Source organism: Toxorhynchites rutilus, chromosome 1 (genome assembly GCF_029784135.1).
Source record: "Toxorhynchites rutilus septentrionalis strain SRP chromosome 1, ASM2978413v1, whole genome shotgun sequence".
Taxonomy (NCBI): Eukaryota; Metazoa; Arthropoda; class Insecta; order Diptera; family Culicidae; genus Toxorhynchites; species Toxorhynchites rutilus.
The window spans coordinates 76,946,222-78,051,479 of NC_073744.1; the positions used below are offsets into that span (position 1 = coordinate 76,946,222).

At 37.9% G+C, this 1,105,258-nt stretch overlaps 7 protein-coding genes and 1 pseudogene across 23 annotated transcripts; 5 read left to right on the forward strand and 3 right to left on the reverse strand.

Moving 5' to 3' along the window:
* Positions 1-54,894: 54,894 nt before the first annotated feature.
* Positions 54,895-98,952, forward strand: LOC129762381 (delta(9)-fatty-acid desaturase fat-7-like). Its single transcript, XM_055760607.1, has 7 exons — positions 54,895-55,375; positions 81,845-82,237; positions 82,299-82,564; positions 82,623-82,693; positions 96,631-96,816; positions 96,885-97,080; positions 97,796-98,952. The coding sequence occupies exons 2-7, from the start codon at positions 81,847-81,849 to the stop codon at positions 98,246-98,248; spliced, it is 1,563 nt and encodes a 520-aa protein (XP_055616582.1). The 5' UTR covers positions 54,895-55,375; positions 81,845-81,846; the 3' UTR covers positions 98,249-98,952.
* An 8,234-nt stretch (positions 98,953-107,186) lies between these two features.
* Positions 107,187-109,760, reverse strand: LOC129773276 (ATP-dependent RNA helicase SUV3 homolog, mitochondrial). The gene is made up of 2 exons (XM_055776874.1): positions 108,783-109,760; positions 107,187-108,723 (listed from the first exon to the last, which is right to left on the reverse strand). Exons 1-2 carry the CDS (start codon positions 109,573-109,575, stop codon positions 107,297-107,299), a joined length of 2,220 nt encoding a protein of 739 aa, XP_055632849.1. The 5' UTR covers positions 109,576-109,760; the 3' UTR covers positions 107,187-107,296.
* A 1,653-nt stretch (positions 109,761-111,413) lies between these two features.
* LOC129780258 (charged multivesicular body protein 3) lies at positions 111,414-112,678 on the forward strand. Of its 2 annotated transcripts, none has more exons than XM_055788331.1 (2): positions 111,414-111,624; positions 111,705-112,678. In XM_055788331.1, exons 1-2 carry the CDS (start codon positions 111,580-111,582, stop codon positions 112,320-112,322), a joined length of 663 nt encoding a protein of 220 aa, XP_055644306.1. In that variant the 5' UTR covers positions 111,414-111,579; the 3' UTR covers positions 112,323-112,678. The 2 variants fall into 2 exon arrangements, with proteins under 2 accessions (XP_055644306.1, XP_055644299.1); XM_055788324.1 differs by having other exon boundaries at positions 111,415-111,624; positions 111,699-112,678.
* A 19,902-nt stretch (positions 112,679-132,580) lies between these two features.
* On the reverse strand, positions 132,581-860,212 carry LOC129762307 (complexin). 12 transcript variants are annotated; one of them, XM_055760463.1, is made up of 7 exons: positions 860,040-860,212; positions 550,096-550,480; positions 291,592-291,603; positions 254,912-255,078; positions 158,777-158,909; positions 151,672-151,698; positions 132,581-141,109 (listed from the first exon to the last, which is right to left on the reverse strand). In XM_055760463.1, exons 2-7 carry the CDS (start codon positions 550,148-550,150, stop codon positions 141,036-141,038), a joined length of 468 nt encoding a protein of 155 aa, XP_055616438.1. In that variant the 5' UTR covers positions 550,151-550,480; positions 860,040-860,212; the 3' UTR covers positions 132,581-141,035. The 12 variants fall into 12 exon arrangements, with proteins under 12 accessions (XP_055616438.1, XP_055616436.1, XP_055616439.1 ...); XM_055760461.1 differs by having other exon boundaries at positions 859,843-860,212; XM_055760464.1 differs by lacking the exon at positions 860,040-860,212 and adding an exon at positions 859,056-859,185.
* On the forward strand, positions 756,534-769,302 carry LOC129762306 (nose resistant to fluoxetine protein 6-like). The gene is made up of 7 exons (XM_055760460.1): positions 756,534-756,697; positions 756,758-756,920; positions 756,998-757,143; positions 766,979-767,222; positions 767,289-767,962; positions 768,024-768,698; positions 768,760-769,302. Exons 2-7 carry the CDS (start codon positions 756,836-756,838, stop codon positions 768,907-768,909), a joined length of 1,974 nt encoding a protein of 657 aa, XP_055616435.1. The 5' UTR covers positions 756,534-756,697; positions 756,758-756,835; the 3' UTR covers positions 768,910-769,302.
* Positions 797,791-815,753, forward strand: LOC129762305 (O-acyltransferase like protein-like). 5 transcript variants are annotated; one of them, XM_055760455.1, is made up of 7 exons: positions 797,791-798,095; positions 798,204-798,358; positions 798,499-798,644; positions 812,861-813,095; positions 813,157-813,830; positions 813,898-814,575; positions 814,632-815,751. In XM_055760455.1, exons 2-7 carry the CDS (start codon positions 798,229-798,231, stop codon positions 814,800-814,802), a joined length of 2,034 nt encoding a protein of 677 aa, XP_055616430.1. In that variant the 5' UTR covers positions 797,791-798,095; positions 798,204-798,228; the 3' UTR covers positions 814,803-815,751. The 5 variants fall into 5 exon arrangements, with proteins under 5 accessions (XP_055616430.1, XP_055616431.1, XP_055616433.1 ...); XM_055760456.1 differs by having other exon boundaries at positions 797,791-798,001; XM_055760458.1 differs by having other exon boundaries at positions 797,791-798,358; positions 812,872-813,095; positions 814,632-815,753.
* Positions 860,213-977,434: 117,222 nt separating the features above from the next.
* Positions 977,435-977,610, forward strand: LOC129763854 (U4 spliceosomal RNA; annotated as a pseudogene).
* Positions 977,611-1,073,550: 95,940 nt separating this feature from the next.
* On the reverse strand, positions 1,073,551-1,075,888 carry LOC129761087 (uncharacterized). The gene is made up of 2 exons (XM_055758789.1): positions 1,074,369-1,075,888; positions 1,073,551-1,074,268 (listed from the first exon to the last, which is right to left on the reverse strand). Exons 1-2 carry the CDS (start codon positions 1,075,886-1,075,888, stop codon positions 1,073,551-1,073,553), a joined length of 2,238 nt encoding a protein of 745 aa, XP_055614764.1.
* Between the last annotated feature and the right edge of the window lie 29,370 nt (positions 1,075,889-1,105,258).

Consider the following 1,105,258-nt stretch of genomic DNA (forward strand, 5'->3'; position numbering starts at 1 on the left):
CAGAACTTTTTTTTTTTGTTTCGAACTCTGTTGCCTCAAGCTGGCTCTACAACAAAAAGCATGTTACGTAAGGCGTTCATGTTGCTTCCGTTTGAAAAATGAGAAAATTTATTATAGGATATAGTAGTAGAAGATCTGAATTAGAGGAATTAAATAACATTTTAGAAGTGAAAAGCATTAAAGTTTGTAATTTTTATTGTGTTATTTTTAATTTTATCTCAAAAATTCATATCAAACATGATTGTTTCTATCAATCAAATTAAAGCTCTCTAACCGCTCTACAATTTGTTCTTTGACACTCAACATCTTTCTTAATTTCGCTGCGAAATCGATTTGAACAATTCCTGGCGAAAATTCAACCAAAATCTTCAAAAATCACGATTTTTACCCCATTGTACTTATGATAGCCACTTAAATTTGCCTTAACGTTGAAAGTTTACATTTTTATTTAAATTCGACATATTTGAAATTCAAAAAATTGTTTTTGCTCCAAACTGTATATATATAATCGAGTCTAAAATTGTATATAATCGAATCATACATGATCGGGTCCGACCTGTAATCGAATTCAGTATATAATCGAGTCAAACAAAATTTAGGAGATAGAAGATCATATTTGATGAAAAAAATCCTATTACGCATATGTCCGAATTTCAACAATGGCAGAGTTAATGAACTTTTCCTGTGTTTCGGGCTCTGTTTGCCTTGAACTGGCTCTAATTCAAAAATAACGAAACGTAGAACAATTCATTTAAATTATGAGAAATTTTATACAGGATACAGCTCTTTTCTTCTTATTTTAAGAAAGTATTTTTGTTTAAATGGGAAAAGAATGATTTTTCGGACCCCCCCTGAAACCGAAATAGTCACCCATAAAATAAATAAAATAAATAGTCATGATAATAAAATAAATAAAAATACGGTTCTGATATCACCTTGATCAAAAAGTTCCCGGAAATTATTCAGAAAACAGTCCACATTTGGCAATTTGATTTCCATTTATAGACGCAGGGTATTCCTTAGGAATAGATTAAACAGACTTTTCACAGTCCATCTCACTCTAACTGGCAACTGTTCGTTTTACCCCACGATTACAATTATATTGATAATTTTCCCCTACATCAATATCGATATTGTCCCCTTCAAAGTACACCCCATCGACTGCAACGCACTTATGCCAGCGCATGATCCAATCCTTGAAACATTTATTGTATTTGATTTGCGGTATGGCCATCAGCGCCATCTTCGATTTTTCTATTCTATAATCTCGGGTACTGAACAAGGTTACCATATCTACAGAATAATCTGTATTTATACAGATTTTTCAGACTTAAACCAAGAATCTGTAGTTACAGATTACAGATTTTTTTTGGTTTTTATACAGATTTACAGATTTTTCGAAATATCGATCCAATATTAGTAATGGCAAAAAGAAATGAACAAAATTAACGGAAAGGCTGCGACCTGAAATTCATCTAACTGGTCGAATGTTTGACTAATCTGGAGATCAGAGCAGTTTGTCTGACAAATTTGGCAGCCATGTTTTTGAGAACTAAGAGGATGCTTTTGGATGGCTTAACGAAACAGCAAACGCGTCTTTATGTGACTTGATAAAACTGAAAGATTTACTGTGTACCTCGAAGTCAACATAAAGGAATGAAATGTCAAATAATATCCCATGGACATCTCATGGTAGCATTCACATACACCATCAGCGGCAACTTTTTATTTTTTTTTATTAAATTCGTTTATTTTTACAGGCTCAGTTACATAAGTTTAAAGGAGCCGAATTCTTAATTATATTTTTATTATTATACATAAATATTTTCTAAATCTAAGGTAAGTAAGGTAGAAAACCGATTACTCGCGGTCTACTCGAGTTTAGTAGGGTGACATATTTGTTCAGGAAAAGGATGGGATATAAGGAAATTGTTACAATAATGATAATCTCACACACTCAATTCTTAAATCTATTCGTATATCTATTGTGTATTTACATTTCAACTTATTCTACTGTTTGTAGCAAGGGGACCAATTGCACGCAAAGGATATAAGGATATAAGGATAATCACACACGAACATCGATAGCTTTAAGAAAAATATAGATTTGGGACATGTAATCAAGGTCTAACCGAGCCAACACATCTCTCACCGGCACATTGGGCTGTCTTCCTCTAGCACTGAGGGAGTTTTCTAAATTCGATCTGGCGTCAAGATACAACTCGCACGACCAAACAACGTGCTCGATGTCGTGGTAACCGTGGCCACAAATACAAAGATTGCTGTCGGCAAGATTAATACGAAAGAGTAGCGCGTCTAACGAACAGTGGTTGGACATGAGTCGGGAGAAGGTGCGAATAAAGTCTCGACTCAAGTCCAGACTTTTGAACCATGGTTTGAAGCTAACCTTAGGGATAATTGAGTGGAACCACCGGCCCAATTCATCTTCGTTCCATTTGCGTTGCAAATTAGCGATGGTATTTTTGCGGACTAAAGAATAAAATTCATTGAAGGCGATTTGACGCTGATAAATTTCGCCTTCAATTGCACCTACCTTTGCTAATGAGTCAGCCCTCTCATTATCCGGAATTGAGCAATGTGAAGGGACCCAGACAAAGGTAATGACATAACAGCGTCTGGTTAAAGCACTCAAAATTTCTCGTATTCTCTCAAGGAAGTACGGCGAGTGCTTTTCCGGCCTCACTGAACGGATAGCTTCGACAGAGCTCAGACTATCCGTTACAATGTAATAGTGTTCAACAGGTCGTGAGGCGACGCTGTCCAGCGCCCAGTGTATTGCTGCCAATTCAGCAATATACACTGAGCAAGGATACTGAAGACTGTGTGAGGTGCTAAAAAATACGTTGAACACTCCAAATCCTGTGGACTCATTCATAGAGGACCCATCAGTAAAGTACATATTATCGCAATTGATACGCCCATACTTTGCATTAAAGATCGTAGGAACGATCCGCGATAGAAGATAATCTGGAATTCCATGGATTTTCTCCTTCATGAACAGATCAAAATGTACAGAGGAATTGATGTAGTCAGGAAAACAAACACGGTTGGGAATATACGAAGAAGGAACAACCTGCATGGAGATGAATTCATGATATGAACTCATGAATCCAGAGTGAAAATTTAGCTCGATCAGTTGCTCAAAATTTCCGATCACCAATGGGTTCATAACCTTACACCGAATGAGGAACCGAAGAGATAATAAATTGAAGCGATCTTTTAGTGGGAGTACGCCTGCCAAAACCTCGAGACTCATGGTATGCGTTGAGGGCATACATCCCAACGCAATACGGAGACAAAGATACTGAATTCGCTCGAGTTTAATGAGGTGTGTTTTGGCAGCTGATTGAAAACAGAAACTGCCATACTCCATCACTGAGAGAATAGTTGTTCGATACAACATTATAAGATCTTCGGGGTGGGCTCCCCACCATGTGCCGGTAATTGTACGGAGAAAGTTTATTCTTTGTTGGCATTTTTTACTCAGATACCTAATATGGGCCCCCCAAGTACATTTGGAGTCGAACCAGACCCCAAGATACTTGAATGACATAGCATGAGTGATCGGTTTACCCAAAAGTTGAAGCTTTGGTTTTGCTGGTCTATGCTTCCTAGAAAAAACCACCATCTCTGTTTTCTCCGTGGAGAATTCGATCCCTAGCCCAATGGCCCAGGTTGAAAAATTGTTCAAAGTATCTTGTAAGGGTTCTTGCAGGTCGGATTCGTTTGATCCTACGACAGACACCACTCCATCATCTGCAAGTTGTCTTAGGCTGCAATTTTGTGTAAGACAATTGTCAATGTCGCTTACATAGAAGTTGTATAAAAGGGGGCTTAAACATGAGCCCTGGGGGAGTCCCATGTAGGAAACCCGGCTTACTGTCGAATCTCCATGAGAAAAGTTCAAATGTTTCTCACAAAGCAAGTTATATAACATATTATTCAATAGAGGCGGCAGTCCCCGAGAGTGTAATTTGTCTGACAAAACCTCTATTGAAACAGAATCAAAGGCCCCCTTTATGTCCAAGAATACTGAAGCCATTTGTTTTTTTTCGGCGTAAGCCATTTGAATTTCTGAAGAAAGCAACGCAAGACAATCATTCGTCCCCTTGCCCCTGCGGAACCCATATTGTGTATCTGAGAGTAGGCCATTCGTTTCAACCCATCGATCAAGGCGAAACAAGATCATTTTCTCCAACAATTTCCGTACACAAGACAGCATTGCTATTGGGCGGTACGAATTGAAGTCGGACGCGGGTTTTCCGGGTTTTTGAATAGCTATAACTCGTACTTGTCTCCAATCATCTGGAACAATATTATGTTCCAGAAACCGATTGAATAAATTCAACAAGCGATGTTTCGCCACATCAGGGAGGTTTTTCAGCAAGTTGAACTTAATTCAATCCGATCCCGGAGCAGAATTGTTACATGAAAGGAGAGCAAGAGAGAATTCTACCATCGAAAACTCGGAATCAAGATCGCACCTATCTTGTGGTATATCTCGAACAATTTTCTGCACGGGAGCGGAATCGGGACAAACCTTCCGTGCAAAATTAAAAATCCATCGATGTGAATATTCTTCGCTTTCATTCGTTGAAGAGCGATTTCTCATGTTTCGAGCCACTTTCCATAATTTTTTCATTGACGTTTCTCGTGACAAACCTCCCACGAAATTTCGCCAATAAGCACGTTTTTTCCCTTTGATCAAATTTTTGAACTGATTCTCAAGGGCTAAATACGTTTGAAAATTTTCAGGAGTTCCACGTTTCCGAAAAGCTTTGAATGCATTCGATTTTTCTATATAAAGCTTGGAACATTGGCTATCCCACCATAGATTGGGAGGCCTTCGGCAAATGGTGGAACCTGGGATGGGTTTCGTTTGAGCGCGAACTGCGCTGTCATAGATCAAACGAGAAAGGAAGTTATACTCCTCCAATGGAGGTAAACCATCTCTGGAATTGATGGCTAGAGCAATCGCGTCCGCATATTTTTTCCAGTCAATGTGTCTTGTGAGGTCATATGCCATATTTATAGATTCAGAAGAATTCGACCCAGTGGTGATGGAAATTTTGATTGGCAAGTGATCACTACCGTTGGGATCCTGTATTACATTCCACTTGCAATCTAACGATAGTGAGTTCGAGCAAAGCGAGAGGTCAAGAGCACTTGGCTTAGCAGGTGGTTTAGGTACACGTGTTGTTTCCCCAGTATTCAAAATGGTCATATTGAAGCTGTTACAAAGGTCATATATCATCGATGAACGGTTGTCATCGTACTGTTCCCCCCAGGCGGTTCCGTGAGAATTGAAGTCTCCCAAGATCAATCGTGGCTCAGGAAGGAGTGAGCACATGTCAACAAGTTGATTGCGGCTAACCGCAGTTCTCGGAGGCCAATACAAGCTGACAATACAGAGGTCTTTGCCTCTGATGTTTGCATGACAAGCAACAGCTTCGATCCCTCCAATAGGTGGAAGGTCAATTCGAAAAAATGAGTGGCACTTATTGATCCCCAATAGCACCCCTCCGTATCTGTCATATCGGTCCAAGCATATAATATTAAAATCGTGGAAAGAGAGATCATCTTGCGAAGAAAGCCAAGTTTCGGACAGAGCAAAAACATCACAATTGAACTTATGAATTAAAAATTTGAATGTATCCAATTTAGGGATAAGACTACGACAATTCCACTGTAAAACAGTGATATCTCCGACCTCTCTATTTAAATTAGACATCAAGAGAGATAATCATTGCAAGGAGGGGCCATGTTTGCATCAATTGCTGCAAAATTGTCTTTAATACTGGAAGCATTGCGGTGACAATGGTTCTGATGGAGTCGGAAACATTAAAACACGTGAAAATTTGATCCACAAGGTCGGACAACTTTATGAATCCCGATTGGGAAGTTGAACTTGGCGGAAAAACAGGGACATTTGGGGTTTTTGATGTTCCCTCGAATGCTGGGTCGTTCGAAGGTGAACCATTCCCACGGAAGCCAGGAGGAACCTGATTTTGCTTGTCCGCTGCACTCGTTTTTTTAGGCAAACTAACTGGGGGTATCACCGGAGGGACTAGTCCTTGAACGTTGGGAGTGGTCACATTTTTGCGCCGGGGATTCCCTTGAGAAATAGGTGGCGTGCCCCCGTTAGCTGTATCCGCTTCCATTTCGTCAACTGGCAACGTGGCGTAAACATTATGTGTGTTGATTGGTTGTTGTTGTTGAGCCAGTGGAGAAGCGCCCTTCAAAATTTCCGCGAAAGTGCGTTTAGAGCGTTCCCTCAAAGAGCGCTTCTGTTTCTCCCAGCGACTCTTGTATGCTTCACAAGCTGAGAGCACGTGTGTGGTTCCCCCGCAATATGGACACTTTTTTACCGTCGCACTGCAGGCTTCGCCCACATGTTGCTCTCCGCAAGTGGCACAGCGTTCTTTATTGGCACAATAAGCAGCCGTATGACCAACTGACTTGCACTTTTGACAAATCATTGGCTTCGGAATAAAAAGTCGCACGGCTAACCTCAATTTCTCTACCATCACGTAGTCCGGGAGAGCTGAACCAGCGAAGGTGACTCGAAACGAGTCGGACGGCGTAAATTTGGTTTCACCCCCTTCATGGGAGACTGTTCCGAGCTGGCGGCAACCCAAGATCTTAACAGTCATCGAGGGCAGTTTCTTAAAACGGCCAGTACCTTCACTCGTAATGTATTCGCACGTCAGACCCGTTTCGGTTATCACACCCTCAATTTCAACTACGTGAGAGGGAATGTAAACCCGATACTCAATTGTAAAATGCTGGTCGACAACAATCTTGTTTGCGTCCTTTCGATCAGTCACGACAACTCGCAATTTGTTTGGTCTAACCTTCGAAATTTCCGACACGGAGGTATACCTTGCCAGATCTTTCGCGATCTGCATGACTTTCAAAGCTTTTCCATTTGGTTTGGGCCGAAAGAAAACAACCCATGGGCCAGTTCCAGATGCATCTTCTGGATAGACCTTGACACGGGGGGAGGACGTAACAGAGGGGGAAGACGAGGTAACAGAGGGGGAAGACGAGGACAAGGATTGAGTGGGAAGGGAGACAACATGGGGAGTAGGCGAAGGTAAGGATTGAGTGGTAGCGGGGATAACAGAAAGGGAACCCGAAGTCGAAGGTAGGGTGGGAGCGTCAAGAGGTGGAGAGGAGAAATTTGCGATTTTTTTATGAGGGGGCTTATTAGCATGAGCTGATTCGTCCCCAGAAGAAACATCTTGCGATTTAGGAACACGTTTAAGTGTTTTCCTTTTTTTACCTGATGGGGGGGATTCATTGGTTTCATTGTCTGAGATCTCCATATTCGGAGACCCCCCACCTTCTGCCATTGTAAATGGCACTTAAATTCTATTTTTTTTTAAATATTTCACAATAATAAAATAAAAAATTATACTATTTCAAGAAAAAAATAAAATAAAATATAATATTTATATATATTTTCTCTAAATGTATTTTTATGCGTATTCACCTAAATGCGCACCCCGCGCAGATAATATTCGATCCGTTCTGCACCGTCCAGTTGATCACGTGTTGGCGTCTATTGTTACACTACTGTCTGTAGGTGTATTGGTGAGCGAGCGCATCTACGTCGGCGGTGGAAATGGCGATGATTCGGCGATCAAAAGTGTCTCTCTATAGACCTTCACCAGTATCTGCTGTGAGAAGCTATTCACTCCAGCTGGTGGGAATTGTTGAGCGCACTTCACTGTTCCCACAATTAACACGCGATGGAAGAAGCACACTTGGTTGAGGAAAAAACACCAGCCAATAACAATAGCTGTTACCGAAACGCGAGCACAATAGCACAAAGCGTCCGATCGCTTCAAGCTGAACTGTGGAATGAGCGGCAACTTTGACATCGGCAAAATAAGTCCAATAGAAAGGATGACGGGACGGTGACGGTGACGTTGTATGTGTATCGCACTTATTTCTTAGAAGCATTTCAGAGAAACTTTTGAATATATAAGGCTGAGTGAAAGTCCGATATCATATCTGTAAATTAAACCAGTTGTTTTTTTTGGTAATGTTTTCAAATAAACTATCAATTAGATAATCGACCAACTCAAGCCTATGTAGGAGAATGAGGCGGGACCTTCATTATTATTATAATATGTTTTCCCTTCTCATCAATTTTATTCATATAGCATTTGAATCAATCTGAATGAGAGTCATTTTGGCATTCATATGTAGTGTGGAATGTGCTCCCGTGGCCGAGTGGTTAGCGTCCCACATTATCATGCCGGGGGTTCGGGTTCGATTCCCGTTCTGGCCGGGGTTGAGAAAGCAAAAGTTCCACTAGGAACGTTAATGCCATCCAAGAAGATGTAACGTGGGGTACTGCTTTCTCATGTCCAATCTAATGCGAAAAAATATGTATCATCGGCTAGCTTTACAATAAATACACAACACGGTTTTTTTATTTCCACTAAAGCACAGTGAATACGAATTTCTACGTAAATACCATCAACATCGTTAACATTATAATAACTGAGCCAATCTAAAACTGAAGGTGAACTTATAAATTAAATACAGATTTCGATACAGATTTTCTGAGTAAAAACTAAGATAAAAAGATTTTTTGAGACCAAAAACACAGATTTTATTATGGCAATCCTGGTGCTGAAACGTGTTTCTTGAGTCGTTTGAATAGGAAAAAGACACTGGGAGCCAAATTATGTGAATTCGGTGGTTACTGAATGGTATTCGTTTCGTTTTTAGCCAAATGTTCACAAATAGCGATTGATTTTGAAAATTTTGCAAATTGTACTAAATCGAGGCACCCACAATATCAGATCTACTCAATACAGCGTGACTTTTAGAAATGTAAAACTATCATACTAGAAATTTTACAGAATATCACTGACAAATGTGCCAGCCTACAAAAAAAAATAAAAACGGTTGACTGAGAGCGCCACACAGTGGTGATTCCGGGAACTTTTTGGTCAAGATAAGGAACAAATCTAAACTTTGATGGTTGTATATGTACATTATTTAATACATCACCTATGAATTGTGTGAATATTTAATGAGACGAGGATAAATTATTCGATTATCAATATTCGTTGCAACATCAACATGATACAATTGAGTTAGATATTTTATTGGCGAAAAAAAGCTTCGCTTCGCGTTAGGTATTTTTTGGAGAGCAGATTATCTCACAAAACCAAACTTTGAGCCAAAAGCTACCAGCCTTGTGCCATAAGTCTACCAAAGTTTATGCTGAGCTTTTATGAATTCCATGATTCATGTGCTCGTAGCTAGAGGCATGAATAGCGAAAACCTCAAGCTGAAATTTCGATATGTTGAACGTAGTGAGGCGATCTTTTTCGTTGCTTTACGGAGCCTTCAATCGTATCGGCATAATTATTCGTGAACTATGTTCCGATAGAGGCGAATGAACTTTAAGTTCAAAGCATGTTCGATACAAACAAGGAAAGGATGTATCAATACATGGATGCATAAATACATGCGATCTTAGTTGTGGAGTTGTAAACCATTTTGTAATATCCCATACTTTTATTCTGATTTATTCTGATGAGTACTATTGAAACTACTTTATTCTGATTGACTCTCGAAACCCTACAATAATATCGCGAAATCACTCGTCTTTTGGTTGATTAACATTTGTGATTACCACGACTATATGTTGTCCCATTTACACTTGTTAGTATTTAAACCGATCTGCCAATGAATAAGCGGAAAGCCAAAACATAAATCACCTCTTCAAAGGTGAAATCCTTTGTTGTGTCAACCTACACATGGTCTCAGCGAGTTTCTGCTGAATCTGATAATTGGCTGCGTTGCTTAGGAAATAGTTCAAATATGGATCAAAATAAACCACTCTGTAGCAAACAGTTCAACAACATAAGTGCGATTACTGGCAGAATCCATCATCCTATTTACCAGCGGTCAACGAACAAGTCGTAGAATGAAATAAATAATGTGTACCTATAAAAGAAAAACCCCCACGGCTAAGTGCGTACAAAGCACTGTTAACCCCGCGAAATGGAATGGAGAGTAGACAACCCACAAACCTGTCGGGGCGGTACCGTCGAATTTGCACTTGAATTTACCCAACGCGTTATGTTAACCTTCAACGCTTTCATTAGCCGCGGCGTTGGGAGAAGAGCGCATTACAAGGAAACCGCTTTTATTTCTATCGAGTCGTGGGAGTCGCATTGGATGTTATTGATCGTTTGATGACATTCCATCAATCCGATCACTATTTGTCTCGCATGACCTATATAAGTCAACGTGTAGTTTCAATGTTATCCTTCCTCATTCGGCTCTATTTTTTTCGTTGTTGCCCGCTGTGCACTCCGAATATTTCTTTCTTAAAAGTTTTTCTCCTCTCACTCTACTTTTCCAAAAATTAGACATTCATTGGAACTGTCGAAAGACCTTCAAAGCAAAGATAGATTATAGTCCGATTGCAAGAACTCGCATACAATCTCCCGGGGTGAAAGTACAGTTTAATCGCTGGCAGATATTAGCGAACAACTTGCAAATAATGTATCATAAAATACAGTGACCGACCCTAAAAATTATGCAACCCCAATCATTGTATATTTTCAGGTTTTGATCTTATTAGATGTTGGCCACTGTTACTATAACAAGGGCCACAGCTACCGAAATAGGTTGAAAACGAACGTTAGTCGAAAATATAGGTTCCACTGAGGCCCTAACAACATCGAACTTGTAGTCAGCGATGGGTGACGTAATAACATACATTTAGTCTGGAAATGAGTTGACAGACAGCGGCAATAACCTCTAATCTGTGGAAATTTGTCTGCCTCTCACGCAAAACGAAAACCTCCAACGATATGGCAATGGCCAAAAAATAGGAAATGATTCGCTTAAATTGTGTTCGTACATTTAGTTATTGACGGGGTCTGATCTCTCAGATGATTGAGTAACACGAAAGGTCGCGACAGAACCCCAGCAGCAATGGACTGAACCGTGTGGACATCACCAAATATGCATGCTGTGCAAAGTTTAATCTTGATAGAGATTCGATACATAGCTCACACACACAAAACATGAAGCGTCAAAAATTGAATAATCAGTAACCCTGCTTGGAAACACCTGATCAAACTAATGCGTTATTCGGATACACTCGTCATCATTACTGCAGATCGTTTGCAGTTTCGCTCTACATCTATAAACTTGAAAGTTTCTCGCTTGCCGATCCAACATATGTCATATGCGAATCGCTAACGACTTTTAAATCCGCAGACTTTGGTCGGTCCCGGAATTTAGAAATCAATTTAATTTTCGTTTCTCGCACGAAGGACAGGTTTTAGTGTTGCTCAGTTGAAAATACACACTCAACGGGTAGCCGTTTTCCTCCGAAATTTGAACTGGTTGCTACTTTTCTCTTGCTCCAAATTCTCTAGTAACTAAATATACACCCATGTAAGTTTTGTACTACTTAGTCAGTGAAGGCCAAACGCACAATTCCAGTCCAACGGGGTCCATGGCTAGCCAACTTTATTGAATAACTATTACTAGTGCTATAAAAACGTTACATAAGAATCACTCTCCAGTGACAATGGGTCGCGTTGCTAAAAGCCTTCGGCTTAAAATGAGATGCGTCTCTGATTCGATACACGGGCTAGTGTTACCCAGATTGCAGATCGGGGCATTGTGTTCACTGCATGTCGCTAGCGCTAAAACCTCCAAAATGTTTGTGTAACGTACGATGATGGATCACGCTCATTAACGAAATTGGTGATACTTGCCAGAACCGAAGGCCTATGAGATGTCATTTGAATTAATGTTCGTCTTTAGTTGTGTCACCAAATAGCATCCATCATGAGCCCAAAAGTATCATCTTAGTGATACCATTAATTCTGTTCCATCAATACATTTTTTTTTTGGCCATAACTAACATACAAGATATGCCTAGAATCTAGGATTTACAATCAATGATTTTCAGTATACGAGGGCGGTCCGATAAGTACTTAGGCTCATCGCCCGATGGTGTCAGTATTGAAAGAGGGATTACTTATCGTGCAGTACATTCTCGTAAACTACTATAAATCATGTAAAAGGCAATTTCATTTATATGTTTCGAAACATTCGAAGGCCTTATTTGACACAGGAGCGCTGAATTAGAGCATTCAAAAAAGTGGGCAAACCATGATCATATTTTCGACTGGACAAACCAAGATCATTTACCCTATATATATTTTTTATATTGTTCTGTAGTTTTAGCTAATTAGACTTAAGTTAATGATTATGTAGTTATAATATATTCAAATAGTTTAAAAATGTACTGCTTGTAAATGTAAATAAAGGAAAAAAAAATCCATAATTACGAAAACAAAGTCCAATTTTTTCGCGATTAAATTATTTTTTTTTTAGAAAATTCAAGCTCATTTTGATATGACGATCATCTGAATCAGTCGAGCACGATTTTTTATAATTTTTTTAAAGTCGTTTTTGGACAAAAGGATAAAAAGCCTCACACGCTCGACGGTTGTCGAGGTGTGAGGCATAATGAAATGCACCGATAATGCGAGTGATCCGTCAATTATTTTTGAGAATGAAATGAACAAAAGCTTGAAAATGTTTGTATGTATGGGAGCAGACATCTCTTTCTCTAGGACTGAACGTCAGCTTGGGATTGTACCCAAAAAAAAGGCCAAACGATGTTAACGAAGATCGAATCAAGGCCGGCTAGAATGGAAGGATGTTTTACACGACCACGCTACCCACATAGTCACTGGTGCTGTTGCGTAAGTGTGATGTAAAAATACACCTCATTATAAAAAAGAAGTTGGAAAGTTTTTTTTTCTAAGAGGAAAAAGGAAAGCATGAACGTTAATCTATATTTTTTCGGTCTGGGCCGTATATGTATCAGAGTGTGCGAAAAGCTTTAATGCGTGCTTATTTGCAATGTGTCTCTGGTTTCGCTCGCTCATACTGCTATAGCATATATATCAGTGGTGGACAAACTTTCGGGCATTACGGACGACTAATTGTTCAAATGTTAGGCTGCGGTCTACCAACGTTGACTGCAACAAAAAGTCATGATAAAATTATTGTAAGGATTGTTCGCTTGTAGGACACCTCAATCTTTTTTTTTATCCCATTTATTTATTTAAGGCTCATTAGCATTTTAGCTGTAATAGAGCCGAATTTTAATCGTGTACATGTCACATGGTTGCCATTCGCCAGTATTCCTTCTATACCATTACATATGGTACATTCACACAGTAGCCATTTAGGCGTAAGAGTATTCTTTCTGTTCTTCCATTATCCTGTTGGACCACCGGACAGCGGAGACAGTTGGTTGATCATTGTTGAGTTATTTATAGAACAGTAGCCCGATGTATCTGGCAGAGCAGAGCAGTTGTATGGATGAATCGATCTTATTTCGACCGTGGATCGATCTCCATCGCTGATGATTGTTGCGTCGACGTAGCTATTCTGTAACAACACAAAGATGGTCAATGAGGGCCCTAAGTTTTGAACTCACGATCGATCGCTTACTAAGCGAACGCGCAACCAATGTGGCTACGGAGACCCCCCACCTCAATCTTAGAATGAAACATATTCAATAGATGTTTAATCCATAAAACAATTTTATTTCATTTATGTGTGTATCAATTATCATACAAATTAGCATTACTTATATGGTCTTCATGAAATTTTTTTGAACTTGGTTGTTTATCTCTGCCATGAGGGTCAATGCAGACTTGCTGACAACAAATTTAGCTGCGTTTGTCCAAAATTTTCGAAATTTTATATAGTTGTTACTTGTTGTATATAGTTGTTGGGACAGCTCTCTCCTCACCAGAGCCCAAACCGCTCGATGGGACATAACTCTAAATATCTAAATATAACTAAATATCCATACTAAATATTTTTTGAGGAACTTGGCCTTTTTCTTTGTCCTGAAATGCTCTGCAACGCCATTCCGTTTAATGACAGGGTAAAAAGACATATCATGAGGCTGTTGAAAGTCTTCTAGGACATACATTTCATCGTCAATTTTTTTTGGATGGCACTAACGTTCCCAGTGAAACTTTTGCCTTCTCAATGTAGGTATAACTTGCGTCATCTTTGTTAGTAGTACCTAGTTGAGATTTCTATGCCGGATAAACACGCCTTGAATGTATTCTGGAGTGGCAAGCTCTAGACTACGCGCGATCACAGTGCAAGTCGGAAGAAGTTTCTTTGACGAAAAATCCCCCGGCCAGAACAGGAATCGAACCCGAACCCCTGGCATGATAATGTGGGACGCTAGCCACTCGGCCACGGGAGCACTTTCATCGTCCATTATAACGCATTGAAACTTCGTTAAATATTCGCGATAAAGCTTACGAGTGCGTGTTTTGACCGTCATCTGCTTATCATTATGGTTCGGCGCACTCTTCAGCTTGAAAGGCTTTATGCCTTGTGGGTGCTTAGAAGTGTGCACGAATGTTGACGACATTTTTATTTTACGTGCAATTATACGTACAGAAAGATCTGGTCTCCTCCGTAATATTTGGTTTACCTTCGCATCCTTATGGCGGTTCCTCAGATCTGTTTTTGTTCTCTTCTTCCTAGCTATTGTCAAGTGAGTACCAAACGGTTTTAAAACACTATGGCACCATGCAAGAAATTCATGCTTTTTGGCATGTTTTCTTATCGAGACATCCAGATTTTCATTGCGACCGCACACAAGTGCCTTTTTTTAATCCATCGTAAAATGGATGAAGAATAAGCGATAGAATCTAAACTCTATCAATCTGTACCCCCAATATGTTCCCGAAAGACAAAATCCTGTGTTAAAAGGTGCTCCCCGCAGTAACAAGAGGAGCGCTATTGCTCCTGCTGACAGCTCTCACCCGACTGTATCTATAACAGCATAATACGAGGGCAGTCCGATAAGTACCGTTTTGTCTCATATTCCGAGCAGTCTGAAATTCTGAGCACTTCATTTTGAAATGTAAATTTACTAATCATTTATGTTATAAACAATTGAATAATGAAAACACAGACATTCTATGAGGTATAGGTTTCATTTTGACATCATTTACAGGTATCGATACAGCCTATAATTTATAATACTAAGCATTTGCAGAAAAAGTGTCAGTCAAAACCAATGATAAAATGTTTGCGTTAGCAAATTTCGCAAAAAAAAACATTGTTAATTTTTCAGTTTTTGTATTTTTTTTCATATATTTTGTTTGTTGTTTTCACGTTAAGTGCTAGCAATGCTAAGAATCTACAATAAATGGATGAAATAAAATGATATTTTATGCGGAAATCTTCACTAAAATTAGTGTTCGGAATATGAAACAAGTTTCTACGCATGATTCAAATTGCGAACATTCCATTTTTAAATGAGAATTCACTGAACTTTAATGTCATAAATAATTTAATATTCAAAACCCTGACATTCGTTCGGTTATAGACTTCATTTTAACATAATTTACAGGTATCGATACCGGTATATCGCGCTTGGTCCCGAAACCATGTATACTATATAAAAAACAAATACAATCAGTAATGACAAAAGCAAAATCCGTTTTTGCAAGCTTTACATTTTTCCAAAGAAGACTAGCTAATTGACTTTAATTTGATATATCGACCATATGAATCTGTCCAGTAGTTTAAAGGTTATGATTAAAAAAATGTATTTTTGCTGTTCGGAATTTGGGACAAAAGTGTTCGGAATATGAGACAAAACGGTACTTAGCCTACAAAAAAACAAATTTTTTGAAAAAGTGACGATTTATTTCTCAACATAGTCTCCTTTTACCTCGACACACTTGACCCAGCGATGTTCGAAATTCTTAAATACATCTGAAACATACGTTTTCTCGAAGTCTGCAAAGGATACCTCCGGGCAAATGTTGCATTCGGGTAAATGTCATTCGGGTATGTGTTGCATTCGGGTATTTGTTACATTTGGGTGAATGTCATTCGAGTATGTGTAACATTCGGGTAAATGTGCTTGGGGTAAACGTGTTTCGGGTGAATAGGACACAACCGCCATGTGCTAAAAATTAATTTCTGGTGTAGTCTCCATCCGTCACTGAACAAAAACTAAATTGACGATAAGTAATATATCTTTGATAAAGGCATGCTCTCTGCAATAGTTGAGAACTGTCCTGACCACGTACTAAGAAAAGAGAAGGAATACTAGTTCGGAATTTACTTGAGATCGTCGAAAACTAAAGCACGAGTGTGTGCAAAAGCAAAAAAGTTACATTGATCATTCAAATAATATTTTGTTCAAATCGTAAATGACATGAACTTTTCCATAAAAAAGCTATTCCAAACTATTTTAAGCCAATTTTTTCAATTTTAAATCTTATTGCTTTTTATTAGGGATTGCTTCTTGTTAGAACGCCAAAGCGCTCGTTATTAACCACTACGACTTCGCGAAAATAATTCTGAATGAACTACGCGAATACCCATCCATTACAATTATTCAAATCTTCACACTTGATCTCGCTTGAAGATTGGATCTTATTTCAAATGTTCTGTCTGTTCAAGCATGTTCTATTATTGATTTCAAACGATTGGCCGGCCGCGAATCATTGTTGTATTAATTTTCTTCATTCCACATTGCTTCAATGGCAATTATTTCATGTCTAAAAAATAGGGGAAAAACAATCTCAGTACAAGTCAAATTATGTGTCCACATCATCAGCAACGGCTCGAATTCGGCGATTGTTCATAATTATGCTCTTCACTATTCGGATTTTATCAACGATTGTTGATGCGCTGGACGCTCTTCATCTTGAACATCCTCTCGACTCGTTTGAGCACATTCGTACTACTTGACAGAACGAGTTCTGTCCACAGATAATTGCATCACTTATTTGTGACTACCGTAGCTCAATTGATGGCGAACTTGAAACGTTAGTCCATTTCTGGAGAAAAACATTCATTGTATCTACTGCGTTGCCAATTCTATGTTTCACCCTTGTCTCATTTTTGAAGAAATCGAACTTCAAAGTTTGTGATCCGATGATATTTATGTGATATTCAGTTATATTCAGTTATGAATGCCTAACCTACTGCTTGGGGCATTTGTGCAGAGTTTAGTTGATCCTAATTTTCCTTTCTTATTCGACTGCGTCGCATTCGGCTATTGCCAGCAAGAAAATCTATTTTTTTTTTGTACAAAATATATATTTTTATTAAAGCTCATATGGCGTCAGCCTGACGGGGCCGGGAGTCCAATATTTCGACAATGTTTGCCTTACAACTATGTTAGTAATATGTAACCGATTACTTGCGGTTGGCTCGAGGTTAGTATTACAAGCGTTCTCAAAATTGGGATGTTGCAGTCTCCAATGCTCTGTACGTGTGCCCAACACGGAATACTTCCTATTGGGATGCAGCTGACCATTAATCAGCAACGCCCCCCAGGTCTGTATCCCATATCTGGTGCTTGGTGCGTCTTCTCGACTCGAGGAATCCAGGATAGAATGGTCACTAGCCGGCGCAATCATCAGCTCGTGTAGAGTTGTCATGAGCGGTACAACCTTTGGCTCTTGTTGAATGATCAGTGGACTGCACATCCTTCGGCCCGTGTATCTGTAAAGAGTGTGTGTATGTATTGTCGCGACTAAGTAAAAGTTCATAGATCGGATAGGAGGGATATGAAAAAGGGACACAATGAAGGAAACATCATTAAACGGTAACATCGGCGTTTCTGAGGAACAGGTATAGATGAAGCAGAAGATCAGGATCACGGCTACCTAAGATATCCCGGACGGGGATATCCGATTGTCTGCTTTGTGCTCTCAGTGCTCTAGAGAGCTGAGAGCGAGCAGCATGGAACCGGACACTCGACCAGACAATATGTTCGATGTCGTGGTAGCCATCGCCACAATCACAAAGATTGTTTGCTGCGAGCCCAATGTGATAGAGATGCGCGTTTAGGTTGTACTGATTGGACATAAGCCGAGATCACGACCTACATTCAATCCCTTGAATCATGCACTCGTTGAGACCTTAGGTATAATCGTGTGTAACCAACGACCGAACTCATCTTCACTCCACATACGCTGCCAACTTACGAGTGTGTACTGATGAGGAATGTGAAAAAAATCGTTATAAGCAATTTGCATTTCATAAAGTGTGCCTTCTGAAGCACCCACCTCAACTATCGAGTCCGCTTTCGCATTCCCCGGAATCGAGCAATGGGAGGAAACCCACGATAATGTAATCTTGAATAATTTTTCGACCAAAACACTCAATAGATGTCTTATTCTTGTTAGGAAATAAGATGAGCGTTTATCAACTTTCATTGAACGGATTGCCTCTATTAAGCTGAGACTGTCTGAAAAAATAAAATAATGGTGGATCCGTTTATGAATGAACCGTCAGTAAAGAACATTTTATCAGATCTAACATTCCCATATTTTTCCGAAAATATCGACGGAATAACATTGGATCGTAGATGATCTTGGATTCCATGGATGTTTTGTCGCATGGACAGATCAAAAATGACAGAGGAACTGCAAAAGTATGGGAAGCAAACTTAGTTGGAGATGCCCGATGAAGGGTGCACTTCATGGGTAAGGTACTCATGGTATAAAGACATAAAACTTGACTGAGGAGTCAGTTGGAATAGATTTTCGAAGTTATCAATCACCAATGGATTCATAATCTTGCAACGGATGAGAAATCGGGGAACTCCTGCCAAGACTTCGAGACTCATCGTACGTGTTGAATGCAAACACCCCATGACTATACGCAAGCAGCGAGATTGTATTCTCTCCAGCTTGAGAATATGAATCCTGGCAGCTGATCGGAAGCAAAAACTGTTATATTCTAACACTGATAATATCGTTGTTTGTACAACTGAATGAGGTCTCCCGGATGGGCACCCCACCATGTACCGGTTATTGTTTGGAGAAAATTGGGTTCATGCTTCCTAGAAAAAACGACCATTTCAGTTTTCCCCGTATAGAATTCAATACCCAGCTTGAGGGCCCACGTGAACAGACTGTTCCGGGTATCTTGCAACGACTTTTGCAGAACGACGAGATTAGTACCCGTGATGGAAATAACTCCATCGTCTGCAAGTTGTCTCAGTGCAGTCTCTAGTTAGACAATCATCGATATCATTGACGTAAAAACTGTACAAGAGGGGGTTTAGACAGGAGCCTTGCGGTAGGCCCATAAAACTGTAACGAGAAGATTTCGAGCTGCCATGAGAGAAAATCATGTACTTTTCTGATAGTAAATTGAATTACTATGAATTGGTGAAAGTCCACAATTATTAAGCTTCTATGAGAGAATTTCCATGGAAACTGAATGAAATGTCCCTTTGATATCAAGGAAAAGAGAAACCATTTGTTTTTTACGAGCAAATGCAATTTGAATTTCAGAAAATAGCAACGCGAGACAATCATTCGTCCCTTTACCCCGGCGGATGCCAAACTGCGTATCTGACAGCAAATTGTTCGTTTCGACCCACTTGTCCAAACGAAGTAGAATCATTTTCTCTAACAATTTACGAATACAGGATAACATTGCAATCGGCCTATACGAGTTGTGATCGCAAGCCGGCTTGTTGGGTTTTCGTATGGCTATCACTCTCACTTGTCTCCAGTCATGCGGGACAATATTCAGCTCCAGAAACTTGTTGAACAAGTTCAGCAAACGCTGTTTTGCCAAGTCGGGAAGATTCTTCAACAAGTTGAATTTAATCTTGTCCGACCCGGAGCTGAATTGTTACATGAGAGAAGTGCAATTAGGAATTCCACCATCGAAAAATTCTCATAATCGCTTTGAAGCGGTATATCGCGTACGATGTGTTGTGCAGGAACGGAATCGGGGCAAACCTTCCTTGCAAATTTTAGAATCCAACGGAGTATTCCTAACTTTCGTTTGTATAGTTCCAACCACGCATTCTCCTAGCCGTATTCCAAAGAGTGCTCATAGCGGTCTCCCTTGTTGAACCATTGACGAATTTCCGCCAATATCCACGTTTTTTTACTTAATCAAACCTTTTAGTTTGGCTTCTAGAGCTTGGTACTTTCGAAACCATTCCACTAATCCAGTTTTCCCGAATTTTTTGAAAGCGGAAGATTTTTCAAGGTAGACCTTTGAACACTCCTTGTCCCATAACTCCCAGCTAACAAATGAGAAACTCTATGTTAGGAGTTGTAAATCCCCCTGTATTCGTCGAATATCTCTCACATTCCACTCAATCATCAGATTTCATCGTCAGCTGTATTTAGAAAAGCCTAGCTGATATCAATGATGTATGGATCTTTCGTCATCGAGTTTTTAGAACTTGAAAAAGTTGATCGTCAATTTAATCAACATAAATATTGACAAAGTAATTTAAATTGACAATAAAATTCCACAAAATCATTTTTGGGGAAAAAATCGTTTATACACGCTGTTGAAATTATCTTCTCAGGTAACACACTCACCGACGCACGAACCTCGACGATGAATGAACCTCTGGCAAACCTTCAATCTTCCCCGCAGATAGCAAGTTCCGAACTCGTGGCTCTGAAATTTTAATTATTATGGAAGGCCACTTACAACATTGGGTCACATCCATCGCATCCAACAGTAATACATTTTGCGCCATGGCGCTAAATTGGAAAATCTCTGATGGCGCTCTGATGAGGCGTCTGCGGAACAACATCGCAAGTGGTGTAGGTGCGATTCTCCTCACCCCCATTCGACGGAATCACTTCGAGATGGCAATAAATTTGCAAATTAGGACATTATTTTCTATCAGTTTGGTGCGTGTAGAAGGAAAAAAAAAATTACCGAAAACACCATGAATGCCGAGAAAACTGTAAAATGACAATAAAAAAAACTAATTCCCACACCGGCGACTGTTGTAGGATCCACACGCAACTTAACTCACCGGTTACCAAAGCGATTATAAAACGAATACCGCCGGATGAAAATAAGGGCGGGGGGTGGTTCACTCAGCCGTGGCCTTCGGCTAACCATTCGGTATCGGACTACTGACCCCGAAACGAAAGAGACTAGCAGGACAGGTTCACGTAAAAATGGGGTAGAAAAAAAAATAACTTGCGCGGGTAGGCGGCTGCGTTGAAAGTAAATTAACCAGATTGGAGAAAAATCAATTGTTGTCATGGAAATACATATCGTTTGCAATCTTTCGCGCTTAAGTGCCCTTGAGAAATACTACGAATATGTCATTATAAGGAATTCATTTTGTCTCTGTCTTTATCACTTGAATTAAAGCACGATTTTATGACATAAAAATCGTCAACTGACGTCACGGGATTCTATAGAGATAAAATATCCCAGTTAGAAACAAATTTTTTCACACCCAATTCTGGTTTAAAGATGACCAGACTAAGGTGACGAGTACATGAAAGTTAATCTGGTGCTTGGTTGTTTTATGACAATAATAACGTTGAATTGGAATTAAACATGTGGGTAATGGTGGATAATGTGAGTGCATCACCTTTGTTTTATTATTTTATAGCAAAAAGTCAATTGAGTTGGGAATTTTCGCAGTTTATTATAGCGTTTACAGTGTTCATATTAAGTACATCAATTAAGTTGTAAAAACAAAATAATTAGCTGCAATGTGCTGTTTTTAACCGTTTCAACTAAGGAAAGCCCGTTAAGATTCATGATCGATCGGGAGCAAATATGCTGAACCAACAAGCTTGTTAATGATTTGTTTGATTTTCTCAATAACGCAAATCCGTAATCAAATTTGTACAATCTCTACGGATTAATATTTTTTTCTTGAGTTTCAGAGTTTGGATTCGGTCTGATCGGTTTAGAAGAGTCTATCGATACTCCCCTTCTCCCCATCGCTACTGGAGTGCGCGGAATCAAAAATACAATATATTGCCAGTCCAATAATATTTTTCTCGGCCGCGTGACACATAAGATTTAAGATTATGATTTTTTAGAATAAGATTTCCAACTATCCATTCCTTGATAAACGCTAGGGAACCACGCTATAGAGGCGACCCTTCTGGCCTGTGGGTGGCGATTATCATACTAACATTCCTTCCCTTCCCTTGGTGACTGTAAGGACGTGGCTGGCGTCGTTTTTGACCATTTAGAGTTCGAATCACCGAAACTTGCACAATGAGAATGGTTTGCTACTCCTAAACGTCATTCAGTGTGTTCTTTGTGCAATTTCGCTGGTTCAGGTCAATCACGGAGAGCAACTTCGAATTGTACAAATCAAGCTCAAAATATCTAAATGCACACATAAGTGCAGTTATACTTATTGATCGGCTGATCACGTGCTGGGCACGTATTACCATAATAACATGATAACAAACCACTAAGAAGTAGTGCCTTATTCCCGTATCAACTTATACTTACGTTTTCACTACGAATGCAGCTCACTTCACTTTTTTGCACCCATTCGTTTACACAAATCGTGAAGTGTAAAAATGAACTCCGTGTATTGAAGTCAAAATTGGAGTGGAAACCAGAATTACCCTGTGTTCATTTCTAATGACGTTTTTAAGAGAACTTCAGCTGTAAACTGTTTGTTTTGGTTTGTTCAAAACTAAATGATTTGTAAGCACAAAACCCGTATTTGACGAGAACTTATCGTTGTTGGAAACTCAGATTTCAAAAAATTACAAAAAATAGTTACAAGAAATAGCTGTAACCCCGTCAGTGTTGAGACGGTTCGAAAAATATCGCAATTATACGCTAGCAATCGCTCTGTTTACCCTGACAAGAGAGTGGGGTGGAAACCAGAATAACCCCGATGGATGAACTCTGTGTATCCATAATGAATTCTACCAAATGTTTACAGTGTGAACCGATTGACCTCAATTCACTTTGCTTTCATGTGCAGTGTATTTGGGAATAAGACCCGTAGTCTGTATTCGAGATAGAAAATATGAGGTCGGAGGATTTTTCACATAAACAAAATTCATGACGTTATAAATTGTGCTTATGTTTTGATTGGCAGATGTTTTAGTTTTGATATTGAAACGAAAAGTTTTGTTTTTGCGTCAATTTAAGAAGATTAAGTGTTTAGCATCTAATTGTGGGAAAAGTAACTACAGTGGCGGACAAGAGATAAGCCTTCATAAAGTTCCTCAAAATCCACCAGAAATTCAGAAACAATGAATACATTTCGGCCACTTCCAACACAAAACAAGATTTTTTTCGTGTGATCTGTGTTCTGTTTCTTCCAATAATTAATGTACCGCGATAAACATTTTTTTTACAAATATGTATACTTTCCTGCAATCGTTATTCGTTCACACTTTATTCAATGGTTAAAAATCAACCATCCTTTTCACGTATACGTATATTCTATTTATTGTGTATTGTATTTCATGAAGACATTGAAAATGAATGAAATACAAATTATGATTTTCCAAGTTTTTTGTGAAATTGTTGGCCACAAGCATTGCCATTGAGCATTGAAAATAAATTCAATTGAAGTTTTCTAATTTCGTCTAATTTTGCACAATGGTTTGATGGTTACAAGAGTCTTAAGTTCATTCAATAATTTTGCTAACCTTCAGGCAAATTTTTTCAGTCTTCAGGCAATTTTCAGCAGAATTAAAGCCAAATATCAGTTTTCAACAAGGTATATATATATATATATATATATATATATATATATATATATATATATATATATATATATATATATATATATATATATATATATATATATATATATATATATATAACTTACATTTGTTAACACTAAGGAGGTCTTTTTAAAAATTTTAAATACAACTGCACTACTTGACGATCAGAACTAGAGTGCCTTTATTATTACAGCTAAAGACCTAACTGTCCTGCCTTTTTCCCTAAAACTGCTAACCTAGCGCCTAGCGATGATCCGATTACATTCTCCGTGCTGGTGCTGTCATCGGATGCCGCCGCATTCCTGTGGTTGCAGATAGTGTCCAGGCTGGGTGCTGCTGACTCGGCTGTCTGGGTGTCATCGTGATGTTCTGCTGATGCGTGGGGGCCAACGGTTGACGGCATCGGGGTGGCTCCGTCTATAATTGATGTCGCTGGGGTGGTTCCATGTTTAACTTATATATATATATATATATATATATATATATATATATATATATATATATATATATATATATATATATATATATATATATATATATATATATATATATATATATATATATATATATATATATATATATAAATAAATGGATTTCTGTCTGTCTGTCTGATTCTTATAGACTCGGAAACTACTGAATCGATCAACATGAAAATTGGTAGGGTGTAATGAATATTTTTACGGTGGTTAGACACTCCATCCCACTCTTTTAGGGGGGGCTGCCTTACAAATGAAACACAAATTTCTGCATAACTCGAGAATTAATCAAGCAAATGGAACCAAATTTGGCATGTGGAGGTTTTAGGGTGCAATAAATGTTTCTATGGTGATTGGACACTCCACCTCCCTCTCTAAGGGGGAGCTGCCATACAAATGAAAAACAAATTTCTACATAATTCTAAAACTAATCAAGCAAATGGAGCCAAATTTGCCATGAGAATGTTTTAGGTGACACGAAACGTTTCCATGGTGAACAGACACTCCTCCCCTCTCTCTGAGGAGGGGGCTGCCATATAAATGAAACACAAATTTCTGCATAACTCGAGAATTAATCAAGCAAATGGAACCAAATTTTGCATGTGGAGGTTTTAGGGTGCAATAAATGTTTTTACGATGGTTAGACACTCCACCACTCTCTCTAAGGGGGAGCTGCCATACGAATGAAACGCAAATTTCTGCATAACTCGAGAATTAATCAAGCAAATGAAACCAAATTTGGCATGCGGATGTTTTAGGGTGCAATAAATATTTTTACGGTGGTTAGACACTCCACCTACCTCTCTAAGGGGGGCTGCCATACAAAATTAAACGAGGTCGATTAGAAGATCAATCAATGAACAGTTCTGTGATTGGACCCATGGACTTGCTCATAGTATGGAAACATGAATGTTTAAAAGTATTGATAACAAAAAACAAATTTTGGGCGGGACGAAGTTTGCCGGGTCAGCTAGTAATTGATAAATTTGATTAAACTCCTTAAACTTTCGTCAGAAACAGTGCTTAATCAGAGGTTAAATTTCAATGGTTTGCTTCGTGCGATGCCAAACCTTATTGCGTTCCTTGATACGTTTCAAGCAAACAGCTTTGTATACCAGAACATTTTCAACTATTAAAAACAAAAGTCTTTTTGTGGTTTGATTGTTTACGCGAAATAAAAGCCGTGTTTGAAATAAATGGGTACACCAAATATAATTTCTCTCATGTCCGTTCGTCCGTTCATTGCTCCCGATCCTCACACCCTCGTTGCCAAACTTGGCCAAACCAGTGCCGGGCCTTCACGAGGCCTCAAGAATAACAGACATCTTTTTTTGAAAGCATTATTCCTTGATGAACTCCTTGACTCCTTGATTGAAAGCATTATGTGATGAACGGCTGACTTATGTTACCACATCCTTAGATCGGTTACCATAATTGGATTTTTTTGGGAAGTATCGATAGCTTTTTCTCCAGTAGATCCCATGTGCGAATTGTGGTTGTTTGAGGCGATTTTCACGTCTATTTGTTTTCACGATGTTCTTTAGCAGATAATTTCAGCTCCGGCAAGCTGTACTTTCCGTGCTGTGATTGTTTGTGCAACGTGTGCTATAATTGTAACGCCATTCGTCCAATTGGCATCCATCAAATGTGCCCACTTAGGTCGGGGTCAACTTCGGATAGTGAACACGGAGACCTTCACTTGCCAGCAAACCAGCGTTGGCGAAATGATGTACATCATCAACATCTCCCTGATTCATGCTGATTCTGTGCCGCCAGCAACAGTGTTTCTGCCAAATCTGCGTTCTTCAACTCTCAGCTTCCATCAGTGGCAGAAAATCTATTATAATCATCAGCTGCGCAAAGTAGCTGAATGGAATGGAAATCAACGTTCAAGGCAAATCAATTTTCATGCAACTACATTAATGCTTGATGGTTTTTTAACGATGAATCTCACAACAGATATGAATGTTTTGCTTTTGTTTAATTATTTTAGCACAATGATTAGGCCCAGAAAGAATGAGATCTTTGGATTAGGAAAGATACTCGTAACATTTCGGATATTTAGCTTAACAACACTGTCAAAGCACATTGTTGATAGATTAGTTAATCTTGCATTTTTTTCCGTAGCACATCATATCAGTAACCTTCGCCGGTACACCCACGAGTGGCCTGCAATTTACAGCTACGCCATGCATCTAATTAAACGCAATTCGACACAATCCTTTCTCCACGGAATGGTTGCGTCGCGAAGTATGCAAATTCATCTCAACTCAACAATGCACCTCGATGTTCACCAGCTTTGCCAACACGATTGTCATTAGAGAAACCATAAAATACAAAAATTCGAACGCGTCACGAAGCCATAACCGCATGGCCATAACCTAGCTGAAGTAACTAAGTCCATGTTCACACCTTAAGAGACAAAAATCTTTGGGAGAAAATGAAAAACGATTTGCGTATGGTGCAATTTGCATAAAGTTGCGAAACAATAACAGGCCGATTTTAGCGAGATTTGACAACATCCAAACAGAGGAAGACGACGCTGACCTAAACTAGTTAACAGGTGTGATCTATATGGAGGCAAATGTCGCGGATTTTTTTTTATGATTGTCCAATCTCCTGACGGCTGGAGGGAAATATCATCATTGAGCGGGTGAATTGAGCAAAAAGAGACATATATTTGACTTCTCTTCTGCGTTCATGATTTTTTTTTTTGGGCGAAGTCCTTTTGGGATTAACCAAGTGGGGAGTTTTGATCGGTCGTCTTTCTGTCTGACGAAGAGTGATCAAACCCCCTGACAACCAGGTAATATTCCATCTTAGAGTTCTGAAACTGAGAATGAGGAACGGACAGAAAGTAATAACTTCATCATTCATCAGTTTATCAATTTATTAATTAATACCGATGGCACATCCTGTTGGGAGGTATTATTTTCCATGAGTAAATCTCTTCAACAGCTGTTCGCATAGGATCCAATTTCTGTTAAATCCAATTACCTCAATCGCTAGACTCTTTTTGTTCTTGTTTCAAACGGAATCGACGCAACCGTTATATGTACGCACCATCTTTGTCCAATTTTAACGTCCTACCGGAAGCAAAGATCGATGTGAAATTCCTGTTCATCCTTGTTCATATTTCGTCCTCCCATCCAAAATGTGTTGTCAATCAATTTATATTCATTGTCTGATACATTCAAAAAAATCTGTTTAGAGTCTAAGGTAAATTTTATTTCATTTTGACTTATCTTGTTGTTTGACTTGTTGAAAACAAAATGACCGGTATTTGATAACTATAAAACCAGATGGTACTCCTCCTTGAACGTTTTTACTACTTTACAGAATTAATGTCAATTTCACATGATCTACAAAGAGTTTACAATGCATAGATTTTTTGACGTAGACCTACGTCTTTCATTAAGGGTGCCAAATCAGAAAACAGGTCATGTTTTTATGAAATAAAGTTAACGTTAATAACTATTTTTGCCGTGAACGGATTTTGGCGATTTACATACTAAACGAATCGGAAATTCCCTAAGATTTGTTTAATATGTTATACATTAGAATCCCCTGGTTTTTAAATGGTTAAAATTCATGAAAACTTTAGCGTTTCCATTTTCCCATACATTTGTTCTGTCCATTTGTGTACTTTCCCGAACAGAGCTGTCAATAACGAGCAACTTATCGACGACTAACGGAAATCGTAGGATTTAAAGTCTCCATGAACAAAGGAAAAGTAGAAGAATGAAGATGAATACTCGCCTAGAGTATAAACAGTGAATCTCGCTGAGGCAAACTTTCATTTGGCATCGGACTGTTGATCAATCCAGTTCACTTTGCTTTCACTGCGCTTCGATCTAAGATTGGACCCCACCAGTGGTAATCCAACTTGGATATCGTCGTTTGGTTTTTCTGTTCGTTTTTGTGTGCTTTTCTTTCCGTGTCATACATTAGACGCTTCGCGTAGTGTGCGATGAGCAAGAAGAAGAGGAAGGCAGGCTTGAGCCCTGCAAAAAACGAACGCATTGCCAGGGGCAATGAAATTTCGAGGCAAGCGTCATCTAAGGATGCACGCGATTTTGGTGCAGTGAAAAGTGCTCGCACTAAACCGAGCCTTCGCGAGTGTGACACCGCATCGAACAACATCGAAGTAGGCGATTTCGGCGCGTCGGTCGAAAATATAAACGCCGTTACCCAGGCAGCAACCAAAATCAAGCTTCCCCCGCTGATGGTGAAGGCGGTCTCTCTTGACAAACTCATCAGCGAATTCGCATCGATGGGTGTTACAGCAGAGTACAAGCTGTGTGGCATAATTCAGTCTTTTTCCAAGCAGTTAACATTGTTTGTTTTCCGTCATCATATGGGATTCGTTGGTACCTTTGGTGCGCCAAAAAATTATGGGGAATACCAAGCATCTTGAATATTTTACTAGAATGTTATCAGTTATTTGGGTTCACGTGCCAGTCGCAAAACTGCCTTTAACTAGGCTTGCATTTGCGCTAATATTGATAATAATGAAGCATTGCTACTGTTTTCGAGGTTGTTATTAACAAAAAAAGTTTATTTCGCTTGTTTAGTCACCAAGAAAGTAAATGTCGTTCTGAAATTTTGTATGTGATTAGGTTTCGCTTGCCAGTAACAAAACTTCCTCCACTTAGGGTGACAGCTGCGCTTCTCTCGAGCATGAGAAAGTAATGCAACTTTTTTTCGAGGCCAGTAATATTAACAGAAGCGTTTCTTTTGAGAATAGAGCAAAATGGTGAGAAGTGTTTATATTTCTAGTAGTTTCAAGCCACCAATGTATGCCTAGAGGTGCGATTCCACTAAGGCAATCCTAAATAACATGTACCATGATATTTGATACTTGCAAGTTTTGTCATTGTTGTTCTTTCCATGCGGTGCCAAAAATATATATATGTAGTTATGAGATGTGGAATAATTATGCTGGTGCAACATGCATATAATCGACTGTAGCCGAGTCTATGTCAATTGCGAAAAAAGCTACCGGAATAGCGTTCGAGGTGAATTTTCAATGCATTGACATGAAATAAATTGCATAAGATCATAAGATCAGCTAGTGTATTGTTCTGCGCGGGAAAGGATGAATCATCAATCAATTATTGTCAACTGATTCTACAATGAAATATCAGAGATTTCAGAGATTATTCAGTTATTTGCAGTTATTGCAGTTATTTCTAAAATTTCACAGCATTATAGAATAATATCCGAAGATATAAACGAGCGACTTATATAAAACAATAGCGTAGTTCTACGTCAACAATGCGGTCGTATCTTGGACACAACCTCCTATAATTTTTTTCTTAAGGGGGTATTCTAGTGTAGAGACATCTAAGAATATGTTTACTATCCATTATATTATTATTTGTTCATTTGTCTCTGAACAATAAAACAAAAATTGAACGGAGAAAAAATATTCATGTTCATAAATAGAATAGTTAAGAGGTGATGAAGTGAGGGGGTTGAACATAAAGTTGTGCCATGGCGTTAACGATTCCGTCCCTTCTGGTTATCTGAAACAAAAAAACCGGACGGATTCTGAATGAGTAAAGATGCCGCTAACGCATGAACTTCAGACAAGTCAAAAACATATTTTTTGACAAAATGGCGGCCGTTTGAAAAACAAAATTTAAAACGTTTAAAAGTTTTTTTCTTAATTTTCCCTATTTCTTGGAAATAGTAAAACTTAAAAAATATCTTATATTACAGGTTCATGCGATAGATAGAAACCTGCAGATCGTATCCATACAAATTCGACATGAACCGGATCAGTAGAACTTGAGATATCGTGTACGCCAGTTTGAAAAAAACTAGTTTAGAGAAAAACGCGTTTGAAGTTCATTGCTATGGCCGTACTTGGTTAGATACCGCATCACTAAAATGGCTCTAACTCGGTAAATAATAGGATTTTCGATAAGGGTAGGGTAAATGATCTTGGTTTGTCCAGTCGAAAATATGATCATGGTTTGCCCACTTTTTTGAATGCTCTAATTCAGCGCTCCTGTGTCAAATAAGGCCTTCGAATGTTTCGAAACATATAAATGAAATTGCCTTTTACATGATTTATAGTAGTTTGATAGTATATTTTTACGAAATCAAATGTTTTAAAGGATTATAAAATACACCTTCTATTTGTGTCAATGCGCCCCTCATTCGAGCTAACTTTTAATCGATCACCAGATGATTATTTGGCACGTATTCAGACCTTTTCTGGATTACAACACTTATAAATATTGTAAACATCATGCTTGTTCACCATTTGTATCGGATTTACATAGCTAAACCATTAAATTAACGCATTTTGATGAACTCAATTCTGATCATGAGTTGTCCAATTCAATAATGTTGTTTTGTCCACATGATTTCTATGGCAACCGCTTGGCGCGCTGCAGTTTGTTTATGTTTGTTTATGGTGTGCTTCGCGCATAGCAGAAGTATGGTTTTTCTGTGTTGATTGTGTTGAGATGAACACTTCTAAAATGCCCAAGAAAAGGCAATATTCTGAAGAAAGCCTAAATTATGAATGAATCAATATGATGACAGTAAACTCAAGCAATGATAAATGCAACATCTAATTGTGAATTCGAATGTTTTCATTCAAAAATGGAGATTTCTAAAACCGGACAAACCATGATCATTTTTTTGGGCAAACCATGATCAGAGGTGGTCAAACCATGATCATAATTCTTCTTTAAGGAAAATCGTTAAAAGACATAAAAATTTGAATAATTTCAACACCTTATGGTACTATTAGCAACTAGAGACTTGGGGCTTTTCAACAAACCCAAACTCGTATCGATTATGTGTGATTTTCATGAAGAAAAATCGATTTGCATTTACTAGTTGCGTAAAAACACCCCAAATTGGACAAACCAAGATCATTTACCCTATATTGTTGAATGCTTAAACTACAGAAATATGAAGGAAAAAAAAAAGATTTTCTTCAAATTTCTAGACTAGAATACTGCCTTAAAGTCTCAAATAATTTATTCGTCATGAAAGCATGCCGGTGGAAATACCGGATTAGGTAAAACAGAATTTATTTGTTTGTGCCTGACCAAAACATTTAAATAATCATGATGGTCCCACCTCATTCCCCTGCAAAGGTTTGAGCGGGACGAGTTTTTTTATTGATAATAATTATACTTCGGTATTTATATTTTTCATCAACTAACCAGTATTCAAATTAAATTGTAAAACAAAACGGACTGGTTATCTCACAAAAATAGATTACTAACGAAAGAACAATTTAAGCCATTATCCGAACGTATTTATTCCATGGCATGTCGAGAGAATTTCCAACCCGGGAAGACCCTAGACCGATCGGGAATTGAACCCAATACCTATTTCAGTATTAACCAAGAATTTACAAGGGAAATCCCGCTTTATCAGATCCCCAGCCACGACCTGCAATTGCGATCGTTTCCGAGCTCTAGCAGCCGAGCAAACCCAAGCCTAATTCTAGCCAATACTTCAGGCCCATTACTTCTTCCAAAGCATGTCGAGAAAGTTTCCAACCCGAAAAAATCCTTGACCGATTAGGAATTGAACCCAATACCTATGTCAGTATTAGCCTTGAATTTACAAAGAAATTCCCGCTTTACTAGATACCCGACAACGACCTACTAATGCGATCATTTTCGAGACCAGACAGCTGAGCAAACCTAAGCCTAATTCCAGCCGATACTTCAGGCCCCACATTCAACCTGGAGTAAAAACGTATCAACCTGAATCTGCAATGAGATCTGCCACAACACTGAAAATTATCGTTATAATTATTACGTTATTTACGAGTATTCCGGTTGAGCTATCCCTTGCTTAACTCTGGTTTCCACATTACACCCCTTGGAATGCTTCTATATCATTCGCGAAGAACTGCTCTTGCTTATGTTCAATCTCAAGTCTTTCTATGCATGGAAACGCGCGCGGGCTCAAACTATTGCAGACTTCACAATTTTTTTTAAATTGAATTGAATAAAAAAATTAAATTAAGGGGGTATTCTAGTGTAGAGACACGAATTTCGGACGTTTTTTCGAACTCCGTAAAAATAAAACAAAGAATATTTTTACGATCCATTATATCATTATTCGTTTATCTATCTTTCAACAATAAAACAAAAATAGGACGGAAAAAAAATATTCATAATTAGAATAGTTACATGCTGGTGAAGTGAGGGTGTTCAAAAAAAAGTTGTGCCATGGCGTACACGATTCCAGTCCTTCTGGTTATCTGAAACAAAAAAATCGAACAGATTCCGAATCAGTAAAGATGTCGCTATGGCATGAACCTCGGACAAGTCAAAAACATGGGTTTTAACAAAATGGCGGCCGTTTGAAAACAAAAATGCTGTTTAAAACGTTTTTTTTTTGCGTTTACCGATTTTTTAAAAATAGTAAAATTAAAAAGTTATAATTTTTTATTGGTTCATGCGATAGAGAGATGTATGCAGATTATTTTCATATAAATTTGACATAAATCGGTTCAGTAGAACTTGAGATATCGTGTACGCCAGTTAGAAAAAAACTAGTTCCGAGAGAAACGCGTTTGAAGTTCATTGTGATGGCCGTAACAGGTTAGATACCACATCACTAAGATGGCTCTAACTAGGTAAATAATAGGATTTTCGATAAGTCCTTTCTAGAGTATATTCTTGAATGCCTAAACTACAGATATATGGTAAAAAAAAAATTCGATTTTTTCAGATTTCTAGACTAGAATACCCCCTTAAAAGAAAACCAATCAATACCATCATCATCATAGTCTTAAGATAAAATGAATAAAATAAAAAAACACACACACAAAGGACAATAATTTACTCGTTATATAAAATCATGATGATGGTCTCCTTACAAAAGTTTGAACTGAACGAGTTATTTTGTTGATAATTATAGTTGCAACTAAATTTATTTTAAAATCAATTTAACCAGTTAGCATATTGAATAATTTAAAAAAAACGGACTGGTTATCTAGCAGACATAGATTCGTAAACGAAAGAAAAATTTAAATCATCATCTGACCGTATTTATTCCATGGTATGTCGAGAGAATTTCCAACCCGGGAAGACCCTAGACCGATCGGGAATTTAACCCAATACCTATATCAGTATTAGCCAAGAATTTACACGGGAAATCCCGCTTTATCAGATCCCTGACGACGACCTGCAATTGCGATCGTTTCCGAGTTCTAGCAGCCGAGCAAACCCAAGCCTAATTCTAGCCAATATTTCAGGCCCATTACTTATCCCAAGGCATGTCAAGAAAGTTCCCAACCAGAAAAAAATCCTTGACCGATCAGGAATTGAATCCAACACCTATGTCAGTATTAGCCTTGAATTTACAAAGGAATTCCCGCTTTACTAGATACCTGACAACGACCTACTAATGCGATCATTTTCGAGACCAGACAGCTGAGCAAACCTAAGCCTAATTCAAGCCGATACTTCAGGCCCTACATTCAACCTGGAGTAAAAACATATCAACCCGGATCTGCAATGAGATCTGCCACAACACAGAAAAATCTCGTTATAATTCTTACGTTGTTTACGAGTATTCCGGTTGAGCTATCCCTAGCTTCACTCTGGTTTCCACATTTACACTCCTACAAAGCTACAAAGCCACATTACACCCCTATAAAGCTAATCTTATAGACGAAGATAGTTACTATTTCTTCCTTCATATACACCATTTCAACCGAGGTGTTCCGTATCGTTGGGATCTTAAAACAATGAATGGTTCTAACGTCATTCTAGGGGAATGTTGTGAAAAACGGACACCTATATCTGAATGATAAATTACATTTTTATGTGAAATTTTTACGATGCACAAACTTGCAATACAGTGTATCAATACCTTCGACAGTTACTGTGTATACTGTGCACTGGTAACACTGCGTTCAACACATCACGCATTTTTAAGTGTTCTGTGAAAACACTGATAATTGTGTGAAAATCGTTTCCAAAAGCGATCCATTACGTTGGCATCCAAAAAACAGGCCACCAAGCTGGGATTCTATCATTCGTAAGTCCGGAGACAGCCTAATAGAAGCAGTTGGAAGAGGTGAAATTAAGCGGTTGCGAACTAAGTTTCCCTTTGTCATCGCTGGGTGCCATAAAATCGGAGTCGATTGAGCAATAGAACCACCAACACAAGTGGACAAACTTCTATTGTCGTGTCGCTGTATTTATATATACCGCCGTTATCAGTAAACAGCTAGTGCTATCGGTCTGTCTTTATTTTGATCACCTGTATACCGTGTTGTTTTGTACAATGAATGATAATGAAAATCAACTGAAGAATGCGTATTAGAGGAAATATTCGTAACTACATCATCTGAGTGCCTGAGGTGTTGAGTCCCTGTGAACTCTACTGAGTATTTCTGCTTAACACCCCCTTCAAAGAGATTAAATGATTGATGAAAATTAAATATTGATGAAATAAAAAATACTAATCAAGTCGGGTAAGACCAGTGTTGTCAAACTTACAGATTTATCTGGAAAGATACAGAATTTGTTTCGTTATTTTTGTTACAGATGCTGTACGGTATAGAGTACAGATTTTCGTCAAAAAGTACAGATTGCTACAGTTTTTTTTTCGCGAGTGAATTTTGTTTCATTCGAACAAAGCAACATTAAGGTACATGACGACTTTTACACCGCACTATCACTTGGGGCCATTTTTTGAAATTTTAATTCATGATAGTATGCAATCTAGATTCAAAAAACTATATATAAGCATTATAAAACACACACGAAGGACTTGCAAATGTGAATGTAGTAAATAAATGAGTATTTCTTCATGCTAAATTTCTACAACGAATATTTTAGATTGTACAGATTTTGGTACAGATTTTTTGACAGTACAGCGCAGATGAGAAAGATTTTTAGCCCCCCAGGTAGAGATTAAAATATGGCAACACTGGGTAAGACTATTTTATTTTATCATAAAAAGAGACCTAGACTATCAATTTGTGGTGAGATAGCTATATATTTTTTTATGAAATTCTCTGAAATTTACTTAAGGTGTTTGTCTTTACCACCCTTCCCCTATATAACATGCTTTGGACTTTAGTTGAAACAGCTATGGTCCATGTTCAATCCAAGTATCCGTCACCATCGCACAACATTTTCTCGATGATATTTTGGCACTCCTTTCGATAAATTGCCTGATTAATGGTTCCAAGTGGTACGGACGTATCACTTTTCAGTAACGCAGCTATACCCAAACTAACGTTGGCAGAAAACATTTCACCTTCGACAGAAAAACTGCTATTTCGTGTGCTGAAGGATGAAATGAACAAATAAAAGCATCTGCTTCAAAAGCTTCAAAATGTTTGTATGTATGGGAGCAGACATCTCTTTCTCTCAGACTAAACGTCAGCTTCTGTTATACCCAAAAAATCCAAACAATATTAACGGGGATCGAACTAAGACCGGTTGGAATGCAATGCTGATATACACGATCACGCTATTCACATTGCCACTGATGCTGCTGACTAAATACGTGATAATATTACACTTCATTATAAAAAGAAGTCGGAAAGTGTTTTCTAAGAGTAAAAAGAAGATCATAAACGTGAATCTATATCTTTCTCAGTCTGGACCGTGTATGTGGCAAAGTATGTGAAAAGCTTTAATGCGTGCTTTTTTGCACGCATGTCTCTTGTTTCGCTCGCTCATATTGCACTTATATCGCTATTGCATATATATTATACAAATGCTTTACCATTATTTGAGAGTAGCACATGTTCTGTTATTTTGAGGCTCATTCAATGTAATAAATCGGGATGTGCTAATAATTAATTTTGGGCGTGGATATTGCTTGCCAAATGGAGTTTTGTTCTAGGACTACGTCATTCAGAAAGGATGCCAATCCAGAAAACAGGTAACGTTTTCGAGACATAATGTTAACGCGTACTACAGAAGAACCCCTATTATCCGCGAAATTCAGTGACAATATTTCTGCAGAGAACGAAAATCTCGGATAACGCAATAAAGGCTTAAATGACGCAAAAATGATATTTCAGCATAAAAACTAAGTTTTATCATTACAGAAATCTATAAACCATCCATCTGTAAGGTCGTTATACACCAGTGTTCAGATGTCGCGAGTTCATTTCTCACTCCCGAAATTCTTCATTTAGGAGTCGGACATCATCCCGTAGATGGGTAGCTTCGGGCCCGAAACCGGTCGACAATTAAGGTAAATTTTAAACCATCTAAAATAGTAATAACAATAAGTGTTTTTGTCTTTTCTCGCGCCGCGTCTTAGTCTCATGTCAAAAATGTGGTCGTGTCCCTAGACACAACCCCCTACAATTTTCGACGTAAGTTTACGTCATCCGGGGATATAAAGGGGGTGCAAATTGAAAAGCAGACAGTCGGTCGCATCCCGAAAATTTTCCAATTTCGAATGTTTTTTTTATCCCATTTGTTTATTCATTTAGGCTCATTAACATTTTAGCTACGACAGAACCGGATTTCAATCGTGTGTATGTTTTATCGTATCTATAAATTGTCTAGTAGTCATATTTAGGCGTAAGAGTAGTCCTTCTGTTCCATTAAATATGGTACTCAATCCGAAACGAAGACATGTGATGACGCATAACAAGGAAGAACAAGCGATATTCTTTGCTGAACGGCAAACGCCTTTCTCCCTTGCTTGAGACTTTGAACTTTTTTAGTTCATTCGTCTCTAACCTTCAAAAAGGCCCTTGGAAAACTTTACTTTATCCACAATATTACTCCTTCACCACCATTGCCTTGAGAAAGGCATTCGATCCCTCGCCGTCCAGCTCGCCCAACAATGATGTTGTTCAGTCGATTTCCTCACGAAGAATGAAAGTTTGCCTCAACGAGATCCACTGTTTATACTCTAGGAAAATATTCCCCTTCGTTCTTCTTCTTTTCCTTTGTCCACGGAGACTTTACATCTTACGATTTCCCCTTCTTCTTCTTCTTCTTTTTTAGGTTTTAAGAGGGTTTAAACTTTTTCAGTTTATTCGTCTCTAGCGATTCCCCCTTCGTTGCTCATCGATAAGTTGCTCGTTATTAACAGCTATGTTCGGGAAAGCACACCGATGGACAGAACAAACTTATGAGGAAACGGGAATGCTTCAAATTTTTAATCAATATAAACCATATACAGACTTTAGGATTGTAATGTATAGCATATCAAACAAATCTTAGGAAATTTCCGATTTGTTTGGTATGTAAATCGCCAAAATCCGTTCGCGGCAAAAATGGTTATTAACACTCCTATACTCGCGCATTGGTCTGTCAGACCGAGAAATCAATAATTCGTTCATTTCTCAGAAAATATCAACACTATGACTTTGCGATTCTCTCTAGCTTCGTTATTCGTCGTTCGTCATCGTTTAGCGTATCGCATGTGTTGGTACAAAGGGCACGTATGCCACTTTTTTAACATTTTCAGTCTGACACACCGACGCAAGAATAGGAGTAACTTTTTTAGACAAGTGCCTTTTTTCATATTCTAGAATATTGTTGAATGAAATGTATAAATTAATGTTAGTGACGTGGAATATTTATTGAGTATAATGCATAAGATCATTACCGGTCTATTATTATTTGATTTCTGCCCCTATTGTAACTGGATTGAACGGATCCATATATTAACTATTCGTCGTTAGACTCATACGTTCAAAAGCAAAATATAAATGATTGGCTATCGTATAGTTATTCGCTAAATATTAGGCTGTCAAAAAAGTCCTGCGGTATTTTTTTTGAATTTTCATTAGTTACAATCATCTGTTTTAAGTCAAATATGCGCCGTTTTGTTCGATGACTTGTTCCCAATGAGATGCCAACTTCATAATACCCCTGTTATAGAAGCTCGCTTCCTTATTGGCAAAAAACTCGGATAGCCAATTTTCACAGGCCTCTTTTGTGGCTAACTTCTGACTACCTAGCTCGTTCGCCATGAACAAAAACAGGTGGTAGTCACTTGGTGCAAGGTCCGGACTATACGGCGGATGCAAAAGAACCCCCCATCCAAGCTCCCGGAGCTTCTGGCGCGTCACCAAAAAAGTGTGTGGCCTGGCGTTGTCCTGATGGAAGACAATGCGGCCTCCGTTTATCAAAGATGGCCTCTTTTTCATGAGTGCTACCTTCAAGCGGTCCGGTTGTTGGCAGTACAGGTCCGAATTGAGCGTTGGGCCATAGCGAAGCAGCTCATAATAGATTATTTCTTGACAAACAAAAAAACTGCTCTACTGACGAGAACGTACGGATCATTCCCGAGATCGGCTCATGTTGTCCAAACGATGATCGATGTGGAAGCGGTTGCAGCAAATACGAGGATCGTAGAATTCTGCTGGGAGCACGAAAGTTTACCATCTCGAGCAGGTGAGGCGCATCAATTTCACCACAAAGAAGCATGACAATGAAAGTAGCTTGTTGAATACGCCTTCGTCTCTCAAGTGCATCCAGATTCAGCAAGCGACATCTGGCTACATATGGCGGTAGGTTCCGGGGATCACGCCAAGGCAAATGCCTGAGCGCTCTTCGAATAAAACATTTTTGTATCCGCTCAATCCTGATACTCCACATATGCTGGTAAGGGATCCATACTACCGATGCAGTCTCGAGAATCGGCCGAACAAGAGAACAGTACAGCGATTTTAGGCAATAGGGATCAGTGAAGTCCCTAGAGATTCTCGATATGAATCCAAGCTGACGATTAGCCTTAGTGATTAATGCAGATCGGTGTGCGTCGAAAGTTAGCTTATGATCGAGAACAACGCCCAAGTCGTTAACCTGACTGACTCTCTCTAAAATCAAATCGTCGATCGTGTAGTTGAATATAATTGGCTGTTTTTTTCGGTGAAAGCTCATGATCACACACTTGGCGATGCTTATGGTAAGTTTATTCAATTGGCACCAACTGACGAACTGGTCAAGCAAGCTCTGTCGACGGCAATCCTCAAGGGTTCTGATAGCCAAATAAATCTTCAAGTCGTCTGCACACAGCCGGATGCTAAAATAAGGGACACATCATTGTAGAATATCGCGAACAGCAGTGGCCCTAGATTACTGCCTTGTGGAACTCCCGAACAAACAGCAAACGGAGACGAAATGTGATATTGGAGCTTAACACGGAGCGTTCTTCCAGAAAGATATGACCTCATCCAGTTGATGAATCCATCAGAAGCACCAAGCCGGGATAGCTTTCTCAGCAGGATGCGGTGGTCAATTCGGTCGAAAGCGGCTTTTATGTCGGTATAAATAGCATCAACCTGAGCACGTTCTTCTAGGCGGTTGACACAGAATGATGAGAACTCGAGAAGATTGGTGCTTACCGAGCGTCCTGGCATAAAACCATGTTGTACTGGTGAGATATAGCTCTTAACTTCGAAGAAGACAACATCGTTCACAATCATCTCAAATGTGCAAACTTTATATTCCAGAATCTCTATCATCTGGTAATTATCTAGAATGTCGTTATACATTCTTCTCTTCGATAAAAGACCCGAAAAACATGCAACAACTGCATGAAATGTAAAAAATATGTTTGTTTCGAGCATGCAGTTATGCTATGTTCTGATTCTTACTCCAATGAAACCACAATCGATTAATACGTTTCTATGTTATTTTACAGCTCTTTATACTTCCTTGAATTATATTCAGTTGCTTACTTTTAATTTATAACAGTGAAAAATTCGAATTTCGTTATTTGTGTTGGAGTATCAAAAATTACTCGGTTTTGAGGAGGCTGAATTAGATGACTATTAAAACATAGTAAAGACGAAGAAAACATATTTTTTGGAGTTTTTTCATTTAATCATACTCTCTTCTTCAAATAAATGCCTATAAAGCCTGAAAAATACACAATGGCAACATTACAGAGAAGTTCAATTTTCGGTCTGTGACTCCGTGCTCGAGTATACGTGTTATGATTTGGCACGTGAGTACAGGGTTAACTGATTTGGCACCCTTGATGAAAGACGTAGTTCTACGTTAAAAAAAACATGCGATAAATAATACAATATGTTAGGGTTTTTTTATCCCGTTTATTTATTTATTAGACTCATTAGCATCTAAGCTGTAACAGAGCCGGGTTTTAATCGTGTATATGTACATAGGGTGGCAGCGAAAATGGTCATGTCAAATTTCGAAAACCGAACATGTACATTTTGTTTATTGGTTCAAAATATGATCTGTTCAAAGTTTCAGCTCAATCGGACATGATTTATGGGTGCCTCAAAGCGCTCAAAGTTTTGATTTTTTGATCCTTGAAAATCTTCCAACGTCGAGATCTGGTGTCATCTCGAAAAAAAATTTTTGGCCAAAACCCGATCTTTTGGGACTTAGCCTGAGAGGCAATGAAGGTATGGAAAAAAATAATTATCCATTTTTAAGAACCGACCATGTACATTTTGTTTATTGGTCCAAAAAAATTACCTGTGCAAAATTTTAGCTCAGCCGGACATGATTTAGGGGTGCCTCAAAGCTCTCAAACTTTTTTTATCCTCGAAAATCTTTTTTTGGCCGAAAAATTTTTGACCGAGAATCGAATTTTTGGGACTTAGTCTGAGTGGCCAAAAAATCAAAACTTTGAGAGCTTTGAGACACCCCTAAATCATGTCCGATTGAGCTGAAATTTTGCACAGGTCATTTTTTAGGGCCAATAAACAAAATGTACATGGTCGGTTTTTGAAATTCGATGATGATTTTTTTCCCATACATCCATTGCCACTCTAAAGTACATATGTTTATGTTTCTATAAATTGTAAATTACACAGTAGTAGTAGCCATTTAGGCGTAAGATTTTTCTGTTCCATTACATTATGGTAAATTACACTGTAGTAGCCATTTAGGCGTAAGGGTATTTTTTCTGTTCTTCCATTGTTCAGCAGACCGGACAGCAGTGACAGTTGATATTAGTCATTGTTGGGTTATTTATAGAACAGCAGCCCGATGTTTCTTGCAGAGCAGAGCAGTTGTATGGATGAATCGATTTTTGTTCCAACGTGGATCGATCTCCATCGCTGATGATGGTTGCGTGGACGTAGTTATTCTATAACAACACAAAGATGGTCAATTGAGAGCCCTGAGTTTGAACTCACGATAGATCGCTTAGTAAGCGAACGCGTAACCAAGTGGCTACGAAGACCCCCTATATATTAGGTTGGAGAAAAAGAAATCCATTATTTTAAATGTCGATAAAATCACAGAAATAATCGAAGTTGACCGGCATGTTGGTAGTCGTTGCATCACCCAGGAGCTAAAGATCAACGATAAATCAATCCATTTGCGCAAAGCTGGATTCAAAAGGATGAAGATGTTTGAGTTTCGCACCAATTAACACCAAAAAAACATGATGGATCGAGTTTATTTCCATCTGCGAAGCGTTGTCCAACCAAAACGAAATCGACCCATTTCCTAAACGTATGATGACTGGGAATGAGAACGAAAATATAATGCGAAAAGATCGTGGCGGAGTGAAGTAGCTCAAACCAGGACTAGCGACCAGCAAGGTTCTACTGTGTATTTGGAGGAACTAGAATGGAATCGTTTATTACGAGTTGCTTCCAACAATCAACTATGCGGCGTGATGTAGCAAAGACTGTGTTCAATTAATAATGATTTCTATGACCTACCACAGTCTCTCAGTTTCAACAACGCAAACGGAAACGGAAAACAAAAAGGATATCACTCCATACACTTGGTTCCAACATTCCTCGCTGATAAATGATGTAATATCAAGAATGTTTCCAGATATGTAGATACGTACGCAAATGTGTGTCTGTAAATAGATACGATAGATACCTAATTAAATGCCCGCGATGTTACCTTGCACTCGATGGTATAGAATTTCCGAAAGCAATCGAAAACATGAACACGGCTAGGCTCGCAAAGGCAATCCCAATTATTTGGTTATGAAGATCCTCCATCGGGAGTAGCATAACCATGACGATGCTGTTAAATCTACGATAAATTAAAATCGTAAAGCATAAAATCATCATAAAACAATGATGATATGGCAATAGCACGGGCTTTCAAAGTCAAAGGTGCAATTTTCACATGATGGTTTAAATGGGTAGTTAGCTTGCTTAAATTTCTGCACCTGTTTATTCGATCCTATTTGTCTCATCATCTTTTCAACACCGATCATGAAACTTATTGTTGTTTAATCTGACACATTTCTTCTCACACCACACATCAGGGCCGTCCTCGAATTGCGTCGTTTATGTTTCTGTCGTAAAAAGTGCATATTTCCCCATTGATGGTACTTGCAACGAAAGCAATTATTGATCATCGCTTCATTTAGAACTCAATACGAAACTTCAACCCAACAAGAACTACAATTGGCTGGTAAAAATATTTACCAACGGCCGTGTCGGTTGTGGTGGCCGATTGTGGGAAAATAAGTCGCAACCCTCGGCTTTTAATTACTTTTTTTTTAATTTGTTGGAAGGTGGCTGAGATGCATACGATAGACGAATGATGACACGAATTCCGAAGCGACTGAATTATGTTTCCAGCGGATGTCTTTTTGTAGCGAATAATGATAATTAGTGGTGATGCAGATATATGTAACTGTTTTTAAGTTGAGAAAATAAATCCTGTTTATTGCCATCTTGAGTGTTTAAGTTATTGATTATAAACTTTTTTGTAGAAAATACTGAGAATACATTATTATGGAAATTAGTTACACTCTTCACTCATATCCAGCTCATATCATTAAGGTAGCTCTCGATGTTGGAAGTGAACTACATTTTTTTTATTCATTATCGATGGAAACAGCGATAAGTTATCAATAACGGTGGTGAACAAATTTAGATTCAAATTCGAAATCCAATTCTTACCTAGTGTTTGTAACCTTCCATCAAGTTGAACCACTTACTTGACGATTTTATGCATTTTACTGTATTTTATAAACACTGTTCATTAACTTGTTTATAGTTTCTCATATAGTTTTCGTTTGATTAATTTTACTAACTTTTTTATATTATCGATTTGATTATATCACTCCGTCCTCTCCAAGAAGTCCTTTATTAACAATACTCACATTTTTACATTGGGATTCACGTAATTAATATCAATAAGCACACCATTATCACGACGCTACAATCATGAAGCGATTATCAAAAAAGTGTTTAGCTTTTCCCTTTCTGCTGTAGCAAAAATCGAAATATCTTTATAAAATCGAGTTCAAAACTTGAATAGTCATCAATATGGATTAATTCGAATTGAAGGTGCCTCAAAGCGCTCAAAGTTTTGATTTTTTGATCCTTGAAAATCTTCCAACGTCGAGATCTGGTGTCATCTCGAAAAAAAATTTTTGGCCAAAACCCGATCTTTTGGGACTTAGCCTGAGAGGCAATGAAGGTATGGAAAAAAATAATTATCCATTTTTAAGAACCGACCATGTACATTTTGTTTATTGGTCCAAAAAAATTACCTGTGCAAAATTTTAGCTCAGCCGGACATGATTTAGGGGTGCCTCAAAGCTCTCAAACTTTTTTTATCCTCGAAAATCTTTTTTTGGCCGAAAAATTTTTGACCGAGAATCGAATTTTTGGGACTTAGTCTGAGTGGCCAAAAAATCAAAACTTTGAGAGCTTTGAGACACCCCTAAATCATGTCCGATTGAGCTGAAATTTTGCACAGGTCATTTTTTAGGGCCAATAAACAAAATGTATGTGGTCGGTTCTTTAAATTCGATAAAAAAAATTTTTCACAACCTTCATTGCCTCTCAGGCGAAGTCCCAAAAGATCGATTTTCGGGCAAAATTTTTTTTTCGGGATGACACCAGATCTCGGCGTTTCATGCATTTCTAAGTCATTTGGCATCGAGAAAAAATTTCGATTTTCCCAAATTTCCTTTACTCCCCCCTTGGAAGGTTTTCGAGGATCGAAAAATCAAAACTTTGAGCGCTTTGGGCACCCCTAAATCATGTCCGATTGAGCTGAAACTTTGCACAGATCATTTTTTTTGGGCCAATAAACAAAATGTACATGGTCGGTTTTTGAAATTCGATGATGATTTTTTTCCCATACATCCATTGCCACTCTAAAGTACATATGTTTATGTTTCTATAAATTGTAAATTACACAGTAGTAGTAGCCATTTAGGCGTAAGATTTTTCTGTTCCATTACATTATGGTAAATTACACTGTAGTAGCCATTTAGGCGTAAGGGTATTTTTTCTGTTCTTCCATTGTTCAGCAGACCGGACAGCAGTGACAGTTGATATTAGTCATTGTTGGGTTATTTATAGAACAGCAGCCCGATGTTTCTTGCAGAGCAGAGCAGTTGTATGGATGAATCGATTTTTGTTCCAACGTGGATCGATCTCCATCGCTGATGATGGTTGCGTGGACGTAGTTATTCTATAACAACACAAAGATGGTCAATTGAGAGCCCTGAGTTTGAACTCACGATAGATCGCTTAGTAAGCGAACGCGTAACCAAGTGGCTACGAAGACCCCCTATATATTAGGTTGGAGAAAAAGAAATCCATTATTTTAAATGTCGATAAAATCACAGAAATAATCGAAGTTGACCGGCATGTTGGTAGTCGTTGCATCACCCAGGAGCTAAAGATCAACGATAAATCAATCCATTTGCGCAAAGCTGGATTCAAAAGGATGAAGATGTTTGAGTTTCGCACCAATTAACACCAAAAAAACATGATGGATCGAGTTTATTTCCATCTGCGAAGCGTTGTCCAACCAAAACGAAATCGACCCATTTCCTAAACGTATGATGACTGGGAATGAGAACGAAAATATAATGCGAAAAGATCGTGGCGTAGTGAAGTAGCTCAAACCAGGACTAGCGACCAGCAAGGTTCTACTGTGTATTTGGAGGAACTAGAATGGAATCGTTTATTACGAGTTGCTTCCAACAATCAACTATGCGGCGTGATGTAGCAAAGACTGTGTTCAATTAATAATGATTTCTATGACCTACCACAGTCTCTCAGTTTCAACAACGCAAACGGAAACGGAAAACAAAAAGGATATCACTCCATACACTTGGTTCCAACATTCCTCGCTGATAAATGATGTAATATCAAGAATGTTTCCAGATATGTAGATACGTACGCAAATGTGTGTCTGTAAATAGATACGATAGATACCTAATTAAATGCCCGCGATGTTACCTTGCACTCGATGGTATAGAATTTCCGAAAGCAATCGAAAACATGAACACGGCTAGGCTCGCAAAGGCAATCCCAATTATTTGGTTATGAAGATCCTCCATCGGGAGTAGCATAACCATGACGATGCTGTTAAATCTACGATAAATTAAAATCGTAAAGCATAAAATCATCATAAAACAATGATGATATGGCAATAGCACGGGCTTTCAAAGTCAAAGGTGCAATTTTCACATGATGGTTTAAATGGGTAGTTAGCTTGCTTAAATTTCTGCACCTGTTTATTCGATCCTATTTGTCTCATCATCTTTTCAACACCGATCATGAAACTTATTGTTGTTTAATCTGACACATTTCTTCTCACACCACACATCAGGGCCGTCCTCGAATTGCGTCGTTTATGTTTCTGTCGTAAAAAGTGCATATTTCCCCATTGATGGTACTTGCAACGAAAGCAATTATTGATCATCGCTTCATTTAGAACTCAATACGAAACTTCAACCCAACAAGAACTACAATTGGCTGGTAAAAATATTTACCAACGGCCGTGTCGGTTGTGGTGGCCGATTGTGGGAAAATAAGTCGCAACCCTCGGCTTTTAATTACTTTTTTTTTAATTTGTTGGAAGGTGGCTGAGATGCATACGATAGACGAATGATGACACGAATTCCGAAGCGACTGAATTATGTTTCCAGCGGATGTCTTTTTGTAGCGAATAATGATAATTAGTGGTGATGCAGATATATGTAACTGTTTTTAAGTTGAGAAAATAAATCCTGTTTATTGCCATCTTGAGTGTTTAAGTTATTGATTATAAACTTTTTTGTAGAAAATACTGAGAATACATTATTATGGAAATTAGTTACACTCTTCACTCATATCCAGCTCATATCATTAAGGTAGCTCTCGATGTTGGAAGTGAACTACATTTTTTTTATTCATTATCGATGGAAACAGCGATAAGTTATCAATAACGGTGGTGAACAAATTTAGATTCAAATTCGAAATCCAATTCTTACCTAGTGTTTGTAACCTTCCATCAAGTTGAACCACTTACTTGACGATTTTATGCATTTTACTGTATTTTATAAACACTGTTCATTAACTTGTTTATAGTTTCTCATATAGTTTTCGTTTGATTAATTTTACTAACTTTTTTATATTATCGATTTGATTATATCACTCCGTCCTCTCCAAGAAGTCCTTTATTAACAATACTCACATTTTTACATTGGGATTCACGTAATTAATATCAATAAGCACACCATTATCACGACGCTACAATCATGAAGCGATTATCAAAAAAGTGTTTAGCTTTTCCCTTTCTGCTGTAGCAAAAATCGAAATATCTTTATAAAATCGAGTTCAAAACTTGAATAGTCATCAATATGGATTAATTCGAATTGAAGGTATTTCTGTACCAACCAAAAAATTATGTGTGAATAAATTAATTGAAGAAAGGGTATCATCCGTTTGGGCAATCACCCTCAACGCAAGGGAAGTTATAATGAATGAATAATTCGAAAAGTCATTATCTTTAGTTAGGAAATAATCACAACATACAATTCGCATGCAATATGCAATGCAATGGAAATATCGGTGGGAGAGATCAGCTTAATTATGTGTCAGAGCTGATACGTGTCATGATTTTAAATGAAAAATAATTAAATTTGTTAACCTCTAAAACATTGCTCTTAGAAAAAAAAGACGGGTGGGTAATGATTGTGTTGGTGGTAACTATAGCAATGAACACAGCTCTCGCTTTTGGGAAATTTATTCTTTCCATCCGGCTCGATCCGGAAACCATGCACGAATTCGTGAAAACTAAATGATCGATCTGAAAGATTCCAACCATCAATAAGCTCAAAAATACGTCTAAATCAACACATGCTCTCCTCAAGCAAACAAAGATTATTTTATATATTTTATTCTAATCTAATATCACTTTAGAATTTATCGTATTGTGAATAACTTTTGATAACTTTTTTGTGAAAGGATTGGTGGCCCTGAAAAGCGCTAATGGATTCATTTTTGTTTTCACGATGTCGGAATTTTTGTTCTTATTTTGCCAATGCACGTTTCTAGACAAACTGAATGTATCCACAAGATTTTTTTTCACATTTCGCATCAGTATCATCACTATGTGCTGGATCGATTATACGAAAGCGATGGTTTGTCCATTAGGTGACTCGAAACTCGTTTTTTTTATTAATTCGTTTATTTTTGCAGGCTCAGTAACTTAAGTTTAAAAGAGCCGAATTCTTAAATATAATTTTAAAACTATATATATAAACAATTTTCTTACATCTATGGTTAGTAAGGTGGAAAACCGATTACTCACGGTGTACTCGAGTTTAGAAGGGTGACATATTTTTAGGAGAAGGATGGGGTATAAGGAAACTGTAACAATGTTGATGAACACTCAATTCTTAAATCTGTTCGTATATCTATAGTGTTTTTACATTTCAACTTATTCTACTATTTATAGCATGGGGACGAATTACCCGCAAAGGAAGGAAAGGAGGGTATAAGGACATAGGGACAATCACACACGAAGATCGATAGCTTTAAGGAAAACATATATATGGGACATGTAATCAAGGTCTAACCGAGCCAACACATCTCTCACCGGTACATTGGGCTGTCTTCCTCGGGCCCGAAGGGAGTTTTCTAAATTCGATCTGGCGACCAGATACACCTCGCACGACCAAACAACGTGCTCGATGTCGCGATAACCTTGGCCACAAACACAGAGATTGCTACGAAACTCGTTGTTGTTGCTGATTATATTCGTGCAATAGTGGGTTTGAAGTCCCCGCAGACAGCAGACTTTTCATCGTCGTTTGATCGGTTTCTTGATCAGCATACCTCCTGTAATAGGGCAGGGACATTTCATTCGACTGGCGGTAGATTCACAAGGGGAGTGACGCACAATATAATTCTTTGCTTGTGTCCAAATTATATCCCACTATTACTCTGGTTGCTCCTTTTGATCGGAGCCTTATGAGGTGCGTAAGTTGGACCAATCGAAACTTTGGGTATTTGAACAATGCATGACATTTCACAACTAATCAATTGTTTATCTCAAGAAAAATAAAAAGTTATTCGTAGTTATGCGTAGAAATATTTCCTACCAATTGAGGTAAACATCTTTGCGATCTATTAAGAAATGCTCGAGTTACGAGGGTTCGAAATCTTTAATTTCTTTCCTACTTGTTCAGTGTCTATATTTTCGTTTTACTCCCTAAATCTTCCTAGACTTAGACGTGAAACGAAATAACTCAGAAATCGGACGTTATGCTATCGGTTTTGCAGGATGACGACTAGAACAATTTGTGGAGATTGCCTCTGAGTGTAATGCCTTTTGTGCGTTTTTAATACAGGGTTTTCCATTTCGGGCTTCCGAAAGTATACAGCCCTGCGCTGACAACCGTTTGACATAGCTGTCAACCAAAGCGTCATATCGTTATACTATAAAAATGATGAAAAACCGGCAAATGTTTTTCGAGCATTACGGACGGATTTTGGTCGTCATGGACGGCCTACAGAGCACACAATCGCTAATGTAGTGCGAAATTCGAACAAACTGGATCCGTAGCGGATATTGTGAAACCTGTGCATCATCGTAATGTGCGTTCGGCCGAAAATATTGCTGCTGTTGCTGCCAGTGTGGAGGATGACCCGAATGTTTCGATTCCACGGCGTGCTCAGCAATTGGGCTTTTCAAACACATCATTGTGGCGAATTTTGCATTTGGATTTGCACCTCCATATAAAGTCCAACTGGTACAAAAATTAGAGCGTGGTGACCATGGAATGCGTCGGGCATACGTCGATTGGGTGAATGAACAACAGCGGCAAAATGCTGAATTTTCGCATCAAATTTTCTTCAGCGATGAGGCACATTTCGAGCTCGGTGGCTATGTGAACACCCAAAATTTCCGTATATGGAGCTCAGAAAATCCACACATGATTGTTGAGAGGCCATTGCATCCGCCAAAAGTCACTGTTTGGTGCGCATTATGGTCTGGTGTAGTCATCGGGCCGTATTTCTTTGAAAATGAATTATCGCTTTAGTTACATAGCTGTTCTCATTTTTTCGATTTTTTATGACCTTCTAAACAACGATTTTTCATTAAAAATAATTCATTTTTAATAAAAATGGCCGCCATTTTGGCAATTTTTCGAATTTTCAAAAACCCCTATGTAACGCTAACACTAAATGTAACGTATTGTCCTAAAGTTTCAAAATATTCATCAGAATTCGTTCAGAACTGTTGCTTCAGAACCGATACCACCAGCAGGGTACCGATTTTCAAACAGCATCTACACATCCAGCTGGCAACAGCGTATTAATCATTATTCGTGCGGAAGGTCTTTCGCCTGGTTTGCTCAGCTTATGCGGAATTCTGCTATAAGGACCAATTTTTTAATCGTTGGATTTTAATAAAACCTTCTTAATGGCTATTTCGACTAGACTGTTCTTTTCATCAGTGAAACAAATTAATCAATTCTCAATAAATGGATGAATTGATATTTTGTTCTCCCTTGGAATTGTTATGCGATCTGTTCAAATATATACGAAATAATATTCAAATCATCAAGATAACCTTATTCAGTCCTTCGTACATCAGAAATATATTTTCCGTGATATAAAAAATCATCACGGTAACACCTAGATAACTGCCCAAATGTGTGCGAAATCATATTTTCCCCCTTGGGTGCATTCACAAGCAAACGATTTTGCATGTCCGTTTATCACGACAGCAAAAGAGAAACGGACATAGGCTGGCCAGTCGACGAATCATGCATCATGTATCACCCGCAGACCAATCGAGAATGAAATTAAATTTCAAGAACTTATCGCTATTTATAAATATTTAAATAGATTGCTCTCGAAGCCATTTTGAAGTATTTGAACAAGTTTTTATAGCCAATTAGTAAAAACATCTCTCGTAGATCTTTAATCTCTCGAATAATGTTTTTTTCATACCACTTCGTTCATCCGGTAGAGAGATATTAACGCCCAAAACTTTGTACTACGAACGTAACCCCGTTTTGGAGACTTTAAAATTACACCCCTGTACAGAAATGAAAGATGTAGTATGGCGAACTAATGAACATAAAAAACTAAGAAAGATGCTATAACATGGATTTTTTCATAGGGACTTGTATTGTTAGATAATACCATAAGTAATAACCGGTTACCTTCATTCAAAATCATGGTTTTATTTTCAATATAATATACTTGTCATCAGGGCTCTGCATAGTCATAGTCAACTGAGGATAGTCAGCTGACTATCTGTCTGACTATATCCGTATTCAGTTAGTAATGACTTTTGGCTTCTTCACGCAGTTTCTCCGTCAAAAAGACTAAACAGTCAGTCGGGCGTTTAGTCGCTATCTCCCTCTACCGACTCGACTATATCATTTCATTCGTTCCCAGTCAAATTGTTCCATTGCATTTGAGGGGCTTAGAATGCAAGGGGTGTAAGTGACTTGATCGATTTCTTTTCATCAACTTTTTCTTTTGTTAATAACTCAACTGCAAAAACGTTCCAATTTAAGTTTGCTATAGAATCCGATAGATGAGGTTCTGACCTATCTTCCGCATTGTCAAATACAGCTGCGAATGTATTTGCAGCTAAGTTATGACCAAAAGAGAAAGTTGATGTAGAGAAATCGATCAAATCACTTACACCCCTTTTATTCTAAGCCCCTCATTTTGAAGTGACTTCCCCCAAAACGAATTCGTTCCTCTCTCCCTCTCTCCCATGTACGTGTGCATGCATCGATGTTTGAGTTCAACGTGGTTCGAAATACACTACAGGTGAGCTAGATTCTTTTGTATAGTACACGAAAATTACTCACACGTATAAAATAGCGTGCAGTGCGCACTATTTTGCATGCTATTCACTAAACCTAACGCGAGTACCTTTATAGCATACTTGATAAATGTCTAAGTTCGTTGGTTTGAGTTCACGACGTGAAGACAATAAACCGTCCATTGATGGGGTAACTTCTTTTTTGGAAAGTAAGTTTGAATTTATTGTTCTAATTTATCGTTTGCTTAAGTCATATCAATACAACAAAATAAATCATAAAAAACAGGAAGTGGGTTATATCTGTGGTATAAATTGAATGCGTTTCAGGTCAGGTCAGGTCTGGTAATGAATCACTCGATCCTTCGCCGTCCAGCTCGTCCAGCAACGATGTTGCCCACTCGGTGTCCACGAAAAAAATGAGTGGATTTCCGAGTGGCGCTGGCTTATATACCGATTGATGATTTCAATAGCCTGTTTCGAAAGCAATTTTAAGGCTGTTGAAACAAGTTTTTGGATCAAAAAGGAACATGTATATAACTCGTAGACATTTTATCTTTCGAATTTCGTTTATCATACCATTCCGTTCAATTGTTTAGGAGCTATTAACACTCAAAATTTCGGTCTCCGGCGTAACGCTTTCGTTTTCGAAACTTCCATTTTACACCCCAGTATAGAAATGAAAGACGTAGTCCTACGTCAAAAAGTTTTCTCATAATAAATTGTATGATGTTTATACATGGTTTTGTTGAACTTTGCTTTTTTTTTAATTTTCTGTCATTTTCATCCTTGACGCTCTTCCTTAAGCCGATGCATAGTTCTTTGCTTTCAAAATAGAGTCCATCATTGTGAAAGCCAATCGATTTCAGAACTTTGTTTCGTTGGCATTGTGAAGCGAGAATGTTCACTCAACACACGCTGATGAATGTGGAATTATCAAAAAGTGTCCCAAAAACATCCTCAGCAGGAATGGAGAAGTGAGGTGTCATTTCATATGATTCAGCATTTTATAAATCAAGGTACATAGCTTCATGACTCAACGATAAAAAAAACAAAGTTTATTAGTCAGAAGGTAGACAGATCAAATGAACTGTAATTAATTTCACATTTTAATTTGAGTTTGAAAAAATATCTTTAAATTATGTATCTTTGCAGGAAATCTATAATTCTGTATATACAGATTTTGCATCTTTGTTTATTTTAGGCTCATTGGCATTTTAGCTGCAACAGAGCCGAATTTTAATCGTGTACATGTCACATATTTATCATATCTATAATTAGCACATTACACAGTTGCCATTTTTCGGCGTTAGAGTATTCCCTTCTATACCATTGCAAATGGTACAAATTTACACAGTAACCATTTAGGCGTAAGAGTTTTCTATCTGTTCTTCCATTATCCAGTTAAGACTGGACAGCGGAGACAGTCGTTGATCCATTGTTGAGTTATTTATAGAACAGCAGCCCGATGTTTCTTGCAGAGCAGAGCAGTTGTATGGATGAATCGATCTCATTTCGACCGTGGATCGATCTCCATCGCTGATGATTGTTGCGTGGACGTAGTTATTCTGTAACAACACAAAGATGGTCAATGGGGGCCCTGAGTTTTTGAACTCACGATCGATCGCTTACTAAGCGAACGCGCAACCAATGTGGCTACGGAGACCCCCAGATTTTGCATCTGAAATTTGGCGAAAAATCCGTAAAATACAGAATATGTGGCAACCCTGAGAATGACTCATATCTTAGTAGAAAATATTATTGCTGTTCATTTTAAAAACTCAACAAGACGATGAGCGTGCACACGATGATTTGTTTTAATTATTTCAGGAAACTTGGATGGGTCGCGAAGAGGGAAAAATGTTATTCAATTTATTATAGACCAACAGATTTTCTCTCCAGTTAGACGAGCCTACCCCAGCAATGAAGCTCTGTTGTTAGGGTATGTTCGATATATTAAAGATGAAAATATGTGGCTTGCGAAAACTGGCCGTATGAGTTTTTTTTTTGCAAATAAGGAGGGGGAGGAGTGCCTTCTAAATTGCAACAAGTTTGTGAACAAAACGGCGCATATTTGACTTCAATTGAATAATTTTAAGTATGCCAAATAAAGCGTCGAAATTCGATCAGAAATACGACGTTTCTTTTTCCCGAACCCTATATATGAAGCCTGATACCAGAGGAGAATCGATCGGTTTTTTTACCAAAAAAACTATTCCATTCCATGTTTGTAGATGTAGGTTTTACAGCTAACTCAAAGTTACAACTGCCTAAAGTACTGGCCATTCACTGTGTGATTCACAGACAGCATATAGTAGCAAAAAATCCCTAGCCCTAGAAAGCATCAGTCTTTACTATATGTTATGAACAGTGTTGCCACATTTTTATCTTTACCAGAAGAGGAAAAAAATCTTCTCATCTGTACTTTTTCTTCAAAAAATCTGTACCAACGAGAATATTCATTGTAGGAAAAATCATGAGCCATGAAAAAATATTCATTTATTTACTACAAAATATTATATTTACTTACTTACTTTATGTCTACACTACTACAAATACTTACGTATTAACGCCACCGGGGCGCAATTTTTCTTATGAATTTATTTTGCAGTAATGAAATTTATTCTCAGGTGAATGTAATGAGTGGTTTCAAGTAATAATACTGACAAAAAATAGAGAAAAATTTCACACGCGGAAAAATCTATACCAATCTGTACTTTTTGACAAAAATCTGTAACCATGTATGTAGAATCTGTACCAAAAACAAACTTTAAAAACTTTCAAAACGAAATTTAAGCAGAAGAGAATATTCACAGTTTTTGCATTTGTCAAAATTATCACAATAGCTTCAAGACCATGTTATATTTTCATATGTCACTCACTTGGCTATGGGGGTCTGAGGTATGACTTAATTCTGGAGAAAGGGTCTCTTGCCCAAAAGAGTTTGAGAACTCCTGATCTAGACCTACCTGTAAATATATAATGATATCAAGTCTACGTTTTCACAATAAAAGAAAATGTTAAATATTTCATACCTTTAATGAGCTTCATTCAATAATATTCTATTGGATCAACAACGGGGATGGATTATCAAAGACAACATTGGAAGAAGAAAAAACATATGTGAATCCGGCAAATCTGTTCTTTCCTTCATAACAACTATGTTGGGCCTGCACTATAATGAAAATTATTCAATAAATCTAATTATTACATTTTTAAATAAAGTTCATTCATGTTATGGTTTTTTTAATTCTAAAAACGAATATCACTTTCCGGTAGACCTACTAATTACGAAGTAAAACTTGATGGTGCATATCTCAAACCGAAATCTAGCCACGTTCCTTGCTAACATTTCGATTAACCAAGTGCACCTCCAAGTTTCACTTCTGCATGCATATTAGGTTCAATTTCACCATTTAACCTCAAACCACCGTGACCGATGTCAAGTTCACAGAGGAAGGAGATAAAAACCCCTCATAATATAAGGAACGTTAATAGCTAGCGCAGAACACAGCCCGCTGACTAAAGTGCATTATAATTGAAGCACATTGCCAAACATAATTGTCCGCGGGTGGCGCACAACGAATTATGCGATCAAATGCAACCAGCCGACCGCACGCGCGGCTGTCGCTAATGATTCATTCACCGGTGAAAAGCTTTATTCGTGTTCATTTTCACACGCTTCCAGATGGGTTGCAGGTTCATCGTTTCATTCACTGCTCATGACCGCGCCGACGGAGAAGCATCTTCTCTGTGAATCAGCAAGCCAGCCAGCCAGCCATCGCGACGAGAGTGAGAGTATTTATAAATACCGCGGGTCGAATGCTGCCGCGAGTTCATTTGGTGAACGTAGCTTTTCCGATCCTGAGCACTGCACTGAAACCGGCTGCGGTTAGACCACGAAAGAAGGTGGTGTCAAACAAAATTTGGCAGCGCATAACAGCAAATTTTGGTTTGGTTGTTGCTAGTTTTCAGTGACCGATCGCAACTCCGCTCACGAGTCAATCGAACCGAATCGGAGCCAAAGTTCGTCGCTTATGCTGCCTGTGCTGTCTTTCTTCAACCCTTACATTGGTCCAGCGGCCTGAGTTTGATCCTCAGTAGCAGTTCAACTGCTAGGCGGTACGGAAGTGTTTCAGCGGTGAAGTCCTGGAAAAATACGGCGAGTTTTCGTTACGAGACAAAGAGGCGCAGCGAGATTCAGTGAGATTGCGTGCGGTGTTGAAGAAAAGGATCATACAAACTTATTCATTTTTTCGGCGGAATATGTTCATTTGCAACATCAATACGTGAGAACCATATGTGAAGAAAAACAAGTGAAGTCACTGAATTTTACAAAGTGAGTAATATGTTCGTTTATTTCGAATTTGATTAAATCTTACAATTTCCGATCGCTGGACAAATTCGATTAAACTGAGACAATATAAAACGAAAGTGGAAATTAGTGTTGGGCAAGATAGTATGGAGCAGCATGGTGATTCAGAAGAACAACGTGTCAATTGCCTTAGATGGATGTGTTTTTTCTGGAATATTTTGAAAATCAACAATAATCCTGATGAGAATTATCTAGTGTTTAGTGGCAATTTGGTGAATTACCGAAAGACTCCATAGGAATATGAACAGAAGAAAAAAGTGAAACAGACTTTCTGTGCAGAAATCATATTGTTTCAAAAAGATGTTGAATCAGCAGTCCTACATGGAAATGGACTTTACCACAGAAAAACATCAATTGAACAACTCTGGAAGTGATGTTGGAAGTAATGCTAATAGGATTCCTATCATTAGATGAAACATGCTACCAAGTTTATGAAACAGTGATCACGAATAACATTTTCTGTAAAAGTGGCCACGATCAACAGAAATAAATTGTACATTTTACTTCCGTTATATGTAGAACATATTTTTCCACAACTCTGATCATTCATTTTCCCCAACTTATATTCAACAAAAGAAAGTTCAGTCTCGGATTGAAATACGACGTAGTTTTCTGTTTTATCATGTTATAAAATAGAGGCAAGTTTTGTGAAACATGAAAAAACGACAATGAATCATATTACACTTCTGTGATTTCTGTAAACTCTGCATAACAATTGCATAAAGAAGGACAAAATAATGTTCATATCTCTTTTAATTAATTATATTCTGAGATATCAGATCTGTAGAAAAATCCTTTTAATTTTAAGGAACCTTAAGTGATTTCAGATTCAAAACAAACAAAATATATAAAGATAAAAGGCTTGAGAAAAAAACAAGTTGGTCAAATTTTCGTCATTGATGTAAGCTTTTCAGAAATTATCTAAAAAAAATGTTGGAGATCCACTAAAAAAATTTAGCCAGTCTTCAATAAAACTTCGTTTTTTTACTTTCATTCAAAAAGTTCGTTGAATTTAAGACAAATTTTAAGCTCGATTTCAAATTTTTTGTCAGTAATTTTAAAGTTCATAAATTTTCAATCGCATTTCAGAAAGTTCTTTGGCCGAATTTTAAATCATTTTCGCTATTTTGTTAAGGTGTATATCGAATTTTAGATTTTTCTTCAATTCCAATATGTGTCATTCTATTCAACTATCTTTCGCCAAAAAAATAACAAGGAAAGAGGCGTAGCTTCTATGACTTGCCACATTGCACCTGTAAATTTCAAGCAAACAACTCTGTATACCAAAATATTTTTTATTATTAAATTATTGGAATCCGTAGACTACGAATTCACAAAAAAAAATCACGGCTTGTTTGTTCATATCTCTTGATACAATTGAAAAACGATCGATTCTGCAATTTTTTCCTTGCATTCTTATTTTCGAATGTCGATTAACACACGGTGATCCATAAAGCTGTATAAATTATGACGAATGAAGCGACTTCTCAAATCTTGTCTCCGCTGAAATATTTCGTAACTTCAGATGAACTGAATTTCTCCAAAGGTTAGACATCATTTGCATAAATTTTGCAACAGAGCGCCTGATGTTAAAATTTGTGTTGTATTGAATAACTGGCACTCTCCACCGAAGGCCATTGTATTTCTTCTTCTTTTTATTCGATTGGGTGAATATGAATAATTAACGTTTTCTTTTTAAATTTCTAAATATTTTGTCGATGTTTTCAAGATATTTGATTTGTCAGTGTTTTTTTCTGATGCTCCTCCATTTTGTTACACAGCATGGTTCATATTGTCAAATATCTCCCATGAAAATTTTAAACACGGTAAATTCTTTCCAAAAGAATAGATGGAAGCCTAAATAACCGCACTACTGTTATTACTTAGAAAACCAAAATCGAGAAAACACAGCGAAAATAATATTTTATATATGAGGAACCCACAAGTTGAATGCCCAATAAAATATAGTTTTTCTGAATTGATTTCTCATGGCTGAAACTTCTCATCAAAATTCCAGGCAGTTCAACTGCATTTGTTTGTGCTCAGATCTGGCTGAAGAAAATATTCTTTTCCATTTATTTTTTGCCCATCCTTTTGACGTGAAAATGATTCGACAAACATAAGCTGCAAAATCCTCTACCTGGACTTCAAATTTTACATAAATCTTTACAATATTTCCCCTCGCCAAAATTATTTATTCTATTCCTAATCGATTTTTCGAACAATCCAATTCCGCGCACTTTTCGAAGCCACTCAAACAACTCCTTCGTATTGGCTTGAGACAATTTCAAATAATCTCTCACAATATTTTTGCGAGTCATGGTGCATGGATTAATTCGTACTGCATCATTAGTTTTATAATTATTTCTTCGCGAAGTATAACGTTTCCTGAAACGAGTTTCAGACTTGACCTTCTCGTTCGTAGCATTGAAAAGCACCCCTCCGAGGCATGCAATAGATCTCTGATATTTGTTGTGCCTAAGTTTTCGATCAATGTTATCTCATTTTTGTTCGATATTGAACTATATCTTTGGAATATTTTTACTTTTTCGGACCGAATCAATAGTACAACTGCATGGAATACATGACGATACACTTTTTTTTCTAAGTTAAAATATGTTTTCGTATCCTAATCCTACAACCGGTCTGAAAGAATTTGGTGACATTTCCATATATTTTTACTACAATAATCAGCCATTTCATACCAATCCGATATAATGGTACCTCAGATTTTCGTGAAAAGCGGCAGATTTGTTCTTTATCGCCAAATTTCCATTTTAGGATGGTCCGCAAAATCAACTTTTGTCCCTGTTTTGAGTAATGATTTTTCAAAGTTAATCAATGGTTCGAAAAATCATTTTTTCCCCTTTTTACACCACAAAAACTCATAACTTTTGAACTACTGGACCGATTCCGATGATTGACAAACCAAATTAAAGCCTATACATAACATATCCAGAAATCAGAGAAGTGTTTTCTTCCGTATTTGAGTTATTATTTTTCAAATTTTAAATGTTTCCAGTCTAAAATCCACTTTTTCCGGAAATATAATTTTTTTTAATAAGACTAGTTAATTGGCTTCAATTTAGTATGTCGGTCATCTGATTAGGTTCCGACAGCAGTTCAAAAGTTATGAATGTTTTGAAAGAAGTAATTTTTGGATAAAATGGGCAAACATATAGTGTCATATAGTGCCCTCTATCTTTGACCGAATAAAAATTATGACATGTGCACCGACAGATATAAATTGAAACCATAGTCCAGATAAAATTCGCTCTTTTCGTATTTCTCTCTTCAATTGGGATGTTCTTTGTCATGAGTTTACAATTAATTAAACTATGGTTTTAGTCTGTTCCATGCGTCGTATATCTCTATTAGAGTTCTAATCGCAACACAGGTTTAAGAGTGTAGGCGGTCGATTTTTATTACAGCTGTGAATTTAAATAACCAATTGTATATCCATTTCTCTTCAATATTTCTTTCCAAAATCACATCGTCAACCCTTCCAAAAACATTATTATCGGAGCAACAATCTACGAATTATACTATACAGCACCTTTCACAGAACGGCAATAAAAAATTCGAACCGAATCGGTTGTGTGGCGGCGGCGACAACAACCGACATGGAACAAGTTTACACCTTCAGTTTTCCACCGAAGAACACAGCTCTCACAGCAGCACTGTTCACTCTTCACGTCCGGCTAAAAATGTGCTTTATTTTGATACCGTTTCCAACTCGGAATCCATGCTTGAATTCACGAAAATTTAAGGGTCGTTCGCGAAAAAATATTCATTAAAAAGCCCATAACACTGCTCAATTCAAATAAGCTCTATCCTGACAAAAAAAAAAATATAAAAATCAATCAATAGTAAATTCCAAAATTATCCTAAATTAGCTTTAACACATGATGTTAGTTGATCGCTGTGTAAAGTGAAACTAAAATTGTAGAGAGAGAAAGAGTGAGAGAATAGAATTATAGAGGTATTAATCTTTTGCAGTTTATTCACCTCTATCATTAAATAGGGTCAGCTTGGAAAACTTAACCTAAACTCTCAATCCATTTTGGATGCCCTCGCCTCCGCCGCCGACGGCTGTTTGCAAGCTGGATGGCTGCCAAATCGTAATTGATGCTGAAAATTTGAAATTGAATTTTTCGATTTGACGCATGTACTATAAACTAGAGATGAAACGGATATCCGGTAACTATTCAGTATCCGGCCTATCCGGCCAGATACCGGATATTATAAAAAACCAATAATTTCTCATTAACACAAGATAAATCTTTTTTTTTAAATTAAATTAACATTAACTAATAACATTTATTCATTAACATTATTACTTCTATTGTAATTTTTTAACCGATCGATTACGATTTGACACCAGGCCGGCTTTAGTCTTTCATTGTAAACACTACTTCAAGGAACTTAAAGATAAACTCTAGCAAACCTTGCTAATGGTGTATTGCTTAGAGTTTAATGACTACCAAACATAAGAAACGTGATTGCAATCAATTTCGAAATGTTTTCGCACAACTGTCGATTTCGTTACCAATTGGATTTCGGACCCAAAAGGTATCGCGAATTTTGCATATCAGGTCTAATTTAGTTTCGTCTCTTTTGCTTCGTTTACTTTGATTCATGTCGAAGTAGGTGTACCCTCTCTCAGATTATCATCCCTGAAGGCAGTTCAAAATTTTTCAATCTTGAATTGAAATGTCAAAAAAAATTCATAATTGCACAATGGTTCAGGAGGTGCATTTAAGTGGAAATTAGCATTTACAGCTTGAAAGTTATTCTCTAGACAAAAACTGTCTTCGGCAAAGTTGTTGCCTATGAAAGAGCGCTTATTTTGATGTGGTCAAAAACATGGTGACAAAAATTTACGATAAAATAAAAAATCTAACTTTCTTATCTTTATAGATAGAGGTAAACATAGTTCGACAATGTTTCAGCCCCAGTTATTTAAGAAAATTTTTTAGAACAAAGTTTTTTTTCTATCTCTTGAAATAACCGATATAGTGCTTTTTTCTAAGTTGAGTTGGGGTCACCATGAAAAAAACGGTTTTTTGCTCTAACTTTTATATTTCAAATTTTAAATGCAAACTGTCTTTATAACACTTTTAGAGCCTACTAAGACAAATATTTTGCGATACAGACTTTGTCAATGTCTCAATTTTACTCAAAGCTATTGATATTTCTTTCCAAAAAATACGCTTTCTTCATTCGCTTGTCATTCTTTTTGGGGCAAACATAAAAAAATGTTTGTTGACCACACTTGAAAGAACATACTTCACTGTACATAATGTGGGATTTCCAAAACTATATTATTTTTTGTATTTGAGTAAACTAAAATTGAAATCATAAGTTTTTGTGTGAAACCCCACAAATAATTTTGAGTAGGATTAAGATATTGACAAGTTCTGCATTGCAAAATGTTGGTCATGATAAGCTCTAAAAGTCGTCCCAAGACAATTTCTATGTAGAGGTTGAAATATAAAAGTTAGAGCAGAATATCCCTAATGCAACTTAGACAGAAAGCGCAAAAATCAACTTTAGGAAGATTTTCATGCTTCGGACAAAAATTGTCTTCGACGAAGTTGTCATATGTGACAACTTTGTCACGACGAAGTTGTCATATGTGACAACTTTGTCGCAGACAGTTTTTGTCTAGAGAATAACTTTCGAGCTCAGATGCTAATTTCCACTTGAATGCATTTCCTGGACCATTGTGCATTGTAATAGAAAATCCTTGAAAGAAAAAAATGTGTTCAATATTCCTTGCAGAAAACTGCAATGGATATTCATTATTATGGAAAATTTAATCATAGCTCATTATTTTTATGTAAAGATGTGTTTATTACTCCCTAAAATGTGATATATTTTTAGCTTAATGCACATATTCAGTTTCACCCAGTTTCGTATTCGCAAATGAAGAGCCGAATATCCGGCTATCCGGTCTCGAGGCTTGCCGGATATCCGGTATACGGTATCCGAAAACTACTATCCGTTTCATCACTACTATAAACTACAAATGCCAATATACTAAAAATACAGTACTACCGATGGGCAAACTCATCTTCTGTTTTGCTCCCATTTCGTACTAGCGAATCCGCTTTTTCATTTTCCGGTATTGACCAATGAGAGGGAGGTTTTTTAAAAATGCATTTGAAATGTATTTTTTGTAATTGTGATGTAATGCAACGTTTTTTCTTGTCTAACATCATATTCAAATCAGACATCTGGATTTTGGGTTACGATTCTTTTAATGAAAGATCAATGATCTTCAATTCGTCCTTTTGAAAAATCAATCGTAATATCAGTTTATCATATGATAATGAAAATTGTGATTTTCGGTAGCTTCCATCATATGTACCAAGTTTCAATAAAATCGAAGAGGGTGGGGTCAAAATTTGCAATTTTCGGCTGATTTGGAGTGGAATTGCTCAGCGCGAATAACTTATTGGCGATTTTTATTACGATTGATCGTTAAATTTGCCTGAATTCGAGCATTGCTTTCGGGTTAAAAATGACGTCAAAGTGCTGCACATATCAAGCCGCATGGGAGCAAGCAAAACAAACTGAAGGTGTAATTTTTTTGTGCACCGATTTCTTTCGCCACCGCCAACACAACCTATTCGGTTCGGATTTTTTATTGCCATCGTGTGAAATGTACTTAGAGATTTTTGTTTTTGTTTTGGAAATCGTGTTTTTAGGAGCGTGGATATGTAATATTGATATGACAAACTAGGAAAGTACTCGAGGTTTTCAAATGGCTCAGTGTTGAACATATTGAGCTCCGAATTGTTCTTGCTACACCCAAACTAGCGTTGGCAGAAAACATTTCACCTTTGGCAGAAAAGATGTCATTTCTTGTGCATGAGAGTCAAATGCGCAAATAATGAGCTATTTTGAAAGCTTAAAATTGGTTTGTATGTATGCGTGCAGACATCTCTTTCTGTTTACTTTTCTCATTTCATTTGGGATTGGGCCAAAAAAAATTCCATACGACGTCAATGGGGATCGAACCTAGGCCGGTTGGAATGTAAAGCTAACCACGCTATCCACATGGCTAACGGTGCTTAAGAAGTTGTTCAGCAAATACGTGATAATATTGCACCTGATTATAAAATGAAGCTGGGAGATGTTTTCTAACAGTAAAAAGGAGCACATGAAGGAGAACAATATCTATCTCGGTCTGGGCCGTGTATGTGGCAAAGCTTGGGAAAGCTTATTTGTCTTTTGTTTCGCTCACTCGTATTACTCTAATATTGCTGGAACATGTATATTATACAAATGCTTACCAGTATTTGTGAGTCATGACATTTTCTGTTGTGTTATGTCTCATTTAATGTCATAAATTGGGATGACAAAACATGAGCTAAAAATAAATTTTGGGTGTACGCTTTCCATTCAGCCCGCATCAAAAGCATTGGCGTTCTCTCCTGCAATAATGTTGTAGTCCTACTATCAATGTTAAAATAAGCATATCTGCGACATTTACTGAAAAAAACCTTTACAGGTTTCCATTAAAACAACCCTTTATCGTTGTTTAGCACTAGGATTTCGGGTTTTCACTGGATCCTCCACAGTCAAAATGAGGCCAAATCATCTTCTCAGCCATTCCATGCCAAACCGATATAGTGGTTCTCAGATTTCCGTGAAAAGTGGTAGTTTTCTTCCTTATCGAAAAACCCATATGTTTTTATTTTTTTCATAAGGGTGCCCATTTTCGTTTTAGGGTGATACAAAAAGATGTGCCCCTTTTTCTTAAAAATTACTTCATCCATTCAAATTCATACCTTCTGAACTATCGGACCGATCCAGACGACCGACATATCGGATTGAAACCAATGAACTAGTCTTTTTTGAAAAAAAATAGCATTTGCGAAAAATCACTTTTCACGGAAATCTGAAAACCACTATATCGGTTTGGCATGGAATGGCTGTCCTACAAAAAAACAAAACTTCTAGTTAATTGCAAAACCCAATCAATTTGTTTTACCATTCACACATCAGAAAATTGTTTAATTTTAATTCTAATGCCAATCACGTGATTCATGGCATTCAATAAAATTCAGTTAGAGTCTTTTTTTGTGTAACACAGATATGTTCAATGGTACATTTTGACGTAGAACTACGTCTTTCAGGAAGGGTGCCAAATCTGAAAACAAGTCACGTTTTTATGAAATAAAGTTAACGTTAATAACTATTTTCACTGTTAATAACTATTTTCACGAATTCTCATTATTTGCATAACAATCAAATCGGAAATTCTCTAGGATTTGTTTGATACGCTATACATTACAATTCGCTAATCTCTAAACGATGTAAATTCATGAAAACTGGAAGAACTTCCTTTTTTTCATACATTTGTTCTGCCGATTTATGTGCTAACTCTACCCGTATTTCGAATGCTTATAACTCGAACATTTCTTAATAGATCGGAAAGATGTTTGCATCAATTGATAGGAAATATTTCTAGGCGTCTTTCACAATTAATAAAATGCTATTTTTCATTAGATGAACAATTGAATAACTGTAAAATGTCAAGCGTTATCTAAACATCATAACGGCCAAGTTTTGATTGGCCCGATTTACGGTTTCCCCAACACAGACTTCAAGGTCGATGTACCTGTGGGAATCCACTTTGCAAATAAACATGCAAGTCGGGGTTTTTTTGTTCCCACCGATCTGTGTTTCCCTAACACAGACTTCAAAATCAATGTGCCTGGGGGAAACCGCTTTGTTAAAACATGCAAGTCGGGGGTATTTTCCCCACTGAGCTGTGTTTCCTAACATGGACTTCAAAATTAATGTGCCTGGTGGAATCCGCTTTGCAAATACATGCAAGTCGGGGGTATTTTTTGCTGTTGAGTACTTTTGTACTCGCTTGTCATTGTGCAGAATATTTGTTTTGTACTCGCTTGTCATTGTGCAGAATATGTTTGTAACGTACTTTAAAACTGAGAAGCCTGGGAAAATTTTCATTTCAGATACTAGAGGTGAACGAACTTTCGTGGTTCGAGAACTACGTAAACACGAGATGCGCAATAATTTCAGAGGGAAATGTAAAATACAATGATCGTTTGACAATTCTTCCGTTCACATATTTTGGTAGTCCTAGGCATCATATCAAACGTAGAAGGACGGCCATCAAATTTGTAACGAAAAACGTAATCTATTACAAAAATTTCGTTGCATTCTAAAATAATTTTCGAAGTGATAAACAAGTGAATTGTATAATGTAATTGCGTAGTTCTACGTCGAAAATATGCGGTCGTGTCCTATATACAACCCTTTACATTTTTTGGTACAGATTTTTGAGATAAGAAGTACAGATGAAAAATATTTTCACACCTTCTAGTATTGATGAATATGTGGCAACACTTCACAGAATGCTCACTCTCAGTGCTCAGCGCAATCTCCAATTTCCAAATCAACTCTCAGTTTTCAAATATGGTGCAGGATGATCGCTGTGTAGAGTGAAACTAAAAATCGAAACCAAAGAGCAAAACAACAGCTACCCAAATCACGTGCAAACTTTACTTGTTTCATTGTTGGAGAATATGAGCGGCGTGAAAAATCGGAAAACCTTCCTATTTTATACGCTACATTGTTTACCTATACTGCTATTTCCACTATATGAAGGGATATTCCTTATTAATTTGTGTGTTTGGAATCAAAATCCATCCATACAGGTCGGACTTCATTTTGAATGATTCGATTATAAACAATTTTAAACTCGATTATATACCCTTTAAAAAGATTAACGTTCAAATGCATACATCAGATTTTTTTACGCGAGAGATAGGTACTTCGTGACCAGCTTTTTTACCGCGTAAAAAAGCAGGTAATCAAGAATCCACGTAGAATCGTGATAGGGCACGGCACTAATTTCCATCATAAGTACTAAGTTGCATCACAAGCACTAATTACCGTCATCTGCTCTAAGGAAGCATGAGGGAGGGATGTGAGCTGCGAGAGGAAAAAAACCGCGTTAATTGGAAAATCCACGTAAAAAACTCCTAAAAAAACAGCGTGAAAAAACCTGGGTTTTTCCACTCAAACCATTAAAATGGACCCCTTCAGACAACCAAATTCCGATCGGAAATAATTATGTTTTAATTGGTCGAATCGGCTTTCGGTATAGGTTTGCGTTCGAATTTTTCACAGAAATAGAAGACATGTAAAGCGAACTTGTAACATGTCACATACACTCTGTCCAACTTCTATAAGACCAGGTGATGATCTTGTTGCTTTGTGTCATTATGAACAAACAACGCTGCAATTTCTGTTCTAGTGTATTTATATTGGTAACTATCATACACTGCATTATTTTCATATGTGTGTAAGCAAGTGCTGAGCAAAAAAAAAAGTTTTTGTATTTTTCAAATGTCAAGTTTCTATAACACCAGTTACGTTTTCCGTTGTTTTTAGTTAGTTTGTTTAATACATATAGAAAATGCCGAAAGTAAAAGTGCTCATGGATAGAGAAAAAGGACAAATCGATGCATTTCACCAAGAAAATGTTCGAATTAGAGGAATTGCTCGTCGGATTGGACGATCCCTTCAAGTAGTTTTCAAGTATTTGACGAGTTCTTAATGATACGGGAAAAAGAAGAGAGCTCTCGGTCAGAGAGCGTAAATCGAAGCTCTCTGACCGAGATAAGCGGGAAATAATTATAACAGCTTCGAATAATTCAAAATCGCTTATGCAAATAAAGCAATCTTTGAATTTAAATGTTTCACGGGAGACAATTCGTCAATTTTTTGTAAAAAGTCCTTACAAAAAAAGGGCTAAAAAGGTTAAAGCTTCTAATCTGACACCATCTCACATCGAAAGACGTATGAGTTTTGCCAAAGCTCACATGAATCAACAGTGGGTAAAATGGTATGTCATGACAAAGAACGTTTTCAAAAGAATGCATTTTGCTATACCGTTCTGAATCATATTTCGGACACTTTGTTCTAATATCTTAAAATGCTTAATGCACTGATGATATAACTATAAAATTAATATCACAATTGCTTCTTTAGAGTAATCCCTTGGTTTCACTTTCATTTCATATGAGCACTACATTTGAATTATAACATAATCGGCAAAACTCTCACAACACTACTCATTATCGTTTGTGTTTGACGTTTGCTTAGCGTGAGCACGTAGAATTTACCCCTTCATCAATATTTCAATTTCTCTCGTGTTTCATCAGTTCTCATCATCGTTAACAGTTTACTGTGATTGCTTGGTAAGTGTTTCGCAGTTGATTATAAAATATAATCAAGTGTTTCGTCCAAAAAATTACAAAATAAAGTGTCCGAAATTTGAGTTCAATCTTTCCGAAATTTGATTTAGTGTCCGAAGTTTGATTCTTATTCGTTTGATTTGAAAAGCATTTTATTCGATGATTTTTTTATGTGTTCAATCAAATAGGTACCAAAGTAGAACGCTTAAAAGCATATTGAACTAATTTATTCAAAATATCAACCAAATAATACCTGTGCATAAAGTTTAGATCTGTTTTCTATATCAAACGCCTCAAGTGTCCGAAATATGATTCAGAACGGTATACCATAACGAAAAGTTCTTCAATTATTTTTTTATTTCCAACTTTGCTAGGTTATCTTCAGTGACGAAAAAAAGTTCAATTTGAATGGTCCTAATAGTTTCAACAAGTACTGGCGTAATTTACGGAAGGAGGAACAGTATTTTTCAACCTGGAATTTTGGTGGAGGCTCGTGCATGGTTCGGGTTGGATTCTGTGCAACTGAATCCTCAAGATAATTTTCACATCATTCAAAGATTACATACATGTTTTGAAATCCTCTCTCCTAACGTTTTTGCGTGGATATCGTCCCAAAAAATTCACATTCCAGCAAAAAAATGCTACTTTTCATTCCAATGTATTCCAATACGAATTTTCCAGGTGATTAGCCGAAATGCCAATTATTGACATGAAAATCAGGAAATAGTTTTGAATTTTTCATTGATAATACTTATAAGGTTTGAGTTGGTCTTATAGAAACTGGACAGCTGAAATAATCATATTTCAGCACAATAAATAAACGAACAACTCTTTTGAACGAAATTGAATTTAAATATACTTTATTCTAAGCATTCTTGTTGAAATTTTAACTGTTTGTGTTACAACGAAACATAATCAGTGTGGTCTTATAGAAGTTGGACAGAGTGTATGTACTAGATAACGGTTTGATGGAAATAACACTTTAAATTTAGTTTTTATATTTGTTCGCTGGATAGCTTAAATTTCACAAAAGAAGCCCAATGAACACTCTAACCATGGCCCGTAGACTCTATTCTACATATGGAAAACTGGACGTAACGTCGCATTCGGCGCTTATCTAACTGTGACCATATCTTGCATAAACCACAAGCTGCTTCTTTATGTTACCAATGTTACAAACCGGAAAATCAATCTCCGAAACCGCAGCGTGCCGAAATTCATAACAGCATCTGGGTCACCCGACGATGCCTTTCCCATTCAACTTTAAACCCTCGCCGCTGCCGTTTCCATCCACTCGGAATTGAATGAAATCTACGCAAGCAGAAATTTCGTTTGACTGCATAAACAGAAGAAAAAAACCAACTGTATTCGTCGCATGAATAAATATCAAATCAAAAAACCGAATTCCTCCTATTCCTCTTGTGTGTTTATTTTGTCCGGCTCGAGTTATGCGTCTACCAGAAACCGTTTGCAATCATTGACACCGCCGCATTGCCTCCAGCGTTACGCGATATGTTACTGGTTCGCAAACAAAGCCGACAAAATGTTCAGTGTCAAATTTTTTTTCCGACGCACATTTCCCACGTTTACATCTTTAAAATTTCAAATATTCACTTTCAACTCATGCGTTACAAAACAAGACTGACTTATTATGCGTCTCGAATTGGCCCTTACCATTCTTTGACTGAGAAGAAATTTCGGGGGTCATCAGATGGGAAACCTGTTCCACAGACTTGACATTGAGCGAATTGAAGCGTTGGTATGTACGGATGAGCGAGAAAAGCTTCACCGTGTAGACTTGGATTCCTCACTGTAATGGAAAACATGCAATCTTTTAAACATCGATATCTTCTGCTTGATCTGCGGAAAGCGTGAAGCAATATCACACCCCGATGACAAATGGCACTCGTTCTGATTTTCTGCGAACAAAACATCCGACCGTTGCGTCAATCGAATGAAAGCGAATGACTGCTCAAGATCAAGATGATCGCAGCCGTAAGGGGAAAAATCTGCACCGCTCGGCCGGTTTGCGAACGAGGGTCAGCCACTGTCAAGAGTAGCGTAAGCAAATCAAATAAGACCTAAAATCCTTGAAGCAGGACCTTCGAGACCTCAGCGCGTACAGAATCTACAACCGCCGATAGCTGGCAGCAACTCGTCGATGATTACTTGCTTGAAATTGCAAGTGCAAATATTATCACCCGCAGCTTACAACAGATACCGTTCAAGGTGGTTGTGGTTGCGGAGGCGGCTGTACCCCATTCGAGAACCGAAGTGATTTATGCTCGCGCGGTTGGACAACAAAAGATCTCTCGCAGTCCTTGAGTGCTCTCTTTTCCAGTGGAAGAGTTGAACTTTTTTCTTGTGCTGATGCGATGCCTTATTACACAAGCATTCGCGAAGCGCACGGTGTGACGATGAAGCCCTTACGATAATTACCATTTTATGCGCAGCCTTTTTACCGATGAATATGAAGCCCTTCGACTATTAAGGCGGCCATCAGTCATTCCGACGAGCGTACGCGACACTTTGTGGCTTATTCTGAAATTATGCCACGACAGCGACGAGTGAAAGAACGGATGAGTCTGAGGGGAGTACTCATCAATGGGGCTGATAATCGCTACATTGTGGTTGATCGAATTGATCGTTTGAAGTGTTTTGTCACCTACCGGCAGCGGTTGGGATGAAGCAATTCTGCGAGCGTTTTGAACGATCTGTTCTCATCATTTCCGACAATAGATCACAAGCGCAACTGTGCAAAAGACTCATCTATACGGACACGGAAAAAAGTTTTAGCCCCAAGGGACCGACGCTGGGCTCAACGTGTTAAATCATGCCATGGCCAACCGGATTTTATGAATTGATGCCATACTACCCAATTATCACGATAGTTTTAAGTACTTATAAACCCCACAATCAATTTTAGCCACAAATTATGAGCGATTGATGTGATTTGAACAAAAATGCTCATTATCAATCTTCTTCTAAATGCAGCCATTCTCGAGATATTTGAAAAAATATTTCTAATTTATTGTCTTTTTCTTAGAAAATAGGTCCTTTTAATATGTTTGTTGTGGGGGTCTCCGTAGCCACATTGGTTACGCGTTCGCTTAGTAAGCGATCGATCTTGAGTTCAAAACTCAGGGCCCTCAATGACCATCTTTGTGTTGAATAACTACGTCCATGCAACAATCATCAGCGATGGAGATTGATTCACGGTCGAAATAAGATCGATTCATCCATACAAACTGCTCTGCTCTGCAAGACGCATCGGGCTGCTGTTTTATATATAACTCAACAATGATCAATCAACTGTCTCTGCTGTCCGATTTAACTGGATAATGGATGAACTCTTACGCCTATATGGCTACTGTGTAAATGTGTACCATATGCAATGGTGTAGAAGGGAAAACTCTAACGCCAAAAAATGGCAACTGTGTAGTGTGCTAATTATAGCTATGATAAAGATGTGACATGTACACGATTAAAATTCGGCTCTGTTACAACTAAAATGCTAATGAGCCTAAAATAAACAAAAGGGATAAAAAAATATGTTTGTCGTATTATACCGTCATGTTCATGAAATTTTATGAATTTGCTGGTAAAAATATATGTATTAGTTTACATTTGAGGACATGTGGATGAACACAAAACGTAGTGGTATTAAAAAAATTATAGGAGGTTGTGTCCAAGATACCACCGCATTGTTGACGTAGAACTACGCTGTTATTTTGTATAAGTCTCTTGTTTATACCTCCGGATATTATTCTATAATGCTGTGAAATTTTAGAAACAACTGCTTAGTAGAATAATCTCTGAAATGGTTTTTTCATTGTAGAATCAGTTGACGATAATTGATTGATCCTTGCCCTCGTTCTTGCCCTCGCAAAACAATACACTAGCTGATCGTATGTCGGAATTTATTTCATTTCAATGAAAATTTACCTCGAATGCTATTCCGGTGGCCTTTTTCGCAATTGACATTGACTCGGCTACAGTCGAATATATACATGTTGCACCAGTACCATTATTCCACATCTCATAACTACATCACTATATATTTGGCACCGCATGGAAAGAACAACAATGACAACACTTGCAAGTATCAAATATCATGCAACATGTTATTTAGTATTGCCTCAAAGGAATCGCACATTTGAGCATCGTTCGTACAACGCAAACCAAGCGCCAAACAAGCGTTCGCCATAGCATGCATACAGAGCCATACATTGGTGGCTTGAAACTACTAGAAATATAAACACTTCTCATCATTTTGCGGTATTCTCAAAAGAAACGCTTCTGTTAATATTACTGGCCTCGAAAAAAGTTACATTACTTTCTCATGCTCGAGAGAAGCGCAGCTTTCACCCTTAGTGGAGGAAGTTTTGTTACTGGCAAGCGAAACCTAATCACATACAAAATTCCAGAACGATATTTACTTTCTTGGTGACTAAACAAACGAAATAAACTCTTTTTGTTAATAACAACCTCGAAAATAGTAGCAATGCTTCATTATGATCAATATTAGCGCAAATGCTAGTTGAAGGCACTAGACTGGCCCGCGAACCCAAATAACTTATAACATTCCAGTAAGACATTCAAGCTTGGTATTCCCCAAATAATTTTTTGGCGCACAACCTTAACACATGCTTCGCCATAACGTCAGTTTAATGCATTGATACATTCTCAAAGGCAACAACGAAGCCCTTATGACGACGGAAAACAAACAATGTTAACTGCTTGGAAAAAGACTGAATTATGCCAAACAGCTTGTACTCTGCTGTAACACCCATCAATGCGAATACGCTGATGAGTTTGGCAAGAGCGACCGCCTTCATCACCAGCGGGGGGAGCTTGATTTTGGTTGCTGCCTGGGTAACGGCGTTTATATTTTCGACCGACGCGCCGAAATCGCCTACTTCGCTGTTGTGCGATGCGGTGTCACACTCGCGAAGGCTCGGTTCAGTGCGAGCGCTTTTCACTGCACCAACATGGCGTGCATCATTAGATGATGCTTGCCTCGAAATTTTATTGCCACTGGCAATGCGTTTGTTTTTTGCAGGGCTCGAGCCTGCCTTCCTCTTCTTCTTGCTCATCACACACTACGCGAAGCGTCCAATTTATAACGCTGGAAAAAAACACACGATACGAATAACGCGAAAAACGAACAGAAAAACCAAACGACGATATCCAAGTTGGATTACCACTGGTGGGGTCCAATCTTAGATCGAAGCGCAGTGAAAGCAAAATGAACTGGATTGATCAACAGTCCGATGCCAAATAAAAGTTTGCCTCAGCGAGATCCACTGTTTATACTCTAGGCGAGTATTCATCTTCATTCTTCTACTTTTCCTTTGTTCATGGAGACCTTAAATCCTACGATTTCCGTTAGTCGTCGATAAGTTGCTCGTTATTGACAGCTCTGTTCGGGAAAGCACACAAATGGACCGAACAAATGTATGGGAAAATGGAAACGCTTAAAGTTTTCATGGATTTTAACCATTTACAAACCAGGGGATTCTAATGTATAGCATAATGAACAAATCTTACGGAATTTCAGATTCGTTTAGTATGTAAATCGCCAATGTCCGTTCACGGCAAAAATAGTTATTAACGTTAACTTTATTTCATAAAAACGTGACCTGTTTTCTGATTTGACACCCTTAATGAAAGACGTAGTTCTACGTCAAAATCTTTTTTTATCTGATTAAAAACTTCTAAAACTAATTATTCGTGTTGCATAATCATAACACAAACAGTTTTAGAAGTAGAATTGAAATCCCAACAACACAAATACACCTCGTTGATTCAACCGGACGTTATGGATACAAAAATAATTAACTTGTTTACGTTATGCCTAGATTTTACGTGAAATCTGGTATCTTCTAAGTAGTACCTCTGTATTTGTATATAAAGTTACTCAGATTCAAACATCGTTCATCAGTCGAACAATCTTGCTTATAGAGTGAATAACAGTATACCACAATGGACTGCAACAAAATTTTCTCGTGTTGTAGACCGATTCCGAAAAAAAATCTTGAGGAGCAGAACAATACAGAAAAGCATCCTTCTATTCCAGATGAACCGATAGCAGCAGGGAATAATTTGGAAGAAGTTTCAAGCATTTGGTGGGATCAAATAGGTGCGATCCACTGTGACCTACTAAAACCTGGCCAAACGAGCAATGAACACTTCTACAGGCTGTGATATCCTGCAATCTACAGCTCAATACAACTCCATATAATATACGTAGTACTGAGTAAACACTCTGATCAGGATGCCACAATCCTTCATCGACCCAACCTTTTACATTCTACTCAGAGACGGAATTTCCACAATGAAAACATCACTGAGTGTTGGTCTGTTGGGCTCACCCCGACTCAAACAGTTTAAAAGCATGTTTTTGCATTGGTTTGCTACTGGCACAAGTATATTTTTTTTCTTGGGCTGGCTTTTCTCAACACAATCGATACCACATTGTTTGCCTTGGTCTTGCACCGGCTCAACCGTTTTGTTGGTCTTGAAATTTTCCCACCCGGCTCATCGAATTTTTAACATCGTTGGCCGTGGTCTTTCACCGGCTCAACTTTTCATACGCATTGTTGCCAATGGTCTTCCACCGGCTCAATTCTAACACCGTTAACACGTTAACATGTTCTTTCATCGACTCAACTTTTTCCATTTCGGTCCCGGCCACAGCCCGACTCAACTTTTGACGTAGCACTACGAAAAAAAATCTGCACAGGGGGTCACATTACGAAAAATGTAACGAAAAATAGAGGGAACTCGAATGCATATTACGCAAAATGATTCCGAACGAATTATTGAGGAAGAATGATGTGCAACTGAACTGAATACATGTGAAGGCAAATTACGTTGAACGGAACGGATGAGTATAACGAAAACGCTTGGAAAAAACTAAAAAAGATAACGATTTTGTTAATGTAAACTCAATTTTGAAGATAAAAATAAGATTATTTTAATCATTGCAGTTAAATTTCATTCTCGGCAAAATTGTAAATTTTCAATTTAACACGTTGAGGCTCGATTTTTTCTTGCTGCGCTTTCAATTCAGCACGCATCAAGAGCGTTTGCACAATATCAGTGTCGGTCTCAGCTCCCAAAGATACTTATTGTATAAATAGAATATAGTCAGAAACTCGACTAGAAAGTAGTCACATTTCGTACAACATCCGAAAACTAACCATAGAGTAATGCGGGGCAAAGGTGCGCATTGCCCATTTTGAAGCAAACGAGCATAAAATTTCGACAACAGTGTAGTCGTTTGATACATTATTACACCAGCAGCTCACACATATAAAAAAAGATACATTTCATGAAAGTGCCAAAAAGTTATGACCTAAAAAAAGTTTTGCGATGTTTTGATCTATTTTTTTCAGTTTTGGAGATGACGATTTACTAACCTAAAATAACTGGAAAGTTCGAAACTACACTGTCAAGGAAACCTTCATTCTATAGTAGATGATAGTGCGCATTCGTTCTTGTGAAAAAGTTCAAGAGCTTTTTTAAAAAATTCGATTGGTTCGAAAATTGCTTGTGGGGCAAAGGTGCGCAGTGGCTGTGGTGTAAAAACTCGCACTAGCGTTTTGCTCCGAAAAAAAATTATAAAATGTTCTCAACAAAAATTTTAACGGGACTCACAAGAAGAAAACTGATTTGAAGAAATGCACTCCAGAAATGCTCAAATGGCCCGACAGAGGCTTCGGCAGGGAGTCACGAAGTGTCGGATTACGGCAAACCTCGGTATTTCTGAATCAACTCTGAGGAAGAGGCTCTTATCAGAAAGTGATTCATGATTTGAATCTTCTTTTATTGACATTTATACTTCTGCTGGAATGTGTCAGCGAGCACCTAGTGCGATTCAGATGGGTATTTACGAGTGAGCAGTCCAGGCCACTGCAGACCACTGGACAAAGTTTTCTATGGTATGACTCTCAAAGATTTACGGCGCATGGCGTTCGATTTTTCGGAAGCCAACAACCTCCAGCACGAATTCAACAAAGTTGCAAAACTAGCAGGAAGAGATTGAGCTTCTAGCTTCATGTGGAACCACCGTATGTCTCTTCGAACCCTACAACAGCGCAACGAAGCAACAGCGTTCCAAGGCAAAGCGTCGGGATTCTCAGAACCGAAATTCATGTTAGGAATAAAAATAAACAATTGCTTAAAAATGATTCAAAATTAATCTCAAATGAAAAATGTTTTTATTTTCACCATGCATTTAATTCAATAACGGTTAAGTTGTCAGTCTCCTTCCTCCCAAAAATTTCCACGTGGTATGTTCGACATAACACCCACTCTTCTCCACCCATAAAAAAACACAGGACACCTCCCCCCTGCCTACTGGACGGTGCCTACATTCTAAGTTATCTCAGAAGTTCAATTCAATAAGTGCGCACTTTTGCCCCCACTATGGGGGCAAACTGTTGGGGGCAATCTAATCTAACGATATCAATGTCAGGACATGAATAGCTATGAAGCCACCTAGGATTGTTAGATTCCAGCTTTCATTCAATGTTGTACTTGATATCGGTATCGTTACCACTGAACAAAAGAACTGGTTCACTTAAGTGAACGGTTAGTGATTGAACCATTCATTAAAGTGAACTACTTTGTCCATCTCTACTTCATGTTGTGGTTTCCTTATAGTTCTCAGATGTTATTTCGTGACGGACAAGGTGAATCGATGCTCATTGAGAATTATTCTTCATTTGTGATGGAAAGTACCTATCAGAATCAAAGAAGAGAAGATAACTTGGAAGATGATGACACTCTATTATCTCCAAAGTTTCGACGAGAACATCGTTTAGAGGGTTTAACTTTATAAAGATTTTATGATAAGATTGTTGTCTAATCATATCGTGTTCAATGTACATTTCTATCATGTAGGATATGATATTGAGTACGTTGGTAATGTCGAAAATATTTCAGTGAAAGAACTGAACTGCAGATTGACAGGTCCGAAAGGATACACTCATGCATACCATTTCGCGATATCTTATCAAGAAGTACTAATCGTTTTGTTTAACCAGCTGCACTCCCCAAATCCACTTGTCCATTCCACTTTCCCTTCCTTAGTAATAAGCAGCACTCGTTTGGATCAGTTAACTCCAGAATCAACACAAATTTCACAAAGCAACACTCACGATTATAAGATATCTGGTCTGCCTCACCTGGCGATATAATCATTATGAGTCATCACAGATAATGTTTCAGACAAGTATACTATCTCCAAGGCAAGCTAGCTACTTAAACTTATGTTCAAGAATGCTATGTAAGATGATGGTTTCTTATCGAAATCTCGAAATCTCGAAAACGAAAATCTATCTGATGTTTTCTTGATGAGTTTACTATTGACAAAAGTAGAAGGGACTGAGCCAGGGAGCACGGACGTAAGTTTGACGTAGGACTGTGATTGTTCGGAACAATTGTCTTTATATGTAACTCTTTTCATTGTTCAGAAATCTATTATTTAAACTCTTTTGAAACTTCAAATGGTGGCCCTGAAAAGTTCTGTTTGTTATGTGTACTCATAACCATCAAACGGGTTGAAATGGACAAAAACCAAATTAGCTTTCCTGCCAGAAGCTCAACTGTTCGACTGTTTAACTGAAAATGAATAATGAATATCAGTGTGAAACACAATAGGGTAGAATGGCAGCCGAAGTTTATATGGATCGGTAAACAAACAATTATATATCGACATTGATTACCTTGAATAAGAAGAAAAAACAAGCAACACTTCTTGATATGTTGAGGCAAAATACACATGAAATCATAAAGCTGCATTATTTTTAATGGATATATATGGTATTGTAAGTCATCTGGAGTAGTAGTTTTTTTCGGTGAAATAATGTTTCATCTTACTAACCCACTAACCCATCATATACATCACACTTATTCCAACACATTGAATGACTGTCCTATTTGTTTGATAGAACGAATTATTGCACACAATATTGTGTTGCATATAACATTCACGGGAACCAAGTTGAAAGAAAGAATGAAAGAAAGAAAGAAAGAAAGAAAAAACCAAGTAACACATGATTTGCCTTTGTATTCGCTCACAAAACATACCTCTTTCATTCGTTAAATTGCTCACTTGTTTAATATTACCAGTTTTAAAGTTTTAAGCGAAAATTTTGCTGGATAAATTTGCCGTCTAATGGTATATATTATAACATATATCGTAAGAACGAATCTACATAATATGCAATTTAAAACTCCTAATTTTTCGTTACATTTTTCCTATGGTGACCCCCCTGTATAGAAATAAAAGACGTAGTTCTACGTCAATAGAAAATATTATTAATTAATGGTTCAGGATTTTTGCTACCACTACAACTCTTGCAACACGTTTGAAGTTCAGTTCATATAACAAACGAATTTTCAGTGTTTTGAATTTTTAATGATTTAAATTTACGGATTCCTGAACAGTTACAAATACATAATTCAAAAGAAATTGCCATAAAGGCTATGTAAAGTTACCGTCCGTACCTCCAGGCACGGATCTATCTACTCCTGCAATATTCACAACAATAAAAACATAAGTAAACAAACACAACTGCTGGTTTTAGGAAGGATCGCCAATGTGATATTGTGCAATCTACAGCTCAACTAACTGAAAACTACTTTACAAAAACAAACTCTCTTCAATCTCGTTTGCACAACATACGTAGTACTGAGCAAATACTCTGATCAGGGTGTCACACAATCTTCAATTGATCCGTTCAAAGCGAGCTACAGGTCGGACTTGATTATCTCGACTCGAGTCGACCATTTTTTTTCAACAATTATTTTCAAATCCTATACATAAACGAATCTCAAGAAAACAATTTTTTCATTAATGTATGCATGTCAAACATTAATAGAAAAATAGCTTTTTTGTGATTCGATTATGTATTGGATTCTAAAATTAACGTTGAAAGTGAAATTGCGATTATATATAATCGAGTCCGACCTGTATTGCCAAAAAAAAGTCCACATCTTGCGACCAGACACGAGCGGATAATATTCCATCATAACAACGCTCGGCCTCATGTTGCTATTCAAGTTTAAAACTATTTGGAAAATTAGCTGAAAGGAAATTCTGGTTCACCCGCCTTATAGCCCAGATATTGCCTCTTCCGACTACCATTTCTTACGGCCGATGCAGAACGCGTCGGGTGAAATATGCTTTACTTCAGCACAAAGTATCAAAAATAGGCTCGATTCAATTTGACTTCAAAAGGCGAACGCTTCTTTTGCGACGGGATCCGTAAATTGCTAGGAAGAAGGGAAAAAAAGGGGCTAATAATAGCTAAAACTCTGAATAATGCATTAATTCAATTTATTATTCTAATAAATGTGTAAAAACGGAGTGAATTGAGTTGCACACCCAATATGAAACCGAACCTTTTTTTAAATGGAAAAAAACTTCTTGCTCAAAGTATTTCCCATCGGTTTCTATAATTTTTCCTCGCCATTGCACAATTCGTGGATACCACGCTAAAAATAAAACTGTTCCTCTTTAGAAGCAAGCGCTGCTCAGCAAGTGCTTGCCCCATAGATGCATAGATCTAGTAGTTGGTGGAAGTCTGGCCACATGTGAAAGGAATTTTCAACCAAATGACTCAATCATCTCTTTGATCGGTTTCGGTTATGTTGTCTTTTTTACTACTCTGGTTTTCCACCCAAAGCTCGATTCAAATTTGTCATTTGTTGTCGTCAGCGTCCAGCATTTGAATAGCAATATTTGAATAGCTCATCGTAAAACAAACCCTTTTGATCCCACCAAACATAGAACATTGCATACCGTCCATAGTGGTTTGGCCGTGCAACCGATGTTGATGGTTCCTCTGGCCTTACCCAAGATCTGTGAAACTTAGATTTCTCGGAATAAACCCACATTTCATCTCCAACCACTACGATGGAGAAATGACTTATTTTGTACCTGGCGAGCGGCACTTCACATGATATTTTTCGAGCTATATTTTGTGCATCTCACGTGGAGCCCGTTTCCGATCTTCTGGATCTTTCCCATGGCCGTCTAACGTATTGAAATGGCTTCTTGAGTCATACTCAATTGACGTGCGAGTTGTTGGGTTCGAGTATCTCCTTCAACCAGAAGTTATATCAGTTCACTGTCCTCAAACTTTTTCGGAAGTTATCCACGTTCTTTGTTTCTCACGTCAAAATTACAATTTTAATTTTTTTTTGAACCACTCAAAACACTGCGATTGAAATGAAACTATTGAGTTCATTGGGAGCAACTACCGTATACGACTCATTCATCAGACTTGACCATCGATTACCATTTGTTTTCATCGATCGGATACGCACTTGCTGAACAGCTCTTCAATTAATAAGGTAGTGTGTGAAATGGTCCGATGTTTTTTGTTTACAAGGGACTTCAACCCAATGGTTATTTGTTTCTGAAGAATCGAAATTTATAAGTTCATTTGCAATATACAATCTCATAGTAATTCCATTTACAATTTTGCCAATGAAGGATCCTTAGATTGAACCCTTGGTTAGCATCGTTTGTCAACGAAGATTTTGTCAGTTACTCAGTTGCGAGTAAACGTCAAATGATCCGAAGAATTATGAACGTACCCATACCACGAAATTTGGCATTCGATTTGCATGTGTGGGGCTACTCGCGACCGAGCTACATCAAAGTTTTTTGTTTTCAAACGGGCGAGTAGCTCCATACATACAAATCAAATGTCATATTTTGTAATATGGGTATGTTTGTCATTTTTCGGTTCGTTTAACGCTTAACTCGCATCGAGTAACTGACAACGTATAAACCCTGCTTGAGACGCATTGGTCGACGAAGATGTTGTGCGTAAGAACTTGATACTCGCGACGATTTTTGATCTGCAGCGATGAATCTAGTCCATCGTCAAACAACCGGGCATGAATCCGGCCTTAGAACTTCCCACAGAACTGTCTACTATTGGTGAAAGAGAATCTGGAATAGAATATTGTAGGTAACATTCAGGGTCGTGATTGCACAATAGTTCTCACAATCCACCTTGTCATCTTTTATCAAAGATGGGGCAGATTACCCCTTATTTACACTCCTCTAGTAAAGGGTGTGTCACATCAAATTGCATCACGGAAAAAACGCTGTAGAAATTCGCCCAGTAGATCGATCCTTTTGAAAATTTTAGACAGTAAAATAAAAACTATTAAACAACTTTTGGCATTTTCTTTTTATTCATACTTCGAGCCCAAGCCCGTATGCTCGCACCTTCCTCTTTACCCCGTCCATAAGGTTCTGTACAACGTCAGGTTGTAGTTTTTTTTTACAGAAATCCATTTTCTCTTGTAGTCCACCTCCGATTTGACAACTTTTGGGTTCTTCCGGAGGACCTGCTTCATAATCGCCCAATATTTCTCTATTGGGCGAAGCTCCGGCGCGTTGGGCGGGTTCATTTCATTTGGCACGAAGGTGACCCCGTTGGCTTCGTACCACTCCAACACGACCTTTGAATAGTGGCACGAAGCGAGATCCGGCCAGAATATGGTCGGGCCCTCGTGCTGCTTCAATAGTGGTAGTAAGCGCTTCTGTAGGCACTCCTTAAGGTAAACCTGCCCGTTTACCGTGCCGGTCATCACGAAGGGGGCGCTCCGCTTTCCGCAAGAACAGATCGCTTGCCACACCATGTACTTTTTGGCAAACTTGGATAGTTTCTGATTGCGAATCTCCTCCGGAACGCTGAAATTGTCCTCTGCGGAGAAGAACAACAGGCCCGGCAGCTGACGAAAGTCCGCTTTGACGTAGGTTTCGTCGTCCATTACCAGGCAATGCGGCTTCATCAGCATTTCGGTGTACAGCTTCCGGGCTCGCGTCTTCCCCACCATGTTTTGCCTTTCGTCGCGGTTAGGAGCCTTCTGAACCTTGTATGTACGAAGGCCCTCCCGCTGCTTGGTCCGCTGGAGGAATGAACTTGACAAATTCAGCTTATTGGCGACATCCCGGACCGAACTTCTCGGATCACGTCTAAACTGCTTAACTACGCGCTTGTGATCTTTTTCACTGACGGAGCATCCATTTTTGCCGTTCTTCACCTTCCGGTCGATGGCTAGGTTCTCGAAGTATCGTTTTAGTACTCTGCTGACCGTGGATTGGACGATTCCCAGCATCTTACCGATGTCCCGATGTGACAACTCCGGATTCTCGAAATGAGTGCACAGGATTAATTCACGACGCTCATTTTCGTTCGACGACATTTTTCCAAATTTACGAAAAATTGACAGTGAAGCATGGCCAACGTGATCTATACACTCTTATCTGATTATGAACGAAAGCTGAAGATATAATTCCTAAAAATTAAATTTCTACAGCGTTTTTTCCGTGATGCAATTTGATGTGACACACCCTTTAGCTGTAACCTCGCCCCGGAACCTGACTATCAACCTATGCATACGCTGTATAAGTTTTACCGGACATTCCTCGAAGAGCTCTGCTGCAAGGTCACCTTTACCTGCTGCTTCATGATATACGGCCTTCTCAACTTCACTCATCGTAGGGGGTGGGCATCGTCTTTGTTCGTTGCACCGGTGTATTCCCATCAATTCTTAGTAAAACATTATTTGGGATTCCTGAAAAAGATTTTAAACCTTAAACCAGAAAAAATGTCACAAAGAGTAAGCGAAAGTGAAAATCCAAACAGAAGAAAACTGTATGTTTGTCAGTTATAAAACACATTAAACTATGATCATTGATATCACAATCTCTACTGAATATTTTGGACCATCGTTTCGCACGCTGAATAACCACGCTCAACAGTTGAATTTTTTATTTGGTCTGACGAAGAAAAGCTGTTTTGGAATTGAAGCGCTGTGTTTCATAACAACAACCAGCAGAGTTGAACTCAATCTGTTTCGTTGTTCCTGATTATCATATTCTCTTGCGTTTCCGTTGGTTCCGCCGTTATTTTGAATGCCTCAGTTGAGCGAAGCGGTAAACCATTCGCTAACAGGTTCAACTCTGTGGTATGATGATTCCGAATAATATTTGTTGCACACATTGGCTGTTAACTGACCTGCCACAACAATCACGGTTTTTTTATCTCATTTGGTATATCCCAAACGCTAATAGCGCGAATGTCTAAAAAAACTCGTTCCGATAAATAAATAAATAAAAAGCTAACAGACTGCTTTTTGTCAATTATTCCAGCAATGGGAGCGGATTCTTTGGCAAATACGATAACGTGCACCAAAACAACAGAGCTAATCGATGCAATGATGATGGAAAAACCCACCGTTCCTTCTGTATCCGAGCTGCACCAAGAAATAGTCAGCTTGGATTCCACCTTAAGTGCGCGACAGTTCCAGAAAGTTCTCTCCAGCTGTAATGATCTGGCCCACAATGACGAGGAGGTGGACAAAAAACTGAAGGTAATCGGATCGCACACACCAATTCTACCCTCCGATATTGGCACAGATTTCAACTTCAAACGGGAGATCGTATGGAAGAATGTGGTTGGTTTTGCGCTGCTGCACATCTGTGGCTGGGTCGGTCTTCATCTAGCATTCTGGCTATACTGCGATTGGCGAACAACAGTCTACAGTAAGTAGGGGCGTGATTTCGTTTCGTACAGTATTCATAACTCTTATTTTCATCTCTACAGCTGCCTGGTTGATGTACATGTCCGGTCAGGGGGTTACGATGGGAGCCCATCGGCTGTGGGCCCACAAAGCATTTAAGGCGAAACTGTGGCTGAGATTACTGCTGCTTTGGCTTCATACGTTAGCGGGTCAAAATTGTTTGTATGTGTGGGTACGTGACCACCGGCAGCATCACAAGTACTCGGACACCGATGCGGATCCACACAACGCTAACCGGGGATTCTTCTTCTCCCATGTGGGATGGCTGCTATCCCGCAAACATCCAAAGGTGAGTTCATGGATGCGCCAGTATTATAAACACGTTTTAACTATGCTTCACCCCATAGGTCATAGAATACGGCAAAAAGATCGATATGTCCGACCTGGAAGACGATCCGTGGATCATGTTTCAGAAGGAGTGAGTATTTGCGATTGTAACGTCCAATGGCTTTCCCTGAAAGCAATGTACGTTCACTTTTCAGCTAACGCTAAGAACGTTTGTTCTTGAAATGGATCTCGTGAATTAGCACTTACGGTGAAAACCTTGCGTGTTATAACTGGAGATCAAATCTGAATATTTGCTTTCTGTTTTTCATTGCATCTTTCATTCGAATGATGCATAACCCCTTGAAAACCGCAGTCCAACGGCAGCATTGAGATAGTCTGGACCGTACTCTTATGAATGAACGAAGCATGCACACCACAAGATCAAAACAAAATAAAAAACGGAATAATAACCTCAGTACTTGCACTCTGGCTCACTACACTTGGCATTGAAATTATAGCCGACGCCGGCGGCGAGGCAGACAGGCTGCAGTTGGAGTTGGACTTGCGCGCGTCAAGATAATTGTGATGACTCTCCGCCATCCGCCTGCGGAGTATGTGTTTATATGGGTCTATATTTTTGGACACTTTCGTTTCGCGGCTCGTACAAACAAGACAACATTATGCTGAACATTGGCATTACGTGTGGTTATTTTAACCAACCACGGTCAAAGTGCCGGTTCGGCGCAGTTGCTCAACCCTCAGTTGTTTTGGTAACGGCTCCGTTCGTCAACCCTGCCAGTGTAATAGTGAACTCTTGAGGTGTGTATTTCACAGTATTTACTTATGGATATGGTCCACCGGGAGGCCACCCATTTCCGTTGCTGGATGTGTACTTATGGATAGATTTGGTGTACACATTTTGACCTATGTTTATCAAGACCTCATCGGATTGATGCGTTCGCTTCCCAAGGAGGTGGTAAATTATTACGATCAGCTGTTTACCCGAAACGAATCAGCGGAACCCGTTTGATACGCAACATATGACGGCATCAACCAAATTTTCGGTCCATCGTTTCTCAGTCTCAATCACGTAGACAGGTTGGATTTTATTTATGCATCTAAACCGGATTAACATTTCGTCAGTCAACTAACTAACTTTTTGACCAAACGTGTTTTAATGACCCAAATTCGAAGGCGACAGCCAGACGAAACGAAACTCCTCTTATGTGACGCTTTTTTCTTCGAACAGAATCGCTTGAAAAGAGATGGGATAAAATAGATACATAATCCGATCAGTCGGGGGATTTTCTTGAGATTGACGCGTTTATACCTTGCCGGACAATTTTTATCTTTTGTCGTCGTAGCTATTTACCGAGTACTAGCTGACCCGGCAAACTTCGTCCTGCCCAAAATTTATTTCTCGTTGTCACATTCACGATCTTCTATGAATTCTTCTATGATGAATAAATTTTCCGTTTCCGTGTATATCCTTTAATAGAGATTCAAGTTTTCTGTAAGTAATCTTCAATAGGGGTATTTATTCATCAAAATTTACCCCTTGGTAATTTTGAGTCCTGTTCATAAATTAATGTTATGAGTAAATATTCGTTTAATTTAAAAAATCTAACTTTATTTTTAATTATGGATAAATGGTTTGGCTATGCAATGCTAGCTATCTAATCAGTTATTTTGTTATGATTTATGTTGTGTCAAAAAGAATTTTTGGTTATTCTTCAATACTCGCTATCCGGTCGGATAGCAAATATTGACCGGATAGGCCGGATATTCGTTTCATCTCTAGTATTAATGTTTATTATATAACTTCTATGTTTGACTTACTTTATCTTCAAATGGAAATTCCTCTAAATTTTGTTCAAAGTTATGCTAAAAGCTAAAAAATACCATAATAATACCAAGTGGAAAGACCGCCCAAGAATATCAGGTTCAAAACATGCGTATTTCATAAGGGAAATTGGACTGTAATGCAATCAGTTAGTTGCTTTTCCACAAGTTCCTTTTTTTTTTAAATAAAGAAACAAATTCAGGTAAAAGTAACACGAATCGACAAACATATTTCCTGAAATATTTCAATCAGCTAAATGTACCGATCGGCGTCATTGTTTACGTTTGTGAAATGTCCATTAACCCTTTTAATAAGACAATGCGCTCCGTTGGAGTGCTACCACTGAACGGATCACTGCGCCGAAAACTATACATATCGCGCTCGATGTGCAGTATCACCCAGATGTCGTCTATAGACGACGCTTGTAGCGAAAGGGTTAAGTACAAATTCTAAACTAAACTAAATTAATTTAACTTAATCGAAACTTAATCCTTCGATTATTCGGTGTCTAAATTCTAAACTAAACTAAATTAATTTAACTTAATCGAAACTTAATCCTTCGATTATTCGGTGTCACAAGCTAGAATAGGGAAGATAATGTTCCATTGTCTTTCATTTCATTCAAATTGGGTGTTCCTGAGATTATTGAGAATGTGATTACATCTCAGAACTTTTGGCCTGTTGGAATATCGATCACTACTTTCGTAATTCGTAATCCGACTACAATTCCAAATGTGCAGCAAACCTCACCTCACCGTATTGCATCAATCTCAAACCAACAACTTCGAGCAGCCGCCCAACAAGATTCTGATAACGCTCATGGTTATTTTTTATGCAACCCCACAACCTCTGCCCTGGTGAACAGGGATCTAGCGTAACTTGTTCAGAGAATAAGCGCTCCATAACCTCGTCATCAAGTCCGAGTGTCGCTTGTATAGATCATAATATTTTAATTTATTATCAAAATGTCAGCGGAATGAATACCTGCATCACTGATTATTACCTAGCATGTTCTGATGCTACATACGATGTATATGCCTTTACTGAAACGTGGCTCAATATCAACACATTGTCACAACAATTGTTCGATTCTTCTTACATGGTCTATCGTCTAGATCGATCAGCTGCGAATAGTTCCAAACTCACTGGTGGAGGTGTTTTGTTGGCTATTAGATCGAAATACATCTCACTTGAACTACTTCCTCTAGATGGCCAAAGTGTGGAGCAGATTTGGGTTGCTGTAACGTTTTATAACCACACTACTTATATTGGCATTGCCTATATTCCTCCGGACCGTGTAAATGACCCAGCCGTGATAGACAAACACATTTCTTCGGTTATGTGGATAATGAATCAAACAAAACTGAATGACAACATCTTGCTCCTCGGAGACTTCAATCTTCCTGGTATCAGTTGGATCAAAAATACATCCAACTACTTTTATCCTAATTCCTCACGTTCTTCTATGCATCGTATGACAGAACGTCTACTGGACAGTTAGAGTACTGCTGGTATATATCAGATGAACGGAATATACAACAACAACAACCGCATTCTCGATCTATGCTTCGTAAATTTAGAGATGGTCCACAATACAACAATAACTTCAGCTCCATCTACTCTTGTTAAATTGTGTCATCATCACCCACCACCCACCACGGTGACGATTCATTACATGAATCGTCACCGCTCGTTTTCACAGACATAATCGAATCAACATATTATAATTATCGTAAATTAAAGTTCGCAATGATGAATCGTTTCTTCTCAACTATCGATTGGAGTGACATTCTGAACAACCGCGACATCGATGGAGCCGCAATGTCCTTGTCGCATGTACTTCTTTATGCAATTGACCAGTTTGTTCCGAAGAAAACTATTAAGGATCCTCCTCATCCTCCATGGACAAACTATCATTTGAAGCATCTTCGAAGAGAGAAACGACTTACTTTGAAAAAATATTCAAAATACCGAACTGATTTTTGGAGAAAACGCTACTCTGTCGCCAACAAAAATTACAAGTGGTTGAACAACATTTTATTTGGTGCTAATTTGACTCGCGTTCAAAGTAATCTACGACTCAATCCAAAGGAATTCTGGAAATATGTAGATAAACAGCGAAAGGAGCTCGGACTACCTTCTGTGATGACACACAAAAATGTTGAGGTCTCAAACAGAGAAAGCATATGTGCGCTGTTTCGGGAACAATTTAGCAGTGTTTTCGTTAGCGAAAATCTCAACAACGATCAAGTTTTCAAAGCAACAAGAAATGTACCTCATCTGCCATCTGTCTGCGCCCTCACTTCCATTAGCCCTAGCAGAGTACAATTAGCTTGTCGCGAAATAAAAAATTCTACAAATCCGGGGCCAGATGGTATCCCCTCCATTGTGTTGAAGAAGTGCTCTGGTAGTCTATCGTCGCCACTGAGTTCGCTATTTTCTCGATCACTGGAATGTGGAAATTTTCCAAAAGCATGGAAAAATTCTTTCGTTTTTCCAGTATTCAAAAAAGGCTGCAGGAAAAATGTCAAGAATTACAGAGGAATCGCCAGCCTTTGTTCGGTATCTAAGTTATTTGAACTCATAGTTTTGGAATTCATCTCCCATGCATGCAGTAGTTACATCTCACATCAACAACATGGTTTCGTTCCCAAGCGATCTACCTCAACAAATCTGGTACTATACACCTCATTCATCGCTCGCTCTTTACAGTCACGTCAACAAATTGATGCAATTTATACAGATTTCTCAGCTGCGTTTGAAAAAATAAACCACGAAATAGCGGTCGCTAAACTCCGACGTCTCGGATTCCACGGCAACTTCTTGAACTGGTTACGTTCATACCTGACTGGCCGTGTGATGTCAGTGAAAATAGGTGACACTGTATCTTCTCCGTTTCCAGTATCATCGGGTGTTCCTCAAGGTAGTCATTTTCTCCCTTACATTTTTCGTCTGTACCTGAACGACGTTAACTTTTGCTTGGAGTGCCACAAACTCTCTTACGCCGATGACTTCAATTTGTTTTGGCCCGTCAATTGTCTTAATGACGCAGTGTACCTGCAGCAGCAGCTTGACATTTTCGCTGAATGGTGTGATAACAATAGAATGGTTTTGTATCCTGAAAAATGTTCCATTATATCCTTCTCGAGGAAACGTTCATCTGTCGTTTATGAATATAAATTGCGCAGTGTGATTTTAAGCCGTGTAGTAGCAATCAAAGATCTAGGAGTCATCATTGACAGTAAACTCACATTCAAGGATCATATATCTTACGTCACCGCCAAAGCTTCTAGAACTCTCGGATTCATCTTTCGTGTCACGAAACAATTCAAAGACGTTTATTGCATCAAGGCACTCTATTGTGCGTTGGTTCGCTCAATTCTCGAGTATGCATGCATAACATGGTCGCCTTACTATCAAAACGGTATTCAGCGCATCGAAGCGATCCAGCGTAAATTTGTTCGTTTCGCTTTACGTAATCTGCCCTGGAATGATCCCTCAAATCTTCCTCACTACGAGAACCGCTGTAAATTAATTGGACTTGATCTACTGAGCGTACGTAGAGACGTAGCTAAGGCTACTTTTATATCGGATCTGATTCTCACGAATATCGACTGTCCCGACCTTCTTCAAACGATCAATTTCAACATTTGCTATCGAAACCTACGCTACTACACTTTTATTCGTCTCCCTCACTCCCGCACAAATTACGAGCACAACGAACCCGTAGCGAGTATGTGTCGAGTGCTAAACCGATGTTTTTCATCGTTCGATTTTCACCTGTCTCGCTCAACTCTCAAAAAAATGTTCCTCGTAGTTCTTAGACATGAATAAAATCTTCATTTAGACTTAGATTTAAATTAGATTTAGATATCATTAGGGCACTAATGTAAAGGCCTGTTGATATAATAAATAAAATGAAAAATGAAAATGAAATCGAATAATTCCGTTATTCAGATTGAGATCCAAAATGAAAGCTGGACATGAAACATTTATTTTAATAAGTTTCAATGCTTAAAAAAAGGGAGCTTCATTTCTTTCCGTTTCGACTTTGGCAGTACTTGTTTTGAAAATATGAAACATAATATTATTGGGTTTATATAGGACATATTCACAAAACAGAAAAAAGAAAAATACCAATACTACCGCATTTTACGGTACTTATTTGTTTGAAAAGAAATATTTATTCGTAATAATTTATGCTCCAAAAACTATTTCTGTATTGTTTATTTTTAATTCTAAGACATTTTAAAAGGTTACGTTAGATCGAGGTGGCTTTATATCGAGGTATGACTGTATCAGATTATTTTCGGACACAACTCTCGTTCGAGATTTTTCAACCACTTGCAAATAACATGTTTCTCTGTTGCATGGAATAAATGTTTGATACAGAAAATATGATAAAATAAAGACAGCCCTAAATCGGACAATTCCTTTCTCTAGTTTTGCTCTTATTAACACATTCGGTGATCCATTTTTATTTATAAGAAGATATAGGAGTGCGTTTAATCACATTAAAATCCGTTTCAATTTTCAATTACAGATCATTTTCATCATTTCAAACATCAAATGTACTTACAACGCTTGCCACTATGTAATTTTAGAACATATGCGAATTAAATTTTCCGAATTTTCTCATTTTCCTTCAGAATTTTCCGAAAATTTTCAATTGTCAAGTGTGGTAGGAATATGTTTGTTTGAAATATGTGTATTATTTTTATGGGGGCTCCTCTCCATTCCAGAGGAGGGGTGAGTGTCATACCATCATATAAACATTTCTCGTACACAAAAACCCTCACATCCCAAATGTGGCTCCATTTGCTTGATTAGCTCTCGAGTTATGAAGAAGTGTTTCATTTGTAGAGTATCCTCCCCTTAGAGAGGGGGGGAGGAGTGTCGAACCACCATAGAATTATTTATCGATCCCTAACACGTCTATATGCCAAGTTAGATTCCATTTCATTGATTAGTTCTCGAGTTATTCAGCACACAACGGTCCAGTAGATCAAAAGTTATGATTTTTTGTAGCGGAAAAAATGATTTTTCGAACCATCGGTTAACTTTGAAAAATGATAACTCAAAAACGAGAAAACAACGCTTCCTTGGTTTCAAGATATATTATTTGAAAAATCCTCAGCTTTCCAGGGAAAATATAGAAAAATATAGCGCCTTTGGTCCCAAGACCATGAAAACTATAAAAAACAAATACAATCTATAATAACGAAAACATAATTCAAATTTTCTGCAACTCTAGTATTTTTCCAAAAAAACCAGCTCATTGGCTTTAATTTAATATGTCGAACATCTGAATTGGTCGAGTGATTCAAAAGTTATGAATTTTTGAAAAAAGTCATTTTTGGCAAAAATGCGAAAAATTGATTTTTCGGACCACCCTAAAATGGAAATGGTCACCCTAACAAAAAAAATAAAAAAATACTGGTCTAATAATTTGCGATAAAGAACAAAACTGCCACTTTTGACGAAAATCTGAGAACCACTCTATCGGTTTGACATGCAATGGCTGTATATATGTATTGCAAGGTTGTCATTGGAAGGGATAGTCCCTCTCGCTTACAACATCGAACCTCACCGGTGGTGTATCGATGTGAAATGATTGCATAGCTCCAGGCGCATTGCCTTCGTGGGAAAGCAAGGCAAGGGCTCAAAACTTGTCTCATTGGAGATATTTGGGGACCAGAAATGTTTCTATGTTGATTCGACATTACTTTCACCCCCCAAATTTCTACACAACTTGCAAACTAATCAAGCAAATTGAACCAAATTTGGAATGTGGAGGTTTTAGGGAACACGAAACGTTTTTATGGTTGTTCGACACGCCTACCCTTCTCTGGAAGGAAGAGGGGAGTCCCATAAAAATACTACACATTATTTAACCAACCATTTTCCAACCAGAAATGACGATTGAAAAGTTTCGGAAAACTCTGGAGGGAAATGGAAAAAATTCGAAAAAATGAATTCCATTATGTTCTACAACTTCATCGTGATAAACGTAGTTAGTCCATTTGATGTTTGCGCTAACGAAATTGATCTTTCTCCTATATCTTATAAGTGTATAAATAAAATCGTCAAATGTGTTGTTAAGCGCAACACGCAAGGAAGAAATCGTTCAATTCCTGAGATGTCTTCATTTTATTATATTTTCAGTATCAACATGTATTCATGTATGTATATGTAAAATAATAAACATAGAAACCATAACCTAAAAGAAAGTGTTTCGTGTGATCCTGCAGCAGGAATTTGAATTACAAATCGCCAAACAAAGCTTCCGTAAGGGTAGTCAAATATCGTTTCCTAAAGAAAACCAGCAACGTAATTTTTGTCTACATACCATTTGTAATGTTATTTGCATCAATATGGACTCCAAACAATAAGTCATAAATTTGACGGCTGCGATTTTTTGGGGAACCGATCTAGCGTAGTGGTTAACATCCAGTTCAATGCTCACTCCCAACATTCTTCCAATAAATCCAAGTGACGAACCAGCCAAATGCTGAAAGTCACTATAATGCAGCAAAAAAAATCTGCAATTTGTGCGTGAATCTTAAGCGTGAGTAGAGCTCTATGCTGCCTACACTCACTTTGTGTTGGTTGGGATAAGTTTGACGGGGCCCTGATTGGCCCCTCATAGATCAACAGCTGCTTATATATTTTTCATTTCAAAATACAACATGCTTACATGGTCCGATGAAACTTGAAGTTCCAAAATGTACCATATTCAGAGCATGAAAAACGGAGGACCAAAATTAACTGCCAAATTGAGGCCAGAGAGCTTTAAAAATAAGAAAATAAGATAATCGTGCAAGTCACTATTGAGAAAAAATATTTTAAGGGTATTACAACGTGTTCTGAGCGACAAGTTCGAGAGTACGCGTCTACAAATGCAAGCCGGGGAAATTTTTGGACGAAAATACACTGACGAAACAGAAACCAAAATGTGTCAAGTCAATCTTCCCACCGTGAAAGCCATGTGTTCGCTGGCCAAGAGTTAGTTTTCAATTCTTACAGATTTTTGACGTGGGACTACGTCTAACCGGAGTATATGGGGGGTAAAATGAAAACCTAAACATAGAACATGCAGGATAAAATGAAAGATTCCGAATGCTTATAACTCGAACATTTCTTACTGGATCGGAAAGATGTTTACATCAACTGATACGGAATATTTCTACGCTTCTATCGCAATTAATAAAATGTAATTTTTCACAAGATAAACAATTGAATAACTGTATAACGTTAAGCGTTATCTAAACACCCTAACTACCTCGTTTTTATTGGCCCGATTTAAGGTTTCCCCAACATAGCCATCAAAACCTAGCAGCCTTTGGAAGTTCGGCATTGAAAACACATGAAAGTATGGGGACTTTTGTTCTCACCGAAATGTGTTCCCTAACACAGACTTCAAAACCAAGCAGCGTTAGAGAAATCGGCATTGCAAATACATGAAAGTCGGGGATATTTTTGTTCCGACTGGAATGTGTTTCCCCAGCACAGACTTCTGAACCAAGGTGTCTAAGGAGATTGGGATTGCAAACTCATGCAGATCGGGGGTATTCCACTGAAATGTGTTTCCCTAACACAGACTTCAGAACCAAGGTGTCTGAGGAAATTGGCATTGCATATTAATGCAGGTCAGGGGTATTTTTGTTCCGACTGAAATGTGTTTGCCTAATAAAGACTTCTAAACCAAGGTATCTGGGGAAATCGGCATTCGAGGTCATTTTTGCTCTGACTGAAATGTGTTTGCCTAACACAGACATCTAAACAAGAGATGGGCAAAACGGTTCACTTTAATGAACCGTTCGGTGACCAACTGTTCACTTAAGTGAACTAGTTCTTTTGAACAGTTCGCTCACTCTTTCGTACATTAGAGGGATATGCCAAAGCAAGTATAAAAAAGTGTGAGATGTTATGTAGGACTGTTCTGTTCATTCATTAAATACTTTTTGTTAGCAAATAATTATACGTCCGAATTTTGTTAAAAATATCTTAGCAGAATAGAAAATCAAACTATGATTTTGAAATTTTGATTTAGTTTGAGCTGTGATTCATTCTTCTCAGCACAAACTAGCGTTCCGCTGCTTTTCTTACGATGTTTTTCAATAACTGATATAGCAAAACTGTACCAAAACGCGAACGACTTTCTCGAAATTATCGAGCACAATCTGATATAATATAAAAACAATTCATATCAGCGACACATATTTTTAGATGCTGTTCAAAAAGATTGTACATACACAGTTCAGCCAGCGGTCTTCCTAGACAGTTCGTTCTGAACTGGGTAAGCAGTTCAAGTGAACTGTTGCCCAGTAAAAAAGAACGACCGTTCGTTCACTCTTTTTGATGAACTAATTCTTTTGAACAGTTCATGAACGGTTTGCCCATCTCTAATCTAAACCAAGATGCCATCATACCAAACGTAAAAGGACCGTCATAAAATTTACTTGTAACGAAGAACATAATCTATTGCATGAATTGACCTTACATGGCATTATAAAATATTTTTACTCACAAAGCAAATATATTCAATTGAATACGGAAATTGTTTCATTCAATCAAAATTTTAATAAATTCAAACAAATGATCGTTAAGCTAATGTAGTCCCACATCATCCTTGCGTTATATCATAGATATAACCTACCCATTTTACTCTGCCAAATGTTATTTTGTATCAAATACACAGCACTCATGAAATCAGATTTTCCTTATCTTACACACTCGATACTTATATATTTGATATTATAATTTCATGAAAATTGTGTGAAGTCTCAAAAACTGTGATCCGATGGAAATTGGATTACGAGTGCCGAAATAAATCATATTTTAAGGTCAAAGTTGAACTGATCTGGTGTTCACTTAGTTGTGCCAAAAGATGTGATGACTACAAGTTAAACTCGATTTCCTTCGGAAGATAATAAAACCACAAAGTAATGAGTGACTATGTAGACGAATTCAGCATCACACTGAGAAAGAGGTTAAAAAACAGAAAGTGGGTTATATCTATGGTATAACCGCAATGGTGACGTAGGACTATCGTTGATTCAGTGATCCTTTGATTGAAGTTGAATCTGAATCCATGCTGAATGAATGAATAAATGAATATTTGGGGGACTTCGAAAACGAGAGCGTTACGTTGGAGGTACAAGGTTTTATGCATCCAATATTGGATACGAAAATATCCTACTGATGGGGAAGAATAATCTTCAGAAGCTATCCTGCTAATTGGGATTTATTGAAAAATCACAAAACCAAATGTATTTGGTCACAGTGTTACATGGATAGAAAGCATTGAAATAAACTCTTTCACATGAATGTATTTTTAAATTCCCAGAGGAACTGGCAGATTATTTTCAGTAACGATTAGAAATTTGCACATTTTCCTCGATACTGGAAGCCCACCAGTGGTTAATGCTAACTCGATAACCATCTGCTAATAGCACTTGATTGAAACATATTTGGTCACAGTGTTACATGGATAGAAAACATTAAAATAAACTCTTTCACATGAATGTATTTTTAAATTCCCAGAGGAACTGGCAGATTATTTTCAGTAACGATTAGACATTTGCACATTTTCCTCGATACTGGAAGCCCACCAGTGGTTGATGCTAACTCGATAACCATCTGTTAATAGCACAAAAAACATATTTGGTCACAGTGTTACATGGAAAGAAAACATTCAAATAAACTCTTTCACATGAATGTATTTTTAAATTCCCAGAGGAACTGGCAGATTATTTTCCGGATCTTTCTCGATGCCAAATGGCATCCAAATGGAAAGAATTCCGCGTGTGTATGTGTGTGTATGTGTAGCGGCTGTTTCGAGATCTTCCCGGGGAACCGTTTGTGGCATCACTATCCTCCTGATGGATTCATGTCTGGCCTAAGGTGCACAAACAGGCTCTTGGTGACACCGTTCATCCGCGCTTTCATGATAAACGAAGAGCTTCACCACAACAGCGACAACATGCTTCAATCGCTGTTCAATTAGAACTGAGTGGATTTCCGAGCGGCGCTCGCTTATATACCGATTGGTGATTTCAATAGCCTGTTTTGAAAGCTATTTTAAGACTATTGAAACAAGTTTTTGGATCAAAAAGTAACAAATATAGAACGCGTAGACATTTTATCGTTCGAATGAAGTGTTTATCATACCATTTCGTTCAGTTGCTTAGGAGCTATTAACGCTCAAAATCTCGGTCTCCGGCGTAACGCTTTCGTTTTCGAAACTTTGATTTTACACCCCGGTATAGAAATGAAAGACGTAGTCCTACGTCAAAAATTTAAACTTGAGAAGAAATGTATTCTGAGCTGCGTCCATGAAAAGTAGGTGCGCTTTTGCGACTTCATGCGCGCTCTGTGGTCAAGGTAGCTTGCCCTGAGTGCCATAAAATAGTGATTAACTGATACATTGACAGTATCTTGACACCATATGCCGTGGTGAAACCAACGATTCGAAAAAAAAATCGATTTAATCTTTGAATGAAAATTAATTTGCAACCTTTTCATTGTTGCACATGTTCGCCCAGAATCCCACAGCATCACTCAGCGCAGCAATTAAACCGAATCAAGCGCCATCTCACGAACTACACGGACAGCTTCACTTATTTCACACTTGCACGTTGTCTATGCTCTTCTGGTAGTGAATGCAGGTTAAGGTGGCTCGCGACGCGAATCAGTTAAGCCTATCGCGTGTTTTATAGCCCTTTTCACATTTCGTGTTGTTCCCTCATCGGCGGTGTTTCTTTTTTTAGCTGCAGTGATGATTACAACTTTTCCAATAATTTCTAGCATTTTATGGCTTCGCAACGCTCGCCCCTGGCAAACAAAGGGTAGGCATGCACGTTAACCCGAATATTATCTAGGTGAATATGGAAATCGTTCGGGTACTAGTTGAGGATTTTATCCAGTTAATCTAATATAATAATGCGTCTACATTCGAATTACAACTGCCTAACTTGCATAGTAGAATTCTGAAATAAATTATCAGGAGTGGCAAAAGCTTTACATATATATTTCTACTGATGTCTAACGAATTCAAATGAATCGTTGTGCCCGATAGGAGCATTTTATATATTTCTCTCATATAAGATAAATGATGTTGGTTTGTCCGAATTCGGGTGTTTTCACGCAACTGGTAAACGCAAATCTATTTTTTCTTCATGTGATCACATGTAATCAGGACATGTAATTTGGGTTTGTTGAAAAGCCCCAGGTCTCTAGTTGTTAATAATACCATAAGGCGTTAAAATTGTTCAGATTTTATGTTATTAACGATTTTTTTCAAAAAGCAATTATGATCATGGTTTATCCGAAAAATGATCATGGTTTGTCCGGTTTTAGAAATCACCATTGATGATTGAAAAAAAAAATTCAAGATGATCTGGCATTTCTCATTGCTTGAGTTTGAGCCGAAATTTTTAATGGATCAATATGATATCCATTAATAATTTAGGCTTTCTTCAGAATATTGCCTTTCCTTGGGCATTTTGAAGGTAAACTACACTAAACACAAAGAAACTTTATTTCTGCTTCAACCAACCAGGATCAGTACATCGGATAAGCCATGATCAGAATTGAGGTCATCGAGATGCATTAATTACATGATTTAGATATATAAATGTTTGTATGTGTTATAATCCAGAAAAGGTCTGAATGCGTACAAAATAATCATGTGGTGATTGATTAAAAGATTGATCAAATGAGAGGCGTCAATACACCCATAGAATCCGTATAAATATCCTATAAAACTACTGTAAATCATGAAAAAGACAATTTTATTCATATGTTTTGAAACATTTGAATATCGGATTTGACACAGGTGCGCTTAACTAGAGCATTAATAAAAGTGGACAAACCATGATCATATTTTCGACTGGACAAACCAACATAATTTACATTATGTGAAAGCGTCGTTAAGGGACGAGTTAAGGGATGTCAGAAAAGGTCAAAACTAACCCTGTTTGGTATTATTAGCGGTATGTGTGCGCTGCTTACCGTTAATCACTCAAACCATAAAGTCGTAAATTAACTCTAATAATAGAGCTAATGTATGAAAAACGTCATGATCAGTCGTGATTGATGATCGTCTTCGACTACATTCGATTGATTGGATCGTAGAACTGACGTTTTACCGCCGATCTTACATAAGTGATACATTTTTTTCAATTGATTTAAATTTGTTAATATTTCTTGATTGTTTTACGATATAACTTCTATCCCCACAGTCACTACAAGCTGCTGTACACCATCTTCGCACTGTTTGGGCCAACCTCGATCCCGGTGATTTTCTGGGGTGAGAACATGTGGTACGCCCTGTTCGTCGCGTTCTTTTTTCGTACTGTAATAACACTGAACGGTACCTGGTCAGTTAACAGCGCCGCTCATATGTTCGGCACTCGTCCATACGACAAGTAAGCAGTGTTTTTCTTCCTAATCAAATCGATACTCCTTCATGCAAAACTATGTTTGAATCTTCCAGAACGATCTGGCCCGTGGAGAACATGTTCGTGTCGTTCGTAGCGGTTGGCGAAGGTTGGCACAATTATCATCATGCATTTCCGTGGGATTACCGTGCCTCGGAGTATGGCACACCGCTAAACCTCACCGGAACGTTGATAGATCTTCTCGCTAAATATGGTGCTATCTGGGATCGAAGAACAGCGTCCTCCAATATGGTGAGACAATTTACGTTGGGTCATAGCCAGTTTTGGCGGAAATGTTGATGTTATGTTCAGAACTTCCATATATTGAAAAGCTTGATTTGAGTTGTAGCTTATTTATCAATTAGTTTTTTGTTGTAGCTTCCTGATTGAATGTTGGTCTGTACTTCGAGCGTTCTGGTACGGTAGTAAATTCAGGCCGTATTTTCTAAAAAATGTCGAGGTTGCACTGGATGAAATTTTCGGTTCCAACATTGATGAATGCGATGGTGTAGACATTACTCTCCTACAATTTTGTGCAATATGTCACAAGGCCTCAATTGATTTGTTTGTGGTTAGTTAAAACGAAGGTTTATCCCAACAAACCAGCAATACTCGATGAACATGAGGTCAACATACGAAACACCTTTGATGCTGCGACCGAATCATCGAAAATTTGAACACGCGTTTATATTAGTGAAAAAAATCGATTTGATAAGTTGAATATTTTTCAAATCATAAATGCCATACAATGTCCAATGAATAATGGACGCCATTCTTCACGTTTTCAATGGAAAACCCTTCATTATCATACGTGTTTAGTAATATTTTCTCGGTTACTGCAAAATTAATTGATATTCAGGTGTCTAATGCCGGTGCAAATACAACCAAAACAGCTGATCAGCTCGTTCAGAAAACATCACTTCAAACACTACTTTAAATCTCCCTTCTTCCATCTACAACACCTTAGGTTAAAAATCGTGTCCTTCGCACGGGCGACAAGTCTCACCACACCTATGGCACGGAGGAGGGCCGAAGTGCCTTCACGACACTGTGGGGAATATGGAGACATCCGTCTAATCCAACGTTCAACTCGATTTTCACCCCTAAACCGAAAATCATCAAGAGCGACGGATATGCGCTGGTCGAGGATGAGCTCAAGAAGTCGGAAATGGACGACGAAATCTTGCAGCGAGAAGCGGAGGAATTACTTCGGCACCAGCAGGAGGAAGAGTCGCAGTGGGTGGAAGCCAACAAAATCTACAGTAAACTATCCCAGTACATCAAGGAACAGCCGAAGGAACAGTCCGATCTGCTCCTGTTGGCCAATAACAATTTAGAAGCAACTGGTAAGAGTAAGCTGAATGTGAAGGAAGACGGAGGTGTGATAAAACGGAAGAATACACTGCTACATCGTAGCTAGTGTGTAGAATAGGAGTGTTAATGTACAATCAGATCCACCATAGTTGCATCGTAGAGTCATAGTTCAGCAGATCACATGGAATTTACTCGACTACATTAGATACTAATGTTATTTCTAGTTGCAACAAAACTGACAATTGCGATATGAAATCATGCAAGTACTAACACTTTACTAGAGTCATTTGTAATGTTGGGTACTTCACTTCAGGCTGAGGAGGTCAAAGTAGAAAGAGAATTCATTGCTCAAGGACTATTGTAAATCATTTTTATATCGACGTGATCTTTTTTGTATTGTTTAATTTGTAGAAAACTAATTCATAAGTATAATGTTAACAGAACGTAATTATAGAGGTTATTTTATAAGTGGTTACAATAACTGATTTTTTTTTTGTTTTTTCGGAGTTAGCAAGGAAAGTTACCTCTGCTAAATAAGTAATTATTTTACAAGTTAGAGTAACGTTAAATATCGGAAATAGATAGCTAAATTATAAGCTAACAATAAAGATATTTGTTTTTTAAATACAAATTACCATGTTTTTTTATACCATTTGTTTATTTATTTAGGCTCATTAGCATTTTAATAGTGTACATTAGGGTGGGAATGGGTGTATGGAAAAAAATTCATCATCGAATTTCAAAAACCGATCATGTACATTTTGTTTATTGGCTCAAAAAAATGACCTGTGGAAAGTTTAAGCTCAATCGGACATGATTAAGGGGTGCCTCAAAACGCTCAAAATAAAATTGAAAAAGACAATAAATAAGAAATGTTTCTACAAATATCTCGAGAATGGCTGCATGTAGAAGGAGATTGATGACGAGCTTTTTTATTTTAAATCACATCAGGATTCATAATTTGTGGCTGTGTTAGTGTTAACTTACAAAAATTCGAAGTTTCGAAAATTTATAAATATTCTATGTTCCACAAAGTTCGTCAAAAATAGTTTTACCATCTTGTACCCATTCTTTAAAATTTCTACATGACTTCCATTTTATATCGAAAAATTGATATTTCAAAAAAACCAACCAACCAACCAGATATTGCAAATTAAAGTTCTTTTCTGTAAATAAAAAAAAGAGTACTAATTTTTTTCTCAGTGTATATTTTTCCACGTTTTAACATCAATACTCTATAACTCTTTCTAGCACTATTTCGGTACGACTCATAGTTTTTAAAATATAAATTATCAAAGATTTCTCTTACTAAAATACGTCCTTTTCAAAAGTTACACTTGAATAAAAAAAATTCCAAATGCTGTGGAAAACTCATATTTCCTCCAAGCCAAACGGAATACTAACTTTCGTTCGAATCATTTTTAGTTCGATTTCATTTAGGATTGCTTCTGCCCGTACATAAAACCAATAACCTGTCTTTGGTTTTCACAAAATTGGAACACCCAACATTATCTAGGTCAGTTTCCGATTTCCCAAATCGGAAGGAAGGCAAAATGGTTTTTCAAAAAACAATTAACGCTCCTATACTCGCGCATTGGTCTGTCAGACCGAGAAATCAATAATTCGTTCATTTATCAAAAAATATCAACACTACGACTTTGCGGTTCTCTCTAGCTTCGTTATTCGTCGTTCGTCATCGTTTAGCGTATCGCATGTGTTGGTACAAAGGGCACGTGTGCCACTTTTTTAACACTTTCGGTCTGACACACCGACGCAAGTATAGGAGTAACTTTCTTGGACAAGTGCCTTTTTTCATATTCTAGAATATTGTTGAATGAAATGTATGAATTATTGTTAGTTGTGTGGAATATTTATTGAATATATTATCGGAATATTCTTTTTTGATTTCAGTCCCTTTTGTAACTGGATTGAACGGATCTATATATTAACTATTCGTCGTTAGATTCATACGTTCAAAAGCAAAATATAAATGTTTGAATTTCGTATAGTTATTCGCTAAATATAATGGTCATATATATACACACTTGTGAAACAATTGTAAACAGTAAACCATAAACTAATCGGTAGCTTATGGTAATTTTTAACAGTTACAGTTTCGGGGATATTTTTTTATAACGGACTAGCTGACCCGGCAGACTTCGTCCCGTCTAAAATTTGTTTTTTGTTATCAATATCTTCAAACATTCACGTTTTCTTACTAAGCGCAAATCATGAGTCCAATCGCAGAACTGTTCATTGATTGATCTTCTAATCGACCCGTTGAATTGACCTTTCACTAAAAATTCCTAGTACTTCAACCAAAACTCATCATTATAATATCAGATTATTTTCAGACACAATTCTGGTTCAAGATTTTTCAACCACTTTCAAATAACATGTAACGGAGAAAACATGGAATAAATTTTTGATTCAGAAAATATTATAGAATAAAGACAGACCCCTCCCCTCTTCTCCCCTTAGAGAGGGGGTAGAAGTGTCGAACCACCTTAGAAATGTTTTTACCCCATAAAACCTCCAAAATTTGGTTTCGTTTTCTTGATGAATTCTCGAGTAATGCAGAATTTTGTGTTTCATTTGTATGGCAGCTCCCCCTTAGAGAGGGAAGTGGAGTATCTAACCACCATGGAATCATTTATTGCACCCTCGAGTAATTCAGAAATTTGTGTTTCATTTGTATGGCAGACCAATCACCCCCACCCCCCTTAGAGAGGGGGTGGAGTGTATATTTTATTGTAACCAGAAACCGCCACATACCAAATTTCGTTTCATTTGCTTGATTAGTTCTCGAGTGATGCAGAAATTTGTGTTTCATTTGTATACTGGCCCCTTCCCACCCCCCTAAGAGAGGGGGGAGAACTATCTAACCACCATAGAATCGTTTATTGCACCCTTAAACCTTCAGATGCCAAATTTGGTTACTTTTGCTTGATTAATTCTCGAGTAATGTAGAAATTTGTGTTTCATTTGTATGGCAGACACACCCCCCCCCCTTAGAGAGGGGGGATGGGTCTGAAACTATCATGAAAACCATCCCCGGCCCTAAAAAACCCCTACATATAAATTTTCATGTCGATCGGTTCAGTAGTTTCCGAGTCCATAGGAATTAGACAGACAGGCAGACAGACAGAAATCCGTTTTTATATATGTAGATAATATCGACATGAAAACAAGGAAAAGAAAAGGACGTTCCTAGAAATCCTTTTATATCATCCCCATTTAAAAAAGGCAAAGGTAAACTAAGAATTACCAAAAAAACAGTGACAAAGAATATTAGAAATATGCAAACTCTATATTCCAGAACCTTTATCATCTGGTAATTATCTAGATGGTCGTTATACATTCTCCTCTTTGATAAAAAGACCCGAAAAACACGCAACAACTGCATGAAATGTAAAAAATATTTTTGTTTCGAGCATGCAGTTATGTTATGTTCTGATTCTTACTCCAATGAAACCACAATCGAGTAATACGTTTTTATGTTATTTTATAGCTCTTTATACGTCCATGAATTATATTCAGTTACTTACTTCTAATTCATAACAGTGAAAAATTCGAATTTCGTTATTTGTGTTGCAGCTGTATGGCACCCGCCATGTTTTGGTGCCAACATCTCAAACGTCAAAAGTATTTGTTTTCTTCAAAATCACGATCCGCGTTGACGGCATTGAGCTTCGTTTACTAGTTTAGGGGAGCGTCAAAGAATAGCTGATTTTCAGTCGGAGTGAACGTTTTCAAAATTAAAATTATGAATGAAAATTAGCTTTTCCATATCAAATTAGTATTCTATTTAAATTAAAAACTTTTTTGTTTGCAGGTGGGAAAAAAGTCTCATATGAAAATTGTTTATGAAGACAACTTTATATTATAATGAAAAAAATCAGCAACAATGTTGGAATTGTATGGCCATATGGTTGAATGAAAGTCAGAATTACGTGTTTCTAATAATTAAACAACATAATGTGAGAATTTTCATTCAAACTCAAAATTTGAAAACCGGCTCCGTGTCTTCTAATCTGATAGAGTTTACACTAACGAGTTTGGGACCCAAATTATGGCTCTAATTTGAAGTCGCCACCAGACGTCGACATCATCGCGAATTACCGATTTACCACCATCTGACATATTCTGATATCGATGATGAACTTTTACAGCAGAGGGATAGTGAGATAGGCGGTGACAGTAGGTAGAGTTGGATAGCGATAATCGTGTCATACAACTGTTGTGTTGGAGTATCAAAAATTACTCTATTTTGAGGAGGTTGAATTAGATGACTATTAAACCATAATAAAGACGAAGAAATTCATTCAATCATACCGTCTTCTTCAAATGAATGCCAATAAGGTCTGAAAAATACGCAATGGAAACATTACAAAGAAGTTCAATTTTCGGTCTGAGGCTAGGCGCAAATTGAGAAGCGTATAGCGCTCGTAAGCGAACGCGAGACTACCAACACGACCCATACGTGCCACAAACGTAGCGTGGTGGAGCGCATATTGAGTCGCAGTTTGGTGTAAATACCATGCCACTCGCATACAACGACTGATTAACACAGAGTTGCGCGATATATTTATTTACTAACACAATCACCCGACCAATACAGCCATACAGTGTCCTCCACCACGGCGCTATATGATTGTTCACCAACACAACTACCACAACCGGCATGACTAGCACGAGAAACTGTGGTTCAGCCACAGCGTCGCGCGAGTCGTGTCTCACGAGCGCTCCACCATCTCGCGTCATCTGCGCCGTTCTATCTGTTTTCATTAGCCACAAAAACAGGCGCTATATCGCGCCAAGTTACTCGCGCTATATGCGTCTCAATTTGCGCCTTGCCTGAGACACCGTGCGCGAGTATACGTGTTATGATTTTGCACGCGAGTACAGGAGGGTTAAAAACAGTGGGTGTTATGCGTCAGTGTGTCATTAAACGCTGTTTTATGCTTCCCTGTTTGCTTTTTGGCGCAAATATTCTTAGAACAGTTTTTTTTTCGGATTGCGAAATAGGATTTAACGTTTTGGAAGCACCTAAATCGAACTCACGAAAATTAATCAAATCACAGAGAATGTTACGTTCTGTGGAAAGATTATGAGAAGAGGATGTTCTCAGGAAAAATGGATGATGCTGACTTTTGAATGGGTTTCAAAAAGAGACATAAAAATGGCGTACAATCTTGAAAATTTTAGTCGACGTTATTCTGTTCTGCGGTCGCAGTAATATGTCAGTGTGAGGCAAAGACGCTGGCGGTGGTGTTTTTATGAGCACATTGAAGTTGATCAGTCATTATCATCCCCATAAGAAAAGGTTGAGTTATTTTTCGCCCGATGTTCAAAACGAGTTTATCAAGATTTATTTATTTTATTTATTTCAAGATAAAGGGTACCTCGCTTAAAAGTAGGATCTTGTAAAAAACAAAGCAAGCATAGTATTTCTCCTTCATGTTTGATTGTACACCTGATCAAGCAAATTCAGAACAAATGAGTCAGGTATTTCGTCAAAAATGAGTAGCTAAAAAATCACTAGCTAATGTTTCTTCAATTCTATACACAGGTAATCCGTTTTGTAAGAAATCGACAGAGTTAGGCAATTCAATTTTAATATCGTAAACGATCGAGAGAAGGACAGAAGGAAAAAATATCTCACGATAAAACGCGAGTCGAGTGTACGATCCTAAAATAAACAACCTATCGGGAGCTCTTTTTCCTTCACACATTAGATTTGAATTTAGGCTAGAATTAGGATAGAAGAAAATTGTATAAAAACCCAAGGTTCTCTGAATAAAGCAAGTAGTCTTTGGAATCGTGTCGTACGATTAAATCCGAAACTTCCAATTGAATCGACTGATGAGAGTTCTTCAGATTCAAGCTTTCCAACGTCCGCAGCAATAGTTGTATAATTTGCGCTCGGAGTTCGTGAAGATCTTGTACTCATTGATCCTCCCGCTTAGATGATATTTAATAGATTGATTCTGCTCCCGTTCGTTGCTCGTTCCGTACGGAATTAGTGCGAAGGCAGTCAGTTCAATTTGTTGAAAGGAATAACACTGGTTAGCTTCCGTTCGTGGCTCGTTCCGTTGGGAATTAGTGCGAAGGCAGTCAATTCAGTTTATTCCAGGGACAAGAAACCTGACTCAAACTGACTCAGGACTAATGACTAATGACTGACTGATATTCTGCAAAAGCTGAAAGAAAATGGATTGAATATAGCTGACTGTCTTGGGCAATCTTACTCAATCTTATAGTTCTGGTTAACAATCTAGCTCGTTTCGTTCCTAGTGCTGCCCATAGTTGAAATCTTGTCGGAGTATACGAAAGCAGCAATCTTCGATACAAGATGGTCGTCAAAACGGCAAGCGGAATCAGCGTTGAAAAACAGGGTACGCTGTCACGAATAATGTGCGCTACACATACAACGTCCCATCACCGTGAAGTCAACGTGAAGGAATGAAATTAGAAACATTATCCCATGGACATCGTATGGTAGCATTCACATACAACATCACTGTCAACTCACTGACTCTCAAGCTGGAGAGAATACAATATCGTTGCTTGCGTATAGCCATGGGGTGTTTGCATTCGACACATACGACGAGTCTCGAAGTTTTGGCAGGAGTACCCCGCTTACTCTTCGGTTCACAGAATTGTCCTACAGATTTCTCATCCGTTGCAAGATCATGAATCCATTGGTGATTGATAACTTCGAAAATCTACTCCAACTGACTCCTCAGTCAAGTTTTATGTCTTTATACCATGAGTACCTTACCCACGACGTGCACCCTTCACCAGGCATCTCCAACCAAGTTTGCTTCCCATACTTCTGCAATTCCTCTGTCATTTTTGATCTGTCCATGCGACAAAAAATCCATGGAATCCCAGATCACCTACGCTCCGATTCTATTCCGCCGATATTTTCAGCAGAATATGAGAAAGTTAGATCTGATAAAATGTTCTTTACTGACGGTTCATTCATAAACGGGTCCACTGGCTTCGGCATCTTCAATGAAAATTCCAGTGCCTCTTTCAAACTCAAAGATCCTTGTTCCGTGTATGTCGCTGAACTGGATGCGATATATTACGCATTAGGGATCATTGAAACCCCATTACGCATTAGGGATCATTGCCCATCGACCACTATTTTATTTTTTCAGACAGTCTCAGCTCAATAGAGGCAATCCGCTCAATGAAAGTTGATAAATGCTCATCTTATTTCCTAACAAGAATAAGAGTGTTTTGGTCGAAAAATTATTCAAGATTACCTTAGCATGGGTTCCCTCTCATTGCTCCATTCCGGGAAATGAGAAAGCGGACTCGCTAGCTAAAGTGGGCGCATCAGAAGGCACATTTTTTGAAAGGCAAATTGCTTATAATGAATTTTTCCACATTCTTCGTCAGCACACGCTCGTAAGTTGGCAGCGCATGTGGAGTGAAGATGAGTTCGGTCGTTGGTTACACACGATTATCCCTAAGGTCTCGACGAGTGCATGGTTCAAGGGATTGAATGTAGGTCGTGATTTCATTCGCGTGATATCTCGGCTTATGTCCAATCACTACAACCTAAACGCGCATCTCTATCGCATTGGGCTCGCAGCAAACAATCTTTGTGATTGTGGCGATGGCTACCACGACATCGAGCATGTTGTCTGGTCGTGTATCCGGTTCCATGCTGCTCGCTCTCAGCTCTCTAGAGCACTGAGAGCACAAGGCAGACAATCGGATATCCCCGTCCGGGATATCTTAGGTAGCCGTGATCCTGATCTTCTGCTTCATCTATACCTGTTCCTCAGAAACGCCGATGTTTCATATCCCTCCTATCCAAACGATAAACTTTTACTTAGTCGCGGCAATACATACACACACTCTTTACAGATACACGGGCCAAAGGTTGTGCAGTCCACTGATCATTCAACAAGAGCCAAAGGTTGTACCGCTTATGACAACTCTACACGAGCTGATGATTGCGCCGGCTAGTGACCATTCTATCCTGGATTCCTCGAGTCGAGAAAGACGCACCACGCTAGATATGGGGTACAGACTAGGGGGGCGTTGCTGATTAATGGTCAGCTGCATCCCAATAGCAGGTATCCCGTGTCGGGCACACGTACAGAGCATCGAAGACTGCAACATACCAATTATGAGAACACTTGTAATACTAACCTCGAGCCAACCGCGAGTAATCGGTTACATATTACTAACATAGTTGTAAGCAACCATTGTCGAAATATTGAACTCCCGGCCCCGTTAGGCTGACGCCATATGAGCCTTAATAAAAATATATATTTTGGATAAAAAAAAACTTTGACGTCGGCAAAATAAGTCCATGAGAATAGTTGACGGGACGGTGTCGGTGACGTCGTATGGGTAGCGCACTTAATCCGCACTGCGGATCACCCATAATCTGATAATGATGTTTAATCAAAGAGGCTTTAAACTTTTTAGTTCATTCGCCTCTAGCGGATATTCGGGGTTCTACTGTGTTAAAAAGACACCTTGTACAGTAATCGTTCGCTAACTAGTTCTGGTTTAACTGGTCTGCTTTTAAACTGGGCGAACGTTAACTGGTCCTTGGACCAACTAAAAAGCAGAATTTCGTGAACAATCGACGCCATATTCAAATGGAATATTTGCTGTGAGGGGCATTCGAATTTAATTTGAAATGTAATGAAAATTAACATTATTTTCGCATGACAAAAACAGATCGGAAATTGCAGAAAACATAATTTCCTCAAATTATATTTCATACCTGTTGTCGCACTCAATGCGAAACATCGATTGGAATCCCATTGCTTATCCAATTTCATGGCCAACGCGAATCAAACAATTAATTGAAGTTCCCCTCGATTTCATTTGACGTTTAACATGCCGGACCAGTTAAAACGCGAATGTCGGTAACTGGTCTTCCCTTTTCGCCCAGTTAGTGAATGTTTACTGTACATGGCACAATTAAAAACAGAATATTACGATATTTTTTCACAGATATACGATAATCGAAAATCAATAAACTGAAGCATGATTAAATGTGTAACGTGTTTCTTTATTTATGTTTTAATTATTTATTTTTTAATAAGTTTTCCTAATACAGCTTTTCTTGTACATCTCTCTGATTCAACTCTTAACGACGTAGCTCGGCATTTTGTTACTTTGGTTTTCTTGGTTTCCTCCGATTCTTCTTCCCCGTAGCATCGTCAACGTCGCTGGACTGTTGGTCCCACTCAGCCTTTAGTTCCTGCAGCATCGCCGGTGTTAGCAAGCCCTGAGCAAGTAGCCGTTCCGTCAATTTCCCCCGGGGCACATTCTCCCGGTAGTACTTAGTCTTTTTCTGTCTCATTACGAACGAGTCCTCGTCCGGAGTGTTCGAGGAAACCGCCGTTTCCGAGTTTTTCAGAAGTTTTGTAATCTGGAACACACCCTGCTGAATGATGTCGTCCAGTTCTTTCTGAATATCTCGTACCAGCCTTTCATCGGGGAACATATCCGGGAAGCGATAGCTAAGCCAAAGATACAAATCCAGCACATCGAAGACAGCTTCCAGGTGAACCAAGTCGATGATCGTTCGCGGTAACTGGAACGGCCATCCACACTGATTGCACAACCAATCGAATGTCACCGGTTGGTTTTTGCTGTAACGTCTCGCATACTTAAGGAACATTGAACACACAAATGGCATTTGACGATTAATGGGAGCGCAGCAGAATACGTAGCGAGCCCTGAGAGGGAGTGGCACATGCTGAATTGTTTCCGCTAGGAATTTGAAATCCTCTGTGTTGCACATGAAGTACAATGAATCGTCCACGGTACTAAGCGAAACAAATATATCCATGAGATTACTCAGAGTAGCGTTGGGGAGATGGTACGCATAGAGCTCAATCATATCCGCTGTTGGGTGAAGGCCCGCCTGTGTTAATGGTTCCGGTGTTTGCGATAGAATGTTTTTCAGTGTGGGAAGATCTTCCGATTTAAATGTTGTTACATATCCTTCGTCCCACTTCATCCCATAGCGACCGGCTCTACCAGCAATCTGCAACGCCTGTGAAACGGATATTACATCCATTTCTTTCTCACCCTTCTGATTGACAGTTGGTTTTATTATAGAATAGAAGATAACTCTTCGTATGCTTAAATTCAATCCCATGCCGATTGCATCCGTGGCGACGAGAACCTTACAACTGTTGTCCGGATCGTTGAATTTTGCTGCCTGAGCCAGTTTGGTTCCAGGCGGTAATCCACCGTAAATGACCGCCACCTCTTTTCCTCTCGCTTCGATTTCCCTGGAAACCGTGTAGATATCATTCTTGCTGAAACATACAATACAATCGCCAGGCATGACATTATCCAGCGTTTGCAACGCATAGCTCTCAATGTGTAATGGGGTTAATCGCTTATAGTTCCGAACCTCCAGTGTCTCGTATGTGGTATTGCAAACCTTCTGGAGCAGGTCCAGTGTTCCTGGTTCACCACACACATGAATTTCTTCCGCCATGAGACCCAGTAAAGCCCGCGTCCAGGCCCATCCACGACCGACATCTCTCAGCAGCTGAATTTCGTCAATTACGGCGACTTCATCTAAAAACGAACAGTCAATCATTGGTACTCTATTATTCATAACATAGGATTATACTAACAAGGCGTATTGATCGAAGTCATCTCCACGGTGCAGGCAACATGCTTCGAAGGATTCCCATTCGGGTCGGCAAATTTCCTCTCCTCACCGGTCACCAGATCGCAGGGAGTTCCTCTTTGGTTGCATTTGTTATAAACTTCGCTGGCCAGCAGCTTTAGAGGACCACAGTAAACGCCAGATTTTGCCGCCAGAAAACGTTCCATAGCGTGATACGTCTTCCCCGAGTTGGTTGGCCCAGAATGAAAAATTATCTTCCTGTTGATTCCCCTCGCATTCGGATACCAATTCGCAGGTTGTCTCAAATCGGAGATTTTCTTCAAATCGTCCATACATTCTAAATGTGGAAAAATTTGCTTCACGTGCCGCAGAAAGTACGGAAATATATCATCCACGTGTCCGGCACCCTGAAGTATATCGCTGAGGACAACGTGCAAGTCAGCCGGTAACGAGTCGGTTTCCAAACAGTATCGTCGAAAACTGCTGAACGCTTGCTGTTGTAGGTTTGAATCAATCCCATTTTCCATGCAGAGGAATTTGATCTCCTTCCGGTTGTTGAACTGCAGGATTATTTTAAGCATTTCCGCTTTGTCCAGTACGCCACCAGTCAATTCCGCTCCCACGTTGATATCATCGGGATTTGGACGAATCGGAACTGGCGAAAACAGTCTAGAATTATCATCTTTCTTCCCCCGCACCGACACATAGCATGGAATATTCAGTTTGTTCTGAACTATTTGCCGTTTGGTAAACCACACAAAACACCGGTTCGAGACTCGTTGACTGAATCGAAACATTGTAATTGTTCATTAAAGCGCATCACTCGCAGCAAGTTCAAATGGAATTAGATTTGCTTTCTTATCGAGTTTAAAGATATACGTCATATAATAAATTTCAACTATCGTGAAACATGATTTATCGAAATTTAATCATTCAAAATATTGCGTGATATTGTTTTTTGTTTTGATTCAGGCTAGCGTGCAAAATGACATTCTGCAGACTTACACGCTAAATCTAAAATATTCTAAAAGGGTCCACACTTATCTGAAGCAAGACAGATCTATGGTACTAGGTAAGGCCGTTTCGTCACTAAGTTGATAGGGGATCAGTATATGAAAACAGTACGGAAGAAAGCAGAAATGGAATTATTTGCTTGATGCGTGAAAAGTAGACTTGCAAGATAGCTGCAGAGTGGTTTTAGCATATTGGCTCATCTTAGGATATACTTCTAGCTGCTTTGATCTGGAGGTGGCCGTACACTGTTTGATCGGAGTTCAAATATTTGACACTTTTTGACAAAAAAAAATTGTCAAAACTTAGTACAAATTTCATGTTTGACATGTAATATATTAATGAAATTGTGTTCTCTCAAATAGAAATTCTTATTCTTATAAATGAAAATATCGCACACTTATGTACACATATACACCTACTTTTTATTTATAACAGGTGAACGTTTGTCATGATTCTTCACACGTGTTATTGTGAGAAATTTGAAGGTGGCTGCATTGATGAATTTCTTTTCCGCCTTGGCTATCTTGGCGTTGCCCTGGACGTTGTCCAATCGGGCGCCGAGCAACAGAACATTTCGCAGAAAGCCGTTCTCCGTCAGATGCACGTTCATTTCGAAGCCCAGCGCGTTCCAGAGACAGATTAACTGATGGCGGAGAGACCACGTGTCCAGCAGCAGAGCTTCCTTGCCGAACTAGATACGAATCTTCGGCGAGATGTCTTCCTCCAGATAGCGGTTGACGCGCACGCTGCACCTTGCGGTCACGTTTGATGCGTTTGCTTACTTACTTAAACTTACCTTCCTGCCATTATTCCAATTGTTTACAAATGTTTACTTTCGGGCATGAATTCCAGGTGCACAGATTGATCCATGTTGCTCATTTTTTTGAATGTGTCTCAAACCTAAAATTGATCTATTAATCTCGATGGGATTGATGAAATAAAAGGAATGACATTCACAGCTGAAAAACTCGATGGAAAATACATATTACACCGATTTTCAATGATTTGAAAATGAATGAACAAAAATCTCAACAAAAAAAGATCTGGCATTTCTTTTGGCAGTTTTATTTGCCACTCTTCAACTGCTCTTCAACTTTTTGCGTTCAATCCTCGTTGAGGGTATTGAGCTTCGTATTACAGAATGGGGGAGTAGGTATGACAATATGGGTTTGCAGAAGAAAATGAACACTTTTTTAAAATAACAATTATGAATGAAAATTATTTTTCCCAAATCAAATTAGTACTCTATGTAAATGAAAATCACTTTTGTATACAAGTTGTGAAAACATATCATACAGAAATTGTGTCTAAAGATAATTTTATTTTATGATGGTAAGTTTTGGTGAAAATATCTGTGAAAATATAATAGTTGAAATTAGGGTCAGATGACCCTAAGAATAAGAATAACGCCAAGAAAAAGATTTCATACAAATTTTAGCGATTTAAAACTGCCTTAGGGCTGACAAATCTGATAGAGAATAGTTGGCCTCATGCAAACTAATGTCTTATCCAGATGTCGACACCATTCCGCCGTCAACGCGAATATTAAATTTTGCTTCCATTTGCGGATTATTTTTTTCTCGTGCTGTTGGAATATTTTGGCCGATAAGGCATGCATCTATATTGACAGCTGTTTACATCGTCTTGCAAAGGAATTCTATTTGTGTACAATTGCGAATGATTCATTTGGAAGAAATAGAAAGTAGTGTTTCTAATTAAAATCGTTTGGTTCGATACTGTGATTTAATAGCTAAACTTTCGTATTGCATCTGTGAGAGCAAACTGACATGGGCCTATTTGGAAAATCGCAAGAAAGGAATCCAAAAGATATGGTAGGTTCAACGGCTCATCGATCGATTTGCTAGTTAACCTTGAGGTGCTTACTCAATTGACAAATTATCGCCAGGTTCAGGAGTGGTCTTCAAAGTTGAGAAAAGAATCCTATGCTTTGGACAGACAAATCCGTTCGATCCAGCGAGAGGAGGAAAAGCTTAAGCGATCTCTGCGGGAAGCTGCAAAGAAAAATGACAAAGAAGTTTGCACAATTCTTGCGAAGGAAATGATTCGCTCGAGGAAAGCTGTGAATAAGATTTACACCAGCAAAGCTCACATAAACTCTGTCCAGCTGCAGATGAAGAACCAGATGGCAACGATACGAGTGGCCGGTTCACTCGCCAAATCCACTGAAGTGATGCAGGCAATGCAGGCGCTTGTTAAGCTGCCCGAGGTGGCCGCATCCATGCGGGAAATGTCCAAAGAGATGATGAAGGCGGGTATCATTGAAGAAATGATCGATGAAACGATGGAGTCGCTGGAAGACGTCGAAGAGATGGAGGAGGAAGCACAGAAGGAAATCGATAAAGTGCTGTGGGAAATCACTGCTGGAAAACTTGGGGAAGCTCCAGCGGCACCTATGGCTACCCCTGCGACGGAGGGCGAAGGGGAAGCTTCTGGTGTCGACGCGGAAGCAGAAGATGACGAAGAAGATATGAAAGATATGCAGAGTCGACTGCAGGCTCTACGTTCCTAATCCAGTGGGAACAGCGGATGGAGACTTAGATTGTATGCGCGACTAATGTCTACGCTATGGAGCCGGCCACTGTTTTTTTCGCTCGCTCCCCACGTCTTGTTTGTAAATATGCTCATGTTTGGCTGTAAAGGCGACGCAATCGTTGTTGAGAAAGATAATGCCAATCGGATCGTTCTTTGTGTGATGTTTTGACAAGGGAAGGGTACATGGCAGTTAGGTTTTGTAGTGTAGACAGCTGTGTTTACCAAACATGTATTGAACACTAAGAATATTTAAAAATAATATAAATAATTGGAAAATCATCTTTTTTATTGTTCTTAAATGCTAAAAGAAATAAATAGTTTAGTCACAATAAATTGACAAATTAGTTTTAATTCAATACCTTGCCGCTAACGGGGCCTGTGGAGTACCAGGTGTGGTGGACCGATTTGGGCGGATACGGAAACCGAATAAAAATGTCAACCTTAGCTTTTCGAATTCTATTGGACCCTATTATAGAAATCGAATCGAGGATTCGATACAATCACTATCACTATCACACCGAGTAAAATCTGGAATTATAGAAATCGAGGAAAACTGCTCGATTCGTTAGCAAGCTCGAATGTCAGCGGTTGTGATGAAATATTTTGAAACAAGCTTGAAATGTTTCACGAAGCACTATAGAAAGGATGCCAAACCTTTTTTTGAGGCATCTGCTATAAAAATGTATTTCCAAAAGTGTTAATATGGTTATGTTTTGGAGAAAACTGATATTCCCTCAACGAATGAAGCTTAATAGGCGTAATGAATGCATGGATGTGTAATAAAAACGATATCATGGAACAATTTGCTTTACAAAAATATAATTATTAGAAAATGAATCTTTTCATTTATTTTCACAACTGCAATCTATGGAATTCCGTAAGGAGTCACACATAAATTCCACTTTTTTAAGGAAAACATTTTTTTTTATGTAATTCTCTTTTAGCGTAGATTTCTTGTTGTTGCGGCGTCAATAGTTTTATTGTATTGGGCCACCACCTTTGGCCCTGAATTCTCACTTGTTGTGTGCTAGTGTTTATTTACTTTTACCCCCATGTCAATCCAAATCTATAATTTAAAAAAATCATTATTGTTTTGCAAGACATTTCAGCTTTAGCTTTAGTTTGGTATAGTATAGCAATAAAAAAGAAAATTGCTGACAAAAGTAACACGTAGTAACATACGCTAGCAGGAATAAGACATTTTTAGGTAGGAAATTCGTTTGATAGTAATTCAAATAATATGATAAAATTTACTTATGAAGTTGTATGTATCGTAGAAGAAACACTTACTTTCTGGCATTCTGAACCAAGACGCATTGATGGTCTCAGGGCATTAAGCTCCTCACTGAATTCCTCCCACGTTTCCTTAACCGGGATTTTATTTGAACTTCCTCCGCAAATACCTCGAGCAATGTTTACATTCGCTTCCATTGGTTCAACGAGTCGTTCAAACAGGTGGTGATTTGTCTATCCACTCGTTTTCAGCCACTGAAATATGTGCTAGAAGTAAGTTCTGCATTGTAAATTATAACATAATTATATGAATAATGTTGGATTGAACACTTACCTTGTGGCAGCACCGTAAAACAAATACTGATCAAAACAAACGAACATGTGTTGAAAATTGCATATATTCAAGCGTTTCTGAAATGTTTCCTAAAGGAAAATATCAGGGACGCAAACCAAAACAAAATAATTCTCTGAAGATATGCAACAAGTGAACCAAACAACTCGAAAAGTTCTGACACTTGCATCGATAGCTATCACATATATATATATATATATATATATATATATATATATATATATATATATATATATATATATATATATATATATATATATATATATATATATATATATATATATATATATATATATATATATATATATATATATATATAATATATATATATATATATATATATATATATATATATATAATATATATAATATATATATATATATATATATATATATATATATATACGTTATGGCGAATCACGATGCAACCCACCTTAGCAACAGATTAGAGCTGAACGAGCTCGAAGCAAATCGATGACGGTAGCAGAACGGATGTGCCACGCGCATAATCAAACCACATCAACACGCGATATGGATAGCATGGACGACGCGACGCCGGAATGTGCTGACCCATGAAATAGATTTAGAAATATTTTTTTGTTACGCTTGACCCACGACAACCGTAACTTATATATATATATATATATATATATATATATATATATATATATATATATATATATATATATATATTTAGATAAACAACGCGACGCGTGACTATACGTTCGGGATATGTTTTCTCTTATGGCTTTTTCCCTGACAGTTCTCTCTCTGTTGGTGTGAGTGGCAACCTGGGTGTGCCAATCTCCACAGGCTCCCCCAAGTTACACCAAGAACCTAACTCGGTGGCCCGTTGGGGTAACTATAGCTTTGCTAGTTCCGGAACTATCGGAAGGCATGTCGATTGTAGCGTATGCTACGTTACGGAGAAGAACGTCTACGTTCCGTCAACGTCTCCACCAATTCACACATGCAGTCAATGCTTCCACCAGCACCGTCACGTCAAACGCCAAACGAATGATTTATTTAATTTTATTCATGGTGTCGCCACCTACAACAATTTTAAATTGCAATGCCCTATTTCAAATCAGCATGTCTAGAATCAGTTCTAAATTTTGAAAAATTTAATGAGAATCATTGAATTCAATTATTTAAATGCTTAAACCCCGTAGTCCGACCCTTATGCAACAATAATAATAAATAGAATAATTCTTTCAACTAGTCGCGAATGATTTTCATTCCGAAATTTGGAGCTAAGAGATATGTTGGCATAAAAAGTACAGTAAGTTACTTATAAAGCGATATGCTGAGGCACCACTCAGTGTCGCATTGGAGTCGGTTTTGACCTGTAATTGGACATTTGCGACTGGTGGCGACTTTCAATGTGGGGCCATAATTTGGGACCCGAACTCAATGTTTACAAAAATGTACAACTAGAGGTAAAAATGTCTCATTACACGTGTTGCATCATAGATCTGTTCAATTAGCTTAATGTCGATGTAGATGTAAATTACTGTACAACCAAATCAAACCAAAAGCCGAGACACAAAGCCCAGACAAAAACCAAACGAACCGTCCGTCTCCGTCAATTCTCGCGTAACTTTTGAAAAGGTCCTATGTAACATTCACATCAACTCGAGAAAAACGAAGTTGAAGGCCGGGACATTGTTCCGCGAATTGTTTCAAAAGGAATCGATCTTTATCACTACTTTTACCACTAGCAGTCAATAATAACACTGAAAAAACAATCTTAACTGTTGTTATGTGATTTTAGTTTTAATTTGAAGCCTCCGAGCGAAAAATGTTACATTGGACGTTTTGATTGACCGCTTGGTACATAGGACAAATTACGTTGCACGATGAAAACTGAAAAATAACTACTGAACAACGATCCAAATACTTGCACTTCGTGCTAAAAGCAGATCATTATTGTTATAATTCGTTGACGCACTGAAACGATATCAACACTCTAACTCATAACTAAGGGTGCTCATACACTGTTTGACCGAAGCCAAATATTTGACTCTTTTTGACAGATAAAATTTGGTCAACGTGTACTGATCAAATATATTCTACACAAAACACGACAAGCAAATATTCAATTATTGGATGCCTAAAATATTTTTTCAGTCTGTTCTTCGAACCTGTCGGTACATGGTTAGGTTACCTTGGATATTTCAGTTGATTTTTTTCCATGTTCGGTGTTTGATATTGTTTACTACTGTTTAAAATTGAAGAGTGGCAAACAAAATAGTGTTTGTACAAATATCAAATCAAACCTTATCTGTCAAAAAATATCAAATATTTGACCTCCGGGCAAACAGTGTACTCTAAATCTCCAAATTGTGACTTAGTGTTGTTTTGATTGCTTTGTTACTTCGGACGTATCGAGCGTCAGAGGAAAGCGGCGTCCGAAGTAACAGTCGAATGCTTACAATTCGAATCTGTACATTGGACATTTTTTGTACCGGTGATAGAAGGGTGAAAAGGATAGATACTTGAGCGGTTGTTTTCGCAATGCATTCAATGATTGAGAACTAATAGTGTGCATCCATTAACTCGATTTGTTTACATTTGTTACTTAGGACCTTTTCAAAAGTAATGCGAGAATTATTCTTTTCTACAAACCCTGCCGGTCGTTTTCGTTGAACGTATGCTGACGGGTCGTTACGTTGCTGGTGTATGTGAATGTTTTCATGAGAATTGCATGGTAGAATCATTGACGTATTGTGACGTGACGTGTATGTTGTATGTGAATCGCACTTAATACGACGAAGATCAAACGTAAATTCTGCACGAGTTACGTTCAAAGTGGGTACTTCAAAAAATTCTCCTGGTACCCGTAAAGTTTGCCCGTACACAAGTTCAGCTGGAGAGCAGTTTAAGTCCTCTTTGAATGTGGTTCTCAAACCCAGCAGGATTAAAGGAAGACGAAAGAACCATTTCTTTGCGTCTACACACATGATTGCTTCCTTCAGTTTACGGTGGAAGCGTTCGACCATCCTATTGCTTATGGGTGGTACGCGGTTGTTCGAGTATGATTTGTTCCAAGTATAGACGTTAATTCGCTGAATAATTCCGACTCGAATTGGCGGCCTTGATCCGTTGTGATGAATTCAGGGCAGCCAAATCGGGAGATCCACTAAGAGTAGAGTGCCATTGATACGTTATATGCTGTCATGTCCACCAGTGGAATTGCTTCGGGCCATCTGGTAAATCGATCTACAATGGTGAGAAGGTAAACGTGACCCTTAGATAGTGGTAGTGGGCCCACTAAATCAATGTGGATATGATTGAAACGACACTTAGGCAAACCGAACGAAGCAAGAGGCGCAGTTGAACTTTTGATTTCTGGCATGCTACACAATTTCTCACGAACTCGGCGACATCTCTGTTGATTCTTGGCCATACGAATCTACTTGATAAAAACATACGAGTTGCTCGTATGCCAGAATGGGCGATGTCATGGAAGTGCTTCATAATTAGGTGACGATGTGGCTCTGGGACATATGGACGTGCGAAGCCATTTACCGAGACATCGCAGTATAGGGGTTTCGAACACGACTGGAAGGTAACTTGTTTCAGATTTAACGAAGAACTAGTCGATGTGAGTAACCTCTGTAGTTCTGCATCGATATCTTGGTCCAGCGCAATGGTTCGATAATCAATCGGCGAAGGAGAACTGATGGTATCAACTCTAGACAGCGTATCGGCAACCACGTTATTCCTTCCACTAATATGTTGGATATCGGTGGTAAACTGGGGAATATACTGCAACGCTCTCTCTTCGTGGGGTAAACGACAAGCGGAATTCGAAGTCATGGCATTCGTTAAAGGATTATGATCGGTGAATATCGTAAATCGGCGCCCCTCCAACAGATGTCTAAAGTATCTTACGGCCATCTTCATGGCTATCAACTCCCGTCAGAAAGTAGAATAATTGCGTTGACTCGATGAAAATTTTTCCGAATAGAAACCTAGCGGCTGCCAAGCCACATCGACCATTTGCTGCAGAACTGCTCCGGCTGCGGTGTTTGAAGCATCCACGAGTAGGCCCAATGGTTTTTCTGGATTTGGATAGTAGAGTCGTGTTGCTTCTGCTAGTGTTTTTTTACAGCTTTCGAACGCTTTTAATGCTGGTTCGGTCCAGTGAAATTTTCTGGAATCATTCTTCTTGTTACCTGTGATGAGACATCTTAGCGCTGCTTACATATCGGTTGCTTGACGGACGAACCGTTTGTATCCATTTACAAGTGCAAGAAATCGTCGAAGGTCCTTAATCGTCGTTGGTCGAGTAAAACCTAATACAGCTGCCACCCTGCTGGGTAACGGTTTGACACCATCTTTCCCAACGAGATAGCCGATGAACTCGACTTCTGATTTCGAAAATTTTCATTTAGGTAGGTTTATTACCATGCCGTTTGAGTGAAGCCGATCGAACACTATTCGCATGTGTTGATGATGCTCTTCTATAGAAGATGATGCTATGCATATATCATCAATAAAGACGACAACAAAATCTAGATCGCCGAATAGTTTATGCATAAATCTTTGGAATGTTTGACCTGCATTACACAGGCCAAACTGCATTCTAGAAAATTCAAACAGTCCAAATGGTGTTATAACGGCCGTTTTTGGTATATCTTCTTCCTCTACGGGTATCTGGTGGTAAGCTCGTTCAAGGTCAATAGTACTGAATATTGACTTACCGGGGAATGAGTTTAGTAGATCGTGGACGTGTGGAACAGGATAGCGATCTGGGACCGACACGTGATGCAATCTGCGATAATCGCCGCCGAAGCGCAGTTGTCCAGATTTCTTGGGGACGCAATGCAACGGGCTAGCCCATGAGCTACTGGAGCGACGACAAATGCCCAGATCCATCATCGTTTGAAATTCCTGTTTAGCGAGTAACAGCTTATCTGGCGACCTCCTACGTGCTTTACAAACGGTCGGGGAGCCTTTAGACACAATATGGTGCGTAACATCATGGCGAACTTCTGTGCGTAACATCGATGGACGTGTTATGATTTGAAATTCTTCAAGCAAGGGCCAAAATGGATGATCATAGTTGATTGTTGTAACATCGTGAAGGAACGTTTTTACCCCCCCGTCTGTGGACTTTAACTTTGTTGTTCCATCGATGATGGTACGGAGCTTGAGATCTACCATTAGACTGAAATGGGACATGAAATCTGCCCCAATTATGGCGGTACTAACGTCTGCAACGAGAAAGTTCCACGAAAATCTTCTGCGGAGTCCAAGATCCACATACAGGAAACGTGTGTCGAAAGTTGGGATGTTCGTACTATTTGCAGCGTGCAGTAGGAACGGGATCAGTGGTTTAGTCTTATCTCTTCTGGTGGCAGGTAGGATCGAAACATCCGATTCGGTATCGATCAAGAAGCGAATGTTATTAGTCCTATCGAAAACGGTTAAACGACGACTTCCCTTGCTAGCGCCCACCTCCGCCGTGACAGATGAGCGGTTGCTTATTTTTTTGGCTTATCATAAAAAGCACACGGCTCGCGGCACTGGTGAGCATTTATACCGTACTTCTTGTGGTACCAGCAGATTGAATCGTCGAAATTCTGTTTCACCCGTGACGACGATTTGCTTCGAATGTTTCGGTTTTTACCTAGTCCTTTGAGCTTTCGAATTTCTGATGTGAGGTAAGCGATTTGCTCACCGAGTCCCTCCTGTGTCGGAGATGGTGCTTGCAATGTAGTTACTGCTACGTGTGAGCCGGAAGAATCTACCATCTTATCTGCCATTTCGGCCAATTTGGCAAGCGTGCCATCGTGAATCGTCAATACGGTCCTTATGTTTGCAGGAAGATGCTGCAGGAACAACATTCCATGAGCCCATCGTCTACATTTAGCCCAGCGGCCAGATCCTGCATCCGGGCTAGAAGGTGCGTCGGCTTCATATCGTCTAGATCGCAGGAGTTCAATAATTTTTCCATTTTTGCTTATGCCGACCGGCCTGATTCTACGCGGCGTGTGAGGTGAGATGACAATTGTCACATCACCATCACGCAACTCTCCTCACTCTATTCCTACAGTCGTTCCGGATGCCGTGAGAGGTTCATTTGATGTATGTGAGAGGATGAACAGCAAGTGACAAGGCGTTCATTCTGCTGGTTGCCAAATCTGGTCAAAGATGCCACATTCGCACATGTGTTCACGAATTTGCAGACATTTAACTTTTATCACAACCTTTTATTCCTGCTGCAGGCTATTTAAAATAGTGACAAAACATTATTGATTCCATATGATAAACGAAGCTGGTCAGTATGTCAGACATTAGCACATATTTACAAATATTTCAAATTTTTATCGCATATATTTGAGAAAAAACATCTGGCATCCCAGAATTTTATTTGTTTCGCTCAGAGAGGTCAGATATTTGTTTTGCTGCAGTCAGTACCGTATCTATAGATCTGATTTAACCTGGCCTGTTGTTAGTGTATCAGGACATTCTGCCGAATTTGCAGGTATTTGATTTAGATTTGGTGAAACAGTTGATTGCATCCTGTAAAGTTTAGCATTTTTGTTTGTTTTGGTCGTAGTTGCTGCTGCTCTCTGCACTCTCAGTGTTAAATTGTTGCTCTGGCTCCGGCTCGGGCATATACCACGGCTTCTGAAATGGATATGCAGTTCGGTGACGATGACTCGCGGATAGATAGATGAAACACAAGATCCATGTGATAGATATATTTTAGAGAAAATAAATAGATTTCATGAAATGAAAATAATTTCGGTGTGCTTATTCGTCCAATTGAGGAATAACAGACTCACTACCGCTTTCACAACAAAAAAAAACAAACTACTTGCAATTTGTCTCTCGTACTGTGAAAATTGAAGATAAATTGAATTTATTGATACATATAATACCATTACTATCGATTCTATACGACCCAAAACACACTTATTATTCCTCTTCAATTTTTCATTTGTTTTCATGCACTGTCGACACCTCAAGACATGTCGACGATTGTCACCTAGAAATCCCAGTTCATGTGACAATCGTCACGTATATTTGAGAGCGGGAATAAAGTGAGAGTTCATTCAAGTGAGATTTCTCACGGCATACGCCTGGTGGAATCGCGTGACATAAGTGACAATTGTCATCTCACCTCACACGCCACGCAGAATAAGGCCGGACATTTCGAAACGTGTTAGCAACCTCGTTCTAATTGCTTGATATTTGTTATTTTCGGGCGGATTTGCAACCAAATCGGAAATATGGCATAAAACGCTCTGATCCACTTTGGCGATTATGTGGTAGAATTTGGTTGCACCGCCTGTTACTCCTGCCAAGATAAACTGAGCTTCGGCTTGGGCGAACCACATAGCCGGGTCACTCTTCCAAAATTCTGGGAGCTTGATGGCTACGGATGCGGTAGTCGCTGCGTTTTCCTCCGCTGTAGGCTGTCCTGCAGTCGCCATTTTCCAAATCGAATAGAAAATAAAATGGCGGTATTAACGCGAAAATTTGTACGTACGAGACGCGCTTGTATCGACGGGTTTTTAGCGCGATTATTTGCGTCGGGGTCACCAATGTGGTGGACCGATTTGGGCGGATACGGAAACCGAATAAAAATGGCAACTTTAGCTTTTCGAATTATATATATTTAGATAAACAGCGCGACGCGGGACTATACGTTCGGGATACTTTTCTCTTATGCTTTTTTCCCTGACAGTTCTCTCTCTGTTGGTGTGAGTGGCAACCAGGGGTGTGCCAATCTCCACATAGGGTACCCTCCGGAGTACTTTATGCCCCTACTGCATGAGGCGGGTTACTGGTGCAGTTGATCTTCTTTATCGCGTACCTCGTGCGACCTTTATGAATAATCACAACAAATAAAACTGTTCGGGTTCCGGCAGCCCGGATTCTTTAAACTCAAAAAAATATTGGAAATCTGCGGTCATCCTTGTTTGAAGTTTAACTGCAGGAAATCAATTGGTGAAAATAAAGTTGAGACGTCTATTGCCCATGATTGCATAGGAGACGTAATCGACAGCACCATTAGTTTTGGGAAAACGCATTTTTGTTGTTTTTTGGCCTACAAGCATAACCATGCAAATTTCCGAAGAAATGATCTGTCCAGTTGAAGGATATTATCGGCAAAAAGATGGCCTTGGTGATTTTGCGGATTATAATTAAAAATCAGGATAAATTATTTTTTCCATTTGGAAAACGCTTGCGTCTATTTATGCGGACAATCAATCGTTTCAATGAATTCGTCCGCATAGCTAGACGTAATCACCAGGTTGCTCTGTTTGTAGCGTTAGTATTTACAATTCCGATAATAGTCAAAACGTCTCTGTCGGTAGTTTCAGTTGTTATCGGATAAAATCAAAAAGGTTTGGAAGAAATTTAGTGAAACGTCTGGAAAAGGTGCTCTTGATTTGTTGCGAGTCTATGATAGTACTTTTTTCCTGAAGAATACTCTGGGATATGATAAGAACAGCAGGTGCGTGTATTTTCAATTGATTGAATTTGTAAAGTCAATCCGCAATGTTGGTAATTTTAGCAACATGATTTACCGATATCACGATCAATCGCATAAAGATGGTGGAGTGACTTTCTCCAACGGTATGACTAAATGCTGAATATGTGGAACTACGTCTGTTATGCGGACAAACAGTGATTTTTAGGAAACGTTTTTTTCAAAATTGCTCAAATGTTTTCGAACAAAAAATGTTTGTTTGCATGTTGAGCAAACGTTATGTAGAATGCGAAACAGCGAAAAAGTCGATTTTGTTCATTTTATCGTTTACGTCTCCTATACAAACATGGGCAGTCTAGTCGAGTTGAATATATTTCATAGAATGAAAAAAGTTATCCAGGTTGAAAAGTTACAATGGTTGCTATGCAAAATACATAGCAACGAAATAATATTGCATTGGTATCGATTGCTTCGATAATTCAACACTCCTCTTCAACATCATTTGGTAGAATTCTAATTGCTTCTGCTAGTTGCCACACCTTCACTACATTCAGCGGCTTCGTAAGAAGATCCGCTGCCATCTGCTCAGTAGGACAGTACCAAATGGAGTCGATACCCGCTGTTGCCAAATTTCTGACAAAACAGTACTTGGTATCGATATGTTTCGATTTTCGTGAGGTCCTGTCCGCTGCTACAAGTACAATACAGCTCTGGTTGTTTTCATTGACAATGGGCAAAACCAGAGCCCAAGTCGTCTACAAATATACGTAGTCACTGCAATTCTTGCAAGCATTCTGCCAGTGCGATGCACTCCGCTTCAGTGCTGGAAAGGGACACACACGTTTGCTTCCTGCTTCCCCAGCCAATAAGTCCGTCACCGAAGTTGAAAATATAGCCAGTGTTGGATTTCCTGTTGTCAACTTCACCAGCCTAGTCTGCGTCCACACTTCACTTCACTTCACTTGAATATTACTTCCACTGTCTAGATGAAATTTGTGGTCTGCCGTTGTTTTAAGGTGAAGGTGGAAGCTAGCCACAAATGGCTGCCACAATGGCGCTCATTTCTTTCATCTCCCTCCCTCACCCCTCGCCTGAAAATCAATAACTTTGCGAAACAGTGTGAAGAAAATGATCGTTTTCAAACACTTCCTATCAAGTAATATCAACCAAACTCTAATCGATTACTCACAAGATATGAAATTTTCATCTGCTGTCGCACTGTATAGTGAAACACGTCGGAAAACTCGAGCTGGTGCTCGGAAAGTAAAATTTTCATTTTTCAATCATCGGCAATGGTTTTGATTGTATTGGTGAAAGCATCGTTATTTTTTGATGCCACTGATGCCAGACAACATCATCGAAACAGCTATAAAAACCACTCAATAAAATGTTATTCCTGAGTCATAGCGTTTCATGTCATGGAAATCAATAGAATAAAATTGTGTTGATATCAATTCTATAATTAAATACTCCTCTTCTCTCCTCCTTTTATTTTTACGTTGGGTAAGAAAATTGTATTGCAGAGCTTGGAACACTGCCACGACTGCCTATGCTTTCAAAAATAGTAAACGGAGAAGTACTAACGGGTGTTAAATAAAAAATGAGAATTTTTTCAATCAGATATAAACTTTTTTTTATCGATTTCAGTATTTTTTATTAATAACATAAAGTATTTCCTTCAAAAAAATGTCAGTGAATGTTTGAGTAAGGGCCGTGGTCTGCTGTTCGACGCAACTTTGTCACGATGCTCTCACAAGAACGTTGTACGGCACTTACGTGCATTTTCCGGATACAATTCCGGATTCTTATAGTCAGTTGCTTCGTGTCCTTGGCCCTCCAATTGTTTTTATACACTAGGGCACTAAGTGAGCCAAAGAAATCCTCTATTGGGCGACACTGGGGCAAGTTTGTTGGATTACGATCTTTCGGCACGAACGGTATCCTTTTCTCCTCAAGATACGCCAGCGTCTTCTTGGCGTAATGGGAAGACGCCTTGTCCGGTCAGAAGACGTACTTCCCATCAGCGTGATGCTCGTTCAGGAACGGCAGCAGGATTTTATCGATGCACTCTTCTCCTCAATCTGCTCCTCCGTGTACTCCGGCGACCTCGTCTTCTTCCTGCAGACGATTCCTTCCATCTTGAGGGTCCGATGGATCAATACGTGGGAGCAGCCATATTTCCGACCGGCGTCACGCAGGCTGGTTGCGTCCTTGTTGTCAAACAGCTTCTTTAACGATGTCTTCCTCTGCTTCGTCATTATCGTCACCGGACGACCACTTCCGACCTTCCGCTCTACGTTCAGGGAACCCAGGATACGATATACCGTACTGACAGATACATTTTCTTCCTTAAAATGTGCCACCGTGAACTTTTTTCCTTGCTGGAAATGCGTTTCGTAGAACCGTACAATGCGTTCGCGGAGCACGTGCTGTTTCGACGCCATCTTTGCTTTGACTAAATTCAAACTAGCAAAACCAAACACGCCTACTGTTTCTAGGGAGCCCAAAGAGCAATTTTCTTGGAGAAAGAAAATTTTACGCTCTTTATTTGAGTTACTGAAAGGTATTGAAAAAAATCTCATTTTTTATTTAACACCCGTTACATTCAATCAAAATACCTCGGCCAACGAAGAGAAGGGTTAAGTCTCTCCAACGTGAATATGTGAAAACAATACGATCAACGAAGAAAAATATTAAGGAATTATCAACATCGAGTTACTATGCGGAAGAACTTGTTAATACTAAAAGAGCCCCGATTCGCATGTGTTATAAATTTGCTCATGTTACGCTCGCGTATAATCAGAATTTGACTTCATATGCAAATGTACCTTCTATATATATTTATATTTGCAATTGTTCATCGGAACATATCGTTCATACATTTTACTTTAGTATTGAATTGTAATTTTTATTTTTAAATGTATTGAAAGACTCATGTCAATGAAGCGCCACACAGTCTGATAAGTGAATTGATCTATTTACGTGGAAGCTAGCCATTGTAGTAGTATAGGTAAACCCACGTGTAAAAATGGGGTAATAGTGTTTGTTGAGAGAAGAGCAAAGCACACGTAAATAGATCAATTCACTTATCAGACTGTGTGGCGCTTCATTGACACGAGTCTTTGAATACATTTGAAAAAACAAATAACAGTACTTCTCCGTTTACTATTTTTGAAAGCATAGGCAGTCGTGGCAGTGTTCCGAGCTCTGCAATACAATTTTCTGACCCAATGTTAAATTTGCTTAAACTTACATTATAGACCCATTAAAAATAAAAATAATAATTGTCTTGATATCAACACAATTTTATTCTACTGATTTTCATGACATGAAACGCTATGACTCAGGAATAACATTTTATTGAGTGGTTTTTATAGCTGTTTCAATGATGTTGTCTGGCATCAGTCTCGAAAAAATAACGATGCTTTCATCAATACAAACAAAACCATTGTCGAAGATTGAAAAACTAAAATTTAACTTTCAGAGCACTTGCTCGAGTTGTCCGACATTTTTCACTATACAGTGCGACAGCAGATGAAAATTTTACATCTTGTGAGTAATCGATTAGAATTTGGTTGATATTACTTGATGGGAAGTGTGCGAAAACGATCATTTTCTTCACACTGTTTCGCAAAATTATTGATTTTCTGGCGAGGGGTGAGGGAGGGAGATGAAAGAAATGAGCGCCATTGTGGCAGCCATTTGTGGCTAGCTTCCACCTTCACCCTAAGGTAACGCAATACCCGCTTCGCTTCGTTCCATTCCTCCATAGTTGGTTTGGTGACTCTTCGCCCGAGCATAGATGTCGAAATCGCAATGTTGGAACGTGTGTTGACAGCGATGTACAACAAAGCTCCGATCAGACTTTGATACTGTTGTCAATCTTCCACTGAGCTGAAATTTTGCACAGGTCATTTTTGGGCCAATAAACAAAACGTTCATGGTCGGTTCTTTAAATTCGATAATTATTTTTTTCCATACTTTCATTGCCTCTCAGGCTATATCCCAAAAGGTCGATTTTCGGCCAAAAATTTTTTTCGAGATGACACCAGATGTCGTTTCATGCATTTTTACATCATTTGGCATGGAAAAAAAATCGATTTTCCAAATTTCCTTTCTTGGAAGATTTTCGAGGATCAAAAAATCAAAACTTTGAGCGCTTTGAGGCACCCCTAAATCATATCCGGTTGAGCTGAAACTTTGCACTGGTCATTGTTTTGGGCCAACAAACAAAATGTACATGGTCGGTTTTTGAAATTTGACATGAATTCAGTGAATTCAGTGACATGAACATTGAATTCAGATTTGATTCCTTCCGCTGCACTTCTGACTGTTCATTCGTGATGATGGTAAGCTATCTAAACCATACCTTTTTGAGAAAATTCTCCCTAAACTATAAAAATCCCATCTCCAAAGTTGCGGATCCAAAAATTAATGTGGAAGTTAATCCCATGGGTTCCGCTATTTCAGGAGAACTTCTCTGACCGAGAAAACTCAACTTGAATAGCATTTCTTCATACTGGTAGGATTTACCGAACATGTCATTTAATTTTTCAACTCGTAACTTTGCAGGCGACAGTTGATGGTTTGGGGAGAATTTTCTCAAAAGGCCTGGTTTAGATAGCTTACCATCAACACAAATGAACAGCCTGGAGCATAAATATTGGATCTCGATGGGGCAAACTTTCAGTATCGTTCTAGATACGAAGCAATAAACATCGCTTGTTCTTCCTCGATCACATGTCTTCGTTTCGGATTGAGCTATGGGAGCGACCAAACTACTTACTCGCTGGTGTCTCTGGCATTGCAATCATCAATCTGACGCCGTTCCATCAAGGGACCGGAAATATTAATAAAAAGGGCGTCTGTTGAGAAGAGCGCAAAGCGGAGATAAGCGTGTTTGAGTAAAATAATATAAGTTATTAACAAGCGACTTGAACTAAATAACAGCGTGGTTCTACGTCAACAAAGTGGTCGTGTCTTGGACATAACCTCCTATATATATTTTTTGGAATTCAACTACATAAAAAATAAGTTTGAAGAACAAAAGCCAGTTATCCAGCCCTATGACTGTCGATCTTGGTGACACGTTTGTTGCATACGTAGGGTTCGAATGTCTGAACCCATCCTGATAAAGGTTGATTTATATGGGACGGATTTCGGATTTATAAAAAATGTATCGCGGCAACCATCGAAATTGTATTCAATTCGTAAGTCTTGTAGGTTTTGCAAAGGTCAATGTACAACTTCACAACTTGTGTATATCTGTTTTTATTAGAACAAGATTTTATAATGTTGGGTGTGGTGATTCTCTCATAATAAACGGGTCCCTTACAGAATTAGTAAGTGGTGAACCTCTGGAATGCCTAATTATATATATTTCTTTTTGGATGTTGTGTTCTCGAAAAAATTCTTACAGTGTAGTTTACTTTCAACGGTTACGTGCGTGTTATATATTGATAAATAGCGAATATATGTAGAACAATAATACCAGAAAATTGTATATTTCATTAAAACTTTAGTGAAAGTGGAGTCGGGGGCGAAGTGAATGCAATAACTACTAACAACACGTGTTTCTTTCTTCGTCTCTCTACGAATAATGTTCATCCTACAGTAGGTATAAAGAGCTCATGTTTTGTTTTTTGTTTGCAACAATTTCTAATGTATAATTGCATTTTTTTTATCATTAAGATCGTGTTTTCTATACTCTTAAAACCATGGAAGCTTCGTGCTGCCCATGTTTGCCTTTCAGAAACAATTTTAAAGGTGGATTACAGTTAGTTTTCTTTGCTCGTGTTAAAGATCGAACAACGCGTGGATCTGTGATAGTGGATCGTTACAAATGCATGGTATAATAGGTCCTGGGACAAAATATTGTGACACTTGGAGCGTACCAATTGGGATCGGTGTATGCTGTCCCCATAGAGGCCTCACAGGCTGGAATGGTGCTGCCCCGATGTGGCGTCCCACTCGGTGACCCAACACCACCAGACTGCGTCAAGTGTCACGGGAAAGGGAAATAGGCATCGAATGTCTTTGCGTTCTCTGTTGGTTTAGTCCAGTTATTTTTTCAGTCAGTCCGATACGATCAACAATCACTTTGACGAGGTCGCATTTTTTTCACTTTTTGCTCTCATAATATTTATGTGTGTATAAGGTTTTTATTCAATAAGATAACTTTTTAAACTCTGTCTTTTTTGAGGTTACATATTTTACTAAAATCTTACTGTAGTGTATATGCTTCTTCCCATGCTGCTACGAAATCGGCTTGAAATCGCAATATATACGAGTTCATCTCATCGTTAAGCATGTCTTTGAGTATTGAAAGATGTAACAATTCAGCCTGTAGTGACCACCTTATGCTAACCTAGTCGTTGTATTTAAATATTTGTGTGGTTTCAATATCATCAGGTAATGCTAAGCTTCCAATGAAAGGGTGAAATAATACTTGCCATCTCTATGAGAGTGCCTCGTAATCACAAGCTTCGCCCAACTCCTTCTGCGCTTTATCGACTTGTTGGGGTTCTATTAGGATAAAACATCGCAACTGTTTGCATTGGGAACTCGTAAGCCTAAAACCTTGGTATGCGTTCCTAGCCGTCTAATGGAAACATGAGATATCAGCCATCGCTCAACTCACGCCTCCCGTGAAGAAGTATTCTCTTTGAAAGACTTTTTTTTATCGTGCTGCGGTTTGCACTTCAGGTTATGGATAATCTGCCTGGATTGTGAGTCCTAAATTCTTTTTCTATAGATTGTGGTTTAAAATGTGCTACACACGCTCATGCTACGTATAATGGGTTCACTTTTCTTACGGGATAAAATAAAAACTGCATTTTCTTCTAATAATTAGGTTACATTGCTTTTGATTCGTTTTTCTTGTCTTGATTTACTATAAGCTATAAATGTTTGTTCGTTTGAAACAGTGTCCAACTCTTATCATTAAACTATCAGATCATGGTAGGTTTCTCTTATATCGGTTTGCAGCCGCAGTGGTTTCAGTAGAAACAGGTAAAAAGAAGAAAAATATCGATGTTTATTTTTCCAAATAATGCAGGAATCGATAATATTGACAATGTTGCACCATCACCCAAATTCCGAATCACGCAGATAACATAGTACATAGACAACCGGATTGTTATGTGTACAACGAAAAACAAATATTGGAAGCAACACTGAACGAATTTCCTATAAATTCTTTGTGTTTATGTGGATACTTACATTGCAAACATAATCGATACATTCGTTTATCATGCACACTTGCGGTGCTGTTTGTTGTGCATTTTGTGGCCCTGTCGGGTAAACGGAACGGTTCGAGCTATTAGGGGAAAGTGGGGGAATTTGAACTCTCTTAGCAAAACGCCTAATATTTCCAAACCAATACGGTCTAAATGAAAAATGTCACATTGTACATTGATTGTTTTCTCTCAATCAATAATTTTTAATCATTGAATCAAGCTTCAAATTACCAAATATATCATACAATAAAAGAGATGATTTTTGGACATTAAAATTTGATGCGGGGTGATTTGGTCCAGTGTGTGTTTCATCGAATAAAACATATTTATGTTTATGTAAAGTATTTTGGGATAATGTTACAATCAATAACAGTGTTCTGGGATCAATACCAGGTGTCTTGGCCAGATTTCAGACCAGAAAAATTGGATTGGGACCATCTCGAATTCTGCATGGATCTTTTCACTATTGTTCGAGCACACTTTCGATGATTGGTCAAAGAAAATCCGTTCTTGATTTTGCGTTGCTCTTTCAAGCTCCTCCTCCTTCAAACGTTATCAGTCCATCCTCTTTTTGTAATTCAGCGGCAAGTGGAATCAATTAGACCAAAGAGAAGCCTCAAACCTGTAGGACCAATTCACCCCACAGAAACGAGTCCATGTCACCCCACACAACATGCAAAAATTAAAATGCAATTTATTTAATTTATTATTATCAAACTTACAGTTTCGCTGCATCAAATTGTTCCTCTTCTGTTGGCAAACAAAACTTTACAGCACAATAAACGAAAAGTTTGTTTAATCAGCGGGAAAAACATTAAAACCACGATCGGAAAACTCACATTTTTTGACAATCAAAGTGCTTGCTGTGTTCATGCTACCGTTCGGTCAATATTGGAATCGAATTTAGTTGTTTGGTGTCCCTATCACGCCAGATGGATCGCCCGTATTGAAGCTATACAGAAGAAGTTTGTTAGATACGCTCTTCGATTTCTTGATTGGCGCGACCCGCAAAACCTGCCACCCTACGAGGAACGTTGCCGTTTATTGAACATCCAACTATTTGCAGTTAGACGCAAGATCGCTCAAGTTACATTTGCTGCTAAATTATTTGCAGGAGAAATTGATTGTCCTCCATTGCTGGCTCAACTGGATGTGTATGTACCTGAAAGGCCACTTCGCCAACGTGATTTTTTGCTGTTGGAACCACGAAACAGAAAATAATTTCTAATAATCCATAAGGATTACATGAGCCCTTTCGTTCAATCTGCCAGCTCTTCAACGACAATTTCGGTCTCTTCGACTTCAATATTTCTGCCAGTAATTTCCGACAACGGCTCCTCGATCTATTCCGTACCGCCGGCCAACACAGATTAGTTTAGGTATTTATTCATTGAGACATCAATTGTCAGAATTTTACGAATTAAACAAATAAACAAATAAACAAATAAACAAATAAACAAATAAACAAATAAACAAATAAACAAATAAACAAATAAACAAATAAACAAATAAACAAATAAACAAATAAACAAATAAACAAATAAACAAATAAACAAATAAACAAATAAACAAATAAACAAATAAACAAATAAACAAATAAACAAATAAACAAATAAACAAATAAACAAATAAACAAATAAACAAATAAACAAATAAACAAATAAACAAATAAACAAATAAACAAATAAACAAATAAACAAATAAACAAATAAACAAATAAACAAATAAACAAATAAACAAATAAACAAATAAACAAATAAACAAATAAACAAATAAACAAATAAACAAATAAACAAATAAACAAATAAACAAATAAACAAATAAACAAATAAACAAATAAACAAATATATGCTCAATACATTCCGTTAAATATAAGTTACCAACGGAACCATCAGCATGAACCCAGTTGGCAACGATACCGAACCACACCCAAACATTATTTAATGATTATTTGGACCACGTCAGCAGTTAGGACTTCATTGACACCGAAACAACGGGCATTACCCTCAAGCAGCATCAGCTGAATTCCACCGATGGACAACAGCGTTAACTAGGTCACGCAACTCAGCAATAAACATCCGGACATCGACAACGACGGCGAACGACCCTTGGACTGGCATCGAAAGGTATAATGTTGATAGGTCAGCGGATTCATTTAGGAAGTGTAGGATAGAATTAAGTATCGAAGAATAAAGACAATCATTATTGGTCTGAAAGTTCAACGGTGTAGTTCGTTTCACTTTTTGAAAACTCTGCTGAAGTCCGCGACCACTTAATTTATATACCGAGAATTAGTAATTTTAATTCTTCCCGCTGAACATTTTTAATTTTAAATTTTTTTCTAAAGTTTGTACTACTGTCAGTGGCCTTGATGTCAATTTTAAGCGTGATCTGTTAGTTAGTTTGTTGTAGAACAAGTTAAATTTGTGGTTAAGGAACATGGATTTTGCACCACGATAATGCATCATTGTGACCGAATTTTGACCAAAAATGGCACGAATGTGATTGAAAAAGCACCGCACAATCCCCCGTGTAATTTTTCCTTAGTTCAGAAACTCAAATTTCCGCTTCGTGGAACCAGTTTTGACAGCATTGAAGACTTCAAAACGAATTCGCTGCGTACACTAAGTGCAATTCCTGAATAAAGCTAGAAGAAGTGTTTCGATGGCTAAATTTTTCGTTGGAAAAGTTTATTGCGTCAGAAAGCATATTTTGAAGACAGTAAACACAGTAAATCCGCAAACTTGTCACTGTCCTTATCACTTGGCTGCTATTGAAAAACCACTTTTTTGAGCTTCTAAGAATTAAGCAATGGCATGTTTACGTACTCGGTCAGTATCAGTCATTGACGGAGGGATAGTGTGACAACATTTTTGTTTTTAAAGAAAATGTTTTATTTATCATCTAAATTTATATAATTATATCATTTAGATGGTAATAAAGCATTTTGGGATAGTGTGACAACATTTTTTGTTTTTAAAGAAAATGCTTTATTTATCATCTAAATTTATATAATTATATCGTTTAGATGATAAATAAAGCATTTTCTTTAAAAACAAAAATGTTGTCACACTATCCCTCCGTCAATGACTGATACTGACCGAGTACGTAAACATGCCATTGCTTAATTCTTAGAAGCTCAAAAAAGTGGTTTTTCAATAGCAGCCAAGTGATAAGGACAGTGACAAGTTTGCGGATTTACTGTGTATTTGTGAAAAACACTGCCGAGGATTACCTGATCCTAAAATCCCAGTAATTTTTAATGTTTCCCAATGATAAATTTAGATTTTCTGTTTTCATTGGAAGAATAGAGTAGCGGAAGGCACAAAAGAAAATCTTTTTTGTATTGAATCGCTATCGGGGACGGAAAATGGATTCACTATGACAATCCAAAACGCAATTTAAAGCCCAGTCAATCAGCAGCATCACACCGAAGCCGAATATCTACGGTGCCAAAGCAATACTCTGTATTTGGTAGGATAAAACGGGTTCGGCGTTATGCCCAAAAACCAACATGTTTCTCCAAGTGTTCGAAAACTGAATACGATGTCATCGACGAAAGCTGCCGTCAAATTTCTGATATCATCCGACTGTGCAAAGATACGATTGCTAAACTAGTTCAATAGTTAAAAAAGTGGTTCTTTCAAACCAGCAACACGATCAGGACGTCCTTCAGAGATAATTTTTCGAAATGAAGGGTTATCGTATCAAAAGTTAATAAAAATCGAGGTTCATCAGCTCCTGAAATAACAAACAGAGAGTGTGTTTTTGATCTGTGTGATACCTCAAACGGTGCGAAACATGGTTTTGAAGGTCGAGTTCGAGTTCGATTACCGTTCTGGTCGGGGCAGTTTTTCGTCAAAGAAATTTCTTCCGGCTTGCACGCGTGTTCTAGAGCTGTGGTCACGCGTGTTCTAGAGCATGCCACTCAGAATGCATTCAAGGCGTGTTATTTGGCATAGAAATCACAACTAAGTAGAGGAAATGCAGTTAAAATGAACACCCTAAGGAATATCCCGATTTACTGCGTCCACATACCGCTACAATCTCCGTTCTTCGAAGGATATTATATCTTAACTAATTGTTGCTTTAGATATCAAACGGCTTTTATTATAAAAAATAAAAATAGTACATATTTCATTAAAACGAAAATAGTTGTAAAATTCAACATTTTTTTAGTGTGCGGTTAAAATGATCGCTTTTACATATCATGTTAAATGGATTATATTTAGACGTTGTTTTTATGTCCAGATTTGTTTGAATCATTATTGAGGAAGTATGTATATCCATGAAATAATCTAGACCTATTCACCAAGAGTAGTAATTAGAATTTTCTCATACGTACAAGAACGTAGTAAGAAACACATAACGCTTCATATATTGAGGCTTGGTTTTGTTTGGAGTGGCATATTTTCCCAGGGTCAAAGCCACAAAAGAACCACTTTGAAGGGCAACATGTGATAAGGTATATCAGCTCCAGAAAACATAACATTGTAAGTTGTTATCTGGAGGTGGCTCGTTTTACCCCAAACACCAAAGTAATTTCGAATGCGAATTAATCGCTGAAATCAAACAAAATATTTGTTTACTCTTAATCGAATATGTGAACAGTCGTCCAAACTGTTAATTTGTCGAAGATATCAGGTCGAATAACTTAAATTTCATTGGAAATTCCTTAAATACGATGCGCGCAAAATTACATCCGAAAGAGAAATTTCTGTTTTATTTTTTTCTACATTTGACAGTTCACTGCATAACAGGGTGTATTAAATAGCTTCATATGTTTTAAGGATAGGATAATCAAGAAGTATAGATTGGTTTTTTAATTTAATTATCTGAAATTAAGCACCAACTCTGTTCATTTTAACCGCATTTCCCCTACTATAAAAATAACGCCAGTAATACTATGTTGAGACGGCGAAGTTCCCATAGGAATGTTAGTGCCATTTAAGAAGAAGAAGAAGATTTCTCAATAAGTTTCGTTGTTCGATAAGAAAAACACAAACATGTCGTCAATTTAATTATCCTGTACACATGAACATGTGATGCACATGTTCCAGAAATAACCTCTTTTGAGATTTTCAACCTTGAAGTGAGAATTCAGAAGTTGAAATATGTGTTAAAATATATTTTTGAAATTTTTGAAAAGACAGAAGCAAATCGAAAGAAATTGCAAAATTTCTACATCTAATTGGAACAATAGCGATGTTTTCTTGGGCTGTGGTTGTTTTTTTGTTCTGTAAACCAGGTAGGGGAACCGCGGGTAATATGGACAGGTGGTTGATTTTATAGTTACATTTTGAATTTCCGATTTCTGTTAATGAGAACACCTTCTACATGTTATTCTATAATATTTAGGTCACCCTATGGCAATGAATACTGATCAAAAGTGGAAAAGGGAAACAAAAACCGAAAATCATACAAGATTCCGCGTGAGGATGTAATTTTAGCTGCTTCGATATTAAGCATTTTGAGTGGTTTAATATTAAAATTCAATTCGCTGATGGTTATATTTCGGTTTGTGAGTTAACAGAGAAGCGATATTGATTATGTACGGAAAAATAAATTCATTTTTGAAAAAAATAAATTAAAATTATTGAAATTTAAATTATTGAAACAATTGTACTGGTGGGGTGGGGTTTTTCATCATTTAACGGACATTCGTGATGAGTTCAGACCTTGGTTGAATAAAATTATTCCTCTCGCGATCGAGAAACCTCTACGCTTCATATATTACAAACCTGTCTATATTACCCCCACTACATGTCCGTTATACTCGCATCGAAAAAAATGTTGTACTTTTCGGTCTGTTTTTATTTTAGTAAAAACATTGAAAAACACTATTTTGTAAAATATTTGACCAATAGTATTTTGAATTGCAAGAAACTGCATCAAAGTTTCGGGAAACATGAGTTTCCAAAGATATAATTGAAGTTCTTCTTAACATGTTCGTTTTACCCCCTCCTCCCCTACATTCTGACGAATTCTCAGGACTCCGTTCAGCCCACGGTTCGTAGCGGTGATGTATTCTTGACTCACACTGGCGATAACCCGGAAACGGTCAGACTGCATGTGAAAGCATTGGACTGAAAACCAAGATTTCCTTGGAATTCGTTGAATTGGATACAAAAAACACTACACTACCGAAGGGCTTGTATGGTTGCTACAATTTCTGGTACTTTTTGGAGGATTTCCATCTGTTTAAATTCATCATCTCCAATTGCATCAATTGGAGGCGATGAGTCCTTATACATCACTAAAATGGAGTTTCCACTGAAACAATACTGCGGTACGTCAACTTTGAAGGGCTCTTAATATACTACATGGATTTAAAATTTCCGGGATTTTTCAACAGATGGCGCCACTAAAAATGAACAAAATTCATTTCGAGAGGTTCATCTGTCACTAGCTTACGTGTGAAGTTTCATGACATTTAATTTCTTTGTTCATAAACTACAGTGTCACTACCTGAGCACTCGCATAGAAAATGACAAAAAAAAAGGAATATCGTATTTTTATCAAACATAGTTTTTTGATGGAAAAACTCCAAATAATCAAGAACAAGCTGTTTTCGATGACAATCGAATTTCTCAAATGTCCATCATTGATCCTTCTCATAGTTTCTGTCGCACAAATAAGCATCTAAAGACGCGTCCACATTATGCCGAATGATGCCGATCGGCCTGTACCAGGCGGCACATTCGGTTCGTTATGTAATGTGGACGTCCCATCGGGTGCACGAAACCGAAGCCCCATCGGATGCACGAAGCCGTCACGAACACACGAAGCAAAATGTCGTCAACGCTAATTTACTTCGTTTTGTTTTGGTTCGACTTTCTACGATACGGACCAGGGGTTAGACATCAATTGAATATAGGCTACCCAAAATCAAAATCAATATGGCGTCATTTGTTTACCAACATATCATTTGCGAAGATTGAAATCGTTGAAATCACGGAGATAGTAAAAATAAAGAAAAATGCGCTGCTTTATTTCTAACTGCATGAGCGATTTTCATATTTCGGTTTCACATGGAGGTGTTCACATTGAACATGGAGTTTAAAGTTGGCCACTATTCGACTATATAACCGGACCGAGTTGTAAACAACAGTAATTGGCAGAACCAAAATGTCAGTGAACCGCAGCAATATTGGGTACACTGGCAATATGAGGGATTTGACGTTTTAGTCATACCCCTGATCCGGACCCACTTATTTCGGGTTGAGTACGGTTTGATTCGAGTCGGTTTTCGGCACGTCGGCAAGCCCGGGCGGTACGTCCACTTCGGCTTTACAAGGCGGCCAAGGCCGATTGGCGTAATGTGGACGCGTCTTAATAAATCAAAACACTATCACTATTCCATATATAGTACAACACATCTTCAAGCGGACCCCCGCATACTTACCAACTGCGGAAGCATAACAACCAACCCGATGACACATCGAAAGCAACATCAAGCATTCATCATTCGACAGCGCAATACACCAAGTAGCAAAGAGAAGCACATACAAAGTGTTACAACAACGAGCAGAAGGGCGGACAGACTTAACTTATGTCCGCATTTAAGAAAAACAAAAAGAATCTACACACAGTGACAACAAGATACATTCATACGCACACATTCTTGTTTACAACCGAGCACACGCACACACACATAACACGAAGAAATGCGGAAAGAAAACACAGAAAACAACATCAAAGTGGGGTCTCGGTTTATTTTTTTTCTGTTTCCATTTTGGTAGATACGTTTTGTGTTCTGGTTTTTTTTTGTTTCTCATTTTGTTTTTGTTCTAGCATCCGGCACTACATAACTTTGCCTTGTAACTGTGCTGGTTTAGCGTAACTATTGACATTTCCTCAACAACGGGACTAAAATTCGTCCTAGCGGTGCGTATGCGTATGTTTACATTTGCAATGTTTTTCTTCTTTTGCGCTTGCTCTTGTCGAATTCAATGATTAGTGGATGTTTGATAGATAGATAAATAGTGGAAAACTGAGAATCGAAAGTGTTGGATCGAGATAATTTTTAGACCTATGTCAACAGTATGTATCGGTATGTTTGGTTTCAATAGATATCGGTTAGCTTCACTAGTAAGAGTGGTTTCTCTAAGATTAAGTATGTAATATTCTTCTTTGTTTGATGTAGTAGGGCGTATATAGATAGTACTAGTAGTAGGATGAGAATTGATAAGTGAGTAATCAAGAGCCTCTACGATTGCTCTTGAGTTAATGTGGAGATCAAATCAGCTAGTGTTGAGAATAGTATGGACAAATGAGGGAAATCGAGAACCAATAAATTTTCTCCTCTCGCTAAGATTATATATTGCGATTAATAATATAATCGATCTTTTTTTGCTAAATTTACATACGCATCTTTTGTTGTTTTTCTTCTAGTGTAAATGTTTTCATTTTTTCAACTGCCTAACTTTTATGTTCAATACTCAATAATAATAATAGTAATAATAATTGCTTGAAGTGGCTGTTTATTTTCTGTTTTTACCATTTTTTGTATGGCCGGTACTGCACATTTGTTTTCGTTCTAGCGATTCCAAGCCTTAACATTCGTGCTAAAGCACAGCTTCGTACTCCGAAAGTTATACAAGGGTACAAGGGGGAGGGTGCGAAAATTCGCTTCACTCCCGCCACTGTGGCCCTTTTTCGATGTGTTACTGTTCATTCTACGCTTTTAAATATATGCCTCTCTGTTTGTTTTTATTTTTCATTTCATCCTTCCTCATATGGTAATAATTGACACATATATTGTATTCGAATGTTGATTTATTTCTTTTTTTGTTGTTGTGGTTGCTGTGAAGATGAGTCTTTGCTAATGATGGGAGTGTTGATAGCGCGTTGAGAGGACCCACCTCTGAGGAGATATCTCGACTATCGGAAGCCTGTGGGAAGCTCTAGGTGAGAATGTGCATTGTCTGATTGATGATGAGAGTATGAGAATTGAGAGAGAGTATGGAAACAAATAAAACAGAGTTTTTCAACAGTTTTTTGTGTTTTATTTTTAATGTGTAACTTTTTCATTAATTCTCTTCAACAATTGTAAACAAACGTTTTATTATGTTTTTTCGGTTCCCCTTTTTTCTTATTAGGGGAATTTTCGGTTTCCGGTTGGCTTCCTCGCGAATTTCCAATGATAGACATGCTAAACTCAGATTTGGTTTGACATTTGGGTAGTGTATGTATGTGAGAAGGTGCCCGCCTTAGAAGCCTGTTGCAGGTCGAGCATGATTGGAAACCTTGCACACCGTGAGTCGGTTGTTTGAAGATCAGATTTTCGTTTTGGTTATTGCAATTCGAAAATGGGTTTGGGAATGTTTCGTTTGTTGTATTCGCTATTAGAGAAGAGAATTCCAGTGTTTAAGGGGTAAATGTTCTGATACTATGAGCTTTCTTCTTCGTTCATTCAATGTTTGCTTTCATTTTCGTTTTTTTTCTTTTCCACTAATCAATGGTTTATAACGATAGGATAGAGAGATAAATATGCTGCGCTCTTTGTTTCGTATATCAGCGGTGTTGTGTTGTTGTGGTACAGTGATTTATTGCAGAATTGATAGAACCTATTTTGTTGAGTATGGTTTGTTTGCTGTTTTGTCAGTAGATTACTGTTTTTAAAAAGTACATTTACTACCAGCGATACGACATTCATGGGCGCGACAGAAACAATGAACAGAAAGATGTGGACTAACTGAAGTAGTAGATATGGTGGATGTTATCTATTTGGTTATTTGGTAAATTACGCTCTAATAGGGGACACAGTTAGTTTTCATGCATTTTGTATGAGTCGCAGATAGAATGGCAACGGCAATGGGTTTATATTGATCTAACTATCAAGTAGAAGGAAGTCGACAGTAGGATGGAGAACTTGAGCACTACGGATTTCTATTCAGATAAAATGTGAGTTTTTCCATCGATTGTGACCTGGATCATCCTGTATGTATCCACATCTGCAGGATAGAGAGAATTGGAGATCAAAATAAAGCTCAGAACCTAAAGAAAATTTACATACAGAAACCAGAAACAAAAAAAAACGGAGTGCACTCTTTCTTCAGCACTACAATTCTAAAATCACCTCGTTTCTGGAAGTGCACTTGGAGAAAACAAAATTTACATTGAAATACATCTAGTTTACACCATTCATATTATATAATATTGCAACGAGATCGAGGAATTTGGGCGAACGATTGCTTCTGTTGGTCATTTAGCTCGCTAAATAGCAGCAAATCTCAAACAGTAATATAACATTTCTTTTGAAGCGAGAATTAACGCCAAATAACCGCAAACAACAACCAATATGTATGTAAATACGTTATAACTTCATTCTGAATCAAAGCCAGAATATACCGCGGCACTGTATCAGTTAGATGAATTTATCTAAAATTTGGATTCGTTTTCATTTATCTTTTCTAAACAACATTCCTCAATTTTTCTATGGTCTTCGAACTTAACGTTTTGAATTGGTTCTAACTCGCTAACATTTTCGGGGTTTCCCTCTCTGCCAATTGGTTTTGGATCGCCGGGGAGTGTCTAATATTTTTTTAACAGCCTCAAAAAAAAAACAAATTGAACAAAAAACATGTTGGCTTTCCGTTTACCTACTATCAATCTCCCTAAAAGTTTCTATTTCGTTCTCTCCTCATGATGGTTTATCACAATACTTGTCGTTCGTTATCTTGGTTCAGGATTCGGGGTTACAACTCGAAGCATAATCAGCTATAATAGGTTTCCTTCACACTATCGGTTCCGTTCTAACTTCTCGTTCGAACAAAGTTATTTTTAACACAGAAATAATACACAAAAACCGGAACGGAAAATCTATTGACGAATGGGTTCATTTTTGCAAAATCACATCCTCTATATGATCGTTTATCATTTCACCTGGGTGTCCTATTTAACAATGTAAATTTTTTTATATGTTTTTTTAAACCACTTCTTGATGAACTTGATGATGCGATCGTTTGTATGACGTTGTTTTGTTCTTGTTGTTGTTGTGGGCCTCTCTCGATGAAGAAATGGGGTCTATCTCTGATTAATGGGAGTGTCGCGTCGCTTTTTGTTGCTATGAATATGTTTTCTTCTGTTCTATTCATTTATCGGGTTCCAGTAACTGTTCTTTGAGTGGTGGTGGTGATGGTGAATAATGCTGTTTACGACTCATGCATATTTTTCCCTTCCTTTCCTTCTTTCACTGTTTACTACGTTTTGTTGTCTTTGAAGTTTAATTTAAAATTTTACATTTAAATATTTTTTCAATTATTTCATGTGTTTTTTTGTTCTTTAAATAATTACTATTCTGTTTACTATAATATTTGCATTCTGCTGTGTTTCTTCTTCATCTTTTCTCTCTTCCTTTAAATTAGGTTTAATATTATTGAATATACTGCTGAATACGGATGATGGATAATCACTGTAAGGAGCATTTTCCCTCGATCTGCGTTTTGATCTCGTTCACCTGCGTCTCTATGGAGTTTTTCAATTCTGTGTGGTGGTGGTGTTCGTTGTTAGTAGCGGGGGGAGAGCCGGTGTTGAGAGTAAGAGAGAGAAAAACGAGAAAGAAAACGACAATACGGCATTTGTTAGTAACATGTGGTAAAAGTTTCGGGCAGTGAAAAAAGTCTAATGGTTAGTTAGTCAGTTAAATAGTGAGGAAATAATTAATTCAAGGAAAAAAGATTATGTGCACACGGAAATAAGAATACGTATGTGTTTTTTTCTGGTGTTGGTCTAAAGTAGTGTTTGTTTTACGATTTGCCACATCCGGAACTCAGTTTTATATTTTTTTCGCATTGCATTTCGCATTTCGCATTTCGCATTTCGCATTTCGCATTCAGTTTTATATTGGATAACAAGTATTGATTGTATTTTTGACTGACATCGTAAAAGTTATGATGCTTTCAATTGAAAATAACACGAAGCGCTGATGCGCTAACAAATCAGGTTTGATGATCATATTTCGCCGTTTTTCACATAGAATTGTATGTAGAGTTATTAGAGCTTTGCGTTATAAAAAAAATATAACTTTACGACGCCCATCACATCAAAGCGAAAAGATGCAGTCATCGACAAAATAGAGCACCTACCCATCATCACTGCAACAAACACTTCGAAAAAAAAAAACACAATACTGCAAAAGAAACACTGATAATATTTTTGGAATTACCCACACTTTTTCATATACTCTATAAACCACAAGCCTTGGAAATTTGATAATTTGATTTCATAAAAACATCCCAGTATGTAAATTTATATCGAACGATTACTCATCAGGAGGCTCTTTGATTGAGTACAATTTGACATTCGGACACACATCATTCACTTTTTTTGCGCTTTTGTAACACATTCGCGTTGTTTTCAAGCCGAAATCCAAAGTCCGCAAAATTATTTTAGGTATGGGAGCCAAGAATTTTAGGCAACTAGCAACAGGATATCGCAGGATAGTACGACATGAGTAATTGAGCCGTTAAAAAATTGCTTAATGTACAAAATGGGGTTGCCCTGATGGAGACAGGCAACACAAAATGCATACTGAAATCAACAAGAAAAGAAAAGCCCCAGAAGATAACGATTTCGCTCTCAATTATTGAACGACTTTAAGAATGCATCGGATTGTTCTTCGATGTAAATGTTATTGAAGTTGATACTCATTAGAGTATCCATTGTAAGCTGAGAGAAAAAAAAATCTCACGGTCCCTTGATTTTGCCAGTAGGTGCCAACCCTGAATTGTGCACACCCCTGAACGTCAGTTTTCTCTCCATTCGCGTTGACTGCGGAATGCTGTCAACATCTGGATACGACATAAGTATGTATGAGGTCAACTCTTCTCTATCAGATTAGTCGGCCTTAAGGCAGTTTCAAATTACTGTAATTTGAATGAATTTTTTTCTTGGCGTTATTTACCTACTAAAACTACGCTGTTCTGACCACAATTTAAACCATATTCTATGAATTTTCAGATATTCTCACCAAAACATACTATTAAAATATAAAATTAGCTTTAGACACTATTTTTGTATGATATTTTTTCACTACTTGCAAGCAAAATTGATTTTGTTTTACATAGAGTACTAATTTGATTTGGGAAAAATAATTTTCATTCAAAATTTTTATTTTAAAAGATTGTTCATTTCTTCTGCAAACCCATTTTGCCATGTCTACTCCCCCATTTCGTAATACGAAGCTCAATGCCGTTACCGCGGATTACTGAACCGTTTGTCGGTTTGAGAAAATCATCCGAAGAGAAATCATTATGAATGAAATACGAGGCGAAGCAAGCTAGTATATGCAATAAAACAGCAACAATATAATGGACACATTACATGATCAAAACTATTGACAACAATTGTCTTCAATATAGTGACAGCTAGACTTTCGACATCCGATCTAGCCTCAATCAATATTTTGCCACCTTACACGGTCAATATCACCATCAACCCGGGACTACGAAAGTATCCGCGATTACTAGTGGTGACATTCGAGTTTGGGATCCAAACTATTCTACATCAGATTAGGAGGCTCTAAGGTAATATTAAATTGCTGAGATTTGAATGAAAATTTCTACTTAGCGTTAGTTAATTACTTGAAGCAAGAAGTCCTAACTCAACCCCCAACTCAACCTATTTCCTCTAAATTTGGCGATGTTCCTTCTAAAACTTATTATTATGATGTAAAATCAATTTAAGATACAATTTTCTCACCACTTGTAGAGAAAAGGTAAATACATTCACATAGAATATTAATTTAATTCGGAAAAGTTAATTTTCATTCAAAATTTACACTTCAAAAATTATTTTTTTTCTCAAGACACATCATACAGGCTGTTCGTTTCAGTTTCAGAGATGCCAGTTTTTTTAGTTTGCGAAAATATATGCAAGTTATATTATATAGATTATATGAGGGGCTCAGAAGGAAAGGGGTGTTCGAGTTTCTCTTCATTGACTCTCACTTTTGGTCATTACTTAGATGCAAACATATTCCGAGCTTATTTGAAAATGTGGACGATAGGTCAGATCCTCAATCATCGGTTTATATAGCAAACTCAAACAGGAACGTTTTTGCAGCTGAGCTATTCACGAAGGAAAAAGTTGATGGTGGGAAAGTCGATCGAATAATTTACACCCCTTTCCTTTAGAGCCTCTCATATATAATTTATAGACCATATCCACCCTACGCCTAGAATTTACGCAATTTTTTCCCCAGTGATTTCCCAGATTCTTCAAATTTCATAGCGAAATATGAAGAAACACATAGCTTAAACTGAAGTGGCTGTCCCACATGCTAGCGCAAAAAAAAGAAAAAAGAACGAGTTCTGAACATATAAAAACTCCTACAACGCTGTTATGTTTGATCCACTATTTCAACATCAAATTATCAGTTTACTCTGAGATTTCTATTTTTGTTGCGAAAGGTATAATATTTGGTATGTTTTCCAAACCAAATGCTTCCATTTATGCTTCCTGGAATTTCTGAAGTTTATAAAATTCGATTGCAATTGCAAAAAAGTCGAACAAAAATAATATCTGACAACCCAGTCTCGAAGTCCGTGAGGTAATATGTCAACATTATGGATTTATATGAAATGTCACGATCAGTGTTGCCACGCGTATTGATTCATCTGGAAAGGTACAGATTTTTTCGTTATTTTTGGTACAGATTCTGTACGGTACAGAGTACAGATTTTCGTCAAAAGGTACAGATTGGAACAGATTTTTTCCGCGTGTGAAATTTCTTACATTCAAACAAAGCAACATGACGGTTTTTACGCCGCAGTTTCGCTTGAGGTAATTTTTTTTAATTTTAAATCATGATGGTATACAATCTAGATTCAAAAAAGCTATGTAGAAGCATTATAAAGTACACGAAGGACTTGCAAATGTAAATGTAGTATTTGTAGTAAATACATGAGTACTTTTTCATGCTAAATTTCTACAACGAATATTTTCGATGGTACAGATTTTTGGACGAAAAAGTACAGAAGAGAAAGATTTTTAACCCCTCTGGTAAAGATTAAAATGTGGCAACACTGTTCACGATATTGATGATCGAAAATCAGAAAATCCGGATTTCTGCGTCGTCGTTCAGCTGTCATTATGCCCTCAAATGTCATCATATTGTCAATAATATTTACCGTGTAAGGTTCGCTTAACAAATGTATGTACGACAGTCATTGCAAGAAGAGTGGTAGGAGAAAGAAGCAAATTGAAGCCGAAATTTCGAGGGCCGTATGATGGTCCGAAGAGAAAACGTTAAAGTATACCGTATGCGTGATAATATTCGCACAAATAAGGTTCCCATTTTATCTGTGTACACAATTATTTGGATTTCTTCGCATGCATGTAAACTACAATGCAGAATAGGTTGCAAATAAATGAATCCGATTAACTAAGTTGCACAGTTGCATCATGACGAAGTGGTAGCGTATTCGTGATTTGTCCCACGCGCAAATGTCGCGAAAAGACACTTCAAGCTTCGTGGGAGTGTCTCGATAGCCCGTGGAAAGGGTTTTGTACCAAAAGAAGAAGGGATAACTATATGCAAAGATGGCCAAAGGTCGTTCGAGGCCAGCTCGGATTCCGAGGGTTACCATCAAAAAGTGGCAGTGCGTTCAATGAAGAAGATGGTGAAGGAATACGGGATCAACGACTTTTTCGACACGGAAGATCGTAGATGAAAATAGCAAGGTAAAGTCGAGGGCTTTGGAAAAAACTCACTTTATTACTAATCGACCCGGATGCGGAGCTAAGAGTCGAGTGATGTAAGAAAATGTTGAGCTTCCTTAAGCGAAAAAAAATCGGTAATCCTGTTTACCGACGAAGGATTTGTGGTCGCCATCCAGCCCAGATTGTAATCCTAATATGGCGCATCATGAAGGCCAAGGCCTGTTCTTAACGTAACCTGAGTACAGCAAGCCTCAGACAAAAAATAGAAAGTACAAACATACAAAAGCACTATCCACCAGACAGTATGAAAACCGACGTGGTGCCTTCATCGAAAAAAATTGCACCACTGTATGTGATATCTATCAATCTATCTTTGTTTCGAGCAAAACAGCTGTATGTGACATCAGTATTGAGAGAAATTGTTGTCTGCTAGTGTGACTTCAAAACTTGACTTGAATCCGCCTCTAGCGTTCTACTAGCTGCACTTGCTATTTCCGTTTCATGAAAACGTCCCCTGTTTTTTTTTTGGCACCATTACTGAAACACGTTGTCCTACGTCAGAAAAATTAGGTAATGATTTCTTAACTTTTAGTTTTTTTTTCGTTAACACCAGATGGGCCAACCACAAGAGCCGCACCGGGTACAATGTATGAATGTACCGTTTTGTCTCAAATTCCGAGCACTTAAGGTTTGTTGGTCATTAAACAGTGTCTCATTACTCAAAATGGCACTTTTTTCGCGAAATTAATATGGTTTTTGAATAATGTAGAGCCTTTTCTTTCATTTTTCCACCATAAAATTGATTTACAAATGTGGAAATACTGTCCGCAGATTGGATATAGCTGGTCTAGAACCTGCCCCTTCCGACCACCATTTCTTTCGATCGATGCAGAACGCTTTGAATGGAATACGCTTTACTCCGGGGCTGTCATAACAAAATGACCCTTCTTTCGCGACGGAATTTGTAAATTGCCAGAGAGATGGGAAAAAGTAGTGGCTATCGATGACCAATACTTCGAATAGTGTATTATTTCATTTTATTATTTAAATGGATATGTTTTTCGTGCAAAAGAAAACGAGTCGAATTAAGTTGCACACCCAAAATTATTTTAAAGAATTTACCTTACCACTTCTTTCACCCTGAAGGCCGCTGTAACCGTTTGAGTGTGGAGTAAATTTTGTGAGCATATGCCAAAACTGCGGATAAGTTTGGATATATTTAAACAGGTTTTAGTTTTTCAACTATCATTCCTTAAATCCATCAAAAAATGGATGAGCAATAAGCGATATAATCTAGATTTACCTCCAACATGTTCCCGAAAGACGAAATCCTGTGGTCAAAAGGGGTTCCTCGCAGTTTGGCGTATAACAAGCACTCAAACGATTAAAATTATAATTCCAGTATTAATCTTCAAACTATGACATTAAAAATGTCATGATAGTCTGACATAACCCTCCTGTACTCGCGTGCAAAATCATAGCTCGTATACACTCGCACGGTGTCACATTTCGTGCGTGTCTCTGAAATTGCTAATGTGTATGTTTAGGAGTTATTGATATTTATTAAAAAAAAAAGACAGGAATGCAAAAAGTTGACGAAATTCCCCGAAAAATTCTTTGTTTGGCAAGCTCTGCACTTATTTCAGGAAAAGTCAGGCACAATTACCAGGAGGATTGTCTGCAAAAACGGTTGCTGTCCTTTATCAAATGCCACGATGAAAACTCTTTGTTTTGGCCCGATCTGACACCTATGTCACTATGCTAAACAATGGTATTCAGTCAAAAACGTCAATGTTATACCAAAGTTTGTTATTTTTCCCGATTGTCCTAAGTTACGTTCAGTTACGAGAATGGGCTTTGATGAGATGGGCACTTCCTGAAATTGACATATTCAAAACGTCTTGAACCGAGCTTAGAAAATGATAAACAGTTTTTACACATTTGTGACATTGTTTCGGCATCATATACTTGTGAGAATAGCGCGAAAATGTCTTTGACTTTGTGCCCAATCATCGTCACATGGAGGAAACGACAGCTGAAACCAGGGTTGCCACCTATATTTTAAAAAATCAGAGAGAATGAAAATAAAAATCAGAAAGAAATCTATCCTCATATTGGGTTATCCTGAAAGTTCGTGCAAATTTCTGGAAAAACAAAAGCATAATTTTCATAGACAGACTTACATTTATTCGATTTTATTGTACATTCTACATTCTTATTATTTTGTTCTACAATCATCCACGCAGCTTAAACATTCCAATCTCCCAGAACAAGTTCGTTTCCTCGTGGAAACTATCGAAGACATTTTTTATGCTGGCCATAGAATCGAAGATTTTTCCATTGAGAGATATTTGTATTGATCTTTGTATCGTTTATATTTTTCCCAAAAATCTACAGCATCACTACAGTGAATTGAAGAGAAAACAATATTTCAATTTTTTCTAATTCATCGACCATACTTTGGGATGTCAGAAAATTTCGTATTGTGAACCACGAAAGTTGATTCTACTTTAAAATTGACGGCTAAATGTTCTATAAAATTTGATGATATTGACTTTGAATTCAAAAAGTTTCTTTTAAGTAATATTACACTCTGAACGTTTTCCTCCATCAAAAACTCTGCGGCACATACACATCATACAAGGTGAACCTAATCTCGTTATTATTTCTTAAGGTGAAGGTGGGAGGAAGCCAAAGATGGCTGCCACAATGGCGCTCATTTCTTTCATCTCCCTCCCTCACCCCTCGCCCGAAAATCAATAATTTTACGAAACAGTGTGACGAAAATGATCGTATGAAGAAAACTCGAGCTAGTGCTCTGAAAGTTAAATTTTAATTTTTCAATTTTCGGCAATGGTTTTGTTTGTATTGGTGAAAGCATCGTTATTTTTTCGACACTGATGTCAGACAACATCATCGAAACAGCTATAAAAACCACTCAATAAAATGTTATTCCTAAGTCATAGCGTTTCATGTCACAAAAATCAATGAAATAAAATTTTGTTGATATCAATACAATTATTGTTTTTACGTTTAATGGGTCTATAATGTAAGTTTTAGCAACTTTAATATTGGTTAAGAAAATTGTATTGCACAGCTCGGAACACTGTCACGGCTGCCTCTGCTGTCTGCTGTCGAAAAATTATTACATGCCTCGGCTAACGAAGAGAAGGGTTAAAGCGCTTCAACGTGAATACGTGATAAAAATACGATCAACGAAGGAAAACATTAAGGAATTATCAACATCGAGTTACTATGCGGAAGAACTTGTTAATACCAAAAAAGCCCCAATTCGCATGTGTTATAAATTTGCTCATGTTCCGCTCGCGTATGATCAGAATTTTACTTCATATGCAATTACACCTTCTATATATATTTATATTTGCAATTGCTCATCGGAACACATCGTTTATACATTTTACTTAAGTATAGAATTGTTATTGTTTTCAAATGTGTTCTAAGACTCGTGTCAGTGAAGCGCCACACTGTCTGATAAGTTGATTGATCTATTTACGTACAAACATCAATACAAACTGTGTAATTTACTCTTCTCTCACAAACACTATTACCCCATGAAAACACGTGCTTTTAGCTATACTACTACAATGGTTTCTTCTCACCTTCACATTAAATTCGTCAGATATTCAGGTTTCATGAAATTACTACTGTGCTACTACTTTGAAAATCCTCGAAATATCTATGCGTAATGAACATAATTCGAGATTTTGACTCTAGAAAAGCTTATTCAGTTGATTTGCATGGATAATACATATTGATAAAAGACGTTAGATACAACTTTGTATCAGGGGAATTCAATTTCATGTAAGCATTATACATGTGCGTACCGGAGAGCCATTATGACAGTTCTCATTCACAACCGGAAAAACTTAAATTTTAATTCCGATAAAGTAAAAAGTACAAAAATCAGAAAAAATCAAGATCATTTCTGAAAAAAAATCCTAAAAAATCAGGAAGGTTGGCAACTCTGGCTGAGACGCATCGAGAGCTCCAATAAGTTTAGGGAGATGCTGTTTTAAGCGAAAGAATTAGCTGAGATTGGATTCGTTGCTTTAAAAACGATAATATCATAGCTTTCGCATTGAGGAGGATAAAAAATCTTCGAAGGTGTTGAATTGAAGGTATTGCTCAATTTTGATCCATGCCAAACGCTAGAAAAGTTTTCTTCACACTAGGAATTATCCACCACGTCATTTCAAAGTGATTGCATGCGTTGGGACTGATTCAAATGCAAGGAACTTGGATTACTTATGATTTGAACCTAGGGTATGCTGAGCTTCGTTTCGCTGTCTGTAAACACTTTTACTCATTACATCGTACCGAGTGATGAAAAATGAATTTATTTCAGGAAAAGAAAATCATGAACTGATGCTTCTACGTCTTTATACTGTATCCCTGGTCGGTGTTATTCATTCGAAGCCGTTGAAACTGAGCGGCACGATTCACGATTCAACGTTATAGAACTTAATTGACGCGGTTGAGTCGAACACTGCGCAAAAATGACTACAATACGAGCAGAGGCACAAAAAGGGCATGACAATGCTCGACCTCACATTTGCACATCTGCTAAAACGCTCTTGGAATACTTAAACAGAAAGTACTGCTTTCACCCGCCATATTTACCAGATAATTTACCACCATTTGATAACGAAACTTTCAGATGCGCAGTGCAGAACGCAAGTGTATCGAATGAAACCGACGCATGATCTGCTCGAGCGTCCGTTCATATACATAATCGTAAATGGAGAAACTATTTCCTGGGGAAAATTTCCTAGTCATCGGTCACCGGTTCCAGACAAATGGGTCGAAAATGGCTGAGGATCCAGCTGTAATTGAAGTTTATCGCTCGAATCGACATCTCTCACAAATCGTAGACTTTTTGATTCGTCTCAAGCGAACTGACAAGGCCGCAGAGACAGCTGATGGGTGACTCTATTAAAAGCACTGACGCTTGTGGGTGCGCCACTCGAGCGTCGATGATCTATCGACGATGGAGGATTGGTGTTCGGATATAATCAACCTGACAGGTGTTCGATGATTTTCAAGAGGTGACACAGAAACCCATTTATTTACCCCAGTTGGAGGGGGTTGGTTCGCTCTCCGGGTGGCACAATCGTAAGTGTGGTTGCTGCTCTTCTGTCTTTCTGTGAGTGATTGACACGTGTGATACCTGGTGGTGGTGGGTGTTGTTGGTTGTTGTTGGTGGTGTTGTTCATGTTTGACAAACAGTTTTGTGTGAAAGGGATGTTTATATCCAGTCGCAACATATGGGGATAAATAGAGGTAGGTTGGTAGCGGTAGTAGTTGTATTAGCCCTAATACGATATCGGGAAAAATGACCACTTTCAAAGAAAGTGCTGCCATCGGTGCGAGTACGCCAAAAACCGGAGCGCGGGTGTACGTGTCAACAAATATAAACGCGACTCTCTTTCTCTTTCGGACTATTTCGGAGGAAGTTGGTACAAGATTCGTGAATGGCCATTTCGGAGAATCTTCATCACTTATCGCGTGAGAAAACAAAGATGGAAGGAGGGAAGAGTGTTGGAAGAATAGGAAGCATTCTAGTTTTGCGTGTGGAGTTCGGCGGAGTAGATTAATATCGTGCGTACTCTCCGTTGATTCATTTAATGGTTGAAGGAGTAGAAAAAGAAAGGCCGCACTTTCTTTGAGCTAGTTCTGTTGCTGTTGCTGTCATTGTTGTTGTTCATGCCTAGGAATGATGATCTTGGGTCGAATAAGGAACGCAAATTGGTCCTGTAGTATACATTATATGGATTTCTGCAGGTTTGTTTAAGGGGTTTTTGGGTATCTTGACTTGGGCGCTGGATTCTGTTGAGTAATTGGAGCGTCTTTGCATTTTTCTTTTCTTCATGAGTGACGTGAGTATATCGGTTTTGTTTCGACATCAACTGGATTGATTGTATAGATGTGTGTTTGTTGCGTATTGTTGTTGAAACAGCTATACATGACACAGAAAGAGATAGGCAGAAATATTTGAAAGAGAAAGAGAGATGGAGAGAAACAGTTTTTTTTTTGTTATCATGTATTGTCGATTTTATACAATTAACGATGCGGCGTTTTGCTTGAAAAGAACAATTAATGGGAATACAAAAATAGAAGTGTTGCAATATCAATAAAGAAGGCCTGAGGCAGCACGATTCTATTTAATCAAAAGATGGTTAAGCGTGTTGTAGAAGGAAAAACGTTGTTTTTTGTTTTTATTTCATACGCTTGCTAAGTAAATCCATTTAACATTTACGATTTAGAAGGAAAAATGTTAACATGATTATATCGTTTTCTTTGGCATATTTAGCACTTACTTTAACGTTTGAAAGTGATACATTACACAATATCTGGCTACTTACTTCTATTACTCGCTGACGGATCGCCATCTACAATGGGTGAGGGGATTGGTTTGAATTGCGTGTATGATGGGTTTAGAGAATGTTTGTTGGATGAAATTTGGAGAACTGGATTTCGTGTTAAAGCGTTGGCGAAATCATTGGCATAAATAGAGATAAAGATATATACATTTTACACACTAATAGGTCAAAGGGTTTCTGGAACGGAAGCTTTGTTTTACTAGATGGTCTAACACAATAATAGATCATTATTTTGTCTGGGAAGAAATGAAAGTATACGTCATATACTCGCAAGACACTCGTTTGGTTCAAATATTGCAATCAACAATATATATATATATATATATATATATATATATATATATATATATATATATATATATATATATATATATATATATATATATATATATATATATATATATATATATATATATATATATATATATATATATATATATATATATATATATATATATATATATATATATATATATATATATATATATATATATATATATATATATATATATATATATATATATATATATATATATATATATATATATATATATATATGTACGATACTTCCAAACTCAGACATCATTTTCAACTTTTCGTAATACATCCAGTGAAGATTTCTATGATACATGACTGCAAGTACAAAGATTTTAAAGCTTTTAAGACAGAAAGGATTTGTTCATTTCACCATTCAACACACGAAAAAGCAAGTGTTTTTTTTTATTCCTCAAAATGTTCACTGGACAGCTTTAAAGTAAATTTGAAAGCGAGGGAGATAGTGACGACGAAATAGTGCGAAGCGTTAGAAGAAAAGTTTCTAGTATTATCTCATCGAGTTCCGATTCGGATATTGAGGAACTATACGCAAGTTAAGACCTGGATGATATGTTAGAAGAATTTCCCGTAGACGACATAAAGATATAAAAGTATTCAATATTAAATTTAACTTTTGAGAATGATTTTTTAACAGTACATCTAAAATGTGATTTTTCTCAAATGGTTTATTGATTTTGCAATAACTAATTTTAATCAGATATGTGGTTTTTGGGTTACAATTTTTTGAAAGAAAAATCAATCATTTTAATTATGCCCTTTTCAGTTGTAATTTAAATTGGTCATATAATAATGAAAATTGTAATTTCGGTAGCTTCCATCATTTGTACCAAGTTTCAAAAAAATCGCAGAGGGTCGGGTCAGCAGCTGGTTGTTTTGGGGTGAAATTGCTCTTTACGAGAGTTGTATGAATAAAAGTAATTGTCCATTTTGAATTTGGATTTTGCATGATCTAATGTGTTCTACTAGTCAAGCCTTTTCATTCGATATCCCATCATGGGGTTTTGAAAAAAAACATATATCGCCATTTTGGATTCGCATTTTCACAAAAAAAATATGTTCTACTAGTCAATCCCTTTCATTTGATACCCACATTGATGGGGTTTTGATAAAATATGTAGTCCGCCATTTAGTAGCGGTCGCCATCTTGGATTTTAATGATCATGGACTACGCAGTTTTATAACGACAGCAGAGATAAAGGCGTGCTCCAAATTTCAGATCGGTCAACAGGAAGGAGGTTAGCCCTTTCATTACGGCAGTGCGCTCCGCCGAAGTGCTACCTCTGTACGGAGCACTGCGCCGCAAAGTATGCACATCGCGCTGGTGTGATCGAAGAGCAGTATGAATTTCATGTCGTCTAAAGACGACGCTCGTACACACAGCTCGTCTCGCGGATATCGTTTATAGACGACGCTCGTAACGAAAGGGTTAAATTTCTATTGATATGGGCAACCCTACAGATAAACATACAAACATACTTACAATAGGTCATGCTAAATAAAACCGTTTGAAAGTATAGTATAAAAACTATATTTTTTATGTTTTTGATTTTTTTATTATTCTTTGTATCCCATATTTACACTTAAGTGCCCAATCTATCAAATTCCGTTTAAAAATCCCATTCAAATTGAACGAGAAAAGTGTCACATCTGGGTGACGGGGCCTCTCAGGGAATACACCCATTACTCAGATCTGGGTGACGGGGCGATGAAAGTGTTAATCGGGCTACACTCGTGGATGGTCAACCGTGCCAAAAACTTGAGTTAACATTGAGTCCGACAGTCCGGGGCAGTTGCACATCATAGAGCACTAGAAAGCTCAGCAGTTGGAAGCTGAATCACGGGCCAAAGGAGAATGCCCTGAGATCCGGAAGAAGATGGCAGAACCTGGAGCGCTGTACCAAAACCATCGTTGGAACTGAAATCGTTTTGAAAGCAGGACTGAAGATGCCTTCTTAGAGGCACTTCCTTTAGCAAGGTATCCGGGCATATGAAAGTAATTTGCGAGACATTTATGGCAGAGGCAGACAGCAAGGCAGATAAGGAAAAATCGCTGCTTCGTGAGAATCAGTGAATCTTAGATTCTAGAACATTGGGTCACATTTCCAACCGCCGTGAGTTCTTTGGTCTACTGGCCGAGACAATTCTAGAAACTGATATGCTGTTAATGGCGTGAGCAATGAGCGGGATGATTGGAGCAGTTGTGAAGCTTGTAGCTCCAATGAGACTTGTGAGGTGTGTATCCAATGCAAGATTGATAGAAACGTCAGAGATAATGGATCTAGTTCACATCGATATTTGAGGAACCATGTGAACGACAACCATTGGTGGTCGGAAATACTTTTTAACATTTTTGACGATTCACGATTTATTACATTAAATTGCTTAAAAATAACAGAAAATGCGCTCCTCTCCCATACTGGTACAGCATTTGTATAATACATATGCCATAGCAATATAAGCCAGGCGAAACATTGCTTTTTCGCATACTTTGCCACTTACAGCGCCTAGACAGAAATGGATATAGATTCACGATTATGCTCTTTTTTTTTGCTCTTAGAAAACACCTTTCAACAAGCTCTTATTATGAGGAGTAACATTATCACGCATTTGCATTCCAGTCGGCCTTGGTTCGATCTCTGCTCGACATAGTTTTAGATTGTTTTCGAAAACGAGAGCGTGACGCTTGGAGTGCAAAGTTTTGAACGTTACAACTCTTTTGTGGTTGAACGGAGTGATATTTTAATCACTTCATTCGAAAGATAAAATGTCTAAGAGTTATATGCTTGTTAATTATTGACCCGTAAACTTGTTTCAATAACTTAAAAATTGCTTTGGAAATAAGTTATCGAAATAACACAAATCTGTATATAAACGAATTCCCGCTCGAAGATCCACTTTTTTGGAGGCGAATGAGCGGAAAAGTTCAAATTCTCTTGAAGCCAAACAGAAGAAAAAGAAGAAAATCCACTCAGTTGGGATTGTGCAGCGGTTGATGTACGATCGCTGGAAACTGTGTGTTTCCCTAACACAGACTTCAAAACCATGCGGTCAATAGGAATCGATATTGCAAAACAGATGCAAGATGCGGGTACTTTTGTACTCGTATGCATTTCTGCAGATCGAAACGTGTTTTTTTACACAGATTTCAAAAACTTACGAGCCTGGGGAAATTGGCATAGCAAAATAGATGCGAGCTGTGGGTACTTTGGTACTCGCATACATTTTTTGCACACAGGTTTCAAAACTAATGAGCCTTTTACATGTTTTGGAAGTTCACGATAAATGAATGAAATGAACAAGGCATCATGTCATACGGCAGAGTTGGCAACGAAGAACGTATCCTATCACTATGCATTAATTGACCTTAATTGGGATTTGCTCGCAATTGGATTCGGATATTGTTTCATTCAATACACTCAAATGATTACTAAGAATTACTGGCCAAAGTCCTACGTTAACCTTGCGGTTATATCTTAGGTATAACCCACCCATAGTTTTTTTTTGGTAAAATTCCAAGTTGAGGTTTAATCTGAGAGAAACAGATGTCTGCTCTCATACATACAAACATTTCAAAGCTCTTGAAAAAGGTGCTATTATTTGTCCATTTCAGCCTTCAGAACACGAAAAACCTTTTTTGCTACCTTAGATGGTATTTTATTTGCCAACGCTAGTTTGGGTGTATGCTTTTGAACTACTTTACCGATTCGGATGATCTACATATCAAATTAAGTAGGTGGCCATTTCAATTTTAGGGTGGCCCGAGAGATAATTTTGTTCTCATTTTTTCCAAAAATTCCTTTTTTTTAAAAACACATAACTTTTGAACTACTGAACCGATTCAGATGATCGACATATCAAATTAAAGCCAATCAGCTATCAGCAATCAGCTATTGTACTTGCAGAAATCTTGGATGTTGGTCTAATAATTTTGTATAGTTTACATTGACTCGGGACCAAGGGCGCTATATATTTTTATTTTTTTTTATGAAAGCTAAGATTTTTTTCAGTTAACATATCCAAAATACAGAGATGCGTTATTTATGTTATTGAGTTATGGTTTTTCAAAATTAACCGATGGCCCGAAAAATCATTTTCCCCCTTTTTTTCCAAAAATGACTGTTTTTTTAAATGCATAACTTTTAAACTACCGAGCCGATTCAGATGATCGATATACCAATTTGAAGCCACATGGAATACCACATATGCATAAAAATTGGATTCTAGTCGCATAGATGTGGTCCAGTCGCTTAGGAATATTGAACGAAAACTGAAATCATGTTAACTTTGCAAAATCACTCGGAAACGAAAAAAACACCTCTCTGATATTCGGATATATTATGTAAGAAAACCCGTGGCCGAGTGGTTAGCGTCTCACATTATCATGCCGGGTGTTCGGGTTCGATTCCCGTTCTGGCCGGGGGATTTTTCGTCAAAGAAATTTCCTTCGACTTGCACTGTGGTCACGCGTATTCTAGAGCTTGCCCCTCGGAATACATTCAAGGCGTGTTATTTGGCTTAAGAAATCTCAACTAAGTATTAAAAATGACGCTCGTTAATGCATACGTTGAGACGGCAAAAGTTCCACAGGGAACGTTAACGCCATTCAAGAAGAAGATGTAAGAAAACATCAGCTTTCGAGAAAAAATTAAAAAAAATATGATGACCTTAGTTCCGAAACCATGTAAGCTATGAAAAACAATTACAATCAATAATTACGAAAACAAAATCTGTTTTTTTTCAAGTGTAATGTTTTTCAAACAAAACTAGCTCATTGGCTTTAATTTGGTATATCGATCATCTAAATCGGTCCATTAGTTCAAAAGTTATAAATTATTGAAAAGGTCATTTTTGGAAAAAAAAAGTGGAAAACTTGATTTTTCGGACCACCATAAAATAAAAATGGCCACCCTGATGAAAAAAATGAAAAACACGGGTCTAATGTTTTACGATGAGGAATAAAACTACCAATTTTCATGAGAATCTGACAATCACTATATCGGTTTGGCATGAAATTTAATTTTGCGCTTGACCCATTCTTACCCCCACTCAGTGTAAATAAGAGGTTATTTCGAAGATATTGAAATTCGAATGGGACAAATTTTTGATGTTCAAAATCAATAATGATTATCTGGCAAGACTTTAAAGAATATTTCTATCCAATATTTACAATTCTAGTAGTTCTGTATAATGCTGGGCATGAGATTTTTTTCTGAGGTGTTATTTGACGGATATTTACACATCAAACTTTTATAAATTATTAAATAATAACTATTTGTACTACAGTTAAGTATTATGCATTGTAAGTTGTGGAATATGTCTACTATTAAACGGCTCACAGCTTTCGAAAATATTCGCAATATTTGTCAAGATATTACTAATAGTAACTTTCTCCATTTTCGACCCAATTACTCCCCCATAACCCCATTTCACCCCCATCGACGGTACTTCATAATCATTCACTGCTGTTTTTGCATCAAAAACAATGTGATAATTGGGTAATTTGATATCAATTCATAAAATCCGAAACGTCATGGAACGGTTTAATGAATAGGTGCTTCAGATTCTGGGCTGGTCAGCTTGTTTACCAAATCCCTGTCACTCTGTCAAAACCCTGTCAAAAACTTATGGGGAGTGATCGTACGATTGGTAGATGCAGTTCAAAAGCTGTATTCTCTGTGTAGAACGAGAATAACACTGCAACATAGCGCAGCTTGGTCAAAACCACCCCGAATGGGCTATTTGAACTGATTGATAATTAAAAATGACCTACGCATTAGAAACTTATTGTTATTCGTGTGAAATTGACGTTAATTTGGTAAAGGAGTGAAAGTGTTTTTATGTCGTTCATTCAACCGACTTCTTACATATCTCTGGAAACTCAGAAAAAAGGAGTGGTTCTATAGTTATAAAACGCAGTGTATGAACAATCTCATAATACTGAACGGTAGCCAAAAACGAAAAACTGGAAATCATAAGTGACGAGCGTGCGGATGTAATTTTGTGACTATGATATCAAGTATTTTGAATGCATCTATGTCAAAATTTTACTCACTGGTGATTATATCTCAGCAGGTAGGTAATTATCGTACTGATGTTAGGAACATATTAAATAGGCGAATTTGTTTGCAAGCGAAAAATTGTGAATGAATCAAAAACCCAACTGGTAGGGTAGGTCAGACCGCGAAAAGTTAGTAATGGAGATATTACAGACAGTTGCTGAAACATTGAATAATAAACGAGTGTCTTGCGGTGTTGGTCCGCTAAAAATTACTTGATGATCTATCATTGGACCTTGTCTTCAATAACTAATGAGCGTGAAAATTCTAATCAGCAAATGGGTAGAGAAAGGTCGAACCGAATAGATGGACTTCATTTAGAAAAGAAAACAAACAAAATTAAAAATCCGAACCGAAGATAACACATTTACGTTTATTGGAGGTCGTTTTCAGTGATGTATACAAAAAAAAGCATAATGAGTGACTTAAAAAAAAAGACAAAAAGAACACACAGATAATCTGTCGGGTGGAAATTGGATGGGAGATATTGTCATTGAATTCCATCGTAAGAGGTATTATCGTCACATGGATGTGTTGTTTTTTTTTACTTTGCTAAGAAAATTTTTCTATGCACTATAAGTGTATATGGTCATCTTATCGGCCACGCGAGGGAATCTTCGTGGGGGCTAGTATCGAAGCAGCGCGTGAGCTTCACTTCCAGCACGCCATGCGACGCACCCAGCCGAAATACTTACTCGTGAAGTCGTCCAGATCCTCCTGTTCAGCCTCGGCCGCCAGTTCCTCGGGCGTTTTCTTTTTCCGCATCAGCGGGTTGGGTTCCTCCTGTGGTGCCTGCTCGACCACTTCCTCTTTTTTCTTTATGTTATACTGCGGGGAAAAGAGAGAGACAGAGAAAGACAGTAATTAATTTGACGCAATGAATAGCGAGAGCGAAATGAAGTTTTAATTATCAAACTTTTTGGATTTGCATTTTCGGCAGGCGGCCGAATCAAACATAATCCCTACGTTTTGTTCTGGAAAGATTTGGGCGATTATACTTTGTCCGCTGCTGCCGCGGTGACGACCAGAATGGCCGTCGGTGTTGTCCACGAGCCATTTCGCGGCGGTGCGAAATATGTTCCGAGCTCAAACAGCAATTATCATTATCCCGTGGTGGGTTAGGCTATAATTACGGCACCGAGACCGAACGGTTCGCGTCCGTGGTGGGTTGACTCGGTAGAAAAAGGGAACCGAAACGTAGAACTCATTTCACACCTGACGACCTGTGGCGTAGCCGGGAGCTTTGTTAGCTCGTAATTTGTCCGAATTGCCATTAAACAGCTAATTGAACATTCGTGTTAGATTTGTGTCGCTATTTTCGTACGAATTTGTTCGTTGTGTCCCAGTGTGGCCAATGGCTAGGATTAGATTAGATTTTGATGGTCGTTGTTCTGGTCGGGACTAACGTGATAATGATCGCGAAGAGGGTCAGGAAAGGGAGCTTGATGTGCCATAATTATCGCTAACGTATTGACCGGCTTCGGGTGAAATTGGACTTCGTTTTGTCTAAGAATTGCAGCAGAGGACTTCTTCCAACTCTTAGTATGAAAGCCGCATATAAATGGCTGCTTAGCAATTTATTGATGCATTTTAGATGCCGTTTACTCTCGACCAATAACAAAACTCCGGAATGCTCTACCATAAAGTGTGAGCTAGTCTTCGTGATGAATGCAATGTTTTGTGCCGTTTAAGCGATTTTCATTTCCTTCTCTGTGCTTTGGAGCATCGTTTCAAGCGGAGGTGTACGGCTACAATGAGTCTATAAATTTTATGACCAGCATGATTTAATAAGTGGATGTGAGACAGACCGGGAAACTCTATGCCTTTCAGCTTGGTTGTTTTATTGGTATTAGAGCATTTTATTGATGTGGCTATAAATACGGTCGAAAAATGTAGGCCAGGACTGAAGATTAATTGATAATTCTCAATTAATGGGGAATAAAAATCATTCCGCGCTCGAAGTTGTAAAGGTTTATATCATTAGTGATTGCTTCAATTGAATGTTTGGGATGCATAATTGGCGCCACCGAGTACACATTTTCCAAACGCATTAATTGAGCACTGCAATAAATTTGTATTACGGTGGGAAGCTATTGATTTATAAACAAGCTCATTGAAATAGTCGGCTACGGCATGAATTTGATGACATTCTTGTCGAATAAATCCCACCATGGAACATGTAGAATGTGTGAGATCGAACTCACACATTCTACATGTTTGTTTTTGTTTACAAACTATAATCTGAACACCCTTTGAAGTTCATCCACGTGGACTAGCAACAACGAAAATCTGTCAAACTAACGTCCTTGCAACAAAAACAAGCTGTACGAGATAAGTGAAACAAATTCATATTATTCACAAATGTGAGTTCAAGTTTATCTCGAACTCGATACAATTTAGTATTAACAAAAAATTAGTAGAGTATAGAGATGTGAAGCTGAGTGAATGTTTTTATATCTTGTTCGCGAATTCGCGAATTCGTTTTTTTTTCGCAGCAAAAGCTTGAGAAGTTCTCACTCGCGATATTTTTCAGTGCAGCTCTTTACAATGGTGCGCGATATCGCTCGATAATCTGTCATAATCTGTCTGTCAAACCTGCATACCTGCATCATACTGCCCTTATTTGTTATGGACAAGGTCGTACTAGATTGGTGGAACGAAATCATATCGCTAGAAGTGTGAATGCAAGTATAAAATTCCAGACAATTTTTTATTTCTTTAAAAAAAAACCCGTTCCACTTTTATCTCGAATTTCCGACTTTCAACATAAAATATTCCTAAAAGAAAGCTGCCAGCATAAAACCAATGTGTATGTGTGATAGATGAAAATATTCTAAAGAAGTTCTAGTGCGGGTGAACATTGAAAATAATGTCATTATTTTCACATTATTTTCTATGGGCTTCACGAAAATTCGTGAAACCCATAGAAAGGCGGGGTTGGGTTGTAGAGTGTTAGTAATTAAAAAACTAACAAATTCAACCGGATACTAACAAAAATGTGTAAAAATAATTATGAATATGCAGCAATACGCTTGCATTAGGTGATTGACTCAACTCTCACTTGATGCAGCGTTTCATATGTATATAGCTGAACATTTAATTCGATACTAGCTGACCCGGCAAACTTCGTCACGCCCAAAATTAATTTTTTGTTATCATATCCACGTTTTCTTACTAAGCGCACGTTCATGGGTCCAATCGCAGAACTACCCTTTAAAATTATTTTTTACTATAAAATTTCAGTACTTCTACCAAAACTCGACATTATAATATCGGATTATTTTCAGACACAATTCTCGTGCAAAATTTTCCATCCACTTGCAATTAACATGTTTCTCCGTTACATGGAACAAATGTTTGATTAAAAAATATGATAGAATGAAGACAGACCTAAATCGGACAATTCCTTTCTCGAGTTTCATTTTTATTTATATAGATAGAAGACGACATATAGTGTGTTATATCACGTTAAAATCCATTTCCACTTTCGAACGAAGATCAATTTCGTTACCGCAAACATCAAATGGACTAACAACGCTTGTCAATGTGTAATTGTAGAACACATGCGAATTGAATTTTCCCGTTTTCCATCAGAGTTTTCCGAAAATTTTCAATTGTCATGTTTGGTTGTAATATGTTTGGTTATAATATTGGGTTGGGGAGAAAGAAATGTCGTATATTGTCAATATATGGCAACACTTAAACATATCTTGTGTTGTACTTATCGCATCGGGTCATACTATACGGCTATTTAAAGACGACAACCTGTGCTACAAGTGTCGTTTTGACAGTGTTGTGATTGTCTTTTTCAAATTCAAGTTATAGCGCGTCAAAGATGGAGTCCACCAAGCAAGAAAGTCGCCATATTTTACGTTTTTACTACCTGCGAGGTAAAACTGCAACGAAGGCGGCCGAAAAAAATCGTGTAGTTTATAGACCCGATACTGTAACGATTCGCACAGCACAGCGTTGGTTTGATCGATTTCGTTCTGGTGTAGTGGCTATCGAAGATACACCCCGTACTGGTAGGCCAATCGTCGTGGAAACCGATAAAATCGTTGAAATCATCCAAGTAGACCGGCATGTGAGCACTCGCTCGATTGGCCAGGAACTGGGTATAGACAATAATACCTTTTGGAACCATTTGCAGAAGATTGGATTCCAAAAAAAGCTGGATGTATGGGTGCCACACGAGTTGACACAACAAAATCTTTTAGACCGAATCAACGCCTGCGATGCACTGCTGAAACGAAAAGAACTCGACCCATTTTTGAACTCGACCATTTTTTGATGGTGACTGGTGATGAAAAGTGGATTACGTACGACAACCTAAAGCGAAAAAAGTCGTGGTCGAAGCGCGGTGAGCCCGTCCAAACCAACGCCAAGCCTGGATTGACGGCCAGGAAGGTTTTACTGTGTGTTTGGTGGGATTGGAAGGGAATAATCCACTATGAGCTGCTCAACTATGGCCAGACCCTCAACTCGGTTCTCTACTGTGAGAAGCTTGACCGTTTGAAGCAGACGATTGTCCAGAAGCGACCAGAAATGATCAATAGGAAGAAAGTCTAACCACCATAGAAACATTGATTGCATCCGAAAACCTCAATATGCCTAATTTGGTTTCATTTGCTTGAATAATTCTCGAGTAATGCAGAAATTTGTGTTTCATTTGTATGGCAGCCCCCTTCCCCTCTCTTAGAGAGGGGGGTGGAGAGTCTAACCATCATAGAAACATTTATTGCACCATAAAACCTCCATATGCTTAATTTGGTTCCATTTGCTTGATTAGTTCTCGAGTTATGCAGAAATTTGTGTTTCATTTGCATGGCGCCTCCCCTCTTAGAGAGAAAAAAAATGGATCGCTAAATGTGTTCACGAAACCGGAGGTAGGAATCGTGCGATTTGAGCCGTCTATATTTTGTATTCGTTTCTGCCGGTTGATCATTGGAGAGAAACATCGGAAAATTTTCGGAAAACTCGGAAGCAAAACGAGAAAATTTGGAAAATTGAATTCTCATATGTTCTACAATGATATCGTTGTTAGGTTAGTTCAATTGGATTTCGCGTTTGCGGAATATAGCTTCGTGTTCCGTTAGTGTGAAATGAAAATGGCAATGGGTTCTAATAACGCGCTTTGAAAATAAAAATTATGAACGAAAATCGACTATTCTGTATTAAACATGTATTCTATGTAACGGAGAAATATATTATTTATATTCCTATAGATGATTGATCAATGAAAAGCTCTGCGATTGAATCCATAAAGGTTCGTTTAGCAAGTATTCATATAAAAAAAACATATTTTTGAGTGGGTCGAAGTTCGCCGGGTCTGCTTTCTCTCAGAGACTATAAAGCTCAGAGAAACAGCTTGTATGAATGACAGATTTCATCAATCTATTCCCTTCATGCCCACCAGCGAAGAGAAGAAACCGTTCCTCCGGTGAGCGTGTTCTCGCTGTATTCGTGGGTTAATTCTCCAGTCCGCACTCTTGTTTTCCTGCATTCTCTGAGCAAATAATAGAGATGCCAGATGTGAACACATGTTTTCGTTTTAAAGACATTTAATTTTGTTAAATCATACCGAGGTCATTTCAAAGTATGTAAAAACAATTGTTTGTGTGATTTATCGAACATGATTTAGAAATATCGTGATGGTTTGCTCATTTTTGTTCATTATGATTACATTTGAAGACATTTATTCGTGCCATGCAGAGATATTTTAAAAAATCATCTGGCATCCCTCACATCCAAGGTATTTCTCTCTTGAGAATGCAATCCGGTCAAAAGCGAGCATATTGCCCGATCGAGGATATGCCATACTGCCCGATGGTAAGCTGATGCGGAAAATATCAAATTGAGAAGGAAATGAATCCTTTCTCACCATTTTCTTAATCTGAGATATTCACTGGGAACTCGACTCAACAAATATGACCCACATTTATCGCCTCTGAATCGGTTACAATCAACAAAAACCTTATAGATATGATGTAGAAAATTACATCGAAAATCGCTTCCAAAGAAAATTATATTTCTTATTTTTTTAAAGCATGTTACAATTGTAAAACTTTCATGTTAGAATTGTATCATTGACTAGCACGAATGCCTATATCCATTGCATTTCTATTCTTGCTGGTTTACGAGAAAATCAGGCGGGTCAAATTGCCCGACGGGCGCGTTTAGACACATCTCCTCTACATAATAAAATTCGTAGCATTTGTTATTCAGTATCTAAAATACAGAACGATTACAGATGACTGAGGGTTAACTAATCTACGTACTGAAGTAGTTGTAACCTTAATTTTCGAGAGCACGGTCAAGATAAATCCATTCTCGCTTAGGGGGTGCGGGGGGCTCTTCAATATATCCATTTTGGTGAAATTTAGGTGAAACGTTATGATAAAACAACGAAAATAAACTTTTCAGATGGCGACGAGATTTATAAATTTGCTCGCTAGAAATTTAGTGTTTTAGTGGTGGATAAGTACATGTTTCGAGAAACTAATATTATAGTAGTAAACACACAGGTCTGTTAAGTGTGCTTATATGGAAAACGGTATGTTTTTCTGAGCATTTCATAGAATTATTGAGGCACTTTTACTCGACTCGTACCTGGGTTAAGACGGCCAGAGATGTGATTTGCCATAACAGATATCATTTGAACGCACCTAATTGACGAATTCTTTGAGAAAATCACACTTCTTTTTTAGTTGGTTGCATAACTTAAGTCGCATTCATGATAAATATGATTTGTTTTCAGATGCCACATTTAATAATGTTTTATCATGCGCATTGAGCACGTTATAGGTAATTCAGGGAAAATAACAGTATCACAATTTTTATACCTTTTTTGATTTATCATATAACATTATGAAATAAACAGTAAACCTTCTGAGAATCAACGTGATTGTGGAAAACATCCTAAAGATCGATGTTGACACAATGAAGAGCTTCAATTTGGTATACATTGTGTTTGATTGTACCCCATGTTTAGGGTGGCAGTCATACCCCGTCCTCCCCTATATCAGCAATATGAGAGAACGATACAAGAGGCATATTGCAAATAAGCACGGATTAACCTTTTCCGCTTACTTTGCCATATACTCGGTCCTTGTCGCGAATAGAATACGGTTTACGTTTAGGCTCTCCTTTTTACTCTCAGAAAACACTTTCCATATATACTTTTAAGATCCAACTTTATTTTATAATGTGGTGTAATATTCTCACGTATTTGCGCAACACCACCAGTGGCTATGTACAAAGCGTAGTCGTGTAAAACAGTTTTGAATTCTAGTCGACTTCGGTTTGATCCCTGCTTGGCATCGCTTGGACTTTTTTCGGGTAAAATTCCAACTGACGCTCAGTCTGAGAGAAAGAGAGATCTGCTCCCATCCATACAAATATTTTAAAGCTCTTGAAAAGAGTGCTTTTATTTGTTCATTTCACCCTTCAGCACACGAAGAAGCATTAATTTTGCCGAAAGTGACATTTTTTTCTGCCAACGCTAGTTTGGGTGTGGTTGCAGGATCTGGTGAATGGATACTCTGTCGCTTTTTGCTGCATCCGGAACCGTGTACTGTGCTTTCGGCGGGAGCGCAACAAAATAATCTGAAAACAAAAATCCGAATAAATCCATCGAGATTGTACAAAATTAAATGATCGTTAATCGCTATCAAAAGTGGCGACTTTCATTCTAAAAACCATAATTATGTACGCAACCCATAAAATAACTGCCATCAATGTTGGACTGAGCCGCATTTAATCCATAATGATGAAAAATTAAGCATAAACCGATCATCGGATGTGGCAACTTCCCGAAGAGCCAACATTCAGAATTAACAGGATACTTCCCGAGATCGCACTAATGGCGTCAGCAATCCAAAATCAATGAAACCACCGATTATCATTACCGAAACTGATGCTGGCTCCAATGTTTTCCTCGTCCCTTCGCCGGAAGCTCAAATTTCGGCTCTTGCAAATGCGTAACACTCTTACAAATCTTGTTACTTCCACCGGGCTAGGGAGGGGACAGGACAGGGAAATATGATTTCCTTCGGTGCGAGGGGCCGCAGCTGATACTGTGAATTTTATTTCCTTCCCCCTTGGAAGACTGCTGCGCGCGATCTTATGCTGCAGCCTTAGCTGCCGTCAAAATTAACGAGCCGGAAACACACCGAGCTGCGAGCTATTTTCCTCGGGAGCGCCGAGCAGGCAGGTCAACGTTTTTGGTTTTGGGTTTCATCCCCTTGTGGTGCTTCGTTTTGGTTGAACAGCAAATCCATTTTGATCCCAACTAAAGCTTCTCGGCTACTTTTACGAGACGGTCAAAGCGTCATCGGAGGGGCGATTGGGTCCAGCTGCCAGTGCGCGCTCGGCACTGCTCCGTGAGTAACACTTGGAAAACGGTTCGTAAATCCCATCGTCCTTCCTTTCCACCATTCCATGCGTTGGGATAAAAACATAAAAACAAAAGCCTCGAAGTGCGAAGCAGGAACAAAAAAAAGGATTTTACTTGAACCGAGTGAGGCAATGGGGCCGATTTTGGGCCAAGTTATTGGCTGCGACGGAAAGAGAACCTCATTTCGTTCCCAATCAACCATGATACGGATGCGTTGGTTTTACTGTTACGAGAAGAGAAACCATTATTCCGTTCATTTGCTGTTGCTGCCGCATCCCGAAAATGGGGTTTCCTTTTTGTTATTGTGGGGAGCCAGGGGAGCTTTAAATTCTCCCGATTTAGTGTTTTAGAATCAAAGCAGATGCTTTGCACAGCCAATGGAATTCAAAATTCCGACAACCAGAGACCGGTGGTGTAAACACTATAAAAAAGTGATCCTTTAAAGTGAGCCAGTTTTCTTGAAACGAAGCACAAAAGCTTCTACCATTTTTTTCCAGCTTGTCCGAGCCCCCTTCCAAAACGCAAAATTCGTGCAAAACGCGATTTATGATGATTCCAGCAGGGCCGCGACGACCACAAAGCGGTGCTGTACGAATGCGAATGGGGATTCCGGTTTATTTTTTCTCCGTCTCTCCACCTGAAACGCAAATAATTTTTAAATTAAAACCCACATGACGTTCAAAGCGGATTCCTTCATTTTTTCCCGGTCGTGAATGTGCAGCCGCTGTGGATGAATTGCAGCGAATCTGGCCCGATGCCTTTTCAGACCGCTCACTGTCCTGTCCGAACAAAGATGGCAAACGCTTATGGGAAAGTACTCAAAACCGTGAAAAATGGGTTTTCAAATTCATCATCCTTCTCCCAGAGAGTGGCATATATAAAAAGGAGGAGGAGAAAGAAAAATACAGCACCAGTGAGCTGCAACTTATCGCCGCTCGGTTTGTTGTTGGTTCTTGCAATTTTTCACTCGGCGAAGTGTGAAATTAAAGCTCGTTATGAGCCAGGAGCAGCACGGCGATGATGTATCTCTGCAATTTATGGGAAGTTTTGTAATTTATTTGGCAAAAAACGCAGACGGAATGGAGAAGCGCGGCATACGCCATCATCAACCATATGTCTGACGAAAACGGCCAAATTGGATTCTTGTGTGTGGTAAATAACGAATGGTAAGTGCTTTCAGCAGAAATGGTGCGCTCTACGATGGTAGAGAATATTCCTATTCTTTCGGAGCAGCAAACAAATTTCGTCATGCAAAATTCCACCGGATGTGGAAGGAAGTCTGATTCCAATTCGTGATGAGGAATCAAAACATAAACAATACTTCAATACAATCGAAATTTGTTTTGGATCTAATTTACGGTATGTCTGCAAATTTCAACATTGAACACTTCGATATTGAGAAGATTATCATCCTTATTGTTGTTATCGAACGAATAGAAAACGTTCGAAAGTATGCCTCAATTTCTGCACTCTGAAAGGTGAGCGGACTTCAAAAGCGGTATGAACACAACGCATCGGCTCGGTTATTCAAGACTGCATTAGAAGATATCCGTCCATGTCTTTAACTCACTGAACTTCTATACCGTTTGATGATTAGGAAAAATGTTTGATAACAATTTGCTGTGAAAACGTCGATTGAACAATATGCGTTCAACCTGCATGTCAAAATCAAAACTATGTGCCTATAGTTCATAGAGTCAAGCAAATTCGCGGTTCGAGAAGTACGTACACTTGGGAAATGCAATACCTTCAGAGGAAAATGTAAAACACATTGTTCGTTTGACAATTCTTTCGTTCACATATTTTGGAAGTGCACGATAAATGAATGGGATGAACGAGGTATGTCATAAGTCAGACTTGCAACGAAGAAACATCTAAAACAATGAACGAACTAAATTGCGATTTGTTTGCAATTGAATTCGAAAGATGTTTTTTCCGGATCTCAATCACTTTTTCTGGCGTCGCTTTCTGATCCATCGCTTGTTGGCCGTTACTTTGACCTACCGTGTCGAAGTTGTTTGCTGAAGGAGGACGCTTTTTCTGATGTCCTTTTCATCACTTTGTCAAGAAAGAGGAAAAGAGAAGAATCCATCTGCCTGGACTGGTGTTTGTCATCCGCATTGACGGCATTGAGCTTTGTATTACGAAATGGGGGAGTAGGCATAACAATATGGGTTTGCAGAATAAATGAACACACTTTTCAAATGAAAATTGTGAATGAAAATTATTTTTCAAAAATCAAATTAGTACTCTATGTAAATGTAAATCACTTTTTCTTGCAAGTAGTGAAAAAATATCATACAAAAATTGTGTCTAAATATAATTTTATATTATAATGGTATGTTTTGGTAAGAAAATCTGAAAACCAATAGAAAATAGTTTAAATTAGGGTCAGGACAACGTAATTCTAGTAGGTAAATAAAGTAAAAAAAACTTCATACAAATTTTACCAATTTAAAACTGTATTAGGGCCGACTAATCTGATAGAGAATAGTTGGCCTCATACAAACTAATGTTGTATTCAGATGTCGACACCATTCCGCCGTCAACGCGAATTGCTGGAAAAAGAGCGCGTTTTCTGGAGTCGTTTTGTCGCTCTTTCACGATGAGTGATTTTTTTTTTCGTTCCCAAATTTAAGTGTGTGTTTAGTGCGCCTATTTATATTCATGGAATTTTCAACTAAATTTCCAAAAAAGGGAGACATGTCTTAGTGATTTTCATGTTTTCGATGCGCTTATTCTTCTAATTTTCAACAAAATTTTTAAAATGAGACAGAACTTTTTTTTTTTCCAAACGGCTAGTGTGGGTTTTGTTTGCATCGAGTAAATCTGGGCATTGAACTTTTTCCTTTTGACGTAGAACAACGTCTTTCATTAAGGGTACCAAATCAGAAAACAGGTCATGTTTTTATGAAATAAAGTTAACGTTAATAACTATTTTTGCCACGAACGGATTTTGACGATTGAAATACCAAAAGATCTGTTTTTTACGCTATATAGTACAATCCCCTGGTGTGTAAACGGTTTAAAATGATGAAGGAGGACTGAAGGAGGACGCTTTTCCTGATGGCCTTTTCATCACTTTGTCAAGAAAGAGGAAAAGAGAAGAAGGGAGCTATGCATCTGCCTGGACTTAGTGCTTGTCATTGCTGGAAAAAAGCGCGTTTTCTGGAGTCGTTTCGTCACTCTTTTACGATGAGTGATTTTTTCTTTTCGTTCCCAAATTTAAGTGTGCGTTTAGTGCGCCCATTTATATTCATGGAATTTCCAACTAAATTTCCAAAAAAAGTGAGACATGACTCTTAGTGATTTTCAAGTTTTCGATGCGCTAATTCATTTAATTTTCAACAAAATTTTCAAAGTGAGACAGAACTCTTAGTTTTTTTTTTCAAAACGGTGGTTTTTGTTTGCTTCAAGTAAATCTGGGCATTGAACTTTTTCCTTTTGACGTCGAACTACGTCTTTCATTAAGGGTGCCAAATCACAAAACATGTCACGTTTTTATGAAATAAAGTTGATGTTAGTAACTATTTTTGCCGTGAACGGGTTTTGAAGATTAACATACCAAAAGATTTGTTTTTTACATTATATATTACAATCGCCTGGTGTGTAAATGGTTTAAATTGATGAAAACTAGAAGCGTTTCCATTTTCCCATACATTTGTCATTTGTGAGCTTCCCTACCCATGCTGTTAATAACGAGCAACTTATCGGCGATCAACGAAGGGGAATGATTTAAAGTCTCCGTAAACAAAGAAGAGAAGAAGAAGAAGAAGAACGAACGAAGGAGAATATTTGCCTGGAGCCTGGATCTCGCTGAGGCAAACTTTCAGTATCGTTCTAGATACGAAACAATGAACATCGCTTGTTCTTCCTTGTTTTCCGTCATCACATGTCTTCGTTTCGGATTTATTTATTTATTTCGTCAATCAACACATGTTTTTAATTTGCGCTCTATTCATTGTGATGTCAATTTTGTCGCAATGACGATTGTACATAAGCATCACTATTTGTTCGCGTTCTATTAAATATGAGTTAAGCCATTTCAAAAGACTGTGTGCTATTCCTATTTTTTTCCTATAGTTTGAAGATTAATAATGGGATGTCGATTCGATCAAATGCTTTACTAAAGTCCGTATAGAGGGCTTCTACGTGTTTTCCATTGTCCATTGCATTTAGTAAAAAGGTGATGAATTCTAATAGGTTAGTTGATGTAGAGCGTCATTTGAAAAAACCATGTTGTAATTCGACTTTTTACTTGTTGAAAGATTTTTTCATTAATAATTGATTCAAATAATTTAGGAATGCAAGAGATAATAGCAATGCCACGGTAATTACGTAAAGACATAAAAAGACTTTTACTTTGGGCCTGATTTGAAGATAGGCACTAAGAAAGATTGTTTCCATTTGTCTGGGAATATTCCAGTTTTTAAAGACATATTGAAGTAAGTTCGTCAGCCAGGTTCTTGAGGATTACTGGTGCAACTCCGTCAGGTCCTGGGCCTTTCGATGGGCTCAGCTTTTTTAGTGTTTTATGTATTTCCTGATATGTGATATTGTTCACAGATATGTCGTTGGAAAATTCCGGTAGAAATGAAAAGTAATTTCGGTCACGGTTTTGTTCGGAGAATGTGGTATAGACTTCCTGAAAAAAATTGCCAAAAAGGTTACATATTGCTTTCGAAGTGTTACTCACATTCTCGTCGAAATGCATACGTGATGGAATATTATTGCTCTTAAGTTTAGACTTCACGTAATTGAAAAAGTTCTTCGCACAGGATTTGACTTCAGATTCGACCTTCCGATCATATTCTTCTTATGCGATATTTATGGCCGAATTCAGTTTTTGACGAATAAGGTGGTAACTAAATAAATTTTCATACGATTCTGTTAGTTTATACTTTCTGTGTGCTTTTTGTTTTAGATTTTTTAAATTCTTCATTTGTGGATTGAACCACTGAGGATATTTTTCTTCGCGATTGAGCTGTGGACGCGACCAAATTACTTACTCGTTGATGTCTTTGGTATTGCAATCATTACATCAAACTGACGCTAGTCCATTAACCCTTTCGTTACGAGCGTCGTCTATAGACGACATCCGCGCGACGAGCTGTGTGTACGAGCGTCGTCTTTAGACGACATGAAATTCATACTGCCCTTCGATCACACCAGCGCGATGTGCATACTTTGCGGCGCAGTGCTCCGTACAGGGGTAGCACTTCGGCGGAGCACACTGCCGTAATGAAAGGGTTAAGATTCTGAACTACACATTTGTGTGGGGAATCATAAAACTAGGCTATCCTCGGCTCACCAAGAAAATAATTGTTCGGGAATTTTGTGTGTGGTTTGGTTTCGCATGACAGTAAGAAAACTATCTTCACCAAGGATGACAGCTAAGCTAATCGAGACCGAAAATATTAATAGAAAGGGCTTCTGTTGAGAACAGCGCAAAGCGGAGGACTTGAACAAAATAACAGTGTAGTTCTACGTCAACAATGTGGTCGTGTCTTGGACACAACCTCCTATAATTTTTTTTTCTTTTCGAGTGATTCTCTGCTGGATTTTTCTGCTAATATTTACGAGTGTTTTCCTAACCATATCCGAAATTTCATGATACATCCAAGCATCCGAAAGTTATTTTTCTCGACATTTATAAAACATTTTAGTGTCATTTCAGAAAACAGCCATTGAATCCATAATTTCTATCAAGGTGTACACAAGGTACAGCGAGCCCTCATCATGGCTTTCAGCAGCTCAGGTTTGACTGGAAAGTCCACAAATTTTTTCAAACATGTTCAAAATCAGTATGCAACAGATAGTCTAACGTAATCTTACGCCAACTATGCGGTCATGTCTCGGACACAACCCTCCTGTGACTTTTTATTTTTTTAGGATACAGTCCATATATTTGAAGACCAGCAGCATATTTGAAGATCCAGCAGAAGGTTTCATTACGGAAATATCTTCGTTTGAATGTAAAATCGCCCTTTCGGTATAAATCATGGATATTCAAAGAAATAATGATCGTATGTGTAGTCTAAAGAACTTGAATAAATTTCATGTAAGGTCTACTCATTGCTTTGATGAATAGAAAATTCTAACATCAATCGTGCAGCCGTTTTCCGATTCATCACAGTTTTGAGAGCATTGGTGTAGAAGGGGACACTGATCTTTACACACAATTGATGTACCCGTTTCTAATTTTTGACGTAGGACTACGCTTTTCAGGAAGGGTGCCAAATCAGAAAATAGATCACGTTTGAAAAAAAGTTAACTGCTTATGGTGCTGTAGTGGCTGAGAGTATACGAACGACCACAAAGAGTTAATATCACACACATAAACACACACAGCCCGATACAAGAATGGAAATAATGGAAAAAATAGCAAACAGCAGTTCAAACTCGTTGACATTTACTGCAATAGCCTCGAAGAAGAGGAAGCTCTCTTTATCACTTTATCACGGGAAGTTTTCGTGTCAGTGCGGATAAGGAAAAGTGTCCAGAATGAGAGACGAACTAGCCTTCGGCTGAATGTATCAATAAAAAAACAAAAAAAAAAGAGTATCCGGGATTTGAAAAATGAACACTAGAGTGCCATTTTCATTGGCATTGCATTGTGTTTTCGATTTTTTTTTTGATAATTGCACAAAACGTCAAGATTTACTGTTACTTCGAAAAATATTTTTTTTCTTGCGCTCGGTCATTTTTCCGTTTGAAAAGTCAATTTTTGACAATTTTTTTTGGGATAACTGTAAATCTCGACGTGTCTTGAAATTTTAAGACTTTTCGCATAATTTTTTTTATAAACCCCGATTTCCGGTGATTTTCCGATTTTCACTTAAGGTAGTATTCTAGTCTAGAAATATGAAAAATATCAAAATTTGTTTTCTTCATATTTCTGTACAGGGTGGCGCATAAGTCACGCAACCGATTTGCACAAAAAAAATTCGTGTAACACAAATGTCTCGCGATACAAAATCTTTATTCTCGAATAAAAATCGCTTAGGAACCAACACGATCGATAGTTGCAGCGCGATCGTTATTTTTTTTCCTTAAGAGAGCGTTGCGTGACTTATGCGCCACCCTGTAATTTAGACATCCAAGAATAAACTCTAGAAAGGACTTTTCGAAAATAACATTATATACCAAGTTATAGCCACTTTAGTGATACGGCATCAAATCTACTACGGCCAAAATAATTAACTTCAAACGCGTTTTTCTCGAAACTAGTTTTTTCAAACTGGCGTACACGATATCTCAAGTTCTACTGAACCGATTCATGTCGAATTCATATGAATACAATCTGCATACATCTGTCTATCGTATGAACCTCTTAAAACTGATATTTTTTGAATGTTCTATTTAAAAAAAAATCCCGAAACGTAAGGAAAAACATTTCAAACCGCATTTTGTTTTTCAAACGGCCGCTGTTTTTGACTTGTCCGAGGTTCATGCTATAGCGGCATCTTTATTGATTCAGAATCTGTTCGATTTTTTGTTGTTTCAGATAACCAGAAGGGCTGGAATCGTGTAAGCCATGGCACAACTTTTTTTTGAACCCTCTCACTTCATCAGGTTTACCTATTCTAATTATTAATATTTTTTGAGCATAGTTTGCGGGCGAGCGCTGCGCGGGAATGAATTTGCTTTCTCAAGACATGGAGAGGAGTTGGAGTGGAGTTTTCCACAAAAGCCCTTTCCAGGGCTGGAGGTGAATGAACTGAAAAAGTTAAGTCTCTCTCATTCAACAACAAAGGAAAGAAACTTGCTCAGGCGATGAGAGCGTGAAAGCAGAATTTGCAGCTTCTTTTCACTAGTCTTGGTATTGCCAGCGAGGGGTTAATACCATTTTGGAAATGTGTCATGTTGTCATATTGTATTGTAATTGATTTTGTTCTCAAATTCAAATTCGTGGTAGAACTCGTGATCTAGCAGCGCACGCACAAATGGTTAGTTTTCATGCGTTGCCATAAGTAGATTGAAATCGTTACTGTTGGGCGAGTTTATTGTTTTATTTATTAGAAATGTGGAATAATCCGATGACAGATCTACAGTTTCGTCGTTTGGTAGCAATATCGGTTTAGGGAAGCAAATTATTCTCTATCAGTTTACCAGACCCGAAGGCTATTTTAAATTGTTCAAATTTTGAATGGAAAATTTTTACTTCCGTAAAAAAACTGAATAACTAAAAAGTTATTTGAAAAATTTCGATACATTTCAAATAATTCCCTAGTCCTAGGTCAAAAGTACGGTGGTGTGCTAGACACAACTTCCTGTAATTTTTTTAAATCGGAAAACGAAAACGACTGCCAGCAATATTCTATATCATAGAATTTACTCGAATTTAATTACATTATGCGTTATTCGATGTAATATTTCACGAATAGAATTGAAGGTGTTTGAAAGTATGCTATTTGAATTAAACATAATGATTTGTCTGTGAAGGGAATATTTACTTATATGTGAAACTACAGAACATCTCATCAGCTGGCTAAACATCATCATTGTCGTTCTTAAAAGAGTTATATGCATTGTGCAGGGTACAGCAAACATCGATGATTTTGCCGCTTTTCTTGGCAAATAATGAAGCTGACAAGGACCAAGAATACAACTGAATCGGTTTTCTAGGGCATCAATTGTTCGCTCTATTATTCCCTTTGCTAAAACACGCTTCCCGTTAAATTCGCTCTCTGAACTTTCTAGTTCGTGAGGTTGATAAGGCGTGAGCAACCACGACTCGGATTATAAATCATGTACACCACTATTATTCTTGTAATGTACTCAAAATTTTGGTGTTTGTGTCACCATTCCTATGCATTTAATGTAAACGTGCTCTGGCTCAACCTAAACTCCAGATATGGGAATCGTGATTAGATCCTTAGTAGCATGCTTCAACGAATCGAATGTGCTGTGTGCGACCACATATCCGTATAAATATTTGCGTTTTCAACAAAATAGGACGTTATTGGCAAATATCAATGACTTCCAACTAACTGTCATAGTACAGGGTTTTCCATTTCGGGTTTCCGAAAGTATACAGCCCTGCGCTGACAACCGTTTGACATAGCTATCAACCAAATCGTCATATCGTTAGTTGAATGTCTGCCATTTTACAATATGGATCGTTTTAGCATCGCACAACGTGTTAATTTTGTTAAATTATACTATAAAAATGATGAAAAACCGGCAAATGTTTTTCGAGCATTACGGACGGATTTTGGTCGTCATGGACGGCCTACAGAGCACACAATCGCTGATGTAGTGCGTATATTCGAACTAACTGGATCCGTAGCGGATATTGTGAAACCTGTGCATCATCGTAATGTGCGTTCGGCCGAAAATATTGCTGCTGTTGCTGCCAGTGTGGGGGATGACCCGAATGTTTCGATTCCACGGCGTGCTCAGCAATTGGGCTTGTCAAACACATCATTGTGGCGAATTTTGCATTTGGTCTTGCACCTACATCCATATAAAGTCCAACTGGTACAAAAATTAGAGCGTGGTGACCATGGAATGCGTCGGGCATACGTAGATTGGGTGAACGAACAACAGTAGCAAAATGCTGAATTTTCGCATAAAATTTTCTTCAGCGATGAGGTCCATTTCGAGCTCGGTGGCTATGTGAACACCCAAAATTTCCGTATATGGGGCTCACAAAATCCACACGTGATTGTTGAGAGGCCATTGCATCCGCCAAAAGTCACTGTTTGGTGCGCATTATGGTCTGGTGGAATCATCGGGTCGTATTTCTTTGAAAATGAGAACGGCGAGACGGTAACTGTGAATGGTGAGCGCTATGGCCGCATGTTAACCGATTTTTTTTTGCCACAAATTGAAGATATGGATACGGATGACATGTGGTTTCAGCAGGACGGCGCCACGTGCCACACAACACGATCGAACATGGCCATATTGCGAACGAAATTTGAGGGACTCATAATTTCGCGTTTTGATGATGCCAATTGGCCGTCCAGATCATGCGATTTGGACCCGCTAGACTTTTTTTTTTGGGGTTATGCGAAAGACCGTGTCTATGCTAACTCTCCGCAAACTCTTGAACATTTGAAAGACAACATTCGTGAAGTTATGACCGAGATACCGCCCCATATGTGCCGAAAAGTCATCGAAAATTACCTGCTCCGGATCAAGGTGTGCGAGGAAGCCCTAGGTGAACATTTGAATGATGTTGTATTTCACACATAATGGCATAAACCAAACTTTAATTTGAAATAAAAGTTTCATCGAAATTCGAATTCTAAGTGTGTTTTATTTCAATTTACTTTCGAAATTTAAAGTTGGAAAACCCTGTATTAAGATTATATAATTCTTTCCTATTATAAAATAGATGCCGGTTTGTAGTTGGCGAAATAATTCAAATAATTTTTACACACATAATAACGCCCAGAACTCCTGATTTCTTACAGAAATTTCGTTTTGCTAACCTAATTTCTTGTTACAACAATTTTATCCATTTGGGTCAAATCTCTTTTTTCAAAGCTATGAACATCTAAGCAAAAACTTTGCTCGCATCATGTTGATAGCAAAAAAACAAAAATTCGATTTTATCAACCTTCCAGACCGGGGTCCCCCCTTAACAAGTATAAAGAGGAGATGTCTCTAGCAAATTTAAGTTCGTTGTTACTGTTAAATCTACAACAACCTTACGATAATATAAGACCACGGATTCTAATATCTTCAAATGACTTGTATCTGGAAAATGCTCAAAATTATTGTATATTTAGAAACGATTATTATGAGAGGCATTCAATTGTTATGCTATTCAGAGCCATGCGTCAATTTTTTCCTCGAATCGTTATACAACAGTACAGATTCAGTTTTTCAATGTTACAATTATAAATTTTGTGGTGCATAATTTTAAATAATCGATTAGTTAGTATTTCTCAATAACGGTAAATTATAATTATAATGAATCCATGTATGAATGTTCCATCAATCAGTTCCGCAAACGCATTGTGTTTAATTGCGTCATGAAACCGGCGAAGTCAAAAATAATGCGCAATATTTGACCACATTTTAATCGATGAGTGCCATGAGTGTGTGAGGGGAGTTACTCGATGCCTCAAATTGGAAAACCGTTTGATGAAGAGAAAATCCCGAAAACGGTGTAACGGTATGGATCCACACGCCAGGGATTCGAAATATGGTTGCATACGTATCCACGAAAGTGGTCGAGTGGATGACTCGGGAAGGATACCCGTTTGTTATTTTAATTACAGCCACACCACGAGTGTGCGGCCAACCACATGTTAAATCTGTCCTTCACGTGAAACGGAAGAACGAATCTTTTGTTGGTGCTTGCCCGAGTTGTTCCCTCTCCAACGTGAGCGTGCGAAAATGGAGGTTCGAAAAGACGACGCGTGGTCTCAGCGGTTGCGTCCCTTCAGTGGAATTATTGTTCCTTTCAACAACTGGATGAGAGGTACACTGTCACGTTCGCTGGGCGCGTCTGAATACGTAACATATGCGCTTCAGCAGCCGGGGGGAGAGGCTCGTGAACCTTGCGATCTCTGTTCATCTTTCCGACGGCGGCAGACGCCGCTGCTGTCATTAGTTTGAACAGAGTGCGGATTGTGCGCCGGGCGGAAAGGACTCTATTTAAAGTAGAAGGCGACGTCATTCATGCATTAATAGACCTCCTATGGGACCCTCGGCGAACGCTGGGCGGCGTCTGCAACAGAGCAAACATCATCATCTCCTTCAGCATCATCATCACCATCGTCATCATTATTATCTAACGTTTGCAGTCTCCGCCGGGGAGCCCTGTCTCCTAGAACATGTGCACGAGATGTGTTTGTTCTTTCTCTATTTCTTCTCGCTAATTTAATTATGAAGGATGTGTAATTAGGAGCATACATGGATGGCAATGTATACGACTCGCAAGAGAAACATGCTTCGAGTGTTGTTCACTTCCGACGACATGATGTGTAGCGTAGGGTTTAAAGCAGGATTTATTTCACTCAGCGGTGGAAATTATGTTATCTATGGCCGACTCGATCTTGTTCAGTTTGTATGAAACTTGGCACACTCTAGGTGTATCATAAATTCTTCGAAACAAATTTGATTTTTATGCACCAACCGTTGAGAGGGGCGAGTTTAAGAAGAACATAATTATATCTAAAATATTTTTTTTGGGTTTACAGTATTTTTATGTTTCTTGAGATATCTCTGCACTTGCTTAACCAAACTTCAATGTCTATATACAATTGAATTTTGTTATCAAATACTTGTTTGAAGAGCCGTAAGTAGACCTAGGTTTCATTTTGTAAATTATAAGAGATAAGCATTTGAAAAACAAGCATTTTAAAGCGCTGTCACGTCACAAAAATAGAGCATTTTTTTAGTTTATCAGATGAGCATAAGATTTTTTATAGTAAAATTGAGAAAATTTCCTGCAAAAATCATCAGTTAGATTTGGCTAGTTACCAGTCAAATACTTTTGTGAAGTTTCGGACTGTTTTTTTATCCCTTTTGTTTATTTTAGGCTCATTAGCATTTTAGCTGTAACAGAGCCGAATTTTTAACGTGTACGTGTCACATGTTTATCATATCTATAATTAGCACATTACACAGTTGCCATTTTTTCGGCGTTAGAGTATTCCCTTCTATACCATTGCATATGGTACACATTTACACAGTAGCCATTTTAGACGTAAGAGTTTTCCTTCTGTTCTTCCATTATCCAGTTAGACCGGACAGTGGAGACAGTTGATTGATCATTGTTGAGTTATTTATAGAACAGCAGCCCGATGTGTCTTGCAGAGCTGAGCAGTTGTATGGATGAATCAATCTTATTTCGACCGTGGATCGATCTCCATCGCTGATGATTGTTGCGTAGACGTAGTTATTCAGTAACAACACAAAGATGGTCAATGAGGGCCCTGAGTTTTGAACTCACGATCGATCGCTTACTAAGCGAACGCGCAACCAATGTGGCTACGGAGACCCCCTATTTCGGACTGTTGAGCATAAATGATTAATATAAGTAATTTCAGTTCCGTTTCGAAACATACAAATGAACTTTCTTCTATGTTTTGTCAACAATAGATGAACGCAGATTCCAGAATATAAAACATGATCTTGTTTCGACTTCCGGTTCGCTGATAACAGTATTGTATGACAAAAAATATAAAAAACCCATACGATATGGGTATTGAGTACAAGTGTCTTGTCAGCGGAAGTCGAATATCGTATTCCGATGATATTTTGGAATCGAGAATGATGTCGGAAAAAGCATGAAATCCCTCAATACGATCGGGAATGGTAGTGTTAGCGTATATCCACGGGTTCGCGAATAATAATGAAAAAAGAATAATGTTTTATAGTGAGCAGAAAGGATTCGAACGAGAGGAAGATAATGTTAGAGTGGGATGAACTTAGTGTTAGAGTTAGACAAAATAGTGCACATACAAATGCACACGTGAACGTCAACGGTCAAAGTCATCGCCAACGTCAACGTCATCTTCAACATGCAAACATAAACGCACTTGCAAGGGTACGCCCACATGCACACGGATGCATACATAGAGTAAGCCGAAAGTTTTTGATAGCAAAATGAAATGCGTTCCACCAGTGGTGTGCGCCGCTCGATGGGTTAGGCTTGTGCGAGCCATTGATGACAAACACCAGAATTCAGTGTTAAATAATCACGATGTAAAAATTGGGAGTCGACTTAGGACCACACCGACATTTTTCCAAATAACGGCATGTCCTGTACTGCAGGTAACAGGTAGATTCAGTCTATATTGTTTATTTTGATGAACATACCATAAGCAATTAAAATTGCCTTGTCTTGTAGTTTTCGTCAACTAAAAGAATCCAAACTATTTTTACTATGTTTTTGAAGCAATGAAAATGCAAAATGGCGCTAAAACACTAGGAAAAAGTGAACATATTATCGAATGTCATTTGACACTACTGAAAATTCGGAAGGAAGCGCCGTTCCTGAGATACAAAGAGGGGTATGTTCAGAACCACCTACACCTATAGGATTGACTTTTGGAAGGGGAAGGGGAGATCTCAGAGGAAAGTGAGAAGTATTCAAAGTAATAAAACATAATAAAATAGTATATAGCTTGCTACAATACTGTGAAATTCTTTTTTAATACAATTTATTGACTGTGTGACAAAGCTTTTGGTGAGACTGTTTTTTCGAACAGAGCGTGTTGTCACGTCACAAAATGCATGCCGATTTTTACAAAGTTCTTGCGAGTTTATTGAAAAACTGATTATACAGGAATCCACGTTCATCTTTTGCTAACAAATCATAGAACGAAGTTTATTTGCATGTTTTGACATAGAAGTGAAAATACAACATTAATGTTCAAAAGTTGGAAACTGCAAAAAGACAAGTGTTGTCGCACCACAAAAGTATTGGGCTGGCAACAAGCGAATTCAACTGTAAAATATTCTCCAACTGATGATTTTTGTGGGAATTTTTTCTCAATTCCACATTAACATCGTTTACTATTTGGAAATCGTATGATTTGTACACGAAAAAATAAATAAACCTGTTTTTTGTGAGTCAAAACGTTGTCACGTCACGCTGGAATGGCTCGAATGAGCTTAAAAATAATAAAAAATGTGCTACCCTCTCATTGGCATAAATGTTATACATTTGTATAATATTCATGCCAATATAAGAGCAAACAAAATTTTTGAAAAAAAATCATTTTTGCTAAAAGAGGGAAAAAGGGAAGCGATTCAAGAAACACAAAATACCGTTCATTTATTCCGGTTTTCGTATATAAAATGAAGCTCAGGGAATTTCCAAACTATAATGATAGTAAAAAAATTGGCATCATGAAACAATAAGAAATCTGGAATAAAATACGACTGTCTATCATTATATAAAAACTTTAAATGAAATACTTTCAGAAAAATAATTTCTTATTTGAATAAACTCGGAAAACATCTGAAACGACCGAAAGTTGGTGATTTTCAGTAAATTTATTTCAAAATAATTGTATCTCGGGAATGGTAGCAATAAGCAAAATTTTGCCATGTCTTTTTATTGCAAATATTTATAAGAATCATTTAAACATTTCTTCATACACTGCGTTTCATAACTATAGAGCCACTCCATTTTTCTAAGTTTCCAGAGATATGTAAGGAGTCGGTTGAATTGAAGTATAAATTGTAGAACGCAATAATTATATTCATTTATAAGACTGTCCAGAATCTGAAGCCCCTATTCATTAAACCATGTCATGACCTTCCGCATTTTAAGAATTGAGGTCAAATTACCCAATTATCACATTTTTGACATAGGACTAAGTCTTTGATCTCTATATAGGAGGGTCACTCTACGAAAAATGTAACGATTCATTAAAAGTTTTCAAACTTCGTTATATACCATTAGGCAGGAAATTTATCCAGCAGTTTTTGCTTGAAAAACGAACAGAAAATATAGCAAAAAAGTTAAACAATTTTACGATTAAAATGGGTATGTTTTGTTAATCGATGCGTATTTTGAATGGGGGGGCTTAGAATAAAAGGGGTGTAAGTGATTTGATCGATTTCTCTACATCGACTCTCTCTTTTGGTCATGATTTAGCTCCAAACCCATTTCCAGCTGTAATTAACAATGTGGAAGATAGGCCAAAACCTCATCTATCGGATTCTATAGCAAACTTAAATTGGAACGTTTTGTAGTTGAGTTATTAACTAAAGAAAAAGTTGAATAGAAATCGATCAAGTCACTTACACCCCTTGCATTCTAAGTCCCTCAATAATTTTCCATTTGCCGGTAATAGGCATTTATCAGTTGTTGTATTGTATTTTGTCCAATCAATTCGTGCACACGTTTTATCGTGTAGGTCTTTCTACTAACAATTTATGTAATGTAATATTTATGTAATTAATGTAATGCTACTAACAGTATATCATGATATCGAGCATGTTTTTCGTAAAATGTAAAATGCAATTAAAAAAATTAACTGATTTAGAGATTCGAAAGGGTATACTCACGCATATCAGATTATGATAGCCTGAGTAGTCGCGATCTTAACATATGTATACCTTCCTTAGAAGCCCACTTCACTTTCTCGAATGCACTTGCCCATTCTCCTTTCCCTTTCCTATACAGAAGCAGAACTTAGCACCCAATGAAATCAGTTCACTACCATGGCCATAAGATACTTAATATACATCACTTGGCTGTAAAGTTATTACAACCCCCTACAAACAATGTTATGAACAAGTTGCAGAGAGTGTTGCGTGACTTATGCGCCACCCTGTATAATATATTTCTGTAGTGATAGTTTTTTTTTTGACTTGGGCTTATATTTATGTAAATCTTAACTATTTAGACTTGTGTTTAAAAATGATAAATGATTGACTTCTTCTGCATAATTGTACAAACAGAGGAAAAGGGTAGTAATGGCTTTAATGGTATTTTTGTGTACATTTTTGAACAGAATGTGGTTCCGGATTCTACCACGTTATCTCATCTAACCATTTTAAAGGATACAAATTCATACAGGAAACAGTTTTTTTCAGGGCTTCCATCTAATGTATCAAAAGATAGAAAAATATAGATTTCGAACAATGAAAAAACTCTTTTCAAATGCAATTACTACACACAATCACAGTCGTATGTCAAGATCCCGTCCGGGCCTTTGGCCCAGACCCATCAACTTTTTTTTTATGTAAAAACAGCAGTAAATGATTCTGAAGTACTTCGTTGCACATCTGACTTCTGTTCTGACTGACTTCTTACATATCTCTTGAAACTCAGAAAAGTGGGGTGGTTCTATAGTTATGAAACGCAGTGTATAGCTCCAATAATAAGCTCAAACATTGCGAAAGATACCAAATCAATCGGACCAACCGTTTCTGGGCTATATGATTTCTAAAATTTTTAAGAAATTTTTGTTTTGGCCCTTCTTAAGGGTAAAGTCAAAATGGAAAACCGTAGATACAAAATGTCACCTTTTAGTCATAAATAGGCAGACCAAATAGTTTAGGAATAAGAACGGAACACTCTAGAAAAAAATTGCAATTTTTTAAAAATTCTATGAATGAGTGAATAAAACCGGAAATAGAACCAAACAATCAAACATTCTTAGAGTTATCTACTTTGTTCTCTACAACGAATTTCATTCGTTCATATTTAAATGATGGATTAAATGCGAAGCAGATAAGGATTTTTAAGAATTTTATCATTGAAATTGCCACATTCCAGATCGAAGTTTTGTTTCACAGTTATCTTAGCTATCAGAGATCTAACATTGAGTCGCCACTTTTTCGTTGCCCACATAATGTTCATCGTACGAAATCCTTTTAACCCGTAATACCAGGCCGACACAAAATATAATTAGTAAGCTTCACGAATTCCTTACACTCTGGAAATTTGTTTTCCATTTCTGAAAATATTTGCACCCAACGATTTGCAACTAGCACAGATTCTTTGTTCCAACTTTTTATCCCATTAATTATAATTCCTCTGATCACTGTCCACTTCACTTCTTCTTCTGCTTTGTTTTTAAGAGGCTTCAAACTTTGCAGTTCATTCGTCTCTATGTCCACTAATCACACAATATGTTTTTATCCATCTCAATTGGGTGTTTTTTACTACTTTAAATTTCTGTTCATTCTGCACACAACATCGTATAAATTTTCCATATGCTTGAATAAATTTAGCCTGCTGTATTTAGTTTGAGTGGTAAATGCGTCGTCTTTTTCAACAAGGCAATAAATGTCTGAAGCGCCGCCAACTGATCCCTGGTTAAAACAAATCATTGTTTGATGCATGGGGTTTCATATTAATCGAGCAGGACATTTTTCTCTTTGGAAAGAAAATGGGAGCGCAATCTGTCAAAAATACTCCGAAAAAAATTATACGATGCACCAATTTTGATTTGTGTTTGGCTCAAAACTAAACGTCGCAATGTAGTCAATGCTATCCACCGGCTCTGCTAATCATTTTTCTGAAAGTTGCTGAAGGAATCTGAAAAGAATTAGGGAAATCTTGCTGTGATGACTTCGGTAAGAGCACCGTTTTAGCAATCCTTGACCGATTTCGGATCTATTAGTAGCAATGTATTGGTAATATATATGACTGGTATCCTTTTGAGTCTTTTGATTTCTTGCTTCTAGAAACAAAATAGCCATCTAAAACCCTAAAAACTTTGGATTTTTCAAAAATCCAAACTTTCCATCATGGTGAAAGGCGCTCAAACTCAAGGGCATCCAGATTTGTGCCGAAGCCCAAGAAAAACCATAGATAGAACTCATGGCAGAGGAAAAGCAGAGTTTGTGTAGCACTTATTGAAAATAATGACAAAGAAATAAATATTTTTTGTTTGTACTCAAAATACGAAACAAGTTGATAAAAAGACGGAAAAATCAAAAAGGTTCGAGAAAAAGGGTACTGTTCCGTTTAAAGCGGTACGTTTGGTAAACCTAGTCATAAAGAATTCGTCTGCAAAATTTGAGCCAAATCGAAAAATACAAAAAAAATAGACCTCCGAATTCAGATGAAATTGCTCTCCTTTGAAAAAGACGGTGCATAACATCGCTATTTCTCTTCTTGCACTATCCCCAAGATATGTGAGTTTTGAATGGAAGTGAACCAACGAGACAAATGCGATCATTTTATTAACGCTCACCAGAAACAAATGAATTCGGCTAAATGCAAAAGAATTCTTGTTTCATCGAGTAGACTTTTGAACTACCAAAAAAGTTGGTACTCCTTAAAGACGTTCATTGTTTATTACCGTTCCTCGAATTCAATATTTCACGATAATCTCAGCTTCAAATAGGAGTCATAATGTAGTTATCCTTCTTTTGATAGCCTCAAGTTCGAAAGTTGATTACGCAACCATCACCTTTCAAAACCACGGTAAAGATAGAATATTGAACGTTTAGCCCGCTCTCCCCGGCCAATCGGGACGATGAAGTGCTCGTATTTTCGACCCGATATCAATTTTTAATTTGATTACCATCCAACTTGATCCGGAGCTGTGTTCGACGAGAAAACGCTCAGTGTTCTCGAACATCGGGCGCTGCTGATTCAATTATTCCGAGATTGGAAACATTGTCAGCATAAAAGCACGCGGATACTCCCCCCCTCGGTTTATTGCCAAAGAGCCGAATCAGCAGAGACACGAGTTGAGAAGGCCTGTTCCGCTCGTATCGGCTCTAGATCAAACGAGGGAGGAGCATCTCTCCGGAAAAGGTGTGCCCCGTGAAGTGGCATTTGGCTGGTGCGCAAAATAAATCCTATAAATCACTTCCTGCAGACGGGAAACTTTTCAAAGCATCCGGAGAAAGGAAAAGATTATTGACTTAATTTAATCGCTTTTGTTCTTCACCTGTGCGTATTTGTGCCTGAAGGAGTACAGGATTCGTCGGTAAGCCAACAATTTATTCCAATATATTTTACGACTCTCCGCTTCCACGGGCAAATCTGGTTGTAGCGAAAGTGAAATTTGATCGGAGGGTTACATCCATAAACAATGATTGATTGTGAGTGCTTCGACACCATGAAGGGGAGCCACGCTGTTTTATTTTGTCTATGGTGAGGCGGCCAAAACGAAATATCACTCCATAAGGAATGCGTTTGTTGTCACCATGATGAACCGAAAAATAAAAATGAATCTACAACCAGCAAGCGGTTCATACAGTCTGTATTGAAACGAATACAGTAGAGCTTCGCAACTTGACCTGCACTGAACTGACTGTGTCCTACAACCATTGTCCCCGGCGGGACCATACGTCACTGTTTGATGTCACTACCAGCGAACAACCCCCATTATCTCTAATTACATCCGCACAATTCGAGCGCAATCAGCAAACCAAGGGGCCATGTTAGTCGGAATCGCCTCTCTCGGGCGGGGTCGCTGCTGTCGCAAAGTAATTAAAACAATGTTCTTACCCTCCTGTGGCACCACCCAGCTGGCCCTCCGTAGGCTTCGGATGTTTTTGACACTCAACGGGGAGCTATAATGAAAATGATACTTTTGACTTACCCAAACCTCGGCACGCTTCGAAACATATTTATACAATGTTCCGCCCGCCCGCATTGGCGAAAATGAAACAAAAAACAGCTCCGCCCATCGTCATCTTTACATCGTGTAACATTATCGCAATCATGCAGATATTCGTGCGTTTCTATCTTCGTTAGCCCTCCTGTACTCGCGCGCAAAATCATAACTAAATCATAATTTGCGCACGATGTCACAGACCGAAAGTTGAATTTCTCTCTAATATTGTAAAATTTGAAGAAGAGGATATAATTGAATGAAAAACTACCAACCACATTATTGACGTAGGACTATTCTATTATTTCAATCAATTCGCATGTTTATAGCTACGGATATTATTTTAGAATTTTATATAAAAAAATATAAAATTTTCAAAATAAGGTACACCGGGGTAAGTTGAAATTAGGGGTAAGTTAAAATGGAAATCATAACTTTTACTAGGAATGATGGATTGACGTGATAAAATATGCATAGTAAACATTATCTTTCAATCCACCTTACGACAGTCATTACCAGAATATTGAATTTCTTTACGTAATCCGCGCGTTTGTTTAATTTTTCTTGTTTTGTGAAATCAAAACAAACGTTTTTGCGCGCTCACTCAATCGGTCCGAAAACACATTTTTTTCAAAAATATCGCCAGAAGCGCACGTAAGGTAAAGAAATAGGGATAACCAAGTGAAGTGGTTTTGAAAACTAAACTGAAAAATCTTTTTCCATGTAGCTTGGAGCATTTAAAAATAGTATTATTGATGTTATTGTTTCGTATATTAACTCCTAGTATGTGGTGTCCTTTGTGTGTATTAGACTACTCCTCCACATCTCACGTGTACCAAAACCTCTTTTTTGCATTGTTTATATGCAATTACTTCAACTTAGTGATGCATAAATCAGTTTTATTCTGTTTTTCAAGTGGATCTTCGAAAAAATCGTTTCAACTTGCCCCGGTGTACCTTAACTGTTTAGTAGAACGTTTTAATCGCCCTGCAAAGATTTTGTTGTTGAATCAGTTGAATCAGTAGGGGAAGTGGGGGCATAGTGGTCACCCTAAGGAATATGACCATTTCCAGCGTTCACATACCGCTTCAATTCCCGTTTCTCGAAGAATGTTATAGTTCAACTCATTGTTCTTCAAGATAGCGAATTTTGTTTAGCTTTTGGAACCGCTAGACGCTCTCAGCAAACCGTACATAAGTACTGACCAACACGGATTCACTCCACCACCACAAATTTACTGTGCCTCACTTCTTACATCACCGACAGCATGTTGAAGCATGCCCAAACGGACGCTATTTATACTGATCTAACTGCAGCCTTCGATAGATTAAACCACTGTATAGCTGTCGCCAAACTGGACAGGCTTGGGATTAACGGCAACCTTCTACAATGGTTTCAATCATATCTCACTGGCCGTCGACTAGCCGTCGTTATAGGTGATTGCCAATCCCCATTTTTCGCTGCTACGTCTGGTATACCACAAGGTAGCCATCTGGGCCCCTTGATATTTTTGATATACTTTAATGACGTAATTGATTCCGCGTCGAGACCTTCGAGTAATCAGACGTATATTGTGTCACTCCGTTATCGTTATCGTTCTCGGTTACCGTTAGCTGGTGTATTTTCTGCCGTGTTGTATCCATACGCTTTGTTTATACAATTCGTTTGAGCCCAACAAAAAACAAAGAGTTATCAGCAGAAAGCTGGAGTGACGATTTATTTCGCCGTGTTTTGCCATTATCCCGCATTCGGATACTGTGCGACCGCCAACAGTGCGTGTGTGTGATACACAATTTCAATTGCGGCGAGCGTCGATCACGTGTTCAACCGATCGAGAAGTTTCCAGTTCATCTGCATTGGTGTGTGCGTTTAGTGTGGACCGGAGCGTGATTGTTTGTTTAGCTATCACAGCTGTGCCTGCGACCAATCGATTGAGGAGCAGTCGCTTTCTGATTAGCTGCACTGGTGTACACTACCAAGTATTTTGTATAAATATTATTATCGTTATTATTATTTTATTAGGTTATATAAATTATTATAAAATATTATTATAATTATCATCCGTATAAACTATGGAAGAGTGTGAGAGATCTCCAAATATGGAGATCTCTTACGATGAAAATATTGACTCCCCCTCGGTTGCACAAAAAGGGGCCGGGAAGTCGCTCAAGCGCGTTCCCTCACCGGAAGATAATTCTTCCGAAGAAGATTCAAGCCACACTAAAAAGCCCCCCTCTAAGAAATCCGCAAACCTCTCCTCTCAAACCCTTAACCTTCCCGCTTCCACTCTGCCGACGACTTCGCATTCCTCACCTGTTACTTCCGATCCCACTCAACCATCTACCTCGTCCCTCCCCTCTGTTTTATCCTCTTCCACTCAATCCTCGTCTTCGTCTGCCCCCTCAGTTGTCTCCGCTCCCCGTGTCAAGATATACCCAGAAGATGCACCTGGAACAGGCTCGTGGGTTGTTTTCTTTCGGCCCAAGCCACAAGGAAAAGCTTTGAATGTCATTCAGATCATTAAAGATCTGACAAAAAATTATTCCTCCATGGTCGAAATTTCCAAGGTTCGACCGAACAAACTGCGTGTTGTCGTGACTGATCGAAAGCAAGCTAACGAGATTGTTGCTGACAATCGGTTCATTTTAGAATATCGCGTGTACGTACCTTCCCATAACGTAGAAATTTCGGGGGTGATTACAGAAACGGGTCTGACGAGCGAATTCATAAAACAAGGAGATGGCAGATTCAAAAAACTCCCTTTGACGAAAGTTAAAATTTTGGACTGCCATCAATTAGGAAAAGTGTCCCGGGAAGAGGGAAAAACAAAATTCACGCCGTCCGACTCGTTTCGAGTAACTTTTGCTGGTTCCGCCCTCCCTGACTACGTTATGGTGGACAAATTGAGGCTACCACTGCGACTCTTCGTGCCAAAGCCCATGACTTGCAACAAATGCAAGTCAGTTGGTCATACAGCAGATTATTGCGCCAACAAGGAGCGCTATGCCACTTGCGGAGAGCAACATGTGGGGAAATCCTGCAATGCGACTGAGCAAAAGTGTCCATATTGCGGGGGATCCCCACACGTGCTCTCAGCTTGTGAAACTTATAAGAGTCGCTGGGAGAAACAGAAGCGCTCTTTGAAGGAACGCTCAAAACGCACTTTTGCGGAAATTTTGAAGGGCGCTTCTCCACTGGCTCAACAACAACAACCATTACCTACAAACAATGCCTTCGATTCGCTGCCAGTTGACGAAATCGACGCGGATACAGGTAACGGGGGCACACCGTTTATTTTCAAAGGGAATCCCCGGCGCAAAAATGTGACCACTCCCAAAGTTCAAGAACAAGTCCCACCGGTGATACCACCTGTTAGCTTGCCTAAAAAATCGAGTGCAGCGGACAAGCAAAATCAGGTTCCTCCTGGCTTCCGTGGGAATAGTTCACCTTCGAACGACCCAGCACTCGAGGGGACATCAAAAACCCCAACTGTCCCTATTTTTCCGTCCAGCTCAACTTCCCAATCGGGATTTATAAAGTTGTCTGACCTTTTGGATCAAATCTTCAAGTGTTTTAATGTTTCCGACTCCATCAGAACCATTTTCATCTCAATGCTTCCAGTATTAAAGACAATTTTGCAACAATTGATGCAAACATGGCCCCTCCTTGCAATGATTATCTCTCTTGATGTCTAATTCAAATAGAGAGGTCGGAGATATCACTGTTTTACAGTGGAATTGTCGTAGTCTTATCCCTAAATTGGATACATTCAAATTTTTAATTCATAACTTCAATTGTGATGTTTTTGCTCTGTCCGAAACTTGGCTTTCTTCGCGAGATGATATCTCTTTCCACGATTTTAATATTATACGCTTGGACCGTGATGATAGATACGGAGGGGTGCTTTTGGGGATCAATAAGTGCCACTCATTTTTTAGAATTGACCTTCCACCTATTGGAGGGATCGAAGCTGTTGCTTGTCATGCAAACATCAGAGGCAAAGACCTCTGTATTGTCAGCTTGTATTGGCCTCCGCGAGCTGCGGTTAGCCGCAAGCAACTTGTTGACATGTGCTCACTCCTTCCTGAGCCACGATTGATCTTGGGAGACTTCAACTCTCACGGAACTGCCTGGGGGGAACAGTACGACGACAATCGTTCATCTTTGATATATGACCTTTGTAACAGCTTCAATATGACCGTTTTGAATACTGGGGAAACAACACGTGTTCCTAAACCTCCTGCTAACCCAAGTGCTCTTGACCTCTCGCTTTGCTCGAATTCACTATCGTTAGATTGCAAGTGGAATGTAATCCAGGACCCCAACGGTAGTGATCACTTGCCAATCAAAATTTCTATCACCATTGGGTCGAATTCTTCTGAATCTATAAACATGGCATATGACCTCACAAGACACATTGACTGGAAAAAATATGCGGACGCGATTGGACGCCATCAATTCCAGAGATGGTTTACCTCCATTGGAGGAGTATAACTTCCTTTCTCGTTTGATCTATGACAGCGCGGTTCGCGCTCAAACGAAACCCATCCCAGGTTCCACTATTCGTCGAAGGCCTCCCAATCCATGGTGGGATAGCCAGTGTTCCAAGCTTTATGGAGATAAATCGAATGCATTTAAAGCTTTTCGGAAACGTGGAACCCCTGAAAATTTTCAAACGTATTTAGCCCTTGAAGATCAATTTAAAAACTTAATCAAAGGGAAAAAACGTGCTTATTGGCGAAATTTCGTGGGAGGTTTGTCACGAGAAACGTCAATAAAAAATTATGGAAAGTGGCTCGAAACATGAGAAATCGCTCTTCAACGAATGAAAGCGAAGAATATTCACATCGATGGATTTTTAATTTTGCACGGAAGGTTTGTCCTGATTCCGCTCCTGTGCAAAAAATTGTTCGAGATATACCACAAGGTAGGTGCGATCTTGATTCCGAGTTTTCGATTGTAGAATTCTCTCTTGCTCTGCTTTCATGTAACAATTCTGCTCCGGGATCGGATAGAATTAAGTTCAACTTGCTGAAAAACCTCCCTGATGTGGCGAAACATCGCTTGTTGAATTTATTCAATCGGTTTCTGGAGAATAATATTGTTCCAGATGACTGGAGACAAGTACGAGTTATAGCTATTCAAAAACCCGGAAAACCCGCGTCCGACTTCAATTCGTACCGCCCAATAGCAATGCTGTCTTGTATACGGAAATTGTTGGAGAAAATGATCTTGTTTCGCCTTGATCGATGGGTTGAAACGAATGGCCTACTCTTAGATACACAATATGGGTTCCGCAGGGGCAAGGGGACGAATGATTGTCTTGCGTTGCTTTCTTCAGAAATTCAAATGGCTTACGCCGAAAAAAAACAAATGGCTTCAGTATTCTTGGACATAAAGGGGGCCTTCGATTCTGTTTCAATAGAGGTTTTGGCGGACAAATTACACTCTCGGGGTCTGCCGCCTCTATTGAATAATATGTTATATAACTTGCTTTGTGAGAAACATTTGAACTTTTCTCACGGAGATTCGGCAGTAAGTCGGGTCTCTTACATGGGCCTCCCCCACGGCTCATGTTTAAGCCCCCTTTTGTACAACTTCTATGTAAGCGACATCGACAATTGCCTTACACAAAATTGCAGCCTAAGACAACTTGCAGATGATGGAGTGGTGTCTGTCGTAGGAACAAACGAATCCGAGCTGCAAGGACCCTTACAAGATACTTTGAACAATTTTTCAACCTGGGCCATTGGGCTAGGGATCGAATTCTCCACGGAGAAAACAGAGATGGTGGTTTTTTCTAGGAAGCATAGACCAGCAAAACCAAAGCTTCAACTTTTGGGTAAACCGATCACTCATGCTATGTCATTCAAGTATCTTGGGGTCTGGTTCGACTCCAAATGTACTTGGGGGGCCCATATTAGGTATCTGAGTAAAAAATGTCAACAAAGAATAAACTTTCTCCGTACAATTACCGGCACCTAGTGGGGAGCCCATCCCGAAGATCTTATAATGTTGTATCGAACAACTATTCTCTCAGTGATGGAGTATGGCAGTTTCTGTTTTCAATCAGCTGCCAAAACACATCTCATTAAACTCGAGCGAATTCAGTATCTTTGTCTACGTATCGCGTTGGGATGTATGCCCTCAACGCATACCATGAGTCTCGAGGTTTTGGCAGGCGTACTCCCACTAAAAGATCGCTTCAATTTATTATCTCTTCGGTTCCTCATACGGTGTAAGGTTATGAACCCATTGGTGATCGGAAATTTTGAGCAGCTTATCGAGTTAAATTTTCATTCTGGATTCATGAGCTCATATCATGAATTCATCTCCATGCAGGTTGATCCTTCTTCGTATATTCCCAACCGTGTTTGTTTTCCTGACTACATCAATTCCTCTGTACATTTCGATCTGTTCATGAAGGAGAAAATCCACGAAAATCCAGATTATCTTAGATTGGGGTTCGTTCCTACGATCTTCAATGCAAAGTATGGGCGTATCAATTGTGATAATATGTACTATACTGATGGGTCCTCTATGAATGAGTCCACAGGATTTGGAGTGTTCAACGTATTTTTTAGCACCTCACACAGTCTTCAGAATCCTTGCTCGGTATATATTGCTGAATTGGCAGCGATATACTGGGCGCTGGACAGCGTCGCCTCACGACCTGTTGAACACTATTACATTGTAACGGATAGTCTTAGCTCTGTCGAAGCTATCCGTTCAGTGAGGCCGGAAAAGCACTCGCCGTACTTCCTTGAGAGAATACGAGAAATTTTGAGTGCTTTATCCAGACGCTGTTATGTCATTACCTTTGTCTGGATCCCTTCACATTGCTCAATTCCGGGTAATGAGAGGGCTGACTCATTGGCAAAGGTAGGTGCAATTGAAGGCGACATTTATCAGCGTCAAATCGCCTTCAATGGATTTTATTCTTTAGTCCGCAAAAATACCATCGCTAACTGGCAACGCAAGTGGAATGAAGATGAATTGGGCCGGTGGTTTCACTCGATTATCCCTAAGGTTAGCCTCAAACCGTGGTTCAAAAGTCTGGACTTGAGTCGGGACTTTATTCGCACCTTCTCCCGACTCATGTCCAATCACTGTTCGTTAGATGCACTACTCTTCCTTTTCAATCTTGCCAGCAGCAATCTCTGCGTTTGTGGCCAAGGTTATCACGACATCGAGCACGTTGTTTGGTCGTGCGAGGTGTATCTGGTCGCCAGATCGAATTTAGAAAACTCCCTTCGGGCCCGAGGAAGACAGCCCAATGTGCCGGTGAGAGATGTGTTGGCTCGGTTAGACCTTGATTACATGTCCCATATATATGTTTTCCTTAAAGCTATAGATCTTCGTGTGTGATTGTCCCTACATCCTTATACCCTCCTTTCCTTCCTTCGCGGGTAATTCGTCCCCTTGCTATAAATATTAGAATAAGTTGAAATGTAAATACACTATAGATATACGAATAGATTTAACAAATGAGTGTTCATCAACATTGTTACAATTTCCTTATATCTCATCCTTCTCCTAAAAATATGTCACCCTTCTAAACTCGAGTACACCGCGAGTAATCGGTTTTCCACCTTACTAACCATAGATGTAAGAAAAATTGTTTATATATATAGTTTTAAATTATATTGAGGAATTCGGCTCCTTTAAACTTAAGTAACTGAGCCTGTAAAAATAAACGAATTAATAAATGACGTAAATCTGGTAATTGAAGGTCCACGGCTATCATATGATGACGATTTAAAAATTTACCTTCAGGTCAGCTCGATTGAAGATTGTCGCTTCCTTCAACGACAGATGGATGCTTTCGCCGATTGGTGTATTCTTAACCGAATGGAGGTTAACCCCGCTGAATGTTCTGTCATCTCGTTTTCGCGCACATATTGCACAACTATGTCCTGTTCGGCACGTAAATTGAGCGTGTCAGCGAAGTCAAGGACCTGGGTGTCATTTTAGACGTGCAACTCTCTTTCAAACCGCACATCACATACATGGTGAATAAAGCATCCAGAACTCTGGGGTTCATCTTCAGGATTGCTAAAAATTTTACCGACATCTACTGTCTGAAATCCCTCTACTGCTCCCTCACTCGCTCCATCTTAGAGTATGGTGCAGCTGTTTGGACTCCACACTACATCAACGGTGTCGAAAGGATCGAATCAGTTCAACGAAGATTTATAAGATATGCTCTGCGTAGATTGCCGTGGACTGACCCCCTCCGATTACCGAGTTACCAGAGTCGATGTCAGCTGATCAGCTTGGAAACTTTGTCGGTTCGTCGAGACACAGCCAGGGCTTTGATGATAGCTGATACCTTACAAGGACGCATCGATTGTCCCGGTCTTCTGGAAAAAATTAATTTCAACGTTCGACCTCGGGCTCTTCGGAATAACTTGATGTTACGATTGCCCGCCCTATGTACAAACTACGGCATGTTCGGTGGATTAAATGGTCTACAAAGACTCTTCAACAGGGTAGTCATGCTGTTCGATTACCATTTATACCGAACGCTTCTTCGTCGAAGATTTAGCTCTTTTTTTTACAGAACAAACAGTCCCGTGATTATTGTTTTTAAGTGTATCTTTAATATGTGATGACTGTAATTTGATGTAATTAATTGTAATACGATGCCATTTGATTCATGTTTAGATTTAAATGTAGATTTAGAATTTTATATATCCTTAAGCACATCATTGGGGCCCTTACAGCCCGTTGATGAATTGACAAATAAAAAAAAAAAAAAATAAAAAAAGTGGTCGATATCGATCCCAAGGGGTCACAACTAGTTTTCATGCATTTCAACGGGAAATGGCAAGAAAACTTGGAATTTATCTTCAAAGCCAAAGCATCCGCTGCATGGTGATTGAAGGAGCAAACACTAGATGATAGATTAAGTTACCGATATGTTCAAGATCTTCCACATGTGTTGCACCATTCACACACTCCAATCAACGATTCGTGGCGGATCGGATGATCGTTCATTTATGTTGGAATGGAGTAGTCTGATTTTCCGCCTTAGTGAGATAGTATGACCAATTGCAGATGGAGTTGTACGGCCCATAGAGAGATGAGAAAGTACTTTCCTGGCCAACCCTATATTGTTAGCAGTAATTTACATTGATCCGAAGAGAAGAATTTTATTTTACGAGAGCCAATGAACGATGGCCAAGGGAGCACTATCTAAAATATCGGAACGGATGAAAGATTTGTTGTTGACGAAGGAGGAGGCCAAACTCTTAACTACATTTTTACTAGTTAATATCAACATTTTTACTCGACTTTAAGGTTAATAAGGTAGGAAACCGATTACTCGTAGTCGAATCGAGTTTAGAGGGGTGGCATATTTTCTTTGGGAAAAGGAATTCTAAATTTCGATGTTTATTTTTATTGACTAATCAGAGTAAATCGTAAATTAAACGTTCCAATGCAAAACCTGTTTTCGAATTGTTTCATTTTTTTAGCAGGATTCGGAGTTGAAGTCGGAGTCGGAGTCGGAGTCGGGAAATTTTTTTCCGATTCCATAGCCCTGCAAATTTGAAGGAATTTCCGATTCGTTGGGTATGCAATTCGTCAAAATCCGTTCGCAGCAAAAATAGTTATTTACGTTAACTTTATTTCATAAATACCTATTTTATGATTTGGAATCCTTAATGAAAGACGTAGTCCTACGTCAAAAACAATAGAAAATATGTTTTCTCCAACTTCATTTAGTTTTAATAGTCATCCAATTCAGCCTCCTCAAAACAGTGTAATTTTTGATACTCCAACCCAAATAACGAAATTCGATTTTTTTCTTTATATTAACCCTTTAACGACCAAGCCGTGAAACTTATTTTTTTACGAAAGCTTATTATTATTAGGATTAATTTTGACTATTGACGCTAAAGAAACTCCAATGTTCTTAGAGTATGGTGCGTTAACCCTTTAACGACCAAGCCGTGAAACTTATTTTTTTACGAAAGCTTATTATTATTAGGATTAATTTTGACTATTGACGCTAAAGAAACTCCAATGTTCAAGAATTATTTTTTTCTCATCTTCCATTTTCTGGGAAATGGCTGTTCGAAAAGTTGAACATTGGCCGCAACCCGCACTATTTTTCTGCAAGAACAAAAATACTGCGAAGTAAAAGTCACTTCAATTATCTAATATGCGGCATTAATAAATGCATTAATTTTAAATTTCGGGACGAACAAGTACAGGGGAAAGAAAGATATAAACTTGAATAAATCCACCTATGGTGGGATGTGACCTTCCTTATTTCATATAGCTTTAACTAATTACTGGTAGTTTTTTTCTTTCAGACGAAGCTGTTGCTGTTATGTGTTGGAACAGAAATATATGTCCGTTATAGCTAACGTTCGATTTTTCGACCACTCAATTTCCCCGGTTGTTATTTTCCTCGGTCGAATGATTTAAGCCTCAGTTAGAATGATTTTTATGATGAACGACGAATGAGGAGGCTAGAAAGAATTGCAAAGTCGTAATGTTGATGTTTTCTGAGAAACCAACTAACGAATCATTGACTTCTCGGTCTGTGAGACCAGTGCGCGCGAGTATAGGAGGGTTAATGCAGAGAGCCATTTCTTGGCGCTTCTCACCCCAGGAAGACGAGTTTAATGAAAATATTTCGAGTTTCGCTCGAGAATCGGATATCTCTGAGGGTAGCGCAGACCAGGCCTCGGGCTGGCTGGCTGTTAAATAAATATACATGCGAAAATTTGAAGAATTTACTCGACGCTGGGATTGTTTTGTTTTCATTTTTCATCGTCGGCATCGGCATCGCTCGCGCTGGGAAAACATTGGAATTTGAAGGATTCTTCAAATACTCTGATGAAAGTTTCCCTGTTGTGTGCTCTGATTTCCGGAATGTTGGAGACCGGATCGTAGCAGACGAGAACTAGAGGGGGTTAAGCACGTGCTCATGTCGAAGCTTTACGTTGAGCGGAGGCAGCAACAGAACGAGTTAATCGAATTATTTGTAATCAGCGCATAACGAACGTTGGAGCGTCGGAGAAATTCCATCATGGCCTGCACGGAACCTTCCCTTCAACTAGAGCTTGTGTTACTGGCAGGGACTTTGGTAGTGAGTGCGAAGGTCTTCATGACAAGCTCTGATGCTGACGGTATCATAAATTTCAGTACCGCGGGGCAGGAATTCTATTTAATTGTATAGCGCTGCAGAGACCGACTTTCGTCCCGACGCTAAGCCATCGCTGCATTCAGGAGAAGTGTGGGGGATAAAGGAAGATTAGAAGCACGAAGCGAAGAAGCATAAGTTTGAGTTTAAAATTAAATTAGCTGTTTATGGGTCGAGCAGAAGACACTGCGAAAGCTCGAATGAAACACACTTTTAAAAGCGACGTTCAACGATTGGAAGAAAACTCCCGGACAGAAAGAGCATTAGCACTCTCAGACGTTGAATGTACTTAATCACTTTAAATACTCCAACGTTCAAGCTCCAATGGACCGTGTAATGGCAAACCGGCCAGAGGCAATTTGTTTTCCCGTAAACTTAACACTCTTCCGTTTGTCCGTCCGCTTCTAGGCTAAGGGAAACTGCTTGGCCAAACAGAGGCTGCCTTCTAGCCGGTGTGGGATTACGGAACATCTGCTGTAATACACGAGCGGAAGCAGCACTGGATGTGCATTGAACACGATTTATTCGTGCTTATCGGCTTTTATCGATTTATGCATGTCGGGAAGGCTGAAATAATGTGTACTTTATATTGATAACAACAAGAACCTGGCCATGGTATATGCTATGAAAAGGTGTAATAGGACATGTGTGAATGAATTTTGATGGTTTGCATTCCAATCGAATCGGAAATTCTATCAATTTTTTCGGTAATTTGTACATTACGGTTCCCTAACCCATGAATGATTTTTATTAAGGAAAATAAACATTTTCCTATCATGTTCTTGTGACCAAGTGTGTATGAGGGAGGTACCATATTATAATATCACTGCTAATAAGACAGGCGTAAATTGGTCGCTCGAATTGCAATTGCAGTACTTGTTCCACGGACAATGTGGAAAGAGATAATATTGCAATCTTACCTCCCACGTGTTCTATTCTTTGCGTATAAGAAACTTCAGTATTCAGACACAGTATTCACAATTCATCTGTCAGTCATCTAGCTAGCGACCAGAGAGTAGCGAGTCTTTCGAATAACCTTTTTCAATGCCGAGTGTTTAGTTGAGTTTTCCAAATTGGTCTTTTTCATGACTAGAGACAAATGAACTATTGAATTTAAAAGCCTCTATAATTCAAAGCATCATCATCATTCATGTTCTCTCCTTCCAACAATCATACAGCAGTCTTTCTCAGTACTGATGTCACAAACAATGGTTTTGCTCGATTCTAAGGAAGAATGAATGATAGATATCGCACTGTATGGTGTATTTTTTTTGTCGGTGGGGGCACCGCGTTGATTTACATGCCGTCTGGTGAAGAGTGCCTCTGTATTTCTGCATCAGATCATATTTGAATCTGTAATGGGGTGTAAGTTTAAAATTTCTGAAACAAGAGCGTTACGTTTGGGGCGCAAAGTTTCGAGCGTCAAGTGGTATGGCAATCACTCTATTAGAAAGATAAAAGGCGTATGCTGTTTACTAATTGATCCAAAAACTTCTTCGATCATTCATCACAAAAATCTATAAATATGAGTACCTGCTTGAAAATCCATCTTAGTCAAGATTCATCAATGCATGTCGGTGGCTGTCAGCAAAAGTACTCTAAATATTGTACTCGCCCTAGCCAATCTGTTGAACAATTTTCGCCACAGAATGCATCTTCAGAATATGCGAGAAGCAATCATAGTGTAGAGCGAAGTCAAAGCAGAAGAGAAATATTAAATAGGAGGTACGTCGTCGGTTTTCATACCGGGGAGAGTGTACGAATTGTTCATTTTATGCGTTATGCGTTATCAAATAGATAACGGTAATGTGGGACAAATACATAATAGCCTGGAACCGCACTGTATGTAGTAAGGTAAAAAAGACGCGATTCTGAGTACGTTAACTGTTCTCGCGAGAACAAGAATTAATCATTAATCAACCATTTTCAACTGCGTGTACAAAAAAACACAAACCAATCGGTCCTTTTCAGGGCCGCTAAAACTTTCGACTAAAGAGATATTGAAGAGTTCTCGATACATTCTAAAAATCTATTTAATATTTATGTTTGCCTGAAGAGAGCTTCTGTAATTTCAGGAGTGTGTTTGGATTTATTGGTGTAATGATGTTGTTTTGAATTGTAGATGGTTTAAGCTTCCTCCGTTTATTCGCCTCTAGTCTTGAAAAAACTCCAATTTGAAATATCAAACTAAACAACCTGGCCTTTAGAAATACTATTTGGAAAGCCATGCTGCTTGGATAACTGATAAATCGTGAATGACTTCTGTGAATTTTTCAATCGATCATTCAACTTTAGTGTTTTCAATGTTTTCTGGTTGAAAGTGAAGAAAGGTATTTTTTTAACGTTGAGAGGTAGAAAACTGAAGTTGAAATTTTATTTCGATGGTATTGTTTACGCCTCCGCAGCCACCACATAATAGGTTCGGTTCGGATTTTCTGTTACCGTTCTGCGTCTGCTGAGATGTTTCGTTCTGCGTTGGAGATGTAATTTTGCTGGGAGATACTGAAAAACTACTTAGATATTCAAGAAGTTCAGTATTCCAGTTTCAGTTTCCAGTTTCAATAAACAGTAAATGCTGATGCTTAGAATTAACTTGACAATCTACTCAAATTGCTTCGCGAAGCGTTCGTGCTCCGCACTCAGTGGAAGCATCAATTTGTAGGCCCTTGTCATCGCTATCAAATATTTGTATCAAAGTGTTTTAGTGTTAAATTTCATCAATATTTGTGCTCGCAGGCAATAATTTCGTAGTTCTATATTAACAGTGCGGTCGTGTCTCGAACATCACACTTTTTTATTTATCTTATTTTTCTTTGCAGCCCGCGGCACCATGACTAACACGTGTTTGTGGCGCCTATGAGAAGAAGGGAGAGTACCACTGCTCTAGAAGGAGGTTGAGAAAAATGATCGTGAACATAAGGTCAAGCACAACGATTACAGAACTTGAGCCTGCACGATACATGGAAAGTCATTAATCCGTCAAGAACGGAATTTTCATTCATGCGAGTTGGATTTGGATCCAAAAATGATCGTATTTGTTGTTGGAAAGAAAAAGGTAAACAACATTACACAAAACACTTTTTCATGTTTTTTTCGGAAAATTCGTGTTCGAACGAATTCCTTTACTGAAAGCCATTGTTTGTATTCATTTTCAAATGTATATCTCTCCAATTCACGAAGTCAGTCGCTCACAGTTCGACTAGTTATGTTGAGGCCCAACTTTTCCTGGGTCACCTGACAAGATTTATCGGGATCCGATCCTACCAAGCGGCGAGTGAAGCGATCTGTGTGAACTGAGGTTTTACGAGGCCTTCCACCCTCGAATTTCCGCTCTACGGTGTCTTATGCCTTTTCCATGATTATCGAAATCGCTCCGATAGAAATACCATATTTTTCTGCGATTTAACGGTAGCTCACTTTCGCATTCACTTCGGAATCGATCAGTTTTCGAGTTTTCACCGAATTTTGACCGTTCGCCTAAGTATCGAATAAATATGCTCAGTATTATCTTATATTTGCATAGTTCGGAAATATCTTATGTTTCTACCTTTATCACAATACCGGAAGCTTGACAAACAAACAACACAATGTTTTGACAAATATTTCGACGAGATCGAATGAACCAGCCTTGTGACTTTTTATTTTCCGACAGCAAATCGACAGAGCTTCAGGCGAATTTTGCTATCACGTATATATGCGTGAATAAGCAGTGTATTTGTATTTGTTGCATCAAAATTTCCTGACCAAGTTATGAAAGAATTATTAAATCACCTACTTTATTGTTAATATTCGATTAATCGTGTAATGGATCTTTTGCAGATGATTTTTGGATAGAAGAGGAGGATGTTAAGTAGTTAGAAGAAGTTTTAAAAAAATTGATAGATATGGTAGTATATCAGAAGCCCGTCTTAACATACTTAGAACAGAATGTATGATTGTAGGAGGGAAAAATGTCGGTTCATAGCAATCATGATTGCTAACATTCTGGACCATTTTCAAATAACTTTCATGACTGACTTTTAAACTGCAATGCGCTGAAATGCAACACCTGAATATTTTCGGACGTAAAAGCTGACGAAATTTCCCAAAAAAATATCTTGTTTGGCAGACAAGTTGCATTTGTAGCAGAAAATATCAGTGTTTTATCACCACAGGCATAGTCAACAAAAAAATTTAACGGGAAAAGTGTCTGCTAAAAAATCAGTTTCATCCTTTCATCGTAAGTCACGATGAAAATCCTTGGTTTTGGTGCGATCTTGTATTTTGTCATCAAGCCTAAACCGTGATCAATGTTGTATGAAAACTTATCAACTTATCTCGAGAATGGTTAGTCCTAGGATAAAACGTAATATGTAGTGTTTTATGTAGAATCGCATGTAGATTCCATTTTTTGTATTAATCTCCTTCAATGGTTACGATTTCGCAATGTATTACGATTTTATAAAAACTATCAAATGTACAATGTGTAGAAAAAACAGAATGGTCGCGTCAAAATTGGCTGTTTTTCGGCTGATTTGGCATGTAGTTGCTCTCTATTAAAAATGTATTTTCATGACAACATAAAAAACAAGCTCGGTTTATTGAATTTGTTACCTCCTGAAATCTGATTCTCTGTATCAAATCGGCTAAAAGCTCGTAGGTAATTGTGAGGTTTCCATCGGAAAACGGTCATTAATTTCATTTGGTAATGACTTTTCCCATTCCGCACATTCTCACAGCCTGCAGCGGCAAGCAAGTGCTTTTCAATGGGAGCTGCTCTCCATTTAATTATCCCTGCCGATGGATGGTTCCGTAGAAAACGCTTCTTTTGATGCACAAAGTTGCACTTCGCATAAGGCAATACGCATACACATACACAATGCACCTTTTTAATTGACAATTAAAAGCTAGCGAAACTTAATTATAGTTACTTAACGAGGACCGACACCGGACGAGACGTGGAAGGAATCCCTGTTGTGACCACCCCTGGTAGCCATCGGGATGTAATGAGTGCTGATTCGATTTGGTTGCATATTTGTTTCGATATGTCCGAAAAAAAGGGGAAGTTGATTTTAACGATCAATCTTGTTAGGGTGGAACATTTTTTTAAATAATTAGATGAAAGAACGCGTGTGTCCGCAATGCCTGAATCGCCATCTGGCGCACATTCGTGTGCCGGCGAAGAGGTCATTCGGAGGTGAAGAGGTTAATTATAACGCAACACAGGGAATAACATCGAAAGGTTGAGCTGTTTTTGTGTAATTTGCAAGTATAAAACAGAGGGCGGTGTACACAACAGCTAGGGAACCATGCTAATTATGGCGAGTTTTCGGAAGGAAGGCATTCAAATGGAATCGGCGTATGAAAACGGTATGTAGTAATTAAAATTCTCCCTTGCGCCCAATAGGCCCCAGTGGCATGTGCTGTACACAAAAGTCGTCTCCATTCACATGAATTTTATATTTTTTTCCAATTTTCAACTTTCAAACTTATTTCAAGGATCAACATATCGTATCTTTCTGTTAATCCGCAAACATGTCTAGTAGTAACATAAAAAAACCAAACTCATAAACGACAAAAAGAGTCTTCGATTGTGATTTTTTATATTTTTTTTTACAGTTTTACAGAACACATTCGCTTATTGGCGCTATTTTAGTTGGAGTGTTTTTTAATTGGTGGTTCGCTAGTTGGTAGGCACAGTATAAAAGTTTTTAGTTTTGCAGTTTGTTTGACAAATGTGTTCGTTTAAAAATATATAGAAATATATATACAAATATAAAGTGAATTACATCACATCCACTATTAAAGGAAGCTGATGATACTTATATTTTCTAGCATCAATCCAAATGCAGTAAAGGGTGTGTCACATCAAATTGCATCACGGAAAAAACGCTGTAGAAATTTAATTTTTAGGAATTATATCTTCAGCTTTCGCTTATAATCAGATAAGAGTGTATAGATCACGTTGGCCATGCTTCACTGTAAATTTTTCGTAAATTTGGAAAAATGTCGTCGAACGAAAAAGAGCGTCGTGAATTAATCCTGTGCACTCATTTCGAGAATCCGGAGTTGTCACATCGGGACATCGGTAAGATGCTGGGAATGTCCAATCCACGGTCAGCAGAGTACTAAAACGATACTTCGAGAACCTAACCATCGACCGGAAGGTGAAGAACGGCAAAAATGGATGCTCCGTCAGTGAAAAAGATCACAAGCGCGTAGTTAAGCAGTTTAGACGTGATCCGAGAAGTTCGGTCCGGGATGTCGCCAATAAGCTGAATTTGTCAAGTTCATTCGTCCAGCGGACCAAGCAGTGGGAGGGCCTGCGTACATACAAGGTTCAGAAGGCTCCTAACCGCGACGAAAGGCAAAACATGGTGGGGAAGACGCGAGCCCGGAAGCTGTACACTGAAATGCTGATGAAGCCGCATTGCCTGGTAATGGACGACGAAACCTACGTCAAAGCGGACTTTCGTCAGCTGCCGGGCCTGTTGTTCTACTCCGTAGAGGACAAATTCAGCGTTCCGGAGGAGATTCACAAGCAGAAACTATCCAAGTTTGCCAAAAAGTACATGGTGTGGCAAGCGATCTGCTCTTGCGGAAAGCGGAGCGCCCCCTTCGTGATGACCGGCACGGTAAACGGGCAGGTTTACCTTAAGGAGTGCCTACAGAAGCGCTTACTACCACTATTGAAGCAGCACGAGGGCCCGACCATCTTCTGGCCGGATCTCGCTTCGTGCCACTATTCAAAGGACGTGTTGGAGTGGTACGAAGCCAACGGGGTCACCTTCGTGCCAAAGGAAATGAACCCGCCCAACGCGCCGGAGCTTCGCCCAATAGAGAAATATTGGGCGATTATGAAGCAGGCGTTCCTAGCGGAACTTCGCCGTCTCAACGTAGTATTACTTGCGTCATTATTAGTACTTAGTTGAGATTTCTATGCCAAGTAACACGCCTTGAATGCATTCTGAGTGGCAAGCTCTAGAATACGCGTGATCACAGTGCAAGTCGGAGGAAATTTCTTTGACGAAAAATTCCCCCGACCAGAACGGGAATCGAACCCGAACACCCGGCATGTTAGTTGTGACGCTAACCACTCGGCCAAGGGAGCACAAGAGACGTCTTAACATTATGTTCAATTTTTAGAGCGTAAACCATCTGTCAATTTTTTCACTGTTTACATTTTCTTGCCACAAATCGTTGCCACTTTTTTCTCTCATGTTCCACTTCTCTTCTCTGCTAGTACACTGTATAACATTCCTTTACTCACCAACTTGCAGTGTAGGCAGGCGAAATAAAAAAAACTCAATTTATTAAAGTGATTTTCGCTCTTTTGAAAACACGCGTAGTTCCCAGAACTTCCAGAACTTTTCCCGTTGATTTCTTGAAGTGAAGACGACAAGTGTATAGTCCCAAATGGCAATTTCAACCCGTGCCGAAGGAGATAAAATAGGTCCTAGAGATAAAACTGAAAATTTAAGTTAGTTGATAATTTATGAAAATGAACTAAAAAATTAATATTTTTTTAGCTTTGAGCGCATTCGACAAAATCCGCTAAAGAGACATTTTTTCCTCGGCCATTGCAGAACATTTCTCAAAGATTTTTAGTTTTATCTCTGAGACCGATTCTATCTTCCCCGGCACTTGCCTTTGAGTCTATACCCCTGTCGCCTTTAGTTCAATAGTTGAAATCTTCGCAAAAAGTTCTGGAAGCTACGCATGTATTCAAGAGGAAAAAAATCAGCTGTATGACACCCGCCATGTTTTTGGTGCCAACATCTCAAACGTCAAAAGTATTTGTTTTCTTCAAAAGAGCGATCCGCGTTGACGGCATTGTGCTTCGTTTACTAGTTTAGGGGAGCGTCAAAGAATAGCTGATTTTCAGTGGGAATGAACGTTTTCAAAATTAAAATTATGAATGAAAATTAGCTTATCCATATCAAATTAGTATTCTATTTAAATTAAAAACACTTTGGTTTGTAGGTGGGGAAAAAGTCTCATACGAAAATTGTTTATGAAGATAACTTTATATTATAATGAAAAAAAATCAGTGACAATGTTGGAATTGTATAGCCATATGGTTGAATGAAAGTCAGAAATACATGTTTCAAGTAAGTAAATAACATGATGAGAAAATTTTCATTCAAATTTTAAAATTCAAAAACCGGCTTCGTGTCTTCTAATCTGATAGAGATTACACTTACGAGTTTGGGACCCAAATTATGGCCCTAATTCGAAGTCGACACCATGCCACTGTCATCGCGAATTACCAATTTACCACAATCTGACATATCGTGATGTCGATGATGAACTTTTACAGCAGAGGGATAGTGAGATAGGCGGTGACGGTAGGTAGAGTGAGATAGCGAGAATTGTGTCATACACCTGAAAAAAATCAATTGAATGACGTCATTTATTTCGCCTACCTAGACTGTTAATTAATGAGCAATGGAATTTTCTACAGTCTACTAGATTTCAGCGCGATACAAACACTCTCCAGTCCGTAAAGCCTGATCGCATTACTCGTGAGTAAGGTCAGGTTCGGTTTATTTCCTAGCTCCAGAACCGCTAGCTTAGCCACAGGTCTTCGAAAACATCCATTAGTCGTCCTAACCATCTACGATGCCGATGCCGTATATGATGCCTCTGATATTTGTACCTCCTTTATCATCATCTACCACTAACACTATGTCTCCTACTCTCAGTGTCCGGCAACCCTCGTACCACCTACTACGTTGGTTCAGTAATGGAAAGTATTCTTTGCACCAACGTTCCCAAAACTTCTTATCTAGTACTTGCGTTCGCTTGTAACTACAGGCAAACATTTTTTTGTGCAATTTTTTCCTTGTGCGGTATATGAAAAAGAAGCATATTTGACGATTTTTCGTTATCAGTTACGTTTTCGATGTTTTATATGCATTTTAGTGCGAAAAAGGCATATTTGCGTCTACATTATCCACTTCCTAAATCGCTCCCATCATTCCATCAAATGCTATGAGTTGCGCATGACATAATTTATAAAAGCAATAAGTTTCGACATGCAACTAAAAGCACAATACAGCCACGCGCAACCAAAAAGGCAAACTGTCCCATCGCAAAGCAGGGAAGGAAATCGGAAGTAAACGACTAGCATATCCGGGTCCTTGAGCAGCATATCATTGAGGGAATCCCTCCTACCTTCACCGTTACGTCTTACGCCAGTCGAATCCTTCCCGGTTTCTTGGTATAGGTTACCACATTCAATGGTAAATAACACGCTTTGTTCAATTCTATATTGGAGATCTGCTTTGATGTTGTTTTGTGAACGTACCCCTTCTCGATGAAGTTTGCCCTACCTTCTCTCGCAAGTCCGGTTGTTTCTTGGATCGCTTCTTCAAGCCCTGCAGCTGGCGATAGGTCATAGGCTAGCTGTGAGGAAGATTTATGTCGTCCAGCCGCATACCTGTTTCAAATCAGGCCCCTATTCTAACGGTAGTCGTCTCCAAAATGCTTCGGGCCCTTCGGTTGTTACCGATCAATTTAAATCATCGGTCACAATATGTTGTCTGTGTCGAATTATTTCTGTTTAGTGTATAAGTGAATTTTTGTTTGGTTGTGACTGGTCTGATTGTTGTTAAATGTAATTACCTCGAAAAAATATCGATGTAAATCAACAAACCCGTCATCAGGCCGACGTGGTTCGTCAGGCGAAAAAGACATCTGTCGGACTTGACATATGTCCTTCCGGTGGAAATGGGAGGGAGTAGAAGGAGGGAAGGAGCTGAATGATAGGAAAGGAGGTACCTTGGAAGGAGATGTTGGATGGACTCGGTCACTTAGTCCGGAGCCAGGAAACGACACGCAAATGAATAAATTTGATAGAAGAGAAGAGACTCTCTTCTTGAAGAGAAGAGAGTTGGAAGACAGTGAGTTGAGAAGATAGTAAAGAGTGATGAAAGTAAAAAGTGAGTGATAGAGTGAAGTGACACAGGTAGAGAGAGAGAAGACCTCCTGCTGATCCCATCTATAGGACCCTGAATCACTCTACATCATCCTCGAGTGTCCTGCAGAGAAACTCCGTCCACCTATCACCACGTTTCAAAGCGACGCTTTTTGCTATACGGTCCAGAGCATCACGGATAGAACGCCTCCTCCCTCCCATCCGCATCGGTGAACCGCAGCGCGACAACGACGACGACCACGAAGGACAACGAAGGGCCCCTACGGAAACGGTACCGATATTATCCCTTTCAACCTAAAAAATACAGAATAATCAAAAACTAACTTCTCTACGCTATTCTATTCTACAGGGTTTTCCATTTCGGGCTTCCGAAAGTATACAGCCCTGCGCTGACAACCGTTTGACATAGCTGTCAACCAAAGTGTCATATCGTTAGTTGAATGTCTGCCATTTTACAATATGAATCGTTTTAGTATCGCACAACGTGTTAATTTTGTTAAATAATACTATAAAAATGATGAAAACCCGGCAAATGTTTTTCGAGCATTACGGACGGATTTTGGTCGTCATGGACGGCCTACAGAGCACACAATCGCTAATGTAGTGCGTAAATTCGAACAAAGTGGATCCGTAGCGGATCGTAATGTGCGTTCGGCCGAAAATATTGCTGCTGTTGCTGCCAGTGTGAAGGATGACCCGAATGTTTCAATTCCACGGCGTGCTCAGCAATTGGGCTTGTCAAACACATCATTCTGGCGAATTTTGCATTTGGACTTGCATCTACATCCATATAAAGTCCAACTGGTAAAAAGTTAGAGCGTGGTGACCATGGAATGCGTCGGGCATACGTCGATTGGGTGAACGAACAACAGCAGCAAAATGCTGAATTTTCGCATCAAATTTTCTTCAGCGATGAGGCACATTTCGAGCTCGGTGGCTATGTGATCACCCAAAATGTCCGTATATGGGACTCAGAAAATCCACACGTGATTGTTGAGAGGCCATTGCATCCGCCTAAAGTCATTGTTTGGTGCGCATTATGGTGGAGTCATCGGGCCGTATTTCTTTGAAAATGAGAACGGCGAGACGGTAACTGTGAATGGTGAGCGCTATGGCCGCATGTTAACCGATTTTTTTTGCCACAAATTGAAGATATGGATACGGATGACATGTGGTTTCAGCAGGACGGCGCCACGTGTCACACAACACGATCGAACATGGCCATATTGCGAACGAAATTTGAGGGACGCATAATTTCGCGTGGACATTTGAATGATGTTGTATTTAACACATAATGGCATAATTTGAAATAAAAGTTTCATCGAAATTCGAATTCTAAGTGTGAAATTCGAATTTCAATTTACTTTCGGAATTTAAAGTTGGAAAACCCTGTATAATCAACGAGAATTTCGTCCCGCCTAAACTGACGTTTTCTTAATAAGCGACCGGTCATGGGTTCAATCACCGAACAAATCGTTAATTGATTTTAAAATTGGTCTTTTGCTAGGCTGAGGAGAATGAACTTTGTAGTTTTCAGCCGTAATAATAGAAAAAAACCAATAAATTCGGTGTTGACAAATGCGGTGTTAGATCTATCTATTAGCTTACTCTTTTCTTACAATAGAGTAATTCCAAATGGGATCGTCCTGAAAATGCAGATTTGAAAAACATGTATTCTTGATTCGAATGACAGTTTGTATTCTGTTTGGGTTGGAGGAAATGTGACACACACAGCAACTGGGAATTTTTTGACTCAAGTGTAACTTTTGAATAGGACGTATCGATTTTAATAAGAGAAATCTTTGATAATTTATATCTAAAAAAAACTATGAGTCGTACGGAAATAATGTCTTAGAAAGAGTTAAAGAGTATTGATGTTTAAACGTGAAAAAAAACGTGAAAATTAGTACCCTTTTTTTATTCACTCGAACTTTAATTTGCACTATCTAAATTACGTATTTTTATTTTTTTTATTTTTTCATGTAGGGGGTTCGAGATATAAAAGTTTTTAATATTAACACGTTAACTATCACATCAGTCACCGGTGACTGACAGTATAACATACGATAATAAAGGTAAACAATATAAGCACATAAGGTCATAAGCATTCCCTTTCGAACAGAAAAACATTCAACAACGATAAGAAACGATGGCGATGACATTCAACAACGATAAGAAACGAATAGCGATTCATATCGCTGATGCATGAACAAATTTGCTATAATAAATGAATGCGGCATTGAGTGGGGTTCATAACTTCGCCGTTATTAATACTTCAAATATCAAAAGCAACAAATTGATATTCATCACATTCGAAATTGTGAATTTTCCAAACACGGCATCTGGCAGCTGCAAAGCATCACGGGCTCAGAAACCTTTAGATAGAGACAAGCAAAAACCGCGTACGATCCCTAAACGCTGTATTTATTGTATTGCAAGCAGCAATACAATAAAAATTAGAACTAAATAAAAACCATCCGCACACAGCAGCCTAAGGTTAAAAGTAAACAACAGCTGATATTCATTTAGCTAAAATGAGATTCAATTCTGACGTCTCGAATTATCAATATAAAAATGACATTGGGTGAAAAACTAACCTTCAAAACAAATTGAAGAACAAAAGTTCATTTGCTCTTATTCACTGGTTGTCTGGATTTGTCATTTTGATTTTCGTTTGGAGTATATAGGTTTTCGATGCAACCTAGCCCGAAGACGATTTTTTTCAACACTGGTCCTAATACATTTAAAAAGGTCCATCCATTCGCTATAAAACCGTGGCACTCAACGTGTTAAATTAATTTTTTGAGTAAAACTTTTAATAGTGTATCCTAAATGTTATTCTTTCTGAATAGCTAATTGATTTTCCAACAACTTTGTCAAACATAATATTTTAATCAGACATCTGGATTTTGGGCTACGGGTTTCTGAAAGAAAGATCAACTGTTCTGAGTACGCCTTTTTCAAAAATCAGTCGTAATTAAAATTGGTAATAGAGCGATTCCAAATGAAATCGACAAACGATAAAACAAGAAATTTTTGAAAATCCGACACGGCACCACTATACGTCAAACACAAATTAGAAGGGCTTTCCAATGAAAAATGTACAAAACAAATTTCGAAGAAAAGGAGTGGGGTGTGGTTTTTGTTTTCAGTTATAAGAGTTTTTAATATTTCAATTCAATTTTTAAGTAAGATTTTTTGACAGTGTATTCTGAATGTTATTCTTCTTAAATAGCTAATTGATTTTCCGATAACTTTGTCGAACATCATATTTCAACCAAGTGCATGGATTTTGAGTTACGATTTTCTGGAAAAAAAAACTCAATGTATTTGAATACACTCCGTCCAACTTCTATAAGACCGCCCTGATTATATTTCGTTGCCGCACCAACAGTTAGAATTTCATACATTGTAGAATGCTCAGAATAAAGTATATTTAACGTCGATTTCGTTCAAAAGAGTAGTTTGTTTATTTATTGCACTTAAATATGATAATTTCTGCTGTCCAGTTTCTATAAGGACATTTCAAAATTCATAGGTATTATTGTTTAGTTTTCTTGCTGGTATGAATAACAGCATTGTTTGTTTACAACGACACAAATCAGCAAGATCGTCACCTGGTCCTATAGAAGTTGGACAGAGTGTACGCCTTTTTCAAAAATTAGTCATAACTTAAATTGGTCATATTATAATGAAAATTGTAATTTTAGGTAGTTTCCATGATAAGTACTAAGTTTCAAAAATATCGGTGAGGGCGGGGTCAGCGGCCGGTTGATTTGTCGTGTAATTGCTCTGTAGATGGAAGATATGGGAATGCGTTATTTCACCTAAAAATCCAATTCCACATCGAACATCGAAAACATCAAATTTCCATTTTCCTTCAAAGTTTTCCAATAAATTTCCGATTTTCTTTCCATAACATTGGTCTATGGGCAAAGGCGAATACAACAAAATGAAGACTGCTCAAATCGGACGATTTCTTCCTTGGGTTTTGCGCTTAGCAACACATTTGGTCATCCATTTTTATTTATATAAATGAAAGATATATTCGTAGAAAACAATTGACAATTGAAACATGACAATTTGAAGCGATAAACATATTATTATATTATATACAACGAAAACAATTGGAGGAACCGAGTTCGTCCTGTATAAGTTGGTGGCCTGACCCCCCTATAAATCATGTCAATCAAGCGGCACTTTTGATTTTTATGACAAACAATTATCCCGGAATACGTTATCGTGCCAATGGGCCAATGGTTCCATTGACATATTGCGACGTTTTTGCGCCGCCCGGTAGCATACGTGCTCAATAAATACAAACTTCTGCCGATGCACATTAGGCCGTGCCGATGCGCCAAAAGGGGCCCCATTTTGAAAGTTTAAACGCTTTCTGGTTTTCCCCACATCCGAAAACAATAATTAAAATATGGGCCAGCATTTTTATTGGTGGCAGCTGTTCGCGGAGGCTCGCGCCTCCATTTGTGTGTAAGTTTTCCGAAGAAAGCGATAAAAAGCATCCATTATGCTTGATTCGATGGCGCCGCGTGGCTCCATGCGGCCACCGACTGCCGGTGGAATGTCGAAAAATGAGCTAAAATCACATCTGCAATAAAAACCATTACCATAAAAATCAGTGATCCAAAATAACGGGTCATAAATATAGCAACTAAATGTCAGTCAGCGTGTGAAGGGGAGGGAGTGGTAAATGTGGTAAATGTTGGTTCTTATCGCCGGGAAAGAATGAATACTAGTAATAACGAAAATCCTCTAGAAAAAAATGAAATACACACTAACGAGCATCACGTTTATGTAAATGCACTCACAACAACACTAGCACTAGAAACGGTGGAACCGTTTATTTTTTTCATTTTTCGTTGACGGGGATCTCTCACTCTACCGGGTTCAATCTGACTCCGTTAGGGAGTCACTCGTACACAAGGACTCCCTACTAGAGTCAATTTGAACCAGCTGTAGGTATGTGTCTCTCGCACTATCGTTTCAATCTTCGTTTTGGAGAATTTTTCTATCCCATCCGAAGCACTGTAACTCACACTTCACAATTTGGTTTTCGAGATCACATGAACTTCATCATAATGGAAAGGCAGAGCGAAACTTAAGTGGAATCAAAATTTTGCAAAGTTTTGAGAGAAATAAAGAAAAGGGAAACGAATGGTGCAAGCGGAAAACTACCGATCCAACAAAAGCCAAGTTTACAACAATGTAAGTTAAAAAAAAGTTGGATAACTTTGAAAAAATGAAGCGATGAGAACCGACTCAGAGAAAACAATATATAAACTAGAACCGGAAGTAGCAGCCAGGAAAGTTTTCCTCCAGCTTTCCTCGGGGTTAAATTCTGGGGTGGAGATTCTTGTTTGGAGCACTTCCAAACCGCTGGCGGCAGTAAGTGATGCAAAGGCAATGAGTTTATACGTAGTTTTGGGCTTCTTTTTTCTTCGGTTGATGATTTTCAGTTGAAGCATTGCAGTGCGAGTCTTCAAGTTATTACATACTTCGTTCCAACCAGGAAGAGATTGAGCCATTCCCCCCAGTAGCGATTAAAGACTTCATCGTTGACTATGAATAAGTGATGGGGTTGCCCCTGAATAGGGCGGATCCGTGTCGCTCGTTTAACTTGACGAGTTGAGAACGGAGATGAAAAGTGTGTCCGGTTTCGGTGCGCGCTTTTGAGTTTCTTTGCGCGGTGGAAACTTTCTTATCAGCATTGACACGACCCGCCCGGCTCCAGACTGCCCAACGGAGCTGGTCTCACGCCATTTTGCGAGTGCGCTCGGAAGTTTTCTAATTTATGTTTCTTCCTGGAGTCCAATTAATGATTATTACTGCATCATTATATTATCACGGTGTCGGAGGGCCACGGCTAGAGCTCGGTTGGTGGGGAGAGAGAAACCTGATTCGGGGCCGGGACTCTAACAGTGATAATTTATGAACGTGGCTGAGTGGCTCTATTCCAGGAGGCGGGACCGACTGTGATTACTATCTTGCCACTCGTGTTCGCAATGAACCCCGAGTGGAAGTGCAAAGTTTACGAGCTACCCGAATGAATCTTTTGCATTTTGTTGCGAATGAGCTTTTCAACTTGCGTTTACGAGATTTCAGCCAAAACTTGGGAAGTTGGCTTCAAAAGAAGCAACTCATTTGCATATCAAGGTTTCGGGAGCTGCTAATGTAAGTTTCACATATCTGGCTTGAGACTCTAGCGATGGAAAATACAATTTAACTTCGAAATCGAGAAGAAAGTTTGCTGCGTTGAATCTATGTGGAATGCCAAGACTGATTAACGAAATTCCTTCTAAGGTTTTTGTGAAAGATTCGTCTCACACAACACACCAGGAGATTGAATTTAGCCGAAATTATGTACTCACTTAGTTTTTCGTGGTTATATTTTGAAATCAATCAGTCGAGGATCAGTTGGATGATAGCTTACCTGGAAAAGAAGTGAAATATGTTTAATAAAATGATGCTATTGTATTGATTGACAATATTATTTTTGAGAATATACATTATATACAAGCGACATTTAAATCACTTTCATTGTGCTTTTAGTTTCATTTCTATTTTGAAAATTGTCAAAGAAACACACAAAGGACTCAAACTATGTCACAGCAACAAGGGGTGCCAACTAGCCAAATGTTTACTGGTGAATATTTTCTCAGATTTACGAAGCATGTGATTGTCAGAATCCGTTCCGAATCAGATCGATCCGAGTATCATAATTCAGAAAGTTGGACTCTCTTACATAATAACGCATCGAGTCACAAGTCACTGATTTCCAAGCGAAAATAAACATTATGGTAATTGAAGAATGACCAAGAAACCATGTAAACTATTAAAAAAATACAATTAATAATTACGAAAACAGAATCCAATCTTCTTTAAGTGTATTATTAGGACTAGCTCATTGGCCTTAATTTGATATGTCGATCATCTGAATCAGTCCAGAAGTTCAAAAGTTATGAATGTTTGAAAAAAAGTCATTTTTGAAAAAAAGGAGAAAAAGTTGATTTTTCGCACCACCCTAAAATGGAAGTGGGCACCCAAATGAAGAAATAAAAGCATACGGTTATGCCGTATTTTGCGATAAGGAACAAAACTATCACGTTTTACGAAAACTTGAGAGCCACTATGTATCGGTACTGTTGATTGCTCGCTGTCTAGAGCAATGCTGAAACACTGAGCACTGTCAAATGAACCTATCAAATATTCACGTAGTTTTTCAGTATCTTGCAGCAACATTCATATCTCCCACGTTCCAAAAGCCATTTCCCAAATTATACTATTCAGTACCGAACAGAAATCCGAACCGAATTGATTATCCACACTTCCCTCGAGTACCCTCCATAAACAAGTCCAAACTTTTGTTGCTATATTCCGCTTGAGGTAGAATCGAACCCCACCATTCAACAGTCATGCTTCCCACTGAGGTTTGCTCGAAAAGTACGTTGTATCCTAAAAAATATTTTCCAGTAACAGGTTAAATCTCTCGCTCAAGTTAATGAATACCTTCACTACGTGCTTCATCGCTAAACGAGCCATTATCGGTGACGTTATCAACCACAACTTCGCTTGATTCCGATGCAGTGATCGACATGGAATTACATAAGGAAGTGATGCGACCCTTCCTTTTGTACCACCGTACCGAAACACAACGGCCGCAAACGTCGTCCCGGCAGTGATTTTGTACTTTAAGCCAATTATTGTATGTTTATTTCATTTATAAGATGGCGGGTGTTTTGGCTGCAGGCACCTTCTTTATCGTTGAATACTTTACTACAACGGGGTCCTGTTCCTCGAGGCTAGTGAAACGTGATACAACATCATACAAGTCCAGCTCAGCGATTCTACCGGATCGAATTGCACTGCTGTTTTGCAATATCTTCTCATTCTTGTAGCGAGCTGCATGTATGTGTATGTGATACCAGCATTGGGAATGATTGTTATCTGCTCGCTAGCTAGATTGAGACTGTGATTTCAAATCACGAATGTATTATTTATCAACGGTATGGGTAGGTACGGTAAGGTAGGATTAACAGAACAAATGTATGGAAAAAGGATTATTATTCCAGTGAATCAAATTTCCAGACATTCGTTGGAAAGCTACTGTCATTGCGCGCCTTTTTCAGTATATGTCAAAAAGTAACAACGTAAACAACATAATTTTTTGCCACATCGAATATGTCGAATTTCGTACCAACGAGAGTCTTAAATATGTCTTCAATATGAAGAAAAAAGCTGCTGAAAATCATTACATTTTGGTGGAAATTTATGGTGACCATGCTCCAACTGAGCGAACGTGTCAGACGTGGTTTGCACGGTTTAAAGGTGGTAATTTTGACTTGCAAAGAACGTTCCGGACCGCCAAAAAAGTTCTAAGATGAAGAATTGGAGGCTTTACTCGATCAAGATCCGTCACAAATGCACGAGAACTTGCCGATACATTTGGAGTAGCTCAGCAAACCATATCCGGTCGTTTAAAAGCAATGGGAATGATCCGAAATATAGGACAGTGGGTGCCGTATGAATTGAAGCCACGAGACGTCGAACGCCCTATTTTCAAGTGCGAACAACTGCGCCAACGGCATAAAAGAAAGGGTTTTTTTTTGCATCGAATCGTTACTGGCGATGAAAAGTGGATACATTACAATCCTAAACGTCGGGCAACGTATGAATACATCGGCCATGCATCAACACCGACGGCCGCGCGGGATATCCACGGCCAGAAGGCTATGCTGTTTATTTGGTGAGACCAGCTGGGCGTGGTGTACTATGAGCTGCTAAACCCGAATCAAACCATTACGGGGGACCTCTACCGACGACAATTGATGCGTTTGGGTCGTGCACTGAAGCAAAAACGGCCACAAAACGAGCAAAGACACGAGACAAGTTATTTTGCAGTACGACAATGCTCGGCCGCATGTCGCGAAACCGGTCAAAACATACTTGGAAACGCTGAAATGGGAGATACTATCCTACCCTCCGTATTCTCCAGACATTGCTCCGTCCAATTACTACCCTTTTTCAATCGATGCAACATGGCCTGGTTGACCAGCACTTTTTCCAATTTTGATGAAGTCAAAAATTGGATCGATTCGTGGTTAGCCGACAAAACAGCCGATTTTTTCCGCAAAAGGATCCGTGAAGTGCCAGAAAGATGGGAAAAAGTTGTGACTAGCGATGGTCACGCGTATTCTAGAGCTTGCCACTCAGAATGCATTCAAGGCGTGTTATTTGGCATAGAAATCTAAACTAAGTACTAATAAAAAATGACACAAGTAATACCGTTTGAGTCCCAGAAATGTTCAGAACAGGTCATCAAGAACGTGTTTTCAATAAAGAATCCCTTAGTCGTAATGGTACAATACTTAAATTGCGTTCACGAGCACAATACATGTTATATCCACACACACACACACACACTGAACAATATGGGGATCAGATCAAAGTGGTTAAACGTTTACAGTTGTGCTAGATTTTTTGTGTCAAGCACAACATAACCCACACAAATAAGATAATTCACAGAACTACTAGGTTCCATTTTGAATTTGTAACAGTTTGATGAATTTTATTAACTTTGTCACACACACATACACATCAAATTCTAGCGCTCGCTTTGTCTTCGTTCGTTCGAAGCAAAGCATAAAAACAACAGCGCCCCCCCCCCATTTGAACCGTATACGCTTGTGTGAAGAAAAATATCTCAACAGAGAGAGCAATCCAGATTCAAGCGCGCAGCACGGCGAGTACGCACATGCTTTCAGCAGGGCATTAAACGATGGTTTTATGTATGATCTTTCGGAAAAAACGCAAAAAATATTGTTTTTTCCCAGTATTTCAGAAAACAACATCAGGTTCAATTGTCCCATGTTGATATTCTAGGCATAACTGTCCCATAATGTATTTTTAAGCCCGTAATCAAGCTTGACTGATTCAAATGAGGGGAACTTGTCACATTTCATTAAACAATGGTTTAGTGCTTATAGCAAACCCCTTTGTACAGGGTTGCCACATTTGATTCTGTAAAATTTTCTGAAACAATCTGTGCATCTCTATTTTTAGCCAAAAAATCAGAATCAGAAAAAAAATAAAATAAAGGTTTATTTTCACTTTGAACTTATTTTACTTATTAATGGGTTGTTAAAGTCGTGTCAGTACGACAAAATACATAATAAAAAAGTTTTTCGCCTGCGAATTGTATGATGTTTTTATATGGTTTTGTTGAACTTTGCCTTCAAATTTTCCTTCAACTTCATTCTTGACGCTCCCCCTTGAGCCGATTTTTTATTTTATTTATTTATTCGACAAACATAGTACATAGCTCTTCGCTTTCAAAATAGAGTCCATAATTTTGAGAACCAACCGATTTCTAGATTTTGTTTTGTTGGCACTGTAAAGCAAAAATATTCACTCAACACATGCCTATGAATGTCATCAAAAAATGTCTTACAAACGACCTTAGCAATAGATACAAAAAAATCAAAATCAAAAATCAAATTTCCCATCACGTCTTTTGACATCCAACAACTGGGACTATGTTATATCCGAGTCACTCAATTCTGGCCCCATAAAATTCGACTTGAGTACCCTGAATTCGTTATATCGTTCTTTTCAAAAGGTCTTCTAGGGTCTTAGATAAAGGAAGAAACTGGTTTGGCAGGTAACCCCCAAACGAATTGCCCGAATTTTTAATGAAATACTGAACATAAAATGGAAGAAAGTTTAAGGAAAATCAAAGCTTACAGAATGAAGTAACGTTATGTTTTTTAACGAGAAACAAAATATTTAATGGGGAACCCCTGTCTGGAAGGCCGGAAAATAATGAATTTTCATGGATTTTTTTTCGGATGTTACGAATAAAGTGAAGTGTTCGTGTATTATGGTTATTGTTGAAGGTAATTTGAAGATTTTCCATTTTTTGAGTGCACGAATAATGACGAATAATGAATATTTATGACGCTGTTAACAGTTGGATGCGTAGATGCTATCTGAAAATCGGTACCTTGCTGGTGGTATCGGTATCGGGTGTCGTAGAACAAATTCCAATGAATATTTTGAAACGTTGGGACAATACAACGGCGGCCATTTTTGTTAAAAATGAGATATTTTTCATGAAAAATCTCTAAATAGCGATTTTTAAAAAATCAAAAAATTAGATACATGAAAAACTTCCGATTTTTTCATCTCATCCTGAACGAATTCCAGAATGTATCTTTCACATACACTGGTTTTTTTATGCGATTTGCTCCAAACTACGCGATTTTTTTGCGCGCAAATAAATCGCGTAAAAAAGAATTCAGTATAATGTGAACTTATTTTGAGTTTTAACATTAAATGGTCGGTCCGACATGAACAAATGTTTTTAGAAAATGTCACTGGCCAAACAAATGTCTGTCACTGTATTTCCAGCATGTTTATTTTCTGTGTGTTTATTATCATGTGCGAATTGAATTAAATGAGGGAAAACTGAAGAATAGTAAAGGATTTTCTAGAAAATTCGAGACATTATTGTGAACATAACAGTAACAAAATAGACTCAATTAAGCTTGGTCATACAATAACAAAAATGACATTATGGGTTGTTATTGTTAAATGTTTCGGAAAAAACCAAGACGGTCACTACAGAATTTATCATTTGCTGTCCGATTCTTTGTGGTATATCGCGAATCATTATAATCCCAATCATGTCATTATATCATTGATCACAGAGGGTCGTGTATTACCCGAACAAAATGATTAAGATACAAACATCTGGTAATTGGTGTTAATGAGTACATATATAAGAGGATGAGTTCTGTCATTGCGAAGTAGATTCGCAGATTCAGCTATTATATATGTTATATAATTTCCCTCTGGGCAACACTTTCTCTTCCGGGAAGGGAGTGCCATAACATACACTCACATCCCTAATTGCGAAAACATATTACGCCAAACATAAAACCTTTCGTGTGTCATAAATCTAATCTTCTTTCTACTCCAAGACGTATTCACCTAATATAGCGCGCGCGTTTTCCCCGGGACCGAATCGGTGCATAAGAAAACCACTCCCTGCGAACGATGGAGAATAATTCTGCTCGTAAATTTTATCGCATCGTCCTTGTCCTCGTCAACCCCGGGTACTACTTCACGGGAGTGTATCCTGGAGTAGTGGCGGATGTTTATTGCTGATCTTCATTTCACCAAACTGCGGCACCACTGCTCTGAAACCCAATCCCTTTTAATCCAGTGCGATCCCTAGGGTCAGGTCCTGATGGAGCGGTCGCTCATCCTAACGGTGAACACGCTCCGATTGCGGAAGCTTTATCTGTTGGGGGTTGGTTGGCTCTCGCGTCCGAGATTCCTTCAGGAGATGTAACAATCGGGTCAAATATAAATGGACAATGGTGTTGAATTCAAACAAGGCGCGGTGATAAATCAGCTATCGTGGAATGGTGAAAATGGTGACAGCATCGTTTTTTTAAACACTTTCTCGAAGATCATAATAAGTTATATGTACACAAAACGCATCAAGTCTGAAGACTGTTTTATGTCATTAAATAATGTGGAAGTAGAATATGTCCAAAGACATATAAGTACGAGAAGAGCATAATTATCATGCATAATGCAGACCATTATGTCATAACCGTTTTTCCTGGAAAGAAGGGAAACGCACCCCCATCGGTGGTTGGAGTGGTGGTCTTCCGTATGGAAAACTTTTTAGTCTTCCCGACGCAAGAACAAGGAAAAAACGACACAGCAGAGGAAAAAAATGGTAATTTTTATCCATGCATATTGTTTCTCAGCGGGATGCAGTTACCCTTCCTGTTCCTTCACGAACAAATAGTAGTTGAAGTGAGCGAGGCAAAAAGCAAAAAAAAACATCCCCCTCCGGTCCTTTGCCGTCGATTGTTATCAAAGTAAATATTTCCATCTTACCGAGGCTACACACTTTATTTACATGCAATTAAAAAGTTTTATAAACATTAATTTTGCATAAAGTGCCGCAGAGCGTGACCCTTTAAACCCTCTGCCTCCTTTTTTTGCAACCCCCCCTTTGACGTTGAGCGAACAACTTTGCAAGCATCCTCCGTAGTGTTTGAAAGGCGCAAAATAAAAAGGAAAATTACACAATGTTTACATTCTTCGCTTTTAATTGCTGTTTCTGCTGAATGGGGAGCAACTTTCGCAAGAACGCCGTATTCTGGGCTTCTGTTTCTCTGTAATGGAGAACCATTGTCGGTCGAAACGCACATATCGACACTGCGGCAGGATTTCCTGCCGTTTGGTTTTTATCGTCTTAAATCCTAAAATAAACATGCGCTCAATTTAGACTTTCGAATATACAAAACGTTCGTTTGGTGTCAGTTCGGTTTGACCTTTCATTTTTCCGCCAATGGGCGAAATATCCTAACCTCTCGGCTCTCGGTAGCAGATATTTGCAGCACTGTTCGGAATTTGATGCGCCATTCCCAAAAGCAGCTAATAAAATTTAACGGATCCGCCCTCTCTCCCCAGTCTGGGAATGGTGTGGAATTTACAGTTCCTAACTACATTAAACTGGAGATGCCATCGAGAGATCCGGGAGCAGTTTGGCTCTGGTTTATGGGATTCTGTCTTGGATTCAGGAGCAGGGGTGTTTTATTTCGAGAAACGACTATTTGAGAGGGAATCGTTAATACGGAATGGGCTTTGAATGGGACGATTAGAATTTGGTCTGATTAGTGAAATGGGCATTTGGGTTGGTTTCTCAGCGTTCGACTAGGCGCTATCGTTGGTTACCAACTATTAATGGGTGCGGCTGGCAGGTGATTATACGCCAAATTATTATCAGATAAAACGCTCAGAGACGATGCATCAAACAGTTGAGTCTCAGAAGACGTTGGTTTTGTACGATTCTAAAACTTAAAGTTGCTACCGTTCAGAAATTTCACAACGAAGACAATTAATGTTCGATAACATATTTTGATGATTCGAAACCCAAACAGTAAATAACGACCCAGACTACGTTCTTATAATCATCGGTTTGAATGGGGAAACATTATTGGTAGCGTGGAAAGGTAAATAACAAACTTCAACACATAATTTCGAACCCCAAAATGTATTGATAGAATGTATTTCTAGCGTTTAATAATTAGGAATTATCTAACAGCAATCATTCTCACCGAATCATTCTTTACAAGGTAAATTCGAAAACTGATGCATGAATCCATTAAAAAAAAAAATTAAAATCATTTTAAAATCAGGAATCTAGAATTTGAAATTTGAATCCGAAATCGATCCCAAAATCAAATTTCGGTTCGTAGTACTGTATCCGAATCTAGAATTTGAATAGTGGATTCTGGAATTTGAAATCCAATTGATTCAGTAATCCTGAGCTGATTCAGATATCCTCAAGACACAATAGTAATTTGTACTCAGTAATCTACCATTTGAATGCTAAATCTGTATAGGATTTTAGATCCCAGTCGGGAATGTGTCATTGGAATATCTGAAACTCGAATTTAAAATAGAAAGCACTGTCTGTAAATTCTGTAAATTGAAGCTGAATTTATTTGTAACCGAGAGTTTGGTCTAGAATTCGTGTTTGTCAAGAATTTGCTTTTGCGATTGACAGTCTGAAAGAAAAAATGATCTTAAATCTGAAACTGGAATCTGGAAACTGGAAACTGAGGTCCAGATCCTAGCCCAAATTCGAGAAATCGCGTATGAAGTTCAGAATCTAGGGTCCGAAAGATCGTCTGTAGATCAATTAATGACTGGTAGAGTGAGAATTCAAGTTTGAATGTAGACGCTGATGAAATTTAAATTTGAAAAATGTATAAACTGGCAAATGAAATTTCAAAGCAAAATCCATCTTGTATCCCGAGTTTGAACTTGAACATTTTTAATATAGAATGTAGGTTTCGGAATTTGACACTGGAATGTGGCAGGGGAAACCTGGAAGTTGATTTTCCAACTTGAAAAATGAAATTCGAATAGGGAGTTTGAAGTTTGGGTTTGTTGTCTGTTATTTGAGAACTGGAATCCAACTTCATTTCAGCATTAACATATAACATGTAAATTGTAAATTGACATTTAACAGAAATGCTATGATTATGATACTTTTTGAACATGTAAGTCATTTTAATAGTATTATATCTGCACTAGCTAACGAATTTCATGCCAATTTTACTGGCTATTGGCCGCATCCTCTCAGATTGCATTGAAACGTTCTGGATGTAAAGACATTGGTCATTTAAGCAAATTTACATATTTGGAGTCTTCGAAGAAGGATTAGACTACTTTTTGAAAAGGCCATTTTTTTCCTTTCTTTTACAAAAAAATATAACACAAAACCATTAATACAGGTCGGACTCGATTATCCGGAGGCTCGGTTATCCGGGATTCGATTATCCGGAATTTTGGACTCGATTATCCGGAGTATTTTATTTTTGATTTTCGGAAATTTAAATAATTTGTATAATAATTTTATATTGAATAGCTAATATGGGTATAAAAAGAAAGGGCTTGATTAGTAGAATGCAGTTATTTATGAAAAAATCAAATCCGAAATGGCAACCACCACAAAATGGTGCCATTTATATTTTATTCACAACCCCATCAATATTGGTATCAAATGAAAAGGCTTGCCTAGTAGAACAAAGTTATTTATGAAAAATGCCCAAAAATGTATCAAAAGAAAGTTCTCTACTTGTAGAACATTAGTAAATATTGAAAAATCCAATTTCAAGATGGCCGCAGTCCCCAAACAACTAATTACTTTTTGAATGGTTTCATTCAGCTTGACCTGTTTCTATGTATGTTTGAATGTTTGTTGAGTTGTCCCACATTAATAGAAAATTGACCCCATTCCTGTTGATTGATTGATCTGAAATTTGGAACATACATTTAATTCTTCTGTCATTATAAAACTGCGTATTCCATGATCTTGAAAAATTCAATTTGGCCGCCACAAAAAAATGGCTGAATGGCTTGATTTGGAGAATACACTATACTATGAACAACATAAATTCGAAAAGATCGCCGCCACAAAATGGTCGACTATGTATTTTTTGCAATACCCTCAATATTGGTATCAAATGAAGTGATGTAACTAATAGAATACAGCACAGGACTCGATTATTTACTGACTCGATTATATATGATTCGATTATATACAATTTTTGACTAGATTATATTCAGTTTGGATTATTTTTTTTATTTTTCAAATATGACCTATTTCATGAAGAAATGTAACCTTTCAACGTTAAGGTGAAGTTCAAGTGGCTATTACATCTACAGTGGAGTAAAAATCGTGATTTTTGATGATTTTACTTGAATTTTCACCAGCAATTGTTTATATCGATATTGAAGCCAAATTAAGAAAGATAGAAGTTGTGCGTCAAAGAACAAATTGTGGAGTGGTTAAAGAACTTTATTTTAATTGATAGAAACAATCTAGTTTAGTATAAATTTTTAGGACAAAATTAATAATAACACATTAAAAATGATTAACTTTTAGGTGTTTCACTTCCAAAATGTTATTAAAATTCAAGTTATCGTCTTCAAAATCGTCTTCCGTAGCGTACTTTTTAATGTAGAGCCAATTTGAAGCAACAGAGTCCGAAACAAAAAAAAAAGTTCTGTAACTCTGCCATTGTTGAAATTCGAACATATGCGTAGAAGGATTTTTTCATCAAATATGGTCGTCTATCACCTCCTGAGAGAATCTGGATAATTTTTTTTCATGTGAGAAAGGTGTTTTCTGACTTTAAGGGGATGAATCAAAACTCAAATTCCTCTTTTATTTTCGAAAACGAAAAATACATACAAAAAAAAACAAATAAAGAAAAAAATTGTTTTGACTCGATTATCCGGAGGATTCTATTATCCGGAGTGAAAAAAAATCAATACTCCCGATAATCGAGTCCGACCTGTATTTGAAAAATTCTGGATGAAAGATAAAGTGTAGGAAATTGTTTAAATTTTCATAAAAAAATACCAGAAGTTTTTAAAGAAAGATTATACAGAAAAAAATTATTCCAAAAATTCTAGTTAATTTTTCTTAAAATCTTATTTTCATTAAATTTTCATAAATCTAACATAAACTTTTAATTGTTTTCTTCGAAAATATAGCTACTAATCCTAATTTTGATTAAATCGAAGATAGCGATATAGCGTATTAAACAAAGTTTTAGATCTCATTCAAATATAAACGTTTCTGGAATACATGACATTTTTGTACGGAGGCTCCTGGAAAAAATGTAACATTTTCTCGCGCTTGACATGTTCTTTATATGTTTACAAATAGCCATAATTTCTCAAAGAATGTTATGAGTAAAACTTGTTTTTTCCAGAAGTCTTAATACAAAAATGTCATGAATTCCAGAAACTATAAAAGATAGAAAGTTGATGTCTTCAACAAAAGTTCATATTTTAATAAGATATAAAACATTGTCGAATACTCTATATTACTATCATGGCTTTAAACAAAATCAGGATTAGTTGTATTTTTTTCAAATAAAACATGAAAAAGTTGATGTTAGAAAAACTTTTTCTCTGTAAAAGTGCCCATCTTCCGATGTATAGGTGATGTTAAAAATTGTAAGAGCTATTCAAAACATTTTTTTGAGAAATTGTAAAAAGCAAGTTTTTAAGAAAAATGATTTTAAATTTTCAAAATATTTTTTTTTCAGTGTAATTTTTCTTGAACATTTTTTTAGTATTTTTTTATGAAAATTTAAACATTTTCAAACATTTAAAAAGTAGTCTAAATTTTTTTAGAAGATTTCCAGTCTGCAAAGTTGCTTAAATGTCCAATGTATTGGGTGTTTCATTGCTATCTGAGATAGTGCTGCTAACCTCTAAGACGAGTTGGCATGAAATCCGTTCAGCCAAAAACGTTTTTCCAGTTGCATATACAGCTGATCATTTGTTGATTCATAGATTATCGGTCTCGTATAAAGTTCTGGATCCATAAACTGTAGCACGAAACTAAAATCTACAAATAGATTCAGTGTAATTATGAAATTCGAGATTTGGAATCAAATTGTGGAGTCTGTATCTGAGAACTAAAGCCGGAACGGTAGCTTTGGATCTGGGAATCTGAACGTGGATTCTGGAGTCAGGAATCTATGATACGATTCTAACTCTTCAATATTTATTTATGATCTGAAGTCTAGGATTTAAAATTATTGATCTCGAATGGCACTGCATTATTTGATAAGCCTTTGAGATCTTTCGCTAAAACATGAGGTGAATCTGAGGCAGAATTTGAAATGGGAAACCTGGAATTGAACAATAAATCTGGAATTCTTAAGACTAATCTAGGATACTTCCTATTGGGATACAGCTGACCATTAATCAGCAACGCCCCCCTAGTATGGGGTGCCAATGAAAATGGTCATTCCGAGTTTCAAAAAGTTACCCCATAAAAAATGTTCACCACCTCGAAAAAACACCCTATGGCAAATATCAGCTCAATCAATAATTGGTGTTTTTCGAAAACCCCGATTTCCTTTACTCCCTCTTGGGTGATTTTTCGATTTCCCAAAAACTCAAACTTTGACCGCTTTGCGCCACTCTCCCTTAAGTCCGATTGAGCTGAAATTTGGCTTCGGATGTTTATTCGAGGTGGTGAACATTTTGTATAGGGTAACTTTTTGAAATTTTAGGGTCGATTTTTTCGCGCCACGCTAAATATGGGGTACATTAGGGTGCCAATGAATGTATGCATTGGCACCCTAATGTACCCCATATTTAGCGTGGCGCGTCTTCAAAAATTACACTTATTTAAATTTATTGTTTGAAAAAAAATCGGAAAACGTAAGAAAAAAACGTTTACAACCGCTTTTTATCTTCAAACGGACGCCATTTTATCAAAAACATGTTTTTGACTTGTTTGTTCGTACGATAGCGGCATCTTTACAGATCCAGAATCTGTTTGATTTTTTTGTTTCAGATATTTTTATTGATAACCAGGGTTGGAATCGTGTACGCCATGGCACAACTTTTTTATGAACCCTCTCACTTTATCAGCTTGTAGCTATTATAAATGTGAATATTATTTTCCCGTTCAATTTTTGTTTTATTGCTAAAAGATAGATAAACAAATAATGGTAGAATGAACACTAAAATATTCTTTGTTTTGTTTTATGGAGCTCGCAAAAACGTTCGAAATTCGTGTTTCTACACTAGAACATCCCCTTAAAGTGTCCGTCTTTACCACCCTTCCCCTATAGTTTGAATGTGAATTTATCGCACGAATTTCTCTAGTGTGGATTTAAGTATTTAAAATATAAAAAATTGTAAAATTGTTGGAAATTCGATTCTAGAACACAGTATCCACTGGAATCTGGAATTTGAAATCAAGAAATAGGAATTGTACAACAGATCTGAAATTTAAATGCAATCAATAACAATCGAAATTCCGAATCAGGAATCGGATGTCTAAATATTTAGTTAGGAATGTAAATCTCTATCTCTGTAAATAGAGTTTGGTATGTGGAACATGTAGATTAGCTCTAAGCCTGGAGACAAGAATATGAATCTGATATCTGATATCTAGAATATGGCTTTTGGGATTCACAATCTAGTTTTTCATGCTATATGTGTAAGCGATTGATTTAGTAATCGCAATCTGCAATGGGTGCATGGAACACGATGCTGCGTAGAGCCGTTAACATAACAATAAATCCCATAATCAACGACAGTATGCTCCAAAACCCAAGAACTGCACAGAACTTTTTCACCCTTCTGAATCGATCGATCAGTGTCAATTAGTGATGAAAATATCGACCAGTGCTGGGTATTTTTGGGTCCACATTATGCGTTCAAACCACTCCATCATTTCATCTTTATCAAGCAAAATTCGCCCTCGATGATTTGAAGCAGTATTATATTTCTTTGCCCCCATAAATTACTGGGAATTAGTTTCCACCCGGTCGAGGGCTTTCTATTCCGATCCCAGCTTTCACCGTTTCATTCTGGCTCGTGGCTGCTCCCAGTTTTGAATATGCATAATTTCGGTGTGATAAGCTCACAAATATTGGCCACCGGACGGCACCATCGACTAAGTAAAATCAGTTCAATATTAAAATCGACAGTTTTGTCTCGTGCAGACTGTTCTACCCAAGCAGTTATTGCAAGCAATCAGGACTCCCATTCGCACGCGATCCCGATGCTCGCGTCGACTGACAAGGACCGGTGCCTTCCAGAAACCAAACCAAATTGTATAATAAATACCTTTTTCTTCGTTCAATTCCTCCCGGCTTCTGAAAAAAAAACGTGTCTGGCCTTTCGGTGGAACGGCAAGCTATTGAGCAAAAAAAAAAATAGTGGAAAATGTTTTTCTTTTTGGTAAGCCATCGTTCCATCGGTGATGGGGGAGAGTGGAAGGACCGTCGAGAAAGGTACGCCGGGAGCAAGTAGTAAAAATAAACGGCAAATTCAACGGCAACGTTCGATGTGCTGCGAATACATTGGAAAGCTACGATCGGAGGGCGACGACAACATCGATGACGATTTCCATGAATCCCAGCATGGTGGGTTTCCTACGGGAGGACAAAAAAAGAAAAGGATTTGTGTGTAAAAAGCCGAACCAACCGAGCTTACCAACAAAAGCTAATCAACTCACGTAATGGAAATAATCGTAGATTTGTGATTTTCGTTTCTGCGCCCTGATGCGAATACCAGTGTGGGACTTCGAGGGACCCGGGGTACCGTCTGCCGGTGCAACGTTGTGCAATTATGGCGGGAAGTCACGTGGGGAATGTAATTCCTGCGATTGACAGAAATTGAGGAATGTTCCGAGCATGGTTGACCCTTTTTTTATGAAACACGTACGCTTTTCGAATTACAGTCTCTCATTTATGAACGAGAACGAATTTTTTTTTCTATGTCGACGGACAATTTTCCCATTTTCCTGAGCATATAAACAGTGAGTTATTATCGAAGGATATACAAATGGGCCCAAATTAATCAACATTTGATTATATACTTCCTTTGAAGACAACATTCAGAGAATATACTCCTACTAAGGCAATCTTTCTCAGAAGAGGAACCAATTGAATGGGAGTGGATTACACGGTTCTTAAAGGCACAATCAAATAAGATTTAATCATTCCCATCGGTGAGCGACAGCAAAAACGTAACCCTTCCGATGGGTGACTCCGTTCAGAAAGTAGAAAATTCATATTTCATCTTCCCTCTCCCTTCGTGGGTTGCTAAAACTAGGGAGCGGAAGGCTCTACCCTTCAGGCCCACGTCTCGTCATACTCTGGAGTCCACGTTCGACGAATTCATGGAATCAGTTCTGTGTCAATATTTGCATGATCGAGGCCCACCCACTGGCACACTGTTCTTGCCAGACCTCCTTCGAAACCATCGATTTCGGATTGATGATTTACAACCATGCAAGTCTGGCTCGTCCTGTTCCGATTCTGCTTTACCATGACTGGAAGCTCGTCTTCTGACGGGCTTAATTTCAGTAACTCAGGTGAACGACGTCGTCGTGATGAATGGGTCGATGTGGGTACACATGCCAGCATCCGCAAGCGCCCCAGTTGAGAACAGGTGCTCCATCGATCGGCAATCGAAGCCACCGCATACAGCCCCATCAGCAGAGGCGAAAATCCTTTGATCCTGTTCGATTACTCCACCGGCTCGAGCGCTCCGTTGGGGGAGATATTAGTTTCACCTCTGCCCTGCCCATACCCGTGAAAGCGCTCAGACGGGTTTTCGGTCAACGGCACCGGTCCATTGCTGGATGCCAGAGCTGATAACAACCTTTTGAAACGTAAATTTCCCGCATCGAAAAGATTCATCCCCCTCTTTTTTTTTGAAACGTAAAAAGGGTTTTATTTATTTCTTTCGAAAGAGCTCTTAATTATTGCATAATTAAGAGTGAGCTCCTGCCGTTCGTTCGTTCGCATAACCAACCGCATCCAATGGCGGGTTTTCGCCTGTTTTCCGGGGGATTAACCCAGGATCATCCCTTGTTTTCCGAAGGAATTAATATTTTGCTGGTCCTGGATCTGTTTTCCGAACTCTAAACAAATGGGCAGCGCTCGGTCAGGACCGATGCTTTCGAGGGTATTATTATTTTTCAAATCGAAATAATGCGAAATGCGAATGTTGGGTAATTGGAAAAGTTGGTTCAACTAATTTCTTCCTCTAAAATTAATTTTATCAAATCATCTTGTGTGTAGCGACTGAATGGCACTTGGGAATCGCAATCCATTCTCATTGTGCGAGTTTCGGTGACTCAAACTTTAAATAGTCAATGGCGACGCCGACTAAGCTCTTATAGGAATCAATCACTTGGAGACGATGACGGACGGTAAACATCTACACCCCTAAAGTGAAACGAGCCGATGATATATTTTGATATACATATCGCATCACGAATTACAAAACGACCATTGCATTTTGTCGATGTTTCCATAACTTGAAAAGGTGAATGGTCGCTTTTGGCGTGGCAAATCGTTCATCTATTCTTGGCAGTCTTTGAATCCCTTATATCATTCAAACACCCGTGTTTTCGACATAGTGGAGTCATCAAATGTATTTTGCAGTATTTTTAACGTTTTGACACAAGGAATTAAAATAGCCGAACAAAAAAAAACTTGTTCTTAATTGTGCTGTAAACAAACTAAATGACAGATCGCGTTCAAAACTGATATCAAGCAGAGATGCCAGGTTTGAATACAAGTTTACATTTTGAAGACATTTGATTCTGTGAAGACATTTCAGGATGGTAGTGTATGTAGATTTTTGGAAGATATTATTTTGAGTTTTTACGCGATTAAGAACAAAAGGCCAGGTTTATTGACGAAAGAAGTGTTCCTCATCCACGATAACGCGCGGCCTCATTTTGCGTAACTCAAGAGCAATGCAACCAATGGTGCTTCGATGACCACCAAGCAGGAAAAGATAATTTATCTTCGGTACGGTTAGGTAAGCACACAAATGGACATAACAGAATGTGTGGATAAATGGGAACGTTCCAATTTTCATCAATTTGAATCATTTACAGACTATGGGATTGTAATGTGTAGCATACCATACAAATCTCAGAGAATTTCCGATTCATTTGATATACAAATCGTTAAAATTCATTAGCAGCAAAAATATTTATTAACGTAAACTTTATTTCATAAAAACTTGGCCTGTTTTCTGATTTGTCACTCTGAACCTACCGATGTTTCATGTATATCTATTCCTACCACAGCGGGTCAAGTGACCCTTTATAAATAGTTAGTGAACAATGGCTCGATTTTTTTGTTTTGTTGAGAAACGTGGCATAGCATATTTCTCCTGTATATTTCGACATTTTGGAATAACGATTACAGGTCGGACTCGATTATCCGGAGTATTGATTTTTTTTCACTCCGTAGAATCGAATCCTCCGGATAATCGAGTCAAAACAATTTTTTTTCTTTATTTGTTTTTTTTGCATGTATTTTTCGTTTTTGAAAATAAAAGAGGAATTTGATTTTTGATCCATCCCCTTAAAGTCAGAAAACACCTTTCTCAAATGAAAAAAAAAATTATCCAGATTCTCTCAGGAGGTGATAGACGATCATATTTGATGAAAAAAATCCTCCTACGCATATGTTCGAATTTGAACAATGACAGAGTTACAGAACTTTTTTTTTGTTTCAGACTCTGTTGCTTCAAACTGGCTCTACATTGAAAAGTACGCTACAGAAGACGATTCTGATGCTTTCATTTGAAAGATGAGAAAATTTAGTACAGGATATAGTAGTGGAACAACTAAATTAGTGAATTTCAATAACATTTTGGAAGTGAAACACTTAAAATTAATTTTATTTTTTAATTTTTAATGTGCTATTATTAATTTTATACTAAAAAATTATATTAAACTAGATTGTTTCTATCAATTAATATGAAGTTATTTATCCGCTCCATAATTTGTTCCTTGACGCACAACTTTTATCTTTCTCAATTTGGCTGCAATATCGATATAAAAAATTCCTGGTGAAAATTCAAGCAAAATCTTCAAAAATCACGATTTTTACTCCACTGTACATGTAATAGCCACTTCAACTTTACCTTAACGTTGAAAGGTTACATTTCTTAATGAAATAAGCCATATTTGAAATATAAAAAAAATATAATCGAGTTCAAAATTGTATATAATCTAGTCCGACCTGTACTGTATTCTATTTGTCAAATCATTTCATTTGATACCAATATTGAGGGGATTGCAAAAAATAGTCGACCATTTTGTGGCGGCGACCTTTTCGAATTTATGTTGTTCATAGTGTAGTCATAGTTTCAGATCAATCATTCAACAGGAACGGGGTCAATTTTCTATTGATGTGGGACAACCCAACAAACATTCAAATATACAGAGAAATAGGTCAAGCTGAATGAAACCATTCAAAAAGTAAATAGTTGTTCGGGGACTGCGGCCATCTTGAAATTGGATTTTTCATTATCTGCTATGTTCTACTAGCCGAGAACTTTCATTGATAAATTTTTGGGTATTTTTCATAAATAACTGTGTTCTACTTGGCAAGCCTTTTCATTTGATACCCATATTGATGGGGTTTTGAGAAAATAGGTAATCCGCCATTTTGTAGTGGTCGCCATTTTAGATTTGCTTTTTTCATAAATAACTGTATTCTACTAGTCAAGCCATTTCATTCGATACCCATATTGATGGGGTTGTGAAAAAAATATATATGGCGCCATCTTGCGGTGGCGGCCATTTTAGATTTGCATTTTCATAAATAACTGTGTTCTACTATTCAAGTCCCTTAATTTGATACCCATATTGATGGGGTTCTGAGAAAATAAGAAATCCGCCATTTCGTAGTGACCGCCATCTTGGATATGCATTTTTCATAAATAACTGCATTCTACCAATCAAGCCCTTTCTTTTGAAACCCATATTAGCTATTCAATATAGAATTATTATACAAAATATTCAAAATTTCCGAAAATCAAAAATAAAATACTCCGGATAATCGAGTCTAAAATTCCGGAGTCTCCGGATAATCGAGTCCGACCTGTATTAGCAAAATATTGATATTACAATTTTTGACACTCGAAATAGCACTGTCACTTGGAATGGTTACTGTCAGCTAGCTTGGATAGTCCGCAATACAATCAATTCTGATCATTCACTATTCATTCACAAATACAACAAAATATATTAGGCTGTCAAAAAATTCCTGCGGTATTTCCGCGAGGTGTCGTTGTAAGCGCGTAGTTCTAGTTGTATTCATTGTATCGAGTCATACTATAGCTTGTTGGAAAGGTATTATATAGTCCTATAATATAGTCCTTGACAGTATTTTGTTTGGTTAAGTCGTTCGTGAGTTATAGTGTCGCAAATATGGAGCAAAATAAAGAGAAAATCCGACATATTTTACAGTACTACTATGACAAAGTCAAAAATGCATCTCAAGTTGCCAATAAAATTTGTGCAGTTTATGAACCCGATACAGTTTCCATTTCCACCGCACAACGATGGTTTCAACGTTTTCGTTCTGGTGTAGAGGTCGTCGAAGATGCGCCACGCTCCGGAAGGCCTGTCGTCGAAAATTACGACAAAATCGCTGAATTAGCCGAGAAAGACCGGCATAGTAGCAGCCGTAGCATCGGCCAAGAGCTGGGGTTAAGTCATCAAACCGTTATTAACCATTTGAAGAAGCTTGGATTCACAAAGAAGCTCGATGTATGGGTGCCACACACGTTGACGCAAAAAAACATTTTTGACCGTATCGACGCATGTGAATCGCTGCTGAATCGCAACAAAATCGACACGTTTCTGAAGCGGATGGTGACTGGCGATGAAAAGTGGGTCACTTACGACAACGTGAAGCGCAAACGGTCGTGGTCGAAGCCCGCTGAAGCGGCTCAGACGGTGGCCAAGCCCTCATTAACGGCCAGGAAGGTTCTGCTGTGTATTTGGTGGGATTGTCAAGGAATAATCTATTATGAGCTGTGGCCCTATGGCCAAACGCTCAATTCGGACCTGTACTGCCAACAACTGGACCGCTTGAAGGTAGCATTCATGAAGAAGAGGCCATCTTTGATGAACAGAGACCGCATTGTCTTCCATCAGGACAACGCCAGGCCACACACTTCTTTGGTGACGCGCCAGAAGCTCCTGGAGCTCGGATGGGAGGTTCTTTTGCATCCGCCGTATAGTATAGACCTTGCACCAAGTGACTACCACCTGTTTTTGTCCATGGCGAACGAGCTAGGTAGTCAGAAGTTAGCCACAAAAGAGGCCTGTGAAAATTGGCTATCCGAGTTTTTTGCCAATAAGGAAGCGAGCTTCTATAACAGGGGTATTATGAAGTTGGCATCTCGTAGGGAACAAGTCATCGAACAAAACGGCGCATATTTGACTTAAAACAGATGATTGTAACTAATTTATGCAATGGTTTTTATCACAACCAAGCATAAAATGTCTTTCTAACATTACATGAATGTTTGCTAGGGTCAAATGACCCGTTGCGGTAGTTAGGGCAGATTACATTTATTTTTCAGTTAAGCAAATAACAAGAGAGGAGTAAACACTGAAAAATACATTCGATGTATGTTTTGGAAAAGTAGTGTAGGCAAATGATGTTGTGACAATGTAATTTGCAAGAAAATTTTAACTAAAAGTTGAAAAAGGGTCATTTGACCCCTCGTGGTAGGCTTAGTGTTTACACTAGGATTACGCGTCATTTTGACGCATTTAGAATTTTATAAAGAAAATTACAAAAATCGACTGCATTTATATTCCATCTCCACATATTCCACTTTTATGCATTGATCGAGGTAAATATATATTGATGTCTATTTTCGTTTTTCTTTCTTCAAATTAACGCGTGTTCGTAAAGATATAAGAAACGTCCGTAAACGTAGTGTAAATGATACGCCAAAAAGTTGAAAAAAGTGAAGAATACACGAGATATGTGACCTTATTGCCAGTATGTATCTGTTATTCTAATCATTTACTGGTGCCACAGACGATTGTATATTTGGTCAATTTATTTGTATGCACCTCTGCACCTAACGGAATGAAAAGTAAAGAAGTACGAAACCCTCGTGAGCTTCCGCATCAATCTACTAAAAGCATTCGTGAGTACAACACTGGCACTGTTGCTTTTATCAAACAATGTGCTTTCTTTGATTTGGTCAAATATTCTCTATATAAAAAAAATCGTATTCTCCGCTCTCGAGTCCATAGCTAATGGCACTGTTTGAAGGCAATCTATAACGAATTACCATCGAAAGTTCGTTTTTCATTAGAAACTCCGATCAGACCGGCAATAGAATAGAAACAGATTTGGAAGAGAACGAGTGAGCGAAAACATTCTACACCCGCTTCACAATTACAACTAAATGGATTTCCGAGCGGGTAGCGACTTATATATAGATTTATGTGATTAAAATAGCCTGTTTCCCAAGCAATTTTTAAGCTATTGTAACTTTTTTTTTATCAATAGGTAGCAAGCATATAATTCTTAGACATTTTATCATTCGAAAAAAAATAGTTACCATTACCGTTTAACCGGAGAAGAATTATTGACGCTCGAAAAAGCTTTCCTTAAATTTTCGCCTAAATGTAGATACTTGGTGCACAGTTAACAATTTGAATCAAATAATGCAATAACATTTGTTGTAAAAATATCTGGAATCGGTCAGGTGGTTTGTGGGTTACAAAATCTACAAAAATGAGTATAACCGTCGAATCAGCTTAAACATGGAAAAAATACATCGAAAATGAAGAAACGAATGGTCTTCAAGTTTGGATATTTTATGTAAAAATAATATCAGCTTCACCCAATTAATATACGCAGATAGGATATCTTTGGTTTCGAAAACGATTAAAAAACTATTTTCTTCTGTTTTCTCCTAAAGCACACATTTCAAATTCAGTCCATTATTTTTGGGTGAAATTCAAAACTATTTTCAATATGCTTCGGATTGTCCGATTTGGGTTAAATATGCACCGTTTTGTTGTAAAATTTGTTGTCATTCTAAAGGTAACTTCAAAATGTTTATATCATAGAGGTCTTGGTTCTTATTAGTGAAAAACCATTGCAATAGATTTTTACAATCTTCTCTTGATCCCAATTTCTTATCACTATGGAAATTTTCCAATGCGTGAAAAAAGTGTTAAACGTTTGGTGCCAGGTCCGGAATATATGGTGGATGCATTCCAACATCCCAATAAAACTCTCGTAACGGTGTGGCCTTGCATTGTCCTGATGGAACACAACACCTCTTCTGTTGGCACCATAAACACCATTCACAACTTCAGTGGCCTGGCTTGCATTTTCGCATTTATAAAAAAAAAGTGTAAAATGTACCGAATTTTGTCTTCGTTAACCTCCATTGTTAACACCATGTAACTCACAACTGAATGGAACAAACAAAAAAACAGCAAAAGAATTTTGTTCAGTGTGAAATGCCACCTTTACAACGAGCCTAAACATAAAATTGTATGATTGATATTACGCGAGATATTGATCATTAAAGCCAGCTACCGAGAAAATAATAGATAACTTTTTTCCCAAACTAATATATGATTCGATTATATACAATGTTAGACTCAATTATATACAGTTAAATAAATGTGTTTAAAATATGACTTATTTCAAGCGAAAACGAAATATTTCAACGTTAAGGTGAAAATAAATTGGGTACTGTTAGTAGAATCTTGAATTTTGAAGATTTTCATTGCAATTGCTTAGAATGATGTGGCAACGAAATCAAACAAAATAGAAGTTCCCGGACAATGGAAATGGATATGTTTGAACCGAGCCGACTGAAGAAACGTTTCTTCCAGTTCCATGAAACGCGACACTCACATGCTCACGCTTAATCCACGCACCGCTCCCGAATTCCCAGTAAAAATTTCCCTCCGACAAGGGCGGAGGGGAAACATTAATTCCGAAGAAAATGATAAATTTCAATTACTTTATCCATGTCACGAGAAAACATTCCGGCATGTACCATTGCCGCCGCTGATTTCCCTTGACACCAGTGGAGCGTTTAGCGGGCGGGACTTCCATTGTGTCTGCATGGGGCTCCAAAGGTTATCATCGGGATATGGTGAAAAATTGTTTTCTGCTGAAATGGCATGTCGAATGGTTCGAATTGATTTCGTCCTATCATGGGTTTTTTTTTAATTATATTGGCTGTCAAAAAAGTCCTGCGGTATTTTTTTTGAATTTTCATTTGTTCATAAAATTAGTTACAATCATCTGTTTTAAGTCAAATATGCGCCGTTTTGTTCGATGACTTGTTCCCTACGAGATGCCAACTTCATAATACCCCTGTTATAGAAGCTCGCTTCCTTATTGGCAAAAAACTCGGATAGCTAATTTTCACAGGCCTCTTTTGTGGCTAACTTCTGACTACCTAGCTCGTTCGCCATGGACAAAAACAAGTGGTAGTCACTTGGTGCAAGGTCCGGACTATACGGCGGATGCAAAAGAACCTCCCATCCGAGCTCCCGGAGCTTCTGGCGCGTCACCGAAGAAGTGTGTGGCCTGGCGTTGTCCTGATGGAAGACAATGCGGCCTCTGTTTATCAAAGATGGCCTCTTCTTCATGAGTGCTACCTTCAAGCGGTCCAGTTGTTGGCAGTACAGGTCCGAATTGAGCGTTTAGCCATAGGGAAGCAGCTCATAATAGATTATTCCTTGACAATCCCACCAAACACACAGCGGAATCTTCCTGGCCGTTAATGAGGGCTTGGCCACCGTCTGAGCCGCTTCAGCGGGCTTCGACCACGACCGTTTGCGCTTCACGTTGTCGTAAATGACCCACTTTTTTTCGCCAGTCACCATCCGCTTCAGAAACGTGTCGATTTTGTTGCGATTCAGCAGCGATTCACATGGGTCGACACGGTCAAAGATGTTTTTTGCGTCAACGTGTGTGGCACCCATACATCGAGCTTCTTTGTGAATCCAAGCTTCTTCAAATGGTTAATAACGGTTTGATGACTTAACCCCAGCTCTTGGCCGATGCTACGGCTGCTACTATGCCGGTCTTTCTCGGCTAATTCAGCGATTTTGTCGCAATTTTCGACGACAGGCCTTCCGGAGCGTGGCGCATCTTCGACGACCTCTACACCAGAACGAAAACGTTGAAACCATCGTTGTGCGGTGGAAATGGAAACTGTATCGGGTCCATAAACTGCACAAATTTGATTGGCAGCTTGAGATGCATTTTTGCCTTTGTCATAGTAGTACTGTAAAATATGTCGGATTTTCTCTTTATTTTGCTCCATATTTGCGACACTATAACTCACGAACGATTTAACCAAACAAAACACTGTCAAGGACTATATTATAGCGCAAAAATACCTTTCCAACAAGCTATAGTATGACTCGATACAATGAATACAACTAGAACTACGCGCTTACAACCACACCTTGCGGAAATACCGCAGGACTTTTTTGACAGCCTAATATATAACACCATTTTATAGTGCCTCTCGACGTTTTTCAGAGGTGTTTCCTGCGAGTTCAAATGGTGTGTTGTAGCGATCTTGATTTCACACTTTCATACACAACGAAAAGTGCATCTCCTGCACCGAAGGTATGTTCAATTCTTTTTTCTCGGTGAAAGTCGAGATTGAATTTTAATTTAATTTGTAATTTGTTCAGCAGTGAAAAACATTCAGATAATATAAATGCACCTTTCGTTTTAGCTGAAGTTACTTTTTTAATTATGTGACATTTACATTCACGGAATTTGGCTGAATACCAGAGTTGTTTCTACGCGTCCCCTACTGATCGTTGGTATTCCATACTTCTTTGGTAGAAAAAAATTATTGGACAAATATCTGATATTATACAGAACGATTATTCAATTATTGTGCGCCGAAGGGTTATACTAGTTCAATGCACATTTACAATCGTATTGATGTGACCGCTTTTTTAAAAATCTTAAATGCCCAAAGCCAGCATCAAAATCAACGGGACGAACGATGATCTGCCTCAATAAGTTGCCCTACCCAAACCGTGAGCTTGCTTGCCAGTTATCGCAGTGGCCAACAGTGCCTATGAGACATTTATCCGAGATGTCACGCTTCTGGTGCCATAATTGCCACCCGCAGTAGGTAGTGTGTTGGATCCAAAACAGAGTCCCTTCTCAGGAGTGAAAGGCACAAAAACCAGCGAAAGGTTCTCCGGTACCATCCTTTTTCCTGTTTCTGTTTTTTTTATGAACACGGTAAGTTCCTTCATTCACGAACGCATACATAAAAGTTAAATGATGCATATGAATTATGCAAATCTTCCAACGCTCATCAGCCGTCACGGCTACATGGCGACAACGTGTGGAGGCACACAAAATGGCCACACCATGTGCACGATAAGCTTATTACGATGGACTCTAAAATCCAATCATTCCACACCTTTTCGCCATATGCCGTCGCCAGAAAGTACACAAAAAACGATGGTGTGAGGTCCCAGGCACGGGGCACGAGCAGATGCGCAGCCAAATCTGACCTCCAACGACACGACAGCAGCGCTGGCAAACGCTGGTAAAAATTTACGTTATTATTAGTGATTACGTTGATGGTGTTCGTCTGTTTTTACGACGATCCTCGGGTACAGAGTCCGCGCTCGGGCAGACACGTGTAAGCAATCGCGGTGTGTATGTGTGCCCTAAGAACAATGGGCGGGCGTCTGAACTGCATTAGGTAAACACGGTCATACAACACAACACATGAGGCAATATTCAAAACGGCCTCATTCTCCCTTCTAAAACAGGACCCAAGCTTGGAGCTGTGACACAGCGCCGAGAAAAAAATGCTTAACGATGGGGGAATAAAACTACCATCAAATATTATGACAACAGAGCACAACAGAGCAGCGATGCTGTGACGGTTGCATCTTTTTTTCTCTCGCCTGGCGGTTTTGCTTTTCGTGTTGTTTCGAGAAGTAGGGAAGACTTCTTGAAGGACTCCACCTCCTCTACCTATTTTCACAGGTACCACCAGAACTGGAAGATTCTGTTTGGTGGAGCGAATCATGACAGGGAACCGAAGAGATTATGAAATTTCCATGTAACCGTGGATGGCTGTGCTCATTAAAATCTACGATTTTGTTTAGTCAGGGAAATGTTGACTTTGCAATTGTAATCATAATGTTATTGGAACGTTTGTGGACTTGTTCCAAATTACCATTTCTGTCAAAAGCTCGTAAATGAGGAGACGCCGAGTTCGGGGACACGAACGTGGCGCGGAAGAAAAAATTGGATTTCAAATTTGTTTATTGTTGTTAAGATATCATTCTCATTTATTCCCAGTTTGTTTGCTATATCTGGACGTGGAGAGACCCAATCTGGGAACAGGAAAAATGTAGGTAATACAGGCAATCAATGGTTTTCTTTCTACTTTATTAGCTATAACCAACGCGTTTGCGACACATCATACTAAAATTAAGTTCATTTAAACTCGATATAACAATACAGCTATATATTTAAACTCGATATAACAGAAGCGAGAAACTGGCGAGAAGTTATTTTTCCACACGATAATGTTCGATAGCATACTCGTGTATATGTTAAGATCTTGTGTGATTCATGCCTTCCGAGTATTGAAGGAGTGCGAGACTGAGAGGGAGTGCGTTTGTGTTCAGAACCCGACAACCTTTTATAGAGACGGCAGTGGCGTAGCGTAACCGGGTGACACCCGGGGCGGGTTACTAGGGTGTCACCCCTCCATAATACTTAGTTTTTGTTTTCGAATGAAAATTGAAAACTTATCTAAACAAGAAGCGTTGGTCACTGGAACTAACAGTTACAAAATAAGAAAAATAATTAAATATGATTTATTTGTGGATGCTGAAATGTAACTCAAATAAATCTTATGAAATAACTATCTTTGGAAGCTGAGACCGACATTAATATTGATATTGTTTGTCGCACTCTTGTTGTGGGCTCAATGGAATGCGCAGCTATTACGGTGCGGGACTCTACATATTAAACATGTCTGACCCATCTCTGTCCTTAATTTTTCAATTAATTTCAACTCTGGTAAGCCTCTCTACAAGATGCCACAAAACGTACCCGTTTGAAACAGCTAAAAATTCACTGTAAGATTTGAAGCCGATTCTTGGAAGTCCCACTTCATGATGAACTGTAACACATCCAATGCAATCTCATTAATGACATCATTAGGATTAATTTCAGCGGCCTTCAAATGTTCTACGGTCACTCCAACATTCCCTTTTCCAGCGTTGGACCGGGTCCGGAAAGTCTTTCGCCTGGTTTGCTCAGCTTATGATGAATTGTCCTTTCAGGAACAAATCGTTGGATTTCAATAGAACCTTCTTAAAACCAGATTGCCCAAGCAAGTCATTTTGATTGCTTTTCTATTTCAATTAGGAAAGCTGTTATGCATACAATGGCACAGTTTATTAGAATGTTTTACACAATATATAACAGTGTCTAGACTGTTCCTTTCAACAGCGAAAAAAAAATAACAGTGCATTGAGCCCGATCACAACATTACTCAGAGATGGTCATTTCGTTCGCAAATAATCTGCGGTAGATCTACTTCATTTAATTTAACGCAACAGAAGTACAGATAACACAACAGCAGTGTTTGAGTCGCGTAATACTCCAGTGATTGTGATCAGCCGATAAATTGATTTCACAGCATTATAATGAGCACTCCATCGGGTTTGGGACAATCTTTTTAAAACACACATGTGTGGCTCAGAAACATTCCTCAGCGATTAGTTGAAACTGTGAAAAACGAGTAAACAGATTAAACTGTTCTAAAAATGTCACACTGTAGAGAGAAACAGAAGTTGACTAGCCGACCCATCAGGCATCATGCATCAACCACAGATCAATCGAGACTGAAATTAAATTTCAAAAAGCTATCGTTAATAATAAAGATTTAAATAGTTTGCTCTCGGTGCAGTTTTAAGCTATTGAAACAAGTTTTTATGACCAATAAGTAAAAAAAATCTCTCGTAGGTCTTTTATCTTTCGAATAATGTTATTTTCATAAAACTTCTTTCATCCGGCAGAGAGATATTGACGCTCGAAACCTTGTACTTCAAGCGTAATCCCTCGTTTTATTTGACTTTGAATTTACACCCCAGGACAGAAGCGAAATAGGTCGTATGACGAAATAATCAACATGAAAAACTCAAGAAAGAATCTATAACATGGACTTTTCCATAGTGTCTTGTATTGTTAGATAATACCGGTTACCTTCATTCAAAATCATCCTTTTTCAATATAATATACTTGTCATGGTTATGGGCGTCACCCCTCTAAAGGGTGACACACGGGGCGGACCGCTCCCTCTGGCCCCCTACACTACGCCGCTGAGCGGCAGTATAGTGATGATAAATCGATTTTCACACCATTACACAATTTTTCCATTTTCAATTGGGTAGCCAATGATGAACTGCCCAGAAACCAGTAAGTAAGCATTATACATTCGGTCAAATATATACCGGGAATTAGTGCTTTCAAAGAAAAATTATTTATTTTTCATCTAATTTTCTATTATCGCCTACAAAACACACACTTTTTCCAACGAACAATCCGGTCATCGAAACACTTTTTATAGCTGTATTCAGGAATTACCCTCAGTTCACGCAGTGGATTCGGTTTTTATGTCTTCAACAGGGCCCGAAATTTTCGAACATGCAAAATGAAAATCGACTCTTCCCTCAGTCGCTTCGCTTCGACTAGGACCACTTCGGCATTCTCCGTCAACATGACTTGAATTGACTAGAAATGAATTGACGAGTGTTAAGAGGGAGGATGATTGATGAATGATGCATGGATGACTCTAGCAAATGGTTATTCTCATTACTACTCCCCCTGAGACGAATCTCGTTACCCGTGTACACAATTTTATTTGAACCTCCATATAAAGTGAAACGAAAAGTTGATCTCTGATAAGATCTTCGCGTCAGTATTAGTTAATAGCGTTTGAGAGGATTCATACGCAAAACTTCACTTCACTTTGTCTCCGAGTTCAATTTTGTGAAAAAAAAAACATGCAGAAAACGGGTTTATATCAACAAAAGTCACAAATTTATCAGCGGTTCTGAACACAACACTGCACGCTATTTTATATTTGTGAGTAATTTTCGTGTACGATACAAAAAATCTAGCTCACCTTTAGCGTATGTCAAACCACGTTGAACTCAAACATCGATGTATGCATACGATACACATGGGGGAGAGAGAGAGGAACGAATTCGTTTTGGGGGAAGTCACTTCAAAATGCAATGAACATAGTTTGATTGGGAAGAATGAAATAATATAGTCGAGTCGGTAGAGGGAGCCCAGCAAACATTAAATCGTATAATTTTGCACGTGCCAAGTCTTACAAGAAATCCGAATAAATCAGAATCTCATATAATATCAATCAAAGTATGTATCGTGTATATTTGAAATCGCATGAAATGTAAAAACTCGATTTTATATATCAATTAAGTCGCAATTCGGTATAATAAACATCAATTTTATGATGTATATTGTCGTAAAATATATTTAATCCGCATCATATGCGTATATTACGCTGATGCAGTTTATGTGTCGTATAAGCGTATAATTTAAATCGATTCAGTACTGTAGTAAATCGTGATGCATGCTGAAGAAAATAATGAAACAGTAATCATATTAGATCCTAATAAAGAACATATTACATCATATTGAAAAGTCAATGAAATGCTGATGCACTCGAAAGTTTTAACCGCCGTTGAATTAAATTTCAGATAGCCGCGCGAGATAGCTGGTGGATGATAATCCAGACGACCGGAGTTCGAACCCACATCGGAGCAGTTTCCATCAAACATCAATCTGGGTCATTTTAAACATTCATATTCCACTCCCAACATAAGTCAATCAATCAATTATTATTTCTACGAACATAAATACTCATATATAAAAATGGCGATTCGAGAGGTTATAATAAACATTTCACGAAAATATTTTGCGCCATTTGTTTTTTTTCTATGTCTGTAATAAATCGTATATGAGTATGGCAAAAGTCGTATTTGGTGCTTTGACAATTCATGAGTATATTCATATTAGATCGCAATTCAATTCCAACATAATCGCTATTATAGCCGGTCAAAGTTGCATATTCAACCAAACAAATTCGGTAAGCATTTGCCATGTATGTATATGGCCTCCACTTTTGCATGCATATGCCAGTTAGGCGCATTATATGCCAACCAAATTTTAGGGCATATGATGTTATATATACGCTTGTTATGCGATTTAATGTTTGCTGGGAGATAGCGACTAAACGCCCGACTGACTGTTTAGTCGTTTTGGCGGAGAAACTGCGTGAAGAAGCCAAAAGTCATTTCCGACTGAATACTGATATAGTCAGCTGACTATCCTCAGTTGACTATGACTATGCCTATGATTCCAGAACTACACCATGTCCAATTTTATTACGTCCACAAAGGGATAATTGAAGGAAAAAAAATGCTTGCACCTGAGGTATGTTGAAATTTCGTTCAAATCGGAGACATTTATGAATGAAAAGATAAAGTTTTGGAGTCTATAAAGTTTTATTCCATAGAATTGCTATACAGCGTGGACTCGATTCTATACAATTCTTGATTTCTTTTCACTGTATATAATCGAATCCTGTATATAATCGAGTCAAAAAAAATTTTTTTTATTGGTTTTTTTGTATGTGTTTTTGGTTTTTTTAATATTCAAAAAACCAAAAACACATACAAAAAAACCAATAAAAAAAAATTTTTTTGAATTTTTTTTTTTGGAATTTGATTTTTGATTCATCCCCTTAGAGTCAGAAAATATCTTTCTCACATGAAAAAAATAAATTTATCCAAATTCTCTCAGGAAGTGATCGACGATCAAATTTTATGAAAAAATTTGCTACGCATATGTTCGAATTTCAACAATGACCGAGTAATTGAACTTTTTTTTGTTTCGGACTTTGTTGCCTCGAACTGGCTCTACATTACAAAGTACGCTACGGAATACAATTCTATTGCTTTCATTTGAAAGATGAGAAAATTTAGTACTGGATATAGTAGTGGAGCATCTAAATTAGTTGATTTTAATAACATTTTGGAAGTGAAAAACTTAAAAATTAATAATTTTTAATGTGTTATTATATTAGCTCTCTAACAGCCCTACTATTTGTTCTTTGACAACATTCAAGCAAAGTCTTCAAAAATCACGATTTTTATCCCACAGTAGGGATAGTGGGGGCAAATTGGTCATGGAGGGCAAAGTGGTCACCTGCTTGTTTGGTAGTATAACTATTGACTATAGATGCCGTATTGATAGTCACCTTATGTTTGAAGAATTTAATGACTTTTGAGTCACCCTGTACTTCAGTAGAGCTGTCGCATGTCAGAATATAAATAAAAATAGAAATTGCTCTTTCTATAGCCATTAGGCCATAGTTCTGTGCGCATGGTATGAATAAATTTCCCGTGAAATTTAGTTTATACAATCTGATATATTGGACAAATCATCAGTTTGGATGACTGTTCGCATATTCTAGGAGAGGTGAACAGATATTTTGTTTAATCTCAGCGAATGATTCGCATAGAAATTACTTTAATGTTTGGGGGAAAAGTGGTCATAGGTGAATAACGACTTACAATATTCTGTTTACTAAAGCTGATATACCGCATCACATTCTGCTTTTGAAGAGGATCCTTTTATGACCTTGACCCTGGATAAATATGCCAATCCAACTAAACCAAGCCTCATTATGCGAAACGTTATGTGTTTCTTACTACGTTTTTGTATGCATGAGAAAATGTAAATTGAGTCTCTAGGTGAATAGGCCAAGCTTATTTCATACATGTACCTGCTATATCAAATATGATTTGAACAAATTTGACCGAAAAAACGCTTAAATCTATTCTATTCAGCTTGATATGAGCGAGTTACCACTTTGCCCCCACTAGGTGACCACTTTACCTTCAAGCTAAAAAAAAGTTCGAATTTTCACCTTTATTTGTAATGATGAAAAGTGTACTATTTTGAATTTTTATAGTCAAAGCCGTTTGCTATCTTGAACAACAATGAGTTGAACTATAATATTCTTCGAGAAACCCCTACATGAATTATATATAATCGAATCACATATAATCTAGTCCGACCTGTATTTTGTTATCCTAACCTGAGGGAGGCGCCTCATCTTTAACGAATTTAATGATAACCATGCGCTAGCATCAAAGCTGCTCCAAGTGGCTGCCAGTTAAGTTTTCACCACAGAAAAAGATATCAAAGGGTTTAGAAATAACTTTCCCCCACTCTGGGAACGAAAATGATCAGATTTAAAGAAACTTGTTCATCGCGAATTACCTCAGTACAACAAACGCCCGATAATTGACACTACAGCAGCAGAGTTTTGACCGACTTAATTTGTTGAAATTGTCATTGAATCGCATTTCAATCACCGTTCCGTTCCGATTCCCACTAATTGGCAGCATGCAGAGGATGCTATAAAAACACGCGCCCGCCATCAAAGCTACGAACCCAGTGAAGGGATATGGTACGCTTTGAAATCATTCGTCGAAAACCAGGACACAGTTCACGTGGCTCGCTATTCAATAAACCACCCACGAACGTGCCGAGTGTTCAATTTCTCGAACTACAACCGCATGATTCGAAGCTAGTGGTGTGTTTGTACCCAATCCTCGGAATGCTCGAGCGACCAACCTATGCGCAAGGCTGCGTTCGAGAGTGGGCAAGGTTCACTCGAACAACCAGAGTAAACAATCCGTGGAGTCATGTTCCTCCACCGTCCCGGACCAGATGCATCACGGCATCCTGGGCTAGCGCCGCGGGGAGGCCCGTGGAAGGGTGCTTGCAAGCGACTGCATTTGATTTTGCTGGGCCGAGGATGGCAGCGTAAATTGTTGATTTATTCGGTTGGGTGGTTCGCTTCTTTTGGTCTTGGTCCCGGTATATCACCGCTATTTAGCAAATGTCGAACAACCAATAACCAGACGTGAGCGAAAAGGGAATCGAGAAAAAAAACCTCGCATAGATGTTCATATTCGTTCGTGCTGCTTGTAGTCCTTGCCAATTCCCACCAATTCACAAACGAGATCGGGTGTGTGTGTTTATTTAATTTAGGGCACCTGCAACGGTTCAACCGAAGCAAAAAAAAAATCGCCAATTCGAACTAACTGAATTGGGTGATTGCTCGCGTTCGCGATATTGGAAACCGTTAAATGGGCCGTGAATTAAGCCGTTTACCAATTTACAATAAATTGAATGCGCCCTGCCGATGTGAGGATGGCTGGCTGCTCAATAATTTGAATTTTCCTATCATCAGATGCAATTAGGATTATTCCAATGTTTCCTGGGGCGTGTAGCAGCCGAAAACGATAATTGAATTCCACGCATCGATCCAGAGGTCAATCGGTGGCAAAATATTTTTTTCACCTGCTGATGATGAGTAATTTTTTCAGCAGGAATGTATGTTAACTCCCGCAGAGGAATGCAATGTGGACGTCATTTAAAACACATTCAAGCTCGCGAGGCAAGCCGACCGATTGGAAGTATCCGGGGAAGGCCGGAGTTCGTATAATAAAATGTCCATTATTACGATGTGAAAAAAAATAAAACATGAAAATTATTCATTGTCCGATTCTATAGAACGGTGGAGAAATGGACCCGAATACGAAGTGGGGAAGCGAATAACAGTGGCTATCAATATAATGGGTAATCGTTCAGTTTATGTGCAAATATAATAAATCATAAAAATTTATATTAATATGAAAACACACTCCCACTCACGCTTGGCGGAATCCCCATTTAAATTCGCAACAGACCAACATGAGGCCATCCAGGAACAGAGGCATACAAATTGTCATCATTAACCAGACCATTCACGATATGTCGTCGATTCTCGCTGATAAACGTTCGCTGCAATTGATCAGTATACGCAAATAGCGCATGAAAAATGGGACCAATTCCGAGGACCAGCTGGGAGCGCTTCATTGTCTCGTTACCAATCAATCACGTCGTTCGTTTTTTTTTTTCCTTTTTTTTCCAAAGAAAAAAATTTTCTCCGACCGTTAGCACCTGCGATTTTGAAAATTTCCCATAAAATTGAATTCGATAACGTTAGCTGAATCCAGTCGATCCTCCGAGAATGGCTGATTCATTACAAGGGATATAACCGACACATTCTGTCATAACCCTTTCCATGAAGCGGACGCGCGGTAAAATTGATTGAAAAAAATTACGGATAAAAAGCTTTTCCACGATTGTCGCGTGAGAATAAATGCGAAAACTTCCCCGCGACGACGAGCGTTTTCATCGGATCCAACGCAGGGATCAGCCGGAAGATGTACCGTAAATGTAGAGCAGAGAACACGTTCGGGGAGGAGGGGGCGTGACACTAAGAGCTCAGTTTTTTCTTCCCAAAATATTTTTTCTAGCGCACAAAATTTATCGACCTGGGCGGTGAAAAACGCATCAGCAGAAAATGTGAAACGAAAACATGTCACCGCTAATCTAAACTTTTTCTTCGTGCGAAACGGTCCAATGGAAAACAACTCTTCAAGATAAGCAGCCGATAACATGCAAAATGAGGCAAATAATCTGATTTAATCGAACATGACGAGAGCGCATTATCGCGTCGTTTCGAAAAAGTTGACGAGAACGGAGCCAGTTTCTTCGTTCGTCTTCTTTTTTTTGCTCATTTCATTTCACTCGTGCTTGGAAAAGTTTTTCCACACATCCGAAAAATACTTCAATCTTCGCCTGATTTTTTATTCCTTAGCTGTGTGTTCGCCCTGATAACATTAAATTTTTGAATTTGATTTTAAATAGCAGCTTTACCGCCGGATGACGTGTGCTTGTCTGATACACTCGCTCGCTCTCTTTCGCACGCGAACAAACCAGAACAAGGTTTAATCAGTTATGCTGCCGGGAAAAAGGCCGCTAGCTCATACAGAAAGACACCTACCACACAGGGCCTCGGCGGTACGTTATTCCAAATTCCGGGCGGCATATTTACCGCCCAGAAACTCCACCGTGGCGTTGATTAAATTTTTATCAGTGTTGATGGTAGCATGGTTACGGTGGAGGAAAAGGAGTACAACATTGTCCTGTTGCGTGTGCGACAGAAAGGGTGGCTTTCATCTTAAAATAGATTTGTGAATAGAGGAACACCTCACTGACGGCTCAGTGTATCTTACTTCGATATAACGTACATTTTACTTTCAAAATTGTACGTCATATATTGTACGTTAGGATACGAAGTACGAAGGATAGTAAAGAACTCAGAAACATAGCTTGTATTACTTTATTGTGATGCTGTTTGGGTAGAGTTAGTAAATGAGGATGACAAAATCCAGCTAGAAGGTGAACCCAACTTTTCCCACGATATTTCCCGTCATACTGTTGATTGAGGGAAAAAAGATAAAATGACTGCTTACTTGTTAAAAAGCCTTTTCCCTGTAAAAGTGTCGTTTTTCCGATGGGGAGTCTTGTTGGTATTTGTATGGACTATTCATATAATTTTGGTTCTCAGATTTTCGTCAGAGGTCAAAATTTTGTTCTCTATCTCAAAACATTAGACCCGTATTTTTTTTATTTTCTCACTAGCCGACCCGGCAAACTTTGTCCCGCCCAAAATTTATTTTTCATTATCACATCCACGTTTTCCGCAAACATCAAATGGACTAAAACAAAATAATCTCCTCACATCCCATCCTTTTCCTAATGGAGATGTGTCACCCTTCTAAACTCGAGTCGACCGCGAGTAATCGGTTTCCTATTTTATTAACCATAGAATTAAGGAAACATGTTAATACATTCAAGTAAAAATATAGTTAGGAGTTTGGCTTCTTTAAACTTATGTAACTGAGCCTGTAAAAAAACGGATTAATAAACAAAAAATGGACTAAAAACATTTTTCAATATGTAATTGTAGAACATATGCGAATTGAATTTTCCGAATTTTCCCATTTTCCTTCAGAGTTTCCCGAAAATTTTCAATTGTCATGTTTGGTTGGAATATATTTGGTTGAAATATGTGTAATATTTTTATGGCACCCCCTCTCCATTCCAGAGGAGAGAGGGGTGATCGATCAAAGAAAAAATTCTCGTACATAAAAATCCTCACATACCAAATTTGGCTCCATTTGCTTGATCAGTTCTCGAGTTATGCAGAAGTTTATGTTTCATTTGTATGGCAAATGATGGCTGTATGTATGGCTCTCCTTAGAGTGGGGGTGGAGTATCTAACCACCATAGAATCATTTATTGCACCCTAAAACCTCCACATGCCAAATTTCGTTTCATTTGCTTGATTAATTCTCGAGTAATGCAGAAATTTGTGTTTCATTTGTATGGCAACTGCCCCTTAGAGCAGGGGGTGGAGTGTCTAACCACCATAGCATCATTCATTGCACCCTTACTCCTCCATATGCTTAATTTGGTTCATTTGCTTGATTAATTCTCGAGTAATGCAGAAATTTGTGATTCATTTGAACGACAGCTTCCCCCTAGAGAGAGGGGTGAAGTGTTTCACCACCGTAAAAAACATTTATTACACCCTTGAGCCTCCATATGCCTAATTTGGTTTAATTTGCTTGATTAATTCTCGAGTAATGCAAAAATTTGTATTTCATTTGTATGGCTGCCACCTCTAAGAGAGGGTGGAGGGGCTTCTAACCACCATAGAATCATTTATTGCACCCCAAAACCTCCACATGCCAAATTTCGTTTCATTTGCTTGATTAGTTCTCGAGTAATGTAAAAATTTGTGTTTCATTTGTATGGCAGACCCCCCCCCCCCCCTTAGAGAGAACATACCAATGTTCATGTCGATCTGTTCAGTTGTTTCCGAGTCCGACAGACAGACAGAAAGACAGAAAGACAATCAGACATCACTCCATTTTCATATATATAGATTAGGCTGTCCATTTCCATTTTAGGGTGGTCAAAAAAATGATTTATTTCCAAAATTCATAACTTTTGAACCAGTGAACCGATTTGAATGATTGACATAACAAAAAATATTGAACTTGCAAAAACCTTCAATTTTATTTTCGTAATTATTTATTGTAGTCGATTTTTATTGTTTTAATGGCTTTGTACTAGAGGGTACTAATTTTTTTCATATTTTTTTCTTGAAAGCTGAGGATTTTTTACATAACATATCTCGATATCAGAGATAGTATTTTTTTCGTTTTTGAGTTATGATTTTTCAAAGTTGATCGATGTTTCTAAAAAAACATTTTTACCCATTTTTTCTACTTCAATAATTAATAACTTTTGAACTACTGAACCAATTTATATGATCAACATATCAAATTGAAGCATATGAGTTATTTTTCTTCGAAAAAATATTATTTTTGCGAAAAATTAGGATTTTCGTTTTTGTAATTATTGATTGGGTTAGTTTTTCATAGTTTTCTCGGTTGAATATAGAGGGCGATATACTTTTTTATATTTTTTATGGAAAGCTGAGGATTTTCACATAACATATCTCGATATCAGAGGTGCTATTTTTTTCATTTTTGAGTTATTTTTTGCCAAATTAACATGTTTTGAGTCTTTGTTCAATATTCCCATGTGACTAGACTAGACATATGCGACTAGAATCCAATCTTTCCGCAAGTGTGATATTTTTCTAAAGAAGGTTAGCTTATTGTTACATTATATTAGCTTCAATTTAATATGTCGATCATCGGTTCAGTAGTTCAAATGTTATGATTTTTGCAGAATGTCATTTTTGGATAAACGGGGAAAAACTATTTTTCGAACCACGGTTTAACTTTGAAAAATCGTATCTGAAAAACGAAAAAAAAAAACATCTCTGACGATAGCCTGAATATAATTTCGATCGCAAATATTTGGAACACTTTGTCGAAAAGCCAAATGTGCTTTCTAGAACGAACGAATGTCATTGAAAGTGAGGCAAATTTATGGGTAAACATCATACTGTACTTCGGTGTGTTTATAGCGGATAGTTATAGATAGATAGAGAAAGACGATAAACCTTTTAACCCTCCTGTACTCGCGTGCAAAATCGTAACACGTATACTCGCGCACGGTGTCACAGACCGAAAATTGAACTTCTCTGTAATGTTGCCATTGTGTATTTTTCAGGCTTAATTGGCATTTATTTGAAGAAGAGGGTATGATTGAATGAAAAAACTCCAAAAAATATGTTTTCTTCATCTTTATCATGTTTAAAAAGTCATCTAATTCAGCATCCTCAAAACAGAGTAATTTTTGATACTTCAACACAAATAACGAAATTCGAATTTTTCACTGTTATCAATTAAAAGTAAGCAACTGAATATAATTCATGGAAGTATAAAGAGCTATGAAACAACATAAAAAAGTATTAATCGATTGTGGTTTCATTGGAGTAAGAATCAGAACATAGCATAACTGCATGCTCGAAACAAACATATTTTATACATTTCATGCAGTTGTTGCGCATTTTTCGGCTCTATTATCAAAGAGAAAAATGTATAACGACCTTCTAGATAATTACCAGATGATAAAGGTTAAGGAATATAAAGTTTGCATATTTATAATATTCTTGGTAAACTAAGAAGTAATGCCTTTTTTGGATAGGGCATAAAAAGATGATATAAAAGCATTTCTAGGAACTTCCTTTTCTTTTTCTTTTTTACTTGTCGATATTGTCCATTATGAAAAAATGTCTCCGAAACTGTAACTGTTAAAAATTACCATAAGCCACCGATTAGTTTATAGTTTACTGTTTACAATTCTTTCACAAGTGAAATTGTTTCACAAGTGTGTATATGTATGACCATTATATTTAGCGAATAACTTTTATTTTATACTTTTAAACATTTATATTTTGCTTTTGAACGTATGAATCTATCGACGAGTATATCGACGAATAGTTAATATATGGATCCGTTTAATCCAGTTACAAAAGGGACTGAAATCAAATGAGAATAGTCCGGAAATGATCTGATGCATTATATTCAATAAATATTCCACGCCACTAACATTAATCTATACATTTCATTGAACGATATTCTAAAATAGGAAAAAAGGTTCTTGTCCAAAAAAGTTACACCTATACTCGCATCGGTGTGTCAGACCGAAAGTGTTGAAAAAGTGGTACACGTCCCTTTTGTACCAACACATGCGATACGCTAAACGATGACGAACGACGAATAACGAAGCTAGAGAGAAACGCAAAGTCGTAGTGTTGATATTTTCTGAGAAATGGACGAATTGTTGATTTCTCGGTCTGACAAACCAATGCGCGAGTATAGGAGTGTTAAGGGTCTCCGATGTGAGTGGAGCGGAGTAGGATGCTTAGAATATAATTTTGGGGAGTAAAACTTGAAAATGGCGAGAAAATAAACAAAAGCTGGATAAAACTGTAAAAAAACTGGACTCCAATTCTTGGTGGCACTTGCGCTACATGAAAATGGAAACCAGTGGTCGAAACACCCTAGCGGATCGAATGGTTCCCCTTAACGTTGCGGAATTCAGCCAGGTTTCTCATTCGAATGAATCTCAGGATCTTGTCGGGGCAAAAACTACATTCACGATGCAACAGCAATATTTTTCGTTTCTTGTAGTCGAAGTCAGTTTGGAACAACTTAAAGAAAGTCCAGGACATCATCAAGTTGACAGCCTACATGTCTTAAGAATATAATAGCACCCATGAACTGTTGAGGACTCAGCCAATGATTGATACAGAAACTTAGGATGAAGAGCTGAATAATACAGTTCGAATGGTGAAGCTCAACTCATGAATGCTATATCAAAACAATATAATTTTTCATTCCACAGAATAAGCTTCACAATTTAATTTCTTTCGTTGACCAGAAAGAAACTTCGGGTTTCTAATATTAGGACCAAATCCTGACATAAAATTGTTATATTTGCCAGGCAAGCATTATCTGCAACATCTTTCAGTCACGTCATGTCGTCCTTTAGGTTTGTTACATGCTAAGTAAGGCTAGAATTGGCTAGCATTACGTAACTTGTTTGTATACTTTAATTATTTCATCGTAATTTGATATACATTCTAGCTTTTGTGATCAATTTTTGAAAAGAAATTGAGCAAGGATGTTTGGTAAGGGTTTGGTTTGGTAAGCTCTACATTAAATTTAGAAAAAAATGTGTCTACGTGGGGAAAAAAAATGCTCGCCAATTTGTCTACCCTCTGTATACACATCATACGGTTGAATGAAAATAGAAGTAGACTCCAAAATAAGGGAGTTATAGTTTGAAAATTATGCGTAGTTCATCTCTTAGTTTTCATTTTTAACAAAGTCACAGCCTTTCAGAAACTTTAGGATGTTCGATGTTACGAATTTGCATCACTATTTTTTTTGCTGATTTTATACCGAGCACTGCGTGTGAGGAAAACGAATCAATTTCATAACTTGTTGCCTTCGGCAAATGAACATCAATCCACCTAAGCTGCGCTGATTACAAATCCATGGTTACACCAGCCTTCCGATTCGTCCCGAGAGCGGAAAATTAATTGAACATTGTTCTCGTTCCGGGAATAGGAAAGTGATCATCATTGCTCTGGAGCCAACCACAGTCAATTTTTCTTCCCTCCCATTGTTTTTTGTCCGGCAGGCAGCTAACAGAGAGTATCAAAAAGTCATTTTCCCGCTGTTAGTTCCCCCATGCCGGGTGAGGATGGGCGAAGGTCGGTAAGTTGACCGATAAAGGTGAGATAACTTCCGCTGGTTAATAGGCTCCACTGTGAGAGTGACCACCCTCCTGAAGGAAGTGGCGCGCTGAAGGAACGCAAAGAAGGGGGGTTTTCTTTGTTTCTTCGCTGGAAGAATGAGGAAAAAAATGTCTTGCCCCGAGATCGCAAGATTGTTGTTGCAAAGGGTTGGCGGAGCGTAATTTATTGATGTTGTTTTAGGTAGCCTTTCTCTTTTTATTTTCTCTCTGGGATCTTGTCCGCTGGGTGGTTAACGTTAACACCTTAGGTTTTGTTAGCGAAGCGAAATAAAAGTGTTGGGTTGGATTAAATTTGATTTACTTGAGGGGGAGGGCAATACTCGTTAAGCAGTATTTGTAACAAACCGCCAACTTTCCGCAGAATTTTTATTAATTCCGACAGTTCATCCGTCATTTTGGGGCGACCTTTTTGAAGTGCTGCTAAAACATATTTTCAAAAACTCTTACTTAACGCAAATATATTGTCAAATACGAAACTTTGACAGCACGACTCTTCCCTGGCTGTCGAGTGCACTGTGCAGTGGGATCGTGGCTCGTCTTTCGCCACGTACAGATTGCAGACTTTTCTTTGACCAAATGTATAAATAAAAAGCCCCGCGGCAGCCACAATTCGTTATAAGTCAAAACTTTGCCCAAACAGCAAAGTTGGGCAATTTTTCTCAAGGGGAAGAGTGGTACTTACTTTGTCCCGAATTTCCTGTCGCATCTTCTCCCGCTCTTCCTCCATCTTACGGTGCTTCTCCTTCCGTCGCTCCTCGGCCTCACGGATCGCCTCCTGGCGCTCGCGCTCGGCCTCCTCCTCCTTCTCTTTGTCGTTCTCATCGTCACCGCCATCACCGCCTACAGCGCCTGAAAAGTTTGAGCACACATTACAAGGAGGAATACTACGGGGAACGCAATCACGTTGCGGGGGGTCGACACTATCTCAGTCTCGGGGCCGGGCCGGGAAGTGTCGCTGCCGGCAGGGCCAAAGAAGGGGGTTTCAAGAGGACCCCTCGCCCGCTACGAGTGTTTCCTAAGTTAGGAACTTTGTTTCGAGTACTGCACCACTGGAAGCACGTGTTGTCATTCCACGAACAGCCAGAGCACGAGGGGGAAGGTTGTACATTTAAGATAATTATTTAAATGGAATATTCGTGTCCGGACTATTCTTCCTCTGTGAGGACTTGTATGCTTGAGGATAATTAGATTACCGCCCGACAGGCGGGCAGCCGTCAGCAGGAGAAATACTTTCCCTGTTGCTGTCGTTTGCCAGCTAGACTTGTGGTTCATGTCAGATTTTTGATTTTAGAATCGTGAACCGTGGACGTAAGTATGTGTGTAATACGTTCTGACATTTATTTAATCGATTCCCATAAGAAATAAATAAACATTGAATACACTCTCTGTGTTTTTCATTTCTTCTTTTTCTGTCGCGACTAAACAGCAATAAAGATGCGAATATTTGTTCTCCTTCCCAAAACCGCTTCGAGAGTAGGCTCCCCCTCGGTAATCCGTTTACATTCTAGTAGATCCTTCGTCAACTGGTTCGGTTTCAAGAATGAAAAAAAAACCAAATGTTATCCACGATGGTTCTGCTGTTATCCGTGCCCTCGACGTAGAAAGGGTGAACGTTTCGGAAATATTTGATTGGTCATGACGGATTCTACCTCGCCGGCTTTGGTGTGCTTGTGTGGTCAACTAATGTGTTGAATAATGGTTGGCAATGTATGATGAATGGTTCCAAGGTGAGTAGGACACCTCGAACCGTCTTCTGATCGACAAATGAGGAATTGCTGCTGACCTTGGAATGATATTTTGATTGATGTATTTGGTCCGGAAATATTTCATTCTGCTCAAAAAATAATGGAAATTACAAAAATCGGGTGACTAATAATATCGTAACTCTAATATATATTTGAATTGATTTCTAAGAGTTTGTTTCGAAATTGGTGTAAGGAATGGTAACAATCACATAGATATCCTAGGAATGAAGAAGAAACACCCTGCACACAAACGTACAATAGTCGCTAGTTCTAATATTTCGGAATCATCTCCAATGCTACGGGAAATACCAAATTAACGGATAATGAAACCTTTCAGCTAAAACGAAAACAGAGCACGTTTCCTGGAAATACGTAGGTTACGGAGAAATTTGTCAAACCAAGAGTACAGCCAATGATTGAAAAAGATCATTGTATTTTTCCAACTGAATAGAGCATTCTCTTATCTCATGCAGAACTAATACATAGCTTGCTTGACCGATTTTTGGTTCAAAGCCAATTCAAAGCTCCAAGTTCAACACATTTTAAACTCTTTTTTTTAAGTTCTTCCATGTTGTGGATGAACGATGTGCCAAAGTAAACCAATGAAAGGAGAATTTTGGTAATTGAAGAAATGTCTTTTTCCAAAATGTATTTTGTGATTGATTTTTGTTATATTATTCCAAACTTTGATGCATTTGATGAATTGTTTGGATGGTTCTGTAACATTTACCCGAATACCATTCACCCGAAATACCTTTACTCGAAGCACATTTATCGGAATATAAGGATCACCGTAATGCTACAGTTACTCGAATAAAAAAAATACCCAGCTGTAACATTCACCCGAATGAAGAATGAAAAAATCGGAAAAATCAGGTTATAAATTGTGCCAATTACAAGATGAAAGACCAATAAAATACGGAGTAAATGACGAAAAATTTATTCGACAGTTGAAGAGAGACTAGAGTAAAAAAAATACGAAGAGAAATGGATTTTTTTGAAAATGTGGCATGTAATTTCAACATAAAACCCGAGATCGAAAAGCTCGCCGATTTGAGAGAAAAACCATCCGTTTCACTGAGAAAAAAAAGTTGAGAATATGGGAGGCGAGAGAATGTTATACGCTCACTTCGATTCTCGCGAGAAACGCAATGCCGATTTCTATTATTCGGAGAGTTATGATTAGCCGAAAAAATGGTTTCGTCTTCAGTGGCTTCTTGATGCCGATAGCGGTTTATCACTTCTTCAGTACAGCTGAAAACATGCGGTAACATTGGATTTCATCGTGAAGTGAACATGAAATGGGTTAATGTTTGTACAGTCCTGACGCTGTCCAAATGCAGGTCGTTAGACACTGTCTAAACAGGCTAACGTTGGTAAAGTCAGCTTTGATTTTTCGCTCCATATCTTAAACTTCAGAAAGAGAGAGAGAGCGATATTTTCCCACATCTCTTTCTCTCTGAAAAAGATATTTTTGAAAAGGAAGACCCAAAAAATTCAACGTTGCACAACTCATCGAAAACTGACTGAATACTTATCTTGCAGTTGAGCGAGAATTTCGATCTCTGCATAAACCAATTTAAAAAAAAATTCTTGAAAATGTAAGGAGAATTAGCATGAAAGCAAAAATGTAACATTTTATAGTAATTGTTCTTTCATTAACAATAAACATGAACTTTCGAATTTATTTGTTTCGTTCAAAATATTGAAGTTGGATTCACCAAATGTACATATCAGAATTTGATAATTTATGAAAATAATTCCTTCTTTGAGAAATGAGCTTCTCTCTCACGTGGTGTTTAACTGATTACAATTTATTATCAGGTCGATTAATAAATATTGTAATCTGTTTTGAATATTTTTTTTTATCATACGGGATGATATAACATTCGCGTACAAATTTTGCCCGGATGGTACCGAATGGTATTCGAGTGACCTGGTTTCATGAGAATGCTTTAAAATTTCGCTGCTGTCTACCCTTCAATTATTTCCGATTTATTGTGTTTCATTCTTGCTGTTTTATAGTTTAACATCTATGTTTTTATTGGAAAGTCTCTCATTCTAACCCAGAGAATGTATATTTCTTACAAACAGAACCATTTCGAAGTTCATTATATTGCGATAGAATGTATTGTTTCATTGGTTGTATATTGAACGAATGAACATTTACCAGAATGTAATGTGTAAGGGGGGTCCTGTGCGAGCCTTTTAAAATCGCCGACTTTTGCGCCAGAGGGCCAATGTCCTCTGTCGGGATTCGGATTGATTGTTGCCCGGACCAGCGCGTACCGTAGGCCTCGCTACAGTATCCTCCTTCAAATTGCGGCTTGCCACACTTCCCAATTTGCTGACGAGAATTTCGAAAAGTTTCTCTGTCGTTTTGAGGAACCCAATCTTTCTTTCTAACCGAAAATGTTACTAATTTTAAAACCGCTAATGTTTTAATGAAAAATTAATCAAATCTTTTTCCAGAAATTGTCTGAATCTTTGTTTCTTATTTTCGTCAAAACACCTAACTCCTTTTCCCAAAAATTCCAAATTGCTTGTGACGTCACTCTTTACTTTACGTGTTTTCCTAACTCTATGATTCTCCTACTAACACAATATTTTGTCCCTACTAATTGGTGTCGTTTTACGCGTAACTGTGATGGTGGTCCGTTATATAGCGTTCTGTTTCAGGGTACTCACTCTATTTGATGTTTTAATACTGGGATGAGCTCACCCGTGCAGCAACGGTGGGGTTTTCAAATGGTGGAGTAGCGTGATGATTTATTCCGCTCCGACACCAAAACTCTCACCGACGTGAGTTCCGGTAAATCTCGCTGGCGTTGGTGGACTTTCCCGTCCTGAGCTTACCGTGTTGGAGTAGGGTCGCGTGTAGCGTGCGACTCACACGGGGCCGAGCTTCCCTTCCGTTGACCAACGCGCTCCAGAATGGTCTATAGTGGTACGCAACCACGAGGCGATAGACCACTCCAGGGGATTTACCGAAGCACCAAGATCTCAAAGCGATGGCTGATCGCCGGAACGCAAGCGCAGTCCCGACTAGGACTCGGGCACGTAAATGTAACCTGTACACGGAGTCACCAAGGCTGTATAAATTGCCTTTCATTATTATAAAATCATCAAACCAATGTTGCTTTAATAAAAATTTACCTCCGTTTTACTGGGTGCAAAGCACACTGCTGCACTAACTTTTAATTATACTAATTGATTGTACTCAATTGTACAATCGTCCTAAATAAAATTTCACAATGAACAAAAGCGTCTTTATAGTAAACAATAAACTCACTTCTACTTGATTTGAACAATCACGCAACTCACGATTTATTGATATTTTTATCCAAATTATTCCGAAAATATCTGGAAATAATCAAAACTTAATATTCGAAACGTTTCTTTAGGATCTTTAGGCATTCTCTAATCTACAATTTTCGTCGAGGACTACTAAATTCTTGATTGATTATTCTGAGCGTCTGATTCTATTCGTGGTCTGATATCTAACATTAGGCGTAACTCAATTTAAAATTTTCATGAAACGACCTACTCGTTTCAAATGTTTATCCGAATGTAGATGAAAACATTCCGACAAATAAGATTATGAGTTTTGTCGAATCTCCGGATGATAAATGAGATTAAATCAAAACAACATGAGAGATCAACAAAAATATTCAGTAAATGAAATATTGCAATGGAGAAATTTGAGAATGATTCGAATAACTTCGCTGAGTCATTTTAAGAAATTGGTGCAGGCACAATCAACTACTTTTCTTTCCGTGCATATCGTTATAGCTAAGAGATCATTCAGAAATGAACATAGGGCTCGGAATATTTTTTTTTCGAGAATTAAAGGATCGTTTACTGCGTTTCAAACTAATCGGGCAATCGGTGGAACACAGGTTTGCTTGCGAAAGGCTGCCGCTTCCAATGGTGGTTCGGCGGCCGACTCGTGTTGTGTCACCTCAGCGCCTTTGCGCCCGCCCGCTGTTCCAGGATAGTTTGACCTCCAAATGCAATCGATTAACCCTTTGCGGTCGGAACTGATTTCCATTGAAAGAGATCCTCTTATCTTTCCATGCTTCTGATATTTTGTTCGAACCGAGTACCGTTTCCTGTCGTTCATAGAACTAGACATTAAAATTCGTTTAGAGAAATGTGAACTATTACATCGTTGAATAAATATTTAGTATGATTCCTTGCTGTGGTGGTTGAGAGCGGACAAACGACCGCTAAGCGTTAAATATCCCTCCACCCTTTTCCGTGTTATTTTATTATTAACCCATCCAATTGTTCGACGATAACTTGTAGGGAAGCAAACAATTACCATTATGAACAATTTCAACAATGTTTTCTCCAGACATATCATTTGTTAATCATTTGCGGTTGTGTTATATAAGGAAATGGGTGTCGTACTGGTCGGAATAGATTTTACTTAAAAAGCAGTGTTTTATAACTTTGTGAGATAATAAGCAGAGTATAACTTAGATTATGAAAGATGAAAAAATCATCTTTTTTTTTGTTATTTTCAAATAAGTATTTACCCAACAATGTGTTGTTTTCATATGAAAAATATATGCTATAATTCTCCTTCGTATTATATCTTTCGAAGCAGTCCCCAAAATGCAGTCCTGATTTTCGCATGTATCACAAAAAAAAGTTTGACCTTTCCTTAAGCATGGATAATAACTTTTGTTTGTACTGAGGTCCGTTATGTATTATTTATAAAAGTATCCGCAAAGGGTTAAATAACCAATTGAAAATGCTGGAAACTTCCAGCATAAGTTTTCCAAAATTAATGAAAACTCCGCCTTTGAAAACTGCGAATCCTATGATGCTTTGAAAACTATGATGAGTAATGTGAATTGTGCAGATTTCTTTCAAGGAATATAGTAATGAAAAGTATAACAGTGATGAATGAGGAAGTAGAAATTTATAAATTATTTTGTGTGGTTCTAGTTGAACAGAATTTTGCTCGTTAGCTCCATTTTACTTTCGGCATAATTTTTCGAGCTGTTTGGTGTGCTTGTTGCATTCCTGATATCTCGCTTTGGGAAACATTTCGGCAACGTTTCAAAATATGCAATTCTCAACAGGGCTGTCTTCAGGGCTGATAATCTAAGAATATTTTCGGATATCCGCTATCCGGTCAAATAGTATGTCACTATTCGGTATTCGGCTGGATAGTAATGCCTATGTGTTTCCCCTAATTAAACCTCCTTTACTCGAGGATCGAGAATCAATAATCAATAATTTTGTTTTAGGGAGACTGAACCGAATGTCTATTGAAATAGAATGAAGTTGATGAAAAAATATTTTCTGGAGTTTTTTCGTTTAGTTATATCTTTTTTTTTACTTTAAATAAATGTCAATAACGCCTGAAAATACACAATGTACCGTGTACCGTAGCCGTTCCACGCCCGCTTGGTAAAGTTTCCACAGCAGATACATGATGCGAGTTTTCTTACTGGCCCGGAAGGACCGTATAACATGAGATGCCGGAAGTCTCCCTGGGAGCGAAGATTAATCAGATGCGCAACTTGCGTTTTGTGGTAGTCCAGTTTGGACAGCTGGCGCGATCGGTAGCGGTCAACTCAGAGAGCCATTGTACACAAAAATATTTGATGTATAATACAAAAATACTTGGTGACTTGTTGTTTTCGTGTTGGCCTTTGTCAGAGTAAATGCATCACCTCCAGATATGCCAGATGATTTTTTTTGAAAATCTTCGACAAAAATCTGAAATGTTGATGAAATCTGAGATGCAGATACTTTTGTAACCGCGAGAATAGCAAAGTAATGTTTGAGAAAAGGGGTTTTAAGCGCAGGGAATCAAGTCATAAAGAGAAGGAATACCATATCCCTGCAACTGAAAATATAAGTTTGCAACAGGATAGACAGGACATTAAATATCAGTAAAATTGCGAACATGTCTGCAGATTTAGTATCCTTGCAATGATGAGAAACAAATTTGATAAAAAAATCGAAGTCGAACGGGTTACAAAATACATCATTTTGCTAATTTCAAACCCGATCGGGAGCCGGAATAGAGGGGATACGCAAGATATGTTATTCCACAAACTAAGTACTAATACAAATGACACGTGTATTACTACGTAGAGTCGGCGAAGTGCCGCTGAAAACGTTAAGGCCGTCTGAAAAGTTGAAAAGAAAATACATGCCTGAAACCACAATATTCTTCAAATTGTATTTAAAATGAAACTGTATATTCACATCTGGCATCCCTAGTCACGAAGAACGAACTCAAAGAGACGAATGTTGTGAATATCGCCAAACACCAAACAATCAGCTAGACTTTTGAGTGTCGCACTATTCTGACATTTCAGCGACAGGACACTCACCAAGGAGCTCGGATTTCTACTGTCAAGTAGAAGTTCACCATGCGTTAAGGCTGATTTAGACGATGCCAGTCAGCGCTCTAGTTGAAGTATCCAGTGAACAGAGAACAGACACTCTGTTCAAGTTACTTTTACCAGTATCGAACAAGTAATTGGCCTCTAACTTGAACAGAGTGTCTGTTCTCTATTCACTGGAAACTTCAACTAGAGCGCTGACTGGCATCGTCTAAATCAGCCTTTAGTGTTGTGATAATACTCTTCTCACACTATTGGACTGCCTTTGGGATGGTCATCAAAGATAATCGTAGTACAAAATTTGTTGATTATCTTTGTGTAAGTACCATCACTTGATTCTCACGACAAATCGCAGCTCTGCTCCCAGCTTCTCCAGCCTGAGCGCATTGTGAACATATGAATATCGCGCAATTGCATCGTTGACGACAAATCGAAGAGCCAATGCGTTGCTCTTCATCTGCCAGGAACGCCAACCAGCATGAATCAATAATTCAATATTTGAATTTATGACAGGATTAAGTCTTCTGCTGTGACACGCAGTGCATAAACAAAGCAAAACCTCCCCTCGCTACTTCGCCACCCATCTCAAACAAACGCAAAAGCAGCTTTGGGGAACTGGTAAAAACGTCAATCCGCAAACGATGGAATAACGACCCTGTGCACACATACACACCATCCCCGTTTACTTCTAGACCATTTGGCAATCTCCGTCGACTGCAGCGCCGCTGGCTGTCAGTGGGGAAAAGGGACGAAATCTCGTTATGTTTGTTATCTGCCACTTTTCTTCGAACTACGTGTGTCCTTTTGCAGTCACTTGAAAAGCGGTATGCGGAACGGGAGCTTGGGTTTGCTTATGTATGGACAACCGCAGTTATAGCAACAACAACAAAAAAAGGATTTTTAAACGATACCCAGAGCATGAAATGCTGGGATACGCTTTTCAATTGCATTATCGACGAAACGGTGCACGTCGTCTTGGAGATTATGACGGTACATTCTCACATCCCATTTTATTGGAAAAAATTAAAATTCGGTTTATCACTTGGGAACATATGCGCCTCACACAGATATCAAATCAATCGATCATCGCTGACTTTCGTCGCCAGATTCGGGGTGCTAACTGAATTGCGTGTGGGGTGCATATGGCGCACATTAGTCAATAAAAGTCAGAGGACATCGTCAATTATCGGTGTCGGATGAAAAATGACTCTCCCGGGATTATACTCCTGCTGCGTGAGCTGCCCGGTTATGTCATTAATAATAGTAACACACAGCAATGCGACGATTTCGAGTTATCGGGCATGACATGGAATCAGCTATTTGCACGCCCACGCGAAGCAAAATCTTGAAGGTTTCTCTCGAGGAACCATAAATAGATGGGAGTGATTACATCCGTTTAAAAATGCACACGACTGCCCATTAAATATGCAGTGCGACTAACTAACAGCCACCTACACCGAGGCGTTTAGCGTCTGCTGACTCTTGGCTCTGTGTCGCTTACCGAATGCACCATTACGGGACCCTTAAATGTTTGATGAAGGTGTCCGGTGGCCGTTTTGTTTGCGCATTTATCGTCGGCGGAGATTAGAGTTCTCGAAGGTACGATGTCGACATCTACGGAAGTGTGCAGTGAAGCTAAAGTACCCTCTTTTAGAAGAGCACGCCTGAAGGCAGATCCCGTAATGCTTTAAACACATAGTCCTGGTCTTCACTCAACCAAACGAGGATTTCCTAATATTTTCGCAATAGACGAATTCCATGCTAACTCGACCTGCCGTTCATCATCTTTATCTCGGATAGCAGTGAAACGTTGTGAGTGTAATCACATGGGTATTTTAACACTAGCTTTACGGACGTTTCTTATATATCTATCTCTACGCGCGTCACGTCGTCGTCGTCACGCGTCATTTTGACGCAAGACACATATACAGCCATTCAATGCCAAACCATTATAGTGTTTCTCAGAATTTTGTGAAAAGTGATAGTTTTGTTTCTCTTATCGAAAATTTCGATATATCAACACTTATGAAGAAAATAGACATCAATATATACTTACCTCGATCAATGGATAAAAATCATTGGAAGAAATAAAATAAAAATGTCACCATTTTTAGTAATTTTCCTTATTGAATTCGAAATGCGTCAAAATTACGCGTCCCGTAAACCTAGTGTAAAGAAACTTCACATACTTTAAATATTCAAAAATAAATAGACTAATATTTGAAAAGAGCCAAAAAAATTTCTTCTTGATTTTTTGCAAAAAATTATAACTCAAAAACTTAAATATCTACAAAAATCTGGCCAAAGGATGAAATGTAGAAAATTGTTTAAATTTTCATCAAAAATTTTGTTTAGAAAAAAAAAATCGCTGAAAAAAGTTTATTTTAAAAATTAAATTATTTTTTCACAAAAACGTTTTTTTTTAATTCTCAAATGAAAAAAAATGTGGATAACCCTTACAATTTCCAACAAGTCGTCCATACATCGAAAGATGGGTACCTTTACAGGAAAAAAGTTTTTCTAACAACAACTTTTTCATGTTTTGTTTTAAATTACTATTAACCCTTTGCGGTCGTTTGTCTGTCTCAGCCACCACAGCAAGGAATCAAACTAAAAACTTTATTGTATTGTTATATAGTTAACATGTTTTCTGAACGAATTTCAAAGTCTTGTGAACTTTTCTCACGAATGTAAACGAAGTTTCTATGAATAATAGGTAACTCACTATAAAAAATGGGTGGGTTATAACTATGATATAACCGCAAGGTTGACGTGGAACTACCTTAGCTTAGCAATCATTTGTTTGTATTGATTGAGTTTTTGATTGAATGAAACAATTTACGAATTCAACTGAATTCAATTTAATTGCTGTGTGAGTAAAAAGACTGTATAAATGCCATGTAAGGTCAATTCATACATTGTGTTAGATTATGTTCTCCACTACAAGTGAATTTAATGACAGTCCCTGTACGTTTGGTATGATTCCTAGGACAAAATATATGAACGAAAGAATTATCAAACGATTATTTTATTTTACATTTCCCTCTGAAGTTTGCATCTATCATGTTTACGTACTTCTCGAACCGCTAATTTGCTGGATTTGATGAGCTTCAGGCACTCAATTTCGATTTTGACATGTACGTCGAACGCATATTGTATAATCAATAGGCGTTATCGTAGAAAATGGTTTTCAATATTTTGCCTAACCATCAAATGGTATGCGTAGAAATTCAGTGAGTAGAGGATATGAAGGCATATCCTTCAATGCAATCTTGAATAACCGAGCCAAAGCGTTGTGTTCGTAGCCGCTTTTGTAATTCGTGTTAGGAGAACGCTTTTTGGAGTGCAAAACAAAACATACGTGTGCAGAAGTATTACCGGCTTGCATGAATCAATAACTTCTACTTCTACTTTTTATACTACAAATGCTTTAAACTTGAATGTTCATTCGCCTCTAGTGTCTGCACGATTTTCCCAGGTTCTTAAGTCTAGAAGACCGTGTTAAGGAAACATATTCTAAACTGTACAAAGGCAAGCGAGTATAAAAGATCTCGCATTTTGCATTGAAAGCCGATTTCCCCGGACACCTTGCCAATTTCCACACGCTCCATGGATTAGAAGTCTGTGTTAGGGAAACACATTTCAGTAGGAACAAAAATACCCCCGACTTGCACGTATTTGCAATGCCGATTTCCCCCGGGCACCTTAGTTTAGAAATTTCTGTTAGGGAACAATAGCTCTTCCTACTTTCATGTATTTGCAATACAGATTTCTCCAACCCTGCTTGGTTTTGAAGTCTGTGTTAGGGAACATATTTCGGTGAGAACAAAAGTCCCCCTACTTCCATGTAGTTGCCATGCCGATTTCCCCAAGGCTGCTTGGTTTTGATGGCTGTGCTGGGGAAACAGTAATTCGGGCCAATCAACACGAGGCAGTTAGGGCGTTTAGATAACGCTTAACATTTTACAATTATTCAATTGTTTATCTAATGAAGAATAACATTTTATTGACTGCGATAGATGCGTAGAAATATTCACTTTCGATTGATGCAAACATCTTTCCGATCCAGTAAGAAATGTTTGAGTTATAAGCATTCGAAATCTTGCATTTTTTCCTGCATGTTCTGTGTTTAGGTTTTCATTTTACCCCCTATATATTCCGGTTAGACGTAGTCCCACGTCAAAAAATTATTAGCATGAAAAGATAAGAGGATTTCTTTCTAGTGAAATTATTCCCGACCGCAAAGGGTTGTTGTTTAACTCGTAACATTTTTATGTATGAATTTTCGCGATTTACATGTCAAGAAAAAAAAATCTATTTGGAAACGTGTCAATAACATGTCAAACGCGAGAATTTACACACAAAAATGTTACGAGTAAAACGTTGTTTTTTCAGGAGTCTTCATACATAGATGCCTTATATTCCGGAAACTATAAGAGATAGAAAGTTGTCGTCTTCGACAAAAGTTCATTCTTTAATAAGATCTGAATCTTTGTCGAATACACTATATCGCTATCTTGACTTTAAACAAATTAAGAATTAGTTGTAATTTTTTCAAAGAAAACATGAAAATGTTATTGTTATGAAACTTTTTCTCTGTAAAAATGCCAGTTTTCCGATAAATTCACAGTTTTAGTGTTTTAAAAGTTGTTTTTTTTTATTTTTAAAATAATTTTTCTCAGCAAAATTTTTCTTTAAATTGGTTTTTTATGAATATTTAAACAATTTTCTACATTTCATCCTTTGACTAGAGTAGGTAGGTAGGTAGGTATCATAATTTTCTAGTTACAACTTTTTGTAAAAAAATGAGAAAAATGTATTGGCCCTTTTCAAAAAGTAGTCTAATTCTTTTTTTGAAGATTTTAAGTATGCAAAGTTGCTTAAATGACCCGTGTCTTTACACCCACAACCAGAGTAGCAAAATCTCACACTCATTTTACTGACAGCGAAAGATATTAAGACAACATCAGATTCAATCACCAATGCCCCTGTCAGGTGGAACATTTGGTTTTTGCATTATTTCCCACACTCATTCGTTTCACTGTCTCACTGAGAATGAATACCCGAATTTTTCGTACGCATCTTCGATCAGCTGACAGTGGAAGGGAACAAATATCCATCCAGAGAAATATCATCTCACCGACACCGCGTCAGACGTTTAAACGCGTATTCGTGTGTATGTTTTCCTGGTATGTTTCTAGCCTCGGTCCCATTTTTGTGCCGCTTATTGCACACACATCGATGGGCAACGGTACATTCGAGTGCTGAGTTAATGGGTGTATGACCAACGAAAATTTCACCAGGACGCAATGAAATATGATATTTTCGGCTTGAGCATTCACTGACATCGAGAATGAACTGATATTTCAGTCGATGGAACGAAAATTATATCAAAACAAACGTGATGGTGAGCCAGCAGTCATAGGCACCACGGCACCGCGATAGAAAGAAGAGAAGAGTATCGGTGGAGATATTTTGTACTGATAAAAATTACTTTTCGATTTCAACATGTTTCGAAATTTTGCATCCTTGCCCTCAACGTTTCACTGCTCTCCGAGATGGTGCTGCCAACTCCTAAGACGAGTTGGCATGAAAATTCGTCAGTAAACTCATCATACAGTATGCAAGAAAAATATTATCCACCCCCCTACCAATTAATTTGATTTGATTAATTTGATGAATGTTTCTCCATGATTTATCAATGTATGTTTATTTATCACAGTACCATTGAAAACACGGCGTTTATATCTTTTCTTGATATTTTATGTGATGAATTATGAAAAAGGTAAAACAACTACGCAAAAAAAGGTTTATCGACCCCAAACGAATGCTACGATTTATGTGTGATTTGTAGAGTTTAGTGTGTATTCTGCAACTTTCTCGAATGTAAACATTGAAAAGAAACCTTAAGTGCTTCCAGAAAAAAAACATCAAAAAAAGATTGAAGTGGGCCCAGGACCACATACCATGGACCAGTGATGACTGGAATAAGGTGATTTGGTCAGACGAGACGAAAGTAATGCTATTCGGGTCTGATGGTATCACAATAAAATGGCGGCGAACCGGTAAAAGTTTGAAAAAGGAGTGTTTGTGGTCTATGGTCAAGTATGGCGGTGGTGAGTTACTTTACCAACATTGATTTTTTAACCAACTGAGCATGACTTTCATTTTTTTTCTGCAGGTAGAGTCATGGTATGGGGATCTATGGCTATATCCGGCGTTGGAGAACATGAGTTCATCGATGAAATCATGACCAAGGAGGTTTATTTGGACATATTGAAGCCAAACGATATGAAGTGGCCAGTACAGTCTCTCGACCTCAATCCCATCGAGCATCTTTGTTCAATTTTGGAAATTAAGCTCCACTAACAAAAACCAACAAGCATCCAGCAATTGTTGCAGGTAATCTCAACTGAATGGAACAGAATCACCCCAGAAACAACTGCTATGCTTGTTGAGTCTATGCCACGACGATACCGAGCAGTTATTGCAGCCAATGGTGGTCACACGAAGTACTAACACTTCGATGGGCGATGGGCGATGGGTGGATATACTTTTTTGCGTTATTTTTTAACTTTTTTTTAACATCATGTCTCAAATGCAAGAGAATTTGTTTGTTTTTAAATTTTTTAAGTGAATTGGCTTTCTTTTTCTATAAATACATAGCTGACCCGACGAACTTCGTCCCGTCCAAAATAGATTTTTTGATTTGAATACTTTCAAACATCCACGTTTTCTTACTAAAAGAACGTTAGTGAGTCCAATCACTGACCTCTTCATTGATTGATTACCCTTTCACCCTTTACAATTTCCTTTTACTGTAAATTGTCTAGTACTTCTACAAAAATTCGTCCTTATAATATAAAATTATTTTCAGACACAATTCTCGTTCAAGATTCTTCAAGCATTTGGAAATAACATGTTTCTCCGTTACATGGAATACATGTTTGATACAGAGAATATTACAAAATAAAGACAGCTCAAACCGGACCATTCCTTCCTCGGGTTTACGGCACACCAAGACATTTGGCCTTCCATTTTTGTGTATATGGATAGAAGATATAGGAATACGTTATTTTGTCTGAAAATCCTTTTCCACTTTCGAACAAAAATCAATTTCGTTAGCGCCAACATCAAATGGACTAACAACGCTTAGCTAACTGTAGAACATATGGGAATTCAATTTTTCGAATTTCCGATTTTTCTCTCCACTATATTGATCTACGGGAAGAGACGAATACAACAAAATAAATAAGGCTAAAATCGGACCATCCCTTCTTTGGGTTTTCTGTTTACCAACAGATTTTGCCTTACATTTTTATTTATATAGATAATAAACTGAACAACAATTAATTTTATTTGAGGTTTTAGTAAGAAGTCTAGTTTTTCACTGGGAATACATTTTTTTGCATACTGTACTCCCAGATACTTTTCAGCTCATCATTTTTTCTCCGCATGTTGGGGAATTTGTCATTCTATTACACTGAACATCAATTTGAAGCAATACTGTGAAATACAATGATTCATGCGAGTTTCACTACATCTTCCGGGAGTCCAGATTATTGCGTATACAGCCCTTTAGCAGGGGGACAAATCCATAAATAACCTCGAAAAGACAAAACTATTTCCGGACCGGACCGGAGAAAAACGAGGTGGAATAATTAGGTCATTATGTTTCCCATGTACAATTCAAATCACGCCACGCTTCTGTGTGTTTAAAATCGATTTTTCTTTTCCCGTCGGTTTTCGGCACGCCATCCTGGTGCTCTATGTATTCAGTCTGATAGATGAATAATTTCTGACAGTGAAGGCTGACTGACGCCTCCCGCTCCTCTTTCCGAAGAAGCAAATGCGGAAGGAAAATCGATTTTCCTTGCATAAATTTCCTGCCCGGTCGAATGTTATTTCTGTGCTCGGCTTCTTGTTTCTCTACGACACAAACGTGGAGCCACAGTGCAATGAGTTGACGGACAACGGTTTGTGTGTGTGTGCCACCTTCGATTTTATTTGTTTCAAGAGAATTGACTTCGTACATGACACATGTTGTGGAGCATTCGATGGTGGATTGATGATCACCGGCGCGGAAGACTACCTCTAGCGTAGGAAAGGATCTCTCCAGCTCCAGAATGGTGCACCTTCAAGTGTGTTGCGTATGTTTGTGATCAAATGTCTCAGAAGTATTGCAGCAGCTTTACCACTCAACGCCGTGAGTGGTTTCTCGAAGAACTTTAAAACGCATGAAAAGTCTACTTTCATCTTCAGATGCATGTGTGCAAGGTTTCGCTAAGATGAAGTTGAGGTTTGGAGTGGCTTCCATGTGGGTTATTTCATGCCAAAGGTCTTAACGGAAGTGCAAGCCGTACAACCTCCCAATGGAGGCAGGATAATCCCTTCAATTATTCCGGCATGAATATCACGCGAAGTTCAATCATTTCATCCACTCCGTCAACTCCGTCAACTCCAGGTCGCTGTGTTAAGCCCTCTCGGATTACGGGCGACACTCCTCCCGCTGTTTACCAAAAGTCAGATTAATGCTTGAATAACGTAGCATATTTACAATGGGTACGGCAGTCCCACGAAAAAAAATAACACCATGTAATACAAACAGAACACACAAAATAAAAAAATCTGCAAATTCGTTAGCGAATCAATCAAGGCTGATTCTCGCCTCAACGCACGCCCGCCTTTTCTCGTATCCCGCTTCCCACGATCAAATATATTTAATCCTTCGGGGGAGGGACGTGTTGACTCGGTGTTGTTTCGGCAAACGAACCAAGGAAGAGGCAACGCAACTGAGGGCTCACAGAATTGGTGCCGAATATTTACAGGGGCTCAATGGGACTCAATCAATTCGGCATACGGTAGGCAGCAGCGTTTTTTTCTCCGTTTGCTGTATAATTGAAATTTATTACCAAATAAAGCAGCGATATATTGCCGCAATATAATAATTGTTTGACGGAGGTGTGTCACATTTCTCTGCAAATATTGGCGGGATGGAATAATTTTATGAATATGTTCGATTATCCGAATCCTCACATGTAATGTTCTTTTATTGATTTCCTCCAATTTTAAGTCGTTCGCTGACGTTCTGGCACAATTGCAATTGCAGAAAAATTTACATCAAAAAGTCCAAGTTCAATAATCATCTGTTGTTTATTTTTGTCGGTGATTAACCTTTTAACGGGCCGTGGAAACTAGGCAACGAATCGACTCTAACTTAAAAGAACATAATTGATATTTTCGAATTTACCTATGAAAACAATTTTAACTATTGAAACAGTTAATGAAATTGGTGGCAGTATAGATGCCACTGCCCGTTAACCCCAAAAACACTGCAGTGTAAATTCTTTTTATTGTGCCATTGGTTATGCAAAAATCAAAACAATATTTCTAGTGTAGCGATACCGATTATTCAAGCGATTTACAATATTTCTAGTGCAGCGAAAAAAACTGTTTTTTATATAGAGTTTCGAATAAAAAATAAAAAATTTTAATTTTTCATCAAATACACCATTTATGATATTGAAAAAACCGCATGATCTTACACAGTAGATCATAAATAGTACGTTTACAGTGAAAAACTTTTCAAATTGTTGCATTTTCAACTAATTTAAACAGATTTTTTTTGCCAGCGCTCTAAAATTGTGGTTTTGTTACGGCCGAGCATTGTCATGCTGCAAAATAACTTTATCGTTTATACGTATACTGAAGAAGACGCGCAATGACAGTAGCTTTCCAACGAATGTCTGGAAATTTGATTCACTGGAATAATAATCAAGTTACGCCATCTGTTGTAAGACCGAAGAAACATACCGGTACACCATTTTGAATGTATCAAAACGAAATATCGAGACGCTACACATGTTGATTTACACTCAGCTGATTCTTTACGTATTAAAACTGTAATCAGACAAGCAAAATCACTATTAAAACAAGTGAGAAAAAATAATTTCACATATTAAAAATTTCTTGCATAAAATTTTATGACTTTAGCACCAGTATTAGTTTTAAAAATAATTGGGTATAAATTAACAAGAAAAATTCGGAAATATTTACATTTTTCTGAAAATGCCCCCGGTCTACGGTACTTCAATTCGCAAGCTGAGGTAATTTAGGGATCACATTATTATCAAGAATCGAATAAAGTTAAAGTGTGTTCTATGGGATCTATGCATTTGACAAAATTTTGGCCAAGGAATAAAATGTTGGAAACTGTTTATATTTTCATAAAAATGCCATTTTACCATTACCATTAACTACACTAAAAAAAATTAAAAAGTGAAATTCATTTTTCTCGTATTTTTTTAATTCTCAAAAAAAAATATATATAAATAGCTCTTACAATTTTCAACAAACCGTCGGAAGATGGACACTTTTACAGGGAGCAGCAGCAGTTTCGATTCTGAGACCGAATGAGATGTGTTCCCTGAATCAAGATGATAAAGCACGTGTTTTAATGGGTTTAACAGCAACCAGTAAGCAAGTACCGATAGATGCATCTCGAATAGGATTACCATCTTTATATACAAAAGAAGAATATCATCACGGGAGAACGGCTGATCAGATCTGCGTGATCTATATATTTTGTGAGTTTGTCTTCACCCAAATTATAATGATCGAATACTTTGGAAGATATTTGAGATGAATAGAAAAATTCGAAAACTCTCTTGAAATGCATCCGTAATTTTGCCAATCAAAGTATTCTCTAAAAATAAATTATATGGCAGAACAACATTTGCCGGGTCAGCTAGTATCACCATAATAATATTTGTACAGATTTTTTAGACTTTTTAAACGAAGAATCTGTAGATGCATTTTTTTGGGTTTCATACAGAATTTACAGATTTACAAAATTTTTATTTTTTCCAATTCATTTTTTTTATTTATATAGCGATGTCCATTTGATGTTTGTTCGTAAGTGGAAATGGATTTTCAGGCGAAATAACGCATTTCCATATCTTATATCTATCTATATAAATAAAAATGGAAGGCCAAATGTGTTGGTAAGTGCAATACCCGAGGGAATAGTTCAATTTGAATCTTCTATATTTTGTTGTATTCGTCTCTTCCCGTAGATCAATATAGCGGAGAGAAAAATCGGAAAATTCGGAATTTAATTCCCATATGTTCTACAATTAGCTAAGCGTTGTTAGTCCATTTGATGTTGGCGCTATCGAAATTGATTTTTGTTCGAAAGTGGAAAAGGATTTTCAGACGGAATAATGCATTCCTATATCTTCTATCTATATAAACAAAAATGGAATGACAAATTCTTCCGATATATCAGAAACTTCAAAAACACATGTTTTCGAGAAAAATGTTTTTTAATTTTCAAATTATTTTTTTTCAATGAAATTATTTTTGTATATTTTCTAATGAAAACCTAAATAATTTCTCACAATTCATTCTTTAACCAACATTTTTAGATCTTATTTTTTGAAAAAAAAGTTTAAAAGAACTCAAAATTTCAAAAAAAAAATCTCACCAAAAATCTATCAGACCTAGAGAATTTTAGTCCAAGAACGAAATGTGGGAAATTATTAACTTTTTCATTTAAAAATATCATACACATTTTTGAAAAAAAAAATAATTAAAAAACAAATATTTTAAAAATTTAAATTTCTTTTTCCTCGAAAAGCTGTTTTTTTAAATTCTCAAAAAATAGATATGAGTCACCAATCGTCACATATCGGAAGATGTGCCTTTTTACAGGGGAAAAAGTTTTTCGAATAACAACTTTTTCATGTTTTTCTTTGAAAAATTACTATTGATGTTCAATGCGCAACATTTTTATCTATAAACTATTGCGATTTACATGATCTGTTAATTTTTTTATTGTCAATGTCAAGAACATATCAAACGCAAGAGCTTACACACAAAAATGTAAAACACTATTTTTCCAGGAGTCTTCACACAAAAATGCCTTATATTCCAGAAATGATGAAAGGTAGAAAGTTGAAGTCTTCGAAAAAGACTTCATATTTGAGTAAGATCTAAAACTTTGTCGAAAACTTTATATCGCTATCTTGACTTTGAGCAAAATTACGATTAGTTGTAAATTTTTCGAAGAAAACATGAAAAAGTTGTTGGTAATTTTTTTTCCATGTAAAAGTGCCCAACTACCGATGTATGAACGACTTGTTGGAAATTGTAAGGGCTATTCATATATTTTTTTCGAAGATCAAAAAAAAACGTTTTAGAGAAAAGTGAATTTTAATTTTGAAAATATTTTTTTTCAGCAAAATTAAAAACAAAAATTGGTATTTTTCATTAAAAAATAAACAATTTCCTACATTTCATTCATTAAGCAAACACTTTTGTAGATATTATAGTTTTTGAGCTATCAAGAATTTTTTTTTGGCTCTTTTGAAAAAGTAGTCTAATTCTTATCTGAATATTTCAAGTATGCAAAGTTGCTTAAAAGACCCATATGTCCACGTTTCTCTGCTATCTGAGATGGTGCTGCCAATGGTCAGTCGAGTTGGGAAATCATGTAATTTATCTATTAACTTTTGTATAACATATCAGCCATTCCATATCAAACTGATATAGTGGCTCTGATATTTTTGTTAAAATTGGTAGTTCCTAATATAAACAATTTTCCACCCTAATGGAAAATTAAAAAAAAAATTAATATATATATATTTTGCGATAAGCAACAAAACTACCAATTTTCATGAAAATTTGAAAACCATCATATTGGTGTGGCATGGAATGAGTGGTATATAAAATTCTGTTTTATTTCCCATTTTCACTTAATATTTAAAAAATATTCATGGTTTAGATTGTTTATGTTAAAGTTACCAGTTACACTTCCGAAACTAATTTCTATAAATGAATCAATGTAATCTCCTACATCATTTTGAAATTTCATCATTTAAATTTACCATTCTAATTCGTACTTTTGCTGCTCTTTCATGTTGTATTGAATCAATTATATCTATTATCAGAAAATTTGACAAACATCTTAACGTGTTTCCTTTTTTCACCGTGTGAATTTTCTCCATTTGGATATGCGTTATATTCGGCTATTTGTTACATTCGAGTAAATGTGCATCGGATAAACGTGTTTCGGGTAAATGTGGTACAACCATTTTGAGACCAGCACTGACGGTTGTAAATCCGATAGAAAATAATTTCATGAAAATGGAATTAAACTGCAGTAGGGATACTGGGAATAATTTGGTAAACATTTAGGTTGACGCTGGCACTGATGGTGCCACCTATGACTATTTATATTGTGTCGATCTCTCCGACAAATCAATTTTTTTTATACTTTTTGGTTGGTTCGTCAAATAATTACAGTTTTTTAAGAATTTCGGGAGTGAACTCATGACCTTTAGCGTGCCCAAAAAAAGAAAATTGTTGGTGGGGTTTCTGGGAACTCTCAAACTGTGATTAGATGTAATTTAAGAAAAAAAAAATACTGAAAGTAACCGTGGTACGATTTTGGTTTTTTTAATTCTCAAAGTAATCGTCTTTCGAAAAAGGGACACATCATTTTTGTGCTATGTATTTTTTTAAGTACAGCGTTTTTCGACAGTCAAGATATTGAGTTGACAATTTTGTTGATGATTAGGACAAAACGCAATTTGTTAAAATCCCATCATATGGTTCTGAAATAAACGATGATCTGATTTACTCGAAATGCCATTCTTGATCAAAACAAAAAAAAAGAATAAATCTCAATATTCTAATTCCTCTCAATTCGAATATGTTCCGAATATCCCCAAGCACACAATTGGCTGGGCCCCTAATTATGTGATCCCGGAGCGGAGCACAACGGGAGCAGGAATTCCTCAAGTTCCTCTGCTAGTTTGCGGTGTCCAGGTCCCTGCGCAAAACTGTGAAAAGAGCAAAACACTTGAAGGATTGTCAATTCTAAACATTCCACCAAACGTTTCGCATTGTTGCAGACGGGCATTGATCAACGCAAGTCGAGGACAGAGCAGGACGAGGACGAGGATAAAGTTTGTTTTCGGCACTTGAAGCTGGATAGAGAAGTTTGCTAGGATTTAGGGACTTTTTCGAGCATTAATTTGTTTGGTGCCAGTTCTGGGATGGAATGGCCCTCGAGAAAGAGAAGAGAGAGTTTTAACGCCGAAGGGTAAATGTTTGCGAAAAGCTCTTCTCCGGATTTGGGTGTGTGTGTGTTTGCTCCCCTATTGTTGGTTCAAGAAGTCACAAAAAGTTATCAAAGAATAACGTCTCGGTTCGACATCAGTCGAGAATCAATGAAACTTTTACGTAATTCATCGAAGGAGCACTAAATTAATCTTCATCGGGAACAAAGGACGGACATCCTGTGAATCGACCTCTCGGAATTTTCGATTCAGTTGCAGATATGCCCTTTTCGTATACCTAACTACCATTCCTGTCGTTTCGGAATAGCCAGCTGGTGCTGCAACTTATTCCTGATTTCGTCCGGTGGTGAGGACTCCCCTTCTCATCCATTGCTCAAAAGTAAACCGAAAGCTACAATATCGCATTGGGATATCGATGGAAACCTGACATGAAATATTCATTAGATGACGGGTTTCAGGCATCCGCCGAGCGGGACGTTTTACATGTTACATGAACATTACGTTGTTTTCTAATTTCCATGAAACGCTCCCTCTCTCCCAATCGGAAACGTATTGGGAGAGTGGAAACCCCGAGTTTTTGGTTTCCGATGGCCACACGGGCTCCCTGTGTCATAATCGGCGAGGAGATACGTTTCCTATCGGTATGCGATGTGTGAAAATCCATACATATTCATAGTGCCGGCAGCAGCAGCAGGACCAACTACCAGTGCCCGGCATCGGAATTTACATAACTTCAGCTAGATCCGAAGAGGATGATAAGATCCCCGCTTCCGCAAACACAGATGAGCCCTATTCATCGTGTGCTGATTGTTCCTGCAATCTGTTTCCCGTATGCCGTCGCAAGAGTCCCAAAGTCCCAGACCGGTGGGCCGGAGAATAAAGGCCACTATAATGGGTGGCCCATTTATCACTCAATCTGGACTCGTTTTGAGCCCTAGTCAGCAAGAAGCAGTGGCGGTGTCCCGCAGGGTAATGATACAATGCAGAAGCCTGATGGGGAATATATTTTCCTCCAGATTAAATGCTCTCGGTGAATACATTTACATCGTTAAGGAATAAATCTTCGCCCTCGCAGCAGCTTTCGAATGACGGGGAACGCCACATCCCGTTTCTGGATAATAATTCATAAAATTTTGGCTTTCTCTCATTGGCCCGAGGCTAATCCACCTCGCTGTGTCGCACCAAACAACAACAACAGCAGCGATGGGAAACGTCCGGCCAAACGATTTACACTAATGAAAGTAATTAAAAATTAATTAAAACGGCAAACTTGGTGTGAAATTATTTTCTCCGCTACGGATTCGCGATCTATTTTTGTTCTCCATTCATACTCCGACCTGGCCGAGACCTGGGCATTGCCTGGAGAAGAATGCACCTCGGAAGCGGGGAAGTCCGGCACCAGCTTTCCAGGACGGTGATTGCAACACTCAGGAAAATTAACATTACTTTCTCCCCGACGCTCATTTGCTTTGGGTTTCCTACGCTGGGATTTCTTTTTTTTCAGATGCTACATTAAAAAATCAGAACTACTGTCTGTGATGTTGCTCTTCATCAGTAAATGAGCTGAGTGAAATTATGTCATTCAACGCTTTCCAGTTGCTTTAAATCGTATGCTGGAACAATTGCGCTGAGTGAGTGAAGTACGCATTCTTGTTCTGATCTGCAGTATTGCTTAATATGTTTCTTAGGATGATTACCCACTATTTGTAAATACAGGTCGGACTCGATTATCCGGAGTATTGATTTTTTTTCACTCCGGATAATCGAGTCATAAAAAAACGAATTTTCTCTCGGTAAACGTAATATGATTATGATTTGCACTTATTTATTAAACGATTTTATCTAGGTTGACCCGTTTGTATGTTTGTGACTTTGTAACTTTGTAACTTTGTCTGTAGCGCTGTACCACTTTAATAGAAATTTAACCCCCTTCCTGTTGACTGTTTGATCTGAAATTTGGAACACATCTTTAACTCTGGTGTCATTATAAAACTGAGTATTCCATGATCATGAAAAATTCTATTTGGCCGTCGTTAAAAAATGGCTGAATGATTTGACTTCGAGAACACGAAACATAATAAACAACATAAATTCAAAAAGGTCGCCGTCAAATGGTCCACTATGTATTTTTTGCAATCCCCTCAATATCGGTATCAAATGAAATGATTTGACTAATAGAATATAGTACATCATGAAAATATTCCGAAGAAAATTAGGTAAGAAATAAACGTTGGATTTCCATTATCAGCCAGTCAGTCAGTTCCATTAGCAGTCAGCTGTTTCATCGTATAGCCCACGATTTTATTTTAGTGTCATCATTGGCCTAGATTAATGAAGGAACGGATGTGATAACTATTAACCGCTATTTGTCTTATTATTTTCTAGCTTTTAGTACATTAAACCATTTAGCTTAAAATGATTTTTTTACTTATTTTATTTTCTAGTTTTAAGTAAACTATCTGTATTGTTAGTATACTTCTCTACATTAAAACCATTAAAAAGGTTATTTTTTAAATTTTTTATTTCTTACCTAACTTTCTTCGGAATGTTTTGATGATATACTGTATTCTATTAGTTAAATAGTTTCATTTGATACCCATATTGATGGAGTTCTGAGAAAATATGAAATCCGCCATTTTGTAGTGGCCGCCATCTTGGATTTGCACTTTTCATAAACAACTGTGTTCTACTAGTCATGCCCTTTCATTTGATACCCATATTGATGGGGTTCTGAGAAAATATTTAATCTGCCATTTTGTAGTGGCCGTCATCTTAGATTTGCATTTTTCATAAATAACTGTATTCTACTAGTCACGCCTTTTCATTTGAAACCCATATTAGCTATTCAATATGGAATTATGATACAAATTATTCAAAATTTCCGAAAATCAAAAATAAAATATTTCGAATAATCGAGTCCGACCTGTACTTTCTAAGGTTTCTAAGAAAAGTTCTTCTTTAGAAAGGTATGGAACATTTGCATCACAATTCTTCTATTTCATATGAATTATGAATGGAAGGAATGGAACGACCAGCCGATTGCAGATCAGGTAGGAAACCCATAGAGAGAAAGCAATGGAGGTCGATTTCAAATTTAATATTACATTGAAACCATTCTGATTTTTGAAAGCTTGAAACTATAGATTCCGATTAGGTTTTGAAATTACTTAAATTAAAAACAGATTCTTGAGGGCCTTACAAACTTTTACAAAATCATAAACTTACTAAAATGATCTCAGGTATATTGTAATTTAGTTTATAGAATTAATAATATGAGCTTTAACCCTTTATAAGATCGTGGCAACTATATTGCCACCCACAAAAATATTTTTTTCGTTGCATACGGAATATTATTTCTCTTAACCAAAAACTTCTACAGGTATCTGATAACACTCAAATTTTTTTGGTTGTGAAAAATGTACAATAAACCGCGATTTTAGAGGGCCGGCAGAAAATCCTGCTTAAGGGAGTATTCTAGTCTAGAAATCTGAAAAAAATATTTTTTTCCTTCATATTACTGTAGTTTAGGCATTCAAGAGTATACCCTAGAAAGAACTTATCGAAAAATCTATTATTTACCGAGCTAGAGCCATGTTAGTGATGCGGTATCTAACCTGGTATGGCCATAACAAAGAACTTCAAACACGTTTTTCTCGGAACTAGTTTTTTCCAACTGGCGTACACGATATCTCAAGTTCTACTGAACCGATTCATGTCAAGTAAATATGGATACAATCTGCAGGCAGCTCGCTATCGCATCAACCTCTAAAATATGATATTTTTGAAGTTTTACCATTATTAAAAAATCGGGAAACGTGGGAAAAAAGTTTTAAACCGCATTTTGTTTTTTAAACAGCCACCATTTTGTCAAAAAAGATGCTTTTGGCTTATCCGAGGTTCATGCGATAGCGGCATCTTTACTGATTGACCAGAAGGGCTGGAATCGTGTACGCCATGGCACAACTTTTTTTTGAACCCTCTTACTTCATCAGCTCTTAACTATTCTAGCTATGAATATTTTTTCTCCGTTCAATTTTTGTTCTATTGATAAAAGATAGATGAACGAATAATGATATAATGGATACTAAAAATATTGTTTGTTTTATTTTTACGGAGCTCGAAAAAAAAATTCGAAATGCGTGTCTCTCCACTAGAATACCCCCTTAAGTTCGTTGAAAATACTACAAGTTAATAAGTTTTTCACTGTAAGCGGTCTATTTGCGATCTATTGTGTATGAAAATGCAGCATTTTCAATAAAAAAATGGTTTATTTGATGAAAAATTCGAATTTTCTTTGTAAGTCAATATAAAAAAAATCGCTGCTCTTAAAATATGATATTAATTTTTGCATAACCAAAGGGGCAATAAAATGATTCTACAAGGCAGCGGCAAACAACGTTTTCGGGGGTTCAATGGACAGTGGCAACTATATTGCCACTATATTGCCTAGTTTCCACGGCCTTATCAAGGGTTAAATGTTTTTATACCTGGAAATATAATAAAGATGTTCGCAATAGAGCAATTTCTTGCCAAATCACCTGTGAAACCGCCGATTTTGACGCGATCCTCTCCAATTTTTTTCAAAACCTTGTTCATGTGGTGTGATCATATGATCAATTTTAATTACGAATTCTCTTAAGGGCATATGCAGGAAAATGGAACTTTTCTTTTCAAAAAGTCGTAACTTGAAATCAAGATGTCTGATAAAAAAATTACGTTTGAACATTTAGAAAAACTAATATTTTCAATACACTATTTAAAAAATAATTCTTCAATATTTATTTTAATGTTAGAATCTGTTGTTTTTTTTCAAGGCCCATGCTACGATATTATTGATTATAATTTTATTAGAAAACTATTTCAATTCAACAATTTTTGATATATAGTGGTGCGATGTCGGAGTCTCTAAAATGAAGTTATGAATTTTTTAAAAATTTATAAAATTTCAATGCTTTCAAAAATCGAAACAATTCAAGAAAAGTAAGATGAGAAATGGAATCTACATGTTATTCTAAATGAAAAACTATATATAACGTTTTTTATATTACAATTTTTTATATAACAATTTTATATAATGAAAATCATGTCAATGAATTGATAGAAAATGCCTCTTTCGTTGGACATCATGACTTCGGTGGTTCCGACACTGTGTTGAAATTTAAGTAAGTAAATTAAGTAAATTGAAATAAAACACACTTAGAATTCGAATTTCGATGAAACTTTTATTTCAAATTAAAGTTTGGTTTATGCCATTATGTGTGAAATACAACATCATTCAAATGTCCACCTAGGGCTTCCTCGCACACCTTGATCCGGAACAGGTAATTTTCGATGACTTTTCGGCACATATGGGGCGGTATCTCGGTCATAACTTCACGAATGTTGTCTTTCAAATGTTCAAGAGTTTGCGGAGAGTTGGCATAGACACGGTCTTTCGCATAACCCCACAAAAAAAAGTCTAGCGGGTTTAAATCGCATGATCTGGACGGTCAATTGGCATCACCAAAACGCGAAATTATGCGTCCCTCAAATTTCGTTCGCAATATGGCCATGTTCGGTCGTGTTGTGTGGCACGTGGCGCCGTCCTGCTGAAACCACATGTCATCCGTATCCATATCTTCAATTTTTGGCAAAAAAAAAATCGGTTAACATACGGCCATAGCGCTCACCATTCACAGTTACCGTCTCGCCGTCCTCATTGTCAAAGAAATACGGCCCGATGACTCCACCAGACCATAATGCGCACCAAACAGTGACTTTTGGCGGATGCAATGACCTCTCAACAATCACGTGTGAATTTTCTGAGCCCCATATACGGAAATTTTGGGTGTTCACATAGCCACCGAGCTCGAAATGTGCCTCATCGCTGAAGAAAATTTGATGCGAAAATTCAGCATTTTGCTGCTGTTGTTCGTTCACCCAATCGACGTATGCCCGACGCATTCCATGGTCAGCACGCTCTAATTTTTGTACCAGTTGGACTGTAGATGCAAGTCCAATTGCAAAATTCGCCACAATGATGTGTTTGACAAGCCCAATTGCTGAGCACGCCGTGGAATCGAAACATTCGGGTCATCCTCCACACTGGCAGCAACAGCAGCAATATTTTCGGCCGAAAGCACATTACGATGATGCACAGGTTTCACAATATCCGCTACGGATCCAGTTTGTTCGAATTTACGCACTACATTAGCGATTGTGTGCTCTGTAGGCAGTCCATGACGACCAAAATCCGTCCGTAATGCTCGAAAAACTTTTGCCGGTTTTTCATCATTTTTATAGTATAATTTAACAAAATTAACACGTAGTGCGATGCTAAAACGATCCATATTGTAAAATGGCAGACATTCAACTAACGATATGACGCTTTGGTTGACAGCTATGTCACACGGTTGTCAGCGCAGGGCTGTATACTTTCGGAAGCCCGAAATGGAAAACCCTGTATTATCTTTATTATATTAAATTGGTCATATCTCGAGAACGGTTATTCCTAGGATAAAACACTATGCATAGTTTTTCATGTTTTTCATGATTTCATTTTTCATATTACTTTTATTATATTGTTGAGATTTCTCATAGTACCATGCTGCCGTTCTACGCATAGTTGTCCCATGCTACTTTTTGACAATCTTCCAGAAAAAACACAAACAAAATTATAGTTTGTTCCTAGCTTAATAAAAAACAAAATCAAGCTCAATTGTCCCATGTTGATATTCTATTCATAACTGTCCCACCACATTTTTTTGTGAATCCATATCAAACAAATCGGTTCAAGTACAAGAATTTTATGCCACGCTTTCAGCAGGGCTAATGTATTCATTTCTGGTTTGGAAAAACGAACTAATTCTCAAACAAATAAAAAAAAAGTTTAACAGAACACGTGTACACCTTGTTAGCCAATGTCTAATAACAACGAGATTTATGTTCTGCAAAGTATTGCAGCTCACTCCCTTCTTCATAAAACGATGTTGTAATGCATAATCTTAATAAGAACACAAAAAACTTATTGTTTGTTCCCAGTATTTCAAAATCTAGTTCAATTGTACCATGTTGATATTCTAGTCATAATTGTCCCACCAAAAAATATTGCGCTTAAACGAGTCATACTAGGATATTAGGTTTAATTAGATTTCTAGATTTTTAGCAGAATAAAGATTGTACTCGAAAAAAGGCAACACTTTCCTCTATGTATAACTTTTTATTGCATGGGTAAAAATTGCTAACATTTTGGGTAAAACTATTTTAGAGTGCAATGTTTACAAAATTTCGTCACAATCTATCAAGTGGTCATCGAGATGGCTTCCAAGCGAGAAATGTTTCGACAAAAAGTTATGGGCGCAATCGTGGAAAATCCAGACCAGTCTCACAGGTGGAAGAAGGCAACGAAGATGAGGGATTACTTAAAGCGCAATCCGTACCTCTCTGTTCGGGACGTGGCATAGAAGGTCAATTTCTGGTTCGTCTGGTTCGTCCAGCAGACGATGAAGCGGACCGGACTTCATGTCCTCAAGGTGAGGAAGGCGCCAGAAAACTGTACCGCGAGTGATGTACATTCAAGCGGACGTCAAGCAGATCCCCGGCTTGGAGTTTTTCGTCGGCAAGTCCCGTCTGTATACTCCGGAAAAGATCCGGGAATAGAAGTTAAAATTTCCACAAAGTACTTGTTGTGGCCTACTGGTCGATTATGAAGAGCACGCTTCAGAAAACAGGGAAGGTCTTTGAAAACGACCAGGATTTGAAGAAAGAGTGAATGTAATCGTGTAAGAAAGGTGTGCCGCAATATTTGATGGGTAGCGTTAAGTTCAAGGTGTCGGCATTTAGTCTAGGAGAGAGGGTTGAATAAACCAACTTTGCGAAAACATTTATTCCCTGAGAGTTTCGAAAATATCCGAAATGTTGCATTTTTTCGAGTACGGTCTTTAGCGAATAAAGTTCGATTGGACTGAAATTTTGCAAAGAGTATTTTTTAGCGGGAATCAACATTTTGCAGAAAGTCCCGTTAGAAAATTCGAAGCTCACTTTTACCCCATACATTCATTTCTAATGGTGACATTATCTCTCAGTGTTTGCATTGCCATTGCGAAGATAGAGAAATAGAGAGCAAAAGCAGACGTTTTAGTTGGTCCGTGAGAAATAAACAATTAAAAATACAATACAAAAACATGCTCATCAATATTGGTGTTCAAGTTTATGAACCACAATGGGCAGTGGTGATGGACATACATTGGAAAAAGCATAGAACAAAGTTACACTTTCTTTAGTTTTTGCATTAAATATTGTTTTGAACGTTACTTTTATATCTTTCCCACATCAAATTGAATCACGGAAAAAACGCTGTAGGAAATTATCCATTGGGTATAGTCTCTTGAAAATTAGAGTAAACAAAGTCTACAGTTTACACTGTATTTTTATCGCTGTCAGTTTTTCAAAAATTGGAAAAAATGGCGTCTCCCGAAACGAAATGTCGCGAATTGATTTTACGTAAGCACCTGGAAAATCCTCAACTCATTCATCGGGACATCGGAGAACAACTCCGAATCGTGCAGTCAACGGTGAGTCGTGTGATTTAATGTTATTACGAGATTCTGAGCATCGAACGAAAGAAGAAATGCGGTAAGAATGGATGTTCTATTAGTGATCGTGGAAGCGTTTAAGCGGAATCCCAACTTTTTTTTTATCTATTATAGTTACTTTCAACACATTTCGGCTGGTTCGTCACTTCTACTTCCATTTTTGGAAGAACGTCGGGAGTGAGAATTGAACTCGTGATCTTTGTGTGTGAGGTATAGATGTTGCCACTACGCCAGATCGCCTCCACCGGAATCCCAATGATTCGGTCAGGAATGTGGCCAAAAAGATGAAAACGTCTTCCGTTTAGAGAGCCAAGGACCGGGAGGAACTACAAACGTACAAAGTGCAAAAGGCTCCAAATCGAGACGTATGGCAAAATACGGTGGGAAAGTCACGGTCCCGGAAGCTGTACACCCAGATGCTGACAAAGCATCATTGTCTCATCATGGATGATGAGACTTACGTCAAGGTGGACTCCCGGCAGCTTCCGGGGCCCAGCACATGTTTGATGTTCCGGATGAAGTGAGGAAGCAGAAACTTTCAAAGTTTGCCAAGAAATACAGGAAAACCTGTTTTTGTGCGATTTCGTCAATTTCACATGAATTACAAAAAGTCTCTAACTCGTAGGTCATCTTTAGTTGTCAATCAGTTCAAATAACCCATTCGGGGTAGTTCAGACCAAGTTGCGCCATGTTGTAGTCTGTATCTTGTTGAGTATACTGCTTGTTAAAGCTCTTTAAATCACTCATACTGCATGTAAGCTGCAGCTACTATTCGTACGATCACTCCTCATAATTTCTTGATATGGTTTTGATTTGTGAAACAAGCTGACGAGTCCAGAATCTGAAGCCCCTATTCTTCAAACCATGCCATGATTTCATTATTATTATTTTATTATTAATTGATGCCAAACTACCCAATTATCACATTGTTTTTTATGTAAAAACAGCAGTAATTGATTTTAAAGCACTTCGTTGCACTTCTGACTGTTCGTTCGTGTTGTTGGTAAACTACCTAAATCGAGCCTTTTTGATAAAATTCTCCCCAAACCATAAAAATCCCATCTCCAAAGCAGTGGTTCCAAAAACTAATGTGGAAGCCAATGCTGAAGATTTCACTATTTCATGAGATCTTTTCTGATTAAAAGAAATTCAACTTGAACAGAATTTCTTCATAATGGAAGGACTTACGGAACGTGTCATGTAATTTTTCGACTCGTAACTTAACAGGCGGCAGTATGATGGTTGATCAAAATAGTTTCACAACGGCCTTGTTCAGCTAGCTTTTCATCAACACGAATGTCAGAAGTGCAATGAGGTACTTCAGAATCATTTACTACTGTTTTTGCATCAGAAACACCGTGATAATTGGGTAATTTGGCTTCAATTCATAAAATCCGAAAGGTCAGGACACGGTTTAATGAATAGGGGCTTCATATTCTGGACTGGTCAGCTTCTTTACCAAATTAAAATCCGGTCAAGAAATTATGAGTAGTGATCGTATTAATAGTAGATGCAGCTTACAAGCAGTATGAGTGATCTGAAGAACTTAAACGGGCTGTATCCTCTGCCTAGAATGGGATACATATTACAACATGGCGCAGCTTGGTCGAAACTAACCCGAATGGGTTATTTGAACTGATTTAGAATGTAAGATGACCTATGAATTAGAAACTGTTTGTAATTCATGTGAAATTTTGTAAAGGAGTTAGAGTTCTTCCATCTGGTTCTGTAGATAGGAAACACTGAAATTTTAGTTTTTTGAATGTTTCGCGCCTGAACACAACAATCAAGTTCAAATTGCCAGTCTTTTAAAAGAAGATAGTTATTATATCCTACACTATATATTTAAATTCAACCGATTTCTTACATATCTCTGGAAACTTAGAAAAAATGTGTGGTTCTATAGTTGTGAATCACAGTGTAGCAACAAGTTTCGACATGCAACTGAAAGTACAACATAGCCACGCGCAACCGAAAAGGCAAACTGTCCCAAAGCAGGGAAATAAAAGGAAATCGAACGGTCAACGACGAAAATTTGAGTTATTTTCTTGGGGAAACTATGTTTATGCGGTCCCTACCTACTGCACAAAAAAAAAATTTATCAAATTTTGAACCGAACACGATTTTTTGAAGCTACTGATGAAGTTTTGTACGATTTTTTATTGTTATTTTTTGTGCGGTCCCTATCCCCCGCACAACAAAAGTTTTGCCTGTACATGATTTGCTCATGTGGCAAAAGGAGTGCGCCATTCGTGACTACCGGAACTGTAAACGGGCAGATCTACCTCAAGGAGTGTCTACAGAAGCGTCTGCTTCCTCTGTTGAAGCAACACGAGGGCCCTACGATCTTCTGGCCGGATCTAGCTTCGTGTCACTACTCAAAGAAAGTCCTGGAATGGTGGGAGGCAACGGGGTCACTTTTGTGCCTAAGGACATGAACCCAGCCAGCGCGCCAGAAATAAGGGAGTATTCTAGTGTAGAGACTCGAATTTCGGACCTTCTTTTGACCTCCATAAAAATAATAAAAATAATATATTTGCTATCCATTATATCATTATTAGCTCATTTATCTTTTAACAATAAAACAAAAATTAAATGGAGAAAAACTATTCATAACTAGAATAGTTAAGAGCTGATGTAGTGAGGGGGCTCAAAAAAAAAGTTGTGCCATGACGTACACGACTCCAGCCTTTCTGGTTATCTGAAACAAAAATATCGAACAGATTCTGAATCAGTAGAGATGCCACTATCGCATGAACCTCGTCAAAAACATCTTTTTTGATAAAATGGTGGCCGTTTGAAAAACAAAATGCGGTTTAAAACGTTTTTTTCTTATGTTCCCCTATTTTTTTAAAATAGTAAAATTTAAAAAATATCATTTTTAGAGATCCATGCGATAGAGAGATACATGCAGATTGTATTCATATGAATTCGACATGAATCGGTTCAGTAGAACTTGAGATATCGTGTACGCCAGTTTGAAAAATCTAGTTTCGAGAAAAACGCGAACTTCAATCATTGTTATGGCCGTACTAGATGAGATACCGTATCACTAAAATGGCTCTAACTCGGTAAACAATAGGATTTTGGATAAGTTCTGTCTAGGGTATATTCTCGAATGCCTAAACTACAAAAATACGAAGGAAAATTTTTTATTTATTTCAAATTTCTAGGTTAGAATACTGCCTTAAGGCCCATATTTTATTGTTTGAAAGTTTGAAAAGGGTCGGCCAACTAGGTAACTTTCTACAAGGTTTTTTCCGTGATACAATTTGATGTGGGACACCCTTTGAGATTGTATCACATTTACCCGAAACCCACTCACCCGAATGACAGTTACCCGAAAGACAATCACCCGAATTCCACTCACCCGAATGTAACAAATAACTGAAAACGACAGCTAACCGAATGTAACATCTACCCGAATTGACACTTACCCGAATGCTACATTTACCCGAATACAACAATTACCCGAATGTAACATTTACCCGAATGCGACAGTTACCCTAATGTAACAATTACCCGGAAGTAACATCTACTCGAAAGCGACACTTACCCAAAAGAAGGATATATTCAAATAATACACAAATTTTACTATATTTGTATTTGTATTTGTATATTTAATTCTGATCAGTGTTATATAAAGATCATATTTGTCTCATACTTTCATTTCCATTCAAAAAGTATTTTTCGTGGGAAGTACAATTCGAGTAATACTGGCATTGAGTAAAATCCTTTTCAAAATAATGAAAAGTGAAAGAATGCAGTTTTATACGTATTATTAAGTCCATCCATTCTTATGGATGACGCAGGCCGTTTACGATGGTGTATCACGTTTGCAACTAGGCAATCAAAATGCATGACATGCATAATTAACCGGGCAAACGTAATGCACCAGGTAAATGTATGCAGCCCGATCTGACTAAAGGATCGTCTCCTATGTATCAAACAAACCGGGCAATGGAACACAGGTTTGCCGCTTCCGACGGCGGGTCGGCGGCCTACTCGGATTGCGTCACCTCGGCGGCTTGGTGCCGCCTCGATTCCTTATCCTCGTTAAATGGGGACTTCGCCCCCATGACATTGATCTCAAAATAAATTTCATCACGAAATAATAAACTCATGATAAAAATTGCGCTACGGCGGCAAATACGTAAGTACCATTTTTTCTTATCTATTCTTTTCACATTTTCATTAAAAAAATTTATGTTAAAGTTACCTGTTTAATTTTCGGAAAATTTCATAACCCATGCTCATTTCTGAATGATCTCTTGGTCTAAAGTGCAATACGGAAAGGAAAGAAGACAGCATGTCAATTGTGCCTACACTAATTTCTAAAAATAACACAGCGAAGTCTTCAACATCTTTTTCGAATTTTCTCATTGCAATTTCTCAGTTTACTTCGTATCTTCCTAACAGCAGATTCGACAAAACTCATAAACTGATTTGTCGGAATTTTTCGTTCTTCATTCGGGTAAACATCCCATTCGGGTAAATGTCGCATTCGGGTAAAAGTTGCATTCGGGTAAATGTTCATTCGGGTAAATGTCCATTCAAGTATATGTTGCATTCGGGTATTTGTTACATTCGGGTATGCATTACGTTCGGGTAGATGTGCTTCGGGTAAACGTGTTTCGGGTGAATGGGACACAACCCCCTTTGAATATCCAAACTTTTTTTTAAAAGATCCGTTGAACCGCACAAATGAGCTGGTTCGTTAAATTGAACGTATGTTTCTGAATCGATCCCTGAGATTGAAACAATAATGTTAAAACCGTATTGACCAAAAATCCGCCAGAAACGTGCCGTTGAACACTGTCCAGACATACGGAAAATTGTGACGGATGCATGACGTTGAATAATTGAACCACCGCTGGCCACGCATTGAACCGAACACATATGAGCGGAGGATTTTCACGCCGGGGATTTGCAGCAGCTGGTATCCGTCGGGGAGCTCAAGTGTATGAATTCCCCGCGATTCAATTAATCTAAACTATATTAATTTCCTTATCAATTATCATAACGCCATAATCAGAGTCGTCGTGGCAGGCGAGCGGTGCGCAATTGTACCGGTGGTATCGACCGACGATTTACCGGAAAGGGACATCAAGCAATGGTATCCCTCGCAACGCATGCTGTTCCGTGTAGCGGAAGCGGCAACAACAACCGCACACAATCCCAGTGGATTCGCCACACAGACGTCTTATTCGCTCCGAGAGATGATGATGAATCACCATTGAAAATTCATAAACCACTCGCTTTCGATCGGAGAAGCGCTGGCTGGTGTATCCAGGGCGCAGGCACAACCATATCCGGCGGGAGCTCCGTCGGATGGAAGCACCGCAAGAGTAGAGCACAATTTATGCGTAGCTGCGAAGCAGTAATATAGCAATAAACGTCTTAATTTATGTAAGTTATGAAATTTACATTCGGCGGGGTAGGTGATCATTGCTTCCCCGTGGTGTCACCCGAAGGATACGCCGGATGACATGTCGTTGCCGCGGGATCAGACGCACTAATCGAAGCAAAGCATTTGGTGTGAAAGTTTGATTACGTTGACTATGGGACACATAGCTTCGTAATCTGCATACCCCGGATCTGGCGTCCGGGGTTAATTCGACCGGTCCCATCGTATTGCATCACAAAATAAGCCTGCAATGGGACGGTTGGAATGCGGAGCTTTTGCTATCGGCGAAGGGACCAGGGTTTGAATAAAGAATGAACATTCGCTGGCGACCACAAATTTCGCCGAACGGGAAGATGTTTTGTACTCAGAACACACATAGTCAACACATTCCCGGCACGTATTTTCCGAGGAATGAACTTCGTGGCAACGGATGTGTATTCGGGTGCTTAACTCGATTTTTCTGCTTTTATTATTATTGTTCCCTCGCCGGTGTGCCAAACTCGAGGGGTGGTGGTGAAGTTGCGCCGGGAAGGAGGAGACCATTAGCGACGTCGAAACCTAGTGGGTTTACATGGCCATAAAAATTAATTGCTTTCGGATGGTTTGTGACTTCACGTACCTATAATTGTTAGTTCCCCACACGATGACGGAGAGCATTTTGTACATTTACCGGGGCTTAGGAAGTTTTTTTTGGGAGAAGGAGGTTTGACTCGTTACCACTAGGGACGTTGGTGGTACAATAACAGGGATAGGATGCTCTATGAGAATTGGGTCGTTTTCGTATTGTACACTCACCGTCATCGGCGTACGTGATGTGAAATTCTAAATAAAAATAAGTTGATTTTGGGCGTGAAAACTACTGCATGTAGAAATGGTAAACATGAGCAGTTATTCCACAATCAGAAAAGGTTTACGGAAAAAACATTCCGGTCGTGCGAGCTTTAAAGCCCGTATATACAATGTTCCCAGCGCAATCTATTCAGCCACTTTGTGAGCCATATCCGTAAAACCTAGAGATAACGAATTCATGAACCCTTTCTTTCTTCACCCATAAACACCAAGCCGGGAACTTTGAAGGTATCGAAATATGTAGACAGATATCATTGGCACAACATCAACCAGCTGCAGAAATAAACAACAACGATAACAAATCATCACATAGCTAAAAGAGGAAACACTTACCTCCAGCAGCTCCTATAAAATTAGGATGGTGTAAAGATCAAAACAATGGAACGGAACCAAAGAAAAAAAAACGAAACCAAACAAAGAACGATAATCGAAACAACGGAAGACAAGTTCACGCGCGGATTGGTACATTGAACGAGTGAAGAGAACGAACACACACGACACAGAAAACACGTCGATGTGAGTGTGTAGAGAACAGCACAAATACAACACAAAACGAACCAAGGGAAAATTCAAGAAAAATCAATGAAGGGAAAATTGAATGGGAGAATAATAATCGAGAAAAGAAAAACAAATGAGAAAAAAAAAGAAGTTACACCGAAGAAAAAATTAAAATCAGAGAAGGAGGAAGAGAAGAGAAGAAAAGATCGTTAGTACTTGAAGATTTGCTTTAGTATAAAGTATTGATAAAAAATTGTGATCAGTCGTGAGAGTAGATGGTTTGTTTTATTTCGGAATGTGTATGTGTTTGCTTCTATTATGTTTCTCGACGCTGTTATGTAATGTTTTTCTCTAGTAGCGAACTTCGCGAACTAACAAGCGTAACATTAGCGTGATTCGGTGTGGGATGTGTGAGGGTTTGTTTTTTTTTTGCAAGTGTCGAGAGCAGAACCGCTGAAGCTGAAGTGAATTCGATAGATGGAAATTAGAGAAATTAGTTTAGTTTTCCCGAAGATGTGAAGTGATAGACTAAGAGCTACGTGAAAGCATTACACGATTGTTGAAGTATTAACTAAACTAAAATGGTAATCAAATGAATGCATCTCGATCGGTGGGGGTGTGAATCGTGAGAAATCTAAGCAGTATTGAATAATTTGATTGGTGCAGTAACGTCTTAAAAACGGGCTAGAAAAGCTAGAAAACCGTGTGAATAAAAACTGGTGATAAAGTAGTAAAACATATCCTTACCTTAGATCGACACAAATTAAATAAACTGTGTGCCTTGATAAGCACGATATCAAAAATAATCATTATTTAAAAGTGACTTATCGCTAACTGCCAACAGTATTGTATACGTGTATACCCGTCTCTGTGAATTATATGTACCTAAACAAACAGCAGATATATCGCATTAAGCATGGTAATCGTTTCAAATTTTATTACGAGCCACCGAGAGGAGGGTTTTCGCTTGCCCGAGGATTGTTGTCCAACTCTAAGGTATCATAACAACAATCCCCCCGGCGTCTGCAAACCGAACCATTTCCGGCCGTGTTGTGGGTTAGAGTAAACACCGTCAGGATGTCTGGTATCCATGCGGATAAGGTAGTAGTCGAATGACGAGCGAGAGTGAATATAAATGGGCTGGGAAAATTTATTGGAGCTCTTCCACACGTGCAGTCGACCCCAAAAAACAAAAGGGGGAACGGGATAGGCGATATCATGACGTCACACGGTGTCCTCGAGGGGATCAGTTCATCGCTTGGTAAAGGAGGGATCCCTCTCATGGTTGAACTGTGCGCCAGCAGAAGGGCTTCAAAGCTAATGGGAATAAATGTGTGCCATTGTTTGCTGTCATCAGGGCGAAACGTGACGCCACTCCAGTCAGCTCCAGGTTCCGTTAATTAAATCTAGATGTCACGCTTGGTGAATTTCGTCGCTTTGAAAAGCAGACGGCTAGTTTTTGTGGAAGCACCATCATAACAATGGTGATAAAAATAAGCCAGCATAAGAACAGTAATTCATCCGATGCTCGTATCGACTTTCTAAACCATCGCTCGATAAACCCTTTGCGATAATATGGGTTTGTATGTGGTACTGTTGATTACTCCAGCAGCCCCGAGCGGTGTTCCAAATCCAGCAAAAGTACGTAACAGTCGTTGAAAACTTTCTCATTTCGGAAATTGCTCCGAGTGAAACGAAACGAAATAAAAAAAACCCACCCGGCAGTAACATTTAATTTAATCCGCATGAGACGGCGAAAATGTTGCAACGTGAAAAGTTTCTGTCATTACGATGACAGCTGCTGCCATATGGTTCTCACTGGGTACTAAACAAACAGAACAAAAAAAAAGCTATCGACCGGCGTTTCTAAATGGATGCAATTTTGGGCGTTTGCCTCATTTCGCAAACACTCGGGGTTTCGGGTTCGGGTATTGCAATTTAGAAACATTAAAACCGGGACGCGAAATTAATTTTAGATCGTGAGGAGGCTTGCTCCGGTTGCGGTCCGTCATGCAATGGGTCCCTAATTGTTTCGACAGAGTGTTGTATGTTTATTCGGGTTATTCGAGCGAAAAAAAATGTTATGTCAATGAAATCATAGTCGAATTTTTGCGTGTCAAATAGCGAGAAAATACACGATTATGAGTTGGGCCTGTACATTGTGAGAATTTTGCCCGAAAACAAAATAAATTCTGTATGTCTTGTTTTTCGCAATAGCGAATGTCAAATTTTGTGCAATTTAAGCAAAATGTATACGAATGAAGACTGGATGAATTTTTGAAGTGTTAAAAAATACGGCAAATTTGGAAAAATAATTTGAAAATATATTAAATTAGAATATGCTAAATTGCTGATTAAATTATGTTAGTATCATTCTGCAAAAAAAATAAAAACTTAAAGCTTATTAAGAATTTTGAGTTTCGTTCCGAATAAAGAGCTGGATGGATCGGTAAATGGTTCTATCTCTGCCCAGATAATTTCTGAGTTGAGTTCCAGTTCATAACTCGATAACAAAATGAGATAAAAACCTAAAACATTTATTGAATGTATAAAAGTATCCAGAATTAACATTTTTGGTACAATTATTCGACCATCCCTTCTTCACGCAGAGTCGAAAACACTAAGACCAATCGTTTTCGACGATTGGTAATTCCAATGAGAACTGTGAACGATCCTATGGATTGACAAATGGCCTATCATGCGCGGAGATGAAGTCTGGTAGGATTGTTGCTAGTCTCGTTTTTCAATCTTTCTAGGAGTTTTTTTTTCATCGTTCCTAACATATTTGATTCAATCTGGGCGTCAATAAATGACTCATACATCGATTAATTAATTTATTCAATTGATTTCGACTGATGAACACTTTTGTTTCCGAAGAGGATTGCGTTGAACTTGTTCATGAACAACATGGATAACATTGTGCACCCGTATCGACCTCGGATGTCCCTTTTTTGGAGTTTCGATTTCACTCGAACTAGTTTTTTGAGCCATTTTATCTAAATCAGCTTGAATGTTAGAGATAGTCGCTGATAGTGACTGACTATCATTGATTTTATTCCTCGACTTTGATTTCACTTCTTTCATAACTGAAACATGGTCAGAAAAGGGAAAATGGTGAAAATGAAAATTTCCCATTTGTTGTTTGAATTAGAGTTTGTTTTCGAGTGGAAAGAAAGAATGAAGAAAAGAAGCTTGGAACTCACGATGATCCAATGTGTGCGAGTTGATTGATGATTTGGACGATATCCTTCAAGACATCCTCGAATCCTATTGTAATATACTTGTCCATTTTTTACGCATATTTCAACTCATATTTTTGTTTCAGATTGAACCTTCGAAACAGCAGCAGCTTCATTACAAATCAAATAAACCATGATTTATGCACGTAAAAAAAATATTCCGGACAATTTTCCCTGAAATACACGTCCTTCGTTAGCTATTTTTATTTTTTTACCAGTGCAGGCTTTCATTCTGCTTCAATTTACACAACACACACAACAATAAAAAAGCGATTGCCAATAGATACTGAATTGGTAAATGAACTCGACTGCTCTCTAATGGCGAGAGCACAGCAAAATCGAATGAATTTTCTCTCAAACTATCTCTCTCTCTCTCTCTCTCTCTCTCTCTCTCTCTCTCTTATTTACTCACGCGTACATACATCCCGTTTAAATCAAATCAAATCATCAAATAAACCGTAAAAATTTCTTACAACTAATGATTTGGTTTGGGGACACTTTTTACGCCCTTACCTAGCCAGGGCATTCATATTTTATACGCTACAAATTACTGTGATACGATTTTTTTCATCAATGGATTATTATGGTTTTGATTTAATGAAATCCTGTATAAAATTTCAATATTAAAAAAAGGAAAAAAATGCCTTCGCTTTCCTCATTAAAGTTTAACGCTACGGCTGATAGTGTTCACTTGAAAGCTTATGTTTTATCTAAATTTTGCACGTAGCTTAAAATCCAAGCTATCATTGAAGCTGCAGAGCGTTTCAAAGTAATGTACTTTCATTCCAAAAAATGTAAAAAACGTCAATATTCCAAGCGTTGAAAAGTAGTAAAAATCAGATTTTATTATATTGCGCTCAGATTTTGGATTTAGGCACTTGAATATTATAGCAAGAGATGAAAATTTTTACGAAACTGTTGATGCCATTTCTATTGTTTTCCCTGATGGTCAGCGATTTCCCGAATGGTCCGAAAGATCAATTTTTTTTTCATTTTTTTCCAAAAATGACTTTTTTTAAAAACTCATAACTTTTGAACTACTAGAACGATTTAGATGATCGATAAATTTGAAACCAATGAGCTAGAAAATATATTTCACTTTCAAAAAATTATACCTTGTTCTCGTAATTATTGATTGTATTTGTCTTTTATAGTTTACATCAGTGTCTTAGAATATCAACAAATATTCACGAGTAACGAATATGTTTTTATTTCAGTGTAAATGACTTTTTTTTTCAGCTCGAAACACACTGCCCTCATTATATTGATGACAATAACAAACGAGTTCATTTTGTTCATATCGCTGATGCATGAACAAATTTGCTATAATTAATGAATGCGCCATTGAGTGGGGTTCATAACTTCGCTGTTATTTATACTTTGAATATCAAAAGCAACAAATTGATATTTCTCACATTCGAAACGATATTCGTTCTGGCATTGATTTTGAGCCAAAATTCAAAAATAAAATAAAATTAGTCAGGCTGGATCATTTAGAGAACAAAAACGCCAGAGCTCGATGAAACGATCTTTGCAAGAAATCGCGCAGAATTTTGTTTGGCGAGACGGTAACAACGGCATTGCGAACGATCCCTAAACACCGTATTGCAATTGAATAACAATTGCTCCTAGACTCGATGGTCAAATGGATTACAACATATCATAATCTTCTTGTTGCCTGCGTTGATTTGGAAGGACTTAAGCATCAGTACTGTGTGCTGTGTGCGGCTGGTTTTTATGTAGGTCGGATTCTACATAAAAACCAGCCGCACACAGTTACATCTGGTTAAAAGTAAACAACAGCTGATATTCATTTGGCTAAAATGAAATTCTGTTCTGGCATTCTGAATAATCAAGATGAAAATGACATTGGGTGGAAAAATAAACATCAAAACATATTGATCAACAAAAGTTCATTTGCTCATATTCACTGGTTGCTTGGATCTGTCATTTTGATTTTCGTTTGGAGTATATAGGTTTTCGATGCAACCTAGCTCGAAAATATATGCTTTTGAGCTAAACGAAGATGATTTTTTTCAACACTGGTTTACATGGTTACATAGTAGAGGGCGCTATATATTTTTATATTTTTCTTGAAAACTGAGTTATTGACGTAGGACTAAGTCTTTGATTTCTACGAAAAATGTAACGTTTATTAAGAGTTTTCAAATGCTTATTACGCAGAATCATTTTTACGATATATGTTATAATATATACCATTAGACGGCAATTCCAACATTTTTTCGCCTGATACATCAATAGTGGAAATAATAAAACAAGTAATAAATTTAACAAATAAAGGAGGTATGTTTTGCGAGCGGATGCGAAGGTAAATCATGTATTATGAATTCTTTCTTCCAACTTCGTTCCCATGAATGTTGTATGTAACACAAAATTGCGTGCAATAATTCGTTCTATCTAACAAATCAGCAAGATGTTAAATTAATCAGATGCAAGATTTTATGCATCATTCAAACTTCATGCAAGATTTCATAAAAGGAAAGAGGAATGTGTCACCCATACAGTGATTGTTCATTAATAAGGAGGAGTCAGCGATTATCATGCGAGGATTTATTGAGATCGGCATTACATCGCATCGCAAAAATGAAACGAAATGAAATATCAATAATCTTCATGACTCATATTCATAATTCCCAATGACTCAATTCCTTCTATGATAGATTGAGCAGTATAACCAATACGATTTGATTGCGATTGTCTGCAAACGAACATTATTTCACCGAAAAAGCTACTGCTCTCGATGCCTAATAATAAGAATAAGACAATGGAAAGAAATCACAATACCATAGCTATTCATTAAAAATAAAGCAACTTCATGATTTCATTTGTATTCTACGTCAAAATATCACAATATCGTGATTATTTTCAACATGTTTTTTCGTTTCTTCCCCATAAATTTCATTTTCAATGCAATCAATGACGATATAATTTTTTTGTTTACCCATTCACATATACTTCATCTACCATTTCACCCCGTTATGTGTCCTACTGATATTCATTAATCATTTTTAGTTAGACAGTTGAACTTCCTGCCAGAAGCTTATTGTCTTTCTTTGTTCGGTACAAACCGTTTGAAGGTTATGAGTACATACAATAAACGGCCCTTTTCAGGGCTACTATTAAGAGTTTCAAAAGAGTTAAACTAACAGATTTCTGAACAATGAAAAGAATTACATTTATAATAACCAAGTGTTCTGAACAATCACAGTCCTACGTCAAACTTCCGTCCGTGCCCCTAGGCTCAGACCCTTTCACTTTTTTACATAACATATCCAAAAATCAGAGTGTTTTTTTCGTCATGATTTCTCTGATTCTAATTCAGTCCTAAAACCATTTCCAAGACAAAGATAATGGAACCGAAAGAACAATTTAAGAAATGATGTCATGTTCTAATACATTATGATCAACGAAAAAGGGGACGATTCCTTGACGTCCCGATACAAGATTTGTTCAGTGATAAAATTTTGCATCCTTTTAGGTGTGGCTTGTACAAGTCACATATAAAATATTACTAGTATCGATGTTTGATTGAGTATGAACGGAACGTTAAATGTCAACTCAGTTCTTCTACAATGGTAGACATTCGTTTAGCCGCACCCTATTTTTCCTCAATATTTTTAAAAATAAGTCAATTCTTTGTACAGTTTTGCTCATGAAAGACGATTACTGCTTATTTTCATCGAATTCATTTAAAAAAAAGTATAAACTCACTTTTTGTTTTCTAAGTAATTCAAATATGTGGAATCAGGGTGGACATTCGTTTAGCCGCATTCTAAAATTTCAATAAAAGAAAATTTGTGCTGCAAATTTCGAGTCCAATTGGTAGCTAATATTTAGTCTGTCCAACTCCATTTCGGATCACTTTGAAAACTCGATTTGGCATCGAGTCAGGCAGCTGATAAAGTGTTGCCATATTGATTATAGCCCAACATTCCTGAATTACTGTCTTGAGACTGGACATGGACTTCTATTCAAGAAGGACAAGGACATTCCTTGTCGGCAAACCATGCCTTCGATTATTTGGAAACGTGGATCTATGCATAATCCTGCTGAAAAAATGACATCCTCGGTAGCGTTATTTTTAATATGGCCAATCAAAACGTCCTCCAGTAATTGAAGATACTTTTCGAAGTTCATTCGGGTGAAAATGAAACAAATGAGAAGCTTGCTGTGATAGGAAACGGCTCCCCACACTGTCAAACTTCCGCCACCGAAGTTTCGCTTCGATCTCACGGCATGCCGTTGACTTAAATTGTACCAATAGCAACTGTAACAGTCCGGACCATCCAAATTGAACTATTTTCGCTGGAAAACACAACATTTCTCCATTTTAGCTTCCATTCCATGTATTGCAGGGCGAAAATGAGATGGTTCTGCTTATGGGTGGCGGTCAGTTTCGGTTTCCCTCGAAGTTTCTTCCACATGATGTTTGGTGACTCATTCAAAATGCGCGCAATATGCCTCTTCGTTACTGGAACAACCGATTCTGCCTTAATGTATCAGCAGGACATCGTTTCCTGGTTACTTCGTGTCTTACTCGACCTTTAAGACGCAAAGTAACTTTGGTTTTTCCATTTGTTGGTCATTATATCCCATATTTCTGGCACTATTTAAAGAAATTCCGTACCACTTTCTCAGATAGACCAATTTTTGTTACGATCGAGCGATTAGAAAACTTTTGTTCACTTAATATCTCTATTATTTTCCGCCCCTCTCCCGTCAATAGAATACCTTTCGCCATTCTTTTAAATTCTACTTCCTACGTTGCACATCTAATATTTATCTTGTAAATTGAACATTCCCAAGTATTTTTCCAAAAAAACACAGATAGGCTTGGAGAGTATGCGAAAACTTGGTTTTTATGCCCTGCGGCTAAATGTATGTCTTAAATATGCTATCACTACAGCAAATAAGTATCCCGATAAACAGAACATTCCTAGTTGTTTTGTAAGTGTTTCAAGTTTTTTTTCAAGTGCGGCTAAACGAATGTCTATCACTGTATTCGAAACTTTATATGAAATGAGTAAAATTCATCATAGTCTTGTTGTCGTTACTGGTTTCGCCAGACATAATCAAACGTGCTCTTCATTTTTGTTTCATTTCTTTTGCGAAAATCATCCCTACCCAACGTCATTCGAAATAAAAACTCGGTGATGAGTTTTCCATCTCGACTTTTCAAATTAAAAGTCATTGTTTAAATCCGCATCGTGCTCCTCTCAGCATTGTGTACGACTTCAACGCACATTCAACGGTTTCGGCCGGCGCAATGTCGGATCCTGCGAATACACACACGCTCTCATCTAGCCGGCGTAGCAGTGGGATGGACTGCGGCATTCACGAAACCTCCAGAGGGTAGTGAAAATTCAATTACGCTAATAAAAATTCAATTATGTCATTGCAGCGAACCTTCTTTTTCGCCAGTGTCCCTCGCGACAGCGGGAACTCCGGCCGAAGCAGGGCTTCGATTTGAATAATTAAGAAGGAAATTTGCGCTTCACGCCCCGTCGCACTAGGATATGCATCCCGGGTGGCATTAGCTGTGACAATCCGGTATAATTGCCCCAAACCACCCATCTAGGTGCGGGGAGGTCGCGGTTTCTGGCGGTGGTTGTACACATGGTGAACATCCCCCGGGTCTGCCCCCTTGAAGAAATCACTCGAAGAAATTGATGCTAATTGATTGTCCCACCATTGCCGTTTTGGAAGTCGTCGCTTGAAAGCAAAAAAAAAATAGAAAAAAATAGAAAATAGAACCTTCGGCAACAGCGGAAAGCTTTTAGCGAAGCACGTCGTGGCAGCGAATGCACTCACATCATCTTCCCTATCAAGCGTGCTTCCTGCCATTCCCGAACAATTTAGATTTCCGCCTTTGCTCTTCCACGCAAGGATACACGCCATCCCATCCATTCATCCGGAGGAATGTTCCGGAAGATGCCATCATCCAATGGTTGATGCATTTCTGTGGATATTTTTTTGATCACCCTCCGGCTTTCGCAGGTCTTTGTTAGCATGTGGGCGGGGGCGGGCTCGGAGGGTTTGCTATTTCCCACCGAACACAAGTGAAACGAACTTGAGTGATCTGGCGTATGTCATCGCGTTCGTCCCTGCTGCACACGAACATGAGCGCCGAGCGACAGGAGGAGGGTCGGTGCTGCAGGAAACTTAAATTGCTTTCTTAAGAGTTACAAAGTTGGTGGTGGCGCTTTCTTTTCTCGCGGATGGGAGGATCACTGCGGAGGGGGGAACTGAATAATGGGAAACAATTGAAAGTCTATGTATCAGATGGAGGCAGCGCAAACGTGATGTGTGTTTCTATGCCCTTGGCAGTATAGTGTCCTTGGCGAGGCACGGATCGTGAGTGAAGAAACTATTGTGGAACGATGGAGTGATGTATATGCAGTTTTAATAGAATACGTTACGAGAGCGAACAATAATCAAATTAAACGAACACTTTGAATTGAACCAATTCCAGAATGTGTACAATTGTGTGACACATTGTATTATCCTTCAACCGTAAGCGAATCCACCGCGTTTCGACCATAATCGAGAAACGTTCAAGAAGCAATCAAATCCAATTTTCTCCCATCAGCCCTTTTGCCAGAAGCCAATCAGCGTTGGTCTAATTGAAATCGATCGGATTGTTTCATAAATTGATTATGATGCCGTTTTCCTTCCCATCCACCCAAATTGCAGCCGTTTCTTAGCGACGGTGCCGGTGCTTGAGGCAAAACATTTTACCATCTCCATCAACTCCTTCGCCATCGCCATCGCACAACACCACCAGGACAAAAACACTAATGTGCCAGAAATCGATCGAATCCCGCAAAATTGATCGCCCAAAGGAAACTTAGCGTTCGGAATCATTTTACTGATTCGATTTCAGACCCGGACGGGTGAGGATGGGTGAGGATGAGAGTGGATGCAGCTCGGCGCGACGAAGCAAAAACTTTGTCTATTTCTCCCCGACCGCCTGCCAAACGAAACTACACCATGTACAAAGTTTATCCCGCGGGATGTTTCTTTCCGTCGAACAAACTCAATAGACCCTCCCCACTCCACGATGTTACCCCTTCCACCGCAATCGTCACAATTGATTGATTCGAAACGCGAGAGACATCAAACGTGTGGCATCCTCTCAAGGCGCCCAAAGTGGGTGGGAGTGGGCTGCAACGGAGTGAATTTTTCAAATCATTGCTTGCTGCGCTATCGATGCGGTTCCCAGGGATTTGTTCATTTAATATTATTCCCATCATCCCTATTGGCGCTCCTTGTGAGGGACTCTTGCATTATATGTACATCAGTTAGTTCAGTCCCGCTGGAATGCTCGGTAGCGTTTACCAGCACTCTGATTGCTTCCGTGGATTAAAAGCGGATAAAACAAATAACCAAGCGTAACTGTTGTGGTGGACAGAACGGAGGTTGCGTCCCCAGGACATGGCCCCAAGAGATATGAGATAATTCTTATGCGGAACTATCTGGTCCCGGCGTTATTTCATTATCGCGGAGATTATTGTGTATTATCTTAAATGAAGTTTATCAATCGAGACATTCTTCTAGGAGTCAAACCCTACAAGTGTGACTTTCCGGATTTGAAATACGTGGCGAAAGTCGTACTGTTGGCTTTATGTTGGTGTTTTTCAGCTTCAGAACTTAATAACATTCATTTGACTGAAGTGTAAACAAACGATATTTTCATCGGATGGAAAATGTCAAAATTGTATCGGAAAAACGCTATTTGCGGGTAGTTTCATTGCATTTTTTATACAAAAGTGCAGTTGATACATTACACATTAACTTTATTTCATAAAACCGTGACATGTTTTCTGATTTGGCATGCTTACTGAAAGACGTAGTCCTACGTCAATAATTCAAGACATACAATTGGAAACTATTACGGTATCGACTTCAATTACTACGTTGGAACAGAACGCTGACGGAAAACCAACTGGAATGGAGAAAATACACGACAAGATAGTTTTACAGCATGACAATGCCAGAACCAAGGTTGTCAACTATAATTTTCAAATATTAGGAAGAAAGAAAATAACAATCAGGAAGAAATCGTTTTGTCTCAAATTCCGAATTTTTAAATTTTGTTGGCCATTAAACAGAGTCTCAGAACTCAAAGTGGTACTTTTTCGCAAAATTAATTTGATTTTCGGATACAATAGAGCTTTTTTTTAAAATTTGTCTACAATATAATTACAAATGGTGATAAACTAAAAAATATATTTAATTACATTTGTCTCAAACTCCGAACACTATTTTTTGTCACTGACTCAAATTCCGAACACTTTTGTCTCAAATTCTGAACAGCAAAAATGCAATTTAAACATGGTTCACAACGGTTTGGCAAAGTTTTAAAGGTTTGTTTTTCTTGAAAGCTGAGGAGATTTTACGTAAGATATCAAAAAATCAGAGATGTATTTTTTTTCGTTTTTGAGTTATTATTTTCCAAAGTTAAGATGTTTAGCTTGCTGTAGCTCAGTGGACTGAAAATATGAACATGGGAAATCCAATTTTTTTGCCAGTGTAATTTTTTTTAAAGAAGACCAGCTAATTCGCTCTGATTTGATATGTCGATCTACTGAATCGATTCACTAGCTCAAAAATTATGATGTTAGGGGGGAAATATAATTTCTCGAGCCACCCTAAGATGAAAATGGGCACCCTCATGAAAAAATAAAAAATAAGGGTCTAAAATTTTGTGATAAAGAACAAAACTACTAAATTTCATGAAAATCTGAGAACCACTTTATCGGTTTGGCATGGAATGGCAGTTTCGATCAGGTAAAGACATCACTAACATCACATCTTACAACTAGAATCTTCAAATATCACGAGTTTCAGTCCATTTTACTTATAATAGCCAGTTTTCTTTCACCTTTACGTTTAAATATTACTTTTTATCTTGAAATAAGACATATTTGAAACATAAGACAATTTTTTTTCAAACTTTATATAATGAAGTTTAGCATTGTACATAATCGAATCATTTATAATCGAGTCCGACCTGTTTTTTAGGTTTTTTAGGTTTTTTAGGTTTTGTTATTGTTGCTTTTGTTGAAAACCTGACTAAAAAAAACAATTCTGCTCTCGTTGGTTTGCGCCTGCGACCTACGTTTTGCAAGGAAAGAGCTTATAAACATTTGTTTACAAGTGGTGTTAAGTCTTTATTTATTGTTGTTCCAGAATTGTCATGTCCTTGTATCCCAATTTGCGAACTATTGCTGTATTTGCATTAAAATTGTTTGTTCAAACATCTACAGTTCGGAATTTGATTTATTGGATTTATTAAAATTCTGAAGATTTTTGCATGAAATAATGTTTTTCCATTAATTTATAGTAGATTCACATCTCTTATAGCACTTAAGGGGGTAGTATACTATGGAAACTTGAAAAAATTAAAAAAAAAAACACCTGGGATGTCTACTTTACTGTAGTTTTTGTCTCAGGTTTGTCCGATGCTCCGTTCCAAAGTTACAAGCCAATTAGTGGACCTAAATCTTCGCGTAATGAGCGCGAAATTCTCTGGGTTGCCTTCTCAAGTGAAAATTTTCATTATCTTAAAACAAATTAAGCGCGGACAGAACAAAATGTTTCAAGATAATAATAAATTTCGACGTTTCATACATGCGGCATCAAAATTTTTATTTAAACCCCCGATTTTATGTACTCCCTTGGGTGATTTTTCGGTTTTCAAAAAACTCAAACTTCGACGTCTGCGACTCTTGAAAATGAAGTCCGATAGACCTTATATTTTGCATAGATTATTTTATCATGCAAATCAACATTTCGCCTATGAAAAATTCAAAGTCAAAACTGTGAATTTTTCAACTACGGGTCGCTCAAATATTTCGTAACAAAAATTTTCTACTTCCTCTTCCCTACATAAAACTGTTTAAACATATTTCGATTTATTTTTTAAACAAGACTCTACAAGACATCCCCCATTCCCTTTCAGAGTTCAGTAATTCAAAAGCTAATAATTCTGAATAATGGGTACAATTTAATTTTTTAGACCATCGTTGCACTTTAAAAAATCCTAACTTCAAAACGGGAAAAAAATACCTCCCTGATTTTTGGATATGTTATGTAGAAAAATCTCAGCTCTCCAGAAAAAATTATAAACAAACATAGTTCCCTTGGTCCGTAGACCATGAAAACCATAAAAACAAATACAATCAATAATTATGAAAACAAAATCCAATTTTTTTGCAAGTGTAATAATATTTAAAAGAATTTTGAATTGGTTCATTGCCTATAGTTTGGTATATCGATCATCTAAATTGGTTCAGTAGTTTTAAAGTTATGAATTTTTGAAAAATTCATTTTTGAAAAAAAGAGTAAAAAGCTGATTTTTCGGACCAGCCTATAATGGAAATGATCACCCTAATGAAAACAAATAAAAAAAATACGGGTCTAATGTTTTGGGACAAAGAATAAAATTACCACTTTTCGTGAAAATCTGAGAACCACTATATCGGTTTGTCATGGAATGGCTATATATGATCAAAATTGATATGGTGTTCGTTTCTCACGATTTAACTCAAGAACGGAGCAACGGATTTAAACAGTCATTGTCAGGTTTGATGCGTTTTAGTCTGCGTCAGGTTTATGTGCCCAAAAAGCTATGAAAAACATTCGGAAGGATGGAAAATTGGAAAGTCATTTTTTGTAGCTAATTTTGTATCTATATAAATAAAACAGGAAGGCCAAGTGTGTTAGTAAACGGAGAATCCGAGGAAGGGATGGTCCGATTTGAACTGTCTTTATTTTGATGTATTCGTCTCTTTCCATATCCCAAAAAGAAGGTCGGAAAATTCGGAAAATTGAATTCCTATATGGTCTACATTTACATCATGGTAAATGTTATTTGCATAGTAAGAAAATGTGAATGTTCGAAAGAATCCATATAAAAAAGTAGAAGGGTCTGAGACTAGGGGCACGGACGGAAGTTTGACGTAGGACTGTGATTGTTCAGAACACTTGGTTATTTTAAATGTAATTTTTTTCATTGTTCAGAAATCTGTTAGTTTAACTCTTTTGGAACTCTAAATAGTAGCACTAGAAAGAGCCGTTTATTGTATGTACTCATAACCTTCAAATGGTTTGTAACGAACAAAGAAAGACAATAAGCTTCTGGCAGGAAGTTCAACTGTCCAACTGAAAATGATTAATGAATGGTGGATTTTTTTTAATTCTTTATTTGAGAGGTTTTCAGCCTCCTGGGCTGGTTCGCCAGGTGAATGGTGGAATGGTAGATGAAGTATATGTGAATCGGTAAACAAAAAAAAATATATCGTCATTGATTACATTGAATATGAACTTTATGGGGAAGAAACGAAAAAACAAGTTGAAAATATTCTCGATTCCGTGATATTTTGAGGTAAAATACACATGAAATCATGAAGTTGCTTTATTTTTAATGAATAGCCTTCGCATAATCGCTGCCTCCTCCTAATTAATGAACGATCACTGTATGAGTAACACTTTCTTCTTTGCTTTGATAAAAACTTGCATGAAGTTTGAGTGATGCATGCCATCTTGCATATGATTACTTTAACATCTTGCCTATTAACATTGTTGAACTATGTTTACCTCTATCTATAGAGAGAAGAAAGTTAGATTTTTTATTTCATCGAAAATGTTGGTCACCCTATTTTTGGCAACATGAAAATGAGCGCTCTATTATCTGTAACAACTTTGTCGAAGATAGTTTTCGCCTAGAGAATAACTATCGAGCCTTAAGTGCTAATTGCCACTTAAATGCATCTCCTGGACCATTGTGTAGTGTTTAAATCCGGAGACACCTGCGATCTTTCGAACTATCGACCGATTCACACATTATCTGTTCTCAACAAAATTTAGTTTCGCTCTGTACTAGCTTACGCCAGAGAATTATTCCTATTTTAGGACAGCGTGATACTCAAACAATTATGTTTGTACACAATACTCTGCACAATAGCACTTTTCATCATAACATAAATTTCTCGACCCGAGTGAACCTTCCGAATACGAGAAACGCGAGGGAGTTAACGAGAAGTAGAGCATATACAAACTTGGGTTTCAAGCGCATTATGAGCTATGGTCTGTTGAAATTCAACTTTCTTCCCAATAATTTGAAGGCAATTACCAATGAAAATATCTTCGAAAGTAAGCTGAAACATCATATAATCAGAAACTTCAATGAGTATATTATTCGAATGTGTCAACCAATTTTGACTTTATCAATTTGTTCTTTTTTATTGTTAAATTTGTAGATCTTTCAGTTAATTTTATCTATTCGTTCATTTTTGTTCTGTATTCATGTATTGTAAATCAGTTTAAAATATATTCCAAAGCCATAAATGTTATCACTGTTTTTTGTTTTTTTTTTAAATTTTGGGTGAATCCTTTCAAAGGGTCTAGGTTCCACTGGGATTCCATTCAGTTTAGTAGTTATTAGTTTACACTCCGCATTTCTTCTTTTTCTGTATAATGTTAATCATTCTTGTTTATCGAACGAAGTTTGTTGCTAGATTTTTTTGCTCGATGGGGAGTGTATCAACCATCAATTCCGCCGAAAATAAAATCGAGAAAACTGGGAAGTAGGTGAACGCTCTCAATAAAAAGCACACTTACATCGAAATCGCAACTTTTACACCCCCACCCGGACTGCACTTCATTTCTTTTTACGTGGAATAGTTTTTTACCGCTGGCAAGACCAGATTCGAAAGTTCGGGTGTATTTTATATTATTATAACTTTACCCGTTCTTTTTCGGGTTTTTTTTTATTGTTCTGCCCCTGACTGGCTGTCGCTTCGAAACTGCTGCTGCTGCTTTTGAAATGTTCCATCATTGACTCAAGCTACCCACTTTGGGCGAATCCATCGAGAGAATGTCGATGGAATGCTGGTTTTGCGCTGTGCCAACCAACAACGGTGGTGGAAGCTGTATCTACGCTTCGGCAACGGAATATTGCAATTGTAATCATCTCCCTGCCAACAACGTGAAATCCAGCACCAATGCGGTGGTGAAATACGGTCGGGTTAACTTTGAGCATTTGCTAAATTCCATTTATTGAGTCGAGCTCCGTTTTGGTGTAAACAAAAACTTTACCAAACTTCTAGAGTCAATGGGTTTGCAGGTTGCAATAAGCACTCGTTTGCGGGGAATTTATTTACATCTGCTGATAAACAATCATTCGTTTGCATTAATGGTGGGAGATTGATTCAGAATGTACAAGAAACTTATACTAGGTTGTTCAAAAATTTGTTTATTTTTTTTTGTAAACCGTGCTATTGGGTTTGTTATTTGATTTTTGTATACTCGCGAGCGCCGCGGTTGAATCAAACATTAGTCATCCATGAACGGTTGAAGATTTCTTGATTTCTTGGGTTGGCAAGAAACTGTGTCAGGTAAACTTATTTCTGTGCTCACCTTATTTTCTCAAATAGACGGCGGGTGATCCAATCTTGCACTAATCGCCTCACATCACGACCGATATGAGTGCTCATCAATCTTTGTTGATACGATCTGCGGACGAATCCAACTGCTAAGAAATAAACACCGAAAGTGGTCTGATGATACAGAAATAGAAAAGTAAATGGGTACTGGAGAAGTTTATCCGCCGGCCAATGACTCCCAATCTTATCGCCATCATCGGGGCGGGGAGACAAATAACCCCACTCAGAATAAGCTGACAGAAATTTTCCCATCGTTCTTACCTAATTCGGAAGATAATCTATAATAGATTCGCAGTGAGCACTCACCTCTTGCTCTTGCTGGGAGACATCCAAAGAAAACAAGACATCCCACCGACAGTCGGTCCTAGCCGAGACAGTTGGGAAACTGTCAATCTCTATGATTACCTCTCTCTGTCCCCTATCATTTCCCCTCCTTCCCCAAAAAAAAACTGAGGAAATGCTTCAAGGGATCTCCTAATCAACCCACGCCCAAACCAGACTTGCGGTCCCTTTTTGCGGGTCACTCGAGGTATCCAAGGGGGAGAGAGAGAAACAAACCAGAGGAAACTTTTTCAATTTGAGCACCCATTTTGGAGAATCTCGATTGTATCGAACGTGGTGTAGGCGTTTGAGTGCGCAAATTAATCGCAAACTGTGGCAAAAGATACACACAGTCCGAGGCGGCTGGAGTCTGTCATTTGCTCGTTTTTCGAATGATTCCTCTCCCTCCGTTCGGTATTATGAGTGATTGCAAAACTTTTCTATGCACACTCTGACTTTGTTGTTGTTTTTGTTATTTCTACTTCGGTGAAGGTCGCCTAGTCGGAAAATGGAAAACGGAGACCATTTCTAGAATTATTAAGCTTTAGTTTGGGCCGAGCGGGAATTGGGCGAGAACGAGTTGGGGAAGGTGATGGGCGACAAATCAGTGATAATTGATAATTTAATTTCGAAGTAATTCGGAGACAAACGGCAGAAAATGATAACGCTATTTGGTTGGGTGAACATTAATAAAAGAGAATCCAAACACAGAGGATTCCCTCAAACCTTAAATCACCTTAATCACCTCAAACTTTTGGATTTATTGGATGCTTTTTCGTTAGTCATTCAACATTCTGTCAAATATATATTGTGGGCCAAAATTGATCGGACATGATCGAAGTTTTTGGAAATTTGAATAAAACTTGAATAATTAATTTGCACACCTTCTGAAACCCTCCTACCAATTTACGATTTTTTGGTTTTTCTGGTGAATGTCTGTGAATTTGATGAGTGTTCCTCCATGATTTATCAATTTATGTTTATTTATCTCGTTACCATCGAAAATACTTTATATCTTTTCTTGTGATTTCATATGCTGAATTATAAAAAAGGGTAAAAAATTATGCAAAAAAAGTTTATTCATCTCCAAACGGATACTACGATTTTAGTATGTTTTACAGAGCTTGAGTGTGTGTTCTGCAACTTTCTCGAATCTAAACATTGTGTCTAGTAGCCATTTAGTGCTCTTGAGGTTTTCGTGCTCAAAAGTTCTTTGTTGCAAAATGTCCAAAAAGCACAAATTTTTATCTGCATCCGAAATTTGATTATTGAACATCACAAAACTGCTACCGTGATACAGCCGATATTGTCCAGCTTCAAAAAGATACGGCGGCGTGAAGAAGGCGGCGCTGGACCGGGGACTATCCGTTCCGAAAATTGCCGAAACAGATTGAAAGCGAGTTTCCCATTCAACTGACATCACAATTCGTACGAAATCGTCTTCATAAGAAAGGTCTTAAGAGCATAGTAGCACTCAAGAAGCCATGGTTGTCCGCGAAAAATATAAAAAAAAATGAAGTGGACCCAGGACCACATTTCATGGGCCAGTGATGAACTTGAATAAGGTGATTTGGTCAGACGAGATGAAAGTAATGCTATTTGGGTCTGATGGTATCGCAAGAAAATGGCGGCGAACCGATGATGGTTTGAAAAAGGGGCATTGAGTTTTCAACCAACTGAGTACGGTTTCGATTTTTTTCTGCAGGTAGAATCATGATGTGGGGATCTATGGCTACATCCGGCGCTGGAGAACTTGAGTTCATCGATGGAATCATGACCAGGGAGGTTTATTTGGACATTTTGAACCGAAAACTATCAGCGTCTGCACAAAAGCTAAAAGTTGGGGCGCAGATGTACGTTTCAACAAGACGGAGACCTGAAGCGTATTAATATTATGGAATGGCCAGCACAGTCTCCCGACCTTAATCCGATCGAGCATCTCTGGTCAATTTTAAAATTTGGCTCCATAAGCAAAAACCAACAAGGATAAAATTACCCCGGAAATAATTGCTAACGTTGTTGAGTCGATGCCTCGACGATGTCGAGCAGTTATTGAAGCCAAAGAGGGTCACACGAAGTACTAAAACTATGTGAGCCAGAGAGATGGATATACTTTTTTTCGTTTTTTAACTTTTTTTCCGACATCATGTCTCAAAAGCTAGAGAATTTATTTTTTGCTTTGAACTCGCATGAATTGTCTTTGTTTTTACACAAATAATAATAAACTGAACAACAATTAACCGTGTTTCAATTTTGTGGTGGTTTTTTGGAAAAAAACTAATTTTTCACTCGGGGTGGATAAACTTTTTTTTGCATACTGTACACCACACAGTGGTCTGTGTATCTGGTTAGTGTATCTGGGATGTGGCGATTAACAGACAGTTGATAAAGAGATTAGCCTCGAGTTCACTAATACTGTTACATGAGTTATTTCGTGACTGTACCTGAATTCAGAAGTGTAAAATGACTCCCAGAGAAGAAACAACGCAAATTTTGCGATGTAATGTAATAATACTTCACAAACGTGGTGCAACAATCCATAAGATCGCAAAACTTTACTGCTTCCGGCTAGATCAACGGTATCGAACATCATTTCCCGACACAAGATTATCGGTAGCACCGAATATCGACGAAGAACTGGACGCAAACCGATCTTGTCGGAGCTAAACAAAAAGCCAGAGTTGTGAATCCGTTCGGTTTTTAAGTGTCTGCAAGTTGGCGGCGCAAATGCAATCAATCGTCGGAGAGCCTGTTTATGTATGTTTATATATAGCTGGATAAAGCATCATAAATACTAATAAAAGCTGGTGAACAGACAACCTCTGGCGAGATTGTTGCATGCGAATGTTTTTGTTAAATTTCAAACGGACTTCAACTCGATTTTAAAAGTTAAATCGTTTGTAATCAAATCAACTGAAACAGAATGCAATTATCAAGGTAAGTAGAGAATATTTTAATGAAAAAGTGGCGTGGTTCTAATAAGACTCCTGAGAAACAGGGGAAGTTGAGTTTGCAAAGAAATAAAAAAAAAATGACATCAAAATTCAAACTTTAGATGTCGTTTTAAAGGTGCTGCTCTTTGAGGACATATATGACTCAGGTGCAGCTTCCTGCAGTTTTAAAATATATTCAATTATTTGTATGTCAGCGCTAATTCATCAAATTTTTGAAAAGTTGGTGAAAAGTAGTGAGAATAACGTTTTCGTTGCGTTTTCTGCTATATGATCACTCATCTAAATTTCTACAATTTATGTCACACGTACTGTTCTAAACTCAACGGAATGTGGAATGATTGTTATCGAGGAAAATAAACTATTCATGTAGAAACATAAAATGTGGCTGCAGTCACCAATTCTGTTGCCCAGTTCCGAAGAGATTAACGAAAAACCAACTGAAACAACAACCTGCGGACGTACTCACAAGGATTTGGAGAGTTTCCCGAGCAAAACAAAAAGACAGCGAGTAGCAGAACCAGTTTCTAATAACGCCCCAGAAGACCTAGCTTTTGCTGCAAACATTTTTGGGAATTCAACTTTACTAAATGAAGATATCAACAAGTGCTTAACGCCTGCTCAAGCACTGGTTCTTTTTGTAGACTTGGATCTGACGGACCGGAAGTATATTGCGCTTCGAGAAGTGGTGAACACTTACAAAAGTGGGCCACTCCTAAGGAGATGAACAGCGTCCACGAGAAGTCCGATAATTCAGGAAACTTCTGGTTCGGTTTATCGATTCTGCATTGCTGGATCAAATCCTCAAATTTTGCCTTATTCATTTCAAAATTTGAGAGAAAAGTATCTGATTTTTTTATTTTTAGACGTGAACGTAACGTGTTCGAGGAGAAGCTAACAACAAAGGTTACGAGGAATGCAAGAAACGTATTCATAGTATGACCAACGGCGGAAACACCGCGCGAAGATTTGTAAATTTCATAACATTTTGTGCCATTTTGTTAATTAAATCCAGCGGCAAGCAAATTAATATTACAAAATATCTAGCATTGTTTATGGAGACAACACAACTCTAGATAGCTTTTATAGTTGGTACTACATGCCTTTGACTGTACACAGGCTTTTGATACACAAAGCCAACATTATTTTAATTTACCCATCGGCGACCATTCTGAAGAGGCCTTGAAAGCTACTCATAAAATCATCAGAAAAACGCATTTCAATCACACGAAGAAACCTTCCCGAGTCAACTAAAAAGAAGATCTATTGAGATCATTGCTCTTAAACGCCTATCCATTAGTCATCAGCTTTTAAGCAACGAAGAATTATCTCAGTATTTCTTAAAAATGAGAAATACTGAGATAATTCTCATTTTGACATTGATGCAATAAATGTGCAATTAATGTCAGTAATGTGTATCCGAAAAGATCAGCACTTTTCATTTTTGACGAAGTTTTTTCACATAAGACACTTATGAGATTATTCAAATGACATGCAAACAGTGATGCTGATCTTAAAAACAACTACTTCAACATCATTCAAACCAGTAGTTAGTGAAATAATGATTTCTGCGTATCCAAAATGATCAAAACTATTCACTTTAGATAAACGAAGATTTTCTCGCTTGAGACACTTATGCGATTATTCAAATGACATGAGACAATAGTGCAAACAGAAGTTCTGATGCTCATGAACAACTTTTCTCATCACACCAAAGGGTCAGTTATGGTTTGGGTGGTATGTTCCATGCTGGAGTAGCATCTATGGAATTCATTGAAAGGATGAAGTACAAGGAAGACTACAGAGATATTCTGTAGCGTAATATCACCAAATCAACCAAAAAGTACCGGCTCGGTAGCAACTTCACGTTCATGCACGACAATGATCCCAATCTTAAGTCGAGGCTTGTGACCGATTTTTTGGAGGAAATCAGCATAAATATACTGGACTATCCGCTCCAAAGTCAGACTTAAACCAAATTGAGCATTTTCATTTTCAGCATGGAAAGCAGAAAGCATGGAAGTCCAGGAAATACACGAAATCTGGTTGAATGCCCAACTGAATTTCTAACTGAAATAATGTTATCTATTTTCTTAGTCCGATGAATTGCGCACATGAATTTGTGAATTCTCTGTTGTTCTTGTTCCCTTTCCTTTTTTTACATGGAATTATCAACTGTGTCCATGTAAATTTGAAGAAAAATTCAATAAACAAACAAAAAAATGTGACATAAACTGTAAAAGGTTTGCTGAAATGACACGAATTTTCGATTAATTTTGCATCACATGAATTACCAAGAATTTGTGATTTTAACTGTTTCTACTGAACATTTTTCAATTTGTTTTTAAACGGTACTACTTTCAGTGGTTTTAATATCAATTTTGAACGCGATCTGTCATTTAGTTTGTTTACAGCGTCATTAAGAACAGGTTATCTTTTTTTGTGATATGGATCATTCTATTGATCAAAGATATTGTGCAAAATGTTGTGTTGCAAAAAAATTTCTTGTGCAGAAGTGTTGAAAATGATGCAGAATACATTCGGTCACTCAACTATGTCGAAAACTCAGGTGGATGAATGGTATACGGCATTCAAAGACGAGAAGATATGAACGTTTTAAATACACAGGGTTTTCTATTTCGGGCTTCCGAAAGTATACAATCCTGCACTGACAACCGTTTGACATAGCTGTCAACCAAAGCGTCATATCGTTAGTTGATTGTCTGCCATTTTACAATATGGATCGTTTAAGCATCGCACAACGTGTTAATTTTGTTAAATTATATTACAAAAATGATGAAAAACCGGCAAATGTTTTTCGAGCATTACGGACGGATTTTGGTCGTCATGGACGGCCTATAGAGCACACAATCGCTAATGTAGTGCGTAAATTCGAACAAACTGGATCCGTAGCAGATATTGTGAGACCTGTGCATCATCGTAATGTGCGTTCGGCCAAAAATATTGCTGCTGTTGCTGTCAGTGTGGAGGATGACCCGAATGTTTCGATTCCACGGCGTGCTCAGCAATTGGGCTTGTCAAACACATCATTGTGGCGAATTTTGCATTCGGACTTGCACCTACATCCATATAAAGTCCAACTGGTACAAAAATTAGAGCGTGGTGACCATGGAATACGTCGGGCATACGTCGATTGGGTGAACTAACAACAGCAGCAAAATGCTGAATTTTCGCATCAAATTTTCTTCAGCGATGAGGCCCATTTCGAGCTCGGTGGCTATGTGAACACCCGAAATTTCCGTATATGGGGCTCAGAAAATCCACACGTGATTGTTGAGAGGCCATTGCATCCGCCAAAAATCACTGTTTGGTGCGCATTATGGTCTGGTGGAGTCATCGGGCCGTATTTCTTTGAAAATGAGGACGACGAGACGGTAACTGTGAATAGTGAGCGCTATGGCCACATGTTAACCGATTTTTTTTGACAAAAATTGAAGATATGGATACGGATGACATGTGGTTTCAGCAGGACGGCGCCACGTGCCACACAACACGACCGAACATGGCCATATTGCGAACGAAATTTGAGGGACGCATAATTTCGCGTTTTGGTGATGCCAATTGATCATGCGATTTGAACCCGCTAGACTTTTTTGGTGGGGTTATGCGAAAGACCGTGTCTATGCCAACTCTCCGCAAACTCTTGAACATTTGAAAGACAACATTCGTGAAGTTATGACTGAGATACCGCCCCATATGTGCCGAAAAGTCATCGAAAATTACCTGTTCCTGATCAAGGTGTGCGAGGAAGTCCTAGGTGGACATTTGAATGATGTTGTATTTCACACATAATGGCATAAACCAAACTTTAATTTGAAATAAAAGTTTCATCGAAATTCGAATTCTAAGTGTGTTTTATTTCAATTTACTTTCGGAATTTAAAGTTAGAAAACCCTATATTTCAAGAGACCATCCGTCATATTTTGGTGGATGTTTGGACATGATAAAAATCGCAGCACGACTAGTGTCAGAAATTAGTTTTCTTCAAAAAGATTAAAAAAATGTATGAGCATGACATGCAGACGAGTCAATAATCATCAGCATGGACCAATGCTAACAAGTTATAATCGAAAAAACCTTGTCGAAGTGGACCTAAAGAGAAGGTAATGCTGTTTTCTTCGATATTCGTGGTGTTGGTCATCTGGAATTCCAAATGGTCGATAAAGTTGTCCAAAAATGACACGAATGTGATTCAACAACCTCCATTCTCCCCAAATATGGCACCGTGTGACTTTTTCCTTTTCCGAAACTCAAATTATCGCTTCGTGGGACCTGTTTTGACAGCATTGAAGTGGCATTTTGACAGCATACCGAGCAATTCGATAGCATCGATAGTGATAGCTATCGGTGCAGCTTTCAGAATGTTTCGAGTTGTTTGGTTTGCTTGTCGCATATCTTCCGAGAATTATTTTGTTTTGGTTTGCGTCCCTGATATTTTCGTTTGAGAAACAATTCAAAAACGCTTGAATATATGCAATCGCAACAAATGAAATTCGATCTCGGTTCGAGATTATCTCGATTTACAAAATACGAGATTTTGCTCGGTGTGATAGTGATAGTGATTGTATCGAATTCTCGATTCTTCTTTTTCTCTATTATAGTTACTTTCAACACATTCCGGCTGGTTCGTCACTTTTACTTCCATTTTTTGGAGGAATGTCGGGAGTGAGAATTGAACTCGTGATCTCTGCGTGAGAAATATGGATGTTACCACTACGCCAGATCGCCTCCACGAATTCTCGATTCGATTTATATAATAGGGCCCAATATGAGCAAAATTTAGCAATGTTTGAGGATCAAAAAACCACGATTTTAGTGCACTGGCAAAATCTTCTGTTTAAATTCATTGAAAATGCAACAAGTTGATAAGTTTTTCGCTGTTAACGTACTATTGAGGATCTACTGTGTAATATCATGCAGTTTTTCATTAAAATAAATGGTGTATTTGATGAAAATTTCAAATTTTAATTTTTTTCTTTGAAACTATTAAACAAAAAACAGTTTTTTCGCTGCACTAGAAACATTGTTTTTTGTTTGCATAACCAAAGACGCAATAAAGTAAATTTACTAGGCAGTGGAAAACAGTGTTTTTGGGGTTAACGGGCAGTGGCAACTATATTGCTACCAATTTTTGAGCTGTTTTAATAGTTAATTTTTTATCAATGGTAAACATGTGTTATTCCTCATGTAAGAATGTAAGGATAGTGGTTCCGATAGCGAATGTTGATGTGTTCGGTGAAAGAATTATTCAGCATGACACTTCGAACCATACAATCAACAGGTTACCTCACACTGACAGCAATCAGCTGATGTCTCAACACTCAACAGGTGCGAATCATTCAACTGACAGCTATGGGGACCTTATCGGATCCAACTGCGGGGCGTGCAATAATCACAAATTCAGTCTATATCACGGCAATTATTTTCTTCAATTGCCTAGATGAACCAAAAAAATAAGCCCTGGAAAATGGCCCCATCCCAAAACTTCGGGAAGTCACATGACGGGATATTCTCCATTCGGCCATTTTCTGCAGAAGGGCACAATGGGTCGAGTATTTGGTTGACTACTTCCCTACTTTCTGCTCATCAGTTTTGGGTCGTATTCTCCTTCTCTCTCTCTCGAACTAGGCTCGAACTAAAATAATACCGCATTGAAGTACAATTCCGGCAGGCGCGTGCCGCGAGACGCATTGCCGTCAATAGACAACAGAGCGTGGTGCCCTCTGGTGGGGGGACTCAGTTGGCAGACCGAACGTTTTTCGCATGACATTACGAAAATATATCGCCAAGCCACAAGCTGCACTCTTCCTCACAAAAATATGTAACGATTAATCGTGATTAATTTATTAATTACCCTAATCCTTCGATCCACCCCAACCTTGTACACCCTAACCAACGGAACACTACCCGTTCGACCCGTAGGAGACTGAGATAGGGAGTTCGGTGTGCGGTAATCAGGTGTTTACCACCACCTCGGGTGATAAACACGCTCGATATGGGAAGGGTGAAGCATTGGAGTTTTCCCTACCGTACCCAGAAAGTTCATCGTTTCTTGAGGCGCTGCTCCGCACTACCGTTAGCTGCTTCCGGTGGACGCCGTTTTGTCAGTCGTTGTTTAAAGCACTATGGAACCACGTCACCAATCGCGGTCACGGTTATTCTCTTCTGCGTTGGGAGGTACAAAAAATACTCACTCGAAACTTGTACACTGGTACACGATTTAACAAACAAAATCAAAGACACGAATTTCAGTCCGACTTTATCACAATTTGGGGTCACAGATTTTCACACAAAGTGAAGCGTCGCCACAAGATCTTGTGTGTCCACCAGCTAGCGAGCAGAAGAACCTCGATAGCCGTTTGGCGCGGATGACACACACGGAACGGCCAGAGGTGTCTCGCCCCTGCTGGTCTGTTATTTACTGACGCACTGTAAGCACTGAACTAAATTTCGAAACCAAGTTCACGTAGCAGCAAAACGCAGCGGCCACCGAATCCTGCCCGAGTTGGCTATTTGCCAAGTGGTGTCGGCAGGTCTTTGGTTCGGCACTCGTGACACGAGCATCTTATGCTCGTTACTCTCCCTCTCTCTATCTCGTGAACGCTGTGTACACAGCGTGTGTACGTACACGTGATCGCTCCAACACCACAGCAGAGCAGTGCTTTCGTGTCGCTTCAAAAGTCCCGACAGGACGCGCATGCCCGGGAAATTCCACCCTCCTGCTCGTGTCCAACTGGAAGGCATCCTACCACGACACACTTTCCAGCCAAAGCTTGGGGCTCGCTGGAGAAACCATCCACTCGCTCACCGAAATACACACACATATTTACCGTGTGATGCGTTCGCAGTCTGTGCCGTCTCATCCACGAAGTGAGGAATCAACTTTGGCAGGCCGATGGGCGTCGGATTCAAGAACGGCTCGTGTGGTATATTTCACCAATTCTTTTTCTTTCTTCGGAAGGACACCACGATGGCGGACGGGGGGTGGGAGTAAATTAGCATTACACAGCGCATTGAAAGTCGTTTTTTTCGCTTCGTGGTGGATAAGTTTTGGTGTACTCTGCGAGATCGGGGGGTATTTTCGGAGGATGGATGCTGGACCGAGGGGATTTGCGTGGCACACATGCAAACGCGTGGTTTAGTTTCGTCCTGTGATCGATGAGGGGTTCGTCTCCGTTGTTTGTTTTGTGTAATTCGTATACGCTCCCTTGAATATGGAAGCGGACAAAAAAAAGTTCTATCGCATGTAATATGGAACAAAATGGATTACCACTGAACGTGAACTAACGATCGATTTGCGATGGGAGCTAGTAGCGGCACGATGGATACATTTTTATTTTATTTTATCCTCTGCCTCTGTTGCTACGGTATCGTACAGGGTTTCAAAGGACCGGAGGTAATGCAGAGCCCGGTGAACGCGAATGGTTAACAAACAATTGCAAGTGTACTTTGCCTAATGAATGCACCATACTTTCGCGGTGTATTATATAGTGAACATGATTGGCTTCGGATGTGAATCATGCAACCGCTTACTGTACAGATATCGGTGAGCTGAACATAACCCATTCAATTCAATGGTGGCTTGGACTGATTCGAGTATTTTCTATTGTCGTTTTTGATGGAACTGGAAAAAAAGAACCCTTGAACAGCATACTTGGCCTTTCCTATTGGAATATTGAATGAAGTATAATCCGCAGATGAAATGGAAACTTGCGAAAACCTATACATTTCAACTAATTTGACTCAAATCTGCAAATGAATGAACACTTTTCATGAACCTACCAATGCTCTTCGATGTGTTATAATATTAGGTTGTTAAAAAAGTCCTGCGGTATTTTTTTTGAATTTTCATTTGTTCATAAAATTAGTTACAATCATCTGTTTTAAGTCAAATATGCGCCGTTTTGTTCGATGACTTGTTCCCAACGAGATGCCAACTTCATAATACCCCTGTTATAGAAGCTCGCTTCTTTATTGGCAAAAAACTCGGATAGCCAATTTTCACAGGCCTCTTTTGTGGCTAACTTCTGACTACCTAGCTCGTTCGCCATGGACAAAAACAGGTGGTAGTCACTTGGTGCAAGGTCCGGACTATACGGCGGATGCAAAAGAACCTCCCATCCGAGCTCCCGGAGCTTCTGGCGCGTCACCAAAGAAGTGTGTGGCCTGGCGTTGTCCTGATGGAAGACAATGCGGCCTCTGTTTATTAAAGATGGCCTCTTCTTCATGAGTGCTACCTTCAAGCGGTCCAGTTGTTGGCAGTACAGGTCCGAATTGAGCGTTTGGTCATAGGGAAGCTGCTCATAATAGATTATTTCTTGACAATCCCACCAAACACACAGCAGAACTTTCCTGGCCGTTAATGAGGGCTTGGCCACCGTCTGAGCCGCTTCAGCGGGCTTCGACCATGACCGTTTGCGCTTCACGTTGTCGTAAGTGACCCACTTTTCATCGCCAGTCACCATCCGCTTCAGAAACGGGTCGATTTTGTTGCGATTCAGCAGCGATTCACATGCGTCAATACGGTCAAAGATGTTTTTTTGCGTCAACGTGTGTGGCACCCATACATCGAGCTTCATTGTGAATCCAAGCTTCCTCAAATGGTTAATAACGGTTTGATGACTTATCCCCAGCTCTTGGCCGATGCTACGGCTGCTACTATGCCGGTCTTTCCCAGTTAATTCAGCGATTTTGTCGCGACAGGCCTTCCGGAGCGTGGCGCATCTTCGACGACCTCTACACCAGAACGAAAACGTTGAAACCGTCGTTGTGCGGTGGAAATGGAAACTGTATCGGGTCCATAAACTGCACAAATTTTATTGGCAGCTTGAGATGCATTTTTGACTTTGTCATAGTAGTACTGTAAAATATGTCGGATTTTCTCTTTATTTTGCTCCATATTTGCGACACTATAACTCACGAACTACTTAACCAAAAAAACACTGTCAAGGACTATATTATAGCGCCAAAAATACCTTTCCAACAAGCTATAGTATGACTCGATACAATGAATACAACTAGAACTACGCGCTTACAACGACACCTCGCGGAAATACCGCAGGACTTTCTTGACAGCCTAATATATTTTGCAAATCAGGTTATTGTTTTCAAGTTAATGTTAGCCAGGGTATTTATGCTTTTGATTTTCTTATATTGAAATTGCTCGCTTCGTTCTCGACGAAATGTTACAAAGTCTGTTGTAATGTATGGTTGGCCTATCAAACTTCAAGGGCAGCACGAACCAGGGCTTGTCATTTCCGAAATTAAGGCATAAAATGTCCACGCTTGTCAACGGTGAGGGGGGAGGGGGTATAGATGAGATCCATGTGAAAATTCACATTTTTTAATATAGTTGAACTTCTTCATTGAAATCTGTGTTCGGGAAGTAACTCACCTAAACTGTGAGCGATCGTGCTATCTTGCTCAATCTTGAGCTCGTGTTGTTTCCAACTTGCAGCAAAGATGATTTCTGAGCTACTACGTAAACTGAATATATGTTCCCGGTCCAGATCTACGCGAGAGAAAATCTGACACGACAGAGAAAAATTATTTTCTAATAAGGATATAACAAATTGATGTCTTACTGGATTTCTTAAATCACTTGTAGACACGTAGATGGATCGTTTAACGGATGAGAGTGTTCGCGCCCCACAGTGCGAACGAGGAGCAAGTGTTCCAAATTTCCAATTTTTAATGTCATCCCTATCCTTTTTCCTATCCAAATCATTCCCTCCCATCCAAAAGGCAATGTTTGGTGTACGACACTACGACAACAGCATATCTCGATGACGAACGGAAGCAGAACGCATACAAGCAAACAGCATATGAATCGATTCCTACCAATGCATTTTTTCCATTCCTATTCCAACTATCAAGTGTGAAAGATCGCGAATAAACCATCCGTTAGTTAGAAGAATTCCTGTGTTTAATTTCCAAAGTATTTAGAAATTTCCAAAGTGTTTTCCAGTCTCGATAGAAGCCGCATTCCAAATCCTGAGCTATCATCCAGGCCTCCTTCAGCTGAAGGAACCGCCACTTCCTCAATGGTGTGATCCACCAGAGAGCGTTTTGTACTTTATATTCCTCCAAACTACAACCCTGGAGAAATTTTGGTTATTTTTTTTCACTTTTGGTCGACAGGTGTGCAAATTGAAATTGCCCGGTTCATGTTGTAAGGATGTTCCTAGCAGGTTGCATGTATTCCTCCGATTTGACACATTTTTTTTCATTTGACATTCATTTTCACATTGTGCAAAAAATGAAGAAACAGCGTATCAAAAATGTCGAGTTTCATTACGAATAAAGACTTTCTCTACTTTTGTTTTTCCATTTGAATGAAACGGCGTTCGAAGGACGTCACTTGCTTATGGAAGCTTATGGTGAACATGCTCTAGCAATGAAAACATGTGAGATATGGTTTCGGCAATTCAGAACAGGTGATTTCGATCTGAAGGACCGTGTACGTTTCGGCCGAAAGGAGATGCTATGTGTGTGGTGGGACCAGGAGGGTATGGTGTACCATGAGGTACTAAAACCGGATGAGACGGTGAATGCAGATCGCAACAAATGATAATTTCAAACTTTGCGTTGAGGGAAAAAAAAAGATCGGAATAGGCTCGGAATATGCACGGTAAAGTGGTATTACAGCATGACAATGCACCGGCGCAAACCCATAGGACCGTGAAGAAAGCAATAAAAATCCTTAACTAGGAAACGTTATCGCACCCCCTGTATTCTCCAGACCTGCCCCCGTCAGATTATCATCTTCCTACCTCAATTTGCAGAGCAGAACTTCGCAAAATATAGTAAAGATGTCAAAAAATGGATCGGCGAAGGTGTTTTGCAAAACAAACAAAACAAAAAAAAATTATTGGAAACAATTTGCCTGAGAGATGAGAGAAATGTGTTGAATCGAAAAGAAATATTTTGAGGTTCTCCTGAAAATTATGGATTTTCTTCATCGAAAAAATACATTTTCAACTTGTACACCTGGTATGTTGCCTATCTTCGAAGTACGTCGTACAAATGTGGATGAATTCCTCATCAAAAATTAGGGGTTCAGGTGTATCTGTTATATGAGTTGCAATGTACTTTGAACATGTCAACTTGATGGAAAGCCCAGAATATTTGATGGATTCTTCGGATAATTGGATGGATAATTCGAGAAATACTTCGCTTTGGAAGACTCAGATTCAATTCACATCAGCTGAAAGTCAGTGTAAGTTGTTCTGTTAGACTTCTCGTTGGATATCTTCCCGAAATGAAGGGTTCAATTTACAACGTTATTGAGTCATATCTGAGCTATGTACCATAAATTGGTGGTGATATGTGTATATTCCTATAATCTTTTGTTGTAAACCCAAACTCCAAGGTTTGAATACCGATACTGGTCAATCGCTAATAGTAAATAAAATGGTCTTAATCCGTTGATTGTTCTTTCATTAGTCTTTTTCTTACGAAAGACTGTCTGTACTCCGAATGTTCTCTGGAGGCGCTGAATATTTTTGACAAACAAATTTCTTTAGTTAACATAATGACGATTTTGAAGAAGTAGCATTTTGGGTTTCAATTTATTAATTTTTGTTGGCATGGTCAGATCCTTACATGAATTAATGAATAAATTGTTATAGGCATTTGAAAGCCTATGGTACTAAATTTGTTTGTTCGCAAACAATAGTTTTCCATCTGAATAAAGTGCGAATTTTTGGTTTCAAACCTTCAATTATACCAAACTAACATAATTGCATTTTTTCCGCGGCCGGCGATTCCACTTTTGCCCAAAGTCTAGAATATTCTGATCGGGGAGTCGAAATCAATACAACTCAAATGGAGTTATGAAGAAACTGAAGAGTGAAACGAACAACTTCTTGGGCATCGTGGAGGCGATCTGGCGTAGTGGTAACATCCATACCTCTCACGCAGAGATCACGAGTTCAATTCTCACTCCCGACATTCTTCCAAAAATGGAGGTAAAGGTGACGAACCAGCCGAAATGTGTTGAAAGTCACTATAATAGAGAAAAAAAAACTTCTTGGACAATGTTAGTGGAAAAATCGAAGGTCACCAAAAAAACCACGGCCACTTATAGACCTAATCTCTCTTAAGATCATTTAATTTAAGGTTATAATCAAAATAGAACGAAAATAGCGTTACAGGTCCCGAATGAAGAATGGGCCCACTAAGTCATTTGGTCATTTGCTTTGAAAGCAATTTGTAAGTCATCTAGACTCACAATTGTATTATATTGTTTTGTATTTTTCGAACATATTTTTATCTTAGCGTGTGTAGTAAGTAAAAATATTGAGTGAACAAAAAGGAAAAAGAGAGAGGAAAAGTTATTGTGAAATAAAAAAAAATCTGCCAAATAAGTATATTGTTCTAATTAACCTTGGAATTATTGTTACTAATCGTTCATTCCGAGGGTATGTATAGAACTTCTGGTACAATTTGCGCCTAAGTACTCCTCTAAAACTTTGATCCATCGTTCGAAAAAAAAGGGGAAACGTATCAATTTGATTTTTTTACAATGGTTTCGGGGATACATTAGGTAAGAAACTTTCCTGTTTATAAAACACATTTTACATTACAAACATTTTATAAAACACTTCAAAAAGTTGTTTTTGGCTCTTTTTAAAACTGATGCAAACATTTCAATAACTTTTTTTAGTCAAAGGAACAAATTAACTAGATACAATGAACTATTCATCAATGAAGGCGAAGGGATAATTTTGAAATCAAAAAATATCTTTCCATTAAAAAGTCCTACAGGAACGCTCTAGGAATCAAATGAATGCTGGCTAAATTGGGTTATGAATTTTTTTTATTTACTTATCAAGCAAAAAAATCGGATGACCAATATTATTCTTCGAATGGGGAATTGAATGTCTATCAAAGGCTACCAATGACACTTCTGTTATCAATTTAGTGTAGCAAAAATTCAACAAGCTCAGTAATCGCAGTAGAAGTACTGCTTTCTATCCTGAACCTATGCTGGAACTTGCATAGAACAACGAATTTATTAAAAAAAATTAGTCTGTTTATATATTTTGAAGGTACCTTAACGTTTGTTTTCTTGATAATTATTACTGCAAGTTTATCTGCTCCATACATTTTTCTGGAATTGAAATACTTCATCAGAGAAGCAACCTCCGACTCGTTAGTAGATTAAAGAATAATAGTTCGTTTTAGATAGGATATTAGATATTCCTAGGAGTATTCTTAGCTAGATTTTCACCAATGGTGGAAAAATGTTTATTAAAAATATCGTTTCTATTTCTAAATTATACACATTTCTCATTATTTTTGAGCTCAATATTTGAAAAATTGTTTCTTCCTACCCGCTATTTGATTTAGATTTTTCATTATTTTGGCGCTGGAATTGTCATCAAATTTCTTTTTTAAATACTCACTTTTACACTTTTACTCTATATGAATTAGATGCATTATCCTCTCCTTTTCCTGAAGAAAATGTGAAAGTTTTAGGGTGCAATGAATGTTTCTATGATGGTTAGACACTCCTCCCCCCACTCAAAGGGCTGCCATACACATGAAACACAAATTTATGCATTACTCGGGAATCAATCAAGCAAACGAAACCGAATTTGGCAAGTGGAGGTTTTAGAATGCAATAAATGGTTTTATGGTGGTCAGACACTCCGCTCCCTTCTTCAAGGGAGGGCTGTCATACAAATTAAACGCAAATTCCTGCATTACTCGGGAATTAATCAAACAAACGAAACCAATTTGACATGTGAAGACTTTAGGGTGCAATAAATGTTCTTATGGTGAATAGACACTCCTCCCCTCTCTCTAAGGGGAGGCTGCCATACAAATGAAACACAAACTTCTGCATAACTCGAGAAATAATCAAGCAAATTGAGCCAAATTTGGGATGTGAGGATTTTTGGGTAAGAGAAATGTTTCTATGATGGTATGACACTCCTCCCTCCTCTGGAATGGAGAGGGGTCTCATAAAAATAACACACATATTTCAACCAAATATATTCCAACCAAACAAATTTTCGGAAATCTCTGAAAAAAATGGAAAAGTTCGAAAAATTCAATTCGCATGTTCTACAGTTACATATTGACAAGCGTTATTATTTGATGTTTGCGCTAACGGAATTGATCTTCGTTCGAAAGTGGAAATGGATTTTAATATGATAAAACGCACTCCTATATCATCTTCTATCTATATAAGAAATTTTGGACTCAAAAACGTGGGCTTAATAAGAAAACGTGGATATTGTAACGAAAAATAAATTTTGGGCGAGATGAAGTTTGCCGGGTCAGCTAGTGACCTATATACTTAAGGAAAATGTTTATATATATATATATATATATATATATATATATATATATATATATATATATATATATATATATATATATATATAGTAATAAAAATTTAGATGAGAATTTGGCTCTTAAAAACTTATATAACTAAGCCTGGAAAATAAACGAATTATAGAAAAGAGATGCATTCCACCTTTTTCATTACAATATTTTGTACAAAGGAATTTTGTACAAACAAATGACGAGTAACGAAATATCAAGAACTGTTATTCTTATGGACATAAAAGTTGGGAACCAAATATCAGAAGAAGAGACAAAGAAATGTAATGCAATACACTAGACAACAAAATTTAGACAAACGAGTGCGAACTTGAAAACTTTGGGTGATTTTGAAATGCTGTAACTTCTTGAAAAATCAGCACATGGTGATCAAAATATACATTGAGGAGTATATCAAAAAGTAGTCTTAAACATTTGACACGTTATTACACACTAACGGTTGAACTTTTTTTTGTCGTGTAATCAGAGCACGCTTCGTTTACATGCCACAAATCGAAATACAAGTCATTTAGTCGCGGTCATAAAGTTGTTTTCGAAATGTCGCGGATTGGTTTGGAAACTAAAAAGAAAATTCTGTACAATAGATGCACTGAAAAGGGTGTTAAATACCACAAAGTAGCAAAAAAAAATCAAAGTTTGTTCGGAAAGTGAACAGAAACGATTCGTCGCAAAGTTCGGTAATGACTTTCGAGGATCTCAGCAGAAGTGGACGAAAACCCGGACCAAGTAATCCCGAATTGGACCGAAAAGTTGTAAATTATATTTGATTCGTGATTTGACCAAGAAGTTCAAAGCCAGTGTTGGGATGATTCAGCGGATTAAACAGAGACATGGTCCTATACAACCTATGAGTGAGACCTATAAAAAGCAAAAAGTGGCAAGTCATTTGCACGTCTGGCATGCGATCGTCAACTTTTCTCACAAAACGGACTATAAATGCTCAAATTTATGTAGAAGAATGTTTGAAGAAGAAATTGTTTCCACTTTATAGAAAGCACAAGGTTCCTCCTCTATTCTGGACGGATTTGGCATCGGCACATTGTGCCAAATCCACTCTACAATAGTTTTCGGAAAACAACATCATGTTCGTCGAAAAAGACCTCAACCCACCTAACTATCAACAGCTGTGGCCAATTGAACTGGGCAATTGTCAAGGCCAAGTTCCAGAAGGAAGATACAATGTCTAAAAATGTATCAGAGTTCAAGAAGAATTGGGCTGCAGCGTCCAGAAATTGCAGAATGCGATTTCTATATGATGAGTGGAGTTAAATCTGAGGTTCGATCATTTTTTCAGAAATCAACAATAAGCTTGATTTTTTCATTGCATTGCTATGTAAACTTAATAATCTTCAATAAAATTCACTTTTGTAAACACTTTCTGAACGTTTTCAGTTTTATTTTAATGTTTGAAAGTTAAAGAGTACGTTTCGATACACTCCTTATACAAAAGATTCAACTTCCATGATTTGTATTTTACGAACATATTTTTATCTCAGGTGTAGTTGACAAAAATAATAAGATATTAAAAAAGAAACAATTTATTTCTATCCAACAATCCATTCTGTATATACACTGCTAATCCACCAGATGACGTATTAATACATGAAAAATTTAAACTGTATTTTTTTATTCAACCCTTTGTAGTCGGAATTAATTTCCCTTAAAAGAGATCGTTTAATCTTTCCACGCTAATAATCTTTTGTTTCTACCGACTACCGTTATCTATTATTCACTGAACCAACGTTTTATTTCGTGAACACTAGACATTAAAATTCACAACTGAGAGAATATAAATTGCTTTTGGTTTTGACCAATTAGGACGCTGGATTTTCATATAGATAATACTTGGAATTTTCTAGCTGTTCAACAGTTAGTTTCAAAGAATGTAGAATGTTCTTTATTGTAATAAGTGTGTAGAAATATTCTATATTGATTGATGTAAATATTTCTGTGATCTATCGACAAATGGCGGTGCCTCAATCGCAATGTTTCCTCTCTCCTCCCTCTTACATTGCCAGTAGAACGAACGCTGCATTTGTTTCGTGTATCACGAGTGTGTCAGCGTCTTCCGGAGGACAGCTGAAATGTAAATGATTGAGAAAAGATTCTTCTCTTCTCTCATGCCGAAACACTGTTGCTCACTTGTTGGCATTCAGCGTGGTAATTTGGGCGAAGCAATCGTTTCGAACAAATCCAGTAAATTCAGATGTATCAACATGAAAATCGATGCGCTGCATCTACCGAACAAAATTACACTACTATTTTTAAATATCTACCATTATTTATTGTGTGTTGAACTGAGTGTGTGATATCAACATTAGGAAAAAATGTTGTCCGCTCGCTTGATGGATCGAGACCGAGATTTCAAATCACGTGTGTCGTATTCATACCAAATAAGTTGAATACGGGCAAAAGCGAATGCATCAGTTTCCCGTTATTGACGGTACGGATAGGTGAGCACACAAATGGAATTGCTTCCGATTTTCATTAATTTAAACCGTGCATAGCATATCAAATAAATCTTAGTGAATTTCCTATTCGAGTGGTATGTATGGAGAGAATATTTATCAGCATGAACTCTGTTTCTTAAAATGGTAGCCTATTCTATGATTTGGCACCTTTACTTTTTGACCTAGTCCTACGCCAAAAAAATCATGTGAATCAGGCGTTCAATTTTTTGACTTTCTTTTAATTTATTGTCCGTAGCTCTGCATATTTTTTTTTAGAATAGAAGACGCGCTTTTTGGAATATGCGATTCAAAATAACATTCAAAGCGTGTTGTTTGACATCGACATCTCAACGAAAATAAACTCAAATTATGTAAGCAGTACCGAACGGAGGACTCAGAGTTCTTGAGCTTGGGTAGTTTGTATAATTCGTGATTACTACTCATAATAGACCCGAAGCAGTGCAATTGCACTTAAAAAGATCGAAGACTCAAGTTCTTTATAGTGTGTCATTGAAGAACAAAAACTACGCCTTACAGCTCAACGTACTTGGAATCAAAATACCACTGTTTGTCTCGCTGAGCCGAAAATAAACTCCGAAATAACTTGTTTGATCCCACAAAAGAAAATGGCAACTGGTCAAGCCTGGCATTACTGGCATTGAGTCGTAAATTGGAATAAAATTGCGAATCCTCGAATTCCAAGAAGCGAAGCACGTACGAACAAAACCACGTTCGAAGGTCGAATTTTCAATCAATGCCTCGTGAAAACCATTTACCAACAGAGCACACATCCAGCGGCGATCTCGCTGGGCTGGGCGCTACCACAAGAGCAAATTTTCGACCCAACCCACACTCATCCCCTGCAGCAACAGCAGCCAGACAGTCGGACAGACGAGATGAATGCTAAAATCGGAGGCGCCTCTTCGAAAGTATCTTCTTCAAGGCACACTGACTTCATTGTCGCACCGAACAATGTCTGGCTCATCGATAAAATTAAGAGGCTACCGGGTCCCGGTACTCCAAGCCGAGTGTCAGTCAGGACGAAAAGTAAAAATATCAGGTGTGCGAAGGAGCGGTGCGCTCTTATCGGATATCTCCCTGTGTGTATGTGTGCCCGATTCCATTCTCCCCACATCCTTCCGCTGTATAAATTCTGTCCCATCCGATCGGAACCTATTGACACGGATCAAGACGGAAATTGTCTTTTAAGACTGAAGGAATGCCCTGTTAGTGAGGGGGCAAAAATACAAACGCCAGTAATTATGTCCAGGAAATGTTTGATTTTCCCTCGAACCCGCTTCCAGACGGAGCATGAATTGAAAAAAAAAATTAAACAGCCTAAAGCGTTTGCGTGGAAAAATGGGGCCGGGAGTATATACTATTTTTTTTATATTATTTGTCATCTGTTTTTCATTCCTGTCGTCGAGGAACAAACCGGTTTGCCGGTCTCATTAATTTTTCTCCCAACAATCGGAACGCTAACTAGAGCCGGTGCGGAGGTCCTTAGCGTCGCTGGGATTTCTTTTTGCCCGGTCTAATTAGGCAACAGATTCTCTGGGTGGAGCGACAGCATCGGACGCCGGATGCGTAGCGGTTTCGAATAAATCTTGGCCGCAGATTGATGGCAACAGTATTTGCAATTATGAGATATGCCATAACAATGAATCACAATGTATTTATATTATCACGGATCGCACGTCGCTTCTGGCAAAAACGACTTCACCGGGAAGCCGATATGTCACCGGCGAGCATTTGATGTTGTTTTCATTATGGTTCACTCACCGACACGGAGAGCCATAACTCAGGAAGTGGTGTCAAACGTTGCGTGTTGTTAAGTGGGATATACATCAATGGAAAATTTTTTTCGAGAATAAAATTATATAAAAAAGAAAAAGATTTATGATATTTTTGCAGCAAATGCTGCTTACTTAACGTGCTTCTAGCCCAACTGTTCACAATGTTTTGCCATCAAAAATTCATAGCAATGGTTTGACTACTCAGAGAATTTTGAAAAAGATGTGTCAATTTAATGTTGGCAATGTTTGTTCTCCAAACATATCTGGATTCGTTCCTGATCAATTTGCGACATTTCTACTTTAAAATCGGCGATTACTTTTTGGGCAACCCTATAGAAGTACCGCTTTGTCTCAAATTCCGAACACTTAAGCTTTGATGGTCATCAAATAGTGTCTCATCACTCAAAATGGTACTTTTTCGCGAACTCAATTTGATTTTTGGATAAAACAGAACCCTTTTTCACTTGACTTCAAAAAAAAAAAATTACAAATATATTTTCATGGTGAAAAACTAAAAACAACACTAATCACATTTGTCTTAAATTCCGAACACCATTCATGTCACTGATTCTTATTCCGAACACTTCTGTCTCAAATTCTGAACAGCAAAAATGCATTTCTTTAAAAAATCATAACTTTTGAACTACTGGACCGATTCAGATCATCGATATATCCATTAAAGGGAATTGGTTATCTTTTTGGAAAAATATTTTACTCGCAAAAAATTGGATTTTGTTTTCGTAATTATTGATTGTGTGCGTTTTATCTAGTTTACATGGTTTCGGGACCAAGGGTGCTATATTTTTTAATATTTTTTCTATAAAGCTGAGGATTTTTTGGATAACATATCCAAGAATCAGAGATGTGTTTTTTTTATCGTTTTTGAGGTATTATTTTTCAAAGTAAACATGATTTAGTCTTCGTTCGATAGTCCTATGAATTTATGAATTTTTGATCAACCTTATTTTTGAAAAAAAAAAAGGAAAAAATGATTTTTTAGACCATCGACTAACTTTGAAAAATTATAATTCAAAAACGAAAAGGACATATCTCTGATGTTTGGATATGTTATGAAAAAAGTCCTCAGTTTTCAAGAAAAAAAATATAATAAAATACAGCGTCCTTGGTCCCGAGACCACGAAATCTAAAAAAAAAAAAACAAATACGAATTATGAAAATAAAATTAATTTTTTTGTAGGTGTAGTATTTTTTCAAAAAAAACCCAGCTAACTGGCTTTAATTTGATATGCAGATCATCTGAATCGGTCCTGTAGTTCAAAAGTTGATGTTTTGAAAAAGTCATTTTTGAAAAAAAATGAATTTTTGGACCACATCATCCTAACAAAAAAAAAACGGGTCTAATATTTTGCGATGAAGAACAAAATTATCACTGTTCACGGAAATTGGAGAACCACTATATCGGGTTGACACGGAATGACTGTATAATCGAATCAGTATATAATCGAATCCGACCTGTTACTTCAGGACCCCGGTTTCGTTATTGTGATATTAGTTGAAAATTTGACTGAGAGAATCAATTTTACTTTCGTTGGTTTGTGCCTACGATCTGCGTTTTGCAAGGAAAGTGTTTACAAACATTTGTTAACAGATGGTCTTTTTATATTGTTGCTCCAGAATTCGATTGTTCTTGTACTCCTATTTGTGAACTTTCGCTGCATTTACCTGAAAATAGTGTGTTCTAACATTTTCTGTTCGGAATTTGATCCATGCGTCGAAACTTGATTCAAATTACGAACTCAACTCTAACACTAATTTTAATAAAGATTTCTGCATAAAAGTTTTATAGTAGATTCTTACCGAACGAACATGAAACCAGCAAAAAAATAGTTAAAATGATGTTAAAATGTAGCATATATATCAAAGCAGCATAGCATATCAAAGAATGTCAGGGCTTTCATCATAATTTTTTATAACATTATAACATTAAAGTGTAGTTAATTTGCATTCAAGAATGAGGTGTTCGGAATTTGAGACTGTTCGGAATATGAGACAAAACGGTATATTTTCCCAACATTGATTCTAATAATCTTCGCAGTGGGAAGCAGTTTTATTTGGGACCAATATTGCCAGAAAATGCTGGTTCCAAATAAATTAGTGTTCGCGTTAGTGTAATTCCAAATGAAATCGTCCTAAAATACAGATTTTAAAAATATGTATTTTTGATTCGAACGAAAGTTTGTATTCCGTTTGGGTTGGAGGAAAAATGAGTTTTCCACAGCAAATGGGCATTTTTTTTATTCAAGCGTAACTTTTAAAAAGTGCGTATCGATTTTAGTAAGAGAAATCTTTGATAATTTATATCTCAAAAACTATGAGTCGTGCCGAAATAGTGTCTTAGAAAGAGTTATAGAGTATTGATGTTGAAATGTTAAAAAATATACTCTTTTTTATTTACAAAAAAACTTTAATTGGCCATATCTAAAATATATATTTTTATTTTTTTTTAAATTTTTTTATCAGTTTTAGCCACAAATTATGAATCCTGATGTAATTCAAAATAGAAAAGCATTTTGTAAATCTCCCTCTAAATGCAGCCATTCTCGAGATATCTGAAAAAACATTCCTAATTAATTGTCTTTTTTAATTTAATTTTTTCTGAATTTATATGTGTATTTTTAAGTTTTTTTTTTTTTTTTCATATAGAATAATAGAAGTCGAAAAATAAAAACATGAGTCCAAAATGATAACACTATTTTTGACGAACTTTGTTAACACTCCTATACTCGCGCATTGGTCTGTCAGACCGAGAAATCAATAATTCGTTCATCTCTCGGAAATCATCAACACTACGACTTTGCGATTCTCTCTAGCTTCGTTATTCGTCGTTCGTCATCGTTTAGCGTATCGGATGTGTTGGTACAAAGGGGACTTGTGCCACTTTTTTAACATTTTCGGTCTGACACACCGACGCGAGTATAGGAGTAACTTTTTTGAACATGTGCTTTTATTCATATTCTAGAATATTCTTGAATGAACTGTTAGTGGCGTGGAATTTTTATTGAATATAATGCATAAGATCATTACCGGACTATTTTTATTTGATTACAGTCCCTTTTGTAACTGGATTGAACGGATCCATATATTAACTATTCGTCGATATATTCGACGTTAGATTCATACGTTCAAAAGCGAAATATATTTGTTTGACTTTCGTATAGTTATTCGCTAAATATAATGGTCATACATATACACACTTGTGAAAAAAATTCACTTGTGGAAGAATTGTAAACAGTAAACTATAAACTAATCGCTTATGTGGCTTATGGTAATTTTGAAAAGTTACAGTTTCGGGGATATTTTTTTATAATGAACAATATCGACAAGAAAACAAGAAAAAGAGAAGGGAGTTCCTAGAAATCCTTTCATATAATCTTTTTATGCCCCATCTAAAAAAAGGCATTAATTCTTAGTTTACCAAGAATACAGAGACAAAGAGTATCAGAAAAACGCAAACTTTATATTCCAAAACCTTTATCATCTGGTGATTATCTAGAAGACCGTTATACATTCTTCCCTTCGATAAAATACCCGAAAAACACGCAACAACTGCATGGAATGTAAAAAATATGTTTGTTTCGAGCATGCAGTTATGCTATTTTCTGATTCTAACTCCAATGAAACCACAATCGATTAACACGATTAACGATTAATGTAATTTTATAGCTCTTCATACTTCCATAAATTATGTTCAGTTGCTTACTTTTAATTAATAACAGAGAATTTTATTATTTGTGATGTGTTGTATTTGTGTTGGAGTATCAAAAATTACTCTGTTTTGCGGAGGCTGAATCAGATGATCTATTAAAACATAATAAAGACGAAGAAAACATATTTTTTGGAGTTTTTTCATTTAATAAAACCACCTTCTTCAAATAAATGTCAATAAAACCTGAAAAATACACAATGGCAACATTACAGAGAAGTTCAATTTTCGGTCTGTGACACCGTGCGCGAGTATTTTTTTTATCCCTTTTGTTTATTTTAGGCTCATTAGCATTTTAGCTGTAACAGAGCCGAATTTTAATCGTGTACATGTCACATATTTATCATATCTATAATTAGCACATTACACAGTTGCCATTTTTCGGCGTTAGAATATTCCCTTCTATACTATTGCAAATGGTACATATTTACACAGTAGCCATTTAGGCGAAAGAGTTTTCTATTTGTTCTTCCATTATCCACAGTTAAGACTGGACAGCGGAGACAGTCGTTGATCCATTGTTGAGTTATTTATAGAACAGCAGCCCGATATTTCTGCAGAGCAGAGCAGTCGTATGGATGAATCGATCTTATTTCGACCGTGGATCGATCTCCATCGCTGATGATTGTTGCGTGGACGTAGTTATTCTGTAACAATACAAAGATGGTCAATGGGGGCCCTGAGTTTTGAACTCACGATCGATCGCTTACTAAGTGCGCGAGTATACGTGTTATGATTTTACACGCGAGTACAGGAGGGTTAAACATCGAATTTTTGTATGTAAACAATCCTTTTTTAGCCACAAATTATCAATCTAGATGTGATTTAAAACAAAAAATCTCATTATCAATCTCTTTATAAATGCAGCCATTCTCGAGATATTTTAAATTTTTTTTTCTAATTTATTGTCTTTTTTATAGTAAATAGGTTCTTTCATGAACATGGCGGTATAACACAACAAACATATTGAAAGAGCCTATCTATACAGCCATTCCAAGCCAAACCGATATAGTGGTTTTCAGATTTTCGTGAAAAGTGGTAATTTTGTTCTTTATCGCAAAACATTTGACCCGTATTTTTTTATTTTTTCATTAGGGTGACTATTTCCATTTTAGGGTTGTCCGAAAAATCAACTTTTTCCTCTTTTTTTCAAAAATGACTTTTTTCAAAAATTCATAAGTTTTGAACTATTAGACCGATTCAGATGATCGACATATCAAATTAAAGCCAATTAAAGCCATCACCTGGTCTTTCTTGAAAAAAATACTACACCTGCAGAAAATTTGAATTCTGTTCTCGTTATTATAGATTGTATTCGTTTTTTATTGTTTTCATAGTCTCGGGACTAAGGGCGCTACACTATATTTTTTCTGAAAAGCTGAGGATTTTTCACATAACATATCTCGAAACCAGGGAGGCATTTTTTTTCGTTTTTGAGTTATTATTTTTTTAAATAATTACGAAAACAAAATCCATTTTTGTTCACAGTGTAATATTTTTACAAACAAGACTAGCTTATTGACTTTAATTTGATATGTCGATCATCTGAATCGGTCCAGTAGATCAAAAGTTATGATTTTTTGTAGTGGAAATAATGGAAAAAAAATGATTTTTCGGACCATCGGTTACCTTTGAAAAATCATAACTCAAAAACGAAAAAAACGCGTCCCTGGTTTCGAGATATGTTATGTGAAAAAAATATTTAAAAATATAGAAAAAATATAGCGCCTTTGGTCCCGAGACCATGAAAACTATGAAAAACAAATACAATCAATAATAACGAAAACACGATTCAAATTTTCTGTAACTGTAGTATTTTTACAAAAAAGACCAGCTAATTGGCTTTAATTTAATATATCGAACATCAGAATTGGTTCAGTGGTTTGAAAGTATGAATTTTTGAAAAAAGTAATTTTTGGAAAAAATGCAAGAAAATTTTAGAAAAATGATTTTTAGGACCACCCTAAAACTGAAATGGTCACCCTTACAAAAAAATAAGAAAAATATGGGTCTAATAATTTGCGATAAAGAACAAAACTACCACTTTTGACGAAAATCTGAGAACCGCTATATCGGTTTGGCATGCAATGGCTGTATATATATATATATATATATATATATATATATATATATATATATATATATATATATATAAATGGATTTCTGTCTGTCTGTCTGTCTGTCTGTCTGATTCTTATGGACTCGGAAACTATTAAACCTATCGACGTCAAAATGTGTATGTAGGGATTTTTAGGACCGGGGAATGTTTTTACGATAGTTTAAGACCCCTGGGCTGTCATACAAATGAAACACAAATATCAGTATAACTCAAGAATTAATCAAACAAATGAACCCAAATTTGGCATGTGGAGGTTTTCGGGTACAATAAATGCTTCTATGGTGGATAGACACTCCTCCTCCCTCTCAAAGGGGTGGAGAAACTGCCATACAAATGAAGCAAACATTTCTGCATAACTCAAGAACTAATCTAGCAAACTGAACCAAAGTTGGCATGCGAAAAATTCAAATCCCATATGGTCTATAATTACACAGTGACAAGCGTTGTTAGTCCATTTGATGTTTGCGCCAATGAAATTGATTTTTGTTCGAAATGGTTTTAATGTGATAAAATCCACTCCTATATTTTCTTCTATCTATATAAATAAAAAAAATTATCGATAAATGTGTTGATAAGAGCAAAGCTCGAAGAAGGAATTATCCGATTTGGGGCTATCTTCATTCTATCATATTTTCTGTATTAAACATTTATTCGATGTAAAGGAGAAACATGTTATTTGCAAGTGATTGAAAAATCACCAACGAGAATAGAAGTCCTAGGAAATTTATATTAAAAGTAGATTGTAAAGGGTTAATTAGAAGATGAAGCAATGAACAGTTCTACGATTGGACCCATGATCGTAATTAAGAAAACGTGAATGTTTGGAGGTATTGAAAACAAAAAAAAAAATTTTGGGCGGGACGAAGTTTTCCGGGTTAGCTAGTTTAATATAAAAAAGACAATAAGTGAGAAATATTTTTTTTTCAATATCTCAAAAATGGCTGCACTTAGACGGAGATTGATAATGAGCATTTTTGTTTTATATTACATCAGAATTCATAATTTGTGGCTAAGAATGATTGTTAACATACAAAAATTCGGAGTCTCAAAAATCCATAAAAATTCGATGTTTCACAAAGTTCGTCAAAAATAATGATACCATCTTAGACTCATTTTTTCAAGTTTTCTACGTGCCTTCTATTTTATAAGACAAATTAAAAAAAAAATTTAAAAAAAAAAATTAAATTTTTCACATTTTAATATCAACACAATAAAACTCTTTCTAAGACACTATTTCGATACGACTCATAGTTTTCGAGATATGAATTCTCAAAGATTTCTCTTACTAAAATCGATACGCCCTATTCAAAAGTTACACTTGGGTCAAAAAATTTTCAAATGCTGTGGAAAACTCGTTTTTTCTGCAACACAAACGGAATACAAACTTTCATTTGAGTCAAAAATATATGTTTTTGAAATCTGCATTTTTAGAACGATTTTATTTGTAATTTCCCAAATTTAATATGACCATTTTGAGGAGTCCGACACCGCACTATCATATGTCAAAACTTGGTGGGTTGCAAGAGTTGTGTGATAAAAATATAATAAGAATATCAAAGGGATACAATATACAAAAATTGTCTACATTAAATTTATTTTTTGAGTAATATTATTTTAAACAGACATCTTAATTTTGTGTTATGGTTTTTGAAAAAAAAAATCAATACTTCTGCAAACGCGCTTATAAAAAAATCGTTTTAAATTACAGTTGGTTGTATGATAATGAAAATTTTGGGTTTGGGCAGCATATGTACAAGGTTTATAAAAATCGGCCAGGGTCGCGTCTGTTTTCGGCTGATTTGGCGAGTAATTGCTCAATATAGAAAAAAATCTCCGAGATCCATCCAAAATCGTACAGAAATCGTACCAATTCAAAGGAAGGCTCAAACGCAATGAAAAACAGTTCTAATTTTCATGGTTTTCATTTTGTAATAGTTAGAAATGCAATATCTGAAAGATTCAGAAAACTGCCAAAAAAAAAAACATGGCAAGTCTTTTATCGCCGCACAATGTTGAGCTCTGATGAAAAGGTTACTTTTCGGAAAAAAAAATGTGGACCAGAGCTGCCAACAAGATCACAAGATCACTACACTTCCTCTGTGTGAACTTTTATGATCGGACTTAGGTTCTGAAATGTCTGAAGCTATATTATAGTAAAGCAAAGTAATGATGAATTTATTCTATATTTTCGAAATAAACAGTCACACTAGGGATATAGGTGTTTTATTACGGTATTTGTCTCCCAATCACTGCGGATACAGCGCATAATCGATGTGTATCGAATAAAATGGGCTGAGTACCATTATTACCGCACCCTAACTTGTCAAACGACACATTTCACATGCGGCTGACATTCTCGATATGCTTCCGACATCAAGCTTTAGAGACGCATAAAAACTTCATACTACTGAGCACAAGTTCCGGCGTTCTGTGGCGTAGACTCTGGGACTGGACTGTCGATGTCAAATATTGACATGATTTTGAGGCAAGGAAATGAGACACACTTTGCTGCACACACGTGGGAGCGAACATTAGTTGGCAGCTTCTGCTTGCTGTGGCATCAAAACAATTTTCATTAATCATAAGAATTCGAAATGCGACGGAAGGAAATGTTCCTCCCAGAAGGAAGCAGTATATCAACGGGAGGTGGGGAGGAGGAAGGATGTTTCCGATGAGTTCGAGTCTGGGGCTGAGTGAGTGGGATGGGGTTGGGTAGGGGCATCCAGGAGCATGTTGAAAAGATCATCGCCATCATCATCGTTTCGACTATGCATAGGACACAAATCTTCCGCACCATTCTCTTGAGGCGTAAAGCTATCTCTCTTCTCGTCGGATTCCACGCCATTATGATTCACGACGAGTGGCTTTCTGCCGGCGGAAAATGGGATTTTCAGTGCCGACGCCGGACTGTGTGTTGTGGCCTGGTGTGGAGAGTGGTGGTGGAGAGAATAATAGAGCTCGAAAAGTTTATGTGGGAAAAGGATAAAGACAGGGATAAATTCACCAAGTGTGGAGTGAGGTGAGCAAGAAGAAAGGAAAAAAACTTCCACACACCCACACCACCACCCACACAGGACTGGCACGCACTTTTCAAATAATGATCCCAATAAGCAGGGAAGGGGACCAGGACTCAGAATCCGGGGCTGGCTTCGCAGGTCTTAAACGATGCGGTTTTTGCATTCCTTTGTCTCTTCGGATCCGGGTTGACTAATGCCTTTCGACTTAAGCTTCTTAGCGTTTGAGTATGGAGGACGATTTCTTCCGACTTCCGAACACTGTCTGCTGCTGACGGATTTCTGCCGCGTTTCCTCTTTCTGTCATTCCCTCTCGAGGAAGTAATTGGAAATTGTTCTGATGCTTCCGAGTTCCTGAGTTTCTCGACACAAAAAAAATATGAAAGAAGTTCCATTCTGCCGGGGGAGTTTTACGCTCAGGATTCCTCCAATTGGCATGAAATACCATTATGATGGATATTTTCAATTGCTGATATTTTGGTGAGCTGGCTATACTTACATTTCAGGGGAATCCAATTTTGCCACAGCCTCTCCACAGATGGGATTTCAAGCAACCGGATTGAAACAATTCGTGCAAGGCGTTCATTTTATGCATTTTCGGGGAATGAACTGTTTGTGAAGGGGAAGCGCACTAAATCTAGTCTAATCTACGCGCGAGTGGTCGGAATCTGTGGCTTTGAAAAAAACAAATGGAAAAATCTGCGCAATGCATTCGATACTAAAGTTACAAAAATACGAAAGATCAAAATCAACAGAAAAAAATCCCATACGAGATGATTGATTGATGCAATTCGAGAGCTTTTGCATTTGGTTGCTGAAAAGTACGCGGGATCAGTGAAAGTGAGAGCATTCATACTGGGCGGGGGAGCGAGTGATTTTGAGCTAAATTACTGCAAAAATCTGCGATTGAATGCATGGATGCGACTGGTTCGATATTGATTTTGGCTTGACGCACGATTGTTGATCTCTTACCTGAAAGTGAAAAAGAAGAAAAAAAATGCAATTAGGTTCTGATGTACAGCAGTGGAAGAAAATAAAACGATATTTTTGAAGCTAACGAAACATAATCACCACAACAAGCTTCTGCACTTTGCACCCTTCGCCGAATGTAATGAGCTTTTTATTTCTTCGGAGAACAAATGGATAGAAAGTGTAAAACTCAGTTCGTATATCACTTTTTGCTCCAGTTGAGCAACCGCAACCAGGTTACAGAGTTGCACAATGATACAAAAAGTGAACTGTGGGTTTCCTGTGTCCGTATGTAACTCGCTTCCACCGTTGTTTTTCTCCAACGGATGGAGCTGTTTGTTCCTGGTCACTTTTTGTTGTTCTGTTCGGCCACTGGATCGCAACATGAATAAAATAAACTGAGGGAAAATGTCATGTGAGTGCACACAGGTGAATGAAAAACTTTGACCGACTCCTGGTGGTAGCGGAGAAACAAAATATGATGAAATAGAAATCGCATATGGGTAGGACATAAGTTCAAGGATTCTTCGTTTGCGTGCAAAGTTTGGTTATGGATCGATAAACGGTGGAGTGGGCTTAGTGCATTCATAGATACATCTGTTGTCTATTTAGTAGGCCGTAGGTTTTTTTTTTGAAACTCGTAAAATCACCCAAGTACATAAAGTGAACTTTCAAAAAAAAAAATATATTAAATACGGGTCTAATGGTTTGCGATAAAGAACGAAACTACCACTTTTTACGAAAATCTGATAACTACTATATCGGTTTGAAATGGAATGGATGATTTACAAATATTTTTCATTAGAATAGCAACCAAAAACTCAATTAGAGAATTTATTTATTTATTTCTTTATTTTGTCAAACTATAGTAGATAACAATTACATACATTATATTACAGTTACAATGTACTTAATGAATAATTTATAGCTATATTTATGGAAATCAATTATTAGAGGTAGCATGTATTTTGTATTAATAATGAATTACGAAATGCAACGCAGCAAACATATATGACAAAACTGTAATTCAAGAATACAATGATCTTTCAGTCAATGACTTTTTCAATAATTTCTTCGTCATTGTCACATCAATTACATTACTGTACTTATTGTATGTTCTGATCATTCTATTAAATGGACCATTCATATCATATAATGTTCGAAATGAAGTTGGTTTGAACAAGTTCCGTGCTCGCAAGGCTCGCAAGGCTTTCATTACGTTTCTCAAGTATTTCAATATTTATTAACTGTCCAGATGTTGTGCAGCCTAACTTTCTCAGGGCAAATAATAAAAGTTGTTTTTGTACTGATTCTATTCGATTGGAGTGCAGTTCTTGATAGGGTGCCCATACAACTCTGCAATATTCTAAAATAGATCTTACGAAACTTATATACAATTTTTTTTTGTGCATGGATCCCTGAAATTGTAACTAAATTTTTTTATGAAACCGAGCATACTAATTGCTTTATTGATCATTGTATTGCAATGTTCGCCGAAAGTGAGTTTCGAATCAAGAATTATACTTAAATCACTAATTTTGACGCATCTCTCTACAGTTTCAAATCCTAGAGAACATATGAAGTCATAAGTTTCATGTTTTCGAGTATACGATACAATATGACTTTTTTTCATATTGGGTTGGGGAAAATGAAATGTCGTATATTGTCAATATATGGCAACATTTGAACATATCTTGTGTTGCACTTATTGCATCGGGTCATACTATACTGCTATTTAAAGACGACAATCTGTGCTACAAGTATCGTTTTGACAGTGTTATGATTGTCCTTTTCAGTCTCAAGTTATAGCGTGTCAAAGATGGAGTCCACCAAGCAAGAAATTCGCCATATTTACGTTTTTACTACCTGCGAGGTAAAACTGCAACGAAGGCGGCCGAAAAAATTCGTGTAGTTTATGGACCCGATAGGGGAAAAGGGAGGAATTTGGACCACCTAAGCAAATTGCCTAATATTTACAAACCAATACGGTCTAAATAAAAAATGTCACATTGTATACTGAGCTACACTTGTTTTCTCTCAATAAATAATGTTTAATCATTCTATGACGCTTCAATCTATGAAATATATCATAAAATAAAAGAGATGATTTTTGGACATTAAAATTTGATGCGGGGTGATTTGGACCGTCTGTGGGGTGATTTGGTCCAGTGTGTGTTTCATCGAAAAAAACATTCTTATGTTTATGTAAAGTATTTCGGGATAATGTTACAATCAGTAACAATGTTTTGAGATCGATATCAGGTGTCTTGGCCAGATTCCAGACCAGAAAAGTTAGGTTGACAACATCTCGAATTCTGCATGAATCTTTTCACGGTTGGTCGAGCATTTTCAAACACTTTTGATGCTTGGTCAAAGAAAATCCGTTCTCGATGGCCTGTGTTGCTCTTTCAAGCTCCTCCTTCTTCCAACGTTATCTGTCCATCCTCTTTTTGTAATTCAGTGGCATCTGGAATCAATTAGACCAAAGAAAAGTCTCAAACCTGTAGGACCAATTCACCCCACAGAAACGTGTCCATGTCACCCCACACAACATGCAAAAATTAAAATGCAATTAATTTAATTTATTTATTATATTATTTAGTACTTGCTGTGTTTATGCTACCGTTTCCCTCTACTTATGAAGTTTTACCAAAGTTTTTTTGCTTTAGGTACATACGGTTCAACAATAGAAGGAAATGACATTATAAAAAATCCAAGTTGAGCCGTAATTTTTGAGATAAAAGGGTGGTCCAAATCACCCTATATGACCAAATCACCCCATGTTACCCTACTGTAACGATTTGCACAGCACAGCGTTGGTTTGATCGATTTCGTTCTGGTGTAGTGGCTGTCGAAGATACTCCCCGTACTGGTAGGCCAATCGTCGTGGAAACCGATCAAATCGTTGAAATCATCCAAGTAGACCGGCATGTGAGCACTCGCTCGATTGGCCAGAAACTGGGTATAGACCATAAAACCGTTTGGAACCATTTGCAGAAGATTGGAATCCAAAAAAGCTGAATGTATGGGACGAGTGACGCAAAAAAATCTTTTAGACTGAATCAACGCCAGCGATGCACTGCTGAAACGGAACGAACTCGACACATTTTTGAAGAAGATGGTGACTGGTGATGAAAAGTGGATCACGTACGACAACCTAAAGCGAAAAAAGTCGTGGTCGAAGCGCGGTGAGCCAGCCCAAACCATCGCCAAGCCCGGATTGACGGCCAGGAAGGTTTTGCTGTGTGTTTGATGGGATTGGAAGGGAATCATCCACTATGAGCTGCTCAACTATAGCCAGACCCTCAACTCGGTTCTCTACTTATTTCGCTACCCTATTTCGCTTTTCATATTGTAGTGATATTTCCACTTCAAGGTTTTTACAAATATCTTTGTATATGGTTAAATTATCCAAAGTTCCTCTTGCTTTGTATCTTTTATGATTTTTTACAGATTATCATCAAAAAATTAAACAGCTTTGCAACAGCTTTTAGTATAAATGATCAATTTATATCATTAAGCTTACAATTAATTTACTCGTAGTCTGCTTTTTTGAAATCAAAATTTATCTCAAAATCACAATCGGCGGGGCGTGTACTTGTGCTATCGATAAATAAAGAATATTCTATAGCGGTGTGGAATTTTTTGTTTTCCCAAAGAGGACATTCAGCTTTCGAAACATGGAAATCTTCTGTGCAATTAGTAAACAACAAGTCTAGGAAACAATTTAGTTCATTTGGAATAGGATTGATTTGACATAGATCTAGTTGGCTTGTTTTATCGAAAATAAGTTGCAATGTCTCATTTTCGCCTACAATCTTGAATAAGATTGATTCTTTCTCCTCGTCTACAATGAAATCAATTGTATTTTGATTGAAGTCCCCGTAAATATGGATTTTAATTTTAGGTTCGAGATTATCAATAAATCAATGGCCATTAATACATACTTTCACCCACACATCATCAAATTCTTTAAGTTGTTCACTAGGAATACGAACTGCGTTTAACAGGGCATTAACAGTAATGAGTACACCCCTCCCCTCCCGATTTTTTATCACATAATGACAAATCTCGATCACACCTAAACAGGTTAAAATTGCTACCAAATAATTCTTCACTTCTCACTGCGTCGTTCCAACTGGTTTCAGTGGCCAGTAGGATTGTACATGCAAGCATTAACTGTTCATATATATATTTGTTTCATTTTCGCCGTAATACGCATTTATATTGGGCCTGATCACGAACGTCACTTCACGGTGAAAACGCGTAAAAACGCAGTGAATTGTATACAATGTTATTACGGCTGCCACCGTGTGTGTACAATTCGGAAGAGTTCATCCGTCGTGACAACTTTGATGAACTCGGTGTTATTATGAATATCACGATACTGTCACGTCACGGGAAAAAAAACAGGTATATTCGTCACTTGTGTTTTAGATGGTGAAAGCTAGTCATGCGGAATGGAGAAAGTTTAATTTCGGATTTATGTAGCTTTTTTGCTGACATTTTGAATCTTGTTTTGCTTTTTAAGAAAGAAAAGATAAACACATAGAAATTTACCCGCTTGGTGGCATTTTTAGAACGAAATCCTGACGTATCCAGAGGACGTAATTTTGTTTATTTGGATTCAATAAATGTGCTATGGGATGTAATTGAGGACTAAAAATGTTGCTCCCGTAGACCGATTGAAACATGGCGAAAGGTCTAATTTTGATTGTCCTAAATGAATAGAATTTTTTTGTTTCTATTTTAAGGATTAGACTAACAGAGAGTTGCAACCCCAAGAAATAGCAATGGAGGCCACTGGTCCCTAACCCGATCATTATGATTGCTAATGCATAATATTGATTTTTTGATATTTTGAATATAAAATAATAACTGTAATGTTTTCCCAACATTGCAGAGCTGGTTTTTCTAATTCAAACATTCGCAATTGGTAGACAAGACCCGAATCAGGACGATAGTTACATCGAATGAGGCCTTTGATCTTTTGTTTTTACGTAATTGATATTTTCAACGATATTGTTTTGAAGACATCCTTTGAATGAAAGAATTTTTAAGTTTCAAATAAGGAAAAAATGAATCTATCTTTGCAAAGCTTTTAAATTAATAATTTTTAAATTATTCTCTAGTTCTTTTTCCATAATTTTGATATCCGTCTAAAGAAAATCTGAATCATTTTCTGCTTTTAGCAAATTCCTTGAAACTCACCAGATGTTTCATATGAAAATTATGCTTCTTCTTATATCAAATCTCATGTCCCTTATATCAAATTACACGAGAATGGGAAGGATGAGAGGATTAAACTTCAGAATCCCATATGGAAGTAGCTCAGATTATACTGATCTTGAGATGGATAAATTCGGGTTTATTCTGAGGTATAGAAGATATTATTGTTCATCAAAATTGTAGAAACGGTTCTTTAAAAATGATTTTAACGTTGACCTATACTGAATACCTCTCACTATTCAAACGAGTAAGACAGAGCTGAGTACAAGAGTATGCGAGATATCGATTATTAAACTCATGATAGTCATGCTTTATCTCTAGAGTAATTTATAGAAAGAGGAAATAAAATTACATTCCCATATGTTCAACAACTACATTATTCAAGAGTAACCAAGTATTCCTCCTCATCTTTGAACCAGCGTTTGATTCAGCAAACTAACGCACCAAGCAAATGATTCTTGGAATGAGTCCGAATAGTTGACATTGAAATAGCGAATCATCGAGGTATAATCGCAAAGTTGTCATTCTGAAACATACGTTGAATTAAATGGAATATTCTCTCATACACTTATTAATTTTACCTACATAACGTTCAAACGTCCGAAGTTATGCAACCGGCATATCGTTCAAACGCCCGAAATTATGCAACCGACATGTCTCTTATAAACGGGAATGAACACTTTCATATCACCGAGTTCACTTTTACACGCAACTGTCCGTGAAAATGATGATAGACAAAAAGGCCCTGATTCTCGAATACACTTCACGGTGGAAGCGAAATAAACGGCACGCCATTGAACTACGTTTTACGAGTTAGTGAAGTATCGAAGATAATAATGAGTTTTCAGGCAGAATGAGCACTTATCAAATAAAAAATCAATAATGAAAATTAACTTCTTCGTATCAAACTGGTATTCAATGTGAGTGGAAAACTTTGTTTTCTTCATGTGATATAATAATCTCATACAAAAATTTTATCTGAAGATAATTTGATATTATAATGATAAGTTTAGGGGGAAACTAATCTCGTATCCAGATGTCGACACCGTACCGTTGTCATCGCGGATACATTTCATTCCGTTTCCACCGTGAAGTGTATTCGAAGTGTATTCGAGAATCAGGCCCAAAAAGATTAAGTGAAGTGTAAGTGACGTGAAAGCGTTTGTGACAGTGGTGTTCGTGATCAGGCTCATTATTTCATTCATACTACTTCTGTAAACAGGATGGACTAATTTTCTTGCAATTCAATATTCGATTAATAAAGTAATGCATTCTATAGCAATAAATAATTGTAAGGTGCTGTACTTAATTTATTGATTATTTGTTTGGTAATTATGTGCATTAGAAATGTAATTTTTCTAAGAGATACTGAAAAATTACTCGGATCAATAAGTTCAGTATTTCAGTGTTTCTCTATACAGCAACCAATCAAGAGTATAGTCTTAGTGCTAAGACTGAGAGTTAATATGAAAATTTCGTTGCTTTGAGAATGATTTGAACCACTCAGTGCCAGGATTTAGTTTGCTTACATTACAACTGTACTGTGTAGAAATATGTATGAGAAACAACATAATGAATAGTGTATTTACTGCCTGTTTTCAGGCCACCGAGAATAAAAATTTAAACTATTCGTGTTTTTATCCCGAAATGAAAAGAGAGTTGGATCTCATCTTGTCATTGGAAAATTCTGACGATGCGGCATTCTACAAATTTCCTTGTTAACCTTATTTTATGATATATTTCAACAGAAGTGTATGTGCCTTTAAAATATATGTTCAAACATAAAGGATGGAAACTAGGCAACTGTTGCACAAATCTGGCATACAAAGACATTCTGAAGACCTAGATAGATTCCTCCATGAAGAAAACACAGGAGGTCTTTTTTTCGAAAAAAATATCTTGCACAACTTGCACAATTTTGATCAAACCGTTTATTTGAGTAACTTGGGTCTCGTTCGATTTAAAATTAATTTGGGGAGCCCACTCTAGGTGTCTACAACAAAACACATCATATCAAATTCAAGTGAATTCGGTATATTTTATTTCGGTTTATTTCTGTCAACGGTTTTTTTTTCTGTAATAAAATGTAACAAACAAAATTTAGCTTTCATCTGTAATCCCTAAATTCAATTAAGATGATTTAGATTGCAGATTCTAGTTTCCAGATTCCAGTTTTCAGATTCCATATTTCGAGTTCCAAATTCCAGATTCCAGACTCCAGACTTCAGGTTCCTGAATCCAGATTCCAGATTCCAGATTTCAGATTTCAGTTTCTTGACAAAAGCAGCTGATGTTTGGAAATTAATTTCAATTGATGTGTACATGATGTGAGAAAACTATTCACACTGTTCACTGGAACCTATATATTCCTATGATGCAACAGATGCTTTGATGTCAAAGTTCCGACCAGAATTTCAGTGGAAATTCGTAATAAACTATGCACAGTTGGTAGAAAATCGTGCAACTATTAAATTCCAGTCTCCTTTTTTGCTACCCATCCAGAGTTATACTACGAAAGCGTATGAATAATCATAATATCGCTCATCGGTAATAATTGAAAACCAATTTTGAAATATGCAAACAAGAACTGCACCATCTAAGCTAAATCCACAGTGCCGTTTCAGTGCGGCTCACAACTAATAAAACGGATTCGGATAAATCGGTGATTTCCACCCGTCCCAAACATGTTTCCGCAATAATTGAAATACCTTCGTTGTGCCAAATTATTCAATATAATCTACGGTAGAGCATGTTTGCCGTCAAGTTCATTATTGATTGACAAATACACGCGCGTGGTTTGATAAAGGTTGATTAGCTCGGGACGAGAGAGTTGATGCCATTTTCACAAAAGTGCACTGATGCTGCTGCTTTTGCCCTTCACTTTAATAGCCTCCTACATAATTGAATAGCGAAGTGATGGGTTATCAGTGAGAGCTGCGCCAGCATCAGTTCATCACTTCGTAGCTCTGGAGCCGGTTCTGCAAATTTCGCACAAATTCTGCCAATTAGCAGTGACTTTACTACTTGCGTCTTTTTCCCCATTCTGTCAGTAACTAAGCATTCTTTCTCTTCTATCTACTCTATCTACCCACCCTCGACTTAAGTGACTGATACTGTCGGGGAATACAATTAGCTCAATTCGATTTTCCCGCATCAGGACACCGAGCTCCATCCCCGCTACTCGACCGAGGCCACACCATGTTTCCGCTACTCAACGCAAGCAATGATTATTCGTATTCACAGGGTTTTCGCTGGGTTTCCACCAGCTGTCTGCTGATTGGCCTGACAGCTGACAGAGGTGACTGCTGGGACCAAGTGGGGGAAAGGTGGAAAAGTACACGAGAATCAGATTCTTCATTGGCGGGTTTGCCTGGCCGAGTGATTCATTCGCTACTGCGATGCTTGAATTGTAATTGATCGCAAAGCAAAGCATGGTTTCGCTTAATGCACTTGATAAATTAAGGGGAAAAAACAGAGAATTGGTCTAGATTTGCTCAGCCGATGGGAAAGGGCACCGAAGCAATCAATCGTGCTGCTGGGAAAGTGGGAGCGAACAAACAAGGAGAGCGGGAATAAAAAGTTTTCGTATTGATTTTGCATTTTGCTTGCTGAGTGTGGTTTGCTGAAAGTCGGGGAATCACAAGAACCGCTTTGACAGTGGCATTGAAGATCGAGCGGGGCCTTGGGCATTGAAGATCGAGAATATTATATAAATACGAATTTTTAAGCCACCTGATTTTGTTTCTGGAATTTCACTAAAGTTACAAATTGCTAAGCAGGGCGAGGCTTATGTCCTTATACACTTCTATCACATCATTCTAAAGTTTATGTTTACTTACTTTTTCTATTAATAGACTTTAACATGAATTCCATGATTTAATTTTATTATTAATTGATATCTTATGTCGTTGTTTTTGTTGAAGGCCACAAACGTTATCGCTGTAAAACAAAATATGTTTATCGAAGCAAAAACTCATCCGATGAGCAATCAGCAAATTGTATTATTCCGAAAAAATATGCGCATAAGTATCCGGAAGCGATATATCTTGAGATATTCAACTCGAATAAACTTTAATCAGTTTGTGTCACTCACTCATAAAGATTGCAATCAATAATCAATTAAGGTTTTCAGCGGATAGTCTTCTCATTCTCTTATTCTCATCCTCTCATTTTGCCACAATATTTATAAAACTTAATAAGTCATAGTCCAATCGTCTACTGAGTCAATTTTCTTATTTATTTCTTGAATGTTTCAAAATTATAATTACATTCCAAACTTTTAAGACTATTAGGAGAGGGAGTCTCTATCTTTATCTAATATTCTATTCTACATAATGAACAATATTCAAGTTTGAAAACGAAATATAATGAGAAGTATCTGATGAGAAATTTGAGATTTGAAAACACAAGAACATTTGTAATTCTGGAATTGGAAATCAGAATTTGAGAATCGGGAAAGAAAAATCTGAAGAATGACTATAAAAATGGAAAAAAATGGGATGCAAAATAAAGACAATTAGGATAATAAAAATCAAAATTAACTTAACTAAACTAGAAAAAGTAAGATAAAAAAAAGTAAAATAAAAATAACAATTTTTTAATTTCTTTAATTTTTTATTTTTTTAAATAAACTAAAAATAGAAAAATAATAGAAATAGAAAAAAAAGAAATTTATAAAATTTTAAATCTATTTTATATGAGTCTCTTTAAAGAAAATAAGTTAAGGATTTAAGGAAACACGTTAGAGGTTTGAGCTCTAGACTACAAAAATATTTCAATAAAAGTGGAATATTGAAAGCAATGATACTAAAATACTAAAATACAAATGATAATTTAAAAAAATGATAATTTAATCGAATAAAAACACAAATTAAAATATATAAATTGGAAAAACTGAGAAAATTTTATTAAGTCTATAAGTAAGAAAAAACATCGAATTTGAATTTTTTTTAAAATTAGAAAGATTGGAAAATTAGCAGGGCTTGGGAATATTGAGCTTGTTAAGTAATATTGAAAATATATTTTTATCAGTGTAACGCGTTTATTTTGCTTGTCGATGCTGCTGTCATTCATTCGACGGCAAACAAATTTACAACTGTGTTCATTCATATTCATTCTGTGCTATCTGAACTTTCCTCAAAGCTCGAGTCATGAGAATTCATTCACATTTATTCATTACCATTGAATTATCAGGAATGTTGTGACTGTTCATTTTCAATATCCCGATATGTGTGTGATTTTCTCATTGAGTCAATGCCTTGCTCATTCCGTTATTTTTGAAGTTACTCCGAAAGGGCAACGCAAATCGGTGGCGCAAGCGGAAATGCCAACAAAAGAGGAAAATCTGCATGCACACTCACAGCTAAGGATGCATAGGCTTGGACGGCGAAGAGGCATTCTGCAGAATCGATCCGAGTAGCGAATGCAAACTTTGTCAGCCAAAGTTGGATGTTGGCAATTTCATCCGCTAATCCTCTAGCACAGTCTCATCCGTTTGCAAAAGGAAGCTCGAAATATTCCCACTGCGGTCGTGTCTTGGACACCACCATTTTATGTTCGTCTGTTCGGAATTTGACTCAAAAACTAAATGTTTGAAATTTGGGTCAAAACGGTATTTTTTTTACATCGGAATTGGAGTCTTTTGAAGCATTTCTGACAAATGGAATTGGAATTGCATATTCACTATGTAAAATGAGACGGAAACCTTGCATGCTTGAACAATTTAATTTCTTGTCACTATTATGAGCATTCTGTACTTCGTTATCTTCCTCAACGAATTTCTCCGTTTCGTCAGTGTCCGAGAACGGTGCGGTGAATGAACTGGTATATTAATATCAATGAATGACAAAACTAGGGATATTTTCTTTTGATCACATTCCGTGAACGCAGAACAGAACGAAAAGGAGAATGAGCAAAACTGGATGAATCAACTGTGAGGGGCTTGCTGTGATTGTGAGGTTCGGCGTTGGTTCATTTTCGGTATCCCGAATACAATGGTATAACGATCGAATGTGGTCGGAAATTCAGCGGAAAAGATTGATGTGATACAGATATTTCCAAGAACTGAAAATTAGAAACATATGCTATCAAAAGAGAAAAAAATATATGAAAATTAGAAAAAATTAGAAAGTTTGAATCATTTGAAGCATTAGGAAAATTAATAAATTAGATTACAAAAAACAAGAATTAGTAAAACGAGAAAAATAAAAAATTGAAAATTTGAAGAAAATAACAAACAATTTGAAAAGAATAAAAAAATCACAAAAAATACAACAAAAAATTTAAAAACCCTGAATAAATAAAAAAAAGTAGTCAAAAAAGCAGAAAAATTAGATAGTTTGGAAAAAAAGTGAAATCAGAAAAAAAAGAAAAATTAGGAAACTTTTAGGAAAATTATTAATTAAATCAGAAAAACTAAGAAAACAATAGAAATATTTAAAAAAAATTGTTTAAAAAATTGAGCTAAAACCGAAAACTAACAAAATTTAAGAATTTATAAATAAAACACAACGCTAAAATTTAAAAAAAATCCAAAAATCACAGAAGTCAAATCAAACAAATTCATTAGATAATTTTATAAATAATCAAATTTAAACAAATTAGGTAAGTTGAAAAAAAAGTCCAAATATATATATTGAGAAATCAGGGAGTTTAGAAAAATCATAAAAATGAAAAAAAAATATATGAACGATCTGAGAAATTAACAAAAAATTATAATTAGGACAACTCGAAAATCCGGAAGTTTTTATTTTTAAAAATTCATTTGAACGGTCGAGATTTTGAGAGTTGTTCACTTCCAGAAAGTGAGTGTATTCCAAAAATCATTTCCCTTGTATTCCAGATAGTTATTCAAATGTTTGCATTTATAAGAAACCTAACGGTATTTATTATATTATTCACCCTGCAAGGATAGATTTCACCTGGCGTGTCATAAAAAGCTGTCTGATAGCCCTATTTCGCTTTCTCAATTATGCTAATTACACTTTGTGAACACCTCAACCCGAAGGACAACGCTTCGGTCGCCGGCAACGGGTGCACCAGGTGGAAGCAAGGACAAAAATATACATCAGCTCTACGACGTCTACCACTCGTGACGAGACGACATTTATTAAAACCAAATGATAGTGCAGCCCGAGAATATCATCATTTTGCTTTCGTTCGCTGCTTTTATCGAGGCCCCCGCCGGAAACCCTTTAACCAGCGCTCGGCACAGCTTGAGGGACCACTCACTTCCCGCGAAGCAGAGACCAAACTAACGAATCGCCGCAAGTCCCACTGGCTGGTGGGTGGACCTCTTCAGATTGAAGCTGCTGTGCTGTTATTAATTTTTAATTATAAGCCAATTTAAGCAGCTTACGAGCTACAATTTAATTATACTACACGAGCTCCACGCTGACTGAGTCGGTCCAGATGACTTTCCGACTTCTGCCAGCGACTTCAGGAGTGGGAAAGCCTCCGGGAAGTGTCCATTGCACAGAGCATAATGCACAGACGACGGGAATCTCCTCTCTGTTGCCGCTGACGGCTAAGTGTCAGGGCACAATCCTGCTAAGTAAGTGTGTCTCCCAGCAAAGTTGTTGTTGTTGTTGGGGTGTTGTGCTGTGCGATAAGGGGAAGAAGGTTTGGTTGGTTGAGAGGTGGAGGACTTTTGTCAACGGTATTATTCCCACGAGGATGGGTTTCTTTCCTGCTGATTCTGCCGCTCATTGGCCCTTCGGGAATATGTAGTGACTGTTACAAAGATCTTTTGGAAGACTATAAATGATTGTTTCTCGATTGACTGGGCAGATGGAATGTTATTTAGACTCTGGCTGGCTTAAGTATGTGGAAAAATATTCCGTTAATTAACATTCGAGTCGCTCAAAGTTGTTGATCTGCAATATGAGTTGACTGAACTGTTTCTATGTATAACATGGTCTCTCCAACTGCTTTTTTTTGGCTCCAGTTATTAAAAAGATTCTTCCTCGAAAGTGTCTCAGAAGGCAGTAGAAAATTTTGCATTGAATTCGGAACTATTACGACAGTTCATTGAAATTCCTGATAGAAACCGTATCATAATCTGAAATATGACATCAGGATGAATGTGAATCACAAAAAAAGTTGATGGGTCTGGGCCTAAGGGCACGGACGAGGTCTTGACATAGGACTGTGATTGTGTGTAGTAATTGTATTTGGATTGAGTTTTTTCATTGTTCAAAATCTGTAATTTTTTTCACTTTTGATATATCACAGCCTTGCAAAAAAACCATTTCCTGTATGAACTTGTATCCTTTAAATGGAATAGATGAGATAACATGGTTGAAATTGGAACCACATTCTGTTCAAAAATATACACCAAAATACCATTCAAGCCATTACTACCCTTTCCTTCTGTTTATTCAATTATGCAGAGGAAGACAAAGTTTCATCATGTAGCATTTTTAAACACAAGTCTAAATAGTTAAAATCTACATAAATATAAGCTTAAGTCAAATAAATCTATGACTACAGAAATATAGTATAGATAAAAATATCATGTTCTCCTTCGTTGCCACGTTGTCCGGAACATTGTTTGTTATAACTTTATAGCCCGGTGATGAATGTTGAGTATTCTATGGCCACGAGAGCTCTCTTGGGAAGTTCGTGTAGCTGCTATAGTGAATTGACCTAATTGGGTTCTGAGTTCTGCTTATGTATAGGAAAGAGAAAGGAGAATGGGCATGTGCATTCGAGAAAGTGAAGCGGGCTTCTAAGGATGACATATATGGGGAACATAATATTGAGATCGCGACTACTAAAGCTATCATTATCTGATATGCGTAAATATACCCTTTCGAACTTCTAAATCAACAGCCAGTTAAATTCATCAATTGCCTTTTTTACATAACCAAACAACAAGCTCGATCTTATAACATCCTGGACCACATTTACATAATTTTTTAGTATCACGATCTACGCGATAAAAACGTGAATTGAGCACGAATTGATTGGGCAACAATAATTCATTATACACATTAACTCACATTGTTAGCTAACGCCCGAATTTAGGCAAAAAGATTGTTCGTTCGTCGGGGAGGAAAGCGAGTGGTTAGTGCAATCGTAAGAAAACATACTCATTTTAATCGTCAAATTGTTAACTTTTTCTACTATATTCACTGTTCATGTCTCAAGCAAAAAAAAAATTGGGTAAATTTCCTGTCTAATGGTATATAACACAATAACGCAATAACGATTTCGAGTAATATGCGTTTGAAAACTTTTAATGAATCTTTACATTTTTCGTAGAGTGACCTCCTATATAAAAATCAAATACATAGGCTTATGTCAAAAACAAATGGCACATTGCAGTGAAATAATAATGAGTCTTTATCGAGTTATGAGTGGAAGTAAAAAAGAAGACTAGTACAAAATTAACTCAATTTATTGACAAATATAGATTTCAGATTACCCAAAAATATATAGATATATAGATATCCAAAAATTTGTGAACAATTCCATAATGTCAAATTTCGTACTCGGAGTTTAAAAAAAATAACCCACATCTCGAAACGTAGATACAGATTCAACATTCTCATCCAAAATAAATAAATTAAAATGTACCAATTCTGAACCTAGATAGCAGATTACCGATTTTGATGGGTATCAGCTTCAAAATCTCAATTATTATTTATTTTTTATTAGAACTCAGATAGCAGATTTATGAACCGTACATACCACATTCATAATTTCACATCGAAATTTATCACGCACATTTCAAATTCAAATCCATGTTTCTAGACATATCTTTGAAAATAAGAATTCCAGTTTACAAGTTCTAATTTTCTAATCATTGTCATTTTGATTGGAAAATTACAAAAATTGAAAATTTAGAAAAAATACAATAATTAGAAGAAAATCAGAAAAAATTAAAAATTTAAAAAAATAGAAAAATTAGGAAAAACTGAAAAGTTTAAAAAAAAATATATATATATATATATTATATATATATATATATATATATATATATATATATATATATATATATATATATATATATATATATATATATATATAGATATATATATATATATATAAAAGAATGTATATCAGGGATGGCCAAACGGTAGTCCGCAGTCTACCGGTCGCCCGCGTAGGTATTCCTAGGTGCCCGCCAGCTGGTCTAGGTTACCTCCGAATGCAATGGATTAAATATCTCTCCACTTTTACCGTGAACATTTTATAAGGTGTTTGTACTAACCTCAATAAAACAGATTAGCTGTAAGAGTAAATATTTCTTCATTAAAGTTTCTGTTTTAATATTTTCTTTTAGATTGTTATTTATTTGATATTAACACATCCAGTTGTTCGACCATAACTTGTAATAAAGCAAAAACAAAAATTCACCAGGAACAATTTCAACAATGATTTCTCCAGGCATATCATTTGTTAAATGACCCTTTGAAAATGCTTGAAACAGCATGTTTTTGCTTTAATACAAGTTATGGTCGTTATGGATGGCATTTGGTTTCGAAAATCTATAGAAACTAAATTTTTGGCTAAAACTTCGCCTTCAAAGACTGCGAATGCGAGTTTTAATGAAGTATTGTTATTTTAGATGTTATTGTACAGGTAAACTTCGATATAACGTACATTTCACTTTCAAAATTGTACGTTGTATCGAATTGTACGTTATATTGAAGCATAATAAAGTACTCACAAACGTAGTCTATAATACATGATTGTGTTGCTGTTTAGTAAATTTAATGAATAACTTCAATCAGAAGATGAAGCCAGCCTGTCTCATGATGTTTCCCTTCGTACTGTTGATTAAAGCTTGATTCATTTAGAATCCGGAATCACAAAACCAGCCGTATTTCAGGATTGATTGAAGGTACAAAACTTGTTTTAGCATCACAATACAAATAATTCATTGTTCTATCAGAAAAAAAATGATGAAAAATGTCCTTTACACTTTGGAAATGTGTACGTTATATCGAGGTAAAATGTACGTTATATCGAGTGACGTTATATCGAGGGTACGTTATATCGAAGTTTAGGGTACGTTTATATCGATTGTTATTTTTACTGTTAATGGTAAGTAATGTGAATTGAATGTGCAGATTTCTTTCAAGAAATACGATCATGAATAGAACAATGAGTGATGAAGTGATGAATGAGAAATTAGAAAATTCTATAATTAAATATTGGGCCCTATTTTGGAATATATATATAGTTGAACAGAATACTCTTATAGATGCAGTCGGGTGGAAAATGTCGGCATATCTTTTCGAGCTGTTTGGTTTGCTTGTTGCATTCCCGATGTCTACTTTGGGAAAACATTTCGGTAAAGTTTCAAAATATACAATTCGCCGACGTTTGAGAATGAACTCGATTCGATAAGATTCTATCGATTTATAAAATACGAAAATTTGTTCGGTGTGATAGTTATAGCGATCGAATCGACCGTTCGATTCAATTTACACGATAGGGGCCAATATTTTCGACAGATAGTTCTTATACCTCTAGGTAATTGAGGAATATAATAAACATCTTGGGTAAATTTTTAAGGAAAATAAATGCTCTGTATGTTCATACAGGACAATTTCATTGAAAAAAATCAACAATATTGATTTATGAGACTTTACAGAAAATAAAGTATTATTTATCAATTATTTAGTAACCGATAATTATTTTCTATTGTATAGAATAATTTATCATTGAATATTTATGTATATTCATTAGTATTTCCTTTAATCAACCCTCATATACTCGAGCATACAATCTCACAGACCGAGAATCAATAAATTTGTTTTGAGGCTGAGATAAATAATTTTTGAAACTGAATGAAGTTGATGAAAAAAGATTTTCTGCAGTTTTTATTTAATTATATTATTTATAACTTTAAATAAATACAAATAACGCCTAAAAATACACAATAGCAAAATTACAGAGACACGCACAATCTGTGACACCCTGCGCGAGTATACGAGTTATAATTTTGCGCGCTTTTTGATACAGTCAAAGTTGGTAGACCGCAGCCTAACATTGGGACAATTAGTCACCCGCATTGCCCTAAAGTTTTGCCACCCCTGATCTATATAAATAAAAACGGATGACAAAATGTGTTGCCAAGCCAAAATCTGAGGAAGGAATCATCCGATTTGAGCCATCTTTATTTTGTCGCCTTCGACTCTTTCCGTTAATCAATATAGTGGAGAGAAAAATCGGAAAATGTTCGGAAAACTCTGAAGGAAGGTTGGAAAATTCGGAAAATTGAATTCCCAAATGTTCTACAATTACATCATAATATGTGTTGTTAGTCCATTCGATGTTTGCGCTAACGGAATCGATCTTTGTTCGAAAATGTAAATCAATTTCCAGGCGAAATAACGCGATCCTATGTCTTCTATCTATATATTTCTGGAAAGCTTTGAGAGAAAGTTCGAAAAAAATTATTCTCATTTGTACCACAATGACATCGTTGTTAGTTGGCTTTCGTTTGTTGAATTAAGCATCGTGTTTCGTTCGTGGGCGATGGAAATGGCAATAGATTTTCAGGTGGAATAACACGTTTTGAAAGAAAAAACTTCAAAAATTATGAACGAAAATTTATTTTCCTGTATCAAACATGTATTTTACGTATTTATGTATTTTTTATTATGTAACGGAGAAACATAATATTTGCAAGCGAATTTCAAATCTTGAGCGAAAATTGTTACTTAAAATAAATTATTATTATAATGACTAGTTTTGGTCGAATTGAAAGGAGTTTATAGTAAGAGGAAATTTTAAAACAGCAATTTGAAGATCAATCAATGGAGAGTTCTGCGATTGAACCCACGAGCGTTCGCTTAGTAAGAAAATATAAATGTTTGAGAGGATTCAGATTTCAGATTTCAGATTTCAGATTTCAGATTCCAGATTTCGGAGTCCAGATTTCAGATTTTAGATTATAGATTCCTAAATTCCAGTTTAAAGATTCCAAATTCCAGTTTAAAGATTTAAAATTTCAGATTCCAGTTTAAAGATTTAAAATTCCAGTTTAAAGATTTAAAATTTCAGATTTCAGATTTCAGACTTCAGATTTCAGATTTCAGATTTCAGATTTCAGATTTCAGATTTCAGATTTCAGATTTCAGATTTCAGATTTCAGATTTCAGATTTCAGATTTCAGATTTCAGATTTCAGATTTCAGATTTCAGATTTCAGATTTCAGATTTCAGATTTCAGATTTCAGATTTCAGATTTCAGATTTCTGATTTCAGATTTCAGATTTCAGATTTCAGATTTCAGATTTCAGATTTCAGATTTCAGATTTCAGATTTCAGATTTCAGATTTCAGATTTCAGATTTCAGATTTCAGATTTCAGATTTCAGATTTCAGATTTCAGATTTCAGATTTCAGATTTCAGATTTCAGATTTCAGATTTCAGATTTCAGATTTCAGATTTCAGATTTCAGATTTCAGATTTCAGATTTCAGATTTCAGATTTCAGATTTCAGATTTCAGATTTCAGATTTCAGATTTCAGATTTCAGATTTCAGATTTCAGATTTCAGATTTCAGATTTCAGATTTCAGATTTCAGATTTCAGATTTCAGATTTCAGATTTCAGATTTCAGATTTCAGATTTCAGATTTCAGATTTCAGATTTCAGATTTCAGATTTCAGATTTCAGATTTCAGATTTCAGATTTCAGATTTCAGATTTCAGATTTCAGATTTCAGATTTCAGATTTCAGATTTCAGATTTCAGATTTCAGATTTCAGATTTCAGATTTCAGATTTCAGATTTCAGATTTCAGATTTCAGATTTCAGATTTCAGATTTCAGATTTCAGATTTCAGATTTCAGATTTCAGATTTCAGATTTCAGATTTCAGATTTCAGATTTCAGATTTCAGATTTCAGATTTCAGATTTCAGATTTCAGATTTCAGATTTCAGATTTCAGATTTCAGATTTCAGATTTCAGATTTCAGATTTCAGATTTCAGATTTCAGATTTCAGATTTCAGTGTTTCTAAATGTAATAATCGATATGTTTTTTTTATCCCATTTATTTATTTAAGGCTCATTAGCATTTTAGCTGTAACAGAGCCGAATTTTAATCGTGTACATGTCACATGGTTATCATATCTATAATTATCACATTACACAGTTGCCATTCGCCAGTATTCCTTCTATACCATTACATATGGTACATTCACACAGTAGCCATTTAGGCGTAAGGGTATTCTTTCTGTTCTTCCATTATCCAGTTGGACCACCGGACAGCGGAGACAGTTGATTGATCATTGTTGAGTTATTTATAGAACAGTAGCCCGATGTGTCTGGCAGAGCAGAGCAGTTGTATGGATGAATCGATCTTATTTCGACCGTGGATCGATCTCCATCGCTGATGATTGTTGCGTGGACGTAGCTATTCTGTAACAACACAAAGATGGTTAATGAGGGCCCTGAGTTTTGAACTCACGATCGATCGCTTACTAAGCGAACGCGCAACCAATGTGGCTACGGGTGGAGGCGATCTGGCGTAGCGGTAACATCCATACCTCTCACGCTAAAGGTCACGAGTTCAATTCTCACTCCCGACATTCTTCCGAAATGGAAGGTAAAAGTGACGAACCAGCCAAATGTGTTGAAAGTCACTATAATACAGAAATAAAAAAAAAAATAAATGTGGCTACGGAGACCCCCTAATCGATATGATGATATCGACGCTCTAAAAATTTTCTGTGGGGCCACGGAAAACTCAAATTTTGATTAGAAGATTATCGTTTCGCAACTGCCATAAATAGTGTCTACCAGTTTCTTCCCAGAATCAAATCGCAATAAATCAACCCGGCAAAGAGCCTTTTCAAGACTCATATATTTCGGCTTAGCGCAATCCTCAACATAATGAGCCAGGATTTCTTCTGAAGCGTGAGAAAATTCGAGCCCCACCAAACCAACAGCATACCAAAGGAAGAAAAAACACCACCTGAAGTGGGTCTCCATCAGTGACCAATAGGAGTCAACCCATAAACAGGAAGCGGGTTCATAAGACAGGGCACAGTTCTTTCTGAGGATGGAGTCTTTTCTCTACGCTTTATCAAGATGTGGCTTGGTTCACTCACTGTGGACCGGAAGGATAGGAGAAAAGAGTGAGAGTGGGGAAGAGATGGAAGCAATTTTGCACTTTCTCCCTGCTGCGAGATTACGGGCTAGCACAGCTCAAACGGTTCAATATCCTGAAATATGACAGCAATACGACGAAGCAATGGAGACGCCCGGCTGTTTGTCGAACTTTTGCCTTTATCACCAGAGATAGGGTGACACAGGGCAGGGGGAGCATGGATGGCCGTAAGGCACCATGATGTCAGTTGCTGGGAGAGGGAAAAAAACCTAGATCAATAAAAAATGCTGCTATCCACATGGAAAACTACAATCATTTGTTGTATTTTACCATTTGACATTCTCGTTATGTCGAGCGAAGGATAGAAGGCTTGTGTCTGCCGGCGGTAAAAACGACCGACACAATATGTAAATTTGCATATATTTTTGTGTACTCATATGAAATGATTATTTTTATTTCCACACAGCGCACCATGACACTTTGGACATTGCGTTCCTTGGAAAAGACAAAAAAAAGAATGTGATTCATCCAGTCCCATTTTGCGCTAGTCTGCACAAACCTAAGCTGGACGAACCGGCGCGGATGCACAGCCTCGAAACAACGATGTTTTTGAGCCAGTGTGGGTCAACTAATACCCAAAAGGTATCCAGGACTGGCTTTATGTCCCAGCAACTTTATGAAAACGGGTGACACGTAGCCTGGGGCTGCTGGAGAACTTCGCCTTTCACAAAAACATCTTTTATTCTCATTTTTCATTCATTTCCAAGCGCTTACGAATGTGGCGGTTCATTTCTTTCGTAGCACACAGAGACATAAAGGAATCCCCGCGAGGGATACGAAGATCTTCGTGTTGCCCTTCCCCGACGATAGATTTAAGCAGCGGCGGATTTGAAGGGTGGGGTCAGATGGACCCGAGGGACAGAAAAATGGAAACAAAGGTATCTTCATAGCATAAAATTTCTTTCCCGTGCGATGTTTTGACTGTGCCGCCACCGGCTAGTCCGCATGCATTCACTTTTGTGTCAGAAAAATAGAGCGACTCTGAACTGTAAAAATGTATGGTTATGAACAATGCGACACGAGAAAATGCTTCGTCAGAAATGCAGTATGTAGTTTTAATATTACACCACAGATGTCGCTCGTACAAATTCTTTTTTAGGGTTACAGAAAACTCACAAAATAATTTGGTTTTGCGTAAATAATTCATGCATTGGAATGATAAAAAACAACAAAATACAATGTTACTTGTTGCCTGAAAATAAATAATGCATCCACTCTCATCGCTTATTACACGGCGTATCGTACGCAATAAAATGTATCGTATATCGCGAATTTATACCACCGAAACGGATACACAATCCCATCAGCCGTAATTGATTATCGGCCTTGGTCAATGGTTCCATCCCTCAATCAATCTGTGACGGGCGCAAGCAAAAAAAAAAACAAACAAAAAATCGCCATCTGATGTTTATTCAATACATGGCCACCAGAACGCGGCGGGGGTGAATTGTCGTTCCCTTCGCAGGCTCACTCGCTCCCAAACCTTCCATCAATCCTCCGAAATAAGCATCAGACCATAAGAGAGAGCGAGGGAGGTGGAAAGATCTTTACACCAGGGATCGAACTAAGGGGAAAGGGGCAGGCAAGTCATAAAATAACACCGAGAAAACATATTTGCTCAGTTGTTTATTGTGATAAACACACATATACACGTGACGATAGGGGAATGCCTGCAAGATCTTGGGGGAGAAATCTATACCGTGTTCGTTCGGTGCAATTTTCTAAATTGAAAATGTATCAATGCATCAGTTGTGGCTTATTTGTGGAGTATTTCTGTTATCACCACAGGTGAAGATTCTCGGAGAGCAGTCTCGGAAATCTGTCAAATATGGTAAGATCTTGTTTGAAGACCTAAAATGGAACAATTATATATATACAACCATTCCATGCCAAACAAATATAGTGGTTCTCAGAAAAGTAGTAGTTTTGTTCTTTATCGAAAATTATTAGACCCGTATTTTTATTTTTCTATTAGGGTGCTTATTTCCATTTCAGAGTGGTTCGAAAAATAATTTTTTCCCTTTTTTGACGTAGGACTACGTCTTACATTAAGGGTGTCAAATCAGAAAACAGGTCACGTTTTTATGGAATAGAGTTAACGTTAATAACTAACGGATGTTAACGATTTGCATACCAATCGAATAGGGAAATTTATATGATTTGTGTGATATGCTATACATTACAATCCCATAGTCTGTATATGTTTTAAATTGATGAAAATTAGAATTCCATTTGTTTGCTTTCCCAAACAGAGCTGTCATTAACAGGCAACTTATGCAGCCGCTAGAATAGAAACAACGAAGGCTAGCGTATAAGTATTGCATCTCCTCTGAGGAAAATTCATAGAATCTTGGTGTGCCCGGACCAACAAAGGTCCCATATTCTGCTCGTTTTGTGTTTTATGTTTCCCCTCGAGCTGTGAACGCTAGCGAATATTTCACCATTCGTATTTGCTCTCGTGCGCATCGGCTCTGTTCTGGTGCGATTTTTCATAAACGGTCATCCTCGCGATGTATCATTTTTATCGCTACAACTGTGAGCATCTGTTAGACGCGTGTTTGATGTTCGTTAAATGCTCAGTGCAATGCGTGCATTGATATAAAGAAACAATATTGCAACATATGACCAATGAGTGTATTGTTCTTGCAAAGGCAAGAAAGAATCGTTGCTTCTCGAAATAATTCTACACAACCACGCAAGCCTCAAGAGTTATTTATGAAATTTCGACGTATTCGCAAATACAATCCGAAATGATAAACCAATCAATTAAAAAAAAGATTGCGTAGTCCGGTCGCGTCTCGGATACAACCCCTCGATTTTTTTTTCCAAAAAATTACTTTTTTCCAAAAAATTATGACTTTTGAACTAGTGGACCGATTACGATGATCAATATATCAAATTGAATCCAATTAGCTGGTCTCTTCTTAAAAATACTTAAAATACTTCTAATACAATACTTGCGAAAAAATCGGATTTTGTTTTTGTAATTATTTATATTTTTCGTTTTTCATGATTTACATGGTCTCGGGACCAAAGGCACTACATTTTTAATAATATTTTTTCTTGAAAGTTGAGGTCCAAAAATTCAGAGATGCGTGATGTTTTGTTTTTGGGTCATTATTTTGAAAGTTAACCGATGGTACGAAAAATCATTTCCCCCTCCTTTTTTTTTTTTTTTTTTTCAAAAATGACTTTTTTTAAAAATTACTTTTGATCTTTTGAACTACTGGGCCGATTGAGATGATCAATATATCAATTTGAAGCCAAAGATTAGGTCTTATTTGAAAAAATACCACATTAGCGTAAAAATTGGATTCTAGTTGCAAAGATGTAGGAGAGTCGCATAGGAATATTGAAAGAAAACTGAAAACATGTTATGTGAAAAAACCTCAGCTTTCAAGAAAAAAATATGAAAAAACTATGGTCCCGAAACGATGTAAGCTATGAAAACAACTACAACCAATATTAACGAAAACTAAATTTTATTCATTCCCGAGTGATTTTTGTAAACAAGAATTGGCTTCAATTTAATATATCGATCATCTGAATCGGTCCAGTAGTTCATAAGTTATGAATTTTGTGGTTGAAAAAAGGGTAAAAATTGATTTTCGTACCATCGGTTAATTTTGAAAAATCATTACTCAAGAACAAAAAATAACGCCTCTTTGAATTTTGGATATGTTATGTAAAAAAACCTCAGCTTTCAAGAAAAAAATATAAAAAATACAGCGCACTTGGTCGCGAGACCATGTAAACTATAAAAAAGTTGATGGGTCTGAGCCTAGGGGCACGGACGGGATCTTGACATAGGACTGTGATTGTGTGTAGTAATTATATTTAAATTGAGTTTTTTATTGTTCAAAATCTGTATTTTTTTTATACATCATATGGATGCCCTGGAAAAACCCTTTCCTGTATGTACTTGTATTAGATAACATAATTTGGTAGAATTCGGTACCGCATTCTGTTCAGAAATGTACACAAAAATACCATTAAAGCCATTACTACCCTTTTCTTCTGTTTATTCAATCATGCAGAAGAAGATAAAGAATCATCATGTATGTGATTTTTAAACACAAGTCTAAATAGTTAAGACCTATAAAATATAAGCCTGAGTCAAATCAATGTATGACTACGAAAAATATATTATAGATACAAATAGCATTATCTCCTCGTTGCCACGTTGTCCGGAACATTGTTTGTAATAACTTTATAGCCCTGTTATCGTGACTACTCAAGCTATCATAATCTGATTTACGTGGGTATACCCTTTCGATCTTCTAAATCAACAACCATTTAAATTCATTTATTTTATTTTTACATAACCAAACAACATACTACAACATACTATTGCGACATCCTTGACCACAATTACAAAAATTGTTAGTAGTGAGACTTATACGATAAAAACATGAATTGAGCACAAATTGATTGGACAACATACAGTACAATATAAAATGAATGCCTATTATCGGTAAATGGAGAATAATTAATTTTACGCATCAACTCACATTATGAGCTAACGCCCGAATTTAGGCAAAAAGATGTCTCGTTGCGTCAGGGAAGAAGCGAGTGGATAGTGCAATCGAAAGAAAACATACCCAATTAAATCGTCAAATTGTTAACTTGTTTTACTATATTCACTGTTCATGTTTCAAGCAAAAAAAAAATCTGGATAAATTTCCTGTCTAATGATATATCTAATGATATATAACGTTTTGAGAAATATGCGTTAGAAAACTTAATAAATTGTTACGTAGAGTGACCCCCCTATATAGAAATCAAAGAATTAGTCCTATGTCAAAACAAATACAATCAATAATTATGAAAACAAAATCCATTTTTTGCAAATGTAATATTTTTTCAAAAAAAGACTAGTTCATTGCCTTTAATTTGATATGTTGATCATCTGAATCGGTCCAGTATTTCAAAAGTATTGAATTTTAAAAAAGTAATTTTTTGAAAAATGGGAAAAAATTGATTTTTTGGACCACCCTAAAATGGTAATTGTAGCCCTGATGAAAACATAGAAAAATACGGGTCTAATGTTTTACGGTGTAGAACAAAATTACCACGAAAATCTGTATATCGACCAGTATATCGGTTTGACATGGAATGGCTGTGTATACCCGTATTTCCATTTTAGGGTGGTCCAAAAAATCATTTTTTCCCTTTTTTCAAAAAATCGCTTTTTTTTAAATTTATAACTTTTGTACCACTGAACCGATTCAGATTATTGACATATCAAATTAAAGCCTATGAGATGGTCTTTTCTACAAAAACTGTTTTTTTAATAAAATTACCGTAAAATGGAAATGGGCAGCAATATTTTCATAATACTTTGCGATGAAAACCAAATCTACCACTTCTCACGAATTTCTGAGAACCACTATATCGGTTCGGAATTTTAATATATAAAAAATTTCGTGTCACGGTGTTTGTGGTCGAACTTCTCCGAAACGGATCGACTGATAGGCATGGTAGGCATGATAATACGTCATAAAATATATATCATACCGCTAGAGTACCGATTACAGTATATTTAATACTAAATAGGGTGGCACTATGCAGGAAAGCTATGGGATGGAGAAATTTTCCCCATTGCCCCATCTCCTATTTTTCTTTCGACATGTTAGTATTTTCATACAAATAGTATCCAAATAATTTAGCCATCGTTCGTTTTTCAAACAGAACGATTTTATCTACGTTGTTAAATGACAAATGGCGCTTCATCGAACTTTCATGCACACATGCGCAAGTATTCTGAATTCGTCTAAAGTCAAACGCATCGCCGACAAACTGTGAGCCCAATGTGAGGCCAACGAAATTTTTTGATTCACACATGCTCGAATTGAAAAATGATAATCACGCTATTGTCATCAATCCTGATAAAACACAAATTGGAGAGCACGTGTGTATATCTTCTTCTCCGATGGCACTAACGTTTCTAACGTTCGCCTTCACAGTGTAGTATTATTTGCTTCTTCCTTTAGAACTTAAAGGGTGTGTCTCATCAAATTGCATCACGGAAAAACCGCTGTAGAAATTCGCCCAGTAGACCGATCCTTTTGAAAAATTTAGACAGTAAAATAAAAACTATTAAACAACTTTTGGCATTTTCTTTTTATTCATACTTCGAGCCCAAGCCCGTATGCTCGCACCTTCCTCTTTACCCCGTCCATAAGGTTCTGTACAACGTCAGGTTGTATTTTTTTTTTAACAGAAATCCATTTTCTCTTGAAGTCCGCCTCCGGTTTGACAACTTTTGGGTTCTTCCGGAGGGCCTGCTTCATAATCGCCCAATATTTCTCTATTGGGCGAAGCTCCGGCGCGTTGGGCGGGTTCATTTCCTTTGGTACGAAGGTGACCCCGTTGGCTTCGTACCACTCCAACACGTCTTTTGAATAGTGGCACGAAGCGAGATCCGGCCAGAAGATGGTCGGGCTCTCGTGCTGCTTCAATAGTGGTAGTAAGCGCTTCTGTAGGCACTCCTTAAGGTAAACCTGCCCGTTTACCGTGCCGGTCATCACGAAGGGGGCGCTCCGCTTTCCGCAAGAGCAGATCGCTTGCCACACCATGTACTTTTTGGCAAACTTGGATAGTTTCTGCTTGCGAATCTCCTCCGGAACGCTGAATTTGTCCTCTGCGGAGAAGAACAACAGGCCCGGCAGCTGACGAAAGTCCGCTTTGACGTAGGTTTCGTCGTCCATTACCAGGCAATGCGGCTTCGTCAGCATTTCGGTGTACAGTTTCCGGGCTCGCGTCTTCCCCACCATGTTTTGCCTTTCGTCGCGGTTAGGAGCCTTCTGAACCTTGTATGTACGCAGGCCCTCCCGCTGCTTGGTCCGCTGGACGAATGAACTTGACAAATTCAGCTGATTGGCGACATCCCGGACCGAACTTCTCGGATCACGTCTAAACTGCTTAACTACGCGCTTGTGATCTTTTTCACTGACGGAGCATCCATTTTTGCCGTTCTTCACCTTCCGGTCGATGGTTAGGTTCTCGAAGTATCGTTTTAGTACTCTGCTGACCGTGGATTGGACGATTCCCAGCATCTTACCGATGTCCCGATGTGACAACTCCGGATTCTCGAAATGAGTGCACAGGATTAATTCACGACGCTCTTTTTCATTCGACGACATTTTTCCAAATTTACGAAAAATTGACAGTGAAGCATGGCCAACGTGATCTATACACTCTTATCTGATTATAAGCGAAAGCTGAAGATATAATTCCTAAAAATTAAATTTCTACAGCGTTTTTTCCGTGATGCAATTTGATGTGACACACCCTTTAGTAGAGATTTCTATGCCAAGCAATACATTTTGAATATGTTAAGAGTGACAGATTCTAGAAAATGTGTGACTCCAGTGCAAATCTGAAGAAATGTCATTCAGTATAAACATCATTACTAATTTGGAATTATTATTTATTAACACATGGTTAGAGGAGACGGAACAAACAAGAGAAGCAAGAGAGTGCGCCCGATGGATTTTTAATGTGAAGATTCGACGTGGTCAGAACAACGCCATTATGCGATGTCGTGATATTTTCCTACAATTCATGGTCGACATATATACAAAGGTAGCGAGCGAACGACTGCGATTCCTACGACAAAATCAACAGAAACTACGTGAGGAAGAATACATTCACTCGCGAGAAACTATCATGAGCAACACCGACACAGCTCTTCTATTGCCAGGACAGAACAAATTCATTGTCATGACAGTACATGTATTCAAACATAAAATGATCTTCATTGCAACATTACACGTATTCTATCCCTGAATGCTGAATGTATGTATTCTATGAACGTAGTCCATGTTGTTGGATGTATTTTGTTGAATGGCAAAAGCGAGGATTATCTCATACACACATTTTTAGTTTGGTTTGTCGACAACAGACGTCCTGACGAAATTGATAGTGTAACTTCTCCTGGAATTCCAGATCCGTTTAGATCCCATATTCTGAAATCCAATCGCATTGGAATTATCCGAACAATTTTTTGCATTCTGTAATCCGTCCGAGTCAAGTCCATTCGAGTTGTGCAAATGTGGTATATTACGCCATTCGACATAGGTGACATTGAGCTTTGTGTGCTTTGAGCTTCATGAATGGTAAAATCTGTTTGTTGACGCACTCTTTCTTGTATACTTCCGAATTCATGACCTAATCCGTCACAAATACGATGCACTGAACTGGACCATTTCTTAAGACGTTGAGCTCCAATTTTTTTTTGCTGAGATTACCATTCAGTCAGCATCAAAAGAGTTTGCACGATATCAGTGTCGGTCCCAGCCCCCAAAAATATTTATTATATAAATAGAAAATAGTTAGAATTTCCACTAGAAAGTAGTCAAAATTTGTAAAATATCAGTATATATTTTTATTTTCTTGTTCTGTAATGTCAGTTCCAGCTAGTCAGCGCTTTCCTACCAAAAAAATCAACACGGGACTCAACGTGTTAATAAACATAAGTTGATACCTCTTTCACAGTTGTGTACACAATACGATTTTCCATTATGTGGAGGCGATTTAGCGTAGTGGTAACATCCATACTTCTCACGTCATAGATCATGAGTTCAATTTTCACTCATTCTCATTTATTAGTGTTGCAGACGTTAAAATTTGAGTTTTTGGAAAACCGAAAAATCACTGAAACTCGGGGTTTTAAATTTTTTTTTATGCCAAATGTCTTAGAATTGCATGACACGTCGTGATTTAAAGTTTTTTCGAAAAAAAATATTTTTCAGAATATATATAATATTTTTCATGCTATTTTAAGACATCTGGCATAAAAAAAATCGAAAACCCTTAATTATTTTATTCCTTCCTTGGGTGATTGTTCGATTTTCAAAAAACTCGAACTTTGGCCGCTTTGCGTCACTCTCCCTCCAGTTCGATTGAGTTGATATTTGGCATAGGGTGTTTTTTCGAGGTGGTGAACATTTTTTATGGGGTAACTTTTTGAAATCACAGGGTCGTTTTTTTCCCATACATTCATTGGCACCCTATTTCACAATTCTGAGAGGACTTTGAATTATTCTGGGGAATTGGAAACATTCATCATTACGGTCCCTGGATAGTCCAAGGAAAATCGATCCATTGGTTGAAGAAGTTTGCCTATGTAAATTATTTCCCAACATTCTGTAAGGCGCGCACTCAGATATGCTGGCCAGCGGACGTCTCCGTTGGGACACAATTTAATTACATATATGGGAGAGAAACGAAAGCAACGAAGAGCGCCAAGATGCTTCCAAGTGAGGGGGAGAAAACCGAGCATCGTTTTCGCTTGGATGTTTTCTGAATGTGGACATGGATTTAATTAAATTAAGCAGATTCCGATAGGCAGCATCCCGATGGAAAAGGGACAGGACAGAAGAAGAACGAATGTTCTTGTGAGACTTTGAATTCCCAATACGTTCAATTGGGGACAACAATGTCCCATAGTTTTCCTTTTCTTATCCCATCCGAGCGGAATAAAGGCCATTGCAAGAAGATTGTGACCGGAGCAAACTTATTGATTGCTCTTCACGACCCGGTCAGCAAGCATCGGAATTCCGTGATGCACTTTCCTGCATCGACGACGAAAGGGCTTCTTTGGGTTACAGCAACTGGACTCTATCCGGCTGTAAGTGGTACATCCATCCTCTATTAGCAGTGACAGCTTAAGTGGTGCCATAATTCATATTGCAGCCTCCCTCACCTCCTCGGGACTCAGCCAGGGAACGAATGCCCGTCACGCTGTCACAATCAATGTTATTTTCACCGAATATGACTCTTATGTACACTTGAGTCCTGCGCGAAGCATCCCGTGTTGGGTGGAAGTACGAGAGACCACAAAAAAACGGAAGCGGATGAAGGTGATAATTTATGCAATTTACTTTATTGCAGAAAAAAATCATTCTTCGTACGTGGAAGGATACCAGACAAAACCTGTTTAAAAATGCAGTCATCCATCTTTTTCAGAATGAGTTGCCGAAAGGCGGAGAAACATTCCTGGAAGAGCGATGCTGCTCAGTATGATTAATGGGAAAGTGGATCGTTTTAATGGTACGTAAAGAACTGTACGGCCGGCCGGGAAAATATGCATCGTATCAATCTAACAACACTCATGACCAGTGTATGGTGTCTCACAGCCTATTTCTCGTCTCTCCTAACATACCGTAATTGAATTAGTCCTTCCTCTTATAATTGTGTATTCGTTGTCCCTGCTGTTATGTGGTCATATTGCATTCTTTGTGTTGGAGTGCCTTTTGAATTCTGATAGTGATGAGTCAGCTTCCAAGTTGGGCTGTTAATAATCCTCCTTGCAAAACAGAATCTTTTCAGGGCGAACAAATCTTGCTAACAAAACATGTCAGGTTGTGGACCAGGGACGGCGGGCATTTCAACATGAAAATCGCATCATCGTAAATGAAAAGTGCATTTTAAATATATTTTATCAACATTCGTGCATTTATTTTGATCACTGCGTTCTTTTATGTGTTCATTTTGACGAAATTTGAGGTCAAACGGTCGAGGACACTACAATTAAAACTATTTAGTGTTCTTCTGAACTTATTGCATCTTTCACTGTCGAAAATAGCCAAACAAAAAACGTAACGAAAAAATAACGAAAATAACTTTTTCTGTTGTGAAAATAACCCAGAAGCGACCAGTAGGAGCGTAATTAGTCGCCTACCATTGACAGAGTTACCATATCTACAGAATAATTTTCTACTGATTTTTCAGGGTTTTCGCCACCAAGAATCTGTAGATACAGATTACATATTTTTCGGGCTTCATACAAAGTTTACAGATTTTCCAAAATTACACTTATATATAGTTATATTGGATAGAGGCAGATATTCAAGAAATCCACGAAGAAATACTAATAATGGCTGGGAAGTAATGTGACTGTGTTTCAAATTCAGAATACCGATGTGAATACTCCTCGATTTGAGATTGTAACGTTAATGAAATTTTAAGGAAAACACTTTGAACATTTTCTATCTGCCATGCAACGCAATAAACATTTCAGATCCCAGATCGCTTTAATTTTTGTTTGAACACACGCACTGTCATAACGATCGTATTTTAGCCTGGCAATAGTAGAGGCTGTGTCGGTGTTGCTCATGGTACCTTCTGTAGATTATGTCGTCGCAATCGCAGTCGTTCGCGATTTCTACATGACTTCAATTTTGTATGAAAAAAATTAAACAAAATTAACAATATAGAAAGAAAAGAAATGGGATTGAGAGAGCAGTAGGCTGACCAACAGTTCATGATTAAAATCAGGACACGTAAGTCAAAAAAATATACTAATTGAACCGGCGAACTTCGTCCCTCCCGAATATTTTTTATATGAATAAATTTGAACATTCTAACTAAATAAACAAACATGTTTCTAACTAAGCGATCGTTCGAGGGTTTAATCCCAGAACTATTCAATCATTGAATAGTTCTGTGATTCCACGAATGAACTTTGTAGCTTAAAGTCCCTATATAGTGAAATAAATGAAAAGAAATGTGTTATTTTACTTGAGTATGCATTACTATTTTCGATTCATAGCAACGTAACACGAATTTAAATTCCACGAATTTCAATTGAACTAAAAACATCACTGTAGAACATATGGGAATATTTTTTTTTTAGAATTTTCGCATTTTCCTTTAAAAGTTTTCCAATCTTTTCGTCTTAGCCTCTACGGACAGAAACGAACACAACGAAATGAAACAACCTAAATCGGACAAACCGTTCTCGTATGGTGAACTTATTTGGTGATTCATTTTAATTTATATAGAAATAGAAGTGCGTTATTCCATCTTAGATGTACTAGTTTTGTTCGCTATAACGAAGATTCCTTCGATGACGAAGCGACTTTGCAAAGAAGATCATGATTTTTGGAAATCTTATCATAAAATTTGTCACGTTTCAGATTTATTTTCTGTTCGACACTTATCATAGCTTTACGGTTTCAATATTGAACCGTTACTTTTTCGTTTTCCACATATTGTTTATCATTAAAAAAACCCTTTCGACAGGTGCGGTATGACCAGGCAGACAAAAAATATAATCAGTCAGTTACACGAATTCCTCACACCATAGAAATTTGTTTTCCATTTCTGAAAAAAATGCGCCTGATGACTCATAACTGGCACGGAATCTTCGCTTTACCCGTTTATATAGTTAATTTTAATTCCTTTAATCATTTTTCACTCACCAAACGAAATGTTTCCATCTATATGAACAGGTAGTTTTTTACCAATGCTACTTTGAATCTCAGACCATTCCTTGAATAAAATATATTTAAATGAAAATATGTTTTCAAACCATTGGACTTGAATAAAATATATTTATTCTACAGTGTGTTTCTTAAAATAGCTTGAAAAAAAATCAGTGTATTCCAACGAACCGTGTATAAAAAAAAATTGTAATGGGTTGTACCTAGGACACGACCGCAGTTTTTGACGTAGAACTACGGAATTATATTATTCAATTCATTTGTTTATCACTTCGGACATTATAAAAGAATGCATAGAAATTTTTGCAATATCTTTTGACCTATTTAATTTTTTACTACTTCAGTAGACTTGAAAGAGTCGAGTAGAGTCGAAAGCTATCAGCTCTTCTCGTTTATTTGGTTCAACACGCATCAGGCTTTCTCCTTCCCACTCAGATATTGATCACAAACTATTAACCCTTTTGCTCCTATATTCCGCTTGAGATGTGATCGAATCCCATGACATGCAACAGTAAGGTTACCCTGCTGGAATTTGAAAACATATTTTCATGAAATATCCGTTTATCAAAATATATATATATATATATTATATGTATATATATTCCAATATTCTGGATATTCTGGATATCTGGATATATTTGTGCATAAGCACAAAAATTCTTGTCTTTGTCGTAGCACACCTCGATACAGAAGGCTCCCTCTCATTGTATCGAGCTGTGTGTATGTGTGTGAGATCAGCATTAAGCATGAATGATATCCAGTCATTGTGTATGATATCTTACTCGCATCTGTGTTTCCATTCTATTCTATTTTTGGGCCTAGAAGGGCCCTTGCGGAAAGAAACTCCATTCCATACTCTTCCTTCACCCAACCAAAAAATAATCCTCTCCCGCTCGATGCTCTGTGGCAACCATTTTGCTTCGATGACCACCAAACGAGAAGTGGTGTGGCTTCAGGTTAGGTTAGGTTTTGTATTATAGGACTTTAAACTTTTTCAGTTCATTCGTCTCTAGCCTTGAGAAAGGCCCTTGGAAAACTTTACTCCAGCACTACACCTCCACCCTCATTGCCTTGAGAAAGGCACTTGATCCCTCGCCGTCCAGCCCGTCCAGCAACGATGTTATCCAGTCGGTGTCCACGCAACGAATAGTGTGGCTTCAAATCGGGGATGGCTTATTCAAAACGTTTTCAACATATTTGAAAACGGGCAGAAACGACTGTATCAGTTGCTCGTTATTGACAGCTCTGTTCGGGAATGCACACAAATCGGCAGAACAAATATATGGGAAAATGATATTGCTTCCAGTTTTCATTAATTTAAACTGTTTAGGCATTAGTGGATTGTACTGTATAGTATATCAAACGAATCTTAGAGAATTTCCGATTCCATTGGTGTACAAAGTATCAGAATTTGTTCGCTGTGAAAATAGTTATAAATGTTAACTTTATTTCACAAAAACGTGACCTATTTTCTGATTTGGCACCCTTCCTGAAAGACGTAGTTCTACGTCAAAAAAAAACCATGATTTTGAATAAAGATAACCTGTTGTTACTTATGGTATCATCTAACATAACAAGTCACTATGGAAAAGTCCAAACTACATCTTTCATGTCTGTCCTGGGGTGTAAGTTCAAAGTCTCAAAAACGAGGGGGTTACATTCGAAGTACAAGATTTTGAGCAGTCATATCTCTCTACCAGATGGACGAAGTTTTAATGTTAATGTTTTTTAACATTATTCTAACGATAAAAAATCTACGAGAGATGCTTTCTACTTGTTGGCCATAAAAACTTGTTTCAATAGCTCAAAAATGCTTCGAAAGCAAACTTTTCAAAACATTATAAATAGCGATAGCTTCTTGAATTATCACTTCAGTCTCGATTGGTCTGCGGTTGAGGCATGATGCAAGATGCGTCGGCTGGTCAACCTCTGTTAGTTTCTCTTTTGCTGTCGTGATGAACGGACATGCAAAATCGTTTGCTTGTGAATGCATCCGAGAGGTAATATATGATTTCGCTTCTGGCGCGTCACCAAAGAAGTGTGTGGCCTGGCGTTGTCCTGATGGAAGACAATGCGGCCTCTGTTTATCAAAGATGGCCTCTTCTTCATGAGTGCTACCTTCAAGCGGTCCAATTGTTGGCAGTACAGGTCCGAATTGAGCGTTTGGCCATAGGGAAGCAGCTCATAATAGATTATTCCTTGACAATCCCACCAAACACACAGCAGAACCTTTCTGACCGTTAATGAGGGCTTGGCCACCGTCTGAGCCGCTTCAGCGGGCTTCGACCACCACCGTTTGCGCTTCACGTTGTCGTAAGTGACCCACTTTTCATCGCCAGTCACCATCCGCTTCAGAAACGTGTCGATTTTGTTGCGATTCAGCAGCGATTCACATGCGTCGATACGGTTAAAGATGTTTTTTTTTGCGTCAACGTGTCAACGTGTTCTTTGTGAATCCAAGCTTCTTCAAATGGTTAATAACGGTTTGATGACTTATCCCCAGCTCTTGGACGATGCTACGGCTGCTACTATGCCGGTCTTTCTCGGCTAATTCAGCGATTTTGTCGCAATTTTCGAAGGCCTTCCGGAGCGTGGCGCATCTTCGACGACCTCTACACCAGAACGAAAACGTTGAAACCATCGTTGTTTTATTGGCAGCTTGAGATGCATTTTTGCCTTTGTCATAGTAGTACTGTAAAATATGTCTGATTTTCTCTTTATTTTGCTGCATATTTGCGACACTATAACTCACGAACGACTTAACCAAACAAAAAACTGTCAAGAACTATATTATACCTTTCCAACAAGCTATAGCATGACTCGATACAATGAATACAACTAGAACTACGCGCTTACAACGACACCTCGCGGAAATACCGCAGGACTTTTTTTACAGCCTAATATTTGAACAGATCGCAAGACAATACAGGGAAACTGGAACAGGGAAAACGAAATATCCGTTCATCCATTTATTGAGAATTGATTGCAACTTCAAACAAATTATTACTAAGCCAATGGTAATCCTACGTTAGCCTTGCGGTTATACCACATATATAACACACTCCTAGTTTTTCGTTTTGGGTGGGAAAATCTGCAGATTTGAATAACGACATCTGGAAGGCCAGGGTTTAGTTTTCATGAGGTCTCGTTCGCAGGCTATCGCCGGTCCAACTATGTCAGGATCAAATGAACGAGTTCAGGTTCGGTTGAGAAAGCAAAACAAAAAAGCAGTATCCATAGGGTTTGTAGACAACTCTTTGGGCTTATGAGGACAACATGATTTTGCTAAGAATCTACAGTATGTGACCGTTTTAAGACTGCTTAATCTGTTTACTCGTTTTTCGCAGTTTCAACTGATCGCTGAGATATGTCCCTGAGCCACACAGGTGTGTTGCTAAAAGTTTGTCGCAAACTCGATGGAGTGCGCATTATAATACGGTGAAACCAATTTATGGGCTGATCACAGCTACTGGAGTATTGTGCGACTCAAATGCTGGTTTAAGTGCACGGTCTCTTCAACCAGAATTTTAAGATTTAATACTTCTGTGTTATCTGTACTTCTGATGCGTTGTACTACATGAGGTAGATCTGGCGCAGGATATTTGAAAGCCAAATCTTTGAGTAACGTTGTCACAGGCTCAATGCACTGGTAATTTTTCGCGCTGTTGATAGGAACAGTCTAGTCGAAACAGCCATTAAGAAGATTTTATTAAAATCCTTAATCGTTGGATTTTAATAAAATTTGCTACTAAAAGGAGACTTCTTCATAAGATGAGCAAACCAGGCGAAAGACCTTCCGGGCCCGGTCCAAAGATGGAAAAGGGAATGCATTGGCAATTTTCATCAGGAATTACAAGAACGGTCAAAATCGTCTAAAGAAGAAGCTGAAAATTTTAAAGCAATTCAAGCTCGACACATGAGGGGTCTTCATAGCCACTTGGTTGCGCCTAACTGGCTATTACTACTGTGTAATTTACAATCTATAGAACGATTAAAACCCGGCTCTGTTACAGCTAAAATGCTAATAAGCCTAAATAAATAAACAAATGGGATAAACAAAAAGCTCGACACATGTTATGGGTATCTGATAGCGAACTGAAAAAATCGATTTGACAAAATGGTGACTACAAAGTTTTGGAAATACAATTTTTGCTAGAGATAATGAATTCTAATAATGTCATTAATGCAATTGCATTGGATGTGTTACAGTTCATCATGAAGTGGGACTTCCAAGGATCGGTTCCAATTCTCACAGTGAATTTGAAGCTGTTTCTAACCGTGTACGTTTCGGTGGCATCTTGTGTAGAGGCTTATCAGAGTTGAAATTATTTAAAAATTTGAGGCCAACGATGGGTCAGACATGCTTAATACATTGAGCTCCGTACCATTAATGTGGCGCATTCCATTAAGCCTGCAACAAGAGAGCGAAAGCGCACGGGAAGCACTAGTACAATATCGATGTCGGTCTCAGCTCCCAAAAATATTTATTTCATAAGCTTTATTTGAGTCGTATTTCGACATCCACAAATAAACCATATTTTAATTACTTTCCTATTTTTTAACTGTCATCGCCAGTGACCAACACGTGAAGACTTTGTGATTTCTTGTTCGTCCTATCTAATATTATAGTAAATACGTTTCTTGTTTAGATAAGTTTGATTTTTCATTCGACAACAAAAAACAAGTATTATGGAGAGTGACACCCTAGTAACTCGCCCCGGGTGTCACCCGGTCACGCTACGCCACTGCTCATCTGCTTTCTAAGTAATAAAACGAAATTTGTCTGACAAATTTTGCAGATAAGGAAAAAAAGCAAGCACAAATTTATTTGAAAACCTGCTCAAATATTGTTGTTGCTTCTTTAAATTCATTTTAATTCGGTATTCAATTCCGAGTGCCGCTTCTCTTCGGTCCCACAGTATTTTTCAATTACCATCCACATAAAACAAAGAATTGTTTTAAAGCAGAACCTAATCGCCGCCATTTGTTTCCCTTTGAACAAAGCCCACTCGGCAAATGTGGAAAGCGCCTCTCGCTTCTTTATCAAACAAAATTAACTAACTGCCATAAGCGCACCCCTCCCACCTCCCATGTCACTCTGCCCGCATTTCTTTCAATCAACCCCCACCAACCTGCTCCAGTCATCCAGCCAGCCAGCCAGCATCCATCCTGTCTTGTTGTTCGCTATAATTGAACAAATGTGTCACACTTTCATCATGACAGCGCCAATTCACAGCGAGTTCTGAGAATAGCTTCAGGACTTTTCCTGATTCCCTGTTTCGTCGTGGTGTCCTCCCCTTCCCCTCGCCCGGCCCTTTGACGAGAGCTGTCGAGCTGTTCATTTCGACTTTGTGTTTATATTCGAAATTAACTCAACCATCGAACCATTGCCGACAGTTGGCGGAGATTTCTGTCCGGACGAGGATCCGGATCCTCCGCGGGAGGGTAATGTGATGTAAATAAATCAACGGGTGGGACCACTTGTTTGGTCTGAACAGTGGGGCACTTTTAAGAAATTGAATACTCAGCCGAACACAGCAACACTTTGCTGCTATTCTACCCGTGATGGGAGAGGAATTTGTTCACTTTTCGGAAGACTCGTGTCGTGCTGGAAGTAAGGACTTCGACCGGAGTCAGTGTTCCGATCGATTGAGCACTTCACCAGAAGCACTCAAACATCCGCTCGGTGCCAATCAGCCATTTTACTGCCAAGAGGAAAACGCTTTATAGCGGAGGTACCTTTGGCCATAAATGTCACCTGCAATGGCTAGACGGGTCCCCCCTGTTGAACTAGTTTACTAGTTTTCGTTTGTGGGAAACGAAATCACCTAAAATAAATTTAGAAAGAAAACACTCTGGCTCTAGCACAAAAAGGGTGGCATTACGTAATTGGAATCCGCCGAAGCGCACTTCTCACAGTTGAAGCCGCTCAAGGAGAACTTCAACGCTTCAATGTGTTTCAATTTGTTAAACAGAAGATTTTCTTTTCAACAGCACGAAAGCTCGAAAAAAAGTTTGTTGGAGCTTTCCGCAGAATTTGCCTCACCCCCTGCATACCCTAGATAAACTTCAGAATCATGAGTAACGTCTCACTTTATTTGTTTTGTTTCAATTCATATGAAAATATTAATACTTTTCCTTCCAGCCAACGCGTGCGTCTCCGTCCTTTTTTGCTGGGCCGCACAGAAACATGATAACCCCTGCTCGGATTTGGCGAGCCTTGAAAGGCCTCATCATTGTCATGATTCATGATGTGATGAAATGGATTAGAGTTGCGTTATGCTCGCCGGCCTTTCGCTGTTTTTCTGCCGCTGCCAATCTCGACGGCGAAAATGACAGACGAGTTGAAATGGAATCGGTGTCGGTTTGGATTTTCCTCAACCATCGCTCCCCGTCGTCCGCTCGGAGTTCTCTGGTCCTTTAACAGCGGGAACGTGATCCAAATGCAGGAAAAGGGATACCGTGGAGGACCAATCCCCACGCAAGATAATGCGTATCCTGCCTTTTCGGGAGAAGAGGGTCGACCGGGAGGGTGGAGGTGAAATAAGACCAATGGAAAAGTGATGTTGATACTTTCGGATTGTGCGGGGACCATTTCTAGCCTGTTGAACATATCCCGGACCCCTCCGAGTGGTCCAGCGTAAGGATATCATTTTCACGCGCGGCAAGTGATTTATTCCGGGAGTTTCTGTCCGCCGAAAGGTGTGTGCGCAAGGAACAATCAACGAAAGTGACAGACGGCGGCATATTGTGGTAATTGAAAACGAGCCAAACGAAGCAGAAGCGTTTTGAGAAGAGGAGAAGAGCTGCTGACTATGATGATGGGAAAGTCTGCTTATGTACTGAAACTGACTTAATTAGCTTACTGTAGAGCAGCACACGGTGCGAGAAAGTTGTACAATAATTATACATTTTCAGCAGAAGCCGAGAGATGATGAAAATGTTGCCTTCGGCAACAAAGCTGCAGGAAGTACTATCTATGCTAGCCTGAAAAAGTCACAACGAGCGGCGGATTCTGATTTCGTAGTAATACATATAACTCACAATTCGCTGGTTTGATTGCTTTAGTGAGCAACAGCATCAGTAGGAGAAGAAGAATTGTCTGCCGGGGGTAATACAGTGTAAACAATTTCTTGTATAATGAGAGGCTTGTTGATGAACATTATTCACAATTAATATTGGGATACAAGCAAGAACCCACTTGATGTTTTTAGTTCAAAACGTGGGAAAGAATCGAGTGAAAATGTACTCGAGTTTGCGTTTTGTTTACTATTGAGTTTCATTTGGAGATTTTTTTGTTTAGATAGCTTGAAATGCACATCGGTGAAGCTCATTGGTTATGATATCGTCACTACACGTTTGGGCGATAATTTTCGACATGGGACTATGTCTAACCGGAATATATGGGGGGTAAAATAAGGACCTAAACACAGAACATGCAGGAGAAAAATTAAAGATTCCGAGTGCTTATAACTCAAACGTTTCTTACTGGATTGGAAAGATGTTTTCATCAATTGATGAGGAATATTTCTACGCATCTATCGCAATAAAAAAACTGTTATTTTTCATTACATTAACAATTGAATAACTGTAAAATGTGAAGCGTTATCTAAACGCCCTAACTGCCTCGTTTTGTTTGGCCCGATTTTTGGTTTCCTCAACACAGACTTCAAATTCAAGCACCCTTGGGGAAATCGGCATTGCAAATACACGAAAGTAGGAGGAGCTTTTGTTCCCACCGAAATGTGTTCCCTAACAGAGATTTCAAAACTAAGGTGCTTAGGGGAAATCAGCATTGCAAATACAGACAAGTTGGAGGTATTTTTGTTCCGACTGAAATGTGTTTGCCCAACACAGACTTCTAATCCATGGAGCGTGGGCAAATTGGTAATGCAAATACATGTACCGTTCTGAATCATATTTCGGACACTTTGTTCTAATATTTTGAAATGCTTATAGCACTGATGATATAACTATAAAATTATTATCACAATTGCTTCTTTAGAGGAATCCCTTGGTTTCACTATCACTTCATTTGAGAATTACATTTGAATCATTACATAGTATGAAAAAACCAACAGCACTACTCATTATCGTTTGTGTTTGACGTGCTTAGCGTGAGCATGTAGAATTGATCCCTTCATCAATATTTAAATTTCTCTCGTGTTTCATCAGTTCTCATCATTGTTATCAGGTTACTGTGATTGCTTGGTAAGTGTTTCGCAGTTGACTACAAAATATATTCAAGTGTAATGTAATTTTCGTTCAAAAAGTAATAAAAGAAAGTGTCCGTAATTTGAATTCAATCTGTCAGAAATTTGATTTTTTATAATTAGTGTCCGAAATTTGATTCTTATTCGCTTGATTTTATGAGCATTTTGTTCGATGATTTTTATATGTTTTCAATCAAATAGGTACCAGAGTAGAAAGCTTAAAAGCATATGGAACTAATTTATTAAAAAAATCAACCACATAAAACTTACGAATAATTAAATGCGACTCATATTCATCGTAAAAATGATCCATTTTACTCTCATGTAGTGATAAGAAAAAAAAAATAAAATGGTCATATTTCTACTTCACATCGAAAAAACCAACAAAAAATCTTCAATTCAGACGTTGCAAAATTGAGTGTACAGTTCAAGTTTTTCTTGTTAACAGAAAATTGAACTCAGTTCAGAAATGTTAACAAAAATCAATCTTATAGTATTTGATATGGCCCCCTTTGGTGTACAACACTGTCTGTAAGCCTCGAGGCGAGATTTTTGGTCACTGTAAACGGAGTGCTCTCCCAGGTCTCCGTAATCGTCGTTTCGAGTTCTGCTTCGTTTCCTGGATTTTCAGACCTTTCTTGATTCCCCACCATAGATGCTCAATAGTGTTCAAATCAGGTGATTGCGAAGGTGTTTTGAGTTGATTGGGACATTATAGAGTAGACACTCGCGCACGATGAGATCAGTTTACATCAGGTCATTATCCTGTTAAAAGTAGTAATCACGATAGAGACCCAATTTCTGCACGAGACACTGAAGACTACGTTTCAGGATGTTCAATGTCCATCGCCGAATCGATAAACTCCAACTCCACTTGTTCATGATTTTGTTTGCTGTAAGTGGGTTCTTCCGGGTATAACTGCTATTTCCTGCAATGTCTTTCCATGGAAATGCATACTTATTATCATTGTACGCGTAGCAATATCTATTTCTTTCCTTTAACTTGCTATTTTGATAAAAAAAAATTCAAACAACAATAAAAAACAAAAACACTGCCCAAGCAGTGGATAAGTGTTGACACCAATCACTAACGAAAAAAGGTACGGTAATTCGCAAATATCTTACTCACAAGGCTAATTTGTTCGGAAAAAATTAAGGTGTACACTGAATTTTGCGATACTTGGAATAGAGATTGTTTTCAATTTTAAGGAATAAACAATTAGCTGACAACTTTTCGCGGAATTTTATTGCACGTACTATCAAGCAAATGGAGCCAAATTTGTCATGTGAATGTTTTAGGGGACACCAAACGTTTCCATTGTGAATAGACACGCCCCCTCCTCTCTGAGGGGGGGGGGTGTTCTGCCATACAAATGAAGCATTCATTTCTGCATAATTCAAGAACTGAACCAAATTTGGCATGTGGAGGTTTTAGAGGGCAAAAAACATTTCTAATGTGGTTCAACACTCCTCCCAGCTTTCTGAGGCTGTCATAGAAATGAAACACAGCATGCCAGCAAAACATTCAAAGGCAAAAAATCTCCAGTTTGCATTAAGTCTTTACAGTTTTCTCCAGTTTTTTTTATTTCTTCGTCATTCCAAATATTTCGTTCCCTCAAATTATACTTTTTGTGCCCAGATTTGTTTACACTAGAATGTGTTTGCTATAGTATGGCCCTCTGTAATGCACACAGCATGTAAAAACATACCTGTTAGCAGCTGTGTGAGCATATTTACTCCTATTTCAGCTATAATCCGTTAAGTTTGCTGAAATTCAAACTCTCTTATAGTTGAAACTCTTGAAAGTGCTACGATCGTCAGCTACGCGGAGACTTTCATCAATATTTGTACCTTCTAACTCATAAAGATGAAAGTTACGAATCGTTCATTCTGAGAGTCGCATAGGATTTTGTACATCTGATACGATTTGCGATTAAATGCTCCTCTAAATTACTCCAAACTTTGAAAAGTCGGCTAGGAAAAACGGCTGAACGTATCAATATGAAACATTCACAGGTGTTTAAGGAATGCACTAGACTAAAAATTTGCCTGCAAGCATTAGAACTTACTGTGATATTTGCAGAATTACAGTAAATTTTGTAAAGCACTTTAAAAATCCTGTTTTTGGTACTTTTTTTGAAATCGATGCAAAAAACTTAAATTATTTCTTTTTGTCAAAGTAACAAATTATTCTAGTGCAAAATTTATTCAAGTTTTCAAAACTTTCTTTCAATTTGCGTTGCGATGGTTGTTGATTGAATTATTCATCATCAAAGACGAAGGGGTAATTTTTTATTCAAACTGAAATATCTCTGTGTGGGAAGGTCCTACAGGAACGGTCCTGGAACCAAACGAAAGCTAGTTGATAAGGTTAATTGAATTTGCTATTGAGTTGATTGGCAAACAATTGTGTTAGTCCAGTATATTCTTGAAAAAACACTAAAAAATCGATTTTTCATTTGTTTATTAATAATTTGTTTATTAGATTAGATTATAGGCTGCAAGCCCGTTATCTTTCTTAAAAACTAAACATGGAAAATAAAACTCATCATAAAAACTAAACATGAAAACAGAAATAAAACACATCATCACTTATACATTTAGTTGACCTCTTAAAAATAATCGTAGTCTTCTTCGAATTTCTTCTGTTGTCATATCTATGGAAATCACTTCTTGCAGCATGTTAAACTCACGCATGAATCGAGTTGTAGGTTCGTGTTGGGTGTAATTTCTGGACCTCAGAGGTGGATCAAAAATTCTCCGGCGACGAAGAGAAACGGGGCTGGTGTTAAAATTTATCCGTTCGTAGAGACACGGGCTTCTTATCCGTCCGCTCAATAGTTTACAGAAGAAAGTCATATCTGCGATTCTGTGTCTACTTTTGATAGTATCCATGTCCACTAAACAGCAGAGATCTTCGTATACTGGCAGGTGTTCTCCTCTCCATCCTAAACTCCTCAGCGCAAACTTCAGGAACTTTTTCTGGACATTTTCTAATCTTTGGATATGCAGATCGTATTGCGGTCGCCACACTACACTCGCAAAGTCGAGTTTAGACCGTACAAGGCTGGTGTAGATCTTCAGAATTACATGCGGGTCAGTGAATTCTTGCCCAAAACGACGAGTGAGAGCAAATTTCTTCCCGATGTTGTTGCACCAAGATAAAAATATGTACGTAAAATATTCTAATACCTAAGGTGGAAAGAGCGGTGCTGGTGGCAGCGAGTTATATAGGGGAAATGCGGTTAAAAGTAACAGGGTTGGTAAAATGAACCGGTGCTCAAGTTCCGATAATTCAACTAAAAACCAATCGATGCTTCTTGATTATCCTATTCATAGAACATATGAAGCTATTTAAGAAACTCTGTTATGCATGAAATTGTCAAATGTAGCAAGAAAATAAATGAAACAGAAATTTCTCTCACGGTAGCCATTCCGATGTAATTTTGTGTGCATCGTATTTAAGAAATTTCCCGTGAAATTTAAGTTGTACTACCTGATATCTCCGACAAAATATCAGTTTGAATGACTGTTCACATATTCGATTAGAGATAAACAGATATTTTGTTTGATGTCAGCAATTAATTCGCATTCGAAATTAGTTTGTTTAATTGGGGTAAAATGAACCGCCAGCGGATAACGACTTATAATGTTATGTTTTCTGGAGCTGATATACCTTATCATATGTTGCCCTTCAAGGTGTTCCTTTACATACCATGAGTCTCGAGGTTTTGGCAGGCCTACTCCCACTAAAAGATCGCTTCAATTTATAATCTCTTCGGTTCTCCATCCGGTGTAAGGTTATGAACCCATTGGTGATCGGAAATTTTGAGCAGCTGATCGAGCTAAATTTTCACTCCGGATTCATGAGTTCATATCATGAATTCATCTCCATGCAGGTTGATCCTTCTTCGTATATTCCCAACCGTGTTTGTTTCCCTGACTACATCAATTCCTCTGTGCATTTTGATCTGTCCATGAAGCAAGATATCCATGGATATTCAGATTACCAACGATCGAGGATCGCTCCCTCCAACAATTGTGATAATATGTACTTTACTGATGGGTCCACTATAAACGAGTCCACAGGATTTGGAGTCACTGTACTTCACTGTACTTCCTTGAGAGAATACGAGAAATTTTGAGTGCTTTATCCAGACGCTGTTATGTCATTACCTTTGTCTGGGTCCCTTCGCATTGCTCAATTCCGGGTAATGAGAGGGCTGACTCATTAGCGAAGGTAGGTGCGATTGAGGGCGACATTTATCAGCGTCAAATCGCCTTCAATGAATTTTATTCTTTAGTCCGTAAAAATACCATCGCTAATTGGCAACGCAAATGGAATGAAGATGAATTGGGCCGGTGGTTTCACTCAATTTCCCCTAAGGTTAGCCTCAAACCGTGGTTCAAAAGTCTGGACTTGAGTCGGGACTTTATTCGCACCTTCTCCCGACTCATGTCCAATCACTGTTCGTTAGATGCGCTACTCTTTCGTTTCAATCTTGCCAGTAGCAATCTCTGTGTTTGTGGCCAAGGTTACCACGACATCGAGCACGTTGTTTGGTCGTGCGAGGTGTATCTTGTTGCCAGATCGAATTTAGAAAACTCCCTTCGGACCCGAGGTGGACCGCCCAATGTACCGGTGAGAGATGTGTTGGCTCGGTTAGACCTCGATTACATGTCCCTAATATATGTTTTCCTTAGAGCTATCGATCTTCGTGTGTGATTGTCCGTACACCCTTATCCTCTCCTTTTTTCTTCCTTCGCGAGCGACTGTTTCCCTTCTGACTAACTATAGAATAAGCTGAAATGTATATACATAATAGATATAATAATAGATTTAAGAATTGAGTATGATGAGCGTGAGTGTGAATGCGAGTGTGAACATTGTACAATATCCTTATATCCCCTCCTTTTCCAAAAGAAACTATGTCACCCTTCTAATCTCGAGTCGACCGCGAGTAATCGGTTTCCTACTTTATTAACCCTAGATTTAAGGAAACATGTTGATATATACTAATAAAAGTATAGCTCCTTTAAACCTATGTAACTGAGCTTGTAAAAATAAATGACTTAAATAAAAAAAAAGGTGTTCCTTTTGTGGGTTAAACCCTGGAAAATACAATCAAGAAATACGAAAACTAAATCCATTTTTTTTTGCAAGTTTAGTATTTTTTGCAAAGAAGAATGGTTCATGGCCGACGATTGTTTTGTGATTGAACTGCCAACTGCTACTAGCTATTGCTACAATGTTTTAAGTTTTCAATACATTATCTGTTTTATTATTATATAAAACAGATAATGTATTGAAAACTTAAAACATTGTAGCAATAGCTAGTAGCAGTTGGCAGTTATCACACCCCTTTCAGTAAATCTCGACGTTTCATGCAATTTTAAGACATTTGGCATCCATTTTTTTTGAAACCTCGATTTCCTTTACACCCCCTTGGTTTACTTTTCGATTTTCAAAAAAACTCAAACTTTGACCGACTAGAATCCAGTCTTCCCACACGTGTGATATTTTTTCAAAGAAGGCTTATTGCTTATTGGCTTCAATTTAATATGTCAATCATCAAAATCGGTTCAGTAGTTCAAGCATATGATAGAACAACTAACTTTGGATAATGGAATATTTTTTTTTTATTTTTTAGCTTTGAGTACATTATCTTCTTTATTATCATGCTTAATCACGATGAATCCGCTGAACTTATTTTTTTTACTCAATTGATTTCCCTTTGATCAAATTTTGAACTGATTCCCAAGTACGAAATACGTTTGAAAATTTTCCACGGTTCCACCTTTCCGAAAATAGCTGTAAATACATTCTATTTTTCAACACAAACCAAGGATTGAGAACTATGGATCTGAACCTGCTAATGCTGTCAACACAAGACATATTCTTCAACTCATTTTTCGCTTTCATTTCCAACGTAATTAAATGCAGGTTGGCTTTCCCCACTAAATATCGCGAAGGGTGCCGACAGAAGATACCAACTCGTAGCAATTCTTCTCCAGCTGTGAGTTTCATTCAAATTTTGTAACGACTTCTCCGATGAGGTTGCATGAATATTTAACAAACCATTTCCAACAGATCCGTCTTGAATTCACGTTCCCCATCGCCAAGAAGAGAATCGAGAGGCGAAGGGTGCGGCAGAACGGATTAAAACTTCCTCTCGAGCTTGACTCCACGCAACAATGTACCATTAATTATGCAACAAGCAGTGAGCATGCTGTCGAAACATGAGTTTAAAGGAAACTTTTTATGAGGACTTGTTTTTGTGAAATTGTCGCTGTACGAAGATGACTCAAATTTTACACCAAAACGCAATTAACACTTTACGGACCGCTCACGAGATTTCTCGTTTTCGCGTTCTTTCTTTTAGTTTTTGTTGCGTGCAAGTTTCTGTTAAACGTCTTGCTGGATTTAATTATTTCCTCAAGAATTCCTCAAGCGTCGATTAGGAAAATATACAAAATTTTGAAAATAAAAAAAAAAGTTGTTCGAAAACAGTTATCGAAGTTATTCGATAGAGAAATATTTTACTTATTTTCCAGCCACAATTTTGTTGATCGGAAAAGGGCCTGTGAAAAGTTATAGGCCAAGTTGTATTGTATGGAAGAAATTCATTATTTTCAAGAAAATTGAAAAAAGTCATTTCAAAGGACCGAAAACACATTCTCGAGATAGTACTAATTCGATAACGAATATTTTTATTTATCTTTAGTCAAAGTTTCATTGGTCGGAAAAGGGTTTAAGAAAAGTTATAGGCCAAAACCTATACAAGTTGTATGGGAGAAATTGATAAATTCAAAGAAAATTGGAAAAAGTTTTTTGAAAGGACCGAAAACACATTTTCGAGATTATACTCATTCGAAAGATTATATTTTTATCTATCTTTAGCCAAATTTTCATTGGAAGATGGATAAAAGTATTCTCTATCCAATGAGTATTATCTCAAAAATGTGTTCTGGGTCCTTTCAAATAACTTTTTTGAATTTTCTTTAAATTAATTAAATAGGTACTATCTCGAGAATTTGTTTTGGGTCCTCTATTCTACTCTATTCGAACAACTATTTTTTGTTTTCAAGATTCTGTATATTTTCCTATATTGACCCATGCTCACGTTTCAGTCCATAACTTTTCTCTGTCACGATAAAGAAAAAAATTAATTATGTCGAAAGATGAATGATTCAATTCTCTATATAATGAGCATGATTTTGAAGGTTGTTACTTGATAACAAATCAATTTATTTCAACTGAAATAATTCATTATTCATTAAATCCAGCAAGACGTTTAACAGAAACTTGCACGCAACAAAAACTTTTATCCGCTAATTTCACACAAGCCCGTAAAGAAAGAACGCTAAAACGAGAAATCTCGTGAGCGGTTCGCAACGGATGGGACGCGAAACACAAGAAGTCTCGTGGGACCGCTCACGAGACTTCTTGTCTTTCGCGTAAAGCGGTCCCACGAGACTTCTTGTGTTTCGCGTAAAGTGTTAGAAACTTGCAAGCAAAGCAAGCAACTTCACACAAGTCAAAACATGCGGTCCCCAGCGTATGTCTTACAGATTTATTCCCGGTCCTTAAAGTGTTAAAACACGGCACACAAGTGCCGATGATTACCAACGTGTACGCGTAGAAATCATCACAAAAAATCCCCTGTCAACTCGAATGATGCAATTGCGGTTGTCGTCCGTAATCGGCACGGTACCAATCAGTCCGCAGGAAACCACATTTTAGCGAAACGAATCCTTTCTCTGGATACAATTGATTCGCATACTTGCGCGATGCATTTAGCCGATACGGTTGGAGAGCTCAAAAAACCAATCTTCGTTCAATCTGACGCTACAGGACGCTTCACTTTTGGTGCCGAAACAGAACAGCAGCAAAACTCTCGGCGCGGACTTACGCCACTGTGAATTCAATGCAGCAAAATTTGTCCACACGAGGCGATGAATTGGTGCTCGACTAGTTTTCGACCAGAGGCGGAAATATGTAGGACTTTCCACCGGTCGCAACGTGATTTTGTCACTGGTTTCCAGCGGTTTGATGCACCGGAACAATCCGCTCAGTTCCTGTCGGGATTATACCTAGCGGGGAAAATCGCTTAGTTAGCACTTTTTGGCGGACAATCATCGCGCGAAATATAGCGAATAAGCAATTTATAGAATACAGCTTGCACGTTTCAGTGACAGTTCTGCTGAATGTTTTTTTTTTGTTTTTCAGTGATCACGCATGGGATGATTTCCGTGGGCAATTAATATCGAGATTCGAAGTTGAGTTCCATTCTTTGGAAAAGTTCATTGTTTAGTTTAGACCAGCGTTACTCAATCTTTTTTTCAAACGGGCCACAAACACGTGTTGGTCATGGTGTCGTGGGCCACAAATTGTTAACGTAGGACCACGAAATTCGGATTCGAATCGAATCGTGTGGTGGGATGGCACACGGAACACGGAACAAAAGCGAAACCAATTTTCATCATAAGTTTTCCTTCGAAGAACGAGCCCTTACCGCTGAAAACACCTCCTTCACATCCGACTTGGAAGATGGCTCCACTTTGACGCCATTTCCAACCCAATCATTTTCAATGAATCGATCGGAAAAAGTCACCAATAAGTCATTCACGATTTATGTTATCCTGATAGCGATCAAATGGCAGCGACAGTAAGGCTTCCCAAATGGTCTTTTCAAGGCCGAGTGTTTAGTTTAGTTTTCCAAATTGGCTGGAGGAGAATGAACTGAGTAAGCCTGAGAGTTTGAGGAAGCCTCTATAACTCAAAACATCATCATGAATACACCAATAAATTCGAACACCCTCTTAAATTCACATAATCTTCCAGGAAAAAAATATAAATATCAGTTCGCATTTTATTACTTCAAATAATATTTATAATGCATGGATTTTTTTCAAATAACTCTTTAGTCGAGTTTGTAACCCTTAACAAGACCGATGGGATTGCGTGGTTTTTGTAGAAGCAGTTGAAGATGGGTGATTCGTAATTCGTTCCTTATTGTCAACGCACGTAGCGCACTCAGTATATTCTTCTCGTGCTAGCCATAGTGCGGTCACATATTTGTTCCCCCATTACCGTTATCATAACGGTATGAAAATAGACGCGATAGGTCCTATTTAATATTTCTCTTCTGTTTCGCTTCTACCTGTCAGTGCTAGTAGCTCTGCACTATGGTTAGTTCGCGCATATTCTGAATGAATGCATCCAGAGACCAAAAATGCTGCACACCTCTTTAACAAAGGAGGTTGGCCAGGGCGAGTACACTATTTATAGTGCTTTCAAGGCCATTCGACGATTCGCATCAACTGCCAACCCATTTTGACTTCGATGGACTTCCAGACTTATTTATATATTATTGTAATTTCACCTATATTTATAGATTTATGTGATTTCAACAGTTTGCTTTCGAAGCAGTTTTTGAGCTATGGAAGACAGTTTTTGGGTCAACTACGAAGTGTACAGTCTACCCAAGCTCAAGCTCAAGCTATGGAAGAAAGTTATTGGATTAATAAGCAACAAACATCACTCATACACCTTCTTATCTCTCGAAAGCGATTGGTTTCACTTCGTTCAGCCGTCACAGAGGTATCAAAGCTTAAATTCTTCCACTCTTAACGTTACGCTCTCGTTTTCAAAATACTTACTCTCCAGTAGAAATGGGCATTTTTTATTCAAGCGTAAATATAGGACGTATAGATTCTAGTAAGATAAATCTTTGGTAATTTATATCTCAAAAAATATAAGTCATACCGAAATAGTGTCTTAGAAGGAGTTATAGAGTACTGATGTTTAAACGTGAAAAAATAAACACTAAGAAAAAAAAATAGTAAGTTTTTTAAAGTTTTTTTTATTCGCGAAAAAAACTTTAATTTGCAATACCTAAAATATGTGTCTTTTATTTTTTTAATATATTTTTCATATAAAATAGAAGTCATGTGAAAAATTCGAAAAATGAGTCCAAGATGGTAAAACTATTTTTGACAAATTTTGTGGAACATCGAATTTTCATGAGTTTTCGTAACTTAGGATTTTTGTATGTTAACAATCAATTTTAGCCACAAATTATGAATCCAGATGGGATTTAAAACAAAAAAGGTCATTAATAATCTCCTTCTGAATGCAACCATTCTCGAGATAATTAAAACAAAAATATTACTCGTGTTGCACAATCAAAACACGAACAGTTTTTAAAGTAGAATTTGAATCTCAACAACACAAATACATCTCATTCATTGAACCGGACGTTATGGGTACAACAATATTTTACTTGTTTGTTATTATGCCTAGATTATACCTGAAGTCAGGTATCTTTGAGGTACCTCTGTATATATATAAATAAAGTTGCCCACATTCAACCATCGTTCATCAGTGGAACAATCTTCCTTATAGTGAATGGACCGCAACAAATTTTCTCGTTTCCAAAAAAATATAAAAATGTGAAGCGCCCTTGGAAACAACAAAAATAAAATACAATCAATAATTACGAAAAAAAAAACCAACTTTTTAGCAAGCGTTATTTTTTTTTCTAAAAAATACGAACCAATTGTCTATAATTTGGTATGTCGGTAATCCGAATCGTTTCAGAAGTTCAAAAATTATGAATATTCGAAAAAAAGCGAAAAAATGGATTTTTCGAACCACCCTAAAATGGAAATGAGCAGCTTAATGTAAAAAAAATATGAGTCCAATATTTTGCGATACCGAACAAATATACCACTTTTTACGAAAATTTGAGATCTACTATATCAGTTTCACATGGAATGGCTGTATAAACGACATAATCCACAATTTTTTTAGGATGTATCTCAAAGTATATTGCATCCCATCAACATAAGTTTCATAATCACTGACACGGTTAAGAAACGTTTTTCAGATGAACATTTCTTACCGTTTTTCGATAAGCTATATTTCTTAGTTTAGACGTGATGTAGGAAATGTGGGCACGAAATGTCAGCTTGGAGTCCAACATGACGCCAAGGCCTTTGATGGTGTTGACACGTTCCAATATTACACCATGCAGCTACATAACATATCCAAAATTCAGATGTGATTTTTTGTCGTTTTTAAATTATGATTTTTCAAAGTTGACCGATGGTCAACAAATTTTGTTTTCTTCTTTTTTTTAAAAAAAACTTTAAAAAAAGTCATGACCACTGGACTTATTCAGATGATTGACATATCAAATTTAAACCAATGAGCTAGTCTTTTTTGAAAATTGTGTTTTGTTTTAGTAATTATTGATTGTATTTGTTTTTTATAGTTTACATGGTTAAAGATAGAGAGCACTTTAATTTTTTATATTTTTTCTTGAAAGCTGAGGATTTTTTACATAACATATCTAAACATCAGAGATGTGTTTCTCTTCGGTTTTGAATTAGGATTTTTCAAAATTATCCTGTTTTCAGCCTTCGTTCAATATTCCTATGCGAATTGATTTGGTCTATGCAACTATTATCCTATTTTTTCGCCAGCGTAATATTTTTCTCGAAAAGGAATAGCTCATTAGCTTTAATTTTATATCGATTATCAAAATCGGTTCAGTTTTTAAAAATTCAATAACTTTTCAAAAACTCATTTTTGGGAAAAAAAAAAGAAATATGGTTTAATATCGAAAAAAAAATTTTCGATGCCAAATGACTTAAAAAAAATTGGGGGTCTTCGTAGCCACATTGGTTGCGCGTTCGCTTAGTAAGCGATCGATCGTGAGTTCAAAACTCAGGGCCTTCATTGACCATTTTTGTGTTGTTACAGAATAACTACGTCCACGCAACAATCATCAGCGATGGAGATCGATCCACGGTCGAAATAAGGTCGATTCATCCATACAACTGCTCTGCTCTGCTAGACACATCGGGCTGCTGTTCTATAAATAACTCAACAATGATCAATCAACTGTCTCCGCTGTCCGGTGGTCCAACCGGATAATGGAAGAACAGAAAGAATACTCTTACGCCTAAATGGCTACTGTGTGAATGTACCATATGTAATGGTATAGAAAAAATACTGGCGAATGGCAACCGTGTAATGTGCTAATTATAGATATGATAATCATGTGACATGTACACGATTAAAATTCGGCTCTGTTACAGCTAGAGCTAATGAGCCTTAAATAAATAAATGGGATAAAAAAAAATGACTTAAAAATGCATAAAACGTCAAGATCTGGTGTCATGTCGAAAAAAAGTTTTGGTCAAAAATCGACCTTCTGGGACTTAGCCTGAGTGGCATTGAAGATATGAAACGAAATAATCATCGAATTTAAATAACCGACCATGTACATTTTGTTTATTGACCCAAATATATTAACTCTGCAAAATTTTAGCTCAATCGGACATTATACATTTCGCCGCAAGTTCCGAATAAAATATCGAGATAACTTATTAGCACCCTAAACTATAAGTATTGTCTCACATTCCGAAAAACGACTAAGCCTCAGAGTGTCGATTTTTGACAAAAAAATTTTTTTTTGAAAACCCCGATTTCCTTTCAAACTTTGACAGCTTTGCGCCACTTTCCCTTAAGTCCGATTGAGCTGATGTTTTGCATGGGGTGTTTTTTCGAGGTAGTGAACATTTTTATGGAGTAACTTTTTGAAATCCGAGATGACCATTTTCATTGGCACCCTAATGTAGTTATAACGTGAACAAGGTAGCTATTTTTGTACCCATAACGTTCGGTTGAATCAACGAGGTGTACTTTTGTTGTTGGGATTTTAATTCTACTTCGAAAACTGTTCGTGTTTTGATTGTGCAACACGAATAATATGTTAAAAAATTGTATTAAGATAAAATGATTTTTTTTTCAATATCGCTACGTTTTGTATTAACACATATGTCTTCAAATGGTTTTCAACGTAACTCCTAAACACATATTTTTACCATAATGATATATTCGGAAAAGTTGTTAGAAACTATAAGAAAATTCATAAAATTTCATGAAAATGGCGGTATAACACGACAAAAATATTGAAAGGGTGTTTTTACTATAAAAAGACAATAAGAGAGAAATATTTTTTTAAATATCTCGAGAATGGCTGCATTTAGAAGAAGATTGATACTGAGCTTTTTTGTTTTAAATCACATCAGGATTCATTATTTGTGGCTAAAATTTATTAATAACACACAAAAATTCTAAGTTTGAAAAATTCATAAAAATTCGATGTTGCACAAAGTTTGCCAAACAGATTTTTGCCATCTTGGACTCATTTTTTAAATTTTCTACATGAATTCTATTTTATATGAAAAAATTATTGAAAAATACATAATATTGCGAATTATTTTTTTTTCGTAAATAAAAAAAAAATACTTTTTTTTCTCAGCGTATATTTTTTTGACGTTTAAACTCCAATACTCTATAACTCTTTCTAAAACACTACTTCGGTACGACTCATAGCATTTGAGATATAAATTATCAATGATTTCTCTTACTAAAATCGATACACCCTATTGAAAAGATACGCTTGATTCAAAAAATTCCCAATTTCTGCGGGAAACTCATATTTCTTCTAACCCAAACGGAATGCAAACTTTCATTCGATTCCAAAATACATGTTTTTAACATCTACATTTTTAGAACGATTTATTCTAGAATTGCTCCATAGGGAAATTTGAACTTGTCCAATCCAGACTTGAAATGTGAATAATTAGAAGCGTTTCATTTAAACGAACATTTCAATGAGTAATATGATTGTTAGGGATTGTTCAAATCTTATAGATTCATCAATAAATGACTGAAAAAAAGCGCTATGTTCCTGCAGGACGTAAAACTACGTCAACAATGGCAAGAAATTTGATTGGTCAACGTTCACATCGCAGATATTAAGTAGCCGTTAGCGAACTTCCGGGAATCACTGCTACCAGCAGGCATAACCAGCTGTGAAGAAAGGTTACGAGTCTACCATAAGACTAGTTCCGCCAAAGAATAACCAACCAACGTAACCATACAGTATACCTTTGATCCACACTGTTACGTTGAAAATCAAATTAACGTCTTTTCTTGTGTAATTCATGTCACATGCAAATAAACCTGTCCCATCGGGTACCGCATTCAAACAACGTGGTCCAAATCAAAAAATGCATTAACACGTGTTACCGTATCGATAACATCGGTTTAGTTCCCGTGAAGTATACAATCTGAACCGATTCCAAAAACGAACAAATAAAAATAAACCATGACTAATTTCCATTTGTTTGCGATTTGTTAACATGGGCTCACCCCGGCTCTGCTGGGAAAGCAGCAGCAGCAGAAACATATATTTTCGAAGCCAGCAAATGTATGCCAGCGCATAAATCTTGGATCGTTGACTTTGACCCACTGAAAGGATTCTCCACCCATTCCGGAAAGTCACGAAGAAAAGGTCGGAAGATTTATTTTTCAATCATCTAATTCTTCTTGGGGCTCGTCGGACAGATACAAAATGTTCCTTTTTTGTATCTCTCCAACACCAAAAAATTAGTTCTGGGTGAATAATTAGGATCGAATAATGTTGGCCCATTATATGCCTGTTTTGGGATATTAATTCTCGCTAGGTAGAAGAGGGCGAAGAGAAATAATAGTTTCCCAATTTATGTTTGTGTGTATGTCTATGTTTTGAAAATCACTCAGTGAAATTAGTTTCGGCAACTGTGTGTGATAATTGGGAAACAAATTCATCCCATTTACCATCTGCCTGTCTGGGTTCGGCATTTGAAGTGAATCCGCTTCTTCAATAATGGATTTCCAATGTGATGAATGACAGACGCGAACGAGCATCTCTTCGTTAGCGATTTATCCCGAAACCGCTGTCAGAGCAAACAAAATTATGGAGTGCTCTCCTTAACCCAGATTTTGCACTGTCAGTCCTTCCCGTCGGATATCATATGAATAATTCATCAACACAGTGCATGTTCAGTCAACCAGAGCCGGAGCGATGTCTCTCGGTGACGATGCAGCTGCAGTTGCCTGACTGAAATGCAATGAGTCGAGTATCGCGCAGATCATCATCGTCGGTTCAAATCCCCGAGAACTATCTGCCAACCACCCTTCTGCTTATCCTTCTTCGGCGGGACGTGATTCCACCAGTAGACAATACTCGCACGGATGATGTGCTACGGAACGATACTTTTGACTTGACGATGGCGAAATAGTGATAACAAGCTGCAAAACTATGCTCTCTCTCGTGCTGGAAAATCATCCTGATAACAAAATGATGTACAATTTATTCATAAGCTCCAACGCGAGCGGCTGGCGAATAAATGCTGCGTCAAACGCTTTTGAAACATTGTCGGAGGTATTAAAAAAACTGATAGTGAAATCACGCTCCCCAAGAGCAAATATATCCCTGACAATGCCCGCCAAGATATCCGCCAAGTATCTGAGGTTGCTTCCTTCCCCCTCACGATAGTGCAGGCATGAAATTACATTTATTGTAACCGAGTCACGTACGCTGATTACAAACTTTTGTGCTTACGACTTCTCGTCCACTCCGGCTTGCAGTTGGAACCGTTAGAGCCGTATCAAGTCCTTGTCGTCCTTACCAATTGTTTGCCCCTCAGTGTTTGGAAATTTTCATTCCGTCCTCGCTTGCTCCCAGCAGGATCACATTTACCAACCCCAACCGGGAACGGCGTATCATAACAATACGACATTGCAAGAAGAAGAAAGAAAGAAACACAAGGATCGAGAAGCATCTTTCCGGTATGGCTTCATCTTATTCTTGTTTGCCCTCATTATGAGACGCTTGGTAGTGATATCATCAGCGTTATGATGGCATCTCGATACACATTCGTATGTGACTTGCAGTTTTTATCTTGCTTCCATTGCTCTCCTCAAGGAGGAGGTGGGTGGTTCAGCTCCGTTTGTTTCCAGAAAACAAAACTATCAACTGGGAGTGATTGTTGTCCTTGATATCGCTGCTGCTGCTGCTGCTTCTGTGAAACTATCCTCTGAGTGGAGAGGTGCTTTGTGTCATGTTATTGAACAGTTTTTCGTATCGTACCGTTCCCACTGTTAAGTGATGTCAGTGTGAGACAGGATGCTGGGATCATGCATCCGGATCCGGAGACGTGAAATAATTGATAACTGCTGAATATGGAACATCACAGGATTTCGTTCCGGCCGGGGGAATCCCTTTTGCAGTGTACAACATTCGGAAATAAATGATTGCTTGCAGTGTCTGGAGTTGGGTTTCTACTTCGAATGATTGAAGTATCCGAAGTTATCAGTTGCAGCTATCATTGCTCTCGTTTATATTTCCTGGGAATTCGGAATGGGAGTAATGCGTATATGGAACATATCGAACGAATGCAATGAATGTTATTCCATATCAATATTGTACTAGCTTGGAGTCAGATTCCTGTAGAATTTTCAACAAATGTATTTCAAAACAGCGTTCCATTACCAATTCAGTACACAAATCCATGCATTTTATGTTTGGTTATAAACTATTGTAACAAAAATCAATCGGTCAATAAGTTGGTAGAGTTACCAACAGAATTCTCTGAAATAAATACCGAGAAAAGTAGTTAAGCCTTTGCTCTAGCTGAAGCATTTTTTTTTCATGCATTACCAATGATAGATTGAAGTAATTTTTTTATCCCTTCTGTTTATTTTATTAGGCTCATTTAGCAATTCAGCTGTAACAGAGCCGAATTTATTCATGTACATTTTTATCTTCAGATAATTTTTGTTGTATATCCATTTTTAGGCGTAAGAGTATCCCTTTTCTATCGATACACATGTCGCCTTTTTTCGGCGTGAAAATATTCCTATTGTTCGGATTTTCACAGTTGGACACAGCGAGACTGTTGATATGAGGCTTCCTGTGTTGTGTTATTAATAGTTACGGTTATCGATGCAGCAGACCGTAATGTGAGCGGTGTGGGAATGGAATTACCTTCACATGATTATTGATGCATGGACGTAGTAGCTAGCATAACACACAGGAATAGTCAATTGAGGGTTCTCAGTTATGAGCTCATGATCGTTCGCTTAGTAGCGGACACGCAACCAATTAGGAAATTGAAGACCCCCAATCGAAAATTATTCATCTCTTCTCGGCCATTTTTGAATGCTTTAAGGTGAAGGTGGAACGAAGCCACAAATCGCTGCCACAATGGCGCTCACTTCTTTCATCTCCCTCCCTCACCCCTCGTTCGATTTGCAAAAAATCAATAATTTTTCGAAACAGTGAGTAGAAATGGATCGTTTTCGCACACTTCCCATCAAGTAATATCAACCAAACTCTAATCGATTACTCTCGATTACTACGATATTAAATCTTCATCCGCCGTCGCAATGTATAATGAAAACGTCGGAAAACTCGAGCTAGTGCTCTGAAAGTTAAATTTTAATTTTTCAATTTCCCGCAATGGTTTTGTTTGTTTTGGTGAAAGCATCGTTATTTTTTCGACACTGATGCCAGGCAACATAATCGAAACAGCTGAAAAAACTACTGAATGAAATGTTATTCCGTTTCATGTCATGAAATTCAATAAAATAAAATTGTGTTGATATCAATACAATTATTATTTTTACGTCTAATGGGTCTATAATGTAAGTTTTAGAAACTTTTGAATTTGTAAAGAAAGTTGTATTGTGGAGGTCGAAACACTGCCACGGCTGCCTCTGCTGTCAAAATTAATAAACGGAAAAGTATTACATTCAATCAAAATGCCTCGGACAACGAAGAGAAGTGTCAACGATCTCCAACGTGAATGTGTGGAAAAATACGACCAACGAAGGAAAATATTAAGGAATTATCAACATCGAGTTACTGTGCGGAAGAACTTGTTAATACCGAATATTTGCCATCGTTAGGTATAAGTGGAAAAACACTTCCAAAAGAGCTCCAATTCGCATATGTTGCTGATTTGTTCATGTTACCCTCGCGTATAATTAGAATTTTACTTCATATGCAAATACACCTTCCATATATATATATTTATATTTGCAATTGTTTGTTCCGATGTTCATTCATTTTACTTTAGTATTGAAATGTTTTTTTTTTCAAATATATTCTGAGACTCGTATCAGTGAAGCGCCACAGAGTCTGATAAGTAAGTGAGTGTGTGAGTGAGTGTGGTTTGCTCTTCTCTCACAAACACTATTACCTCATGAACACGTTTTATCTATGCTACTACAACGGTTTCGTTCCTCCTTCACCTTAAACCAATCATACAAACGTGTTTTAGACAAAGTTGAGTCACCAAATGTATTCTGCAACATTTTCAACGTTTTGGCACAACATATTTGTTCGCAACACAAAATTTCACACAATGTATATGAACAAAAGAATTATCTATATCAAAAATCACCGAGCAAAAAAATAACCTTGTTTTTAATCACTTAATAACAGATCGCGCTCAAAATTGTCATTAGGACCTTTTTTTCTCTATTATAGTGACTTTCAACACATTCTGGTTGGTTCGTCACTTTAACTTTCATTTTTGGAAGAATTTCGGGAGTGAGAATTGAACTCGTGATCTCTGCGTGAGAGATATTGATGTTACCACTACGCCAGATCGCCTCCACACAATCATTAGGACCTCTGACAGTAGTACCAACTTAAATGTTCAGCGGAAAGATTTAAAATTACAAATTCCCGGTATATATTTGACAGGATAAACCCTATGAAGCATGTAAGCTGTAATTAGTCCAAAAATAGCTCAAATTCACGAAAATTGGAAGCATTTCCCCAAACATTTGTTCAGCGTACTTGTCGCTTACCTTATCTACCCGTGCCCTAAATAACGAAAACCAGTCGAGCGTTAGTCGGGCGCAGAGAAAAACAACCACTGCAACATGCGAACGGACGCCATGAAAAGAAACAAATATTGCAATTTAGGCTCCGCCTGGTGGCAACTTATTGAAACGGGCCAAAGCGTAAAAGTAGATCGTTTGCGATTTCTTTTATACAGTCTTGAAAGTTGAAGCTGAAAACTAGTTTCAGGGTCAGTTTTATATTAATGTGAGAAAACCCTACAAAACACTCAAACATACATACAAACAGGGCAAGCTTAATGGAACCATTAAAAAGTAATTGTTTATTTTTTAACCGCGGTCATTTTGGATTTATACTTTTCATGATCTACTGTGTTCTACCAGTCAAACATTTTCATTTTTTCATCAATATGGGTGATGAGGTTTTGAAAAAAAAAATATATGGCGCCATCTTGTGATGGCGGCCATTTTGAGTTTACATTTTTCATGAATAATTCTATTCGTCAATTCCTTTCATTTGATATACATACTGATGGGGTTCTGAGAAAATGTGTAATCCGCCATTTTGTAGCGGCCGCCACCTTGGATTTACATTTTTCATAAATAACTCTGTTCTACTAGTCAATCCCTTTCAATCGATATATTGGTGGGGTTCTGAGAAAATTTGTAAACCGCCATTTTGTAGCGGCCGCCATCTTGGATTTACATTTTTCATAAATAACTGTGTTCTACTAGTCAATCCCTTTCATTTGATATACATATTGATGTTCTGAGAAAATTTGCAATCTGTCTTTTTGTACATCATTTACATCTTCCATAAATAATTGTGCTCTACTGGTCGAGCCCTTTCATTCGATACCCATATTGATGGAATTTTGAGAAAAATATGTACATAATTCTTGAACTTTCAAGATCATGGAATACGCAATTCTATAATGACACCAGAGATAAAGATGTTTTCCAAATTTCAGATCAAAAGGTCAACAGGAAGGGGGTTAAATTTCTATTAATGTGGTATAGCGCTACAGACAAAGTTACAAAGTCACAAACATACAAACGGTTCAACCTAGATAAAATCGTTTAATAAATAAGTGCAAATCATAATTATATTACGTTTACCGTGAGAAATCTCGTTTTTTTCATGACTCGATTATCCGGAGAATTAGATTATCCGAAGTGAAAAAAAAAATCAATACTCAGGATAATCGTGTCCGACTTGTATTACTGTATTCTTAAGAAAACTATATTAAGGATCGCAGATCTTCTTGAAAATTGATAGTTTTTTCCATATCGCAAAATATCACACCCGTTTTTGCTTCTATCATTAGGGTACCCATTTCTATTTTCTTCCCTTTTATTATAAAAATTACTTTTTTAAAAGCTTCATAAATTTTGAACTATTGAACCGATTCAGATGATCGACATATCAAATTGAAGCCAATGAGCGTTGTATTGAAAGCATGAAAGCATTGAAAGTTTGTTTCACTTGCGAGAAGACTAGATTTTTTTTCGTAATTATTTATTGTATTTGTCTTTTATTTTTTACATGTTCAAAGATAGAGGGCGCTACGTTTTTTAATATTTTCTCCATAAAGCTGATGTTTTGTTACATTACATATTCAAAAATCAGATAGGCTTTTTTTCTTTTTTGAGTTACAATATTTTAAAATTAACTGATGGTACGAAAAATCACTATCCTCCATTTTTACAAAAATTACTTTTTAAAAATTAATAACTTTTTACCTACTGTACCAATGTAGAAGATCGACATACCAAAATCTAATCTAAGTTTGTTTTCGTAATTACTGATTTTATTTGTGTTTCTAAGTTTACATGGTCAAAGATAGAAGGCGCTGTATGTTTTCATAATTTTTCTTGAAAGTCTATTTTCATATCCTATCCAAAAATCAGAGAGGTATTTTTTTTTAATTTTTGATTCATCAAACTGCAATACCAAAACATGTTATCTCTGTAAAATCATAACTCAAAAAAGAAAAAAACACAGCTTTCAAGAAAAAATGGCATATCTAAAAAAATATAGCGCCCTTCATATTTAACCATGTGAACTATAAAAGAACAATGAAATCAAGAATTACGAAAAAAAACAATCCATTTTTTCGAAAGAGTAATTTTTTGTTCGAAGAAGACTATATTATTGGCTAATACTTCAATATGTTGATCCTCTGAATCGGTCCAGTAGTTCAAAAGTAGTGTATCTTTGATCTCCAAAACCGATGTTAAGTGGTCTAATTTCGCTACAATTCAACTATTCTGAATCGTGATGAAAGTACTTGAATAGCAACTGTTTTCTTTCCACGAATACTCTACAAACAACGTCTTATCCATTCGGCGAATCCTGAAAAAAAAAACAAAACTCCCTCCTTAAAGTCATTTTATTGACCATTCGTTACCTCAACTGGAATCCACGGCCTCGGGGTTGGCTTCACTCAGGAGAAACATGTTTTTCTATAAGCAATGGAAACCCACCTGCCTCACCCTCGCAGCCCTCGTCAGAGCTCTCGGAAACATTTCGAAAAATTAACAAATCAAACATGATTTACAGCCAAGCTATTCCCCGAAATCCAGAAAGCTTTCAATACGCGTTTGCCACCTCTAGTTGCCCTCCGAAAAATTTGCCCACGGCGATTACGAACCCTGCTCCCTGCTTCCGCCCGTTCCCGAAGAGCTTCCACCCACACTACTGGTGCAGGATGTATTTCGCTTACCTGGAAAGAGAAGAAAAGAAGCGTTAGGAAAGAAAAATTACATGCTGAGAATTTCGAATATTCTTTGGCGATGGCGAAGAAAAAAAAACACGTTGAAGCCCGGTTTGGATGCACATGACAAAAGGTGTGACGCTTGAATGGGATCGAAATTGAAATTTTATTAAGCGATGTTTCGATAGAATTTTTTGCTGATCGTCCTTCCCCATCCCGAGAAAGGAATTGCTAAGGAGAAAATGAACGAGTTGGTTTAGGAAGGAGCGACTGAATGGAACACAGGATTCGCCCGGCTTGGGTGCGCTTCGGCAGTTTCCGAATTTAAATCATTTATACCCGTGTTCGGGCGGAGAATGAACCCTTGAATAAGTAGAGCAGCCATTGCTCTGATATGGGTGCAAAAATTTAATGAACGTAGGATTTGGGTGAGACGAAATGTGTTCGGCTAACCCGTTTGGGATTATGGATTCCTATATTTAGATGTTTGCACGCATTTGAAGGCTTCCAGGTCTATTTCAGTTTGAAAAATAAAAAAATTCAATTTGATTGCGATTCATCAATCTGTCACATACGCTTTTCGAAGAGAGTCTTCTTCGAAAACATCTCTCAAGGATCCCTTTTTATTCTTTTAAAATATGGCATTCTGATGACTCTCTTTCTGGCAGGCTTTAATTTTTTGTCCGCTTTTGCCGCCCGAGGCGCTGGAGCTGACAAACAGCCGTTTGATGGACACACACACATGTCAGCGGAGAAATGTCCTGCGATCTATTTTGCTCTCCATTCGCACAGGAGAACGACGTCGTTCATTCTCCAATAAACATGAACGATGCATATTTATCACTTTCACACTTGTCGCGAGATGAATTTCAATTCGTATCCCAATCATCATCACGGGGTGTGGAGAGGTACGGGAGCTACTTCCTTGCCGTTTGTCGGAGATGATAAAAATGTGTTATTTGGTGTAGTTGTTTCGGTCTGCCGATGGTACGAAGTGATGTGACATTTGGGTTATTGTTGTTCCTTCGAACGTGTTCCTTCGTGGGAGGGGATATGGTGTTATTTTTGAGCTATGTTGTATACCCTTGTTGTACATATTTGATGCAAATCATTGCGAGCATCTTATTGGGCTTATTTATACACGAAGCCAACAATAATCAAAATGGGATATGACTAGCACCTTAGAGAGTCTGGAATGAGTCTAGCGTGCTGACAAAATGTCATGCTCTTACTGTTCTAGTCTACAGTAATCCGGTATAAAAAAGATCCTGTTTTCCTGGCATAAGTTGAACGCCTACACATGTCTTGACATGTTCGATGATAGACGGCGCTATTGAGTTCGTCGTCTCAGTTTCTTCTGAAACTGGTACTGGGGATCTATGAACATGTGTATACTTACTGTATTTAAGGGGTAGTCTAGTCTGGAAATTTGAAAGGAAAACCATTTTTTCATTCTTCTTATTTCTGAAGTTTAGACATTCGACAACATTCCCATTATTCACCGAGCTATAGCCATTTTAGTGGTGCGGTATCTTATCTACGCTCGACAAAAAAAATATAGAGGAACAGAGTGCGAAGTCGAAAATTTTAAGTGATTTTTGACATGCTGTATCTTCGTGAAAAATCAACGTATATCGATGGAAGGCACATAATTTTGAAGCTACAGCTTCAGGTATTAGAATATTTTACGTACATATTTTTATCTTGGTGTGTGTAGGTGTAGTAGGCAATAATATCGTGAAGAAATGAAAAATCAATTTTTCTTTATTTTTTCAAGAATATTCTGGGCTAACACAACTTTTTGCCAACCAACTCAACAGCCAATCCATATAACCTAATCAATCAGTTTTTTTTTGGTTCCAAAAACGTTCCTGTAGGACCTTCCTACGCCGAGATATTTCAGTTTAATTTTTTTGCTAATTGTGTTAGTCCAGAATATTCTTGAAAAATCAAAGAAAAATTGATTTTTCATTTCTTCCCGATATTGTTGCCCAACACATATTTTTGTTGCCCCCTACACACACCAAGATAAAAATATGTACAAAAAATATTCTAATACCTGAAAGTTGTAGCTTCAAAATGATCTGCATCCCATCGATAGCGTTCATTTTACACAAAGTTACAGCATGCCAAAAACACTTTAAATTTGTGACTTCATTCTGTTCCTCTAATTTTTGTGTCGAGTGTAGTACGTCATTGATACAAAATTTCAAATGATTTTCTTTCTCGAAAGTATTTTTTTTTTAAACTGGCGTACACATTGTCTCAAGTTCTACTGAAGAGATTCATTCCAAAGGGCCTGGCCGGGTAAGGAAGTAAAAAGTGCCCCAAACCAAATCACCAGCTCTATAGAAAATATTGTTTAAGGTACCAAATAATAATTTTTGACGATTTTGTTGAATACCTATGAGGTACACCATGAGATCTATGGTGAAAAACGTACTTTTAAATTTTTGCACGCCAAAATATTATCAGAATATTCGAGATAAAAATTTGAAAAAAAATACTGAAAATGCGTCTTACCATGGTGTATCGAGAAATATTATCAAACAATTTTTCCATCAAATTTTAAGTTCTAAAATTTTTGAAATATTGAATTTTTTTTTGGGATTTAGAGATTCAGTAATACTCTAGTTTGTATTACTATGTGCTTCTACGGCTTTTCTAGATAGGTGCAGGGTTGTCAACCTTCCAGTTTTTCCTGTATATTGCCGGATTTTTCCAAGCATGTCAGCGAAACAGCCAAAGGCAAAAAAATTAAATTTTTTTTTTATAAATTTTTGCCGTTTTATCCAGCTTTTTTATATTTTCGGCATTTTCAAGTTTTTTACTCCCCAAAATTATATTCTTTCCTTCCAATTGTCACTTCACTCCACTCACATCGAAGACCTATATGACGATTATCGCCTTTCTCTATCTTTATTTTTATATACAGTCAACTCTCCTTAATTCGATGTTCTGTATCTCGATATTTTCCCTAACTCGATGGATTTCATGGCACCTTCGATTTTACAAGCATTCTTTTCTCCATAATTCGATACCTCCCTAACTCGATGCCTTCCTTACCCGATGGGTTTTGATTCATTTTTCCATGGATTTTCAACTCCCTAACTAGTGGATTTTCGTGTACATGTTTAGGTGCGTTATTACCACTGATTTCAATTACTCTTGAAAGTGAAGACGAAGTGTTCGTGTCATCAAGCAATTTCTTTTCAAGTATGGAAATAATTTCAGTATTGCACAAAGTACGGTATCAACACTATTCAAACTAAAGTAAAAATGGAATCGGAATGAAAAACTAAATGTAGACCAAAAGTATATAAGGTTGGTCGGAATCGAAAAGCTGGAGCGGTCAATGGATTTTTGTCTTGTCAAGCCAGAGAGAATAATTTACCTCTCTCAGGTTGTATTCTTCGGGATATGGCTTGCGAATTGCTTGCGAAACTGGGAACTGCCAACTTTAAAGCACAAGCTACAATGGCGGGAGCGATAAACTACCGTTGCTGATCAATGGAAAGAGTAAAAACCCACGATGTTTCAATAAGTAGCTCAGCAGCTGGACTTCGACATAATCAAGAACCTGAATCAGTACTTTCGCCATCTTCGATTAATTAGTTCGATTAGTTAAACGAAGACTGCGAGAAATGGAGGATATTTGTCCTTTTCAACCTCCATGTTATTCAGCATTCTTACCGTATTTTCATGCCCTCTAGGACCCTTTAGGTAAACCGGTATTGGATGCAATTGAAATACTTTTACCCTCTTAAATTAATAAGTTGAAATCTGAGACTATTTGAAATTGCTTCAAGAAGCCGAATTTTCCTTCAATGATGATATTCCGCTGGTATAATTAATGGGTCGTGAGCTTGCTGATGTCGACAGTACAATACCGTTCAATTGCTCAATGTCTTTGAATGATTAGTGCAAATAGGACGAAAACGAGATTTGCTGTGATCTGATGCCAGATACCGATATACTGGAAAGTGTTGAAAAAGCTGAGAAAAACGCTGCGTGATCGTTAAAATTTAATTTGAATAACATACTTAATCAACATTTTCTTTGTTAACCTAGTTCCTCATGCAGGTTGGACTCGTTGAACTCGTTTATATATGATTCGATTATGTGAACTTTAGGACTTGATTATATACAGTTTGAAAAAAAAAGTTTTTTTTCATGATTCAGATATGAATAATTTCATGAAAAAAAATAACATTTCAACATTAAAGTGAAATTTAAGTGGCTTTTATAAGTACAGTGGGTTAAAAATCGCGATTTTTGAAGGATTTGATTGAATTTTCATCAGGAATTGTTTATATCGATATTGTAGCGAAATTTAGAGAGATAAAAGCTGGGCGCCAAAGAACAAATTGTAGAGGGGTTAGAGAGCTTTAATTTGATTGATAGAAACAATCAAGTTTAGTATGAATTTTAGGGATAAAATTATTAATTACAAATTCAAAAACAAAATTGCTTTAAAATTTTCCACTTCCAAAATGTTATTTTAATACACTAATTTAGATGTTCCACTACTATATCCTGTACTAAATTTTCTTATCTTTCAAATGAAAGCAACTAAATCGGCTTACGTAGCATAACTTTCAATGTAGAGTCAGTTTGAGGCAACAGAATCCGAAACAAAGAAAAAATTCTATAACTCTGTCATCGTTGAAATTCGAACATATGCCTAGAAGGATTTTTTCATCAAATATGATCGTTTATCACCTCCTGAGAGAATCTTGAATTATTTTTTTATATGAGAAAGATGTTTTTTCACTTTAAGGGAATGAATCAAAAATTCAAATTCATACCATAATTGGGACACTTACCCTAATATATGAAAATTTATGATATAAAAAAAATATGAAAACATGTTCTGTATCTCCCTTACTCGATGGTCCCTTTGAATATCGAGATAGGAAAAGTTGAGTACACAGAAGAACGATACGGTGTTTTCTCACTACAGTAAAACCTGTTTTTTGTGCGGTTTTTTTTGTGCGAATTTTTTTTTGTGCGGTTTTCTGTTCTTGTGCGGTTTTTTTGTGCGATTTTTTTTGTGCGATATATAAAAAGAAGCATATTTGACAAAGTTATCGTCCATTTAGTTTTTTTCGATGGTTTATATGCATTTCAGTGCGAAAAAAGCATATTTGCGTCTCAATTATCCACTTCTGAAACCATTCCCCTCCTCCCATCAAATGCTCTAATTTTTTCTAAGTTTTTGCATGACATGATACCTAATAGCATCACGTTTCGGCGTGCAACTAAAAGCACAAAACAGCCACGTGCAACCGAAGAGGCAAACTGTCCGATCGCGAAGCAGGGAAACAAAAGGAAATTGAGCGGTGAACGGCGTGGATTTGAGTTATTTTTTTGGAGGAAACTTTTTTTATACGGTCCCTATCCCCTGCACAAAAAAAAGGTTTGCCTGTAATTTGCCTCTCTATTATTCATATTCAGTTCAGTCAGCAAAATTATGTCAGTTTGGATAACGTTTATGTAGGTGCTGCTATCGGAATGTTGATCAATCAATATTTGTCAGTATGTAAAATTTTACACAACTAGGTAGTGATGACCAATTCGGTAATGTTTTATATTACACTCTGCAATCAAGTTCTAAAATGTTTTGATTTAAATGATCCTTTAATTTAAAAGGAAGCATATGTAAATTGTTCCACTTTCTACACAGTCTTCCAGATATATGCGATCGAAATGATATCAATAAAATCGATAATGCATTTAGGATGATCCGAAACCTGAGATTTACTGATTTCACTGTAAACGAACGCCAGGATGCTTCTTTGGTGGTAAAATTTTATCCGAAAAAGGCATGAACTTTATTTTTCTTATCCCAAATTGACAAAAAATAATTTTAACATGCTTGATTCTGCCGCATTTCTCAGCAACTGTTGAGCGATTGTTTTTAGTATACAATTTTAATGAATGAAAACAAGGAAGTAGAACAGGAACAAAAACTATGCGAGAAATTCTAGCTTTCAAAAATTATATAGAAATGAAGAACAGTGAAGAGAACACTGAAGCAAAATCAGGATTAGGAAGATTGACACTGAATGTAAAAGCGAACACAAAATATAAAAGAAAAGTATAACGTTAAAATGTATGATCATCTGTTTGATTTTTCTGTTTAGGATAACCAAAAAGGGAAACATATACAGAATATTTTGTATTTTACAGACTATCAGCCAAAATACAAAATTTACAGATTTTTTTGAAATTCAATTTTAAATATTAAATTTAATACAGTGCATGCATAGATACCTTGATTTATGAAAAAAGGTTAACGCAACGCAACGAGATGGCTTTCGTTGGAGGCAGTTATTAAGCGAAATCTTGAGCTGAAGATGAAGAACAGTGAAGAGAACACTGAAGCAAAATCAGGATTAGGAAGATTGACACTGAATGTAAAAGCGAACACAAAATATAAAAGAAAAGTATAACGTTAAAATGTATGATCATCTGTTTGAATGTGAATCTGTTTGATTTTTCTGTTTAGGATAACCAAAAGGGGAAACAGGGTTGCCACATATACAGAATATTTTGTATTTTACAGACTTTCAGCTAAAATACAAAATTTACAGATTTTTTCGAAATTCAATTTTAAATATTAAATTTATTACAGTGCATGCATGAAAAAAGTTGAACGCAACGCAACGAGATGGCTTTCGTTGGAGGCAGTTATTAAGCGAAATCTTGAGCGATTTGAAGAGCTTAAACTATTTTTTTTCGTTCCAAGTGATGTATGACCATTATCAATCCGCCAATTCTATATTGACTCATTCAAACGATCCTATGACTAAACCGATTATACTGTTCCTAAATTTAGTCCTACCGCTCATCGATAACGTCAATCGCACCTTCCAATCAGAAAGTTCTGAATTTTGCGAACTTTATAATGAGAGAATAATGTTATTGTCGATCATGTTGGGTAACTTATGTTTGGAGAGCTACGTGCAACGATTCGTTGATGCTGACCTTGATGTGAAAGATTTTGAAGACTTTCTGAAGAAACCTGACGATGTTTGCGTTGGTATCGATGCAGAAGAAGCTGAAAAAAGGATTGGATGCAGCTAGGATGTTGATATTGAAATCGTTTGACTTTTATATTGAACTTGTGAAACATATCTGCAGCCTTGATAAACCCTCAAAAATTCGGCAAGCTACGAAAATCTTAATGATTTGATGCGACAATTTCCACAATTCGTTTAAACAGATAATAGCGTTATTATGGAGCAAAAATTGAGTGACTCGGATATAACCAGCTGTTGGATGTCAAAAGGCGTGATGTTCCCATTCCCATTTTTGTATCCATTGCTAAGGTCGTTTGTAAGACATTTTTTGCGGCTTCGCAAAGCTTTTGTGATTGAGCCTTACAAAGAAATGAATTGAAAAAAAAGCCATTTTTTGATGACATTCATCAGCATGTGTTGAGCGAATATTTTTGCTTTACAGTGCCAACGAAACAAAGCTCGGAAATGGACTCTATTTTGAGAGCGAAGAGCTATGTATCGGCTAAAGGAGGAGCGCAAGGATGAAGTTGAAGGAAAATTTGAAGGCAAAGTTCAACAAAACCATGTAAAAACATCATAAAATTCAGAGGCGAAAAACTTTTCTATGATTAATTTTTTTGTATTGACACTACTTTAACAACCCGTGGATAAGAAAAATATGTTCAAAGTGCAAATAAACCTTATTTTCATTTTTTCCCTTATCTTTTCGATACAGATTTTTTGGCTAAAAATACAGATGTACAGATTTTTAAGAAAATTTTACAGAATGAAATGTGGCAACCCTGAGGGGAAATGTTTAGTCGTGTACATCTTTGTTTTGTGGATCCTGTCACTTCACCACCATGTAACTATTCTAATTTTGATTATGTATATTTTTTTCGATTAGTTTTTGTTATGGTCAAAGATAAATGAAAAAAATTATAAAATAACGGACGGTATTCTTTGTTTTATTTGTTCAGATGTTATTAGATGTTTTTCGGTTCGATTATAGATATATTTACCATATTTTCATCATGAACCCTTGGAGTACGGAGTGGGGGACTTTAGGTCCCCCAAGATTAGTTTTTCTTTAATAACTTCGTAGATAATTTCTTTCTCTTTTTTTTTTTTATCTGTATTATAGTGACTTTCAACTCCTTTGGCTGGTTCGTCACTTTTACTTCCATTTTTGGAAGAATGTCGGGAATGAGAATTGAACTCGTGACCTTTAGCGTGAGAGGCAAGGATGTTGCCACTACGCCAGATCGCCTCCACTAATTTCTTTCTCTCTTTTTCCCTTTAGGTAGTCAAGTTTTATTTTAAATCCTGTATAAAAACTTGTTATAGGCATTCTATTATTAATTTATTTATTATTATAAGGTAAGTGTTTAGTTTGGAGGACTTTAGTGACCCCAATCTGTCCTTTATGGAAGAATTTCATGCCAACTCGACTGGCCGCTGGCAGCACCATCTCAGATAGCAGTGAAACGTTGTGGGTGTAAAGACATGGGTCATTTAAGAAACTTGAAATATGCATACTTGAAATATTCGAAAAAAAATTAGACTACTTTTTGAAAAGGCCAAATTTTTTTTCTTTATATTTTACAAAAATTTATAACTTGAAAATTATGATACCTACAAAATTTTTATCGGAAGATGAAATGTAGGAAATTACTTAAGTTTTCACAAAAAATACCAACATTTCTTGGAAAAAAACTTTGCTTAAAAAAAGTTATTTCAAAAATTTAAATTCATTTTTCTCAAAAACGTGAAAATATGAATATATAATTTACGAAAAGTTATGGACGATGATCGTAAGATGGGCATTTTTACGGGGAAAAAGTTTTTCGAACAACAACTTTTTCAGGTATCATAGTTTTTAAGTTATAATTTATTGTAAACAATTAAGAAAAAAAAATTGGTCTTTTTCAAAAAGTATTCTTATTCTTTTTCGAATATTTCAAGTATGCAAAGTTGCCTCAATGACCCATGTCTTTACACCCACAACGTTTCACTACCATCTGGTGCTGCCAACTCTTAAGACGAGTGGCATGAAAATTCGTCTATGTTATAAAATAGACTCCGTACTCTAAGGGTTAAATATGATTGAATCTGACGAGCAAATGTTTGAGTAGCAAAAATCATAATTGATATGAAGAAGATTTGTATGCGATAATAATTACATTACAAATTGTAGAGCGGTTAATGAACTTCAATTTAATTGATAGAAACAATCTAGTTTAATATAAGTTTAATGATAACATATTGAAAATTATTAACTTTGAAGTTTTTCACTTCCAAAATGTTATTAAAATCCAAGAATTTAGTTGTTCCACTACTAAATCCTGTACTCAATTTTGCCATCTTTCAAATGAAAGCATTAAAATCGTCTTCCGTAGCGCACTTCTTAATGTAGAGCCAGTTTGAGGCAGCAGAGTCCGAAGCAACAACAAAAAAGTTCTATAATTCTGTCATTGTTGAAATTCGAACATATGCGATTTTTTATCAAATATGATCGTCTATCACCTCCTGAGAGAATCTGGATAAATTTATTTTTTCCATGTGAGTAAGGTGTTTTCTGACTTTAAGGGGATGAATCAAAAATAAAGCATGTACGAAAAATACATGCAGAAACAAACAAATAAAAAACATTTTTTTGACTCGATTATATCCAGTGAAAAGAAATCAAAAACTGTATACAATCGAGTCCACGCTGTATAACCATTTTAAACTGCTTTCGTGCATGTTAGCCTGATAGAGTATCTTTCTATCACTTTAAATTAGTAAATATCGACACTGTACCTTCGATAACGCTAGATAGATAATAAACAAAAGAAATGGTGGGCAAGAGTAACAAAGAGTAAGAGTATACAAAACCGGAGAGTTATTTAAAGTAGTGAGTTAAATGAATGTAAAAAGTATAAAAATCAGGAATCAAGATCATTTTAAAAAATCGGGAAAATTTAGTGTTTGTCAGGTTATAAGGGAACGTGCTAAAAATTCTGGGAAATCCAGAATAATCAGGAAGGTTGGCATCTCTGATTAGACATCTGGATTTTGAGTTGCGATTTTTCGAAAGAATGATCAATGATTTTGAATAAATTCTTTTAAAAAGCCTGTCGTTACTTAAATTATGATAATGAAAATTGTTATTTTGGGTAGTTCGCATCATATGTACCAAGCTCCAATAGATTCGAAGAGGGTCGCGTCAAATCTTGCGCTTTCGGCTGATTTGACATGGAGTTGTTCTATAATAAATCATTTCTCAAAACATCTCAAATCGAGAAGCACCTATAGTTTACAGCCTTGTGCCTGGGTACTTCCAGACACCGCTAAAACTGTGCGGTTGCGAGGTTGTACAGCCCCTTCTCGAAATGGCGGGGCCCCTGTCAACGCATTATGGCTCACGCACTGGTACAGATAAGATCGCGATGATGAATATTTCCCCGGAGTTCTTTTTGATGTACCCATCGCTTTTATCTTTCGCTAACGCAAAACTCGTTTACCGCTTTTTCCTGCGGCCGACGTCTGACGGATGTATTAGGTGTGTCGGTGGCAGCATATATTCATACGTGTAGTAAGTACATATATTCAAGAGCCGCGCACATTTTCGCGGGAACACAGAAAAAGAAACGAAATCAAAACCCATCGAAGCATGCTGTTGTTCACCCACCCAAAACGCTGGAATGGCTGAGACATGTTCTCAGGACCCTACCCCCGGCTCCCCCTACTTTTGCATCCGACGTGTTGAAAATGGTAAAGATTCGGCTACAGGAAGATAGAAACCCAAATATAACGTCTTGTGGCAGCACATGTACTCCGTTATCACCTGCATCAACAATAAGCGGGAGAAAAAATTTCCAACGAAATGAGAACCGAAACTCTGTGCCGTAAATTCGTACTAAATATGTACTAAACCATAAGGTAGGATTTAGGGGGCCGTGTTTTATGTCGGCTGCTGTCGGGTTGCATTGAGAAATATTGTAAACGGTTTCACCGCGTTATGCATAACGTATTTGAATATCGTGGGGCTTCGTTTGGTTCGTGTGAAATTGAACATGTTTTATGTCTCCGTATGTCTTTCGAAATTGGAAGATTAATAAATTCAACAAAGATCCTGCTATCATAATTTTACTGACCATATTTTTATATTATTGTACATATATTATATTATGGTTCTAGTACAATGGATAGTCCATACAGGGAGTGCACTTCGTAAAACAGAGTATGTCCCTAGAGGCACGGTTGGGAGCTTAAAGTAGGACTGTGATTGTTGGGAGCAAATGATTTCGAATTAAGTTGTCTTCATATGATTGCCCTAGAAAGAGCCGTTTGTTATACGAAATTAGTATTCTTCAAACGGAAAGAATTGGATTGGTAGGAATATACTTCCTACCAATCCAATTCTTTCCGTTTGAAGAATGAAGGAACCATTGATTAACAGTGCAGTCACAAGAATGTAAACAAACAGCCATTCCATTCCAAGCCGATATAGTGCTTCTCAGATTTTTGGGAAAATTTATAGTTTTATTCTATATCGCAAAATATTAGATCTGTATTTTTTGTTTTTCTCATCAATTCTGTTTTAGAGTGTGCCGAAAAATCAATTTTCTCCCCTTTTTCCAAAATTATTTTTTTCAGAAATTCATAACTTTAGTTCTACTGGACCGATTTGATCGAGATTAAAGCCAATCAACTAGCTGTTTTTGTTCACAAAAAATATTACACTTACACATGATCAAGAGTACTATATTTTTCTGTATTTTTACATATAAGCAATTCCATGCCAAACCGGCCAGAAAACAGCAAATACTGACCCGACCCTTTTGGTCTTGCCAATCGGACCAAAACTTCACCGCACCTTTGTGAGTCTGAACTAATGGAATGAGACGTTTCTGTCTTGTTTGTCTTGTTTGTGACGAGAACCTTGGTTTTCTGTCCACAGTTGCAGATTCCTTTCCAAATCTAGAACTTCCTGGCAATTTTGTCAGCGAAAACGAACCTAAATTTGCTAGGGATATCTTCACTGGCAGTGACCTTATAGAATTTCTGGTCTGGAAGCTGTCGAAATTCCATCTTCACGATTCCGTTTCACCGAAATCCAAATCGATCGTTTCCTTGACTGGTGTGATGGAACATTATCATGCAAAGGAAATCACTTTATGTGTCCTTTGTGTAACTTTGGCTAAAATGATTTGACATTGATGATGATTTGCGTTCACTGTTAATTGTTTCGCCAGGCTTGAGTAGCGCGTACTAGATCAAACCCTTCTGATCACTCCAAACATGTTGAGCATTGTTGTCCGTCCATAGCGAATTGGTCGCGCAACCGATGTTGATAGTTTCCCTGGATTTACCCCAGATCATTGACGTTTAGGATTCTCAAAATAAATCCACTCTTCATCATCAGTCACTACGCGATGGAGAAATGATTTCCTTTTGTATCTGATGAACAGAATTTTACATGTTCTATTTTGGCTGTCTTTCGGTTAGTTTATCAGGAACCTATTCTTAGATCTTCCCAGGATGTTTAAACGTATGGCTTCTTAAGTCAAATTGGATGGATCCACGAGTTGTTGTTGTTGAGTATGAGTGTCATCTTCGTCCAGAAGGGCTTGCAGTTCACTGTCGTCGAGCTAGAGGCTTTCCACATTTGTTGTTTCTCATTTCAAAATCACCATTCCTCATTTTTTTAACCACTCAAAGAACGCGATTTTCCAAAAATTTGTTCGCCTTAAGCTTCGAAGAGCATTCGATGAATAACTATCACCTTGAGTCAAATCATTTGTTCGCAAATTCTAGTTTCATATTGATATACCTGGAAAAATCCAGAAACTGCCTTCATAAAATTACATGAAATCAGCGTTTTTTTTTTAATTTGATGCCGTAGCAAAACGTATGGATTAGGGTGCCAATAGAAATGATCATATGTTCGGGAAAACATATTTTCCGAACGTCTTATACACAGAACGTCGAGGATATCGTAGGATTATATATTGGGAATGATCTATTTGAATATATAAGCAAGGAAACCAACAAGTACTACAATCAAAATTTGAATAGAAGGAAACATGATAAAAAAATGCCACATTTGTGAACGTTACGGCGCCCGAACTCAGAAAATGGTTTAGACTTGCTATTCTTATGGGTATTTTAAAAAAGCAAGGATCGATGTTTATTGGTTAACGAATCCGTTGATGGACACATCGATATTTCGTAAAACGATGTTCTGCAACCGATTCATACGAGTTTTATCATTTCTACATTTTTCCGACAACAACAATAAACCGGATAATGCTGACGGAGCGATACCGTGGCGAGGATGTTTAAATTTTAAGGTTTACAATCCGTCAAAGATTACGAAATATGGCATACTCATTCGGATGCTGTGTGATTCGAACGTGCAGAAAATTTACTTGAAAAATCGAGTTTGCGGAACGATGCGGCAAAATAGAGGGTTTCCTGAAAAATTAAAGCGCGCGAATATCAATGTTTTCGAAGCTTGACATCAACGGCGAAGTACTCAGACAGGTATGGAGAGCTACGAAAACTAAAACGATAGGAATGATCTCTACAATACATAATACTACTTTGACTAACACTCAACGAAAATGCAAAAATAGGGCCTGATTCTCGAATACACTACGAATACACTTCACGGTGGAAACGGTATGAAACGCATTCGCGATGACAACGGTACGGTGTCGACATCTGGATGCGAGATTAGTTTCCCACTAAATTTATCATTATAATATAAAATTATCTTCAGATGAAATTTTTGTATGGGATTATTATATCACATGAAGAAAACAAAGTTTTCCACTCACATTGAATACCAGTTTGATACGAAGAAGATAATTTTCATTAATGATTTTTTATTTGAAAAGTGTTCATTCTGCCTGAAAACTCATCATTATCTTCGACACTTCACTAACTCGTAAAACGTAGTTCAATGGCGTGCCGTTCATTTCGTTTCCACCGTGAAGCGTATTCGAGAATCAGGGCCATAATATAAAAAAAAAATCCGACGGTGTATTGGACTACGACAAACACATGAAAGGAGTGGATCGGGCAGACCAATATTTGAGTTTTTATCCTATATATATATATATATATATATATATATATATATATATATATATATATATATATATATATATTTCTATACAGAACAAAAGAGTCTTTGATTTCATTCCGTATTAAAAAACATCCTGCGAAATGTTGATTTGCACGATAAAATACCATATGCTAAACATTAGTTCAATTGGACTTCATTTACTAGTGTCACATGGGTACAAATTTCCCAACTTTAAGATGTAGAACCCTAGGTTGATCACTTGAAATGTAGTATTATATTATAATGTAAACCAAATTAAGAAATAAAAAGAATTTAAGTGAAAAAAAAATAAGGTACAAATTTTGGTTTTTTGAAAATCGAAAAATCACCCAAGAGGAGAGTACATGGAATAAACAAAAAAAATGATGTCACATGTCCTACAATTGCTTGAAACGTCAAAACTCTCAGACAGTTGATTTTTGGAAAAAAAAAACTGAATCTGAATCAGCTGAATCAGAAAACAAGATTTGTTTGATATGCTATACATTACGATTCCCTAATCTCTAAATGGTGTAAATTCATGAAAACTGGAAGAGCTGCCTTTTTTCCCATATATCTATTCTGCCGATTTGTGTGCCAGCCCTACCCATATTTTGAATGCTTGTAACTCGATCGGAGAAATGTTTGCATCAATTGATAGGAAATATTTCTACGCGTCTATCACAATAGATAAAATGTTATAACTGTAAAATTTCAAGCGTTATCTTAACGCCCTAATTGCCAAGGGTTGATTGGCCCAATTTACGGTTTCCCCAACACAGACTTCAAAATCGATGTACCTGTGGAAATCCGCTTTGCAAATATACATGCAAGTCGGGGGTATTTTTGTTCTCACCGAGCTGTGTTTCCCTAATACGGACTTCAAAATCAATGTGCCTGGGGGAATCCGCTTTGCAAATGCATACAAGTCGGGGTTTTTTTTTGTGTTGAGTACTTTTGTACTCGCTTGTCGTTGTGCAGACCGGAATACGTTTCCCTAAAACGTACTTTTAAACTGAGAAGCCTGGAAAAATCACCATTTCAGATACTTAAAGTGAATGAACTTTTGCGGTTCGAAAACTACTTAAGCATGAGATGTGCAATAATTTCAGAGGGAAATGTGAAATACAATGATCGTTTGACAATTTTTTCCGTTCACATATTTTGGTAGTCCTAGGCATTATATCAAACGTAAAAGGACGTTCATCAAATTTATTTGTAACGAAGAACATAATCTATTACAAAAATTTCAATGCATTCTAAAATAATATTTAATATTTTGAAAAAAAAGGTTTTTCGAGATGAGCTTCATGCAATTAAAAGTCATTTGGCATACAAAAAATAATTAAAAACTCCGATTTCCGGTGATTTTCTGATTTTTAGAAAACTCAAATTTGTTTGTGACACTAGTAAATGAATTTGAAGACATTTGGCACTAGAACACCATTTTCATGTAAAACCCTCCTCCCCACCTTGGGTAATTTTTCGATATTCAAAAAGCGCCAACCGCTTTGCGCCACTCTTCCTTAAGTCCGATTGAGCTGAAATTTTGCATACGGTGTTTTTTTTTCGAGTTGGTGAACTTTTTGTATGGAGTAACTTTTTGAAATGCTCATAGATCGTTATTCAGGAGGTAGTGTCTAAGAAATGCGATTGTGACGTGTCGTGAAATTACGAAATACTTTTACTTAACTCGCTTGTTTATCTCTTTGGATATTATTTTCAGGTATTAATGAAATTCAGAGTGAAATACTCAGCAGATGGTTTTTATGGCCCTTTCCAGGGGCTGATAGAATGAGTGATTTTGTAGTAACAGCAGAAATGGTTCATTAAGTTTTTGGTGTGCAACTTAATTCTTTCGTTTCTTTTAGTTTCTTAGTTTATGAAAACACATTTATTAGAATTATAAAATCAATCGTTTCACTATTCAAAGTATTGGTCATCGCTTGGAATTACTTTTTTTCATCTTTTGTCTTTTTTCATTGTTCGAAGTGGGAAGATGGGTGAGTTAGAATTTCCGATCCGCTACTTTCCAAATAGTTTTCAACTCGAACATCAACATGATTGCAAGCGTTGTCATGATGGAATATTATCGATTCGTGTGTGGTCGCATAATCTGGACGTTTTCCGGCAATAACTTGCTTCATGAAATGAAACAATTGTTACCTGTAGAAGTCTCCATTGATCGTTTGATCAGATCTCATATTGGATCACACCGTTTTGATCCCACCAAATACAGAGTATCCCTTTGGCACCTTTACATACAATCTTCTGCGTTTTGGATTGTCGTAGTGAATCCGTTATGAGTCTCCGGTAACGATTTGGTGCAGATAAACTTTTCTGCACTTTTCTTCCAACGGAGACAGAAAATCAAAACTCCCCGCAAATTGTGCTTATTTGCAACGAAAATTTACATTTTCAACGCAGTTAAAATTGGATTTGTTGTGCAAAACTCAAAGACTTGCGAGCAATATTTGGTTGACAGATGTCGACATTTGCGATTCTGCTGAAATCAACTGTCGCCGTTGACTATTTATAACATCATGAGTCATCTTGCTTTCCATTTTCATCAATTTAAACCATTTACTGACTAGAGCGAATGTAATGTATAGCACATCAAACAGATAAAGAAGTATTTCCGATTCCATCGGTATGCAAATTATCAGGATCCGTTTACTAGACTAGAAATGCGATCTAGACTTGTTCGTCTATCCACTGTAAATATAAAAATATTCAAAAAAGTAGAAGAATATGAGCCTAGCGATACGGACGGAAACTTGACGTAGGACTTTGAGGAGATTTTGTATCGGTTCAGAAATCCGTATATTTAGCTCATTCGATACTCCGAATGGTGGCTCTAGAAAAATCATTCGTCATGAGCTGAACTTCAAATGGATTGCTAGAGTTGTAGTGACAGAAGGAATCCTGTCCGTTACTGTTGTTAACTGTTGGAAAAAAATCAAATAGACATTCCTACCTAAACACGAGAATCTCGACATTCTCTGGTTTTCTGGAATCGATGTTCATGTACAGCCATTCCATGCCAAACCGATATAGTGGTTCTCAGATTTTCGTCAAAAGTGGTAATTTTGTTCTTTATCACAAAACATTAGACCCGTATTTTTTGACGTAGGACTACGTCTTACATAAAGGGTGCCAAATCAGAAAACAGGTCACGTTTTTATGAAATAAAGTTAACGTTAATAACTAGTTTTGCTGCAAACGGATTTTAACGATTTGCATATCAATCGAATCGGAAATTTTCTAAGATTTTTTTTATATGCTACACATTACAATCCCAAAGTCTGTATATGGTTTGAATTGAATAAAATTGGAAGCATTCCCATTTCCCCATTCATTTGCTCTAATCATTTGTGTTCTTTTCTCGAACAGAGCTGTCAATAACGAGCAACTTATGCAGCCGCTAGAATAGAAACCACAAAGGGGAATAGCGAAAAGAGAATATTTGGGAAGTTAACTCCACCCTTGCATAGTAAGTAAGCAGTCGCTAGCGTTTAAGTATTGCATCTCCTCTAAGGAAAATTCTCAGAATCTTTCTGTGCCCGAAACAACAAAGGTCGCTTATTCTGCTCATTTTATGTTTTATGTTTCCCCTGGAGCTGTGAACGCTAGCAAATATTTCACTTGGAGTGTATCTGGCATTGTAAATAACACAACCATCCGAGCCATGGCAAAGCAGACGAGAAAAAGAAGAGTGTAGATGATTATAGATTGCTTCTAGCCGTTAGTGTTTGGCTTTGTGTGTGTTGCTTGTTTTCGTTGCGCGAAACTTCTTCATTTCCTGTACATTTGAATAGCACACCCTCGATACTTTTAGTTGCCATTCGTATTTGCTCTCGTGCGCATCGGCTCCGTTCTGATGTAACAAGCTCCTAGCTTTGTTGACGGTTTTGACCGAGAGTCGAGAAACGATGTTTCATAAACGGTCATTCTCGCGATGTTTCATTTTTATCGCTGCAACTGAGTGCATCTGTTATACGCGTGTTTGATGCTTGTTGAATGGCGATGCACGGAATATAATGGCGTGTATTAATATAAAGAAACAAATTGTGACATATGACCAATTAGTGTTATGTTCTCGCAAAAGCAAGAAAGAATAGTTGCTTCTCGAAATGATTCTACAAAACCAGGCAAGCCATCAAACCTTTCCAGGGTCCCCGGAACGTTTTACTAAAGAGTTATTTATGAAATTTCAACGTATTCGCAAATAGTATCGGAAATGAAAAACCAACAACGGATACAACCCCTCGAATTTTTTTTAAATTTTTTTTATTAGGGTGCCTATTTCCATTTTTGGGCGGTTCAAGAAATCCATTTTTTTCTACTTTTTCCCAAAAATGCCTTTTTTCAAAAAAAAAAAAAATAATAACCCACTGAACCGATTTAGATGATCGACATATTAAACTGAAGCCAATGATCTAAAGATGCTTGTTTTGATTGACATATCCAATTGAAGCTTGTCAGTTTCTTTGAAAAATATCACTTTTGCGGAAAAAAATGGATATTGGTTTTGGTAATTATTGATTGAACCAGGTTTTCATAGTTTTCTCGGATAGAGATAGAGGGCATTATATTTAAACCTGAGGTTTTGTTTACATGATATATCCAAAAATCAGAGAAGTGTTATTTTTCGTTTTTGAGTTATTATTTTGCAAATTTAACATGTTTAAAGTCTTTGTTCAATATTCCTATCTGACTAGACTAGACCTGTGCGATTAGAATGCAATCATCCCGCAGATGTTATGTTTTTTTTTTTTTTTTGCAAAAAGTCATTTTTGGATAAAAGAGGAAAATTATTTTTCGAACCACCGGTTTACTTTGAAAAATCATATCTCATAAACGTAAAAGATAGCATCTCTGATATCGAGATATGTTATGTAGAAAATCTTCAGCTTTCATGAAAAAATATAGCGCCCTTCAGTCCGAAGCCATGAAAACAATAAAAACGACTACGATCACAAATTACGAAAATAAAATCTACTTTTTTGCAAGTTTAATAATTAATAAAAGACCAGGTCATTGGCTTCAATTTGGTATATCGATCATCTGAATCGGTTCAGTGCTTCAAAAGTTATGAATTTTCAAGTCAATTTTGAAAAAGAGAGGAAAAAGTTGGTTTTTAGAACCACCCTAAAATGGAAATTGTACCCTGATGAAAACAAAAAAAAATACTGGTCTAATGATTTGCCAAAAAGAACAAAATTACCACATTTCGCGAAAATCTGAGAACCACTATATCGGTTTCACATGGAATGACTGTATATAGATGAGTTAAAAATGATTTGGTGTTCGTTATTCACTATTTAACTCAAGAATGGAGCAACAGATTCAAACGGTCAATATCAAGTTTGATGCGTTTTGGTCTGCGTCAGGTATATAGGTTCGAAAAGAATGTATATACCACTAGTATAGATTACGTACATAAAAGTAATTTCTGTAAAGGCTTGAGTGTTCGAAATGATTTAAATCAAAATATCGATTGTGGGTGGGACGAAGTTCCCCAGATCAGCTAGTTGAAGATAATTTAAGAAAACATTCAAAATCTGTTCATTACGAATATTGTATATTCATTCATAACATTTCTTATTTTTATGTTGTAATCGATTCGTACAAGGAGAACCTCATATGTCTTTCACAATTTGCTGCTTACGATTACTGCTTAGCTGCTTAGATTACGAACATATGAAATCTTATGAAATTTCAAACCAGTATCCTGACAATGCCCTACTGCTGCCATTTTTCCAGCCTACCGCAAAAGGATAAAGCGACAATGGAAACACAGCTCGGAAGTTCGACCGTTGTCTCCAGAATTGCCTGCGGACGAAGCGTTTCCTACGAATCATCATTGTCATTTTGGTTTTATCTTAAGCGGTTCGCTAACTTCTCTCTCTCTCTCTCTCTCTCTCTGTAGCGCCACCCAGCGAGTTTCCGTTTCATCCACTCCGTCTCCGTCTGAGAAGAAAGTTGCTTCACTCGGGGGGCGCTAATATTGACAAAAGACATTCCAAGTACACAGCGCGCGAACATCGTCGTAGCAGTTATCGGGCAGCAGTTCGCCCGGGTCGGTTTACCGCTCATGAAAGACACACTGTGACACTGTGACAACAAAAATAAGTACAACGTCAACATCACAAGATAATACCGTCGCTCTGCAGGTTTGTTACGGTAAGAGCACTTCCTGTGGATCTTCAAAGGACGGTCAAACCTTAATTGATTTTCACTTCTGGAGTCATTGGTGTCATTCATTTTAGAATGCTCTTCACAGACGTCGCTCTTTCGAGTGGATCAGTTTTACGTCAGCGCATGTTTTTAGCAATTAATTGTCACATCTTTTCGGATGGTTTGTGGATATTGTCAGATGGATATTGTGAGAAAGGATGACCCCAAGCGTAGAAAAAAGCGGACGAACATTTCGACGTTCCAAATCCTTCCGTTTGATTAAGACACGTAAAAACGGTGAGCAAGCCAACGAGACTTATGCATTTGCAATTACGATTTCGGTCCCGGAACCAATCAAACTCGTCAACTCCCATTCCAAGAAAGCTGAGTTTTTGTTCCGTTTCCACCTTCCTACTACTACTACAATTTCGTTTCAGTTTAAATTGCTGATTGTTTGCACTCGATCTTGGTACACCAACATTTTCCGAACGACTTGGGTTATTTGTCCCAAGCTAAGGCGCACACACAATCCTCGGGATAGTTATTGTTTACCAATAGCTTACCCTCAGATATTTCCCTTTGTGAAACGGTGGAGTGTTTTTTTTTCTTCTCTTCGGATGGCAGAAATCGATTGGTGGTCATTTCTGTTGTACTCAGAGAATCATCACAAGGAGTGTTTTTTCCGTTTTTATTTCAAATAAAATGGATTAAATCCAAACATCCTTTGCGAATCATTCATTCATGTGCAGCGTTTTTTTCTGAATTCTCAACACACTTCACACGATTGTTTGGTTAGCTCTAAATTGGATTCCGCCCTGAAGACAAACATAGCAAACAACTTGTGCTGTAAAACCAACCGCGGTAATACATGGTGTTCCAATCAGCCCGCCGCAATGGCTGGAGAACCCCCTGAAGTGTGTGTTGTCGCCGGATCGCCGGAGAATAAGGAAGGATGATTAATTCGAACATGTCCGTTCCGGTTCTCCACCATTTTCGCCCCGCTGGCGTTCGAAGAGAAAGCATTGGCGGCAATCGGCGGAGGTCACTCATAATAAGTTGGAAATAAATCATACTAACCTTCAAGTCTCACATGTAATGACCTCCGCCCACCCGGAAACCCTTTCCACGGAACGATCGGTACGAGGCAGCAGCGAGAGAGTGAATGCGAACTCATATTGACTTCTGTGGGAAGGAGGAAAATATGGAATGCTGCCGTTGTTTCCACGACTGCTTCTCGTCGTTGTCGTCATCGTAGTCATCATGGGGTAATTGTCCCATACACCATCCCGTGCCGTCTGGGCCACATAAACCAAAAACAGGACCACCAAGTCAACCAATAAATCACACAGAGAAAATTCCGCCACAGGAAGGTAGGTAAATGGAACTACTCGATTTCCCAGCATTGGCAATCTCTGTACTGACCAACCAGAAGCAGCAGCAGCAGCAGCCGATCGGCGGACTCTCTAGCTGGAAATTATTGGAAATTATGACGGCTGCCTGCATGGGAGACGATGAATTATGGCTTCTCGTTGATTGTTTCTTGGCCTTTTCGTGAAGAGGGGGAGGCGAACGTTATGCTGCATGATTTCGGATATATTCCAGCACCGCACGGTGGAACCTGGGGCGGAATACTGTAAGTTTTTTTTTCATATTTCCGATTCTAGATTATAGATTTCAGATTTAAGATTTTAGATTTTGGATTTCCGATTTCATATTCTAGATTCTCGATTGAAAGTTTAAGTCACGTTTAAAATTTATATGCCAGTGTAAGATTACAGAATAAGCTGAGGTTGCCACACCCAAAATTAATATTTAGCACATGTTTTGGCATCCCGATTTATTACCTTAAATGAGCTCAACAATAACAGAAACTTTCCCATACTGGAATAGCATTTGTATAATATATCTGTTATAGCAATATAAGAGAAATATGAGCGAGCGAAACAAGAGACACATTGCAAATAAGCACATACACGTTTATGCTCTTCACTCTTAGAAAATTTCCTTCCAGCTTAATTTTATAATGAGGTGTAATTTTATCTCGCGTTTATGCAACAGCACCAGTGGCTATCGTGGTCGTGTAAAACAACCATGTATTCCAGCCGACCTTGGTTCGATCCTTGTTGACATCGTTTTAATTTTTTTTTGGGTACAATCCCAAGCTGACATTCATTCTGAGAGAAAGAGATGTCTGCTCCCATACATACAAACTTTTTAAATGTACTTTTATTTGTTCATTTCAACCTTCATCACACGAATAAGCAATTTTTCTGCCGAAGGTAAAATGTTTCTGCCAACGCTAGTGTGAGTGCAGTCGTGTATATAGTTTATAGTTTTTCGGTTTTTATTTTCAGATGCTGAGCTCTAATACTAACTTCAGATGTTCAAATATGGTCTCAGTTCGTCATTTCAAATCAGTCATTTGACATCTTCTTTCTAAATTTTTAATTCAATCCATTTGATGTAGACTCTGTCCAACTTCTATGACCAGGTGATGATCTTGCTGCTTTGTGTAATTGTAAACAAATAACGCTTCAATTTATACTCTAGTGTATTTGTATTGGTAACCTTCAAACACTGCATGATTTTCAAATGTGTGTGTGCAAGCGTTGAGCGTAAACAAATGTTTTTGTATCTGTCAAGTGTCAAATTCCTATAAGACCAGTTACGTTTTCCGTTATTTTTAGTAAGTTTGATTAAAAAATCTGAAAAACTCCGAAAGACAAAGTGCTCACGGATAGAGAAAAAGGACAAATCGATGCATTTAACCGAGTAAATGTTGGAATTAGAGAAATTGGTATTTTTTTATTTTTTCGTATTTTTTCGAAGAACATGAAAAAGTTGTTGTTCGATAAACTTTTTCCATGTTCCATGTGAACCTGTTAACGAATCAATACGGTGCTCTTATGAGTAATAGATAACGGTACTCAGTATCAAACGAAGTAGTCACCCAAACCAGACAACTCACATTGCGTTAAATGCATAGGAATGTAGGACAAAAATCATAACAGCAGAGTTTCGCCATTGTAACACTTTGGTGTGATGGAAAAGATCGTTCATAAGTATCAGTACTACTGTTATACTACTACTACATAAATACTACATAAATGTCTCATGTTATTTGAATACTCACATAAGTGTCTCAAGTGACAAAATATCTTTTCTATTAAAACATCACATTGAAATACATTGTTTAAGTTAATAAAGATATATGCTATCGTTCTATGCATAGTTGTCCCATGTTCCAAAATCAGCAATTGATAAAAAGGCAATCAAAGTTTTTTAGCATATTTGTCTACCAGAAGCTTTAAGCATTTTAGTTTAGCAATACACCGGTTTTTATGACCAATAAATTGTTGTCTAATGAAATGAGAAAAGTTCTCCTTACTTGAATCAATGAAGCTTAATTATAAGTATAAAAATTCATGGTGGGACCTAGATTATCAACATGGAACAATTGAACTTGATGTTGTTTTTTGATTTTTTTTTGAAACTGAGTGCATTAGCCCTGCTGAAAGCGTTGCATTAAATTCTTGTACTTGAACCGATTTATTTATTTTGTACAAAAAGTACATGGCGAGACGGTTATGTCTAGAATATCAATATGGGATAATTGAGCTTGGTGTTGTTTTTTTTAAAGCTGGGAACAAAGAATTACTTTTTTTTTGTTTTTGCAGAAGATTAGCCATAAAAACATCGTGGAAATGAAAAAAAAGTGAAAATTTTCAAAAAGTAACTATGAGTAGAATGGCAGTATAGTTCACAAAAAAAAAAATTAAAAAAAATATTTTCCATAATCTTGCATGTATCATTGCTTTTCAAGGTTTAAAATATTTTTTTGAGCAGTTATCTATCGATAACTGTAGTTAGCAATCGATAACTGGACCTGTTTTAACCAGACTTCTTACTAACTAGGTGAATGAAAAGCAGTAATTTGTTGAAAATTCGATCGAAAGCAGCAAAAAGCAACAATTGACGTATAAAAATACCTATGAACTGTGACATTCGGCATCGCGGCTGTTCCGTTTTTGCAAGTGAAATGTTTTAATTAGCTTTTTCATCACTCGATTAGCTTCGGCCGGAAGGAGACTTCGACTTTGATCGTTCGTCAGGCGTACGATTTTCCGCGTGGCCGGCTGACGAACAACACCACTGCTCTCCCAACCGGGCAACAACTTTCTCCACCGGCTGCCTACAATAATGGTTTTTCCCGGAGATAATTTATCATTTAATTTGTTGTTATCGTGACACAGCCCTGCCAGGGCTCTCGCCTGGTTTGATTTTAATTTCTGCTTGTCATCGGGCGAAGATAAAAATTTGTCATCACGAACGAGAGGGATGGCGCTTCGGGGGTAGATTTTCCGCAGCAATTGGCTGCAAAAAGGCACTCCAGAAACGTGGAATCATTGTTCCTTTTGTTCAGCCACTGCTAGTGGTTGGTCAACTTTAAACACAGAACGACGTGAGTTCTAGAGCAAGAATTTATCATTAATCAACCACGGATTAAACGGGAGGGGGAAAATATATCTGACGGAGACAAAAGTGTCATCCAGTTTGAAAAGTAAGGAAGATTTTTCTTCCTTTCGAGCAGCAAGCTAGAGCAGCGCTGCGAGTAATGAAAGTTATCGATTGTACCGATGTGATCTATCAAATTTGCCCAAGATGGTGCGGAGCAAAGATGTCAGAGAAAAAGAATATAACAAAGTGCATGGCGAATCAAACACTGAGTGCCAAAGTTCGGAGCGTGTTCGACCCAATTCGGGTCTTGACGGCAGAAGTGCCGTCAGTTCCAATCAGCCTCCAAATTACTCCCGCCGACCAGCCCGGGAAGTGAAGGACGAAGATCGAGTGATTGCTTTTGTTCTTGGAAAATTACTTTCGTCTGGATCAAACTAATAACCAGATATGGTTGGCACACACGCACATACGAGGCACATATAAAATTCTTCCCTGGACCGGAATAATCAATACGATTCACCATTGGCCCGTTTATAACCCAACCTCCGTCGATGGTTGAAGGCGGTTGAGGGCGGTCAACAAACGATAGAATGCGCTCATCGGTGCCTTCCAAAGGGGAAGGAGACAGAGAGATAGCTATGTAGATGAGGAGGGATATGGAAATAATCAGACTGTCAGGAACAGTGCTGCAACTTTTTCGGCTCGAGTGGTTCCGTACCACCGCCAGCAGCAGCCAGCAGTGAACTCCGATCTAAAAGCACTAACCTCTCCATTATTTCGGAGGAAGTGTGTAGCAGACGGAATGTCACAGCAGACATAAGAAGCGAAAGATAGGCATGACTTTCGGATGGGCAGATGACGGATATGGTCGTGTCGCTGGCAAACGATTTTTCTAGCCTTTTTTCAAACATGCGGGATGCTTCTCAGCTCTCTCTCTCTTCGCATTACACGACTATACTGCCGTTCTACGCATAGTTGTCTCATGTTACTTTTTGACGGTCAAAATCGTCTTTCTTTTCAACTTTTCTTCATAAAACGTTGTTTTTATGCTAAATCTTACGGAAAACACAAACAAACATATAGTTTGTTCCCAGCTTTTAAAAACCAACATCAAACTCAATTGTCCCATGTTGATATTCTATTTATAACTGTCCCACCATGTATTTTTTTGTAGATCCATATCGAATAAATCGGTTTAACCCATTAACGACCAAGCCGTAAAATTTATTTTGGTGACAAAAGCCATTGGTGTAATTTTTATTATTGAAGCTAAAGAAACCCCAATGTTCAAGAATTTTTTTCCCATCTCCCGTTTCCCGGGAAATGACTGTTCGAAAAATCGAACAATGGCCCAAACCTGCACTTTTTTTTGCAAGTACACACATAACTAACTAAAAGTCACTTCAATTAGCAAGTGTGTGGCATTCATAAATACATTGATTATACATTCCGGGAGCACAGGAGAATGAAAGTATCTAAGTATAAGCCTTAATCCTTTCATCCTTTCAATCCTAAGTAATAAGACCTGAATTAATAAATCAATCCACCTATGGTGAGATCTGACATTTATTATTTCATATAGTTTTAACTTATTACCGGCAGGCATTTTCTTTCAAACGAAAGTTAGTGCTGTCATTTTTATTATTGATCGTGGAGAAATGTCAATGCTTAAGAATTATTTCTTTCCGTTTACCCATTTCTAGAAAAATTGAACATTTCCCAAAACCTGCAAAGTACAAAAACGCTGCGAAAAAACAATGACATTGAGTTTGAGAGGTTATTAATCATTGGGATAGAATCGTCACTTAGGTTTACTTCATCGATGATTAGAATCCTCGTTAGACGTACTGAAGATTTCCTCCAGATCCTCCAGACACGAATTTCTACGGACTCCTAAGGTTATTATGGACAAAAAATTATCCCTTAATTAATCAATACTTGCAAACATTCACATTTGAGAATGCAAAAACTAATAAAAAAACCTTCCGTCTTCCAAAGTGAACAAACCAGAATGCGCTGCGGAGGTCAGATGCAGTGTTTGGATTTCGATCAAAATCAAATGATACACAATGTGTCATGCAAGTAAACTCTCACGAACATATAACCAAATATGAGAGGATCATTCAGATACTTGTATGAATGTCAGCAATCACTTTTGTAACATTTAGTGATTAAACTAAGAGAGGAACGAAGACTGTTGTTTGCATATTCGAGTTGTATCAAACATGGCACACTATTTTCGAAGCCTGCATACAAGTTTGAACCGCATATATCATCTCATTTTACTATAGCGAAACCCACTGCACAGACAAGTGTAAAGCAATAAATGATACAAGAAAAATTACGTCATCATTACGTCACCATTTGCGGAGAGCAGCGAATGGGAAAAGAGATAAAACGCGAAAGTTTTTGCTTCTCACTGGCGCGGTGTAAAACTAGTAATAAAACTAGTAAAACTATGCGGTCTATATGAATATACACATTTCAAGGGATAGCGGCGTTTAAAATGGAAAATATAATCTGACTACCCTTCCCTTAGCCTCTATCGAGCTAAATAATCATATAGTTTGCACTCTCTGAGACTTAAAAATCAGGATCTGCTACATTAGCTGAATATGAATCTTTCGCTTTGCGTTGTCCGTATGATCCTGCTGTTTCATGATGCATGGAGAGGTCGGTATGCATATGTTAGAGGCAAAGAAGAAAATAAGCTTTCTGCACTGAAAGCGTATCTGATAGCTTTGCTTGCATGCTGGTGTGCAATGAAGTGCGAGCCGATGCAGAGTTGTCTCGTTCTCTTTTGTGTCGTGATTTGCAGCACATAACTATAACAGAATACCGCTGGGGGAAATGTTTCCTGAAAGATCATATTTGAACGAACGAAAGCGATTTTTTCAATGAGTGGATCATTTGGCAAACACTGGTTAGATGTGTTGGTACTAATTCAGCAGAAAAAAAAGTTCGTTATGGCCAACGTTCGATTTTACGAACACTCAATTTTCCTGGCTGTTATTTCCCTGTAGGGGGATCAATCGAATGGTTTTTTTCCCTGCAATACAATGTGTATTCTTTCACCAAATTTTCAATTTTTTTTATTTCATTGGTGGTTTTTTTTTGAATTTAAAACACCTTCCATACATACTTGCTTTAAATCGTATTTATTGCTCAATAAAGTTGAACAAAACTGAACAAAATTGATGGTAAATGGTAGCTAACAAATTAAGGTATCTTTTGATGTAAAAACATTACCATATGGTGGCTTCCCAAAGACATGAAAAATTATAAAAGTTGCTGTTCGAACGCTTGGCCTAAAATGGGTTAAGTACAAGAATTGCATGTCACACTTTCAGCAGGGCTCATGCACTCATTTCTGGTTTGGACGAACGAACTAATTCTCAAACAAATAAGAAAAAGTTTACCAGAACTCGTGTACACCTTGTTAGCGAATGTCTAATAACAATGAGATTTATATTCTGCGAAGGTGTTGCAGATCCCTCATTTCGATGTTTCTATGCATAATCTTTCGGAAAAACACAAAAAAATATTGTATATCAAAAAACAGCATCAAGTTCAATTGTCCCATGTTGATATTCTAGGCATAACAGTCCCACCATGAATTTTTAAACCTGTAATCAAGTATGATTGATTCAGTGAGGGGATCTCAACACATTTCATTAAAAAAAAGTATAGTACCTATAAAAACCCGGTGTATTGCTAATTGAAATGCTTGAAGCTTTCGGTAAACAAATATGCGATAAAACTTTGATAGCGTTTTTCTCAGATGCTGATTTTGGAACATGGGACAACTATGCGTAGAACGGCAGTATATCCGAGTTAAAACACAGAGTTGAACTTTGTGGTCGTTTGTCTTCTCTCAGCCACCACCGCTTTTCCTAAATGAAACTTTGATCTAGTGAACCTGTTAACGAAACAATACGGTGCTCCTATGAGTAATAGATAACGGTACTCAGTATCAAACGAAGTAGTCACCCACACAAGACAACGCACAGTGCCTTGAATGCATAGGAATGTGGTAGAAAAATCATAACAGCAGAATGATTTGTATAAATGTCTCATGTTACTTGAATAACCGCAAAAGTACCTCGAGCGACAAAATCTTTTTTAAATAAAAACATCACATTAAAATACATTGTTAAGTTAATACATATACGAGGGCGGTCCGATAAGTAGTTAGCCTCATCGCCTCATGGTGTCAGTATAGCAACTTATCGTGTAGTACATTCTCGTAAACGGCTACTGTCAAAATTTCAACCGAATCGGACTCGTAGTTTTGTTTTGACCGTGTGTGGAAGCGGGCGGATTTTAGAAAAATGGAAACGTGCTACGAACTGCTGCCCCATCCGCCATATTCTACAGATTTGGCCCCGTGCGTTTTTTTCCTTTCCAAACTTGAAAAAGTCATTCGCCGGGCAGAAATTTGAGTCGAATGAGGAGGTCATCGCCTCCACGAAGGCCTACTTTGCAGACCTCGAGAAACCGTATTTTTCAGATGGATTAAAGAAGTTGGGTCAAGCGTATCGAGCTGAAAGGAGACTATGTCGAGAAATAAATCTCCACTTTTCCAAAATTTTTGTTTTTTTTGTAGGCTAAGTACTTATCGGACTGCCCTCGTACCTAGTTCACAAAATCTACGGAACCGTTCATGATCCTGATAAAATAGCAACTACATAGTTCATACGTAAATAATATCTGTGCGTTCTAGTTACAATCAGCGAGATAAAACTTATTTCCTGTTGGAATCTTCTTTTGTTATTCCTAGATTTAACAAAACACATCTTTTGTACAACTATCAAGGTGACAGCAACCGGGAGGCCGGAGTGTATTTGCTACATTCTACTATTCAGTACAATGTTGGTGATTGACGAGAGAATCGACGAACGCATCTATTTTTTTCAGTGTGCGAGAACAGCTTCTCCAATCAATGTGTTGGTCTCGCATCATACGATACCGTCCAGTGAGTGAACGAATCCGAACATGTGGTAGACAAGTTCATTCTGTCTCGTGAGTTGAACGAACAACGGCTCTGTCGACCAATGATTCACTCTTCATCGATCGGATTTGAGTGCGGATGAGACAGAAAAGGATCGCCATGCGATTATTTTCCCGTGATTGCACTCATTTGAACAATTATCATACCGTCAGCAAGCGTTTTAGGGGCAAATATTTGTAGAGGAGATGTGTCTGAAACGCGCCTACCGGGCAATTTGACCCGCCTGATTTTCACGTAAACCAGCAAGAATAGAAATGCAATGGATACAGGCAATCGTGCTAGTCAATGATAGAATCCCATCATGCAAGTTTTACATTTGTAACATGCTTTAAAAAAATAAGAAAAATAATTTTCTTTGAAAGCGATTTTCGATGTAATTTTCTACATCATATCTATAAGGTTTTTGTTGCTTGTAACCGATTCAGAGGCGATAACTGTGGGTCATATTTGTTGAGTCGAGTTCCCAGTGAATATCTCAGATGAAGAAATGGTAAGCAAGGATTCATTTCCTTCTCAATTTGATATTTTCCGCATCAGCTTACCATCGGGCAGTATGGCATACCCTCGATCGGGCAATATGCTCGCTTTCGACCGGATAACATTCTCACGAGAGAAATAGCTTAGATGTGAGGGATGCCAGATGATTTTTTCAAATATCTTTGCATGGCACGAATAAATGTCAAAATGAACAAAAATGAGCAAACCATCACGATATATCTAAATCATAAATCACAAACAATTGTTTTCACATACTTTGAAATGAGCTCAGTATGTTTTCACAAAATTAAATGTCTTCAAATCGAAAACATGTCTTTACATTTGGCATCTATATTATGTGCTCAGAGAATGCAGAAAAACAAGAGCGCGGACTGAAGAATTCATACACGAATACTCGGAGAACACGCTCACCGGAGAAACGGTTTCTTCTCTTCGCTGGTAGGCATGAAGGGAATAGATTGATGGAATCTCCCATTCAAACAAGCTGTTTCTCTGAGTCTCTGAGAGAAACAACTCATGGACATATTATACTTCTGCTGGGCCATTTAACACCGTATGATTGAAAATTTAGAATTTGGGCGCCTCACAAAATAAAATTCGTAGCACTTTTGTTATTCAGTATCTAAAATACAGAACGATTACAGATGACTGAGGATTAACTAATCTACGTATTGACGTAGTTGTTGTCTTAAATTTTAAGAGCACGGTCAAGATAAATCCATTCTGGCTTAGGGGGTGCGTATTACACACTTCTATTATATATTGTGGTGCATGCCGTACAAACCTTTTTTTTATAAGCAGCGAACAAAGCGGCGATTTTATTCAATCAGTTGTTTTGAATGGCCCTTACTTATTCTTAAAATTTGTCAAGTGTAATACATATTTTAGATTAATGTGGGCTAATTGTATATGCGATAAAATATGCCAAGTTTTGTAAATGCTTGTGGCATAGTAGTGTGTTTTCGAAGAATAGGTATATCAAAGGAAATTAGAAAACCGCCAGCAGGTAACTTTTAACGAAAAAAAAACCAGAACCACACGGCTAACGTGAAGAAGTGTACATCGAATAAAAAAAAGTCTGCGAATATACACAAATGTGATATGAAATTGATGGCAATAATTTTCTGTTATCCGGATGGTCAATATGAAGTAGTTTTCGCATTGAGTATAACGTTTCATCAATCGATGGAAAATGAATACGATACAGTAATCTTCTGAATATACATATTTCAATTTTTGCGGAATGCTCCTATTTTAAAATACAGTTATCCAAGAAAAGAAAAGATGTTCCAATGTAAATCTGAAAGAACATTTCACACAATCAATTAACGTTACGTTCCAGATTGTACCCACTACTTCTCCCAACAAAACGTCATTCATTTCAAAAACCATTATGTCTTTGACCATAATATACTCGCGCAAACGGTCTCCCATACCGATAATCAATAATTTTGTTTTGAGAAAGATGAATTAAATGATTTTGAAAACTGAGTGAAGGTGAAGAACACATATTTTCTGTAGTTTCTTCATTCAATTATATCTTTTTCTTTAAATAAATACCAATAACGAATAAAAATACACAATAGCAATATTACAGAGATACTACAGTCTGTGATGAGTTGTGTTCATAATACACGCGGATTGCTGGACAGAGTTATTGGTTTTGTTTTACAGTTTAACTAGTTTAATTTTGTCTCGATTTTCGAGCTTTATCAGATCAAACATCAAAGATTCGTTTGATGAATTCTCAGTTGAACTGAATGCAAAGGCGTCTCGGCTTCCTACATCGAAGAGGCTCATTAAATAGTCCTCCACGAAGCCGCAGTTGTTTACCGATGTTGCATTTGTACATTGTACATTGATTCAATGCGATGAGATATTCCTGAAAGTTGTCCAACGTCAATTTCTTCAGTAGAGTAGTGAGTGGCAAAAGTTCCCATTGTAAATTTTGTACAATACATACCAGCATAAAAATCTTGTAATACGGTGTAAGTTTAACACATTATTACACCAGCAGCTCGCACGTATAAACAAGATTCATTTCATGAGAATGGCGGAAAGTTTTAAGGTAAGAGGTGTCTTGTGTTATTTTGTTCTAATTTATTCAATTTTCAGAATAACGAAAATGATATTTGAAATAAATAGAAAATCCTAATCTACAGGGTCAATAATCTCTTAATTCCGTAGTAGTTCATAAAGCGTATTCGCTTTTAAGGAATAATTATAAAGAAAATAGGAAGGATATAAAGCAAATATAAATATAAAGAAAATATAAAGGATAAAGGAATTTAGAAAGTAAATATTTTCAACTAAAATGTTTTAATACAGTACTTGCAAGAAAAATACATCTGGAAGAAATGCATTCCAGGAATGTTCGGAAGATGTTCATGTTAGTAAGTAATTCTATGGTTTAAATCTTTCTTTTGCCGACATTTCAACTTCTGTTATGATGTATCAGTGAGCACTTTGCCCGGTTCGGGTCAGAAGTCGAGAGTAGTGATGAAACGGACAGTAGTTTGGCCGGATACCGGATACCGGAAATTCGGCAAACTTCGCGGCCGAATAGCCAGATATTCGGCAGCCAGAATAAATAGAATGGACTATGATTAAATTTCTCGTGAAGAATAAATATTAATAAAATATCAAATTTTTGCAAGGAATATTGAACAGATTTTTTTTTGTTACGAATTTAATAACAGGAAAGGATATATTGAAATAATTTTAATACTAGTCGAGAAAGAGTAAGTACTACTATTTCAAATCAGCAAAAAGCATCGAAAAACTATTTTCATTCAAGATCACAAGAATGATAATCAGAAAGAGGATACACATACTTCATCACAAATCAAATTAACACGTTCGACGCCCAACGCGACGTTTTTGAGTTTCTCGCAGAGCCCAACTTGCGATTAAATTATTGAATAAAGATCAAACTTAGTTTGTAGATAACTTTTACATGATCTAGCAATGTTTTGTTTTCAATTAAAGACGAATTGATAACAATAACACATGCCAAAGTCATGTAGGGGTTTTGCAAAACACTGCAGTACAAATCATCCGTACTATAAATTAATAAAAAGTATAGTATAAACAGTATAATATTATGGTTATGATTATATTATTTTTCTTCATATCCTATAGTTACATTTAGGAGCCTATTCTATCAAATTCCTTCTAAAAATCCAACTCAATTCGAGCGAGGAAAGTGTCACCCATATCTGGGTGATGGGGTGTCGAAAGTGTTAAATGAAACAAAAAAGCCGAAACTGAATTAAATCATACACGCGAGGCTCACGATAACTTTCGGGAATGTTTCGAATATACAAACTATATTTCAAATATTCAAACTATAAACAAAATGTTCAATTTTGAAAAAAAAATATGATTTATCTTGTGTTAATGAGAAATTATTGATTTTTTTTCTAATATCTGATATCCGGCCGGATAGCAAATATTGACTGGATAGGCCGGATACCGGATAGTTACCGGATATCAGTTTCATCTCTAGTCGAGAGTGAGCAATCTGAGAAACTGATCATTTATTGCAGACCATTGGACAAAACGATTTCTTCAGCATTGATCCAACCAGGTTACAAAACTAGAGGGACGAGATCATGCTTCATGAGGATGCATCGTATGCCTTTTCGAAATTTGCAACAAATCGGCCTAGCCAATAAGTAATCAACAACCCATCCCCTCTTAGATGATGCAAACACACGCTACTAATGATTTTTTCACACACTACTAATGATAAATCATTGATTTTTGTATCAAAATATCTCAAAAAGTTTATTTCAATAAGTGCAATATTTTACCCCATAGGCTGCGAACTTGTGGCCCCACTATTGGACAAAAGTTTGACATTTGACAATTTGTATTATAATAAATATTAGACAAGCAAAACTCGAAGTATTTATAGATTGCGATTCGAAGGTTATATCTAGATACTATTTGGTAAGCAAACGGAACCCTATTGGCTTTTCTTTTAAAAGTTATTAGACGACAACTGTTAGGTGCGCACCTGCGAGCATTATCAATGCCCACTGCACATCGAAAAGTTATATTTTCATCGCACTTTACTTGTTCTACTACTTGTAGAATTTTTTGCCCTGTGATTCATTTCTTTTCTGAGAGCGACACCACTCTATCACATTGCGATTCGATCCAAATCTTCGAGGCTTAGCACCCAATCGGATCAGAAAACGACAGTAAAGCGACGCCAGAAGCGAAGGAATCATAAAATGACACAAGCGAGCATCAATGAACACGCGCAGAGTTACCAAGCAATGACTCTCACGCTGTGTTCATTCAGTGTTTCCGTTGAAACATCAGTTTTTTTGTTTCATGAGTGATTCAAAACATATTATCGGTTGCGTTGAATGTATCAAATAAAAGAATGCAACGAGTGCCCGTTGATACGATTGGAACCAACCTTGATTCAGCATCGCATAATTTTAATTTTATTTTACATACCCATTTGTTTTTAAGTTCATATTTTTTGAATTAATAGTATCCAAATTTGTGAAACCCTGTGGCAGATCTTATTTATTTCGAACATCAGAAGAGGCATCTGGCATCTGGAGAATCAGATGCCTATCTATAAACAAGTTATGTGTTCTGCAACTGAATATGCAATTCCTGTCTGGAAGGGATGTGCTCGGACACTCAGTTCCCAACGTGTACAGAACAAATTTCTCAAGATCATTCTAGACCTGATCCCTTAGCCGAGAACAACAAAGGTTCATACCCATATTATATCAAGCTTCAAATTACCAAATATATCATAAAATAAAAGAGATGATTCTTGGACATTAAAATTTGATGCGGGGTGATTTGGACCGCCTGTGGAGTGATTTGGTCCAGTGCGAGTTTCATCGAAAGAAAAACATACTTATGTTCATGTAAAGTATTTTGAGATAATGTTACAATCAGTAACAGTGTTCTGGGATCCATACCAGGTGTCTTGGCCAGATTCCATATCATGAAAATTGGATTGAGATCATTTTGAATTCTGCATGAATCTTTTCACTGTTTTTCGAGCATTTTCAAACACTTTCGTAACATGGTCAAAGAAAATCCATTCTTGATGACCTGCGTTGCTCTTTCAAGTTCCTCCTTCTTCCAACGTTGTCTGCTCATCCTCTTTTTGCAATTGAGCGGCATCTGGAATCAATTAGACCAAAGAAAAGCCTCAAACCTGTAGGTCCAATTCACCCCACAAAAACGTGTCCATGTCACTCCACACAACATGCAAAAATAGAAATGCAATTAATTTCATTTATTGCTAACAAACTTAGAGTTTCGTTGCATCAAATTGTTCCTCTTCTGTTGGCGAACAAAACTTTACTGCACGATACACGAAAAGTTTATTTAATCAGCGGAAAAAACCTTGAAACCACGATCGGAAAACTCACATTTTTTGACAATCAAAGTGCCTGCTGTGTTCATGCTACCGTTTCCTTCCACTTGTCGAATTTGACCAGAGTTTTTTTTACGTAGGTACATACGGTTCAACAATAAAAGGAGATGACATTATAAAACATCCAAGTTGAGCCGTACTTTTTGAGATAAAGGGGTGGTCCAAATCACCCCGTATGTCCAACTCACCCCGTGTTACCTTACAGTTAGATAATACATTTTGGTTAAGATGAAGTTATGTGGGTAGTTTATTTTAATAATGAAAAAAAAAAACAATATGTTTATACAGGTCGGACTCGATTATATATAGTCGACCCTTTTTTTTCCAACAATTATTTTCAAATTCTATACATAATCGAATCTCAAGAAAACATTTTTTTCATTAATGTATGAATGTCAAACATTAATAGAAAAATAGCTTTTTTTGGGATTCGATTATGTATTGGATTAGAAAATTAACGCTGAAAGTGAAATTGCGATTATATATAATCGAGTCCGACCTGTAATTCGAAATCATACAAAAAATCAGTCATACAGAACAAGTATTTGGACGATTTTTTTATTTAGACTGATCATTTAAAACGTTGAAAACATTGTACCAAACAAAGTTGAAACAAATATATATTTATGCAAGAAAAAATATATGTAAAATTCATAACAAATTACATTAAAAAAATACGATTGGAGTGTAACGCTGAAAAATTAACTTCAATATATTATGTGTATTGATGCATAAATAATACATATTCATGAAGATGACAACGTGGGTTTTCGTGAATACAAGGCCACATATGACTTTTTTTGTTACGAATTCCATTGATTTCGGTCTAGAATAAAATAAACAGCTCTATGAGAAAAAATATATTTCCATCTGACTCAAAAAATATTTTTGAAAAAAAATTATTCTCTGTTTCATGAAATCTATCAATGTTGTAATGAATTATCAATTTTGAAAAAAAAACTGTATCGCAGATCAACACTTCTAATATTGTAATGAAATTTTCCTATTTACTATTCTTCCGTTCAACACACAGTTGTTTCATGTTACTTTTTGACAGTTTTCACTCTTCTTCATAAAAAGATGTTTTTATGCCTAAAAAACAACATCAAGCTCGATTATCTCATGTTGATATTGTATACATAACTGTCCCGTCATGTATTTTGTTGTAGATCGACAAGAAATGAATCGATTCAAGAACAAGAACTTCATATAACGCTTTCAGCAGTGCTGAAGCACTCATTTTTTAGCTGGAAGAGCAAACTAATTCTCAAACAAATGAAAAAAAGTATACCTTGCTAGCGAATGCCTCATTACAATTATTACATTACAGAATATAAACTACAAAGGTGTTGCAGATCACTCCCTTCTTCATAAAACGATGTTTGCATAATCTTTCGAAAAAAATACGAAAAACTTATTGTTTGTTCTCAGTATTTCAAAAAACAACATCAAGTTCAATTGTCCCATGTTTATATTCTAGGCAAAACAGTCCCACCATAAATTTTTAAACTTATAATCAAGCTTGATTGATTCAAGTGAGGGGAACTTTTCACATTTCACTAGACAATGCGTTTGCTGTTCATAAAAACCCGTTGTATTGCTAAACTGAAATGCTTAAAGCTTCTAGCAGACAAATATGCTAGAAAACTTTGACTGCGTTTTTCTGATATACTGATTTTGGAACATGGTACTATACGTAGAACGGCAGTATTCTTGTTACAACAAAATGAATCTACAATGAAGCTACATCCGCTTCATCGAACCTTCATCCACACATATGCAAGTAACCTCAATTTTCCTAAAGCCAGGCGCATCACCGGCAGGCTGGAAGCCTTTTGAAATGAGCACAATGAATTATTGAAATACTTCAAATCACACTTTGTCGAATTACAAAATGACAACCACGCTATTGGCATTAATCCTGATAAAACTACAGCTGAAGAGCAAGTGGGTAGATTCGCAAGATTCGCAAGATGCGCAAGCGTTGCTGAAATTGTAACCCGAAGAAAAAAACAATAATCTGGAACTCATTGTGGACACACACCGTTCATACGACCCTCTCCGTCATCTTCTTCAATGGCACCAGCGTCCCAACGTTCGCTTTCCCAACGTAGTGCTACTCACGTCATAACTGAGATTTCTTTGCCAAGCAATACGTCTTAAATGGATTCTGAGTGACAAGCTCTACAATAAGTGTGACTATAGCCAACCAGAGCCAATAATTCAACATGTACGCGAAAGTAGAAAGCGAACGACGGCGATTACTACGATACAATAAACAAGAGCAGCATGAAGAAGAATACATTCATTTGCGAGACGCTATCATGAGCAATGCCGACACAGCCTTTGTAATTGCCAGACCAAAACGCAATGCATATGACATTACGACATGTGTGTCGGAGCAAAAACGAAATCTTCAATGAGTTATTCACATTACACGAACTCGATCCCACGCGTTGCTGGATGTATTCAGTTGAATAGAAAACGCGAGGGTTACCTCATACACACATTCTTAGTTTGATTAGTGGTAAACGCCCTTTTTTCATTTTCCGAGAAATTACTGTTAAAAAAAATAGAACATTGACCAAAACCTGCATTTTTTTTTACAAGTACAAACACACTGCGTACAAAAGTCACTTTGCTTAGCAAATATACGGTGAACATAAATATATAAAATCACTTTCCGATTATTCTTTTCCCGGAGAATCGGACATGCGAAAGAAAAAACAACGTCATTGAGGGCTGGCAGTTTATCACTCAGTGGAATATAGTCGTCATATAGGTTTCCTTCATAATTTTTCCCCTTTTTCCTGCAGGAGATTAAATCGAAAGGATTTTATTCTACATCTCAATATGTGTTCTTATAACAAAGTAATATTGTAGGAAATTGCTTACAGAGCATTCCACCCCGAATCAGCTGGTCGACGACCCAACCTTCTTCGACTTTTTTTTAACTTGGTTCTTATGATGGAAACTAGCTAAAATCACAATTTTCATTATCATATGACCAAATAAAATTACGATTGATTTTTTTAAAGTGTGCATTGAAAATCATGTATTTTGTTTTTCAAAAAATCCAAATGATTAAAATATGACATTTGACAAAGTTGTTGGAAGATAAATGAACCGTTTAGAAAAAAATAACAATTCAAATGTACTGTTTAAAAATCTTACTCAAAAATTGAATTTAATATTAGAAACCTTTATATCTCAAAACAACCCCCCCTCCCTTCCTTCGATATTTTCTAGTATATTTTGGAAAGCCCTTCCAATTTAACACAGTTTGACGTGCAATGGTACCGTGGTTATCTCACCAAAATGGAGATATGAATTTTTGAAAATTTTTAAAAGTTCAATACTTTGTAAAATTGTTACCTTTTAAAAAAAGTAATATGAAAAATGAAATCTACATGAAAAACTATACATAACGTTTTATCCCAGGACTTACCGGTATACAAAAACAAAATTCGAAGGAGGGTGTTTTGGGATATAAAGGTTTTTAATCTTAAATTCATTTTTTGAGTAAGATTATTCAACAGTAAATTTAAAATGTTATTTTTTCTAAATGTTTCATTTATTCTCCAATAACTTTGTCGAACGTCATATTTGAATCGGACATCTGGATTTTGGGTTGCGATTTTTTGAAAGAAAGATCAATGATTTTGGATACGCCCTTTTAAAAAAATCATTCGTCATTTAATTTGGTCATATGAGAATGAAAACTGTGATTTTAGGTAGCTTCCATTATGTACACCAAGTTTCAACAAAATCGAAGAGGGTCGCGTGTGGGACTCTGCACGGCAACCATTCCGCGCGGAAACAAAATCAAACCAAATGTCAGGTTGGTCTATTCGTCCTAGTTTTTGTATAGACATCTTCTTTTGGGTTTAGGTGGTGGGTTTAGGTTTTATTTAAACATGTCCAAGAAGGTAAGGTTATTTTGGTGGTGGTTGTGATTGCTATTTCTCTACCGAATCTACAATCCAATTTGCTTAGGATTACCTGTAATCGGGATGACCGAATGATAGTACCTGCCCCATAGTATTTATAGTCGAACTCTCGCCAGATATTTCTCTTTCGATGTCCTCGGCATCATGGAGAATCCAACCAACGAACAATCGCCAGCCGAGGATACACTAAGAATGGTAAAACCAATCAAGTTGAGAGGATCGGATGGTGTCATCGTTGAAATCGATGATGCCCGGATCGTGAGGCGCGTCGGTATCCTCAACACCATGGCGGAGGAACTGTGCATACCCATGGACGAGATAATTGATATCCCCGCCGCGAAATCAACGATCATCCGGAAGCTGTTCGAGTGGGCCGATTGCCAGCGGAATGATTACGACTTTAATGACGATCCCGGCGATGTCACTGCATGGGATATACAGGTTGTGGATGTGCCCAATCCTGAGCTGATCGCGTTGATGATTGCGGCTAACTATTTTGAGATGAAGAAACTGACAACGGCGGCGTGCAAAAAATTTGCCGAGCGACTCGAAAACAAGACGGCGGAGGAAATACGACAGGATATGAACATAGAGAACGACTTCACCCCGGAAGAGGAGCAACTGCTGAAGGAGGAAATCGCATCTCGTGTTCCACGAACGATCGATAAGTTTGATTTGAATCATTACGAATAAACTTGTCAGTAGAAAACCATTTTTTTGCAAGAATTTAATTAATCGAACTTTCCATCATTCATCATTTTATTGTCGGATCGACAAGCTTTCAAAACATGTTATTCAACAGTAAAAAGCACCTCAACGATGTCGGCTATTTTTATGACTCACGACAACGTTACATTTGTCTCATCAGCGTCAATAAAAAGTTTTCGCTCGCCTTTGGCTCCCGGTTCGCAAACACAAATTCACTCTCTCTGGGAAACTGTCGAATCATCATCGAACGCGTGTTATCACCCAACCAATGCAAACATTTCCCCCAACCCCACTGATCGGCGCTCTTGATGGTGGAAACGCCATTAAAGGTAGCATAACAGTGGCTTCGTGAATCCCGTTGTGTATTCAGATCAGAATTTATGTTGTGGTTTGTGATGATAGAATATTTACGATGTTGGTCAAAAATACTCTCTGGCTTCGACTATTGTACCTTATACCCCCAACTCGTGCCCACCGCAACACCATCGGAATTTTATACCCGAGGAACGCGGTAATTAGAATCAACGGAATTTAATTTCCGTTTCGATCTGCTCGCTACCAGCGGTCTCAAGCGCCCGAATGAGAACGATAGCTACAGAGAAATAAAAATAATAATTCCCCAAAAAAAATCTTCTTTCGCCGCATAACCACTCTACAAAACCGAAAATGTTTTTGCTGTTCTCTGGCAAACATTCACAACGGGTTCGACAATTATCTCATTTCAGAAACAATCCTCGCTTCCGGTAGAACATATAGCCGCAGAATTATAAGGCTCACTTGTATTGAGATATAGGGAAGTTCTGTGGCAGGAGAGGGCAACCAGCAGCTGCTGGTCGACGCTAGCAACGGTCCATTGGTCCCAACTTCAAGACGGTCGGTCGGAGGTGGGCTGCGTTGCATTCCACTGCAGCTGAAGAGAGCAGCAGAATACATTCTCGCAAACGTTTACCCGATTGTTCTCCGCATAATTCTCGCTGAACGTGACTTTTGGTTGGTCTTTGCAGCAGGATGCCAAATGTACCGACTCTATTGAGGTTGCTTCGACAGGTAACGGTGTGAGGGTAGGGAGCGTGGGCGAAGACCAAGCCCAGGAACCAGGCAAGAATTCTGCACATAATAGAAAGGAATTTAATTTGTGCTGGGAGTTGGAAAGAATACCGTAACTCACAAAAGGATCCTCAAATGCCGTTCGTTCACCCTGCGAACGCTGTTTCCTCGAGTATGGGAGTGCGGGTAAAGGTGCATGTGGAAATTATGAGAAAATAGTTTAGCACAGACTGAGACTATGATATGCTGGGACCAAGTTGTCGACACGTCTGAATTGGATGCTATTTGATGGCTGGTTGTATATATAGCAGTATGCACAGTTGTGTGTCGCTGGTAAAACAACTATTCAATAGTTTGATGCAAACATTTTGACGTCCGATTGGTGCATAATTTTGTATATTAGTCTTTTTAGTTTCATATTTTAATCAATGCCGACTGAAACGACAAATCTGAATCGTCCTTTTTCAATTGTTTGTGTTGCGGCAATGGAACAGAAGTGCTGGGAGCTCTGCGTGCAGCCCCATCACTTTCTTGCTGGGCTCATCGGTGAAGCTACATGCTGCCACACGATAAACGTCAAAAAGCTAAACCGGAAGCCGAGTCAGTAGTGATCGGCTATTCAGATATGTGCCTATTGTAATATGTATATGTTTAGTTAGTAAAGAGTTAGTACGTTTACGATCACGTTTTTTATTTCCTCTCGATGTGATTATATCACGGCCACCTCACTCAACGTGACGTAACAGTGGCGACTCGGGTGCGCGAATTTTATGTCGTTTTCGCGGAGTAATAAGTGAAAAACCGGAAAAATCGCGCCTCCCACGCGGAAGAAACGCAAGCGTTCATCATCTTCTGAAAACGATTCCGAGATGTCGAATGAGAACATTCAGCAGTCGTCGTCAATGTCCAATGACACGCTCATCCTCCAAGTGCTGAGACAGTTTCAACAGCAGCAGCTTGTTACGAACGAGCTCCTCCGCAGCCAGCACCAGTCCAACGAGCAACAGCGCGTGTTCATCCAGCAACAGGAGAACACCCTCCGGAATATCCAGGTCCAGGTTCCGGTGAATCCCGAGGCGATTCTTGATTCGTTGGCATCGAACGTGAAAGAGTTCCGGTATGACGCCGAGAACAATGTAACTTTTTCGTCATGGTTTTCGCGGTACAAAGAGCTGTTTGCTAACGATGCTGCACGAATTGATGACCCAGAAAAGGTTAGGTTGCTGATGCGAAAACTCGGTATCACAGAGCACGAGCGCTACTGTAGTTATATTCTGCCGAAAACCTCGAAGGGTTTTACCTTCGATGAAACTGTCGCTAAATTAAAAGGGCTGTTTGGAGCAGCTGAATCGCTGATAGCGAACGCTATCGCTGCCTCCAAATTGCTAAATGCTCTACCGAGGATTTCATTACATACACCCGTCGGCAGTCTTCCGAAAAACACTTACACATGTCCACGCGATGTGAAAATTCCATGTTTTTGTTTGAATTCGAACATGATTCTCGCTAGTGTTGAGTGTCTATCCCCAACACGAACAATGATACACAAACATAGACATGTGAAAACAAATACGATGTTAAAATGTACAAACATATCACCCGATGTCGCAGTATTCATTGCTTTCGTTTCGTTTCTTTTCATACACGGAAAGAAATTATTCATCCCAAAACATTTCTTCGTAGAATACTTTTTCACAGAAACGAACTTGAAATTTAGTTCGCATTTCAAAAATTGCACGAACTAAGAGGCTATAAGTTCATGCACCAAAATATATATTTTTATTAGGGCTCATATGGCGTCAGCCTAACGGGGCCGGGAGTTCAATATTTTGACAATGTTTGCTTACAACTATGTTAGTAATATGTAACCGATTACTCGCGGTTGGCTCGAGGTTAGTATTACAAGTGTTCTCATAATTGGGATGTTGCAGTCTTCAGTGCTCTGTACGTGTGCCCGACATGGGATACTTCCTATTGGAATGCAGCTGACCGTTAATCAGCAACGACCCCCTAGTCCCCATATCTAGCGTGGTGCGTCTTTTTAGACTCGAGGAATCCAGGATAGAATGATCACTAGCCGGCGCAATCATCAGCTCGTGTAGATTTGTCATGAGCGGTACAACCTTTGGCTCTTGTTGAATCATCAGTGGACTGCACAACCTTCGGCCCGTGTATCTGTAAAGAGTGTGTGTATGTATTGCCGCGACTAAGTAAAAGTTTATAGATCGTTCATGCACATTTTGCAAGTCTGATTAAATAATCCTTGGTTTCGTTCAAAGAAAACATTCTCTGAATAGAAAGAAGCTTTCTATTTTTTTTTGCATGCATGTTGGCAATTAAATTCTGGGGAGCCGACTGCATAGCGGGCGACGTCGTACAAATGCTGACCAAAAAAATAAATACCCAAAAATTAGTTTTAGATGCAACCTTCAGCGGCACACAGCAGAACCAGCAGAGAAATTTCAGCGGCTAAAACACACCATTAATTTCTCGATGTTATCACAAACTGTATGAAGGAAAAAACTAAAAGATACACTTACGCTGCACTACATATGCTATGTGTGCATGCGATTGCATCATCCTTTCTTCTCCTCTTCTCCGCTCGTTTTATAGCTCGGGTAGCGATCGTCGCGAACAAGCAGTATTGGCCATTTGTATTCAAAGATCCAGCCAAAATTGTTGCTCCCGTGGTCGAGTGGTTAGCGTCACGCCTAACATGTCACTGCTGAATAATTCAATTTTAGTACTTGTTCAAATAGCTAATAATAGCGAATGTTACATGAATTCAATATATAAATTGATGCGTGCACTAAATAATGATATCAAATGTGAAAATCTCTTATATCAATCGATGTTTATTTTGTTCAGAACAGAAAAAGAGGTTTATTTTATTTGCCCAATATTTTTGATGAAGCACCTATTGTCATGAAAGGAAAGCATTTTTTTAATGTCAACATACCAACACACAACGCGTTGAGTGGTGGTGGTGTGGTGTCCGATTCGCTTCTTCTACTCTACGCACTGCCGGTGCTTGGGGTGAAAATGCAAGAGAAACTGTACACCATGTTCGAACATCATGTGAAACATAGGGATTAAACATCGTATGTCCAAACATACCACGAATACAAACATGTCACATTTTCTAACATAGGTACGAAAAAATCATGTTTGTACTCAAACACAAAACTGTGAACAGCAGCGTGGACATGTTTGTTCCGGACGCAGTGTTTTTTGTGAAACATGGAAGACTGCCTGTCGGATTTCAACTTGCGTTGAAATCGAGTTAGGAAACCTTTCAGAGGAACAGTTCAAAGTGGTCATTTTCGTCTGCGGTTTGACGTCGGAAGCGGATGCTGAAATCCGGACTCGGTTGCTACCACGAATTGAGGAGAAAAGTGACATTACATTCGAGCTGCTTTCCGCCGAATGCCAACGCTTGCTGAATTTGCGGCATGACCCAAGTGTTCAAGGTGTAACTAAAGTGGACACAAACGAGGTTATTGTGACAGTGACAAGAAATTCCCTAAGAAGAGGTTGAAGAGACGATTGAGAAATCTGACTGTGGAAGCGAAACTGTACAAGTGTCAGTAAACAATGTGCGCGGAAGAAGACGATTCGTTCCAGTTTTTTTCAACGGTGTCGCAGTTCGACTACAGTTCGACTCGGCGTCGGATATTTCCGTGGTATCCAGTGCAACCTGGAAACATCTGGGACAGTCACCGTCCGGGCATGCCAAAACAGCATCAGGTGATCCTCTTGACCTACAATCGGAGTTTGATTGCTCGATCACCATCAACGATATTACGCATGAAGGTACCATCTACGTTGTTGCAACGGATTTGCACATCCTGGGATTGGATTTGGTGGAGAAGTTCCAGCTTGACTCCGTCCAAGCTGGAACTCTTCGTTCATGGATGAGCGACTCAAAGCCGCTTACCCACAAGTTTTCAGTAGCACTTTTGGTCGGTGCATCAGAGCAACAATGAAGCTAGACCTCAAGCCAGGACAACGACCAGTTTTTCGTCCCAAACGCCCTGTTGCTTACGCCATGTATCAAACCGTCGATGAAGAAATGGACCGTCTCGAGCGTTTAGAGATCATTTCTCCCATCGACTACTTCGACTGGGCTGCACCGATTGTGGCCGTACGGAAGGCAAGCAGCGCAATAAGTATTTGCGGTGATTATTCGACAGGTTTGAATGATGCCCTTCAGCCGCATCAATATACGTTGTCGTTACCCCAAGACATTATTGTCAAACTCGCCAACTGCAAGGTGTTCAGTATAGTCGACATGTCGGAGTCATACCTCCAAGTCAGCGTCGACGAATTAACGATTATGCTCCTCGTTATCAACACCTATCGGGGCCTCTGGCATCTGGAGTAAAAGCTGCACCGGGAGCGTTTCAACAACTCGTCGACACCATGTTGGCGGGACTAAAGAACAATTGCGCTAATATTGATGATGGGTGGAGAAACTGAGGGAGAACATTGGCAGAACTTAAACGCGCTCTTCCACCAAAAAGGTCATTCCGGTCTACACCGCTAACCGTTTGCAACGCTGGGCCCTTACGCTACTATCCTACGATTTCACAATTCAATACGTGCCAACAGAAAAGTTCGGTAATGCAGACATCCTTTCCCGACTCATGAGTCGACATGCGAGACCCAATGAAGATTTCGTAATCGCTTCCGTTACGCTGGAGAGTGATATGAGGTCAGCAGCACAACAAGCTACTGAATCGGATCCGGTGCTGGGCTGCATCATGTTCGGCGAAAGACTTGTGATTCCGTCTCCGCTACGTAAGCGATGCCTTGTGAAGCTCCATAGAGGACACCCAGGGATCCAGCGGATGAAGGCTCTTTCGCGAAGCTACGTTTATTGGCCGTCGCTGGACAACGAGATCGCCGATTACGCGAAGACGTGCTCACCATGTGCTATAACAGGGAAGTCACCCGCCGCAGTCACACCTGTACCATGGCCCAAGCCAAGTCGCCCTTGGCAACGTGTCCATTTAGACTATGCCGGCCCCATTGACGGTGATTATTATTTACTCGCCGTGGATGCTTTCTCAGAATAGCCGGAGGTTATCCGTACACGTCGCATCACGGCATCCGCCACTATCGACATCCTACGCAATATTTTTGCACGTCTAGGTATGTCGCAAACGGTTGTGTCAGACAACGGCACCCAATTCACGAGTTTGGAGTTCGCCCAATTCTGCTCAACAAACGGAATCGACCATATAATGACTGCATCGTTTCACCCACAATCCAATGGCCAGGTGGAACACTTCGTCGATACATTCAAGCGGGCGATGAAGAAACTCGAAGAAGGGAGAGAGTCAACCATTGAAGCATTGGAAACGTTCTTGTTGGCTTACTGAAGCATACCGAACCGGTCAGCACCTGAGGGTCTATCACCATCGGAAATAATGTTCGGACGGCGAATACGCACCTGTCTCGAACTTTTACGTCCGCCAACTGAACGTCCACCATCAGTAACGCAACCTGTCGACCAGAAGAAGTTCAACATAAGATCCTTTAATGTCAGTGACCCTGTTTGCGTCAAGATTTATACCGAAAACGTCTGGAATTGGGTTCCCGGCAAGATAATCGAAAAAGTAGGACGAGTCATGTTCAACGTTCTCACCGAAAATCGTTGCTTAGTTCGTTCACATCTGAACAAACTGAAAAGCCGAGCATCATCTGGTTTTGATCATCTGGTTTGAGTGATGGAGCCCCATCACTTTCTTGCTGGACTCATCGGTGAAGCTATATGCTGCCACACGATAGACGTGAAAAAGCTAAACCGGAAGCCGAGTCAGTAGTGACCGGCTATTCAGATATGTGCCTATTGTAATATGTATAACGCGTGTTTTTAGTAAAGAGTTAGTACGTTTACGATCACGTTTTTAATTTCCTCTCGATGTGATTATATCAATGCCACCTCACACAACGTGACGTAACAGTTTGAAACATGCAAACCGCAAACATAGGAAGCCATAGGATTTAAGATACAACATCAATGAAATACCCATTTTCTCTATCGAATGTATATTTTGACAGAATCTTTTTAAATTTACGTTTTAGATAAAAATTGTTTTTTATGGCCAGTCTGTCAGTCAGTCTGTCATATATTTCATTTCAGTTAGAAGAGAATATATATTATAAAGGGTAAGGGAACAAATCATGACATTGACTAATTTTATCAACCGCTCCCCTGGTTATCACGGTTTTGACGTAGAACTACGTCTTCCATTAAGGGTGCTAAATCAGAAAACAGGTCACGTTTTTATTAAATAAAGTTAACGTTTTATGAAATTAAGTTGCCGCGAACGGATTTTGGCGATTTACATACGAATCGAAAATTCCGTAAGATTTGTTTAATATATCATACATTAGAATCCACTGGTTAATAAATGGTTAAAATTCATGAAAACTTTAAGTGTTTCCATTTTCCCATACATTTGTTGTCATTTGTGTGCTTTCCCGAACAGAGCTATCAATAACGAGCAACTTATCGACGACCAATGGAGGGGAAATCGTAGGATTTAAAGTCTCCGTGAACAAAGGAAAAGTAGAAGAATAAAGGGGAATATTTGCCTAGAGTATAAACAGTGGATCTCGCTGAGGCAAAGTTTCATTCGGCATCGGACTGTTGAACAATCCAGTTCGCTTTGCTTTCGCTGCGCTTCGATCTAAGATTGGACCCCACCAGTGGTAGTCCAACTTGGATATCGTCGTTTGATTTTTCTGTTCGTTTTTCACGTCAAGTGCGATACACATACATCGTCATCGTCACCGTCCCGTCAACTATTCTCTAGAACTTATTTTGCCGACGTCAAAGTAGCCGGTGATTGTGTATGTGAATACTGCCATATGATATCCATGGGAGAATATTTGATATTTCATTCCTTTACGTTGCCTTCACGGAGACGGGACGTTGTATGTGTAGCGCACTTTATTCGTATCGTGTGTTTTTCTTTCCGCGTCATAAACTGGACGCTTCGCGTAGTTTGTGATGAGCAAGAAGAAGAGGAAGGCAGGCTCGAGCCCTGAAAAAAAGCAACGCATTGCCAGGGGCAATAAAATTTCGAGGTAAGCATCATCTAATGATGCACGCGATGTTGGTGCAGTGAAAAGTGCTCGCACTGAACCGAGCCTTCGCGAGTGTGACACCGCACCGAACAACAGCGAAGTAGGCGATTTAGGTGCGTCGGTTGAAAATGTAAACGCCGTTACCCAGGCAGAAACCAAAATCAAGCTCCCCCCGCTGGTGGTGAAGGCGATCGCTCTTGACAAACTGTTACAGCAGAGTACAAGCTGTGTGGCATAATTCAGTCTTTTTCCAAGCAGTTAAGATTGTTTACTGACGTTACTGACTGACGTTATGGCGAAGCAGACGTTAAGGTTGTGCACCAAAAAAATATTTGGGGAATACCAAGCATCTTGAATGTCTTACTGGAATGTTATAAGTTATTTGGGTTCGCGTGCCAGTTGCAAAACTGCCTTCAACTAAGATTGCATTTGCGCTAATATTGATCATAATGAAGCTTTGCTACTGTTTTCGAGGTTGTTATTAACAAAAAGAGTTTATTTCTCTTGTTGAGTCACCAAGAAAGTAAATGTTCTGGAATTTTGTATGTGATTAGGTTTTGCTTGCCAGTAACAAAGCCTCCTCCACTAAGGGTGACAGCTGCGCTTCTCTCGAGCATGAAAATGAAATGAAACTCTTTTCGAGGCCAATAATATTAACAGAAGCGTTTCTTTTGAGAATAGCGGAAAATGATGAGAAGTGTTTATATTCGTAGTAGTTTCAAGCCACCAATGTATGGTTCTGTATGCATGCTATGGTGAACGCTTGTTTGGCATTTGGTTTACGTTGTACGAACGATACCTAGAGGTGAGATTCCTCTGAGGCATTACTAAATAACATGTGGCATGATATTTGATACTTGCAAGTATTGTCATTGTTGTTGTTTCCATGCGGTACCAAAGATATATTGATGTAGTTATGAGATATGGAATAATGGTGCTGGTGCAACAAGTATATATAAGACTGTAGCCAAGTCTATGTCAATTTCGAAAAAGGCCACCGGAATAGCGTTCGAGGTAAATTTTCAATGAATTGACATGAAATTAATTGCGACATACGATTGTTTTGCGAGGGTAAGAACGACTCATCAATCAATTATCTTCATCTGATTCTACTGCCATTTCCATTTCAAAGATTATTCTACTAAGCATTTGTTTCTAAAATTTCACAGCATTATAGAATAACATCCGAAGGTATAAACAAGCGACTTATATAAAATAACAGCGTAGTTCTACGTCAACAATGCGGTCGTATCTTGAACATAACCTCCTATAATTTTTTTCACATTTTTTACATACAACACACAATAACAATTTCTATCATGACCTGTTTCAAATGCGACCTTGAAAAAAGAATGAGAAATGTTGTTGACATAACCGGAGATACGTTGAACTGCACAAAGGGCTGTTAATCGAACTCATTAGCGATCAGCTGTTCAAAAAATAGAACAGAAACTGCTAATTGTTCATTTCATTGGGAAGCAATGATTTTTATTATTAGCTTCTTACTACCAATTTCAATTATTTTGTATAACTTTTCAATTTGAATAACAAAACCTAATAAAATGCAAAAATATGTGAGCCTTTCTACACAGAAAACACATTGTAATGCAGCACAAAAACCGTTCGATTCAACTACAGGACAGAAACAAATAAGTGTGGAAATTATACATCACATAGAGTTCTTCTGCTGAATTATAACCAGCACATCTGGTTAGCGCGTTTACTTCTGAAAATAGTATATTTTTCATTTATTCTTGCATTTACAATTGTGAATGTTCATAAGCATCGATTGATAAAAATGTAAATTACAGGTGTCGTATATTTTCTAATTAAACCGACTTTTTGATCGCAGTGTGTTTGAACTAACAAAAAAATCCCGACTTTGGTCAATGTTCGCTTTTTCGGACAATCATTTCCCGAAAAATGGAAGATTGTATAGAAATAAATCTTGAACATTGGGGTTTCTTTAGCGCTAATAATCAAAAGAGCACTGAATTTTCAAATTAACATTCAGCTTTTAAAGATGATGTTAACTGATATCTGTCTAGTGAAACTGAAAATAGAAGCTTCTATGCTTGTTTATTTTAAAGAGTTTGAGCTTGGGTAGACTGTACACAAAAAAGTAATTGGCTATTTTGTTACAGCGGCCATATTGGATTTGAATTTTCCATAAATAGCTGCGATCTGCTGGTCAAGCCCCTTCACTTGATACCCATTTTGATGGGGTTTGTTTCGAGAAAGCCATTTTGGATTTGCATTTTTTTATGAATAACCGTGTTCTACTAGTCAATCCCTCTCATTTGATATCCATATTGATGGGGCTTTGAGAAAATATGTAATCTGCCATATGTCATCATATGTAATCTTGGATTTTTAAAATCATGAAATACGCAGTTTTATAATGATTGTAGAGATAAAGGTGTGTTCCAAATTTAAGATCCATCGGTCAACAGGAAGGGGTTCAAATTTCTATTAATGTGGTAAAGCGCTACAGACAAACATGTTACAAACATACAAAATACAGAACAAGCTAAATAAAACCGTTTAAAAACCTCTGCTTAACGAAAAAACCATGTTCTGAAACCATGTAAACCAGATCAGGACTATAAATTTTATCAAACAGATTATTCCTGATTGGCACCTATCTCGCTATAGCTTTCAGTCTACTTCTTCATCAATAAGCAGTAGATAAGCTTGAAGTGTAGTACAAAAAATGGGGTATACCACAATAATTCAAACTAATGGACGCAGTGGTTCACACCCAACAAGGGGGAAAAAATGTAAACCAGCGGTACTCAACATTTTTTCAGAGGGGGCACAAACACGTGTTAGTCATGGTGTCGTGGGCCGCGAAAAAAAAATAGGAAAGGTGGTGTTCAAGACACGACCACATTGTTGACGTAGGGCTGCAAATGTCCCGATGCAATAAAACGCCAAACTCTCAGAATTGAAATGTTGACGCTGTCTAGAGAGGCACCGAATTTACTTCATATCCGGGTAGTTTTTCAATATCTCTTTACCTGATAGCAAAACGACAGCAACCTCTGCGGACCAAATTTTCATCTTCGGGTTTCCAGCGAAGAACGCAGCTCCGCCGAAAAATACCATCATGGTCATGCGTGTTCTAGAGCTTGGCATTCAGAATACATTCAAGGCTTGACATTACTACTAATAATAATAGACGCAAGTAACACCTACGTTGGGACAACAAATGTTTCTTTGAGAACGTTAGGGCCATTTAAGAAGAAAGGTATCTGGCACAATTTTTCTGAAACAAAACAGACCGTTACTTTTGGCACTGCGGGCGGGAAAATGTTTGCTTTGCGAAAATGTATGTGTCATACACGGCTCGTTTGAATGCAAGGAAATACGTTTAGTTTTCCTGAAGGTTTGTTGAAGAAATCATAATGAAAATTAAATTATTCCGTGGAGTTTATCTCTCTTATTAATTGTATCGTTACCTGTCTGCTTGTATTCGTGCTGTGACTTTTTTTTTCTTTCTCGTCGCGTGTGTATGCTGTGATGAAACCTCTGCAACCCACACTCGATCCATGTTTTATAATGGGGCTAGTGAGAACTACTCTCTCGCACTAGCGAAGTGTGTATACATTTATTGGTTGCATAGGATTGATTGAGAGCACTTCGTTGTAGAAGTTGATCGTAGTGTTTGTATTCTCCCACCACGCAATATGTATGACAGCGACATTTGCTAGGTTTAGTTTGTCGCGTTTGGTGTGCGCTCTTGTTCTCCATCTTCGATGGCGAAAATTGTTTATGTGGTTGTGCCGTATTGATTTTAACACTAAGGAATGTTGCCAACCGCGGAAGGTGTTTCTCTAGAGAAAGGACAGCTTTCCATAGAGAATATGAGAATGGGAATTGGAGAAGCAAAGAGTTTGTTGCTCAGTTATTTAACATGAAAAAAATTGTAGGAGGTTATGTTTAAGACACGACCGCATTGTTGACGTAGAACTACGCTGTAGTTTAAATCAAGTCGCTTGTTCATGACTGCGGATATTATTTTATAATGCTACGAAAATTTTGAATTAACCGTTTTACCAGTTTGGTCGCCCTGAAATGTTTTTTTTTTATTGCAGAATCATTTGACGATAATTGTTTGATGATTCATTCCTGTGCTTGCAGAACATGCTCGAGATAAGCGCAGTCCTGTCATCCTTAGTGCAGAAAGTTTTGCTACTGGCAAGCGAAACCAAATCACATACAAAATTCCAGAACGATATTTACTTTCTTGATGACTACATAGACGAAATAAACTCTATATGTTAATCTCAACAACCTCGAAAAGAGTAGCACTGCTTCATTATGATCAAGATTAGCGCAAATGCAATCCTAGTTTAAAACAGTTTTGCGACTGACACACGAACCCAAATAACTTAATAAATTATTATAACTTCTTGAATAACATGGTAATCCCCAAATAATTTGTTGGTGCACAACTTTAACACCTGCTTCACCATAGCGTCAGTTCAATGCATTGATGCATTGATGCCATGCAAAATCAAATCACTGACAAAATTCCAGAACATTTATTTTCTTGGTGAGCTGACGATAGCCTAGTTTGATGATTCCTCACACAATTGTGTAGTCCAGAACCTTAATGCAATGGCATCAGTTTGATGTAATGATTGCAATGTCAGAGACATCAGCGAGTGAGTATTTTGGTCGCGTCCACAGTTCAATCCGAAACGAAGACATGTGATGACGTAAAACAAGGAAGAACAAGCGATATCCATTGATTTGGACACAGAACGAGACTGAAAGTTTACTTTCTTTCTTTGCTTGTTGAATTAGATAGACTTTGAACTTCTTCAGTTCATTCGTCTCTAAACTTCAAAAAGGCCCTTGGAAAACTTCACTTTATCCATCATATTACTCCTCCTCCACCATTGCCTTGAGAAAAGTATTCGATCCCTCGCCGTCCAGCTCGCCCAGCAACGATGTTATTCAGTCGATTTCCTCACGAAGAATGAAAGTTTACCTCAGCGAGATCAACCTTTTATACTCTAGGCAAATATTCCCCTCCCTTCTTCTTTTTCTTTGTTCACGGAGACTTTACACCCTATGGTTTCCCCTTCGTTGCTCGTCAATAAGTTGCTCGTTATTGAGAGCTCTGTTCGGGAAAGCACACAAATGGATAGAATAAATGTATGGGGAAATGGGAATGCTTCCAATTTTCATCAATTTAAACCTAATACAGACTATGGGATTGTAATGTATATCATATCAAACAAATCTTAAGGAATTTCCGATTCGTTTGGTATGTGAATCGCCAAAATCAGCTCGATGCAAAAATACTTATTAATATTAACTTTATTTCATAAAAACGTGACCTGTTTTCTGATTTGGCACCCTTAATGAAAGACGTAGTTCTACGTCAAAATAAGATCTCGTTCAGGATTCTCATTTTTTCATAAACTCTAATTACATTCTACACTTCTTTCCTTCAGTATGATTGCTCTCTCCTGGTTTTTGTTTCTATCGTGGAGAGAAAATACAAAGCTTGTCAGCAGTTGAGCCAAACCAGGTAACTGATATTCAACTAATTATCTGTCGGATTCGAAACACTAGAATTTCCAATGTCGTTCATTTTCTTCCAAAAATGTACGACTAATGCTATCTCCCACAATATGATTCAATTTAACGGAATATTTCGCCGATCCGATTGGTTTTGGAGTGGTTCTCCCGGTTGCCTTCTCGGATGGCTCTCTGCCGTCGCGATTAGATTCCCAATCGCGACAGCGGAGAGAGGTCTTTTCGGGAGCCCGAGGGGTTGACCGGGAGAGTTTCTCTGGAACCAGTCGGACCGGTGAAAATGCCTACGTGCGGTGAATATGGAATATATCGCCGGAACGATTGTTTCTAGAGAGGTTTTCTCGGCGACTTTCTCAGTCCGTTGGCCCTATTTCCGAGCCACCAAAACATTCTACTAAAGCGTTATTTATATCCATAATCATATTTCACGCAGTTTAAAAATTCTATCGCCCCAGAAAATATTCGCTTTTTCGCCGAAAACTTTTCAAAATTAATCTTTTATCTGTGGTAATCTGAAGGTGCCATATTAGGTGAGTGTAGCAGGTAGGAAAGCACTTGCCAACCAAACTCCAAAATAATTTGTTATTTTGTGAAAGAGACATGAAGTATGGCATTGCCCTGTTGGAACACACCACCTAATACATAATCTGATTTTGGAAGTTGGTTCTGGATCGCAGCCTTCAATTTGTTCAGTTGCAATTTGCTTCAAATCAAAATTCTCGTTGCGTTTATGAAGCGAGTCGCATATGGAGATGTGATCCATTTTTGGACGAATCGTGTGGAACTCACACATAGTAACGATTTACGTAACCAAGCTTCGCCATATGCTCATGAATGGCGATTTTAGATATCTGTAGCGAATGCGTTTATACATTTGTCGTATACCGAGAATTGTTTTTGATCAGCGCCTCGATTTGGTCGACATCTTTAGCAACACGAACTTCCCCAATAAGTTATTATATTTACTTCACAGTTTTTATTTGGAAAATATGTACATATGTTTTACTTTTCTGAAAGTTTAATACATCAGTTTGTCACATTTGTATGTTCTTTCCCACTTTAATATAACGGAACCAGTATCGTCTTTATGAGGTTCAAATAAAAATTAACCGATGCTGAGGAATGTTAAAAAATTAAAAGGCATGGTGGTGGTGGAGGAGGAGGAAGTATTTACTTTAGGAGGAGACTTTTTACTCTGATGGTTCATTCGTCTCTAAAACTTTCGCAGAAGTGAAAAAGCCAGTGTTTTGCCAGATCTTTTGATCGTTTTTATATTTTTCCCAGAAACCTTCAACTACAACTACAGTCAATTGCAGAGAAAAAATCCTTTTTTATACTTTTTTATTTGCTCAGCGATTTTTGATAAGATGTTGTCCATTAGAAATTACTAAGGAAAATTGAGGATTTGAATTGGAATTGAGGGATTTGAGGGAAAAAATTCGTCGCAAAGGCCGGATTTGAGAAACGATAACACTTGGACTTGTTCTCTACTTTGCGATGCGATAAGCAAATGGTCAGACTGAGTTAGTCAACAAACTTGAACGATGAAAAAAATTAAGCAAATATTTACGAATCAGCTTGAGATCGATAAGCTCCAACGAACCATATGAATGCGCGTAAACAGTTGTCTCGTCGTCGACCACCAGCAGCAGCATTTGTTCATCAAAAATTAAATTACATCAAATATTTGCCGAAAAGCACAGACTGCACGACACGTGGCTTCCGCCCACACCGAGAACCACAAAATGTATGCTGATGACAACCTTCATTTACTGCCTGTCAGGCTCCTCTTTGCTTCCTTCCGCCTTATGCTAGATACACTCTTCGCACAATGAGAAGGATTTATGATTCGGGGACAAGCTTCCCACCAATTAATCACAGTTTTAATTGAGCCTGAATTGGTTCCCGAGCCCAGTGACACCCCGCCAAAAACCACAACTTGTCAAACCACTATTTGTTTGATACCGCCAAAATTTACACAGAGCCAAAGTGTGTTCACGCAATCCCTTGCCGCTTGGAAGCTGGGTACACGCTAGAGTAACCAAAGATAGGCCTGTCTTCAGCCCGATCGAGGAAGGGCTCACGCGTTTCCCACTGGTGGAAGATACCATCGCTCATGGGAAACAGCGATCCATTGGAATTTCTAAATAGAACTTCAAATTGGAGGCCAAAAACGAAAACCCCCCATTAAAGCGGAAAAAATAAGCCGCGAAGTGTGAGATTTGTGCTTCTCTGGCACTGGCTCTCTGGCTCCTGTTTCATCCCCTTTTTGGAACCCAATTTAACCATCCGGGGAAAATTTGTACCACTAAACCGGGGAAAATTTGTACCACTAAACCTAAACAAATTTATCGCGGAGATTTCCGAGCGCACTGCTAGAAGAACCTGCCATCAATCACTGTCTGTTTGATTGGCGGGGGAAAACTAGCTAAATTTGTTCACTGAGTGTATGTGTGTGTATGTGTGTGTCTGATGATGTGGTTGCGGTTGAATACGGTTAGATTTTCAGGAAACGGATTTGCGTTTCACTAGGGTTTTGAATTTTAACAGAAAAAGCTACGAAGCTAGAAACCGAGAAAATGTATTGGCCCCAGGATCTGTAAGGCTTGAAGTAGAGCGAAATCTAGAACTATGACCTAATTGAATTACAACCGATCACTGTTCATTAACTTCATCTATCAAATTCATACAGGGTGGGAAAGATGGACACCTATGCTGCCCATGTTTGCATAGGAAACGTAATCACCAACACCATTAGTGTTGGAAAAATTTTGTTGTTTTTTTGGCCTACAAGCCAAACCATGCAATTTTCCAATAAAATGATCTGTCCAGTTGAAGGATATTATCGGCAAAATGAGAGCCTTTGTGGATTAAAACATATTTTTTTCCATTTGGAAAACGCTTGCGTCTATTTATGCGGACAATCAATCGCTTCACTGAACATTTGTTCGCATAGCTAGACGTAATCACCAGGTTGCTCTGTATGTAGCGTTAGTATTTACATTTCCTATGATAGTTAAAACGTCTCCGTCGGTAGTTTCAGTTGTTATCAGATAAAATCAGAAAGGTTTGGAAGAAATTTAGTAAAATGTCTGGAGAAGGTGCTCTGGATTTGTTGGGAGTCTATGATAGTACTTTTTTCCTGAATTCTCTGGGATATAATAATAACAGGGGGTTCGTGTTTTATCAATTAATCGAATTTGTAAAGGCAATCCGCAATGTTAGTAATTTTAGCAACATGATTTACCGATATCACGATCAATCGCATAAAGATGGTGGATGGTCGATGTCGAATCCGAGAAGTCATAGTGCTAAGAACCAGTATTATTTTAATTTTATTAATGATCTGATTAGTTATCTACTTGAAGATTCAAATGCAGAAATTTGAGTAATTATAACATAAAAAAACAGAATTGCTTCTCTTTGTTCATCGCAGTGCAGTGTACAGAAAATAGTAACTAAATGAACAGTGTTTCAATGGTTTCTTATATTCATTTAGTAGGAAACACTAAGTAATAAGACACTATCGTGACAGGCATGTTTGGCCTCTTCAAAGAAAGCGAAGAAGTTTTTGGAAATAATTTTAACGTATTCCGGCACGACCGCAACTTATCGTTATCTCAGAAGAAGTCTGGAGGAGGGGTCCTCATTGCCATTAATGCAAATTTCACTTCTGAGGAACTTATAACCGAAAAACATAAAGAATTTGAGCATGTATGGGCAAAATTATCTATAACTGGCGAGGTACACATATTTGCTTCTGTGTATTTCCCACCCGAACATGCAAATAAAAAGTCGTATGAATTATTTTTTCAGACAGCAAATCGAATTGCAGAAACACTAGAACCAGAAGTGAAATTGCATATCTATGACGACTTCAATCAAAATAAAGTAGATTTCATTCCCGATTATGATAATGAATGCATTCTACTTCCAGTCGTCGGGGAAAATGAAACCCTACAATACATATTTGACGAAATTGCACATCTCGGTTTTAACCAAATAAATCATGTAAAAAATTTCCAAAAATATTATCTAGACCTATTATTCACTAACATCACCGACAACTTTTGTGTGAATGAGTCCATGACTCCGCTTTGGAAAAATGAAAAATTTCACGCAGCAATTGAATACTCAATCTTTATACATAATAGACAATTGCCCATCGACTGGGAGTATGAAGAAGTACCGGGATATAACAAGACGAACTTTGAAGCAATCAAATGTAGCCTACAAACCATAGAATGGCAAACTTTATTAAACAGCGAACGAGATGTCAACTTAACTGTACATATTCTTCACGAAATTCTGAATAACATAATATCAGAATTTGTGCCGAAGAAAAGAAGACGAAGAAATTCAACCAGCAAATATCCTATTTGGTTTAACGTTCAAATAAGAAATCTAATGAATAAGAAACAAAAAGCACATAACAAATACAAAATAGACAAAAGTCATCATTCAGGAAGTATATACCACATTTTCCGAAGAAAATCGCGATCGGAACTACTTTTCATTTTTACCGGAATATCCAAATGACATATCGGTGAACCATCTTTCACAACAGGAAATATGCCATGCACTAAAAAAATTAGACGGAACAAAAGGACCAGGACCTGACGGAATAGCACCTAATTTCCTATATTCCTGGCTGAGGAACTCACCCTTCCCTTACATTGCATTTTCAATATGTCACTACAAACTGGAATATTCCCAGAAAAATGGAAACAATCTTTTTTGGTACCTATCTTCAAATCAGGCGCTAAATCTGACGTACGTAATTATCGTGGAATTGCCATTATCTCTTGCATTCCTAAACTATTCGAAGCAATAGTCAACGGAAAAGTCTTCCAACAAGTAAAGAACAGAATTACGTGTATGCAACATGGCTTCTTCAAAGGCCGTTCAACTGCAACTAATCTGTTGGCTTTTGTGACTTTTATTCTGAATGCAATGGAAAATGGCAAACACGTAGAAACTCTTTACACTGACTTCAGTAAAGCATTTGACCGCATCGACATTCCATTACTACTCTTCAAATTGCAGAAAATTGGAATGGAACAAAGACTCTTAAACTGGCTCAATTCTTATCTAACAAACCGTGAACAAATTGTTCATTTTCAAAATTCTCTCCAGTAATCCAGTAAAAGTCACTTCGGGAGTCCCACATCTTGGTCCTCTTCTTTTCATTCTGTACGTTAATGACATCTCCTTCGTTCTCAAGCGTATCAATGTACTTGTGTATGCCGACGACATGAAGATTTTCGCGGAAATTGGAAATGAAAACGACATCGAAGCATTTCGAAACGAAATACATGTATTCCATACTTGGTGTGATAAAAATCTACTAAAGCTGAATGTGAAAAAATGTAACTCTATAACATTTAGCAGAAAAAAACATGTACCAAATATTGTCATATGTGATATGGAAATCAAAATGTAGAAAAATGTGAAATAGTTAGAGATCTAGGCGTCGTCCTGGACTGTAAACTCACATTCATAGAACACTACAACTCTGTAATAAATAAGGCGAATAGTGTGTTAAGTTTGGTCAAACGCTTCTCACATAACTTCCAGCACCCATACACAATAAAGCTTTTATATATTACATATGTAATGCCTATTCTGGAATACTGTAACATCGTTTGGAACCCGTATATGGTCGTACATGAAGAACGCATTGAGTCAGTCCAGAAACAGTTTCTTCTATTTGCACTTCGTAAACTCAACTGGACCTCATTTCCACTTCCTTCATATGAAGCACGCTGCATGCTCATAAACATCCAAACACTGAAAGAACGCCGTGAATTTGCAATGCTTTCTTTTGTTAATGACCTAATTTCGCAACAAGTACAGTCAGCTGAATTACTAGAAAAACTAAATTTCTATGTACCTGAGCGTCAACTAAGAACACGAATTTTGTTTCTAACCGAAACATCCAGAACAAATTATGCAAATAACTCCCCTATCAATCGCATGATGCGTATATACAATCAGCACTGCGAAATAATTGACACAACAATGAATAAAATACAGCTAAAACAAACATGTACCGCAAAAATAATATTTAACCTAAGAAAACATTGTAACATTAGTGTATAAATGTATAGTCTACATTTGTTTGACGAAATGAATTAATAATTGTGATTCAAATGAAGATCTAGCTTATAGCACATAATACTAATAATTGTTGATTTTCGAACGATGTATGAAAGCTGTATGGAACTGCGTCTGTTATGCGGACAAACAGTTATTTTACGGAAACGTTTTTTCAAAATTGCGCAAATGTTTTCAAACAAAAAAATGTTTGTTTGCATGTTGAGCAAACGTATAACATTGCGTAGAATGCGAAACGGCGATTTTGTTCATTTTGCCGCTCGCGTCTCCTATACAAACATGGGCAGTATGTATGATTGATAAATTACATGTTTATTTTAAATTTTCATGATATACAATATAGTGTATCAATACCTTTGACACTTACTGTGTACACCTAGCTGGCCTTCTGTTAAAATTGTAAATAAAAACAAAAAAGAAATCTACGAAGAGCAGCTCGATGTAAATCTTCGTCTGCAGAAAATAAGGTTCTCATTGTTATCGAGTAATTTTTGAAGTAGGATTACATCTTTCGGGAATATATTGGGGTACAAATTGAAAAATAAAACCGATCGCATCGTGAAAAATATCCAATTTCAATCGCTTATTGCTCAGTCATTTCATGATACATTGATGCGTTCTTTGCATGAAACGATTTCTCTATAACAATTTTTCTCTATAACAATTTTTCACCTTAAAAAAAATATTTATCATGTAACTAACTATCGAGAAATTGAAAAATCTCAACCCCTATCCAAACGGTCCTGATTGGTCGAAACTGACGTCATTCCTTTTTCGCGCTTTCGTTCACCGACAAGTCAGATATCTGTATCGCGAGCGAGTGGGAGGCGCCTGTTTCTCACATACCAACTGATATAAAAGGACGTACCATTCGTGGATTTCTTATTTTCGTTCAACGCTCAGATCTGCAAACATCTGGGTTTCTAGTATGCATTGCTGGTATTTTCCACATCAACCAACACGACTGGATGCGGCAAAGGAACCAAAGGAGAGGAGCGAAGCGCATCGGAAACCATTTTTGTTTCTAGTGTACATTGCTGGGACCGTTCTGAATCATATTTCGGACACTTTGTTCTAATATCTTGAAATGCTTAATGCACTGATGACATAACTATAAAATTAATATCACAATAGCTTCTTTAGAGTAATCTCTATCATTCCATATGAGAACTACGTTTGAATTCTAACACAATCGGTAAAAATCTGACAACACTACTCATTATCGTTTGTGTTTGACGTTTGCTTAGCGTGAGCACGTAGAATTTACCCGTTCATAAGTATTTAAATTTCTCCCGTGTTTCATCAGTTCTCATCGTCGTTAACAGTTTACTGTGATTGCTTGGTAGCTGTTTCGCAGTTGACTATAAAATATAATCAAGTGTAATGTAATTTTCGTTCAAAAAATGACAGTGTCCGAAATTAGAATTCAATCTGTCCGAAATTTGATTTAGTGTCTGAAGTTTGATTTTTATTCCCTTCATTTCTAGATATTTTTCGAATTTCTAGATATTTTTCCATTTTTTCCGAAATTGCGACCTTGAGCTCTCCAATCGTGGTGTACCGTTTTCCCTCAGTGCAAATTCAGCGTACAAGGATCCCCCTAAGATTTTCAACAGGATTCAAATCTGGAGAGCGAGTCGACCATTCCAAAAAAAAAAAAATAGTTTTTGGTCCTTAATCCATTGCTTAGTTTCCTTACTGATATGAATAGTAGCATTGTTTTGCTGGAATGTGATTTTTTGTGACGATATCCGCACAAAAACGATAGGAGAGAGGATTCCAGAACATGTATGCAGCCCTTGAATGATGTGAAAGCTATCTTGAGCTTTCTGGTTGCACAGAATCCCGCCCAAACCATGCACGAGCCTCCACCAAAATTTCTGGTTGAAAACTACTGTTCATTCTACCGTAAATTACTCCAGTACCCGTTGAAACCGTCAGAACCATCCTAATTAAACTTTTTTCGTCAGTGAAGACAACCTATACATTGAAGAACTTTTCTTTATTGTATATAGCAAAATATGTTCTCTTGGAAACATTCTTTGTCACAACATACCATGTTCCACTGTCGGTTCATGTGAGCTTTGGCAAAACTCAGACGTCTTCCGATGTGAGATGGTGTAAGACGAGGAGCCTTAACGTTTCAAACCCTTTTTATGTGAGGATTTTTACTAGGATTTTTAAACTTGGTGAATTATCACCCGAGTAACATTTAAATTTAACTATTGCTTTATTTGAATAAGCGAGATTGAGGTATTCGAAGCTGTTCTAGCTATTTCCCGCTTATCCCGGCCAGAGAGTGAAGCGTGAAGCTATCTACTTCTTACCGTATCCTTGAGGATTCGTCAAATAATTGAGAACTACTTGATGGGATCGTCCAATCCGACGAGAAATTTTTTCATTTTCTTTCTTTTTTATTTGCATTTTCTTGGTGAAATGCATCGATTTGTCTTTCTTTTCTCTCCGTGGGCACTTTTTCTTTCGGCGTTTTCCAGATTTATTAATCAAAACAACTAAAACAACGGAAAAATGTAACTAGAATCTTGACACTTGAAAAATACAAAACCTTTGGTTTACGCGCTTGCACACACACATATGAAAATCATGTAGTGTATGGTAATCACCGATACAAATACACTAGAATATAAGTTGAAACATTGTTTGTTTACAATGGCACAAAGCAGCAAGATCATCACCTGGTCTTATAGAAGTTGGACAGAGTGTATATGTTCACGCAATATGAGCGCCGATCCCGTAAACGTGTTTCGGAGCTGAAACAACTTCTATCACTGATGCCGAAAGCTTGATTGTAACACTGGTGGAGTGAACAAATAATACCCAACAACCAAAAAAAACGGCCCTTTTCAGGGCCACCAGGTCATTATCACAGATTTTAACAATGTAGTTTTTCAAAGATATCCAGACCAAACATATCATGGCCTACATTAACCTACGTCTCGGACACAACCTCCTGTGAGTTTTTTGTCAAAGTAACAAATTATCCTTGTGAGCGATTCCATGCCAAACCAGCCAATCGCTGACCCGACCCTTTCCGATTTTTTTGAAACTGATACTTGTGATCGAAATCACCCAAAATCACAATTTTAATTATTATATGACAAATTTAAATTACGATTGATTTTTTTTTTAAAGGCATAATCAATATCATTGATCTTTCTTTTAAAAAATCATAACTCTAAATCCAAATGTCTGATTGAAATATGATGTTTGACAAAGTTGTTGGAAAATCAATGATCTATTCAGAGTAAAAAAATATTTTAAATGCATTGCTAAAAAATCTTATTCAAAAATTTAATTTAATATTAAAACTTTGGTATGTGGAATCGTTAACAAGAGAAACTATATATAACGTTCTATCGTAGGACGAACCGTTCTCGAAATATAACTAATTTAACATAATTAAAATCATGTTCGTGAAATATTTGAAAATGCATACCACTGCTGGACAATACGACTGAGGTTATAAGAGAATGATTATATCTCGAGAACGATTGATCCTAGGATGAAAAGTTATGCATTGTTTTTCATGTTGAATCACATATAAATTCTATTTTTCCTGTTAAATTTGTGGATTCGTATAGCTTCCACCATAAGTACCAAGTTTCAGGAAAATCAGAGAAGATCGGGTCAAAATTTGCTGATTTTGGATGATGTGGCGTGGAATTGCATAATTTATTGGTATTTTTGAAACTGCTTTTAGATTTGCAATGCGATCATTATATTTTTAATTATTCATCATTCATCCCCTTCTAGTTTGAAATTTTTCATTCCAACAACAATTTGTGTGTAAAGCTCCTACAGGTTCTACATTTGCTGTTGAATTGGTTGGCACAAAATTATGACATTCCCAAAATGTTTGAGAAAAAAAAAACAGAAAGAAATCGATTTTAATTTTTTTTCGATATTTTTTGCACACCAAAATAAAAATATGTTCGTAGGATATTCCAAAATTTGAAAGGTTAAGCTTTCAAATGATGTACATTGCATCTTCATGTGTTGATTCAGAAAGTTACCGTATTGCAAATATCACTTAAAAATTTCGAATTTGCACTCAGTTCCTCTATTTTTTTGTCGAGTCTATATCGCAATAAGGATTCTGCGTAACATGCATTTCAAACCCTCAATATTCATTTTATGTCCTATTTCCATTTTCGTAATGTGACCCCCTATATAGAAATCCAAGACCTAGTCCTACGTCAAAGAATTAAAAACTGATTTTTGTTTTACATTTTGTTCAGATTTCAGTCTACTCATAATGAAATGACAAATTGAACTGAACTCAAAAATGCTCACCCTATAAAAGCCCTATTATAATATTTGTAAGTAGAATTTAGATAAGATGTTACTGTTCTTGTGATAAACAATCTACTTTTGATAGACATGTGTAGATATATAAATTGTATCGTGATTTTAATCGTATATTCACGCTCAACCCCACTGAGGATAGGCTTCCACGGAAGCAGCTAATTGAATTTCCATATCATTGGCAGGATAACATTCGAGGCCAATTCCAGCCCAAAATCATCCTAAGCTGTCAATTTGCGCTAAGACTCTTAGCCCAAACTTTCATTGTTCCGTCGCCATCGGTGCGAGGCTGAAGTACAAACGACGACGAAAGCTGCTCGAAGTCGAAGTAAGTTCCGCTGACAGTTCCCGGGAGACCTTTTTACTCTGGGAAGGTTAATCTTTGTTGTTCGCTCGCCTGTTCGTGTGATGATGTCATCGGTTTGGTACAACGCCCACCCAAACTCCACACCACCTCCTCAGCACTAGCAGTCCGAAAGTATTCTCCCACACGAGAGATGAAAGCTTCGAACACAATGTCTTTGCCGGCTGTCACATCGACAGCTATGCTAAGTATTTTGTTTTCTCAAGAGATTACGAAGCTTTATCGTTTGGGAAAGTTTGGTAGGTGAGAAGAAAAGAGCTGTTGGTTGGGAGACACGAGCTGGCGGAGACAAAATTGTAAAATCTATGTTATTGCGTTCACCAAACACTGTTGCAAATTGCATCTCTCACAGGCAGTTTCCGGGTAGCCAGGGGTCAGGCTTGTTGTTCGATCAGGATGCCGAACCTTGCCCAATCGGATTTCGAGTGAAGTTTGTTATTCTGTGCTTCGGGTTATTTTGGAGAGAACGTATACGAGATGATTTGGAGATTTGTTTCAAACGGATTATCCGACATGCTAAATTTTTGAGCGGATTGTGAAGCATTCCTTGTATTTCTGGTGCAAATGTTTGCAAATATAGGGTTTTCCAACTTTAAATTCCGAAAGTAAATTGAAATAAAACACACTTAGAATTCGAATTTCGATGAAACTTTTATTTCAAATTAAAGTTTGGTTTATACCATTATGTGTGAAATACAACATCATTCAAATGTCCACCTAGAGCTTCCTCGCACACCTTGATCCGGAACAGGTAGTTTTCGATGACTTTTCGGCACATATGGGGCGGGTTCTCGGTCATAACTTCACGATTGTTGTCTTTCAAATGTTCAAGAGTTTGCGGAGAGTTGGCATAGACACGGTCTTTCGCATAACCCCACAAAAAAAGTCTAGCGGGTTCAAATCGCATGATATGGACGGCCAATTGGCATCACCAAAACGCGAAATTATGCGTCCCTCAAATTTCGTTCGCAATATGGCCATGTTCGGTCGTGTTGTGTGGCACGTGGCGCCGTCCTGCTGAAACCACATGTCATCCGTATCCATATCTTCAATTTGTGGCAAAAAAAATCGGTTAACATGCGGCCATAGCGCTCACCATTCACAGTTACCGTCTCGCCGTCCTCATTTTCAAAGAAATACGGCCCGATGACTCCACCAGACCATAATGCGCACCAAACAGTGACTTTTGGCGGATGCAATGGCCTCTCAACAATCACGTGTGGATTTTCTGAGCCCCATATACGGAAATTTTGGGTGTTCACATAGAAAAATGCAAAATTCGCCACAATGATGTGTTTGAAAATCCCAATTGCTGAGCACGCCGTGGAATCGAAACATTCGGGTCATCCTCCACACTGGCAGCAACAGCAGCAATATTTTCGGCCGAACGCACATTACGATGATGCACAGGTTTCACAATATCCGCTACGGATCCAGTTTGTTCGAATTTACGCACTACATTAGCGATTGTGTGCTCTGTAGGCCGTCCATGACGACCAAAATCCGTCCGTAATGCTCGAAAAACATTTGCCGGTTTTTCATCATTTTTATAGTATAATTTAACAAAATTAACACGTTGTGCGATGCTAAAACGATCCATATTGTAAAATGGCAGACATTCAACTAACGATATGACGCTTTGGTTGACAGCTATGTCAAACGGTTGTCAGCGCAGGGCTGTATACTTTCGGAAGCCTGAAATGGAAAACCCTGTATATTGTAAAGAGCCCAACCTAAGAACATGTGATATTCCAAAAGCACAGTTTTGTTTTACATACCATCACACCCAAACGCAAACCGGCTTCAACAACCCACGAGGCGGGAGCATCAAAACATAAAAGTTTTACTAACCTGAAATGGGAGAAGAAAAGAGCAAACGAATTCCACCGATTAATATGATGGATGAGTTCTCGTTTCGGCATAATTTATCAATCTATTTATATTAAAACCCTAAACACCACACTGACATTTGTCAGTGCGCTGGGATGATTCGACAGTTGATTCGACACATTCACATTTCAGTGGGCTGTGAATCTCTAACCGTATGCGTGGAACATTCCACCCCAAAACCAATTTGCGGCGGTAGAGCAAGAAATTTCCATAATATAATGCTCTCATAAATTTCACATTCAATAAATTGTGTTCTACAATACTTTACCCGTTTTGTCGATGTTATTTTTTTGTTTCAAGTGGTGAGAAAACTGGGTTTTCTCTTTCCTCATATCCGCTGAGGAGAGTGGGGAAAATTGAAATGGACACGCAGTTCCAATAAATAATGCAAGTGGGGAACGCGCTAGTGGGTTCGGTGGATTGGGTAGGGAGGCCCCCCAAATGTATCACGACTGCCTGGACGTGACGGGGCAAATGAGTAGTAAATTTCAGGGTGAAAAAAAACTTGCCTGCCGGGGACAGAGGTATGCCCTTTATGACCCATCTCCACGGAAGCTCGAAAGTTGGCTATCACGGAATAACAATTATTCTCATGAATAGAAGTGATATCTGGGCGAACGCTTTCGAATCGGGTTTCGTATGGAATTTATCGTTCCGTAGGGTGGCGAACTTCTGGCCATTAGTAGTATTCCGTTGTCCGTAGTATTTAGTAGTCACGGAAGAATTACGTTTGTTGTACCGATAAAGTGTTTGATTATGTTTCATGAAGGAATCGTTTTATTGTTGTTAAATGTATTGTAGAAAATAGATTAGGAACAAGCTCTGAACACACAAGAATAAGGTGCTGTGAGATCTATTGTTTCTTCAGATTTGCAAGCAAAAAAAAACATCTTCGCTAAGCTCAAATGCATAGATTTTCGGGCTTGGTTGCATCGAAAACCTATATATTCCAAACGAAAATGACAGATCCAGACAACCAGTGAATACGTGCAAATGAACTTTTGTTCTTCAATATGTTTTAAAGTTTATTTTTCCAACCAATGTCAAGACGTCGGAATTGAATTTCATTTTAGCTAAATGAATATCAGCTGTTTCCGATGTTGCAAATTACTTGACGGTAGCTACAACCACTCGTTGCATCCATTCTGCATATGCCGTTGTTACCGTCTCGCCAAATAAAATGCTGCGCGATTTATTGCAAAGTTCGTTTCATCGAACTCTAGTGTTTTTGTTCTCTAAATGGTCCAGCCTGACTTTTTTTATTTTTGAATTTTGACTCAAAACCACTGCCATAACGTATATCGTTTCGAATTTGATGGATATCAATTTGTTGCTTTTGATATTCAAATTATAAATAACAGCGAAGTTATAAACCCAACTCAATGCTTCATTCATTCATTATAGCAAATTTGTTCATGCATCACCGATATGAACAAAATGAACTCGTTTGTTATTGTCATCAATATAATGAGGGCAGTGTATTTCATGCTGAAAAAAGTCATTTACACTGAAACAAAATCATATTTCTGATCTGAATGTAAGAAAAACCTTCTTTTTTGTCAGTAACCGTTATTCTCATTTTCATACTCATACTTATTCGAATTTAATAATTATAATAATCATAATTATTCTAAACTATTCAGAAAGCAGTGCAATCATATTTTCTGTTTAGAACATTCAGTTCATTACAATTGAATCATTCCATGTTTGAATGTTGAAGGGAACCGAACCTGTGAGACAGTCCATTACAGGTACTTTTATATAGATCTACTAACAAACTAAGCTCATAGGTTAAGGTACCATTCACAGCATACATTACCATGAGCTTCGGCAAATTTCTTCGAAAATGAAGCAGATAATTTGAACATAGGAAAATCAATAGACTAGATTTCCGGGAAACGTCGTGAACACTGGCAAGAAAGCGAGACATGAAATGTATACAGTAAAACCTGTTTTTATGCGGTTTTTTGTATGCGAATTTTTTTTAGTGGTTTTTTGTGCTTGATTATTTATTTTCTTGAGGAAACTTTTTTTTATGCGTACCCTATACACCGCATAATTTTTTTTCGAATTGTGTAGCGAAAAAAAAGGTTTGCCTGTACTTTATTCGAAAATGATGGTGTTCCATTTATTATCAGGAGATTCGACTAGAACCGTAATATTATTTTGTAGAGGTCTCAAGTTGCGGATTTCTTGTCAACTCATCCTAGGAGTTGTCAGCACCATTTCAGAAAGTAGTCAAACGTTGTGAAGATAAAGACAGTCATTTCAGCAACTTTGCCTATTTGATATCTTCGGAAAAAAATTAGATTACTTTCTGAAAAGGGTAAATTTTTTTGTTTATAACTTTTTTTTAACTTTTTTATAATTCGAAAACTATAATATCTACAAAATTGTGGTTTAAAGATGACATGTAGAAACTTGTTTGAATTCTCATAAAAAATTACAAAAATTCAAAAAGAATACGCTGGAAAAAAAATTTAAAAATTAAAATTCATTTTTCACAAAACCGTTTTTTGAAATTGTCAAAAAAATATGTGAATGGCCCTTACAATTTCCAACAATTCACCCACATTTTGGAAGATGGGTACTTCTACAGGAAGAACGTTTTTCTAACGACAACTTTTTCATGTTTTGTTCGAAAAAAATACTATTAATCCTTATATTGTTTAAAGTCAAGATAAAGATAAAGTGTATTCGACAAAGTTTTAGCTCTTATTGAAATATGAACTATTGTCGAAGACATCAACTTCCTATCTGTTATGGCTCCTGGAATACATGGCATGTTTGTATGGAGACTCCTGAAAAAAAAAAGTTTTACTCGTAACATTTTTGAGTGTAAATTCTCACGATTCACATTTTCTTGATATGTTTATAAATAGATTTTTTTTTTGCAGAACAAGCGAATCGAGCTAGTTTATACATGAAATTGCTACGAGTTAAACATTATTAATAATTGTTCAAAGACAACATGAGTGCAATTTCAAATGTAAATTGTCCTAAAAATTCAGATTTAAAAAACATGAAATATGAGTTTTCCACAGCAATAGGGAATTTTTTGACTCAAATGTAACTTTTCAGTAGGGCGTATCGTTTTTGGTAAAAGAAATCTTTGATAATTTATATCTCAAAAACTATGAGTCGTACCGAAATAAAGGGTGTGTCACATCAAATTGCATCACGGAAAAAACGCTGTAGAAATTCGCCCAGTAGACCGATCCTTTTGAAAATTTTAGACAGTAAAATAAAAACTATTAAACAACTTTTGGCATTTTCGTTTTATTCATACTTCGAGCCCAAGCCCATATGCTCGCACCTTCCTCTTTACCCCGTCCATAAGGTTCTGTACAACGTCAGGTTGTAGTTTTTTTTTTGAACAGAAATCCATTTTCTCTTGAAGTCCGCCTCCGATTTGACAACTTTTGGGTTCTTCCGGAGGGCCTGCTTCATAATCACCCAATATTTCTCTATTGGGCGAAGCTCCGGCGCGTGGGCGGGTTCATTTCCTTTGGCACGAAGGTGACCCCGTTGGCTTCGTACCACTCCAACACGTCCTTTGAATAGTGGCACGAAGCGAGATCCGGCCAGAAGATGGTCGGGCCCTCGTGCTGCTTCAATAGTGGTAGTAAGCGCTTCTGTAGGCACTCCTTAAGGTAAACCTGCCCGTTTACCGAGCCGGTCATCGTGAAGGGGGCGCTCCGCTTTCCGCAAGAGCAGATCACTTGCCACACCATGTACTTTTTGGCAAACTTGGATAGTTTCTGCTTGCGAATCTCCTCCGGAACGCTGAATTTGTCCTCTGCGGAGAAGAACAACAGGCCCGGCAGCTGACGAATGTCCGCTTTGACGTAGGTTTCGTCGTCCATTACCAGGCAATGCGGCTTCGTCAGCATTTCGGTGTACAGCTTCCGGGCTCGCGTCTTCCCCACCATGTTTTGCCTTTCGTCGCGGTTAGGAGCCTTCTGAACCTTGTATGTACGCAGGCCCTCCCGCTGCTTGGTCCGCTGGACGAATGAACTTGACAAATTCAGCTTATTGGCGACATCCCGGACCGAACTTCTCGGATCACATCTAAACTGCTTAACTACGCGCTTGTGATCTTTTTCACTGACGGAGCATCCATTTTTGCCGTTCTTCACCTTCCGGTCGATGGTTAGGTTCTCGAAGTATCGTTTTAGTACTCTGCTGACCGTGGATTGGACGATTCCCAGCATCTTACCGATGTCCCGATGTGACAACTCCGGATTCTCGAAATGAGTGCACAGGATTAATTCACGGCGTTCTTTTTCGTTCGACGACATTTTTCCAAATTTACGAAAAATTGACAGTGAAGCATGGCCAACGTGATCTATACACTTTTATCTGATTATAAGCGAAAGCTGAAGATATAATTCCTAAAAAATAAATTTCTACAGCGTTTTTTCCGTGATGCAATTTGATGTGACACACCCTTTAGTGTCTTAAAACGAGTTATAGAGTATTGATGTTTAAAAGGGAAAAAATATACCAGAGAAAAAAATAGCACTCTTTTTTTTATTTACGGGAAAAAACTTTAATTTGCAATTTGCAAATATGTATCTCTTAATTATTTAAAAAAAAAAAGTCATATAAAATAGAAGTCATGTAGAAAATTTAAAAAAAACTATTTTTGATGAATTTTGTGGAACATCGAAAGTTTTTGTATGTTAACAATCATTTTAGCCACAAATTATCAATCTCCTTCGAAATGCAGCCATTCTCGAGATATTTTAAAAAAAAGTAGAAGGGTCTGAGCCTAGGGGCACGGACGAAAGTTTGACGTAGGATTGTGATTGTTCAGAACAGTTGTTTTTTCGAATGAAATTCTTTTCATTGTTCAGAAATCTGTTAGCTTAACTCTTTTGAAACGCTAATTAGTAGTCCAGAAAAGATTACTATATGTACTCATAACCGTCAACGAACAAAAAAAGAAAATAAGCTTCTGGCAGGAAGTTCAACTGTGTAACTGACATCTTGTTATGTGTCACACTGACATTCATTAATCATTCATCTACCAGATGAAGTATATGTGGATCGGTAAATAAAAAAAAATATCATTGATTACATTGAATATGAAGTTGCTTTAAATCCGGCTAAGGAGCAGTAGCTGAATGAGTGACACTTTCCTCGTTGCTTTAATGAAATCTTGCATGAAATTTGAGTGTGCATGAAATCTGAGTGTGCATGAAATCTTGCATTTGATTTCCTAGACATAGAATGAATTATTGCACACAATTTTGTGTTTCATACAACATTATGGGAACGAAATTGAAAGAAAGAATGCATGATTTACTTTCACATTCGTTTCGTTTCTTTGTTTTTAAGAGGCTTTAAACTTTGCAGTTCATTCGCCTCCAATTTACTTTCACATCCGCTCGCAAAACATACCTCTTTTGTTTGTTAAATTGCCCATTTGTTTTATTATTTCCACTGTTTTTGTCTCAGGCGAAAAAATTTTTGGATAAATTTGCCGTCTGATGGTGTATATTATAACGTATATAGTAAGAATTATTCTGCGTAATGTGCATTTGAAAATTCTTAATAAACTTTACATTTTTCGTAGAGTGACCACCCCATACAGAAATCAAAGTCAATATTTCTAATTTATTGTCTTTTTAATAGTAAATATGCCCTTTTGAAATTTAAAATATACTTTTCCTAATACATCACTATGGTAAAAATATCTGTTTAAGAGTAACGTTGAAAAACATTTGAAAACATGTCGAGATCTGCCCATGCGTATCTTACTTAGAAAAAAATGAAATCAATAAAATATCAATGAAATATTCAATTAGACAATTGATACAAATCAATTGGTTTCTAGCTGTAGAGGTCAGAGGACGCTAAATGACTGGAATCTACGCTGGAATATTTATCCAAAGTAAAAATTTGGCACGTTTTTCGACATTGTTCGGAATGAGCTTAAAAGTATTAATATAATATATATGCCATAGCAATATGAGAGCAATCTAAGAAACACTTTGAAAATAAGCACGCATCAAAAGCTTTACGTTTACACTTATTTAAGATCCAATTTTTGTGCTCCCTTGGCCGAGTGGTTAGCGTCATAACTAACATGCCGGGTGTTCGGGTTCGATTCCCGTTCTGGTCGGGGGAATTTTTCGTCAAAGAAATTTCCTCCGACTTGCACTGTGATCACGCGTATTCTAGAGCTTGCCACTCAGAATGCATTCAAGGCGTGTTATTTGGCATAGAAATCTCAACTAAGTACTAATAAAAATGACGCAAGTAATATTACGTTGAGACGGCGAAGTTCCTCTAGGAACGTTAGTGCCATTGAAGAAGAAGAAGATCCAATTTAAGATTTTATAATGAGATGTAATATTCTGGTTAGAGGAGAATGAGCTGAAAGTTTGAAGCCTCTCTAAAACAAAGAATGGAATGGAAAGGGTAATATTCGCATGTATTGGTATGACATCAACAGTGTTTGTTTGGGAAAGCATTTCAATCGAGCCGGCCTTGGTAGAATTCCTGCTTGACGTCGTTTGGGATTTTTCTGGGTACAATTCCGAGTTGACATTCAGTCTGAGAGAATGAGAAGTTTGTATCGTACATACAAACATTTCAACACTCTTCAAAACAGATGTTTTTATTTGTGCATTTGACGATGTAACACAATAAAAACTTCTTTTTAGTCAACATATTTTCCGCTAACGCTAGTTTGGGTGTACCTTGTAGTAGCGACAAGAACTTTTTATAATAACAAATCGTACATGTGATTCAATCATACACAGCCAATCTCCACATAACGGTTTGAAAAACGACGCGATTTAATATTTCTCTTCTGCTTTGTTTCCGCTCGTCAGTGGAAGCTCTACACTATGCTTACTTCGTATATTTTCTGAAAACGCATTCAAAGGTGAAGTTTATTTTACCTGAAATCTTAATTCATTATGAAAAATTACCATATCTTCCTTTTGATATACCGTCGATGGGGGTGAAAATGGGTAAAAAAAAGTAGTTTTCCAACTTTTTGTTGATAACTATCGTGTATTGGAGTAAAACACAATTCGTATTACGTAGAAATGTTTTCTAATGATGAACAGTCGTAAGTGTTCAAGGAATTGTTTTTTTTATCCCTTTTGTTTAATTTAGGCTAATTAGCATTTTAGCTGTAACAGAGCCAAATTTTAATGGTGTACATGTCACATGTTTATCATATCTATAATTAGCACATTACACAGTTGCCATTTTCGGCGTTAGAGTATTCCCTTCTATACCATTGCATATGGTACACATTTACACAGTAGCCATTTTAGGCGTAAGAGTTTTCTTCTGTTCTTCCATTATCCAAGTTAGACCGAACAGCGGAGACAGTTGATTGATCATTGTGATCAGTGTGATCATTGAGTTATTTATAGAACAGCAGCCCGATGTGTCTTGCAAGAGCAGAGCAGTTGTATGGATGAATCGATCTTATATCGACCGTGGATCGATCTCCATCGCTGATGATTGTTGCGTGGACGTAGTTATTCTGTAACAACACATGGATGGTCAATGAGGGTCCTGAGTTTTGAACTCACGATCGATCGCTTAATAAGCGAACGCGCAACCAATGTGGCTACGGAGACCCCCCAAGGAATTGTTGAATGATATTAATTTTTCACTGAACTACGATTAAATGAAACTTAAGTAGTGAAGTGGTGAATATTACTCTTTATTAAGAATTGAGTTTAGAAATCAATTTCTCAATAATTTCAAGATAATTTAACAACATGAAAGTATCTTGCGATGGAAGTGTTTATATACAACCATTCCATGCAGAGTTGCCAACTATTATTTTCAAAAATCAGGTAGAATGAAAATAAAAATCAGGAGAAATCAGGATGCTCATATTGTGTTGTCCGGAAGTTTCGAACCGATTTTTAGAGACACAAACGCATGATTTTCATATGCAGCATACATTTATTCAAATTAATGTGCATAGTTTTGTTCCACGATCTTTCACACAACTTAAAAATTTCATCCTCCCAGAATATTTTTTTTTATTTCTCGCCGAAAACTGTTTTATATACAAATGAAAGATGTTTTCTATACTGTCCATAAAGTCGAAGTTCGTATGTTTGAGAGAATTTTGCAGGGATCTTAACCTGTGATAATCTTAAGGTGCAATATCCGGTTAGTTTAGCTGGTGGGATAGCACATTCCAGGCAGACTCCAACAATTTATGTTGTCGTGTTGGCAAAGAGACACGAAGTTTGGCATTGCTCTGATGGAACACAACGGCTATCGCACAGACGAACTCTGGAAGTTCCTCTAGTTTATTGCGAGCAGTAGTTGTGGGAATTTATCGACTGTTGGATTAGTAGAAGCTCATAATGGAGCTTCGAGCACAATGAATAAGTTCAGTTTCGCGATCAGTTTCGTAAGATTATGCTAATGATGATTTTGTTTTTGTGGAGTTATGTGGGAAATTTATTGACACAGTTGTATAGTAAAAACTAGGACTATGTGTTTTTATTGTTCAAAAGCAAAAAGTAATTATTTTCATTCGAAATATAACGTTTTCAAACTGCCTTTGGGCGTGCTAATCTGATAGTGTATGTTTTTTTCACGCCAACTTCAAGCTTCAAAAATAGTCGACAGGGTATCTTCGATAAAGCGAATCGCTTCGGAATATATAGATAATAAACAAAAAAATATTACACATTATGCAAGTGCAGACTGGAAAGCTTTTTTTTATGTAGACTATTATGACAATTCTCATTTGCAACCAGAAAAACTTCGTATATTTATTACGGATAATTTTCATTCTAATAAAGTAAAAAGTACAAAATCAAGAAAAATCAGGTTCACATCTCTGATTCCATGTCAAAACGATATAGTGTTTCTCAGATTTTCGTGAGAAGTGGTAGTTTTGTTCTTCATCGCAAAACATTAGACCAGTATTTTTATCATTAGGGTGATCATTTCCATTTTAGGGTTGCCCAAAAATTCTATTTTTTCCCTTTTTTCTAAAATGACTTTTTTTTAAAATCATAACTTTTGAACTACTGTAACGATGCGGATGATCTACATATTACAATAAAAAGGTGACCATTTCCATTTTAGGGTGGTCCGAAAGATCATTTTTTCCCTTTTTTTCCAAAAATGACTGTTTTTTAAACTAATAACTTTTGAACTATTGCACCGATTCAGATGATCGACATATCAAATTAAAGCCAATTAGCTAGACTCTTTTCGAAAAAAAAATTATAGCTGCAGAAATTCAAAATTTATTTTGGTCTTGTAATTATTGATTATATTTTTTTTATAGTTTACACTGTCTCGGGACCAAGGGCGCTACATTTGTTTTACATTTTTCTTGAAGCTAAGATCATTTAGATAACATATCCAAAATTCGGAGATGCGTTATTTTGTGTTATAGAGTTATGATTTTTGAAAATAAACCGATGGTCCGAAAAATAATCTTTCTCTTTTTTCCAAAAATGTCTTTCTAAATTAATTACTTTTAAATTACCGGGCCTATTAAGATGATCGATATACCAATTTGAAGCCACCTGGAGTACCACTTGTTAACATGTTAACTTTTCAAAATCACTTGATAACAAAAAAAACACCTCTCTGATATTCGGATATGTTATGTAAAAAAAATCAGCTTTCGAGAAAAAATATAAAAAATATAGTAACCTTAGTTCCGAAATCATGTGAGCTATGAAAAACAATTACAATCAATAATTATGAAAACAAATTCTGTTTTTTTCTTCAAGTGTAATGTTTTTCAAACAAAATTAGCTCATTGGTTTTAATTTAATATATCGATCATTTAAATCGGTCCAAGAGTTATGAATTATTGAGAAAGGTCATTTTTGGAAAAAGGGGGGAAAAGTTGATTTTTCTGACCATAAAATGGAAATGGCCACCATGATGAAAAAAAATTAAAAATACGGGTCTAATATTTTACGATGAGGAATAAAACTACCAATTTTGAAAATCTGACAATCACTATATCGGTTTGGCATGGAATTCAATTTTGTGCTTGACCCATTCTCACCCCCTCTCAGTGTAAATAAGAGATTATTTCGAAAATATTGAAATTCGAATGGAAAAAAAAGATGTTCAAAATCAGTAATGACTCATCTGGCATTCCGGACAATTCCAAATTATTCTATCCAATATTTACAATTTTAGTAGTTCTGTATAATGCGGGGCATGAGGTTTTTTCTGAGTTGTTATTTTGTTTGTTGTTTGAGTTGTTTTTGTAAATACAAATCAAACATTGATAAATTATTAAATAATAACTATTTGTACTATAGTTAAATATTATGCATTGGAAGTTCTGATATATATATCCCCTATTAAACGGCTTACAGCTTTCAAAAATATTCGCAATATTTGTCAAGATATTACTAATAGTAACTTTCTCCATTTTTGACCCAATTTCACTCCCATAACTCATTTTTGACCCAAATTCACTCGCATAACCTGTTTTCACCCCCATCGACGGTATTTAATTTATTTTTGAGTTGTATCGGAATAGTGTTTTGAAAAGAGTTATAGAGTATTGATGTTTAACCCTTTGCGGTCGTATTAATTTTGGACATGTGTGTCGAACTGGTCGGAATTATTTTTCCTTGAAAAACCAGTGATACATGTAAGATTTTGAAAAATAAACCTTATTTTATGTTTTTTTGTGAACATATACAGGGTGGCGCAAAAGTCATGCAACCGATTTGCACAAAAATAAATTTCGTATAAAAAAAAAATGTCTCGCGATGCAAAATCTTTATTCTCGAATAAAAAACGACACAAAGTCGACAACTGAACCGCTTAGGAACCAACACGCTCGATAGTTGCAGCGCGATCTTTTTTTTCCTTCAGAGAGTGTTGCGTGACTTATGCGCCACCCTGTATATGTATCAACATAACAATATATTTTATATTGTCATTATTTAAAGTGATGTTTTTATATAAAAAAGGTTTTGTCGCTTGAGACACTTTTGCGATTATTCTATAACATGAGACATTTATGCAACCAGTTGTTCTGGTACTTATGAACAATCTTTTCCATCACACCAAAGTGTTACAATGGCTAAATTATGATTTGGCGTTATGATTTTTGTACCACATTTCTATGCATTCAACGCACTGTGCGTTGTCTTGGGCAGGTGACTGCTTTGTTTGACACTGAGTACCGTTATCTATTACTGATAGGAGCACCGTATTGGTTCGTGAACAGATTCACTAGACATCAAGCTTCGTTCAGGAAAAGTATAAACTGATACTTGGTCGAGTGAATTATAAGATTAGCATGGTTTATTGCTGTGGTGGCTGAGAGCAGACAAACGACCAGAACGGTAAAAAAGGTATGGTGGCTGAGAGCAGACAAACGATCACAAAGAGTTAAACGTGAAAAAAATATACACTGAGAAAAAAAATAGCACCTGTTTTCACCCCCTTCGACGGTATTTAATTTATTTTTATAAGAACACTGTATTCTTTCAACAAAGTTTGACATTTTGACCGCGCTGGAAAAAAATAAGAATTTGTTAAAATTTCAAAAATGTTTGAACTGTATGGTATGGTAGCTATTTAAAAAAATTAATGTAGAAATAAAAAATAAATGCATACTCTACATGAAAAATTATATAAAACGTTTTGTCCTAAGAGTAACCCACATATTTAATTTGTTTCATTTGTTTTAGTTCAAAACTGATTGCAATAGAACATAGCAAACAACGTTGTGTGATGATCTCCAACACAGTTAAACTGAAATAACTGTTTTAAATGAATTTATTCCATTTTTTTGTTTTGAAATATTCGTACCGATCATTATTCATGTTTATCAAATATTGATTTTTTCTCATCTATTTCAGTCGGGATCCAACTTCAGCAGTTTAAAATTGATATTATTAAGACTTGAAACATCCCATTGAAAATGAAGCAGCATTTCATTCCATTCAGGGGTATAATAATGTTTCCTCAGTTTCTGTATCAAATGTACGAAAACAAGTACATCATTTATTTTCCTACACCGAATTCGCAAACTCTTGCACAACCTCAGCAACATTTTGCCTGTAGATATTGGCGCTAAAATTAAAGTTCCTGATTCCCAACTCCCTGTTTTCATCCCCCGCGATTCCACGAACCTGCGATACTGGGAGCTCACTCTCCTACTTATAAAAGACCGGATTAAAGCAGACACATAAATTCAAACGCTAAAAGCATTATTTCCCCGATCTCTCGTCCTCGAGCGCAATATGTGCGAAGTACTGACACCCTCACCCTTCCTAATTTCTCATTGCTCGCTCCTCCGACCGTCTTGATACTGAGATGCGAGAACGGCAATAAGAGGATTTCCCAGTATCCAGCGTGATAGATATAGATTCCAATAGCAACTATCACATTTGAAATTGAAATTTATATCCCTCCCTGCGCATGTATTCGCTCGTTCGCATCCTCCCGCATAAACAGACACTCGCACCCGGTGGGAGTGTAGAAACATAAGCGCATGTAGTTGCCACTATTATACCACCCTCATCCCCTCACGTCACGAGATGTAACAGCTCCATGAATGAGGTTGAAATGTGTGGGAGGCAAGTTGCAATGCGACACTCGGTATGCACGGTAAAAGATTCACGCTTGTTTGAAAAGTTTGCTGAATGGCGTAGCAAACTCCCGTAATCCCGTAATTATGTCAAACAGTATTCCCGTTTTTTATCCCACTTCTTATTCACAACCGCATTCAGAATAGCGAGTGTTGGTGGGAAGCTGGGGAGCACAGAATTACATAACGCATTCCCAACCGGGTGGGTGAGAAGAAAAATGAGTTCTACATTGTTCGATGCATCCTTTCACGCGGGATTTACATAACTACCCACGTCTGCGTGACGCTAGAGTTACAATGTAATTGCAACAACGTTTTCTCCCTGTTCAGCACTGCGAAGCGTCATATTAAATTTGACTGACATCAAGTGTCACCCCAGCAATGGGAGCGTTCGCGCGAATGGTGACTGTAGTCGAGCAAATATTGAACGCGACATGGTCTAGCGTGGCTGTTTTTGCGAATCCCGCGACCGAAAGTCACGATGGATGGAATTTGAATAAACGAATGTGCAAGATAAAGTTACACCAAATTGATTTAGGTAAATTTGATAAGCGTCAAATTACTCGAAGTCACTTTTCTTTACAACGCCTAAGGGCGTTCAACCGCGTGTATGTTGGGTTTTGTCGCTTCATCCATTCCGGAGAATCCTCTCGCAAACTTCATCTAGTCGTAAACTATGGAATCTTGAATTTGGAATCATGAATATCAAAACCTGAAAAAAACGCCTAGGTATGATCTGGATATCTGGAATCGGAATATATGTGGAATGTTTGTGCAATTCGAGTCTGAATCGGAGATCTACAGTGCATTGATCGTAATAAAATTCCATTTTTATCCCTAAAAGCAGTCTTCAGAAAACATACACGAAAACGCAGAGCGCAGAATTCAAAAACTAACCATCGCTTCTCGTTTGTGTGATGCGTGCCCCATTTTATACATAGGGGAGGTGGGGGTTAAACGGACATGTTAAGAAGAACTTCAATTATATCAATCAACTCTTCTTCTTCTTCTTCTTATATGGCACTAACGTTCCTAGAGGAACTCCGCCGTCTCAACGTAGTATTACTTGCGTCATTTTCATTAGTACTTAGTTGAGATTTCTATGCCAAATAACACGCCTTGAATGCATTCTGAGTGGCAAGCTCTAGAATACGCGTGATCACAGTGCAAGTCAGAGGAAATTTCTTTGAAGAAAAATTTCCCCGACCAGAACGGGAATCGAACCCGAACCCCCGGCATGTTAGGTTTGACGCTAACCACTCGGCCACGGGAGCACAATCCAAAAATCAATCAACTCATGTTTCCCAATACTTTGATGCTGTTTCTTGCAACTCAATATACTGTCTTTCTACCTAATTGGCCAAATATTTTATGAAAAAGTGTTTTTCAATGTTTTTACTGAACTTAAAACAGAACGAAAAGTACAACATTCTTTTCGATGCGGATAATATGGACATACAGTGGGGGGGGCAGGTTTGGGGTGACAAGTTTGTAATATATGAAGCGTAGCGGTTTATCGATGGCGAGAGGAATAATTTTATTCAACCAAGGTCTGAACTCATCACGAATGTCCTTTAAATGAAGGAAAAAACCGAATTAATCCACCTAGAAGTGATATCGTGCTTCTCAGCAGTATAAACGGACATACCCTCAACTATTTTGCTTTTGGTTGCAGTCATCTTCTAAACAGTCCACATTTGGCGGGTAAAACAGGTATAGAAATATGGTGCGGAAGACGGCGCAAGACATGGCGTAAAACTCAGTGCCAAAATGAGACTGACAACGAAACATTTGATCTGTGTTTCGGAGCGTGCTCATTCAGAGCACGCAGAGCGCATGTATATGCAAGGAGTGAAAGCTCAACTAAGTACAAGAGGCTTGTTGTACATCAGCACCGCGTTGCATTCTGAAGACTGTTCAAAGGTCTACAGAATCCACCTCCTATTGGTGTCTATGCGCCCCTCATTTGAGCTAACTTTTAATCATCCACCAGAAGATTATTTGGTACGTATTCAGACCTTTTCTGGATTATAACACTCACAAATATTGTAAACATCATGCTTGCACTTCTTTTGTATCAAATATATATATCTGACGCATATAATCAATACATATCGGGCCTGATTCTCGAATACACTTCACGGTGGAAACGGAATGAAACGTATCCGCGATGACAACGATACGGTGTCGACATCTGGATACGAGATTAGTTTCCCACTAAACTTATAATTATAATATCAAATTATCTTCAGATGAAATTTTTATATTAGATTATTATATCACATGAAGAAAACAAAGTTTTCCACTCACATTGAATACCAGTTTGATACGAAGAAGTTAATTTTCGTTAATGATTTTTTATTTGAAAAGTGCTCATTCTGCCTGAAAACTCATTATTATCTTCGACACTTCACTAACTCCGTGAAGTGTATTCGAGAATCAGGCCCATAGATGACCTCAATTCTGATCATGGTTTGTCCACATGATTACTATGGCAGCCGCTCGGCGCGCTGCAGTTTGTTTGTTTTGTTTTGTTGTCCTTCGCGCGGAGTAGAAATAAAGTTTCTCTATGTTGAGAGCTGTTCACCTTCGAAATGCCCAAGAGAAGGCCTAAATTATGAATGGATCAATGTGATGACAGTAAACTCAAGCAATGAGAAATGCAACATCTACTTAAAAATTCGTTCAAAAAAGATGATTTCTAAAACCGGACCAACCATGATCAGAGGTTGGACAAATAAACCATGATCATAATTTGCTTTTCCCGAAGGTGGTCTTGAACATCACCGCCCTTGTTTCTCAGAAACTGGGCTTTCTACAGTAGTGTCAAAGGAAGGTGTCACAACGCTGGCAATTTGATAACATGATTCTAGCGTTTTAGCGCGTTTTGCGTTTTCCTTGTTTCAAAAACAGAAAAGATTTTTTTTACATGTGTGGAAAATGAGTTCAATGTTCTTTTATTAAATTTAATCTAACTGTTGCCTGTAGTACACGACATGTCGTTATTCGGAAAAAAGTTGTGGTTGATAAACATTATGTATACATCTGTATGTGTATGTGCGCGTACCTGTGCAAGAACCTTTATGTTTGCGTGTTGAAGATGACGTTGACATTGACGGTTACCATTGACGTCAAATTGACTACAAATCCTATCTGCTCAAAAAGTCAGGTTATTTTTTATCCCATCTGTTTATTTTATTAGGCTCATTTAGCAAGTCAGCTGTAACGGAGCAGTATTTATTCGTGTATATATATTTTTTTTTATCCAAAATATATATTTTATTAAGGCTCATATGGCGTCAGCCTAACGGGGCTGGGAGTTCAATATTTTGACAATGTTTGCTTACAACTATGTTAGTAATATGTAACCGATTACTCGCGGTTGACTCGAGGTTAGTATTACAAGTGTTCTCATAATTGGTATGTCGCAGTCTTCTATGCTCTGTACGTGTGCCCGACACGGGATACTTCCTATTGTGATGCAGCTGACCATTAATCCTCAACGCCCCCCTAGTCTGTACCCCATATCTAGCGTGGTGCGTCTTTCTCGACTCGAGGAATCCAGGATAGAATGGTCACTAGCCGGCGCAATCATCAGCTTGTGTAGAGTTGTCATGAGCGGTACAACCTTTGGCTCTTGTTGAATGATCAGTGGACTGCACAACCTTCGGCCCGTGTATCTGTAAAGAGTTTGTGTATGTATTGCCGCGACTAAGTAAAAGTTTATCGATCGGATATCGTGTATATTTTTATCTAAAGATTATTTTTCTTGTATATTACACTGTAGCCATTTTCAGGCGTAAGAGTATTCCTATCTATCGATAAACATTTGTTTTATCTATTACAAAGTAGCAATTTAGGCGTAAGAATATTCCCATTCTATCGATCCTTTTTCGGAGTGAGAATAGTCTCATTGTACGAATGTTCACTGTTGGACTGTTCATAGCGGAACTGTTGATATGAGGCTTCCACTGTTATGTTATAAATAGCACCAATTACTGCTGCAGCAGACCGTAATGTGAGCGGTAAGGGAATGGGATTGCCGTCACATGATGATTGTTACGTGGACGTAGTAGCCAGAATAACCCACATTTTTTTGGGTTGTTGACTCTCATTGTATTCTAAGATAAACTTAAGTACATCTCATGTTTACGTAGTTCTCGAACCGCGAAAGTTCATTCTCCTCTAGTATAGTATCTGAAATGACGATTTTCCCGGGCTTCTCAGTTTAAAAGTACGTTTTAGGGAAACATATTCCGGTCTGCACAACGACAAGCGAGTACAACAGTACTCAACACCAAAAAATACCCCCGACTTGCATGTATTTGCAGAGCGGATTCTTCCCCAGGCACATTATATGTGAAGTCCGTGCTACGGAAACACAGCTCAGTGGGGAAAACATACCCTCGACTTGCATGTATTGACAAAGCGGATTCCCCTAGGTACATTGATTTTGAAGTCCGTGTGCCGTTAGGGCGTTTAGATAACGCTTGACATTTTATAGTTATTCAATTGTTCATCTCATGAAAAATAACATTTTATTAATTGTGATAGACGCGTAGAAATATTTCCTATCAATTGATGCAAACATCTTTCCGATCTGTTGAGAAATGTTCGAGGTATAAGCAATCGAAATACGGGTAGGGTTAGCACACAAATCGGCAGAACAAATGTATGGGAGAAAAGGAAGTTCTTCCAGGTTTCGTCAATTTAAAGCATTTAGAGATTAGCGAATTGTAAAGTATAGCTAATAAAACAAATCTTAGAGAATTTCCGATTCAATTGGTATGCAAATCATGAGAATTCGTTCACAGTGAGAATAGTTATTAACGTTAACTTTATTTCATAAAAACCTTTAATTCATAGACCTGTTTTCTGATTTTGCACCCTTCCTGAAAGACGTAGTTTTACGTCAAAAAATGCTCTGTTTTTGTGATGTGACAACGCTTCAAAATACCTGCATTTCAAATACTTGTTTCTCATAAATTACAAAATGAAGCCTAAGCCTACTCCATAGTCCATTCAATGGTATATATACAGGGTTTTCCAACTTTAAATTCCGAAAGTAAATTGAAATAAAACACACTTAGAATTCGAATTTCGATGAAACTTTTATTTCAAATTAAAGTTTGGTTTATGCCATTATGTGTGGAGTACAACAACATTCAAATGTCCAGCTAGGGCTTCCTCGCACACCTTCATCCGGAACAGGTAATTTTCGATGACTTTTCGGCACATATGGGGCGGGTTCTCGGTCATAACTTCACGATTGTTGTCTTTCAAATGTTCAAGAGTTTGCGGAGAGTTGGCATAGACACGGTCTTTCGCATAACCCCACAAAAAAAGTCTAGCGAGTTCAAATCGCATGATCTGGACGGCCAATTGGCATCACCAAAACGCGAGATTATGCGTCCCTCAAATTTTGTTCGCAATATGGCCATGTTCGGTCGTGTTGTGTGGCACGTGGCGCCGTCCTGCTGAAATCACATGTCATCCGTATCCATATCTTCAATTTGTGGCAAAAAAAATCGGTTAACATGCGGCCATAGCGCTCACCATTCACAGTTACCGTCTCGCCGTCCTCATTTTCAAAGAAATACGGCCCGATGACTCCACCAGACCATAATGCGCACCAAACAGTGACTTTTGGCGGATGCAATGGCCTCTCAACAATCACGTGTGGATTTTCTGAGCCCCATATACGGAAATTTTGGGTGTTCACATAGCAAAATGTAAAATTCGCCACAATGATGTGTTTGAAAAGCCCAATTGCTGAGCACGCCGTGGAATCGAAACATTCGGGTCATCCTCCACACTGGCAGCAACAGCAGCAATATTTTCGGCCGAACGCACATTACGATGATGCACAGGTTTCACAATATCCGCTACGGATCCAGTTTGTTAGAATTTACGCACTACATTAGCGATTGTGTGCTCTGTAGGCCGTCCATGACGACCAAAATCCGTCCGTAATGCTCGAAAAACATTTGCCGGTTTTTCATCATTTTTATAGTATAATTTAACAAAATTAACACGTTGTGCGATGCTAAAACGATCCATATTGTAAAATGGCAGACATTCAACTAACGATATGACGCTTTGGTTGACAGCTATGTCAAACGGTTGTCAGCGCAGGGCTGTATACTTTCGGAAGCCCGAAATGGAAAACCCTGTACATTGAAGTTTGGTTAAGCAAATGCAGAAAGACCCCAAAAAACATAAAAATAGTGAAAACATAAAAAAATTAAAATATAATCATATTGTTTTTTAAACTCGCTCCTCCTTAAGATTGGTTCATAAAAATTAAATATTGGGGGTTTTCGTAGTTGGTTGCGTGTCCGTTACTAACCGAACAATCATGAGCTCATAACTCAAGGCCCTCAACTGACCATCTTTTGTGTTATTCTAGCTACTACGTCCACACAACAATCATCATGTGAGGGTAATCCCAGTCCATTACCGCTCACATGATGGTCTGCCGCATCGGTAATTGGTGCTATTTACAACACAACAATGAAAGCCATATCAACAGTCCCGCTGTGTATATAGTCCAACAGTGAACATTCGAACAATAGGAATATTCTTACACCGAAAAAGGCGACACGTGTTGTGCATCGATAGAATGGGAATACTCTTACGCCTGAATGGCTAATGTGTAATAGACAAAAATGTGTATCGAAATTTGTAGATACAAATACTCTTACGCCTGAATGGCTAAATGTGCCTAATAACAATAAACAAATGGGATGAAAAAAAATTAAATCAATTTCAAAGAATTGTTATACCCAGTGTTGCCACACGTACAGATTTATATGGAACATTACAGTTTTTTCCGTTATGTTTGGTACAGATTCTGTCTGGTACAGGGTACAGCTTTTCGTCAAAAAGTACAGATTGCTACAGATTTTTTCCGCGTGTGAAATTTCTTACATTTGAGCAAAGCAACGTAGAAGTGATGTTTAAGGACGCATGATGACTTTACGCCGCAGAATATCTTGGTGTTGCTGATCATAAAGCATTTACAATGTGATGATTGATTAGTTTCATACGGACGGAATTCCTAACAAGGATCGTTTGAACTCGCGTCGGACGGTGATTTTTGATTTTTTCCCCACATGAACCTTTTTGAAATGTGCTTGAACCCGTTAGCGGATAAGGTATAAATTATGAGAATACTAAAAAAATTAACTTGGCTCACTCTGATTGAACGGATCAGTGAAAAATGCTGGTTTTCAGTGTGAATGATCGCAAAATGTACTATTTCGGAGTGCGGTTTAGACTCTATCGATGACAATGCATTAGAATTTGACGATTCCATCGAGGAATACTACCTAAGATGATTGAAAATGGGATGTATATGCTTTAGCATGTAAGCAATCATATTCATGCCTGTAGTAGATGGCAGACGCTATTATGCTCAACGCAACCAAATGTTTACGCAGTTACAACCTCACACCCCTTTTCGCTCTTATTTTCAAAACAGAATGGCACACTTTGACTCACAACTGTTAATTGATTGAAAAATATTTCGAAATTGTTCAGTCAAAGCGAACCAAGTCTTGAAAAGTGTTTTATTGCTTCAGTCAGAGTGAACCATGTACGCATAGGAAGCCAAATAACTGCCTGTTTTGGCATGACGCTTGATGCTTTTTACAATTACCATACGTCAAAGTATTGCGAGAGAGTAGTTAACATTTCTGGGAACAATATTGAACAAAAAATTTAATGCTTCGAAAATTGCAGTGCACTAAACTTCAAGTTAGTTTTTCTCTAAATCATCAAAATGTCACATGGTCCAGTTTAACACCTACCATTTAAAAAGCGGCAACAATTTTTAGGTTGGAATAGCAGCAAAATAAACTATCAGAACAATGGACAGCGAAAGACAGATCGTTTTTAAGGATATTTATCGCAATTTTTTAGAGTATTTGTAGGGAATGAATGACTATTTTTAATAATAGTTTTTTTCTATTCAACAAATATTTTCGATGGTACAGATTTTTGGAAAACAAATACATATGAGAAAGATTTTTAACCCCTCTGACACAGATTAAAATGTGGCAACACTGGTTATAACTAGTGCTTATTCAGATAACGTTTTCAATTTTCTCCCGAATCTTGATTTAAAATTTGGTTTCTGGTGCATAACCTCATGGAATGGGTCTGAAACTTGTAATCTGGAACTCTTAAAAAACAATTCTTGGCGAATTCTAAAAAAATATATAATGATCCCACTATATTCCCTTCAAAATGTTTGACCTGGATGAGTTATCTCATCACACAAAGTTACATTAAATCCATTGAGGTACATCTGGAAAACGATCAAATTACTCAACGTTACTCTTCTGCCAACGTTGGGGAAGGGCGCTCGACCGCGTCTGTCGGGTATCCGCCCCGAACTTTATCTAGCCGTGAACCGCGCTATATTTCGCATTCGGAAATATTCTCCTCCTCGCAGCAAGGAACCACAGAGCGCTTCGCTGGGGGGCTGTTGGTTCAGCAAACTACGAAAATGCAAATTATATAACCTCACACATCGTCCCACGCAACGGAGGCTCGGAATGAGCCATCACAGCAACAATTGAATTACCAGCTCAAACTTTTCCTCTGTCCATTCTGTCCCCCTCATTTTCCATTCGATCTTTCGACCGAGCGAACTCTGAACCCATTTTCACGCAGAAAGTTACACCGCTCGCTCTGTGAAATCTGCGAATTTGCCACTTATTTAACGTGTTTGCCCTCCCGCGCCCCCACCAGCAAAACTCGCAAAACCGAAACAAACGTCGTTTCAGGGAAAGTTGAAAATCGATCCAAATTGTGTTTGCAAACCCTTTGAGTTGGGTCGAAACTGTGGACTTCGGGGCGAAGGCGGAAACTCCTAACTCCGCATTCGGAAAGGATTAAGTTTGTGTGCACACACACACACATCAAACAATCCTCTGTGTCGGTCGCCATTCGCTTGAGAGAATAAATCAACGCTTGGGTTGCAGCATTTCAGCTGTCGAAGGTCGTAAATTTTCCCATGTTTGGTGTGAACAATGAAAAAAAAAACGACAAAAGAACGAGGTAACTAACAATATTCAAACTGTTCGCGGAAATGCGGGGGAACAAAGGTCGCGAATTTATGCTGCTGCTGCTGCTGCCGTCGCTACCGTTTGTAATTTATGATCCCACCCTTCCTTGTCCGGGTGGGATGCTAAAATAAGCCTTAACGGGAAATGTTTCGGCTGAAAATTGGTAGTTGACCGTAAAATTTACACGATTTATCATCTGATCATGGGATAATTAATTTTGTGTGAGTTTGTGGACGGGGCTATAATACGATATTGTTTCAGCGCTGTTTAATAACCCCAACTAAGCAGAGCGGAGGATGTTTATGGATCGGTGAATTTATTTCATGTGTGGGTAATCTTAATGAGTACATTTAACAGAACAGTTTAGAATTTGAAACTTTCTCGAATTCTAGGCTGGCATTTTTGGGAAGAAATAATTTTTTGGGAATTCCAGATCAAGGAATCAGAATCAAGACCCAATCGGGATTCTGAATTAAAAATATGATTCAGAATCCGGGATCATAGTCTCAAATTCGGTATTTAGAATGTTAGTCTATATGCAAGACTGAACTATCTGAACTATTAGATTAGAATTTCAGTTCTTGTAATAAAAAATTTGGAAACCAAAGTAAAAGTGGAAATTTGGAAATATGAATCAAGCTTTAAGCCCGGGATTTAGAATCTGAATTTATAATCAAAACTTTAGAACCTGAATTCTAATCAGGATATCGATTCTGGGATTCATAATCTAGAATGTGCAATCAAACTGTTTGAAATTTGAATGTGAAGCATGGTCCTTCGTAAATGGAATTCAAATTCAAGGTTTGAAAATGCAATCTTGATTTTGGTTTTGGAGTTTGCAATTCGCAATTCACTTATCTACGATTCGTTAGTCACAATCTGAGTTTGGAAATTGGGAAAATGGAATCAAAATCTCAGTTCGGAAGATTTATTTAGTTATTTTTTTATTTTATATAATCCATCTGACATCAAACTGTCTTAATGGACCTACTCAAATCAGTATAAAATACACGCACTGCGAATTTCAACTTATTCTAAAATAATCATCAAATCTACTCCGAAGCGCAGACATAAATTCCAACGGATCATGCTGCTCATACAAACTATTCCGGAAATTGAGCCTAAGGAAATCACGATGACGTAGGGTGCGTTCTGAAGCATAAATATTTAGATTAGCTAGCAAGAGAAGGGTGTCAACCTCGTTCCTCAGCAGCTTCGCAACAAACATGGCTTGTGCTGCAGATCGTCTGTTCTCCAGAGTATCAATACGCAGCAGGTTATAGCGTTCCTCGTATAGAGGCAATTCCCTTGGATTCCGCCATGGAAACTTCCTCAAAGCACTTCCTCAAAGTACGAACTTTCTTCGTACAGATTCAATGCGCGCTTTCCAAATGCCGGGGTAAGGGCACCATACGACAGAAGCAAATTTCAGGATAGATAAAAGAGGTATGAGTAATGCTGGTTACCTATTGACCCAAAAATTTGTTTCAAGTGCTCAACACTGCTTCAAAAACAAATCATTGAAATCATAAAAATCTGTAAGTATGAGCACCTGCCTGAAAGTCCGTCTTAGTCAAGATTTGTCGATGAATGTCATTGGCTGCCCGTGAAAGTTCTCTAAATGTAGTGCTCGCCATGGCTAACCTCAGTTTTTCTTTGATACTGTGTTAAACAATATTTTTCACGACAGAATGCATCTTTAGAATATGCAAAAAGCAAGCATAGTGCAGAGCTGAATCAAAGCAAAAGAGAAATATTAAGAAGGTCCTACATTGGGGGTTTTCACACCGTAGAGATTAGACGAATTTTTTATTTGGAGATGTAAATTTGCTGAGACATACTGAAAAACTAATTGGATATTCAAGATCAATACTGCAGCTTCAGTGCTCTAGACAGCGAGCAATCAACAGTACATGTTAATGCTCAGAAATAATTAGACAATCTACTCAAATAGCTCCGCGAAACTATTCGCGCTTCTCACTCTGTGAAACCATTCATTGATCGGCCCTTGTCATTACTATCAAATATTTGTAAATATTTGTTTAATATCAAATTTATTGAATGTTTGTTCTCGCAGACAATAATTTCGTAGTTCTATGTTAACTGGCAATGTCTATGTCTATGTCTATGTCTGGAGGCAAGCGTTTCGAGAGCGATGAGTCTACAGCGGCTTTCATAATCGGGCATGTTCATTGGGTCAGACCACGGTAGTGAGCGTAGGGCGTAACGAACGAAGCTGCGTTAAACTCTCTCCATTCGGAGTGTTTGGGTAGCGTGAAATGGAGCCCACACACTTGCGGCATATTCCAGGATACTACGAACCAATGAGCAATATAGCGTTTTCATGGCGTAAACATCCTGGAAGTTGCTGGTACTACGTCGAACAAACCCTAGGGATGCGAACGCTTTGGCGGTGGTTACGTTGATGAGTTCGTTGAAGCGCAGTTTGTTGTCGATGATCACACCGAGATCGCGGATGGAAACAACACATTCCAGAGGTATGGGCCCGATTTGGTATACGAATTCGATTGTCGACGAGAGAATGCGATCGACTTACATTTTTTTACATTCAGTTCCATACCGTTCTCAAGGCACCATTTTTGCAATTCGTTAATATCCGCCTGAAGTGCACCTCGACTGCTGCACAGTGCACAGCAGTCGAGGTGGGAAGCGACAGATCGGTAAATCTTCAGGTCGTCGGCGTAAAGCAGTTTTCGTGCCTTCAATCGAAAGCACAAATCGTTCACGAACAGCACAAAAATGAGTGGCCCCAGCACGCTGCCCTGTGGCACACCAGATGTGATGGGGAATGTACGAGAATGCGACCCGCTGATGTTGACGTACGCCCGTCGCTCAGCCAGATAAGAACGCAGCCACTCGGTGATCCAGAGAGGGAATCCCAGGTGACGAAGTTTCGTAACGGCGAGGTCGTGAGGAACTTTATCGAACGTTTTGGAAAAATCGAAATAAATGGCGTCTATATGGTGCTTTTTCTCGATTTTTGTTGAAATGAAACTGGTAAACGCCATGAGGTTTGTTGTGGTTGACCGCTTCTTCACAAATCCGTGTTGAAAATCGGAGATAGTTGTTTGAGACGTTGAATAGATGACGTTGTGAACTAATTCCTCGAACACTTTGGCCAAGCAGCACAAAATGGAGAATAAATTGACTATACCGATCGGAGAATCAGCAGACTTATCTCTTAATGTCATCTCAGCGGGGAATTGTTTACAGCGTTCACGATTGCGTACATGCTTCCAAAAAGCAGATGGATTTTGCTTCGCGGTCATTTCCATGTGATCAATGTAGCTACGAAACTATGCAATTTGGCAAACGTTGTACAGGGCTTCAATCGAACGAAGATGTGGTGGTTGTCGAGTTTCAGGAGAGCTGAGGGTGGTTCAATCAATTCAACTTCACTTGGTTCGTCCACGAAAGCAAGATCGAGTATCCGACCATTCGAATTTAAAAGGTTGTTGATTTGGTGTAGACCAGACGCAACCATAGTTTCGATCAGCACAATCTCTTGTTCGGAAGATGCGTTAGATGGCAGCAATCCTTTGACATCGTCGTCTTTTTCCCATATCAGACGAGGAAGATTATAATCACCGACTACAACGATATTGTCAGAGTCCGCAAAACGTTCGCGGAGCTGTTGAATTGCTGCGGAGTGTGCAGAATACAACGACGGTTGCGAGTTGGGTCGAAGGTAAATTCCGCAAACGTAGACTGTTGATTTCAAAAGTTTTATGCAAACGACGGCTTGCACGACATTGCTGCAGTCTTCCAGAGCAACAGAGCTACAACTCAAGGAGGCTTTAACTGCAATCAAAACGCCACCGCCACGTTGAAGGTCGCTGGTAGCAGTACTCCGATCGCAACGAAAAATTCTGTATGATGAAGCTAGCTCAGCGTTATTGATATCCGGGCGTAGCCACGTTTCCGTGAGTACAACAACATCATAGTCACAGGACGATAACTTGAGAAGTTGATCCTGCGTTTTAGTACGAATGCCTCTTACATTTTGGTAGTAAATCGTCAAGTATTTAGAGTAAGTGTCAGGCGAATAACCCTTCCCCTACCCTTCCTCTGACATATGAATGACTTGTTGGTCATTCATAAATTTTTTTTCAGGGCTAAAAAACACGTTTTTCAGAAAAATGAATTTTAGTTTTTGGAATAATTTATAATATAATATAATAATTTATATCTATATATAAAAATGGATTTCTGTCTGTCTGATTCTTATGGACTCAGAAACTACTGAATCGATCAACATGAAAACTGGTATGTAGGGGTTTTCGGGGCCGGGGAAGGTTTTCGTGATAGTTTGAGACCTCTCCCCCCTCTCTAAGGGGGGGGGGTCTGCCATACAAATTAAACACAAACATTACTCTGGAATTAATCAAGGAAATAACACCAAATTAGGCATATTGAGGTTTAACGGTACAATAAATATTTCTATAGTGGTTAGACTCTCCACCCCCCTCCCTAAGGGGGGGCTGCCATACAAATGAAACAAAAATTTCTGCATAACTCGAGAACTAATCAAGCAAATGGTACCAAATTAAGCATATGGAGGTTTTAGGATGTAATAAATGTTTCTATGGTGGTTAGACTCTCAACCCCCCTCTCTAAGGGGGGATGCCATACAAATGAAACACAAATTTCTGCATTACTCGAGAATTAATCAAGCAAATGGAATCAAATTGGGAATATTGAGGTTTTAGGGTGCAATAAATGTTTCTATGATGGTTAGACTCTCCACCACCCTTCCTAAGGGGGCCTGCCATACAAATGAAACATAAATTTCTGAATTACTCGAGAACTAATCAAGCAAACGAAACCAAATTTGGCATGTTAAGGTTTTAGGGTACAATAAATATTTCTATAGTGGTTAGACTCTCCACCACCCTCCCTAAGGGGGGCCTGCCATACAAATGGAACACAAATTTGTGAATTACTCGTGAATTAATCAAGCAAACCAAACCAAATTTGGCATGTGGAGGTTTTAGGATGCAATAAATGTTTCTAAGGTGGTTAGACACTACTCCCGCTCTCTGGGCTCTCATACAAATGAAACTCAAATTTCTGCATAACTCGAAAACTGATCGCAAATGGACCCAAATTTGGCATATGAAGGTTTTACGGGGCACGAAACGTTTCTATGGTAAATACACTCCTCCCCCCTCTCTTAGGGGGGCTGCCATACAAACGAAACACAAACTTCTGCATAACTCGAGAAATAATCAAGCACAATTTGGGATGCGAGGGTTTTTGAGTATGAGAAATGTTTCTATAATGGTATAACACCCATCCCTTTTCTGGAATGGAGAGGGGGTCCCATAAAATTATTACACATATTTCAACCAAAAATATTCCAACCAAACATGACAATTGAAATTTTTCGGAAAACTCTGAAAGAAAAAAGGAAAATTCGGAAAATTAAATTCCCATATGTTCTACAATTACATAGTGACAAGTTCTGTTAGTCCATTTGATGTTTGCGCTAGCGAAATTGATGTATGTTCGAAACTGGAAACGGATTTTAATATGATAAAACGCACTCCTATATCTTCTTCTATCTCTACAAAAAAAAGGATCGCCGGATGTGTTGATAAGAGCAGAACTCGAGAAGGAATTGTCTGATTTAGGGAGGTCTTTATTTTATCATATTTTCTGTATAAAACATTTATTCCATGTAACGGAGAAATATGTTATTTGCAAGTGGTTGAAAAATCTTGAACGAGAATTGTGTCTGAAAATAATCTGATATTATAATGATGAGTTTTGTTAGAAATACTCGGAATTATAGCAAAAGGTAAATTCAACGGGGTCGATAAGAAGATCAATCAATGAACAGTTCTGCGATTGGACCCATGAACTAGCTCATAGTAAGAAAACGTGAATGTTTGAAAGTATTGATAACAAAAAACTTTTTTTTTTTGCGGGACGAAGTTTGCCGGGTCAGCTAGTTATAATATAAATATATTAATATAACTGAAAAACGGAAAAACACCATATAAACTTGGATATAATATATAAAACGACCTAAACTTTCAAGAAAAAAATATTTAAAAACAGCGCATTCTATCTCTAATCCATGTAAACTATAAAAAGAAAAATGTAATCAATCATTACGAAAATAAAATCCAAATTTTTTGCAAGTGTATTTTTTTGTATAGAAATCGTGTCGCAAGTGTGATACTGGTGTCGGTGGTTCTATTGCCTGACACGCGAAAGACAATTTTATTTGCACCATACAAACGCGAGTAAAATTGATTTGCCCAATATTAATGACACTATTGGAGTTATTCGTTGCTTCCGTTCGCATTCATTTAACATAAACATCGTCAGCGACATTTATTTGGGAGACGAGTCACGAAGTACAAATAACAAAAAGCAAATGGATTTTTATAATTTTTTCACTGGGAGAGAAAAAAGTTCGTTTGAAAAGTTCGAACAAATGAAAATAAAACAATGCATTTTTTCACTTGTGCGAATTTGGAAGTATTTTGGGATTATTGGTGACCTTTCCCGATCGCAAATTCGTGCATTGTTTCCGGCTCGGGAGTGACGTCAAAGTACAGAGTATTTCAAGCGGGATGTGGAGGAGGTTTTTTGTAGCAGTGAGAGCTGTGTTGTTCGGTTAAAATCGATAGAATGAAAATTTGTTCGACTGCGACTGCTATCGCCGTCGCGCTACCGATTCGGTTTCGATTTTTTTTTTGTTCCAGTTCTGAGAAATCAGTAGTAGTATAGCTTGAGGATTATTTATTTGGGAATTAGGTTTTTGAGAGCGTTCGAAATGTAATTTTGCTAAGAGATACAGCAAAACTGCTTCGATTTTGAATAAGTTAAGTGTTTCAGCGTCGCTCAAGACAGCGAGCAATTAACAATACATTTTAGAGCTGAAGCTTAGAATTGATTTGAAATATTTTTTTGCTTCGCTGCTTTGACAATGGTTTGCGCCGGTCAGTGCAAGAATTAAGTTTGTTTACGCTACATCCACACTGTACAGAAATATAAATAAGAATCTACATAATGGCCGATGCATTTACTGATTGTTTTTTTCGGAAGCCCTATAACTCGATTATTTCTCGACAAATCGCAGCAATATTTGCATCATTTGATTGAAAATATTTCTAAACACTTAATACAATAAAGACAATTCTATATTTTTTGAAACCTATCATGTTTCTTGGCGTAAATTTTTACATTTTTGCAGCTCGGAAATATTTGATTGTTTAATGAAAGGTACACTTGTGATGTAATTATGCGATTTATTCTTTATTTTGCAATGTATCGGATATATATTACTGAGTGCTATGCCTAGTGATAAACCTTTGTTTCTGGCTTACCATTGTTTTTTTTCCGGACAAATCCCTTCAAAAAATTATGCAGTCTCATGCTGCATTCGAAATAAAAATCAACTCCCTTTGGAAGCTAAGGGGGTGGCTGGGTAAAAGTGCCTCCAAGCCAAATCGCTAGCTTTTTGGAAAATGTTGTATAGGGTACCAAATAAGAAATTTTGGCAATTTTTTTGAACTCCTATGTAGTTCACCATAGGATTTATGGTGAAAAACGTACTTTTCAATTTATTGCACGCCATTCTCAATAGGTTCGTGATAAGAATTCGAAAAAAATATTGAAAGCGCATCATACTACGGTGTATCGATAAATATTATCAAATGTTTTGTTCATCAAAAATTTAAAAAAAAATCTGAATTTAAATGTGTTTTCACGACATTTCTAGACATTTGTGTTTTTTTTCAGAATTTTAACAGTGTTGTGCGGCACAAACAATTTTTTTTTGAAGTTTTGAGACCCAGTACTGGTTGTATTTATAATTAAATATATTCGTATGTGTTTTTTTTTTAAATTTGTGATTTTTTTCAGAAAATTTCAAAAACTGCGCGGTACAAACATATCTAATACTTTTATTCATTTTTTTTGTTTGTAATATTTCTTTTTATTCTCACAAAATCTATGATTTTATTGTATTCGTGTATTAATGAAAAGTTTCCCCAAACCATATCATCAGCACTATGGAAAATATATACGGTACCAAATTATGAAATATAATGAAAATCGTAGTTTTTGTTTTTTTCATGTCATTCTCAATTGGCTTGGAAATGGAAATTTGAGAAAAGACTCAAAGTACGTCTACTATGGTGTACCGCGACATATTATTAAAAAAAAACTATCGAAATTTTGAAAATCAAAGTAATTTTTGGTTGTATTTCGAAATTTTAATTTTTAATAATATGATTTTTAGACCCATCAAAACAATGTACGTTTTTTTATGTCATTTTTTTCAAGATTTTAGGGCGTTGTTTGGTCCAATTTTAGTGTGATTCAAAATTATGGAGTTTTAAAATTATGTTTTGAGACACAGTACTGCTTTGGAATGTGTTCGTATGTGGTTTTCTTCATGTCTGTGATTTTTTTGATAACGTTCCGATGATTGAACGTACTTTTTTTCACTAATTTTCACCGTCTGCATTTTGTTTCATTTACTTGAAATCTATGATTTTATTGTGTTCGCGGATTTAAATTTATACACCCAACATAATTTTTTGGTTATGTTTTGGCGCCTAAATTTACTACGTTAAATTAGCCTAAAAATATCAGAAAATCTGCAACTCTCAAATACTGATATAGCATTTGTATTATTCATATGTTATGGTATAGCAATATAAGATCAAAATGAACGAGCGAAACAAGAGACAAATTGCAAATGAGCACGCATCAAAGTATTCGCATACTTTGCAACATACTCGGCCCAGTTCGAGAAGGATATAAATTCACGTTTATGCTCTTCTTTCTACTCTTAGAAAACACTTTCCAATATATGAATATTATCACGCATTCATGCAACATCACTAGGAGCTAAGTGGATATGCACTACAATAGATCAAACAAATGGTCGCAGTGGTACAATTCTCCTACAGAAGAAGAAGTGGATAGCGTGGTCGTGTAAAATAGCCTTGCGTTCCAGCCGCCCTTGGTTCGATCCCCATTGACATCGTTTTTCTGCTCCCATGCATACAAACATTTTAGGGCTTTTGAAAAATGTGCTTTTATTTGTTCATTTCAATGAACAAATGAAATGTTTGGCATTTTTTTCGTATCATACTGATATGTTCAGCCGTTTTTCCTAGCCGATTTTTCAAGGTTTGGAGGAAATTAGAAACGCATTTAATCGCAAATCGTACCAGAAGTATAAAATCATTTGCGACTCTCAGAATGAACGATTCGTTACTTTCGTCTTCATAAGTTTGTGGGTGAAGAGTTCGTGTATGTGTGGAAATGCGTACGAATATGTGTGAGTATCATCACTCCTTACAATATTTGTAGCTACAAATGTACAAAAATGAAAGTTTCTAATCTTTCGCACTGAGAGTCGTGAAGAATTTTGTACTTCTGGTACAATTTGAAATTAAATGATCCTTTAATTTACACCAAACTTTGAAAAATCGGCTAGAAAAAAATGCCGAACGTATCAATATGAAACGATAACGGATGTTTAGGGATGATGTGCATCCCATCGACATGCGTTGATTTTTCACGAAGTTACAGCATTTCAAAAATCACTTAACATTTCAGACTTCGCACTCTGTTCATCTAATTTTTTTTGTCGAGTGTATTTTCAAAGAATTTCGACCTCTTATTTATTTTGCAGATTTCAAGGCAGCTCTACCGATCAAACGATCTAAATTCATTTATTTTTTTGTGAAAACAAATTTTCTCTGTGCATTTCTGTGACTTTTTTTTTTCAATAAAGTTGATGCTAAAATTCGCTTGCTATTCAAAGGGCTCTTTCCAAATGGCACACTTTCCATTCGTGGAACACACTTAGTCTATTGAGTACAATGTTTCTTTCAAATCGAAGCCTGTTGAGGTCCGCCGATACGTTATTAAGGGTAGAAGCCTGTCGAAAATATGATTTCATGAGTACTCCCTAGGTTCATTCCAGCTTCCTTATGAGACCCGTTGGCATGATTTTATTCTATTGAAAGCCTTTTGGAAAAGATTTGGAGTTATAACTATCGCAATTGTTTTTCCAATTTTTGCCGTCAGTTATCCGATCCAAACGGAATCAATTCTTCTATTGCCGATCCTAGAATAAATTCGTATTAATCAAACATGGCTTTTTGATTGAAAACAGTACTAATTCGTATTTAGTTTTCACTTTGCAGAAAAATTCACAAGAATCAAAATAATTCAAAAGCTTGTAATCCCCATTTCTTCTTCGCACTTCAAATCAATGGGGGAATGAGGACCGCACCACACATCTGGTGGAAACAAATTGAATTGAACTTCACCCCATTTTTTACTCTCCTCACTCGTGTATTTGTTGAGGAGGATTCCAAACTTTCTCTCAGCTGGAACCAGAAAGTTTGCTCCCGCTAGGATGCAAAGTAAACACCCGAAAGCCGAAACAAAAAAAAAAAAAAGAACACGCCTAAGCCAAAATAAAATCAGTGGTCCAATATGTTTGCACTCGTCTTGAATTGACAGGACACCGGTAAGGAGGACAAGGACGCCCGAACTCGCGGGAGGGAACGGAAAACTCTCAAACGTAATAACCCGTCAAATTGAAGGCACTTTCCCATCTTTCCCCTCACATTTCGGTGGTTGGGATGGGCGCCAAAAAAGGCTGCTTTACATTTCTCTTGAGAGTGCTGATTTTTTCGGTTTTCCCCGTCACTTTGTATCACGCCGAGGAAAAAAAGGAAAAAAAGAGGTAGGAGAAAAAGTCGTCCATTACGTGATGAAGCTTTTGTTTCGGAAAATTTGCGAAACACCGGAAAAGATCTGACAACTTTGCTGCAAATGAACACCAATTGGTGTTCACTTTTGCGGTTTTTTTTGGTTTTATTTTCGAAGCATAGGTAGGAGTGAGATGAAGAGTTTTGGGCGGGGTTAAATTGAGTTTAGGAAATGAGATTTTATCGCCTTTTCAGCACTTCATTTGGGTCGAAACCTTCTCAGATGGTCAGCAGCAACTCTGATGATTTCGAATTGAATGGATTCACTGTTACAGATGTGAAATGTATAATAAAGTTCAGCGCAGCAGCGAAAATCGTGTCAATATCATAACGTATGCTTTTCTCCCACAAAAAATGAGATGCTCAGAAATCACGTATTCGATTCCCTGATGAGCTGCATTTTTTGCCAGCAAGCAGTTTAACGACTCCATTGGGCACTGTTCTGAGTAGAAAAAAAAGAAATTCCAACGTTCCATCGTTTGGAATCTGAACTAGTTCAGCTAAGCTTGGTTGGAAATAAAGTGTGCATACAACAAAGACACTACTATCTCGTAAGGATTCGTAAAAGAGAAAAAAAAACAATCTTAAGATGAAGCAGAAATCGATTCTGCACTGCTATTCGAATTTTTTAAGAAAAACGCCGAGTGAAGAAAACACTTTAGGTCTTCAGGGGTTACGGAGCTCATGTGCGATTATATTCTTTGTAGTTGTTCAACGCCGCCACTCTCGACGAACGTGATATCAGAGGAATTGAGATATATTTCCTTAGGATGGGGTTTGGCGAGATGAATACTAATCGCTTCTAAAAGCGTATTTTCAACGAGTAATTTAATAAGGAGAGATCGATCCTAAGTATTGGAAATAATCAAGCTCAGAGGAACAATTTCAATTTAAAGACCTGCATGATTAGCACAAACGACCTGTGATTGGGTAAACATTCTCACCGTTTCCTCTGAGGAACGAATGATCTACGCGAAGCGCTATCCCAATATTTGGCTTTAAATCTGAAACTATCAATCGCATTTTATCGTCGCTTCCCCCATTGCTTTTCATTAGCTTAATGGTATCCCTAATCCGAGAAGTTTCCAGCCCATATCATGCGGAAGCGGTAGCCTCACGCTGCAGTTTCCTTCCCTCCGATAGCTCAGTTTTGCACACCCGCTATCGATGGTTTGCTCGCTCTATATCTATCGAACATCGAGGTCCCTTCGTCTGTTTATATTTGTCTTATAGCTGCATCTTGCTTTGATTGTATAAATTGAATTCGGAAATAAATTTCTATCCAAACTGTTCCTCGAACTTTTCCTTTGCCACCCCTACTCCCCATCCACCACCGATATATCGTCGTTCGATCCGATCAGGCAGCGAAATGCTCTCGCCTTCGTTCCTCTAGTATCGAGGGCACTAACAGCTCGCAAAGCCCAAGTATTTTACTGCTATTTTCCCCAATAAATATTCTCCGCATTGGTACTTTTCCTCCCCACTGCATAAGTCCTGATGATGTTTGAATTGAATTCCTTTTTCCAGTTCTTTCCCCCACCCAGTCACAGATGATTCTTGTTTTCTAGATAAATTCACATCGAGAATAAAAGCAACAACACTTCTCGATGATGCTTCTCAAGGCTGTTGAAGAAAAAAAAAAGCTGCAGCAAAAAGAGTGAGAAAATAAAACTACCGAGCAAACTGTGCGAACCACTAAAGTGCAGAGCGTTTTCCGTATCAATGCATTTCTTCGGGCAATGCGAACGATTTTAAGAATGCAGTGTTCTGGCCCCGATTTTCAGGATATGCGAACCGCTTAAAAACGAATAATCTCGAGCGTTTCCTGGTTAGTTTTATTGTACATTTTTCAGCTTACATTCAACGTAATGGTCCCAGTTTTATGAACAGACATGATGTCGAATCGAATTTTCGATTTTGAGCAGAATGTAGATCACAAATAATCAAAAAATATCTTTCAATAGACGAATTTCAAGCCAACTCGGCAGCAACATATCAGATTGCAGTGAAACGTTGTGGGTGTAAAGACATTGATCATTTAAGCAACTTTGCATACTTGAAATCGTCAAAAAAAGAATTAGACTACTGTTTGAAAACGGTAAAATTTTTGACGTGGGACTACGTCTAACCGGAGTATATGGGGGGTAAAATGGAAACATGAGCACAGAACATGTAAAACATGTAAAAAAAAGAAAGATTCCGAAAGCTTATAACTCGAACATTTCTTACTGGATCGGAAAGATGTTTGCATCAATTGATAGGGAATATTTCTACGCATCTATCGCAATTGATAAAATGTTATTTTTCATTAGATAAACAATTGAATAACTGTAAAATGTTAAGCGTTATCTAAACGCCCTAACTACCTCGTTTTGATTGGCCCGATTTACGGTTTCCCCAACACATATACATGCAAATAAATGCAAACTGCGAGTACTTTTGTACTCGCTTGCCTTTGTGCAGACTAGAATATGTTTCCTTAATACGGTCTTCTATACTTAGGAGCCTGGGAAAATCTAGCAGACATTAGAGGCGAATGAACTGAAAAGTTTAAAACCTCTCTAATTCATTATGAGTCATCAGTCAGTCAGCAGACATTAGAGGCGAATGAACTTTCAAGTTTAAAGGCTCTATAACATAAAAAGTATAAGTTGAAGTTGTTGATTCATGCAAGCAGGGGGTACTTTCCTCACCCGCATGTTTTTTTGCACTCCGAAATGTGTTTTCCTAACACGGATTACAAAAACGGGTACGAACACAACACTTTGGCTCGGTTATTCAAGATTGAATTGAAGGATATGCCTTCATATCTTCTGCTCACTGAATTTCTGGCACTGAGTGCCTGAAGTTTCGCGGTTCGAGAAGTACGTGCGGTGGAGAAATGCAAACTTCAGAGGGAAATGTAAAATAAAATAATCGTTTGATAATTCTTCCGTTCACATATTTTGTCCTAGGCATCATACCAAACGTGAAAGGGCTGTCATTAACTTTACTTGTAACGAAGAACATAATCTATTACCTTACATGGCATTTATTCAATCTCTTTACTCACAAAGCAAATATATTGAATTCGATTGAATTCGTAAATTGTTTAATTCAATCAAAAATTTAATCAATACAAACAAATGATTGCTAAGCTAAGCTAGTCCCACGTCAACTTTGCAGTTATGTCATAGCTATAACCCACCCATTTTTTTATAAGATTTTTACAAAAAATTATGACCCAAAAACTGCAATACTTACAAAGTATGAAAGGAAAGGAAATTGCATAAATTTTCATAAAAAATAGGATTTTTAAACGGTTTTATATAGCTTGCTCTGTAATCTGTTTGTATGTTTGTATGTTTGTAACACGTTTTATCTGTAGCGCTGACCCGCATTAATAGAAATTTGACCCTCTTACTGTTGACCGATTGATCTGAAATTTGGAACACACATTTATCTCTGTAGTCATTATAAAAATGCGTATTTCATGATCTTGAAAATCCAAGATCAATATGGGTATCAAATGAAAGGGCTTGAATAGTAGAATACGGTTATTTATGAAAAATACAAATCCAAAATGGTCGCCATCACAAAATGCCGCCATATATATTTTCTTTTTCAAAACTCTATCAATATGGGTATCAAATGAAAGGGCCTCACTAGTAGAACTCAGTTATTTATGAAAAATACAAATCCAAGATGGCTGCCACTACAAAATGGAGGACTATGTATTTTCTCAAAACCTCATTCATATGGGTATCAAATGAAAATGCACGATTAGTAGAATACGGTTATTTATGAAAAATGCAAATCCAAAATCATCGCTACCACAAAATGGCGCCATATATATATTTTTCCAAAACTTTATCAATATGGGTATCAAATGAAAGAGCTTCACTAGTAAAACACAGTTATTTATGAAAAACACAAATCCAAGATGGCTGCCACTACCAATCGGCGGACTACATATTATGTCAAAACCCCGTTAATATGGGTATCAAATGAAAAGGGCTTGAATAGTACATCACAGTAGATCATGAAAAATCCAAATCCAAGATGGCCGCAATCATAAAATAGCAGATTAGTTTATTAAACGGTTTTATTTAGCTTGAACTGTTAGTATGTATGTTTATATGTCTGTAGGGTTGTCCCACATTGATAGAAATTTGACCAATAGGAACTGACCGAATTTATAAAACACCTTTATCTCTGCTGTCATTTGAAAACTGCTTATCTTGAAAAATCCTATTTGGCCGCCGCTACGAAATATCTGATTCCATATCATCTCAAAATTGATTGAGATATGTGTATCAAACGAACGAACTTGACTTGGAGAACACACTATGTATTTTCTGCAATCCACTCAATATCGGTATCAAATGAAATTATTTGACTGATAGAATGCAGTACAATGATTTTATTGTAGAGAAATATTCTAATGAAACAGATAATGTACTAACAACTAGAAAATAAAATTAAAAAAAACATTTTTAAGTTAAACGGTTTGATTGTGATTAAATATTATAATGTACTAAAAGCTAGAAAATAATTAGGCAAGTAGCAGTTAGAAAATATAAGTTACTGATAAGACTAAAATAAAATCGTGGGGCGCGTTGGATTTCCATTATCCACAATTAGCGACTTCATCATATGTCCCACGATTTTGTTTTAGTCTTATCAATGCCCTAGATTGATGAAGGAGAGGTGTGAGAACAACTAACTGCTACTTGCCTAATTATTTTCTAGCTTTTAGTACATTATGATGTTTAATCACAGTTAAACCATTTAACTTAAAAAGTTTTTTTTACTTATTCTATTTTCTAGTTTTTAGTACATTATCTGTTTCATTAGAATATTTCTCTACAATAAAATCATTGTACTGCATTCTATCAGTCAAATAATTTGAGGAGGATGCCTGTATCTAAAAGATATCACTTATCTTCAATTAAGTATTTGTTCAGTAACGGTGGAAGGTGCGTTTTTTACTTGTGAGCCAGAAGAAGGACGCATCACGTGGTGGTTTGGCTGGACCCGATATAAAGTTATGTGAACAATTGATGTTCATTCAGCTCGCGCAGTCCGAAGACATCGGTCGCAAATTTGTTCGCGTCTATCATATAGTGGAGATTATACCGTTATCAGTGGCTGGTGAAGTTATTTCGCCCTAACGGGGTTCTCTTTATTGCGCGAGTGAGAAGAGCAGCAATCACAACCAGCGTGAGGAAGAAGTTCTCCACCGCGGGCGCGGTGCGTGTGCCGTATCATCGCTGTGTGTGCTTTATCATCGTCATCGATTCCATCATCGTGTGGTGGTGCGATTTACCGTTGCAGCTGTACCGAGCGATTGCCACGCGGTTCGATTGAGACACCGTTTCATTTCATTCGCATTGGTGTGCGATTTAGGTATAATATATATATATATATATATTAGGTTTAGGAAGATAGAAGAATTCAAAATTATATTATTTCATATCTGCCGTAATGGCAGAAGGTCAAGTTGAAATGGAGATTGAAACTACTGTTTCCTCCTCACTAGCTACAACGGGGGCTGGGAAGTCGCTCAAACGCGTTCCCCCCTCAGAAGATGTCTCTTCAGAGAAAGAGTTAATTAACCTCAACAAGCCCCCCTCAAGAAAATTGGCAAACTTTTCCTCTTCGCCCCCTCCATCTCCCGCTTCCGTTCAACTCCCGAACTTGCCTCCCAGTCCTACTGATCCCACTCCCGCTCAACAATCGACCTCGTCCTCCCCCTCAGTTGTTTCCTCTCCTCGTGTCAAGGTCTATCCAGACGATGCACCTGGAGCTGGTCCATGGGTTGTTTTTTTCCGGCCCAAACCTAAAGGAAAATCTATTAATGTCATTCAGGTTTCGAAAGATCTGGCAAGATTTTATTCCTCCGTGGTCGAAATCTCTAAGGTTAGGCCGAACAAACTGCGTGTTGTCGTGAGTGATCGGAAACACGCAAATGCAATTGTGATCGACGAGAGGTTCACCCTAGAGTATCGTGTCTACGTGCCCTCCCATGACGTAGAAATCTCGGGGGTGGTAACTGAAACGGGTCTGACGTGCCAATTGATAAAAGAAGGAGTTGGTAAATTCAAAAGACTCCCTTTGGTGGGCGTTAAAATTTTGGACAGTCGCCAACTAGGTAAAGTATCCCAAGAAGAGGGAAAAACGAAATTCACGCCGTCAGACTCGTTTCGAGTAACTTTTGCTGGTTCGGCCCTCCCTGACTACGTCATGGTGGACAAATTGAGACTGCCTGTGCGACTCTTCGTGCCAAAGCCCATGACTTGCAACAAATGCAAGTCAGTTGGTCACACTTCAGATTATTGTGCCAACAAGGAGCGCTGTGCAACTTGCGGAGAGCAACATGTGGGGGAATCCTGCAGTGCGACTGAGCATAAGTGTCCATATTGCGGGGGATCCCCACACGTGCTCTCAGCTTGTGAAACTTACAAGAGTCGCTGGGAGAAACAGAAGCGCTCTTTGAAGGAACGCTCAAAACGCACTTTTGCGGATATTTTAAAGGGCGCTTCTCCACTTGCCCAACAACAATCAATCAACACTCAAAATGTCTTCGCCACGTTGCCCGTTGACGAAATGGAAGCGGACACAGCTAACGGGGGCACACCGTTCATTTTCCAAGGGAATCCCCGGCGCAAAAATGTGACCACTCCCAAAGTTCAAGGACAAGCCCCACCGGTTATACCCCCTGTTAGCATGTCTAAAAAATCGAGTGCAGCGGACAAGTAAAATCAGGTTCCTCCTGGTTTCCGTGGGAATGGTTCACCTTTGAACGGCCCAGCACTCGAGGGGACATCAAAAACCCCAACTGTCCCTGTTTTTCCGTCTAGTTCAACTTCCCAATCGGGATTTATAAAGTTGACTGACCTTGTGGATCAAATCTTCACGTGTTTTAACGTTTCCGACTCCATCAGAACCATTGTCATCTCAATGCTTCCAGTGTTAAAGGCAATTTTGCAGCAATTGATGCAAACATGGCCCCTTCTTGCAATGATTATCTCTCTTGATGTCTAATTTAAATAGAGAGGTCGGAGATATCACTGTTTTACAGTGAAATTGTCGTAGTCTTATCCCTAAATTAGATACTTTCAAATTTCTAATTCATAAATTCAATTGTGATGTTTTTGCTCTGTCCGAAACCTGGCTCTCTTCTCAAAATGATCTCTCTTTCCACGATTTTAATATAATACGCTTGGACCGCGATGACAGATACGGAGGGGTACTATTGGGGATTAATAAGTGCCACCCATTTTTTAGAATTGAACTTCCACCTATTGGAGGGATCGAAGCTGTTGCTTGTCATGCAAACATCAGAGGCAAAGACCTCTGTATTGTCAGTTTGTATTGGCCTCCGAGAGCTGCGGTTAGCCGCAAGCAACTTGTTGACATGTGCTCACTTCTTCCTGAGCCACGATTGATCTTGGGAGACTTCAACTCTCACGGAACTGCCTGGGGGGAACAGTACGACGACAATCGTTCATCGTTGATATATGACCTTTGTAACAGCTTCAATATGACCGTTTTGAATACTGGGGAAACAACACGTGTACCTAAACCTCCTGCTAACCCAAGTGCTCTTGACCTCTCGCTTTGCTCGAATTCACTATCGTTAGATTGCAAGTGGAATGTAATCCAGGACCCCAACGGTAGTGATCACTTGCCAATCAAAATTTCCATCACCATTGGGTCGAATTCTTCTGAATCTATAAACATGGCATATGACCTCACAAGACACATTGACTGGAAAAAATATGCGGACGCGATTGCTCTAGCCATCAATTCCAGAGATGGTTTGCCTCCATTGGAGGAGTATAACTTCATTTCTCGTTTGATCTATGACAGCGCGGTTCGCGCTCAAACGAAACCCATCCCAGGCTCCACTATTCGTCGAAGGCCTCCCAATCCATGGTGGGATAGCCAATGTTCCAAGCTTTATCAGGATAAATCGAACGCATTTAAAGCTTTTCGAAAACGTGGAACCATTGAGAATTTTCAAACGTATTTGGACCTTGAAAATCAATTTAAAAACTTGATCAAAGGGAAAAAGCGTGCTTATTGGCGAACTTTCGTGGGAGGTTTGTCACGAGAAACGTCAATGAAAAAATTATGGAAAGTGGCTCGAAACATGAGAAATCGCTCTTCATCGAATGAAAGCGAAGAATATTCACATCGATGGATTTTTAAATTTGCACGGAAAGTTTGTCCCGATTCCGTTCCTGTGCAAAAAATTGTTCGAGATATACCACAAGATAGGTGCGATCTTGATTCCGAGTTTTCGATGGTAGAATTCTCTCTTGCTCTCCTTTCTTGCAACAATTCGGCTCCAGGAACAGATAGAATTAGGTTCAACTTGCTGAAAAACCTCCCTGATGTGGCGAAACATCGCTTGTTGAATTTATTCAATCAGTTTCTGGAGCATAATGTTGTTCCAGATGATTGGAGACAAGTGCGAATTATAGCTATTCAAAAACCCGGAAAACCCGCGTCCGACTTCAATTCGTACCGCCCAATAGCAATGCTGTCTTGTATACGGAAATTGTTGGAGAAAATGATCTTGTTTCGCCTTGATCGTTGGGTTGAAACGAATGGCTTACTCTCAGATACACAATATGGGTTCCGCAGGGGCAAGGGGACGAATGATTGTCTTGCGTTGCTTTCTTCAGAAATTCAAATGGCTTACGCCGAAAAAAAACAAATGGCTTCAGTATTCGTTTGTTCAACAGTGTTTGTGATGTATTTGAATTTGACATGTCTAAAAATGTATTTAAAAATAGGATTAAGGGCTATTAGGTTAAGATCAGTCTGTGGAATCGTTTTATAACATTCGAGACGTTGCAAATAAATAAATAAATATTCTTGGACATAAAGGGGGCCTTTGATTCTGTTTCAATAGAGGTTTTGTCAGACAAATTACACTCTCGGGGTCTACCGCCTCTATTGAATAATATGTTATATAACTTGCTTTGTGAGAAACATTTGAATTTTTCTCATGGAGATTCGGCAGTAAGTCGGGTCTCTTACATGGGCCTCCCTCAGGGCTCATGTTTAAGCCCCCTTTTGTACAACTTCTATGTAAGCGACATTGACAATTGCCTTACACAAAATTGCAGCTTAAGACAACTTGCAGATGATGGAGTAGTGTCTGTCGTAGGATCAAAAGAATCCGACCTGCAAGAACCCTTACAAGATACTTTGAACAATTTTTCAACCTGGGCCATTGGGCTAGGGATCGAATTCTCCACGGAGAAAACAGAGATGGTGGTTTTTTCTAGGAAGCATAGACCAGCAAAACCAAAGCTTCAACTTTTGGGTAAACCAATCACTCATGCTATGTCATTCAAGTATCTTGGGGTCTGGTTCGACTCCAAATGTACTTGGGGGGCCCATATTAGGTATCTGAGTAAAAAATGCCAACAAAGAATAAACTTTCTCCGTACAATTACCGGCACCTGGTGGGGAGCCCATCCAGAAGATCTTATAATGTTGTATCGAACAACTATTCTCTCAGTGATGGAGTATGGCAGTTTCTGTTTTCAATCAGCTGCCAAAACACACCTCATTAAACTCGAGCGAATTCAGTATCTTTGTCTCCGTATCGCGTTGGGATGTATGCCCTCAACGCATACCATGAGTCTCGAGGTTTTGGCAGGCCTACTCCCACTAAAAGATCGCTTCAATTTATTATCTCTTCGGTTCTTCATCCGGTGTAAGGTCATGAACCCATTGGTGATCGGAAATTTTGAGCAGCTGATCGGGCTAAATTTTCATTCTGGATTCATGACTTCATATCATGAATTCATCTCCATGCAGGTTGATCCTTCTTCGTATATTCCCAACCGTGTTTGTTTTCCTGACTACATCAATTCCTCTGTACATTTTGATCTGTTCATGAAGGAGAAAATCCATGGAATTCCAGATTATCATCGATCGGGGATCGTTCCTACGATCTTCAATGCAAAATATGGGCGTATCAATTGTGATAATATGTACTTTACTGATGGGTCCTCTATGAATGAGTCCACAGGATTTGGAGTGTTCAACGAATTTTTTAGCACCTCCCACAGTCTTCAGAATCCTTGCTCAGTGTATATTGCTGAATTGGCAGCAATACACTGGGCGCTGGACAGCGTCGCCTCACGACCTGTTGAACACTATTACATTGTAACGGATAGTCTTAGCTCTGTCGAAGCTATCCGTTCAGTGAGGCCGGAAAAGCACTCGCCGTACTTCCTTGAGAGAATACGAGAAATTTTGAGTGCTTTATCCAGACGCTGTTATGTCATTACCTTTGTGTGGGTCCCTTCTCATTGCTCAATTCCGGGTAACGAGAGGGCTGACTCATTGGCAAAGGTAGGTGCAATTGAAGGCGATATTTATCAGCGTCAAATCGCCTTCAATGAATTTTATTCTTTAGTCCGTAAAAATACCATCGTTAAATGGCAACGTAAGTGGAACGAAGATGAATTGGGTCGGTGGCTTCATTCGATTATCCCTAAGGTTAGCCTCAAACCATGGTTCAAAAGTCTGGACTTGAGTCGGGACTTTATTCGCACCTTCTCTCGACTCATGTCCAATCACTGTTCGTTAGACGCGCTACTCTTTCGTTTTAATCTTGCCGATGGCAATATTTGTGCTTGTGGCCAAGGTTACCACGACATCGAACACGTTGTTTGGTCGTGCGAGGTGTATCTTGTTGCCAGATCGAATTTAGAAAACTCTCTTCGGGCCAGAGGAAGACAGCCCAATGTGCCGGTGAGAGATGTGTTGGCTCGGTTAGACCTTGATTACATGTCCCAAATATACGTCTTCTTAAAAGTTATCGATCTTCGTGTGTGATTGTCCTTATATCCTTATATTTTCCTTTTCCTTTTCCTTCGCGAGAAATTAAATCCCTTCTTACTAACAATAGAATAAGGTGAAATGTAAATACATGTTAGATATAAGATAGGCTTAAGAATTGAGTATGATGAATGTGAGTGCGAATGTGAGTGTGAACATTGTCAACATATCCTTATATCCCTTCCTTTTCCTGAAAAAAATGTCACCCTTCTAAACTCGAGCAAACCGCGAGTAATCGGTTCTCTACTTCATTAACACTAGAATTAATGAAAAATGATTATATATACTTGTAACAATACAGATAGGAGTTTGGCTCCTTTAAACTTATGTAACTGAGCCTGTAAAAATAAAAGATTTAATAAAAAAAAAAAAAATTGATGTTAAGGTTAGTTTAGTATAATCGACAAGTTTTATTACATATATTATTAACGAATAAAAAGTTCAGTAACAACTGATAAAAAATAAGCTACTTATTTTTCTAATCAAGAAAAAAAAAAGAACTTTAAATGAAGTTCGAGAAAACCATTCCTTTGTTATGTGAAAACTAACTGTTCCACATAAGTAATAGTAAGAATCGTTCGATAAGTGTCTGAGCGTGCTCAGGGGTGTATCCATATTTATGCACAAGAGCACCACAGGATTTTTTTTGGGCTGTGAAAGTCTCAGAATATAATAGGAATAAAGCTGAATGATATCAAACGCCTCGCTCTAAATTTTACCTTCTAACAATTTTGTGAATTTTGTAGAAGATGTGAACATGCCTTCCTAACTATTTTTTTTTTGCGCTATCAACCACTCGCGTGCTCATCTGACCTGCGAGAACACTGCTTCATTTCTTCTCATTTCAAAAACATCATTTGTAGATGAAAGAAAAGTGTCATGCCTGTTTCTTTACAAATCGTCATTCCTTTTCTAAGAAAAAAAAAACCATTCGTACATTTCCAGTTGATCTGTATAAACCCACTAATGAATTTTCTTTGCATCCTGCACCAAAACCCAGCGCTCTGGGCATTTCTTCTATTCAGCTTATTTGAGTGCCCCCTCATGTTCAAAGTCAAATTATGGCTCTCCACGTGGTACTTCGTATACTTGAAAAGAAGGACCATGTCGTGCTTTCTCGGCCTTCCATCCCTCCCACTACTAGGAGCCCTCTCACTCCGGAAGAAAATTTTAATGAAACGAGAGATAGTTGGCACCTCTCTTCAGATGCAGAGCCGGCAGCTTCCACTACACTTTGTGCGAAACCACATGAAGTCCACTTTTTGGGGGTGGAGCAAAAGTTCATCTCGTGCGAAGTTCCGGGTTGCTCGCACACTGTCGTCCCCCATTCGGTGTCGTCCTTTCGTCGTCGGAAATTACTATCACCAGGCCTCGCACAGCGCTAGAGACAGAGCCGGGTGATTGAGAAATAAAGTAGCTTTTCTATTTTCAAAAGGAAGTCTTTTTAGCATTTTCCTTCATGAGTACTGAGATGGAATGATGGTTGATGGCTGGTGGGTTTGATATAACTTTTCTCTGTGCAAATGCTGCTGCTGATGGGTTAGAGCTGATTCTTCGTCGGTCTCTGTTTTAGAGATTTTTTTTTCGTGTGTTTGTTACAGAACTGAATTGGATGAGTCTCCAGAAAGATATCAAAATTCAGCCGAGATTGAAAAGAAGTGAATTGCAATTAGCAACTGTTTCATGGGAATTTGTTGGATAAACTCATTAACGATTGGGCTCCACTTCGGGCTTAGCCGGAATAGGTTCGCATTGAGTACGACTGGTTCCGGGGACACATTTCCTGTTTGAATGGGGGCAAAACGGGCGCTTCGCAAATGAGTCTACGGATAAAGAGGACTAAAAAGGAAAAAAAACGCTTGCAGTGAATCTGGCGGATAGGGGGTGTGGGGCTCGTCGATTTCTCGCAGCCATCAGATGGGTAAATATTTGTCGGAAGGATTTTGTTGCTGTTTGGGGACCTTTCATGCCCCTTTTATGTATTTTTTTCTCTCTCTCTCTCACGCTATGTTTGCCCGTCAGCTCCAGCGGAAGCAACATAGCTCAGGGATGAGCAGAGGAGAAATAAAAGTAAAGCCGAATGAATGCTTTTCTCTTCATGCCATGTCAATCTGTGACGTGTAGTTAAATATAGACTGGTGCAAATATTTTTGCAAAACGCGGAAAGGGTTGAGCCGTTTGCTGTTTGAATAGCACGGTGTGGAGAAGTTTTAAAGACTTGGGTAATCACCTAGTGTGACACAGCTGACGTGAAGCGCAATTCTCGTGAAGTTTGACCGGAATCACTGGAATGCAAATTCTAGGGAGAAAATGATTCCGTAAATTCTAACATATCATACCGTCAATATCTGAATGCATAAATAGCTTATAAATTATTCATCGCTAATGATTGCTGCGTCATCTCGATTAGTGAGATTTTCACGCAACGCTACACACCTTCGGTGTGAATCCAATTATCCATTGGAGCAACGAAAAATAAAAGAATATGCTGATCGTTTACTACAACGTAAAGAATTTCCCTTTCTCAAGATGCTTGATGACAAGATGGAAATTCCGATTTCCACCTTCGCAACTCCTTTGGCCGCCGGAGTAAAAGGGCCTCTCTCCCTTATCAAGTGGGACCTCCAGCGTGAAGAAATGTCGTTCTTTTGTCAGAGGATTGACCTGGCATTGTTCCGGAAAAAACACAAAGAAAAGAAAAACTGTGGGCCTTGGCCCCGCCCACCCCTTCTTCTTGTTCTCTCATCTCCGCAGGGGATTGGAATTGCCACGGAGGAAGGAATTCCGGTGCTGGAATCTTGGCGAAGCACTCCAAATGCTGCATGCGCTCGTATTGGGGAATGCGGTGGGGGCACAGTCGAAAAGTGAATGACGAGATAAGATTGGGAATTTGTCGTTGCCTTCACTCAATCATGGCGGTTTGCGGAGATGAGAAAATGCTTGATCTCATTAGGAGCATTATGGAGGGGAGGAATATTCATACGCTTTATATGAGGAACGGAACATTTCCGATGGAAACAGCTGAAAAAAAACTCGAAATGGTAGATTCAAGAATCAGATGAACGATATTCGTATGATACCTGATGAATTTCATGTCAACTCGACTGGCCGTTGGTGGCACCATCTCAGATAGCAGTGAAACATTGTGGGTGTAAAAATATTGGTCATTTAAGAAACTTTGCATACTTTAAATATTCAAAAATAGTTAGACTACTTTTTGGAAAAAGACAAAATCATTTTTTAAAAATTTGTAACTCAAAAACTATAATACAGGTGGATTATCCGGATTATCCGGAGTATTGATTTTTTTTTCTCTCTGGATAATCGAATCATAAAAAAGCGAATTTTCTTTCGGTAAACATAATATAATTATGATTTGCACTTATTTATTAAACGGTTTTATCTTGCTTGGACCCGTTTGTATGTTTGTGACGTTGTAACTTTGTAACTTTGTCTGTAGCGCTATACCACATTAATAGTAATTTAACTCCCTTCCTGTTGACCGTATGATTTGAAATCTGGAACACATCTTTATCTCTGGTGTCATTATAAAACTGCGTATTCCATGATCTTGAAAGTCCAAGATGACGGCCGGTGCAGAATGGCGGATTATGTACATATTTTCTCAAAATTCCATCAATATCAGTTTTCCCAAAACCCCGTCAATATGGGTATCAAATAAAAGGACTTGGTCAAATACAGTTATTTATGAAAAATGCAAATTCAACATGGCAGCTACTACAAAATAGCGGATTACATATTTTTTCAGAACCCCATCATTATGGATATCAAATGAAAGGGCTTGACTAGTAGAACACAGTTATTTATGAAAAATGCAAATCCAAAATGGCCGCCACAACAAGATGACGCCATATATATTTTTTCACAACCCCATCAATATGAGTATCAAATGAAAGGGCTTGATTAGAAGAACGCAGTTATTTATGGAAAATGTGAATTCAAAATGGCCACCACCACAAAATGGCGCCATTTTTTTTCAAAGCCCCATCAATATGGGTATCACATGAAAGTACTCGACTGGTAGAACACAGTAGATCATGAAAAATCAAAGTCCAAGATGGCCGCAGCTCCCAAGTCAACAATTACTTTTTAATGGTTTCATTTAGCGTGCCCTGTTTGTATGTATGTTTGAGTGTTTGTAGGATTGTCCCACATTAATTGAAATCAGACCCCGTTCCTGATCACTGATTGATTTGAAATTTGGAACATACCTTTAATTTTACTGCCATTATAAAACTGCGTATTCCATGATCTTGAATAATTAAAAAAAAAATGCTTGCAGAATACACTGGAGTCGCTTTTTACGCGGGTGATACGTGCCACGTAAACAAAAACCGCGTAAAAGAAAACCGCGTAAATTCCAATAGCCGTGTAAAAACACCGCGTAAATTCCGAAGTCCGCGTAAAGAAAAACCGCGTAAATTCCAAAATCCGCGTAAAAATAAACCGGATAAATTTCGAAATCCATATAAAAATCTAACGAACAGTGAATTATAAATTAAAAATGCAACCCATATTCTAAAAATTGATAACCTGTTTTTTTGTATGCTGCAATCATGATATCTGTATATTCTTTTATTTCTCAGCTACTAATCAGTGATACAATACAAAGTTGTTTCGTGAAAAGTCACACCAATAAGCACATTGAATTTGTACGCGGTTGATGTAAAAAAAACCGCGTAAATTTTGAAATCCACGTAAAAAAAACCGCGAAATTTCCGAAATCCGCGTTAAAACAAACCGCGTAAAATAAACCGCGTAAATTCCAAAAACAAAAAACGACGCGTAAAATAAAACCGCGTATAAAAAAAACCGCGTAAAAAGTGATTTCAGTGTACACTACATTATGGACAACATAATTTCCACAAAATGATCGACTATGTATTTTTTGCAATCCCCTCAACTTTGGTATCGAATGAAATGATTTGACTAATAGAATACAGTACATCATGAAAATATTCCGAACAAAATTAGGTAAGAAATGAACGTTAGATATCCATTATCCACAGTTAGTTGTTTCATCATATACCCCACGATTTTATTTTATTTTATTTTATTCTTAGTAAATTATCTGTATCATTAGTATACTTCTCTACAATAAAACCATTAAACTTTTTTTTTAAATTTTTATTTCTTTGACCATTTTGGATTTGCGTTTTTCATAAATAACTGTGTTCTACTACCTTTCATGTGATACCCATATTGATAGGGTTCTGAAAAAATATGTAATTCCCCATTTTGTAGTGGCCGTCATCTTGGATTTGCATTTTTCATAAATAACTGTGTTCTACTAGTCAAGACCTTCCTTTTGATACCCATACTGGATATTCAATATGGAATTATTATACAAATTATTTAAAATTTCAAAAATAAAATACTCCGGATAATCGAGCTCAAAATTCCGGACAATCGAATCCCGAATAATCGAGTCCGTCCTGTACCTACAAAAATATGCTCATAAAAACTCACAACTTTTTCATTTTTTCATAGAAATAATTCAACTGATCCTTATTTTGTTTACAGTAAAGATAGCGAAACAGTGTATTTGACAAAGTTTTAGATCCTATCAATATATGAACTTTTGTCGAAGACATAAACTTTCTATATTTTATAGTTTCTGGAATATATGGCATTTTTGTATGAGAATCCAGAGAAAATAATGTTTTACTTGTAACATTTTTTGTGTAAATTCTCGCGTTTGAAATGTTCTTGATATGTTTCTGAAAAGAAAAAAGTTGACAGAGCATGTAAATCGCAATAATTCATACATACAAATGTTACGAATTAATCATTTATAGTAATTTTTCAAAGAAAAACATGAAAAAGTTGATGTTCGAAAACCTTTTTTCCTGTAAAAATGCCCATTTTCCGATGTATGAGTGACTTGTTATCATCCCGAATGCCGGAAGCTATTTTAGACATGAAGAAATGAGTAAAATCACAAGACAAAATGGCGGCCGTTTGAAAAACAGAATGCGGTTCAAAACGTGTTTTCTTACGTTTCCGGATTTTTTTAAAACAGTAAAATTTATAAAATATTATTTTTTAGAGGTTCATGCGATAGAGACAAAAAAGACAAAATCATTTTTTAAAAATTTGTAACTCAAAAACTATAATACAGGTGGATTATCCGGATTATCCGGAGTATTGATTTTTTTTTCTCTCTGGATAATCGAATCATAAAAAAGCGAATTTTCTTTCGGTAAACATAATATAATTATGATTTGCACTTATTTATTAAACGGTTTTATCTTGCTTGGACCCGTTTGTATGTTTGTGACGTTGTAACTTTGTAACTTTGTCTGTAGCGCTATACCACATTAATAGTAATTTAACTCCCTTCCTGTTGACCGTATGATTTGAAATCTGGAACACATCTTTATCTCTGGTGTCATTATAAAACTGCGTATTCCATGATCTTGAAAGTCCAAGATGACGGCCGGTGCAGAATGGCGGATTATGTACATATTTTCTCAAAATTCCATCAATATCAGTTTTCCCAAAACCCCGTCAATATGGGTATCAAATAAAAGGACTTGGTCAAATACAGTTATTTATGAAAAATGCAAATTCAACATGGCAGCTACTACAAAATAGCGGATTACATATTTTTTCAGAACCCCATCATTATGGATATCAAATGAAGGGCTTGACTAGTAGAACACAGTTATTTATGAAAAATGCAAATCCAAAATGGCCGCCACAACAAGATGACGCCATATATATTTTTTCACAACCCCATCAATATGAGTATCAAATGAAAGGGCTTGATTAGAAGAACGCAGTTATTTATGGAAAATGTGAATTCAAAATGGCCACCACCACAAAATGGCGCCATTTTTTTTCAAAGCCCCATCAATATGGGTATCACATGAAAGTACTCGACTGGTAGAACACAGTAGATCATGAAAAATCAAAGTCCAAGATGGCCGCAGCTCCCAAATCAACAATTACTTTTTAATGGTTTCATTTAGCGTGCCCTGTTTGTATGTATGTTTGAGTGTTTGTAGGATTGTCCCACATTAATTGAAATCAGACCCCGTTCCTGATCACTGATTGATTTGAAATTTGGAACATACCTTTAATTTTACTGCCATTATAAAACTGCGTATTCCATGATCTTGAATAATTAAAAAAAAAATGCTTGCAGAATACACTGGAGTCGCTTTTTACGCGGGTGATACGTGCCACGTAAACAAAAACCGCGTAAAAGAAAACCGCGTAAATTCCAATAGCCGTGTAAAAACACCGCGTAAATTCCGAAATCCGCGTAAAGAAAAACCGCGTAAATTCCAAAATCCGCGTAAAAATAAACCGGATAAATTTCGAAATCCATATAAAAATCTAACGAACAGTGAATTATAAATTAAAAATGCAACCCATATTCTAAAAATTGATAACCTGTTTTTTTGTATGCTGCAATCATGATATCTGTATATTCTTTTATTTCTCAGCTACTAATCAGTGATACAATACAAAGTTGTTTCGTGAAAAGTCACACCAATAAGCACATTGAATTTGTACGCGGTTGATGTAAAAAAAACCGCGTAAATTTTGAAATCCACGTAAAAAAAACCGCGAAATTTCCGAAATCCGCGTTAAAACAAACCGCGTAAAATAAACCGCGTAAATTCCAAAAACAAAAAACGACGCGTAAAATAAAACCGCGTATAAAAAAAACCGCGTAAAAAGTGATTTCAGTGTACACTACATTATGGACAACATAATTTCCACAAAATGATCGACTATGTATTTTTTGCAATCCCCTCAACTTTGGTATCGAATGAAATGATTTGACTAATAGAATACAGTACATCATGAAAATATTCCGAACAAAATTAGGTAAGAAATGAACGTTAGATATCCATTATCCACAGTTAGTTGTTTCATCATATACCCCACGATTTTATTTTATTTTATTTTATTCTTAGTAAATTATCTGTATCATTAGTATACTTCTCTACAATAAAACCATTAAACTTTTTTTTTAAATTTTTATTTCTTTGACCATTTTGGATTTGCGTTTTTCATAAATAACTGTGTTCTACTACCTTTCATGTGATACCCATATTGATAGGGTTCTGAAAAAATATGTAATTCCCCATTTTGTAGTGGCCGTCATCTTGGATTTGCATTTTTCATAAATAACTGTGTTCTACTAGTCAAGACCTTCTTTTTGATACCCATACTGGATATTCAATATGGAATTATTATACAAATTATTTAAAATTTCAAAAATAAAATACTCCGGATAATCGAGCTCAAAATTCCGGACAATCGAATCCCGAATAATCGAGTCCGTCCTGTACCTACAAAAATATGCTCATAAAAACTCACAACAACTTTTTCATTTTTTCATAGAAATAATTCAACTGATCCTTATTTTGTTTACAGTAAAGATAGCGAAACAGTGTATTTGACAAAGTTTTAGATCCTATCAATATATGAACTTTTGTCGAAGACATAAACTTTCTATATTTTATAGTTTCTGGAATATATGGCATTTTTGTATGAGAATCCAGAGAAAATAATGTTTTACTTGTAACATTTTTTGTGTAAATTCTCGCGTTTGAAATGTTCTTGATATGTTTCTGAAAAGAAAAAAGTTGACAGAGCATGTAAATCGCAATAATTCATACATACAAATGTTACGAATTAATCATTTATAGTAATTTTTCAAAGAAAAACATGAAAAAGTTGATGTTCGAAAACCTTTTTTCCTGTAAAAATGCCCATTTTCCGATGTATGAGTGACTTGTTATCATCCCGAATGCCGGAAGCTATTTTAGACATGAAGAAATGAGTAAAATCACAAGACAAAATGGCGGCCGTTTGAAAAACAGAATGCGGTTTAAAACGTGTTTTCTTACGTTTCCGGATTTTTTTAAAACAGTAAAATTTATAAAATATTATTTTTTAGAGGTTCATGCGATAGAGAGATGCGCCTGCAGATTGTATCCATATAAATTTGACATGAATCGGTTCAGTAGAACTTGAGATATCGTGTACGCCAGTTTGAAAAAAACTAAAGGGTGTGTCACATCAAATTGCATCACGGAAAAAACGCTGTAGAAATTTAATTTTTAGGAATTATATCTTCAGCTTTCGCTTATAATCAGATAAGAGTGTATAGATCACGTTGGCCATGCTTCACTGTCAATTTTTCGTAAATTTGGAAAAATGTCGTCGGACGAAAAAGAGCGTCGTGAATTAATCCTGTGCACTCATTTCGAGAATCCGGAGTTGTCACATCGGGACATCGGTAAGATGCTGGGAATCGTCCAATCCACGGTCAGCAGAGTACTAAAACGATACTTCGAGAACCTAACCATCGACCGGAAGGTGAAGAACGGCAAAAATGGATGCTCCGTCAGTGAAAAAGATCACAAGCGCGTAGTTAAGCAGTTTAGACGTGATCCGAGAAGTTCGGTCCGGGATGTCGCCAATAAGCTGAATTTGTCAAGTTCATTCGTCCAGCGGACCAAGCAGCGGGAGGGCCTGCGTACATACAAGGTTCAGAAGGCTCCTAACCGCGACGAAAGGCAAAACATGGTGGAGAAGACGCGAGCCCGGAAGCTGTACACCGAAATGCTGACGAAGCCGCACGCCGGACGACGAAACCTACGTCAAAGCGGACTTTCGTCAGCTGCCGGGCCTGTTGTTCTTCTCCGCAGAGGACAAATTCAGCGTTCCGGAGGAGATTCGCAAGCAGAAACTATCCAAGTTTGCCAAAAAGTACATGGTGTGGCAAGCGATCTGCTCTTGCGGAAAGCGGAGCGCCCCCTTCGTGATGACCGGCACGGAAAACGGGCAGGTTTACCTTAAGGAGTGCCTACAGACGCGCTTACTACCACTATTGAAGCAGCACGAGGGTCCGACCATCTTCTGGCCGGATCTCGCTTCGTGCCACTATTCAAAGGACGTGTTGGAGTGGTACGAAGCCAACGGAGTCACCTTCGTGCCAAAGGAAATGAACCCGCCCAACGCGCCGGAGCTTCGCCCAATAGAGAAATATTGGGTGATTATGAAGCAGGCCCTCCGGAAGAACCCAAAAGTTGTCAAATCGGAGGCGGACTTCAAGAGAAAATGGATTTCTGTTCAAAAAAAACTACAACCTGACGTTGTACAGAACCTTATGGACGGGGTAAAGAGAAAGGTTCGAGCATACGGGCTTGGGCTCGAAGTATGAATAAAAAGAAAATGCCAAAAGTTGTTTAATAGTTTTTATTTTACTGTCTAAAATTTTCAAAAGGATCGGTCTACTGGGCGAATTTCTACAGCGTTTTTCCCGTGATGCAATTTGATGTGACACACCCTTTAGTTTCGAGAAAAGCGCGTTTGAAGTTCATTGTTTTGGCCGTACCAGGTTAGATACCGTATCACTAAAATGGCTCTAACTCGGTGAACAATAGGATTTTCGGTAAGTCATTTTTAGGTTATATTCTTCAATGCCCAAACTACAGAAATATGAAGGAAATTTGCATAGAGTATATTATCGTGCAAATCAACATTTCGTAGCAAGTTCCGAATGAAAAATCGAGATAACTATTTTTATTGACACCCAAAACCCTACTTTTCGTTTCGTATTCCGAAAAAACTCCCAGAGTGCCAATTTTTGACAAAAAAAATGTTACGAGATCACACTAGTTCTCGACGTTTTATGCCATTTTAAGACATTTGGCATTAAATTTTTTTTTCAAGAACCCCGACTTCCTTTAATCCCCCCCTTGGGTGGTTTTTCTATTTTCAAAAAACTCAAACTTTGACCGCTTCGCGCCGCTCTCCCTTAAGTTCGATTGAGCTGTTATTTTGCATAGGGTGTTTTTTCGAGGTGGTGAACATTTTGTATAGGGTAACTTTCTGAAATTTTAGGATCGATACATACATTCATTGGCACCCTAATGTATAGTCTAGGACCTAAAATAAGCGAAATCCAAAATATAAATCTAAGATTTAACTGTTCGGCTGAAAAGTTTATAAGGTAACACAGTAAAACAATTTTTTTTTTGCAAAATTCAATTTTATTATTCGCTTTCGAGGGCGATACAGCGATTATAGTGATCTTGCAACTTTCGATGCCATTTTTATAGTACTCTTTCGGGGTTTCCAAAATAGGCCTCAGTTTCGGTAATCGCTCCATCATCGGTCATATATTTCTTGCCAGCGAGCATTCCCTTCAAGTCTGCGAACAGAAAATAGTCGCTGGGCCAGAGCTGAAGAATACGGTGGATCCGGAAGCAATTCGAAGCCCAATTCATGCAATTCTGCCATCGTTTCCATTGATTTGTGATTTTTCTTTTTTTTTTTGACAATAACAAAAGTTGCTTCACTATCAATGCTGTAACTCATGAACCAATCGACCGATTGCCAACACGACACGTATCCATTGAATGATGGTGCTTTGTGATAGTCAAGTAGATTTTTGCAAGAGGCGACATCTAGATGTCTACCTTATGATCTTTTCAGCCGAACTGTTACCTGGAACCACACTGTATTATGCCTCGACTGTACAAATAGCCACTAATGATTCTCTGATTCTGGTTAATTATTTCGTTTTTTACATATCGATGTCGTGACACACATGAATCACGCCTGGAAATTTGAATTACAATATCCGGTTCGTTGCGAATTTCGCTGTTAATCAATATTGATCGAACCCTGAACCTCAATTCAATTACCGCACATGTAAACAACCGTGATTTGAACGAATAAAAACTGGCAGATAAAAATCAAGCATATCTGTAATAACGATCGGCCCCGCATCCGATGGCGCCTCCGTAAATCCAATTAGTTTTTATTTTCGAAGAGTTCACGCCCCACTTTAATTGGCAAATGTTCAATTTTCGACTGTGGCCAAATTTTAATGATATCGGATATCAATAAAAATCTCTCGGCCATGTCATTAATACACTCAGATGATGCCGGTGGGCATTACGCGGCTTGCCACTCGGATCGCTTAAATTGCCCCTGGGAAATTTGGGAAACACAGTAAATTCGGGTAAATGAAAGTATACTGCAGCGTGTGGGAAATATAAACAAACAAAAAAAAACACTTTTTCACCCGATTGGTTTCCAATAAGAGAGGTGACTTCGAATATGACGCATGATTGCGCTTGCCTCAATTGGTTTAATTAATATTAATCGGGTGTTCGGTTCGTTAGGTAAATATAAACACATACGCGTTCATGTCGGTTAGTATCCCATTACAGCGCAGACACGGTTAATGGAAATTGTGTGCTTTGACATTATTGGTCATTAGGGGCGATTTGTTTCGGTCATTAGTGCTCATGTTTGTGACAAATTGTACTCTCATATGCAACACCATTGAACATATCGCTCTATTGCAGGGGTATGCATTCTGTGGTCCGGAAAGTATAGCCTAGTATTCTGACAGCTGTCAAAACTGGATGACATCCGAAATAACGTTTGTTTGTTTATACTTTTTCTAATCGAATTTTAATGTCTAGTGGATCTGCTCCCGAATCAAAACGGTGCTTCTATGGATACTAGATAACGGTACTCAGTACAAAAAAAGTTGTCACCCATTCTTGTGGAAAGGTTCAATGGAAACCTCAATGTATTGCGGCACTGTGTAGATGTAGAGAGCAAATGTTATTCTGTAGATTCAAACAGAAAGATAAAGGACGAAAGACGCCAATCTTATTATTTTACGATACTTGTTATCAAAAAGCAGGACTGCATGTTGGGACTCATTCGAAAGATATCACACGAAGGAGAATTATAATTGAGTGGCATGCCGATTTCTGGCAACACGGGTATCGTCAGTTTAGGGATCATTTGAGTAAGTAAATGATACGTTTGAAAAAAGTATAAATTAAACAGCACGGATGGAAGAAAATCTAATTCTTCATATTAAACTGCAGGTTGAAAAAATTGAAACTTGTTGCCAGAAACAACGATTTTTTTCCTACTGATGCAGCTCAATACTTTGTTTGCTATAGGATAACAAAACAAAATTTTTTTTTTTAAATTATATTTCTATTTTTAGTAGGCGATATAAAAAAAAATAAATACTTATGCACACCAGTCTTGTAAATCCATTGCATTGACGCATTGTAACTCAAGATTACGGGTCATATTTTAATAATGAGCGTTATTCTAAAGATTCAGGAAAATTAACAAATTATTATCGAATTACAAATTACGAACAAATTATTAACAAATTATTATTAATTACTAGCTGATGCGGCAAACTTCGTCCCGCCCCTTTTCGTTTTCTTACTAAGCACACGATCATGGGTCCAATCGCAGAACTGTTCATTGATTGATCATTAATCATTGAACATTGATCTTCTAATCTACCCTTTAATTTTTTTTACTATCAAAATTCAGTACTTTTACCAACACTCGATATTTGCTTGATTAGTTTTCGAGTTATGCAAAATTTGTGTTTCATTTGTATGGCAGCCCCCCACCTTTTTAGAGAGAACGGAAGGGGTATCTAGCAACCGTAGGAATTTTTCGTGGCCCCTAAAACCTCCACATGGCAATTATATTATATTAATTGAATATTCGCGATCCTCGGCAAACATTTCCAAATCTGAAATGTAATGCTCAAATGAACAACTTCACAATGCTTGAAAGACTTTCGTCAGTGTAATGTGGAACAGCCGACGAAACAGTACAGAAGATCATTAACAAGGAAATTGAAAAACATTCGTCAAGACTTTTCACAACAAGTTAAACTTGAAATATAATTTCCTTATATCAAAGAACAATATTTGGACATGGTTTGAAATATCTTCCAACTGGCATTGAATGTTTCGGATCAATTTCAGAACAAACTCGTCGATCTACAAATGACCGATTTTTATCATGTTCCGAGCATTGTTGTCTTTTCCATAGCATTATGTGAATATGGCTTTCCTACAATTCTGCTGATATATCGAAGATGACATGAGGTGTGTTGTTTGACAACGTTATTAAGAATTACGATTTTGGCGGAAATCGTTCAGACACAGATGCCTTACTGACTTTATATACCTTTTTTGTAATCAGATATAAGTATTAAATGGAAATTTGCGGCGAACATAACATAAAAACCGTTTGTATTCTATTATTTTACTGATATGCTACAGACTTGCCTACAAAATACTGATAGGGGGGAAGCACTGGGATTAATTTTCGTAAAGGGGGGGTTTATGAAGCCAAAAAGGTTGAAAACCACTGTTATAGACCAAAGAGGTGCGCACTCGTTGAGGGTAGATTGTGTTATTTTGACCCGAAAGATATTCACCCGAATTCCAATCACCCGTATGTAACATTTACCAAGCGTACTATTTACAGCTGCATTTAATTAGAAGGTATTTTTATATTTAATCCCAATAAGCGTTATTAAAATGATTACATTCATACATTAACTAGTATCCAAACCCCCGTAATGGTAGAGGATAATCGAGAGAAAGAGCGGCTTTTATTTTTCAAAGTTATGAAAAAAGATATATAGTTTCACTTTTATATTAAATTAATTACCAATTTTGTATGAATGATGGACTTTCAAATTGGATTGTAAACGTAATCCATAAAATTCATAGAATGCGATATTGAAATATGTTAAAATAAAAAACAAAAAGACAGATGATGTGTTGGTTGGACATAAAAGTAGGTATTATAACACAACGATATTCACGAGCATTTAGATGAAACAATGTCACTAGAATATCTTTCATATGGACAAAACGTTTACCCGAATGGTGAACTATCCCGAATGAGAAAGAAAGAAATATTTTTAAAAAAAACATTAAACTTTGAATTAACATAGTTGAACATCAGAGAGTTTGAAATAATTTTCTGTAATTTTTGAATAAAGATATTTACGTTTGTTAAATCCAATTCAAATATTTAGAACGAAAATAAAAGAAACGCTTGAAAACAGTTTCAAGATTATAAAAATGTTTAAAATATAATTATTTTTTTAATACTTACTGTTGGAGTGCGATCACAGCCGTCACCTGAAGCTGTCAACAAACCGGATGCGATTGAAGAGGAATGATCGTGATTATCATTATACCTATAGCCGACTGAGAACGCAGTATAAAATTGTACTTTTAACTCTTAATACGTGGAATACATGTTTATTCGTTTGTTACGTTACTTCCTCGGTTTACCCTAACATCGTAAAACTCACGTATTAGGTTTGAAGTGCATTGCACGTAGGAATAACGCCAAGGCAATCAAGCGCGAATAAATTTTTCATAGATTGATGAAGATTTTCTTCTGATTGTTCATCACAAGGACACATATGAATAGTGTAATGAATCATGTTAGTAGCTTCATTTGTATGCCATCCCCCGCAAACGGTCCACCCAAGTCGAGTTTTTATCGCTTTCGGTTGATGCATTCCTCCCTCGCAGCTTTTTCGGACGAGTGATACATTGTCATGACTCATTCCTTTCAAAATACGTGGTCTGGCTTCTCGGTATGAATCGATGGGTAATCCGTGAAGATACGGTTATCGATGAGACAAATCTATATGAAGTTTTTCTACTGTTCGCACACCGGTAAGTTTATATCTTGTTGCATCACGACGTGATCCAGATATTTCCAGATTAACTTCTCTAGAGCCCTGCTCATATTGCTGTGTTCCACCCGTCCACCGTAAACATAACGGTTTTATAGTTCAACCCCAGATCGAGCTCATCGGCTAATTCTTGATCAAGTAGCGTAAGCGCTGATCAACTATCGAGAAATGCGTATGTTGAAACAGGGCCCTTGGTGTGTGGACTCCAGAATGCATATTGACAGCACTGCCAGCTATAACTGTCTCGCCATACTCGTTCATCCCACCTTTTGTGTATACCCCTTTTATAGCAACCCTTGAGTGCAATCTGACTGCTCATATGAACACGGCACACGGATAACATTCCTCTTCCTTTTTACAGCCATTGCAGAGGTAAGATGTGTTTGAGAGTCCCGGGGCAAAGTAGCATACCCCACGAAGCCCGGTGATTTACACACTTGGTACCATACAGCACAACTGGGATGTATCTGAACAATGTTGAACTCGAAGTAGTTTTATGTACGTTGCTACCGAAAGCCGCTCGATTGGAATCTGGCTGGGGTGATGGAGATATGACATTGCTTGACTCGGTGTTTAAATTAGTCGACTGCCCTTTTTCATGGTTGTGCAGCAATTCATAATGGCGAAACATGCATCCATTTATTCCGCATGGCTTTGCATTGCAACCACCCTTATGAACGCGGAGGCACATACGACATATCCCGAATTCTTTCACCACGGACCATCGAGAATAACGTGAGAAATCTAAGAAGCGTTTACATCTGTCTATGGTTTTTCACCCCCCATGGAATATGGGGCATGAAGGGCTGATAGAGTGTGCTGCATTAGAATCAGAATCAATGGTGTGTTGCCGACATGTGATGATTCTGGTAACTTTGGTGTTCCCATTTGTTGGTCGTAATCCCATATTTCTGGAACTATTTAAAGAAATTCCGTACCACTTTCCCAGATAGACCAATTTTTGTTACGATCGAACGATTAGAAGACTTTTGTTCGCTGAATATCTTTATTATTTTCCGAAAGGTATTCTATTCTCTTCCGTCAATAGAATACCTTTCGCCATTCTTTTAAATTCTACGTAAATCACTAATCTGACCAATCTTTACAAGATAAATATTAGGCTGTCAAAAAAGTCCTGCGGTATTTTTTTTCAATTTTCATTTGTTCATAAAATTAGTAACAATCATCTGTTTTAAGTCAAATATGCGCCGTTTTGTTCGATGACTGAATACCCCTGTTATAGAAGCTCGCTTCCTTATTGGCAAAAAACTCGGATAGCCAATTTTCACAGGCCTCTTTTGTGGCTAACTTCTGACTACCTAGCTCGTTCGCCATGGACAAAAACAGGTGGTAGTCACTTGGTGCAAGGTCCGGACTATACGGCGGATGCAAAAGAACCTCCCATCCGAGCTCCCGGAGCTTCTGGCGCGTCACCAAAGAAGTGTGTGGCCTGGCGTTGTCCTGATGGAAGACAATGCGGCCTCTGTTTATCAAAGATGGCCTCTTCTTCATGAGTGCTATCTTCAAGCGGTCCAGTTGTTGGCAGTACAGGTCCGAATTGACCGTTTGGCCATAGGGAAGCAGCTCATAATAGATTATTCCTTGACAATCCCACCAAACACACAGCAGAACCTTCCTGGCCGTTAATGAGGGCTTGGCCACCGTCTGAGCCGCTTCAGCGGGCTTCGACCATCCGCTTCAGAAACGGGTCGATTTTGTTGCGATTCAGCAGCGATTCACATGCGTCGATACGGTCAAAGATGTTTTTTTGCGTCAACGTGTGTAGCACCCATACATCGAGCTTCTTTGTGAATCCAAGCTTCTTCAAATGGTTAATAACGGTTTGATGACTTATCCCCAGCTCTTGGCCGATGCTACGGCTGCTACTATGCCGGTCTTTCTCGGCTAATTCAGCGATTTTGTCGCAATTTTCGACGACAGGCCTTCCGGAGCGTGGCGCATCTTCGACGACCTCTACACCAGAACGAAAACGTTGAAACCATCGTTGTGCGGTGGAAATGGAAACTGTATCGTCCATAAACTGAACAAATTTTATTGGCAGCTTGAGATGCATTTTTGCCTTTGTCATAGTAGTACTGTGAAATATGTCGGATTTTCTCTTTATTTTGCTCCATATTTGCGACACTATAACTCACGAACGACTTAACCAAACAAAACACTATATCAAGGACTATATTATAGCGCACAAAAATACCTTTACAACAAGCTATAGTCTGACTCGATACAATGAATACAACTAGAACTACGCGCTTACAACGACACCTCGCGGAAATACCGCAGGACTTTTTTGACAGCCTACGTTGCACATCTAATATTTATCTTGTAAATTGAACATTCCCAAGTATTTTTCCAAAAAACACAGATACAGGCTTGGTGATTATGCGTAAACTCGATTTTTATGCCCTGCGGCTAAACGTATGTCTCGGGAAAAAACGACGTTTGAATAATTATATCCACCGATGCCTTGTGTATGTGTGTGTATGATTGTGACGTACGTCCTTTCAATAAAATTGACTTAAATATACTATCACTACAGCAAATAAGTATCCCGATAAAAGAACATTCCTAGATGTTTTGTGAATGTTTCAATTTTTTCTTTGAAGTGCGGCTAAACGAATGTCTGTCACTGTAGAAATGTTCTTCAAGCCCGCACGCGTCAACCGTGGCACAATAGTTTTGAGCATTCATCGCGAAGTCGATTATTGTCTCCAACTTATCCTCTCTTAACGACTGTAGTGCATTGATTTTTGCTATCATCGACTGCACAATAGCTTCAGGTTGGCCGAATAGCATTTTTAGTGTTGTCATCATGCTTGGGACATTGGACGGGTGCATCAATCGACACTTTACGGCTTTGTATGCCTTACATTTGAGGCTCCTCTGCAGTAGAACAACATTTTCTTCATTCGAAAATCCACACATTTTCGTGGTGCTGTTGAACATCGTGTAGAAGAGAGGCCACTCCTCGGGATAACCATTAACCGTTGGTAGCTACTTGCTGATCGCTTGACGTGCTGCTAATTGTTTTCTTGAAAGCGGACACGGATCGAACATCCCATCATTGTTGTTGTCGTTGTTCAATCCTAGCTGTCGGAATTGACGGTACGGTAAAATAGTATCAACTGGCTGCCTTGCAGCGTGATTTTCGGAAGCTGCCTAGTGTTCTTCGTTCACTATAAATATGATGATCAGACGCACATTCTCGTATTGAACCTGGTTTATGTGTAGAATTGATTGGAGGTATAAAATTATTCATACCCTGGGGTGAAATAAAGGCCATGTTTTGCCAACGTGTCTTTGTGTCTTTGACCCACTCCTGGACTCGTTTCGAAGATACGATTTCGTTTGTCGTCTGTTCATTTGCCATTTCCTCTAGTAATTTATACTTTTTTTCCCAGTAGTCTACTTTCTTCGCGGCTTCCTGTTGTTCTAGTGCTCTGTTCTCCTCGAGTTTACGCAGCTGTAGTTTCAGCATAGTTCGAGTTGATTGTTGAGAATGATTTGATCGTACCGACTTGGCCTTTGGAACGTTCTGATTTCTAGAGATGTCTCCTACACGGTACTCGTCGCGTTGTGGTGAATCACTCGTTGGTTGAAGGACTTGTTCTTGCATCGAAGCCCGTGACTGTGTTCCTTTCGTATTTGCGCATTTAGGACAACTCCAGCTCTGGGATTCAATTTCTTGCGTAACTCCAACGTAATGGAAGTGATCCCATTTGTCGCATTGGTCGCATTGCACCATCTCTTCGTTGTCTAGACCTCCACATGTTTTACATGTCCGTCCCGGGATAGTTTTGTCTGGATCTTCTCTAGCCATCGCCGCATCAGTATGTGACTCTTTCACACTTTTTGATTTAGGAATTGCGCCGGAAGAAACACTCTTCTTCGATTTACTTATGGTTGACATAGTGCTGGATTCGTTGCTATTACCACAATAAACGAAAATTATAAGATGTTGCGTTTGCAATCGGATTTTCCACAATGATAATCAAACACAGTTTTTATGTACAGGTTAGATTATAATTTTCCTACGTATATATACATAATTTCTTAATTTATCAGTAGTTTGCATGTAATTCATTCCGCTTACGTTTAGTTCCTTTTAATAGTTCACGATATAAGTAATAGTATAAGTAATATGTAACTATAAATAGTATAAGTAATATGGATAAGGTTAAAATAATTTCTATAATGCTTCAGTTCAGTTTGTTGTTGTTTTGTATGTTATTGTTTAGCATAAACCAAGATCTCGACAATGGTGAACCGGCCGGGGAGTTACAAGGTAATGGGATGAAGGTGCGCGTTGCGGGTCATGCGCAACAGCCACTGTAGCGCAATTTTTATTATGATTTTTTCTTCGTAATTAATTTTATTCTGAGGTCACTGTAATGGGGACGAGTCGGCCGCCGACCCGCCGTCGGAAGCAGCGTGTGTTTGGCCGGTGAATTATTTATATTAGGCTGTCAAAAAAGTCCTGCGGTATTTTTTTTGAATTTTCATTTGTTCATAAAATTAGTTAAATCATCGACGGATCGGCGGCCGACTCGGATTACGTCACCTCAGCGGCTTTGCCCGCCTCGTTTCCTAATCCTCGCTAGATGGGGACTTCACCCCCCTTAAATTGATCTCAGAATAAATTTCATAACAAATAAACAAATTTATAACAAAAATTACCCTGCGGTGGGTTAATACGTAAGTATCTTTTTTTCTTACCAATTCTTTTCACATTTTCAAGGTATACACGTAGCTTTATATTTTTTTATGTTGAAATTACCGTGTTTTTTTCTGAATGAACTCCAGTTTCTAAAAATTACACAGCGAAGACTCCAGTATAATTTTCAAATTTACTCATTACAATTTTTCATTCTACATCGTATTAATGTTGCTTTCCCTTTTTTTTTATTTAATCTTATTCGCCAACAAAAGAGATTCGACGAAACTCATAATCTGAGTCTGTATGTTTCTTTCTTGATTCGGGTGAACGTTACATTCAAGCAAATGTTGCATTCGGGTAAAAGTCGAATTCGGGTTTTTGTTACATTCGGGTAAATGTCGCACTCGGGTATTTGTCGCATTCGGGTAAACGTTTTTACGGGTAAATGTTGCATTCGGGTGAATGCGTAACGGGTAAACGTGTTTCGGGTGAATGGGGCACAACCGACGGAGTAGGTGCGGTAGTTTAACTTTCTCTTCGCTACACAGAGGATATGGCCATCACTGCTTATGAGAGATGAGGAATATCTCGATAACCGGAAACTTTATCATTTTGTCCTTTACCATCTTCAACCCCTTAGTCGACGATCGGTCACAAATCGGGCGATTTCACTATTCTACTGAGCGTTCATTCATTCAGTTATAGTTTTTGGCCCCATCGATTCATCACGAATTTTTAAAACCTAAAAAAACTTGAACTAAAAACTTGAATTTTTCCATCCTGGAATCTCAATCAAGTCGTAGTTTTGGTGGTCAATTTTCATCTTTGTAACTCCAAAGAAACTTTTTATGAGGTTTTTCAAAAGTTGGAAATATACAATAAACTATGTTCTAGAAATAGATCAAGTTTCCGCTTATCAACCATTACAATGACCACCAGGCTCGGATGTGCTACTAAATTACGATCGATTCCCATCGCTCGCAGCTTCCGGTCTGCATAGAATCGCGCCATCAGACAAGATGTGTGGTGTTGTCTAGGGGCACTATCTTGTCGAACGACATTTGCCGTTATGATTGAAATATGAGCGCAGGAGGTTTTGCTGTGCCGCTTTCGGCATGCTGCTCGATTTCGCCCGCGATAATTCAATATTAATAGAGAATGGAAGCGAATCGAAACTTCCCGACTCGGTGCTACGGGGAGAGGGAGAAAAAAGCACTTCCGTTATTGGGAAGGAGTAGGCGGCGATACTTTTATATACGATGTGAAAATGAAGTCACTTCATGAAAAATAACCCATTTTACGGGGAGAGAAAAAACATGAGTTCCGCCTTTTTTTCACAGGGGGAGATGAGTATCCGAGCGGGTAAATAGAATGACACAGCCAGATGAGTAGCCCAACTGGGAAGTGGGTGGTTTCGTGTCGGGAGTACACACCATGCATGTCATCGGCACGGAAATCGGGAAAGTGGTTCTCCTCTCTGATGGAACAACTTTTTGCGGGTGCTATCAGTAAAATTCATAATTCTATTATGATTCTGTCAAAGCTGATACGGGTTGAAAGTTTTCTTGTTTCAAAAAGTTGAAATTGGGCGAGGCCTCAACTGTTCAATTTCGTTGAAAATGGCAAATGGGTATTAGTTTTTTTTTATCTAGCAAATAATGCTTGCTAATGGACATTTGTTTTTATTACCAACCAAGTTTTAATGGAGTTATCGATTCTCCAACGCAACCCACCCGCAAGCTCTTGAACGAATCGAATTCATGCTTGGAATGGCCACTTTACTAGACATCAATTGTTATAACTCGATTTGGAAGGTTATCGAAATTCTGACCTGGGTTCCACAAAGCCCCAAATGCTGTTACCGTTCCATCTGTGTGATCCCTTTCCGCATCATTCCCGATAACGACGAGATGAGAATGACTCTCGGAGATGACATCGGAAGAACGAGACTAGTTACGAGCGGCAAACAGTTTTTCAGTTTATATTCTAAACAACCAGAGATCCACCATCGACGCCATGTGGGTATGTGCTAAAAGTCAGTGGACTGCAGCCAAGCGGAAACCAATTCTGACCAACATCTGTCCCGTCAGCCCGTCAGAGTCGGGCGAATAGTTTCTAAATTAGAAAATTTTATCCAACATTTTGTGTTGGCCGATGTCCCCAAAGCTGGGGGGAGGGGGGGGCTTCGACTGAAATTCGTCATGCTGTTTCGTATGGAAGCATGCGGTAGTATTTTGTAGCAGAGGACCCCACACCATAGACTACACTTGAGTGCGAATGGCACGGCACCATGTTATCAAATAATAATTTTTGAGGATATATTACGTGACGTGGGACCAGGAGAAGGAATGGTTGGGCAAACAGCAGCTAAAGGGGAGGTTTCGGGATAACGCATAACTTTCGTTCGTTCCATATTGAGCTATCGTTCGCTGGGCTAATTTTGTCAGCATGGGATACGGCCTATGGGTTAAAGATGCGGAAAGACATGGACACAACATGCTTCCAGGATGGATTGGAGCCTGCCGATGATGCGCGGGAACCCGACTCATGTTGGAACAGACTAACTGTCTAGATTTATTGTTTAACTTTGCTTCCGAAGTAGAGTGGTAATTTTCAAGACGTTTTTTTAAAGTCTACAGGTGAAATCGGTTGCCACATTACGATTACTTTCGACATTGGCCTTCTCATTTGCCTTTAAAATGACGGTGTTGGTTCTGGCTGCACTGCATTAGCCTTTTTGATCTTATCTATGGGGCTGGTGCTAGCGGGTGCACTTTAGCCCAGTTCTCCTTTCTCTCAGCTCTCACTTCGCGAGCCGATCAGCCAGTATACCCGACCGGCCGGCTGCTTGAAGTGGTCTAGTTAGTAGTTTTTCGACCCGCATTAAGGAAACACAACGTAGGGTGAGTGCACCAACATAATTTTGGTGCCGTGACCAGGATTTGGTCCGAACCACGTGCTGAGCGCTGTTGGAACCAGGGCGCCGCCATCTTTAAAGCTAGCATTGACGGCATTCAACAGAGGAGTTTATTGTTCCCGTTTGCTGCTTGTAACAATACAAGGCTCGATTTATCGGGCACAAGAGCGCCATTTTGCTGCTTCGATCACCGAACACAATTGGAGCATTATGCACTGTGGCGTCCCTAGCCACTTTGTATTCATCTGGAAATTCCCTTCAACACGTGCTGTGACGATCCCCATCGAGGATTTTTCGTGCTGTGGCACTACGCGCCGTGGTTTTCGGTAGACCTGTTGCAGTGCAGCAAATCTGGCGATACGCACTGCAGCATTGGACCTATTTCCTTGTAGCTGCCCCCTCGTGGCAGTACATCGCCGAGTTCGTTGGATTGACGGTGTCCGTGACGATACTCGCTGCTCTGTAGGACGAGTTACCTTTCCCGCTACCCCTGCGGTGGATTCGAGCTCCCTTCGCTACCCTCTGTGACCATTTCGACGGACTAGCGTGACGATTCTTAGTACGGACCGTACTGCATCGAGTTCCGGTTGGCTGAATAAAAATACAAGGCTCGATTTATAGGGCGCAAGGTAAAGACCTGTCCAATTAGATTTTGCGAGTATCGCAGGTGCCCTTTAGATCCCATTTTTCTACAAGGCACATTTTGCCTTGGATCAGGTCATCCGGAGAGCATCCATTGCTGATTCATCAAGCCTCTGCGGAAGATGGCAGAAACGCGGACGGCGGCGCAGATGCTATCCCGGCGTGAGACGCTGCTTACATCGCTGGGTCGGGCAGAAGCTTTCATCGAAGGTTATGTTGCAGAACGGGACCAAGCGCAGGTTTCAGTGCGTCTTCAATACCTCGACGGCATCTGGAATGGGCTCGAAGCTGTGCAGGCGCAGCTCGAGGACAACGAAACTACGGATGAAGGTAGGGCAGAGCATGCATGTGTTCGTGAGCAGTTTGAATCTCGGCTGTTTGAAATTAAAGCTAGTCTCCTTGCAAAATTACCTCCGCTTCCCGTTATTCAAGACCACAGCCCTCCTCCCATTCGTAGTTCCTCCACTCTCTCTGGTATCAAGTTGCCTACGATCTCTTTGCCCGAATTCGACGGTGATTACATGCAATGGCTTGCATTCCACGACACTTTCATGGCGCTCATTCACTCGAATCCGGAGTTGCCGGATATTCAGAAGTTCCACTATCTACGAGCAGCTGTCAAGGATGAAGCTGCTCAGCTGATAGAATCCATCGGAATCAGTTCCGTCAACTACGCTTTGGCTTGGAGGACTTTGGAGAGCCGCTACTCTAACGACTATTTGCTTAAGAAGAGACACCTGCAGGCGCTCTTCGACATCCCTCGCATGAAGAAGGAGTCCGCTGCGACGTTGCATAGCCTGGTGGATGACTTCGAGCGGCATACGAAGATTCTGCAGCAGCTGGGGGAACCAACCGATTCCTGGAGCGCCATCTTGGAGCATCTTCTGTGCACGCGACTGCACGACGACTCACTGAAGGCTTGGGAGGACCACGCGTCAACAGTGGAGAACCCGGACTACGCCTGTCTCATCGATTTCCTGCAGAGGAGAACCCGAGTTCTGGAATCCATTTCGGTGAATCACCATACCGCCGAGTCTTCAAGTGGTCATTCTCATTCGTCGAAGAGAAATCACTCTCATTCCCAGTTTCGCCTCACTTCTTGCGCATCGACTACCAGCTCTGGGGGTAAGTGCAGTGCTTGCGGCGAAGCGCACTTCATCGCGAGGTGTTCCAAGTTTCAAAGCCTTCCGATGAGAGATCGACATAAGTTGGTGACTTCCAAACGGCTATGCCACAACTGTTTGAGCAGTGGACACTTCGTTCGCAATTGTTCCTCCACTCTCAACTGTCGCAAATGTGATCGACGGCATCACACTTTTCTCCATGAAACTGATTCACGAAAAGCCAGTAGCCAAAATGCTTCTTCTGGTTCAACAGAAGTCTCGTCAGGGTCATCGTCCTCTCCATCACCTACGATCGAACCTTCTACGCAATCTATAGTCGCTGCTGCCGAAAATGCTCCACCTGTCGAGATCAGTACTGCTCTACAACAGCCCCGTGAGAACGTCTTCCTGCTCACCGTTGTCGTGAAGGTCATCGGTTCCCACGGTTCGGAATATCTCGCTCGCGCTCTCCTGGACAGTGCATCGCAACCAAACCTCATCACAGATCGGATGGCGAGGATTCTACGACTACGTCGACAGTCTGCAAATGTAACGGTCCAAGGGGCAGGTCAGCTTTCGAAATCGATCACTGAATCCGTCTTCGCTCAGGTGCAATCCAGGAAGGGCAACTTCTCTTGTGGTGTGAATTTCCTCGTGATGGATAAAGTGACCGCCGATCTTCCGTCGCAAAGCATTTCCACTGCAGGATGGAAAATTCCGGAGGATCTCTTCATGGCTGATCCTTCGTTCAACGAGAGCCAACCAATAGATATGGTTCTAGGCGCCAGGCACTTCTACTCCTTCTTCCCCAGCCACGAACGCATCCAGCTTGACAGAAACGTCCCACTTCTGGTCAATAGCGTCTTCGGATGGATCGTGGCCGGTACTTCGTATGCTGGCCCATTCACGCAGGCATCGATGCCAACCGCCTCGTGTAGTGAAGTTGAGGTTTCCATGGTTTCTCTGGAGGAATGTTTGGAGAGATTCTGGCGAACAGAGGAGCTGACCAACACCGATACATATTCTGTAGAGGAGCGAAGATGCGAGACCCTGTATCAGTCTACTGTCTCCCGAAATGAAGAAGGACGCTACATCGTGCGTTATCCCCGCAAACCCGACTTTGAAGTCATGATTGGTGAATCCCGAAACAATGCCCAGCGACAATTCGAACACTTGGAAAAGCGACTGGAACGGGATCCACATTTGAAAGAAGAATATCGCAAGTTTATCAAGGAGTATATCTCTCTCGGCCACATGCGGTTGGTCGAAGCTGACGATGATGATGCTCCTGCGTACTACCTGCCCCACCACCCCGTAGTTAAGGAGGAAAGTACGACGACCAAGGTTCGGGTCGTGTTTAACGGCTCAGCGAAAACTTCCACCGGCTTCTCGCTTAATGAAGCTCTTTGCGTGGGTCCCGTGGTGCAGGACGATCTCCTGGATATTATTCTTCGATTCCGTACTTTCCCCATCGCTCTGGTTGCCGACATTGCCAAAATGTACCGGCAAATACTCGTACACCCCGATGACGTCAGGTTCCAGCGCATCCTGTGGCGATTTTCCGGGAAAACACCAATTCAAGTGTACGAGTTGCTAAGCGTGACGTACGGCTTGGCTCCATCTTCCTACCTGGCCACACGCACACTTCAGCAGCTAGCGGAAGACGAAGGCGCAGCGTATCCGATTGGCGGTCCAGCGCGCAAGAAGAACTTCTACGTGGACGACTTCATTGGTGGTGCCCAATCTATTGAAGAAGCGATCCGTCTGCGCACCGAGCTCGACAAGCTACTACCGAAGGGTGGTTTCGAGTTGCGGAAGTGGGCCTCTAACCGCCTTGAGGTGTTGCAAGGTCTCAGCAACGAGCAAGTTGGGACACAATCCGCGCTTCACTTCACTCCTGAGGAATCCATCAAGGCGCTTGGGATCATTTGGGAACCTGAAGGCGATTATCTCCGTTTTGATTCCAAGGTGCAGTTCAGTGATGCAGTTGCAACCAAGCGGTCCATTCTGTCCGATGCAGCCAGGCTTTTCGATCCTCTTGGAGTCATCGCCCCGGTGGTCGTTCGTGCTAAAATCGTTATCCAGGAATTATGGCTGCTTTCCTGCGACTGGGATGACCCGGTACCAGAACCCCTCCGTTCGAAATGGGAATCTTATCAACAGGAGCTATTGAAGATCTCCGAACATCGTGTAAATAGATACGCCCTTCTTTCCGATTTCGTCATTCAGATGCATACTTTCGCTGATGCATCCCAGTCCGCATATGGTGCCTGCACCTACGCCCGATGCGAAGACAGACAAGGGCGAGTAAGAATCCAGCTTCTAGCTTCGAAGTCCCGTGTAGCGCCGCTGAAACGTATCACAATCGCCCGCTTGGAACTGTGTGCGGCTGTGATGGCCGCTCATCTACACTCTCGCATCAAGAAGGCCATTGACATCAAGGTTTCCGCTTCTTACTTCTGGTCGGATTCCTCAGTGACACTGCATTGGTTGCGGTCACCTCCAAACGTCTGGCCTACATACGTGGCAAACCGAGTGGCTGAAATACAGCAGTACACACAAGGCTGCGAATGGAAGCATGTGCGTGGAGTTGAAAACCCTGCCGACCTGGTTTCACGAGGAATGTTGGTCGAAGACTTCCTGAACAGCGACTTGTGGAGTCGTGGTCCCGATTGGTTATCTCAGCCATCTCAAAGCTGGCCAATTTCGATTCTTCCGGGTGTTCCAGAGGAAAAATTAGAGATGAAAACCATCGTGGCGGTCACTCAAGCGTCACCAACAATCAATCCGTGGTTCTCTCGCTGGTCCTCCTATAGCCGCCTGCTTCATATCGTTGGATATTGTATGCGCTTCGTCAGCAACACCCGATCGAAAGTCCGCACACAACCTTCACACTCAGCTGCTCCATCTTCACACCTGCTCACCGTCGAGGAGATCAATAAGGCCAAAGCGTATCTGACCCGATTGGCCCAGGAAGATGGCTATTTCGCCGAAATAAAGCAGCTGAAGGAGGGTAAGCCCGTCGCAAAACAGTCGCACATCCGTAAAATGACTCCATTCTTCGATCCAGAGGGAGTCTTGAGAGTGGGAGGACGTCTTGAATTTGCTCTTATGCCCTACCAAGCTAAACATCCTGCCCTAATCCCTACTAACCATCCGTTCACCCACCTAATCGCTGAACACTTCCATCGCAAACTGCTTCACGGCGGCGGGCGCTTTCTGTTGACTGCCATTCGCGAGGAGTATTGGCCACCCAGAGGACGAAGGCTCGTCCACAGTGTGGTTCGGAACTGCTTCCGATGTACACGTCTCAACCCAGTACCGGCTCAGCAGCAAATTGGACAGCTGCCTTTCCATCGAGTCGTTTCAAGCCGCCCGTTCAGCATTACGGGAGTTGACTACGCTGGTCCTGTATATCTTCGCCCAATCCACAAACGCGCCTCGCCATCAAAAGCGTATCTGTGCCTATTTGTGTGCTTCTCGACCAAAGCAGTGCACCTAGAGTTGGTCAGCGACCTATCTACTCAAGGTTTCCTGGCTGCTCTTCGACGCTTCATCGCCCGACGTGGAAGGCCTTCCCGCATCTATTCGGACAACGGGAAGAACTTCGAAGGAGCAAGAAACGAACTAGCTGAGATGTTCGCCAAATTCCACGACCGAGCCCAGCAGGACGAAATCATTGCCACCTGCAACGGCGAAGGTATCACCTGGCACATGGTTCCTCCGAAAGCTCCACATTTCGGTGGCCTGTGGGAGGCAGCCGTCAAAGTGGCGAAAAAGCACCTCTACCGAACCCTGGGAACAACTCGCTTATCGTTCGAGGAAATGTCCACCGTTCTCACGCAAATTGAAGCAGCCATGAACAGCCGACCATTGCTTCCGATGACCGAAGACCCCAACGACGTGGACGCTTTGACTCCAGCTGATTTCCTCATTGGATCATCGCTGCTTGCTCTGCCCGACCCAGATCTGCGACACCTGCCTACGTACAAAGTTGATCACTACCAGCAGCTGCAACTGCATGCGCAGCAATTTTGGATGCATTGGAAGAAGGAGTATCTGCAAGAGCTGCTGAAGGACACCCGATGTTGGATGCGCAACAACGACATTACTCCGGAAAAGCTTGTCATCGTAGTCGACGAGATGCAACCACCGATTCGATGGCCCCTTGCTCGGATCGAAGCCATCCATCCTGGAAGTGATGGATTAACGAGGGTTGTTGATCTACGGACTGCTGGTGGCGGTATCATCACTCGTCCTATCGTCAAGATCTGCATGCTTCCGAGTTCCATGGGCACCCAGAACGAAGAAGAAAACTCCAGCACCACCGTAGATGCCCATAGCACCGGATGAGTAGATTTTGTGTGTTAGTTTAAGATGAAAATTCCGTAGATTTTAAGACAAAACTGTAGTCTGTAAGTATGGAAAACAATGTTGCATGTTTACTAATTTTTTGTTGAACATAATAGTTCAAGGCAGCGGGTATGTTGGTTCTGGCTGCACTGCTTTAGCCTTTTTGATCTTATCTATGGGGCTGGTGCTAGCGGGTGCACTTTAGCCCAGTTCTCCTTTCTCTCAGCTCTCACTTCGCGAGCCGATCAGCCAGTATACCCGACCGGCCGGCTGCTTGAAGTGGTCTAGTTAGTAGTTTTTCGACCCGCATTAAGGAAACACAACGTAGGGTGAGTGCACCAACAGACGGATTTCATACCATATGACTGGCCATTGGCAGCCATATCTCAGATTGCAGTGAAATGTTGTGGGTGTAAATATATTGATCATTGTAGCAACTTTGCATACATGAAATCTTCGAAATTTTCCTACATTTCATCCTTTGATCAGAATTTTCAAGATATTATGGTTTTTGAGTCCTAAATTCTTGTAAAAAGTAAAGAAAAAAAATTGGCCCTTTTCAAAAAGTAGTCTAATTTTTTCTCGAAGGTTTCAAGTAGGCAAAGTTGCTTAAATGACCAATGTCTTTACATCCACAACGTTTCACTGCTATCTGAGATGTTGCTGTCAACTCCCATGACAAGTTGGCATGAAATCCATCATATTTTTTTTTCCCAAAATATATATTTTTATCAAGGCTCATATGACGTTAGCCTCACGGGGCCGGGAGTTCAATACTTTGACAATTTTTCTTATTATCTATGTTAGTAATATGTAACCGATTACTCGCGGTTGGATCGAGGTTAGTATTACAAGTGTTTTCGTAATTGGGATGTTGCTGTCTCCAATGCTCTGTACGTGTGCCCGACACGGGATACTTCCTATTCGGATACAGCTGACCATTAATCAGCAACGACCCCTAGTCTGTACCTCATATATAGCGTGGTGCATCTTTCTCGACTCGAGGAATCCAAAAAAGAATGGTCACTAGCCGGCGCAATCATCAGCTCGTGTAGAGTTGTCATGAGCGGTACAACCTTTGGCTCTTGTTGAATGATCAGTGGACTGCACAACCTTTGGCCCGTGTATCTGTAAAGAGTGTGTGTATGTATTGCCGCGACTAAGTAAAAGTTTATCGATCGGATAGGAGGGATATGAAACAGGGACACAATGAAGGAAACATCATTAAACGTTGACATCGGCGTTTCTGAGGAACAGGTATAGAGGAAGCAGAAGATCAGGATCACGGCTACCTAAAATATCCCGGACGGGGATCTCTGTCTGCCTTGTGTAAATCCATCATATGTTAGATTCAAATTCAGCGCAGCGTTTTTAAACGTTCGAAAGTTGTGATTGTCCGAACTTTCAAAGCGTTTATATTATTCTGAAAGCACATGGATGTTCGAAGAAACATGTTTTAGGAAAAAAAACCTTCGATTTCAGATTAGCGAACAAATGTCAAATAAAGTTTCTTGATTGTATATCCAAAATACCTGAATTCATATGGTGATTTCTGTGTGAAGAACTCAAAGTTCAATTTTCAAAACGTGATTTCCGATTCTAGATTCCAGATTATGAATTTCACATTTATATTATGAAACCTATTATACATTATACATTTTTGATTCCGATATGCACAGTTTCTAAATGGCTGGATAATTCTGTAGATTTTCCAGCCATTTAGAAAAAATAATTTCTAAGTACAGATCATTAGGTTCAGATCTCTTTGTATTTTTTCCAGATTTCATATTTGTTAGTTCAGATATAGTTTTTCCAGTCAAAAATCTAGACATCGTGTTACATATTAATACTATCTTTTCACTGTATATAATCGAATCAAAAAAAGATGTTATTATTAATTTTCTCCAAAAAATGGATAATAAACTTGATTGTTTCTATCAACCAAATTGAAGCTCTATAATTTGTTTTTTGACACCTAACTTCTTTTTCTTAATTTCGCTGAAGAATCATTTTATTCTATTCGTGGTGAGCATTCAATTAAAATTTTCTAAATTTCATGATTCTTACTCCATTGTACTTATAATACCAATTTAATTTCACCTTAATGTTGAAATACAGGGTGGATTCGATCATGTACAGTCTCCAATTTCTTTTCATTGTATATAATCGAATCCTGTATATTCTTTATTCTTCTTAAATGGTACTAACGTTTCTAGAGGAACTTCGCTGTCTCAACGTAGTATTACTTGCGTCATTTTTATTAGTACTTAGTTGAGATTTTTATGCCAAATAACACGCCTTGGATGCATTCTGAGTGACAAGCTCTAGAATACGCGTGATCACAGTGCAAGACGTAGGTAATTTCTTTGACGGTAAACCACTCCGACCAGAATGGGAATCGAACCCTGTATGTAATCGAGGCAAAAACAAAACTATTTGTTTTTTTTTCATATATTTTCATATAATGTGCCTGGAGGAATTCGCTTTGCAAATATATGCAAGCTACGAGTACTTTTGTACACGTTTGTTCTTGTGTAGACCAGAATGTTCCCGTGCTTCTAAACTGAGAAGCCTGGGAAATCGTTATTTCGGATACTGGAGATGAATGAACTTTCGCGGTTCGAGCACTACGTAAACATGAGAGATGCAATAATTTCAAAGGGAATTGTAAAATACTATGATCGTTTGACAATTCTTTAGCTCACATATTTTGGTAATTCTAGGAATCATATCAAACGTGAAAACACAGTCATCAAACTTACTTCTAACGAAGAACATAACCTATTACAATGCATGAATTGACCTTACATGGCAACTGTTCAAACTTTCTACTTACAAAGCAAATATGTTGAGTTCAATTGAATTCAAAAATTGTTCCATTCAATCGATAATCTAATCAATACATTAGATAAGCTTGCTAAGACAACGGTAGTCCCACGTCAACCTTGCGGTTATATCATAGATATAAACCAACTATTTTTCATTCATCCCCTTAAAGTTACAACATACCTTTCTCATATGAAAAATCTGAATTCTTTCAGGAGGTGATAGAGGATCATATTTGATAAAAAAATATCCGTTCACACATATGTTCGAATTTCAACAATGAAAAGTTATAGTGTTATCGGAATTTTTCTTTGTACCGGGCTCTGTTTGCCTTAAACTAGCTAGAATTAAAAAATTACGTTACGTAGGACAATTCTGTTGTTTCCATTTGAAAAATGAAAAAAAAAATATACAGGATACAGTCGTGAAACTTCCAAATTTATGGATCTAAGTAACATTTTAGAAGTGAAAAACATGAAAGTTAGTGGTTTTGAAGGTGTTATTCTTAATTTTATCCAAAAGAATCATGATAAACTTGATTGTTTCTATCAACTAAATTGAAGCTCTACAATTCGTTCTTCGACATACAACTCCTTTTTTTATTTCAGTGCAATATTATTTTAAACAATTTCTGGTGAATCTTCAACTAGAATCTACAAAAATCACAATTATTACTTCACTATACTTAAAATAGCCAATTCACTTTTACTTTAGCGTTGAAATATTTCATTTTCGCTTGGAATAAGTAATAATTGAGATATAATTTTTTGTTTGAACTGTATATAATCGATTGACAGTCTAAAATTGTAAATAATCGAATCATATATAATCGAATCAGTACATAATCATAATCGATAAATCGAGTCGGACCTGTATTATATTTTTTTTTCTTGAAATAAGCCATATCTGAAATAGAAAAAAAACATCAAAACTGTATAGAATTGAGTCTAAAGTTGTATATAATTGAATCATATATAATTGAGTTTGAATATGATCGAGTTCGACCTGTATTATGAAATTCAGATACTGTTCCCAGTTTTCTACTGCAGAATATCCCGTGATTCAGGTATCAGAATAAAATTTCAAATTCGGAATTCAAATTCCGGATTCCAGAACCCAGAATCCACACCCAAAATAAACTTTTAGTACATTTTTTGACATCCTCAAACATCACTTTAAATGAGCTTAAAAGTATTATAAAAAGTGATATCCACCCATAATGCCCAAATTTGCATGGTTGACGTAAGCGCCAACTGCGTTTTCCTATTGAATTAAAATAACAAAAATCATATAACCCCTCCGGGTCACTTTTGACTGTTAATATTTGTTGAATAGAGACAGATTAATCAATATAATTTTTTTCCAGTCATGATTATTCAGCTAAAAACAAGAAAAAATCATGTTACATCACTGAGTGGTATTGGTGGTTACGTCACCTATGCAAACATGGGCAGCATATTGGTACAGCATTTACTCAAGCAAGAGGCGAGTTTGTGGATTGTAAATATGTCACAGCACTACAAGAGTAATAATAATAAGGGTAAAAGACTATTTGCAAATAACTACGCCGAGGTTGCGCACGTGGGTGACGTCTAAATTGAATCCTTATTGATCTGACAGGAGCCAACATATCGTGCTCGCCACTAACATTTTCCACTTGTGTTCTCCTGAATTGAGTGCCTCACTGACAGTTCTACTTGAGATTTTTCTAACGATCTTAGCATCATCGTCACACTTATATAACGTCATCAGTGGTTATGAGGATAGAGTGGCTGTCAGGATTTCCAAACTGACAATCAGTATGAGAGCTTGAGCTTGGGTAGACTGTACAATTCGTAGTTGCTCTCCGTGATTGACCTGAACCAACCAAATTGTACATAGAACACATAGAATGACGCTTGGGACTAGCAAATCATTCTCGTTGTGCAATTTTCGGTGATTCGAGCTTTAAATGGTTAATAACAACGCCTGCCACGTCCTTACAGTCACCAGGGGAAGGGAAGGAATGTTAGTATGATATTTGCCGCCCGAAGGCCAGAAGGGTCGCATCGGATTATCTGTTACATAGCTTCGACTCAACTGCTGACAATCTTTGTATTCTCTCTCCACGATAAAAAGGAAAACCGGGAGAGAGCAGTTATACTGCAGAGAGAAGTGTAAAATGTAATTGGAGTCTATGGTAAAATGAGAGTTATGAACGAGAGCATATTTTTCATGTTTAATACGTGTGCCACAAACTCAATTCATTCTCTGGTTTATTGTTTGTTCGAGTGGTCGGTTTTCCAAAGGAAGAAAACAACTTGATTATTACACATAGAATTTATGATTTTAAATTTAAATTTCAAATTTTATCATAAGTACTTATCTTGCTATGTATGACACATCCTGTGCTTCTCCACTTCTCATTGCCATATTCTCTCCGGGAAAGCTGTCAGTCTTTTCTCCAGAAAACCACATTCCCTCTAGCATATTACATCATGCAATCAACACAAAAACACTCGTATGCATAAGAAAAAGAGGATGGAATAATGAAACGAAAGTAAATCTCGCCCGGCTGGCAATTGGTGATTCTTCATTCCTCAGTGATGAAATCGACACGGAGCAGCCACATATACAATTTCCGCGATAGAAGATGGACACAAGAGCACACACCGAACGCGACAAAATAAACCGAGCAATTGCCATTGTCATACAAATCGTGTGATGGGAGAATAGAAGCATTCCCCAACCTGACAATCAGTTTGAGAGAATGAAAAATCCGTTACAAACATACTAACATTTCAACACCCGTAACAAAAGAAAAATCACATTTTCTGTCAACGCTGGTTTGGGTGCAAAATGTAGGATCAAGAATCCAGATCCCAGATTCGAGATTCCAAAGATTCCAGAGATTTCAGACATTCCACAGATTCCAGAGTTTCACGAAGTTACACAGATTCCAGAGAATCCAAAGATTACAGGAATTCCAGAGATTCCATGGATTCAAGATATTCCAGATATTCCAGTGATTCCAGAGATTCCATAGATTCAAAAAATTCCAGAAATTCCAGAGGATCAAAGGATTCTGAGATGTCAGAAATTTCGAAGATTCCAGAGAATCCAGAGATTCCTAAGATTACAAAGATTCCAGAAATTCCAGATATTCCTTAGATTTCAGAGATTCTAGGGATTTCAGAGGTTCTAGAGATTTCAGAGATTCCAGAGATTTAAGAGATTTCAGAGATTCCAGATATTCCAGAGATTCCAGATAATCCAGAGATTCCAAATATTTCAGAGATCCCAAAGATTCAAAAAAATTCAAAAATTCCAGAAGTTCAAAGGATTCAGAGATGTCAGAGATTTCAGAGATTACAAAGATTCCAGAAATTCCAGAGATTCCAGAAGTTTCAGTGATTCCAGGGACTCCAGGAATTCTAGAGATTTCAGAGATTCCAGGAATTTCGAAAATTCCAGATATTCCAGAGATTCCAGCGATTCCACGGATTCCAAAGATTCCAGAGATTCCAGAGATTCCAGAGATTCCAGAGATTCCAGATATTCCAGAGATTCCAGCGATTCGAGAGATTCCACGCATCCCAGAGATTCTAGAGATTCCAGAGGATCCAAAGATTTAAGAAATTCCAGAGATTCTAGAGATTTCAGAGATTCCAAAGATTTCAAAGATTCCAAATATTCCAGAGATCCCAAAGATTCAAAAAATTCCAAAAATTCCAGAAGTTCAAAGGATTCTGAGATGTCAGAAATTTCAGAGATTACAAAGATTCCAGAAATTCCAGAGATTCCAGAAGTTTCAGTGATTCCAGGGACTCCAGGAATTCTAGAGATTTCAGAGATTCCAGGAATTTCGAAAACTCCAGATATTCCAGAGATTCCAGCGATTCCACGGATTCCAATGATTCCAGAGATTCCAGAGATTCCAGAGATTCCAGATATTCCAGAGATTCCAGCGATTCGAGAGATTCCACGCATCCCAGAGATTCTAGAGATTCCAGAGGATCCAAAGATTTAAGAAATTCCTGAGATTCCAGAGATTCCAGTGATTCCAGATATTTAAGAGATTCCAGTGATTCCAAACATTCCAGAGATTCTAGAGTGCACGTGTTATTTCTGAAGTCCGGGTTTCGTTTGGAAAAATCAAATTTGATTTAAAATCTTATTCGGATATCATAACGTAGAACACTTTCGATTATTCTATAACACGCTGTGAACCAGAGTAAGAGATCATTGTACAGTTCTGTTCGCTTTATATAGGGCGAAATTTCTCGATTTATATCTGTTTAGTATTTAGTATAAATATTAAAATGAATTTAAATTGAAATTATGCGTACCTCAAATGAATTCCTTGAGTAGCTAAAGCTAGGGTCATATTTTACCTACGTTACATTCAAGCTCACACAAGAATGAAAACGATCTAAACGATCTAATGATCGCACACATGTACCATCTTGTTTGAAAGCTTCACTTAGAGCCAGTGTGCTTCAGAAGTCCATAGAATACAGACGTACAACAAATAAACGGTTCCTTTTTTTCAATCCGAAATATTAGAAGTGTTGAAGATTTTACCATCTTGCGCATTCCGAATAACCCGTTCTCGAAGTAAGTGAGACTTGTAACCAGTTCCTCAGTCCGTTCCTTAGTGAAAGGGAGAGCGAGAAATGATCACAGTTCGTTTTGAGCGGTAGCTGCCAGAAACACGTGTATGTAATTGAACAATCCGGTTCAATTACACCAGCGAAAGGAAAAAAGTGTTCATTTAGTCAAGTGGCATCCAGGTTTTTTTGGTCTCAGAGGCCAATAGTGCCGTTAAGCAAGCCTTCGCGTCGGACATTCTGGGTAATCCTCTGAAACAACATCTGTATACCTATCCTAGCGAACAATTCAATAGAGTTTAAATGCTAATTAACTCGCTGATCGTATTCCAATTGATTAGGGTTTTGTTCAAACAATGCACATAATGTGGCGTGTACCGTAACACCGAGATCCCTATGATATCAGAAATCCCAGAGGTATCAGAGATTCAGAGATTCCAAAAAATTGAGAGATTTCAGAGATTCCACAGATTCCAGAGATTCCAGAGATTCCAGAGATTCCACAGATTCCTGAGATTTCAGAGATTCCAGATATTCTAGAGATTATAGTGATTTCAAAGATTCCAGAGATATTGTATATTCAAGTAATTCGAGAAAATTGATAGATACCAGAGATTCCAGACATTCCAAAGAAGAGACTCCAGAGATTCCAGAGATTGCAGAATCCAAAGATTTTAGAGATCGCCTACGTTGGCAAAATGTTGTATCACTCTTGGTAGGTTTTTGGCAATGTGTTGATAATGTACTGAGATTCGGAGAGTATAAGCCGTGCATTTATTCGAAATGAACTTAAATTTTTCTGCTTTGTTGATTTAACTGTCTTTGAAGAAGTTGAAGGACCACTTCGAAAAAGATCATCATTTAGGACAAAATATTATCAATGGTCATCTTGTATGCAAAATCCAAATCACCTTTATAGGTCAACTTGAGCTTGAGCTTGAGCTTGGGTACCACCTTTATAGGTCAATATAAATACCAAAACTTGCCATTTTCCACTCACCTTTAACGGCATTCAGCTGGCTGCCGACCATTTGCTTTGCGATGAAAGCCGCCATTTTCGATCAGCTCTTGTTTTGTTTTTGGTGGTAGTTTTTTTTTCCTAGCTGTTTCGCCCTTCAAACACTCGCGGCCACTCTTTCAAGTATGTACACTATTTCTCCCGTTTGTTTTTCTTTTTTTTTTTGCTATCTGATTTTAATTTTACGGCTCACAACACTGCCGATGCTGCTGCTGCTGATGCTGTTAGTGTTAGAAAAACACAAACACACGCTCACTCCAGCGATCAATACAGCAACAATACACAACGAAGATAGGACAGTGAAATAGAGACAAAAGTTCTTAAAATTTATGAACACAGCAGTTTCTGTTGTTTTTTTTTGTTTTTACTGAAAAGAAAAAAAAGAGATAGAGTCGTGAGTGGGAGGGGAAAAATGGAACAGTGGAGCGAAGGTCAGCATAAAAATATCACAACAAAGAAGTTAGCTTCGTGTGTTCGCCGTTTTTTGTGACACTACTAGGGTTACACTGTCCATGAGAGCACACACAGGAGATGGATAGAGAAAAAGTTCCTGTTTTTAAATAGTGTTTTTTCTGAGTGTTCGATGTTCCTCCGTCTGCCCGATGAGCTTCGATGGTGAAGTTGGTTTATGCATTTTTTTTTGTGTGTGTGAACAGCTTCTCGTTCATGTTTGCAGCATGTTTTGCAGCTTGGTGAATAAATTATCTGAAAAGAGACAAAGAAAAATTGGGAAATGAAAGCTGAGTGAAAATTGGTAAGCGGATGGGGTGCTGAAAAACTAAATACACAGAAAATAATGCTGCCACTCGGTGCAAGTGAAACTTTTCGGTGGAAATTCAACTCGAGAGCAGCAAGCACGATCACTAGGAGTGCAAAACAATATAAATGGAGAATTGGTGCGAGGATATGCTGACAGGCTTGCGTCATGAAAATATTTGGTTAGTTAGATAGGTTTTTTTTTGTCTACAAGATTTGATGGATTTCGTGTCTTCGTTGACTTTGAATCATTGCCCTGTATAACAGCCTCCATGTTTACATGGGACATAGTCAACTTAAAAAATTTAATATTTTTCCCTTAATCGTTATTCTCTTCCAACTTTCAATTGCGGCAAATGAATTGCCGAACCTTATCCCAACAACTCACAGTAAATCATCCGGTGTCACGTATCGAAAAGTTTTTCATTCCGTCCACTTGCCCCCAAAAGCCAACATGATGAAACGAGTCATTGTGGTATGTGTCGTTTATGTATTCTACCGAAGCCGAGCAGCATCGTTTGACTAACAGCCGCCGTCAGCCGAAAAACTGCAGCTTCCCAACGACGACGACAATGATTCGGCAACAACAGCTTTGCTCGTATTTAGTGGATATGAATTACGTAACTTTCGGGTTGAAACGTGGCTACGGCAAGAACACGTAGATGTGCAAGCATAAATTATTTTAAGCCATGCGAACACTAGAATTCGACTATGCTATCCTATCAGATGCAGGCACGACGTAGCTGTAGTCATAATTCACAAGCCTTCTAGAACCACCCATCCGGGGATGATGGGAGGGAGACGATATGGTATGCAACATTATGAACCGAGTAGAGCGTTGGCCCCATTTCGAATTTCAACCACTCGATGCAAAACAAAGTTTAATTGAATTTCTAACTTGCAGGACATTGGAGTATGGTGCATCTGGGTACAAGGATGTCCAAGTAGTTGGCGGATTTGTTGGATGCATTCGCGCGCTGAATCAGTTCCACAGCTCCAAACACGGATTACAAACACATGTTTATGATGACTGGAGGGAGTTGTAAAGCTTGTTCTTTTGAACGCTAGAATACAGTTTGGAGTTGGCCCTGTTATTGGCAGACAACTATAAAATTCAGAACAATGTCAACGAAATACTTCCATTGAGAAGGGTATTCTCTTGTGAACATAGAATACAGGTAAAATACACTGCCAGATGCATTTAATCTGTACTATTTCAGAGAGCGAAAAAAATATGTCAATAGAAATATATTTATAAAACTATTATATTGCACGAACATGCTTTTATTAAGTTCTTCTCCAAACAAATAATCCTCGACCCAGTGTTGTAAACAGTCAACATTTTTGGTGACCATCACATATTGTCCTTGCGCAAAAGTTATGGCTCTATATGTACTGTTAACCTGCTCGGCTCCAACAGTCACATCAGAAATAAATGCACAACCGCAAACACGACCATCAGTTGAACGTTTGAATGTTTTCTCTTTCTGTCAAACGTACAAAGAAAAGTGGTAAAAATATGCTTTTTCACTCTACCATTCGTGGTCATAACCATCCTTTAATTTCGGCTAATTTGAATGTAGTATGATTGTCATTTGACTGCTACTGGTATGCATTCTTCTCTCTTTATTCTGCTTCCAAACCTCCTCACTTACACATCCATACACGATGGATGGCACCTTCATGGATTGCTAATATCAAAGCTATCGTTAAACTCTCCCCTATTAATTCTGAATGTGTTAAATGAACGTTCCAAGCGGTGAGCGATCGCCGTGAACACTGTTATATAATAACAAAACGATGAATATCAAATGAATGAAAACGAAAAAAAAGTCGAGATGTCATATGACATTTTGAGTACGACGGTCGTTTGAATGTTCATTTTATGATGTTCATTAATGACACAGCACATACGTCTCCATAAATAGTCATACGATGATGACCACTAGCAAGACTGTCCTGAAGTAACGAAGATCTCTCCGTGGTCAGAATGATCGTTTCCGATTGAACGAAATTTGGCACATAGCCTAGATATGGTCTATTTATTTCTGCCATATTTATCACAAATCACTATTTAAGACATTATGAACTGATAATTATCATTAATTTTCTTTTTATTAATGCAATCGAATACTATGGAGAGCAATTTGACTGGTTGATGCAATATATTGGTAGATAATAATATCTTCTAGTTATTTACAGTTTTATAACCGGTCGACATTTTTGGTGACGTTCACATAGTGCTCCTGCGTGAAAGTTATGGTGCAATATGTACTGTGAACGTGACTATGAATGCATAGCCACGGCTGTAGCTATCACATCAGATATCACATCATTCGACGCTTTATGAATTTATTTGAATCTTGGTACTCATGATGGAAGCTACCCAAAATCACAAATTGCAGTATTATATTACTATTTTAACCCTCTTATACTCGCGCATACGGTCTGCCAGACCGAGAATCAATGAGGTGACAGAATTAAATGACTATCAAAACTGAATTAAATTAAAGAGGAGATTTTTCATTTATATCATATCAATCAAAAACATGGGGTCCTCGTAGCCACTTGGTTACGCGTTCGCTTACCAAGCGATAAATCGTGAGTTCAAACTCAGGGCCCTCAATTGACCATCTTTGTGTTGATATAGAATAACTACGTTCACGAAACCATCATCAGCTATGGAAATCGATCCACGGTGGAACAAAGATCGATTCATCCATACAACTGCTCTTCTCTGCAAGAAACATCGGGCTGCTGTTCTATAAATAACCCGGTCTGCTGAACAATGGAAGAACAGAAAGAATATCCTTACACCTAAATGGCTACTACTGTGTAATTTACCATAATGTAATGGAACAGAAAAACCAAAAAAAAACTATCAATCAAAATATCAATAACACCTAAAAATACACATTAGCGGTATAGCAGAGAGACGCACAGTCTGTGAGTACATGAGTTACGATTTTGCGCGCGAGTACATCGCAATATTGAGTGTAAACTAGGGTGGCAATGGATGTGTGGATAAAAAATTCATCATCGAATTTGAAAAACCGACCATTTACATTTTGTTTATTGGCCCAAAAAATGACCAGTGCAAAATTTCAGCCAATCGGACATGATTTAGGGGTGCCTCAAAGCGTTCAAAGTTTTGAATTTTTGATCCTCGAAAATACCTTCATTGCCTCTCAGGCAAGTCCCAAAAGGTCGATTTTTGGCCAAAATTTTGTTTTCGAGATCTCGACGTTTCATGCATTTTTAAGTCATTTGGCATCGAAAACAAAATTTCGCTTTTCCAAATTTCCTTTACTCCCCCCCCTTTGGAAAATTTTCGTGGATCAAAAATTCAAAACTTTGAGTGCTTTGAAGCACCCCTAAATCATGTCCGATTGAGCTGAAATTTTGCACTGGTCATTTTTTTGGGCCAATAAACAAAATGTACATGGTCGGTTTTTGAAATTTGACATGACCATTTTCGCTGCCACCATAGTGTACATCTTAAATTTCACCGAACAAATTATTCTTGTAAGTTTCTTCGCGAATTAGCGTATTTTTTTTCATCACTAATTGGTGTCAACACTTAACCAACACTTAACTGCTTGGGCAGTGTTGGTTTTTTTTTTTTATTGATGTTTGATTTTTTTTTAGTTTCAAGTTAGAGGAAAATAAATAGATATTGTCACACATACAATGATAATACGTATGAATTGTCGTGGAAAGACATTGCAGGAAATAGCGGCTGCTGCGCCACAGTTTGCTAAGGCATATGTAAACAGACCTAAGGAGTTCTGGAACAAGGTCTTTTATACTGATGAGCCGAAAACCTATCTCTTTGAATCGGATGGAAGACAGATTGCGTAGAGGAAACCAGGATCGGTGCTTCAGTTTCTGCACTTGGTTATCACAATAAAACAAGGCGGCGGTAGTCAGATGATGCATGGTACATTGGCGACTTCTGGAACTGGAACCATGGTGTATATCGATTCGGCGATGGACAAGATGGCCTAATTGATCTTCCTGAAACGTAACCTGCAGTATCCCGTTCAGAAATTCGGTCTCCCTCGTGATTACTACTTTCAACAGAATAATGACCCGAAGCAAACTGACTTCGTGGTGCTGAAATTCCTGCTCTATTATGTCCCAATCAACTCAAAACACCTCCCGAATCACCGAACTTGAACATTATTGAGTATATATGGTGGGAAATCAAGAACTATCAAACCATCAAAATCCAGGGAACGAAGCGGAACTCAAAACGACAATTACGGAGATGTGGGAGGTACTTCCGTCTACAGTGACCAATGCATGGTACATGGTAGTTACTCTCTGCTCTCTCATTGCCCGTACAACGAACGATGCATTTGATTCGTGTATCACGTATATGTCAGCATCTTTCGGATCTCCTACAACAAATTACAAAGGAAGATAATCGTCGAAAGCTATCAGCACTTTTCGTTTATTTGGTTCCGTCCTCACTATACGATTGAACTGCGCTGCCAACTCGCACCAGACTTTATCTTTCCACTCAGATATCTATTGCAAACTACAAACACATTTACTCCTAAATTCCGCTTGAGGTGTGATCGAACCCCAGGACATGCCTACAGTAAAGTTTTCCTACTGTGATTGAAAAGCATACTTCCATGAAGGATACGTTGTATTTAAATAAATGCAGTGTATTCTAAAATTACACCCATACCTCGCTTTACGGCCTAAATACGTTCCACGAGATTTGGCCGCAAAGCGAAAAGTCGTATATGGAATCAATTATTCCAATACAAATTCATACAAATTCAATCAGATCGGTTCCAAATTTGTTGAATGTGTAGCATGGTTTATCATTCAAAATGCATTTTATCTTTTTATTTTTATTTCATTTGAAATAATTTCATTTTTGTTTATAGATTATTGTTGGTTTTTATGTATGTATGTTGTATGTATTGTATGTATTTTTACAATACATACAACATACATACATAAAAACCAACAATAATCTATAAACAAAAATGAAACAACTTCATGTTATATGGAATATATGTATGTATGCATACCTAATTTTTTAATTGCTTGTTATTGTTATTGTTATTGTTACTGTCTCGCAAACATTTTTTCACTTCTGTACAAAAATGATTTTGAATCGTTTTTTTGCTGTTATAACGAAACATTTTAAACCGTAAATCGAAAACGTACCTGAATTGAAGAGAGCCGTTATAGTGAAACGCCGTATAAAGAGCGGCTGTATTGCGAGGTATGGGTGTATTCAAACTATTTCTGTGTATTCTAAAGTTATTCTAAGATTCTCGATACTAATCGATAATCGAATCATATATAATCGAGTCTGTATATAATCGAGTCCGATCTGTATATGAAGTATTTCATGCCATCTCGACTGACCATTGGCAGCGTTGCAGTGAAACGTTTTGGTTATAAAAATATTGGTGATTCAAGCAACTTCGCATACTTGAAATCTTCGAAAAAGAATTAGACTCCTTTTTACATAGGATCAAATTTACTTTCTTTATTTTATAACAAAATTTTATAATTTAAAAATTATACTATCTACAAAATTCTGTTCAAAGGATGAAATGCAGAAAATTGTTTGAATTTTCATAAAAAATACCAATTTTCTTTAAAAAAAATTAAACTGAGAAGAAAATTATTCTAAAAATAGAAATTTATTTTTCTCGAAAACATTTTTTTTAATCACGATCACTCACTCACGATCGATCGCTTGGTAAGCGAACGCGTAACCAAGTGGCTACGAAAACCCCCATCTTCCAACTTGTTGGAAATTGTAAGGGCAATTCATATCTATTTTTTCAGAATTTTCAAAAAAAAAAACATTATTGAGAAAAATGAATTTTAAATCACAAAATATTTTTCATCAATGATTTTTTTTTAATTTGTTTGATATTTTTCAATGTAAAATTAAATAATTCCCTACATTTCGTTCTCTAATCAACATTTTGCATGTCTTATACTGCCGTTCTACGCATAGTTGTCCCATGTTACTTTTTGACTATTTTCACTTTTCTCCATAAAACGATGTTTTCATGCCCAATCTTCCGGCAAAACACAAAAAAAGTTATAGTTTGTTCCTAGCTTTTAAAAAAACAACATCAAGCCCTATTGTCCCATGTTGATATTCTATACATAACTGTCCCACCATGTATTTTTGGTAGATTCATAATAAATAAATCAATCAAGTCAAATAATTTTATGTCATGCTTTCAGCAGTATTAATGCACTCATTTCTAGTGTATTTGGAAGGAACTAATTCTCAAACATATAAAAACAGTTTAAAAGAACGAGTGTACACCGTGTTAGCGAATGTCTAATAACAATGAGATTAATATTCAGCAAAGATATTGCAGATCACTCCCTACTTCATAAAACGATGTTTTTATGCATAATATTTCGGAAAAACCCAAAAAAACTTATTGTTTGTTCCCAGAATTTCGAAAAACAACATCAAGTTCAATTGTCCCATGTTGATTTTTAAGTCCGTAATTAAGATTTATTGATTAAAGTGAGGAGATCTGTTCATATTTCATTAAACAATGGTTTTCTGCTTATGGAAAATCGAGTGTATTGCTAAACTGAAATGCCTAAGGCTTCTGGTAGGCAAATATGGTAGAAAACTTTGATTGCGTTTTTCTCAGTTGCTGATTTTGGAACATGGGACAACTATGCCTAGGACGGCAGTTCTTAAGTGATTTTTTTTGAAATTTTGAGTTTTTTTTCTATTTTTTTTTAAATCTTAACACAAAAACATTAGGGCCTACAAAATGTTGATTGGAGAATGAAATGTAGGAAATTATTTATGTTTTCATAAAAAAATATCAAACAAATTTTTAAAAAACTCATAAAAAAAATATTTAGAAAATTAAAATTCATTTATACTAAATTTTTTTTTGCATTCGGAAGAAAAACACATGAGTAGCCCTTGCAATTTCCTAAAAGTCATCGAAAGATAGGTTTTTTTTAACTTCTACAGGGAAAGAGTTACAGCAACTTTTTCATGTTTTTTTTTTTTGAAAAATCACTATTGATGTTCAACTCGTAACATTGTTATGTATAAACTAACTGACCCGACAAACTTCGTCCCGCCCAAAAAATTTTTTTTTGTTATCTATACCTTCAAACAATGACGTTTTCTTACTAAGCGCACGTTCATGGGACCAATTGACACTTTAAAATTATCTTTTACTATAAAATTCCTAGTACTTCTACCAAAACTCGTCATTATAATATCAGATTATTTTCAGACACAATTCTCGTTAAAGATTTTTCGATCACTTGCAAAAAAAAAAAATTTCTCCATTACATGGAATAAATGTTTGATACTGAGAATATGGTAGAATAAAGACAGCTCTAAATCGAACCATTCCTGCCTCGAGTTTTGCTCTCATTCGGCGATTCATTTTTATATATTTGGAAAGAAGAAGCTATAGGAGTGCGTTTCATCACATTAAAATCCATTTCCAGTTTCGAACAAAGAACAATTTCGTTACCGCAAACACCAAATGGACTAACAATGCTTGTCACTATGCAATTGTAGAACATATGGGAATTGGATTATCCGAATTAATTAGTTCTTGAGTTATTCAGATTTTTTTTTCATTTGTATGACAGTCCTCCTTAGATAGGTGGGAGGAGTGTTAAACCACCTTAGAAACGTTTCTTGCCTCTTAAAACATCCACATGCAAAATTTGGTTCCGTTTGGTTGATTAGTTCGGTATGGTATTGCAATTTTTAAAATAATGTTTTTCACTTTGTATTTTGTGTGAAATGTTTTTATGAAAATTTTATAATTTCCTACATTACTCTTTCACCAGAATTTTGTAGATACAGGTCGGACTCGATTATCCGGAGTATTGATTTTTTTTTCACTCCGAATAATCGAATCCTCCGGATAATCGAGTCAAAACAATTTTTTTTCTTTAATTGTTTTTTTTTGCATGTATTTTTGGTTTTTTGAAAATAAAAGAGAAATTTGATTTTCGATTCATCCCCTTAAAGTCAGAAAACACCTTTCTCACATGAAAAAAATTAATTTATCCAGATTCTCTCAGGAGGTGACAGACGATCATATTTGATTAAAAAAATTCTCCTACGCATATGTTCGAATTTCCACAATGACAGAGTTACAGAACTTTTTTTTGTTTCGGACTCTGTTGCTTCAAACTGGCTCTACATTAGAAAGTACGCTACGGAAGACGATTCTGATGCTTTCATTTGAAAGATGAGAAAATTAAGTACAGGATATAATAGTGGGACAACTAAATTAGTGAATTTTAATAACATTTCGGAAGTGAAACACTTAAAAGTTAATAATTTTTAATATGTTATCATTAATTTTATCCTAGAAATTCATATTAATTGTTTCTTTCAATTAAAATGAAGTTCTTTAACCGGTCCACAATTTGTTCTTTGACGCACAACTTCTATCTTTCTTAATTTGGCTGCAATATCGATATAAACAATTCCTGGTGAAAATTCAAGCAAAATCTTCAAAAATCACGATCTTTACCCCACTGTACATGTAATAGCCACTTAAACTTCACCTTAACGACGAAAGGTTATATTTCTTTATGAAATAAGCCATATTTGAAATTAAAAAAAAAATCCAAACTGAATATAATCGAGTCCAAATTGTATATAATCGAATCACATATAATCGAGTCTGTATATAAAGGGTGTGTCACATCAAATTGCATCATGGAAAAAACGCTGTAGAAATTTAATTTTTAGGAATTATATCTTCAGCTTTCGCTTATAATTAGATAAGAGTGTATAGATAACGTTGACCATGCTTCACTGTCAATTTTTCGTAAATTTGGAAAAATGTTGTCGAACGAAAAAGAACGTCGTGAATTAATCCTGCGCACTCATTTCGAGAATTCGGAGTTGTCACATCGGGACGTCGGTAAGATGCTGGGAATCGTCCAATCCACGGTCAGCAGAGTACTAAAACGATACTTCGAGAACCTAACCATCGACCGGAAGGTGAAGAACGGCAAAAATGGATGCTCCGTCAGTGAAAAAGATCACATACGCGTTGTTAAGCAGTTTAGACGTGATCCGAGAAGTTCGGTCCGGGATGTCACCAATAAGCTGAATTTGTCAAGTTCATTCGTCCAGCGGACCAAGCAGCGGGAGGGCCTGCGTACATACAAGGTTCAGAAGGCTCCTAACCGCGACGAAAGGCAAAACATGGTGGGGAAGACGCGAGCCCGGAAGCTGTACACCGAAATGCTGACGAAGCCGCATTGCCTGGTAATGGACGACGAAACCTACGTCGAAGCGGACTTTCGTCAGCTGTCGGGTCTGTTGTTCTTCTCCGCAAAGGACAAATTCAGCGTTCCGGAGGAGATTCGCAAGCAGAAACTATCCAAGTTTGCCAAACAGTACATGGTGTGGCAAGCGATCTGCTCTTGCGGAAAGCGGAGCGCCCCCTTCGTGATGACCGGCACGGTAAACGGGCAGGTTTACCTTAAGGAGTGCCTACAGAAGCGCTTACTACCACTATTGAAGCAGCACGAGGGCCCGACCATCTTCTGGCCGGATCTCGCTTCGTGCCACTATTCAAAGGACGTGTTGGAGTGGTACGAAGCCAACGGGGTCATCTTCGTGCCAAAGGAAATGAACCCGCCCAACGCGCCGGAGCTTCGCCCAATAGAGAAATATTGGGCGATTAAGAAGCAGGCCCTTCGGAAGAACCCAAAAGTTGTCAAATCGGAGGCGGACTTCAAGAGAAAATGGATTTCTGTTCAAAAAAAAACTACAACCTGACGTTGTACAGAACCTTATGGACGGGGTAAAGAGGAAGGTGCGAGCATGCGGGTTTGGGCTCGAAGTATGAATAAAAAGAAAATGCCAAAAGTTGTTTAATAGTTTTTATTTTACTGTCTAAAATTTTCAAAAGGATCGGTCTACTGGGCGAATTTCTACAGCGTTTTTTCCGTGATGCAATTTGATGTGACACACCCTTTAATCGAGTCCGACCTGTACTGTATTCTATTAGTCAAATCATTTCGTTTGATAACAATATTGAGGGGATTGCAAAAAATACATAGTCGACCATTTTGTGGCGGCGACCTTTTCGAATTTATGTTGTTCATAGTGTAGTGTATTCTCCAAATCAAGCCATTCAGAGCGGCGGCCAAATTGAATTTTTCTAGATCATGGAATACGCAGTTTTATAATGACAGTAGAATTAAATGTATGTTCCAAATTTCGGATCAATCATTCAACAGGAACGGGGTCAATTTTCTATTAATGTGGGACAACCCAAGAAACATTTAAACATACAAATAAACAGGTCAAGCTGAATGAAACCATTCAAAAAGTAATTAGTTGTTTGGGAACTGCGGGTATCTTGAAATTGGATTTTTCATTATCTGCTATGTTCTACTAGTCGAGAACTATCTTTTGATACATTTTTGGGCGTTTTTCATAAATAACTGTATTCTACTAGTCGAGCCCTTCCATTTGATACCCATATTGATGGAGTTCTGAGAAAATATGCAATCCACCATTTTGTAGTGGCCGCCATCTAGGTTTTGCATTTTTCATAAATAACTTTGTTGTACTACCTTGTACAAGCCCTTTCGTTTGATACCCATATTGATGGGGTTCTGAGAAAATATGTAATCCGCCATTTTGTAGTGGCCGCCATCTTGGATTTTCATTTTTCATAAATAACTCCATTCTACTAGTCAAGCCCTTTCTTTTGATACCCATATTAGCTATTCAATATAGAATTATTATACAAATTATTCAAAATTTCTGAAAATCAAATATAAAATACTCCGGATAATCGAGTCTAAAATTCCGGATAATCGAATCCCGGATAACCGAGTCTCCGAATAATCGGGTCTCCGGATAGTCGAGTCCGACCTGTATTATAATTTTTGAGTTATGGATTTTTGTAAACAAATGATGAAAAGAGTTTGGTCCAACTCTTTTTCGAAGATTTCAAGTATGTAAAGTTGCTTAAATGAGCAATATCTTTACTTCCACTGTAATCTGAGATGTTGCAGCTGACTTTTAAGATGAGTTGTCATGAAATCCGTCACTTCTTTTCTATGTAACGGAGAAACATGTTTTTTGCAAGTAAATCAAGAATCTAGAGCAGAAATTGTGTCTATAAATGAATTTATGTTCATGAAATTAGTAGATCAATCAATGAAAAGTTCTGCGATTGAAACCCACGAACGTTCGATTAGTACGCAAAAAAAAAGGGCGGGGCGGAGCTCGCCCAGTCAATTCATGTTTGGTAACAGCGTTAGAGTTAAATTGCCCTACGAAAAATAATGTCCTATAGAAAAAAAAAGAAAATTTGATTTTTGTTCTCAAATACACCTTTTTTTCAAAAACTGCATGATCTTTCGCAGTAGATCCTAAATAGAATGCTTACAGTGAAAAAAAAGTAGAAGGGTCTGAGCCTAAGGGGAACGAACGGAAGTTTGACGTAGGACTGTGATTGTTCAGAACAATTGTTTTTTAAAAAGTAATTCTTTTCATTGTTCGGAAAACTGAAACTCTTGAAACTCCAAAGAGTAGCCCTAAAAAGGGCAGTTTGTTATATGTACAAACTGTCAAACTGTCAAACTGTCACAATCAAGTCGTATTGGTTCTACTGCTCAATTTTTCATAGAATAAATTGTGTTATTGAGAATTATGAATATGAGTCATGAAGAGTATTATTATTTCATTTCGTTTCATTTTTGTGATGCGATGTATTGCCAATCTCAATAAGTCATCACATGATAATCGCTGGCATTCTCCTAGTATTGATATCATTTTTCGCTGTACAATTACCCATGTTGGTGCAGCCCGGAAGAAACTCGCCTTAGATGTTCGTCACCCCGTCATATACAGAAGTCATTCGCTAAATGAACTATCTTCAACTGGACTTATCAATGTCAGAGCCTACGTTAACTGGGTTGCAAAGCAGTTATGTACTAATAATAGATGTCATCATGAATTTTAGGTACTGCTTTTGCTGTTTTGTAGTTCCGTTAGCGAGTAAAATTCGATAATTGTATTGATTTCCCGACCCTATTAATGAACGATCACTGTATGGGTGACACTTTCCTCGTTGCTTTGCCATTAAATTTGAGTGATGCACTAAATCTTGCATCTGATTATTTCAACATGTCGAAAAAGGTTTTGCTAATTTGTTTGGTAGAACGAATTATTGCACACAATTTTGAGTTGCATACAACATTCATGGGAAGTTGAAAGAAAGAATGCATAATACATGATTTACCTTCGCATTCGCTCGCAAAACATACCTCGTTTATTTGTTAAATTGCTTACTTGTTTTACTATTTCCACTGTTGATGTCTCAGGCGAAAAAAATTCTGGATAAATTTCCCGTCTAATGGTATATATTATAACATATTTCGTAAGAACGATTCTGCGTAATATGCAATTGAAAACTCTTAATAAACGTTACATTTTTTGTAGAGTGACTCCCCTATATAAAAATCAAAGACGTAGTCAAAACTTGTCAGCTTGATGCATATAAATTGCAACTGAATTTTCTGCCGGCGCTCTAAAAGCGTGTTTTTTTTTAAATGACTCCCAAATTAATATCGTACATTCTAGTAGCACTGAAAAAAATGGAATATAGTCAGATACCTTTAGAAAAATATTGTGTGTGGGTGTGGGTTACAATACAACAATATTGTTGCCACGGCCTTATGAAGGGTTAAGCTCGCTGTTTTATTAACCATCCTTAAAACTTATTGAGTTACATTATTCTAAAAAATTATTTCCTAGAGCTGAAAGTAATTGTTGAAATGATTCTTATTTTTACTGTCTGTAACTTGAAACATCTCCATGGATAACCATTCTCTAAACACGACACCCGGAACCCGGGAGTCGGTTAAAGAACAAATGACTTCGCTCACCAGTTTAACAGCTTTCGATAGACAATCTCATCCTGTCTGTGCGAAAATTAGCACTTTCCACCCAACCCAACCTCACACCGATAAGCGCAGGGCTTCCCGAGCGAGAAGGACGCGCGTCTGCTGGTGGTGAATGAGTGCGATTTATCAACCAAACTCTGCCGCGGCCGCCACCGTCCCTGCCACGATGCCGTGGGTGTCCTCTTTCGTTCGGGTGCGTTGAAATACTGCCCAAGAACAACTGCAACGACACCAAGACAGCAAGTCAAAATCTCTGTGCCACAGTTGCAGCGTGGTTCCATTATGGTTCCAGTCTTTACGACTGGATGTAACAAACCGAAAACACGGTCCTGTCGTTTGACAAAGTGCTTCGATACACAGTAGCAGAAGCCCCAGCAGGCAGCAATGTAGCGTCTCGTGTTCCGTCCAGAACTTCGGGATAGTTTTTATCCTTCGGGGTGAGATAGTTTACATTTTACAGCATTATTTATCGTCTTGTCCGGCTCAGATAGTGTTCCCTTCCGAAGCGGAAAGCTGCGAGAAGGGTCGCCTTCTGGAGGACAGTTGACTGGTTGCTGAATGGCCACAGGAGAGGGCTTGTATTGGGAAGTGAGCTTGTTGGACAGGACAACTATGGATGGTCCCGTGATTGGAGTGAAGCTTTCTCGGGCCGTAAGTGGTGTGCTTGGTATAATGATGTCGGTGGGTACGCTGCTGGTGGGACGATTTCTTTGAAAATTTTCCAGTGTGGAATTTATGTCATTTCACTCCGTGCTCACACCTGAATCATATATCATCTTTTATTGAACCTCTATCCTTTTTTTTATCTCCCGCAGATGTTTCATATTCCTTGACCCTTTTTCCTTTTAGCCGCCGGGAAGGGTAATCCGAAATGAAACGGAAACGGTATATGCAAATACAGCCTTTTGGACCAACGCCAAACGAAGTAAACTTTAACCCGGTAGCGTTCGCCTCGTTGTGACGACTTTGAAATAAAAGTTGGGTCCGCCATAGCGGAAAATCATAGAGCAAAAAGGTATTATATTGAAATACGATCGAGCTCAATTCGGGCGCACGGGAATTCGATTTAAAGCAGCACCTGATTTTGCACACAATCAAAGCATCAGCAGAAATTTGGAAGGTATCACTTGCAGAGGGACGAAAGGGAGCATGACGATGCTGTTGGTCATTAGGTTTTAGGTTATAAAGCTCCGTCCTTCGGTCCTACAAGTCTCTCGTTTGCCATCTCCTGCTCTTGAGCTTTTTTTTTCTTTTGTGGTGACCAGTAGAAGTTCAAGATGAACCCTTGTGCAGTGGCCTGAGGAGGAGGCGCGACGAAACCGAAGTGCCTTTTGATGCTTTCGCTTCCCCTGCAAACGAAGGATAAAAATTGCTCTACAAATCGAGCAGCTTTTTCCATGATCCTACTGATTCGTGTGGAGATGTTCTCGTAGTAAATCCTGACAATGCAGCGTGGAGCAAGGGTGGAGGAGCTGCAGTGCGGGTGCGAGTGAGCCGGAAAATGGAAACTGATGATATAATCAAATTTAGCACACTTCCGAGCGCTCGCCTTACTGTGGCTGCTCTGCTGAGAAAGTTGTCCTAGTTTTCCGCAGAATTTCCAAGGAGGTGAAGGAGAAGGAGGACCAGTACATGCGGCTGTTTATTTTGTCTCGCCCAAATCAGAATGGGAAATGTGAGAGGGCCGGGGGCGGGTGGTAGTGGTGGGGGTGATGAATGCGCAAAGTTTTGCGGGAAAACTTTGCCCGGTGCTTGTTTCGTGATGAAGAAAAACTGATGATTGTTTGCTTTTTGGTTGCATCGGCAACTGTTCTCGTTTGAATTGTTAGATTAGGCAAGAACAAGTTTGCATTTGCTGGTGTGAGTTGGAATATGTTGTAGCCGGAGATGATGTGACTATCATTCACACAGCTTGTGAGATATGATTCTGGCTGGACGCTGGGAATAATCTAACGTTTTGTTAAATTGATCGTACTGTTGAGATCGATTATACCGTTCGTTTAAAATCGGAGCATTCTCTAGATTTGGTTTCTATATCGATTTGAAAGAATTATGTTTCATCGTCAATCACAATTTCAATAAATTGTGCAGAGCATAGCTAGAGTATATCGTTCGAAAGCCTAACGATTGGTCAAATTTAATAAATTGGTATTTCTTAGAAATTGGATTCTACGAACCATCGAACATTGATGTAGTGTTTGGAGGAAAAAAATATTAAAGTTCCAGCAATTCTAAATTGGAGCGGTATTCATTTTGCACCGATAGAATAAACGCACTCCACTTACAACAATCAATTGAAACGGTCCTGAACCAATAAAGTTACATTATTTTTACTTTGTCATCCAAACCTGTAAAAAGTTGTTCGCAAATTCAAATAAACGCACCATCAATTCAAAAAGCAGTCACATATGCGTATTTTCCGATGTGGCTATCTTCGCAGTATCTGAATTCCAAGCAAACGAAACGCATTAATGAGTGTCTTAATTTACTTGACACAGTGTGATATTTTCTGCACGAATATTCCATCCCAATAGCGCTAAATTAACACCTAGTGTTGAACTTCATTTTATGGCGCGGCGCGTTCAAATAATTGACATCTCTAAATAATCACAACGTTTAAGGCGCTTTTTGCACCTCGCACATCATTCATTCAATAGAACACCTTTGTCTGACGTAGAAGGTATCTCATATGTATCTTTATATCTGATACCTTCTACGTCAGACAAAGGTATTTATGATGAAGTTATATAATGTTAGCATTTTGATCCGTCGTCATTAGAATTTATCCTTTCAAGGCTATTCAACAGGTTCAAGATTCAGCCTGTTGATGTTTTCCAGATTTTCAACTCAGATTCCATAATCTAACATATTCTAGTTTTCAGTTTCAGTTTCGGATATATGGTAGCGAGACCTGTTTTCAACAGCACCAGTCAGAAACCGGAATTACGGGAACCCGCCACTGAAGAACAATATTATACAGATCGGAGTATCTGGAGTATCTTTATCTGTTTATTTTGCATGTATTAATCGTTTTTTGAAAATAAAAGAGGAATTTGATATTTGATTCATCTCCTTAAAGTCAGAAAACATCTTTCTCATATGAAGAAAAATAATTTATCAAGATTCGCTCAGGAGGTGATAGACGATCCTATTTGATGAAAAAAAATTCTCCTACGCATATGTTTGAATTTCAACAATGACAGAGTTACAGAACTTATTTTTGTTTCGGACTCTGTTGCCCCAAACTGGCTCTGCATTAAAAAGTACGCTACGGAAGACGATTCTGATGCTTTTATCTGAAAGATGAGAAAATTTAGTACAAGATACAGTAGTGGAACAACTAAATTAGTGAATTTTAATAACATGGAAGTGAAATATTTAAAAGTTAATAATTTTTTATATGTTATTATAAATTTTATTCTAAAAATTTATATAAAGCTAGATTGTTTCTACCAATCAAAATAAATTTCTTTAACCGCTCCACAATTTGTTCTTTAACGTACAACTTTTATCTTACTTAATTTGGCTGCAATATCGATATAAACAAATTCTGAAAATTCAAGCAAAATCTTCAAAAATCACGACTTTTACCCCACTGTACATGTAATAGCCACTTAAACTTCACCTACACGTTGAAAGGTAACATTTCTTCTTGAAATAAACCATACTTGAAATATAAAAAAATATTTTTTCCAAACTGAATATAATCGAGTCCAAAATTGTATATAATCGAATCACACATAATCGAGTCCGACCTGTGCTGTATTCTATTAGTCAAATCATTTCATTTGATACCAATATTGAGGGGATAGCAAAAAATACATAGTCGACAATTTTGTGATGGCGACCTTTTCGAATTTATGTTGTTCATAGTGTAGTGTATTCTCCAAATCAAGCCATTCAGCCATTTTTAGCGGCGGCCAAATTGAATTTTTCAAGATCATGGAATACGCAGTTTTATAATGACAGTAGAATTTAAAGTATGTTCCAATTTTCAGATCAATCATTCAACAGGAACGGGGTCAATTTTCTATTAATGTGGGACAACCCAACAAACATTTAAACATACATAGAAACAGGTCAATTTGAATGGAACCATTCAAAAAGTAATTAGTTTTTTGGGGACTGCGGTCATCTTGAGATTGGATTTTTCAGTATCTGCTATGTTCTTCTAGACGAGAACTTTCTTTTGATACATTTTTGGGCATTTTTCATAAATAACTGTGTTCTGCTAGTCAAGCCCTTTCATTTGATACCCATATTGACGGGGTTCTGAGAAAATATGCAATCCGCCATTTTGTAGTGGCCGCCATCTTGGATTTGCATTTTTCATTAATAACTGCATTCTACTAGTCAAGCCCTTTCTTTTGATACCCATATTAGCTATTCAGTATAGAATTATTATACAAATTATTAAAATTTTCCCAAAATCAAAAATTAAATACTCCGGATAATCGAGTCTAAAATTCCGGATAATCGAGTCCGAGCTATATAAACAGGTCGATAGATCACAATTTTCGAACACATACGGGAAGAACTGTAAAAAGAACAAATCAGTGCTCGAAGCGAACAGTTGCGTAACATTTACCCGAATACCATTCACTTGAAACACGTTTACCCGAAAGTAACAAATACCCGAATGCAACATTTATCCGAATGAACATATACCCGAATGCGACAAACACCCGGATGGTACATTTTCCCGAATGTAACATTCACCTGAATGAAAAAAGGAAAAAATCAATCAAATCAGGTTATGAGTGTTATCGAACCTCCTGATAATAAATAAGATTTTATCAAAACAACATGAGAGTGCAACAAAAATACGCAGTGAAATAAAAATTATAATGAGAACATTCGAAAATGATGCGGGAGACTACGCTGATTCATTTTTAGAAATTGGTGTAGGCACAATTAACATGCCATCTTATTTCCGTCCCGTATTGCTCATTGGGACTATGACATAAGTTAGAAATCAACACCGGCTTTGGAATATTTTTTCGGTAATTTATCATGAAAAATATCTGGCTAATTTTAACAAATCTATATATATCAAAATGGATTTCTGTCTGTCTGTCTGTTTGATTCTTATGGACGCGGAAACTACTGAACCGATCAACATGAAAATTGGTATGTAGAGGTTTTTGGGTCCGGGGAAGGTTTTCGCTGCCATACAAATGAAACACAAATTTCGGAATTACTCGAGAATTAATCAAGCAAACAAAACCAAATTCGGCAAGTGGAGGTTTTAGGATGCAATAAAGATTTCTATAGTGGTAAAACACTCCTCCCGCTCTCTAAGGGTGAGGTGTCATACAAATGAAACACAAATTTCTGCATAACTCGAAAGCTAATCAAGCACAATTTGGAATGTGAGGGTTTTTGGGCATGAGAAATGTTTCTATAATGGTATGACACCCCTCCGTCCTCTGGAATGGAGAGAAATGGAATAAAAATATTACACACATTTCAACCAAAAACATTCCAACCAAACATGACAATTGAAAATTTTCGGAAAACTCTGAAGGAAAAAGGGAAAATTCGGAAAATTAAATTCCCATATGTTCTACAATATCTTCTTCTATCTATATCAAAAAAAGGATCGCCAGATGTGTTGATAAGAGCAGAACTCGAGGGAGGAATTGTCCGATTTAGGGATGTCTTTATTCTATCATATTTTCTGTATAGAACATTAATTCCAAATAACGGAGAAACATGTTATTTACAAGTGGTTGAAAAATCCTGAACGAGAATTGTGTATGAAAATAATCTGATATTATAATGATGAGTTTTGTTAGAAATACTAGGAATTTTATAGTAAAAAGTAAATTCAACGGAGATGAATAGAAAATCAATCAATGAACAGTTCTGCGATTGGACCCATGAACTTGCTCATAGTAAGAAAACGTGAATGTTGAATGGTATTGAAAACAAAAAACAATTTTTGGGCGGGACAAAGTTTGCCGGGTCAGCGAGTATAAAGCATAAATGTCTTGGGAATGAGAAAAGATTTGGTAGAAAAAATCTACTTACGTGTTAACGCTACCGCAGTGATGTGACGCAATCCGAGTCGGCCGCCAACCCGCCGACGGAAGCGACGGCCTCTCGTAAGCAAATCTGTTTTCCACCGATTTCCCGGTTAGTTTGATACATATGAGACGATCCTTTAATAAGGTCCAACGGCATACCTTTGCCCGGTTAATATTTGCTTTGAAATATATCCTTAATATTTCAATGCAAAAAACTGAAAAAGAAACTTCGCTTCGCTTCGGGTAAACTTTCTATTTAGATGAAAGGTATTCATGCGACCTTGTTTCTCGTAACTGCTCTAGAATCTCGTTGTGTTATAATACCTTTATCTCGTAGAGATAAGAATGCAAATAAATCAATAAAGAAATATTGACAACGTTAGCTACAACATTTGATATCTTTCCGACAGGGTACGTATATAAAAATACAGACTTTTGTCAAATACGTGAACCTCCTATCTTTTATAGTTGCTGAAATATATGGCATGAAGACTCCAGAAAAACGAATGAAAAAGTTGTTGTTAGAAAAACTCTTTTCCAGTAGTTGTGCCTTATTCGATGTATGGTTGTTGATTCGTTGGTTATTGTGTGGGCCATTTATTTTTTTTCGGAGTTCAAAAAAGTACCATTTGCAGGTTTTAAGGTGGACGTACAAATATTTGACAATTTTTGACAGATAAAGTTTGGTTTGAAATTTGTAGAAACACAGATTTGTTTGCCACTTTTCAATTATCAACAGTGGCAAACAATGTCGAACATCGAACATGGAGAAAATTGACTGAAATATTTAAGATAACCTAGCCATGTAACGACAGGTTCGACTAACATATCGAAAAAATGCTTTAGGCATAGACTAACTGTGTATTTGCCTGTCGTGTTTTGTGTCGAATATATTCGATCAGAACACATTGATGAAATAGTATCTGTCCAAAAGAGTTTCAATTTAATTTCAGATATAAATATCAAAACAAATTTTAAAAAATAACATTGAAAAAAAAATTCTGATATTTTTTTTTTCCCGAAATGTGTTTTTTTAGTTTTGAAAAAAACATATGAATAACCCATACAACAACAAACAACTCATTCATACATCAGAGGAAGCCCAGCAAACATTAAAGTGCATAACTTGACATATTCGAAGTCGCATAAAAAGTGAGATCGAATCAAAATCATATATAATGTCGATCAAAGGATATATTGTGTAAATCTAAAGTCGTACAAAATGCGAAAACCTCTATTTCATTTATCACTACATATTAAGTGTCAATTCGATGTAACGAGCGTCAATTTTATTATATATACTATCGTAAAATTGATATATACGAAATCATATATGCATTGAGAACTGATGCAATTTGTTAGTCGCATGAACGTATAAATTAAATCAATGTAGAACTGTGAAAAATTGTATTACATGCTGTGGAAAAAAATGGATATTGCATCATATTAGGAATTTGACATATCAAGATCCGCGATGTTGTATGTACAGTGTCGACATCTGGTGATGATACAGTGAATTAAAGAGGCAAATTAATCTCTACCAGATCAGCAGGCCCGAAAGCAGCTTTAAATAGGTAATATTTGAATGAAAATTTTAACTTTATGTTGATTGATTACTTAAAACACGTAGCACAGAACGTTAATTGACCATTTTTATAAAAAAATAAAGGCATTTCCAGTAAAATTCATTAGACGACCAGGAATGATGTATCCATCTGCATCAGATTTCGAATTCCCTTAACACTTTGATCGCCCTTAACATCTTTGATCGCCCCGTCACCCAGATCTGGGTGACACTTTTCTTGTTGAATATTAATAGGATTTTTAAACGTAATTTGATAGAATAGGCACTTAAATGTGAATATGAGATATGTAGAATAATCAAAAAATCAAAAACATAGAAACATAGTTTTTATACTAAAATGATTGTTTTTTCTTTCAAAAAATTGTAATTCAGAAACCAGATGTCTGATTAAAATATGATGTTTGACAAATTTATTGGAAAATCAATGAACCGTTTGAGAAAAATCACATTTTAAATTTACTGTTAAAAAATCGTTCTCAATCAAATTTAATATTAAAAACGTTTATATCTTTATGTCGTCTAGAGTTCTTCTAACATATCGTCCAGGCCTTCACTTGCGTATAGTTCTTCGATATCCCAATCGAAACTCGATGAGATTATACTCGAAACTTTTCCTCCAGCGCTTCGCACTATTTCGTCGTCAGTACTTTTCTCGCTTTCGGATTTACTATTACACCATCCGGTGAACATTTTGAGGATAGAAAAAAACATATGTGCGTATGACAAAAAAATATTTTGGAATAAACCTATCCAAGTTGCGCAATTATTATTCTCATTATCAGAAAAAAAAAACTTGCAACTTTCTTCTTCTTTCAGCTTTTTCTCTAACAAGCGCGAAGAACAATGAAAACGAATAACGTGAAATGTCGGACTTGCCAAATGTGATATAGCTTATGACGATTATTTTCCCACAAAAGTGACATATGTTCTTGGTATGATCACAGAATCTTCGCAATCAATTGAACAGAATATTCCATATTCTCCAATTGTGCGCAACGATACGAAGACCCTCGTTAACGTCAAACGCTTTTAATCGAACGCTAGTCAAACGCTTCTAAATAGTACACATCAACTCTTAACTGTCGTCCGCAACCCAATGACGTATCCCATGTAATTCTCCAAAACAATCGTGCAGAAGAACACAGCTTTGTTATATTTATAAAGTTATTGCATTAATATATTCGATTTTCCTATTCGTACTATACAGTATCAATAGATATTGATACATATACACGAAGAAAATTTGTTACGTGTAGATGGATCTACAAACAAAGGGATATAAATTGTAAGAGGTTATGGGTATGGTAAAAATTTAATGAAATTAATTAAAACTAAAATTATATATTTCAGCTAAAAGCTTACTCTTAAAAACGAGTTTGTCTTAGGAAATCCGAACGATTGCGCCGTTTACGTAACACTAATAAATTGTAGTTATTCATCGTCATCGAATATAGTATATAGAGCAAACAGGTTCGGTTCGGAATTCCATATTTATTACCATAGGCAACACTCAATGTCCTGGAAAAAAGGTAATGAAGATGGTCGAGTTTTGAGCGACACAGCATGCGTTGCCATAACTATTTCGCAAATAGTGACGTCAGTTGTTGTGTTTATCTTTGATTGCCCATCGCATCCATGTGAAAATGCTATTTTCAGGAAGTAATTCATCACTTAAAAACGTTAATTTTTGTAGAGCTCCCGCTGACAAGAGACTAAAGTGATAACTTGGAGTGAATATTAGTGAAATCTCGTCTAAAAAGACGGATAAAAGTGATATTTCCATGCGGCATTTTCACTCCCCCACGTTCATAGAAACAAACGAAGTTTCATTATTTTACCGTAATGAAGTTGATTTTTCGAAGGCTCTCAGTTTCGGTGTGTATGTTGTGAGATAATAATCGCCAACTAATCAAAATTTCACGTTACTGTTTTACAGAACTAAGCATACGACTGCTCTCTGGACCTTATGTCACATGAATAACCGAAATAAGCTACGATATAATTGTCATCTGTTAAAAAACAACCAGTTGAATGATTTCATGCGTATTTTGGCTCAAATTATCATGCAACCGTGAGTACTTTCAACATTGTTGTGTTTCTTCCATATACATTCCATATTGAATGCAAATAATTACGACACGATATTTTGTTTGCCAATACAGATACACTTCGCCTACTGCTCCACCTCTATATGTACCTCATTGGGCAACACTGTACAATTGTCTGAAAATTTTTTTTAATAAATTTTCTAATCAGCAGTTCATTTAATTCGGATTCGACAGAAAAGTAGTCCTGAATCGAACCGGAATTCATTATTTTCGTTACCCGCTTATTTATATAGCGCACTGATAGTTTAATTTGGGCCCCGCGAGAAACTCAACCGAATCGCTCTGGGCGACGAAAGCGTTAATCATCACCACCACTCATATTCGATATGCATTATATATTATTTTCTCGGTATTATTATTTGCAAAAACATATTATTATTTTAATATTTTTAATATTAATATTGAGTACTTTTGTACTCGCTTGCCGTTGTGCAGACTGGTATATGTTTCCCTAACTCGTACTTCTAAACTGAGGAGCCTGGAGAAATCGCAATTTTAGATATTAGAGGCGAATTAAACTTTTCAAGCTTAATGTCTATATAGTATAAAATATGAAGCTGTTGGTTCATGCAAGGCGGAGGTACTTCTATATCTGCAGGTTTTTTTTTGTACTCCGGAATGTGTTTTTCTAACACGGGCTACAAAAGTGGGTATGAACACAACGCTTTGACTCGGTTATTCAAGACTGCATTGGAAGATATGCATTCATATCTTCTGCTTACTTGTAACGAAGAACATAATCTATTACAATGTATGAATTGGTGTTCCATGATATTTGTTTAAATTATTTACTTACAAAGCAAATGAATATACCCTAATAAAAAAATAAAAAAATGCGGGTCTAATGTTTAGCGATAAAATACAAAAGTACCACTTTTCATGGAAATCTAAGAACCACGGCTTGGCATGGAATGGCTCAGTTACATAAGTTTAAAGGAGTCGAATTCTTAAATATATTTTTTAAAACTACATTTATACAATTTTACTAACTCTATGTTTAGTAAGGTGGAAAACATCATGTATGTATGTCACCTCTACTTTTGTATGTATATGCCAATTAATCATATCATAGACCACCAAAAATATGATGCTGTATATACACTCGTTATACGATTTAATGTATACTTTAAGGGTATTTCTATAGGAAAAGAGTCTTTGAAAAATTATTAATATTTAATTCGTAGCACTCTTGTATATATTTTATAAAATCCTCAAGATAAGCTTTGCAATGCGATTTTTTTCTGTCACTATTTCTTCACCACGCCTGATAAAATTCGTTAACAGTTCTTCAATCGTCCAGGGTGCTGATATTCTGAAACATTCTATAAATAATGAATTTTCAAACGCTCTTATATTTCAGATCGTAGTCCATTTGTCGAACACTCCCGTAACCTGAAACTGTCTTTTCCATTTAAAGGGGAGCCAGAAATATATCAAGCCCATGATATAACGTTTTTTTTCGAAAACGTGCAAATGTTAATAAAACTGCACTTCAAATTCAATTATGTTGGTGTTTTCTAGTGTACAAATAAGCAAAGGAAAAAGTATATCGATTATAACAATCCGATGCGGCTTAAACGTCCACTTTTGTTAACAATATAATGTATGTGGCCATACTCATTTTCACTCTTTTGTAATTGAGAAAAGGCGGTTAAACCCATTTTTTCTCTTTTTACATATTAGGGGAAGGGTGGTAAAGACGGACACCTCAAGTAAATGTTTTTTTGCGTGAATTTTACAAAAAATATACAGCTATCTCACCACGAATAGATGGTCTAAATCTCCTCTTATAATAAAATTTGTCTTTGAGGAAGAAATTGGGAAAATGATTGGAATTACGCTGAGCCTAAACCGTATGGTGAAGCTCAATTGGAGTTTGTGATTTTTTTTGGTTATCGTCCTGAGGAGAGCAATTTTATTGCAAAGATAATCCCTAAACGTAGAACAAATGTGATGACAGTGTGTAACGGTATTATGAAACAAAAGCTCATAAAACGTTTTCGACCCGTCCCCCCGCCTTTCGAATGACCCACACACATAACACGCAAGAACACGCGCCGGGGTTAAATATTATATTTCTCTGTAGCTTTTTATTGTTACTATCCGACAGGGCATCATCATGAGTCCACCCCGGGCACCTCGTGAAAACCCTGCAAATTTTCCGGTGCAGATGGAGAATTTCGTTTTTTTTTGCCACAAACTAAACGAATCTCCGCCATGGTAACAAAAAAAAAGAAACCGTAAAATGCAATTTCAACATGAAACCTTCCGTTCTGGGTGAGGTTTTTTCCATGCTGTCGCTGTTTGTGTAGCATTCCGATGAGAAAGCGTATTATTTGCCGCCCTGTCCGAGCGCCCAGACAGCACCCACGTGATCTCCATTAACAGCTTGCGGAGCTTGTCTTGATATTAAATATCCACATTCCGAAGCCGGCCCAGACAGCAGCCAGTCAGGGAAAGTCGGCCGGTAGTGCAGTATGTCGTCTGGTGTCGTTGACAAGGTGCTTCAGGGGCCATGTCATGTTCATGCCCACCTCTGCCGTGTACATTCCGAAGTGCTCGCTATCTTTTCGTTGAGCTCTTCCCTTTGAGCATCGGTACCGGTGCTGCTGGTTTGTATTCGATGGCTACGGAGGAAATTGAAAATTTTCTCGTACCCTGGCACCGAAAGGATAGGAATCTGTTCCATCCAGTCGCCAGCCATGGAGCGATTCAAGGCCCACCCGCAGTTTTTCGGTGGGTGACGACGATGCTGCTCCGGCGGTTCTGCTGTTGGTATGGAGGTAACAAAGTGTTACCTATCTGTATGTAAATTGGTTTTCGTTGTCGAAGGAGAAAGAAGTCATCACTGGCAGCGTCTGGGGTTTGCATCGTCGTTGCAAGTTCCATGGGTGTCGCTGCAAAGCGTGACGGAATACTTATACGGAAAATATATTATACTAGCTGACCCGGCAAACTCCGTTCCGCCCAAAATTTGTTTTTTTTTATCAATACCTTCAAACATTCACGTTTTCTTACTAAGCGCAAGTTCATGAGTCCAATCGCAAAACTGTTCTTATCGACCCCGTTGAATTTACTTTTTACTAGAAAAATCTTAGTGCTTCTACGAAAACTCATCATTATAATATCAGCTTATTTTTAGACACAATTCTTGTTCAAAATTTTTCAACCACTTGTAAATAACATGTTTCTCCGTTACATGGAATGAATGTTTGATACAGAAAATATGATAGAATAAAGACAGACCCCTCCCCTCTTCTCCCCTTAGAGACGGGGGAGGAGTGTCTATTCACCATAGAAACGTTTCGTGCCCCTTAAAATCTTCACTTGCCAAATTTGGCTCCATTTGCTTGATTAGTTTTCGAGTTATGCAGAAATTTGTTTTTCATTTGTATGACAGCCCACCTTAACAAAGGGGGAGGAGTGTCGAACCACCATAGAAACATTTATTGCATCCCAAAACATTCACATGCCAAATTCGGTTTCGTTTGCTTGATTAGTTCTCGAGTTATGCGGAAATTTGTATTTCATTTGTATGGCAGACCCCCCTTATAGAGTGTCAAACCACCATAGAAACATTTATTGTACCCTTAAACCTCCATATGCCAAATTTGGATTCATTTGCTTGATTAATTCTCGAGTAAAGCAGAAATTTGTGTTTCATTTGTATGGAATCCACCCCATTAGAGAGGGGGGAGGGGTCTCAAACTATCATGAAAACCATCTCCGACTCCAAAAACCCCCACATACTAATTTTCATGTGGATCGGTTCAGTAGTTTCCAAATTAGGTGGCGCAATTTGATTATGATATTCCGCCACGAATTCAATCGAAATATTTGTTCAATACTGTTCATTTGCGTAACACAACGCAAAATAATTTAAAAAATAGAAGTTTCAAATTTTTTAAATTTTTCAATCATAAAATTTTTAATTTTTGAATTTTCAAATTAAAATTTTTAAGGTTTTCAATTTTTGAATTTTCAAAATTATGTTGCGTTGTGCAGCGCGATTGAACAGTATTGAACAAACATTACGTTAACGTTGAATTTTTTAATTTTAAGATATTTTAAATTTTAAATTTTTAAATTTTTTATTTTTTGAATTTTTAAATTTTAAATTTTTTAAATTTTATATTTTAAATTTTTCAATTTTTAAATTTTTAAATATGCAAAACTACAAAAATAGAAAAATAGAAAAATACAAAAATACAAAAATACAAAACTACAAAAATACAAAAATACAAAAATACAAAAAGAATACAAAAATACAAAAATACAAAAATACAAAAATACAAAAATACAAAAATACAAAAATACAAAAATACAAAAATACAAAAATACAAAAATACAAAAATACAAATATACAAAAATACAAAAATACAAAAATACAAAAATACAAAAATACAAAAATACAAAAATACAAAAATACAAAAATACAAAAATACAAAAATACAAAAATACAAAAATACAAAAATACAAAAATACAAAAATACAAAAATACAAAAATACAAAAATACAAAAATACAAAAATACAAAAATACAAAAATACAAAAATACAAAAATACAAAAATACAAAAATACAAAAATACAAAAATACAAAAATACAAAAATACAAAAATACAAAAATACAAAAATACAAAAATACAAAAATACAAAAATACAAAAATACAAAAATACAAAAATACAAAAATACAAAAATACAAAAATACAAAAATACAAAAATACAAAAATACAAAAATACAAAAATACAAAAATACAAAAATACAAAAATACAAAAATACAAAAATACAAAAATACAAAAATACAAAAATACAAAAATACAAAAATACAAAAATACAAAAATACAAAAATACAAAAATACAAAAATACAAAAATACAAAAATACAAAAATACAAAAATACAAAAATACAAAAATACAAAAATACAAAAATACAAAAATACAAAAATACAAAAATACAAAAATACAAAAATACAAAAATACAAAAATACAAAAATACAAAAATACAAAAATACAAAAATACAAAAATACAAAAATACAAAAATACAAAAATACAAAAATACAAAAATACAAAAATACAAAAATACAAAAATACAAAAATACAAAAATACGAAAATACAAAAATACAAAAAATACAAAAATACAAAAATACAAAAATACAAAAATACAAAAATACAAAAATACAAAAATACAAAAATACAAAAATACAAAAATACAAAAATACAAAAATACAAAAATACAAAAATACAAAAATACAGAAATACAAAAATACAAAAATACGAAAATAAAAAAATACAAAAATACAAAAATACAAAAATACAAAAATACAAAAATACAAAAATACAAAAATACAAAAATACAAAAATACAAAAATACAAAAATACAAAAATACAAAAATACAAAAATACAAAAATACAAAAAAAAATACAAAAATACAAAAATACAAAAATACAAAAAGAGTCATTCCAAATGAAATCGACAAATGACAAAACATGAGTAGTTTTGATTTTGTTGTTTATTGTTGTTTATTGTTTGGATATAAATACATCTGAACTTGTCTTATTGAAATTAAAACTTCAAAATAAAACATTAAAACGCAACATTAAGCACATTGGAGTTCACAATTCTGTTTTTGAATCGTGATGACGGTTCTCCAAAATAAAAAAAAAACAGCTATACTGACGAAAAAATACAAAAATTGGGAATACACTGGGCTAAAAATTTGCCTGCAAACATTAGAAGTCACTGTAATATTTGCAGAATTACTGTTGATTTTATAAAGCACTATAAAAATCCTGTTTTTGGTACTTTTTTGAAATCGATGCAAAAAAATTAAAAATTTTGTTTTTTTATCAAACTAACAAATTATCCTTATGCAGAATTTATGGAAGTTTTCAAAACTGCCTTTCGATTGACACTGGATGGTTGTTTATTTAATTATTCATCATCAAAGACGAAGGGTTAATTTTTCATTCAAACTGTAATATCATTGTGTGGAAAGGTCCTACAGGAATGTTCTCGGAGCCAAATGAAAGCTAGTTGATAAGGTTAATTGGATTTGCTATTGAGTTGATTAGCAAAAAAGTGTGTTAGTCCAGAATGTTCTTGAAAAAACAAAGAAAAATAGATTTTCAATTTCTTCCCGATATTGTTGCCCACTACACCTACACACATCAAGATAAAAATATTTAGCATTAGCATTAGCATTGAGCAAGTTGCACAATATCGCAGGTGGTACGAATTCAGAACAGTTACGTCAAAAGCTTGCCTCCATCCGTTACTGACGATTGGTAGTATCTCTTAGATGAAGGCATGCTTTCTCCAACAGTTAAGAATTGTCCTGGCCACGTCCTTGCAACTGCTAAGGAATGGGAAGGAATGTTAGTTCGATATTTACTTAAGAGAGATGCAGAGAACTCTACGACCTCTCATAAATATCACGGGAATTTAGGAAATGTGTTAGTACGAAAGGTAAGCCATAGGATACACTCAGTCAGTGTTATTGGCACAGCTTGTGATTACTATATTTATTACTTTATTACTATTACTATTACTATTAGTATTACTATTACTATTACTATTACTATTACTATTACTATTACTATTACTATTACTATTACTATTACTATTACTATTACTATTACTATTACTATTACTATTACTATTACTATTACTATTACTATTACTATTACTATTACTATTACTATTACTATTACTATTACTATTACTATTACTATTACTATTACTATTACTATTACTATTACTATTACTATTACTATTACTATTACTATTACTATTACTATTACTATTACTATTACTATTACTATTACTATTAGTATTACTATTACTATTACTATTACTATTACTATTACTATTACTATTACTATTACTATTACTATTACTATTACTATTACTATTACTATTACTATTACTATTACTATTACTATTACTATTACTATTACTATTACTATTACTATTACTATTACTATTACTATTACTATTACTATTACTATTACTATTACTATTACTATTACTATTACTATTACTATTACTATTACTATTACTATTACTATTACTATTACTATTACTATTACTATTACTATTACTATTACTATTACTATTACTATTACTATTACTATTACTATTACTATTACTATTACTATTACTATTACTATTACTATTACTATTACTATTACTATTACTATTACTATTACTATTACTATTACTATTACTATTACTATTACTATTACTATTACTATTACTATTACTATTACTATTACTATTACTATTACTATTACTATTACTATTACTATTACTATTACTATTACTATTACTATTACTATTACTATTACTATTACTATTACTATTACTATTACTATTACTATTACTATTACTATTACTATTACTATTACTATTACTATTACTATTACTATTACTATTACTATTACTATTACTATTACTATTACTATTACTATTACTATTACTATTACTATTACTATTACTATTACTATTACTATTACTATTACTATTACTATTACTATTGCTATTACTATTGCTATTACTATTGCTATTACTATTACTATTACTATTACTATTACTATTACTATTCTGATGAGGGAATTGCTCTATGATATTACATTGTAGAATGTTGCAGATGTACTCCAGCCTTCCGATTGTTGTCGCGTTAGAAGCTATATAAAAAGAATTGATTTGTTGATATGTTAAACTTTGATTTGTTTTTTTTCATTGATACAGAGGAAAACCTTCGGAGAGAGAGTACTTCAGCTATCTCTTATCCAGTAGGCATGCATCTCAACAATTATATGTTCTTCCTGAAGGTTTAAAAATAAGAATTTTTTACCACATGATTGCACAGAATTGCTAACATATCAGAGATAATATTTTATATAAAATATGAATATAACTATTAATTGGATGGTGAAATTATAAGAAATTAAATATTAAAATGTCACGAATGAACTCCGCTCTTCCGAATGTTGTCAAGGTAATCCAGTTCAAAAAGCTGTGTAGAAATCAATTTACCTCTATAAAACCGAATCTAAAAAAAAGAGAAACCGAAAGAAATCTAGAAATAGTAATTTGGATCCGTAGTTTCAGACCATGATTATGTATTGGGCTTGTGTTTATTGAACGAAACTAGCAACACTCAACTCGGGATCTGCTTCACACGAAGGTAGATATGTTATCATATAATAAAATATCAGTCTAATATAAATTTAATGTTAGTATGTGAAAATAAAATAATAATAAACGCATACTGTTACATAATACAACGTTAACAAAACAAATAAAAATATATTCAATTGAGCATTTCAGTGATTGAGGTGGATATAGATGGGAGGTTTTGTTAGATTCAGTAGCTCTATATAACGAAACTGAGACCTCAATTGATGTCTGGAATATAAATATGAAACTGAAAATGATAGCTTTGTCTTTTGCAGAATCTTAAATTCCGACCTGGAATCCAAATAAAGAAATCCTTATTCAATATCTAAAACATAATGTCTGTATTATAACGTACAAACGCCGAAGCGGAATCTGCAGTTTGTTAAAAAAAAACCCGACAATATATTCTAATTTTAGACAAATCAGATGAATGATAATACGTTTCAATTAAATATCAATTATACCTAAAGTAGAAACAGAAATCCGGAATTTAAAAATTGAGATTTAGACGTGTATATAATAAGGATTCGTAAGTTTGTTTGTCTGAAGCAAATATCTAAAAAAGGACGTATTGTTAATATTCTTGTAAAAGTTAGTATTAAAAAATTATATTAAACCAAAAAATCGCGCCACATTAGGCGTCGTGACCTACACACATCAAGATAAAAATATGTACGTAAAATATTCTAATACCTGAAAGTTGTAGCTTCAAAATGATCTGCATCCCTTCGATATGCGTTGATTTTACACGATGTTACAGCATGTCAAAAATCACTTAAAATTTCCAACTTCGCACTCTGTTCTTCTAATTTTTTGGTCGAGTGCTCATAGATTATTCGGGGCTTGGAATAAATTTTGCTGTTTTTCAGCAGATCACTTTATATGCGAAGTTTAAGATGGTATTTTGTCGCATTTATTTTTTCTGCATTGTTCTATTTAATCCAAACCATTGCTCACCTCGGGGGACCATTGCTCACCTCGGGGGATCTAATTTATACAACCTGAATTCTCAGTAAAGCTTTTTTTTCTGAAACAAAGCGTTGCCGACTGAAAAAATGAGAATGGCGCTGAACAGCTGAAATCAGAAGAATGCCAATAAAAGACCATGCATCTGTCGCGAATGGATGGAGGTAAATTACAGAGAAATAAATTTGAAAATTTTTCCGTGCTCCAAGGAGGAATACAGTCGTACTGCCACTTTTTGTGATGATAGCAGAAGAACAAAGTAAGTAATAACCATCCCTTGCCTGCGGGAAAGAGGACAGCAATATGATGCGCCATCATAAAACATTCTTTCAATAGTTTCTGACTTTTGCGGTATAAAAAGTGCACTCCTTGCTTTTGCAAATATCCAAGCTTGTCGTGGCAAACCGGAAGTCACACCGGATATTCCACCGGTGGCGCTCAGAATAGTTTTGTTTCTTTATGCATTTGTCACCAATCGTTGGAAGAGAATACTATGACACTAAAAATGAAGAATAAATGTCGTTTTTCGCTAGCGCTCAAATTGGTGTTCCATAGTCGAATTAAGTAAACAAGACCAAATTAAAAATTTACGTTGGAAAAATTGCCCATAATCCGCTCCCAATTCCATCCGAGGGAAATGGGCGAAAGATTGTGATCCGTCGAAAAACGGGAAAGCCTCGCAGGAGATGAAAAGCCAAAAATTCATTCACTCCCGAGCAGGCTGGCTGACTGATTGATATGTTGCTGTGCGCCAAAGTGTAAAATTAATAGCGAATTCGTTTTTAAAACTGAGTCAGTGCCAAACTGACTCTGTAATAAAAAAACGTTTTCAGTTTCACGAATGCGTTGGTTTGTTGGTGTACGTTATATAGTCTGATTTGTTTATATTTACGACGGCAAATGTACAGTGTCGACGTCTGGTGGTGATATTAGTGCTTGGGAGGTAAATTGTTCTCCATCAGATCAGAAGGGCCAAGTGCAGTGTAAACATATAAAAGTTTGAATGAAAATTTGTACTTCATATTGTTCGATTACCTAACATATGTAGTTCTGACACTCACTTAACCATTTGTCGATGCATTTCCTGTTTGTTCCACAAATAATTACTATTATAATATAAAATCATCATTAGACACAGTTTTCGTTCAATATGTTTCTGCGATATCGGAAAAATCCTCATATTTAATCACATAAAATAAATATTCGATACGTTAAAGTAAATTTTCATTCATAATTTTGATTTTGAAATTTATTCCACCTGAATATCCATCATTATTTTCACCTCCCAATGAAAGCACACGTACCTTAATGCCGTCAACTCGAATATACTCTTCAAAATCAGAATCCGAATTGGATTACGCTTCCAATAATACAAAAGCAAAAGCAGCAGGTTTTCCATTTTCATAGTCTTTATTTTTAGATTTTCCAAAATAATATTCGGAACTTGACAGTTCAGTATAGTTGTATTGGTGAACCCGAGTGCCAACCCGTGAAACATCTCAGTGCGAAACTAACAGTTTTCGGGGCGAACTAGTGCGACACTGAGTGCGAAACTGAGTGAATAAAAAAACGTTTTGACAGCAGTTAGTGCGGCACTGGGGTTGAAACTGAACAAAAACGAATTCGCTATAATTTTTCGCAGGATTATAACGCAATTGCATCGGTACCGATGAGGATCTCTGCGAACCGAACCGACATTGTTTTTATCTTTCGAAACGAATCGCAAAAAAACATAATTATAAAATTTAATTCGTTGCAAAAAAAAAACACCAACAAGACAAGAATAAATAAAAAGTGAAATTGCATTATTCATCATCACTGCTGCAGCTGACGATGAGTGGAAGGCGAGAGATGCTCTTCATAGCGAGCCTTTATTTACATTTTATATCTCTCGAATTCAGCTAAAGTTTGCACAAAAAAGCGATGCACTCAAAAAAAAACTCTTCGAAGGATGCTGGATGTAAAACTGTCAGAACGGAGCGGTCGGCAGGTGCGGCAAACATGGGGTAAACATGGATTAAAATTTTCGTCCCACGGAAAAACGGTACTTGCTGGTGCTTTCGAAGTTTCGAAGCACAAGCTGCGTTTTTTTACCGGTGGTCATGATTACAAATACCTTCAGTGGCGGAGGGGGCGAAGCATGGGGAAATTCACTCATTAAAAATGTGTCTGTGCTTCAAATTGCGAGAACTGTCCTTAATTTCATTTTCCCTCCAGTTTCGACATAAACTGTGCTTGAAATTAGACGCAAGTTGCAAAACAACCGAAGGACAATTTCATCAGCGAAATCGTGGTGTAATTAAGATCTGCAGCGCCGTTTGCTGTTTTGAAATTGTGAAATGGCGTGTGGCAAATTTTCTTTATTATCCAAGAGCGACGATGCCTTTCAAGCATTTTTTTCGTGGAATTTGAAGCATATTGAACAATTCCAAATGAAATCAACAAATGACAAAACATGAGTATTTTTGATTTGAATGAAAGTTTGTATTCCGTTTGGGTTGGAGGATATATGAGTCTTCCACAGCATTTGGGAATTTTTTAGTTCAAATGTAACTTTCGAAAAGGGCGTTTCGATTTTAGTAAGAGAAATCTTTGATAATTTATATCTCAAAAGCTATGAGTCCTACCAAAATAGTGTCTTAAAAAGAGTTATAGAGTATTGATGTCCAAAAAATGAAAAAAAATATACACTGAGAAAAAAAAAATTATTTACAAAAAAACTTTAAACTTTTGCAGTATCTAAATATTTTTTTTTTTTTGCATATAAAATAGAAGTCATGTAGAAAATTTTAAAAAATTAGTACAAGATGGTAAAACTATTTTTGACAAACTTTGTGGAACATCGAATTTTGATGAGTTTCTAAACTTCGAATTTTTGTAGTTGGTAGTTTTTCGTGGGAATCAACATTCGAAAATTCGAAGGTTTCTTCTTTCCCATACATTCATTGGCACCTTTATACCCATACATCAGGAGATGGGTACCTTTACAGGGAAATTGTTTTCCTAACAACACCTTTTTATGTCGTAACATTTTTATCAATGAACTATCGTGATTCAAAAATCTTGCAAACTTTTTTCTATTTAGAAACATATCAAGAACATGTTAAACGCGAGAATTTATCCCAAAAAATGTTATGAGTAAACCAATTTTTTTTTTCAGGGGTCTCCGTACAAAAGTATCATGCTTTCCAGAAACTATAAAAGATTTAAAGTTGATGTCTTCGCCAAAAGTTCATATTTAAAAAAGATCTAAAACTTTGTCCAATACACTATAGAGTAGTGCTGGGCAAAAGTGCGCATTGGCCTTTTAGAAACAAACGAGCATAACAATTCAGCTACAGTCAGTGTTGGAAAAAATCATCTTCGCTAAGATCAAATGCATAGATTTTCGGACTAGGTTGCATCGAAAACCTATATATTCCAAACGAAAATTAAAATGACAGATCCAGGCAACCATTGAATATGAGCAAATGAACTTTTGTCCTCCAATATGTTTTGATGATTATTTTTTCCATCCAGTGTCATTTTCATTCTGATTATCGGAAACGTCAGAACTGAATTTCATTTCAGCCAAGTGAATATCAGCTGTTGTTAACTTCTATCCTGAGGCTGCTGTGTGCGGTTGGGTTTTGCAGTTGCCGGATGCGGTTATCGGAAATACCTTATGAAATTCCCGATGTCGCAAATGATTTGACGGTAGCTAAAACCACTCGTTGTATCCATTCTGAATATAGCGTTGCTACCGTCTCGCCAAATGAAATTTATTTTGAACTTAAATTCACTGCCAGAACGAATATCGTTTCGGATGTGATGAATATCAATTTGTTGCTTTTGATATCCAAAGTATAAATAACAGCGAAGTTATGAACCCCACTCAATGCCGCATTCATTCATTATAGCAAATTTGCTCAAGCAACAGCGATATGAACAAAATGAACTCGTTTGTTATTGTCATCAATATAATGAGGGCAGTGTGTTTCATGCTGAAAAAAGTCATTTACACTGGAACAAAATCATATTCGTTTCTCGTGAATATTTGTTGATATTCTAAGACACTAGCTACAGTGTATTCGTTTAAAACATTATTACACCAGCAGCTCATCCATATAAACAAGATGCATTTCATGAAATTGGCAAAAAATTATGAGGAAAGAAGACTTTTGCGTTGTTTTGATTTAATTTTTCTAATTTTGGGGATGACGATTTAGTTACCTGAAATAACTGGAAAGTACGGAACTACATTGTCGAGGAAACCATCATTCTATAGCAGATAATAGTGCGTATTCGTTTTTGTGAAGAAGTTCAAGAGCCTTTTTTAGAAATTCGATTAGTTGTAACATTGCCTTTGGGGCAAAAGTGCGCAGCGGCTGTGGGGCACAAGCGCGCACCAGAGTTTTGCTCTCAAAAAACATAATTATGAAATTTTTCAATCAAATTTTTAACGGGACTCACAAGAAGAAAACTAATTTGAAGAAATGCACCCCAGAAATGCTCAAAATGACCCGACAGAGGCTTCGGGAGAGAGTCTCGAAGCGTCGGATTGCGACAAACCTCGGTATTTCTGAATCAGCTCTGAGAAAGAGGCTCATATCAGCAAGTGATTTATGATTCGAATCTTCTTTTATTGACATTTTTACTTCTGCTCGGATGTGCCAGCGAGCACCTAGGGCGGTTTAGTCCAGTATTTACGAGTGAGCAGTCTGAGGATCTGGCGAACCATTGCAGAGCACTGGACAAAGTTTTCTATGGTATGACTCTCAAACATTTACGGCGCCTGGCGTGAATGTTGTTTGCAGAAGCCAACAGCCTCCAGCACGAATTCAAGCATGTTGCGAAACTGGCAGGAAAGGATTGGGCTTCTAGCTTCATGAGGGAACACCGTCTGACTCTTCGAACCCCGAACAGCGCTCGAAGCAACAGCGCTCCAAAGCAAAGCGTCGGAATCCTCAGAATCGAAATCCAAGATGAGAAAGTAAAATAATCAATTGCTTAAAAATAATTCGAAATGAATTTTAAATAAAGAATGTTGACATAGGACTATGGCTTTGATTTCTATATAGGGGGGTCACTCTACGAAAAATATAACGATTTATTAAGAGTTTTCAAACGCATATTACTCAAAATGGTTATTGCGACATATGTTGTGTTATATATCATTAGACAGGAAATTTATCCAAATTATCCAAATTTTTTTGCTTGCAACATGAACAGTAAATATAGTAAAAAAGTTAACAATTTAACGATTTAATTGGGTATGTTTTCTTCCGATTGCAATTTGTGTAATTGTGATCCAGGATGTCATAATATCGAGTATGGTGTTTGGTTATGTAAAAATACAATAAATGAATTTAAATGGCTGGTGATTTAGAAGATCGAAAGGGTATACCCACGTAAATCAGATTATGATAGCTTGAGTAGTTGCGATCTTACAGGGCTATAAAGTTATTACAAACAATGTTCCGGACAACGTGGTAACGAAGAAGATAATGCTATTTTTATCTATCATATATTTTGGTAGTTATAGATTGATTTGACTCAGGCTTATATTTATGAAGGTCTTAACTATTCAGACTCGTGTTTAAAAATGATACATGATGACTCTTTGTCTTCTTCTGCATGATTGAATAAACAGAAGAGGGTAGTAATGGCTTTAATGGTATTTTTGTGTACATTTTTGATCAGAATGCGGTACCGAATTCTACCACGTTATGTCATCTAACCCGTTAAAGGATACAAGTACATATAGGAAACGGTTTTTCCAGAGCATCCATTTGATGTATCAAAAGAGAAAAAAATACAGATTCTGAACAATGAAACACTCAAATTAAGTGCAATTACTACACACAATCACAGTCCTATGTCAAGATCTCGTCCGTGCCCCTAGGCCCAGATACATCAACTTTTTTTTTTATTTTCACCATGCATTCAATTTAATTAAGTTTCGTTTATGTTCATGTTTACACAATGAACTTCAAATGACTATTGTTTTTTTTCAATGAGTTTCAAATAAATCAGGTCATTCATTTATTTATGCATTTTATAGAAAGAATTCTGTTTCAAATGTTGGACGACATTTAATATTGTCAGTCTCCTCCCTCCCAGAGAAATCCACGTGATATGTGGATGGCCCGTTATCATATTTCTAGGTGCCAAGAATCAATCAGCACATAACAAAATCATGTTCGACCATAACACTCACCCTTCTCCAGCCATAAATCATCATTCAACACCCCTCTCCTCCCCACTGGATAGTGCCTACACACTCTAGTAATGATACTTCATCCGTTGGTAATGATAAAGCATTTCTTTTTGTTACAAGTTGAGGTAAATGGTTTGTCCAGTCGAAAATATGATCATGATTTGTCCACTTTTTTGAATGCTCTAATTCAGCACACCTTTGTCAAATCAGGTATTCGAATGTTTCAAACCATATAAATAAATTTGTCTTTTTCATGATTTACAGTAGTTTTACAGTATATTTTTACGGAATCACATGTTTTAAAAGATTATAAAATACGTCATTTATTTCTGTCATTGCGCCCCTCATTCGAGCTAACTTTTAATCGATCACCAGATTATTATTTAACACTTATTCATTATAACATTATAACATTATAACACTTATAACACCTTTTCTGGATTATAACACTTACAAGTTTTGTAAACATCTTTCTTGCACACCATTTGTATCAGATTTACATAGCTAAACCATTAAATTAACGCATTTTGATGAACTATGGGGCAAAAGTTCACCTTTGTCATGTTGTTTTAAAATAGGTATGTGTCCAATTACAAACAAAACTCGAGAAATTCTTGTACTACGTTTCGAAGATAATACATATAGGTACAATTTGGTAAGCAAACTGAATTTTATTTGCTTTTATTTCAAGAGTTATTGGACGACAACAGTTAGGTGTGCACCTTTGCCCCGCACTACTCTATCGCTATCTTGATTTCAAACAAAATTATGATTAGTTGTAATTTTTTCAAAGAAACATGTAAAAGTTGTTGCTAGAGAAACTTTTTCCCTGTAAAAGTGCCCATCTTCCAATGCATGGGTGACTCGTTAGAGACTGTAAGGGCTTTCAAGCTATCTGCCGAAATACCTATGAATTCGAAAACAAAACCATTCAAAACCCTCAATTTCGGAAACGCTAAAAATCAATCCGCACACGGTAATAATTTATAACATTCAATTTTAATATGAATTTGCCACTTTTGACGAGTCTTCAATGTTATAGGGTGATTTGAAATACCATAGAATGGCAAGTGCTCCCATAAGCATAAATATGAATTTCAGAAGTAAACTATTCAAATCAACTGCCTCTGTGCCTTACCAAAAGCGCCTTCACAAATCAGAGGTACCGAGGATTGGAGGAATCCTACGGATTCGTTTCCAGTGTGATCATGGTAGAGAGCAGCAAGGGGGAAGGGGAGGGCAATAAAACTGCCGTAACGAATTATATTTTCGGGAAAAATTGCTTTACACACCTTTCGAGAAGAACCGCAAACGATGGCGTTTTCGCGTTTCCTCCTGTATCCTGTAACGCAAGAGGCCGTGCTCATACGGAGTGACGGTTAATTTGGGTTTATGGCGGGAAGCAGGCTTAGGTTCCACTCCAGAGTCATATGTGAGAGGAAACACAATAACAATTCTCAAATTGTTTCGCCTCGCCTTACACAGATCGTATATTGCGGAGCACTCAGTGCACAGTCAGCCTGTCGTGATAATGATGCCTCCCGGAAGTTAATCCATATTACAGTTATATTACTCTCCCTATATAAATGGTAAGCAATGTTTACGAGGGGAGAAATTTGCCTCAGCGAAAATTCAAAATTTATTCAAATTGTACGAATTCTTCCAGGCTCCACAATGCCTAAGATGTACACGATAATCACTTTCGGGGTGGAGGCGGGGGCGCAGAAATGTTGATTCCGATATCTGCTTTCGCTTGATCTCGCCACAAAGCGTGCATTTCTCTCGGTTTCAGTCAGTAACATTCCATCAATTCCGTCCCGTCTGGAACTTTCGAACGAGGAAGCAAAAACATTTCTCCGCCGTTGATGCAACGCGATTTCAGGTCACGCCTGCCGGAAAGCGTTTCTGGAATTCTGATACGCCCGTTCCGAGTCTGATTTCTGTTTGTTCACTGTGCCGAATTGAATGCTCAATGTAATGTTTCGGAAGAAATCGATAAATGTTACGTTGAACTTTTACTTGTAACGGCTTGCTTTTTTTTACGTCCGCTCCTGGGAGTTCTCTGGCAAAATAGAATAAAATTTACGATAGAAATATCGATTTTTGATTCCAAACTCGCACTCTTGAGTTTCACATTTCATTTCAAGATATTAATTTCCGGTTCCAGACCACGGATATAATGTTCCAGATGAAATTACTGAGTATTGTTTACAAAATAAAAATTGAATGTCCTAAACATTAACAATTTCTTGATTTTCAGGAATAAAGTTCTGAATGGTCAATTATAAACCCTAAATCTGTAAGCATTCATGGAAATAAAAACACGAGTCTGTGTATGAAGAAAGCAGTTTTCTAATAAAATATTTTTCCGATTTAACCACCATATATAGATCTTCCTCTCTCCTCGAGTAACCTTCATGTATTCCACGCAAAAGACTACCAAAGCGAAGCTATCAACGCCAGTTGCTCCAGTTTACTTTGGCTGAATGATTCAAATCAGTCTGTACTCCAACGCACGGCCTCACCTCATCTCTGACAATATTGACCTTAGCACATGTTCCATCCCATCCATGACCGCACATACACTCATTCAAGGCGATATCAAGGCGAGAAAAGCGGATCAAGGCACTTCTGGCCCGAGAGAAGTTCGAAACTCATCCCCCAACATCATATTCGCTGCTTCGGGAATCAGTTTGCAAATTTCCAAATGCGATCTTCGTCTCCGACCGCCCACACACGCTCCGCTTATGACCCCCTTTCAGCAAGAAGCACCTACTGGTGGCGGGTGAAACAGCCTCCCCGTGCGCTTGTGACATCTCCGAACACATTCAAATCGCCGTTCGCCCTGTAGTTGACGCTAAATGAGGAGGGGGGAGGTAACTTTGTGCTTGCTGTTGCACCATCTATGTGCATGGGTACAAATCATTCTAGCATGATGCGCTGATAACTGCAACGGACCGAAGCGCAGCCACAGCCACCGAAAACCGAGAACCGAGAAATATCACATCAGGGTAGAATTGTGTGTACATTTCTTTTCCCTCAGTTTGTTTTTGTATGTGAGCTTTCAAATGTAAATGCAATGTCACTCTGCATGTCAGGACAGGCAGCAATTGCACAGACCGACAGAGAGAGATCCATGGATTGGTCGAAGGGACCCGACAGCTGAGCAGATGTTCGGACAAATGTTCTTCTTCTTGACACACACACAACCGGTGCAGGTAGAGTTAGAGGGTTAAATTTTCAATTTTCGATAGACAAATCATGAAAACACAAATTTTTCAGTTGCTGTAGCCAGCCATGTAAGTCACTACTGTAAGTTACGGTTTGAAACGAATCGTGTGGTAGAATCTGAACGACAAACGATGCATGGCGGAATATTTGTAAAACAAGTCAGCTATAGGATTCTACTATTATTGATATTCTAAACAAGTTTGTTTATGGAAAAAAATGGACAGTAAAATTTTATAACCACGATCTCTTATCATTCCTAGTTCTCGAGTTAAGATTTTTCGAAACTAAGTTGAAAAAAAACTCAAAATTAAAAAAAAAATAAAAACTATAAGACCTACAAAATGTTGGTAAGAAAATGAAATGTAGGAAATTATTTGTTTTCATTAAAAAATATCAAACAGACTTTTAAAACAAAATTTCATTCGAAAAAAAATTTTTTTTTTAAATTAAAATTCATATTTCTCAAAAATATGTTTTTTTTTAATTCTGAAAAAATTGATACAATTTCCAATAAGTCGTCCATACACCGGAAAATGGGCACTTTCATAGGAAAAGAGATTTTCCAACATTACAATTTCCAATAAGTCGTCCATACATCGAAAAATGGGCACTTTCAAAGGAAAAGAGATTTTCCAACATAAAATTTTTCATGTTTCCTTTGAAAAATTAAGAAAAAAATTTTGGCCTTTTTCAAAAAGTAGTCTAATTATTTTTCGAAGCTTTGCAAAATATGCAAAGTTGCCTAAATGACCAATGTCTTCACACCCACAACGTTTAACTGCTATCTAAGAAGGTGCCGCCAACTCCTGGGACGAGTTGGCATGAAATCCGTCAGCTGTTATCCATCGTTTTATTAGGGGTAATGGGGGCAAATTGGTATTGGGGGGCAAAGTGGTCTTGTTTGGTAGTATAACTATTGACTATAGATGCCGAATTGATAGTCACCTTATGTTTGAAGGATTTAATGACTTTTGAGTCACCCTGCACTTCAATAGAGCTGTCACATGTCAAAATATAAATAAAAACAGAAATTGCTCTCCCGATAGCCATTAGGTCGTAGTACTGTGCGCATGGTATCTAAGAGAATTCTCGTGAAATTTAGTTTATACAATCTGATCTTCTTCTTGAATGGCGTTAACGTTCCCTGTGGAACTTTTGCCGTCTCAACGTATGCATTAACTAGCGTCATTTATTAATACTTAGATGAGATTTCTTAAGCCAAATAACACGCCTTGAATGTATTCCGAGGGGCAAGCTCTTGAATACGCGTGACCACAGTGCAAGTCGAAGGAAATTCCTTTGACGAAAAATCCTCCGGCCAGAACGGGAATCGAACCCGAACACCCGGCATGATAATGTGAGACGCTAACCACTCGGTCACGGGTGCACAACTTATACAATCTGATATATTGGACAAATAATCAGTTTGGACGACTGTTCACATATTCTAGGAGAGGTGAACAGATATTTTGTTTAATCTTAGCGATGAATTAGCATAGAATTTACTTCGATGTTTGGGTTCAAAGTGGTCATAGGTGAATAACGACTTACAATGTTCTGTTTACTAAAGCTGATAAACCGCATCACATTCTGCTTTTGAAGAGGACCCTTTAATGTCTTTGACCCTGAATGAATATGCCACTCCAACTAAACTAAGTCTCATTATGCGGAACTTTATGTTTTTCTTACTACGTTTTTGTATGCATGAGAAAATTTAAATTGAGACTCTAGGTGAATAGGTCAAGTTTATTTCATACATGTACCTACTATATCAAATATGATTTGAACAAATTTGGACGATAAAAACGCATAAATCTATGCCATTTAGCTTGATATGTGCGAGTGACCACTTTGCCTCCAAGCAAAAAAAAAGTTCGATTTTTCACCTTTTTTTCTAATGATGAAAAGTGCACTATTTTGAATTTTTCTAGTAAAAACCATTTGCTATCTTGAACAACAATGAGTTGAACTATAATATTCTTCGAGAAACGGGAATTGAAGAGGTATATGGACGCTGGAAATGGGCTTATTCCTTAGAGTGACCACTATGCCCCCACTTCCCCTAAATGAAATCGGTTATATTAAGGTGAAGGTGCAAGGAAGCCATTGTAGTAGAAATAAAAATAAAAAATAAGAATTTAATATAAAAGTAAAATGTACAGAAAATACAGAAAATATGATATACCAAAGACAGCCCTAAATCGGACAATTCCTTCCTCGAGTTCTGCTCGTATCAACACATTCGGCGATACTTTTTGTTGGTATAGATAGAAGAAGATATAAGAGTGCGTTTCATCACATTAAAATCCATTTCCAGTTTCGAACAAAGATTAATTTCGCTAGCACACATCAAATGTCCTAACAGCACTTGGTGCTATGTAATGTAGAACATATGGGAAATTAATTTTCCGAATTTTTCCTTTTTCCCTCAGAGTTTTCCGAAAATTTTCAATTGTCATGTTTTTTTTAACACACTGATAGATATTTTTCATTATCTTCTCCTACACTTTAAGCATATTCGCTGAACTAAATGTTAGTTTTTTTCATATTTATTCTTTCTATTTTGGTCCACTGATTCTTCTTTTTGTTTTTCTGGTATGGGACGTTTCATATAGCACATGGACACCGACAGATTTTAGGTAATTTGATTTCTTCATAACTACATTGTATCAGCCAGACCACTGTCGGCCGGATCGTGTCCACACTCACCTGCTGGAGCTGTTGGGGGAAGACCGATAAGCAACAGTCGGTCACGTGCTTCACGGCAGGAATCTCCCTAATTCCTCACTACTGGTGTCAAACCACCATAAAAACATTTATTGCACCCTAAAACCTCCACATGCCAAATTTGGTTCCATTTGCTTGATTAGTTCTCGAATTATGCAGAAATTTATGTTTCAACATACCATGTTTCACTGTCGGTTCATGTGAGCTTTGGCATAACTCAGACGTCTTCCGGTGTGACATGGTGTAAGATGAGGAGCTTGACCCTTTTAAGCCCTCTTTATGTGAGGATTTTCTACCAAAACTTGACAAATTGTCACTCGAGTAACATTTAAATTGAAATATTGCTTTATTTGCACATGCGATTTTGAGATACTCGAACCTGTTCTAGCTATTTCTTGCTTACCCCGGTCAGAGAGCTTCGATTTACGTGGAGCACTCTCCTTCTTACCGTATCCTTGAGGATTCACCAAATAATTGAGCACTACTTGATGCGATCGTCCAATACGACAAGCAATTTCTCTGACACCAACATTTTCTTTGTGAAATGGATCGATTTGTCTTTCTTCTCGCTATGTGAGCACTTTTCCCTTCGGCATTTTCCAGATTTATTGATCAAAACAACAAAAACAACGGAAAATGTAACTGGTCTTATAGAAACTTGACACTTGAAAATACGAAAACATTCGATTACGCTCAGCGCTTACACAAAAACATATGAAAATTATGCAGTATACGTTAGTTACCAGTACCTACAGACTAGAATATAAATTGAAGCATTGTTTGTTTACAATGACACAAAGCAGCAAGATCATCACCTGGTCTTATAGAAGTTGGACAGAGTGTAGCTTAAGCTCCGCATTTCAATACAAATTGCTATGGGCAAACGTATAAAAAAATATAGCATTTGTGAGTTCAGTTATAGTTTCGTATGAGCCAGCGAGCAGTCCACAGCCTTTTTTTAGGCTAAAAGTTGTCAGTGAAGTTTTTAAATTACTCGAGATATCACAGATGTCGTAAAGGGCCGAGTGGTTTCCGTCTTTCGATTTGCATCACAGTCTTCGACATTTTTTGGTCATAGCCGACATGAAGTTTGAAGACAAAATGGCTTCGGTGTGTTGATGGTATGTTGGAAAAAGAGATGTCACACCAATGTCACACCAGGGTGCGATTTTGATTACCAATCATTCCTCAACTATTTCAAACTTCAAGTTACCTCCAATCTCCTCGTTGGCTGGAGCGAGACTCTCTCATAGAAAAGATAATGATGTGTTAAATTAGAGAGGCCATGAACACGGAGAATTCATTCACCTTTGCAATAGAAAAGACGAGTTGGTTCTTTTATACCCACATAATTGGTGAACGGGGAGAGCAAATTGCAATATTTATTTCTTCTTTCAGTGTTTCAGTTTCAGTGTCCGTAGAGCGAAGAATGTATTTGCATTCCAAACGCTCCATCGATTTTTTTCAAATAAGAGCATACCATGTACTACAGGTAACACATAAATCTATGATTTCTCTAGCTAGTTTTCTAGAGCAGACCATAGCTGAAAGAAATTGCTTTGTTTTGTAATTTTCGACATCTAGAATAACTTTTAACTCATATTTCGAACAAGTCTAAAATTTATATTTTCCTGTTTTAACACTTTCATCGCCCCGTCACCCAGATGTGGGTGACACTTTTCTCGTTCAATTTTAATAGGATTTTCAAACAGAATTTGATAGAATAGACACTTAAATGTAAGTATGGCATATGTAGAATAACCAACAAATCAAAAACATAAAAATATAGTTTTTATACTATACTTTAATCGGTTTTATTTAGCATGACCTATTGTAAGTATGTTTGTATGTTTATCTGTAGGGTTGTGCCACATAAATAGAAATTTAACCTCCTTCCTGTTGACCGATTGATCTGAAATTTGGAACACGCCTTCATCTCTGCTGTCGTTATAAAACTGCGTATTCCATGATCTTGAAAATCCAAGATGGTGGCCGTTACAGAATGGCGGACTACATATTTTATCAAAACCCCATCAATATGGGTATCAAATAAGAGGGCTAGACTAGATTATGGATATCAAATGAAAAGGCATGACTGATGGAACACATTAGATAATTAAAAATCCAAATTCAAGATGGCTATTTATTTTTGTTCGTACAGCTCTTGTATAGAGCAACTCAACCCCAATTCAGTCGGCTGCTAACCCGACCTTCTACAATTTTTTTTTTTGAAACTTGGCACAAATGATGAAAACTTCCTAAAATTACAATTTTCATGATTATATGACCAATTTAAATTACGACTGAATGAGTGTAATTAAAATTATTGATCTTACTTTCAAAAAATTGTAACTCAAAAACTAGATGTCTGATTAAAAACAAAGTTATTGAAAAATCAATAAACCGTTTGAGAAGAATCACATTTTGAATGTACTGTTGAAAAATCATTCTCATAAAATAAATTTAATATAAAAAACTTTTATATCTTTATGTCGTCTACAGTAAGTTATTCTAACATATCGTCCCAATTTTCACTTGCATATAGTTCCTCAATATCCGAATCGGATCTCGATTATACAATACTCGAAACTTTTCTTCTAATGCTTCGCACTATTTCGTCGTCACTACTATCCTCGCTTTCAGATTTAGAGGAGATGTGTCTAAAACGCACCTGCCGGGCAATTTGACCCGCCTGATTTCCTCGTAAACCAGCAAGAATAGAAATGCAATGGATATAGGCAATCGTGCTAGTCAATGATAGATTCCTACCATGCAAGTTTTACATTTGTAACATGCTTTAAAAAAAAAAGAAAAATAATTTTCTTGGAAGCGATTTTCGATGTAATTTTCTACATCATTTCTATAAGGTTTTTGTTGCTTGAACCCGATTCGGAGGCGTTAACTGTGGGACATATTTATTGAGTCGAGTTCCCAGTGAATATCTCAGATGAAGAAAAAGGTAAGAAAGGAATCATTTCCTTCTCTATTTGATATTTTCCGCATCAAATTACATTCGGGCAGTATGGCATACCCTCGATCGTGGTAATTTGCTCGCTTTCGGCCGGATAACATTCTCACGAGAGAAATACTTTGTATGTGAGGGATGCCAGATGATTTTTTCAAATATCTCTGCATGACACGAATAAATGTCTTCAAATGTAATCATAATGAACAAAAATGAGCAAACCATCACGATATTTCAAAATCATGTTCGATAAATCAAACAAACAATTGTTTTCGCATACTTTGAAATGACCTCAGTATGTTTTCACAAAGTTAAATGTCTTCAAAACGAAAACATATCTTCACATCTGGCATCTCTATTATGTGTTCAGAGAATGTAGGAAACAAAGAGCGCGGACTGGAGAATTAATGTACGAATACTTGGAGAACATGCTCACCGGAGAAACGGTTTCTTCTTTTCGCTGGTGGGCATGAAGAGAATAGATTGATGGAATCTCTCATTCATACAAACGGTTTCTCTGAGCTTCATAGTCTCTGAGAGAAACAACTCATGGGCATATTATACTTCTGCTGGGCCATTTAACACCGTGTGATTGGAAATTTAGAATTTGGGCGCCTTACAAAATAAAATTCGTAGCACTTTTGTTATTCAGTATCTAAAATACAGAACGATTACAGATGACTGGGGGTTAAATAAACTACGTACTGATGTAGTTGTTACTTTAAAAGAGCACGGTCAAGATAAATCCATTTCCGCTTAGGGGGTGCGTATTACACACTTCTCCTATACTATAACGCCGTTCTTGCAACTTGCTTCTTATTTCAGCTTTTTATCTACCAAGCGCAAAGAACAGTGGAAACGAATCACGTGAAAAGTCGGAGTTGCCAAATGTGATATAGTTTATGACGATTATTTTCACACAAAAGTGACATATGTTCTTGGTGTGATATATTCACAGAATCTTGACAATCGATTGAACAGAATATTCCATATCTATCTATCTATCTATCTATCTATATATATATATATATATATATATATATATATATATATATATATATATATATATATATATATATATATATATATATATATATATATATATATATATATATATATATATATATATATATATATATATATATATATATATATATATATATATTTAAAAATGGAGTGATGTCTGTCTGTCTGTCTGATTCTTATAGACTCGGAAACTACTGAACCGATCGATATGAAAATTGGTATGTAGAGGTTTTTTGGGCCGGAGAAGGTTTTCGTGATATTTTGAGACCCCTCCCCCCTCTCTAAGGGGGGGCTGCCATACAAATGAAACACAAATTTCTGCATTACTCGGAAATTAACCAAGCAAACGAAACCAAAGTTGGCATGTGAAAGTTTTAGGGTGCAATAAATGTTTCTATGATGGTTAGACAGTCCTTCCCCCACTCAAAGGGGGGGCTGCCATACAAATGAAACACAAATTTCTGCATTACTCGAGAATTAATCAAGCAAATGAAACCAAATTTGGCATGTGGAGGTTTTAGGATGCAATAAATGTTTCTATGGTGATGAGATACTCCTTCCCCCTCTCTTAGAGGGGGCTGCCATACAAATGAAACACAATTTTTTGCATTACTCCGAAATTAATCAATCAAACGAAACCAAAGTTGGCATGCGAAAGTTTTAGGGTTCAATAAATGTTTCTATGATGGTTAGACAGTCCTTACCCCACTCAAAGGGGGGGCTGCCATACAAATGAAACACAAATTTCTGCATTACTCGAGAATTAATCAAGCAAATGAAACCAAATTTGGCATGTGGAGGTTTTAGCATGTAGTAAATGTTTCTATGGTGTTAAGATGCTCCTTCCCCCTCTCTTAGAGGGGGCTGCCGTACAAATGAAACACAAATTTTTGCATTACCCGAGAATTAATCAAGCAAATTAAACCAAATTAGGCATATGGAAACTTTAGGGTGCAATGAATGTTTCTATGGTGGTTAGATACCCCTCCCCCCTCTCTTAGGGGTGGCTGCCATACAAATAAAACACAAATTTCTGCATTACTCGAGAATTAATCAAGTAAATGTGCGGGACGAAGTTTGCCGGGTCAGCTAGTTCTCCAATAAAATTAAAGTTATTCATCACCGTCGAATATGGTATATGGCGCTTTTTTCTCTAGCGCGCCGACAGTTGAATTTGAGCCCCGTAAGAAACTCGACCGAATCGCTCTGGGCGACGAAAATGTTAAGTATCGAAAACACAAAACGGCGCCAAAACGCTAGAATCAAGAGAGCAGGAAAGATGGTCACCCCATAGGACCAAATTGTCAGCGTTGTTACACCTTCAATTTGACACTACTGAAATTTCGGTAGGTAGCGTCAATCCCGAGAACCAAGGGAAGGTCGATTCAAGACCACCAGTCGAATTAGAACTACCTTCCCCTGTACAAAAATTGTACCTCCCGTTGTTCGGTATTAATAGCATGCGTAGGTGAGCAGAGAAATGTGCAGAACAAATGTATGCAAAAATAAGAATGATTCTTCCAATTTTCATCAATATCAAACTTAATATTTCCGACTTTGCATTCTGTTTTTCTATTTTATTTTGGAGAGTGTATAATCATGGTCAGTAGTCCTCTTCCTCGCTTTCCATTGGAATACACCTGTTAAAACTAGCATGATACCACTATTAGCGACTGCCGGTGCATTCTTCCGGAGCTAACAATTCACTATTCAAGATAATCATTATGTTTTGAGCCACTTCGGAAGAGGAAGCTACACCAAACACAAATCTCTTAATTCTAATCTAGAAAGTTTCACCCATATCTGGGACCATTCACCGTGCACGAAGGTGTAGTTTCTTCTATTACTATCACCGGAGTGCATCCAGACTAGCGAAGGCCATTATAAAGTTAGACTGGCAGGTCTGGAGTTTCGCTCGTTTGGTTTGAGTAGAATTAGATTTGGTCCTCAAAATTGTATACCTGCACACATTGAAATAGGTACATACACTCCGCTACCCGAACCGTCACTTCCGGCTCTTCCGGTTTCGTCTTAATACTACGTTTTAATTAACGCTCATCCTCTCTCTTACCTTGTCTTCAGCAGTCAAGTCCTTTGGCTATCTAGCGCTTACACCGAAATGTAAACCACAAACACAGAAATGAAAAAAAGACCGAGAAAATTAAAATCACTGTCAGAGACATGTCGGTATTTTTTTTCGGATGACTTCTGGAATCTATCCAGGAGCGAGAAAAAAAAACCCAAAACCAGAAAAGGCAATCCAGCAAATGAAAGAAATAAAATGGAGCGCATAATCTCCATTCAGAGAGGCAGACGGAAGTGGAAACGAGCAAGAAAAAAAAACACATAAAGAAAGGATTTGGCCGGTACAAAACGGCAAACCAGGCAAATGGGTTCGCAACATTGGGTCTGCGGGGGAATGAAACGCAGAACGTGATCCGAAGAAAATGGTGCCCATTTTTTTTCGTCTGAGATATGTAGCCACGTGGCACAATCCCTTGGATACCTCTCGTGGTTTCCTAGGACGATGATAGGCTTATGGCGCTACAGACGATGATTATCTGCGACCCGCACTCCCCGCCCGCAGTACGGAACTGCAGAAGCAGAAAAGGAAAAGTCAGCCAGGAATTGAGTTAATTAAAGCAAGTTTCGAGATCGGAGCGGAAGGAGCCGGAAAAAAATAACACCAGATCCAAAAGACAACACGAAGCCGAAAATTCTGCCGAGTATGAGATAATGATCGTTTATCCAAATGAGACAACAGTGCTAGGGAAATATTGAGAAAAGTTTCTGCCGAACGTGACTCGATGGAAATCCTTCTCGCAATAAAACGATTCCACCGTTTTGGATGGAGCAAAGTTATGCGAGCGTGCGAAACGTTAGCAAGAGGGGAAAACTTCGTCCCACTGGTTTGATTAATACGTTGGTCGAACTTTTAGTTTGTGTCTCTGATTCGCTGCCATACAGTTAACAGAAGCAATTCAGTGAACGTCTTCTGAGTAAACAAGAAAAAAAAAATGTCGCCACGCATGCCAATTATCTAAAGTGTACCACTTCCATCCTATCATGAATGATTTTCATATAAAAGGATTCCTAATTCAATTCATTCCCTGAAAGGTGCTCTTCACAATTCATTGTCTTGATCCTTAAGCCACTCAACGCATGCTCCATTTTTGATTAGGAGGAGGATTCTTCAAAAGCCTTAATTTTGCCCCTGTTTTGTGAGTCATTTTGTATCTCTCGTGCCAATAGTGTTAAAAACGAACAAGTACTGTAACATGGGAATGATACATCATTGAACCATATTTGAAGAGACACGACTAGGCGAAGAGGTGAATTTTAATTATTCAATATATCTTAACCTAATTTCATCCTTTCATTGACTACGATTTATGGTTAATGGTATGGTTTAATTAGTGGTGAATGTTACTTCTGTTTCACTCGCTCGAATACCCCGCGAATGGAACACTTTCGCTAGATGCGAATTTCCGGCTATGGCTTCTAGACTGATAAATCCTGATAGCTCATTTACGCTTTGCCTCGGCCGACGAGTCAATTGGAGCGGAAAATGATAAACGCACATTAACGAATCCATATCTCGCTTCGCTCGAAATATTCCATCTTAATGTGAATCCTGCGAAAATTGACACAAATTGGCTCACGCACCGCACCCCACCCCACACATCGTAATCGACAGCCAACAGAAAGCAGCGCAAAATTTTCTGCAGTTTATGTACATGCCATAAATTTTGGGTTCCCTCTCTCTCTCTCTAATCTGCCGAGCGACATCTGTGGAATTAATTATGATGATCTCGCTGCGGTATAGAGAGCGTTTTAGAATAATGAAAATATCGAAAAATATGATGCCGTTGAAGTTTCTGTATTTTTGACGTGGGCAGCCATTCCGCCGAAATTGTCGACAATTACATACAACCAGTTACACATATAAGGGGCTGTTCACATACCACGTGGACAAAAAAATCATGTTATTGAACACCCCCCTCTCCCATCATGGACAAACGTGGACTTTTCCTATCCCCCTTGCCCTGTTGTCCACGTGGACATTACACCAATTATTTTTAAAAAGATCAAAATAAAATTGAACATCGCTTAAATTTCATTTTGGGATTGCTTCTATTTTCTATTTTATAATTTTATGGATGAAATGTTAGCTTTATTAATAATAACGGTTTGTTTTAAATTCATTTTTTCGCTTTACAACGTTCCCCGGAAAGTTATTTGTATCGCTATTTAGTTTCTTTCAAATTCCACTTATGTCAGATTGTATTCACCGCTAAAATCGACATAAAAAAATTACTTTTGAATCTATTCTCGGGATTTCTTTATTATTATTCTTATTATAATTATTATCATACTCAATTATTAACCGACGTAAATTGGTTGAGCTGTATATGTTTTCGAAAAAATCAGACAATGAAATCTAGGGCTTCATTACAACATGGTTATTGGAATCTCGAAACAAAGCAGCGGTGATAAAAAAATGGATATCGGTCATGCTGAGGAGGCGATCTGGCGTAGTGGTAACATCCATGCCTCTCACGCTAAAGGTCACGAGTTCAATTCTCACTCCCGACATTCTTCCAAAAATGGAAGTATAAGTGACGAACCAGCCAAATGAGTTGAAAGTCACTATAATACAGAAAAAAAAAAAATAAAATATCGGTCATGCTATTCAAGTTATAAGAATGTCGTGTTAAATTATGTAGTGTTGACTTGTTTAACACACAAATGACGGCTCAAACGAACAATGAACCTGCATCGTGATCGCTGGCTTCATGTACCAATGATCTTTCTGTTCAACCTCGTATGTCTTGGAAAATTTTAGGTTGTTCCCGAATTCGTGCCGGCTGTAACCCTCTAATGGACTGTGAGAACTAGACATGTAATCAACGCAAACTACAATACAGCGACATGTTTACATGCTGACATACACAAAAGATTATTTTCAATAAACAAAACAATTAAAAACATTGAAAAAAATTGTGGCTAAATAGTTGTCGTCTGCCCATCTAGCGGTAAACACTTGATGGTAAAAATGTTTTTCGTATATTTGAATTTTTGATGTTAGTTTCAACAAAAACAATTAATAAGATTCATGACCAGGCTGAGCAGGTCCTAAACAGTTCATATGTATTGAAAACTTCAACAAATAGACTGTTTATCAATGACTTTTGGGGAAATTTGCTCTTGCTGCTCTAAATTGGGAGTTGTTAACACGAAAATGACTAAAAAATGAATAGTTTTCAATTTTTTCGCGCCCTTAAAAATCAGACACGTTGCTAGATATCAGAAACAGTTACAACAACTAGGAAGTAATAATTTATTGTTAAAGAAGAGAAAGAAATAAAATCGTTGGTGGCAATACAGGTAAACTTCGATATAACGTACATTTCACTTTCAAAATTGTACGTTGTATCGAATTGTACGTTATATCGAAGCATAATAAAGTACTCACAAACGTAGTCTATAATACATTATTGTGTTGCTGTTTTAGTGAAGTTAATGAATAACTTCAATCAGAAGACGAAGCCAGCCTTTCTCATGATGTTTCGCTTCGTACTGTTGATTAAAGCTTAATTCATTTAGAATCCGGAATCACAAAACCAGCTGTATTTCTGGATTGATTGAAGGTACAAAACTTGTTTTAGCATCACAATACAGATAATTCATTGTTCTATCAGGAAAAAAATATTGATTTTTTTTTCCTTTACACTTTGGAAATGTGTACGTTATATCGAGGTAAAATGTACCTTATATCGAGTGACGTTATATCGAGGGTACGTTATAACGAGGGTACGTTATATCGAAGTTTACCAGTTACCACTACCCGTAAAAGGGTTCAGGGAAAAAATCCAAAGCATCACTCTTATACACACAATTATTCCAATATTTAAAAAGTATCAGCGTTTTTCTGTTTAATTTCTGAATGATTTTTTTGAAGTAAGACTACGTGTAACCGGAAGATTAGGGGGTAAAATAAAAATCTGAACAAGTAGGAAAAAATCAAAGATTTCGAGCGCTTATAACTCGATCATTTCTTAATATATCGCAAAGATGTTTGCAAGGTCTGGGTTATACCGTGGATGCATCAAAGCTTCCCAACTAATCGCCCAATTTTTTTGGTGCGTCATCAGAGATTTACAGGCAAACCTGTTTTTGTGCGGTTGCTTTTTCTGCGATTTCTCATTTGTGCGACTGTGTAGGTGCGATTTTGTTATTTGTGCAATTTGTTTGCGTGATTCAATACCCGATGTCATAATAAAATTTTTGTGCGATTGTGTCGCACAAACGAGGAATTACGCCAAAAGGGACCGCAAAAACAGGTTTGCCTGTATGTGATACTTTTCTGTTGATCGATTTTGGTGGTTTCTTCCTTAATCGCCTCATGAAAACTATCCAGTTGTGAATCGCACAACACTGAATTAACTATTTGGCTATGTACCTCCTCATGATCGAAGATTCGCTTCCAGTTCTTCCATGCACACAGCGTCCCTTTTTTGGAGTCAAGGCTTTGATAATTATTTGTTGTGGTTTGTCTTGCTCATCCCATGATCTTTTGCAAGCGATATCGTATTCTCCGATATCCGATATATCGTGATTATTTGCTCCAGAAATGGGTTGATTTAGTTGTGCTTCGCTGATGAAAATTAGTCAATCAACTTCCTTTAGAATAATTCATGCGGCTTCCAAACATCGAGTTTCTCTGCGTGGCCTCTTTTTCAAACTATTGATTGCCTTATTCTTGTTCCTAGTTTACACAATGTGTGGTATTGTTGAATCGACCCTTCCGCAGCATCTAAGCCCAACCTCCCAAAACATGTTTGGTTTCTCGTAAAAAAACTGGGCAAGGTTATTTTTATGCTATTCTATGAGTCGAAATTATTGCTCTCAAAAAAAGTGGCCCGAACAATTGATAACCGGAAGGTGCAATATCTGGTGAGGGCGACGGGTGAAATTGCACACCTTAGGGAAATATAAAATTTTCGACCGGGCTGTCAAAGAGAATGAAATTTGACATTGTCCGTGGAATACGACGTCTATCATATTGGCTAATTCTGTTAGTTTGTTCTGGATCGCTGACTTTAATTTCGTTTAGTTATAAGCAGTACTTGTTAGAATTTATCGAAGCTTTGTAGAAGCACATAAAGCAGAATTCCTTTTCAAAAAATTCACCAGACATAAGATGCAATAGTATAGAACCGATATATTGTAGCGTTCTACGTAACCAAACTTCGCCATGTAATTCGTTGTTCATTTTCTTTTGATTCATCACCTTTAGAGTTCTCGAAAGACAGATACAACAACAAACCCGTACCTAAGAAAACTATGTCGTGCATTTTTCAAATTACAAGATTCTAAAATTCTTTGCTGGTGTCTTCATCCTGGCGGAATGTAAATAAGTTCATCACTCTCAGTTCATGTGCGTTACTCTCAGAATACGCATTTCAGCGAAACAGTTCCATTATATGAAAAAATGTGGTCTTTTACGGAGTACACGTAAGAAGCGGCAATATTGAAATTCGATGTAAATGCAAAGCAGATTTCATTCATTTTTGATTATATTGTATTTTCAGAAATATTTATTTTATGTGCCCACGTGGACATTATCTAAACCCCCTCCCCCCTCACCTTGGACAAGCGTGGAATTTTTGTATCCCCTACCCCCTCTAAAGTTGTCCACGTGGTATGTGGTTTGTCCAGTCGAAAATATGATCATGGTTTGTCCACTTTTTTGAATGCTCTAATTCAGCAAACCTTTGTCAAATCAACTATTCGAATGTTTCAAAACATAACAATGAAATTGTCTTTTTGATGATTTGCAGTAGTTTTATAGTACATATTTACGGAATCACATGTTCTAAAAGATTATACAATACAACATCTATTGGTGTCAATGCGCCCCTCATTCGAGCTAACTTTCAGACGATTATTTCACACGTATTCAGACCTTTTCTGGATTATAACACTTACAAATATTGTAAACATCATTCTTGCACACCATTTGTATCAGATTTACATAGCTAAACCATTAAATTAATGCATTTTGATGATCAGAATTGAGCATGAGTTATCCAATTCAATAATGTTGTTTTGTCCATATGATTTCTATGGCAACCGCTTGGCGCGCTGCAGTTTGTTTATTGTGTCCTTCGCGCATAGCAGAAATAAAGTTTCTGTATGTTGAGTGTCTTGTGGTGGACACTTTTAAAATGCACAAGAAAATGGAATATTGTGAACAAAATGCCTAAATTATGAATGGGTCAATATGATGACAGTAAACTCAAGCAATAATAAATGCAACATCTACTTGGGAATTCGATTGTTTTCATTCAAAGATGGTGATTTCTGAAGCCGGACAAACCATGATCAGAGGTGGTCAAACCATGATCATAATTCCTCTTTGAGGAAAATCATTAAAAAACATAAAAATTTGAATAATTTCAACGCCTTATGGTAATATTAGTAACAAGAGACTTGAGGCTTTTCAACAAACCCAAACTCGTATCGATTATATGTGATTTTCATGAAGAAAAATCGATTTACATTTACTAGTTGCGTAAAAATACCCCAAATCGGACAAACCAAGATCATTTACCCTAGAGCCATTCTATGCCAAACCGATCTTCTCAGATTTTCGGTAATTTTTTGGTAATTTTGTTCTTAATCGCAAAACATTAGACCCGTGTTTTTTTATTTTTCCCTTAAGGTGATCATTTCTATAATAACCATTTTCAAAAATTCATAGCTTCCGAACTACAGAACCGATTTAAATGACTTATCAAATTGAAGAAAATAAAGTCTTCTCTGAAAAAAATATTACACTTGCAAATAGATTGGATTTTGTTTTGTGAGATTTTCAAAACTATGTTATTTTTTATATTCGAGTAAATTAAAATTGGAATCATGAGTTTTTGGGTGAAGAACCATCAATAACTTTGGGTAGGATTAAGATATTGACAAGCTCTGCATCACAAAATTTAAATATAAAAGTTAGAGCAAATAAACCATTTTTCATGGCCACCCTAATGCAACTTAGAGAGAAACTGTTTAATACAACTTTGTGGAAGATATCTATTCTCTTGACAGAAGCTGACTTCGACAAAGTTATTACATATGCTGGAGCACTTTATTCAATGTTGTCAAAAATAGGGTGACCAAAATTTTAGGTGAAATCAAAAATCTAACTTTCTCGTCTTTATAGATAGAGATAAACATAGTTCAACAATGTTGTAGTCCCAGTTATTTTAATCTACTTTGCATGACAATCCTTTTTTCTATCTTTTAATATAATCGAATAAGCACTTTTTTTGTTCTGATTTGCAGTAGGGTGACTATGACAAAACGGGTTTTATTCTTTAACTTTTACATTTGAAATTCTACATCATAATTGCTTTCGTGAACTTTGAGAGCAAATACAAAAAATAACTTAGTTTTGAAAATTTTAGTAAGTTTAGTTATTTAGTAAGTAAGTAAATTATTAGTAAGCTCTAAAAGTCTTTCGAAGACAGTTTGAATGTAGAACTTGAAATATAAAAGATGGAGCAAAAAAACAGTTTTTTTTCATGGTGACCCTAACGCAACTTAGGAAAAAGGCACTGTATCGGTTATTTCAAGAGATAGAAAATAAAGTTTCACAAAATTGTTTACAATAACTGGGGCTACAACATTGTCTAATCATGTTTATTTCGATCTATAAAGATAAAAAAGTTAGATTGTTTATTTCATTGACAATTTTGGTCACTCTATTTTTGATAACCTAAAAATGAGCGCACTATTATATGCAACAACTTTGTTTTTGTGTAGAGAATAACTGTCGAGCTCTTGATGCTAATTTACACTTAGATGTACCTCCTGAACCATTGTGCAATGTGGTAGACTTCATTAAAAAAATATTACTTGCAAAAAAATTGTATTTGTTTTTTTTTTATAATTTACATGGTTTCGGGTTCAAGAGCGCCATATTTTGACGTAGGACAACGTCTTTCATTTCTGTACCGGGGTGTGAAATCAAATTTTCAAAAACGAAAGCGTTACGCCGGAGACAGAGATTTTGGGCGTTAATAGCTCCTAAACAACCGAACGAAATAGTATGATAAACACTTCATTCGAAAGATAAAATGTCTACGCGTTATATACTTGATACTTTTGATCGAAAAACTTGTTTCAATAGCCTTAAAATTGCTTTCAAATTTTCAAAAAAAAAATCACCAATCGGTATATAAGCGAGCGCCGCTCGAAAATGGCGCCCCAGTTATAATTGACCATTGATTGGAGCATGTTGTCGCTGTTGTGGTGAAGCTAACTTCGTTCATCATGAAAGTGCTGTGAGGGAGGCATGAAAGCGCTGTGAGGGCCGATTTTTACCTGGGGATAGTTAAAATTTACCCTAAGGCCAGAAGGGAATCCATCAGGCGGAGAAGAGAAGGCGACCAAGAGAGTAGCAGCATCGAAAATTGGTTCCGTTTGATGCATCGGAGCAGCCGCCACACACACACATACACGCGTGCAACTCTTTTCGTTTGGTGGTTATCGAGTTAGCATTAACCACTGGTGGGCATCAATCATCGAGAAGAATCCGGAAAGATGTTATCGTTGCTGAAAAATGATCTGCCAGTTCCCCTTGGAATTGGAATGTTTTCTATCCATATAGTACTGCGAACAAATACGTTTTGTTTTGTGTTTTTTCAATCAAGTGCAATTAGAAGGAAAGCTTCAGAAGATTATTCTTCCTCATCAGTAGAATATTTTCGTATTCAATATTGGATGGATAAACCCTTGTGCCTCCAACGTAACGGTCTCGTTTTCGAAGTCCCCAAAATATTAATTTATTCATTCAATCATAATGGATTCAGATACAACTTCAAACAAATGATCACTAAATCAACGATAGTCCTACGTCAACCTTGCGGTTATACCACTTCCTGATTTTAGATATATTTTTTTGAAAGCTGAGTTTTTTTTTCACAACGTATCCAATATTCAGAGAGGTGTTTTTCATCCTTAAGTTAACCGATGGTTGCATGGGAGGTATTAACGCTGAAAATCTTGTTGGTCTGGCGTAACGCTCTCGTAGATTTTGAAATTTTGAGCTCACACCCCTGTATAGAAATGGAAGACACTAGGACACTTGGACACAACAAAAGTCATATTTGGAAAAATGGAGATAACATTAATATTTTGGGACAACCCAAAAATGGAAATTATCAACCTAATAGGAAAATAAAACAAATACAGGTCTAATGTTTTGCGAAAAAGAAAAAAAATGCCACTTTTCACGAAAATCTGAGAGCCACTATAGCAGACGAAAAAAACAAACAAGCGAAAAAAAAATTTTTTTTTGACAAAAAACATTTTTTGAGATAACAGTAAATATCGACGAGTCATGCAATTGTAAGACTTTTGAAATATATTTTTTTAAAACACCGATTTTCGGTGATTTTCTCTATTTAAAAAAAAACTCAAATTTTAACGTCTACGACACTAGTAAATGAAGTCCGAATGAGCTAATATTTTGCATAGGGTATATTATCATGTAAATCAACATTTCGCAGCAAGTTTTTCGAATGAAAAATCGAGGTAACTATTTTTATTAGCATCCAATCCATTCTTTTTCGTCTCGTATTACGTCCCAGAATGCCGGAATGATAGTAGATCTCGATTTTTAAAACATTTTTTTTTGAACCCCTATTTTACTTCCCCCTCGGCTGATTTTCTGATTTTCGAAAAACTCAAACTTTGACCGCTTTGCGCCACTCTCCCTTAAGCGGCCCTTACACGATCAGTAGCATCGACATTATCAGTAATGGCAATACTAGCAAGACACACTCCATTCGGCATCATCATTATTCTTCAACCCTACACGATCATTTTTATTGCTTCGAGGAATGCAGCACTCTAGCCTTCATAGTCGTAAGAGAAATATACACTTAAGCTTCATGCTCCATCGTTGTGAAGCGAAAATGATAACGAAAACCCGAAACAAACTTTTAAAATCAAAAAGTATAAAATAAAATCTTTTTTTTTGCATCAAATATGTTGCTCTATGTAATAGAGCAACAGGTTTTCTGTAAATGGTGAAAAAATCTTGAGCTAAAACAAATTCTGGTGGTAATTTTATTTTATACGAATGGGTTTTAGTAGGGATTTCAGAAATAATATAGAAAATTGATCAAGTAAGGTACAGTGCTACGTGTTTTATGCATTCAAGTAACAGCAAATAATAACTTTCATTCAAATTTTAAGAATTTTAAATTGCTTTGGGCCCACTAATCTGATAGAGAGTAAATTGGCTCACAAACATAGATTTTGACACAAGATGTCGCACAGTATCCTAGACACCTCGAATGATAGTGTCCCTGCTCTATTACAGTAATGATGGAGCGAGATCAGAAAATCCGGATTTGCATCATTATTGCCCTTCATATCAATTTAGTCAACCTTACACGATCATTGTTATTGTCATTCTGATGATGTAATGTCATTAATATTTATCGTGTAAGGGACCCTTTAAGTCCGATTGAGCTGATATTTTGCATAGGGTTTATTTTCGAGGTGGTGAACAGTTTTATGGAGTAACTTTTTGAAATTTGAGACGAACATTTTCATTAGCACCCTACTGTACATCTATCGGCTGGAAAAAAACCAATTGGCTTTGTCTCGAGGACTATAAGTTTTTATGAACCAATTTTCCCACCAAGCGCTGCTCACCAGAATGAGCGCACATACGGCTCCATAGCATAATTATTTAATGGTTTCATCAGAATGGGAGGTTAATACAGCTCATAGACCACAATCCACACACAAACATACCAACACAGACACGTTGATTAATGCAGATAATCGATGATCGCATGTGGAGCGGAAGAACGCTCGACCGAACTCGGTCTGGCCCTAGGGAAAGAAAAATAATTGCTCTACTCGGAAACGCAATTGTTCCTCCGACATTCCGGCATCATATTTTGGCGTAATTCTCATAACAAAAAATTCCAATCTCCACCATCATCTCGGCACGAGAAAAAGAATAAAATAAGGCAACGGGTAGCAACTCGATATGCGACCGGGTTATTCCGGAAGCCGAAGTTTTATCGTATGGCGCTGGATTAATGTAATTGTCGAGGCAATGGTTAGATGGGAGCATTTTCAGGATGGTCTCCACTAGAAAGCTTCATTTCTTTCTGCGAATTCGGGGAGTCGGTTCTGGTGAGAGCTGGCGTGGGAGGAGTCCCGCGCTTTGCCATGCATAAAGGAATGTCAATTTATGTGTACCGTTACGAGGCAATGCGAACGGCGTAATGTTCGAATTAGGTAATAATGAGATGACTTACGAATCGTTGTGGTTTGTGGGCTAGAGCGAATCGGTGAAACGTGTTCAGGGAGACATACCTGCAAGTAGAACAAAGATAAAATAAACTATAGTTATCGAATTAAATATACTGAAATTTGTAATTATATGAATGTTTGGGATAATTCGAAGTTTTCCCTTTAAATGCTTCACTTATGCTAGTCATTAGTAAATAATTTGAAGGATAAAATCGACAAAAATTACTTCCATGAAGTCTTGTCCGATGAACTTATTAACTACGTGAAAACCAAATTGGAATCTGACTTTTTTTCCAAAACTTCAAACTCCAAAGTCACCGCACCCCGGGAATTTCAAAACTATGGGAAGCTTATTTATATCTGCATAAGTTCTTTATTCATTAGTTGAAATTTTAAACGCTAAATAACACATTTGCCAGCTTTGTGTTAATAAAACATATTGTTGGCTTCTAATCATCCAACAGACTAAAATTTCATATAAATAAGTAAATGATGCAAAATGAATTTTCAATATCAATTTTCCCGTGGATACGCATTTGCGGAAAACTTTTATGCTTTGATTAATATTGCATGAGCATCATTCATTCCAGCAAGCAGCTAGATTCACGATATATTTTCTGCAAGAAGAAATGAAAGGAACGGTACATTCTTGAATTAATTACTTTCGTTGCCAACTGCTGGGAGCATGAGTTATGTTTATGTTTGCTTCTCTCGATCAATGGGCATAAATAAGAAAAACCAGAACATGTGGTCTTATGCAACTGTCCGTTTTGTAGGTCAGCAGAAGTGGAACTTTAATTAGAAACTTCATTGATGTGTATCTCATTGATGTGTATTCATTGCTTGGTTTGGGAAAGTTAGGAGGTTAGCCCTGCCATAGCCTTTTTTTTATTATCAACCACAAATAGAGACTGTTTAGTATACTGACTAATTAGATACGTATGAGTTTTAGTCATCTGTACACATTCATCGTTGTAAATTCTGCTTGCTTTGGTCAGACTAATCTAATTTTCTGAACTTCAGTTTTATGATTTTCTGATTCTCTAACGCTTCAATTTTGTAATTAACTGATTTTCTCATTCTGTAACACTCATAATTTACTAATAATTTAGTGGTTTAGTGATTTCCAGATCTTCTAAATTACTGATTTTCAGATTTTCAGATTATCTGATTTTTTCTGATTTTTTCTGATTTTCTGATTTTCTGATTTTCTGATTTTCTGATTTTCTGATTTTCTGATTTTCTGATTTTCTGATTTTCTGATTTTCTGATTTTCTGATTTTTTGATTTTCTGATTTTCTGATTTTCTGATTTTCTGATTTTCTGATTTTTTGATTTTCTGATTTTCTGATTTTCTGATTTTTTGATTTTCTGATTTTCTGATTTTCTGATTTTCTGATTTTCTGATTTTCTGATTTTCTGATTTTCTGATTTTCTGATTTTCTGATTTTCTGATTTTCTGATTTGCTGATTTTCTGATTTTCTAATTTTCTAATTTTCTAATTTTCTGATTCTCTGATTTTCTGATTTTCTGATTTTCTGATTTTCTGATTTTCTGATTTTCTGATTTTCTGATTTTTTGATTTTCTGATTTTCTGATTTTCTGATTTTCTGATTTTCTGATTTTCTGATTTTCTGATTTTCTGATTTTCTGATTTTCTGATTTTCTGATTTTCTGATTTTCTGATTTTCTGATTTTCTGATTTTCTGATTTTCTGATTTTCTGATTTTCTGATTTTCTGATTTTCTGATTTTCTGATTTTCTGATTTTCTGATTTTCTGATTTTCTGATTTTCTGATTTTCTGATTTTTTGATTTTTTGATTTTCTGATTTTCTGATTTTCTGATTTTCAGATTTTCTGATTTTCTGATTTTCTGATCTTCTGATTTTCTGATTTTCTGATTTTCTGATTTTCTGATTTTCTGATTTTCTGATTTTTTGATTTTCTGACTTTCTGATTTTCTGATTTTCTGATTTTCTGATTTTCTGATTTTCTGATTTTTTGATTTTTTGATTTTCTGACTTTCTGATTTTCTGAAAATACAAAAATTAAAAAATTGAAAAATTAAAAAATTGAAAAATTTAAAAAATTAAAAATTTAAAAATTTAAAAATTTAAAAATTTAAAAATTTAAAAATTTAAAAATTTAAAAAATTTAAAAATTTAAAAATTTAAAAATTTAAAAATTTAAAAATTTAAAAATTTAAAAATTTAAAAATTTAAAAATTTAAAAATTTAAAAATTTAAAAATTTAAAAATTTCAAATTTAAAAATAGAAAAATTTAAATATCAAAAATGACTTGAATCATAAGACTGTGCTAAAATCAATTGCATTGATGCCAATCGAGTTATCACTTTCCGAGTGGTAAGAGAAGGAAAACGGTATAAGAGATGTTTCTCATGCTGTTTTTTATGCACATACGTTGGATATTCCGATTTAACCAATAGATTAAGATAACCAAATAGAGAATTATTTGGTTTTTTCAGCAAGACCTGAAAACTAAGCCCGTAGCAATCAATAGTGAATCGCATTTTACCCGAACAACTTATCTTCTATTTTCACGCCATTCTCCAACAATAACACAATCAACGCCCGGCTTCGCAAACTTCGTTTTAGTCCCGACTAACAAGCCCGCGCTATGCTTGCGTGTCGGAAACACTTTTGTGTGGAGGAATGATTTCCATACACGAAGATTATTAGCCAACTCGTTTTCGTTTGCTCGAACCAAACACACAACACACCTGCAGCGATTTCTGACACCCTCTCGAAAGCACGAGAAACTGTTTTCCGTTGGCTCCGATTACAAAGGATCACAAGCACAGAGCACGAGGAGAAGAAAAAAAAACAGGAAGAAAAACTGTAAACAAAGGTACATTTAGCACCTGGAGGCAACCTAACGAAACCCTCGTTTGAGTTGCTGCTTTTTTGTTGATTGTCCAGTCAAAATGGGAAAGGAAACATGGCTTAAAAGCTCAGTGGAATAATTCTCAAAACCCGGAGGGTTACGATGCGGATGACAATGGGTAACCCGAAATTTCACCGAAACAGAAACAATCGTTTGTTTTTTTTTGTGAAAAGAACTATTTAGAAGAGCAGAAGGCAAGTTCTGTTTTGTATTGCCTTTCTCCACAACGTGCTTAATTTTTCTAATTGCTTTGGTTGACGATAATCCATTTGGGACATGAGGTCAGTATGGAGCTTTATGATAATCAGACTTCAATTAGGATTTTTATTTGGATCAACGGTATACAATATGAAAAAGGTTACGCTAATGTATTCATCCCCTTCAGATGCAATATCAGTCGGATCATCATATAAAACAATTTTCAAACTCACAAGGAGAGAGGATGGATTTTTTAATTGTGTGAACTGACAAGAAAAAAGTGCCTAAATTATTTCACCTAAATAATTTGTTCAAACAAAATCAATGTCCATGATAATCGAATAATGTATTATTTGATTTCTTTGCTCGCATACCGTCGCGAGTCCAACTAAATTCAATACATCATTCCCAACAGTCATTCGTAGCTTATTTCATATTTGAATATGTAAAATATGTCGGCCACAAACCATTTGTTCTGAAAATTCTACTGCTTATGCCTTCGAAGCCACACTGGCTTTAATCGTTGGCGCTGCTTCGTGGAAAATTTTATTCAAGAATTTAAATATTTTCCCATCGAGCTCAAATCCTTTCGGGAAGAATATAGGAGCGAAGCTGATTCCGAAAAAAAGAAGGCAACCTTACCAACTCGGAGGAAAAACAGAAAAAAAGTTCAAAGTTTGCGAAACAATGTCTTGAAGGAATTTGTCATCGTTCAGTATTCCAGGTTAGAAGTAAACAGAAGGGGTTTTCCGGGAAACATAAATGGGCATTTTGTTGCTGTTGTATGTTGGATGTAGGTCGATGCCTTTAACCTTCAATATTCGTGGAAAGCTATTCTGGTATACTGCCTAATTGAGCATATGAGGTGAAGACCAGCTTAAAGCTCGTATGTAAACACTTTAGAAGTGATATATTTTTTTTCAAATAGAAAATCCTTCGCATACATGGCAAAACATAGTTGAAGATTACATCGATGATCTTTTTCGTTGCAAATGTATTCCAGTTTCCAACAGAGTGAACCGTTTCCAACGCCCCCAGCGTATGAAAAAATAAAACCACACACATATTGAACCCGGAGGATCTACCCGTCGTTCATATGAACGCCTCGCCAACCAAATTGAATTTCTTTTCCAATTTTCATTTTGATTAGTTTCTGTTCCGCATATTTGTACTTTCCATTTTGGAATATTTCGTTTGCAAAATTGCCTCCTCTCGCCCACCTTCTCTCTCTCTCTACCGGTTTTAGGGTCGATTCAGTGAATTGTCCCTCGTAGGAGCTCAGCTAGCTAGGACTAGGACGCAAGAAGAACTGTGGTCTGGGTGAGTGCGACCCCATTTGGACCACAGCTGGTGTGCTCTTTCGAAGCAAACTGACAAAGAGCCGTGTCCGCCCATAACTTCGCTATTCGCGGCGTGCTTTTGGCAGCAGACCGGAAGTGCTGCATTATGTAGAATCTGCACTTCCCCCGGGGACCAACCGAGGAGACAATCGGCCACCGTGAGGAGAACAAAAGTATGTGAGCCGGGGAGCGAAGTGGGAGGATTTCCTTCATTAAATTAAATTTACATGCTTCAGTGCATCCGACGCCCGCTTCGGTCGACGGCAATTTTCCGTGGGGGTTTTTTTGAGCGCACCGTCACTTCGCACGGCGGATATCAAAGAAGAAAAAAAAATGTGTTCGTTATAGGCAGAGATGCCAGCGGAAATATTCGAAGATATTTTTTTTGAGTATGTGTTCAGTTTAAAACAATACCTATTTAGTTATATTAAATATAACTATAGATTGCTATGTCTAATGAATAACTATAGATTCTCTCATAAACACATTTCTTACAACAATGAGTTTAGTAGTAGTCTTCGAAATAAGTACCAGCAAACGCCACTGGAAAAGTAAAAACACTCTTATTTAATGTTATTATTTAATATACTTAACTGTTATTTCGATAAAAAAAATGTCACACACCTTAGTTATAAATTATCCCAAATAAATAAAAGGTAATTTTTGTAATTTAAATGTGAGCTTTGAATATTTAAAAACAAACTTTTTTCTTGTGTCTTTGTAGTGTGAGAAAAATATATATACATATAAAAATATATATATATATATATATAAATGGATTTATGTCGGTCTGTCTGTCTGATTCTTATGGACTCGGAAAATACTGCATGTTATTCGACATTAGAAATTTCGGTCAAATATTGATAAAAATGATCTACGTTGAGAGCGCAAAATTCATCTGGGAACGATAGTACCATTCATGAAACTCCGCTTTTGCTCGATAGCTTGCACTAGATTAGCTCATCGGACGGCGCTTAACACCGTTAACACCGGAACTCTTTTGATAGTGCTAATCACAATAAGCACTACTCAATGCTCATATCAAGAGGGTTTCACTCATTTTTGATCTTTTACAGCCATAATCAGCAAACAGGTAGTCGTAACAAGATTATATTTGACATCCGCTCGTCAGTTATTTTCAAGCATTATCTATATAATTGGAGATGTACAATACTTCCAGCAGATTTGGAATATATTCGCTTCAAAAAATAGGACGTCCGATCTGATTTGGTATTTGCTCCTTCTTTTTTACACTCATGTACCACGCCATACTGGTCGGCATACATAGGTAAGGAAGCATGCTATCCATTTGAATGCCGAAATAGCCAACAAAACAATTGTTTTGCGTGCCCAATGGCCTTTGTAATTTAGGGGGTTGGGTCAGAGCCACCTTCCCCTTTCTCTATCGAGGTAACATTGCGTTGCAAACTTTCCAATTGACTCAACTTTTCTAAGGTACTGGTTTTTCTCTAGCTCTTCATGATTGATAATTTTGTTTGCGTATGCTACTCCTATACTTCCTATACGTTTTGTAACCTCCAATTTTCCGTTTCATTACAACTGAGCCAAAATCGACCATAGTTTTCATTAGAGAAGATCACATATTTGGAAACATTATTTTGAGAGTTATGTAACGTTTACCCGAATACTATTCACCCGAAACACGTTTACTAGAAGCACGTATGACTTGGCTGATTCATTTTTTAGAAATTAGTGCAGCCACAATTACAATGCCGTCTCCTTTCCTTTCCGCATTACTCTTTAAGGCTAAGAGATCATTTAGAAATCATCTCGTGCTTTGGTTTTGACGTAGGATAACGTCTTTCGGGAACATATGGGGGTACAAATCGAAAATCGAAAATCGAGCACATTGTGAAAATTGTCCAATTTCAAATGCTTTTGGTGGTTGTCTGCCATTGTCTGCCATAGAAATGAAGCATACATTTCTGCATAATTCGAGAACTAAACAAACAAACCAAATTTGGCATGTGGAGGTTTTAAGAGGCAAAAAACATTTCTAAAGTGAATGGGAAAAATTTCATCATCAAATTTCAAAAACCGACCATGTACATTTTATTTATTGGCCCAAAAAAAAAGATCTGTGCAATGTTTCAGCTCAATCGGACATGATTTAGGGGTGCCTCAAAGCGCTCAAAATTTTGATTTTTAGATCATCGAAAATCCCCCAAGGGGGAAAGGAAATTTGGAAAATCGAAATTTTTGTTTTCGGTGCCAATTGACAATGCATGAAAAAAATTTTTCGCCGAAAATCGACCTTTATGGACTACTTAGCCTGATAGGCAATGAAGGTATAGAAAAAATTATCGAATTGAAAGAACCAACCATGTATATTTTGTTTATTGGTCCAAAAATATGACCTGTGCAAAATTTCAACTCAATCGGACATGATTTAGGGGTGCCTCGAAGCACTTAAAGTGTTGATTTGTTGGCCGCTCAGGCTAAGTCCCGAATAGTCGATTTTCGGTAAAAAAAAATTTTCGAGATAACAGAATTTTTAGAGCTCTTCTTCTCGCTCTGATGTGGAGGGGGGAGGGTCAGTCATAGAAAATAAATACAAATTTCTGCACAACTCGAGAACTAATCAAGCAAATGGAACCAAATTAGGCATATGGAGGTTTTAGGTTAGGAAACAATAAATGTTTAAATGGTGGTTAAACACTCCACCCCCTCTCTAAGGGGGGGGGGTGCGTGGTTGTCTCTGCCATACAAATGAAACACAAATTACAGGGGGCACACAAACACAAGCTTCTGCATAACTCGAAAACTAATCAAGCACAATTTGGGATATGAGGGTTTTTGGTATGAGAAATGTTTCTATGATGGTATGACACCCCTCCCTCCTCTGGTATAAAGAGGGGGTCCCATAAAAATATTACACGTATTTCAACCTAAAATATTCCAACCAAACATTATAATTGAAAATTTTCGAAAAACTCTAAAGGAAAAAGGGAAAACTGTGAACGTTTGAAGGTATTGATAACAAAAAAACAAATTTTGGGTGGAACGAAGTTTGCCGGGTCAGCTAGTTGTTAAATAAAGGTTTAATTCTCCTTCATGTGTCAATAGAACGAGTTGTTCCATAGGACAAACTTTACGCCAACTCGACTGGTCATTGGTAGCAACATCTCAGATTGTAGTGAAACATTGTGAGTGTAACGACATTGGAAATTTGGGGACTTTGCACACTTGTGCTCCCGTGGCCGAGTGGTTAGCGTCATAACTAACATGCCGGGTGTTCGGGTTCGATTCCCGTTCTGGTCGGGGGAATTTTTCGTCAAAGAGATTTCCTCCGACACGCGTATTCTAGAGCTTGCCACTCAGAATGCATTCAAGGCGTGTTATTTGGCATAGAAATCTCAACTAAGTACTAATAAAAATGACGCAAGTAATACTCCGTTGAGACGGCGAAGTTCCTCTAGGAACGTTAGTGCCATTGAAGAAGAAGAAGAAGCATACTTGAAATACTCGAATAAGAATTAGACTAATTTTTGGAAAAGGTAAATTTTTTTCTTTATTTTCTACAAAAATTTATAACTCAAAAACTATAATACCTACAAAATTCTGGTCAAGGGATGAAATGTAGAAAATTGTTTGAATTTTTATGAGAAAATATATTTAAAAAAACAATGAAAAAAAATATTTAAAAAATTTAAGTTCATTTTTCTCAAAAACTTATTCTTTTGAAACGCTCAAAAAAAATATATTCCCTTACTATTTCCAACAAGTTACCCATACATTGGAAGATGGGCACTTCTACAGGAAAAAAGTTTTTCTAACAACAACTTTTTCATGTTTTCTTTGAAAAAAACACAACTAATCCTAATTTTGTTCAAATTCAAAATATCGATATAGTTTATTCGACAAAGTTTTGGATCTTACTAAGATATGAACTTTTGTCGAAAACGTCAACTTTCTATGTTTTGTAGTTTCTGGAATATATAACATGTTTGAATGAAGAAAAAATAAAAATGAAATTTCTGAAAAAATAATGTTTTACTCGTAAAACTTTTGTTTGTGAATTTGCAAAAAAGTTTGCAGAATATGTGAATCGCGATAATTTATACATGAAAATGTTACTAGTTAACCAATTTTTATTAAAAAAACTCTTTCTCTGTAAAAGTGTCCATCTTCCCATGCATGGGAGATTTGTTGGAAATTGTAAGGGCTATTGATATATATCTTTTCAGAACTAAAAAAAAACAAATTTTTGAGAAAAATGAATTTTAATCTAGAATTTTTTTTTCAACGAAGTTTTGTTTAATTGTTTTTTTTTCATTTTTTTCAATGAATAACTAAATAATTTTCTATATTTCATTCTTCAACCAGCATTTTGTAGGTCTTATAGTTTTTTAGTAGAGATTGTTCGAAAAAAAAAATAAAAAAAAAGAATTTCCGAAAAATTCTCACTCAAAAACTATAAGACCTTCAAAATTTTAGTTAGAGAATCAAATGAAGGAAACCATTCATGTTTTCATTCAAAAATATCAAACAATTTTTTAAAGAAAAAACTCACTCAAAAAAAAAATATTTAGAAAATTAAAATTAATTTTTCTCAAAAACATGTTTTTAAATATTCTGAAAAAATTGATATGAACAGCCCGTACAATTATATACATATACATATACATCTCATATACATCGGGAGACGGGCACTTTTACAGAGAAAGAGATTTTCTAACACAAATGTTTTCATGTCTTCTGATACCATTTTCGCGATCTGAGTTTAGCGTTTACTTTTTGCTGGAGTTAATCGTGAACTTTGTGCAAGGAAGTGGGCATCATAAATTACCTGCCTGCCGCGAATGAATGAAATAAAAGTGTTGTATTTAAAATTTCCAAGGATTTTCATTATGCGAATATTGGATTCCGATGTGTTCACACAAACACATCGGCTTAGTCTACACACTCATTGAGCTAAGTAGTATATGTGTTTGTATTTCTGTTTTCTATATGTACTGTGTACTTTCGCGTGTGAAACAGATACAGATAGGGCCCCCATTTTACTTTCTTTGTCTCTCGCGTTCATCGTTTACTTTTTTTGTGTGATATGTTTATGCTTTTGGGATGCACATATGTATTGAAATCAATATTGAAACAAGTTATGCACTTTAATCTCATTTTATACGGGCGATACGTTCCTTCAAGAACATGCCAGATATTTCGAAACTGTTCTTCTTAAAACCTAATCAATTACTTTGAGAAGTTTGCTTCTGCGAGTAGAATAGTTTATATTTATTTCGTCACAAACATTCAAGCTTGTCAAAAAAAGGTGGTACAGTGGTTTACATTTGGTGCCACATTTAGCTGATTGCACAGACCTGTAATCACGTTTATTTGGACATTTTTAACCTCTAATTGGGCATTTTTGTAAACATCGAGTTCGGGGCCCAAGTTATGGCCCCACATTAAAAGTCGCCCCCAGACGCCGAAACTGTACCATTATCCTAGACAATGTCCAATTACAGGTCAAAATCGCCTCCAATACGACAGTGAGTAGTGCCTCGGCATGTCGCTTTGTATGTAAATTACTGTACATCGAAAAATCCGACAAAATCAAGATGAATGTGTATTGAAAACAATTGGTAGATTCACTGTACATATGCGTAGAGATCATTAACGAGAAGTTACCCGGTTAACTTGGGATATCTTTCGCTTAGTTATTTTCTTTAATCAGTTATCTTTTTTAATATGTTATTGCAATTCTTGAGTTCGTTAATTATTTAATTCTTTCATTCTTCAATTTTTTTCCTACGCACGATGAATAGCGAAATGCACGACCGGTCCAATAAGAATGTATATTTTCTTCAAATCTCATTTCGCCGAATAGTTGAGAGTTCGCGTTTTTTGAATCACATCAATTACCGCAGTGAATCCTGATTTTTCTTAACCATTCCCACTAACAACTATCCCTTCCATGATAAACGCTAGGGAACCACGCTATAGAAGCGACCCTTATGGTCTTCGGGCGGCGAATATCATACTAACATTCCTTCCCTTCCCCTGGTGACTGTAAGGACATGGCCGGAGTCGTTATTGACCATTTAAAGTTCGAATCACCGAAAATTGCACAACGTGAATGATAAATTTTAAAATATTTTTTTTCAGCGACTTTTTTTTTCAATAAAATTTTGGTATTTGAACAATTTTCTACATTTCGTTCATTGACCAGAATTTGTAGTTATTATAGTTTTTGAGTTATAATTTTTCGTGAAAAATCAAGAAATTTATTTTGACCCTTTCAAAAAGCAGTCTAATCCTTTTTTGAATAAGGTACACCGGGGCAAGCTGAAATTCGGGGTGAGATAAAACGGGAATCATAGTAAAAGTAGTAATGATGGATTGACGTGATAAAAATTTAGGGTAAACAAACAACCTACCTTAAGACACTCATTATCAGACTATTGGAATGCTTTGACGCAATCCGCGCCTTTGTTTACTTTTCCTTGTTCCGTGAAATCAAAACGCACAGTTTTGCGCGCTGACTCAATCGGTCCGAAAACACTGATTGTTTCAAAAATATCACCAGAATCGCACGTCAGGTAATCAAATAGGGATAATCAAGTGTAGTGATTTTGAAAACTAAGCTGAAAAATCTTTTTCCGTATAGCTCTGGGCAATTAGACTCACCCCATGATTTTTTCAACAATGTGGTAAGTTGAAACCAGTGAAATTCGACTATTTTTTTAACATTGCTGCAGATGCTGGACGTTATTTATCGGTGATTGCTGTATGAATGAATGATAATAAATTCAAAAAATTAGAATCATTCATATTTCGTTCCTCAGTATGTTCCTACATAATTTATGAATACATAGACATGATGCAAGTAAAATTTGTTAATTTTGAAATTAGGAGTCGTTCGAATATTACATAACATAATTTTTTTGTTGCTATTTATGAATGATCATTACCGTAAAAATGTTTAAATTTAGTTGGATTTATCTCTAAATAAGTTTCCACAATGCATTTCCTCCTTCCTTTTTGAGTGCGCTATGTAATATTTGAATATTTCAATGATCCCATAAACCTCATTAGTGGCCGTTTCGAGTGGCTCTTCTCTGACATGAAAGTGTCTAAAATAGTATTCTTGATGTTATTGGGTCTTGTTCCCAAATACACTACATGTGAAAGCAAAGTGAATTGAGGACAACCTTATCCCAGTTCACACGCAATTTGGTAGAATTCATTATGAATACACCGAGTTCATCCATCAGGGTTATTCTTTTGTCAGGGTAAGCAGAGTGATTTCTTGGGGTTTTTACTTTTATTTCGAGGGAAACCGTCATTGGAAATAAACAAATGGTCATTCTGGTTCCCACTTCACTTTGGCCCATTGTTTCGTATATTAATTCCCAGTATGCAGTGATTATTTTGTGTGTATTAGACTACTATCCACATCTCACGTGTACTAAAACTCCTTTATCCAATTGTTTATATGTAATTCTTTCAATTTGATGTTTAATTCAATGTAAATCAGTTGCAGATGGACCGAGAAGAAGAACCGCATACTAAACTCATGATAGTTCCGCGTTTTAAATTACCCCGCTCTACGTGACAACGGGAAACGATGCGTATGAAAACTAAACATTTTCAAAATTGATATTTTTCGAAGCATCCAGTGTGAATCCCAATTTTTATCGATAGTCATCTGTTATACCTTGTATATGCTGCAAGCAGATTTCAACTTAGTGATTTAGTGATTTGTTTGTAGAATCTTATTCAACTTTCAAGTTGAATGAACGAACATTTCAACTCGTCCTGGTGTACCTTATTTCAAGTATGCAAAGTTGCTTGAAAGACCCATGTGTTTACATCCACAACATTTCGATATCTGAGATGGTGCTGCCAACTCCAGAGACGAGTTGGCGTGAAATTCGTGAGATGGAACATAAGGAACTATCTGTTTACTGATTGTTATTCGGAACGCATATATCCCGACCATTTCTCGACAGATCGCGAAGATGTACGTTGTGGTCGTAAAACTAATGGAAATAGAGTTTCAACTTGTTCCGCAACCCCTCTTTTCTTGAGACTCGGGACTAGAAAAGCTCCCTCGAAATATTATTTGCTCCCCAATATGAGAGAATGACTGGTGGAAAATGATTATCTTTCTGTCTTGGACAAACCGAAGTGTATAGGCCCAACAGGGATACTTTTCAAACCATTCTGAAAATTAAATTTAAGTCAATATTTTTATTACATTTATAAGACTGTTTCGATGGCTCTATCACTCACACGATATATAACTTTCTATTCGATCTTTCTTCGATGTGGTGAAGATAAAATCGAAAAAAAAATTATAAGAGGTTGTGTCCAAGACACGACCGCATTGTTGACGTAGAACTACGCTGTTATTTTATTCAAGTCGCTTGTTTATAACTTCGGATATTATTTTGTAGTGCTGTGAAATTTTAGAAATAACTGTTTAGTAGAATGGTTTGATCGCACTGAAATGGTATTTGAAATTGTAGAATCAGTTGTTGATACATGTTTGATGATTCATTCCCGCCCTCGCAGAACAATACCCTAGTACTATCGTATGTCACAATTTGCTTCATGTCAATGCATTGAAAATTTACCTTGAACGCTATTCCGGTGGCCTTTTTCGCAATTGACATAGACTCGGCTGCAATCGATTATATACTTGTTGCACCAGTACCATTATTCTACATCATCTTAGCTCAATCTCCGTTTTGCGCTCTTCTCAACAGCCTTTTTCTATTAATATTGCCTGTTTAGATTAGCTGTAAGCTGTTTTAGCTTAGCTGTTAGCATTGGTGGAAAGAGTTTTGCGACGATAGCCTAACTTTGATAATTCCCCAAACAATTGTGTAGCTCACAACATTAATGCAATGGCATCAGTTTGATGCAATGCCAGAGACATCAGCGAGTAAGTGACTTGGTCGAGTCCACCCCAATTGCTTCAAGAAAGGCACTCGATCCCTCGCCGTCCAGCTCGTCCAGCAACGGTGTTGTCCAGTCGGTGTCCTTACGAAGAATGAACGTTTGCCTCAGCGAGATCCACTGTTTATACTGTTGGCAAATATTCCCCTTCGTTCTTTTTCTTTTCCTTTGTTCTCGGAGACTTTAAATCTTACGATTTCCCCATTCGTTGCTCGTTATTGACAGCTCTGTTCGGGAAATCACACAAATGGACAGAACAAATGTATGGGGAAATGAGATTGCTTCCAATTTTCATCAATTTAAACCATATACAGACTATGGGATAGTAATGTATAGCATATCAAACAAATCTTAGAGAATTTCCGATTCGTTTGGTATGTAAATCGTGAAAATCCGTTCACAGCAAAAATAGTTATTAACGTTAACTTTATTTCATAAAAACGTGACCTGTTTTCTGATTTGGCACCCTTAATATAAGACGTAGTTCTACGTCAAAAAGGCTGTGGATAAACCCGCAAGAAAATCTGGCAGCTCTGAGTCTCGGCTTTCGATCCCACTTTGGGTGGGTGGTGGAAAACGCTAACATCCGAGAGCTCTGAATAGGCGACTATAAAATAAACTCCCAGCTGAAGTATTCCGGCACAAAAACTGAGGCGAAGATACAAAGAATCCGTCGTTCAGGTTTGGAAACTCTTTCTTCTGGGCGCTATGTTTTGGGTGCGGAGAGCTAAAACACACTTCTCGGGTGATTTTATAATGAATCTTTGTTTGACTTTTCCAATAACCGAGATGAAAGCGCCAGAAACGACGCTACCCAATTTCGTGGAAAAGTCACCGCCTTTTTTTTGGCCATTATTGCTTGATATCGTTGCTGGAACGAATGTTTTTTTCGCCGCTTTTTCTCAGCAACACAATATTTATTATTATTGTCGAGCTTTTCTACCAAAACAATTTGCATAGGTTCCCCGGAAGGGTTTTTCCTCGCTTCGTCACTGGAACAGAGATAATTATGCGGAAAATTTCAATTGACATATATTTTGCCCAGCGAATTCTTGCAGTAAAGCGTTATTTTCGCCCTCACTTATTCGCAGTTGATCCATTCTATGAGGCAAAGCTACATAAATCAAACAAACCCTGTCAGATTGAAGAGTGACAAAATAGCATTAAAATCGGAGCGAAATTAATTTACCCATCAACTAGCGAAACGGTCACTCGGTCATGGTGCCAAGGTATGAATACCGTCAGCCGCAGCCGGAACCGACGGCGAGCCTATTTTGTGAATTCATTATTTATCATTAAGTGTGTTTTGACAGTCGGCGGCGAGCGGTGGCAATGAAGAAGGGAATAAAAAAAAAGGGTTTCCATGCGAATTCTGCGGCACACGAGTCTCGTCGTCGTCGTCGTCGTTGTCCGTCGTGCGGTAAAATACGATCTAGCGCAAACAGGGATCAACCGGGTGGCGCCGTGACGTCTGTTCGATGGTCGCTACCGGTGACCGTTACGCTGCACAGACGACTGTCGACGCGGCGGGGATGGTTTGCTTTCCGGACTTCCGGTCCGTGCAGAAAATGAGCTGAAAATTTGATACGGGCGCACGGATTCGTTAAACAAGCTCAAACAGAAGTGTGTATTCCAATGTGTGTCTGTTTGCTATTGAAAGGGAGTGACAGCTGGAATATTTAAATGCATGACTTCCTCTATAGCATGCGTGAATATGCATGCAACGGAACTGGTCGATGTTCTTTTTCATTATTTGAAGTGCAATCGTTAATTCTGAACCGGAGTAGTGTTTCACCTCAAACTGATCTCTTCTTCTTCAATAACACTAAAGTTCGATAAATTACATGCCAACTGATCTTAGGAGTTGTCAACACCATTTCAGATTGCAGTGAGACATTGTGACTGTAAAGATTTTGGTCATTCAAACAACTTCGCATACTTGAAATCTGCAAAAAATAGACTAATTTTTGAAAATAGTAAAAAAAAATCTTTAACTTTTTAACATTTCTAACTCAAAACCTACTATACCTAAATTTAAGTTATTCAATTAATTATTTAAATAATTTAAAAAATTAGCTATGAATTTCAAAGGGATTTTTTTTTATTAGCAATAACTTCTTGATGAAAAAATAAACAATCCTAATTTTATTCAAAGTCAAGATGCAGTGTAACCAACAAAGTTTTATATCTTTTAAATATACGGACTTTCGTCGAAGACGTTAACTTTTTATCTTTCAAAGTTTCTGGAATATCGTGACTCCTAAAAAATAATATCATACTCCTAATAATTTTGTATTCAACTTCCCGCGTATGACATGTTCTTGAGATCTTTCTAAATAGAAAAAAGTTTGAAGAACATGTCAATTACGATAATATACGCGAAAATGTTTCGAGCAGAACATTAATAGTAATTTTTTAAAGAAAACAATAAAAGAGTTGTTGTCAGAAAAAAACTTTTTCCATGTAACAGTGCCCTTCTTCCGATGTATGAGTGACTTGTTCGTAATTGTATGCACTAATCATAAAATTTTCGTTCAGAATGTAAAAAAAAAGTTTTTGATTTTAATTTAATTAATTTTATTTTTCAGAATATTTATTTTCAATGATTTTTTTTTTGTTTGTTTGACATTTTTTAATTAAATCTTATCTTTAAAAAAAACTAGTTTCTAGAAAAACGCGAAAAACGGAACCAAATTTGGCATGTGGAGATTTTAAGGGACATTAAATGTTTTCATTGTGATACGACTTTCCTATGCACCCTATGCAAAATATCAGCTCAATCGGATTTAAGGGAGGGTGGCGCAAAGCGGTCAAAGTTTGAGTTTTTTTTGAAAATCGAAATCACCCAAGGGGGGAGTAAAAGAAATCGGGATTTTAATTTTTTTTTCAAAAAACCCCGATTCCGGTGATTTATCGGTTTTCTAAAAAATCAAATTTTAACGTTTGTGACACCAGCAAATGAAGTCCGAATGAGCTAATATTTTACATAAGGTATATTATCGTGCAAATCCACATTTCATGGCAACTTCCGAATGAAAAATCGAGATAACTATATAAAATAATAATAAAATTTGAACGCTTTGCGCCACTCTCCCATAAGTCCGATTGAGCTGAAATTCGGTGTTTTTTCGATGTGGTAAACATTTTGTATAGGGTAACTTTTTGAAATTTTGGGGTCGAGTTTTTCCCATACATTCATTGGAACCCTATTGCATATGTTATTTGTAAGTAACTGATAAATGTTGAACGATAATTGGGTTTGAAAATAACTTGATATTATAATGACGAGTTCTGGTAGAAGTACTAGGAAAGAGCCTGGCCGGTTAAGGGAGTAAAAAGTCCCTCCCCCCAAACCAAAGCACCAGCTGTATGGAAAATATTGTATAGGGTACTAAATAAAACATTTTGGCAATAGTACCATTTATTTGAGTCCTTATATGGTACACCATAGGATCTATGGTGAAAAATGCACCTTTTCGTTTTTTTTCACGCCATTCTCAATAGCATTGAGACAAAAATATGAAAAAATACTGAAAGTTTATCTTAATAGGGTATATCGATCAATATTTTCAAACAATTTTTTCATCAAAAAATCAAATACTAAAAAAAATTAAATTAATTTTTATTTTTATTTTAAATAATTTTTTTTTTTGACATTTAGTACCACTCTAGTTTGTATTTAAATTTCTTCCTACGTCTATTTTTGGTATATGTATTTTTTTCAGAATTTTTAGTGTTTTTCGCGATACAAAAAAAAAATATATATATTTTCAGGCATTTCGAAATTTTGAAAAAAAAATTACTTTGAGACCCACGTTTGCTCTAATTTTTATCTAAATGCGTTCGCATATGTTGTTTTTTTCTCCAAATGTAGCGATATTTTTCTTGAGTTTTTAAGAGGCACGAAAAAAATATGAATGCACTTTGAGCATTCTTAATTTATTTTTAATTTAGAGACACAGTACTGGTTTCATATTTATTTGAATTTTGTTTTTCATATGTCTAAAATTTGTCGGTATATTTAGAGCATTGCGCTGTACAAAGATTTTTTCTCGTATCTTAAAATATATTAGATTATCTTTACATTGGATTTAGATGGTTTGCCAAATTCATAGGGGTCAGAAGTACGATATAGCTCTGTGAGAAAAAATAAAATCCTTGTGGAAAGATCATTCGGGTTAATGAGATGAACACTTAAACAAATCCAAATTATTATATATATTTTTTTATTTTAATCTTATAATTGAAAACCACGAATACAAATAAATAATATATTTCAAGAATATAAAAATAATAATTAAGAAAATAGTTTTTGTGTCTCCCAATGCTCTTAAAAATTCATCAAAAAATTACGCTTCATGTACAAAAAAAGACACATAAGAACGCATTTAAATAAAAATTTTAGCAAAAGTGGATCTCAAAGTTATATTTTGCCAGAAAATATATATATTTTTTTGTACAGCGTATTTAAATTTTTTTTATCATTAGATTTTTTGATGAAAAAATTGTTTGAAGATATTTGTTGATACACCTTAGTAAAATGTACTTTCAGCATTTTTCTTATTTTTCTCTCAAAGATATTGAGAATGGCGTGAAAAAAAAACCAAAAGGTGCATTTTGCACCATAGATCCTATGATGTACCATATAAGGACTCAAATATATGGCACTGTTGCCAAAATGTTTTATTTAGTACCCTATACAACATTTTCTATACAGCTGTTGATTTGGTTGGGGGAACTTTTCACTCCCTTACACAGCTAGACCCTTTGGAAATATAAAAATTTTTGTAACGCGCAACACTGAAAAAAATCTGAAAAAAATCACACATTTCTAGAAATGCCGTAAGAACACATTTAAATATGAATTAGAGTAGTACTGAATCTCTAAATCCCAAAAAAAAAATTGGAAATTTCAATTTTTTTGGTACTTAAATTTTTGATGAATTTTTTTTTTTGATAATTTTACTTGATACCCCGTAGTGAGACGCACATTCAGTTTTTTTTATCTCCTAGTAAAAGGTCAAAATAATCAATGAACAGTTCTGCGATTTAACCCACAGACGTTCGCCTAATAAGAAAACGTGATTATTTGAAAGTGTGTACAACCAAAAACTATTTTGGGCGATGCTAAGTTTTCATGGTCAGCTAGTTTAAAATAAAAATGTAATTTATCAGTCATACGGGGGTATCCATCTTTTCCACCCTGTCCGTCTTTCTCAACCTTCCCCTACACTCTGTTAAATAGAAAAAAAAACCAAAGGAAGCTGAGACAGTTCATTAATTGGGTAAACAATCTGCTATTGGGAAAGCAAATTGAGAAAATGTTTTAGTTGCTTCCAATCCATTGGTTTTCCTATTGCGTGAACGTGATCTCGTAATGGCTATTACCGGATTGTTTGTGAAAATTTAAAAAGGTCGTTACGGGATTTTTCTCTAATTGAACTAGTATTAACCATCTTGGATGGAACTCAAGTTTTACCCCAACAGAAAATATTAAAAATGGCGCGAAACATATTTCTATACACAATTTACAATTTTTGAAGGAGAATGGTCCAGTAGTTTTCAGTAAAACAGTAAAACTACTGAAAATAGAAATTATTAATCATTAATGGTTCCGGATTCTTTACACCACTACAAGCCTTCAGCCCGTCTGAAATTCAGTTCAGTTTATATATCAAACGGTTCTTCTAGGGCAACCATTTAGATTTTAAATGAATTAGACACAAAGTTGAATGAATTAGACACAAAATTGAGTATCCTGAATCTCTTACCCGTTGGACCAGCCTCAGAGATGAACAGTGATTGGATGGAACCTAGGACTAATTATGACATTCCATACAGAGTGATCGAACATTCTCGTTCAGTATTAGATGAAGGTTCAGGCAGAAATAGCTGCAATAATAGAATGTTTAAATGTCTGCCTCAGAAGGAAATATAGACATGCTAACATCTGCATATTCCCAGACAGTCAAGCGGCACTTACAGCTCTAAATGCTTTTAAATGCTCTTCAAAAATTGTCTGGGAATGCATTTCCCTTTTACGGCAATTTAGTCAGATAAGTATAACGGTATAACTGTACTGGATTCCTGACCATTGCGGCATAGAGGGCAACGAGCGAGCAGATGAACTTCCAGGAACGGCTCAAACTCACCATTCACCGGTCCAGAATCTTTCTGTCTTCTTCTTGAATGGCGTTAACGTTCCCTGTGGAACTTTTGCCGTCTCAACATATGCATTAACTAGCGTCATTCATTAATACATAGTTGAGATTTCTTAAGCCAAATAACACGCCTTGAATGTATTCCGAGGGGCAAGCTCTAGAATACGCGTGACCACAGTGCAAGTCGGAGGAAATTTCTTTGACGAAAAATCCTCCGGCCAGAACGGGAATCGAACCCGAACACCCGGCATGATAATGTGAGACGCTAACCGCTTAAACAGGCGAAAAAATGCCGAGTATTAAAATTACTCAACAACTGCTGAGTCTTAATAAGAAAGACTTCAGCACATTCACTGGTGTTGTAAAAGGACACTGTCCGAGTAAATACCATCTTAAAAACATAGGTTTAGCATAAGATGATATTTGTCGCTTTTGTAATGCCGAAAGCGAAACCTTGGAATATTTGTTCCGTAACTGCGGAGCTCTAACAAGACGCAAACTTCAACACCTTGATAAAGGTATTCTAGAGCCCAAGGAAATTTGGTCTGCGTCGCCGATCAGGATTATAAATTTTATCAAACAGATTATTCCTGATTGGCAACTATTTCGCTATAGCTTTCAGTCTACTCCTTCATCAATAAGCAGTAGATAAGCTTGAAATATAATATAAAAAAGGGGTATACCACATTAATTCAAAATAATGGACGCAGTGCTTCACACCCAACAGGGAAAAAAAATAATTTACGGATTTATGAACAGTTATAAAACTCTCACGTAGAGATCACGAGTTCAATTCTCACTCCCGACATTCTTCCAAAAATGAAAGTAAAAGTGACGAACCAGCCGAAATGCGTTGAAAGTCACTATAATAGAGAAAAAAAACAGTTATAAAAACTCAATTCAAAAGCAGTTGTCCTCAAAGTCCTACGTCAAGTTTCCGTTCGTGCCTCTAGGCTCAGGCCCTTCTACTTTTTTATTAGTGGTACTTAAGTTGAAATTTCTTATGCCGAATGAAACTTGTGGAATGAATCCAGAGTAGCAAGCTCTAGAAAATGCGTCATCACAGTGCAAGTCGGAAGAAATTTCTTTGACGTAAAATACAGCCCCCCACCCCCGCATGATAACGTGTGACGCTAACCATTCGGCCATGGTAGCACCCTCGAACCGGTTTATTGCAACGAAATAAAATACGGCGTGTCTTCGCAACCAGGTTCAAAAATTGTATTTTCAGCTTTACATCATTTGTCAATTCCATAAGTTTTAAAAAAATAGATAGGACAAATGATAAAGTAAAAAAACTGTTTACTCTATCAGCCACATTCTGCATGCAATAGACGATAACTAATTAATCATCGATCTCTCAATTCCGGAGCGTTCGATTGAGGTGCCCAGATAAGCCCGATGAAAAATGCTATTTTTCCTGGCTGTTTACATTTCTACCTTTCCGAAGCCGATGTCAACACAGCCAGCAGTGATGAATGATGGGAAAACGGCTCACGGCAGATGCAGATAAAAGCGGGTATTGCGTGCCGAGCACACGTCAGTTTGGCTGGCTTGATTGATAGAGTTGTCACAATCGCTAGTTGTAATCAGTCGGGATCTTGGTTCAATTTACAACGCCGTTCCATTCTAGATCACGTTCGCCAAGGTGCGAGGAAGAGATGTGATTAACAACCGATCACCGAAATAAATAAATTATATCCCTGCGCCAAACGCAAAGTATCAACCTCATCCTGCAATGCTACCATCCAGTGGCGAATTTTAGCTTGGGGAGCTTATCGCAGGAGCAAACATAGAGCTTCCGACAGACCGACGGACAGACATCAGTATCGCACGCAAAATTGCAGAGAGAGCCGCTGACAGCCGGAATATCTCCAAACAAACCGGAGCAGAGACCGTGACGCGAAACAGCTGCCTGTGATGGGCCGTTATCTCAGCCTCACTGTCAGTGTGTCCGCATGGCTTCATCTGTTATTCCCTTTTTTTTTATCTAACCAAACCAAACCGGGCCCACGGCGCTGGAAAATGACAAACACCACTGTTTCCACCAAAGACACAAAAAAAGCGCTCTATGGCAAGTAAAAATAGAACCGCTACATCTCTCCACCCCCATCATCAGCCCCAGTTTAGACGGCACGTGATGATGGCGGCTTTATTAAGAACTACGCCGAGTATGGCGCAAAAAAGTAACTCCACTTATCAACAGAGCTACAAAGTAGTGGGAGAGAAATCGAAAACAATGACTGTTTCGTCCTTCACGGGCTCTTGGCACCGTACGAGGCTTTCCGAAAGGACCATAAATTATAGCACTGCAAACGACAGAAGGGCCACACGGAATTGACGGTCACGCTGCAATGCCCACAGCACAGGTGTGACTTCCGGAGCGTGAAGTAACTGTTTGTTTTGCTGTTCTTGGCTTTCCTAGCGGACATATTTCCGAAAATCTCGCCACAGATGGGTTAGGACTGTCTTCCAAAGACACTCTAGTTTTGTATTCTTATCAACGACCGACATTCATTCCCCCGCAAGTGTTTAATTTCAATTTTCCACCCGTTCTGTCAAACTCGTTAAACTACCAACATATTAACCCTGATCCGACGAGAGGACGACGGCGCAGAAGAGAGTGTGTCCGGAAGGGACACATCGGGCCGGGGGGGAAACGATCCGAAACGTGCAATCAATTTACTCCTCAATCAGGCAGCAGCCCGAGTTAAACGGAAGACAAAATTGGAAAAGTTTTTCGATTGCATCTTCGTCCAGTGGCTGCTGCAGCGTCGGAGATCGAGGGCGTTAGAAGAACAAAAAAAAAAAAGGCGGTAAAAGGATGTGAGCTAAAGTTAGTGTGCGTTTGGATCTTTCCGACAGTAACAATTGCAATCAATGGTGGCGCCCATAATGGTATAGTTTTAAGTTGGTTCCGTGAGAGGATTCTGTGTCGGAGAGCGGTAAGGGGAGGGGGTAGCAAAAGATGACAAACCGAAAGGTGAAGAGTAAATATCTCCAATGGTGTCTCAATGACACATACGTCATTTGAGCGAGCTATTCAGTAGCTTCGACAAACAATATTTTTTGATTTTATGGTCCATATCCGTTTGTTCTTCACGACTTTTATCAAAATTTTCGAGATAAACAGCGTTTGCGGAAAGTAATATTGGGCTACTTTCACAAAGGATCAAAGGATTGCGTTCAACCGCTAGGTTGGGTGTAAAATGAAAATCTAAAGTGAGCATGTAACAGAAAATCTGGGCTGACACACAAATGAAACACAAACTTCTGCATTACTCGAGAATTATTCAAGAAAATGGAACCAATATATATATATATATATATATAAACACAAATTTCTGCATTACTCGAAAATTATTCAAGCAAATGAAATTAAATTAGGCATATTGAGGTTTTATGGTGCAATAAATGTTTCTATGGTAGTTAGACACTCCACCCCCCTCTCTAAGGGGGCTGCCATACAAATGATTCTGCAATGAATTTCTGCATAACTCGAAAGCTAATCAAGCACAATTTGGGATGTGAGGGTTTTTGGGTATGAGAAATGTTTTTATAATGGTATGACACCCCTCCCTCCTTTGGAATGGTGAGGGGGTCCCATAAAAATATTACACATATTTCAACCTAAAATATTCCAGCCAAACATGACAGTTGAAAATTTTCGGAAAACTCTGAAAGAAAAAGGGAAAATTCGGAAAATTAAATCCCCATATGTTCTACAATTACATAGTGACAAGTGCTGTTAGTCCGTTTGATGTTTGCGCTAGCGAAATTGATCTTTGTTAGAAACTGGAAATGGATTTTAATGTGATGAAACGTTCTCCTATATCTTCTTCTATCTATACCAATGAAAAAGTATCGCCGAATGTGTTGATAAGAGCAGAACTCGAGGAAGGAATTGTCCGGTTTAGGGCTGTCTTTATTCTATCATATTTTCTGTATAAAACTGTATGTAACGGAGAAACATCTTATTTAAAAGTGGTTGAAAAATCTTGAACGAGAATTGTGTCTGAAAATAATCTGATATTATAATGATGAGTTTTGTTAGAAATACTAGGAATTTTATAGTAAAAAGTAAATTCAACGGAGACGAATAGAAGATCAATCAATGAACAGTTCTGCGATTGATCCCATGAACTTGCTCATAGTAAGGAAACGTTAACAAATTTTGGGCGGGACGAAGTTTGCCGGGTCAGCTAGTACAATATATAAAAATGGATTTCTGTCTGTCTGTCTGTCTGATTCTTATGGACTCGAAAACTACTGAACCGATCGACATGAAAATTTGTATGTAGAGGTTTTGGGGTCGGGGAAGGTTCTTATGATAGTTGGAGACCCCTCCCCCTCTCTAAGGGAAGGCTGCCATACAAATGAAACACAAATTTCTGCATTACTCGAGAATCAATCAAGCAAACGGCCTTTGGCATGTAGAGGTTTTAGGGCGCAATAAATGTTTCTATGATGGTTAGACACTCCTCCCCCCTCTCTAAGTGGGGGCTGCCATGCAAATGAAACACAAATTTCTGCATAACTCAAGCATAACTCAACTAATCAAGCAATTGGAACCAAATTTGGCATGTGCAGGTTTTAGCGTACACTAAATGTTTCTATGGTGGCTAGACACTCCACCCCCTTCTCTAAGAAGGGGGGGGGGGTCTGCCATACGAATAAAACATAAATTTCTGTATTACTTGAAATGCAAATGAAACTAAATTAAGCATATGGAGGTTTTAGGGTGCAATACATGTTTCTGTTGTGGTTAAACACTTCACCCGCCTCCGAAAAGGGGGGGGAGCTGTTGCTTCCATTCAAATGATTCAAATTCTTCCTCTGGAAAGAAGAGGGGGTCCCATGAAAATAATGCACATATTTCAACCAAACATGACAATTGAAAATTTTCGGAAAACTCTGAAGGAAGATGGGAAAATTCGAAAAATTCAATTCGTATGTGTTGTACAACTACATATTGACAAGCATTGTTAATCCATTTGATGTTTGCGGTAACGAAATTGATATTCGTTCGAAAGTGGAAATTGATTTTAATGCAGAGATCGGAATGCTCGCCGATTTGAGACGAAAAACATCCGTTTTCACCCATAGGGAAAAATAGCTGAGAATAAAGGAGGCGAGAGAATGTTATACGCTCACTTCGATTCTCGCGAGAAACGCAAAGCCGATTTTTATTTTTCGGTGAGTTATGATTGTCGAAAAATGGTTTCGTTTTCAGTGACTCCTTGATGCCGATAATGGTTTTTCACTTCTTCAGTACAGCTGAAAACATTGCATGAAAATATGCGGCAATATTGGGTTTCATCTGAAGTGAACATGAGATGGATTAATATTTGTACAATTCAGACGCTGTCCAAATGCAGATCGTTTGGACGCTGTCCTAACAGATTAACATCCACTCAAATAGTTTGACATGTTGTTTGCATTCGATTGCGAATCATAATATTTGGAAAAACGTTGTTATTAATGCAACTTTTTTTTAATATATATAATCTTATTAAATAACGCATTTAGTATGAAAATATTCGTAATTGTAACTTTGCGATGTATTTTTATGATGATAAGGTACTGTAATAATAATAATTCGACAGATTAGGTTATTGATGTATCTCTGGTAGATGATTATGTCGACCGTAAAATAAATGAAGATGTCGATGAATTTTCGTGAACAATTTTGCTCAATTTTCAGACGATGTTTCAAAGGTGTCAATCAATTCATAATAGAATGGAAAATCACAAAAAATTGCAAAATTTGTCGAAATTATGTTAAGTACCGAGTTCTAAATGATAGATCAAAGTAGGCACTATGAAACCGGTTTTCATAGGATTTGAGGATTTCCGTATCATAAGAAAATATTAGTATTTCCTATACACCGTTGGAAAATGGACCAAGATTCTACTATTTAAAACAATCAACCATGCTTGTCGGCGTATCAAATCCAATAAGAGGGGGGGGAAGGGAAAATAACCACAAAACGCTTCAAAAACGTGCAATGTCGTGGAAGTGAGTTAGATGATATTACAAGAGACAACATAACGAATCCAGAAGAATAGAAAGAAATAATCCAAGTTCGAATTTTTAGATTCCAGATTCAGACTTGAAAACATTTTCCTATGGACAAAACATCTGAAAAATTGCTTCACAGCTTCGAGTAAAGAAGTCTAAAATGTAAATGGATAGAGTTCAGTACTGTTGGAATATACCCAAACTTTGAAAAGTAATAATTTTAAATCCATTTTTACGACAAAATGTCATTGATCTTTCACAGTGTTGGTACAATAAATCAAATGTTTGCTGTTCGGTACATATCAAATAGGCCTATCAAGCGTTCCTCCTCGCGTTGCAAACCTAAGATCCTCGTCTTCTGATTTTCAGCGGAACAGCGCGAAAATGGGGCAATCGTCGTCCCTTAATACGCAGTAACTACGGTTTAAATTTCGACCCCAGCTTTCACGAGTCTCTCTAACGATCGTTAACGCCGGAAAAGCTGGAAGTAGCCGAAAAACTTTCCATATCAATTTCCCTCTAACTCTCGGTGGTTGCGTTTCCGCGTCGGGAAACCCGGAACCGGGCTCAATTGAATTACTTTCGTTTATTTATTGCTGCCAACTTTGCCTCCGGCCGTGGATAGCCCCCGATGAACCCTTCCCCCCTCGCTTAACTGTTCTGTGCGTCTGAGCATAGGACGGGAAACGGAAAATGAAAGAGAAATAAATTTTTAGGTGCTTCTGACGTTTCGAAGACGCTCGAATGTGACTGCAAACGGATCGGGGAAACACCAATCGGAGTGCTTTGGGTATTTTTTTTGGAACATAACGAAAAAGTAACGACGATCGATCGTGTGCCGATGGCGGGTCCTTCCGCTTAAATCGATTATCGATTGAATTGAAACTTTATTCACGCGGTTGATTGTTTTCCTCGCATCAAATATGCAGCACTCGATTGAAAGTTTGGTCCTCTGCGTGACGTGACGTATCGATCGGGGGATACAAATGCTGTGCTTTCTGTGAGCGGTGATTTTTCTGTTCTAAGTGTGGCGTATGTTTCCAACCCCATAATGAAGAGGCGACCACTATTACTAATTGCTATCGCAATCAATTTCGGGGATGGATATTCTATTCAGTTCATTGCACTCAGCAATTTACGGATTTGATGATTATCTACAGCGATTGCAATGCCAGCTATAATGTATGTGCACAATGCAGCCACAAATCGTACCTTTCAAGAGCCATTTCCATTTCCCATTACTGAAATTTTGCTGTAAGCAGCAATAGAATGGGGGAAAAAAGTCTGGTTTTGTTCACTGCATGGAACGTTTTTCTACGGTACGAACCGTTTCGGTGGGATAGCTCGCGGGAATTGAAATCATAAATCACTGGAAAGTAGATACGATCGGAACGATTGTTTTGTATTACAAAATGTTTACTAGCACGCTAACTGTAAACTACAGCTCACTCTGCGATTATGCATGTTATGCTTTAAAAATAGAATATTATTAACTGGATCGATAAATTAATTCAGATCTCAAATTTGTTTCTGTGTGGATCACGGTGACATTGAATGAATATTATAATTACACCGATGTGTTCGTCAAATAACAAAAATACGGAAAGTTATAGGGCGAAACATGAAAACGTTAAAACATCGAATTTAAAAGCATACCCTTGGTGAAATTGCGATTTTGATAACACTCAAGTAGCGCAAGCAAGAATTGTAAAACTGTGGTAAAAATATGGTGAAACGATTTGAAAATCATTGAAAAATATGACATATTACGAATTTCATGCCAACTCGTTTTAGGAGTTGGCAGCACCATCTCAGATAGTAGTGAAACGTTGTGGGTGTAAAGACATGGGTCATTTAAGAAACTTTGCGTACTTGAAATATTCGAAAAACAATTAGACTACTTTTTGCCAAATTTTTTTCTTTTTTTTTACAAAAAATTATAATTTAAAAACTATGATACCTACAAAATTCTTGTCGAAGGATGCAATGTAGGAAATTGTTTAAATTTTCACAAAAAATTACCAAAAAAATTGGAAAAAAAACTCGTTGACAAATAGTTATTTTCAAAATTAAAATTCATTTTTTTAAAATACTTATTTTTTTAAAATTCCCAAAAATATATATATGAATAGCCCTTACAATTTCCAACAAGTCGTCCATACATCGGAAGATGGGCACATTTACAGGGAAAAAGTTTTTCGAACAACAACTTTTTCATGTTTTCTTTGAAAAAACTAAAACTTATCCTTATTTTGTTAAAAGTCAAGATAGTGATATAGTGTATTCGATAAAGTTTTAGATATTGTTAAAATATAAACTTTTGTCAAAGACATCAACTTTCTATCTTTCATAGTTTTTGGAATATATGTCCTTTTTGTATGAAAGAGTCTTCAATAATGTTTTAATAATGTTTTGCTCGTAACATTTTTGTGTGTAAATTCTCACGTTCGACATGTTCTTGACATGTTTCTAAGCAGAGAAAAAATAGCAGAGCATTTAAATGCGATGATTTATACAAAACAAAATGTTACGAATTGTACATTAATAGCATTTTTTTCAAAGACAAACATGAAAAACTTGTTGTTCGAAAAACTTTTTCCAAGTAAATGTGCCCATCGTCCGATGTATGGAAAACTTGTTGGAAATTTCAAGGGCTATTTATATATATTTCTTTATAGTTTTCGAGAAAAATGAGTTTTAATCGAAATATTTTTTTTTCAATGAAATTTTTTTCCGAAAATTTTTTTTGATAATTTTTAATGAAAACCGGAATAATTTTCTACGTTCCATTCTTTGACTAAAATTTTGTAGTTTTCTTAAAATCAACTTTTTTATCGAAACATCTTAATTTAAAAACTACAACATCTACAACAAGATGGTCAGTGAATGAAATGTAGGAAATTACTTAGGTTATCGTTACAAATTATCAACAATTTTTTTGGAAATAAATTTCATTGAAAAAAAATATTTCGAAAATTAAAATTCATTTTTCTCGAACACTTGTTTTTTTTGCTTGAAAAAAAAAACTGAAAAAATAGATATAAACAGCCCATCGAATTTCCAACAAGTTTTCTATACATCGGACGATGGGCAAATTTTGATGGAAAAAGTTTTTCGTACAACAACTATTTAATTTTTTTCTTCGAAAAAATACTACTAACGTTTAATTCGCCACATTTTTATGTATAAATTTTCGCAATTTACATACTCTGCTAACTTTTCTCAATTTGGAAACATGTCAAACGTAGAATTCACACATAAAAATGTTACGAGCAAAACTTTTTGTTGTTTTCAGGAGTCTTCAACAAAAGTTTATATTTTAACAAGATCTAAAACTTTGTCGAATACACTATATCGCTATCTTGACTTTAAACAAAATTAGGATAAGTTGTATTTTTTCAAAGAAAACATTAAAAAGTTGTTGTTCGAAAAACTTTTTCCTTGTAAAAGTGCCCATCTTCCGATGTATGAACGAATTGTTGAAAATTTTAAGGGCTATTCATATATATATATTTTTGGGAATTTTAAGAAAAATACGTTTTTGAGAAAAATGAATCTAAGTTTTTAAGATAACTTTTTAGTCAGGGATTTTTTTTGGTAATTTTTGTGAAAATTTAAACAATTTCCTACATTGCATCCTTTGACAAGAATTTTGTAGGTATCATAGTTTTAAAGTTATAAATTTTTGTAAAAATTTGAGAAAAAAATTTGGCTTTTTCCTAAAAGTTGTCTGAATATTTTTCGAATATTTAAAGTATGCGAAGTTGCTTAAATGACCCATGTCTTTACACTCATAATGTTTTACTACTATCTGAGATGGTGCTGCCAACGGCCAGTCGAGTTGGCATGAAATTCGTCATATGTATCTCAAGAAATGTTTCAATAGATTCTTTCGGTCGTTTTAAATCATCACAGTAAGGAACACAATTCCAGAATGCACTAAAATTTTTGACGTGTGACTACGTCTAACCGGAGTATATGGGAGTGAATGCAGCAAAAAATGAAAGATTCCGAATGCTTATAACTCGAACATCTCTTAATAGATCGGAAAGATGTTTGAATAAATTAGTAGGAAATGTTCCTAGCCGTCTATTACAATTAATAAAATGTTATTTCCATGAGATAAACAATTGAATAACTCTAAAATGTCAAGCGTTATCTAAACGCCCTAACTGCCAAGCATTGATTGGCCCGATTTACGGTTTCCCCGACACAAATTTCAAAATTAAAGTGCTTTGGGGAATCCGCTTTGCCAATACATGTCAGTCGGAGGTATTTTTGTTCCCACCGAAGTGTGCTTCCCTACGATGGATTTCAAAACAGTACTTTGCTACTCGTTGTCTTTGTGCAGACCGGAATATGTTTCCCTAAAACGTACTTCAAAACTGCGAAGCCTGGGAAAATCGTCGTGTCAGATACTAGAGGTGAATGAACTCTGGCGGTTCGAGAACTACGTAAACATAAAAGATGCAATAATTTTTTAACATCAAATTTACGTTTAACGAAGAACATAATCTATTACAATGCATTAATTGATCTTACATGGTAACTGTTCAACTCTATTCCATTCTTTGTTTTAAAGAGGCTTTTAAATTTTCAGTTCATTCGCCTCTAGCAACTGTTCAAACTTTTTACTTACAAAGCAAATATGTTGAGTTCAATTGGATTCGAAAATTGTTTCATTCAATCGATAATTCAATCAATACAACCAAATATGTACTAAGACAACGGTATTCCCACGTCAACCTTGCGGTTATATCATAGATATAACCCACCCATTTTTTATTTTACGTTCGGATCGTCGGACATGACCAACCAGTATTCTTTTTGTATCGCGAACGGTAAAGGACGCCCGCCATCGCAGAAAACTTTCTAATGATGATGTAAACTGTAAACTAAAGTTCAGGACGCTTTTCGGTTGGTAAGAGAATTTGGAAAAATCGTACTGACTTTCAATTCGCCTAATGGGTCCACAAATATATAAAGACGCCAACTGAATAAATGCTTCGATACAAAATTTGCACGTTGACGTATCTTAATTTTTATTTTTTGAATGCATTTTTTGGGTAACGCAAACTATGAGGTTATTAGCATGGGTAAGATCTCCCACGTTAATCATCTCAGGATTAGGGGGTCTTCGCTCTCAATTGACCATCTTTGTGTTATTATAGAATAACTACGTCCACGCAACAATCATCAGCGATGGAGAACGATCCACGGTCGAAATAAGATCGATTCATCCATACAATTGCTCTGCTCTGCAAGACACATCGGGCTGCTGTTCTATAAATAACCCAACAATGATCAATATCAACTGTCTCTGCTGTCCGGTCTGCTGAACAATGGAAGAACAGAAAGAATACCCTTACGCCTAAATGGCTACTACTGTGTAATTTACCATAATTAAATGGAACAGAAAACTTAACGCCTAAATGGCTACTACTAACTACTGTGTAATTTACAATTTATAGAAACATAAACATATGTACATGTACACGATTAAAACCCGGCTCTGTCACAGCTAAAATGCTAATGAGCCTAATAAAATAAATAATTGGGATAAAAAAAAATCATCTCAGGATTGAAGTAGATTAGTAACCAAAAACGTAAAGCAGACAAATATACGATGACCACCAGAAGACCATGGATTGATGCTAGGTATAGTTAGGACTGATAAAACAATGTTTCTCCGTCTAACCGTCGCACACACTGAGTGTTTCGCCTAAGAACTCTACCAAACTCACCAAAAATTATACCAATTAATTAACCAATTGGTTAATCTCGACGAGTAATGCAATTTTAAGACATTTGGCATAATTTATTTTTTTAAAAACCTCGATTTTCGGTGATTTTTTACATTGCAAACAAGCACGCATTAAATCTGTTCGCATACTTTGCCACATACACAGCCCGGACGTGTATGGATTCACGTTTAGGCTCTCCTTTTTACTCTTAGAAAACATTTTCCAACTTCTTTTTATAATGTGGTGTAATATTCTAACTTATTAGTTTAACAGCAACAGTGGCTATGTGGATAGCGTAGTCGTGTTTCTTGCACTCCTGCCGGCCTTGGTTCCATCCTTGCTTAGTATCGTTTGGACTTTTTTCTTGGGTATAATTCCAAGCTGACGTTCAGTTTTAGAGAAAAAGTGGTCTTCTCTAATACATGCAAACATTTGAAAACTCTTGAAAAGGGTGCTTTAATTTGTTCATTCACCCTTCAGGACACGAAAGTGTATTGTTTTCTGCCGAAGATGATATTTTTTTACATGTCAATTTTCATCAGCAATCACGATTCGACAATAATCCAGCTAGGCTAGTCGACGACGGTGGCGAGAGTGTCCAAATTGGCCTTTTCAAGACCGGGAGATGAAAGTGTAGATTTATTTTTACAGATTGGACTTTCTCAAGGCTAGAGGTGAATAAATCAAAAAAGTTTAATTTTTTTTATAATTTTTGACAACATCATCATCAATACATTCCCAGTGAATGGCGCTTGAGAACAAAGCCCTAACAAAATAAACTAAAGAAAGAAGTAACCAAAAGGGACTGAGAAGGAATTGAGAAGTTAGAAAATTATTAAAATCATTCGGTATTCGAAGTGTTTCTAAGTATCTACGGAGGAGATTTACAAGAGCTGGAAAACGAATACCGTGCCATAAATGTGAAAATGCTCCGTTTCACATTTCCAACGCGTCGATACCTTGTTTTTAATATTCTGACGCCTCACTCCTCGACAATCACTGGGCCATTTTTTCTGATTATAACAGCAACAAATCTAAGCTTCTGAATCGACTCACGACACTGCACGATGAACAAAATGTTGAGATCTAAAAACTGTAAACTGACTACAAATTCAAAGAACGTTATTCTTACACGAGGAAGAACATATATTTACCTTTGATAAAATTTTAACTATTGAAACAGTTGAAAATAATGGTGGCAATATAGTTGCCATTAAGCCCATAAACACTGTTTGCCGCTGCCTTATAAAATCATTTTTTTGTTCTTTTGGTTATTCAAAAATGAAAACTATATTTCTATTTCAAATTTGAATTTTTCATCAAATACACCATTTATTTTATTGAAAAACTGCATGATCTTACACAGTAGATCTTAAAAAGAACGCTTACAGGAAAAAACTTATCAACTTGTAGCATTTTCAACGAATTTAAACAGAATTTTCTACCGACGCTCTAAAATCGTGGTTTTGTTACATAAAACTCCCAAATTAATATCGTACATTTTTAGCAGCTAAAAAAAAGGAGTATTGCCAGATACCTGTAGAAGTCTTTGGTCAAGAAAAAATATTGAAATAATATTCCAAGTGCGGCAAAACAAATATTTTGTTAAACACCGTGGGGCAACTCGAAAGTTTTAACATATGATAATATGTCTAGGTTTAGCAAGAGTATCAGTCATTGCATTATCAAACAAATGAATAATTTGAGATTTGAGTAATATTTTTAATGCTAATAAAATCACTTCTTCTATGCGACACATATTATAATTGTGCTGATTTTGGTGCAGATTTTTGAATGAACAAGTACATATGTAAAAGATTCTTAATTCTTAACAGGTGAAAATGTGGCAACATTGATTACCACCCGTATTTTATAGATGCTTTGAACGTTTGCAGTTCATTCGCCTCTGGCATTGAAAGGCTCTTTCGGAAATTTTACGCCGATTTCAAACTATCGATCTTAACAAAGGTCATTCGAGAGTCTCGACGCCTCTATCGCAATGAGACATTAATGATTAAACCGTACGATTGAGTCACATTGCTGTAATCGGCTTAAAAGATGGATGGAAGATAATTTTGGATATTTTCTTTCTCAAAGCCATTTGATAACAGTCTCAATTATAATTTGTTTTTTTTTTTGCACCAATAAATTTCACCCAATATTTTTAACTAATAAAATTATACTGTAAACCAACTGAACATGAGCCTCGAGGTTTTGGCAGGCGTACTCCCACTAAAAGATCGCTTCAATTTATTATCTCTTCGGTTCCTCATCCGGTGTAAGGTTATGAACCCATTGGTGATCGGAAATTTTGAGCAACTGAGCGAGCTAAATTTTCATTCTGGATTTATGAGCTCATATCATGAATTCATCTCCATGCAGGTTGATCCTTCTTCGTATATTCCCAACCGTGTTTGCTTCCCTGACTACATCAATTCCTCTGTACATTTTGATCTGTTCATGAAGGAGAAAATCCATGATATTCCAGATTACCTTCTCTCGGGGATCGTTCCTACGATCTTCAATGCAAAGTATGGGCGTATCAATTGTGATAATATGTACTTTACTGATGGGTCCTCTATGAATGAGTCCATAGGATTTGGAGTGTTCAACGCATTTTTCAGCACCTCACACAGTCTTCAGTATCCTTGCTCAGTATATATTGCTGAATCGGCAGCAATACACTGGGCGCTGGACAGCGTCGCCTCACGACCTGTTGAACACTATTACATTGTAACGGATAGTCTTAGCTCTGTCGAAGCTATCCGTTCAGTGAGGCCGGAAAAGCACTCACCGTACTTCCTTGAGAGAATACGAGAAATTTTGAGTGCTTTAACCAGACGCTGTTATGTCATTACCTTTGTCTGGGTCCCTTCACATTGCTCAATTCCGGGTAATGAGAGGGCTGACTCATTAGCAAAGGTAGGTGCAATTGAAGGCGAAATTTATCAGCGTCAAATCGCCTTCAATGAATTTTATTCTTTAGTTCGTAAAAATACCATCGTTAACTGGCAACGCAAATGGAACGAAGATGAATTGGGCCGGTGGCTCCACTCAATTATCTCTAAGGTTAGCCTTAAACCATGGTTCAAAAATCTGGACTTGAGTCGGGACTTTATTCGCACCTTCTCCCGACTCATGTCCAATCACTGTTCGTTAAACGCGCTACTCTTTCGTTTTGATCTTGCCGACAGCAATATCTGTGCCTGTGGCCAAGGTTACCACGACATGGAACACGTTGTTTGGTCGTGCGAGGAGTATCTTGTTGCCAGATCGAATTTAGAAAACTCTCTTAGGGCTAGAGGAAGGCAGCCCAATGTGCCGGTGAGAGATGTGTTGGCTGGTTTAGACCTTGATTACATGTCCCAAATATATGTCTTCCTAAAAGTTATCGATCTTCGTGTCTGATTGTCCTTATATCCTTATATTCTCCTTTTCCTTTTCCTTTGCGAGAAATCAAATCCCTTCTTATTAACAATAGAATAAGGTGAAATGTAAATACATATTAGAAATAAGATAGGCTTAAGAATTGAGTGTAATGAATGTGAGTGTGAATGTGAGAGTGAACATTGTCAACATATCCTTTTATCCCTTCCTTCTCCTGAAGAAAATATGTCACCCTTCTACACTCGAGTAGACCGCGAGTAATCGGTTTTCTACACCATTAACATTAGAATTAAGGAAAAATGTTTATATATACTTGTAACAATACAGTCAGGAGTTTGGCTCCTTTAAACTTATGTAACTGAGCCTGTAAAAATAAACGATTTAATAAAAAAAGAACCAACTGAATGACAGATCGCAGACAATGTTCAGAAGAATGTTCAGCGGGAAGATTTGAAATCACAAATTCCTGGTATGTGTTTGACAGAATGTAAGGTCCACAATTACAAAAGGGCTATATTTTAAGATTACGTGCAAATCTCTCTATTCTTCACGGAAGAACCCAGAAGTGCAGGCTAACAATGGGCGACGCAAGGTTCACTTCTTTTCAAGAACTGAACAGTGCGTGATATCTCCCATCCTACCCTTGTATCGAACAAAAAAATCGTTGTATGTGATGTCAACATTAGGAAAGATTGCCGTCTACTCGTTAGCTGAGGCGAGACTGAGGTAGAGCAAACCCAATATTTATATCAGCCATTTCACGCCAAACGCCGACATAGTGGTTCTCAGATTTTCGTGAAAAGTGGCACCTTTGTTCCTTGTCGCAAAATTTTAAACCCGTTTGTATGTTTGTAACATGTTTGTCTGTAGCGCTGACCCACATTAATAGAAATTTGACCCCTTCTCTGTTGACCGATTGATCTGAAATTTGGAACACACCTTTATCTCTGTAGTCATAATAAAACTGCGTATCTCATGATCTTGAAAATCCAAGATTAGCGGCCGCCATCTTGGATTTGGTGGATCACATATATTCTCAAAACTCCATTAAAATGGGTTTTCCAAAACCCCATCAATATGGGTATCAAATGAAAGGGTTTGAATATTAGTTCAAAGTAGATCATGTAAAATCCAAATCCAAGATGGCCACAATCACAAAGTAGCAAATTACTTTATTAAACGGTTTTGTTTAGCTTGAACTGTGTGTATATATGTTTGTAGGAACTGACCGAATTTATAAAACACCTTTATCTCTGCTGTCATTTTAACCCTTTCACGACCACGGGGACGCCGATGTCCCAAGCAAAAATCATGGATTAATTAAATATTCACGTAACCATTGTAAATTATTTTTTTTATTTTAATATTTCGGAATGTACCTTTTTATTATTTTTACTGGCAATACATGATAGCAACCATAGGGACATATTTGTGCCATAAATTTAAAAAAAAAAAGGTAAAAGTTTTTTGAATTTTTAGTATAAATTATGTTTTTAGGGTGCCTATTGATTCATAACATATAGCTAAATTGATTTAATAAGGTACCGTAACCTTATGGTCCTGAAAGGGTTAAAACCGCACCAAAATAGCTGACTCCATATTATCTCAAAAAAATGTTGATTGAGATATGAGTATCAAACGAACGATCCACTCAATATCGGTATCAAATGAAATGATTTGACAAATAGAATACAGTACATTGGTTTTATTGTAAAAAAATATTCTAATGAAACAGATAATGTAATTGAAACAAGAAAATAAAAAAAAAAGTAAAAAAACTTTTTAAGTTGAACGGTTTCATTGTGATTAAACACAATAATGTACTAAAAGCTAAAAAATAATTAGGTAAGTAGCAGTGAGTAGTTATCACACCTCTTCTTCATTAGTCTAGAGCAGGGGTTCTCAAAGTGGTAAATATGGTAAATAATGTCGATATTTTTTTCTCAGGGATCGACGTAAGCGAAATTTTAGGGGTCAACGAGGTCTAAAAATTGATCCCCATTAATTAACACGAGTTCTTGTTTGAAACCTTCAAGATACAGTATAAGTTGTGTTACGTGATCCAACTTGATTTCTAGTAGAAAGTATTATTGATGTACTTTTCAAAAACTCAACGAATAGATGAGCGCTCATAAGTTTGTATAAGATGAACAATTTGGCAAGTGCATTTGGCATTTGCGTTCTGGAATTTGTTGGAACTCGAATACACTCATTCACTAATTTATTTCAAGAGATTACATTAGTAGAAATAGAAAGGAAGTCACCAGGTTCATCTCATAACACTGATTTTTTGAAAACAAATTATAATTTTTCTCGAAAATCATCGGATCTGTCGGAGAAATAGTCAATAATCTTAAGGTAGCCGTACACTATTTGCCCGGAGGTCAAATAATTGATACTTTTTGACGAATAAAGTTTGGTTTGAAATTTGTATAAATACTGTTATTTCTATCTTATGCTTTTCTTATGTGTGTAAGCATATTTCAGATGAAATTGAACAAACCAATGTCCTAGTTGCAGTCCCTTGCCTACTAGTAAGTGTGATGAGATTAAGGAAAGTCTTGAATTAAAACCCTCGAAATTGCTGCATCTTTGCGCGACTAGATGGCTTTCACTGGAAGCAGTGGTGCAAAGAGTGCTTGACAGACATGAACCACTCCGAATCTACTTTAGATTTGTGAAACATATTAATCATGTTGAGAATGTCAAAGTCAAAAACTAATATTTATTTGACATTGTTGTCATACATGCTCAAAGTGATTAACAATATGAACAAGCTATTTCAAAGCGAGAGTCCCAAAAAGTTTTATCTCAAAATTTATCCCAAAAATTTATCTCAAAAAATTCTAAACAACCAAGAAAGTGGTTTGGTGCATATGTACACATGTATGATAAAAAGAAATAACTGCTAACCCTGTTTTACACATCAGACTTAAAAATGTAGATTGATTGATTGTGTTGAATTATAGAGAGTTTAAACTTTTGCAGTTCTAGTCCTGAGAAGGGCCCTTGTGGACAAACTCAAGCCAAACTCCTTCTTCACCTGTCTTGAGAAAGACATTTCATTGTCATTGCTCGTCAGCAAACCGTGTCCGCTTCCACAAACATCAAACAACGCTCTCGTGAAATGTTCAGTAAAAATCGCAATTAGATGTAAAAAATGTCGACAAAAATCTAGATAAATCCAGACTTTTGTTTTTCCAACATCCAGATTTCTGTTCAATACACCTGGCAACCCTGGCTTAACCCTGTATAAGACCGTGGAAACTAGGCAAGGAATCGACTCAAACTTCAGAGAACATAATCCTTACATGAGGAAGAATACATTATCTTTGATTAAAAATAAACTATTGGAACTGTTGGAAAAATAGGTAGCAATATAGTTGCCACTGCCCGGTAACCCCAAAAACACTGCACACCGCTGCTTTGTAAGCTCATTTTATTGTGTCTCTGGTTATACAAAAATTAGAACAATATATCTAGTGCAGCGAAAAAAATTTTTTTTATATAGACTTACAAAGGAAAAATATAAAATTTAAGTTTTGCATCAAATACACCGTATTTTTATTGAAGAAACTGCATGAACTTACACAGAAGATCCTAAATATAACGTTTACAGAGAACTTATCAACTTGCTGCATGTTCAGCGAATTTAATTTTTTTGCCGGCGCTCTTAAATCGCGGTTATTTTTGACATAAAAATGCCCTAAAAAATTGGAGTATTGGCAGATACTTTTAGAAATCTTTGGTTAAGAAGGTATTCTAGTGTAGAAACACGAATTTCGGATGTTTTTTCGAGCTTCGTAAAAATAAAACAAAGAATATTTTTACTATCCATTATATCATTTTTTGTTCATCTATCTTTTGACAGTAAAACAAAAAATAAACGGGGAAAAAATATTCGTAACTAGAATAGTTAAGAGCTGATGAAGTGAGAGGGTTCAAAAAAATGTGTACCATGGCGTACACGATTCCAGCCCTTCTGGTTATCTCAAACAAAAAAATCGAAGATTCTGAAAGATGTCGCTATTGCATGAACCTCGGACAAGTTTAATCATGTGTTTTGGTAAAATGGTGACCGTTTGAAAAACAAAATGCGGTTTAAAACGTTTTTTCTTACGTTTCCCAATTTTTTTAAAATAGTAAAATTCAAAAAATATAATTTTTTAGAGTTTCATGCGATAGAGAGATACCTGCAGATTGTATCCATATAATTTCGACATTATTCGGTTCAGTAGAACTTGAGATATCGTGTACGCCAGTTTGAAAAAACTAGTTTCGAGAAAAACGCGTTTGAAGTTCATTGTTATGGCCGTACCAGGTTAAATCACTAAAATGGTTATAACTCGGTAAATAATAGGATTTTCGATAAGTCCTTTCTAGGGTATATTCTTGAATGCCTAAACTACAGAAGGAACTATGAAGGAAAAAAATTGATTTTTTTCAAATTTCTAGAGTAGAATACCCCCTAAGCAAAATATTGAAACGATATTCCAAGTGCGGAAAAAAAAATTTCTGTGTGTGGCAATGTAGTGGTTACGGCCTTATAATAGGTTAACCAATCGAAAAGTCCTTAAATTAGTAAGAAATTTGTATGAATAAGACATAAACAAGAAATATATTTTTTTTTATTTTGGCTTAGGGGTCGATGGTATCACTTCATTCTGGAAAAGGGATCTCGTGCCCAAAATAGTTTGAGAACCCCTGGTCTAGAGCATTGATAAGACTAAAATAAAATCATGGGACACGTTGGATTTCCATTTCCCACGATTTTATTTTAGTAAGACAACTAGCTGACCCGGCAAACTTCGTCCCGCCCAAAATTTGTTTTTTGTTTCCAATACCTTCAAACATTCACGTTTTCTTACTATACGCAAGTTCATGGAATTGATCTTCTTAATCGACCTCGTTGAATTTACCTTTTACTATAAAATTCCTAGTACTTCTACCAAAACTCATCATTATAATATCAGATTATTTTCAGACACAATTCTCGTTCAAGATTTTTCAACCACTAGCAAATAACATGTTTCTCCGTTACATGAATAAATGTTTGATACAGAAAATATGATAGAATAAAGACCGCCCAAAATCGGACAATTCCTTCCTCGAGTTTTGCTCTGATCAACACATTCGGCGACACATTTTTATTGGTATAGATAGAAGAAGATATAGCACTGCGTTTCATCACTTGAAAACCCATTTCCACTTTCGAATAAAGATCAAATTTGTTAGCGCAAACATCAAATGGACTAACAACGCTTGTCACTATGTAATTGTGGAACATATGGGAATTTTATTTTCCGAATTTTTCCTTTTTCCTTCAGAATATTCCGAAAATTTTCAATTGTCATGTTTGGTTGGAATATTTTTGGTTGAAATATGTGTAATATTTTCATGGGACCCCCTTTCCACTCCAGAAGAGGGAGGGGTGTCATACCATAAAAAAAAAAATTAACCAGAACGGGTATCGAACCCGAACACCCGGCATGTTAGCTGTGACGCTAACCACTCGGCCAAGGGAGCACCCTAAAACCTCCATATGCCAAATTTGGTTTCATTTGTTTGATTAATTCTCGTGTTATGCAGAAATTTGTGTTTAATTTTTATGGCAGACCCCCCCCCCCCTAAGAGAGGGGGAGGAGTATCTAACCACCAGTGTCGAAAATATTCACCTTCACGACACTCAAATACGGCGAATTTCAGCCTGCTTTGTATTGATAACCTACTGCTCGAGCGAGGGTCGATAAACATGAAACAACACTATCAATGAACACCAGTGGAATGAACATCAACATAAGCTTGCCATGAAGTTCATTTTTCATTTGCATCTTCATTTTCGTTATGGTATTCGTAACGTAGAAATTGAAGATCATTGCGTGTTAGTGAAAACCAAAGCATACCATTCAACGTCAACCAATTGAGAGTGAAATCGATTAAAGGTAAAGCATGGCCATTCATCACTCAAAATTCTTGTTTTTGACGACTTTGGCAATATAATGTATAGATAACTTTTGCTATGTTTTATGAATTTACTCCCGATTGGCCGGAAGAAGCATACACCCCCTATTATATGGGCAATGGGTGACAATAACAATGGGCAATGGGTGAGCTGAAAAGGAACATAATCTTGTTTTGATTTCCGGTTTAATGATATGCTCAACACCGAACAACAGTCAACGCTCAACGAAAACTAATGTTGCCTTTTCCGTATTCCTTGTCCTCTCTTTTGTTCTAAATATGGAAATCAAACACGTATTCAATAAAAACTCACTGCAAGCGATGAAGATCAACTTAACTCTCGTGATAATCACATTATTGACAGTAATGAAATTGCCCGAATGCAGGCTTTCCGAAATTCGTTCATGCTGTTTTCGTTCAATATACCAGACAAAGTTCACGCGTCTCGACTCATGTGTTATACTCATTATGACAGATATGGTGTTGAGTTTAAACAGAAATGAATTCATGCGACACTGGGAAAAAAACTAATTCTTTCATTCGTGAATAAATTTTGATAATTTGTGGCACTGCTAACCAGCATAGAATCATTTATTGCACCCTAAAATCTCCATATGCCAAATTTGGTTTCATTTTCTTGATTAATTCTCGAGTAATGCAGAAGTTTGTGTTTCATTTGTATGGCAGCCACCCCTTAGAGAGGAAGGAGGTGGCTTTATTGCACCCTAAAATGTTCATATGCCTAAGTTGGTTTCATTTGCTTGATTAATTCTCGAGGAATGCAGGAATTTGTGTTTCGTTTGCATGGCAAATATTTATATAAAAATATAATATATAAATGAAAACAACAGACCAAAAGTTTTCCCTCCGATCCGGCACAACATCATCAAATTCAACAACCTTTTACGACATGTCAAGTACTGTTGTAGTGCTTGATTACTTATTTGAATTCAATCTCCTTGAAGAGCGTGTGTGAGAGATGAAACAACACACACACACACGCACAAGCACACCCAAATCACGTCGAGTTGCCACTCAACACCAGGCCCCGAATCTGATAAAGTACTTTTCCAAGAGTTGGACCAAATCACCAGCGACAAATAATCCTTCTTCTTTCTAGCATATCCAATCCGAACCGCAAAAACCATTCCTTTCGTCCTTGTGGACCATCCGTCACTCGTCAGGAGTAGTTGACTGCTGGTAACAACGATTCATCTCACCCGGGCTGCATCCGTGGGTGGGTGGTACCAACCATCTGCCGTGCCGTATGCAAGATGCCGAGGTAAATCAATTAAATCCCACAACGTGCCCGCGCCGGATGCGGTTCTGGGGGCGCCACCATGTGTGTTCACCGGCAAACAAAGTGGAAAAGGCCAATACCACGATCAAAGCGGATGGGAAACAGCCAAACCTTTCGGTTGACACAGTAAAGAGGATAAGCTGGAAAACGTTGGGAAGGCTGGAAGCTGGAGCACAGATACGGTGTGCGAAGGAGCAAAAACAAAAAAAAATGAAACTTCAAAACACATGGTACCCTTTGTTCGAAAGGCAATGGATTAGCTCCTGGCGAGCTTGTCGATTGGATTTTTGTCCCACTTTGCTGGTGTTCTCGTATGCGTATGGTAACTATTGGCCACGGCAGTAGTTAGACCATTGCAAGTTCAGAAAATCCTCGTTTCCGATCTGCACGCTCCGGAAAGTGATCCTTAATTAGATTAAAAATTGGAAAATGAAAAGATAATTGCTTTGTTTGATAGGTTCTTCGTTGCGCACGAGACTGATCGTGAGTCCGGATGGGGAGGGGGCTGGTCTGCTGGTTGAAAGTTTCAATTTGCCCCGTAAATCATTTTTATCGAGTTTTCATTTTGAGCGGCACTGGGACAATTGCGGCATAATGTAGAGTGGGGAAATGGATTTTTTTCCGCTCGCCTCTACTAAACAGTGCCAATAGTCGACACCAGCTGGACGAAGCAGGGAGAGAGACGGAACGTCATTAATTTTCAGATTAGTTTCGCGTCGTTAGACTTTTCACGGATCTCTCTTGGTTTAGTGTCGATGAGCAGATGAACACGGACATTTGTGGTTGACGCTTTCATTTCGTTTTTAAAGTGATCAGAAAATGTCCACCCAAGAGGATGGGGATGAGATAGAAACGGCTCACTAGGTCCATCGCGAAGGACAAGTTATTGCGACGAGTTTAATGGATGGGAACGATAGCTCGAAATCCCCGCCGAGTGGTTTAACTAAGGATTTTCTGGATTTCATCATGTTGCTATGATGGAGGGATGAGAGTTTTTTTTTCTAAGTAAAAGGAGTTTTATGAATGCCGAGTTTCAACGATGCTTAATTATGTTAATAGCCTGTTCAATATTTCAATCTTCTGTTGGAGTTACAGTTTAATCATGTTAAATGTTAGATCTATAAAACTGTGATCTGTTTTCCTAGAAAACATGATGTCCCCAAATTTTTAATCATGCAATTTTCGACTCGCTTCAATAATTTATTTGTCTAACTCCACTCCATTAACTCTATTTCCAGTACCGTTCTGACTCAGAATTCGAACAACATCATATTTCGGACACTTTGTTCTAAAATCTTGGAATGTTTGATGCACTGATGACATAACTATAAAATTAATATCACAATTGCTTCTTCAGAGTAATCCCTTGGTTTCACTAAATATCATTTCATATGAGAACTACATTTAAATTATAACATACTCGGCAAAAATCTTACAACACTACTCATTATCGATTGTGTAAAGTGTCCGAAATTTGAATTCAATCTGTCTGAAATTTGATTCAGTGTCCGAAGTTTGATTTTTATTCGCTTCCTTTGAAAAGCATTTTATTCGATTATTTTTTTATGTTTTCAATAAAATAGGTACCAAAGTAGAAAGCTCAAATGCATATTGAACTAATTTATTGAAAATATCAACCAAATAATACCTGTGCATAAAGTTTAGATCTGTTTTCTGCACCATATGCCTTAAGCGTCCGAAATATGATTCAGAACGGTACTTTGGGGCCTTTTTCGATGAACACGGAATAGCCATCTTCGATTCCACAACCGGAAGTCAAAGGAAGATTATATTCGATATCCGCTCGTCATTTATTTTCACGCATTACTCATATAATGAGAAGTGTACGTCATTTCCGGCCATTTGGAAATAGATTCATTGCGAAAAATAAAGGGTCGGTTCAGATCTGTGGGTCGACCGTTTTTCAAAGTGTCAAAAAAGACATTTTTGATTCAGGCTCTTTTTTCCCTCTTTTCTACTCATGAATCACAAGTACCGGCAAAAAACATAGTCAAAGAGCTATACTATACATTTAAATGATGAAGTAGCAAAAACATCAAGTATGTCGGGTCAGGACTTCCCTCCCCTATTCTTGATCATTGTCAATACTGAACGCTCGTGTGCGAATGTAATCTCTAGTGGATTTCTCACATGCAGGCAGTTGTAGTAGTGAATGAAGTCCGCAAAGCAAAATTTTGTTCTTCCATTTGTAACTTAGAAACGAGAACTGGTTATTTTTCTCAAAAAAAAAAAACAAAAAAAGATTTAAATAGCGGCGCTGACAAAAAACAATATTTGAGCCGTAAAAATTTAGACGATGTTGATGTATCATACCATTAGAATTATAATAGAATGAGATGTGAAATTAAGTTGAATAGCTTCATTTATATGAAGAATCACAGCTGCTGTATATTATTTCAAAGATAGACTTGAAGCACGAGGAACGAGATCACACAAAAATGCTCATTTCAAGACTTTCGTCTCCAATTTCATTCTAGCCTCGCTTCAACCAGCGAGCGGCCAAAATTCACACACAAAGATTTTACTCATCGTGGAATCTGAAAGCGAAATCGCTTCGGAGAGTCGTAATACGTAATACGTGAATTCGCATTGAGGTTACAAATCTCAACATACGATCAGCTTGTGTATTGTTCACGAGAGAGCAAGAATTAATTATGATTAAACTAGCTTTAGCTGCCAGGCAAACCATCGGCCCATTTTACTTTCCACTAGAGAGCTATTGACGAATGTCATGCCAACTCGACTGGCCGTTGGCAGCATCATCTCAGATACGGTGAAACGTTGTGGGTGTAAAATCATGGGCCATTTAAGCAACAAGCCAATTTTTTCTTAAATTTTTACATAAATTTATAACTTAAAAACTATAATACCTACAAAATTCATGTCATAGAATTGTTTGTTTCAATTTTTACGAAAAAATACAAAAAAAAATTGGTAAAAAAATTCACTGGAAAAAAGTTATTTCAAAAATTAAAATTAATTTTTCTCAAAAATGTATTTTTTTAAATTCCCAAAAATATATTTATGAATAGCCCTTACAATTTACTACAAGTCGTCCATGCATCGAAAGATGGGCACTTTTACATGGAAAAAGTTTTTCTAACAACAACTTTTTTTATATATTCTTTGAAAAAAATACAACTTATCCTAATTTTGTTTAAAGTCAAGATAGGGATATTGTGTATTTGACAAAGTTTTAGATTTTATGTGAAGTTTTGTCGAATACACTATATCGCTATCTTGACTTTTAACAAAATTAGAATAAGTTGTATTTTTTTCGAAAAAAACATGAAAAAGTTGTTGTTCGAAAAAATTTTTCCCTGTAAAAATGCCCATTCTCCGATGTATGCTCGACTTGTTGGAAATAGTAAGGGCTATATATGATATTTTTGGGAATTTAAAAAAAAAAACATTTAAAAAAAAAATGAATTTTAATTTTTAAAATAACTTTTTTTTCAGCGATATTTTTTTCCAAAATTTTTGGGTAATTTTTCGTAAAAATTTGAACAATTTCCTACATTTCATCCTTCCACAAGAATTTTGTAGGTATCATAGTTTTTAAGTTATAAATTTTTGTAAAAAATTAAGAACAAAAATTTGGTTTTTTCCAAAAAGTAGTTTAATTGTTTTTCGAATATTCAAAGTATGCAAAGTTCCTTAAATGACCCATGTCTCTACATCCACAACGTTTCACTACTATCTGAGATGGTGCTGCCAACTCCTAAGACGAGTTGGCATGAAATTCGTCTATTGCAAAATATTCGATGCATTCCAAAATAATATCCGAGGTAAAATAAGAGAACGGATTTTTATTTTTTCCTGAAGGACGCTTGCGTAAATTTAACAGTGTGTTGGACGTATTGGTTGGTATTTTTTCGATCGATTATTTAATTTTCGTGAATTCGTGCATTGTTCCCGGGTTGAAAGTGGAAACAATGCAAGTTCAAATGAAAGCGGGTATAGGGTTAATTGGATTTGTTATTGACTCTGCACTCTGTTCTTCTAATTTTTCTTGTCAAGTGTTGATCACAATGCATAGCAAAAAATGTAGTGTTTGGCACAATTTGTAAGGATAAATATTGACAAATACATTTGATGTGTTTTCAAGAACAATGGCAAATGATTATTTGATAAGTTTATCTCAAGAGCAATTCCTCTATGGTAGATTTTGATACAAGCAAGGAAAAAAAAATATTTTCATCATTTTTTTCAACACTTCTGATATTTTTTTTTACTTGTTATGATTGGAACAAGTTGCTCAAAAACATTTTTGACTATATTGCGTTCAAATTTTGTTAGAGGCTTGTATTTTTTTACATGAAGAGGAAATTCTAGAAGGATTTTTTCGTAACTCAGCCCCTCTTCCTTTCAGTGGCAATACGCTTTTGACAAAAAAAAAAAAAAGAATATGCCAAATGTCTTCAAATTGCATGAAACATGAGATCTGCTGTCATCTCTAATTTTTGACGTAGAACTACGTCTTTCACTAAGGGTGCCAAATCAGAAAACAGTTCACGTTTTTACGAAATAAAGTTAACGTTACTATTTTAACTATTTTTGCCGTGAACGGATTCTGGCGATTTACATACCAAACGAATCGGAAATTCCCTAAGATTTGTTTGATATGCTATACATTACAATCCCATAGTCTGTATATGGTTCAAATTGATGAAAATTGGAAGCATTCCCATTTCCTTATACATTTGTTCTGTACATTTGTGTGCTTTCCCGAACAGGGCTGTCTATAACGAGCAACTTATCGGCGAGCAACGAAGGGGAAATCGTAAGATGTAAAGTCTCCGTGAATAAAGGAAAAGAAGAAGAACGAAGGGGAATATTCGCCTAGAGTATAAACGGTGGATCTCACTGAGGTAAACTTCATTCTTCGTGAGGACACCGACTGGACAACACCGTTGCTAAGCGAGCTGAACGGCGAGGGATCGAATGGTTTTCTCAAGGCAATGGGGGTGGAGGAGTAGTATGAGGAAAGTGTAAAGTTTTCCCAGGGCCTTTTTGAAGGCTAGAGACGAATTAACTGAAGAAGTTTAAAGTCTCTTTAATTCAACAAGGAAAGGAAGGAAAGGCAAACTTTCCATATCGTTCTAGATACGAAACAATGGACATCGCTTGTTCTTCCTTTTTTTGCGCCTTTCGTTTCGGATTGAGCTGTAGACGCGACCTAATTACTGACTCGCTGATGTCTCTAGCATTGCAATCATTGTATCAAACTTAAGCCATTGCATTAAGGTTCTAAGCTACACAATTGTGTGGGGAATCATCAAGCTAGGCTATCGTCAGCTCACCAAGAAAATAAATGTTCTGGAATTTTGTCAGTGATTTGGTTTCGCATGACGGTAGGAAAACTTTCTCCACTAAGAATGAAAACACTCACAAAAAAAACACAAAAAACATTTCAGGGTGACCAAACTGGTAGAATGGTTATTTCTAAATTTTCGTAGCATTATTAAATAATAATCGCAGTTATAAACAAGCGACTTGAAATAAACTAAAGCGCAGTTCTATGTCAACAATGCGGTCGTGTCTTGAACACAACCTCCTATAATTTTTTTTTCAAAAATCATACGTTTAGGGTGTTAAGGTTGTCAATGAAAATTGCCATCTCAAATTTTCAAACGGAATTTTCTTAAAAATATTGATTCCCACGAAAAAACTACCCTGCCAAAATGTCAAAAATCGACTTTTCAAACGGAGAAACGACCGAGTGCCATATAGGTAGTTTTTGACAAAATTTTATTTCGAAATACCAGGCAATCTCGATGTTTCATGCAATTTTAGGACATTTGGCATCAAATTTAGTTCAAAGCCCCCTTGGGTGATTTTTCGGTTTTCGAAATAAAATTCTTTTACATTTGCGACACGTTCCGTTCCGTTTTTTTGTTTTAGGAGGCTTTAAAATTTGAAGTTCATTCGCCTGGCACTAGTAAATGAAGTCCGATTGAGCTGATATTTTGCATAGGGTAGTTTTTCGTGGGATCAAAATTTTAAGGAAGTTTCGATTGAAAATTCGAAGGTCATCATTTTTCCCATACTCCCATTGTACCTTGTAAAAAAACCGCGTTAATTGAAAAATCCGCGTAAAAACCGTTCAATTCGAAAATCAGCGTTAATGGGAATATCCGCCTTAAAAAAACAAATCACCTAAAAATCCTCGTGAGAATCGGGATAGGGATTTCCGTCATAAGCACTAATTACAGTCATATGCTATGAAAAAATATGAGAGAGATATGAACTGAAGGAGAGGTGTGACATTGCCCGGGATATGGTCAATATTTGCTATTCGGTCGGACACCGCATATCAGGAAAAATAATTTCTCATTAATACAAGATAAATCACAACAAAGCAGCTCATTAATATCATTCATTTTTTTTTCTTTATTATAGTGATTTTCAACACATTTCGGTTGGTTCGTCACTTTTACTTCCGTTTTTGAAAGAATGTCGGGAGTGAGAATTGAACTCGTGATCTCTGCGTGAGAGGTATGGATGTTACCACTACGCCAGATCGCCTCCACAAAGTTGCATAAATGACCAATGTCTTTACTGCAATCTGAGATGGTGCTGCCAATGGCCAGACGAGGCATGTATTCCGTCTATTAAATACATCTATATAAATAAAAATGATTTGGTGTCCGTTCCTCACGATTTAACTCAAGAACGGAGCAACGGATTAGAACAATCAGTATCAGGATTGATTTGTCTTAGTTTGCGTCAGGCAGATGTCAAAAAAGAAATTATATACTGCGAATATAGATCGCCCACAGAGAAATAATTTTAGGAGAACGTGATTGTTCGAAATTATATAAACCAGAAAAGCTATTGTAGGCGGGACGAAGTTTGCCGGGTCAGCTAGTTATTAAATATAAGTTTTGATTACTGAAATGCCCATAAATGCTCTGACAATTTCAGAAGATTTATATTGCATGACATTTTACTCTAATGAGATTTTCTGTCGGACTGTTTCCGTTTCAAAAACTCCTAAACGGTCTGACTTGAACCTCGGGCCCGGAAAGTTGCAATTAGGTAATTTGGATATTCTCCTGAGTGGTCGAAATTATTTCCCAATCCAGCCCTTGAAGAAGCTCTCATGTCGGGTATGTTCGGTGTTCTAAGTGCAGTCTCGCCCTTGCCCAAATACTTTTTATGCAGCAACATGTGACATTACAGAAGAGGCCAGAATTAGTATGTCATTTTTCAAATTGTCTAAAGAACCCTCATGCACGCTCCATAAAGTTCCACTATTGTGTCGTCTAACTAGTGAGTGTGAAATTGATCAAACGTACTAATGAAAACAAACCAAATTTTGTGAAGATTTTTTTCATTATTTCATGAAATCTAATTTTTGTGTTTTTTATGTGTTTATGTTTTTAATGTGTCATTTCAATAATCGTCTGTAGGTTATTTTCGTCAAAGATATTCATTGAATCGCATATACATAGCATAAAAAATTATCTTCTTCTGAAAATTATCGTTTCCATGTTTAAGCATGGTAATCAAAACACATATTTTCAACACATCAGAACGACATTAATAGACGCTAAACATATTAATTCACACTCAGCTGATTCTTTACGAATTAAAATAGTTATCACAAAGTTACAATTACTATGAAACAAATGAGATAAAACAATTTTATAAAAGGACATCGTTTATAGTTTTTATGTAAAAATTTGTTTATTTGCCTCTGAAATGTATTCTTTTATTTGCTTCATGCACACATAAAGTTTCTTCCAGATTCGTATTCGCAAAGAAAGTACCTCGAAGCATGCCGGATATCCGGCCAATTTGCTATCCAATTCATTACTAATAAACATACAGCGCTTCTAAGACAAAAAAAAAGTTTTTTAAGGGCTTCAATTTGGCTCAAAATTTCAGAGATTGGTCTCCAATCAAAAACGAATAGACCCATTTTCTTTATTTGCCCGTTAGGGTGTCCAATCTCAATATATGGCGACAAGAAAATAGCGACATTTGACATTTTTTTAAATTTATTTTATTTCGGTTTTATTTTTATTTATCTACTAGCTAACCCGGCAAACTTCGTCCCGCCCATTTACTTGATTAATTCTCGAGTAATGCAGAAATTTGTGTTTTATTTGTATGGCAGCCACCCCTAAGAGAGGGGGGAGGGGTATCTAACCACCATAGAAACATTCATTGCACCCTAAAGTTTCCATATGCCTAATTTGGTTTAATTTGCTTGATTAATTATCGGGTAATGCAAAAGTTTGTGTTTCATTTGTACGGCAGCCCCCTCTAAGAGAGGGGGAAGGAGTATCTTAACACCATAGAAACATTTATTGCATCCTAAAACCTCCACATGCCAAATTTGGTTTCATTTGCTTGATTAATTCTCGAGTAATGCAGAAATTTGTGTTTCATTTGTATGGCAGCCCCCCCTTTGAGTGGGGGAAGGACTGTCTAACCATCATAGAAACATTTATTGCACCCTAAAACTTTCACATGCCAACTTTGGTTTCGTTTGATTGATTAATTTCCGAGTAATGCAAAAATTGTGTTTCATTTGTATGGCAGCCCCCTCTAAGAGAGGGGGAAGGAGTATCTTATCACCATAGAAACATTTATTGCATCCTAAAACCTCCACATGCCCAATTTGGTTTCATTTGCTTGATTAATTCTCGAGTAATGCAGAAATTTGTGTTTCATTTGTATGGCAGCCCCCCCTTTGAGTGGGGGAAAGACTGTCTAACCATCATAGAAACATTTATTGCACCCTAAAACTTTCACATGCCAACTTTGGTTTCGTTTGCTTGGTTAATTTCCGAGTAATGCAGAAATTTGTGTTTCATTTGTATGGCAGCCTCCCCTTAGAGAGGGGGGAAGGGTCTCAAAATATCACGAAAACCTTCCCCGGCCCCAAAAACTCCTACATACCAATTTTCATGTCGGTCGGTTCAGTAGTTTCCGAGTCTATAAGAATCAGACAGACAGACAGACATCACTCCATTTTTATATATATAGATTTTCTTATCTTTTACACATAGGGGGACGTCATTAGAGTATGGGGAAAGACGATGGGGTGCAGCCCATGAAGGAAGGGGGACTTGATTCTCAATCAAAGCCTATATACCTAAAACTTGAAAATAAAATCAGAACCCAACCCGGGAACTTCTAAGAGTAAAAAAATGCCGATTAACAAATATGAAATTATGATTCTTATTCTAATTTTCTTCTATTTCTTAATTCGTCTTATATTCAACTTAACTTCAAGTTTTCTCGGAAATCCTAATCAATACCGTTTATAATAAGATATACTTACAAGTTCTTGGTGGATTCCATGCCAACTCGTCTTGGGAGATGGCAGCATAATTTCAGATAGCAGTGTAACGATGTGGGTGTAAAGACATTGGTCATTTAAGTAGCTTTGCATACTTGGAATCTTTGAAAAAGAATTAGACTACTTTTTGAAGAGGGTCAAACATTGTTTTTTTACAAAACAAACAAGTAATTTTTTTTTTACGCAAAAAAAGCTCAAAAACTTAAGTATTTACAAAATCATGCTCAAAGGATAAAATGAAGGAAGTTGTTTAACTTTTCATAAAAAATACTTTTTTTTTTAATTTTTAATAGAATTAAATATAGAAAAATAATTTGTATTTTCATTAAATAATTCCGATTCTTTTTTAAATTGCATTGAAAAAAAAAATATTTCTAAAATTAAATTTCATTTTACTCAAAAATATGCTTTTTTAAATTCTGAAATTTTTACAATTTGCAAAAAGTCAACCACACATCGAAAGATGAGCACTTTTACAGGGAAAAAGTTTTTCCAACAACAACTTTTTAATGTTTTCTTTGAAATATTACTATCAATGTTTATCTCGTAACATTTTGTATTTATAAATTATCGCGATTTACATGTTCTACAATTTTCTTCTATTTATGTCTAGAACATGTCAAACGCGAGTATTTACATCCAATAATGTTACACGTGAAACATTACTTTTTCAGTAGTATCCATGCAAAAATGCCATGTATTCCAGAAACTATAAAAGAAGGAAAGCTGATGCCTTCGACAAATTTTAATTAGATCATATAACATTGTCGAATACGCTATATCGCTATCTTGACTGTAAACAAAATTAGGATTAGTAGTAATTTTTTCAAAGAAAACACAAAAAAGTTGTTGGTAGAAAAACTTTTTCCCTGTAAAAGTGCCCATCTTCGGATGGATGGGTAACTTGTTGGAAATAGTAAGGGATATTCACAATTTTTTTTTAGAATTAAAAAAAATACGTTTCTGTGAAAAATGAATTTGAATTTTTAAAATATTTTTTTTTCAGTGTAATTTGTCTTTGTATTTTTTATGAATATTTAAACAATTTTCTGAATTTAACTCTTTGAGCAGAATTTTATAGATATTACATTTTTTGAGTAATACATTTTTGTAAAAAAAGAAGAAAAAAAAATTGGCCCTTTTCAAAAAATAGTCTTATTTTTATCGAATATCTCAAGCAGTCTTCCATGTTTCACAAAAAACACTGCGTCCGGAATAAACATGTCCACGCTGCTTTTCACAGTTTTGTGTTTGAGTACAAACATGATTTTTTTGGACCTATGTTAGAAAATGTGACATGTTTGTATTCGTGGTATGTTTGGACATACGATGTTTAATCCCAATGTTTCACATGATGTTCGAACATGGCGTACAGCACCGGCATTGCGTAGAGTAGAAGAAGCGAATCGGACACCACACCACCAGCACTCAACGCGTGGTGTGTTGGTATATTGACATGGAAAAAATGCTTTCCTTTCATGATAATGGGTGCTAAGTCTAAAATATTGGGCAAATAAAATAAACCTCTTTTTCTGTTCTGAACAAAATAAACATCGATTGATATGAGAGTTTTTCACATTTGATATCATTATTTATTCAATCAATTTATATTTTGAATTCATGTAACATTTGCTATTATTAGCTATTTGAACAAGTACTTAAATTGAATTATTCAGCAGTGACATGTGGCGTGACGCTAACCACTCGACCAACAATTTTGGCTGGATCTTTGAATCCAAATGGCCAATACTGCTTGTTCGTGACGATCTATAAAACGCTATAAAACGAGCGGAGAAGAGGAGAAGAAAGGATGATGCAATCGCATGCACACATAGCATATGTAGTGCAGTGTGAGTGAAGCTTTTAGTTTTTTTCCTTCATTCAGTTTGTGATAACATCGAGAAATTAATGGTGTGTTTTAGCCGCTGAAATTTCTCTGCTGGTTCTGCTGTGTGCCGCTGAATGTTGCATCTAAAACTGATTTTTGGGCATTTATTTTTTTGGTCAGCATTTGTACGACGTCGCCCGCTATGCAGTCGACTCCCCAGACTTTAATTGCCAACATGCACGCAAAAAAAAATAGAAAGCTTCTTTCTATTCAGAGAATGTTTTCTTTGAACGAAACCAATGATTATTTAATCAGACTTGCAAAATGTGCATGAACGATCTATAAACTTTTACTTAGTCGCGGCAATACATACACACACTCTTTACAGATACACGGGCCGAAGGTTGTGCAGTCCACTGATCATTCAACAAGAGCCAAAGGTTGTACCGCTCATGACAACTCTACACAAGCTGATGATTGCGCCGGCTAGTGATCATTCTATCCTGGATTCCTCGAGTCGAAAAAGACGCACCACGCTAGATATGGGGTGCAGACTAGGGGGGCGTTGCTGATTAACGGTCAGCTGCATCCCAATAGGAAGTATCCCATGTCGGGCACACGTACAGAGCACTGAAGACTGCAACATCCCAATTATGAGAACACTTGTGATACTAACCTCGAGCCAACCGCAAGTAATCGGTTACATATTACTAACAAAGTTGTAAGCAAACATTGTCAAAATATTGAACTCCCGGCCTCGTTAGGCTGACGCCATATGAGCCCTAATAAAAATATATATTTTGGTGCATGAACTTATAGCCTCTTAGTTCGTGCAATTTTTGAAATGCGAACTAAATTTCAAGTTCGTTTCTGTGAAAAAGTATTCTAAGAAGAAATGTTTTGGGATGAATAATTTCTTTCCGTGTATGAAAATAAACGAAACGAAAGCAATGAATACTGCGACATCGGGTGATATGTTTGTACATGATGTTCTTGAATTATAAACATCGTATTTGTTTTCACATGTTTATGTTTGTGTATCATTGTTCGTGTTTGGGATAGACATTCAACACTAGCGAAAATCATGTTCGAATTCAAACAAAAACATGGGATTTTCACATCGCGTGGACATGTGTAAGTGTTTTTAGGAAGACTGATTTCAAGTATACAAATTTGCCTCAATGGCCAATGTCTTTACACCCATGACGATTCACTAGAATCTGAGGTGTTGCTACCAATGACCAGTCAAATTTGCATTAAAATCTGTTATTTGGATCATACAGTTTTTTTTTATAATTCTTTTTTTTTTTCGTGACCTGTTCCCACGAATGCTTGGTATCGCGATATCGATTATGAGTATTTTAGGAACACTCTTAGAGAACAACATTTTATTATCTGAACGTATTGAACAATTCTTGTAAAAAATGTTAAGATTGATTGTTCTCGAGATATCCTATCAGATCGAATTTGGCAACATGATATTTCGCCCAAAGTTGAACTGTGTTATTCGTGAATTCAGAGTTTTCACACACAATTTTTAAATTAATTTTTTTTTTGGATATAGTATTCATCCCAAGGCTTACTCACGAAAAAACAGAAACATTACTTTAACATCGATACTCGTAAGACTCATGCAGTTGTTACTACCGGAAAAATAAATACATTGTGTCATTATGTTGACGATACAAATCTCACGAGATAAATTACCACATTCCTTCGACATCGAATTCTTCCGAAAAACAAAGCAAAAGTGTATCATTTCTGAACTAAAGAATAACCGTCATTCCAAAAGCCAATTAATTTGACGAAAAAAAGTCTCTATGAAAAACTGCTATCAGCCAACTTTATTGCCTGCCGCTCGCAGGGGACACAGGAAATAAATGGAACCATAAGTCTTTGCGCCCTGGGCCTTCCCTTTTTGATCCTCCCTCACGGTTTCCCCCAGGAGTCCCTTGTACCGCAATCTGCTGAGAACTGCTGAGCGGCAAAATTCGGTCATCGCGTCCCGGAAAAAATGGCGATGCTCTTTAATTAAAATATGCAGATTTTATTCGGATTCCTTCCGAACGACGGAAAAAAGTGCCACCCTCATCGGTGGATCGATTGCCACGCATTTCAGTCGACGACTCAAAATTGGGGCCGATGACTCGACGCTGTTGTCAGCCCGGACGGAAAGCCCGTTTGGTCGGATTATTGCGCTCGATGCCGGTTTATGAGTGTTTAGCATGCAAGTAAATGGGAGGAATAAAATTATTTACGTCCCCGGGTCGGGTTGTTTGTTGCGAGTATCGATCCATATCGAAAAATAAGGCTGTAAAAACTTTTGCCGTTGATGCAGTTACTTCTGTCGGGAACCTATCTCCTATCTTTTTTTTTTAGTAAATTTGAATTTCAAGATTGTTCCGCTCTGACGTGATAGCTTGCGTTGTATGAACCAAGAGCGTCTCTGTCGGGAAAATAAATACAAATAGGAACAAAACTCACAACAATGTTCATCAAGCTTTTTATATTAAGGCCTTTTGCATGTAAATCAGGCACATGTCGTTCGGCTAAAAAAACTATTTGTTCTTTTACACGCAGCATGAGAGACGGCTGAAGCATACATCACGATCCAACGCATGTCGAGTAACACCAGCCTGGGTATCAACGCAGTAGGCAAACGGCAAACGGATGGGGATGGGGTCCGCAGAAAAACTGCGGCAGAAGCAGAAGATCTCATCATGATGACTTTCTTATCGCCAACCAGTCTAGACTTGTGACGCCAAATGGCAGCGGAGCGGTTCGGTTGCGTTCGACAGCAGCCAGCGGGTTTAAGGAGGCACCCCCTTTCCAGGCAGCAAAAGCAAGGAATGCTCGGGCAATAATAATGTAATGGTGCTGTTTTTGTCCCCGTTTTTTTTCGGTCGGAATTGTTGGAACTGGTGAAGGGTTTCGGCTGGTGGTGCTGATAAAAATAATACCGCTGATACTATCATAGTTTATGGATATTGAGGAGGGGGGGGCTTCCTTGACTTGGGGTTCCGATACGGTCCCTCGCAAGATGCCCCAGAAGGTTTTGTAGTGTTCCGGAAATAATATCGAGCGAAATTTATTCAGGCGCTTCGATAGAACGGAATGCTTGAGAGGCCTCGTTTCTTATGTTCTTTGGGTTTTGCGTTCTCAAATGAAGACTCTGCTTCTCAACAATGTCTTTCTTGCGATATTTCATAAATTTCATCCGATGAATTTTAAAGTAAACATTCTGTACTTCATATTTGGCGTACTTGGTCAATCTGCGACCCTACTCAAGCTTGCAGCGAGCAGAGAATCGGGCAATTCATTCGATATTCTAAAACGAACGATCCGCTACGCTCATACCATACTTTCTGTTCTCTAACTGTTATATTACATTTACAATTAGTAATTGAGATTGTCGAAATATTAGATTGGGGAGAAGTTATCCATTATTTTCTCAGTAGCTGCCTTTAGTGATTAATATCTCGCGTAGTATCGATCATACAATTTCAAGTTTAGTTGTAAAGATGGTCACACTAAAAAAAAATGTTGCAATATTTTATTTGTTCCATTCAGTTGTGGGTTACAGGGTGTTAACAATGGAAGTCAGCAAAGAGAAAAATCGGTACATTTTACACTTTTTCTTTTATAAATGCGAAAATGCAAGTCAGACCACTGAAATTGTGAATGGTGTTTATGGTGCCGATATAGCAACAGAAAAACATGTTCAATTTAATTTATTAATTTTTTTTTTTTAACTTTTTTCTATTTTTTTTAATGCAATACACTAAATTAAAATCTCTACTGTTAACAAATGGACCGTTTGAAGCTAGTGGTTGATCAGAAACGTCCAGAATTGGCCAACAGAAGAGGTGTTGTGTTCCATCAGGACAGCGCAAGGCCAAACAATTCCGAGAGTTTGGTTGGGATGATTTGATGCATCCACCATATAGTCCGGACCTGGCACCAAGCGATTACCAGTTTTTTCTCACATTGCTAAACTTCCAGGGTGATAAGAAAATGGGATCATGAAAAGATTCTAAACATCTATTGCTAGAGTTTTTCGTCAATTTGGACCAAGACCTCTATGATAGAGACATTATGAAGCTACTTTTAGAATATTTTGCCATTTTACAACAAAACGGTGCATATTTAACCCAAATCGGACAATCCGAAGCATATTAAAAATAGTTTTGAATTTCACTCAAAAATAATGGATTCATTTTCCCACAACCTAATGTATACAAAACCCCTTAGGATATTTTAATACATAATAGACACAAGTTTTTATATAAATCTTGCTCTTTTAGATGGATTAAATCGTTTCTCAAATTGTTCTGAGATTTCATTGGCGATTCATCGACGGCAATGCCCTTTTTCATCGTATACACTTGATTTTTGGAAATGTTATGTAAAAAAATTTCAGCTTCCAAGAAAAATACAAAACAATATAGCGCACTCTAGTACAAAGCCATGAAAACAACAAAAAACAAATACGATCAATAATAATGAAAACAAAATCAAAATTTATTGTAAAATGTAAAATATGTTGTTCCGTGTATGTTGCTGAACTGGGTGCGATATACTACGCACTGGGGATCATTGAAACATTGCCCATCGACCACTATTTGTTTTTTTCAGACAGTCTCAGCTCATTAGAGGCAATCCGCTCAATGAAGGTTGAATAACGCTCATCTTATTTCCTAACAAGAATAAGACAAGTATTGAGTGTTTTGGTCGAAAAATTATTGAAGATTACCTTAGCATGGGTTCCCTCTCATTGTTCGATTCCGGGGAATGAGAAAGCGGACTCGCTAGCTAAGGTGGGCGCTTTAGAAGGCACTCTTTTTGAAAGGCAAATTGCTTATAATGAATTTTTCCACATTCCTCGTCAGTACACGCTCGTAAGTTGGCAACGCATGTGGAGTGGAGATGAGTTCGGTCGTTGGTTACACACGATTATCCCTAAGGTCTCGACGAGGGCATGGTTCAAGGGATTGAATGTAGGTCGTGATTTCATTCGCGTGATATCTCGGCTTATGTCCAATCACTACAACCTAAACGCGCATCTCTATCGCATTGGGCTCGCAGCAAACAATCTTTGTGATTGTGGCGATGGCTACCACGACATCGAGCATGTTGTCTGGTCGTGTATCCGGTTCCATGCTGCTCGCTCTCAGCTTTCTAGAGCACTAAGAGCACAAGGCAGACAATCGGATATCCCCGTCCGGGATATCTTAGGTAGCCGTGATCCTGATCTTCTGCTTCATCTATACCTGTTCCTCAGAAACGCCGATGTCAACGTTTAATGATGTTTCCTTCGTTGTGTCCCCGTTTCATATCCCTCCTATCCGATAAACTTTTACTTAGTCGCGGCAATACATACACACACTCTTTACAGACACACGGGCCGAAGGTTGTGCAGTCCACTGATCATTCAACAAGAGCCAAAGTTGTACCGCTCATGACAACTCTACACGAGCTGATGATTGCGCCGGCTAGTGACCATTCTATCCTGGATTCCTCGAGGCGAGAAAAACACACCACGCTAGATATGGGGTACAGACTAGGGGGGCGTTGCTGATTAATGGTCAGCTGCATCCCAATAGGAAGTATCCCGTGTCGGGCACACGTACAGAGCATTGGAGACAGGAACATCCCAATTACGAAAACACTTGTAATACTAACCTCGAGCCAACCGCGAGTAATCGGTTACATATTACTAACATAGATAATAAGAAAAATTGTATTGAACTCCCGGCCCCGTGAGGCTAACGCCATATAAGCCTTTATAAAAATATATATTTTGGAAAAAAAAAAATCCAAATTTTTTGCTAGCAAAATATTCATTCAGAAAAGATTAGCTAGCTCATTGGCTTCAATTTGTTATATCGATCATCTGAATCGGTTCTGTAGTTCGAAAGTTATGAATTAAAAAAAAATCATTTCTGGAAAAACAAGGTGAAAAAAAAATATTTTTCCGGACAAACCAACATGAGCTTTCCTGATTTCTTCCTGATTTTTATACTCATCCTTCCTGATCTTTAGTAATTAAACTTGGCACTCCTGATCATGGTGAATGATGCACACTAAATGGGAATAATATTAGTTTGGGGAAAAAGTAATCCATTATTTTTGAGTGAAATTCAAAACTATTTCTAACATGCTTCGGATCGTCCGATTCGGGTCAAATATACACCGTTTTGTTGGAAAATTTGTTGCCATTCTAAAAGTGGCTTCAGTATGTCTCTATCATAGAGGTCTTGGCCCTTATTAACGAAAAACCATAACAATAGATTTTTGCAACCTTCTATTAATCCCAATTTCTTATCACCCTGGGAATTTTCCAATGCGAGAAATAGGTGATAATCGTTTGGTGACAGATCCGAACTATATGGTGGATGCATTAAAACATCCCAATCAAACTCTTGGAATTGTGTGGCCTTGCGTTGTCCTGATGGAACACAACACCTCTTCTGTTGGCCAAATTCTGAACGTTTCTGGTCAATCGCTAGCTTCAAACGGTCCATTTGTGGACAGTAGAGATCATAATTTAGTTTATTGTACTAAAAATAAAATTTAAAAAAAAATTTTAAAAATTGGAATTTTTATTTTAATTTTAATTTTGAAAATAAATTGAATTGCACATATTTTACTGTTTCAGCATCGGCACCATAAACAACAATCACAAGCGGCCTGGATTGCATTTTCGCATTTTTAAAATAAAAAATGTGTGGGTTATATCTATGATATAACCGCAAGGTTGACGTGGGACTACCTTAGCGTAGCAATCAGTCGTTTGTATTGATTAAATTTTTGATTGAATGAAACAATTCCCGAATTCAATTGAATTCAATATATTTACTTTGTGAGAAAAAATATTGTATTATTCCATATAAGGTCAATTCATGCATTGTGATAGATTATGTTCTTCGTTACAAGTAAATTTACTGACAGTCCTTTTACGTTTGGTATGATGCCTAGGACAAAATATGTGATCGGAAGAATTAATCAAACGATTATTTTATTTTACGTTTCCTTCTGAAGTTTGCATCTCTCAAGTGTACGTATTTCTCGAACCGCGAATTTGCTTGATTTGATGAACTTCGGGCACTCAGTTTCGATTTTGACATGTACGTCGAACGCATATTGTTTAATTAATAGGCATCATCGCAGCAATTGGTTATCAACATCTTGCCTAATCATCAAATGATATGCGTAGGAATTCTTTAGTGAGCAGAAGATATGAAGGCATATCCATCAATGCAATTTTGAATAACCGAGTCAAAGCGTGGTGTTCGAACCTGCTTTTGTAGATTAGCTAGCTCATTGGCTTCAATTTGTTATATCGATCATCTGAATCGGTTCTGTAGTTCGAAAGTTATGAATTAAAAAAAAATCATTTCTGGAAAAACAAGGTGAAAAAAAAAATATTTTTCCGGACAAACCAACATGAGCTTTCCTGATTTCTTCCTGATTTTTATACTCATCCTTCCTGATCTTTAGTAATTAAACTTGGCACTCCTGATCATGGTGAATGATGCACACTAAATGGGAATAATATTAGTTTGGGGAAAAAGTAATCCATTATTTTTGAGTGAAATTCAAAACTATTTCTAACATGCTTCGGATCGTCCGATTCGGGTCAAATATACACCGTTTTGTTGGAAAATTTGTTGCCATTCTAAAAGTGGCTTCAGTATGTCTCTATCATAGAGGTCTTGGCCCTTATTAACGAAAAACCATAACAATAGATTTTTGCAACCTTCTATTAATCCCAATTTCTTATCACCCTGGGAATTTTCCAATGCGAGAAATAGGTGATAATCGTTTGGTGACAGATCCGAACTATATGGTGGATGCATTAAAACATCCCAATCAAACTCTTGGAATTGTGTGGCCTTGCGTTGTCCTGATGGAACACAACACCTCTTCTGTTGGCCAAATTCTGAACGTTTCTGGTCAATCGCTAGCTTCAAACGGTCCATTTGTGGACAGTAGAGATCATAATTTAGTTTATTGTACTAAAAATAAAATTTAAAAAAAAATTTTAAAAATTGGAATTTTTATTTTAATTTTAATTTTGAAAATAAATTGAATTGCACATATTTTACTGTTTCAGCATCGGCACCATAAACAACAATCACAAGCGGCCTGGATTGCATTTTCGCATTTTTAAAATAAAAAATGTGTGGGTTATATCTATGATATAACCGCAAGGTTGACGTGGGACTACCTTAGCGTAGCAATCAGTCGTTTGTATTGATTAAATTTTTGATTGAATGAAACAATTCCCGAATTCAATTGAATTCAATATATTTACTTTGTGAGAAAAAATATTGTATTATTCCATATAAGGTCAATTCATGCATTGTGATAGATTATGTTCTTCGTTACAAGTAAATTTACTGACAGTCCTTTTACGTTTGGTATGATGCCTAGGACAAAATATGTGATCGGAAGAATTAATCAAACGATTATTTTATTTTACGTTTCCTTCTGAAGTTTGCATCTCTCAAGTGTACGTATTTCTCGAACCGCGAATTTGCTTGATTTGATGAACTTCGGGCACTCAGTTTCGATTTTGACATGTACGTCGAACGCATATTGTTTAATTAATAGGCATCATCGCAGCAATTGGTTATCAACATCTTGCCTAATCATCAAATGATATGCGTAGGAATTCTTTAGTGAGCAGAAGATATGAAGGCATATCCATCAATGCAATTTTGAATAACCGAGTCAAAGCGTGGTGTTCGTACCTGCTTTTGTAATCCATGTTAGGAAAACACTTTTCGGAGTGCAAAAAAACATGCGAGTGCAGAAGTACCCCCGGAAGACCGTTTTAAGGAAACATATTCTAGTTTGCACAAAGGCAAGCGAGTACAAAAATACTAGCAGTTTGCACTTATTTGCTGAGCCCTATTCCCCAGACATCTAGGTTTAGAAGTCTGTGTTAGAGAAACACATTTCAGCCAGAACAAAAATACCCCCGACATTCATGCATTTGAATTGCCGATCTCTCCAACGCTGCTTGGTTTTGAAGTCTGTGTTAGGGAACACATTTCGGTGAGAGCAAAAGATCCCATACTTTCATGTATTTGCAATGCCGATTTCCCCAAGGCAGCTTGGTTTTGATGGCTGTGTTAGGGAAACCGCAGATCGGGCCAATCAAAATGAGGCAGTTAGGGCGTTTAGATAACGATTAACATTTTACAGTTGTTCAATAGTTTATCTAATGAAAAATAACATTTTATTAATTGCGATAGAAGCGTAGAAATATTCCCAATCAATTGTTGCTAACATCTTTCCGATCCAGTAAGAAATGTTCGAGTTATAAGCATTCGGAATATTTTATTTGTTCCTGCATGTTCGGTGTTTAGGTTTTCATTTTACCCCCCTTATACTCCGGTTAGACGTAGTCCCACGTCAAAAAGTGTAAAATGTAATGAATTTTCTCTTTGGTGACCTTCATTGTTAACAGTCTGTAACTCACAACTGAATGGAACAAACAAAAAACAACAAAAGATTTTTTTTAGTGTGAAATGCCACCTTCACAACGAGTCTGAACTTGAAATTGTATGATCGATTTTACGCGAGATATTGATCACTAAAGCCAGCCAATGAGAAAAAAATAGATAACTTTTTCCCCAACATAATACTTTCCACAAACACCGTAGAACAGTTTACGGACAATGTTAATAAACTAGGCAGACTTACATATACTCAACTTTATTCTACAATCGTTCGCCATTTTCCATGAAGCTTAAAAATTCCACCCTCCCTAAGCCATAGAATTGAAGCCATTTAGAGAATTTTGCAGGATTCTGTTAATCGTTTATATATCCTTCATAAAAACCTACAGCATTACCACATTGAATTGCAGAGAAATCAATATTCAAATTTTTTTTGAATTCTTCGTCCACACTTTGACATGTTTGAGCGTAGTGAAAATAATTCGAGATTTTAACTCTGTCAAAGCTCATGCAGTCGATTTTCAACGATCATACATATTGATAAGAAACGTTTACCACATCTTTGTATCAGGAGAATTTAATTTAATGTAAGCCTTATACAAGTGAGGACCATAAGGCCGTAATGCCAGTTCTCATTTCCAACCGAGAAAATAAGATTTTTCCTTCTGATGAAGTGAAAAGAACAAAAATCAGATGAAAACAGAATCTTTTCTGAAAAATCAGTGTTCAAAATTGAGTGTTTGTCAGGGAACGTGCCAAAAAGTCTGATAAATCCTGAAAAATCAGGAAGGTTGGCATCTCGTGTTACGACATTTATACAAGACAATCGGGTGATTGTATCTGGAAATTATAGTAGAAGCACAACAGAAGTGAATTGTGTAAAGAGAAAATATAACCGTCTTCACCTTAATTTATGTCGGTAATTCATGAGCGAAGGCTGTGGTTGTGAGATGCCAAAAAATTCAAAAAAGCATTCTAATGAATAATCTGATTTCTAATTATTTTATGTTGACGTAGGATTACGTCTTTCGGGAACATATTGGGGTACAAATTGAAAATCGAAAATCGAGCACATCCTGAAAATTGTCCAATTTCGAACGCTTATTACTCAGTCATTTCATGATGGATTGGTGAAATTTCTGCGTCAATCGATTTCGGCACTCCATAACAATTTTATAAATTGAATAAATTGAAAAATCTCAACCCTTATTCTAACGGAAATATCCACTTCTAATTGGTCGAAATTGACGACACATGCGGTTCCCTAACAGAGACATCAAAACCAAGCTGCCTGGGGGGAATCGGCATTGTAAATACATGAAAGTAGGGGGAGCTTTTGTTCCTACCGAAATGTGTTCCCTAACAGAGAGACATCAAAACTAAGATTCCCGAGGGAAATCGGCATTGCAAATATATGCAAGTCGGGGGCATTTTAATATTGCAAGTAGGGTGAGTGATTCGATTATGTCTAGAAAATAAAATTTGAATTTGGAACTTCAATGTTCGCCAAATTTCATATCAATAACCGATCGTGTATTGTGAAAAATTTAGCACAAGTGTAATTGTGAAATTGTATATGGTAGCAGTTGTGTATAAAATTAATTGATATATGAAACGATTTATTCCAATTTTCATAAATAAAATCCAAGGTGTGTTCCCACTCGAGAACGGGTCGTTCGGTTTAAGCTGTCTGTTTTGTTGTGTTCATTTTCACCCAAGGAAAGGTCATGCGGCGAGAAAAAATTGGGAGAGTGGGAAATATTCGACAAAGTGATTTCCCATATGTTCTACTTATAGCATTAGGTGTTAGGTTAGTCCAATTATAGTCCGCATTGGGTTGAATAAACGCTCAAAAAGTAAAAATTATAAAACAAAATTACCTTTTCCATTTCAAATATGTTTTCTCTATATTAAAGTAACATGTTTTTACTGATGATATTGATAATTGTGTTCGCTATTGGCAATTATCTATATTAAATTTGTTATTTTTTTTTCTTTATTTCATCCATACATAACACAGGAGGCATCTCGTCTAGGGTCACCGAGGGCGGTTTTCATCATATCTCATTCCACTTCGGCATCTTCTATCTGATACGCACCACCCAACGACTGTTTACCATACTTCTGTCATCATCACTCGGTAAACACTGGTGGAGTGAACAAACAATACCACACTACCAAACAAAATTGCCCTTCTCAAAGCCACCAAATCATTATCAAAGAGTTTAACGATGTAATTCTTCAAACATATCCAAAATCAACAGATAGTCTAACGGAATCCTACGTCAACTGTGCGGTCATGTCTCGAACACATCCCTCCTGTGACTTTTTTTTCAGCAGGAGTCGGAGTAGGAAATTATTTCCGACTACACAGCGCTGGAGACAACCACCTACATTTTTTAATTCGTTTATACCAAAGACTACCGATGATTTCCAAAATAGGATATTAATAAATTTTTCATTTCTTATTTGAATCTATCAAATTTTTCATTATTTTTTTATACTTTGTGATTCGAAAAAATGCTATTCTGATTTAATCTCCAGCAACACCAATCACACTCATACTTTGATCGGTCGCCCATTGAACCATTTTCCGGATCAGCTAAGCGTGGATGCCTAACTTGGGCGTCCTGGAATATGCAAACATAACTAATCCATTTAATCTATGGAATCAATAACAATGCATGATAATCAAATATAAAATTAGTCAGCGGAGCGAAAATTTAAATCGATAATTCGTATTGTATCGTTCGAAGCATATTAATAAATGCAATGCAACGTACTGCAGTTTGATGGTTTGAGGAAAATATTTTCAAAACGACCTGGATAGTTTTTCATCAGCACTGATATACAGTCAGAAGTGCAATGGAGTACATTAGAATGATTCATTTCTGTTTTTGCATCAAAAACACCGTGATAATTGGGTAATTTGGCAACAATTCAAAGCATCCGGAAAGTCAAGGCATGGTTTATTGAATAGGGGCTTCATGTTCTGGACTGGTCAGCTTGTTTACAAGATCAAAGCCCTATCAAGAACTAATGAGGATTGATCGTACGAATAGTAGATGCAACCGTTAGTTTTCTGGAAGTTCTATGAATATTCACAAAAGAATAACTTTCATTCTTTATTAGTTTTTAGTTAGTTTTTTTTCTTTTTTCTAAACATGAGTAATGACTAACACGTTTTTTTTCTCCTTTCGCTTTAAATATTCGTTGCTGCGATCACGATCTCTTTTCGTGCTAATCTCTAAGATTTTGTTCTCCGACGAAAAACAATGCTTTCAGCACTTGCGATAGACACGCAAGAAAGTAACAAAACAAGGATTACACTGAAAAGGTTGTACTTTCACGTTGGTATCACAAGGACGTGAAAAAATATCCGATGAAAGCAAATTGCATTGATTGCTTACTCAATCAATCCAGCACGTATCGAAAGTTCCACAGTCACACTCAACGAGTCCTTCCCGATCTGTTTGACTCTCAATCGTCATCACGTAGCTCGTTCCTTCGAAACCCGAGTTCATTACGGCTGACACGCTGCTGATGGTGATGACTCGACTATCTGTACCATCCTCCGGTTTACGAGTCTCGAGAGTGATAACACAACCAGCCTAGCAATGGGTGAATGATATCCCAGTCTTTCCTCCCACGGGAGGAAAATACAGAAGAAAAAAACACATACATGCGATCGTGCGTGTAAGCACTAAACTTTTCCCAACCAGAATGACGGCAAAATGTACTGCGAGCGAATGGCGAAAAGCATAACATGGCATTATTTACATTTAGCCGACAGACATCCACATACGCTCCGCGCGTTTCTTTTCGCTGTTTTCGAGGATACTCTACCTTAGTCAGGTATTTCTACCCGGTACCGATGACGTTGGCAGATTCCTCCTTTTTATGTGATAGTTGGCTTCTGCTTCATAGCGATGGGAAGGTGAAGATGGGGAAGAGTACTGGGCGTGCAAGTAAGCTCCACGGCGTAATGAGTTCGTGTTTTTACGAGGTTTCTTCATAGATGCAAGTGGGGACTCTTTTTTACGAGCCACCCCCAATCCCATTAGAGGTGGTGACGGGGGCGAAATGAGATTTAAATAAATTATTTCAGAGCGGTTTGTTTCCCAACCTCGTGCGTCCAGTGTGGAAGGATCTCGACTGATTCTTATGCTGTGTAAAACATAGCGAGGATGCGTTGAAGCACAGAGCTTGCCAGATTGATTATGATAAATACACTGTAGTTATGAGTCAGTCTTCTGTCCCATCAAATTGAGGTGAGTTTAAATGGTGTTGACAAATATTTTCATTCACATATTCAACGTGAAACGTTTGCTTTCAGCTATGAAACATATCTTATTTTATCAGACAGAAGATATATAGGCACGAAAATGCCCTAAAAATCGATTTGTGACCTGATTTCTATTTGTTCAGGGTTGCCATTTTCAAGACAACATGAAAAAATTGTAAGGGGTTGTATCTAGGACACGACCGAACTACGGAATTGTATTATCCAATGCGTTTGTTTATCATTTCAAATATTATTTTAGAATGGCCCTTGTGGAAAGAAACTCTACTCCATACTCCTTCTTCATCTGTCTTGAGAAAAACAATCCATTCCCGCTCGATGCTCGCCGGCAACGATGTCCACCAAACGGGAAATCGAATCGCGGATGGCTTATTCATACCAAACCAGTTGGAAACGGGCGGAAACGAATGTATTCGTTGCTCGATATTGACGGCACGGGTAGGTAAGGACACAATTCGGCAGAACGAATGTATGGAAAAATGGGAATGCTTCCAGTTTTCAATAATTCAATCCGTTTAGGGATTAGAGAATTGTAATGTATGCAATATCAAACAAATCTTAAATTATCTCCGATAAGATTGGTATGTAAATCATCAGAATTCGTACGTTGTGAAAATAGTTATTAACGTTAACTTTGTATCACAAAACATAACCTGTTTTCTGATTTGGCACCCTTGCTGAAGGACGTAGTTCTACGTCAAAAGTTCCCAAAAAGTGTGCACTATTTTAATTTTGCGTCAACTTACAAGCAATTCATGGACCAATTGCGAGGATAGTGTAGTGAGAAATTATTATGAATCACCTCAAGCATAGTCCCGGTCAGCATTAACATGAAATGATTTCCAAAAAGTAAACGGTGGACGGTCCGAATGAAATATTTCATACATCTTTTGGTGTTTTGTGTGTTTTATTTTAAAATGAAACACAAACCTCCTAAAGACCAGTCTTACGTGTTGTACATAAAACACTGCGTATGAGATAAACACGTTCACGATGTTTTCGCAGTTTTGTGTTTGCACACAACCATGATTCTTCAATCTGTTCTTTTGACCATGTGACATGTTTGTGTTCGTAGTATGTAACGTAGAATGGAGCGAAGTAGTGACCTATCCATTGTTTGATCCCAATGGTGCACATGATGTTCAAACACGCTGTACAGTCTCTCTTGTGTTTTCACTTCAACCAGCGGTAGTGTGTAGAGTAGAAGAAGCGAATTGGACACCACACCACCACTCAACACACGTTGTGTTGGTGTGTTGACTTAGAAAAAATGCTTCCCTATCATGACAATTTTGGTTAAATAAAAATGAGTGGGTTATATCTTTGATATAATCGCAAGGTTGACGTGGGACTACCGCTGTCTTAGTAAGCATTTGTATTATATTGATTAAATTATCGATTGAATGAAACAATTTTCGAATTCAGAATGAGAGAGGTGTAAGTGATTTGATCGATTTCTCTACATCGAATCTCTCTTTTGGTCACAACTCTTTTCCAGCTGTATTTGACAATGTGAAAGGTAGGTCAGAACCTCATCTATCGGATTCTATATCAAACTCAAATTGGAACGCTTTTCAAGTTGAGTTATTAATCAAAGAAAAGGTTGATAAAGAGAAACCGATTAAGTCACTTGCACCCCTTGCATTCTAAGCCCCCCAATTGAATTCAACACATTTGCTTTGCAAGTAAAAGGTTTGAACAGTTGCCATGTAGGATCATTTCATGCATTGTAATAGATGATGAAAACTAGGCCCTTTTTTCCTAAATTCTGATTCCATCAAAGCAAGCGTTTCGTTTATGGAACAATAATTTACACTGATGGTTATAACAGCAAGAAAGAAGCTAGAAAAATAACCATCACCATCGAAAATGAAGAAAATGACTTTCCTATCAAGGATTCCTACAGGATTAAGTGGTTCAAGAAGCTCCGGGCCTGCCAGGAAGCTGGAAGTGGTGGAGGTGGAACGAAAAAAGTTCGTTTACAATTAGTCAGCAGTACGGATTACATCCAGACGTGGACTGGATTGTGGATGAAAATTCGCCACCACTAGTTCCGATAAACCGCAGGGATGGTTTTGGAATAATATTCATTGGAACACGGACTTGATCGAGGATGAAATTCCGCCATTGTTGGCTCCCACTCACATATATCTCGCGGATGACGACGAAGATATGGGACAGGACATCTGCATGGAGTTCGGCCTTGACAAGTGCCGCTGTGTCCATATGCTGAAAGGGCAGCTTACCGAATCCGGAGGTTACGAGGTCTATGACGGCGAGTTCATAAGAGACATGGTTCGTGGCGAATCCTATAAATATCTTGGATTCCGACAGCTCACCGGGATTCGCCACTCCGACATCAAGACGGAGCTGCGAGACAAGTTCTTGAGTCGAGTGAACTGTGTCCTGAGGACTTTCCTCAACGCGGGTAACAAGGTACGCGCGATCAACACATTCGCGGTTCCCCTGCTGACCTTCAGTTTTGGTGTAGTCAAATGGAGCAAAACTGACCTAGAGGACCTTGAGAGGAGGATGAGGAAAGCATTTAAAGAGGCCGGAATGCACCATCCTCAATCGGCACTGGAGAGAGTTTCACTGCCACGCAAAGAAGGGGGACTTGGAATAGTCGACATATCTGCACTGTGTGTTGCCCAGGTACGACAACTGCGCGAGTACTTCGCAGAACGCGCCAACCAAAACGCGCTATACCGGGCTGTCTGCACCGCCGACAGAGGATACAGCGCTCTGCACTTGGCGCAAGCGGAGTACCAACTCAACTGCAATCTGCAGACAGTGGAGGAGAAGATTGCAGCTTGGAAGCAGAAGGCAGTGCATGGTGCCCACCCCCATCAACTGGATCGGCCACACGTCGACAAGGCCGCATCTAATCTGTGGCTAACGCGTGGTGAACTCTCTTCAGTAGTAGAAGCCGACATGATAGCCATCCAGGACAGGATAATGCCGACGAGAAACTGCAGGCGGTACGTCTGGCATCAAGACGTTGATGACATTTGCCGGATGTGCCATCAACCAGGTGAAAACATAGAGCACATTATGGGAGGCTGTCCCGTTTTGGCCAACGCAGCCTACACCGAGCGCCACAACAACGTGGCCCGTATTGTTCATCGACATCTGGCGCTCCAATGTGCTCTACTGGAAGACAACGTACCAAACTACCGGTACCTGCCTGCACCTGTCCTGGAAAATGACCGTTTCAAGCTGTACTGGGATCGCACTGTTCTGACCGACCTCTCGATCCACCACAACCGGCCAGATATAATGGTTTACGACAAGAGCGACCGCAAAGTCACCATCATCGATGTCGCTATTCCACTGAACCAGAATCTGGAGGAGACCCACGGTCGCAAAATCTGCAAGTACCGACCATTGGCCGTGGAGCTCAAGGAACTGTGGGGGCTAAGGGAGGTCCCAAGAATTGTTCCAGTCGTTCTCTCTGGAACTGGAATTGTCCCGAAGACACTTCTGGAAGCGCTAAAGGTGTTGAATATGGAGAAGGAATTGGCCGGCATCCAAAAGTCGGTCATCCTTAGCACCTGCGCGATTGTCCGACAATTTCTCGGTCAGGACTGAAACAGCACGAGCATGCAGATACGTGCATTCCGCAGAGCCTAGTCCCCCTTTGGCATTCAGAAGCCCGGGGGCAGGTGAAAATTCTGGCTAGGTTCGCCTAGTTAAGAAGTGAGATAAGTCTTCATATCAATTAATTCAATATATTTTTTTTTTTTATTTTTTTTTTTTATAGAGGTGAGGAACGCTCTACCAGCCTTATCTGGGAAGGGTTAACCCAGACGCCGAGTGGGGATCGCACCCACATCTAGGCGACTACTTCAGGGGCCGGCTGTGCTCATGCACTTCACGAGTTTTCAACGCTTACTAGCGTTGATCCTTCCCTTTTTCTCTATATATACCTCATTCACGATTCCGTTGTTCTTCGCAACACTCTTTCGTTGCACAAGCTTCCGTGTACCCATCGAGACTTGTACCGATTAGGAATTGCCCTCCAACATGTCGCGCAACCGGTCACAGCCACCCTCGCGGCCTGCAACAGCCCTCGCAGTTGTCCCTCTTTTATGATCAGGCGTTATCACCACGCTGGTCGGCCCTCCACTTCCGCTGTAGCTCGGACATGATGTGTACGATTTCACTGCTCACCGCGTTCCTGGTCCCCCGTCACGACACGTTTCCTCCACGATGTTCCCAGCGTGAAGAGCAGGCAGCCCCTCGCGCCTTGCGGTGAATCTGGGACACACGTAAAACGACGTGTTCCGGTGTTTCCTCCTCGTCTTCACACTCCGGACAGAGTGGCGACGTTGCGTGGCCGAACCGATGTAAGTATTGCCTGAAGCAGCCATGTCCAGACAGGAATTGTGTCAGATGAAAATTCACGTCCCCGTGCTTCCTGTTCACCCAGGTCGATAACACCGGTATGAGTTCATACTTATAATCGAATTATATTATTGTAGCATTTTTCGAAAAATAATAGGGTTTTTATCCCTTTTTGAGAAACAACATTTATATTGTTCTACTCACAGAGTCTTTTCCCTATGAAACATATTCCGGTTTGCACAAAGACAAGCGAGTACAAAAGTACTCGCAGCTTGCATATATTTGCAAAGCGGATTCCCCAGGTACATTGATTTTAAAGTCTGTGTTGGGGATACCGTAAATCGGGCCAATCAAAACTTAGCAGTTAGGGCGTTTAGATAACGCTTGGAATTTTACAGTTGGTCATTTGCTTATCTCATGAAAAATAAAATTTTATTAATTGTTATAGACGCGTAAAATTTAAATATTTTCTATCATTTGATGCAAACATCTTTCCGATCTATAAAGAAGTGTTCGAGTTATAAACATTCGAAATCTTCCATTTTTTCCTGCATGTTCTGTGTATAGGTTTTCATTTCACCCTCATATACTCCTGTTAGACGTAGTTCCACGTCAACATACAATTCTTTATCTGTTCTGAAGAAAATAAGCGTCAATTGATGTCGAAAACCACATATCTCTTATCCTTTTTATCCCAAAAACTCGCATTTTCATCCTAATCGTCCAAAATATTTGTTCCCATCCCATGTATCGTTCTGAATCACACAATGTTTTCAGTTTTCGAATGTTTTCAATGTTAATGATTTATCTGAAAAATTACTATTAATATTTATATATATTTTTATGTATAAACTATCGCGATTTGAATGTTCTGCAAACTTTTTTCTATTTAGAAACATATCAAGAGCATGTCAAACACGAGAATTTACACACAAAAATGTTACGAGTAAAACATATTGTTTTCAAGAATCGTCGTAGAAAAATGCCTTATATTCCAGAAACTATAAATAATAGAGTTGTCGTCTTCGACGAAAGTTCATATATTAATAAGATCTAAAACTTTGTCCAAAGCCCTATATCGCTATCTTGACTTTTAACAAAATTAGGATTGGTTGTATTTTTTTCAAAAAAAGCATCAAAAAGTTGTTGTTAGAAAAAAAACCTGTAAAAGTACTTATCTTCCGATGTAGCGACAACTTGTTGATAATTGTATGGGTCATTTACACTTTTTTTTTGAAAATTTCAAAAAATACGTTTTTGAGAAAATAATTTTTTTAATTTGAATAATTGACATGAAACCATGTGCTTAGGATAAGGGCAGGTTGTGACGGAAATTCTTCATGCTAAATTTATATTTTTCGAACTTTTATTGTTTAACTGTTTACCAATTCATTGCACCAAATAGTTATTTGTCTGTTCTCAATACCTGTTTCAACAGTTTCACCGAATATTATGTGGGTTCTTTAGATGCCGCGCAAAATTTCGAAAGTCTGATCGGTGACCTTAGATTTGATTGTTCTGGGTGTACATTATCCAATGAGTAAGATAAAGAATTCTGGTTTCCTAGTTGATCTAAGTAAATTCTATAGCAAAACGTAGTTCAGTAGTCAATAGTCTAAATTTTATTGGCTCCCAACTCGATAGACTCATCAATTATGATTGGAAAGCCTGCATTTCCTATTTTCTAGATTCTTCTCGTAGTCCTATCAATGGTTTGAATCAAGACTGAGCGATTCAAAAACATTAGCCACAGCGAATGGGATGTTGTTTTCTATAGCCCAAAAATTATCAAATAAGATTCTTACGCTTTGTCGCCAAAGGAATAATCTTCAATGTTTGGATTGTCAGAGTCCCTAGTCTGCCTCATTTGTGTAGAATGCAATGCCTGTTCCTAACACGGACTATACCGCCTTGTAATCTATAAAAATGTTCACTGCAACACCATTCAAAAACATGAACTATTGTAAATTTTCTAGTTATCTATATTGTATTACATTGATAGCGAGTGTTCGAATCGATTGCAATATAGATTGACTTGAATTCATTAAGGAATGACTGAGAAAAAAGCGCTCGAAATAGAGAATTTTCGTGAAGTGATCGATGTTTAGTTTTTCAATTTGTACTCTCAATATGCTCCCGAAAGACGTAATCTTATGTCAAACCGTATCAATGGTTCATTCGGATATTCACAATCCTTACCACAAGAGATTTCGAAGAAAAGTAGAATGAGCACGAGCGCATATTTAATTTGAATATTCACTGTGCTTTTGTATTATTTTAATTTTATAACATATTTTATTTATCTATTGAAGGCTACTCGATTAATGTACGACGTAGACTTTTGCATCTTTTCACCTTAGATCCAACATGAGAAAGCAGGATATTACGCTACCAATGTCAATAAAAAGAGATGCATTTCATGGTATAGTGGGAAACAATTATTGAAATTGATTGAATAAAAACAATTATTGTATAAAATTAATTTAAAAAATAGATAAATTCTTTATAAAACCCCAAAAATTCGATTAGATACATCTAAAGATTCTTGGTTCTAAAAAGTTCAAAAGATCTGTATAAATTCAGATTATTCTGTAGATATGGTAACACTGATGTGCTGTATACCTGCATTCAAGCTAATTTTTCCTCCAACACCCCTTAGAATGGTATAAATATATTAGGGAGAGTATCGAGATACAGAACACTGAGTTGATTATATTTCTTTCACAAATCATCATCGCAAAAGCTGATAATGAATAATAATTCTGCAGGTGACAATTAGTTCCAACACAGCTGATTTTATGCAGATTTTTTTTTAGAAATATTTGCCTACAAAATGTATTTTTCGAAATTGGTTTTTTGAACGCCTAACTTGGATCGCCCGAATCAAGCTTTAGTAAAATACAAAGAATATGTGATGATAACGGAAGATTGCTAAAAGTCGACCATCAAAAAACTTCTTTTACCAAAAAAATAGGCTGCGCCAAATAAATTTGTCGTTATGACAACCCTGGATCTACAAAAAAAAGTCACAAGAGGGTTGTGTCCGAGACAGGACCGTATAGTTGACGTAGGATTCCGTTAGGTTATCTGCTGGTTTTGGATATGTTTGAAGAATTACATCGTAAAACTCTTTGATAATAATTTGGTTTTAATGCCTCTGTTAGGGAACACATTTCGGTAGGAACAAAAGTTACCCCTAAATTATACATGAATTTGCATTGCCGATTTCCCCCAGGCAACATGGTTTTAATGTCTCTGTATTTCCGTTAGGATAGGAGTTGAGATTTTTCAGTTGTTCGATAGTTAGTTTCATGACAAATATTATTTTCTTCAATATAAAAAAAAAATGTTATGGAGTTCCGGAATCGATTGACGCAAAAATTTCATCAATCCATCATGAAATGACTGAGCAATAAGCGTTCGAAATTGGACAATTTCCACGATGTGCTTGATTTTCGATTTTCAATTTGTATCCCAATATGTTCCCGAAAGACGTAATCCTACGTCAAAATAATAATAGCGAAACGTGAACCGAAAGGTAAACGATTTGGCAACAATGAAGCGCAAATTGATTTGTGATTACACGGATATCGCTATGTAATGAACAAACATACGCTTTGTGTTCATTTTCATACATTCAAATTAAGCCAACAAGATAAATTTTCACACGCACACACACAAACGAGAAACCAAGTCATCTATCATCTGTGTGTTCTCGGAGCAAGAGAAAAAAGATCAGAAACGGCAGGAAATTATTACACGTGTAACAGCAGGCAGAAGCGGATTCGGGCTTCCAGACATACTTGATACACCACGATGATACACCACCACCGCACAGATTTATTTTTGGAATGAAGACACGGCGGGTGCCACGTGTGTTTGTCACCACGATAAAGTGGCGAGCGGCTCCCGAACGGCCACCCCTCGCCAACCAGCCAATTTCCCGTTTCGTGTATTGTTTGTCATCTTGAATGTCGGAAGGCGGAAGGAAGGTATGGGGGCGAGGTTGGATCCTGCCTGGAATCGATTGCGAGTTGTTTCAACGATATGGAAAAGACACTTATATACAGACACACACACCCACTCGAGGGAAGGGAGCTAAACGCGCCCTCCTCCAACCAAATGTACTTCCTGTGGAGGTGGGCTGTTATTTTTTTTTGTTTTTCGTTACTTTCCCGTTGCTCCTTGGTAAGCGGCTTTTGAAAAACTTGAGGAACGTGGGAGTGGAGCGGAATTATTGACTTATTGTTTGGTTTGTGTGGCTTTCGGCTTGAATTGGCAGGAGCAAATTTTTCAACATTCCAAAAACGAAACAGAAGATATGATGTATTGGTGTCCCGAGCGGCTGCGATGATGCTTCATCCATCACCATGTCCACCGCTCTTTTGGAGGGTAGTTTTATGAATGTGGGTCATGCTGGGAAATTTGCATTTCATTTGGGAAAAACGGACGGGCTCATGCCAGATTATTTATTGCCTAATGGATGGCTTGATTTGTTTGTCGGGAATTCATAAAGCTGTGATTTGGCTACGATTGCGTGGTTTCTTTTTGATTGTGTACAAAAAATACTTCTCAGGAGAGGAGAGGTGGTAGGAGCAGTCTTTTTGTAACGATGAATGATAGTGGCAATATTTGATGCCGTAATGAAGAGAGATTTCAAAAGAACGATGATTATGGTTAAATGGTTAGACAACAGAAAATGCTATCCATCGCAAGCAACTACCTATTTATAAGGTAGAGTTTGAATTTCAATTCCACCGGTTTTGCGAAATGCGATCGCCCGTTTTCTTGTTGTAAAACCGTTTCGTCGTAGTTTTTCCTTCATGGTTCAACTCAAAAGCACTGATTGAAGTCGATAGGAAGCATTTGTGATGGTTTATTTCGGTTCGAATAGAATTTATCTATTGACGGGGGACTACGTCTAACCGGAATATATGGGGGGTACAATGAAAACCTAAATACAGAACATGCAGGAAAAAATGAAAGATTCCGAATGCTTATCACTCGAACATTTCTTACTGGATCGGAAATATGTTTGCATTTATTTATAGTGAATATTTCTACGCTTCTATTGCAATTAATAAAATGATATTTTTCATTAGATAAACAATTGAATAACTGTAAAATGTTAAGCGTTATTTAAACGCCCTAACTGCCTCATTTTGATTGACCTGATCTACGGTTTCCCTAACACAGCCATCAAAACCGAGCAGCCTTGGGGAAATCGGCATTGCAAATACATGAAAGTATGAGGACTTTTGTTCTCACCGAAATATGTTCCCTAACACAGACTTCAAGACCAAACAGCGTTGGAGAGATCGGCATTGTAAATACATGAAAGTCGGGGGTGTTTTTGTTCTGGCTGGAATGTGCTTCCCTAACACAGATTTCTAATACATGGAGCGTGAGGAAATTGACATTCCAAATACATGTAAGTCGGGGGCTTTTTTGTTCCAACTGAAATGTGTTTCCCTAACACATACTTCAAATCTATGGAGCGTGGGAAAATTGTCTCAGCAAATAAATGCAAACTGCGAGTACTTTTGTACTCGCTTGCCTTTGTGCAAACTAGAATATGTTTCCTTATCACGGTCTTCCGAGAAGTACGTACACTTGAGAGATGCAAACTTCAGAAGGAAACGTAAAACGAAATAATCGTTTGATAATTCTTTCGTTCACATATTTTTTCCTATGTATCATACCAAACGTAAAAAGACTGTCATAAAATTTACTTGTAATGGAGAACATGATCTATCACAATGCATGAATTTACCTTATATAGAATTATACAATCTTTTTACTCATAAAGCGAATATATTGAATTCAATTGAATTCAAGAATGGTTTCATTCAATCAAAACTTTAATCAATACAAACAAATGATTGGTACGATAAGGTGGTCCCGCGTCAACCTTGTGATTATATCATAGATATAACCCACCCATTTTTTGACGTAGGAATACGTCTTTCGGGAACATATTGGGGTACAAATTGAAAATCGAAAATCGAGCACATCGTGAAAATTGTCCAATTTCAAACGCTTATTGCTCAGTCAGTTCATGATGGATTGATGAAATTGTTGCTTCAATCGTTTTCAGTGCTCCATAACAATTTTTTATATTGGAATAAATAATATATGTCATGAAACTAACTATCGAACAATTGAAAAATCTCAACCCCTACCCTAACGGAAATACCCACTTCTGATTGATCGACACATGCGACAGCTGCCTGGGGGAAATCGACATTGAAAATATATGCAAGTCGGGGGCATTTTTATATTGCAAGTAAGGTTAGTGATACGATTAATTCTAGCAAATAAAATTTAAATTTGTTCAATGTTGGTTGCTCCGTGAAATTTCATATCAATGACCAATCGTGTACTGTGAAAAATTTAGCATAAGCACACTCAGAAAGTAAAACTTATAAAAGAAAATTACCTTTTCCATTTCAAATATGTTTTCTCTATATTAAAGTAATTTGTTTTTACTGATGCGAAAAATTGATAATTGTGTTCGGTATTGGTAATTATCTTATATTACACTAGTGTTTTTTTTCCTTTCGTTCATCCATACATAACACAGGAGGAATCTCGTCTAGGATCACAGAGGGTGGTTTTCGTCATATTTCGTTCCACTTCGGTATCTTTCATCTGATACCCACCATCCAACGACTGTTTACCATCCTTCTGTCATCATCACTCGATAAAAACTGGTTTAATGAACAAACAATACCCAACAACCAAACAAAACGGCCCTTTTCGGGACCACAAAATCATTATCAAAGAGTTTAACCAGGTAATTCTTCAAACATATCCAAAATGAAGAGATAGCCTAACGGAATCCTACGTCAACTATGCGGTCGTGTCTCGGACACAATCCTACTGTGACTTTTTTTATTGCGCTTCTAACCCACCTTAATAAAGATTTGAGGTTGATTGAAATATATTTCTGCTTGTTTTTTTTCAGACAGAGCACCGTCATCATAAGTCTTAAGAAAATTAAAGATCAACAGTGATTTTTTTAAATATCACGGGAGAACGACTGATCAGATCTGCGCCATCCATATATTTTGTGAGTTTGTCTTCAACAAATTAGAACAATAGACTACTTTGAAAAATATTTAAAATGATTAGAAAAAAAATGACTATGCAAAAGAAGGATATCTATATACACCCAGGTTTTTTTACGCGGTTTTTTTTACGAGGTTTTTTTACGCGGATTTTCGAATTAACGCGGTTTTTTACGCGGATTTTCCAATTAACGCGGTTTTTTTAACGCGGTCACCGTGTAAAAAAAACTGAGCAATATCAAATCTGTCCCTCATGCTTCCTGAGACCATATGACGGAACTTAGTGCTATTGACGGATATTAGTGCCGCACCTATGTGCCAGGTTCGATGCATCTGTAGCGAACACAGATTCAATTTGCCCGCGTTGTTCACCACCGCCTATGCCAGTTTCGATGGGAACGACCACGTCAAGTCAGAGGACAGATTTTGCAACGCAAATGCCTGACAGAACAGAAAGAATTAGACCAGAAGCAGTTAGAGTTGGAACAGAGGCAATTAGCGCTGCAGAGAAAGCATTTCCAAGAGAAATACAAGCTGGGTCGCTAGCTGATGAATCTGCAAGTGCAAGAAGAAGTATCTCGAGATAGCATAAAGCTTGTGCAAGAATGGATTGATGAGCACACCACTGCGAAGCAGAAATCCTCCGTACGACCTTCGTGTGCAACGAAGTTTCATCCAACCCCACATAATGGCTGGGGGAAGAAAGATTCATGTACATGTATTTAAGTCCGCTCGTCGAGAGCCACACACAATGAAATTCATGCATAGCATCAATCCCATTTAGGAATGAAATAAGCGCGATTTTTGCGCGTAAACCTGAGCAACATCACTTCTCTCTCTCAGTTCATATCTCTCCCTTTCAAGCTCCCTCAGAGCGTATGCCGCACCCCATCACGGTTCTCAAGAGGATTTTTATGTGACCTTTTTTTCTTTACGGGGAGTTTCCAATTAACGCGGATTTTCGAATTAACGCGGTTTTTTTTTACGCGGATTTTCCAATTAACGCGGTTTTTTTTACGAGGTACGTATCCCCCGTGTAAAAAAAACTGGGTGTATATATAAAATGGATTTCTGTCTGTCTGTCTGTCTGTCTGATTCTTATGGACTCGGAAACTACTGAACAGATCAACATGAAAATTGGTATGTAGGGGTTTTTGAGGCCGCGGAAGGTTTTCGTGTTTCGTTCGTTTTGAGACCCCTCTCCTCTCTCTGAGGGGGGGGGGGACCGTCATACAAATGAAACACAAATTTCTTCATTACTCGAGAATTAATCAAGCAAATGCAACCAGATTAGGCATATTGAGGTTTAAGGGTACAATGTTTCTATGATGGTTTGACTCTCCACCCCCTCTCTAAGGGGGGGGGGCTGCCATACAAATGAAACACAAATTTCTATATTACTCGGGAATTAATCAAGCAAATGAAACCAAATTAGGCATATTGAGGTTTTAGGGTGCAATAAATGTTTCTATGGTGGTTAGACTTTCCACCCCCCTGACATACAAATGAAACACAAATTTCTTCATTACTCGAGAATTAATCAAGCAAATGCAACCAGATTAGGCATGTTGAGGTTTAAGGGCACGATAAATGTTTCTATGATGGTTTGACTCTCCACCCCCCTCTCTAAGGGGGGGCTGCTATACAAATGAAACACAAATTTCTACATTACTCGGGAATTAATCAAGCAAATGGAACCAAATTAGGCATGTTGAGGTTTCAGGGTGCAATAAATGTTTCTATGGTGGTTAGACTTTCCAAACAACCCCCCCCCCCCGCCCCCTCTCTAAGGCAGGGCTGTCATACAAATGAAACAAAAATTTCTTCATTACTTGAGAATTAATCAAGCAAATGGAACCAAATTAGGCATATTGAGGTTTTACGGAATAATAAATGTTTCTATGATGGTTACACTCTCCACCCCTCTCTCTAAGGGGTGACTGCCATACAAATGAAACACAAATTCCTTCATTACTCGAGAATTAATCAAGCAAATGGAACCAAATTAGGCATGTTGAGGTTTCAGGGTGCAATAAATGTTTCTATGGTGGTTAGACTCTCCATCCCCCTCTCTAAGGGGTGACTGCCATACAAATGAAACACAAATTTCTGCATTACTCGAGAATTAATCAAGCAAACGAAACCAAATTTGGAATGCGGAGGCTGTGGAGGTACTTGACAATTTTCGGAGAACTCTGAAGGAAAAAGGGAAAATTCAGAAAATTAAATTCCCATATGTTCTACAATTGTATAGTGACAAGTGCTCTTAGTCCATTTGATGTTTGCGCTAGCGAAATTGTTCTTTGTTCGAAACTGGAAATTGATTCTAATGTGATGAAACACACTCCTATATCTTCTTCTATCTATACCAAAAAAAAAAAAAAGATCGCCAGATGTGTTGATGAGAGCAGAACTCGAGGAAAGCATTGTCCGATTTAGGGCTGTCTTTATTATATCATATTTTCTGTATATAACATGTATTCCATGTAACGGAGAAACATGTTATTTACAAATGGTTGAGAAATCTTGAACGAAAATTGTGTCTGAAAATAATCTGATATTATAATGATGAGTTTTGTTAGAAAAACTAGAAATTTTATAGTAAAAAGTAAATTCAATGGAAACGAATAAAAGATCAATCAATGAACAGTTCTGCGATTGGACCCATGAACTTGCTCATAGTAAGAAAACGTGAATGTTTGAAGGTATTGATAACAAAAAACAAAATTTTGGCGGGACGAAATTTGCCGGGTCAGCTAGTTTAAAATAAAAAGGGAAAATTCGTAAATAAGAGGTACGCATATGTATGTTTCGCAGTGAAAATCATCATTTGGATCATTTTTACAGATCTGAACGATTACATAATAACTTGAAATCCAGTCGTTATTTTTTGCTAACCAAAAATATTCTCCAGAAATAATTTATGTGACAGAACAAAGTTTGCCGGGTCAGCTAGTTTTTTCGGTGACTAAAGTTTTGCAAGCGTGAAGAGAGTGACAATTGCATCTGCCATGAGATCTTACATCTGTTTTCATTCAGAGTTTTCGTTTCACCAGGTTGTTTTTGTTTTTGTCTCCATATTCCTGCCTTGAATCTTATTTGGAAAAGCATAACCAAACACCGAAACATTGCAAAAACATTCTAATAGAATTCACTCCCAAATCAATGCTGAATTATGTGGGGTGAAATCAAATCTATCAGGTGAATAGGGCTTCATAAAGAGCTCTTGCGTTTCATACACCATAAGAGCTTCAAATTCATGGATTGTCTCCGGCACACTATTGCGCATGACGTTTGATATCTCGAAAAACGCCCAAAAATCTCCTGCACTCGTACAGAACAGAAACCATCATCTCCGGAGTATTTTCACAAGAGAAATATGTTAAATAAATAAATAAGAGTATTACAACGTGTTTTTATTTATTTATATCTCAAAATAATGACAATCGTTTGGTCATAATCGTGGCTATGAAAGGTGTCCTGATTTTCAACTCCGACTAGATGGTATCCCAAGGGGTCTCGGATGCTTGTTACAATAAATCTCCTGCCTTGATGATGACAATTTCGCCAGGCTTCTCGATTTTGTAGTCCATGTTAGGGAAAAACATTCCGGTATACTCAAATGCATGCGGTTTTACGGTCCCTTGAAGTGTAAATCACATACAACGTGTTTTTATTTAGTTATATCTCAACAGAATGACAATCGTTTGGTCATAATATTGACTATGACAGGTGTCCTGATTTTCAACTCCGACCAGATGGTATTCCTATACAAGGGGTCTGAGATGCTTGTTACAATAAATCTTCTGTCTTGATGATGACAATTTCGTCAGACCCAAAAAACCATCATTCCCGGAAAAATAACCTACAAATTATATGATGCAGCACTTTTCGTAGAATGGCAACAAAAAATTCTAACTGAATCGGTTGTGTAATGACAGCGGGGTTACTGCAACCGCAGCGGAATGAATTTTCATCTTTGATTTTCAGTCGAAAAAAATTACTCTCATCGCAGGGAAATACCTTATTCTTGTGCCAATGAAAATGGTCATCTCGAATTTTCGAACGATACCTCCTGCAAAATGTGCAATGCAGTTTTAAGACATTTGACATCAATAATTTTATTTCGAAAACCCCAATTAGTGTTACCACATTGTCATCTGTACCAGAGGGGATGATAATCTTTTTCATCTGTACTATTTCTTCCGCAAACCTGTACCAAAAATATATGCCATCGAAAATATTTTTCGTAGAGTTTTCTCTACGAAAAATATTTTCGATGGCATATATTTTTGGTACAGGTCTCTAGTTTTCTATGTTTTATTAGTACAAAACAATATTATTTATTCACTATAAAATATTATATTTAGTTACTTACTTTATATATAAATTTTCTAACTACGAATACTACATTTTTCGTAAATGTATATTAAAATTTGCAAGCTCCGAATCATTCATGTGTTTTATTATATTTATACATAGTCTTTCTATATTTATATTGTATACTATCAATCAATAAAATTTTCGAGCTGTCGCCACGATTTCCAATCGAAACTTTTGATCTTAAAATTATGTTCATCGTGTCGTTGTTCAGCACTTTACGAAAATTTAAGGGATTTCAAATTCTTACAATGTATGTTTTAATATATACCATTAGACGACAAATTTAACCAGCTATTTTTTCGCCCGAGACATCAATAGCTTGGTTCCCGTGAATGTTGTATGCAACACAAAATTATGCGCAATAATTCGTTCTATCGAATAAATTAGACGTCCAGTCAACGTGTAGGAATAAGGGTAATGTAGATGGTGGAGTGGGTCAGAGAGATGGTTGCTATTCCATAGAAAAAAAAGTTGATGGGTCTGAGCCTAGGAGCACGGACGGGATCTTGACATAGGACATAGGACTGTGTGTAGGAATTGCATTTTAATTGAGATTTCTCATTGTTCAAAATCTGTAATTTTTCCTCTTTTCAGTCATTCCATGCCAAACCGATATAGTGGATCCCAGATTTGCGTCAAACGTTGTAATTTCGTTCCTCATCGCAAAACATTGGACTCCTTTTTTTATTTTTATATTGGGGTGCCCATTTCCATTTGTTATGTAAAAAATCGTCAGCTTTCAAGAAAAAATATAGAAAATATAGCGTCCTCTAGAGCAAAGCCATGAAAACAATAAAAAATTATTACAATCAATAATTACGAAAATAAAATCCATCCTTTTTGCAAGTTCAATGTTTTTTTTAATAAAAAAAACTAGCTCATTGACTTGAATTTGATATGTCGATCATCTAAATCGGTTGAGTGGTTCAAAAGTTATTATTTTTTTTTAAAAAGTCCAAAAGAGACCAAAATATCAAGATCGCGACATCTCAAGTTATCATAATTTGATATGCGTGAATATACCCTTTCCAACTTCTAAATCAGCAGCCAGTTAAATTCTTTGATTGCATTCTTTACATAACCAATGTTATTCAATGTTATGACATCCTTGACCACAATTACATAAATTGTTAGTAGCAAGACCAACACGATAAAGACGTGAATTGGGCCAGACTTGATTGAACTTTGGGGATAATAGAGTAAAACCATCTTCCAAGACCATCCCTCCGTTGATTCTGCCAACTTATAAATGCCTGTTTGTCCGAAAAATGGTGAACAACTCGTGATACACCTCGGCTTCCATTGTGAGCTAACGCCCGTATGCATGCAAAAAGATCGCTCGTTGCGTCGGGGAGAAAAGCGAGTGGTTAGTGCAATCGAAAAAACATACCCATTTTAATCGTCAAATTGTTTAACTTTTTTACTGTATTTTCTGTTCGTGTCTCAAGCAAAAAAATGCTGTATAAACTTCCTGTCTAATGGTATATAACACAACATGTGTCCCAATAACGATTTTGAGTAATATGCGTTTGAAAACTCTCTATGAATCGTTACATTTTTCTTAGAGTTACCCCCCTAAATAAAAATCAAAGACATAGTCCTATCTCAAACATCATTATTTCAGCGATACCAATGTGATATTATCATGGCTCGAAGTATCGGTGTGTGTGCCTTGAAATGAAGTCTGTAAACGAGCATTTTATTTAAAAAAAATTTTTCTATATTATAGTGACTTTCAGCCCATTTTGGGTGGTTCGTTACTTTTACTTCCATTTTTGGAAGAATGTCGGGAGTGAGAATTGAATTCGTGACCTTGAGCGTGAGTGGTACGGATATTACCACTACGCCAGATCGCCTCCACCACGAGCATTTTTTTCATTTTTTCGATGATTTAGAATAAAACTAATAATAAGAATAAGACAATGGAAAGAAATCACAATACCATAGTTATCCGTTAAAAATCCAGAACCTTTATGATTTCATTTGTATTTTGCCTGAAAATATCGCGAAATCATAAGAATTTCCAACATTTCTTTGTTTCTTCCCCATAAACTTCATATTCAATATAATCAATGACGAAATAATTGTTTTTGTTTACCGATCCACATATACTTTGTCTACGGTTCCACGCTGTTATGTGTTACACTGATATTCTTTAATCATTTTCAATTACACTTGGATGTTCAAACGGGAAATTCGAACATCCAGGGCTATGAAGTTGACGATGTTAAATTGAAGTGGTAAGATTTATCATCTTCATTTATCATTCTATTATTTGTTTTATCATTTATCACTGTTACAAACCGTTTGAGGTTTATCAGTACATTAATGGTGGCCCTGATAAGGGCTGAAGTTTCAAAAAAGTTAAAATATCTGATTTGTACAAATATCTCATTGTACAGAAAGTTCGTACAAAAGTACATTAAAAACAATTGTTCAAAACAATCACAGTCCTACATCAAACTTACATCCATGCCCCCAGGCTCAGAGCCCTGATTTCATGTACTAGGGTGATTATTCGATTTTCAAAAAAACTCAAACTTTGACGTCTTTGCCACACTAGTAAAGAAAGTCTGATTGAGCTAAAATTTTGCATGGAGAATTTTTTCGCGGGAATCAACGTTTTGCGGGAAGTCCCGTTCGAAAATTTGAAGGTCCCTTTTTCCCTTTGCATTTATTGGCACTCTACACCCAGCTTTAATTTTTATCCGGAAGCAGTGAACGAATTCACGAAAATTGAATATACGATCGAACAAAGACACCAATAATCCCAAACCACTCCTAAATTGACACAAGCTCTTCCCTGGTTAACAAATTATGAACATGAACTTTTATTTTAATTATTTCAATTATTACTTTATAACTTATCGAACGTTTGAAAACAACTCTTTAGTGATAGTGTTGATGGCCCTGGAAAGGCACCCTGATGAAAAAATAAAACAATAAAAAATGCGGGTCTAATATTTTGCGATAAGGCGATAAGACGAACAGAAAATAGTCGCTGGGGGCCAGATCTGGAGGATACGGTGGATGCGGAATTTTGCCATCGTTTTCATTGATTTGTGACACGGTGCATTGTCTTGATTTTTTTAACAATAACAAAAGTTGCTTCACTCTCAATGCCGTAACTCACGAACCAATCGAACGATTGCTGTCGAATTTTGACACGTATCCATTGAAAGATGGTGCTTCGTGATAGTCAAGTAGATTTTTGCAAGAGATGCCATCTAGATGTCAACCTTATGAACTTTTCAGCCGAACTGTTATGGAATGGCTGTATATTGACTGGCATGATAATCACAAAGGGGTGGAGCTTACGACTCAATGTTTCACTTATATTCAAATTTAATTCCGCTGTTACTCTGGTTGCTCTTTTTGGACGATACAATTCGAGAAGCATAAATCGGGCCAATCAAAACGAGGGATTTTAGCGCGTTTAGGTAATGCTTGATATTTCACAATTACTCAACTGTTTATGTCAAGTCAAACGAAATTATATTTATTGTGATAGATACGTATAAATATTTCCTATCAATTGATGCAAACACCTTTGCGATCTATTGAGAAATGGTCGAGTTATAAGCATTCGAAGTCTTTCATTACTTAATAAAAAAAAAATAAAAATATATAAAATATATAAAATACTAAAAATTATATTTTATAATTAACGAAGGAGAATACCCAACATCGAGACTATATTTTTTTCATTATCCTTCATGGTGATAATCTTTTTCTTTTCCTACCGAGTACACTCAGTATTAACTCATAGGAGCTCCGTAGTAGTTCGTGAACAGGTTCACTAGACATCACAGCTTGAGTCATTCAATATCTGGACGTAAAAAAAACAAATCCGTCTTGGAACCATGTTGATGAAATATAAATGATGAGTACTCAGAATGAGGACCATTTCTTGCAAAAATTTCATGGAAACATGGCGCAAAAATGATTACTATTCGGTTTTGATGAAATCTCGAACACTTCTTCGAATATCACCCATCAAATTTTAGACACGCTGAAGGATAAACTGAGTGGCCATTTTGTTCCACCATTTCATCACCTCTGTCACATCACGAGTCACATCACTTTTCTATCCTTCTTCAACTTTTTTTTGACAACTGCCCGATGTTTCTCAGTTGGGCGAAATTGAGGGCGGTTGGGTGGATTGGTGTAATCCACCCCGTTATCTTATCTTATATTCCTATAAAAATGACCCAGAAGTCTCAGAGAATCGATTTTTGACAAACAAATATTGTTTCAAGGTTTCAAGGTAGATCCCGAAGTTTCATGCAATTTGAATACATTTAGCTTCAAAATATTTTTTTTTTTTTTTGATAACTTCGATTCCATGTTTATTTCAATTTCTAGTAAAAGGAAATTGTAAAGGGTCTAGTAGAAGCTCAATCAATGGGTAACTTCGATATAACGTACATTTCACTCTCAAAATTGTACGTTTTAGCGAAGCATAATAAAGCACTTAAAAACGTAGCTTATATTATTTTATTGGGTTGCTGTTTGGGTAAGGTTAATGAATAAATTCGACAAAGCCAGCCTTTCTCATGATATTTTCCTTCGTACTGTTGATTAAAGCTTGATTCATTTAGAATCCAGAATCACAAAACCGTTTGTATTTCGGGATTGATTAAAGTTACAAAACATGTTTAGTATCAAAATACAGATAATTTATTGTTCTCTCAGGAAAAAAAATATTTTTAAAAAAAATCCGTTACACTTTGGAAATGTGTACGTTATATCGAGGGTATGTTGTATCGAAATTCCCCAGTATTCATAACAAAAATCCATTTTGGGCGGGACGAAGTTTGCCGGGTCAGCTAGTATTAAATAAAAACAACGATTTATCCAGTGGAATGGAACGCCTATCCTTCTTAGATCCAAACTAATTTGAAGTATCAAACGTTTCACAGGGCTTTCAGTCTCCGTGTCCCTTTCGCCGCATTACGCAAATGTGTCCGCAAACATCACTTTGCAGGGTCTCTTTTGGCCGAGTTTTGGGATCCACTTTCGCTAGTACCCCGGGTATCAGAGTACTCGTCGGTGATAAAAGGATTAATTCGCTGCCCAAAATTATCGGGGAAGAGAGAGAATCCTTCCGAGGCAGTAGCCTATTTCGCCTTCGTAACTAAGTATCAAAAACAAAAACAGCCGTAACAACAACAAGGATGAAAACTAAACCAAGAACAACATTATCCCAAACAAGCATGACGCTGCCGAAAGGGGGTTTATTATAAGTTGACATTTACGTTTACTTTATTTTAATTACAGCAAACTATGCCGGGTCCGGGTTTGAAAATGTAGCCAACCGAGAAGGGCAACTTTTACGCGCGCTCCACCGTCTCGTCACATCCACTTTTGGGCGGGGATTTTAGGAATCCAGCCGTGCGTCATCGTCGGGCGTCACGAGCCGTGACGGCGTTGGCGTCACTGTCATGGTTCGTGGAATCCCGAAAGACCGCTCACTCCCGCTCCTCATCCTTCTGTTACTCACGAAAACAAGAAACATGTTCTATCTAATTTGTGCAAATTATCAAACAACTTTCGGGCGGATGTTGTTTCAGGGATTTACCGCTCCACACTTGCAAAAGCTATATGATAGTAAGGATGATCATAGCTCTTCATTTGATGGTTATCACACGGGTGATAGTTCTGGGCCAAAACATTCATTTTAATAAGATGCTGAGAATAGGTCTTTCCGTCGCCAGGGGAATTCACTTGGCGAAAGCATGCGATAACAAACTTCCATAAAAAAACGAGACGTAAAAGTGGTAATGAGACACAAATGCATGCATTCCAGTTTCGTAAAAAAAAGTCACAATTTGCCAGAATAGCTCCCATTTTTTCACATCTCATCCTGCTCCGTTCAAAGTATGAAAATATTTTCCTTCTCTGTAAGGACATATAACTTTTTTCTCCTCGAGAAATTTCTTCTTATCTCTAAACTGCAAGTAGGTGATATATATTCACCGTACCCTTCATGCCTCAACTTTCCTTTCTGCTGTCAAACTTGAGTGACAAAAATCACACCGCACTCCGACAAACCCTCCACAGGCTCCCTCACTCGCAGCGGAACTGTAACTCCCGTGTTGCGCGATTTAGCTGCGGATTACACAAATAGTTTGCCTTTTCATGCGATTCTACGACGCTCCAATTTTTATGTCATTCCGTACGGCTGCTCTTTTCAGATGCCCTCTCCTGAAGTGTATGTTACACACACGCAAAGCTTCGTGTGGAAGGTAAAAAAACGGAGCCAAGATTTTTCATTGCCGCTTGTGCTTTTCTCGTTTGTGGTGCACCCTTTCTGCAACGCGTTCAAGGACTTTTCCTCTCCGGAACGAACATGCTGTGAAGAGGGATTTCCTCTAGGTTTTTTTCTTATTTCCAAGAGCTCACTCGCGTCCTCGCTTTGATTGTTTGACTGAACTGTGTGTGGTTCAAACGGATCTACGAGAAGGTGCAGCGAACACAAAGCACTCGGGCATGTAGGGGAGCTCCGCTCGTTCGGAGAAGGCGTATTCTTGAGAAGAGCAACTGGAGATTTCCGGTTTGGTTTCGCAGGAGTTGCGCGTTTTTTCCCCTCTTCCATCGCCGGGAATGCAAATATTTGTAGTGATGAAAAAGCAGTGAAAGCTTTGCGCTTTTTTATTCTCGTGAATCGGAGTGTTTGAAGTGTCAAAAACAAAAAGAAAAGAATCCTTACTCCGTGATATTTGGACTATTTCAAGGCGCTTGGTTTCATTTGTCATTTGAATTACCGCATGATGAATCATTAAATAATGAGGGTGCAGATGGAACAGATAGATATTTGTTGAAGATCTCGGCGTTAGTCTTGTCAGTCCAAGCGAACAGTTTATTACAAAAAATTAATATTCCACAGGTTTTCACCTGAACTTGTTCTCCCTTCCTAATATTATATTCACCCAGCCGCATCATCTCTTTCGTAGGTTTTGCTAACGAAGAAATAAAAATAAAGTGTCGGAAATAATTGTATCACAGTCGACAGAAAAATAGGGGAACAAAGTGCAACATCGCGATTTCTAAAAGACTGTAACTTCGTCAAAAACATCCTGAGATAAAATATATTAATAACTATTTTTAATATGTTTCGGATTGTCCGAAATAAACACCGTTTTGTTGGAAAATTTGTTGCTATTCCAATGGTAGCTTCATAATGTCTCTATCATAGAGGTCTTGGTCCTTATTGACGAAAAACTCTAGCTATAGATTTTTACAATCTTCTCTTGAACCCATTTCTTATCACCCTGTGAATTTTGAAATGCGAGAAAAAGGTGATAATCGTTTTGTGCCTGGTCCGAACTATATGGTTAAAACATCCCAATCAAGCTTCCGGAATTGTGTGGCCTTGCGTTGATCTGATGGTACACAACACCTCTTCTGTTGGCCAATTCTGGACGTTTCTGGTCAATCAATAAATTCAAACGGTCCATTTGTTTACAGTAGATATCCTAATTTAGTGAATTGCACTAGAAAAAATTTTAGAATTTTTTTTTAAAATGTAAAAAAAATGTTTTAAAAATTAAATTAAATTGCACGTATTTTTCTGTTGCTGTATCGACACTATAAACACCATTCACAATTTCACCGGATCAGCTTGCATTTTCGCATTTATAAAAGAAAAAGAGTAAAATGTACCAAATTTTCTCTTTGTTGAGCTTTATTGTTAACATCCTAGAACCCACAACTGAATGGAACAAATAACAAACCTTTACAACGATCCTAAACTTGAAATTGTATGATCGATATTACGCGAGATATTGAACACTAAAGCCAGCTATCGAGAAAATAATGGATAACTTTTTTCCCAACCTAATATATAATTTCAAGGATACAATCCTCTATAAACGGTATGTTACGTATTTTTGCTTTGATGTCTTTGTCTTTGATGGACAAAAGTATGGTTTTTTTTTTTGTTTTTTGACGAAGGATTACGTCTTTCGGGAACATAGTGGGGTACAAATTGAAAATCGAAAATCGAGCACATCGTGAAAATTGTCCAATTTCAAACGCTTATTGCTCAGTCATTTCATGATGGCTTGATGAAATTTTAGCGTCAATCGATTTCGGCACTCCATAACAATTTTTTATATTGAAGAAAATAATATATATCATGAAACTAACTATCGAACAATTGAAAAATCTTAACCCCTATCCTAACGGAAATAACCTATTTTGATTGGTCGAAATTGACGACACATGCGGCTGTTCCCTAACAGAGACATCTAAACCAAGCAGTGCTCCCGTGGCCGAGTGGTTAGCGTCAAACCTAACATGCCGGGGGTTCGGGTTCGATTCCCGTTCTGGTCGGGGAAATTTTTCTTCAAAGAAATTTCCTTTGACTTGCACTGTGGTCACGCGTATTCTACAGCTTGCCACTCAGGATGCAATCATGGCGTGTTATTTGGCATAGAAATCTCAACTAAGTACTAATGAAAATGACGCAAGTAATACTACGTTGAGACGGCGGAGTTCCTCTAGGAACGTTAGTGCCATATAAGAAGAAGAAGAAGCAGCCAAAAATTGATAATTGTGTACGGTATTGGTGATTATGTTATATTACATTGGTGAGTTTTTTTCTTTATTTCATCCATACATAACACAGGAGGTATCTCGTCCAGGACCAATTGAACAAACAATATCGGACAACCAAACTAAACGGCCCTTTTCAGGGTCACCGAATCATTATCATAGAGTTCACCGTGTAATTTTTCCAGTATATCCAAAATCAACAGTCTAACAGAATCCTACGTCAATTGTGCGGTCGTGTCTCGGGCACAACCATCCTGTGACTTTTTGTTGTTGTTTTTCTTCAAAACTTCTATAGACTTGAGGAATTATTGATGAACAATAAAGAAAATTTTCTACTTCTAGGAGAAACAAAGAGTGCTAATGAACGATACTTCGTGGCAAACAACAATTCACCAACAAGTGAGTGTGTGGAAAAGTTCAATATACTTTGTTAGCCCGGAGCATTGATTGTAGAATTTTAGAAGCAGTGGCTTTGTCCTCCAAGCATCCAATTTCTCGAAACATTATTTTTAAAAACATTAACCTTATACTTTGACATTGAATCCCAGCAGTAACTAGAAACGAATATTAACTGATCAGCTATTCTTTTTTCTCTAATCGAATTGATAGATATACCCAAATTTTCTGATTGTGTTGAACAGATAAAAAAAAACAAGAGCGGCGAAAATGGAATTATTCTGCAATCTGAAATTGGTGAATATTGCATCGAAAACCACGCAAATATCAGCAATTTTTCATGTAACTCAAATTAATTGAAACTTTGAGTATCTTCGATCGCGAAACTACTCTCTTCTTGCCTTTTTCCGTCTGTATATGTACCGATTTCTTCACATCTTTAACGCGTTTATTTATTTGAGATAGTGAAAATAGGCAGGTTTCCATTTTAATAAAATAAGCGAACACAATAAGAGCGTTGTAACCTCGTGGAATTCTCCGTAGGGATTGAACAAGCGCTGAAGGGGGCAATATGCCACCGATACAATAAAAACATAAAACAAAGAAAAACTATGGTTCATAACTATCTTATATACAGCATCATATACCCATTATTTTGGGTGATATATGATGCGCATGACTAGGATATACATGCAAAAGTGGAGGTGATATGCTAACTTTTAATCAATCACCAGATGATTATTTGGCACGTATTCAGACCTTTTTCTGGTTATACACTTACAACTATTGTAAATATCATGCTTGCATACCATTTGTACTAGATTTACATAGCTAAACCATGTAACTAACGCATTTCGATGACCTCAATTATGATCATGAGTTGTCCGATTTACTAATATTGTTTTTAAACGGTTTTATTCAGCTTCACCCTTTTTTATGTACGGTTGTAGCTTTGTAACTTTGTAACTTTGTCTGAAGCATTTTCCCGCATTAATACAAATTTGACCTCCCCTCCTGTTGACCAATTGATATGAAGTTTGGAACACAGCTTTATCTTTGCAGTCATTATGAATCTGCGTATTCCATGACCTTGAAAATCCAAGATGGCGGCCGCTACAAAATGGCGGAATACATATTTTCTCAAAACCTCATCAATATGGGTATCAAATAAAAGGGCTTGACTAGTAGAACACAGTTATTTATGAAAAATGCAAATCCAAGATGGCTTCCACGTCAAAATGGCGGACTACATATTTTCTCAAAACCCTATTATTATGGGTATCAAATGGAAGGGCTTGACTAGAAGAACTAGAAGAATCCGCATTTTTTATGAAAAATGCAAATCCAAGATGGCTTCCACTACAAAATAGCGAACTACAAAATTTCAGAAAAGAATGCGTTGAAGAGAAAATTTTAAAAATTAAAATAAGTTTTCTAAAAACCGTGTTTTTTTTAAACCAGTGAAAAAATATTTGAATGAATAGCCCACATAATAAAAAACTAGTCATTAATACATCGGTATTTCTACAGAGAAAGAGTCTTTCCAACCATAACCTTTTCATGTTTTATTTAAAAATAAATACTTTTTTGAACACTTTCTTGTATTTCATGTTTTGTCCATAACAATGTGGTTGACTAGCTACCAACATAAATTATCTTCAGAGATGTTGACCCAGCCAGAAGGCAGAAGGCAGAAGACAGAAGGCAGAAATGACGAAAAGGCAGATATGACGAAAGGGGCTGTCCACATACCACGTGAACAGAAAAAGTACGATTTAAAACTCTCCCTCCCCCTCCGTGGATAAACGTGGACATTTTCACACCCCTCCCCCCGTTGTCCACGTGGACATGTTTCCTTATTTTTCTAGAATAATTGCTGAAATAACTGAAATGCGCATAAATTATGTCTTAATTCAAGTTTATTTGTTTCAAACTTTACTAGCTATACCCTGTCACGCTTTGCTGTGGCACATTGAGGTTTTATGGCAGAGAAACGATGAGCAAAACAAAGCATATGTTTCGTATGAGTTGAATTTTAGATACTTGAAATTCTTTGTTTTTGTATTATCTGCGAAGATATAAAGTCTACCTGATTTCCCAACACGGAAACGTGCAAAATACAGTTGAACAATCCGCATCCGTGTTTAAATCACACATTTAATTTTTGAGTAACGCTAATCGAATGAAAAAAATGGATTTAAAATCATTATCAGATACAATTTTGGTTCACGATTTTTTAAACACCTTCAAAAAATATGTTGCTATGACATATAATACATATTCAATACTAGAAAGTACATTTACGTTCACAGTTTTATATCAGAAGTGTGCTTATTCCATCTGGAAATCATAAAGCTTCCTGAGGTGTTGGCAGTAGCAAAAACAATCCTTGAAGTGTGTTGTATATTTTGTTATAATATGAGCCCCATCAGTACCGAACTTTTCGAGCGCACCCAAACGAACAGAACCATTTTTTATTAATAAAAAAAATTCAAGGAAAGAAAAGATAAACTAGGAAGCATGCACTGATATCTATAGATTTAACAAAAGATTGATGAGTTAAGGGTCGAAATTTTTAAGTGATTTCGGAACGCTGTACCGTTTTGAATTATATTCTTAACAGACTCAAATTCCGAGCACTTCATTTTGAAATTAAATTTACTGAGCATCAATGTTATAAATAATTGAATAATGAAAACCCCGATATTCTTTAGGGTAAACCTTTCTGTATAACAACATTTATAGGTATCAAAATAACATTGATGTTCAATAAATTCAGTTTTTACAATGAAGTGATCGGAATTTGAGACAAAATGGTAGCTTCAATTTGGTCGATAAAAACAATATCATGCACTTTTGAAAAATTGGGGAAAACCCACATGTGGGATGTAAAGTAGACATGGAAAAAATATACATATATACAAGATAAGTTATTTATCAGTTCGCCAAATTTGCCCTTCATTCCTCGTACACTTCACATAACAGTATCGGAAAACGCAATGAGATTGATGATTTGTTTCAATAGCGAATTTCAGCAATACTTGGTTAAATTATGAAGAGTTGCTAATCGCCGTAAATTTGGCAACACTTCAATAAAACGAGAGACTTGAAAGAGAATTGAGTTGGAGAGATCAGGATTCTCTATGCTAGATGGTAGATTGAATCGAGTTGCATTGATTCTGTAAACGATTTCTGGAGAGTAAGGTGTCTGTCCGATCGAAGGAAAATATATCCGAAATGGCCACCATCTATCCCGTCCCTGGATTATTAATGTCTTGATAAAAAAAAGTTGAAAAAAATCTTACACTACCCATTTGGCGATATACAAGGGATTTGTAGGCCTTTGTGGCCTGGCTTGAAAAAAAACATTCTAAAATATCGGTTTACAGAAGAATCTTAGTTTTCGAAACGTATGTTTTTCGATGTTTCTTGATTTGGAATCTTGGTTTTCGAAACTCATATTTTTGAGTGTATTACTGGCATAAAATCGAAAAAAAAAAATAGAAATTTGTTAAGTTTCCTATATGACAATTTTTTGTAGAAGATGCTATTTATGAGCTGTATCAATTAAAAAAAAGCACAAAAATTGTTTCGCCCTATCTAGAAGTCAGTTTAGACTATTTTTTGGGAGATATCATAGAGATATCTGAATCTCATGATTTATAATTCTTAATTAGCTAATATTTTTGCCTTCACATTCACAAAATTTAACAGGATTTCTAAGAGGGTGCTCCGAGATGAAATTCGACAGTGCTAAAAAGCATTCAGTCATGTTTTAGTGACATTCGACGCTCGGAATGTTTAAGTGTTACCAGCATATCGCATTCAGGTGAAGTTTGTTGATCTCTTGAAAAAGTTTAGAGTAGTGAGAGCCCATATAATCATGTGCGACTGTCAGCAAATTTTCGAACAATCTAACATTCTTAAATTTGTTTTGTCATTCTGTGTATGCAAGACGAGTTTATGTGGATTTGGTTATAACGTCAGCATTAAACTAAATATGATACTGTGCTGAAAACATTACAACATTAGGCAACATTGAGATCTACTTTAAGCTGCTGACACTGACAAACTCCTCCCATGAGGAAAACTGGAAAAAATTAAGATTCTTATTGTCGATCAAATAATGCACCTGATCAACTATCAGATGATCTTCTTTAATGGGATTTTTCTCCGATTGAACTATTACTAAATATGGTCTTTGATAGGACCTAGATTGAGTCCCAACAGAGAATATGAAAAATTGTTCGAATCATATTAGGAGTAAAAGTAATCCATTATTTTTGGGTGAAATTCAAAACTATTTTTAATATGCTTCGGATTGTCAGATTTGTCCGATATACACCGTTTTGTCGGAAAAATTGTTGCCATTTTAAAGGTAGCTTCCTAATGTCTCCATCATAGAGGTATTGGTCCTTATTAGCTAAAAACCATAGCAATAGATTGTTACAATCTTGTCTTGATCCCAATTTCTTATCACCCTGGAAATTTTGAAATGCGATAAAAAAGTGATAATCGTTTGGTGCCAGATTCGAACTATATGGTGGATGCATTAAAACATACCAATCGAGCTCTCGGAATTGTGTGGCCTTACGTTGTCCTGATGGAATACAACACCTCTTCTGTTGGCCAATTCAGAACTTTTCTGGTCAATCATTAGCTTCAAACGGTCCATTTGTCGACAGTAGAGATCATAATTTAGTGTATTGCACTTGAAAGTTTTTTTTAATCTACAAAAAAATATATTAAAAACATTAAAATAAATTAAATGCAGCATCAGCACCATAAACATAAACACCGTGTAACTCACAACTGAATGAAACAAACAAAAAACAGCAAAAGAAGTTTTTTTTAGAAGTTTACACGGGATATTGATCACTGAAGCCAGCCAATGAGAAAATAATGGATAACTTTTTCCCAACCTAATATTATTGCAAAAAACACAACAATTGTTGTACCCTATCCAGAAGTCAGTTTAGAATATTTTTTGGATAAATGAAGTATTTCATGATACTTAATGAGCTAACATAAAATTGGGTCCGCTCTGTACTAGTATTTTAACATCAACATTTTAATACATATAAACATTAATGATATATAACCAGAGATGCCAACCTTCCTGATTTTTCAGGATTTCCCAGACTTTTTAGCACGCTCCCTGATATCCTGACGAACACTCAATTTATCCTGATTTTCTTGAATTGATCCTGATTTTTCCTGATTTTTGTACTCTTTACATTATTCGTAATAAATTTATTGGTTTCCTTGCCAAAGTTCTCTGTTATGATAGTTCTCCGGTTCGCACCTGTATATATCTTACATTAAGTTAAACTTTGTACTTAACTTTTTTTATCTCTACCCTCAATTGTTTCGTGGCTTCCGAAACAGTGCTAGAAAATTTCATGAAACCAGATTGTCTGAAGGATTTGTGAAATTACAACGAGATTAAGTTTGAGGAACGTTGCTTTATTGAGGATAGTGTGTATATAGATGTATCCCCAGAGTTATTAATGTAGGAATACGCTTCCGAGTGTAAAATTACGTAAGAGAAAACTTTTGAATCCACAGTCAATATAAACATTATATGTAATGTGTTCGTCTGATTAAAAAAAAAATTAGAAAAAATTCAACAAATCTTCCACTGCTGATATGCTTTCCTCATTTGCTGTGTGAAGATTCCACCCTTCATCCAATGCATGAATGATGAAGTCAGTGAAAGTTTGAATATTGATTTCTCTGTAATTGACTGTAGTGATGCTGTAGGTTTTTCGGAAAAAATATAAACGATCAAAAAGTTAGACGAAACACTAGCATTTCCGCTTATGCGAGGATTTATTCCATGATTATTAAATCTTTTACGTATCCGGTCTTCGCCCGAAGGAAGATACACTCTGTTTCTGGTGGGATTTGAAATGGATTCTGTATTATGAGCTACTACCAAGCAACCTGTTTCTCACATGTATGGCTCGCAGCAGTTTTCGACGAGGAAGCAAACATGTTCTTGGAGGATAGAATATTTGAGCTGTGTGAAAGATGGCGAAAAATTGAGAAACAGAACTATGTAAATAAAATTATATTAGAATGCTTTGATTGAAAATTATGTTTTTGTTTTCCCAAAAATCGACATTTTTTTCTTTTCGGACAACCCAATATGAGCTATCATGATTTATCCTGATTTTTATTTTCATTCTTCCTGATTTTTTCAAATTAGAGTTGGCAACCCTGTATATAACATTAATGAATGTGACATATGTGCATTTAGTGCTACAATATTATGACTACGAGCATCAGCACAAAGTGGATACCTGAGGTAATTGAAAAGTGTCTATTTTAACTCATTTATCAATGCTAAATGCAATAGATGCATTTGATGGAGAGTAAATTGTTCCTTGTAAATGAGCAAATTTGATAACAAACAATACTGACTTTCGGATTATTTAGTAGAAGGAGGAACTCGCAGAAAACGTCCTAAATTATATATTGTTACGCATTACAGCGACAGCTCTATGCTATAAATAACCAAAAATTAAAATCAAACCCAGAAATATAATTAGAAATAACAGGATTCCAAACAAGAAGACCTATTTATATTACAATTCTACACATTGTTATTCAAAATACAACAGAAATTGCGTCGCGACTGTGTACGACCTTCTGGCTTAGCAATATGTGACCACTTAATTAAAGGGTGTGTCACATCAAATTGCATCACGGAAAAAACGCTGTAGAAATTTAATTTTTAGGAATTATATCTTCAGCTTTCGCTTATAATCAGATAAGAGTGTATAGATCACGTTGGCCATGCTTCACTGTCAATTTTTCGTAAATTTGGAAAAATGTCGTCGAACGAAAAAGAGCGTCGTGAATTAATCCTGTGCACTCATTTCGAGAATCCGGAGTTGTCACATCGGGACATCGGTAAGATGCTGGGAATCGTCCAATCCACGGTCAGCAGAGTACTAAAACGATACTTCGAGAACCTAACCATCGACCGGAAGGTGAAGAACGGCAAAAATGGATGCTCCGCCAGTGAAAAAGATCACAAGCGCGTAGTTAAGCAGTTTAGACGTGATCCGAGAAGTTCGGTCCGGGATGTCGTCAATAAACTGAATTTGTCAAGTTCATTCGTCCAGCGGACCAAGCAGCGGGAGGGCCTGCGTACATACAAGGTTCAGAAGGCTCCTAACCGCGACGAAAGGCAAAACATGGTGGGGAAGACGCGAGCCCGGAAGCTGTACACCGAAATGCTGATGAAGCCGCATTGCCTGGTAATGGACGACGAAACCTACGTCAAAGCGGACTTTCGTCAGCTGCCGGGCCTGTTGTTCTTCTTCGCAGAGGACAAATTCAGCGTTCCGTAGGAGATTCGCAAGCAGAAACTATCCAAGTTTGCCAAAAAATACATGGTGTGGCAAGCGATCTGCTCTTGCGGAAAGCGGAGCGCCCCCTTCGTGATGACCGGCACGGTAAACGGGCAGGTTTACCTTAAGGAGTGCCTACAGAAGCGCTTACTACCACTATTGAAGCAGCACGAGGGCCCGACCATCTTCTGGCCGGATCTCGCTTCGTGCCACTATTCGAAGGACGTGTTGGAGTGGTACGAAGCCAACGGGGTCACCTTCGTGCCAAAGGAAATGAACCCGCCCAACGCGCCGGAGCTTCGCCCAATAGAGAAATATTGGGCGATTATGAAGCAGGCCCTCCGGAAGAACCAAAAAGTTGTCAAATCGGAGGCGGACTTCAAGAGAAAATGGATTTCTGTTCAAAAAAAACTACAACCAGACGTTGTACAGAACCTTATGGACGGGGTAAAGAGGAAGGTGCGAGCAAACGGGCTTGGGCTCGAAGTATGAATAAAAAGAAAATGCCAAAAGTTGTTTAATAGTTTTTATTTTACTGTCTAAAATTTTCAAAAGGATCGGTCTACTGGGCGAATTTCTACAGCGTTTTTTCCGTGATGCAATTTGATGTGACACACCCTTTACATCTCTTGTTACAGAAGAGCCATTTGAATTCCTGAATCTGATCATTTCTTTACAGTGAACCATATTTGATAACTGACGTCGAGAATACGATACAATCGACTAAGCTCCAATTCTCGTCATCATTACCACGCATTATTAATGCAATCAATACCGAGTGAACCGGCTCACAGTTGATTGAATAACACCCATCAAACATTTAAACTGCCGAAGATCAATCAGACTTGATTTCTTACCGAGCGCGCACCGATCGATATACTTTTAATAATCCTTCGATTCCGATAATAAAACACACCCGCCGCCATCCTGCCAAACGTCGTCACGAGGGGCGACTATTTTCTACGCCACTCATAGAACGCAATTCCACCCAAGTAGCAGCAATAAGAACACAAAAAGAGTTGATTTCGAGTTATAGATTTCAATGGAAATTTTCCTTTGAACCTTTTGATGTTCCAACGTGATTGCGTTTTGTTTTATTTGTTTTCTTGTTTCCCCGTTTGCTTTCCGAGTACGATTGGGCACGACAGGAGCACACCGGAGAAGAGGCTTCCATTGGCGAACCGCCGTTTGCTTTCGGGTTTTTTTTTCTGTTTTACGATTACAAACCAAATGTGGGCACCACCCGCCCAATGTTTGGATACCATTAAGCGTCTGCCTGTGAGATGTTCTTACGTAACACCACGCTCTGTCATTGGCGGTGGTTTTGTTTTTGGCGGGGGTAAAAGGAGTGAAGCAGATCAACAAAAACAACCGTGGCGAGAGAATAATAAACACAAACTCGATTTCGGCGAAACTGAGCTGCAAGACACCCGGTGCTGCGATGCCGCTCTTCTATATTCATATTATTTATAGGAAAAATACATTTTTTACTGGCTTGATTGCACGAAACCCGAACGTAGGTTTGCTTTTTATTAAATTTTGTTTATTCATGCCATAGTTGAAACGTTTCTTGGCACTCAGTGGAGTCGGGCAGCAGAGGTTCCAGTTCTACGGGAATATCCGAAGAACCACGGATCTGTTAGATTTCTGGGTAATTACATAGGCAAAATACATGGCCATGAGTGCAACCTTTAATGATTTATTCGGATTTTTGCTTTCAGTGTATTTTCAATCGCGTCTTTCAGAATCAAAATATAACCTGGAAAAGAACAAAATACACTATACCACAGCTACCTTATCATTTATCACTTTTCAATTTGGCTTAGGTAAAAAGTTATGTACAAAATAACTTACAACTTTTACGAGGACATTTCGTCAATCGATATTGACCAATTTAAAACATTATTTTATTCAAACTTATGAACGCTTCTGGAATTCTGGAACAGCAAAATAAATGGCAAAAAATGGTTGGGTTATATACAATTTTCGAATTAAATTGAATTCAATATATTTGCTGTGTAAGTAAAGAATATGAACAAACGCCATGTAATGGAGCGCACCCTGATTTTGATGGATGTGATAGGGAACAAAAGTTCCACCAACTTGTATGTATTTGCAATGCCAATTTCCCCAGACACATTGGTTTTGAAACCTGTGTTAGGGAACATACTTCAATGGGAACGAATATCCCCCAAACTTGCATGTTTCTGCAAAGCGGATTTCCCCAGGTACATTAATTTCGAAGTCGGTGTTAGGGAAACCGTAAATCGGATCAATCAAAACTTGGCAGGTAGAGCGTTTAGATAACGCTTAACATTTCGCAGTTGTTCAATTGTTTATCTTATGAAAAAATAACATTTTATTCTTTGTGATAGATGCGTAAAAATATTTCCTATGAATTGGTACAAACATCTTTCCGATCTATTAAGAAATGTTCGAGTTATAAGCATTCGTAATCTTTCATTTTTTCCTGCATGGTCTGAGTGTTGTTTTTATTTTACCCTCCATATATTCCGGTTAGACGTAGTCCACGTCAAAATTGAATTTTCTATGCCTGAACTTTCCGATCTTATTGGAATATGTTCTACAATTATGGTCTCGTTTCTGTCTAGGCTCAAGTTTATATAAAAACCTGAAGTCTTCATAAGGTTTCAAATACTCCGGGTTTTTCGTTCTATAACCAAGTTCATCTGAACTTGCAATCAGATCTACCACATCCTAAAAAAATACGTTAAAAAAGAATTATTCAAAAGGATTCAGGTTATGTCCCATCCTCATTTCATTTTCTATTTCCGACTCCTTGAGATTATGGTTATCTTTCTTGAAAACAATATTTTTTTTGGTTCAATCTAAATTTGTTGTAGCTCACATTACATTTTCAAATTAATTAACAAATAAGCAACTAAAAACGAACTGAATCCAATTGCTGAATTCAAAAAAGGGATCAAACTCCAAAAAGGTTGAGATATCAGTTTAAAAAAATATATATGACGAATTTCATGCCAACTCGACTGGTCTTTGGCAGCATCATCTCAGATGTAAGTGAAATCTTGTGGGCAGGGTTGCCAACTCTAATTTGAAAAAATCAGGAAGAATGAAAATAAAAATCAGGATAAATCATGATAGCTCATATTGGGTTGTCCGAAAAGAAAAAAATGTCGATTTTTGGGAAAACAAAAACATAATTTTCAATCAAAGCATTCTAATATAATTTTATTTACATAGTTCTGTTTCTCAATTTTTCGCCATCTTTCACACAGCTCAAATATTCTATCCTCCAAGAACATGTTTGCTTCCTCGTCGAAAACTGCTGCGAGCCATACATGTGAGAAACAGGTTGCTTGGTAGTAGCTCATAATACAGAATCCATTTCAAATCCCACCAGAAACAGAGTGATACGTAAAAGATTTAATAATCATGGAATAAATCCTCGCATAAGCGGAAATGCTAGTGTTTCGTCTAACTTTTTGATCGTTTATATTTTTTCCGAAAAACCTACAGCATCACTACAGTCAATTACAGAGAAATCAATATTCAAACTTTCACTGACTTCATCATTCATGCATTGGATGAAGGGTGGAATCTTCACACAGCAAATGAGGAAAGCATATCAGCAGTGGAAGATTTGTTGAATTTTTTCTAATTTTTTTTTTAATCAGACGAACACATTACATATAATGTTTATATTGACTGTGGATTCAAAAGTTTTCTCTTACGTAATTTTACACTCGGAAGCGTATTCCTACATTAATAACTCTGGGGATACATCTATATACACACTATCCTCAATAAAGCAACGTTCCTCAAACTTAATCTCGTTGTAATTTCACAAATCCTTCAGACAATCTGGTTTCATGAAATTTTCTAGCACTGTTTCGGAAGCCACGAAACAATTGAGGGTAGAGATAAAAAAAGTTAAGTACAAAGTTTAACTTAATGTAAGATATATACAGGTGCGAACCGGAGAACTATCATAACAGAGAACTTTGGCAAGGAAACCAATAAATTTATTACGAATAATGTAAAGAGTACAAAAATCAGGAAAAATCAGGATCAATTCAAGAAAATCAGGATAAATTGAGTGTTCGTCAGGATATCAGGGAGCGTGCTAAAAAGTCTGGGAAATCCTGAAAAATCAGGAAGGTTGGCATCTCTGCTTGTGGGTGTTAACACATGGGTCTTTAAAGCAACTTCGCATACTCGAAAAATAACAAAAAAAAAGACTACTTTTTGGAAAAAACCAAACAAATTATCTTAACTTTTACAAAAAAATATAATCCAAAAAATACGTATCAAAAACGTATTTTTCTAAAATTCTGAAAAAAATATATGAATAGCCATTACAATTTCCAACAAGTCATCCATACATCGGAAGATGGGCACTTTTACAGAGAAAAAGTTTTTCCAACATCAACTTTTTTCATGTTTTCTTTGAGAAAATTCCTAACTTTGTTGGAGGTCAAGATAGCGATATATTGTGTTCGATAAAGTTTTAGATCTTATTAAAATATGAACTTTTGTCAGAGACGTCAACTTTCTATCATTTTTAGTTTCAGGAATATGAGGGATTTATATATGGAGACTCCTTAAAAATAATGTTTTACTCGTAACAATTTTGTGTTTTTTTAATTTGTTTGATATTTTTAAACGAATCAATGTTTTAAATGAATGATTTCCTATGTTTTGTTCTTCGACTACAATTTTTAGGTCTCATAGATTTTGTGTGGGAATTTTTTTGAGATTTAGATTTTATTTCAACTTTTTTTTCGAAAAACATTAATTTAAACACTATAATATCAACAAAATGTTGGTTGAAGAACGAAATGTAGCAAATTATTTAGGTTTTCATTAAAGAGCATAGGATAAAATTAAAAAAAAAACCATTCAAGATTTTTTTGAAATTAAAATTCAGTTTTCTCGGAAACAAATGTTTTTAAAATTCTGGAAAAAAAAGATTTCCAACAGATACATCGGAAGATGGGAACATTTACAGGGATTTTTTTTCTCTGACAACAGCTTTGTTCACGTTTTCTTTTAGAAAAATCCTATTATTGTTTAACTCGTAACATTTTTATGTATAAATTATGGCGATAACATGTTCTGCAATCTTTTTTCTATTTAGAAACATATCAAGAACATGTCAAACTCTAGAATTTACACAGAAAAATATTACGAATAAAGCATTATTTTTCTGGAGTCTCCATATAAAAATGCTTATTATTTATTTATATTTTCGTTTTCGACAAAAGTTCATATTTCAATAAGATCTAAAACTTTGTCGAATCCACTATATCGTTATCTTGACTTTTAACAAAATTAGGATTAGTTGTAATTTTTTGAAAGAAAGCATTAAGAAGTTGTTGTTAGAAATAACCTTTTCCCTATAAAAGTGCCCATCTTCCAATGTACGACTTGTTGGAAATTGTAAGGGCTATTCATATATATTTTCCTGAGAATTTAGAAAAAAAAAATACGTTTTTTGAGAAAAATGAGTTTTTATTTTTGAAATATTTTTCTTCAAGTTTTTTGATATTGAAAAAAAAAATATTTAAAATTTGAACAATTTTGTATATTTCATTTTTTGATCACAATTTTTCAGGTATGTTATGTTTTTATTTATAATTATTTGTAAAATATTAGGAAATTGTTTTGTCCTTTTACAAAAAGTAGTCTAGTTCTTTTTTTTTGAATATTTCAAGTTTGCAACAATGCCTAAATGACTTATGCCTTTACACCCACAACGTTTCACTGCTATCTGAGATGATGGTGCCAACTACTAAGGCGAGTTGGCATAAAAATCGTCATAAATTAAAAAAAAAATCAATTAATTTCGTTCAAAACAACGAAATAATAACAAATTGATTTGACGATGCCAATTCATGCCAGATGAATGAAATCAATCGTGAAGAATTCCCGACTTTAATGAAGAAAAAAATAAAAAATAATAGCATTTTTACAGATTGATATTTTGAAGGCCGGTAAAACGGTAATGCAGCTACTCAGCATACTTCGGAATAGTATGACTACACTAAATCGAATCAGTTCAATTCAAAATGTCAATTTCATTCCAATTGATTTAAAATTGTGGTTTGCAAACCAAATTTCTTGTGCCGCAACGTTGAGACTGTTGCAGAATGCATTTGGTGACTCAACTCTGTCGAACTCTGTGTATGAAAGATATAATGCATTCAAAGACGGGCGAGAAAAGATGAATGATTTGCCACGATAAGCCACGACCTCTTCAGCTGATGAAAACATCGACAACATAAAAATAATGGAGCTTGGAAATCCTCACTTAAGCTTGAAAGAACTAGCCCATGAATTAAATATCTTTCACGAGACAATTCGTCATATTTTGGTTGATGTTTTGGGCATGAGAAAAGTCACAGCACGACTAGTGTCAAAACAGCTCAATTTTCATCAAAAAATTCATCGCAATCAAAAGGCTGAAGGCATGCTTGAAGGATTAAATTTCGATTCCACGTTCATCCTACGCATTATTACTGGGCACGAGACATGGGTCTGTTTTTTCCTATTTCCGCAATTCAAATTAACGCTTTGTGGGACCCGTTTTGACAAAATTGAAGACATAAAAAAACAGAAGGGCTGGAATCGTGTACGCCATGGCACAACTTTTTTTAACCCTCTCATTTCATCAGTTCTTCACTATTCTAGTTATGAATATTTTTCTCCGTTCAATTGTTGTTTTATTGTTAAAAGATAGATGAACGAATAATGATATAATGGATAGTAAAAATATTCTTTGTTTTATTTTTATGGAAAATCGAAAAACCTCGAAAAACCGTCCAAAATTCGTGTCTCTACACTAGAATACCCCCTTAATAAATCCAAGGTACACAAATATATTTGTCGGTTTAATGATCATTTTAGTGAAATATGTTTCGACATTCGACGTGCTGTAAGAGAAAGAAAAATGGAAAATCCATAAAAATCCGAAAAAGTCCACAGATTGACGCGACCAACACGAAGAGTCTGGCATCTCTGTCGAGCAGGGGCCAGGAAGAACGCCGCCACCTGAGAAAGCTGAACCCCGGCTGTTTTCATTTATTCGCTCGATTCCACTTTACATATGCAAATTCGAGAAGTTCTGTTTGATGTTCGACACCAGCCGGGACTGTGCGCGACAAAATCATATCGAGCGAAAACATCAATTTATAAGAGGGACACCATCCGCTGACCGCAAGGGTTGAAAGGCCCCATTGGAATACATTTGCATTCCGCATTTCGAATCGCTCGCCCAGTTCTTAAAAAAAGAATGCGATGTAAAGTTTCCCGCAGATTATATATTTATGAAAATGCAAATTTTCCAAATTTGTTGTTAGGTCTTTGTTTCGTCCGAATACAGAATGAACGTGGGAAGTTCATCTAAACAATGCAATCACTTCCCGCAGAGGGAGTGTTACCTCAGGGATGCAGCATCTGGTGTGTGCCACTATAAAAGAACAATGCCTCCGAACACAATGGGTCATCATTTAATTTTGCTATCAATTCGCATGCAGCACCTTTTCGGACACAAAACACAAGGACACCTGGTTGGAAACGACAAAAAGCGAAACTCGCTTCCGTAATGGCCGGGTTGCACGCGACTTCAGTGGGCTGCATGATCGTGAGAGCTCACGTGAGTTTTCCCTCATCCCCCGTTCTTTGCTAGAAGCAATTGTGGATCTGCTTATGACAACCATCGAACAAAAAAACCAGGTCAGTTGGGTTTGCCATTTATTAGTGACTGTTGGTTTCATCTGGCGAAAAGGGGGAGTAATGGCAAAACCCCCGAACTGATAGGGACGAAGATACAGCTTTTTATTGAGAATGTTTAGTGGATGATAATAGGTTTATCATAGTTTCACGAATGATGATATTTCTAGCTCAACTTCTTGACTGCCCGGATGAGGTCAGTTCTCAATAATTTGTTGTGCTGAAATGCGGAATCTCGCATCGAATGAATTCTATTAACATAATTAATAGTATCATTTACACATCGCTACAGAATCCTCAAAAAACTATACATCTGCCACTGCGTGAGCTGCACGGAAGCAAATCACCGGAAATGTGAATTATAAAATACGCAGTAAAAACTCACCAATGGAATGTGTCCAATTTTCCGACGCAGTCCACTCGAAAGCTGAGAAGTATCATTTTGTGATAATGGGATGTATTTATGCTGGAACCGTTTGCTTGCTATTGGAATATTAATATGGAATGGAAAAATGTGGAAAATTGCACCAACTACAGACAATTTTTTGAGTCAAAAGGAATGAATTTTAAAGTATAATGTAAATCGATAGAACACTAACGGTCGGATCGTTTTGGAGAGTTGATTCGCTCAGAATTTTGACAGCCAAATTAGTGTTTTTACAATCATATTCAAAATTTTGATCAAATGGATAAAGAGATTCTAAGACCTAGCAATAAGTCTAAGACTAGCAGAAGGTGACCTTCTTCGCGGTCAACTTTTGCTACAATTTTCAAATTCCAAATATTTCAAGAATAAAAATTTCCCGATTATGTTGATTGTGTATTCCAGCCGTCATTTCAAATCATAAAGTGACAAATTTAAACCATTGGCAAGGAATGCAAATGTAGCGAGAGCGTATGAGCACCCAACCAAAAGTGCAAGAGAGCAGTATCATTTTGTAATGTGACCGATGAAGAATTAAAACCGTCAGAAACAAAAATGATCCATATCTTCCAACAATAAAAAAATATTACTGATACACGAAAATCAATGTTCAGATTTCACCACTTGAATTAAAATAATTATTAATTGGTCCAATTTGCGCTCTCTTAGTTTTGCGAACACAACTACATGTGCTACAAGAATAAAAGCCGTTTTCCGCGAATTCAGCGTTTTAGTGTTACATTAGACACCGAACCTTAAGCAGTGCATGTGAATGGGTTGAGTTGATTTGAAAGTGTTCAAATTGACTTTGTATTGTTTCAATGCATTAATTCATCAAACATTTCTTTTAAAGAGTTCATTTTTAAAGTTATATAATGTCTGTACATGCCACAAATCGAATATCCGAGTAGTTTCTGTTTTTCTTAGCAAAATTACATATCCAACGCTCCCAAAAACATCATTCACAAAGAAATGATCCAAAAATTATACTATGCAGCACCTTTCGCAGAACAGTAACTGAAAATCCAAAATCGGTTGGCGGCAACTATAGCAATCGCAGTGAAACGAATTTTTGCCTTCAGTTTTCAAACGATGAACACAGCTTTCAATGAAGGTGGTTTTCTTCTTTCCATACCGCATGCAATGTGTTGTACGTTAACAACGCCACTTTGAATCCAGAAACAATGCACGAATTTGCGTTGCGAAAATTTAATGAACGATCGGAAAGTCATCAGCCACCAATAAGCGTGTAAAAACTCCCAAGTTCATGCAACATCCGGCATGTTTGGTGTAAATGTTTGGTGGCACTCAGAAGCGCCGAAGGAATTATTTTTGTTCTCGTCAGGAAAATCAAACCCCATTTACTGCTGCTACTGCTACTCGCTGCTGAAGACATTGGTAGTGCTGCTTCTATCCATTTTTGATTAAGAATTGATCACAGATTTTCGGTCGGGTTCAGTTCGTGTGATTGTGGCGATCAATCCATCAATTTCACACGAAATTATGCCGTATGCTTTGGATTGTTTTCTTGCTGAAACATCCAATCTTTGGACAAGTCGATCTTCCGTGCTGAGCTCTTTAAATTGTGCATAAGGACATTGATGTACTAGTCAGCATTCTTTATACCTTCGATCTGAACCAGGTTCCCAACACCGGACCAATCAAAACACCTCCAGACCATAATGTTGCCGCCACCGTGTTTCACTATCTTCTGAACGTTCTTGTCAAACAGCTTCTCTGCTCTGGGTCGTTGTTTCGTTTCGAAAAGCTCGAAAAAGTTTCGTCTGACCACAGCACCTTTTTCCAGAACGGAATTGGCTTGTGTACGTATTTATTGGGGAACTCCAAACGTTTGATCTGGTTGATCTTATGGATTTACGGTTGCCGAGACGCAAACTTGCTCCTTGATCCTTGCTGTTGCAGTCGAACTGTTCGTTCCGATATGTTCAATGATAAGGTTTCTTCTATGGTTCTGCTTATAGCTTTTGGTTTTTTTTTAGCACTTATCTGGCGATTTCGGTCCGTTGTCAAGCTTTTGTGTCCACGTTCTACCCGGTCGCAAACGGTTCCAAGCTCTTGGTACTTCCTCTAAAGCTTCTGAATCGCATCAATGCTTACGTTGTACTTGGCCGCTATTTTTTTTCCAAAATATATATTTTATTAAGGCACATGTGGCGTTAGCCTAACGGGGCCGGGAGTACAATATTTTGACAATTTTTGTCTTACAACTATGTTAGTAATATGCAACCGTTTACTCGCGGTTGGCTCGAGGTTAGTATTACATCGATCTCATAATTGGGATGTTGCAGTCTCCAGTACTATGTATGTGTGGCCGACACGGGATACTTCCTATTGGAGTGTAACTGACCATTGATTAGCGACGCCCCCTAGTCTGTACCTCATATCAATCGTGGTGCGTCTCTCTTGACTCGAGGAATCCAGGGTAGAATGGTCACTGGGCGGTACAATCTTCAGCTCGTGTAGAGTTGCCATGAGCGGTACAACCTTTGGCTCTTGTTGAATGATCAGTGGACTGCACAACCTTCGACCTGTGTATCTGTAAAGAGTATGTGTATGTATTGCCGCGACTAAGTAAAAGTTTATCGATTGGATAGGAGGGATATGATACAGGGATACAACGGAGGAATCATCATCAAACGTTGACATCGGCGTTTCTGAGGAACAGGTATAGATGAAGCAGAAGATTAGAATCACGACTACCTAAGATATCCCGGACGGGGATATCCGATTGTCTGCCTAGTGCTCTCAATGCTCTGGAAAGCTGAGATCGAGCAGCATGGAACCGGATACACGACCAGACAACATGCTCGATGTCGTGGTAGCCATCGCCACAATCACAAAGATTGTTTGCTGCGAGCCCAATGCGATAGAGATGCGCGTTTAGGTTGTAGTGATAGGACATAAGCCGAGATATCACGCGAATGAAATCACGACCTACATTCAATCCCTTGAACCATGCACTCGTCGAGACCTTAGGGATAATCGTGTGTAACCAACGACCGAACTCATCTTCACTCCACATGCGCTGCCAACTGAATAGCATCTGCCACTGCGTGAGCTGCACGGAAGCAAATCACCGGAAATGTGAATTATAAAATACGCAGTAAAAACTCACCAATGGAATGTGTCCAATTTTCCGACGCAGTCCACTCGAAAGCTGAGAAGTATCATTTTGTGATAATGGGATGTATTTATGCTGGAACCGTTTGCTTGCTATTGGAATATTAATATGGAATGGAAAAATGTGGAAAATTGCACCAACTACAGACAATTTTTTGAGTCAAAAGGAATGAATTTTAAAGTATAATGTAAATCGATAGAACACTAACGGTCGGATCGTTTTGGAGAGTTGATTCGCTCAGAATTTTGACAGCCAAATTAGTATTTTTACAATCATATTCAAAATTTTGATCAAATGGATAAAGAGATTCTAAGACCTAGCAATAAGTCTAAGACTAGCAGAAGGTGACCTTCTTCGCGGTCAACTTTTGCTACAATTTTCAAATTCCAAATATTTCAAGAATAAAAATTTCCCGATTATGTTGATTGTGTATTCCAGCCGTCATTTCAAATCATAAAGTGACAAATTTAAACCATTGGCAAGGAATGCAAATGTAGCGAGAGCGTATGAGCACCCAACCAAAAGTGCAAGAGAGCAGTATCATTTTGTAATGTGACCGATGAAGAATTAAAACCGTCAGAAACAAAAATGATCCATATCTTCCAACAATAAAAAATTATTACTGATACACGAAAATCAATGTTCAGATTTCACCACTTGAATTAAAATAATTATTAATTGGTCCAATTTGCGCTCTCCTAGTTTTGCGAACACAACTACATGTACTACAAGAATAAAAGCCGTTTTCCGCGAATTCAGCGTTTTAGTGTTACATTAGACACCGAACCTTAAGCAGTGCATGTGAATGGGTTGAGTTGATTTGAAAGTGTTCAAATTGACTTTGTATTGTTTCAATGCATTAATTCATCAAACATTTCTTTTAAAGACTTCATTTTTAAAGTTATATAATGTCTGTACATGCCACAAATCGAATATCCGAGTAGTTTCTGTTTCTCTTAGCAAAATTACATATCCAACGCTCCCAAAAACATCATTCACAAAGAAATGATCCAAAAATTATACTATGCAGCACCTTTCGCAGAACAGTAACTGAAAATCCAAAATCGGTTGGCGGCAACTATAGCAATCGCAGTGAAACGAATTTTTGCCTTCAGTTTTCAAACGATGAACACAGCTTTCAATGAAGGTGGTTTTCTTCTTTCCATACCGCATGCAATGTGTTGTACGTTAACAACGCCACTTTGAATCCAGAAACAATGCACGAATTTGCGTTGCGAAAATTTAATGAACGATCGGAAAGTCATCAGCCACCAATAAGCGTGTAAAAACTCCCAAGTTCATGCAACATCCGGCATGTTTGGTGTAAATGTTTGGTGGCACTCAGAAGCGCCGAAGGAATTATTTTTGTTCTCGTCAGGAAAATCAAACCCCATTTACTGCTGCTACTGCTACTCGCTGCTGAAGACATTGGTAGTGCTGCTTCTATCCATTTTTGATTAAGAATTGATCACAGATTTTCGGTCGGGTTCAGTTCGTGTGATTGTGGCGATCAATCCATCAATTTCACACGAAATTATGCCGTATGCTTTGGATTGTTTTCTTGCTGAAACATCCAATCTTTGGACAAGTCGATCTTCCGTGCTGAGCTCTTTAAATTGTGCATAAGGACATTGATGTACTAGTCAGCATTCTTTATACCTTCGATCTGAACCAGGTTCCCAACACCGGACCAATCAAAACACCTCCAGACCATAATGTTGCCGCCACCGTGTTTCACTATCTTCTGAACGTTCTTGTCAAACAGCTTCTCTGCTCTGGGTCGTTGTTTCGTTTCGAAAAGCTCGAAAAAGTTTCGTCTGACCACAGCACCTTTTTCCAGAACGGAATTGGCTTGTGTACGTATTTATTGGGGAACTCCAAACGTTTGATCTGGTTGATCTTATGGATTTACGGTTGCCGAGACGCAAACTTGCTCCTTGATCCTTGCTGTTGCAGTCGAACTGTTCGTTCCGATATGTTCAATGATAAGGTTTCTTCTATGGTTCTGCTTATAGCTTTTGGTTTTTTTTTTAGCACTTATCTGGCGATTTCGGTCCGTTGTCAAGCGTTTGTGTCCACGTTCTACCCGGTCGCAAACGGTTCGAAGCTCTTGGTACTTCCTCTAAAGCTTCTGAATCGCATCAATGCTTACGTTGTACTTGGCCGCTATTTTTTTCCAAAATATATATTTTATTAAGGCACATGTGGCGTTAGCCTAACGGGGCCGGGAGTACAATATTTTGACAATTTTTGTCTTACAACTATGTTAGTAATATGCAACCGTTTACTCGCGGTTGGCTCGAGGTTAGTATTACATCGATCTCATAATTGGGATGTTGCAGTCTCCAGTACTATGTATGTGTGGCCGACACGGGATACTTCCTATTGGAGTGTAACTGACCATTGATTAGCGACGCCCCCTAGTCTGTACCTCATATCAATCGTGGTGCGTCTCTCTTGACTCGAGGAATCCAGGGTAGAATGGTCACTGGGCGGTACAATCTTCAGCTCGTGTAGAGTTGCCATGAGCGGTACAACCTTTGGCTCTTGTTGAATGATCAGTGGACTGCACAACCTTCGACCTGTGTATCTGTAAAGAGTATGTGTATGTATTGCCGCGACTAAGTAAAAGTTTATCGATTGGATAGGAGGGATATGATACAGGGATACAACGGAGGAATCATCATCAAACGTTGACATCGGCGTTTCTGAGGAACAGGTATAGATGAAGCAGAAGATTAGAATCACGACTACCTAAGATATCCCGGACGGGGATATCCGATTGTCTGCCTAGTGCCCTCAATGCTCTGGAAAGCTGAGATCGAGCAGCATGGAACCGGATACACGACCAGACAACATGCTCGATGTCGTGGTAGCCATCGCCACAATCACAAAGATTGTTTGCTGCGAGCCCAATGCGATAGAGATGCGCGTTTAGGTTGTAGTGATAGGACATAAGCCGAGATATCACGCGAATGAAATCACGACCTACATTCAATCCCTTGAACCATGCACTCGTCGAGACCTTAGGGATAATCGTGTGTAACCAACGACCGAACTCATCTTCACTCCACATGCGCTGCCAACTTACGAGCGTGTGCTGACGAGGAATGTGGAAAAATTCATTATAAGCAATTTGCCTTTCAAAAAATGTGCCTTCTGATGCGCCCACCTTAGCTAGCGAGTCCGCTTTCTCATTTCCCGGAATGGAGCAATGAGAGGGAACCCATGCTAAGGTAATCTTGAATAATTTTTCGACCAAAACACTCAATAGATGTCTTATTCTTGTTAGGAAATAAGATGAGCGTTTATCAACTTTCATTGAGCGGATAGCCTCTATTGAACTGAGACTGTCTGAAAAAATAAAATAATTGTCGATGGGCAATGTTTCAATGATCCCTAGTGCGTAGTATATCGCACCCAGTCCAGCGACATACACGGAACAAGGATCTTTGAGTTTGAAAGAGCCACTGGAGTTTTCATTGAAGATGCCGAAGCCATTGAACCCGTTTATGAATGAACCGTCAGTAAAGAACATTCTATCAGATCTAACTTTCCCATATTTTTCCGAGAATATCGACGGAATAACATTGGATCGTAGATGATCTTGGATTCCATGGATTTTTTGTATCATGAACAAATCTAAATTGACAGAGGAATTGCAAAAGTATGGGAAGCAAACTTGGTTGGTGATGCCGGGTGAAGGGTGCACGTCGTGGGTAAGGTACTCATGGTATAAACACATAAAATTTGACTGAGGTGTCAGTTGGAGTAGATTTTCGAAGTTATCAATCACCAATGGATTCATGATCTTGCAACGGATGAGAAATCTGTAGGATAGTTCTGTGAACCGAAGAACTCCTGCCAAAACTTCGAGACTCATCGTATGAGTCGAATGCAAACACCCCTATACGCTATACGCAAGCAACGATATTGTATTCTCTCCAGCTTGAGAATATGCATCCTGGCAGCTGATCGGAAGCAAAAACTGCCATATTCTAACACTGATAATATCGTTGTTTTGTACAGCTGAATGAGGTCTCCTGGATGGGCGCCCCACCATGTTCCGGTTATTGTTTGGTTTTGATTGATTCTTTGCTGGCATTTCTGTTTCAAATACGCAATGTGTCTTGCCCAGGTACACTTAGAATCAAAATATACACCCAGGTGTTGAAAACCATAGAGTGTTGGATCGTTTTGCCGGATAGTTGAAGCTGGAATTGGGCGGGTTCCTGCTTCCTAGAAAAAACGACCATTTCAATTTTCTCCGTAGAGAAGCGGCAACTTGGCCGCTATGTTCCGAATCGATAGGTCATATTGGTGGTCCTCAACAATCAGTTTCCGCAAAGAAATTCCGATTTTCTTGCTGGTGCAAGAACTTATAACTTATAACTACTCGCGAATCAACAAACTCAATATGACTTTAGAGGATGATGAAAACCAAACACCGAATGCGCACAGAAATGTCATTGATATCAGTAATGACGCGCCATCTCCAGCTGAATTCGAAAACTGTTCACCTATATTCTTTTTTTTTGTATCACATTCAAAATTTCATTATTCATTTGTTCACTTCTTCGCTGTTACTCTATTTGCATCTTTTGGTATGTACAATTTGCGGATCACAAATTGGGCCAATCAAAACGTGGGATTTAGCGTGTATTATAAGCATTGAATTGTTTGTTTAAAAAAATTTTTTTAACCGTGATAGAAGTGTATAAACATTTCTAATCAAATGATTCAAATTTTTTTTTGATCTATTAACAAATGGTCGAATTAGAAGCGATCGAAATCTTTTCTGAATATGTAAGAAAAGATTTCGATCGCTTCTAATTCGACCATTTGTTAATAGATCAAAAAAAAAATTGTGTTTAGATTTTGATTTTACCCTCTGTATCTTCCTGTTAGACGTTGCAGGAAGCGAACTGGCGTAGTGGTAACATCCATACCTCTCGTAGTAAAGGTCACGAGTTCAATTCTCACTCCAGGCATCCTTCCGAAATGAAAGGTAAAAGTGACGAACCAGCCAAAAGTGTTAAAAGTCAGTGTTGAAAGTAGTGCTCAATTATCTGGCGAATCCTCAAGGATGCGATAAGAAGATAGAACTCCACGTGAATCGAAGCACTCTGACCGGGATAAGCGGGAAATAGTTATAACAGCTTCGGATACCTCAAAATAGTTTTTGCAATTAAAACAATCTTTGAATTCAAATGTTTCCCGGGAGACAATTCGTCAAGTTTTGGTAAAAATTCATTACATAAAAAGGGGTAACCAAGTTAAAGCTTATAATCTTACACCATCTAACATCAAAAGACGTCTGAGTTTTGCCTAAGCTCACATGAACCGACAGTGGGACCTGGTATGTTATGACAATGTTTTAAAAGATTACATTTTGCTATAAACCAGAAAGAAAAGGTCTTAAATGTAAATCGGCATTTCTTCACTATTTCCTTTGGTAGGTTATCTTCAGTGACGGAAAAGGTGAATTTGGATGGCCCCGAAATACTACTGAAAACTACGGGCTCTGGCATGGTTTACGGAAGAGGAACAATAGAGGTACTTTGGTGGAGGCTCAATATAGCTCTCACATCCTTCATAATGAATAACAAGGATTACATACATGCTCGGGTATCCTCTATACCATTGTTGATGAACTCAAGGCCGTGATTTCGGTCACATGGGAAAATTTCGAGAAATCCGTTCTGCAAACTTGGGAAAATGCTATGACAAAACGAATATTCCGGGTTATTAACCAAAATGGCGAGGTTACCAATTATTGACATGTAAATCAGTCGATTGTTTAGATTTTTTTTCATTGTTATGAATATTAAACTGGTATTATAGAAACTAGACAGCTGAAATTATCATATCAAAGCCCAATAAATTAACAAATGTGACATGGTGAGCACCGGGTGTCCGCGGGATTGGAGAGAGATAGCCACGAACCGAGTTAATTGTAGAAAAAATGTGAATCAGGTCATGTTGTAAAGACGTAATAAAAAAATCCAAAATAAATAAAATTAATTAAATATGCAAACGACCTTTTTGAATGGAATTGACGTTAAACATACTTTATTTTAAGCATTCAACAATGTATGAAAATACCTTGTTGAGATTCTGATTGTTTGTGGTACAACGAAATATACTCAAGGTGTTCTTATAGAAGTTGAACAGAGTGTACAAGGGCTAGGTTGAACGAATTACTTCGAAAAAGAACGACATCATATGTTGCAAATATATTTTATATTAATTCTTCTTTTTCTCTTTATGAAAAATTGAAAAAAAAATACTGAAAGTGCATATTACTATGGTGTATCGAGAAATATTGTCGAAAATTTGTTTCTTAGTAAATTCAATACTTTTTGATATTTAGAAATTTTGAAAACAGCTAGATTCTATAGCGAACAATATAAAGGTTCAAAAAAGTTCCCAAAATTTCTTATTCGGTTCTACAAGGGGTCAATATCAACTACTTTAAGAATCTCTAATGGGAAGGATCCAGTTATGCCTATAAAACGAAACATACTAACACTAAAAATCATAACAGAATTTAAGGTAATTTTCTCGATTCCCTATATCAACTCTTAAAGGAGCTATGGTGAAAACCGTACTTTTTCGTTTTTTATCAATAACTTTGAGATATAAATATAAAACAATATAAATATTTAAAGTGCATCTTACTATTGTGTACCGGGATAAATCGTAAAACAATTGTTTTTCATCAAAAAATTTTTTTATTCTATTTCGAAATATTGAATATTTTTCTTGACGGAATAATTTCGCTCTCTCTCAGTGTTTGTGTGTCCAGTAACTGAAATAGAACAAAAAGAGAAAGCAATAGAAAAAAGAGCTGAATATTCTTCCCTTCACTTTCTATCATGCATTGGATGTGATTATGGATGTGACTGTCAATTTGAACCTCACCAGTGCAATTACTTTAATAATTTAAATTTACCACTTACGAAAGAATTTACTTTTCCATACATAACTAATATTGCTCCTCTGTCAACTCACAAACCGTTATATTTCGGTCAACGAATTAAATTTTATAATGAAACCACACAAAATGCTTAATACCGAAGCCGGAAAAATTACATCCACAAGCGGAATTACGTTTGATTTTTGGTTTGTGTATTTCACTTTTAATCAGTAAAATATTATTGAATAGCATGTAGAAGGGGTTCCCATCAACAGAAATTTGAAATTCATAATGAAACTACAGGGTGGGCCATTTAAAGTGGAAGCATCTGGCAACCCCATAACTTTTGACAGAGATGTCAGATTAACAAATGTCATACCGCGTTGGAAGCGTCATTTCAGTACAATTTTAACCATGGAACAATACACACCTAAACAACGCGCTGAAATTGTTTAGCTGTACATTCAAAATAACTTCTCAATTGTGTTAACTAAACGTGCGTGGAAAAATAAAAATAAAGTTAAAACATCGCCTGGAGACAACACTATAAGTCGATTATATGCCAAATTTAAATCGTCTGGTAGTGTTGGTAATGCCAGTCATGTGTCCAGACAACGACCAAGACGTTTCGACGAGAATATTGATGCCGTTCGAGCCAGTGTTGCAGAGACTCCATCGACATCAGGTCGCCATCGTTCGCAAGAGTTAGGCATCGCTCGAACCACTCTCCGACGCATAATGAATTGGACAATTACTGGTTCCAACAGGACGGCGCTACATGCCATACAGCGGCTGCCACGACCAAATTATTGCGCGAAATGTTTCCCGGAAGATTAATATCGAAAAACGGCGATTATGACTGGCCACCGAGATCACCTGATTTGACGCCTCCTGACTTTTTTTTATGGGGATATTTAAAATCCAAGGTATACACTGGTAAACCAAGGACCCTGGCTGCGCTGAAAGACAATATCCGACAAGAAATTGCTGCCATATCGGCCGAAACATTGGGCAAAGTGATGGAAAATGCCGAAAAAAGGGCACATTTTGCGGTCATGGCCAGAGGCGGTCATTTACGAGATATCATAATCAAAAAGTAGTTAGAACAAATCTCCTTGGACCAAAATAAATTAATTTCAAAAAAAAAATTAAAATTCCACTTCTTTACTTTGCTATTGCAAAAACAAATCCTTCCACTTTAAATGGCCCACCCTGTATAAAAATCAACCACCTGTCCATTATACCCCCATTGTCCGTCTTACCCGCGGTTCCCCTAATGTTTTTTCGTGTGCCGAACGGTCAAATACACAAATAATGAGCTGTTTTAAAAGCTGAAAAATGTTTGTATGTGTGGGAGCAGACCTTTCTTCCTTTTTTTCTTTTGTTATCTCTTTTGGGGTTGTACACAAAAAAAAATCCAAACGATATCAACGGGGATCGAATCAAGGCGGCCTGGAATGCAAGACTGTTTTACACGAGTACGCTATCCACATAGCTACTGGTGCTATGGTGCCACTTATATGCGTGATAATATTACAGCTGATTATAAAATGAAGTTGGACGTTGTTTTCTGAGAGGAAAAAGAATAGTATAAACGAAAATCTATATCTTTCTCTGTCTGGACCGTGTATTTGGCAAACTATACGGAAAGCTTCAATACGTGCTTTCATGAAATAGCATATATATTATACAAATGATATACAAGTATTGGGGAGTAGCGTATTTTATGCTATTTTTAGTTTAATGTGCTAAAAATTAATGTTGAGTGTAGACGCATAATTCAAATATGATGTACATTCTGTCAAATATATACCGGGAATTTGTAATTTTTTATCTTCCCACTAAAGACGATTCTTGAACTTAAATGAACGCAATTCCTGGAAACATTATAAAAAGTGTTTTGATGAGTGAATTTTTCATTGGAAAAAGTGTATTGCTTCAGAAGGTCATCATATAAATTTATAAGATAAATGAAGTGTTTTCTTTAAAAAACACAAATTTTTAGTATATGTTTGATAGAATGTATGGCAGAATTGTCGGGAAGAACTACTGTTTAGAAAAAAATAGCATTTTGAATATACCTTTACAAAAATTAAAATCAATATTAAAAATATTTATAGCTCAAAACACCGCAATTAAAAAGAAATTATTTTTTTCAACAGTGAACTCAATTTTTTTTATTCATTTTCTAAACAACTCAGGCATACATTACATCATATTTGAAAGTCAATGTTTCTGAATATGTTCTTATAAAAAAATCAGTCGCTTTTTAAATTGGTCATATGATAATGGAAATTGTGATTTTGGGAATTCTCTTGTACGAAGTTTCGATATCGAAGAGGGTCGCGTCGAAGAGGGTCGCGAATATCGAAGAGGGTCGCGTCAAAATTGACTGTTTTTCGGCGAAGTTGGAGTAGAAATGTATTTACATGAGAAAATATGAATTTGAACCTTACATTGCTTAAAAAAAATAATTAAAAATCAAAGCAGTACTGGGTTTCAAAATTGAAAAAAAAATTGATTCGTTCTGCTTTTACAAGATGGCTAAAGTTGCTATAAATAGTGGACCGCGACAGCTGATTTTTGCTGACTCGCGAAATGTCGGCATCGGTCAACCAAATATTTTTTTACAAGTTTTGGAGTTGGGTAACAATTTCAATGGGAATAGGATTATTGACCAATTATAAATTTGTAACGAAACTACATTTTCAACGTAGTAAAATTTAGTTTTTAAGTAACTAGCGTCATTTATTAATACTTAGTTAAGATTTCTTATGCCAAATAGAACGCCTTGAATGTATTCCGAGTGGCAAGCTCTAGAATACGCGTGACACAGTGCAAGTCGAAGGAAATTTCTCTGACGAAAAATCCTCCGGCCAGAACGGGAATCGAACCCGAACACCCGGCATGATAATGTGAGACGCTAACCACTCGGCCACGGGTGCACCAATGGTCCAATAAATCAATTTCTCTTTTCATTTTTGAATAAATGACTTTCTTCAAATTCATAACTTTTGAACTGCTCGACCGATTCAGATGATTCACATATGAAATCAAAGAGAATTATTGTTTTAAAATATCAAATTAAAAAAAAAATATTTCTATTTCTATATTTCTATTTTCTGTTCATTAAGTTATCGCAACCCAATACATCTTAACTTAAAAATCATAACTAAAAGAAGAAAAACAATGCCTCGCTGATTTTTGGATATTTAATGTAAAAAAACCTCAGCTTGCAAGAAAAAATATGAAAAAAGTGCCCTTAATCCTGACACCATATAAAATATAAAAAAAAACAAATACAAAAAGACAAAATAATTTTTCTTCAAAGTGATTTTTTTTCATAAGATTAGCTTGTTTGTTTGTTTTGATTCGATTCATAGATCATCTAAACCGGTTGAATAGTTCAAAAGTTATGAATTTTAGAAAAAAAAGTCGTAAAAAGTCATGTCCAATCTTAAATTACGAAAACAAAATACATTTTTTTCAAAACTGCAATTTATAGCTTGAAGTTAGAAAACTAGCTTGGTTTCAGTTTGATATCTAAATCATCTGGATCAGACAAGTAGTTAAAAGGTTATAAATTTTTGAAAAAAGTCATTTTTGGAAAAAAAAAAAAGGGGAAACAATTTTTTTCGGGCCACCTAAAAATGAAAATGGGCACCCTAAGGAAAAATAATAATAATGGTGTAATATTTGAATTATTTTATAATTATATATTTTAACTATTCCTTATTGGCACCTATCTCACTAAAGCTTTCAGTCAACTCCTCCATCAAAAGTAATAGATAAGCTTGAAGTGTAGTATAAATAAGGGTATACCACAATAGTTCAAAATAATGGACGCAGTGGCTCACACCCAACAGGGAAAAAATATTTTAATACAAAGGTACGAACAAAACAAAACTACCATTTTTCAGGAAAAAAAAATCTGAAAAACACTCTATCGGTTTGGCACGGAATGGCTGTATTAGGGTGCCAATGAAAATGGTCATCTCTAATTTCAAAACGTTACCTCATATAAAATGTTCACCACATTGAAAAAACACCCTATGCCAAATATCAGCTCAATCGGACTTGAGGAAAAGTGGCGCAAAGCGGTCAAAGTTTGAGTTTTTTGAAAATCGAAAAATTACCCAAGTTCCCCCCTCGCGGGTTTCGAAAATTTCGACACAAATTGACACACTAGGACTTAATTTTTTTTCGGAATACGAAACGTTTTGGGTACCAATAAAAATAGTTATCTCGATTTTTCATTCGGAACGTGCTGCGAAATGTTGATTTGCACGATAATATACCCTTTGCAAAATATGAGCTCATTCGAACTTCATTTATAAGTGTTATAGACGTAAAAATTTGAGTGTTTTTGAAAAACGAAAGATCACCGAAAATCGGGGTTTTGAAAAAAAAAATGTTGGTGCCAAATGTCTTAAAATTACATTACTCGTCGAGATTTCCTGTTATCTCGAAAAAAAAATTGTCAAAAAATAATATTTTTTTTGGCATTTTGTCGCTTTTCTTGTCTGAAAAGTCGACTTTCAGATAACTGTAAATCTTGATGTGTTATGCAATTTTAAGACATTTGCCAAAATATATTTTTTTTAAAACTCCGATATCCGGTGATTTTTCGGTTTTCAGAAAACTCAAATTTTAACACTTATAAATGAAGTTCGAATGAGCTAATATTTTACACAGGGTATATTATCGTGCAAATCAACATTTCGCAACAAGTTCCGAATGAAAAATCGAGGTAAAAAAAGACCCGAAGTGTCTATTTTTGACAAAAAATTATTTTCGATATAACACTAGCATCAATTTTTTTTTTCGAAAAACCCGATTTCCCCCTTAGGTGATTTTTCGATTTTCAAAAAACTCAAACTATGACCGCTTTGCATCACTCTTCGTTAAGTCTAATTGAGCTGATATTTGGCATAGGGTGTTTTTTCGAGATGGTAAACATTTTGTATAGAGCAACTTTTTGAAATTTTAGGGTCGATTTAGCACCTTAGGCTGTATACATGGATGAAATGCCTTAAAACGAGTTAATCAGAAAGAGGGTATCTTTGCTTCCACCCTCGATGTCGTCAATTTTGTCAAAGGCCTTTTTCAACCAGACAATCAGCTATGATTTCTTCTTCTCTAATAATCATAAAAATACAAAATGAATTATATGACCGGGTTGTTTTCTATACGCATAATAACAGCAGAATATATCCCTGGGACGATTAATCACGTCAGGATTAATGTTCATAGTAAGCGCGATGAATAATGTAATGTACCGCTGGTTTGATTAGTTTTAGATGAGTTCCCTTGGTTACCTTCTCAGGTTGAGGTTGGATAAACGCGCGTAGTTGAATAACAAAATAAATCACCGGTTTAATTGATTTTAGAGAAGTTTTTTGGTTACCTTCTCAGGTTTCCCACAGTTAACTCTTCGCCGTCAGGATTTGATTTCAAGAAGAGTACATTCGATAAATAAAGGAGTATATAACTGATCCAATTGATTTTACATATTTTACGCTCATTCATTCACGCCATTGGTATCAAATATTTGTATCGAAGAGTTTTATTATTAAATTTCTTTAAGGTTTGTTCTCGTCGGCAATAAGTTCGTAGTTTTATTTTAACAATTCAGTACATTTGAAACAAAAATATGAAAAGCTAGCCAAAATACACAATGTTATTTCGTTTTCCATTTCGGATATCACATGGGGTTTTGCACTCGCGGTGCCTTCAAATGAAGTGATTGTAGGGAAATACTGAGAAGTTGAATTCATTGAGGCTCTAACTGAATTTAATTCCTGTTTTTATAATGTAAATTTCAAATATTCGATTTTCATTCCAGATTTCAAATTGAGGATCCGGATTTTAGATTATGGATCTGAACCAGTTATTTTGATTGGTTTTTATGTGTGTGTGTGTGTGTGTGTGTGTGTAGGTTTAATTAATTCCTTATTCATTATTAATTTATTAGTTTGAAAAATGAATCCAATTGTAAATTTCCGGTTTCCAAATGTTAGTATTAGAACTGAAAATTTCGAACTGAATGTTGTTGTTGCAATGGAGTGTTTTTTCGTAGTTTTGTATATAAATCAATGTAAATATAAGTTCGTGACATATTGTAGATATTTGTATCTAATAAGAGGTTTATATATTCCTTCCCTTACCCTGGTGACTGTAAGGACGTGGCCGGCGTCGTTATTGACCATTTAAAGCTTGAATCACCGTAAATTGCACAACGAGAATGATTTGCTTGTCCCAAGCGTCATTCTGTGTGTTCTTTGTGCAATTTGGTTGGTTCAGGTCAATCACGGAGAGCTACTACGAATTGTACAGTCTACCCAATCTCAAGCTCTCTAATAATCATAAAAATACTCGTCATTCTCGCTATTGGATGACTATTCTTTGCTTCAAAAAGACAGATGAAGAACGATATCTAATTTATCATCTATTTGGATGACTGTGTATTGATGGAATTCGTTGAAAAGGGTGTATCTGCCACTATATCACGTATTCTTATGATTATTTTATGTCGCCCTGTGAAAATATTCGAAGATGTCCAATTTGTGGTCACCATAATTTACGGAAAAAAACATTTGAAATCTGGCAGAATATTTTTATGTATGCATAACTCGAACATATCAACATATTCCCATATTTGTTTGTTTTGAAATAAATATAAATTAAAATAATTTATGATACAGGAAAAATTTCAAAGCCACCCTGCCGTGGTCGTGGTTGTACAGAGAAACTTATCATAAATAATGCGAAGGGCATTTTCATGAACGCGCGCCTTCCTGTTTTCTAGCTGGAGGCCTACCTCAAGCCTATCTATAGAACAAACCCATTTATCTACTGAAAATAAACTGGATTTTGGACCGACCCCAATTTGTTCGCCACAGCAGAACACTAGTTTCGCAGCGACAATATGCAATTTTTGGCCTTTGTAATATTTTTTCCACCGCACAAATTTGCATAAACAGTCGAATATTCAAATGCCCAAGTCTTCAATGTCAACCGTGTTTTTGCGCTGATTCTGATAGGAAAGAGTGAATTTCGAGCTCCCTCCCCAGAAAAAAAAACAGAGCTCTCCTCGTTGGAACCACTCAGTGGATCACAGTAGCAAAAAAGTTTCCATGCGGAAGCATAACTGGTTCAGACGAGCGCAAGGCGGACAGTTATGATTCTAAGCATACTCCCCTTTATTCTGCGCCGCGAGTGATATCAGATAACATAGTTTCTCGCTTCATTCTGGAAGTCATCGTACTTTTGAGCACATATTTGTTACCCGACTTCGGGAATACTGTGACTTGAGCCCTCTCAAGTCATTCGCCGCGCGGAATAGAGGGGACTGTCCGGTATTCGATGAACAAGTTTTCTGGTTTATTTATAACACGGAGGAGAGCGGCGCAGAACTCACTTCGTATCGTTGGTTTGGCGGAGTCAGAACAAACATTGCAGGACTTTGAAACCTGAAACCAACACCCTTTTTCGGAAATACCTCACTTTTGGTTCGAGAGCACTTTTATTCTGAATCATCATCGACTCGGTCACGAGACTGGCATTGGGGTCGCTTGTGGATGCTGATGCCTTACCTGAAAGTATAGAAGAAAGAGATACAAACATAATCAATAATCACCGTCATCATCATCACCATAAACAACAACAACGAGAGTGTTGGCGGGGCGAATCCCTGCCGCCACCGCCGTCGCCACCGAGACAGCATTATTTAGGATTTATTGGTTACATTATCTTATCGGCGTGTTAATTAATCCTGTATTCGTGTGTAATCGCCCATCGCGAATGATTGATTTGAATATGAATGTTGTGTACTCATTGTCTTATTATCGTTGCATACAGCACGAGTATCCAGGTTGGGGCGGGACAGACTACAATAGCGCACCCATTGGGGAGCCCTATGAAAAACGCATACAGTTGTTTAGTTGATGGTTCAAATTCCATCGGAAATTATGCAATACAGAAACGCGCTTTCGTGAGAAAGGTTATCGTTCCATGAATAATTATATTCAGAGGTCATCAGTGCCATTTCGTTGGAATTCGCGAATGGAAAAGCCCCCTTTGCGAGACAAACAAAAAACCAATGCATTTCATAGTGCTCTGACGGTAGACTTGAAAAAATATGACATTTGTGACACAACTCAGCACACCTCAGCGATTTCAACACAGAGGTGCCAATTTTAAGGATGGCGAAACCAACTCTGAACGTTGATAGTTGAATCCTCTCTGAAGCTTCATTTGCATCTGTACCCTATTGGGGCTCGAGAGCAAAGAAACAATGACATGCTATAGTTTTCAGAAATGATGCTGATTGTACGGATTTTATCATTTAACCCCAAACGGATCTATATCGATAATGGTCTATCTGAGTCAAGGTCCACCACTGACACTGACATCCATACTTTTTACAAAACAAATTCTCGTTCAGATACTTTTTTCTTCGCTCTACAATATAGAAATATTAGCTGACCCGACAAACCTTGTTCTGTCATATAAATTATTGCTATTGGATATGTTGTTTGTTAAATAAAAAATAATCAATGTATTGATGGTGTGTTTAACACGTTGAGCTCTAAATTGTTCTTGCTACGCTTTTCATTTAGCCTGCATGAAGAACATTTGCACGTTACATTGATCAAATTGAAGTAGAACAAGCATCACGCGAAACAAAATTAAAAGATAATCAAACTACTTGAACAAAAATAGGACTTAACTACAAATTGCTTTAATTAAAATGCTCATACATACTCTCTTAAGTGCTGCGGACGAGTCTGCACTAGATAGACTAGTGGGTTAAGAATTCTAGTGAGCTACATCTCGCACGAAAAAAGAATTCCCATACTTAGGCATACGATTCCTTGGCAAAATATATTTTATGGACCGATTGCTTTGTGTGGTTCGTAATTTACTATACAGATAATTATATTATCTCGTCTTCGAGATTCTATGTAAGAATTAACAGCAGCGAAGCTAGCTGAAGTTTACTAAAGGACATCCTATGAGGAAATATTGCAGGTGTGAATCATGGGACTTTCTATTAAAGTTGAACAAATATCGCACACAGGAATTAAGAGCAATCTTGAGCTAATTGAAAGTGACGACATCGTCAAGTATGAAATCACATGCTAGAAAGTGGGGATGAATGAGGCTTTTAAACGATTTCAATTTAGTATCAGTTCCTAAAAATTATGATATCACTAGCTGACCCGGCAAACTTCGTCCCGCCCAAAATTTGTGTTTTGTTATCAATACCTTCAAAAATTCATGTTTTCTTACTATGAGCAAGTCCATGGGTCCAATCGCAGAACTGTTCATTGATTGATCTTCTAATCGACCCCTTTGAATTTACCTTTTACTATAAAATCCTTGGTATTTCTAACAAAAATCATCATTATAATATCAGATTATTTTCAGATATAATTCTCGTTCAAGATTTTTCAACCACTTGCAAATAACATGTTTCTCCGTTACATGGAATAAATGTTTTATACAGAAAATATGATAGAATAAAGGAAGTCCTAAATCGGACAATTCTTCCTCGAGTTTTGCTCTTATCAACACATCCGGCGATCCTTTTATTTGGTATAGATAGAAGAAGATACAGGAGTGCGTTCCATCACATTAAATTCCATTTCCAGTTTCGAACAAAGATCAATTTCGCTATAGCAATCATCAAATGGACTAACCGCACTTGTCACTATGTAATTGTAGAACATATGAGGATTACATTTTCCGAATTTAAACTAACCACCATAGAAACATTTATTGCACCCTAAAACCTCAGTATGCCTAATTTGGTTTCAATTGCATGAATAATTCTCGAGTAATGCAGAAATTTGTGTTTCATTTGTATGACAGCCCCCCCTTAAAGAGGGGGGGTGGAGAGTCTAGCCACCATAGAAACATTTATTGCAGTCTAAAACATCAATATGCCTAATTTGGTTCCATTTGCCTGAATAATTCTCGAGTAATGAAGAAATTTGTGTTTCATTTGTATGGCAGCCCCCCCCCGCCCCATTAGAGAGGGGGAGGGGTCTCAAACCAAACTCTTCCCCGGCCCCAAAATCCCCTACATACCAATTTTCATGTTTATCGGTTCAGTAGCTTCCGAGTCTATAAGAATCAGACAGACAGGCAGAAATCCATTAATATATTAAATTAATATATAATAAATAATATATATGTGAGCTATCCTCTGAGTATCAGTTCTTTCGCTGCGACCGTAATCCAGTTACCAGCCAATTTTCCAGAGGAGGTGGTGTACTTATCGCGGTAAAATCCAACTACTCGTGTGCTGTAGTACCGCTTGAGGACTGTGGCCATCTCGAGCAAGTGGCTGTGCGCATTAGTCTGCTGTACAGAACACTATACATCGCAGCTATCTATTTGCGCCCCCTCTCCAGTCCGGCTCTCTACACGTCTCATACCAACGCGCTACAGACGATCATGGATGGATGTTCGAGTAAAGATGTAATCTTGGCACTAGGCGACTACATCCTCCCGCTTTTGAGTTGGGTCTTCGATGAGGACATGAACGGCTATTTACCATCTAACGCATCTACGGAACAGGAACTGGCACTTACTGAACCGATGCTAAGTTTGGGATTAACTCAAGTGAATTCGCTTCCAAATTCGAACGGCAGACTTCTCGACTTGGCGTTCATAAGTGAACCGGACATCGCGAATCTTCTAGAGCCTGCGGTCCCGTTATTGGCAGCCGATGAACATCACAAGCCCTTTGTTTTAAACATGGACGCCCTCTACAGTCCGGCCAACTTCTCTGACTATGCGTCTCTTCCACCTGAATTGAATTTCAGGTTGTGTAACTTTGACTCGTTGAACAACATACTGTCCTCTATTGACTGGCTTCAACTGCTGGAAGGAGGCTCGGTCGAAGTTATAGCTGAACGTTTCTACGACAAATTGTATGAAGTTCTTTATGCGCAAATTCCCCTCAAACGACGTGTACTGAAGCCAATTCCGACGCAACCTTGGTGGACCTCTGATTTACGCAACTTTCGGAACGTACTACGGAAGGCACGCAAACGCTATTTGAGCACAAGATCAACAGAAGGTAAAAATAGTCTCAGATTAACAGAAACAATTTACAACGCATTATTGAGGTCCAGGTACGGAGAATATATACAACGAACTCAAGCAAATCTTAAGCGAAACCCATTGGCATTTTGGAATTACGTGAAATCGCATCGCTCAGGCAATCGCATCCCGGATACAATGGAGTTCGATGGAATCACTGCCAGCTCTCCTGGCGATGTCGCTCATCTGTTTGCGAGCTTCTTCCAGACAGTGTACAATTCAAATTCACCGCCTCTGCACGGTGCAAGCTTCGATCGCATACAGGAGTACAATCTGAATATGCCAACGTTCAATTTCTCTCCGGATGAAGTCTTGAAAGCCTTGCGTGATCTAGATGCATCAAAAGGGCCTGGAGTCGATGGCATTCCTCCATCTCTGCTGAAACACTGTGCTCACTCACTCGCTTTTCCCGTCTCTTGCATATTCAACCGCTTTTCCCACCGTTTGGAAAAAGGCCTCAATAGTACCAATTCACAAAGCGGGTAATCGGAATCACGTGAAGAACTACCGTGGAATATCACTTCTCTGCTGCTTCAGTCGAAAAGTTAGTGCACAACGCTTTGTACAATGTGGTGCATCCACTCATATCGGAGTTCCAGCATGGTTTCGTCCAGCATCGGTCCACAACAACGAATCTGCTTTGCTACACAAATACATTGTTTCGTGAAATCGAAGCTCGTCGGCAGGTCGACTCCATCTACGTCGATTTTTCAAAAGCTTTCGACACCGTGCCGCACATGTATGCATGTAAAAAATTCAGCGCTATGGGATTTCCAAGTTGGGTGGTTGATTGGACCTTTTCCTACTTGACCGGTCGCCAATCCTTCGTGACGATCAATGCGGCTCACTCAGTAATCTTCTCAACTACTTCAGGAGTTCCGCAAGGAAGCGTGCTAGGGCCAATGTTATTTGTTCTGTTCGTCAACGACCTGTGCCCCCGTATTTCATCATACAAACAAATGTTCGCTGATGACCTGAAAATGTATCGAGTAGTCAGGACAACGTTCGACTGCCTCGTACTCCAAAAAGACATTGACGAAACGTTATTGTGGTGCAAAGTAAACGGCATGAGAGTAAACGTGAAAAAATGCAAGGTGATTTCATTCACCCGTAGGATCGCCGCCGTAAAACATCAGTACCACATTGGGTCTGTGCCACTGGAACGTGTTTATACAATATGCGATCTTGGAGTTACTATTGACTCCAAGTTGAGATTCAACGAACATGTTGCGCTTATCACTGCTAAGGCTTATACGGTACTTGGATTCATACGACGATCTACCTGTCAGTTCACCGACATCTACGCCCAAAAAACTTTGTTTTGCGCTTTAGTCCGAAGCATCCTGGAATACGCTGCACCTGTGTGGGCACCTTACCACACATCGCTGATCATCAGAATCGAACGCATTCAGAAGTGTTTCATTCGATTTGCCTTGCGGAATCTCCCTTGGAACGACCCCTCTAACCTGCCCGATTATTCCGCACGCTGTATGTTGATCGGTATGGAAACACTACGTGCGAGGCGCACTTACATTCTTTAACTGATGATCTTCGACATACTGCGCAACAACATCGACTGTCCCCAACTCTTAGAAAATGTTCCTTTTCACGTTCCTTCACGGCAGTTAAGATTCACTCAGCTCATCTCTGTACCTGTACACCGAACCGGCTACGGCTTCAACAATCCATTGGACTCATGCCTACGTGCATTCAATGAAATCAGTGCTCACTTTGATTTTACGGCTAGCAAACCTACTTTTAAAAATAGTATTAAAAATATTAGATAGAGTAGTCTGTGCGAGTTTTATCGAAGACGAAACAACAAATAAAAAAAAAAAAAAAAAAATATATATATATATATATATATATATATATATATATATATATATATATATATATATATATATATATATTATATATATATATATATATATATATATATATATATATATATATTATATATATATATATATATATATATATATATATATATATATATTTAAATTTAGATATAGAGCAGCTATATTCAACCTGCGGCCATACGGGCTCTTTTGGTTGGTCCGCCAGGCCCGTTTGCATTTTGCATATGTAACAATCACGAGAACTTAAGAAATCATCTAGGAAACATGAGATGAGAATAATGAAGTTTAACATTGCACATTATAATACATTACACATTTACCCATTAGTTAGTTGTCTAGTTAAGAAATATTAGTAGATTAAATATCTGTTAAATATATTTAATCCGATCGTTAGGGTCAATCCTGTTGACGTTAGTGAATAAAAATTAAACTATGGGTATGAAAATATGAATTACCTATTTTTTGACATATGACTACGTCTTTCAGTAATGATGCCATATCAGAAAACATTTTTTCATGTTTTTTTTTTAGTTTTAACTAGTTGTAAGGTATGCCCCCATTTTTTTATCCCAACATCTCAAACGTCAAAGCATTTGTTGTCTACAAAACAGCGATTCGCGTTGACGGCATTGAGTTTCGTTTACTAGTTTAGGGGAGCGTCAAAGTATAGCAAAGATTAAAATTATGAATAAAAATTAACTTTTCCATATCAAATTAGTGTTCTATTTAAATGAAAAACATTTTTGTTTGCAAGTGGTGAAAAAGTCTCATAGGGAAATTGTTTATGAAGACAACTTTATATTATAATGAAAAAATCAGTGAAAATCTTGGACCTGTATAGCCATATGGTTGAATGAAAGTCAGAAATACGTGATTCAAGTGATTAAATAACATGATGTGAAAATTTTCATTCAAATTTTAAAATTTAAAAACCGGCTTCGTGTATTCTAGTCTGATAGAGATAATCTAACGAGTTTGGGACCCAAATTAAGGCCCTAATTTGAAGTTGCCACCAGACGTCGACACCATGCCACTGTCATCGCAAATTACCATTTTACCACCATCTGACATATCGCGATGTCGATGATGAACTTTTTCAGCAGAGTGATAGTGTGATAAAGTTAATTTTTTTTTGCTTTGAACAGATTTTGATGGCTCCAATCGAATCGGAAATTCTCAAAAATTTTTTGGGAGCGTCAGGTTTGATGTGCAAAGTTTCGAGCGTTAATGTATCTTTATCAGTTGAACAAAGTGGTATGTCAATCACTTCAATCACTGCAAATTGAAGGAAAAATTTGTTTCAAGCTGCTTCGAAAACAAACATTTGAAATCACAAAAATCTATAAATATGAGTACCTGCTTGAAAGTCCGTCTCAGTCAAGATTTGCCGATGCATGTTGTTGGTTGTCAGTGAAAGTTCTCTAAATATTGTTATATTGTTACTGTGTTTAACAATATTTTCCGCTTTAGAATGCATCTTCAAAACATGCAAGAAGCAAACATAGTGTAGAGCAGAATCAAAAGAGAAATATTAAATAGGACGCACATCATTGGAGATTGTACAAATTGTTGATATAATGCGTTTTCAAATAGATCACGGTAGTTGGGAACAAATATATAATCGCTTGGAGCCGCACTGTGTAGTACGAGAAGAATGTCGCGATCCATACTGAGTACGCTACGTGAGTTGTAACGGTTCTTTCCAGGACCACTAAAACTTCCAACTAGAGTTATTTTAGAAATGTCGATGCATTCCAAAAATTTATTTTATATTTATTTTTGACTGAAGAAAGTTTCTGTGAATTCAGGAGTGTGCTTGGATTTTTTGATGTAATGATGTTGTTTTGAATTATAGAGGTTTTTTCTCAGTTCATTCGCTTCTAGCCTTGAAAAAAAAACAGTTTGAAGAATTAAACTAAACAACTCGGTCATTTGGAAAGCCGTGTTGCCGTCCGGTCGCTGGATGACTGAAGAATCGTGAATGATTTATTTGTGATTTTTTTTCAATCGGTAATTTATTTTTCGTGATATCAATGATTGTTTCTGGGTTGAAAGAGACGTAAGGTATTGTTCAGCGTTGAGAGTTGTGTTTTCCGATGGAAAACTGAAGGTGAAAAATTTGTTTCAATGCTACTGCCTTCGCATTCGACGCAACACACAATAAATTCGGTTCGGATTTTCTTTTGCCGTGCTGCATCTTCTGAGATGTTTCGTTCTGCGTTGAAGATGTACTTTTGCTGAGAGATACTAAAAAACTTTTTATATATTCAAGAAGATCAGTATTTTAATTTCAGTGTTCAAGACAGCAAGCAATTAACAACACATGTTAAGGCTTAGAATTATTTTGATAATCTACTCAAATTGCTTCGCGAAACGTTCGCGCTAATAGCTCAGTAAAAGTATTCAATTATCGGCCCTTGTCTTTGCTATCAAACATTTGTATCAAAGAGTTTTATTCTTAAATTTCTGTAATGTTTGTTCCCGCCGGAAATAATTTCGTAGTTCTATGGTAACAATGCGGTCGTGTCTTGGACATCGTGCTTCTTTATTCATTTTTTTGCGGCCCGCGACACCATGACTAACACTTGTTTGTGGCCCCTTTGGAAAAAAAAGGTTGAGTACCGCTGATATAGAGGGATCGTAAGCAAGCGTTAATTTTTCCACATTGTGATGACACATACTTATCCCATCCAAGGTTCGATTGAATGCAAATATCGAGGCTGGTAGCATCATCGACAAGTTTAAGAATAATGATGGTTTTAACCCATTTTAGGCCAAGCGTTCGAAAAATCGAACAGCAACTTTGATAATTTTTCATGTCTTTGGAAAGCTACCATATGGTAATGTTTTTGCACCAAAAGATAGCTTAATTTATTAGCTACCACTTACTATCAAGTTCACTCAGTTTTGTATGACTTTATTGGGAAATAAATTCGATTTAAAGCAAGTATTTTTTTTTTACTTCATTATAGTGACTTTCAACACTTTTCGGCAGGTTCGTCACTTTTACTTCCATTTTTGGAAGTATGTCGGGAGAGAGGATTGAACTCGTGATATCGGCGTGAGAGCTATGGATGTTACCACTACGCCAGATCGCCTCCACATTAAAGCAAGTATGTTTGGAACGTGTTTTTAATTTCATCTAAAAAACACTATAAAATACAAAATTATGTGAACTTTTCTAATGTATTACTTTTATCAAAGAACATACATCGCAATATGGGACAAAAATCGTCCGATTGAGCCTCATACAGGAAAATAACAACCGGGAAAATTGAGTGTTCGAAAAATCGAACGTTGGCCATAACGAACATTTTTTTCTGATGAATTATTACCAACACATCTAACCTCTGCAGCGCGTTTTACTTTGGAAGACGGAAGTTTTTTCATTTGATTTTGCATTCTCATTTGTGAATGTTTGCAAATATCAATTAATTCAGTAAATATTATTGAAAATCTGTATGATTTTTTGTCCGCAATAACCCGTAGAATTTCGTGTGTAGAGCAGCTGGAGGAAACGATCAGTACGTATAACGAGAAATTACCACCCAATCCTCGATTCCATTGTTTTTTCGCATCATTTTGGTACTTTGCAGGTATTGGAACATGTTTTTTTCGGGATATGGATACTTAGAAAGAAATAATTCTTAAGCATAGGCATTTGTCCACGGCCAACAATAAAAACAACAGTATATGCCTGCCAGTAATAAGTTGAAATTACATTAAATAAGAAATGTCACATCTCATCTTAGGTGTATTAACTTAGGTTTGTACTTAGAGACCTTTATCCTCCTATGCTTGTTCGTTCGTGAATATAAAATTGCTGCAATTGTGAATACCGTATATTTGCTAATTGAACTGATTTTCAGTTCGCGGTATGTTTGTGCGGGTTTCGGCCAATGTTCGATTTTTCGAACAGTCATTTCCCAGAAAATGGAAAATGGGAAAAAAATAATTAAAATAATAACATTGGGGTTTCTTTACCATCAATAATCCAAATTACACCAACGGCTTTCGTCAAAAAAAATAATTTTTACAGCTTGGTCGTTAATGGGTTAAAGATTCATGAAATGATTTTTTCATAAATAGTTTTTTTTTTACAGGCTCAGTTACATTAGTTTAAAGGAGCCGAATTCTTAAATATATTTTTTTAAACTATACATGTACAATTTTCCTAACACTATGGTTAGTAAGGTGGAAAACCGATTACTCGTGGTTAGAAGGGTGACATATTCTTTCAGGAAAGGGATGGGATATAAGGGAATTGTTACAATGTTGATGATCACACTCAATTCTTAAATCTATTCGACCTGAAATGATTTGTTGGAAATGAAAATTGTTAAGTTCAAGGAAATCATATTCCGACCAATCTAAGACCCTACTCTGGTCTTCATTAAAATTTTGATATATTTCAGTAATTGAGTTACTGAAACAATCAAAATAAAGTTGTACGTCGTCCGCAAAAAGATGAACATCACAATTCTTTATTATCTTAGATGGGTCATTAATGTACAAAGAAAATAAAATTGGACTCAGAATAGAGCCTTGAGGAACCCCTGATAATACAGGAAGAAATTGGGATAAAATCCCATCGCAGAATACAGCTTGTGATCGTCCCTTCAAATAAGATTTAATCAAATTTGAAGCATGAACAGAAAACCCAAAATGTGATATAAGCTTTTGATATGAAATTTGAAGCACTGAATCAAACTATTTCGAAAAATCTGACAAAGTACTAAGTATAGTTGTATTGGTACTATGCTTCATGCGATAACCAGATTGAAACTAGTGTAACAAGTTTTTACTATTTGGATGTTCGCAATTATTTATTTTAACAATGTACTCAAATACTTTCGATAAAGCACAAAGGATGCTGATAGTCGTAAATTTTCTATGGTGTTCAAATTAGACTTTTCTTAATGGATATAATTTTTGAACTCGTGACCTTTAGCGTGAGAGGCATGGATGTTACCACTACGCCAGATCGCCTCCTCTATCTAACGTGCAATTTTGACGATATTTTTGAAAAAATTAATGTTTTTGGATCGGTTGAGCTGCCATAACGTAGGTTGAAAGGCATTGTTTACTGAAAAAATATATCACGCTCATCCATCAATCCTAATAAAAGTTACGGCTTCCGTTTGAATTTACCCCGTGTTTCAACCTAGGCAGTGCGGACTGAATCAAAACGACTGTCAAAAAAGATCGAACGATCAGGAGTGTTATTTTTCTTATGATAATCAACACTATTAAAAAGGTATTGTTATAAAAGGCAAAAATAGTCAAACTTGTAAAATGAACGAATTACATTTTTCCATCGATTGTTTAATTGACCATTGCATCTCTGAAAGAGTTTCTTATATTACAAGGTACCAGAACCTGACAGAATATCAACAACCTACGAATAACGCTTAGCTCACTCCATGATTTTAATGTGGGAGCAAAATTCAACATTGGTGAATTTCGATACGTACATACATGAAAACAGCTTTGCAAATGAAGCTGACCGAATGAAATCCGCGTAATTATGTTCCCTAGTATTTACCTGTGATGAATATAAAAGTAAAGCAATCTGCGCTTCGTGTTGATGATGGACGTAATCTTCTGAGTCTACTACCAGTTTAATCGTGGAGAAGGCATTACAGTTTCTCATGCGGTTTTTTTTTCGGTTAAAATGTAACGATGTATTTTTACCAAAATAATCCTGAAAATGTGTATGGAAGGTTTGATACACTTTTGGTCTTTAATAATTCAAACATCGTGCTTACTCCACAGATACGGGAACCCTTATTCGGAACTAGTTCGTCGTCTCCGCAAAAATTGACCCAGTACGTCTGGAAAAACGTTTCCGAGGGTATACGATAAAAGCATACGCGAACGTTTTCGCTAGTATTCGGACAGCCTTTCACTGAGCAACGCATTTTGAATGTCCACTTTCCCTGATATATATTTTCGAACGAAATAAAAACAAACGAAGTCACAGTCACGAAAATGTTTACTCCTGCGATTCGATAAAAAGTGGAACAAAGAGTTGCCAGATGATTTTTAAAAAAGTCTGTAAAAATATGTGAAAGTCTGTTAAAAATGTGGATATGTCTGAAAGTGTGCGGATCTATAGAAATGTCTTTTAACGTTGATTTTCACAGATTCATTAATACTTTGTACATCGCGATGCACGTAAGATTGTCTATTGTATAATATTTTATATTTTGTATATATATATTTTGTATGTATACAGCCATTCCATGCCAAACCGATAAAGTGGTTCTCAGATTTCGATGAAAAGTGGTAGTTTTGCTCTCTATCGCAAAACATTAGACCCGTATTATCTACATTCTATATCTATATATTTTTATATTTTTTCTTGAAAGATGAAGATGTTCTACATAACATATCTCGATTTCAGAGACGCTATTTTATTCGTTTTTGAGTCATTACCGGTGGTCCGAAAAATCATTTTTTCCCCTTGAGGACTACATTGCCATTTTAGGGTGGTCCGAAAAATCACTTTTTTTTTTCTAAAATGACTTTTTTCAAAAAATCATAACTTTCGAACCACTGAATCGATTTAGATAATCAGTCTATCGAATGAAAGCCAATGGGCTAGCCTTTAATTGAAAAATATTGAATTTGCGAAAGCCATGGATTTTATTTTTGCAATAATTGATTGTAGTCGTTTTTTATTGTTTTCATGGCTTTGGACTAGAGGGCATAGCGCTTTTTTTTTATTTTTTCTTGGAAACTAAGGAATTTTTACATAACATATCTCGATTTCAGAGATGCTATTTTTTTCGTTTTTGAGATATGACCGGTTCTTGACATTACCAATCTCATCGACAGTTCTCATAGGTTCTCGACTCTGTTCCCTCACTGTCATGAAATTTCGAAGTGTAGTATAGTAAATGTATAATATGTATTGTAAATTAATACAATTTTTCATTCATCGTGAAGAATCGTATCGTCTCTTTCGTCTGCAATGATGTCAGGGCAAAAGTACTTATGAAATAATTAAAAACGTTGACGTGTACAAGTCATTGTTAGCAAACAACAGAATGCAAACGATACTGAAGTACTGTCGTCGGCCACTGAGCGAAGTGAACGTAACTACTGTGGTGACACCGGCAGCTAGGCGCTTGTTTGCGCATATAACCTCTGTGGTTACGCCGGACGGCAAAGTGTCAATGAATGATTCAAAAAATAGGTCTAACGTCATGTGTATTGATTTATGTATTTTATGTATTAAAACTATGGAAAAATGTCATACGGTGAGTCAAATATCTTTGATGTGATGAATAGAGCCTCTCATTTTTCATAAACCTGTGAAATATTGTTATGTCCAAAAAGTCTGCAACAAAAATAAAAAGTATTTTACAGATATGTCTGTAAATTTATAAACATATCTGTAAATCTGGCATCTCTGGTGGTCTGAGAATTTATTGCAAGAAATCGCTTGAAAAAATGCATGAATTTGCTTGAAAATAAAGTGAATTGAGTCCGCACCACTTAGGTTTCAACTTGCCCCGGTGTCTATTACCCCCGGTGGACAATATTTATGATCATAGTCGTCAGCTTCAGGTTCGCAACTGGACAACATTTGCCGCCCTGCCCCCATGCACAAGTTCATGATCAGAAGGGAACCGGATTCAATTGTAATCCATTCGAATACATGTACAGCGAGACGTTTCCGGGTTGGTTTGATCATTTCACATTGAAACCTGTTCGAACCTGTTCTGCTTAAATATCGACGACCACTGCTCTCACGCAAGCAAACCTGGTGTCAAGGGCAACATCTAATGTCTCTAAGGGTATCCAGAAAACAAAAAAAGACGTAAGCCATCAAGCACCACAATGCGAACAACGGAGCTGAAATCAGGATGGGGAATTTCAAGGGTGTAATGTGCGATCTATGTTGTGCACCCTTCACGAATTCCGGCGATGTGATAAATGTTTTTTCCTTCTTGATCTGGTTCCAGTGAACAAGATTTTGAATGCCGTTTTTGTAACTACGTAATGATTACTTCGTTTTATTTTTAACGAATTTCATGCCAACTCGACTGGCCATTGACAGCACCATTTCAGATTGCAGTGGAACATTCCAGATGTGAAGACATTGATCATTTACGCATGCTTAAAATCTTCGGAAAAGAATTACACTACTTTTTGTAGAGGATAAAATTTTATTCTTTATTTTTTACAATAAATTATAACTTAACTATAATATAATATTTTTAAAATTCTAGTCAAAGGATGAAATGTAGGAAATTTTGAAGTTCGAATTTTCGTAAAAAATACCTTTACAAAGTAAAATTACACCGAAAAAAAACAAATATTTTAGAAATTGAAATTCAGTTTTCTCAAACACGTATTTTTCCAATTCTCAGATAAAATATGTGAATAGCCCGTATGATTTTCAACAAGCGACCCATACATCGGAAGATGGGCACTTTTACAGGAAAAAAGTTTTTCCAATAACAAGTTTTTCATGTTTTCTTTGAAAAAAATGTAAGGGGTTGTATCTAGGACAAGACCGCATATTTTCGACGTAGAACTACGCAGTTATATTATGCCACCACCACTTTACCACTCCGAATATTAGTTTAGAATGCATTAAAATTTTTGTAATATATTATGTGCTTCGTTACAAATCAATTTGATGAACGTCCTTTTACGTTTGATATGATGCCTAGGACTACCAAAATTTTCAAACGATCATTGTATTTTACATTTCCCTCTGAAATTATTGCACTGCCGTTCTACGCATAGTTGTCCCATGTTCCAAAATCAGCAACGCAATCAAAGTTCTCTAGCTTATTTGTCTACCAGAAGCATTAAGCATTTCAGTTTGGCAATACACCGGGTTTTTTATAAGTAGTAAACTATTGTTTGATGAAATGGAAAGAGTTTCCCTCGCTTGAATCAATCAAGTTTGATTACGGTTTGACAATACATGGTGGGACAGTTATGCGTAGAATAACAACATGGGACAATTGAACTTGATGTTGTTTTTTGAAATACTGGGAACAAACAATAAGTTTTTTTTTGTGTTTTTCCGAAAGATTATGCATAAAAAAATCGTTTTATGAAGAAGAATATAAATCTCATTGTTATTGGGCACTCGCTAACAAAGTGTACACGTGATCTGTTAAACCTGTTTTCTTTTTGTTTGAGTATTAGTTCGTTCTTTCAAACCAGAAATGAGCGCATTAGCCCTTTTGAAAGCGTGACATAAAATTCTTGTACTTGAACCGATTCATTTACTATGGATCTACAAAAAATACATTGTGGGACAGTTATGTCTAGAAAATCAACATTGGACAATTAAGATTGATGTTGTTTTTTGAACAACTGGGAAGACACAATAAGTTTTTTTGTGGTTTTCTGGAAGATTGTGCATAAAAACATCGTTTTACGAAGACAAGTGAAAATTGTCAAAAAGTTACATGGGACAACTATGCCTAGAACGGCAGTCTAGTATCTGAAATGACAATTTTTCCAGGCTTCTCAGTTCAAAAGTACGTTTTTGGGAAACATATTCCGGTCTGCGCAACGAAAAGCGAGTTCAAAAGTACTCAACACCAAAAATACCCCCGTCTTGCATGTATTTGCAAAGCGGATTACCCCAGGCACATTAATTTTAAAGCCCGTGTTAGGGAAACACTGCTCAGTTGGAAAGAATACCCCCAACTTGCATGTTTTGACAAAGCGGATTCCCCCAGACACATCGATTTTGAAGTCTGTGTTGGGGAAACCGTAAATCGGGCCAATCAAAACTTGGCAGTTAACGTTTGATATTTTACAGTTGTTCAATTGTTTATCTCATGAAAAATATTTTTTTTTTTTTTAATTATGATAGACGCTGTTCGCGACCAAAGCGCGAAGTTTGTGCAAGTGTTCCAAATTCCCAGTTGTCAATGTCCATCCCTATCCTTTTTCCTATCCAAATCACTCGCTCCCATTCAAAACACAATGTGTGGTGTGCGATACTACAACAGCATATTCCGATGCCGAACAGGAACAGAACGCATACAAGCAAATAGCATACGAATATATCCATAGCCAAAACGTTTATTTTTCATTCCAAATCCAACCTTTACCCGAGTAAGATCGTAAATAAATCCAATGTTAAGTGTTTGAATCCAAAGTATTTTTTCATTCTCCAAACAAGCCGCATTCCGTAGCCTGTGCTATCATCCTGGCCTCCTTTAGCCGAAGGAACCGCCACATTTCTCAATGGTGTGATCCGCCAGACGCGTAAAAATATTGATGCAAACATCTTTCCGATCTGTTAAGAAAAGTTCTAGTTATAAGCATTCGAAATACGGGTAGGGTTAGAACACAAATCGGCAGGACAAAATTATGGGAAAAAAGGACGTTCTTCCAATTTTAATGAATTTAAACCGTTTAGAGATTAGCGAATTGTAATGTACGGCATATCGCAAACAAAAATTTCCGATTCGATTAGTATGCAATTCATGAGAAATCGTTCACAGTGTAAATAGTTATCAGAGTTAACTTTACGTCATAAAAACGTGATCTGTTTTATGATTTAGCATCCTTCGTAGGCGTAGTTCTACGTCAAAAATACTATTGGTGTTCAACTCGTAACATTTTTATGTATGAATTATTACGGTTTACACTTTTTTCTATTCAGAAACATGTCAAGAACATGTCAAACGCGAGAATTAACACACAAAAACTATACGAGTAAAACATTCATTTTTTCGAATACCATGTCAAACTTTGTTGCTATACCACTATCTTGACTTTAAACAAAATTAGGATTAGTTGTAATTTTTTCAAAGAAGATATAAAAAATTTTTGTTGGAAAAACTTTTGCCCAGTAAAAGTGCCCACCCTCCGATGTATGGGTGATTTGTTGGAAAATGTAAGGTAATTTCAGGAAGTAATTTCAATTTTTTTTCAAAATTAAACCATTTTTTACATTTCATTCTTTTACCAGATAATATTTTTTTCGTAGATAATATTTGTTGAGTTTTAAATTTTCGTAAAAAATGAAGAAGAAAAAGTGATATATCTATGATATAACCGCAAGGTTGACGTGGGACTATCTTAGCTTAGCATTAATTTGTTTGTATTGATTAAATTTTTGATTGAATGAAACAATTTCCGACTTCAGTTGAATTCAATATTTTTGCTTTGTCAGTAAAAAGATTGATTATGGTGGATTATGTCCTTCATTACAAGTAAATTTAATGACAGTCCTTCTACATTTGGTATAATGCCTTGGACAAAATATGTGAACGGAAGAATTATCAAACGATAATTTTATTTTACATTTCCCTCTGAGGTTTGTGTCTTTCAAGTGTACGTACTTCTCGAACCGCGAATTTGCAGAAGTACCATGAACTTACATGAATCAACACCTTTCAACTTTGACTTTTTATACTATAGATACTTCAAGCTCGAAAGTTCATTCGCCTCTAGTGTCTGCACGATATACCTAAATTCCTAAGTTAGAAAACATATTATAGTTTGCACAAAGACAAGCGAGTACAAAAGTACTCGCAGTTTGCATTTATTTGCAAAGCGGATTTCCCCAGACGGCTTAGTTTTGAAGTCTGTGTTAGGCAACACATTTCAGTCGGGACAAAAATGACCCGAATTGCATGTATTTGTAATGCCAATTTCCCCAAGCTCTATAGATTAGGAGTCTGTGTTAGAGAAAAACCTTTCAGTCGGAGCAAAATACCCCAGACCTGCATGAATTTGCAATGCCAATTTTCCCAGACTCCTTGGTTCTGAAGTCTGTGTTGGGGAAACATATTTCAGTCGGAACAAAAATACCCCCTTCTTGCATGTATTTGCAATGCCGATTTCCTCCAGGCACCTTGGTTATGAAATCTCTGTTAGGAAATACATTTCGGCGGGAACAAAAGCCCCCCCCCCCTTTTTCATGTATTTGCAATGCCGATTAACCCAAGGCTGCTTGGTTTAGATGGCTGTGTTGGGGAAACCATAAACCGGGCCAATCAAAACGAGGCAGTCAGGGCGTTTAGATAACGATTAACATTTTACAGTTATTCAATTGTATATCTAATGAAAAAAAAATCAAGGGGTTGTATCCGAGACACGACCGCTTAGAGCGTAGGACTACGCAGTCTTTTTTTTAACATTGTTGGTTATTTACGAATACGTCGAAAGTTAATAAAAAACTCTTTAGTAAAATGTTCCGGGGATCCTGAAAACGTTTAATGGCTTGCGTGGTTTTGTAGAGTAATTTCGTGAAGCAACGATTCTTTCTTGCCTTTGTTGGAAAAAAAACACAGATTGGTCATATATCGCAATTTGTTTCTTTATATCAATGCACGCATTGCACTGAGTACTTAACGAGAGGCATCTTCCGTGCATTGTCATTCAACGAGCATCAAATACGCGGTTAATAGATGCACACAGTTGCAGCGATAAACTTCAAGTGAAATATTCGCTAGCGTTCACAGCTCGAAAGGAAACATAAAACACAAAACGAGCAGAATCAGCGACCTTTTTTGTTTCGGGCACAGAATGATTCTAAGAATTTTCCTCAGAGGAGATACAATACTTATACGCTAGCGACATCTTACTTCGCAAATATTCCCTTTTCGCTATCGCCCATCGTTGTTTCTATTTTTCTTCTTCTTCTTTCCCTTTATTTAAGGAGACTTTAAATCCAACAATTCGTCTCCGACTGTTTCTATTCTAGTGGCTGCATAAGTTGCTCGTTATTGACAGCTCTGTTCGGGAAAGCACACAAATGAACAGAACAAATGTATGGGGAAATGGGAATGCTTCCAATTTTCATCAATTTAAACCGTATACAGAATATAGGATTGTAATGTCTAGCATATCAAACAAATCTTAGAAAGTTTCCGATTCGATTGGTATGCAAATCGTTAAAATCCGTAAAAAAAATAGTTATTAACGTTAACTTTATTTCATAAAAACGTGACCTGTCTTCTGATTTGGCACCCTTAATGTAAGACGTAGTCCTACGTCAATAACATTTTATTAACGGCGATAGTAGAAATATTCCCTATCAATTGAAGCACACATCTTTCCGATCCAGTAAGAAATGTTCGAGTTATAAGCATTCGGTATCTTTCAATTTTTCCTGCATGTTCTGTGTTTTGGTTTTCATTTTAACCCCCATATACTCCGGTTAGACGTAGTCCCACATCAAAATTTGGCCCTTTTAAAAAAGTAGTCTATATTTATTCGTAGATTTCAAGTATTCAAAGTTGCATAAAAGACCAATGTCTTTACTGCAATCTGAGATGGTGCTGCCAATGGCCAGAAATAATGAGCACACCTCTCTTATGTTCCTTTTATCCTTATATGTTCATTCACCCAAAAAAAAACTTTAGAACCACCCTCCCCTACTTCCGACAATATTTTATTGCCTCATATACAATCAAGATGGAATATTGTCAAGGATACCTTCGAATCTCGAGTTCTTTATAAACCGTTAGAGTAAAAATGAAATTTAGATACCTGCAAAATTGTTGTTGCCAGCGTTTGTTCAAATCTAAGTGGTATCTACAAATCGGCCAATTAATGAGACACGCCTGATCAAAGAATATTGAGCTCTGAAAAAGCAAGCGCACGCGGAAAGATCAAATCTGGACCAAAGGTACCACAGCAAGGTTACTGAGAAGTCTGTACAAGCCCTCATAGTTCGAGTGAAGAGTAAAATTCGAGACTTTGGTATCATAATTGAATAATGATCTTTGAAAGTTGTCAATTTGTAGATCATAACCCACACTTGAGAAATAAACGGTCACATCAGAAATATAAAGAGTCATGGTTGTTTCATTATAACTTCACGTTTATGCGTTTCCGAGATTCTGCATAGGTAGGGGTATTTATGGTTGTGCTTCACCGTGGTTCACCTGGTCAAGTTGAATTCGGATTTTGCAAACTACGTATAATCTCGATTCGCAACCTCCGAAATCTCTTCCGCGTGGAATTTGGAATTTATTCACTGTTACGTAAAAGTCTCCCGCCGGACGCCGCCGGGTTGTTTGACAAGAACGCGGTACCTACGCAAACGCCCCTTTCTTTGGCGACGAGAGATGAGAGCGTCAACTATACCGGTTTGGTGGTGCATCGCTGCTGGAGATAAATATTCATCGCTGTTCCCAATGGTGAAACTTTTTCGAGGCCCAAAAAAAGAACCGCAGGTGGGCAAATTTCTGAGCCCGATGTCTCAGAACTGATCTGCTAGTGATTTAGTTTCGCTTCATTAGTTGATCCCAACGGATCACTTCGGGTGATCGGTGGCGCGAGTCGTGGATTGAGAGCAGTTTAGCAGTTCTCAGGCGTTGGAATTGGGACGTGCAATAAGGAAAACGTAAAGTACAAGCTGCCGAAGGCTGAATCAATCGGTGTTTATTGGTGTAATTTATTGTAGGAAAGTGTTACCAAACCAGTGATAATAATTTGCTTTGTGGGAACTGATCGGCTAGTTATAAATAGCAAGATCACAAACATGAACTGGATTACCATTAACTGGATTGTTTTGCTGGTTCACCTCCACCTGATCGCAGTGACAAAGTGCGAAGAGTTTATTGACCGTAAGGTTCCACATCTTGCCTTACCAGCATTCGGATTGCTTCGATATTTGGAGGTGCTAATAGTTTCTGTTTTGCAGTGGCCGAATATGACAAATTTCCGAGGCTATTCGAGTATGATGACTTCGAGAAATGCCGGGGGAAGTATCGTCAGCATTACGTTTACTGCGTTGTCCGGGCTCATATTGCACCGGACGACAATTCTCTTCTGTGGAAAAACATAAGTGTAAGTGATGTTCCGATCAACGAAATGGATTCGAGTTTTGGATAGATGTTAAATGTTTGAACGAACGAACGCTTACTGTTAAAACAAAAAATAACCAACTGCTATAGTATTACGTGAACATTTATATGAATTCAAACAGAAAAATAGCTTGTGTATCGTGAAAACATCAAGCATATGTCGCTAAAATGATACATCATTATCGTGTCGTCATAACCAGGGGCGAAAGTTGATGCAACGGATTTGAAGCAACTGTGTTTTTAGTCCAAAATTTTCAAACCCTGTTTGCATTTGAAATAGGGGTCTTTTATCGACCGGCATTATCTCGAACCCATATACATTAATTTGCATGTCTGAACGAGAAATGTGAGAATATTTAATGATTAGATCAGCAAAATCGAAGGTGCATCACTGTTTTAGAAGAAAACACACAGCGAAGTGTCAAATACTGATGAGTGCGAATCCTAACTCAGGGTTAACTGGAATATGAATCATGAAGCTTCATATGGATTCTTAATTTGATACGAATCAGAATCTAAATTCGAATTTCGTATGATATAATCTCGGCGGTGTGCTCCGCTGGATGATGTTGTGTTCCAAGCCGGCTAGGTAAATTTTTCAATTTGTTGACATGTCATCATATTGAACAAAAATAAGAAAACTATAACGCTCTTTTTAATTTTTTTTTTGTTTGAAAAATCACACATAAATGACGATTATTTTCTGAGACAATTCTACTCGAAAAATAAGTTATAAGAATTATAACTTAATAAGATTATAAAATTAATAAGAATTTTAATTTTAAAATTAAATTAGTTTCGATGTTTATTTTTTAGGCAACCTTATAACAAAAATCAGCCACATAACTTAATTTATTCAAGCATTGCGCTCGAAAATTATCTACTTTGGCATCAATTTGATATGTCGATCATCTGAATCGGTCCAGTAGTTCGAAAGTTATAGATTTCTGAAAAAAAGACGTTTTTGGAAAAAATGGGGAAATTGATTTTTCCCATCCTAAGATGGAAATGGACACCCTAATAAAAAATTGTAAGGGGTTGTATCTAGGACACGACCGCGTATTCTCGACGTAGAACTACGAAATTATATTATGGAACCCACTTGTTTACCACTTCGAATGTTATTCTAGAATGCATCGAAACTTTTATAATAGATTATGTTCTTCGTTACAAATAAATTTGATGAACATCCTTTTACGTTTTATATGATGCCTAGGACTACCAAAATATGTGAACGAAAGAATTGTCAACCGATCATTGTATTTTACATTTCCCTCTGAAATTATTGCACATCTCATGTTTACGAAGTTCTCGAACCGCGAAAGTTCATTCACCTCCAGTATCTGAAATGGTGATTTTCCCAGGCTTCTCAGTACAAAGTGAGCGAGTACAAAAGTACTCAACACCATAAAATAACCCCCGATTTGCATGTATTTGCAAAGCGGATTTCCACAGGTACATCGATTTTGAAGTCTGTGTTGGGGAAACCGTAAATCGGGCCAATCAAAACTTAGCAGTTAGGGCGTTTAACGTTTGACAATTTACACTTATTCAATTGTTCATCTCATGAAAAATAACATTTTATGAATTGTGATAGACGCGTGAGAATATTTCCAATCTTTTGATGCAAGCATCTTTCCGATCTGTTAAGAAATGTTCGAGTTATAAGCATTCGAAATACGGGTAGAGTTATCAAACAAATCGGTAGAACAAATGTATGGGAATAAAGGATGTTCTTCCAGTTTTCATGAATTTAAACCGATTAGAGATTAGCGAGTTGTAATGTATAGTATATCAAAAAAATCTTAGAGAATTTACGATTCGATTGGTATGCAAATCATGAAAATTCGTACACAGTAAAAAAAAGTTATTAACGTTAACTTTATTTCATAAAAACGTGACCTGTTTTCTGATTTGGCACCCTTCCTGAAAGACGTAGTTCTACGTCAAAAATATACGTGTCTGATATTCTGCTACAAAGAACAAAACTACCGATTTCATGAAAATCTGAGAACCACAATATCGGTTTGCCATTGAATGACTGCACATAAACAAATATCTTTAAAATAAAAAAAGATGCATCCGTATCTGGCGTCTCTGGTGGTACTGAGAGATAGGATAAAAAAGATTGCACTTCATGCATATTTGTTAATTTGATGAGGATACTTTTGTTTCATGCAAACTGAAAAATCGATGTAGATGTCAAGACTTTTTGGTAGTGATGCAGCCTTGATAAAGACCATTTGGACGCCCTTGCAGCCGCCGTCTGGTTGCTAGCTGAATGAATCGTGAACGATGCTTCGGCGAGTGGGTGAGTTTTTATTATAAAGACTTCAAACTCTTCGTCTTTAAGTTCGTTCGTCTCTAGCCTTGAAAGGGCTTACTAAGAAAACAAATTCAAAAGCTCACGGCCTTGAAAAAAATCATTTGAACGCACTTGTTGCCGCCTGGTATGGCTGTATGGCTGCCGATTTTGTGATGATGTATCGTTAATGACTATTTCGGTAGGCTTTTCGATTTAGTACTCCGTTTTATAGAAGCACGTTCCAGTCTAAACTGATGCATGCGAATTAGGGTGCCAATGAAAATGATCATCTCTAATTTCAAAAAGTTTCCCTATAAAAAATGTCACCACCTCGAAAAAACATCCTATGCAAAATATCAACTCAATCGTACTTAAGGGAAGGTGGCGCAAAGCGGTCAATGTTTGAGTTTTTTGAAAATCGAAAAATCACCCAAGTTGGGAGTAAAGGAAATCGGGGTTTTCGAAAAAAAATTTTGATGCCAAATGTCTTAAAATTGCATGAAACGTCGATATCTAGTTTCATATAAAAAAACTTTTTTGTCAAAAGTCGACACTCTGGGACTTAGTTTTTGGAATACGAGACCATATACGAACCACACGTTTCGGTTTTGGGTACCAATAAAAATATTTATCTCGATTTTTCATTCGGAACTTGCTGCGAAATGACTTGCACGATAATATAGAGGAGATGTGTCTAAAACACGCCTGCCCGGCAATTTGACCTGCCTGATTTTCTCGTAAACTAGCAAGAATAGAAATGTAATGGATATAGGCAATTGTGCTAGTCAATGATAGAATCCTACCAAGCAAGTTTTACATTTGTAACATGCTTTAACAAAATAAGATACATAACTTTCTTTGGAAGCAATTTTCGATGTAATTTTCTACATCATTTCTATAGGGTTATTGTTGCTTGAAACCGATTCAGAGGCGACAACTATGGGTCATATTTATTGAGTCGTAAACCGTAAACATTCTCACGAGAGAAATAGCTTGTATGTAAGGGATGCCAGATGATTTTTTCAAATATCTCTGCATGGCACGAATAAATCTCTTCGGATGTAATCATAACGAACTAAAATGAGCAAACCATCACGATATTTCTAAATCATGTTCGATAAATCACACAAACAATTGTTTTCACATACTTTGAAAATGACCTCAGTATGTTTTCACTAAATTAAATGTCTCCAAAACGAAAACATGTCTTCACATCTGGCATCCATATGATGTGCTCAGAGAATGCAGGAAAACAATAGCGCTGGCGAATTAATGCACGAATACTGGGAGAACACTCTCACCGGAGGAACGATTTCTTCTCTTCGCTGGTGGGCATGAGGGGAATAGATTGATGGAATCTCTCATTCATACAAGCTGTTTCTCTGAGTTTTATAGTCTCTGAGAGAAACAACTCATGGACATATTATACTTCTGCTGGGCCATTTAACACCGTATGATTGGCAATTTAGAATTTGGGCGCCTTATGGCGGGTTTACACTAGGGAGGTCTATAGCTATAGATGGATTTATTCACGTGAAAATAGGTGTAAACGGGTGAGAATAAATATGATACACTTATTCGAGGTATATATAACTTGAATAAATTCTGCATATGTAAACGCTTGTGAATTTCTCACTGGTGAGAAATCACTAAAGTTGGATGCAGTTCTACTTCAGGTGAATAAATTCACCGAAAATATGAATATATTCATTATAGAATTCACGCTAGTGTAAACGGTTGATGCGATTTCTATAAATCTCATCATATTTCTTCACATGAATATATCACTAGTCTAAACCCACCCTTACAGAATAAAATTCGTAGCACTTTTGTTATTCAGTATCAAAAATACAGAACGATTACAGATGACTGAGGGTTAACTAATCTACCTACTGGCGAAGTTGTTACCTTATATTTTAAGAGTACGGTCAAGATGAATCCATTCTCTCTTAGGGGGGGGGGACGTATTACACACTTCTCCTTCTTCCTTCTCCTCTCCATTCGAACTTTATTTACTACTCCCCCCTTGGGTGATTTTTCGATTTTCAAAAAACTCAAACTTTGACCGCATTGCGCCTCTCTCCCGTAAGTTCGATAAAGCTGATATTTTGCATAGGGTGTTTTTTCGAAGTGGTGAACATTTTGTATAGGGTAACTTTTTGAAATTTTAGGGTCGGTTTTTTCCCATACATTCATTGGCTAATGCGGATACAAAAGTGCCCACAGTTAGCATCTATCGTTAACCTTTCTTTGCGTGATTTATTCTTTATTGGTGAAATTACTCAAGTTCCGGTCACGATTAACTTACAGTGAGCTTGTTCTTTTATGAAATTTTTGGGCACTCAATGTTATGATGGAAATTTCCACCATTATGCAAAGAAGGGTTAATGACGATTTCATCAACCTTCCCGATTTAGTAGTCCGTGTAGGAGAGTATATTCCAGTCTGCGCAAATACATGCAAGTGCAAGAGTACCCGCAGCTTACATCTGTTGATGTTCTTGGTTTGGGAATTTTTGTATTATACTTGAAAGTTTATTCGCATCTAATGATGTTTTGGCGTATACAAATACATATTGTGATATTAAAGTTATGTCTGAGAATATTTCATTATCGAGCACATTACAGTACCGTCAATGGGGTTGAAAATGCGTCAAAAAGGTGGTTTTCGTACTTTTTGTTGAATAACTATCGTACACTATCGTAAAACGCAATTCTGATTACGTTGATATGTTCTCTAATGATGAACTTACGAGTGTTCAGTGAACTGTTGAATAAAATTAAGTTTTCACCGAACTGCGATTAAATGAATGTTGACCCAATCTCAACCCACAGAGAAGGGTGACGATGGGTCAAAGTAGTGAAAATAAATTTCTATTGCGAACTATGTTGAGAAATCAATTTCTCAATAATTTCATAATAAATTGAGGGGGGTCTTCGTAGTCACATTGGTTGCGCGTTTGCGTAGTAAGTAATCGATCGTGAGTTCAAAACTCAGGGTCCTCATTGACCATCTTTGTGTTATTACAGAATAACTACATCCAGGCAACAATTATCAGCGATGAAGATCAATCCACGGTCGAAATAAGATCAATTCATCCATACAACTGATCTCTGCGCTCTGCAAGACACATCGGGCTGCTGTTCTATAAATAACTCAACAATGATCAATCAACTGTTTCCACTGTCCGGTCTAACTGGATAATGGAAGAACAGAAGGAAAACTCTTACGCCTAAATGACTACTGTGTAAATGTGCACCATATGCAATAGTATAGAAGGGAATACTCTAACGCCGGAAAAAATGGCAACCGTGTAATGTGCTAATTATAGATATGATTAACATGTGACATGTACACGATTAAAATTCGGCTCTGTTACAAAATTCGGCTAAAATGCTAATGAGCCTAAAATAAACAAAAGGGGTAAAAAAAAGATAAATTGACAAAATGTGAGTGTCTTGAATGATTATTTAAATTACATAAATAGTGTCCTTTAGTTCTTTAGCTATTTTCGTCTCGCTCGCGAGGTGAGGTCCCCATGGCCTAGCGGTTAACGTGGCGCTCGCCAAGATGAGGGGTTCGGGTTCGCTATAAGTGCCCAGTCCTCGGGACGTAAAACAGCAGTATCACGATGGTTCTCCTGCGAGATAGTGCGGTTGGTCGCATGCCTTGCAGGCCGCGCCACAAAAACATCAAGCAATGAATGATACACAAGATATTGTAAATCAGACCATGTTGTAAAAACGTTAAGCCAAAATAAATTGTCATTTCCGTGTGCCGCTCACATTAACTATCTCTCGTTTCTAATTGAGGAATTCCTCAAAACTGTCCTCATTTTTTTTCTGGTGAACTTGGAACATGTGAGACGTTCTTTAGCAGCGACTTCACAGTGATCTGATAAATGTCCCAAGTTGTTCTTTTGATTGTCCTTAAGGCTTTCAATTAGCGGCTTCAGCAATCCTGGAAAAGGCAAAGTTGTCACTAAGGAATCGTTTTTCTCTTTATACATGCGAAGAATTTGCCTCCAATTCCACTTCATAGGTCCGAAAAAGGTCACGCCTAGAGGCGGTGTAATAAATGTTAAATTTGGAGAATTGCTACTAACTGTGAGTGTGTTGGTGTATTTTCGCATGTACATTGCCACTTATATGTATATGTTCAATTCTATGCTGGACCCTATCTCACCCTCACTCAGCGTAAATAGGAAATCATTTCGAAAATGTTGAAATTCCAATGGAAAAACTTTTTTGGTGTTCAAAATTAGCCTTGACTCATCTGGCAAAACTTAAAAGAATCATTCTATCCAATATTTGTCACTAGAGTAGTTCTTTATAAGGCTGGGCAGGAGATTTTTTGAGATATTTCATGGCTATCTACACATGAAACTTTGATGAATTATTAAAAAATATCTATTTGTACTACAGTTAAGTATTATGGATTGGAATGAGTGATAATATGTCTCCCATTAAAGGGCTCATAGCTTTCAAAAATATTCGTAATATTTGTCAAAATTTTACTAAAAGTAGAATTCTCCATTTTGGACCCATTTTCACCCCTATAAACGGTACCTCGAAACAAGATAAGTAAACAGTGCGGGAACGGTGTGAAATCCGAATAAATAGCTCATTAATTTCACAATGATTCAATAAAAATCAGTTTGGTTTCTATCATTTTGCAAGGTGAACGTTTTATTGCTGCAGCTAAGGTTGTTTGTGTTAATATTATAGCTGCTTTGCTACAGCTTTTTTTTGTCTGTATTATAGTGACTTTCAACACTTTAAGCTGGTTCGTCACGTGTACTTCCATTTATGGGAGATAGTCGGAAGCGAGAATTGAACTCGTGATCTTGTGCGTGAGAGGTACGGATGTTACCACTACGCCAGATCGCCTTCTCGCGCTACAGCTACTTTTGCTTATATTAACTGCTAACGGTTAGAAAATGAAAGATCGCTTCGAGCCGAAAATTGTACCCATATTGGCTGGTAGAAGGCTTACATAGGGGTGGAGCTCACGATGCTAAGTTTCGCTTCACTTCAGGCTTCACTTGTATCAAGCAAAACCATCAATGACATCAGCTTTGACTTGCGCATTGATACTTTACCACATCCATTGGTACAATGTATAGGAAAAAATACCCTATGCAAACTTTCAACTTGATCGGACTTTTTTTTTCTAGCATCGCAAAGACGTCAAAGTTTAAATTTTTTTGGAAACCGAAAAATCGTCCAGGGGTTTTCGGGGTTAAAAAAATTGCTTGGACCTTTGAGATCGCCTCGATGGTTTTCAAAAAAATCAAGCTTGGTTCTGTTGGCTTCATTATTTTTTTATTCCCCTTGGATAGAATGATATGTACAGTGAATACTCAGAATGAAATGAATACGAGATAGTCAGTTATAAAACCAATACAATGAATTTATGGAAAAGTAAAGCAAGCGTGCACGCGTGTGCACGTATGTTTGTGCATGTGTGCGTATGCGTGCGCGTGTGTTCGTGCGTGTATTTGCACATGTGCGATTGCAAAAACATTTTGTCTAAATACATAATATAATTTTTTACGCGATTTGCTCGAAATTACGCGATATTTCGCGCGCACGCGTCTATCGCGTGAAAAAAAGAGTCCAGTGTAATATAGATAACGTAGACACGCAGTTCTGCGTCCCAATCATAAAAAATACATGAAAGGATGTCTTTTTATTCTTGAGATTTATATTTCATTTCTAAATATTATGTCCTATTCTTTCATTTGATAAGAATGCAGCTTAACGCTGAAAAGTCATATCGGTCTGAATTCCTGGTATAAAAGTCCAATTTTTCAAAAATAAAAAATAAAGATAAAAATAAAACATTACATTTTTTTTAAAAAATTGCAAATTTTATGCTTGAAGCACAAAAAGTGAAGATAGTCAAACACGTAAAAAATTCAAGAAACAGGGAAGGTATATTTTTTTGAATTTTACTCGCTACTAGTGATGTGGGGAAACGCAACAAACAAACTGCTTGCATACAATTTGGTATTATCCTCCCCGATTCCATTTTTTTTGCGAACAATGTGAGTCGATGTTTTTTGAAATTAAACTTGTTCATATGATATCTAATCTGCAATATGCAAGCTAGCTATTTCAACAGTTTAAGAATGCGATAAAAGCTAATGACTTCTTATCCTATATCCTCAGATTAGATAAACAAAAGAAAACATGCGAGAGATCATTTAGTATTTCTGTAGGGACAGTTTTATTATGAGTAGTGTCTTAGACTATCAACAAATATTCACGAGGAACGAATATGATTTTATTTCAGTGTAAAAGATTTTTTTTCAGCTTGAAACATACTGCCCTCATTATATTGAGCTTGAGCTTGGGTAGACTGTACAATTCGTAGCATACTGCCCTAATTATATTGATGACAATAACAAACGAGTTCATTTTGTTCATATCGCTGATGCATGAACAAATTTGCTATAATGAATGAATGCGGTATTGAGTGTGGTTCATAACTTCGCTGTCATTTATACTTTGAATATCAAATGCAACAAATTGATATTCATCACATTCGAAACGATATTCGTTCTGGCATTGATTTTGAGTCAAAATTCATTAATAAAAAAAATAGTGAGGCTGAACCATTTAAAGAACAAAAACGCCCGAGTTCGATGAAATGAACTTTACAAGAAATCGCGCATGATTTGAGACGGTAACAACGGCATAAATAAAAACCAACCACACACAGCTGCCTCAGGTTAAAAGTAAACAACAGCTGATTTTCATTTGGCTAAAATGAAATTCAATTCTGACATCTTGAATAATCAAGATGAAAATGACACTGGGTGGAAAAATAAACTTCAAAACATATTGAAGAACAAAAGTTCATTTGCTCATATTCACTAGTTGTATGGATCTGTCATTTTGATTTTCGTTTGCAATATATAGGTTTTCGATGCAACCTAGCCCGAAAATCTATGCGTTTGAGCTTAGCGAAGATGATTTTTTTCAACGCTGATTATGAGTGATTTTCCTGCACATTTATGAATATCGATATGAGAAAAACCAGAAAAAAAAAAAAAATATATATATATATATATATATATATATATATATATATATATATATATATATATATATATATATATATATATATATTATATATATATATATATGATTTTGGTTTTTTCAACAATTTACTATTAAAAATAGACGGGTTTATTAATTAATTGTTCAAGATTTTTTTTTCGCAATTACAACTCTTACAATACGTTCGAAGTTCAGTTCAATTCATATAACACACGATTTTCCTAGGTCCACTATTTGTAGTATTGACTGTATCAAAATTATCCATTCCTAAGTTAACAGCTACAAAAACACAATTCAAGAGATTCGTCCTCATTAGTCACAGTCTGAATGTAGTTCAAGCGGTTCAACATTTTTGGTTTCAAAAAATAGCTGAATTACGTTTATGAATTTATTAAATTACATGTAATCATTTGTCACTCTTTTTTTCATCCTACATCCTACTGCAGTTATTCTCGAAGGACTGGCGTCATTATGATCACCGGATAGTGGAACGCGGGCTGTGCGTTCGGGATTACAAAACTCCCGCTACCAATGCAGCGCTGGATCTCAATGGGGCTGACAGCCCCTCGGAGGCACAGTTTTTCAGTGCTCTAATAAACCAACAGTTGCAGGAAGGATACAGTTTGCGGATCGAGCCTGACATTCAGGTTTATCATTGCTACCGAAAGGAAAACGAGTCACCACCGCTTGGTAACCCTCACTATTTTCTATCCTATAACAACATGTAAGGTTTCGAATTATTTGATTTTATTACAGATTTCCTCGAAATTCTATTCCTGTTGATCACCGTGCCGCTGATACTGCTAGTGATCTTTTCCACGTGGAAAGATCTGTCTCTGCAGAACGCACAGCGCTATCCCAATAACTATTTCGCGGTGTCCCACTCGTCAAGCGGCGAGCGCCTCATGACGGCCTTTTCCTTTCCTCGGAACATTCGTCGGTTGAAGGTATCAACCGGGAGCGACATCCGCCGAGACCTACGCTTCCTGGAGGGGTTTCGGTTCATCCAAATGCTCCGAGTGACAAACCTACATGTGATCATTGCCATGGTTAAGGCTCCACAGGTCAACCCGGAGGATGCCGAGAAAAGACTATATCGACCGGAGAGTGTCCACTACGTAGCGGATTTCCAAAGTTACGTTCAAACTTTCTTCTCTATAAGTGGGATGTTGCTGATGATAAATTTTCTCGAACATACACGGAAGAATCCAGATTTTAGTATGAACTATTTCTGGGACCGGCTGAGGGCGCGATTGTATCGCATCGTCCCGGCCTATATATTTGTGCTGCTGCTGGAAATGTCGATAACGCGCCGATTTAGCAATGGTCCGTTGGCACAGCATTTCATAGGCGAATCACAGGCCAGATGCCATCAGTGGTGGTGGACTAATGTGCTCTTCCTGAACAACTACATTCAAACCGATCAACCGGTATGGTAACAAATTCGATTCACTCGTACTAGACGCAACTAATTCGATTCGATTCTTTCAGTGCTTACTCCACTCGTGGTACCTCGCAGCCGATATGCAACTGTACATTTTTGCCCTCTGCACTCTGATGATGATGTGGCGCTGGCCATTCCTGAAGAAGTACATCTTTGGGGTTGCGATCGGATGGGGTGTCGTCATCACCCCACTCATCATCTACCTAACAAACCTGCCTCCGGTGATGACGGAGGACCTAAAGTTGTACACCGAGTACAATTTCGGCCACCGGTACTTCGACCTTTACCAACCCTTCCATCACAACGTGACGATCTTTTTCGCCGGGATGATGGCCGGAGCGATCTACCACCAGTATCGTGAGAAACGCAAAGAAATCGTTAACAGCTGGCTGTTGACGTTCGCGCTTGTGGTCGGCTTCTGTTTGTATCTGGTCGGCACGTTTACGGACGCGCTTGTGGTGCAGTACCAACCGATCATTCCACCGGTCCTACTCGCGATCTACGCCACCGGATACAAGCACGCCTGGGGATTATTCACGACAGCGGCACAGCTCAAACTGTCTCTGATCAATGTGGCAAATCCCATCAAGAGCTACTTCAACCATCCGTTCTTCACGGTGCTGGGAAAGATGTGCTACAGCTTCTACCTGGTGCACTTCACCGTGATCGTACAGGTGCTGGCCGCCGTCAAGCATCCCATCTACGGCAGTTTTAGGTCCATTGTAAGTAACAAAATGTCATTCGGTTTTTTTACACTTGTCACGACACTCCGGAATGTTTCAGGTCGAATACACCTTCACGGTTTGCAGCTGGACGCTGGTGTACGGCTTGGCAATTTGCGTCGTGGTGGAATTTCCATCGAATATAGTATTACGGGAATTGCTGGAGGAAAAACCCAAAAAATCGGTGGATCCCCCTGTGCTGACGAGATGACGTGACTGTACAACAGCAGAATGATTAGCGCCATTAAAAGTTCAAATAGTTTATTGACGCTTGGTGAATGTTCACATTGTGCACCAATGCTTATTTATACACCCGAGTAAAACCCGCTGAAAATCAGGAATCAGTTTCCGTTGAGTCAACAAACAATGTACAAATAGACACCTCAACACACGCTTCCTGTATTCTTAGATCAATATTTCGCAAAAACGAGGCGCGAGAACGGATATTATTGTGAAAGTATTAATTGGTATTTACTAAGTCAAGTTTTTTTTTATAGAAATACTTTGGTGAATGTCAAAGGTTAGCATAAGGTTTCCAACAACTAACACAGCGTAACAATAAAGATGGGACTAGTTGAGTCAACATACAAACAGTACAATATCATATTGAACGGTCCATGGTTTAAAAATCAAATGTATTTTTGGAAAGAAGTATTTTTAGGGTGAATTTGTTCTCCCTTTCATCTCCTGCTCTGATGAAAACTGATAAAAACTCTTTGATTGGAATCCTAAAGACGTATTTTCAGATAATCGTGATTAAGGCCCAAAAGGCCCCCAAAATTAATTCGTTTCTCTCTCTCTCAAGTGTCACGTATGCATGTATCGATGTTTGAGTTCAACGTGGTTTGACATATACTACAAGTGAGATGGTTTCTTACTCACTTACTCACACGTATGAAATAGCGTACAATGTTGTGTTCAGAACCACTGACAAAGGGCCTGGCTTGGTGAGGGAGTAAAACCATATCACTAGCTGCATGGCAAATATTGTATAGGATATTAAATAAGAAATTTTGACGGTTTATTTGAACCCCTATGTGGCTTAAAATAGGATCTAAAGTGAAAAACGTACTTTTTTGTTTATTTCTCGCCATCCTCAAAAGGTTCGAGAAATTTGAAAAATAAAAATACTGAATGTGCATCTTACTACGATGTATCAAGAAAAATTATCAAAAAAAAAAATTGATATTTTGAAAAATTTTTTTGGGGTTTAGAGATTCAGTACTACTCCAATTCATATTTGAATGTGTTCCTATGGCTTTTCGATATATGCGTGTTTTTTTTCAATGTTGCGCGGTTCTATCTCCAAAGAGTCTGTCTGGGTAAGGGAGTAAAAAGACCCCCAAACCAAATCACCAGCCGTATGAAAAATATTGTACAGGGTATTAAATAAAACATTTTGGCAGTAGTACCATATATTTGAGTCCTTATATGCTACACCATAGGATCTATGGTGAAAAGTGGACATTTTCGTTTTTTTCACACTATTCTCAATAGCAATAGAGACAAAAATATGAAAAAATACTGAAAGTACATCTCTTACCATCTCCTACCTAAATATCGATCAATATTTTCAAACAAATTTTTCATCAGAAAATCTAACACTAAAAAAAAAATTAAATTAATTTTTATTTTAATTTGAAATTGTTTTGTTTTATTTTGAGATTCAGTACTACTCTAGTTTGTATTCAAACTTTTTCTCCTACGTCTATTTTAGGTATATGTGATTTTTTTCAGGATTTTCAGAGTGTTTTTCCGGTACAAAAATTACTTTTAGACCCAATTTTACTCTAATTTTTATTTAAATGCTTTCGTATGTGTTGTTTTTCCGCATGTAGTGTTATTTTTTGTTGAATTTTTAAGAGGATTGCGCGAAAAAAAATAATTTTTTTTGGCCCTTGGGCATTTTAAATTTATTTTGAATTTGGAAACCCATTACTGTTTTAATATTTTTTTTCAATTTTGGTTTTCATTTGTCTAAATTTTGTCGGTACACCCAAACTAGCGTTGACAGAAAATATGTCATCTTTGGTAGAAAAGAAGCCATTTCCTTTGCATGAGAGTCAAATGCGCAAGCTTAAAAATGGTTTGTATGTATGCGAGCTGACATCTCTTTCTGTTTTCTTTTCTCTTTTCATTTGGGTTTGTGCAAAAAAAAGTCCATACGACGTCAATGGGGATCGAACCAAAGCCGGCTGGAATGCAAGCCGGCTGGAATGCAAGCCGGCTGGAATGCAGCGCTATTATAAAGGAGCGTGATAATATTACACCTCATCATAAAATGCAGTTGGAAGGTGTTTTCTAAGACGATAAAGAAGAACATGAACGAGAATATATCTTTCTCTGTATGGGCCGTGTATTTGGCAAACTATACGAAAAGCTTTCATATGCTTTCATTAAATGTGTCTCCTGTTTCGCTCCCTCATATTGGCTCTAGCATATTTATTATACAAATGATATACATGTATTGGGGAGTAGAACATCGTATGTTATCTTTCTGCTCATTTAATGTAATAAATCGGGATGCCAGAACATTTGCTAAAAATTAACTTTGGGTGTATATTTAGAGTATTGCGCTGTACAAAGATTTTTTTTCCTCGTATCTTAAAATATATGAGATTATCTTTACATTGGATGATTTAGATGATTAGATGATTTACCAAATTCATAGGAGTCAGCAGTACGATGGAGCTCTGTGAGAAAAAAATAAAGTCCTTGTGGGAATATCATTCGGATTAATGAGAAGAACACTTAAAAAAATCCGAATTATTTTTATTTTTCTTATTTGAATCTTACAATTGAAAACCACGAATACAATAAAATATTCGATTTCAAGAAAATAAAAATAATAATGCAGAACGATGAAGAAAAACATTTTTGTGTCTCGCAATGCTCTTAAAAATTCAGGAAAAATTACGCGACATGTAGAAAAAAAGACACATACGAACGCATTTAAATAAAAATTAGAGCAGAAGTGGGTCTCAAAGTTATATTTTTTTCAAAATTGCGAAATGCCTGAAAATATATATATTTTTTTTTGTACTGCGTATTTAATTTTTTTTTTATTTTTAGATTTTTTTATGAAAACATAGTTTGAAAATATTTATCGATACACCTTAGTAAAATGTACTTTCAGTTTTTTTATATTTTTGTCTCAAAGCTATTGAGAATGGCGTGAAAAAAAACGAAAGGTGCATTTTTCGCCATAGATCCTATGATGTACCATATAAGGACTCGAATATATGGTATTACTACCAAAATGTTTTATTTAATACCCTATACAATATTTCCCACACAGCTGGTGATTTGGTTTGGGGGACATTTTACTCCCTTACCCTTTGTGAATTTTGTTGATATAAACCCGTTTTTCTGTATTTTTTCCACAAAATTGAACTCGTGAACTAAAATTTTGTTTCGAGTTCCTCCCAAACTACACGCTATTTTGCACGCTATTTACTAATACTAACACGAGGACCTTTATAGCATACCTGATAACTGCCTAAGTTCGTTGGTTTCAGTAGACGGTGGGTAGACAATTAACCGTCCATTAATGGTGTAACTACTTTTTTTGCATCAGAAATTGTGTTTTAGTGTCATTTTATATGGACGTAAAAATTAAATTTTCTACTTGGGTAACAAGATTCAAATTGAAGGCGATATTTATCAGCGTCAAATCGCCTTCAATGAATTTTATTCTTTAGTCCGCAAAAATACCATCGCTAACTGGCAACGCAAGTGGAATGAAGATGAATTGGGCCGGTGGTTTCACTCGATTATCCCTAAGGTTAGCCTCAAACCGTGGTTCAAAAGTCTGGACTTGAGTCGGGACTTTATTCGCACCTTCTCCCGACTCATGTCCAATCACTGTTCGTTAGACGCGTTACTCTTTCGTTTCAATCTGGCCGGTAGCAATCTCTGCATTTGTGGCCGAGGTTACCACGACATCGAACACGTTGTTTGGTCGTGTGAGGTGTATCTTGTTGCCAGATCGAATTTAGAAAACTCCCTTCGGGCTAGAGGAAGGCAGCCCAATGTGTCGGTGAGAGATGTGTTGGCTCGGTTAGACCTTGATTACATGTCCCATATATATGTTTTCCTTAAAGCTATAGATCTTCGTGTGTGATTGTCATTATACCCTCCTTTCCTTCCTTTGCGGGTAATTCGTCCCCTTGCTATAAATAGTAGAATAAGTTGAAATGTAAATACACTATAGATATACGAATATATTTAAGAAATGAGTGTTCATCAACATTGTTACAATTTCCTTATATCCCATCCTTCTCCTAAAAATATGTCACCCTCCTAAACTCGAGTACACCGCGAGTAATCGGTTTTACACCTTACTAACCATAGATGTAGAAAAATTGTTTATATATATAGTTTTAAAATTATATTTAAAAATTTGGCTCCTTTAAACTTAAGTAACTGAGCCTGTAAAAAATAAACGAATTAATAAAAAAAAACAAGATTCAAGTCAGGTGGAGTAGAAGTGTGGATTGAAGCCAGTTGAATGAATAGGCAGATTTGTACTCATTAGCCACATCAACTAGAATAATCATTAACTAGAATAGTTCATCAGCAATTCTCGCCATCAACGCTCTTCAATTCATTTTATAGTCGATTCAAATTATGTTGACGGCGAATGCGGAAGTATTCCTAGTCGAAGCGAAGCTACTGAGAGGAGAGTCGATTTCCATTTCTCATCTCCGAAGATTTCGGGGCCCTGGCCATGATTGTGCTTTACTTGTTAGAACATATTCTGGTAAATGCAGAGTTAGTACTTTGTAGAAATGATATTGTAGTGGCACCATAATTGGAAATGTCATATAACTAATCGATTCAAATATGCAGTTGAGTATTGATTTGATTTTTTTCTGGAGCTATTTGATTTTTCTTTGCTCATTTTTTTTTTGAATTATTATGGTATGGTGACTTTCTAGTTGCTCACTTATTCTTGCAACTACGTCCACGCAAAAATCATTTAGACGCAATGATGCATCTTCTCTCATCGGTAATTGGTGCTATTAACAACAATGGAAGCCTCATATCAACTGTCCCACTTCGTACGGTCCAAACGTGAACAGTAGAACAATAGGAATACTTTTACGCCGGTTTGATTACTGTTATTGATAAGATAAAATGTATACGAATAAATCCGGACATGCTACAGCTGAAGTGCTTGTGAACCTAAATAAAGAAGTGGGATAAAAAAAATCGAGAAAGAGAAACGGCTGAACGTATTCAGATGAAATTTTGCAAGAGTTTTTGGGATACATCAGACTAAAAATTCACCTGATGACGCAAGATTTTGCTGTGATATTTGCTAAATCACAGAAAATTTCTAAAACACCGCGAAAAATACGATTTTCCTACTCTTCCAGAATCAGTATGGAACATCGCCATTCTGCCGTTCTACGCATAATTGTCCCATGTCCCAAAATTAGCAACTGAGAAAAACGCAATCAAAGTTTTCTCGCAATTTTTCTATCAAAAGCTTAAAGCATTTCAATTTAGCAATACACCGGGTTTTTTAAAAGCACTATACTATTGTTTAACGAAATGTGATGAGATTCTCTCACTGAATCAATCAAGCTTGGTTACGCGTTTAAAAAATCGTGGTGGGACAGTTATGCCTAGAATATCAACATGGGACAATTGAACTTGATAATGTTTTTTGATATACTAGGAACAAACAATATTTTTGTTTGTGTTTTTCCGAGAGATTATGCATAGAAACATCGTTTTGTGAAGTAATGAGTGATCTGCAACACCTTCGCAGAATAGAAATCTCATTGTTATTAGACATTCAGTAACAACGTGTACACGCGTTTTGTTGAACTTTTTCTTATTTGTTTGAGAATTACTTCGTTCTTCCAAACCAGAAAAAAGAGAAATTAGGCCTGCTGAAAGTGTGACATAAAATTCTAGTACTTGAACCGACTTATTCGATATGGATCTACAAAAAATACATGGTGGGAAAGTTATGAAGAGAATATCAACATGGGACAATTCAGCTTGATGTTGTTTTTTTTTAAAGTTGGGAATAAACTACATGTTTTTTTTTGTGTTTTCCCTAAGATTATGCATAAAAACAACGTTTTATGAAGAAAAGTGAAAATCGTCAAAAAGTAACATGGGACAACTATGCGTAGAACGGCAGCATTGTTGCTTTGACTAAACTTAATTTATTTAAAACTAGCTGACCCAGCAAACTTCGTCCCGCCCAAAACTTATTTTTCGTTATCATCCGTTACATCCGTATTTTCTAAGCGCAATTCATGGGTCCAATCGCAGAATTATTCATTGATTGATCTTTTAATCTACCCTTTAAAATTACCTTTTACTATAAAATTCCTAGTACTTCTACCAAAACTCTCTCTCAAGTTCTAGGTATAAATGTCCGACCATATATTTTTTTTTTGTAGATCCATTGTAAATGAATCGGCTTGAGTACAAGAATTTTATGTCACGCTTTCAGCAGGGCTTATGCACTTTTTCAGGTTTGAAAGAACGAATTAATTCTCAAAGAAATAAAAAAAATGAGCAGAACACGTGTACACCAAGCTAGCGAATGCCTCATAACAATAAGATTTATATTCTGCAAAGGTGTTCAAGATCACTCCCTTCTTCATAAAACGATGTTTTTATGCATAATCTTTCGGAAAAACAGCAAAAAACTTATTGTTTGTTCCCAGTATTTCAAAAAACAACATCAAGTTCAATTGTCCCATGTTGTTATTGAAGGCATAACTATCCCACCATGTATTTTTAAACCGTAATCAAGCTTCATTGAAACAAGTGAAGGGAATTTTTCACATTTTATTAAACAATAGTTTACTGCTTATACAAAATCCAGTGTGCCCAACTGAAATTTATAATGCCAAAAAAGCCAGAAAACTTTGATTGCGCATTTGCTTGATCAATTCTCGAGAAATTTAGAAATTCGTGTTTCATTTGTATGACAGCCCCCCCCCCCCCTTAGAGAGGGAGGAGGGGTCTCAAACTGTTACGAAAACCTTCCCCGGCCCCAAAAACCCCTACATACCAATTTTCATGTCGATCGGTTCAGTAGTTTCCGAGTCCATAAGAATCAGACAGACAGGAAGACAGACAGACATCACTCCATTTTTATATACCGTTGTGAATCATATTTCGGACGCTTAAGGCATATGATGCAGAAAACAGATCTAAACTTTATGCACAGGTATTATTTGGTTGATATTTTTCATAAATTAGTTCAATATGCTTTTAAGCTTTCTACTTTGGTAGCGTAAATGATCTTGGTTTGTCCAATTTGGGGTGTTTTTACGCAACTAGTAAATGCAAATCGATTTTTCTTCATGAAAATCACACATAGTCGATACGAGTTTGGGTTTGTTGAAAAGCCCCAAGTCTCTAGTTGCTAATACTACCATAAGGTGTTGAAATTATTCAAATTTTTATGTTTTTTAACGATTTTCCTTAAAGAAGAATTATGATCATGGTTTGACCACCTCTGATCATGGTTTGCCCAAAAAAATGATCATGGTTTGTCTGGTTTTAGAAATCTCCATTTTTGAATGAAAACATTCGAATTCACAATTAGATGTTGCATTTATCATTGCTTGAGTTTACTGTCATCATATTGATTCATTCATAATTTAGCCTTTCTTAGATGCATTAGAGCATTCAAAAAAGTGGGCAAACCATGATCATATTTTCGACTGGACAAACCAAGATCATTTACCCTACCTATTTGATTGAAAACATAAAAAATAATCGAATGAAATGCTTTTCAAATGAAGCGAATAAGAATCAAACTTAGGACACTAAATCTAATTTCGGACACTTTATTTTGCAATTTTTTGGACGAAAATTACATAACACTTGATTATATTTTATAGTCAACTGCGAAACACCTACCAAACAATCACAGTAAACTATTAACAATGATGAAAACTGATGAAACACGGAAGAAATTTAAATATTTATGAACGGATAAATTCCACGTCCTCACGCTAAGGAAACGTCAAACACAAACGATAATGAGTAGTGTTGTAAGATTTCTGCCGATTAGGTTATAATTTAAATGTAGCTCTCATGTGAAATGATAGAGAAACCAAGGGATTACACTCAAGAAGCAATTGTGATATTAATTTGATAGTTATATCATCAGTGCATTAAGCATTTCAAGATATTAGAACAAAGTGTCCGAAATATGATGTTGTCCGAAATATGATTCAGAACGGTATATAGATTCATTTTCATAATTTTCAACCCTTGTTTTCGGTTTTCAGAATCGCCCATAGTTTTGCTAATGGATAATTTCCAAACTTAAAAAATTATAACCGGAACTGAAACGTTCTAGAGAAAGCTCATCAATCAGGTTAGATTATGTTTGCTATTAACTTGGTTAGCATGCTGTATATTATGTCAAGTTAGGATAAACTTTGAAAAAAAGAATAAAAATACATTTTTTTCTTGTGATATTTTTTGTCAGATAGCCATATTGTATTGATATCGTTTGTTCACAACCAATCCAGTTGTTTACTATGAAAAATATTTAAAAAATTTGTTCAAATTTTCATATATTTTTTTAAATTACGCTGAAAAAATATTTCAAAAATTGAAATTCATTTATATCAAAAACGTTTACATTCTTAAAACAAATATATGAATAACCCATACAATTCTCGGTTGAGACAACGATACCTCACATCCATATCCCTAACCTGAGCCGTCCCACAAAAATTGTTGCCTCGAGTAAACCGCGAGTATTCGGTCGAATCCTACTAAACATAGCAATTAGTTGAAACTTTGTATAAACAAACCTTGAATTAGCGGCTCCGCAAAGCTTATGCGATTGAGCCTTTTATGTTTGAATTGAAAAAAAATCCATACAATTACCTAAACGTCATTTAAACTCTTCTTCCGCACAGGTCAACAACCTATCTTTTTTTCTTTTTTTACGCATTGAGGACTTGATCGCTACCCTCTCTCTAAAAGGCACAGAAAATAAACCGTGACTATTCATCTTCGACCTTATAACCGACAATGTGGATCACCCCTAATTTCTACAGCAGGTTCGGCGGATTATTCCTCCTCGTCGTTTCCGGAATTCCTAATTATTTCTGATTTCTACCTACAAAACCTTACATGGCTTTTCGAACTGTTTTGATTTATGTTTGCGATCGTTTAACTATTCGTTTATTGTTAGAATAAGGTCTTTAAACTAATTTAGTTTGTACGACATTGCCGGAGGTGGTGAAGAAAAAAATAAACTGCCGTTCCAATATCATCAAAAATTATATTTAATTTGCCGTAGCTCTCAATCGCTTTTCAAATTAGCTTATCTATCCATTGAGTCAGCTTTCCGACAAGTATCGGATTTGTGTTCCACGTTAAAAGGTTTTACCGAACGCTCAGGATAATTTGTGACGTAAATATGCATTATTCTAAGTAGTTTTTCAACGAATGTTAACAAATGTTCACACAATTGAGTTTTTTAAGCTCCATGACAATGATGGTATTGTGCTCCCTTGGCCGAGTGGTTAGCGTCACAACTAACATGCCGGATGTTCGGGTTCGATTCCCGTTTTGGTCCGGGGAATTTTTCGTCAAAGAAATTTCCTCCGACTTGCACTGTGATCACGCGTATTCTAGAGCTTGCCACTCAGAATGCATTCAAGGCGTGTTATTTGGCATAGAAATCTCAACTAAGTACTAATAAAAATGACGCAAGTAATACTACGTTGAGAAGGCGAAGTTCCTCTAGGAACGTTAGTGCCATTGAAGAAGAAGAAGAAGAAGAAGACAATGATGGTAACCAAACAACGGAAATTGTCAAAATTGGAATCATATAAATATTCATTTGAACATTCTGTAAGTTATTTCACCTTGATCATACGGTTAGTTTTAGAAGTTTCATTGTTTGTTTTGTTTCAACGTTTCGTAATTTTTTTTCATAAATTGCGACACATTCCGCTGATTGAAACGGAGCATCAATAGTTCAACTGGCATGCAGTAAAAAAGCTGCTCATCCGTTGTGATGAATTCAACTAAATGTGCACTGAACCGTCATCGGAGAAAAACGACAAAGCTAATAAACAAGAGTTAAAAAAAACAAGATGCCGATTCCGGTGTATTTCGATCTTTTTTTTTTATTTGTTTGTTTTGGTCGTTTTTTTATCTAACCCAAATAAAGCCTACGCAGTGATTGCACCACTGATGACGCACGCATCGCCGAAGATAGCTGGTGCAAGCCGTGAGAGTAGTTACCTACCTTGCTCTCTCGTTGAAATCTGCTTCGCTCGCAGCAGCGTCAACGAAACGATCGAACCAAAAAGTGTTCGGAAAAGTGAGATCGAAGCGGTTTTGGGGGGTAGTGCCAAATCAGAAACGCTTATCAATTAACAGTTGCGTGCCGGCAGCGCTCCGGGTGCGAGGCTTTGACACTTAAGGGCTTACTATAACTTAAACTACTTATAATATAGGCATAAAGTAATGTTTTTGAATCCAGTGTTTAATTTTCAAGTCCGTGTTAGGAAATCGCCTTGTGCCAATGCGTTGCCAATGTTCCAGTTTAAACTGGATGAAATGCCAAAGCGAATATTCCCGATAACGTAATGTGAAATCGTATCGATGGTTCTTTCTGATATTTTCAATCTATAAAACAAGAGATCTGTGATATAACCGCAAGGTAGACGTAGGACTACCGTTGGCTCGGCAATCATTTATTTGAAATTGCATCTGAATCAATTCTAACTGAATGAATGAATGAATGAATATTTTGAAAGATTGCTGAAAGTTTTTCTTGTTAGTGTGTGGTCGGATGAGTATATATATGGAATTGTTATTAACATAAAAATCAACTCTTTCGAACTTGTTGGTGGTTCCGAAAAGAACCGACGAAATTTGAGTAGCCTTGTAAAAGCAACTGAAGATGTTTGATACATGATTCATTTTTGTTTTCGTGAGAATAATACGAGATTTTTTATGATCACTCCATGCGCAGAATAGAAACTGAGGGCGCCACTTCACGGTGAAAACGAAATATAACCTTGCATAAAATTCATTTCTTTTTTTTCGTGATGTGATAATTTTTCATGATTGTTCCATGCAAAAGCAGAACAGAAACTGATGCTATTGACGAATTTACGTTAGATTTACAACCCGATGGCGCATCGAGTAAAATGATAATGTTTTGTTTTTTTGGTCGTTCAAATTTTTTAGTAAAATGAGAATTTATCTTCAAATTTCCCGGTTTCACGAATTCTTTCTACGCTAAAAAGGTTAGAGAATCGCCATTTTACAATGTGGTATGTATATTTTGAAGGCTTGGTATAAGTGTTGTAACTTTAATTTTTTTTTCAACTAGATAAACGATGAGTAGTATGTGTTGCGCTAAACATACTGCAAATCCTTCTTGTATCGGCCCTTAAATTATCAGTGATATAATCCAACTTAAAATGATAACGATTTCACAGTATTCATAACCTGTATGTACTATCAAACTCAAAATTATCGAAGATTATCAATGACCAATGGCTGAATCGCGTGTTGAAATCATCGTAAATATACAAAGCCCTAACTGTCTTACCATATACTGAAGACATTTAATGGTTGAAATAAATCTAAATAGAAATAAAATGAATAATCACGACTGAATCTTGCTTTTCAGTGCGTAGAATAAACAAACATCATCACCTTTGTGGTTCGGAGCTCTAATGTAGGAGTCGCTGATTCAGCTTTGCATAAATTCGTCAATTGGATTGAATCACGGGAACACCAAGTCGAATGCGTAAATGCGAATATTCGTTCGCTTGAACGCATTCACACGCAAACAATTTTTCATGACTGTTCCATGCGAAAGCAGAACAGAAACTGATGCGAGTAGAAGTACTAACGCCTTGCATGTGTCCGCTGTGGTTTCCCAAACACTAATGCAAACGAGCAAAAGAAGCCGCAACTTGCATGTATTCGCTATGACGGTTTCTCCAGGTGCCTAGATTTTGCGTCCGTGTTCGGGAACACATTGCGATCACCAATCATCATCAATGAGCAATGATGATTTCAATAGTTTGCTTTCAAAGCAATTTTCAAGCTATTGAGACGATTCTTTGGACCAATAAGTGACATAGATCATATAACTCGTTGACATTTTATCTTTCGGATGAAATGATTGTTATACCGCTCCATTCAGCCGGTAAAGAGGTATTAACGTGCAAAACCTTGCATTCCTGCGTCACTCTCTCGTTTTCGAAACTTTGAACTTACACCCCGGTACAGAAATGAAATGCGTAGTCCTACGTCAAAACATATTTTTGCTTTGGAATTTAAAATGGATTTTCACGACAGTATTTCACAACCGCGCACTTTCGAAGCTCACATTGCTCTGCTTAAGTGAGAAAAAGGTAAATGTAATATATGTAAATGTAACGCCGAACGATGGCACAGACTTCCGCATATTCCCGCCTTGGATCGCACATGAAAAAGCAGGACATCACGCTACATCTCAATGTCGAAATATGATTACTCTTCTGACTCAAACTGATTCAAATGCTATATGAATGAAATAGGTGAGATGGGAAAAAAATGTATTGACATCAAGACACTGATACTTATATTGGAACGTTATTTGAATAGAAATCTGTAAATGCATCCCGAATAATTTGTAATCTGTAACTACGGATTATTGGTTTCAAAAAAGCTGAAAAATCTGTAAAAATACAGATTATTCTGTTGATAATCCTGAGTCCTCCCTCACTCTTCCTATCCCTTCACCAATTTTGTTGACGTAAGCTACGTCTTCCATCAAGGGAGCCAAATCAGAAAACAAGTCACGTTTGATGTCTGTCTGTCTTTTTGTCTTTTTGTCTATCTGTCTGTCTGATTCTTATGGACTCGGAAACTACTGAACCGATCAACATGAATATTGGTATGTAGGGGTTTTTGGGGTCGGGGAAGGTTTTTATAATAGTTTGAGACCCTTCCCCCTGTCTAAGGGGGAACTGCCATACAAATGAAACACAAATTTCTACATTACTCGAGAATCAATCAACATATGAAACCAAATTTTGCATGTGGAGGTTTTAGGGTTCAATAAATGGTTCTATGGTGGCTAGATATTCCTCCCCCTTCTCTTAAGGGTGGGGGGTGTGGTCTACCATACAAATGAAACACGAATTTCTGCATTACTCGAGAATCAAGAATATGAAACCAAATTTTGCATGTGGAGGTTTTAGGGTGCAATAAATGTTCTTACGGTGCTTAGACACTCCACCCCCCTCTCTAAGGGGAGGCTGCCATAAAGTTAAACACAAATTTCTGAATAACTCGAAAACTAATCATCAAAAGGAGCCAAATTTGGCATGTAAAGGTTTTTGAATATGATAAATGTTTCTATGATGGTATGAAACCCCTCCCTCCTCTGAAATGGAGAGGGGGTCCCGTAAAAATAATACACATATTTCAACCAAACATGACAATTGAATATTTTTTAATGTGATAAAACGCACTCCTATATCATCCTCTTTCTATATAAATAAAAATGGATCACCAAATGTGTTGATAAGAGCAAAACTCGAGAAAGGAATTGTCCGATTTAGAGCTGTCTTTATTCTATCATATTTTCTGTATCAAACATTTATTCCATGTAACGGATAAACATGTTATTTGCAAGTGGTTGGAAAATTTTTAACGAGAATTGTGTCTGAAAATAATCTGATATTATAATGACGAGTTTTTAGAAGTACTACGAATTTTATAGTAAAAGGTAATTTTAAAAGGTAGATTAGAAAATCAATCAATGAACAGTTCTGCGATTGGACCTATGAACGTGCGCTTAGTAAAAACACGTGAATGTGATAACGAAAAATAAATGTTGAGCGGGACGAAGTTTGTCGGGCCAGCTATAATGCTATACATTACAATCCCCTGGTGTGTAAGTGGTTCAAATTGACCAAAAATAGAAGCATATCCATTTCCCATACATTTGTTCTGCTCATTTGTGAACTTACCTACCCGTGCCGTCAATAATGAGTAGCTTATCGACGAGCAACGAAGGGGGATATTGGATCTCGCTGAGGTAAACTTCAGTCTCGTTCTGTATTCGAAGCAATGAACATCACTTGTTCTTGATCCCATCACATGTCCTACTTTCGGACTTGTATATTTATTCATAACATACCATCTTGAGCAGGACGAAATGGCCTGAGGATACCACAGTTTGATCTTGATAACGGAATTTTCTTTGAACTGATATAAGATGTTGAATACCAAAGAATAAGACCAAAAAATTGTGGAGAAATAGCTTTTCAATACCAAAATTTGATAATTCCAATACCATAGTAATTCTTGAGTAGTGTTTTTTGGTATTGAATGTACTCATTTCACTATTGGACTATTATTGTGGGACGATTGTAATCAGTGATCAGCTGTATCAGCGATTTTGGGGCCAATCAATATTTTTTCCACGATTTACCCAAATAAAATAGTATTCTCTAGAGCTTCTAGAAGATATGATCTTCAAATATTGTTCTCAGTAAAGTTCGAGTGGTGTAAAGCGTCATTTTGATCTGTTCGAATGATATGATTAATTAATGTTTTGTTTCGTCATTTTATGAACATCATATAAATACTACACGAAACTTCGTAGGAAATTCTATTTCTCAAGCATTGGAATGGATAAAAAAGTAGATAATTGCATTTGATTTCAGTTTTTTTATTTGCAGAAATCTGTCATTTTTTCTCTTTTGGTACATCAAATGGACGCTCTAGAGCAGGGTTTTCTGAAACTCTTTTGGGAAAGAGACCCCCTTTCCAGCATTAAATCATACCTTAGACCCCCATAGCCAAATTTCTTTGAGAATCCTTCAGTTTTTTTTTCTTACTGACTAATTATCAATCTGAAAACATTGCCGTTGGTTAAATGAATAAACTTGACTTTATTTTTTCACGGATGCGATCTGGCCAAGTGGTAACATCCGCACCTCTCACGCTAAAGGTCAAGAGTTCAATTCGCACTCCCGACATTCTTCCAAAAAATAGAAGTAATGTGGTTGGATTATAACAAATTGAATAACATTTTTCCCTCTTCGCGACCCATCTCAAGGTTCCTAAAATAACTAAAAAAAAAATTTTGTTACGCCATGCACATAGATGAACAAGCATTTTGTAAATTCTTTTTCAATCACTTTATTCTAGTCCACTTCATTCAGCTATGTAGATACCTTGTAATCTCTTGAATTAAATTAGAAGTTGAGTGCATTAAGGCGTATATGTTTAAAATAAAGAGAAATGTTGAACACACCTGAGGGACTCGTATGTTCAAACACATTATCTTAAACGAACCTTTTCACGTTATTTTACTTGCCGAATTTTTCATCTTGTACTTTTGTGCTTTTTAAAATGTACAGCAATAATATTTTCTACTAAGATATTAGTCATTCTCAGAGTTGCCACATACACAGAATATTCTGTATTTTACTAATTTTTCGCCAAACAGAATTACAGATTTTCTGCAAAGATACATAATTTAAAGATATTTTTTCAAATTCTAATTTAAATGTTAAACTAATCACAGTTCATTTTCTCTGTCTACCTTCTTACTAATAAACTCTGTTTTTAGTCGTTGAGTCAGGAGCAAAGATGGAAAACAAGGGAGCATGATGAGATTTGCGATTAATCGCAAACTGCACAGATCGTAATCTGTGCAAACTGCGACTAACTATTAATCCTCTCCCAACATAACCAAATGATTTTCTCTTGGTAACTCTGAGTTGACCAAAGCATTGCTAGACTGAAACTAGTCCGAATAATTGAGTTACTCTCCTTCCTCGTTCTGTTTACAACTCCTAACAAGAATTTGCTCCATGGGAATAAGTATCTCTATGACGTACGCTTTACGATTCTCGCTCTCTCGTCCGGGCGTTCAGTTTTTCTCTCCGAGCGCGTTTACTTCGATGAAACTATGTGAGGAAAAAATGCGTTACAGCAGATAGGACGACATTCATGTTTAATGTTCCACAGATGATTTCTCAGATGGTGTTTAAATTCATCTACAAGAGACTACAAACAGTAATCCCCCTCAAATCACTAATTTTATGAGTCAATATAAAAGCGTTATTGGCCAAGGCTATTACGATATCGAACACGTGGTCTTGCGAGATACATTTTTCCGCCAGCCCAAATACAGAGCACTCCTTTCGGGCCCGAGTAAACTTGTGGCTAGAAAAGACCTTAATTACCTTGAATTAATCAAAAACATAGCGCAAATATGTCAACATGTGTTTTTTGTGTAAGCACGTAAATATTTACTCATAACATTTTAGGATTGTGGAACTCTACATAATTTGTATGCAGATAGACTATCCACAATTTGTGGGGGGAATACTCATCCAACTCAAATAGGTAATAAATATCTGCTATCACAAAGCTGAGAATTTTTTTTTAAGTTTAGTTTTACTACTGATTCATTCAAAAAAAAAAAAGCTTTATTTTAAAATGTTTTCTTATCCTGAGACTGGCTCACCATATTGCACTGCTACTAAAACCGTAGGCTAACCTTAAGCAAATTTTTTTTTCCATTTTCGGCGAATAATCAATAGAGTGCCGTGTTATGAAACATCAGAACAATAGCAAAAACAACATCACGAACATAAGGTGTTGGTTCGGATATTCCAGACGACATTGGAATATATTCCATCTGATCATCTTTAGGAAGGTTAACGACCTTCAAAGGATAAATTTATCTTGGGAACATTAAATTGATGTTCATGACTTCCAGTCGGACGTTTATTCGCTCTGATAATAATTGTGTGGTCCTCACAAAACATATATTCCAATGCCGTCAGTTCACTTAAATTCTTCGCATACCGTTTGATGATTAGGTAGGATGTTGATAATCATTTGCTGCGATACCGATTGTTCCAATAGTATTTATTCGACAATATGGAGATTGAATACCTGAAATTAACTAGATTCAACCAAACAAATCAGCGGACAAAGCAGTATGTACACTCAAGAGATGCAACAAGTATGAAGGGATATGAAAAAAAACATTGGTCGTTCAATAAATCTACTGCCACATATGTCGGAAGTCCACGATATATGAATAACATATGTACTAATTCATTACATTTATTTGCAACGAAAAACGTAACCACACAGAATTGAATTAATCAAATATGTGATCCGTTTTATCTACAAAATGAAAAAGGATCTTAAATTCCATTGAATTCGAAAAGTGTTTCGTGAAATCACTAATTGAATTATTATTAGAAAAAAATATTTGAAGAGAAATGTGAATGTTCAGAATTATATGAATCTAAAAAAAGATTTTGGGCGGTATGAGATTCGCCTAAATCTGCTGGTAATAAAATTAATCAATTTCATCCATTTCCCGTCTGCTGTTTATCGGGCGGGAGACGACAGCAAAATAAAATCGACACGCCACTCACTGCGGTCAGTGCAATAGAGAATTAAAAATCCCTCGATGAGTGTCGTAAGATTTCAGTTGATCGTCTCTTGTACACTTTCCGATCAAGAACTCATCATCCGCTCTATAGGATGGGATTAATCGTTTATGGCTTGCACTCACGAGTAGCCTTGAGTAGTAGAAGTAATGCTTCGAGAGTGCATACAGTGGGGATTCTTCTTTCATATTGCTTTTTTGAGATCTTGGTAGCTCACCGTTCCAAGTATTCTCTCTGTGTACATATGAAGGATAAAAGAGCATCGCCTGCTCGTAGTCACTTGGTGCAAGGTCCGAACTATACGGCGGATGCAAAAGAACCTCCCATCCGAGCTCCCGGAGCTTCTGGCGCGTCACCAAAGAAGGCCACACACTTTGGCGTTGGCGTTGTCCTGATGGAAGACAATGCGGCCTCTGTTTATCAAAGATGGCCTCTTCTTCATGAGTGCTACCTTCAAGCGGTCCAGTTGTTGGCAGTACAGGTCCGAATTGAGCGTTTGGCCATAGGGAAGCAGCTCATAATAGATTATTCCTTGACAATCCCACCAAACACACAGCAGAACCTTCCTGGCCGTTAATGAGGGCTTGGCCACCGTCTGAGCCGCTTCAGCGAGCTTCGACCACGACCGTTTGCGCTTCACGTTGTCGTAAGTGACCCACTTTTCATCGCCAGTCACCATCCGCTTCAGAAACGGGTCGATTTTGTTGCGATTCAGCAGCGATTCACATGCGTCGATACGGTCAAAGATGTTTTTTTGCGTCAACGTGTGTGGCACCCATACATCGAGCTTCTTTGTGAATCCAAGCTTCTTCAAATGGTTAATAACGGTTTGATGACTTATCCCCAGCTCTTGGCCGATGCTACGGCTGTTACTATGCCGGTCTTTCTCGGCTAATTCAGCGATTTTGTCGCAATTTTCGACGACAGGCCTTCCGGAGCGTGGCGCATCTTCGATGACCTCTACACCAGAACGAAAACGTTGAAACCATCGTTGTGCGGTGGAAATGGAAACTGTATCGGGTCCATAAACTGCACAAATTTTATTGGCAGCTTGAGATGCATTTTTGCCTTTGTCATAGTAATAATGTAAAATATGTCGGATTTTCTCTTTATTTTGCTCCATATTTGCGACACTATTACTCACGAACAACTTAACCAAACAAAACACTGTCAAGGAATATATTATAGCGCGCAAAAATACCTTTCCAACAAGCTATAGTATGACTCGATAAATGAATACAACTAGAACTACGCGCTTACAACGACACCTCGCGGAAATACCGCAGGACTTTTTTGACAGCCTAATATAAAAATATTGAACCATATTGGGCACCTTTCACGATCAAAATTATTGACAATATGTGTCTTCAATATCGTGACAGCTAGGCTTTCGACATCCGATCTAACCTCAATACCACCTAACCAATATTTTACCACCTTACACGGTCAATATCGCCCTTTACCCGAGCCATGGAAGTATCCGCGATGTCTAGTGTCGACATTCGAGTTTGGGATCCAAGCTATTCTTCATCAGATTAGAAGATTAGAATTAATTGGTAAAATTTGAATGAAAATATCTACTTGGTATTATTTAAATACTTGAAGCTCGTTGTCTTAATCCTAATTTAACCTATTTCCTCTAAATTTTCAGATATTCCTACTAGAACTCATTATTATAATATAAATCAAATTTCAGATACAATTTTTGTATAGGTTTTTCTCACCACATGCATAAAAAAGGGATTTGTATTCACATTTAATAGTAATTCGATTCAGAAAAGTTAATTTTCATTCATAATTTACATTTAAAAATCCGTTTTTCCTTCTCAAAAACACATCATAATACTCGCTTCACCAATACAGACTGTTCCTCTGAGTTTCAGAGATGCCAGATTATTTTAGTTTGCGAAATACATGCAAGTTATATTATCTGCAAGCAAATGTTTTTTATTCTATAAATAAGACTAGACCTAGAACCCCGATTAACCGCGAGCGAGTGATCCGCCGTGTGGATTATTCACGACTGTGAGTTCCATAGTAAAACAATAGGCCTTTCCAGAATTTGTTAGTGAGTGGTAGACCCATGCTCATTTGTTTTGGTTATCGTTTTTACATTATTTAGCCACTTGTGTACATGATCTTATAGATGTATAGTTCAATGATTTCGGTATTGATAAAACATAGTTTTTATGTTGAAACATCTATTTTCGTGTTTGCACCTCTTTTTTTGGTCCTTTAACACTTAGACGGCCATGAGTGCAGCTCTGCACATGCGAAATCTTCCAAAGTTTCAAAGGCGTGCGCCACAATACATGTTTTACGTTAAAACTAATGTGTTTTTTGTTTTCTACTGACCACAATACATAGTAGGACACTTCGATATCATAGTTTGGCATCACTGCTTGTATTATTCAACCAATTACAATTTATTACTGCCCGAAATGCTCCGAAAATTTTTTTATGTGTGGATTGTTTTAATAGAAGGCATTTTACGAGTTAGAAATAATGTTATAAAAAATGTATTTTCAAAAAAAATAATTGTTTTACAATGATTTTTGTTGATATTTTACTCGTTTGCCTTGAGTTGGGGCCGCGTGTGTGTGTACTGTAGTTTTTATCCTTATATGGCAGATGGGGATGAAATTTTATGATAGATGGGTTCCTAGCACCATTTAGTATAAGAATCAACCATGAAACGCTCCAGGTTTTTACGAACTATTTGGCCAAAAGAACATGGCCGTCAAAGTGTTAATACGTCATCCGCGATTTTTGTTATTTGCGGTGAGCTTGTCCGCCTATTCCGCGGATAATCGGGTTCCTACTGTACCTTGAAATAACACATGATGTTTTTCAGCCTTTGATATTCACAGATCTTCTCATTCTCCACATTTCATAGCGAAGTGTGAAGAAACACACAACTTAGACAGCGGCTGAATCGCTTGTTAGCGCAAAAAAATTACCGAGTTCAACATTAAAAAACTCCTAAAACGTTGTTACGTTTCATCCACTCTCTCACTATCACATTGTCAGTTTACTTTGAGGATTTGAATTGTCTTGGTAAAAATACAGTATTTTGCTATTAAAAGTATCAGTTTTCCAAACCAAATGCTTTCATTTATGCTTTCTGGAATTTTGGAAATTTATAAAATTCATTTGCAATCGCAAAAACGACTAACGAGAATGAAATGTCTGCAAATTTACAGGCACGCTTGAAAATCTGGCAACTCAGTCCCGAGGTCCATGAGGTAAAACGTCAACATCATGTATTTGTATGAAATGTCACGATATTGATGCTCGAAAATCAGAAAATCCGGCTGTGTTCAGCTGTCATTATGCTCTCAAATGTCATCTTATTGTCAATAATATTAACCATGTAAGGTCCACTTATGAAATGTCACCTCACTTCTCCATTCCTGCTAAGGACACTTTTTGATAATTCCACATTTATCAGCGTGTGTTGAGTGAAGATTCTCGAACGTTAGTTCTTGCAACAAAACAAAGTTCTGAGATCGATTGGCTTCCGCAATGATGGACTCTATTTTAAAAGCAAAGAATCGACCCAAGGGGTCGATATCGACCACTTTGAGAAATCCTGCTCTAGAGAAATAGTTTCTTCTATCAATTCATATCCTTACATGGACACGAGGAGCTCGACACTATTTTTCTAATTTTTTGTTTTGTTTTTGATTTTATATCGATGTTCAAAAATGAGCACAAATTCCATTAAAGCCATTAGCATTCTAAAGGCGCGTCCACATTATGCCGAATGATGCCAATCGGCCTGTACCAGGCGGCATATTCGGTTCGTTATGTAATGTGGACGCCCCATCGGGTGCACGAAGCCGAAGGCCCATCGGATGCACGAAGCCGTCACGAACACACGAAGCACAATGTCGTCAACGCAAATTTACTTCGTTTTGTTTTGGTTCGACTTTCTCGAATCGGACCCACTTGTTTCGGGTTGGATTCGGTTTGATTCGAGTCGGTTTTCGGCACGTCGGCAAGCCCGGGCGGTACGTCCACATTTATTCGGCTTTACCGGGCGGCCAAGGCGATTGGCGTAATGTGGACGCGTCTTAAGAAAGACATATATGGGTAACATAATATTAAGATCGCGCCTACTTAAGCTATAATGATCTGACATGTGTGAGTATCTCCTCTCGAACCTTTAATTCAGCAGCCAGATAAATTGCTCGAATTTATTGGACAACAACCTGAACATCAATCTAATAAAATCTCTATCAACGTTTAACCTTCTGAGCTAGGCTCTCATCAATAAATCTTTGGGGAGAAAAGAGCAAAACCATCCAAGATCATTCCAAACCCATTCCTTCATTGATTCTGCCAACTAATACCTATTATCAGCAAATTGAGAATAATTCAAAATACGCATCGAATCACATTGTGAACTAACGCCGAATTGCAGGCAAAAGAATTCGAGAGGTTAGTAAAACGTTAGTATTAGCAAAATCGAAATAGTATACCAATTTTAATCGTCAAATTGTTAACTTATTTGTATTACATTCACTAATTATGTTTGAGGCAAAAAATTGCTGAATAAATTTCCTGTCTAATGATGTACATACATCACAATAACGATTTTGCGTAATATGCGTTTGAAATCTCTTAATGAGTCGTTACATGCCTCACTTTCGTAGAGAGACCCTCTATATCGAAATCAAAGATGTAGTCCTACGTCAAAATCATTTAAGATAAATCCAAGCCAAACTTCTTAAAACTTAAAATCGGTTTTACAGGATCCAGTTTCTTCAGTTTCTTCCCAGTTTTTTAAAGAGCAATCTTCCTGTTTTTGAAAATTATTATTGGTGGTCAGCACACATGTATGAACTATGAGAGTTTCAACGCTATTGTACTCACCATTGAAAGGTTTTTAATGTTCTAGATCGCAATAGTAAAAAAGATCAAATGTTCAAATGTTCAAATGTTCAAATCGAACTTATCGTAAATTCCAAGAGAAAGGGATGGACGGAAAGCAATCAAAATATGACAATTTGTCGTGAAGCGCTTGGTTTTTAGTTTTTAATATGTTCCCGATAGACGTCAAATCTGGGGTCTGAATGTGGAACTTGTCACCCGACTCTGTAATCTGGATGTGGAATCCAAATCAGAATTCAGCAGCTGACTCATGCTCACAAGGTTTCGTCAAGCTCGGATAGGGTTCTCTGGTATTACAGCGTAGAATCGTAAGGAAGCCACGGTGCCCTGAAAATGTCGGAAGGTTGAACGAAGTGCAATAAAAAGAATGGAAGCATTCGTTACACGACCACAAATTTACTGGCAGACTGGCCGCCGCTGCAAGTCATCAAATGGCACCGTGACCGTCATCGTTGGCCGGTGAAATGAAGGTTAAATAATCTGCATCACATCGTCGGTGCCTGTGAAAAGGATTGAAAACTCCTTCGGTTTTGTTTTTTTATTTTTTGCAAACAATCCAAACAATATTAAAAGAGATCAGTTTCAGTATCGATGACTCATGTCAAAGGAACAGAGCTACCACAAGTAGTCGATGTTATGACAGGTTGACGAGGGATTTCCTTGAAATATGGGAATACTGTTGATTTGTCCAAATTCCCTGGTAAACGATGATCATCCAGGCCTGTAGGCATATGTCGATGACCCTCTCAACTACTTATTTGTTGTCGAATCATGATGACTTGCTGTTTCGACTTTGCTAATTGATTTACCCTCTTGATACCCTAGCCGTCTAGGGTATCGAATCAGTTCGACTATGATGTCATGCAGAGAATCATTACTTGTTTGAGGCGCACAAATCTGTTTCCATGCGTAACAATTTTTTCGTTTGTTTTCTGTTCTACCGTGACGAAATGAACTGAAACGCTCGTGAGCCAATCAAGATGCATCTCATTTTTTTCATCAAATACAGCGCCCAGTTACTAACCCATTTTATTAGTCGCATATTGTTTGAAAAATTTAATTTAATATGCGCAGTCCACAACGGCTTGTTGTGGGTTTACTTCGGACAATGTGATTCCATGAATAATCCAACGCAATAACACCAAATTAGCACACAACGGTGCACTTTATCCGACACCGTGGCGCAGTCAGATAATTGCTTTCTGTGAATAATTACAACTTATTACAGCCCATTTCGCACCTCGCTGGGTTGGTCAGACAACAACAAACTTTTAGCAGCACCCGTACGACATCAGTCACGTGAGTAAACTGTTGGATCCACTCAATGGAACATCATTGTCTGATTAATGTATGAAGACGTTATCGTGTGATGTTGGGCCTCATATCAATGTAATGCGGCTTTCAACCTTCCGGTAAATGTGTATAGCGATGCCCATGAAACGTTTAGTTACAAGAAGGGCCTTGCATTTGGGCTACACAAACTTAGCTTACTGTGAAATCTATACCAATTATCGGCAATTTACCCAATGTGAATCAAAAATTCAATGACGCTTAACCTACCCCAAGAGAATTTGGGTTAATAAAAAGTTAATTTCAGTTGCTTTGCTTATTTCGAGTTCACATTGTTAATCATTTCGCTTTTTCAAGCTATGTCTTTTATTTCAGAACCAGAGCAATGAGAACCAAAGGCCTAGAGAAATGAAAACTTCGAATACTGGGATTATGCCAAAGCTCCAGAGATTCTGAAGATCTCAGCAATGGAGTCTTTTACAAATATAAAGATTCAAGGCAGAAAACTAGCACATAAGCGGTGGCGTCTTGAATCTTAGAACACTGGGAATAAAGTATTTCAACAAAATATAGATTCCGAAAATTCAGATTTCAAATTATTGCAATAAATTGATGCTCTAAAAATTCGATCCAAGTAATAACGGATTCGGAAATCTCGATTCTAGATTAATAATTAATTATCTTAGATTCACAATTCCAGAACCAAATTCCAGTTGTAGGTTAAAGATTATACATTTATATTCAGATACCACAAGCATATTTTAAAATCTTATTCTGCATCCGGATTCGGAAGTTCGTTTATGTGCATATTTGAATTTGGACTATGACTCAGATTCAAACTACGGATGAAAACAGCATGATTCTACATTAGGATTGTAAGCACTGCTTTCAGACGGGGTTTTAAATCCAGGTATTAAATAAAATAAAAATCTAGATTTCAGAATTTGGCATTTACATAATCAAATTCTAAATTTCAGGCTCAAATAAAATACATACGTAAAGAATGACGAATTCCATGCCAACTCGTCTTAGGAGTTGACAGCAACATTTCAGATAGCAGTTTTTCTTTCTTTCTTTATTAAAGAGATTTTCAGCCAAAGGCTGGTTCATCTCTAAGCAACATTTCAGATAGCAGTAAAACGTTGAGGGTGTAAAGAAATTGGTCGTTTAAGCAACTATGCATACTTGAAATCTTCAATGAATAATTAGACTACTTTTCGAGAAGGGCCAAAACATTTTTTCTCTATTTTTTACAAAAATTCATAGTTCAAAAACTATGATACCTACTAAATTATGGCCAAAGGATGAAATATAGGAAATTGTTTAAATTTTAAATTTTCATAAAAAAGTAATAAACAATTTAAAAAAATCGCTGAAAAACAATTATTTTAAAAACTAAACTCCTATTTCTCAAAACCGACTTTTTTTAAATTATAGGGAAAAGTTTGATTTTTTCTTTGAAAAAATTACGACCAATCCTAAGTTCCAAAGTTTTTGATCTAATTAAAATATAAACTTCTGTCGAAGACATCAACTTTCCATCTTCTATAGCTTCTGGAATACAAGACATCTTTGTGTGGAGACTCCTGAAAAAAAAAAGTTTTGCAAATTAACTCTGTGAATTCCAGGGCGCTTGTAATTTGGGGTCTGTTACCATTGTTTCATCTCTCTAGCTTGGTGGATATTAAGATGTTGAGTATAAAATATTGTAGTATGTTCCATTTGGAAAGAAATAATAAGTCTAGAAAATAATATTGCTCGCTATTCTATATCGGCAGCAAATTTTCAAAAAGATTCTTTTGGTTCCTTGGAAGCAACTCAGAATATACAACATGTTCTTGACATGTTTCTAAATAGAAAAAAAAGTTGGCAAAACACGTAAATCGCGATAAGCGATACAAAAAAATGTTCGAGTTTAACATTAATAGTGGTTTTTCAAAGAAAGCATGAAAAAGTTGTAATCAGAAAAACTTTTTCCTTGTAAAGGTGTCGTTCTTCCGAGGTATGGGTGAATCGTTGGAATTTTTTAAGGGCTATTTATATGATATTTTTTAAAATTTTAAAAACACATGTTTTCGAGAAAAATAAGTTTGAATTTTCAAAATATTTTTTTCAGTGTAATTCTTTTTCAAAAATTTGTTTGATAGTTTTCATAATAATTTCCTAAATTTCATTCACTAACCAACATTTTGAAGATCTTATAGTTTTCAAATGAAGATTTTTCGAAAAAAAGGAAAACAAAATAAGTAAAAAAAACTTTTTAAGTTAAATGGTTTCTTTGTGATTAAACATAATAATAATACAAAAAATGTACTAAAAGCTAGAAAATGATTAGGCAAATAGCAGTTAGCAGGTATCATGCCCCTTCCTTCATTAATCAAAGACATTGAAGATACTAAAATAAATGTGTTCCAAATTTCAGATCAATCGATCAGTAGGAAGGAGGTCAAATTTGTATTAATGTGGGACAGCGCTACAGACAAAGTTACAAAGCTACAAACGTACATACAAACGGGTGAAGCCAAATAAAACCGCTTAATAAAAAATACTCCGAATTCTAACACAAAATCTATCAGGCCTATGAAACTTTGGCCGAAAAGTTAAATGTAGACAATTTGAAAATTTAGTTTTCATTAAAAAATATAAAAAAAATCATTTAAAACATATTTTGAAAAAAATATTCTCGAAAACATATTTGTTTTTAATTCTGAAGATCATGTTTTTTTAAATATTTGATATTTTTTAGAATATCAAGAACATGTCTAACACGAGAGTTTACACACAAAAATGTTACGAGTAAAACATTATTTTTTCATGAACCACCATACATAAATACCAAATATTCCGGAAACTATAAAAGGTAGAATGTTGACGTCCTCGACAAAAGTTCATATTTCAACAAGATCTGAAACATTGTTAAAAACACTATATCGCTATCTTGACTTCAAACAAAATTAGGGTTAGTTGTATTTTTTTTTTCAAAGAAAACATCAAAAAGTTTTTGTTAAAAAACCTTTACCCTGAAAATGTGTCATCTTACAATGTATGGACGACTTATTGGAAAATGTAAGGGCTATTCATAAAAAAAACGTTTTTAAGAAAAATGAGTTTTAATTTTTAAAATATTTTTTAAGTGGTTTTTTTTAGATTTTGGAGATTTAAAAAATTTCCTACATTTCATACATTTCATTCATTTCATTCTGACCACAATTTCGTAGGAATTATAGTTTTTGAGTTCTAATTTTTCGTAAAAAATCAAGAACAAATTTTTGGCTCCTTCAATTACTTTTTTGAAGATTTCAAGTATGCAAAGTTGTTTAAATGAACCATGTCTTTACACCCATAGTTTTTCACTGATATCTGAGATGTTGCTGACCACGGCCAGTTGAGTTGTCATGATTCAACAATATTTTTTTTTCAAATCTCACACTCGCAATTCAAAAATAATTATACAGCCATTCCATGCCAAACCGATATGAAATCCATAAAAAACAAATACAATTAATGATAACAGAAACAAAATTCTAATTTTCTGCAAATGGAGTCTTTTTCCTAAAAAGATGAGATTCAATTTTCAGATGAGATTGAATTTTCAAAAAAAAATTCGGACCACCCTACCGAAAAAATAAAAAAAAACACAGGTTTAATTGTTTACGATAAAAAACAAATCTACCATTTTTCACGAAAATATGAGAACCACTATATTGGTTTGGCAAGGAATGGCTGTATATTAGGGTGCCAATGAATGTATGGGAAAAAATATGTGTATCAAATTTCATATCAATCGGTCATGTATGGGAAAAAATCGACCCTAAAATTTCAAAAAGTTACCCTATACAAAATGTTCACAACTCGAAAAGCACCCTATGCCAAATTTCAGCTCAATCGGACTTGAGGGAGAGTGGCGCAAAGCGGTTAAAGTTTGAGTTTTTTGAAAATCGAAAATCACCCAAGGGGGAAGTAAAGGAAATCGCGGTTTTCGAAAAAAAATTTTTGATAACAAATGTTTCAAAATGACATGAAACGTCGAGATCTAGTGATGTCAAATGTCTTAAAATTGCATGACACGTCGAGATTTACATTTTTTATGGGGTAACTTTTTGAAATTCGAGATGACCATTTTCATTGGCACCCTACTGTATATCTATATAGTTAAATTCCTAGACGAAACTTTTCCGACACCAGATCCTACATTCGGATCACAAATTACGATTACAGTGAAACTCTGGGTTTTCTAGAAACTGGATCATGAATATGAACCTGGATTTCCAATATAGAAATTGATTCTGAATCGGACTCAGGAATCTGATTTAGATGCAAATTCTAAATCTAAATCTTAGATCTGAATTTGAAATTTGGAAGCTGTATCCTCCCTTTTCATGTGGATTCTATAGAAAGTGTTAGATTCTCGATACAAATTCAAGGTTCAGATTCTAGATTCAGATTCTAGATTCAGATTTTAGATTCAGATTCTAGATTCAGATTCTGGATTCAGATTCTAGATTCAGATTCTAGATTCAGATTCTAGATTCAGATTCTAGATTCAGATTCTAGATTCAGATTCTAGATTCAGATTCTAGATTCAGATTCTAGATTCAGATTCTAGATTCAGATTCTAGATTCAGATTCTAGATTCAGATTCTAGATTCAGATTCTAGATTCAGATTCTAGATTCAGATTCTAGATTCAGATTCTAGATTCAGATTCTAGATTCAGATTCTAGATTCAGATTCTAGATTCAGATTCTAGATTCAGATTCTAGATTCAGATTCGAGATTCAGATTCTAGATTCAGATTCTAGATTCAGATTCGAGATTCAGATTCTAGATTCAGATTCTCGATTCAGATTCTCGATTCAGATTCTAGATTCAGATTCTCGATTCAGATTCTAGATTCAGATTCTAGATTCAGATTCTAGATTCAGATTCTAGATTCAGATTCTAGATTCAGATTCTAGATTCAGATTCTAGATTCAGATTCTAGATTCAGATTCTGGATTCATGATCCAGATTCCAGAAACCATATTTTGAAACTCATTTGAAGATTTTTATAATAGTTCAATAATTGCCTCTTAGATCGTATGGAGGCGATTTCCACTTCGTTTCCATGGGTGCGGATTCGTCACATAAATCAGTCTATTAAACAGGAAGTGTTACCGCCAATTTTATAATTTCAAACCAATGAGTGTTGTGTCTCAACAAAACGCTTTCCTTTTTCCATCGACACCTCGCTAGAGTTTCCGGCATGCGAATTGTTCCTAAACATCAGGCGCTAATTACGCTCCCGAGTGCATTCGAGACAGATCCGTGAGACACCCTTGTAGAATATTACCATCGTGCGAAGGTCACCAATTTGAACCAACGTTCGGGCGATTGGTTTACAATCGTCAGCAGCACCCCACCAATAAGAGCGAACCCACTGTCACCTAGGTTACGATTGGGCGGTAAGGCGTTTGGATCAGTCTCAGAAAGATCGTCAATCGGCGCAGTCATAAAGTTGCGCGTTATCCTGGAAGTGTTGGCGTTGTTTACCCTAGCTGTGCTCTCATAAGGTGTAAACAAAACCCTCGAGTCGCGGACCGTGTCGCTGTTGTTACTAATGATACAAGACTTGTGTCGTGCCGGCGAAGAAAATTAAGGAACCCGAGTACATAGAGCGTTGCAAGTGAGTGGTTGGGTGAAATTTGTAAAATCATCATCACATAGTGTTTGAGAGGCATTGTGAAAATTAAAAGGCACGAAGAAAAAATCATCCGACTGTAAGGAAATGCGCACTTTGCGTGTGAATTTTTTTTCTGAAATCTGATCGTCGTTGAAATTGTCTAAGGCCAATTGTGTTTTTGTTTTGATTCAACCCAAATGATAAGATTCTATCGACCACACAAACCAAACATGGACACAAAATCGTTACGGTTGGGTTTGGCTTTCGTACTTGTGTTACTGGGACTGCAGCCACTGCTAGAGCTGGTCGGAGTGAACGGTGGACCAACGTCGGATGCTGCAAACGTCGGTTGGATTGAACGTAAGGCAAAAACACGGACTGTCATTAATCATGTCTAGCAAAGATGAAGTGATTACTCAGGCGATAATTTGGGGTTATTTGTTGCTCGTTTTTATCCAACTGTATCGTTTTTTTTTGTATTTTGTTTTTGTGGTTGACAGTGTCTGAAATCCTCAAATTTCCGAAGTTACATGTCTATGATGATTTCGAGGATTGTAGGATGGCACACCCAAGGAACTACGCCTACTGTCTGGTCCACGCGTACATCACACCAGATGAGTCATCGGAACTTTGGCGAAACATTAGCGTGAGTATCGTTTCCACCAAGCTGGCAAATGACAAACGTATTTATCTTCTTCTTCTTGAATGGCGTTAACGTTCCCTGCGGAACTTTTGCCGTCTCAACGTATTCATTAACTAGCGTCGTTCATTAATACTTGGTTGAGATTTCTATGCCGAATAACACGCCTTGAATGTACTCTAAAGTGGCAAGCTCTAGAATACGCGTGACCACAGTGCAAGCCGGAAGAATTTTCTTTGACAAAAAATCCCCCAACCAGAACGGGAATCGAACCCGAACACCCGGCATGATAGTGTGGGACGCTAACCACTCGGCCACGGGTGCACAAACGTATTTATCCAGAGGCCAAATAGGAGTTAAGGTTGGACACACACGAAAATAGTTGGTCTTTTTTGATGTATTTAATTTCGACCAGCAAGCAATTTTGTTGTTCTGACTAGTTCGGTTCAAACATTTATTAATGATAGCTTGAGACAGCATAATTAAGAACTGATTTGAGGTTTGCTTCCTCGTTGTATTTCGTTGCACTGTTACATCAGGAAATTTTGCTTCGCTAAACAATAAACATGCAACACGTTTCCAAAGACACACACAAATTGATGATCATAGAATGAAAATTTTGTTTAAATGGTCTAATCTCTGTTGTTCAAAGACAATTATATTCATTATTCTTTTATCATTAATTATCAGTGTAAGTAAAGACACTCGAGCAAAAATTCACATGGAACAATTATTAATACCCTTTGCATTACTTATTTATTGCCTTTTAGAATTACAAAAAAATGAGAAAAATTAAAATTAAAATGTACATACACTCGACAAAAAAAAAATGAAAATTTTTAGATGATTTTTGAAACGCTGTAACTTAATGAAAAATCAACGCATAAAAATGGGATGTACCCCATTTTAAAAGCTTGAACTTTCAAGTCCGGGTGTGTGTGAACACACTGTACAAAAATATCTGGAAGAAATAATAAATTGATTTATTTCTACTTTTTTTTAAATTTCTCGTAGATCAACACAATTTTTTTTTGAAAAGTCAATAGCAAATTCAATTAACCTTATCAAACAACTTTCATTTGATCCGTAGAACGTGCTTGTAGGACCTTTCCATACAGAGATATTTCCGTTTGAATGAATGATTATCCCTTCGTCTTTATAATAATGACCGCACCGCAAATCGGAAGGTAATTTTGAAAACTCGAATAAATTCTGTACAAGGTCAATGTATTACTTTGACGAGAAAAAATATATTTTAATTTTTGCCTCGATTCTAAAAAAGGACCAAATTTTTTTTGTAGACGCTTCGTTTTTTTTGTAGACGCCTCGTGTTTATGTTTTGGAGAAAAAAAGCCAGAGACTAGCTAATATTTGGATGAAAACAGCCAAAGCCAACTTTGAATAGGGCATGTTAACAGAAATAAGGCTGCGATGGATGATCAGCCAAGCTGGGATTAAAACTTCTGATCAACGCCAACGAGTTTTAATTTTGTTGTCATCCATCGCTTTCATGTAATCCATACAGCATGCAGTGTTGATACTGATGGAAAATTGCTTGTGACTGCATTCAGTTTTTGCAGAAGAGTGCATTGGCGAACTAAGGAGACAAACTTCGACATATGGCAGTTTCTTCTCGTGAATCCATTGGCACTTTTCAGGGCCACCGAATAAAGTGTGTTAACTGGAGAGTTATCACAATAAAATTCAATGCAATGTGTTGAGTTAATTGGTGTTTGGTGATTGGATTCCGATGGATCATTAGATTTCAACGATTTTTCGTCGGAACCATGGTTAGAAGTGGCGTCGTTGAAGATGTAATTTTGCTAATAGGTACGGAAAACTACTCGGATATTCTACAAGTTACTTCAATTGACAGCCCTTGGTGTAGTCCTACGTCTCTTCGGCTATGCTCCCAACATTACGGATTCTGTAGAATGGTTCATTTAGAGTTCAAGTTTAACATTCTTTCCCGTGCCTTCTAGTTGCAGGACGTAACCAGCACAGATCTTAACTGAGGGAGCGCCTAACTGATATTACTTATCACCCATTTAGTACATGTTCAGTAACGAATGGAGGCGAGCTTTTTATTTAACATTTCTCAATTTATACCACCATCTATACCACAAATCTTATTCTACACCCAAACTTAATTTTTAGCAAACGTTTCGACATCCTGATTGATTACATTAAATGTGCTCAAAAATAACAGAAAATGTGCTCCCATACCGCTACAGTATTCGTATAATATACTAGCTGACCCGGCAAACTTCGTTCCGCACAAGATGGATATTTTTATTATCAATACCCTCAAACATTCACGTTTTCTTGCTAATCGAACGTTCATGGGTCCAATCGCAGAACTGTCAATTGATTGATCTTCTAATTGACCCTTTACAATTTCCTTTTACTATAAATTTCCTAGTACTTTTACCAAAACTTGTCATTATAATAACAAATTATTTTCAGATACAATTCTCGTTCAAGATGTTTCAACCACTTGCAAATAACATGTTTCTACCTTACATGGAATACATATTTAAAACAGAAACTATAGTAAAATGATGATTGTATTTTATTTGTATGGAATTGATCCGTATTTTTTATTTTTTCATTAGGGTGACCATTTCCATTTTAGGGTTGTCCAAAAAATGAACTTTTTGCTCTTTTTTCCAAAAATGACTTTTTTCAAAATTTCATAACTTTCGAATTACTAGACCGATTCAGATGATCGATATATCAAATTAAAGCCAATCACCTGTTCTTTTTTGAAAAAATACAATACTTTTAGGGTAAAATATATACTATATATATACGAAATAAAAATACTTTTTTTTCGTTTTTGAGTTGATTTTTAAAAGTTAACCGATGGTTCGAAAAATCATTTTTTTCCAACACAAAAACTCATAACTTTTGGTCTACTGGACCGATTCAGATGATCGACACATAAAATTAAAGCCAATTAGATAGTCTTTTTCATGGTGCTCACGTGGCCGAGTGGTTAGCTTCCCACATTACCATGCCGGGGATTCGGAATCGATTCCCGTTCTGGCCGGGGGATTTTTCGCCAAAAAAATTTCTTCCAACTTGCACTGTGGTCACGCATATTCTAGAGCATGCCATTCCAGAATACATTCAAGGCGTGTTTTTCGGCATAAAAATCTCAACTAAGTTCTACTAATAAAAATAACGCAAGCAATACTTACGTTGAGAGGGCCAAAGTTCCACTGGGAACGTTAGTACCATCCAAGAAGAACAAGATAGTTTTTCTAAAAAATATTAGACTTGCGAAAAAAAATGGATTTTGATTTTGTAATCATTGATTGTATTAATTTGTTATGATTTGCATGGTTTCTGGACCAAGGATGATATATACGCTTTATTGAATTGTATGTGAAGAGCTTCTATATGTTTGCCATTATCCATTGCATACAGAATAAAATTCACAAATTCAAGGTTCGTAGAAGAGTTCGTAGAAGTGGAACGACCTGCAAGAGCCATGTTGTACATTAGAAATTATATGTCTGATGTTTTAACGTGGAACAACGTAAGTATAACGCGAACATTTCTCGATTGATCACAGAACTGTTTGTAGCAATCGATTGGAAATATTTCCGCGTATGAAGGAATATTTATTTGAGCAAACTATTGAACATTTGAGAAATGTCAAACATTAAACGAAAACGAAGATTCTGATTGGTCCATTGGTATAAGCAAGCTGTGTCATCAAAAATGAGCAAGTAAGGTAGCGGCGAGGCACAACTCAGTTTTATTGTGTTGATGAGTTTAGAATCTCTAGAACTCTAACCGCTGCTATCTATCTCAGAGAAGTTAACAGCGTATATTAGGAATTAGAGTTAATGTTAATATTTTCAAATTGGCTTTTTGCTACTTACTTAGCTGATGCGATAATCGTTCACAGTCCACAGTGCAAGAATTCAGTACCTAAACTAGGGTGCCAATGAATGTATGGGAAAAAATCGATCCTGAAATTTCAAAAAGTTACCCTATACAAAATGTTCACAACCTCGAAAAAACATCCTATGCCAAAATTCAGCTCAATCGGAATCGGAAGAGAGAGGGGAGAGAGGTGATTTTTCGATTTTCAAAGAACTCAAACTTTAACTGCTTTGCGCCACTCTTTCTCAAGTCCGGCTGAGCTAATATTTGGCATAGGGTGTTTTTTCGAGGTGGTGAACATTTTTTATGAGGTAACTTTTTGAAATTAGAGTGACCATTTTCATTGGCACCCTAACCTACACACTGTGGAAATACAAACGAAACGAAGCGCAGTAAAATAGCTACTTGTTTTTCTGTTGCTTCTGTTTTGCTGTCGGTCACACACATGTCAAGTTCCCCCAGGTGTTTATGTGTGTTTTCTATTTCAGTGCCGCTCTAGATAGCGAGCAGTCAACAGCTTATGTTCAGTTTTGTTTTCAAAGTAGGTGAAGTGAAGGATACAAATCACTTCCGTCAATGAATGATAAATTCAGCCTTTGCATTGAAGGAAAAAAATTAATGAAAGGGCTCGAAGGCACGGTAAAGTGGTATTACAACATGACAATGCACCAGCGCAGACCGCTAAAACCCTTAACCGGAAAACGTTATCGCAGCCGCCGTATTCTCCAAACCGGGTCCGTCAGATGATCATCTATTTGCTTCAAAAGGACGGAGGCGCACTTCGCCGAGAATTTAAGTGTCGAAAAATGGATCGGCGAATGGCTTTCGTCGAAACAAACAAAAATTTAGTTTTATCAAACGGGGATGAATTCCATTAAAAATGTTTTGGGGTTCTACTGAAAAATATGTGTTTTCTTCATCATCAAATTCAATTTTTGGACAATTTCAACCTGCGTACAGAGCGGAATTAATACTATACAGTCCCCAATTTGTTTTCACTGTATATATTCAAACCCAGTATAAAATTTAGTCGAAAAAAGTAATATTTTTTATATTTTTTATTTACAAATGTAGTATCGCCCATCGGCCATCGGCACAACTTTTTCCCATCTTTCTGACAATTCACGGATCCCTTTGCGGAAAAAATCGACCGGTTTGTCGGTTGAAGTGCTGGTCAACCAGGCTATGTTACATCATTCAAAAAAGGTAGTAATCGGACGGAGCAATGTCTGGAGAATACGGCGGTTAGGATAGGACCTCCCATTTCAGCGTTTCCAAGTATGTTTTGACCGGTTTCGCGACATGCGGCCGAGCATTGTCGTGCTGCAAAATAACTTGTCTCGTGTCTTTGCTCGTATTGTGGCCGTTTTTCCTTCAGTGCACGGCTCAAACGCATCAATTATCAACGGTAGAGGTCCCCCGTAATGGTTTTATTCGGTTTTAGCAGCTCATAGTACACCACACCCAGCTGGTCCCACCAAATAGACAGCATAACCTTCTGGCCGTAAATATTCCGCGCGGCCGTCGAGGTTGATGCATGGCCAGGATATCCATACGTTACCCGACGTTGAAGATTGTCGTAATGGACTCACTTTTCATCACCAGTAACGATTTGATGCAAAAAACCTTTCCTTTATGCCGTTGGAGCAGTTGTTCGCACGTGAAAAAATGGCGTTCGACGTCTCGTTGTTACAATTCATATGTCACCCAGTGTCCCATCTTTCAGATAATTGCATTTAAACGATCAGATATGGTTTGCTGAGCTACTCCAAGTGTATCTGCAAGTTCTTATTGCGTTTGTGACGGATTTTGATCGAGTAAAGCCTCCAATTCTTCATCTTCAAACTTTTTTGGCGGCCCGGAACGTTCTTCGTCTTCCAAGTCCATATTACCACTTTTAAAACGTGCATACCACGTCTGACACGTTCGCTCAATTTGAGCATGGTCACCATAAAATTCCACCAAAATGCGATGACTTTCCGCAGCTTTTTTTCTTCGTATTGAAGTAATGAAGTAACACTCCCCGCAAAAACACTCTCGTTGGTACGGAATTCGACATATTCGAAGTGGCAAAAAACTATGTTGTTTACGCTTCAACTTTTTGAATTATACTGAAAAATACACGCAATGACAGTAGCTTTCCAACGAATATCTGGAAATTTGGTTCACTGGAATAACAATCAAGTTACGCCATCTGTTGTAAAACCGAAGAAACTTACCGGTAATCCTAATATATTTTTTCCTTTTTGAGTATAAAATTTAATGTCCTTAAAAACAGAAAACACTTTTCTCTCATAAAAAAAATTAATCAAGAGGTGATAGAGTATCATATTTGGTGAAAAATTTGCAATTACCTTACTATTTTGAATACTTCGATGATTTTCTTGACGACTAGTATGGTGTTGGTAGAATTCGCGTTGACGGCGGAATGCTTTCGACATCTGGATACAACATTAGTTTGCATGAGGCCAACTATTCTCTATCAGATTAGACGGCCCTAAGGCAGTTTAAAATTGCTAAAATTTGTATGAATTTTTTTTTCTTAGCGTTATTTACCTACTAGAAGTACGTTGTTCAGACCCTAATTTAACCTATTTTCTATGAATTTTCAGATATTCTCACCAAAACTTACCATTATAATATAAAATTGTCTTTAGACACAATTTTTGTATGATATTTATCGTAAATTGCAAGCAAGAGAGATTTTAATTTACATAGAGTACTTACTTGATTTGAGAATAATAATTTTCATTCATAGTTCTTATTTTGAAAGTGTTTTCATTTCTTCTGCAAACCAATATTGTCATGCCTACTCCCCAATTTCGTAATACGAAGCTCAATGCCGTCAACGCGGATTGGGTCATGGAATGTTCTGTCTGTAAGCTTGGGATAGTGGTGAGCGATCTGCCAGTTTGTTGTATCGGTAAATGTATTGGTGTATTGCACTACAAATGCACGCTTCTAAGCCGAACGACAGCGAAACTCATCACGGAGAATGTAAATGTGTTCTTCAAGTGTAATGATTGTTTATTAGATCAATCTTGTGGTGTGCAGAACGATGTTATTTCAGATGTGAAAAAGCTAGAGCAAGAGGTGCAGAAGCTATCTTCGCTCTCTGACTCGCTTACGGGCATGCGAGATCACATCACTGCACAGATAAACAACGCGCTAAAGATCGGGATGGATGAATTGAGACTAAGGGCCTGATTCTCGAATACACTACGAATACACTTCACGGTGGAAACGGTATGAAACGCATTCGCGATGACAACAGTACAGTGTCGACATCTGGATGCGAGATTAGTTTCCCACTAAATTTATCATTATAAAATCAAATTATCTTCAGATTAATTTTTTGTATGAGATTATTATACCACATGAAGGAAACAGAGTTTTCCACTCACATTGAATACCAGTTTGATACGAAGAAGTTAATTTTCATTAATGGTTTTTAATTTTAAAAGTGCTCATTCTGCCTGAAAACTCATCATTATCTTCGACACTTCACTAACTCGTAAAACGTAGTTCAATGGCGTGCCGTTTATTTCGTTTCCACCGTGAAGTGTATTCGAGAATCAGGCCCTAAATGTAAATGGGTCTCTTGAAAAATTAATTGGTGAGAAATTGGATTCGATATCTTCGGGTTTTTCAATTGATGCGCCAAAAAATGTAGCTGCAATGAATAATTTGCTAAAAGGACCTGAAGCGATTCCTACAGAATCGCATCAAAATAAACGAAAGAAACACAAATTTGTCAATAGTGAAAATGATGATGAATTTCAAGGAAAAATAAGTTTCGCGGATGTTGTTAAAACTTCTAATGTAGTTAATAATACTAATAGGACGGGTAAAAGCATCAAGCGCTATCGTAAGGCTCCTCCGGTCATTATAATAAAACCCAGAGAGTCCAAATAAACTTGCGAGGATACGCGCAAGATTTTGAAAACTAAATTAGATCCAAGAACACACAAAATCTGTAACTTTAAAAATGGTAGAAATGGTTCCATCATTGTTGAGTGTGCAACTGGAGCCAATGTAAATGAGATGAGAAATGACATTGAGAGCAATCTGGGTGAAGAATATAGAGCTGTTGTTCCCACGACGGTGCCGAGATTAAAAGTAGTGGGCATGAGCGACCAGTATTCCTCCGACGTTTTCATTGACTATTTAAGAAGTCAAAATTAAGCCATCGCTATTAAAGATGTGAAAATAATAAATACGTATGAAAATCCACGCTTCACATACAACAAGTTTAATGTTGTAATTGAGGTAGATCTTGACACATATAACAATTTATTGAGAGCGAAAAAAGTAAATGTAGGGTTCGATCGGTGCTCAGTTGCTCCCGCGATTAATGTTTTAAGATGTTTCAAATGTAGAGAATTTGGGCATAAAAGCAAATATTGCAATAATTATGAGACGTGCTCTAGATGCAGTCAAAAACACAGAACATCTGAGTGCAAGTCAACTGTATTGAAATGTGTTAATTGTTTAAAAATTAATAAAGAGCGCAAATTGAACCTGGACGTCAACCATGCCGCATTTAGTTCTGAAGTTCTCAGTTTACAAAAAAACCTTATGATTAGACCACTGACCACGGTGACCACTGACCACGACCGACAGATCGCACAGCTTTGATTCCCTTTTCCACGCAATCAATGCGAAAAAACAACAATTGAATGCATAAATGTTGCAATCATCTCTGAGGTGATTCGCCAAGTTTGAAAATTTTATGACTCTTCCAATTAGCTAAAGCAGATAGTTATAATCAAATTATTCACTGCGATGGACACGTACCCTTCACTTTGGGCGATGAAAAATTACGACTAAATATATGACGCCGAAATATGGCCATCGTGCGACGCAACTCAGTTCCGACCCCAATATTTGGAAAAGCTTCCTGTTCGGATTCTCGGTTTTATTATGAGGCCATGTTCCTAATTAAGCAGTCGAAAACGGCTTGTCCATAAATGTATGGCTATTAATTGATAATAAAACCAAATGTTTATTGATCTGATCGGTACAACACATTGCAAGGTTCTCTCGATGGGGTCTTGTTCTTTTAAAATTTAAAATTCAATGTTTGAAAATCCTGCTTTGCTGCTCTTGTGTTGTCTGCACACCAAAATTCAACCGTTTCACGCGATTTGTCAGCCGAATGTTTGTGAAGCATGAGGTGAAAGCATTATGGTGTTGCTACCTATTAATGATGGGCATAGCGCTTAACCAAAAACAAATGCATGTTTGAGGTCAGACTGACCAATTTTTTGCTGCTTTATTGTTGTTAGCTTAAAAAAAGCAACGTCATATCGGATCACTAGAGGATACAGGCGATTTCTATGTATTTCATTCACCGATTTGCGCACAGCACCTTGGGATCGATTATCTGACGTTAGGTGCGATTGGTTTGCTCATTCCGCTCAGAATACCATTGACCATATATGTTAGATACTCACTCTTGTCTAATTCACACCTTCAAAAACATATAAATCAGAGATATTGATCAAATATAGATCAAATCGAGACTCCGATCAAGAATAACCTTCGGTACATGACATGTGCGTTAGCAGCTCAACTACAGATATCTAAAACCGTCAGTCATGGGTATCCGATGAAGATTGGAATGAATCGCCGGATTCATTCCATGCCAACCCGACAGCTATTCCATGCCAACCCGACAGCTATTCCATGCCAACCCGACAGAGTGATTCACAGACCTTCGTGAAACTTGATAGTGTTTCCTTTATCGTAAAATATTAGATCCGTATTTGAAGAATTTCATGCCAACTCGTCTTAGGAGTCGGCAGCACCATCTCAGATAGCAGCGAAACGTTGTGAGTTTAAACATATGGCTCTTTCAAGCAACTTTGCATACTTGAAATATTCAGAAAAAGAAAAAAGATGTTTTTCTCGATTTTTTACAAAAAAATATAACTCAAAAACTATAATACCTACAAGATTCAAATTCAAAGGATGAAATGTAGAAACTTGTTTAAATTTTCATGAAAAAATACCATTTTTTTTGAAAAAAAATTTCACTGAAAAAAAATATATCAAAAATTAAAATTCATTTTTCTCAAAAACGATTTTTTTTAAATTCTCAAAAAAAAATATTTGAATAGCTCTTATAATTTCCAACAAGTTGTCCATGCATCAGAAGATGAGCACTTTTACAGGTAAAAAGTTTTTCGAACAACAACCTTGTCATGTTTTTCTTTGAAAAATTACTATTAAAGTTGAATTCGTAACATTTTCATGTATAAATTATCGTGATTTACATGATCTGCTAACTTTTTCAATTAAGAAACACGTCAAGAACATGTTAAACGCGAGAATTTACACACAAAAATGTAACGAGTAAAACATTATTTTTTTCAGGGGTCTCCATAACATAAATGACAAAAGACAGAAAGCTGCCTTCTTCGATGAATGTTTATATATTGATAAGATCTAAAACATTGTCAAATACACTATATCGCATTCTTGACTTTAAACAAAATTAGGATTAGTTGTAATTTTTCCGAAGAAAACATGAAACAGTTGTTGTTAGAAAAACTGTTTTCCTGTAAAAGTGCCCATCTTCTGATGCAAGGACAACTTGTTGGAAATTATAAGACCTATCGATATAATTTTTTTTTGAGAATTTAAAAAAAATCGTTTTTGAGAAAAATAAATTTTATTTTTTTAAATAATTTCTTTTTGAGCAATTTTTTTTTTATTTTTTGGTATTTTTTTAATCAAAATTTAACAATTTCTTACATTTCATCCTATGACCCGGATTTTTTATCAAATATAGTTTTTGAGTTATATTTTTTTGTAAAAAATCAAAAAAAAAATATTCCATCTATGGCATTGATGAGACTAAAACAAAATCGTGGTTTAATGCGTGCTTACTTTCATCTAGCTGACCCGGCAAACTTCGTACTGCCCACAACTGCTTTTCTGATTTAAATAATTTCGAACACTCACGTTCCCCGAAAATCATTTTTCTATGCGTGATCTATATTCGCAGTACAAAATTAATTCTTTCTTGACATATACACCTGACGCGAGCTGAGACACTTCAATCCTGACACTGACTGTTCAAATCCGTTGCTCCGTTCTTGAGTTAAATCGTGAGGAACGGACACCAAATAATTTTTATTTATATAGATGTTTCTTTCGCTCGCTCATACTGCTCTTATATTGCTATCACATACATATATCATACAACCATATTAGGTTGGGGAAAAAGAAATGTCGTATATTGTCAATATATGGCAATACTGAAACATATCTTGTGTTGTACTTATCGCATCGGGTCATACTATACGGCTATTTAAAGACGACAATCTTTCGGCTACAAGTGTCGTTTTGACAGTGTTGTGATTGTCCTTTTCAGTCTCAAGTCAGTCTCAAGGATTCCAAAAAAAGCTGGATGTATGGGTGCCACACGAGTTGACGCAAAAAAATCCGCAAAAGACCGAATCAACGCCTGCGATGCACTGCTGAAGCGGAACGAACTCGGCCCATTTTTGAAGAAGATGGTTACTGGTGATGAAAAGTGGATCACGTACGACAACTTAAAGCGAAAAAAGTCGTGGACGAAGCGCGGTGAACAGGCATAAACCATCGCCAAGCCCGGATTGACGGCCAGGAAGGTTTTGCTGTGTCTTTGGTGGGATCATCCACTATGAGCTGCTCAACTATGGCCAGACCCTCAACTCGATTCTCTACTGTGAGCAGCTTGACCGTTTGAAGCAGGCGATTGACCAGAAGCGGCCAGAAATGATCCATAGGAATGATGTTGTTTTCCACCAGGACAACGCTCGGCCTCACACATCTTTGATGACCCGCCAGAAGCTACGGGAGCTCGGATGGGATGTCCTATTGCACCCACCGTATAGTCCGGACCTGGCTCCAAGCGATTATCATCTCTTTCGGTCCATGCAAAGCGTTCTTGGTGAAACTAAGTTGGCCTCAAAAGAGGCTTGTGAAAACTGGCTGAGTTTTTTTTTGCAAATAAGAAGGGGGCGGGGGTTTATAAGGGGGGAAAATGAAGTTGCCTTCTAAATGGCAACAAGTTTGCGAACAAAATGGCGCATATTTGAATTAAATTGGATAATTTAAAGTATGTTAAATAAAGCGTCAAATTTCCCTATACATACTAACATACATATAGGACAAGCTAGATAAAATCGTTTAAAAGGTAATTGGCTATTTGTGCCGGGGCCATCTTGGTTTTGAAATTTTCATGATCGCCCATTTTGTGGGGACAGTCATTATGGATTTTCATTTTTCATAAACTATTGTGTTCTAATAGTAATACTCTCTCAATTGATACCTACTTTGATGGGGTATTGAGAAAAACATTTATCGCCATTTTATGGTGGCGAACCCAGTGTCCAGAAAGTGATCAAAGCTAGAAGGATACGTTGGGAGGGACATGTTGCAAGAATGTCGGACAACTTTACTGTGTTCATCGGTAATCCGGCTGGTACGAGACGGCGCGGTGAGCAAGGTGATTAAACCAAGTGGAACAGGACATAGAGAGCGTGGGGTGGCCGCGAAATCGGAGAGAGATAGCCTCGAACCGAGTTAACTGGAGAAGAATTGTTCATCAGGCCATGTTGGAAAGAGGTTGAACCAAAATAAATGAAAAAAATTGTGGCGGCCATTTTTAATACGCATTTTTTAAAAATCATTGTATTTTACTAGTCAAACCGTTTTGTTGGATACCCATATTGATGGGGTTTTAGGAAAATATTATATGTAGTCCGCTATTTTGGATTTTCAGGATAATGGGATTGGTGTGATCTAAAGATCGAATTTCTATTAATCCCTTCCCGTATCATTTAATACGTCACAAATCAAATGATTTCACTACTCAGCTGAGCGTTCTAGCGTTCTATGTTATGCAAGTGAGTGAGACTCGATTTTGTACGAAAAAGGTTCATGAGGGACAGCGCTACAGACAAACATGTCACAAACATACAAACAGGCCAAGGTAAATAAAACCGTTTAAAAATAATAAAAATCTTAAATGAAGATAAAAAATCAATTCAATTCAATTCAATTCAAATTTCAAAATCAGGCCTGCTTTTGGTTGGGGTGGCATATTTTTCCTGGGTCAAAACCACAGAAGGGGCCCCTTTAGGAGCAGGTATATTAGCTTTTGAAAACAGAACATTGTCAGTAGTAATCCTCCACTGACCACTTTGCCCCCCAAGCAACGAAATGCGAAATATGCGAAATAATCACTGAAATTGAACAAAATATCTGTTCACCTCCCTTAGAATATGTGAACAGTCGTCCAAACTTTTGATTTGTCGCAAATATCAGGTCAAATAAACTTCATTTCACTAGAAATTCCTTGAATCCGAAACGCACAAAACTACGGCTGAATGGTTACCGAGAGAGCGTTTTTTTATTTTTATTTATATCTTGACTGCGACAGCTCCACTGCACTACAGGGTGTCTCAAAAGTCATTAAATTCTTCAAACATTAGATGACTATCAATACGGTGTCAATAGTCAATAGTTATACTACTAAACAAGCAGGTGACCACCTTACCCCACCTGACCACATTACCCCCACTACCCCTATATAAAAAAAAATCATCGCTTCACTAGAAATATTATTTTAATTTTTGCATAGAAAAGGCGCAATAAAGTGAGCTTACAAGACAGTGGCGAACAGTGTTTTAAGGTTAACGAGATGTTGCAACTATATTGCCACCAATTTTTAAAACTATTTTAATACAGGAAAACCTTTTTTGTGTGGTATATGAAATGAAGCATATTTGACGAAATTACCGCACAAAAAAAGTTTTTTGACGTAGAATTACGTCTTTTTCAAATTGTGTACCGAACACGATTTTTTAAAGCTACTGGTGACGATTTGCACGATTTTTTTTGTGCGGTCCCTATCCCCCGCACAAAAAAATGGTTTGCCCGTAGTTTATTTTTTTATCATAGGTAATATGTATCCTTCCTCAAGTAAGGATTATGTTAATTCGATAGCTTGCCTAGTTTACACGGCCTTATGAAAGGTTAAGATGCGTGCACACTATGCCGATGGCCATCGACCGACAAATTTGAATGAGTAAGAATGTACTGTTTCGTAGCAAGTTGTAATGTATGTTTGGCCCTTCAACTTCGAATAGTAACGTGAAAGGTCTCAACAAAGTTCCGAAGATTTGAATAGCTGATGCGGTCCCATAAACCATGAGATCTATTAAACTATCTCTATGGTTTGACCTCATGCTATCACAACCATTCCTCGCCTAACTAACCTTGTTATTTATCATCCGTTTGTACCATTACAATATCCACTCAATTCGCAGACGTTCAACAGTGATCCAACAAATTACGACCACACCAAACTTGAGTATGGCGTCTGCATTCAATCTTTGGAAAGTGTTTCTCAGTCCGTTGGGAACGATCCCGGCAAAGGATCGTATGCTCAGCTAGCGCATGCATATATTAGTGGTACAATCCAAGCCAAATACAATCTTGGAATCAATCAACACGTGGACATCTACCACTGCTACACCAAGGAGAGTGAAAATCCATCAGTGGGTAAGAAATGCCTAGATATACTCCCAACGCGTCATTCAATAAAACCTCCACCCCATTTCAGATCTGCTGGAAGGTAGCTTCTACGTGTTTCTACTGCTGGTATTGATCGTAACCGTTTCATCGACCGCATACGACGTGAAGGAGTTAGTCCGCCAGAAATACCCGGACGATTATTTTTCCCAACCACGCAAAACCCAACTGGAACGACTAATGGCAGCGTTTTCGGTTCCCCGAAACATCCGACAGCTGAAGCCGTCTGTCGAGGGTAAAATTCGACAAGATTTGCAGTTCCTGGAGGCTTTCCGGGTCGTCCACATGCTTCGAGTGATTCTACTGCACGTGGGTCTCGGTGTCATGAAGATGCCCACCACCAGCTCGGCTTTCGGTGAAAATTTTTTGCATACTTCTGCCGGTATGTTCATCACAGCGGAATTCGTCACCTACGTTCAGACCTTCCTCTCCATCTCGGGGATGCTGATGGCGGTCAACTTCTTGGAACACATCAGGAAAAATCCAACCTTCAATAGGTCTATATTTTGGGAGAAACTGCGGGGCCGATTATACAGGATCCTGCCAGCGTATGCATTCGTGATTCTGATGGCAACTTCCTTCCTCACGAGAGTCATGGACGGTCCGATCGGGCAGCAGTTTTTGGGGGAAGCGGAGCGCAACTGCCGACGCTGGTGGTGGGCAAATTTACTCTTCATAAACAACTACATTCGAACCGATCAACCGGTGAGATTCTTTTTACCTACACCAACCAAATGATGTTTAACGGAATTGCTCTCCCCTCCAATCGCAGTGTATGGTCCAATCATGGTACATGGCAGCTGACATGCAGCTTTTCATTTACGGAGTGCTAATGATGATGATGATATGGCGCTGGCCGAGTGTGAAGAGGTACATTTTCGGTGCGGCATTCGCGGCTGCCGTAGTTATACCAACCGTCATCACCTACGTCTATGACATAGAACCAGCGGAGATGAATTCACTGAAACATGCTCATAACTACAATCGCGAGAATGCCTATCAGTACGACAGCTACTTCCCGTTCCATCAGAATATCGGCGCTTACTCGTTTGGAATGCTCGCAGGCTTCATCTACCACGAATACCGACATTCGCCAAAGGCCATGCTTCATTCAGGGGTATTCTCGGGTTTGTTCCGAGCGTCAGCCGTTTTGTACTTCGGCTGTATGACCTCGGTCTGTTGGATTCTCGTGAACCGCCAGAGCATCTCCCCGCTGCTGCTAGCGATTTACTCGACCTTATTCAGACAGAGTTGGGCACTGCTGACGACGTTTTTACATTTGTTCTTTTCCCTCTGCACCATGCAGGTGCTGTTCAAGAGATTCATGAGTCATCCCTTTATCGGTGTACTCGGGAAGTTGAGCTACAGTTTTTTCCTGATTCATTTCATCGTGATTTTGATGGTCTTCGGGGGACTGAAGTCACCAGCAACCGCCACAAATACGGTCTTCGTAAGTAGGCTTATTTGAAGCTTGCGATTAGCCAATTTCCACTTTTTAATTTGCAGGTCTCATTCTGCGGGCAGGTCTGCTTTTGGACGCTACTAAGCGGCGCCTTGCTGTCGGTTCTGATCGAGCTCCCGATGGCAGTCGCGCTTCTGGAACTGCTTGAGAGCCGATCGGGTGGTGATAACGGGCAGAATAAACAGGGATCGGTTGCGGAACAGCCAAAGGGATAGTGAGAGGGGCTATAACTATAGGGAATATACTCGCGTACTCGCCATAATTGTGATAGTAAATAGTTGGTGGGCAGGAAGAACCAAGGGTACCAACGAATAGTTATAAGGTTGGTTAAGGTGCACCACACTAAAAACTATGGTTGATATATTCCGTGGTTGAATCAAATACTAGACTAGTTTTACGATTTGAAAAGGCAAACAGTTTCAATTAAGAAGAATACCGGGTTTGTTGCAACTGTTATTCGAGCAGTATTTATCAACAAGTTTTACAAAAAAAAAACCGTTGGTTGGTTTGGTGTTATTATTTTCCAACGTTCGAAATAAAACGTTTGTGTGCGTATTTTATGTATATATTATTTTTAAATAAAACCAATAGTCGATACCATACGTCTGTAATATTTCCCAGATCCACATTCCAGATGAGTTTCCAGATGCAGGTACCAGGGCCGAGATCCAGAATAACTTTTCAAATTTCAGTATTTATTCCATGATCAATAAGACATAGGTTGAACAATTGCTTACCTGTAAGAAAATTTTTAAAAAATCGGGTTGTCTGATGATATGTGGGTAAAATGTTTATTTATATTTATTTTTCTTTAAATTTCTTTTATAATGTATTAATTAACTTTCACTTATATGATCATAATACGCTAAATACACTTTTATTAATGCGTTTAACACCGGATATAAAATGTACGATTTTGGGGCTTCCGGTACATTCTTGAACTTGTTGGTTTACGGTCGGCTAACATTCGCCATAGTCGTGATCGAATCGCTACGTAAAAGTCTGAAAGTGTTCATGCAAACACATGTGTATTTACATTACTTCGTTTGCGTGGTTTGAATTTTTCATTTTTCCAGGGTCGGAGCTGTTAGTAATTTTTTGACGTATAGTAAATAAGAAAATAGGAAAATAGGTAAATAAGAAAATAGGAGAACAGGAAAATAGGAAAATAGTAAAATAGTAAAATAGTAAAATAGGTAAATAGGAAAATAGGAAAACAGGAAAATAGGAAAATAGAAAAATACGAAGTAGGAAAATAAAAAAATAAAAATAGGAAAATATGTACGTTTTGTATTTACCCACATGTCTTCAAATATTTTTACCATAATGATGTATTTGGAAAAGTTGTTCAAAATTATATGCAAATTCATAAAGTTTCATGAACATGGCCGTATAACACAACAAACAAACATATACCATAAGAAGATAACAAATTAGGAATATTTTTTAAATATCTCGAGAATGGCTGCATTTAGAAGGAGATTGACGAAAAGCTTTTATTATTTTAAATCACACCAGGATTCATCATTTGTGGCTATATATATATATATATATATATATATATATATATATATATATATATATATAAATCAATTTTTTTTTGTAAATAAAAAAAAAATTTTCTCTGTTTTCATGTTTGGACATCAATACTCTATAACTCTTTCTAAGACCCTATTACGGTAGGACTCATAGTTTTTGAGACATAAACTATGAAAGATTTGTTTTACTAAAATCGATACGTCCTTTTCAAAAGTTACATTTGAGTCAAAAAATTTCCAAATGCTGTGGAAAACTCACATTTCCTCTAACCCGAACGGAAAAATAGGAAATAGAAAAATGGGAAAAAATGAAGAGAAATGCGAAAAAGGAAATTATGAAATAAGTAAAATAATAAAATAGGAAAAAGGGAAAATTACAAACTAGAGAAATTGGAAAAGATGTGAATGAGAATAGAGAAAACATACAAAAAAAAATATAAAAATAGGCAAATACGGGAAAATAAGGAAGAATCTGAAAGTAAAGAAAATTAAGAAAAATACATAAATAGGAAAAACACGAAAATAGAAATGAAAAGAAGAAACGAGTGAGAAAAAAAAACAAAGACAAGAAAAATATAGGAAAATATGGAATATAGGAAAAATGATGTCTGTCTGTCTTTCTAATTCTTATAGACTTGGAAACTACTGAAACGATCGGCACAAAAGTTTGTATGTAGGAGTATTAGGGCCGGAGAAGGTTCCTATGATAGTTTTAAACCCCTCCCCCTCTCTAAGGTGGGGCTGCCATACAAATCAAAAACAAATTTCTGCATAACACCATAAAAATAATCAAGCAAATAGAGCCAAATGTGGCATGTGAAGGTTTAAGTGGGCACGAAACGTATATATGGTGAAGAGATACTCCTCCCCCCCTCTCCAAGGGTGTTTGGCTGCCATACAAATGAAACATAAACTTCTGCATAACTCGAGAACTGATCAAGAAAATGAAGCCAAATTTGGGATGTCAAGGTTTTTGGGAACGAGAGATGTTTCTATGATGGTATAACACCCCTCCCTCCTCCGGAATGGAGAGGGCGTCCCATAAAAATATTACACATATTTCAATCAAACATGATCATTGAAAATATTCGGAAAACTCTGAAGGAAATGGGAAAATTCGAAAAATTCAATTCCCATATGTTCTACAATTACATAGTGACAAGCGTTGTTAGTCCATTTGGTGTTTGCGCTAACGAAATTGATTTTTATTTGGAAATGGAAATGGATTTTAATGTGATAAAACGCACTCCTATATCATCTTCTATCTATATAAATAAAAATGAATCATCGAATATGTTGATAAGAGCAAAACCCGTTCTATGACTGTCTTTATTCTATCATATTTTCTGTATCAAACATTTATTCCATGTAACGGAGAAACATGTTACAGGGAACTTCAATGTAACATTTTCAAACTTCAAAGGAATAATTTTTTGAGTATTTTTTTTCTGAAGGAACAAAAAAATATGTATATTTCAATACTAAGGTTTGTTTTTTTACGTTTAACCAATCCCGAAACGAAACTGTTTTGTGGTTCCGGATTCTAAATGAATCATACTTTAATCTACAGTACGAAAAGAAACATCATGAGAAGGGTTGGCTTCGTATTCTAGTTGAATTTATTCTATAACCTTGCTCAAACAGCAATACAATAAACTATAATAAGCTATGTTTCTGAGTTGTTTATTATGCTTCGATATAACTTACAATTCGATACAACGTACAATTTTAAAACTAAAATGTACGTTGTATCGAAGTTACCCTGTATTTACATTTGGTTTAACACATCATGAACGAGAATTGTGTCTGCAAATAATCTGATATTATAATGACGAGTTTTGGTAGAAGTACTAGGAATTTCATTGAGTGCACCCGTGGCCGAGTGGTTAGCGTCTCACATTATTATGCCGGGTGTTCGGGTTCGACTCCCGTTCTAGCCGGGGGATTTTTCGTCAGAGAAATTTCCTTTGACTTGCACTGTGGTCACGCGTATTCTAGAGCTTGCCCCTCGGAATACATTCAAGGCGTGTTATTTGGCTTAAGAAATCTCAACTAAGTAATAATAAATGACGCTAGTTGATGCATACGATGAGACGGCAAAAGTTCCACAGGGAACGTTAACGCCATTCAAGAGACTAGGAATTTCATAGTAAAAGGTAAATACAATGGGGTCGAATAGAAGATCAATCAACAATCAACAGTTCTGCGATTGCGATTGTTCTGCGACTTTAATCAGAATTTTCAAAAATCATGATTTCTACTTCACTCCACTACTTTGAAATATTGGATCTACCTCCACATTAACGTTGAATATGAGTTTTTTGTTTAAATTAGTCATATTTGAAATATAAAAATACATTTTTGAACTTCGAACTTATATATCGAGTCTAAAATGTACATAATCGGATCATATATAATTGAGTCGAACCGGTATAGGAAAATGAGACAATGAGAAAATGGAAAAATAGAGAAATATGAGCACCGGAAAACATGAAAATAGTAAACTAACAAAATAGATAAATAGGAAAATATGATAATAAAAATAGAGGAAAAATAGAAAAAAACAAGAAAAATCAGTGAATGGAAAAATAGGAAAAAGGAAAAAGGGGGAAACAAGGGACAATTGAGCACATAGAAAAAAAAGAAGAACAATTGGAAAGTAAGGAAGATATAGGAAGATATGTAAAAAAAATTGCAAAAACGGAAAAAAGTACAAAAAGGAAAAATATAAAACGCGGAAAAATGTAGGAAAAATGAGAAACAAAAACAAATTTAGGAAGTATAGGAAAAGAAGGGACATTATGAAGAGAAAACAGCACATTATAAATAGGAAATAGGAAATAGGAAATAGGAAATAGGAAATAGGAAATAGGAAATAGGAAATAGGAAATAGGAAATAGGAAATAGGAAATAGGAAATAGGAAATAGGAAATAGGAAATAGGAAATAGGAAATAGGAAATAGGAAATAGGAAATAGGAAATAGGAAATAGGAAATAGGAAATAGGAAATAGGAAATAGGAAATAGGAAATAGGAAATAGGAAATTCTGAACCATGAACTATTGAACCATGAATATCATGGTAAAGTAGTGAAGTTACAGCGCAATTAATTCAGATGAAATCTGTTGCCTTCGTATTTGATAACAACTACATTTGAAAATATCCGATGTCTTGCGCTTGTCTCCACACAATCCTGTTCAAAACAGGAATTTCTGGTTTTCAAATAGTTCCTTGGCATGAGACAGCAAGTGAGCTTTGAAAAGTTTTTTAAAATTATACTCCTCAATGATTTACACGTGCAATTTTTTGTTGTGGATACTCTTCCGTTCTCCGCATAATCGTCCCATGTTCCAAAATCAGCAACTGAGAAAAATGCAATCAAAATTTTCTACCATATTTATCTACCAGAAGCTTTAAGCATTTCAGTTTAGCAATACACCGGGTTTTTTATAAGCAGTAACCTATTGTCTAATGAAATGGAAGGTTCCCCACACTTGAATCAATCAAGTTTGATTACGGGCTTAAAAAATCATGGTGGGATAGTTATGCTTAGAATATCAACATGGGACAATTGAACTTAATGTTGTTTCATTGAAAGCTGGGAACAAACAATGATTTTTTTTGGTTTTTTTCCTTTAGATTAGGCATGAAACATCGTTTTATGAAGAAAAGTGAAAATTGTAACATGGGACAACTATGCGTATTGCAGTATTGCTTTTCAAACCATCACATTCTGAAATATTTACAATCACTTGACCGGTACATTGTGTAACATATATCCTAGTAAAGATTTTGTACAATTTGCGTGTGGATTTTTCACCAATTTTCATGTCGAATTTTGTAAGGTTATTCCCATTGAAGGCAATACCGCCACAAACAAAAAACATCGCATTATTTGGCACGAGTCGAAAGGCACGCATCACTCTTGAGACTCTTTCATGAGTTTTCTTTCGACTTATAATATAGTGTGCAAGTGATATCCATTCATAAATGGTTTTGAGTGTCTGATAATATCACTCTGTAATTGATTTTCAGTGCGTCGACTGTATCTTCTAGTGTAATAAAGACAGCGTTCCCAAAATTGGCATGCTAGCAATTCATTGTAATGTCGACAAGGGTGCTGGAGCATTGCTAAAAACAAGTTTGATCTTAAAAGCGTAAAACAACCCCTACGCGATGGTGCACAAACGTGAAAGAGCGATTTACGTACATTTGTAGCCATACCATGTCAACCCGACATACTTTTCTTTCATTCCCTTTTTTCAGGGTTTTCTACATAACATATTCAAAGCTCAGAGAGGCATTTTATTTGTTTTTGAATTATGATTTTTTAAGCTAACCGATGATCCAAAAAAATCATTGTCATCCTTTTTCTCCATTTTTTTCAAAATTGTATAGCTATTGGACCAATTCAGATGATCAATATATCAAATAGTAGTCGATGAGCTAGTCTTCCTTGAAAAAATATCACACGCGCGGAGAGATATAGTCGCGCAGATCTAGTCTGGTCGCATAGGAAAATTGAATACAGTAAAACCTGTTTTTGATGCGATTTTTCTGTGCTATTTTTTATTGTGCAATCACACAAAAAAATGCATCAAAAATCACGTACGATTTTTTGCGCGGTATTTGAAGAAAATTGAATTCATTGGTCATTAATTTTTTTCTGTCTTTGAAATGTATTGTTGGAAAACAAGTTGGCACACAACACGTTGGCCTGAAAACGTTGTTACTGAAAACATGTTTACTTTGAAAATTCATAACTCAACAACGAAAGAAAACACCTTTCTGATTATTGGATATGTTATGTTACAGCTGTCAAGAAAAATATAAAAAAAACACATTTGGTCATAAAACCACGTGAACTATAAAAAAATACAATCAATAAATCAAAAACAAAATCCAAAGTTTCTGCAAATATTATTTCACGAAAATCTGAGATCGGTTTGGCATGGAATGGCTGTTTGACAACATTTGTTTTGATCTATTTTTATTTTAGGAATATCCGGAAACATATTCAGCCAGTCCATGTCAAACCGATATAGTGCAACTAATTGTCTTTAACTTGATATGTCGATCTCCGAATCGGTTCAAAAATTATGAATTTTCGATACAAATCATTCGTGGGAAAAAGGCGAAAAATTTGATTTTTCGGACAACCCTAAAATGGAAATGAGCACCCCAACGAAAAAATAGAAAATACGGGTCTAATATTTTGCAATAAAGAACAAATATAACAGTTTTTGCGAAAATCTGAAAACCACTATATCGGTTTGGCAATACAGCCATTCGTATTGTTAAATGTTCTACAATAATAATATCGATCGAGAATACAGTAAGAATTCAGCTGAGCGAAATTATTTAAAAAAATTTAAAAATGAAAAAAATCTGACGGGAGGGAAATACCATCTATCAAACTTCTCAAAAAGCGCTGTTTCAGTTACTAACAAGTTTTTAATATTCTTGCTAATATTACTAACAGCGATTATTGAGCTGACACTACTCATTCGCGATTCCAGTTGGCCCATTAGCACCTTCTCGAAGTGTCAATTGCTAGTGAAACAATAATTTAGCAAAGTTATAATTTGTTGCGCAGTGTGAAATTTTGTTCGAGAAAAACAAATGTCGTCTTCTCAGCGGCCTTGAAGTAATTTGACTTACATAAACCCTCCAAAACAACTTCGGTTAGTTCCGGTAATATGATGCTAGCACGAGATGATTTTCATACGCGGCGCTTATTAGTAATCCACCGGCAACTATTGGAACGGTCCTCTGACGATTTGTTAGTTAATTTAGCTGCTGTCCGCCCACATTAATCATTCTGTTTCACGCAGTCTGCCTTCCCGGGTGCTTTGCGGCGTTCAAGTTCCCCAAGACCCAAATGTTACCACTGAACTGTTCTCCGGGTGGTTGCGTGTGTGTGGTGCGGTGTTGTTATTGATTAAACAGCACTCAACGAGGCGACAGCAGCTAAACATACAGGACAATGTTGGCAGACGCAGCGCGGTGGTTAAGAGGAACGATTTGTCGGGAAATTCGTCAACCATAAATTTTTTGGATGGCTCTCGCAGAAAGCAGCTGAACGCGATTTCGGGACGAGTGGAAAGTTTCGAAAGCATCGAATTTGTCGAGAAAGTTTCCTCTGTGACCCCCTCTTGAGTGGAGCAACTTTCGATGGATATTGACGTGACGAAAAAAGCGTCATGTTTTGCGTAAATTGGATGGATGGATCCGAGAGTTTTTTTTTCTGTTGGGAATTTGGTATTATGAAAAGATTCAGACGTTGCGTGTCGAACGTGATGCTACAGATGAAAAGTTTTAATGGAACGAGAAAACACAAATCGATGGGGACTCTTCGAGGTTAAATAAAAACACATAATTTGTCAAAAAAAAAACACAACTCAATCGAAACTGACGCCAGCAATAATAGATAACGAACTAAATGAAAGTCACCTTTCTGGACAGCTGCAGTTGTTCGGAGGACATGGGAACATGACGCCGTACTTTGAAATAAAGAAAAAAAGACCGTCAATAGACGACTCCGAGTCCGGCAATCGTTGAACCGGATCGGTTGTCTCGTTACATGTCCTGTGACGTATTCTCATGCGACCACTTACGGAACAATGGAACAGTGCGAGAACGACGCCAACAATAGCAATATGCTCCCGGTATGATAATACCAATGCTATGGCTAGCTGGCTTCTCCGGTTGTGCAGGACCTGTCCCACAGAAGATAAGCTTCGGCTTACCATGGCCGAGCAGCGAACGGAAATGGGATACCGGGAGCATTGTTATTGGATAAACAACCAATAATTGAACCACATCGCCCTTTTTCATATATATGTACATCGTGCACATACCCTAGCAAACGTAACCACAGGAAAACTGTAGAACGGAATTATCGCGGAGTTATTTATTCATGACAATGGCAATCGCCTATTATTGTCATCGTTCTTTTTTCATATTTTCATGGGGGAGTTTTTCGCCTTCTTCGCCCCCGCCAGGCACAGGTTGTAATTGGATTTTTCAATGGCGCACCGAGAGACCGATCGTATCGATTTGTCTGTGCGCTATCTGCTGTTTGTGACAAGGCATCATTGACGTGTACATGCCAATGGGGCTATTCAGCGGGGAGAACAAACACTGCTGAATGCTTTTAAGAGTTCTTTTATGTGTCCTTAATGAATGCTTTTTATGAGCTAACGTTTGCGCTGCATTGTTGACACCATGGTGGGTGATGGGTGGGTGATGGGTTGGTTATTCTGAATAACTCCATAACTACATGATGTCGATGATTGACACAATCGACAGATTCTGCGCCCTAAAAGGGTCAATTGGTTCGGAATGAACAGGTATTTTCCAAATTCCAACGAAAACCAGAAACCTCCTCACTGAATGAAATCTTCATGTTTGTTATGTTCAATCTGACTAGATGACTTTGATACAAGTAAACCAAAAGCTAAAGCACTGAATGACGAATGAATAATGAACCAAACCTCGTTATACTTTACTTGACCCTCCTATACTCGCGCATAGATCTGTGAGACTGAGGAATCAAAAATTTGTTAATTTCTCAGAAAACATCAACACTACGACTTTTCCATTCTCTCTAGCTTCGCCATCTGTCGTTCGTCATCGTTTAGTACAGGGTTTCTCAAAGTGATCGATATCGACCCCCTGAGTGTGCGCAAGATGAAAAGAAAAAAGTACAAACAGTCGAGATGAAAAATTCGGCAAGCAAAAAAACTTGAACAGGTTCGTGCAAGATAATGTGTTTGAGCGTACGAGTCCTTCAGGCACGTTTTAAATTTATCTGTATTTTAAACATATACGCGAACACGAAGGAAGTTCATGTCCCAACATGCTCCTGATATTTTACTGTATAACAAGCTTGTCCTTAGGTTGCAAGTTCATTTGCGTTCTGAAATACGTTGAGGCTCGAATGATAATATACTCATCTTCTAATTTGATTAAAGAGATTACAACGTGTTTACATAGCTACATAAAAGTGAACTAGAATAAAGTGATTGACAATGAATTTACAGAATGCTTGGTTAACTATGTGTATGGCATACCAAAATATTTTTTTTAATTATTCCAGAAAACTTGAAATCAGTGCTTGACAATTTCGAAACTAAAAGAAGAAAAGATGAAATCTTCAGTCAATTTCAATTTCGATTGTATGTATTCACTGCGCAAACTGCACATTCTTTCACATCGTCATTTTCATTAGTTTCAGTGAGTACGGTTCGAGTTACAATAAAATTTCCATTCGAAATAAGACACTTACATTCGATATAAAAACCTTTCATTTTCATTTGATGATTTGATAATTTCACCTCGGAAGGAATGGACGTAATGCGAAATGAGATTGCATGAAGGTGAAGTGATATTCTCTTTACTGAACGTGAAGAGAGAGTAGCACTACTTTCAGTCTTCACGAGTTTGCAGCAAATTGAAAGGCGATAGGGTCATTATTGAGCGACAATGTGTCAATTGAAGTGAAATTGCATGGCTCTGCTTGAGATGGGTCGCGAAGAGAAAAAAATGTTACTCAATTTATATAGACCAACATATTGTTTCTCCAGCTGGACGAGTTTACAATACCCAGCAATGAAACTCTGTTCTTAGGTATGTTCGATATATCTATATATATAAAAATGGAGTGATGTCTGTCTGTCTGTCTGATTCTTATAGACTCGGAAACTACTGAACCGATCGACATGAAAATTGGTATGTAGGGGTTTTTGGGGCCGGGGAAGGTTTTCGTGATATTTTGAGACCCCTCCCCCCTCTCTAAGGGGGGGCTGCCATACAAATGAAACACAAATTTCTGCATTACTCGGAAATTAACCAAGCAAACGAAACCGAAGTTGGCATGTGAAAGTTTTAGGGTGCAATAAATGTTTCTATGATGGTTAGACAGTCCTTCCCCCACTCAAAGGGGGGCTGCCATACAAATGAAACACAAATTTCTGCATTACTCGAGAATTAATCAAGCAAATGAAACCAAATTGGGCATGTGGAGGTTTTAGGATGCAATAAATGTTTCTATGGTGATAAGATACTCCTTCCCCCTCTTTTAGAGGGGGCTGCCATACAAATGAAACACAATTTTTTGCATTACTCGGAAATTAATCAATCAAACGAAACCAAAGTTGGCATGTGAAAGTTTTAGGGTGCAATAAATGTTTCTATGATGGTTAGACAGTCCTTCCCCCACTCAAAGGGGGGGGGGCTGCCATACAAATGAAACACAAATTTCTGCATTACTCGAGAATTAATCAAGCAAATGAAACTAAATTTGGCATGTGGAGGTTTTAGGATGCAATAAATGTTTCTATGGTGTTAAGATACTCCTTCCCCCTCTCTTAGAGGGGGCTGCCGTACAAATGAAACACAAATTTTTGCATTACCCGAGAATTAATCCAGCAAATTAAACCAAATTAGGCATATGGAAATTTTAGGGTGCAATGAATGTTTCTATGGTGGTTAGATACCCCTCCCCCCTCTCTTAGGGGTGGCTGCCATACAAATAAAACACAAATTTCTGCATTACTCGAGAATTAATCAAGTAAATGGGCGGGACGAAGTTTGCCGGGTTAGCTAGTCATATATGAAGCCTGATATCAGAGAAGAATCGATCATTCAGTCCGTGGAACGGTTTTTTTACCGACAAAGCTATTCCATGGAAGAATATTGAGACTGATGGTTGATCGTCATCGTGGTTTCACAACTCACTCAAAGTTACAACTGCGTGAGGTATTGATCATTCGCTGTGTGATTCACGAACAGCATTTAGTAGCAAAAAATCTGAGTCTTAGATCCCATCAGTCTTTATTATATGTTTGTTTATTCATTACTATCAAGAGGCCTGAACATGAGTGCCCTAATGATACCTAATAAATTAATAACTTAAAATACTTAATCTACTTAAAACTATGCCTAACTGGAAAGAGTCAAGAATGCCTTTCTTAAACTGGCGCGAGATAAGTGAAAGTCATAAGATAAGTAACAGCAGTTAAATACACGAGACATACTCGATACGGGTTCGTTGTAACCGTAGTTTGTGCGAGAGTGAGGAAGGCAGAGAAATGTATGTGAACGCAGGTTACGAGGGCATATATTCAAATCGATCGACTGAAGAAGATCAGCACAATCGATTTTCGAGGAAATTAGATCGGATATAAAAGTTGCCTTCGCTACATCTCTACGTAAGCTCAACAAATCGAGTCCGATCAATTTACAACGATCCTCATAGCTGGGTAAGTTCGAAGGATCGCTCCAGGGCAAGTTGCGTAGGGCGAAACGGACGCATTTCCGCTGGATCACCTCAATTCGCTGGACACTATTTTGGTAGTAGGGAGACTATACTATGCACGCATATTCAAGATGAGAGCGCACTAAAGCACAATAAAGAGCGTTGATACAATGTGGGTCTTTGAATTGCTTTGTGATGCGAAAAATGAAACCTAACATCCTAGATGCCTTGGTGGTGATGTATGAGATATGGTCGCTGAACGTTAGCTTTGAGTCTAAGACGATACCAAGATCCTTGATAGTTACAACACGTTTCAAAGAGATATTGCGTATTTTATACGAAAATGTTACAGGCGATCGTTTCCGCGTGAACGATATGACTGAACACTTTGCTGGATTTAAAACCGTTCTATTGGTTTCGCACCAATCAGAGAAAATATCGAGTTGTTGCTGTAGGAATATGGCATCATTGACACTATTCACAGTGTAGAACAATTTAAAATCGTCCGCATATGCAAGTTTGGGACACTTTAGACAAATATTTATATCATTGAGGTAAAGCAGGAACATATAAGGACCGAGATGATTTCCTTATAAGTGCTATCAAAATTTTGTTTTCATTTTTTTTAAATGCGTTTCTGCTGCAGGGTGACGAAAAACAAATTCTGAGCAGAAAAGAATATTCACTGTTTTTGCATACGTCAAAGTTATCACGAAAGCTTCAAATTCCTCAATGGATAATAACTCCGTACTCTATCACAGCCATGGAATGAGCCAAGGTGTTGATTATCATCAGCACAGACGAGGAGCTTAAGTACAACCAAAGTTGTCATAAGTTCTGATTACAACGCAACATTGAAACACAGTGACTACAATGTGGGACATTGCTGATTTTTTTTTTCTTAGTTTTCCATCATCATACTTTGTCGTAAAGGCGTTAGTGTAATTACAAACAGGCCAAGACCGAAGGAGCCCTTTGGAAAATCAACGAACGCGCAGATTTAAGGCTTTAACTGAAGTATTTCGATATTTTGGTTGTTGCGGATAGATTGGATTGCGATTTGAATGTTTTTATAGTTCGTAAGTAGTTTATATCAATAATCATTCATTACACTTGATATTTACTAAATTTTATGTCTATTCGTTTGGATGAATATGATGAGAAAATATTTTTTTTCTGTATTTTATAGTCAATTTCAACAATTTTGTCTGGTTTGTCACATTACTTGTATTTGTTGGAAGAATGTCGGGAGTGTGAATAGAATCCGTGACCTATTGCGTGAGAAGTACGGATGTTACCATTACGCCAGATCGCCTCTGTGAGAAAATAATGTCAAGTTTACTCATTTAACTAACTGCAATGTTTTTAAACTGATAGTCATTCAGTAAGAAAAAAAAACTAGAGATAGGATTTCCAAAGCAGTTTTGCTATAGGGGTATGACTTAATTTTGAAAAAGGGGTCGCTTGCCCAAAATAGTTTAAGAACCCCTGGTGTAGTATATCACGTGTGTTGATACGAAGGGGTCGTGTGTCACTTTTTTACCACTTTCGGTCTCGCGTAGGTGTCACGAGTATAAGAGTAACCTTCCTTGGCAAGTGACATTTTCCCCATTTTAGAACATTGTTCAATGAAATGTATAAATTAATGTTAGTGGCGTGGAATACTTATTGAATATAATGCATAACATCATTACCTGACTATCCTTATTTAATTTTTGTCTTTTTTGTCACCGGATTGATCGGATCGATCTATTATTCGTCGATATATACGGCTGGGGAAAAACAAATCTCGTATTTCTGATCGAGATTTGACGCTTTATTTAACATACTTAAAATTATCCAATTTAAGTCAAATATGCGCCGTTTTGTTCGCAAACTTGTTGCCATTTAGAAGGCAACTTCATTATCCCCCCCCTTATAAAACCCCCCCTCCTTATTTGCAAAAAACTCAGACAGCCAGTTTTCGCAAGCCTCTTTTGAGGCCAACTTAGTATCACCAAGAGCGTTTTGCATGGACCGGAAGAGATGATAATCACTTGGAGCCGGGTCCGGAATATACGGTGGGTGCAATAGGACAACCCATCCGAGCTCCCGCAGCTTCTGGCGAGTCATCAAAGATGTGTGAGGCCGAGCGTAGTCCTGGTGGAAAACAACACCATTTCTATTGATCATTTCTGGCCGCTTCTGGTCAATCGCCTGCCTCAAACGGTCAAGATGCTCACAGTAGATAACCGAGTTGAGAGTCTGGCCATAGTTGAGCAGCTCATAGTGGATGATTCCCTTCCAATCCCACCAAACACACGGTCTTCTTGGATGATTTCAACGATTTTATCAGTTTCTACGACGATAGGCCTACCAGTAAGAGGTGTATCTTCGACAGACACTACACCAGAACAAAATCGATCAAACCAACGCTGTGCTGTGCGAATCGTTTCAGTATCGGGTCCATAAACTACACGATGCCAAATTTGGTTTCGTTTGCTTGATTAATTCTCGAGTAATGCAGAAATTTGTGTTTTGTTTGTATGGCCACACCCCCCCCCTGCCCCTTAGAGAGGGGGTGGATAGTCTAACCATCATAGAAACATTTATTGTACCCTGAAACCTCCACATGCCTAATTTTGTTTCATTTGCTTGATTAATTCTTGAGTAATGCAGAAATTTGGGTTTCATTTGTATGGCAGCCCCCCCTAAGAGACGGGAGGAGTGCCGAACCACCACAGAATCGTTTCTTGTCCCCTAAAACCTTCGCATGTCAAATTTGGCTTCATTTGCTTGTTTGGTTTTTGAGGTATGCAGAAATTTGTGTTTCATTCGTATGGCAGCCCCCCCTTAGAAGGGGAGGGTTTAGAGAGGGGGTGGAGTGTCTAACCACCATAGAAACATTTATTGCACCCTAAAATCTCCAGATGCATAATTTGGTTCCTTTTGCTTGATTAGTTCTTGAGTGATGTTGAAATTTGTGTTTCATTTGAATGGCAGCCTCCCCTTACGGAAGGGGGTGGAGTGTCTAACCACCATAAAACCTTTATTGCACCCTGAAACCTCCAAATGCAAAATTTGGTTTCATTTGCTTGATTAGTTCTCGAGTAATGCAGAAATTTGTGTTTCATTTGAATGGCAGCCCCTCCTAAGAGAGGGGGAGGAGTATTTAACCACCGTTGAAACATTTATTGTATCCTAAAACCTTCACATGCCAAATTTGGTTTCGTTTGCTTGATTAATTCTCGAGTAATGTAGAAATTTGTGTTTCATTTGTATGGCATATATATATATATATATATATATATATATATATATATATATATATATATATATATATATATATATATATATATATATATATATATATATTTGTGCTCCCGTGGCCGAGTGGTTAGCGTCATAACTAACATGCCGGGTGTTCGGGTTCGATTCCCGTTCTGGTCGGGGGAATTTTTCGTCAAAGAAATTTCCTCCGACTTGCACTGTGATCACGCGTATTCTAGAGCTTGCCACTCAGAATACATTCAAGGCGTGTTATTTGGCATAGAAATCTCAACTAAGTACTAATAAAAATGACGCAAGTAATACTACGTTGAGACGGCGAAGTATATATATATATATATATATATATATATATATATATATATATATATATATATATATATATATATATATATATATATAGATTCAACCAAATAAGAACTTAGAATTGGAAGCAATACTGTAATAAACTATGATTCAGATGGGCCAACATTTGCAATTGCAGTGGATCAATTAGTGTTTGTTGACTTACTAAAGCACCAAAATAAAGCACTGCGTTTAAACGAATTTTCCACGCGAAATTTTGGCCAAAGATAATATGCACACTGTACGGTTAAGAATCTTATAAGTCGTGAACTTACATCCGTGGATGAAATTTGCCCTGCAACTGAAATAAAAATAGAAAAAAATTTAAAAAAAAATCTGAAATATCTTCACACAGGCAGAACCGTTACTGTATCAATCAATTCGACAGCTACCCGACCGAAACGAAATCCATCGTCGACAAAACATCATGAAAAATGTATTTTCGCTGCAGTCCTTTTCCCTCCAATCCTCCCACACTTTCGCCTTCGTCCAACATCATCCACATGACCTTTCGCTTCACCATAAAAGCTTCCAATGCAAGTGTGCTGCATCAATATCTATTTGCCAGTGCCCTTCCTGTCGGTGTTCAGTCAGTCATTCGGTTACTGGATGCAAGCCTCGCTCGAGCACAACGTGTAACTGCTCTATATGAGCAATCCTCACTGCTCACCAACCGCGTACCGGTCTTCTCATCCCAGCGGAAAGGACTTCAGAAATCATTTCGTTCCTGACTGGTGTGAATTTCATTTCGAAGTTACAATTTCCCCATATTTGCCACGATGCTTTTCCTAGCCTACCGTCTCCCACCCCCACTTTCAACGAATACACGGACTGTGCAGTGTAGCATTTGTCTTTCCATGTCTGACTGACGACGAGGACGACGACACGCTGTGGATGGTTTTGAGCAGCCAGCCATTCATTATCGAAACCGCGTTCCACTCAGTCTGTCGCAACAAGGAAATGGGGACTGGCAGTTCAGAAGACATGCATATGCATCAAGCTGTATGCCACAAAAGGCAAAGTTGCAATATGTGACGAGAATGTTGTGATTAGAATTTGTGCTCAAATTTGAGTACCTTCTCGCAAGATGACATATTACAACTTGGATGCTGGTTGCCGGCAAAATCATTCTGGAGACAATAATTCAAGTTGGTGTATGTATTCCTCAGTGCAGTCATCTGGTGCATGTTCTTTTTCCAAGAACAGCCGTCCGAACTGAGACCGGAATGTTTCCAACAGTTTAAATCTCTTTTCTCAAAGATTTGAACGGAAAGTTTACGGTGGTTGACAAAGTTAGCTCGCAAACAGCCGACGGATCGACGTCGGAGCGAACGACCAGGGTGTGTCCCTCTGGTGTTTTCAGCTGCCCACATTACGGCATTAATTATTTAATCGGCCCCTCCGGTTGTCTCGGCATCTATTATGTAGTTGAATCCCAGCGCGGAGGAGGAACAGGTTTGCTTTTCCGAGCATCGATTTTTCCCCATTAGGGTTTAGAGCGAGTGTCCTACAGTGGAGTTGTTCGCTGACTAGCAATACTTACCGTTTGCTGAAAGTTTGTATTGCACGGTTTGGCGTGGTTTCGATGAGGTGAAGGGTGAAGCAGATTTTGCACAGATTACCAATGAACAACAAAACGAGGCGGGAAAAGCGTTGGAATTTTGTATCGCGGATGAGATGAATTTATCATTATTTGTGGGAGAATGCTTTCCCATTGATGAGAATATCAATTCTCAATGAATACAATCCAAAATTGAACGATAAACATTCCGCTGAATTATCGATGCATTGATTCCATTCATTGAACAGAAATCGATGCCAAAAGATCGATTCACTTGAAACATGTACGCACTGTTAGCTTTATTTATTTTTTTTTTATCCAAAATATATATTTTTATTAAGGCTCATATGGCGTCAACCTGACGGGGCCGGGAGTTCAATATTTCGACAATGTTTGCCTTATAACTATGTTAGTAATATGTAACCGATTACTCGCGGTTGGCTCGAGGTTAGTATTACAAGTGTTTTCGTAATTGTGATGTTGCTGTCTCCAATGCTCTGTACCTGTGCCACACACGGGATACTTCGTTTTGGGATGCAGCTGACCATAAATCAGCAACGCCCCCAACCTGGTGTGTCTTCTCGACTCGAGGAATCCATTATAGAATGGTCACTAGCCGGCGCAATCATCAGCTCGTGTAGAGTTGTCATGAGCGGTACAACCTTTGGCTCTTGTTGAATCATCAGTGGACTGCACAACCTTTGGCCCGTGTATCTGTAAAGAGTGTGTGTATGTGTTGCCGCGACTAAGTAAAAGTTTATATCGGATAGGAGGGATATGAAACAGGGACACAACGAAGGAAACATCATTAAACGTCGACATCGGCGTTTCTGAGGAACAGGTATAGATGAAGCAGAAGATCAGGATCCCGGCTACCTAAGATATCCCGGACGGGGATATCCGATTGTCTGCCTTTTGCTCTCAGTGCTCTAGAGAGCTGAGAGCGAGCAGCATGGAACCGGATACACGACCAGACAATATGCTCGATGTCGTGGTAGCCATCGCCACAATCACAAAGATTGTTTGCTGCGAGCCCAATGCGATAGAGATGCGCGTTTAGGTTGTAGTGATTGGACATAAGCCGAGATATCACGCGAATGAAATCACGACCTACATTCAATCCCTTAAACCAAGCTTTCGTCGAAACCTTAGGGATAATCGTGTGTAACCAGCGACCGAACTCATCTTCACTAACGAGTGTGCCCTGACGAGGAATGTGAAACATTTCGTTATAAGCAATTTGCCTTTCAAAAAGTGTGCCTTCTGAAGCGCCCAGCTTAGCTAGCGAGTCCGCTTTCTTATTCCCCGGAATCGAGCAATGAGAGGGAACCCATGCTAAGGTAATCTTGAATAATTTTTCAACCAAAACACTCAATAGATGTCTTATTCTTGTTAGGAAATAAGATGAGCGTTTATCAACTTTCATTGAACGAATTGCCTCTATTGAGCTGAGACTGTCTGAAAAAATAAAATAATGGTCGATCATTAGAGGCGAATGAACTGCAAAGTTTAAAGCCTCTTAAAAACAAAGAAAGAAGAAGAATGGTCGATGGGCAATGTTTCAATGATCCCTAGTGCGTAGTATATCGCACCCAGTTCAGCGACATACACGGAACAAGGATCTTTGAGTTTGAAAGAGGCACTGGAATTTTCATTGAAGATGCCGAAGCCAGTGGACCCGTTTATGAATGAACCGTCAGTAAAGAACATTTTATCAGATCTAACTTTACCCCCATATTCTGCCGAAAATATTGGCGGAATAGAATCGGAGCGCAGATGATCTGGGATTCCATGGATTTTTTGTCGCATGGACAGATCAAAATTGACAGAGGAATTGCAAAAGTATGGGAAGCAAAATTGGTTGGAGATGCCCGGTGAAGGGTGCACTTCATGGGTAAGGAAATCATGGTACAAAGACATAAAACTTGACTGAGGAGTCAGTTGGAGTAGATTTTCGAAGTTATCAATCAACAATGGATTCATGATCTTGCAACGGATGAGAAATCTATAGGATAATTCTGTGAATCGAAGAGTAAGCGGGGGTACTCCTGCCAAGACTTCGAGATTCATCGTATGTGTCGAATGCAAACACCCCATTGCTATACGCAAGCAACGATATTGTATTCTCTCCAGCTTGAGAATATGAATCCTGGCGGCTGATCGGAAGCAAAAACTGCCATAATATCGTTGTTTTGTACAACTGAATGAGGTCTCCTGGATGGGCACCCCACCATGTTCCGGTTATTGTTTGGAGAAAATTGATTCTTTGCTGGCATTTCTGTTTCAAATACGCAATGTGTGTTCCCCAGGTACATTTAGAGTCAAAATATACTCCATGGTATTTGAAAAACATCGAGTGCCTGATCGCTTTACCGGATAGGTGAAGCTGGAATTGGGCGGGTTCGTGCTTCCTAGAAAAAACGACCATTTCGGTTTTCTCCGTAGAGAATTCGATACCCAGCTTTAGAGCCCACGTGAACAGGTTGTTCAGGGTATCTTGCAAGGATTTTTGCAGAATGGCGGGATTAGTACCCGTGATGGAAATAACTCCATCGTCTGCAAGTTGTCTCAGTGCAGTCTCTAGTTAGACAATCATCGATATCATTGACGTAAAAACTGTACAAGAGGGGGCTTAGGCAGGAGCCTTGTGGTAGGCCCATAAAACTGTATCGAGAAGATTTCAAGCTCCCATGATTGAAAAACATGTGCTTTTCTGAGAGTAAATTGTACAGGAAATTATTCAGAATTGGCGAAAGTCCACGATTAAATATGAAGTTTCTCTGAGAGAATTTCCATGGAAACTGAATCAAATGCCCCTTTGATATCGAGAAAAACGGAAGCCATTTGTTCTTTACGAGCAAATGCGATTTGGATTTCAGAAGATAGCAGCGCGAGACAATCGTTCGTCCCTTTACCTCGGCGGAAGCCAAACTGCGTATTTGACAGCAAATTGTTCGCTTCAACCCACTTGTCCAAACGAAGTAGAATCATTTTCTCCAACATTTTACGAATACAGGATAACATTGCAATCGGCCTATACGAGTTGTGATCGCAAGCCGGCTTGTTGGGTTTTCGTATGGCTATCACTCTCACTTGTCTCCAGTCATGCGGGACAATATTCAGCTCCAGAAACTTGTTGAACAAGTTCAGCAAACGCTGTTTCGCCAAGTCGGGAAGATTCTTCAACAAGTTGAATTTAATCTTGTCCGACCCAGGAGCTGAATTGTTACATGAGAGGAGGCAATTGAGAATTCTACCATCGAAAAATTCTCATAATCGCATTGGAGCGGAATGTCGCGTACGACGTTTTCTGCAGGAACTACACTGTTAGCTTTATTGTAGCGTCCAATTCGCCTTCAGTAGGTAGCGGAATGTTTCGACATTGTTTGTCCTCCCTCAGAGGTTGAAATTTTGTTAAAGTTCATTCGGTTTGCTAAAGGTTGTTACAGATGGGAGCCGAAGGAAGAATATAAATGTGTTCATATCAAAAGTTAAAACTTGAAATATAGAGACATACCCTAGGTATCTTCATTTCTAGGTGCAGTTTTTAGGTGTTGACTGATTTTTTAACTGAATATGAAATGTCAATTTTTGCTTTTTGAATTTTCAACCTTTTCCACTTTTTTTTTAACTTTTTCATATTCATTTTTAATTGTTTCAATTATTTTTTTATATTTTATTTTTATTTTTAAATTTTCTTTCAATTTTTTATATAGTAACTAGCTGACCCGGCAAAATTTGTCCCACCCTAAATTTGTTTTTTGTTATCAATACCTTCAAACATTCACGTTTTCTTACTATGAGCAAGTTCATGGGTCCATTCGCAGAACTGTTCATTGATTTATCTTCTAATCGACCCCGTTGAATTTACATTTTACTATAAAATTCCTAGTATTTCTAACAAAACTCATCATTAAAATATCACATTATTTTCAGACACAGTTCTCGTGCAGATTTTTCAACCACTTGCAAATAACATGTTTCTCCGTTACATTGAATGAATGTTTTATACAGAAAAAATGATATAATAAAGACAGCCCTAAATCGGACAATTCCTTCCTCGAGTTCTGCTCTTATCAACACATCGGCGATACTTTTTTATTGGTATATATAGAAGAAGATATAGGAGTGCGTTTCGTCACATTAAAATCCATTACCAGTTTCGAACAAAGATAAATTTCGTTAGCGCAAACATCAAATGGACTAACAGCACTTGTCACTATGGGAATTTAATTTTCCGAATTTTCCCTTTTTCCTTCACAGTTTTCCGAAAATTTTCAATTGTCATGTTTGGTTGGAATATTTTTGGTTGAAATATGTGTAATATATTTATGGGACCCCCTGTCCATTCTAGAGGAGGGGTGACATACCATCATAGAAACATTTCTGATATCCGAAAACCCTCACATCCCAAATTGTGCTTTATTAATCCTTGATTTATGCAGAAATTTGTGTTTCGTTTGTATGGCAGTCCCCCCTCAGAAATGTGGGAGGGGTGTTTATATTGTTTATATTGTTTATATTGTTTATATTGTTTATATTGTTTATTGTTTATATCAACAGACCTCCAAGGTCCCAATGATTTCAACTTAACCTAATTAAACTTAAGAATCGCTGCTTCAATATGCTTCTGGAGGAATTTAGATCAAACACGGGAGCAATAGTATTGAAGGTGCGCTGTAGTCCCGTTATTCCAGAATGCATGTCGTAGTTCGATCGCTGAGGTAACATTCGCATGAACGGTGTATTTCTCAGACGTCGTGGAGGAACATTGAAGTTCAGTTTTTCCAGGAGTTGCGGGTAACCGATGCGGTTGGTTATGAGATCGGCAACAAACAATGACCTCGCTAGATTTCGTCTGGTATGTAGAGAGTCCAGATGGATCAGCAAGCTGCGACTCTCGTAGCTTGGAAGCCGAAGCGGATCACGCCAAGGCAACAGTCGGAGAGCGTATCTAACAAACCGTCGTTGCACTGATTCGATTCGCGTCGCCCCGTTCTGAAAGCACGGATTTCATATGACGCTTCCATTCTCCAGGGTTGGACGAACCAGAGCGCAATACAACGATTTGAGACAGTAGACATCGGTGAAACTTTTAGAGATTCTAAAGATGAAACCCAAATTTCTTGATGCCTTTCCAACGATGTGTGAAACGTGTTGCTTAAATTCCAATTTTGAATCTAGAACCACTCCAAGATCTTTAATCTCCGTTCTCCGTTCAATTTTGACACCAGATATGGTATAATTGTGCATAATTAGCTCCTTCTTCCTACCGAAGGTAACCGTCGTACACTTGGAAGGGTTGATTGACATACAATTGACAGAACACCAAGAAGCGAATGTATCCAACTGCCGTTGGAGAAAGATAGCATCGGTGGTTGAACGGATCCGAAAAAATATCTTCAAATCGTCGGCGAATGAAACTCGGGGTCCCTCTAGCACCAACAAAATGTCGTTAAAGTAAACCAGGAAAACTAGAGGACCCAAGTGGCTTCCTTGTGGTATCCCAGAAGTTGCTCCGAACGGCTCCGAGCTGTTGTCTCCAACTGAAACAGTTAATCGGCGTCCTTTGAGGTAGGATTCGAACCAACTTAGTAAAGTTCCAGTGACGCCTAGCTTTGCCAACTTGGCTATAGCGATGTCGTGAGGAATTTTTGTTGAACCACTTTAAAAATGTTTTTTGCCTCCTAAAATCTCCACATGCCAAATTTGGTTCAGTTTGCTTGATTAGTTCTTGAATTATGCAGAAATGTATGCTTCATTTGTATGGCAGTTCCCCCTTAGAGAGGGGGGGTGGAGTGTCTAACCACCATAGAAACATTTATTATACCCTAAAACCTCTATATGCCTAATTTGGTTTCAATTGCTTAAATATTCTCGAGTAATGCAGAAATTTGTGTTTCATTTGTATGGCAGGACGTTAGATGGTGATAGAATCAAATTGGAAACTTTTGCTTGCGCCAGCGAGTGTCTCTGTAAAATCATTCGTTTTTCACTCAAATAGCAATCATTGAGCCTCGATCGCGGCAGTTGAATATAGGTAGATATTTGAAATCGAGTTGTTTCCTGTACACTATTGCAATGACATTTTTTTGTTTTTAGTATGAAACGATCTAAGCCAACGCAAAAGACTTAAATTAACGCAAGTTATTGGTGAGCGGGAAGGTAGATTCATGTGTATTGCCGATAGCAAATGCACTTGAATGTTGACAAGGAAGGGAGTAAAAGGGAAAATGAAATCGTACATACACGCAGATTGAGTCTATTTTGACTCACTCGTTATTTTGTTTCGTGCGATCCTTCCAAAGGAGTATTCTCGCGTAACTTTTGAAAAGGTCCTATGTAACATTCACATCAACTCGAGAAAAATGAAGTTGAAGACCGGAACATTGGTCCGCGAATGTTTCAAAAGGAATCGATCTCTATTACTACTTTTAATACTAACAGTCAATAATAACTCTGAAAAACCTATCGTACCTGTTGTTATGTGATTCTAGTTTGAAATTGAAGCCTTCGAGCGAAAAATGTTACATTGGACGTTTTGACTGACCGCTTTGTACATTGGACAAATTACGTTGCACGATGAGAATTTGAAAAGAACTACTGAACAACAATCCAAATACTTGCACTTCGTGCTAAACGCAGATCATTATTGTTATCACTCGTTGAATTGCGCTAAAAACGATATCAACACCCGAAAATAACAAAAACTCAAAATGACCGAAGTACGACTTCGTGTTGTTTTGATTGCTTTGTTACTTCGGACGTATCGAGTGTCTGAGGAAAGTGGCGTCCGAAGTAACTGTCGAGTGCTCAAAATTCGAATCTGTACATTGGACATTTTTTGTATCGATGATAAAAAGGTGAAAAGGATAGATACTTGAACGATTGTTTTCGCAATGCATTCAATGATTGAGAACTAATAGTGTGCAACCATTAACTCGATTTGTTTACATTTGTTACTTAGGACCTATTCAACTGTTAGGCGAGTATTTATTCATTGAATGTTGTTTTGCACTCTTTGTTTTGTTATGTTCACTCTCAGTCCCGATTGAAGATGGTCGGGAAGTGAAAAATGATTAATCGTGCAATCTCACGATTGCTTGCTGCATTCTTTTCGCCATGATTGTTTCAAGCAGATACAAGAGTGATTTATAATCAGGTGTGGAGAAATGAGCGAATGAACTTTTCCGTACTTGCTTTGGAGTCGGACAAAAAATCCCGACTCCGACTCCAACTCCTTCTAAAAAAATGAAATAATTCCATACCATTAAAACGTTTAATTTACGATTTACTCTGATTAGACAATAAAAATAAAGATCAAAATTTAGAATTCTTTTTAATAGAGAAATGATGTCACCCTTCTAAACTCTAGTCAACCGCAAGTAATCGATTTCCTACCTTATAAAGCTTAGGGTGGGTTTAGACTAGTGATATATTCATATGAAGAAATATGATGAGATTTATAGAAATCGCATCAACCGTTTACACTAGCGAGAACTTCTATAATGAATATATTCATATTTAAGATGAATTTATTCACCTGAAGTAGAACTGCATCCCACCTTAGTGATTTCTCACCAGTGAGAAATTCACAAGCGTTTACATATGCTGAATTTATTTAAGTTATATATACCTCGAATAAGTGTATCATATTTATTCTCACCCGTTTACACCTATTTTCACGTGAATAAATTCATCTATAGCTATAGATCTCCCTAATGTAAACCCGCCATTAGAGTTAAGTCAATATGTTGATATATAAAAAAAGTAAAAATATAGTTAAGAGTTTGGCTCCTTTAAACTTATATAACTTAGTATCCAAAAATAAACGAATTTAAATAGAATTCAGAATGCTAATAAAACAGAATTGCTTCAGCCAAATCTTCCATCATTGAGGCTCAAATATTTGACTTCACAATTTTCAAAGCAGAGAACAGCCTTTCTTCGCTAACTTGAGTTGGTGGTATGGCAGTAATCGTTCGTGCAATATTCACGATGGGCTCATAAAACGCTGGAACCACTTCATGTACTGTCATCTTGCACAATCGGTTATATTTTTCAATCCCTGGCAAACAAGCTAAGATTTCACTTCAAAAGCTGTTCAGCCTCAGGGTTTTCTTCTTATTCTCTTTGTTGAAGTGATGGCGTTTGCTTTTTTGTTATTCAGGTAAGCATCGAAATTTGTGCTCTCTGATGAAGATAAAGTGTCAGGATCATCGCTGCAAGATTCGCCGACAGCGACATAGCTTCCTTGGCCATCGTCCCCATTCGTCCCCAACCATCGAATCAGCTTTCCGGTGATCTTCCGGTTTTGAAAAAACTGCAATTTTAACGTCTGCGACACTAGTAAATGAAGTCCGATTGAGCTAATATTTTGCATTGGATATATTATCGTGCAAACCAACATTTCGCAGCAAGTTCCGAATCAAAAATCGAGATAACTATTTTTGTTGGTACCCAAAACCATACATTTTGCCATGTTTCCCGAAAAAAAGTCCCAGAGTGTCGGTTTTTTATATTTTTTTTTGAGATAACAGTAGAGCTCGTCGTTCAATGCAATTTGAAGACATTTGGGATCAACAATTTTATTATGAAAACCCCGATTTCCATTACTTCCGTCCTGAGTGATTTTTCGATTTTCAAAAAACTCAAATTTTGAAAGTTTTGCACCACTCTCCCTTAAGTCCGATTGAGCTTAGATTTTGCACAGGGTGTTTTTTCGAGGTGGTGAGCATTTTATATGGGGTAATTTTTTGAAATTTTAAGGTCGTTTTTTCCCATACATTCATTGGCATTCTAATAGACAATAAAGATGTATGAGAAAATAAGGATCGTAATAATAAATGAGACGTGAATCCGAGTTGCAACGTCAAGAGTACATTACACAACATCTATTTTTTCTCAAGTCTCATTTTTTTTACAATATTTACAATTTTTGACGTGGGTCTACGTCTAACCGAATATATTGGGAAGGGGGGGGTTTCAAAATGAAAATCAACTACAATGAACGAAATGTTATTTTTCATAAGATAAACAACTGAACAACTATGAAATGTTAATCGTTATCTGAACGCACACGTTATGATTGGTCTAAACACAGACTTCAAAATCAGTGTGCTTGGGGGAATCCGCTTTGAAAATACATGCAAGTTGAAGAAAGAACCTTAACAATTTTTTCGGTTTTTTTTATTTTTTTCACTTGTTATATTTTTCGGTTATACATCTTTCCTATTTTATTCTTTTTTAAATTGTCAATTTTCGCAATTATAATTTGTTTAATATAATATTTCATCCAATTTGACCGATTTTAATTTTTTCCACTTTTCAGTTTTTATTTCTTCTGATTTCTCAACAACATTTGTCTAACAACAAACACCCTTTTCGAAGCCCGTATACAAGTTTGAACCGCATATATCGTCCCGTTCTAGCTCTAGCGAATAACCACTGCACAGACATGTGCAGAGCGATAAATCATACATGAAAACTTACATCATCATTCGGTCACCATTTACGGAGAGCGGCGAATGGGAGAAGTGCTAAAACGAGAGAGTTTTTGTTTCTCAATGGAGCGAGCTATATGAATATATTAGGGTGGCAAAGGATGTATGGAAAAAAATCATCGTCGAATTTCAAAAACCGACAAAAAAATGACCTGTGCAAAGTTTCAGCTCAATCGGACATGATTTAGGGGTGCCTCAAAGCACTCAAAGTTTTGATTTTTTTATCCGTGAAAATCTTCCAAGGGGGGAGTAAATGAAATTTGTTAAATTGATTTTTTTTCGATGCCAAATGACTTAAAAATGCATGAAACGTCGATATCTGGTGTCATCTCGAAAAAAACGGCCTAAAATCGACCTTTTGGGACTGAGAGGCAATGAAGAAATGGGAAAAAAATAATTGTCGAATTTAAAGAACCGATCATGTACAATTGTGCGTGGAGGTGATCTGGCGTAGTGGTAACATCCGTACCTCTCACGCTCAAGGTCACGAGTTCATTTCTCACTCCAGACATTCTTCCAAAAATGGAAGTTAAAAGTGACGAACCAGCCAAATGTGTTGAAAACCACTATAATACAGAAAAAAATGTACAATTGTTTATTGGCCAAAAAAAATGACCTGTGGAAAATTCCAGCTCAATCGGACATGATTTAGGGGTGCCCCAAAGCACTCAAAGTTTTGATTTTTTGGCCTCTCAGACTATGCCCCAAAAAGTAAAATTTCGGGCAAAAATTTTTGTTTTATGCATTTTTAAGTCATTTGACATCGAAAAACAAATTTCGATTTTACAAATTCCCTTTACTCCCCCCTTGGAAGATTTTCGAGGATCGAAAAATCAAAACTGTGAGTACTTTGAGGCACCCCTAAATCATGTCCGATTGAGCTGAAACTTTGCAAAGGTCATTTTTTGGGCCAATAAACAAAATGTACATGGTAGTCAGGACTAAGGATAGTCAGGGGACTATGAAGCCATCGGTCTTCGCATTCGCATTCAAAAAAAAAATTATTCTTCCAGCAGTTTCTCTGTCAACATGACTCAAGAGTCATTCGGGCGTTTTCGTTGCTCTCTCTTCTACGACGCTCCGCGCTCATTTCACTCTTCATCGTCAAATGGACTTCACGGCATATTGGAGTGACTCCAGTCTGGGGGAGTCGATCGCCTGTGTTAGGTAAACATTCTGATTTGCAGAAACGCAAGCGAGTACACAAGTACCCGCAGCTAGCATCTATTCGGTTATACCCCAAGCTCCATGGTTTTGAAGTCTGTGTTATGGAAACATCCATTCATTCCAGCGATCGTACCCCAATCGTTGCGCAATCATAACTGAGTGAATTTCTGAACGGCACTCGCTTGTATACCGATTGGTGTGATTTCAATAGCCTGTTTTGAAAGCAATTTTAGGGCTATTGAAACAAGTTTTTGGATCAAAAAGTAAAAAGCCTATAACACATTTTATCTTTCGAATGAAGTGTTTATCATACCACATTTCGGTTGTTTAGGAGGTATTAGGGCTCAAAATCTGGTTGCATCGGCGTAACGTTCTCGTTTTCGAAACATTAAACATACACCCCTGTATACAAATTGAAGAAGTAGTCCTACGTCAATAGAATACTACGGATAATAGAATCCCGAATATTCGAGTCCGACCTGTCCTCCTATAAAAAAAAGGAAACATTCAGTATGGAACACATGACTAATGAAGAACAAAACATGCTCTGCATTCGATGTTCAGTTAGTTTAGAACAATTCAAGCATCCTTTATGGGGAGTTTGCAATAAGCCAAACAACATTCAATCGGTAGGGAACCTTTTCATCCATACGTTCCGAGGGGCCCTTAGGTTGACTTCAAGCATGGCTGCAATTTCCCAGTATTCACACATAGTTGGCAGTTACTTCTCTCCGCTATTAGGGCTAGGCTAGAGCAAGGATGAATTGTTGCGAATTGAAAATCTGATGGAGTGGAACAGTGTAACAACAGCTGTCGGAAGAGGAAGAGGATCGGTAGGGCGAGAGCTAGTCTGAAAAGTTGGTTGTAAATGGAAATTATTATGATCCACGTAGCTTCTCGGGGCACATCGAATCGATCATACAGTATATGGGAGAACCCAGCATACACACACAGCCTTGTACACATAGAGCGGGAATGAACGCCTCGGGGTTCATGGGGGAAACTGAATAGAAGGTTCTCTCTTGATTGCCGCCTCTTGTCTCCTGGCGGCCTTTTTGTTAGCGGGGCTCCACAGTGTGAAGTGTTATGTGTGGCTCGTACAAAAAAATGCAGCACACTCACTTATGCGCCGCATCAAGGCTTCACTTCTCGGGGGATAGATGAAATAATGAGGCACAAGGTTCCCGCCAAACTACACATATACACACACACACACACACACACACACACACACACACAAACACATTTACGTGTTACTTGCAGTTGCATAATCACCATTGGATCAAGCGGGGCAAGCGCAGGGAAAAAATGGAACACTATTAAAAAGCAACGGAAATAGAACTTGGGATGGGTGGAGCCGGGTGGTGAGCGTTGGCAGGAGCAGCGAGGAGGAGGAGCAAGGATTTTCCATAGCCATAATACACCGGTGCAGTTCGAAACGGGAGCGGAGTGGGTATGTAGAACTTCTAGAAAGCCTATTCGAAGAACCCCCGGCGGAAACCGTAGCTATTGTTAGACTTTCGTGACAAGCTTTTTTCACTCTCTTTCATCACGATGAGCATTATGGAACAACACATTTCCACAAACACACACGGGGAAATATGTTTTCCGCCATGGTTTAAAGGCAACTGGAAAATCACCTTGACTCAGTGCTTTGTGGCGAACCGTAATGTTAATTTGGTAAAGTGCACTCGTAAACTGTGCATTTTACGATTCGGGCTATTAAAATCGAGAACGTTGTTTTCGTTTCACGTGAGCCACCGATCATCATTTTGGTGGGAATATCATTTTAAATCTATAGTTGGCGAGGAACTCTTTCCAAACGTTGTCGGTTGATTTAAAACCATATTGGCCTTATCGCGTATTTATAACGGAGTACAAGAAATGTAGTGCGCACATGTCAATAATCAAATTTCAAATCAATACATTGAAACTTTCATCCTCAGACATCCTATTGCCTAGATTCCAACACTTCACAGGTACCCCTCTGGACTATGCCAGCAATGTAGAAGAAGAGATCCACTAAAATATTCGTAGATCATTTCGAAGAGAGTGAAGGTGGAAAAAAACCGGCGGAATACATCTACCGCTTCCAATTTGTCTTCTCACATGTCAATGTCAACTGCTTTCTTTTTTCGCATTGTTCGTGGTCTAGTTCATTTTGAGAAAAGGAAATTCAGTACTTCAGTTGAAGCCGTTTGAATGATTCTAATATCTTCAAAACTGTCAGTTTTTTTTTAACTTAAATTTTGCGAAAACCCAGAAAAAAAAGTTGAATTGAATTGATTTTTTTTTAATATATTACTAGCTGGCCCGGCGTATTTCGTCTCGCCTAATATAGATCTTTGAAATGAATACATTCGAACATTTACATTTTCCTACTATGATCTTAGCATGATCTAGGATTCAATCCCAGAACTATTCATTAATTGATCTCTTTATGAGCCATTTTAGAATTTTCTCTTTATATAAATTTTATAATACTTTTAACAAAACTCGTCATAATAATAGAAAATAATTATCAGGCACAATAACCGTTAAACGTTCTTCTGTCTTTTGCAAAACCCATGTTTCTTCAATGCATATTTGGTAGGATTACATATTTGATATGAATAATAATGCTTTCGTAAGTATTGATTGTATTTGCTTTTTTATAGTTCACATGGTTTTGGGATCAAGGGTGCTATATCGGAATCGATACCTATAAATGATGTTAAAATGAAGTCTATAACCAAAAGAATGTCAAGGTTCTGATAATTAAATTATTTATAACATTAAAGTTCAGTAAACTAACATTGAAAAATGAAGTGTTCGCAATTTGAACCATGCGTAGAAACTTGCTTCATATTCCGATATTTCTGCATAAAATATCGGTTTTTATCCATTTATTATAGATTCGTACAAATTCTAGCACTTACCATAAAAACAACAAATACAATAGTTGAAAAAACTACAAAAACTGAAAAATTAACGATGCTTGTTTTTTACAGAATTTGCTAACGTTAAAATTTTACCATTGGTTTTGACTGTCACTTTTTTGCAAATGCCCAATATTATATATTATAGGCTGTATCGATACCAGTAAATGATGTTAGAATGAAGGCAATTATTTATAACATTAAAGTTCAGTAAATTTATATTTGAAAATATTCGGAATTTGAATCATGCGTAGAAATTTGATTCATATTCCGAACACTACTTCAATATTAATTTTAATGAACATTTCTGCATAAAATATCATTTTTTCACTCAGATATTGTAGGTTCTTACATTCTCTAGCACTTAACATGAAAACAGCAATCAAAACAAAAACTGAAAAATAAACGATGCCTGGTATTTACGGAATTTGCTAACGCAAACATTTTAACATTGGTTTTGACTATCACTTTTTTGCAAATGTCTAATTTTATTAATTATAGGTTGTATTGATACCTGTAAATGATGTCAAAATGAAGCCTAACCTCAAATAATGTCTGTGTTTTCATTATTCGATTATTCATAACATAAAGGTTTAGTAAATTTATATTTCAAAATGAAGTGTTCGGAATTTGAGACTGTTCGGAATATGAGACAAAACGGTATGATTTTACTTTCCCTTGTACTCTTTTCCATCTAACGTCATTCCGAGAGGCAAATGATGGAATGCAAAAATCTCTGAGAATAGATGAGCGTAATCGAGACAGTATTTTTCTATTCAAATCGAGAATGAACTTTGCGAAGATGATAGGTGAATGTTTTCTGTCTCAAATAAAGTGAGGCATAAACGGAGAATAGAAGGGTGATTATTTTTCTGTGGATTATTGTTGTTGAACGAATTTCGATGCGATTTTGTCCATACCAGCTTACGACATCGAAAAATTACGTTGTCCTAACCGCGTTGAATGATATCTACACATAGAAATCGATCGAGCGCACTCACTTGTTTGTTTCGTCTCCTCTGACCACATGTTCATAAAAAAAGTACAAGTTTCAGAACCTCGTTGTTAAATGTTCATGCAAAATCCGAGCCCTTTCAGAACGACTGGGGAATTTTTCGTCAAAGTTATTTCTTTTCACTTTAGTTACACCAAGCGTGATGCTTGGTGTAAAAATTTCATTGAAAATGGTGCAAGTTTTTGTTTCAATATTTTATTCAATGTTATTTCCTCCATAATCATGCTGGTGGTTCGGGTGCGATTCCAGATCTGGCCGGGAGATTTTTCGTCAAAGAAAAAAAAAATGACGCAAGCACTACTACGTTGAGACGGTGAAGTTAAAAAAAAGCAGACGATTAAAATTAGAATTAAAAGTTTATATACATCAAAAAGTGTATGTTATAATAATCGGAAATGTGACTTTTGAAAAATACATTTTTAAAATTGCAGAAAAATGAGCATTGCGAATACTTGTTTTTGTCTTGCTTAAATTCAATTGACAATTCCCGCTTTAAGTTGAATTTAGGCTCAGTTTGAATTGAAGCTGTAACAGAATTAAATTTTAATTCCAATCACTTTTTTTAAACCAGATCTTAAAATTGATTCTCAAAAGAAAATTCTGATATCAAATGTCTCAAAATTGCATAAAACACTATGACTTACTGTCGTCCCGACATTTGTTGTTGTTAAAAATTAACTTTTTTGGCACTCAATCGTTTTCCGCCTGAAAAGTAGATTTTTGACAATCTTGAGGTAACTTGTTTTATGAAATTTTAAGACATTTGACATCACAATTGTTTTTAAAACCCCGATTTCATTTTCCATTTTCTTGGCACCCTAAACCATTTTTATTTGTTAAAAATAAACTTGACACTCGGTCATTTTCCTAAAAGCTTTGAAAAGTGGATTTTGACAAAAAAGAAATAAAATGGCAGTAGATCTCAACGTTTTATGCAATTTGAAGATATTTGACATAAACTTTTTTAAACCGATTTCGTGTACCTCGGGTCACCGCTCTATTACATTGAAATCTCGTCAAAAATGGAAAATGTGAACGAAATTGAAATATCCTAAGATATTCTACTTGTGAATGTAATTTTTGCGACTTCGATACATAGCATTTTGAGGCTCAAAGCCCAAAGCCCAAATTTGATTTGCTGATTCACTAACGTTGAACTGAAATAAAAATGTACCAAATAACTAATACCAAAATAATTTATTTCTAAGTAAAAATGTATGAATTATTCAAAAAATTGTACTGATGGGGCAAAATGGACTCCCATACTGAGTAAGATAGACTGTGGAAGGTTAGTTTGGGGTTAGTATTGCATTCAACCGGCGCTCATATTTCTATTTTTGTTTACATTTTAGTTGCTGGAAAGACAAACGATGAAAGAGAGAGAGAGAGAGAGAGAGAGAGAGAGAGAGAGAATAAATTATATCTACCACGAGCGACAAACTCCCACGGTTCGATTTCCTATCCGTCTTGCCCCCACCATATGTCCTTCTCACTCGCACCACAAAAAAGTTCGTCTGTTTTAACTCCAGTAAGGAACATCGGAGAACTTTTTGTAAAATATTTGATCTAATAATTCAGAAAACATTGAATTGCCAAAAAACCGGATTTATACTTTGGAAAACATTATTTCAAAAAATACAATCGAAGCTCTTCTTTCACACCAGTTTTCGAATTGTTGCAGCATTAAGATTTATTTGGAGAAGAACCTGTCAGTACCCGTAGTTCGAATTACCGAGTACGTTTATTTTTTGTCTAATTGTCGATATTACTCTTTTATAACACATTATTTTGTTTCCGAATTCAGATTTATTTAGATTTAGATTCCAAATTCAAATTCCACATTCAAATTCCAGATTCAGATTTCAGATCCAGATTCCAGATTCAGATTCTGGATTCAGATTCTAGATTCAGATTCCAGATTTTTGATTTTGAATTCTAGATTTCAGATTCAGATTCCAGATTCAAACTCCAGATTAAGATTCCAGATTCAGATTCCAGATTCACATTCCAGATTCAGATTCCAGATTCAGATTCCAGATTCAGATTCCAGATTAAGATTCCAAATTCAGATTCCAGATTCAGATTCCAGATTCAGATTCCAGATTAAGATTCCAAATTCAGATTCCAAATTCAGATTCCAAATTCAGATTCCAGATTCAGATGTCAGATTCAGATTCCAGATTCTAGATTTTGGGATTCAGATTCAGATTTCAGATTATAGATATTGAATTCGAAATCCAGATTCAGATTCCAGATTCCAGGTTCAGATTCCAGATTCAAATTCCAGATTCCGATTCCAGACTCAGAATCCAGATTCTGATTCCAGATTTCAGATTCAGATTCCAGATTCCGATTCCAGATTCCGATTCCAGGCTCAGATTCCAGATTCAGATTCCAGATTCTAGATTTTGAATTCCAGATTCCAGGTTCAGATTCCAGATTCAGATTCCAAATTCAAATTCCACATTCAAATTCCAGATTCAGATTCCAGATCCAGATTCCAGATTCACATTCCAGATTCAGATTCCAGATTCAGATTCCAGATTCAGATTCCAGATTAAGATTCCAAATTCAGATTCCAGATTCAGATTCCAGATTCAGATTCCAGATTCAGATTCCAGATTAAGATTCCAAATTCAGATTCCAAATTCAGATTCCAAATTCAGATTCCAGATTCAGATGTCAGATTCAGATTCCAGATTCTAGATTTTGGGATTCAGATTCAGATTTCAGATTATAGATATTGAATTCGAAATCCAGATTCAGATTCCAGATTCCAGGTTCAGATTCCAGATTCAAATTCCAGATTCCGATTCCAGACTCAGAATCCAGATTCTGATTCCAGATTTCAGATTCAGATTCCAGATTCCGATTCCAGATTCCGATTCCAGGCTCAGATTCCAGATTCAGATTCCAGATTCTAGATTTTGAATTCCAGATTCCAGGTTCAGATTCCAGATTCAGATTCCAAATTCAAATTCCACATTCAAATTCCAGATTCAGATTCCAGATCCAGATTCCAGATTCCAGATTCAGATTCTGGATTCAGATTCTAGATTCAGATTCCAGATTCTAGATTTTGAATTCCAGATTTCAGATTCAGATTCCAGATTCAGATTCCAGATTCAGATTCCAGAATCAGATTCCAGATGCAGATTCCAAATTCAGATTCCAAATTCAGATTCCAGATTCAGATATCAGATTCAGATTCCAGATTCTAGATTTTGGGTTTCAGATTCAGATTCCAGATTCTAGATTTTGAATTCCAGATTCCAGGTTCAGATTCCAGATTCAGATTCCAAATTCAAATTCCACATTCAAATTCCAGATTCAGATTCCAGATCCAGATTCCAGATTCACATTCCAGATTCAGATTCCAGATTCAGATTCCAGATTCAGATTCCAGATTAAGATTCCAAATTCAGATTCCAGATTCAGATTCCAGATTCAGATTCCAGATTCAGATTCCAGATTAAGATTCCAAATTCAGATTCCAAATTCAGATTCCAAATTCAGATTCCAGATTCAGATGTCAGATTCAGATTCCAGATTCTAGATTTTGGGATTCAGATTCAGATTTCAGATTATAGATATTGAATTCGAAATCCAGATTCAGATTCCAGATTCCAGGTTCAGATTCCAGATTCAAATTCCAGATTCCGATTCCAGACTCAGAATCCAGATTCTGATTCCAGATTTCAGATTCAGATTCCAGATTCCGATTCCAGATTCCGATTCCAGGCTCAGATTCCAGATTCAGATTCCAGATTCTAGATTTTGAATTCCAGATTCCAGGTTCAGATTCCAGATTCAGATTCCAAATTCAAATTCCACATTCAAATTCCAGATTCAGATTCCAGATCCAGATTCCAGATTCCAGATTCAGATTCTGGATTCAGATTCTAGATTCAGATTCCAGATTCTAGATTTTGAATTCCAGATTTCAGATTCAGATTCCAGATTCAGATTCCAGATTCAGATTCCAGAATCAGATTCCAGATGCAGATTCCAAATTCAGATTCCAAATTCAGATTCCAGATTCAGATATCAGATTCAGATTCCAGATTCTAGATTTTGGGTTTCAGATTCAGATTTCAGATTATAGATGTTGGATTGGTGCTCCCGTGGCCGAGTGGTTAGCGTCAAACATGCCGGGGGTTTGGGTTCGATTCCCGTTCTGGTCGGGGAAATTTTTCTTCAAAGAAATTTCCTCTGACTTGCACTGTGGTCACGCGTATTCTAGAGCTTGCCACTCAGAATGCATTCAAGGCGTGTTATTTGGCATAGAAATCTCAACTAAGTACTAATGAAAATGACGCAAGTAATACTACGTTGAGACGGCGGAGTTCCTCTAGGAACGTTAGTGCCATATAAGAAGAAGAAGAAGATGTTGGATTCGAAATCCAGATTCAGATTCCAGATTCCAGGTTCAGATTCCAGATTCCAGGTTCAGATTCCAGATTCAAATTCCAGATTCCGATTCCAGACTCAGATTCCAGATTCAGATTCCAGATTCCGATTCCAGACCCATATTCCAGATTTAGATTCCAGATCCAAATTCCAAATTCAGATTTCAGATTCAGATTCCAGATTCCAGATTCCAGATTCCAGATTCAGATTTCAGATTCTAGATGTTGGATTCCAGATTCCAGATCCGAAAGCCAGATTCAGATCCCAGATTCAGATTCCAGACTCAGATTATAGATTCCAGATATCATTTTGAGATTCTGATTCGAGATTCAGATTCCAGATGCAGATTCCAAATTTAGATTCCAGATTTAGATGTCTGATTTAGATTCCAGATTTAGATTCTTGATTTACAGTCCGGATTCACATACCAAATTCAGATTCCAGGTTCAAATTCCAGATTCAGATTCCAGATTCAGATTCCAAATTCAGATTCCAGATTCTAAATTTTGGATTCCAGATTCCAATTTCAGATTCCAGATATTGGATGTTGGACTGCAGAGTTCGCGCAACCAGAACACTGCCCATGATTGCATAGGAGACGTAATTTTCCCAATTTTCCTAACACTATCAGTGTTGGGAAAACGCATTTTTGTTGTTTTTTTGCCTACAAGCGTAACCATGCAAATACCCAATGAAACAATCTGTCCAGTTGGAGGATATTATCGGCAAAAAGAGGGCCTAGGAGATTTTACGGATTAAAACATGGTTTTTCCATTTAGAATGGAATTTAGTCCATTTTATGTGGACCAACAATCGTTTCAATGAACATTTGTTCGCATCCAATAATAGTTAAAACGTCTTAGTGAAATGTCTGGAAAAGGTGCTCTGGATTTGTTGCAAGTTTATGATAGTACTTTTTTCCCAAATACTCAGGGATATGACAAGAACAGCAGGTCCGAGGAGTTATAATGCTAAGAACCAATGTTATTTTAATTTTACTAATGATCTCTTTGTTTAATTATCTACTCGAAGATTCAAATACAGAAATTTAGCTAATTATAACATTGAAAAACACAATTGCTTCTTTTTGTTCATCGCAGTGCAGTGTACAGAAAATAGTAATAATATGAGCAGCGTTTTAATGGTTTCTTATATGCATCTATTAGGAAACACTAAGTAATAAGACACTATCGAGACAGACATGTTTGTACTATACAAAGAATGTGATTCAAATATAAATTTAGCTTATAGCACAAAATACTGACAATTGTTGATTTTCGAACGATGTATGAAAGCTGTATGGAACTACGTCTATTATGCGGACAAAGAGTGATTTTTCAGAAACGTTTTTTCAAAATTGCTCAGATGTTTTCGAACAAAAAAAGAATGTTTGCATGATAAGCAAACGTATTACATTGCGTAGAATGTATAACGGCGAAAAAATGGATTTTGATCGTTTTGTCGCTTACGTCTCCTATACAAACATGGGCAGAACAGTCCAGAAATATTTCTCGACAGAGGACCCAAGAATATATTCACTAGAGAAAAAATAACTCGGTCTATAAATATTCATGAAAAGTTAACAGAAGATAAGTGAAAATGTTCTTTTCCAACTTAGCCAAAGCAATATTCTTTTGGTTCCACATTCACCTTCCCAACCCTTCTTCCTACTGTTCTAAGTTTTCCAAAATAAAGAAAAACAATCGTTAAGCACTAAAAAAAAGCCATCTCCCTTTGGCGTAAATCGTTTTAGTCACGAGAACCGAAGTACAACGCCATCAATGCGTATCTTATTAAATCGATGAAGTTATAATAACTGAAGCATCCATTCCATAAAAGTTGCAAACATAGGATCAGATGTGCCATGAACTTTATCCAACTTGGCTTTGATCTCATTCTGTGTTAAACCATGGGAATAGATGTGTTTAATCATCGAGCACAACTTATTTTGTGATCTATCCGACGGAATCTGGTTTCCAATTGAGGATAACATAAATGTTCGGCATTCCATCCGTCCCATGCCAACACCAGACGCATCAATTCGAGAAGCAAAAGTTTTGAATTGTCTATTTTTCACATTCGGCAATGTGTGGCCTGTTTGCGAATCCATCTGAACCGAATTTGTCTAGGCTCGAGGCACCATTCGGAAATATTCGGAAATACTAAAAATGATTCAACATAAAACCAATGATAAATCCATCGAGCGAAGTGTGTACGTAACACCTGAGACAACCCCGGGGCGGGAAACCCTTTTTGGTGAGCAAGGGGAAAAAAGGAAAAAACATAACTGCCAGACCCACCACCCACTTGACATGTGGGAGGGGGAACGATGTTCAAGATGGCACGACAGGGCAGGGTGGAGGGCAAAATCGATTGAAGACCTTCACAAGTTGTTACGTGACGGATGGATGGTTTAGGGCGGTTAGAGCAAGATTGAATTTAAGAGAAACCCTTCATGCGTTACCACAAACATTCGGTCAATATATCGTATCTAACAGTGTCAATTTTTCAAACCATAGAAAAATCTGCTTGCGAGGTTCATTGAGATGAACACTTGAAGAGCGAACGAGAGGGAACGAAAACAAACTGTTAAGCATTCACCGGTTTAAGATAAGCGTGTTTTGTGTGATAAAGTAATAAGAGAGAGAGGCGTCGAGTTTGTATTTATCGCCGAGAAAAACCGCGCACACGGAACGGATTTATGTGTGCGTTACGTCGCTCTAACGGAGCATCTCACGTTTGCTCGCACGCAGCTCACGTATAAAATTTGATCAAGTAGAGTTTGTATTGTTCGGTGATTAATGTCCGGTTCTCATGGGAAGTGATGGCAGAACAATTTATTTCACCGTTCTTCATTAGGATATCAGTCCGAAATACCATCACCATCAATACCATTGCTACGTTTCTTGAAACGACATCCTACTATCGAACGGCAAATCCTATATTCAAAAGGCGTTGGCCATAGATCTTTCAACTCTGTAAAAATCGCAACATTATTTTTGTCTGTCTGCATCCAAACTTCACTTATTTCATTCAACCAGTAGACGTTTCATTTTTCAATCCGATGAAAGCTATCTGGAATACTCCACTCGTTAAGTGCAATTTTTAAAACTGGAGGTGCAATAATTTCAAAACGAAATTTCGCTCCACTGGATTTCTAAAGTGCTTCTCCTGATTCATCTTTTCCTCATTCATTTCAGTCCTCAAACAAGCTGCAAAATATAAGTTCATCGTTGTTTCGCGCAGATCCTGTGTAAAAAAAACTATCCCTGTCACAATATTCCAGCACGTTTCTGCTGTTCGGAATTTCACTCAAATATAATTGAAATTATTGTTGGTTTTCTGCAATGGATGGGAATTTCCATTTTGAGTAATGAGACACTATTTGATGATCTTCAAAGCATAAGTATTCCGAATTTGACACAAAACGCCCGAAGAAAATGTTGTGTGTTGAAGGAAAGTTATTTGGAAAATGGCCTTAAAAAGAGTCCAGTATACCGTTAACCAAAACGTTCCAGAAGGCTGGGAAGAAGTCAAAGAAGTGGGGCCTATCAATATAACAGATGGGCGAGCAAAACAATTGATTACTTTGAAATATTCTTATTAAAGGAGGAATGTGAACTTCTACCAATTGCAATGTGTAAATGTGTGATATTTTTGTGTTTATTTGTTCTTCATATTTGAAACCATGGTGAATGTCTTAAATTTGACAGAAAGTAACACTCAAAAATCTGAAGCTAATAAAATTTTCAGTTAGTCATAAATTTGAGAGCATAGGATCAGTGTTTCAGTAGAAATTTCTGACATTTCTGATAGTAGATCCCAATCAGTGCCAATTCATAAAATTGCAATTCAAAGATAATCGAATCATATAGGCAAGAAAACATTCAGTGCCACTAACACTATACTTCTGTTTTGTGAGAACGAGATTCAAAAGTGGAGATCACCTAGCTTTCAGTGTAACGTAATCTTCGGTCATTTTTATTTACTGATCGTTTCATTATATGCTGCAATTTTGCTGAGCACATCAATCTCGTTTGGGGCATTTTGCGGCGACGATAATCCAATATTAATTCAATCAAATACGAATATCTTAGCAAGCTCACTCATATCATAATATGGTCTTGAGCGAAGTTTTTCCGTATAGCTTCAGTTAAAAAAACTCCAATATTTTAACTATAAAACATAACAAGAAAAAATATGAAGATGATAGTGAAGGTCATTTCTCCCTATATTTGGGTCGATATTTACAAGCCTACAAAACTGAATCGAAGCGTCAGCGTCAATCAGATGAGTCGGAACGTACAGCTGAACAAAATTGAGGGATGCCCCACTGAAACTTTTCGAACTTTTTTTGGGCCATTTACTGCATAGGAATAAAATTTTCTAACTTCCGAGACGGGTTTTCCTGGGTAACAAAATTACTCACAAATATTTTTGCAATCGACAAAATTAAAGGTTGATATTATAATCTATTCTTGTAATATGTAAAAGATAGTATTTTTTATGGCATTTGTGTACAGGTAAACTTCGATATAACGTACATTTTACTTTCAAAATTGTACGTTGTATCGAATTGTACGTTATATCGAAGCATAATAAAGTACTCACAAACGTAGTCTATAATACATTATTGTGTTGCTGTTTTAGTAAAGTTAATGAATAACTTTAATCAGAAGACGAAGCCAGCCTTTCTCATGATGTTTCCCTTCGTAATGTTGATTAACGATAGATTCGTTTAGAATCCGGAATCACAAAACCAGTTGTATTTCATGATTGATTGAAGGTACAAAACTTGTTTTAGCATCACAATACAGAGGATTCATTGTTCTATCAGAAAAAAAAATTTCCTTTGCACTTTGGAAATGTGTACGTTATATCGAGTGACGTTATATCGTTATATCCGAAATAAGTATTTTTCGGACGCACGCACGCACGATTTCGATACGCACGAAAGCAGCGCTCCTCCCAAGTAGTCGTGCAATTTGGAACTGAATCCTATCGCTATCGAGGGTACGTTATAATGAGGGTACGTTATATCGAAGTTTCCATGTATATATCTGAAAATGCTATTTTTATTTGTACAAGACCGGCACGATACTACAACACTACATAATTTTAGAAAGTGAAAACAAAATCAGTTAAAATACTTTCCGAAATAAGCAGATACACCTGGCATTCTATGATTTCAATTATTATTCACCGGTGTTCTGATTTCGCAACGGTGAATCCGACACGGCACTGCTATACCTAAAATTGAATGAATTTTCTAATAAAAATATACAAAAATATATTGATCATTGGATGGCCAGAGCAGTGCTCGGTTTATTTGGCGTAGAATTGCTCTATATAAAAAGGTCCCTTACAATCACAACAGCATAATTTATTTTCAATTGTTTGAACAACAAGTCCATAACAAAAGATATTATATATGATAATCAAAACAAAAGAAATTCTGATAAATTTTATATTAAAAATCCACCCCATCCATCATCACGTTTAAATGAAGTGATAATCGACAAAGGTAAAGTTGTTTTCCTTGCAAAAAGATATCAAATACTCTTTGATCAGTAATGGCAATGTTCCTGATTTGTTTGCGTGTTTATTCGTTTCTTTGAACTATGAGTGTAAAAAAAACTATCCCTGTCACAATATTCCAGCACGTTTCTGCTGTTCGGAATTTCACTCAAATATAATTGAAATTGTTGTTGGTTTTCTGCAATGGATGGGAATTTCCATTTTGAGTAATGAGACACTATTTGATGATCTTCAAAGCATAAGTATTCCGAATTTGAGACAAAACGCCCGAAGAAAATCGTGTTGAAGGAAAGTCAAAAAGCTTTCCCAAAAAAACCCTCACTCACGCAATCGTGTAGTGCTTTAGCCTCCTTTCGTTCCGCAGTTGATCACGATGTTGAATTCATCATCTATTTTCACACTTTAATTTAGAGATGCTGCTTTGAAAAGTTGTATATTTGCGATTTTTTAAAAAACCGATATAATGAACGTAGTTATAGTGTTGAGACTAGGAACACCAATATTTTAGTGAAAATGCCTCAAAAAGAACAACCACCAGCTATGGGTGGAGGCTTTCATACATTTTCTAACAAAACAGTTATTCATAGTATGGAGCAATTCCTCGTCAAATCACCCGAGAAACAACCAGTTTTAACGCGACCATCTCCGATTATTTTAAACATTGTACAAAATGTCGCGGTTACCTAAAATTGCAGATGACTAATTTCAATTTCATGACTGATTCTTTATGAAGGCGTGTCCAACCTTTTTGCCTTTTTTGCGGAAAATCATAACTGAAAATCCAGAAGTCTGATTGAAATATAGTGTGCGGAAAAATTGCTGTTAAATCAATGAAATATTTACTGAAAATATCATTTTAAATACAACGTTAAAAAATATACTCGAAAATTGAATTTACGAGCCCTTAAAAAAAATCAGTCATAATTTAAATTACTCATCTGATAATGAAAGCAGATTGCTATCATTGATTCCTAAATATTTTCAATCGACTCCTTCTCCACAATCAACTGATTTTGGTTCGATTTTTGGATGTGAACGACACTGGAAATCGATAACAGTTCCATTGTTATATGGAGCATTCAATCTTCCTAATATGTAATTGTATTTAACGGTTTTGTTAACACGTTAAGCCCCGAATGGTGCATGTTACACTTTCCATTCAGCCTGCATCAAGAGCATTTACACAATATCAGTGTCGGTCCCCACTCCCACAGATATTTATTGTATATAAAATAGTCAGTAATTCAACTGGGAAGATAGTCACATATCGTAAAACACCCGAAAACAAACAATTTATTTGATATTTCTTTATTTTGTAACTGTCAGTCCCAGTGATCCACGTTTTTCTAACGAAAAGTTCAACGTCAGTTCCTAGGGACTGGCACGGGGCTTAACGTATTGAACAACACTAGCATTGGTAAATCGACTCAGTAGGAATTCTCAATATGAGTAGCCCAAATTACTTTCGCTCTGCTCCAAAGTTTCAAGTTTTAATTTCAAATGAAATATATTTCAGTTGAATAAATGTAATGTTTTTTTGTTTAAACAAGAAAACTATCGAATCTTATTTTTGTTTTTATTGCTTCTGGATTTTTGAAAATAACCCTTGGTAACGTTGAGAATATTTTAAATTCACGCTCGGAAATGAACCATAGACCTAATAAATTCAGTTTTTTTTTCTTTCAAGGGCTATAAGTGGGAAAAGATATTTGAAAATCGATATACATATCAAAATGGTAACAGACATCAAATAGCGAAAAAATATACAACACCATCTCACAGATCACCGCAACATGAGTGAAACCCAGAAAGTACACATACTTTCATCAGCAGATTCGATTTGCTTGAGTGATTGAAATTCCATCATTGAAAAAATTGAATCAATCAAACGTCGTGCAAAATTTTCGCTAGACTGTCAGTCACAGTGGCGCCACGATGTTTTTTTGTGTGTTATTTTTCCCTTATCAACATCATTCCCCCGCGACTGGGCAGCACTGTCAGTGGCGTGAAATGTAAACTGGAGAAAAAAAACTTTCAATCCACCGCAGCATCAGCGATATGTGTGCGTTGAGTTCACGCATTTTAACACAATTTCACGTAGCCGAACGAAACCAAAATCGCGACCAATTCAGTTATCGAACTGAAGTGAATTGATGCTGACCACTGACCACTGATATGATGCTGTCAATTAGATTGAGTAAAAAAAAAGATGTAACCTAGCGGGGTCACGTACGATTGGTTGATAAATACTGGGCAGCGGCTTTTCGTTTATTATTCGAATGAAATAAATTGTCATCTGCGGTTATATTAATTTTGAGGGTGTATATTCCCCTGGTTCTGTGTATGATGAGCTCATTTGAGCGGTGTGAGATGTGTCATGAAGTTCTGTGTGGTAGCCGAAGTGTGTGTCATTGGTTTATATTGATCTTGTATTCGAACACATACCATTCACTTCCAAAGCCTTTGTTGATCGTCAAACAATGCAATGCGTGGAGAAATATCGTGATCACCATCTATCACCGCGGGCAGAGGAAGAACCGGAACCGCTTGCAGTTCGGAGCGGATTGCAGTGGCAGTCCAGCCTGTTCGGCAGGAAGTAAACACACCGTCTCTACGAATAAACACCGCTACGCACTACTTGACACTCTCAACACACACAGCACAGAAACTCAGACCGAACTGTCCAACGATTGGTTTCGACAGTTCACAAGGGTTCCCCCATAACCTCCGGATACCCCCTCGGCCTAGGTTAGTCATGCAGGCGCATACACCAGCACCTCACCGAACTCGGTTCCGAAGTTCTCTAGCAATGAACACAACAGTGAGAGTGAGTGAGAGAAGCAGAGCGAGAGTAACGTGCAGTTTTTTTTCAATGTTCCTACTCTTCTGACTTCGGAATAACGGAATCTGGGGGTGGGTAGATTTTCATGCACACTAGGTGCTCACTAGGAAAGTATTTTTCGGACGCACGCACGCACGATTTCGATACGCACGAAAGCAGCGCTCCTCCCAAGTAGTCGTGCAATTTGGAACTGAATCCTATCGCTCTACGACGGCTGCGAACACTACTGTCGTCATTTCACGGTCGGAAATCTGAACCACACGATCGACCCTCCGTTCTCACTCGCGTGCTATCGTGTGCGGTTGTGTTGGCGCCGAGAGTGCCTTCGTAAGCGAGAGCAAGAGAAGCGCCATCCACGTGCCTGTAGTTGTCCAAAGATCACGCCTACACTCAAACCCTCCGATGTGTTCGTACCGAGGCTGAAAGCTCCTCAACCGTACACTCAGAGAACTTTGGTGCACAGTATCACAGATTGGTTCATCCATGCAGCATCGTTACGCCGAGCAATCCGTTTTTCACTTGGAAGTGTCATGTGACATAAGGATCCATACGATTGCACAGCACCCCTCTGTAAAGCACCACCAAGAAACCCTTCTAGATGCGGTCGTTGCTGTAATTCGTCTCAGCTGTCAGAACGTCTCGTTGCCAAAACGATGACGTAATCCGGGCGCGTGCGCACTCGCCTCCCCCAAACTCGACTGCTGTTTTCGGTCCTCACGTGTGGTGGTCCACACACAGAGCGGAAAATCGCACCACCGCAATCCAGCAGCCGTCAGCTATTATCTAACTTTTCCGGCACTTTTTTCCTCGCTCAACGCCACAACACAGCACACATTTCACTACACCCCGCGCTGAAAATCAATACCAATTAGGCTCGAAATTAGCACATACCGTAAACAAGGAATGGAAAACGGCCACCCCAACGGAAACTACAAACTGGGTCAGCTTAGAAACTGCCTTTCTGCGGAACACCTCTTCACTTGCAGAATAACGCGACGCAACGGCACTTCCTAAAACTTCACCTCACCGTTCCTAAATTATGTTCCACCAACGAGTTTAGGAAACTACTGAACACCAAAAACACCTACTTCTGATGCCGATTCCGTGCGGCAACCGGATCTAGCAAACCGAGAAAACCGAGAAAAACAGAGACACACAGAGCACTTTTGCACCACTGAAAAAATAGGAACGGAAAACGGACTCACGGCTAGCATACAAACTTTTGTCTCGTCCTTGTTTTTGTGGATCTGACGGATCGCTAGTGTGGAAGACGGCGACGGCTACGATGATGGGAGGGTGAGCTTTTTTTCGGCCAGGCCTACACCAACACCACCCCAAGATTCTGGCTTTCCAGCGAGCTTTCTCCTCCCGCGGGAACGGACCGAGACGGATGAAATTTTCCCCTCTTCGGCACTGGAATGTGTTCCGCTTTGTCCGCGTGGGAACACGCGAGATGGGACGCTTCCGCTGGAAGCGCGAAGTGTTTGGGAAAACGTGGAAAGCTTTGGTGGAAAATCCTACCAATACCAGCGCAGCGGGTAGCGGGCTTTCGTGGATCGATTCACCGAGCCGATTCCTCCTTAGTCAGATTGCAATTTTATGTTCCCTCATTCTCTATAAATGTGGATCCGTGTTCGATGCGTAATGTTATGATTCTTTATTCGTCGTTCAAAGCGGACACTCGATCAGAGTTCAAGCAATCCGTTTCCGTTTTAATTAAAATGGATCTTTAAGAAAACACCATGTGATGTTGGGTTTCCCGTTTCCGCCCTGTGAGCGCTTGGCGAAATGTCAAAACCGTTCATATCTAGATAAGAGCTTTTTGGGAGAGGCATTCAAAATAATCGTTGACACGTGGTTTTGCTTCGTTTCAATGTGATTAGTATCATATTGCTTTTACTAATTCTAATTTCTAATTTCGTTCAAACAAAATTAGTGTAACGTTTGAAAAATGGATCAAAAATTGTTTGCTGTTTGAAAGGAACAATTTATTCGAACTTAGCATATGAGTGTGGTATCCCGCTACATTATTTGCTTTATTTTAATTTGTTACAGTTTTAGGCAGGGCCCGAAATTTTCGAAGGTGAAAAATGAAGACCGACTCTACTCTGAGTAGCTTCGCTTCAACTAGAACTGCCTCAGCAGTCGCCCACAAGAAAAAGTGACTTAACTAGAAAATGAATTGACTAGCGTCCACTAGCGAGGATGACTGGTGAGCTAGTCCAGTCAGTGGTTATTTTGACTGACTCGACTAATGAATGCAAATCTGCCTCTTCATTCAACTGACTTCAATCCACATTTCTACTCCCCTAGGAACGAAATTTATACCCGTGTACGCAATATTATTTTTACGTTTATATAAAGAGGAACGAAAACATGATTTCTGATGCAAAAAGTAGAAGGGTCTGAGCTGAGACGGAAGTTTGACGTAGGACTGTGATTGTTCAGAACACTTGGTTATTTTAAAAGTAATTTTTTTCATTGTTCAGAAATCTGTTGGTTCAACTTTTTTTAAACTCTAAATAGTAGCCCTTCAAACGGTTTGTAACGAGCAAAGAAAGACAATAAGCTTCTGGCAGGAAGTTCAACTGTCTAACTGAAAATGATTAATGAATATCAGTGGGACACATAACAGGATGGAATTGTAGATGAAGTATTTGTGAAACGGCAAACAAAAAAATATATCGTCATTGATTACATTAAATATGGAATTTATTGGGAAGAAACGAAAAACAAGTTGAAAATACTCACGGATTCGTGATATTTTGAGGTAAAATACACATGAAATCGTGAAGTTGCTTTAATTTTAATGGATAGCTTTGATATTGTGATTTCTTTCCATTGTCTTATTCTTATTATTAGGCATCGGGAGCAGCAGCTTTTTCGGTGAAATAATGTTCGTTTGCAGACTATCACAATCAAGTCGTATTGGTTCTACCGCTCAATTTATCATAGAAGGAATTGAGTCATTGAGAATATTTATATTTCATTTCGTTTCATCTTTGTGATGCGATGATATGCCGATCTCAATGCCTCCTCCTAATTAATGAACGATCACTGTATGGGTGACACTTTCCGCGTTGCTATGATAAAATCTTGTATGAAGTTTGAGTGATGCATGAAATCGTGCATCTGATTACTTCAACAGCTTTCCAATTTGTAAGATAGAACGAATTACTGCACGCAATTTTGTGTTACATACAACATTCATGGGAACGAAGTTGGAAGAAAGAATGCATAATACATGTTTTACCTTCGCATCCGCTTGCAAAACATACCTCTTTTATTTGTTAAATTGCTCACTTGTTTAATTATTTCCACTGCTGAAGTCTCGGGCGACAAAAATGCTGGATAAATTTGCCGTAATGGTATATATTATCACATATATCGCAAAAACGATTCTGCATAATATGCATTTGAAAACTCTTAATAAACGTTACATTTTTCGTATAGTAACCCCCCTATATAGAAATTAAAGACGTAGTCCAATTAACTGGCTCAAAGAAGCTGTTTAGGTAAAATGGAAAGGGCGTTGAAGTATGTTCGTATTTCAGCATTTTCTATTTTGAAACAAAATAATAAATATTGTAATAAGTTTTTCGATCTTCTGGGACTTAGACTGAGTGGCAATGAAGGTATGGAAAAAAATTATCGAATTTAAAGAACCGACCATGTACATTTTGTTTATTGGCCCAAAAAAAATGAGCTGTGCAAAATTTCAGCTCAATCAGACATGATTTAGGGGTGCCTCAAAGCACTCAAAGTTTTGATTTTTTTGGCCACTCAGGCCAAAAAAAAAGGTCGATTTTCAGCCAAAACGGCGTTTAACGACGTTTGACGAATTTCATTCCAACTCGTCTTAGGCAGCACCATCTCAGATAGTAGTGAAACGTTGTGGGTGAAAATGCATGGGTCATTTAAGCAACTTTGAATACTTAAAATATTCAAAAATAATTAGACTACTTTTAGGAAAAAGCCAATTTTTTTTTCATAATTATTTACAAAAATTTATAACATAAAAACTATGATATCTACAAAATTCTTGTCAAAGTGTGAAATGTAGGAAATTATTTAAATTTTCACAAAAAATACCAAACATTTTTTGTAAAAAAATTTCGCTGACAAAAAAGTTATTTAAAAAATTAAAATTACTTTTTCTCAAAAACCTATTTTTTATTAATTCCCCTAAATATATACATGAAGACCTCTTACAATTTCCAACAAGTCGTTCATACATCGGAAGATGGGCACTTTTACAGGGAAAAAGTTTTTCGAACAACAACTTTTTCTTGTTTTTTTTTAAAAAAAACACAACTTATCCTAATTTTTTTTTAAGTCAAGATAGCGATATAGTGTATTCGACAAAGTTCTAGATCTCGATAAAATATAAACTTTTGTCAAAGAAATAAACTTTCTATCTGTTATAATTTTTGGAATATATATTTGGAATATAGTCATATATATACAGGGAAACTTCGATATAACGTACCCTCGTTATAACGTACCCTCGATATAACGTCACTCGATATAACGTACACATTTCCAAAGTGTAAAGGAAATTTTTTTTCAATATTTTGTTTTTTGATAGAACAATGAATAACCTGTATTGTGATGCTAAAACAAGTTTTGTACCTTCGATCAATCCCGAAATACAGCTGGTTTTGTGATTCCGGATTCTAAATGAATCAAGCTTTAATCATTAGTACGGAGGGAAATATCATGAGAAAGGCTGGCTTCGTCTTCTGATTGAAGTTATTCATTAACTTTACTAAAACAGCTACACAATAATGTATTATAGACTACGTTTGTGAATACTTTATTATGCTTCAATATAACGTACAATTCGATACAACGTACAATTTTGAAAGTGAAATGTACGTTATATCGAAGATTACCTGTAGTCATATTTTTTTTTTCAATTAAATTTTTGTCCAAAAAATTCTTTGATAATTTTGTATGAAAACCAAAATAATTTCCTACATTTCATTTTATGACAAAAATTTTTTAGGTATGATGGATTTTTTTTTTAATTTTGAGTTTTTTCAATTTTTTTTGAACAATCTTAATTTAAAAACTATAAGATCTACAAAAAGTTGGTCATAGAATGAGATGTAGGAAAACACATAGGTTTTCACTAAAAAATATCAAACAAAGTTTTGGAAAAAAATTATAAAAAACTGGGTGGGTTATATCTAAGATATAACAGCAAGGTTGACGTGGGACTACCTTAGCTTAGCAATCATATGTTTGTATTGATTTAATTTTTGATTGAATGAAAGAATATCCGAGTTCAATTGAATCCAATATATTTGCTTTGTGAGTAAAAAGTTTGTATGATGCCATGTAAGGTCAATTCATGCAATGTGATAGATTGTGTTCTTCATTACAAGTAAATTTAGGACTGTCATCCTTTTACGTTTGGTATGATGGCATCTTTGTTTTGAAGTCTTTCTTAGGCAAACACATTTCATTCGGAACAAAAATGCCCCCGATTTTCATGAATTTGCAATGCCAATTTCCCCAGGCACCTTGGTTCTGATGTCTGTATTGGGGAAACACATTTTAGTCTGAACAAAAATGCCCTCGAATTACATGTAGTGATCCCCGATAATCGTTCGACTAATCGATTAATCGAATACTTCCTACAGAAATCGATTATTAATCGAACGAATACTGCGCAACTAATAATCGATGCGAACAAATAATTTACATCGATTCATCGATCCAAACCCAGAGAAAAAAAAAACTTACGGCTTGCCGCGAATTGAGATTCCTTAACCAGTTTAGGGGAGCGTAGAAGATAATGATTAGTTTTCAGGCAGAATGAACACTTTTTTGATTCCAGATGGCTTTCTAGCAAATGAGAAATATTAGTATAACTAATTATTTCTCTCAGTGTAACGATTAATCAATTAATCGATTATTTGAGGCGATTAATCGTATCGAATAACAAACTGCTGAAAAGTATTCGATTAGCTGTTGAACGATTAATTTCAAAAATCGGGGATCACTACTTACATGTATTTGCAATGCCAATTTCCCCACGCTCCATGGATTTGAAGTCTGTGTTAGGGAAACACATTTCAGTCGGAACAAAAATACCTCCAACTTTCATGTACTTGCAATGCAGATTTCCCCAAGTCTGCTTGGTTTTGATGGCTGTGTTGGGGAAACCGTAAATCGGGCCAATCAAAACAAGGCAGGTAGGGCGTTTTGATAACGCTTAACATTTTACAGTTATTCAATTGTTTCTCGAATGAGAAATAACATTTTATTAATGGCGATAGAAGCGTAGAAATATTCCCTATCAATTGATGCAAACATCTTTCCGATCCAGTAAGAAATGTACGAGTTATAAGCATTCGGAATCTTTCATTTTTTCCTGCATGTTCTGTGTTTAGGTTTTCATTTTACCCCCCATATACTCCGGTTAGACGTAGTCCCACGTCAAAATGAAATATTATGAAAATTAAAATAATTTTTTCTCGAAAACATGTATTTTTAAAAATCTGAAAAAAATTATATAAATAGCGCATTGAATTTACAACAATTCACCCCTACGGAAGATGGGCTCATTTACATGGAAAAAGTTTATCGAACAACAACTTTTTAATTTTTTTCTTGGAAAAAATACTATTAATGTTTGAATCGTAACATTTTTATGTATTTACTTTCGCAATTTACATGCTCTGCTAACTTTTCTCTATTTAGAAACATGTCAAGAACATATCAAACGTGAGAATTTGCACACAAAAATGTTACGATAAAAACATAATTTTTATCTAGTAATTTTTTTAAACAATCTTTGTGATTGTGGCGATGGCTACCACGACATCGAGCATATTGTCTGGTCGTGTATCCGGTTCCATGCTGCTCGCTTTCAGCTCTCTAGAGCACTGAGAACAAAAGGCAGACAATCGGATATCCCCGTTCGAGATATCTTAGGTAGCCGTGATCCTGATCTTCTGCTTCATCTATACCTGTTCCTCAGAAACGCCGATGTCAACGTTTAATGATGTTTCCTTCGTTGTGTCCCTGTTTCATATCCCTCCTATCCGATCTATAAACTTTTACTTAGTCGCGGCAATACACACACACACACTCTTTACAGACACACGGGCCAAAGGTTGTGCAGTCCACTGATGATTCAACAAGAGCCAAAGGTTGTACCCCTCATGACAACTCTACACGAGCTGATGATTGCGCCGGCTAGTGACCATTCTATCCTGGATTCCTCGAGTCGAGAAAGACGCACCGCGCTAGATATGAGGTACAGACTAGGGGGGCGTTGCTGATTAATGGTCAGCTGCATCCCAATAGGAAGTATCCCGTGTCGGGCACACGTACAGAGCATTGGAGACAGCAACATCCCAATTACGAGAACACTTGTAATACTAACCTCGAGCCGACCGCGAGTAATCGGTTACATATAACTAGCATAGATAATAAGAAAAACTGTCAAAATATTGAACTCCGGCCCCGTCAGGCTAACGCCATATGAGCCTTGATAAAAATATATATTTTGGAAAAAAAAAATATTTTTTTTCAGAAATCTTCATGCAAAAATTACTTATATTCTAAAAATTATAACAGATACAAAGTTGACGTCTTCGACAAAAGTTCATATTTTAATGAGATCTAAAATTTTGTCGAATACACTATATCGCTATCTTGACTTTAAACAAAATTATTATTAGTTGTATTTTTTTCAAAGAAAATATAAAAAGTTGTGGTTACTTTTTCCCTGTAAAAGTGCCCATCTTCCGATGTATGGACGACTTGTTGGAAGTTTGAAGGGCTATTCAAAAATATATTTTTGGAAATTTTAAAAAAATACGTTTTTGGGCAAAATGGATTTAAATTTTCAAAATAACTTATTTTTTAGCGAAATTTTTGGTATTTTTTGGTAAAAATTTAAACAACATTTCTTCTTTTGACATGAATTTTGTACGTATCATAATTTTGATGTTATAATTTGTAAAATAAAAAAATAAGAAAAAAATAAACAAATGTACATGGTCGGTATTTGATACTTGACCGTTTTCGCTACCACCCTAGTTCACTAATAGCTCTACAATTCGTGATTTGACTCCCAATTATAGCTTGTTTTTTATCTAATTTCGCCATAATATTAAAATGATATTGATATTGACAATGCTTAAGATTATTCAAAAATCACGATTTTTACTTCCCTATGCTTAAAATAATCAATTATCTTCAAGAAAATCAATTAAAATAAATCATATAAGCTGTTTCCAGGAAATTATTGATTTACGTTAACACGTTCGTCACCCAATGCGCTCTTTTTGAGTTTCTCGCGTGGCCCAAATGCGGATGATTTATTAAATGAAGACCGAATATAGTTTGTAGACAACTTCCACATGATCTAGTGAAATTTATTTCTATTTGAAGACGAATGGACCACAATAGCACATGCCAAAGTCATATTATACGGATTTCGCAAAAAAAATCCACCACAAACCTTTTGTACTATAAATTGATAAAAAGTATAGTATAAACATTATATTAATATGATTATGATTTTATTATTTTTCTACATATCCTATAGTTACATTTAGTAGCCTATGCTGTCAAATTCCTTTTGAAAATCTTATTAAATTTGAACGAGGAAAGTGTCTACATTACTCGCGAATTAATCAAGCAAATGAAACCAAATTTGGCATGTGGAGGTTGTAGAGTGCAATAAATTATTATATGGGGGCTGCCATACAAATGAAACACAAATTTCTGCATTACTCGAGAATTAATCAAGCAAATGAAACCAAATTTGGCATGTGGAGGTTTTAGGGTACAATAAATGTTTTTGCGGTGGTTAGACACTCCACCCCCCTCTCTAAGGGGGAGCTGCCATACAAATGAAAGACAAATTTCTGCATAATCCGAAATCTGATCAAGCAAATGGAGCCAAATTTGTCATGCGAATGTTTTAGGGGACACTAAACGTTTCCGTGGTGAATAGACACTCCTCCTCTCTCTCTGAGGGGGGAGAGGTACTGCCATACGAATGAAACATATATTTCTTCATTATTCAAGAACTAATCGAGCCAACTGAACCAAATTTGGCATGTGGAGGTTATGGAAGGCAAGAAACATTTCTAAAGTGGTTCAACACTCCGCCCACCTACGGAAGGGGGGTGGTGGTATAAAACATTTATTCCATGTAACGGAGAAACATGTTATTTGCAAGTGGTTGAAAAATCTTGAACAAGTATTGTGTCTGAAAATAATCTGATATTAAAATGATGAGTTTTGTTAGAAATACTAGGAATTTTATAGTAAAAGGTATATTCTATGGGGTCGATCAATCAATAAAGGTTTCGATAATAAAAAACAAATGTTGGACGGGACGAAGTTTGCCGGGTCAGTTAAAAAATAAAAGAGTACTGGTCTAATATTTTGCGATAAGAAACAAAACTACCAATTTTAACAAAAATCTGAAAGCCATCAAATCGGTTTGGCATGGATTGGCTGTATACTGTCTAAGAACTAGTTGTATAGTACATTATCGGAAAAAAATACAGTTACATTGAGCCGCACCCTTCTTTTTTCTTGCGTCATTCAAACTCATCGAAATGATAAATGTTTCCATTGGAAACCTTTTTGAATGAAATGATACAACTATCAAACTATTACCAGCTTCTTTACAAATCCATTATGAGAAATGATTTAATTTCTATATTTTCCGTTTGTATTTTCACTAGCGATCAAAATCTCCCCGGTCGCCACTTTGTAAGGGATGCACATCGAGTGCCACTTTCTGCATCAGAAGAAACGATAGAAATAAAATCAGAACCATGTGACTGTGAAAGTGCCCGAGCAATTGCAATTTCATGGATTATTTACTTCGATAATTGAGAGAAAGTCCACCCAGCGGCACTGCTTGGGAAAATACTATTTCCAAAGTATTTAATGCAATTCACTGGCGTCATCCGGTAGAAGAGTGGGAGAAGCTCCAGCTGTTAGGGAAATGTTCACTTTGCAAGTGGAAAGCGGAGAGCTTGGGATCTCATTTAACACTTTGTTGGTGCTGATCTGGCGACTACGGGGAAGGATTGCATCATATGCAGGACGAAGACAGTGTCGCTGTGATTGCAGTGACACCACGGTGAAGTTAGCTTACAACGATTTGATTTGGTCATCACCAAGATTAGGAGCCCGTTATGGAAATTTTCTCATGCTTCTGGGAGGGAACATCCACTCGAACCAATTCGATAAAGTGTAAGTCATTGTATGAAATGCTCATATCAGTGACTCCCATCCAATTATCCTAACAAATGCAGGCTTTAGGTTAACGATTCCCACCGGACAAAGGAAAATGTTTCGAAAATACAATCATTCTCTTTTTGGAAAGGTTTCGCCTCACAAAGGCTTCGTAAAGTACTTCACATAAAAAATGAATCCCAATCCCAATGTGCAATACCCGCCGTTGTTCCTGTGAATCGTTCCTGAGCGATAGACATATTTGGGAACATGTGAATTACACCATTCCTCATCGTGTATAACCAAAATTTGTTCGTCTGGCTTGGTGCACCAAACGGCCCCTTTCCAGCCGGACAGGAACTTTTCCGAATAAAACCTGAAGCGATTTGGGGAGCATTTTCGCGAAAAAGCCCTCTGCACCCGACCATGCGACCATCCTTTCGCATTTTTTCGTTCTCCCGCTCGGAGCGAAGAACTGTTCGCAGCGAGTCCATATGAATTTTTGACTTTTTTTTGGAACAACGTATGGTGAAAGGCGGGGGAGGATACGCTGGGGAAGACCACTATCAAAGTTGCCCCCATAGTTTAACAAAGAAGAGATATTTTAGCATGGAAATTTTATACTCGTTTGAGTTTTGCCTCCCGGTTCTGATGCCACTGTCTGTTTGTTATCTCTGCAGCGGACCGTTTTGGATTTACTCGAATCGGGCTTTTGTAACGCTGCGCTGTTTTTTTTTGTTTGTTGTTTAGCTCACTGCCAACCGACAGCATGTCATTCTAATGAATTCGGCTTTGAATTTCAAATTGGAGTGTTATGCAATCGCAAAATTTCTTGCTTTATCAACACATTGAGGGCGCGGGCGCGGAAGTGCGTAACGGATCCCAAGGCGTTGAAAATTCAAATATTTGCACGGGTTTCGGTGGATATTGGGGCGAACGAAGCGCCGGAAAATGTAGATAGGCGCGAAACTTGGCGATGACATTTTCATTTCGGAGAAATTACCGTTCTGAATCATATTTCGGACGCTTAAGGCATATGATGCAGAAAACAGATCAAAGCTTTATGCACAGATATTATTTGGTTGATATTTTCAATAAATTAGTTCAATATGCTTTTAAGCTTTCTACTTTGGTACCTATTTGATTGAAAACATAAAAAAAATCATGTAATAAAATGCTTTTCGAATGAAGCGAATAAGAATCAAACTTCGGACACTAAATCAAATTTCGGATAGATTGAATTCAAATTTCGGACACTTTAGTTTGCAATTTTTTGGACGAAAATTACATTGCTTGATTAATCAACTGCGAAACACTTACCAAGCAATCACAGTAAACTGTTATCGATGTCAACTGTGAAACACGGGAGAAATTGATTTTATTCTTGATAAACGGGTAAATTCTACATGCTCACACTAAGCAAACGTCAAACACAAACGATGATGAGTAGTGTTGTCAGATTTTTACCGATTATGTTATAATTCTAATGTAGTTTTCATATGAAATGATAGTGAAACCAAGGGATTACTCTAAAGAAGCAATTGTGATATTAATTTTATAGTTATATCATCAGTGCATTAAGCATTTCAAGATATTAGAACAAAGTGTCCGAAATATGATGTTGTCCGAAATGTAATTCAGAACGGTAACTTTGAATGGATATGCAATCGTTCCAATAGATAATGAATAGCTGCCGAGTCACGCATCAATTTTTTAACGTTAATAAATTAATATTATAATTTGGCATATTCTAAATCGCATATATTAGGTTGGGGAAAAAGTCATCCATTTTTTTGGGTGAAATTCAAAACTATTTTTTTTAATATGCTTGGGATTGACCGATTTGGGTCAAATATGCACCGTTTTGTTGTAAAATTCGTTGCCATTCCAATGGACAATGGTCCAGGAGATGTTAAATACATCTGTGGAAATCAGCATTTAGAGCTTGACAGTTATTCTCTAGATAAAAACTGTCTTCGACAAAGTTGTTACATATGATAGAGCGCTCATTTTTATGCCATACAAATGAAACCCAAATTTCTACATTACTCGAGAATTAATCAAGGAAATGAAACAAAATTTGGCATGTGGAGGTTTTAGGGTGCAATAAATGTTTCTATGGTGGTTAGACACTTCACCCCTCTCTCTAAAGGGGGTCTGCCATACAAATGAAACACAAATTTCTGCATAATTCGAAAACTAATCAAGCAAATGGAGCCAAATTTGGCATGTGAAGATTGTAGGGGGCACGAAACGTTTCTATAATGAATAGACACTCCTCCCCCCTCTCTAAGGGGAGAAGAGGGGAGGGGTATGTCTTTATTCTATCATACTTTCTGTATCAAACATTTATTTTTATTATTTCATACAAATTTTGAACGAGAATTGTGTCTGAAAATAATCTGATATTATAATAATGTGTTTTGGTAGAAATACTCGGAATTTTTTAGTGAAAGGTATATTCAACGGGGTCGATTAGAAGATCAATCAATGAACAGTTCTGCGATTGGACTCATGAACTTGCGTATAGTAAGAAAACTTGGATGTTTGAAGGTATTGATAACAAAAAAAACAATTTTAGAAGGGACGAAGTTTGCCGGGCTAGCTAGTTCTGCATAAAAATTGTCTTCGAAAGACTTTTAAAACCGATGCAGAACTTGTCAATATCTCAACTTAACTCAAAGTTATTGATATTTCTTCCCAAAAATACACTCTCTTCATTTGTTTGTCATTCTTTCTGGGGCAAACATAAAAAATGTTTGTTGACAAAATTTGAAAGAACAAATTTCCCTCTATATAATATGTGATTTTGAAAACTATGTTATTTTTTGTGTTTGAATAAATTGAAAATGAAATCATGAGTTTTTGGTGAAAAACCATCAATATCTTTGAGTAGGATTAAGATATAGACAAGTTCGGCACCGCAAAAAAAAGGTCCTACAAAGACAGTTTTGATGTAGAATTTGAAATTTCGGTATTGGGTGGCTGCTAATCCGAGGGTACTCAATATACTATATTAACATTCTCCAAAGGTTACAGTTAGTGTTGCCACACGTACATATCTATCTGGAGAGGTACAGATTTTTTCGTTATTTTTGCTACAGATTCTGTAGGGTACAGATTTTCGTCAAAAAGTACAGATTGGTACAGATTTTTTCCGCGTGTGAAATATCTTACATTTAAACAAGGCAACATTGAGGTACATGACGACTTTCACGCCGCAGTATCGCTTGGTGCTGCTGATGACAAAGGATTTATAATGCTTTCACTTTCATAGGGACGAAATTCATTTCCAGGGTTCAACGATGAGAATATACAAGATACAGAGATTGAATTCCGTACCCTAAAGGTGAAATTACTATGCAAGTAAATTTCTTAAAACTGTGCAATTTTTTCAAGATACTGCGTACGAGCACATTGAAAAAGGGAAGTCTAGGAGAAGCATAACAGTCGTATATTAGAGTCAATTCCGGAGACCCAAAGTGACATTAGTGAAAAAAAACCAGTTTTGATAGATTATAAAAATTATAATTAGTGAGATAAAAAGGAGGAGCAAGTCATCCGTATCAGTTGCAAATCGTTGTGGGCAAATATTTTCAGAGAAGGAAAATAAATTTCAAGACTGAAATTCATTAAGCCGATTATATTTTGTGTTTCGGCATCAGTCGGAAGGATCGGAAGTCGATGATCAACATTTGGACAATAGAAAAGTCATGGTATAAATGCTAGGATAATTTTCAAACAGAATTTGTACCTGAAATGTGACAAACTTTATTCTAAAACGTCTCTTAAGAATCTAAATATCACTTCGTTATAGGAAGCTAAGCGGGTGAATCTAAGGATATTTGACTGATTGGATTTAATCTCGGTTTTATTCACTCAATAAAATTCTTCAAAAATATTAAATAATAAATATATTTTTTTTTTGTTTACGTGTACCATTTTTATTCCTAAACTATTTGGTCAGCCTGTCAACTGAAAGTCAACTGAATAATTTCAATAATTTCAATACAAACATAAATGTTCTCATACATACAAATGGCGATTTGTGATTTTAACCTTCCTATACTCGCGTATAGGTCTGACAGACCGAGCCTCAATGAGGTGGCTGAGTTGAATAACTGTTAAAACTGAATGAAGTTAAAGAAAAAATATTTTCTGGAGTTTTTTCACTCATTTAAATAATGAATAAATACCAATAAAGCTCAAAAATACATAATAGCAATATCACAGAAACACGCACAATCCAATGTACACAAATTACAAATTTTCGTACAAGTATAGGAGTGTTAGTGGCAAAAAATTTTACGTAAATATTTTCCGACGTATTTTTTTTTTTAAATTTCGGTGATTAATCCGATATACATATGGCAAAAGTCTTATTAGGTTCAATTTTAAGTCGTATATTCATCCAAACTAATTTGCAAGCGCCTCCATTTGTTCATGAATATGCAAATTAGGTGCATCAAATACCACTTAAAATATAGTGTACCGTCGATGGGGTTGAAAATGGGTTATGGGGGTGAAATTGGGTCAAAAATTGAGAAATATCTTGACAAATATTGCGAATATTATTGAAAGCTGTGAGCTGTTTAATAGGAGACATATTTCCACAACTTCCAATGTATAATACTTAACTGTAGTACAAATAGTTATTATTCAATAATTCATCAAAATTTGATGTGTAAATAGCCATGAAATAACGCCTCAGAAAAAATCTCATACCCAACATTGTAAATATTGGATAGAATTATTCTTTAAAATCTTGCCAGAAGAGTCATTACTGATTTTGAATATCAGAAATTTTTTTCCATTCGAATTTCAATATTTTCGAAATAATCTCTTATTTACACTGAGTGGGGTGAGAATGGGTGAAGCACAAAATTGAATTCCATGCCAAACCGATATAGTGATTGTCAGATTTTTATGGAAATTGGTCGTTTTATTCCTCATCGTAAAATATTAGACTCGTATTTTTTATTTTTTTCATCAGGGTGGCCATTTCCATTTTATGGTGTTCCGAAAAATCAACTTTTCCCCCTTTTCCAAAAAATGACCTTTTTCAGTAATTCATAACTAGATCATCTAATCGAAATATCAAATTGAGCTAATAAGCTAGTTGTGTTTGGAAAGTATTTCACTTGAAAAAAATCGGATTTTGTTTTCGTAATTATTGATTGTAGTTGTTTTTCATAGCTTACATGGTTTCGGAACAAAGGTCACCATATTTTTTATATTTTTTCTTGAAAGCTTTACATAACATATCCGAATATTAGAGAGGTGTTTTTTCGTTTTCGAGTGATTTTGCAAAGTTAACATGTTTTAAGTTTTCGTTAAATATTCTTGTGCGACTGGACAACATCTATGCGACTAGAATCCAATTTTTATGCATATGTGGTATTTCATGTAGATTAAAATTGGTAAATCGATCATCTGAATCTGCCCGTTAATTTAAAAGTTCCGAATTTAAAAAATTGTAATGGGTTGTGGCTAGGACACGATCGCAGTTTTCGACGTAGAACTACGGAATTAGATTATTCAATCCACTTGTTTATCACTTCGGATATTATTTTAGAATGCATCGAAATTTTTGTAACATTTGTTTAGCTATTTAATTTTTTATTACTTCAGTAGACTCGAAAGAGTCGAGTAGGGTCGAAAGCTATCAGCACTTCTCGTTTATTTGGTTCAACTCGCATCAGAATTTCTCCTTCCCACTCAGATATCGATCACAAACTATAAACCCTTTTGCTCCTATATTCCGCTTGAAATGTGATCGAACCCCACAACATGCAACAGTAAGGTTAATATACGTTCATCTAAATAAATGCAGTGTATATCTATATTCCAAAATTCTGGATACTCTTCCATATCCGCACTAGCACAAAAAATTCTCGTATGCTGCTTTTCTTCGTCGTAGCACATCTCGATACAGACGGCTTCCTCTCCTTGTATCGAGCTGTGTGTGTGTGTGTGTGTGTGAAATCAGCATTAGACATGAATGATATTCGCTCGTTGTGTTATGCTAGCTCACTCGCATTTGTGTTTTTATTATACTCTTTTTTTTTTTTGGTTTCCGCCTCTAGCCCTGAGAAGGGCCCTTGTGGAAAGAAACTCTCTTGCCTACTCCTCTTTCACCCGACAAGAAAACAATCCCCTCCCGCTCAATGCTCTGCGGTAACCCTGTTTCTTCGATGACCACCAAACGAGAAGTGGTGTGACTTCAGGTAAGGTATTTTTTTTTTTGCATTAAAATTTGTTTTATTCAGAAATCTTAGAGCTAAGCTATAATTTACAGTAGAAGTGATACAGAAAAAACATTCTTTTCAGCTTCGTTCCAAAATTAAGATTTTCGTTTTGTATGATTTTTGTTTTTCTGTTATGGATAACTATTCTAAATTAACCGCAGTCGCAGTTATTTTTTTTTTTTTTGAGAAGAAAAGAAATAATAAAATTTGTTACCCTAACTATTTACATAAATGAGAAACCCTACCTAAACTAATCACCTATACAGGTTGTTTATAATGGTTTGTTCCGAGTGTAAGCAGTCCTCTCGAAATTTATTTGATTTGGTGGCGAATCTGGTTTCCAGTGTTTCAATCTCAGCCAGATCATGGACCTCTGTTATTCTTGTCCAGCGGGGAAGATTGAGGATCATTCTGAGGATTTTATTTTGTATTCGCTGGAGTTTGAGCCGATGCGTCTGGGCACAGTTACTCCAAATAGGCAAGCCATACTCAATCACCGAAAAGATGATTTGTTTGTAGACAGCAAGTTTGTTACTCAGACACAGAGAAGACTTTCTATTTATGAGTGGGTACAATGATCTGATCATTATACCACACTTAGTCACTATTTTATCAATGTGTTGTCTAAATAACAGCTTGCTGTCTAAGGTGAGCCCAAGGTATGTTACCTCATTGGACCAGTTTAAGGTATTATTTTCCAGGTAAGGTATTGTATTATAGAGACTTTAAACTTTTTCAGTTTATCGTCTCTAACCTTGAGAAAGGCCCTTGGAAAACTTTACTCTACTCCAGCATTACCCCTCTACCCTCTTGCCTTGAGAAAGGCACTCGATCCCTCGCCATCCAGCTCGTCCAGCAACGATGTTGTCCAGTCGGTGTCCACTGTATAGTATATCACACGAATCTTAGAGAATTTCCGGTTCAATTGGTGTGCAAGGTATCAAAATTTGTTCGCTGTGAAAATAGTTATTAACGTTAACTTTATTTCACAAAAACGTGACCTGTTTTCTGATTTGACAAAAACGTAGTTCTACGTCAAAATAAATCATTTTTGTTAAAAAGAGAAAAATGATTTTTCGGACCATTGATTAATTTTGAATAATCATAACTCAATAACACAAAATAACGCATCTCGGAATTTTAGATATGTTATCTAAAAAAATTTCAGCTTTCAAGAAAAAATATAAAAATATAGCGCCCTTGGTCCCGAGACAATGTAAACTATAAAAAAAAATACAATCAATAATTACAAGACCAAAATCCGAAATTTCTGCAAGTATAATATCCACTATATCGATTTTACATGGAATGGCTGTATATAAACATTTCCATCGCACTTCTAGGTGGGTTGACACTATTTTCGTAACTCAAATAATCATTCAAGACTCATGTTGTCAAATTATCTTGAAATTATTGAGAAATTGATTTCTAAACATAATTCTTAATAGAAAGTTATATTCACTATTTTAACCCATTGTCACCCCCTCGATGGGGTGAGGTTGTGTCAACTTATATTGAATCGTAGTTCAGTGAAAAACTTATATTATTCTACAATTCCTTGAACACTTACGAGTATTCATCATTATAGAACATTTCTACGTAATCAGAATTGTGTTTTACTCCAAATTACGATAGTTGTTCAACGAAAAGATCTACCATTTTTGACCCATTTTACGATAATTATACGATTTAATGTTTGCTGGGTAGCATATAATTCATTCATCTATTCGTATATGAAACGTCATTTCATTCATTCGAAGTAAGAAATCCGTGGTGATGTATTTTGATGAAGAGTAAAATATGCATTCTTTTCATTGAGTTAAACTTCCCTGGTTACCATTTCAATACTGCAGTCGATCATAAATGGAACCCAGATGGGGATGGCAATACAATGTTTTTTTTTGTGTTTCATATTTTATGAAATCCAGCTCCCGATAGGTCCGATAAGGACGGGCGATTAATCACTTTGCTTACTGTCCCCGATTGACGATTAGCTTTACAACCCTTGAGTAGAGGAAGAAGAAGATAACAAATTACAACATAACCATAAAAGCAACTCTCCCGAGACAATTCGATCCAAGCGATAAAAGAAATATTTGCAAGTGATGGGTAAGAAAAATAAGCTTCTGATGGTATGAAAAGATTATAAGAATATTTCCCTCGTTCCCACGGGAGGATAGCGATGTGATTATCTGAGTACTTACTCACCGCCATCCATTTCTCATTATTATTTAATCGCGGTGTTGGTTCCCGCCTCAGCTGGGAAAACATTTTTTAAGCCATTCTCGTAGAGATGACGTATTTTTTGCCACTTCATTATACGCGGTGAGCATGAATCCACGCGTAAAGATAACGGCGTCCTTGTCATCCGTTCCGGATCTTTCAGAACAACGCCGAAGCTCGGTTGAAACTTTTACGATCTGCCCACACAACGGTGGCTGTCTCAATGACTGAATCACACATAACTCGCGTCCCCAAAAGGGTCCATTAAAATCTTAATTACGGTGGGATATGGTCCCAGTCAGTTCCATTCCAATTGGCACATCGCTTGCAGCGGACGCATTTTCACCTATTTCCGGAAAAGGTATCGCCCACTTAACCCAGCAGAGCACACGTTCGATCCATCGCCACATAACTCTGAACAGGTGCTTATTCCGGGCGGGTAATTATTTCCTATCAAAGCATTCGCCGATAAAATCACTATCCACTGCTCTGTAATCTGCAATTTAGAGGCTGGATTCGCGAAATTAATTTGTTGGTCGTTGGACCGTCCGTCGGGCTCCGTATGCTCGCTTCAAGTGCTGAAATATGTATACTCCCGTGGTACAGTGTTGCGGTGTCAAACCGACGTTGGCACAATTGTATTCAACGGGCGAGCGAGAGGCGCTGATCCTGACGGCATCCGTTGTGCGAAGTGATTTTATCTCCGGCAGGGGCTACGTGACAAATGGCTTCTTAGTTGGAAGCAGGCGTGGAATGGTTTGGCCATCATGTTGACGATGTTAATTGATAAACTCACTGAATGCGGGCTGTGGTGATTGTGTTGGGTTCAGCTTTCGCCCACCGTGGGATTGATGAGAGAATGATTACAAATAAGTTTAATTGGTGCGTATAAAACCATGAACCAACTACCGAAAGCTGATACCTATCAACTGCAGAAAATTCTTCTGTTGGTCAATTCACAAAACAATAGTATAGCGATAGGATGAAATTTCCAGAGTGATACATCCAATATATTAAACAATAAAAATTCGTTAACATGCACCATCGATAGTCATCAGCTTCATCCCATCTCGTTTGGTTGATCCTATTCCGCTTCCAATGTCCTACGCCATATCTCCCAATAATGTCACGGGGGCAATCGTTACGCGTGTTGTCAAAATGCAATAAGTGTACAAAAGAGAGAGAAAAAAGAAATGTGAGTAAAACTCGTAACTCCGCTCGTCGGAATGGAAATCAATTGACGCTGATCTGCATAAGCCCGCGCTTTGGTGCCAAATCCATATCCTTGCTCTGGCCCCGCCGGGTTCAATTCCCGAACATGACCCCGGGCAGGATTAGATTCCGGCGACTGAAATTGCGCAAAGCAAAAGGCAAAGGGTAGCTCCGATTGGCACCGATCGGGGAACGGATTGGATGGATATAGTGTCGGTGAAGCTTCCTCGCCGTGGGGCTGCAGATTGGATGAAGACTGAAAGGGATTTATTTATTGTGTTTGGTTAGTGTCGTTGGGATCAAAGTTTGTTATGGCAGCTGTGAATTAGCAATAAACAGGGAATAGATTATCATCGACTCTGCAGACGATACGGACGGTGCTACCGAAACGCTGTGTCACGTTAGATTGGTCCCCCCGAATACAGTAAACGTATTCGAATGGTTTCAACTGTTGTCTCGTTCAAAATCAAGAACAAGAAATCAGCCAGATCGCTGCCAAGAGGTGGCCAGACGAATTGCCCCAAGAAATGTTGGCAATTTGCAATGATTTCGAAAGGAATAACCCTTCATTAAAATAATTAAACATATATGCATTCTTTCAATCCTACATAGTTATAGACGAGACGAGACGATTATGTGAGTTGAATGATGTTTAATCGGGCAAATACAAATAAATTGATAACATTTAAACACATGAGTTAAATGAAAAAAGTACTAAAAACTAGAAAACAAAAAGAGTAAATAAAATTTAAGTTAAACGGTTTAATGTACTAAAAACTAGAAAATAATTAGACAAGAAGCAGTTAATAGTTATCACATCCCTTCCTACAATAATCTAGGGCAATGATGAGACTAAAATAAAATCGTGGGCACATCGGATTTCCACTATCCACATCTAGTTGTTTCATCATATATCCCACGATTTCATTTTAGTCTCATCATTGCCCTAGATTAATGAAGGAAGGAATGTAATAACTATTACCTGCTACTTGCCTAATTATTTTCTAGCTTTTAGTACATTAAACCGTTTAACTTAATTTTTTTAATTTTTTTTATTTTCTAGTTTTTAGTACTTTATCTGTATAACAAATATTCTCTATAATAAAACCATCCAATTTTTTGTTTATTTCTTGTCTAATTTTCTACGGAATATTTTGATGATGTATTTTATTAGTCAAATCATTTCATTCGATACCGATTACAAAAAATTACATACTTCTTTTTAAATTTATGTTGTTCATAATGTAGTGTGTTCTCTTCAAATCAACCCATTCAGCCATTTTTTACCAACGGCCAAATTGGATTTTTCAAGATAATGGAATACACAGTTCTATAATGACAGCAGAGATAAAGGTTTGTTCTAAATCTTAGATCAAGAAATCAAAAGGGACGTGGTCATTTTTTATTAATGTGGGACAGCTCTACAGACATATAAACAGGTCAAGTTGAATGAAATCGTTTAAAAAAGTAATTGGCTATTTTGTTACGGCGGCCATCTTGAGTTTGAATTTTCCTAACCAGCTGTGTTCTACTAGTCAATCCCTTTCATTTGATACCCATATTGGTTGGGTTTTGGAAAAAAAAAAGACGGGTGGGTAATGTCGGGGACATAACCGGAGTGACGTAGGACTATACGAAGGGGACAGCTTTTGTTAAATATATATTTTAAATATATTGTTTTATTTTCTTCTCCTACGTGAATACCTACCTATCTACCTGAAAAATGGATTAACTTACTGTTTACTCTTTATGAATATGTTGATGGTTCTGAAAAGAACCTTTGGTGTTGTGTTTTTGTTATCACTCGATATTCCCATCTTGTTCGGTTAAACCTTCCTGTTTAGCTATTGCGTTTGCCTCTCGCCACAGCTTTCTCAGTTGGAAAATTTCTTCCCATCCATCTTGTGACATATTGTTCAGTAAATTACATTTGATGCGACGTGCCGGAGAAACACTTTGCCACTCACTGAAACTAATTGTTGCCTTGATGAGCGCCGAACCGAAGCTGCTCTGTTCTTGATGCGGGTTTTCTGATTGTCGTGATCAGCTTTGCAAGCCAACTCGAGCACTCCGACGGCCGAAACTCTATAATCGCTGTTAGGTATACTGGTGCTCCGGCACCAATCCGTTCGGCCTAGTTACCCTTGCGGAGCAATCAGTGAATGCGACCAACAGGGAACTGGAGACTTGCACGGTTCGAGTGGGACTTTGCCTTTCCCTTAACTTGTCCACCTTTGTTACGTCCACGATGCCGATGCCGTACAACCACACGGGTTTACGGTTTGAAAGAAAATAAGATATTTTTTTGGGGTCCGCGTGTTTTATACTCTAGCGGTACACACTCACAGGATAGAGACAAATCGGCAGACTCAGCCTGAGGGCCGAGTCCAACGAGACGAACGAATGAGCGTTAAAAGCAGAGCTGCAATTTGTCACAGTCACTGCATATATTTGGGCTACTATGACGACCATTGCAACATTACCACCAAACGACGTGCAACAATATATAAACCGACAAAACAAATTCCTCACTCTTTGATGCTAGATAGTTTGTCAGATTGTTTTGACCATCAAAGAATGTTGCAAGTCAGCGCACTTTGATCGTCAAGACAAGAAATACCATGTCACCTGATATAATGGAGGTTTACACGTTTACCAGGATGCATTTGTTCACGTTGCTACCTGAATACCATTCTTATATAAAATGCTAAAACTTCCAGGAGGACAAATGATATAACTGAGTCTAAACGGACTTTCAAATGCGTGATTTTCGATGTCAGGCAGAAATTTTAACGAAAAGAGAAATTTCTTCATTATTTCAGCATGTGGAGATTGTTCAAGTTTTGGTCAATTATATATTCCGTTGCCTAAATGGTTTGCAATCGCTCACACGTTATCGCGTGTTCACCATAGTATTTACTTCAGTAAATACAAGAAGCAACAACCGGAATGAAAACCGAAGCTTTGCTCGATGAAAATAAAATGCAATCTGCGACAATCATCAATTCATTATGGACAATTTTACCGCCTACTTGATCGGTCAAAGCGTATTGACAAAACTCAGTAACAGGCAAATTGTTGCATCGTACTCTGTCAGTCACCATTCGACCGAGAATTTTGTCAGTAGGAAGTGACTAACGTGCCTCGTCAGTTGTCAGTGACATTGATGAAAAAATGCAGCTCTGGTTAAAAGGGAGCGATGGCAAAAAAAAATACATTCATTACGATTTGTTCGCTCGTTGGATTCACATGCAGGCTAAAAAGGGTCCTTTTCAGGATCACAAAATTATCTTCAATCTAAAGAGTTTATTGTTTTGTTATCACTCGATATCCCCATCTTGTTCGGCTAAACCTTTCTGTTTAGCGATTGCGTTTGCCACTCGCCACAGCTTTCACAGTTGGAAAATTTCTTCCCATCCAGCTTGTGACATATTTTACAGTAAATTACATTCAATGACACGTCGCATTACCACCACTCAGTATCGGATTGGAGGTAATTTTAACCTGTAATTGAACATTTGCGATGACAGTGGTACAGTGTCGACTTTCAATGTGGGGTCATAATTTGGACCCCGAACTCTATGTTTACAAAAATGTCCAACTAAATATGTCGCATTACATGTCCGTCCAATTAGCTAAATGTCGAACTAATTGTAAATTACTGTACTTTCAATCTGGAAACAATTTAAGAATTGGTGAAAATTTAATAATCAGGAAAATCCCCAACTATCAATAAGCTCAGAACAACTGCCAAATTCACATACTCATCAGAACCTGGCAAACAAATTATGAAAAAATCAATTTGTGTTTTATTATAATTTTGGATAATGTTTTAGAAAGCATTGAACTGTATTTCCTAAACTCTTTTTTGGAAGGTTTAATGGCCCTGAAAAGCGCCTTGTTTTATGGAATGGTTCCAATTTAGAAAACTTGTGGTGGTTTTGAAAAAAAAAAACATTTCGAACGCCCTCGATGCCGCCTTGTTCTGGATTTGCCACCAAAGCAGTTTGTATAAAGAACAAACTTTGTTCTTCTGCTACCTGCTGCCGTTTTGCGATTGCGTTTGCCATTCGCCACTCGCTGCAATTGCCTGTTGTTGTCTTGATGTCCACCGAACTGAATGTGTTTTGTTCTGAATGCGGTTTTTCTTATCGTCGCGAGCAGCTTTGCCAGCTAACTCGATCACTTCGAAACTATATAACGCCGGCTAGGTGGACTGGTGCACTGGTACTAACGCGCTCGGCCTAGCTACCCTTGCGGGGAACTCCAGATCAACACGGTTCGAGCGGGATTTTGCCTTTCCCTTCACTTTTCCTCCTTTACCATGTCCAGACATGACTGCTTGGGTTGGTTTGTTGATGTGTTGTGATGCGAACCGATGTGGTGTAGGGGTTGAACGAGAATGATCGTTACGGCAGCGGAGCGGGGATTTTTAAGCTGACTGGCTGGCTCGAGAATTACGCATGTGTGAGACTGCGACCAATGTTTCGTTCATTGTTTTCTTTTTCCTTTCCAATCGTGCTTCATGTTATTTCGCTTCTGCTCTGGTTGCCCGTTTTGGTCGGTACGATTTGAGGAGCACAAAATGGACCAATCAAAAATGGGCACATAGTGCATTTTGACAATGCTTGATATTTCACAATTATTCAATTATTTATCTCATGAAAAATGAAATGTTATTTGTTATGATAGATACGTAGATATATTTCCTATCAATTGATGCAAAAACCTTTGCGATTTATTTACAAATGCTCGAGTTATAAGCGTTCCAAATCTTACATTTTTTCCTACTTGTTCAGTGCCTAGATTTCCATTTCACCCCCTATATCTTCCGGTTAGACGTAGTCCTACGTCAAAATATATATCGTCACTTTTCTGAGGCGGCCATTTTGGATTTGAATTTCTCATGTATAACTGTGTTCTACTAGTTAAGTTATTTTATTTGATACCCATATTGATAGGGTTTTGAGAAAATTTGTAATCCACCATTTTGTTGTGGCAGCCATTTTGGATTTGCATTCCTCATGAATAACTGTGTTCTACTAGTCAAGCCCTTTTATTTGATACCCATATCGATGGGGGCTCGCGCGCAACCGTACATAATTTTCGGATACTTAACGGAATTGAATTTGAAACACAGAACATAATGCAAACAGATATATTTCATCGACGAACAATTACCGACGGTTTATTTCTGAGTCTTAGGCTGATGTTACATTAAGCGGATTCCGCGAGTAAAACCGCAGCGGAGGATCTACAGTGTATTGTGAATGAGCCATGTCACACAGAGCGGGGCGGTTTCATATCGAGAAAAAAACCGTCGCGATATCCGCGGCGGCGAATCCGCCTAATGTGACATCAGCCTTATTCTGTTCTATTGCTGCACACAATCAGCTGTTCTGTCTGCTAAACCGAAAGAGCGAACAAAGCAGGAATTCATTAACTTTTCTCTCACGAGAGACATGATCGCTATGTGAGCTATAGGGCTCTTGCTACACATACATGCAGAGCATGTGTTGGGCACACATTCGCTTGTTTACATTCGTAGTGTCTATGCAGCAGAAGCGGATTTTTATCAATCGGCGTTCTTGTAGATGATTTAAATAGAGTTACGGTCATTCTAATAGTGCATAGAGCTAACATGAACTTTGTGAAACAGTTAGGCAAGCTATTTTATGAACAAGAGTTTTTGTGTAACGCATATTATTTAGTTTACTAGCACCTATTTCGCGATGTTCATTGAGCGACTCTCCCATTAGATTGGAATCGAAAAATTGGCAGAAAAAGGATTATCAACATTTTCGCACCTAGATCAAAGTCACAGAGTCTCGAGCTCACGTTTGAATGCTTCCTTGTATTTCCATGAATTGGTCAATCGATGGATTTTTTCCGTTTCCGATAAATTTTCTTATAAACGTATTTAGCTTCTCCGCAGAGCATTCGGGTACTCGGAAATCATATCTGAGAGTTGGTTGATATTTCAGGCTGAAAATGTCCTTAATTTCAACATAATCAACTGCTTTTTTGGCGGAACTAGCCGCCGATTAAGGATATCTGCACACGAATATTCATTATAGTTTATTCTTTCACGAGACCAGCAAAAAGCTTAAAACCTAAATGGGAGCACACTTCACCTAATCCGGCTATACAATCGCAATGTGCAGTTTGCACTATTTCTGTGAAAATTTTTGAATAATCAATCTGCTTCCATTGATATGAATCATGGCCAAAACAGAAATTTCTATTTTTCCCCGTGTGTATGGCTTTGACGCTAAAAGTAAATATTTTTATGTGAAGAAACATATATTCGCATGTTATTCATATAGATTAGCGCGTAATCTTTATAACTATTTCGCTAAAATAATTATTTAAACAAAGCTCAATCTTGTCGCTCCATATAATTCCTATGGAGCGATCACTTTTGCCTGCCCAACAGATCACTAATACATATGCACGCTGCAAGCGCCCTATTGCAGTGCTGTGTGGATCACGATGGCTCGGAATGCTCAAAAAGTTGCAAATGGGGTTTTGAGAAAATATGTAAGCGCCATTTTTTAGTGGCCGCCATCTTCGATTTTAAAATTAATGAAATACGCAGTTTTATAATGACTGCAGAGATAAAGGTGTGTTCCAAATATCAAATCAATCGGTCAACAGGAAGGGGTTCTAATTTGTATTAATGTGGTAAAGCGCTACAGACAAACTTGTTACAAACATACAAACATACAAGTTACAAGGCAAGTTAAACAAAACCGTTTAAAAAAACAATCCGAGGCAAACCACGTACGAGCAAAGCAGCTGTCGAAAATTAACTGAACATTCAAAATAACCAAACTTGTCAGTGAGAGAGATGAGTACCGTAAGCCGGGGGCAAATTGATCACAATTTTCAGAAAAATGTGAATATTTCCGAATTTTTGCTAGATTTATTCCCAACTATTTTTAAAATCAGTACTGGTGCTAAGGTTACAAAAGGTTATGGAAAATTTTGTTAAAATAATATTTAAGCGTTGATTTGTAAAATTTTTAGAGGAAAATTTAAAAATATAGCTTCGGGGCGGAAATGATCAATCTATATTTTTCCGGATTTCCCGGTGTCATATGCACAAAAATGTACAGGAAATAAATTATTTCTTCACCTGCGGTCATTTAAATGATAATTCAAGGATTTGAGGATACATAACCCTGTTTCAATCCACCTAAAGGAGTGGTCATGCCTTTCCATAACTCGATTAAAGCACTGATCTGCAGGTCATCCGGACACCATTCGGGTTATCCTAATGTGGCCAAAAACCCTTGAAATGGACACCAATACGCTAGTTTTGACAAAGACGTTCGATATGTTGTACGATGGGATTCGGTTCTGGTTATTTGTGGTGCTTTTTTGTAACATAGTTTTTTCTCATTTGTTTGAATAGTAATTACAAGTATTTGATTATTTATTCAACTCATGAAGCATCGGCTAGAAGTTAATTAATATGCATAGCGACTATGAATAGATCTGATAAAATGTTCTTCACTGGCGGTTCATTCATAAACGGGTCCACTGACTTCGGCATCTTCAATGAAAATTCCAGTGCCTCTTTCAAACTAAAAGAAAGCAGAAGGGGGGGTTATTTGCTTGAAGCGCGGAAGAGACAGACTGATCTAGAGCGAGCTTGGACACAAGCGTATTGTGTTATGTTTACAAACAAAACACAGTAAACTTCCTAGATGGCTGAAGAGTGGTTTTAGCAAGTTGGCACACCTTAGGATATACTTCTAGGCGCCTTGAACCAGAGTATTGAAATGCCCTCTCGCAATCCGCGCCTTTGTGTAGTTTTCGTCGTTCGTGACATCAAAACAAACATTTTCGTGCGCTGATTCTATCCGGCCGAAACACTGATTTTTTTCAAAAAATATCTGCAGAATAGTATGTCATTTAACATGTATTGGGTTGGGGAAAAAGAAATGTCGTATTTCTGATCGAAATTTGACGCTTTGTTTAACATACTTAAAATTACCCAATTTAAGTCAAATATGCACCGTTTTGTTCGCAAACTTGTTGCCATTAAGAAGGCAACTTCAATTTCCCCCTCCCCCCGTATAAAACCACCCACTCCTTATTTGCGAAAAACTCAAACAGCCAGTTTTCGCAAGCCTATTTTGAGGCCAACTTAGTATCACCAAGAGCGTTTTGCATGGACCGGAAGAGATGATAATCACTTGGAGCCAGGTCCGGACTAGGATGGGTGCAATAGGACAACCCATCCGAGCTCCCGTAGCTTCTGGCGGGTCATCAAAGATGTGTGAGGCCGAGCGTTGTCCTGGTGGAAAACAACACCATTCCTATTGATAATTTCTGGCCGCTTCTGGTCATTCGCCTGCTTCAAACGGTCAAGATGCTCACAGTGAAGAACCGAGTTGAGGGTCTGGCCATAGTTGAGCAGCTCATAGTGGATGATTCCCTTCCAATCCCACCAAACACACAGCAAAATCTTCCTGGCCGTCAATCCGGGCTTGGCGATGGTTTGGGCCGGCTTACGACTTTTTTCGCTTTAGATTGTCGTACGTGATCCACTTTTCACCACCAGTTAACATCTTCTTCAAAAATTTGTCATGTTCGTTCCGTTTCAGCAGTGCATCGCAGGTGTTGATTCGGCCTAAAAGATTTATTTGCGTCAACTCGTGTGGTACTCATACTTCCAGCTTTTTTTGGAATCCAATCTTCTGCAAATGGTTCCAAACGGTTTTATGGTCTATACCCAGTTCCTGGCCAATCGAGCGAGTGCTCACATGTCGGTCTACTGGGATGATTTCAACGATTTTATCGATTTCCACCACGATTGGCCTACCAGTACGGGGTGTATCTTCAACAGCCACTACATCAGAACGAAATCGATCAAACCAATGCTGTTCTGTGCGAATCGTTACAGTATCGGGTCCATAAACTACACGAATTTTTTCGGCCGCCTTCGTTGCAGTTTTACCTCGCAGGTAGTAAAAACGTAAAATATGGCGAATTTCTTGCTTGGTTGACTTCATCTTTGACGCGCTATAACTTGAGACTGGAAAGGACAATCACAACACTGCCAAAACTTGTAGCACAGATTATCGTCATTAAATAGCCGTATAGTATGACCCGATGCGATAAGCACAACACTGCCATACAAATGAAATGCTGCCATACAAATGAAGCATAAGTTTCTGCATAATTCAAGCAATTATCACGCGAACGGAGCCAAATTTGCCATTTGGAGGTTTTAGGGTGCAATAAATGATTCAATGGTGGTTAAATACACCTTCCTCCTCTTTTAGGGGAGGCTGCTATACAAATGAAACAGAAATTTCTGCATAACTCAAGAACTAATCAAGCAAATTGAGCCATATTTGGCATGTTTATTGTTTATTGTTTATTGTTTATATCATCAGACCTCCAAGGTCCCAATGATAGAGATGATAGCATGTGAGGTGCAATAATTTTTTTTACGGTGGCTAGATACTCCACCCCCTCCCTAAGGGAAACAGAAATTTCTGCATAACTCGAGAACTTCGAGAAATAACAACATAAAAATGAAAAAAAAACATCTCTCTGATTTTTGGATATTTTGTGCAAAGAAACAGCTTTCAAGAAAAAAATATAAAAAATATAGTTCCCTCTATCTCTAGCCAAGTAAACTATGAAAAACAAATACAATCAACGATTACGAAAACAAAATACAATTTTTTCGCAAGTTTTATATTCTTTCAAAGAAAACTAACTCATCAAATTCAATTTTTCAGCACGGTCAGTCTCAATCGGTTCAGTAGTTCAAAAGTTGTGAATTCAAAAAAAGGTCAATTTTGAAAAAAAAAGATTTTTCGAACCAACGGTTAACTTTGGAAAAACATGGGGTGCTGTACATAAAAACAGTATTTTGAAACAAAAAAAAAAGTCAAATGACTTAACATGTCATGAAACGTCGAGATCTACTGTCATCTCGGATTTTTTTTGTAGAATATCGACACTGTTAGACTTGGTATTTTTTTCGGAATACGAGAGAGAACGTACGGTTTAGAAAGAAAATGAAAATGGTCATTTCAATTTTTCATATGGAACTTTGTACGAAATGTTGTTTTACACGACAAAATAACCAACGAAAAATATAAGCTCAAGCGGATTTCATTTACCAGAGTCCCAGACGTTAAAATTTGAATTTTTTGAAAACCGAAATTCCAGAAATTCGGAGTTTTTAAAATAAATGTTTAGGCAAAATATCTTATAAATGCGCGAAACGTCAAGATTTACTGTTATCTTGATTTTTTTTTTCTATCTCGAGACAAAACATATGACTAGCCATACCATACGTTTTGTCTCATATTCCGAAAAGAAAAAAAGACCCACAGTGTCGATGTTTGACAAAAAAAAACATTTCGGGATGACAGTAGATATCGAAAACGCCACTTTCATGAACCACATCTGATTTTCGATATTCGAAAAACTCAAACTTTGAACACTTAGCCCCACTCTCCCTTAAGACAGATTGAGCTGAAATTTTGCATAGGGTGTTTTTTCGAGGTGGTGAACATTGCCATTTTGTGGCGGCCACTTTGGATTTGCATTTTTCATAAATTATCGTGTTCTACTAGTTGAGCACTTTCATTTGATTTCCATATTGATGGGGTTTTGAGGAAATATGTAGTCCGCCATTTTGTAGTGGATTCCATCTTGAATTTTCTAGATGATGGAATACGCAGTTTTAAAATGACAGCAGAGTTAAAGTGTGTGTAAAGAGTGTATTCCAAATTTCAGATTAATCGGTGAACAGGAAGAGATCAAGTTCCCATTAATGGGGAACAGCGCTAGAGAGAAACATACAAATAGATCAAGCTAAATAAATCCGTTTGATTAAAATTCATCAGCTTTCCTGGAACAATCTTTATTATTAAACTAGCTGACCCAACGAATTCGTTCCGAATGATTTCCATAATTTTAATCGCTTCAACCGTTCCTGATAATTCCTGTATTATAAATCGCTCACAAAACATATAAATAATTAATCGCATACTTGTGGGTGTGTATAAAATTTCTACCCAGAAAACGAATAACTTATAATCGGTTCACACAGTAATTCTATCGATTCACACGATTGCCCACATCTCGCGTATGCAAAGTCCAATACTATCGATTAATTTTCATAACACCATTATCGTTTATTAATAACCTTTGCTCGTGTCCTATCACAATCGACAGATCTAGGAACGATGAGATCAGCGTCCAGCTCATCGGTAATTTATTCCCTCCCGAGTCTTATTTATGTTTTCCGACCACTAACGGGTTGGTCAAAGATTCCCGTTTGCTGTCTCCCACAGCTCTCACCCTCACTTGAGATATTTTGTCTCGCAAAGTGTGGCCGCATCCGGAGCAGCATCCTGAACCACCTCTATCGTGCATGGCTATCGTTCCCTCCGATGGTGTATAGGAACCCCCACGGATGACACAATTCATTATAAGAGGACACCTTTTCCACTCACACACATACACTTTGGGACATAAGGGTGGCTATATTATTATGGTATTTATTGTGTAAATTCCAGTCTAGGTATTTATAGAAATTTAACACATTGCCCCTGGACAAAGCCGCTCGGAAGGTTCAAATTAAATTGATTAAATACTTCCGGCCGGGATTTTTGGGTTTCTATTTATGCCATCCATTCCGCACAGAATTAACACCGGGGAGAATTTTTGCATTACGATTGATTTGGCAACCGACTACAAAATTAGGGACCCCATCCAATCATCGATAATTAAATTCCAGTTCATTCGCTAGAAGGAGCACCGAATCGTTTGATGCTGATTTGATGCCGTATCTTCCCGGGCAGAAAGTGCGTACAAACAGCCGCAGTGAACATTTCCAGCAGGAAGTGTCCTTCCGCTAGGTCCTTCGCAGTCGCATGCATCGAAGCGAACCCAACGCCGATGAAAGTAAATGGAGTGTGAATTATTTTCCGCACCCTAAATCAATAATATCCACTTTATCGAATACTGCGAATGCGAGAGCCGGGGGTTGGACCTTTAGACGCTGGCGGGAGGAAGGGGTGGAGAGATTTCGGTGGATCACCACTCTTCGCAGATGCACAAGGGTGACTGTAGGATTATCAAGTGAGTGCTAATCGGAGCGTTAAGGTATAAAATAGGGACAAACTTTTCGTTTTTTGCTTGACGAAAATATATAGAGAATGACGAAGCATGAAGTTCGGGTGCTCCAACCGAGAACAGTTTGAATTACAGGAATAGGGAAAAGCGGGCTGCAAAGAAGAATAAGCTGAAATGAAAAGGTTTGAAGGGAACGAAATCATTGTTCAAGTTTCAGTGTCTCAATAAATAAACAAAACGACCACGACACCGACCATGGCCGAAACAGTAGAAAAATTCGTTTCAAACATAAATGGGTTGCATAAAACTTTTTTTTTCCGAGAGGCAAGAGATGGTGTATAATCTGAGTTGACCTATGAGAGTAAGCACCTTCTGAGGAACATATTTTATCAAAAATGGGTGGGTTATATCTATGATATAACCGCAAGTTTGACGTGGGGCTATCTTAGCGTAACAATCATTTGTTTGTATTGATTAAATTTTTGATTGAATGAAACAATTCCCGAATTCAATTGAATTCAATATATTTGCTTTGTGAGTAAAAAGATTGTATAATTACATATAAGATCAATTCATGCATTGTGATAGATTATGTTCTTCGTTACAAGTAAATTTAATGACAGTCCTTATACGTTTGGTATGATGCCTAGGACAAAATATGTGAACGGAAGAATTATCAAACGATTATTTTATTTTACGTTTCCTCCTGAAGTTCGCATCTCTCAAATGTGCGTATTTCTCGAACCGCGAATTTGCTTGATTTAATGAACTTCAGGCACTCAGTTTCGATTTTGACATGTACGTCGAACGCATATTGTTTAATTAATAGGCATCATCGCAGCAATCGGTTATCAACATCTTGCCTAATCATCAAATGGTATGCGTAGGAATTCAGTGAGCAGAAGATATGAAGGCATATCCTTCAATGCAATCTTGAATAATCGAGCCAAAGTGCGGTGTTCGTACCCGCTTTTGTAATCCGTGTTAGGAAAACACTTTTCGGAGTGCAAAAAAAAAACATGTCATCAATGTCAGATACAATGAACATCTCTACCAGAGCTTCGCACATTTCGCTTTATGTCATTAGTAACCTTGTTTTCTGTCATACCTAGCATTCATGACGAGCGGACTTTGCAAACGCCATTTCTTTTTTGGAAACGAAGCGTTCCTAAGGTAAGCATTTTGCTCTTGTTTCAAGTTTACATATACCTCTTATCCGTTTCTGTTTTAGCTTCTTACCGTAGAAAATTCAAAACGACCTGCTCCAGGATATAATAGAACCCATGATAACATCAATTCTGGATTTTCTGGAACAGTATTTTCATGAATGTTTATCGGATGAATTGAGCAAAAAGATTTTTGCTTTTTATTTGAAGCATCGAATTTCAGCCGAACTAGGCACGGACTGTTGGACTGGTTCATAACCGATAAGAAAATAGGAGAAAACATCACCTAGGATGAAAAAAAAAATGGGCAGAGGACCATCATTGTACATGAGCATTTCACAATTCAGAAGTAAGTATTTTGATTTATTCAATTTTAATTCGTATCCTTTGTGTATATATTATGTACATTAGGTGGATTACACCATTGAGGAATGTGGCGGATCCTTCGGCTGAAGGAGGCCTGGATGATAATTCAGGATTTTGGAATGTGGCTTGTTGGTTAATTCTCCACACTTTGGATAACTATTAAGGGGGTATTCTAGTGTAGAGACACGAATTTCGGACGTTTTTTCGAACTCCGTAAAAATAAAACAAAGAATATTTTTACTATCCATTATATCATTATTCGTTTATCTATCTTTCAACAATAAAACAAAAATAGGACGGAAACAAAATATTCATAATTAGAATAGTTACATGCTGGTGAAGTGAGGGTGTTCAAAAAAAAGTTGTGCCATGGCGTACACGATTCCAGTCCTTCTGGTTATCTGAAACAAAAAAATCGAACAGATTCTGAATCAGTAAAGATGTCGCTATGGCATGAACCTCGTACAAGTCAAAAACATGGGTTTTAACAAAATGGCGGCCGTTTGAAAACAAAAATGCTGTTTAAAACGTTTTTTTTGCGTTTACCGATTTTTTAAAAATAGTAAAATTAAAAAGTTATAATTTTTTATTGGTTCATGCGATAGAGAGATGTATGCAGATTATTTTCATATAAATTTGACATAAATCGGTTCAGTAGAACTTGAGATATCGTGTACGCCAGTTAGAAAAAAACTAGTTCCGAGAGAAACGCGTTTGAAGTTCATTGTGATGGCCGTAACAGGTTAGATACCACATCACTAAGATGGCTCTAACTAGGTAAATAATAGGATTTTCGATAAGTCCTTTCTAGAGTATATTCTTGAATGCCTAAACTACAGAAATATGGTAAAAAAAAAAATTTCGATTTTTTCAGATTTCTAGACTAGAATACCCCCTTAAACACAGGATTTATTGTCGCGGTGCTAAACACTCAAAGTTTGGATTCGGAATGATCGCATGGCATTGGTAGTAATCTGTATGCATTTTGTTCGTATACATTCGGTTGTTCGGCATCGGGAAATGCTGCTGTTGTAGTTGTGTTATGCACCACACACTGCATTTAGGAAGGAAGGGAGAGCAATGTGAGGCGCGAACAATATAGGTATAATTAGTGTTATATGTAAGACAACTTCGAATAAGATTTCTTTTTAAAACTGAATGCCAACATTTGCATGAGAATGAAACTCGAATGATTTCGTTTATTCAAAAAGCTTACAAGTTAGTTCATATTTTTACCTACTGACCTTAACTAAAATTGGATGAGAAATGACTTTGAGAAAGTTACCTACAAGTTTTATAGCTTGACGAAAGCTATAGATATTTTCTTCAAGGCATACTCTTCAACTTAGCCTATCCAGACGCGTTTTCACCTGTTTGGGATTTAATTGATCGTGTTTTTCAGAAGTTGCCGGACAACAGCACAAAAACGAAGCCATTAACATATATGTTGATAAACGAAAATGAAAGTTTTTTTTTTTTTTTAATTCGTTTATTTTTACAGGCTCAGTTACTTAAGTTTAAAGGAGCCGAATTCTTAAATATAATTTTAAAACTATATATATAAACAATTTTCTTACATCTATGGTTAGTAAGGTGGAAAACCGATTACTCGCGATGTACTCGAGTTTAGGAGGGTGACATATTTTTAGGAGAAGGATGGGATATAAGGAAATTGTAACAATGCTGATGAACACTCAATTTATAAATCTATTCGTATATCTATAGTGTATTTAAATTTCAACTTATTCTACTATTTATAGCAAGGGGACGAATTACCCGCAAAGGAAGGAAAGGAGGGTATAAGGATGTAGGGGCAATCACACACGAAGATCTATAGCTTTAAGGAAAACATATATATGGGACATGTAATCAAGGTCTAACCGAGCCAACACATCTCTCACCGGCACATTGGGCTGTCTTCCTCGGGCCCGAAGGGAGTTTTTTAAATTCGATCTGGCGACCAGATACACCTCGCACGACCAAACAATGTGCTCGATGTCGTGATAACCTTGGCCACAAACGCAGAGATTGCTGCTGGCAAGATTGAAACGGAAGAGTAGTGCATCTAACGAACAGTGATTGGACATGAGTCGGGAAAAGGTGCGAATAAAGTCCCGACTCAAGTCCAGACTTTTGAACCACGGTTTGAGGCTAACCTTAGGGATAATCGAGTGAAACCACCGGCCCAATTCATCTTCATTCCACTTGCGTTGCCAGTTAGCGATGGTATTTTTGCGGACTAAAGAATAAAATTCATTGAAGGCGATTTGACGCTGATAAATATCGCCTTCAATTGCACCTACCTATGCTAATGAGTCAGCCCTCTCATTACCCGGAATGGAGCAATGTGAAGGGACCCAGATAAAGGTAATGACATAACAGCGTCTGGATAAAGCACTCAAAATTTCTCGTATTTTCTCAAGGAAGTACGGCGAGTGCTTTTCCGGCCTCACTGAACGGATAGCTAAGCTATCCGTTACAATGTAATAGTGTTCAACAGGTCGTGAGGCGACGCTGTCCAGCGCCCAATGAATTGCTGCCAATTCAGCAATATACACTGAGCAAGGATTCTGAAGACTGTGTGAGGTGCTAAAAAATTCGTTGAACACTCCAAATCCTGTGGACTCGTTTATAGTGGACCCATCAGTAAAGTACATATTATCACAATTGATACCCCCATACTTTTCATCGAAGATCGTTGGAGCGATCCTCGATCGTTGGTAATCTGAATATCCATGGATATCTTGCTTCATGGACAGATCAAAATGCACAGAGGAATTGATGTAGTCAGGGAAACAAACACGGTTGGGAATATACGAAGAAGGATCAACCTGCATGGAGATGAATTCATGATATGAACTCATGAATCCGGAGTGAAAATTTAGCTCGATCAGCTGCTCAAAATTTCCGATCACCAATGGGTTCATGACCTTACACCGGATGAAGAACCGAAGAGATAATAAATTGAAGCGATCTTTTAGTGGGAGTAGGTCTGCCAAAACCTCGAGACTCATGGTATGCGTTGAGGGCATACATCCCAACGCGATACGGAGACAAAGATACTGAATTCGCTCGAGTTTAATGAGGTGTGTTTTGGCAGCTGATTGAAAACAGAAACTGCCATACTCCATCACTGAGAGAATAGTTGTTCGATACAACATTATAAGATCTTCTGGGTGGGCTCCCCACCAGGTGCCGGTAATTGTACGGAGAAAGTTTATTCTTTGATGGAATTTTTTACTCAGATACCTAATATGGGCCCCCCAAGTACATTTGGAGTCGAACCAGACCCCAAGATACTTGAATGACATAGCATGAGTGATCGGTTTACCCAAAAGTTGAAGCTTTGGTTTTGCTGGTCTATGCTTCCTAGAAAAAACCACCATCTCTGTTTTCTCCGTGGAGAATTCGATCCCTAGCCCAATGGCCCAGGTTGAAAAATTGTTCAAAGTATCTTGTAAGCGTCCTTGCAGGTCGGATTCGTTTGGTCCTACGACAGACACCACTCCATCATCTGCAAGTTGTCTTAGGCTGCAATTTTGTGTAAGGCAATTGTCGATGTCGCTTAAATAGAAGTTGTACAAAAGGGGGCTTAAACATGAGCCCTGGGGGAGGCCCATGTAAGAGACCCGACTTACTGCCGAATCTCCGTGAGAAAAGTTCAAATGTTTCTCACAAAGCAAGTTATATAACATATTATTCAATAGAGGCGGCAGACCCCGAGAGTGTAATTTGTCTGACAAAACCTCTATTGAAACAGAATCGAAGGCCCCCTTTATGTCCAAGAATACTGAAGCCATTTGTTTTTTTTCGGCGTAAGCCATTTGAATTTCTGAAGAAAGCAACGCAAGACAATCATTCGTCCCCTTGCCCCTGCGGAACCCATATTGTGTATCTGAGAGTAGGCCATTCGTTTCAACCCATCGATCAAGGCGAAACAAGATCATTTTCTCCAACAATTTCCGTATACAAGACAGCATTGCTATTGGGCGGTACGAATTGAAGTCGGACGCGGGTTTTCCGGGTTTTTGAATAGCTATAACTCGTACTTGTCTCCAATCATGTGGAACAATATTATTCTCCAGAAACCGATTGAAAAATTCAACAAGCGATGTTTCGCCACATCAGGGAGGTTTTTCAGCAAGTTGAACTTAATTCTATCCGATCCCGGAGCAGAATTGTTACATGAGAGCAGAGCAAGAGAGAATTCTACCATCGTAAACTCGGAATGAAGATCGCACCTACCTTGTGGTATATCTCGAACAATTTTTTGCACAGGAGCGGAATCAGGACAAACCTTCCGTGCAAAATTAAAAGTCAATCGATGTGAATATTCTTCGCTTTCATTCGTTGAAGAGCGATTTCTCATGTTTCGAGCCACTTTCCATAATTTTTTCATTGACGTTTCTCGTGACAAACCTCCCACGAAATTTCGCCAATAAGCACGTTTTTTCCCTTTGATTAAGTTTTTAAATTGATCTTCAAGGGCTAAATACGTTTGAAAATTTTCAAGGGTTCCACGTTTCCGAAAAGCTTTAAATGCATTCGATTTTTCTACATAAAGCTTGGAACATTGGCTATCCCACCATAGATTGGGAGGCCTTAGGGAAATGGTGGAACCTGGGATGGGTTTCGTTTGAGCGCGAACCGCGCTGTCATAGATCAAACGAGAAAGGAAGTTATACTCCTCCAATGGAGGTAAACCATCTCTGGAATTGATGGCTAGAGCAATCGCGTCCGTATATTTTTTCCAGTCAATGTGTCTTGTGAGGTCATATGCCATGTTTATAGATTCAGAAGAATTCGACCCAATGGTGATGGAAATTTTGATTGGCAAGTGATCACTACCGTTGGGGTTCTGGATTACATTCCACTTGCAATCTAACGATAGTGAATTCGAGCAAAGCGAGAGGTCAAGAGCACTTGGGTTAGCAGGAGGTTTAGGTACACGTGTTGTTTCCCCAGTGTTCAAAACGGTCATATTGAAGCTGTTACAAAGGTCATATATCAACAATGAACGATTGTCGTCGTACTGTTCCCCCCAGGCAGTTCCGTGAGAGTTGAAGTCTCCCAAGATCAATCGTGGCTCAGGAAGGAGTGAGCACATGTCATCAAGTTGTTTGCGGCTAACCGCAGCTCTCGGAGGCCAATACAAGCTGACAATACAGAGGTCTTTGCCTCTGATGTTTGCATGACAAGCAACAGCTTCGATCCCTCCAATAGGTGGAAGGTCAATTCTAAAAAATGAGTGGCACTTATTGATCCCCAAAAGCACCCCTCCGTATCTATCATCACGGTCCAAGCGTATAATATTAAAATCGTGGAAAGAGATATCATCTCGCGAAGAAAGCCAAGTTTCGGACAGAGCAAAAACATCACAATTGTAGTTATGAATTAAAATTTTGAATGTATCCAATTTAGGGATAAGACTACGACAATTCCACTGTAAAACAGTGATATCTCCGACCTCTCTATTTGAATTAGACATCAAGAGAGATAATCATTGCAAGGAGGGGCCATGTTTGCATCAATTGTTGCAAAATTGTCTTTAATACTGGAAGCATTGAGATGACAAGGGTTCTGATGGAGTCGGAAACATTAAAACACTTGAAGATTTGGTCCAAAAGGTCAGACAACTTTATAAATCCCGATTGGGAAGTTGAACTGGACGGAATAACAGGGACAGTTGGGGTTTTTGATGTCCCCTCGAGTGCTGGGCCATTCGAAGGTGAATTATTCCCACGGAAACCAGGAGGAACCTGATTTTGCTTGTCCGCTGCACTCGATTTTTTAGGCATGCTAACAGGGGGTATCACCGGAGGGGCTTGTCCTTGAACTTTGGGAGTGGTCACATTTTTGCGCCGGGGATTCCCTTGGAAAATGAACGGTGTGCCCCCGTTAGCTGTGTCCGCTTCTATTTCGTCAACGGGCAACGTGGCGAAGACATTTTGTGTGTTGATTGGTTGTTGTTGTTGGGCCAGTGGAGAAGCGCCCTTTAAAATATCCGCAAAAGTGCGTTTCGAGCGTTCCTTCAAAGAGCGCTTCTGTTTCTCCCAGCGACTCTTGTAATTTTCACAAACTGAGAGCTCGTGTGGGGATCCCCCGCAATATGGACATTTATGCTCAGTCGCACTGCAGGATTTCCCCTCATGTTGCTCTCCGCAAGTGGCACAGCGCTCCTTGTTGGCACAATAATCCGAAGTGTGACCAACTGACTTGCATTTGTTGCAAGTCATGGGCTTTGGCACGAAGAGTCGCACAGATAGTCTCAATTTGTCCACCATAACGTAGTCAGGGAGGGCGGCACCAGCAAAGGTGACTCGAAACGAGTCGGACGGCGTAAATTTAGTTTGGTCCCCATCATGGGAAAGTTTCCCGAGTTGGCGACAGTCCAAGATTTTCACTTCCATTGAGGGGAGCTTCTTGAACTTATATTTTCCTTCTGCTTTTATTTGTTCGCTCGTCAGACCCGTTTCAGTTATCACCCCCTCAATTTCTACGTTATGGGAGGGTATAAATGATCGATATTCGAGAGTGAAATGTTGATCAGCAACAATCTCGTTTGCGTGTTTCCGTTCATTCACGACAACTCGCAATTTGTTCGGTCTAACCCTGCGAATTTCAGATACAGAAGTGTATCTGGCCAGATCTTTCATGATCTGAATCACGTTAAGGTTTTTCCCTTTCGGTTTTGGCCGGAGGAAAACAACCCAAGGGCCAGTTCCAGGTGCATCTTCTGGATAAACTCTGACACGTGGAGCGGAGACAACAGAGGGGGAAGACGAGGACGAGGACGAGGACGAGGATGAGGATGAGGACGAGGACGAGGATTGGGTTGGATCGGAAGCATCAGAAGGGGGAAGCGAAATCGATGATGGGAGAGGGGGAGTGGAAGTAACAGTGGGTTGAGAAGGGAGGCTTGCAATTTTCTTAGAGGGGGGCTTGGTAGGATGAGCGAATTCGTCCCCAGAAGAATTATCTTCCTTATGAGGGACTCGTTTATGTTTTTTCCCAGATCTTGTATGAGATTCATTATCGGAGATCTCCATCTCTGGAGATCCTCCACTATTCTCCATTTTACAAAAAATTCTGTCTTATTTCTAAATTATTATTGATTTTAACAATAATCTTGAAAAAAAATAGCAAAAAAAAAATTATGATAATAATATCAAACAATGAACAAATGAATTGAATAATAATATTAATAATAAATATGTGTACCTTAATATATAAGTTGTTCCAATAATGCGCTCTACTGCCCTAATCAGGGAGAGACAGAGGCTACGCGCTACGGAGACAACACAATAGCGCAAGAATAGCTTACGCAGCCACGTGATGATGAATCCCGTTTGCGACAGTCACGCGATGGCGATCCCGTTATGTCGAATCAGTTCAACAGCCGCAATCCGGCTCGCTGCAAGAGCGCTGCTTCCTTTGTTGCTTCGTTCCACTTCACAAAAGGTCAGGTCGAAAGCGGACAGCAATGACCTTCACTCGTACACGATTCACTCGTACCAATAGCACAATAGCAAAAGTGACAACGCACAATACCGACAATGAACTTTACTCGTCAAGAGTTGGATAGCGAATGAAAATGAAAGTATGTTATGAGTTTGTTGCAATTGCAATTTGTTGCAATTTTTTTTAGAATTGCGTTACCAACAATAATAACCAACAAGGAGTTGTTGGATATGAATAGAACTAGATTGGATAAAAGTAGAAAAACACCATTAAATCTTGATGTGAATAAAATATTTAGAGAAAATATGTTAAACTATTTGAAGCAAATTTAAGGTAGAAAATATTAAATAAATGATTAAATGGGGATTAGATTTAGATGAATTTCAAGTAGAGATCAGGAATAAACTATGTTCTAAATAAACACAATGGGTGGGTTATATCTATTATATAACCGCAAGGTTGATGTGGGTCTACCGTTGTATTAGTAAGCATTTGTATTGTATTGATTAAATTATCGATTGAATTAAACAGTTTTCGAATTCAATTGAACTCAACATATTTGCTTTGTAAGTGAATAGTTTAAACAGTTGCCATGTACAATAAATTCATGCATTGTAATAGATTATGTTCATAGTTACAAGTAAATTTGATGACCGTTTTTTTACGTTTGCCTTTAATTCCTTCAATTTGGAGTACGTGTTAGGGAAACACATTTCGGTGGGAACAAACATTCCCCCAACTTTCATGTATTTGCAATACCGATTTCCCCAGGTTGCTTGGTGTTGGGGAAACAGTAAATCGGGCAATTCAAAACGTGACAATAAGGACGTTTAGACAACGCTTCATATTTTACAGTTATTTAATTGTGTATCTAATGAAAAATTACATTTCATTAATTGTGCTAGATGCGTAGAAATATGTCCTATCAATTGATGCAAACGTCTTTTCTATTAAGTCTATTGAGAAATGTTCAAGTTGTAAGCATTCGAAATCTTTAATTTTTTCCCACATGTGTTGTGTTTATGTTTTCATTTGACCCCCCATATTTTCCGGTTAGACTTAGTCCCACGTAAAAAAAAACAAATCTAGTGAGTGGATTGAAACCGTTTAGTAAATTATTGAAATGTTGGACATTTGTGATTCATATTATCCCAAAAGTTTAAAACATTTTGACGTAGGACTACGTCTAACCGGAAGATATAGGGGGTGAAATGGAAATCTAGGCACTGAACATGTAGGAAAAAATGCAAGATTTGGAACGCCTATAATTCGAGCATTTCTCAATAGATCGCAAAGGTTTTTGCATCAATTGATAGGAAATATATCTACGTATCTATCATAACGAATAACATTTCATTTTTCTTGAGATAAATAATTGAATAATTGTGAAATATCAAGCATTGTCCAATTGCACTATGTGCCCAATTTGGATTGGTCCATTTTGTGCTCCTCAAATCGTACCGTCCAAAACGGGCAACCAGAGCAGCAGCGAAACAGAATGAAGTACGATTGGAAAGGAAAAAGAAAAAAAAAATAACGAAACATTGGTCGCAGTCTCACACATGCGTAATTCTCGAGCCAGCCAGTCAGCTTAAAAATCCCCGCTCCGCTGCCGTAACGATCATTCTTTGTATGGACACCGACTGGACAACATCGTTGCTGGACGGGCTGGACGGCGAGGGATCGAGTGCCTTTCTCAAGGCAAGAGGGCGGAGGTGGTAGCGCTGGAGTAGAGCAGAGTAGAGTTTTCAAAGGGCCTTTCTCAAGGCTAGAGACGAATGAACTGCAAAAGTTTAAAGTCTCTATAATACAAGACCTTCCTTCCTTCCGTAACGATCATTCTCATCCAAACCGTACACCACATCGGTTCGCATCACAACACATCAACAAACCAACCCAAGCAGCCATGTCTGGACATTTTTTTTTTTTTATCTTCGCTTATTTTTCGTCGGCCTATTTCCGCCACTTTAGTGCCAATCACCGACATCATGGAGGCGACTCCACCTGTTCCTACCTATCAGACTCAACAACTCATGAGCCGGGCCAACTTCTTTTACTTCCGCTCCGAAGGAAGACGTAACCAGAGATTTTTCGCCTCAGAAAATCCCAACGACGCCAGCTGGAATTGAACCCAGGCCGATCGGATTGTGAGGCTGTTACGCTAACCATACAACCACTGGCGCCGTCTTGTCTGGACATGGTAAAGGAGGAAAAGTGAAGGGAAAGGCAAAATCCCGCTCGAACCGTGTTGATCTGGAGTTCCCCGCAAGGGTAGCTAGGCCGAACGCGTTAGTACCAGTGCACCAGTCCACCTAGCCGGCGTTATATAGTTTCGGCCGCCGAAGTGATCGAGTTAGCTGGCAAAGCTGCTCACGACGATAAGAAAACCCGCATTCGGAACAGAACACATTCGGTTCGGTGGACATCAAGACAATAGGCAGTTGCAGCGAGTGGAGAGTGGCAAACGCAATCGCAAAACGGCAGAAGAAAAAAGTTTGTTCTTTATACAAACTGCTTTGATGGCAAATCCAGAACAAGGCGGCATCGAGGGCGTTCGAAATGGTTTTTTTCAAAACCACGAGTACTAAGTTTTCTAAATTGGAACCATTCCATAAAACAAGGCGCTTTTCAGGGCCATTAAACCTTCCAAAAAAGAGTTTAGGAAATACAGTTCAATGCAATCTAAAACAATATCCAAAATAATAATAAAACACAAATTGATTCTTTTCATAATTTGTTTGCCAGGATATGATGAGTATGTGAATTTGGCAGTTGTTCTGAGCTTATTGATTATTATTTTTTTTTTTTATTAAATTTATCACCAATTCTTAAATTGCTTTTAGATTGAAAGTACAGTAATTTACACTTATCTCGACATTTAGCTAATTGGACGGACATGTAATGCGACATATTTAGTTGGACATTTTTGTAAACATAGAGTTCGGGGTCCAAATTATGACCCCACATTGAAAGTCGACACTTTACCACTGTCATCGCAAATGTTCAATTACAGGTTAAAATTACCTCCAATCCGACACTGAGTGGTGGTAATGCGACGTGCCAATGAATGTAATTTACTGTACAATATGTCACAAGCTGGATGGGAAGAAATTTCCCAACTGTGAAAGCTGTGGCGAGTGGCAAACGCAATCGCTAAACAGAAAGGTTTAGCCGAACAAGATGGGGATATCGAGTGATAACAAAACAATAAACTCTTTAGATTGAAGATAATTTTGTGATCCTGAAAAGGACCCTTTTTAGCCTGCATGTGAATCCAACGAGCGAACAAATGGTAATGAATGTATTTTTCTTTCTTTCTTTTTTTGTTTTTAAGAGGCTTTAAACTTTGAAGTTCATTCGCCTCTAGCCCAGTGGAGAGCCACAATAAAACCAGCCCAGAGGGGACTGTCTAAAGGGAAACCAAAAAACGCAAAAACACAACGCCAAAGGTTCTTTTCAGAACCACCAACATGTTCATAAAAAGTAAACAGTACACTAATCCATTTTTCAGGTAGATAGGTAGGTATTCACGTAGGAGAAGAAAATAAAACAATATATTTAAAATATATATTTAACAAGAGCTGTCCCCTTTGTATAGTCCTACGTCACTCCGGTTATGTCCCCGACATTACCCACCCGTCTTTTATTGTTTGTCACTGATCATTAATGTTTCTGTTCTCTCTTTCAACTTTAGACCAATAGATGAAGCGAGCGGCTAGTTTTGAACTGTATAATGAACTACAGGGAAACTTCGATATAACGTACCCTCGTTATAACGTCACTCGATATAACGTACATTTTACCTCGATATAGCGTACACATTATCAAAGTCCAAAAAAATAATTTTTTGAATATTTTTTTTCTGAAAGAACAATAAATTATCTGTATTTTGATAGTAAGTCTTGTCTTGTATCTTTAACCAATCTCGAAATACAACTGTTTTGTGATTCCGGATTCTAAATGAATCAAATTTCAATCAACAGAACGAAGGGAAACATCATTAGAAAAGTTGGCTTCATCTTCTCATTGAATTTATTCATCAACCTTACTCAAACAGCAACACAATAAAGTAGTTTAAGCTACGTTTCAGAGTTCTTTATTATGCTTCGATATAACGTACAATTCGATACAAAGTCCAATTTTGGAAGTGAAATGTACGTTATATCGAAGATACCCCGTATCAGAATATGAACTGAACTGGACCAAACAACACTTGTTGCGCGTCGTTGTGTGTGTATGAAATTCGCTGTGCTTTTTTCTGCATGTCGGAATTGTTGCTATTAGGAAGCATGTCATGCAAACCATATTACATGTGATGGGAAAATAGGAATGATCCTAATAGGAAATTTATACACAAACTAGCTGACCCGGCAAACTTTGTCCCGCTCAAAATTTGTTTTTTGTTATCAATACCTTCAAACATTCACGTTTTCTTACTATGAGCAAGTTCATGGGTCCAATCGCAGAACTGTTCATTGATTGATCCTCTAATCGAACGCGTTGAATTTAACTTTAAAATTCTATAAAATTCCTAGTATTTCTAACAAAACTCATCATTATGATATTAGATTATTTTCAGACACAATGTTCGTTCAAGATTTTTCAATCACTTGCAAATAACATATTTCTCCGTTACATGGAATAAATGTTTTATACAAAAAATATGATAGAATAAAGACAGTCCTAAATCGGACTATTCCTTCCTCGAGGTCTGCTCTTATTAACACATCCAGCGATCCTTTTTTTTTTGGTATACATAAATCAAAATCTAAGATCAATTTCGCGAGCGCAAACATCAAATGAACTAACAGCACTTGTCACTATGTGATTGTAGAACATATGGGATATTAATTTTCCGAATTTTCCCTTTTTTCTTTAGAGTTTTCCGAAAATTTTCAATTGTCATAATTGGTTGGAATATTCTTGGTTGAAATATGTGTAATATTTTTATGGGACCCCCTCTCCATTCCAGAGGAGGGAGGGGTTTCATACCATCATAGAAACATTTCTCATACCCTAAAGCCCTCAAATCCCAAATTGTGATTGGTTAGTTCTCGAGTTATGCAGAAGTTTGTGTTTCGTTTGTATGGCAGCCCCCCTTAGAGAGGGGAGAGAAGTGTATTCACCATAGAAACGTTTCGTGCCCCGTAAAACCTTCACATGCCAAATTTGGCTCCGTTTGCTTAATTAGTTTTCGAATTATGCTGAAATGTGTGTTTCATTTGTATGACAGCCCACCCTTAGAGAAGGAGGAGTATCTAACCATCGTAAAAACATTTATTGCACCCTGAAATCTCCACATCCCTAACTTGGTTTCAATGTTTGATTAATTTTCGAGTAATGCAGAAATTTGTGTTTAATTTGTATGGCAGCCCCCCTTAGAGAGGGGGGTGGAGAGTCTAACCACCATAGAATCATTTTTTGCCCCCTAAAACCTCCAAATGCCAAATTTCGTTCCATTTGTTTGATTAATTCCCGATTAATGTAGAAATTTGTGTTTAATTTGTATGGCAGCCCCCCACCCCCCTTAGAGAGGGGGGAGGGGTCTCAAACTATCACGAAAACCTTTCCCGTCCCCAAAAACCCCTACATACCAATTTTCATGATGATCGAGTCCATAAGAATCAGACAGACAGACAGACCGACAGAAATCCATTTTTATATATATAGATTTGTTCTTTCTACACTATCAGTTGACAAATTACAATTTACGCTTTATTACGTATTATCAAGCTGCTTACTAACTTGTAGTGATAAAAAAAAATCGCACGAAAAAGGATCACGCAAAAACAGATTTGACTGTATAATGTCGATCGAAGTATATATCGTGTACATCTCCAATCGCAAAAAATGCAGAAAACACTATTTCATTTCACACGACAGATGAAATCGAAATTCGGTATAACAAGTTGGCCTACAAATAGTTGATACTATTTGTAAATAGGGATTGCATTACCGTCCCAAAATTCAATAACCGGTTATTCGGTAATGAAAAATCCATTACCGGTAATACCGGTAAATTACCGGTAACAAAAAACTTTTATCAATACTTTTCTTCAAATAAATTACAAAATAAAAATAGCAAGTTGTTGCTACTCAGTTTGTTGGTTGAAGTAATACTTAAGGACACATAAAATGTTAATTTTGTCGTCTTCTTATCTATATCGGAGCACATTAACAAAATTTTCAGAAGTTCAGCGTCCAATGATGTTGGTCATACACCACGAAGAGCATCGAATACCATTGGCATGTAGGTATTTGCCTCTGATGCCCTCTGTACGAAAACTCTTGTCTGAGAATTTTCATCAATCCACTTATAGACGTTGACCTTGGGCTGGATGTTAATATCTTTGATTCCTGCAATCGTCGTTCAAGTTTTTCCTTGATGCTCAAATGTTCTGTTCAGTGTTTTTACCTCCTGTTGTCCGGTTACTGAATGAATACCATAATCGTCAAATTTCATCAAGTCACGAAAAATTCTAAATGCCTGCTTGATCAATGCAGTCCGTGACACCGAAGTCATCATAAATACGCGAACAAATTTGTATATACGAAACGTTTTACTGCAATCATGGCATCAAGCAGCTGCTTCGAAATTTCTGATGGTTGCTCCGATAGCTGTTCTAGCATAAATTGCAATCAAACGTCAGTTAAATAAAGGGTGCGGTTCTTCCGGCATAGTAGCAGTTCAACAGCGACTGGTTCGATGGCATCAACCAAATCCTTCATCGCTGTCAGTTCTTCATCACTAAAGCTTAACCTGTGTTAAAATTACCGAAATTACCGGTAATTCGGTACCCGGTAGCCAAATAAACATCAACAATTTTGATGTGTATGTGCTCCTGCGACCGAGTGACCCATTATGTAAAACTACAAAACTACACATTTAGAATTACTTGAGAATTGAGATCGTTCCTATGAATTTCCTATCATTTCTAATAAACGAAACTAAATATTATGTTTGCTTGATTGAAGACTTCCTTTTCCTTAGAACCCAGTTAAAAAAAGATAAATTGGTAACCAGGAATGACGTATCCATGAAATCGGGTTTTTTTAAAAAATATATATTAATGTCTTAAACCTACATTAAACCTACATGAAACTCTGTCAAAAATTGACTATCTGGGACTAGTTTTTTTCAGAATACAAGAAAACACGTATGGTTTAGGATGCCAATGAAATCACCAATAAAATACATGAAATCGGGATTTGAAAAAAACAATTTGATGCCAAATATATTGAAATTGCATGATTGTGATCGTATTGTTAACTCGAATTTTTTCTTCGTCAAAAATTGACTTCCAAACTAGATTGTTTGTCCGTATGAAAAGTCAATTTTTGATAAAAGATTTTTTTATATAGCAGTAATTCTCGACGTTTCATGCATTTTAAAGATATCCCCCAATCTTTCCCGAAAATCTGCCATTAAGTGAATTCTGAGCTTAAATTGATGGACACGATACCGCAGAAACTCATTCTATGTATTTCTCGAACTGAACAACGGTTAAACTTTTATAACACCTATTATTGAAAGACCTGCTTATACATAAGCTGAATATATAGGTCGAATCTTCGCAGGTGAAACCATCATCGTCATATTTACTACTTAAAAAGACCATTTTCAATCGTACTTATTTTTAGAACACTTTTCAACGAACTGATGATAGATAGCACTCAAAATATGAAAAAAATTGCGCCGGCACTTAAAATATCCAAACACATCTGCCTGAATGTATATTTTGTTCACAACCAACTGTCACATTTCTGTAGCGAAGAAGCATGCAACAACACATGCAAACTCATAACTCATATACATCAAAACAGTCTTCGTACGACTTTTAGATCTTGTCAATACCAACATTCTGCGATGCAGAACTTGTCAATATCTTAATCCTACTTAAAGTTATTGATGTTTTTCTACTCAAAAGCTCATGATTTCAATTTAAATTTACTCAAATACGAAAAAATAACATAGTGTTGAAAATCACACATCGTGTAGAGTGAAATAAGCTCTTTCAAATGCCGTCAATAAACATTATTTATGTTTGCCCCAGAAAGAATGACAAACATTTGAGAAAGCGTATTTTTTGGGAAGAAATATCAATAGCTTTGAGTGAAGTTGAGATATTGACAAGTTCTACATCGCAATATGTTTGCATTAGTAAGTTCTAAAAGTCTTCCGAATACAGTTTGTATGTAGAATTTGAAATATAAAAGTTAGAGCAAAAAAACTGTTTTTTTCATGGTCACCCTAACATAATTTAGAAAAAAGGCGCTATATCAGTTATTTCAAGAAGAAAAAAAAACTTTTTTCTACAAAGATGTTTCAAATAACTGGGACAACAATATTGTCGAACTATGTTTGCTCTATGCTCTATCTATAAAGATAAGAAAGTTATCTTTTTTATTTCCTCGACAATTTTGGTCACCCTATTCTTGATAACATAAAAATGAGCGCTCTATCATATGTAACAACTTTGTCGAAGACAGTTTTTGTCAAGAGAATATCTGTCGAGCTCTAAATGCTAATTTCCACATGAATACATCTCCTGGACCATTGTGCATTGATGACCAACAACACATGCATTTCTTGAATGGTACTGTGACCTTTTGTTGCAACATAAAAAACAGGAAGTGGGTTATATCTATGGTAAAACCGCAAGCGTGACGTAGGACTATCGTTGATTTAGAGATCATTTGTTTGAAGTTGAATCTGAATTCATTCTGAATGAATGAATATTTGGAGAACTTCGAAAACGAGAGCGTTACGTTGGAGCCACAAGGTTTTATTTCCGTATCCAATATTGGATACGGAAATATCCTACTGATGGGGAAGAATAATCTTCAGAAGCTATCCTGTTAATTACGATTGATTGAAAAATCACAAAACCAAATGTATTTGGTCACAGTGTTTCATGGATAGAAAACATTAAAATAAACTCTTTCACATGAATGTAATTTTAAATTCCCAGAGGAACTGGCAGATTATTTTCAGTAACGATTAGATATTACCACATTTTCCTCGATACTGGAAGACCACCAGTGGTTAATGCTAACTCGATAACCATCTGTTAATAGCACTTGATTGAAACATATTTGGTCACAGTGTTACATGGATAGAAAACATTCAATTAAACTCTTTCACATGAATATATTTTGAAAATTCCCAGAGGAACTGGCAGATTATTTTCAGTAACGATTAGATATTTCCACATTTTCCTCGATACTGGAAGCCCACCAGTGGTTAATGCCAACTCGATAACCACCTGTTAATAGCACTTGATTGAAACATATTTGGTCACAGTGTAACATGGATAGAAAACATTCAATTAAACTCTTTCACATGAATATATTTTGAAAATTCCCAAAGGAACTGGCAGATTATATTCAGTAACGATTAGATATTTCCACATTTTCCTCGATACTGGAAGCCCACCAGTGGTTAATGCCAACTCGATAACCATCTGTTAACAGCACTTGATTGAAACATATTTGGTCACAGTGTAACATGGATAGAAAACATTCAATTAAACTCTTTCACATGAATATATTTTGAAAATTCCCAGAGGAACTGGCAGATTATTTTCCAGCAATGATTGAACTTTCCGGAACTTTCCCGATGCTGAATGGCATCCTAACGGAAAGAGTTCTGCGCGTGTATGTGTCGATCCTTCGCCGTCCACCTCCTCCAGCACGTTAGGCAACGATGTTGTCTTGTCGATGTCCTCACGAAAAATGAATGTGTCTCACCACCAGAATATCGCTTAAGTATGCTTTTTGTGTGTGATTGAATCGAGAGAAGGTGTGGTTTACGATGGCAATTTGGAAGGCAAACTAGAGGGGAATGAACTCTCTGAGCTCGGAACTTTCGGCGACTGAGCAATAATCGATTGCGGGCGCATACAATATTGGATACGGAAATATCCTACTGATGGGGAAGAATAATCTTCTGAAGCTATCCTGTTAATTGCGATTGATTGAAAAACCACAAAACCAAATGTATATGGTCACAGTGTTACATGGATAGAAAACATTCAATTAAACTCTTTCACATGAATATATTTTGAAAATTCCCAAAGGAACTGGCAGATTATTTTCAGTAACGATTAGTTATTTCCACATTTTCCTCGATACTGGAAGCCCACCAGTGGTTAATGCCAACTCGATAACCACCTGTTAATAGCACTTGATTGAAACATATTTGGTCACAGTGTAACATGGATAGAAAACATTCAATTAAACTCTTTCACATGAATATATTTTGAAAATTCCCAAAGGAACTGGCAGATTATATTCAGTAACGATTAGATATTTCCACATTTTCCTCGATACTGGAAGCCCACCAGTGGTTAATGCCAACTCGATAACCACCTGTTAATAGCACTTGATTGAAACATATTTGGTCACAGTGTAACATGGATAGAAAACTTCAATTAAACTCTTTCACATGAATATATTTTGAAAATTCCCAAAGGAACTGCCAGATTATTTTTCAGCAATGATTAGATCTTTCCGGAACTTTCTCGATGCTGAATGGCATCCTAACGGAAAGAGTTCTGCGCGTGTATGTGTCGATCCTTCGCCGTCCACCTCCTCCAGCACGTTAGGCAACGATGTTGTCTTGTCGATGTCCTCACGAAAAATGAATGTGTCTCACCACCAGAATATCGCTTAAGTATGCTTTTTGTGTGTGATTGAATCGAGAGAAGGTGTGGTTTACGATGGCAATTTGGAAGGCAAACTAGAGGGGAATGAACTCTCTGAGCTTGGAACTTTCGGCGACTGAGCAATAATCGATTGCGGGCGCATACAATATTGGATACGGAAATATCCTACTGATGGGGAAGAATAATCTTCTCAAGCTATCCTGTTAATTGCGATTGATTGAAAAACCACAAAACCAAATGTATTTGGTCACAGTGTTACATGGATAGAAAACATTCAATTAAACTCTTTCACATGAATATATTTTGAAAATTCCCAAAGGAACTGGCAGATTATTTTCAGTAACGATTAGATATTTCCACATTTTCCTCGATACTGGAAGCCCACCAGTGGTTAATGCCAACTCGATAACCACCTGTTAATAGCACTTGATTGAAACATATTTGGTCACAGTGTTATTTGGATAGAAAACATTCAATTAAACTCTTTCACATGAATATATTTTGAAAATTCCCAAAGGAACTGGCAGATTATTTTCAGTAACGATTAGATATTTCCACATTTTCCTCGATACTGGAAGCCCACCAGTGGTTAATGCCAACTCGATAACCACCTGTTAATAGCCGCGCGTGTATGTGTGTGTAGCGATGTCTTCCCAGGGAACCGTTTGTGGCATCACTCTCCTCCTGATAGATTCCCTTCTGGCCTAGGGTGCACAAACAGGCTCTTGGTGACACCGTTCATCCGCGCTTTCATGATAAATAAAGAGCTTCACCGCAACAGCGACAACATGCTCCAATCGCTGTTCAATTAGAACTGAGTGGATTTCCGAGCGCCGCTCGCTTATATACCGATTGGTGATTTCAATAGCCTGTTTTGAAAGCAATTTTAAGACCATTGAAACAAGTTTTTGGATCAAAAAGTAACAAGTATATAACGCGTAGACATTTTATCTTTCGAATGAAGTGTTCATCATACCATTTCGTTCAGTTGTTTAGGAGCTATTAACGCTCAAAATCTCGGTCTCCGGCGTAACGCTTTCGTTTTCGAAACTTTGATTTTACACCCCGGTATAGAAATGAAAGACGTAGTCCTACGTCAAAACGGTCGAATCTAATTTGCGATTGAATTGATATACGCCGTATATGCGGTGTTCCATTCTATTGATTACCGAGAGCCACATCCAGATAACGTTATGCTGAAACGAAAGGCTTCCTTTGACAGAAAAAAATAATCCGCTGCAATTACGTTTGATTTTTTGTTGTTGCTTCCATGGATGATATATATTTGCTGGATGATATAGTTGTTCTATTCCATCATTACGACGACAATAGGAAGATATGATTATTGACATAAATCGGATATCATCAGAATAGTCCTCTATTGGTTATGTCAGGCATGTGGATTCGATTGATTTCTCCTTCATCAGCTAGATCAGTGATTTTCAACCGGTGGGGAATTCCCCCCTAGTGGGGAATTTGGTCGATAAAAGGGGGGGAATTTTGCAAGCGAATATTGCTAATTTACTTCTCTTTGAAGATGGAAATGATTAGCAAAAATTACCACAAAACTTTTTTGGATACGCTAAAATTTGCGACCCTCGGTAAACATTTCCAAATTTGAAATGTTATGTTCAATTGAACAACTTCGCAATGTTTGAAAGACTTTCATCAGTCAATGATGATGGAGCAGACGACGAAACAGTACAGAAGATCGTAAAAAAGGAAATTGTACGACATTTATCAAGACCTTTTACAACAAGTTAAACCTAAAACATATTTTCCATATATCAAAGAACAGGATCTGGGCATAGTTTGAAGTCCCTTCCGACTTGCAGTGACGAGAGTTTCAGATCAATTTCAGAACATACTCATAGTTATTCGAATGATCGATTCTTATTCTAATATAAGGAATAAGCATTACGAGAGTTGTTGTCTTTCGCGTAGTATTTGTGTGAATCTTAATTTCCTGCAATCCTGCTGACGCGAAGAAAACACCGTAACAGAGTTGATATCGAAAATGAAAAACGTTCAGACGCAGGTACCATACTGACTTGACAGACTTTATATACCTTTTTTTTGTAATCAGATACAAGTATAAAATCAAATTTGTTACGAATATAACTGGAAAACCGTTTGTATTATTTTATTAATTTCACTGAAATTCTACAGATTTTCTTCCGAAATACTAATAGGGGGGAAGCACTGGGATTAGTTTTCGTAAAGGTGGGAATGGAGCAAAAAAGGTTGAAAACCACAAAGCTAGATGATTTGTTGGTGATGCGGCGATTCACTCGCCGGTACTAGATGCTAGATATGCTCTAGTCGGCCCCATCAACTATTTTGATGGTAATTTTATTACGTTTATGATTAGTGGTTTTTTTTAATGGTGCGTTCATTGTAAATATAACTCATCAGAGAGTTTGTGAAAATATGTATGATCATGCTAATATCTCATCTAAAAACCATCACTTTGAAGTGTAATAAAAAAAATATGAAATCCAATAGGCCAAGACATTTATTTTCTATTCATACGCACACTATCCCAAAAAAAATACACATTAGGGGTGTACCCTCTATGTTTTCTTTTTGAATTTCTATTTATTACTTCCGAAATCACATTAGGATGGAATGAAATTTGTGAATCTGAAGGAGAATTTGTCGGTGGCCCTGATTCATAATTTTGATGTAACTATTGTCTTTTATTAAGCTGATTCGATAATCGGCATATAAAGCCTGATCATTCACATATGATATTAGCTGACGGCTGTTAACATTGAAACTAAAAATCAAAACTACAGAGAAAAATAATGTATACCATTCGCTCGATGCAACCTGACATCGAAGAAAGGAACAATACCATGTAAGCCGATATCCGAGTTGTATGGAGCAATTTCAAATGAAATCGTCCTAAAAAATGCAGATTTAAAAAACATGTATTTTTGATTCAAATGAAAGTTGATGAAACTTTTCAGTTCGTTCGCCTCTAAAACACCTTTTTCTCGCATTGTTAAAGGCACCTTGGTTTAGAAGTCTGTGTTGGGGAAACCGTAAATCGGGCCAATCAAAACGTGGCAGTTACGGTGTTTAGATAGAGCTTGTCTTTAACAGATATCCAATTGCTTATCTCAGGAAAAATAACATTCATTAATCGTGATAGATGCGTATAACATTTCCTATCAATTGATGCAAACATCTTTCCGATTTATTAATAAATGTTCGAGTTTTAAAACGAGCATTTGAAATTCTTAAATTTTTCTCCGGCGTTTTCATTTGACCCCCCATATATTCCGATAAGACGTTGCCCCTCGTCAAAAATGGGAAATTCGATCATTCTGGACAATGAATTTGCGGATGATACATCTTACCACTTCAATTTTACAACCCGTTTGAAGGATATCGGTACATAAGGCAAACAGTCCTTTTTAGGGCCACCATCTAGAGTTAAAAATAATTAAAATAACAGATTTCCGAACAATGAAAAAAATACGTTGAAAAACAGGAAGTAGGTTATATCTGTGGTATAACCGCAAGGGTGACGTAGGACTATCGTTGATTCAGTGATCATTTGTTTTTAGTTGCATCTGAATCAATTCTGAATGAATGAATAAATGAATATTTGGGGGACTTCGAAAACGAGAGCGTTACGTTGAAGGCACAATATTTAGCAAACAAAGCAATCACACGAAAGTTGTATAATGCATAATACATTGCTTGTATTGTGATAAGATTTGTATTACATTTCCAATAGACAAAATATCTGCTGCATCAAATTAGTCTACATTATTTTTGCGTTCGCTCATCCTTTCTCAGAACACCCATTTCTCTTTTGAGAAATTGTTGGGTAAACATCCCGAAAGACGTGGTCTTACGTTGATCGCACTTGATTGAAAAATCACAAAACCAAATGTATTTGGTCGCAGTGTTATATGGATAGAAAACATCAAAATAAACTCTTTCGCTTGAATGTTTTTTTTTTCAATTCCCAGGGGAACTGGCAGATTATTTATTAACAACGATAACGTCCTTCCAGATTCTCCTCGATACACGAAGCCCACCAGTGGTTGATGCTAACCCGATAACCACCTGTTCATTGCACTTGATTTAAAAATCACAAAAGCAAATGTATTTGGTCGCAGTGTTATATGGTTAGAAAACATAAGGTCAGGTCAGGTCAGGTCAGGTCAGGTCAGGTCAGGTCAGGTCAGGTCAGGTCAGGTCAGGTCAGGTCAGGTCAGGTCAGGTCAGGTCAGGTCAGGTCAGGTCAGGTCAGGTCAGGTCAGGTCAGGTCAGGTCAGGTCAGGTCAGGTCAGGTCAGGTCAGGTCAGCCGTGGAGTTGCCGGCCTAGAATAGCACTTCGGGTCTTGGTCCCTGTCCCTGTCGTATGAGGCGACTAATCGGGTGACAACGCGAGTAAGGGCGCGGTAAAGCCTATTGGAGATTGCACGGGGGAAATACCGTGTACAGGAGCCACGAAAGGAGTGCCAAGCACATCAGGATTGACGCCAGTAAGATCCTGATTACGACATACTGGCTACGACATAGAAAACGGACACGATACGGAAACGATTTCAACACGACGCTAAAGGCTGACAGTCATGCTATCCTGTTCCCTGAGTAAGGAAGGGTGACACCTTCCTGAAACGGCGTGTAGGCTAATAGTGCGATTGCCCCCGTCCCGGTAATAACTTGGCAAGTCTTCGGGTACGTTCAATGCTCGTCTAGGCTCAGGCACTAGGTACTAGGCGTCAGATGTCACATTCCTGACTTGCGCTGATCTGGCTCTGAACACGGTCCCTATGAAGGACCGTGTCAACCCCTGCATGGCCTCACTGCTTGCATAGACAACCATGGGATCACTGATAGCGACTATGTACAACGAGCGGAGATAGCGGCCCGAAGTTGGGACCCAACAGACATGAATATCATCGAACAATTCAACAGACGAAACGACGGTAATGAAGACACACCAACGGGAGAGGCGAGCGTGTTCGCAAGGAGCGGTAAGCTCCAGAGATCACCAATTCGCAACCAGACAACCATAGCGAATCCTATAGGACACCAACAGCATCCACAACAAGGAGAGACTAGCCTGATACAAGTGCATAAAGCCAACACCACCACTTCTTTAGAAGGGCTGCAGGTCGGGAGGTCAAGCTTGATGGAGGTCAAGAAAAAAGTGAACGAGCTCTACGAGTTCATTAAGGACAAAAACAATGTCCATACTAAGATCAAACATTTAGTCACAAGCATCAAATCCGCCGTTACGGCTGCTGACCGCGAACAGAAGGAGATGATCACGCGAGCAGAGGTTGTTGAAAAAGCACTCGCTGAAGCAAGGGAGAAGATGTCCGTCGAGATACAGGAGACGCCTAAGACGCCACGAAACCCACGATCGGACAAAAGGAAGAGGGATACCCCAGGGGATGAAGAAGACCTGAAGAAGGTTAAAAATGACAACCTGGAAAACAAAAAGGAAGGTGAAGGCAGTGGATGGCGAACTGTCGAAAAACAGACGGAGAAACGGAAGAAGAAAGAAGAAAAGAAGAAAGGTGTGCAGGAGACAAAAAAAAAACCAGGCCCAGACGCGAGCGAAGTAAGGGAGATGCTCTGATCGTCGAGGTGAAGGAAGGAGTGACTTACGCATCACTCCTGCGGAAAGTGAGAGACGATCCGGAGTTGAAAGAACTGGGAGAGAATGTGGTGAAAACCAGGCGCACCCAGAAAGGAGAGATGCTCTTCGAGCTCAAGAGGGATCCGGCGGTCAAAAGTTCAGCCTTCAAGGAACTGGTTGCGAAGTCGCTCGGTGAGGAGGCGAAGGTGAGGGCTCTATCCCAGGAATCAGTGGTCGAATGCAGAAATCTCGACGAAATCACGACAGACGAGGAGTTAAGGCGCGAGTTAATAGAACAGTGTAAGCTGGACAATACACCAATGACGATCCGTATGAGGAAGGCGTATGGTGGCACGCAGACGGCGTCGATACGGCTCTCAACAGTCGCAGCCAATAAGATGGTAGAAACGACCAAAATAAAAGTTGGCTGGTCGGTTTGCTCGCTAAAGATGGTGCCCCGGGTGGCCAAGCGGATGGAGAGATGCTTCCAGTGCATGGGCTTTGGACATCAGGCAAGAAGCTGCACAGGCCCCGACAGGTCTGAACTGTGCAGGAGATGCGGTGAGAAAGGGCATGTTGCGAGAGACTGCACGAAGCAACCGAAATGCTTGCTCTGCAAACCAGAGAACGGCAGCGACCATGCGACAGGAAGCTTCAAGTGTCCCTCGTATAAGAAGGCGTTAGCAGAATCGCAGTAACGGAGATAATTCAGATCAATCTGAACCATTGCAACACAGCTCAGCAACTGTTGTGGCAGTCGACAACAGAGACAAAATGCGACGTTGCAATCATAGCGGAGCCGTACCGAGTACCCCGTGATAATGGCAGCTGGGCGACGGATAGCTTAGGGATTGCTGCAATACAGGTGATGGGCAGATATCCTATCCAGGAAGTGGTTGGAGGTTCACACGAAGGTTTCGTAATCGCCAAAATTAATGGAATCTTCATGTGTAGTTGCTACGCACCCCCGAGATGGACAACTGAGAAATTCCACCAGATGCTAGACGCAATGACCGAGGAACTAATCGGTAGAACACCGATCGTCATTGGAGGCGACTTCAACGCGTGGGCGGTGGAGTGGGGAAGTAGATGCACCAACATCAGAGGGTACAGTCTACTGGAAGCTCTAGCAAAGCTGGAAGTAACGTTACTAAACGAAGGTACCACTAGCACTTTCCGGAAAGATGGGCGCGAATCCATCATCGACGTTACTTTTTGCAGTCCGTCGCTGTTGGCGAGTACGGAGTGGAAAGTGTGCGAGTCGTATACGCACAGTGATCACCAGGCGATCCGGTACAGAATCGGTCAACGGAACCACGTGCTAGTTCGGAGGACAACAAGCGGTGAGCGGAAGTGGAAGACGAATGCTTTCGACAATGACCTTTTCGTCGAAGCACTTCGTCTAGCTGGCGGAGCTTCAGATTGGAACGCAGAAAAGTTGACAGATCTACTGGTGAGAGCATGCGACACTACCATGCCGAGGAAAGTTGTACCAAAAAATGGAAGACGCCCAGCTTACTGGTGGAACGACTCTCTTCGCAACCTTCGCGCTAGCTGTCTTCAAGCCAGAAGACGCGTTCAGAGAGCACGAAATAGCGCTGATAGAGAGGAACGAAATACGGTGTACCGAGCAGCTAGAGCCGCCTTGAAACGGGGAATTACACTGAGCAAAGAGAACTGTTTCAAGGAGCTGTGCCGAGATGCAGATGCCAACCCATGGGGCAACGCGTATCGAGTCGTGATGGCGAAGATCAGAGGACCTGTGACGCCCGTCGAATCGTGTCCCGAGAAGCTGAAGGTCATTGTGGAGGGTTTATTTCCGATGCATGATCCTACGATATGGCCACCGACACCGTACGCCGAAATAGCTACCGAACGTTCTCAAGTTTCCAGTGAAGAACTGGTAGCAGTGGCGAAGAGACTGCAGGTAAACAAGGCGCCCGGCCCCGACGGAATCCCCAACGCGGCCTTGAAAACGGCGATTCAGGCGTTCCCGGACATTTTCAGGATAGTGCTACAGAAATGCTTGGATGATGGTCACTTTCCTAAGAAATGGAAGATCCAAAAGTTAGTGTTGCTGCCAAAACCAGGAAAGCCCCCGGGGGTACCAACATCCTATAGGCCTATATGCCTGCTGGATACTCTTGGGAAACTCTTGGAAAGGATTATCCTCAACAGACTGACGAAATGTACGGAGAGTGACCATGGTCTGTCAAAGATGCAGTTTGGATTCCGGAAAGGTAGGTCCACCGTTGATGCTATCCGGACAGTGGTTGAAAAGGCAGAGAAGGCGTCACAGCAAAAGCGGAGGGGCGACCGACATTGTGCTATAGTAACGATCGACGTGAGGAATACTTTCAACAGCGCTAGCTGGGAAGCCATTGCCGAGTCCCTACACCGTATGAAGGTTCCTGGGTACCTGTGCAGAATTCTAGGAAGCTACTTCCAGAACCGCGTCCTAGTCTACGAGACGAGCACGGGGCAGACAACGTTGAATATAACGGCCGGAGTACCACAAGGCTCTATCCTGGGCCCAACGCTCTGGAACGTAATGTATAACGGAGTACTGAATCTGAAGCTTCCCAAAGGCGTGGAGATCGTGGGCTTCGCGGATGATATCGCTCTCACAGTGGCAGGCGAGACACTCGAAGAGGTGAAGATGCTTGCAATCGAGTCCATCGTCTCAGTAGAGAACTGGATGCAAGCAGCGAAACTGCAGATTGCTCATAATAAAACGGAAGTATTGTTGGTGAGTAACTGCAAAGCCGTGCAGCGAGCGGAAATCACAGTCGGGGAACACGTGATAACTTCTAAGCGTAGGTTGAAATACTTGGGAGTTATGATCGACGACCGGCTGAATTTCAACAACCACGTCGACTACGTCTGCGAGAAAGCAGAGAAGTCCATTAGCGCGATAGCGAGAATAATGCCGAATAACGCAGGACCTTGCAGTAGCAAAAGGCGTCTCCTGGCTGCTGTATCCTCGTCCATACTGCGGTACGGAGCACCAGCCTGGTCGGCGGCTCTCGAAACCCACCGGAATCGTAGAAAACTGGACCGTACGTTTCGGCTCATGGCGATGAGAGTTGCGAGCGCGTATAGGACGATCTCGTTGGAGGCAGTCTGCGTTATCGCCGGCATGATCCCTATTGGCATCACTCTGGCGGAAGACAGAGAGTGCTACAGACGAAAGGAAATCAGGGGTATCCGGAAAACAGCGAGAGTAGAATCACTCTTGAAGTGGCAGCAGGAATGGGACACGGCGGAGAAAGGCAGGTGGACGTATGGGCTCATACCGGTACTATCGACCTGGCTGAACAGGAAGCACGGGGAGGTGAATTTTCATCTGACACAGTTCCTGTCTGGACATGGCTGCTTCAGGCAATATTTGCACCGGTTCGGGCACGCAACGTCGCCACTCTGTCCGGAGTGTGAAGATGTGGAGGAAACACCAGAACACGTGGTATTTGTGTGTCCCAGGTTCACCGCAAGACGCGAGGGGCTGCCTGCCCTTCATGCCGGGAACATAGTAGAGAAAATGTGTCGCGACGAGGGCACCTGGAACGCTGTGAACAGTGTAATCATACACATCATGTCCGAGCTACAGCGGAAGTGGAGGGCCGACCAGCGTAGTAATAACCCCTGACCATAGAAGAGGAACAAATGCGAGGGCTGTTGCAAAGTGTAGTACCCCACGAGAATCGTTGTGACGGAGTGCGCGTTATGTTGGAGGGCACTGCCTAATCGGCGCTCCGTTGGGAAGAGAAATCCTGCGAGGGTGGCTGTGACGGGGCGCGCGTCAAGTTGGAGGGCGCTTCCTAATCGGTTCACGTCTCGACAGGTGAGAAACCCCGCGAGGGTGACTGTGACGGGTTGCGCGTCAAGTTGGAGGGCAATTCCTAATCGGTACACGTCTCGACGGGTAAAAGGAAGCCTGTGCTGCGGATGTGCGTGGCGGAGTACAACGGAAACGTAAATGAGATGTATAGAGAAAAAGGGAAGGATCAACGCTAGTTAGCGTTGAAAACTCGTGAAGTGCATGAGCACAGCCGCCCCCTGAAGTAGTCGCCTAGATGTGGTCCCGGGGGGAATGAGGCTACGAGTAGAGGGCTTGGTTTTTGTGGGTGCGATCCCCACTCGACGTCTGGGTTATCCCTTCCCAGATAAGGCTGGAAGAGCGTTCCTCACCTCTATAAAAAAAAAAAAAAAAAAAAAAGGTCAGGTCAGGTCAGGTCAGGTCAGGTCAGGTCAGGTCAGGTCAGGTCAGGTCAGGTCAGGTCAGGTCAGGTCAGGTCAGGTCAGGTCAGGTCAGGTCAGGTCAGGTCAGGTCAGGTCAGGTCAGGTCAGGTCAGGTCAGGTCAGGTCAGGTCAGGTCAGGTCAGGTCAGGTCAGGTCAGGTCAGGTCAGGTCAGGTCAGGTCAGGTCAGGTCAGGTCAGGTCAGGTCAGGTCAGGTCAGGTCAGGTCAGGTCAGGTCAGGTCAGGTCAGGTCAGGTCAGGTCAGGTCAGGTCAGGTCAGGTCAGGTCAGGTCAGGTCAGGTCAGGTCAGGTCAGGTCAGGTCAGGTCAGGTCAGGTCAGGTCAGGTCAGGTCAGGTCAGGTCAGGTCAGGTCAGGTCAGGTCAGGTTGAGCCGTGGAGTTGCCGGCCTAGAATAGCACTTCGGGTCTTGGTCCCTGTCCCTGTCGTATGAGGCGACTAATCGGGTGACAACGCGAGTAAGGGCGCGGTAAAGCCTATTGGAGATTGCACGGGGGAAATACCGTGTACAGGAGCCACGAAAGGAGTGCCAAGCACATCAGGATTGACGCCAGTAAGATCCTGATTACGACATACTGGTTACGACATAGAAAACGGACACGATACGGAAACGATTTCAACACGACGCTAAAGGCTGACAGTCGTGCTATCCTGTTCCCTGAGTAAGGAAGGGTGACACCTTCCTGAAACGGCGTGTAGGCTAATAGTGCGATTGCCCCCGTCCCGGTAATAACTTGGCAAGTCTTCGGGTACGTTCAATGCTCGTCTAGGCTCAGGCACTAGGTACTAGGCGTCAGATGTCACATTCCTGACTTGCGCTGATCTGGCTCTGAACACGGTCCCTATGAAGGACCGTGTCAACCCCTGCATGGCCTCACTGCTTGCATAGACAACCATGGGATCACTGATAGCGACTATGTACAACGAGCGGAGATAGCGGCCCGAAGTTGGGACCCAACAGACATGAATATCATCGAACAATTCAACAGACGAAACGACGGTAATGAAGACACACCAACGGGAGAGGCGAGCGTGTTCGCAAGGAGCGGTAAGCTCCAGAGATCACCAATTCGCAACCAGACAACCATAGCGAATCCTATAGGACACCAACAGCATCCACAACAAGGAGAGACTAGCCTGATACAAGTGCATAAAGCCAACACCACCACTTCTTTAGAAGGGCTGCAGGTCGGGAGGTCAAGCTTGATGGAGGTCAAGAAAAAAGTGAACGAGCTCTACGAGTTCATTAAGGACAAAAACAATGTCCATACTAAGATCAAACATTTAGTCACAAGCATCAAATCCGCCGTTACGGCTGCTGACCGCGAACAGAAGGAGATGATCACGCGAGCAGAGGTTGTTGAAAAAGCACTCGCTGAAGCAAGGGAGAAGATGTCCGTCGAGATACAGGAGACGCCTAAGACGCCACGAAACCCACGATCGGACAAAAGGAAGAGGGATACCCCAGGGGATGAAGAAGACCTGAAGAAGGTTAAAAATGACAACCTGGAAAACAAAAAGGAAGGTGAAGGCAGTGGATGGCGAACTGTCGAAAAACAGACGGAGAAACGGAAGAAGAAAGAAGAAAAGAAGAAAGGTGTGCAGGAGACAAAAAAAAAAAACCAGGCCCAGACGCGAGCGAAGTAAGGGAGATGCTCTGATCGTCGAGGTGAAGGAAGGAGTGACTTACGCATCACTCCTGCGGAAAGTGAGAGACGATCCGGAGTTGAAAGAACTGGGAGAGAATGTGGTGAAAACCAGGCGCACCCAGAAAGGAGAGATGCTCTTCGAGCTCAAGAGGGATCCGGCGGTCAAAAGTTCAGCCTTCAAGGAACTGGTTGCGAAGTCGCTCGGTGAGGAGGCGAAGGTGAGGGCTCTATCCCAGGAATCAGTGGTCGAATGCAGAAATCTCGACGAAATCACGACAGACGAGGAGTTAAGGCGCGAGTTAATAGAACAGTGTAAGCTGGACAATACACCAATGACGATCCGTATGAGGAAGGCGTATGGTGGCACGCAGACGGCGTCGATACGGCTCTCAACAGTCGCAGCCAATAAGATGGTAGAAACGACCAAAATAAAAGTTGGCTGGTCGGTTTGCTCGCTGAAGATGGTGCCCCGGGTGACCAAGCGGATGGAGCGATGCTTCCAGTGCATGGGCTTTGGACATCAGGCAAGAAGCTGCACAGGCCCCGACAGGTCTGAACTGTGCAGGAGATGCGGTGAGAAAGGGCACGTTGCGAGAGACTGCACGAAGCAACCGAAATGCCTGCTCTGCAAACCAGAGAACGGCAGCGATCATGCGACAGGAAGCTTCAAGTGTCCCTCGTATAAGAAGGCGTTAGCAGAATCGCAGTAACGGAGATAATTCAGATCAATCTGAACCATTGCAACACAGCTCAGCAACTGTTGTGGCAGTCGACAACAGAGACAAAATGCGACGTTGCAATCATAGCGGAGCCGTACCGAGTACCCCGTGATAATGGCAGCTGGGCGACGGATAGCTTAGGGATTGCTGCAATACAGGTGATGGGCAGATATCCTATCCAGGAAGTGGTTGGAGGTTCACATGAAGGTTTCGTAATCGCCAAAATTAATGGAATCTTCATGTGTAGTTGCTACGCACCCCCGAGATGGACAACTGAGCAATTCCACCAGATGCTAGACGCAATGACCGAGGAACTAATCGGTAGAACACCGATCGTCATTGGAGGCGACTTCAACGCGTGGGCGGTGGAGTGGGGAAGTAGATGCACCAACATCAGAGGGTACAGTCTACTGGAAGCTCTAGCAAAGCTGGAAGTAACGTTACTAAACGAAGGTACCACTAGCACTTTCCGGAAAGATGGGCGCGAATCCATCATAGACGTTACTTTTTGCAGTCCGTCGCTGTTGGCGAGTACGGAGTGGAAAGTGTGCGAGTCGTATACGCACAGTGATCACCAGGCGATCCGGTACAGAATCGGTCAACGAAACCACGTGCTAGTTCGGAGGACAACAAGCGGTGAGCGGAAGTGGAAGACGAATGCTTTCGACAATGACCTTTTCGTCGAAGCACTTCGTCTAGCAGGCGGAGCTTCAGATTGGAACGCAGAAAAGTTGACAGATCTACTGGTGAGAGCATGCGACACTACCATGCCGAGGAAAGTTGTACCAAAAAATGGAAGACGCCCAGCTTACTGGTGGAACGACTCTCTTCGCAACCTTCGCGCTAGCTGTCTTCAAGCCAGAAGACGCGTTCAGAGAGCACGAAATAGCGCTGATAGAGAGGAACGAAATACGGTGTACCGAGCAGCTAGAGCCGCCTTGAAACGGGGAATTACACTGAGCAAAGCGAACTGTTTCAAGGAGCTGTGCCGAGATGCAGATGCCAACCCATGGGGCAACGCGTATCGAGTCGTGATGGCGAAGATCAGAGGACCTGTGACGCCCGTCGAATCGTGTCCCGAGAAGCTGAAGGTCATTGTGGAGGGTTTATTTCCGATGCATGATCCTACGATATGGCCACCGACACCGTACGCCGAAATAGCTACCGAACGTTCTCAAGTTTCCAGTGAAGAACTGGTAGCAGTGGCGAAGAGACTGCAGGTAAACAAAGCGCCCGGCCCCGACGGAATCCCCAACGCGGCCTTGAAAACGGCGATTCAGGCGTTCCCGGACATTTTCAGGATAGTGCTACAGAAATGCTTGGATGATGGTCACTTTCCTAAGAAATGGAAGATCCAAAAGTTAGTGTTGCTGCCAAAACCAGGAAAGCCCCCGGGGGTACCAACATCCTATAGGCCTATATGCCTGCTGGATACTCTTGGGAAACTCTTGGAAAGGATTATCCTCAACAGACTGACGAAATGTACGGAGAGTGACCATGGTCTGTCAAAGATGCAGTTTGGATTCCGGAAAGGTAGGTCCACCGTTGATGCTATCCGGACAGTGGTTGAAAAGGCAGAGAAGGCGTCACAGCAAAAGCGGAGGGGCGACCGACATTGTGCTATAGTAACGATCGACGTGAGGAATGCTTTCAACAGCGCTAGCTGGGAAGCCATTGCCGAGTCCCTACACCGTATGAAGGTTCCTGGGTACCTGTGCAGAATTCTAGGAAGCTACTTCCAGAACCGCGTCCTAGTCTACGAGACGAGCACGGGGCAGACAACGTTGAATATAACGGCCGGAGTACCACAAGGCTCTATCCTGGGCCCAACGCTCTGGAACGTAATGTATAACGGAGTACTGAATCTGAAGCTTCCCAAAGGCGTGGAGATCGTGGGCTTCGCGGATGATATCGCTCTCACAGTGGCAGGCGAGACACTCGAAGAGGTGAAGATGCTTGCAATCGAGTCCATCGTCTCAGTAGAGAACTGGATGCAAGCAGCGAAACTGCAGATTGCTCATAATAAAACGGAAGTATTGTTGGTGAGTAACTGCAAAGCCGTGCAGCGAGCGGAAATCACAGTCGGGGAACACGTGATAACTTCTAAGCGTAGGTTGAAATACTTGGGAGTTATGATCGACGACCGGCTGAATTTCAACAACCACGTCGACTACGTCTGCGAGAAAGCAGAGAAGTCCATTAGCGCGATAGCGAGAATAATGCCGAATAACGCAGGACCTTGCAGTAGCAAAAGGCGTCTCCTGGCTGCTGTATCCTCGTCCATACTGCGGTACGGAGCACCAGCCTGGTCGGCGGCTCTCGAAACCCACCGGAATCGTAGAAAACTGGACCGTACGTTTCGGCTCATGGCGATGAGAGTTGCGAGCGCGTATAGGACGATCTCGTTGGAGGCAGTCTGCGTTATCGCCGGCATGATCCCTATTGGCATCACTCTGGCGGAAGACAGAGAGTGCTACAGACGAAAGGAAATCAGGGGTATCCGGAAAACAGCGAGAGTAGAATCACTCTTGAAGTGGCAGCAGGAATGGGACACGGCGGAGAAAGGCAGGTGGACGTATGGGCTCATACCGGTACTATCGACCTGGCTGAACAGGAAGCACGGGGAGGTGAATTTTCATCTGACACAGTTCCTGTCTGGACATGGCTGCTTCAGGCAATATTTGCACCGGTTCGGGCACGCAACGTCGCCACTCTGTCCGGAGTGTGAAGATGTGGAGGAAACACCAGAACACGTGGTATTTGTGTGTCCCAGGTTCACCGCAAGACGCGAGGGGCTGCCTGCCCTTCATGCCGGGAACATAGTAGAGAAAATGTGTCGCGACGAGGGCACCTGGAACGCTGTGAACAGTGTAATCATACACATCATGTCCGAGCTACAGCGGAAGTGGAGGGCCGACCAGCGTAGTAATAACCCCTGACCATAGAAGAGGAACAAATGCGAGGGCTGTTGCAAAGTGTAGTACCCCACGAGAGTCGTTGTGACGGAGTGCGCGTTATGTTGGAGGGCACTGCCTAATCGGCGCTCCGTTGGGAAGAGAAATCCTGCGAGGGTGGCTGTGACGGGGCGCGCGTCAAGTTGGAGGGCGCTTCCTAATCGGTTCACGTCTCGACAGGTGAGAAACCCCGCGAGGGTGACTGTGACGGGTTGCGCGTCAAGCTGGAGGGCAATTCCTAATCGGTACACGTCTCGACGGATAAGCGGAATCTGGAGAGCAGGGTCAAGAAAATGCTGGCAATGCCTGTTGGTGGATTGAGAGAGGAACATTGCGAGGGTCGTTTCGGCGGAGCGAGAGCCTAGGAGAGCATCATCAAATCGGTGGGTACCCCCACGAGAGTTGCTGTGACGGAGTGCGCGTTATGTTGGAGGGCACTGCCTAATCGGCGCTCCGTTTGGAAGAGAAATCCTGCGAGGGTGGCTGTGACGGGGCGCGCGTCAAGATGGAGGGCGCTTCCTAATCGGTTCACGTCTCGACAGGTGAGAAACCCCGCGAGGGTGACTGTGACGGGTTGCGCGTCAAGTTGGAGGGCAATTCCTAATCGGTACACGTCTCGACGGGTAAAAGGAAGCCTGTGCTGCGGATGTGCGTGGCGGAGTACAACGGAAACGTAAATGAGATGTATAGAGAAAAAGGGAAGGATCAACGCTAGTTAGCGTTGAAAACTCGTGAAGTGCATGAGCACAGCCGCCCCCTGAAGTAGTCGCCTAGATGTGGTCCCGGGGGGAATGAGGCTACGAGTAGAGGGCTTGGTTTTTGTGGGTGCGATCCCCACTCGACGTCTGGGTTATCCCTTCCCAGATAAGGCTGGAAGAGCGTTCCTCACCTCTATAAAAAAAAAAAAAAAAAAAAAAAAAAAAAAAAAAAAAAAAAAAAAAAGGTCAGGTCAGGTCAGGTCAGGTCAGGTCAGGTCAGGTCAGGTCAGGTCAGGTCAGGTCAGGTCAGGTCAGGTCAGGTCAGGTCAGGTCAGGTCAGGTCAGGTCAGGTCAGGTCAGGTCAGGTCAGGTCAGGTCAGGTCAGGTCAGGTCAGGTCAGGAAGACACACCAACGGGAGAGGCGAGCGTGTTCGCAAGGAGCGGTAAGCTCCAGAGATCACCAATTCGCAACCAGACAGCCATAGCGAATCCTATAGGACACCAACAGCATCCACAACAAGGAGAGACTAGCCTGATACAAGTGCATAAAGCCAACACCACCACTTCTTTAGAAGGGCTGCAGGTCGGGAGGTCAAGCTTGATGGAGGTCAAGAAAAAAGTGAACGAGCTCTACGAGTTCATTAAGGACAAAAACAATGTCCATACTAAGATCAAACATTTAGTCACAAGCATCAAATCCGCCGTTACGGCTGCTGACCGCGAACAGAAGGAGATGATCACGCGAGCAGAGGTTGTTGAAAAAGCACTCGCTGAAGCAAGGGAGAAGATGTCCGTCGAGATACAGGAGACGCCTAAGACGCCACGAAACCCACGATCGGACAAAAGGAAGAGGGATACCCCAGGGGATGAAGAAGACCTGAAGAAGGTTAAAAATGACAACCTGGAAAACAAAAAGGAAGGTGAAGGCAGTGGATGGCGAACTGTCGAAAAACAGACGGAGAAACGGAAGAAGAAAGAAGAAAAGAAGAAAGGTGTGCAGGAGACAAAAAAAACCAGGCCCAGACGCGAGCGAAGTAAGGGAGATGCTCTGATCGTCGAGGTGAAGGAAGGAGTGACTTACGCATCACTCCTGCGGAAAGTGAGAGACGATCCGGAGTTGAAAGAACTGGGAGAGAATGTGGTGAAAACCAGGCGCACCCAGAAAGGAGAGATGCTCTTCGAGCTCAAGAGGAATCCGGCGGTCAAAAGTTCAGCCTTCAAGGAACTGGTTGCGAAGTCGCTCGGTGAGGAGGCGAAGGTGAGGGCTCTATCCCAGGAATCAGTGGTCGAATGCAGAAATCTCGACGAAATCACGACAGACGAGGAGTTAAGGCGCGAGTTAATAGAACAGTGTAAGCTGGACAATACACCAATGACGATCCGTATGAGGAAGGCGTATGGTGGCACGCAGACGGCGTCGATACGGCTCTCAACAGTCGCAGCCAATAAGATGGTAGAAACGACCAAAATAAAAGTTGGCTGGTCGGTTTGCTCGCTGAAGATGGTGCCCCGGGTGGCCAAGCGGATGGAGAGATGCTTCCAGTGCATGGGCTTTGGACATCAGGCAAGAAGCTGCACAGGCCCCGACAGGTCTGAACTGTGCAGGAGATGCGGTGAGAAAGGGCATGTTGCGAGAGACTGCACGAAGCAACCGAAATGCTTGCTCTGCAAACCAGAGAACGGCAGCGACCATGCGACAGGAAGCTTCAAGTGTCCCTCGTATAAGAAGGCGTTAGCAGAATCGCAGTAACGGAGATAATTCAGATCAATCTGAACCATTGCAACACAGCTCAGCAACTGTTGTGGCAGTCGACAACAGAGACAAAATGCGACGTTGCAATCATAGCGGAGCCGTACCGAGTACCCCGTGATAATGGCAGCTGGGCGACGGATAGCTTAGGGATTGCTGCAATACAGGTGATGGGCAGATATCCTATCCAGGAAGTGGTTGGAGGTTCACATGAAGGTTTCGTAATCGCCCAAATTAATGGAATCTTCATGTGTAGTTGCTACGCACCCCCGAGATGGACAACTGAGCAATTCCACCAGATGCTAGACGCAATGACCGAGGAACTAATCGGTAGAACACCGATCGTCATTGGAGGCGACTTCAACGCGTGGGCGGTGGAGTGGGGAAGTAGATGCACCAACATCAGAGGGTACAGTCTACTGGAAGCTCTAGCAAAGCTGGAAGTAACGTTACTAAACGAAGGTACCACTAGCACTTTCCGGAAAGATGGGCGCGAATCCATCATCGACGTTACTTTTTGCAGTCCGTCGCTGTTGGCGAGTACGGAGTGGAAAGTGTGCGAGTCGTATACGCACAGTGATCACCAGGCGATCCGGTACAGAATCGGTCAACGAAACCACGTGCTAGTTCGGAGGACAACAAGCGGTGAGCGGAAGTGGAAGACGAATGCTTTCGACAATGACCTTTTCGTCGAAGCACTTCGTCTAGCTGGCGGAGCTTCAGATTGGAACGCAGAAAAGTTGACAGATCTACTGGTGAGAGCATGCGACACTACCATGCCGAGGAAAGTTGTACCAAAAAATGGAAGACGCCCAGCTTACTGGTGGAACGACTCTCTTCGCAACCTTCGCGCTAGCTGTCTTCAAGCCAGAAGACGCGTTCAGAGAGCACGAAATAGCGCTGATAGAGAGGAACGAAATACGGTGTACCGAGCAGCTAGAGCCGCCTTGAAACGGGGAATTACACTGAGCAAAGCGAACTGTTTCAAGGAGCTGTGCCGAGATGCAGATGCCAACCCATGGGGCAACGCGTATCGAGTCGTGATGGCGAAGATCAGAGAACCTGTGACGCCCGTCGAATCGTGTCCCGAGAAGCTGAAGGTCATTGTGGAGGGTTTATTTCCGATGCATGATCCTACGATATGGCCACCGACACCGTACGCCGAAATAGCTACCGAACGTTCTCAAGTTTCCAGTGAAGAACTGGTAGCAGTGGCGAAGAGACTGCAGGTAAACAAAGCGCCCGGCCCCGACGGAATCCCCAACGCGGCCTTGAAAACGGCGATTCAGGCGTTCCCGGACATTTTCAGGATAGTGCTACAGAAATGCTTGGATGATGGTCACTTTCCTAAGAAATGGAAGATCCAAAAGTTAGTGTTGCTGCCAAAACCAGGAAAGCCCCCGGGGGTACCAACATCCTATAGGCCTATATGCCTGCTGGATACTCTTGGGAAACTCTTGGAAAGGATTATCCTCAACAGACTGACGAAATGTACGGAGAGTGACCATGGTCTGTCAAAGATGCAGTTTGGATTCCGGAAAGGTAGGTCCACCGTTGATGCTATCCGGACAGTGGTTGAAAAGGCAGAGAAGGCGTCACAGCAAAAGCGGAGGGGCGACCGACATTGTGCTATAGTAACGATCGACGTGAGGAATGCTTTCAACAGCGCTAGCTGGGAAGCCATTGCCGAGTCCCTACACCGTATGAAGGTTCCTGGGTACCTGTGCAGAATTCTAGGAAGCTACTTCCAGAACCGCGTCCTAGTCTACGAGACGAGCACGGGGCAGACAACGTTGAATATAACGGCCGGAGTACCACAAGGCTCTATCCTGGGCCCAACGCTCTGGAACGTAATGTATAACGGAGTACTGAATCTGAAGCTTCCCAAAGGCGTGGAGATCGTGGGCTTCGCGGATGATATCGCTCTCACAGTGGCAGGCGAGACACTCGAAGAGGTGAAGATGCTTGCAATCGAGTCCATCGTCTCAGTAGAGAACTGGATGCAAGCAGCGAAACTGCAGATTGCTCATAATAAAACGGAAGTATTGTTGGTGAGTAACTGCAAAGCCGTGCAGCGAGCGGAAATCACAGTCGGGGAACACGTGATAACTTCTAAGCGTAGGTTGAAATACTTGGGAGTTATGATCGACGACCGGCTGAATTTCAACAACCACGTCGACTACGTCTGCGAGAAAGCAGAGAAGTCCATTAGCGCGATAGCGAGAATAATGCCGAATAACGCAGGACCTTGCAGTAGCAAAAGGCGTCTCCTGGCTGCTGTATCCTCGTCCATACTGCGGTACGGAGCACCAGCCTGGTCGGCGGCTCTCGAAACCCACCGGAATCGTAGAAAACTGGACCGTACGTTTCGGCTCATGGCGATGAGAGTTGCGAGCGCGTATAGGACGATCTCGTTGGAGGCAGTCTGCGTTATCGCCGGCATGATCCCTATTGGCATCACTCTGGCGTAAGACAGAGAGTGCTACAGACGAAAGGAAATCAGGGGTATCCGGAAAACATCGAGAGTAGAATCACTCTTGAAGTGGCAGCAGGAATGGGACACGGCGGAGAAAGGCAGGTGGACGTATGGGCTCATACCGGTACTATCGACCTGGCTGAACAGGAAGCACGGGGAGGTGAATTTTCATCTGACACAGTTCCTGTCTGGACATGGCTGCTTCAGGCAATATTTGCACCGGTTCGGGCACGCAACGTCGCCACTCTGTCCGGAGTGTGAAGATGTGGAGGAAACACCAGAACACGTGGTATTTGTGTGTCCCAGGTTCACCGCAAGACGCGAGGGGCTGCCTGCCCTTCATGCCGGGAACATAGTAGAGAAAATGTGTCGCGACGAGGGCACCTGGAACGCTGTGAACAGTGTAATCATACACATCATGTCCGAGCTACAGCGGAAGTGGAGGGCCGACCAGCGTAGTAATAACCCCTGACCATAGAAGTGGAACAAATGCGAGGGCTGTTGCAAAGTGTAGTACCCCACGAGAGTCGTTGTGACGGAGTGCGCGTTATGTTGGAGGGCACTGCCTAATCGGCGCTCCGTTGGGAGAGAAATCCTGCGAGGGTGGCTGTGACGGGGCGCGCGTCAAGTTGGAGGGCGCTTCCTAATCGGTTCACGTCTCGACAGGTGAGAAACCCCGCGAGGGTGACTGTGACGGATTGCGCGTCAAGCTGGAGGGCAATTCCTAATCGGTACACGTCTCGACGGATAAGCGGAATCTGGAGAGCAGGGTCAAGAAAATGCTGGCAATGCCTGTTGGTGGATTGAGAGAGGAACATTGCGAGGGTCGTTTCGGCGGAGCGAGAGCCTAGGAGAGCATCATCAAATCGGTGGGTACCCCCACGAGAGTTGCTGTGACGGAGTGCGCGTTATGTTGGAGGGCACTGCCTAATCGGCGCTCCGTTTGGAAGAGAAATCCTGCGAGGGTGGCTGTGACGGGGCGCGCGTCAAGATGGAGGGCGCTTCCTAATCGGTTCACGTCTCGACAGGTGAGAAACCCCGCGAGGGTGACTGTGACGGGTTGCGCGTCAAGTTGGAGGGCAATTCCTAATCGGTACACGTCTCGACGGGTAAAAGGAAGCCTGTGCTGCGGATGTGCGTGGCGGAGTACAACGGAAACGTAAATGAGATGTATAGAGGAAAAGGGAAGGAACGCTAGTTAGCGTTGAAAACTCGTGAAGTGCATGAGCACAGCCGCCCCCTGAAGTAGTCGCCTAGATGTGGTCCCGGGGGGAATGAGGCTACGAGTAGAGGGCTTGGTTTTTGTGGGTGCGATCCCCACTCGACGTCTGGGTTATCCCTTCCCAGATAAGGCTGGAAGAGCGTTCCTCACCTCTATAAAAAAAAAAAAAAAAAAAAAAAAAAAGGTCAGGTCAGGTCAGGTCAGGTCAGGTCAGGTCAGGTCAGGTCAGGTCAGGTCAGGTCAGGTCAGGTCAGGTCATAAGCGCACCAGCGCTTTCATGATGAACGAAGTCAGCTTCACCAGAACAGCGACAACATGCTCCAATCGCTGTTCAATTATAACTGAGTGGATTTCCGAGCGGCGCTCGCTTATATACCGATTGGTGATTTCAATAGCCTGTTTTGAAAGCAATTTTAAGGTAATTGAAGCAAGTTTTTGGATGAAAAAGTAACAAGTATATACCGCGTAGACATTTTATCTTTCGAATGAAGTGTTTATCATACCATTTCGGTCAGTTGTTTAAGAGCTATTGACGCTCAAAATCTCGGTCTCCGGCGTAACGCTTTCGTTTTCGAAACTATGATTTTACACCCCGGTATAGAAATGAAAGACGTAGTCCTACGTCAAAAAAAATTGTTCCGAACAATCACAGTCCTACGTCAAACTTACGTCCGTGCCCCTAGGCTCAGACCCTTCTATTTTTTCTTAAAATTTTACAAGAATTTCTAGCTCATAAACTACCAGACCTACAAAATTTTGATCAAATTTTGATTTTTTTTTATAGCTCGTCACTTATTTTTTTACATTCCACACCCCATACCTTCTTGCTAAATGTAGGCTTACGTTAGAATTTCATTCAACATCGGCAACGGATAGACGATTGTGCTTGGAATTGCTCTACCCTGACTGAAAACGTTGTTTATCCTGTAATACAACTAGTGAAGTGCAAATGTAAAAACTGTCCTCGCAAATAGATAATACCAATACCGAATTCAATTGTGTAAATGCCTTCCCTTCCGCTCAAAGTAAAGTAATTGTTTTCCATCCATTCTATTAATCTGAATCGAAGCCGCATTTCGGATTTGATGTAGGATTTATTTGCTGGAAGCCGTTTGTGGTGTTGTACATCGACAGCATCCCGATGGTATCACAAATCGGATGATAATGAACCTCGGTCAGTGACTTTAGAGCGCTTATAAATATTGATTGCATCGCATTAGGTTGATCAAACTGATACTGGACAGTAATCGGGAATGGAGGTGGCCACAACCGAACACAAATGCCCCGTGTGCTAATGACAATGAAATGGATTGCAAACATCCACACGGGGAAATAGTTTTCCACTTGGGTGCTGTAGTGTACTCCAGGCAAACACTCGGAAAATAGTTGGACAGTTTGAAGGGTTGAAGGAAAAAAGTCTCCAACACAAACAAATCAGAGCTTTATTTGGTTCAATTATTTACCACATCCTTCCCTCCATTCCATCCCGTTTCGTCTTGAACCGATCCGAGGAACCCAACTCTGACAAGAGTGGAAATATTTATCGACACAACAAGTCAGACGTCAAAGAGAGCATGGAAGTAATAGCATCGGCAAATAGATTCAACTGTGCAAATAAAGTATGTCAGCATTACCGAAATCAGTCACTCCCAGCCGCTGCACAAGGCGTTTTGATGAGAGCTGCCCGGCTGCGGACGAACGACAGACGCCAGTACTTTCCACAAGCTTTCTCCATTCTATCCTTCGATTGTGGTTCCGCTTTGTCCGGGTTACTTCTGTGGTCGAGGATATTGGTGAGAAATTACTTTCTAAAACTCGGACACTCGGTTGGAGAGATGAAAGAAATGCAACTTTGGCGGATGTGTGTAATGGATGTTCTCTCTGGGGGTTTATTTGACAGTTTCCAAGGTTTCCGTCGCAGCTGTTGAACTCACTTTGGTTTTGGCAGAGAGAAGTTCTCCTTGAAAGGCAATCCTCACAAGTATTTGTTGATTAAAATACAGTTTTGTATTCAGTGAATGAGCAGATGTGGTTTATTTGTGAAATGATCAACTGAAGATACAATCATGCCACGAATACCATTTTTCAACTGTAGAATTCGATGTTAGAATACCCTTAGCGAGTGGAAATCTAGATCGGTGTATTTTTTCATTTGCTCCTAAGCTAATCCATTAATCCGGGATTTAATTGCGAAATCTATTACCGGAAGGAGGACTAACCCGCAAAATAATGGTTAGTTTGGTTTCATTTCCGATGATTCTTGGGCTGCGACTTGTATTGATAGCGATTTCATTTAAAAGCTGAACTTTTTTTTCTGTTTTTCAAATAGATGTGGATGAATGCAGTGATTATTAAATCGCAGTGGCGTCGACTGAAGGTGCGGCGTCGACCCCGGGTGCACGATTTTAGGGGTGCAGAATGAACCGAATTGTAGAGCTACGAATTTATTGCAGTCAATTCGCCTTGAACTCAATTATCACTTCCGATATTATCTGTTTCTAGCATTCATATCAAATATGAGCCTAATAATGCAATTCAATTCCAATTTGCCAATTGTACAAAATCGAGGCACGCACAACAGCAGATGTATTCAATTCTGCGTATTTTTTAGACATGTAAAATTATCACACTACGGGCCTGATTCTCGAATACGCTTCACGGTGGAAACGAAATAAATGGCACGCTACTGAACTACGTTTTACGAGTTAGTGAAGTGTCGAAGATAATAATGAGTTTTCAGGCAGAATGAGCACTTTTCAAATAAAAATCATAAATGAAAATTAACTTCTTCGTTTTAAACTGGTGTTCAATGTGAATGGAAAACTTTGTTTTCTCCATGTGATAGAATAATCTCATACTAAAATTTTATCTGGAGATAATTTGATGTTATAATGATAAGTTTTAGTGGGAAACTAATTCCATATCCAGATGTCGACACCGTATCGTTGTCATTGCGGATACGTTTCATTCCGTTTCCACCGTGTAGTGTATTCGAAGTGTATTCAAGAATCAGGCCCTACAGAATTTATAGAATGTCAATGACAGATGTGCCAACCTACAAAAAAAACAAGTGACTGAGAGCGCTGTACCACTGTCATCGCGAATGTCCAATGACAGGTCAAAATCACCTCTAATCCGACACTAAGTTGTACCTCGGTAAGTCGAATTAGGGGTAACTTACTGTATTAAGAAATGTTTTATAAACTAGTTGACCCGGCAAACTTCGTCCCGCCCAAAATTTGTTTTTTTTGTTATCAATACCTTTAAACATTCACGTTTTCTTACTATGAGCAAGTTCATGGGTCCAATCGCAGAACTGTTCATTGATTGATTTTCTAATCGACCCCGTTGAATTTACCTTTTACGATAAAATTCCTAGTATTTCTAACAAAACTCATCATTATATCAGATTATTTTCAGACACAATTCTCGTTCAAGATTTTTCAATCACTTGTAAATAACATGTTTTTCCGTGTTTCTCCGTTATTTGTATGGCTTCGATATTATAATAAAGGCATTTTCTCGTACCATGTCAAGACTTTTGAAAAAAATCGCCTGGCATCCCTGCGACGCACAACCGCTTGCATTCTTGCTTGCATTTGTTTTGATGGCATTTGTACCGTTCGCCCAAAAGTATAAAGAAAGCCTCAAGGTATGCTACATTACTCAATGCATTATTGTGAGTTCTGATATTCAATGATAGCGTTTATTTTATTCAACGAAAATTCTACAACAAAACATATAAATATGATAATTATTTTGCAAGTGGTTTGTGTGGTGGTTGTCTCGTTTCAAATACACTGGGATTTAGCAGTAAAACATATGCCTTCTATATTTGTTTACAGCTTGTGTAATGAAACACATCATACCTGAAAATTTTATACGCGTTGCTCTCAAACGATCAATTTGTGTGACCAACTAGCCCCTCTATATATGAAAAATAATATTCATGAAAATTCAATAAAAATAATTTTAAAAACGATTTCCATTAACACTTAAAGCTAATACGTACAATAAAGCTTTGTTTTATGTTTGAGCCGATTTTTTCACGGTTATTAACCAGTTTTAGAACACATTTTATAATGCGCAAATCGTGAATGATCCTTGGCGAGATTGGAACCATGTCCGTATTTTTTAACCTACTTAATAAAAAGTTCTTCCGATTTGCTTATTTTTTTGTATCAGCAATTCGCTATTTTTCATTCATAGCTCGCTAATTTTTTGGACGCTCAGATTCCAAGATATCGTCACTGACCAACTTACCCATATGACCAACTAGCCCCGCCCTACCCTACTGTCGGTACAGCTGTGGCAAAGAAAATAACCAACTAAACCATCGAAAACCGTTGCACAGAAGCTGAAATCACCGATGCTACAGAAAGGAGCGAAGCGGTTCGGAGCACAACACGAGGGATTTTTTTTCAGTATATTTTGAATATTTTGCCATCGCTACATACGAGTTGTTCGATGACGCTGTGTCCGCCCAGAACCTTATCTGAGCAGAGTTCAAGAGTTGAAATGAGAGTAGACTGAATACCCGATGATTGAACAAATGATGAGATCGAACATAATGAAAGCTGCGATTGACTGTTCTGGAGGAGGAGGAGGATTGTTGAATTATAGAGGCTTTGTAGTTTTTGTGTTAAGAATAAAGTGTTTTTTTTAATGAATAAAATTTGTGTTGTTTCTTTGTTTTTACCTGTCGGGGCCGAAACAGACGTTGTGCATGAAGCGAACGACAATCTTGCTTTGCTAGCTGTGTCTTGCATAACTCGTATATCAATCATGACTGAGAATAAATTTCAAGCAGGTACCCATATCAATAGATTTTGACGTAGGATTACGTCTTTCGGGAACATATTGGGGTACAAATTGAAAAACGAATATCGATCGCATCGTGAAAAATGTCCATTTTCAAACGCTTATTGCTCAGTCATTTCATGACGGATTGATGAGATTTTTACATCAAAACATTGCGGCACTCTATAACAATTTTTCACCTTGAATAAAATAATTTATATCATGTAATTAACTATCGAACAATTGAAAAATCTCAACCCCTATCCAAACGGTACTGATTGGTCGAAATTGACGTCATTTCTTTTTCGCCTGCTTCGCTTCTTTCGTTCCCCGATGAGTCAAATATGTGCATGGCGAGCGAGTGGGGGGCGCCTATTTCTCACATACCAACTGATATAAAAGGACGGTAGCATTTTTGGATTTCTCATTCTCGTTCAACGCTCAGATCGGCAAACATCTGGGCTTCTAGTGTGCAGTGCTCTACAAATCAACCAACACCATACGGCGCGGCAAAGGAGAGGAAGGCATCGGCAACCAACGATGGATGCGATGCGGCAAAGGGAGCAAAGAAGAGGAAGCAGCGGAGAGCATCGAATTAAATCTAGTGTGCATTGCTGATGCGCTTCTCTTCACATCAACAATTGGATGCAGCAAAGGAGGCAGAGGAGCGAAGTGCATTGCATCGCATCGTATCACACCCGCTATCCGTCGTTTAGCTCGTCGTGGTGGTGCCAATCAAACCCTCGCTAATCGACGCACAGAAGCCGATGGCGCCAAAGTCAAGGAAAGCATCAGCGAATCCGTAAAAGCTACCGCTCCCAAAACTAAACTGCTACATCCGACTGAAACGCAGCAGATTCCGTACAACCTATTAAACCATTCCAGTCCTTCTCAGGACTATCAATTTGTTTTGAAACAAAAGAGTTCATTTTACTGTTTTCCACTTACCACAAAAACTATATAAAACTGATGAAAAATTCTGTTTATTTTTACATTTTCTACTAACAACTAACATGGAACGTATCACGTCAAAAACATACGTTTCATCAACCACCTTTTACTGGATTTGGCAAAAGAAGCGAAGGACATATGCATGCATGCATACACAGCCCGTTAGGGACGAATGACCTTTGGGTTAAAGTCCCTTCAAAAACAAGAACGAACGATACACAGCCCGTATCAGACAAATGCATGAAAGAATTCTATAAAATAATATTTTTGCGGTGCCTTTGCGCCAACTACACGGGCGAGTAGCACCATAGTAGCAAAAAATGTCGAAGTTCGTGACATCTGGTAGCAATATTTTTCTTCTTTTGAATTATAGAGACTTTAAAGTTTACGTTCATTCGTCTCTAGCCCTGAGAAGGGCCCTTTGCGAAGAAAACTAGTTCATACTCTTTCTCGATCTACCTTTAGAAAGACATTTTCATTGTCGCTCAGCACTCCTCAGCAAACGAGTCTGCTTTCGGCGGCACCAAACGACGCCATGAGCAATATTCATTTAGGGAGGCGGATTAATCTCCCATCGAACTAGCAGGCCCGAAGGCAGTATTGAATTGATAAAATTTAAATGTATTTTTTTTTATTTTGATTTTTGATTGTTCAAAATAATTATATAAATTTTTATACATATTGCCTGATGTTTCTACCAAAACACATCATTCAAACACATTTTTTTTCATGCGCAATTTTCATATAAGATTTTTTGACGTTGGATTACGTCTTTCGGGAACATATTGGGATACAAATTAAAAATCGAAAATCGATTACATCGTGAAAATTGTCCAATTTCAAACGCTTATTGCTCAGTCATTTCATGATGGATTGATGACATTTTTGCGTCAATCGATTTCGGTACTCCATAACAATTTTTTATTTTGAAGAAAAAAATCTCATCTCCTATCCTAACGGAAATACCCACTTCTGATTGGTCGAAATTGACGACACATGCGGCGAGTCCCTAACAGAGACTTCAAAACCAAGCTGCCTGGGGGAAATCGATATTGCAAATACATTAAAGTAGAGGGAGCTTTTGTTCCTATCGAAATGTGTTCCATAACAGAGACATCAAAACCAAGGTGCTCGGGGAAATCGGCATTGCAAATATATGCAAGTCGGGGGTTGCTCCATGAAATTTCATATCAATGACCGATCGTTTATTGTGAAAAATTTAGCACAAATGTAAGTGTAAAATTGTATATGGTAGCAGTTGTGCTAAGAATGACTTGACATTTGAAACGATTTATTTTAATTTCCTAATATTAAAAACCAAGGTGTGTTCCCGCTCGAGAACTGTTTTTTGTGTTCATTTTCACCCGAGGGAAGTTTATACGGCGAGAAAAATTGGAAAAGTGAATAAATATTCGAAAAAGTGATTCCCCATATCCTCTATATATAGTATTAGGTGTTGTTAATCCAATTAAAATTGAATTGGGTTGAATAAACACTCAGAAAGTAAAAAGACGGGTGGGTAATGTCGGGGACATAACCGGAGTGACGTAGGACTATACAAAGGGGACAGCTTTTGTTAAATATATATTTTAAATATATTGTTTTATTTTCTTCTCCTACGTGAATACCTACCTATCTACCTTAAAAATGGATTAGTTTACTGTTTACTCTTCATGAATAACATATTCATAACATGGTTCTGAAAAGAACCTTTGGTGTTGTGTTTTTGTTATCACTCGATATTCCCATCTTGTTCGGTTAAACCTTCCTGTTTAGCTATTGCGTTTGCCACTCGCCACAGCTTTCACAGTTGGAAAATTTCTTCCCATCCAGCTTGTGACATGTTGTTCAGTAAATTACATTTGATGCGACGTGCCGGAGAAACACTTTGCCACTCACTGAAACTAATTGTTGCCTTGATGAGCGCCGAACCGAAGCTGCTCTGTTCTTGATGCGGGTTTTCTGATTGTCGTGAGCAGCTTTGCAAGCCAACTCGAGCACTCCGACGGCCGAGACTTGTTTACATAATCGCTGTTAGGTATACTGGTGCTCCGGCACCAATCCGTTCGGCCTAGTTACCCTTGCCGAGCAATCAGTGAATGCGACCAACAGGGAACTGGAGACCTGCACGGTTCGAGTGAGACTTTGCCTTTCCCTTAACTTGTCCTCCTTTGTTACGTCCACGATGCCGATGCCGTACAACCACACGGGTTTACGGTTTGAAAGAAAATAAGATATTTTTTTGGGGTCCGCATGTTTTATACTCTAGCGGTACACACTCACAGGATAGAGACAAATCGGCAGACTCAGCCAAAGGGGCGAGTCCAACGAGACGAACGAATGAGCGTTAAAAGGGAGCGAAGGCAAAAAAATACATTCATTACGATTTGTTCGCTCGTTGGATTCACATGCAGGCTAAAAAGGGTCCTTTTCAGGATCACAAAATTATCTTAAATCTAAAGAGTTTATTGTTTTGTTATCACTCGATATCCCCATCTTGTTCGGCTAAACCTTGCTGTTTAGCGATTGCATTTGCCACTCGCCACAGCTTTCACAGTTGGAAAATTTCTTCCCATCCAGCTTGTGACATATTTTACAGTAAATTACATTCAATGGCACGTTGCATTACCACCACTCAGTATCGGATTGGAGGTAATTTTAACCTGTAATTGAACATTTGCGATGACAGTGGTACAGTGTCGACCTTCAATGTGGGGTCATAATTTGGACCCCGAACTCTATGTTTACAAAAATGTCCAACTAAATATGTCGCATTACTGGTCCGACCAATTAGCTAAATGTCGAGATAAGTGTAAATTACTGTACTTTCAATCTAGAAGCAATTCAAGAATTGGTGAAAATCAATAAGCTCAGAACAACTGCCAAATTCACATACTCATCATATCCTGGCAAACAAATTATGAAAAAATCAATTTGTGTTTTATTATTATTATGGATATTGTTTTAGAAAGCATTGAACTGTATTTCCTAAACTCTTTTTTGGAAGGTTTAATGGCCCTGAAAAGCGCCTTGTTTTATGGAATGGTTCCAATTTAGAAAACTTAGTACTCGTGGTTTTGAAAAAAAACCATTTCGAACGCCCTCGATGCCGCCTTGTTCTGGATTTGCCACCAAAGCAGTGTGTATAAAGAACAAACTTTTTTCTTCTGCTACCTGATGCCGTTTTGCGATTGCGTTTGCCACTCGCCACTCGCTGCAACTGCCTGTTGTCTTGATGTCCACAGAACCGAATGTGTTCTGTTCCGAATGCGGGTTTTCTTATCGTCGCGAGCAGCTTTACCAGCTAACTCGATCACTTCGGCGGCCGAAACTATATAACGCCGGCTAGGTGGACTGGTGCACTGGTACTAACGCGCTCGGCCTAGCTACCCTTGCGGGGAACTCCAGATCAACACGGTTCAAGCCGGATTTTGCCTTTCCCTTCACTTTTCCTCCTTTACCATGTCCAGACATGGCTGCTTGGGTTGGTTTGTTGATGTGTTGTGATGCGAACCGATGTGGTGTACGGTTTGAATGAGAATGATCGTTACGGCAGCGGAGCGGAGATTTTTAAGCTGACTGGCTGGCTCGAGAATTACGCATGTGTGAGACTGCGACCAATGTTTCGTTCATTTTTTTCTTTTTCCTTTCCAATCGTGGTTCAATCTATTTCGCTGCTGCTCTGGTTGCCCGTTTTGGTCGGTTCGATTGGAGGAGCACAAAATGGACCAATCAAAAATGGGCACATAGTGCATTTTGACAATGCTTGATATTTCACAATTATTCAATTATTTATCCCAAGAAAAATGAAATGTTATTCGTTATGATAGATGCGTAGATATATTTCCTATCAATTGATGCAAAAACCTTTGCGATCTATTGAGAAATGCTCGAGTTATAAGCGTTCCAAATCTTGCATTTTTTCCTACTTGTTCAGTGCCTAGATTTCCATTTCACCCCCTATATCTTCCGGTTAGACGTAGTCCTACGTCAAAAATGTGTAGGTTATATCCATGATATAACCGCAAGGTTGACGTGGGACTACCTTAGCTTAGCAATCATTTGTTTGTATTGATTTAATTTTTTTATAAAATGAAACGATTTCCGAATTCAATTGAATTCAATATTTGCTTCGGGAGTAAAAAGATTGTATAATGCCATGTGAGGTCAATTCATGCATTTGGATAGATTATGTTCTTCGTTACAAGTAAATTTAATGACAGTCATTTTACATTCGGTATTGTTACGGACAGCTGAGGCTTATCGCGGATCGAGTTACAGATCCATAAGATAAGCAATATTTGAGATTATATTTAGAAAAGACCTCCAAGCGAGGTATAGAAACGTTTAGAAAGGACCAATGTAAGGCAATTAAAAGATGTAAGAGCTCAAGTGTTTTGTTAGGCTAGAAAACGCTTGTAGTTCGAAATTATTGCCGGTCATAAATTCAGAATGGACGAATATTTAAATAGCGTCCGGTAAACAATTTAATGCATGCATCATTTAGGATGCATTTTTATTACCCTTTTCCATCCCTAGCTGCGCTCAGCCAGATACACCAGCAGGGTGTAATAAAATAAAAGGATGTTATTTAGAGCGAAGGATGGAAAGGGGAAATCCAAGAATAAGATAGGCGCACCGACGAGGTGCTATAAACTTAAGGTATTTTCTTAGGGTAGTGCAGCCGTCTCAGACTGCACGTTACCATACGCTAGAAGAAGGGACAAGGAAGGTAGATGATCTAAACGAAACCGATATGTTATCGGTTTTCAAGAGAGAGAGAGGAGATGTTCCTCGTCAATCTTAGTTTAAGGAACCATGTATATATTGTGAAACTTTTGAATAAATTTTTTAGTATTGTAACAGAACTCACGCGAAAGCGTTAAAATTTTTCTTTCAATAGAGAAATTTTTCATGGTGGCTCCAGAGAGGAGCAGTGAAGATTTCCAAAGTGGAAAAAAGTGAAACTCGCGAACTCTTCTCGACAGTGGATGCGAGAAGTGATAATTCGCGAAAATTTATCGGCAGTGGATGCCAACAGTGTTAATCGCGAATAAAAAGTCTTTTTCAAAGTTAATTCGCGAACTATTCATCGGCAGTGGATGCCAACAGTGTTAATCGCGAATAAAAAGTCTTTTTCAAAGTTAATTCGCGAACTCTTCAAATAGCAGTGGATGCCAAAAGTGAAACTCTTCTCGGCAGTGGATGCGAGAAGTGATAATTCGCGAAAATTTATCGGCAGTGGATGCCAACAGTGTTAATCGCGAATAAAAAGTCTTTTTCAAAGTTAACTCGCGAACTCTTCTCAGCAGTGGATGCGAGAAGTGATAATTCGCGAAAATTTATCGGCAGTGGATGCCAACAGTGTTAATCGCGAATAAAAAGTCTTTTTCAAAGATAATTTGCGAACTCTTCAATCGGCAGTGGATGCCAAAAGTGTTTCTTTCAACCGAAATAAACATTGTGAATTGATTAAGAAACCGGCAGTGGATGCCAAAAGTGTTCCTTTCAAACGGAGACAAATATAAGTGAATTAACCAGCAAAAACCTTAAGCAGCAGTAGACGCAGCAGCACCAGCAGTAGCACCACCAGAGGTGACAACAACATCCGAGCCAGAAGGCCTCCCAGGACAAGGAGAGAATCGCCCAAGCACCAACACGGAAAGACGGAGATAGGACCGGATCAACAAAAAAGGTGTGATTTTTCCATTTTAGTTTAGTCATGTCTTATCAATTCATTAGGAATAAGAATGGCAATTGCCGCTTGTGCAATGAGCCTGATTCTAGGGACGATTTAGTCGCGTGCGATGAATGTGACCGATGGTTCCATTTGACATGCGCAGGCCTAAATAAAAAACCTAAACAAACAGAAAGATGGATATGCCCCAAATGCAAGACCATAGAGAACGAATTGTTAAGACTTCAAAAAACACAACCAACACCAATAGAAGAGATGATGAATATCCATAGAGAATCTATGCAGGCTCTAGTAGAAACTCTTAAAATTAAGAACGAGGGTAGAGAAGAAACCCCTGATTCAAATAGACTGTTACACCGGCAATCTCTCTTAGACCTCCCCTATTTTGATGGGTCATATAAGATATGGCCTAGATTTAAAATAACGTTCGAAGAAACTACCCTTCAAGGAAACTTTTCCGATTTAGAAAATATAAATCGTTTACAGAAATATCTCAAAGGAGACGCGCTGAAATTAGTGAGCGCTCTTTTAATCGATAAAGCTAATGTTCCAAAAATAATGGAAAAACTAAATCTACGGTTCGGAAATCCCGAAACCATTTATTCGAATTTATTGAAGGAAATGCTAAATGCGAGGAATCCACATTTTGGATCACCCCAAACAATGATTGATTTTGTAACATCGCTTGATTGTTTCGTGACAAATATAAAAATACTAAAACACGATGAATATCTCAATGATCCTAGATTGATTCGTGATTTAGTTTTAAAACTTCCAAACGACTTGCATCATCAATGGATCAAGTTTGTAGCTGATACAAAGAAAACAAGAGATATAATTGATCCATTTATACCGACGCTAGAGGACCTTTATAATTGGTTAAAACCTCAAGAAGAGTTGGCCACGATGCTACAGTCGGAGAGGAAAGAAAAACCTCATAAGAGCGGATATTTGAATACACATGCTGTAAAGGAACAAAAATATAGGCCGAAGCGCCTACCAAAGTGTTTCGCATGCCGAAACGAGCATAAGACATCAGAATGTTCAATTTTTAAAAATATGAACGTTCAACAAAGGAGTGATTTTATTTTTAAACACAGGCTATGTTTAGCATGTTGTAATTATACAAACCACATGGCAAAAGATTGCAGGATCGCAAAGCCTTGTGGAATCGATGGATGCAAACTTAGACACCACGCATTACTGCATAGAGCAACTCAGAGAGATGCTAACCTTAATAATACAGAAAGCGTTAATTGTCATGTAAATAAAGAGAACAAAATACTGTATCAAATCCTTCCAGTTACATTGGGCTGCGGAAAAAAGGAAATTAAAACTTTCGCATTTTTAGACCCTGGGTCATCAGTAAGTTTGATTCACGCTGATATTAAAAATAAACTTGGAACACAAGGGCGTAACAACCCCTTAACGCTGGTTTGGACTAATGGCGAAACTCAGCAAGAACTAGATAGTGAAGAAATTTCCCTAAGTATACAAGGATGCAATAATCAACGTTATAACATACATAATTTGAGGACTGTGTCGGAATTATCTCTTCCCTCACAGTCAATGAATATTCATGAATTACGACGAGAATACAATCACTTAGAAGATATAACTCTCGAAGGATATGAAAATGCTATGCCAAAAATACTGTTAGGTTTACCGCATTCGTTTTTGATAAGCGGTAGGGAGACGCGATCAAGTAAATTTAATGAACCAGTCGCACAGAACACTAAACTCGGATGGGTTTTGTTCGGGCAAACTAACGAACATAAAAAATTGAAAGGACACGTGCTGATGAACGACGAAATTGATTCATCAGATTATTTCAATAAAATGATGGAAAATTATTTTAGCCTAGAAGATTTCGGGATAAAAGTACCTGTAAAAACCTTGATGTCTAACGATGAAAAAAGATCGATTGATATCATGAATTCCACTTTGAAATATGAAGAAGGAAGTTATGAAATTGGGCTGCTTTGGAAACAGGAGGATGTACAATTTCCGCATAGCTATCAATCAGCCATGAACAGACTACGTGGTCAAGAATCAAAAATGCGTAAAAATCAATGTCTACGTAAATGGTATGTTGAGAAAATAAAGGAATATGAAACCAAGGGATACGCTAGAAAACTCACTCCCACAGAACAGCAGCAACGTGATCCAAAAATATTTTACTTACCGCACTTTACAGTTGTGAACCTAAATAAACAGCCCATAAAGCCACGGCTTGTTTTTGATGCCGCTGCTAAGGTTAAGGGAGAGTCCCTAAACACGAATTTATTACAAGGCCCGGATGCAACGACGTCGCTATTTGGAGTGTTAATACGATTTAGAGAAGGAAAATTTGCGATAACTGGAGACATCAAAGAAATGTTTCATCAAGTTAAAATAAGAAAGGAAGATCAAAATGCCCAAAGGTTTTTATTTAGGGAAAACTTTGACGAAGATCCCGACGTGTATGTGATGCAAGTGATGACCTTTGGAGCTACCTGCTCGCCCGCATGCGCACAGTTTGTTAAAAACACAAATGCTGAGAAATTCAGAGAAAGTCATCTTCAGGCAGTAGAGGCCATTCAAAACAACCATTACGTGGATGACTACCTAGATAGTTTCGACGATTTAGAAAATGCCTCAAAAATTGTGAACGAAGTTATTACCATTCACAAATATGGGCACTTCAATATCAGAAATTTTATATCCAACAGTAATGAGCTATTGGGACAAATCCCGGAAGAAAATAGAACGGAAGTTAAAGAAGACTTATTAGGAAAATTTGAGGAATCATATGAAAAAGTACTCGGAGTGTATTGGGATACAAAAAAGGATTTTATTCGCTACAAGGTGGATATTCCTGTTACACAGGAGTTTACGAAACGAAAACTGCTTTCACAAAGCATGAGTGTTTACGATCCACTTGGTTTATTATCACATATAACAATTCAATCTCGAATTCTAATGCAGGAGCTCTGGAAAAGTGGAATAACATGGGATGAACAATTAAACCCAGCACTAAAGAAAAAATGGGAGAACTGGCACACAAAACTGGAAGAAGCAAGAGCAATAAGAATACCACGTTCATATGCCAATTCTTCTCACCCAAAAGAACGAGAACTACATGTCTTCGTTGATGCATCTGAGAATGCTTATGCAGCAGCAGTATACTTAAGGAGTGTATATGAGTCACACATTGATGTCAATATCGTGGCTGCCAAGGCAAGAGTCGCACCAACTAAAATGCTTTCCATACCACGACTCGAATTACAAGCCGCTGTATTAGGAAGCAGATTGGCTAAGACAGTAAAAAACGAGCTACGTCTATCAATAGATAGAGTAGTATTTTGGTCAGATTCCAAAACTGTATTAGCATGGATTCGTTCAGAACCACGCAAGTACAAACAGTTTGTTGCCTTACGGATAGGAGAAATATTAGAAACCACATACGTAAACCAGTGGAAATGGGTGAATAGTAGGAATAATCCAGCGGATGAAGCTACGAAATTATCAAATAGTAATTCAATCTGGTTTACAGGCCCACAGTTCTTATATGATAATGAAGAAAACTGGCCAAATGAAGTTCAGAGAAGCGACACTGACGAAGAATTAAGACCACTGCACACTATTCAATCGAAAGAGTTTAGTGGTCTGAAAAGCATTCATATAAATTGGTGTTCGGATTTTGTGAGATTGAAGCGTTCTGTTGCAATTGCATTCAAATATATCGATTGGCTGAAATCAAAATGCAGGAACCAAAGCTTCAATAAAAATATTGACAAGGAGGACCTGGATTATGCTGAGCTCGTTTTAATATATAAGGCTCAATGGGAGTCATATCCCAAAGAAATGGAACTCTTACAAAATAAAATGAAAATTCATAAGGGAAGTGAAATTCGAGCACTTAGCCCGGAAATTTGCACGGATGGAATAATGAGATCAAAGGGACGTATTGAGAACGCTAACTGTTTACCAACTTCAGCCAGAACACCTATCATTCTGTCCTACAAGCATTATGTGAGCACTTTGATATTACGTCATTATCACGAAAAATATCGACATAAAAACCTGGAGACTGCCATAGCGGCAGTGCGACAAAAATTCTGGATAACAAACATCAGAGTTGCTATTAAGACAGTTAGAAGGAAGTGCCAATTTTGTAAAAATATGTCTGCGGAGCCAATTCCTCCAATGATGGCAGCCCTACCACGTTCTAGAACTACACCATATTGTAAGCCATTCACGTATACAGGCACAGATTATTTCGGCCCTTATGGCGTGTCTATTGGAAGACGCACTGAAAAACGTTGGGGATGTTTGTTTACTTGTATGACAACAAGAGCAGTACATCTCGAATTAGCACAAGATATGAGCTCAGACTCTTTTATTATATGTTTCCGAAATTTACAATATCGTAGAGGTAAAGTGCAAGAGTTGTTCAGCGACAATGGAACTAATTTCATTGGAGCAAGAAACGAATTTGAGAAAATTCTTAGAAGGCTATCAGACGACGGAGTCAAATGGCATTTTAATCCTCCCGCTTCACCGCATTTCGGTGGAGTATGGGAAAGAATGGTGAGAGAAGTTAAAAGCCTTTTACCTCAAAAACAAGAAACCATACCAGAGTATGAACTTAGAACCATAATAACCGAAGTTGAATTCCTCATTAACAATCGCCCGTTAACGCATATTCCTTTAGATACAGAAGACGATGAGGTTTTAACTCCTAATCACTTTCTGTTAGGTTGCGCTGGTGAAGCTGTCATTACGATCGACGACGTTTCCAAAGCAGAAGCAACTCGTCAACACTGGAAAAGAGCGCAATCAATTGTTAAGGGATATTGGAATCGGTGGATAAAAGAATACCTCCCAACCCTAACTAAAAGAAATAAATGGTTGGAGAAGACTAAACCTATAAAGGTAGGGGATATCGTGGTTTTTGCCGATGAAGAAAAGAAAGGTAAATGGCATAAGGGCAAGGTGATAAGAACAACAACTAATATGGATGGGCAAGTTAGATCCGCTACCGTGGAAACAATTAAAGGTGAAATTACTAGACCAGCTGTAAAATTAGCAGTATTAGATGTAAGTAAGAACAATGAAATCGAGAGCTCAAAAGATACCACTATTTCCTCACCACCTCTTAACTTTGTTGGAGTAATTAAAAGTGCCCCAGGGAGTAAAGAGGAAATTAAGGGACCGCGAAATCCTCAAGAATGGGGAGTAAGAAAAACGGTTAACATCGAGCATGTAAAAGAGCTGGCGTCAAAATTGAAACCGAAGCCACAAACAAAAAAGAAAGTCATAGGTAAAATAAGACCATATACCGGCACGATACAAAAGGCTATCGTAACCGCAATGGCAATTCTAGTACTGGTAAATTTGACAAATGCCGTCAACATCCAGCCTATTGAGGAAGGGGGTTTAATGTTTGATCATGTTGGGTCATGTATAGTAAAGCGAGGAATTTGGAGGACAAATATTGTATCCAACTTAATTCCTAACGACGATATTTCTATGCTAGACTCTATTCATTCGAACTTAGAAAGAACCTTGAAGTTCATGGGGAATGTAACTCAAGACAGCGCTTTGACAGAACTTGTAATGTCGATAGAACGACAATGTAACAATGCAAAACAAGAAATAAATTTTTTATCACGATCAAAAAGGAGTCGTGGAATACTTGGGTTTTTGAAAGACCTGTTATTTGGGAGTAATGATGTGGAAGACGAAGTACAGTCTTTGCGTATTCACGAAGAGCAAAAACTTCATGATATCTCACAAACCATGAGACTATTGAATCAAAGAAGCAAAAATATGGGAGATGAATTAAGCGTAAGAATTCGTAGACTAAATGAAGGAATGTTATCTTTGAAGGGAAAGTATTCCGAAGAAAGAACTAATATATTCGCAAGAAAATGTTTTGAGACCACAACGTTAGCTTTGCAATTGATTGATGGCATAACTCGAAAATACAGGATAATTAAGACTCACCCTTTAGCCGAAAATGAAATGCAAAAGGCAATTCAAAATATAAAGAAGCAATTACCAGAAGGATACTCAATCCTTAGAGACCCACTTGCAGTTAAATACAACATTAAAATTGAAAATGGAACAGTAAATATAATAATGGAAAATGTAATTATTAATAAGGAAAACTTCGAAGTATTCAATGTAATCCCTATTCCTGAAAATGGAAGTGTTATAAAAATAGATCACCATGTAATAGCAATTAATAATAAACATGAATTTTTTTACCCAGATGGAAATTTAATAAAGCTTAATGAAAGTCATTATGTGGTAAATCAGCCAGAATTAACCAGAGTTCCAGATTGCATAGCTGGAGCATTACTTCATGAAACGATAAAACAAAAATGCTCAACAAAGATGATGGAAGAACCATACACCATGTTAACAAAATTGAATAAGATCAACTCTATATTGTACACAACGAGCGACCCTAGCAAGATAATAATCCATTGTAATAATGTAGCCATGTCACCGCCTTATAAGAACGCGATCATAGAACTGTTCCCAGATTGTAAGATCCTAACAGAAAAAACTATTCGTTATGCCCAAATATCTGGACATAACGGGGAAGCTAGAATATTTTTTAAACCTATTCAGAAACTACCATATGTACTAGAAAAACCAAACATAAATGAAAATTTGAATACAACTATCTCGAGTAGAAATCCATATGAAAAGGTAGATATAAAGGATACAGTAATACCTGAAGACGATTTTATAAAAAAGAAACACGTATATACATTTGGAGGTACCATAACTGTTATTTCAATGATTATAATAGTAGGAATTTACGTATACATAAAATTAAAGAGAAGAAGTAATAGACAAAATAATAGAAGAAATGATGATCCGCCTTCGTTATTAGACATGATACGGCTAAATAGAGTTCAGGAAGAATCAAGAAATATTCCTATTATTTTAAACCGTGATAGTTGTCTATAATTGAGTAAATCTATGTAGTAGATTTACGGAGTCCGGAATGTTACGGACAGCTGAGGCTTATCGCGGATCGAGTTACAGATCCATAAGATAAGCAATATTTGAGATTATATTTAGAAAAGACCTCCAAGCGAGGTATAGAAACGTTTAGAAAGGACCAATGTAAGGCAATTAAAAGATGTAAGAGCTCAAGTGTTTTGTTAGGCTAGAAAACGCTTGTAGTTCGAAATTATTGCCGGTCATAAATTCAGAATGGACGAATATTTAAATAGCGTCCGGTAAACAATTTAATGCATGCATCATTTAGGATGCATTTTTATTACCCTTTTCCATCCCTAGCTGCGCTCAGCCAGATACACCAGCAGGGTGTAATAAAATAAAAGGATGTTATTTAGAGCGAAGGATGGAAAGGGGAAATCCAAGAATAAGATAGGCGCACCGACGAGGTGCTATAAACTTAAGGTATTTTCTTAGGGTAGTGCAGCCGTCTCAGACTGCACGTTACCATACGCTAGAAGAAGGGACAAGGAAGGTAGATGATCTAAACGAAACCGATATGTTATCGGTTTTCAAGAGAGAGAGAGGAGATGTTCCTCGTCAATCTTAGTTTAAGGAACCATGTATATATTGTGAAACTTTTGAATAAATTTTTTAGTATTGTAACAGAACTCACGCGAAAGCGTTAAAATTTTTCTTTCAATAGAGAAATTTTTCAGGTATGATGACTTCTGGTTTTGAAGTCTGTGTTAGACAAACACATTTCAGTCGAAACAAAAATGCCCCCGATTTGCATGTATTTGCAATTCCGAGTTCCCCAGACACCTTTGTTTAGAAGTCTGTAATAGGTAAACGCATTTCAGCCGGAATACAAATGTCCCCGAATTGCATGTATTTGCAATGCCAATTTCCCCACGCTCCTTGGATTTAAAGTCTGTGTTAGGGAACACATTTCAGTCGGAACAAAAATGTCCCCGACTTGCACGAATTTGCGATGTCAATTTTCCCACGCTCCTTGGATTTGAAGTCTGTGTTAGAGAAACATATTTCAGTCGGAAGAAAAATACATCCGACCTGCCAATTTCCCCAGACACTTTGGTTCTGAAGTTTGTGTTGGGGAAACACATTTCAGCCGGAACAAAAATGCCCCCGACTTGCATGTATTTGCAATGCCAATTTCCGCACACTCCATGGATTTGAAGTCAGTGTTAGGGAAGCACATTTCAGTCGGAACAAAAATACCCCCGACTCTCATGTATTTGCAAAACGGATTCCCCCAGGCACATTGATTTTGACGTCCGTGTTAGGGAAACACAGCTCGGTTGGAACAAAAATACCCCCTACTTGCATGTATATTTGCTAAGCGGATTCCCACATGTACATTGATTTTGAAGTCTGTATTCGGGAAACCGTAAATCGGGCCAATCAAAACTAGGCAGTTAGGGCGTTTAGATAACGCTTAACATTTCACAGTTATTCAATTGTTTATCTAATGAAAAATAACATTTTATTAATTGCGATAGAAGCGTAGAAATATTCCGTGTCATTTGATGCAAACATCTTTCCGATCCAATAAGAAATGTTCGAGTTATAAGCATTCGGAATCTTTCATTTTTTCCTGCATGTTCTGTGTTTAGGTTTTCATTTTATCCCCCAGATACTCCTGTTAGACGTAGTCCCACGTCAAAATTATAAAAAAAGAATACCTTTTCCATTTCAAATATGTTTTCTCTATATTAAAGTAACATGTTTTTACTGATGAGGAAAAATTATAATTGTGTTCGGTATTGGTAATTGTGTTATTTTACATTGGTGAGATTTTTGACGTGGGACTACGTCTAACCGGAGTATATGGGGGGTAAAATGAAAACCCAAGCACAGAACATGCAGGAAAAAATGAAAGATTACGCATGCTTATAACTCGAACATTTCTTACTGGATCGGAAAGATGTTTGCATCAATTGATAGGGAATATTTCTACGCTTCTATCGCAATTAATAAACTGTTGTTTTTCTTCAGATAAACGATTGAATAACTGTAAAATGTTAAGCATTATCTAAACGCCCTAACTGACTCGTTTTGATTGGCACGATTTACGGATTCCCCAGCACAGCCATCAAAACCAAGCAGCCTTGGGGAAATCGGCATTGCAAATACATGAAAGTCGGGGGTATTTTTGTTCCGACTGAAATGTGTTTCCCTAACACAGACTTCAAATTCATGGAGCGTAGGAAAATTGGCATTGCAAATACATGTAAGTCGGGGGCATTTTTGTTCCGACTGAAATGTGTTTGCCTAACACAGACTTCAAATCAAGACGTCTGGGTCTGAGGAGGTTGAATTATATGACGTTTGATTATTCTTCCGTTCAAATATTTTGCCTTAGGCATCATACCAAACGTAAAAGGACTGTCATTAAATTTACTTGTAACGAAAAACATAATCTATCACAATGCATGAATTGGCCTTACATGGCATTATAAAATATTTTTACTCACAAATCAAATATATTGAATTAAATTGAATTCGGAAATTGTTTCATTCAATTAAAAATTTAATCAATACAAACAAATTATTGTTAAGCTAAGATATTCCCACGTCAACCTTTCGGCTATATCACAGATATAACCCACTTCTAGTTTTGACGTAGGACTACGTCTAACCGGAAGATATAGGGGGTGAAATGGAAATCTAGGCACTGAACAAGTAGGAAAAAATGCAAGATTTGGAACGCTTATAACTCGAGCATTTCTCAATAGATCGCGAAGGTTTTTGCATCAATTGATAGAAAATATATCTACGCATTTATCATAACGAATAACATTTCATTTTTCTTGAGATAAATAATTGAATAATTGTGAAATATCAAGCATTGTCAAAATGCACTATGTGCCCATTTTTGATTGGTCCATTTTGTGCTCCTCAAATCGTACCGACCAAAACGGGCACCCAGCGGCAGCAGCGAAATAGAATGAAGCACGATTGGAAAGGAAAAGGAAGAAAATGAACGAAACATTGGTCGCAGTCTCACACATGCGTAATTCTCGAGCCAGCCAGTCAGCTTAAAAATCCCCGCTCCGCTGCCGTAACGATCATTCTCATCCAAACCGTACACCACATCGGTTCGCATCACAACACATCAACGAACCAACCCAAGCAGCCATGTCTGGACATGGTAAAGGAGGAAAAGTGAAGGGAAAAGTAAAATCCCGCTCGAACCGTGTTGATCTGGAGTTCCCCGCAAGGGTAGCTAGGCCGAGCGCGTTAGTATCAGTACACCAGTCCACCTAGCCGGCGTTATATAGTTTCGGCCGCCGAAGTGATCGAGTTAGCTGGCAAAGCTGCTCGCGACGATAAGAAAACCCGCATTCGGAACAGAACACATTCGGTTCTGTGGACATCAAGACAACAGGCAGTTGCAGCGAGTGGCGAGTGGCAAACGCAATCGCAAAACGGCATCGGGTAGCAGAAGAAAAAAGTTTGTTCTTTATACAAACTGCTTTGGTGGCAAATCCAGAACAAGGCGGCATCGAGGGCGTTCGAAATGGTTTTTTTTCAAAACCACGAGTACTAAGTTTTCTAAATTGGAATCATTCCATAAAACAAGACGCTTTTCAGGGCCATTAAACCTTCCAAAAAAGAGTTTAGGAAATACAGTTCAATGCTTTCTAAAACAATATCCATAATAATAATAAAACACAAATTGATTTTTTCATAATTTGTTTGCCAGGATATGATGAGTATGTGAATTTGGCAGTTGTTCTGAGCTTATTGATTTTCACCAATTCTTAAATTGCTTCCAGATTGAAAGTACATTAATTTACACTTATCTCGACATTTAGCTAATTGGACGGACCTGTAATGCGACATATTTAGTTGGACATTTTTGTAAACATAGAGTTCGGGGTCCAAATTATGACCCCACATTGAAAGTCGACATTGTACCACTGTCATCGCAAATGTTCAATTACAGGTTAAAATTACCTCCAATCCGATACTGAGTGGTGGTAATGCGACGTGCCATTGAATGTAATTTACTGTAAAATATGTCACAAGCTGGATGGGAAGAAATTTTCCAACTGTGAAAGCTGTGGCGAGTGGCAAATGCAATCGCTAAACAGAAAGGTTTAGCCGAACAAGATGGGGATATCGAGTGACAACAAAACAATAAACTCTTTAGATTGAAGATAATTTTGTGATCCTGAAAAGGACCCTTTTTAGCCTGCATGTGAATCCAACGAGCGAACAAATCGTAATGAATGCATTTTTTTGCCATCGCTCCCTTTTAACGCTCATTCGTTCGTCTCGTTGGACTCGCCCCTCTGGCTGAGTCTGCCGATTTGTCTCTATCCTGTGAGTGTGTACCACTAGAGTATAAAACACGCGGACCCCAAAAAAATATCTTATTTTCTTTCGAACCGTAAACCCGTGTGGTTGTACGGCATCGGCATCGTGGACGTAACAAAGGAGGACAAGTTAAGGGAAAGGCAAAGTCTCACTCGAACCGTGCAGGTCTCCAGTTCCCTGTTGGTCGCATTCACTGATTGCTCCGCAAGGGTAACTAGGCCGAACGGATTGGTGCCGGAGCACCAGTATACCTAACAGCGATTATAGAGTTTCGGCCGTCGGAGTGCTCGAGTTGGCTTGCAAAGCTGCTCACGACAATCAGAGAACCCGCATCAAGAACAGAGCTGCTTTGGTTCGGCGCTCATCAAGGCAACAATTAGTTTCAGTGAGTGGCAAAGTGTTTCTCCGGCACGTCGCATTAAATGTAATTTACTGAACAACATGTCACAAGCTGGATGGGAAGAAATTTTCCAACTGTGAAAGCTGTGGCGAGTGGCAAACGCAATAGCAAAACAGGAAGGTTGAACCGAACAAGATGGGAATATCGAGTGATAACAAAAACACAACATCAAAGGTTCTTTTCAAATCCATCAACATATTCATAAAGAGTAAACAGTAAACTAATCCATTTTTCAGGTAGATTTTCAGGTTCACGTAGGAGAAAAAAATAAAACAACATATTTAAAATATATTTTTAACAAAAGCTGTCCCCTTTGTATAGTCCTACGTCACTCCGGTTATGTCCCCGACATTACCCACCCGTCTTTTTTTGACGTGGGACTACGTCTAACCGGAATATATGGAGGGTAAAATGAAAACCTAAACACAGAACATGCAAGAAAAAATGAAAGATTTCGAATGCTTATAGCTCGAACATTTCGTACTGGATAGGAGAGATGTTTGCATCACTTGATAGGGAATATTTCTACGCATCTATCGCAACTAACAAAATGTTGTTTTTCATTAGATAAACAATTGAATAACTGTAAAATATTAGGCGTTATCTAAACGCCCTAACTGCATCGTTTTGATTGGCCCGATTTACGGTTTCCCTAACACAGCCATCAAAACCAAGCAGCCTAGGGGAAATCGGCATTGCAAATTCATACAAATCGGGGGTATTTTTGTTCCGATTGAAATGTGTTTCCCTAACACAGACTTCAAAACCGAGTTTTCTGGGGAAATCGGCTCTGCAAATAAATGCAAACTGCGAGTACTTTTGTCCTCGCTTGCCTTTGTGCAGAGTGGAATATGTCTGTCCTAACATGATCTTCTAAACTTAGGAACCTGGGAAAATCGTGCAGACACTAGAAGCGAATGAACTTTCCAGTTTCAAGCAAATTCGAGATTCGAGAAGTATGTACACTTTTGGGATGTAAACTTCAGAGGGAAATGTAAAATAAAATAATCGTTTGATAATTTTTTTTTGTCTTTATTGGAAAGATTTTCAGCCTTAGGCTGGTTCATCAAACGTTTGATAATTCTTGATAATAACATATATTTTGTTCTAGTCATCATACCAAACGTAAAAGGTCCGTCATTTAATTTACTTGTAACGAAGAACAATCAATCACAATAAATAAATTGACTTTACACGGCATTTGTTCATTTTTTTCACTCACAGAGCAAATATATTGAACTCAATTGAATTTGGAAACTGTTTCATTCAATCAAGAATTTAATCAATACAAACGAATGATTGCTAAGCTAAGGTAGTTCCACGTGAACCTTGCGGTTATATCATAGATATAACCCACTATTTTTTTTCTTTATTTTATACATACATATCACAGGAGGCATCTCTTCTAGGATCACAAAGGGCGGTTTTCATCATATATCGTTCCACTCCGGTATCTTTCATCTGATACGCACCATCCAACGACTGTTTACCATCCTTCTGCCATCATCACTCGATAAACACTGGTGGAGTTAACATACAATACCCAACAACCAAACAAAACGGCCCTTTTCAGGGCCACCATATCATTATCGAAGAGTTTAACGATGTAATTCTTCAAACATATCCAAAATCAACAGATAGTCTAACGGAATCCTACGTCAACTATGCGGTCGTGTCTCGGACACAACCCTTCTGTGACTTTTTTTTGTGATTTCAATAATCACAATTATAATTGAATTATAAGATGTATTGAGGCTTAAAATCTTGTGTCTCCAACGTTATGCTTTTGTTTTCGAACTATTCCAAATATTCAACCATTCATTGAGAATAAATTCAGATACAACTTCAAATAATTGGTCTCTAAACCAATGATAGTCCTACGTCAACCTTGCGGTTATACCACAGATATAACACACTTCCTGTTTTTGTACGTGTAATTCTGTTCAAACTTGTACATAATTCATCTCAATTTTCGAAACTACCTTCCGGTTTGCGGTGCAATCATTGGAAAGGTCCTACATGAACGTTACGAGAACCAAATGAAAGTTGTGTTAGTCCATAAATTTTGTTAGTCCATGTGTTAGGCCATAAATTTTTCCCTAAAAATAGAAATAAATTGACTTTTTAATCCAAATATTCCAAAAAACTGAAGGTTTGAACTTAAAAATGGTGGACACGCAAGGAATTGCATCGGTTAAAGCAAAACAAATTTTCTTCACTAAGTGGGATCGCTCACAGTTACAAATCCAGAAGAAACTTTGGGAAAAGTCAGTATCAATTTCGGTATGCAAATCGATTGTCAGAGTTGGCCATTACCTTAGAGTTGTGTATCACTTCAGGCTCGATTCGATAAGTATCGCAAAAATCTTCGAAAAAATGGGTGGGTTATATTTATGATATAACCGCAAGGTTGACGTGGGACTATCATAGCTTGTTGCCATTTAGAAGGCAACTTCATTATCGCCCGCTTATAAACCCCCCTCCTTATTTGCAAAAAAAAACTCAGACAGCCAGTTTTCGCAAGGCTCTTTTGAGGCCAACTTAGTATCAGCAAGAGCGTTTTGCATAGACCGGAAGAGATGATAATCACTTGGAGTTAGGTCCGGACTATACGGTGGGTGTAATAGGACATCCCATCCGAGCTCCCGTAGCTTCTGGCGGGTCATCAAAGATGTGTGAAGCCGAGTGCTGTCCTGGTGGAAAACAGCACCATTCCTATTGATCATTTCTGCCCGTTTCTGCTCAATCGCCTGCTTCAAACGGTAAAGCTGCTCACAGTAGAGAACCGAGTTGAGGGTCTGGCCATAGTTGAGCAGCTCATAATGGATGATTCCCTTCCAATCCCACCAAACACACAGCAAAACCTTCCTGGCCGTCAATCCGGGCTTGGCGATGGTTTGGGCCGGCTCACCGCGCTTCGACCACGACTTTTTTCGCTTTGTCGTACGTGATCCACTTTTCATCACCAGTCACCATCTTCTTCAAAAATGGGTCGAGTTCGTTCCGTTTCAGCAGTGCATCGCATCGGTCTAAAAAATTTTTTTGCGTCAACTCGTGTGGCACCCATACATCTACCTTTTTTTGGAATCCAATCTTCTCGGTTTTGGTCTATACCCAATTCCTGGCCAATCGAGCGAGTGCTATGAAGGCATATTCTTCAATGCAATCTTGAATAACCGAGCCAAAGCGTTGTGTTCGCTCCCGCTTTTATTAGGAGAACACTTTCCGTAGTGCAACAAAAACATGCGGGTGCAGAAGAACCCCAGTCTTGCATGAATCTACAACTTAAACCTCAACTTTTTACACTTTAGAGGCTTAAAACTTGAAAGTTCATTCGCCTCTAATGTCTGTGCGATTTTCCCAGGTTCCTATATTTAGAAGACCGTCTTAGGGAAACATATTCCAGTCTGCACAAAAGCACCTTGGCTTTGAAGTATGTGTTGAGGAAACACATTTCAGTCGGAACGAAAATACCCCCGACTTGCATGTATTTGCAACACAGATTTCCTCCAGGCACCTTGGTCTCTGTTAGGGAACACTCTGTTAGGGAACACATTTCGGTGGGAACAAAACTGCCCATGTTTGTATAGGAGACGTAAGCGACAACATGAACAAAATGGACTTTTTCGCCGTTTTGCATTCTACGCAATGTAATACGTTTACGCAATATGCAAACAAACATTTTTTGACGTAGGACTACGTCTTTCATTTCTATACCGGGGTGTAAAATCAAAGTTTCGAAAACGAAAGCGTTACGCCGGAGACCGAGATTTTGAGCGTTAATAGCTCCTAAACAACTGAACGAAATGGTATGATAAACACTTCATTCGAAAGATAAAATGTCTTAAAATTGCTTTCAAAACAGGCTATTGAAATCACCAATCGGTATATAAGCGAGCGGCGCTCGGAAAGCCACTCAGTTCTAATTGAACAGCGATTGGAGCATGTTGTCGCTGTTGCGGTGAAGCTCTTTATTTAATATGAAAGCGCGGATGAACGGTGTCACCAAGAGCCTGTTTGTGCACCCTAGGCCAGAAGGGAATCTATCAGGAGGAGAGTGATGCCACAAACGGTTCCCTGGGAAGACATCGCTACACACACATACACGCGCGGCTATTAACAGGTGGTTATCGAGTTGGCATTAACCACTGGTGGGCTTCCAGTATCGAGGAAAATGTGGAAATATCTAATCGTTACTGAAAATAATCTGCCATTTCCTCTGGGAATTTTCAAAATATATTCATGTGAAAGAGTTTAATTGAATGTTTTCTATCCATGTAACACTGTGAACAAATACATTTGGTTTTGTGGTTTTTCAATCAATCGCAATTAACAGGATAGCTTCAGAAGATTATTCTTCCCCATCAGTAGGATATTTCCGTATCCAATATTGTATGCGCCCGCAATCGATTATTGCTCAGTCGCCGAAAGTTCCGAGCTCAGAGAGTTCATTCCCCTCTAGTTTGCCTTCCAAATTGCCATCGTAAACCACACCTTCTCTCGATTCAATCACACACAAAAAGCATACTTAAGCGATATTCTGGTGGTGAGACACATTCATTTTTCGTGAGGACATCGACAAGACAACATCGTTGCCTAGCGTGCTGGAGGAGGTGGACGGCGAAGGATCGACACATACACGCGCAGAACTCTTTCCGTTAGGATGCCATTCAGCATCGAGAAAGTTCCGGAAAGATCTAATCATTGCTGGAAAATAATCTGCCAGTTCCTTTGGGAATTTTCAAAATATATTCATGTGAAGGAGTTTATTTGAATGTTTTCTATCCATGTAACACTGTGACCAAATATGTTTCAATCAAGTACTATTAAAAGGTGGTTATCGAGTTAGTATTAACCACTGGTGGGCTTCCAGTATCGAGGAAAATGTGGAAATATCTAATCGTTGCTGGAAAATAATCTGCCAGTTCCCCTTGGAATTGAAAATTACATTCAAGCGAAAGAGTTTATTTTAATGTTTTCTATCCATAAAATATCCATATATTACATTTTGGTTTGTGATTTGTCAATCAAGTACAGTTAGCAGGTTAGCTTCTGAAGATTATTCTTCGGAACAAGGTTTTTCGTATCCTATATTGGATGCATAAAACCTTGTGCCTCCAACGTAACGCTCTCGTTTTCGAAGTCCCCCAAATATTCATTTATTCATTCATTCAGAATGGATTTAGATTCAACTTCGAACAAATGATCTCTAAATCAACGATAGTCCTACGTCACCCTTACGGTTATACCATAGATATAACCCACTTCCTGTTTTGTTCGAAAACATTTCAGCAATTTTGAAAAAAACGTTTCAGAAAAATCACTGTTTGTTCGCACAACAGACGTAGTTCCATACAGCTTTCAAACATCGTTCAAAAATCAAAAAAATCAAAAATTATAAGTATTATGTGCTATAAGCTAAATCTACATTTGAATCACATTCTTGGTAGAGTCCAAACATGCCTGTCACGATGGTGTCTTATTACTTAGTGTTTGCTAATAAATGAATATAAGAAACCATTGAAACGCTACTTATATAATTACTATTTTCTGTATACTGCACTGCGATGAACAAAGAGAAGCAATTTCGTTTGTTAATGTTATAACTACCTAAATTTCTACATTTGAATCTTCAAGTAGATAATGAAACAATCAGATCAGTAGTAAAATTAAAATAATATTGATTCTTAGCATGACAACTTCTCGGGTTCGATATCGAATTATTCCACATACTCAGCATTTACTCATACCGTTGATGTAAGTCACTCCACCATCTTTATGCGATTGATAGTGATATCGGTGAGTCATGTTGCTAACATTACCAACATGGCAGATTGCCTTTACAAATTCAGTTAATTGAAAAAACACGAACCTGCTGTTCTTATCATATCCCAGAGTATTCTTCAGGAAAAAAGTACTATCATAGACTCGCAACAAATCAAGAGCACCTTTTCCAGACATTTCACTAAATTTCTTCCAAACCTTTTTGATTTTATTCGATAACAACTAAAACTACCGACGGAGTAAATACTAACACTACAGACAGAGCAAGCTGGTGATTTCGTCTAGCTATGCGAACAAATGTTCATTGAAACGATTGATTGTCCGCATAAATAGACTTAAGCGTTTTCCAAATGGAAAAAATATGTTTTAATCCACACAATCTCCTAGGCCCCCTTTTTGCCGATAATATCCTTCAACTGGACAGATTATTTCATTGGAAATTTGCATGGTCACGTTGGTAGGCAAAAAACAACAAAATTGTGGTTTCCCAACACTAATAGTGTTGGTGATTACGTCTCCTATGCAAACATGGGCAGAAAAGCTCCCCTCAATTTCATGTGTTCGCAATGCCTATTTCTCCAACGCTGCTTGGTTTTGAAGTCTGTGTTAGGGAACACATTTCGGTGAGAGCAAGAGTCCCCCTTATTTCATGTACTTGCAATACCGATTTCCTCAAGGCTGCTTGGTTTTAAAGTCCATGTTGGGAAAACCGTAAATCGGGCCAATCAAAACGAGACAGTCAGGGCGTTTAGATAACACTTAACATTTTACAGTTATTCAATTTTTTATCTAATGAAGAATAACATTTTATTAATTACGATAGATGCGTAGAAATATTACCTATTAATTGATGCAAACATTTTACCGATCCAGTAAGAAATGTTCGAGTTTTTTTTTATCCCATTTATTTATTTTAGGCTCATTAGCATTTTAGCTGTAACAGAGCCGAATTTTTATCGTGTTCATGTCACACGGTTAACATATTTATAATTATAGCACATTACACAGTTGCCATTCGCCAGTATTCCTTCTATACCATTGTATATGGTAAATTTTTACACAGTAGCCATTTAGGCGTAAGAGTATTCTTTCTGTTCTTCCATTATCCAGTTAGACCACCGAACAGCGGAGACAGTTGATATGATCATTGTTGAGTTATTTATAGAACAGCAGCCCGATGTGTCTTACAGAGCAGAGCAGTTGTATGGATGAATCGATCTAATTTCGACCGTGGATCGATCTCCATCGCTGTTGATTGTTGCGTGGACGTAGTTATTCTGTAACAACACAAAGATGGTCAATGAGGGCCCTGAGTTTTGAACTCTCGATCGATCGCTTACAAAGCGAACGCGCAACCAATGTGGCTACGGAGACCCCCCCCCAAATGTTCGAGTTATAAGCAATCGAAATCTTTCATTTTTGACGTAGGACTACGTCTAACCGGAAGATATAGGGGGTGAAATGGAAATCTAGGCACTGAACAAGTAGGGAAAAATGCAAGATTTGGAACGCTTATAACTCGAGCATTTCTCAATATATCGCAAAGGTTTTCGTATCAATTGATAGGAAATATATCTACGCATCTATCATTACGAATAACATTTCATTTTTCTTGAGATAAATAATTGAATAATTGTGAAATATCAAGCATTGTCAAAATGCACTATGTGCCCATTTTTGATTGGCCCATTTTGTGCTCCTCAAATCGTACCGACCAAAACGGGCAACCAGCGGCAGCAGCGAAATAGAATGAAGCACGATAGGAAAGGAAGAAGAGAAAAATGAACGAAACATTGGTCGCAGTCTCACACATGCGTAATTCTCGAGCCAGCCAGTCAGCTTAAAAATCCCCGCTCCGCTGCCGTAACGATCATTCTTTCTGTGGACACCGACTGGACAACATCGTTGCTGGACGAGCTGGACGGCGAGGGATCGAGTGCCTTTCTCAAGGCAAGAGGGCGGAGGTGGTAGCGCTGGAGTAGAGTAGAGTAGAGTTTTCAAAGGGCCTTTCTCAAGGCTAGAGACGAATGAACTGCAAAAGTTTAAAGTCTCTATAATACAAGACCTTCCTTCCTTCCTTCCTTCCTTCCGTAACGATCATTCTCATTCAAACATTCAAACACATCAACAAACCAACACAAGCAGCCATGTCTGGTCATGGTAAAGGAGGAAAAGTGAAGGGAAAGGCAAAATCCCGCTCGAACCGTGTTGATCTGAAGTTCCCCGCAAGGGTAGCTAGGCCGAGCGCGGTAGTACCAGTGCACCAGTCCACCTAGCCGGCATTATATAGTTTTCCTGCATATTCTGTATTTAGGTTTTCATTTTACCCCTCACATATTCCGGTTAGACGTAGTCCCACGTCAATATTCACCTCTTTGGAATGTCTCATCAAATCATGAAAATTAATCTCACCTAATTCACACGAGATTGATGTACTATTTGCAGAATCAACTATAATTGCTACCACACACCTAATGTGGATGCCATTACCTATCACTTCGTCCCTATCTTCCATTTAGGAAAACTGCCCAAACAATTTGAAGGTGAGCAGCTTCGCGTTAAACAAACGATAAGAAACGGTTCGGCAAATAAACCGCCACTGGAACGATATCCTCTTCTGTGTCATTTGTCCGCAATCGTCTCCGATGTAAACGAAACATCATCGGTGAATACCAAAGTGATCCAGCATTTCAATACCAGCCCTCCTCCCTGCATCCCTGCATCCGGTGGGAATGGGATCGAGTTTCAACCTCTCCACTTTGCCGCTACCGATGTCATCGATTTGCAAAAACGTGCCCCGTTTCCGGATGTGGGCATTTACATTTCCGAAACGTGCGTTTGTGCGCCGACAGCGTCCGGAATCGACAGTGGATGGCTACGATGGAAAAGGACCAGCGATAATTGAAACGATTGTGTTGCCTGGCGGTTGTTTTCCTGCGGGAACGGCAAGTGATTGGATCTCCGATTGCACTGCTATCTTCTTCTGGTTTCCTAGTGAAGTCGTAAGATGCAGAAAATGGTGGCAACCGGATTTTGCGGATGATATCTGATTTTGCACCGGATGGGTGGGTAATTGTTGCTGATACGAATTTAGCAGATTACAGGTTCGACTTCCAATAATGGGAATGAGTGTAATGAAACAAATCTCACTCTCTTAGATTACATTCACTGACCCGAGGAATGAACATCGCTGATTTACGGCTCACTAATGACCACCATAAATTTCGTTTCTATCCTTTTTTCAACGCTCGGAACTGATTGTCATGAAATTTATAACAAAATCCGCCGCTAAACTCCAGCATCGCGCGACCATTGGTGGGAGGAAAAGTCCATTATCAGCTTGCAGCCAGAAAATGGTCCCTCAAGCCTCCTTCCCGCACCCCTTCTTTTGTTCTCTACGCAGAGCGTAGTCTTAAAACTCGTCAACATATATGGAGGAAAATCCTTTTTTCTCATCCGAGCCTGCCAGGGCGGGCACACAGGAGAAGCGCCCGCACATACGACCCATAGCGGACCGGAGGACACAACCCATTTTATTGGAGTGGATTTTCTTCCGGACAGATAGCGGTTTTATCTGACTCTGCCGACTGACTCCCGCATATATGGTTTTCCAGCTCACTGAGCGCTTTCTTTGGCCGATGTTCCGATAGTAACAAATGATTTTCATGCTCCGGGCAGATGGAACCGTCGACGCAGGAGGATGGAACATTTTCCCTGTTATTGCCGCCGTTGGATGCCGCTCTGCTTGTTCTGTTCAGTTCCAATTTGCAGCCGTGATGTGATTCGATTTAACGATTTGTTCGATATGTTGGCCCAGATTGGATAAAATGAAACATTAGCCCGGTCGAAATCTATTCAGCCGAATAATGGGTAGCTTATGAAAAATTGATTTTACCCCGTTGGAAACAACCTCGCTCCGAATTGTTCTGCGTTGGAAATAATTGATGAGTCGGCGTTACATTGCAGAGAGACTTATTCGATTAAATTTTAGTTTTTTCCTTGCTTGCATACAGAGTGAATGACGCTTTTAGAATCTCCATTAGTAATTGAATGAAAAACTTCCCAAGTTCGACTGAATTGAATATCTTCTGACCACTTCGTAAATGGCACGTACCACATACAATTGGCCAGATAAAAAAAACATAGAGCTTCGAGATTAATTCCCACACTTTCAACGATTGGTATTGTGATTTATTTATTGACATAGCGAATGCAAGGCGAACCGGAAATTGAATACAACCCGAGATGCAGTTCTACATAGCTATTTCCTCGCTCTTAAATTGGCATCTGATTATCGATACTTGAATTACTCGAATTTTTCTTGAATTGACTTAATTCTTGTTTCGTATTCCGAAGTCCAAGAGTGCCGATTTTTGACAAAAAAAAATTCGAGATGACACTAGATCTCGACGTTTCATGCGACTTCAAGACATTTGGCATCAAACATTTTTTTTTTTCGAAAACTCCGATTTTCTTTACTTTCCCCTTGAATCATTTTTCGATTTTCAAAAAACTCAAACTTTGACCACTTTGCGCCACTCTCCCTTAAGTCCGATTGAGCTGATATTTTGCATAGGGTTTTTTTCGAGGTGGTGTACATTTTATATGGGGTAACTTTTTGAAACTCGAGATGACCATTTTTATTGGCACCCTAATATATAATATATATACAGCCAATCCATGCCAAACCGATATAGTGATTCTAGGATTTCCATGAAAAGTGGTTGTTTTGTTATTTATTACAAAATATTAGACCCGTTTTTTTTTATTTTTTACTAGGGTGACCATTTTCATTTTAGGGTGGTCCGAAAAATATTTTTTTTCAACTTTTTCCCAAAACTTTTTTTCAAAAATTCATAACTTTTGAATTACTGATAATCGAAATATTAAAATGAAGCCAATAAGCTAACCTTCGTTGAAAAAATATCACAGGTGTAGGAAGATTGGATTTCTAGTCGCATAGGTCTAGTCTAGTGACATAGGAATATTTAACGAAGACTTAAAACATGCTAAATTTGAAAAATCATATCTCAAAAACGAAAAAAAGCATCTCTGATATCGAGATATGTTATGTAAAAAAGCCTCAGCTCTCCAGAAAAAATTGTAAGGGGTTGAATCTAGAACACGACCGCATATTTTCGACGTAGAACTACGCAATTATATTATGCAATCCACTTGTTTATCACTTCGAATATTATTTTAGAATGCATCGAAATTTTTGTAATAGATTATGTTAGAAATAAATTTGATGAACGTCCTTTTACGTTTGATATGATGCTTAGGACTACCAAAATATGTGAACGGAAGAATTTTCAAACGATCATTGTATTTTATATATCCCTCTGAAATTATTGTACATCTCATGTCTACGTAGTTCTGGAACCGCGAAAGTTCATTCACCGCTAATAACTGAAATAACGATTTTCCCTGGCTTCTCAGTTAAAAAGTACGTTTTGGGGAAACATAGCCCGGTCTGCACAACGACAAGCGAGTACAAAAGTACTCAACACCAAAAAATACCCCCGACTTGCATGTTTTGACGTAGGACTACGTCTTTCATTTCTATACCGGGGTGTAAAATCAAAGTTTCGAAAACGAAAGCGTTACGCCGGAGACCGAGATTTTGAGCGTTAATAGCTCCTAAACAACTGAACGAAATGGTATGATAAACACTTCATTCGAAAGATAAAATGTCTACGCGTTATATACTTGTTACTTTTTGATCCAAAAACTTGTTTCAATAGTCTTAAAATTGCTTTCAAAACAGGCTATTGAAATCACCAATCGGTATATAAGCGAGCGGCGCTCGGAAATCCACTCAGTTCTAATTGAACAGCGATTGGAGCATGTTGTCGCTGTTGCGGTGAAGCTCTTTATTTATCATGAAAGCGCGGATGAACGGTGTCACCAAGAGCCTGTTTGTGCACCCTAGGCCAGAAGGGAATCTATCAGGAGGAGAGTGATGCCACAAACGGTTCCCTGGGAAGACATCGCTACACACACATACACGCGCGGCTATTAACAGGTGGTTATCGAGTTGGCATTAACCACTGGTGGGCTTCCAGTATCGAGGAAAATGTGGAAATATCTAATCGTTACTGAAAATAATCTGCCATTTCCTCTGGGAATTTTCAAAATATATTCATGTGAAAGAGTTTAATTGAATGTTTTCTATCCATGTAACACTGTGAACAAATATGTTTCAATCAAGTGCTATTAACAGGTGGTTATCGAGTTGGCATTAACCACTGGTGGGCTTCCAGTATCGAGGAAAATATGGAAATATCTAATCGTTACTGAAAATAATCTGCCAGTTCCTTTGGGAATTTTCAAAATATATTCATGTGAAAGAGTTTAATTGAATGTTTTCTATCCATGTAACACTGTGACCAAATACATTTGGTTTTGTGGTTTTTCAATCAATCGCAATTAACAGGATAGCTTCAGAAGATTATTCTTCCCCATCAGTAGGATATTTCCGTATCCAATATTGTATGCGCCCGCAATCGATTATTGCTCAGTCGCCGAAAGTTTCGAGCTCAGAGAGTTCATTCCCCTCTAGTTTGCCTTCCAAATTGCCATCGTAAACCACACCTTCTCTCGATTCAATCACACACAAAAAGCATACTTAAGCGATATTCTGGTGGTGAGACACATTCATTTTTCGTGAGGACATCGACAAGACAACATCGTTGCCTAACGTGCTGGAGGAGGTGGACGGCGAAGGATCGACACATACACGCGCAGAACTCTTTCCGTTAGGATGCCATTCAGCATCGAGAAAGTTCCGGAAAGATCTAATCATTGCTGGAATATAATCTGGCAGTTCCTTTGGGAATTTTCAAAATATATTCATGTTAAAGAGTTTAATTGAAGTTTTCTATCCATGTTACACTGTGACCAAATATGTTTCAATCAAGTGCTATTAACAGGTGGTTATCGAGTTGGCATTAACCACTGGTGGGCTTCCAGTATCGAGGAAAATGTGGAAATAACTAATCGTTACTGAAAATAATCTGCCAGTTCCTTTGGGAATTTTCAAAATATATTCATGTGAAAGAGTTTAATTGAATGTTTTCTATCCATGTAACACTGTGACCAAATACATTTGGTTTTGTGGTTTTTCAATCAATCGCAATTAACAGGATAGCTTCAGAAGATTATTCTTCCCCATCAGTAGGATATTTCCCAATCCAATATTGTATGCGCCCGCAATCGATTATTGCTCAGTCCCCGAAAGTTCCGAGCTCAGAGAGTTCATTCCCCTCTAGTTTGCCTTCCAAATTGCCATCGTAAACCACACCTTCTCTCGATTCAATCACACACAAAAAGCATACTTAAGCGATATTCTGGTGGTGAGACACATTCATTTTTCGTGAGGACATCGACAAGACAACATCGTTGCCTAACGTGCTGGAGGAGGTGGACGGCGAAGGATCGACACATAAACGCGCAGAACTCTTTCCGTTAGGATGCCATTCAGCATCGGAAAAGTTCCGGAAAGATCTAATCATTGCTGGAAAATAATCTGCCAGTTCCTCTGGGAATTTTCAAAATATATTCATGTGAAAGAGTTTAATTGAATGTTTTCTATCCATGTTACACTGTGACCAAATATGTTTCAATCAAGTGCTATTAACAGGTGGTTATCGAGTTGGCATTAACCACTGGTGGGCTTCCAGTATCGAGGAAAATGTGGAAATATCTAATCGTTACTGAATATAATCTGCCAGTTCCTTTGGGAATTTTCAAAATATATTCATGTGAAAGAGTTTAATTGAATGTTTTCTATCCATGTTACACTGTGACCAAATATGTTTCAATCAAGTGCTATTAACAGGTGGTTATCGAGTTGGCATTAACCACTGGTGGGCTTCCAGTATCGAGGAAAATGTGGAAATAACTAATCGTTACTGAAAATAATCTGCCAGTTCCTTTGGGAATTTTCAAAATATATTCATGTGAAAGAGTTTAATTGAATGTTTTCTATCCATGTAACACTGTGACCAAATACATTTGGTTTTGTGGTTTTTCAATCAATCGCAATTAACAGGATAGCTTCAGAAGATTATTCTTCCCCATCAGTAGGATATTTCCGTATCCAATATTGTATGCGCCCGCAATCGATTATTGCTCAGTCCCCGAAAGTTCCGAGCTCAGAGAGTTCATTCCCCTCTAGTTTGCCTTCCAAATTGCCATCGTAAACCACACCTTCTCTCGATTCAATCACACACAAGAAGCATACTTAAGCGATATTCTGGTGGTGAGACACATTCATTTTTCGTGAGGACATCGACAAGACAACATCGTTGCCTAACGTGCTGGAGGAGGTGGACGGCGAAGGATCGACACATAAACGCGCAGAACTCTTTCCGTTAGGATGCCATTCAGCATCGGAAAAGTTCCGGAAAGATCTAATCATTGCTGGAAAATAATCTGCCAGTTCCTCTGGGAATTTTCAAAATATATTCATGTGAAAGAGTTTAATTGAATGTTTTCTATCCATGTTACACTGTGACCAAATATGTTTCAATCAAGTGCTATTAACAGGTGGTTATCGAGTTGGCATTAACCACTGGTGGGCTTCCAGTATCGAGGAAAATGTGGAAATATCTAATCGTTACTGAATATAATCTGCCAGTTCCTTTGGGAATTTTCAAAATATATTCATGTGAAAGAGTTTAATTGAATGTTTTCTATCCATGTTACACTGTGACCAAATATGTTTCAATCAAGTGCTATTAACAGGTGGTTATCGAGTTGGCATTAACCACTGGTGGGCTTCCAGTATCGAGGAAAATGTGGAAATATCTAATCGTTACTGAATATAATCTGCCAGTTCCTCTGGGAATTTTCAAAATATATTCATGTGAAAGAGTTTAATTGAATGTTTTCTATCCATGTAACACTGTGACCAAATACATTTGGTTTTGTGGTTTTTCAATCAATCGCAATTAACAGGATAGCTTCAGAAGATTATTCTTCCCCATCAGTAGGATATTTCCGTATCCAATATTGTATGCGCCCGCAATCGATTATTGCTCAGTCCCCGAAAGTTCCGAGCTCAGAGAGTTCATTCCCCTCTAGTTTGCCTTCCAAATTGCCATCGTAAACCACACCTTCTCTCGATTCAATCACACACAAAAAGCATACTTAAGCGATATTCTGGTGGTGAGACACATTCATTTTTCGTGAGGACATCGACAAGACAACATCGTTGCCTAACGTGCTGGAGGAGGTGGACGGCGAAGGATCGACACATAAACGCGCAGAACTCTTTCCGTTAGGATGCCATTCAGCATCGGAAAAGTTCCGGAAAGATCTAATCATTGCTGGAAAATAATCTGCCAGTTCCTCTGGGAATTTTCAAAATATATTCATGTGAAAGAGTTTAATTGAATGTTTTCTATCCATGTTACACTGTGACCAAATATGTTTCAATCAAGTGCTATTAACAGGTGGTTATCGAGTTGGCATTAACCACTGGTGGGCTTCCAGTATCGAGGAAAATGTGGAAATATCTAATCGTTACTGAATATAATCTGCCAGTTCCTTTGGGAATTTTCAAAATATATTCATGTGAAAGAGTTTAATTGAATGTTTTCTATCCATGTTACACTGTGACCAAATATGTTTCAATCAAGTGCTATTAACAGGTGGTTATCGAGTTGGCATTAACCACTGGTGGGCTTCCAGTATCGAGGAAAATGTGGAAATAACTAATCGTTACTGAAAATAATCTGCCAGTTCCTTTGGGAATTTTCAAAATATATTCATGTGAAAGAGTTTAATTGAATGTTTTCTATCCATGTAACACTGTGACCAAATACATTTGGTTTTGTGGTTTTTCAATCAATCGCAATTAACAGGATAGCTTCAGAAGATTATTCTTCCCCATCAGTAGGATATTTCCCAATCCAATATTGTATGCGCCCGCAATCGATTATTGCTCAGTCCCCGAAAGTTCCGAGCTCAGAGAGTTCATTCCCCTCTAGTTTGCCTTCCAAATTGCCATCGTAAACCACACCTTCTCTCGATTCAATCACACACAAGAAGCATACTTAAGCGATATTCTGGTGGTGAGACACATTCATTTTTCGTGAGGACATCGACAAGACAACATCGTTGCCTAACGTGCTGGAGGAGGTGGACGGCGAAGGATCGACACATACACGCGCAGAACTCTTTCCGTTAGGATGCCATTCAGCATCAGGAAAGTTCCGGAAAGATCTAATCATTGCTGGAAAATAATCTGCCAGTTCCTCTGGGAATTTTCAAAATATATTCATGTGAAAGAGTTTAATTGAATGTTTTCTATCCATGTTACACTGTGACCAAATATGTTTCAATCAAGTGCTATTAACAGGTGGTTATCGAGTTGGCATTAACCACTGGTGGGCTTCCAGTATCGAGGAAAATGTGGAAATATCTAATCGTTACTGAAAATAATCTGCCAGTTCCTTTGGGAATTTTCAAAATATATTCTTGTGAAAGAGTTTAATTGAATGTTTTCTATCCATGTAACACTGTGACCAAATACATTTGGTTTTGTGGTTTTTCAATCAATCGCAATTAACAGGATAGCTTCAGAAGATTATTCTTCCCCATCAGTAGGATATTTCCGTATCCAATATTGTATGCGCCCGCAAGCGATTATTGCTCAGTCGCCGAAAGTTCCGAGCTCAGAGAGTTCATTCCCCTCTAGTTTGCCTTCCAAATTGCCATCGTAAACCACACCTTCTCTCGATTCAATCACACACAAAAAGCATACTTAAGCGATATTCTGGTGGTGAGACACATTCATTTTTCGTGAGGACATCGACAAGACAACATCGTTGCCTAACGTGCTGGAGGAGGTGGACGGCAAAGGATCGACACATACACGCGAAGAACTCTTTCCGTTAGGATGCCATTCAGCATCGGGAAAGTTCCGGAAAGATCTAATCATTGCTGGAAAATAATCTGCCAGTTCCTCTGGGAATTTTCAAAATATATTCATGTGAAAGAGTTTAATTGAATGTTTTCTATCCATGTTACACTGTGACCAAATATGTTTCAATCAAGTGCTATTAACAGATGGTTATCGAGTTAGCATTAACCACTGGTGGGCTTCCAGTATCGAGGAAAATGTGGAAATATCTAATCGTTACTGAAAATAATCTGCCAGTTCCTCTGGGAATTTAAAATTACATTCATGTGAAAGAGTTTATTTTAATGTTTTCTATCCAAGAAACACTGTGACCAAATACATTTGGTTTTGTGATTTTTCAATCAATCGCAATTAACAGGATAGCTTCTGAAGATTATTCTTCCCCATCAGTAGGATATTTCCGTATCCAATATTGGATGCATAAAACCTTGTGGCTCCAACGTAACGCTCTCGTTTTCGAAGTTCTCCAAATATTCATTCATTCAGAATGAATTCAGATTCAACTTCAAACAAATGATCTCTAAATCAACGATAGTCCTACGTCACCCTTGCGGTTATACCATAGATATAACCCACTTCCTGTTTTTGCAAAGCGGATTCCCTTAAGCACATTAATTTTGAAGTCCGTGTTAGGAAAACACAGCTCAGTGGGACCAAAAATACACCCGACTTGCATATTTTGATGAAGCGGATTCCCTTAGGCACATTGGTTATGAAGTCTGTGTTAGGAAAACACAGCTCTGTGGGAGCAAAAATACCCCCGACTTAAATGTATATTTGCAAAGCGGATTTCCAAAGGTACATCGATATTGAAGTCTGTGTTAGGGAAAACGTAAATCGGGCCAATCAAAACTTGGCAATTAGGGCGTTTAGGTAACGCTTGACATTTTACAGTTATTCAATGGTTCATCTCATGAAAAATAACATTTTATTAATTGGCGCTTAGAAATATTTCCTATCAATTGATGCAAACATCTTTCCGGTCTATTAAGAAATGTTCGAGTTATAAGCATTCGAAATATGGAAAGGGTTAGCACACAAATCGGCAGAACAAATGTATTGGAAAAAAAGTTCTTCCAGTTTTCATGAATTTATATCGTTTAGAGTTTAGCGAATTGTAATGTATAGCATATCAAACAAATCTTAGAGAATTTCCGATTCAATTGATATGCAAATCATTAAATTCGTTCACAGTGAAAATAGTTATTAACGTTAACTTTCTTTAATAAAAACGTTACCTGTTTTCTGATTTGGTACCCTTCCTGAAAAACGTAGTTCTACGTCAAAAATATAGAAAAATATGGCGCCCTCTAGTCCAAAGCCATGAAAACAACAAAAAACCACTACAATCAATTACGAAAACAAAAGCCATCTTTTGCAGGTTCAATATTTTTCAATTAAAGGCCAGCTCATTGACTTCAATTTGATATGTTGATCATCTGAAACGGTTCAATGGTTCAAAAGTAATGAATAAAAAAAAGGCATTTTTGAGAAAAAGTGGAAATAATTGATTTTTCGGACCACCCTAAAATGGAAATGGGTACCTTAATGAAATAATAAAAAATACGGGTCTAATGTTTTGTGATAAATAACAAAATTATTACTTTTCACGAAAATCTGAGAACCACTATATCGCTTCCACATGGAATGGCTCTATATTTTCATCAATTTTCAAATTTTGGCGGAAACGAACACAGCAAAACAGAGCTCAAATCGGACGATCCGTTCCCGGGTTATGCGCGGTCTAACTTTTCCAAGTCTGTTTTCTATAATGGATGTTTTTATAGAAGTACTAGCTGACGCGGCAAACTTCGTCCCTCCCAAAATTTGTTTTTTTGTTATCAATACCTTCAAACATTCACGTTTTCTTATTATGAGCAAGTTCATGGGTCCAATAGCAGAACTGTTCATTGATTGATCTTCTAATCGACCCCGTTGAATTTAACTTTTACTATAAAATTCCTAGTATTTCTAACAAAACTGATCATTATAATATCAGATTATTTCGATTTTGACAAAGATCCATACCAGACACAAAAAGAACTTGCAGAAAGATTGGGGGAAACACAACAAGCAATTTCACATCGTTTAAAGCAATTCGGAATAATTCAAAAACAAAGCAATTGGGTCCCATATGAGTGGAAGCAGAGAGATATTGAATGGCACTTTTTCACCTACGAACAACTGCTTCAGCGACAGAACAGAAAAGGTTTCCTGCACCGAATCGTGACTGGATACGGTGGATACGGTCTAAATCTAAAGCGTAAAAAAGGTTGGGTTAAGCCCGGCCAGCCATCAACATCAACCGCAAAACCGAATATTCATGGTTCCAAGCTAATGCTGTGTACCTGGTGGGTTCAGCTCGGAGTCATTTAATATGAGCTACTCAAACCAAATGAAACTATCACAGGAGAGCGTTACCGATTGATGCGTTAGAGCCGAGCCCAGAAGGACAAGAGGTCGCAATTCACCGATAGACGCGACATGGTGGTTTTGCAACATGGCAACGCTCGGCCCCTTGTTGCAATTAGTGCCAGAAACTAAGAACATCAAATGGAAGATTTGACCCCACCCACCGTACTCACCAGACATCGTTCCTTCCGATTACCATTTGTTCCGGTCGACACATGGCATGGCTGAGCAGCGATTTTCCTCCTATGATGATACCAAAAAATGGGTCTATGACTGGATTGCCTCAAAAGACCTTCATTCAGCATGGAATCCGTATGCTACCAGAAAGATGGGAGAAGGTTTTAGCTAGCGATGGACAATATTTTAAATAATCTGTGACTTCTTTTCTTTTTATAATAAAACGTTGAACTTTTCAAAAAACGCTGGAAACTTATTTGTACTCCCAATATATGCTTCGTATTGCCCGATTTGGGTCAAATTTTTGTTGTAGAATTTGTTGCAATTCTAAAGGTAGTTTCATCATGCCTCTTTCATAGAAGTCCTTATTGGAGAGGAACTCTAGCAATCGGTTTTTCCAATCATCTCTAGATCCAATTTCTTATCACTTAGGAAGATGGTAATCGCTTGGTGTCAGTTCCTATATGGTGGATGCATTAAAACGTCTAAAAAAAAAGCTCCCGAAGTTGGATTACTTCCTCCTCAACCTAAAACAACATGTTTCTCTGTTACATAGAATAAATGTTTGATACAGGAAATTGGATAGAATAAAGACAGCTCTAAATCGGACTCTCGAGTTTTGCTCTTATCAACACATTCGGCGATTCAATTTTATTCATTTAGATAGAAGAAGATATAGAACTAGGTTTTATCACATTGAAATCCATTTCCACTTATGAACAAAGATCAATATCGTTATCGCAAACATCAAATGGACTAACAACGCTTGTCACTATGTAATTGTAGAACATATGCCAATTAGAATATTTTTTATGGGACCTCCTCTCCATTCCAGTGGAGGAAGGGGTGTCATACTATTATGGAAACATTTCTCGTACCCAAAAACCCTCACATCCCAAATTTGGCTCCATTTGCTTGATAAGTTCTCGAGTTATGCAGAAGTTTGTGTTTCATTTTTATGGCAGCCCCCTTCCCCTTAGAGAGGGGGTAGGTGAGCCGAACCACTATAGAAACATTTATTACTAAAAATTACTTCCATATGCAAAATTTGGTTCAATTTGCTTGATAAGTTCTCGAGTTATGTAAAAAAATAAAATTGCGTACGCGGGTATAAATTTGGATGGAGCTTGTGAATCTTCAATATTTTGGTTAGTTTTATGCTCATCTATACGTTGTTTTTTCTTTGGAACACACCTATGCCAAATCACTGCCAAAACAAGATTCCAAAATTCGTATTGTATCATCCAAAGGATGGGTATATCCCAGTAAACGTATTTTCTCTATTTCTGTTGATGTTAACCAACGTAGTTTATTACGGTTACACTTGGGGTTGTTAACCCTTCCCAGTACAACATCGAGTCTCACTCATGGTGTACTTGCATATCATAGGGCGCTGGAACGCTTAGCAGAGTAGTGAAATCACTTGATGTGTGACGTATTAAATAATGCGGGAAGGGGTTAATACCTTGCAAATCCTGGAAATCACGGCTTGACTTATTTTGCTGAATAATGTCACACTTTTCTTTGTTGAATTCCGATGATTACGCAGAAACAAAATAAGGCTATTTCTTTTCCGCCACTTTACAATTGCTGCAATTTGTTGCGATGTATGGAATAGTTGTAGGGCACATATTTATCTACCATTTCATCAAAACCTGAGATGAACATTTTGAGAACTTCGATTTTTTCCAGTGTAGGATTTCAAAAAATATTTTTTCATTTTTTTTTTCTTTTTCTGAAATTCAATTATTCTCCTAAAACATTTCCATAGATCACTTTGTAGGACTTACCATTTTCGAGTAGAAAAATATTATACAAAAATTATTAAAAATGTTTGGCCCTTTCCATAGGTTAGTCTAGATAAATTTTCGGAAAACTAAGTATACCAAGTTGCTTATTTAGGTAAGGTCTTCACGCCCAGAAAATTTCGTTAAGTTCTGAGAAGGTCATGCCAACATCTGGTCGTGTTGTCGCGTGCTTTTTGATTGAAAAACTTGTTTCAATAGCCCTAAAATTGCTTTCAAAACAGGCTATTGAAATCACACCAATCGGTATATAAGCGAGTGCCGCTCGGAAATCCACTCAGTTATGATTGCGCAACGATTGAGGTACGATCGCTGGAACGGATGGATGTTTCCCTACCACAAACTTCAAAATCATGGAACCAGAGGAAATCGTCATTGCAAAATAGATTCAAGCAGCGGGTACTTTTGTACTCGCTTACATATCTGGAAATTGGAATCTTTCCCTAACACAGACAGATTCATGCTGCGGGTACTTTTGCACTCGCATACGTTTCTGAAAATTGGAATGTTTCCCTAACACAGACTTCTAAACCACGGAGCCTGGGGAAATCGGCATTGCAAAATAGATTCTCGCTGCGGGTACTTTTGTACTCGCTTGCGTTTCTGCAAATAGTAATATTTCCCTAACACAGACTTCAAAACCATGGAGCCAAAGAAAATTTGCATAGCAAATTAGATGCAAGCAGCGGGTACTTTTGTACTCGTTTGCGTTTTTGCAAATTGGAATGTTTCCCTAACACAGATTTCAAAAACATGGAGCCTGGGGAAATTGGCATTGCAATATATATCCTAACTACGGGTACTTTTGTACTCGCTTGCATTTTTGCAAACCGAAATGTATTTTCCCAATACAGATTCTGAAACCAAGAAGTTGGGGGAATCGGCATCGCAGATACATTCAATTTTTGTACCCCCATGTACCCGGAATTCATTTTGCTAACATGGCCTACAAAAGCGGGTACAAATGCAACGCTTTGGCTCGATTATTCAAGACTGCATTGGAAGATATCTCTTCATGCCGACAGCTCACTGAACAACCGATACCGTTGGATGATTATGCAAAATATCGATAACTATTTGCTACAATAACTACTACCATAATGCATAAATTGACTTAAATTGGGATTTGTTTGCAATTGATTTCGTTAATAGTTCCATTCATTCACTAGATTCATCAATGATTTAATCAATACACACAAAAGATAGCTCTGCGCAGCGGCGATATTTTACCCAATGAGGAACATCCGAGGTGGGATTATTGCAAATTGAAGAAATACAATTGATTACGAAGCCATCGGCAGTGCTACGTCAACCTTGCGATTGTATCATAGGTATAACCCATCCGTAGTTTTTGCATAAATTTGTGTTTCATTTGTATGGCATTCATTAAAGAAAATTTGTATTTTGTTTTTGAGTAGAAATTATGCAAGCGTGTAAAAGACTGACAGTTACAACTTCCACGATTTTCCATTTGTTTTCATTCTAGATATTTTCGATATTCCAAGTTAATTTTCAAATGTCTAAACGAAAGTATCATTTTCTGACGAATTGCGCCGGAAGGCTGAGTGATGCATATGCGATTTATTAGTGTTGATGGTCAATAGCGTTTGGAATCCACAATGAATCATTACAGGTGAATCTGATTTGGAAAAGCATATCCAAACACCGAAACATTGCAAGAATATTTAATTGGTATCCACTTCCAAATCCATGCTTAATTAAATTCAAGCTCTTCATGTAAAAATCACATCGCTTCGAAGATTTGGATTGCATAAGAAGTTCTTGCGTTCCATACATCATAGAGGCTTCAAATTCATATAATCCATTGGCACTATTGCGTATGAAGTTTGATGACTCGGAAACCGCTCAAGAATCTCCTGAGCTCGTACAGAACAGAAGCCATCACCTTCGGACTATTTTGACCGTATGGATCGCCGAGAAATATATTTTTTTTTATCCCTTTTGTTTATTTTAGGCTCATTAGCATTTTAGCTGTAACAGAGCCGAATTTTAATCGTGTACATGTCACATATTTATCATATCTATAATTAGCACATTACACAGTTGCCATTTTTCGGCGTTAGAGTATTCCCTTCTATACCATTGCAAATGGTACAAATTTACACAGTAGCCATTTAGGCGTAAGAGTTTTCTATCTGTTCTTCCATTATCCAGTTAAGACTGGACAGCGGAGACAGTCGTTGATCCATTATTGAGTTATTTATAGAACAACAGCCCGATGTTTCTTGCAGAGCAGAGCAGTTGTATGGATGAATCGATCTTATTTCGACCGTGGATCGATCTCCATCGCTGATGATTGTTGCGTGGACGTAGTTATTCTGTAACAACACAAAGATGGTCAATGGGGGCCCTGAGTTTTGAACTCACGATCGATCGTTTACTAAGCGAACGCGCAGTCAATGTGGCTACGGAGACCCCCTAAGAGAAATATTTTGAATAAGTTAATTTGAGTAGTTTGTTCTCTTGAAGTACAAATCACATACAACGTATTTTTATTTATTTATATCTGAAAAGAATGATAATTGTTTGATCACAATCTTAGCTGTTACAGATGTTCTTATTTACAACTACGACCAGATGGTATCACCATTCCTGAGTATTAAAAGAATGGGAAGATTGTGAAAGTCGATTAATAGAGTTTTGGTTGATAAGGACCACGACTTCTATGAGAAGTGTATTATGAAGCTACCTTCAAGATGGCAACAAATTATACAAGAAAATGGTGCATTTTTGACCCAAATCGGACAATCGGAAACATTCTACATAAAGTTTTGGATTTCACGCAAAAAATGGATTTCTTTTTCACTGGCCTATTTTTTTCTCGAGAATTTGAAAAAAATACATTTTTGTGAAGAAATTATTTTAATTTTAAAAAATGCTTTCCAGTGTTATTTTACAAAAAAAAAGCTTCACTGCAGTTCTAATTGGTGCAGCTAAAGCCTGTTTCAGTTATAATTTGGTTTCATAAAGTAGTACATTTATCAGCATAGAAAGAACGTACAAAAAGGGGGGATTTAGGTAGGATTTTTAAAATATTTTAACCCTCCTTTACACGCGCATACCGTTCGACAGACCGAGAATCAATGAGGTGGTTGAATTGAATAACTATTAAAACTGAATGAAGTTAAACAAAAACTATTCTCTGGAGTTTTTTCATTCAATTATACCTTTTCCTTCAAATAATTATCAATAACGCCTAAAATACACAATAACAATTTTACAAAGACATGCACAGTCGGAGAGTATATGAGTTACGATTCTTGGCGCGAGTACAGGAGAGTTAAGGAAGAAATACATGAATATTATTCGTCAGCTATTCGGGTGTATTTTCGAACTTTTCGTGTGATACCATCCATTATTTTCTGCACAGCACTGCTGGTAACCGTATTTGCTTACAGTCAGTGCTTGGAAATATCTGTATCACATCAATCTTTTCAGCTGAATTTCCGGCCACATTCGATCATCATACGATTGCATTCGGGATACCGAAAATGAACCAACGCCAAACCTCACAATCACAGCAAGCCACTCACAGTTGATTCATCCAGTTTTGTTCATTCTGTTTTTCGTTCTGTTCTGCGTTCACGGAATGTGAGCAAAAGAAAATATCCCTAGTTTTGTCATTCGTTGACATTATCATACCAGTTCATTCAATATTAGCATCGTTCTCGGATACTGACGAAACGAAGAAATTACTTCACTTATGGCTTGGAATTAACATCGAATGCTTCTGTAGCTGCTCTCGAGAGATTGAGGGTTGCGCTAAATGGGTGTGTTAGATGGATATTCGGTATTAGTACGTTTTCTCGTGTTTCCCACCTTCAACATCAGCTTTTGGGATGTTCTTTTCATAATGTTCTTAAAATGCGATACATTATCTTTCTGTTTAGAATAGTCCATCATGGTCCCCTTTATCTTTTTGAAAAGCTTATTTCTTTTAGAGGCACGCGAACCCAAAATTTTGTTCACAAGTAAATACCTCTCATTTTAGAGACTTATTCTTTGTGCGAGCAATTATTCTGTGGAACCAGCTACCGGTTGAAATTAAAATCATTCGATCACGCGGACGGTTCAATCGTGAATGCATAGATTGGCTAGAAGGAAGAAATTAGAAATTAGAATTAGAAGTAAGTTATTCATTGAATTCAGATCCAAAATTTAAGATGTGGTCGTATTGAATCCAATTGCAGAATTTAAAAAGGAGAAGTCCTTACTCTGCAAGTATTTATGAATGAATAAAATGAAATGAAATGAAAATGAAATTCGTTGAGGAAGATAAGAAAGTACAGAATGCTCAGAATAGTGACAATAAAAATTAAATTGTTCAAGCATGCAAGGTTTCCGTCTCAGTTAAATTGCTTTCATTTTACATAGTGAATATGCAATTCCAATTCCACTTGTCAGAAATGTTTCAAAAGAAGAATTCCGATGTAAAAAAATACAGTCTAGACTCAAATTTCAAACATTTAATTTTTTTTTAAATTCTGAACACTCGAACATAAAATGGTGGTATCCAAGACACGAGCGCAATGGGAATATTTGGAACTTCCTTTTGCAAACGGATCAAACTATGCTATATGATTAGCGGATGAAATTGTCAACATCCAGCTTTGGCTGACGAAGTTTGCATTCGCTGCTCGGATCGATTCTGCAGAATGCCCCCTCGCCGTCCAAGCCTAAGCAATCCTTAGCTGTGAGTGTGCATGCTGATCTTGCTCTTTTGTTGGTATTTCCGCTTGCGCCACCGATTTGCGTTGCCCTTTCGGAGTAACTTCAAAAACAACTGAATAAGCAAAGCTCTGACTCAATGAGAAAATCCAGGTGTATGGCACGATTATCGCTATCTCACTCTACCTACCGTCATCGCATATCTCAGTATCCCTCTGCTGTAAGAGTTCATCATCGACATCACGATATGTCAGATGGTGGTAAATTGGTAATTCGCGATGGTGTCGACTTCAAATTAGGGCCATAATTTGTGTCCCAAACTCGTCAGTGTAATCTCTATCAGATTAGAAGACACGAAGCCAGTTTTTAAATTTTAAAATTTGAATGAAAATCATGTTATTTAATCACTTGAAACATGTATTTCTGACTTTCATTCAACCATATGGCTATACAATTACAAAATTGTTGCTGATTTTTTTCATTATAATATAAAATTGTCTCCATAAACGATTTTCGTATGAAACTTTTTCACCACCGGCAAACAAAAATGTTTTCAATTCAAAGAGAATACTAATTTTATATGAAAAAGCTAATTTTCATTCATAATTTTAATTTTGAAAACATTCATTCCGACTGAAAATCAGCTATTCGTTGACGCTCCCCTAAACTAGTACACGAAGCTCAATGTCGTCAACGCGGATTGCTGTTTTGAAGAAAACAAATACTTTTGACGTTTGAGATGTTGGCACCAAAAACATGGCGGGTGTCATACAGCTGAGAAAATCACACACATATCGGGATATTGAAAATGAACAGTCACTACATTCCTGACAATTCAATGGCAATGAATAAATGTGATTGAATTCTCATGACTCGAGCTTTAAGGAAAGCTCAGAGAGCACAGAATGAATATGAATGAACACAGTAGTGAATTTGTTTGCCGTCGAATGAATGACAGCAGCATCGACAAGCAAAATAAACGCTGATAAAAATATATTTTCAATGTTACTTAGCAAGCGCAATATTTCCAAGCCCTGCTTACAGTATTTGATCGCTAAAATCGTTTGTTGATGGTTCTGCCACATTTATTCAGTTTGCTCAGCTTTAAACAGTTCCGCAGCAATGGCGCTGAATTTATCACTTGCGTTTACGAGCGTGTAGCCTCAGCCAGAACATTCGTTATCAATTTAATCAAAATAATCGGAAATTAACCACAGCCAGTTAATCCAAACTCTCAGGTGTAATCCCGGTAATCCCCCCGTTGAACTGGGCACTCGACGATGATCCGATCAATTCAATGCCCATCCACGTTTCTATGCTGGCGCTCTGACGCAATGTGAAGTTTAATGAATACTAATGAGGGATGATTTAAAACCAACGATATGCGTGCGTTTGTTTGGTTTTTAATGGATTTCATTGCCGTAGGACCATTTCGTTGTAGAGAAAATATTCATCGCGGATTTTTGTATTCTGTGGCGTTAATTAGCGAATTAAATCGAAGAGAGACAGATAAATTACGTTACAATTCAGATCCTTTGTTATAGTTTTTAATTGCGGTGTGTTGATGTCGAAGTTCAAAATTAAACCGACTGAAATGATAATGGCCAGGGCTGTATGGGAAAATTTAATCGGCGTTTTGGACTGCATGGACATTACTCCATCCGCATTCGCTTATCTTCTCATTTATATACATGTTTCGGTTCAGTATCTGGTCATAATGGGTTTATGTTTTTCTTCTGACAGCACTCTCATTGATGCATTCATAGAAAAGGAACGAGCTTTTAAGGATGATATCTGTGTCAACAACATGAGGAAAATAAGCAGACTTTCTCACATAGAGCCTCTGGGGCGTACCCATAATTCACAATACGGTCCTTACCACTTGATCTCTAAATTGTGTGGACATCTGTCTTTCCTTATTATTTTACATTTATTGTGCGTTTAAATGTTATTTTCTTGCCAATGAGCTTACTATTTTTGATGAATGTGTTTGGATAGTCCCGAGGAGTGTTTATTTCATTCAATTCACTGAAGTTCAATGCAATCCACATTACTGGAAAACAGGGATCAAAAATCATATTGGTTCTTGCTTTTTGATAACAAACAAATACACAAGACCAAAAGATCCTTTGTGTTTCAAGCCATATCAGCAAATCAACCAGCTCCATGCTTTCCCACTCAACCTAATGCTAATGGCCATCCTGAATAACTCTCCGGCTAAATGATTGCCCTAATTTATTATCACTTTACACCCTGGCTGGACCACCACATGCATATTCCTGGCGCACAAAAGCCAAGCGAAACGGTCTGATCTAAAATTCTAATAATCCATCTTTAGCGTCGGAATCGAAGCGGATGAAACGACTAGCGCAAACACACACGCAAACACAAACAGACACATACTTGCCAGTGCATCTTGAGGAAGAGCTCGAACTCGAGTGCCAGGACCACGTCCCGAGTGGAATTAATCTTGTGGAGGATGTAATCAAAATTAGACGAGTGCCCCGAGTGGCTGAAGTAGGAAACAGGTCATAAAACAAAACCAGGAACTACGGGATGCGAAGTGTGTGTGTGTGTGTGTGTGTGTGTGTGTGGATGTTAACGAATGTGTGGGTATGTATGTGTGTTTGAGTGTTGCGATAAAATTCCACCAACTAATTCCTATTTTCTGCACGAATCAGGAGAAAACTGCTTCCAAGTGCAGAATAATGAGAGTATCATCAACCCTCTGAGTGCTTGTTTTTGCCCGACGAGTACTTAGAACTCGCCACCTCAACCAGAGCGCTGGGAGCCTTCGCCAGACGATGAATGGCCGTAGAATCTACATTTCATTACACATAAATTACGATAACACGAACCATTCGTCCTCGCCGTGACCACACTTTGCCACCGTTTGCTCCCTTCCCGGCTCGGTTGTATTCATTTCCGTCCAGATTAGAGACTGGGGGTGTTCAGTTGGCGAGAGATGCGGCCAAAATGGGGAACACTCGGGCCCCTTCCACAGCTGAATAATTTTCATTTCAATGTTGATTCATACTTGAGTAGGCTCTTTGAAGCTTTTGTGTAGTCACTATCTGTTTCCATGAAAATATCCTCCGCCAGGGCTCATGGTGAGGGCGATCCTACCCCACCGACAAGTGGGGAAATGTATGGTATCGGTAATATAAACAATGACCTACAAAGTAAATAGGATGAAAAATAACGCAGTACGAGGTAGTGGCAGCAGCACAGCGGTAAACCAGCATTGTGTTCCCGGCGGGTAAAATAGCGAACGTGTGAACATTTAGGAGCAACATGGTAGTTGTTTTGATGGGGAGGAGATCCCGATACTGAATCGGGTCCTTTATATTCCGCACGGATTCATTCATTCATTCATGAGGCATTGTAATGCGAAGATATTGATAAGATTAGGTTAATGGTACAGTCACTTCACATTTAGGGATAATCCACAAAATCAAACATCGATCTTCATAAACTTAGCAAAAAAAAAATCTATCAATTTATTTTTCCAGTGTAGATCAGCAATCAATGCACCAGCAGAAACAAAACTAAGCATGTTGCTGCCAAGATATGGTAGGATGTGTAGTCGTTAAGTTACTAAGTTGCGGAAGAGGAAAAGCTAGAAATGGGAAAACGTTGATCAAATTCGTCTGAAATTCTGCCTTCTTTTTTAAATGCTGCTAGAAGTGCTTTATGTTTTATTTATTTATTTATTTATTTATATATTTATTTCTCATCTGGCTAGTTACCTTAATGATATCACATGTACCGATAAGATGAGGAAAAGCCCTTTTGAGTTGTTGGATGTTTTACACAAAAGGGCATAAAAACCTCATATCTTTTCATAATTCCTACTACAAAATATTAACAATAACTAAGCACATAGTACAGAGAAAAAACATAAAAACAAACATTCTCATAAATCATAATAATAAAATTAGAGTCATGAATAATAAAATGTATACAGTGAAGCTGCTGATCGGGGTGGTTCTTCAGTATTCCAATGTTGGGTGTTATCCATTTAATAGGTTTCGATTGAATGCTGCAGCAGAAGAGTTAAAATCGAACATCTGATAGACTTCGTTGAATCTTGTCGCCATAAATCGTATGGGGTCGTATTGACCATATGCTGAACGACGACCGTCTAGTAACAGGAAGTCCCGCTGTCGAAGGGCTCTAATATGTGCATATATATTTAGTTGTGTCAATATTTCCGCTGAGTCAATATCGCCCAAAAGTATTTTTGCGACAAACATAACTTGGGCAACATATCTCCTGCGTTCCAACGTGTCAAGCCCGAGGAGCCTACATCGCTTTTCATACGGTGGTAAATTCAACGGGTCTCGCCATGGAAGACTACGGAGCGCGTATCTAATGAATTTTTTTTTGTATTGATTCGAATCTACTTATCCAGTTTAACTGATACGGGCACCACACGATTGCATTTGATTCCAGAATGGAGCGCACCAGTACACAGTAAAGTGACCGAAGACATTGTGGATCACGGAATTCGTTGGATACTTTAAATATAAATCCTAGTTGTCGGTTAGCCTTTGCAATTATGCTGTCATAATGGGGGCGAAAAGTCAACCCTGTGTCAAGGATGATTCCCAAGTCGCGTATTTGATCAACACGCACTAGAGGCTCGTTAATTTATTTTATTTGGAAGTATGCGTAGTACACAAAGGAACGATGGAACGCAAAAAATCGTATTGAATAGAAAATTGTGTTTTGAATAGGATATTGTGTTTTGTTCACGAAAAAAACAGAATACACCTCCAACAGGCCGCAGAGCGGTTTCAGCTGATTGTCCCACCATATGTCATATGTCTCCATGATTATAGTATTTTGTTCCTCCTTTTCGTCCTTCACGAGCTATCGGTTCCCTTCCTGCTACCTAACATTAGAATTAGAAAATGAAAATTGTGTCACCCTTGTAAACTCGAGTCCGCGACCGCGAGTAATCGGTTTCCTATTTTATTAACCATAGAATTAAGGAAACAGGTTAATATATGCTAGTAGAAATATAGTTTAGAGTTTGGCTCCTTTAAACTTATGTAACTGAGCCTGTAAAAATAAACGGATCAATAAAAAAAAGGATTTTATTCAGCCTGGAGTGTCGAAATCATTTAGTGGAAAACTCGGATAACCAGATGTAAAGACATTTGGTTCACTGTGATTGAATTTCAAAGTAAGACTTTTGTTTTTTTGTCGTAGGATCACGTATTTCGGGAACATATTGAGGGTTCAAATTGAAAAACGGAAATCGATCGCATCGAAAAAAAGCCCATTTTCAAACGCTTATTGCCCAGTCATTTCATGATGGATTGATGAGATTTTTGTGTCAATCGATTTCGGCACTCCATAACAATTTTTTTGATTGAATAAAATAATGAAACTAACTATCGAACAATTGGAAAATCTAAACTGTTATCCAAACAGAGATACCTCGTTCTGAATGGTAGAGATTGAAGATTTGCATCTTCCTTGTAGCTTCCTTTTATTACTCAAAATTATTGCTAGGCATTTTTTGATAGATTTACGAGAGTTTTGCATCAATCATTTTTGGCGTTCCATAACAATTCATCACAATGAAAATGAATGAAATTATATATTTTATGAAACTACAGACTTGAAAACGAAGGTGCCTGGAAACATCGACATTACTAATATATGAAAGTAGGGGGAGCTTTTGTTCCCACCGAAATGGGTTCCCTTACACAGATTTAAAACCAAGGAGCAAGCAAGGTGAGTGTTACGATTAATTCTAGCAAATAAAGATGAAATTTGGAGCTTTATTGTTGCTTCGTGAAATTTCATATCAATGACCGATCATGCATTGTGAAGCATTTAGCACACGTGTAAGTGTAAAATTCTATATGGTAGCGGTTGTGTCAAACTTACTTGGAATATGAAACGATTTGTTTCAATTTTCATAAATAAAAACCAAAGTGTGTTCCTTTCTGACCTTTCTTTAAAAAAATGTAACTCAATGATGTCTGTTTAAAATATAATATTTGACTAAGTTGTTGGAAAATCAATTAATTATTTAGAAAAAAAATACATTTCAAATGCACTGTTAAAGAATCTTACTTATTTGGAATAAATATTTTTTTTTTCAAAATATATAAGTTAACGGGGAAAATAAAACTTCAGCACGTACCGTACAGGATTTCATCAACAAGATCGGATAATCGCAGCGACAACATAGTAGCATTTTCTAGAACAGAAACATCAACGAACACCTGGCGCAGAGACAAAATGAATGAGATTGATGAGACTAAAATAAAATCGCAGGGCAAATGATGAAATAATTAAATGCGGATAATGGCAATCCAACGTGGCCCACGATTCTATTTTAGCCTCATCAATGTACTTGATTAACGAAGGAAGGTGTATGATAACTGCTAACTGCTACTTGCCTAATTATTTTCTAGCTTTTAGTACATTATCTGTATTATTATTATGTTTAATCACAAAGAAACCGTTTAACTTAAAAAGTTTTTTTTTACTTATTTTATTTTCTAGTTTTTAATACATAATTTATGTCATTGCATATTTCTCTAATAAAATCATTCAGCGTTTTATGATTTTTTTTATTTGTTACCTATTTTCCTCAGAATATTTTTATGATGTACTGTATTCTATTAGTCAAATCATTTCATTTAATACCGACATTAAGGGGATTGCAAAAATATATGGTACCTACTCCACAGACATTCAAATATACATACAGGTCAAGCTGAATGAATCCATTTGGAAAAGTAATTGGTTACTTGTGGACTGCGGTCATCTTGGATTTGGATTTTTCATGATTTACTACGTTCGAATAGCACTTTCATTCGATACCCAAATTGATGGGGTATTGAAGAAAAAATATTCACCGTTTTGTAGTGGTGGTCTTTTTGAATTTGATTTATTTATGCATAACTATGTTTAATATGAAAGGGCTTCACCATGGCATGTACGTCAAATGACTGTACGTCAAAGTATGTTAAGGGACCCTTACACGATCATCCGTATTGAAATAACTACTAGTGATATTCATTCCAAATTAACTTCAATCTACATTATCATTATTCTTCAACCCTACACCCCTACATCATTTCCATTGTCATTACTCTCCTATAGTGTTACTATGGTCTATCATTTAACAGGTATGCTTGAATATTGTATATTACAACAAAATTACGCATACAAAAGAAAATAGTTTGCAGAACTACGATGTTTTTGCACAAAATAAAAAAAAAAAAGTGAAAAGTTCATAAGGTTTCTATATGGCGCCTCTTGCAAAAATCTACTTGACTATCACAAAGCACCATCTACCAATGGTTACGTGTCAAAATTTGATAGCAATCGGTCGATTGGTTCGTGAGTTACAGCATTGAGAGTGAAGCAACTATTGTTATTGTTAAAAAAAAATGGAAAAAACACAAATCAATGAAAACGCCATCGTTTGACCCCTTCTACATGTTGTTCTATAATATTTAAACCATCCTATGACACTGAGTACTGATCAAAAGTGGAATAGGGAACCAAAACCGAAATTCAAACATGATTACGCGTGTGAATGTAATTTTTGCGGCTTCGATATCAAGCATTATATTTCGGTTTGTGAGTTGACAGAGAAGCGATACGGAAAATTAAATACGGAAAATTTAAATTAATGAAATAATTGCACTGGTGGGGTTGAAATGGACAGTCACACCCATAATCACATCCAATGTATAATAGAAAGTGAAGGGAAGAATGCCAAACCGATATAGTGGTTCTCAGATTTTCGTGAAAATTGATAGTTTTGTTCTTTATCGCAAAACATTTGACCCGTATTTTTTTAGGGTTGTCCGAAAAATCTACACTCTCCTCTTTTTTTTTCCAAAAATTACTTTTTTCAAAAATTAAAAACTTTCGTACTACTAAACCCATTCAGAAGATTGACATATCAAATTAAAGCAAACTCTTATTTGAAAAAATTCTACACCTGCAGGAAATTTGAATTATGTTCTCGTTATTCTTGATTGTATTCGTTTTTTCATTGTTTTCATAATCTCGGGACCAAGGCTGCTATATTTTTTCTGAAAAGCTGAGGATTTTTCACATAACATATGTCGAAACCAGAGAGGCGTTTTTTTTCGTTGGATTTTATTACCCTGCATCTTTTCGGGTTCTCACTTCTGATCCATGGTGTTAAGTACTTCACTGTTAGAAAATGGCTGATTGCTTTGCTGCGAGGCAACTATTTTCATTAATACTGGCTGGTAGGACAAACACTGGGAGGTGGGGATGTAGATGAAATATTGCGCTAATTTAACGTCTGTTGTTAAGCCAATATAGCTTTGTATAGAAAACTATTAAATTTAGCATTCTGAGAAATTCTGACTCATATACTGCCGTTTTACGCATAGTTGTTCCATGTTCCAAAATCAGCAGCTGAGTAAAACGCAACCAAAGTTCTCTAACATATTTGGCTACTAGAAGCTTTAAGCATTTCAGTTTAGCAACACACCGGGTTTTTTATGAGCAGTAAATTATTGTCTAGTGAAATGTGAAAAGTTCCCCTCACTTGAATCAATCGAGCTTGGTTATAAGTATAAAAATTCATGGTGGGACAGCTATGCCTAGAATATAAACATTGGACAATTTAACTTGATGTTGTTTTTTGAAATACTGGGAACAAACAATAAGTTTTTTGGTGTTTTCCGAAAGATTATGTATGAAAACATCGAAGAGAGTGATCTGCAACACCTTTGCAAGATATAAATCTCATTGTAATTAGGTATTCACTAACAAGGTGTACACGTGTTCTGTTAAACTTTTTTTCATTTTTTTTTAAGAATTAGTTCTGATTGGCTGATTGCTTTGCTGCGAGGCAACTATTTTCATGCATACTGGCTGGTAGGACAAACGCTAAGAGGTGGGGATTACGATGCAATGTTTCGTCTCTTTGCAGGAATTGAACAGTGAGCGATATCTTCCATTGTATCGAGCAAAACCGATGTGTGTGATATCCGCATTACAAAGGGCTGTTATCTGCTCGTTAGCCGTTGCGAAACTATTATTGACTACGGTGTGGTGGCTTTGTTTTTTTTTATTTCCTTAGAATGATATGCACGATGGATAGATACGAATGTTTTCGCAGTGGTATTGACGTGTTTATTGGGTTGGGGAATAATTTCATGGCGTTTTCTATATTTATTTTATTCTACAACGAAACTATGTTGATTGTATTTTTGAGTTATTGATTTTTTTTATTAGTTTTGGCGCTTAGATGATACAGTCCGCGACATTTTTGACGTTCACGGAGAAGGTCTACAACATGGAAATGGTTTGTCAAGTTTTAAAATGGTGACTTTGGGGTTAGTGATCTTCTGAATTCAATGAAGAATGTCTCCAATCACGTTTGAAGAAGAACGGTCGCCATAACAGTCTTGAATTGGCGGAAAAAATGAACTGCGGTAAAAATATAATTGATCAACTCATTTAGATATATTTTCGAGGAACATGTTCATCCTTCGGTGGAGTACAGAGTGAATAATTATGCCGTATAGATATGCGAAAAGCAGTTCTAAATTCTCATCTCTATTTCTAATTATTGCTTTCCTTAATTTTCTGATTACTTTCTAGCTGACGACAGTCAAATTTGAGACCCACAAGTAACTAGGCGACGAATGTGTTGATCCAATTATTTTTGATCACTTCGATGCTATAAATGTACAAACGCGAGTGATTAGAAGATAAAGAACCACGAGACAGCTTCCCTACGTTCGCTTAAATGCAGTAAACAGGGATCAGTATTCGAGCACCAATATTAATGTATAAGAAAATATGATGCAATAGATAAAAAAAAATCGTTGGATGTCTGTTAAAAATTAAACTAAACAATGACTATTAGCCCAAATGAAGTAATTTCACAATAAAATATAATTGCACTTCGTTTTATAACATCAGAGCTATGATAATTGAGTAATGAAATGTACCTCAATGACAAATCAGAATTGTGAGCTGACTATAATAATCAAAATATTTATTGTGGATTTTCCCAGTTCAATTTCATCATTTCGCATTAAGTTAAAGCTTCCATAACATTGAAGCCTCTGCCCTTCGAGGCTTCAACGAATCGACACCGCACAACCGCCGCGAAGGACTTCCACCGAGGAAAACACAAATGAAACAATAACGCCGAAATGAGGAAACAAATGAAAATTTTTGATGTGCACCGAAGCGTTCGTCAGCTAGGCCTCCTTGTTCTGTTTTCAGACCCAAACCCACCCGGAAACCACGCAACACTGGGCTTAGAAGTACGGCGAGAGCTTCGTGAGGAATATTCCTGCGTGGAAGCGCGAATCAAGCGCCACAAGAGCGAGTGCGACGAGGCAAAGAGTCTGATCACGTTCAAGTTTAATAAACATTACTTTCGTTACATTTCGGCCAGGGTAAGGCACCGCCAGTTCCCCGAGAGGAGCCGCAACTCGCAGCAAGTAATTGGCGATTATCCTCAATTGGTGGAAATGAGGCGGTGCGCGAGCGAGGAAAAGTTGATTCGGGTAGATTTAATTTAATTTGCCAGAGCCTAAAGTTTATCCTTGCCCGATGAGTAGCGGAAATTTGGGCAAAAATGTGCGGATCGGAATTCCGAAGCATGACTGTGGGTAAAGTTTGATAGGTTTACGTCTAATAGAACCGATTTCCCCGGAACTTATAATATAGATGCTTCGACGAATTTTGTTATTATAGCAAGCATCCATGGCATGGGAGAGTTGTATCCTATTATTTGCATTATGTCTGCGTTTGTTGTTTTGAGCTTGAACCCCCAAAGTTAGCGTGTGAATTGTTAGGCGATACTTACAATCCGATACTCGAAGTGTAGATGAAATATTGCGTTAATTTAGCGTTTATTGTAAAGCCAATATAACTTTGTATAGAAAACAATTAAATTTAACATTCTGAGAAATTCGGCTCACCTCAATTTTTGCCCAAAAATTCGATTGGCTAGTTTGAATCAGTTTTGTTCGAGGACTGATATCATCGAAGCAAATGAAAACTGGAAAGTATGCAAAACGATCTCTCTTAAACAAGTCTTGCAAACTGAGTTGGATCCCTGCGGAGAATTTCAAACAGAGAATGAAACTGTTGGTGGGAAGGTACATCAATATTCGCGTTCGGAGGATTAAAAGATTCACTCGCCTCAAGCGGGAGTTAAATTACTCGACAGTAGTAGCTCGTAGAATGGTTGGTTACCACGGGGAATATTTATGCTTTATTTATCGTCATGATTTTTTGAATTTAAATGTTTAAAACCTCTAAAATTCATCACGTTCGTTGCAAAATTCATTCACGCTCCGACCAGCTTGATGTGTTGATGTTGAGAGTTTATTTGGGAATGTTGTTGCGGAATGTCCACCGCTCAGTAAAAACGTTATGTACATGAAGGATGCATTGATAAAATAGAATAAGTTGCATCGGGAGTAATACGAGGGTCACTATTTATATTTCGGGAATAGGAACAAAAACAAATAGTTAAGCTGCGAATATATTTTTATTGTTTTTCAAAGTACTCGCCACGATGATCGATACACTTTTGCATGCGCTTAAACCAATTTTCAAAGCATTTATTCCAATCGACACGAGCCTTTTTTTTTTGAGCGATTGTCAAATTATGTGGGATCCAACGTGAACATAATTTTCGCACAACTAAGTGTTCATGTAAAATCGCATATATGCTGGTGGAACTAATGCTTAGGGATGCCTCAATCTCACAATAGGTTACATGACGATCTTGCTTAATCATTCCGTGCACAGCATCGATGTTTTCTGGCACTACAGTCGATTTTGGACGACCTTCACGAAACTCGTCGGACAGCGAACTACGACCACGATTGAATTCACTATACCAGCGATACACAGTGGTTTTTGATGGAGCTTCATCGCCAAAAGTCAAATTAAGTTGATTGACGCACTCTTGTTGTGATAATCCACGTCGAAAGTCGTAAAAAATCACCGCACGAAAATGTACACGATTCAGTTCCATTTTTTTGCCGAGACCAAACTTTCAACTAAATATAAAATAAACAAATAGCGTCCGTATGATAAAATGTTCTGAGTACGTATATCGTCAAAAATGTCAAACTTTACGATGGAACCGTCAGATGGACTCACATCAGTGACATCAGTGTTGCCAATTCCCGAAATATACATAGTGACCCTCGTAGATGTGTACATCGTCCGTTCTGTGTTTATATTTTTAGTAGCAATTACAATTCGACATTCAGTCAACAAGCGACCAGTTGCCGGCGGCGGTGATGGTGTCCATCATCATCATCATCATCAGCATAGAGATATTTCGCCGAATGAAAACAACAATCCCAAGCTGACGTTCAGTCCGAAAGAAAGAGATGTCTGCTCGCATACATCCAATCATTTTAGAGCTTTTGGAAAAGGTGCTTCTATTTGTTCATTTCATCCGTCAGCACACGAAAAAGCATTTTTTTCTGCCAAAGACGAATTTTTTTCCGCCAACATTAGTTTTAGTGTAGTGAACAAAAATATCTCGAGGAAATAAAAAATCGATTTCTTCCCTTTTTTCAATGTTTTTGTAGACCAACACAAGTCGATAGCAAATTCAATTATTAATTTATTAATCAGCTTCCATTTGATGGCTATGATAGTCCTGCAGAATCTTTCAATACAAATATTTTTTTGGCTTGAATGACAAATTACTCCTTCCTCTTTTATGATAAAAAAAATTCGATAAATGTGCAATAAATGAGGAAAAAGCCTATCGCACTGCAAATCGAAGGGGAATTTTGAAAACTCTAATAAATTCTCTACAAGGTAGATTTGATGCTTTTAAGAAAAAAAGTATTTGAATTTCATGCATCGATTTTAAAAGGAACTGGAATGGGTAATTAGATCCTCTTGTAATATTTACAAAATTATAGAAGATTTTTTGAACACTCAAAAAAACTCTTTTACAGTTTTTCTTTTAGAGTTTTTTTTTGAGTGTACAAAAATTTTGGTGTAATTTTGTAAATATTACAATAAGATCTAATTACCCATTCCAGTGTAACGAGACAACGTTTAGACTAAATAAAAAAAGGTTTTTCTTTTATTTTCATGTATAATCACACGATAGCCAAAAAGTAAACTATGTCAAAGTAAAATTGAGATAATTTCCTACAAGTTGAAGAATAGTTTACAGTTGAATTCGCTTGTTGCCAGTCGAATACTTTTGTGATTTGACAACGTCTGGCTTTTTGCGGTTTCCGAGTCCTAAATAAGTCACACTTTCCTCTGAGATATCCCCTACCCCCTATAAAGATTCATCTTACAGGAGAAGATGGTTCTAATTCAAACGGTGATCCTGAACCTAATCCCCATTTGTATCTCAGAAACGGGGCTTCCTTCAGTATTTTCAGTAGTATCGAATCAAAGGTGTTACAACGCGGACTGTTATCGAATTGGGCTGAAAAATGCCGGGATTTTTAATGAAAACAATCAATCGTTTAATCGAGTCTCGACGTTTCATGCAATTTTATGACATTTGGAATCAAACAGTTTTTTTTAAACCCCCGTTTTCCTTTACTCAACACAGGTGATTCTTCGATTTTCAAAGAAAAACTCAAACTTCGATCGCTTTGCGCCACCCTCCCTTAAATCCGATTGAGCTGGTGAACATTTCGCATGGGATACTTTTTTGAAATACGAGATGACCATCCTAATATTGTGATGTGATGGAAGTTTTCACAGTTATCAGGGCATATAGTTTCACATTGCACTACGTGAATGACCTTATTATATTAAGATGGGGAAAAAGTAGTCCATTATTTTTGGGTGAAATTCAAAACTATTTTTAATATGCTTCGGATTGTCCGATTTGGGTCAAATATGCACCGTTGCAAAATTTGCTGCTATTCTAAAGGCTTTGCTTTGCACCAAAAAGTACGCTGCGTAAGCCAATTATGTTGCCTTAATTTGAAAGATGAAAAAATTTAGTACAGGATATAGTCGTGGTGCATCTAAATTAGTGGGTTTAAATAACTGTTTTGGAAGTGAAAATTTCAAAGTTAGTAATTTCTAATGTTTGATTATTAATTTTATCCCAAAAATTCATATTGAACTTTATTGTTTCTATCAATCAAATTGAAGTTCTCAAACCACTCTACAATTTGTTCTTTGACACCCAATTTCTATCTTTCTCAGTTTCGCTGCAATATCGATATAAAACTCACGCAATGAAAACTCAAGCAAAACCTTCAAAAATCACGATTTTTTCCCCACTGCACATATAATAGCCACTAAAATTCCATATTAATGTTCAAAGGCTACATTTTTTCTTGAAACAGTCATATTTGAAATGAATTTTTTATTTTTCAAACTGTATATATCGAATCCAAAATTGTTTATAATCGAATCACATATAATCGAGTCTGTATATAATCGAGTCCGACCTGTGCCAGGTCTGGATTATATGATGGATGCATAAAAACATCCCAATCAATCTCTCGGAAATCTGTGGCCTTGCGTTGTCCTGATGGAACACAAAACCTCTTCTGTTAGCCAGTTTTGAACGTTTCTGGTGAATCGCTAGCTTCAAACGATCCATTTGTTGACAGTAGACATCTCAATTTAGCATATTGCACTAACATAAAAATTAAAAAAGAAATTTAAAAAAAGATAACTTTTTGTCTGTGTATATACAAAAATATAATGATTGTAATAAATAAATAAAAAAATAAGAAAGCATAATTAGGTAACCATTCATAAACTGGAAAACTATCAACGTTTAAAAAAGGGACACAGAGTTGTTATTAAATCATATGATTAGGATACGGACAGGCTCTGCGATTTATTTTTAGTTAAAATGAAATATGTTTCTATCTCAATTTATATTTCATGATTCAGTAGATGTTCCTTAATTTTTTTTTTGTTCTGACCTAGATCAATAGCTTCCGTTTCTAAAGCTTCAACCTAAAAATAGATATCTTGTGGCTTCTTCAGATGCCGTGAAAAAATCTCCAAAGTGTATTGTTGTTTCTTTCAAATATTTGCAATCTGTGGAACACAAAGCAAAATGGATTTTCATACTGGCGTTAGCGCACCTTTACATTTCACAATTACTGTGCTTTAAGGCAGTATTCTAGTCTAGAAACTTGAAAAAATCAATTTTATTTTCTTTCCTATTTATGTAGTTTAGGCATTCAAGAACATACCCTAGAAAGAACATATCGAAAATCCTATTATTTACCGAGTTAGAGTCATTTTAGTGATGTGGTTTCTAACCTGCTATGGCCATAACAATGAACTTTAAACGCGTTTTTCTCGAAACTGGTTTTTTAAAACTGGCGTACACGATATCTCAAGTTCTACTGAACAGATTCGGATCAAATTTGTACGGATACAATCTGCAGGCATCGTTCTATCGCATGAACCTCTAAAAAGTAAGATTTTGGTGCCAAATCAGAAAACAGGTCACGTTTTCATGAAATAAAGTTTTTTTTTTGTCTTTATTATAGTGACTTTCAACTCATTTGGCTGGTTCGTCACTTTTACTTCCATTTTTGGAAGAATGTCGGGAGTGAGAATTGAACTCGTGACCTTTAGCGTGAGAGGCATGGATGTTACCACTACGCCAGATCGGCTCCACATGAAATAAAGTTAACGTTAGTAACTATTTTCACAGAGAACAAATTCTGATACTTTGCACACCAATGGAATCGGAAATTCTCTAAGATTCGTTAGATATACTATACAGTACAATCCACTAATACCTAAACAGTTTAAAATAATGAAAACTGGAAGCATTCTCATTTTCCCATACATTTTTTTCTGCCGATTTGTGTGCATTCCCGAACAGAGCTGTGAATAAAGTGCAACTGATACATTCGTGTCTGCCCGTTTTCAACATATTTGGTTTAAATAAGCCATCCGCGAATCGAAGCCACGCAGTTAGAGGCGAATGAACTGCAAAGTTTATAGCCTCTTTAGAACAAAGGACTGACCGAAGCCACACATTCTTTGTGTGGACGCCGATTTGACAACATCGTAGCTGGACGAGTTGGACGACGAGGGATCGAGTGCCTTTCTGAAGGCAATGAAGGTGGGTGTTGACAACGGTACCGTCGAGCTGGCCACCCTGTCTCTACCGGTTCCACCGCTTGAACGATAAACTGTCAGCTGCGATGTTGTGATGAATTGGGGCTATAGAAAAGAAATGTATACACACAACAATAGAAAACATATCTCATGTGCGGTGAAATAGTTTTGTAAATTTATTTAAATCAATTGGATTTTTCAATTACGTGAAATTGGATTTCAAGCTTATTATCTAGTTCTAGATCTACTTACGAACTAGAAAAGGTAAAATTACTTAAACCAATAGCTTAATCTAGAGCTTAACTGTACTACTGAACCTACACACTACTTAGGATCTAAATCTAACCTGAAGTTCGACGGTAAATTGAAAGGCCAACCTATCGAAGGGCCACTGAAAATATAAGCAAATGAAATTATGAAGCTAAACTAAAACTAATGCTTAACTAACTTGCAGTTTGAAACAGTAAATAAATATTCGTTACAAAAATCAGTGCGTTGCCTTTCACTGCTGTCGCAACAAATTTCAAAATTTTCATGATGAGCAACCCATCAATTTCCGGACCAAAAGTTGGATGTGCTGGATGCACCAGACCAGAAGATGCGGAAAATATGGTCCAATGTGACGCATGCGACACTTGGTGGCACTTCAGCTGTGCTGGAGTCGCCGATTCGATCGCCGATCGTGCATGGATATGCATTCGATGTAAACCTCACTCCCGTGCATCGTCGAGAGCCAGTGTCGCTAGTAGGTCATCATCGCACTTAACGGATAGCATGGCCAGATTGCGGGAACGCCAGGAGTTGGAGAAACAACGAGCGGAGATTGGACTGGAAAAGAAGTTCTTGAAGGAGCAAAAGGAACTACTGGAAGTTTCGATTGCCGCTGAGGAAGAGAGAAGGAGTCGAGTGAGTCGAGTGAGTCGAGCGGACAGCATCGGAAGAGTGAACGATTGGATTGAAAATAGCGCGAATCCACAATCTAGCGCGGCAGGCGGAAATCAAATGCCAGCAGCTTCGGAGATTCAGCAGCATAATCTTCAATCCACTGATTTGAATTCCGATGCGACAGTAGGAGGTATTGCCGAGGAATTTCCCTTAGCTGCGCCGTCCGACGTTAACATCCCTCACCATAGTTCCCCTCTTCGAGATCGAACCATCCCAACATTCGACACTACCGAAGACCTAAGCCACCTACTAGTACCTACGATAGAAGATAACGTGGATCGGCGAGAGACTATGAATCTGGTCCGTGACTTGCGAGCCAGATTGGAGCAGTGTTTAGCGCAGTCAGAACCAACCGTCCCTCAGATGACTCACTTACAGCGACAATTGGAATTGTGCCGGATGGCAATGGAAGCGATGCATTCAACCGTACATCGTTTGTCAATAATGCCTCCAACAGGAGGACTGACTACCGAAGGTACAACTGGCGAAGACGGACTGCCGCGACAGAGCGCAAAATCACTTGGTGTGCCGTCTCCTAGCGTATTACCTTCTAACCCTAATCCTAACGTATCACCTGGTAAGTGTCATGCCTCTGAAAATCAAACCGATCAAGCGAAAGAAAGCAATATCTCTCAATCAATACTATGTCCAACTATGCAAACTTCCCGAAACGAGCAGCAGCGTTTAGCCCACGCGCACTCAAATATAATAAAGAATCATACTATCTTGCAAAAACAGACTAGTCAATGTACACCTTCCTCCTTCGTATCAACTCAATTGCCCCCCATACCAGAGTCGTCAGAAAAACAGCTTGCAATGCAGCAGCCTACGATGCAACCATCAATGACTCCGCCTTCGGTTCAGTCTTCAGTGATGCAGCCATCAGTGCAGCAACCTACGCTGCCATCGTTAGCGCAGCAATCTTCCACTCAGTCGTTAGTACCTCCACTTCAGCAAATTTCCCTGCAGAATCCTCAAATGCAGTGTCTCCGGGTGCAATTTCCGCCGATGCCGCAGAATTCAACGCAGCATCAGTCGTCTCAGCATCTACCGGTAATGCAGGTTCCAAGGCAGCCTGCTTCGGTGCAGAAGATTCCAGCGCAGCAGCTTCCGGTACAGTCCACTCCGTGGCAACCTTATCAGGTACAACGATCTCCAGTGCAGTATCCACATGTGCAGCAACCACCAGCGCAGTATCCACAGGTGCAGTGTCATCCGATGATGCAGTATTCAGTTCAGGATTTACCTATGCGACAATCCCATATACAGCAACCTCCGATGCAGCAGCATCCACTGTACTATCTTCCTATACAGCCGCCCCCAGCGCAGTACCCGCAAACGCAGCAGTCGACGATCCAGCCTGAAGCACAATTTGCACCGATGCAGCAGTCAACGTATCAGTCTCCTTTACAGCCGCTTAAAGCGCAAACTCCACCCACGCAGCAGTTTCTGATGCAGCAGCCTTCGACTAATAATCCTCCGAGCTCTTGGGAAGAACCACCACCAGATTGGAACCAGGACGAGGGAGAGTCGATACCTACTCCACGACAACTTACATCACGTCAATCTATGGCGCGCGATCTTCCGACGTTCTCAGGCGATCCAGCCGAATGGCCGATATTTATCTCCAATTTTGAGTATACGACGACGACATGCGGTTACACTCACGGGGAGAACATGGTTCGGCTCCAAAGATGCCTGAGAGGCCGTGCACTGGAGAGCGTTCGAAGTCGTCTTGTATTTCCGGCAGCAGTACCGCAGGTGATAGAGACTCTACGCATGAGATATGGGCGACCAGAGTTGCTTATCAACGCTTTGCTGCAGAAAGTAAGAGCTATGCCCGCCCCTCGAGGAGATAAGCTTGAGGCTCTTATCGAATACGGGATGGTCGTTCAAGAGCTGTGCGATCATATTGAAGCAGCTAACGAGAGAGCGCATTTGGCGAATCCTACCCTACTACAGGAACTCGTCGGAAAGTTGCCTGCGGATCAGAAATTGATGTGGGCCGGCTACAAGCGAGGACGTGCTGTAGTTGATTTGAAAACCTTCAGTGACTATATGACTGGGGTGATGCAAGACGCTTCAAGCGTAGTGCTGTATGAATCGGACCCACGAAAGAACACCGCAAGAGAGAAATCGAAAGTGTACGTCAATTCACATAAGGCCGACGAGACAGCCACTACAACGACAACCCAGCTTAAGACCAGTAGGTGTTTACATTGCGAGAAAGAAGGTCACAAGCTTCGCGAGTGCCAAGCGTTTAGAGCGCTCTCAATCGATGATCGATGGCGACGGGTTAGGGCACTAACCTTGTGTCAAATTTGTCTGTATGGACACGGCAGAAGAGCATGCCGTATTAGCAGCAAGTGCAACGTAAACGGTTGTCAGTTCAAACACCATCCATTGCTGCACGGGAAAGCAACGACACCAGTAACGCAATTAGCGAATATCAATACCCATCGGCCCCAGGATTCCGGTGTTTTGTTCCGGATCTTACCCGTGACGTTGTACGGGAAGTCGGGCCAGGTCAACACATTTGCTTTTTTGGACGAGGGGTCATCATTAACCCTGGTCGAGGGCGGTCTGGTAGCGCAGCTTGGCATAGCAGGAGACTCGCAACCACTTTGTCTGAGGTGGACCGGAAATACGTCGAGAGTAGAGAAGAATTCAAAGACGGTGACGATTACTGTTTCGGGATTGGAACCACAGCGTCGTTACCAATTAGTGAATGCCCGTACGGTACAGAATTTGGACTTACCGATGCAATCCTTCGATGTAGAGAGGGCAACAAAGAGGTTTGCTCACCTGAGGCAGTTGCCGATTCAAAGCTACCATAACGCTAGACCAACAATTCTGATCGGGTTAGACAACCTGAAGCTGGCAGTGCCGTTGAAGACGAGAGAGGGAGATGGATCCGGACCGATCGCTGCCAAAACGCGATTAGGATGGTGTGTCTACGGACGTCAAGGTTCACAGGTCAACGAAGGATTCAGCTTCCATATCTGCGGCTGCAACAGGGACGACGAGCTACACGAAGCTGTTAAACAGTTCTTTGCTGTGGAGGAGAGTGGAGTAAGGCAGCTTGGGGACTGTCTCAGCGCGGAAGAACAGCGAGCTCAAGAAATGCTGGAAAAAACGACGAAGCGTATCGGCCGACACTACGAAACAGGTTTACTGTGGACGGAAGAAGAAATAGAGTTACCTGACAGCTACGGTATGGCATTGCAAAGGCATCAGTGTCTACAACGAAGGATGGACCGCAACACAGCTCTACGTGAGAATATCAGTCGTCAAATAAAAGAGTACGTAGAAAAGGGTTATGCACATAGAGCGACGCCGGCCGAATTGGAGAATGCGAACCCCAGGAAAGCTTGGTTTTTACCATTGGGAGCAGTTACGAACCCAAACAAACCTGGAAAGGTGCGACTCATTTGGGATGCAGCGGCGAAGGCCTCCGGTGTATCACTGAACAGTGTACTGCTGAAAGGACCGGACCAGCTTACCCTCTTACCCGCTGTACTTTTCCGCTTTCGTCTGTACTATATTGCTGTTAGTGCAGACATAGAACAAATGTTCCACCAATTGGGTATAATACAGGATGACAAAAACTCATTACGCTTTCTGTGGAGCGATACTGCGGATGGGCCGGTCCAAATCTACCTGATGGACGTTGCGACGTTCGGTGCTACGTGCTCACCTGCTTCGGCGCAGTACGTCAAAAACGTGAATGCCCAGGAACACATCATGCAATACCCAAGAGCTGTCGAAGGAATTTTAAAGAGCCACTATGTCGACGATTACCTCGACAGTTTCGGCACCGAAACGCAAGCGGTGAAGGTTTCGGCAGAAGTACGGCTGATTCATCACAACGGAGGATTCCATCTACGAAACTGGAGATCAAACAGTGAAAGGGTCCTAACGGAACTCGGAGAACCAGCGGTAATAGACAGCAAGAACCTAGATTGCGGCGAACAAGTGGATCGCGTGCTCGGAATGCTGTGGACCTCAAGCTCTGACGAACTGAACTTCTCCACCCGTATGAGCGATGAAGTTACGAACCTTCTGCACCATGACACCCGGCCGACGAAACGTCAGGTACTACGGTGCGTAATGTCGTTGTTCGATCCCCTGGGATTACTTGCGCCGTTTATAATCCATGGAAAGGTGCTTATCCAAGAATTGTGGCGAGCTGGAACGCAGTGGGATGAAACAGTAAGCGATGAAGTGTTCGAAAACTGGAACCGCTGGACAAGGATGATAGAGTTCATTTCAACATTGAGAATACCCAGATGTTATTTTCCCCGAGCCACAGAAGACACGTATGAGGATGCTCAGCTTCACATATTTGTCGATGCAAGTGAGATTGCTTATTCGTGTGCAGCTTATATCCGAACGACCGTAGGCGACTGTGTGTTAGTTTCCGGAAAATCCAAGGTAGCTCCGCTAAAACCGATGTCCATCCCGAGGCTCGAGCTGCAAGCATGCGTCCTTGGGGCGCGTCTTCTTAAATTCGTGCAAGACAATCATCCGGTTGTGTTCTCCAAGAGATTCCTTTGGACAGACTCTTCGACAGCAAGATCTTGGATACGGTCGGACTCGCGACGCTACAAACCCTTCGTAGCTCATCGGGTAGGCGAGATATTGGAGATCACGGATGTCAGTGAATGGCGGTGGGTACCGTCCAAACTTAACCCTGCAGATGAAGCTACCAAGTGGGGCCGAGGACCTTATTTCCACTCAGATAGCCAATGGTTTAACGGGCCGGATTTCCTGCGACTTCCCGAGGAGAAATGGCCGCAAATGACTGGAACGGTGGAGGTGACAACCGAAGATGCTAGACCTTCGGTGTTGTTTCATTTCGCGATGGAACCAGTGCTGGATTTCGAACGATTTTCGACCTGGAAGAGGATGTTACGCATTACGGCTTACGTTCTACGTTTCTTCTTCAACATCTCTAAACCGGAACAGAAGCGGTGCGGATCCCTTACACAAGCTGAACTGCTCGACGCTGAACGGACGATAATGAAGCTGGTCCAACGAGAAAGCTATCCAGACGAAACGGCGGTTCTTGAACAGGGAGATTCTCAACAAAAAGGTCATGGGTCCATTGATCGAAACAGCAAGCTGTACCAATTAATGCCCGCAGTAGATGAAAATGGTTTGCTGAGGCAACAAAGTCGTGTAGCTGCGGCAAAAGAATTGGAATTCGATGCCCGGTTTCCATTCATCCTGCCACCAAAGCACCGAGCAGTGAGACTTCTGGTGGAAGATTATCATCGTCGCTATCGACATGCGAACAACGAAACCGTCGTTAACGAACTGCGCCAGCGCTTTACCATCTCGAGTCTACGTCAGCTTGTTAAGTCAGTGGTCTATAAGTGTCAGCTGTGCAAGATCCGCAAGGCACGTCCCAGCAATCTAACGATGGCGGCACTTCCTCCAGCCCGCCTAGTGATGCATTACCGTCCGTTCACCTACGTAGGCCTGGATTATTTTGGCCCGTTCCTGACGAAAGTTGGAAGGTCGAACGTGAAGAGATGGATCGCCTTCTTTACGTGTCTCACCGTTCGGGCTGTTTATCTTGAAGTTGCCTATAGTCTGTCAACGGCTTCCTATATCTCCTGCGTACGACGATTCGTCGGTCGTCGAGGGTCGCCAATGGAAATTTTTAGCGACAACGGTACGAACTTCCAAGGTGCGGAACGTATACTTCGTGAGCAGATCGACAAAGAGTTGTCTGTGACATTCACCAGCACAACGACGAAGTGGAGTTTCATACCTCCCGGGGCTCCACACATGGGGGGCGCTTGGGAAAGGTTGGTACGGTCTGTCAAGTCGGCTATGAAGGATGCATACATGGAGGGGAAATTAAACGATGAAGAACTTTTAACGCTGGTTGTAGAAGCGGAGAGAACGGTTAATTCGAGGCCTCTGCCATACTTACCCCTTGACTCCGAGGAGTCAGAAGCTTTAACACCCAATCACTTCCTTTTGGGAAATTCTAGTGGAGCGAAGCAGACTGGTGTGGGGATTAGCGAATCCCAAAATAATTTGCGGGAAACCTGGGGTGGAATTCAACGGCAACTGGACAAGTTCTGGCAGCGTTTTCTGATCGAATATCTACCGGTCATCCGTAGGCAACCAAAATGGTTCGCCGAAACCAAACCTTTGCAGGTCGGCGATCTAGTGCTGGTTGCAGACGGAGGAAAGCGCAACGAATGGGCCCGAGGCAAAGTGACCCAGGTCTTCCAAGGCTGTGACGGCAAGATTCGGCAAGCCTTAGTGCGAACGCAACAGGGAATCTTCAGGCGGCCGACATCAAAACTCGCCGTGCTCGACGTGGATGCTCGTGCTGTCCTAGGAGACGGTGGGAAGCACCGGGGGGAGGATGTTGACAACGGTACCGTCGAGCTGGCCACCCTGTCTCTACCGGTTCCACCGCTTGAACGATAAACTGTCAGCTGCGATGTTGTGATGAATTGGGGCTATAGAAAAGAAATGTATACACAAAACAATAGAAAACATATCTCATGTGCGGTGAAATAGTTTTGTAAATTTATTTAAATCAATTTGAAAATTACGTGAAATTGGATTTCAAGCTTATTATCTAGTTCTAGATCTACTTACGAACTAGAAAAGGTAAAATTACTTAAACCAATAGCTTAATCTAGAGCTTAATTGTACTACTGAACCTACACACTACTTAGGATCTAAATCTAACCTGAAGTTCGACGGTAAATTGAAAGGCCAACCTATTGAAGGGCCACTGAAAATGTAAGCAAATGAAATTATAAAGCTAAACTAAAACTAATTCTTAACTAACTTGCAGTTTGAAACAGTAAATAAATATTCGTTACAAAAATCAGTGCGTTGCCTTTCACTGCTGTCGCAACAGTGGGGGTGTATGCAAGTGTAGAGTAATGTTTTCCAAGGGCCTTTCTCAAGGCTAGAGACGAATGAACTGAAAAAGTTTAAAGTCTCTATAATCAAAGGCCGAACCGAATCGAAGCCACACCACTTCTCGCTTGGTGGTCTTCGAAGCAACATGCTTGTCGCAGAGCGTCGAGCGGGAGAGGATTGTTTTCTTGTCGGGTGAAAGAGGAGTAGGGAATAGAGTTTCTTTCCACAAGGGCCCTTCTCAGGGCTAGAGGCGGAAACTAAAAATAGAATAGAATGAAAACAGAGATGCGAGTGAGCTAGCACAACGAGCGGATACCATTCGTGCCTATTGCTGATTTCACACGCATACACACACAGCTCGATATAAGGAGAGGAAGCCCTCTGTACCGAGGTGTGCTACGACAAAGAGGGGCAGCATATGAGAATTTTTGTGCTAGTGCGGATGTGGAAGAGTATCCAAAATTTTGGAATATAGATATACACTGCATTTATTTAGATAAACGTATATTTCATGAAAGTATGCTTTTAAATTCCAGCAGGGTAACCTTACTGCTGCATATTGTGAGGTTCGATCACATCTCAAGACGGAATATAGGAGCAAATGGGTTCACAGTTTGTGATCGATATCTGAGTAGGAAGAAGAAAGTCTGATGCGAGTTGAACCAAATAAACGAGAAGTGCTAATAGCTTTCGACTTTACTCGACTCTTTCGAGTCTACTGAAGTAATAAAAAATTAAATAGCTAAAAAGATATTTCAAAAATTTCGATGCATTCTAAAATAATAACCGAAGAGAAGAGATTGAATAATATAATTCCGTAGTTCTACGTCGAAAACTGCGACACAACCCATTACATTTTTTTCTAACTTTTACTATTTAAAAAAAATCGGAAAACGTAAGAAGAAACGCATTTCGTTTTCCAAACGGCCGACGTTTTATCAAAAAAGATGTTTTTGATTCGTCCGAGGTTCATGCGATAGCGGCATCTTTACTGATTCAGAATCTGTTCGATTTTTCTTATTTCAGATAACCAGAAGGGCTGGAATCGTGTACGCCATGGTACAACTGTTTTTGAACCATCTCACTTCATCAGCTCTTAACTATTCTTGTTATGTTTTTTTCTCCGTTAAATTTTTGTTTTATTGTTAAAAATAGATGAACAAATAATGATATAATGGATAGTAAAAATATTATTCGTTTTATTTTTGCGAAGCTCGAAAAAACGTCCGAAATTCTCTACCCTAGAATACCCCTCAATAAGGAAAAGATTAACAGTGTTGTTTATTTATATTAACGCTAAACAATACCGAAGAGTTTTCACATTTTTCACATCACGCTACACAAAAAATAGGTCAGACGATAAAAAATATTATTGACATCAAGCCGTTATTCTGTAAAATCTTTCATCTGTAACTACAGATTCTTGGTTTTGAAAAGTCTGGAAAATCTGTATAAATACAGATTATTCTGTAGATATGGTAACCCTGATCGTGACTATCCTCTCATCTTTCCACGCTAATAATCTTTTTGTTTATACTGAATACTGTTATCTACCGTCCATAGAAGTTCCATATTAACAGGCTCATTAGCTATTAATATTCGTTAAGAAAAAGTGTAAACTGATACATGGTTGAATAAAGTATGAGATTAGTATGATTCTTTGCTGTGGCGGCTGAGAGCAGACGAGCGACCGCAAAGGGTTAACAAAATGTTGTCGCATGTGACCCATTTCTCATATCCAACAACGCTTATTTTTTCACGTCTCCTTACAAGTGACTCATGAGATTCTCGAAATAAATTCATTTTTCATCGCCAGCAACGATACAATGCATGCACTAGTGGTGGTATCCACAACAGAAAAAATAAATGCCAAATTGTCATTCTTAAATAAACGTAAAGTATTTATTTGTCTTTCTAGGAAATTATTGAATAATGTTGAAGACCTTGTAGCACATTTCACTGATTCCCATTTCGAGTTCTGTTGACATTCTGTTAATTCAGCATAATTTTCATATAGTCATTAAAACGTACCCACGCTCTTTCGTCTCAAGATATTTGATTGACATCATCAAATGCTTTATTATATTGGCAAAATTTAATAAATATCTGTATTTCTCCCTTTCTAGATCACCACGTCTCGTAGTGAGACAAACAAATCGCATCTCTCGGAGGCGGTGGATAGCCAGGTCTGTGCTCATCCTAACCACGTGCAGCACACCTTCTCTCCAACGCCGTTTCACATCCGTCCGACCGCCAGCTATCCTCCGGAGCCACATGAGGGTGTATCGATTTGACATTACCTACAGATAGAGGCTGGCTCCCGAAAGGTTGGCTGACTCAAGTGTTAGAGTTATCCGAGAGGGCATGTAAGCGTGTTCGGATTTTATGTAGATTCGCTCAGAATATCCCGTCTCGGATCCCCGCCGCCCCAAATACCGGCGTCTGACAACATTTTACGAGCATGTTTCTGTCATTTGTTTTTTCCGGTCCGCTGAGCCCCAGAGCATGTACCTTACCGACGGTCAGTAACAGGGCAGTTAAACTGCTCTGCTCGCCCTGCCATACTAAATTCGACCTTTAAGCTAAGCGAAATTTAAAATTTCATGTAGTTCCGATATTGCCTAATCGGTTTGGAAGGTTTATCAAATGGGGAGCTCATCATTCCGGCGCGCGTATTTCGGCATCGTTCCTTTGACATTTTAATAAAATCCCTCCAGCAACGGTGTGGCAAAATCCATCGCATCGCAACCCAGGCGGTGGGAAAGGTGAAATCTCTATTTCGATTTTTTCTCCTTGCTTTCCTTTTGAGCTTATGCTTTGCCACACGATATGAATACCGTTCAGTCACCAGCCACCAGCTGTCTCGGTTATGAAATAGCTTCAAAGCGCTTCCGTTGTCTCCGTATTTAGCAGTTATCGTATCCGGGTGGGGTTGAGACACGATTTTCCACCCCTTCAATTTAGGGAGACCATCACGAGCACGTCTCTCGACGGGGACAAATTTCGCATGGATCCAAGAATGAAGCAACCGTTATTCATGTGACCACTTTATATTGTTCGGTTGTTGGCATTTCGATTGCATATTAAGTCGTTCCAATAATATTCCTGAGAAAACGTGGAGTTATGTTATTTCGAGCGATGTCACTTTTCCGCCTTCTTAGTGTTATTATTAATATTCTTCTTTTTTAAGGTTCGAAATAATAAATGTAAAGCAATGAGCAATGTAAAGCAATCAGTTCATCAGCAACAAATAAACTGTTCGGTTCAACAACCATGATATAAACTTTCAGGCTACATCGGAGAACCAAATAAACCACCATGTTAATTCAATGTTCACCCCGTGTAGTGGGCTGTGTGGGCGTCGCTGAAAAAAAAAGAACATATAAAACCAGAGGCAAGCGAAAGCAAAATTAATTGGAAGTCGGCCTCTAAGCGACAGCCGAATAGAAGCTTTGCCTATACAGCTTGCGCTGTTCGCTGTAAAGTTTAGCGTAATTTATAAGCCTGATTTATGGCCGACAGTCCAATTTCTGAATTGCTTCTTTCTGGGCACCTGATTTGTTGGACAGAATAAATGCGACCAAAATTGCAACTGGTTTTGGAAGATCCCCAACGTGTCGGAAGGTGCGCGTGCAGGTGGTCTACCCGCCAATGCAAATGGATTTTGCTGACTAATATTCTCGGTTATTTTATTGCTGTGGGCAACATTTGTATGCTTCGGTAAAATTATGTGATATGCTGCAGAAATGAAACAGGATGAGAACATTGATGAAGTGAAGAAAACAGTATTGGCCAATAGTCGAATCACCGTTAAAGGAGTTGCTGAGAACCTAAACACATCGATTGGTTCGTGCTATTCGACTTTTACCGATGCTTTGGGTATGACGAGATTCCGCGGAATTCATACCAAAATTGCACAATCTTTATAAAAAAAAGTATCACGTTAACATTGCTAAGAAGCCTCAAAAATTCGAAAATCGAATTAACGTAACCCGCGGAGATTCAAAAGTCGCGATACTTTTTACAAACCTCTTATTGGTTGGCGGCTGGCCTGAAAATAAACAAAATCAATTATATGGGGCTATGTTGCAGTGTTTAACTGCTAATAGAGCAGGGTTTGTTTATGGAGCGATTGCACCCCAAGCAGTCGGCCGCAGACCCGACCCTCTCTGATTTTTTTTTTTGAAACTTGCTACTTATGATGAAAACTATCTAAAATCACAACTTTCATTATCACATGACTAATTGAAATTACGATTGATTTTTTAAAAGAGTGTATTCAAAATCATTGATCTATTTTTTTTTTCAAAAAATCGTAGCTCAAAATCCAGATATCTGATTAAAATATGATGTTTGACAAAGTTGTTGGAAAGTGAATGAACTATTTATAGAAAATAACAATTAAAATTTACTGTTAAAAATCATACTCAAGAATTGAATTTAATGAAAAAAAACATTAATATATCATAACACCTCTGTCGAATGAAGATTCGTACAACTGCTCTGCTCTGCAAGAAACATCGTGCAACAATAATCATATCAACTGCTTCCTCTGTCCGGTCTACTGAAGAATACTCTTACGCCAAAATGGCCACTACTGTGTCATTTATAATTTATGGAAACCATAAACAACATGTAACATGTACACGGTTGAAGCTAAAATGCTAATGAGGCTAAATAAATAAACAAATGGGATGAAAAAAAAAACTGTTCGTGAAACATTAGATAATGCATACTGCTGCTGAACATAATGATCAAGGTTCCAACATCGTATGAAAATTTCACAAACATTATTTTCACAGCCATTCCATGTCAAACCCATATAGATTTTCGTAAAAAATGACAGTTTTGTTCCTTATTGCAAAATATTAGACCCGTATTTTTTATTTTTTCATTACGGCGTCCACATCCATTTGAGGGTAGCCCAAAAAATATTCTTTTCCAAAAATGACATTTTTTCAAAAATTCATTACTAATAAACCGATTCAGATGATCGACCAATCAAATTGAAGCTCATAAGCTATTCTTTTTTGAAAAAATATCATGCTTGAAAAAAAAAGAGTTTTGTTTCAGTAATTATTGATTGTATTTGTTTTTTATTGTTTACATGGTCTCGGGACCAAGGACGCTATAGTTTTTAATTTTAATTCTGGAAAGCTGAGGTATTTTACATAATATATCCCAAAATCAGAGAATTGTTATTTTTAGTTTTTGAGTTATTATCTTGCAAAGGGCCTGGCCGGGTAAGGGAGTAAAAAGTGCCCCCAAAACGGATCACCATCTTATTTAATATCTTATACAATATGGCAAATATTGTATAAGATATTAAATAAGAAATTTTGGCGGTTTATTTGAACCCCTATGTGGTTTAACATAGGATCTATAGTGAAAAACGTACTTTTTTGTTTATTTCACGCCATCCTCAAAAGCTTCGAGATAAAAATTTTAAAAAAATACTGAATGTGCATCTTACTACAGTGTATCAAGAAAAATTATCAAAAATTGAAGTACTAAAAAAAATATTGAAATTTTGAAAATTTTTGTTTGTGATTTAGAGACTCAGTACTATTATAATTAATATTTAAATGTGTTCCCACGGCTTTCCTAGAATTGTGTGATTTTTTTCAGATTTTTTTCAGTGTTGCGCGGTGCAAAAAAATAGTTTTATTATGTTTCCAAAGGGTCTGGCTGGGTAAGGGAGTAAAAAGTGCGCTCAAACCAAATCTCCAGCTGTTTGTAAAATATTTTGTAAGGTACTAAATAAAACATTTTGGCAGTAGTACCATATTATTGAGTTCTTATATGGTACACCATAGGATCTAGGGTGAAAAATGCACCTTTTCATTTATTTCACGCCGTTCTCAATAGCTTCGAGACAAAAATATGAAAAAAATACTGAAAGTACATCTTACTAAGATGTATCGATAAGTATCTTCAAACTATTTTTTCATCAAGAAATCTAATGACAAAAAAAAATTAAATACACAGTACAAAAAAATTTATATATGTTCTGGCATTTCGAAATTAAAAAAATATATAACTATAAAAATAGAGCAGAAGTGGGTCTCAACTTCTGCTCTAATTTTTATTTTACTGCGTTCGTATGTGTCTTTTTTTCTAAATGTGGCATAATTTTTCCTGATTTTTTAAGAGAAGTGTATATATAGGGTTGGGGAAAAAGAAATGTCGTATTTCTGATCGAAATTTGACGCTTTATTTAACATACTTAAAATTATCCAATTTAAATCAAATATGCGCCGTTTTGTTCGCAAACTGGTTGCCGTTTAGAAGGCAACTTTATTATACCCCCTTTATAAACCCCCCCCCCCTCCTAATTTGCATAAAAAACTCAGACAGCCAGTTTTCGCAAGCCTCCTTTGAGGCCAACTTAGTATCACCAAGAGCGTTTTGCATGGACCGGAAGAGATGACAATCACTTGTAGCCTGGTCTGGACTATACGGTGGGTGCAATAGGACATCCCATCCGAGCTCCCGTAGCTTCTGGCGGGTCATCGAAGATGTGTGAGGCCGAGCGTTGTCCTGGTGGAAAACAACACCATTTCTATTGAATGGTTCCAAACGGTTTAATGGTCTATACCCAGTTTCTGTCCAATCGAGCGAGTGCTCACATGCCGGTCTACTTGGATGATTTCAACGATTTTATCGGTTTCCACGACGATTGGCCAACCAGTACGGGGTGTATCTTCGACAGCCACTACACCAGAACAAAATCAATCAAACCAACGCTGTACTATGCGAATCGTTACAGTATCCCGATACGATAAGTACAACACAAGATATATTTAAGTGTTGCCATATATTCACAATATACGACATTTCTTTTTCTCCAACCCAATATATTTTTTTTGTTCCACGAAAAATACTCCGAAAATTCTGAAATAAATCACATATACCTAAAATAAACGTAGGAAGAACTTTGAATACAAAATAGAGTAGTACTGAATCTAAAAATTAAAAAAAAAAAATTAATTTAGAATTAAAATAAAAATTATTTTAATTTTTTTAATATTTAATTTTTGGATTAAATAATTGTTTGAAAATAATGATCGATACTCCTTAGTATGATGTACTTTCAGTTTTTTTTTCATATTCATTTCATATTTTTTTCATCTTAGCTATTGAGAATGGCGTGGAAAAAACGAAAAGGTGCATTTTTATAGATCCTAGTGCTAAACTGTTTTATTTAGTATCCTATACAATATTTTCCATACATCAGCGCACTTTTTACTCCCTTACTCAGCCAGACATTTAGGAAATATAAAAAAAACTATTTTTTGTACCGCGCAACACTGAAAAAAATCACACATATCTAGAAAAGCCGTAGGAACTCATTTGAATATGAATTAGAGTAAAAATTTTTTTTTCAAAAATTTAAAATTTTTTTAATACTACAATTTTTTTCGATGAATTTTTTTTTGATAATTTTTCTTAATACACCGTAGTAAGATGCACATTCACTTGTTTTTATCTTGAAGATTTTGAGGATGGCGTGAAATGAACGAAACAGTACGTTTTTTTACTATAGATCCTATGTTAAACTACATAGGGGTTTAAATAAAGCGCCAACATTTCTTTTTCAATATCTTATACAATATTTGCCATACAGCTACCCGGCCAGTCCCTTTAACATGTTTTAAATCTTCGTTCAATATTTCTATGTGACTAGACTAGACCTATGCGACTAGAATCCCATCTTACCGCAAATGTGATATTTTTTTCAGAAGATCAGATCATTGCCTTCAATTCAATATGTCGATTACCAAAAACGGTTGAGTAGATCAAATGTTATGAATTTTGGCAAAAGTCGTTTTTGGATAAAAGGGGAAAACGATTCTTCGGACAACCGGTTAGTTAACTTCGAAGAATCATATCTCAAAAACGAAAAAATGGAATCTCTAATGTAGAGATATGTTATGTAAAAAATCCTCAGCTTTTAAGAAAAAATATTAAAAAAATAGAGCCCTCTAGTCCAAAGCCATGAAAACAATAAAAAACGACTACAATCAATAATTACGAAAATTGAATCCATTTTTGTTGCAAGTTCAATATTAATAAAAAAAAGAATTAAAAAAGCTCATTGGCTTTAATTTGATGTGTCAATCATTTAAATCGGTTCAGTGGTTCAAAAGTTATGAATTTTTGAAAAAAGTCATTTTTGGGAAAAAGTGGAAAAATGATTTTCCGGACCACCCAAAAATGGAAATGGGCACCTTAATAAAGAAATAAAAAATACGGATTCACTGTTTTGCGATAAAGAACAAAATTGCCACTTTTGACGAAAATCTGTGAACCCCTATATCGGTTTGGCATAGAATGGCTGTATATATTTTTTTTTAGCTTAGTTTTTTTCACATAACATATCCGAATGATATTATTGAGAGATGTTTTTTTTTTCGTTTTGAGTTGATTTTTTTTACATTTGACATGTTTTCATTAACGTTCAATATTCCTATGCGACTGGAATCCAATTATCACGCAAATGTGTTTTCTTTTTACAGAAGACCCATTGGCTTCAAGTTGGTATATCGATCATCTGAATTGGCCCAGTAGTTTAAAAGTCATGTTTTATTTTAAAAAGTCATTTTTGGAAAAAAAAAAAAAAAAGATGATTTTTCGGACCATCGGTTAATTTTGAAAATCATAACTCAAGAATGAAAAATAACGTCTCTCTGAATTTTGGATATATTCTATAGAAAAAAAACTCAGCTTTCAAGAAAAAATATTGAAAAATATAGCGCCGGAACCAAGGGCGCCACGTAAAATATTAAAAAACAAGTACAATCAAGAATTACAGAAAGGAAATCCAAATTTTTCCGAGTATAGTATAGTATTTCTCAAATAAAATAGGTGATTGGCTTTAATTTGATATGTCGATTATCTAAATCGGTTCATTAGTTCAAAAGTTATGATTTTTTGAAAAATATCGTTTTTGAAAAAAAAAAAGAAGAAAAAGTCGATTTTTCGGACCACCCTAAAATGGAAATGGGCACACTAATAAGAAAATAAAATCTAATATTATATTTTTTTAATCTAATCTTTTCACGAAAATCTGAGAATCACTTCGGTTTGGCATGGAATGGCTGTATGAAAACATGGTTATATCTCGAGAACGGTTAGTCCTAGGACAAAATGTAATAAGTAGTTTTTCATGTAGAATCGCATGTAGATTCCATCTTTTATGTTACTTTTCTGAAACGGTACAACGCATGGAAATTTCTAAAATCTTTAAAGATTCTTATCTTCATTTGGTGAGATAATCACGGTACCACTGTGCGTAAAAATTCTTGATATTAGAAGGGTTTTCCAATAAAAATATACAAAAAAAACAATGAATGGGGGAGCTTTGAGGTATAAATGTTGCCAATATTAAATTTTTTTTTTTGGGTAGGATGTTTCACCAGCGTGTTGCTTTCTGAGCTTTTGTTTCCACGTCATAACCATAAACCCTCGATTCGTCACCAGTTATGACCCTCTGGAGCAATTTTGGATCGTCTCGGACAGAATCCAACAGCTCATTAGCAATGTTCATGAGATGCTGGTTTTGGTCGAAATTGAGCAATATTAGGACGAATTTCGCGACGACCTTCATGCCCAAATCATTGATAAAAAATCGAAAGGCACGAGCCATTCGATATGTCTAGGTAATCAGCAACTTCTCTAACGGTGATTCGACGATTGGCCAATACCATTTTCTTCACTCTTTAGGTATTGTTCTAAAATTATAGAATATTCAGTTCGTTCTGTGACACTCCGTTGCTTCAGAATCGATACCACCAGCAAGGTACCGATTTTCAGACAGCATCTACGCATCCAGGAAAATACATCATCAAATATACCTTAAACAATTACCAAAATACCTGAAATTCATTCCTGATATCCGAAAAAAATCACGAATGTTCATTAATTCCCACACAGGGGACACTCCTCAATGTACACTTGCAGCAAATGTAGTATTTGTAGTGATTCAATATAAGTATGAAGTTAGTAGGGGAAGTGGGGGCATAGTGGTCACCCTAAGGAATATGCCCATTTCCAGCGTCCACATACCGCTAAGATGATTATAGTTCGACTCGTTGTTATTCAAAATAGCATACGGCTTTTACTATAAAATTAAAAATAGTACATTTTCCATCATTAGAAGAAAGGTGAAAAATCGAACTTTTTTTTTGCTTGTAGGTGAAGTGGTCACCTAGTGGGGGCAAAGTGGTCACTCGTACATATCAAGCTAAATGGGATAGATTTATGCGTTTTTTTCGTCCAAATTTGTTCAAATCATATTCGATTTAGCAGGTAAAGGTATGAAATAAGCTTGGTCTATTCACCTAGGGTATCAATTCTAATTTTCTCACCGCAAGATGGCGCCATTTATATATTTGACGTAGGACTACGTATTTCATTTCTGTACCGGGATGTAAGATCGAAGTTTCGAAAGCGAGAGAGTGACGCTGGACTGTAAGTTTTTGAACGTTAATACCTCTTTACCGACTGAATGGAGTAGTATAATAATCACTTCATCCGAAAGATAAAATGTCAACGAGTTATATGATTGTCATTTATTCGTCCAAAAAATCGTTTCAACAGTTTAAAAATTGTTTTGAAAGCAAGCTATTGAAGTCATAACAATCTAGCTAATTGATGATGTTTGGTAATCGAAATGTGTTCCCGAACACGGACGCAAAATCTAGGCACCTGGAGAAACCGTCATAGCGAATACATGCAAGCTGTGATTTTTTTTGCTCGCTTGCATTAGTGTTTGGGAAACCATAGCTGACACAAGTAAAGCGTGAGTACTTTTACTCGCATCAGTTTCTGTTCTGATTTCGTATGGGACAGTCGTGAAAAATTGTTTGCGTCTGAACGCGTTCGAGCGAAAGAATATTCGCACCCACTTACGCATTCGACCTGGTGTTCCCGTGATACAATCCAATAGCCTCAGTTTCTGTTCTGCTTTCGCATGGAACAGTCATGAAAAATTGCCACATAACGATAAAAACGAAATGAATTTTAGGCAAGGTTATATAGACTTTATTTAGTTTTCACCGTGAAATGGCACCCTCAGTTTCTATTCTGCGCATGGAGCGATAATGAAAAATCTCGTGTTATTCTCACGAATCACACGAATCACGAATCACAACAAGTTCGAAAGAGTTGAATTTTATGTTAATAACAATGCCATACTTACACTCATCCTCCCACACACTAAAAAGAAAAATTTTCAGCAATCTTTCAAAATATTCATTCATTCATTTATTAAGAATTGATTCAGATGCATTTTCAAATAAATGATTACCGAGCCAACGGTAGTCCTACGTCTACCTTGCGGTAATATCACAGATATAACCCACTTCTTGTTTTTTCACAACTCCATCAATATGGGTATCAAATGAAAGGGCTTGACTAGTAGAATACAGTTATTTATGAAAAATGCCCAAAAATGAATCAAAAGAAAGTTTTCGACTAGTAGAACATAGCAGATGATGAAAAATCCAATTTCAAGATGGCCGCAGACCCCAAACAACTAATTACTTTTTGAATGGTTTCATTCAGCTGGACCCGTTTCTATGTATGTTTGAATGTTTGTTGGGTTGTCCCACATTAATAGAAAATTGACCCCGTTTCTGTTGAATGATTGATCTGAAACTAGGAATGTACATTCAATTCTACTGTCATTATAAAACTGCGTATTCCATGATCTTGAAAAATTCAATTTGGCCGCCGCAAAAAAAAAATGGCTGAATGGCTTGATTTGGACAATACACTACACTAAGAACAACATAAATTCAAAAAGGTCGCCGCCACAAAATGGTCGACTATGTATTTTTTGCAATCCTCTCAATATTGGTATCAAATGAAATGATTTGACTAATAGAATACAGTACAGATCGGATTCGATTATATACAGACTCGATTATATGTGATTCAATTATACACAATTTTGGACTCGATTATATTCAGTTTGGAAAAAAAAAATTTCATTATATTTCAAATATGGCTTATTTCATGAAAAAATGTAACCTTTCAACGTTAAGGTGAAGTTTAAGTGGCTATTACATGTACAGTGGGGTAAAAATCGTGATTTTTTAAAATTTTGCTTGAATTTTCACCAGAAATTGTTTATATCGATACTGCAGCCAAATTAAGAAAGACAGAAGTTGTGCGTCAAAGAACAAATTGTGGAGTGGTCAAAGAACTTCATTTTAATTGATAGAAACAATCTAGTTTAATATAAATTTTTAGGATAAAATTGATAATAACACATTAAAAATTATGAACTTTTAAGTGTTTCACTTCCAAAATGTTATTAAAATTCACTGATTTAGTTGTTCCACTACAATATCCTGTACTAAATTTTCTCATCTTTCAAATGAAAGCATCAGCATCGTCTTCCATAGCGTACTTATTAATGTAGAGCCAGTTTGAAGCAACAGAGTACGAAACAAAAAAAAAGTTCTGTAACTCTGTTATTGTTGAAAATCGAACATATGCGTAGGAGGATTTTTTTCATCAAATATGATCGTCTATCACCTCCTGAGAGAATGTGGATAAATTATTTTTTTTCATGTGAGAAAGGTGTTTTCTGACTTTAAGAAGATGAATCAAAAATCAAATTCCTCTTTTATTTTCAAAAAACGAAAAATACATGCAAAAAAAAACAAAATAAAGAAAAAAAACAAATAAAGAAGAAAAAATGTTTTGACTCGATCATCCGGAGGATTCGATTATCCGGGGTGAAAAAAAAATCAATACTCCGGATAATCGAGTCTGACCTGTATTTGAAATTATACAGATTTTTGATACAGATATTTCTAAGAAAAAGTACAGATGAAAAAGAGTTTACCCCTTCCGGTACAGATGAAAATGTAAGACACTGGTTCCCAACAAGTTTCAGTTCGCATTGACCGCTCATGTTGACCAACAATGTTGTAAAAAAAATAGAAATGTTCAAAGTGAAAGAAAAGCCTTTATTTTGTCACCAAAACCAGCTTGTTCAAAGTAGATAGAGATTTCAATAGAGAAATACAGAAGATTTTTTTACATCCAGAATTGAACTGAGTCGAGCTTTTTAAAGAACTGCTCGAAAACAAAAGGGTTTTTTTTTGAAAATCCGGTACACTTCGTGCTTCTTCCACTCACTTGGAAATTATTTCACCGTGACAATTGAATTACGAAAAATGAAAGAATCACTCCAAACTCATTACGCATTCATCCTCTCAATAAAACATGTCCTCTTTTACCTAGACTCAGAGCGTCTCCTAAAATTCAATCGCGCCAATCAATTCCTATTAACCTCTTGCCTTTCGGTCCGTCCTAAGTGATTCTTGACCTGAATAGTTTCCAATGCTTGTCTAATTCTTTAGTGGCCACTCTCCGCTTTCACGTCATGCCCATCAGGCTTACCCTAATTTGGTGGTTAGAAGCTACCTCATTCCAACCATCCTCCCCCGTCTTTATTCCCACACTTTCGAGATACGAATCCTCGAACGAGAATGCGACTAACGGGTACGAGTGGCTTCATTTGTTCGCTAATAGCACGCCAGCGAGCATAATGGATCGCTTCACTTTTCCGTGAGGCGTGAGGAAAAAAAAGAAAGAGCAAAAATAATAGAACACAGCAAAAAAAAAATACTCGGGCGGAGGTCTTCTTCATTATCTAGCACTTACCCTCGTGTAATGAGGGTGGGGGTGTTCGCTTCCAATATGCACTTCTAATTTTCCCCAACCCTCTCTCGGATCCTTGGTGTGTTGATGGCGAGGGTGGCATTGTTAATGGTGAGCTCTTTTCCGGGCTGTCGGAGTGAAAACGATGAATATTTCTTGGGAAATTCTTTCCGCCGCTGTATCGTGTCTCCGGTTCAGCCGTATCTCGGGATCGACAGTTTAATTCCCGCCAATGACTTTTTCTCCCTCCACTTTGATTACTTCAATGGCATTGTGTTCGACGGAGTGAAGAAAGGCGTCTAAAAAAGGTCGAGAGAGTTTGGCAGAATGTTTGAAGCTGGAAATGGACATCTTTGCACACTCATTTTTTTCATGTGACATTGCGAAGATGTGCGTAACATCGGAAATTATAATTCATCATTATAATTGAATTACATTATTTTGAATGGAATGTTTTCTTCACATTCATTTCAAAGTTTCGATAGATGATTCTCCTGTTTCATTTTTACGTGTACCACCCACGACAGTACCCCTTCAATTCTGTTCCTCTCTCGCATTCCAATTTTCGCCATGGAAAAATCTCATTATTGGAGGCTCACTGACTAAACACAATCATCATCGCTTCGGATCGGTTTGAGAATTGACTTCATTCTCTGTGCGGAATTCCGGTTCCAGCGAGGGAAAGGAGATAATTTCTTTTCACCACATAGCAACCACCAGAGAACACTTCATCGAATCATTGCCACAGAGCACGATGGTCTATGCTGAATGCCGGCATAATCAGCGATAGCGCTCGCCCACAGTCCTCCCATGGTCGCTATCTTAAGCCGGAGTGGTTCATATCTATTTGTGCCTCTTGAGATCAAACCCCAGCCCACACCCTGCAACATCTAATGGTACGTGTCGGAAGGCACATTTTTGCTCATTTTTTCTCATTTTCCCCTGCTGCGATGTGATAGAAATGAAATTTGCGTCCAGGTTGAGCTGGAACCAGAACGACCGAGCAGGGTAACTTCAACTTTGAAGAGAAAATTAAAGGAATGCTCGAAAATCACATCACATACGTATCGCAAATTTCACTCATTTGTTCTTTAAGTCACTCTTTAAAATGAAAGAGATGCAGAGCAATCCCACGCAGAATCGTTCATACGTTGGCCCCACTCTAACCGATTTTCATCATAACCATTTCATGGTTTCAGAAATGCCATTGGCTTGGCAGAAATGTCACTTGTCTTTTTCATCTGACTAATTCTAGTTGAGACCGTTTTTTGATTTCTTTGCCCTGAATTTTCACTGGAAAACATAATTTTTCCTTTTTGACTGAAAAATACTTCCCTCTCTAAACGGTTTTATTCAGCTTGACATGTAGTACTTGACATGAAGTACAGGTCGGACTCGATTATATATAGTCGACCATTTTATTCAACAATTATTTTCAAATCCTATACATAATCGAATCTCAAGAAAATCATTTTTCATTAATGTATGAATGTCAAACATTAAAAGAAAAATTGCTTTTTTGTGATTCGATTATGTATTGGATTCGAAAATTAACGTTGAAAGTGAAATTGCGATTTTATATAATCGATTTCGACCTGTACATCCCATCTTTTCTCTGATTATCAGCTGATTCTCTAAAATTAATTTTAGAGAATCAGCTGATAATTAATTTTCTTTTTTAATTTTCAAAAATTAAGTTAAAAACTGCAATTCTTCAGACATGCGATGTTTTCTTTAAAAAAATTACCACTAATCCTAATTTTGTTTACAGTCAAGATAGCGATATAGCGTATTCGACAAAGTTTAAGATCTAATAAAAAAAATGTAATTTTGTCGAAGACATCAACTGATTTTTGGTTCAACATAGCATTTTTGTATGGAGACTCCTGAAAAAAAAATGTTTTACTCATAACCAGTGTTGCCATATTTAAATCTGTACCAGAGGGGTTAAAAATCTTTCTCATCTGTACTTTTTCTTCGAAAAATCTGTACCATCGGAAGTATTCGTTTTCATTTATTTACTACAAATACTACGTTTATATGTGCTCCCGTGGCCGAGTGGTTAGCGTCCCACACTATCATGCCGGGAGTCAGGCTCGATTCCCGTTTTTTTACGCGGTTTTTTTTGCGCGATTTTTTTACGAGATTTTTAACGCGGATTTTCCAATTAACGCGGTTTTTTATGCGGTACCCGCGTAAAAAAAGACCAGTGCAATATCACATCTTTTCCTCAGCTCACATTTTTCTCTTATGTTCCCTCAGAGCATATTACAATAATTAGTGCTTGTAACGGAACTTAGCGCTTATGAAGGAATTTCGGAAGCGAGCAACACTCAACTTTTTACTCCCGTTCTACGTAAGGATAGTCTCATTTGATATCTATCATTAGGTGACATGGTTTTTTTACGCGGATTTTCCAATGAACCCGGTTTTTTACACGGATTTTCGAATTTGCTCGGTTTATTTACCGCTCAAAATTTATTTTTCGTTATCACATTTACGTTTTCTTACTAAGCGCACGTTCGTGGATCCAACCGCAAAACTGTGCATTGATTGATCTTCTAGTCTACCTTACAAAATTACCTTTTACTATAAAATTCCTAATACTTCTACCAAAACTAGGCATTATAATATCAGATTACTAGCTAGCCCGGCAAACTTCGTCCCGCCCATTTACTTGATTAATTCTCGAGTAATGCAGAAATTTGTGTTTTATTTGTATGGCAGCCACCCCTAAGAGAGGGGGGAGGGGTATCTAACCACCATAGAAACATTCATTGCACCCTAAAGTTTCCATATGCCTAATTTGGTTTATTTTGCTTGATTAATTCTCGGGTAATGCAAAAATTTGTGTTTCATTTGTACGGCAGCCCCCTCTAAGAGAGGGGGAAGGAGTATCTTAACACCATAGAAATATTTATTGCATCCTAAAACCTCCACATGCCAAATTTGGTTTCATTTGCTTGATTAATTCTCGAGTAATGCAGAAATTTGTGTTTCATTTGTATGGCAGCCCCCCCTTTGAGTGGGGGAAGGACTATCTAACCATCATAGAAACATTTGTTGCACCCTAAAACTTTCACATGCCAACTTTGGTTTCATTTGATTGATTAATTTCCGAGTAATGCAAAAAATTGTGTTTCATTTGTATGGCAGCCCCCTCTAAGAGAGGGGGAAGGAGTATCTTATCACCATAGAAACATTTATTGCATCCTAAAACCTCCACATGCCAAATTTGGTTCCATTTGCTTGATTAATTCTCGAGTAATGCAGAAATTTGTGTTTCATTTGTATGGCAGCCACCCCCCCCCCCCCCTTTGAGTGGGGGAAGGACTGTCTAACCATCATAGAAACATTTATTGCACCCTTAAACCTTCACATGCCAACTTTGGTTTCGTTTGCTTGGTTAATTTCCGAGTAATGCAGAAATTTGTGTTTCATTTGTATGGCAGCCCCCCCCCCCCTTTGAGTGGGGGAAGGACTGTCTAACCATCATAGAAACATTTATTGCATCCTAAAACTTTCACATGCCAACTTTGGTTTCGTTTGCTTGGTTAATTTCCGAGTAATGCAGAAATTTGTGTTTCATTTGTATGGCAGCCCCCCCTTAGAGAGGGGGGGGGGGGGGGTCTCAAAATATCACGAAAACCTTCCCCGGCCCCAAAAACCCCTACATACCAATTTTCATGTCGATCGGTTCAGTAGTTTCCGAGTCTATAAGAATCAGACAGACAGACAGACATCACTCCATTTTTATATATATATATAGAAGATTTTCAGACACAATTCTAGTTCAAGATCTTTCAACCACTTGCAAATAACATGTTTCTCCGTTACATGGAATAAATGTTTTATACAGAAAATATGATAGAATAAAGACAGCCCTAAATCGTACAATTTATTTCTCGAGTTTTGCTCTTATCAGCACACTCGGCAATCCATTTATATTTATATGGATAGAAGAAGATATGACAGTGCGTTTTATCACATTAAAATCAATTTCCACTTTCGAACAAAGATCAATTTCGTTAGCGCAAACATTAAATGGATTAACAAATCGTGTCACTATGTGATTTTAGAACATAGGCGAATTAAATTTTCCGAATTTTCCCATTTCCCTTCTGATTTTTCCGAAAATTTTGTTTGGTTGGAATATGTGTATTATTTTTATGGAACCCCCTCTCCATTCCAGAGGAGAGAGGGGTGTCATACCATCATAGAAATTTCTCTTATATCCAAAAAGTCTCAAATGTTTGATTGTTTTTCGAGTTATGCAGAAATTTGTGTTTCATTTGTATGACAATGAAATTATTTCTTGTCACATAGAACCTCCACATGCCATATTTGGTTCCAATTGCCAACAACCATAACAATATTTTTTGCTTCCTGAAACCTCCGCATGCAAAGATGCCAACCTTCCTGATTTTTCAGGATTTCCCAGACTTTTTAGCACACTCCCTGATATCCTGACGAACACTCAATTTATCCTGATTTTTCTGAATTGATCCTGATCATGATCATGATTTTTGTACTCTTTACATTATTCGTAATAAATATACTGGTTTCCATGCTAAAATTTTCTGTCATGATAGTTCTCCGGTTCGCACTTGTATATATCTTACATTAAGTTAAACTATGTACTTACCTTTTTTTTATTTCTACATTCAATTGTTCCGTGGCTTCCAAAAACAGTGCTAGAAAATTTCATGAAACCAGATTGTTTGACGAATTCATGAAATTACGAAGAGATTAAGTTTGAGGGACAACATTGCTTTATTGAGGATAATGTGTAAGTAGATGTGTCCTCAGAGTTATTAATGTAGGAATAGGCTTTTGACGTAGGATTACGTCTTTCGGGAACATATTGAGGTACAAATTGAAAGTCGACAGTCGACCACATCGTGAAAATTGTCCAATTTCAAACGCTTATTGCTCAGTCATTTCATGATGAATTGATGAAATTTTCGCGTCAATCGATTTCGGCACTCCATAACAATTTTTTTATTTTGAAGAAAAAAATATATGTCATGAAACTAATTATCGAACAATTGAAAAATCTCAACCCCTATCCTAACGGAAATACCCACTTCTGATTGGTCGAAATTGACGACACATGTGACGGGTCCCTAACAGAGACATCAAAACCAAGCTGCCTGGGGGAAATCGTCATTGCAAATACATGAAAGTAGGGGGAACTTTTGTTCCTACCGAAATGTATTCCCTAACAGAGACAATAAAACAAATCTGCCTGAGGGAAATCGACATTGCAAGTATATGCAAGTCGGGGGCATTTTTATATTGCAAGTAAGGTGAGTGATACGATTAATTCTAGCAAATAAAATTTAAATTTGGAACTTTAATGTTGGTCGCTTCGTGAAATTACATATCAATGACCGATCGTGTACTGTGAAAAATTTAGCACAAGTGTAAGCGTAAAATTGTATATGGTAGCAGTTGTGTTAAAAATGACTTGATATATGAAACGATTTATTTAAATTTAATAAGTAAAAACCATGTGTGTTTCGGCTCGAGAACAAGTCGTTTGGTTTGAGCCGTCTGTTTTGTTGTGTTCATTTTCACCCAAGGAAAGTTTATACGGCGAGAAATAATGGAAAAGTGAAGAAAATTAGAGGAGGGTAGTGATTACCCATATACTCTACATATAGCATTAAGTGTTGTTAGTCCCATTAAAATTCGCATTGAGTTGAATAAACACTCAGAAAGTTAAAATTATAAAATAAAATTACCTTTTCTATTTCAAATATTTTGTTCTTCATAATAAAGTATTATGTTTTTAATGATGAGAAAAAATGATTATTGTGTTCGGTATTGGTGATTATTTCATATTACATTGGTGAGTTTTTTTTTCTTTATTTCATCCATACATAACACAGGAGGCATCTCGTCTAGGATCACAGAGGGCGATTTTAATCATATCTCGTTCCACTTCGGTATCTTTTATCTGATACGCTACATCCAACGACTATTTACCATCCTTCTGTCATCATCACTCGGTAAACACTGGTAGAGTGAACAAACAATACCCAACAACCAAACAAAAAGGCTCTTTTCAGGACCACCAAATCATTATCAAAGGGTTTAACGATGTAATTCTTCAAACATATCCAAAACCAACAGATAGCCTAACGGCATCCTACGTCAACTATGCGGTCGTGTCTCGGACCAACCCTCCTGTGACTTTTTACTTAAAAGAAAATTTTTGAATCCACAGTCTATATAAAAAGATAATTTGTTCGCCTGATTCAAAGTAGAATAAACTTTAATGATGGTGAATATATCTAAATGTCCGTACTGTAACCGTACTAAATGTCATAAAAATTAGGAAAAATTCTAGTCTTCCACTGCTGATATACTCTCCTCATTTGTTGAGTAAATATTTATTCCAAAGCATGACGAATTCAGTGAAAATTATGAAAATTTTGTGAAAATATTGATTTCTCTGCAATTGACTGTAGTGATGATGTAGGTTTTTCGGAAAAAATATAAACGATCAAAAAGTTTTTTTTTTCATTTATGCATTTCCGCTTATGCGAGGATGTATACCCTGCTTATTAATACTCTGTTTCTGGTGGGATTTAGAAATGATTATGTATTATGAGCTACTACCTAGCAACCTGTTTCTCACATGTATGGCTCGCTACATTTTTCGACGAAGAAGCAAACATGTTCTAGGAGGATAAAATATTTAAGCTGCGTGAAAGATAGCGAAAGATTGTGAAAAAGAACTATGGATATAACATTAAATTATAATGATTTGATTTGTTTTCCCAAAAATCGACATTAACTTTCCGGACAACCCAATAAAAATAAAAATCAGGATAGATCAGAAGAGCTCATCTGATCTATCCTGATTTTTATTTTCATTCTTCCTGATTTTTTCAAATTATAGTTGGCAACCCTGTCCATATGCCAAATTTGGTTCCGTTTTCTTGCTTAGTTCTCGAGTTATACAAAAAAATGTGTTTCATTTGTATGGCAGAGAGAGGTGAGAGGAAACATAGAAACATTTATTTATCGATGGTCCTATAGTTCCTGCGAAATTTTGTCCAGAGTATTTCTAGCCGGAACTACTTCAAAACGTGCGGAATCGAATATGAAACTTTACACAAGCATTTTATTTGGGACAGTAATAATAAAGTATTAACTAGTAGTGCAGCATGAGTTGAATGATTTTTTTTACCCAAGAGTATTTTTAGAAAAGCGTATACATTTTGGCGCGTTACTATTCAAGGTTTCTAGTCTCGAGTTTTAGCCATTGCCAATTTATTAACTCATCGATTTGCGCACCCGTCGTTGCTATCGCGGTTGCTATAGTATCACTTCTTTTTCGCACCGCAGGTTGCTAAATACGATTGCTATTACTAGAAGAAATGACAAGTGTCAGTTAATTCTCTTTTCGTCGCGTTCATTTTTTGGTAGATAAATGTAATATATACACTTCCGAAATAATATTTCAGAGCAAAATCACAAAAAACGAACACAAGACGAATGAAACCCACAACAGATGTTTGACGTTTGTTGAAAATAGCAACACTTGGCTCGGTTGCTATCGCGTTGCCAAATTTGTTAACTCACTATTCACCGAGAGGCCGATTACTATTTCCCACACCTGAACCGCAACCACCAGTGGGGTTGCTGCGTTATGATGAGGGTGGTCAAAATGTCTGTAACAACGCATTGGTGCGGATGCCCTAAGCGTCACATGTGCAAATCTAACAGTAACATCTTTCAAAACGGAGCCACCTAAATTGTGTCAATCCGTCGTGTAAATTCAACGTTAAATAAGGCATCTGTTTCTGAGCACTCAACTTGGGTCATAACTTACGAAGTAATCTATTTAATCAAAACCACCGAATCATTTCGTAGAAGAAGTCTATAGTGTAGGGTAAATGATCTTGGTTTGTCCAGTCGAAAATTTGATCATGGTTTGCCCACTTTTTTGAATGCTCTAATTCAGCGCTCCTGAGTCAAATAAGGCTGTTGAAAATAAATTTCAACGGGAAGTTTCCGATGTTATAATTCTCGTCCGGAAGCGAATAAAAGACGTTTAATCCGGTTATAGCGAGAATATAATTTCCTATTACAAATTAACAATTTTACTTATCAGTTCCTGAAGGTAAGTAATAGGTCTGGACTTACGTTTAGTATCCCTTTTTCCCAATTTATTAAGATTCCGAGCGTTAGATCGTCGGTAGGTTTACTCGTAAGCTTTAGTCGTAGTCCCTAGTCGTAGTCCGTAGTCGTAGCCGCAGTCGTAGTTTATAATTTTCTAATAAGTCCTAGTACTAGTTAGGTTAAGTATAAGTTTAGGTACCTTTAAATATAGACCTCATCTTTACCTACACTGGACGCTCTAAATAATTTAATTTAAGATGTAGTTTTAAGATCAATATAATAAGTAGTTTATAATTTTCAAATATTCCATGAGCAATCTCGAAACGTTCATTCCAATTGTTGTTATGTGTTATTGTTTCTCTTCTCCTTTCCTTCTACGCATCCAGTGACATACCGTCTACCCGTCACTGTAAGCATGTGTTGGCCTGTTGTCCAAAAGATGATGTGATTGGGAGGTGCGTTTAGGCAAGTGTTGCAAACAAAGGCCTTCGAATGTTTCGAAACATATAAATGAAATTTCCTTTTACATGATTTATAGTAGTTTGATAGTATATTTTTACGAAATCACATGTTTTAAAGGATTATAAAATACACCTTCTATTTGTGTCAATGCGCCCCTCATTCGAGCTAACTTTTAATCGATCACCAGATGATTATTTGGCACGTATTCAGACCTTTTCTGGATTACAACACTTATAAATATTGTAAACATCATGCTTGCTCACCATTTGTATCGGATTTACATAGCTAAACCATTAAATTAACGCATTTTGATGAACTCAATTCTGATCATGAGTTGTCCAATTCAATAATGTTGTTTTGTCCACATGATTTCTATGGAAACCGCTTGGCGCGCTGCAGTTTGTTTATGTTTGTTTATGGTGTGCTTCGCGCATAGCAGAAGTATGGTTTTTTTGTGTTGATTGTGTTGAGGTGAACACTTCTAAAATGCCCAAGAAAAGGCAATATTCTGAAGAAAGCCTAAATTATGAATGAATCAATATGATGACAGTAAACTCAAGCAATGATAAATGCAACATCTAATTGTGAATTAGAATGTTTTCATTCAAAAATGGAGATTTCTAAAACCGGACAAACCATGATCATTTTTTTGGGCAAACCATGATCAGAGGTAGTCAAACCATGATCATAATTCTTCATTAAGGAAAATCGTTGAAAAACATAAAAATTTTAATAATTTCAACACCTTATGGTAGTATTAGCAACTAGAGACTTGGGGCTTTTCAACAAATCCAAACTCGTATCGATTATGTGTGATTTTCATGAAGAAAAATCGATTTGCATTTACTAGTTGCGTAAAAACACCCCAAATTGGACAAACCAAGATCATTTACCCTACCTACTTTAAGACGCGGCGTTGGCTATAAAATATCTTTACCGAGAAAGAAATAGATCACCTGTATTTGAGACTGTTTTTAATAATATACAAGATATGAACTTCTTTTCATTCATTCCTACTTAATGAAATATCATACTATTTATCAAAGGAAAAATCTTACGCAGTGTCATTTCTCGTAGGATGCCGTTCACCCGAACCTCATAACAAAATAGATAAATCAATTAAATCTGTGCAAATATACGAAGAATCACACCTATTTCCGGGTTTAATCGCCACCATTCACCTCTATCCGTCAGAAACAGCTCGTTTCTAGACTTGTTATTACTAATTACAACATAAGAATCATTAGTTTATTACATTAATTCGAACCTTTCATTTGCTGTCGGGGTTCTCATCCCCAAGCCTGGAGAATCCGGCTCGAGGCTCCGATAGTGGGGCGAAGACGTCGAAAACGAGATTAGCAAACAAATTTCAGTCATAATTTGCGCAAAGTAACGAGCTAGCATAATTTTAGAGAAGAGGTTTCGAACGGTTTTCGCCAACCCCTGTCATCAGACACAGTATCCTCCCTTCGTTATCTTTCTGTTGTTCCGCTGCAGAGTCGTAGAGAATCGACCGTAGGAGAAGAATTCAAGTCGAAGAGCGTAGGCAAGTGTGAAACATTATTGTCGGAGGCAGAGTATTGATGCTTACACAACCGTCAGCTTTTTTTGGTATGCTTGGGTTCGGCCTGCAGGATCGATCCGAGGACAGAATACGGACGGAAGGAGAAAAAAAGAAAAATAGCCTAGACTACCGTCCTCTTTTTGGGGGTAGGAAAAGAACGGTCCGGCAATGCGTTCGGTAGATAATCCGGTGTTAGTTCGGGGGCATTTCTAGGCTCGACCATTCTTCGCCATGGGCGAAGGAAATAGTAACGCCCAACGATGGCCCCCCTGAATAGCCCCAAGCTCCAGCACACACGTCGGCCAAAATAAGTTTCGATAGCAAATAACTCCCAGCCTCACGTCTCGCCGTTAGCCAGCGAAGCGGCGAGTGATGAAAGCTTCTGGATTTGCTCCTGCTATGCAAGGTTATTATTCTGTTTAATTAAATCCACCTTTTCTGTTGTTTAGTGATGCTAATGTTTGGCTGTTTGTCCTGGGGGGCTGGGTTGGATAAATGAGTACATTATTCATTCCTCCCCTATGTCTGGGTCATGTTAAGAGCAGTGCAGTGTATTGCCGCTGGAGCGGAAGTCGAGTTATGGCCTTCGGATTCTTCTGATCAAACAGAAGAATTGAAGTTCGAAAGCTGCAACTATGAGTGAGTTATTGAAAAGAAAATTAAATCTTTTATCCGCTACTGGTATAGGAAACTATGTTTGCTTGGAAAGATCATCTAGTATAATTTCTACTAAATGTGAACATGTGTTCATTTTATGAGGGTGAGAGAGAATTGACTCGTTCTAACATGAACAATTGCGAAGCTGGGTAAATTCAGCTACATTCATTCTGGCACCAGTTGAGAAATAGTTTAATGTTCATTCGACAAAAACCAACTTTAACCATTCCATAATTCAGCATGTGCGTAGCAAAACCGTTTGTCAAAATACTGCAACTAATAATAAAATCGAGGGCCAGATTTGACTAACCAAACGTACCGTTTTGAACGGGACCGTACCTTTTTTTCGACCATTTTGGATTGTCCCGTCTTTTTATCATTTAATATCGTATTTTGAGTATAAAGAATATTTATAGTAATGCCCTGTAGTACTACGGTTTATTTGAAAACCCATGTCTTAAATTGCTTCTCACCAGATATAAATTAGTGACCATACGAACATTGAATCGCCTTGTTGAATGGGACGATTGATCTACCTCTAAAGTAGTTGTTGATTTTGATTTGTTTTTAGAATTCCACAACATAAAATATAAGAAGTTTTTTTGACCAGTCAGGTGCAAAGTATTCTTAGAAAATAAAAAGGATTGTATCCAAGAAAATACCACGTTGTTGACGCAGGACTACGGAATTATTTTATTCAATTCCCTTGTTTACCATTTCAGCTGGAAAGCGGGTAGAAAGGCCGTTGAGATTCCTCCATTTTCAATAACTATTATAGTTTGGTCGGTTGAACATTGGGGATTCGTCATATCCGCCATTTTCTGAAAACTATCAGTGAATTCGAAACAAAAAGACATTTTGATATTTCCCGCTCAGAGTCGGTTCTTAAAACAGTTCGAACGGATTTACACTATGCGATTGCTACAGGAAGCACAATTCTGGTGGCACAATTGAAAAACATAGTTGAAGTAGTTGAAAAACACCTGGAAATGTGGACCGAGTGAGTGTATTAATTGAGCAGTCAATGAGACGCTCTAACGGTCTTTCTGTATTGGGTAGTTTCCAATCTAAAGAAAACCAATGTATTATATTTACACTCTACAAGGGTTACAGTATAAACATTTTGAACTGTTTAAGCATCTGAGACCGATTCAGCGCGTAGAATGATTTCGCTTTTGAAGTTTGTGTCGAGCAAAACCGTTGTGTGTGATATCAGCATTAGGTGAGACTGCTGACTGCACGTTAGTTGAAGCGAGACTGAGTATTAGAGGAAGGAAGGAAGGTATTGAATTAGAGAGACTTTAAACTCTGAGAGTTCATTCGTCTCTTAGAGTATTAGAGATCGCGAATGGCTTATTCATACCCAATTAGTTATAAACTAACGGAGTTAATTTGCAATATCCGTACAAACGCTGCATTTTTGATTTCAAGATTGCTCCTGTAGGTCATTTAACTACAGAAAAAAGTTTTGATGGAATGAAAAATTTCCCTTTCTCTAATGAAGAATTTTTCAATCATGCGTTTATTCTCAAATCAGAATACAGTTATTAAAACTCCAATAAATTTTGTACAAGGCTCAATGTTGCTTTGACGAAAAAAATGTACTCGTCTACCATCTGCGAAGATCTTGTTCGCTCACACGGCTACTTGCTGCGGATACTGCTTCTGGAGTACGGAACGAAAATCCGGGATTGCGTCGCATAAAACCAGTTAAACACGTTCGTCCTGGAATTGTGTATCACATTCAGCAAGATTGTGTAGTGTTCAAGCCTTTCAAAAGATTTACGCACCTGGTCGATTATTACGGAACGGTGTGATCCATGGGTTTGATGACAAATATTCACTAACTTTGAAGAGCAGAGCATGCCGGGAAACAGTAAATCCTCGATCCTGCATTCTTTTCAACCAGTCAACAATTTTTTGATCCTCTTCTTGTGACATTTAAACATTTTGGCCCTGGTTCGAATTTGTTCTTCCAACATCCTCCAATTCTATAGTAGATAGCGGGCAATGGGATCCCGCATTTTTTACAGCTAGTGTAAATCTTTATTCCGGATTTGACAGCCTGAACGCAACGTAAAATCGTTTCCTCGGAGTATTTTTTACGTGAAACTTCCTTTCGTCGGGGTGACATACTGCAAAACGTACAATAATCGTTGATAATTATTTCTAGATGTACAGTAGAACCCTGATCATTCACGAAAGTGAGTTCTATAGTAATTCTATAGAGCTTCCCGAAATAATCGTAGTTCTACTGTATAACCATACTATATTTATAATTACCTGAAGCTTTCGTGGTGAAAATGAAACCGTTATTCACAAAGATGAAAAAAAAAACAACAAACAATGCACTGTGACCAAAACCGACTGCGAAAAATAGTGATGTTTCGTATGTTACGATAATCAAAACAATGCAACTTGCGCATGCTACGATTATGGGTCAGATGTCAAATTGTACCAATTATGGTGAATACCAGCTGTATGACACCCGCCATGTTTTTGATGCCAATATCTCAAACGTCAAAAGTATTTGTTTTCTTCAAAACAGCGATCCGCGTTGGCGGCATTGTGCTTCGTTTACTAGTTTAAGGGAGCGTAAACGAATAGCTGATTTTCAGTCGGAATTAACGTTTTCAAAATTAAAATTATGAATGAGAATTAGCTTTTCCATATCAAATTAGTGTTCTATTTGAATTAAAAACATTTTTGTTTGCAGGTGTTGAAAAAATCTCATACGAAAATTGTTTATGAAGACAATTTTATATTATAATGAAAAAAATCAGCAACAATTTTGGAATTATATGGCCATATAATTGAATGAAAGTCGGAAATACGCGTTTCAAGTAATTAAATAACATGATGTGAAAATTTTCATTCAAATTTTAAAATTGAAAAATCGGATTCGTGTCTTCCAATCTGATAGAGAATACACTAACGAGTTTGGGACACAAATTATGGCCATAATTTAAAGTCGCCACCAGACGTCGACACCATCGTGAATTACCAATTTACCACCATCTGACATATCGTGATGTCGAAAATGAACTTTTACAGCAGAGGGATAGTGATATATGCGATGACGGTAGGTATAGTAAGATAGCGATAATCGTGCCATAAACCTGGTGAATACCTTATACAAAAATGCAATTGAAATTGCATAGCGTGAAAATGTGAGATGTTCGTACAACCATAATAGGAACATAGCATCTCTGCTTTTCAGCTTTGCAGCGATTTCGTACAACCACAATAGGAACAGGACAGCTTTCAATATTACGATAATTGGCACATACTCGTAGATGTAAAATTATTATAATCGACCCTTTTGACCGCATATTCCTTAGCAAAATGCTAAGAAACAAGCATCAATGAGACACACTATTTTCAATCTAAATTTTTGAACAAAAGAACAATATTTCACATGGAATAAAGTACCAAAATCGACAAAGAAGAGATTTCTGGTATTCAAAAATCATATTAGAGCCTTTAAATAAGACATGTTTTCTAAACTAATAAAAAGCTCACTCGTATTACCATAATAGGTACTATTGCGATGATAGGTACTTCTACCCTAGTACTAAATCTCTAAATCCCAATTTTTGTTTTCAAAATTTCAATATTTTTTTAGCTCTTCAATTTTTGATGAAATTTTTCATTTTTCATTTTTCTTGGTACACCGTAGTGAGATGCATATTCAGTATTTTTACGTAGGATTACGTCTTTCGGGAACACATTGGGGCACAAATTTAAAATCGAAAATCGAGCACATCGTGAAAATTGTCCAATTTTAGTCATTGCTTGATGGATTGATGAAATTTGTGCGTCAATAGATTTTGGCTTTCTATAACAAGTTTTTGTATTGTAGAAAATAATATAGGACATGAAACTAACTATCGAACAATTGAAAAATCTCAACCCCTATCCACTTCTGATTGGTCGAAATTGACGACACATGCGGCGGGTCCCTAACCGAGTCATCAAAACCAAATCGGCATTGCAAATACATGAAAGTAGGGGGAACTTTTGTTCCTACCCCAATGTGTTCCCAACCAGAGACATTGAAACCAAATCATTATCAAAGAGTTTAACGATGTAATTCTTCAAACATATCTAAAATCAACAGATAGCCTAACGGCTTCGTCAACTATGCGGTCGTGTCTCGGACACAACTGTGACTTTTTTTCAAATTTTTACCCCGAATGTTTTGAGAATGGCGTGAAATAAACGAAAAAGTACGTTTTTCACTATAGATCTTATGTTGAACCACATAGAAGTTAAAAAAAACGCAAAAAATTATTATTTAATATCCTATACAATATTTCCCATATAGCTGGTGATTTGGTTTGGGGGCACTTTTTACTCCCTTACCCGGCCGGCCCTTTATAGATTGTAAGGAATTCGTGAAATTTACTGATTATATTTTGTGTTTGTCTGGTAATACCCCATCTGTTGAAAGGATTTTTTTCAATGATCAACATTTGGACGCAATATTGTCGTGACTCAATGTTTGAATTTTAAACGCTATTATGAATGCCAAACTGAACTTTTATCTAGAATGTTACAAATTTTATGATGAAACTATGATGACCCAGCATACTTCGTCCCGCCTAAAATGGATTTTTTGTTATTAATACTATCAAACATCCACGTTTTCTTACTTACGATCATGGGTCCAATCACAGAACTGTTCATTGATTCATCTTCCAATCGACCCTTTACATTTTCCTTTTATTATATATTATTTAGTACTTCTACCAAACCTCGTCATTATAATATCAAATTATTTTCAGATACATTTCTCGTTCAATATTTTTCAATTACTTGCAAATAACATGTTTCTCTATTACATGGAATACATTTTCGATCCATAAAATATAATAAAAAGAATACATATCAAATCGGAACATTCTTTCCTCGAGTTTTGCGTTTACCATCACATTAGGCGATCCTTTTTTAGTTATATAGTTATAAGATACTAGCTGTACCCTGCCACGCTTTGCTGTGGCACATTGTGGTTGCATGGTTGAGTGGAATTTCTCATTTTTTTTATGTTGTAACAACAATCCTAGATGTGTTTGGTCGTTTTGTATAGTGTATCATAGTTTGAGCTCAGTCGGTTCCGTACTTTTCGAGTTTTTAACGCGCACAATAACGAACAGAAAACTTTTATATATATAGAGATAGATGAGGGGAATCGACAAATTTTAAATCACTTCGAAACACAATTTCAGTTCATGATTTTGCCAAACACGTGGAAAAAAGATGTTTCCTTCACATAGAACACATATTCATTACTGAATAGTCGATTTTCATTAGAAGCCCAATTCCAGAAACGCACTCTGGTCATATATGAAATAATTTTTCTTCCAATTTTCCCATTTTTTATGCCGTATCAACACTCCTTGGAGTGGATTGTATATTGTGTCCAATTTTAAGCTCAATCGGTTCCGCATTTTTCGAGTTTTTGACGCGTACACAAACGAACAGAACATTTATATATATATAGAGAAAGGAGTGCGTTTTTCACCTGAAAATCCGTTTCCACTTTCAAATGAACTAACAACTCTTGTCGCGATGTTATTGTAGAACAAATGGTACTTCAATGTTCCGTATTTTCCCATTTGCCCTCAGAGTTTTCCAAAAAAAATCAATTGTAATGTCAAATTTCTCAAGCTATATTGAACATATTTTTCAGGGTCTAGACATTCCTTCGTTATGGAGAACATAGCAGGTTAATCGAAGAATGTTTGATTGATTGGTTTTATTGTCAGATTTGTTCACTCATTCAAATTAGCCATAAACATATAGGTTTCTTATTTCTTTGGTGAATGAAAAAACAGCTTTTTAGGATTTCTTTTCCAGAAAAGAAAACTGTAAAAGTTACATTTACAGAAACACTATTCACTTTTTCAGCCGCCTGGCTTGCGTGTTTGCCTTGATCACAGTAAATCGTTTAAATATGGCGTATTAAGGAAAACTGCTTGAAGGCTGTGTACGAAATTCTAAGTACAGAATTCTAATGAAAAACTACACCAGAGAATGGTTTTAATAGTCGTTAGAAAATCTATATCTATAAAATGAATCTTTGGTCTTCTATGTCTATCTGTCGGCACGATCTGTATGAACTCAAAAACTACTGGATCAATCGATGTTCGAATTTCCTTATACAGGTTCTCGAGTACGAAGAGGTTTAATGTGCTATCAATTTAGTACTCTATCTAGAGGGTAAGAAAGACTACCAGAAACGAGCATTCAGAATTAAAACCTAAATACTGGATTGAGAAAATGCGTTATTTAAAAAAAAAGTCACAGGAGGGTTGTGTCCGAGACACGACCGCATAGTTGACGTCGGATTCCGTTAGGCTATCTGTTGATTTTGGATATGATTCAAGAATTACATCGTTCAACTCTTTGATAATGATTTGGTGGACATTAAAAGAGCCGTTTTGTTTGGTTGTTGGGTATTGTTTGTTCACTCCACCAGTGTTTATCGAGTGATGATGACAGAAGGATGGTAAATAATCGTTGGATGGTGCGTATCAGATAAAAGATACCGAAGTGGAATGAGATATGATGAAAACCGCCCTTCGTGATGCTAGTCGAGATGCCTACTGTGTTATGTATGGATGAAATAAAGAGAAAAAAAACTCAGCAGTGTAATATAAGATAATTACCAGTACCGAACACAATTATCAATTTTTCTCATCAGTAAAAACTTGTTACTTTAATAGAGAGAAAATTGTAAGGGGGATCCTGCTCGGGTCTTCAAAATCTCCGACTTTCGCGCCAGAGGACCACGGCCCTCTGTCGGAATTCAAAGTTATGGTTGCCCGGACTAGCGTTTTCGCTTGGCCACGCGACAGTATCCACCTTCAATTGACTTTTCAACCAACTTACAACCGATCCGAAATGTTCGATTTCGGAAACAACCAAATCGACCAAATCAGTTAGATTAACTCACCAAAAATTAAGTGAAATTAAAAAAAAAACTAATCCAGAAACTTTCCTTCTTTCAATTGTCTATTTTTTCCAATTAACCCTAACTCCTAACGATGACGTCGCTCTTAGCCCTACTCTATGTGTATATCCTATCTCTATAATGGTTTTCCCTACTTGGAAGGGGTTTGTGTGCGCACACTTTTGTTTCAGGGTACTCACGAATCGAACGATGACGTTGCAGCACCGGTGATGGAACGATGGAGTAGCGTGATGTTTGCTGATGCGCTCGCACAGTGTTCCGCTCACCGACGTGAGTTTTCGGGAATCTCGCTGGCGTTGGCAGTCTTTTCCCTTGACTGAGGCAAAACCACGGTGGAGTGTTGCCGCTTGTAGCGTACGGCAGCCGTGGGACCGAGCTTCCTCACCGATGACCAACGCACTCCAGAATGGCCTATAGTAGTACGCAACTACGAGGCGATAGGCCACTCCGGGGGATTCTACCGACGCACCGATTCACAATGATAAATTGAATATACTCCGGACGCGGAGCCACAAGGCTACATAAATTAATGGTGTCATTAATGCCCTGTCTACTACCGAAAATACATATTTTATTTTTAGTTTTAAATTTACCTCCGTTCCCTTGGTGCGCAAAAACTGCTGCAACCGTATTTCTTGTAGAATTGTTCTACAATAATCCTATTCACAAATAAAATTAAAATTACACAAAAAACCTATTGTCTAATTCTATAAATGACTCACTTCTATTGTTTTTTTTAATTCCACACAAACTCACGATTTTTATTAAAAAAAAAAAAAATTTCTGGAATAGGAATTTCTAATTGAATCACAAAACTTTACTTGACTAAATATTATCTCACCAAAACAACTATTGAAATTTAACACTCCAAGAATCAACTGATTCGCTCGGCGGCTCAGAAGGAAAAGATCGAGTCGGTTTTGTTTCGTGAATTCGAAACCTATCGAATATTCTAGAATACTTTTTTCTGTCCTTTTTTCTTACTGCTTCCGGTTTCACGAATATTGTTCGTGACTTAATTCCCGCCGCGTCATTTTTTGAATATGGAATCTACATCGATTTATCGCTTAAGTCTGATTCCAATAGGTTGTCTACTACTAGGCGTTAAATCTACTTAAACTCTATTTGAAACGACTATGCTCGTTTCAAAATATATTCGAAATGGAAAAGGTAATTTTCTTTTATAATTTTTACTATCTGAGTGCTTATTCAACCCAATGCGAATTTTAATTGGACTAACAACATCTATTACTTTATGTAGAGCAATCACTTTTTCTAATATTTCTTCACTTTTCCAATTTTCTCGCCGTATAAACTTTCCTTGTGTGAAAATGAACATAACAAAACATACAGCTTAAACCAAACGACCCGTTCTCGAGCGGGAACACACCTTGGTTTTCATTTATGAAAATTGAAATGAATCATTTTATATATCAAGTCATTTTTAGCACTACTGCTACCATATACAATTTTACACTTACACTTATGCTAAATTTTTTTGAAAACACGATCGGTCATTAATATGAAATTTCACGAAGCAACCAACATTGAAGTTCAAAATTTAAATTTTATTTGCTAGAATTATTCATATCGCTCACCTTAATTGCAATATAAAAATGTTCCTGACATTCATGTATTTGCAATGTCGATTTCTTCCAGGCTGCTTGGTTTAGATGTCTCTGTTAGGGAATACATTTCGGTAGGAACAAAAGATCTACCTACTTCTATGTTTTTGCAATGCCAAATTCCCTCAGGTTGCTTGGTTTAAATGTCTCTGTTAGGGACCCGCCGCATTTATCGTCAATTTCGACCAAACAGAAGTGGGTAAGGATAGGGGTTGAGATTTTTCAATTGTTCGATAGTTAGCATAGCATGACATATATTGTTTTCTTTAATATAAAAAAATTGTTATGGAGTGCCAAAAGTGCAAAAATTTCATCAACCATCATTAAATGACTGAGCAATAAGCGTTTGAAATTGGACAAGTTTCACGAAGCGTTCGATTTTCGATTTTCAATTTGTACCCCAATATGTTCCCGAAAGACGTAATCCTACGTCAAAACCAAAAAAAAACATTTCATTTTTTCCTAAACAGATCAATTGAAAGCAGATCACTATGAAAAATTTGAAATTTGATAGATGAAAACGTGCGAACGCTCTCGCTGGGTACAGCTAGTAATCGAATAAATATACCTATGAAAATTATACTTTTGATTTATTCCTGAAAATCAACTGACGCACCTTAACCAATATCTTGTGTGATGTTTCATCCGAATCGAGGATGATCGGATAAGATCTCGAACATTTTCAGCTCATTATCGGTTGACACATCCGTCTCTTATTAAAACAAAAAATACTTCTAAATTTTTCAGAGTAACGCCTTATCGGTCGATTAATGATCAACACAAGTGCTCAAGTTGCAGGAAAATTAAACGTGAAAATTTTCTGTACATCCGAACCCATCCCCATCGCAGAAAAGGGTCGGATAGCACAGACGACAGACAGAGCATCGCATTCGTTGTCATTACGTGGGAGGGATTTAAATATTTATATGAGCGCGACATTCATTCCAGCTCGCGGAAATCATCCCGAATGGAAGGGCGAGAAGCGGATAAATGGAACGACGAAATTTACTGATACTACATGCGAGTACAAACACTGATTAGTGCTAATAGGAATGGAACAGTAATTCGTTGAGCTGAGTTGCTACGGAAGAAGAGGGAAAAAGTCAAGTTCAGTATTAGGCTTGCAAACAATCACTCGTCTCTTGTAACGGAAGTCCTCCCGCTTCGGCTGGGATTATTTTCGCGAGACAGGGTAAGGGAATATGTAATGAAACAAATTATGTCGAGTTTGCAATAATTAGGATGGGAAGTTTCGGAAACATTTCGTCTGACTCTCCTGGGAAGAACAAAGGCTGCGTTGTACGTCAACATCATTTTGTTTTTATCGCTACCATAACAAACATGTTTTCAAGTTCGAAAGCCGGTCGGTACGGGAGACGACGAATGGAAGTTTGCTGTTTATATTTACTTCCATCTCGTCAAACATTTTGTACAAGACTTTCATTCAGGCAAAACGCGATTTTAAATACGAGAATTACGCATTCCATTAAAGCGGGCCACCCATTGAAACATGATTAAATTATCAGAAACGGAAATCAATACCACATACATTTGATAGACAGAATCCGCATACCGTCGTTCCGTTGAAACGAGTAAATTCCAACAGTAGGAAATGTGATATAGTTGAACTATGTTGATCGATACGTGTTGAACACAATTTATCACCGGAAGGAAAACCGCTGGGTATGCGTACTGCTGCGGTTTCGGCGGAACTGATGTCATAAATAGAGAGGACATATGCTGGAAGCCGAATCTGAAACAGATAGTTTCAAATATTCTTCAAATAATTCTCTGGTGAACTTCAGTTGATGTCAGCGAAACCATTTTCGTTTCAACTTGGTGGGATTATCGGGTTCCGTTGGGGGTAGGACTAATAGTGCTGCACTATCTATCGTGACATAGTTCTAATACATACGCTCTATTAACTCGTTGAGTATTCCCTCGATACACCATCAACATCAGCAGCAGTAGCGGAAATTTCACACCGAACACACATCGACTTCAATCGAAACATTGATGACAATTTTCGCAGACCATCAGCAAGGATCAAAACCAGCTGCCTTTAGAATCGATTTGATAGTCGCGTTGTAATTGCGACTGTATGAAGCGCCCGCGCTTCGTTTTCAGGCAGCTCCGGAAACGGGGAAGAATCGACAACGGACTGATGTTTACTTTGCTGCCAGTTCATGAAGCTAGCAATCAATCAGAGTAAATATATAATCCATTAAATAGCTTCATTAATCAAACGGGTCAGTTTCTATACATTCTTCGGTTGAACGAACACAACGCTTGTCTGCCAATCGATTCTAGCAAAGAAGTAGAAAATCAGAATCAGATTGAGCGATGAGTATTTATCGGATTGTCAATAGTTCGATAATTGTAACACGATTCGGCGATTAAAGATCGTATGCACATAATCTTATTCTGAGCATTTATAATGAAGAACCTATCTTTTTCAAATCTTCTGTTTAAAAACTAGATCAATTCAACCGAAAGATATCCGCCAAATTGAAATTCGCAGTTTGTAGTCATCAATTTTCGAATGATTCTCCGATTTAGCGGAATGCCTTCAACATCGGTGAAGCTTACACATTTGCATTTGTATATTACAAGTGAAATTAAAATCTGATCACCATTAAAAGACGCACATTATAAACATTACAGCTGTCACGCACGGTATCTTGAGGCATACTATACTATACCCAACAACTGATCAATGATTGATTCAATGATTACGAAGCGTGACATTATGTACTTCCGATTTTCAAAGCAAATATCCCCATGCACAGTAATCCAAGAGATTGAGCCATCCTTGTGATGATATAAAATGGGGTAAATTATGATCAAACCAGTTTTTTATGGTTTTTGACAAATGAAAAGGAACAAAATCATGATGAAAGAAGCAATTTGTAATGATAAAATGCATAGTAGTTTCCGGATAACATAGATGCTACACTTACTTTACTTACTTTACTACAGTTCAAAACTTTCATAAGCGGCTGAACACTCACCAACAGGGCCCCAAATCTTCTAAGATGAGAAATGAAGATCGACTCTCTTCTCTGTAGCTTCGCTTCGATTAAGACTACTTCGGAATTCGCCTTCAACAGTAAGTGAATTGACTAGAAAATTAATTGACGGGCATTGAGAGCGAAAATGACTGATGAATTATTCTAGCTAATACTAATTGAAGTGACTAATGAATACAAATCTGCCTCTTCATGACTGACTTCGATCCACTCTTCTACTGCCCCTGACACGAATCTCTTTACCCGTGTACACAATCTTATTTTTACATCCATTTAAAGTGAAACGAGAACTCGATTTCTGATACAAAAAGTTGATGGGTTTGGGCCTAGAGGAACGGACGGAATCTTGACACAGGACTGTGATTGTGTGTTTTAATTGCATTTGAATTGAGTTTTTCCATTGTTCAAAATCTGTAATTTTCTCTCTTTTTGATACATCATGAAAACATACATCATACATCATGAAAGCCTTGAAAATACCCGTGTCCTGTATGAACATGTATCCTTTACGGATTAATTGAGATAACGTGATCGATTTCGGAACCACATTCTGTACACAAAAATATCATTTATCATTTATCAGTTTTAAACACAAGTCTAAATATTTAAGATCTACATAAGTATAAGCCAAATAAATCTATGACTACAAAAATATATTGTAGATAAAAATAGCATTTTCTCCTTCGTTGTCACGTTGTCCGAAACATTATTTGTAGTGGGATGTAATAACTTTATAGCCAGGTGATGTATATTGAGTATCCTATGGCCATGAGTGCTCTCTTGGCAAGTTCGTGTAGCTGCTGTAGTGAACTGATCCCACTGGGTGCTAAGTTCTGCTTTTGTATAGGCAAGAGAAAGGAGAATGGATAAAAGCATAAAAAAAATAAAAATACAGTGTAAAGAATACACTCTGACAAAGAAACCGCTTCGTTTGATAAAAGATGCAGTGTCAATGTTGAATGTTCACTGAGGCTTTGAGTAAATTGGTGTGGAAGCTATACTGGTGGTGGAACAAATATAAAATCGTCTGTGACGGCAGTAAGTATCTAAAAGAAAAACATACATAGGGGAAAAGGGGGGATTTTGGACCACCTAAGCAAATTGCCTAATATTTCCAAACCAATACGGCCTAAATAAAAAATGACACATTGTATAATGAGCTACACTTGTTTTCTCTCAATAAATAATGTTTAATCATTATATGAAACTTCAATCTACCAAATATATCATAAAATAAAAGAGATGATTTTTGGACACTAAAATTTGATGCGGGGTGATTTGGACCGTCTGTGGGATGATTTGGTCCAGTGTGTGTCGAAAAAAAACATACTTATGTTTATGTAAAGTATTTTGGGATGATGTTACAATCAGTAACAATGTTTTGGGATCGATACCAGGTGTCTTGGCCAGATTCCAGACCAGAAAAGTTGGATTGACACCATCTCGAATTCTGCATGAATCTTTTCAATGTTGGTCGAGCATTTTTAAACACTTTTGATGCTCGGTCAAAGAAAATCCGTTCTCGATGGCCTGCGTTGCTCTTTCAAGCTCCTCCTCCTTCCAAAGTTGTCTGTCCATCCTCTTTTTGTAATTCAGCGGCATCTGGAATGAATTAGACTAAAGAAAAGTCTCAAACCTGTAGGACCAATTCACCCCACAGAAACGTGTCCATGTCACCCCACACAACACGCAAAAATTAAAATACAATAATTTCATTTATTGTTATCAAACTTACAGTTTCGCTACATCAAATTGTTCCTCTTCTGTAGGCGAACAGAACTTTACTGCACAATACACGAAAAGTTTGTTTAATTAGCGTGAAAAACCTTAAAACCACTATCGGAAAACTCACATTTTTTGACGATCAAAGTGCTTGCTGTGTTTATGCTACCGTTTCCCTCTACTTGTGAAGTTTTACCAAAGTTTTTTTACTCTAGGTACATACGGTTCAACAATAGAAGGAAATGAAATTATAAAAAATCCATGTTGAGCCGTAATTTTTGAGATAAAGGGGTGGTCCAAATCACCCCATATGACCAAATCACCCCGTGTTACCCTACTAACAGTATGGACACAAATCTCGTGAATTGTTCTCACGAGAATGAAAATTAATCATGTCATCATGCCATCCATCGATCTTTTTCAGGACCACCAACCAACTCAAAAAAGACCATTTTAATGTATTTTTTGTATCAATTATAATTCAATTCTTATTCACACAATTACAAGAAGAACCTGCAGAAAGTTTTCAAAATATCCATTCATTCATTCATTGAATTGATTCAAATGTAACTTCAAACAAATGATTACGAAGCCAACGGTAGTCCTACGTTCACCTTGCGGTTATATCACTGATATAACCCGCCTCTAGTTGTCTCCTGTGCATAACAAAGATGCTATGAATGACGATACATAGTTGGATTCACCACCAGGTTGCAGAGTAATCACATGAAAAATCGCGAAAATCATTTCATTTTGACGTAGGACTACGTCTTCGATTTCTATATAGGGGGATCACTCTACAAAAAATATAACGTAAAATTAAGAGATTTCAAATGCATATTATGTAAAATCACTATTGCGATATATGTCGTACTATATAGCATTAGATAGGAAATTTATTCAGCTTTTTTGTTTGCTCATAATACAAACAGTGAAGATAGTAAAACAAATAAACAGTGTCGGACACCGTCCAGTAGGTGGGCAACATCGAGCCCGAAACCGGTCGACGAAAAAGGTAATTTTAACCCTTCTAATGTTTGTATGGATTATAAGTGTTGTGTCCTAGTTCCGTGTCGCGTCTCGTGAGTGAATAGTGATAAATGTCCTTACGTTAGCACAACCAAAATTAAACGAATTAAACATTAATAGTAATATTTCAATGAAAAACATGAAAAGGTTATTGTCAGAAAAACTTTTTTCCTGTAAAAATGCCCATCTCCCGATGTATGAGTGACTTGCCGGTAATTGTATGGGCTATTCATAACAATTTTTTTCCAAGAATTTTTAAAAAACATGTTTTCGAAAAAAACATTTTTTCATATTTTGTTTTTCAATGATTTTTTTTTTAAATTTAGAGTTTTTTATTTCAACTTTTGTTTTCGAAATACAAATGAAACACAAATTTCTGCATTAAGGGGAGGTGTCAAGCAAATGAAGCATACGTTTCCATATAATTCAAGATCTAATCAAGCTAAATTTGGCATGTGGAGGTTTTATAATGCAATAAATGTTTCTATGGTGGATAGACACTTCCCCCCCCCTCTCTAGGGAGAGAAGAGGGGAGGGGTCTGTCTTTATTCTATCATGTTTTCTGTATCAAACATTTATTCCATGTAACGGAGGAACATGTTATTTGCAAGTAGTTGAAAAACCTTGAACGAGAATTGTGTCTGAAAATAATCTGATATTATCATGATGAGTTTTGGTAGAAGTACTAGGAATTTTATAGTAAAAGGTAAATTCAACGGGGTCGATTAGAAGATCAAGCAATGAACAGTTCTGCGATTGGACTCATGAACTTGCGCTTAGTAAGAAAACGTGAATGTTTGAAGGTATTGATATAAAAAAACAATTTTTGGGCGGGACAAAGTTTGCCGGGTCAGCTAGTATAATAATATATATCATATATTTCTTCCTTTGACTTATTTTTTTATGTAATTTTTTAGAAAGAAATTTTTGAATAAAAAATTTTTTTGGCCTAATTGATTTTAGAATATTTCAAGCATGCAAAGTGACTTAAAAGACCAATATCTTCACACCCAAAACGTTTGACTACAATCTGACATAGTGTTGCTAACTCCTAAGACGAGTTGGCGTGAAATTCGTCTTGCATTTAAAAAACTAGAAAGGTCCATGCGTAGTGGGACGGATGGAAGCTCGATGTGGGGTTTTTGTGGACAGTTGCTTTTGAATTCAGTTTTTGTAACTGTTCAGAAATCCGTAAATTTTACTCATTCAAAACTCCAAATGGCTCCTAGAAAAACCGAATTATACTGAACTTCAAACAGGTTTTCAGAGTTGTAGAGTTGTAGTGGTAGCAAACATCCGGAACCATTAATTAATAATACTTTCTATTTGAAATAGTAAACTCATGAAGAAAAAATCAGATATATATTCCAACATTAACATTAAGACTCGACATTCTCTGGTATTCTTAAATGCATACTGAAGAAAAAATCTTTATTGATAAAATCCTCCCTATAAAAATATTAATAAATCAAATCGGTAGAATCATTCCTAATATTCATCGACTCACCTTGTCAGTCACGAAAAAACAAGTGAGAACTTATAGCGAAACCAAACCATGGAGTAGAGATGTACTGAGCAAAATCAATTTTATACTGCTCAGTCACTAACCGTTCACCGGTTCTTCTGAACAGCTTTTTCGTTCAGTGGTTTCAATACCGGCGTCAAGAACAACGTTGAATCAATTGCTGGAGAAAGAAAAGATGCTTCTTCTTCAAAAGTCGCAAAAATTTGCGAAAAGGCGAACTAGTTCTTTCGTACTGTTCATGAATGGTTTGTCCACATGTGATTTGTTGCTCTTCCTACACAGCGCAAGCAGTGAGTGAAAGAAAAAAAAGCTTACCTATGTTATTCGCTAAATTGTTTGCATGTTTTACTATCTTTACTGTTTGATAATGGTTTCAAAAATAATATAATCTATATAATATCTATATAATCTATATAATAAATAATATAATAAATAATATAATCAAAATCCTAAATAAATTTTCTTATCTAATGGTATATAATATAACACATATAGTAATAACGATATCGTTGTTTTTCATTTTAGATTTTATTGTTGTTTAATGAAGTTCATCGATTGTTTTAATCAATGATCTAATTCATGTCGAACGAAAATGAACAATTAAAAATTTTTGAATTAAATTTCGGAAAAAATATGCCTAACTGAAGTTGTAAACTGAAAATAATATTTTAAGTTAACCTCTACCATCTGTAAAAAGTTTGACGATTCTCATTAACGCCTTCGTTTTGGATTTTGTGATGGAAAGGCTATTGAAGTAGTATTAAATAGGTATTTCTCATTCCTTTATGAGGTTTTTGTAGGCCTTCAAGTATATGAAACCATTTGTCAAATTACCTTTTTCATCTCTTTCATATTCTATATAAGAAAAAAAGCAGAGTGACAGGCACATATAACAGAGCATCAATTTGAAGCGGCACATCAATAAAACCAATCATTCCGCCATACGAGGAGTTGACAAACAAACCTTGCGGCAGTCGATGACAAACGAACCCAAAGCAACCGTGGTCGAGACGTTATGTTTGCGTACCTAACCGAAGCAATTTCCTCATGTTCCTGGAATCAGATCTCACGTAAACAATATCCCCGCACAACCCATCGAAATGGCCTTTCTCGTCCTCATCACGAATCCGTATCCTGGATACGCACGGGTTCTTCTCCGGTAATTAATTATCTGCGTAGCGTGAGAGTTGACTCTCGGCAGTGACTGTTCCGCGGCATTATGACAACAACGGTTAATTAGAAATCAGCTCACGAAGGTAACGTTAAACCAGGCCCACTACACACGAGCATCCTCTACCCAACCAAGCGGGGGAGACAAATGGTTACCCAACATCGGAAACCATCGTCATCAAAATGGCTGTGATTGATTTTCGATTCGATGCCCTACCGACTTACTTTTCCTTCCTCACCCCCGAAATGACAACGCCGACAGCAGTAGTTGGGGCGGGTCGCGCGTTGCTTCGGCAAAAAAGGCTAATGATAAATCGATAAATCTAGGAGCAATTTTTTAGCGTTTGGGAAAGGAAATGGGGCGAACTTTTGGTTTTTTTTTTCTCTTACGCGCATATTTTTATTTTCCTCCGGCTCGGCGATAAGACGAGGAGGCAAATGCTTTCCCACATCGAAAGGAGCCGAAAATCGTTCTCGATTGTAACGCTTCCTTTTAACTTTCGAGTGCTCTATCCACGGAATGGGGAGCACGGTATGTGGGGGTGGGTCTAGAGATGTGATATTACAACTTTATCACGGTATCCCAAATTGGTTCGAGAGCGCTCGGGATAAATGAGGGACCAAGAACGATACAGATGTTTTGAAGAAGATAAGACCTGGAAATGCGTGATTGGTTGACATATTGGCATATTAACGGAGAATGGTCGGTAACCTTCTTCGGGATGGATTCGCTAGCATGTGATGTATTTGCTTGGGAGCGCCTCATGGGGCGGCCATTTTTAGCTTACACTTGAGGCGATGATTTATTCGATAATTTTGCGACAGGGGGAAATAAATCGTTGCGTTTGAAGTACTCCACCAGGAATATGATTTCGTCCCTGATGGCACACAGCTGATGCCAAGTCTAGAAAAAGCATCATAACTGATAGAGCCATTGCGAACATCTGAAAAGGATAAATAAAACATACGTTACCATGCAGACTTAACATCTGCGAATTGGGAATCATTGAGTGTCCGAATCCGGAGATGGCAATTTTATTTGTGGAATGGATTGTTGAGCAGTCAAATGGCTGAAGGGCTTATTCCAATCGTGGGGAGGTGACACGAAAGGGAGCAGAAGACGCCGGAAAATAGCTCTCTTGTCTATGAGAGACGGCAACGAACCGCGTGGAGATGGTCTCCTCGAGTGCTAAGACGACAGCTAAGCGACATGATTTGTACTATTACACACGTAACGTGCATCTTCTTTCTCGTGTCGTGTTCGTGCTCCTGCTCTGCCGGCAGCGAAATGGAGCCACTCGGCGAGAATATGTCAAAATTCAATAAAAGGATTAAGATTAATCGCGGTGATAATGTATTTATGACATGAATAATAACATAACACCCGGGTTCTTTCGCTCGTACATGTGGCCTGGCGAGATATGAACTTTTACGACACGCACTGTTACACTCATCCCCGCGTCCGGATTCGTCGTCGGTGCTTATGTTTATTTACGGTCTGTCATTGTGTCGCACACGCATGATGCAGGATACCTCCCCCCATCCTGCGCGATCTATCTCTCGGTGGTGATAGCAGAAAAAGGAGCTCGGAAGGTCGGAGAGATGAGTGGGTGAATGCTGATAAAGGTTAGTCAAAAAGTTGGAAAAGATTCCGCCAGCAAACTCTGGCGGGGAGTGAAAGGGTTTATTGCAGGGAATGACCTGAATTCGAGAATGTGTTCAGCTTGGAAAGAGCGAAGCTTAAAATGATCTCCTACATATAGTGGGAGATTTGGTGTGAACAATAGCGCAATATAGTGTCTGCAACACTCCTTATAAGCGGTGATGCCAGATTTTTTCGTTAATTCTGTTTTCTAAAATATTTATTTTTTGTGATACGATGAATAAAATGTCATTATAATGATCCTACCTCATTCCCCTACAAAGGTTTGAAGAATTTACTTTTGTATTATCAATCAAACCACCGAACGGGAGTTGACCGAACGGGAGTTTAACCCTATACCTATGTTTGTATCAGCCGTGAATTTGTGGGCTATCCCTAGCTTCATTCCAGTTTTCACAACACACCCCTCGAAATGATGTTAATTATTTGAAAACTGATACCTCGAAAACTGATATTCCCTTCATTACTTGGGATATACACATGTCCGTTGAAACTCGCAATCAGATCTGCCTCAACTCAGAAAAATTTTATTATACAGCCATTCCATGTCAAACCGATATAGTGGTTCTCAGATTTCCATGGAAAGTGGTAGTTTTGTTCTTTATCGCAAAATATTAGACCCGTATTTTTTCATTTTTTCGTCAAGTGTAAAAAATTGACTTTTCGGACCACCCTTAAATGAAAATGAGCACCCTAATGGGGAAAATTATTTTTTGGACCACCGGTTAACTTTGAAAAATCATATCACAAAAACAAAAAAAATAGCATCTCTGATACCGAGACTTGTTATGTAAAAAATCCCCAGTCTTCAAGAAAAAATATATAAAAAAATATAGTGCCCTCTAGTCCAAAGTCATGAAAACATCAAAAAACAACTATAATCAATAATTACTTAAACAAAATCCATTGTTTTTACAAGTTGAATATTTTTTTAATAAATAGTTTTCAATCATTGGCTTCAAATCGATTTATTTATCATCTAAAGCGGTTCAGTGGTTCAAAAGTTACAAATTTTTGAAACAATTCATTTTTCAGGAAAAGACCCATTCCAGCGTAACGTGACAACGTTTTGACTCACTAAAAACAGGTTTCTCTCGTTTTAATGTATAAATCACACGATTTCCAAATAGTAAACGATATCAAAGTAAAATTGAGACAAGTTCCAAGAAAAATCTTCAGTCGGAGAATATATTGCAGTTCAATTCGCTGGTTGCCAGCCCAATACTTTTGTGACGTGACAACACCTGTCTTCTTGCGGTTTCCGACTTTTGAACGTTGATGTTGTATTTTCAGTTCCGTTTCAAAACATACAAATAAACTTTGTTTTATGATTTGTCAACAAAAGATAGACGGTGATTCCTGTATATCCAGCTTTTCAAAAACTCGCAAGAACATTGAAAAAATCGGCATTCATTTTGTGACGTGACAACGCGTTCTGTGCGAAAAAACAGTCTCCACGAAGCGTTGCCACGTCACACAATCAATAAATTGTATTAAATAAGAATTTTACTGTATTGTAGCAAGCAATATACTATTTATTAGGTTTTTTGTTTCTCTAAATACTTCTCACTTTCATCTGATATCTCCCCTTCCTCTTCCAAAGGTCCATCCAATGTTTTTAAAAAAAATCTTTGTCACAACATGCCATGTCCCACTGTCGGTTCATGTGAACTTTGGCAATACTCAGACGTCTTCCGATGTGAGAAGGTGTAAGATGAGGAGTTTCAACCTTTTAAGCCCTCTTTATGTGAGGATTTTTTACCAAAATATGACGAATTGTCACCCGAGCAGTTGAGTAGTTGAAATATTGCTTCATTTGCACATGCGATTTTGAGGTATTTGAACCTGTTCTAGCTATTTCTCGCTTATCCCGGTCAGAGAGCTTCGATTTACGTGGAGCTCTCTCCTTCTTACCGTATCCTTGAGAATTCGCCAAATAATTGAGCACTACTTGATGGGATCGTCCAATCCGACGAGAAATTTCTCTGATACCAACATTTTTTGACGTAGTATTACGTCTTTCGGAAACATATGGGGGTACAAATTAAAAATCGAAAATCGAGCACATCGTGAAAATTGTCCAATTTCAAACGCTTATTACTCAGTCATTTATTGATTAAAATAATATATGTTATGAAACTAACTATCGAACAATTGGAAAATCTCAACACCTACCCTAACGGAAATACCCACTTCTGATTGGTCGAAATTGACGACACATGCGACGGTTCATGTACTTAAAATTATTGGTCAGTTATTCCCTGATGTATTTACAACATATTTACATCAATCGATCTGAGCACTCCATAACAATTCATCACAATAGATAAAATAATATATCAGTTTCATATGACTATAAACTATCAACTATCAAACAATCGAAAAATCTCCAAACGGAAATACCTCGTTCTGATTGGTCGAAATTGAAGATACGGAGAAATCGGCATTGCAAATACATCAGAGTAAAGAGAACTTTTGTTTCCACCGAAGTGTGTTCCCTAACACAGACATCAAAACCAAGCTGCCTGCGAGAAATCGGCATTGCAAACACATGAAGGTAGGAGGAGCTTTTGTTTCCACAGACATGTATTCCCTAACAGAGATTTCAAATTCATGATAAGAGATGGGCGAGCGCTCACGAGCCGCTCATTTGAGCCGGTACGTCAGAAAGAACGTGCGATCCACGGTTCTTTAAAAATGAGCCGCGGCTCTCAAATGAACGACTCTTATATGTACGGCTCTTAAGTGAACCAGGGTTCAAAAAAACCCACGGTTCTTTAATGAGCCGTGGCTCTTTTTGAACCGCGGTTCATTTAAGAGCCGTTCATTTGAGAACCACAGTTCAAAAAAGAACCGTGTTTCTTTTAAGAGTCGGCTTATTGATAAATAACCGTGAATCGTACGCTCGTTCTGACGAACCGTGGCTTGCGGCAGTGCGGAAGAAATATATGTGCTGCTTTTTAAGCGATTTCATTTAACTGTTTGTATGTTTGTAAATTTTGCCGGATTACATATTTTCTCGATACCCCATAAATATGGGTATCTAATGAAAGGACTTGATTAGTAGGACACAGTTATTTATGTAAAATGGAAATCCAAGATGTCGGCCGTTGTAAAATGACAGACTACATATTTTTCCAAAACCTCATCAATAAGGGTATCAAATGAAATGACTTGACTAGTAGAACACATTCATGAAAAATGTAATTCCAAAATGGCGACCGTTACGAAATGGCAGACTACATTTCTTTGAAAACCCCATCATATGGGTATCAGATGAACGGGCTCGACTAGTAAATCACAGTTATTTATGATAAATCCAACCCGCATATGGGTATCGAATGAAATGATGACTAATATAATACAGTTAATCATGAAAACATTCCATTCGAAATATTTTAAAAACGTTTGGGATAAGAAACGGGGAGAAAACTGTGTCGTTATCGAAAACTGCTGTATTCTCCCGACTGATAATTCGACATGATCAATATTATATGGATCAAGTGAAATCAGTTCTAGTGAGTATAAAAAAGCTCTGTATGAATTGATTTCGGAGCTGGTAAAGCGATCTACAAATCTTGAGTCAGACGAATTAGTAGCCTAACAAATACTGCTAGATACCCACTTCAAGCAGCAAGGTTTTGGGGATAACAGGGACACCAGTCGTTGATAAGGATGCTAAAAATGACATCCATAGAATACACACCTACGAAACTATCACAAATCGTTGGTAATGAAGCGTTGTCATCTGTATGGGAGGAGTTTGATACATTGGTTGGCAATCTTCGATCCTGACATGATCCAAAATCTGCTGCAACATCTATTGTAGATGAACAATTAGCGGAACCACATTTGCTTAGACTAAGCGACCCTTCGTTTTGGTGGAATGAAAGGAAATCTATCTCTCCGCGGCTCTATTTTTTTTTTTTTTTTCTTGAAAATATTATGTATTTTGGCGACTTCAGTACCATGTGAGTGAGTTTTTCCGAAAGCAAGACAAGTTTGCAGTGAAAGATGTAGTAGACTTTCATCATTAAAAAGATAATGTTTATAAATAAAAAATAAAGAAGATCATTGTGATGAAATATATCAGAGAATATTTTTAGTTTTCTCTGCACTGATAATTGTTTTAAACCTTATTTTTCATGTTTTCCATTCTTTACATATCAGAATAAACCAGTTCTTGAAAAGAGCCGTCGAGCCGCTCAAATGAGCCGGCTCTTTTCATTGAGCGCACGGCTCTGAGCCGCTCACTGAAATGAACCGTTTTCCCCATCTCTATTCAAGATACCTGGGGGAAATCAGCATATAAAAACTGTCATGGTCGATAGTTTAACAAACGACGCCCACAAATGGATGGTGCTCATTGTAACTAACGTGGACATTACTGATTGTATAAGTGCTGGCGAATAAGTTGGGAGCGATGAACGAGTTTTTTTTATATTTTCGTTCCAACAAGAATCTTTCGATGGATTGATTGAAGATCGATGTTTCAATCAACTGAATAGAACTTATGTAGAATCGTAATCGTAGATAGAATATAAATAAAATTTAAATTTTTGCAACTTTTATGTTATGTTGACATTTTATATCAATGACCGATCATGCATTGTAAAATTGTATATTGTAGCGGTTATGTTAAAATGACTTGAAATATGAAACGATTTTTTTTCTCCCAAGGAAAGTTCATGCAACGAGAAAAATTGGGAAAATGAAAGAGTTCCGTGTCCCGTTGGGTTTAAAGCGAAAATGAAATTGGGCTGAATAAACACTCAGAAAGTATTATATAAATAAATTATAAATAATAAATAATAAATTATAAATTAAATTATCTTTTCAATATATTTTCTCTATAATTAAGCAACACTTTTTTCTGGTGAGGAAAATTGATAATTGTGTTCGATAATGATAATTATCTTATATTAAATGTAATGATGAGTTTTTTCTTTTATCATTTTATCCATACATAACACAGGAGCCATCTCGTTCAGGGCCACAGAGGGCGGCTTTCATCATATCTCATTTCTCTTTGGCATCTTCCATCGAGATACGCACCATCCAATGACTTATCACCATCCTTCTATCAACATCGATCGGTTGTGAACACTGGTAGAGTGAACAAACAATACCAAGAACCAGACCACCAAATCATTATCGAAGAGTTTACCAATGTGATTCTTCAAGCAGATCCAAAACAACAGATAGCCTAACGGAATCCTACGTCAACTATGCGGTCGTGTTTTGGATACAACCCTACTGTGACTTTTTTGTGAAATGCATCGATTTGTCTCTCTTCTCTCTCCGTGAGGACTTTTCCCTTCGGAATTTTCCAGATTTAATTGATCAAAACAACTAAAACAATGGAAAATGTTACTGGTCTTATAGAAACTTGACAGTTGAAAATACGAAAACATTCGTTTACGCTCAGCGCTTGCACCTACACATATGAAAATCATGCAGTGTATGGTAGACATCAATAGGTACACACTAGAATATAAATTGAAGCATTGTTTGTTTGCAATGGCACAAAGCAGCAAGATCATCACCAGGTCTTATATAAGTTGGACAGAGTGTATGTTCGAATTTCAACAACAATTTTGTTGCTTCTCATTGAAAGATGAGAAAATTTAGTACAGGATATAGTTGTAAAACATCTAAATTAGTGGGTTTAAATAACATTTTAAGAGCGACAACTTAAAAGTTAGTAATTTGTAATGTGTTACTTTACAAATTAATTAATTAAAAAAAAATTAATTTTATCCTTAAAATTCATACTAAACTTGACTGTTTCTATCAATTAAATTTAAGCACTCTAATCGCTCTTCGTTCTTCGTTCTTTGAAGCCCAGATTCTATCTTCCCTAATTTCGCTGCAATATCGATATAAATAATTCCTGGTGAATATTCAAGCAAAATCTTCAAAAATCATGATTTTTACCTTACTGTACATATAATAGCCACTTAAATTTCATCTTAATGGTGAAAGGGTGCATTTTTTGAATGTTATAGTTTCATAACTATAGAACCAGATGGAAAAACTCTCACTCCTTTCACTCCTTTCAAATTCACGACAATTTCCCTTGAATTACAATAACTCTCTAATTCGTAGGTCATTCTTAGTTCTCAATCAGATTCAATAACCCATTCGGGGTGGTTTCGACCAAGCTGCGCCATGTTGTAGTGTGTATCTCGTTCTACGCAGAGGATACTGCTCATTTGAGATCCCCAAATCACTCATGCTGCTTGTAATCTGCATCTACTATTCGTACGATCACCTCATAAGTTCTTGATAGGGTTTTGATCTGGTAAACAAGCTGATCAGTCCAGAATCTGAAGCCCCTATTCATTAAATCATGCCATGCCTTTCCGGTTTTTATGAAATGATGCCAAATTACCCAATTATGCTGTCATACAAATGAAACCGAATTTCTGCATAATTCGAGAACTAATCAGTCGCCCTACAAATGAAGCATACATTTCTACATAGTTTAAGCACTAATCAAGCAAACGGAACGAAATTTGGCATGTGGAGGTTTTCGGGGGCAAGAAACACTTCTAAGGTGGTTCAACACTCCTCCCACCTTTCTAAGGGGGGGGGGGGTGGATGTTTCTCTGCCATAGAAATTAAACACAAATTCCTGCATAACTCGAGAACTAATCATGCAAATTGAGTCATATTTATCATGTGGGGTTTTGGGGGTACGAAACGTTTCTATTGTAGTTCGACGCACCTATCCCCTCTCTAAGGGCATGGGGGCTGCTGGACCCATGAACGTGCGCTTAGTAAGAAAACGTGAATGTGATCACGAAAAATAAATTATGGGCGAGACGAAGTTTGTCGGGTCAGCTAGTTAGTAATAAATGATACCCGCTCGTTGTGCTGTGCTAGCTCTCTCGCAACCGTGGCTTCATTCCATTCCATTTTTATTATAAAGAGTCTTTAAACTTCGCCCTTAGCCGTGAGAAGAGCCATTATGGAAAGAAACTCTACTCCATAATCCTCCTTGTGGAGGTTTCAAATCGCGGATGGCTTATCTATACCAAATAAGTTGAAAACGGACAGAAAAGAATGTATTAGTTACTCGTTATTGACGGTACGGGAAGGTAAGCATACAAATTAGCAGAACAAATGTATGGGAAAATGGGAATGCTTCCAGTTTTCACTAGTTTAAACCGTTTAGGGATTATGTAATTGTAAAGTGTGGCATATTATATCATATCAATCTCAGATTATTTCAGATTCGATTGGTATGAAAATCATTAGAATTCTTTCGCAGTGAAAATAGTTATTAACGTTAACTATATTTCATAAAAATGTAACCTTTTTTGTGATTTGGCACCCTTCCTGAAAGACGCAGTTCTACGTCAAAAATATATCACATCTATACATCATTCCTAGTAAAAGTTATGGCTTCCATTTCAACTTGTTCCGGTGAACCTTAATCGAGTTTATAATCGAGTCCAACATGTATCAAAATGATTATGATGTTCGTAAACAAAACTCATATCATTTTACTGGTACAGGTAAACTTCGATATAACGTACATTTCACTTTCAAAATTGTACGTTGTATCGAATTGTACGTTATATCGAAGCATAATAAAGTACTCACAAACGTAGTCTATAATACATTATTGTGTTGCTGTTTTAGTAAAGTTAATGAATAACTTCAATCAGAAGACGAAGCCAGCCTTTCTCATGATGTTTCCCTTCGTACTGTTGATTAACGATAGATTCATTTAGAATCCGGAATCACAAAACCAGCTGTATTTCGGGATTTATTGAAGGTACAAAACTTGTTTTAGCATCACAATACAGGTAATTCATTGTTCTATCAGAAAAAAATATTGAAAAAAATTTTCCTTTACACTTTGGAAATGTGTACGTTATATCGAGGTAAAATGTACGTTATATCGAGTGACGTTATATCGAGGGTACGTTATAACGAGGGTACGTTATATCGAAGTTTCCCTGTAATCATAGATAGACTTATAATAAAAACTAGTATTTCAATAATTTATTTTCAAATTTATTTTTCTTTAATCGAATCCCAAATTATCAAAATCATAGGAATGAATTTTCATAGGGTATTTTTTCGAGGTAGTGAACATTTTGTATGGGATAACTTTTTGAAATTCTAAGGTCGATTTTTTCCCAAACATTATTTGACACCCTAATGTACGCACAATAAATATTGATAAATGTGTTTCGAAGTATATTGATTTTAAAAACTCATTGAATGAAAAACGATCAAAGTTATCAATTGATGTAGGAACTAAAGGGTGTGTCACATCAAATTGCATCACGGAAAAAACGCTGTAGAAATCTAATTTTTAGGAATTATATCTTCAGCTTTCGCTTATAATCAGATAAGAGTGTATAGATCACGTTGGCCATGCTTCACTGTCAATTTTTCGTAAATTTGGAAAAATGTCGTCGAACGAAAAAGAGCGTCGTGAATTAATCGGTAAGATGCTGGGAATCGTCCAATCCACAGTCAGCAGAGTACTAAACCGATACTTCGAGAACCTAACCATCGACCGGAAGGTGAAGAACGGCAAAAATGGATGCTCCGTCAGTGAAAAAGATCACAAGCGCGTAGTTAAGCAGCTTAGACTTGATCCGAGAAGTTCGATCCGGGATGTCGCCAATAAGCTGAATTTGTCAAGTTCATTCGTCCAGCGGACCAAGCAGCGGGAGGGCCTGCGTACATACAAGGTTCAGAAGGCTCCTAACCGCGACGAAAGGCAAAACATGGTGGGGAAGACGCGAGCCCGGAAGCTGTACACCGAAATGCTGACGAAGCCGCATTGCCTGGTAATGGACGACGAAACCTACGTCAAAGCGGACTTTCGTCGGCTGCCGGGCCTGTTGTTCTTCTCCGCAGAGGACAAATTCAGCGTTCCGGAGGAGATTCGCAAGCAGAAACTATCCAAGTTTGCCAAACAGTACATGGTGTGGCAAGCGATCTGCTCTTGCGGAAAGCGGAGCGCCCCCTTCGTGATGACCGGCACGGTAAACGGGCAGGTTTACCTTAAGGAGTGCCTACAGAAGCGCTTACTACCACTATTGAAGCAGCACGAGGGCCCGATCATCTTCTGGCTGGATCTCGCTTCGTGCCACTATTCAAAGGACGTGTTGGAGTGGTACGAAGCCAACGGGATCACCTTCGTGCCAAAGGAAATGAACCCGCCCAACGCGCCGGAGCATCGCCCAATAGAGAAATATTGGGCGATTATGAAGCAGGCCCTCCGGAAGAACCCTAAAGTTGTCAAATCGGAGGCGGACTTCAAGAGAAAATGGATTTCTGTTAAAAAAAACTACAACCTGACGTTGTACAGAACCTTATGGACGGGGTAAAGAGGAAGTTGCGAGCATACGGGCTTGGGCTCGAAGTATGAATAAAAAGAAAATGCCAAAAGTTGTTTAATAGTTTTTATTTTACTGTCTAAAATTTTCAAAAGGATCGGTCTACTGGGCGAATTTCTACAGCGTTTTTTCCGTGATGCAATTTGATGTGACACACGCTTTAATGTGAGCTTTTTTAAAATTAATGCCTTCGAGATTTCAGAAATGGTAAGCTATCTTGACAATTATAATCAATTCTCTATTGGTCATATATTGATACATATACCAATATGATTATTTGGTGCTAGCTGACCCGGCGAACTTCGTCCCACCCACAACTGATATTTCGATTTAAATAATTTAGCACACTCAAGTTCCACAGGAATAATTTTTCTGTACGCGATCTATAATCGCGATATTTAATTTATTTTTTTGACATATAAACTTGACGCAATTCGCCGCAAGTCAATTTACACCCAATTCCGAGACACCCCGTGTTTAACCATTGCAGGGTAACGTAATCACTGGATTATGATGTGTGGTGATGAATTGCACAAAAGTGGGTTTTCCCCGTTTGGCTCTACTCCATCGTCCATCGCATGGAGAAGAAGAAAAAAAAAACGTGACATCGCACTGATTATTGCCAAAATATTTCTTGCTTTGTGTTCCCCACGAAGAATTCCTTTTCATTTTCCTTAAGCGGATTATTTTCCCCGTTTCAACCTTTCTTTCAATTTCGGCTAAGCCGGTTTGAGAAATAACGAAATCCTTCTGTTACTGGGCTCATAATCCCAATCGTTAAAGGCCATCATCCGTCAACGGGTTTACAGGTATTTGCTGCTAAGATGCTGCTCGGTAATAAATGATACTTTTACGCCGATTGAATCAACACGCCAATGAATTTTAGGTTTATTCCATCCTTCGGTTTCTCAACGGTCTCCGCTAGGAAATGAATTTCATACTTTTGAAAGAACCCATCCAACCGCATAATACGCGCTTTCCCATCGACCGGCGAAGTGTTGAATGCTGGTAACCGGTTCTCGCTATGATCCTGTCCTTTCTGTAAAATCAGTAGCAACAGCAACAGCAGCAACACTTTTCCGCCACTTTGAAGCGTGCACTCCATTTATTTGCAATTGTCTTCGTCACCCAGCGCTGTGAATTCGATGCCGACCAAGGAAGTAAAACCCACCCAAGCCCAGCTCTTCTGGTACTTTTCAGTTATAAATTTCCGTCTTACGTCAGTGGCAGCGACAAGCTGACCCGTGGCAGAAACACTGCCCGGGAGAAATTTTCTCGTAAGTGGCTTTTTCTGCACCCCCGATCATCGCTGCAGAGATTTCCACCCCCACACGAAGGCTTGCTTTGAGTAGCTTTGGTGGGGATTTGTCTTTTTCCGGTTTCCGACAGCTTTGAAAGCGGGGTCGGCGGCTCGAATGGACTTCCTCTGTCGCTTCTGGAACCGGACGGACGTGACTCCGGGTGCTCTGTGTGTGGTATTCTGGTTCGCTCGAACATCAAAACGAAACTACTTATTTCGCTTCGTATGACAATTGCTTTCCGCGAAGACGGCGGAAGGTGGCAGTGCTTATTCGCATGGGAATAAAATACATTGCACTGGAACTGTGGAAGAAATGAGGAAATAATTAGTGGGAGAATGGTAGTTTATAAGAAGTTGAGCTTGAAGATGTAGCATTGATTGCGAAATTTCAACCAAATCCGACTATCACATAATGAAGATGTTCCACTGTATTCAACACTACGACACGATTTTGTTCATAACTTCTACGACTCCAGTGGAAATATCTGTAATAGATATTCTGACAATTTAAATTCGTATACCTGGTAAGTATACGATCTAGGATTATCCGCTTGACGTTTAAAATGTCGAAACCCGTATATGTTTCGATTTGACGTATATGTTTTTTTTTTCATTTGATATTAAGCTTCAAAAATATGTCACTCTGCAGAAAAATAACTTGGTTGTCAGCATAGTAAAGAACATTTGCAGCATCCACGACTTTTTTTTTCATTTGGAGAAAGAAATGGAAAAGAAATTGCTGGAGTTTTTGGATGCATACCCAACCCAAGTACAACAAACATTGGCAGAAACACTGAATGTGTCCCGAACAGCAATTGGTCGTCGTTTGAAACGAAACATCCAGAAACTCGGAGATTGGATGCCACATTTGCCCCTCTTAGGCGAAAGGTAGATGAAGTATCTTCGCGATTTGTGAAATATTTCTTCAACGACACCATAGAAAACCAGGTTTGTTTCGGATTGTCGCTGGCAAGCCTAAGCGCAAAAAATCCGGGCTTTCACCAGGCTAAAGATGACTGTCAGCTGAACTTTTCTTAAGAAAAGAAAGATACAATGAAGAACCCCGCAAATGGAGCATTTCCGGTGCAAAATTGAACGTTTTCAGTGTCACGGAAGAATTAGTTGTATTAGATACTTCAATCAAATGACCTGCACTATGTTAGGAAGCTGAAGATCATGCCTTTATAATGAATGTATTACTTTCATTATCAGAGAATTAGACAAACTTTGTTATCTAAATCTTTTGTCTAAATATATAATAATGATGAGCTCGCTCTAATGTTTCACAATACAAAAACACTTTTGCTTGTACCTCCACTTTCTTGTAATAAAATTAGCCCACCATTGCTTCGTAAATTTATTTCGGTGCGCTTGCAATTAGGAATTAATTAGCGGACCTTTTTGGGTTTCGATACTTTTTTCTTCTCATACTCCTTAAAAAGTCAACTCATTCTTGTATTCCACCCTCAGTTAAAAACATCTCACGTTTGATATTTCCGGGCACCGTTGCCATTTTCCTTAGGAAAAGTTCTTTCCTTCCATAGAAAAAGTTTTATGAAATTTCCCGAGAAAGGCTTCCTTCGAATTGTTTCTCACCGTTTTCTAGTGGGTTCCGAAACATACCTGCGTGGGGAAGCGGAACAATTTATTTAATAAATTGACTGGTGCTTTTTCCGGGTGACTTTGCCTCTTTGAACCGTTTATTCAGAGTAAATGTAAGCTATTCCACGTAATGTCCACTGTGAACTACAATTTGTTGTTCCAAAATCAATTAATTCACAGAAATTTCAACTTTCCATATGTTATGGTGTGAAGCAGGGATTCTCAAAGTGGTTGATATCGACCCTGATATCGACATCAGTTTCCCAAGGGTCAACATGATATTATATAAGTTGTGTTATGTGAACCAAATCATTAATTACACTTGAGATTTTTGGAATTTTATGTCTATTTATTAATGAGAAAATGATTTCAAGTTTACTCACCTGACCAATCACAAACTTTTTGGAAGTAGATGGTATCACTTCATTCTAGAAAAGGGGTCTCTTGCACCAAATAGTTTGAGAGTCCCTGGTGTAAAGAGTCTCAAATAGACTCTTTTTCAGCCATTCCATGCTAAATCGATATGATGGTTTTTAAATTTTCGTCAAAATTGGTTGGTTTGTTCGTTATCGTGAAGTTTTAGACCCGGGTTCACCTTTAAATTTTTCATTAAGTCTCCCTTTTCCTTTTTTCATTTTTTCTCTTTTTTTTCAAAACTAACTTTTTTTAAAAGTTCATAACTTTTGAGCTGCTGGACCGGTTCAGATGATCGATATACCAAATTGAATCCAACGAGCACGTCTTCTTTGCTAATGTATGACACTTGGAAATCATTCGAATTTTGCTTTCGTCATCATTCGTAGTATTTGTATACAGTGATGCTTCTTTAATCCGGACACTTTTTCATTACATTCAATATCATGCTTGCATGTTGAATTAATGTGACTGATAGTTACTATTGTGTCAATTTAGTTTTGTGTCAAACATAGTACCTAGCTGTTAACAAAAAAATGTAAAAAATCAAAAAATCATTGTGAATTTCACAAACCCATGTCCGGAATAAAAAGCACATTCAGAAAATGCTTTTAAATCCGGACGGTCAAAAGTTGACGATTAAATTTCTCATTGAAAGAGTTGCATAAGGGTATGTTAGAAGACTTAGTATGGAGCATGGAGTGTGGAGCAAAGATTTTCGACCCGGAAAACGGCAAAACTCTTCGGTATACAGCACGGGATCGATTATATGACCGGGCATGTACGTGGGTAACTTTGTAACTTTGTCTGTAGCGCTGTCCTACATTAATAGAAATTTAACCCCCTTCCTGTTGACCGATTGATCTGAATTTTGGAACACACCTTTATCTCTGCAGTCATTATAAAACTGCGTATTTCATTATCTTACAAATCCAAAATGGCGGTCGCTATAAAATGGCGGATTTCATATTTTCCCTAAACCCCAACAATATGGGTATCAAACGAAAGGGCTTGGCTAGTAGAACACAGTTTTTTTTGTTTTTTTTTTATCCAAAATATATATTTTTATTAAGGCTCATATGGCGACAGCCTAACGGGGCCGGGAGTTCAATATTTCGACAATGTTTGCTTACAACTATGTTAGTAATATGTAACCGATTACTCGCGGTTGGCTCGAGGTTAGTAGTACAAGTGTTCTCATAATTGGAATGTTGCAGTCTTCGATGCTCTGTACGTGTGCCCGACACGAGATACTTCTTATTGGGATGCAGCTGACCATTACTAAGCAACGCCCCCCTAGTCTGTACCCCATATCAGAACACAGTTATTGATGGAAATTGTAAATACAAGATGGCGGCCGCTACAAAATAGTGGATTACATATTTTCTCAAACCCCATCAATATGGGTATCAAACGAAAGAGATCGACTAGTAAAATACGGTTATTTATGAAAAACGCTAATCCGAAATTTTAAAGAGATTGTTGAATGGTTTTATTTCAGAGAAATATACTAATGATACAGATAATGTACTAAGATCTAAAAAAATAAATAATAAAAAAACACACAGTTCAACGATTTCATTGCTATTAAACATAATAATAATACATATGATGTACTAAAAGCTGGAAAATAATAAGGCAAGTAGCAGTTAGTAGTTACCACAACTCGTTCTCCATGGTCCAGAAGGAATATGTAATCCGCCATTTTGTAGCGGCTTGGATTTACATTTTTCATAAATTTGTTAGACTTGATTAGTAGAATACAGTAAGTTTTGTTTTGTTTATTTTTTTTTTGTTTTGTTTTGTTTTGTTTTGTTATTTTTTTCTAGAAAGAGTGCAGCTGATAGTCATCATCGGAAAGCATGTGACCAATTTCATGCCAACACGACCGGCCGTTGCACCACTTTGCATACATGAAATATTCAAAAAAGAATTAAACTTCTTTTCGAAAAGGGCTAAAATTTTTTTATAGATTTTTTACAACAAATTATAACTACTCGAAAACTACAAAACCTACGAAATTCTGGTCAAAGAATGAAATGTGGGAAATTATTTAAATTTTTATTATTATTTTTAGCTCTTACAATTTCCAACAAGTCTTCCATACATCGGAAAATGGTCATTTTGACAGGGAAAAAAGTTTTGCGAACAAAAACTTTTTCATGTTTTTCTTTGAAAAATTACTAATAATGTTTAATTCGTAACATTTTTATGTATACACTAGCTGACCCGGCAAACTTCGTACCGCCCAAATTTTTTTTTGTTATCAGCAGAAACTGTTCATTGATTGATCTTCTAATCGACCCCGTTGAATTTACCTTTTACTATAAAATTCCTAGTATTTCTAACAAAACCCAACATTATAATATCAGATTATTTTCAGACACAATTCTCGTTCAGGATTTTTCAACCACTTGCAAATAACATGTTTCTCCGTTACATGGAATAAATGTTTTATACAGAAAATATGATAGAATAAAGGCAGCCCTAAATCGGACAATTTTTTCCTCGAGCTCTGCTCTTACCAACACATTCAGCGTTACTTTTTTATTGGTATAGATAAAAGAAGTTATAGGAGTGCGTTTCATCACATTAAAATCCATTTCCAGTTTCGAACAAAGATCAATTTTGCTAGCGCAAACATCAAATGGAGTAACAGCACTTGTTACTATGTAATTGTAGAACATATGGGAATTTAATTTTCCGTATATTCCCTTTTTCCTTCAGAGTTTTCTGAAAATTTTCAATTGTCATGTTTGGTTGGAATATTTCTGGTTGAAATATGTGTAATATTTTTATGGGAGGGGTGTCATACCATCATAGAAACATTTCTCATACCCAAAAACCCTCTCCTCCCAAATTGTGCTTGATTAGTTCTTGAATTATGCAGAAGTTTGTGTTTATGTGCCCCTCGTAGTTTGTGTTTCATTTGTATGGCAGTCTAGCCACCATAGAATCATTTATTGCATCCTAAAATTTCAATATGCCTAATTTGGTTTCATTTGATTGATTAATTCTCGAGTAATGCAGAAATTTGTGTTTCATTTGTATAGACACTTTAAATAAAATTAGGTTTAGTTGTAATCAAAGAAAACATGAAAAAAGTGTTGTTGCTAGAAAGACTTTCTCACTGTAAAAGTGCCCATCTTCCGATGTATGAGCAACTTGTTGGAAATTGTAAAAGCGATTCATATTTTCTTTGAAAAATTAAAAAAAAAAGTTTTCTTAAAAAAACCAGTTTCAATTTTTAAAATAATAGATTTTTCAGCGTTTTTTTTTAAATTTTTGTTGGCATTTTTTTATGAAAATTCCATTTGTTGACCCGAACTTTGTAGGAATCACAGTTTTTGAGTAATAAGTTTTTGTAAAAATAAAGAAAAAGTGATTGGCCCTTTTCAAAAATAAAAAGTCACAAGAGGGTTGTGTCCGAGACAAAACCGCATAGTTGACGTAGGATTCCGTTAGGTTATCTGTTGATTTTGGATATGTTTGAAGAATAACATTGTTAAACTCTTTGACAATGATTTGGTGATTCTGAAAAGGGCCGTTTTGTTTGATTGTTGCGCATTGTTTGTTCACTTTACCAGTGTTTACCGAGTGATGATGACAGAAGGATGGTAAACAGTGGTTGGATGGTGCGTATCAGATAGAAGATGCCGAAATGGAATGAGATATGATGAAAACCGCCTTCTGTGACCCAAGACGAAATGTGTCCTGTGTTATGTATGGATGAAATAAAGAAAAACAAATCTCATCAATTTAATATAAGGTAATTATCAAGACCGAACACAATCATCAATTTTTCTCATCAGTAAAAACATGTGCACATATTTGAAATGGAAAAGGTAATTTTCTTTTATATTTTTTACTTTCCGAGTGTTTATTGAACGAATTTTAACTGGACTAACAACACATAATACTATATATAGAGCATATGGGCAATCACTTTTTCGCATATTTCTTCACTTTTCTAATTTTCTTCGCCGTATGAACTTTCCTTGGGTGAAAATGAACACAACAAAACAACAGACAGCTTAAACCGAGCAACCCGTTCTCAAGCTGGAACACACCTTGATTTTCATTTATGAAAATTGAAATACATCGTTTTATATATCAAGTCATTTTTAGCACAACTGCTACCATATACAATTTTACACTTACACTTGTGCTAAATTTTTCCCAATACACGATCGGTCATTGCTATGAAATTTCACGAAGCAACCAACATTAAAGTACCAAATTTAAATTTTATTTGCTAAAATTAATCGTATCACTCACCTACCTTACTTGCAATATAAAAAATGCCCCCGACTTGCAGATACTCGCAATGTCAATTTCCCCCAGGCAGGTCTTCAACTGTTAGGGAACACATTTCGGTGGGAACATATGCTCCTCCTACTTTCATGTATTTTCAATGCCGATTTCCCCCAGGCAGCTTGGTTTTAATGTCTCTGTTAGGGAACTGCCGCATGTGTCGTCAATATCGACCAATCAGAACGGGTATTTCCGTTAGGATAGGGGTTGAAATTTTTTAATTGTTCGATACTTAGTTTCATAACATATATTATTTTATTCAATATAAAAAATTGTTATGGATTGCTGAAATCGATTGACGCAAAAATGTCATCAATCCACCATGAAATAACTGAGCAATAAGCGTTTGAAATTGGACAATTTTAACATTGTGCTCGATTTTCTATTTTCAATTTGTACCCCAATATGTTCCCGAAAGACGTATCCCTGCGTCAAAAGTATTCTAATTCTTTTTTGAAAATATCAAGTATGCAAAGTTGCTTAAGGAGGGACCCCTGTGTGGAAGGTCGAAAAATAATGAATTTTTGAGATTTTTTTTCGGATTTCAGGAATAAAGTGAACTTTCCGGGTATTTTGGTTATTGTTTAAGGTATATTTGAAGATGTATTTTCCATTTTTTGTGTGCACGAATAATGATTATTACGCTGTTGACAGCTGGATTCATAGATGCTGTCTGAAAATAGGTACCTTGCTGGTGGTATCGGTTCTGAAGCAACGGAGTGTCGTAGAAAAAAATCAATATTTTGAAACCTAAGGTCAATATCTAAAGCGTTACATAGGGGTTTTTGAAAATTCGGAAAATTGTCAAAATGGCGGCCATTTTTGTTAAAAATGAGTTATTTTTCATAAAAAATCGCTGGTTAGAAATTCATAAAAAAATCGAAAAAATTGATATCAAAAAACGGCTATGTAACGCTTTAGATAATCCATTTTTACATGCTGATAAAAAATTTCAGCCAAAACGGTCGAGTAGATCCTGAGATATCGATATCACCATGTGAAAAACCATGGTGTCGAGAAAATACAATGCCCCATGAGATGACTTCATACTTTTGGCTGTTACTTTCCAACGAAATCAAATATCGAAAAATCCCTTGAGGACAACATTTCTGAGGGCGTAAGATTCACAAAAATGCAAAAAAACAAAAATTAGATTTTTTCGAGTTCCCAGACCAGGGTCCCCCTTAAATGACCCATGTATTTACACCACTACGTTTCACTGCTGTTTGAGATGGTGCTGCCAACTCCTAAGACGGATTGGCATTAAATACGTCATGTACAGTGTTGCCACATTTAAATCTGTACCAGAGGGGTTAAAAATATTTCTCATCTGTACTTTTTCTTCCAAAAATCTGTACCCTCGAAAATATTCGTTATAGAGAAAAATCTATTTTATTAGCATGAGTATTTTTTACTCATTTATTTACTACAAACACTACATTTGCATTTGCAAGTCATTCGTGTGTTTGATGATGCTTATACATAGTTTTTCGGAATCTACATTGCTAGATTACGATACTGCGACGTACAAGTCGTTTTGTTCCTTGATGTTGCATTGTTCAAATGTAAGCAATTTCACACGCGGAAAAAATCTGTACCAATATGTACTTTTTGACGAAAATCTATACTCTGTACCGCACAGAATCTGTACCAAAAATAACGGAAAAATCTGTACCCTTCCAGATAAGTTGTACGTGGTGCAACACTGGTCATATATGAAAAAGAATTTAAACAACTCAGATGCAATGATTTTGATTTGGATGATAAACATAATGAAAAACCACCGAACAAATTCAAGATAGACAATTGAAAACATTTATCGTTCAAAACTATCACTGGTGAAAGGTACCGACTTCAATTAATATCGATTAGTGCGCAGTGCAATTCATCATTATACATCAAATTTAAAACAATTTTCATGCGCACTATCGACCATAACCTTCGTACAATGAAATATTTGCAGAAGAATAAAGGGTGTGTCACATCAAATTGCATCACGGAAAAAACGCTGTAGAAATTCGCCCAGTAGACCGATCCTTTTGAAAATTTTAGACAGTAAAATAAAAACTATTAAACAACTTTTGGCATTTTCTTTTTATTCATACTTCGAGCCCAAGCCCGTATGCTCGCAACTTCCTCTTTACCCCGTCCATAAGGTTCTGTACAACGTCAGGTTGTAGTTTTTTTTTAACAGAAATCCATTTTCTCTCCGCCTCCGATTTGACAACTTTAGGGTTCTTCCGGAGGGCCTGCTTCATAATCGCCCAATATTTCTCTATTGGGCGATGCTCCGGCGCGTTGGGCGGGTTCATTTCCTTTGGCACGAAGGTGACCCCGTTGGCTTCGTACCACTCCAACACGTCCTTTGAATAGTGGCACGAAGCGAGATCCGGCCAGAAGATGGTCGGGCCCTCGTGCTGCTTCAATAGTGGTAGTAAGCGCTTCTGAAGGCACTCCTTAAGGTAAACCTGCCCGTTTACCTTGCCGGTCATCACGAAGGGGGCGCTCCGCTTTCCGCAAGAGCAGATCGCTTGCCACACCATGTACTTTTTGGCAAACTTGGATAGTTTCTGCTTGCGAATCTCCTCCGGAACGCTGAATTTGTCCTCTGCGGAGAAGAACAACAGGCCAGGCAGCTGACGAAAGTCCGCTTTGACGTAGGTTTCGTCGTCCATTACCAGGCAATGCGGCTTCGTCAGCATTTCGGTGTACAGCTTCCGGGCTCGCGTCTTCCCCACCATGTTTTGCCTTTCGTCGCGGTTAGGAGCCTTCTGAACCTTGTATGTACGCAGGCCTTCCCGCTGCTTGGTCCGCTGGACGAATGAACTTGACAAATTCAGCTTATTGGCGACATCCCGGACCGAACTTCTCGGATCACGTCTTAACTGCTTAACTACGCGCTTGTGATCTTTTTCACTGACGGAGCATCCATTTTTGCCGTACTTCACCTTCCGGTCGATGGTTAGGTTCTCGAAGTATCGTTTTAGTACTTTGCTGACCGTGCATTGGACGATTCCCAGCATCTTACCGATGTCCCGATGTGACAACTCCGGATTCTCGAAATGAGTGCACAGGATTAATTCACGTCGCTCTTTTTCGTTCAACGACATTTTTCCAAATTTACGAAAAATTGACAGTGAAGCATGGCCAACGTGATCTATACACTCTTATCTGATTATAAGCGAAAGCTGAAGATATAATTCCTAAAAATTAAATTTCTACAGCGTTTTTTACGTGATGCAATTTGATGTGACACACCCTTTAGTATCCTTTTCGATGACCCCCCGAATCCTTCTCGGATACACAGTGGCCGTGGATTCAGCTTACGATTTAAAACTTGTAGTTGAGCGAAACAACTAGATTGAAGATTTAAACATAACATAATAGACGACGAAGAGTGATGTGTTTAACTGTTCGTCGTTTCCGCGAAACATGTGACCAGTGTTTGCCAAATGATTCACTCATTGAAAAAATCGCTTTCGTTCGTTCAAATATGATCTTTCAGGAAACATTTCCCCCAGCGGTATTCTATTGTTGTTATGTGCTGCAAATCACGACACAAAAGAGAACGAGACAACTCTGCATCGGCTCGCACTTCATTGCACACCAGCATGCAAGCAAAGCTATCATATACGCTTTCGGTGCAGAAAGCTTATTTTCTTCTTTGCCTCTAACATATGCATACCGACCTCTCCATGCATCATGAAACAGCAGGATCGTACGGACAACGCAAAGCGAAAGATTCATATTCAGCTAATGTAGCAGATCCTGATTTTTAAGTCTCAGAGAGTGCAAACTATATGATTATTTAGCTCGATAGAGGCTAAGGGAAGGGTAGTCAGATTATATTTTCCATTTTTAACGCCGCTATCCCTTGAAATGTGTATATTCATATAGACCGCATAGTTTTACTAGCCACACCGCTCCAGTGAGAAGCAAAAACTCTCGCGTTTTATCTCTTTTCCCATTCGCTGCTCTCCGCAAATGGTGACGTAATGATGACGTAATTTTTCTTGTATCATTTATTGCTTTGCACTTGTCTGTGCAGTGGGTTTCGCTATAGTAAAATGGGACGATATATGCGGTTCAAACTTGTATGCAGGCTTCGAAAATAGTGTGCCATGTTTGATACAGCTCGAATATGCAAACAACAGTCTTCGTTCCTCTCTTAGTTTAATCACTAAATGTTACAAAAGTGATTGCTGACATTCATACAAGTATCTGAATGATCCTCTCATATTTGGTTATATGTTCGTGAGAGTTTACTTGCATGGCACATTGTGTATCATTTGATTTTGATCGAAATCCAAACACTGCATTTGGCTTGTTTTAATCACCCATTGTCTCGCTCGTTCAATGTCTTCTCGACGGTGGAAATCTTTTCATCGGTAAACACAATTTTCCTGTTCTGTCCTCCCACTAGCGAACGACATGCTTGTTCTTGTCGGATTTGTTCCAGTACAACGGTAAGCAAATGTATTGCATAGCCCACAGTCAATGATTAAATTTGTTGTTGCAAGATGTTTGTGATATTTCATTTACAATTAGCTACTTATTCGTTTTGGAATAAGCTTCCCAGAATCAGAATCTTTTGTTCTCCGTCAAATATATTGGGCGATCGCGAAAGGAACGAAAAGAACTGGCATAAAATGGATTCTGTTGAGAGTTTAGAATGGCCTTGAGGCATTCGAAAATGTGAAATTGATATTTTTTAACCTTCGTGTATCAACTCAAATAATCCAAACAAAAAAAATTTCTATTAAAATAAAAAGCAATAGCTCCTCAAAGCTTCACAGAGAAGAATATAAATATTCTTCGAAGTGGCAGCAGCTGGGCCAATCTTCCACGGAAATATTATTACGCTCAAACGACTCGACTCGCCAAGAAAATGAGAGAAAAATCGTTTTAAATTACTTTGATTCACGGGGTAAGTGCTGAAACATTGTAACATTGAAAGGAAGATACACTTGTCTTACCGAGGAGATTCCTGAAGCTGCCGCTATTCATCCACCCTGCTAAGGAACTTATCTCAACCCATTACGGCAGCTCATTCACTCGTCTTCTTGCTCCTCGCAACATTGTTAATTTCCTTCATGCTCATCAATTCTGTCTCCACCGCACCTGATGCTTCCCTCTCCACTCCCGGCAGCATGCTTTCAAAATGCCATCATGCCACGTCAAAAAATACACATCTACCCTTTTTTTCGCTCAGCACCTGCTTTTCTAATATTAATTCTTTCCTGGAACATTGGCTACGAGCTGTTGGACTTCGGCGGACTAATTTTGCTCTTCCCACCGTAGAATAGTAAACTTTTTGATTGGTTCGTTAAATATGTATCCCAAAAATGACGCGAGGCTCGCCCTTGTGCTGTCCACCGGGCTGTATTTTTTACTCCTTCGTTTCAACCCATCGTCTATGAGGGTTCACAAAGGTGGCGCTATTTTATGATCTCCAGCATACACACAGTAGCGTGTCTCAAACATGAACTGCTCAGCTGTCGAGCTCAAAATAGGACTGAGAATTGATTTGTCTCCTGTGAGCAACAAGCACCTGTACCATGTGGGAGAGGGCTGTTCGGAATAACGAAACGGAACATGGCAGAGCCCACCATAAAATAATCCTATGGATGGAAAAAGTCATAATTTTTGGCGAAAAATTTGGCCATAATTTCACTTCGAACCAACAATTTATGGAGCGAGCGAGACAACTAAAGTATGGTTCAACATCCGTTATGGCGGAATAGAATGAAGTCTATGAAAAAGAGCCTCCCGACCATAAAAACTATGAGAAGCCATCAGCTGATTAGTTCTCTCTCTCATTTACTTTTTGGTGTTTTTACTTTAGGACATAAACCCTGAAACAAATCTTAAGCTAGTGTTGCTACTGTATCCGTGATAATGTTTACACCATCGTACAATAAAGGTCCTCATTCAATCTGTGCATACAATGCTTTGGTTTTCTTTGCATGCCCGTGAGCTATAATCATATGATAATAGGCTGCGGTTAAAATGAGCCGATTTCATTGATTTGGCAGTTGGGCCATGACGAAGTGGCAGCGTATTCGTGATTTGTCCCTCGCGAAAAGTTCTCGAAAAGACATTTCAATCGTCGTGGGAACAATAAATAAAAAGACGACAATCCGCAAAGGTGGTCACAGCTCGTTCGAGTTCAACTCGGTTTCCGAGGATTATCGCTGCCATCAAAAGGGAGATTCGGGTGAATCCAGTGCGTTCAAAGACGAGTTAGATGATTATAAAAATGTGTATTTGACTAAGCATCATGGTATGGTGTCAGGATTGGATTGCATTGACTTTTCCTAAATGCCACCCAAGTACAGAAAACCTCAGACTAACATTGACCTGGAGAGAAATTGATCCAGGCTTAGGATCTTCCGTGCGTCCCGGAAGCGTGTGGATGCCGAAAGAGCAGCAAGTGGAAACCCCATCGGTGATAAACATAGTTTAGTACTCTCAGAAACATCCACCTTTTGAATAAACTGTTGGAAGAAGTTTATGTCCGAGACATGCCCGCATATGACGTAGCAACGTTGAGTGCCCCGGTTTTGCGAATCTATGGAAATTTTCAAACCTTTTAGGGCCATCGTTTCTAATCGTATTGGAAGGTATTTTTTGTTTGAAAGGGAATTCTTATAAACTTATATGCATATATTAGTTACCTTTTTTATCATATGTTATACTGTCAGTCACTGGTAACTGACGTGGCAGTCAACGTGTTAAAAAAGTTACCCCCATAAAAACCGCGTAAAATCGCACGATATAGGCTACCTATTCACTCCTCAAAACGAGAGATGAATCGCTCACCAAAATTTATTACACAATAGGTCACTCGTTTCGGGTGCTGTGTGTCATGTGGCACCATCTTTGTGGAACTACATCTCGACCATAAAAAAATTAAAAAAAATCATCCAAGTTATCGCACCTTTTCCAACTAGCACACAATAATTTATCCAAACTCTAACATAACCGTTAACGTACTCAAATTACATAACAACTCTAATTTGAACACTAAAATATATTCAGTGCCAGAAATTCCAAAGCATTCCCTCTCCCTAGTCCACGACCTTCCGAAAGTGCTGCGCATATGCAAGAATGCAGCGGGGCAACACGTGTTCATGTTGATAAACATATGTTGACCATAACAGAGGAGTCCGGCTTGGCTTGGATAGACGGGTAACAAAATATACAAATTGTTAAGCCAGAATACAGTTGAAGTTTGACAAGAAACCGAGTTACGTCGTTTCACCCCATCCGAAACGCCGTACCCAGTATATGGCGACCGTGACAGGACTCGAGAAAATCTTTCAAGTTGAAAGTGGTGATCATAAGTGTTGCGAAGGAGGACTTTTGTTTCGTTTTGCTTTCTCAACAACACCTTGATTCCTTTTGACATGGTTGGAGCGTTGTCAAAAATTGAGAACGTTACATCATGAAAGCACGTATATTCTAGAGCTTGCCACTCAGAATGCATTCAAGGCGTGTTATTTGGCATAGAAATTTCAACTAAGTACTAATAAAAAAATGACGCGAGTAATACTACATTGAGACGGCGAAGTTCCTCTAGGAACGTTAGTGCAGTGTTAGGAAGAAGAAGAACATCATGAAAGCTGAACTGTCACTCTGTTACTCTCCATTGAATGAAGGATGCCGTTACTAAAATCGGCAAATTCTTCCCATCCAAAACGAAAAAGCTGAAGAAAGATTATTTTACATGAACATGTTCATGGTGAAATCCATCACTGAATGATACCACCAATTACTGAATAGAGCTCATTATCATCTCTTTAACCCCTTCACGTACAACATCGAACCTCACTCGTCGTCTATCGATGTGAAATGGATACATGCTTCAGGCGCGTGATGATGCGGGACTGCTACGATCGTAAGTAAGATACACACACTGTTGTGAAGCCAAGTCCGTTTAGCACAAACGTTTTATTGATGTGTTTTTAGCTACAAATTTCAATTCATTAGCTTACAAAAATTCTTCAGATTATCATTAAACTCACAATCTTGGTGATCACTACCAGAAGGACAAATGTTTGAGTTCCTCTCTAATGCCTCTATGTTATTCCTGTTCTTCAATGCTCAGAGCAGTTCTGTTGAATAAATTGTTCGAGTTAGCAACAGCTATAAAATACAAAAGAATCCACTAACAATACAAATAATCGTTTGCACTAAGCATGACAAAAGTTAATAGTGCTTGGGATAATAGCAGTTTTCTAATCAATAGACTTCACTTGAATAAAGAAAGGACTATCAATAATTCAGCTTCGACCAGATAACGTTTTGATGACAGATCGCTCTACTCCGACGCATTGCTGCGATCTACCGCCTCGCTTGCGTTACCATTGGGTGATTCACTAACGGCTGAACCGGGGGGCTTAGCTTGCTCGCCGTTACAATCCCCCACCCGTGAAGGGTGGTGAGGATATACAGGTTATGTAGACTCCTCAGCGACTTCTCCATCTAATCCAACGTCGAGCAACGCCAGTCTAACTACTGGCCATTTGTACATCCCTGCTGCTGTGCGCAGCAGCGCCTGGCGAACTCGTCTATCGCGTCCTAGAAACACCTTCTCAACTCTCGCTCTTACATACTGGTTTCGCACCGCGTCATCCATCATTAACACTAGGTCACCTTTCCGGATTTCACGAACTTCATCGAACCACTTTCCTTGCCTTCTGATGACCGGCAAGTACTCCTCAATCCATCTTTTCCATATCGTGTCTGTAATGTGCTGTGCAAGAGTCCAACTGCTCCGAAGATTAGTACGATAGTCCACGAATTCCGACGGGGGTTGCCTCACACCTGATGAACTCCCAAGTAAAAATTGGATCGGGGTTAATGATTCTTGCTCGGCGTTTTCCAGCGGCACATACGTCAGAGGTCTCGAGTTGATCATCGACTCGGCATCCGAAAGGATTGTCAGTAGGGTTTCATCGTTTGGTTTACGAGGAGCATCGATTATTGTCCCAATGGCTTGTTTCGTAGAACGCACAAGACGTTCCCAGACTCCACCCATATGGGGATCCCCTGGTGGGTTGAATTTCCAACGGGTGTTCGAATTGGTGAACGTCGCAGTCAAGGTGTCGTTTCTGGATTGTATATCCTGCTGTAGTTGTTTGTTCGCACCCACGAAACAAGTCCCGTTATCGCTGAAAAATTCGATGGGAGAACCACGCCGGGCAATGAATCGCCTGACTGCCATCACACACGATTCGCTGGATAAACTGTGCACAACTTCTAGAGCAATACGCTCTCACTGTCAAGCAAGTGAATAAGGCCACCCAGCGTTTGACCTCCGAGCGACCTTGACTTATGAATAGTGGTCCGAAATAGTCCACCCCGACATAAGTAAACGGTTTCACATACGGGGTCAATCGTTGCTTCGGTAAGGGTGCCATCGGTGGTGGGCGTGGGGTGACTTTTGCTAATCGACAGGTGTAGCAGTTCTTGACAACCCGTTTGACTAGTGCTCTAGGTTTCGGTATCTCATATCGCTGCCGCATTTCGTTTACGACGGTTTCATGATGGGCGTGGTGGTAGCGGCGGTGGAACCAGTCTGTAAGGAGAGAAGATATTAGGTGGTTATCTGGCAAAATAACCGGATACTTAGCTTCATATGGTGCGTACCATGCAGCTCCGATCCTTCCTCGCATCCGAAGTAATTCATCCTCGTCTAAATACGGGCAAAGCTTATAAATGGAGCTTGATTTCGATACCACATTGTGTCGTGTCTTTGAATTTCTCTGGTTTTCTAGCAACATTCGCTTTTCTGCTTCAAAAACTTCAGCCTGAGCTTGCTTCCACAATAGTTTTTCCGCCCGTTGTAATTCGTCTTGTAGTAGTACACCGTATCGAGCACACTCTCCCTTCCTCAAACGTTTAATGTTCTCGATGAAGCGAATCACATATGCTTGTGTTCGCTGAAGCCTTTCCCACTTACTAAAGCGGCTCACCTCGATAAGTGGTTGTGGAGCCTGCCAATGAGCGTGCTGTGTGTTAGATAATTCTGCGGCAGTAGAAAATTGACGATTATGTGGCCATTCTTCTTCCGGACCATACAAAAATGAAGGCCCACGGAACCACAAGCTTTTCAAGTCAAATCTAGGTCCAGTTCCCCACTTTGTACCAGGATCTGCAGGATTCTCTCCCGAACGAACATACCTCCACTCGTTCATACGTGTTGATGACAAAATTTCACCAATTCTCACTCCCACGAACTGGTGATACCTGCGATGGTCTGAATTGATCCATGCGAGGACCGTCTTAGAATCAGACCAGAAGAACTTGCGATTGACTTCAAACGAGTGTGACGAAATCACGGCTTCAGCGAGACGAGTTCCTAGGACTGCGGCTTTAAGTTCTAGTCGTGGAACTGACAGTACTTTGATAGGAGCTACTTTGCTCTTAGCCGAAACCAATGCAACCTCGATCCCTTTCGGTCCTGTCGCTGTTATGTATGCTACGCTGGCGTACGCTTCCTTACTCGCGTCAACAAACACGTGAAGTTGTTTGGGCTCATACACTCTATGTCGGAAATACCCACGTGGAATTTGAAGGTTGTTCAACGTAGAAAACTGACTCAGCCATCGACTCCATTTTGAAAGCAATTGATCGTTGATCGGGGTATCCCAATCGAGACCAGCCGCCCACGCCTCCTGGATTAAAATTCGTCCGTGAATGAGGAAGAAGGTTATGAATCCAAGTGGATCAAACAAGCTCATTACGAGTTTGAGCATTTCACGTTTGGTTGGTACATATGAAGGCTCCATTATCTTCAAAATTTCCGCTCTCGGAGACAACGCATACGAGAAGACATCGTAATATGGATTCCATCGCATTCCCAAAACTGATTCGATTTTCTCCGCTCTTTCTATGCAGAGTTCCTTTGTTTCATCCCGCGAGACATCCTTAATTGCTGACAGCACTTGTTTCGAATTCGATAAAAAAATTACGGATTTCAAATCCTCCCTTGGTATGTATTTGCTTCACCTGATTCACTACCTGGATAGCTTCCTCCACCGTCGCAAAGCTATCGAGATAGTCGTCCACATAGTGGTACTGGATTATCGCGGTCGCTGCTCGAGGAAATTGACTCATATAGTCCTTCGCGTTTAAATTCTTTATGAATTGAGCCGAACATGGGGAACAGGTTGACCCAAACGTGGCTACATCGACAATGTAGATCTGAGGAGTTTCTGCGGGATTTTTCCGCCATAGAAATCGTTGCGATTGACGATCTTTAGTGCATATTAGCATTCGGAGAAACATTTCTTTTATGTCTCCGCTCACAGCAATTTCATGCTCGCAAAAGTGACTAAGAACAGCGATGAGTGGCGTGAGCAGATCTGGTCCTTTCAATAGCGCTGAATTAAATGAAACTCCATTGACCTGGGCAGCAGCGTCCCAAACTAGCCTCACCTTGTTTGGCTTTTTTGGGTTGGTGACAACACCCAAAGGAAGATACCAGACGCGTTTCTTGTCAGTAGTGGTTAATTCATCCGGTGTGGCTCGATGACAGTATCCTTTGATGATGTACTCGTCCAATTGCTCATGAACTCGTAGTTTTAGGAAAGGATTCTTGGCCAGTTTTCGCTCTAGCGCTTCAAGCCTCCGGACAGCCATGGGGAAACTGTCCGGAAACTCCACATTGTCTGACTTCCACAGTAAGCCGGTTTCAAACCTATCGGAAACCCGGCCGGTTGTTTCCTCTAGCAAACGACGCGCTCTTCTATCCATTTCTGACTCTGGAACATCGAACGGCAACTCAGCCCCAGCTTTTTCCAAAGTAAAATAATCGGTTAGTTGTTGATTCAATTCTCGATCTGCATTCCAAAACGCTGGAACATGGAAATTCACTGAAACTGTTGATATGGTACGACTTGCACCACTGCCGTATATCGTCCACCCTAGCCTACATTTGGCTGCAATAGGCTCGTTTTGACCGCCCTCTCTTATTTTTAGCGGTATTCCGAGCCGTAGATTATCTAAACCGATGAGCATCTTTGGTTCCACCATTTCATAACTATCGATAGGCAATGACCGAAGATGAGGATATTTATCACATAACACACGGTACGACAATGACTGTCTCGGGAGCAAGAGATGATCGACTGTGCGAGCGTTGATGATTCGATATGTCTGCGGTTTGTCTTTTCCTGAAATCGTGAGTTGCACACGTTTGGATGCATTTTCTTTACGTGTGACGTTTCCGGTCCATTGCAACGTCAGCGGTTCTACTGGACCGTCAATTCTGAGAGAATCCGCAACAGAGCGATCCAAAAGAGTCGACGAAGACCCTTCGTCAATAAACGCAAATATGAGCTGCTGCATTCCGTTTTTGTGTAAAACCACTGGTAATATTCGGAAATATAGAAGAAAACTTTGATCGTTGGTCATAGATGAATGACTACTCGATAAATGTACTGGATCAATAGATACTGGTGTATGAAGGAGAGAATGATGTTTCTCCCGACATCCTTCCACAGCGCAACTCTGCCAAGTTTTACAAGGCCATTTCTGATGAAAATTCAAACAAGTCCGACAAAGATTATTCTGCCGAACAAATTTCAAGCGATTCTCAACGTTTCTTTTCTCGAATTCATTGCAACCGGCGACTCGATGACCCGATTCCTTACAAAACAGGCAAATTTTAACTGGTTTCTTTGCATGTTCAATACGTTTCGAGTTTGACGAATGATATACCTCAGTTTGCTTTTCATGGGAGTAGGAATGAGCTACGTTTTTCTCCCTGTTTCTCGATTTTTCCGGTCTAGAGTTTTGACTGAAGGGAATGTCGAAACATACTTCGCTTGCTGCTTGAATCAATTGTTCCATGAAGGATCCAAAGGTGGCGAGTGTCACTATTGAATTGAGCATCTTGTATTTAGCCCAGTCCAGCTTTAGTTGCGCTGGCAATTTTGCTACGAGTTCCTGTAGTAGAGTTGGATTATTCAGGTGACTCTCCTGTCTGGCCGCTTGTAGATGAACGACCAAGTTCTGGACAGCTAGTCCAAAATCAATCAGCGTCTCCAATCGTTCCGGCTTGGGGGATGGTAGACGTTGGATACGGTCCAACATTGAACGGATAATTAATTCCGGTCGACCAAAACGCATTTCTAGAGTCTTTATAACGTGGGGACCTCCTTCCGGAAACAGGAGCCTGCTGCGAACAGTTTCCAAAGCACTGCCCCGTAGGCACTTCTGAAGCCGAACTTGATTCTCCACATTGGAAAATCCACATGCAGCCGTAGTCTCTTCGAAAATCCGAATAAACATCGGCCAGTCTTCCGGGTTTCCACTGAAAACGGGGAGATCTTTGCCCGTGACCTGACGAGCTGCAATTTGAAGGTATGCAGGATTCACTGGTGGATTGTTCGACTGTGAACGATGGTTTACTTCGCTCAAGGAAACCTCTCGTAATTGACGGGCAAGCTGGATGGACGGATTTTCCGGAGGTGGAGCTATCAACTGTGGTTGTAGTGGCTCTCGTAATTGACGGGCAAACTGGTTGGACGGATCTACCGGAGCTGCAGCTATTAACTGTGGTTGTAGTGGCGCTTGAGTCCCTTCTATCGCGGAATCCGCGCCGTCTTTGGATTTATTGTTATCCTTCAACCAGTTTTGCACCTTGTTTCCTACGGATATTGGGCACTTTTTAGAACCCGAAACCATTGATCCACCATCACTCATCTGTGCTTGCTGTCTGACCAACTCCTGACTAATCTCAATCGATTCTCTCTTCAGCCGTAACCTTTCCTCCTGCAAAGCCTTCTGCTTAGCTAACTGCTCTTCTCGTAATTTCGACTCCTCCTCATGACGTCGTCGTCGCTCGTCGATTTGCCGCTGCTTTTCCTCAAACTCAAGACGTCCCGATTCTTCCTTTTGCTTCAGTTCCTCTTTTTGCAGAAGCTCCTGTTCCTTTAGTAGCTTGAGTTGATCCTCAAGCACCATCGAGCGTGCATTAGACGCTGCACTTCCGCACTGTGATCGAAGTAGGATATCGACCGCCTTTTTCATTCTCCTGGACGACGTTCTACTAACGGTTCCTTTATTAGATCGATCCTTATGATCCTTGACCGGGAGAAGCTGCTCATTTTTGTCCCTAACGACATTGGAGGATGAAGCCACCCCATTAGCCTGACATTGCTGGCATATCCAGTGGTAATTTTCGACGCTCGCCTCTACACCGGCACATCCAAAATGGTACCAGAAGTTGTAATTATCACACGCCACCATCGCATCTGCCGTGTCAGGTCGATTACACGAGTGGCAACCATGGCCGGAGGTTCCATTCTTACCCATCCTGACGATGTCAAGATTCTAAAAGGTTTTGTTGTGAAACCAAGTCCGTTTAGCACAAACGTTTTATTGATGTGCTTTTAGCTACAAATTTCAATTCATTAGCTTACAAAAATTCTTCAGATTATCATTAAACTCACAATCTTGGTGATCACTACCAGAAGGACAAATTTTTGAGTTCCTCTCTAATGCCTCTGTTATTCCTGTTCTTCAATGCTCAGAGCAGTTCTGTTGAATAAATTGTTCGAGTTAGCAACAGCTATAAAATACAAAAGAATCCACAATACAAATAATCGTTTGCACTAAGCATGACAAAAGTTAATAGTGCTTGGGATAATAGCAGTTTTCTAATCAATAGACTTCACTTGAATAAAGAAAGGACTATCAATAATTCAGCTTCGACCAGATAACGTTTTGATGACAGATCGCTCTACTCCGACGCATTGCTGCGATCTACCGCCTCGCTTGTGTTACCATTGGGTGATTCACTAACGGCTGAACCGGGGGGCTTAGCTTGCTCGCCGTTACACACACTCAGCAGAGTATCGAAACGACTCAATGTGTTCGTGTTGGGGCCCTGTTGTTGGACTTCGCCCCATCGCATTGATCTCAGAATAAATTTCATCATGAAATAATAAATCCATGATAAAAACTGCGCTGCGATGTTAAATATGTAAGTACCATTTTTTTGACGTAGGACTACGTCTAACCGGAAGATATAGGGGGTGAAATGGAAATCTAGGCACTGAACAAGTAGGAAAAAATGCAAGATTTGGAACGCTTATAACTCGAGCATTTCTCAATAGATCGCAAAGATTTTTGCATCAATTGATAGGAAATATATCTACGCATCTATCATAACGAATAACATTTCATTTTTCTTGAGATAAATAATTGAATAATTGTGAAATATCAAGCATTGTCAAAATGCACTATGTGCCCATTTTTGATTGGTCCATTTTGTGCTCCTCAAATCGTACCGACCAAAACGGGCAACCAGAGCAGCAGCGAAATAGAATGAAGCACGATTGGAAAGGAAAAAGAAAACAATGAACGAAACATTGGTCGCAGTCTCACACATGCGTAATTCTCGAGCCAGCCAGCCAGCTTAAAAATCCCCGCTCCGCTGCCGTAACGATCATTCTCATCCAAACCGTACACCACATCGGTTCGCATCACAACACATCAACAAACCAACCCAAGCAGCCATGTCTGGACATGGTAAAGGAGGAAAAGTGAAGGAAAAGGCAAAATCCCGCTCGAACCGTGTTGATCTGGAGTTCCTCGCAAGGGTAGCTAGGCCGAGCGCGTTAGTACCAGTACACCAGTCCACCTAGCCGGCGCTATATAGTTTCGGCCGCCGAAGTGATCGAGTAAGCTGGCAAAGCTGCTCGCGGCGATAAGAAAACCCGCATTCGGAACAGAACACATTCGGTTCGGTGGACATCAAGACAACAGGCAGTTGCAGCGAGTGGCGAGTGGCAAACGCAATCGCAAAACGGCATCAGGTAGCAGAAGAAAAAAGTTTGTTCTTTATACAAATTGCTTTGGTGGCAAATCCAGAACAAGGCGGCATCGAGGGCGTTCGAAATGGTTTTTTTCAAAACAACGAGTACAAAGTTTTCGAAATTGGAACCATTCCATAAAACAAGGCGCTTTTCAGGGCCATTAAACCTTCCAAAAAAGAGTTTAGGAAATACAGTTCAATGCTTTCTAAAACATTATCCAAAATAATAATAAAACAAAAATGGATATTTTCATAATTTGTTTGCCAGGATCTGATGAGTATGTGAATTTGGCAGTTGTTCTGAGCTTATTGATAGTTGGGGACTTTCCTGATTATTCAATTTTCACCAATTCTTAAATTGTTTCCAGATTGAAAGTACAGTAATATACAATTAGTTCGACAATTAGTAGCTAATTGGACGGACATGTAATGCGATTTATTTATTTGGACATTTTTGTAAACATAGAGATCCAAATTATGACCCCACATTGAAAGTCGACACTGTACCACTGTCATCGCAAATGTTCAATCGCCTCCAATGCGACACTGAGTGGCGCTTCGGCACGTCGCATTGAATGTAATTTACTGTACAACATGTCACAAAGCTGGATGGGAAGAAATTTTCCAACTGTGAAAGCTGTGGCGAGTGGCAACAAATCGCTAAACAGGAAGGTTTAGCCGAACAAGATGGGGATATCGAGTGATAACAAAACAATAAACTCTTTAGATTGAAGATAATTTTGTGATCCTGAAAAGGAACCTTTTTAGCCTGCATGTGAATCCAACGAGCGAACAAATCGTAATGAATGTATTTTTCTTTTCTTTCTTTCTTTGTTTTTAAGAGGCTTTAAACTTTGCAGTTCATTCGCCTCTAAGCGATGTATTTTTTTGCCATCGCTCCCTTTTAACGCTCATTCGTTCGTCTCGTTGGACTCGCCCCTCTGGCTGAGTCCACCGATTTGTCTCTATCCTGTGAGTGTGTACCGCTAGAGTATAAAATACTCGGACCCCAAAAAAATATCTTATTTTCTTTCAAACCGTAAACCCGTGTGGTTGTACGGCATCGGCATCGTGGACGTAACAAAGGAGGACAAGTTAAGGGAGAGGCAAAGTCCCACTCGAACCGTGCAAGTGTGCAGTTCCCCGTAGGTGTATCCGCCAATTGCTCAGCAAGGGTAGCTAGGCTGAGCGCGTTAGTACCAGTGCACCAGTCCACCTAGCCGGCGTTATATAGTTTCGGCCGCCGAAGTGATCGAGTTGGCTGGTAAAGCTGCTCGCGACGATAAAAAAACCGCATTCAGAACAGAACACATCAAGACAACAACAGGCAGTTGCAGCGAGTGGCAAACGCAATCGCAAAACGGCATCAGGTAGCAGAAGAAAAAAGTTTGTTCTTTATACAAACTGCTTTGGTGGCAAATCCAGAACAAGGCGGCATCGAGGGCGTTCGAAATGTTTTTTTTTCAAAACCGCGAGTACTAAGTTTTCTAAATTGGATACATTCCATAAAACACGGCGCTTATCAGGGCCATTAAACCTTCCAAAAAAGAGTTTAGGAAATACAGTTCAATGCTTTCTAAAACAATATCCAAAATAATAATAAAACACAAATTGATTTTTTCATAATTTGTTTGTCAGGATATGATGAGTATGTGAATTTGGCAGTTGTTCTGAGCTTATTGATTTTCATCAATTTTTAAATTGCTTCTAGATTGAAAGTACAGTAATTTACACTTATCTCGACATTTAGCTAATTGGACGGACCTGTAATGCGACATATTTATTTGGACATTTTTGTAAACATAGAGTTCGGGGTCCAAATTATGACCCTACATTGAAAGTCGACACTGTACCACTGTCATCTCAAATGTTCAATTACAGGTTAAAATTACCTCCAATCCGATACTGAGTAGTGGTAATGCGACGTGCCATTGAATGTTATTTACTGTAAAATATGTCACAAGCTGGATGGGAAGAAATTTTCCAACTGTGAAAGCTGTGGCGAGTGGCAAATGCAATCGCTAAACAGAAAGGTTTAGCCGAACAAGATGGGGATATCGAGTGATAACGAAACAATAAACTCTTTAGATTGAAGGTAATTTAGTGATCCTGAAAAGGACCCTTTTTAGCCCGCATGTGAATCCAACAAGCGAACAAATCGTAATGAATGTATTTTTTTTGCCATCGCTCCCTTTTAACGCTCATTCGTTCGTCTCGTTGGACTCGCCCCTCTGGCTGAGTCCGCCGATTTGTCTCTACTCGGACCCCAAAAAATATCTTATTTTCTTTCAAACCGTTAACCCGTGTGGTTGTACGGCATCGGCATCGTGGACGTAACAAAGGAGGACAAGTTAAGGGAAAGGCAAAGTCTCACTCGAACCGTGCAGGTCTCCAGTTCCCTGTTGGTCGCATTCACTGATTGCTCCGCAAGGGTAACTAGACCGAACGGATTGGTGCCGAAGCACTAGTATACCTAACAGCGATTATAGAGTTTCAGCCGTCGGAGTGCTCGAGTTGGCTTGCAAAGCTGCTCACGATAATCAGAAAACTCGCATCAAGAACAGAGCAGCTTCGGTTCGGCGCTCATCAAGGCAACAATTAGTTTCAGTGAGTGGCAAAGTGTTTCTCCGGCACGTCGCATTAAATGTAATTTACTGAACAATATGTCACAAGTCGGATGGGAAGAAATTTTCCATCTGTGAAAGCTGTGGCGAGTGGCAAACGCAATAGCTAAACAGGAAGGTTTAATCGAACAAGATGGGAATATCGAGTGATAACAAAAACACAACACCAAAGGTTCTTTTCAGAACCATCAACATATTCATAAAGAGTAAACAGTAAACTAATCCATTTTTCAGGTAGATAGGTAGGTATTCACGTAGGAGAAGAAAATAAAACAATATATTTAAAATATATATTTAACAAAAGCTGTCCCCTTTGTATAGTCCTACGTCACTCCGGTTATGTCCCCGACATTACCCACCCGTCTTTTTCTTATCTATCTTTATCACATTTTCATTTAAATTTTTGATGTTAAAGCTACCTGCTTCATTTTCGTTATATTCCATAGCCCTTGCTCATTTCTGAATGATCTCTTGGCCTTAAAGGGCAATACGGAAAGAAAAGACGACGGCATGTCAATTGGCGATCTAACGTACAAATCTACACCTAGCACAATCAAAAACAAGTTGAAAAATGCATGGTTCCTGCTTATGAGAACTACCTTGGAAAGCCCGGATGTGAAATATACGTGATTTATTTTGGATTTTTAGGTTACATTATTATCATTTTCCTAGTTCAAAAACAAAATCCAAATTTCTCACCGATCGTTTACGTTTTGTGTTAGATCGCCAATTGCGCATACACTAATTTCTACACATGACACAGTGAACATCTCAACATCTTTTTTGAATTTCCTCATTAAAATTTCTCGTTTTACTTCGTAACTTCGTAACTTCGTAACAGGTTCGACAAAACTGAATCTGATTTGTCGGAATTTTTCATTCTACATTTGGGTAAATGTCCATTCGGGTATTTGTTGCATTCGGGTATTTGTTACAATCGGGTGAATGTCATTCGGGTAAATGTGCTTCGGATAAACGTGTTTCGGGTGAATGTCATTCGGATAAATGTGCTTCGGATAAACGTGTTTCGGGTGAATGGAACACAACCGCTTATCGAACATACATCCCGGAACCAACAGAAGGAGAACAAAAAGGACTAACAAATTGAATTATTCCGACAGAAATTGCAGCGCATGGAAGAACTTAAGCAACCCAAAGAGGGCCTCATGGGCAATCGGGAGAAAAGCTAAGCAAAAATAAAATAAGTAAAAAAAAACTTTTTAAGTTAAACGGTTTAATTGTGTTTAAACATAATAATGTACTAAAAACTAGAAAATAATTAGGCAAGTAGCAGTTAGCAGTTATCACACCTCTTCTTCATTAGTCTAGGGCATTTATAAGACTAAAATACAATCGTGGGACATATGAGGAAGTCGCTAATTGTGGATAATGGAAATCCAACGAGCCCCACGATTTTATTTTAGTCTTATCAATGCCCTAGACTAATGAAGAAGAGGTGTGATAACTGCTAACTGCTACTTGCCTAATTATTTTCTAGCTTTTAGTACATTATTATGTTTAATCACAATTAAACCGTTTAACTTAAAAAGTTTTTTTTTACTTATTTTATTTTCTAGTTTTTAGTACATTATCTGTTTCATTAGAATATTTCTTTACAATAAATCCATTGTACTGTATTCTAACAGTCAAATAATTTCATTTGATACCGAGTGGATGGAGTGGATTGCAGAAAAAACATAGTGTGTTCTCCAAGTCAAGTTCGTTCGTTTGATACACATAGCTCAATCAACCTTTTTTTTTTGAGATGATATGGAATCAGCTATTTTGTAGCGGCGACCAAATTGGATTTTTCAAGATAAGCAGTTTTAAAATGACAGCAGAGATAAAGGTATTTTATAAATTCGGTCAGTTCCTATTGGTCAAATTTCTATTAATGTGGGAAAACCCTACAGACATACAAACATACATACAAACAGTTCAAACTAAATAAAACAGTTTAATAATGTAATTTTCTATTTTGTGATTGCGGCCATCTAGGATTTAATTTTTTCATGATCTACTGTGATCTACTATTCAAGCCCTTTCATTTTATACCCATATTAATCGGGTTTTGAGAAAATATGTAGCCCGCCATTTGGTAGTGGCAGCCATCTTGGATATACATTTTTCTTAAATAACTGCGTTCTACTATGGGGCCCTTTCATTTGATATCCATATTAATGGGGTTTTGACATAATATGTAGTCCGCCATTTGGTAGGATTTCGATGGATTTGCATTTTTCATAAATAACCATATTCTACTAATTAAGCCCTTTCAGTTGATACCCATATTAATGAGGTTTTGAGAAAATATATAGTCCGCCATTTGTAGTGGTAGCCATCCTGGATTTGTATTTTTCATAAATAACTGTGTTCTACTAGTGAAGCCTTTTCATTTGATACCCATTTTGATAGAATTTTGAAAAAAAAATATATATATGCCGCCATTTTGTGGTGGCGACCATTTTGGATTTGATTTTTTTTAAAAAAAACTGTGTTCTACTAGTCATGCCCTTTCATTTGATACCCATATTGATGGGGTTTTGGAAAAACCCATATTGATAAGGTTTTGAGAAAATATGTAGTCCGCCATTTTGTAGCGGCCGCAATCTTGACACATACAAACATACAAACATACAAACATACAAACATACAAACATACAAACATACAAACATACAAACATACAAACATACAAACATAAAAACATACAAACATACAAACATACAAACATACAAACATACAAACATACAAACATCGCCGTGGAGTTGCCGGCCTAGAATAGCACTTCGGGTCTTGGTCCCTGTCCCTGTCGTAAGAGGCGGCTAATCGGGTGACAACGCGAGTAAGGGCGCGGTAAAACCTATGGAGATTGCACGGGGGAAATACCGTGAGCAGGAGCAATGGAAGGAGTGCTAAGCACATCAGGATCGACGCCAGTAAGATCCTGATTACAACAAACTGGTTATTATATGGAAAACGGACATGATATGGAAACGAGTGAGATTTGACGCTAAAGGCTGACATTCGTGCCATCCTGCTCCCTCAGTAAGGAAGGGTGAAACCTTCCTGAAATGGCGTGTGGGTCAATGGCGCGATTGCCCCCGTCCCGATAAAATCCTTGGCAGGCCTTCGGGTACGTTCGATGCTCGTCTAGGCTCAGGCACTAGGTACTAGGCATCAGATGTCACATTCCTGACTTGCGCTGATCTGGCTCTGAACACGGTCCCCATGAAGGACCGTGTCAACCCTTTGCATGGCCTCACTGCTTGCATAGATAACCATGGGATCACAAAAAAGCGACTATGTACAACGAGCGGAGATAGCGGCCCGAAGTGGGGACCCAACAAAATATGAATTTACAAACAAATTCCACAGAATTCGAGAACGAAATTGAAGAGGTAGGCATCTTTGCCAGAAGGGGTCAAGTGATGAGATCATCAATATTGACCCAATCTCCAGCACAAAAACCGAAATCCATCGACGTTCAACTACACCATGAAAAATCGAAGCTGAGTGAAGCCAAGAGAGCATGCGAGGAACTTTACGAATATATCAAGCCTCGCAGTAATGTACACGCCGTGATAAGAAACCTCACGATAAAAATCAAATCAGCGCTTGCAGCAGCTGATCGTGAGCAGCAATCCTGGAGAGCTAGAGCAGAGAAGGCGGAGAACGCACTGAACGAGGCTGCGCAGAGTAGACCGAAGGAAGCGGTTTCGACCCCAATGGGAGATTCTACCCCATTAACCACAAAACGAAGAAGGCAAACCCCAGAAGAAAAAAGACAAGTAAAGAAACAGAAAGATGCCTGCGAAGGTACTAGTAGAGAAAATAGTGACAACAACCAAAATCCTAACGAGTGGCAGAAAGTTGAGAAACAAACAAAAGGAGAGAAAGCGAAAGAGAAGCCGAAACCCCGAAAAGAGAGGCAGAAACCAGATGCTCTGATTGTTTCAGCAGCAGGCGCTACAACCTACGCTGATATCCTGAAGAAAGTGAAAGGCGATCCTACCTTGAAAAATCTGGGTGAGAATGTGGCTAAAGTGAGGCGCACCCAGAACGGTGATATGTTGTTCGAGTTGAAAGGAGATCCGACGATTAAGAGCTCAGCCTATAAAGATCTGGTAGAGAAATCGCTAGGGGAAACGGCAAAAGTTAGAGCACTATCACAAGAAACCGTGATCGAATGTAGAAATTTGGATGAAATCACGACGGTAGACGAACTGAGAGAAGCCTTGTATGGCCAGTTCGAGCTGACAGACACTTCCCTATCAATACGCCTGAGGAAGGCTTTCGGAGGTACGCAAATGGCTACGATAAGACTGCCAAGGAGGGCAGCAACTAAGATTCTGGAGGTTGGCAAGGTGAAAGTAGGGTGGACAATATGCCCCCTTAAAGTTGTCCAACGAATTGTAAGGTGCTTTAACTGCTTGAGCTTCGGTCATCTCGCGACAAAGTGCAATGGCCCCGATAGATCGAAGCTTTGCCTAAGATGCGGCGGAACGGAACATGTAGCTAAAGACTGTAGCAGGCCACCGAAATGTATGCTCTGCAATGCTGAAGAAAGGAATGACCACTTTACAGGAGGCCCAAGATGCCCGGTCTTCAAAGAGGCACTGGTTGACAGAAGAAAATGGAAGTAATCCAAATCACTTAACCACCTTAACCACTGTGACACGGCACAACAATTGCTTTGGCAAGCCGTAGTGGAAACGAAGTGCGACCTAGCAATCATAGCCGAACCGTACAGGGTGCCCCCCGATGACAGAAACTGGCTGGCCGATAAGGCGGGACTGTCAGCTATAATGACTACGGGAAAATACCCCATTCAAGAAAAGATATCCAGGGCACATGAGGGGTTCGTGATTGCCAAAATCAATGGAGTCTTTGTGTGCAGCTGCTACGCACCCCCGAGGTGGACGATAGAACAATTTGACCTGATGCTCGACAAGTTAACAGAAGAGCTCATTGGTCGAAAGCCCCTCGTCATCGGCGGAGACTTCAACGCCTGGGCAGTGGAGTGGGGGAGTAGACTCACCAATACGAGAGGTTTTGATCTAATAGAAGCTCTTGCGAAACTAGAAGTGAAACTAGCCAACGAAGGCACAACCAGCACTTTCCACAGGAATGGTCGAGAATCGATCATCGACGTCACTTTCTGTAGTCCGATGCTAGCGGTGAATATGAATTGGAGGGTGTGCGACGACTACACTCACAGTGATCACCAAGCCATTAGATATAATCTCGGCAGTCGAAAGTCATCATCAACTCGAAGGCCAAGGCCCAGAGAACGGAGGTGGAAGATTAAGAATTTTGACAAAGATCTCTTCATCGAAGCACTTCGTGTACAAACTCCGCCCAACATGAATGCAAGCGAACTGACCGATACTGTGACAAGAGCCTGTGACACTGCCATGCCACGAATGCTACAACCAAAAAACGTACGCCAATCAGTTTACTGGTGGAGCGAAGAGATTAACTCTCTACGCGCTAGCTGTCTAGGCGGAGCATGCAAAGAGCTAGGTCTCCCGCAGACAGAGAAGAACGCAGGGAAGCACTTAGAGTGGCGAAATCTTCACTAAAACGTGAAATCAGGCTCAACAAGAGACGATGTTTTAAAGAACTCTGCCATGACGTTGATGCAAACCCTTGGGGAAACGCGTATAGAGTTGTGATGGCAAAAATCAAAGGCCCGTCGACCCTCACCGAACAGTGTTCGGAAAGGATAAATAGCATTATTGATGGGCTCTTCCCGCAGCATGCACCGACGAGTTGGCCACGTCCACCATACAGCCAAGAACGAGAAGGAGTCGAAATAGTAACCACGGAAGAACTATTAGCTGCAGCAAAAAGATTGAAGGGAAATAAATCCCCAGGCCCTGACGGAATCCCCAATGTGGCGTTAAAAGCGGCCATACAAGCGAACCCGAATATGTTCAGAGAAACTCTGCAAAATTGTCTGAATGAAGGAGTCTTCCCCGATATATGGAAGAGGCAGAAACTCATACTACTGCCGAAGCCGGGGAAAACACCAGGAGAGCCGTCATCATACAGGCCTATTTGTCTTCTAGATACACTTGGTAAGCTGCTGGAGAGAATTATAGTGTACAGAGAGCGAACATGGACTCTCATCGTCGCAGTTCGGGTTCCGGAAGGGTAGATCGACTGTGGATGCTATTATGCGCGTCATCGAAATAGCCGAGAAAGCTCTGAAACAAAAAATACGGGGCGACCGGTTCTGCGCCGTAGTAACAGTGGACGTAAAAAACGCGTTCAATAGTGCCAGCTGGGAAGCCATTGCAAAGGCGTTACACAGGATATTGGTACCGAACTACCTGTGCGCGATCCTGAAGAGTTACTTTGAGAACAGAATCCTGCTCTACAACGCAGGAAAGGCAGAAAAAGTGTTCAATATAACTGCAGGTGTCCCCCAGGGCTCCATTCTGGGCCCAACTCTTTGGAACGGGATGTACGATGGAGTGTTAAAGCTAAAATTGCCAAAAGGCGTCAACATCATTGGGTTCGCAGATGACATCTCTCTAACAGTAACGGGCGAGACACTGGAGGAGGTGGAAATGCTGGCTACCGAGGCGATAAGAACGATAGAGAGCTGGATGCTCGAGGCAAAACTGCAGATAGCGCATCACAAGACGGAAATTATACTGGTCAGCAACTGCAGGGCTGTACAAAGAGCGGAAATCACAGTGGGGGACCACACCATTACCTCCAAACGGGAACTTAAGTACTTGGGTGTGATCATAGACGACCGACTTAACTTCAGGAGTCATGTCAGCTACGCCTGCAAGAAGGCGGCAAAGGCCATAACGGCGATAGCCAGAATCATGCCGAATAATGACTGGAATAGTAGCAGTAAAAGGCGACTTCTGGCTTGCGTATCCACATCGATACTCAGATATGCTGGTCCAGCCTGGGTGGCAGCGATCAACAATAAACAAAACAGAACGCTGCTGAACAGAACCTACAGAGCTATGGCGATGAGAGTAGCGAGTGCATATAGGACCATATCCATGGAAGCTGTATGTGTCATAGCGGGAATGATTCCCATCGATATTGTTCTGGCGGAAGACAATGCATGCTATAAAGAGCGTGCTTCAACTGGACGGAATACCAGAGATGCTCGAAATCGAGCAAGAAGTGACTCGTTGAGGAAGTGGCAGCAAGAGTGGAACAACACCTCAAAAGGAAGATGGACCCACAGGCTGATTCCAGACATAACCAAGTGGATTACCAGAAATCACGGAGAAACGAACTTCCAGCTGACGCAGTTCCTGTCAGGTCATGGTTGCTTTCGGGAATATCTCCACAGATTCGGACATGCGAATTCGCCCCACTGCCCCCAGTGTGCACACATAGTGGAAACTCCGTTCCACGTAGTGTTCGAATGTCCTCGATTCGTCCAAGAACGTTCTGAAATGCTCGCATCTGATGTCGAAATCAACGAGAGTAATGTGACCCAAAAAATGTGCCGCGACGAGAGTACGTGGAATGCAGTAACAAAAGCGATTACGCTGATAATGTCAGAGCTTCAACGCAAATGGAGAGAAGACCAGAGAATGGCCCAATGAAATGAGTGCGTGAGCACTGCCTCCCCCTGAAGTAATACCAATGGGTGGTTCCGGGGGGAAAAAAGGCACAGCGCATAGGAGGTGGTTTTAGTGAGTAAGAATCTCACACTACCCAGTCAACATGACGACTGGGTGTCTATGAAGATCTCCACCTTCTTCACAAAAAAAAAAAAAAAAAAAAAATGTGTCTAGAAAAAAAACAAACATACAAACATACAAACATACAAACATACAAACATACAAACAAACAAACATACAAACATACAAACATACAAACATACAAACATACAAACATACAAACATACAAACATACAAACATACAAACATACAAACATACAAACATACAAACATACAAACATACAAACATACAAACATACAAACATACAGACATACAAACATACAAACATACAAACATACAAACATACAAACATACAAACATACAAACATACAAACATACAAACATACAAACATACAAACATACAAACATACAAACATACAAACATACAAACATACAAACATACAAACATACAAACATACAAACATACAAACATACAAACATACAAACATACAAACATACAAACATACAAACATACAAACATACAAACATACAAACATACAAACATACAAACATACAAACATACAAACATACAAACATACAAACATACAAACATACAAACATACAAACATACAAACATACAAACATACAAACATACAAGCAGATTACAGGGCAAGCTAAATAAAACCGTTTAAAAAAAAACGGGTGGGTAATGTCGGGGACATAACCGGAGTGACGTAGGACTATACAAAGGGGACAGCTTTTGTTAAATATATATTTTAAATATATTGTTTTATTTTCTTCACCTACGTGAATACCTACCTATCTACCTGAAAAACGGATTAGTTTACTGTTTACTCTTTATGAATATATTGATGGTTCTGAAAAGAACCTTTGGTGTTGTGTTTTTGGTATCACTCGATATTCCCATCTTGATCGGTTAAACCTTCCTGTTTAGCGATTGCGTTTGCCACTCGCCACAGCTTTCACAGTTGGAAAATTTATTCCCATCCAGCTTGTGACTTATTGTTCAGTAAATTACATTTAATGCGACGTGCCGGAGAAACACTTTGCCACTCACTGAAACTAATTACCTTGATGAGCGCCGAACCGAAGCTGCTCTGTTCTTGATGCGGGTTTTCTGATTGTCGTGAGCAGCTTTGCACTCCGACGGCCAAAACTCTATAATCGCTGTTAGGTATACTGGTGCTCCGGCACCAATCCGTTCGGCCTAGTTACCCTTGCGGAGCAATCAGTGAATGCGACCAACAGGAGGCTGGAGACCTGCACGGTTCGAGTGAGACTTTGCCTTTCCCTTAACTTGTCCTCCTTTGTTACGTCCACGATGCTAATGCCGTACAACCACACGGGTTTACGGTTTGAAAGAAAATAAGATATTTTTTTGGGGTCCGCGTGTTTTATACTCTAGCGGTACACACTCATAGTATAGAGACAAATCGGCAGACTCAGCCAGAGGGGCGAGTCCAACGAGACGAACGAATGAGCGTTAAAAGGGAGCGATGGCAAAAAAATACATCACGGCGCTTTTGGATCTCGGACTGGAACGTCACCCTCTGGCGCCTTGGAAGGAGTTTGCAGATTTTACCTGTTTTTTCACACCTAAAAAACTAACTTTTGCTTCTAGCAGCCTTTCTGAAGGCTAAGTTAGTCCTCAATATAGTTTTAGTTTACAGATTTGCTGCAGCAGACGACATCCGTTTATTTCGACCGCAGTGAGCGGTGCTTACCGGCGTGCCGGAAAAGCGCGCGCTTTTCGGCGTCACCAACGCCACGCCCCCTTTTTTCTTTTAGGCAGTGTTGGCAGTTTATTTGTAGCGATTAGTGATTTTAAATATAAAAAATATAATTTAAAAGGAAGACGTGCGCTTACGGACAGTGAAGTGACTGGTGAAAACAATTTCAAAAGCTTATTCGTGATATTGGTGGTTTTACAAGTGCTCTGGTTAAAAAAGTGTGAATTTCTGGGCACATATCCCTAAGTGTAAAGCCCCCATAAATATTATATAGTGTTTTAACCCGAAGAAAACCCCAGTCATCGGCTATACCTAGGGTGTAGCCAGACAACAGCATGGCTTCAAGTAGCTCCGGGCCTCCGGGAGGCCGAGCTACAAACATGTACGAGGGTAAACCTACCCAACGTACCGCTCCAAGGTGGGCCGACCCGCTAAACGGAAATCTTCAAATCCTGCTACTTCGTGCAACAGGAGAGAAAGTAATCCCGACTAATCCGTTCGTAGCAAGTAAGACGATCGCCAACGCTGTAGGCAAAAAATATTACACAGCGCGACCGCAACGAGACGACAAGAAGAGGACTCAATATATCCTTACGGCCAAGGATGAGGATATCATCGGTAAGCTCCTACTAATTAATCAACTGATTGACGAAACCCCTATTGAAGTGATTTACCACCCAATCCTTAACCAACGCAAATGTGTTGTTACTTGCCGTGATGTCATGGACATCAAGGAATCCGAACTGGTTACAGAGCTTTCCGATCAAGGTGTGATCGATGTCAAGCGCATCACCAGGAAGGAGAATAATATTGTTGTGCCAACTGCCACTCTCATTTTAACTATTCGTGGAACTGTTGTTCCAGACTTCATTAATTTCGGATTTATTCGGGCTGGGACTAGAAATTTCTATCCCAACCCAATGCAATGCTTTAAATGCTACGAATTTGGGCATACAAGCAAACGATGCAAACGCGATAACCCGCTTTGCAGAAATTGCGGTCAAGAACATCCAGAACAAAAGGATGGAACTAAAACCTGCAACGCTTCAGCATTTTGCGTGAATTGCCAAGGGGACCATTCCTCTTCGAACAGGAAATGCCCTGTATGGCAATGCGAAAATAATATTACTAAAATCCGAGTCGACTATGGTATCTCCTATAAAGAGGCAAAGGACAAGTACAATGAACAAATTAATGGACCAACATATGCAAGTGTCTTGCAAGACAGACTCTCCAACTTGCAAAAATCAGTAACCAGCTGCAACTGTAAATGCAACTGCCTCGGCCGTTTCGGCCTCTTCCAGCCGCGAAAGCACCCCTTCAATTGATACTACACTCGACACTACCATGACAGATTCGACAACTGATAGTTCAACAGCTGAATCTGAGAGCGAATCAGTCATCTCCATGGATACTTCCGATGTTCCAAACAAAAATAAAAATAAAAGAAAGATTGCGAAAGGCTCATCTTCAGATTCAGATCAAAAATCCGAAGATGAAACCCTAACTAATAAAGACAAGAAAAGAACAAGAAATGAACAAAAACAGACACCAACAACAAATAACAATACAACCCCAACAGAAAACAACAACAACAACACTCATCAAACAAAAAACAACAATAACAACAACAGCAACGCACATTCAACAAAAAACAACACAAACACAACAAACACTCCAAAAACCTCTACACCAAACAAGAACGACACCAACACCCCGAAGAAAGCTTCTCTTCCCAAGGGTAAAAGATCATCGAACTAATCCTCTTTGGATAGTTCAAGCATACACACAATTAAGACTTAGCAATTAGAGTTAAAAACACCAACACATTCACTCCAATACAGAAATTCGGGATACAATGGAACATCAGAAGTATCCGACAAAATATTTTAGAACTAAAAATTCTTATTTCGAGCTCTAATCCCACAGTCATAGCCCTTCAAGAAACTATGACACCAAACAATTTCAACAAACACTTCATCCCAAAGTACATCACATACTTCAAAGAGGGTCCCAACCCCTCTAAACACGGAGTTGGAATCGCAATCAAGGATGGCACTCCACATGATCTTCTGGCAATTACCACCGACCTTCAGGCAGTGGTAGTACGCATTAAACACCCCTTTCCAATCACTGTCGTCAGCATCTACATCACTAATAATTCTAATCCGGCCACTCTACGAGGCCAACTGGACCATCTGTTCTCCCAACTACCCGCCCCAATCATACTTATGGGTGATTTCAACGCTCACTCATACGCCTGGGGAGGCGCATACCTCGATCAAAAAGGATCTATAATCGAAGATTTTATCTCCGACCATTCCCTACTCCTTCTAAACAACGGCCAACACACCAGAATTCATCATACTGGTACTACTTCGGCCATCGATCTTACTATGGTATCACACAAACTCTCTTCAAAACTTTCTTGGAACATTCACGATGATACCTGCGGCAGCGATCATTTTCCAATTCTCATCTCCTTCGGCTTCTCCAGAGTTTCCAACAAGGCCAAGATGGAAATTTGAATATGCTGACTGGGCTGGCTATCAATTTGATATTGAAAACCGCCTTTCCGCTAAACAAGACTGGACAGCCGAGGAATTCTCCAAAGTTGTCCTTGAGGTTGCAATGTTGCACATCCCTAGAACCAGTGGCATCCCTGGCAGGAAATGCGTCCCATGGTGGTCGCCTGAGGTGAAGGCAGCGATCAAAGGTCGACGTAAGGCCTTGCGCAAACTAAGAAAGGCCCATCCGGATAACCCCCATAAGCCCACTCTGCTCACAGAGTTCCAAAGGGCTCGCAACGAAGCTCGAACTGCCATTAATTCAGCCAAACATAATAGTTGGGCTAAATTCGTCAGCGAAATTAACCCTAACACGTCGACAAAGGAGTTATGGAGTAAGATTGGTAGGCTTCATGGCAAGAAAAGAAGCAAAGAGTATAATCTTCTTATTAACGGTCAATACACCAATGACCGGAAAATCATCGCCGAGGCGTTCGGAGATATCTTTGCATCTGCCTCCTCCAATCAAAATTACGACCAAACCTTTCAAACCCACAAAACGGAATGCGAAAAAATTCCTATCGATTTTCATACCGATGTGGAATTTGACTTCAACAAAAACCTCTCCCTCAAAGAGCTCGATTGGGTACTGAACAAAGTCAAACAAGGATCCACCGGACCCGATGACATCAGCTACCCGATGCTAAAGAAACTACCCCATCTCGGGAAAAAAGCACTTCTGAAGCTCCTCAACAAAGTCTGGGACAGTGGAACCCTCCCCAGTTGCTGGAAAGAGGGTTTAATGATCTGTATCCCGAAACCAGACATGAACAATCATCTTCTCGACAATTTCCGCCCCATCACTCTTCTAAGTTGTGTTGGGAAAGTCATGGAAAAAATAATAAATCGACGCTTAACGACCTTTCTCGAGTCAAATAAGCTGATTGATTCCAGACAATTCGCATTCCGCCCGGGAAAAGGTACAGAAGATTGCCTCGTAGCAATCGAAAAAATCCTAGACGACGCAACTGAAAAATTACAGAACATAGATATCGTTTCACTTGACCTATCCAAGGCCTTCGATCGGGCATGGAGATACCCAGTGCTGAAAAGCCTTTTCAACTGGGGGATTCGTGGGAGGTTAGGCCTCTTCATAAAAAGTTTCCTTGAAAACCGGTCTTTCAAAACCATCATCAACAACCATAGGTCTTCTTTAAAAATCCCTGAAAACGGTTTCCCCCAAGGCTCAGCACTTTCACCTACCTTTTCAACATTGCTATGCAATCCATCTTCGAACTAATTCCCGATCACATAAAGATCATAGTCTATGCAGATGACATAACTCTTATCTCTACGAGCTGCTTCGGCTTAAATCAGAGAAAGAGGCTTCAAAAAACCTTAGACTCCATCCAAAACTGGGCTCTAAAAACAGGTTTTAAAATTTCCCCGGAGAAATCCAAGCACATGTACATTGGAAAACATCTCAGTAGGAGAACCCATCTTCAACTTCACAAAATCCCGATCCCCACAACGAGGACATTGAAAATACTAGGAGTTACTTTTGATAAGAAACTCAACTTCTTACCACATTCCCAAAAGACCAAAATAGCCACCAGAATGAAGCTGAACATCATCAAGGCTATTGCAGGCAACCTAGCCTCTGGTCACAGAAAAACACTGCTGAATATTGTAAACGTTTGGTTGGTCCCAAAAATCCTATACGGAATAGGCACCTTCAGCCGCGGAGAGGACGGTGTGTTAAACACCATTCAACCAGTTTACAATAAAGCAGTCAGGATTGCAATCGGAGCTTTTCCCACTAGCCCCACTCTTGCCGTAATGGCTGAAAGTGGTCAACTTCCCCTCAAACACCTGGCGACAAAAGCCATCACAAATAAAGCCATCCGTCACTTGTCACTTCCCGACAGTGACCACAATGTCCCACTAATACGCAGGGCCAAAACATTATTCAACAACCTCACAAACAAAGACCTCCCCAATATTTGTGAACGGCCATCTGCTACGGGAAGAAATTGGAACGTCAAACCGCCGAACATTAACCTTGGTCTTCTTAAGGCTGTCCGAGCGGGAGACCCTTCTCCAAAAATCAAAGCTTGCTTCAATAACCTCATTGCATCCAATTTTCAAATTAATCACCAGGTATATACAGATGGTTCAGTCAATGCCGATGGAGTTGGATGTGGAATTTTTGAGAGTAGATACATAGGTAGCTTTTCTCTTCCACCGCAATGCTCCATCTTCAGTGCGGAAGCTTTCGCTCTTTTAATAGCTACCCAAGAATGCACCCAAGATTTCCTTCCTACCACAATATTTTCCGACTCAGCTAGCTGTCTCCATGACCTTCTAAGTGGAAACAGCAAACACCCATGGATAATACAAACAGAAGAGGCTGCTTCAGATAAAAACATCTCCTTCTGCTGGGTTCCTGGTCACTCAGGAATCCGCGGAAACACAGCCGCCAACATACTGGCCGGCAAGGGTAGCAAAATGGAACCCCCAGACATGCCCTGTCCTCCATCTGACATTGTCCGCTGGGTAAAACAGCAAGTCCGTGAAAGTTGGGACATAGACCGGATAAACAGCCGTCCCACTCATCTTCATCAAATCAAAAATTCCACTCTCCCTTGGGAGGACCGTCTCAATAGTAGGGAAAGGCAAGTCCTTACCCGTCTTCGAATTGGGCGCACTAACTTCACCCACTCACACTTGTTCTACAGAGCCGAAAAACCCCAATGTGCTTGCAAAGTAGCACCCGTTTCCGTTAGCCATCTTCTATTTTTTTTTTTTTTTTTTTTTTTTTTTATAGAGGTGAGGAACGCTCTTCCAGCCTTATCTGGGAAGGGATAACCCAGACGTCGAGTGGGGATCGCACCCACAAAAACCAAGCCCTCTACTCGTAGCCTCATTCCCCCCGGGACCACATCTAGGCGACTACTTCAGGGGGCGGCTGTGCTCATGCACTTCACGAGTTTTCAACGCTAACTAGCGTTGATCCTTCCCTTTTTCTCTATACATCTCATTTACGTTTCCGTTGTACTCCGCCACGCACATCCGCAGCACAGGCTTCCTTTTACCCGTCGAGACGTGTACCGATTAGGAATTGCCCTCCAACTTGACGCGCAACCCGTCACAGTCACCCTCGCGGGGTTTCTCACCTGTCGAGACGTGAACCGATTAGGAAGCGCCCTCCATCTTGACGCGCGCCCCGTCACAGCCACCCTCGCAGGATTTCTCTTCCCAACGGAGCGCCGATTAGGCAGTGCCCTCCAACATAACGCGCACTCCGTCACAGCAACTCTCGTGGGGGTACCCACCGATTTGATGATGCTCTCCTAGGCTCTCGCTCCGCCGAAACGACCCTCGCAATGTTCCTCTCTCAATCCACCAACAGGCATTGCCAGCATTTTCTTGACCCTGCTCTCCAGATTCCGCTTATCCGTCGAGACGTGTACCGATTAGGAATTGCCCTCCAGCTTGACACGCAACCCGTCACAGTCACCCTCGCGGGGTTTCTCACCTGTCGAGACGTGAACCGATTAGGAAGCGCCCTCCAACTTGACGCGCGCCCCGTCACAGCCACCCTCGCAGGATTTCTCTTCCCAACGGAGCGCCGATTAGGCAGTGCCCTCCAACATAACGCGCACTCTGTCACAACGACTCTCGTGGGGTACTACACTTTGCAACAGCCCTCGCATTTGTTCCTCTTCTATGGTCAGGGGTTATTACTACGCTGGTCGGCCCTTCACTTCCGCTGTAGCTCGGACATGATGTGTATGATTACACTGTTCACAGCGTTCCAGGTGCCCTCGTCGCGACACATTTTCTCTACTATGTTCCCGGCATGAAGGGCAGGCAGCCCCTCGCGTCTTGCGGTGAACCTGGGACACACAAATACCACGTGTTCTGGTGTTTCCTCCACATCTTCACACTCCGGACAGAGTGGCGACGTTGCGTGCCCGAACCGGTGCAAATATTGCCTGAAGCAGCCATGTCCAGACAGGAACTGTGTCAGATGAAAATTCACCTCCCCGTGCTTCCTGTTCAGCCAGGTCGATAGTACCGGTATGAGCCCATACGTCCACCTGCCTTTCTCCGCCGTGTCCCATTCCTGCTGCCACTTCAAGAGTGATTCTACTCTCGCTGTTTTCCGAATACCCCTGATTTCCTTTCGTCTGTAGCACTCTCTGTCTTCCGCCAGAGTGATGCCAATAGGGATCATGCCGGCGATAACGCAGACTGCCTCCAACGAGATCGTCCTATACGCGCTCGCAACTCTCATCGCCATGAGCCGAAACGTACGGTCCAGTTTTCTACGATTCCGGTGGGTTTCGAGAGCCGCCGACCAGGCTGGTGCTCCGTACCGCAGTATGGACGAGGATACAGCAGCCAGGAGACGCCTTTTGCTACTGCAAGGTCCTGCGTTATTCGGCATTATTCTCGCTATCGCGCTAATGGACTTCTCTGCTTTCTCGCAGACGTAGTCGACGTGGTTGTTGAAATTCAGCCGGTCGTCGATCATAACTCCCAAGTATTTCAACCTACGCTTAGAAGTTATCACGTGTTCCCCGACTGTGATTTCCGCTCGCTGCACGGCTTTGCAGTTACTCACCAACAATACTTCCGTTTTATTATGAGCAATCTGCAGTTTCGCTGCTTGCATCCAGTTCTCTACTGAGACGATGGACTCGATTGCAAGCATCTTCACCTCTTCGAGTGTCTCGCCTGCCACTGTGAGAGCGATATCATCCGCGAAGCCCACGATCTCCACGCCTTTGGGAAGCTTCAGATTCAGTACTCCGTTATACATTACGTTCCAGAGCGTTGGGCCCAGGATAGAGCCTTGTGGTACTCCGGCCGTTATATTCAACGTTGTCTGCCCCGTGCTCGTCTCGTAGACTAGGACGCGGTTCTGGAAGTAGCTTCCTAGAATTCTGCACAGGTACCCAGGAACCTTCATACGGTGTAGGGACTCGGCGATGGCTTCCCAGCTAGCGCTGTTGAAAGCATTCCTCACGTCGATCGTTACTATAGCACAATGTCGGTCGCCCCTCCGCTTTTGCTGTGACGCCTTCTCTGCCTTTTCAACCACTGTCCGGATAGCATCAACGGTGGACCTACCTTTCCGGAATCCAAACTGCATCTTTGACAGACCATGGTCACTCTCCGTACATTTCGTCAGTCTGTTGAGGATAATCCTTTCCAAGAGTTTCCCAAGAGTATCCAGCAGGCATATAGGCCTATAGGATGTTGGTACCCCCGGGGGCTTTCCTGGTTTTGGCAGCAACACTAACTTTTGAAACTTCCATTTCTTAGGAAAGTGACCATCATCCAAGCATTTCTGTAGCACTATCCTGAAAATGTCCGGGAACGCCTGAATCGCCGTTTTCAAGGCCGCGTTGGGGATTCCGTCGGGGCCGGGCGCTTTGTTTACCTGCAGTCTCTTCGCCACTGCTACCAGTTCTTCACTGGAAACTTGAGAACGTTCGGTAGCTATTTCGGCGTACGGTGTCGGTGGCCATATCGTAGGATCATGCATCGGAAATAAACCCTCCACAATGACCTTCAGCTTCTCGGGACACGATTCGACGGGCGTCACAGGTCCTCTGATCTTCGCCATCACGACTCGATACGCGTTGCCCCATGGGTTGGCATCTGCATCTCGGCACAGCTCCTTGAAACAGTTCGCTTTGCTCAGTGTAATTCCCCGTTTCAAGGCGGCTCTAGCTGCTCGGTACACCGTATTTCGTTCCTCTCTATCAGCGCTATTTCGTGCTCTCTGAACGCGTCTTCTGGCTTGAAGACAGCTAGCGCGAAGGTTGCGAAGAGAGTCGTTCCACCAGTAAGCTGGGCGTCTTCCATTTTTTGGTACAACTTTCCTCGGCATGGTAGTGTCGCATGCTCTCACCAGTAGATCTGTCAACTTTTCTGCGTTCCAATCTGAAGCTCCGCCAGCTAGACGAAGTGCTTCGACGAAAAGGTCATTGTCGAAAGCATTCGTCTTCCACTTCCGCTCACCGCTTGTTGTCCTCCGAACTAGCACGTGGTTTCGTTGACCGATTCTGTACCGGATCGCCTGGTGATCACTGTGCGTATACGACTCGCACACTTTCCACTCCGTACTCGCCAACAGCGACGGACTGCAAAAAGTAACGTCGATGATGGATTCGCGCCCATCTTTCCGGAAAGTGCTAGTGGTACCTTCGTTTAGTAACGTTACTTCCAGCTTTGCTAGAGCTTCCAGTAGACTGTACCCTCTGATGTTGGTGCATCTACTTCCCCACTCCACCGCCCACGCGTTGAAGTCGCCTCCAATGACGATCGGTGTTCTACCGATTAGTTCCTCGGTCATTGCGTCTAGCATCTGGTGGAATTGCTCAGTTGTCCATCTCGGGGGTGCGTAGCAACTACACATGAAGATTCCATTAATTTTGGCGATTACGAAACCTTCATGTGAACCTCCAACCACTTCCTGGATAGGATATCTGCCCATCACCTGTATTGCAGCAATCCCTAAGCTATCCGTCGCCCAGCTGCCATTATCACGGGGTACTCGGTACGGCTCCGCTATGATTGCAACGTCGCATTTTGTCTCTGTTGTCGACTGCCACAACAGTTGCTGAGCTGTGTTGCAATGGTTCAGATTGATCTGAATTATCTCCGTTACTGCGATTCTGCTAACGCCTTCTTATACGAGGGACACTTGAAGCTTCCTGTCGCATGGTCGCTGCCGTTCTCTGGTTTGCAGAGCAAGCATTTCGGTTGCTTCGTGCAGTCTCTCGCAACATGCCCTTTCTCACCGCATCTCCTGCACAGTTCAGACCTGTCGGGGCCTGTGCAGCTTCTTGCCTGATGTCCAAAGCCCATGCACTGGAAGCATCTCTCCATCCGCTTGGCCACCCGGGGCACCATCTTCAGCGAGCAAACCGACCAGCCAACTTTTATTTTGGTCGTTTCTACCATCTTATTGGCTGCGACTGTTGAGAGCCGTATCGACGCCGTCTGCGTGCCACCATACGCCTTCCTCATACGGATCGTCATTGGTGTATTGTCCAGCTTACACTGTTCTATTAACTCGCGCCTTAACTCCTCGTCAGCCATCTTCTATTAGAATGCCATCATACCAAAGATGCTCGAGCCCGACACAATATAGGTCAGAGTCTCCGAGATATCTTCAGTAGAGACGAGACCCAAGAAACCAATCTTATTGCGTTTCTGAAAGAAACCGACTTCTTTGGTAAAATCTAAATCGAAACATTAAATACTTTTGAAATTGTTCATTTATTACAGTTCACCACTTCACGGTCATGTATGCGTGTTCATGTGTGTATATACATGTATGTACCTACATACATATATATATACGCATCTATTAATACATATTCTCACATATATATTCCATTTATTACATTACTTAACTGATTTCCTAACTTTACAGACACACTCACCAAGGAGGATAAATTCATTAAATAAACCTCTCCATTTTTCAGCTCTACTATATACCATTAAATTCAAAACCACTATATTTTATTCAAACTGTATTTCATTTCATTTCACAACCACCCCACACCCTACTCCTCCACTCTTTCCTTCCCATACCACTCCCACCCCCTTCCACTCCTCTAATCCCACCCAAATCCTTTCCACTCCTTTCCTTCCCATCCTCCTGAGAAGGGCCTTTTTGTTTTTTTTTGTTTTTGGAACACGCCTTTCGCTGGGTCACTTGTGCTTCGTTACTGCTTTGGTCCTCGGATCAGTAAATATTTACTTTTCTTTACAGCATATATTAAATATCTTATGAAGCATAGGATCCCTTCCTACCTTCTTCTTTAACCGAGAGTCGAGCGGACAGATCTGATGAGTGATTTTTTTGGTTTCCCTTTCGCCAGTCCCCTCTGGGCTGGTTTTATTGTGGCTCTTCACTGGGCTAGAGGCGAATGAACTGCAAAGTTTAAAGCCTCTTAAAAACAAAGAAAGAAAGAAGAAAAATACATTCATTACGATTTGTTCGCTCGTTGGGTTTACATGCAGGCTAAAAAGGGTCCTTTTCAGGATCACAAAATTATCTTCAATCTAAAGAGTTTATTGTTTTGTTATCACTCGATATCCCCATCTTGTTCGGCTAAACCTTTCTGTTTAGCGATTGCGTTTTCCACTCGCCACAGCTTTCACAGTTGGAAAATTTCTTCCTATCCAGCTTTGTGACATGTTGTACAGTAAATTACATTCAATGCGACGTGCCGAAGCGCCACTCAGTGTCGCATTGGAGGCGATTTTAACCTGTAATTGAACATTTGCGATGACAGTGGTACAGTGTCGACTTTCAATGTGGGGTCATAATTTGGATCTATACGTTTACAAAAATTTCCAACTAAATAAGTCGCATTACATGTCCGTTCAATTAACTAAATGTCGAACTAATTGTAAATTACTGTATTTTCAATCTGGAAACAATTTAAGAATTGGTGAAAATTGAATAATCAGGAAAGTCCCCAACTATCAATAAGCTCAGAACAACTGCCAAATTCACATACTCATCAGATCCTGGCAAACAAATTATGAAAAAATCAATTTGTGTTTTATTATTATTTTGGATAATGTTTTAGAAAGCATTGAACTGTATTTCCTAAACTCTTTTTTGGAAGGTTTAATGGCCCTGAAAAGCGCCTTGTTTTATGGAATGGTTCCAATTTAGAAAACTTAGTACTCGGGGTTTTGAAAAAAACCATTTCGAACGCCCTCGATGCCGCCTTGTTCTGGATTTGCCACCAAAGCAGTTTGTATAAAGAACAAACTTTTTTCTTCTGCTACCTGATGCCGTTTTGCGATTGCGTTTGCCACTCGCCACTCGCTGCAACTGCCTGTTGTCTTGATGCCCACCGAACCGAATGTGTTCTGTTCCGAATGCGGGTTTTCTTATCGTCGCGAGCAGCTTTGCCAGCTAACTTGATCACTTCAGCGGCCGAAACTATATAACGCCGGCTAGGTGGACTGGTGCACTGGTACTAACGCGCTCGGCCTAGCTACCCTTGCGGGGAACTCCAGACCGACACGGTTCGAGCGGGATTTTGCCTTTCCCTTCACTTTTCCTCCTTTGCCATGTCCAGACATGGCTGCTTGGGTTGGTTTGTTGATGTGTTGTGATGCGAACTGATGTGGTGTACGGTTTGAATGAGAATGATCGTTACGGCAGCGGAACGGGGATTTTTAAGCTGACTGGCTGGCTCGAGAATTACGCATGTGTGAAACTGCGACCAATGTTTCGTTCATTTTTTTCTTTTTCCTTTCCAATCGTGTTTCATTCTATTTCGCTGCTACTCTGGTTGCCCGTTTTGGTCGGTACGATTTGAGGAGTACAAAATGGACCAATCAAAAATGGGCACATAGTGCATTTTGACAATGCTTGATATTTCACAATTATTCAATTATTTATCTCAAGAAAAATGAAATGTTATTCGTTATGATAGATGCGTAGATATATTTCCTATCAATTGATGCAAAAATCTTTGCGATCTATTGAGAAATGCTCGAGTTATAAGCGTTCCAAATCTTGCATTTTTTCCTACTTGTTCAGTGCCTAGATTTCCATTTCACCCCCTATATCTTCCGGTTAGACGTAGTCCTACGTCAAAAGAAATGCAGGGAGCAGAAGTTGATAGTAACAAATCTTGCAGAATGTTTAGTTTCCATTAACCCAAAAATAATTTCTTTCGTACAGGAAACCGAGCGGAAAGTTGTGTATTGTACACGGTCATACATGCGGAATCCACAACACAAGGGACTGCTTCC

Bases quoted from the DNA above. Each gene is read 5' to 3' on its own strand.
- LOC129780258 (XM_055788324.1), top strand. From the start codon at position 111,580: ATGGGCCTATTTGGAAAATCGCAAGAAAGGAATCCAAAAGATATG. The intron at 111,625-111,698 runs GTAGGTTCAACG...AATTATCGCCAG, and splicing joins AAAGGAATCCAAAAGATATG to GTTCAGGAGTGGTCTTCAAA.
- LOC129762381 (XM_055760607.1), top strand. From the start codon at position 81,847: ATGGGAGCGGATTCTTTGGCAAATACGATAACGTGCACCAAAACAACA. The intron at 82,565-82,622 runs GTGAGTTCATGG...TTCACCCCATAG, and splicing joins TATCCCGCAAACATCCAAAG to GTCATAGAATACGGCAAAAA. The intron at 97,081-97,795 runs GTGAGACAATTT...ACAACACCTTAG, and splicing joins GAACAGCGTCCTCCAATATG to GTTAAAAATCGTGTCCTTCG.
- LOC129762305 (XM_055760454.1), top strand. From the start codon at position 798,196: ATGATAAGATTCTATCGACCACACAAACCAAACATGGACACAAAATCG. The intron at 798,645-812,860 runs GTGAGTATCGTT...CTCAATTCGCAG, and splicing joins AACTTTGGCGAAACATTAGC to ACGTTCAACAGTGATCCAAC. The intron at 813,831-813,897 runs GTGAGATTCTTT...CTCCAATCGCAG, and splicing joins ACATTCGAACCGATCAACCG to TGTATGGTCCAATCATGGTA.
- LOC129761087 (XM_055758789.1), bottom strand. From the start codon at position 1,075,888: ATGGAGCCTTCATATGTACCAACCAAACGTGAAATGCTCAAACTCGTA. The intron at 1,074,269-1,074,368 runs GTATTGCTCTAG...CGAATTTTTCAG, and splicing joins ACTTGCTTGACAGTGAGAGC to CGATAACGGGACTTGTTTCG.
- LOC129773276 (XM_055776874.1), bottom strand. From the start codon at position 109,575: ATGTTTCGATTCAGTCAACGAGTCTCGAACCGGTGTTTTGTGTGGTTT. The intron at 108,724-108,782 runs GTTAGTATAATC...GTTCGTTTTTAG, and splicing joins GACTTCGATCAATACGCCTT to ATGAAGTCGCCGTAATTGAC.
- LOC129762307 (XM_055760463.1), bottom strand. From the start codon at position 550,150: ATGGCGGCTTTCATCGCAAAGCAAATGGTCGGCAGCCAGCTGAATGCC. The intron at 151,699-158,776 runs GTAAGTATTTCG...CACCCATTGTAG, and splicing joins GGATCTGGACGACTTCACGA to ATGGCGATCCGTCAGCGAGT. The intron at 141,110-151,671 runs GTAAGTAGCCAG...ACCACCACACAG, and splicing joins TCCGTCAGCGAGTAATAGAA to AATTGAAAAACTCCATAGAG.
- LOC129762306 (XM_055760460.1), top strand. From the start codon at position 756,836: ATGAACTGGATTACCATTAACTGGATTGTTTTGCTGGTTCACCTCCAC. The intron at 756,921-756,997 runs GTAAGGTTCCAC...TCTGTTTTGCAG, and splicing joins GTGCGAAGAGTTTATTGACC to TGGCCGAATATGACAAATTT. The intron at 767,963-768,023 runs GTATGGTAACAA...CGATTCTTTCAG, and splicing joins ACATTCAAACCGATCAACCG to TGCTTACTCCACTCGTGGTA.